Source organism: Triturus cristatus, chromosome 2_1, assembly GCF_964204655.1.
Source record: "Triturus cristatus chromosome 2_1, aTriCri1.1, whole genome shotgun sequence".
Classification (NCBI taxonomy): Eukaryota; Metazoa; Chordata; class Amphibia; order Caudata; family Salamandridae; genus Triturus; species Triturus cristatus.
The window spans coordinates 303571395-304724827 of NC_140581.1; the positions used below are offsets into that span (position 1 = coordinate 303571395).

Consider the following 1153433-nt stretch of genomic DNA (forward strand, 5'->3'; position numbering starts at 1 on the left):
GGGAATACAGGGTTGAGTATCTACACTGGATGGTAGTCCATAAAATTTCTTGATATGACTCGAGTGCAACCACCCTTTCCGTCCCTCGATTTTCACGGCTGTCCTTGTGGTGAGTAGAACCAACTTCGGTGACTTCCACCTAGGATCCAGTTGGGTCTTCCGGTCAAAATTCCTGACCAGCACCAGGTCCCCAGGAACCACGTCATGGGGCTTCACCTCAGTATTGTCGGGAAAAGCTGCGGATACCTGTGAACGACAAGATTGTAGTGCAGACATCAAGGAAGCCAGGTAATCTGTCAGCATATTACAGTCAACATCAGTGATTTTGCGAGGTATAGGCGTCCCCCACATATTTGGTGGTCTACCGAAGATCACCTCGTACGGGGATAGCCCTGTTCGAGAATGTGCTACCATTCTCATGTAAAAGAGCGCAACTGGTAAGGCTACTATCCAATCGACTCCTTTTTCCCTACATATTTTGGACAATCTAATTTTCAGAGTTTGATTATGGCGTTCCATGAGACCTGCTGCCTCGGGATGTCGGACACAGTGGAATTTCCATTGGTAGCCTAATAGAAGGGAAACGTGTTTCATTAGTTCGGATGAGAACGGCTGGCCGTTATCTGAGTAGACAACACGTGGTAAGCCGTACCGTGGGAAGAATTCTCGAACTAGCTGTTTGGCAGTAGTCGGGGCAGTGTAATCTGAAACCGGGTATGCTTCTGTCCAACGGGAAAGAGCACAGACAACTACGAGAACATATTTGAATCCTCGACATCGTTCCATCTGGATATAATCCATCTGGAGGACTTCAAAAGCATGGTCGGGAGTTTGAAATCCACCCTGCTCTACGGGGATGCTTTTACCTGGATTAAACTGACAACATATCATACAGGTACGAACTTTTTGTTTAGCTGCGGCTCGCAAGTGTTTGTTGAACCAAATGTGTTGAATGCTGTCTAGCATAGCTTTTTCTCCTAGGTGCGCTGGACTATGTATAGTGTTAATGATGACTTGGACCATTGAGTCGGGAAGAAACCATATAGATTTTTCCTTCGTCATCCATCCTTGATCTGTTTGGATCCCTCCTGATTCAGTCCATTTCTTTATTTCTTCTGGTGTAGCATGTGTCTGTATGTCAATTACATCAAGGGCGGGATCCTTAACTGTCATGCAATGTGTTGGTGTCGGAACTATTGTCTTTGTCGTGTCAGTTGTGTGAGTCTGATTCTGAGCAGTCTGTTTAGCTGTTCTGTCAGCTAGGTCATTACCCTGAGAAATGTTATCGGTAACTTTTGTGTGGGCTTTGCATTTCATAATCGATATTGCAGTAGGTAGATGAATCGCGTCTAATAGGGCTTGAATGAGGGGTCCGTGTTGGATGTGGGCACCGTGAGAAGTTAAATAACCTCTCTCTCGCAACAGTATGCCGAAGTCATGGACGACTCCGAATGCATAACGTGAATCTGTGTATATGTTGACTTTTTTATTTGTGGCTTGAATACAGGCTTGTGTTAGAGCGATGAGCTCTGCTGCTTGAGCTGACAAAGTGTTAATACAGTTTGTTTCAATGACTTCAGTGTCTGTTGTGACTGCGTAAGCGGCCACTAACTCTCCTGTACTTGTTCTCATACATGACCCATCTACATACAATGTTAAATCTGGATCTGACAAAGGGATGTCTGTCAAGTCTTGTCTGGGTTTCGTCGTGATAGTAATGACTTCGACACAATCATGTGCCAATGGATCTGTTCCGCCTACTGGTAACAGTGTGGCAGGATTTAACGTATTACAACGTCTGATTTCTATATGTGGCTGAAACAATGTTAATTCGTAACCGGTGAGTCTCGCTATAGTCAAGTGTTGTGTTTGTGTGCGGTTCAAGAGAACCTCTACTGCGTGTGGTACTTGTACTGTCAATTGATGTCCTAGCACTATGGCATCGCTTTGTCTGATTGCTAAAGCTGTTGCTGCCACTGATTTCAGGCACGCAGGAAGTGCCTGAGCTACTGGATCTAATGTACTAGAGAAATAAGCACATGGTTTGTGTGATCCTGCTTGTTCCTGAGTGAGTACTGACAAAGCAGTACCTTCGCGTTCTGTAACAAAGAGTGTAAACTGTTTACTGTAACATGGTGTTGCTAGGACAGGTGCTTGGCATAAAGCTTTCTTTAAGCTTTCAAAGGCATGTGTATGTTCTTGAGTCCAAGGGAGGACAGTCGATGTGGCTGCCTCCTGTGTTGTCAACTGGATGAGTGGTTTTGCTAGAAATGCATATTGAGGGATCCACTGCCTACAGTATGAAGTGAGGCCTATAAAAGCCCGCACCTCCTTTTGTGTCTTGGGTGGTGGCATGTTAGCAATTAACTGGATGCGGTCGGGTGTAAGCTGCCTTCCCTCCTTGGACAGCGAGTGCCCAAGGTAAACAACTCGCTGGACACAGAATTGCAGCTTAGAAGGGGACACCTTGTGCCCCTTGTCAGCCAGAAATTTCAAAACCGTCAGTGACGCTGTCTCACATTCAGGTTCGCTTCGGGCGGTGATCAGCAGATCATCGACATATTGAAGCAAGGCAGTGTTAACTGGCATGTGGATACTGTCAAGTTCTCGTTTCAGTGCTTGGCTATAGATGCTGGGGCTTTCTGTAAATCCTTGAGGTGCGCGTGTGAATTTAAAGCTTCGTCCATTTAAACTGAATCCGAACAAATATTGACTTTCCGGATCGATTGGGACACTAAAGAAAGCATTCTTGAGATCAATTACAGTGAAGAACGTTGCTTCTGAGTCAATAGCTGTGAGTAATGAAGAGATATCTGGGACCACAGGGTATTGTGGTACAATACATTTATTTAATTCGCGCAGATCAATAACTAGTCGATATACTGGTGGTGCTTTTGGATCCGTTCTTTTAAGAATCGGAATTATCGGGGAATTACATACATTGGAGTCAGTTTCGACAACCACTCCTTGTGCAATGAGCTCGTCAATGATTTGCAGTAAAGCCACTACAGCATCTGGTGGTAACTTGTATTGTTGCATTCGTGGTAGTACTATTTATGTTTTCAGTGTAACGCGATATGGTGTAATGTTCATGCAACCAACATCAGTGGGGCCTTGTGCCCATAAATGTGTAGGTAAATTCTGCAGTCGGTGATCCATGTCTCTGGATACGTAGTGACCTTTAAAGTCGCGTAAAAATAGTCGTACTCCCTCCGGAGAACAACATATTATGGCTCCTAGAGCTTTCAATGTTTTTATGCCTAACAAGTTTTCTGGACATGATTTAGTAAGCAATAAATCTGTAGTACGTGTCAATGGACCGACCGTAAGTGGAAGAGGTTGTGTTACATCATTAATTATAGGTTTTCCTGAGAATCCAAGGGAAATATTTTGTGAGCCTGAGAGGGGTGCCCCTGGAACTTCACTGCGTCTTATAGTTGTTCTGCTTGCCCCTGTATCAAGTAAAAACTTTCTGTCTTCCCCTAATAGTTCACTATGTACATAAGGTCCCTCTTGGTCTACAGGAACCTCAATAAGGGGTAAGCCAACTTCCCTCTCTAGGCTATCTCATGAGTATCGCTGATAATCGGGATAATCTGTCTGTGCATACTGATACATCTGTTGTGTCGTTGCTTGTGTTGCAGCAATAGGCTGCGCTTGTGGTGGTGCTACCATTTGTTGTGGAGCTGCCTGTTGTGGAGCTAATTGTTGCGGAGCTAACCTAGGTTGTGCATGCTGAGGGATTTGTTGTTGATTCTGATCCTGTCTAGGTGGACGTGGTCTCTCCTGCGTTCTACCTGTGGCAATATTATGTTTCAGGACTGGACAATCGTGTATATAATGACCTGGTTGTTTACAATAGTTGCATGTCCCTTTCGCAGGACCTGCGGAATCACCCTTTTGATGACTATCGGCTGGAACTGACTGTGCAACAAGCATTTTCATTTTTGTATCTTTCATACGTCTTTGTTCGTGTTCTTGTTCTTCTCTAATTCTATTGTGATGATATTGTAACATCTGTAACATCTGTGATGGGGTATTACCTTGCCAGGTACTTTCAAATTTCAATACTCTATTCTTGACTTGTAGCAGAGAATTTTCAACTAATTTTGTCACAAACAGATGTGGATATGACTCACTACTAGCTTTTATGCCACTATTTATACTAAAACATTTTTCAAATCGGGAATAGAAATCACTAGTGTCTTCATCTGGTTTTTGTTTACAGGCTGAGATTGCACCCCAGTCTTCCTTTTTCGTAGTTAATAAACGTGGCAGTACCTGTATTAGTAATCCTGCTAATGCTGTAGTCTTTTCCCCAAGCCCTGCTCCTGCAGCTCGGGCCTTTTCTTCGTTTTCTAATGCTGTCCAATCTATCTTTTGGTCTCCCACCTCCCAATCCTTTTCTTTGAGTTTCTCATAAACACCGGCGGGTAATAGGACTTTTAATATTTTCATAATGTCGGGGTAGGTATACTCTCCCATGAGTAACATGTCTTTTATCTCACAGTGGAAACCTGCTGGATCCTTGTCATGGCTGGGTACTACTTTCTTCATTTCTAATAATTCCAGTTTAGTTATAGGCGTGTACACAAACACGCGTGTAAAATTATCACCGGCACCTCTTATTGGGTGCACTTCGCGTAACGGGTTCTGTCTATCTATGTGATACATTTTTCTTCCCATAATGGGAACTGGAACGTGTTCTGGGCATACGAAATTTAAATATTGGTTTCGTGATTCTAGAATTTCCTTAATCAAATCAGTACCTGACCCTCTCCATATGTTCGTGAGTAGTTCTGTCAATATGTCAGGTAAGGGTCCTGGATCGGAGTGTTGGCTTTTATATAATATAAGGAGGTGTTGAATCATGTATATACTAGCTAAACGCTGTTCATAGGGGTCAAGATTCAGAAACGTGTGTGCAAGTACATCATCATTGTATTCACCGGGACTGTCAGCCCATTGTACTGCTGATCTGGCTAATTCTTGTTCGTCCATGGAATCGAGCATGTGGTACCCCCTTCGATCTCGGAGTAATTTATCAGCGGCTTGGAATAAGTGTTCAGGGGATTTTGTATTTAGCATAGGGTTTGGAAAATGTCTATTATATTCTGGACGTATTGGACGTATTGGGTCGTTAAAACCTCTGGTATTAGTATGGGGTCTTCCTCTACCTACATAAGCTATCGTATCTAATTGCTCTGATTCTTGCTCCTCCTCCTCTTCTGATTCTACTCTGTCGGTTTCTCGTCTTTCTTTATGTATTCGTTCTACTTCCTTGCGGATCTTTCGACACATGGCGATTATACACGCCTGTCTATCATGTTTCTCTTCTGATATGTTCTGACCCCATTTGGCAAGTCTTTGCATGGTATCGTGATCTGCCCCAGGTCTGTCTTGATTCCTGATTACACAATTTATGAAAAAACGTAGTAGTTGTCTTTGGACATCCACTTTCTGGTATTCCATAGCTTCGTTAATACTTTCTGGACCTTGCCCTGTTTGGACAAAGCGATATATATTGTCTAGGTGTTCACCCATTCCTGGTATCGTCATTAAATATAATGTAGCTCGTCTTATACGTAGTGATGATATGAGCAATTTATCCTGTCTACCTGGTACTGGGTCGTATCTACAATCCACAAGCTGTTCTTTAAACATGTCGGATGTCGCTAGTTGGGGTGTACGTTGGAGTGCTAAATCTCTAAGGGTCTGTTTATTTCGCGGCGGGGTGGCAAACATGTCTGTCGTACCTCCTGTAGCACCATCTGAGGTGCTCGGCACAAAAGGATTCGTTGGGCGTAGGATAGAGATTGTAGATGAGGGGAAAACTGTAGAAACGGACGGGCCTGTTGGAACTTGTGTAGGAGTTTGTAGTTGCGGGGATACAGACGGATGCTCTTGGTGTTGAACACCATCGGCAAGCGGTGTGGGTGGTATGGCATTAGCATACTCGGGAGCTGCGTCATCTAAATAGGAGGAAAGGAAAACGTCTTTTGCTGTTTTGGGATGAGTTTTGGGATGTGCTTTTATCGGGAGCAATGGAGGAGTTAAGTCTTTTGGTATTTCCGGGGTCGCCTTAGGTAATCCTTCGGCCAGAAGTGGATACATATCATTCATAAGAGCGTTTCTTTGTCTATCTATTTGTTCTGATTTTACTCGGGTACCTTCCTCAAGTAATAGATTTTCTCGGGTTTTATTTGAATTCTCTCTACCTTTCTCTTCTTGTCTGAGTGCTTTTTCTGTACGTCTATATGATTCTTTACGCCATAATTCAATGGCATCTTTCTGTGACTGTCTGGCTTTCTTTTTCCATAACTCTTCTTCTACTCTCATGATGCAATCTGCATCCCAGGTCCCCGCTGCGGGCCATCTCTGACTCTCTGGTAATTCTTTGGTGTAGTCCACCCATAAATCAAGAAATAATACGGCGTCTAGGCCATGTTTATGATACATAAAGTACCCTGGAGTGTCCCTAGGTGGGATGGGAACAGCTTCTTCGAGTACACCTTTTCTAGTTTTGATCTGTCTTAGTTTCGAGAAGAGCGGCATTTTTAGACCTTATTACTAGAACACACTTTATACAAGAAAACACAATAATTAACAGTCATTCACACCACAATATATAGAACGTATTTAAAACATTTAACACTTAACAGTTTTACGAACAATGATAACTAATAGAAAACTAGTTACTGACATTATACTGACACTAGATAATACTTATTTATACTTATTTATATGCAAAACATACTATATATACTGCTAAACAGTACAGATACACTGCTAAAACAGTGCAGACCGGATTTGTGTACCCAAACCCGTCTTGACCGGCACAGACTATGTGCACGTTAAATGCCTCCCCGGTAATGGTACTCACCGGGTAGCTCGGAACGGAAGGCCTCGGAACGGAACTGAAACTGGACTGGACTGGACTCGACTCGACTGGACTCGGAACTTCGGAACCTGGCGGGTCTCTGTATACCTCGGATCTTGCTCTCTCAGCTAGGCTCTGGTCGGGATACTTCGCACTTCTCACCGCCTCGTCTGGGTGTTGATCGCAGCCTCAGTCGTCCCCGCTTGGCCGGAGGGAGATACAGGAAATCCTGCAGATACGCGTTTTTGTCCGTTCAGCTGTGGCAGGAGACCGGGCCTGCAACGCACCGCCGGCGCGTGAGATGAGAAAGTGTCCCTGTTCGGGCGCCAATTTATGTGGTAAATATTTCGTTACCGGTACTATTTTTTATGCGGTAAAGTCTATTAAGAATAACTCAGTAAATATAAGAGGCAGAATCCGTGGTATTAGAGGTTTTAAAAGGCTTTATTCCTATACAAAGGAATACAATTCGAATTGTAGGCATTCTATTCCATCACCACGAAAGTTCAGGAAGGAAGGGCATACTTTATTGACAGATAGGCAGTTTTATAGAAAATACATTACAGTGAAACAGAGGCAAGAGGCGTAACAGCTGATAATACAGATAAACTGTGCATACGTAGCTAATAGAGGCGTATACATGGGCGTAATTTAATAAACGTCATCATACATGATGTCACAAGTGGGTGGATCCATAAGAGAATCCTGCAATGTCAGCAGAAATATTTGGCAGAGATGCGCGCGCAGCCGCATGACGTGTGATTGACGTGCAACTAGAGGGTGAAGGGGACTTGACATTTAGCTCTACATGTGGAGACAGAAGTCTGGGGTTATGTCAACCTAATCCCAAATCATATCTAATATCCTATGTTTAAAGAACTGTGTTATCCAAAAAGAGAGATCTCTTAGGATAGAATCTTATTCTATACTGACTATACTGACTATACTGACTGTTAGTGCGTGTACAAGCGTCTAAGTGTCTACACTAGATGCGAGGGGGTAGGAATATTCCATAGTAACAGGGCTATGAATTACTTGCATGAGGACAGCGAGGCCTGGCCCTTTGCGCGGTAGCTGGAGGAATGTTTACCTAAACTACTAGACAGGAATGCATCGGATGAGGAACGGAGGAGATAATCTTGAAGGTGAAATACAGTTTTTGGCAGGCGACGGGCTGGATCAGGCACCGTTAGCCGCGCAGGGAGTAGGACAAAGTTCATAGATACAGATGCAGGCTCAGACTGGAGCTTTCAGAAGCAGAAGGCAGGAAAAGGCTTGATGACAGAATTCGGGCCTACTCGCCTGAATCTGTAAAATGTGGAAAGTGAACCACATAAAGTCGTTGGCCTTTCATACTTAGGAATGGAATATCTGACCCATTCATGGCGGATCTGAAAGAGGACATGTTGACGGTGGACGCACATATATTTGCGTCTTCAAAACTGGAGCAGGAGGGAACATACATGTACTTATAGCATGTACATGGAGCCGTTGGGGTCTACGATAGGGGACATAACTGATCACAAAATTCAGATTTCCGGGCGACTCCGTTCGGCGTTAGGAGTTACGGCTCGGATGGAGAATGAAGCTTGAATCACAGCCTACGTGCCGGTCGGGTTTTTGGCAGTTATGCGCATCGTACTTCATCAACAGGACTGACCGGCTACAGGTACGTGTTGGTCGCAAGGTAAGGCTACGAACAGCTCTCCGGAAGCTGTCCGACCCTGATCGGAATTGACCCATAAATAACACTATTTGGAAACAACAAAGGTCTAGAATACCTAGACATGATAGCTAAATCTATACTGTAATGAAAAAATAATGGTAAACACCGTAAACATTTTAAAATTTCCAAACATTTAAACAACATAATTCTAGTATTAGTGAAATTAATAATTATAAGTATGTCATGTAAAATGTAAAACATAACACAAATATATATGACATAATATAATTATAAAAAGTAAAAATAAACAAAAATTCAATGTAACTAAAATCATTTACCACCCATAATAAGAAAAACTAACTTACTTTTATGTAGCAGTAGACAATCCTGGAAACCCAGTAAATCCATTGAAGATAAATAGAAAAAAAAAACATTCGGAAGGAGAACCTAAAAAAAACCCATCAAAAATACAACTGTAGAAAAAACGCTGCAACGCCAAAATCCTCATAAAAACACTCTCGAAAACCCGAAAATTAGTTTTAAAAAAACACAAAAATTAAAGTGTAGAAAAAAAGCTCCATCGACGCAATCCTCTCAATAACGAAACACTCAAAAACCCGAAAAATAGCTTAAAAAAAAACGCTACAACAAACCTGAAAAATTTAATGAAATGTAAAACAACTTGTTTTAAATAAACAAGATACCTTTTCCTTTTTAACCACGTCGACACCACCATCAGTTCACAACCCGGAAAACCTCTGAAGAAAATAAACTTTACTCCTATCCAACACTACGTCAAACAAATAAAACACTAAACTACCAAAACAACACCTAACTTCACCTAGGGGGTCATTATGATGGCGGAAGGACCGCCACTGTCAGCCGTGCGGTGGCGGTCCATCCGCCATCAAACGTGGATGGAACGCCCGCCATATTAGGATGGCAGGCTGATCTATACTGTGACCGGGAAGATGCAAAGCTCGTCTGCCACTGAACCGCCACTGTCAGAGCAGTCTGCATGCATAAAAAGGTGGCGCTACCTAGCAGGCACCTTCCATCATATTATGATGCAGGCTGTGATCCAACGTTTCCATGACGGCGAACCCATGACTGGCGAAGGTTCTTTTTGGGTCCCATTGCGGGGAGGTGTATGTGCACTGGGGGGGTCTTTATTCATCAACAGAATAGTGTCTTGTTTGAGATCTGTCCCTATGGATGCCCCAAATCTAGCAGGTGAAAAAATCCCCATACTAATGGTCGCGCACAACACAATGATCATCTCCAAGACCCCAAGTGGTCTCCAGATAGCTCTAACAATCTTTGAGGAGTTCTGCTCGAAGCGAGGCCTGGGGGTCAATGTGTCAAAAACGAAATAATTAATGGCCTTTAATCCATATAGGTCTACAAAGGGGATATTTTAATGAATGATCAGCCGCTAGAGCAAGCCAAACAGTTTACGTATCTAGGGGTTAACATCCAGGACGATCTGAAATGGAACCATCAGATTGATTTGGCATCTTTAAAACACAGGCAAATGTCAGGGGTGTTGCATAAGAAACATAATACCTCATATTTAAAGCCAATTAGCCCAGCACTAGAGATTTATAATATGAAAGTTATTAGTTCAGCCCTCTATGGTTCAGAGATCTGGGGGTGCGCGAACCTTTCCATGCTTACAATATCGGAAAATACATTTTTGAGGAAAATTACCAGGCTACCCCAGAGTACCCCAACTTGTCAGCTACTGTATGACCTTGGGAGGAAACCTATCGCAGATATAGCCAAACTGCGTCCCCTTTTGTACTGGCAGAGGCTTTGGTCTACCCCCGAATTTGCAGCATATGCGCATGGGTTTCTAGATGTAATTAGGGCAGACACTTCTCATTGAATAAAATGGTTATGGGCGGTTAGAGACAGTCTATCAAGTATTGGTATGATCTCAATGTGGAATGGCCCAATAAATTCAAAATTTCCCACGAAAAAAAATTCTGACAGAGAAATATTGGGAAAGGGTTCAGCTTAATATACTTAGAACCAGTGAGTCGTCCACGTTAACAGGCCGTTCTCTGGCCGTTTCCTAGATAGTAAACTAACACCCAGGCTGGAACCATTTTGGGACCAAATTACAAAGCTGCTTCACTGGAAACTATATTTCCAGTTTAGGGTGGGCACACTGCCATTAAAAACATTTACAATCAGATGGGCTAATCCTATCGATAAAACATGCCCGGTATGCAAGCTTAGTCAAGAATCATTGGTCCATTTATAGTGTGTCTGTGTTGGTTATGATGTACCACGCCGTGTTTGGCTGACACCAATCTGTAAGCTCTTAGGGACAAGAAGGCTAGTGAAGCTTGACGAATTCTTCGATCTGACACATCAACAACGATTGCCATAGCAATGGCAAAATTCTTGGGGTGGGCGTGGGGTATAAGAACTAATTTCCTATGTCAAGCCCATGCTAAATGAGGTAGTGATTAACTGCACACAATTTAGTTTCCATAGAAGAAGCCAAAATAATTTGAGAGTCGGTCCGTATTTAATAAGCTTTGTAACTTGTATAATCTGATTTTTTCTCCTTTTTAAATCAAGTTTTAATCTTGAGATTTTAATAGGTTTTCAACATTGTATAGATCCTTTTTTTCCATGGTGTTGCTGATTAACCATTCAGGCTTTATTCTACACTGTAGCAGATCTTTTATTTTAACCACTTATGTTCTTATCCGTATTTGGTATATGCTTTTATGACATAATCTGTTGAATAAAGCTTGTTTGGTATTTGTACCCATGGCACCCCAATACATTTCAGTACACTAAGTGGCAGGCACGGTATGGTGCCTGCCATGTAGTGCACTGAAATGCACAACATGCTCTTCAACAGCACCCAACGCAATGTTAAAATGCAAGATACGACCACCATGGTGGCGGTCGCTTCCTCATTTGATGTGTGGAACCGCCGCATGTATTGCGGACGGTCCCGGTCACCACCACTATGGCGGACGGAATCCTGTCGCATCCTCATTTGGTGTGCGTAACAGCCGCATGTATTGTGGACGGTCCCGGTCACCACCACTATGGTGGATGGACTCCCACACCACAAACTGCGCTAATGAAAGAGCGACTTGTCCACACCCCACACACACTTGTCCCTGCTCGAGCTACAACTGCATAGCATGCCCCCAACACATCGGCACAAGAGACAACCCCTACGTCAAAACGCTGAACACACATACGACTCATTACTTCGAGCTGTGGCATGTCATCCACAGAACCGCCGCCGGTCTGAGGAGTACCGGTGGTACGACACAAACAAACGCAATGGGAGGCAATCCCGGGCACATGCACTACCACAGTCACGTGGAACTCTACCATGCATGAATGCTGCATCTGTTGGGAGCTCTGCCAATGGCAGTCCTGCGTATCAGTTACCGTCTGAGTTTCCGGCTTGCATACGTCACATGGGTCCAGCCATGGTTCCACTGTCAATCATGCACATTCGAATGGCCCATGGAGGTCTTCCTATCCAACACAACGGTAGCTGAACTGGATTACAACTTGTGTGTGCGACCCCTGTTGGCACATGAACAGGAATGCAACCGGGATACCTGGGCATGGGATGCCTTTATATGTGGTGTCTGTGCCGGCAGCAGTGGATGGGAGATTGCACAAGTCATCGTGTGCAGTGACCACATCAAGGCGCTCCCCTATTGGGCTGTGCTGCGGATTGGTGAAACTGCATGGTCGGAGCACATCTGTCCGGACCAGTTAATGGATTGGCTCTCCCTCGTGTTCCTTGAATCCGAGAACGACGTACTTCCGGAACTGATTGCCTATGAAGCAGCGCTCGCATTCATGGACTAATAACTACCTTCCTGCACACACAACTGATTGACACCCAGAGCACAGGTCCCAACACTGTGTTGCATCGTGGAGGATTGGTCCCATAAGCCAGTACAACAGTGGACGATTCTAAATTCGCACAGACTCAGAATGCATAATCGTGCACCTATGTGTGTTGCCACACAACTTTGCAAGGTGCTGCAGCCCCATGGACGGAGCTGCACAGCGTTGTTTGGCAATGTTTCCACATCTGAAATACTGCTGGAGGTAGACTACACACATGCCAATCTGGCACGACATATGACCTTGTTGGTCCCTTTCACCTGCTCAGTGTCGGCACAGTCCGTTAGGAAAGCTCCATGCATATACCATGGGTTGTGAGTAGCGTCCCATAACACGGGGCAATGAGCAGACGCCAAACATCACATGACTCGACCAGCAAGGCAAGGTGTGTTGAGACTGTTGACAACCGTAAGGATATGTGTACATGTTTGCCACCCCATTCCATGCACCTCGACACGTTCCCATTCTGCCTGTAAGTGTATTCAGCATTTGTCTGCCTGTTGGGCCCATCGAATGCCCGTACTGACAGGCACATGCTAATAAAGCCTACACAACTTCACCAGTGTACAACTGTGATGAGTGTTGACTAGTTTGACAAATTGTGTATATCAATGAGCATTGTCCGTACACAGGGAGGGACAGAATGCCTCTGGTACGTAGGTGGTGAATCCCTATTGGCAGCTCCACCTCTGTGAGCCACACATTGTGTTTGGGATACTTGCTGGTAGACCTTTGCCCTTATGTGTCAATCATGCACATTCGAATGGCCCATGGAGGTCTTCCTATCCAACACAACGGTAGCTGAACTGGATTACAACTTGTGTGTGCGACCCCTGTTGGCACATGAACAGGAATGCAACCGGGATACCTGGGCATGGGATGCCTTTATATGTGGTGTCTGTGCCGGCAGCAGTGGATGGGAGATTGCACAAGTCATCGTGTGCAGTGACCACATCAAGGCGCTCCCCTATTGGGCTGTGCTGCGGATTGGTGAAACTGCATGGTCGGAGCACATCTGTCCGGACCAGTTAATGGATTGGCTCTCCCTCGTGTTCCTTGAATCCGAGAACGACGTACTTCCGGAACTGATTGCCTATGAAGCAGCGCTCGCATTCATGGACTAATAACTACCTTCCTGCACACACAACTGATTGACACCCAGAGCACAGGTCCCAACACTGTGTTGCATCGTGGAGGATTGGTCCCATAAGCCAGTACAAAAGTGGACGATTCTAAATTCGCACAGACTCAGAATGCATAATCGTGCACCTATGTGTGTTGCCACACAACTTTGCAAGGTGCTGCAGCCCCATGGACGGAGCTGCACAGCGTTGTTTGGCAATGTTTCCACATCTGAAATACTGCTGGAGGTAGACTACACACATGCCAATCTGGCACGACATATGACCTTGTTGGTCCCTTTCACCTGCTCAGTGTCGGCACAGTCCGTTAGGAAAGCTCCATGCATATACCATGGGTTGTGAGTAGCGTCCCATAACACGGGGCAATGAGCAGACGCCAAACATCACATGACTCGACCAGCAAGGCAAGGTGTGTTGAGACTGTTGCCAACCGTAAGGATATGTGTACATGTTTGCCACCCCATTCCATGCACCTCGACACGTTCCCATTCTGCCTGTAAGTGTATTCAGCATTTGTCTGCCTGTTGGGCCCATCGAATGCCCGTACTGACAGGCACATGCTAATAAAGCCTACACAACTTCACCAGTGTACAACTGTGATGAGTGTTGACTAGTTTGACAAATTGTGTATATCAATGAGCATTGTCCGTACACAGGGAGGGACAGAATGCCTCTGGTACGTAGGTGGTGAATCCCTATTGGCAGCTCCACCTCTGTGAGCCACACATTGTGTTTGGGATACTTGCTGGTAGACCTTTGCCCTTATGTGTCTTCAGCAATGTGAGTATGGTGTCAAACTACCTTGTGGATCGATATGATACATTGAAGCAGACCGTGTACACACTGATGTGTGTGAGTACGTCATGCGAAGAGGAGTTCCATAGCCACATGCTATGGGGGACACTACTTTAGGCGGGCTACCGATTCTGACATCGACACACACAGCCCTATGTGATACATGGACGTGGGGCTACATTGGGGGATGCAAGATTGTTGTGCATGTGCAGTGAGGCCACAGCTAGTTCACACCTTCACAGTAATCCAATTGGCCATGTGGGTCAGTATCAAACTTGCGTATTGCTGACATTTACCAGGGTGTGCCTCTTAGTGCAATCAACGTCCCTACATTCATCCATACTTGAACACGTGGGTGTAAATAGACATGACACATCTGTGTGATTTGGAATGTTTTATTCGCATTCTGGGGAGTCTCCGAGATGGAGGGGTACATGTCCAGTTCAAGCCAACATTGACGGGCCGATTCTGATTTCGGCCGGAAGGGCTCAGAACGATGGTCGGAGCCCTTCCGACCGAATTGGAAGGTGTTGGTCGGATTCCTTTCCAACCGAGCCATTCTGATGGGCTCGGTCAGAAAGGAATCTAACTCGGATTTCTGGATGGCTGACGACAGGCTCGGAGAGCCCGTCTGCCATCCAGAAATCCCTCAGTACTCCCCCAGCCACCTCTTTACGACCGAGGGAGTACGATGGCAGTTTTTCTCTGCCTTTTCGTGCCAGAAAAGGCAGTTGGAAACTGTCTTTGGGGACCCTCAGTAGGGCCCCCATGGGTGCGAGGCTGCCGAATGGTGGCCTGGGGGCAGGAACCTTGGAGTGCCGGCCACAGGGTGCAGGGATGAACTGCATACCTGCTTTTCACAATGCAAGCATGCATTCTGCTCAGAATGCATGCTTGAATTGTGAAGTATACGCGTGTAACCGAACCCTGTTCGGTCGCATCGTACTTGCAGGGATGTAACCGACAACAGCAGGTCAGTCGGTTACAGCTCCTGACCGATATCGGACGGACCTGAGACCGTCCGACATCGGAATCGGCCCCTAAGTGGTTGCCCAGTGGTAGGCCAATCACAGTCCTTAGGGAATGCAAAGTTGACCTGAAGAGGAAGAGTACAATCCCCAGCCGGATTGCTGTGTCATTGGTACAAGGGAAAAATATGGCAGTCCATGTCGGGGTCCAGAGGAATGTCGCAGAGTGTTCCGAGGGACAGTTGCATGCATTGTACCAAGGCATGATGCATGGGGCTGAATCATGCAGGGACTGGCCATGTGGCGGGTACAGTTGCTACTGCCTCCTTCCTCACACAGGTATTGCACTCCACATCTTACTCCTCTGACACGTCTTCTGTGTACGGTGTGTGTGGTGGTGTTATGGCTGCATCACTGTGGGCCACTGACATCAGAGTGGAGATGTGTAAGGGCTGCATCACTGTGTGCCACTGACACATCAGGGGGTGGAGATGTGTGTGTTGAAGTTCCTGCAGCAGTCATCTGGTACAGGCTCTGTGACAGCAATGGCAAAATGAGGATCTGCAAGGCCTGGAAGATCCCAGCTACCTGTCGCTGGTGTTCAGCCATGGCAGCCCTACTCCCAGCCTGCATCCACTCCATGGTCTCCATTGTCCTCCGCATCTGTGCCAAATCTGTACTGTCATCGCTGGAACCTGTCTGACTAAGCAGTTCCTGTATCCGAGTGATGGCCCCAGCGAGGTCAGCCAAGGATTGTCAGAGAGCATGGTGTGGACTGTGATTGTCCGTTAGGGACTGTACATGGTCCCTGATGGGACTCAGACACCCACGTATGGCATTGAGTTTGGCTGCCACGAGGTTAAAACCCACCACAGCTGGTCAGCCAACTCCTCCTGGCACGCTAACACACGGCGTTGTAATTCAAAGTGTTGGTCGTGTGGGTCCTGTGGGCCAGCTGTGGTGGTGTGTGCTTCCTGCTGTGTGGGCTCTGCAGGGGGTGGGGTCACCTTGATGCAGCTGGGCTGCACTTCTCCTGGAGTGGGGTGCTGAGGCTGTCCATGAGCCATTGGAGTGTGTCTGAGCAGAAGTGCAGGGTGTCCTCTTCATCATCAATGTAGAGACGTGTGGTCTGCTCTGTAGAAGGTGTTGATTGTCCCTCTCCAATGTAAAGGGGAGATGCAGGTTGACAGTGTGTTGCAAGTATGTTGCCCATTGTACATGTTTACATACAGACTGCATGACAATGTACATTGTGACTGTTTTGGAGGAGCTGCCTATTTGATGTGAGACAGTGGACATTTCGACTACATGACAGATGTGAGGTTGTACTTGTACATCATCATCTCACAGTGTCAAGCAATGTCAGATGTGATTGGCCAGTTTCTACGCACGAGCGGCAGCAGTTGTGTCCTCTGTTCTGTGGTGTAGGTGTTGCACTTTGTACCATATTGTCGTCAATGTTGATGTGCTGTGATTGCTATGTGTGTGTGCTGCATAGTTGGCGAGTCGGCCCTGCAGCTCTGATATGGCGGCACCTCATCCCTATGAGTCGATGTGCCTTTTGACTTGTGTGCTTTTCGGGTGCTGTGATGTTTGCGACTTGGGTCATTTGTACTGTTGGACTTATTTTTGTACTCTTGTGCATTGTTTGTCTGCAGATGTGTTTTTGACGTCATGGGTTGTAGGTGCACGTGGATGTGTCAGAGTGTGACCTGCTCCTTTACGGATGTGGTCCACACTCAGCCAGCTCTAAGTCGTCTTGTGCACCATTTCATGTATTGTGACTGCAGCCATGCTATTTACCATGCAGTGTCAGTTGCATAGGCCGTGACACTCAAAGAGCTGCAGCTTTTCTTGCTACAGCACATGTGCATGGGTAGGTTGTGGCATTGGTGATATGGAGGGGGGCCCATTTGTGCACATTGTGGGTGGGGCCTACTTGGTGTTTCTATGTGTGCTGCAATGTGCCAAGGGTATCAGGGACATGGTCCACACTCATTGTGGGTGTTCAGTGAGGTGGGCATGATTGTGCATGTGTGCCATTGTGCCCATCTCCCACTGTCACCCCAGTCCCTGGTTATTACTCACCCTGTTGTTGTTGGGTCAGGTCATATCATGCTGTGTCCAGACCCCCAACTCCTTGCACCGTCTCCGCACTGATGACTGTGGCCACCATTTGCTCCAGCTCATCCAGCTCCTCCTGTGGCTCAGGAGTCCCACCTCCAGTCGCCTTTGCTGCCTTCCTGTTGGCAGCGAGTTTCTCCTTGGTTAGGCTGTGCAGATCATGCCAGCGCCTCCTGACCTCCTCCATTGACCTCCTCGACACTCCGACTGCATTCACGTTGGTGACGATGGACTGCCAAATTTCCGTTTTTGTTGCCAATGGCACAGTGGAGGTGACGAACAGTTGTTGGTAGTGTTCTGTCACCTCTGTGACAATGATCAGGTCTTCCTGCAGACTGAACCCTGGTTTCCTCTTCCTCTTCTCCTTGCCCTTCTAGGAGTACCTGGCTGGTCCTCTGTGGGGCTTGTGGGGTTCGGGTTGTCCACTGTAATCGGTCCGGGTGCACCCATGGTGCTACGCAGTTTGATTGGGTTTTGATGTGTTTTTTTAAAGTTCTTTTATAGTGCATTTTCCCGCATGACGTGTGGGATTGGCAGGCCTGTGGCTGCTTTTCGCAGATTTTTTTATCGCGCTTGGCCTCATCGCAGCTTTTTTTGCGTTGCTGTTTCGCATTTTTGCGGCGTCTCAACCTAATTGCAAACATTTGACGCGTTATTCTGGGACTATCGCATGGCGCCGTCGGCTTGGGAATGCTGCGTTATGAGGGTGTTATTTTCCTGTGATGGACTGCGATGTTGAGTGTTGCGTTAAGTTACTTTTGCGATGGTTATCACACGTTCTTGAGAATATCCCCCTTAATTACTATTCCAACTCCAAAACCAAAAAACCCAGGGAAAGCGCTGGATAGTAAACCATGATAAATAACTATGCCAAATTCAACTGAACTCTGAAGAAGTGCTGGATAATAAAACTTAATAAATTACTGTTCCAACTCCAAAACCCACTAAACTCAGGGAAAGTGCTGGATAATAAACAAATGTAAATTACTATTTCAACTTCAAAACCCAAAAAACTCAGAGAAAGTGCTGGATAATAAACCATAATAATTAACTATTCCAACTCCAAATCCAACTAAACTCAGTGAAAGTGCTGGAAAATAAAACTTAATAAATTACTATTCCAACTCCAAAACCAACTAAACTCAGGGAAAGTGCTGGATAATAAAACAAATTAAATTACTATTCCCACTCCAAAGCCAAATAAACTCAGGGAAAGTGTTGGATAATACACCCAATTAAAATACTATTCTACCTCCTAAACCAAAAAAACTCATGGAAAGAGCTGGATAATAAACCAATTTTAAATTAATATTCCAACTCCAAAACCAAAAAAACTCAGGGAAAGTGCTAGACAATAAATGATAATAAATTACCATACCAACTCCAAATTTCTAATAAAAGAAAACATTTTTTACAAATACAGGGGCTCATTATGATGGCAGGCGGACATCAGTCCGCCTGCCATCATAACGGTTTTGGGACCGCCCGCCAGACGTGCGGCGGTCCCACCAGTGCAATTAGGATGAGCCCGCCATACTGGCGGGTGCATCCTGGCCTATTAACATTGCGGATGGTGCTGCTGGCTGCAGCACCATCCGCAATGCAAAAAGGGCATGCACAGCATTTCCCTGCCCCACTTGGTGCATGGAACTGCAAGGGGGCACCCCCAGTGCACCCCCCACTCCTCCACACAGAGGGGGCCCGCAGGGATATCCGCTGCAAAAAGACAGGCGGAATGGCATACTGTAATCACTACAGTGGTGCCTGCATGGCACTGCCGGAATGTTGCCCTGGTTCCAGGTTCTGCAAGGCAGGCTGAAAAGGACCGCCGTGCGGAACCAGGGCGGATGATCATTCCGTCCGCTGCGGAACCAATGTGATTCCCACTGCTATCCTAATTTGGCGGTGAGAATTTTCAGTATGATGGCGAAAGGACCGCCACCGCTGGCCTGGCGGTGGCAGTCCTTCCTCCATCAAAATGAGCCCCACAATTGTTATAATAAAACTAGAAATTAATAAACTAATATTTCTCTTTAAATTGTTTTTAAATACATTAGAAAATATATTCAAAAAATTACCCAAAAGTAAATTTAACCTCCAAATGTTGTATTCTTTTAAACATTTCAAAATATAAAACTATAAACAATTATGAAAAAATTCAAAGATTAGTTTAATAAAAATGTATTTTTAAACCACATTCAAAGGTTACTCCCTACCCTTATCCCCTACAAACAACAAAACGTTACTAAATTTTCTCACAAAATTCTACAAAATGTTTAAAATGTATAAGCAATATTTTTAAATGACTCCCCACCCTTATCCCTCATAAACCCAACATCCCACTCCTAATATTTTTTTTTATTTAAACAATATATATATGTGAACAAGGGCTCTCGAGCCCGAAACGCGTCATTTTTTGCTGAGATAAGATGGTCGAATAAAACATCTTGCCTGAAGATTTGCGTGGTCCGTCTCTCCTTCTTCGCCGTCAGGAGGTTGTGGGAGTTCAAACGTACTGAATATATATATATATATATATATATATATATATATATATACATAGATAAATATATATATATATATATATGTATGTGATCAAAGCCTCCGTGTCGAGGCCGAAACACGTCATGGTGGTTCGAGGTGCACTTATGGAAGTATAAAATCACCTTGCACTGAATTGTTCTGGGTCCGTGTTCGTCTTTTCCTGGGAATGTGGAAGCAGTAGACGAAGTTCCTCTCATGTATATATATATATATATATATATATATATATATATATATATATATATTCCAGCATTATGGAGCCCCCATTGCAATAAAGTTACCTTTGGCCACCGAGCATGTGTCGGACCCGTTCCTGTGGAGTGGGATTGGTTTCTTTATGTAACGGTATGCAAACTCCGTTTTTCCGACACGCCTTTCAGTTTGGAGTGACGCGCAAGATTTGCGAAGTGATGGTCTGATGGACTCACCTGAGCTTGTGACCATTGGGGGAGAGAGCAGGCAGCTGACAGAAGTGGTCCGCTGCTTGGAAGTGGCCAAATTTGCAACTGACATCTTTGCCTCCTTAACGGACCACCGGAGTAAAAGTGCTTTCCACAGCCAAACAATGGTTTGGAACACCACTGGGTGTTTGAAGACGCCGATCACTGTATCTGCATTTCGCAGTGGAGGACACGGAAAATCCGACATGGACCGTCACGGGATTGTGTGGGGCTGAAACCGAGGAGGTTGGGCTATTGCGATGCTCCAGTGAGGAGCTAATAAGACAGCATTTAAGAACCTCCAGGTGTAACATCAGTTTAGTGAAGCGGGCACTGAAGAAAGCCGCAAGGCTGAAACGCGTCTGCCCATGCGTTTCGCTATTCCAGCATTATGGGAGCCCCCATTGCAATAAAGTGACCTTTGGCCACCGAGCATGTGTCGGACCCGTTCCTGTGGAGTGGGATTGGTTTATATATACCAATGTGTGGGGCTTTATTTTTGTTCCAACACTAATTTATTTATTCATTACAGGCTTACTCAAAATGAATAATGAGAAATTAATTCTGATGTATTCTGATTATGACAGGCACTAAGTTATTAATTAGTACTATTTTACTTACGAGGTTGTGTAAATATTGCTATTCGGAAGAAAGACTTCTTTTCCGTTGGTATTTCCTCTATGTTAATTGTTGTTTTCACCGTTTCTAAGCAACCCCTTGATTAATGTCATGTGGATAGATTGTATAAATTACTTACGTGAACTGGGTCGGACACAGTGAGCAAGGCGGACTCGTTCCGCCGAAACGCGTCTGGGCCACATTGTTTTTGAAATAAATCATTTTCCTTGAAGATTGCATCCCACGGTGTCAGCGCCTGTTTCATACTACGTGAAACTAGGATTCCGGAGCCTCTTCACGCTGACCCTCCTCGATTTGGCGCCCTTCGTTACCGGAGCTGTTCTATTGGATTATCTTTGTGTGCAAGGAAAACGAAGAGCCCCCCGCAGCCGAAATTCCGGGAATTCAAGCGCGAGGCGGATTACGTTAACGTGAGCGTCCTGACTCCCGTGGATGTCGGAGGGCAGACCGGGACACAGGTAAGCTTGCGTTGTGATTCACTTTTTGCGTTTTGAGAATCCCTTGAGGTGGCTGATGGGAGAGGTAGTTCTGTAGGTGTTTATCTACAGACAGTGGGTGTCAAGGACAATTTACTTTTTTCAAATAACAATGGCCGAGGATTGGATCAAGGATCGAGAGGAGGCAGCACTGGATATTTTCAGTGACAAAGATGATCAGGATCAAAGGCCATCTACGAGCGGTAATGCACATTTGCCGAATGCAAGCAACAATCTTAAATCATTACTTGGTGAATTAGAAAAATTGCGAAGACATGAGGTAGCTAAATGGTGGGAGTGCACATCTCTTAAGAGATATTTGGAGGTAAATCGCATCCCAAGAGGTTTAAGGATCCTTGTGGCACCAACCTATGAGAATCCAGACCCCGCCATGCTCCAGGAATGGGCGGATAATAGTGCCCAATCATCACGCAACATGCTACAAATATTAATTAAATTTGCAACAACTGACAGAGATAAAATTTTGGCACGAATAAATGAAATATACATGGAACTAGAGAAATTAACTGAACAAGATGAAGTGAAGGCGGGTCTGGATGATATAAAAAATCGGGTCTCTAAATACGAGCAAATCATTAAAGATAGAAAAGCCAGCAAATTCCAGCGTGACAGAAATGACTACTTACATGGCAGAATATATACGTTTTCAAAAAGATTTGAAAACATTCGTCGCCAGGAATTATCAAAAACAAGTACTGGCCCCACAACTCAACAAATACCGAGTGAATCGGAATTAAGTTCTGAATTCGAATCAGAACCTGAAACAAGTAGTAACAGGGATCAACCACTTAAGGCACCAACACCGATTCAGGAACTTGGTTTTTTGCGTGTAGAGCGTTTGATGAGTCTGCGTCCAAGACCCCAAAGACAGGAATACTCATCAAACAAAGCTCACAATCAAGGAGCAGAAGGAGGAAAAACCGCAGATGGGGCAAAAAGAGCACAAAGAACAACATACAGGTGCAACAAAAGGAAATAAATATGACAGCAAAAAGCGACAACACAGTAGTCAATCTCACGACCATGGCTTTGACACCAAATGAGGAAAGAATCCTTGCCTTAGGACTCTCATATTGCAAGGAAACCAATTTTGATTATATTCAAACTAGAATTGACTTGTATCACTTCACACGCAAACTGAAACTAAGAAAACACTTCTTTAATACCAAACAAAAGCATGAAGGTAGGGACCAGGAGGGCATTATATCTCATGAGCCTGGAACCTTAACAGTGGCAGATTTAACTTTCCTAAAGGACATGACGGATCTGGAGAACGAGATCTCAGCAAATGAACAAACTAATGGGCAAGCAAGATTCATATCAGAGCTAAACACGGGGGTGTCTGTGAGTACACCTTTCCGACCCAAATCCATTTTTAATCCTTTGATGCCCAGGGATAATATCGACATCTTTGCTGAGAGAATGATCAAGGACCTCAAATCTTTGGCACTTGAGAGTAGCAACGCCTTTAACAGAATGAGGCATAAAGAACCGAGGGAATATTCAAGTGTAATGTGCAAAATAAAGGAACGTTCCGATATTGTTGTAAGATGGTCAGACAAAGGGGGCAACATTGTACTCTGGCCCTTAGAAATGTACAATAAAGAAGCACTAACCCAACTATCGGACAAAAATTGCTACATAAGGATCAGTGCCACTAATACCATTAGCATCAAAGAAAAATATCATGCAAGTCTGTACGAATGGAGAAGGAATGGGCTAATAACAAAGAATGAGTTGGACTTTCTGAAAAACGATTACCCTGTAACACCACAACTATACTTGTTACCTAAATCTCATAAGAATGCAGTGTGTCCTCCAGGGCGGCCAATTATATCCGCTATAGGAAGTCTGTTTGAAAACACGAGCAAATTCATTGATTTCTTTCTTCAGCCTTTCGTACAGTCTTTGCCAGCATATACCAGAGACACTGGAGATTTTTTGACCAAGATTTTTGACTGCAATTGGCATGAAGACTATTTATTGGTTACACTGGATGTACAGAGTTTGTACACGAGCATAAGACATTCGGATGGTCTAAGAGCTGCCAAACACTATTTAAGCACAAGGGATATAAGCTTTCACGGACACACTGTCATGATAATGCAAATGATGGAATGGTGCTTAGAGAACAATATTTTCATGTTCGATAAATTGTTGTACAAACAGACACAAGTTACGGCCATGGGTACCTGCTTCGCCCCCAGCTATGCGAATTTGCATATGGGCTGGTGGGAGGAGCAGGTACTCATGAGGTCATATAACATCCAAATGTCTAATAATGTAATGTTGTATCAGCGCTACATCGATGATATTTTCCTTCTGTGCAAGGGTAGTGAACAAAGTGCTAATGATTTCATTACTGCTATTAATAGCAATGAGTTAAATCTAAAATTTACAGGCACGATTAGTAAGCAATCCATTGTATATTTGGATTTGGAACTATACCCCATGAACAACTAAGTACATTCACGTACACACAGAAAAATAACATCAGGAAATGCCATCCTTCATGCACAAAGTTTCCATCCTGTTAAACTGATTGAGAGTATCCCTTATGCAGAGTGTCTGCGCATGAAAAGAAACTGCAGTACAACAGAGAGTCTAGTAGTTTCAACGAATAATTTGTTTGAGAGACTCAGCAACAGAGGGTATAAAGTAAAAACTGTGCGAGCTGCGGAGCAGAAATGCGCTAAAGTTACTAGAGAAGAGTTGCTATTCAAAAATAAAGTAAAAGTACCAACACCAGGGCAAGCAATGTCACAAACGCCAAGGCTCATTACAGGGTATAACATATATCATCAGAAATTGAGACAAATCCTGTATAGGCATTGGCCAATAGTAAGTTGTGACCCTATCATAGGATCATCATGCATTAAGCTCCCCCAATTGACTTTTAGGAGGGCTAAATCTATGAAACATGAACTAGTATGTAATGCTCCTGTACAAACCAAGGGCACTGGTTGGTTAAAGTGTCAAAATGGATTTTTCAAATGCACGAAGTGCAAAGCTTGTAAGCATGGAGTCAACACCAGTTCAATCTCCACTCCCTTACGTAAAACCCCATTGGAGATCAGGGAGCATTATACATGCAAAACAGAATTTGCAGTATATGTGCTACGTTGTACTTGTAACAAAGTGTATGTGGGTAGTACTATTCACCCCATACATATTAGAATTCTGCAACACCTCAGGGCCATTAATAACAATGATCCAGCTTACCCCGTGGCCCGTCACATCAACAACATACATGGTGGCAAAGCAGAAGATCTGACATACTTTGTTGTTGATAGTGTCAAGAAGAACATCAGGGGTGGTAATAGACAACTGGCACTCAGGAGACTTGAGTCAAGATATATTATCTTGTTGGACTGCAAGATTCCACATGGCCTTAATGCTGATGAAGCATTAAATGTACATCTTTAAGATAGTAACTGCCTCTTCAAAATTCTAAGATCAATCCTACTAGAGCTGACCTAGTTGGTTCTTTTTGTGTTCCAAAAATGAGGTTTGGTTTTCACAAAATCCTCACTCATATGATTTAGGGGAATATCAAAAAGTTTATGTTGTAGCAAAAATATTATGATATCATGATATAGTAACAATCGTTTAGATTTACCACCACCATTTGCATATAAATTGGGTCATATAAAAGCAGAATACAGAATAAGTATGCCTACTGGGGCTTTATTTTTGTTCTAACACTAATTTATTTGTTCATTACAAGCTTACTCAAAATGAATAATGAGAAATTAATTCTGATGTATTCTGATTATGACAGGCACTAAGTTATTAATTAGTACTGTTTTACTTATGAGGTTGTGTAAATGTTGCTATTCGGAAGAAAGACTTCTTTTCCGTTGGTATTTCCTCTATGTTAATTGTTGTTTTCACCGTTTCTAAGCAACCCCTTGATTAATGTCATGTGGATAGATTGTATAAATTACTTGCATGAACTGGGTCGGACACAGTGAGCAAGGCGGCCTCGTTCCGCCGAAACGCGTCTGGGCCACATTGTTTTTGAAATAAATCATTTTCCTTGAAGATTGCATCCCACGGTGTCAGCGCCTGTTTCATACTACCGGAAACTAGGATTGGATCTAATATATATATATATATATATATATATATATATATATATATATATATATATATATATTTTAGTTACGCCCCACCTGTATGCCCTAATAATCCCACATCCCACTACTACATTTTATCAAAGAATTTTACATTTTTTAATAAAAAAAAAGAAAAAAAAAATGTTGTTTAAATTACTTCCAACCTTTATTATCCCCAATATACCCAACATCCCACTCCTAAAACTTTACATAAGTAAACATTTTTTTTAAATATTAATCCAAATTTTTTAAATTGCTCCCCACCCTTATCCCCTATAAACCCAATATCCTGCTACTAAGGGGCTCATTAGGATGGCGGGCGGAAAAGCATCACGACTGCTGTGGTCACAGAAAAGTACTGATCGCCGGTGCTGCCGCATAACCGATGGTCAGATTAGGATGCCCTGCCTGAAACACCCTACCGCGGTGGTCGGATTCCAGGATATATCGCCGGAAAAGCTGAAAATAAGTCCGCGGCGGTCGGATTTGCTGTGGAAAGGCCAAAGACCGCCACTTTCCCAGCGGTCAGGAACACATGGAGCAATCCGCAGTATTGCCACCGCCATCCCGATATGGCCGGATTCTCCGCTGCGGTGTGATGGGCTGTTTGGGGCATCGTGATTCGACAAGGCGGTATCTCTCTATTGGCTCCGTCCGCTACCGGTGCGGATGAGATTACTGACGGAACGACAAACACCGCAGCGGATGGGAAATGGGCTATCTACGCCCATCATAATATTGCGGTCGCAATGACCGCCGATGGAGTGCGGAAAAAGTCATTTTACCCCGCCGCCGATGGCACGGCGGTTGTGCCTCTGCCCGCCATCCAAATGAGCGCCTAAATGTTAAAAAAATGTAAAAATATATATGTATAATTTTCAAATTACTCCCCATCCTTATCTGCTATAAACCCGACACCCCCCTCCCAAAACAAAAAAAAACAATTTTAAAACTTTTAATCCAAATCTTTTAAATTACTCCCCACCATCCCGCTCCGAAAATGTAATAATAAAATAAATACAAACATTTTAACATAATTCTTTTTATAAAAAATATGTAATAACTAATACTAAATTAATGATATAACATACCAACATTAAGCAACAACAAAAAATATTTACAACTATATTCTTAACATTGAAATTTACAAAATCGATATTTCTGCATTACATTACAATCCATATTTTTAACAAAGAAAAAACTTAGCTCAATATTTTGCGCCATTGATATTCTTGACTCGATATTAAGGAAATTCGATATTTCGACATCGATATTCTGTCTCTGCACCCAACAGTGAGTACGGGCCTTTTTTAAAAATATATTTTTCCCATGGAGCAACTCAGATTATGCTCTGCATGCAAACTAAAACTGGTTATTTGCCTTTTCCAGTTTTCGCAGGAATATTTCATCCAACGCTAGTCAAAAGGATGTGCAATACGAATTAAGTGTAGAACCTTAGACTTCCATTTTGATAGGAGTGCATCGTATACATCCACCACAATAGCTATTACAACAACATGTTTTTGTACCTAAATGGATATTTTGCAGTAGGCGTGTCTAGCTCCATGGGTGACCATAGTAATTCAAAATGCATAAGCAACCATAAAACATGTCTCTTGGAGTTTCTGTCACAATGACCCAAGCCTTCTTAGAGGAATTAACTTACATGATCAGGCTGCAGGGTAATGCTGCAGTGTGTTGAAGCATAGTCCACCTCATTTCCTTCCAACCACAGTCTACACAATGGGCAACTCGCCGGAGCAGTTTTCACTTTATGGAAAGTTGCCACTTCTCACAGAGCACAGTATTGTTTCCTTTATGCAGTTGATCACTGCAACATGCTCTGCATCAGCAACATTCAGCACGCTGCTTAACTCCAACCACTAAGGCTGCTCACTTGGTAGCACAGTGCAAGCAAGACTATGTCTGTGTGGACAAGTGCCTGATTCCCACCTCATTCCTCGATGGTCTAGGGATTTATTTACCCAAATTACATCCTTCCTCTCAAGGAGTTAGCATCTCCTTTGCAACTAGCTGCTCTTTTTCACAAACTGAAAAGGGGACGTGACGTTTACTAACAGTGTGTGCTACTTTGTCCTCGCAGTTGACAAGGCTGCTGTTACATGTTGGTTTTTGTTCTTCTCTACTCTTTTGTGTTTCTCGATTAAAACATTAATGAGCTGAGACCTTTTGGGAAATGACATCACAGGTCCAACTGTTACTGTCACTGTCTACATGAAGGCTCTTTTCAGGCTGCTCAAATATATTAGCCATCTTTATCGCTGCAGAATTAGAGTGCCACGGAAACCGGGTGTGTTTTGGAGAATTTATCTTGCTTACCAGACATTACCTTAAAGCACTTTGTTTGACACCATACTATTTGTACTCCAAAATCTTTTTTGTTCGTTTCCCAAAGGTGTATGAATGTTGGGTGTTTTCTGATTCGAATCAGGGGAGGTTGCAGGACTGTTGTCAGTGAAATGTTTATCAACTGGTCCAACTCGGGCACCCTAGTTTTTCTATCATTTAATACTCAAGTCAGTCAACCAGTGTTGATATGGTCACCTTTCTTTTGCTTATTGATATATATTTTAGTGTTAAATTGGTACTAATGTAATGGAACCTAGGCTGAGAAAGTGTTACCATGTTTAAAACTGATTAAATAATGAAGCAATACTATTACAAAATGTGCTGCATTATGACACATAATTTGTCTTTTCTTGCAGCATAGTTTACTCAACCCTGCCTCATAATCTGGCCCTCTCCTGCTGCATAATTCCAGTGGCCCTGTTCATAGATGAGTTTTAATGTGCTGGTTATCATGGTTTGGAGAAATTTGGCGTTAAAGTGGAAAGTTGTGGAGAATCCTACTTTTGCAAAAGCTGTTAGAGAATTTCAGATAGGAGATGCAGACCTAGATGAAGAGTAGCAGCTTTGTAAAAGCAATGAAAAAAGTTGTTAATGAGGCCTTCAACTGTGACTTTCATCAATAGAGTATCGAATCCATGTTAGCGGATGATACAGCCCAGGTTAGCAACATCATCACCGGAATGTTTTGACATAGACTTTTGAGAAAGTGTTGATCATGCTTTAATTTCTTATGGTGAGAGGAAAAGGGGGACAGTGAAATGTAGAACTTTGAATGCGGGTTTACTGGACAGTCTAATGTAAATACATTTAAAAAGGGCTGTCCTACAAATTTCACTGGATGTCTAAATGTAGGCTCAACCTTATAGAACTTCCAAGAAGTTCCCAGACTTGCAAAGCTCTGTGGGCAAGATATTTTCCTCCAACTATACAATATTCTTTTCCACAATTTCCTTGATTTATTGCCATCTACTGCTGTGAACAACACGTTTCTTTTAAAAGGGAGAACTCCTTTATCTGCAACAATAATCTGTAGTGGTTCCACATGGTGTACATATATACATCATGATTTTCATTAAAGCAATCAATTGTTTACACTTGACAAAGGTAATGCACCAATCTGCCTTTTGCTACCTCACAGACATTCTTGACCCACATGGTGATAATTCATTCATGACCTTTACAAATTTAGAGACCCTGTCATCATGCTCCAGATCCGTCCAAATACTGATACATATGTGATTTCTCTGACAACATCTATTATTACATGAGCTCTTCACCACCCTCATGTTAATTCAATTAATATTAGTGAGCCCTAGGGACTGTGTTCCACAACCATTTCAGCTCAGCTGTCTGGTTTGCTAACTACTTCTTGGGAATGAATTCCAGTAATTGCTATGTGATTTGTAATTGATATTTGCTTGCTTTCTATTTCCTGGCATTATTTGTTTCAACCTGTCCAGCTTGAGTTTATTCCTCTTCTGGAGCATAGCCTTTTTACTGTATTCTTCTATGAGTGCTCGCTTTCTGTAAAATGACATTTAAATCTTCTCATCTGGTCACATTTACTGTACATTCAAAGACAGAGGACACATGCCTGACTCTGTCTTCTAAGGGAGCTTGGTGTTTACTTTTTATTTAACTGTTCCGTTATCCAACCATTGCATCAGCACCCTTTTATCCACAAACACCTGTCCCAATCCCACCCCGTTACCCACCCTATTACCTAAGTCGATAATATCTTGCCCACAGCGAGACGTATTGGCATGGACAATGCTTCAACATTTTTATGCGTGCTACTTCTACCTTAGATCGGGCAGACTTCAAATTGTCCTCTCATGTCCAAACATAAGGGCTTTTGCACTTCCGATGAAAAGTAAAATTAATAGGAATTCCGGTCTTCACCAGAACATAAGGGCCCTTCTACCTCAAATGAAAAGTAAAATAAAAAGTTATTTGCTCTTCTCAAAACATTAAGGCCCTTGTATCGAAGGACAACTGTAAAAAAAAAAGTATTTCTTCTTCTTCAAACGTTAGTGCCCTTGTATCGTGGGTGATAAGTAAAATAAAAAGAATTTTGTTCTTCTCCAAACAATAGGGCCATTGCGTCTCAAGAAGAAAAGTAAAATGAAAAGCATTCCACTGATCTGCAAACTTGATGACCCTTATATCTCATGATGAAAAGTAAAATGAAAACCATCATCTCTCATGCTTGCTGCCTTACTATTAATGTAAAAGCACAGCTCCTGCTCCATTACTTCCAATGTAGCTGCAGGAGGCGCAATTTCCAATAAACCCTATGACCACTTCCAAACATTACCCTCAAGCCATAAGTAGATGAGTCGTTTATTTGAGCATTCGTGCCAAAATGTGCCCCTTACCTTGACGATACTTCCTATTCAAATCTCAATACATCCCTCCTTGTAACACATGTTCTTTGTTTCAGATATAGTAACAGAACTCACTAAACCTTGTTGGAATCAATATCCATATATGTGAAATTAGCACCATATCAATTGTGGGAGTCTATTTTTTGGTTCAAAGTAGTGTAGTACACAGATTGAATTTCATTCTTGAAAGCAGGATGAGTCACTTCATCTAGAAATACTTCTTACGAATGATACATCCCCACAAGTGTTCTTTTTAACAGGGAAATATAGCTGAAATGTGTGGAGCCTAAATTAACACGTTTTCCTGGGTTTTAGTAATAATTTCTTCACTACTACAGGTAAAGTATTTCCATAATTATGCTACCAGTCATAACTGAATCACATGGTGCTGTGCTGAGCTGCCGCCGGGAATCGAAGAGTGAACCCTGTGCTCCGGAGTCAGCTGCCCTGGCTGCTGTGCCACACCTCTCTCACTATGTCCATATGGTCCAAGTACGAAGACCATTCATGAAGTATACAGACAGGGTCGTAGTTTAGTCAGTTAGATTCGAGGGGTGGGGGGGTTTGGAAAACAGAGATTTCCCAACCATCACTGCCATTAAAAAGGCAAATTGGATGAAAATAGTATTACATTCAAAAGACTTCTCTGCACCACACAAGAGCCATTCAATCCTTTGATTATTCTTGCCCTGTTTTGAGCAAGTGGAGGGTGGTGTGGGCGAATACCAGCTCTGCAAATTTTCATAGAGATGTGTGTATGTGCTAAGAGAGACTGCTAATCCGAGTGGAAACCTGAACACAGGAACTGCTAACTGGAGACCCCTGGACCCACCTACACACACCAGAATCCTTTTATCGGGGGGTGTCACACCCTAAACATCCCACCCCTGGAGCTACACTCCTGTATCCACAACAACTAGAGTGTTTCTGTGCCTCACTTTCTGTTCCATGCCAAAAGTCTTCTCGAGTTTCATGACCTTCAGCTCTGCATAAACATATGTTCTGTGACTTGGATGGATTACAACAGCTAGGGCTGAAACAGAGAAGGCAAACTGCTGGCCATTTGTAAAGAAGGCATCAGACACAGATCAGAGACAGAAATTCAAATCATAGCTAGTTCTCCTCAAAACATCTAACGATCTTCACCATTTTTGCCCTGAACTCTTCATTCTACTTAACCCAAGCCAATTTGTCTATTTCTAATGATATTGACGTACTTAAAAAAGTGTGAGCACCTCTCAGGATAGTGTAAGAAAGACAGGGCCAGATGCACGACCTTTCCATTTTGTGACGGTTTACGATTGCCAATGGGTTCGCAAATGACCTACATCATTCATATTCATGAGGCAGGTCACAATTTGCAACCCCATTGGGAATGGTCAGCGCTCACAGGGATGGTGGCCTGCTGGGGTCAGCAGAACACCACGTCTGTGACTGCTTTTAAATAAAGCAGTTTTTTATTTTACACTGTAGCCCATTTTCCTTAAAGGACACAGGATGCATTCAAAAAAGAAACATGAAACATTTCTGTTTAATTTTTTAAGAGTAGGCAGTGGTCTGCGGGACCACTGCCTGCTCCTAAAAAATATTTTCTCTACCAGTCACAAAAGAAAAGGGGTCCCCTGGGACACCTTCCCATTTACGAGTGGCCTACCACCTTTTTGAAATGGGTGGTAAACTGTGATTGTTTGCGGCTGCAAAACAATTGTACATTGAAGTGTTACTCACTATTAGTAAGTGACGCCCTTGACATGCCCCTTCCTAATAGCGAGTTGCAATCCCTATTTGGCAAGCTGGAAATAGGGTTTGTACATAGGGCAGACCTATTTTTTGGTCGTAAACGGGCTGATTTCCCATTTGTGATCAACACATTTTTCTCATACTCTGATTTCTTCTCAAGACTGCCATCTCTGTGAGGTAATTTTACATACCTCAAAAACCTCTCTTTTCTATATTTTTTCTATTATTTGCCATCAAGCTGTATCCGAATGGCTTTGTGATCCACATATACAGTAGATATTTTGCCTCCATCTTGCTGTCATGACATTTCACAACCGGATCACAACCCACTTTTGCCTTATGCACTTAAGCCTTTTATTCCTCCACCATATTTCTTTCCAAAGCCTTGTCCTCCTGTGAATGAACCATGCTCCTATTCCACATCCTCACGGATACTTCCAAACTTGATTGGCAATCCCCACCTTGATATTTTTTGCAGCGGCCGGCACAGGTAGCGCGGTGGGGTGGGGGCGGGAAGAGTGGGACAGTGGATGTCAACAGACGACGGAATAGGTATAATTAAATAAATAAATAAAACATATTCCATCGTCTGTCGACTTCCCCCCCCCTACCGTGCCCTACCCCACTGCCCCACCGCACTTACCTGTGCCGGACGCAGCTGATTTCTTGATACTTTGAGCTTTAACCCCACTGGCTTAAAATGTGCATAATCAGTGTATCCCGGTCCCTTGCTGCCCTACCACGAGGTGAACCTATGAAGTGCATGAATTTACAATTTTTCTCGTTAACCTTTAACCCCACTGCCTTACAATAAATCTCCAGTTGGTTTAATAGCACTAGGCTGTTGGTTTATGACTTAACAGGACTATGTCATCTGCACAAAACATAGTTGGGAAATTAATCCAAGTTCAGATGAAAACACATTCATATTTGAGAATATATCATGCAGATGATATATTGACAGATTAAACATGAAGGATGCGAAAAGGCAGTCTTGTTTTGCCCCCTTTTTTATAGTTGCCCCTTACTGGCTATGCAATTATTATTGGCCATAGATATCACATCACAAATATGCTCATAAAGCAGCATTGCTTACCTTCAATAACAATATTGATGGATATATAATTTTACTGCAGGTTCCTTATGAATACTCCCATCGGGCTTCAAACTCAATATTTCTCCATTGCAGTCATGGGGTGCCTCTATGCTCCAACCACAACTTTGCCTCCAGACACGACCTCCCCAGGGTATACTAAGCACCAGTCAGCACAGTGACATCAGTTGCTGGTATTCAGTTTGTGCCCCTTTAAGGCATGAAGAAAGAAACCAAGAGAGTCACAGTAAGGCTGGCATTAAAGGTACGCAATCACATGTCTTTGTACAAGTGTATGTGGATAGAATATATTTACAAATACTTCAAATAAATATATGCACAACACCCTACTACCTGCGGTACCTCCACACACTGGACCCAAAAATCAACTGTGCACATTACATCAAAGAGAAATATCCCAGCACTCAGATAGAGGTCCGAAAAGTATAGTCAGTCCATGCAGTAAGGATGCGCGTAAGTATTTCAATTGTGTGGGTTATTGCAGAGGAAAGCAATGTTCTGTAATCTTCTGTACATTTGCGATTGAATAATAACACATTACAGTTGACACGTATTTCGTCACACAGTGACTTTTTCAAGGCCAGCATGGTTAAGGTACGCTAGTATTCATAAGAATTTCCTGAAGGGGTGGCCTCATGATAGAATGATATATAAAAGAGAAGCTCAGCAGAAGGTATATTGCTGATAATCAAGTCTGGAAAGATATTGTCACAATGGTAGTGTCACATGTACTACATGAAGCAGTAGACCCATCTATTTTAGGGTGCCAGTCAGCTTTTGCGTCTTCTATTTTAAGGTTGTGTTGAACGACATGTGTGTACACATCAGTTGTTAGTAGATCTAGAGATATAATCTCTGCAGTTGATGGTGAGATATTTGTTAAACTTCCAATATACTATTAAACAACGAAAGAGTATGGGCAAATCAAAAGGGAGAGAGTAAATAAAGCCTGTACGCAAAAAAATCAATCAGATTTGTTAAAAGAGCCCTCACTCACCAACCTGGGTTGGTGACATGCTTCATCATTGGGCTCCCACCTGGGAGGTCTAATACCTCCCCGGGGTGCTACTACGCCTGTTTACAGCGGAGCTGGTGATTGAGTGTAATGTGTAAGTGCAGAGAAATGAGTGCAAGGTGAGATAAAAAATGACTGGATTTTAAACCATAATTATTTATTGTGGTAAATCCAGCATTAATTAAAAAAGGGAATTATAATAACTATTTACCAGATCTGGTTAGTTATCCCTTAAAGTGAAATATAAGAAATGGTCAACATGTTTCTGCCTTTGTAGCGTGTTCACCAGGCATTCGTCAGGACCCCACTACCATGGTGGTATGCACACGCTAAGGTGCACTCAACCGTTGGTAGTAATATTAAAAATAAAGACTCACGTTTTTTTTAGCACCTAGAGTTCCCTCAATCAAGGATCCCGTGGGAACTCTAGGTGCCTCGGCGGGTGCAGCGCTTTGATGTAAGTGTGACAATAAGTGCGCACCCCCCTCCTGGATCTATGATGTGAGGCTTACTATAGTCCTAACCACATTTATTCTTCAGAAATCCTGAAGTTTCCGGTAAAAAACTGTGTCTTTATTTTTAATATTACTACCAATGGTTGGGTGCACCTTAGCGTGTGCATACCACCGTGGTAGTGGGGTGGATGGCATCAATGAAGCATGGAGAAACAGGAACTGATGCTGGTATGCCATTGAGATGCAATATATCTGGTGACGTTACGCCCTGAGGTGGCATCGCAGCTGTCTGAAGCCTGGCAACAGCATTCATAAAGTGAGGAATCTGCAGTAAGATGTATCTAATAGAAATTGCACTTATTACATCATGCAAAACTTTCAGTTTACACATTTTCAATGATCCATATCATCAAAGGCACATTTTGCACCAAGAGAGGCACAATGCATTATTCTAGCACTAATCCATCTCTCAAGAAAAATTATATTAAAGTGGATGGATATGTTTTTACTGAATCCCATGCAGATGATTGAGAGGGCAGCGTTTTTGTCCACCCCCGTCTGTAGTTCATTTAAAACAATTCTGGCATACACCTTAATGGTACGTCAAATCATCGCAAGAATGCCAAGAGTACTCAAAATAAGTGTCTGCCATTAGCAAACCTATAACTCCAGGTTTAAACTGCTTCTGCTCGGAGTTTGCGCCAATTTATACCGGCCACAAATGTGCATTTCCTTTACTGATTGAGTGTTCCTTGTCCATGTGAATTATGATTATCCTTAACCATTTTCCAGAATCTACTTCGACCTCGTTTAGATACAGCTGCAAACAACTGCTTTAATTTTGTCCAGGCAATTGACTTTTTTGATGGATTATGAGGTCCTTTAAACCTTTGTCTCAGGCGGTTTATAAAAAAAGGGATGAGTACCAACACCTCTACCGACCCTTCGAAACTGGTGAAAAATATAGCATCCTACTTCTGCTTAAATCATATTCTTCCAATGAAAAACTCTATACTTAAATGAAGAAAACAAAATAATGTGGTATATTTTCTGCTATTTGTAATGAGTTATACTTCACGTTCTAACGATTACCATTAATGCTGGGAATCCACAAATCTTCACTGTATTAATCTAGTGCATTTGCCGTGCTTATTTCTTCAGAGAGTACCAGGGCTGCTACTTAGAGAGCAAAAAAGAGCAATTTTATTAACAATACTTTTATTTCTTCCACTTTTTTATCAATAGTTAAGGCAAAGATTTTAAATCATTTTGTAACCACTGTGGGTTAAAAAATCATACACCAACATAGCAAAGAAGCAGAAGTTTGTAACTGAACAAATCCTTTCTCAAAGGCTACTTTTTATTTTCGCAGTGCACTAACAGTTATTAACTTTATTTTCAAGAAGAAGTTACAGGAGACAATTTCAATTATTTTGATAGAAGCCACATTCATGACGGAAATGACACGGTTAACGCAAAGCACACAATTTTACAATGCCTACAAGCTCAAAAAGGTACTACGTACTGGTACAATATATTTTTTTTTAGTACATTGAAACATCTGTTTTAAGACATGTTTATAGGTAAAACGTTTCTTCTGGCATTGTGAGTGTGCTTAATCCTGTCTTTCCTAAATGAAAGGTAGGTGTGGGCTGTTAATCAGCAATAAATATTATTAAATCAGAAAGCCAATGTTACACCAAGCATTCTTTTACTGACCCCTACTGTACATTCCGTAATTCATATTCTTTACACTCTATGTATAATCACAGTAATATACACTCGTATTCCAAAAGCTTGTTTGACCAAATTGCACAACACATCAAAAACAGAAAATGACAAGTCTTCTTAAAGCATATATAATAAACAAGTTTAGAGGCTAAGTTGCCGTCATTCGAACCTGGAGACGGGGGTTCTAATGCTGGCTTTGGCATTTAATTACAATATTATATGATTCTGGGAAAGTCCCTTTATTTCCCTATGCCTCCGATTTTTAATAGGTGCAATGTAAGTATGTAAGAACACAACTGTATGACATGCTGTCTACCACTGTTCAGATTACATGTTCCCATCTACACTTCCAAACATATTTTGGTTGCTGTATTCTTGCCTCTAGAGAGCTGCCCCCTCCTCATAGACACATACTGGTTCAAGTACACCATTAAGTATTTGCGTTGTTCCTACTGTAATCAACTTATTGTCTGATATGTGCTCCACTGCCTCTTGCAGCTGAGTATATGACAGGTCTACTTCAAACACTCCAAAAATATCACTGTCCAAGGTGAGTGATCCGTTCATGAAGCAAGTTTGTCTCCGTTGGAAATTCAAGACCAGGTTTAAATTCTCCAGAAATGCTAGAAACTATATGTGTCACTAAAGTCTACACTTCCTAAACGCTAGACGGGATGGTGAACATGTTAAATAGCCCTTAGGTGGACAAACAATATTGCTGGTTTCTTACTGAGCCTATTCAACTTGATGGAGGAAACAGTACAGTTCAAACAGCAGAAACATTGGCTTTTGATGACAGGACAAGATTTCATTCTCTAGGAGTATGTGTTTCCACTAAAGGAGTAAATACTTGTTGGTACCTTAGTGTGGACTGTGTTGACTCTGAAACAGGTTTCTTCAGAGTGTACAATGTGTTCCAATCACTGTTCTAAAGTGGGAGAGTTGTCAAGTTTTATCGCAATTTTAATGCAAAAAACACTGAATTAAAAAAATATTTATTTCCCAAACCAGTACCCTGCCATGAAGAAAATAAAAGCTTCTTGTGCTCACATTTTGTCGCGTAAAGATAAATTGTGCTTCCTTTCTTCCAATTAAAGTAATCTTGATATTTATTTGAATGGCTATCTGTACCCAAAGCCATTCGGTTTGTGTGTCATGGTGCAAGTCCTTGCTATTGGTGGAAGTTCATAAACGACAGCAGGGCAAGTCTATTCAGGTATAACCAGGGTCATATGTAATATACAGAAAAACGCGATTCACCTTAGTAGATTAATAATTAAAACACTTCTAGTAGTATGTTGGCTAAGAACAATGAATGAAGGTGACAACGACACAGGCCTACATTACGAATAAAACAAGATTTTAATCCACAGAATCTATGGAAAATGAATGGTGGATCCCAAATGAGTCCCATATTTTCTGTAGCATATTTACTTATCTTTAGTCTTTCTTTCATTTCCTTTGAAGAAAGACTTGTGTTTAACATTTGTTTTTCCATACTACAATTGTCCTTAATTTTTATATACGTCCCAAATGACTTTTTAGGTCCAAATTCATTGAGTCCAATTTGTTCATGCGCATTGTGACATTGGTCATTTTCATACCCATTAAGCTTCATCTTTCTCTGCATTTATGAGCATGACTTAAACAGGGACAGCCCATCTTCGGCTTGCGCATTTTTCACAGCTTAGTTACCTGCTGCAATGGTACAAAAGGACCTTTTCAATCTGTTCAATGGGTCTTCACCACAATATATACAATTGGGACATGTTAAACATATTGCCTCGGGTAGATGTAGTTTCTGCAATAACAATTTCTACTTGGAAGTAATCTGACACTGTGTTCTGGCAAAAAATCTTTAAAGATTAATGGATTACCAGAGCCAATTGTTGTCCTATGTTTCCACTTAACACTTAAGCGTACCCCACATTCTCGGGGAACACTGGACCAGCCTTTTTTTTGCTTACTTTTGTCTTTTAATAGGAATTGTTTGAATTAAAAATTGTTTCATTTTTATTTAAATTTGCACCCTTTTCATCTTCATTTTAGTGGTTAGCCAAGATGTTGTTAAAATTGCATAAATGTTTTTGATAAGCCACTAAATGAATCCAATGTTTTCTGTAAGTCAGTGGTGGTAGATCAGCATAACTTGTGAGATAAAAGTACAAAATGTGCAGGTGTAAGAAAGACAGGCAATGTGTAATGAAGACAACCCATCAACGAATACCAAATTGTTTTCAGATGAACTAATACTCTTCAACAGACTGTCCCCATGAATAGTAGCTCTTTAAGTTTTTTTAAGCAGGTCTCTAAGTTAATGATGTTATTATTATCTATGTCAAACATGTGAAATGTCAGTGGTACCTAAGGCACCGCTGATATTTGTACGGACAGAATTCTTGATTGCATATTACAAATAAAGCTGCTTCAAAAGTCATTTTAATGACTGGAGTATATCTTGCAAAAATGTAAAAAGATGGATCAGATATTCTCATATATTAAAACAAATCATGTCCCACTATGCACTTAAGTAGAATTGAGTGCATGTTGTTTGTATGCATCCTAGATATGTACTCTGTGAGGGGCCTCTTTAAAATGACGTAGGCAGTTTCGTGGGCCTGATCTATCAAAAAAGTCCACATATGCATATCTTGGCCTATACCATTCCTTGTTCATCAAGGATTTGTGGGTATTAAGGCTTGATTCTCTAGAAGAGACCACAGATGTATACAATATGCAGTTAGTACTGTCTAAAAACATGCAAAGAATTAAAAGGATATATAAGTACATCCATTGCTAAGGTCAATCCGGTAACTGATACAGTAACAGCATGTGCTTAGAACATTTTCATCTTTTTTGGAGGAACATCAGTTGCTCCATGCGGGGCAAGTGGGCTTTAGAGCCCACAACAGTAGAGAGCTGGTGATGCTCTCATTGCTGGACGAGCTGCGGTTTGCAGCCGACCGGAAGAAATCATCGCCATTGATCGTTTTGGATCTTTTAGCCGCGTTCGACACGGTGAACCATGCCCAGTTGCTGACCTGTGTTCGGGCGCTGGGCATCACTGGCGTCGTATACCAGTGGATTGCCTCCTTTCTGAAGGATCGGTCACAAATGGTCCAACTAGGGGATTGTGTGTCCAGGAAAGGCGCTCTGCCGTGCGGGGTTCCGCAAGGCTCGGCATTGTCCCCTCTGCTTTTCAACATCTATTTGCAGCCACTCGTGGAAGCGCTGGCAAAACTAGAATGTCTGGTGCTCAACTATGCTGACGATACACAACTAATCTTGCGGATTGACAGTTCTACACAGGCACAGTCTAATTTACAGAATATTCTATGGTTCACCATGAACTGGATGACCACCAGCTCACTGAAAGTAAATCCCGACAAGACGGAGGTACTAGCTATTACCATAGGGCGCAACCCCTGGTCCAATTCCTTCTGGCCACAAGAGCTAGGCACTACTCTGACACTGATGCCAGTTGTGAAGCGTCTGGGCATTAGGTTGGACAATAAGCTAACACTGAACAACCAGGTGACCACTGTTGTGGGGAATTGTTTGGGCCTTATGAGGCAACTCCGGAAACTTGACCCCTCCTGTCATTCTCCACCATGCGTACTGTGGTGTCGGCACTAATTGTGTCACGACTCGACTACGGTGACGCGTTATACATCGGGCTGCCTGACAAATTATCAGGGAAGCTTCAGGTGGTTATGAACGATGCAGTGAGACTGATCTTCAACCTTCCTAGAAGAGCACATGCCACACCATTGCTGCAACAACTGCATTGGCTCCCAATCAAGCAGAGGGCTGGGTTTAAGGGTCTGTGTATTGCAAACAAAGCACTGCATGGAACGGCACCTGATTACATCAAGGAACGGCTGAAGAGCTATGTGCCAGGACTATGCCTCCGATCATCTGAGGCAAGTTTGTTGTCCTGTCCACGGTTTGACAAAGCCACCATGGGGGCCCGAGCTTTTTCAGTGATGATTCCTTAGCTTTGGAACAAGCTACTGGAGAGCTTGCCCAGGAGGAAACTAAAGACTTTTCTGTTTATTCAGGCTTTTGGTTAAGCCCCGCCCATATTGACCGAGCATCAGGTTGTGTAGCCCTGGTATGGATTTATGTTTCTCACAAGTGCCTAGAGACCATTGGTGATTTTGGCGCTATACAAATGACAATAACATAACATAACGTAACTGTGGGTTTAAGCAAAACACGATTCCAAGTTCTGTGGTTACATCATTGCTGTATTGCACCATTATAATCAATGATGCACATAATTGGCCTTTAAACCTCTGCGCAAATGCACTTTTTTCCTAGTTAATTCTGACAGTAATATGTACTTCCCTTTAATAAAGAAAGTACATTGCAATGCACTACTGACTGTGCATTCTGATGATGCATCGCACATCAGCAGGCTCACCATAGAGATCACCCACCTTTTCTCAATGAGGGAAGAGGACAGGTGCGCAGATGGTCTTCAGCCTCTGCACCACCAGAGAGGAATGTGTGGCAGTGTCCAGTTCGGTAGCACACAAACCTGTGAGGCCTTTCTTGACTGACATCTTCTACTACTCACCTACAGCCAGGAGCTATCAAGAGCTACAATGAAAGAATTGTTTTAAGAGATCATGACTTAGGTAATCTGAGGTGATGGGAGAAGTGTATCAGTTAACTTGGAAGGAAGAGGGTATGCCAGTATACATTTACAGATAGAGAGATGGGACACACTGTACAAAAAATGAAATACCCCTACACAAGCATTACGGACCTACTAAGTGAAATCAGAGATAGGTGAACATATAAAGGTGCTTTACCTAAAATCACTCGGTGCCTTGGAATAGCATGATTATACAAAGTTGGGGGATATCATGTTTTGTTGATATACAACCCAAGGTACTGACAATGATTATCCGAAAGTAGCCAAGGGATGCCCACAGATGCACCGTTCAGACTTTTGGTTGTATTTGGAGAGGGATGTCTAACTGTTGCTGTCAGTTGCTTTTCATGTCAAATGAGGACAGAGATTTACTAAACCAAATTAAGAAGTGAAGAGAAAGTAGCAAACACTGCACCAATTATGTAAATGTCCAGTATTTGCAAAGAATGAACAATTACCCGAGGGTGTCAAGGCGCTGGGGGCCGTCGGAAGATTAAGCAAGCTATTGCCCAGGATCACATGGTGCAGGGCTGATCTGCTGCCAGTGCCGGGGACTGAACCGTGAGACACTGGGTTCCGGAGTCAGCGGCCCTGGCCACTGTGCCACACCTCTTCCCTCTTCCCAGTTAGTCACAGCAATTCTGAAATATCCACATTTGTCATTAATTTTTATAATAGAGACAGTTGCAGTAGATTAACACTCAATGGCCCCCCCATTATGTGTTCCCCGTTATCTTCTTGAGGAGTCACCGGGGCCAAAATTCATGACACTGGGATGTTTCTGCCCATGAGACAACGAGGATTATATGTTGTTTCCCCCAGAATGGGTAGAAACGTTTGCCCTCGGATAACAGATCCAATTCTGCATTTTATCCCCTATGACCGAAATAACAGCCCCAAGTCCTCAGACATTTATCATCAGCTTCAAGCAGGTGCTCGCCACGCCTTGGCTGGTTGAGCTTTTACACCCTCGGCACATTGCACTTTGGCTTGAACTCCAATGTGGTCATAACACCCATGTCTCAGGTTTATCCTGGCAAATCACTCCTCCGTTCTGCACTAGGCATTTATCAGGCAGTCGGGCTCGACATGCTGCTTTAAAGCTGGTACCCAGAGCTACCTTCCCACAGTAAGTGCTTTCTGCTTCTCCTGCACTACGTGAAAGTGAAGTCACAATTTTAACCACATCGTAGTTTGAATGGTAACTCTTATGTTATGTATGGTAACATCTCCTCATGATTGTGAAGATTTTAATTGATCATACAATAAAGCATTTACATACTCAGGTGGTAAATATTGCGGGTGGGGTTCCTATGCCCTTGCGGGGGTGGAAGGGTGCTGGGAACAGTAGGAGGGCAGATTTATTTTTCTACAACTGGGGGGAGCTTCTTCTGCATGCCATGGTGAAGGCAGTGGGTGATCAGAGTCCAGGCAAAGAAGCTGTCTGCAGTCCTCTCATCCCACCCATATCTTCATGTCAAGTGTGTTGGGACGGGTATAATCAGATCTGGGATTTGGTAGCCCAATATATAGTCTATGTCTGGAGATGTTAGGAATCAAAGAATACCCTAGAGCTGTGTCCTTGCTCTGGGCCACCCGCAATTGAGGCTAATAGGTTTTAATTTGGATTATTTCTGGACAATGACTTTGGCAGTTCCATTTTCTTGACATAAATAGACTTAATGACTGAATTACAAATTGCTTATAATCCCTGGGAAATTATGTGCATTTTACTAAGGGGATGAACATATCTAGCTGATGTAGTCTCAGTTAATAACATGGCAATTTCTTCTGAAATCAGTTGTAATGTCTAGTGCTGAGTGTGGGTTCAACAAATATCGGTGTTATTTCATTGCTTCTGCTCCACCCTTTTCTGTTGTGTCTTTCCTGATAACTTGAAATAACCTATACAAAATGGTTGATATAAGCTTCCATTTATAGCTGAGCCATATACCTAATTCTCACCTACATATAAGTAAATAAAATATCATATCACAGATGTTATATTGTTACTGTATTAAAATCAGTTAGAGATGATTTTAGCCATCAATGGTATCTTAAAAAGAGAGAAGGAGAAAGAAAAACATTATCTAATCGGGCATTGTAGGATTTTAAATATGATATCTAGCCTGTTGCTCCAAAATGGATGAAAGTTAGAATCTACAATGCATGTCATGCATCTTGGGGCATAAATTAACATAATATTGCCATTTTTCAAGTAAACTAACAATATTGCTTTGAAATCTGCTCACATTGGGCATGGGGGTGTTGACGATTTAGATCTCAAGATTGAAACTGAATTCTTATTGAAATGAATATTAGGATCAAGGATACTTTAGTTTTCTGATGGGGAATACAGCTGTCAAATGTGCATCCAAGTAACATTACATATCTGTCTAAATTAAGTAACTTGGTTCAAAGAATTACCTAATTCATTTCAGACCAGGAACAGTTGGATGGAAAAATCTAAATCAGTGAAAACATTAAGCACTTCATGAAGTTGGAAATATGTGGATAAATATACATTCTCATTCTGTGGTTGTGACATCTTTATATAAATAAGCGCTTCCAAAACAGAACTAAATTGATGGCTGAATTTCTTAAAGTGGTAATAGTTAATATACCCACTACAATGATCTGTGTGCAACCTGCAGGTCACATGGTCTGATGTGCACATGCTATTCATTATTCTGAGTTTCATATGTGGCGTAACATTGAGGTAAGAGGAAAATGTACTGCCTCACTCTCACATAACTAAGAACTGAAATGTTTTACATACACAAAATTATTTTTATTTGAAGACCGTTGAACCGTGGTTTGTTATGAATTTAATATAACACAATGAGCATTATAGCCCACAGCTGAGAGCTACACCAGTTATTAAAGGCCCTGAACCCGAGATCTAGGCTAGAGCCGAAGGCGGATAACGAGGGAGAGAGCGTTTAACAACTGGTGTAGCCCGAGACCGAAAGGTTATAAGGGTGTAAGAACACTCCACTCGCTGATCGTAGAAAGTTCTACCTTAAAAAGAAAGAAACAGAAAGACAATTTTAATATTTGAACATAAGGCTTATACCAGCCATTATTAGCCCTGGGCCTCTTCATTGTTTTCACAATACCATGTTCGAAATAAACTTATTATCAATTGAATTGTACGGACTATATATGGAGACAATACAAAAAAAAGAAAGGACTGCAGATTCACAAGTGATTGACATATAGGGGTTGTGTCTCTTTGAGTGGGACAATTGTACCCACTACAGGTTGTACACTGTCTTAATGGTGCTGAGTAGAGATGCATAACTCTGATTTATGAGGATGAAGAACTTCTTAAGATTTCCAGATATTTATTATAAATATATATAATATGAAGTTCCATATTATGGAACGAAAATTGTATTATTTGCACATTTGAGTTATTTTATGTTTTGTTTTGTTAGTGAGCCAAAGTGAAATGGTTTTTGCAACCTTAACTCTAGGGAAAATGGTAGACTAAAAAAGCATTTTCTGGTAAATGTTACATGAACAATCTTACACGCCATCACTTTATTTTAATATGTACATTGCCTAATTCAGCTGGTGGTTATTTTAAGGCTAAGCACAAGGAAACCAAAACTGCAAAAAATCGTGTTGATAAGAAGTATCTAATACATATATATTATAACTCACATGATGTATAAAACAAAATAAAATAGAAATAAAATGGCAAGTTTGACTGCCTGAACGCCTATTTATGGCCTTGTATTCGAAATGTAAATAACAATTAACCAAGGTTGACAGCAAAGTGAGTCAAGGTCTTGAAAAAATACAATACAACGATTTTTATTAGTGGAAATGTGTCCTTTTAAAAGTGCCTTGCTGGTTTGTGCTCATTTTATAGCCTATTTGAACAGAGACTTCTGCAACTGGTTAGGTATCCATAACATTCACGCTGGTCCCTGCTAAACAAAATGTAAGACCTCTAAGACTAAATACACTTGGATATGTACAGCTTCATCGAGTTTGGAGTACATTCTCCTGACCCAGATACAGTGGCCTTTGATTCTGACAGACCATGCCGCAATGCCTATATTTAAATCATAAAGGACGACACATACCGACATTTTGGTTTGCAAGAGGACATTATTACAGACAAGTCTACAATGCCCACGTTATTCTAATGTTTTGTGACAATGTATATGTGGCCCCTCCAAACCAGCTTGACTTATTCTATCTATCCTTCCTTTTCAAATGAGAAAAAAATAACTTAACAACCTAGAAAAGGAGTACAATCATAAAAATGAGTCTTCTTTTCCCACCCACTACCAGTTCGAGACACTGCAGATTCATGAGAGATCTGTGTGCAAACTTTCTCACTACAAGGAATATCTTTCTAAATCATGTACAGCATTAACATCTATATTATCAAGTGGTGTTGGCTTCTCCTTCGTCCAAGAGATAGTTGAGCTTGATGACCGTGCTAATAAATTCACCAAGTTCTACAAAATCCGCTGTGATGATATTGATGCCGCTTTCTCCTGGTTTCTGCGTCCGGACCCAATGCATCATTGCTGGGAGAGCCCTGGTGAGGAAGAAGGAGGAAAGTTATTGAAAAGGAACGTGAAACAATGGAAGATTTGAGCAAATGCTTTTTGTTGTCTTCAAATTTCACATAATGATTCTTTCAATAAGCATAGGTACTTTTGAAAGAGCAGCATGAATATTACCAAACGTTTTGGGAGCCACCATCCAAAAAGGCATTGTCACATTGAGGCAATGCAGACAGGAGTCTACACAGCTAATTGACATTTTCAAAAATATCGGGGCATAGTTATCATTCTGATGCGTACCCCTAGGGTCACAAGGGGGGCGCAAGGGCGAGTCAACTACTTAGTCAGATTTATCAAGTCACACAAGTCCACATTGCGTGGCCCTGCATAGCTTCATAAATCTAGAGTAATGCAACGCAGCGCAAATCACTGTGTTGCATTACTCTGCCCCGTGGAGGCGTTTCATGGGTGGAGCATGGGTGTTCCCAAACATCCACCCATGGATTTTGGCACATTCCCAGATTTACCATTACTGGTAGACCTGGGAATGCGACAAAATGATACGCCTTACTTCGTGAGGTGTTAACAAGGAGAAATATCTTTATTTCTCCTCGTTTTTTCGAGGAGAATTTTATTGTGCAGGAAGGTGTCTCTTCCTGCACAAAAATAATGCTGCTTGGCGCAATGGTGGATGCATTCGTAAAAGGCAGCGCATTGTGGGCCAGTGCAAGGCAAAGACAGGAATGTGCCGTATAATGTTAAATACGGTGCATTCCAGCCCTTTCACAGTGCAGCAAGGTGGCTTGCTGCGCTCTGCGATTTCTTGATCAATGTGCTTGATAATGTATGAAGGTCTGAGTTCAATCCAACAACACTTTTTGCATCTGCTCCTCTGCTTACCTGTTCAAGCACATTTAAATTAATTGGTTTATTGACTTTTCTTTCCTTAATTACCAAAGAAAAAAAATTGTGGTCAAGCCAATTAAACAAACTCTCAGGAATGAGATCAATAATCTTAGTTTTCTATTTTCGGACGTTATTTGCAAATTAGTGATTTACGATATAATGGAGAACATTACAAAACATACCATAACAAAACCTATACGGCCCACTGAACAAGGCGAGGTGTAAGAAATTGCACACAGCCAACTATAAATTCAGATTACGCTCCCTATGTAGGTACATACCTTTTGAACATGATGAAAAATAACGATTGCTGGCGTAGGCAGCAAGGTGTAAAAATGATTGTATATCTTTTATACTCCACATAGGATTCACTGGACTTTGGTATACGCTGCTGCATTGTACCTGGCACAAGTTCCCAAAACCACATCATTTTGAGGACAAGCTGATGTTAACATGTAAATGACAGTTAGATTGCATGCCACACTTTGACACCTGAGCCAGGTCGCTGCCATTGACTTGGTGGGAGCTGAAAACTAGCTCCAACTTAAATGGGCCCAAGAGATATATAATTTTCGCATACCATGTCAATTTTGCACAGCATTCCATAATTGTGCACTGTATTAGGGAGTAACTTCTCTAAACAGACTTTTTTTTACCTATATTATTCCATGACATAATCTGTAGCCCTTTCCTTAGGTCTCGCCTGGCGTTAGCAGCGCGCATGTGCTGCACTCGCCTTTCGAGTGCCTTTTGCTATCGATACAGTTTCCAAACCCATTTAAAGGTGCGCCCCTCTTTCCAATTGGCGTGCGTCATCGTTTATGTTAAACGATGGCGCGTGATTGGAAAGCGGGCTTCTCGGTTACCACCTTGTCCACTTTTAGGACGGCCCATGTGGACAGGCCGACGCCATATTTGTTTCTGGCACAGCGCACACTGCCATGCGCTCGTGAAGCCAGCACTTTCATTTCATGTAAGAGAGGAAGAGAAATTGCTAGCCTAACAATGCTTGAAGTTTCTGGATTAAAATTGCACATTAATCTGAAATTATTACTTTTTTTCTTTTAAAACTGCGTCTTTCAAATTTAAAAATATATTCAGGATGAATTTGTTTCATAAATGAGAAACATACAAAGAATAGGAAGCCATGTGAATTTGCTTTCGTTATTTAAAGCCTTTTCATGGAAATTGCAGTCTTTGTATTCTTTTAGACTTGATTTCTAAGAGGCCCAATGAAAACGGCTCTTTCACAAAATGGCCGTTTCCTTTTACTATCAAGTATGGATCACGCTTCACCTTTATCCTTCATCTGTCTGTACGATTCGGCACAAGACACTCTTGCACTTCTCCGCCAGCAGAGCGTTGCCGGTTGGAATCCTGCATTGGTGAAAGTGCTGCTTTTGAAAGATGGCTGACGACATAGACCAGGTGAGGGGTGCAGTGGCAGAATGTGGGGGAAACTAACGTGGGAGGCCATTCGATAGAATAAAATTAGAGTAACATCTTTTGGTGTTTTATTTGGTAGCGGAGTAGAGCATGGTGGGCCTTTTTTCATCTAGTTTACTGTGCTTCTTGTTGGTGGCTGGACATGGAGAGTAGAATGTGAGTTGTGAGTTTATGCAAAGTAACTCTCACTGCGACCACCGTTTTGCCCTTACATTGCATGAGAATAACTTGCAGTCTCTTTATTCAAATAAATATTTGCCGATACCGGTATTTGCGTAAATTGTATCATTGGACCCATCTGCCACTTCAATTAGATGTTCAATTCCAAGGTACTTTCAATAAATGATGATGATACTGTTCGAGATTAACTTTAGCTCTGCCCCTTTTTTTATTTTTTTTAATTTTACAAATGAATGAATGAATGAAAAATACTTTTAAAGCGCAACAAATGCCAAATTTGCATAAAATGCATTCAGACGTGTAATTTCTCTTTTAAATTCGTACCCCTGCCCTAAATAAATAAGCACTTGGGATATAAACAAACGTTTTTATCAACATTTACTGTAATGTGATAGACTGGGCGGTAAAAATATTACAATAATTGTATCACCTTTTTCAGTTTCTGGTTGCAGTTGACTCTGTAATTGGAATCTTGCAAGTCATTCGACTCACTCTGAAAGTGGCATGCACACAAATTAAGGAAAGCAAAAGGGTATATTTGAAAATAATAAGAATATAGTCCAGATCAAAAGATGCAGCAGTTGACATATTAATTACGTCACCAAAAACAGATAGCTTGGTCAAGCAACTATTCTATTGATGTAACCACACTTGCCAAGACCTCTGGTGCCCAGTGCTTGTGAATAGCAGAATTGCCAATTAAAAAGCTCGTTTTTAGTAAACCACCCTGTGTGGTAGGGAGAGAGCAGTACACATGCTCTGGTTGTCTGCAGTGACGTGATGTGCTATCTTGGGGTAGCTCCCGGGGCATGATGTGATTGGCTGCTTGCTCTCTCAGGAAATGCTGTCTGGCCTTTTTAGTGTCTTCCTGTCCTTGCTCAGGTTGTTTTCAGTTTTTACGCACCGGTCCCCATCAGTGCGTCCTTGTGCTCTCAGTTCTCTTGAACGCTGTTCAGGTTGCAGTGAGTCTGAACTAAGCCTTGTGATGGGAGGTTCATGGTGTCGGGTCCAGGCCGAGGGCTGTTGGGGGTGTGAGGGCGAGGGCTGTCGTTGGTCGGGTGTGCAAAGAGCGGACGTTAGTTTGGGGGTGATTTGAAATTCTGGATGGACTCTGGGTATAATTGTGCCAATCGAAGGCTGTAAACAGAGCTCACCAGCTGTGCTCTCAATGCCATTTTATTTCTAGCTAATTATTACCACAGCAGAGTAGACAAGCATTAAAAATGCAATAGGACTCACCTTTGATTAAGTTAAAGCCATTTACTTTGCTATACAATACCATTAGCAAAGCAAATGGCTTTAACTTAATCAAAGGTGAGACCTATTGCATTTTCAATGCTTGTTCTGGGCATGGAATTTTCATTAGCTGGGTCTAGAAGAATTGGAAGTGCAAAAATCCAGGAACTGAGCTGCATGAACCTTGTTACTGTGAAAAATGGTAGAAACACTGTCTGATTTTATTAATACCATGGTTGCCAGAATGAGGTCGATGGCTAGGAAACTATGGCTCTCATTTACAGTTTAGCAGAGGAGCTGAACCTCCAAAATATGATGGTGCCCATACTCTGCTAAACTCATTATTCTCCCAATCCATAAGCGAATCAAAGCCACTGGGTTCCCTTTGGCAGACCCTCAGCAGGCACCACCCATAGAAACCCTAGACCCGTGGTCCATCCACCTTTGAGCAAACAGGTCATAGTGACTATCGACTGCCCTTTTCAGTGTGAAGCAACCATTACTAGATTTCCCTGACAAGGACCATCATCTGAGGCAGCGCCAACAATGTAGGCCTCCCCAGGGGAGGCGCAAGGGAGGCACAGCAAGGAGAAATATCTTTTGTTTCTCCTAATTTTACCTTTTTCTATGTGTGCTGCATCGTGCAACACACTAGAAAGAGTAAAAAGGCTCTTTTGATTGTTTTTGCGCAGGAAGACTTACCTTCCTGCACAAAAATAATCATCCCCGCAACACAGGCACCCTTGCACCATGGTGCATAGGTGGCTGCATTGGCGTCCATCAGCTCATTGTGTGCCAGCGCAGGGGAAACGGACAGGTATACGGTGCACTATTGCCCATTTCTTTCGTCGTAGGGCAGCGCAGGAGGAAGGCCTGCGATGCAGCCCTATGGCAACAACTCATAAATGAGACCCAAAGTGTTGTCTTCAGCTTCTTTTGTCGGCTCAGGCAAAACTCCAGGGCAAGGTCACTACTTCCACCAGCCTGAGGGCCATTAAGTTCCAGGTCTCAGGTTAGTATTCACGAAGCCATGGTAATTCAGACGTTCATCACCAAATGACAACATTTAGAGCCAAAGCTGAATACGATCAAAAAATGTAGGGTACCAGAGTTTACTCCAGTTAGCCAAGCACCCAACTCTAACATTTCATGGCATCAAAAAAGACTTACAGGGTCTTCCATAGATGAGCTACAACATGAGCTGGTTCATTTTGCCCTCTCTCACAAGACTGGAAGGTATGTTCCTCGAGGTGAGGCTATCCGCTTCCTACTACGGTGCGACCAATAAAGGCACAGAACTGTGGTGAAGCGCCTTAGGTTAAAGTGTGTTAGCGGGCCAGCTCACAGACACGCTAGGTTTTCCTGAAATGTACCCAGCCCGTGCAAATATTGTTAAGAGAGCCCTTAATTACAGGGTGGAATAGAGCTTAAAATCCAAATAGAAACATTTGTGAGCACTAGAGCCTCACACATATGAACACAAATGGGACAATATTATTGATGTCAGCCCTGTGCTCTTACATAAGCTGTTTATTTCTGTCAACCTGTTCTCCCATTTATACTTGGTCCATAAAGTAGCCCAGTTCTGTCCCTCTGTTTAGATATTTGCCCTCCCGCCTTCCCTTGCTAATGCCTATCAAACCCTTTAGACCAGAGCCACGACTCATGATATGTCATATTTGTGATTATTTCAGTTTATTCCTACATTGTTTGGTTTTTATCAGACATTATTTAATGATTCATCATATGATTAGGAATTTTTGGCTGAAGTGTGTTTCTAATAAAATTGAAACTTGGTTTGAGGGGGTGAAGATTAGGAGCACTTAGATTCAGTTCTCTTTTGTCCCACTTTGAGAGAATTGCGGTGCCAGTACGCACAAGAATAGCCTCCTTTTGAATAACAAGCTTTTGCAACGCAATAGGTCTCACATTTATGCGAGTTTAAGCTATTGCCATTGTAAATGATAATGCCTATCATTTTTGTTTTTTAAAACATAAATAAAAGGCATCGTCAATTACAATGCCAACAGCTTAAACTCGGTAAATGCAAGACCTATTGCATTGCAGATGCTTGTTCCCCTGAGTCAGGTCAAAAGAAGTAAGAATAAATTGTTTTTATGTAGCGCTTCACAATACACTTCTGCCTTTTAAGAGCACTCCAAACAACACGTGTTACTATTAGACCATTTAGTGGTACTAAATATACCGCCATCGAAAGGATGAAAGGAGGCATCGGCCTTCAAGGGATTCTGGTTCCTAATCTACAGATTAGAGAAACATGGTCTAGCATTAATTTACTAAGCCCTCGGTGGAATAATTATCTTCAGGGTAGGATGGAAAGGCACCTTCCTCCCAGGTCAACAGGCCCACTCCCATAGGGCACACATAAGGGAGCATATCTCTCTGTACCGAACACTGCACACTGACATTCAACACTTATGCTTCCTGATATCAAGAATGTGCCGACGGCTACGGAGGTGTGACAGCATCCAAAAGTACCATAAAAAGTAATCAATGAGTTGTAAAATGTAACATTAGAAAATGCGCTAAAATACGCATATACATATTGTAAAGCACGTTCCCAGTTTCACTGAGAATCCCAAGCAGGGAGTGGGGCTGAACAGGTGTGAGCTGCACACATGCTGCTGCCTGTCACACGCCAGAGTGGGGCAGTGGGTGCATAGGACCCCATCTAACCCCACCATGATAATGAATGGGCAGAGTCTGGAGACAGGTGCACGCACAGCTGCCACCTGCAGCCCACTCCCAGCCACCTCACCCACTCTGTCTTGTAGTTATCTGGTTCCGCCTGATCCGGCCCCCTCCCCGGCGTTCCCACTGAGAGCAAATCCTGTCCATGCACAGCGCAGCTACCACACTTTTTGTAAGTTATGTTTCAGACCCGGACACACCAAAGCCTTCATTTGAAACGATGGTCAGAACTGTATGTTGGGGTGGTGGGCAGAGGCTGATAAAGCCATGCCCATTCCCACAAACACTTATCCATGGCCGAGGAACTTGAAACGGGCCGGGGAAAGTAGAACAATTCTACAATAGGTACACAGAAATATTATCAAGCCAGACGGAATCCCAAAAAATAAGTTAAGAAAGTTACCTGAAAGTGAGAAGGGATTGTCGGGGCGTGTTAAGGGCGCGTCCTTGGGTCCCGGTGCAGTCAGTGCCCTTGCACAGGTACGCATTGACATCCCCATGTCACGGTGTGACGGCGACTCCCCTGAAACAAGCACTGGCAAAGCCAAAAAGTCAGACATTCACTGACAGCTTTTTGCGCTGTCAAGGGTTGTTCTGCTCTTCTACCAAAAAACAGGCCCAATCCTCCATAAAACAAAGCCCTAACCCAAACTAAAATCCTATTAAAAAGAAGCTCAAATGACGGTCGAAAGCGAAAATTGCTTAAAAGACTAAAAAATATAATCACAAAGTGGGAGGCATGGTGAAAAAAGTACCTTCAATAAAACTGTGGCTTTAGGAGGAGGTGGGAGGGAGGAAAACTATATTTAAATGTTATCAGCTATGGTGCCAAAACTACACACAGGCAAACAGAAACTGAGCAGGAAACAAAGAAATAAAGTAGTCCCCCAGAGAACAGACAAAGAACTGTAGTGTGATGAGACAGTACTTAGTCCCTGCTGCATGGGAGGAACGGAAGCGAGAAAGGAGGGACAAAGAGGCAGGACTGACCACTGGCAAGCAAGGATTTTTGGGGGACACTGAAACAAACAAATCAAAAGCTAGGGGATGGCTTTAACCCAACATTAGAAATTACAATAGGTCTCGAATGCTCGACCTAAAAAGTGTGCGAAGCGGTCCATTGTAAATATCTTCAAATTACTTTAGGGTCATTTACTAATTGTATTCTAGATCACCTTTTAGCAATCTGTGCTTGGATTACTGCCACTTCAGAATTTGTTTAAAACAAATAAATATGCCTCCTTCAAGAACAAATTCAACTTTGTGCCAAGGGAATAATGCAAGATTGATCTACCTCGAAAATTTGTTCCTGAAGTGGAAGAGCATTATTTAGGCCCTGAAGGGCAATCTACCATGCTGCCAAGGGGTGGAGGTCATATGTCATATTTAAAGCAAATGTTTTTTTCAGAGATAACACACTCCCAAACTTAACAAAAAATAAATTACTCCTTACTCCAGTGCACATTTAGCTATTTCCCTCTATCTGGGTGACATTTAACAGTTTCCCTCCCCCTTTTGACCATGACTTCTTCCAAAGCAAAAATGGGAATGGAACATGAGTGATATTAGTCCCACACTCAAAAGGCAAGTGTGGTCGTGTGGTGAAAGGACTACTGAGACAAGTGTTACCACCAGCGAAGGTAGTGAGGATTGGTTTTGCCAACTCTAAATAGAGCGCAGAAGTACAGATTTGGCAGAGCAGAAGGAAAAAGCAGTTTATGGTATCCCTCCTGCACTCACTCTGCCAAACCCTTAATGAGGTCTTAGTTCTAAAAATTGGTGGCAGGAATCACAACTTTGGCTCATACTTTAACACTTCATAAGTGGTCCATATTTCCCTTGTACTTTCCTATTTTTAACCCTCCTAAAGTAGAATACATGCAGTATTGTTTATAGACCTGGACCTTTAACGTTTACAAATGAGTTTATTATAGCAAGCATATTTCTATATTCTCATATAACTCTTCTTATTTCTTTTATTCAATTGTTAATCCAGCGAGATCTATTAAATGTGGTGCAAGTCGATGTATTGCTTGAGTATACAGAATTGTGCAGTTACCTAGTTCAATGCTCAATCTTTTAAGACTTTTGGAGTGCCAGTCCTACCATTTAAAATACAGTTTTTGTGTAATTTTCTATTGCTCTCTGATTCCCTTACAGGTACGCATGAGGTATTGACATTCTACCCACAGATTCAAACTCTTTTCCTACCTACCTATGCCATTACTTGAAGGCCTTGACTGATGTGTTCCATTCATCAGATGGTGTTCACTCTTACACAGAAAAAAAGGCTCTATAACATACTGTACTGAGAATCTCGAGTCCAAGACATTTTCATCATGTTCTTATTTTATTTTCTGTTTGACTACCTTATTCTTGCTTCCTGAATGTTTTCTATAGTTGATGTTTATGTCTGAACAGTAGCTTAAAAGGTTACGGTCAATGTTGATTTTTTCCATGGTGTTAAACAACAAAAGTTGGCAAATTATTAACATATATCTTGGACAAGGTATCTTTACAGATTCACTGAAATGCAGTCAAATCACCCCACTACTAAAAAAAACCCAATCTTTTAAAAACAGGACTCAATTGCTAAGCTCCCACGGCCAAAGATATGGCTGGACAACAAAATGAAAAAGTGTGCCTCCAAATAACTGCAGATAGAAGCTTCCTTGCCGCCCACCTGTCTGGTTTCTGAGTGGGATAGAGCATTGAACCTGCCTCTAGATGCCTCTAGAGGAGAGTCCTGGTTCCTATTTCTTCTAAACTTCACAGCAGTACTTCATACAAATCGATCACAAACACCTTTATGTCCCTACCTAAACAGAGTTTCATCGTTAGGGTATTATTGCTAAACTGGCTCTCCTCTTTTCTGCCCAATTGATGCCAAAATGCATATTTAAAAAACTTTTGTTGCCTGTCCCCATATCATGTAAGGGATCTCAAGGTTCTACATTAGCCCCAACACTATCAAATCTATCCATGACATATCTATGTAAGGGAATGGGTGTCGAGATTCATCTATACACAGATGACACACATCTATTTAAGAAACTCATAACCATTTGAAATATTTATTCTTCGCTCTATCCTTGTATACATTCAATTATGGATGACTAGTTTCTTCACACTCAGTCCAGAAAAAACTGAATTCATATGGCTCTCCCCAGAACACAAAAAGAACTTCACCACAGAACTGATAAAACAATTGAATTTGGTTGAATTCTCTCATTCCTCTCACTCAAGGTAACATTACTCAAGATTTTTCTGAACCCCTACCTATCAATGATTCCTCACATAAAAAAAACAAATGGTTTCATCTAAAGGCTTTAAGAGAAGTCAAAGTTTATCTTTCATTTGATCTCCTAAAAACAGCAGCTCATGCTTTAATGTTGCCACAACTGGAGTTTAGAACTAGTATCCTTGCAGGCTTACTGAAACGTTTCCTCATTTCACTGAAACGTACAGGCTTTTGTTGTCTTCTAAGAAGTTCAACAACATCACTCTGATCCTCATCAAGTTACAATGGCTTCCTATTGATGCTAAAATAAAATGTTAACCTGGATGCCTAGCCTACAAATCTGTCTACTTCAGCTTACCACCTATCTCTCTTACCTCCTCAAATTATCAGGTTGCATAATTGGTCTAAGGAGTGAAACTAATCATCTGTTGGAAATCTCATGTTTCAAAACTAGTCACACCTGGCATCAATACTTCTCAGGAGCTGCAAATCTACCATGAAGCTCTCTCCAAACTGACTTCAGGACTAAACCCACTCTATTGTCTTTCCAATAACCCATAAAGACAGATCTTTTCAGACTTCATTTAACTCAAAAGCCCTTACTGATATCTTCTCATACCCTATGTTGGACTTGGCCCTTTCTGCAGGGTCATCCCAGAACATTTTGTTAAAATAGGGGTCTCCGAGCACACAATGAGTCAAATGATGTGTAATAGTTACAGTATCCACTGTCCTTTATATGAACATCCAAACACATGACATTACCGTTTGTCTGTTAAGTTCATTGTCAACACGTGTTTCGTCTGTTATTCCAAATTTTAACATCAGACTTCATCAGGGCCTCAAAAGTAATCTCAAATGTACCCATACATTTGGTAGGTACTATATCCAGTCAACGGCTAAGTAATCTATTGTTCAAAATGATTAATGCAAGAATTAGAGCATGTTTTAATAGCATCATTGTACAGACCCGATACACGCCGGAAACGATTGTCTCTCCACGATACAATGATGCAAGAGTACTGGCACAAAGTAGTTTCCTGTCAAAGGTGAGTAAGTTATTGTCCATATGTATTATTTATCGGTGCTCAGGAGGAGTAAGAATAGGTGTCAACAAGAGTGAGAGTAGGTGTATGTTGGAGTAAATATAGAAGTAAGTAGGAATAAGGAGAGTACGTAGAAGGCAGTGCAGGAGTAGAGGTAAGACTAGAAGTAGGAGAAAGTAGAAGGAGGCAGTAGATCTAAGAGGGGTTGAAGTAAGAGTAGATATTAGTAGGTGTAAGGTGAATTAAGTGTGAGAGTAAACGTAAGTAACAGTAAAAGTATGAATATGAGTAAGAGAGAAAGTCGGAGTAGAACTAGACGTAATAATAATGGTAGTGGCAACTGTAGAGGTGGGAGTTCTTAGGGGAGGTTTGGAGGCTGGGAGTGAGAATAGGAATAGCAATGGGGGTATGACTTTGACTAATTTTTACTACACAAATTTAATCTTGCATAAATCCTGATTATTGTTCCACAGACATTTTGCATAACTTTCTTTTTGTTACTCTTACACCTCCTGCAAAGACTTGTGACCTCAAGACTTAATTAGATATGGAATTTTCAGAGGAATAGTGAAATCTCAGTGGTCTCTTTAAGATTTGCTGAAAATGGATGGATTTAGAAGCATGACTTGGTTGCAGCAGAAGTGTCTAATGAGAACAGTGACACCAACTGTATGCTAATTGAGTGGGTTAGGCTAGGAATGTGTTATGCATATCATACTGGCAACTGATGGGTGGATCAGTGTTTTTTCTCTTTGTGTGAAGTCGATTATGTATTGCTTTTCATGCTTTGTACTTTTATAGCTGAATCAAGTGTGTAATCTGGATCTTATAAATGTAAGCGTTATGAAAGTCCTGAATTTCATGCAAATGCACAATGTTTGATCACATTACCTGTAATTCTCACAAAAAGTAGGCATATTTTGCAAGGTAAAAACTCTGCAACTTTGCACATTCCAAGATAGAAATAATAGTAGTAGTAGTGATATGAGTAAGGGTAGGAATTAGATAAATTGTTGGAGAAGATGTATGTGTAGGATAGGAGTAGGTGAAGGTAGAAAACATACATTACAACGCAGGCATTACATCATAATGCCTTTACAACACAAGTCGATACAACGATGTGTTGTTACATTGCATGCCATTACAACGCAAGTCGTTACAATGACTTGCTGTGGGGGCAGATAGTGTTGGGTTTGTTGGATTTTCAATCCAACACGTTCCCTACTGTTGCACACGCTGGAGTTGGAATACTAAATTATACTATTCCAAACTCCAGCGCCCCCCACAGCAAGTTGTTGTAACGACTTGTGTTGTAATGGCATGCAATGTAACAACGGATTGTTGTAATGACCTGCGTTGTACTGGCATGCGTTGCAACTGCATGCTTTGTAATGAATGCTATTTGTGAAGGTGGGTGTCTTCACAGGAGTCCATTCATGCTTCACCTCCCATCCATTGCAATGGAGACACCATTTAGTCAGACTAATATACCTAATAGCTAATGGTAAGCTAGTGATGAGAAACTAATCTGGTGCTGATCAAAAACGTCACTAACACTTTTATCAAACAATGGCTGAAGTGGGCTGAGCATAAGCACCCAATGGCAAAATGCGACTAAAATTGCCATACTGTGCTAATTAAAATATATCACATTCAGAAGAATTTAGCAGCTATAGATACCAATCATAGTACATGGTTTAATAGCCACGGCAGGAAAGGTTTTAGGGGACAGAACCATGATATTTATCTGTAACTCTTTCTGTTCAATTAAGAGACAGATTCCAAAATTGAGCATATTGATAGGAATTATGGTGAAAAATTGTATTTATTTATCTTTTAACTGTTTTATATTGCATTCATGCATTATAAATTATGTGAGTGCTTTACAATATAGCAATGCCCAACAATTGCGTATTACATCAAATAGGAAAACTTGAAGCTAAGCTGTAAGCCTAGCCAATAAATAATATTATAAACATAGTGCAGAGACTAACACTGGGGGACGACGAAATGTCAAGCACAGTTCTGGAGGAGAAATAGTAGAAATGTAAGAAACAAGCTGAGTTCTATCAATTTGAAATAAGTATGTTATAAATGTTGTATTTACACTATTATTGGGTAGAGGTTCTGAGAGGAAGAAGGATCAAGAACAGACCTGGAGTAGTATATGTGGAGGGAGGAGTCTGAGGAAAAGAGGGGTGGACTGTGGATAAGTGGTATTCCTGCCAATCGAATGGGGAGAACATGGGTGAAAGACAGTGAGGGACATACCCTCTTCTCATGAAAGAGAAAGTAATCTAGAGACACTGAAGACATGGAGAAGTTCAAACGGCCAGAGCAGGTAAACACTGCAAGGACAGGGCAGGGAGAAGTAAGGTAAAAATCAAAAAGTTATGAGAGGTCATAAGGGCGGCACAGGGGTGTAGAAGGTACTGTAGCGAAGCATCAGATTTCACAGTCAGACTGGAGTGTGGGAGAGAGATCTATAGAACTGTAGTGTAAAAGACAGGATAGGGTGGTAAGCAGAAGAGCAGAGAACAAACTTTGTTCTCAAAGAGAAAGCGGCACCTCATGCATAGACAATAACAGGGTGTTACAAATGGCGGTCTCTAGTTGGCAGAGGTATGTACCTTGGTCCAAATAGGGACCCTTGCTTCTAGTCAGGGTAAGGGGGATACACTTTTAAAATAACCACTGCTCACCCCCTTGGTAGCTTGGCACGAGCCGACAGGCTTATCTCAGAGGCAGTGTGTAAAGCATTTGTGAGCACACAGTAATACAGTGAAAACACTACAAATGGACACCACACCAGTTTAGCAAAATAAGTAGTCTTTATCTAAACCAAACAAAACCAAACAACAAAAATCCACGATACTGTAATAAAAATATGACTTTCAATTGGTAGAAATCGTTCAGTTCAAAGCAAATTGCAGATGCGAAACTTTTCACACAAAGTACCTTGGAAGCTTCGCGCACACAAACAAAAAGAGCCGCAGGGAAGGTGATGCTGCAGTTCCTTACACTCAGAGAAGGGGATATGTCCGCTCGTTGCTCTTGGGGAGGTGATGCATCGGTTCATTACTGCTGCGCAGGGGAGGTAATATGTCATTTCCTTATCGGAGAGGAGGTGATGCATCACTTTCTTACTGCGTGGGGAGGTGATGCATCGGTTTCTTACTGTGTGACCCAACGATACGACAGACCTGGCACATCGATGCGATGTAACGATCCGGGACAATGCGTGGGTTCTTGCAGCCCCACAGTGGGGCTTGCATTGGACTCGGTGCAGTGATCTTGGACTTCGGAGATCGGTGCACTTGATGCAGCGTGTGGCGATTTTTTTGTTGTTGCAACAAGCATCGGTGAACCCCGTGAGACGAGACGCTACGCGTTCCAATAAGAATCCTAGGTACCTGCCTGTGCTTGAATTGAATAAATAGCGAGAGAACCATTGATTTCGTGTGAAGCAGCCCAAACGAATCATACCACACGGAATGACAATTGGAAAGGTTTGGAATTAAATAAACCTTAATCTCCGTTTAAACGGGTGTATGAAGTATTAACTGCCTTGCACGTATAAGTTTGAATAAGAATTGATGAATCTTCATTAGAAGACACAAGTGTAATAACAGGGATGAAGTGAATTGAGACACTCTCCCTCGGCTATCTAGGATAATGAGAAAGAAGCCCTGTTCCTGTATTGATTTTAATCGATAGTGAAAGCTGTTTTTAATGTGTTGGTCCTGAAGAAGGTGTTGTACACTAGACATTACACCGAAACGCGTCGACAAGAGGACACAATTGTATTTGCTGCTTTTATATTCTCATTTTTATTGTATTGTCTACTTTATTTAAAATGCTTTAATTTTTGTCAAATTTAATTATGTGCAATTATTGATCAGAAGTGTTAAATATGAAGTACTGTGAACGATAATTATGGCTGTGATTATATGAATTTTATTTGTTGATGTTGATTGAAAGACACTGAACAGTCTTGGATACAATAGTGTAATACGGTTTGCGATATAGGAATTTTGAATAAAAATATCATATCCTATCCCTGTGGTGCTATAGTCTGTAGATTTCTTGTCTTGGGTTCATAATACATTGTATATGATTTTATTGTTGGAGAACTTGGAATAAACACAAAAGGGAAGCTCTTTAGTTTTGAAAAACTTTACATACCCGGTCCCTTTTGGTTAAATCTGGGAAACTCTCTCCTTTTGTACCTTGATTTTTTTTTTTAAGCCACTGTCAGTCGCTGCAAAGAATTGTCCGGCGATGGGTCGGAAACAGGTGCGGATGCATCGCGCTTCTTGAAGTTGCATTACTTTTCCAGCTCCGATCAGCAAATAGCCTCCAGAGGTCTAAAACAACTGCAGGCACCTATTAGCAGCTCAGAACTCCCAGCAAGGATGTTCAGGGAAGCTGGTGGTGAAGTCTTTGTGTCCCTGAGACTTCAGAACAGGAGTCAAGCTCACTTTGAAGCCCTTGGAGATCGTCCTCAAGCAGGGGACACAGCAAACAGCAAAGTCCTTTTCCCTTTCCTTGGCAGAAAGTAGCCACTGCAGACCAACCCCAGATAGCAAACAGCACAGGGGAAATATTACTCCTCAGCTTCTCTGGCTGTTGTCCTTGGCAAAGGTTCCTTTTGATTCCCAGAAGTGATCTCTGAAGTCTTTTCTATCCCTGAGACTTCCAACAGGAGGCAAGCTCTACTTTAAGCCCTTTAAGAAAACTCCAACAGCAGGATGATGAAAGCACAGTCCAGTCCTTTTCCTGCCTAAGACAGAAGCAACCACTGCAGAAAAACCCCAACAGCACACAACACAGGGGCAGTACTTCTCCTCCAGCTTTCCTGGTTCTTCTTCCTGCCAGTTCCTTAGTTCAGCAGTGATCCAAAAGTCTGGGGTATGGGCCCCTCTTTTTATACAGTAAATATTTGTTCTCTCCTGGCCCAGGGCTCTAACCCCAGTGCAAACCATTTCTGGGGGGCACTTTGCAAGTGCACAACAACCTCCATCGTCATTGTGAGCCCTGGCTCCTGACTTTCCACAGGGGGGTGGCGCCATCATTGTGGCAGACAGACACAGCCCTATTCAGGTGCAAGTGCTACTTCTCCCACCACTCCAAATGCAGATCAGCCTAGTGCTGACTCATCCAGACTCTCTGGAGCCACTGCACAGTCTCAGCCCCTGTCACTCCAAAGCCAGACAATCAATACACATCCTGTCAGAGGCACACTGGATGGCTAAGCAAGAAAATACCTACTTTCTAAAAGGGGTATTTTCAAACACAGAATGTAAAAATCACCTTCACTAAATTATGTACTTTAACATTCTGAGTTCAGGCATACTAAACTTTGTTTTCCTATCTGGTTCCCAAGGGCAGTTATGCTTCTAAGATGTTATAAGCAAACTCCCCATTCTACCCTGTGGGAACAGATATACTTACAATAATGAAAAACGAAATTGGCAGTATTTCATTATCAGGACATGCCACACACATCAGGGCATGTCCTACCTTTCACATACACTGCACACTGCCTACAGGGATACATTGGGCCTACCTTAGGGGTGACTAACATGTAAGAAAAGGGAAGGTTAGGGCCTGGCAAGTGGGTGCACTTGCCAAGTCGACATGGCAGTACTAGACTGCACACAGGTACTGCAATGGCAGGCCTGAGTTAAATTTACAGGCTGCTTATGTGGGTGGCACAATCAGTGCTGCAAGCCCACTAGCAGCATTTGATTTACAGGCCCTGGGCACACACTGTGCACTGTACTAGGGACTGACTAGTAAATCAAATAGCCAATTATGGAAACCACCAATCCATCAACACAATTTACAGGGAGACCATATGCACTTTAGCACTGATCAGCAATGGTAAACTGCCCAGAGTCATAAAACCACCAACAACAGGTCAGAAAAAAAATATAGGAGGAAGGCAAAAGGTTCTGTGTTATGGGAAAGGGTGGTGGTGGGAGAATCGGCGCACACATCTCAATAGGAGGGACAGCACCCAATCTTCCTCGGTTGGAAAAGAAAACTTCTCCTCAATGATAAAATATGGATCTCCAAGCACTCATGAGTCAAATGATGTGTAATAGTTACAGTATCCACTGTCCTTTATTTGAACATCCAAACACTTGACATTATCGTTTGTCTGTTAAGTTTGTTGCCAACACTTGTTTGGTCTGTTATTCTAAATTTTAACATCAGACTTCATCAGACCTATTAACACTGTAATTTGCTCCTACTATGAACTCCTTCTTAAAAATACTCTTACTCCTACTCATAGTCTTACTTTTACTTTGATGCTCTTATCTTTTCTCTCTGAACTCATTTTTCTTTGAACATTCTTCTGTTTAGTCTTGCACTTCAATTTTCTGGAATTGCCTCATTTAATCTTCTACAGCTCTCCTACTCAACTATTTATACTCCTTTTACTAGCACCACTACTACTCTCCAACAATACTTTATTTTTCTCCTTTATTCTTCTTCTCTGTACTTACGTACTCATCACAGTAAATCAACGTAGCTACCTACTCTATTAGCAACTCACAAACGGGAAGCAAAATCATCTTCATGACGTAGCTCTGATAAGTTGACACCTTCTTAGAAACAGGACTCCCATTTATACCAGGACAATTGAAGTCTGGCCACGCAAGTATTAATTTCTGTGTAACCCTCCTTTAACCCACAACGTACTCCACTTCATGGACCACAATTAACACAGAGGTCAAAGGCATCAGCAACGTGGTTTAATGAGACATTAATAACGGCCCCAAAAAAAGAGTAAACAGTTGGAAAGCAGATGGCGTAGGAACTACTGTATCAAAATTAAGGAGGAGTATAAAACAAAAAAAAAAATACCACACGCTTATTAAAAAAACATACTGTGATTTCTATACAGAAAAGATTGAAAGTGCAAACAACTCTTCAGAAGAAATGTTCTCCATACTGAAATCCCTACAGTCAATCGAAAAATTAACGGAGCCACTTACCGCCTCGCAAAAGTCCTGCAATAGAATCGCTGATTTCTTTGCAGGGAAAGTGGCAAAGATTTATGACAACTTCCCTACGGAAGCAAGTCAGGGCAGGAGCACTGAATACATTGCGGATACACTATTTAAGGGAGAAACCCTAGATGAATTTAAGGTGCTAGAGCCAGATGAGATGAGGAGCCTAGCTAACAGAATTAAATCCGGATCCCCGAGGGACCCAGCACGCCCTGACATACTAATGCAGGGAGGAACTCGCATTATGCCATTCAACTCAGAGCTAATCGCTTGCTCCTTTCAATTGGGAGAAGTCCCTTATAAATGGAAGCAAGCTATGGTTTGCCCACTAAAAAAAAAGCCACTAATAGACCACTCTGTGCTAGATAACCTACATCCCATCTCACTACTACCTTTTTCACAAAAATCGCAGAGAAAGTAGCGAATAAACAGCTAACCAACCATACTGACAGAAATGCCCTATTTCACCCCTCGCAATCAGGCTTCAGAGCTGCACATTCTACTGAAACAGCTCTGCTCCTGGCTACAGAAACACTAAGGAAACACGCAGACGAATGAGACATACAGCTGCACTGATGCTGTTGTATTTAAGTGCAGCTTTTGACACTGTCTCCCATGGCCTCCTTCTCCAAAGTTGAGAGACGTGCCGTGTTAGGGGCTAGACCGTATGCTAGATAACATCTTTCCTATCTTCACGGTGTTTCCAGGTCATGCACTATGCACATACGTCCAAGAGAATTCCCCTGCCACAAGGAGTTCTACAGGGCTCAATCCTGAGCCTACGTTGTTTAATTTATACATGGGTCCACTTGCAGATATAGTGGATGGTCACAAGCTGTCCATTGTATTGAATTCTGATGATACTCAGCTAATTGTCACACTGTCTCAAAACCAGGAATGGACTGCCCACCAATGTTCCCAATGCCAGAAGAAGGTAGCAGCATGGATGTCCAACCATTGCCTGAAACTCAATGGAAGCAAAACAGAGGTGATGATAGTGGGAAGTGCTCCATCTGTCTGGACATCTTCATGGTGGCCTGAGATGCTTGGCCAACTTCCAACCCCTAATACAGAAGTCAAAAACCTTGGAGTGTGGCTTGATTCCAAACTGACATTTGACAGTCAAATCCGGAAAGTACCAGGTAAATGCTTCGGGACTTTGAAAGTCTTGAGGAAGGTCCTTGATCTATTACCGGTCAACGTAAGGAAAACAATAGTACATGCCGTGGTCACCTCCCAGATTGACTACGGCAATGTCCTATATTTAGGCTCATCCAAAAAAAGGCTAAAGAAGCTGCAATCGATACAAAATGCGGGAGCCCACCTAGTGTTGAATATCCCTAAAAGAACATCTATAACAAAAGCCCTAGCTAACCTGCATTGGCTACCTGTTGAGAAAAGAATATTGTTCAAGACAATGTGCTACTGCCATTAAATCCTGGCAAAAAAAGGTCCACGTTATCTCCAAACAATGATAACAGCCTACACACCTAACCGAAACCTGAGATCCGAAGGAAGGGCACTGGTAAATGTACCAAGAATAAGGAAGGCTAGGATGTGTGGACGATCTTGTAGATACTTGGCAGCAAAGGACTGGAACACATTAACAGTTGACATGAGAACAGAGCCCTGTGATGCCACCTTCCGTAAAAGGCTGAAGACATGGCTTTTCCCCACTAGTAAACCTGAATAGACTCTCGAGATCTCCAGTCATATGCCCATGGGCTGAGTGGATAATGCTTTACTTGTAATTCCTGCCATATGAAAGTCTGCTACTAGCGTGGGGACACACCGGAGGTGTAACCATGCACTCTATAAATGGATACATAAATACAGATTGAGAAATACACCTCAGGAACATCTAGAATTCTTGTGGTGTCCCAGGTGGCTTGATCTGCTTCCCTCCATTAGTCAACCTATAACATGGGGCTCTTGAGTCTGGTTTTAGAGTATATGGGTATCTTGCCACGAAAATGAGGGCAACACTCAAATCTAGCTAGAAAGATCAGGAAGTCTTGACACTAACTATCTCAAACTCTAAAGTGATTTTGCTTCATTTTCATACCACACATTAACTAGCTATCCATGTAGGTAAATTCTACCTTCATTTCATCGCCTAATCTCCTGAGAGTAGTTGAAATAGGCATTTCATGCTATTAATGTCACCAAGTGGGACTTCAGAAATGGTATTTTAGCTAGTTCTCTATAGTCTTTACAGCCACAAGTAAAATTGACTACATACCATACTTCTTGATTTACTTTATTTACTTTCAAAATAAAAATTAATCAATTTTACTTTCAAAATAACAAATAATCAATTTTAAATTATGATGCTTTGCCTACGACACACCAAACTAAAAGTAAATGGGGAAGCCATCTGATCTGCTCTCCATATCACGTGGCCAAAGCTGCCAGCAGCCACATATATTCTATAACTGTAAATAGCAAGATTCAGAACTTCTTTTGCTCAAAAACACTTTTTCCTTACTATAACCTGGATCTCTGCACCTCTTGACATTATATAAAATCCCATTTTCACTGTAAGAAAACACTTTAACACCCTTCAACTTCACTTTTTCTTAAACTAATACTTTCTTGCGTTTTAAAACCTACAAGTGATCCACTAATAAATCATGTTACCCAGTCATGTTCTTTATAAGTTCCATGCAAAATCCATACTTGTTCTGTTGTGCAGCTTATTATTCCACATTTTACTTAGTGTGATAACTTGAGGTATCTGTCAAAGGCCATTTTACCATTTAGTGTAAGATTACTCTTTAAAACATTGAATGAATGTATTGTTTTTAATTAACGCTTGCACGGTCTCGTATTGGAAGTGCACTGTTTTTATTTCTACTTTGAGGAGACATTTTTTCAGCTACTGAGTATTGGACGAGCAATGTCTACTTCTCAACCAGCCCTATCTGTGACCCCTTCAGAGCACCACTCCCCTCAAAGCACAACTGGAGCACTTGTCTTTAAGGTTAGCTTCCATGTTTTTCAGGAGAACACTGCAAAATGCTAGATGCAGCAGCCCCAAAGCATGCTATGCCCCAGCTCCAGTTACCCCACATGTAAATAGCCTCTGCCTTTCAGACCTGTAGGTAAATTGAAAGTAAATGTGGCAGCCATTTTGAAAACGGAAATCTTTCAATAGTTGTACTACAACAGTTAGAAATACATCAATTCTTACTGATATAGTACAATATTTACTAATGAATTGTTTTTGAAGCTTTTAGGAACATTCTGACACTATACTTAACACTTGAGGCCAATTACGAGGTTGACGGTGCGGGGGTGGGACCTCCCCGCTGCAACCCCGCCATACCTCCATGAAAACAGTGGCGGTGATGAGTCGTAATATGCTTGGCAGAACCGCGGCGGTCCCACCAAGCATATAGGAGGCACCACTGCCAGGGAATGACAGTTCCATTGGCAGAGTCAGCGGTCTCAGGGTGGCATGACCACTAAGGTCATAATGGGGCAGTCGCAAGACCTCCACTGCCATGCCACCACAAGTCAAGGACAGTAAGACTCGTTATAGGCCCCTTAGTGAAGAAACAAGATCTGCTTTAAACTTGCTGAAAAGCCACAAAGGAGACCGTTTTAGTTCTTTTTTCTCTTTCCACTTTCGACAATTTGTGAAATCTACTGTGACTCTTCACAGCTTAAGAGGCTATGCTCAATGGTCCAAACCATAGATTGGCAGGGGACTAAACCATGTGATGGCTACATCTTCTAGATATAATTTTAACAAATAAGTGTGTTGTGGACGCAAAACTGTTTATTTTGGAAAAATACGATTCCCATCAAATGTACAAATTGTCTCTATAATTTGATAAAACAAAATGATAAACAGTGAATAAATATTAGCAGGCTTATCAGATAAAATGGTAACACTCCTCTAGTCAGAACCTATAGTCCCGAAGAAAGAAAGAAAATAAAGATTTTAAAAAAGCACAATAAATTGAGAGCAGCTTTTTCCTGTCAATCCATGCCCTAAATATAAAGTGTGCCATAAAAAAATGAGCGAATGAAAGATCAGTCTTTTACCCAATTAAAGTGCGTCTATTTTTTGCCTATCATTAGACTTGGTTAAGAAAGGTTTCAACAGATTTCAAACTTTACTGCGAAAAGCACAAAATTAGAGACAACGCATTTCATCTTCAAGTACTCCAGGGCAACATAAATAATAGGTAGAATTTTATTTCGGCAAGATATTTTTAGAGGCCTAGTAGCTATTTTTGACACGGGTAAATAGGACCCAAGGTTGTTTTATTCAATACAAGAAATACACAACAAGTGGTACACAACAAGATACTTTAACAGAGACAGCACGCTTTGTTTTGGCCTGTGCCTTTAAGCAAATTTTAATGGGGTCTATTAACTAGCCTCCTCCAAATCAGAAGGCATTCATTTAGTGTTTCTGAAGCAACCATTGTGCTTCACAAGTCTTGAGTGTTGCAACAGAGATACCATGTAGTTAGATTTTCGGGGGGTGGGGGAGAGTTTTCAGAGAACCAACAGGTCTAATCTTAAGAAGTAATTACATTGTGGGTATTTTGAGTCGCAGATATCTCATTCCAAAAAGGTAATCTGTCAACCTGGCAAATGTATATTCTAAGAAAGAAGGAGCTTTCATCTGATTTTTTTTGGTTTTTTTGTTGTGTTTTATATAGCGCAAACCAGACTTGAAGGTATCAGAGCGCTTTACATGAGCACCAGTTGCGTTACAGACGGACACATTCATTTTTTGGTAGGCACGGGGAGATTAAGTGATTTGCCCAGAATTACAGGATGTTGAGCGTCCCCACCGAGACTCTAACACGGTTCCCCAGCTTCGAGGCCAACAACTCTAGCCATCAGGCTACATCCTCTCCCCATTTAGGTTCCATTTGCTACTCTTATGTTGAAAGGTAGTTTATTAAGGTTGTAGACAGGTACTTACCACTAATAATAAGTCCACAATTACAGTAAAAGATCCAGTCAAGGTCTCAATAATTTATTACCTTGCTCAACCCTGGATAGCTGGCTGTGAGTAGGCAGGCTTAACTTTGGGGACAGTTGTGTAAAGCATATAAAAACGCAAAACACAACACACAAAATACAACAGCAATTGATGAAAATAGGAAATATTTACATGATTAAAATGATACCAAAATGACAAAAATCCAATGTACGGAACTGGAAATAAGCACTTTTAAAGAATAAACACTTTCTAGTGCCTAAAAGCCAAAAGCGCCACTTTGGGACATCTGACCAGGCAAAGTTAAAGTTTTAGGCTGACTGCAATGTAGAACGGGCCGGAAATAGTGAGCATTAGGGTCCAGTCCAGTTTTTACCTTCTAATTTGGTCACTTTTGGAGCTTTTTTCCTCGACTTCGAGCTGGTCTCTTAGGCAGGCTGGTTTTGGGTTCAGCAATGGTGGCTTGCTTCAGCAGGATGCCTTTATCGATTCATGGAAGTCTCAGTAGTACAAACCTCCGGAGCTTCAACAGGGCATACGCAGATCGTTGTAACAAGCTTGACTCTCGAGGAAGGCTTGGTCAACTTATGTAGCTTTTTGGCCAAAATGCTCCAATTGATCTCAGGTCCTTTTGGGGTTTCAAAGTGTCCACAACACCAATCCATGGGTCAAGAAACTCTGTGTTGCTCCTTTGGCCGTTGGGACTACAACTCCCACAATGGACTTGGCCATATCCTTAAAAGCCCAGTTGAAGGTGGTCAGCTGGGTTCTTCTTAGTGAAGGTAATGCAGGTGGAGCTCTTTTAACCTGTTGCTTTTAGGGAGTCCACTTCATCAACTTTCACAGCAAGGCAAATAGTTTTTTTGGGATGATGACCAAAGTGTGCAGCAGGTGCAGTCCTCTCTTGTGCAGTCGAAGGGTCCAGCAGGGCAGTCCTTCTTCTTCTTGTAGTTTCAAGACAAGGATCTGAGTTTTTAGGCAGCTCTCCCATATTTATCCATGCTTCTGGGGTGACAAGCAGGGGGTAACCACTGACCTTTGGGGTACAGGATGCCACCCTCAGGTATGACACCGTCCTCAAAAGTGTGGCATATGTTTGTCCCAGAAAGCAGTGTTTGTCAAAATATACAAAATGGAGAAAATCTCTTCTGGAGCTTAAGGTCTGACTAACCCAACCTGCAGGTGTAGCTAATGTTCCCTAACCCTCCCCCTCCAGCCCCTCTGCTAATTTAATTACAGGGTTTCACATCTGGCTGGGGGTGCAGGAAGTCCGTGTGGGCCACGGTCCTGTCCTAAGTGGCTTTCCCTCTTTGAAGACCAGTTTAGCTACCTGTCCCCCTTCCTGCCTTTTGCGCTGCAACTTCAGTTCTCCTCCAACCAGATGTTTTCTTTATATCAATGCAGACCATTTCACACCTGATCTGAGCTGTTTGGCTCAGCCTATCAAAGGCTGGACAATCAGGAGAGGGTGTAAAAGGCTGGATTGTGGCACAACAGGAGCTCAAGTTCCATAGCTTATTTTCTGTCATATTTATAATAAATCCAACCTTAGCAAGTTGATGGATTCATTCTAACTATTATTTTAGTACACTCCTGTAAATGGCTAGACCATAATAAAGTTTGATAAAGCCTTCCCAGGGCAGCTTATGGAGCACATGCACTACAATGGGGAAAAACGAACTTGCCAGTTTCTCTCTCTCCAGGGCTTATAAAACATCATTTATAATGTCCCACTTATAGGTACAAGGCACCCTATCCCTGGAACACCCGGGGGAGCCCTTAGGGGTTACTTATATGTCAAAATAAGGTAGTTTGAGACTTTGCTAGTGCCTTTAATTCCAAAGTCATACTTGCATATACATATAAAGCAGTGCACACATTTAAGTGTATTAAATCTGCTAGGCCTCTTAACCTACATGCCCTACCACATAAGAGGGACTTACAAGTAGATTGTCAGTACCGATTGTAATTACACCCAATTACCATATAATTTAATCAGAGCATAGGCTTAGGGTTTAACAGAGTCTAATTCACAATCAGAGTCAGAAAGCCAGCATCTAGTAGTCAAAATGGGAGAAAAAAGTGGGGGCACTGCAAAAAGCCTTGGTTTCTCACACCTTATATCTAAATGAGAGCCTTCCTGTAAGAATGCACACTGAATCTTCAAATGAAATTTAAGTAGTAGTTTTTATTTTAACACCTCAGCCAGCTTCTTCTCATCTCCTCAACCACCAAGATTTTGAACCATCACATTCTAATATCCCTGGGCACATCATACTTAATGCTGAACCCCGGGCTCACAATTCCAGCTGCAGAATACCACACACCTTCTCCCTATAAAACAAAAACACTATAAAAAACATCTAAAACTCAAAACAATACCTAAAATGCTGTGACACATGTGATCATAAAGAACAAAGTAAACATGCAGATACCTTTTACCCCACTGGAAAATTAATACATCTCCATTACATAATCTTTCAAGAAAAATGGCTTAATACTACTTCTAGTGCTTTTCCTATTCTCTCTGCAGGCATTAGTGCTGTTCTTTACATTCTTCGTACTCACCAACCCTTCATCGAAGTGCGAAGACTCATCTTTAAGGGTATAGTCTGTCCTGAGTCCCTCATATTACACTTGGCCACGTGCTTCAATTCCATATCCTGTGATTAGGTCTTCAGTTGTGATGGCATTCCTGAACAGTTTGATGACTTTCATGGGGTTGCCTAAATTAGAAATGTTTAAACATACTCCAGGGAGTTTAATCTTCACCCAATCTCCAGCCCCTTTACACACATCACCTTGACCCTCTTATGATGATCAAGCTCCTCCTTCCTCTTCAACAGTTTTTCTTTCCAGACCACCCTTCCACTGAGGCTCCTTTGCTCTCCGCTTGGCACAACCACCGCTCTTTTTTTCACCCAAATGGGACAAATCAGAAACAGTTAGGCTTCCTATGCCTGAATAACGCAAAAGGCAACACATCTGTTGTGGAATGAAGGGTCAACCTGTCTACTCTCACTTTATCATTCACTTCCTGTATTCAAGAAATGTGCTTTCAGGGCTTTGTTGAATCTCTCAATCATGCAGTTGCATTCTGAATCATACAGTGCTGACTTCCTATGCATTAATGCCAAATCTTTTAAAACATTCTCCATCTCCCTAGAAGTCGGGGGACACCATTGTCAGTTAAGAGAACAGAAGGATAACCTTCTCGATCAAATAAGCCCTCTAAAAAACTAATAAACAATTGTGTTTCAATGGAATTTGGTATTGGAACCTCTGGCCACCTTACAGGTTAAAATGTAATAATCCACCCTTGAAGTGTGAATGGGATCAACTATGTCAAAAGCTATCTCCTCCCATGGTGCGGAAGGTAACTTTTGAATTCACATGGAGTCCTACATTCAAGATCTTATCACTACCCAAACATTCAACACTATCTTCTATTTTTCTTTCCAACATTATATCCATCTCAGACCACCAGTTATCAGCACAAATCCTCTCTTTAGTTTTCAAAATCCTGGGATTTCTCTCATGCTCCAAGGCAATGATGTGATCTCTTAAGCTCACAGGAGGAACCAACCTACTTCCCTCAACAGAAATTCACCATTCACCGTAAGTTCCTCCATCACTTCATAGAATCCTTTCATCTTAGAAAATACACAGTTTCTGCTCCACCCAACATCCAAAAATATTAACACTTGTTGTAATACTTGAACTTTTTAAAACTCTCTTACCCACTCATTCGCTAGTATAGCACCACACGTCACCTCACAACACAAATGGGAAACACAATCCGTGAAGGCATTTTTAGCACCCTGAACATAAACCATTTTTAATTCAAATATATTTCTGCAAAGCTATAACCCTCTTGCACATTCTGCTAGATACCACATCAATGCCCTTGCACATGAAAACTTCCCTTAGAGGTTTGCGGTCAGTCATGATCTCAAAGACGCTACCTCATAAAAACGTCCTCACTTTGCACACTGACCAATACACGGCTAATGCTTCCTTCTCAATGACTGAATAGTTCATCTATGCACCTCTTAAACTCCTTGAAATGAACAGAACGGTTCTTTCTTGACCAGCAACCACTTGCATGAGAACAGTTCCTAAGCCCTGTGAACTTGCATCTGCCATTAATATAGTTCCCTGACCAGGCTCAAAACTACCTAAACTAGGTGCATTCCTCAATTCTGAATTCAAGAGCTTGTACTCTTTTTCTTAGTCACAGTCCCAAATGAATTCAACATTCTTTTTAAAAAAAATCTCATGTTTTTACTGTTGTCAGCAAATTTTGCTCTAAACTTGCTATAATACTCAGCCATTCCAAGAAATTGCAATAGTTTCCTTTTTGTTATTAGGGACTGGCATCTCGCTTATAGCTTTCTCTAATTCCTCCTTGTGGTGAACACTATCCGAGGAAATGTGGTGGCCCAAATATTCAATGCTCTGCACATTTAATTGGTATTTTTCTAACTTCAGTGTGAGTCCACTCCATTACAACCTTGATAGAACCTCATGCAAATGCTCATCATGTTCCCCAGTGGAACTGCCAACTACCAAAACGTCTTCCTGATATACTTTAACGCCAGGAATACCTCCCAGTATCTCCTCCGTCACTCTCTGGAAAACTGAAGAGGCTGAGATCAAGCCAAAAGGCTTTCTGACTACGGAGTGACAAAGAAAGTCAGTTCTTGGGACCAGGAATGAGACCTAATCTAATGGTATGTGAATTCCAGATCCACCAAAGAAAAATACTTGGCATTGCCCAAGGATCTCACCATTTTGGTCATGTTTGTCAATGGATAACGATGTACAATAACACATCTGTTCAGTTCTTGCAAATCGACACAAAGTCTTACCTATCCATTTGCTTTTTGTGCATAACCACAAGCGACAACCATTCAGACCCTTCAATCCTCTGTTATTCCATTATTTTCCAGTCTCTCCAATTCACGTGCCATGTCATGTCTTACTCTCAATAGTACATTTCTCACCTTACAGACTTTTGGTATAAAACCAGGCCTCGTTTTGATAAAAGTTAGATAGTCCTTCAAACAGCCCAATTGTTGAACAATTCAGGAAGGCATTTTCATTTCCAGTACTAATCAAGCAATGTTTTACAACATTTACCCGTTCCTTCAACCTCACATATGGTGATTGATTTGGGCCAAGATAAACTCCTAAATCCCTCAGCTAATAAGAGAATTACCTTTCACAGAAAAACACAGATTATCCCTGTGGATATTCTCCCACTAAAATCAATGCCTCCAATTAAATAACCTAGCAACTTGATAGGCCTCCTACCCCCGCCCTCCCACTTGGCCTCTCGATCTTATGTCATGTTTAAGAACTTTTCCTTTCAACTCAGTCATAAAAAGCGTTTTTTGTATTAATGTAACTTTGGTCCTAGAGTCAAATAGTATTTTTACAGAAGTTCCTTTAATGTGTACCTGTTCAACAGGACCATCACCACTGCGAGCTTTCACTTATGGGACGATCACGTTACAGTCGTCCTCAGGCATTCTTTCCACATTTCTCACTTTCCCTGTGTTGCCCCAAGATCTAAAATTACCAGCAAAATTACCCTTTCTACCACATTTCTTACAAATAGATTTTCAACCTGGGCAATCCTTGTAATTAGCTAGGTGGGAGGTATTGTTACAACAAAAGTATCTGAGCTGTGTTCCCTTAGGCTCGGGATTCTTCCTTCTTAAATGTTTGATCTTTCATTGTTCTGACCTTGTCACCATCACCTCTATCCTGTAAAGCAGATTCTTTTTGATTGTATCAACACAAGCCATAGAATGTTCAAGAGTTTTAGCGATGGTCAAAACCTTCATTCAGTGATGGATTATCTTTCTTCGACAAAGACTCTCTGGGTTTCTCAATAACACAACCTGACATAAATTGATCTCCTAAACATTCCTCACATGATGAGCTGAAATTTCATTATTATGCTATCTTTCTTGAAGAAGTTATGTACTCCTCAACAGGTCTTTACATACTCTTCTCAAAATGATTTCGCTCTAAAACAGTGCTATTCTTAGGAAAATAATGCAAATTAAATTTTTTAATGCATACTTCAAATTCATTTAAGCCTGAACCATCTTCATTAGAAAGACTTGAAAGATGTGGAATAATGATTGATGATTGAACAATTTTTTTCCATTTTGACCAGTGAAGTACAGGTTCACCAGGAGAGGATAACAAAAATGGGGGAAGGTTAACATTCTGTATCCTAGAATTAAGATGTATATCCTTCACTCATGGATCACGAGTTGCAAACAAGGCACTCGAATAAATATCATGAAACAAAACATAAAAAAATAGAAACTAGTCCGTGGTAACTGATGTATTACCCAAATCCACCTGATGATGTTGGCATTCGATTGAATACCCAGACCTTGAGACCTGCAAAAATAATTAAAGAACAGAGGTTCCAGATCCCAATGTTTTGTTGTAGAGAAGATTAGATGCACAAAAGTTCCTGTTGACAATTGCCGCCAAGATGATCATTTCCAAAAGAAAGTCTCACCTAATGCACGTGCCAAGAGCTCGCTAATAGCATCAAACAATGCTTTCCACTGCAGGATCAACTGCTCACCCAGAAAGTCTCATGTCCTTAAAGAGATTGGTAAGAATTGGCTTGTGAAACAACCTGTAGTGCTGTTAAGATGAAAGGATTATTAGAATGCCACAAAAAAAATGGTGAGGGGACTGCAGCAAAAGGTTTCCATACGATCCAGTAGTTCACGCCAAGATGCTAAACAGTGCAAAATGTATAGCGGCAGCAGAGCACTCGCAAGCGCACAACCACTTTGCTAAGGACAGCAGAGATTTAAGCAATAATCCAGAATGTGGCAATCTCTTACTAAGTTCACACTACAAGCACCACCCCAAATAACAGCAAAGCAGTCCTCAAATAAACAGACGTGTAGTGGAAAGTAGCATTGCCAACGTCCTCCCCAGTACCACAGAAATGCTTTGAGAAACAATCACAGCTGTTGAGGTCGATCGGTTATTCGGCTCATGACCAGTGTAAGAATGCAGACTGCATCTTTAAATGAAGTTTATGCAGTAGTTTTTATTTCAAGTACAAGGTAACACCTCTACAAGCTTCTTCACCACTCCCCACCCACCAAGAATTTGAACCATCACATTCTAAGAACCCTGCCACATCATACTTGATGCAGATTCATTATTGAGGTAAACAATATTGTTTGACACAAGTATCATGATAAAGTGCAAAAATGTTTTTTTAAAACATCGTTGACACTATTATTGTCAAAAAACATACAAAAATATAGATATTTTAATATAGAGTTTAAAGTAGTGAATGTTAAAGATTGTATTATAGAAATGTAATATAATAAAACTACATAAACACACAAACACACACATATATATATATATATATATATATAAATATATATATATATATACACATATATACATATGTCTTCGTGTCTATTTAAATATATATACATATATAGTGTAATATAATTAATAAAAGTATTTATTTTTCATTATAATATTTTTCATATTTACAATGTATTACTAGGAAAATAAAACATATATAAATTTACATAATACTTACTCAATAAAACCATAAAAAATGTAAAAAATTCTGGCAAAAATGTAATACAAAATAATATAAGTAGGGACAGCATTGAACTTTGGAGGCATGACATTTACTATTTCCACTCCAGCTTGCACAACAGTAGGAAAAGCATTGGACTTTGGAGGGGTAAGATTTACTATCCCCACTCCAGTACATGCAACAGTAGAAAAAGCAAAGTATTTTGTTTTACTAAGTGCCACTAAACAGTTGAAAAAATAAATGCACTAGGATCATCCTTTGTACACCCAGAAAGTCGAATCTTGTTTGTTTACTGGTAAATTCCGTTTTTTTATGTCAGTCTTTGGACAATGGGAGTGGGTTAGGTGCACTGGGCATGCCTCAAAATCTGAGCAGTCAGTCTACAGGTAATAACATGTATACTGCTGGGCCCGGGGAGTCATGTGTTAAACTTCCGTCAAACCAGACCTATGAACCCATGCACTCATCCATTTATGTTTTACGAACAGGCCTTAATTTACATATTTGTTTAGTTAGTTATTTATGCATTGTTATAAAGCACAGTCAACCTGTGGGTATGAGAGAGTTATAAATTAAACATAAATCCACACATATCTCTCCACACCAGTGCATCGATGAATCAATCCCCATTGGATCAACTCCTACAACATATCAACACTCAGGAACTCATGCATCAACCCACAACCAAGCATTCATTTATCCATCCACCCACACACGCACCCATCTAGCTATGCAACTACATTCATTAATCTACCCACCCACCACTCTATGCACCCACAGCTACCCAACCATCTAGTCACCCTTGAATACAACTACAGTCATCATTGCATCAGTGCACTCAACTACCTTCCATATGTATGTGTCCGTATATTTGTTTGACTGCGTACCTACTGTATGTATGTTGTCAGCGGGAGCCATCTACTTGCATACTGGTACGAGTATGTGTGCGCTCTACTGGTGAAGCCAAACATTACACACAACAATATAGGACCAGTGTGCTCGGGCCCAATTTTCTTGAATCATTTATCTCAAGAACCCACTCTGGTCGAATGAACCTTTTTACTTGCCCAATAGCGTGGAGGGAGCAAACACAATTATCAAAGAATACCTTCCGCAATTTGACATAATTGAAGACTCGGAGGTCAATTTCTATTCCTTTCGGAATTTTATTATCAGGAAAAACATCTGTAGATACAAGCACCTTAGCACAAGGTTCAGCAAATAAATGGGTACTAATACAAATGCCACTCTACGAAGAATCCGCATACGACTGAATATGAACAAAAGCACAGCTTCTAAAAGCATGAGGTAGATAACTACCAAGCTAATGTCGATATTAGGAATCATTAAACCAAAGCATTTCTGTCCCTACTCTATGCTGGATGACATCCCTGCTTACCATTCCCTTGAGACCCAACAACTCGTGAAAAGGTGTCAGAAGTGAACTTCCTAAGAAGTCTTCGCTTGGAGAGCTCGATCTAAAACGCTCCTTCTAGCTCCTCGCCTATCTCCTCTCTGCTCAACCCTCGGGGCGCTGTCCCTAATACGAAACCCCAAAACATAGAACACGCCTTCTGGCACACCTCCTCGACCAGGTCTTCTTCCAGTAATTTTCCATTCCGCTCCGTCCATCTTCCCTCGTCCATCAGCTTGGCCTTGAGTCCCAGACACCGTCGGCACTAGGAGTTACGATTGGCACATTCCAATGAACTCCCATGTCTGGCTTTCTCCATAATTCAACTGCTAAACAAAGACCTTTTTACTAACGAACCAACTGTCCTTGCACCTGCGGTGAGATCACAGAGTGAAGAAATACTTCGCATCCCCTACTTCTACAATTTACTGCAGCCTAAAACCTCTACTAAAAATAAATCACTTGCGACCTACCGCATACAGCTAACATAAGAAATACCAGGCCTTTCTCGTCCACGATATATGTGACTTCGGGCCTCTACTGGGTTAAATACACTATTAAATTACATTCCAACGTTCGTGCTTTTACTTTCACATACATGAATAAACGCCATACATGAATTAATCCAATCGAATTACACATTTAGTCGGGTACATTGCATTAAACAGAAACTTATCGTTTTACATCTCCTTAAATGCATGCATTATATGTTTTCCGCATCTCCTAATGCTTCTACATTGCGACATAGCTGATACATTTTCTTGATACATTTCGCACAGCACAACTAAAGATACGTTCATTATATGCGGGTGCCAACTAACAGTGAATATGATGCACCCCTACAATTTTCAATACATTTAGGCGCTACATCAAGTGCAACAAACAAATGCATGAAACAATCCAGAACTATTGACTTTGCCTATGCTTGCATCTTATCGTCACTAAACAAAGTGATTTTATAGCTATGTGGGAGAACACAAACATTAATGACTATTAGTTCCAGGTTCTCTTGTCTAATTCAAGAAGGTCTTCCTCCTCCGTACTTGTGCCCTGGTCCATTAAAGAAGATCAGAAGGGCTGCCCTTGAAGCATCATACCCTCCGAATGTGCATGCTTCCTCGACTCATATTTTATGTATGATTATGATAATGCATCTATGGTGTTAGGTATTCCACAAAATAGCAATTCTATCTTCGGTCTGTTTTCTTGCTATGTTCCAGAAATTATCATCGGGATGGAATTATAATTACTTGAAGGATAATGAAATATTGTCTTTGTAAAATGATGAATCGTATATCAGTTACCAAAATCCAAACCAAAAATCATGATCACGTTTATTGTGATGAAGGGAAATGGAGCCTAGCAATCGTATAATTGATACAAATGCGTTGCCTCCTGCTGTGAAAGGCCCACTCATCTCAGCATAAATGAGGACAAATAGCACATGGCGTCAGTCGAAATTAAACTTCCCAATACAAATATGTTAATGGCGCGCAGTTAAATGTATGAAAGCTAGCAATAGAATACAAAATATTATTTTGTATTCGACAAAGGTGTCTGAATTTTCGAGCGCTTACAGGCATTTACAAAATCCCTAAATTGCTTTCATTGGCCTAATAAAATGTATCATCTCTTCATCACACTGGATTAGGGTTTAACATCTTTTTCATTTAAAATGGCCATTATAATTTGCCGTGCACTGTATTGGCAATGATGTTCATCTCACAGTAAAAAAGAGACAACTACACCTACGTTGGCGCTAAGGTATGTGTGTGCAGGTGTATCACTAAACCAACAAAAGTAAGCTGAGTGTACTTCAGACAGCGTACAGTTGATTATATGTCTGGTATATCACTGAGTGCGTGCAATACGTCATTATGAGAAATGTAATGTATTATCGAGGAATACTCGCTTAAACCGCAGCACTCCCCCTCCCCTCTTCCCCACCCACCATTTAGCGCCTTGAGAAGGGTGAGTGAGCAGTCGCGCTTCAACAAGAAGCCTGATTGATTGAAAATGAGTGGCCCACATCCCACTGCAGCTGCGGCAGGAATGGCCCGTAGGAACTCCATCATTGACACTTACTTCTCATGAGCACGTCACATTGTGGCCATCCTTGGCAATCGTGGGACAATTGGGTATGTCCAATAGCTCGGCATGTGTGATTAAAACATATTTGCAGGTTACAGGATTTACTTGTACATTGTCATGTTCCATATTCCTGCGGATTCAGATGTGATTTGTCATGGTGTGCACATTTGCGGAACCTGTAGAGTCCTGTGTTCTGTTGTGGAGGTGTTGCTGTTTGTAGCGGGATGTTATCAATGTCGAGGTGCACTTCTGCTTATGTGCGAATGCTGCACGGTGGGCGAGTCGCTCCTGCGGCTCTGATTTGCCTGCCACTGGTCTCTTTCATGCAGTGAGCCTATCGGTTCTGTTCTTCAACGGTGCTTGGATGTTGTGGTGTACATGTTGTCCTCTGCAGTCGGTCAGGGTGCATCCGTGGTACTCTGCTGTTGATGGTTTTTTTCTGTGGTATTTTCCGTGTGCTGTTCTTGTGCTTTTTCCCGCATTGCGTGTGTGTATTGCTGCCCTCGCGCTGGTTGTCACTGTTTTCTTTTCGTGCTTTGGCCCATCGCAGGTTTTTTGGTGTTGTGGTTTGTGTTTTTATCTCCGTCGAGGTGGTTGTATCGCAGACATTGTCTGCGGTTCTGGCAGACTATCGCATGGTATCGCCTTGTTGTGACTTCCACGTTGACACATGGTTATTTTCCCGCAATAGTCTGCGATGTGTGAAGTTGCGTTAACATTTTTTGGTGATGTTTAGCACACGTTCTTGTGAATATACCTCTATGTGTTTTCTGTTTGGAGGATGGAGTGCCTCCGCATTGTGGAAAATCCCTAGATTCCTATTGGTGGAAAATATCCATTTGTATCTTGCCATACTGTAATCTGGGCAAAAGAGAAGATCATGCACCATGGTTTGCTCAGCCATGCCACACATATGGCAGACCTGCTCCCCTGTATTGTTGGTACATGCCCATTTGTTGGTAAATGTACACACTGGAAGAGACCAATGCCTAAAGTTGACATAAAGCTTCCTAGCTAGGTTGAGTTCTACCTCATCCAGGAACTGTTAAGCTTTGTATTGGTTCTTATGCTGTAAAAAGCCATTAGCCAGTGCAACCAAGGTTGCGCTTGATAGAAGGCTACTTAATTTGAAAATCTTAAAGCACACTTTGAGTTCCATTTTGGTAATTTGGGTGCAAGCTCCCTCAGGGTCTTCTGACAGGCAATCTTTCCCCATGCTTCGCAAAGTGTCTCTGACATGTTTAAACCAGGGAAGTCCTCCTGCTCCCTGCATGCCCATTATCTCTTCCATCCCTCGTCAGTAGGAGAGCAACTCCGAGGTTGCCCAAACTCTTCTCCAATATAGTAGGGTGCCTTATTGCAATCCCTTCAGTGATAGGCCAGACCCTCATATCGAGCCTCAGTGGGATAAATGGTGTACTGACTGGGAGTTTCAGCAGCTGTCTCAGAAAATGCTTTCATTAACAGGGAGACTGGTATGTGGAAGGACCTCTTGTAATTCTTCAGCAACTCACCTGTATGTCTCTCCAATATGAGCCTGCATTTGAAAATGTCTGGTGACCAATCGATATGCTCGTTTAGAGTAATCCCCAAGTGGGGGGTGTGGCCTGATGCCGACTGCGATGGCTGCATAGTCAAGAAGCTCCGTTCAGCCAACGACCCACGGCACTCCATATGGCTTCAAACGATCCTGAGGGAGATCCTACGCATGGCGGATCAGTCGCAGACAGCCTTGACTCGATTTCCGGATCTTCGGGTCACCGTGCGGGCCGGAGCAGACACGGTGAGGAGACGACGGTCCTACGGTCGTGGCATTCACAGAGGCAGGCCCCCCCTACAGGAGGATCATTGAGGGCCCGAGAAGACCATCGGCATACAGAAGGTGAGCACGCCCGCTGCACCGTTCATGATCTCCGGTGCCAGCGAGTGAGGGGGGTCGCACAAGTAGAGTAATTACCATGGCTGAAGCTGTGCTGATCCCAGGCATTGAGGCGACCGTGCTGGGGCCCACTTGGATGCAGCAGTGAGGGGGCAGGCATGTGGCGGCAGCCACACAGGAGATAGGCCTCCCCACGCAGACACCTCCTGAGGGCCCTGAATGATTGGCAGTATCAGATGAGGGAGGGCGCTCACAGAACCACGGATATTCCCCCTGTCTGGGTATCAAGGGAGGATCTTGGGTCAGCACAGATGCCCTGGCAGAGCAGCACATGACCGCACCCTTAGACTGTGGGAGTACAAGCAGTAACTGAGTGGGCAGTCTCGCTGCTGGCTCTCACACTGGGACAATCTTCGGGACCAGGAAGGAACAGCCCCTGGGCCCTCTGAATTCCCCACAGGCGATGAATTCAACACCAGCAGGAAGAGGTGAGACTGTGGCTGGGGTGCCTTGACCCTGAGTAGCGCCAATTCCTCAAGGGATCGGCCTACTGCTGCGAGGGAAGGGCAGAAAGTCAGTACTTTGAACAACCTGGGCACACTGGTGCCAGGGGCCGGTGGGGACCCTGAGCCATCACATGAGACCTAGCAACACTCGCCCCCGGGCTGCAGGAGCCCAAGCAGCTATGGGGGAGGTCCACGGGACCGGAACCTACTCAGCAGGGATCGGGGCAAGGGCCTGTATTGGGTAGCCCGCAGCTGAGGAGCTGGAACCTACGGGGAGCAGAGGCATCCGCCCAAAGCTTTGGCCTCACACAGCTGATTGCATAAGACCTGTGCTGACTGTTTTGTGTGGCCAGGGGGCAAGGATTAAGTGTGCTACCTCAGGGCCACCTGAAGGCATGTTTAAAGACCAAGAACTCAATGAGGCACCAAGCAACCAATCGGAGAGGCCGTGGGAAGTACATGGTGAAACCCAAGGGGCACTTATCACCACAAACAAACAACACTGAAACATATGCGGTCCCGAAGCCTCACCAAAAAGAGTCAACCCAGACCAAAGGTCCAGCAGCCTCCAGGAAACCCTCCCTGGGGTGATAATGGCAGTGATACAAAGCCTGCAGTCCTTCCGGGAACCCACAATAGACTAGGTCACAATGGAAGTGGGGCTCCTGCTCTCTAAAAATAAAATGGAATCTTAAATGCACCCCATTTTCCTTTAAGGAAAACAGGCTGCTTTTCAAAAAAATACATTTTTTAACAAGCATTGGCATAGCCAATAGGTCTCGCCTTTGGGACCTTATAAGTGTTTAGTAATCCAGCACAAAATCCTTGGTGCAACAACATTAACTGTTGCATGGCTAAACACTTATAAGGTCCCAAAGGCGAGACCTATTGGCTATACCCATGCTTGCTTTTACAGATATTTCGGTTCCTCGTGCCCTGGCTCTCTCTCCCTGCTGCTTTTCTTTCCGGATTTCCCCCACACTAAAGTAAAATGTTCCAGTCGAGGTGCCTGATCTCAGCGACAGAGAGCCAAGAAGCTTCCAACAGATGGCATGCAGCGCTATAGAAAGTCAATGAGTATACACATTGAATGCGCTGCACACAAGCCACCCTTACACACAACCTCTAGAGAAGCTTGGAGTCTCACAGAACCATACATCGATGCAGCCACACACAGATCCCCCTACACACCACAGATACTCAAAGTCTCAGATAGCCACCACACACTCCAGCACACACACAAAGCATTCAGGACAACACAACTCTCTCAGACCAGCTAAATTATAACACAGCCATATACAGACCCCCACAGTGCTTAACAAGAACTCACAGAATACAAAACATAAACTCCACAGAAGCTCATGAAGCCTTGCGTTCGAGGCTCCGCTCAATTACAGAGATGCTCTGTAATAACAGGTCTCTCTGTTCGAGGCTATGTTCACTGCAACCCCCTTGCGTTCGTGGCTACGCTTAATTACAAACCCACTTTAGTGTCAGACGGGATCAGAGCAGGCTGTCTCCAGCCCCTTGGATCAGAACCAAGGCTCACACTTACTGTGTATACACTGGCTTGCTTCACAACACACAGGTCTCAAGGCGCTACACACAGCACCCCTGACATAAGATGCCATTCTACAGACCACACACATCTGCCATACACATGCAGACCTAGACAACACACAGCCTTGGTCCCACACACTTAACAATTCCATCTACACAAATACACTTGGAACCCTAAACTTACAACACACACCTACATCCAGCACGCAGGTCACCACACACACACCATGCACACATACACAAATACTCAGATATCTGCTTACACACTCACGCATGAATGTCCCTTCCAAACACTTGTCATATACAGACACGTTTCCACAACTGTCGACAACAGCCTCCACACAGACAAATCACCCCCACAAACTTGAAGTTAGAAACAGAAAGATCTTTATCCCTGTTTAAATAGCCCAGACATGTCAGGGGCCATGCTCTAAATGGGACAGAACCAATAAGATGGTTATTAACAACTGCATCAGAGGTAGAGCCAGGGGACCAGAATTCTAATCCCCGCTCCTCTTCTGAAGTGTGTGATCCTTGGAACACGGTGTAATCACCTAGAGTTTAAATACACTTGTGAAAGGTCGGAGCAATTCGAAATATGTTAAATACAGGTAATTTACATGGTTCTACACTGGTTGTACAGACAGCGCATGGAAGTTGCCACATCTCAAAGGAAGGTGCTACACAAAATCATGATGGATGATCATGCACACATCTTCCAGGCAGAGCAGAGACTGAGACCGGGTTTGTTCAGGGACATACCCGAGAGGTAGAGTGAGGGTCTCCCGAGAGCTCCTCCCGACCAGCTTCCTCGGAGTTGCAAGCGTCGGCTGTAGGGATATCGGGTTATCATGCCTGGACTGCCGCTGTGTTGTCCCTGCGGCGGCGACCAGGCACAGCATCATTAGCAGCGGCGCCGCAATGCACGGACAGCAGAGTGCGGGCGGTGGGTGCAAAAATACACGGAGTGCTCACAGAGGCCACCCCGAGGCCAGCTTGTTAACCGGCAGCGGGGATGGGTGGAGAAATAAACTGGCAGCCTACGGGGAGATCGAGTTTTGAAGATGAAAGCATGGCGCTCATGAAATGGGCGCCGCGCTGAATAGGGAGATCGCGTTTTCAAGATGAAAGCACGGCGCTCATGAAATGGGCGCCGCGCTGGATAGTTTGAATGAAACGGGCGCTGCGATAAAAAAAAGTGAAGTTGGGCAAGCCGCACCGTAAAAACGAAAAGAGAATGAAGTGCTGCCGAAGAATACCTTCTCTCGTGCGCCGTGGAGTGCCCATGCTCTGGTGCATGTCGGTGCTGTAAACAAACAAGTGCAGCCAAAGCCAATGGTGCTGACAATGTAAAGACAAGTGTACAGTGAAATAGCACAAAACTCACCCAAACGTGCAGCACTCCAAGGCTCCCTCGGAGAGCACGTCAGGAGCGGCGAACGCGTGTGCGGGAATGGCATGGCAGAGGGGTCGAGTCTCGCCACGCCTGGCTGAGCTGCTAAGGCATGGTCAGCTTTCACTTTTGTCCTTCGCAAAGCTTTCTTGCCTTTATGGGGCCATATGTTTGAAACGGATGTATGTCGTTACAACGCACACTTTTACAACGCATGCACTTGCAACGCATTTTTTACAACGCACAATCCATTACAACGCATGACATTACAACGCATGACACTACAACGCATTTTTAAAAACTACCTTTACAACGCATTCCATTACAACGCATACTACCATTACAACGCATACCATTACAACACATAATATTAAATTGCATTTAAGGTAAGTATTAGATAGTATAGGGGTAAAAATTACTTTTCTAACTCCAGGGGGTGCAACAGTAGGGTAAGTGTTGGATAGTATAGGGGTAAAAATTACTATTCTAACTCCAGGGGGTGCAACAGTAGGGAAAGTGTTGGATAGTATAGGGGTAAAAATTACTATTCTAACTCCAGGGGGTGCAACAGTAGGGTAAGTGTTGGATAGTATAGGGGTAAAAATTACTATTCTAACTCCAGGGGGTGCAACAGTAGGGAAAGTGTTGGATAGTATAGGGGTTAAAATTACTATTCTAACTCCAGGGGGTGCAACAGTAGGGAAAGTGTTGGATAGTATAGGGGTTAAAATTACTATTCTAACTCCAGGGGGTGCAACAGTAGGGTAAGTGTTGGATAGTATAGGGGTAAAAATTACTATTCTAACTCCAGGGGGTGCAACAGTAGGGAAAGTGTTGGATAGTATAGGGGTTAAAATTACTATTCTAACTCCAGGGGGTGCAACAGTAGGGAAAGTGTTGGATAGTATAGGGGTTAAAATTACTATTCTAACTCCAGGGGGTGCAACAGTAGGGTAAGTGTTGGATAGTATAGGGGTAAAAATTACTATTCTAACTCCAGGGGGTGCAACAGTAGGGAAAGTGTTGGATAGTATAGGGGTAAAAATTACTATTCTAGCTCCAGGGGGTGCAACAGTAGGGAAAGTGTTGGATAGTATAGGGGTTAAAATTACTATTCTAACTCCAGGGGGTTCCACAGTAGGGTAAGTGTTGGATAGTATAGGGGTAAAAATTACTATTCTAACTCCAGGGGGTGCAACAGTAGGGAAAGTGTTGGATAGTATAGGGGTAAAAATTACTATTCTAACTCCAGGGGGTGCAACAGTAGGGAAAGTGTTGGATAGTGTAGTTTAATATTATGCGTTGTAATGGTATGCGTTGTAATGGTAGTATGCGTTGTAATGGAATGCGTTGTAAAGGTAGTTTTTAAAAATGCGTTGTAGTGTCATGCGTTGTAATGTCATGCGTTGTAATGGATTGTGCGTTGTAAAAAATGCGTTGTAAGTGTAGTGCGTTGTAAAAGTTGCGTTGTAAAGGTTGTTCCCCGTTTGAAACACATGGCCCCATAAAGATAAGAAAAGCTTTTACCACAGACGTAAAGCAACCGAGCCAGTCCAACTGGGACGGCTCTAAAAGAGAAAAGTGTACGTCACTGGACGTTCTTTTCCAATGGCTGGTCACCGTTTAGCATAAACGGTGACGCCAGCCAATGGAAAAGAGGGCTGGGGCTTAAAGCCCACTAGAGAAACCCTAACTCATTAAATGTCGCCAGCAAGACTGCACATGTCTGCGCAGTCTATGCCAGGCGAGACCTAAAAAGCAATCACAGACATGGTGGTCTGCTGACGCCAGCAGGCTATCATCCCTGTGATTATAGGCCATTCCCAATCAGTCACAACAGGTCAATTGCAACCCCATTGGGAATCGCTTAATGTGTCTGAGACACTTTGGTACAACACATTTTGTGACTTCCTCATTGCGAGTTGCAAAAAGCCGCAATTAGGAACTTGCTAAATGTTTCTGACGTACATTTGGCCCTACTTTCCCTATTCTATAAATCAGGTTCAGAGCTTTAGATATTAAGAACCCAGAAAGAGTTTGAATTCAATGGAAAAGAGTGAAATCAAAGTAGCATAAAGCTTCAAAGTCAAATTAGAGTAGCAGAACTCTCCGTAAAGAGTAGTTCATAAGACTCAACCAAGTCTTGATCAATCCAAATAAGTCAGCATACAGTTGCAATAGCAAGTGGTCAAATCAAATAGCATAAAGATTCTGAGTGGAAGCAGCAGCAGTAGCCACAGCTGTCAAGAGTTCGGCCAGGGGAAAGGGAAAAGCCAGTTCAAACTACCTAGGAACACACACTAATATAAAAGTAAAGAAAACATGTTGAAAACAATGTTGAAGGCTACTTCCTCCACAAACCATGTAGATTAAACTTTTTATCAGTTACCTACAAACAGCCTTGCACAATGAGATTCTGAAAACATCAGACATAGTTCCCATAGGCTTTAAACACAGATCGACCTTCTATATATAAAATTATTTCACTGAGAGAACAATGAACTACTGACTAAAAGACGAAAATCAATGTTAGATAATACATTCTTTTAAGCTATGAATCAATCGTTATTGTTTAAATGTATAAGTTATTCTATTCAAAGGTTATATGAAACATACAAAAATAGGAAGTTCATGTCATTCAGGAATAAATTGTTTAATAAAGTAATACATTTTGTTAAAATGAAAGATTTGGCAGTTATGACAACAACTCTAGGTATGTCCTTCTCGGGTCAAATTTCTAAATCATGTTGTGTACATTTCAGCAATATCTAGTTCCCTTTAGCTAGAAAAGCTGGTTGCATGGCCTTTTTATGGCCTACATGAATAATGATGACTGCCTACTGAGAATTAGCACATTTCAAATGTGTGTCAGTTTAACGTTAAGTTTTACGCTTTTATGGTACATTTAGTATACTATGTTAATTAATTTTCGCTCTAATTTATAGACTCTATTACCTGTTACCATCGTGGACACTATCTTACTGATCATCAATGATCCTCCCATGGCCAGGAAGCATTTTGAGGTGCGCTCTGGCATTCTTGAGCAACACTCCTGGTATTTGGCATCACCCAATTAGCAGCACAGAAAAGTTTTATGTATTTTCAACTGGACCAGCAACATTTATGGTCAATATGTCATAATTCAAACTAAGTGTTTTTTTTTTCTAACTGCATACAATTTTTATATAGGCATATATGTAGTGGGACACATTGCATAAAGTCGGCACTACATCCCCTCTCCCTGAAATATTTGCCTGTTGTGCATCTAATGGTTTTGAACTTACCCACCTTGCTCTGACGCCCCCCCCTACACACACAAAACCGTTGAGAAATATTGCTCCATTTTACTCAGGTGGACCTGCCACCTGAAGTATTGCAATATTTTATGAGTTCCCATCTAGTCCTCTTCACTTGTAAATCTCAAGGCTTTTATATAAATACTAGGGTGTACAAGGAGTGCTGCGGCCATTAATAAATCCATTCGAAAGTAAAACAGAAAAGGGGTAATTGGTTTGCAGTGGTCCTTCACACCCTTGGGCTCCAGTCCCAACTCTCACTGCACAACTGAAAGCTACATCCTTCCAATACCTTTGAAAACTCCCCCCCCCAGCTTCGAATCTCTCCTGGAAAGTGTTGTGTTTGGTTGGTATGCTGACTTGCAAGTTGTAATGTAGAGCTGGTTTGAAATCTTCTGCCCTGGCTGATTGTGGGCCTTGTTCAATGAAATTTGCTGGAGTGAAACACACGTCTTATCACTTCAGACACAATTAATGAATTTGTTGACACTATAAAGACCTAAAGCCTGGCATTAGCCAGATGATAAACTGTGGCCTTTTACAGTAGATTAAAAGGTTTGAACTTTAATCTGGCCTTAATTAAGATGGTTGCCTTAATGCAATGCTGCAGAGCACAGCCAGAAGGGCAAACATTCTTCAGTAGTTACAAAGAGACACCTGTAGAGAAACTACATGGCTAACTATAACATAACAAGCAATGACAGCACTTCCAATGATATGCAGATGGGGCAAACCACTTGTGAAAACAATTAAAATGGTCCAAGTATTACTCATCTGCAGAAATCAGTGCCAAAAATGTTTCAATCTGACACTTACTATAAACTCAGACACACACTTCATGAGCAGAGAGATGTGTTAGACCTGTCAGTCTTAGGGTGGTCTGCCCCCAAAGTTTTTGCCTTACTCCTCCATATTTTTCTGATCTGTTTTTGTTGGGCATAGGATCGGTGCACTTTACCACTGGTAACCAGTGCTAAAGTGCTTGTGCTCTCTCCTCTAAACATGGTAAAATTGGCTCACATCCAATTGGCACATTTTATTTACTTATAAGCCCCAAGAAAAGCGGTCATACATGTGCACAGGGCCTGCAAATTAAATGCTACTAGTGGGTCCATAGCGCAGATTGTGCCACCTGCATAAGTAGTCCTTTAAACATGTCTCATATCTGCCATTGCAACCTGTGTGAGCAGTTTTAAACTGGCATTTCGACATTGCAAAATAACCCTTTTTGCCAGGCCCAAATCTTCCCTTTTAATACATATGTCACACTTAGAGTAGGCCCTGACCAGCCCACAAGGCAGGGTGCAATTTATTTAAAAAGTATGACTTGAAATATTAAGTTTTACATGACCTAATAGTGAAAAACTCCTAATTTCGTTTTTCACTACTGCAATGCCTATCCCTCCCATAGGATGATATTGAAGTTAGCTTATTAAATTTAATAAGCTGTACCTTCCAAATGGGAACAGGTAAACAGTTCTTCAAGTTGAGTCAAATACCTTGACCATTTGGAATGGGGGGACTAATTTGTCTAGGAATGATGATATAATGGTTAATAATGTCACTGATATGGTTCAGGCCATTGAATCACATTCTACTGATAGTAAGCATGGAGGAGGAGAGCCCCTAGAATCCCAGAGGCATCCAGTGCGGTGCCCTGAGGACCTGATTGGATCTCCAGTCCTTCTTTTATCCTTAGGATCTACTTTACCATTTCCCAAGACGGCAGATGGAATCCCACACAGAACACCACATGTAACCATAGAATAGCCCCTTGGTCCCTACTTAGTAGAGGATTTCCAAAATAAAGATTTTAGTCTCTCCGATTTGGATTTAGAGCTTTGCAGGAGGTATATTTCTCATGATACTAGCAAGATTACGGAACTAGCAAATACCCCATCAATAACAGCTCCTATAGGACTGAAATTATTCAGTAGTACCCCCTCTAATAAATCTAATTATTCTCTTCTGCAATCACACCCATCTTTGACCCCTGATCTATATATCAGTGATACCCAACCTAGTCAAACCCTAAGGAAGGATGTAATAGTCTCGGATTCATTAGTATCCTTAGAACATTTATTATCCTCTATCCTAAAGCTACTCGAAAAATCAGAACGACTGTGTGTTGGAAACTGTAACTCAAATATTAAAGGTATTGTTAAAAAGTAATCAGGAGAGGGAGACTAGTCCAAGTATTCATAATGAACAAGTAGAAGCGGAAGTAAAGGTGGAAGAAGTTCTAGAGAATATACTCAGTGGTGCTAGTAGTCAATCAATTTGTATTGCTCATGATGGCAATCCCCAAAATGATAGGATAGTGAATACAGTTGTGATGTTAGAAGACTCCTGAACCTTTACCTAAACCCATACAAGTTATCTCTGATTCGGCTCAAAAAGTAAAAGGCTCAGGGGGCTTACCTAGAAGGATAGGCCAGGAAGTATTCCCTATTTTTAAAACCCAGTTAAGTGGTGAGAAAGACAATGGGGGATATTCTCAAGAACGTGTGATAACTACCGCAAAAGTAGCTTAACGCAACTCTTCACATCGCAGTCTATCGCGGGAATATAACACCGTGTTAACGTGGTATTCACAACACGGCGGCACCATGCGATAGACCCACCACAATGCGGCAAATGAACGCATCAAAACCAATGCAACGCCACAAAAATGTAAAAAACTAACGCGAAAAAAGCAGCGATTGCGCAAATCGCGATACAGAAATCAGCGAAAACCAGACACAGGCCTGCAATCTTCACGCGAAATGTGGGAAAATGCTCTACAAAAGTAGGAAAAAAACACATACAAAAGCCAAACAACAGCGAAGCACAATGGAGGCAGCCAGAGCAAGTGCAGAGGACAACCAGACTCCCACAAGCCCCCGGGAGGACCAGCCTACGACCTCGGGGTCAGGGAAGGGCAAGGAGAAGAAGAGTAGGAAGAAAAGGTTCAGTCTGAAGGACAACAGGATCCTGATAATGGAGGTGATAGAACACCATCAACTACTGTTCGTCACCTCCACTGTGTCACTGGCAACAAAAAATGGAGTATGGCAGACCATCATGGACAAGGTGAATGCAGTCGGAGTGCTGAATAGGACAATGGAAGAGGTCAAGAGGCGCTGGAATGATGTCAAGCGCAAAACCAAGCAGAAACTCGCAAACAACCAGAAGGCAGCAATGCAGACTGGAGGTGGCAGTCCAGCGCCACAGGAGGAGCTGGACGAGATGGAGGAAATGGTGTCCACTGTCATCAGTGGGGAGACGGTGGTAGAAGTTGGGTGCCTGGACGCTGCTCAAAACGACAGGACACAACAGCAACAGGGTGAGTAACGACCAGGGACTGGGGAGATGGCCACAATGGCACCTATGCACAATTAAGCATAGTACAGCTGCAGAGAAACCATGCCCCAGAGTCCCAACTCCCACCAAGAGACTAATGCACACAAGTATGCAACATCTCAGCACTGTATAAGCACAAAAGTCAGAGGCACACCGCATGTAAGGGATAAGGGGCAGCCAAATCAGAGCTGCAGGGGCGACTCCCCCAAAATGCGGCACACACATCACTTCCAGAGCATATCACCATTAACAACCATGTGGCACAATCCGCAACAAATCCACCACAGAACAGAGGACACAACTGGTGCCGCTTGTGTGCAGAAACTGGTCAATCACATGTGGCATAGTAGGGAAATGTGAGTTGACAATGTACAAGTACAAACACACATCCGTGATGTTGTCGGAATGTCCACTGTCCCACATCATATAGGCAGCTCCTCACAAACAGTCACAATGTACACTGGCATGCAGCCTGAATGTAAACATGTACAATGCGACAACATACTTGTGAACACAATGTTAAACTGCATCTCCCCCTCACATTGCAGAGGGAAATTCAACACCTCCTGCAGAGCAGTCCCAACCTCTCTTCTCTGATGACGAAGGGGACCACGACACCTTTGACTCGAACGCCCTCCAACAGCTCATGGACAGCCTCCGCAGCCCACTTCCAGGAGCAGGATAGCCCAACTGCTACGAGGAGAACCCATCCCCTGCACACAGCAGGCAGCACCCACCACCATGGCTGCCTCCCAGGACCCTCATGATGAACACATGGCCTTCCAACGCAGTGTGTTGGGGTGACAGGAGAAGCGGGCTGAACAGGTGCAGGTGGGGTTCGACCGCATGGTAGATAAACTAGACACCATACGTGTGTGTCAAACCCCATCAGGGACCACTCACAGTCTCTAACAGACACTGACAGTCCGCTCCATGCCCTCCAACGAACCATGGCTGAAATCGCCAGGGTCCTGACTCTGCCACAAGAACGACTGTCTAGTCAGAGTGGCTCGAGCGAGCTCGCCCGGGAGTTGGGACTCACGCAGAGGCTCATGGAGAACATGGAGCGGGCGCGGGCGGAAAGATCGGCTGCCACAGCTGCACACAAGCGAGAGGTAGCAGGGTCACTCAATGCCATAAAGACCCATCTCATGGCATTGCTACCACAAAGCCTGGCGCTGATGCATGCTGCTGCTACCACTCCATCCACATCCCCGGCCCCTGATGTGTCAGTGCCACACGGTGCAGCGGACATTCCACCTCTGGCCGCTGAGGTGTCAGTGCCACACAGTGCTGGAGACAGAACACCACCACCCACATGTGAGGCACCTGAAACAGCAGAGGACGAAGAGGAGGATGAATCTGCCCTTGTGGTCAGAGGGAAGCGGTAGCATTCATCTCCACCATATGGCCTGTTTCTGCTTGGTTCTGCCCTCAGCATCACCACCTTCCACTGTCCCCCAAAGCACTCTGCGACAATCACCTTGGACCTCGACATGGACTGCCAGATTTTGTTTGGTCACCAATGACAAAGCTATCAGACTGTGGACTGAACTCTTCCTCTTCTGATGTACTTGTCATTCCCTGAAGGACTCTGGCTGGCCCTCCATGATCTATCAATGTAACGTGGCTTTTGCATGGCCCTGTACTGCTCCAGCTACGACACTCCATTGAATGTGTATTAAACATTCATTGTCACAGCCATGTGTCATGTCTATGATCTTGCAAGTGTGGAGGTATGGATGAATGTAGGATCAATGATTCCCCCTTACATCCATGTTGCTCATGTTGTGTCACCCTGTGAACCAAGTCCCACTTTGCCGATGGCGTTCCGGGTGGCGCCGACACTAGAACGGAGACACACGCATTAGTTACTTCCTTGTCCAGCCCAGGACGGAACCACGCCCAGAGCCCCGGGGTCATTGTTCACACCCCTACGCTGGACAGGCATACGCGAGGCCAGCCCACTCCTTTTACGCTCACAGAGGGGGACGACAATGCTACATGTCCCAGGTCTTCCCTGTAGGGATCTCCTGCTCACAGGTCTAGTTGTCAGCATGCCACAGCCACTCCCTCACAGCTGGTTCACACCCATTCAGCACCGGCATCACAGGATATGTGACCCTGCCAATAAAAAGGGCCTGGCGCACGTGCTGGACGCCATTTCCACTCTCCAACTGGGTGTCCCCGTGTGGGTATCATTTATGCATGAGAGCCTAAGGCCCGGGCACAGCACATTGCCCGGTGCAGGGGGTGACATGATGGCGTCCGCACCACGAGACTCAATCATAAAGGGTCCATGGCTTGCGGTGCACAGACTTGGTGGCACAGGATACACTGCTGCAGGCATAGGCACACTCCCACGGGACGGTGTCTTTGGGTGCACTGAGGTAGGGGCACCTAAAGTACTGAGCGGGTGTGCAGCCTGCGATGATGTGCCGTCCAGGCGGTCCGGAATGGTGGTATTGGTGTGAGCCCTGCTGGACCGCAGTGTAGGTCTGAGCCAGCAGGCAGTGTGGGCCTACCGCCACGTGGTGTCGCCTCGCAGTTCACAGAGTTAGTGGCACCTCTAGTGCTGAGCGGGTGTGCAGCCTGCGATGAGGCCGGGTGCACTGATATGTTCTCTGCCATAGCGAAATCAAGACGCAGAATCAAGTGTGTGACCTGGTGGCCCACGGTACAGGGCTGCCTGATGTGGAGGGTGCCATGGTCTCTGGCCCCGGGCTTGGGGCTCCCAGTGGCACGTGGTGGGCCCTCTTGGAGACACGCCGGTGGCAGAAGGTGAGGGATGGTTGCGCAGGAGTGGGCAATCTCTGCTGGGTGGCGGGAGGGGCTGGGGTGTAGCAGCCTGTGTGCGCAGGGGTGGGCATGCGCGGATGGCATGTGCGACTGTATGGACTCTGCCATTCATGTCTCTGGCAATTGTTTCAGATGAGGGACCTGGGGGACCGCAGTGTGTACTGGCACGTGGTTGGAGACACACGGGTGGCTGCAGGTGAGCAGTGAGGCCTGGTTCCGCAGTGTTGGAACTCTCTCTCCCTCTCTTTCTCTCTCCCTCTCATTCTTTCTCCCTCTTTCTCTCTCCCTCTCTTTCTCTCTCCCTCTCTTTCTCTCTCCCTCTCTTTCTCTCTCCCTCTCTTTCTTCTCCATCTCTTTCTCTCTCCCTCTCTTTCTCTCTGCCCTCTCTCTCTCTCCCCTCTATCTCTCTCTCTCTCTCTCTCTCTCTCGTTCGCACTCTCTCTCTGTACTTTGATGGGGTTATGACACACCTTATCTGCATTTCTGTCTTGCAGGCTGTGACTTACAGAGTGCCCGGAGAAGACCCGCCGTGCCTCTTCGAGATTGTTGTTTTTTGTTTAATCTGTAATAAAGGTTTTTTTTCGATGATATGATTTGAATGTATGATTTGCATTTTTCTGGCCGCACCAGTATGGTAGATGTTGTGATTGTGCGACTTCAGGCGATTGGTTTGGTTCATGGTTTCGTGGTGTTGATGTGCACTCTCTTTATCTAAAGGGAGGGGGGGGCGGGTGGTGGGGTCCTCGGGGTGATGGTGGTAGTGGGTGTTGTTGCCCTATTGGGGCTCCGGGCTGCATGGTCAGTTGCCTGGGGGCATCTGTTGTTCTTCATGTTTGGCTCTGTGCTGTGTTCCCTTGGCTGCTGCCCGTTGTCGTCCGACTTTACACCAGGTTAGAGCAGGTGTTAGTTTCCTGCTGCTAACACGCCTTATCGCATGTTTTGTCTTCGAACTGGCTGGTTGTTGAGAATGTTTTGGAGTGGTGTTGTCGTGGCTTTTTGCTCGAAAACGTCTACTCTGCATCTCATTAGTGATAGTTGCCGGGGTCATCCGTGGTGATGTTTTTTGAGGATGCTATCGCCGGAAAACTGGTGATATGGGCTGTTAGCACCGGCTTGTGAATGGAGCGGTAAATTTATCGCAACTTTGGCTGCGATAAAGTGCCGATAACTTGGCGATAGCTCCTTGAGAATATGCCCCAATGTTTTAGGAGCCTCGCACCTGGAAAAAAATGGGAGAAATAGGAGAAAGGAAAAGAATAGATGGAAAAAGATTAAATCAACATGAAGATTCTCAAAAAAGAAGCAAAGGAGAATTTGTTTGAAAGAAAACATTGAGGTTTCAGTTAGTAGGGAGACTTTTTCTAAGCCCCTGCAAAATACATCACGAGATATGAAGTTGGAAGATGAAACTGATTTTGTGAACCCTCAGAATAAACAATTAACAACAGAGTCGATGGTGGCCTATGAGGCCTCCACCTCGAATATTCTGTACTCCAAAGGAAATTGTGCTAATACCATAGTAGAGGGGCTTCCATTACCCATAACAGTGGAGAAGTCAAGGCCAGTTAACCTTTTTTCATCAGTACTTAACCCCCTGGCTGAGACCGCAAAAATGAGAGGTAAATCAGAGATAACTGGTGTTTAACCCCTCTGGGAAAACATGGACACACTACAGTTAGATTTTATTCCTCTGTTTGATATAGATTTAATACTAAATAGGACTTCATTACTTAAATGTCTCTCGGAGATTGAAAGTTTGAAACTTATACAAAGTAGTGATATAAATCTAGTCTCCATCTTAAATACAGAAGTTGATTATAGGTCGAGGATAAGGTTTAATTCCAAAATTATTGCAAATCTTATATTACAATGGTCAGAAGGCCTCCAAAGCAGAGGGATGGATGTCATTGCACTCTTTGAGATACCCCAAAATAGAGCCCTCGACAATAGGTCTCTGTCAACTCACTCACATTTAGACAGTAGATATTCTTTGCATGAAACAGAGGAATTAAAAAATGTGTATTAAAAAATGGTAGACAAATGAAACTTAAATAATACTCCCCTTTCCTTTAAATGGAATTCTAAAGGAGAGAGTCCAAAATGGAATTGGTTACCTGGTATACTATCAAGCAGATCTAACAGTAAACATCTACAACAGCCATCCTTCTAGCAATGAACTAAAATAATATCCTGGAATACTGCAGGAATAAATAATAGTAGGGAGAAGTTACTATATTTAAGTGCATTAGATGCAAACGTGATTTGTCTTCAGGAGACCTGGTGCACAGAGGAACTGGTATGTAGGGATTATTTCACATTAGATTGTAAAGCAACCCCGTCCAGGAGGGAACATGCAAAGGGAGGGATGGCTTGCCTACTGTCAAATAAGATAAAATAGAATTATAATTGCTATAAAGACCCAAGTAATCTTTTTTTGGCAGTAATGTTGTATAATCTTGATAATAATGTAAAAGGTCCACCACTAATGTTGATAAATGCCTACCTCCAGATGCCTCTTATGATGTTCTCTTAAAAGCATTTTTTCCTACATTAAAAATGTTAATGATGTAGAACTTCCCCCTCATATAGTTCTGGTAGGAGATCTGAATTGTAAGATCTCTAACTCTACTTTGGATAGATTCTGAAATAAAAAAAAAGAAGAATCCATGCAGATTCCACAAGCTCTCTTTCCACAAAATATAAGAGAGGGAAAACGCTTGTTGATGAATTAATGAAGGTTGATGGCATTATAGTAAATGGAAGATTTTTATTGGAAACACCGGCAACTTTTACTTGTAAAACCTATAGTGGAGAATCTATCTTAGACTATGTGGTAGTGGGAAGTTCCTCCTTTTTCTTATTAAAAGACCTAAAGGTCTCTTATTCTTTCTGTAGTGACCATAAGATACTAACTCTTTTTGTAAATTTAAATTTGTTTTCTCATGATCCATGGGCATTAAATGGTGAATCTGTTAGTTTTGCTAAGAAAACAGGGAGATCTCATTGGGATAGCAAAGCCATCTTAGGCCTTGACAGTCTCTTAGAGGTCACCTTAGAGAAGTTGCCTAGTTGGAATGGAACAGAAATTGCAAGTTTTAACACATGAATCAAGCGGTAGAAATTGCAAAGAAGGTGAACCAAAGAAAAAGAATTAAAGTAGTCCCCAGACTCCTCCTGCCGTTAAATCTTGAAATAAATAAACTAGTTAGGGAACAGTACTTGATTTCCTCTTCGGAAAGATATTATAGAATATTAATATTAAAAAGGAGGAGGACTCGGGGAAAGATTAAGTTAAGAAAAGAGAGGGAAGATAACCTTTGGATTAAACTGACAGAAGCAACCTTTAAAGGCCAGGTAAGAATCTTTTGGTCTCTCATCGGGGAGGGATGTGGAGCTAGATCTCGACCATTCTCTGTGGACATTGAAGAACGTAAATGGGTTAGCTTTATTCAGGATTTATATGCAGATAATGCGATGGCAATTAAGTACATTGCACCAAAGGAAGACCCCTCATCGTATGGATCGCCTTCTGAAAAAGAAATAGAAATGGCGATCAGGGGGATGCGTTCCTCAGGAGCAATGGGCCCGATGAATTACCAATCACAGCTTTAAAGGAAAATAGTATACTGTGGAGTAAAATTCTTTACCCGGTGTTCATGTATTGCTGTGAAAACAAAATGGTTCCCCCCTCTTGGAAAGGGAGTATAATAGTCCCTCTTTTCAAGAAAGGAGATCGAGTTGCTCCTCACAACTATTGTCAAATTGTGCTTCTTGATGCAGTGGGTAAAGTTTTTGCTAAATGCCTCTTGACCCAAATTAATGACTGGGTGGACGCGGTTCAAATTTTGCAGTTGGAGCAAACCGGGTTTAGGACAAAGCATAGAACAATTGATAACCTAACTGCACTACAGGTAATAAATAAAAAATATGTTAAAGTTAGAGGAGGGAGGGTGTATACAGCCTTTATAGATTTCTCCACAGCATTCGATAAAGTAGATTGTCTCCTGCTGTGGAGAAAGCTGTCAAATCTGGGAATGCTGGCCACCCTTTTGGAGTTAGTTTGTGCTCTCCATACGCATACTTGGTGCAAAGTCCTAATGGGAGGGGAAAGAGGTCTCCCACAAACCATCCCTACTGCAAATGGCCTAAAACAAGGATGTTTATTGGCTTTCCTACTTTTCTCCCTATATATCTTTGATCTTCCTTACAATTTGGCCCAAAGTGAGGGCATTGCCCCATTACTGGGGGGAAAACCGATTGCGTGTCTACTTTATGCAGATGACATAACAATATTGGATCTAACGCCTAGGGGATTAAATAGTCATCTGCAGGCACTTCATAAATTTGCAAAGTCTCACTATTTAAAGATTAATATATCTAAAAGTAAAATCATGTGCATGCACAGAAGAAAAAGGTTGCAGTATGGGAATTTCGTATGGTCTGTGGGTGGCCAAAAATTGGAACTTGTAAAATCTTACACTTTCTTGGGAAAAATAGTGTGTGGCAACCTAAGTGACAAAGCCCATATAGAAAATAACATCCGTAAGGCTACTACGCAGGGGAAAAACTTGGGATCCCTTTACAGATCAACTGGAAAAAGACATTTTGCACTTTCATTAGAGGAATTTCATGCAAAAATCCCTGCTTCGCTGTTGTATGGTATTGATTTGCTCAATGTATAGAAATGTTTTTTTTTAAATACAACAGAAGGCCTAATTTTAAGGAGCCTAGCCACAATCAACTCTGCTTGTCCTGTGGCTGCTCTCAGGTTACAATTTGGTTTAAGAAGTAGCTGGGTACAGGGTCTTGCGGGGATAGTGCGATGGGTTGTAAGCCTGGCAAAGGGTGATCCTGGTACATTAAGATTTTTAATTCAGAAAGAAATATTAGAAAGTTTAAAAGAACAGTCATTAATTCTTAACATTTTTAGGACTGCAGTTGATTTGCTGCAATTGGATGAGTCTCTGCTCTTCACCCTATTGTCATATCAATTAAGGGCCACTTTGAAACAGGGCACTTGGGAATTAAGTTTCACAAGGGATAGGGAAGCTCGCATTTAAAAAAGAAGAAGTATCCACCCGGCCATAGACTCCTGCGTGATAGAGAAAGAACAGGCCTATATTTCCTGGAACCTGCCCCGTGGAGTGCGCCGCTTTTGGCTATTTTTGAGGCAGGGTATGCTCCCCTTAAATACCGTACTGTCTAAATGGTATGGTTCTTCCCCAATTTGTAATTTGTGTAATAATACCATTCAGGATGTTAAATCATGTGCTATTTATTTGCCCCGCTTTATTATTGTGTCGGCGTAAATGGATGAGACCAATTTGTTTACAATTATCGATTCTCTCGGCCTCTGCACTAGTTGATTCTATTTATGAGCCACCAAATGAAATGTTCTGTCGTAGGATTTTTAACTTTAAGTGTTTTTTAAATTTGTATTAATGCTCATTAGATGAAGGGAGCAAATATTAACTTTGGTTTTTAACCTTTCGTTATACAGTACTAAGGGCATAAAGGATATTTTAATTATTTCTTATTGTATAAAATATTATAATGTTTTGTATTTGGAGATTTTTACTGTCGGCTTTCGCTTAGGATTGTAGAAACTATGTTGCATAAAAATTCTTATATGTTGCTGGTCTTTCAGTCTATGTGGATCTCTTTGGCGTTCCAAGATCATAAATAAATAAAGTTGAAACTTAAAACTTTATAGGATTTTGAATCGGTTCATCATGCAGGCTTTACTAACGGTTCGCAAGGAGTTTCTATTCTCATTAACAGAGCTCTCCCTTTTAAGTTCACTAGATCTGGTTATTTACTCAGGGTAGATGCTTAATGTTCTCAGGATCTTGGAAAAGTTCCACAACTACATGCTTCGATGTACAAGCAACACCCCTTCTTTCTGTCTCCTTTCTGTAGATGCTTGGTTCTGCTCCACTTAAGGCCCCACCTGGGTTGAATATTCTGGGAAAAGATTTCAAAGCGATAATATTTTGCGATCGTGACAACGCTCCTTCTCCAGACTCGACTACTTCATTTGGCCGCTTTCAGATTTCCACTTGCTAGCTATGGCCCACATCCTCCTGCATGGTCATTTTGGTCATTCAGCAGTTGAGCTAATGATTGAGCAGGCTGACTATCTTTGCGCAGGGTAGCCAGATAGCTGACAGTTGGCATTTATTTTAGTTCAGCTGGGTGGAAATAGATGAATATTTCTTTCTAGTCAGTACTCAGGAGCAGGGTGATGGTTTACATCCTCAGGCTGAGGAAGGATAAGCGTAAATATATATTATATTTAAATCTATCAGACTACTTGATTCAATTCTGGCTGAGCTTAACTCCATATTCCATGCCTCTGGATATCAGTTGATATTACATGCCCTGGAGTGCTCTAACTTTTTACCCCACACAGCTATTAACAGAAAATTCTAGGAATTGATAGGAGGGGAGAAAGACCTTCACAACGTGGTTGTTACACCGCGGTATGTTTACATCGCGGACATTACAATGCAAGTCGTTACAACGACTTGCGCTGGATGACGCTCTAAGCTAAGGAATAGAATGATTTGCTATTCCAACACCTTCCCTACTGTAATGTAGGCTGGAGTTGGAATAATAAATCATACTATTCCTAAGTCCAGCGCAAGTCGTTGTAACGACTTGCGTTGTAACAAACACGATGTAAAATACCCTGTTGTTAATGTATGTGTTGTTACATCATACATTCGATAGGAGGCCTCTCGGTACTGGACAGATGACTACAGAGACAAAGCCACTAAGCTGCTCCTCTGTCTTCCAGGGCATGTAATATTAACTGATAGACATGGTGGAGGGCGATCTACGATGAACATAGGTTCGGAGAAAATGCATTGGCCACAGTTTTTGCTTCCCACTATCATGCTTTGCAAGGTGAACATCAGCCCTCACCACTACCAGGGGCATTGAATGCCTTCCTGGAACTATTAGAGTACTTTAACCTCCCTTGGAAAGTGCACAGCTGGACACTGAGATCTCAGTCAAGGTGCTGGGAGAGGTGACAGCTCAGGTCGAGGTGGGTAAGACCCTTAGACCTAAAGATTCCTGGGAGAAATATTTAAGTGCATTGTTTCTCTGCTGGCTTCACACCCATATTCATTCCATGCCAATACAAAATGTCCTCTAGATCCAACAAGCATGGAATTCTCACACAGAACCCTTCAAGGCCATCATCTCAATTTTGTTGAATCCCTCATAGAAATTTACAGAGTAAACAAAATTCTCAGCAAAAGCCGAAGCGACAATAGCATGGAAAGTGAAACTGTTATTGTGGAACTGGAGTACTGGAGACAAAGAGAGGTGCTAACAAATGCAGCCGTAAGTAAAAAGTGATGACCCTGAGTGGCAGCAGGAAACATGTTTTTCCTGACCCAAGCCGAGTCATGCAAAGAGTTTTATTTCAATGAAGTTGGAGGCCTTACATTGTTACCCTGCAAAGCTACAAGTAGCATTACGTTGGTCAAGAACAGAAGCAGTCCTGCAGAGCAAAACCTTGATGCTAAATATTTGATGTCTTTCCAAAGAGGGCTTACAAATCTTGCTATTCTCTTGAAAGAACTATCGAAGGACTATATTTCCAACTGACCTGCCACTGTTACCTTGTCATTTCTGTCCCCCATATACGTGGCAGTATTAATTAATACCAGTGTCTGTTGTTTGATTTGCTCTCAATTCGAAAATGAGGAATTAGGTCTCGAGAAGTACCTCTGAACTTGTTGCAAACATTTATATGTATAAATGACAGAATTGAGCCCTAATCATAAATTTGATTAGGTGAGGAGGAGATAGCGTTACTTGCACTCACTGGGGAGAGGATGGAAACCATCTGAAGTACTCCAGGTGGCAGACCATACCACCTATCTGTTTTTGCTGTTCCATAAGGGATGGATTGATATTACTATTAGTAGTTTGAGATTACCTTGAAGAGGATGTAGGACATAACTACTTATGCCATAACCACACATGCCTTTGCATAAAAAATGTAAGTATATAGCAGGTAAGTATAACGCCTTTATATATTTGTGTACACGCACATTCGTATATATGTATCTGTGGGTATATCTATATATATTAATAGGAATATGTTACAGATTTTGATAGCATTTGCCACAAGTGATCGTGATAAAATCCTAGACAGAATAAATCAAATTTATCAAGAACTGGAGAAATTAGATAACCAGGATGATGTGAAGAAAAATCTGGCAGAAATCGATACAAGAGTATTGAAACATAAGCAAATAATAAAAGAAAGGAAAGCCATGAAATTTCAGCGAGACAGAAATGATTATCTAAATGGGAGAATCTATACTTTTTCTAAGAAATACGACAACATTCATCGTCAACAATAATCTTCCACATCAGGAAACCTTCCGCGTATGAGCGATCCGAGTGAATCAGAGCTGAGTTCTGAATGAGAATCGGATCCAGAAGGAGTAACGACTGGCAATATAAATCGTCGTGCCCCCACACCTATTCAGGAGTTCGTTTTTTTACGTCTAGAACGTATAATGAGCATGAGACCGAGACCTAGAAGGCAAGAACAGACAAAGCCAGTAAACCAAAAAGAAGGAGAAGGAAAAATCGGAGGTGGGGCAAACATAATGCAAAACACTGGGAAACCAGTATACAGAAGGAACAGACGCAGGTGATAGTACAAGCTGAAACGGACAATACAGCATTTAATCTAACAAACATGGATCTAACACCAAAAGAAAAAACATTTTATCCCTTGGACTCTCATATTGTACTACTACGTACTTTGATTATACCCAAAAAAGAATAGACGTATTTCAGTTCACACGTAAATTGAAACTACGTAAACATTTCTTCAATACCACTAGAAATGAGGTAGAAGTTTCAACACAAAATACCATCAATACCACTACAGGAACTCTTTCTGTGGCAGAGATGAGTCTCCTGCAAAATTTAGTGGAATTAGACCATGAAGAAACACTAAGCCAAATATCACCTATTGAAGTTGCAATCAGATCTGATATAGACATATATGGTAACATAAGGACTCCTTTCAAACCAAGATCAATTTTTTTACCTATGATGCCTAAAGATGGAATCGACATGTTCTCCAAAAATGTAATTAAAGATCTTAAGGAATTGGTGATCATGAGTAGTAAAGAATTTATCAAGACCAAACACAATCAAAGAATAGAGTGCAATAATCTATTGCAAAAAGTTAAAAAAAGAACTGATATAGTGGTGCGTTGGTCAGACAAAGGGGGCAACATAGTCCTATGGCCATTGGAGATGTACAACAAAGAGGCCATGATCCAGCTGCAGGATAAAAACTGTTACTGCCGCATCAGTGCCACACACACCATTGGAATAAAAGAAAAATTCCATGCGGCACTATATGAATGGAAACGTTTAGGACTGATTACAAAAATGAGATGGATTTTTTGAAGAATGATTATCCGATAACACCTCACTTATATCTCATTCCTAAAATACATAAAGACCCTGAGTGCCCCCCCTGGAAGACCAATTATTTCAGCTATTGGGGGGTTGTTTGAAAACACCAGTCGTTTTATTGACTACTTCCTTCAGCCATATGCTCGCGAACTGCCCGCCTACATTAAAGATACTGGTGATTTTTTAACGAAGATCTACGACTATGCATGGAATGAAAATTATGTGTTTATGACACTAGATGTACAAAGTCTATATACCAGTATCACACATAAAGATGGTTTGAACGCCATGACATTTTATCTAGGAAAGAGAGCCATAGAATTATACCAACACACAGCAATGATACTAAAAATGGCAGAATGGTGTTTAAATAATAACATTTTTCTTTTTGACAGACTGTGCTATAAAAAAATACAAGGCACGGCCATGGGTACTTGCTTAGCCCCCACTTATGCTAATTTGCATTTGGGCTGGTGGGAGGAGCAAGTACTCATGACTGAACATCATAAGTCAATGTGAGAGTGTATGTTGGATACATAGACGATATTTTAATTCTATGGCAGGGCACTGAAGAAACTGCTAAGAATTTTGCGAGTGACATCAATAAGAACAGTTTGAACCTCACATTTACGTGTACAACTAGTAAAGAGTCAATTCAATTTTTGGATTTAGAATTATATATAGAAAACAACAAAATACAGACTAGGACCTTTAGAAAAGCAACATCAGGCAATGCAATTTTGCATGCCAGCAGCTTTCATCCTAAGAAATTAATAGAGAGCATTCCCTATGCAGAATGCTTGAGGATGAAGCGTAACTGTAGTACAGCAGCTGGACTTAGTGAAGCAAAGAAAAGTCTCTTTCAAAGACTCAGCAGTAGAGGTTATGACAAACTGACATTGAACAGGGCAGAAATTAAATGTGCTGATACTAAGAGGGTAGATCTTCTATACACTGAAACTCGTAAAAGTCAACAAAAAAATCAACAAAAAGAGAACAAAGTCTAATACACCACCGAGACTCATTACACGTTATAACATCTACCATAACAATTTACGTAAAATATTGCACAAACACTGGCCACTGGTGCGTAGTGACACTGTTATAGGAGGTATATGCATGAAACCTCCTCAAATTACATACAGACGGACAAAGTCAATGCGCTAGGAGTTAGTTTGCAATGCACCAGTGCTCGACAAAGGAGCCGGCTGGCTCAAACCGCAAAAGGGATTTTTTAAATGTTCTAAATGTAAAGCATGCAGATATGGTGTTAACATCCGAAGTATGGCATTACCATTTAGAAATACCCCTTTTGAAATCCGAGGCAGTTATTCCTGTAAAACGGATTTCGCTGTGTATGTTTTGCGCTGTACATGTAACAAAATGTACGTGGGTAGTACAATACACCCCGTCCATGTACGGATTTTGCAACATCTAAGAGCGATAAATCATGACGATCCAACATACCCAGTCGCAAGACATATAAACGCATATCATGGTGGCAAAAGTGAAGAACTTTCCTTTTTTGTAATAGACAGCGTCCCTAAAAACATCAGAGGTGGAAATAGACAACTGTCTCTTAGAAAATTAGAATCGTGGTACATAATATTGCTGGATAGCCAAATTCCGAATGGAATGAATGCTGATGAGGCTTTAAATGTACACCTATAATGACCAGCTGCTTGTCCCAAATCTTGACCCTATCCTAGAACAACAGGTTCTCATTAATTACAATTTAGCTTTTTTTAGCCACCAGGGCAATGTGTAACTGTAGTGACCATTTTTTGTCAAATTTGTTTGTAAAGGGAAGTTTTTCCTCCCCTTTTTACTTTTAGTCTTGGCATTTGCATCTTAAACTCAGCACATTATAACAGTTTTAGAAGTATGTAGACACTAAATAATACCCACTAGGGCGTTTTTTTTATCTATCAGTTGTCTCCTTATGATATATCAGTGTAATCGTAATCAGTCACTAGACTAGATACAAAATACCTTTGTTATATCGAATGACAATACACTATTCTGTTATACTTAAAGAAAACCAGTCACTAGACTAGACACAAGATATACCCGTCACACCCAATAATGATACACTATTGTGTTAAACGAATAGAATATTTGGGAGCAGGGTCCATAAACAGGATTGTTATCGTATATGTTTTCAATCTGGTATTTGGCATTCCGTGCTATGAGTGTACTAATTTACAGTTACATGTACATGCAAGACTGCACATTATATATTTTTTTTTTGGTTGTTATTAAGTCAGGACAAAGGTGTAAAAACCATGACATAAAAGGAATGTATATTAATTCATTCACAATCAGTTTGCTTATTATTATTATTTTATTTATTTTTGAATCTTTGATAAGAGTTGCATTTTATTTAGTCGCAAATAATGACTAAATGATAACATCAAAATGGTATTTTAAAAATGTAACCAATACTGTTTCAATGTAACAAATTTTGTCTGTCTATGGTCAGCAGGGAGTTGCCATGACAACAAGTTTAAACAGCGCCCTGGTGTAGAGTTTAAATTCAGAAGTACAGTGGTGATCATGTTGTAGTGAACAAAGCGGCAAGACCGCCGAAACGCGTCTAGCCTGTACAACGGAATAAACAATTTTCTTTGAATATATCACCCACGGAGTCAGTGCCTGTTTTTCTTACCTTCGAACCAGGACTGGTACGATATATATATATATATGTATATAATAGCACTCTGTCCTTCGCTTGGCTGATACCACAGGAACTGAAGCACGGACCACCATTCAGTGCAATTCAAAGTTTATTTAGCGTGTCAAACAACGCCAACAGCTATATATATATATATATTATATATAATTACCTACTGGCGGTCGCCAGTAGGTAGTTATAGTTAGGACCCCTTTTCCATAGGAAATCCGCAACATTCTATTTTGAATAACTTTTGCGCCGGTCGACGAATCCTCGCGAATTTCTCAAAATAGGTGGGGCGCTACGCTCCGCTCCTACCCTGAAAGTCTCGGGAGGATTCGTCAAGCGGGGGCTGAGATAAAAGGGGGGTCCCAAAACGCGTTTTTCCCATGCATTTTTCCATAGGACCTTTAGACAGGGCTACAGCCCGAACGGCTGAACAGAATTACTTGAAATTTGGCAGAGAGGTAGTCCTCAGGTCAAGGAAGTGCCTTTTGTAGGTTTGGTGTAAATCTGTTCAGTAGATTCTGAGAAAATAGCCTTTAAATCAATATATATATCTGAGCCAGCTTACGGTACGCTTACCGTAAGCTTACCGTACGCGTACGGTGGCGAGCGCGATTCTGATTGGCTCTTAGATCTTAGTAAACATTCGAATCGGCCGAAACCAGGAAGCGGCGGCCGCCATTTTCTCTCTCGCACTGAGAGTTAGGTTGTTAAATAAAACCAATACACATGTAAAGGAGCTGTTTTGACAGCTCACACACACATAGCCATGTTGAGGGAGTCCCCCAAGACCCCCCCAAGGCCAAAAATGCCATTTTTATTTTTTCGCTAATTTCGGCGATTACGCTTACCGTACGCGTACGGTAAAAAATGTTAAAAAAAAAACACTATCCACACTCTCCCCACCCCCTGTGCTTTTGGTGGCCTTAGGCCACCAAATGTGCAGGGCTTATCAGTGGTGTGAAAAACCACAATATTTTTAACAAAAATAATAAAAGAAAAAATTATCCACACTCTCTCCACCCCGTGTGCAAATGGTGCCCGAAGGGCACCATTTGTGCATGGCTTATAAGCACCGTAAGCACAGTAAGCACCGCGTGCTTACTGTGCGCGCACGGTGCGCGAAGCGCACCGTGCGCGCACGGAACGAACTGCGTTAAGTGGGCGCGCACGCCACGAATGGCGTAAAGTAACTTAGCATTTAAAAAACCGTACAAATTCACTGAAAAAACCATAGGTTTCACACACGTTATAGTTAGGAATTAGCATGTAAAAAACCTTGCAAATTCACTGAAAAAACCATAGGTTTCACACATGCTATAGTTAGCGGAAATTTTACTGATAAAAAACCAGTGAAATTCCCCCGTTATAGTTAGTGCAGGCAACTATAACTCACGCGACCGCAATCTTCTGCTGATGACATATGTGTCTTTATGAAAAAAAAATATTTGTAATATATGTATAGCTAAAAATGTATGGAAGAAGACATGGACAAATAAGTGTCTAAATACAGTATTAGCATCAGCAGAGGATTGCGGTCGCGTGAGTTATAGTTGCCTGCACTAACTATAACGGGGGAATTTCACTGGTTTTTTATCAGTAAAATTTCCGCTAACTATAGCATGTGTGAAACCTATGGTTTTTTCAGTGAATTTGCAAGGTTTTTTAAATGCTAATTCCTAACTATAACGTGTGTGAAACCTATGGTTTTTTCAGTGAATATATATATATATATGTATCCTTATCAACCCCTAATCTCTAATACCCATACCCACCATAAACTCTAAAAATACCCTTGCCCCTAAAAAGCTTACCCACCCTAAACCCTAAAAAATACACTTGCCACCCAAATACCTTTACCCACCCTAAACCCTAAAAATACCCTCGTAACCCATAGACCTTTACCCACCCTAAAAACACCCTTGCAGCCCATATCCCTTTACCCACCTAAAACCCTAAAATACCCTTGCCAACCAAATACCCTTACCAACCCTAAACCCTAAAAAATCCTTGCCACCCAAATACCTTTACCCACCCTAAACCCTAAACAAACCCTTGAAACCCAATACCCCTACCCACCATAAATTCAAAAAATTCCCTTGCCTCCCACATACCCTTACCCAACCTAAATCCTAAGAATACACAAATAACCTCACCAACCTCAACCCCTAAAATACTCTTGCCACCTAAAGACTTCACCTACCCTAAACCTTAAAAATATCCTTAACACCCAAATACCCTTACCCGCCCTAAACCCTAAAAAACACCCTTGCCACCCAAATACCCTTACCCACCTTAAACCCTAAAATTACCCTTGCAACCCATATACCTTACCCACTCTTAGCTCTACAAATACCCTTACCACACAAATACCATTGCCCACCCTAAACCCTACAAATAGCTTTGCCACCCAAATGCCCTTACCTACCCTAAACTCTAAAAACACACTTGCCACCCAAATACCATGGACCACCCTAAACCCTAAAAATACACTTGCCATGCAAATATCCTTACCGACCCTAAACACTAAAAATACCCTTACCACCCAAATACCTTCACCCACCCAAAACCCTAAAAATACCTTTGCCACCAAATACCCCTCCCTACCGTAACCTCTAAAAATACCCTTTCCACCCAAATACCCTTACCCACCTCAAATTGGCCTGAAGAGGGGAAGCACACGTGCCCCTCCCCCATTGAATTGTGGCAGGCCTCGGGGATGGGGTTCACAGGACTGTAATCAGTTTGTGGAGGGGTCTCACTGTCTAATAATTAGGCCTGGTGGTAAATTCCATTCCGCTCGCAGGATTTGCGGATTTTGGGCAATTCCGCGGAGAACGCAGAATTGCCAAAAATTCCACGATCCGTGGCGTCATGAATTTTTCCCTTGTTCTTGCTTTCAAAATGCGTGTTTGCGTGCACAAGAGTGACTTACCGGGATCCCTGCATTCGCCAATGAGTTTTCCTATCCGTTCACGTGCGCCACGAGATTTTGGAAGACGGCCGCGTGATCCCGCGAGAGTGTGCGATCGTGAACACGTCATTCGGATGCACACACGTTCGCGAACAGGAAACACGCATCGCGAGCAGGCGGGACAGTGAAAGGACATGGCTGCGCCAATTGGCGACTGCATTGGCAGGTTCGCAAGATATTCCCCCCCGAGCACGCAAACAGCGTTCGCGAACAGGTAAAAAACATTGCGAACAGGCGGAACTAGCAATTCCGCGTCTTCGCAGAACTCTGCGTGCCCGCAGAGATATTTTAAGGTTTCGCGGAGCTTTGCGGAGTGCAACTACACAAATTCCGCCCACCCCTACTAATAATCTGGCAGGCCATTCACCTTAGTAGTATACAAAGGTCTACCTGCCTTTTGCCAGGATGATGGACAGCTTACCAAAAGCCCCCCCGTGCATTTTCTGCCAATTTTGTTGACTCGTTTTTCATGCTGAGGAATCTGAGGACATCTCCATTAAAGAATGGAGCACTTACTTCATATAGCTAAGAGGAAGTACCCTTGTTTGGTGGATATTTACCTCTTTGCAAACTTGTTGTCCTCTCTATAGGAGGATCCACATTATCACATATTTTTGATTAGAGACACAGAAGGAACATTCACATTCCGAAATTCACACAGTGTCACTGGAGACACTTCCTCATGGTCCATGACACAGATGTAGTGCATTGGACCTTTACTCAATGAGGTAGCAGTTGCTAATTAATCAGAAGAAGGTTCTCCACTTGAGTAGATATTTTGTGCAAAACTGTGGACTCTTCTTGAATAAAGGGGCAGGTGCAGTTCTGTAGCGCCGCTGTCACTCACACTGCTACTGACAGATCCAGATAGACAGTTTGACACTCACTCACACATTCAGGCATTCAAACACTTAGATACCCACTCACAGACCCACTCACACACCCACTCACAGACCTCCTCAGACACTCTCACACACACTCATAGACCTACTCAGACACTCATGTATCCCTTGGAGAGCCACTCATACTCTCCTACACCCACTTAAAGACCTATTCAGAGACTCACACAGTGACTCACAGACCCACTCAGAGACTCACACAACCACTCACAAACCAACTCATAGTCTCTCACACACATTCAGACCCATTCAGAGACTCATGCACCCAATCACAGGCTCACTCATACACTCATGGAGGTGCTTGCAAACCCACTCAGGCACTCCCTCACCCACTCTCTGACCCACTGAGACACTCACTCATGCACCCACTCAGACGCCCAACTTAGACTCCTGCATTCACTCACATATAGCCACTCACATGCATTCATACAGTCATTCACACCCACAAAACCACTCACACACTAAGTCGCAGGCCCATACAGCCACTCACACACCCACTCACCAACCTATACACCACTCACATACACACTTTCAAAGGTTACAATTTACAGTTAGGAAATAAAATTTTAAAAAACTTTGAAATTCACTAAAAAAGGTTACAGGGACATTATAGTTAGGAATTAACATTAAAAAACCTTAGAAATTCACTGAAAAAACAAAGGTTACAGGCAGGGGCGGCTGGTGTTAATGGGCAAAAGGGGCGTTGCCCTGCCATTCTGAGGGGAGAAGCAAGAAAAGAATTTAAAATGCCAAGCAACTGAAAAGAAATTATTACTTTCTGGCTGCTCTATTACTTTCAATGCTGCAGCTGTAATAAACTGTAGAAGTCCTGCTGCGCATGTACCTGCCAGGGCGAGGTCATCTTTCGACCTGCAGGCACAAGCTACAGCAGTGACATCATGGCACACGGTGTGCCGAGTTAGAATGCCGAGGATAAATCTGCTTTTCGGGCGCTTTACAAAATGGCCCTGGGAGGGAGATCTCCATTTGTTTCAATAGCAGAGGGCGGGGCAGGCTGAGAGGCAAAACGAGTAGTGGGTGACAACGATTACCAGTCATCACGAAAGGGGACGGGCTGTAGGAGGGAAGCAGCCGTCTGCACTCTTTCTTCCTTTCCTCATGTATGGTATGCTTTCACTTTTGAAAGCGTTATGCAGCTGAACGTGAGCAATGTCTCATTGGGATTGTTACAGCGTAGGCCCAAAAGAATATTTTCCCTTTAAGCTAAGCTGTCATTAATGTACATAACTTTTGCTAGATTTTTATTTGCCTGCAGTTATCAGTCATGTGGTGTTCACGCAGGAGAGTTTGCAGTTAGCAAACTAGACCCAAAGACAGTGGCACACATTACATGAGCACCCGGGGGCCGGGCTACATTAGTCGAGGTCAGATTTTTTTAAGGCACCCTCAGCCTAAGTGATTTGCCCAGAATCACAGGATATCCTGTACACAGCAGTGTCACAAAAGGGGCGCTCCTCCTGTGCAATTATGGTAGTTGGCCTTCCACTGGTCATGTTTCTTAAATGTGACGTGCAGTCACAATGCTTGTCACCTTTTCCCCTAAAACACAGCACCAGTTACAGCACTGTGCATGAAGAGAGTGGAGAAGAGCTATCGCCGTCCTATAGTGCGCATCGGCATTGCAGGCCCCTCTAAGTATGTGCTAAGAGGCCTGAAGCGTGTTTGCGTCGATACAGACCTGCCCTGTGCTGAGGACTCTACACCGTGCCGTGCACCAATGCATTGTATTGAAACTGGCCTCTGTCACACCTCATGCTTCACAGTGAGTAAAAAATAAAATGTATTGATAAATCGGTTGTTTTTATTTGGAACAATCCCCTCCCTTCTAGTCTGCTTAAATGGTTTTGGTTTGTCATACTTGTATAAATGTTACTCCGGAAATCCTGTCATAAACTCATAGATAAGTATCTAACTGGACATGGGATTTGAGCTCTTTTTAGTTGCTTGGCTTCTGTAGTGCTCCGCAGTGAAAGCGTTAATCTACTGTAAACTCCATGCACTGATTTAGGTTGAATAAACAAATAGCTCCTTTCCCATAAAATGGGCCAATTTTGTGAATGACTTAGGCCGGTTCTGATGGCTCAGTAAACATATTTGTTGTAGTGCCCCTACTCACCAACACTATGACAAGGGTTTGAGGCTGCCTGTAGTGAGTAGCAATATTTTACAGTACAAAGGACAGAATTACAACATCCTGTGATTCTTGTCAAATCACATAATCTCATAGTGCCTTAAAAAAGGAAAAAAATATTCTGGCCTTTCAGTAAAGTAACTGGTGATCATGTAAAGCGCACAACTGCCCTTGGGGCGAGTTTGCGCTATATAACACTGTATAAAAATACAAGCAGCTGTACTGTTTGTAATCTCAGCCAGCATCACTCGGCTCTGCTTACAGGAATAGAAAGACAACACATCTCCAATATGTTTCCCTCGAACATAGGAGAATGGGGCAACGTCAATGATCAGATAGTGATGTCTTGAAAACTGTGTACAAATATCACGGTGAAGCAGAGTTTAATTTTCAGCCATTACACATTATACAAATATATGCAAAAATCAGGAGACCATAGGTAGGTGTGACAGAAAAGGTCAGATTACATGTTTGCCAGCCTTAAAGTCCAAAGCAGCTCCCGATGCAGGGGCATTAAATTATTGTATCTGTAGTTAAAAGGCATGAAAATTCAAGACGTGCTGAAATGCATTGACAGAGGGGCAGTGATACACTGGGAGCCCTGGAAATGGTGAGCTAAACTGCAGAGGAGATGTGTGCTGCAGATGGCTAGTATAGTTGTGTTGCAGGAGGAAACTGGGTTGTGTTGGAGGAAGGAACTAGAGATTTGTTAAGTGTGGCAAATAGGATGGTATTACAGTTAGAGGGTGTGCTGAAATGTAATGCTTTGCTGAAGAGGGACGGAAGGCCAGGCATAGTAAAAGATACCAATCTACTTGCTTAATTGCACAGTGCCATCAATCCCAATCCTGGTTTCCTGCTTGACCAAATCGTGTGATCCTAAGCAAATACATTATTTAACTGACATCTTTTTTGTTTATTATCACAAGTGCAGTTTCAAAGACTTGAGTTAAGGATGTGCAGTGTGCCCAAAAGCTGTCTCATGTTTGATTTAATAGCCTATAAAGTTGCTGCTCCTACAATACAAATCCAAGACACGTATACTGTACACATGACAGCTGACTTGCCTCTTATTTAACTAATGCCATTGACATAAGGGAAGGGGCAGGATTGTTTCTCAGGTTTAAAATAATCTGATGTGCTAAAGTGAAACGCTGCTGCGTGTAGATAAATACATTTCAGTGAATTTTGAAGTCAATGTATTTACTTCTATAAATGTTGGCCATATTTAATGCGCTAAGATACAGGATGATATTTACTGGTTTTTAATATTTGGAGATCACACGTTTATATTTGCTTTCTAAACTTTATCGTGTTCTCACAAAGTTCTTTGTTAAAATTAATTTTAAAAATCTGGCATTTCCTACTCTTTTGTTTTTCCAGTTGAACTCCCCACTTCCGCCCAAACATACTTATGATACTCAGGCTTGTTTGCTTTGCTCATTGCTATGTCAAAGCCATGGCGAACTTTTACGCCCCACCACTACACCAATTAGAAATCTCACCAGTCACCACTGGTTACAGGGATGGTATAGTTAGGAAACAACATTTTTAAAACTTTAAAAAACAAAGGTTTCAGGGATGTTATATAGGCTTAGATTTGACTCATACAAAACCATAGAAATTAAGCAGGGATAGTTACCTGAGCTAACTATAGCTTACGCCCCCACAATTCGCTGCATATGACATCTCATATCACACATGACATGATCAGTAACATCACTGATGACAACACTCATGATATCATCCACAGCTCCACTCACACACATACTCACACACCCATACAGTCTCTCATACACTCACTCACACACCCAGAGAATAATTAGCTACTCACATATCCATACAACTTGTCCCACAACCACTCACTCATACAGCTACTCATAATACCACATACTCACCCATACAACAGCTTACTCAGCCATACAATCACCCATACAGCTACTCATACATCCACTTAATCAATCAGACAATCACTCAGGTAGCCAGTCACTCACCCATACAGTATCTCAACAGACCTATTGACACACCCATACAGCAATTCACACACCCACTCACACACTCTAACAAGCACTTACATACCCATTCACTTATCTCTACAAGCACTCTGATGAACACTCACTCACTCATACAGCTCACACACAGACAATCACTCTCTAATACAGCCACTCACACACCCACTCAGATAACCAAACACCCTGTCCAACAGACACTCGCCGATACAGTCACTTATACATCTACTCATTCACCCATACAGCCCCTCACACATCCTCTCACTCACCCACACAGCCACTCACACACTCACTTTCCCTCCCATGCAGCCACTCATACAACCACTCCCTTACCCATACAGCTACTCACACATCCAATTATTCACCCATACAGCTACTTACATCCACACTTATTCATCCATAGAGCCAGTTACACACCCACTCACACAATCATACAGCCACACCCACACCCACTCACACAATGATACAGACAGAAACAGTATCACTCAGTAGTACAGAAAGAATAGTAATTTAACTTATGGTGTAGCTTAGTATATATCCTTAAGTCTCAGAAATATTTACGGAACACTCACTGGATGATGTCATCAGTGATGTCATTTGAGATGTTGTCCGTTATGTCATCTGTAATGTCACTGACCATGCCATGAGTGATATAATATGTGAGGTCATAAGCAGGGCATTGCGGGGGCCTATGTTATAGTTAGCTCAAGTAACTATAGTTACTGAATTTCAATGGGTTTGTGCGGATGAAATCTGAGCCAAACTATAACGTCCCTGTAACCTTTGGTTTTTTAAGTGTGTGTGTATATATATACATATATATATATATATATATATATATATATATATATATATACTGAAAAAAACATAGGTTTCAGGGACGTTATAGTTAGTTGGACATTTCACTCATACATAACCTCATTCATGACATGGTCAGGATACTAGAGTGTTAAATGAGGTGACCTATCTGGGCATTAAAATTAAGACCTTAATGTCAGAGGTGGTTGATGCCAATTGGAATTCTATGCTACCGAGTGTTAGGGACTCGCTTGATAAATGGGGACGATTACATTTTACCTTAATTGGTAGAAGCAATATTATTAAAATGAAAATCTTACCAAAGGTTTTATATATATTTAGATCAATTTCCCTCGAGGTGACAGCTACTCAGCTGCAACATCTTCAATCTTTATGCATGAAGTTTATATGGGCTCCTGGTAAACCAAGACGAGTGGTTAGATTTATGACGCTACCAATGGAGAGAGGTGGCTTAGCTATAACGGATTTTGCTTTTTATTTTTTGCATGTTTTTTGTTAAAAATGCGGATTTTATTGACTGGGGATGGAATGGCTAATACTGCCGAGGCCCCGTCGATTTTTGAGATCTTGTTGGGATCTGAGGCCCGACATTGTCTGTTTAAAGAGATTGATGGCAGTTATTTTAAACGAACAAGATTTAAAGTGGTGGAAGGAGTCTTTAAAGTATGGAAGAGAATACGGACATTATGTTTATTGGAGAAATTATCATGCTATACACCAATGAATGCAACTAAGATCCTTCCTCCCATTTTCTGGGATAATATTGCTAACGTTTGGAAGAACAAAGGTATTACTACACTAGGGGATCTTTTTTCCCAGGAGGGGTCATTTATGTCGTATGAAGAATTGGGGAGACATTACAATCTGCCTAATTCTCAGTTTTTTAAATTTCTTCAAGTTCGGGATTATCTAATGCGGAGAAAAGTTGTCACCGCTCCCAACTTAATTATAGAGGATGTAAGGCGGCAGGAGAAAATTGGCGTCTTGTATAAGATATTGTTATCATATAGAACAGATGATTTAGGGAAACATAATAGCAAGTGGGCTAGCACTCTGGGTGTACATAATACATCTATTGAGGATGAGATTGCTAGATCTCTGGTTGTGTTAATGTCCGCTAGTTTGAAAGTACAATTTTTTTAAACTGTTTTTGATTTGTATTATACCCCTGCTCGTATGTTTAAGTGGGGGGGAGGATATGATGGAAAATGTTTTCACTGTCAGGGGGATAATGCTGATAGCCTGCATATTTTTTTTAATTCTTGTAAACTGTCCAGATTTATAGCGGAGATAGAGAAGTTTATGGCTGGAATTATTGGGAGACCGCTGACGATCACACCAGCCATAATGTTATTAGGGATGGGGCCTGAAACTGACAAAGGCACTTTACTAGAAAATCACCATTATTTGATTTTTATAGCTATGACAGCTGCACAGCTATGTGTCGCCTCTAATTGGCTCCAAATGGAACCCCCTGTATTTGAATTATGGCGGGCTAAAATGTATAATCTTTTCAATTTAGAATTAAGCTTATTTTCTGTTAGGGGGGCTAAAAAACGTAAGACTGGTTTGAGCATATGGGGCTCATTTTGTGACCATACTTGAATTTGTGAAATTCATATATGTACAGTTGCACTGTATTCCTTTATTGTTCTTTTTTTGTTTGTTTCTGTTTTCATGCTGCTGTGGAGCAATAAAAAAAAATAAAAAAAAGAATCGAAGTACACAAATGATTACAATCCGGTGATTTTGAAGATGTGGAATGCAAATATGGACATACAATATGTTGCAGATAACTCAATTGCTTTTTCTCGCTATGTCACGTCATATATTACTAAGTCTGAGAAGACAGAATTGAAAGAAATGTGGGAAGAGATTTCACAGGAAAAGACACTTAGCAAAAAGTTGTAGAGCTTCAGCTTGAAGATGCATTCACATCGAGAAATTGGATCCTACGAATGATCGGATCAATAGACATCTGCAAGTTTAGATTCAAAGTCAAGAGGAATCATCTGGATAAGTCTAGACCTTGCTGCAGCATGAAAGTGAGTTTTGAAATCTTTACAAGAAATTGAATACTTGGCACTGAATGAACCAGAAAGTACAGATATTCTGAAATCAAATATGTTGGATACATACTATCCAAATAGAAGTCCGTACCTGGAAAACATATATCTATATGAAATGCTACAACATTATAGTTTAAAAAAAAATGTTACAGGAAAAATAAATGAATGAAAATACACTGTAATTGGATCTGAAGGATGTTTGGTAAAGCATGACAAAGGAAATTTGATTAATCACAGGAAATTGAGTTTTTCTATTTAGCTCTTCTGCAACACTTCAAACCTTGGTGGACTGAAATGGAATTACTTGGAAATTTTGACTGCTATGAAGATTCTTTCAATGCATGTAAAGATATCATTGAATGTACAATTTTTCCAAATTATCTACAAATGTTGAATGAAGAGATTAATCAAGGAAGAACTATTGCAGCTGAAATTGCTAGAGATAGTTCTCAAGATAGTCAGTGTTAGTGCAGCACGAATTATTGACCCTTTATGATTGAATCTCTGTGTCTGATCCAATGATTACTGTTGTACTTGTTGCCAGCACCAACCATTCCCGGAGGGTTGGCTTACAATCACCCCACACGCATCCACCAGACGTCACTGGACATGTGACCCTGGTAATAAAAAGGAGTCAAGCGCACGTGCCCGTACCCAGTTCCACTATCTATCTGTGTCCGTGTGTTCATTATGCACGCAACATGCTGCCCCTAGGCCCTAACACATTACATAGTGCTCTGGACAGCGTATGCATCTATCTTACCTTTGACAGTGGGGGAAAACTTTAGTTATGTAACTTTGTCTCGGTCATTGTACAAGTACATACGCAGAGACTGCATCATTAGAATACTGCAAGCAGAGTGTATAATGAATTTATAAGTGAGTGAGGATCGTCGCAGTGATTGTATAAGTACATAGTTGGCGCAGTCTAACTCCGACAACGAGCTTGTCTCTAATTGGCTGCCCTCCTTGTGCCAAAAACTGAAACTTCAACTTTCCATGGCCCTGTATTGCTACAGCTGCAACACTCCACTGAATGGGCAATAGACATTCATATCCACACAGATGTCTCATGTCCACCATCTTTCTTGTGTGTAACTATGGATGAATATAGGGTCAGTAATTCCCCGTACCCCCGTTGGCCATATTGTTGGACTTGGCTCAAGAGTGACACTTTGGCTTTTGCAACCTGGGTGACGGTAGCACTCCAACACAGACACCCGCATCAGTGTTGTCAGTTTTTTGGAGTTTTCTATAGCCCAAAGCCAACCAAAAAGTAGGCCAATATTGCTGCTTTAGGGAAGGAGGGGCAGGGACAGCGTCAAGCAGGCGGTGAATGCATTGGAATTGATGTTGCAGCAGGATGCCAAGTAAATATTTGTCTAATAAAGCGCTTTAACATACTACTTTGCTGGAGCGCTGTATATATATATATTTATAATCTGGCAACTAGAACAAACCAAAATTCTAGCACACAACTGGCAAAATATAGCCCAACTGTGCGTGATCTAGTCCAATCTGGCAACACTGATGATCGAGTTGCTGGGACCCATGGATGCTTTATGACGCATACGCGCTTTTTAAAGGAATTCAACCACCGTGTTTTGATGTGTGAGGGAAGAAAAGAATCTCTCACACACTACGACTCTGTTCAAAAGAACAAGAAGCTTTTAATACATTGAATCCTAAAAGATTACCTTATCATCAATACCTATATCTGCACCTGGTGATTACACACACAAAAGAAGACAACAGATTCATGGGCCAACCGATCGATATGCAACCCCATTGAGTGATTTTGATGAGGCACGAGGAGGAGGCTAAGATCCCTTCAGTAGCCATTTTAGGAATACGTCCAGTATATATAAGATTGTATATTGACTGCATGGGAGAATATAATATTTGTCCTGAAGAAGGTGGTCGTTTATCTCCTGATTCCCACCGAAACGCGTCGACGCAATTATAGGAGGGAGAGTATAGATTGTTTTGACACGTGTTTTCCGAACTACTCAAATGTTGACACAATCAACTAGGAAAATAGCTGATCATGATCATATGTCTCCTTATTCCTACGGATAAGAAAACAAAAACATTTTTCTTACTAAGTCTCCCATCGTTGTGTATTGTTATACGTGTATTGTCAAATGTGTACTGTTTTACTATATTGTTTATTCCTTGGAGATTTTTAAACTGTTTTTAACTTTGTGCTTTATGAATTTTTGATTGTGTGATTTCATATGATTAATTATTTTTAATAAAAATATACTGAATTTCTCACATGAAACTTGGTTTGGGGATTATCTTTGGTGTCTTATCCTGGTGAGAGATTGGGCGTTGTTGTGAATGTGTTGATACGAATTCTGTTCTAAAAGGGGAAAAATGTTTATTGACTTTTAACACTTATGCCACAGCCACTCCCTCATGGCTGGTATACACCCACATCACACCCATCCAGCAAGGGCTTCACAGGACACATGACCCTACTAATAAAAAAGACCGAGCGCACGTGCTCTATGCCATTTTAGAGTTGCTCGCAACGCATGCACTGCGGCCGGCACAGTCACACCGCCACAGTGTTGGCCCGTTTTGGTGGTCCGGACACTTGATGTTTTGTGTGCTCTGCTGCACGGCAGTGTCGGCCTGAGCCCAACAGCGAGGGCCTACTACCACGTGTGTGGCCTCACTTCTCACTGAGTTAATAGCACCGCAAGCACTGAGCAGGTATACAACCTGCGATGATGATATGTGCACTAGTATGTCCTCTGCCATGGAGATATCAAGACTCAATTCCAAATGTGAGACCTATTAGCTTGCAGAACGGAGCTGCATGATGTGGAGGGTGCCGTGACTGCAAAAAGATGAGCAGTGAGGCCTTGGTGTGCAGCGTCGGGCAGATACCTCTGGGCAGCGGGAGTGGATGGGGTACAGCAGCTTGAATGCAGAAAGACGGCAGAGTGATTTAGGCATACACACTCGTATATACTCTGCCACAGCATCGGATTGGTAACGCGGGCACTGGTGCAATGCCCGAGGAGCCGGGTGCCGAGTTCCAACTGTGGGCTGCTTTTAGGAGCAGTCTAGGGGGCAGATATGGGCGGCGTCGCTGTTGTTTGGATACAGCCAGCGGCCCAGTGGGTGTCTGAATGGCCTTTCTGGAGGCAGATGGGCATCATTACCTCACGTTTAGCAACCAGCAGAGGTGTCACTTTCTTTCTCTTGCAGGGAAACAGTGTAAACAAATCCGTGCATTTTTGTATCTCCCCCAAGCCCCCTTTTTTTAAATGAAATTTAGCTGAAGCAGTGTTTTGAGGAAAGGCAATATGCAAATGTGGGCCACTTTTTTTTTGTGTGTGCCTGGGCTGATTTTGAATCCTAATTCAACGCTGCTCTGCCATTACTAATTCCGTATAACTTTGAGATGTGGGAGCTTGACAGTTCCACTAGGTCGTGGCACGTGGTTGGAGACAGAGCAGTGGCATAAAGGTAAGCTGTGACAGTTTTGAACACAGTGTGGGCACTCAGTGTCCCTCCTCATCTCTTCCTTTCTCTCCCTCACACTCTTTCTGTCTCCCTCTTCCTCTTACACTGTTTGTCTCTTTCTCTCTCTCTCAGTCTTCCTCTGTTTCTCTGTTCCTCTTTCTCACACTCTTTCTCTCTCTTCCTCTCTCTCACTGTTTCTCTTCGTCTTTCAGACTCATTCTCTGTCTTCTCTGTCTTCTCACTTTCTTTCTTTTTCTCTTTCTCTTTCTCTCACTCTCACTGTTTCTCTCTTTCTCTCTGTCTTCTGCTCACTCTTTCTTTCTTTCTCTCTTCCTCTCTCCTTTGATGGACGCATGACGCACAATCTTATCTTACTTTTTATCTAACAGGCTGTGAATCCTGAATCAACATTCACCCCCCAACACCACCAAAGCTGAATGCATAAAAAATCTGCGATGATGTGTGGCCATCCTGAACACATGACAAAGTTGCTTCGGCACGTGGTGGACCCTCTTACACACATGTCAGTAGCGGAAGGTGAGCAGAGAGACTTCTTTCCGCAGCAACGGCTAGTCACCTCTGGGCAGAGGGAGTAGATAGTGTGCAACAGTCTGGGTGCACAAGAGCGCACAGACACCTTCGGGCAGTGGGAGTGGATGGGGTGCACCAGCCTCATTGCGCATTAGCGAAACAGAGAATTACGCGTGTGCAGTTGTATGTACTCTGCAATTACTAATTCTATACTATCTTTCAGATCATTAAACTTGAGGGATGCACTATCTCCCTGGCAGGTGGTTGGAGATACACCGGTGGAACAAAGTTGAGCTGCGAAGATTTTCTCCAGTGTCAACACTCCCTCTCCATCTCTTCCTTTCTCTCTTTCTCTGTCTCTTACTCTCCCTCTCTCATTCTTTCTTTCTCTCTTCTTCTCTTCTTCTCTCTCTCTCTCCTTTTCTCTCACACTGTTTCTCTCTTTCTATCATCCTTGTATCTTACTCTTTCTCTCTTTTTCTCTCACTCTTTTTCCTCCTCTCTCGCTCACTCTTTCTCTCTTTGTCTGTCTTCTCTCACTCTCTCACTTTCTCTCACTTTCTCTCTTCCTCTCTCTCTCACTGTTTCTCTCTTCCTCTCTTCCTTGAAAATGAGAATTACGCATGTGCAGTTGTATGTACTCTGCAATAACTAAATCTGTACTATCTTTAGATCACTAAATTTGAGGGTGCACTATGTCCCGGCACGTGGCTGGAGACACACCGGTGACACATAGGTGAGCTGTGAAGATTTTCTCCAGTGTCAACACTCCCTCTCCATCTCTTCCTTTCTCTCTCTCACACTTTCTCTCTTTATCTGTCTCTTCCTCTCTCTCATTCTTTCTTTCTCTCTCTCTTCCTCTCTCTCCCTCTCTCACTTTCTCTCTCTCTCTCTCATCCTCTCTTTCTCTTTATCTCTCTCTCTTCCTCTCTCTCACACTGCTTCTCTTTATCTCTCTCTCTTCCTCTCTCTCACACTGTCTCTTGTTGTCTTCTTCTCTGTCTCATTCTTTCTCTCTTTCTCTGGCTTCTTCTCTCTTACTCTTTCTCTCTTCCTCTCTCTCTTTCTCTCTCTCTCCCTCTCACTACTTCTCTCTTTTTCTCACTCACACTGATTCTCTCTTTCTCTCTCTCTCTGTCTTCCTCTCTCTTACCTGCTAATGTGGGGAGACGCAGCATGAAAGGGCTTTCTCTCACAGAAAGAGGTCTGATATGTTTTCAGAAATGCCTCGGACAGATGCCAGCTGACTGACTGAATCACAAAATGGCTTTTCAATGCTCATATAGTGTGACTTATGAACAGTTCATACCCAGGCTCGCAGAGGGACAACTGCGGCCCGTCCGCTCAACTCACAGAGGCAGAAGTACGAGCCGTCCGCTCCCAAAGGAACAGCAGCGCAGTAGCTCACGGAGGTAGAGGCACAGCAGCATACTAGCTCGCAAAGGTAGACAGCTGTGAGCCGACGGACTGGCATCTAAAGGCATAGCTGCGAAGTGGTGATGTTGGACAGAGGAAGCGTGAAAGGGTTATCTTCCTACTGGTGTCCTGGAGTGGAATGCTGCCTGGCGCTCACCTGTTTCTCATTTATTGTTAATAAATCTTAAACATTCACTGTGTCCAAATCATCATTACACAGAGCTCCTCTATATTAAATTGCCCCCGTAACCTTTCTTTTATATTTTCACTTGATGCGAGGCACAACATGGCTGCTAACAGTTCCTGGTTTGAAGTGTTAGGAGCCAATCAGAGGACACTTCCTGCTTTGAAGTCTTACCAGGCAATCAGAGGCAAGCTCATGCTCGGGAGTTAGGCACCGACCATATATATATATATTTTTTTTCCGTTTAATATCTCAAAAACTACTGAACGGATTTACACCATTTCTACAAAACCGTGCTTTCTGGACCACGACCGATCTCCCTGTCAAATTTGGTGTAATTCCGTTCAGCAGTCTGACCTGTAGCCTTGTATAAAGTTTCCTCTGGAAAATGCATTGAGAAAAGACGTTTTGACACCCCCCTTTTTTTCTCAGCCCCCCCCCCCCTTGACCAATCACCCCTAAACTTTCAAGATAGGAGCTGATCAAAAAAGAGAAACATTTTGGGAAATTTTGTAAAGAGTTGTCAAACGAAGCCAAAGTTATAAGCTTATGGAGGGCTCCAGGAGGGGGGCCGTGCAACTCCCCTTCCAACATGAGTGAAGCCCCGAAACTGCGGAGACCCCAGCAGGCCCTCGCAGCCACAGCGAGCCACTGCTATTATTTTTTAAGAAATGCCCCTGGGACCTAGCCCACCCTGGGGTCTCATTAAAATAAAACACGGGAACCCGCTACCCCAGTGCCAAATTTGGGGTAATTCCGTTCCGTAATTTCAGCTGTAGCCTTGCACAAAGCTTCCAGAGCTGCTCTAGAGCCAGAGAACCAGGTCAGCAGAGCTGCTCTAGAGGCAGAGAACCAGGTCAGCAGAGCTGCTCTAGAGCCAGAGAACCAGGTCAGCAGAGCTGCGCTAGAGCCAGAGTACCAGGTCAGCAGAGCTGCTCTAGAGCCTAAGAACCAGGTCAGCAGAGCTGCTCTAGAGCCAGAGAACCAGGTCAGCAGAGCTGCTTTAGAGGGAGAGAACCAGGTCAGCAGAGCTGCTTTAGAGCCAAGGGACCAGGTAGGCAGAGCCGCTCTAGAGCCAGAGAACCAGGTCAGAAGAACTGCTTTAGAGCCATAGAACCGGGTCAGCAGAGCTGCTTTAGAGCCAGAGAATCAGGTCAGCAGAGCTGCTCTAGAGCCTAAGAAAGAGGTCAGCAGAGCTGCTCTAGAGCCAGACAACCAGGTCAGCAGAGCTGTTGTAGAGCCAGAGAACCAGGTCAGCAGAGCTGCTCTAGAGCCTAAGCACTGGGTCAGCAGAGCTGCTCTAGAGCCAGAGAACCAGGTCAGCAGAGCTGCTGTAGAGCCAGAGAAAACAGTTTAGCAGAGTTGCTCTAGAGCCAGAGAACCAGGTCAGCAAAGCTGCTTTAGAGCCAGATAACCACATCAGCAGCGCACCCCCCTTTTTTTCTCAGCCCCCCCCCTTGACCAATCACCCCTAAACTTTCAAGATAGGAGCTGATCAAAAAAGAGAAACTTTTTGGAAAATTTTGTAAAGAGTTGTCAAAAGACGCCAAAGTTATAAACATATGGAGGGCTCCAGGAGGGGGGCCGCGCAACTCCCCTTCCAACATGAGTGAAGCCCCGAAACTGCGGAGACCCCAGCAGGCCCTCGCAGCCACAGCGAGCCCCCGCTATTATTTTTTAAGAAATGCCCATGGGACCTGGCCCACCCTGGGGTCTCATTAAAATAAAACACGGGAACCCGCGACCCCAGTGCCAAATTTGGGGTAATTCCGTTCCGTAGTTTCAGCTGTAGCCTTGCACACAGTTTCCAGAGCTGCTCTAGAGCCAGAGAACCAGGTCAGCAGAGCTGCTCTAGAGGCAGAGAACCAGGTCAGCAGAGCTGCTCTAGAGCCAGAGAACCAGGTCAGCAGAGCTGCTCTAGAGCCTAAGAACCAGGTCAGCAGAGCTGCTCTAGAGCCAGAGAACCAGGTCAGCAGAGCTGCTTTAGAGGGAGAGAACCAGGTCAGCAGAGCTGCTTTAGAGCCAAGGGACCAGGTAGGCAGAGCCGCTCTAGAGCCAGAGAACCAGGTCAGAAGAACTGCTTTAGAGCCATAGAACTGGGTCAGCAGAGCTGCTTTAGAGCCAGAGAATCAGGTCAGCAGAGCTGCTCTAGAGCCTAAGAAAGAGGTCAGCAGAGCTGCTCTAGAGCCAGACAACCAGGTCAGCAGAGCTGTTGTAGAGCCAGAGAACCAGGTCAGCAGAGCTGCTCTAGAGCCTAAGCACTGGGTCAGCAGAGCTGCTCTAGAGCCAGAGAACCAGGTCAGCAGAGGTGCTGTAGAGCCAGAGAAAACAGTTTAGCAGAGCTGCTCTAGGGCCAGAGAACCAGGTCAGCAAAGCTGCTTTAGAGCCAGATAACTACGTCAGCAGAGCACCCCCCTTTTTTTCTCAGCCCCCCCCCTTGACCAATCACCCCTAAACTTTCAAGATAGGAGCTGATCAAAAAAGAGAAACTTTTTGGAAAATTTTGTAAAGAGTTGTCAAACGACGCCAAAGTTATAAGCATATGGAGGGCTCCAGGAGGGGGGCCGCGCAACTCCCTTCCAACATGAGTGAAGCCCCGAAACTGCGGAGACCCCAGCAGGCCCTCGCAGCCACAGCGAGCCCCCGCTATTATTTTTTAAGAAATGCCCCTGGGACCTAGCCCACCCTGGGGTCTCATTAAAATAAAACACGGTAACCCGCGACCCCAGTGCCAAATTTGGGGTAATTCCGTTCCGTAGTTTCAGCTGTAGCCTTGCACAAAGTTTCCAGAGCTGCTCTAGAGCCAGAGAACCAGGTCAACAGAGCTGCTCTAGAGGCAGAGAACCAGGTCAGCAGAGCTGCTTTAGAGCCAGAGAACCAGGTCAGCAGAGCTGCTTTAGAGCCATAGAACCAGGTCAGCAGAGCTGCTCTGGAGCCTAAGAACCAGGTCAGCAGAGCTGCTCTAGAGCCAGAGAAACCAGATCAGTAGAGCTGCTTTAGAGCGAGAGAACCAGGTCAGCAGAGCTGCTTTAGAGGGAGAGAACCAGGTCAGCAGAGCTGCTTTAGAGCCAAGGGACCAGGTGGGCAGAGACGCTCTAGAGCCAGAGAACCAGGTCAGAAGAACTGCTTTAGAGCCATAGAACTGGGTCAGCAGAGCTGCTTTAGAGCCAGAGAACCAGGTCAGCAGAGCTGCTCTAGAGCCTAAGAAAGAGGTCAGCAGAGCTGCTTTAGAGCCAGACAACCAGGTCAGCAGAGCTGTTGTAGAGCCAGAGAACCAGGTCAGCAGAGCTGCTCTAGAGCCTAAGCACTGGGTCAGCAGAGCTGCTCTAGAGCCAGAGAACCAGGTCAGCAGAGATGCTGTAGAGCCAGAGAAAACAGTTTAGCAGAGCTGCTCTAGAGCCAGAGAACCAGGTCAGCAAAGCTGCTTTAGAGCCAGATAACCATGTCAGCAGAGCACCCCCTTTTTTTCTCAGCCCCCCCCCCCCTTGACCAATCACCTCTAAACTTTCAAGATGGGAGCTGATCAAAAAAGAGAAACTTTTTGGAAACTTTTGTAAAGAGTTGTCAAACGACGCCAAAGTTATAAGCATATGGAGGGCTCCAGGAGGGGGGCCGCGCAACTCACCTTCCAACATGAGTGAAGCTCCGAAACTGCGGAGACCCCAGCAGGCCCTCGCAGCCACAGCGAGCCCCCGCTATTATTTTTTAAGAAATGCCCCTGGGACCTAGCCCACCCTGGGGTCTCATTAAAATAAAACACAGGAACCCGCGACCCCAGTGCCAAATTGGGGGTAATTCCGTTCCGTAGTTTCAGCTGTAGCCTTGCACAAAGTTTCCAGAGCTGCTCTAGAGCCAGAGAACCAGGTCAGCAGAGCTGCTCTAGAGGCAGAGAACCAGGTCAGCAGAGCTGCTCTAGAGCCAGAGAACCAGGTCAGCAGAGCTGCTTTAGAGCCATAGAACCAGGTCAGCAGAGCTGCTCTAGAGCCTAAGAACCAGGTCAGCAGAGCTGCTCTAGAGCCTAAGAACCAGGTCAGCAGAGCTGCTCTAGAGCCTAAGAACCAGGTCAGCAGAGCTGCTGTAGAGCCAGAGAAACCAGATCAGTAGAGCTGCTTTAGAGCGAGAGAACCAGGTCAGCAGAGCTGCTTTAGAGGGAGAGAACCAGGTCAGCAGAGCTGCTTTAGAGCCAAGGGACCAGGTAGGCAGAGCCGCTCTAGAGCCAGAGAACCAGGTCAGAAGAACTGCTTTAGAGCCATAGAACCGGCTCAGCAGAGCTGCTTTAGAGCCAGAGAACCAGGTCAGCAGAGCTGCTCTAGAGCCTAAGAAAGAGGTCAGCAGAGCTGCTCTAGAGCCAGACAACCAGGTCAGCAGAGCTGTTGTAGAGCCAGAGAACCAGGTCAGCAGAGCTGCTCTAGAGCCTAAGCACTGGGTCAGCAGAGCTGCTCTAGAGCCAGAGAACCAGGTCAGCAGAGCTGCTGTAGAGCCAGAGAAAACAGTTTAGCAGAGCTGCTCTAGAGCCAGAGAACCAGGTCAGCAAAGAGAAACTTTTTGGAAAATGTTGTAAAGAATTGTCAAACGACGCCAAAGTTATAAGCATATGGAGGGCTCCAGGAGGGGGGCCGCGCAAACCCCCTCCCAACATGAGTGAAGCCCCGACACTGCAGAGACCCCAGCAGGCCCTAGCAGCCCCAGCGAGCCCCTGCACTTATTTTTTAAGAAATGCCCCTGGGACCTAACCCACCCTGGGGTCACATTAAAATAAAACACGGGAACCCGCAACCACAGCGCGAATTGCGCCGATTACATTTTGTTTTTTACCCTGGGTGTTCTTCTGGGACTCCCTGAGCAGGCCTAGGGGGTCAGGGTGTTTCTACCCTGCCCCCTTCTCTTGTTTTCTACCTTTGTTTCTCTGTTTTCCAGCGACTCGCTTCTACCGAGCCACAAGATGGCTGCCAACACTTCCTGGTTTGGAGTGTTGACAGCCAATCATAGTAAAGCTCGTGCACGGGACTTAGGCTTCGCCCAGATATCGAAACTTTTATTTTTCTAATTTCTCAGCAACTACTGAACAGATTTACACCATTTTAAAAAAAGGCCGCTTTCTCGCCCACGCACTACCTTTGTGCCAAATGTGGGGTAATTCCGTTCAGTAGTTTCAGCAGTAGCCTAGCACAAAGTTTCCAGAGCTGCTCTAGAGCCAGAGAACCACGTCAGCTGAGCTGCTCTAGAGGCAGAGAACCAGGTCAGCAGAGCTGCTCTAGAGCCAGAGAACCAGGTCAGCAGAGCTGCTTTAGAGCCAGAGAACCAGGTCAGCAGAGCTGCTGTAGAGCCAGAGAAACCAGGTCAGTAGAGCTGCTTCAGAGCGAGAGAACCAGGTCACCAGAGCTGCTTTAGAGTCATAGAACCAGGTCAGCAGAGCTGCTTTAGAGTCAGAGAACCAGGTCAGCAGAGCTGCTGTAGAGCCAGAGAAACCAGGTCAGTAGAGCTGCTTTAGAGGGAGAGAACCAGGTCAGCAGAGCTGCTTTAGAGCCAAGGGACCAAGTCAGCAGAGCTGCTCTAGAGCCACAGAACCAGGACAGCAGAACTGCTTTAGAGCCATAGAACCGGGTCAGCAGAGCTGCTTTATAACCAGAGAACCAGGTCAGCAGAGCTGCTTTAGAACCTAAGAACTAGGTCAGCAGAGCTGCTCTAGAGCCAGAGAACCAGGTCAGCAGAGCTGCTGTAGAGCCAGAGAAACCAGGTCAGCAGAGCTGCTTTAGAGGGAGAGAACTAGGTCAGCAGAGCTGCTTTAGAGCCAGAGATCCAGGCCAGCAGAGCTGATTTAGAGCCAGAGAACCAGGTCAGCAGAGCTGCTCTGGAGCCTAAGAACCAGGTCAGCAGAGCTGCTCTAGAGCCAGAGAAACCAGATCAGTAGAACTGCTTTAGAGCGAGAGAACCAGGTCAGCAGAGCTGCTTTAGAGGGAGAGAACCAGGTCAGCAGAGCTGCTTTAGAGCCAAGGGACCAGGTGGGCAGAGACGCTTTAGAGCCATAGAACCGGGTCAGCAGAGCTGCCTTAGAGCCAGAGAACCAGGTCAGCAGAGCTGCTCTAGAGCCTAAGAAAGAGGTCAGCAGAGCTGCTTTAGAGCCAGACAACCAGGTCAGCAGAGCTGTTGTAGAGCCAGAGAACCAGGTCAGCAGAGCTGCTGTAGAGCCTAAGCACTGGGTCAGCAGAGCTGCTCTAGAGCCAGAGAACCAGGTCAGCAGAGATGCTGTAGAGCCAGAGAAAACAGTTTAGCAGAGCTGCTCTAGAGCCAGAGAACCAGGTCAGCAAAGCTGCATTAGAGCCAGATAACCATGTCAGCAGATCACCCCCTTTTTTTCTCAGCCCCCCCCCCCCTGACCAATCACCTCTAAACTTTCAAGATGGGAGCTGATCAAAAAAGAGAAACTTTTTGGAAAATTTTGTAAAGAGTTGTCAAACGACGCCAAAGTTATAAGCATATGGAGGGCTCCAGGAGGGGGGCCGCGCAACTCCCCTTCCAACATGAGTGAAGCCCCGAAACTGCGGAGACCCCAGCAGGCCCTCGCAGCCACAGCGAGCCCCCGCTATTATTTTTTAAGAAATGCCCCTGGGACCTAGCCCACCCTGGGGTCTCATTAAAATAAAACACGGGAACCCGCGACCCCAGTGCCAAATTTGGGGTAATTCCGTTCCGTAGTTTCAGCTGTAGCCTTGCACAAAGTTTCCAGAGCTGCTCTAGAGCCAGAGAACCAGGTCAGCAGAGCTGCTCTAGAGGCAGAGAACCAGGTCAGCAGAGCTGCTCTAGAGCCAGAGAACCAGGTCAGCAGAGCTGCTTTAGAGCCATAGAACCAGGTCAGCAGAGCTGCTCTAGAGCCTAAGAACCAGGTCAGCAGAGCTGCTCTAGAGCCAGAGAAACCAGGTCAGTAGAGCTGCTTTAGAGGGAGAGAACCAGGTCAGCAGAGCTGCTTTAGAGCCAAGGGACCAAGTCAGCAGAGCTGCTCTAGAGCCACAGAACCAGGACAGCAGAACTGCTTTAGAGCCATAGAACCGGGTCAGCAGAGCTGCTTTATAGCCAGAGAACCAGGTCAGCAGAGCTGCTTTAGAACCTAAGAACTAGGTCAGCAGAGCTGCTCTAGAGCCAGAGAACCAGGTCAGCAGAGCTGCTGTAGAGCCAGAGAAACCAGGTCAGCAGAGCTGCTTTAGAGGGAGAGAACTAGGTCAGCAGAGCTGCTTTAGAGCCAGAGATCCAGGCCAGCAGAGCTGATTTAGAGCCAGAGAACCAGGTCAGCAGAGCTGCTCTGGAGCCTAAGAACCAGGTCAGCAGAGCTGCTCTAGAGCCAGAGAAACCAGATCAGTAGAACTGCTTTAGAGCGAGAGAACCAGGTCAGCAGAGCTGCTTTAGAGGGAGAGAACCAGGTCAGCAGAGCTGCTTTAGAGCCAAGGGACCAGGTGGGCAGAGACGCTTTAGAGCCATAGAACCGGGTCAGCAGAGCTGCCTTAGAGCCAGAGAACCAGGTCAGCAGAGCTGCTCTAGAGCCTAAGAAAGAGGTCAGCAGAGCTGCTTTAGAGCCAGACAACCAGGTCAGCAGAGCTGTTGTAGAGCCAGAGAACCAGGTCAGCAGAGCTGCTGTAGAGCCTAAGCACTGGGTCAGCAGAGCTGCTCTAGAGCCAGAGAACCAGGTCAGCAGAGATGCTGTAGAGCCAGAGAAAACAGTTTAGCAGAGCTGCTCTAGAGCCAAAGAACCAGGTCAGCAAAGCTGCTTTAGAGCCAGATAACCATGTCAGCAGATCACCCCCTTTTTTTCTCAGCCCCCCCCCCCCCCCTGACCAATCACCTCTAAACTTTCAAGATGGGAGCTGATCAAAAAAGAGAAACTTTTTGGAAAATTTTGTAAAGAGTTGTCAAACGACGCCAAAGTTATAAGCATATGGAGGGCTCCAGGAGGGGGGCCGCGCAACTCCCCTTCCAACATGAGTGAAGCCCCGAAACTGCGGAGACCCCAGCAGGCCCTCGCAGCCACAGCGAGCCCCCGCTATTATTTTTTAAGAAATGCCCCTGGGACCTAGCCCACCCTGGGGTCTCATTAAAATAAAACACGGGAACCCGCGACCCCAGTGCCAAATTTGGGGTAATTCCGTTCCGTAGTTTCAGCTGTAGCCTTGCACAAAGTTTCCAGAGCTGCTCTAGAGCCAGAGAACCAGGTCAGCAGAGCTGCTCTAGAGGCAGAGAACCAGGTCAGCAGAGCTGCTCTAGAGCCAGAGAACCAGGTCAGCAGAGCTGCTTTAGAGCCATAGAACCAGGTCAGCAGAGCTGCTCTAGAGCCTAAGAACCAGGTCAGCAGAGCTGCTCTAGAGCCAGAGAACCAGGTCAGCAGAGCTGCTGTAGAGCCAGAGAAACCAGATCAGTAGAGCTGCTTTAGAGCGAGAGAACCAGGTCAGCAGAGCTGCTTTAGAGGGAGAGAACCAGGTCAGCAGAGCTGCTTTAGAGCCAAGGGACCAGGTAGGCAGAGCCGCTCTAGAGCCAGAGAACCAGGTCAGAAGAACTGCTTTAGAGCCATAGAACTGGGTCAGCAGAGCTGCTTTAGAGCCAGAGAACCAGGTCAGCAGAGCTGCTCTAGAGCCTAAGAAAGAGGTCAGCAGAGCTGCTCTAGAGCCAGACAACCAGGTCAGCAGAGCTGTTGTAGAGCCAGAGAACCAGGTCAGCAGAGCTGCTCTAGAGCCTAAGCACTGGGTCAGCAGAGCTGCTCTAGAGCCAGAGAACCAGGTCAGCAGAGCTGCTGTTGAGCCAGAGAAAACAGTTTAGCAGAGCTGCTCTAGAGCCAGAGAACCAGGTCAGCAAAGAGAAACTTTTTGGAAAATGTTGTAAAGAATTGTCAAACGACGCCAAAGTTATAAGCATATGGAGGGCTCCAGGAGGGGGGCCGCGCAAACCCCCTCCCAAAATGAGTGAAGCCCCGACACTGCAGAGACCCCAGCAGGCCCTAGCAGCCCCAGCGAGCCCCTGCTCTTATTTTTTAAGAAATGCCCCTGGGACCTAACCCACCCTGGGGTCACATTAAAATAAAACACGGGAACCCGTAACCACAGCGCGAATTGCGCCGATTACATTTTGTTTTTTACCCTGGGTGTTCTTCTGGTACTCCCTGAGCAGGCCTAGGGGGTCAGGGTGTTTCTACCCTGCCCCCTTCTCTTGTTTTCTACCTTTGTTTCTCTGTTTTCCAGCGACTCGCTTCTACCGAGCCACAAGATGGCTGCCAACACTTCCTGGTTTGGAGTGTTGACAGCCAATCATAGTAAAGCTCGTGCACGGGACTTAGGCTTCGCCCAGATATCGAAACTTTTATTTTTCTAATTTCTCAGCAACTACTGAACAGATTTACACCATTTTAAAAAAAGGCCGCTTTCTCGCCCACGCACTACCTTTGTGCCAAATGTGGGGTAATTCCGTTCAGTAGTTTCAGCAGTAGCCTAGCACAAAGTTTCCAGAGCTGCTCTAGAGCCAGAGAACCACATCAGCTGAGCTGCTCTAGAGGCAGAGAACCAGGTCAGCAGAGCTGCTCTAGAGCCAGAGAACCAGGTCAGCAGAGCTGCTTTAGAGCCAGAGAACCAGGTCAGCAGAGCTGCTGTAGAGCCAGAGAAACCAGGTCAGTAGAGCTGCTTCAGAGCGAGAGAACCAGGTCACCAGAGCTGCTTTAGAGTCATAGAACCAGGTCAGCAGAGCTGCTTTAGAGTCAGAGAACCAGGTCAGCAGAGCTGCTGTAGAGCCAGAGAAACCAGGTCAGTAGAGCTGCTTTAGAGGGAGAGAACCAGGTCAGCAGAGCTGCTTTAGAGCCAAGGGACCAAGTCAGCAGAGCTGCTCTAGAGCCACAGAACCAGGACAGCAGAACTGCTTTAGAGCCATAGAACCGGGTCAGCAGAGCTGCTTTATAGCCAGAGAACCAGGTCAGCAGAGCTGCTTTAGAGCCTAAGAACTAGGTCAGCAGAGCTGCTCTAGAGCCAGAGAACCAGGTCAGCAGAGCTGCTGTAGAGCCAGAGAAACCAGGTCAGCAGAGCTGCTTTAGAGGGAGAGAACTAGGTCAGCAGAGCTGCTTTAGAGCCAGAGATCCAGGCCAGCAGAGCTGATTTAGAGCCAGAGAACCAGGTCAACACAACTGCTTTAGAGCCATAGAACCGGGTCAGCAAAGCTGCTTTAGAGCCAGATAACCACATCAGCAGAGCTGTTCTATAGCCTAAGAACCAGGTCAGCAGAGCTACTCTCTACTACTCTACTACTCTCTACTACTCTCTCTACTACACACTCCCTACTACTCTCTACTACACACTCTCTACTACTCTCTAATACTCACTCTACTACTCACTACTTCTCTCTACTACTCACTCTCTAATACTCACTCTACTACTCACTACTTCTCTCTACTACTCACTCTCTAATACTCACTCTACTACTCACTACTTCTCTCTACTACTCACTCTCTGCTACTCTCTACTACTCTCTCTACTACTCTCTACTACTCTATACTACCCACTCTCTACCTCTCTCTCTACCTCTCTACCTCTCTCTACCTCTCTCTCTACACCTCTACCTCTCTACACCTCCACCTCTCTCTACCTCTCTCTCTACACCTCTACCTCTCTACACCTCCACCTCTCTCTACCTCTCTCTCTACACCTCTACCTCTCTACACCTCCACCTCTCTCTACCTCTCTCTCTACACCTCTACCTCTCTACACCTCCACCTCTCTCTACCTCTCTCTCTACACCTCTACCTCTCTACACCTCCACCTCTCTCTACCTCTCTCTCTACACCTCTACCTCTCTACACCTCCACCTCTCTCTACCTCTCTCTCTACACCTCTACCTCTCTACACCTCCACCTCTCTCTACCTCTCTCTCTACACCTCTACCTCTCTACACCTCCACCTCTCTCTACCTCTCTCTCTACACCTCTACCTCTCTACACCTCCACCTCTCTCTACCTCTCTCTCTACACCTCTACCTCTCTACACCTCCACCTCTCTCTACCTCTCTCTCTACACCTCTACCTCTCTACACCTCCACCTCTCTCTACCTCTCTCTCTACACCTCTACCTCTCTACACCTCCACCTCTCTCTACCTCTCTCTCTACACCTCTACCTCTCTACACCTCCACCTCTCTCTCTACACCTCTACCTCTCTACACCTCCACCTCTCTCTCTACACCTCTACCTCTCCACACCTCCACCTCTCTCTCTACACCTCTCCACCTCTACACCTCTCCACCTCTCCTCTCCACCTCTCCACCTCTACACCTCTACACCTCTACACCTCTACACCTCTACACCTCTACACCTCTACACCTCTACACCTCTCTACCTCTACTCCTCTCTACCTCTACTCCTCTCTACCTCTACTCCTCTCTACCTCTACTCCTCTCTACCTCTACTCCTCTCTACCTCTACTCCTCTCTACCTCTACTCCTCTCTACCTCTACACCTCTCTACCTCTACACCTCTCTATACACACACACATATGCACATATATATGCATATATATGCATATCCATTTATATATATGTATGTGTATATATATATATATATACATACATACATACATATATAAACATATATATAATCTGCATATCTATATAAATACAAATATAAATGCATGCATACATATATGCATACATTTGCATGTTATGTACATGAAAGTTTGAAAAGCACTAATACAAGCAAAGCTAAAAAGCCACCTAATTACAAACAGAATTGCTTTAACTCAAACGAGGGCGAGACCTATTTCATTTTCAATGCTTGTTTACTTTGTTTCCATCTTTTGTCTCTGGTGGCCATCTTCGGAGACTTGTTTATTATGAAGTTTCCTAATTTCCTCATTTACTACAGTCTCCTCAGTAGGAAATACTTTGTTTTTTACTTTGATTCCATCAAGAAGGCATTCAGATGTGTCAGACATTTGCCATAAATTCTGAATGTTAGCACTCTAGTTGCTCATTAGATCACTGTAGTAAAGGTACTGCTGACCAGGGAAGTCTGCTGCTGGTATTCAAAGTGCATGTTTCAGTCTGCATGTCAACATTTTTTAATAAAATAGAAGAGCATTTGAGAAGTCACTCAAAATTTGCCCTAATTTTTCTTTCTGCAGCACTAATCATAATTTCTATGGCAAAATGAACCCCCTCATTTTGTTCCTTTGCAAATTAAATGTTTGAATTGTTACCACTTAATTCCTATCAAGATGGCTTCAGGTGTGCCATACTTTTGTCATAAGTAAGACTGTTAGCGCTCTAGTTGTTCTTTAGAACACTCTGGGACATTCTATCATTGGGCTATACTTGGGCTACATCTGGGTGATATTTGTGCTACATTTGGGCTCTTTTGTCTCTGGTGGCCATCTTGGGAGACTTGTTTATTATGAAGTTTCCTAATTTCCTCATTTACTACAGTCTCCTCAGTAGGAAATACTTTGTTTTTTACTTTGATTCCATCAAGAAGGCATTCAGATGTGTCACAAATTTGCCATAAATTCAGAATGTTAGCACTCTAATTGAGTATTAGATCACTGTAGTAAAGCTACTGCTCACCAGGGAAGTCTGCTGCTGTTATTGAAAGTGCATGTTTCAGTCTGCATGTCAGAATTTTTTATTGAAATAGAAGAGGATTTGAGAAGTCACTCAAAATGTGCCCTCATTTTTCTTTTTTCAGCACTAATCATAATTCCTATGGCAAAATGAACCCCCTCATTGTGTTCCTTTTAAATTAAACTACTCACTCTCTACTACTCACTCTCTACTACTCACTCTCTACTACTCACTCTCTACTACTCACTCTCTACTACTCACTCTACTCTCTCTCCACTACTCGCTCTCTACTACTCGCTCTCCACTACTCTCTACTACTCACTCTACTACTCACTCTACTACTCACTCTACTACTCACACTCTACTACTCACACTCTACTACTCGCTCTCTACTACACACTCTCTACTACACACTCTCTACTACTTTCTACTACTCCCTACTACTCTCTCTCTACTACTCTAGTACTCACTCTCGACTACTTACTCTCTACTACTCTAGTACTCACTCTCTACTACTCACTCTCTACTACTCTCTACTACTCATCTCTACTGCTCTCTACTACTCACTCTCTACTACTCTCTCTCTACCACTGACTCTACTACTCACTCTCTACTATCTATAACTCATCCTCTACTCTCTACCTCTCTCTACTACTCTCTACCTCTCTACTCTCTACCTCTCTGCCTCTGCCTCTACCTCTCTACCTCTACCTCTCTACCTCTCTACCTCAACACCTCTACCTATCTCTACACACACACATATATATATGCACATATATTCTTATGCATTTATATATGTATGTGTATATATATATATATATACATACATATATAAACATATACATAATCTGCATATCTATATAAATACAAATATAAATGCATGCATATATACATATATGCATACATATGCATGTTATATACATGAAAGTTTGAAAAACACTAATAAAAGCAAAGCTAAAAAGCCACCTAATTACAAACAGAATTGCTTTATCTAAAACGAGGGCGATACCTAATGCATTTTCAATGTAATTCACTGTAGTAAAGCTACTGCTCACCAGGGAAGTCTGCTGCTTGTATTCACAGTACATGTTTCAGTCTGCATGTCAGAATTTTTTAATGAAATAGAAGAGGATATGAGAAGTCAAAATGTGCCGTAATTTTTCTTTCTGCAGCACTAATCATAATTTCTATGGCAAAATGAACCCCCTCATTTTGTTCCTTTGCAAATTAAATGTTTTAAGTGTTACCACTTTATTCCAATCAAGATGGCTTCAGGTGTGCCATATTTTTGTCATAAGTAAGACAGTTAGCGCTCTAGTTGTTCTTTAGAACACTCTGGGACATTCTGTCATTGGGCTATACTTAGGCTATATCTGGGTGATATTTGTGCTACATTTGGGCTCTTTTTTCTCTGTTGGCCATTTTGGGAGACATATTTGTTATGAAGCTTCCTAATTTCCTCATTTACTACAGTCTCCTCAGTAGGAAATACTTTGTTTTTTACTTTGATTCCGTCAAGAAGGCACTCAGATGTGTCACACATTTGCCATAAATTCAGAATGTTAGCACTCTAGTTGCTCATTAGATCACTGTAGTAAAGCTACTGCTGGCCAGGGAAGTCTGCTGCTTGTATTCAAGTGCATGCTTCAGTCTGCATGTCAGAATTTGTTAATGAAATAGAAGAGGATTTGAGAAGTCACTCAAAATGTGCCCTAATTTTTCTTTCTGCAGCACTAATCATACTTTTTAAGGCAAAATGAACCCCCCCATTTTGTTCCTTTTTAAATTAAATGTTTTAAGAGTTCCCACTTTATTCCAATCAAGATGGCTTCAGGTGTGCAATACGTTTGTCATAAGTAGGACTGTTAGCGCTCTAGCTAACTATAACTACCTACTGTCGACCGGCAGTAGGTAATATAAATATATATATATATATGACCTACTGGCGGTCGCCAGTAGGTAGTTATAGTTATAGTTATAGTCCGCAACATTCTATTCCCAATAAGTCTGGCACCGGTTGACGAATCTTCGCGAAAATTTCCAAACTTTTGGCCAGCTCCGCTCCGCTCCTACCCTGAAAGTTCGTGGTGATTCGTCAAGCAGGGGCCGAGAAAAAAGGGGGGACCCAAAACGTGTTTTCCCCATGCAATTTCCCATAGGATCTGTTGTCGCAGCTACAGCCCGAACCGCTGAACGGAATGACACTAAATTTGGCAAAGAGGTAGTCCTCAGTTCAGACTCGTGCCTTTTGCATAAATGGTGTGAATCCGTTCAGTAGTTCCTGAGAAAATTAGAATTAAAAGTACATAAATATCTATGGCCGGGGAGGATCCGCGGACCCTACCCGCACCGTAAGCGCACCCTCCCCGAACCGAGCGCGCACCCTCCCGATCGAGCACTGAATGCTAATTGGCTGTCGAGTGTCTGTCTACATTCAAAACCAGGAACTGTTGGCGGCCATTTTCTGCCTCGGTAGAAGCGAGGCTGAAGAAGCAAGGGGAATAAGTGTGTAAAACATATAAAGGGGGCAGAGTGGAAATACTCTGACCCTCTAGATGTGCTTAGGGGGTCCTAGAAGGACCCCTTGGGGTCCCATTTTTATTTTATTTTTATTTTTTAAACGGTGGAATGCGCGCAGGGTGCGCGCATCCAATCGCGTTGGGTGCACGGATTCTCTTGCATTGGGTGCGCGGATCCACAGAAATTTTTTTTTTTTAAAAAGACAAGAAATCATTGGTTGTATGACTACTTTCTACACTGAAAGGTAGTGTGTATATTTCTGTTTTTTAAAGGTATGATTCTTATTGGTTGACAAAAACAGACTGTAAGGAACATTATATATGATAAGCTGATATGTTGAAAAGTCAAGCACACTTCCTGTCTTGTTTAGCAACATTGTGTGCTGAACTAGTGACCTGTGTGCTCAGTGCAGTGTTCCATGAGCTGTTTCTATGGTAACAGGCAGATTGGGGGAAGGGTTGAAATGTATTTCAGTTGGAAAGGGTTGAAATTTTTAACCAATAGAAATGTGTGTTTGCTTTTGAGTTTATGTGTGAAGGACTGGGATTTGATGTTTACATGTATATGTGTGGAAAATGAAAGGGAAACTTTTCCATTCTTTGTTTTTGCTGAGAGGTGCACAGTGCAGAGATTCTGTAAAAGAAAAAATGTTGAGTGACTGCTATACTTTTTAATCTACAAAACAACTTGAAAGGTGAGTTATTTAATTGTGAGGGGATGTATGTAGACTATTTTCATTTTAATCAGACTAATGTATTTCTCCTGCTAAAGTGTAGGGAGTTTTTTTTTCTCTACAATTTTATTGACAGTGTGTATGCATGTAGAAACCATTCTGTGATAAGCATTTGTGTTTTTCATGTGTTTGTAGACAGATAACTGTGCTGTTTTTATATTTTGGTAGAATTAGAAACCAGTCATTGTTTATGAATTTGTGAAATGAGTTATGTTATGTATCTATACTAAAATGTAGTACTTCTTCTAGATGAAGAAATGTGTTTTGGTATAGTGCAAGGGATAGTTTTGTTTGTCTAGAATCACACAGTGTGTATGTGTGCATTTGGGAACCACTGTGAGAGAAGCATTTGGTAACATCGTGTATTTGCTGACAGATAACTGTTTTAAAACATGTCATGTTGTCAAGTTTAAGTAGCATTAGAAGCCAGTGTTTGCTTATGCATAGATAAAATAAGTCATGCTTTGAGACTAATGTGCTGTACTTTAATATGTAGATTGTGTGTAGTCTCCTTACCCCTTGCACAGTAGTGAATGAGTTTTGGTAAGCTGCTAGGGATAGTGTTGCTTGTCTAGAACCACACTGTGAGTCTGTGTGCATTTGGGAACCACTGTGAGAGAAGTATGTGGTAATATTGTGTATTTGCTGACAGATAACTGTTTTAAAACCTGTCTTGTTGTCAAGTTTTAGTAGCATTGGAAGGCAGTTTTTGCTTATGCTTTGATTAAATGAGTCAGGCTTTGACACAAAAGTGCAGTCCTGAAATATGTAGATTGTGTGCAGTTCCCTTACCACTTGCACTGTAGTGAATGAGTTTTGGTAAACTCCTAGAGATAGTGGTGCTTGTCTAGAATCACACTGTGAGTTAGTGTGTATTTGGGAAACACTGTGAGAGAAGCATTTGGTAACATTGTGTATTTTTTAGCAGATAACTATTTTAAAACCTGTCATGTTGTCAAGTTTTAGTAGCATTAGAAGCCAGTCTTTGCTTATGCGTTGATTAAATGAGTCATGCTTTGACACTAATGTGCTGTACTTAAATATGTAGATTGTGTGCAGTACCATTACCTCTTCTAGACTAGTGAATGAGTTTTGGTAAACTGCTAGGGATAGTGTTGCTTGTCTAAAATCACACTGTGAGTCTGTGTACATATGGGTAAGGATTGTGAGAGAAGCATTTGGTAACATAGTGTATTTGATGACAGATAACTGTTTTAAAATCGGTCATGTTGTCAAGTTTTAGTAGGTTTATAAGCTATTCTTTGCTTATGCATTGATAAAATGAGTCAGGGTTTGACACTAAAGTGCAGTACCATGTACTATTCTCTACACTGTGCCAAAACTGAAAATGTTAAAGTCTCACCCAGGCACTAAGCTAGCAGTAGTCTGATGATTTAATCAGTGTCCAGGTACTCATGTTGTGAACCATACATTACCACATAGATTGTTTGAAATGTCTATGTAGTATGCATGCAGTCTTCTAACATACTATACACTTGTCTTTCACATTTTCAATTTGCTAGTCAGTATCCATACACTTCCAGGAAACACCCTGTAACTCCCTTTGCAGTCCTCTAGTGACCCATTCAGCATCATGTACTAATCCATTCACTGTGCCAAAACCCAAACACTTATAAATTCACCAAGATACTATCTTTGGAGGACTCTAATCATTCAGTCAGTGCCTAAGTATTCATGCACTGAGCCAGGCCTTAGAACATGGACTGCTTCAAACCCCTATCCACTATGTATGCAGTCTTCTAACCACCTAGACACTTGTCTTTCACACTTTCAATTCCCTAGTCAGTATCCATACAGTCCAGCAAACATCCTGTCACTCCCTTTGCACTCCTCTAGTGACCCATTCAGTACCAAGTACTAATCCATTCACTGTGCAAAAAGCCTACCACATTAAAATTCACTTAGGCATTCTCCTTGCTGTACTCTAATCATTCAGTCAGTACCCAAGTAGTCATGCAGTGAGCCAGGCCTTAGCACATGGACTGCTTTAAATGCCTATGCAGTATGGATGCAGTCCTCTAATCACATACACAGTTGTCTTTCACACCTTCAATTCCCTAGTCAGTATTCACACACTTCTAGCAAACACCCTGTCACTCACCCAGTGTGTCTCCTTATAGTACTGTAATCATTTAGTCAGTTAGCATGTAGTCTTTTATTGAGGTAGGCTTTAGGGCATGTGCTGAGAGAAGTATGTGGTAATATTGTGTATTTGCTGACAGATAACTGTTTTAAAACCTGTCTTGTTGTCAAGTTTTAGTAGCATTAGAAGGCAGTTTTTGCTTATGCTTTGATTAAATGAGTCAGGCTTTGACAGAAAAGTGCAGTCCTGAAATATGTACATTGTGTGCAGTTTCCTTATCAGTTCCACAGTAGTGAATGATCTTTGGTAAAGTACTAGGTATAATGGTTGTTGTCTAGAATCACACTGTGAGTCTGTGTGCATTTGGGAACCAATGTGAAAGAAGCATTTGGTAACATTGTGTATTTTTAGCAGATAACTCTTTTAAAACCTGTCATGTTGTCAAGTTTTAGTACCATTAGAAGCCAGTCTTTGCTTATGCGTTGATTAAATGAGTCATGCTTTGACACTAATGTGCTGTACTTAAATATGTAGATTGTGTGCAGTACCATTACCTCTTCTAGACTAGTGAGGGAGTTTTGGTAAACTGCCAGGGATAGTGTTGCTTGTCTAAAATCACACTGTGAGTCTGTGTACATATGGGTAAGGATTGTGAGAGAAGCATTTGGTAACATAGTGTATTTGATGACAGATAACTGTTTTAAAATCGGTCATGTTGTCAAGTTTTAGTAGCTTTAGAAGGTATTCTTTGCTTATGCATTGATAAAATGAGTCAGGGTTTGACACTAAAGTGCAGTACCATGTACTATTCTCTTCACTGTGCCAGAACTGAAAATTTAAAACTTTTACCCAGGCACTAAGCTAGCAGTAGTCTGATGATTTAGTCAGTTTCCAAGTACTCATGTTGTGAACCATACATTACCACATAGATTGTTTCAAATGTCTATGTATTATGCATGCAGTCTTCTAACATATTATACACTTGTCTTTCACATTTTCAATTCGCTAGTCAGTATCCATACACTTCCAGGAAACACCCTGTAACTCCCTTTGCAGACCTCTGGTGACCCATTCAGCATAATGTACCAATCCATTCACTGTGCCAAAACCCAAACACTTATAAATTCACCAAGATACTATCTTTGGAGTAATCTAATAATTCAGTCAGTGCCTAAGTATTCATGCACTGAGCCAGGCCTTAGCACATGGACTGCTTCAAACCCCTATCCACTATGTATGCAGTCTTCTAACCACCTAGACAATTGTCTTTCACACTTTCAATTCCCTAGTCAGTATCCATACAGTCCAGAAAACATCCTGTCACTCCTTTGCACTCTTCTAGTGACCCATTCAGTACCAACTACTAATCCATTCCCTGTGCGAAAAGCCTACCACTTATAAATTCACCTAGGCACTCTCCTTGCTGTACTCTAATCATTCAGTCAGTACCCAAGTAGTCATGCAGTGAGCCAGGCCTTAGCACATGGACTGCTTTAAATGCCTATGCAGTATGGATGCAGTCCTCTAATCACCTACACAGTTGTCTTTCACACCTTCAATTCCCTAGTTAGTATTCATACACTTCTAGCAAACACCCTGTCACTCACCCAGTGTGTCTCCTTATAGTACTGTAATCATTTAGTCAGTTAGCATGTAGTCTTTTAGTGAGGTAGGCTTTAGGGCATGAACTGGTTCAAAGTAGTATGCACTATGCATGTAGTGTTTTAACCATCGTCACACTTGTGGTTCAGGGCTATAGTTTCTTAGTCAGTTTTTACATACAATGTGTTTGTACAGTAATGGAATAGTATAAATTTGAAAGTTATTAAAATACATTTATTTGTGATTCTTGTTTACAGATACAGAACAGGAGTGTTTCTCATCTGTTTGCACTCTTCTCGTGAAAGATTGTTTGGATGAAGGGTCCTTAGGTGTTTCATCATACTTGCTGTGCCGCACGAGTATTTTTTGTTAGGATCCCCTCGTAACAGAACTCTTTTGCAAATCTTGCGCGTAATGAAGGTGGCATTGGTCTTTGTTTGCCCCTCGAGAAAAGTAGAAAATTTCCACATCACTGAAGAAAAACGTTGTGGGCGTGGTGCATCCTCCAAAAATTCATCCTTAGATTCTGTGAATATTTTAAAGTGACAACATTTACAGTTTTTGTAAGTTAAACTTATAAAATTTTGTTAGCTGTATGCATTTTATATATTTGTGATTTGTATCTTGTGTTTTTTTTTGGGAGAATAGCATGTTGGTGTGTTTTTTAACAATTTTTGAGATTGTTTTTTTTTTGCCCGCTGTTAAGTGATGAGTACGATTGAAATCACTATTTTTAGTGAAATTTAATATACTCTGAGAACAGCAAAAAATGCAAAAAAATTACTTTGTGGAAATTATGCTGTGTTGTAAAAAATGTATTATTACATGTTATAATTTTTTTTCCTTTTCTTTCACAGATCCAAATTTTAAAATAAGCAATTTTTATGAATTTAGATTGGAATGAAAATGTGAAAAACATGTGTACCATTTTTTATTCCTATTACTGTGAAGGTAAGTTTAACTAAGTCTCAATATGCAGAATGAGGAGGTCTGCAAGAAGCTACAAAGTTGAAACATGTTTCCAAAAACACTCTGTTTATACCTTTGTAGTTTTGAAATCTGACCATAATCAGATATCATGTGACCTGCTAAAAAAGAGATTTGAGGGGTTCGTAATATTTCCTATTTTAGCTATTGAAGGACTGCAATTATTTCAATCACTCTTCTTTGAACATCTTTGCAGACAAAACTCTGTGCTTACCTTTTATCATTCACAAGGAATTTTAAAACTGGAAATATGTCACTTTTTGTAACATAGTTATTGTGTAAGATACTCTTTCATATTTACAAAGAGAGGAAAAGGCACTCTGTGCACTTTTTATACTCCATGTAAATACAACCTCATCATGCAGACCACTTTGTGTTGAAAGGGTGTTCTATAAGTGTTGTTGTGCTTGATTGCTCTTAATACTCATAGAACAAGACACATGTCTAGATGTATCAGAAATCATAAATCTCGATATGTGTGTGAATGGTGCACCATTCTAAAATCGGTGTAGGAAAGCACAACAAGGAGAATTGTTTTAATTTCTCCACATTTTTATATATTCAATGCATGCTGAAATGTTCAGCATACATTGAAGGAGAAAAATGCATTTTCTCATTGTTTTTGTGAAGGAAGGTGTGTCTTCCTGTAGAAAAACAAACAGCACATGACACAGATATCCTTGCACTATGGTGCAAGGGTGCCTTTGTCACCACATGGCTGCAGTTTATGTAGCCATGCAGACAGAAGCATAGATTTGCAACATATTTATGTACATATGTTGCATCCCTGTGCTTCGGAAGTACTACAGCACACTGCAGTTAAAGAGGTTACTGTGTGATGCTGCAGCACTTCCTCATAGTTCTGCACTTATACATTCACCATACGCTACGAATGCATTCATTCAGTCAATTACGTACTACACATACATTCATCTAAACTAACACTAACAAAGAAATTTAGCTCTTTTTTTAAACCAGGAAAGTTAGTTCTTACAAGAACTTTTTTTTTTTTTCTTTTATAATTTTTTTTGAGTTTTCTGAACAATTTTTACATTTTTTTGGTTTCTCGGCAAAAAAAAAAAAAAAACACAGGAGAAACCAAACAATGAACTTCAGGGAACAATAAGAAAAAACTAAAAAAAAAAAACCTAGCAAATGTGACTTTCTTGCCGGCGGCAGATCAGATCGATCGACTGCTCACCTTAGCACGAAGTCGCATTGCACTTAGTGCAGTGCACTTTTAAAAATTGAAATTGAGGACGGATGTCCAAGGTTTGGGCTGATGAATGCACTCTTGAGGTGCTCGGCTGCGATGAGGGGGATGGCGCAGGAGCAGGATTGTTTCTCATCCGTCGGCACTCTTCTCGTGCAAGATTGTTTGGATGAAGGGTCCTCATGTGCTTCATCATACTTGCCGTGCCGCACGAGTATTTCTTGTTAGGATCCCCTCGCGATAGGACTCTTTAGCAAATCTTGCACGTGACCAAGGTGGCATTAGTCTTATTCTGCCCCTCGGGAAAAGTAAAACATTTCCACACCACTGAAGAAAAACGTTCTTTGGGTGGTGCCACTGCCAAAAATTCATCCTCAGAAGTATGAGGTGATGCAGGTGATGCCTGCTGCCCTGAAGCCATTTTTGGTTGAAAAAAGTTAGAGCTAAGTGTAAACTTAGTCTAAAAGAGATGGTGCTCTAAAGAAGGTTAAAGAAGAATGATTGAAATGGGTGGGGTCTTTCAATAGTTAGAAGAGGAAGTGTAATGAACCAATCAAATCTCTTTTTTTGCAGGTCACATGGGATCCGCGCACCCTTCGCTTACGCAGCACGCACCCAGCGCGCATCCGCGAAATTGAATTAAAAAAAATTATAGGATTAGATGTGAAAATATATTAGTTTTAAGACTAGTTTAGAGTTTGTCTTCAATTAATATTCACATGAAATACATATATATATGTTTTTTTAAATGTTAAATATTTCGCGGGATCCGCGCACCTACCGCGTCATAGACGCAGATGACGCATCGCGGAAGCGCGTAAACGTCATGTTACGTACATCGAACGTGTCGCGTATAGGCTGGGAGTCGCGTACCGGTCGCATTGCAATCGCGCACTAAACATGTACCCAACGCTTACCATGTGCGGATGCTATCGCGTAGGGATCGAAAACGGTGCGCTTAGGGTGCGCGGATCCAAAAACATTGAAAAATATACAAAATAAAGTTTTGAACATATAGTTAAAAAAATATGTTTGAAAAACCCATTAAGTTCAAATAATATTTTTTAATTTTTAAAAGAATTAATTGAAAAAATAAGTTTAAAAAATGGTGATAAAAAAGTATTTTAAAAAAAAACGGAATTAATGAAATTGACACACTGAATTTGAAAAATGTACAAATCCAATGAAAATCATTAAACATGATATCTTCAGAGATAAGTTATAGAAATTCACTGAAAAAAAACCAAAGGTTTCAGGGGCGTTGTAGTTAGGAATTGGCATTTAAAAAACCTTAGAAATTCACTGAAAAAAACATAGGTTTCAGGGGTGTTATAGTTAGCTGGACATTTCCCTCGTACAAAACCCTAGAAAACCCTAGAAAACCCTAGAAATTCCCCTGTTATAGTTAGTTCAGCTAACTATAAGTCGTGCCCCCGCAATGCACTGTTGATGACGTCACATATTACATCACTCATGACATGGTCAGTGACATCACTCATGACATCACTCATGACATCTCAAATAATGTAATATCGTGGTCGATTACTTATCTCAATAAATGTATATCTTAATCATCCAAATAATGGACTCTGTGTCTCACCACAGTATATGAAGATGGCAACTCCAAGGCTATATAGTTTGTATGACCGTATTTATGTGCAATTTCGCTGTGCAAAATGTATTTGTGCCAACCCGCTGTGCAAAATTGTATATTCCCAGGGGCAAATTTTGATTAATTGGAATAGATCCATTATTTAAATAAATATATACGTTGGTAAAATACATACATATAAATTCGACCATATTGGAATTATCACATAGATAAATATCTCATCATAAGTATATAAATATATAGATAATTGTATATATAAATAGATAAATAAATAGATATGAATAAATATGTACTTGATATAAAAACATTTCCTAGTAAAATCGATGATTTTAGACCATAGTAAAATAAATTGATATACATCGGAGATCGGAAATGTAGGACCTTGCACAGCAGATAGAAAGCAAGCAACAGTGAGGTGAAGTCTGCTCAACTCTATGTTTGACTAATCCAATAACCATTTACTTTCATGTATACAGATCTTCCGTGACATTGAGGCCACCTGGAGACTTAGTGTCAAGTTGTAAAATGTACCGTGTCTCTAATTTTCTCAATTTGTTGTCTCTGTCACTTCCACGCCTACTAGGGGGCATGGTGTCAATCACAAAGTAGCTCAAGTATTTATTATCAGAATGATGAAATTCTTTAAAGTGACGAGCTACCGGATATGTATTGTCTTGGTTTGTGTTTGCATGTAGATTTTTCAACACCGTTTTGTGAACCTGAAGTTTAGTGCTGCCTATGTATTTAAGGCCACATGAGCACATATACAGCATATTCTGTTTTGCAGGTGAGTAATTTTTGAATTTTGTATTCTCTATCACAAAACGGCATGGAGTATGTGCTAGTGCTCTTGCCATGGAAACATGCTTTACATGTCTTACATTTGTAAAATCCCCTGTGTGTCTGTAACCAGGTTGTATTCTCAATAATTTCAGGGTTAGTGGTGACTAGACTATCCCTCATTTAAGGTACTTTACTGTAGGTGATGGACACCCGCTGCGGAAGCAGGGGTCCAATCACCGGATCATTCAATACAAGAGGCCAACTGGTTTGCAAGATTTTTTGAATCGCTTTATGTTGGCGACTGTACCCCAAGATCATACGGAATTCATTAGCTATGGGGTTAGTTGTGTACAGTGAGGAGACTGTCTGTATCTGCTTGTCTATAAGGAGTGCATCCCTGGACATGCTCATCGATTTCAAAATAGCCTGTGAAATGATATTAGGAGCATAACCTCTCTCAAGGAATCTAGATTTGCTCTAATTTTGGCCTTTTTTTAGGTCTATTTCGTTGCTACTATCCGTCTTAGGTGAAGCATCTCGCCGTATGGTATAATATTGATCAAATGTTTGGGATGAGAACTCTGGGCATGTAGGGTTGAATTACCTGCCGTCTCTTTTCTGTAGAGTCGTGTCTCTATGAGATTATTATGGATGTAGACCTGAGTGTCAAGGAAACTGACAGATACCTCACTAATAGTGGCTGTAAATTCCAAGTTCAAGGAATTGCAATTGATAGATGTTACAAAATTGTGTGCTTGCTCCTTTGTACCTTGCCATACTATCAGGAGGTCATCAATGTACCGCAGCCATTTGATTATATGATTTTTGACTGTGGATTGATGTTCAATGTTGAGAACGAGCTCCTCCCACCAGCCCATATGCAAGCATGCATAGCTGGGGGCGAAGCTGGCTCCCATCGCTACACCCCTGATTTGCTGATAAAGCAAATTGTTGAACATGAAGATATTATTGTTCAAACCGAATTCAATCATAGAGATAATCATCTCACTATGTTGTTGATCATGTCTAGGACATTGTGCCAAGTAGTGTTGTATGGCATTGATACCATCTTGGTGTTGGATGCTAGTATATAGAGAAGAAACATCTAATGCCATTAACAGATAGTCTTGCTGCCACTGAACATCTTTGATCTTTCTAATAAAGTCACCAGTGTCCCGAACATATGATGGCAATTTTTTGACATAGTCTTGTAAAAAACAGTCTACATATTTGGATGCGTTTTCAAGTAGTCCGTCTTTAGCTGTAATGATTGGACGGCCAGGCGGTTTTTCCTTGTCTTTATGTATTTTAGGAATAAAGTATATTGAAGGAGTAGTGGGATTGTCTTTTTTAAGGAATTTAAATTCATCCTCACTGATTAAATCTTTTCTCCTCCATATAGCCAATTTTCTGTGAAAATCCAAATATGTATCTTTCAAATGTGCCACATTGCTCCAACTGTAACATAGACGGTCATTGAGTTGACTGAAGGCCTCTTTTTTATACTCCTCCTATGACCAAAAGACAATGTTCCCACCTTTGTCACTGTTGTGTATAACTGTATTTTTGTTTTTTTGTAGTTTTTGTATCAGGCTAAAATATTGTTGGTCCTGTCTATTGTATTTTTTTCGAGTCATAAGCACTGATTTATTAAGCTTTTTAACGTTAGCGGTGACAGTTTCGTGGAACACATCAGTGGCATCTCTGGAGCAATTGGATTAAAAGTAGATGGAGGTTTGAAGGGTCATAGTCATAGTGGTCATAGTGCTCCCATGACTTGTAGTTTTGTTTGTGGGTGTACAGATCACAGGTTGTTGCCTGGTAGTTCCATCCCATAATTCCGTCAATTCATTGAAAAAGGGAAGGTCAGATTGGGTTAGATTGGATTATATATTCACGACTTCCTCCATACCCTTCTGTTGGGTGTTGGGTATTGTCACCCTGGAGCATGAAATGTTTTTTCAATTTGAGTTTTCTGACCCCTTTATAGATGTCCATCCTAGTGGATGCGTAGTTGAAATCATTGTAAGGACAATATGAACAAGACTTAAAATGCGTGTTTCCTCAGATGTTAATTTCATTTGAGTGAGGTTGATTACTGTTTTGTTGTTGACAGTTGCCTGATTTATCTCTTCTTCCAGTATCCCTGACCTCTTTTTTTGTTGTTGTATGCGGCGCTTTACGGCTTTGCGTCTTTGCCTTCCGTAGTTTGCAATTGTGCAGCGCAATTTCTTTGTGGCCTCGGGCGAAGGGTTTGTCTCCTCTCTTCGCATAAAAAATTCAGCTCTTCGCCAGGTGATTGTTTGACCTTTTGTTGTTCCCCTTGGGGGTGTCTCATTTCAGATTCTGATTCTCTCCCCCCTGTGGGACTGAGATCCGAATATGTTGTCTCATTGTTTGGTCTCACTTTTCTTGATGTTAAGTTTGGTGCGACATTATGCGTACCTGAGGAATTTTTTTGTTTGGATACTCAAAGCGAGTCATATTTTTTGGCAAATGTAAAAATTTGCCCTAGGTCATAATCATTCTTGTCTCTTAGGAATTTAAAGGCTTTGCGTTCCTTGATTTTTTCTTCTTCTTTCTTGAGTCTGGTTGTCATTTCCTTACGTAATTTGAGGATTTCATCTGTTTTACCTAATTTGTCAAGTTCTTCATTTATTTCATCTATTTTTTTTAAAAGGCGTGCCCGGTCAATATCTGCATATTTTATCAGAATTAGGACAAGTTTACGTGAGGATTCTAGATTGCATTCTGCCCATTCGCGCATGAGGTCTGGATTTGGATCCTCATATGAGGGGGCAACTACTGAACGGATTTACACCATTTAACCAAAAGGCACAAGTGTGAACCAAGGGCTACCTCTTTGCCAAATTTTGTGTAATTCCGTTCAGCAGCTAGGGCTGCAGCTGCGATTAACGGTTCCTATGGAAAAATGCATGGGGAAAACACGTTTTGGGACTCCCCTTTTTTCTCAGCCCGCGCTTGACGAATCACAGAGACTTTCAGGATAGGAGCGGACCGGAGCGCCCCACCAGTTTTGAAAATTTCGCGAAGATTCGTCAACCGGCGCCAAAGTAATTCCAAATAGAATGTTGCAGATTTCATATGGATAATAGGTCCTAACTATAACTACCTACTGGCGACACATATTCTCACACTCCATAACGGTTTACAGGTCTGTGCCATACCATAGGTGGTTAAAGGTGAGACGCTACCATTTGTCGCTTTTTTGAACACACACTCCTCCTTTATGTAAAAAGGTGTCCTTGCACTCTAGCAGGAGTAAGCCACCTCATTTTATTCAATGCTGCTTCCACTCACAGAGAAGGGGTTCAGCACTTTGGTGCCTTTCTCAATCTGTATTCGAGTGATGATTGTTACATTCATGCCAACTGCCTCTCCATAAAATTAAGAAAATACTCCCTGCACTTCTAAAGCAAGCTGGCCCGTCCTAATAAACATCATGCATCCCAATGTCCCAGTTTGCACAGTGAATATTTCAATATTGTTAAAAATCATACAGAACAATCAAAACGGTAATGTTCTTTAAAATTAGCAGCTTGACATTTTCTCAGTTCACTTTATGTTGGTCCTCTCTTTGAAACTTGAGGCTCTTCCGCCTGCTCCACTGCTGACTGAGGCTCTCGCAGTGCCCTGCTCCGAAACCCTTTAAATTATTATATATATATATATATATATATATATATATATATATATATATATATATATATATATATATATATATAATATTAGAACTGGAGGTCTCTAGTTGGCAGATGTAGGTAAATTTCATTAGAAAGAAACAAATAGCGGTCACTATTATTGACTAGAGTGGTCTAGCGAATCTTTGTGTGGCTTGTGATCATACGTCAGGACTGGCCATCTGTTGTGATTTTAGTACTTTCTAAAAGTGGCATTTTAAAAAACACAATTTAAAAACATCTTTACTAAAAGATGTGCTATTAAATTCCAAGTTCGGAGAGCCTAAACTCCATTTATCTATCTTGTCCCAGTGGAAAGTTATACTTGTTACATTGTTATACTTGTAAGATGTTACAAAGTAACTCCCATGTTAGCATATGGGGCAGATAGCATTTCATAAGTGAAAAAGGAAATTGACAGTATTTCACTATCAGGACATGTCAAACACACCAGTACATGTCCTAAATTTCATATACACTGGGGGAACCTTGGGCCTACCTGAGGGGTGCCTTGCACATATGAAAATGGAAGGTTAGGGCCTGGGAAGTGGGTGCACTTGCCAGGCTATGGTTTTTTCAGTGAATTTCTAAGATTTAAAAAAATGCTAATTACTAATTATAAAGTCCCTGAAACCTATGGGTTATTCAGTGCATTTCTAAGATTTTTTCTATTCTAATTTCTAACTATGCCTCTTTAGGTAGAAATGCAGAAAGAGGCAACAGAAGTAACCCTGGGCGTAGCACGTGTAGCAGTGCTATGCGTAGCTACGCGAAGTGCACTTCCCCGGGGCTGCGGGGGCCCCCGCGTGCCCCCGCTACATACATTTTATTTGCCCAAGGACCTGGCCCAACTGGGGTCTTAAGAAAAAAGAAGCACGGGAGCCTGCGCTTTGTTATTTTTTTATTTTTTCATCCAGCTTCGCACACCCAGCGCAAATTCAGACTAATATTTTTTTTTATGCTTTTATTGGCCCTGAGCAGGCCTAGGACGTCAGGGTGTTTCTAACCTGCCCCCTTTTCTTGTTTTTAGGTCTCGCTGAGCCCAGCGCATGCGCTGGCTCGAAGAGACATTTTGTATATGGGCTTTTCAAAGTGCTGCTGGCTGGCCTAACGCTTGCGTTCACGCGATCATGCACGCGCGCAGCCGGCCGCCAGCAGCACTTTGAAAACTTGTGCATCATCGCGATCGCGATCACTTTCGCTTTCAGAGCGATCACGATGACGCACGCGCACACACAACTCCCGCTTCTCCCCTCCCCCACCACATATTGCGTCTCCAGCCGCTCGCGCGCGGCCAACACTTGGTTTTTGATTTCCCATGTCACTAGAAATTCACGAACTAGGGAGAACTTGAATCCGCAAACAGGCTCTGTAGCGCAGTTGGACGCCGAGAGCCACCCGTCTGTGCTGTCATCATTTGTCATCAGCAGACTCTTCACTTCTCTGCCTACAGATCGCCGCTGCTCCGCTTTCGTGTTGTAGCACCACCCTGTAGAGAGGTGAGAGAGTGATTCTGTACCCGAAGGCTCAGCCTATACCGATCCTGTATTTCAACCTATTTTAAACCCGAACGGAGCTGATGCTAGGATGGTGAGTGTGAAATGGAGAGCTGCCCCCAGCTCCTCACCTGCCTCTTGGGTCGAGGGATTCCGCCATGATCCTCACTCCTAATTGTTAATTGTGAGGGTCCTGAAGCAGCCCATAACAATTTATTTATTGGACGCAAGAGTACATTGATGCTTTTGCTTTGGGAACTGGGCGCCTTTAGTTTGGTGAAGTGCTCTCCCACGTTGGTTTATTCAAATATCGATGAAGGAAATATTGATTCCACTGGATAGTTTAAAATGTCTTCTTGGAATGTGTATTGTTGTTGCCCATCAGTCGTTTAGATGTCTTTGTCTTTAATCAGAACTAAATGCCAATGTTGATCTGTCCCTCTTTGTCTCACACTTTTAGTAATCAATTCCCAAATAATCCGTTATTAACTAGCGAATGACATTCGTCTGTGATTAATTTCTGGACATAAAAAAAGTTCAAGGCCTAAAGTTTTTCTGCTATCATTGTTGCCAAATGTCATCAAACCGCCCCTCTTACTTACAGTGTTCAATGCCCCTTTATGCGAAGGTATCTTCACAGAAGCTCTTGACAGGCCAGTTACCCCCACTTCAAACAACAACAAAAAACTGTCGACCTCGCTAACTACTGACCCATCAATTGCCTATCATTCATTGGCAACCTCATTGAACAAGCATTTGCAATGCAACAGGTCTCGCATTTACGAGAGTTTGAGCTACTGGCATTGTAAATGACAATGACTTTTATTTATGTGTTGATTTTTAAAACATAAATAAAAGGCATTTAACAATCCCATTAGCTTAAACTCTCGCAAATGCGAGACCTATTGCATTGCAAATGCTTGTTTAATGTTTTTCTACTGTTTTATTGTGACTCGGTTACCGAGCTACAAGACGGCTGCCCACACATTCTTGTTTGGAAAGGTAGCCAATCAGAATGAAGCTCATGCTCGGAGGATTCGCAAATCCTTCTCTGTGCTCAGACATCAATATTTTTCTTTTTTTAATTTCTCAGCAACTACTGAAAGGATTTACACCATTTTAAAAAAAAGAACGCTTTCATGACCAAGACCTACATTTTTGCCAAATTTGGTATAATTCCCTTCAGCAGTTTGGGCTGTAGCTTGTCTAAAGTTTCCTATGGAAATTAACATGGGGAAAAAACGTTTTGGGACCCCCCTTTTTTTTTTGGGCCCCGTTTGACGAATCAGCCCCAAACATTCAAGACAGGAGCTGACCTGAGCTGATCATTAGTTTGGAAAATTTTGCAAAGATTCGTCAAACGGCGCCAAAGATATTGGCAAAAGAAAAAACACTTTTTGAATAGAAACAAGGTCCTAACTATAACTATATATATATATATTTTCACTGAAAAAACCATAGGTTTCAGGGGCGTTATAGTTAGCTGGACTTTTCACTCATACAAAACCATTGAAATTCCCCCGTTATAGTTAGTTCAGCTAACTATAACTTGCGCGCCCGCAATGCACTGCTGATGACGTCACATATTACATCACTCATTACATGGTCAGTGACATCACTCATGACATCACTGATGACATCTCCGATGACATCTCTGGTGACATCACTGATGACATCACTGATGACATCATCCAGTGAATGTGTGTTTTTCTGAAAATTAAATATGTTTTATATATGTATATCTCAAGGTCGATGGTAGAATAAATGGGTATATAAGTGTCTAAATGGATGATTTTTTTTGAAAAATTGATTGTATAACTGACTGATTAAGTGTATCTTAGTGAATTCATGGCTTAGTGAGTAATGTTTAAACATGTAAATATCTGTATCAGTCTCTCACTTTGTGTATAAGTGGCTGCATGGGTTGGTGAGTAGCTACATGAGTGTCTATATAGGTTATTAGTTGGTTTTTTGAGTATCAGTATGAGTGTGTGAATGGTTCGGTGGGGGGTATAACGTAGTGCATAGATGCATGAATGAGTGACTCACTGTTTGTATGTGTTGACAGCATGTGTGCAGGACTGTATGGGTAGATGAGTGTGTGTATGGGTGTGTTAGTGAGTGAATGACTGTCTCAATAGTGTCTTTATGAGTTACTGCATATGTTTTAAACTAGTATATGTGACTATTGGTGTATATAAGTGAGTATATGTGAGAATGAGATTGGAAGAGTTCCTGTATGGATAAGTATGTGTTTCTATAAGTGATTGTTTAAAAGACTAAGTATGTGTAAGTTTCCGTAGAAGTAAGTGTGGTGGTGTGTGTATAACTGTATATGCAAGTAAATGGATGTTTGATTCTTTATTAGCATGAGTGACTATGTGTGCGAGTAACTCTATGGATGAGTTGCGTTGTGTAACAGGATGTATGGGTGTATGAGTACATATGATGAGTGAGTACATGTATGAGTGACTGTATAGGTCTGTTGGTGAATGAGTGGATGTGTATGTGGATCTTAGAATTACTGAATAGGTTGTTGTAACTGGTATTGGTATGTCCATTGTTCTGAAAAATGTTAGTTTCTATTTTTGAATGTGTGTATCAAAGGTTATATTAGGGTGAGAGGAGGTCTGCCACTCTATCACAAGGATGAAGTCATCAGTGATGTCACTGACCATGTCATGAGTGATGTAATATGTGACGTCATCGTCAGTGCATTGCGGGCATGCGAGTTATAGTTAGCTGAACTAACTATAACGGGGTAATTTCAATGGTTTTGTACGAGTTAAAAGTCCACCTAACTATAAAGCCCCTGAAACCTATGGTTTTTTCAGTGAATTTCTAAGGTTTCTTAAATGCTAATTCCTAACTATAACGTGCCTTAAACCTATGGTTTTTTCAGTGAATTTCAAAGGTTTTTTAAATGCTAATTTCTAACTATGCCTACATAGAATAGATAGGACATGTGAAGAAAGAAGAAAAAACGCACAGAAAGAAAAAAAAGAAGTGCAGAAAGAAGCAACAGAAGTCCTCAAAGACGAAGAAAAGTGCAGGAAGAAGTATAACGTGCAGAAAGAACAAACAGAAGAGCAGAAAGAAGCCTTGTTGCAAAATCATCCTGTACCCTCAACTATTTCAGACGAATACTGGTGGTAACTGAGTCTGACTAATCAGTCCTAGAGCCAGTGCTATGTTAAAAGACACTTAGAATACAGTGAAAACACCTACATACACTAGGGAATACTATGCGTTGGGGTCCCCCTGTGATTAGCATGACCTCCTCTATAAGCCCCTAGTATATAATAGGGCAGGGGGATTAAAACTACCTCTTAAAACGCGCCACAGGGCGTGTTTGCACACATCACCTCAGGCCGCGTCCCCTCCCTTCCCCACTGTGTAAACACGCCCTGTGGCCGTTTTAAGTTGGGAGATTAAGTCCCCTTGAATCCTGAGGGTCCCTAGAGTCCAACTAGCCACTAGGTACCTCCAGTAAGCGCCACAGAGCTGCGTTGCAGAGAGATGTAAAAAGGGGCACGGCCTAGATCATCTCTCTGCAACGCAGCGCAGTGGCGCTTACTGGAAGCACCTGGTGGGCTAATTGGCCCCCAGGGTCCCTCAGGATTGAAGGTGAATTATTTCCCCAACTTAAAACGCTCCACAGGTCGTGTTTGCACACGTCACCTCACGCCCGTCCCCTCCCTTCATCACTGTGCAAACACGCCCTGTGGCCGTTTTAAGTTGGGAGATTAAGTCCCCTTGTATCCTGAGGGTCCCTAGGGGCAAAATAGCCAACTAGGTAAGTCCAGTAAGCGCCATTGCAGAGAGGTGTAAAAAGAGGCACGGCCTGCACTACCTCTCTGCAGCGCAGTGGCACTGTGTAAACGCGTCCTGTGGCCGTTCTAAGTTGAGAGATTAAGTCCCCTTGAATGCTAAGGGTCCCTATGGACAAACTAACCCACTAGGTACCTCCAGTAAGCGCCACAGAGCTGCGTTGCAGAGAGGTGTATAAAGGGGTGTGGCCTGAGAACACCTGTCTGCAACGCAGCTCCCTGGCGTGTACTGGAGATACCTGTTGGGCTAGTTGGCCCTCAGGGACCCTCAGTATTCAAGGGGAATTAATTCTCCAACTTAAAACTCGCCAGGCAGCGCATTTGCAGAGTGCTGCAAGGAGGGGGCATGGCCTCCTGTGCGATGCCGGTCTTTTATTTATTTTTTTAAGAAGGGGGGCTGTGTAGCCCCCCTTTAATTTTCTAACTTATTGGCCCTGGGGACCCCATCCCACAGGGCCTGCCACCTAATTTTTTTTTTGAAAAAAAAGTTTGTAAGGGGGCCACGAAGGCCCCCCTCCCGAGGCCTTAATCGGCCCCGGGAACCCAACCCCCGGGGCATGGTCTTTTTTTTTTTATTCTTTAGGAGGGGGGCTGTGTTGCCCCCATCCTCAGGCCACTTATGGCCCCGGGGACCCCATTCCCCGGGGCCGGCCTTTGTTTTTTTTATTTTTTGTTTTTTTATATATTTATAGAAACACCTAGGACATGCTGGACAAACCGTACGTACCTATCACCATGCCGATTTGCGTGATATTCATATAAAGGCGACTATGCATACAATGAATCCACGTGGAATGTATTTACACCGTTAATGAAGCTCTGACGTGTCTGATGCCCTACTGTACCTCCGCCGGTGGGTACTCTCCAAGTAGACACCCTTGTCGTTTATTCATACAAACATGGGTAGCTATTGACGGGCACATTTAATACACACGCACACCAAGCCATTCAAAGGGGATTCGACAAAAATTCGACCAAAACTATGCAAGAAACCCCCTCACGGTTAATAAAACACACATCCACCGCCGGATGTGTAATACTTTTTATTTTACTCTCTGGAAAGGGGACGAACCTCACTTGAGAGTCACAGTGTGCTCCTGGCTTAGCCCAATGCTGTTACCCCCACCAGTGCCTGCCAAGTGCCACATACCTTTGTGTTGTATTCCACCAGCTAGTGCGTATGCTCTGACACTCTCTAGCCCATGTGCACTGTAACACCACCCCGTGAATGTGTCATGCCACACTTGCCTTCGCATGGGTTATATTGCCCCATCTAACCTGCCTTCCTCGATGCCTATGATATAACGCACAGCGCTATGCCATACATATTAGAATATGGGATGCATATCTTTGTCACAGTGCATATGCAACGTTACACACCCCAGCACATATTTTATGTTACAACTTTAGAGACTAGTTAGGTTACACAACACTGCCCTGTGCATATTACACTCCAAGGTGCATATCGCATAGCAAACGCTAGTGCTTGTGCTATCTCGCGCTCTCCAATGAATCTGTCATTGCGCACAATGTATTGCATATTATATTTCACTCCCCGGTTCATCTTATATCACACTTTTTGGTGCATAGTTTATATCTAGTTTTCATTTTCAATCGTGCTCTCAGGACTATATTCTATATAACACTGCGTTCACCTACCCTTTTCACGGGCATTACATTTTGCGATGGGGGGAGGGTCAGGGGGTGTTTCTGCCAAATGAGACCGGAGTCACAGTCACAAACGTCCTCTTTTTCCTGAATAAAAGTGAGATTATGCTGCATACTTGTTCATATTTTAAGTAGTTCGCACAGACACACATTTTAAAAACAATAAAGTCCCTAATACCCGCCTTCTCTGAACAGTTAGCTTGCTGCCCCATCCACCTCCTCCCTATCCTCTGTTGTATGAATCCATAAACTAGCCTCCTCCCTCCTGTCATGCATGGTCTGATGTGCTGCCACTGCCCTCCATTTAGCATGATGTACCAGTCCACACCTCCTGCCCTCCTTTGCCCAATTCTATGCCCCATCATTGACCTCCTGCTTAGCCTCTGTGCTTAGCTACTGCCCCTATTCTCCTTCCCCCTGCCCTCCGATGTCTTTGTGCATGCCCCTGCTCCATCCTTTTTGCCCACCATGTTCCATGGACCTATCTACTCTGAGTGTTCTGTTGAGCTGCCACTCCCCTCTCACCTGCCTAGCATTGTCAGATGACTGTAACCTGTCCCTGCCACCTCCACCCTGCCTGTCCACATTCCATGCCCCTATCCTCCTCCTCCTGTCCTCCATGGCCCATTTTGCTGCCACACCCTTCTGCCCTCCCTGGTCTGTTGTGCTGCAACTGCTCCTCCTGCCTGCCCCACCTGGTCTGTTGTGAGGCCCCTTCCCCTGAACTCTCTTGTCTGTGCCCAGGTCCTGACCCTCCCTTCTATCCTCCATAGTCCTTTGTGCATGCCCCTGCACCCTTCTTCTTGCCCATCATAGCCATTGTGCTGCCACTAACCGCTTGCCATGCATGGTCTTCTGTGCTGCCACGGCCCCTCCCACCTTCCCTGTGTGGTCAGCTTGCTGCCCCATGTCCCCTCCCACCTTCCCTCCATGGTCTGTGTGTATGTCATCATAGTCTCACTGTTGCTGTCCATGGTGTGTCTTGCTTCTAGTGCCCATCCTGCCTGACCTCCATTGTCATCTTGCTGCTCCTGCCATGCCCTCTTGCCCCCAGCCCTCTGTTTCCATGTGCAGACCCCTATTCTCTCCCTCCTGGCTTGTCTGTTCCATCTGCCCTTTATGGTCTGTTATGCTGCAGCTTTCTCTCCTGTCTGTCCATTATGGTGAGATAGCTACCATTGCCTCTTTCCCCTCTGTTCTCTGTTGTCCATGTGCATGGTCCTGTCCCCTCCCTATTGATTTCTTTTTTTTTAATTGTTTTTAATTTATTTTTTTATGCAAGGAACAATCACATTTCGAAATCCACAACATTGTATAGGTGGCGACCAGAACCAACACACAAATCAGATAAGGTGAATTGACAGGGCAGCGTTCTACAAAAACAAATAAACAAAAAAGGGAGAACAGGAGCCGCAGGCCCTAGGAACCCAAATAGAGACAACAATAGAGCAGACCCCAGTAATGAGTATTAATCAAAGAGGATTGTGACACACAATATACCCTATCTTACAGACTCTTCAATCTATTCTGCAATTGGCGCCCACATTTTTATCCCCTTTGCTCTCTTTCTTAATCCCTTTGTCTTTTAGATTGCAGATTCCATATTAAAGGTCGCCAGAAGTCTGGCCCTCCAAACAAAAAATGACAGAGGGTCAGAAGAGATCCAGTCTTTCGTAATACAAGCACGCAGGATCACCATACAGATAAACAGAAAGGAAGTTATAGACTTCGATCTTATTTCCACTTCAGCTTCTGTTTTAATTCCTATCAATACCATCTCCCCAGTAATGGTGATCCCACTACTACTGCCAAAAAGGAATGAATTAAAGATAGGAGATCCACCAATTTTGAGCACGGGTAGAACATGTGGACAGCATCTGCAGCTGGAATACCACATCTATTGCATTTAGTTCCTGCTCCTGTACCCCATTTGGCGATCTTACCCGGTGTATAATATAAACAATAAATAGCCATATAATGTTGTGCACGCATCCTACCGGTCATTAATATTTCATTTGCCAAGGCAATAGAAGTATTTAACTTCCTTTCCCGCCTTTCCTGACAATACTGTAAGTCGTCTGGCAATAACTTTATCAAACTAGAATAGAAGCCAATAGACATACTTTTCCCCAACTTTTCTATTAAGGGAATTTTTCTAAATTGGTGCATACCACCTGGAGCTAATGTATTACAAAAGCTACGAATTTGCAAGTATTTAAAGAAATCATATTTTTTTAAAATAGCAACACCTTTTGTATTCGACCCTTGCCGTGTGCAACACAATAGCTCAAAACCGAGATCTTTAAGGCAGACCCTATTGTTCCAAGCAATATGTGTTTCTTGAATACATAGCAATTCTACCCTCATTGTTTTAAGAATCTGAGCCATCATCCCTCTCTTTTTTTTGTTATTCAACCCACAAACATTCCACGAGCAAATGGCAAATTTACCCATCTTTAATCAAATCTTGTTTTATCAGAGCTGTCAAACCAGAGAAATACCGCCCCCAAGTATTGGTGTAATTAAAGCTTACTTCCACCAGACACTCTGCAAGGATAACTATAGCTAAGAAAAGTTTACTGAACCATACCTTGCCTTGCGCAATTACGCTTCCCTCCACCATACTGCTGTATTCCCTATGTTCCTTGCCCCACAGCCCCCCCAATCCCCCCTCCCCGCTACTACCCCTATCACCCTCACCTTCCCATGAACCCACCCAGAAGAGGCCAAGGGACTGATTAGTCCCTCTTAGAGATGGATAGAGAGGAATAAGCGCTCCCCCACTCCCCTATCTCCCTGCAGATATACCGAACTAAGTTTATCGAAGAGGAAGCTTTAACAGATCTCACTAGTCTCACTGCAGCAAGTTAACCTTTACAGTGCCCCAAAAAATTACTTCGCAGCTATCTCGGAAGTAAAAAATGAGGTTTTATCTTTAGCTATGACCTTGACCTTGGCGGGATTTAGTAGATAAGCTTGCGCCCCTTTCATTTGCAGTGGCAGGATTAATTGGCGAAGATGCCATCTAAGTTGTACTGTGGCCTGACAGTAGTCAGGGGACATAAAAAACTCACAACCTTTAGCTCTCCGCTTACGGTTAGGCCGTGCTAGGTCATAGAAGCGCTCGCGAAGTATAAAATTGTTCAAACAAATCAGAATTGCCCTAGGTTTGGCCGCTGGCCCACTAGAGCCAGCCCGCAACTGAAAGGGGAATCTATGGACCCTTTGTAGCTCAAGCACCCATTTCCAATTAGTTAGCTCAGGGAACGCATCAGTACATAATTTGATCACAAACTGCCGAATGTCATTCCCTTCCATCCCCTCGGGGACACCAAGTATACGCAGGTTATTTCTTCTTGACCTGTTTTCAATGTCAGTTAGCTTCCAGTTTAGGTCCTTGTGTGTCGATTGAAGGACAGACACATCGGCCTTCTGAGCTACCATCACATCCTCTAATGAGGAGATTCTTCCTTCAGCTTCTCCTAGTCTGGCTGATAGCTCAGAACAGGATTTAGCCACGCGTCGCACAGTATTTTGCAGCTTGCGCACTGCCCCCTGGACCCGCAAGCTCTCCGCCTTTGTCTCCTCTCGGTGTGACATGATGGCATGATATATTGTCGTCAATGTAACGGCATTATCAACCTCTTCAGAGCTAAGACTCGGGTCTGTGGTAGTGCTGTTTGGCAGAGTGGCTTGTACTACTGTTTAGGAGTCTGTATAAGATTCTAAGATTGGTGATCCATCATTAATTATAGCTTGCCCTAGCAAGAGAATATTAGGACGAGACAAGTCTTGCGCCTTTCGCACCATGTTTCCCCCCTCTTGTAATGATATATTAGTCTCCTCCTCAAAAGGTACAGAACTCGCGCCGCTTCTGTCATCCGCCCAATCAAGATCCAGACTTTCCCCCTCTGAGACGACTGAGACATCTGACATAGAGTAAAATTTCGCCCCAGAGCCACAAGAGTCCGCCTCAATGATAGTTTCTGCTAAAGGGGGCTGATTATCAATCAGCTTTCTCTCCTGTCTGTCCATTATGGTCAGCTAGCTACCATTGCCTCTTTCCCCTCTGTTCTCTGTTGTCCATGTGCATGGTCCTGTCCCCACCCTATTGCTTTCTATGGATTGTTGTGCTGCACTCCCGTCCCGCATGCCCTGTGTGGTGTATTGTGCTGCTGCAAACCCTGATGCCTGCCCTGTAGGGTCAGTTTTGTGCACCTCTCCATGTCCCTCCTGTCCTCTGTTATCCGAGTTCATGTCCCTACCTCAATTCCTCTTATCTTCCATGATCCAATGTACCATACTTGCAAACATTTTGAACTTGGTAAGAGGGAGATTTTGAAAAAAAAAACTGGGGTATTGATTTTCCCCTTTGAGTTACATTAAAAAAAGAGGAGATTGTAGACAGGAGACAGATCAAATAAAGCCCATTTGAGCTTAAAAACATTGGACGTTTCCTGGCTGAATCGGGTCTGTTGGCATGTATGGTTGTACTACCACTGCCTCTTCCTTCTGCCCACAATGGACTATTATATTGCCACAGCCTCTCTTGCCAGTCCTGCATTGTTGGTTTGTTGCCCCTGCCCCCCTTTCCACTGCCCTCCATAGTCTGTTGTGCTGCCACTGCCCTTCCTGCCTGCCCAGTGTGGTCAAATTGTTGCCTCTGCACCCTCCTACCTGCCTTCAATTTTCAGAGTCCGTGCCCCTGGCCTCTGCCTCTTAACAGTATTATAATGGACAACTAGATTGCTAACATTCTATATTTATTACAAAAGTGTGGAACGTCTGACGTCATCTTGATGTAATCAAAACTGTAATACCTAGAGCATTTCCTTTAGAAATTACATATTTGAGAGGGTCTTATTTGCATCAAAATTATGGTTAGTGCTCTAAAAAACTAAAATAGATATATTTTCTGAGATTTCAAATAGCGACAAAGCACTTTTAAATTATTTGCTAACTTGATGTTTTTTTATCCAGTTGACCACTTGATTAAATGCTGCACTTAGGGGAGAGGATGTGGTGTTACTTCCAGAGCTGCAGACTTTGCAACTGGGGAACCAGGGTGGAGTTTCTGCTTCAGCTAGACATTCTGTGATTCTGGTCAAACCACTTAATCTACCCATGTCTACAAACAAAATGAATTTGTTATTGTGGGATGTAACCAATCCTCATGTAAAGCACTCCAATACCTGACAAGTCTGCACTATATAAAACTGCAAAAACACAAAAAATAAAAAGTGTTTTGCACACTTCTGTCAGTGGGCTACATGTGGGCAACATCTGGGTGATATTTGTGCTGCATTTGGACTCATTTGTCTCTGGTGGCCATCTTGGGAGATTTATTTGTTATGAAGTTTCCTAATTTCCTCATTTACTGCAGTCTCCTCAGTAGGAAATACTTTCAGTTTTTTACTTTGATTCCATCAAGAAGGAAATTCAGATATGTTACACATTTGCCATAAATTCTGAATGGTAGCACTCTAGTTCCTCATTAGATCACTGTAGTAAAGCTACTGCTCACCAGGGAAGTCTGCTGCTGGTATTCAATGTGCATGTTCCAGTCTGCATGTCAGAACTTTTTAATGAAATAGAAGAGGATTTGAGAAGTCACTCAAAATGTGCCCTAAGTTTTCTTTCTGCAGCACTAGTCATAATTTGTATGGCAAAATGAATCCCCTCATTTTGTTCCTTTGCAAATTAAATGTTTTAAATGTTACCACTTTATTCCAATCAAGATGGCTGCAGGTGTGCCATACCTTTGTCATAAGTAAGACTGTTAGCGCTCTAGTTGTTCTTTAAAACACTCTGGGATTTCTGTCATTGGGCTATACTTGGGCTACATCTCGGTGATATTTGTGCTACATTTGGGCTCTTTTGTCTCTGGTGGCCATCTTGGGAGACTTGTTATGAAGTTTCCTAATTTCCTCATTTACTGCAGTCTCCTCAGTAGGCATACTGTCAGTTTTTTTACTTTGATTCAATGAAGAAGGCATTCAGATGTGTCACACATTTGCCATAAATTCAGAATGTTAGCACTCTAGTTGCTCATTAGATCACTGTAGTAAAGCTACTGCTCACCAGGGAAGTCTGCTGCTGGTATTGAAAGTGCATGTTTCAGTCTGCATATCAGAATTCTTTAATGAAATAGAAGAGGATTTGAGAAGTCACTCAAAATGTGCCCTAATTTTTCTTTCTGCAGCACTAATCATATATTCTATGGCAAAATGAACCCTCTCATTTTGTTCCTTTTTAAATTAAATGTTTTAAATGTTACCACTTTATTCCAATCAAAATGGCTTCAGGTGTGCCATACCTTTGTCATAAGTAAGACTGTTAGCGCTCTAGTTGTTCTTTGGAACACTCTGGGAAGCTGCAGTAGAACACAAAGGAATCAACTGACAGTCTCTGCCCTTGTTGGATGTACATGTTTTACTGAGAATGTCAGACTTCATTCTCACATGACTGAGAAAGATAATGTGAATTTACAGAAAATATCCTCTCAGTTTAGCTTATAGATCACCTTCCAAACCTCTGTGGGAAAAGCATGTGAAAATAGTTCTCTCAAACATGATTCATGATATCCCAGCAGAAGGCTTTTTCACATGGTAAAATCACCTTAGAACATACTACAATTCCTAAAATGAGTATGGTACCATCAACAAATGATTTATAATGTAACTAAAGTCTTAAAACCTTCTATTAACTGCAATGCTTTTTAATGAGGTGCTATCATGTATATTGGTCCCAAGATGGCTGCCAACACTTCTTGGATGAAGTGCTGACAGCCAATCAGATCTCACAATGAGATGTGTGGTTAGGCTCCGCCCAGATATGTATATGATTTTACTTTTGATTTTCTCAGGAACTACTGAACGGATTTACACCATATATGCAAAAGGCACATGCCTGACCTGAGGACTACCTCTTTGCCAAATTTCAAGTAATTCTGTTCAGCCGTTCTGGCTGTAGCTGTGTCTAAAGGTCCTATGGAAAAATGCATGGGGAAAACGCGTTTTGGGACCTCCCTTTCTTCTCGGCCCCCGCTTGACGAATCACCCCGAGACTTTCAGGGTAGGAGCTGAATGGAGCGCCCCATTAGTTTTGAAAATTTCACGAGGATTCGTCAACCGGCGCCAAAGTTATTCAAAATAGAATTTTGAGATTTCCTATGGAAACTAGGTTGTAACTATAACTATCTACTGGCGACCGCCAGTAGATAATATATATATTCACTGAAAAAACCATAGGTTTCACACATGTTATAGTTAGCGGAAATTTTACTGATAAAAAACCAATGAAATTCCCCCGTTATAGTTAGTGCAGGCAACTATAACTCACGTGACCGCAATCCTCTGCTGATGCTAATACTGTATTTAGACACTTATTTGCCCATGTCTTCTTCCATACATTTTTAGCTATACATATATTACAAATATTTTTTTTTCATAAAGACACATATGTCATCAGCAGAAGATTGCGGTCGCGTGAGTTATAGTTGCCTGCACTAACTATAACGGGGGAATTTCATTGGTTTTTTATCAGTAAAATTTCCGCTAACTATAACATGTGTGAAACCTATGGTTTTTTCAGTGAATTTGCAAGGTTTTTTAAATGCTAATTCCTAACTATAACGTGTGTGAAACCTATGGTTTTTTCAGTGAATTTGTACGGTTTTTTAAATGCTAAGTTACTTTACGCCATTCGTGGCGTGCTCGCCCACTTAACGCAGTTCGTTCCGTGCGCGCACAGTAAGCACGCGGTGCGCTTTGCGCACCGCGCGCCCACTTTACGCAGTTAGTGCCGTGCACGCACGGTGGGCACGCGGTGCGCTACGCACACCGCGTGCCCACGTTACGCTAGATGGGCCATGTACGCACGATGCGCTTCGCACACCGTGCGCACATGGAGGACATATGATGCACTTCGTTTTGAAAGGTAATATTTTAATTTTTCGTAATTTTTATAAGCCATGCACAAATGGTGCCCTTCGGGCACCATTTGCACACGGGGTGGACAGAGTGTGGATAATTTTTTTTTTTTTTTTTTTTCTTTAAATATTATAGTTTATAGCAAATGTTATAAGCCATGCACAATTGGTGGTCTTCGGCCACCAATTGCACACGGGGTGGGGAGAGTGTGGATAATTTTTTTTTATATATAATTTTTTACCGTACGCGTACGGTAAGCGTAATCGGCGAAATTAGCGAAAAAAAAAAATCCCTTTTTGGCCTTGGGGGATCTTTGGGGACTCCCTCTACATGGCTATGTGTGTGGGAGCTGTCTAAACAGCCCCTTTACATGTTTTTGTGCTTTGTATTTTCATCATCACTCTCAGTGCGAGAGAGAAAATGGCGGCCGCCGCTTCCTGGTTTCGGCCGATTCGAATGTTTACTAAGATCTAAGAGCCAATCAGAATCGCGCTCGCGCACGCCACCGTACGCGTACGGTAAGCGTACCGTAAGCGCACCGTAAGCTGGCTCAGATATATATATTGATTTAAAGGCTATTTTCTCAGAATCTACTGAACAGATTTACACCAAACCTACAAAAGGCACTTCCTTGACCTGAGGACTACCTCTCTGCCAAATTTCAAGTAATTCTGTTCAGCCGTTCGGGCTGTAGCCCTGTCTAAAGGTCCTATGGAAAAATGCATGGGAAAAACGCGTTTTGGGACCCCCCTTTTATCTCAGCCCCCGCTTGACGAATCCCCCCGAGACTTTCAGGGTAGGAGCGGAGCGTAGCGCCCCACCTATTTTGAAAAATTCGCGAGGATTCGTCGACCGGCGCCAAAGTTATTCAAAATAGAATGTTGCGGATTTCCTATGGAAACGTGGTCCTAACTATAACTACCTACTGGCGACCGCCAGTAGGTAATATATATATATATATATATATATATATATATATATATATATATATATATATATATATATATATATATATATATATATATCCAACGACCTCCTTCTTGTGAAAGAGGCCACACAGGGGAAAACCTTGGAAGCACTTTAATGAATGTGTTATTGCGAATGCATTTGGGCACATCTTTTGCCCTCTTCAACGCCCAAGTGTCCAGGAGGTTTGCTGCAAGATGATTGTAAGTCCTGCCTCCTTACTTATTGGTGTAAGTCCGATCCGCTCACCTGTTCTAGTTCACGGTGCTCGAGTGAACTACAGAACCCAGAATGCAATGTAATGAATCCAGGTAGGTGGTGCGTGGGGGTATATGTAACACAGAGTGGTAATGCGGGGGTGCAGGGTGTGACACAGTGCTGTATAAAACCAATTTTCCCGTTTGCATTTTCAAACAAAGCGCCTCCTCGGGTCCCCTAACCGCTTCAGCCTCAGAGATCAGGATTCCTTACGGTGGGGGCAGCAGTGACAGTGCACACCACCCAGCATGAGGTTGAATAACCCCACAACCACCCTGTCTCTTCCCAAAGTCCGAGGTAGGCCCAGGCCTTCCAATATCTTGGAACACGAAAAAGCTACCACAGCTGAGCCAGTGAAGTCCGGGCCAACTTGAGAAACGGGGGCCTCTGTATCGTGTCTCTGGCTGACGCGAAAACAACATCCAACGGCCTCCTTCTTGCGAGAGAGCAGTGGCCACACAGGGGAAAACCTTGGAAGCACTTTAATGAATTTCTTATGGCAAATGCATTTCGGCACATCTTTTGCCTTCTTCAGCGCCCAAGTGTCCAGGAGGTTTGCAGCAAGATGATTGTAAGTCCTGCCTCCGCCCCCAAATGTCCGCTCACTTGTTCTAGTTCACGGTGCTCGTGATATAGATATATCTATATTAAAATTCCACAACCAACTCATATCCGAAAATCCAGCCGCACTCTCTTCCCCTACTCCAGAAAAATTGCAGCAGCACAAAGTCCAGGTGCTATAAGTATACATTATAATTTCATGTACTTACTTGTGTCATAGAGAGACCCCATATACATATATATAGATATATATATATATATTCACTGAAAAAACCATAGGTTTCACACATGTTATAGTTAGCGGAAATTTTACTGATAAAAATCCAATGAAATTCCCCCGTTATAGTTAGTGCAGGCAACTATAACTCACGCGACCGCAATCCTCTGCTGATGACATATGTGTCTGTATGAAAAAAAAATATTTGTAATATATGTATAGCTAAAAATGTATGGAAGAAGACATGGGCAAATAAGTGTCTAAATACAGTATTAGCATCAGCAGAGGATTGCGGTCGCGTGAGTTATAGTTGCCTGCACTAACTATAACGGGGGAATTTCATTGGTTTTTTATCAGTAAAATTTCCGCTAACTATAACAGGTGTGAAACCTATGGTTTTTTCAGTGAATTTGCAAGGTTTTTTAAATGCTAATTCCTAACTATAACGTGTGTGAAACCTATGGTTTTTTCAGTGAATTTGTACGTTTTTTTAAATGCTAAGTTACTTTACGCCATTCGTGGCGTGCGCGCCCACTTAACACAGTTCGTTCCGTGCGCACGCGGTGCGCTTCGCGCACCGTGCGCGCACAGTTAGCACGCGGTGCGCTTCGCGCACCGCGCGCCCACTTTACGCAGTTAGTGCCGTGCACGCACGGTGGGCACACGGTGCGCTACGCGCACCGCGTGCCCGCGTTACGCTAGATGGGCCATGTACGCACGATGCGCTTCGTGCACCGTGCGCACATGGAGGACATATGATGCGCTTCGTTGTGAAAGGTAATATTTTAAATTTTCAATATTACATATAAGACATGCACAAATGGTGCCCTTCGGGCACCATTTGCACATGTGGTGGGGAGAGTGTGGATATTATTTTATTTATTTAATTATTACCGTACGCGTACGGTAAGCGTAATCGGCGATATTATCGAAGAAATGAAAATTCCGTTTTTGGCTTTAGGGGACCTTTGGGGACTCCCTCAACATGGCTAGGTGCTTAGGAGCTGTCTAAACAGCCCCTTTACATGTTTTTGCTCTTTGTTTTTTAACCCCCTCTCAGAGTGCGAGAGAGAAAATGGCGGCTGCCACTTCCTGGTTTCGACCGATTCGAATGTTTACTAAGATCTAACAGCCAATCAGAATCGTGCTCGCGCACGTCACCGTACGCGTACGGTAAGCGCACCGTAAGCGCACCGTAAGCTGGCTCAGATATATATATTGATTTAAAGGCTATTTTCTCAGAATCTACTGAACAGATTTACACCAAACCTACAAAAGGCACTTCCTTGACCTGTAGACTACCTCTCTGCCAAATTTCAAGGAACTCTGTTCAGCCGTTCGGGCTGTAGCTGTGTCTAAAGGTCCTATGGAAAAATGCATGGGAAAAACGCGTTTTGGGACCCCCCTTTTATCTCAGCCCCCGCTTGACAAATCCCCCCGAGACTTTCAGGGTAGGAGCGGAGCGTAGCGCCCCATTAGTTTTGAAAATTTCGCGAGGATTCGTCGACCGGCGCCAAAGTTATTCAAAATAGAATGTTGCGGTTTTCCTATGGAAACAGGGTCCTAACTATAACTACCTACTGGCGACCGCCAGTAGGTAATATATATAAACACATACACATATATATATATAACATATGTTTGCAGTTTGCTGGCCTGCAACCAAACTGCTAGTTGTGCGGTAAGTGATACTACCGCTAGCGCCTTAACACAAACACTCTCTTCACTCCAAATCAGGGGGTCCGGCAGTCTGGAAAGGGTGGCAAAATCCAATTTTAATTGAGACAACACCCGAACTCATGTCACTGACCATGTCATGAGTGATGTAATATGCGAGGTCTTAAGCAGTGCATTGTGGGGGCATGAGTTATATTTAGCTCAGGTAACTATAACTGCTTAATTTCACTGGTTTAGTACGAGTTAAATATCAGCATAACGATGATCTCCCTGTCACCTTTGTTTTTTTTCAGTGAATTTCTGAGGATTTTTAAATTCTAATTTCTAACTATAACGTCCCTATACCCTTTGGTTTTTTCAGTGAATTTCTTTGACTTTTAAAGTACTAGTTGAATTTGCTGAGTGGTGGACAAAAGGGGCATGGCTTCGACCAGCTCTCAAGAATTCTGCTTTGTAGGACTTACCAGAGACTGGAGGACAATCCATTTTTTTCTGCACTGAGCCATGTTGAGCAAACTTGATATCAGCAAAAAAGATAAAGAGTGTTCATGAAATAGGACATAGACCAAATGTGACATCAACTATCACACTGAGCAAACAGTAATTTGACATAACGGGTCCAATGAAATCACAAACCCATGTTCAGGAAAACATCCCTACTAATGGCTCATTAGCATGGGGATGTCTACAACAGCGCCTAATTAGCTGCATTATGCAAAAAATAATTCAACTTAATTGCGCACACACTGGAGAATGGAATAGACTAACAATTAAAGCATGCATAAAAGCCAAAAGGCACTTTAATGACTTCTAAGAATTCTGATACAAAGGTTGGCCTATAGCCACGAGGAGGACAAATACTTTGAAAATGTGCACACACACAGTTCACCAGTCCTCGGGTTGCCAGCTAAATGATTTTATACCAGCATGACAATCATTTTAATGTCCTGGCTGGTACAAACATTAGGAAAAGCTCCTAAAGCCATTAATGTTCCCCTTATCAGAAGACATAAACCAGTAAAAATAACAAAAAATTACTTCAAAATGTGTTCAAGAGCTGCCTTCATGATACATGGCTGATGAATGAAGTAAACAAAACATAAAGGCCATGTTAAAAATGAAAACAAACGGTTTTATATAAAGTTCTATTCATGTCGGGACCCTTGCAGAATCTTAAAATGTAAACAGATGTACGGTGTTTTTCTGTAGGAAAGGGGGCGACGCTCTCCACAGAAGAAACATATGAGACCAAACATTATGAGCCACGGACTGGGAGCCCGAATTGGGAGGGGGTGAAGACTATCTCTGACAGGTTGCTACGGTTGCAACCTGAGGAGTAATTTACCGATTTGGCCGGTATTTTCACAAGACAGGTAAAAACATTTAAATTATCCAAATTCTTTATTCTTCCCCTTCAAAATATAAGCTACAAATACATAGCTGCCAAGGTTTCAGATTGCCATGTGTGACATTTTAATAATTTCAGTGTCATTGTGAGTGACATTTCAATGAGTATGAGTGACACTTTCTAGAGTGCAAAATGACGCAATGAAAACAAGGGAAACATATAAATATCACAAATTACAACCATTTGTGCAATGAGAATCTCAATTACAACTCAATGCAGACAAAGGGTAGAAAAGTACAGGGAACCCACACTAAAACGTAGAGAGACACAGAAATGGGGCATAAAGGTATGGGTGAAATGGCACTTACAATTATAAACACAGGGCAGAAAGACTGAAACTCAGAGAAACTAGAGACCGAAAACCGGATAAAATGCTTAAAAAGTTAATTGGACCTTGTGTAATGTAACTTGAACTCATGTCAAGAGCACAAAGGCTCAATTAAATGCACTGCTGTAATTAAAGGCAGAGTTTACCTGCAGAGACCTACGGCATTTCGGTAACGGCTTTGACTTGAGCTCTCACTCATTTGCTCACTCCACGCTCGGCATGCAAGACACCGTTTAGTGTAGTGTTCACACAACACATTTCGTTCTCATTTGTCACGTGTTCAGCGACACATACCACATCAAGGCGCAACAACAAAGAGCGTAAAAGTGGAGGCTTTCAGATACTTAGGATATATATGCAGCGAACATAGCGCATCGAGTGCTCTGCATTACTAGGACTTTTTAAGGGCACGTAGAGTGCGTTCTACCTATGCAGGCAATACATGAATCCAAAATCGGTGTGTAACCATTAATAAAGATATTGAAACACGCCTGTCTCAGCCAAGCACTATTCGGAGTACATTTTTTTCTGAATTCTGCGGGCTTACCGACTCGTCCCCGCAGGTGACCCTCATAGGAGGGTGGCCCCTTTAGTGCCACAGGATGGCACACTGGACAGCCTATTGTCTGGTGACCCCTTCGGGGTACCGTGCGTTACTTTCGGCCGAGGTGGTGGAAGGGGAGAGGTATATATGCCTCCCCGCCCACCTGATGACCTCTTTGTCCCTCACCCTGACGCCGTTGTAGCTGCTGCATCGAGGTCGCATCGGACCACGAGGTTAGTGTTATGTGGGCCTGGTCTCACCTCCCCGGCCCAAGCAGGGGCTCCATCACGCGGACGTCACCCGTGAGGGGCACTGTCCCAGCTCAAGCCCCGGCCTCGGCCCATTTATTCAACTATTGAAGGGACTGTGGGTGTTAAGGGGCCAGGGAGCGGGGGTCGGGGTGGGGTTTGGGGTCCTGCTGGCAGCAGCTACCTCAGGTCTAGTCGGCAAGGACCTTCATTTTCACGGCTAGGTCGCGGCTCTCTCTTGGGGGCATCCCATTCCTCCCCACCCCTCGCCGAGATCTGGTTATGGCTTGCAGCAGGCCCCTAGCCTCCAGAGGGATGCTACGGGCCGCATGTGGTAGCGAGGCTGTTGGTTATGCCCCGGGAATAGCGGAGGGGCCATTCTCGCTTGTAATGATGGGGCCCTAGGCCCTCATGCTGGGAATCATGGACGCAGGACACATAGTTGGGGATAGTGGGAAATGGCCGCGAGCACGTGCGCTCGGCCCCTTTTATTGCCAGCGTCACCTGACACAGTGACGTCTGTGGTGGGTGGGTGTACAGTGTAGTACAGCAGGTTAGAACACTAGAACGTGTCCATGCATGGGCACTACATCGCTGAGGTGAGGTTGTCTTAGAAACCGAGGCCTGAGGGGGTCGCGGGGGACATTGAGTTCCATGCGCCTTACACCCCGAGTTGGGAGGGGGCATTAGGAGCTGGGCAGTGTGGGAGCAGGCCTGCCCAGGGCGCCCCCAATCCAGGCTCGGGTTGGCAGGGCTAGGTCCGGGTGGATGGGGCTTAACGGTCCGGGGCTTAACGATTGTGGGACATTTTACCCAGCTCCATGGCGGGCTAACGGGGGCAGAGGTCAGTACGCTTGCCCGTGGCAGGGCCGGCGGGTTGCCGGTGCTGACAACTGCCCTCGTGCCGCACGGTGCCGCAGCTTATGCCCGGCCCTCGGGGCCAAACAAAATCATAACGGCCCCCCGCTCTGGGGGCAGAGGTCAGCACACTCTCCCACGGCATGGCCAGCGGGCTGCTGGTGGTGTCAAATGCACGGCGCCGCAGCTCAGGTTCGGGACTCACCTTAATCTTCTGGCTCTCCCCGCTTCTGCCCCCAGCATTGGGATCGTTAGGGGGGGTTGGGTGGACAGTGCGATTGCGGGCACTTTGTTCCGGCCATGGAGTGGGCCGCCAAATTTCAGCTGTGCTCGGCTGCGGGGCTGTGACACGGTACCGCCCCCCACCAGCGGGGGTTTTGTGAGGCGGGAGATTCTTCTCGCGGCCAGAGCTGCCGTTGTAGAGGTAAGGAAACAGAATGGATTCTCTGCTTCGCCACAAACATCCCATGATCCTGGGCAAGTCATGTGATCTCTTCGTGACCATATACACTAATGTGTCATATAATGTGGCTGGTGCTGGCGAGAAGCGCTCTACCTCCAAGTTGGTTTCGCGCGGTATAGCGCTGGAAAATATAGTTCTGGGCAGACAAGCATTCAGCTTTCACTAACCGGGCAGCGTTGCTCCATGGTGGAAGGGGTTGGAGTCTAAGCACTTTGCTGACATCTTCCACACCGGTCCCCTCCCCCCCCAACTTCGTGGGTCGGCTTGCAGCGCAGGGCACATTCAGCGCGCTCGGTTCAGTGGGGAATGTCAGCGGGCAATCCTGATGCCTCCGGTAAACTTGTTACCAACTTCGCCGTGGTCCAGAGAGGCGCGGCGCTAGGGGGAGTCAGAGGGGGTGTGTTTCAGGGGCGGTCGGCGGGCCAGCGTCTCTGGGAGACAGCATGCGATGCAGGGCCCTTCCCCGACAGGATGTGTTTGACTTGAGCAGGGTGAAGGCGGATATAATTATAAGGAGTTCTGGCGGCTAGGGATAGAGCGGCCGAATCTCACTCACATTGTTAGGTATTCTATGCCCGGTGTTTCAAGACCATCAATTAGGGGTCTGAAATGGTTACGGTTCTAACGGCGGTACCAACGGTGCTTTTAAGGAAGGTGGGATATCGCAGTCGGTTACGCCATTACACAAGCAATGCTGGCAAATGAGTATGCTTCCCCCGGTGGGTCAGTTGCCTCAATGAGTGGTATTGAGGGGTATCAATGAGGGTGAGCCTGGCCGCTTCTGGCATAGGTGCTGTGACCCCTGCAGTGACGGGCTTGGCATTGCCGGCAGGGGGTACTGGTAGCATAGCCTCGGTGAACGGTGTTCTCTCTGCGATGGTACTGCTAGGGGCGAAGGCCACTCAGGTCACAGTTGGCACTTTGGCTGCAGGTGGATAGGCGTTCCGGTAGGTTCTTATTTGTTTGAGAACTAGTCATTCGGTCTTTTCATTAAGATAACTATTTTCAGACCTTAGTGGGCGGCGGGTACATGAGAAAGCAGATCCCTCGAAAATAGTCGCTAGTGCCGCAAGAGGCATTGGGCCTCACGCAGCTACGGTAAAAGAACAATGATACTGCCCCTAGGAGAACACCGTTCCAGTCCCCTAATCCGGGACAATATTCTGTTGTAACATAGACTCGTTTTCAAAGCAGGTGCCAGAACTCTAGGAGGGTGAGAGCCAACTGGTGCTGTTGGGTGTTCTTGCAGACATAGGCCAAGGTAGACTTCCTGATGCCGCTTGACTTAAGGGACAATGCAGGTTGCCCTCTCAGGTTCATCTTTCTCACCTCAGGGTTGAGACCTGTGGTCAGGACATGTGAATGATGGGTTGGACCTACTGTTGTGCAGTATCCTGTTGTTTGTCAGCGTGGCCAAGGGGAGGGGTAATTGCGTTTACCTCTCCCAACCATATTCAAACCTGATCCTCTTGTTATGGGGAAACATGTCAGTTATGTCAGGCGAGGCTTGGGACCAAGGGCCATATGTAGAAAGCCCCGGCTCCCGTGGCATGGAGCTCGGTTGGGGGAGGCGATGGAGCCTGCGCGAAGGAGGTTTGTAGTAAATTACTTCTCTGCTACTCTCCACTGAATAGCTCTGTAGAATGTATCATGACATCATGGAATGCCTGGGTGTCTCTCTGGGCTTACAGTGTCAGTTGGTCAACTCAGGCTGAGCTGCTAGTAGCCTGCTCCTGGTGGGGCTGTCTTTGTATCATCTATCGTCTCCTACTATCCTGTTCTCCTATACCAGAACTAAGCTACTAATAAAGAAGCATCCTACACGTACAGATAGACTCTGTATCTTCTTTACAACAATTTTGGCGGCGATCTTGAACCTACGCGTGGAGTAAGGAGTAAGGACAATTAAGGACTTTCAAAACGTCAATGGAAACTCAGAGAAACGCCCTGGACTGCCCCACCAGTGTCCTGTACCATCTGGACAGCCTACAGTTTGGGCGTTTGTCTTCGCATTACTGAGGAGCCTGCTGTCACCTTGAACACTTCTACAGTGAACAGCCTCTCCAGCAACAAGCCTCTCATAGGTGCAGCTGTTCCCCTGCTTTAGTTGAGTCCACAACCCGCCAGTGTCGTGGTCTGACAGCTCGTTTTGTCTGCATCCTCAGTGAATTATCAATCTACTTGGTGATGGAATCTGTTTCCAGCAGCGTCTGGCAATGAATTTAAACAGCGTTTTCATTAAAGTCTGACTGTACATTTCAACAGCTTCATTAGCTGAGAGCAGCGGTGTACTTAAAAAAAATAAAGAAATCTTCATGTGACTCTCTTCACAGCGAACACCTTTTATATGTGAATTTAAGGTAGTGACAACTTCAAACGGCCTTGAGGAACTGGCCGAGTGATTTGTTGCATGAGGAGTGGCATCTTGGGTGAGACCGTGGGTTGTCTGTTTTCCAGAAACAAGATAAACTAGAGCAACACGAAAAAAAAAGGAAACGATTGCAGGTACCAGTCGCAAATACACTGCTGCCAGGAAACATAAACAAACTTCTGACGCAATTCGTCTGTATCGTGAGTCAGTTACTTGTAAAAGCTTATTTATCCCTGCATGCATCATTAAATTGTTCGCCACTAGATGGCGCATTTACACTGTGAATTGGCAAATTAGGGCAAAATTATAACCCCGACGGCAACAAGTCCTGTTTGATGGTGATTATTAAAAGAGTTTATTGGTGGCATAGATCGGGCCCTGGTGTGAACGTCAAGACATCAGGCCCCGGTGTGTAGGTAAGGCACTCTAAAGACTAACTCTTGAGACGGGTTGATCGGGGGCAAGCATCGAGCCCGGTTTTCTTTGAACGTGTTTGGCATTATACAAAAAAGTAAAGGATCAGTAATTACCTATGACGTCACTTTAAACTGTAAGTCAGTTACTTGTCTACGTGTATGCCTTCCCTCCAAGCGTTGCTAGGAAGCGGAGTTGTCGTGGAGCAGTGTCTCTCGTCACATTAGAATCAATAAAACGCAAGTCAGCAGTGCAGAGATTGTCTCACATCATTGCGCAACGTCCAGCGGCCATCTTGGGGTGAGCAATTTCAGCACAGGAATGTTCGTTAATGTAACGCGATCCAAGCAAGACCATTATCAGGCATCTTCATGTTTAGTCGCACGCGTCGGTGTTATCAGCCGCTAAAGTCATATGGAGTATGCACATTTCAAGGAAGTTTAATCTCAGAAAAGCTTTCAGATCAAACACAGGGTATGAGGTATTGGAAAGGAGACTGCTGTAGTGCTGGTGGTGTATGGCGTGTTCAGTCAGGTCTACACATTTCATTTGGGTGCCGAACTTGAAGGGATCTCATTCAGTTCTATCCGCATGATGAGATATTTCTCAATCACTGCCATGAGAATCGCAATTATACTGGCAGAATGCATGATCATCCTCCAAGACCTCCAATAATCAATAGAATCCAAGGAAAGTTGTGGCAAGCATAGTTGTAGCTCTAAAGCTCTGGCACCAATTCTTGGTCAGTTTACAGCTACTGTGGAGTCACCAAGTAACTGATTCACGCCAAGGATAACACAAAAGCGCTCAGTAAGCATGTCTCTTTTGGCGCAGGTTAATATCCATCTAAAACTCATTGGTGGCAATTTTGATATAGAAGGCTGGCAATATAGGAGCTACTTAAAGATGACCAAAACAAGAAAATGGCTACTGAGAGATTATGCCAGATTATGGAAGGGACAAAGTTCCCAGTACAGCGATGGGGAACCAGGACAGAGGTCCCAGAACCAGGAGGGGACAAAGGTATCACAACCAGTATCGTGCGGGGACAAAGGTCCTAGAACCACTAGCAGAGGGGACAATGGTCACAGAACCAGTACCGGGGAGGGGGGTCAAGTGTCTCGGAGCCGGAAATGGACAAAGTTCACAGAACTAGTACCAGGGTCATTGAACCAGTTCCAGAGTGGACAAAGGTCACAGAACTGACAACGGGGACAAAGGTCCCAGTATCAGAGCCGAGAGGAGACAAAGGTCCCAATAACAGTTTTGCAACCAGGACTAAGTGTCCACCCTTTGAAGAAAAGAAACTTCAAGCTAGAATAAAAAAAATCCCAAACATCACATGTGGTACTGCGCTTAGAAATGCCGAAGAGTACCCAGGACTGTAGTACCTGTAAAGCATGCTGTAAAGCGCCCTGAGCTACCCGGCACGGCGTCTGGAAGCGTGCCGCCATTTTGTGTTTGGTCATGGCTCACACTATGTGTTATGCAAGCCCTCAGTACGCTAGCAATGTTCGTTGCGCTGAATTACATCAACGGTATTATAGCAAAAGGAGTTTGTGTCTGTCTTCTGGTCCAGTTTGGCCTGCATTGTGAGTTTCACAGTTTCTTCCAGTGGTGAACGGCCTGTGCAGCATGTGAAGGTCGAGGTACATTGGTTCAAGAGCAAATGGAACTCTTGGCTCTGCATTGGATTCTGGCATCTGATGGCAACTGAATGGAGTTGTGTGTAGAGACCTCGGGTGAGAGACCGCTCACCGGAGCTGAACAAACTCTTCTTGGTTATAATGCCTATACTGATAATGCATGTCCTGTATTCGTGTGTACCTTTCTTTTGTGGAGGCACTCAGTTTGTAACATAGCCTCTTCAGTGGGCAGTTAATGCTTAGCTGTTTCCAGGCGGTCAGTGCCTCAACTCGTTTTCCTTTCTGTAGGGTGACGTTTACTCGCTTACCCTCTGTGTACCCTAATTAGGGGAGGTTGTGTGGTTTTCCAGGGTGAATACTCTGTGGTGTACCCTACTTAGGGGAGGTTGTGTGGGTAGTCAATTCCTCTAATTTAGTTTGCAGTTTTTCAGGGTTAGCACCCTGTGGCGTACCCTACTTAGGGGAGGTTGTGGGGGTAGTCAATGCCTCTAATTTAGTTTGCCGTTTTCCAGGGTTAGCACCCTGTGACGTACCCTATTTAGGGGAGGTTGTGGGGGTAGTCAATGCCTCTGATTTAGTTTGCAGTTTTCCAGGGTTAGCACCCTGTGGTGTACCGTATTTAGGGGAGGTTGTGACATTTTTCAAGGTGAGTATACTGTGGTGTACCCTATTTAGGGGAGGCTGTGTTGTTTGTGGGTAGTCAGTTGTCTGTGCTTCAATTCAGGTTTTTTTCTAAAGTGTTGTTAGACAGTGAGCGTGACTTACAGCTCACAAATGTGGTGTATCTTTGGGCGGTGTGTGTCCCGATTTAGTCTTCATACGTACAGTGTACCCATTTCCTTGGGGAGGTTGTGGGGGTAGTCAATGCCTCTAATTTAGTTTGCCGTTTTCCAGGGTTAGCACCCTGTGGCGTACCCTATTTAAGGGAGGTTGTTGGGGTAGTCAATGCCTCTGATTTAGTTTGCAGTTTTCCAGGGTTAGCACCCTGTGGTGTACCCTATTTAGGGGAGGTTGTGAAATTTTTCAAGGTGAATATCCTGTGGTGTACCCTATTTAGGGGAGGCTGTGTTGTTTGTGGGTAGTCTTTTGTCTGTGCATCAATTCCGTTTTTTTTATCTAAAGTGTTGTTAGACAGTGAGCGTTACATACAGCTCACAAGTGTGGTGTATCTTTGTGCGGTGTGTGTCCCGATTTAGTCTTCGTACGTAGAGTGTACCCATTTCCTTGGGGAGGTTGTGGGGGTAGTAAACGCCTCTAATTATTATTATTATTTTTTTTTTTTCAACTTTCCATGGTGTTTCTTATAGGAGGTTGTGCAGTTTTTCCAGGGTATTTCTTTGGTGGAGGTTGTTTGGTCGGTTCCTAGGGTTACTGCCCATGGGGCATCTTTTCATGTTGACACTATGCTCCGGTCGAAGTTCACCTGCTTGGAACTCGTGGTCAAGAGTTTCATGTTCGTAGGGCTTTGAGTGAGAAGCTTCTCTATAATATTACCCTTAACGGACTTTTATCCTAGTTTTCAGTGTCAGCATGCCTTTTATCCTAGTCAGAGGAACTTTGTTTCTTTCCAGAGCGTTTTTTCTCTGGTGTATTGTTGTTTTTGTGGAGGTTGCACTCTTCTGGTTATCTGGAGTGTATCGTACCCCTGTTGTATCTTTTATTTGGGATGTTGTTTTCTCCCAAGGGTCAGTGCTTACACTCACCTTTGTTTACCAGGTTGCCTACCCTGTGGTGTACCCGTGTATGGGGAGGTTGTGGGGGTGACCACTCTTCTTTGTTGCTTTGGTTTATATTCATCTAAGTCATACTTCCCTAAGGGAGGGGGATGGGGCGTGTAGTAGTAGTGTTATTTGCAGTTTTAAGGTATTCAGTGTTTCTGCTTCTCATTGCATATCTGCTCATGCTAGTGGTATTTCTCATACCTCATGCAATACACTATTAGATATGTGTATCTCATTGTTGTGCTTTCATGTTAATGTTATATTTGAGGTATCTTACATATCTTTCTCTTTATTTCTGCTGTCGTTCCCTAAGGAAGGAGGATGTGTAGTAAATTACTTCTCTGCTACTCTCCACTGAATAGCTCTGTAGAATGTATCATGACATCATGGAATGCCTGGGTGTCTCTCTGGGCTTACAGTGTCAGTTGGTCAACTCAGGCTGAGCTGCTAGGAGCCTGCTCCTGGTGGGGCTGTCTTTGTATCATCTATCTTCTCCTACTATCCTGTTCTCCTATACCAGAACTAAGCTACTAATAAAGAAGCATCCTACACGTACAGATAGACTCTGTATCTTCTTTACAACAAGGTTCATCTGCGCTATGCGTACATTGGCTGAGCAGAGGAGATTGGGCTTCATTAGACATGGGTGCTACACGCCAAATTCACAGGGTGTTTTGAGGACGATGAGGTACATCTGTCCAGTATAAGCATGGACCTGTTTCTTGCTGGATAGGGGAGAGGCCCTAGAAATAGCAGTATGTAAGTAGGAATGCCGGCCTTGGTGGGGGCCCCTGGCTGTGACGGTCGCCACACCCAGGGCTGTGGTGAAGTTACAGGGCGATCCAGAGGCGGAAAGGTACTCAGGGGTACCCTCATCGGGAGCACAAAGGGTGCTGAGGCCTAATATCCTCAAGAAGTCTGTGCGGTGGACCCTGGGGTGCAACGGCACCCCGTCTGTCCTACGGGTGGTTGGAAACCCGTATAACCTGGGGTCACTTGAACGCACCCCCCCTCGTAGGGGGGGCATGAGTAAAAGGGTGGACCGATGGTTCACCGGAAGTGGGAGGGGCTATCTCCTCACCACAACCACTAAGCACCGATTGGCTAAGGCCACGATGCAAGTTGGTCCATCAGGTGGTAGGCCGCGAGGGGCGGCTTGCCTTTGGATCGCCTGTAAGATAATCCACCATGTTGGCATATTTTGTATGTTAATAAACCTGCAGCAATTTTTCCGACCAAAAAGTTGTCTTGTCTGCTTATTTATGTTACATGTATGTTGCTGCGGGAGGGCTGGTGAGTGTGGCCGATATTGGCACTATGTGGGCTGACCGACACGTCCCCGCAAGGGACCCTCAAAAGAGGGTGGCCCCTTTAGTGCCACAAGATGGCACACTGGACAGCCTAGTGTCCGGTGACCCCTTCGGGGTACCGTGCGTCACTTCCGGCAGAGGTGGGGGAAGGGGAGAGGTATATATTCTTCCCCCGCCCACCTGGCGGCCTCTTTGTCCCTCACCCTGACGCCGTTTCCCTCCCTACCGTTTACCCAGAGTACCAGGGTGGGGGGGAAGGTTCTTCTAATCCTCTTTATTTGTTTTGCAGGTGGAGTTACAGGGCAATCCAGAGGCGGAAAGGTACTCAGGGGTACCCTCTTCAGGAGCACAAAGGGTGCTGAGGCCTAATATCCCTAGGAAGTCTGTGCGGTGGACCCTGTGTGGTGGCCCTTAGGGCGGTTGGAAACCTGTACAACCGGGGGCCACTTCAACGCTCTGTCCCTTGTGGGGGGCGTGAGTAAGAGGGTGGACCAATGGTTCACCGGAAGTGGGAGGGGCTATCCCCTCACCACAACCGCTAAGCACCGATTGGCTAAGGACACGATGCAAGGTGGCCCATCAGGTGGTAGGCCGCGAGGGGCGGCTTGCCTTTGGATCACCTGTAAGATAACCCACCATGTTGGCATATTTTGTATGCTAATAAACCTGCAGCAATTTTTCCCACCAAAAAGTTGTCTTGTCTGCTTATTTATGTTACATGTTTGTTGCTGTGGGAGGGCTGGTGAGTGTGGCCGATATTGGCACTAAGCTGTGGACATTATCTTTTGCCCACGTTGAATAATTATTTCAATGACCTCTGACTTTCCGTGCAATCTGTCAGTGTGTGTTGGCTACAGTCTGAAGTGAAGTCTGTGTGTTGCTGGGAGGTAGTACGGGTGACGGGGGTCGTGATGTGTGCGTGGAATTTGAAGGAGGCCAGGCAAGGCAAGCCAAAGCACATTTTTCCGATTTTAATTTATGGCCGTCACTTCAGGGCCAGGCGCACACTTACTTGCTTGAATTTAGTTGCACTGATGGCCCGCCTGCGGCCAGCAAGAGCAGCTCCATTTCCTCACGTGCCGGATGCCTGGTTTGCTTCTCTCTGTGCCGGCCGCCCACATCATGCTTGCTCGGGGGAAAAACGGGAAATGTGTGAATCCTCTCGGCTTGTTCTGTTCTTCCTCTGCCCCCATGCTTACTGAGCCGACCCGGCGTGACTCTATACCGGTGAGGACCGGCCCTCTCATCGGACCGCGGTCTCCTGACTCCATGAAGCAGCAGGGCCCTCTCCCTCACCCAAAGCCCTCGAGTTGGCCGGCCCAGGCTGCTCTGAAATATAATTGCCGGCGGGTGGCATTGCCATTATTACTTCCTGGGCCTGTCCTGTCCCAGCTTGGGGGCCTGACTGCAGGGCAGGACAGGTCTGAGGTGCGAACAGCAGTGTGGTGTGAGCGAGAGCGGCCAGGCCCACAAAACAGTCAGGCTGTGCAAGATGACGATGAGCCAGTAAGCAGCAGAGGCCTCATCAAACATAACTTCGCACGATGTTAGCAGGACGTGTGACGTCACATCCTTGCGGCGCTACGGCCAGTCTGAGACTGTCACTCAGACCCGCGGCGCCGTGGAAATCAGATAGATACATTGTAGCAGCACTGACTGACTGCCACTGTGAGGCTAAGAGAACCTGCTCAGTTGCTGAAACTGCCCGAAGCCTGTGGGAGCAGCCAGCGCAGGAACTAGAGTGCACAGCTACTACTGTTTGTAGTGTGCTTTCTGTGACAGCTGAGACTACGGCATTATGCGTGACAATGCATTTCAGTGCGGTGATGCGGAGACCCACACTGAAATGCGTTAGCGTCACACCTGATGTGTGACACTTGGCAGGACTGCACATACACAACACACATTAAAAGTATTTTAGAGCTATCTGAACTATTAATAAGTGATGTTTAGGGTAAACAGAAGCATAGTTGCCAGTTTTCTGATTGCTTAAATTTGACAATTCCTGGTTTTGAGCGTGCTGATGTGTGACATTTAAATGTCAATTTGGCTGACAGTTTATCGCAAGGACAACAAAGCAGGTGTAATGTAGTACATTTCTGAAATGAACCTCTTGTATGTGATGTGAGGCTTGAGAAACAGCATTAAAACAGCATCATTTGCTTCTGTGGCAGTTGGACAAAAATTATGCAGCAAGTAATTCGCTTTTGTCTTCCAGCCAGAGGCGCAACTAGAGCCACATTTCAGAGTGGGGTGGGGGGGTGCTAATCCTTCCAGCAATAGGCAGAGTGGAGATGAAGTGGTGTAAAAGCAACAAAGGCTCGTTGACACAGAAACGGTCTTTTAAAGACCTTTGAGGAACTCTGGTGTGGCTGCAATAAGCTCAAAAACTGTGTGTGTGTGTGTGTGTGTGCCAGGGAAGCTGTCTCAGCCCGGGCTGCACACTCGAGTGGCGGGGGGGTGGGGGGCTGAAGCCCTTTGATCCCTATGACATTGCGCGCCTGCTTCCAGCACTATAACTTCATGGCAAGGCAAGATCACAAAAAGCTGTGGCCAGCAGACAAATGTAGCCCTCTACCGTTCATGTGTGATATCTTAAACCCAGTAGTGGCTTTTTAGGAAACAGTACATTGCTTTGTGAATCTTGCAGTTCGGGTGGAAAGTGAGAACTCATTGAACGTGTGCCACATATATATCTCACCAGAAGAAATAACAAGCATTGGCAATGCCAATCGGTTTCGCCTTTGGGACCTTAGAAGTGTTTAGCCAGAGTTATTGGCTTTGCCAATGTGTTTAAGCTATATTGTAGAGAAGCGTGGCTGCTGTGCAGTATGTTGAAAAGTTATAATAAAAAAGTGTGATGTGTATTTTTGTTATGCTATATATATCCAAGAAGACATTATGTACAACAGAACACACCTTTTAAAAAAAGAATTAACATAAACAATGTCCTCTAGTTTTTTGTAATTCTGGCAACTTCTTCCTGTCTTTTCTAATGTTTGTTTGTTATAGCTTTTTTTGTTATGGGGGGGGGGCGTGGACACACAACAGGAGGGTGGAGATTAGGAAATTGAACTTGAATTTCAACACAAGCAGCGGAGCGACACTGAATCTTCCTGTGCCCACAAAAAATGAACGTGTCCTTGTATAACATAACTAGTGATTTTGTAAATCGCTCCACTACCTTTGGGTCAAGTTTGCGCTATATATAAACTCAACAAAAAAAAAAGAACGGCAGCAGATTCATTTTAGGTGAGAAACAAATAAGCAAAAGTTGACATTTGGAACAGAGGTAATGCAGGACATGGACATAAAATGCCCCATGTCCGTGATGAGTGAGTATGGGTGTACTTCCCTGAACAGTGAGGACATCATCTATAACTACAAGCATACCGTAGCAAAAACAGCATAAGCTTTTCTTGTCGATTACATGCACATTGCAAGGCACCTTCCATATTTTATCCCGGTTTTCAGTCTAATTAAAATGATATTTTACTCCAAAGAGTGGATAGATAAGAATAGATGAATCTGTTCCTTGAAAAACTCACAAGCAACAATACAGTTTCTATAACCAACTCTTCCACAACGACGTAGTAACACCAGCGTCGGGGCCTCATTCGTGGTATTAACGTGAAATACAAATATAATTCTATACCAGATCCGTTTAAGGAATAAAGTAGCAGTGTTTCGTAAAGCAGAGGCACAGTTTGGACAAGAATGAAAACACTGTAAATATGTAACTAAAGTTAAATATTTTGGGATATTCCTTGACTCTGCATGTGATAGTGGCATAATGGAATAACCCCCGCACTCTACTCACTCCCAACTTTCCATCCCTGTATTCCTTGTCATAAATAAGCCAACGTACAATTTCTCTTGTGGTGGACCTTTGTTGGCCGCAGTTTTATTTGGAATACATGCATATTCATATTGCCTATTGTTGTGCATCCTGCCATAAATCATTATTGGTGAGCTATCATTTTGTGTCATCTCGTTATACATTGCGTTTGCATAAATCATATGTATATTGCACAATAGCAGATTAGATTGACAGTTCGTTGTACAGGTCACTTGCAGGCTTACATTGTCTCTTGTCCCTACTGGGTCGTTGCTTAGTTCGGTTGGATTTGCCCTCGCAGGGGGTGTAGCTTCCGTCCCTGGAGTTAGGCCAGAACTCGCTACCTTGCCGATTCTTGTTGTGCCCTGCCATCTGGCGGGGGCTGGGCAGCGAGCGCCGTCTCCGTTAGCTACCCCCTTTGTGGTAGGCCAACTCACCCATCCGTAAGGCGTCCCAGAGTGAGTGGTCCTACCCACCGCCCTTAGACCAATTCACCCAGCCGTAAGGCATCCCAAGGTGAGTGGTCCTATTCTGGCGCACCGCACTCCGGTGTGCCTTCGTACCAACCATTATCCCCGTAGTTTCTCACCACGCCGCCAGGGAGGCTCCCGTCTTTCTGCAGCTCCCCCCTTCCTCCCTATGTCGGCTCTTTCATCTGCAGCCTGCTAAGGCCATTGCGTCCCACAGGTTTCTCCAGAAGACGCCCCTGCCTTCGTCAGACAAGTGCAACCCATTTTTTGCATAGAACTCCGGGTGAACTGAGTGGATGAGCCCGTGCCTAACTGATTCAAACCCATTGGTTCTGCAGAACTTGCTCATGGTAAGGTTCAGTTTTTTTCATGAGTTCTCGACAGCGCTCAGCGAGTTGGCCCCTCGTCATTCGTTCCTGCTAATCAGTTCTGACCAAATGATGGTGGTGCCCCCAAATGCCTTGCCTGCTTCAGTCAAATCCTTCTGTATGTCTTGAAGCAGATTGCGTCTCCCTCGCTTGGCCAAATCGTTCCCCCCTAAATGTATGACCAAAATGTCCAGGTACCAGACCACCTCTGCTTCTAGTTCCGCGAGTTTTGCCGTCAGCTGCTCCCATTTCATTCCTGGCTGGCCAAACCACCTTATGCCGGTGTCCGCAGGCCGTCCTTCTTGCTTGCACCCCTTTTGGCACCACCAGGATTGCATCTGGCCCACCATCCACACCAAACACGGTCTTTGTCCTGCCGGGGAAATGAGAATATGTCACTTAACTGTTCGGCTGAGGTCCTGCTTCTGTCTATTCCAGCTGGGGCCTTACGTACATTCGGTATGCCTTTGACTGCCATCTTCCCACGGCCTGTATCCCAGCCTCAGACATCCCATGCTGTGCGGCTGTCGTAGCGGCCCCTATCCTGAATGAGTGGGACCCGAAAACTGACGTTAGCAGCCCTGCCTTGCTGAGTTTGAGGCGCATGATCGAGGTGAACTGGAATCTGCTAAGGTGTGTACCGTCGCTGTGCTTGAATAGAGGGCCCTCGCCGGCTGGACGTATTGTCATAAAGGCGAGCAAACACCACACCGCGCAGCAGTTCTTATCCTCAATGCATCGCAACCTTACCACCACTCCTTTACTGGTTTGGTCTGTCTTTGAACGCCTTAGTAGTAGCTCTATTTCCCCTGTTTTCAGTGAAGAAAATGAGTTTTTACTAGGTTCTATTAATTTCCTTACATTCCTCCATTTCCTTGCCATCTCGTGACAAAACCCTGCCTACAGCCTCCATTTCTGCTGACGCTCAAAACTATTGCATACCCAAGTCTCCCTGTTCTTTGCAGTTAGCCAATTCATCAACAGAAAGCCATGAGACACCTACGCCCTGTGTAAACAAGCTTGTTTTTCATCTTCTGCTTCCTGCTTGGTAAACATCCATGAAACCTTGATCAGGTTATCTGGACAATGGTCTGACTGACCGAGCCTTGATCCAGCTGATTGAACAATGATCTGAATGCTGAGCCTCGATCAAGCTGATTGAACAATGGTCTGAATGCCGAGCCTTGATCAGGTCATCAACTACAAACATCGCCTTGATCAGGTCATCAACTACAAACATCGCCTTGATCAGGTTATCAACTACAAACATCGCCTTGATCAGGTTATCAATGAACAATGGACTGAATTCCAAAAGAGTGGAGTAAAAATGTACATAAGGCTTGTTCGCTGTGGAGTAAAGCAGTAGCCTCCTGGGTTTTGTCTCTGAATAGCTTGGGACTCTGTTCCATAGCCCGGGCTATTGTAATAAAGGTGGTTCTCTCTGCAGATGAAGGTTTCCGGGTACACTTTATTATATAAGGAGGGTAAGAGTAGACTCGGGTGATTCCTTGAGGTGGGCTTTTCATGGTTCTACATCAGTGTGACATTGCCTGCCTGTAGGCAGTAGTCCGCAGGCCTGTCCTTGCAGGCGCTACTTATTCGCTAATGCGGAATGCCCTAACGAAAGCGGTAGAAAAAGCTGCCCTGAGTAGTAGGTGCTCGAAATTGTCCTTTGTTGTGCCCCGCAGTGCCCCCAACAGGGCCCCCAGCTTTGTGTAGTCTATCGGGCGTCTGGTGTCCCTTCTTGCACCCTCAGCGCGCCTCCACCCCTTCATTGCTGCCTTGATGTAATGCGTCGTCACGGGGTCCAGCCCGGTCTCGAGCTTGGCGTAATATGCCACGGCGGACAGGTGGGCTTGCATCCATGACCTGGACTTCTGGGCGTCAAATGCCCACTGTATGAACTGCTCTGCTGCCCTGCAGGTGGCTCTCATATTGCCCCATGACTGGATCCCCCCACCCGCATTACAGTATTGATATACGTTTTGTATCTCCTGGTGGCTTTCGGGTGAGGGCTTGGCTGACCAGCTCTGACAAATCTATCCCACCAGGTCCCACAGCTGGCCCAGGAAAGGGGTAATTTCCTGCTCTGCGCTGCGTGCCAACTCCCTGAACTTCTCCATCCGTGCTCGGGACAGGATGTCTGCCACTTCATTGTCCACCCCTGGCACGTGGCGCGCTCGCAGGTCTACGTTGCCTTCCAGCTGTAATTTAACCAATCTGCTCATTAGTTGAAGTGTGTCTGGGCATCTGGCTGTTCCCTTATTCATTGCTTGCACTACCCCCTTGTTGTCGGACCATAGTGACAGCTTCATGTTCTTCAACTCGCGCTTCCAGACTGTGAGTGCGACTATGATGGGGAATAGCTCCAGAAAGGTGATATTATTGGTCATGCCCGTTTTGTGCCAGGTGCCAGGCCACTGCCCTGCGCATCACTTGTTGCCCAAGATTGCCCCAAAACCTGTGCTACCTGAAGCGTCCGTGTATAGCACGATTTGTTTGCTAGTCACCCAACCTTCCCTCCAGATCAGTACACCGTTAAGGTCTGCTAGGAATGTGGCCCACATTGTTAGGTCTTTCTTGACTTCTGCTCCTATCCTGACGTGGTGATGTCTCTGGGTGAGCCCACATGTCAATTGGGTCAAACGCCTGGCGAATTCCCTGCCAGCTGGGATTACCCTAGCCCCGAAGCTCAGTTTACCTATGAGCCTCTGGAGGTCCCTTAGCATTGCCTTCTCTCGCCCACGGAGGCTCCTGATTTCCCCCCTGAAGTCCGCTACCCTCTTCTGGGGAGAGTCTGGATGTCCCGGCGAGGGAATCTAGCTCTTTTCCCAGGACAGTGATTTTTGTCGCCGGGCCTACAGTCTCTTCCGCTGAGAGTGGGACCCCTAGTTCCTCAGCAAGCTTCACAAATGCTGATAGGGTGTTGCCGCACTCGACGGACTCCGCGGGACCAGGGAATAGGAAATCGTCTAAGTAGTGGAGTTTACCGCCAGATGGGTGTCTTACGTGCAGCGCCCATTCCATTAAGGTGCTAAATAATTCAAAGTAGGCACACGACACAGAGCACCCCATGGGCATAGCTTTGTCAAAGTATAATTTGCCCTCCCATTGGAAACCTAGTAGATGAAAACTGGAGGGGTGGACTGGGAGTAAGCGAAAGACGGACTCTATGTCTGCTTTTGCCACGAGGGTCCCTGGGCCCGTCGCCCTAACTAGGTCGATGGCATCATCTATCGGTGAGTAGGTCACTGAACATACTTCCGTGCTAATCTCATCGTTGACAGAAGCGCCGTCGGGGAATGATAGGTGATGAATTAATTGATATTACCCATGCTCCTACTTGGGGACTACCCCTAGAGGAGAGATCACCAGTTCTCTGATCATGTGATCGAGCAGGGGGCCCTCTATCCTCCCCAGGACCCTCTCTTTCTCTATTTTTTTCGCTACCACCCCGGGTGGTGTAGTGCCGATTTCAAGTTGCTGGCAAGGCCTGGCCTGTAAACAGGATGGGAAAACCTTCTTCAAAGCCGTGGACTAGGGTGTCAGCGTCAGTCTTGTTATGGTAGCCGTTGGATAGCTTGCGCAACAAGTGCGTGTTAATGGGGGACCGTGCCAGCCTGTAAGTTTGTAAACCTGTTTTTCCCCCGTGCCCCATTCGCCCAGATCATTGCTTCTTTTTCTCTTTCCTGTCTCCCTTGTGGTCTCTTTGGCGCTTGCACCCTGCTGCTGGGTGACCCCCCAGCACGAGGAGCAGGTGTGCTGGAACTTGCCCGCTGCCCGTAGGTACATTTGTTTGTTTCGAACTTCCAGCAGATGGCTGATGTTCCTGTATTGTGAGGTGTTTTCCACAAGCTGAATTGCTTGGGCTTATTAAAAGGCATCCCCTTCCCCTTCTGGGCGGACCCTCGAAATGACTGCTCGTTTCTACCCCCCCAAGCCTTGGCCTCCCTCGACACCATCATTTTGTGAATGAATCCTGATACGTCCTCCTCATTCCACTCCATTTCTGGGTGTGTTTGCATCTTTAGCCTGAACCCCTGAATCATATTCCAGCCATGCATCGCCTGGGAACTGTCTCTGCGCATTGTGGATATTGGACTCATACAGCCATAGGTCGGCTGCGCAGTCCAGGGAATTTTTCCACTATAATGCAGGCTATTATGCGGAACGCATCTAGCCAATTATCAAAATTTCTCTCCTTGAGCTATTTCCTCCTTTCCCTTTTGTTCTCGTCCCTCTTATCACAGGTGGTCAAGTCAAGCCCCTCTAACTGTATCTCTAGCAATGAAACGATGTCAATAAATTCTTTCCTCCAGATTCTTTCCTTGACCGCCAGTGGGATGAGGCTAGCTAGCCCTGTGGCCCTGGTGGTTAAGGACGCGGGGCCTGGTGAGGGGCGTGTATATGCGTCGGCCGCTGGTGTGGAGGGTTGGATAGGTGCCGGGGGCGTGCCCCCAGGCCATTGTGGGTGATCCTGCCTCACCCCTACCCCCCGGGGTGATCTAATCCCCTAAGTGCTGCCGGTGCACGTGGCCAGGGTCTATCAGGTGCCATGGTAACCCCAAGAACTCTTCCTCTGCCTGGGCATCCATCTCCCCCAGTCCTCCCAAGTCTCCTCGCCGCCCTCCTGCCGGCACACCTGGTGCTCCTGCCTGCCTGGCTAACCGTTGCATAAAAAGTGGCGCCATAGTCTTAAAGCATTCTTGCACAATTGCACTGATATGCTCACCGCTTGTCGCCGTGTCCGTCGTCCCCCTGTTCAGTCCCGCCGCCGCCGTGCGGGCTACAGGTGGCTGGGCCTTTCTCCTGGGGGGGCCTTCCTGGGAGCTGCCACATCTGCGAGCTAGGCCAGAGCCCTCCTCTGTCGATGCTGCCGGTGTGCTGGGCACGTTCCGATGCTGGTGACTTGGTCCTTCCCCTGGGTCCTCCTGCAGATGGGGCTACAGCCAGTCGTTCCTGTGGACTTCTGATGCCGCCCGGATCTAGCGCAGCAGGTCGTTGAGGTCATCCAGCTGTCTTTTGTTCCCCTTCTTTGCCATCTCTCTTTGTAGCAGCTGTCCACTTGTGATCCTACCGCAGCCTATCCCTCTCGTGCTTGTATAGCATCCTCATGGGCAAAAGAGAGTAACCTTACTTGAGCCTTGAGTTGAATATCTCTAAATTAACTTTTGATTTATGGTAGAAGTTTGCTTTTCTCTGCAGCCAGTCCTTCTCAGACTGTGGTGAGACTGGGGGCCCAGTTGGAGTCCCACCAGTTGTATTAAACCCGGGGTACCTAACTCTATAGGATAAAACATATTTTCATTTTGTATAACAATCTCTCTTTGAAAGAAAAATACACACTATCTTTGACCAATTTTTGCACAGAGGATATGTAGGTAACCACCTTACCTTGTGGGTGATACAGGCACCAAAGAGGACGGCCTTTTATTTATTTATTGAAAATGGTATGTTCCTGAGCACTGCATGTCACCCTACAGCCTCTTCAATGTGCTATTCTTCAAGCCGATAAGGATCTTGTTTCTGTGTCAGTGAGAGTTCGGCTTCAGGCTCTCAAGGATGCAGGCATCTCATGACACTGGAGCAGGGGCGTAACACAGCCCCCTACAGCCCCTGTTACATGGGGGAGGATGTGGGAGGGCAATCATTTAAGGAACTCCAAACCCTGCAGAGGGCCCCATTTTGGTCAAGGCCGATGAACGTTTGTGAGATATGGGAAACTAGGGTCCCCCTTCACATTCAGCAAGGGGCCCCATCGTCTTATGTGATGCCACTGCACTGGTGCTGGGCGGTGTGGGATTCCTTTCATCCAAGAAACTGAGATGTCAACACTTACACAGGACAGCGGTGGGTCCACGGTTTCACAACTCTGTGAGCGAGCTGGTGGCATGGTTTCACAGGAGAAACATTTGTCTGCCCAGTGCAGGCTCTGTACAGCTCAGCTGCATGGCTTTGGGCAGCCATAAGAGATCACTGCTTTTAAGAGCAGAGAATGCAACAGCGTTGAGGGAGCCTGATAAGCCAGGTAAAATGTAATACTTTCCATCCTGGTTACTGTGGCAATCTTCCCTAGACCCCAGGCTAGGGTTGTCACCTGGCAGGTTTTATACCCACATGACGGTACAAAACATTATGAAAATCACCTAGAGCCTGCATTTTTTTATATAAAGTTCTGTTATAAGCTTATCGCCCGCTGCCGAGAGGTATACCACTTGTTGAATGCCTTGAACCTTAGTTATAGGCCCAAACCACAGACAAGGCCCTATAATGAGGCAGATGGCCTTTTAAAGTGGTTAAAGCCACTAAGGGTAGAGTGTTCTAAGTTAAATAGGGATAAACATGAAGACAAACATCAGAATGTTGGGGAACCAGGCTTATAACAGCCCTGAGTTACTCCATTATCTTCAATGGAGCTCTCAATATTCCAATGTTCTTATTAAGAATCATGCCTTCACAGAATGTTAAAACGTGAACAGATGGCCGGTACATTTCTCTGGGGACGGTGGCAACCTTTCCCAGAGCAGCAGCTGAATGCTGATAGTGAGTCAGCACAGGAAAGTGACTGACTCATGCTCAGCCACACACAGGCCTGTATAGTGCACTTCGGGAACCAGGCTGACATTTGAGAGCATCAGCTTGTATAGAATGTTTTGCAATATCCAGACGGTAATGTGGTTATCAGGCCGAGCAGGAAGCATCTCAGCCACAATGGATAGAGTTGTGCATGACCTTGTTAGGGTCAGGAGATGCTAGTCGACTCTGGGCCTAATTTGAGCTGTGGGAAGCCTCAGACCCTCAACCTATGACATGACCTCTAGGCTACACGCCAGACTACCTGATGTTGGTGCTGTCACCCGGAGTATCTAAAGCCCTTACTACTCTGAGAACAGCGCAAGCCGGGCAGCACGCCAACACCACCACTAGCAGCACCTGGAGAGAGTGTGCCCCTACTCCCTGCCATCTCTATTGGCACCAGTGTGTAGCTGAACACGAGCCCATGGGTCAGGCTGTCAGTTTAAGCTTGCTAAAACAATGGAAAGGAAAGGAGAGATGAGAACAGGGAGCGAGATAAGAGGAAATAGATGGGGAGGCAGGGTGAACCCCAGGGCAGGAAGAGTTAGGAAGAAGAAGAGGGAGAATTATAGAGCCGAGAAGAATGACAAATAGAGATAGGAGAAAAGAGCAAGATTATGAAAACCATCGATAGCGAAGGGAGGAGAGGGAGAGAGACAGATAAAGGACAAGACAGAGATGGTCCAAAAAATGGAGGGAGACTGAGGGAGAGATAGAAAAGAGGATGGAGCAAGCGAAAGCAGGAAAGAGAGACAGGTGGCAGCGAGATGGGTAGATGAAAGGGAGTAGGTAGGAGAGATAAATAGGTGAGAAAGAGAGATAGAGAAAGTCCTGGAAAAATCCTGCTAAGATCATCACAAGAGCTGTCATATTGACTCTAAGGCCTACAGCTGGCCTGGCCCCGGGGGCAGCTAACACAATATTGTCTAGGTTCAAAATGTAGCAACTGGTCAACTGTCACCACGGGGGGGACTAAAAAGACAACAGTAATAAACATTTAAACACTGAAATCCTGTTCCATTCTTCCTCTTTTCTCTGTTGAACACCTAGTATATTCACCAAAAATATAATTCAACGTAAAAATTGGTGCGAAAATTGGATTATAAAATTAATAGCAAAACAAATATGCTAAATTATAGAAAATGATACAAAAAACATAATGCAACTTTGCATAAGTAACATAGAGGTGTTTAAAACTAATTTCTGAACTGTTTCTGTTATATTCCACTTCCCAACCATTGCTCTTTAACCATAAAATGTAACATTGTTTTACCATGCTGATGTAACTGTGACACACTTTCAGCATATACTGACATTTTTGCCAGTAACCCATACAAAATGCAAACCTACAAGTACCAAAATTAATGTGCTGTTGACTCTAAAAATAGTAATGGCTAAAGGTACCACTCATAATGATGGGGCAGGTGCTGTTTCTGGCAGCCATACAGAACAAGCCTTTACAATGCAATAGGTCTCGCATTTATGAAACTCTCGAAAATGCGAGACCCATTGCATTGCAAATGATTGTTTGCAAAAGTACCCCATGCCGCAATTTTAGGTGAGCCACGCCCCTTTCCTTAGATGCGGCTCATCTAAAGAAAGGGGCGCGACCTCTATTAGTGTGAAAGTGCGTCATGGGGTGATATACAAACAAAAATGACGTTCCCAGCTGTGAGAAAAAAAATAAAGCCTTAGGAGAGAGTGTGGTAAAAAGTATTTAACAAAATAGTGCTCGGAGGCTGTAATTAAAGCCTACTGAGCACCAACACAAGTAACAGGGAATGTCCTCAAGGGAGGCTACAAATGAAAACAAGGCAGTACTAAGGAGTGACTAGTAAGTCTATTAATGAATTAGATGCCAGCATTCACCAAGGACAATGACACATGCCAATGAAAAATATGGGCGGACAACATGCGGGGCTTCAAGTCCATACCTCAATACACCAAGCCTGGTAGAGCAGCACATGCAGTGCCCAGGCTCGACCTACAAACAGCTTCTTCTGGTTCTACCATGTTGATAACAGGGCAGCTCCTCCATGTGGGCAGAGGAACGTTGCCCCGATGCTTTCTCGCAGTGCGAGAAGCAGAAACATAAAGGGGAAGAGTGGCTTGCCCACTGTTGTGGGCGCTGATTGTTTGGTCGGCCACAGGGCTGACCAAACCAGTCATACGCACTCTCCATTTTCTCAATGTAGGCTGCATGCCGCGACTGGTTGATAAGGAAGCTGCAGCAACTGAGTATAAAACAGCTTACACTGCAATACGTGAGCCATGCTTGGCTGTTTCTTAGGCAATAGCCAACCTTTGGCCACTCCCAGTCTTTAGCCAAAACTGAGCACTTAGTACTCTGGGGATACTACTTCACATTTACCAGTGGTGGACTGCCTCTTTGCCTTGCAAGGCGACTGTGCATTCCACCAGCCCCAGTAAGTCCAGCCATCTTTTTTTAAGTCTGCTGTACTGCTTGCAATTACATTTCATGTTAATATAAATAGAGACAAGTATGTTTCTAAAGCTTTGGTATACATTACATGTTGAAGCATACGGCTGGATTAAGTCTCTTATTTCTATTTAACTGTCTAATAAGGCATTTATCCACACAACTTTAGTAAAATCTTGTTTGCAAATGTATTGCATAATGTTTATTATACACCACAAATATTTTTAAGATGTTCATGTTACAAAGCATTGGCAAAGCCAATTAGTCTCGACTATGACAGCTAAAGTCTATGTTTTGCAGCCATGCTGTAAAGCAGTGTGGAGGCTTTCAACTGTGGCTAGAACTAATTTAAAAAAAAACAGTTTGACACAGCACGAGGGGAATGCACTTTTTTAAAGCGCATTAGCACCGGATGCATCATAGTCCTTTTTTAATCATTAATTTTAGCCATGGCACAACAGACTGGCTGCTATACAGCACAGGTACAAGTCATTGCCAAAGTCTGTAATGCCCATTCTGTACAGCAAGTACAAAAGGCAATGCCAGAGCCACCCATGCATGAAAAAATATATATGTCATTTGGCAATGTCTTATTAAAAATACATTTGTCGTGGGGCAACATTGCAGGACAAGTGTCCTTTTGGTGATTGAAAGTACAGCGGGGGCATTTATTGGATAAAGGCACTATTTTTGGGAGGGACTTTCCACCCATTAGAAACCAGGGTTTCACAGCATACGGAGCTTACAAGTGCCCCTATGTTTACAAATACGTTTTGTTTATAAGAGAACATTACCAAAGTGAACATTTTGCAAGAGATCATTTCTAAAGAAGGAGTAATTTATGTATGGGCATTTTTGGACGTTTTTGATCTGACCTAAACTATAAAAAGTTATTATATTTTTATAATAACGGGTGTAGTGTCAATTTGTGGTGATTCACTGTATTACTGTGAGTGTTGGTGCAAATACTTTACACATTGCCTTGGAGATAAGCCTGTCTGCTCGTGCCAATCTACCAAGGGGGTGAGCAGGGGTTGTCAACAGTGTGTTCCCCCTTACCCTGACTAGAAGTAAGGGTCCTTATTTGGACAAAGGTACTTACCTCTGACAACTAGAGACCCCAAGATCTAACATTGTTTTTTTGCCTGAACTCTTAAGTCTTCATTCTTCTGCGCCACTAAACATCCAAAGAGCACATTGACTTGGGCAGCCAAAGTTGCTATAAAAATACCTCCCATTCACAAGCCGGTGTAAACAGCCCACAGCACCAGTTTACCCACGATAGCAGCCACAAAAAACATTGCCACAGAGGACCCCCGCAACTATCACTAATGAGGTGCAGAGTTGGCGTTCATGTGCCAAAATCCACGACAACATCACACCACAACATTCTCAACGACCAGCCACATCGGCGAAAAAAACACATAACAGGCGATAAGGAAATCTACACCTGCTCTGACCTGGTGTAAAGTCAGATGGCAGCTTGCACCACAAAAGGGAGACCAGCGCAGGGCCACACCCAAAGGGCAACAGAAGCCATGGAGCCACCCTTCATGCGGCATGGACACTCAAGAGGGCCACACACCCACCAACACCACCATCAGGATCACCCCTCCCTGGCACGCCCCGACCAAAGACATGCCACATCGCTACACCTAAACGTGCACAAAATAATCCGCCTGACGTCGCACAATCACAACTGGTGACATGCATGTGTTGACACAGAAAAGAAAAGCACACATTCACTTTCGAAGCAACAAATGAAAATGTACTAAAATGAACACTGAAATGAAATGAAGACACATGGCCGCTATCCTTGGGACAATCCGTAGGTCCCAGCCTGCAAGACAAAAATCATGATGAGAAGGTGTGTCCTCTGAACATCAAAGGACAGAGAGAGAGAGCAAAGGGGAGAGAGAGGAAGAGGGGGGGAGAGAGAGAGAGAGAGAGAGAGAGAGAAGAAGAGAGGGGGAGAGAGAGAACAAGAGGGGGAGAGAGAGAAGAAGAGAGGGGAGAGAGAGAAGAAGAGAGGGGGAGAGAGAGAAAGAGAAGAAGAGAGGGTGAGAGAGAGAAGAAGAGAGGGGGGAGAGAGCGAGAGAAGACGAGAGGGGAGAGAGAGACAGTGCTGTCCCTACACACCCAGGCCACACTGCTCACCTGCTGACACTGGTGTGTCTCCAACCACGTACAGGTATGTGTCACAGTTCACCAGGTCACACATCTGAGTCAAAGCCGCCAGCTGAAACAGAGTCCAGATGCCTGACTGGCACAGTGCACACAACTGCACAAGACAACATCGCCTTCCCGCCCATGCACACCCAGGCAGAGGCACCCCAACCCCTCCTGCCGTCCATAGGAGCATGGCTGCCCATGCACACCCAGGCCTCACTGCTCACCTTATGCCACCAGCGCGTAGACAGGAGGTCCAACCACGTGCCGCTGCAAGCCACAAGCCTGGGGCCCGCGGACATGGCACCCCCCACACCATGCAGCCACGCTCCGCAGGCCAACAGGTGTCACGTTTGGTGATGGGTCATGATTATTCCATGGCAGAAGTCATACCAGTGCACCCGGCACCACTGCAGGCTGCACACCCACTCAGCCCAATGGGTGCCACTAACTCTGGGATCCCGGAAGCGACACCACGTGGCGGTAGGCCTGTGCTGCCCGCTGGCTCTGGCCTACACTGTGGTCCAGCAGGGCACACAAAACCTGAGCTGTCTGGACCGCCGGGACGGGGCATCATCGCAGGCTGCACACCAGCTCAGCAGTTTAAGGTGCCACTGACTCAGTGCACCCAAAGTCACCGTCCCGTGGTAGGGTGCCTGTGCTGGCTGCAATGCTCCGAGTGCCACTAACCCTGTGCAACCCCAGTCAGCGCCACATGGTGGCAGGCCCGTGCCGGCCGCAAGGCCTCGGTGCCACTAACCCTGTGCAAGCCCAGTCAGCGTCATGCGGCGGTAGGCCCGTGTCATGCGCCAGGCCTCAGATGCCACCAACCCTATGCGCAACAACTCATGGGCCCTTTATGAATGAGAAGCGTGGAGCGGCCGTCATCCAGTCACCACCAGAAGAGGGGAATGTGACTTTGTCGGCCCCATATGTTGGCGGAGTCACATGGCCAGTGACGCCTGTGCCGGATGGGTGTGGTGTGGTGTGTGTGCAAACCTGCCCTCAGGTTTGGCTGTGACATGCTGACGACTAGACCAGTGACCTGCACACCACCAGCGAGTACGCCTGCGACGGTTAGCAATGATGGCCCCTCTCGGTGTGTCATTGGAGTGGTCTGGCCTGCCGTACGCCGGAACAGCACAGGGCTTGCCACAATGACTCGTGTGCTCGGGGCATGGTCCAGTCCATGTCCGGACAAGGAAGTGACTGATGCGTGTGTCCCCGGATGTGTGCCCTGCCCTCCCCTGTGGGTGTTGCAGTCCCGGCTGTGGCACTGTGTGCCACTGACACATCAGTGGCCTGGGTGGAAACGTCTGCAGCACTGTGAGGCACTGACACACCAGGGGGCGGGGATGTGGATGGTGTGGGGGCAGCAGCATTTATCAGCACCACACCTTGTGGTGGCAATGCCATGATGAAGGTCTGCAGGGCATGATAGATCCCAGCTACATTCCGATGATGTGCAGCGGTGGTTGCCATCCTTTCCACCTCCATACGCACCATGTCCTCCATGAGCCTCCGCATGTGTGCTGGTATCGCTGGAGCCACTCTGAGCGGACAGCTGTTTTACTCTCCTCGTCATGACTCCAGAGATGTCATTCAGGGCTCGTTGGAGACCATGGGGTGGACATAGACACCCAAGGATGGCATCCAGTTTGGCAGCCACGAGTTCGAACCCCACCTGCAGCTGCTCAGCCGTCTCCCTCTGGCCCTCCAGCATATGGCGTTGGAAGGCCATTTGTAGTTCCTGGGGGACTTGGGAGGGTGCTGGAGCTGTGGGTGCCTCCTGCTGGGTGGTTTGGGTGGTGGTTGGGGTCTCCTTGATATAGCTGGGCTGCCCTGATCCTGGAGGTTAGTCGCGGATGAGGTCAATGATGTCTAGGAGGCCTTGTGCATCAATGCTGGTGTTGTCCTCCTCGTTATCAGTGAAGAGTGGCTGGGACTGCTGTGCAGGAGGTGTTGACGATGCCCCTGCAATGTGAAGGGGAGATGGTGTATTGCAATGTATCCACATGTATGTAGCCGCATGGTACAGGTTGACATTCTGACAGCATTGCATTGAACATTGTGACAGTCTGTGGGTCTGGGCGAGGTGCCAGGGTCATTGTGGGTGTGTCCTGTGCCCTGCTTGATTGTGCATGTGTGCCATTGTGGCCATCTCCACCCATCCCCCCAGTACCTGGTGGTCACTAACCCTGTTGCGGTTGTGTTGTGTCCTATCGAGCAGTGTCCGGTCCCCCGACTACGGCCACAGTCTCCACACTGATGACTGTCGACACCAGGTCCTCCATGTCATCCAGCACGAGCTGTGGCACTGGGCCCCCAAATCCGGTCTGCATTGCTGCCTTCTGGTTGGCAGAGAGTTTCTCCTTGGTCTTCCGCTTGATGTCATTCCATTGCCTCTTGAACTCGTCCATTGTCCGCTTGTGCTCTCCAACGACATTCACCTTGTCGACGATGTCCCACCATATTCCAGATTTGGTGCCCAATGACACGTTGGAGGTGACGAAGAGTTGTTGATGGTGTTCCATCACCTCCGGGACTATGATCCTGTTCGCCTGTGGACTGAACTTCGTCTTCCTCGTCTTGTCCTTGCCCTTCCCCAATGTCCTGGGCTGGTCGTCCGGGGTGCTAGTGGGGTTGCGCTCTTCTTCTGAGCCTGCTCCTGCTGCCTCCATGGTGCTTGGGTGTAGGTCAGTTTGGGTGCAGATTTTTTTTCTACTTTTATAGCAATTTTTTCGGCCTGCAGGTGTGTGTTGATGGCCTGGCGCTGCGTACCGCTGTTTTCCTCATCGCGCTTTGGCCCATTGCGTGTTTTTTGGTGTAGTGGTTTGTGTTTTTATCTCTGTCGTGGTGGTTGTATCGCGGACATTGTCCGCGGTGTCGGCAGACTATCGCATGGTACCGCCTTGTGAATTCTACATTGACACGGGGTTATTTTCCCGCGATGGGCTGCGATATTGGAAGTTGTGTTACGCTACTCTTGCGGTAGTTATCACACGTTCTTGTGAATATCCCCCTCATTGTAATGACATTGAATCACTCAAACTCAAACGCCAATGATTGGGCCAAGTTGTTTTCTCACCTCCTCTTAACCGTAAGGGAGGTGTTGCCATTCTATGTCACAAATCCTTAAAGCTTCAAATTTTATCTACTGAATGTGACGCAAGTGGACGATGGGTATTACTTAATGCCACAGTATATAATAAACAGGTCACCTTCTTTACCATCTATGGACCAGTCAAACCTAATCCAGACTTTTGGCACATGATCAAATCTATTACTAATCCCAATATCATTGTTACTGAAGATGTTAACAATTGGCTAGACCCTTTTTCTGACTGGAAATCAAATTGTAAATTTAAACCCGATAAATCTCATAAAGCATTTCAGTCAGCTATTGCCTCTAGTCGACTCTATGATGTATGGAAGACAAGTAATCCTGATAAATATGAGTTTACATCTTTCACTAATGTTCAGCACACCATGTCACGTATTGATTATATTTTGGTTTCAAAGTCTTTACTTCCCTCCATCCAATCTTCTGAGATTGGGTCTATTTTTATTTCTGACCATGCCCCGTCTCTGCCTCATCTGATTTGTCCCTTACTACTTCCAAACATGCCCGATGGAGATTCAATAACTCCCTATTATCTGACCAAAATTACGTTTCAGAAGCTACCTCCTTTATAAATGAATTTTTCCAATTTAACAAGCCTTATGATACTTCTGTTCACAATAACTGGGACGCATTTAAAGCCTCTTTCAGAGCCTTTACCATTGCCTATACTGCCAGGAAGAAAGAATTACTGAACTCCCAATACCTATCTAGTCTCCAACATATCAATACTCTTGAACACGCCTACTTTACATCCAATTGCACTACACATCTCCGGGATATTATCAAGGCGAAATGAAATTTAAATAAACTTGCTACTAATGATACTTGCAATATTTTACTTAAAATAAAGTCCAAATATCATGGGGGTCAAAATAAAGTCTGGCTTCATCAAAGGTAGGTTCACTTCTGACAATAATAGAATGTTTTCTAACATACTTACATTGGAGAAAAAATATCTGGATCCTCTAGCTGCATTATCCCTTGATGATGAAAAGGCATTTGAAAGTATAAATTAGCAATTTATTTTCAAAACTCTTCATTGGTTTGGATTCGGCCCCAAATGTATTTAATGTATTAAGTTATTATACTCAGAACCTCGTGCCTGTGTTTCTGTTAATGGTTTTTTATACCCCGTACTTTAGTTTGCACAGAGGTACTAGACAAGGTTGCCCCCTTTCCCCTCTTTTATTTCTTTTATGTCTCAAACCTTTTCTTGAACACATTTGTCACAATCCCCTTATAACAGGTTTTAAACACAATTCCCATGAAATCAAATGATCCGCCTATGCAGATGATATCTTGATCGATCTTTCAAAACCTACCACTTTCCTACCCCCCTTTCTACAGGAGATTGATTTGTACTCCAAAATATCTGGCTACAAATTAAACTTCTGAAAAACTGAAGTCTTACCTTTAAACTCCTTGTGTTACCAATACATATTCTCTCACACCAACTTTAAGTGGTGTCCGTCTAAACCCAAATACCTAGGTGTTTGGTTTTCACCTACCATTCCCCAAACTCTTTCTCATAATTTTAGCGCACTAAAACTTAAGATTCGAAACCTACTCACTTCTTGGTACCCTCTCTTTTTATCCTGATGGGGCAGATTGGATACTGTCAAAATGCTGATTGTTCGTCTTATTATTTTCTGTCTTTCTATGCTACTCTTTAGAATTCTGAATTACTATTTTAGCCAAATTAATTGTCTTTGCACAAAATTTCTATGGAACAACAAACCTGCCCCCATTGCTTTATCTAAATTAATTAAACCAAAAACTGAAGGGGGTGTGCGATTTCCTAATTTTTAATTATATCATACTGCTTTCTTAATTAGATACCTCACTGGATTACTTTTGAACGCTCCTTGTTACATGAATTCTCTTTTTATGACATTTGTTTTATGCCCAACTGTACTTTTATTTCCAAGTATCACATTTTAAAATACTCCCAACACTTGATTCACTCCTTATTCACAGATGGTTCTAACTTTCACCAAGCCTTCCTTGCCTCTTTCATCTGGTTCAATAAATTCATTAGGGTTCACCACAAATCTTTCTACTTCAAACACTGGAAAGAAAGGATATTTTCTATTTTCATCAACTGGTATCCCATAACTCTGTCATACCCTTTATTACATTACAAGAACGTTATACCTTACCCTTATCATATATATCCCAATACTCACAATTAGCACTGGAACTTCAATCATTCCTGTTATCCAAAGATTTTCCTGATGACTCCACTCCATTAACCCCCTGACCCCTTTGTACAATATTACCTCTGACTCTTTCCCCAAAGCTTCATTTATATATAAACTTTTAGCTACCCTTATAACCGATTGACAAAAATTATCAGTCGAACTAGCCTGGGAACAAGACCTCCTGTTAACCCTCTCAACTCAAAGATGGGATAAATTATGGCATAACATTTTTACCACTTCCAGAGCTGCTAACATCACTCAATCCCAATTTTTCCTGTACAATAGAGTGGTTTGTACACCAGTTTTTATTCATACGATTAATCCCTCTTCCTCGCCTCTTTGTTGGTCTAGTCTTTCGTTTGATGGCACACTATTACATTTAATTTATTATTGCTCTAATGTTTTTTAAATTCTGGAATTCCATTTGGTCTACGTCCTCTAAGATATTTCAATGTTGTATTCCATTATCAATTCAAAATGTTTTTCTTGGATCCACCTCTTTGAAGCTGAAACTGCTTGATCTTTTTATTGCTCTTGCTTTTAAAGTTATTTTAACTTGCTGGAAAGAGAATTCTAAAGTATGTACATTAACATGGTGGAATCTTATCTCTAATGAACATAGAAATTCTACTGTTTCTGCATTAACGTTATCTCAGAAAATCAAATCCGATTTACTCTGGCTTCCTTTTACTTCTTTCTTATCTTCACACCCTTCTTTACACTAATCACTCTTTACTACCTCCCCGCCTCCCTTCTCCTTTTCTCTTCCTCTCTTTCCCCCTCTCTTCTTTCCTAGTCCCTTACTGTAAAATGTTACATATATCATTACTTGGTTTGTTATGTACCTTTAATTCTTTTATATTCACTTTAGCGCATAAGGTTGTTTCTCTTCATGTCCTTTTGGCATTCAGATAAGATTATTTTTTATTATTGTAGCATCTGTGATCATACTATGCTATTTCTTCACCTTATGCTAAATATAACTTTGGTACTCCCTTTTTATATCAATAAAAAAATATTTAACACAATGGAAATAATATTCAGGGTAGTTCCTTGGACTGAAAATTACTATCCCTCTTTTGAATACTCTAAGGAGTTATTGGACAGACAAACTTGTCACCTTAGAGTAATGTAGCTGATATGGGGTATATAAGCGAAAGGACGAAGGAGTGAAGCCAAAAAATATCTGATCTAGTGTATTCCTCGATGTGGCAAGCTGAGGACAGTGCATTTGATTCACACCTATGGTAACAGAAGTGTAAGGCCGCTTTCATGAGAGGGGAGGACATTGTATCTGTTGCAAGTGGTTAACTGGCTCGACAAGCAGATCGAAAATACTGACAGGGGAATAGCAATCAATAGAACTGGGGTGACGGGTAGGAGCGGTCCTTTGCACACCAGACGTAGCCGTATTTCACATTTCACTACTTAACCGGAGACATTGCCAATTTTTTTCCTAGCAGGCATAAGGGCCCATGGTACCTTTGCATCACCCATGAAAGTAAATGGAGTCTCGAAAATACTGCTGTCTTTACAGGTGGGCTTCTATATGGTTTAGCAAACAAAGAGTAAGGCCCTGATATAAAATTTGCGGATGGTTACTCTGACACAAATGTGATGGATTACCTGTCCTCTTTATTACATGTACAAAATGCACTTGTAATTAGGCATATTGGAAATCTGGCACATTTTTGCCAGAATACCCATCCGCTAAACTCTAAATCAGGCCCTAAGTGTGTTGTTTAGGGATAGCAACATTTCTCACAACTTGTGATAGGCCCTCTGCTGCTACGTGGATGCAAATATTTATCTTTACTTATTGGGAAGATTTTTGTGACAGGATTTATAAATTAGTAGCCATAGGGTTACAGTCTATCCCTAATAGCTAACAATAGCTAACTGAGTATTTGCCCTATGCCCAGTCAAAAATTGATTTAAACTTTTGCATAGATATGAAAAACTGTTTTTTCATTAAGTCCAGCCAAGACACTTCTTCGCATGAAATCACTTAGATCAATGAAGCTTTCATTGGCTGTCTTTCCAGCCAACTGAAGACTCTGCTTGCAATTCAAAATGGAAGATGAATGCGCTGCAATAACCTGCATGGTTTTCAGCTGATATTTTTTTTAAATTACCAAAAAGAAACGTGACTTTGAATCTGATTGATGCAGGACTTTTTTGATTGGCATAAAACACAAAGACCTTGTGTCAGAAGCTGGTACCCCTGATTCTGGCCTGTCAGAGGCAGAAGGCCTTCTGTTATTCGAATATGAGTCACAGTCTATCCAGGGGTGTCTGTCTCTTCCTGCAATTAGCAAACTGTGGAAGATGCGATCACAGTTGCAGCTATCCCAGTCTCCTAAGGAGCGATGTGTTTCCCTGCTCCAGCCAATCCTAAAGCCGCTCTCATGCTGTTTGAAAAATAAATAGCCAGGGAACAGCGTATGAATCGGCTCAGGGTTTGCAGGTAGGCCTCTGTTCTGTACTGAACATGAGGCAGGTTGGGGATAGGAAGCTCAAGTTAGGGTCACAGAATATGGTCAATTACAGTTTATCTTTATTACAAAGCCAGATAGTGATTGGCCATTTTCTGTCTCTTGTGCTCTTCCTTCTTCGCACCCAGTGCCATTAACAGCATTATGCATATGGTAGTGAAAAGAGATCTGCATAACTGATCTTGCTCCCAACGTGGCTCTCATCCTCCAGCTCCTACAGTGGATTGATTACCTGGCTAGCTGTTGTCCCATTGTCATGTATGCACTGTCTGCACTCGAGGTAAAATACAATTACAAATTCTGAGTTTTGAAGTTAACAAATAATCTGTTCTTCACTTCACTGAATAATCTTACCCTCTAACATAGACTGGCACACCACCTCTACTGTGTACGATATTTAGCATGCCCCTCACAACGCGCCCACAAAAGGTTACACGTTTTCATCAAATAAAAGATCTAAATATGTAAAGTATATAGAAGTATGAAAGTCTTCAGATAGTTTTTCTTTCTCTGCCCCTTCTCTCACAATCAAGGGATGTTAGATCTGGGGGTCTCTAGTTGGCAGGGTAGGTACCACTGTCCAAGTAGGGACCCTTGCTTCTAGTCAGGGAAAGGGGGATACACTGTTAAGATAACCCCTGCTCACCCTCTAGGTAGCTTGGCCTGAGCAGTCTAGGCTATCAAAGGCAATGTGTAAAGTATTTGTACCAACACTCACAGTAACACAGTGAAAACACCACAGATTTACTCCACACCAGTTTTAGAAAAATAAGGTATCTTTACTAAAAACTTCACAAGACGAAATACTACAGACAAACCAACATATAATTCAAAAAGGTTACTTTAAAGATAGTTCAGAGTTTGCAGAAAGTACTCCAGGATGTAAAAGTCAGTGTCCTGCACAATGCGACTCTCAACGCACAAAATGCGACACTTTCGTGCCCAACAGTACCTGTAGTTGCGATAAGGTTCCCAAAAGCTATAACAAGGAAGCTTGCAAAGGCGATGCGATACTCCTGAGATCCTGGGGAGGCTTTGCAGCAGCCCTGCTTCACGCAGCAGAGTTGGATGCGCCGGCTCCGATCTGTAAGGGGAGGATGCGATGACTTTGGCCTTCGTTGCGTAGGTTTCTTAGGGGGAAGCTTCACGCACAGGTTCGATGCGACACTCTTCGATGTGGTGCGATGCGTGGCGCAGCGTTGCCTTCCGGCGCCGCAACTCTCGATGCGCCACGGAACGGGACTCTGCGTCGACGCACGCAGCGACTGGAGACTTTCACGCACCGGCAGTGGTGCGGCTCGCAAACTGGTTCTGCGACGACCCTCGCAATGTCAGGAATCTTCACGCTTCGGGAAGATGCTCGACGCACTCGGCGATGCGGGGACCCTGCGTGTTGCGATGGTGCCGCGATTAAATTTTCCACGCACTCTCGTTCTTGCGACACGCAATCGGATGATGCGTTGGGTACCAGTTGCTCTTTTTCACGCTTCTGCTTCCCAGCTCCCAAAACACAGCAAAACGACCTCCTGAGGCCCCAAGACTGGGCAAGCACTCCAAGGCAGGTCAGAACTCTCTCAGCAGAGTTCCAGGGGAGCTGGTGGTGAAGTCCTTTTGTTCCTGGGACTTCTTAACAGGGAGCCAGCTCTTCTCAGGCCCTTGGAGATCAGAATCAAAAGAAGAGGACACAGCAAAGTCCTTCCCCTCTCCTTGGCAGCAAAGCAAAACAGCAAGCAGGCAGTCTTCTCCTCTTCAGTCCTGTTCAGCTTTCTCCTTGGCAGGGGTTTCTTCTTAGTTCCAAAGTGATCTAAAGTTTTAGGTGTCTGGGGTCCTCTTCTTATATCCCTCCAAGCCTTTGTCTCTCTTTGTTCCAGTGGGGGGATTCCCCTGCTCAAACTGGTTCCTGGGTGTGCTCTGCTCTGGAGCACCTGGTTCCTTTCAGAGTGAGGGGCAGGGTCGTTAGACGCTCAGCAGGAGGTGGAGCCTTCTTTGTGCCAGCAGAGGCAGAGTCGTCAGCCTGGCCAGCAGGGGGTGGAGCCAGCTTTGTGCTGGCAGGGGCAGCCCTATTCAACCTATTCAAACCCAGGGACTACTCCTCCCACCCATCTAAAGCAGATCTTCCTATTCACCCTGCTGCTGACTCATCCAGGCTCCTGGAGCCACCTAGCCCATCACATGACACCAGTCAGCCAACCAGCACACAGGCACACAGGAAGGTTAAACAGGAGAATAGCTACTTTCTAAAAAGTGCTATTCTCACACAGTGAATTTAAAAACCATCTTGCTAAAAAGATGTATAATTAAATTCTGAACACAGAGATACCAAACTTGGATTTTCTATCTTGCCCTTATGGGAAGATAGGCATGTAAACAGCCTTCCCCATTCTATCCTATGGGCAAGATAGCCTCTCAGCAGTGAAAAACGAAAATGGCTGTAATTCACTACCAGGGCATGTTACACACCTCAGTACATGCCCTACCTTTCAGATACACTGCACCCAGCCCAGGGGGGTACCTAGGGCCACCATAGGGATGCCTGACATGTACAGAAAGGGAAGGATAAGGCCTGGTCAGTGGGTGCACTGGCCAGGTCGACATGGCAGTCCTGGACTGCACATAGGCACTGCAAGCAGGCCTAAGACATCATTTTAGGGCTACTCCTGTGGGTGGCACAATCAGTGCTGCAGCCCACTAGTAGCATTTGAATCACCAGCCCTGGCACACCCAGTGCACTTTACTAGGGGCTAACAGGTGAAACAAATATACCAATCATGGATAACCAATCAATATAACAATTTATACAGAGAGCATATGCACTTTAGCACTGATTAGCAGTGGTAAAGTGCCCAGGGTCCTATTGCCAACAACCACGGGTCAGAAAAAATAATAGAGGAAGAAGCAAAAAGTTTGGGGATAACCCTGCAAAAAGGGCCGTTTCCAACAAGGGAGATTGAGGTTTTCTCTTGGTACATAATATGTTGGTGCTGAGAAATCCATCTGATCCCATGATAAAAAGAGGTGTGCAAGGCTGCGTCATCTGTTTAGTGGTGGAAAGCTAGCTAGTGGAGTTGTGTTATTGCCGCACCTTGTGCACATGGGGGCAGATTTATGTTTGACTTGCGCCTCATTTACGCCGCCGTTGCGTCACTTTTGTGACGCAGCAGCGGCGCAAATCCTGCGCCATGGTGCGGGGTATTTACAACGTGACGCATCTGGGAGATGCGTCACGTTGTAAAGCCCTGCGCCACATGTAGGCGTTCCAGGGCAGGTGGGGGCGTTCCGGTGCAGGAACGCCTCCTAAAAGTGGCTGAGTGAAATCTACAAGATTTCACTCAGTCACTTTTGAGCCCATGCTGCGTCAAAACCCTGCGCCTGCTTGAAGCAGGCGTAAGGATTGACGCAGCATTGTGCAGATAGGGCACCCCAGAGCCTTGCTGGAGCTGCATCGCGCTTGCGACGCAACTCCAGCAATGCACCACTTTTACGGCACAGATGCGTGACGCATCTGTGCCGTTTTTGCCCCATGGTGCGCCGCATTATAAATGCGGCGCATCCATGATGGCGGAGCTGGGGCGCAAAATAACTGGCGCATCCCTGCTGATATGCAGGGATGCGTCAGTTATTATAAATATGCCCCATGGTGTTCAAGCTGTCCCTTGTTGTACGGTCAGCAGCATTCACCTAACGCTCAGTACCTTATGGGCATTGGTTCTGCAGCACAAGTTCTGTATTTTATATAACATTTGATGCAGTTAACATAATAAAAGCGTTAGTCGTGTGTGCATTCAAAGACATATATGCCATATTCTGTATACAATGGCACTTTTTGAGATCATGTCAGGGCCGGACTGGGAACCCACACCAGCCCTTGCAATTTAGTCGGACTGGCCACAGTGGGATGAGGGTACCGGTGGGAAGCACTACTGCTGCTGCTTTTGGTACACCGGGCATATATTGCAGCACAACTGCCCACCTGTATCAAAAACAGTACCCAACGGTCCAAAACCGGCCCCCACCCTTCCGGCCCACCGGGGAAATGCCCGGTGCCCGCTACTGCCAGTTCAACCATGGATCGTGTGCACAACTGCTTTTTAGGTCTCGCCTGACCCAGCGCATGCGCTGGTCTGGCAAGACTTTTTGAGAGGGCTCCAAAAAGTACTACCAGGCCAGCCTAGAGGTACAGTGCATGTGCGCGGGCGCGCGCGCCACGCTTTCCCACGATTGCTTTCACTTTCGCGGCTGCGCGGCGGCTTTGATGTTTGATCGCAATCACTTTCCCGGCTTGTTTTTAAAATTTCTGTTTAGCGCGCGCGCGAGTGCACAACTCCCGGGCTTGTAAATTATACCTGATCTTCTAGTTTCCAATTTCCCTTTCAGACTAGAATAATTCCCTTTTATGTTCGCTTTTCCTTTCTTTCTTATTTCGCTTTCAACACCCATTTCCTTTTCTTTGCTTTTCTTTGCTTTCTTTTCTTTTTTCTTGTCCCTCTGCGCTTATTCAGCTACATTAGGCGTGTTCTCGCTCTTCCTCCCTCCTTCCACGTACAGCATGTTTGCTAGGGCTCAATCTCTCATTTCTTTTCTCCTTTTGCAAGGTTCACCATCCATGTTGTCTCACTTTCTTCGCTGATACTCCTATCACATACATTTAAGCTGACATGTCAGTGTATTAACTACCAGCTGCTGCCAGCCTGTAAACTATGACTCTGTCAAGCTTGTCTGCGTTTAATCAGGGGGTCTCTTTTCTTCTGTTTCCATAGCAATCCTTCTTGTTTTGTATCTTGGTGGGAAAACAATGCAATTTGTTTTGATAACGTAGTGCAAATGGAAACGGATTTACTAAGGAGTATATCTCCTTCCTCACTCGGTTAAATGTAATGTTCCATGGCTTATATTTGATGGAGAAAGTGTTTTATTTTGGGGCAGGGTGATGTTGCTGTCCATGAGGGCAGGGTTCCACTCTCCCCTCTTCCTGTAAGGCCTTACAGCTCTGTGCATCTCCCAGTGACACTTTGAACGGGAGGGCGGGATGCTGATGTATACTCACTTTACACCTAGTCGCTTGTGTCTCCACACTCTCTATAGGTCACCATGCTGTGCACGAGCCGAGGGCGGGCACGAGCAGTGCTACAGCGAGGGGCCGGTCCCCAGCAGGGGTGTGACTGACCTCACCCGGCCCTTCCTCTAAGACTCACGGTTCTGTCCGTCCCTCTTTAGAGCACGAGTTCCCAGTAACACGTTGAAGCAGGTACTCTACGGAGCTCACCGTCCGGTAGAGAGAGGAGAGTAAAAAGCTGGAAAAATCTTCCTTCCTAATATAGTTAATAGCAGATAAAAGTTGAATAAAATTCAACGCGCCCTAACAGGGACTCGAACCCTGGACCCTCAGATTAAAAGTCTGATGCCCTACCGGCTGAACTATGCGAGCTTCAAAGCTCCTGTTTGAGGGTCCTACTTTATCATTGTTCACATGCAAGGACCATTAAATCTGCATATTATGGTTTTCATTAGAAATTAGACCACTTCAATTTGACCCAATTGGGACCTGATAGAAGCAAATCACAGTAGATTGTGTGAGTATCAGCTCAGAGGAAAAGCACCAGGTGATTTCTGACCCAGATAGCTTTAAACAGGTGTCATGATATAAATGTGCAACCTTTCTGCGCTGTGACAGATTAACACAACTAACACAGCCCATCTATAGTAAGCATACCTGTGCAGTCACCTGTTTTCAGAAAAGTAGGACTGGACACTGGGTCCGGCCTCTCTACCTACTGCACACAGTGGTCGAAGTGGGCGGGATCAGCAGGGCACGGAGTGCCCCTACTTCTTTTAATAAATAGATTCCGTTCCCCCCACTTTTTTTTATTTTAATCATGCATACCTGGACGGCAGAAACAGCCAAGGCCTACGGTTAAGGCTCAGCGTTCCTGGACATTCAGGGACAGGCGGGGTGCGCAGAGAAGTAAAAGGACTCTCTTTTTCTTCTTGCCCAGAGAAGGTACGGACAGTGTTCACTTCTGCTCTGCCACTTCAGCTGCTCCCCCCATTACTTTCTTCCTCTTATTCCCTCTCTTTCTGTCTCACTCCTCTTCACTTACTGAAAACCGTGACTCAAGAAACGGTTCTTACCCTCTCTTTCCTCCTTTTGTTTATTTGTTCCCCTGTGAAATGGATCCAAAAAAGAAAAACACGGTTGCTGGAAATTTCGTCTTTTTCTAACATTTTTCTATCCAAAGTGTAGCCTCAGGAATAAAAGGTTAAAAATGTGATACATAAATAAAGAACTAAATAAAAGAAAACAGAGTGGTCGCAAAGTGACCAGATAGATTTTATTTACACCCAAACACATTAGCGTCACTTTACAGAGTTTACCAGTGAAGCGCTACTTTTGTTTTCTTGTCTTTTTTATGTCTCGCCAGCGCATGCGCTCATCTGGCGAGACATTTAGTGATTGGGGGCTTTAGAAATGCGACCACAAGCTTTTGCTTGTGGCCTAAGGCTTGCTGTTAGGCGCGCGTGAGCGCGCACAGCCGCCATCTGGTTTTCCTCGCGATCACTGTCCCACTTTCACTTTCGCGGCCGCGTGGCCAATGCTTGTTGTCAATGAGTTTCTGCTGTTGCAGGCACGACATGCATTTGTCCAACGGTATCCACTTTAGTAGATTTTTCTTTAAGCAACCATGTCTTTCTTTACTTCTGCACAGCGCAGCACTCCTGCAAGGGTTATGCTACTTCTTGCGGGCCGCCCTGCTTTACACTATTAAATCACTTGATTTATGCCACTGCGCTCCTGAAATGGACGCTGCGCTATCTCTTTCAAATAAGCTCCCTCCCCCCTTCGCAGCTGGGTGAAGCGCTTTAATTGCAGTGGATCGGATCCACAAGAGCCATATGCGGGTGCGGTACCAGCTCCGGCTCTCCCGTGGCCTGGGAAGGGCATGTCACCTATGCGTGTGCAGAAGTTGCAGAGACTGCTAGAGCAAGGAGTACCACTCAGAAGCTCTGTAGGCTGTAGCTGCCTCCCTCTCCCTCCCGCTTGTTTCAGTTAGTGTCAACAGTTTTTATTGGAAACGCGGTAGTGTCGTGGTTAGAAGTTTGAGATACAGACTTTAATAATGTTTGCTGCACTCCTTTCTGCTCTCATTGTTGAAAGTGGTTCACTACAATCAGACATTCCGTAGCACTGCTCTTTTGCGAATCGCATTTCTCTGTGATTTATATGTGCTTACTTTCACTAAACAAACTTTGCCTCCTATTGATAATGGGATATTCTGCGTAATGACATACTTTTTTTTTTTAGAATGGTACTGATCATTACAGTCCGAGTTCCAGTAAAGGTGCAGAAGTTTCAAAATAAACCCTACATTATATACAATGAAACCCAGCATTCTAACTTGGCCACCACATTAACAGGGCAACTGGGGTTTAATTAGTTTTATCTTTCCTTTGTTACGCTGACGAGTTTGAACATTCAGTCACAGTTTTGTCAAGCACCCAATGGGTATTCATCAAATATTTTTTAAATAAGAAATGTGAATTCTGGAGCTCATAGGACTAGCAGCAGTATCAAGGCTCCGAGATAGGTTAGCGAAAGATCACACAGGAACATCAAAAGTGCTGAGGGGACCAACAAGCATATACATGCTCTACAGCACCCACGCAACGACCAGGAAAGCACTCTTTATACTTTAATGTTTAATATGCTGGTCCTTAGTACACAAGTGGCATACAATAGTTTACTTGCACATGCATCCTTCAGACTACAACTCCCTTTCAGGACTAGTTACATTTGCGTCTCTAACTGGATCTGCCCTGAACAGTACCAGAGTATACTTTCTGTCCATCTGTGGATCCCTTGGGCGTGTTACATCTCTCACAACACAGCACACTGCCCTCCAAGATGCCTCACTCCTCAATGAATGGCTGAATGCCAGGGGTTGTGGCAGTGGCGGCTGGTGGATTTTGGAAGTGGTGAGCCTGGGCATACAGCAGCAAACACCTCAGAGTTCAAAAGCACTCCATTGCACCCAGCTTAAGGCTTTGCCAACCCCTGCGCCGTATACCTTCACAGGCTTTCAAATTATCCGTGAGCACATGCCCTTAAACACGAGCTCAGGCATACAAGCTAACATACATACACACACACAGTCGCAGGCACGCACACAAAGAAAGTCATACAGACATACTCATGCACTCCCCAGCACACAGATAAACACACGCAGGCTGCTAAACACAACAAGCATTGGCATAGCCAATAGGTCTCGCCTTTGGGACCTTATAAGTGTTTAACCATGCAACAGTTAATGTTGTTGCAGCAAGGATATTGTACTGCATAACTAAATACTTATAAGGTCCCAAAAGCGAGACCTATTGGCTATGCCAATGCTTGTTTACTTGTCCCATTTCTCCATCCCGGTTCTGTAGTTTAGGTACAGGCTTTTCCATGCAAAAGAGAGCAATGTCCCTCCAGGCACATTTAAGACCTCACAAGCATCTGCTTCTTTGAATGTGAATGATACAACCAGGAAATCGCGCTGTCTGTTGTCATTTCATTTTCTTTAAAAACAGACTCATGGAGTTCAACAGGTATAGTGTATCAACATGCGCAACACACCCCACGGGTTTCGATGCCAGGCTGTAGACCAAGGTAAAATTTACTTCAGTGTCCCATTTGACCAAAACCTGGCACCGCTAACTACAATTACGTCACCGCTTAGAATGCCTGCAGTCAGCGTCCCCGGGCCCCCGTTCTGGGCTTTGCATTTGCACAGAGGTTCTCCCAATGCTCGATGCCCCGGCGGTGCGTTGCTGCACAGGATGCAAGGGGTCTCGTGGCGGTATGCGGGGTCGGATTTAGCGGAGGTCGCTTCTCCAAGCAATTTGGAGTTTGATCCGTGCTGAAGTGCTTAATGTGTAACACCTCGGTAGACCCTCCCTTGTCAAGCAAATCAACAACTAGTATGTGCGTGTCTGTGAGTATTCAATTAAGATAGGCAGACATCTAGCACAATAAACATACCCGCCTAACAAGCAAACTGGTTAGCGTTAACAATGTTTGTTAACAGCACCACAAGCATCAATAATTATTATCTATTTTTGCTGTGTAATCTCCTTCATCACAGTCTATACTGGCATTCCGACGGGTATAGCAGGGGCATGTGTATTCATTCCTGCGGCAAGTTTCGAGCAAAACATCTTGTGCTTTGGTTATGGTGCCGTTGCAGAGTTGAACGGATAGCCGTGCTTTGTGTAGCTGTCTATTTACCCCCTACGTGCTTGGTGGATGTCATGCGGCCTCAGTCACCCACTTCTCGCGGCGACCTGACGGGGCTGATAGCATGTGTGCAAAGAATTAGCTTCGTCGCTGGTTTTAACAACTTCTGAACAGTGTTAATACACTGCCATGTGACGTCTGCCGGATGGCGGGGGATAATTAACTGGTTTGGCGATGGCGCATTGCGCGCTCCTGTTAGGCACAGAGGGGCAGATTTATGTTAACTGGCGCATCCCTGCATATCAGCAGGGATGCGCCAATTATTATGCGCCACAGCTGCGCCACCATGGATGCGCCGCATTTATAATGCGGCGCACCATGGGGCAAAAACGGCACAGATGCGTGACGCATCTGTGCCGTAAAAGTGGCGCATTGCTGGAGTTGCGTCGCAAGCGCGACGCAGCTCCAGCAATGTTCTGGGGGGCCCTATCTGTACAATGCTGCGTCAATCCTTACACCTGCTTCAAGCAGGCGCAGGGTTTTGACGCAGCATGGGCCTAAAAGTGACTGAGTGAAATCTTGTAGACATGTGGCGCAGGGCTTTACAACGTGACGCATCTCCCAGATGCGTCACGTTGTAAATACCCCGCACCATGGCGCAGGATTTGCGCCGCTGCTGCGTCACAAAAGTGAAGCAACGGCGGCGCAAAAGTGACGCAAGTGCAACATAAATCTGCCCCAGAGTTCATTGTAATTTTTAAGCATACATGGGGCAGTTATTAAGTTGTGCAGGTGCTTTCCTTTTGCTCTTGGACCAGCACCTACAAGCGGGCGCCGTCACTTAGGATAGCTGCGCATTTAAAATGAGCAGAAATTAGTTGTTCAATAGTTCTACACTGTGTGAAACCAATAATACCTGCCACCCAGACAGTTCTAAAGGCTTGGGGGGTTCGACCAGTCTGAATTGACACACTGGTAGCAGTGTGATGGTTAGTAGTTGGGTACGCTCTGTCATTGGCAGCTCTGGCAAATTGCGGTGGGCTTATCACAAGGGCTCAGGCACATATTCCTTTACTAATTATGCTCTGATATGGGGCCATCGGGTGACTCTGCCACCAGATGACATCGTGGAGCAGCATATGTTGATGGTCGGCTGGCGAAGCAAAGACGCGCCTGATTTTGCCGGGACCACATTGATTGATTAATACCTCCTCTCTGGCAATGCTCAGCCTTCGTCAGAATACGTTGGGGGCTCTGGCACTTTTAACAAGGCAATCTGAAGGTTGGAGGTCAAGACTGGCCACCCCTCTGCTGTCGGATCGAACTGTAAATCTTGTCAGCGCTCACTTGCTCAGTTAAGATGTCATATTTAGCTGTTGTAAGGCCAGTCTGTGGATCCCTCTTCTCCGCTTGAAACTAAGTATTATTGATGGTCGGACGGGGAAGAGAAGGTGTGCTTGAGGTTGCCTGGGAGCACATTGATTCGTTAATTCCTTTTCACAGTTGGCAATTTACAGCCTCCTTCAGGATGCCTGGGGTGGCTTTGGGGCGTTTAACATGGCATTTGGAAGGTTTGAGGTCAGGGGGCATACTTGTGCACGACAGCACATGCGGTAGCATTAGCAGCTGCCCTTGGTAGAAACGTTTTCGGGGGCAAACATTTGGAACAGCCTTGAATGTGAACAGTCCAACCCTTTCTTGCCCATCTTGGGGTAAGTTACTGACGGTGCACGGACATGCCCTTCCAATTTCTAAATGTGTTTGCATACAATATTGGGGGATGGTGATGTATTTTAACACAGTAACACAGCAACAGCTCACTAATATCACTGGAAATAATAGGTGACTCCACCACTTAGCAGATAGGAGGTTCTGTCTCGATCTAAAAGAAACATTTTAGTGATGTGGTAAGTGTGGAACACATGGCCCTAGCGGCGCAGGGTGAAGCTTTGCAGGTAGGCACACAGGGGTCGGTAAGCGGAGCGCTGTGGGTCGGTAGTGCGACCGTTGGATAGTTTAGTTCTCACACTGAGAAGAATAAAAGGAATTTGAACCTGTGCACTTCACTTAACTGTCACACCGGCGCTTGTGACAGCCTGCCACGAGTTGGCACTGTCTGTCTATTTTAGAGTTGACCACAACAGGCATTGTTCAATTCAATTTACATTAAAATCACTATGGCCTGCTGCCCAAGCCATTCTTATAGCTTCGAGGGCCTTGGAATAGGCGGACTTGTCACGCTTGCACAGGTGTCAGGGTTAGTAGTTGTGGTGATAATAGGAGGCGCAGCACGGCAGGAGCAAGGTATGGTGCAAAGGAAGTGGCCGCCTGACATGAGACAAGGAATATAGTGGCATTAGTATCAGGTTGTCTGTTGCACTGCCTTGCGGTAAGGTAGCGCAAGCAGATGCTGATTCTAGTTTCGTGCAATATTGGGCGTCTATGTAGGCGTCACCGCGAGAAGTTCTATGTCAGAACTTGTTATGCTGCCTTCAGTTGGCGTCGCCGTGCGTCCAGGGACATCTTAAGGATGTTGGGGGCCCTGGGACAAACATATCTTGGGGGCCCGTGTTCGTAACAGCTGTGAATTGATGATCCATGCCCCCTACGGCCAGGACACTGACAGTGCACAGGCACACTTATCCAAATTCCTAATGTGTCTACAGCTAATATCCAGGCATAGTGAGGTATGTTTTCAATTTGGAAACACCAGCAGCACCCCAATATTACTGCAAAAAATGTCTTTGACACCCTCCTAATTTTCAAAGGTGAGGTCCTGTTTTGACCAAAAAAAAAAGGTTTTATGGAGGTTGCATGAAACAAACACATTTCACTGAATAAAGTCTAAGTCAGCCTTCAATTGGAGTTGTGGTGCGCCTTCCTTGGCGGTCATTGGACAGAGTGCCCGTTGTGGGGCTAATTCATTTATTTAGCTTTCATGGCTGCAGTCCATAGTTTTTTCACTTTCCGTTAGGTTGACAGATGATGCAAAGGCAGGTAAAGAAAGCACCTTATTTGAGGTTCCCTCTTATAGCATGAGCCTTTTCACTGCGGGGAGCTGTCACAGAGATATGCCTCTTTTAGGTCACCAGGCATTCTGTTAATGATTATCGATTTTCAGATGGAAGGGACACATTGCCTGGTATCGGTTACGTCTCTACAATGCCCCAGACAAACTACGTCTATGGTTTTGTCTGGCCATGGCTGGGTTTCACATACATTTTGCCTGTTTTACAGGGGTAGTATAATCTTGGGGTAACACCCAATACACCCTTGAGGGCTTGGGCAAATGTAGTTGCAATAGTAGTGTGCCAACAAGGGATTTTGTTTTAGAAGAATTAAGTTTCTTTGTACAAAGCAAATTAGTTTTTAGATGAGCTCAAGACTGATACTCAACCACATGTTATTCAATTGAATTAGATCAAAGATATGCAACACACACGGGGTATCTTTTTAAGTGAAAAAATCACTGACTTTTTAAATATAAACAATCGATAAAAAGGAGTACAATGGACAATTAAATGTGCAGTGTAACATGAAAGGAGAAAAACAACCAAATATTATCCACAGTTCATGACACAAAAGATATCCAATCCAATGAAGTAAACAGAGATCTATCTCATATTTGGAGAACAATCAGCTGTACATATGTGATGTGGAAATGGATGATGTAGTCGACGTTTCGGTCTGTTAGGGCGTCAATCCGTCAGACCATCTTCAGGACAGTAGAAATTTCAGAAGAAGACTCCTGTATGAACATAGTGTCAATTAATTACAAAAAATGGAACATAAAATTCTCTTCATAATGGATAGAGAAAAGAGAGATAGCCCGTGTGTGAAAGAGCGATCTTTTTTAGATAAATGTTGTGAGAGAGACACCTCATACCAATGGTTGTAGCAGCGTTTTTTTAAAATTGCCGCATAGTTCAGTGAAAGGGTGAAAAGCATGTATGTTATTGGTGGTAGCTCAACGAGTCTAGCATTCAGATACTGTGCTTACTTATGAATCATTGCATTCGTATAGAGGTGTTATCGTTTCCTCATCGATTTTGGTTGTGCTCGTTCTATAAAGCAATCAACAAATATAGTATGGTAATAAACTCGCCTTTTAATGCAAAATGAGAGCTTATTTAAGTTTCTCTTGTTGGGACCTACCCGGTCTTAGTTGGGTAAGGATATTCCTTTTGTGTGTCTATGGAGGAATAGTAGAGCACTGAAAGTCAGTATTCTGAATATACTGGTCTTGTGTATCAAGGAGGGCCAGTTGGTCCTTCGTTGGTTGTGCTTCTTAATTCAGAAGAATCTACGGAGCGGAAAAGCAACATGCTGTTAACTGAATAGGGCGACCAACTAACTGCCACATAGTTGGAACATTTTGATCTTGCACCATGCTGGTCATTCATTTAAATCGTAAGGTGCTTTGGAGACGGGTTTAGAAAAATAGTTGCATATTGTGCATTCGAGTGCCAACATTTCAAATATGCTTATCAAGTTGCTGGTTTTAAAAGTTGACGCGTTGTTGAGACTACAAAACAAATTAAAGATCTAAGAGCACATCACTAGTTGTGCTATCGAAAAAAACTGACACTTAATCTAAGCGGTATATTAACCTTGTATCATCTGATGAGGACCAAGTGTGGTAGTTGTATTACTCACGTTTTTGTCGAAGTAAAAGCGAATTCAAGTGCCGTCCGTCAGTGGGAACTCGAGCGATGTATGGAGTTTGGGGGCGTTTATTTAAAGGCGTTAGTCCGCTGACAACCAGCTGTTTGCAATTGAAACGCGAGGTGAATGGAACGAATCTGCCGAAAATGAAGCGGACATCTTGTAGAGTGTTTGTTGATAGGGTCAGTGGATCTAAAGTACGTAGTGATGTGCTATCGTGGGGTTACAGGGAAAGCAGTTTCTTGCCCTCCCCCGGTATTCACACTGTAATATAGTGTCCTATAGTTAACGGTGACAATATCAATGATGTACTAAATTTTACCGGAATCGGCGGCCATCTTGGAAAGGTGGTTCGTATCTAATCTAACAGTCAACTTATTAAATTATGACAGGTTAGAGTGAAGTCCTAGTCGTGACTGAATGATCAGATGGGTACTATTCAAGAGATATAGTAGTTACATTATATGGCAGTGAAGAAAAGAAACGAGAGGTGAAAAAAAGAATCGAGATAGACACTATTCACATATCATGTCGATTCTAATACATAGCACATGTAACATTGCAAACTTAGTATACATTGGTATATGACATGTGAATCAAAGGATTTTTCAGATAATACATCTTATTGCTTCAACCTATTAACAGATCTTAAAACAAGCATCTAGAGTTGTCATTATACTGTATGTTTATATACGCAACAAAGTACTCTCATAGGACAATCATCGATTTTCTATGTCATATAATAGTTCGATTTGAGGCTGTTGTTACTACATTTAGGCATTGATGTGCAGACACTCATCCATTGTAGTCTTGTAATACATGTTTACACGTACAGTTATATAGAATAGACAACAGTTTGGGTACAGTTTAGGTTGAAGTGTTTACAGTAAGACCAATAAAAAGGGGGAGTTTTGCGGCTGAAAGAGTAAGGATTTAAGTTAGACAAGCCAAGGTATGCCATTCAGTTGCCGTGTTCAAACCCTTTTTGATATTGTCACTTTTACAGATCCATTGGTTCTCTTTGATCGTTAGTGTGTGATCTACATTGGCCTGTCTGATTGTGGGTCTGACCACTTCTATGACCAACCACAGCATCTCTTTCTCTGTATGTCGAAATCGTGTGTAGTGGTCAACAAGTGGGGCATTTTCAACTTTGCATCTAATTCTGGATTGGTGTTGTAGGATGCGGGTTTTAGCCATTTGCGTTGTCTTTCCTATGTAGTTCAAACCACATGGGCATTGGATACAATAAACAACGTTTTTAGTGTTGCAGTTGGAAAAGGATTTGAGTGATACTGTATGTCCATTGAGGTCAAAAGATTTCAGTTTAGTGGTGCTTGGGCATGCTGCACAGTTACCACATTTGTGGTGTCCAACCAGAGGTATTATTTGTTTCATATTATTGACCAGATGTTGCTGTGGCATTTTGTATGCATGAACAAGCCGGTCTTTGATATTTGGCCCTCTTTTGAATGAAAATAATGGTTGGTCTGTCAGTTCAGGTAAGGATGCCAAAAGCGTCCAGTGTTTTTTTACAATTTTTTTGATTTTATTTGTGGCAGTCCCAAAGGTGGTGACACAAACTAACATTGGGTCCGGTGTCTTTTGTTTGACTTCAAGTAGAGCATTCCGGTCGTTGTACCAAGCTCTTTTCAAAGATCTCTTGAGTAGTTTGTTGGGGTACCCTCGTGAGTGCAGTTTTTCTTTAAGTTTCTTAGCCTCAATAAAATAATCTTCTCTTCTGGAACAGTTTCTCCGAAGCCGGAGGAACTGTCCAAATGGGAGTCCGTCCTTTAATGACTGTGAGTGGTGACTGTCATATTTTAAAAGAGTGTTACGTGCCGTTGGTTTAGTGAATAAGGTGGTATACAGCGTGTTGTCTTCACCTACCTTGATTGAGATGTCAAGAAAATTCATACATTGATTATCAGAATCAAGTGTGAATTGTAAATTCGGATTTCTGGAATTAATCCATTCGTGAAATTCGGTAAGGAGATGTTTACTACCCTTCCAGATTAGGAAGACGTCATCTATGTATCGTAACCAACTGGTTATGTTGGCTGCAAAGGGATTGAGTGGATCATAGATGTGTCTACGTTCGAAATCCGAGACATAGATGTTTGCTATGTCGGGGGCATAAACTGCCCCCATCGCGACACCTTTGAGTTGTTGATAAAATGTTCTCTCGTAGAGAAAGAAATTTTCACAGTTTGTATACAGACTCTCGATATCCATGGATACCAAGAGCTCGAATGTGGGGTCAAAGTTGTGTTTGTCTACTACATTGATGACTGCTGTGGTGTCCCTGATATATGTGTTTGTTTCTGTGGCAAAGGGTCGAATAAAGAAGTCAGCATACTGAGCTACTGCAATTCGATTCTAAAACCCTTAGCTCAGTATGCTGACTTCTTTATTCGACCCTTTGCCACAGAAACAAACACATATATCAGGGACACCACAGCAGTCATCAATGTAGTAGACAAACACAACTTTGACCCCACATGCGAGCTCTTGGTATCCATGGATATCGAGAGTCTGTATACAAACATCCCACAGTTGGAAGTTTTAGAGATCATTGAGGATTTACTAAATAACAGACCCAGGCCACATGCGGTACCAACTGAATTCATTGTGGAATGCATCAGAATTTCATTGTGTGAAAATTTCTTTCTCTACGAGAGAACATTTTATCAACAACTCAAAGGTGTCGCGATGGGGGCAGTTTATGCCCCCGACATAGCAAACATCTATGTCTCGGATTTCGAACATAGACACATCTATGATCCACTCAATCCCTTTGCAGCTAACATAACCAGTTGGTTACGATACATAGATGACGTCTTCCTAATCTGGAAGGGTAGTAAACATCTCCTTACCGAATTTCACGAATGGATTAATTCCAGAAATCTGAATTTACAATTCACACTTGATTCTGATAATCAATGTATGAATTTTCTTGACATCTCAATCAAGGTAGGTGAAGACAACACGCTGTATACCACCTTATTCACTAAACCAACGGCACGTAACACTCTTTTAAAATATGACAGTCACCACTCACAGTCATTAAAGGACGGACTCCCATTTGGACAGTTCCTCCGGCTTCGGAGAAACTGTTCCAGAAGAGAAGATTATTTTATTGAGGCTAAGAAACTTAAAGAAAAACTGCACTCACAAGGGTACCCCAACAAACTACTCAAGAGATCTTTGAAAAGAGCTTGGTACAACGACCGGAATGCTCTACTTGAAGTCAAACAAAAGACACCGGACTCAATGTTAGTTTGTGTCACCACCTTTGGGACTGCCACAAATAAAATCAAAAATATTGTAAAAAAACACTGGACGCTTTTGGCATCCTTACCTGAACTGACAGACCAACCATTATTTTCATTCAAAAGAGGGCCAAATATCAAAGACCGGCTTGTTCATGCATACAAAATGCCACAGCAACATCTGGTCAATAATATGAAACAAATAATACCTCTGGTTGGACACCACAAATGTGGTAACTGTGCAGCATGCCCAAGCACCACTAAACTGAAATCTTTTGACCTCAATGGACATACAGTATCACTCAAATCCTTTTCCAACTGCAACACTAAAAACGTTGTTTATTGTATCCAATGCCCATGTGGTTTGAACTACATAGGAAAGACAACGCAAATGGCTAAAACCCGCATCCTACAACACCAATCCAGAATTAGATGCAAAGTTGAAAATGCCCCACTTGTTGACCACTACACACGATTTCGACATACAGAGAAAGAGATGCTGTGGTTGGTCATAGAAGGGGTCAGACCCACAATCAGACAGGCCAATGTAGATCACACACTAACGATCAAAGAGAACCAATGGATCTGTAGAAGTGACAATATCAAAAAGGGTTTGAACACGGCAACTGAATGGCATACCTTGGCATGTCTAACTTAAATCCTTACTCTTTCAGCCGCAAAACTCCCCCTTTTTATTGGTCTTACTGTAAACACTTCAACCTAAACTGTACCCAAACTGTTGTCTATTCTATATAACTGTACGTGTAAACATGTATTACAAGACTACAATGGATGAGTGTCTGCACATCAATGCCTAAATGTAGTAACAACAGCCTCAAATCGAACTATTATATGACATAGAAAATCGATGATTGTCCTATGAGAGTACTTTGTTGCGTATATAAACATACAGTATAATGACAACTCTAGATGCTTGTTTTAAGATCTGTTAATAGGTTGAAGCAATAAGATGTATTATCTGAAAAATCCTTTGATTCACATGTCATATACCAATGTATACTAAGTTTGCAATGTTACATGTGCTATGTATTAGAATCGACATGATATGTGAATAGTGTCTATCTCGATTCTTTTTTTCACCTCTCGTTTCTTTTCTTCACTGCCATATAATGTAACTACTATATCTCTTGAATAGTACCCATCTGATCATTCAGTCACGACTAGGACTTCACTCTAACCTGTCATAATTTAATAAGTTGACTGTTAGATTAGATACGAACCACCTTTCCAAGATGGCCGCCGATTCCGGTAAAATTTAGTACATCATTGATATTGTCACCGTTAACTATAGGACACTATATTACAGTGTGAATACCGGGGGAGGGCAAGAAACTGCTTTCCCTGTAACCCCACGATAGCACATCACTACGTACTTTAGATACACTGACCCTATCAACAAACACTCTACAAGATGTCCGCTTCATTTTCGGCAGATTCGTTCCATTCACCTCGCGTTTCAATTGCAAACAGCTGGTTGTCAGCGGACTAACGCCTTTAAATAAACGCCCCCAAACTCCATACATCGCTCGAGTTCCCACTGACGGACGGCACTTGAATTCGCTTTTACTTCGACAAAAACGTGAGTAATACAACTACCACACTTGGTCCTCATCAGATGATACAAGGTTAATATACCGCTTAGATTAAGTGTCAGTTTTTTTCGATAGCACAACTAGTGATGTGCTCTTAGATCTTTAATTTGTTTTGTAGTCTCAACAACGCGTCAACTTTTAAAACCAGCAACTTGATAAGCATATTTGAAATGTTGGCACTCGAATGCACAATATGCAACTATTTTTCAAAACCCGTCTCCAAAGCACCTTACGATTTAAATGAATGACCAGCATGGTGCAAGATCAAAATGTTCCAACTATGTGGCAGTTAGTTGGTCGCCCTATTCAGTTAACAGCATGTTGCTTTTCCGCTCCGTAGATTCTTCTGAATTAAGAAGCACAACCAACGAAGGACCAACTGGCCCTCCTTGATACACAAGACCAGTATATTCAGAATACTGACTTTCAGTGCTCTACTATTCCTCCATAGACACACAAAAGGAATATCCTTACCCAACTAAGACCGGGTAGGTCCCAACAAGAGAAACTTAAATAAGCTCTCATTTTGCATTAAAAGGCGAGTTTATTACCATACTATATTTGTTGATTGCTTTATAGAACGAGCACAACCAAAATCGATGAGGAAACGATAACACCTCTATACGAATGCAATGATTCATAAGTAAGCACAGTATCTGAATGCTAGACTCGTTGAGCTACCACCAATAACATACATACTTTTCACCCTTTCACTGAACTATGCGGCAATTTTAAAAAAACGCTGCTACAACCATTGGTATGAGGTGTCTCTCTCACAACATTTATCTAAAAAAGATCGCTCTTTCACACACGGGCTATCTCTCTTTTCTCTATCCATTATGAAGAGAATTTTATGTTCCATTTTTTGTAATTAATTGACACTATGTTCATACAGGAGTCTTCTTCTGAAATTTCTACTGTCCTGAAGATGGTCTGACGGATTGACGCCCTAACAGACCGAAACGTCGACTACATCATCCATTTCCACATCACATATGTACAGCTGATTGTTCTCCAAATATGAGATAGATCTCTGTTTACTTTATTGGATTGGATATCTTTTGTGTCATGAACTGTGGATAATATTTGGTTGTTTTTCTCCTTTCATGTTACACTGCACATTTAATTGTCCATTGTACTCCTTTTTATCGATTGTTTATATATAAAAAGTCAGTGATTTTTTCACTTAAAAAGATACCCCGTGTGTGTTGCATATCTTTGATCTAATTCAATTGAATAACATGTCGTTGAGTATCAGTCTTGAGCTCATCTAAAAACTAATTTGCTTTGTACAAAGAAACTTAATTCTTCTAAAACAAAATCCCTTGTTGGCACACTACTATTGCAACTACATTTGCCCAAGCCCTCAAGGGTGTATTGGGTGTTACCCCAAGATTATACTGTTTTAAGCGCAGACAATTGTCTGCTGTGGGTCACTTCCTCAAGTGGTATATCAGAATAGTGATTAAGGATCGTTTATCCTTAAACAACATTACATTCAGCTTCATCCATGTCTGAAGCTGAAACCCTATCATACACTGATGAATACATGTTGAAAATAGCTGCAGGCCCCTCGCTGCTTGGCACACGAGGACCTACCACATTCTCACCTTGTGAGACTGATCTTAACCATCTGGAAAGATTAAAAAAGAAACTGGTGCGTACTGAACTCCATGCCAAGTTCCTCACCGACTGCCTAAATGCGAATATAATTCCAACGGGTCTTCAAATCAAAAACATACCTATTATCTTCATTGAAGATGAAGACTTCAAAATAGGTTTCAGCTTTGCAGCTAATAAATGCTCCCGTACCTGGATGGTGCTTAGCATAGAAACGGCAATTAAACATATCAAGATACTAACTATGGAAATAGAAAGCTTAGAGAATAAGATCAATACCGACTCTAGCATTACCAATGCGAAAGCATTGCTTGATAAAATTGCCTTAACTATAAAAGATTTTGAAGAATTTAACTCGCACAAAAAAACAGACAAACTGCAAAAAGACATCAGGAAATACAGTAAGGAAAGAACTTATCCTTACCTCAATAAAGACTTCTACCAAACACAGGGTTCTAATCAAGGTCCCAAAAACCAACAACATAAGAAAGTGACCTTTTCTGATACCACCTCTGATACCGATAGTGATCAGGCATCAGAAAATACCCACAGACACACCTATGATCAACAACCCTCCACGTCACGACAGTCTTTTTTAGGACAGGACCGGAGAGGGTCTCCTTACCCACGGAGAACACGAGCCACCAAGAGAGGATGGTTCCGGAACCAATATACACCAGGTTATCGTCAAACCCGGAATCAGTATTACGAGTGGTAAACCCTACCCAAACAATACCTATCTTTAACTTATCTAAACACCAATTGTCAGAGGCAGAAATATCAGTACTCTCAGCAGGACTTTCCTTTGTTCCCACAAATAAAAACAACCTCTTTCAAACTAAACTAGAGCTATTTAAATTCTTTCAATCAGTAAGATTAAAAAATGTCTTTGCTAACAAAGATACACCACGTAATTCTGACACAACTGGACTACACAATCGGTCCACCTTTTTCCCTCCCAATACAATGATAGCTAAAGAAATTGTCACCTTCGAAAATGCTATCCTTACAGAAATTGACAACTTCTTCAATACACCAGCTCGTGTGAAATACAATCTCACCAAAGAAGAACATATGGCACTCAAGAATCTTCAGGCCCTGCCCGACACGATCATAAAACCGGCCGATAAGGGTGGAGGTATTGTCCTGTGGGACTCTTTAGCATATAACACCGAAATAACTAAACAACTTTCAGTTGAGTCCCACTATAAAAAACTGTCTAGCAACCCCACTCCTCGACTAGAGAAAACAATTGCAGAATTAAGCAAAATGGGTTTCGAAGGCGGTTGGCTCAGTGAAAAGGAGGCAGCTTTTTTGATAAATAAATCTCCCACAGTTCCGGTAATTTATATATTACCAAAGATCCACAAGAATACCTCGATACCCCCCGGTAGACCAATTGTATCGGGTTGCAATTCGATTCTAAAACCCTTAGCTCAGTATGCTGACTTCTTTATTCGACCCTTTGCCACAGAAACAAACACATATATCAGGGACACCACAGCAGTCATCACTGTAGTAGACAAACACAACTTTGACCCCACATGCGAGCTCTTGGTATCCATGGATATCGAGAGTCTGTATACAAACATCCCACAGTTGGAAGTTTTAGAGATCATTGAGGATTTACTAAATAACAGACCCAGGCCACATGCGGTACCAACTGAATTCATTGTGGAATGCATCAGAATTTCATTGTGTGAAAATTTCTTTCTCTACGAGAGAACATTTTATCAACAACTCAAAGGTGTCGCGATGGGGGCAGTTTATGCCCCCGACATAGCAAACATCTATGTCTCGGATTTCGAACGTAGACACATCTATGATCCACTCAATTCCTTTGCAGCCAACATAACCAGTTGGTTACGATACATAGATGACGTCTTCCTAATCTGGAAGGGTAGTAAACATCTCCTTACCGAATTTCACGAATGGATTAATTCCAGAAATCCGAATTTACAATTCACACTTGATTCTGATAATCAATGTATGAATTTTCTTGACATCTCAATCAAGGTAGGTGAAGACAACACGCTGTATACCACCTTATTCACTAAACCAACGGCACGTAACACTCTTTTAAAATATGACAGTCACCACTCACAGTCATTAAAGGACGGACTCCCATTTGGACAGTTCCTCCGGCTTCGGAGAAACTGTTCCAGAAGAGAAGATTATTTTATTGAGGCTAAGAAACTTAAAGAAAAACTGCACTCACGAGGGTACCCCAACAAACTACTCAAGAGATCTTTGAAAAGAGCTTGGTACAACGACCGGAATGCTCTACTTGAAGTCAAACAAAAGACACCGGACCCAATGTTAGTTTGTGTCACCACCTTTGGGACTGCCACAAATAAAATCAAAAAAATTGTAAAAAAACACTGGACGCTTTTGGCATCCTTACCTGAACTGACAGACCAACCATTATTTTCATTCAAAAGAGGGCCAGGAGTTGCAGAACCTTCGCAACTCCTGAGGCGGAAAGCCGGGAGATAGGCTCTAAACTGTTTTAAAATTGTTGTGTTACTTGTGTTTACTCTGCTGATCTTAATAGCACTACTCACTTGGCCTCACTGGACTCGGTCCAAAAGCACTTTGCACAGCTGCCATCGCGCTGCCAGCGGACGCCCAAATCCACCTCAGCGCCATTGCCGGCGTGCCGATAGGCCACGCCCCCTTGGAGGCCACGCCCCCTCCCCTAATACAGGTACATAACCGCTGATTGCAAGCGCCGCCTGTCAGAACCTTCGCAACTCCTGAGGCGGAAAGCCGGGAGATAGGCTCTAAACTGTTTTAAAATTGTTGTGTTACTTGTGTTTACTCTGCTGATCTTAATAGCACTACTCACTTGGCCGCACTGGACTTGGTCCAAAAGCACTTTGCACAGCTGCCCTCGCGCTGCCAGCGGACGCCCAAATCCACCTCAGCGCCATTGCCGGTGTGCCGATAGGCCACGCCCCCTTGGAGGCCACGCCCCCTCCCCTAATACAGGTACATAACCGCTGATTGCAAGCGCCGCCTGTCAGAACCTTCGCAACTCCTGAGGCGGAAAGCCGGGAGATAGGCTCTAAACTGTTTTAAAATTGTTGTGTTACTTGTGTTTACTCTGCTGATCTTAATAGCACTACTCACTTGGCCTCACTGGACTCGGTCCAAAAGCACTTTGCACAGCTGCCCTCGCGCTGCCAGCGGACGCCCAAATCCACCTCAGCGCCATTGCCGGCGTGCCGATAGGCCACGCCCCCTCCCCTAATACAGGTACATAACCGCTGATTGCAAGCGCCGCCTGTCAGAACCTTCGCAACTCCTGAGGCGGAAAGCCGGGAGATAGGCTCTAAACTGTTTTAAAATTGTTGTGTTACTTGTGTTTACTCTGCTGATCTTAATAGCACTACTCACTTGGCCGCACTGGACTCGGTCCAAAAGCACTTTGCACAGCTGTCCTCGCGCTGCCAGCGGACGCCCAAATCCACCTCAGCGCCATTGCCGGCGTGCCGATAGGCCACGCCCCCTTGGAGGCCACGCCCCCTCCCCTATCAGCGGAGCCCAGGCACGATAACTTTACCCGTTCGCCATTGCCGGCGTGGTAAGAGGCCACGCCCACTTAGAGGACACGCCCCCCGCCCCCATTCTGGCTAGAAATTATGTGCATCCACCGTACACGCAGCGGACGGGCGCAGCGGTCGTGCCGTTTGCGCGCCGAAGGCGCGCCTAAGGCAAGCCCGTCTTCGCCCGTCCTCGCCAAGACCTCGCCTCTCGCCAGACCCCCTGCTCAATCACTATACGTATACGATAACAACCTACTCTGGTCACTTAACCCCGGCACCAGATGTCACAATCTAGAAGGATGTATGGGTCGAACAGCTCTTCAATGTAAAAGCTGCAATCTGACTATAGCCGAGCCACGGCCAATCAGCTGCAAAACGACCAGTAGGAGCCAAGCTTCGCTCACCATCTCTCAGCTCAATGTCAGATCCCTGGTCAAACATCATGCGGAGGTAAGAACGCTCTTATTAAATGAAAACCCAGACATTATGTTTCTCTGTGAAACCTGGCTAAAAGACGACATAACTAGCATCCCTAATTTAGCACTACCGGACGGGTTCTCTATGACCACCATCAATAGGGACTCAAGAGGAGGTGGTATCGCCGCCATTTATAGATCTTCCTTCACCTGTTCCTTTCAATCAGAAAGCATCACGGGCAGTGAATGCGCACGCTTTAAAATATCTACGAGCCCTCACTTCTCCCTTTCAGGCCTGTTTATCTATAGACCCCCGGGACCTTCTTTGAAATTCATAGAAGAGCTCCTTGAGACATCCCTTGCACTGATCACGAGCTCGGCCAATTTTACTATCCTAGGGGATCTTAATCTCCACCTTGACGACACCGGTGATGCTAATATCCGCAACTTCTTAACGGACTTTGCAGCCTTGCAGTTGACCCCTCTTGTTCTAACTCCCACCCATATAGCTGGTCATCTTCTCGACCCTGTGTTCACTAATATCCCAGCAGCCACAGCCGAGGATCCCAAACCTATGGCCTGGACTGACCACTCGCTGGTCACGTTCTCTATCCCGAGTAGTTCCCCTCCCGAAACAAAGGCACCCACCGCGTGCCTAAAACGGCCCTGGCATAAACTCCAACATCTTAACCTTGCTGACAGCCTAGGTGAGCTTAACCTGGAGGGCATCAACGACATTGTAACGTCGTGTGTGGCCTTCCAGGACTGGCTCACCAAGGGACTGGATGCTGCAATACCGGCCAAGTGGACCAAAGGTCGTAACACCCCCTCCAACCCTTGGTAGGATGAGAACCTGAAAACATTGAGGAAAGCACGTAAAAAAGCAGAACGTCACTGGAGGAAGGACTACAAGCGGGAGGAAAAAAACGCATACCTGGTCCTGCTTAAAGCATATCACAAAGCCATTCGCTTGGCTCGCGCAGCCTTTTTCGCCAACGAGATTAAAACAAGCCCCAACCCCACGAAAACAATCTTTAAAATCGTCCAAAAAATGCAACATGGAGACAAGCCGGCCTCTCACATCACTTCCACTCAGCAATGTGAAGATCTAGCCACCTTCTTCACTGAAAAAGTGAAGAAGATTTACGATTCCTTCACTCACGACCTGCCAGAGGACTTGAACTCTCCCAACGTCACCTATGAGGGCTCTAAGCTCTCCTGCCTCCCAGCCATCTCGCGTGAGGAAATAACTACAATATGCAAAAAGGTAAAATCCGGCGCCCCCGCAGATCCCATGAAGCCAGCTTACTTTCAGGGAGCCCTGGAATTCTTTCTTCCACCTCTGACCTTACTCCTTAATCTCTCCTTCGCAACGGCAACGGTACCCATCTGCTGGAAGCAGGCCTGGGTTACACCCATTATAAAGAAGCCCACTCTAGACCCCTCCAAGCCGGAGAACTACCGGCCGGTCTCACTGTTACCTTGGGTGGCGAAATTAGCGGAGGCCCACGCGAACAAAGTGCTTAATGACCACATGGCGAAGAATAACATCCTGTATCCCTCCCAACATGGGTTCAGACCGGGTCACAGCACGGAGTCCGCTCTCCTTACCTCCACAGAACACCTACGGAAAATCATGGACACCGGCAAAAGCGCCGCGCTGATACTGCTAGATCTCAGCGCGGCCTTTGATACGGTCTCCCATGCCATTCTACTCAAACGACTAGAAAACGCAGGGATCATAGACTCAGCACTAGAATGGTTCCGTTCGTTTCTCACGAACAGATCCTTCCAGGTATCGGCCCCCCCTTCATTTCCCAACCCCAAGATATAGGCCAGGGAGTCCCGCAGGGCTCTGCCCTCAGTCCATCCCTTTTTAATCTTTACATGCAACCTCTGGCGGAAGTTGCTAAAAAATGGGACCTCATAATGGTATCGTACGCCGACGACACACAGCTGGTCATCAGCCTTAATGAGGCTCCCTCTCCCGATGCCACTAGATTCAGGGATGGACTGACCGCCCGCCAACTGGATGACAGCCAATTGCCTTCAACTTAATGGAGGTAAAACTGAGGTGTTGCTCATGGGCAAAAATTCCAACATCTGGAGCAACCTTTGGTGGCCCCACTCATTGGGCCCAGCCCCCCCGCCTAAAAATCTGGCAAAAAACCTGGGAGTCTGGCTGGACTCGACACTCAGCTTCCAGGCTCACACTAAAAAAGTTGCCGCGACCTGCATTGGACTACTGAGAAGCCTTCATCCCATCTTAGGCTTCTTCGATTCCAAAACGAGACAACTCATCGTACAATCGACCATCTTATCCAGGCTGGACTACGCGAGTGTCCTGCTATTAGGAGCTAACAAAGCGGAGATCAAGAGATTCCAACGAATTCAGAATTCCGCCGCCAGGGCTATAGTAGGTCTGCCGAGAAGGTGCTCCGCGAGAGCCACCATCCAAAGACTACACTGGCTACCGGTAGAAGCCCGTATCCATTTTAAGGCCCTTATCTTTGCCTATAAAATTCTGAGTGCTGAGGGACCAGAGCTCCTTCGCCCGTTGCTAACGCCCCACAATCCCCAACGCAACCTCCGCTCCAAAGGGCAACACCTAGTACTGGTCCCCCACACGAAGTACTGTCGCATAGGAGGACGCTCCTTCAGATTGCTAGGGGCCAAATTATGGAACTCCCTCCCCCTCCACATCCGCTGTATTGACAACCTACTGGCTTTCCGCAAAGCTATCAAAACTCTTCTCTTCCCCCCCATGTAGGTTCTCTCCCTTCTTTTTTTCTCCCAGTTGGTTACGATGGTTCTAGCGCCGGGACGCCCCGTTGCCAGGGCAGCTGTTGCGCTTTACAAAACTGCTAACATAACATAACATAACATAACATAACATAACATAACATAACATATCAAAGACCGGCTTGTTCATGCATACAAAATGCCACAGCAACATCTGGTCAATAATATGAAACAAATAATACCTCTGGTTGGACACCACAAATGTGGTAACTGTGCAGCATGCCCAAGCACCACTAAACTGAAATCTTTTGACCTCAATGGACATACAGTATCACTCAAATCCTTTTCCAACTGCAACACTAAAAACGTTGTTTATTGTATCCAATGCCCATGTGGTTTGAACTACATAGGAAAGACAACGCAAATGGCTAAAACCCGCATCCTACAACACCAATCCAGAATTAGATGCAAAGTTGAAAATGCCCCACTTGTTGACCACTACACACGATTTCGACATACAGAGAAAGAGATGCTGTGGTTGGTCATAGAAGGGGTTAGACCCACAATCAGACAGGCCAATGTAGATCACACACTAACGATCAAAGAGAACCAATGGATCTGTAGAAGTGACAATATCAAAAAGGGTTTGAACACGGCAACTGAATGGCATACCTTGGCATGTCTAACTTAAATCCTTACTCTTTCAGCCGCAAAACTCCCCCTTTTTATTGGTCTTACTGTAAACACTTCAACCTAAACTGTACCCAAACTGTTGTCTATTCTATATAACTGTACGTGTAAACATGTATTACAAGACTACAATGGATGAGTGTCTGCACATCAATGCCTAAATGTAGTAACAACAGCCTCAAATCGAACTATTATATGACATAGAAAATCGATGATTGTCCTATGAGAGTACTTTGTTGCGTATATAAACATACAGTATAATGACAACTCTAGATGCTTGTTTTAAGATTTGTTAATAGGTTGAAGCAATAAGATGTATTATCTGCAAAATCCTTTGATTCACATGTCATATACCAATGTATACTAAGTTTGCAATGTTACATGTGCTATGTATTAGAATCGACATGATATGTGAATAGTGTCTATCTCGATTCTTTTTTTCACCTCTCGTTTCTTTTCTTCACTGCCATATAATGTAACTACTATATCTCTTGAATAGTACCCATCTGATCATTCAGTCACGACTAGGACTTCACTCTAACCTGTCATAATTTAATAAGTTGACTGTTAGATTAGATACGAACCACCTTTCCAAGATGGCCGCCGATTCCGGTAAAATTTAGTACATCATTGATATTGTCACCGTTAACTATAGGACACTATATTACAGTGTGAATACCGGGGGAGGGCAAGAAACTGCTTTCCCTGTAACCCCACGATAGCACATCACTACGTACTTTAGATACACTGACCCTATCAACAAACACTCTACAAGATGTCCGCTTCATTTTCGGCAGATTCGTTCCATTCACCTCGCGTTTCAATTGCAAACAGCTGGTTGTCAGCGGACTAACGCCTTTAAATAAACGCCCCCAAACTCCATACATCGCTCGAGTTCCCACTGACGGACGGCACTTGAATTCGCTTTTACTTCGACAAAAACGTGAGTCCTCATCAGATGATACAAGGTTAATATACCGCTTAGATTAAGTGTCAGTTTTTTTCGATAGCACAACTAGTGATGTGCTCTTAGATCTTTAATTTGTTTTGTAGTCTCAACAACGCGTCAACTTTTAAAACCAGCAACTTGATAAGCATATTTGAAATGTTGGCACTCGAATGCACAATATGCAACTATTTTTCAAAACCCGTCTCCAAAGCACCTTACGATTTAAATGAATGACCAGCATGGTGCAAGATCAAAATGTTCCAACTATGTGGCAGTTAGTTGGTCGCCCTATTCAGTTAACAGCATGTTGCTTTTCCGCTCCGTAGATTCTTCTGAATTAAGAAGCACAACCAACGAAGGACCAACTGGCCCTCCTTGATACACAAGACCAGTATATTCAGAATACTGACTTTCAGTGCTCTACTATTCCTCCATAGACACACAAAAGGAATATCCTTACCCAACTAAGACCGGGTAGGTCCCAACAAGAGAAACTTAAATAAGCTCTCATTTTGCATTAAAAGGCGAGTTTATTACCATACTATATTTGTTGATTGCTTTATAGAACGAGCACAACCAAAATCGATGAGGAAACGATAACACGTCTATACGAATGCAATGATTCATAAGTAAGCACAGTATCTGAATGCTAGACTCGTTGAGCTACCACCAATAACATACATGCTTTTCACCCTTTCACTGAACTATGCGGCAATTTAAAAAAAACGCTGCTACAACCATTGGTATGAGGTGTCTCTCTCACAACATTTATCTAAAAAAGATCGCTCTTTCACACACGGGCTATCTCTCTTTTCTCTATCCATTATGAAGAGAATTTTATGTTCCATTTTTTGTAATTAATTGACACTATGTTCATACAGGAGTCTTCTTCTGAAATTTCTACTGTCCTGAAGATGGTCTGACGGATTGACGCCCTAACAGACCGAAACGTCGACTACATCATCCATTTCCACATCACATATGTACAGCTGATTGTTCTCCAAATATGAGATAGATCTCTGTTTACTTTATTGGATTGGATATCTTTTGTGTCATGAACTGTGGATAATATTTGGTTGTTTTTCTCCTTTCATGTTACACTGCACATTTAATTGTCCATTGTACTCCTTTTTATCGATTGTTTATATATAAAAAGTCAGTGATTTTTTCACTTAAAAAGATACCCCGTGTGTGTTGCATATCTTTGATCTAATTCAATTGAATAACATGTGGTTGAGTATCAGTCTTCAGCTCATCTAAAAACTAATTTGCTTTGTACAAAGAAACTTAATTCTTCTAAAACAAAATCCCTTGTTGGCACACTACTATTGCAACTGTTTTACAGGGGGGTATGGTTGATTTCAGTTGATTGGTGGTGTTGCTTAGTGTAATGGTCCCATTTGCGGTTGAGATTGCTATTCATCGAAGGCGTGGTTCAGGGGTGGATCCTTCAGCGGTGCCTCGGGGAGTGGCTCGCGCAGGGGTTTGGGTTTGGTGTGCCTATTCTTTGGAGTTGGGATGTTAGGTGCAGTGACGGCGCGTGTAGGGCGTTTTACCGGGGCGGTGACGTGGCGCAGAGGAGGGGCAGGGTGGGGGGTTGCAAAATGCGGCAAACGGCCGATTTCAGGTCAGTTACGAAAAAAATTAATAAAACGAATTTCGTTGCGCGCGCTGCATCGCATTTGGCGATGCAGCGCGTGCAGCGAAATTCGTTTTATTAATTTTTTTCGGAACTTACCTGCAATCGGCCGTTTGCCGCATTTTGCAACCCCCCACCCTGCCACTCCTCTGCGTCACGTCACCGCCCAGGTAAAACGCCCTACACGGGCCGTCACTGGTTAGGTGTAAACCTCGGTGTTCTGCTTGGCACCTGGGTGGCGTGCGCCGTGAGGAGACTGTTTCGTATTGTTGCATTGAATGAAGATTTCGCCGCTTGCCCAGCAAGGTCCTTTGGCCACCAGGAGTTATGCATGTGGCCCTTCTCAATGTACTATTGATGAATGTGCTACTGATGGCAAATGGTAAAATGGTTTTCGGTTCTGGCCGGGGCTCTGCAAGTATGGTTTCATCTTCCACACCTAACACTTGTGCATTACCGGCCTAGAACCCAAGTATACTACACGGGGCTCTGGTGACAACAAAGTGGGCCAAGATCACACAAAGCACAGGCTGAGAGTGTGGTGTCAATCGTATATGGCGAATTATGAGAAACATGCCAAAGGTAGCGAAGAGGACATCACAGACTTGGTCAGTGATAATAGCATGGTTCATCTTTTGTCCCTATACAGGCAAAAGATACGGACAGGCTCTGTTTTGCTAAGAATAGTTATTTTGTCTCCGCATGTGCCTCGTTCGCATTTGAGGAAATATGAATTTTGTGATCAGTTATGTCCCCTATCGTAGACCCCAACGGCCCCATGTACATGCTATACGTACATGTATGTTCCCTCCTGCTCCAGTTTTGAAGACGCAAATATATGTGCGTCCACCGTCAATATGTCCTCTTTCAGATCCACCATGAATGGGTCAGATATTCCTTTTCTAAGTATGAAAGGCCACCGACTTTATGTGGTTCACTTTCCACATTTTTACAGATTCAGGCGAGTAGGCCCGAATTCTGTCATCAAGCCTTTTCCTGTCTTCTGCCTCTGAAAGCTCCAGTCTGAGCCTGCATCTGTGACCATGAACTTTGTCTCACTCCCTGCGTGGCTAACGGTGCCTGATCCAGCCCGTCGCCTGCCAAGAACTGTATTTCACCTTCAAGATTATCTCCTCCGCCCCTCATCCGATGCATTCCTGTCTAGCAGTTTAGGTAAACATTCCTCCAGCTACCGTGCAAAGGGGCCAGGCCTCGCTGTCCTCATGCAAGTAATTCATAGCCCTGTTACCATGGAATATTCCTACCCCCTCGCATCTAGTGTAGACACTTAGACGCTTGTACACGCACTAGTCAGTATAGTCAGTATAGAATAAGATTCTATCCTAAGAGACCTCTCTTTTTGGATAACACAGTTCTTTAAACATAGGATATTAGATATGATTTGGGATTAGGTTGACATAACCCCAGACTTTTGTCTCCACATGTAGAGCTAAATGTCAAGTCCCTTTCTCCCTCTAGTTGCACGTCAATCACACGTCATGCGGCTGCGCACGCATCTCTGCCAAATATTTCTGCTGACATTGCAGGATTCTCTTATGGATCCACCCACTTATGGCCTCATGTATGATGACGTTGTCTAGTTACGCCTATTCTAGTTACGCATGCATAGTTTATTTCTCTTATCAGTTGATACGCCTACTACATCTGTTTTACTGTAATGCCTTTTCTATAAAAATGATTACCTGTCAATAATATATGCCCTTCCTTCCTGAACTTTCGTGGTGATGGAATAGAACGCCTACAATTTAAATTGTATTCCTTTGTATAGGAATAAAGCCTTTTTAAACCTCTAATACCACGGATTCTGCCTCTCATTTTACTGAGTTATTTTTAATAGACTTTACCGCATAAAAAATAGTACCGGTAACGAAATATTTACCACATAAATTGGCGCCCGAACAGGGACACTTTCTCATCTCACGCGCCGGCGGTGCGTTGCAGGCCCGGTCTCCTGCCACAGCTGAACGGACAAAAAACGCGTATCCGCAGGATTTCCTGTATCTCCCTCCGGCCAAGCGGGGACGACTGAGGCTGCGATCAACACCCAGACGAGGCGGTGAGAAGTGCGAAGTATCCCGACCAGAGCCTAGCTGAGAGAGCAAGATCCGAGGTATACAGAGACCCGCCAGGTTCCGAAGTTCCGAGTCCAGTCCGGTCCAGTCCAGTTTCAGTTCCGTTCCGAGGCCTTCCGTTCCGAGCTACCCGGTGAGTACCATTACCGGGGAGGCATTTAACGTGCACATAGTCTGTGCCAGTCAAGACGGGTTTGGGTACACAAATCCGGTCTGCACTGTTTTAGCAGTGTATCTGTACTGTTTTAGCAGTATATATAGTATGTTTTGAAGTATTATCTAGTGTCAGTATTATGTCAGTAACTAGTTTTCTATTAGTTATCATTGTTCGTAAAACTGTTAAGTGTTAAATGTTCCGAATACGTTCTATATACTGTGGTGTGAATGACTGTTCATTATTGTGTTTTTGTATAAAGTGTGTTCTAGTAATAAGGTCTAAAAATGCCGCTCTTCTCGAAACTAAGACAGATCAAACTAGAAAAGGAGTACTCGAAGAAGCCGTTCCCATCCCACCTAGGGACACTCCAGGGTACTTTATGTATCATAAGCATGGCCTAGATGCCGTATTATTTCTTGATTTATGGGTAGACTACACCAAAGAATTACCAGAGAGTCAGAGATGGCCCGCAGCGGGGACCTGGGATGCCGATTGCATCATGAGAGTAGAAGAAGAATTATGGAAAAAGAAAGCCAGACAGTCACAGAAAGATGCCATTGAATTATGGCGTAAAGAATCATATAGACGTACAGAAAAAGCGCTCAGACAGGAAGAGAAAGGCAGAGAGAATTCAAATAAAACCCGAGAAAATCTATTACTTGAGGAAGGTACCCGAGTAAAATCAGAACAAATAGACAGACAAAGAAATGCCCTTATGAATGGTATGTATCCACTTCTGGCCGAAGGGTTACCTAAGGCTACTCCGGAAATACCAAAGGACTTGCCACCTCCATTGTTTCCGATAAAAGCACATCCCAAGGGGCATCCTAGAACCGCACAAGATGTTTTCCTTTCCTCTTATTTAGATGACGCAGCTCCCGAGTATGCTAATACCGCACCACAGAGACCGCTTGCCGATGATGCTCATCGCCAAGACTCTCCGTCTGTACTTCCACAACAACAAGCTTCGACACACATTCCGACAAGCACATCTGTTTCTACAGCTTTTCCCGCAACGACGGTTGCTGTCTCACCTTCAACAAATCCTTTCACGTTCAGCACCCCAGACGGTGCTACAGGAGGTACGACAGACATTTTTTCTACGCCACCCAGAGGAAATAAATTTTCCCTTAGAGAATTAGCACACCAATGTACGCCCAAACTAGCAACCCCCGACATGCTCAAGGAACTTCTAGTAGATTGTAGATATGATCCTGTACCCGGTAAACGGGACGAAATGCTGCTGTCATCATTACGTATTCGACGAGCTGCAATATATTTAACGAAGCTACCAGGAATGGCTACACATTTAGAAAATATATATCACTTTGTCCAGTCAGGACGAGGTCCTGAAAGTATTAGCAGAGCCATGGAGTACCAGAAAGCGGAGGTACAGGGACAACTGTTACGTTTCCTCATAAACTGTGTAATCAGAAATCAAGACCGGCCAGGGGTAAATCCGGAAGAAATGCAAAAACTTGTCACTTGGGGTAAGAATATATCAGAAGGGAGACATGATAAACTGTTATGTATAGTAGCTATGTACCGAAAGATCCGCAAAGAAATAGAACGAATACACGAAGAAAGATTAGAGGTAGACGCCGCTGACCTAAACAGAGAGGAGGAGGAGCAAGAATCAGACCAAGTAGATACAATAGCTTATGTAGGTTGAGGAAGATCCCATAATAATACCAGAGGTTTTAACGACCCAATACGTCCAATACGTCCAGAATGTAATAGACATCTTCCAAACCCTATGCTAAATACAAAATCCCCTGAACACTTATTCCAAACCGCTGATAAATTACTCCGAGATCGAAGGGGATACCACGTGCTCGATTCCATGGACGAACAAGAATTAGCCAGGTCAGCAGTACAATGGGCTGACAGTCCCGGCGAATACAATGATGATGTACTTGCACACACGTTTCTGAATCTAGACCCATATGAACAACGTTTAGCTAGTATATACATGATTCAACACCTCCTTATATTATATAAAAACCAACACTCCGATCCAGGACCCTTACCTGACATATTGACAGAACTACTCACGAATATATGGAGAGGGTCAGGTACTGATTTGATTAAGGAAATTCTAGAATCCCGAAACCAATATCTAAATTTTGTATGCCCAGAACACGTTCCAGTTCCCATCATGGGGAGAAAAATGTATCACATAGATAGACAGAATCCGTTACGCGAAGTACACCCAATTAGAGGTGCCGATGATAATTTTACACGCGTGTTTGTATACACGCCTATAACTAAACTGGAATTATTAGAAATGAAGAAAGTAGTACCTAGTCATGACAAGGACCCAGCAGGTTTCCACCGTGAGATAAAACACATGTTACTCATGGGAGAGTATACCTACCCCGACATTATGAAAATATTGAAAGTCCTATTACCTGCCGGTGTCTATGAGAAACTCAAAGAAAAGGAATGGGAGGTGGGAGACCAAAAGATAGATTGGACAGCATTAGAAAACGAAGAAAAGGCCCGAGCTGCAGGAGCAGGGCTTGTGGATAAGACTACAGCATTAGCAGGATTACTAATACAGGTACTGCCACGTTTATTGACTACGAAAAAGGAAGACTGGGGTGCAATCTCAGCCTGTAAACAAAAACCAGATGAAGACACTAGTGATTTCTATTCCCGATTTGAAAAATGTTTTAGTATAAATAGTGGTATAAAAGCCAGTAGTGAGTCATACCCACATCTGTTTGTGACAAAATTAGTCGAAAATTCTCTGCTACAAGTCAAGAATAGAGTATTGAAATTCGAAAGTACCTGGCAAGGTAATACCCCATCACAGATGCTACAGATGTTACAATATCACCACAATAGAATTAGAGAAGAACAAGAACACGAACAAAGACGTATGAAAGATACGAAAATGAAAATGCTTGTTGCACAATCAGTTCCAGCCGATAGTCATCAAAAGGGTGATTCCGCAAGTCCTGCGAAAGGGACATGCAACTACTGTAAACAACCAGGTCATTATATACACGATTGTCCAGTCCTGAAACATAATATTGCCACAGGTAGAACACATGAGAGACCACGTCCACCTAGACAGGATCAGAATCAACAGCAACTGCCTCAGCAGGCACAACCTAGGTTAGCTCCACAACAGGCAGCTCCACAACAGATCGTAGCACCACCACAAGCGCAGCCTGTTGCTGCAACACAAGCAACAACACAACAGATGTATCAGTATGCACAAACAGATTATCCCGATTATCAACGATACTCATGAGATAGCCTAGAGAGGGAAGTTGGCTTGCCCCTTATAGAGGTTCCTGTAGACCAAGAGGGACCTTATGTACATAGTGAACTATTAGGGGAAGACAGAAAGTTTTTACTTGATACAGGGGCAAGCAGAACAACTATAAGACGCAGTGAAGTTCCAGGGGCACCCCTCTCAGGCTCACAAAATATTTCCCTTGGATTTTCAGGAAAACCTATAATTAATGACGTAACACAACCTCTTCCACTTACAGTCGGTCCATTAACACATACTACAGATTTATTGCTTACTAAATCATGTCCAGAAAACTTGTTAGGCATAAAGACATTGAAAGCTCTAGGAGCCATAATATGTTGCTCTCCGGAAGGAGTACGACTATTTTTACGTGACTTTAAAGGTCACTACGTATCCAGAGACATGGACCACCGACTGCAGAATTTACCTACACATTTATGGGCACAAGGCCCCACTGATGTTGGTTGCATGAACATTACACCATATCGAGTTACACTGAAATCAGGAGTGGTACTACCACGAATGCGACAATACAAGTTACCACCAGATGCTGTGGTGGCTTTACTGCAAATCATTGACGAACTTATTGCCCAAGGAGTGGTTGTCGAAACTGACTCCAATGTATGTAATTCCCCGATAATTCCGATTCTTAAAAGAACGGATCCAAAAGCACCACCAGTATATCGATTGGTTATTGATCTGCGCGAATTAAATAAATGTATTGTACAACAATACCCTGTGGTCCCAGATATCTCCTCATTACTCACAGCTATTGACTCAGAAGCAACGTTTTTCACTGTAATTGATCTCAAGAATGCTTTCTTTAGTGTCCCAATTGATCCAGAAAGTCAATACTTATTCGGTTTTAGTTTAAATGGACGAAGTTTTAAATTCACACGCGCACCTCAAGGATTTACAGAAAGCCCCAGCATCTATAGCCAAGCACTGAAACGAGAACTTGACAGTATCCACATGCCAGTTAACACTGCCTTGCTTCAATATGTCGATGATCTGCTGATCACCGCCCGAAGCGAACAAGAATGTGAAAAAGCGTCACTGACGGTTTTAAAATTTCTGGCTGACAAGGGGCACAAGGTGTCCCCTTCCAAGCTGCAATTCTGTGTCCAGCGAGTTGTTTATCTTGGGCACTCGCTGTCCAAGGAGGGAAGGCAGCTTACACCCGACCGCATCCAGTTAATTGCTAACATGCCACCACCCAAGACACAAAAGGAGGTGCGGGCTTTTATAGGCCTCACTTCATACTGTAGGCAGTGGATCCCTCAATATGCATTTCTAGCAAAACCACTCATCCAGTTGACAACACAGGAGGCAGCCACATCGACTGTCCTCCCTTGGACTCCAGAACATACACATGCCTTTGAAAGCTTAAAGAAAGCTTTATGTCAAGCACCTGTCCTAGCAACACCATGTTACAGTAAACAGTTTACACTCTTTGTTACAGAACGCGAAGGTACTGCTTTGTCAGTACTCACTCAGGAACAAGCAGGATCACACAAACCATGTGCTTATTTCTCTAGTACATTAGATCCAGTAGCGCAGGCACTTCCAGCGTGCCTAAAATCAGTGGCAGCAACAGCTTTAGCAATCCGACAAAGCGATGCCATAGTGTTAGGACATCAACTGACAGTACAAGTACCACATGCAGTAGAGGTTCTCTTGAACCGCACACAAACACAACACTTGACTATAGCAAGACTCACCGGTTACGAATTAACATTGTTTCAGCCACACATAGAAATCAGACGTTGTAATACGTTAAATCCTGCCACACTGTTACCAGTAGGCGGAACAGATCCATTGGCACACGATTGTGTCGAAGTCATTACTATCACGACGAAACCCAGACAAGACTTGACAGATATCCCTTTGACAGATCCAGACTTGACATTATATGTAGATGGGTCATGTATGAGAACAAGTACAGGAGAGTTAGTGGCCGCTTACGCAGTCACAACAGACACTGAAGTCATTGAAACAAATTGTATTAACACTTTGTCAGCTCAAGCAGCAGAGCTCATCGCTCTGACACAAGCCTGTATTCAAGCCAAAAATAAGAAAGTCAACATATACACAGATTCACGTTATGCATTCGGAGTCGTCCATGACTTCGGCGTACTGTGGCGAGAGAGAGGTTATTTAACTTCTCACGGTGCCCACATCCAACACGGACCCCTCATTCAAGCCCTATTAGACGCGATTCATCTACCTACTGCAATATCGATTATGAAATGCAAAGCCCACACAAAAGTTACCGATATTATTTCCCAGGGTAATGACCTAGCTGACAGAACAGCTAAACAGACTGCTCAGAATCAGACTCTCACAACTGACATGACAAAGACAATAGTCCCGACACCAACACATTGCATGACAGTTAAGGATCCCGCCCTTGATGTAATTGACATACAGACACATGCTACACCAGAAGAAATAAAGAAATGGACTGAATTAGGAGGGATCCAAACAGATCAAGGATGGATGACGAAGGAAAAATCTATATGGTTTCTTCCCGACTCAATGGTCCAAGTCATCATTAACACTGTACATAGTCCAGCGCACCTAGGAGAAAAAGCTATGCTAGACAGCATTCAACACATTTGGTTCAACAAACACTTGCGAGCCGCAGCGAAACAAAAAGTCCGTACCTGTATGATATGTTGTCAGTTTAATCCAGGTGAAAGCATCCCCGTAGAACAGGGTGGATTCCAAACTCCCGATCATGCTTTTGAAGTCCTCCAGATGGATTATATCCAGATGGAACGATGTCGAGGATTCAAATATGTTCTCGTAGTTGTCTGTGCTCTTTCCCGTTGGACAGAAGCATACCCGGTTTCAGATTACACTGCCCCGACTACTGCCAAACAGTTAGTTCGAGAATTCTTCCCACGGTACGGTTTACCACGTGTTGTCTACTCAGATAACGGCCAGCCGTTCTCATCCGAACTAATGAAACACGTTTCCCTTCTATTAGGATACCAATGGAAGTTTCACTGTGTCCGACATCCCGAGGCGGCAGGTCTCGTGGAACGCCATAATCAAACTCTGAAAATTAGATTGTCCAAAATATGTAGAGAGAAAGGAGTCGATTGGATAGTAGCCTTACCAGTTGCGCTCTTTTACATGAGAATGGTAGCACATTCTCGAACAGGGCTATCCCCGTATGAGGTGATCTTCGGTAGACCACCAAATATGTGGGGGACGCCTATACCTCGTAAAATAACTGACGTTGACTGTAATATGCTGACAGATTACCTGGCTTCCTTGATGTCTGCACTACAATCTTGTCGTTCACAGGTATCCGCAGCTTTTCCCGACAATACTGAGGTGAAACCCCATGACGTGGTTCCTGGGGATCTGGTTTTAGTCAGGAATTTCGACCGGAAGACCCAACTGGATCCTAGGTGGAAGTCACCGAAGTTAGTTCTACTTACCACAAGGACAGCTTTGAAAATCGAGGGAAGAAAAGGGTGGTTGCACTCGAGTCATATCAAGAAATTTTATGGACTACCATCCAGCGTAGAGACTCAACCCTGTATTCCCTCACAAACAGACTCAAAGCTCCCCTTGGTTGAGCAATCGAACTCAGAACTGTATAAACTAAAATTGAGGTCCAGTAAGTCAGACAATTTGATTGTTTAAGTCCTCTCCAAGGTGAATCGGTTGAATTTGTCTCTGACATGTATCCTCTGGACCGGAATAGAGAAAGAAATAATCAAATGCTGCTCAAAAAGCATGCGTATTGTAAATCATTTCGTAGTCATTGTACAGTAACATTATTAATTTTGTTTTTTCTAAGTCTTTTTATCATCATTGTCAGTATTCTATTGCACATGTATTACCCTATTCCTAAGCATGCTTATAATATAACTGCAGAACATTCTTTTAGTGAATTACCTCCACATGAATTGTCTTATAGATTTGCGCTGCGCAACAACACTTTCATTAGTATGCTACATCATTCCCATCAAACCAGCAATGCCACAAATTGTTGGATATGTGGCCGACTCCCTCCCTATCAGAACTATAAGGGAGTTTTGCCCCTCTTTCCCTATCCGTTCACACACAATGGCTCCTGTGGAGCATGGTTTAGTTTGATTAATTCCCTAGATTCGAATTCCGCAGTTTATCAAGACAACTGGGTATGGGGAAACCTGAACTTAGTTTTGCTTAAAGTCTGCTACCCTAACAAGGAGGGACTTCCCAAAAGAACAGGAACTGATCTAGAAAATGAAGTATATGGATTAGGTAATTTTACACTTAACCTCATGATCCTGAACGTTGAATCTGAAGCTACACCAATCTTGCCCGCCATGTCCGTATTCCCAGTAAAAGGGGAACTATGTATAAGAAAGAATGGCTCCATACACATGGGCCATAGTAAATGCACCACTGTAATAAAATTCAGTGATCAAGGCAAGTCTACATTTAGAGCTTCTCGTCATTCCTACTTCATATGTGGCCAGACTGCATATATACGTCTACCTTTAGATTGGGATGGTACCTGTTACATAGCATTCCTCCTACCACCTGTTTTCCTAGCTCCTCCTGATTATCACAGAAATACCCATTTAGTACATTTAGTACACAATAGACAGCAGAGAGATCTCCCAATTGTCGATTACACTGAAACAGCATGGGAAAAATACACAGATTTCAATAAAGGTTTCTTCCCCTATATAGGTACAGTTACTAATAGTAAGCTAATACGTAGACTAACCAGAACCCTTGAAGCAGTAGTGAACGAAACTATTTCCGCCTTAGGCAATTTAACAGAAGAGCAGTCTGCTATGCGGATTGTTGTGCTTCAAAATCGTCTTGTCCTTGACGTCATCCTGGCCGATAGGGGCGGAGCTTGTAGGGTCATCGGATCAAGTTGCTGCATTTTCATACCAGAAAATTCGCCGTCAGTATATAAAGCCATAACACGCCTTCATAAGATTGTAAGCCAGTTACACCAGAGTCCAGGCACCTGGACTTGGTCCGGTTGGTTCTGGGGCGTGTTGTCAGCCTGGGGATGGAGAATGCTCTCCTTCCTAGGTATTGGCTTTCTCATACTATTCAGTTGCTGCTTATGTTTACAATGTGGGCCAGCGATTTGTGGTCTGTGTGCCACCTCGTGTATCCCACATCCAAGTTTTCGTTCGAGATCCCGGAAGAAGAAAGAAGAACAAATGATGTTATATGAACAGATCGATGGATTGATGAAGATCGATATCTCCTAAGGGTCCGAAGGGGACAAGGAGGGAATGAGGAAATATGAATTTTGTGATCAGTTATGTCCCCTATCGTAGACCCCAACGGCCCCATGTACATGCTATACGTACATGTATGTTCCCTCCTGCTCCAGTTTTGAAGACGCAAATATATGTGCGTCCACCGTCAATATGTCCTCTTTCAGATCCACCATGAATGGGTCAGATATTCCTTTTCTAAGTATGAAAGGCCACCGACTTTATGTGGTTCACTTTCCACATTTTTACAGATTCAGGCGAGTAGGCCCGAATTCTGTCATCAAGCCTTTTCCTGTCTTCTGCCTCTGAAAGCTCCAGTCTGAGCCTGCATCTGTGACCATGAACTTTGTCTCACTCCCTGCGCGGCTAACGGTGCCTGATCCAGCCCGTCGCCTGCCAAGAACTGTATTTCACCTTCAAGATTATCTCCTCCGCCCCTCATCCGATGCATTCCTGTCTAGCAGTTTAGGTAAACATTCCTCCAGCTACCGTGCAAAGGGGCCAGGCCTCGCTGTCCTCATGCAAGTAATTCATAGCCCTGTTACCATGGAATATTCCTACCCCCTCGCATCTAGTGTAGACACTTAGACGCTTGTACACGCACTAGTCAGTATAGTCAGTATAGAATAAGATTCTATCCTAAGAGACCTCTCTTTTTGGATAACACAGTTCTTTAAACATAGGATATTAGATATGATTTGGGATTAGGTTGACATAACCCCAGACTTTTGTCTCCACATGTAGAGCTAAATGTCAAGTCCCTTTCTCCCTCTAGTTGCACGTCAATCACACGTCATGCGGCTGCGCACGCATCTCTGCCAAATATTTCTGCTGACATTGCAGGATTCTCTTATGGATCCACCCACTTATGGCCTCATGTATGATGACGTTGTCTAGTTACGCCTATTCTAGTTACGCATGCATAGTTTATTTCTCTTATCAGTTGATACGCCTACTACATCTGTTTTACTGTAATGCCTTTTCTATAAAAATGATTACCTGTCAATAATATATGCCCTTCCTTCCTGAACTTTCGTGGTGATGGAATAGAACGCCTACAATTTAAATTGTATTCCTTTGTATAGGAATAAAGCCTTTTTAAACCTCTAATACCACGGATTCTGCCTCTCATTTTACTGAGTTATTTTTAATAGACTTTACCGCATAAAAAATAGTACCGGTAACAAAATATTTACCACACATTACAGCAAGGTCAATTTTGTCTCCAATGTGGGGATTGTGCGCCGATATTCAGTTTCCAAAGGGCTCCCACTTTCGGTACCTGGCTTACGTGCAGGTGACCTGTCTGGCTGTTGCGGAAGTTGATTAGTGGAATGGTCCCCATTGCAGTTAAGCTCACTACTCTTCGTAGGGAGACAATTCATGCTTTGTTCAACACGTTAGGTGACAGTGCCACCAGTTCTGAATGGAGGCATGTTCAATATGCTACACAGCAAAGCCGGAATTGTGACTACAGTTATCTTATACAACTAACAAGCATTGTTAAAGCCAATGGTATTGGCATGTTTTAGGTGTGCTGTGGTTTTGTAGTAGTTACACAGCGGCCATGTCAGAAACCACAAATTAACAGTCTGCCTTTGCCACCGGCTTCCTGCCCAATGGTGGGAAAGTATAATTTTACACTTACTCAGGAAATTGCAACGCAGAGAGAGGCACTTACAAATAATGACTGCATTGTGCAATTGGCTACGAGGGCTTTCATGGGGAACACCTGCGGTCACCTTATAGAATCGGGTACCATGTTCACGGGGTGGGCATTCGTCTGCAGCCAAGGGCAGGTATCAGGTCGCTTCAGTTAAGATATATTCAACCGCACGTTAACCAGGGCAGCAGGCGGGTGGTGGTAGTTGTCAGCTAACAAGTGTGCTGTGGCGCAAGAAAGTTTGGTTAACACTGCGTTAGTGCCATAGAGCGACAGGGTATCATATACCTTTTGGTGTCCCAAGATTCAGGAAAGGGCAGGTTCTTGCACAGTTGTCCCCCCCCTGGTTCCCACAGACTTGTCCGCTCCCTGGTTATCCTTCTATGGGCTAGAATCTGAGACTAGAAGGGGCATCTTCTGTGACCGGTGTCCCAAATATGTTATAGTCATTGCTGGGGTAGATGTACCTTGAAGGGCGTGATTACTTTGTGGCCTGTCCCAAGTTTTGGGTTCAAACTGGGTTGGAGTATTAAGTTCACAGTCCTTAGGAATCATCTAGCTTTCCTTCAGTCCAAATAAGGGCAGTTAGCAATACATCAGCGACTGGGTAACATACCCGGTTATCAGCGACTTCATGCCCCGGGGGCACGCGCACTTCACATAAACACAGAGCTGCAACCAGTAGGGTACCAAGTGGCAGAATCCAGTATATCGGTTGAATATTGTGTCCCTCTGGCCTACAGCTGTGTGGAGCCAGTCTCATTGAGGGGTACGCCCAGGTGGTAATTGTGTGCTTCTTAAGGTTATTACCAATACGGCTTGTGGCAGCACACCACGCGGATTTTTTAAGGGTCATCCTGGGCCGCATTTACTCAGCCCAGTAGGAGCGTTACAGCTGGGTGGAGCCAGTCCCATTTAGTGGTACGCCCGGGGGAAATTGGTGTGCTCCTTGGCAGTGTGTGGCATCTCCCATATCAAGTGTTAGGCACTGGATTACAGACAGTTCGCCCTGTATCGAATCGGACAGATTCTCTGAGCGGATATGCCTAGGGGGCTTCACCAGAGGGAGCTGAGCATTCAAAATTCCCATAAGGAATAAGGGATGCAGGGCAAGTGCTGGAGGGCAGCCGGGCTCATTGTCTCATACGCCTGTTATGGACATCCCTGTGTGCATGGATTTAGCAAGTAAAGGGACCGTGCCAGGGTTAAGCATAATCCCCCTCGCCCGTATAGCCTAAGCTGGCAAATGGGGGTTGGAGCAGTCTCCTAACATGTGAGCTGCTCTGCTATCCCAGAGATGGGAGACACATGTGTCCAGTCAAACACGGTGCTAGATGGGCGGCTGCCAGTGTGATCAGCAAATAGGTGGGGCATCGTGTGCAAGGGTGTCTGAAACTGTCCCGCACTGAGTGGGACGGGGCTGAGTCATGTGATGCAGTGGAACTTTGCGGCATGAGGGGAATAGTGCTTGGCACAACTTAACAGGCATAAAGGGCGTTTTTGTTTCATCAGACACTAACTGATCCAAGCTAACGTCTAGGGCTATTGGTATATAGATGGGGCATTGATAACCAGTAGGGATGTTCTCTTTCATCTAGAATTGCAGGAGGCTCTAGACAGGAGAGTTACACGGCAAGACTATAGCTATTTTGGTGGGGGTCTCTGGCGACGACGGTGGCCGCCTCCAGAGCTATGGCGGAGTTACAGGGCGATCTGGAAGCAAATGTGTACCGAAGGGTACCTCTGCGCGGCACCATTGGTGGTGCCAGAGCCCAGGAGCCTCATAGGAGGTTCCTGGAAAACCGTGTCGGCGCCCCGTTAGTCCATCGGGCGGTTGTGGCCCTGAACAACCGGGGGCTTGTCTAGCTACGTTCCGCCCTGAAAGGGGCGTGAGTAATAAGGGACAGTGATCCGGGAAGAGGATCACCGAAGGGGCAGCACCGATGGGGTTCGCCCCAGTGCTGCTTGGCTAATCAGGCGGGCAGGCGGCCCAGATGGTTGCCTGCCCTTGGATCGCCCGTAAAATAACCCACCATATTACATAATGGTGTACGTAATAAACCTGCAGCTGTTTTTTTCCAAACAAAAATTGTGTGGTGTGTTTTATTTATGCGTAGAACATGCATGCAATTGTGGTGGGGGAGAGTGTTGCCTACTGCTGGTGCATTTTGCAGCACGCTTAGAAATAGCAAAATGCCATTAATGTCAAAGTATTTCTTTGCTATGCCCTGTGGGCGAGGATGGTGCAAACACTTCCTGACTGCAAACTTCCAGTCTCCCTCCTTGCAGTTTTGCATTTTCCCAGTATGAGCAGTGCCAGCATCTCTTATGCCGAACTGAAAATCTTCCCTGCTGTTCCCACAACAACAACTCCCGTCCCTCACTGCTTCTTTATTGTTTCCTGCCTCCACTCGTGTTCAGCTGTCGGTTAATCTCACCACCCGTCCACGACAACCCCCTCAGAGTGGCCCAGTGGAAGCCTCCATTGTGCAGGACAGATGACAGAACAATCTTCCCTTTAACAGAACAAACAATAAAAGGTTGCCCACATTAATTAAAGTTTTAAGTCGTCTTGTTTTATGTAGGTTTGTCCATGTATAATTTATTATGATGAGTTCATTTAGTAAGCCATCTTTTGTTAGCAGGCATGTTTTGCACTATTGTATACTGTGCTGGGTGTGATTTCTTTTATTTTTATAACCCTTTTTTATAGCTTGTGTCGTATTTTAGTGACAGACTGGATTGTGGGGATGTGTGTTTGTTATGTAGGTGAATGTTTCATATGTAATTAAATCCTTTGTTTCTGTAAAGATGCCACTCTACAACACAAAATACCATTCCACATAATTACACTCCATAACACACAATACCACTGCACATATTTCCTGTGCACTCAATACCACATAATTACCATCCACATAATTCCACAGCACACTATGCCACAAAATTACACGGCACAAATCCACTTCACACCACACAATTCCACACCACACAACTAACTAATCCAATCAAACCCATGTAATTCCAAAACACAGAACGTACATACACCCCATAACACATTGGTAAAAGACATTACACTTACAATTCCAATTGCTCTAACTCATAAACAAATGTGAGACTGATTGCATTTCCACTGCTTATTTATAACTGGTGGCACTGAATTGCAGTAGGTAGCTGCTTGTTGTCAGAGGCAATTGAAGTACACTGCTGAGATTTTGCCCTTTAATAGTTGTATGATTTTGGGACTCATTCTGTCTGGTGATGGAGTGGTTGTGGGTCATTTCTAAAGGGGGGGAAAAGGTTGTTGAGGTATTTTTCTTATGAATGAGGAATAATGATCTTAGAGTTATGCCATGTTTTTTTAAACTGCACTTACTTTCCTAAAGGTCTGGCCCTCTTGCACTGGGTCAGATCTCTAAAATATAGCAGATAAAAAGAAAACTCTACTGTTCCAAAAAAATAGTTCTATAAAATAACGGCAAAATTGTAATTGTGCCTTTTCATTTCTTTATGTTATGTGGTGTAAAAGGCGGTTTCTTCTGGTGGATAATGGGTTGTGAAATGTTTCTTAGAAGTTATGTAACATCTGGCAATGAGGTTTTAATTTAAAGTATTGTGTAAGGTGGTAATTCCTCATTCTAAGTCCTCAAGGCAGTGCTGCTAGCTGCTTCTCTAGTCTCATCAATAATTCCTCGTTATAAGTCCTCAAGGCAGTGCTGCAGCTGTGTCTCTATTCATGCATCCACTACACTCCAAACCAAAACCCATGGGTAAAAGACATTGTCATTTACAACCCTAATAGATCTAACTCTAAAAAAATGCGAGACCTAATGCTTTGCAAAAGCTTGTTTCTTTCATTATTAATTTAACCCTTATCACTTTCCCATTCCTTTTCTATTTTTTTTTGTTTCTTCTTTTATTTCAATGTTTCTCCTGATTAGGTTTGTCATGTCACGGTGACCATGACAGACCGTCACACAAATGCCAAATACCAGTTTAACTCACTCAGTTATCTTTGTTGGCGTCTGAGCTCCCTAAGAACTTGCTACTGTGATGTAACTCAGTTGAGACAATTTGCTGACAAATATCAGCATCCTGTCTCTATTTTTTGTTCGTGCGTTTTGCTCTCTTCAAGAAAATATGAAGATTTTAATTTCACAGCTCCAAACCGGTAAACCAGGTCTGCGTCATGGGGGGACAGTTGCTTCTCAGGGGTACAGGAGTTGTGAATATAAACACTTTTCTAATTCATCTAGCTTCCACAGAGTATGTAGATTTGTCACAGTGGGTAGAATAACAGGTGTTAGTCACAGTGGTGCTAATGGTAGATTGTCCCTTCGGGAATTCCCTTTCACCTTGGTCAGGACTGTGTTGCACAACACAGCCAGACGGGAATTCTAACTATGTATTAAATAATCTCACAAGTTCACATCCTACTTGATTGACCAAGGGTAATAAGAGAGCTTTGATGGTGGTATTGGCAGAGTTGTCCCCAAGGCGGAAACAATGTTCTCCCCCAAGCCAACATGTTCAAATGTCTTGTAAGCAGAACAATTGCCTTCTATCTACCTGTCTGCCACCAAGTCCTCTATATGCTAAGATACCCTTGGGCTGACTGATTCATTTGCCACCCATTGTGAGACTGGGACTGGAAATGGAACATATTTAATGCAGGAAGAGGTGAGGCAGCCTTTAATGTGTTTAAATATTTAAAGACTACATGTTCACAATTGCTTGGTAAACCTTTATGCTTTCTCAAATTTGTTTTTTCATTAAAATGCACCATTTGCCACAGTTTTTCAAAATTTTCTTTTGGAATCCCTCCCCCCATACAATGAGCCTTTTTGTCAGTTGGGCTCGCTTGCTTCGCTCGTGACATGACTCATCCCCAACCTTTACACTTCACCACTTTTATTTAGGATCACTAGCTGCCACTGATTCTAACACAAATGGTCCTGTGCTGTGGACTGGCTAACAATAGACAGTTCCAATAAATACATCCTATGCTGTGGAGCATGTCTAATCAAAGTCTAAAAGAGGTTTGACCATATGAAGTAGCCCACAATGAAACTGCACTGGCACCCCTCCAGTCGCAGAACATCTTCAAGGCAAACGGGAACTACACACCTGAATATCCAAGGTGGACATCACCACATCAGTAGCAAGGACATTGTCAGACTGAAAACAAGAAAAAAAAAAAACAAAGCCAGGAGACAGGCCTCCATTGTCACTCCCATGAGATGAAACAACCTACCCGTCAGCACCAGAGCTGCCCTGCCTCTTCTGAAATTAAGAAAGGAGTGGAAGAACGAAACCAGCCTTTTCAAAGAACACTACATCTCCACACGTTAGAAGGCATCATTCACAAACACCGTGCTCCGCTATAAACGATCCTGAATTACAACAACTCTTGGCTTGACCATAGAAACAATAATATTGCAGACTCGTGTATCTTTGTGAACTCAAATAGAGTTTCCACTGCAGCTAACAATTACTGTTCTCATTACCTTTAATGTATTATTCTGTGTAGGATTTGAGTGTGGAGGGGCAATGGTGAGCAACTTCAAAGGCCAACTGTATTCACCTTGAGGCAAGTAACCTCTCTTAATTTTAACACAGCAGTAACGTTCCAGAGAGGAAAACAAATGTCTTGTAATCAGCATACCAGATATTGTTCTTCTCTGGGGCATGCTGCCCATATCCAGTATTTTTGGGAGCTGGAAATGATCAGAGGTAGATACTCTTTGTGACAGGGTACATCTGTGGTAATAAGCAGGACAAAGGACGGTTCTGCCGGGTTTTCCCCAAAACTCCAAAGAAAAAGGTGGTAAGTCAAAATGATTTTACTGGCAATACTAGAGATCTTTCCACCATATTTTCTGGCAACAGTCACACCGGGCTGTGTTGTGCAGTGCATTAACACACGCCTTTAAAAGATAAAGTGCACCATTTGATTTCGTTTTCTCTGGGTCATTCATAAAGAGTTGCTGGGGAACGTGGCACAAATCAGTTCTTAAAGGTTTTAAATTAAAGAATCTGAAAACTTGGGTTGAGCCTAGACGATGGGAGGGTGTATTAACAGCTCCCAGCTTTGAACTCATTCCATAGACCAATTTATCTATTATTCAGTATCCTTCGTTTCAGGGAAGGTTTGTAAACATCGCCTTGTGAGCAGGCGCGGCAAAGAGATTGGGTATTTATGAATATTTAACAGAGTATAATCACAATGCCAATATATTTTAAAGTCTATCTCATAAACAAAGTGTATTATTAGCTCTGTGTGTGCTTTGTGTAAGTATAATGTGATTCCCGTATTTTTGCTCAAGTGTAATGCAGAGGGCATTACCAGAGGCTGTAATACAGACATAATGAGAAATTAAAAAAATCGAAAGTGCCTTAACAATTAAAGTAGCTGCAGATATATGCAATTATACAAGAAAGTAGTAGTGTTCCCAACTTGGGAAAGGACCGCACATCAAACAAGAGAACAAATATCAAAAAGTCAAGTGAAAGGCGTGTGTAGTAAGCAACAGCTGTAAGTACTGCGGGGTGCTAGGTGGGCTGTAAGCACTTACTACCCTGAAGTGCCGTAAGCAGATTGAGAAAACAATCTGCTGGAAAATTCACAAGAAAATCAGCCGATGCAGCACACCCATAGACAATATAAAAGGTCCTATGCACAACCCAATTTTCAAGGACCAATATCACTAAAGTAAATAATTCTCAAAAGTCCTTATATAATGCAGGATATCCAAAGGTTCCAAATGATGAGATGAATAGTCCACAAAGCTTCAATGTGTGGTGTTGTTTTTATTGTTCCTTCAAAACATACTCGCTGGGGGTCACGTAACTAGTTAGCATGGAGGAGTCTCGTTCGTTATCGGAATTAGCTGCAGATATATATTTATAGCCCCAGAGTTTATAAGCACATCATTTAGGCCAGTGGTTCCAACCTGTGGTTCGGGGAGTGGGGGGTTCCGCAAAGTTTCCTCAGGAGGTCTGCGATTACTTACAAAATTAAGTAATATTAACAGAATAATAAAGTGTATATAAATAAAGAAGCTGAATGTACAATTGACAATTTTAAAACATACTATGTAAATTTGATAGAATTTGAAAGTGGATGCATTCAGATTAAATTAGTATCCTCAGATTGATTTGTGGGAGCAGTGCAGGTGCCCAAACAGAATATTATATGAACAATCAGAGGCCTCAATTGAATTTAGAAAAGCTCCAACCTTTCTATGAAAATGATTTTATTTGTATTTTTTATTTATATGTATTTGCAAATTAAATCAAATGTCATAATTCGTGTATTTGTTAGATAATATGTTTTTCTGCATTTTTCGTGAATTGTTTTGCGGTTCAAATCATCACCATTGCTTAGGCTGTGGTACCCGGCTTCCAGTAATGACTTGTGGGTGGTCCCTGGATTCCAATAATGATTCAGCAGGGGTCCCTTGGTTACAGTAATGATTACGTGGGGGTCTCAAAAGGTTAGTAGCATGGTATTGCAACATATTATACATAGTGGAGTATGCAAGCATATTTTCCAGCTGGCCCAGTTCCATGGGGAGTGACTTATAGCAAGTCCTGTTTTCTGGCAAACAGCACTACGAAAGCTGGAACTCTTAGTTTCACTCTTCCCATTACAAATATGAGCCAAAGGTTCCTGCATGCTTTGTACTGAGTGGCTGAAAGTCACTCTCATGCCATGTGGCATTTTAACAGCTTGATTGTTGCTATCATTAGTTGCAGAGTTAGTGCTAAACCCACTGTAAGTGTGGGCAAAGTTACAGATTCTGTTAAAAAAGAGTTATTCTGATTATGGATGCTTTTAGGTTACTTTAATGGGCAGACAGAAAATTATACAAGACGTATTTATGTTTGATTGGGGCACTTTTTGTGAACATTGGACAAGTAGGAATTATTGAGGGTGTTCCGATGTTGTTGTTTGAAACGCTCATTGGAGGATTTTGCCACTAGTGAATTTGAGTTCATACTGGTCACAAACTGGTTCATGAAATAATAATTGAATCATAGATTGGAATCTGATTGCTGTACAGAGTTGATCATTTTGGCTACATCAGACATATTTTGTGATTTGTAAACCAAGCTCCAATTCATAGTCCTCATTTTGAAAAAGACAAAATGGTGGGTCTGTGGCATGTCCCATGTTATCCTTATTTTCCTCTACTGTTTAGTTCACACATGCACCCCCTTATTCATCTAGTAGATTAGTATCAGAGGAAATTACAGATTTATGTCAGTTACATCCAAATTTACACTTACATGAAAATGGTTTTGAGGGCTAATCTAACATCACCAACTGTTTATAACATTTCCAGCAATAGATGAGAAAATACCTCCTTTGTCTGAACTAAGGAAAAGCTGAAATCCTAACCCTAAGAATATAAAGTCCGGCCTCTTTCTTTCATTGTCTGGTCCCCTAGCTCTGCACCACCTCAACACAACACAGAATATTAAGAAAGGTGGAATCCTTTTCGACTCAGATCTCTCATTCACTCCTCATATGAATGCTGTGGTTAAGGATGTCAGGTTGAAATTTGCAATGTTCCATATTTATTTTCTTATTTTGAACAGGATTATGTCTTGTTATGGAGCGCTTAATGTACTCTAGACTACTGCACTTTGTTGTATCCATGCCTTCCAAAGATTGTAACAGAATACAACATTTTAAAGGTCGCCGCTGACTCCCAGTGGAGTTAACGGATCAAATTAAAGATACTCTGTATTATCCATCAGGCCAACTACATTAGAGGCCTGTCATACATAGTTACCATCCAATGTACATCTATGACCCTGATCCTTCAGTGATTATTCAATTGACTTATAGATGGTAGCCATTCTCTGGGAGTGTAAGGATGTAAACTTATTTAACTTCCTGGATCACCATCACAGAGGAGAATCAAATACCTCTGATGCTGGAGACTCATGAAAACTGAGTTTCTCAGCAGTCTATTTTACTAATTTTCTGCCTTCTTGGACTTTGATCCAAATTTTTTAGCTTGCAGGTCTCACCACATATAGCTGAACTCAAATGGCCACTACAATACAGTTTCTTGTCTCTTTTCTCACTCTGTACATATGTGTCATTGTAAGATATGAAGGTTGGGCAAGCACAAATTGAATTCTTATGTACTTGTTAATTGCACTATTAAATGGAGACAACAGCCTGTATCCATTGCATGGCATTATTATATGCCTCTTATCTTAACCCTCACCCCAGCCCTAACTTTGCACACTGCATCAGTATGTCCTGGTACTAATACGTTCTGCGTGTAGAACATGACATTGTTGTGTGCCCAGTGTTTTACTTGGTATAGGCCTACCAGCAAACACTGTGAGATTGGTAATTGTGAAGCGGAATGGCTGAACACCACATCTTGTTGGTTGAACAGCAGAGGGTGTTGGTATGTAGATGTAGATTGCCTATATATTGTGCAGAGGCTGGGCACATTCACAGGCTGTGCCCTGCAGCTACTGCAGGTAGAAGTATTGGCCAAAGGGCTTTGCTATCCACTGTGCATAGTAGCCTCTGTGCACTTTACAGGCTGTTTCCATTACATGCTGTGACATGGGGTAGTGAGCAGATGGTATTGCCTAATGGTAAACCCTGTGCCCAGTCAACATTGGACACAGTGTAAAGTATGCATAGTGGATACTAGAGCCAGAAATAGCATGTTATGTTGCTTTGTGAAGTGTGCTATTGCCTCCAAGAAGATACATTGGCACTGGGGTAATCAAAGTACAAAGATTTCAGATGCTGGAAAGCATGACTTCACTAACTTTTCTGGTTGGTAAAGTGCACCTTCTTGGAAGCTCAACAGAATTGCATCTATCTTCTAGATATTTCCTGTGAGACCATTCTACAGTGCTGCTGGCATTAAAAGTGCTCTCACCTGGAGGTGTAATTTAAGAACCTTCAATAACTTTTGATGCACAAATCTCAGAACATGCTTTGGTCATAGTGCAACATTTTTTACAAGATGTGTTGCAACAGTAAAGACCATGTCTCAAGGTGACATGGTCATTTTTTGTTAACGTTTTCCTGGGTAACCTAAAATAGCGGCAAAACATTGTAAAATGTAAGGTAAGGGGACACATTGTCACAGCCACATAGACCCAGGGAGTCAGACAGACATTATTCTCTGGGGAGGCCAGTAAATGGTGCAACATATTAAAACAAATCTGGTCAACAAAAATCTATCCCTATGACTTTTAGCAATTTATAAATAGGGCTCCATAGTCTGAACGGTTTTTGCCAGCATGTGTCCCCGTACAGAGGGTTTCCTCAATACCGTCTGCTCTCCATATAACTGCTTTCCTTCCAGAAAATGGGCCCTCAACCATTTCTGCTCTGTAGGGCATATGGTCTGGGGACAGTGAAATATTTCTTCCCTATACAGGCTTTCAAAAGACTCAGAAACATATGCAATTTATGGGAGCTTAACAGCAAGGTCAAGTGATAGACAGACCTTAAGGATCGACCTGTTCAGCTGAGACTCCGTTCTTATCTAGACCTTGATCCAGCAGAACAATAGCCTCAGAGCAATCATCCCCAATATACTTGACTCCTAATTCTTCAGGCACACAAAATGTCTGCATACATTGGGGATCGCTCAACAGGTGCCTTAACACATGTTTTCAATGGTCTGTAAAGTGTCTGCCCTCATATATCCCCAAACCTCGCTACCATATGTGATCTTGGAAACTTAGCTTGATAGACCTTGGTTAGGGCTTGGGGCAGCCTGAACCCCAGCCTGAGGGCAAAGCAAGTTATGGCAGCATTAGCCTTAACTGATTGATTTGTAATAACAACCCTTGCCCTACCCCTAATTGAGTCTCTATCTAGCCCTTTCATTATTACTGATAAGTAAATTATAATTCTATTAATATATTATATGTTGTAGTATTTTATAACACATTGTACCCTTCCTCAGCCTCTAATAGTATTTTAAAACATTTGGAATTATTTCTAAATAATTTAACTTTAAATGTATTTAATTATATTTAATGACAGTATTTTTAATTACATTAAGTGCGTGGTCACTTTTAATAAATATGCCCTTTTTATGATCTGACTTGACACCGCAGCTGTCACCATTCAATTATGTGAGAACCACCAAGAGAGGGTCTTTGGCCATCCCCACATGTTGGGAGCCAGGAGTACATTCTTTGAATGGGCAGAAGGTATGTGCTTCCACAAAAAAGTGCTTTTCCTCCACACAGCTGTGATCATTTTGTTAATTTTTCTCAGATGCCCGAGCTTGAACTTTCAGGGGCACACAAAAAATATTGCAATGCTATCAATGTGCCTTAGATAGCTATATAATTTATGGTTTTTGGTATGGTGCTAGCAGCAGCACCAATGAGGAAGAGGGCTATCCTACATGGATTTGTAGGTCTGGCTTGAGAGTGCAACTGTTACCTGGCCACATGTGATCACTAAAAGCAGAGATTTCAGCGTCCTAATTAAAGAGGTGCTTAGGCTGCATTCACATGTTGGTGCCCCTGAATACGGGATTGGTTGGATTGGTTTTGTGTGTGTCCACTAAAAACTCTGGATATATGGCACTTTCTGTCCTGTGGCAACGTTTAAACTCTATGCAGTAGGACTTAGGTGGTTATGGTGGGAAACCAATGATGGCTATAGGCCTGATCTGTTTATTATATAGGCACAAGGCATGACATATTTGTGTGAAAAGCAGATGATTAATTAGAAAATGAAGGGGGGCCACACAGCCCTCATTCTTAAAAAAATAAAAAAAATAAAAGACCGGCATCGCGCCGGAGGCCAAGCCCCCTTCTTGCAACGGTGTGCAAACGCGCCCCCTGGCCAGTTGTAAGTTGGGGAATTAATTCCTCTTCAATACTGAGGGTCCCTGAGGGCCAACTAGCCCAACAGGTATCTCCAGTATGCACCAGGGAGCTGCGTTGCAGACAGGTGTTCTGAGGCCACGCCCCTTTTTACACCTCTATGCAACGCAGCTCTGTGGCGCTTACTGGAGGTACCTAGTGGGCTAGTTTGACCCTAGGGACCCTTAGGATTCAAGGGGACTTAATCTATCAACTTAGAACGGCCACAGGGCGCGTTTACACAGTGGTGAAGGGAGGGGACGGGGCCTGAGGTGCCGTGTGCAAACACGCCCTGTTGCGCGTTTTAAGTTGGGGAAATAATTCCCTTTCAATCCTGAGGGACCCTGGGGGCCAACTAGCCCACCAGGTGCTTCCAGTAAGCACCATTGCTCTGCGTTGCAGAGAGGTGGTACAGGCCGTGCCCCTTTTTACACCTCTCTGTAATGGCGCTTACTGGACATACCTAGTGGGCTATTTTGCCCCTAGGGACCCTCAGGATTCAAGGGGACTTAATCGCCCAACTTAAAATGGCCACAGGGCGTGTTTACACAGTGGGGAAGGGAGGGGGCGGGGCCTGAGGTGACGTGTGCAAACTTGCCCTATGGCGCTTTTTAAGTTGGGGAAATAATTCCCCTTCAATCCTGAGGGTACCTGGGGGCTAACTAGACCACCAGGTGCTTCCAGTAAGCGCCACTGAGCTGCGTTGCAGAGAGGTGGTCCAGGCTGTGCCACTTTTTACACCTCTCTGCAACGGAACTCTGTGGCGCTTACTGGAGGTACTTAGTGGGCTAGTTGGACCCTAGGGACCCTCAGGATTCAAATGAACTTAATCTCCCTTAATATAACTAAGGTTATATTAGGGGGAGAGGAGGTCTGCCACTCTATCACAAGGATGATATCATCAGTGATGTCATTTGAGATGTCATCAGTGATGTCATGAGTGATGTCACTGACCATGTCACGAGTGATGTAATATGTGACGTCATCAGCAGTGCATTGCGGGCGCGCGAGTTATAGTTAGCTGAACTAACTATAACGGGGGAATTTCAATGGTTTTGTACGAGTGAAAAGTCCAGCTAACTATAATGCCCTTCAAACCTATGGTTTTTTTCAGTGAATTTCTAAGGTTTTTTAAATGCTAATTCCTAACTATAACATGCCTGAAACCTATGGTTTATTCACTGAATATATATATATATATCAATCCTCTTCTGATGACGTCAGATATTACATCACTGTATTTAGACACTTATTTACCCATGTCTTCTTCCACTAATCTTTAGCTATACATATATTACAAATATTTATTTTTCAGAAAGACACATATGTCATCAGTGATGTAATATCTGACGTCATCAGCAGAGGATTGCGGTCGCGTGAGTTATAGTTGCCTGCAGTAACTATAACGGGGGAATTTCATTGTTTTTTTACGAGTGAAATGTCCAGCTAACTATAACATGTGTGAAACCTATGGTTTTTTAAGTGAATTTGCAAGGTTTTTTAAATGCTAATTCGTAACTATAACGTGTGTGAAACCTATGGTGTTTTCAGTGAATTTGTACGTTTTTTTAAATGCTAAGTTATGTTTTTATTTTTTTTATTTTTTCAGGTTTTACACCGTCCTGTGTGAGCTTGTAGCTCAGAGGTTCCAGAGGTGACTGGTCTGCAGCTGCTGTGGCTAATAAACACACTACTTGAAGTATCCCTGTTTGATGTCCTACAATCATTCTTACTTCACTACAATTTGGCGACGAGGATCAGTATGCTAGGACACTCTCTAGCCCATGTGCACTGTAACACCACCTCGTGAATATGAAATGCCACACTTGCCTTCGCATGGGTTATATTTCCCCATCTAATGTGCCTTCCTCGATGCCTATGTTATAACGCACAGCGCTATGCCATACATATTACAATCTGGGATCCATATCTTTGTCACAGTGCATATGCAACGTTACACTCCCCAGAACATATTTTATATTACAACTTTAGAGACTAGTTAGGTTACACAACACTGCCCTGTGCATATTACGCTCCAAGGCACATATCGCATAGCACGCGCTAGTGCCTGTGCTATCTTGCGCTCTCCAATGAATCTGTCATTGTGCACAATGTATTGCATATTATATTTCACACCCCGGTTCATCTAATATCACACTTTTTGGTGCATAGTTTATACCATATACTATATCTAGTTTTCATTTTCAATCGTGCTCTTAGGACTATGTTCTATATAACACTGCGTCCACCTACCCTTTTCACGGGCATTACATTTTTCGATGGGGGGTGGAGGGTCAGGGGGTGTTTCTGCCAAGTGAGCCTGGAGTCACAGTCACAAACGTCCTCTTCTTCCTGAATAAAAGTGAGATTATGCTGCATACTTGTTCATATTTTAAGTAGTTCGCACAGACACACATTTTAAAAACAATAAAGTTCCTAATACCCACCTTCTCTGAACAGTTAGCTTGCTGCCCCATCCACCTCCTCCCTATCCTCTGTTGTCTGAATCCATGGACTAGCCTCCTCCCTCCTGCCATGCATGGTCTGATATGCTGCCACTGCCCTCCATTTAGCATGCTGTACCAGTCTACTCCTCCTACCCTCCATTGCCCAATTCTATGGGCCTGCTTAGCCTCTGTGCTTAGCTTGCTGCCCCTATTCTCCTTCCCCCTGCCCTCCGATGTCTTTGTGCATGCCCCTGCTCAATCCTTTTTGCCCACCATGTTCCATGGACCTGCCACTCCTATCTACTCTGATTGTTCTGTTGAGCTGCCACTCCCCTCCCACCTGCCTAGCATTGTCAGATGACTGTAACCTGTCCCTGCCACCTCCACCCTGCCTGTCCACATGCCATGCCCCTATCCCCGTCCTCCTGTCCTCCATGGTCCATTTTACTGCCACACCCTTCTGCCCTCCCTGGTCTGTTGTGCTGCAACTGCTCCCCCTGCCTGCCCCACGCGGTCTGTTGTGAAGCCCCTTTCCCTGAACTCTCTTGTCTGTGCCCAGGTCCTGACCCTCCCCTCTATCCTCCATGGTCCTTTTTGCATGCCCCTGCACCCTCCTTCTTGCCCATCATAGCCATTGTGCTGCCACTAACCCTCCCGCTTCCCATGCATGGTCTTCTGTGCTGCCATGGCCCCTCCCACCTTCCCTGTGTGGTCAGCTAACTGCCCCTGACCCCCTCCCACCTTCCCTCCATGGTCTGTGTGTATGCCTTCATAGTCTCACTGTTGCTCTCCATGGTGTGTCTTGTTTCTAGTGCCCATCCTGCCTGACCTCCATGGTCATCTTGCTGCTCCTGCCCTGCCCCCTTGCCCCAGCCCTCTGTTTCCATGTGCAGACCCCTATCCCCTCCCTCCTGGCTTGTCTGTTCCATTGTAATGCCCCTGATCCGTCCCTCCTGCCCTTTATGGTATGTTATGCTGCAGCTTTCTCTCCTGTCTGTCCATTATGGTCAGCTAGCTACCATTGCCTCTTGTCCCTGTTATCTGTTGTCCATGTGCATGGTCCTGTCCCCTCCCTATTGCTTTCTATGGATTGTTGTGCTCCCGTCCCGCATGCCCTGTGTGGTATATTGTGCTGCTGCAAACCCTGATGCCTGCCCTGTAGGGTCAGTTTGGTGCACCTCTCCATGTACCTCCTGTCCTCTGTTATCCGAGTCCATGTCCCTACCCCAATTTCTCCTGCCTACCATGATCCAATGTACCATACTTGCGAATATTTTGAACTTGGTAAGAGAGAGATTTTGAAAAAAACTGGGGTATTGATTTTCCCCTTTGAGTTACATTGAAAAAGAAGAGATTGTAGATCAAATAAAGCCCATTTGAGCTTAAAAACATTGGACGTTTCCTGGCTGAAATGGGTCTGTTGGCATGTATGGTTGTACTACCACTGTCTCTTCCTTCTGCCCACAATGGTCTATTATATTGCCACAGCCTCTCTTGCCAGTCCTGTATTGTTGGTTTGTTGCCCCTGCCCCCCTTTCCACTGCCCTCCATAGTCTGTTGTGCTGCCACTGCCCTTCCTGCCTGCCCAGTGTGGTCAAATTGTTGCCTCTGCACTCTCCTACCTGCCTTCAATTTTCAGAGTCCGTGCCCCTGGCCTCTGCCCCTCAACAGTATCCCAATGAACAACTAGATTGCTAACATTCTATATTTATCAAAAAAATGTGGAACGCCTGACGTCATCTTGATGTAATCAAAACTGTAATACCTAGAGCATTTCCTTTAGAAATTACATATTTATGAGAGGGTCTTATTTCCATCAAAATTATGGTTAGTGCTCTAAAAAACTAAAATGAGGACATATTTTCTGAGTTTTCAAATAGCGACAAAGAACTTTTAAATTATTTGTAATCTTTATGTTTTTTTATCCAGTTGACCACTTGATTAAATGTTGCAGTTAGGGGAGAGGATGTGGTGTTACTTCCAGAGCTGCAGACTTTGCAACTGGGGAACCAGGTTGGAGTTTCTGCTTCAGCTCAACATTCTGAGATTCTGGTCAAATCACTTAATCTCCCCATGTCTACAACCAAAATGAATTTGATCTTGTGTGATGTAACCAATGCTCATGTAAAGCACTCCAATACCTGACAAGTCTGCACTATATAAAACTGCAAATACACGCAAAATAAGTGTTTTGCACACTTCTGTCATTGGGCTACATGTGGGCTGCATCAGGGTGATATTTTTGCTGCATTTGGGCTCTTTTGTCTCTGGTGGCCATCTTGGGAGATTTATTTGTTATGAAGTTTCCTAATTTCCTCATTTACTGCAGTCTCTTCAGTAGGAAATGCTTTCAGTGTTTTACTTTGATTCCATCAAGAAGGTATTCAGATATGTCACACATTTGCCATAAATTCTGAATGTTAGCACTCTAGTTGCTCATTACATCACTGTAGTAAAGCTACTGCTCACCACGGAAGTCTGTTGCTGGTATTAAAATTGCATGTTTCAGTCTGCATGTCAGAATTTTTTAATGAAATAGAAGAGGATTTAAAAAGTCAAAATGTGCCCTAATTTTTCTTTCTGCAGCAATAATCATAATTTCTATGGCAAAATGAACCCACTCATTTTGTTCCTTTGTAAATTAAATGTTTTAAGTTTTACCACTTTATTCCAATCAAGATGGCTTCAGGTGTGCCATACTTTTGTCATACGTAATACTGTTAGCGCTCTAGTTGTTCGTTAGAACACTCTGGGACATTCTGTCATTGGGCTATACTTGGGCTACATCTGGGTGATATTTGGGCTACATTTGGGCTCTTTTGTCTCTGGTGGCCATTTTGGGAGACTTATTTGTTATGAAGTTTCCTAATTTCCTCATTTACTACAGTCTCCTCAGTAGGAACTACTTTCAGTTTTTTAATTTGATTCCATCAAGAAGGCATTCAGATGTGTCACACATTTGCCATAAATTCAGAATGTTAGCACTCTAGTTGCTTATTAGATCACTGAAGTAAAGCTACTCCTCACCAAGGAAGTCTGCTGCTGGTATTGAAAGTGCATGTTTCAGTCTGCATGTCAGAATGTTTTAATGAAATAGAAGAGGATTTGAGAAGTCACTCAAAATGTGCCCTAATTTTTCTTTCTGCAGCACTAATCATACTTTCTATGGCAAAATGAACCCCCTCATATAGTTCCTTTTTAAATTACATGTTTTAAGAGTTACCACTTTATCCCAATCCAGATGGCTTCAGGTGTGCAATACGTTTGTCATAAGTAGGACTGCTAGCGCTCTAGATGTTCTTTAGAACACTCTGGGAAGCTGCAGCAGAACACGAAGGAATCAACTGACAGTCTCTGCCCTTGTTGGATGTACATGTTTTACTGAGAATGTGAGACTTCATTCTCACATGACTGAGAAAGATAATGTGAAATTACAGAAAATATGCTCTCAGTTTAGCTTATAGATCACCTTCCAAATCTCTGTGGGAAAAGCATGAGAAAATAGTTTTCTCTCAAACATGATTCATGATATCACAGCAGAAGGCTTTTTCACATGGTAAAATCACCTTAGAACACACCACAATTCCTAAAATGAGTATAGTACCATCAACAAATGATTTATAATGTAACTAAAGTCTTAAAACCTTCTATTAACTGCAATGCTTTTTAATGAGGTGCTATCATGTATATTGGTCCCAAGATGGCTGCCAACGCTTCTTGGATGAAGTACTGACAGCTAATCAGATCTCACGATGAGATGTGTGGTTAGGCTCCGCCCAGATATATCTATCTTTTTAACTCTAATTTTCTCAGGAACTACTGAACGGATTTACACCATTTATGCAAAAGGCACGAGTCTGAACTGAGGACTACCTCTTTCCCAAATTTGGTGTAATTCCTTTCAGCAGTTCGGGCTGTAGCTGCGTCAACAGGTCCTATGGGAAAATGCATGGGGAAAACGTGTTTTGGGGCGCCCCTTTTTTCTCGGCCCCTGCTTGACGACTCACCGTGAAATTTTTAGGATAGGAGCGGACCAGAGCTGGCCAAAAGTTTGGAAAATTTCGCAAAGATTCATCAATCAGCGCCAACGTTATTCCAAATAGAATGTTACAGATTTCCTATGGAAAATAGGTCCTAACCATAACTACCTACTGGCGATTGCCAGTAGGTAATATATACATACATATACATATATCAAAGAAGACAATCCTGTTCCAACGAAGAAAAGGTGTGTACTCAAGGTATGTATGGATAAGGCTTATTTATTGTTTTTCAGGTCTCCCACGACCCTGCATTAGAAGAGAGACGCTTTTCGCAGCAGGCTTTATCAATCTAATTGGCCCCATAGAATTTCAAGTATATATAGCCCTCCTTCAGGCATAAATAGACAAAGAAAATAGACTGCGATCGAAAATATAACTGGTAACACATGCTTGTCACAACTTATATATAAAGTGGAAAGTGCAAAAAATGTATTAATAAATACAAATAACAGCCTAATGCACAGTCAGCATGCATTGCCAACAATTGAACGTAATCAGCTTCCTGAAATGTGAACATAAACAATATATATTTCATCTGCCCTAGATATAAACATGTCGTAATGACAAGCTGAGATGCTTTGGTGTTTATCAAAATGATGGCGCCAATGCTCTCGAAATATGCTGCCCTCCTGATAATGAATCAGATAAAAAAAACTGCAAAAGTTAAAACTGCTTTGAATACAGATCATGCTGCAAGAATTATTAATGCTTAATTGCACACACCATATTGCCTCGTAACTAAACAGTACAAAGCCTACCCGGTTTGATCAATGGTAATGGCACACAGAGCTAAAATTAAACTGGGTTCCCAAATGCGCGCAGGAACAAACACATAAGGTAAAAAGATATTAGGCTTGTAACAAGTCCACGGGCTCTAATTACACAGGCTGTGTATAATTTCGAAGATTATGCCGGCCTCCGGGTAATTGCTATTTCTCCCAGCGGGACTACGAGACCCATAATCCCCTTTGACGGCATTGCGTGTTCAAAATTGGTTAACAAATGTCCTGTATGAAAGTTCAGATTGTAGATGCTCCTTCAGTTGTCTGTGCCATTAACCGGATCATTGTTCCAAAGAGGACAAAAAGTCCAAAATCAAGATTACAATTACGGGCAATGTCGCAAATGTCACTATTTAGCAAGCAGCACAAGATATGACTTTGTCAAAGGCACGCACACGAGGTCGGAGGAGACCGATGAAAATAAATTAGATATGACCAGCACACTTCACCACTTATGCATCGGCAACCACGGTGCCCAGTCAACAAATGGCGCCAGTATCCTGGGCAAGGCATTTTTGGCTACGGACAGCAGACATATGTGCTGGCAGTAGGCAAGACCGCCCCGCAATCTGGAATCCCCACAACTGTCATCCTATCTATCTATCTATCTATTTATATATTATCTACTGGCGGTCGCCAGTAGATAGTTGTAGTTAGGACCGAGTTCCCATAGGAAATCTCAAACTTCTATTTTGATTAACTTTGGCGCCGGTTGACGAATCCTCGCGAAATTTTCAAAACTAATGGGGCGCTCCGCTCAGCTCCTACCCTGAAAGTTTCAGGGTGATTCGTCAAGCGGGGGCTGAGAAAAAAGGGGGGTCCCAAAACGCGTTTTCCCCATGCATTTTCCCATAGGACCTTTAGTCGAAGGTACAGCCCGAACGGCTGAACAGAATTACTTGAAATTTGGCAAAGAGGTAGTCCTCAGGTCAGGGATGTGCCTTTTGCATATATGGTGTCAATCTGTTCAGTAGATCCTGAGAAAATTGCAGTTAAAAGTACATAAATATCTATAAGCGCGCACCCTAACGTGCGCAAGCGTAATTGTGATTGGTGGTTACATGTCAGTCAACATTCGAATCGGTCGAAATCAGGAAGTGTTGGCCGCCATTTTGTGTGTGACAGTGAAAAAGAAAGGTGGAGAACATGAAAAGGGGGCAGGGTACAGAGTTCCTGACCCCCTAGCCTTTGTCAGGAGATCCCTGAAGGACCCCGAAGGGTGAAAAAAACATTTTATTTTTTTTCAAAAAATCGCGAGGTGCGCGCACCATGCGCGCACGGCGTGCGCACGGCGGAAAAAAATCATTAAAAAAATAGAATTAAAAATCAAATTTAAGTGTTTAGATGTTAGGTGGCTCTAAAAAGAGCTGTTGTGTTAATTGAGGAACAGAGGAACAAAAAAATGAAAAAAATTATGGGGTGCCGCATGTGTGCTGCTGTATCTTGCTCTCTATTAGGGGAATGCTGGTGTCACCATAAGACAGAAGAGCATTGCACGCATTGCACTGTATATGCACCCTCTGGAACAGAGGGTGCATATCCAGAGGAACAGAAGCAGGTGAAGCTGCCGCCGCAGATGAAGTGCTCGGCTGAGCTGCCGATGATGTGCTCGGCTGAGCTGCTGCGGATGTGCTCGGCTGAGCTGCTGGAGGGTTGTCTCTAGCAGCTCGAGCATAAGCCACAGGATGTACTCCTTTAACGTGCCTGATCATAGTGAAAATACTAAAAGAGTATTTCTTTTTAGGATCTCCTCTTGATAAGACAACACCACAAATAGTGCAGGTGACTTTCGGAGCATTCACCTTCTTCTGCCCCTCTTGAAAAGTAAAAGATTGCCATATAAAAGAGTCTTTCTGTTTCCTCTGCCTCTGTGGCACAAGGGTCTCCTGCTCACTCCCAGAAGATGACTGCTGCTCTGCCATTCTCAAGTACTGGAGTACTGGAAAAGCTGCTCAGCTCCTTCTGCCAGGGAATCAGAAGAAATAATGAGGGGAGTGGGTGTGGTGTTGGAAGTTTCTGGAACTGAAACTACTATAAACCAATAAAAAGTGTTGTTTCTTAATCACATGACCTGAAACTACTATAAACCAATGAAAAGTGTTGTTTCTTAATCACATAACTTGCCGTGCACGAACGGATCACGCGCACATGCGCGTAGGGAGCACGCGCGCATGCGCGTACGGAGCACACGCGTACGGAGCAAATGCGCTTGTGCATTTGAGATGTCATCAGTGATGTCATGAGTGATGTCACTGACCATGTCATGAGTGATGTAATATGTGACGTCATCAGCAGTGGATTGCGGCGCGCGAGTTATAGTTAGTTGAACTAACTATAACGGGGGAATTTCAATGGTTTTGTACGAGTGAAATGTCCAGCTAACTATAACATGTGTGAAACCTATGGTTTTTTCAGTGAATTTGCAAGGTTTTTTAAATGCTAATTCCTAACTATAACGTGTGTGAAACCTATGGTTTTTTCAGTGAATTTGCAAGGTTTTTAAATGCTAATTCCTAACTATAACGTGTGTGAAACCTATGGTTTTTTCAGTGAATATATATATATATATTACCTACTGGTGGTCGCCAGTAGGTAGATATAGTTAGAACCTATTTTCCATAGGAAATCCACAACATTCTATTTGGAATAACGTTGGCGCCGATTGACGAATCTTCGCGAAATTCTCCAAACTTTTGGCCAGCTCCGGTCCGCTCCTATCAGACCCCCAAGCCCCGGGGACCACCACCCCCCGGGGCTTTAAATTCAGTGGGAGGGGGGCTGCGCGGACCCCGTCCTGGAGCCAATGATGACCCTGGGGACCGCCACCCCCCAGGGCCTGCTCCTGCAATGTCCCGGGGTGCCCACCCCTGGGACACTGCTTTTTGCAATTGCAGGGCGGGAGCCTCGCGGCTCCCACCCTGCCATTGCAAACTGCTTTGCTTCATTGAAGCAAGAGCAGGGAAACCTGCTCTCGCTTCAATGAAGCAAAGCAGATTGCTTTTCCACATGGGGAGCAGCATGTTAGCTCCAGGGGGCTGCGTTGCCGAGAGGTGTTCTGAGGCCCCTTTTTACACCTTTCTGCAACACAGCTCTGTGGCGCTTAATGGAGGTACCTGGTGGGCTAGTTGGACCCCAGGGGACCTCAAGATTCAAGGGGACTTAATCTCCCAACTTAAAACGCGCCAGGGGGCGTGTTTGCACAGTGGTGAAGGTAGGGGGCGGGGCCTGAGGTGATACTGTGCATACACGCCCTGTGGCGCGTTTTAAGTTGGGGAATTCATTCCTCTTCAATCCAGAGGTCCCCTAGGGAACAAGTAGCCCACTAGGTACCTCCACTAAGCGCCACGGAGCTGCGTTGCAGAGTGCTGTAAAAAGGGGTGTGGCCTCTGAACACCTCTCTGCAACGCAGCTCCGTGGCACATACTGGAGGTACCTGGTGGGCTAGTTGGCCTCCAGGGGACCTCAGGATTCAAGGGGACTTAATCTCCCAACTTAAAACACCCACGGGACGCGATTGCACAGTGGTGAAGGTAGGGGGTGGAGCCTGAGGTGATATGTGTGCAAACACGCCCTGTGGCGTGTTTTAAGTTGGGGAATTAATTCCTCTTCAATGCTGAGGGTCCCTGGAGACCAACTAGCCCACCAGGTACCTCCAGTAAGCGCCACAGAGCTGCGTTGCAGAGTGTTGTAAAAAGGGGCGTGGCCTCTGAACACCTCTCTGCAATGCTGCTTCCTGGCGCATACTGGAGGTACCTGGTGGGTTAGTTGGTCCCAAGGGGACCTTAGGATTGAAGAGGAATTAATTCCCCAACTTAAAATGCGCCACAGGGCGTGTTTGCACACGTCACCTCAGGCCCCGCCCCCTTCCTTCACCATTGTACAAATATTCCTCTAAAATCAGCCGAACTACGAATTCCGATTTACTCACCTGTAATCAGGAGAGAACCCAGTGCTGCATCTTTTAGCCCAGCACTGACCCTGAAAAGTAATTCTAAGCATACTTACCAGCAACTTGTATTTCCTTCCATAGGAATCCATAGTGTGGTTTTCAGCAGAAAATGTTCTGTGTCCATTTTTGAAACGTACACATATTCCTCTAAAATCAGCCGAACTACGAATTCCGATTTACTCACCTGTTATCAGGAGAGAACCCAGTGCTGCATCTTTTAGCCCAGCACTGACCCTGAAAAGTAATTCTAAGCATACTTACCAGTAACTTGTATTTCCTTCCATAGGAATCCATTGTGTGGTTTTAAGCAGAACATTTTCTAAGTGTCCAATTTTGAAACGTACAAATATTCCTGTCAAATCAGCCGAACTACGAATTCCGATTTACTCACCTGTAATCAGGAGAGAACCCAGTGCTGCATCTTTTAGCCCAGCACTGACCCTGAAAAGTAATTCTAAGCCTACTTACCAGCAACTTGTATTTCCTTCCATAGGAATCCATAGTGTGGTTTTCAGCAGAAAATGTTCTGTGTCCATTTTTGAAACGTACAAATATTCCTCTAAAATCAGACGAACTACGAATTCCGATTTACTCACCTGTTAACAGGAGAGAACCCAGTGCTGCATCTTTTAGCCCAGCACTGACCCTGAAAAGTAATTCTAAGCATACTTACCAGTAACTTGTATTTCCTTCCATAGGGATCCATTGTGTGGTTTTAAGCAGAAAATGTTCTGTGTCCATTTTTGAAACATACAAATATTCCTGTAAAATCAGCCGAACTACGAATTCCGATTTACTCACCTGTAATCAGGAGAGAACCCAATGCTGCATCTTTTAGCCCAGCACTGACCCTGAAAAGTAATTCTAAGCATACTTACCAGTAACTTGTATTTCCTTCCATAGGAATCCATTGTGCGGTTTTCAGCAGAAAAGTTTCTAAGTGTCTATTTTCACAAACTAAAAATATTCCTAAAAAATTGTCTGTATGACTTAAACACATTCTTTCAACTGTTTACAGGAGGTTGGCCAGTGCTGGATGCAGGATCCACCACTGAGTAAGAAAAAGTAACGATAACACTACTTACCTGCTGAGTGAATTTTCTGCCATAGAATAACATTGGTGATTCTATGTGAAAAATTTTCTGAGTGTCAACTTTTAAAATACAATAATATTCCTTAAAAATAACTACTGTAACCAAAACGGTTTTACTCAACTGTTTACAGGAGATGTCCAAGGACTGAATCTAGGATCCAGTCCTGTGGTTAAAAAAGTAATCCATAAAGTAACTAATTGCATTTAACTAGACATTCACATTGAGCTCAATGTTGCTTTGTGTTTGAAATTGTGTTGCCCATTGCAACAACTGTAACTACTGTATTTAAAAGTCTGTTGCCTATTTGCCAAGTATTTAAACTAAAGTAATTCATTCTGAGAAAGTACATTTTGTATTGTAAGGTATAATGTAATTATAATGTAATTAAAAAAACATATACCTAAAAATAAATAGTTTAAAAAATGTAGTAAATCAGAATAAAAAAAATTTCTTTGAGACACTCTGCCAGCAGGACTTACCAGGCGCACCTCTCTGACTCCATCACGGGACGCTGACGCTGTGTGTCCCCCCGCCGCCACTCTCCATCGTTGGCCGCAGTTGGTGGGGACTACAGCTCCCGTCATCCTTTGCTGCAGTATCCCGCCTCCCTTCCAGCCAGTAGCGCGCCCGGAGGCGCTCCTTAAACAGCGGCTCCCTCGGTGGAGCGGGGGGCATTTCTTTGAGACACTCTGCCAGCAGGACTTACCAGGCGCACCTCTCTGACTCCATCACGGGACGCTGACGCTGTGTGTTCCCCCGCCGCCACTCTCCGTCGTTGGCCGCAGTTGGTGGGGACTACAGCTCCCGTCATCCTTTGCTGCAGTATAGAGCCTCCCTTCCGGCCAGTAGCGCGCCCGGAGGCGCTCCTTAAACAGCGGCTCCCTCGGTGGAGCGGGGGGCATTTCTTTGAGACACTCTGCCAGCAGGACTTACCAGGCGCACCTCTCTGACTCCATCACGGGACGCGGACGCTGTGTCTCCCCCCGCCGCCACTCTCCATCGTTGGCCGCAGTTGGTGGGGACTACAGCTCCCGTCATCCTTTGCTGCAGTATCCCGCCTCCCTTCCGGCCAGTAGCGCGCCCGGAGGCGCTCCTTAAACAGCGGCTCCCTCCGCGTCGCGGGACGCGCGCGGGCGGCGCCGGGCTGAGCCCGGGGCAGGAGGAGGCAGGGCTGGGCCACCCCTCGTGCGAGCCACCGAGACCATTAAGGTACTGTGCTGTTGTGCCCTACCTACCCTCCCATGAATAGTGTGACTGTCGTATACCACATAGCGCGAACCATTATCAAGGACTGAAGTTATCATCCTACTCCTATATTGTTTTATTGGCTAATTCCATAAGTATTGTGGTACTGTCATATATCGCTGCATATCTTGTGCTATTTGCACATGGCCAAAAGGAAATCTATGGAAGGAGGTGGGGGCAGCTCTAATAAAAAAGGGAAAAAGGCTAAAAAAGTCACTCATGCGGCAGCCCATTGCGTGCTGGATAGGATCGAAGTTATTGTCGATGACTGTCAAGTGCTCTTAGAGGATACTAGCCCTGTATCTACAGTTGTAGGGGAACAAGCAGTAGATCCTTCTTCCAGCATTTGTAACCGTACAATCCCAAGCATGTTTAATAAAACTAGACAAGTTCCATCTACAATAATTTCTCCCCCTATATCTAATGACTTTGAGTCCAGCCAGAAAGACAAGCAGGACACTCCGGATCCCATATTTAGTACCGAGTCACAACCCTCTATTACTCCACTTGAGCTTCCTTGCTCCAATAGATTTGCTATTTTGGAAGACTTAGAGGAGGAAATTCTTGCATGTCGAGACCCTGGCCCATTAATCTCTAAAGTAGTTCAGACTCTCAGTCCTCAGGGTGCATCCCTGGAACAGAAAATTGACCAACTTCTAAAAGAGATAGAACTCTTGAAAAACATAGTCATGGAACTGAGTAAGAGGGTCCCCCCAATTCCCATGCAGCTGACCACTCCAAGTAGCTCTGGGATCCCAACACCACTTGTACCCTCAATTTCTGTCCAGTCTGGCCCTTTGCCAATCGCACATAGTGGGAATCATTTAGCTTGCAATATGACTGACCCTATTAGAAAGCCACCTCTGCCCTCTGCTAGTAGCAGTAAACCTTTATTCAGGGATATTGTGAAATCCCAAAGATCTCGTAATGAAACCCTACCTACTCCATCTACATCTGAGGTTGCTGGGCCCTCAAGACCTATTCCTCAGGAGGCCCAGTTTTGCTTTAGAGGCAATACCGTACCAAACCCTATCTCAGGTGACCTGTTGGCCAATTCAAATATAGCCTATATGGTTAAGGTTCCTAGACTTACCATCACCCAATCCTACGAAAATGAGGATTCACTTAAAAATAAAGCCATACATTGGGCCAGGCATGTCAGGGGATGTAGGTCAATTATCCGTGAGGACATTATCAAGGCTAGAAGAATCCCACGCCACAATACCCAATTTGATTGCATTGAGCTTACACTCTCTGATACGATTTTGGCCGAAAATTTGGTTCTTTTAGAATATCGTACTTCAGCTCCAGACTATTCTTGCATTCAGATAAGGCATACTCCGCTCTGGGTCCCAAGAGGCCACGAGTCACTGGATAGAAATAGGTTGTTAAGCAATGATTCTAACTTGAACAGGGTAGATTGACTGGTTCAAGACCTTTCCTCTAAGTCTTGTTTTGTGGAGTCGGATTCTATTGCTGATAACCATACTACTGCACCACCCCAAAACTCACCACTTCTTTCATTGTCCTCCCCGCTTTGCGAGATGTCCCCCCACATCCAGGCAATTACAACACTTGAAAACTCTATGCCATCTCTTAATTTTGTCTCATGGAACATCGCGGGGCTTGCTAAAAAACTCCTGATCCCGGATTGGCACGACTTCATCAGCACGTTTGATGTCTGTGCATTCCAGGAAACATGGAGCACAATCCCTTTACATAAATCAGGGTATATCACATATTTCTTACCGGCTCTAAGTTCAGGGAAAGGCCGCCCATCGGGGGGACTACTTGTGTGGGTAAATATTAAGCACAACTGGTTGGTACAGACCCATAATAACGTTTCCCCCGATTTACTACACTTGACTATAAAAGGTCCACATGGCGGTCCCACTCTAGAAGTATTTAATATTTATGCTAGAGGCACTGTGGGAGGACAGACATCCCAGACAGTCTCTGCCCTGGATCACAAACTAACTCTTATTGATCCCAACTCTAGTATTATTATCTGTGGGGACTTCAATTATACTTTCGAACCCCTAGCCTTGGAAGATCTATTGGGGTCCAGTGAATCTGATCGCAATTGGGGAATCCCGCCCCTAGAGCTTACTCCAATCAAGAAATGGTCCCAAAGGGCTATTCAATTGAATGCCCTCACCCAAGAGTTTAATCTACGAGCAGTGAATGGCAGATCCATATCTGACAAGGGTGGTGCTTTTACTTTCAATAGGCTATCTACTCCATCTCGCATAGATTACATCCTTGTTGACATCTATTTCTGGGGGAAAATTCTGGATATGGTTGTTAAAAATACTATAGATAGCGACCACAACCCACTGTGTTTACAAATTAAGGATGTTTGGGTGACCCCGCACCATGTGAACAATCGACTCCCTTTGATGGCAACCAAGGAAGTATCATTGGCAGGATGCAATAGACGCCTTAAATGGCATGGGATTTCGCAACACGAGGGGAAGCTCGCATCCATTAAAGAACTATTAGCTAGGAAACATATTGAGCTTTGCGAAGCTAGCAACAAAACGGATGATCCCCAACTCATACCCTCCCTTTACCACGAGACTATCAATAAGATAGGGGAATTCTTCATTCTGGGGGAGAATTCTCGCTGCAAGGTGGATCCCACGTTTAGCGCTAATCCTTGGTATTCTAAGGATTGTAGAAGGGACAGAGAGACCTTGTCAAAAGCCTTAAGAAAGCAAGATAGAAACTTAATTAGAAAGGCGAGACGAGACTACTCGAGATCTTTGATAGTCGCCAAACAGAATTGGGAGGAAATGCACTGGCAGGAACTCAAAGAGGCAGCATTAAACCGAAATTCAACGGTTTTCTGGGACCTCCTAAATAGAGGCAAACGGGCCAAAACGGCTAGTGTCCCAAATCATATAACGGAGCTGCAATGGTTAACCATTTCTCTGCTATATATGCGGGAGAGACAGTCCCTGTAGTTCCTGTGGTGGACGACTTGCCCCTTGCCGCCAACTTCCCAGCTGAGACCAACTTTGGGACCGAAGAAGTGATCCTGGCTATTAAAAGTATTGCGCTTGGTAAGGCGGCAGGCCCAGATGGCCTACCAGGTGATCTTCTCTTACACGATCCAATCCCATGGGCTTCTTTTATCTCTGTTGTTATGAATGCTATAGCCAAGGGCTCTATAGTACCTGAGTCTTGGAAAGCTGCAGTGGTGATTCCCATCTACAAAAAGGGCAATAGGGAGGACCCTGCCAACTACAGACCCATTAGCCTAATTGATGTGATACAGAAAGTGGTTGGCAGGGTTCTCCTTATGAGACTGAGGTGTTGGATTGAGAATAGGAATGTTTTATCACATTTTCAAGCAGGTTTTAGACAAAAGGTAGGCACTATGGATCAAGTTTTTAGATTTTTTATGATATACTGGAAAGCGGTAGTTTTAGGCAAAGGCACTTTATATTTAGCTTTTATAGACCTAAAGTCTGCTTTTGATTTAATACCCCGTCAAAGGTTGTGGCAGGTTTTATCCCAATTAGGTGTCCCCCAAGAGATTCTTGCCTTTTTAAAGCTTCTCCATGAGAATAATCATGCTAATGTTAGATGGGGTGCTCAGGGCCAGCTTACAGGGAATGTCGCGGTGAACAGGGGGGTACGCCAGGGCTGTGTCTTAGCTCCCATCCTGTTCTCTCTATACATCAACGGGGTGGTGGATCTCCTTAGAGAGGTCCCAGCTGATGCTCCAGTCCTGGCGGGTGAAAAAGTCCCTACTCTCCTGTTCGCCGACGACACTCTCCTGATCTCCAAATCCCCGGCTGGCCTCCAAAAAATTCTAAATAGGTTTGATTCCTTTTGCAAGTCCTATGGCCTCATCATAAATACAGAGAAAACCAAACTAATGGTTATTAATCCTCCGAGGCGTTTTAGATATGCCTTTAGTCTGGATGGTACACTGTTAGACATCGTGGATTCCTTCGACTATTTAGGCATACGCATTGCAAAAGGGATGAAGTGGAGCTCGCACCTGACCAAGATGCTTCTATGCCACAAGAGGGTGTCTGGTGCCATTATTAGAGAACAACATCTCTCTACTAGTCGACCAGTGGCACCGGCCCTTGTGGTATATGAAGCACAGGCATTATCTAGCTCCTTGTATGGGGCAGGAATTTGGGGCTATGAAAACATCCATGATCTGGTCCTGTCCGAGAACAAATTCATGAGGAACCTCATCTCTGTTCCCACTTCATCTCCTCTGAAACCCTTGTTTTATGTAGGCAGACACTCTATCCAGGACATTGCACGTCTTCGACCTCTGCTTTTTTGGGCAAGACTGCGACGGACACCAGAACTTGCCAAGTATGCTGCAGGCTTAAGTGAACTCATATTAGTGGATACTGGGAAGAGGTTAAAATTGATCTCCTATGTAAAACAAACGCTGAGGTCCATTGGCTATGAAGACTGTTGGGAATCACAGATACCCCCTTCGAAACAGGACCTCAAGAAGGCCTACTGGAGTTGGGTAAACACAAGAGAGCTCAACAATGTGAAGATGGGGAAGCTGAGCGAAGCCTTCTTCGAACATAAGTCTCTTAGCAAACTCGAACCCTATCTTGACTTTATTCAGACTCCTCTAGATAGATCACTGTACGTACGCTTCAGATTGGGGTCCCTTCCTCTTAACTGTGTTACTGCTGGATGGAAGGGATTCCCCCTTATTTCTGTTGGCTGCCCGAGTTGTACAGCACCTAAAGAGTCTATCCCCCACTTTTTATTTGCCTGTTTCCATTACAGAAGAGCAAGAGCCAAGTGGCTGAGACCGATTTGTAGAATGCTCGGTAGCCGTGACTACCGTATTGTGTTACGCATTCTGCAAACAGACACCTCGTCCCTTACCATTGTTTGTGGTATTGCTAAGTATCTGGGTGCTGCTTGGTTATTGCGGAAGAAAAGTCTGGCACGTTAAATGCACTAAATCTCCTATCTGATCAGTTTTTTTTACCCATCACTTATCCACTATAATGAATTTTGGGTCTTCAAGCTTTTTGTACTTTGCACATATTGCCCTTATCCACTTTTACAGTCTTTTTAGATATATTTATGATGATTGATTCTTTTTATTGTCTAACTTGATCTTTTTATACTACTGTATGTTGTGCTTTTATCGAATAAAGCTTTACCTACCTACCTACCAATAAAAAAAATCAGTATAACAATTAATACATTAAAAATTGTCATTTACAAAACCTTTCAAATTCACTGAAAAAAACATAGGTTTCAGGCCTGATATAGTTAGGAATTAGCATTTAAAAAACCTTTGAAATTCACTGAAAAAACCATAGGTGTCAGTCCTGATATAGTTAGGAATTAGCATTTAAAAAACCTTTGAAATTCATATATATATATATATATTGAGCACTTGCGTGCTATTAAGAACAAACACTTGTCCTACGCCATTGCTAAACACTGCGATCTGATACATCCCAATATTCTTGACATCAGCTCTAAAATTTCTTATTTTGGCATTGACAGGGTGCAAGCGTCAGCCAGAGGGGGAGACCGGGAACGTTATTTGCGACACCTGGAATCTGAATATATAATAAAGCTACAGAGCAAGACCCCAGGTGGCCTGAATCATGAGGAGGATCTCCACGTTCATTTAGGTTGACATAATGAGACTTTAATTCACCTTGCCATTGTCCTTCCACCTCTGCTACACGCTCCTTAGGAGTCTGTGAATCGCTGTTCTGCCCCTGCTGGCCGCCTCGGCTATTGATGTTAAAAATGTTTTGTTAATAATCACCAGGAATTGATTGAATTCATTATTATTCTTTTCATTAAGACTATTAAGGTTTTTTGACAAAATAGTGAACCTTAGGCACTAGCCATTTTTCACTTATGTTTACTGTATTATGATACCTGAAAATTCACTAATGAATTTAACATGAATTTCATTTAAAAACAGTTCCAATGTTAACTCAGGGACAACAGTGACTATATGAACTGTTTACTCGTTGTTACTTTTTTATTTCTATTTTGAGTAAAGTTGTTGGAGTCTGTCTTCTAAAAAACTAGGATGCCCAGCAGCACTAAGCACCAATGCATATACTTCTTTCATGTCTATTGTTATGTAACAGGAACTGCTTGAAATAATGAAACAACTTCCTGGTTCTTTGTAATGACTCACTGACAAAGACCGTGGTGTCGAAACGCGTCTGAGTCACTAATTACTAAAAACTTCTCTAAGGAAAACTTGTGTGCGACTGTTTTTTCGCTTGGAAATTGCGTGAAAAATATCTTGTTTAATATATATATATATATATGTATATTACCTACTGGCGGTCGCCAGTAGGTAGTTATAGTTAGGACCCTGTTTCCATAGGAAATCCGCAACATTCTATTTGGAATAACTTTGGCGCCGGTCGACGAATCCTCGCGAAATTTTCAAAATAGGTGGGGCGCTACGCTCCGCTCCTACCCTGAAAGTCTCGGGGGGGATTCGTGAAGCAGGGGCCGAGAAAAAAGGGGGGTCCCAAAACGCGTTTTCCCCATGCATTTTTCCATAGGACCTTTAGACACAGCTACAGCCCGAACGGCTGAACAGAATTACTTGAAATTTGGCAGAGAGGTAGCCATAAGGTCAAGGAAGTGCCTTTTGCAGGTCTTGTGTAAATCTGTTCAGTATTTCCTGAGAAAATAGCATTTAAAAGCATATATATATGTGGGCGGAGCCTAACCACACATCTCATCCTGAGATCTGATTGGCTGTCAGCACTTCATCCAAGAAGTGTTGGCAGCCATCTTGGGACCAATATACATGATAGCACCTCATTAAAAAGCATTGCAGTTAATAGAAGGTTTTAAGACTTTAGTTACATTATAAATCATTTGTTGATGGTACCATACTCATTTTAGGAATTGTGGTATGTTCTAAGGTGATTTCACCATGTGAAAAAGCCTTCTGCTGGGATATCATGATTGAGAGAAAAATATTTTCTCATGCTTTTACCACAGAGGTTTGGAAGGTGATCTATAGGCTAAACTGAGAGCTTATTTTCTGTAAATTCACATTATCTTTCTCAGTCATGTGAGAATGAAGTCTGACATTCTCAGTAAAACATGTACATCCAACAAGGGCAGAGACTGTCAGTTGATTCCTTTGTGTTCTACTGCAGCTTCCCAGAGTGTTCCAAAGAACTACTAGAGCGCTAACAGTCCTACTTATGATAAACGTATGGCACACCTGAAGCCATCTTGCTTGGATTAAAGTGGTAACTCTTAAAACATTTAATTTAAAAAGGAACAAAATGAGGGGGTTCATTTTTCCATAAAAAGTATGATTAGTGCTGCAGAAAGAAAAATTAGGGCACATTTTGAGTGACTTCTCAAATCCTCTTCTATTTCATTCAAAAATTCTGACATGCAGACTGAAACATGCACTTTCAATACCAGCAGCAGTTTTCCCTGGTGAGCAGTAGCTTTACTACAGTGATCTAATGAGCAAAAAGAGTGCTAACATTCTAAATTTATGGCAAATGTGTGACACATCTGAATGCCTTCTTGATGGAATCAAAGTAAAAAACTGAAAGTATTTCCTACTGAGGAGACTGCAGTAAATGAGGAAATTAGGAAACTTCATAACAAATACGTCTCCCAAGATGGCCACCAGAGACAAAAGAGCCCAAATGTAGCCCAAATATCACCCAGATGTAGCCCAAGTATAGCCCAATGACAGAATGTCCCAGAATGTTCTTAAAAACAACTAGAGCGCTTACTGTCTTCATTATGACAAAAGTATGGCACACCTGAAGCCATCTTGATTGGAATAAACTGGTAACACTTAAAACATTTAATTTAAAAAGGAACACAATGAGGAGGTTCATTTTGCCATAGAAATTATGATTAATGCTGAAGAAAGAAAATGAGGGCACATTTTGAGTGACTTCTCAAATCCTCTTCTATTTCATTAAAAAATTCTGACATGCAGACTGAAACATGCACTTTTAATACCAGGAGCAGACTTCCATGGTGCAGTAGTTTTACTACAGTGATCTAATGAGCAACTAGAGTGCTAACATTCAGAATTTATGGCAAATGTGTGACATATCTGAATACCTTCATGATGGAATCAAAGTAAAAAACTGAAAGCATTTCCTACTGAGGAGACTGCAGTACATGAGGAAATTAGGAAACTTCATAACAAATAAATCTCCCAAGATGGCCACCGGAGACAAAAGAGCCCAAATGTAGCCCAAAATCACCCAGATGTAGCCCAAATATAGCCCAATGACAGAAGTGTGCAAAACACTTATTATTTTGTGTTTTTGCAGTGTTATATAGTGCAGACTTGTCAGGTATTGGAGTGCTTTACATGAGCATTGGTTACATCACACAAGAACAAATTCATTTTGGTTGTAGACATGGGGAGACTAAGTGATTTGACCAGAATCACAGAATGTCGAGCTGAAGCAGAAACTTCAACCTGGTTCCCCAGTTGCAAAGTCTGCAGTTCTGGAAGTAACACCACATCCTCTCCCCTAAGTGCAACATTTAATCAAGTGGTCAACTGGATAAAAAAACATAAAGATAACAAATAATTTAAAAGTGCTTTGTCGCTATTTGAAAACTCAGAAAATATGTCCTTATTTTAGTCTTTTAGAGCACTAACCATAATTTTGATGCCAATAAGACCCTCTCATATATGTAATTTCTAAAGGAAATGCTCTAGGTATTACAGTTTTGATTACATCAAGATGATGTCAGGCGTTCCACACTTTTGTAATAAATATAGAATGTTAGCAATCTAGTTGTTCATTAGGATACTGTTGAGAGGCAGAGGCCAGGGGCACGGACTCTGAAAATTGAAGGCAGGTAGGAGGGTGCAAAGGCAACAATTTAACCACACTGAGCAGGCAGGAAGGGCCGTGGAAGCACAACAGACTATGGAGGGCAGTGGAAAGGGGGGCAGGGGCAACAAACCAACAATACAGGACTTGCAAGAGAGGCTGTTGGAGGGAAGATCTATTACGGGTCAAGGAAGCTAGGGGCGGTCCCCAGATCCCCGGGAGCCACCACAGAACTGAGCAGGAGAGTGAGTCAGGGACAAAAGGGGCACCTTAATTTGAGCCGGGGTGCCTAGGAACGCTTGCTCCAAAAATGAAGAAAACAGACATATGAGACAAGGAATTGGAGGCAGAATACAATGGCAGTTTAATGAGAAGATGCAACTTCAAAGAAACCGCAGAATAGAGACATAAAGTACAAAATACAGAATCCAGATAATCATACAGCTGTCATAATATTCTCTGTATCTCAATTAATGTACTGACAGAGAGAGAGAGAAAACACATCTATAAATGCATCATGGGAAACAAGTTACACCAAGGAAAATGTTACCTAGGAACACTCACGTTTACTCTTAGAGCAAGCATTCCTGCAATTACAATACAAAATCTTTTAAATGCAAAAGTAAAGAGAACAATGGTTAAACATAACATGACATTTCATATAGGTAAAATAGAATAAGATACTTCAAGCAAAGCAGAGCAAGACATTTTAAGCAAAGGAAGACAAGAGCTCCCAGCTCTTGGGGAAAACCTGCACTGCCTGTTAACCTACATACAGACGGCGAGGTAGTCCGTCGATATCTGTGGGTGCTCCCTTTTTATATCATTTTGTGTGCTCCTTTGCACGCTACATCTACCTACGTATGCTACCCAAAAGCTTCGTCTGCAGATTTTACCAGACATTTCGTCATTTACCCACTTAATGCTGACAATGGACTGGGTGAAAAGGTCAGTCTCTCAGGCCAATCGCTTATCGTAAGTTCCATAGAGCAAGCAGAAAATAATGGGTATTGTACGGGAATTCAATATATTCATGTATAAAATCTCCTCAGTTCTCCTAACTTGACGCTCTGCGGTTGCCACTTCCTTTAAAGCGGGAAACCTGCCCAGGAAGCAAGTACCAGTCCAGGATGCAGCCTACTGTATGTCGACAGCTTCAGGGGGATGTTGAACTTTGATACCGAGCACGGAGCACTCGGGTAGGGTGGGGGCTACTAGTTTGGATCAGAAGGCCTCGCAGACCTGCCTTCAGACTGCTATACACTAAAATTGCAGAGCTATGGTCAATTTAACAAAGAGGCCTACATATTGAACAGAAGGGCCTACACAGGGGTTTTATGCTGGCTGAGTGGTAAGGATGTCTCAGGATAATTATATAGCAACACAGGACCCGCTGGTCAATTTAATACGGCCTACAAATGCAGCTGGCAGGGCAAGGACAAGGGTCTCATACTTCAGGTGTGGACAGAACGGGCCAGGGGCCCCCTGTGATACAAAATCTACCCTCCTTCAAGGCTGTGGCAATGTAATAGACCATTGTGGGCAGAAGGAAGAGGCAATGGTAGTAAAACCATACATGCCAACAGAACCGATTCAGCCAGGAAACGTCCAATGTTTTTAAGCTCAAATGGGCTTTATTTGATCTGTCTCCTGTCTACAATATCCTCTTTTTCAATGTAACTCAAAGGGGAAAATCAATAACCCAGTTTTTTTTCAAAATCTCCCTCTTACCAAGTTCAAAATGTTCGCAAGTATGGTACATTGGATCATGGAAGGAAATGGGATAGGGACATGGACTTGGATAACAGAGGACAGGAGGGACATGGAGAGGTGCACCAAACTGACCCTGCAGGGCAGGCATCAGGGTTTGCAGCAGCACAATACACCACACAGGGCATGCAGGGCGGGAGTGCAGCACAACAATCCATAGAAAGCAAGAGGGAGGGGACAGGACCATGCACATGGACAACAGAGAACAGAGGGGCAAGAGGCAATGGTAGCTAGCTGACCATAATGGACAGACAGGAGAGAAAGCTGCAGCATAACAGACCATAAAGGGCAGGAGGGACGGATCAGGGGCATTACAATGGAACAGACAAGCCAGGAGGGAGGGAGTAGGGCTGGGGGCAAGGGGGCAGGGCAGGAGCAGCAAGATAGCCATGGAGGTCAGGCAGGATGGGCACTAGAAGCAAGACACACCATGAAGAGCAACAGTGAGACTGTGATGGCATACACACAGACCATGGAGGGAAGGTGGGAGGGGGTCAGGGGCAGCTAACTGACCACACAGGGAAGGTGGGAGGGGCCATGGCAGCACAGAAGACCATGCATGGCAAGTGGGAGGGTTAGTGGCAGCACAATGGCTATGATGGGCAAGAAGGAGGGTGGAGGGGCATGCACAAAGGACGATGGAGGATAGAAGGGAGGGTCAGGACCTGTGCACAGACAAGAAAGTTCAGGGGAAGGGACCTCTAAACAGACCACACGGGGCAGGCAGGAGGAGCAGTTGCAGCACAACAGACCAGGGAGGGCAGAAGGGTGTGGCTGTACAATGGACCATGTAGGACAGGAGGAAGAGGATAGGGGCATGGCATGTGGACAGGCAGGGTGGAGGTGGCAGGGACAGGTTACAGTCATCTGACAATGCTAGGCAGGTGGGAGGGGAGTGGCAGCTCAACAGAACACTCAGAGTAGATAGGAGTGGCAGGTCCATGGGACATGGTGGTCAAAAAGGATGGAGCAGGGGCATGCACAAAGACATCGGAGGGCAGGGGGAAGGAGAATAGGGGCAGCAAGCTAAGCACAAAGTTTAAGCAGGAGGTCAATGATGGGGCATAGAATTGGGCAATGGAGGGCAGGAGGAGTGGACTGGTACATCATACTAAATTGAGGGCAGTGGCAGCACATCAGACCATGCATGGCAGGAGGGAGGAGGCTAGTCCATGGATTCACACAACAGAGGATAGGGAGGAGGGGGATGGGGCAGCAAGCTAACTGTTCAGAGAAGGCGGATATTAGGAACTTTATTGTTTTTAAAACATTGTGTCTGTGCGAACTACTTAAAATATGAACAAGTATGCAGCATAATCTCACTTTTATTCAGGAAGAAGAGGACGTTTGTGACTGTGACTCCGGGCTCACTTGGCAGAAACACCCCCTGACCCTCCACCCCCTATCGCAAAATGTAATGCCCGTGAAAAGGGTAGGTGAACACAGTGTTATATAGAACATAGTCCTGAGAGCACGATTGAAAATGAAAACTAGATATAGTGTATGGTATAAACTATGCACCAAAAAGTGTGATATAAGATGAACCGGGCGTGAAATATAATATGCAATACATTGTGCACAATGACAGATTCATTGGAGAGCGCGAGATAGCACAGGCACTAGCGCGTGCTATGCGATATGCGCCTTGGAGTGTAATATGCACAGGGCAGTGTTGTGTAACCTAACTAGTCTCTAAAGTTGTAATATAAAATATGTGCTGGGGAGTGTAACGTTGCATATGCACTGTGACAAAGATATGGATCCCAGATTGTAATATGTATGGCATAGCACTGTGCGTTATAACATAGGCATCGAGAAAGGCACGTTAGATGGGGCAATATAACCCGTGCGAAGACAAGTGTGGCATGACATATTCACGGGGTGGTGTTACAGTGCACATGGGCTAGAGAGTGTCATAGCATATGCACTAGCTAGTGGAATACAAAACAGAGGTGTGTGGCACTCGGCAGGCAATGGTGGGTGTAACACAGCATTGGGCTCTGTCAGGAGCACGCTGTGACTCTCAAGTGATGTTCGTCCCCTTTCCAGAGAGTAAAATAAAAAGTATTACACATCCAGCAGTGCATGTGTGTTTTATTAACCGTGAGGGGGGTTTCTTGCACAGTTTTGGTCGAATTTTTGTCGAATCCCCTTTGAATGGCTTGGTGTGCATGTGTATTAAATGTGCCCGTCAATAGCTACCCATGTTTGTATAAATAAACGACAAGGGTGTCTACCAGGATTAGGCACGGTAGGGCATCAGACATGTCAGAGCTTCACTAGTGGTGTAAATACATTCCACGTGGATTCATTGCATGCATAGTCGCCTTTTAATGAATATCACGCAAATCGTCATGGTGATAGGTACGTACGGTTTGTCCAGCATGTCCTAGGTGTGTCTATAAATATATATTTTTTAAAAATAATAAAAAACAGTGGCCGGCCCTGGGGATTGGGGTCAAAAAAATATAATTAGGAGACTGGCCCTGGGGGATGGGGTCATCAGGGCCAATAAATTAGAATAAGAAGGGGAACCAAACAGCCCCCCTTCTTAAAAAACTAAAATAAATAAAAGACTGGCATCGTGCCGGAGGCCATGCCCCCTCCGTGCAGCACTCTGCAAACGCGCCCCCAACAGGTATCTCCAGTATGCGCCAGGGAGCTGCGCTGCAGCCAGGTGTTCTGAGGCCAAGCCCCTTTTTACACCTCTCTGCAACGCAGCTCTGTGGCGCTTACTGGAGGTACCTAGTGGTCTAGTTTGACCCTAGGGACCCTTAGGATTCAAGGGGACTTAATCTCTCAACTTAGAACAGCCACAGGGCGCGTTTACACAGTGGTGAAGGGAGGGGACGGGGCCTGAGGTGACGTGTGCAAACACGCACTATGGCACGTTTTAAATTGGGGATATCATTTCCCTTCATTACTGAGGGCCCCTGGGGGCTAACTAGCCCACCAAGTGCTTCCAGTAAGCGCCACTGAGCTGCATTGCAGAGAGGTGGTCCAGGCCGTGCCACTTTTTACACCTCTCTGCAACGCAGCTCTGTGGCACTTACTGGAGGTACCTAGTGGGCTAGTTGGACCCTAGGGACGCTCAGGATTCAAATGAACTTAATCTCCCAACTAAAAATGGACACAGGGCGTGTTTACACAGTGGTGAATGGAGGGGACGGGGCCTGAGTTAACGTGTGCAAAAATGCCCTGTGGCCTGTTTTAAGAGGTAGTTTTAATCTCCATGCCCTATTATATACTAGGGGCTTACAGAGGAGGTCATGCTAATCACAGGGGGACCCCAACGCATAATGTTCCCTAGTGTATGTAGGTGTTTTCACTGTATTCTAAGTGTCTTTTAACATAGCACTGGCTCTAGGACTGGTTAGTCAGACTCAGTTACCACCAGTATCCGTCTGAAAAAGTTGAGGGTACAGGATGATTTTGCAACAAGGCTTCTTTCTGCTCTTCTTTTTGTTCTTTCTGCACGTTATCCTTCTTCCTGCACTTATCTTCGTATTTGAGGACTTCTGTTGCTTCTGCACTTCTTTTGTTTCTTTCTGTGCATTTTTTCTTCTTTCTTCACATGTCCTATCTCTGTAGGCATAGTTAGAAATTAGCATTTAAAAAACCTTTGAAATTCACAGAAAAAAACATAGGTTTCAGGCACGTTATAGTTAGGAATTAGCATTTAAAAAACCTCAGAAATTCACTGAAAAAACCATAGGTTTCAGGGGTGTTATAGTTAGCTGGACTTTTCACTTGTACAAAACCATTGAAATTCCCCCGTTATAGTTAGTTCAGCTAACTATAACTCGCGCGCCCGCAATGCACTGCTGATGACGTCACATATTACATCACTCATGACATGGTCAGTGACATCACTCATGACATCACTGATGACATCTCAAATGACATCACTGATGACATCACTGATGACATCATCCTTGTGATAGAGTGGCAGACCTCCTCTCACCCTAATATAACCTTTGATACACACATTCAAAAATAGAGACTAAAATTTTCAAAACAATGGACATACCAATACCAGTTACAACAACCTCTTCAGTAATTCTAAGATCCACATACACATCCACTCATTCACCAACAGTCCTATACAGTCACTCATACATGTACTCACTCATCATATGTACTCATACACCTATACATCCTGTTACACAATGCCACTCATCCATAGAGTTACTCACACACATAGTCACTCATGCTAATAAAGAATCAAACATACATTTACTTGCATATACAGTTATACACACACCACCATACTTACTTCTACGGAAACTTACACATACTTATTCTTTTAAACAATCACATATAGAAACACATATTTATTCATACAGGAACTCTTTCAATCTCTCACTCTCACATATACTCACATATATACACCAATAGTCACATATACTAGTTTAAAACATATGTAGTTACTCATAAAGACACTATTGAGACAGTCATTCACTCACTAACACACCCATACACACACTCATCCACCCATACAGTCCTGCACACATGCTGTGTTCAACACATACAAACAGTGAGTCACTCATTCATGCACCTATGCACTACGTAATACCCCCCACCGAACCATGCAGACACTCAGACTGATACTCAAAAAACCAACTAATAACCTATATAGACACCCATGTAGCTACTCACCAACCCATGCAGCCACTTATACACAAAGTGAGAGACTGATACAGATATTTACATATTTAAACATTACTCACTAAGCCATGTATTCACTATGATACACTTAATCAGTCAGTTACACAATCAATTTTTCAAAAACAAATCATCCATTTAGACACTTATATACCCATTTATTCTTCCATCGACCTTGAGATATACATATATAAAACATATTTAATTTTCAGAAAAACACACATTCACTGGATGATGTCATCAGTGATGTCATCAGTGATGTCATTTGAGATGTCATCAGTGATGTCATGAGTGATGTCACTGACCATGTCATGAGTGATGTAATATGTGACGTCATCAGCAGTGCATTGCGGGCGCGCGAGTTATAGTTAGCTGAACTAACTATAACGGGGGAATTTCAATGGTTTTGTACAAGTGAAAAGTCCAGCTAACTATAACACCCCTGAAACCTATGGTTTTTTCAGTGAATATATATATACACACACACATATATATATATATAGGAAGGCTTTACGCCAAAATGCATTTGCTGAATAAATCCACTTGAAACGTGTCCTGTGTGTGCTTTGCATCTTTCTTGGAGCCTAAATATTTTAATGTGACTTAATCACAAGTCTGAGATTAATGGCACCCACCGTGAGTTCGGCAGCCTATGGGTGAGATTTGGAGCGTCTATATACATACATATATATCACCTACTGGCGGTCGCCAGTAGGTAGTTATAGTTAGGATAGTTAGGACCAAGTTTCCATAGGAATAGTATTTTTTGTTTTGCTTATAACTTTGGCGTCGTTTGATGAATCTTCATGAAATGTTCCGAAGTAATTCTTTGTTCATATCACATGTAAATTAGGTGCGGGAGGGCACAGAGACGTTTCGCAGCCTAGGGGATCGAAACCTCTCTGGGTATTGTTTACGAATTGTTCGGGGGGCTTCGAGGCTAACTCAAGACCGGGGACCGGCAACCTCCGGGGCTTTACTTAAATATGCAGGGTGGGCCTCGCCAGTCCTTGAAGCCTCGGTGGCCCTAGGCAGTGCCTTATTGGTTCTGTAATCACACGGGCAGTACTCATGGTGTTATAAAGTGATACACTCATAGAACCCTTGCCATTGTAGAATTACCCAGGTTTCATTTATGTAATAGTCTGTTGGTTTATATTTGGTAGGTGCACCGCAAAATTCCAAATGTTTTCCCTCATAACATCCTATCAACCGCGGATTTTCACAATAAACTACAGACAAGTGTTGTCAGAAAAAGAAGACCCATACACTCACTTATTTATTGGTAAAAAAATAACTTTTATTAAAACAACACAAATAAATGGAAATGTAACTTTATTCGAAAAAAACAACAGTAAACCATGAAAGAAGTGGGTGGGACTCCTCCGGAAGCAGCGTACAAAACCTGCAAGAGAAAAAAGAAACATAAGTATGTGTGCCATGTCCAAGAGAAAAAGAAAGGTAGTCAGAATGAAAGGAAGAAAGTGAGAATGGGACAGAGAGCGAGTGGGTGGAAGTGAGAAGGGGAGGGAGAGTCAAAAGAACAGAGGGAGGAGGAGACAGAGTGTCGGTCTACTACACTCAGACCTCACTGTTCACCTCCCGTCACCCGTGTGTATGGGATGCTAGGGTCCGCGAGAAACAGTGCGGTCCTGCAAGTTTTTAAAATGAAACAGAGATATGAATATGGCCAGAGATTATATTATTATCTACGGAAACATCGCTTTCCTGCACCTGTTCACCCAGGCTGCTGCACCCCAGCCCCTTCCCCCACAGTGTGCTCAAATGCAGCTCCTACGCACCGAGGCTTCACTGCTCACCTGCCACAACCAGTGTGTCCAACGACGTGCCGGAGCGAGCTCCGACTCCGGTTGCCTCTCAGGGTGGCACAGCAGGTCTCCGGTGTGGGACGGTGTCTTGATGCCACGATGAAAGGCGTCAGAAAGGCCAGAGCATCATCACCGGTTGAGCACCTGCTGCATGCTTTTTTGTGCAACTAACTCAGTGTCTGAAAAGGGAGAAATAATATAATGGTGGAAACGTCTTAAGGTAAATGAAGGTTTATTTCAAGCTTAAGAGAGAACACCTGTTGAGTGCATCCTTCCTTCTTGAAATACGATCTACCAACTGTTAGTGGTAATCGTGGTTCAAAGAGGAGTTGGAGTGGACGGGAATACACAAGGGTAAATAATAATATGTTATGCCAACGTTCACATACAAAGGAACAGAGCGCATGCTAGAAGCATAATGTGTGCGTGCAATACAGTGGCGTGAGCCTGTGTGCATGTACACTTAGTAGTCAGCTCACTACAGTGGCCCCAAAAGCCAACGCTGCGTGTCTGTGGGGCAGCGCTGCCCGCTGGCTCAGGCCTACAGTACGGTCCAGCAGGTCCTTAAAATGAGACAGAGATGTGACTGAATGTGGTCAGAGATCACATCATAACGCATGGCAACATTGCTTGTTTGCACCTGTGCACCCAGGCTGATGCACCCCATCCCTCCCGCCGCAACGCGCTCAATTGCAGCCCCCGTGCACCAGGTACCGCTGCTCACCTGCTGTCATTGGTGTGTGTCCAAACACGACGGCCAGCAGGGTTCACAATTCAGATGTAGTTTTGATTGCCAGGATGATGTACACCTCATGGATCCCTTTTTTTATTGCGCATTGTGATGGATGCAGCCATATCACCTGAAGCAGTGTGGAAGAAACTGGGACATGAGGCGCCGTCGTTTTCCTATTTATACGTATGCAAAGTGGGCTGGGATGGCGTATGCCAGGCCAGCGTAGGGGTGTGAATAATTATTCCGGGGACCTGGGCGTTGTTCAGTTCCTGCCTGGGCAGGAAGTGTACTTATGTGTGTGTGCCTGTTGCAGTTTTGATGTCGTACAATCCGCAATTTACATTAATGTAGCATGTACCGGGAGGGCGGCAACTATCGCTAATGAGATTGTGTCCGAAAACACTGAATGGACAGCATCACGTTGTTGTCAAGCTTGTGGATATGCGCAGACACACATGTCAATGGTGTGCGGTATTATTGAAAGTGTTGCTATCGCGAAGCGCACACATGTGAATGTGCTCGGATGGAGGGAGGATCAGCAGTGAGGTTATGTCCAACACAGTGATAACGCTCATTACAGTCAAGCAATGCATGTCAAACGTGAAGCTGAAAGTCTCACATATGACACACTAATACACTGGTAAAGCCTGACAACAGAGCATACTGCAACACAAATCTACACATTACTCTTTACTGTTTGCCACATGTGATCTAGGATGTGCACTCTGCCCGTGGCTGATGATACCCCTTCGAGCCAACAATACCCAGGCCGAAAGTCAGCACAATAATGCGCACACACACACATCAGGGGCATCGTGTAACACACATTTGTTTTTTGATGTAACATTTCAGATGCATGGCTATCACACATGGAAGGCTACTGTACAGAGCGTGATTATTGATCAAGATGACCGTTGCATGTTGTGTGTACTATGAGATATGTGTACACAACAAAAAACTTTAAAAAAAATCTCTGTAAGCAGAAGAAGTGTCTCATCAAATGGTGTAGCGAAAATGACTAAAATGGGTGGGGTCCTCCAACTCTTACAATGGGAAATGTTATGAACCAATCAAAAGCTTTTTTTTTAAGGTCACATGGCAATCGTGCACCAAGCGCGCAAGGAGGCCACACCCGACGTGATTTTGAGAAAATATATTTACCATAACATAAGTTTATTACAGTTAGAAATATATAAATGTGGAAAATATTTTAGATTATCGCTTGCTCTCATATACACTTTAAACTTATTTAGATATAGTTTTGAGACATTAAAAAATAAATGAGGGAATGGCGTACCCCGAGCAATACCATACGTCTATGACGTAACACTGGGCCTGGCAGTGCGCACTCGTCGCATACGGAACGCACAGCCAGCGCGACTCTATACGTATATGACGTAACGCACGTATTGGTACCAAGCACCCATCGCATACCAAACTAGGAGCTGGCACGACATTATACGTATATGATGTTAGGTGGGACACGGTGCTACAAAGCCGTTGGATACGAAATGCGCATCCTTAACGAGTTTCGCAATATGGCGGATAGGATTCGTGTGTTGATGGAGCTTGGTACACTACCGGTACGGGAGTCTAGTTTAAAAAAAAACCTATATATATATATATATATATATATATATATATTCTAAATAAACTCCGTCCTTGTAGGTAAGGATATCCAGACTCTCAAAGTGCTGCAAAATATTTAGTTTAATGGCATTTAACGACGTGTTTCGGATTTCTCCTCCATCACGGTCACGGTATATATATACATACTTTTTTTTGAAGATATAAAAAATTACATAATTTTTCAAATATTAAAAAAACAGAGTTCCAAAATATTACAAAAAAAATTAACAAAATATAATTTTATAAATATTAAAATATGAAATTAACATTTAAAAAAACTTTGAAATTTACTGAAAAAACCATAGGTTTTACAGACGTTACAGTTAAGAATTAGCATTTAAAAAACCTTGGAAATTCTCTAAAAAACCATAGGTTTTACAGACGTTATAGTTAGGAATTAATATTTTAAAAACCTTAGAAAGTCACTGAAAAAACCATAGATTTCAGGGACGTTATACTTAGTTGGACATTTGACTCATATAAAACCAGAGAAATTCACCCGTTATAGTTAGTTGAGCTAACTATAACACGCGCGCCCGCAATGCACTGGTGATGACGTCACATATTACATCACTCATGACATGGTCAGTGACATCACTGATGACATCATCCACATGATAATCTGACGCACATACTGATGCACTAATATAAACTTTGATACACGCACTCTAAAATACAGACTACTATTTTTGAAACCATAAGCACAAGAATGCCAGATACTACATACCACCCACTATTTCCTAGGTCTACACACATCCAGTCACTTATTCATGCAGTTAATCATCAATACAGTACTATAATATGCACTTATACACCTATACATACAGTCACACTCCGCCACTCATCCATACAGTTACTCAAACACCTAGTCTGTCATGCAAAGAATCTATCACATACACATTTACTCATGTATAGAGTTATATACACCAACTCCGTTATTTATACACACACCACATCACTTATTTATGCAGATACTAACACATACTTACTGTCTTATACAATCACTGATATAAGCAGACACTCATTTATACACCCACTCTTCAAATAACTTACTCTCACGTATAGTCATTTATATACTCCAACACTCACATATACTGTCTTAAAACATATGTAGTTAATCACACATATACCACTGAGACATTCATTCACTCACCAACACACCCATACACACTCTAACTCACCCATACAGCCCTTCCCAGATGCACTTTTTAATCCATACAAACAGTGAATCACCCACTCAGACATCTATGCACATAGTCACGCACACCCCTATTCAGACACAGGGGAGAGGAGTTGGTCTAACGGCTAGGGCGCTCGACCTCGGACCTGGGGACCTGGGTTCGAGTCTCGGTAATGACGCTGATCATCCTGTGATTCTGGGCAAATCACTTAATCTCCCCGTGCCTAACAAAGAATGAATGTGTGTCCTAATGTAACGTAACTGGTGCTATGTAAAGCACTCTGATATCTGATTGGATTCGGGTCAAGTTCGCACTATATAAAACTCTGAAAACAAAACAAACACTCAGGCACCTATACAGATACTCAGAAAGCAAATCAATAACCCATATAGACACTCATGTAGCTACTCACCAACCCATGCCGCCGCTTATACACCAACTGAGACACTAATACAGACTTTCACACAGTTTAGTCACTAACCCATACATTCAGTAACATGTGCAATCACTCACTTATACAGTCAGTCAGGCACCTACTAAATAATCCATTCAGGCACTTGTAAATCCACTCTTTCTTGAATACACCTTGGCACAGATATATATGAAAAATATTTAAACTTTACAGAAACACACATTCACTGGATGATGTCATCCGTGATGTCATCTGTGATGTCATTTGAGATGTTATCAGTGATGTAATCAGTGATGTCACTGACAATGTCATGAGTGATGTAATATGTGACGTCATCACCAGTGCATTGCGGGCGCGCAAGTTATAATTAGCTGAACTAACTATAACGGGGGAATTTCTATGGTGTTGTACGAGTGAAATGTCCAACTAGCTATAACGTCCCTGAAACCTCTGTTTTTTTCAGTGAATTTCTAAGGTTTTTTAAATGCTAATTTCTAACTATAATGAGCCTGAAACCTATGGTTTTTTCAGTGAATTTCAATGGTTTTTTAAATGCTAATTTCTAACTATACCATGCCTGAAACCCCCACCTACAACGCGCCATGGGGCGCGTTTGCTGAGTGCTGCAGTTAGGGGGCGTGGCCTCCTTCGCGACGCCAGCTTTTTTTTCTTTTTCTTCAAATTATTTGGGGCCCTGGGGACCCCATCCCCCAGGGCCTGCTTTTTTTTTTTTAACGGGAAGGGGGCTCGCGGCCCCCCTTCTGAGGCCAATTTCGGCCCCGTGGACTCCATCCCCCGGGCATGGCCACATTTTTTTTTAAACATCTTTTTAAAGGAGGGGGGCTGCGTAGCCCCCCTCCTTCAGCCTCAAGTGGCCCCGGGGACCCCATCCCCCGGGACTGTGCCTCAATTTTTATTTTAATCATTGGTGGAGGGGGGCTGCGTGGCCCCCCTCCTAGGCCACTCATGGCCCTGGGGACCCCATCTCCCGGGGCCTGGCCTCTTTGTTGGGGACTGTAGGGGATCCCCAATTCCCCCACAGTCCTACTGGCTCCCCACCTCCTGCTAACATGCAGCTCCCTTTGTGGAAAAACAATGTGGTTTGGATTTTGTAAGCGAGAGCAGGAAACCTGCTCTCGCTAACAAAATCCAAACCACTGTTTGCTATGACAGGGCGGTAGCGGCACTGACATTGTAGGAGCTGGCCCTGGGGGGTGGTGGTCCCCAGGGCCATGAAGGGCTCCAGGAGAGGACCGCGCGGCCCCCCTCCCACCTAGTGCACAGCCCTGGAGAGGTGGTGGTCCTCGGGGCTCTGGGGTCCGTAACGGACCCCCACATTTGCATATTAGTGCCACGGGGAGGTGGCGGTCCCCAGGGCGTGTGTGGGGCTTGAGCCCCCCACAGGATTATTTATTTCATTAAAAAGCCCCTGGGGGTGGCAGTCCCCGGGGCAGCGGGGGCCGTGTGCCCCCACAAATGATTAATAAAAGCCCCAGGGGTGGCTCCAGGGCTTGGGGGGGCCTTGGAGGCCCCCCACACATTTAAGAATTAGCCCCGGGGCAGTGTAGGGGGATTGGGGCCCCCCACACATTTTTTTCAGTGCCATAGGACCTGGCCCACCCGGGGGCTTCAATACAATGAAGCGCGGGAGCCCGCACTTCGATTTTTTTTTTCTCGGCCGGATTCGAGACCCCAGCGCAAATTCGGCTGATTTAAAATCAAAAATGCTTTTTTTTGGCTCTGGGGGTCCTTGTGGGACCCCCTAAGCAGGCCTAGGGGGTCAGGGTGTTTCTACCCTGCCCCCTTTTCTTGCTGTTCACGTTTGTTTCACTGTTTTCTTATGACTCGGTTCTACCGAGTCACAAGATGGCTACCAACACTTCCTGGTTTGGAGTGTTGGCAACCAATTAAAATGAAGCTCATACATGGGAGGGGTCACGACTCCACCGCGGCCATAGATATCGATACTTATTTTTTTACAAAGTCTCAGCAACTACTGAACGGATTTGCACCATTTTTAAAAAGGTCGCTTTCTGTTCCAAGCACTACCTTTTTGCAAAATTTGGTGTAATTCCGTTCAATGGAGAAAACACTTTTTTCTCAGTCCCCGCTTGACAAATCACCCCCAAACTTTCAGTATAGGAGCTGACCTGGATAGACTTTTTTTTGGAGAATTTCACGAAGATTCGTCAAATGACGCCAAAGTAATTAGCAAATCAAAAAATGTTTTTCCTATGGAAACTAGGTTCTTTCTATAACTACCTACTGGCAAGCGCCAGTAGGTTATGTATATATATATATATATATATATATATATATATATATATATATATATATATCCAAAACAAGAGTTGCCCCCAAGATGAAGCCACATCACAGCGTGTTAATCCATTTATTCCAAGGATTCTATCAGCCTGGTTACAGCACACAAATATTGCCAAACGCGTTTCGGGCGTGACACCGCCCTTGATCACTGGCATAGGAGACCCAACAACTCGAGCAGTCCACCTGAGCACAATTTAATGTCCCGCCCATGTGGGCGTGTGCTGTAGAGGTTTCTGGTAAGTGTAGTCCGCTCTTTTTATTTTAACCCCAGTGGGTGATGTGGGCCCCCGGAAAAATGAACAGTCTTACCCATGTGGGTATGCGCTGCAGCGCGGCTTGAAGTTGATTTCATCCTCCTCGGAATGGACACGCTGTTCCTGTAGTGCCTCTTAGTATCCTGCACTACGGACCTGCATGTTACGCAGTGGGGCCTCACCGCGACCGGGCCGGCCGCTATAAATCCAAAACAAGAGTTGCCCCCAAGATGAAGCCACATCACAGCGTGTTAATCCATTTATTCCAAGGATTCTATCAGCCTGGTTACAGCACACAAATATTGCCAAACGCGTTTCGGGCGTGACACCGCCCTTGATCACTGGCATAGGAGACCCAACAACTCGAGCAGTCCACCTGAGCACAATTTAATGTCCCGCCCATGTGGGCGTGTGCTGTAGAGGATTCTGGTAAGTGTAGTCCGCTCTTTTTATTTTAACCCCAGTGGGTGATGTGGGCCCCCGGAAAAATGAACAGTCTTACCCATGTGGGTATGCGCTGCAGCGCGGCTTGAAGTTGATTTCATCCTCCTCGGAATGGACACGCTGTTCCTGTAGTGCCTCTTAGTATCCTGCACTACGGACCTGCATGTTACGCAGTGGGGCCTCACCGCGACCGGGCCGGCCGCTATAAATCCAAAACAAGAGTTGCCCCCAAGATGAAGCCACATCACAGCGTGTTAATCCATTTATTCCAAGGATTCTATCAGCCTGGTTACAGCACACAAATATTGCCAAACGCGTTTCGGGCGTGACACCGCCCTTGATCACTGGCATAGGAGACCCAACAACTCGAGCAGTCCACCTGAGCACAATTTAATGTCCCGCCCATGTGGGCGTGTGCTGTAGAGGATTCTGGTACGTGTAGTCCGCTCTTTTTATTTTAACCCCAGTGGGTGATGTGGGCCCCCGGAAAAATGAACAGTCTTACCCATGTGGGTATGCGCTGCAGCGCGGCTTGAAGTTGATTTCATCCTCCTCGGAATGGACACGCTGTTCCTGTAGTGCCTCTTAGTATCCTGCACTACGGACCTGCATGTTACGCAGTGGGGCCTCACCGCGACCGGGCCGGCCGCTATAAATCCAAAACAAGAGTTGCCCCCAAGATGAAGCCACATCACAGCGTGTTAATCCATTTATTCCAAGGATTCTATCAGCCTGGTTACAGCACACAAATATTGCCAAACGCGTTTCGGGCGTGACACCGCCCTTGATCACTGGCATAGGAGACCCAACAACTCGAGCAGTCCACCTGAGCACAATTTAATGTCCCGCCCATGTGGGCGTGTGCTGTAGAGGATTCTGGTAAGTGTAGTCCGCTCTTTTTATTTTAACCCCAGTGGGTGATGTGGGCCCCCGGAAAAATGAACAGTCTTACCCATGTGGGTATGCGCTGCAGCGCGGCTTGAAGTTGATTTCATCCTCCTCGGAATGGACACGCTGTTCCTGTAGTGCCTCTTAGTATCCTGCACTACGGACCTGCATGTTACGCAGTGGGGCCTCACTCCATCCTGGTGTTGTCTTCGCCGGAGCTTCCTTTGTCGTCCGTCTGCTCCGGCGCAGGTGACGATACTCCTCTAAAAAATTCACTTGCCGTGTTGATGTCTCCAGGCTGTTAGTTTCTTCCGTGGAGATGTCAGATTCAATGTCACTGGCTGTGGCAATATGTTTATGTATGATGTACATATGGTTGGATTATGTCTTGTCGCTGCAACTAGTGTGCACTTTCTTCCCTTCTTCCTACGTTAGAACTTGCACTAGAATTGTGTTTGATGCAGACCCATTTGCATCTGGTTTTAATTATGTATTCTTATTTTCTTTTCAGGAGGAGAGGAAGGGGCCCCAACACTGACACTCACTCTGCACGGGCAGCCTACCCTCTCTCCCCTCCATCTCACTGAGGTCATCACCAGTTCTGGACACATGGGCGTGTGAAAAGACTTTGGTCCATCTCTTGGTCAACACGGTTAGCCCCACTTGGGGAACACATACTATTCTCCCTCTGTTGCTATGTTTTATATACTGCTATGCTCGTCCTGACATCCCGCATACACTGGCTACATTCTGTGCCTTGCAAATTTATCTCTCCACTTGGAGTCACATAGGGTGAACTTAACATTAGGCACTTGCCAGGTTCCATAATATAATGCAGTTTGGATATTATTTATGTGTTTATCATTAATGTTGTTTATTTGTTGACAATGCAACAGCAGGACAACTTGGGAATGAACATTTCCATGTTTTGTTGGTATTTGACCACTCTAAGATGGCCGCCACAGTAGGATACTGATTACCATGTACTTGGTCCTTTGTTTGTTTTGACAGCCCTTCACTCTTTTAAGTTCATTGCCACCGCAGCACTGTTATTCACGTGATCAAGGCTTGTATAGTCGAAACGCGTTGTGAATAAACACCCGTTTCTCCGCTATCTGTGTCGATCTACTTTGTTCCTGAGAGCGCACGATATCTGACATTTGGACATATCTTATTTCCGGCGTGCTCCGCCGGCGTGTGCGCCAGCTCCCTTGGGTCCCAGCAATTCAGAAGGAGCGCTGTTTTGGAGTTATATATATATATATATATATATATATATATATATATATACATAGAGGTTCTTAGGGCCCCATCTTTTTTGCCATTGGTGTGTTTGAGTGTCATTTGCACTCTGCTGCATCCATGACAGCAAACTGCAGTGGGTAAAGGCTCTGTCCGTTTTGACTTGTGAGTATTAGTATTTTCTGACCATGTGTGTACCATGTGTGTATCCATCTGGACATGAGTGCACTTCAGTATCAGGACTGGTTTACCAGTCCTTTAGTTTAAAAGTTTCAACTTTATAATTTCACCTTAATTTCTTTGCTTCTCCTCTCATCATTTAAATGTTTCTTAAGAGTAAATGTAAATGTGCAGATATTTATATAGCGCAAATCACCAACCGGTCTCTAAGCGCTTGCTTAGGGGACCCGTCCTGGTATTCCCCTGCGAGATAAGCCAGCAGGGCATCCACAAGGTGAAAGCCAGGCATCCTGCCACGAGGGGCCATTGTGGAGATTAAGCAAGCTATTGCCCAGAGTCACAGAGTGTGAACCCATAAATCGAGTATGCACTGGATCGAGAATTATCGAGTCCATGGACAATTTATGGACTCAAGACCCAGCCGAGCCGGGAATTGAACCCTGGTCCCGGGCTGACCTCTGCTTCCAGGTCTGCCTACTCTAACCAGTGAGCCACACTTCTCCACGTATACTATAGCTTTTCTGGCAGTGCTAACCGGCTGTCCGCTTACCGCTCATTTTATCTGCTGTGCTCCACATTGTACTTTCTCTAAACCAGGCAATAATTATGGAAGATTCTGACACAAAAGAGCCAACAAGATTTAATTTTACAATTATATATCCCTCATGATTCTACTTAAAATGGTATCCGTTGTCGGGCATACACAAAAATGTGACAGGATGTCCTCACACACCACCAGGTGACATGCTTCATCATTGCATGTTTAGAAGGCAGCATATTATCTTTTTCTACTTATATTCTTTTACATTATCTTGAATATATTGTTGAGCTTGAATATGTTGTATTTTGGTTGTGTAAGAGGATGAATGAACGGATGAGTCAGTGTACAGATGAATGGATGCATGAGTTTAAAGACTAGAGAACAAGAGCACATATGATGTCTTATTGAGTGTCTACAAACACAAGTGACACAAAAAAGGCACTTTCATTTATAAGCCAGACCTACTGGAATTGCCAATGCTTGTAGTATATGAGATGTTGGGTAACATAATCTGTGTATATAATGAGGAAATATCCATTAGAGAAATACAAGGTGATGTTCATGAGGTAATGGTATGTTCCTCACTGTTCTTATGACAGAGCCCGCAAATCAAGTTACAGAAAAAAACAGAAACCAAAAAGCTATACTTTCTGTAAGGAAATGGACATATAAAATGACATATAATGAAAGGCTGCAGTGAGCACATGAAACACAAATGTGCACTGTTAGCAAACAAATATCCTTACAGACAGTGCATGGAGACTATTAGCAAACGAATATCCTTATAGACAGTGCAACGACACTATTAGCAAACAAATATCCTTGCAGATAGTGCATGGAGATAAAAGCTGCAGTTCATATGACATCCAACAGATGCCCTCAAAGATATTACACAAGCATAAGAAGGCAGCATTCCCATCAACAGCAACAGAATGTTTACCAGAATTACATTACTATAGCAGCTCGTGACTGAGTCGTTTTCTCATTGGTGGCAATCCTGATGGGCCGAATTGGTAGTCCAATCAGCACTGCAGCCCACATCGGTAGACTATGGTTCCCAGCAGGCATCAATCCTGACCAACTGGGTAAGTGTTTGGCAACGGTCCCATTACATCTCATAGTGAGTACTGGATTTTGCTATTACACAGAACGTAGTCAATTGCAGTTTTGGTGAAAGCACAATGTTGCGGTTGAAACAACTCTCCTTCCCTGGCTCCCAGACGCCCAAGCCACATGTGTCCTAATCCAGCATGCCTCTGGGACTTGGATACAGTGATCCTATCCCTCTGTGTAGTCACAGACTGCTTCTGCAGAGATGCTTTGACACACTAGAGATGCCAGGAAAGACGTTTATTGCAGCGGTGGCATGATGCATTTCGGCGGGTATGCCTTTCTCAAATGCTTGTTTTGCAAACATAGTCTTTTTACATTCCGCTTTTAAATTGCTTTAGTCGTTTTCTCATTGGTGGCAATCCTGATGGGCTGAGTTGGTAGTCCAATCAGCACTGCAGCCCGCATCGGTAGACTACGGTTCCCATCAGGCATCAATCCTCACCAACTGGGTAAGTGTTTGGCATCGGTCCCATTACATCTTGTAGTGAGTGCTGGATTTTGCTATTACACAGAATGTAGTAAATTGCAGTTTTGGTGAAAGCACAATGTTGCAGCTGAAACAACTCTCCTTCCCTGGCTCCCAGACGCCCAAGCCATGACATGTGTCCTAATCCAGCATGCCTCTGGGACTTGGATACAGTGATCCCAGCCCTCCGTGTGGTCACGGACTGCTTCTCCATTGAAACTAAAGTCCTTGCATTTCACAGTTGTAGCCTGTCCAGCAAGTCCGAGCCGCGGTCGAAACCTAATTTTCCAAAACACAATAAACTGGGGAAGACTGGGTATTTTGGCTAGAACACATCCAGTTTTTCCCAAAAGAAGACAGGTTATTGACTGTACTAATCAGCAGAAAAGAACAATCTTGGTGTTTAACTGTTACAAGCAAAAATAACATCAATGCATCTAGGTGGTGTACTGTCATTTTTAGTGGTAGCTGCACAGGTGACTCAAAACCTAGCTAAAACTTCCTCAAGAGTCTCAGCTTATGTGCCCTGCACAAACATTATCTGAACATTCTTCCTAGAAGCAATCCTTTTTAACTTAGACATTTGGCGAACTGTTTAACTGCTATACTATAACCAATCAACAGCTACCGTAATCTTGAGCAATGGGACTGTACAGGAGTATGGAGTAGGAGCTTCTACTCTGTATGGCTTAACATGCACATATATAGGGGCTCTTAAAAGCTCAAAATTACAAACCATCATTTTGACTTTGTATCTGTAAATTTCTTATAATAGCCAATATGGACATTTCTTTAACAATAGCTATACTAATACCTGTTTTTGCGAACAAAGTCCAAGATTTTTTAACCTAATCCTCTCCTGAAACCAATGCATAATGAAAAATGAATCCATACCAATCAAGTACTATCATATTGCATATTATACTTAATAGTTACATCTCAGACCTAGATCATATTGTAAAGATTAGACAGATAGAGGCTGTAATCTTTAGTTGGGTGACCCTGGAGCAGCTCAAGATCTCCTAACAAGTCTGGAGGTGTAAGTTATGGGTGCGGCCACCACTTTTGGCGTCTTGCTAGCTCTTGTCTGCATACAATGACTTGGGCTTGTCCAACAACTTGATTCATCAAATAAGGTCTCCCCCTGTTACTGTCAGATGTAGCACTAATCCTGACCATAACAAAGTTCTCAAAATATTCTCTGGTGTGTTCCTGCCAGACCTAACATCTGAATGCATGGACACTCAATTTCCAGTATTGAATCTTTGAGGTCTTTGTAAAGGTGGTATCAGTATGACATAATTGTAAACGCCTACATCACAACTCTTGAGCCTGGATTTGACTGACATTTATATTTTTTTAATATGTTTATTGATTTCTGCTTTAACAGCCATACAGTTACATGGGGGAACAACCTTTACAACGCAACTTTTACAACGCACTACCATTACAACGAAACTGTTACAACGCGAGTGCATTGACAACGCAGGACATTACAACGCAAGTCTTTACATCGACTTGCACTAGATGGCGTGCTAACATTAAAAATAGTGTAGTTTACTATCCCAACACCTTCCCTACTGTTACGTGGACTGGAGTTGGAATAGTAAATTACACTTTTTTAATGTTAGCACGCCATCTAGTGCAAGTCGATGTAAAGACTTGCGTTGTAATGTCCTGCGTTGTCAATGCACTCGCGTTGTAAAACTTTCGTTGTAACAGCATGCGTTGTAACAGCATGCGTTGTAACGTCATACATCCGTTACATGTCTGCCGCCCCTTGTTAAGTAATTCTGGTCTGTTAACATGCTTAACCTGAACAAGTTTGTCCAGCTTTTGCTTGACAGTATTGCATTGCTAGATAGACTTAACACAGAAATAGCTGGTCCACGTTTATCTGTGCACATTGTATCAGAATAGAAACTAACTGAATCTTACATATTCAGTTACACAGTTCCTATTCCAAATAATAAAGATTTCTACATTCTCGTTTGGTTCAATGTTGAGAGGTTCCCACCTAGTGGTAAAAGGGGTCTGGGAGAGGGAAACGTCAATTTCAGACATCCAGGGGCATATTTACAAGCCTCTATTGCCACCACAACATCACTTTTTATGACTTTGGGGTGGCGATAGGGGCTTCACCTTATCTACAAGGCAGCGTTACGCCACTTAATGTGACTTCACACTGCTTTGTAAATAAGGCTCCTTTTCACGCTATGCTTAGCGTGAAAGGGGGAGGGCAATGGGTGTTGTGGTGGGTGTTCCACCATAACACCCATTGATGCTTCCCCATATTTACAAGGGTGGCATAAATATGGGGCAGCGCCAAAATTAATACCTGGGTAAACCTGGTCTTAACATGGCGAAACAAAGAAAAATGTTTCATTTCTCTTCGTTTTAGCTGTTTCCATGCGTGCTGCTTTGTGCAGAACGCATAGAAACAGCAAAACACCATTGATTGAAAATGGGCAGTAAGGTGTCCCTTCCTGCATATAAACAATCATTTAAAACATGAGGTATTGCAACTTCTATGTGTGCTGCACACATAGAAGTTACAAAACACCATTTAAAGATTGTTTATTTGCAGGAAGGGGCACCTTCCTGCCCATACACAATCCTCCCCTGTAACACAGACACCCTTGCACTATGATGCAAAGAGGCCTGCATTGGCGCAAGGCGGCTAAATTTAGCACCAGTACAGAGGGAAACGCAGGACTGCACCATATTGTTGTAAATATGGCACCGCCCTGCGTTTCAGAAGTTATGGAGCGTGGTGTCTGCTATTAGTCTCTGTTTCCCTTTAGTTCGGTTGGCTGGTGTTAATTCAACCGACCAATCTATAACTGGTCTTAGCCAGTGTTTGGCATGTCAGTTCTTATTAGCTATGTAGTGTATTGGCTGGTTCTGTGGTGTTCTTAAATGACATGCCCCCCTCTTGCCACCTCAAGATAAACTCATTCTTGTTGTTGCCCCTGCAGTTTCCTTGTTGCAGCCCCTCCCGAACTATTCACACCCAATTCTGTACAACTTTAATCCACTGAGGCTGTCTTTCCCCGTTAGCTGTTTTCCATGTAAGTGCAAAGCAACTTTTGGTTATTAGCAGTGCTAGTTCACAAAAATCTGTTTCCTACTTTCCTTTTCTGATTTTTGACTTACTTGTTCTTATTTTAACCAGTTGTAGATGTGCCTTACAAGCCACTTTTAATGTACGACTCCCACGGTAAATAAGACAAAACATTATACTGTAGGTAAAGCAAAATTGCCAAACCAGATAAAAAATGTTGACAACATAAAGCTATTTGCAATTATAAAAAACTTTCTATAACCATTAACACTTTAATGCTAGCAGTACTTGTTACTTTGCTGGAGAAGGCTATTGTTCCTCCCCTTTCATGATGGTAAATGTCTACTATTGACAATACAAGACTTGAAATATGAGACTCTATACCATGCCCTACATAATTTCGACAAGAATATAGCTCTGATAGAAGGTCTACACACTGCAGATTTTACACATGCCACACTACTGATTTGGTTTTTAAAAAACGACATCTTGATTGCTGAGTTGCAAGTAGGATTTGGTGCCACAGAGGAAGTAATCCAATTCTTTTGGCAGTCCTGGGTGGTCTTAGGATGGCTGCGAATTCAGCTGGTGTTAGTGATCCAGTATTTTCTTTTTTTTCTACAGCAAAGACCTATTTTTAGTGGATATGAAGTCAGATATATATCACAGTACATAGGAGGGCATTTCAAATGTAGTTTTGCGGTTAGATATTTCACTACTAGTAATTTAATCAGGTACATCTTCGATGTAATGTCATCAAACATTTTATTTTAAAATTTCCTGGCAACTTTGTCTATATCAGGTGTGTACAAGAAATATAACCGTAAGAACTTCAACAAGTTTCCCTCACCCCTTCTTAGCCCTATTACTAATCAGATCCTCATAGTGCAATCTACTGCAGCATCACTGCCCCCCGTCATGAGGTTGCATGATCAGCGAACTAATTAGCCCACCTATGCTTCAGTGCAACACCTATGCATTGGTTTTATGTCACACATTATTGTAAGTTTCTTCGTAAAATGTCAATAAAAGTAAAGAGTTAATAATAGTGAATGTTGTATTGAGCATGATAGAAAGTGTGTAGTGCATGCCAGGGGTAGCATGGAAGACGGTCATGTTTTTGTAATGCGATTTTAGAGACTCCAGTGTAACATCCCAACTGGGTGCTATGTGCCAGCCAGCACATTCTTCGCTATGTAGGAGGCCGCTTCCATTTGATGGTCACAGCGTGCCACCCAAAGGCAGGTGGGGGTAAGGTTTTTTCCATTTTATAGTAATAGCGCATTGTAAGGCAAAATTCATAAACTTTACTAAGGCTTTGTCGTGTTTGGGGCATGTATGGAGACCTAGCACACAGGTGTCAAGTGTGTTTTGGACTGCATGGTTTGTGGCTTGGGCCAGAGCACAAGTAATCTTGTCCAATAGGGCTGTGGAGATGCACAGGACCACCTTCTATGAAGATAGTCAGCACCTGGCGCAGACATTTACAAGCCGCCACAGGATATAGTCTGTGGAGCCTTTGAGGCATAAGTTACGTTCTGTTGGGTATGGGGAACAGGGTCAATTTTCGGGCATTGTGTGATACTTTATAAGGATATGCAAGCAGTTGTGCCTATTCCGTGCCATGTAGGGATCTGGATATATCGGACTCCCATTGGTCATGTAGTTTAGTACAAGTGAGGGTTAGGGGCTTGGTAAAGGTTTTGTAGATCCATTTTGTGTCTGTTTTCCCCCATACTATGCATCATTTGAAGAATCCAGTATGTAGAAGGTTAAGTCCCTCGTATGTGTCATAATTCGTATTGTGCATGTTTGATTTGTTAGTAAGTAAGAAACTGTCCAGTGGGAATTCACATTTTTGTACCAATGTTTCATACTCATACAATATCTGATCAGAGAACAGAGATCCAACTGTATCTGCCACACTCAATCAAGGGGTGGAGATGAGAAGGGCTGAACCATGATCCATGGAAAGGGAGAAGTAGGAATGTAACTGCGAAGACATAAGCAAGATTGTGCTAGTTTATTATAAGAGCGTATGTTAAGCATACCTCAGCTGTATGAAGGAGAACAGATATGTCGCCTTTAGGCCACCGTGACCAATTGTCAGTATAATACACCATTTTTAAGTGTGTTCCCTGCAGGCCCAGCTCCATCAAGGAATGTCCCACCAGAGAGCCACTCACCCACTACAATAGCCTGCAAGGTAATATTTTCCCATATTGGGGAGTCCCAGGTATTCTGCTTCAGCCGGGAGTTCTAATGTAATGTTGTTAAGGCTACTCTGTGTCATCCCCAGCCCAGATCAGCTCTATTATCATGCAGTCTAAGTCATTATTTCAGAATATATACTTGATGTTAAGTGCTGACCCTTCAGATTTAAAACATAAGATCTTTGTTAAAAAAAAATACAGTGTCCACACTGAACATACATTCTACCAGTATATATAGAGATTTTGCAGGAATAAGTGCACTCTTAGATAAAAGTAGACACAACAAATACAAATGAGCGATAAGACCCTAGCAAGCATGCTCCACAGAATCAGAGAATACCAAAGGGCCACAACCACCTGAGGTTGGTACTTTTTTATATTGAATAAATGGAAAGAGGAGATGACTTTGAAAAGGGTTTTATGAAGTTCTTGCTTACCAAGTGGTGAACAGTGAATTTAATCCTTCAGTTGAGTCTTCCCTCATAGCTTATACTTGGGGCCTAAGAATCACCTGAAGAAGACGTGTTTTTGAGAATTTGTTTTCAGTGGTGATCCTCTTGTCACGTCAAAATTGTTTTCCATGTCGGTACTTCCTCATAGTTACCGGCAGACTTTTTCGAATCTTCAAGTGACCAGATTTGACATTTGGAGTGAGTCTGCACAGCCCCCTCAATGAATGACATTTGTTCAGATAGGCCATTATGTGCTGGAAGTGTCAATTTCCCAATCTGAGGAGGAGTTTTGAAACCCTCTACATTTTTGTTTGTGTCACTACAAATTCTGGCACAGACCCTGGATCATCAGAGAATTGTGCTGTTTCCTATTGGTTCACAATCACCCAAAGGATGGACTGTAAGAGTTCTTGATGGCATCACTGTCGTCTTACACCCCAGAAGCTACTTCGTTTGGATATTTTTATCCCATGGTGGTGTAGTACGCCTACGATTACAACAGTTATGGGCAGTCTGTTTACATTAGATATGCTGATGTGCCAAACAGATTTATTGTAGTGATCCTAAAAAAGTGTTACAGCAAACAAATGATGGACGGAATGCTGACAATGGAAACATTCTCCCCCAGTCAAAAGATGTGGGTTAAATCCATCGTTATTTTGCCCAATACGCCACCCCAGTTTGGACCCAGCCATATGCAAATCATTCTTGACCCTATGACCCATGAGAACAGTCCAGACCAATCTGCAAGGCCAGGTTCTCCCTGGACCTGAAACAAGCATCCTGGGACCGGTTTCCGGGTATGTCAACCTTCTTCAGCCAGGCTAGCTTGAATCCAGTGGCACAGTGAGCAAGGTACCCACGTCTGGGCATACCCATCCCACTTAGGGCGAAAAGTGTTACAACAAACAAATGATGGACAGAATGCTGACAATGCAAACATTCTCCCCCAGTCAAAAGATCTGGGTTAAATCCATCGTTCTTTTGCCCACTACGACACCCCAGTTTGGACCCAGCCATATACAAATCAGTCTTGACCCTGTGCCCCATGGGAACAGTCCAGACTGAACTGCCAGGCCAGGTCCTTCCTGGACTGGAAACAAGCATCCTGGGACTGGTTTCAGGGTATGTCACCCTTCTTCAGCTAGGCTAGCTTGAATCCAGTGGCACAGTGAGCAAGGGACCCACGTCTGTGCAAACCCATCCCACTTAGGGCGTAAAGTGTTACAACAAACAAATGATGGACGAAATGCTGACAAGGCAAACGTTCTCCCCCAGTCCATCGTTCTTTTGCCCAGAGTGGGACGGGTTTGCCCAGACGTGGGTCCCGTGCTCTCCATGGCACTGGAATCATGCTATCCCGGCCGAAGAGGGCTGAAACTCCGAAACCGGCCCTAGGATGCTTGTTTCCAGTCCAGGGAGGAACTGGCTTGGCAGTTCGGGCTGGACTGTTTCCATGAGGCACAGGGTCAAGACTGATTTGCATATGGCTGGGTTCAAACTGGAATGGCATGGTGAGCAAAAGAACGATACATATAGGCCCAGATCTCTGTAGTAGAATGAATGTATGATATTGTTCTGCATTCTTCCCATCAACTGTTGTTTTTGCATTTGTCAACCCGAGTGGGACGGGTATGCCAAGACGTGGGTCCCGTGCTCTCCATGTCCTGGAATCAAGCTATCCTGGCTGAAGAGGGGTGAAGCCCCGAAACCAGTCCTAGGATGCTTGTTTTCAGTCCAGGGAGGACCTGGCTTGGCAGTTCAGGCTGGACTGTTCCCATGGGGCACAGGGTCAAGACTGATTTGCATATGGCTGGGTTCAAACTGGAATGGCATGGTGAGCAAAAAAAGATGGATTTAGGCCAAGATCTCTGTACTGGGTGAATGTATGACATTGTTCTGCATTCTCTCCATCCATTGTTGTTTTTGTATGTGATCCTAAAAAAGGCATGAGTTATGTACCCAGTGCAGATCAAACTGTGAAAATGATCACAAAATCAAAAAAGTATATTTTCTTTCTCAAGTTCCCAAGAAATCTGGAATTATGATGGTTGCAGAATTTAACTGCAGTCTAAGCATCAATTCCATGTATTGTGTAGCCATAGCAGGGTCTGGCACTTTGCTGTTGATGTTCTTGTAGTATTTGTTGAGGTGCTTGAAATCCTGTCAGAAGTGCGATGCAGCTTGCACGGTGGAGCACCGCATCTTAGCTTTGCACCCAATGGCTTAAAAAAATTCTAATATTGAGCCTCTCTATTGTTGCATTGTAGGTTTTGGGCATGTGATGATAAGTCATTCTTGAAACCAAAACTTAAACAACTTGTAATGTTCTGAAACCAAAGGCAAGAAGTTATAAACAATAACATGTGTTGTGAGCACTAAAATTGTATCCAAACAATAAAAGTAAATTTTAAATATTTTGATATGTGTCTCTAGTATGGATACAAATTAAGGATGCGTTATTCTCCTTGTCATATTCACAAAGCGGACATTCTGGCGTGGTTGTGGAAGATTTATTGGTTCTGTGCAAAGCTAAATATTAAGAACTTGATGGACTTGAAAAAAGCCTGTCTGGATCCCTAGAATGCTACCGGAGGAATGGCATGTAGCAGATAAAACCTCAGGAGTCTTTCCTGAGTAAGTATGATGGTATGGTGTTTTTTAAATCCCCTGAGTATGATATTTTGTTTGTTAACATAGTGTGTCTACATTTAGTATAATATGGTATCTTTGTGGCTCTTGTCCCAATGTTCTTCCTTATTATTTCAACTATTTTGGACCTAAAGACCTGGAACACAGCACCTTAATAGAAGTGCTCCAGGGAGGATTAATGCCCTAGCTCTTTAGTGGGGTTTTATGACAGAAACATGCATGACTGAAACACATGTGCCTCTACAATGCGATCCCAACAATGAATGCATCTTAACAACGCATTCCTTTAGTACGCATGCCTATACTATGCATGTCTTTAATACAAATGTTGTTGTAAAGGCATGTTTTCTAAAGAGTAATGCATGGTAAATTACCACTACCACGACCCCCCTCCCCACCCTAAGCCCTAAAATCCAATCACCATACCTCGTCCCCCTGCCCTGAGCCCTAAAGCCACCCTGTCTTGCCCTTAAATCTACCCCTTACCCCTGCCCTGATGGCCTAAAACCCTCCCCCCTAACAAAATCGACCCAAACCCAGCCCCTCGACTTGAAACTTACCCATGCTGTTCCCTTAAAACGACTCCTACCCCTTTCCCCACCCTGACGCCAAAAACCCTGCCGCTCTAAAAAAGAAAAGACACCCACTCCCCCCACACTGAGCCCTAAAACTGCTCCCACTCCTAAAAACGCCCCCCAAACCTGACCCCAGTCCTTAAAAGTACTCCAACCTTCCCCAACCTTCACCCCCACCCTGAGCCATAAAAATCAGCCTCCCTTCCAAAAACTACCCCGACCCCCCTGCACCCTGAGTTCCAAAACCTACCTCCACCCCTAAAATTATCACCCCCCCAAACCTGGCCTCAGGCCCACTTACCTGGCCACATCCAGATCTTTGTGTTCCAACGCTTCCTGTTACTCTCCCCACCCTTCCGGACACTAGACTGACATCTGCTTTAACCATGCATATGTGTTCCCTTATATCGAGGCCCTGCCAAGTCCCACACTAAGGAATGCTATGTTGAGATTTAGAGTTGGGCTAATACCCTTGCTATGGTGATACAAAGGTTAAGTAATGAGACTAGCGCAAGGCTTAGGTACATGCAGACTGAATGTAAAATGTAGCGGGCTATATGTCTCAATAGACTGTTTGTGTTTTTGAGATGAGCGCAGATAGTTTTTATAGCCAGTTTTTAGCAGCAATAGTATTTTTAATCAGGATCAAGCCATTAGTCTGCCAATAAACATGAATTGCTTAAATGTGGTATGTGCTCTAGGGAGATTCTTTTTTATTTTTTTATTTTTTTTTAAAACCTTTATTCTTTTAAGTCAGGGACACAGCTATTCAGCCGACAACCCGGAGGTACGGCAGCTTTAGAACACAACACAAACGAGCGTCCACATGTCACCGATAGGATAATCAAAAGGTTCTATTTTAAATAAACACAAACCCAAACCTAAACACAAGCAAGGCGATAAGTACGTAAAGCACAAAAAGGGTTCCCAGCAGGGGGAGCGAGCCCCATTTCGTCCATCAGACACAGGTCTATAGTAAGGGAAAGGAGGGGAAGGCAGAGACTCAAGCAGGCAAACACATACCAGCAAAGAACACAAAGCCGGAAAGAATGCTAAGGGGAGAGCTGCTCCTCAGGCGGGTCCGGGTCTGGGGGCAGGCATATGCCCCCTCTGTACTGGTTCCATCGCCCCCATACGGTGTGCCATTTCCGGGGGCGCCCTCGAGCACAATACACTGTCTTCTCCCTAAACATGCTCCAATCCATGTTTTCCATCCACTCTGTCAATGTAGGAGGCCTTGCAGAGCCCCACAGGCGAGCGATGTCGCGCTTAGCTACCATGTTCCCTAGGGTCACCCACTGAGTCTGTGCCGCGTCGTGGTCAGTAGGACCCCAAACATTCAGGAGACAACACCGCGCCTCCGGCTGCATGACGATGCCCGTCACCTCCCCCATCACCTCGTGGATTCGCTTCCAGAATTCCATGATCGCACCGCATTCCCAAATAATATGTAGGAAGGTGCCCACCATACCACAGCCTCTCTTACATAAGCCCTCCTCAGAGAAACCCATATGGACCAGCCTAGGCCCTGTCACGTAAACTCTATGGAGTATTTTAAGCTGCACCAGCCGCAGGCGTGCAGGGATCGCGACCTCTTTGGGGGAAGAAACTGCATACTGCCAATCCTCATCATCTAGTTCGAGACCATCCCTAGTCCATTGATCGCGCAACCCTAGAAGGAGATCTGCCCGAACATTAATTAGTTTCTTATAAATGAGAGAGATGGTACTCTCTGGCATATGGCCATCCAGGATCCGGTCCTCTAACGGAGAGGACTCAGGCACCTTCTCCCCCTCTACAAGGACTGACCGCAAGGCGTGACACACTTGAGCGTATCGGAAGAACTCCGTGCTCCCTAGCTCATATTCCTTCTGCAGCTCCCCGAATGACTTTACCCTTAATCAAAAGGTCTCCAACCTTGGATATACCGATCAGGTCCCATTTCTCAAACCCTTTTGTATGCCAAAGCTTCCCCAGAATATCGGAGTCAAACAACGGGGTGGCAAGGGTAAGCTTACCCTTCCAGCCCAGTGAATATGTCGCCACCTTCCACACATGCACGGCCACCCTGGTGGGCCCCGTAAGGGTTAAGTCCAACGTCTTCGAGTACAATGCTCTGTGGTAATTACCCCCACGCAGCAACCACCGGTCCATGGCGTAGCCGGGGCTCAGCGCCGGACCATAGACACCATGGTTAATCGCGCTCAACTGAGTGGCCCAATAATAACGTCGAATGTCTGGAAGCGCGATACCCCCGTCATACCATGGAAGCATCAACTTAGCAATCGCTATGCGCGGTCGCCCTTCCCACAGTAGCGCGCGCTGGAGGCTTTTGACCTCACGGAAATAACTGGCCGGGACCAAGTCAAGGGTATTCTGCAAGGCATAGAGGAAACGGGGAAGAGACATCATTTTAAACAGGGCGGCGCGGCCAAGGAGGGAAAGCGGCAACCGCCGCCAGCCCGTCACGTCCCGCCGCAAACACGCCAAGGGAGGGAGCAAGTTCTTCTCGTATCGTAAAATGGGGTCGGCGGAAATATAGATCCCTAAATACAAAAAGCCCTGCCGGGCGATCTGGATCGAGCAGTTTCGCGGGACAGGCGGGACATCACCACACAGGACATACAAGTGTGACTTTCCCCAATTAATAACAAGACCAGAGTTCCTACCGAAAGAGGTCAAGACGTCACAAACCACTATAAGAGATTTCTTAGGCGAGGTGAGGTATAGCAGAATATCGTCGGCATAAAGCGAAATACGGTCCTCGTGGTCAGGCGACCAACGAATCCCACGTATATCCGGGTGCCATCGTATCCACGCCGCCAGCGGTTCAAGAGCAAGGGCGAACAACAACGGCGACAGGGGACAGCCCTGCCGGGTGTGCCTCCCAAGCTCGAACGGTGTCGACGCCCGCCCGTTCACCACGACGCTAGCAAGAGGCCCCTCATAAAGCAGCCTCACCCAGCCTACAAAGCCAGGCCCGAAGCCGAACTTGGCTAGCACAGCCCACAATTATGCCCACTCCACCGTATCGAAAGCCATCGAGGGCCGCCACAATGGCCGGCTCTCGCATCGTGCCCGTCCTAGCAATCACTCCATGAAGGCGTCTAAGATTCAGTGCAGTGTTACGGTGCGGGATAAAGCCCGACTGGTCCGGGTGGATCAAATCTCCAAGCACCCGGACCAGGCGGTTAGCAAGGATCTTGGCAAGGATTTTCGGCTCGGCGTTGAGGAGTGATATCGGCCGATAGGAACCACACTTATCCCGGGGCTTGCCGTCTTTATGTATTACCACAATCGTCGCCAGTCGTTGATCGAGCGGAAGAAACCCATTCACCCGCGCCTCCACGAACATGGCGCGCAGGTGAGGAGCCAACTTATCCGGACGAAGCTTATACAGCTCAATCGGCAAACCATTTGGGCCCGAGGCCTTACCCGAGCGCAACGCACGGATAGCACCCGCCACTTCGTCAACAGTTATATCACCACCAAGGTCATCCCTATCTATGGCAGAAAGGCAGGGCAGGGCAATATCACGCAGAAGGTCACACGAGTCCTCAGTCGGCCTATCCGAAACCGAGGTGTATACCGTACGAAAATAGTCCGAGAAACACTGGACTATACCGTCGGGATCAGTGACAACCTCTCCCCCATCCATCGACAACTCCGGCACCACTCGATTAACACGCTCTTTTTTATCCAACCATGCCAACAGTTTCCCGGCCGTATCACCGACATCGTACAATCGACCCTGCTGCTCCCTATTGAGGGTCTTGGCAGCGTTCGTCACCAGCTCCCTGTATTCCAATTGCTTCAAGCTCAAATTATGCAGTGTGTCCGCTGCAACCTCCTCCTCCAAGGCCACTTCTAAAGCCGCAATCTCGTCCTCAACTTGTATCACCTCGGCGTCTCTCCGCCGCTTGGCGGCCACTACCAAGGAAAGGGCCTCCCCTCTCAATACGGTCTTAAAAGCTTCCCACATAGACACCGCCGATTCAACTGAGCCCCGATTGTCTTGAAAATAGTGATCAACTGCCTTCAGCAACGCACTGCGCAGCTTGGGGTCACGAAAGTACCAGGGGTTAATGGGAGCCACCCTGCCCCCCACTACCCGGCCAATATCCAGACGGGCCCACACCGGCGAGTGATCGGATATACCCCGTGCCATGTGCCTAGCCTCAGATACCAATGAGGCGTGCGCAGCCAGAGTGAGCAAGTAATCAATCCGAGAGGGACTACCGTGGGCCCCGGAGTGAAAGGTATATTGTCTCTGAGTGGGGTGCCGTAGCCTCCAACAGTCTACCAGGCCAAAAGTATCTATAAAGTCGGGAAGCCACTTCTGAGCCCCCCCGGTGTCCCTGGGCGGGTACCTATCGAGCAATCCAGATCCAACCGCATTGAAGTCTCCTCCCACCACCAGCATCCCTTCAGGGAGTTCCAACAAGGCCTTGCCCAGAACTGCAAACGTGGAGGCCTGCAGGGCAGGAGGGACATAAACAGAAACCAATACCAACGTTCTGCCCTCCCACCTCCCTGCCACAGCCACAAAGCGCCCCCTATCATCAGCGATGGTGGAGTCAACCTCAAATGGTAGGGAAGCTCAAACAAGTATGCCCGCACCCCTGGAGCCCGAGGAGAACCCCGAGTGTGCAATGAATTTATAACCCTTTCTATTAAGCGCATAACAAGTATTCCCTATAAGGTGGGTCTCCTGCAAGAGGACCACATCTGGCGAGGTCCGTTTCAAGAATTGTAGGAGTATCCCTCGTTTAATACGATCCCCTAAGCCATTAACATTCCAGCTAATTATGTTTAAGACCCTATCCCCCATCCCCAAACACAAAGAGACCTCCACCCCCCCCGGAGAACCACAATCGGACAATACTGACAACAATTACTACGCCTTGCAAGAAAAAAAAAAACCAACAACAACCCCAACATCCCAAATCCCCCCCTCCCTGCGCGCCTGCGTCAGCTTGCAAAGCCCCCCCAACTTGCAGTGTGCCTGTCGCCCTATCAAAAACAAATCTACAAAAAGTACCCCAAGGGAGGAAAGAGCTCCTATCTTCCCCTCGCCGCCCTCCCATTACTGCAGTAGGATGCTAGTCACTGTCTGGGGCTGAGTCAAAACAGCCCGACAACCGAAGTTCACTCCTGTCCATCCCGGTCGCCTTCCGCTCCAACCACGCGGTCCCCGCCGGGCTGTCACCGAGGGAGCGCATCCAACCAGTCCCCTGCCATGTCCGGCGATTCGAAGAAGAAAGTCCGATCCTCATACACCACACGTAGCCTGGCGGGGAAAAGCATGGCATATTTCAGGTCCATCTCCCTAAGCCTCCTCTTCACCCCCAGGAAACTCTGCCTTTGCTTCTGCACCATCTGGGTGAAGTCAGGATAAAAGCTCACAGAGGCATTCTGAAAAGGCACCGGGCCTGTCACCCTCGATGCTTGCAGGATAGCGTCTCGGTCTCGAAAATTAAAGATCCGGGCGACAATCGGCCGCGGGGGGGCTCCCACCTTAGGCCTTCCGCCAGGCACTCGGTGAGCCCGCTCAACCGCAAAAAACTTGCCGAGGCCCTTAGGTGCAAGATGGTTAACCACCAAGTCCTCGACGAGTAAATCCACGGAGAGCTCCTCCGAAGTTTCCGGGACCCCAATAAGGCGCACATTGTTGCGCCGGGCCCGACCTTCAAAGTCCTCGAGCCGGCGGGCGGAGAGGTCATTCGCGGTCCGTAACTTGCGAACCTCAGCCTGGAGTTCCGAGACATCATCCGCAAGGCCAGTAGACTTGAGATCCAGGGACTTGACCCGCTCATTGGTTTTGCCCAGGTCCGCGCGAATCAAGTTGACATCAACCAAGATCATGTCCACCTTGTGCGCCAGGGTCTCGAACTGTCGCCCAATCGATGATTGCATCCCCTCAATCGCCCCCTTGATATCCTGCAATGATAACTCCGAGGCTGGGGATGGATCGGCCTTCTGTGCTTCCAGCGACTGTCCCGATCCACCAGGCGACCCCTTCTGCTGTGCATAGCGATCCATATTGTTGGATTGGGTATATCCTCCCCGCCTGGTAGTCTTAGACTTCGGCTTGTCTACCTCCGGTTTGGACGACATCACGGACAGTAGGGCGGTCAGTTGCAAAAAGACGTCCCGCACTCAGCCAGAGGAAACAGGGTCAGCCAGGACTTCAACAGCCAGCCAGGGTCAAGTGGAGGGCTTCCAGATAACAGGGGATCGGCACGAAGCACTCCCATGCCAGAGCAAGCAAAGGGCGAGAAAGCGAAAGTGAAAGTGCAGCGGCACCCGTCCGCCAGTTCACACCTCCCAAGGCCGCTGTTGTTCAATTAGTGGCCGGGCAGCCTGCCAACGCGAGCCCCTGGCATCCTTCGGAGGTAGGCCGCAATCTTCCGCCATGCACAACTTCAGTTCCCGGTGGGCGATCTTAGCCCGGACAACGTCAATCGCCCCAGCTGTGACTCATCTGCAGGATTCCGTGCAAGAAAATCAGGATTTAGGACAGGATGATTGCAGGAGGGCGCGAGGGTCGCGGGAGCTCAAGGCTCACGCGGCCATCTTGGTCAAGCGCTAGGCTCCTCCTCTAGGGAGATTCTTAATCGCAATAGGGTAGTCCCTAAAGGGGCTCCCAAACAAAATGCAAGAGTTTAGACAGGTGTTATGAGCTTCTAATTATGGATTTGTGATACATGGCATATATAATGATGGGGTGTTTTTAATTATTTTATGTGTGGATGTTTTAGAATATAGTTATAGATATAACTCTGTTGACTGTTTATTGACCACGGTCTAAATAAACAAAAACTTCAAATCTAGAGAGGCAGCTGAAAGCTGCACTGCACTGCAACGATGGGCTCATGGAAGACGTGAAATCACTTTAGAATCCCATTGAAGACTCACAGGGTCCAAGTTGGCATGTAGGGCTTCCAAATTGTCTTTCAAGAATGCCAAAAAGAGAAACGAATTGCAGGTAGAGATACAGTCAAAATGGATTCTAGGGACATAACATTCCAATGTGTAACATCCGAACAGCAAGGATACTTAATGGTTATCTGTCTTCCTAAGCGTGTCCGCCTGGAGACTACTGTTTTCTACCAAAATTGGATCTTTCTTTTAACAACTCCTGACGGACCACAGTTATATAAGAAGGAAGACAAAGACACTTAAACCTTACATTGGGAAAAACAATTTTGCCCATGGTGGAATCATTGCTTAAAAAAGTGGGGGGACTGAGAACAGAGATAACTCAATTAAAGGAGATGGTGTGGGAATTGAGTAATAAACATTGTGGCTCACTAGCAACAGGTGATAACTCAGATGGCAAGCAAACTATAGTTTATACCTTTGAACCCAGATTTCAGGATCGGATCGTGGAGAAACATCTTCTGATCTACAATCAGGGTGTAGTCAAAGCATTAATACTATTGATCAGATAGTTCGCATTGCCACATTATACTTGATATATGTGACTATAAAACATGAACATCTTTATATTGTATTTTTTTTACTTGTGAGAGGAGTTTGAGATGGTGCCAAGAACCTCTCAGTGGAAGGAATTAAAATCACTGGAGGTATCTAATCATCCTGTCCATTTTAATTGGCTTGCATGAAGACAGTTACACACAGGTCAGATGGGGCAGCCACAAATAATTAATTAAGAGGATCCCAATTTTAAGAGGAGTGAGAAAGGGTTGCATTCTTGCCCCCAAGCTATTGTCCTTGGAGTTGCCCATTGACTGTTAGCTTGGGTTAATGACTCCAACAAAGTTGTAGGTCTTAAAGTACCTGCCCTCATGATTGCTGACAAAACTCTTCTGATTTCCATAACAGTAATGAATAATTAATTTCATCACATTTTGTGTTGATCGGGGGCTGGAGATTAACCCAGCACAAACAAAATGCATGAGCTCCAATCCTCTCCGAAAGTTTTAAGGGAGGTCTGAAATGAAGACATGTTGTTTGGGACAGCGTAAAAAACTTTGACTAACTGGGCCGGAAGTTAGATGAATCGTTATAGTGGGTACCTCCTCTAACTAAGAGTCAGATGGTATTAACTCACACAGCAACCTCTGTTCTGAAAATGTACAAAGTAGGCCAATCCAGGGCTGTGTCACCCACACTTGAAGGTTACTGTGCTAAGGGTAGACCTGGGTGTACTTTGCCGTGCTATGTGGGATTCCGCAAGGGGTGGAGTGTGTTTGGTCACACCGTTCGCGCTGATTTTTTTGCACCGGGTGTTTGTCCCATGTGCGTACAGCAACATTTGGAGCGCAAGAGGGAGCTACTTCTTTTCGGCCGCTCGAGTAGATTTTCTACTCGAGGCGCAGCTTTCTCAACAGAAACAGAAGGCTTCTCAATGCGAGCGGTCGCGGCTCTCCCCGTTGAGAAATCCGACCACTCCCATTGAGAAATATCACCTGGGGTGGATTTTCCTTGCTTGCGCTCGCCATCTTGACACTGGCAAGTGCAGGGAAGGAAAAAACTTTTGGAAATTCGCGTGCTCCGCGGAGTGCAGAAAACTCTGAAAACTCCATGAACAGGGCGGAGTTCACCATCTAGGCCTAACTAAGGGCCAGACTTCTTCCCTTTATGGTGCGGAAATGTGAAGAGATGTTAAAGTGTCTCTATTACCAAAACTGAAGAACACCTATCTGAGATCATTGCTTAATTTTCCTGCAAAGTGCAGCTCCCCGTATACCTTGTTCTGTCTCTACACATCTCCCATACAGCAAGCCTGAGACCAGTGCTATATTGGTTACGCATCTGGTCAGTAGCAGAAACCTGCGGTTTATAGACAAACATTGGATGAAGTGGCAAAACTGAACAAGGTATGTGCCACAATTTGATTAGCGTTTTTTTAAACGGTTGTATCTGTTGGGTCTTAATGATCTTTGGGATAATCCCTGCCCTTCATTAGGTAAACCCAAAGGCTAGCTAAAGAGTTGACACAGTGCCTATGTGATGGATGGCTTATTTGCTGAAGCTTAGTGAAGAGAATTGATTGATAACTTTTCTTTCAAATTCTCATTGAAGTAAAAAACATTATTGGAAAATATCAAGTCCTGTGCGGCAAAGACTTTGTATCTTAAATTAGGCAAAGGATGTTGTGCCTGTAAGGGGATTTTTTGTCTAAGTGGTCACATGATGTATCACATACAACAAATGCCCAGACTGTACATCTGAAACAGAGAGCCCTATACTTTTAATTTTCTCTCATGCAAAAGGATACGTTTAAGACTGTATAAAGCTTCCTTAAGAGTTCTCAAATCGGATACTAATTATGTTATTTCATTCGGTTTGTCACGTATTTGTACCAAGCCTGGAGGCTGAGGAAACGTTTTTTGGCTGCAGCATAGATGGACTGAAAGTTTTTTTTGATGGGTTATTTCTGCAGTTTTTATCATTTTTGATAAGTAAGAATTTTATACATTTTGTAATGTATTCTTATATCATGCTATTTTTATGAATTGTATATCAGTTATGTTGGATTTTTTTATGAGTGAACCCCGAAATAAACATGGGGTTCATGATATATTTTTTGGGACACTTCAAAGTAATTACAGAGGGAGCAGCAAGGCTACTTTTTGAAGTTCACAAATCCCACTCAACTGTTCACTTCTCTAAAGCCCTTGGTTGGCATTTGTGGGAGTTCAATCTCATTTAAAAACCATGAGCATCGTCTGTAGGCGTATTTATTGCACAACCCCTTCTTTTCTATCGAGGCATCTTCTAAAGCATATATCTTTATGTCTTCTTCTCCTTACTGCCCAGATTCTGCGGACAGTCCCTCAATTCTAATGACAACATAATGGGGATCAAGTACTTTACAATCTGTCCCCTTTAACAAGCTTCCTTTCAGTCTTCAAGCTACATTCAATCTGGCATTTTGGAGAGGTGGTAAAAACCTTTCTATACTTGCAATGTCATTCATACATACCACACCTCAGACCATTTGCACACAATGCCACGAAACCTGTACATATATTTGACAAAGCAAAACATAACAGCACTTCTAATTATATGGTACGTGCTTATAAACTGCTTACTGCAACCATAAGGATGCTACAAAGTGCAGGGTGGGGGAGAGGGAAGGAGGGAAGGAGGGATCATGGGAGAGGGAATAAGGAAGGAATCTTGTGATAGAAAAATCTAAAATGCCTGGTAGTGCATAATAGGTAGCCGAATGTAGGCATCGGTTTGGGTCAACAGGAAGGGCATATGAGAGAGAGAGTGTGAGAGAGAGCGAGTTCGTGTGTGCGTGCTTGTGTGTGTGTGTACACGCACATGCTCCTTTCTGTCTGTGTTTCTTATGAGGGAATCTGGGCTTGTCAGGGCATTAAAAAAATGAAGCCAGTTGGAGAGATGCTATGCCAAAGAAACTTATAGAATGGAGTAGGAGACTTTGCCTCCTCCTACTCTGGCAGTGTCTTCACTCAGACCTCAACCAGGTGCCGCTTTCCTGATTAACTCACATTTACCTGCAAGACCTATACACTGGAGATGACAGGTAATAGAGCTGGGTCAAGAACTCACATTTACCTGCAAGACCTATACACTGGAGATGACAGGTATTAGAGCTGGGTCAAGAACTCACATTTTCCTGCAAGACCTATACACTGGAGATGACAGGTATTAGAGCTGGGTCAAGAACTCACATTTACCTGCAAGACCTATACACTGGAGATGACAGGTATTAGAGCTTAGTCAAGAACTCACATTTACCTGCAAGACCTATACACTGGAGATGACAGGTATTAGAGCTGGGTCAAGAGCTCACATTTACCTGCAAGACCTATACACTGGAGATGACAGGTATTAGAGCTGGTTCAAGAGCTCACATTTATCTGCAAGACCTATACACTGGAGATGACAGGTATTAAAGCTGAGTCAAAAACTCACATTTACCTGCAAGACCTCTACACTGGAGATGACAGGTATTAGAGCTGGGTCAAGAACTCACATTTACCTGCAAGACCTATACACTGGAGATGACAGGTATTAGAGCTGGGTCAAGAACTCACATTTACCTGCAAGACCTATACACTGGAGATGACAGGTATTAGAGCTGGGTCAAGAACTCACATTTACCTGCAAGACCTATACACTGGAGATGACAGGTATTAGAGCTGAGTCAAGAACTCACATTTACATGCAAGACCTATACACTGGAGATGACAGGTATTAGAGCTGGGTCAAGAACTCACATTTACCTGCAAGACCTATACACTGGAGATGACAGGTATTAGAGCTGGGTCAAGAGCTCACATTTACCTGCAAGACCTATACACTGGAGATGACAGGTATTAGAGCTGGTTCAAGAGCTCACATTTACCTGCAAGACCTATACACTGGAGATGACAGGTATTAGAGCTGAGTCAAGAACTCACATTTACCTGCAAGACCTATACACTGGAGATGACAGGTATTAGAGCTGGGTCAAGAACTCACATTTACCTGCAAGACCTATACACTGGAGATGACAGGTATTAGAGCTGGGTCAAGAACTCACATTTACCTGCAAGACCTATACACTGGAGATGACAGGTATTAGAGCTGGGTCAAGAACTCACATTTACCTGCAAGACCTATACACTGGAGATGACAGGTATTAGAGCTGAGTCAAGAACTCACATTTACCTGCAAGACCTATACACTGGAGATGACAGGTATTAGAGCTGGGTCAAGAACTCACATTTACCTGCAAGACCTATACACTGGAGATGAAAGGTATTAGAGCTGGGTCAAGAACTCACATTTACCTGCAAGACCTATACACTGGAGATGACAGGTATTAGAGCTGAGTCAAGAACTCACATTTACCTGCAAGACCTATACACTGGAGATGACAGGCATTAGAGCTGAGTCAAGAACTCACATTTACCTGCAAGACCTATACACTGGAGATGACAGGTATTAGAGCTGGGTCAAGAACTCACATTTACCTGCAAGACCTATACACTGGAGATGACAGGTATTAGAGCTGGGTCAAGAACTCACATTTTCCTGCAAGACCTATACACTGGAGATGACAGGTATTAGAGCTGGGTCAAGAACTCACATTTACCTGCAAGACCTATACACTGGAGATGACAGGTAATAGAGCTGGGTCAAGAACTCACATTTACCTGCAAGACCTATACACTGGAGATGACAGGTATTAGAGCTGGGTCAAGAACTCTCATTTTCCTGCAAGACCTATACACTGGAGATGACAGGTATTAGAGCTGGGTCAAGAACTCACATTTACCTGCAAGACCTATACACTGGAGATGACAGGTATTAGAGCTGAGTCAAGAACTCACATTTACCTGCAAGACCTATACACTGGAGATGACAGGTATTAGAGCTGGGTCAAGAACTCACATTTACCTGCAAGACCTATACACTGGAGATGACAGGTATTAGAGCTGGGTCAAGAACTCACATTTACCTGCAAGACCTATCCACTGGAGATGACAGGTATTAGAGCTGGGTCAAGAACTTACATTTACCTGCAAGACCTATACACTGGAGATGACAGGTATTAGAGCTGGGTCAAGAACTCACATTTACCTGCAAGACCTATACACTGGAGATGACAGGTATTAGAGCTGGGTCAAGAACTCACATTTACCTGCAAGACCTATACACTGGAGATGACAGGTATTAGAGCTGGGTCAAGAACTCACATTTACCTGCAAGACCTATACACTGGAGATGACAGGTATTAGAGCTGAGTCAAGAACTCACATTTACCTGCAAGACCTATACACTGGAGATGACAGGTATTAGAGCTGGGTCAAGAACTCACATTTACCTGCAAGACCTATACACTGGAGATGACAGGTATTAGAGCTGGGTCAAGAGCTCACATTTACCTGCAAGACCTATACACTGGAGATGACAGGTATTAGAGCTGGTTCAAGAGCTCACATTTACCTGCAAGACCTATACACTGGAGATGACAGGTATTAGAGCTGAGTCAAGAACTCACATTTACCTGCAAGACCTATACACTGGAGATGACAGGTATTAGAGCTGGGTCAAGAACTCACATTTACCTGCAAGACCTATACACTGGAGATGACAGGTATTAGAGCTGGGTCAAGAACTCACATTTACCTGCAAGACCTATACACTGGAGATGACAGGTATTAGAGCTGGGTCAAGAACTCACATTTACCTGCAAGACCTATACACTGGAGATGACAGGTATTAGAGCTGAGTCAAGAACTCACATTTACCTGCAAGACCTATACACTGGAGATGACAGGTATTAGAGCTGGGTCAAGAACTCACATTTACCTGCAAGACCTATACACTGGAGATGACAGGTATTAGAGCTGGGTCAAGAACTCACATTTACCTGCAAGACCTATACACTGGAGATGACAGGTATTAGAGCTGAGTCAAGAACTCACATTTACCTGCAAGACCTATACACTGGAGATGACAGGTATTAGAGCTGAGTCAAGAACTCACATTTACCTGCAAGACCTATACACTGGAGATGACAGGTATTAGAGCTGGGTCAAGAACTCACATTTACCTGCAAGACCTATACACTGGAGATGACAGGTATTAGAGCTGGGTCAAGAACTCACATTTTCCTGCAAGACCTATACACTGGAGATGACAGGTATTAGAGCTGGGTCAAGAACTCACATTTACCTGCAAGACCTATACACTGGAGATGACCGGTATTAGAGCTGAGTCAAGAACTCACATTTACCTGCAAGACCTATACACTGGAGATGACAGGTATTAGAGCTGGGTCAAGAGCTCACATTTACCTGCAAGACCTATACACTGGAGATGACAGGTATTAGAGCTGGTTCAAGAGCTCACATTTACCTGCAAGACCTATACACTGGAGATGACAGGTATTAGAGCTGAGTCAAGAACTCACATTTACCTGCAAGACCTATACACTGGAGATGACAGGTATTAGAGCTGGGTCAAGAACTCACATTTACCTGCAAGACCTATACACTGGAGATGACAGGTATTAGAGCTGGGTCAAGAACTCACATTTACCTGCAAGACCTATACACTGGAGATGACAGGTATTAGAGCTGGGTCAAGAACTCACATTTACCTGCAAGACCTATACACTGGAGATGACAGGTATTAGAGCTGAGTCAAGAACTCACATTTACCTGCAAGACCTATACACTGGAGATGACAGGTATTAGAGCTGGGTCAAGAACTCACATTTACCTGCAAGACCGATACACTGGAGATGGAGATGACAGGTATTAGAGCTGAGTCAAGAACTCACATTTACCTGCAAGACCTATACACTGGAGATGACAGGTATTAGAGCTGGGTCAAGAACTCACATTTACCTGCAAGACCTATACACTGGAGATGACAGGTATTAGAGCTGGGTCAAGAACTCACATTTACCTGCAAGACCTATACACTGGAGATGACAGGTATTAGAGCTGGGTCAAGAACTCACATTTACCTGCAAGACCTATACACTGGAGATGACAGGTATTAGAGCTGGGTCAAGAACTCACATTTACCTGCAAGACCTATACACTGGAGATGACAGGTATTAGACCTGGTTCAAGAGCTATACTTTGCTTCCTTTACCTTGTTGCTTTGACATTATGAGGCTGATTTACCAGAGTTTGACGAGGAATGGTCTTTATTAGGTGGAAGGCCATGCTCTGGCCCGAAGGGTTTGTAGGGCTTCACTCTAATTTGCCTATATGGATAGTCTAGGGACATCTCTGCTTGTGACACAACTAGAGTCTGCAATTTCAAGTCTACCAGTAAGTAGGATTTTGGTCTATGCTGCCTACAGGGAAAGTAAAGTGACATCTCTTTGTTTTGGCCCACCTGGGGCATTTGTCAAACAAGGGGTCCCATTTGTGTGTGTTTAAGTTGCGAACACAACACTGTCTGTTTTGCTCAGGAGCATTTTATACAGTGATTGGGTGAATGAGGCCAGAGCAACGCGCCACCAATGCAATGTCTTCTTAGTGCTTCTGTGCACCACTCCTCAGCACCGAGGCAACCAATGAATGACCGGCTCAGATGGGACACTATTCCTCCTCAAGACAGGAAGGAAGAGCCAATTAAAATGTTGCTATATTTTAAAAATACAAACACTCTCCATCCCTGGGGAAATACATTATCGTGTTGATGATCATTTCACCAGTTCAAAGGCTGGACCAGTGTGCAGTTTTGTCTGACCTGAAATCTAGAACTCACCCCATTTGTGGGTTCCTGGTCAGACGGAGCGCCACAGGTGTTCCTGTTGCCTTGAAGACCAACAACTACACTGCAAGAGGGGAGGGGTGGGTCTCACTTGCGCAGGGGTACCCTATTCTGAAGAAATACTCTTGGGGCCATCCCCTACGGTGCTGTACATCAGGATTCGTGAGTGCAGACCTGGGGAGGAGGAAAATGCTTAGGCCAACATGTAACCCCTGTACAAAGCCACGCTTTCCAAATAGTACAAGTATGAGTGCGAAAAAAGTGAATTCAATTAAGCTACATTGATGTCAATATATAAAGGCCTTCTACCGGCTGGCAATATGCCTCGGTGAATTAAGAGAGTGGCTGACGTCCAGTGCCCTACAGGTCACTCATTCAGATCCTGGCACGAGAACTCAGACTTGCATCTATCTGACATTAGTAAATTGCGCGGCATTATACGGGGTGTCTGTGCCAATAATATTTACAGTCCCCGAAAGGCAAAAACTGCGATCTTGAGTGCTATGTAAAAAAAAGAAACTATTGTCAACAAGGTGACCGTCAACATCCTGCATGTGCTTTCTTCCCAAGCATACGACCCACATGCATGTGAGAGAAATGGCATGACACATATTTGATTTTACAAATCAATGAACGGGTACATTTAAGTATCACTCCAATGCTAATAATTTATTCCTCACTGTCAGAGCTCACTGACAGGCTGGCGTGGGCGGGGCGATCCATCATGGTTAGTCATGGTGAGGAAAAACACTCTTTAGGAGTCTAGCTGATGCTTTAATGCCTGGTAGTGTTAGTGTGCTTTCAGAGATTTTCTGCTTTTTAATGTAATTCTCCTTATTATTTCCCTATTTTGTTATTTCGCTGTTAGTGGAATGGAAATTGAAAAAATTGCGTAATTACAGCCAAGATGAACTAACAGCATCATCACATGAAAGAAGTCAAAGCAGCAGGAAAATACCATGCAGAGAGTAGAGAGAAGAAGAGTTCCAGGAAGTGCATGACCAGCGCAGCAGGCCACAGGACACGTGGGCTTGGCATAATGTCAGAGTAAGGCAGGATATAGAGCCACGTGAGAGCTCATTTCAGTAGCATAATTGGCAACATGAAATGGGAGTAAAACAAGCGAGCCCAAGAAAACAGAGGGTATGTTGTATGCAAACAGAGGGTTTGCAGTGTGCACCAAGGGATGTTGGGGGCAATGAAGGCAAGCATGGAGGAACTCAGGTTGAGTATCAGATTACATACAGTCCAAGAGAAATTAGAGCTTGGTTGCTCTCACTTCATGGCAGGCCTCAATAATTCCCTTAGTTATGTGCCTGAAACGCGGGGCCCCAAAGAGGGCATGTTGACCCCCTGATAGTGTATAGTACAGAAAACCGAGAGAGTACCAGGGAGGCTTGATGTTGAGCATCATCTTTCCAAGGCTGTCTGCCCAACCTTCCGGAAGACCACCTGAAAACCTCTTGTAGTTCTTATCTTTTGCAGATTTGAAATTGGGTTAAACAAAAGTGAAAGGATACATAACATTAATTATTTTAAAAAAATCTGATTGGGAGCTTTGATGTATTAAACTGTTTTAAACTGTTTAAATTCACTTTTGTCACTTCTAACTCCCGCAACACAAACCCACCTGCTATTTCAGTGTCCATTCCTCGTTCCACTGCGGATCGTTCCGTTTGCGTGGAGGGAGGTGACACCCACCGGAAGTGAAATGAGCAGTTTCACCGGAAACCAGTAGGAGGTTAGCAGTCTAGCTGCCCACCTCTCTATAAAATCACATGCCTGGGCAGACGCGCAGCGGACGCCCTGCTGGCATACCAAAGGCGCGCCTAAGGCAAGCCCATCTGCGCCTGTCCGCACCTGTACGTCGCCAGAAGCAGGAACCTCTGCCGGTTCAGCCCCAAACCCTATTAACTTCACACATGGGCTAGATGCTCACCTCACTTACACCAGTCAGGAGCTGATAAAGATTAAAAATTAGTATGCCAGCAGTCATACTGGGAACACCATATGCCCTACGCCCATAGAAGTAGTTGGACCTATCTCATGTCGATCTTGTAGATTCCAAAGTATCAAACAAATAGACTCTCCTCAGGTCTCCCACAACATCGGTGGCTGGAACTGTTTTCTGGCTAATGTTAGATCGTTGCCAAAACACGCCACCAATATTTGGGATCTACTCTCCTACACTCGTCCTCACTTAGGGTTCCTGACAGAAACTTGGACCAAACCCAGCTCCAATCCCGCAATAGCGGTGGCTCTTCCAGAAGGATATCATATACAAAACTGGACAGACCACTCAGAATGATGGCCAGAGCTCCCGAGCAGTCGCCATGATCTTTTCGTATTGTAGGAACTGGCTTCTACCTAAGGTGAAGGATGTAAAAGTGTCACCCAAACTGATAAATTGTCTGGTGGTATAAAGGTATACTACAGAGTTACAACTGCCATCTTTCCATTTCTGGACGGACATGGAGTCTGCTAACTTTAAAAAGGTTTGGAGGGGCCACATGGACGTATCCAAGCGTATGGTTCTGATGGAGCAGGAATTCGAAAAAGAAACCCGCTCTTGTTGAATTCCGCGTAACATATACTAATGTTACGTGGGTAGAACACTAATGTGTACCCATACATTACATGTGGGTAAACCGCTTCACAAATTGCATGAAATTAATCTTAACCAAACGTAAATAACTGAAGATAGATTAATATGGTAAGTAGAATGTGTTGTGAATGTCTTACACTGCAAATTGTGCACCTAGTATATTAGAAGGCAAGTGATGTGATGATTAAGTAACAATAATTGCTGAATTACTTATGCTTTGCTGAAATAACAGCTAATTTGGCTCTGGGTAAACAAGGGTGGTTAACAGTGAGTGTTTCATTACCACATTATTAATACATTTCTGTTTTCAGTTCTTTTAGTAAATGGACAAGTCGCGATTTTTATAAAGTTGACCAAACTGTGATGAGTAAAACTTGTAGCAAGTATAAACCATGTGACATTATGAAACAAATTTCTGAGCCTGCTGAAAGAGTGTGATGCGGTGAAGGACACCACGTTTGACAAGCAGCCAACTTCTGTGTTTCCGTGTGAAAGTCTGCGAATTTATAAAATGTATTTACTTTGTCCTCATACCGTTAGAATTTCCTCATGAGAGAGTAGGGATGTATATTGAATAGGTGGGAAACGAAAATTAACAATGGGGTAGTTAAAGAAAGCATGATCTAAAATGGAATGATTATCCACCCCTCGTTTTAACGTATAAAGTATAGGTGACTAAGGGGTGGGGTCGAGCTGGTCGGTCGTCGTTGTTATCCTTGATGTTGTCTGGTTGCACTCGAGAGGCCTTTTGAGGGACGCGGGAGAGTGAGGATGAGATGCTGATTGTCGGGTTGCAGAGAGGTCTAGTTGATCCAGTCCTGTCCTTATGCTGATCTAAGACTTGATCCCTGACACTCTGATTGGGGGTCCCATGCCGCTACCTAGGACTGGGTGGTGGTTTTCCTCGTTCTTATTCCCTTGGGTTGGTATTATTGATAGCTCGAGAATTCAATTAATCTGTACTTTTGTCTCTTCTTCTATCTTTCTGAATGAGAATTTGAATTGATGTCTAATGTCTGATGTCTCTTCACCTATCCCCTCCATGCAATGAATGTTTTTTTTTTTTATTGATTATTTGCTAGATGATCTGTGGTAAATAATTTTCCTTTACCGGGACTGAATTTGATACAGAAACATAATAAAATAGCTCAATAAAATGAGAGGCAGAATCCGTGGTATTAGAGGTTCGGAATGGGCTTTATTCCAATAATCGATTATAATCGGATGCTTCAAGTTCCATCACCCCGGAGGTTCAGGAAGTGAAGTACATACATTATTGACATGAAATGACTTTTATAGTACATATATTACTATGAAGCGAATGCAATAGGCGTAACAATTGATAAGGAAAATGACGAGTTGTCTGCGTAACAAAAATGGGTGGAACAAGGAGTAAAAAGGAACATAATTGGTTGTGATGTCACCTATAGGTGGATCTATAAGATAATACTTGGCATAGAGGCGCGCGCAGCAGTATGACGTGTAATTGACGTGTAACTAGGGGGTGAAGGGGACTTGACATTTAGCTCTACATGTGGAGACAAGAAGTCTGGGGGGTCAAGTCAACCTAGTCCCGAATCATATCTAACATCCTATGTTTAAAGAACTATGTTATCCATAAAAGAAGGACTTTCGGACAGAATCTGTTCCATACTGACTGTGCGTGCGTGTACAAGCGTCTAGGCGTCTACACTAAATGCGAGGGCAGGAATCTTCCATAGTAACAGGACTATGAATTACTTGTATGAGGGCAGAGAAGCCGGGCCCTTTGCTTGGTAACTGGAAGAATGTTTACTTAAACTACTAGGCAGGAATGCATCGGCTGAGGGGGAAGCAGATAACTCGAAGGTGAAATACAGTTCTTGGCAGAGAATAGGCTGATGTCAGACTTCGTGAGCCGCGCAGAGAATGAGACAAAGTTCATGGTCACAGATGCAGGCTCAGACTGGAGCTTTCAGAGGCAGAAGGCAAGAAGAGTTTGATGACAGAATCAGGGCCTACTTGCCTGGACTGTAAAATGGCATAAGTGAACCATATAAAGCCGGTAGCCTTTCATACTTAGGGATGGAATATCCGGCCTATTCATGGCGGATCTGACAGAGGACATGTTGACGGTGGACGCACATGTGTTTGCGTCTTTATAACTGGAACTGGAGGGAACATACATGTACTTGTGACATGCACATCGAACCGTTGGGGTCCAAGATAGGGGACATAACTGACCAGAAAAATCCATATTTCCACATTCCCTCCTTGTCCCCTACTTGCCCGTTAAGAGATATCAATCTTCATTAATCCATTGATCTGTTCATATAGCATCATTTGTTCTTCTTTCTTCTTCCGGGATCTTGAATGAAATCTTGGTGGTGGAATACACGATGTGGCACACAGACCACAAATCGCTGGTCCACATTGTAGACATATACAGCAACTGAATAGTATGAGAAGGCCAATACCTAGGAAGGATAGAACTCTCCATCCCCAGGCTGATATCACACTCCAAAACCAACTGGACCAAGTCCAAGTGCCTGGGTTCTGGTGTATCTGGCTTACAATCTTGTGAAGGCGAGTTATAGCTTTATATACAGATGGCGAATTCTCTGGTATGAATACGCAGCAGCTGGATCCGATGACCCTACAAGCTCCGCCTCTATCAGCCAAGATGACGTCAAGGACAAGACGATTTTGAAGCACAACAATCCGCATAGCAGACTGCTCTTCTGTTAAATTGCCTAAGGCGGAAATAGTTTCATTCACTACTGCTTCAAGGGTTCTAGTTAATCTACGTATCAGCTTACTATTGGTAACTGTACCTATATAGGGAAAGATGCCTTTATTGAAATCTACATACTTGTCCCATGCCGTCTCAGTATAATCGACAATTGGGAGATCTCTCCGCTCTCTATTGTGTACTAAATGAATATTTCTATAATAATCAGGAGGAGCTAGGAAAACAGGTGGCAAAAGGAATGCAATGTAGCAGGTACCATCCCAATCTAGAGGTAGACGCATATATGCAGTCTGACCACATATAAAGTAGGAGTGGCGATAAGCTCTGAATGAAGATTTGCCTTGATCACTGAATTCTACTGTAGTAGTACACTTACTATGGCCCATATGTATGGAACCAACCTTTCTTACACACAATTCACCCTTCGCTGGGAATACTGACATGGTGGGTAAGACTAGTTCAACTTCGGATACGACATTTAGAATCATGAGATTAGGTGTAAAATTACCTAATCCATATACTTCATTTTCTAGATCAGTTCCTGTTCTTTTGGGGCGACCCTCCTTGTCAGGATAGCAGACCTTGAGTAAAACTAGGTTCAGGTTTCCCCATACCCACTGATCTTGGTAAACTGCTGTGTCTGAGTTTATGGAATTGATTAAACTAAACCATGCTCCACAGGAGCCGTTATGTGTAAATGGATGTGGAAAGAATGGCAGGACTCCTTCATAATTCTGATAGGGAGGGAGCCGGCCACACACCCAACAATTAGTGGCATTACTAGTCTGATGGGAATGATGTAACATACTAATGAAAGTATTATTGCGCAGCGCAAGTCTATAAGACAATTCATGCGGGGGTAAGTCACTAAAAGAATGTTCTGCAATAACATTGTGAACATTTCTGGCAATAGGGTAATATATGTGCAACAACATACTTGTAATAATTATTAAAAGACTTAAGGAAAACAAAATTAATAATGTCACTATACAATGGCTACGCAGTGATTTACAATACGCCTGTCGTTTCATCATTTTTCGCGACTGTCCATGATTCAGGTCTAGAGGATACATGTCAGAGACAGATTCAACCGCTTCACCTAGGAGAGGACTTAAACAATCAAACCGTCTGACGTTCTAGGCCTCAACTTAACTTTGTAAAGTTCTGTTTCAGTCTTTTCAACCAAAGGAAGTTTTGAATCAGTCTGTGAGGGAGTGCAGGGCACAATGTCTATATCCGAGTATTGTCCATGAAATTTCTTGATATGACTTGAATGAATCCAGCCCTTGCGGCCCTCGATCTTCACGGCTGTCCTTGTGGTTAGCAGAACCAACTTGGGTGTCTTCCACCTGGGCTCCAGCTGAGTCTTTCGGTCGAAATTTCTCACAAATACAATATCACCCGGAACTACGTCATGGGGTTTCACCTCAGTGTTGTCGGGAAAGGCTGCAGCTACCTGTGAACGACAAGATTGTAGTGCAGACATCAAGGAAGCCAAATAATCTGTCAGCATATTACAGTCAACATCAGTTATTTTGCGTGGTATGGGCGTCCCCCACATATTTGGTGGTCTGCCGAAGATCACCTCATACAGGGATAGCCCTGTTCGAGAGTGTGCTACCATTCTCATGTAAAAGAGTGCAACTGGTAATGCTACTACCCAGTCGACACCTTTCTCTCTGCATATTTTGGACAATCTGATTTTCAGTATCTGGTTATGTCTTTCTACGAGACCTGCTGCCTCGGGGTGTCGGACACAGTGGAATTTCCACTGATATCCTAACAGAAGTGAGACATGTTTCATTAATTCGGATGAGAACGGCTGGCCGTTATCTGAGTAGACAACACGTGGTAAACCGCATCGTGGGAAGAATTCTCGAACTAACTGTTTGGCAGTGGTCGGGGCAGTGTAATCTGAAACCGGGTATGCCTCCGTCCAACGGGACAGAGCGCAGACAACTACAAGAACGTATTTGAATCCTCGACATCGTTCCATCTGGATATAATCCATCTGGAGCACTTCAAAAGGGTGATCAGGAGGATGAAATCCACCCTGTTCTACGGGAACGCTTTTTCCTGGGTTAAACTGACAACAGATCATACAGGTACGGACTTTTTGCTTTGCTGCTGCTCGTAAATGTTTATTGAACCAAATGTGTTGAATGCTGTCTAGCATAGCTTTTTCTCCGAGATGTGCTGGACTATGTGTAGTGTTAATTATAACTTGGACCATTGAATCAGGAAGGAACCACACAGACTTTTCCTTCATCATCCATCCCTGGTCCGTTTGGATCCCTCCTAATTCAGTCCATTTCTTTATTTCGTCTTGTGTAGCATGTGTCTGTATGTCAATTACGTCAAGAGTAGGATCTTTAACTGTCATACAATGTGTCGGTATCGGGACTATTGTCTTTGTCATGTCGGGAGTCTGAGTTTGAGCAGTCTGTTTAGCTGTTCTGTCGGCTAGATCATTGCCTTGAGAAATGATATCAGTAACTTTCGTATGAGCTTTACATTTCATAATTGATATTGCAGTAGGTAGATGTATTGCATCTAATAAGGCATGAATGAGGGGTCCGTGCTGAATGTGGGCACCGTGGGAAGTTAAATAACCTCTCTCTCGCCACAGCACGCCGAAGTCATGTACAACTCCGAATGCATAACGTGAATCAGTGTATATGTTGACTTTTTTACTTGTGGCTTGAATACAGGCTTGTGTCAGAGCGATGAGCTCTGCGGCTTGAGCTGACAAAGTATTAATACGATTAGTTTCAATGACTTCTGTATCTGTTGTGACTGCATAAGCAGCCACTAACTCTCCTGTATTCGTTCTCATACATGAACCATCTACATACAACGTCAGGTCTGGATCTGACAATGGGACATCTGTCAAGTCTTGTCTGGGTTTTGTCGTTATAGTAATAACTTCAATACAGTCATGAGCTAGTGGGTCTGTTCCGGTTACTGGCAAAAGTGTGGCAGGATTCAATGTGTTACAGCGTCTGATTTCTATATGTGGCTGAAACAATGTAAGTTCATACCCTGTAAGTCGTGCTATAGTCAAGTGTTGTGTTTGCGTTCTATTCACAAGGACTTCTACTGTGTGTGGTACTTGAACTGTCAATGGATGTCCTAACACTATGGCATCGCTTTGTCTAATTGCTAAAGCTGTCGCTGCTACTGATTTTAGGCATGCAGGCAAAGCCTGAGCTACGGGATCTAATGTACTAGAAAAATAAGCACATGGTTTGTGTGCTCCTGCTTGTTCCTGTGTGAGTACTGACAAAGCAGTACCTTCGCGTTCTGTAACAAAGAGTGTAAACTGTTTTCTGTAACATGGCGTTGCTAAAACAGGTGCTTGACATAAAGCTTTCTTTAGGCTTTCAAAAGCTTGTGTATGTTCCTGAGTCCAAGGGAGAACAGTCGATGTGGCTGCCTCCTGGGTTGTCAACTGGATGAGTGGTTTTGCTAGAAATGCATATTGCGGGATCCACTGTCTACAGTATGAAGTGAGGCCTATGAAAGCCCGCACCTCCTTTTGTGTCTTGGGTATTGGCATGTTAGCTATTAACTGAATGCGGTCTGGTGTAAGCTGCCTTCCCTCCTTGGACAGCGAGTGTCCAAGATAAACAACTCGCTGGACACAGAATTGCAGCTTAGAAGGGGACACCTTGTGTCCCTTTTCGGCTAGAAATTTTAAAACTGTCAGTGATGCTTTTTCACATTCTGATTCGCTTCTTGCGGTGATCAGCAAATCATCGACGTATTGGAGCAGAGCAGTGTTAACTGGCATGTGGATACTATCTAGTTCTCGTTTCAGTGCTTGGCTATAGATGCTGGGGCTTTCTGTAAATCCTTGAGGTGCGCGTGAGAATTTAAAGCTACGTCCATTTAAACTAAATCCGAATAAATATTGGCTTTCCGGATCTATTGGGACGCTGAAAAAGGCATTCTTGAGATCGATTACAGTAAAGAATGTCGCTTCGGAATCAATAGCTGTCAGTAATGACGAGATATCTGGGACCACAGGGAATTGTGGCACAATGCATTTGTTTAACTCGCGCAGATCAATAACCAATCGATAGACTGGCGGGGCCTTAGGATCTGTTCGTTTAAGAATCGGAATTATCGGCGAATTACATACATTGGAGTCCGTTTCCACGACTACTCCTTGGGCAATGAGCTCGTCAATGATTTGTAGTAAAGCCACTACAGCATCTGGTGGTAACTTGTATTGTCGCATTCGTGGTAGCACCACTCCTGCCTTTAATGTGACTTGATATGGTGTAATATTCATGCGTCCAACATCAGTAGGGCCTTGTGCCCATAGATGTGTAGGTAAAGTCTGTAGTCGGGGATCCATGTCTCTAGACACATAGTGACCTTTAAAATCACGTAAAAACAACCTTACTCCTTCCGGAGAACAACATATTATGGCTCCTAGAGCTTTCAACGTTTTTATTCCTAGCAAGTTTTCTGGACATGATTTAGTAAGCAATAAATCTGTAGTTCGGGTCAGAGGTCCTATCGTAAGTGGCAGAGGTTGTGACACTTCATTAATAATAGGTTTTCCTGAAAAACCAAGGGAAATATTCTGTGAGCCTGAGAGGGGTGCCCCTGGAACTTCACTACGTTTTATGGTCGTTCGACTTGCCCCTGTATCGAGTAGAAATTTTCTATCTTGGCCTAATAATTCACTATGTACATAAGGTCCTTCTTGGTCTACTGGGATTTCAATAAGGGGTAAGTCAACTTCCCTCTCTAGGCTAGTTCATGCGTAACGCTGATACTCAGGATATTCATACTGTGCGGTCTGATACATTTGTCGTGTTGTTGTCTGTGTGGCAGCAACAGGCAACGGTGGTGCAGCTGGCACAAACTGTATTGGCTGTTGTGCGGCTGGCATGGCCTGGGCATGCTGCGGAGCTCCTTGTTCATTCTGCTCTTGTCTAAATGGCCGTGATCTTTCTTGTGTTTTACCTATGCTGATATTATGTTTCAAAACTGGACAATCGTGTACGTAATGACCTGGCTTTTTACAATAATTGCATGTCCCTTTTACAGGTCCTGCTGAATCGGAATGTGTCATACCCTTTTTATGTCCTTCAGCTGGAACTGTCTGGGAAACTAGCATTTTCATTTTCGTGTCTTTCATGCGTCTGTGTTCATGTTCTTGTTCCTCTCTAATTCTATTTGGATGGTACTGTAACATTTGTAACATTTGTGATGGAGTGTTACCTTGCCAGGTACTCTCGAATTGTAATACTCTATTCTTTACTGGTGGCAGGGCATTTTCTACTAATTTTGTTACAAACAGATGTGGGTATGATTCGCTACCTGCTTTTATGCCACTATTTATACCAAAACATTTTTCAAATCGGGCATAGTAATCACTAGTGTCTTCATCTTGCTTCTGTTTACAGGCTGAAATTGTACCCCAATCTTCCTTTTTCGTAGTTAATAAACGTGGCAGTACCTGTACTAATAAACCTGGCAGTGCTTTAGTTTTATCCCCAAGTCCTGCTCCTGCAGTTCGGGCCTTTTCTTCTGCTTCTAACACTGACCATTCTATCTTTTGGTCTCCTACCTCCCACTCTTTTTCCTTGAGTTTCTCATAAATACCAGCAGGCATTAATACCTTTAATATTGTCATAATGTCGGGATAGGTATACTCTCCCATGAGTAACATGTCTTTAATTTCTCGGTGAAAACCCGCTGGATCTTTGTCATGACTGGGTACCACTTTTTTCATTTGTAACAATTCTATTTTTGATATGGGCGTGTATACAAATACGCGCTTAAACTCGTTGTCCTCGCCTTTTATTGGATGTACTTCTCGTAAGGGATTCTGTCTATCCATGTGATACGTAGTTCTTTTCTTGACGGGCAATGAGACACGGTCTGAACATACAAAAAGAATATACTGCTTTCTTGATTCTAGAATTTCTTTAATTAATTTAGTACCTGAACCTCTCCATTTATTCATAAGTAATTCAGTCAGTATGTCAGGTAAGGGACCAGGGTCCAAATGCTGACTCCGATATAGTATAATGAGTTGTTGAATCATATAAATCCCAGCTAACCTTTGTTCATCTGGGGTAAGATTCAAAAATGTGCGTACTACTGTATCATCACTATATTTTCCGGGACTGTCCACCCAATGGACAGCTGCCCTGGCTAAATCTTGTTCATCCATAGAATCGAGAAAATGATAACCCCTTCGTTCTTGGAGTAGTTTGTCGGCGGTTTGGAACGAGTGCTCGTTAGACCTTATATTATTTATAGGTATTTGGAAATTCCTGTTATTATCTGGACATATCGGACGTATCGAGTCAGTAAGACATCTATTACTATTACAAGATCTTCCTCTACCTACATAGGCTATGGTGTCCGACTGTCCTGTGGGCAGTCCTGACCCTTCTTCCTCGCTTTGTTCGAACTCGTCTACCTCTAATCTCTCTTCGTGTAGGCGTTCTATTTCTTTACGGATCTTTCGGCACATGGCTATTATACAATTTTGTTTATCATGTCTCCCTTCTGATATATTCTGGCTCCATCTTGTAAGAATTTTCATTGCTTCCGGGTCTACCCCCGGTCGGTCTTGATTTCTGATCACACAGTTTATGAGGAAACGTAACAGTTCCCCCTGTATCTCTACTTTCTGGTATTCCATAGCTCTGTTAATACATTCTGGATCTCGCCCTGTTTGGACAAAATGATATATTTTATCTAGATGCTCAGTCATTCCTGGTAACTTTCCTAAATACACTGCGGCTCGTCTGATACGCAATGATGCCAGGGTCATTTCGTCCTCTTTACCGGGCACAGGGTCATATCTACAATCTATAAGAAGTTCCTTCAGCGTACGGGCACTTATGAGTTTCGGTGTACGTGGATGTGCTGACTCTTGAAAAGTAAGTTTATTTATTCTGGGTGGCGTAGAAAAAATGTTGCTAGCACCTCCCGTAGCCCCATCTGGGGTGTCGGGCGTGAAAGGATTCGTCGAACGTGACACAGCAACTACAGGTGTGGACATAGCTGTAGAAGTAGCTGTAGGAGCGGATGCAGAAACAGATGTGCTTGCCGGAACTTGTGACTCGATTTGTTGCTGTAGGGATACGGGCACTGGATCTTGGCGTTGAACCTCCCTGGTATGCGGTCTATGTGGGGCGGAATTAGCATACTCGGGAGCTGCGTCATCTAAATATGAGGAAAGAAAAACGTCTTCTGCGGTTCTAGGATGCCCCTTAGGATGTACCTTTATTGGGAACAATGGGGGTGGCAAGTCTTTCGGTATTTCTGGAGTAGCCTTAGGTAATCCTTCGGCCAGAAGGGGATACATACCATTCATAAGGGCATTTCTTTGTCTGTCTACTTGTTCTGATTTCACTCGGCTACCTTCCTCAATTAATAGATTCTCTCGAACTTTATTTGAACTTTCTTTATTCTTTTCTTCCTGTCTACGTGCTTTTTCTGTGCGTCTATGAGATTCTTTACGCCATAACTCAACGGCGTCTTTCTGTGACTGTCTGACCTTCCTTTTCCATAACTCTTCCTCAACTTTCATGATGCACTCTGCATCCCAGGTTCCCGCTGTGGGCCACCTCTGACTTTCTGGTAATCCCTTGGTGTAGTCTACCCATAAATCAAGAAATAATATAGCGTCTAAGCCATGTTTGTGATACATGAAGTGCCCTGGAGTGTCCCTAGGAGGAATAGGAACGGCTTCTTCGAGAACCCCTTTTCTAGTAGTGATCTGTCTTAATTTCGAGAAGAGCGGCATATTGAGAACTGACCTTATACTTGATTTTGACCAACTGACCTGATACTTGAATTTGAACAGACTTAATACAATAAACACGATAATGAACAGTCATTCATACCACACTATACAGGACGTTTTTAAACACATTAAACATTTAACATTAAGCCTTTAACTGAAACAACAATGATGATCGTCTGCATAACTAATCACCAAGCTTAATTCTTGACAATAACTGGATACTTCGGAATACTTGATATACTGCTAAACAGTACAGATACACTGCTAAAACAGTGCAGACCGGATTTGTGTACCCAAACCCGTCTTGACCGGCACAACCTATGTGCACGTCAGAAATGCCTCCCCAGCAATGGTACTCACCGGGTAGCTTCGGAAACGGAAGGCCTCAGTAACTTGAACTTGAACCGGACTGGACTCGACTCGACTCGTCGGACACTGGGCTTGACTTCGGACTGGTGGGTCTCTGTGTACCTCGGATCTTGCTCTCTCAGCTAGGCTCTGGTCGGGATACTTCGCACTTCTCACCGCCTCGTCTGGGTGTTGATCGCAGTCTCAGTCGCCCCCGCTTGACCGGAGGGAGATACAGGAAATCCTGCTGGTACGCGTTATTGTCCGTCCAGCTGTGGCAGGAGACCGGGCCTGCAACTCACCGCCGGCGCGTGAGATGAGAAAGTGTCCCTATTCGGGCGCCATTCATGTGGTAAATAATTTTCCTTTACCGGGACTGAATTTGATACAGAAACATAATAAAATAGCTCAATAAAATGAGAGGCAGAATCCGTGGTATTAGAGGTTCGGAATGGGCTTTATTCCAATAATCGATTATAATCGGATGCTTCAAGTTCCATCACCCCGGAGGTTCAGGAAGTGAAGTACATACATTATTGACATGAAATGACTTTTATAGTACATATATTACTATGAAGCGAATGCAATAGGCGTAACAATTGATAAGGAAAATGACGAGTTGTCTGCGTAACAAAAATGGGTGGAACAAGGAGTAAAAAGGAACATAATTGGTTGTGATGTCACCTATAGGTGGATCTATAAGATAATACTTGGCATAGAGGCGCGCGCAGCAGTATGACGTGTAATTGACGTGTAACTAGGGGGTGAAGGGGACTTGACATTTAGCTCTACATGTGGAGACAAGAAGTCTGGGGGGTCAAGTCAACCTAGTCCCGAATCATATCTAACATCCTATGTTTAAAGAACTATGTTATCCATAAAAGAAGGACTTTCGGACAGAATCTGTTCCATACTGACTGTGCGTGCGTGTACAAGCGTCTAGGCGTCTACACTAAATGCGAGGGCAGGAATCTTCCATAGTAACAGGACTATGAATTACTTGTATGAGGGCAGAGAAGCCGGGCCCTTTGCTTGGTAACTGGAAGAATGTTTACTTAAACTACTAGGCAGGAATGCATCGGCTGAGGGGGAAGCAGATAACTCGAAGGTGAAATACAGTTCTTGGCAGAGAATAGGCTGATGTCAGACTTCGTGAGCCGCGCAGAGAATGAGACAAAGTTCATGGTCACAGATGCAGGCTCAGACTGGAGCTTTCAGAGGCAGAAGGCAAGAAGAGTTTGATGACAGAATCAGGGCCTACTTGCCTGGACTGTAAAATGGCATAAGTGAACCATATAAAGCCGGTAGCCTTTCATACTTAGGGATGGAATATCCGGCCTATTCATGGCGGATCTGACAGAGGACATGTTGACGGTGGACGCACATGTGTTTGCGTCTTTATAACTGGAACTGGAGGGAACATACATGTACTTGTGACATGCACATAGAACCGTTGGGGTCCAAGATAGGGGACATAACTGACCAGAAAAATCCATATTTCCACAGATCGTTAGATTCTATTCTCTTTCATGAGGTGTTTATTCTCAAATTCATGTATTGAGTTAGATAACATTTTAACGACTTACAAAGAAATTGTGGTTATTTGTGTCTGACAGCGAATTTGAAATGACTATTGACCTTTAATCAATCAACTAATTGATCCATCGATCAAGTAAATGAAAAATTGACTTGAAGTGATGAAATGAAATTTTTGTTTAGATCTGTGACTATGCATTGTCGGTGAAGGAAACGCTAACTTGACCACCAGCGCAACAGGGACAACTGGGTGTATGTGTATGGGCCACAGTACATGAAATTCTTGAATGCTCGTCCCTGTCCGAAATATTGGGTTTGCGCTGCATTAGTTACTTGGTAGCAGAGCGATGGTTAATTATTGATTAGTTAGGTAATAGTTATTAAATACTCATTATATAATTTTAACCGAAAGAATCAGTGTTCTTGTTTATATGTTGTCTAAAAGTACAGGTACAGGAGGTGCCTGAGGCATCCCGGGAAGGAATTTGAAGAGTGTGGTAAAGAAATCACACTGCAGAAGTACCTTGTCTGTTGTGATAATACTGAAAAGCTAGGTAGGGCTGTCAGTGTTATGTTTAGGGAAATTTTCTTGTGAAAAGGAGAAAGATTGTGATGGTGAAGGGTCACCATATTTAGAACTCTGGTAACGGAAGCAGATATCAGTAACAGGACAACCCTCTTTGTACGGAAAGAGACTCTCTTGTGATACCTCGGTGCGATCTTGAGAGGAGCCTATAGGTAATTCCGGAGCTTGATAAAAAAGTGAGATAACGCTGGTCGTTATTATTGCTTGTGGTGTAAGAAAATATCTTTGAAAAGTGAATACTATCTCTTTACGGACAAGGTAGTATTGTCATTTTATGTTGTTATTAAAAAATATTTTAGAAAAAACTTCCCAAAATATGCCGTAAGATTTTGTAAAGGGAGGGTCAGTAGCAGGAGCGATACTGACGTCACAAGGTGCCGCTCTGGTATTGGAGGAAACAGCGGGTGTGTAGCGAGGAGCAGATTGTAAAGGGAGGGTCAGTAGCAGGAGTAATACTGATATCACACAGTGCCGCGCTGGTATTGGCCAGGTCGCTGGAGTGAGTGAAGTGGTGATTGGACGATTAAGGTGAGTCGCGCTGATATTGGACAAGACTGGAATTACGTAGCTCATTGAGATTGGTAATTGGAGTAAGATGCTCTGGGACAGATAGAGGTTGACGATTGAATAAGAAAATTACGGGAAGTTTTTTGGTGTTTTGTTTGAGTGCAAATTATTAATAAAGAAACAGTTTAAAATGGGTTTGTGGAAGAAGCTAAAGAATCTTTCTAATAAAGATAAGCGAATTGTGACAAGGGAGGGAATTCCTATTCCTCCTCCGAAAACGCCCTCATCTTATATGATGATGGAGCGAGGGTATCATACGTGTGCATGGCTTGAAAATTGGATGAAATATACAAAAGATGATGGAGTGCTAGCTTTCCCTGAATATGGTACGTTTAATGTCAGGATTCTGCAAAATTTAAGAGAGAAAATGAACTCCTTAGAGCCAAATCCAAGACTCACCCAGTATGAAGCCTAAGAATAATGGGAAGCGAATGCATTCGAGAGAGAAAAGGATCGAGGGGGTAGGAGAGGCAGGAGGATGTTTGGAAGTTAACTATTTGAGAGACAACAGGATCAAATGAAAAGATGGAGAAAGGCTGTAGTGACTTCAGGATTATATCCAGTTCTGACAGGAGAGGGTCAAACAGGAGCTAAATGGAAGGAGAAGTCTAAGCATCTGGAAACATCCAGAGAGGGTTTGAATGAATCTCATGATGAGTTATTGGAAGATATAAAGACAAAAATATCCCCACTTTATGAAAAAAGTTCAGGGAAAGTGGTCCAAGTGCTCCGCGAATGAAAAATGTGACACCATTAACTCCCCAAATTACTGATTTAGCTAAACTAATAAGAGAGAATGCAGCTAGATTGTTAAATAAGGCAAGAATAGAAAAAATACAGAAGTTGAATGAATTGAACTTAAATGCTGAAGCTGTAACAGTACCTGTAACTATAGGTCCTGTGATTCCTCTAATTGGAGAAAACTTTAAATTTCTGAAAATTCCTACTTTAACCTTGCCAAGAAATAGCAACATAGTGTGTAATGAGAGTCAAAGTGGATCAAATAATAATACCTTGTTTGACCTACCGATTGGAGATGTACTGACTGAAACCCCAAGAAGAAATACCCAGTTAGAGCCAAGAAATATAGGTCAAAATATGACTCCCATAGCTGGAAGTTTGACGAGTTTAACCCTTGAAGAACTTAGTAATTGGGTGAAGGAATTGACAAAGACAGATGACCAGCCTAAAGGTGTGAATGTGAGTCAATTGAAGGTAGACCTGGAGAAAATGATTATTGAGACTTACACAGAGGATAAGTTGTTGTTTCTGTGCAAAAGTATAACATGGAGAACAAAGAACTTTCATGAGAAATTGACAGAAGTATTGAATTTGTGAATGATATGGAGAAACCAAAGGTGTTGCAGAAACCGTACCATATGGCTTTTAATGCCAAAAATTTAGAAAGTTTGAATACGTCTGGAAACAGATTGCAGATTAAAGAATTGATGAATATCTTGAAGAAATGGGGAACGATAGAAAAATGGAGAAGTAAATGGGTGAAAAAGATGGAGGAAGCCAGTGGGAAGAGAACATCCATGTTTCCCGCAAAGAAAACGGAGCAGGCAGAAAGAGTTTGTCCTATGAGAGTTGTTCCAGGTGGTGCATATGTCCACATACCTTGGACTAGACAAGACATATTGTCTTTTACAAATGACTTTCCAAGATTACGAGAAAAGACTGTTGAATGGTGTAAACTAGTGGATCGATTTGTAAGTGTTGCTGAAAGATTTAGATGGGCTGTTTGAAATAGTGGTTCCGGCAGATTTGTGGACCGAATGCAAGATTATGGTTGATTGACCAAAATACGAATATCCTAGAGATGCAAAAACAGGTGCCCCATCTGAAGAGGTGATGAAAAAGTATCATCAGCTTGTTACCTTTTTAAAAGTGAAAATCAGTCCAAATGAAACAGATTGGGTGAAAATTGATAGAACAACCCAGGAGCCTAAAGAATCTGTCCATGCCTCTTGTGAAAGGCTGTTACAGGTGTGTAAACAGTATAGTGGATTTGAAACATTGGCGATAATGATATGGGACATTTTGTGTATCGGTTTGTTTATGGATTAAGACCTGAAATTAGTGCGATGATACAGCAACAAATGTTATGTTGGCAAAGTAAGTCGATTGACGAGATTTTAAGATATGCCAAGTACTGTAGCGATGACATTGATTCTCGATTGAAAAAGCCAAAGGAGAAAATTATGTGGGCACAAGCAAAATTGGCTGAACAGCAACAGGAGACAACTACTGTTTCACAGAATCAGGGTCAGGAGGGGTCGACAAACAGTGAGATTCGAGGAACATTTAAAATGAGTAGAGAAGAGGGTAAAAAAAAATTTCCTTGTCATGCTTGCTGGAAGTTGGGACATTGGAAGAATGAGTGTAGATTTGTACAGAAAGGTAATGGCGCAAATCAAAATTTAAATCCACAGATGCAGAATGAAGCGATTGCGAAGCAGCAGCAGCAGGTAGTTACCACCCAGTTACAGGTGGTACAACCGCCCATACATCCAAATGAGAATGCTCATATGCAGATGTACAGTATAAGTTCGGGATTTCGAGGAGAAGAGCAGTTTGGTAAGAGTCCGTTAGTCTCTCAGTATTGGGTGCGTGATAGTGAAAGTGAGTTGGAGTTGATGCAGTGACGATGCCTTAGGGGGGAAGCAGAATGCGTACTTGGCGCATCTTTAGCGGTAGATCAGTCAGGCCCATTTATTGATGGAAAGGTAGAAGGAAAGTGTGTCACCTTCTTATTGGACACTGATGCTACCCGTTCCACTGTGAGAGCAGCGGAAATCCCAAACCTACCCCTTTCGGGATAAACTATCCAAGTTGTAGGCATTGCAAACAAACACATAAAAACTCCTGTTACAGCCCCAATAGAAGTTCACATTGGAAATTTCAAAGATATGCATGGGTTTGTAGTGTGTGATACTAGTCCAGTGAATCTTTTGGGCAGAGATTTGTTGTGCAAAATGAATTGAACTATTTATTGTACACCGGATGGTGTTGCAATAATGACACCGGATGAGGATGTCGAATACAAATTATCGATGGCCCAACGAGAGTCAGAAGTAAAAGAATTATATTCGTTACTGACTGAAGAAAATTTACCAGAGGAATTGAAAGGTACGGTGAATCCAGATGTGTGGGACTTTACCGGAAAGGAAATTTGCTTAATGAGAAATGTAGACCCCATTCAAGTGACAGTGAAGGATGGAGCAGTGTATCCAAATACTGCCCAGTACAAGATGAGTCCTGAAGTATTTGCTGGAGTCACGCATGTGATTGATCAAATGATTGAACAAGGTATCCTTAAAGAGATACTGAGCAGTCCTTGTAACTCCCCCATTATTGGTCTCAAAAAGCCTAACGGAAAATATAGAATAGTTCAAGACCTGAGAAAGGTGAATAAAATTGTTGTGCCGTATTGCCCAATAGTACCCAACCCTGCTGTAATTTTGTATCAGATCCCATGTGATGCTGAATGATACACAGTCATTGATTAGTGTCCGGCATTGTTTTCCATCCCTTTGCATCCGGATAGCCAATATTTGTTTGCCTTCCAGTTTGGAAATCGTGTTTTGGCATGGTGCCAAGTTTCCCGAGGGTATACTGAAAGTCCATCAATCTTTAAACAGATCTTGAAAAAATGTTTGGGAACCTTGAAAATTGCCCGGGAACTCTGTTCTGATCCAATACATTGATGACTTACTGTTGGCATCCAAAACTCGTGAACCATGTGTAACTGACTCCATTGCTTTGTTGAATCATTTGGCTGAAGGCAGAAACAAACGCTCCCCATCAAAGTTACAGTACTGCAGACAGGAAGTTCAGTGCTTAGGTCATAGGATTAAAAAAGGACTAAGGAAAGTGACCCCAGAGAGAATCACTATAATCAAAGAGATGTATACACCCTGAAATCAGAAAGAAGTGAAAATGTTTTTGGGACTGGTTGGATATTATAGGCAGTGGATATGTGGATTCTCGTTGATTTCAAAGCCTTTACAGAAATTGACCAGAAAAGATGTGATAGATCCAATTGTGTTGGATGAGGAGAGTATGGAGTCTTTTAATAAACTACGAAACAGTCTTTGCCAGGCGCCGGCCTTGGGTATGCCAGATTATTGTAAGGAATTTGCATTGTACTGTTGTGAGAGAGATGGTTGCGCGCTTGTGGTCTTAACTCTAAACACAGAATGGCAAGACGCCCCATAGCGTATTTTTCTGCTACCCTTGACTCAGTGGCTGCAGCATTGCCAGGTTGCTTAAAAGCAGTGGCTGCCACTTGTGTGAATATGGAACAAAGTGAATCAATTGTGATGGGTTACCCAGTTAAAATCAATGTACCACACTCTGTTGAGATACTTTTAACTGGTATTCAAACTCAACATATGACAAATAGTCGGCTGACTAAGTACGAGACAGTAATCCAAGGTGCTGGAAATGTGACAGTGGTGAGAGGCACTACTGTGAACCCTGCCACATTGTTACCAAACTCGAGGTATGAAGAGGGGAGAGAAGAAGCAGAACAAGATTATTTGGAAGTAACAGAGCTTTGCACCAAGCCTCGCCCAGATATTTCAGATAAACCACTTGAGGAGTCAGATTTGAAAATGTTTGTAGATGGATCTTGTTTAAGGAATGAAAGAGGTGAATTGTGTTCTGGATATGCTGTCTATACTCTGGCTGGAGCCCTGGAAGCGTCTTGTCTAAAAGGCATAAAATCTGCCCAAGTCGCAGAACTGTTTGCTCTTACTAGAGCATGCAAATTGGCAACGGGTCTAAAAGTAACAATTTACACTGACAGCCAATACGACTTCGGTGTAGTGCCAAAGGTGTGTTGTTTGTCAGAAACAAAACCCAGGAAGAAAGGCAGTGGTAAGCTGGGGTGTAATTGGGAAAGCCGGAGGACCTTTTACTCGCCTACAGATCGATTTTATCGAGTTACCTCCATGTAACGGACTAAAATATATCCTAGTCATTGTTTGTTTGTTTTCTCGCTGGGTGGAAGCCTACTCAACGAGGAGAAACGACAGTCTGACTGTTGCTAAATTGTTGAGAGAATTGATCCCAAGATTTGGTTTTCCAGTCACTTTGAAATCAGCTAGAGGATTGCACTTTAATAATGAAATAATTTGGATGATCTGTGCTGCGTTACAAATTGAACAGAAGTTGCATTGTGCCTACCGACCTGAAGCGTCTGGTATTGTTGAACAAATTAATGGCACCATAAAGTCCAGATTAGGAAAGGTGTGTGAATCCACAACACTAAAATGGCCTGATGCTTTGCCCCTTGTACTCATGAGTCTTAGAAGCATACCTGACAAAAAGACAGGGTTAAGTTCCCATGAAGTGTTAATGGGGAGAGCCATGAGACAAGCATACATTCCTGCAAATTAATTGATGAATCTCTCTGATGATCGTGTGCTGGATTATTGCAGAGGAATGGCTGACCTGGTACATTCTGTGTCCCGCCAGGTTAGAGGAGATGCCACACCGACACAGCGAGACCAAGCACATGACCTGAATCCTGGAGAGTGAGTGCTAGTGAAAAAGCATGTGAGGAAAATGTACCTAGAGCCCCGTTGGAACGACCCTTACCAAATCGTATTGGTAAGGACCGCAGCAGTGAAGTGTTTTGGTTTGCCAAATTGGATACATGTGAGCCATACTCGTCTAGTCCCAAGTCCAATCGAAAGACCTGAAGAACAGCGACTAAAAACCAAAAATCCACAACCAGTTGCCGAAGTGCGTGAGGCTGAAGAATCTGGAGTGACAGATTCAAGTGGACCTTTTGACGATGAACAGCCAAGCACAATTCAAGTAGAATGGGCACCAAATCCTGGGCCAAAAGAACCTGCTGTTGAGTTGGAAGAAGGTGAGGCTGCTATTGAACCAGGAGAAGGTGAAAAGGCTGTTGAAGCAGAAAAAGAAACATCAGAGATTCCAAATGCTCTCTGAGAAGAGAAGAACATTTAGAAGTAGTCCTGGGCATAGTTTGCGTAGTCGCGCTACGCGACGCAAAGTGCACTTTGCACTACGTTACACAACACGTAGCTACACGAACTGCGTAGTGCGGTAGGGAAATGATGTTCGCAATGATTGCACAGTGCCGGATGCTTGTCCGCACTGTGCAATCATTGCGAACAGCATCATGCACAGTGCAACGGTCGTTTTCTACCGCTTGAGTAGATTTGTACTCGAGCGGCAGCTTTCTCAACGCGGACTGGTAGTTTCTTAACGCTGACGGTCGCGAGCATATGCGACCACTCGCAATGACCTGACCTCCCTGCATTGAGAATCTTCCCAGGAGGCTTATTTTCCATGCTCGCGATCGGCAACTTGATGTTTCCGATCATGAACGAGGAAAAAGTCTCGCCGGAATGTTGATTTTGCTCGCATACTTGACGTTGAGGACTGCAAGTGAGCAAAAAATGCCTGCTACGCCACGCAGTTTTGCACTGTGCTACGTGCGATTCGCGTAGCGAGTAGTTGCGCTCGCTACACACACTCCGCGACCATAGAGTAGTTTTCCACACAGGGTTATTTAGAAGAGGGAGAATTAGCTAGTGAGTCAGACTCAAATACTAAACCTACAGCGACTGAAACACAAGAAAACAAAGAAAGACAGACAGAGAAAAGACTGAACAAAAGGAGCAGCGAATATAATACAGAAGGTGATAAGATAGTGCAGGCAAAGAAAACTAGAAAGGGAGACTGCTGGCCAAGTGGAGTGAAAAGACTGAAATACAGAATAATTGGAAGAAGATTAAGAAACAGACCAGAACACAGCAACAGAATGTAAAGTCAGACAGAACAAGAAGATTTAGGGAAGGGCACCAGGAGAAGGTAAAGAAGAACAAGAATTCCCTGTAGAAAATACAAGGCCCCTGAGTGGACCTATGTCATCCTTGAGGAGTTTGAGACATATCTAAATGAGGAGCATGAGAATAGTGGGACCGAGAATGAGGATTAGGAAAATTTGAGACCACCTTAATTAAGAACCATTCCAGCCTAAGGTGGATTAATGGTTTTATCAGGATAAGTCCTTTGCAGACTCTAAAAGTGGTAAGGAAGAACCGTCATTGGGTGTAGGATTACACCACCACATTTTTATATTTTTACTTCATGTTTCTTCTTAGGTAGAAGTTCATTTAGAATTTTTTCTAGGCCTTAGCGATAGGAGATTGTTAGACTTTTCTGTTTTTGTAGAATACTAAAATGGCGAAGACCAAAGTGACTGAACAACCAAGATCTAGTTTCAACCACCTGCTGGGCTTGGAACAGGCTCATCCCCTACACTGGCACTGCAGTTTTATATTCCTCTGCCCTTCTGCTACCGAATGCCCGTTGGCTTCCCATGACAGGAGAGAGACTGGTGCAACGCACGTTAACTAAATTTGACATTAGCACGGTAGGTGATTTGTAACCCGGACAGGCACGTCTTCTCGGCTACTGAGGACGCTCGCTTCCAAGAGGCCATGTTACTGGACAAATTTGTTCTCAAGAGACTATATTCTGCATTAAGAGCCAGGATCGTTGGCTTCCCGCTGGAGCCCGTCTCCTTCAAACCACTGTCTCTCCTGATTGAGAATAAGAGTGGAACACACATCATTTCCAAACTTTATAAGCTATGCATAACACAGGTCCCTATCATGGATGATATACTCCGAGCGGAGTGGGAGGCCGAGTTAGGGCGTCTGATTTTAGATGACCAGTGGACCGCCTACTGCAAAATCACAAAGGACATCTCGTTAACTAGTCACCATAAATTATTACACTTTAAATTTCTCGGAAGAATCTACAAGACACATTGCATAAAATTGACCCCGATAGGCCACACACATGCCGGAAATGTGGCGCTCAGCACGCAGATTTTGCTCACCTAACCTGGACATGCCCACACATACACTCCTATTGGGTACAGGTGCACAAAACACATGGGGACATTCTTGGGCTCGCCCTTGTTCTTATACCAGAAGTGGCGCTGATGGGTTACACGATTAATTTTCCCAAAACAGTCAGAAAGCTGGAGTGAAAAGACTGAAATACAGAATAATTAGAAGAAGATTAAGAAACAGACCAGAACAAAGCAACAGACTATCAAGTGAACTATACAGGATAACGCAAATTCTATGATGTACTTACCAAAGATAACTGTATTGGATCGTACATGTGCTTTTGTTTTATGATAATCGATGAAAAAAACAAAACAAATCTAAACTTTTGCATTTGTAATATTTTCTTACTAATACTCATATGGATCCTATTAACAGTAGTCATACTAATTTTGATGTGAATAACACTAGAAATACTACTAATGAAGTGTCTCCCAGAAGAATGAAAGATGTTGCAAAACAGACTAAAAGTACTAATGGAGAACAGTCAGTTCGATGCATACTGCATCATGAAGAATCAGATAATGATTTTTCGTTAAATGTATTTACCAAGTTATTGTGTGAGTACACTAATACCATGAATGTGAGTGATTGTTCTGTTTGCATGACATTACCCTTTTCTGTCTCTGAGGGCTTAACCTATCATCACCTTTCTCTAGCCTATGCTGTTTCGTGTACTGTTCTTAGTAGTCTATTTTACATGGAAGGTAAATTGGAGTATCAGTATACAGATGTAGATTTGGTATTTTCAAAGGTACCAATAATAAGTAGACTAAACAAAGTAGAAAGTGCTAAACATGCACATTATATGGGTGAATTTTTCCATAATACTAAGCCATTAGATCTAGACAATGCATATAGAAATAAATTAACATTTGGACTGCATTATGCGGAACAATTGTTTTTGGATATAGTGGAACATAGAAGAGAGAGTTTCCACAAAAAAGTGGTTGAACAAAATAAACAACAACCACCTTGGGCATATAATGAAGGAAATTATGAGAAGAGTGAAACTTATGCTGTAATGTCTTTAGATTGGTCGAGGAGAGGGAAATTATGTTTGAGATCAAAGACTAACTACAATAATTAATTTATTGGCACTAGTGAATGTGAACATACCTTTCAAATTACAGGAGGTTGGGGATTAAAGGGTGTCTTCACAGGGATATACTATGTATGTGGTAGAAAAGTCTATTCTAGGTTACCTGCCCGCTGGTATGGGAGTTGCTATTTTGGGATTGTGTTTCCAAAGGTTTATCATTTAAACCTAAAGGATAATAGTGTCAATGAAATAAAACAAGGACTAACACGCCAAAAGAGAGCAAGTTTTACTGAAATAGTAGGTGATTTATTTTCTGCACTGATACCATCAGTTGGGGTAGTACTAAATTTGCATAAAATCTGAAAGCTGTCTACAGTGGTTGATCGATTATCAACAGATATTGCGGGTGGATTTTTGATGATTGATACCGAAATGGTGGCAATCAGATCAATGGTTTTGCAAAATAGACTTGCCCTTGATATTATTTTGGCAAAGGAGGGTGGAGTCTGTGGGACATTAAAACTTCAACATTGTTGTACATATATCCCTGATAAAATTAAAGGGATAGAAGGATACATTAGAAACATTACAAGGTTACATAAGGATTTATCCCAACTGGAGGTTGACGGTATTTGGTAAAGAGTTGGAAAAAGTCTTACAGCCGTGAAAAATTGGTTTACAAAGTTGGGAGAGGGTCTTTTAGGGAAGGTAGTAATGCCCATAGTTTCATTAGCACTAATAATTTTAGTAATAATAATAACATACACATGTTATGGGTGCATAAAAAGAAAGAAGGTTACATTAAATAAAAAGTATAAAAAGAAAGGAGTAAAGAGAAAAAGAGATGAGATAGAACTTGAAGAAATAAATGAAGAATATTATAATATGATGAAAAAGTTAAACGTGAATGCCATGGAAAGGGAGAAAGATACTAAGCTTTAACTAACACAAAAGGTGGTACTCAGTATGGTGAGTATTTGTGATGGCTTCAAAAGACATCAAAGGGAGTATTGATGGAGCGGTAATTCGAAAAAGAAACCCACTCTTTTTGAATACCCTCGTAACATATACTAATGTTTAGTAGATAGAATACTAATGTGCACCGATATATTACATGAGGGTAAACCGCTTCGCAAATTGCAAGAAATGAATCTTAACCAAACGTAAATAACTGAAGATGTAATAACATGGTGAGTAGAATGTGTTATTCACAACACATTCTTACACTGCAAATTGTGCGCCTGATATATTAGAAGGCATGTAGTGTGATGCCTAAGTAACACTAATTGCCGTTGCTTTTACTTATGCTTTGCCGAAATAACGGCTAATTTGGCTCTGGGTAAAGGAGGGTGGTTAACAGTGAATGTTTCATTACCACATTATTAATAAATGTCTGTTTTCAGTTCTTATAGTAAATAGACAAGTCGGCATTTTTATAAAGTTGATCAAACTGTGATGAGTGAAACTTGCTGCGCTTATAATCCACGCGACATTATGAATAAACTTGCTGAGCCTGCTGAAAGGGTGTAATGCGGTGAAGAACACCACATTTGACAAGCGGCCAACTTCTGTGTTTCCATGGGAAAGACTGCGAATTTATAAAATGTATTCATTTTGTCCTCATGCCTTTTAAATTTGCCCATGCGAGAGTAGGGATGTATATTGAATAGGTGGGAAACGAAAATTAACAATGGGGTAGTTAAAGAAAGCATGATCTAATATGGAATGATTATCCACCCCTCGTTTTAACTAATCCCGTAGCTAGAATGGGTGACATTAGTAACTTTAGTGGGATGGACATGTACGAAAAGGGTATAGAGTATAGGTGACTAAGGGGTGGGGTTAAGCTGCTCGGTCGTCGTCCTTATCCGTGATGCTGTCTGGTTACGGTCGAGTGGCCTTTTGAGGGAGACAAAAGAGTGAGGGTGCAATGCTGTTTGTCGGGTTGCAGAGAGGTCTAGTTGATCCAGTCCTGTCCTTATCCTGATCTAAGAATTGATCCCTGACACTCTGATTGGGGGTCCTTTGCCGCTACCTAGGCCTCGGTAGTGGTTTTCCTCATTCTTATTCACTTGGGTTGGTATTATTGATAACTCGAGAATTCAATTGATCTGTGCTTTTGTCTCTTCTTCTATCTTTCTGAATGAGAATTTGAATTGTTGTCTAATGTCTGATGTCTCTTCATCTATCCCCTCCATGCAATGAATGTTTTTGTTTTTATTGATCATTTGCTAGATGATCGTTAGATTGTATTCTCTCTCTGAGGTGTTTATTCTCAAATTCATGCATTGAGTTAGATAAACTTTTAACGACTTACAAAGAAATGTTGGTTATTTGTGTCTAACAGCGAATTTGAAATGACTATTGACCTACAATTAATCAACTAATTGATCGATCAATCAAGTAGATGAATAATTGACTTGAAGTGATGAAATGAAATTTTGTATAGATCTGTGACTATGCATTGTCGGTGAAGGAAACGCTAACTTGACCACTAGCGTAAAAGGGACAACGGGGTGTATGTGGATGGGCCACAGTACATGAAATTCTTGAATGCTTCTCCCAGTCCGAAATATTGGGTTTGCGCTGGATCGGTACTCTTTGCAGTATCCTCATATCAGCCCGGAGGAGTTTTTTCTCCCAATTATCTCCTGGGTCCAACCAGTGGACTGCGTGTTGAAGATGTGAAGCCATATAGTACAGTTCCAGTGGTGGCCCTCAAGGCCCCCCAGTCCCCAAGTAGGATTAATAGTGGGAAGACCCACACACTTCCGTTTGTTGGTCCAAAGCAATTCCACCAGCAGGCTGTCAACGGTTGTTAAATATCGATAGTCCTTTTCTTTCACCAGTCAATCCTGGTGAAAGAAAAGGACTGTCTGGGTTATTCTAAAAATGACGACGTGACGCAGAGGAGCTGCCTTAGGTAATTGAAGCCTACACAGGCGACATTTTTAACTTGAATTGTAAGGGCCAGATCAAAAGGTACTGGGCAAGGACAGCTTGTGTGTTCACCCTTTTCATCTGGATGCTGCCGTGAGAAGCTGAGGCAGCACCGAACTGACTATGTTAAAGACACTCGAAACAGAGAATGTTGCAAGGGATGAGGTGTGGTTGAAACTGCAGAGCACAACACCTGGCCACCTGGGTTCTAATCCCACCTTTAGCGCCTCACCTAAAACCTTGTGATTGTGGGAACATCATGTGCCCCTTAGCCAGAAATGCTAATGCGAAATATTGTAAATAAAAAAATGTAAATAAAAAAATAATACTTTCTAAACAGTATGCTGCCTAGGGTTGTCCCATTCACATGTCTCCAGCCCCTCCCTGGCACATCCTGGATGATTCTAGATTCTGGCCCCCATCCTACCAGATTATTTAAAAACTGTTCCAAATGCAGAACCTCGTATTTGAGATGCTTCTGCTACATTAAAAACAGTGGGCCTAATTCACAAAGGGAATCACAAATCTTCACTCGAAGGAGCAGTATAACTAAAGGATTCAGAGTTACCATGGTCATCAAGTCACACAAGTCACTCTAGTACACCTAAAAGAAACCTGTACTACTGAAAGCCAGTAATGCAAATTCCTTTTTGCTGCACTGTACAACTTTGCACTGCTCCACAACCTTTGCAATCATTTACTATTGCATAATCGTGCCGAGTCGTGGCATACATTTACCCCATAGTAACACCATTTACACCTACGCAGTAGCCTTGTGTGGGCTGCGGTCATGCTTACATGAAGCCATTTAAAATAAAGTACAAAGCGTAGGTTTCAGTTCATAAATGGCTATTTTCAAATCAGGCCAATTATATGTAAAATGTTCTGCTGCTTTACTTTAAAATTATTTCGGCCCATGCAACCAAATAAATTGGCATGTGCCCGTTTAAGCATAATGTTCTATTCAGGCCTTTAAAAAACAGTGCCTACATACAGATCGTGCTATCAGTGAAAATGCTCCACCCTACCGAAAACGGAATGATATCGGACAAAAATAAAAATAAAAAAACACCACCCACCCCGAAGGTTTCCTCTCGGTTCATGTCTGGTTTCAGGAGACTGTGTCTGAGGCAGACCAAAGGCATATTTGAACAAAAAGCCAACTGCTTATTACAGAGGACGATGGTGCCTTACTGGATACAGGTTATTCAGAAATTACCAGTGCTTTAGGGTCAGCCGGGGCGGGGGAGTAGCGAGGAGCAGGGCTGGGCCTGCGATTAGAAACACAACCAATCTACGTTAGAGCTTCTGACATATACAACAAGCTGTCACCGTAAGCGCGGACAGGAGATGTGCGTAGGCGTGCACAACTCCTGTCCTCTGCACGCGTGCACGTTCTCTCCCCCTGCCAACAAAAAACCGACAACAATAGATCTCGCCAAGGCTTGCAGCGCATGCGCTGCGTCGCTAGGCGAGACCTAATAAAGGACATTAGTGCATGGCCACTCGCTGATTAGGTCGAGACCAGGGAAAAAAGAAACGTAATTGTGAGAGTTCAGCAGGGATATTTCCTAGTGGTGTTGAGGTTTGATGTACGTTTCGAAAACATAATTGAATTGCCCAGGTGGCAAGAATAAAGCAAACTTTGCTGACGTGAGTGGGTTATAAGACTCAGGTGGTCATACATTTAAAATACATTTATTTAAGGATTATAATAAACGCCATAAACCATTACACTTGCATTTTTGAATAAATTCATAATTCATCAAATTCAATTCGAAAGATACAAAAAATTATAAATAGAGTGATGGCCGGCATTCAATAAATATGCATGAAATCATTTTATCTACACCTATCACTTCAGTATAATAACAATCCAAATGTCCACCGCTCAAAATATTTACGTTAAAAAATAAGTAAAACAAGAATTACAAGGGTATGTCACAGAAGTATCAAGAATTAAGTTTCAACTGTAATAAAATAATAGGTGAGCATGTACAGCAAAGAGTGATGATAATAGGCTGTCTGTCAAAATACTGACTTTTAGCAGATCAGATGTCCTGGTAATAATAACTGGAATGTATTGGGAGCATTAAACATGTAAGCAATGTTAAATGTCAAAATGTAAGAGCCAAACAGGATTTTCTATGATTCGTTGACAAGGGGCAACTGATATTATCTGGCCGGATGGAAGGAGCCTGGATACTCAGGATGGCTTGTGACTAGCCAGGGTGGATGAATGATATGGGACCATGAGACGTTATTGAGTTTTTGCAACTAATTTTGACAGAGAGTTGGACTTTGTACTTTTCTCCTGGGTCATCCCCAAACTTTTTGCCTTTACCCTCCTGTTTTCTGAACCCATTTTAGTTGGCTTTTAGGACATGGTTGCACTTTACCACTGAAAACACTGTAAAATTGCCTTATTCCCACTTCCCATATTTAATTTACATACAAGTTCCTAGTAAAGTAGCACTACCTGGGCTCAGGGCCTTTAAATTAAATGCTTAAATGCTACTTGTGGGCCTGCAACACTGATTGTGCCATCCACCTAAGTGTCTCATTAAACGTCTCAGGCCTGCTATTACATTGTATTCCTCCTAGACAACCACACTCAATAGAGAGCTTAGATGTGCCTGGATGGGTCATCACTGGCAGAATGGGAGGGAGGAGCTGGGCACAGCCCTACTTATACTTGAATAGGCTGCATACCCCCCTGTAGTTAGTCTGGATCCAGGGCAGGAGAGGCATGAAGCCTGTGCACCTCTAGGGGAATCCTCTAGAAGCTTCTCCCACTTCAAAGGAGGCACCTGGTATGAATATTGGACCTCACACATCAACTCTTCAGTACACTTCTGGACCTGTGGAGACTGTTCTAGGAAGAAGAACTGTAGTGCTGTTGAAAGAATTGCCACTCTGCTGGACTCCAGCCTTCTAGACTATAGCCTGGCTGGGCTGCTGCCTTGCTGGATTGCTCCCTTGCTGCTCTGCTGCCTTCCTGCCTGGGCAGAGAGATTGGACCTGCACAAGAACCCAGGACTCCAGAGTGACTCCAAGGACTAGGCTGATGGCCTCCGGTTCAGAGCCACAGGGACATATCAGGCTCTCAACAGCCTGAAACAGCACCCAGCTACAGCTGAAGTAAGCCCCTGACCCCCAACGGGTGCCCCTCAGGTCCTGGACCTTTGGGGTGGCCTCCGTGGAGCTAAATTGAAGTTTGTGGACATTTTGCGACCATGACTTGCACTGCCAACCAAGGTGAAGTTCTGTCAACCATCTCTTCGCGCCACAGCATCCACTGCTCACAGAGAGCACCACCGCAAAGTTCTAGAATCTTGCGCTACAACAACAACCATCCACTGTGGCAGGCCTGCTCTTCGCACTACTTTGACAATCATCTGCAAAGCTTCCCTGCTCCTTGCTGCCCCCTCCACCAAGAACAGGACTGTTTAAGCTGGACTGAGAAGGTAATTTTTCAGCAGGACTAATCTGGTCCCTGTATCCAATTCATGCTCCATCATGGTTGGTCTGAACTTGTGACTTTTTCCTGGTTTTGTACGACAAGATAACAGCAAGTTGGGGTGCCGCTCGTAGGCGCGGACTTTGTTTTAAACTTTCATTTTATCTGCCACCATCACCATCACCGAGGAGCTGCTCGAAACTGCGGTGGGAGAGCGACAGGCGCGTCATCACGGGAGGCTGCTACTGTGCAGGGACTGCGAGGACCAGGGTGCCTTGGGCTACAATCATTGAACGCACCTGATCCTCTTCCCGGACACACCTCCTTCTGCCTCCCTCGCTACAAAACGCCTTGCGGCCCCCGCTTCGCGGGTGCCGCTCGTAGGCGCGGACTTTGTTTTAAACTTTCATTTTATCTGCCACCATCACCATCACCGAGGAGCTGCTCGAAACTGCGGTGGGAGAGCGACAGGCGCGGTCTTCACGGGAGGCTGCTACTGTGCAGGGACTGCGAGGACCAGGGTGCCTTGGGCTACAATCATTGAACGCACCTGATCCTCTTCCCGGACACACCTCCTACCGCTATTAAATTGACTCCATTCCACGCGTGAGCGGGACGCGTGCGGGGCGCAGTCCGGGGTGAAGCCCGGGCAAAGGGCGGGCTCGTCTGAGATCGGCTGAGGACGGGACGGGCCACAGCTCTTGGCTGTTGGGGTACGTGGACTCAAATTTGTTCCCTGTTGCCTGTGACTGCCTGTGCTGCATTTGACCCATTGCATTATCGGCCCCACACGAACATTGTTCCCTTTGTCTGATACTGCTGTTGGCGTTTTGGGAATGGCAACTGGAGGTGTGGGAAAGGGGAGGAAGTCCCTCACTGGGTCTGGAGTTGTTGGCACGCTTGATAATTTCATCACGAGGGCCTCCTCTGTTCTACAGAGAGAAATCGAGTTAACTGAAAAAAGGCTCTCTCTAGATCAAGTTTTCACTAAAAGGTCATCTTTGGGAAAAATAGCAACAGTGCTGTCACCAACCAACAATCGCATTTCCAGTTATGCGGTTAAAACTCAGGGAAGATTATTGACAACCCCAGCTCTGATCCATAATACCAATAGCTCTACTGAGTGTGAAGAGTCTGTTGATCAGGTCCCAAGTCCCCCTCTAAATACTGTGGGGTTCACTAGATCTGGCCAACCGATTCGTTCGGTAGATACAAATGTCACTTTGACAAAACAGATTGTCAGACGAAAGCGGAGTGCCACAGTTTTGACTAACAAAAGATCGATAAATTCCAAGCGGTCCAAACTTGAAGCCATGAACTGTGCAGTCAACACCGAACCGGTCAACTTGGCATCCAAAAGCACTGAGTGTAATCTGGCCATGGAAGTTGGAGGAGAATTTTGGACAAAACTAGAGCAGTTACTTACTGCTACATGCCTTCCATTGCATAATAGACTTGATGAAATAGAAAAAAAACTCTCGGCTTTTGAATTGCGGTTTGCTGATGTTCAGGGGGAAATTGAGCCCAATTCCCGGGAGGGCATCTATACTAATACCAACTCTTCCCTTACTGTAACAAACTCTGTTGAACCAACTGCTCTTGTACCAAAATCCCCTATCCAGAGATTAGGAGTTGCAGCTCATTCTAACCTGCAGCGCGACAGGTCTGGTACCACTATTCAAACAATCTCTGACAGCCCTGTGTTATCAACTGTTACTGTAAATGCTGCGAGCAGGGGTAATTCTGCTATTACAAATACATCTGTTGAAGTGAGCACTAAAAATCCGCCACCAGACACACTTAGTTGCTCAAATTATGCCACTCAAATGAAACCCAAGTCGACCTGTTTGGACCTTCCACCTGCATCAGTCCCGTTTGTGGTGGTACTCACAGGTGTACCGACTCTAGACAAGGGCATAAAGGAGGATTTTAGTATGCTTAAGAATAAGTGTATCCATTGGCTGAACTGCCATAAACCCCTTCCAACTGGGTGTAAGAGCGAAATTCTTTTTGCAAGACGGCTGGATTGGGTGGGCCATAGAACTAAAGATCTACAGGGTGACTGCGTTGTAATTAATTTTAGGAATTCTAGAACAGTCAGTTACATTTGTAACACGCAGTCACGTACCTTAGGCAGTGCTGAAACATCCATTAAAGCCCTCCCGCTAACCTATTTCTACCCGGGTCCATCTTCATTAGGATGTGAAGCTTTTAGGAGACATAGGGCGATGGGAGCAGGTTGGGACCAGGTGGGGTTCACTTCTCGTTGTCCTAACACAACACAAGCTGACACGCAATTTTGCCCACCAGCTCTTGAATCCTTCTTCCATTTCAATAACTATAGTGTGCTAGATCAGGTGGATTGACGTCTGGTCCCCGGTGTTTCTACTATCTCGACTGGGGCCCAGAAAGAGCTAAATAACACCAAGCCTGTCAGGGGGGTTAACTGTCTTTTGCCCGAGCCCCCTCCCCTTGCCCACACACCTATCCCTAGGGTAGTTTGTCCCACGGAAAGCTCCATTGCATACTTGGAAGACCCTCCCGTATTGCCTTTGCCGGGGGGGATGGTACAGGAAAACGGCAGGGCAAACGTGGGCAAAGAATGTAGCTCCTCTAGTGACTTTTTTACTAATCGGGAGCTTAAGGCTGATGTCAATCTCATTTCTTGGAATGTAGCGGGTTTAAAGAACAAACAGATTTGCACAGAGTGGGGCAGTTTCATGGACACCTTTGACATCTGTCTGCTACAAGAGACATGGGCCACGGAAAACTACCAACGAGACGGGTTTGCCTCCTTTGGTATTTGTGCTTCCTCTAGTTGCAGGGGGAGGCCTTCTGGAGGTCTTAGTACCTGGGTTGCAACCCACCTGGGCGTTATATCCAGGCAACTTCAAAAGGGATCTGATGACATTTTATGTGTTTTACTAGACTTGCCTGGGAATAAACACCTAGTTCTTTTAAACGTCTATTCAAGAACCTCTCCAGGAGGTGGCGAATCCAAGGTCATTACAGCCTTGAATGATTTTATTCTGACTTTAAATCCAGGATACTCTGTTATAGTAGGAGGCGATCTTAATTGCCAATATGAGCCATTTAGCCTCCTTGTCCAAAACGACCCTGCGGCGGAAGATACACATTCAAATATTGCTGAACCCATGATTACTCCGGTTATTGCTTGGACCCCACTAGTGTTGCAAATTTTTTCTCTTACCCTCTCCCTATTGTTGAGGGCCTGCAATGGCAGATTTAAATCTGACCAGCCTGGACAAACTACCTTCAACAGAGCTGGGCATTTGTCGATTTTGGATTATATCCTGATTGATATAAAATCCTGGGATAAGGTCTTGGATTTTAGGGTGGTCGCTCGCGATGATAGCGACCACAACGCTCTTACTCTGAAACTAAAACCAGACCAGTGGGGACTTGCAACCTATGTTAATGGGATGCTTCCTCTCCCGCAACCCTTAATTCTCCACAATAATAAACGGAGAGTTAGATGGCCAAGTATTCTCACGTGTCCCGCGAAATTGGCAGAAATGTATAGATTGGCACTTCCATGTCTCATTGAAATGGCTGAAGTTGTGCTGAATTGCTCCTCTGCTGAAAGTCTATCCAGCTCAGTTACCATCCATACCAAGTTATCTATGAGACTTTTGGATGTTTTCTCTCGATCTGAGGCCCCCAAGGCCCATGTGGCTAACAAACATTCTTGGTACACCTCTGAGTGCAGGAAGCTAAAAGCTGAGTTGATCTTGGCTATAAAAGCAAAAGATAAATCCAGGACTAAATTAGTCCGTGCACAATATAAACAACAGATTGATAGGGCCAGGAAGTCCTGGGAAGATGACAAGTGGGAGGAGCTAAGATCATCACTGCAGCACAAGGATTTCAGGACCTTTTGGGCCATCGTTAGTAATGGAAAGAAAGATTTTGACACCATTACTGGCTCCAATATAGCTCCTGCAGTATGGGAAGGGCACTTCGGGGGTCTATATTCCATAGCGAATTCTAAATCATCCTCCTTAATTGATTCTCCTTTCAACACAACTTCTTGTGTTGAACTTACTCCACGAATTACGATTAAGGAGGTCGAAAATGCCATTTTCATGCTCATTCCTAATAAAGCGCCGGGTCTGGATAAAATTCCAGGTGACCTTTTTAGGTCTGAACCCGCGATATGGGCGCCTTACCTATGTGTTCTTTTTAACTCCATCTTATATGGGGCAGAACCACCGTTAACATGGCGAGGGGCTGAGATAGTGCCTATCCACAAAAAAGGTTGCCCTTTACAGCCTTCGAATTATCGCCCGATAAGTCTAATCGATACAACCCAAAAATTATTCGGGCGCATAATTCTGAACAGACTACAGGCTTGGGAAGAAGAAAATAACATCCTAACCACCTTGCAGGCTGGCTTCAGGAAGGGCACCTCAACCCTCGACCAGATCTTTCGTCTCCAGGTTTTATTCTGGAAGTCTGTGAGTGTAGAGGGTGGCAGCCTCTACCTCATTTTCGTTGATTTAAGATCAGCATTTGATCTGGTCCCGAGAGAAAAGCTTTGGGCCGTGCTTCAGATGCTTAATGTTCCCTCATACCTTTTAGAGGTCTTGAAAAATCTACATACGGCCAACTTTGCCCAGGTTAGATGCGGAAAGCATGGTGAACTTTCCGAACGCTTTCCTGTTAACCGAGGAGTACGACAAGGATGTGTGCTAGCGCCCACACTGTTCTGCCTTTACATCAACGGGCTCATAAAACACCTTCTAGCTCTAAAAGACACTGATGTTCCCAGGCTTGCCTCGGGCAAGGTACCAGCACTAATGTTTGCTGACGACACTCTGTTGTTGTCACGCACCCCCATGGGAATTCAGCGTATTTTAGATGGCTTTGTAGATTTCTGCAGTGACCGGGGCCTCGAGATCAACCTAGCCAAAACTAAATTTATGATCCTTAACCCTCCTAAACGTACCCGCCCCAACCCAGTCCTGAACGCTATCCCCCTTGAACGGGTGAAAACGTTTACCTATCTAGGGATCACACTCCAAGAAGACTTGGGCTGGGGAGGTCAGGTTATTAATTCTACCCTCAAGTTGACCCAAACTACTGGAGGTATGGTTAGATTATTCAAAGGTTCGGTCTTCAAACCAGCTTTACCAGTAGTAGAAATTTTTAAAACACAGGCCAGACCGGCTTCAACTTATGGAGCGGAACTATGGGGTCATTCCAAAATTGGTAGTCTATCGAGGGTTGAAAACTCCTTTATAAGGAAATTGTTAAGCTTACCCTCTAGTACACCGTTAGTCCCCATTAGATTTGACCTGGGACTGCTTCCAATCGAAGAAGTGGTGGCGGCCCGGCCCGTACATTACTGGAAGAGACTTTGGTCCAATCCGGACCTGGAAACCTATAGAGATGACTTTCTGGAGCTCTGGCCCGTAATAAAACATATGAATATCCCCTGGTTAATCTATGTTAGGGATATTTGTCGCAAGATTGGTCGTCAGGAACTCTGGGATACTCCAGTAATCTCCTGCCCAGTTGTTTCTAAAACCAAACTTGTTGAAGAAATCAGGCATTTTAATCTACTCCGCTTGCATATGAACTCAAATGTAGGTAGGCTGACTGAGCAGTTTCTTTTGGTTAAACCAAATTATGAAAGGGAGTTATTTTTGGATGTGATCTTTCCCCCTGTTGCCAGGAAGTTATATGTCCAATTTAGAATAGGCACCCTAGCACTCAGGTCTTTTACTTCTAGATGGGACACCAACAAAAGTACTTTATGCCCTGCATGTGGTTACAAACAGGAGGATGAAAACCATGTGTTTTTCTTCTGCCCAACGTACCTTACTCACAGGAAACGCTGGGTAAAATCAATTTGTAAGAATCTTGGTTTTAGAGATTGTGCTAACGCCCTGCGAGTTTTAAAATATGACACCTATCCCCCAATTGTCTTTGCTGTCTCACGTTTCTTAAATGCTGTATGGTTACAGCGTAGGAAATTTTCCACCAATTGTTAATTACTTGGATATTTTAAATTTAATTGGTTACTGTATTTTGCTTTGGTGGCTGAAATGTGTTCCGCTTTGGACAAAAAGTGTTGTTATGTATTGTTGCTTTTATGGCTCTTTGCGGCCGAAATAAAGTTCATGAATGAAAAATACATTTATTTAAGGATTATAATAAACGCCATAAACCATTGCACTTGCATTTTTGAATAAATTCATAATTCATCAAATTCAATTCGAAAGATACAAAAAATTATAAATAGAGTGATGGCCGGCATTCAATAAATATGCATGAAATCATTTTATCTACACCTATCACTTCAGTATAATAACAATCCAAATGTCCACCGCTCAAAATATTTACGTTAAAAAATAAGTAAAACAAGAATTACAAGGGTATGTCACAGAAGTATCAAGAATTAAGTTTCAACTGTAATAAAATAATAGGTGAGCATGTACAGCAAAGAGCGATGATAATAGGCTGTCTGTCAAAATACTGACTTTTAGCAGATCAGATGTCCTGGTAATAATAACTGGAATGTATTGGGAGCATTAAACATGTAAGCAATGTTAAATGTCAAAATGTAAGAGCCAAACAGGATTTTCTATGATTCGTTGACAAGGGGCAACTGATATTATCTGGCCGCATGGAAGGAGCCTGGATACTCAGGATGGCTTGTGACTAGCCAGGGTGGATGAATGATATGGGGCCATGAGACGTTATTGAGTTTTTGCAACTAATTTTGACAGAGAGTTGGACTTTGTACTTTTCTGCTGGGTCATCCCCAAACTTTTTGCCTTTACCCTCCTGTTTTCTGAACCCATTTTAGTTGGCTTTTAGGACATGGTTGCACTTTACCACTGAAAACACTGTAAAATTGCCTTATTCCCACTTCCCATATTTAATTTACATACAAGTTCCTAGTAAAGTAGCACTACCTGGGCTCAGGGCCTTTAAATTAAATGCTTAAATGCTACTTGTGGGCCTGCAACACTGATTGTGCCATCCACCTAAGTGTCTCATTAAACGTCTCAGGCCTGCTATTACATTGTATTCCTCCTAGACATCCACACTCAATAGAGAGCTTAGATGTGCCTGGATGGGTCATCACTGGCAGAATGGGAGGGAGGAGCTGGGCACAGCCCTACTTATACTTGAATAGGCTGCATACCCCCCTGTAGTTAGTCTGGATCCAGGGCAGGAGAGGCATGAAGCCTGTGCACCTCTAGGGGAATCCTCTAGAAGCTTCTCCCACTTCAAAGGAGGCACCTGGTATGAATATTGGACCTCACACATCAACTCTTCAGTACACTTCTGGACCTGTGGAGACTGTTCTAGGAAGAAGAACTGTAGTGCTGTTGAAAGAATTGCCACTCTGCTGGACTCCAGCCTTCTAGACTATAGCCTGGCTGGGCTGCTGCCTTGCTGGATTGCTCCCTTGCTGCTCTGCTGCCTTCCTGCCTGGGCAGAGAGATTGGACCTGCACAAGAACCCAGGACTCCAGAGTGACTCCAAGGACTAGGCTGATGGCCTCCGGTTCAGAGCCACAGGGACATATCAGGCTCCCAACAGCCTGAAACAGCACCCAGCTACAGCTGAAGTAAGCCCCTGACCTCCAACGGGTGCCCCTCAGGTCCTGGACCTTTGGGGTGGCCTCCGTGGAGCTAATTTGAAGTTTGTGGACATTTTGCGACCATGACTTGCACTGCCAACCAAGGTGAAGTTCTGTCAACCATCTCTTCGCGCCATAGCATCCACTGCTCACAGAGAGCACCACCGCAAAGTTCTAGAATCTTGCGCTACAACAACAACCATCCACTGTGGCAGGCCTGCTCTTCGCACTACTTTGACAATCATCTGCAAAGCTTCCCTGCTCCTTGCTGCCCCCTCCACCAAGAACAGGACTGTTTAAGCTGGACTGAGAAGGTAATTTTTCAGCAGGACTAATCTGGTCCCTGTATCCAACTCATGCTCCATCATGGTCGGTCTGAACTTGTGACTTTTTCCTGGTTTTGTAAGACCAGATAACAGCAAGTTGGGTTTCCAGGTATCTTATTTTATCACTTAAAACTTTAACATTGCATATCTCTGGTTCTACAAATTGGATTTTGTCATTTTGTTCTTGGTAGATTTATTAAAATCTACTCTATGTTTCTAAATTGGTGTGGGATTTTTCTTGTGTTGTGTTTATATTAAGCCTGACTACTGTATGCCAAGACAACAGAGGGTTGATCACAGATTTGTTTTTTGTCACTTCACCCTAACAAGGTTTGTAGTTACTGTTTGAATAGGGTTTCATTGCACTCAACCACTAGCCCAATTTCCCAAAATTATATAAGAGTAAGGAAATCAACTCTGGGATAAACATTTAGCTCAGTGATGAAGGATCATTATGAGCAAATCAAGGTTTAGAAAATAGGATATATTCCGCGGGGGAAGGAGCAAGGGGCCTGATTACGATCACGGTTAAACTGCAATCATCAGGCTTTTGGTCCCACCGCCATCGGACCGTGGAGGTCCGCCCGCCACATTACAATGGCTGGGCGGATGGTGGGCAGTCAAAGAGCCCATCTGACACTAATAGAGCCCTTTGGACCAACTATAATCCCTACAATGGTGGCGGTGCCTGCTCAGGCACCACCGTAGGGATTACAATGTCAGTTTCTGCCAGCCGGTTCATGAGTGTTAACCTGCCATGAAAAGGCAGGCAGAAAGTGACTTGGGGGCCCATAGCAGGACCCCCTTTCCCCAGGACCTCCGCAATGGGCCCTGGGGGGCACCGATAGTGCCCCACTACATATCCCTGTACCATGTGGCAGGCACCGCATTGTGTCTGCCACACAGTGCAGGGATATGCAAGATGTGTTCATTTTGTACTGCGGTGTGTGCGGTGTGTGCTGCAGCATGCTGGCGATAGCTAGTCGAGCGGTCCCTTTTCCGACAAGATGGTGGTCAGACAAAAGTCAGACATCATAATGAGGCCCATTATTTGAACTATATAAACAGTGAAACTAAAGAAAGTGTGCATGACATTGAAGACATATGGGCTTAACTTTCATCTTGAGACTTGTCATATCTTGGTGGTGACTAGCAGATGGAAACATAGGGAGGTAATATATGCTCCTTTCCTGGCATATGAGTAGTCTTTTAGAGTTTACAGGTGTGGTTGACCTTTTCAGTTTGTTCCTATAGTGTGCCCGCAAATATTGCTTCAAAAATATTGTCTGATCATGATATCGTATTCAAAGCATCGTGACTTCAAAAATACTGAAAGTCAGTTTATCTTTTTTTAACTATTTTAGAATAACATTCAAGTTTAAACTATAGTACAATATCAGTTTGTTATTAAGTTGTTTTATATTATCATGTTTTAATTGTATTATTTATATTATCATGAAATTCATTTTCAATATTTAAGTAATGTTCAATGTTTTGGGTTGGAGTGTATATTTTTTTATTAATTTTAAATAATTAATTTGACTTTTTATTTCATTTTCATTTATGTACTTGTTTTATAATGTTTTACCTTCTTTTATTATATTTTAATGATGGGTTGTGTGGGTTTATTGGGTTTATGGGGGTAGATGCTTTGAGGTTAGTTATTAAATAATGTTAATTGAGTGATTATTTTTTATTTGTTATGTATTTGTTTACATATTTAAATATTACATTATTAACCAAATATGCATTTAATGTTGTGTGGCTATCTTATTGTTATTTCTTTTTAAATTATAGTAATATTAATTAGGATTAAATGAATTATAATTCCATTTCCATGTAACTATATTAGATGACAATATTTCTACCACAATATTGTTTATCCTCCAAGTTCATAAAATTAATATTTCTGTTGTTGATGTTTCTACCATGATATTTTTGCCAACATTTTAGTCATCCTAGTATCCTAACTACTGACATTTGTAACCTCCCCTCCACAAGCACTGTAAGATTAAAAAGGCACATAAATGATGGTGAGATCCCGCAAAGTATTAATAAATGATTAATTAAAATTGTCCTGGAAAATCAGATGCTGTAAACAATGCTAGTTCATGGCTTGTGAAATACAAGTAAGATCAAGCAAGGTTTTGCAATTACATGTTAAAAAGTGCTTTCGTGGTGTGCATACAGAGATTGTACAAAAATAGCATTTTGTTTTTTAATTTAATTTGGATTATATAAAAGGAATTTTAGTTTTGCTGGTGCTAAATATAATGGTGCTCATATAAGGTTTGCTGGTTTACCATGGATTTTACTTGGTGACACACTCCAATATTTGCAGAGGACTAAACAATACTGATCCATTCCAAGACTCTACCCACAAATTAAATTCAAATGAATGGTATTCTCATTAGAGATCTGGGATTGAAGTCTACATGAGGTTAAAGATACCATTGTGCTTATCACTTATCAGTGAATGGAATGGTTATGTACAATGAAAGTTTGCAAAATCCCACACGAAAATATCATAGCCTGAATATCTTTAGGTTGTTAAGTCCATTTTCCTTTTCAATATGCTCGCTTAAAATAAAAAAACAAATGTCAATGCATTACTCTCAAGGTGTTTTATTCTCATTAAAATAAGGAGCAATGGAAGAACAAATATACATGGCAAATAGAGTGTAGGATAAGTTCATACATGTGGCACGTTGGTTGATCTAGTTAAGATTATGCCATTGACAATTAATGGCAGCCAGTTCTTCAGCAATATTATTGCAAATTGATGATACACTGTTCTTCCATATTCCCATGGAGGAAATCTTTAATTAACTAATCTCATGAATTGCCAAGGAGCATTAGTTAAAATGATATTATTACCCTGGTGTTTGCCACTTTCCAAGCATTCAGTTTATTGAAATGGATAGGCTGGTTCTCCTCTCAAAATTAAACTGATCACTATTAAATTGTCTTAAGAAAAAAGGAGCCTGGCATTGCCAAATATTGAATGTTAGTATATCTCTGTCCAGCTGTGGCACTTTTAATGTGCCTTAACATTAACCTTAATAGCACATGTTGCTGCTGGCAGTCTGTATGGGACATGATTCTTTGGTCACATATTAGTTATGTCAACAAGTAGAGTGATTTCAGAGAGTTCACATTTGATAACACTGATGTCCCACATATGTGATAGGTTGTTGTAGAGAGCTGTGAAATATACCCCCTTTATGCAAATGCAGAGGTCTGAAAACTGTCCACTTAGTGGACCTAAAAAAGGAAAGTGGGCTCATTTATGATTATTCATATATTTTGAGGGAGAAGAGCTGCTTACTGCAACACATTCAATGTACATACAACAGTTAAATCTCGCTCTAAAAGTGGCATTTATTTAACGTGAAGTGATATGAAAACCAGCAAAATTATCAATCCACAATATTTAAAGTCATCTTGTCACACAGCCTAAAGTATTCCAAATAGTGATCACACAGTATGAGGGTGAAGAAAGGGAAATATATATACTACATATGCATAGCTCTGCAAGAAACAGTGATGGTTGCACTGCAGCTTGATGTATGCTTGATATATGAAAACCTGCCAGTACTGATTGACCCTTTTCCCCATACACAGCCCATACAAACTTTCATTTTGCACACACTTTATGCACAGTATCATGATTATGCCCTAGCACTGACAAAACCGCAATAGTCATGTACTCTAAATGTACTGTTCTGATGATAATCATACAAATTGCAGGACAAGTTTGAAATACTGTCAGTACATGAACAAGCAGGCCATTAGTTAGCTCTTGATTGATGCTCCGTGATAGTAGTATAAAGGAAATAATTATGTAGTGTTGATAATGGCACGCAGGAGTGAAAGGTGAAATTATGCTCTTTATTCTGGAAAAGAACTCTAGCCTCCTGCCAACACCTCACCAATAAAGCACTAACTGTCCCCTCACAGAACTTTAGAACCACTCATTAGGTCACTGATTACAGGACATGGAATGTGTTATGTTATGTTATGTTACAGCGTTCTTTTATAGCGCACGGCTACTCGAAAAGAGTGTCCCGGCGCTTTCCACCTGCATCTCAGAATAAAAATAACACAACACAGCAAAAAAATGAGAAAAAGAACTGAAACTGAAGCAATAAGAACAGCCTAAAGATTAAAAAGCCAGGTCTTCAGGCTCTTCCTGAACTGGAACAAATTGACAGTGCTGCGCAGCGAAAGAGGAAGCGAGTTCCACAGCTGTGGGGCTTTGCAGCTGAAAGAGCGCCCTCCCATGCGGGCCTTCCTCACCCGAGGGACCACCGCTTTGTAAAGGGATTCCGAGCGCAAGGAGCGGACTGGTCGATAGAAGGCTAGTCTCCGCCGCAGGTATCCAGCCCCTGATCCAAACAGGGCTTTGTGCATCAGAGTCAGGGATTTAAACTGGATCCGCTTCCGGACAGGCAGCCAATGTAGCGCCTGAAGCAGCCCGGAAGCTCGGGCTCGTCTACGCAGGCCAAAGATAGCCCGGGCGGCAGAGTTCTGTACCACCTGTAGGCGCTGAACTAGGTAATCAGGGAGGCCAAGGAAGAGGGCATTAGCATAATCAAGCCTCGAACCGACGAGAGCCTGCACAGTAATACGCCTGTGCTCCTCAGACAGCAGGGGCAGGAATTTACGGAGCATTTTCAAAATTCCATAACAGGTGCCAGCCAGACCCAGAATGTGTGTTCGCAGCGATAGCTGGTTGTCCAGCTTGACACCCAGGTTTTTAGCCACCAAGGAAGACTGTGCAGGAGGGCACATGTCGGACGGCCACCAATGCTGCCACTCCGGATCGACACCGCAACCAAAAAACAGAACCTCGGACTTGCTCGAGTTGGCCCTTAGACTGTTCCGTTGGAACCAGTCAAAGACCAATGTAAGACAGTCCCGAATTCTCCCTCCATCAAACTCCTGGTCTTTCCCGCATGTGAAGAGGAGTTGCGTGTCGTCGGCGTAAGAGATGATCTGGGCCCCATATGCTTCCACCAAGGCCGCCAAAGGGGACATAAAGATGTTAAACAACGTGGGGCTCAACACAGATCCCTGTGGAACCCCAACTCCCAATGGCGGCATCTCGGCAGAGCTCTGGGAAACCCAGACCGTCTGGCGGCGGCCTTCAAGGAAGGATGTAAACCACCTGAGCGCCGTCCCCCTAAGGCCGATGTCATAAAGCCTCGCTAAGAGCGCCCTGTGGGGGGCGGTGTCGAAGGCCGCCGATAGATCTAACATGACCAGCATCGCCCTCCCGCCGACATCAAGAGTCTCCCTGATGATCTCAGTGACCTCTAGCAATGCCGTTTCCGTACTAAAATTAGGACGGAAACCGGATTGAGATGGATGGAGCAGATTGTTAGCTTCCAGAAAGCGCGACAGGACACCGTGGACGTGTTTTTCCGTGATCTTCGTGAGGGCCGGAAGAAGTGAAATTGGCCTATAATTGGCCAGAACCTCGACGTCGAGACCCGGTTTCTTTAGGAGGGGGATCACCATCGCTCTCTTCCAAGAGCTGGGGACCCTCCCCTCCCTCAGCGAGGCGTTGAGGATGGGATTAACCAGCGGATTCACCACCTCCGCCATCCCAGCCAAAAATTTGGCGGGGCAGGGGTCAAGTGGCGAGCCAGATTTCAAATTGGCCAACAGCTGCCTGGACACATCGCTGGAAACAGCAGGAAAATCAGACAGCACCGCCGTCGGTGTGTGCGGAAATCCGCACCCAGCCCCGGTGACGCCGCTTCCATCCTCCGGTCCTTCCACAAAGGAGGCCTGAATCGCCTTGATTTATTAGTGAAGAAGCCGGCCAGATCACCTGCCCACGTATCTGAAGAAACTAGAGGGGGCGATTGGGAACTAGGGGTCGTGAACTCCTTCACAATGGTGAAGATCTCCTTACAGGAGTTCGCGGAAGCCTCGATCCTCCTAGCCAAATAGTCCCTCTTAGCTCCCAGAATGTCCCGATGGTAGGCCTTCACCACCGCCTTGTAGGCGAGTTTAGCCTCCCCATCATACAAACGTCGCCAGGCCCTCTCGGCCACCTTACATTGGCTGCGAGCCACACGAAGAGCCTCCGTAAACCATGGTGCAGATTGCCGTGCCACCGTGGATCGGAGGGCTACCTTGGGGGCCAGATCGTCCAGCCTATCAATGAGCCACCGCTGCAGAGCCTCAGTGTCGCTATCCAGATCGCCCGAAAGATGGCATGGGTGATCCAGAAGCGCCTGTTCCAGCATGTCAGGTGTCACTCTGTGCAGCGCTCTCGAGGTCGGTCTAGACAAGACTGAGGCACTGTTATCCGGCCGCGCACTCTCCAGCACCGAAAATCTGATCAGCCTGTGATCGGACCAGAGCACCGGCAGGGTGTCAACCTCCGTAAGAGGGACAGATGAAAACACCTGATCCAGGGTATGCCCCTTCTCATGGGTTGGCCCCGACACGAACGGTAACAATCCCAGTGGAGATGTAATATCCAACAGTTTGACCGCATCCGAGTCATCCGCTACGTCAAGGTGGAGGTTGAAATCACCAGCCATGACGCAGTGCTGTGAGGTCAGCACCAACTCAGAGACAGCTGTCTGCAGATCTTCCAGGAAGGAACCCAAAGGGCCTGGTGGCCTGTAGACCAACAACCCCTTCAGGGCCTGGCCCGGGGACAGTCTGAGCGTGAAGGCGAGCGACTCAGCGCTCCCGATGGAATTAAGAGGAAGAACTGAGCAGGAAACGCTCTTTTTCACCACTACCGCCACTCCCCCGCCTCTACCCTTCACTCTATCCTGCCGGAAGATATTGTACGCCGGAGGAATGGCTGAGAAGACATCCGGATTGGAAGCCTCTCCCAACCAGGTTTCGGTAAGTAGCAGGCAAAGGGGATTTTCCCTAACAAGGAGATCGTAAATATGCAGGGCATGGCAGCCTACCGACCTTGTATTCAACAGCAAACAAAGATGCTGTGCGCCAGCCGTTGCAGGGCGAGGAACATTAACATGGGTCCAGAAAGGCGTCCAGCCACAGCACGGACAACGGCGTTTACCCTTAAATCGCCCCGGGAAAACGGAACGGCAGGAGCTAGAGAGGCCCCGCAAATCCCGCAACCTCGCAGAGGTATAACAGATCATCTCAGCCAGTGTGTCACCGGACCAGCTTCCCCCGCCGCCCCGTCGCCTCCGGGACGCTGACGGGCGCAGACGGGCAGGACTCCGGCACGACTCTAAGCGAGGGCGTCCACCTGCGCGTCACGCTGCGCGTGAGGGAGCGACTTTAAATAGGCTCTCCAATCAGCCCTGAGCGTGCGAGTCCGCTCCAAGATGGCGGCCGCCGCTGGCTGAGGTGTCCCAAACAAAGATGGCGCCCAAAATAACCCCCAGGACCCGGACCCACCGAAATGGTGGTGCTTAGCAGGCAGAAAATGCCGTTTTTTAAATGCAGGTAAGGGGAGAGAGGGGCGCAGGCTACAGGCAAGCAGGCTAAAAGCAGGGAAAAATCAAACAGAAAAACGAACCTAAATACACAAACCAGGCAGCATTAAAATACTCTGTGCTAGTATCAGCGCGAGTGCAGCGATGTGGTAGATGGTCTGACCAGCACCGCGCCAAAGCCCGCCTTAAATAGGCTCTCCAATCAGCCCTGAGCGTGCGAGTCCGCTCCAAGATGGCGGCCGCCGCTGGCTGAGGTGTCCCAAACAAAGATGGCGCCCAAAATGACCCCCAGGACCCGGACCCACCGAAATGGTGGTGCTTAGCAGGCAGAAAATGCCGTTTTTTAAATGCAGGTAAGGGGAGAGAGGGGCGCAGGCTACAGGCAAGCAGGCTAAAAGCAGGGAAAAATCAAACAGAAAAACGAACCTAAATACACAAACCAGGCAGCATTAAAATACTCTGTGCTAGTATCAGCGCGAGTGCAGCGATGTGGTAGATGGTCTGACCAGCACCGCGCCAAAGCCCGCCTTAAATAGGCTCTCCAATCAGCCCTGAGCGTGCGAGTCCGCTCCAAGATGGCGGCCGCCGCTGGCTGAGGTGTCCCAAACAAAGATGGCGCCCAAAATGACCCCCAGGACCCGGACCCACCGAAATGGTGGTGCTTAGCAGGCAGAAAATGCCGTTTTTTAAATGCAGGTAAGGGGAGAGAGGGGCGCAGGCTACAGGCAAGCAGGCTAAAAGCAGGGAAAAATCAAACAGAAAAACGAACCTAAATACACAAACCAGGCAGCATTAAAATACTCTGTGCTAGTATCAGCGCGAGTGCAGCGATGTGGTAGATGGTCTGACCAGCAACGCGCCAAAGCCCGCCTTAAATAGGCTCTCCAATCAGCCCTGAGCGTGCGAGTCCGCTCCAAGATGGCGGCCGCCGCTGGCTGAGGTGTCCCAAACAAAGATGGCGCCCAAAATGACCCCCAGGACCCGGACCCACCGAAATGGTGGTGCTTAGCAGGCAGAAAATCCCGTTTTTTAAATGCAGGTAAGGGGAGAGAGGGGCGCAGGCTACAGGCAAGCAGACTAAGAGCAGGGAAAAATCAAACAGAAAAACGAACCTAAATACACAAACCAGGCAGCATTAAAATACTCTGTGCTAGTATCAGCGCGAGTGCAGCGATGTGGTAGATGGTCTGACCAGCACCGCGCCAAAGCCCGCCTTAAATAGGCTCTCCAATCAGCCCTGAGCGTGCGAGTCCGCTCCAAGATGGCGGCCGCCGCTGGCTGAGGTGTCCCAAACAAAGATGTGCTTGCAGAACCAATGTCACATATCTTTCCCCGTAGACAACACACAGCCAAGAACAAGACAAAATGTACAGTCACAAATAAAGAAAGAAAAAAAAAGATACACACCACAACAGGATGAAAATATCAATTAACAACAGCTATACGTTTAAGATTCCAAATATGTCCATCTTCTAACTTCACATAATTTAAACAATTTAACACCTTTGAAAGGCTTGGTGAATTTGGAATGATCATGGTGACTAACAGGATGTTTTACAACCACCATATCACCAATGGTCACCTTGACATCAGAAACTCCTTTAAGTTATAATTCAGTTTTCTTTTAAATTGCTTTTTTTCTCTCAACGTACACCCCTCTGAGCTTCCCAACAATGTCCCAACCATTAAACTCATTCTGAATTGTATCTCTTTTTATTCAATGAGGATAAACAGCAGTATTAAGTCACCTTCTCCGAAACAACTCAAAAGGACCTTGCTCTGTGGTACTATGTGGGGTAAACCTGTAAGTCACTTTTTCTCCACAGCTCTTCCTTCCAATCTGTCCCATTCACTCTGGCCAATTGCAAGCTCACTTTTCACAGTCCTGTTGAATTTCTCCTCCATTCCATTAGATAGGGATTAAGTTCTCCATCATTTGTGAAGTAATTTGAACTTCATTGTTCGTGAGGTTTGTTCTGGAATTGCTCTCTTTGCTAAAAATCTTCTCCAAGAATTTAATTACAGACGCTGTGGTAATATCTGATACAATAGCTACTTCAGGCCACCTTGAAAACGTGTCCATCAAAACAATACAGATGGGCTTGAATCCTATGTGGAGAGGACCCAAATTGTCTAGGGCAATCCCATCCCACAGGCATAATGGTACTTCCCTGCATACAATGGGAGGTGTTCTCACCCTCTTGGTTATGTCACTCAAACAACACTCAACACACTCCCTTATAAAACGTTCAAACCTGCATGTCCATACCTGGCCATCAATAATCAGTTCTCAATCTCCCTTTAGGTTTACTTATGTCATGTTGAGAGGACCCAAATTGTCTAGGGCAGTCCCATCCCACAGGCATAATGGTACTTCCCTGCATACAATGGGAGGTGTTCTCACCCTCTTGGTTTTGTCACTCAAAGAACACTCAACACACTCCCTTATAAAACGTTCAAACCTGCATTTCCATACCTGGCCATCAATAATCAGTTCTCAATCTCCCTTCAGTTATACTTATGCCTAGGTCTCTTACATGCGCCAAATCTACCAAACACTTCCTCAATGTCCCTGGGAGTATCAGAATTTGGTTTCTCATAACCAAACCATTATTCACAGAGAAACTTCTCATTCTCACTGGATGCTTCCCATTCACTACCAGCAATAAACTTGTAACGCACCCCTCAAATTGCAGTGTCTCTACTCAACTCATTGATCAACTTAGCTTCACCAATACACCCTTCTGTAGCCACTCATACTCTATCTTCATCCACCCACCAGTCATCACTACAGTCAACACCATTATCTGAGGTTACCAAATTCAAAACACAATCTGCATTTTTATTGGCAATCCAAGGCACATACTTTGCATTGAATTGAAAATATTGTAAAGCCACAATCCACTTGCAAATACAACTGGATACTGAATCAATTCCCTTCTTCTCGAAAATCCCTGACAAAGATTTATGGTCAGTGTACATGGTAAATCTCTCTCCCCATAAGAAATTCATGAATTTGTTATTTGCCCAGTATATGGCTAATGCCGCCTATCAACGGTAAAGTATCTTACTTCTGAACCTCTCAATGCTCTGGAGGCAAAAACAATGACTACCTCACAACCCTTTTGCTCTTGTTTCAATACTGCTTTAACACCCTTATCACTTCCATCAGTCAAAAGTGAGCACAATCATTCGGGGACAACTCTGCTCAAATTTTGTTCTTCATTAAGACACGCCTTTTTAGTACAGAGACCAAATGGCATGCGATTGGATCGGTATTTGCCAAACAGCGTGAATAAAGGAAGTCAAATCTTTGGAACAGTGAGTGACCTTTAGCTGATGATACACTGACGAAAGATCCAGAGTCGTGAACCACCTAGCACCAGATAGAGTCCCACCATTTTGGGTATGTTCAACAGAGGAAATTGGTCCACTACTACTGTTTTATTGAGTTCCCTCAAATCAACACACAGCCTAATTTCGTTATTCGGCTTGTGTACTACCACTATGCGAGCCAACCACTCGGTTGTTTCCCCCTGCTTGATTATTCCCTCACTTGATCGCTTATCCAAATCAAACTTGACCCCTTCTCTGACACTATATGGAATGTTCCTCACCTTGCACAAAAACAGAGTGACACCTGCTTTCAATTTTATGTCATGCGTATAGTTCTTGAAGCAACCTACACTCGATGAAAAGACCAACAGAAACTCATTTACCAAAGCTTCAGATGGCCCATCAACACAGTTGACCTGAACATGTACTTGGGGTTCACTATTGGGGTTAAGTATTATACCCACTAACTTCTGCTATGCCCAGCTCTACACAGTATCACCAACCACAGGAACGTACATTTTTCCTTCTGCCTCTTTATCGTAAAATAAAATCGCCCTTTGAAGCATCCAAACAATTCTATTTATTGACAGCCATAGGTATAAGACTTAACATCTGGTTCCAATAACTCAACTCTCCTCTTAAAGTAGTGTTCAAATAGCGCATCAGACATCAAAGTCAAACATGCTCCAGAGTACATCATCATTTCCACACCAATATATTTCACCAACACAACACCTGAGGGGTGATTGATCCCATCACTCATCCCTTGACAACATCAGTTACTTGTAATAGAAATGATTCACTCATCACATTCATCTCACTAACCAGCTTTGTGTCATTATCTACTGTTTTAGAATTCACACCACTCCTGCAACACTTGAGAAAGTGTCCATTCTTCCCACACACCTTACATGAACACTTTATGGCAGGACAATCTTTATTGTTAGTCCAATGTCGCGTATTACCACATCTAAAGCATGCTCCTATACTCTTCTATGCAAATTTGTTCTTAAGAGCAGGTGTAGGTTTAGAACTGACATTAACATCCTGTGTTTCAGATTTTTTGGAAGAATTAAGATGTATTTCGACAACACATGACTGGGAATGTTCCATTTGTTTAGCTATGAATAACAATTCACTAAGTTTAGGACCCCTCTTTAACCACAACTCCTCCCTCACTCTATCATTAGTACACTTTAACATAAATTGGTCCCTTATACACTCCTCGGCATTGCTTCCAAAATTTCAAGTGCATGGTTATTGTCTTAAAGCAGTAACATAATCTTGAACAGACTCATCACATTGTTGTGTCCGCGTACCAAAATGGTATTGTTCTAAGATAATAGACAGTTTGGGTAAGTAATGTCTGTCTAATTTTCTTATAAATACCTAAAGCTCATTCACACTGGATGCTTCATCACTTACTTCTTCATCAGATAAATCAGGTAAGTGTTCAAACACCTCCTGCCCGTCGGATCTTAAACATAGCAGAAGTAATGAGGCTTTCTTTTCTGCAGAAATATTTGTACCACAAATGTTCAAATAATTATTAAATATAGTTTTTCCGATAAGACCATTTTAGCAATGGCTCCCCTGTCATGGGCAGAATTTTTTTTATGCATGGTGAGAGGATACCGGACAAAACAATACTAATATAGCACAAACACAATAGACACTGATAAACTTTTTGCACCAGCATCCAACCTGACACGCGAGTTTTTCACTGTAGTGTAGGACCTGTGGAAACAATAGGTAAAAAAAAAAATGCAAACCCAAATGTAACTGTCACTCTAAGTATGACACGTATTGGTAGTATATGCAGTTCTGCCCAACATGTGAGGAGGAAACAAAGTCAATCTTCATAAAAAAGAAACAGAATCCAAAACTATCAAAATTCTCTTGCAGTCAACCAGGCAGTGAAAGAACATGAAGCTTCACACACAAACAAAGGAAAGGACATCCAAAAGCTCTAATACTCTTCCAGAATGTTTGTGGTTGAAGAAATGATATCACCACCCCATAGCGATGCGTGCAACTGCGTGTCAGAGAGAAGTGCACCTTCAAATCCTGCATCTGAAGAGCGCATGGCACCAGAACACAGAGACAAATGAGAAGTGTGCGGTAGAAGCATGCAGTAACAAATGAAGAGTGTGTGGCACCGACACTCAGCGAGGAGTGAAGAGCGCATACAATCAGCACACAGCTCACAGCACAGAGATGAGAGGAGCACAGGCCCAGCACACGGCACAGAGATGAAGAGGCTGGCAGGCACGAGCAGCCTCGGCAGAGAATCTCTCAAGACTTGAGGGAGTTTTTGTGGCCTAAACAACGGTAAGCGCTTGCGAACAGCTCAGCACCCAACGCCCAACTGGCTCCAGTAATCGCTTTCAGTTTAAGAATAAAAGTTTAAGATTCCAGATTTGAGATCTGAGAGTCTAAAATGTAAATCTGAATTTCCACAAAAAAATTAGTGAATCCCCTAATTGTACCTGGTATGATCAAATTGATCCAATTCGAATTCAGTAGTCGGAGTTGAAGTCCTAGGTTTTATCAGTAGTCTGTAGGTTCTCCAGTCATTAGGAAATTGTGGTATCCAGTAATGACACACAAAAGTAAAAGGTGAAATTGCGCTCTTTATTCTAGAAAAGGACTCCAGCCTCCTGCTAATCCCTCTCCAGCAAAGCACTAACTGTCCCCTCACAGAATTCTAGAATCACTCATTAGGTTGCAGATTACAGTACACGGAATGTGCTTATAGAACCAATGTCACAAATTCTTCTGACTACTAGCAAAACCTTCCTGATGGCCTGGTGTTGCACTTCACTTTCTTCACCCATGAACTGTATGATCACTAAAAATGTTATTTGTGAAACAATCAGTACAGGGTATATGACTGCAGGCTAAGAAAAGACATAGTTGCCTTGTGAGCAGTGGATATGTGTGGTCGTGATAGTGCCAAAAATGGCTGTGGGTCAGAACCCCATTCCAGTGAAACCTACAAGGTAAGATATAACTAATTTCCTCACCCAGCACCCCATCTGGCCAATCAACATCACAAAATTAAGATATACCTTTAAAACAATAAGAGTTGCCTTCAACCTCAGTGTTATACTAAGCTAGGTAGAGCATGTCAAACAAACAAACTCGAAAGGCCATATCCTCGACCTTGGCTTTTTAACATTACCTACATTCCAATCCAAACCATCCATAACCCTGGACTGGACTGACTCCGCTCATCTTACTACCAATAAACAAAGATCAGCACAAAATAAAAGATCAAACCTTCAGAACCTGCAAAGACTTCTCTATAAACAATGTAATGGTTCACCTAACCTCTCAGCCTATCAACTCCACTTTGGGCACTAACACTCTTCTAAACATCTTAAATTTTTTGGGAAAACAATATAAACATTCATGCTTGAAATATAACATGCAAGTTTAAGACAAAGTCTTCAGCACCCCAGTATTCTGCAGAACTTGTTGACAATAAACCATGCATCCACAGACAGGAAAGGCAATGGAAACAAAATAAAACCCTTGATCACCTCTAGACACTGAATTATCTCTACTCAACACCCAGACAATTCATCACATCAGCCAATGCTACCATCACCATCACTGAAGCCACCTACAGAAGCAAAATACTATTCAAGACAATCAAGCACTGCATCAACCCTCTGCAGGACTGACCAATTCCTCAATCCTTAGAAAAGTGCAATTCCATCAACCTCTTCTTCAATGAGAAATACAGAAGATCCAATAGCACATCAATGATACCAAGCCTGCTACATCTCTTACACCTACCCCTTCTAATAGAATTCCACAATGGTCATCCTTCAAAGCCTGTCCCTCCCATATGTGGCTGACATACTCAACTCACTCAAATCCAGTTAAACCATGGTCCTTCTTCAAAGCTGTCTCTACAGATACTCTCTTACCCTTACTTATCATTGTCAATATCTCCGTCACTCCTGGAATCTTCCCAGAACCTCTCAAGCCAGGACAACTGCTCCCACTCCTAAAGAAATCTACTCTAGGCCCTGATGACCTTGCTAACTACCACCCCAAGCTCACCTGCCATTCATCAGCAAGCACACTGAAAAAGCATCCTATATACAACTCCAAGATCACATCAGCACTAATATATGCAACTACCAATCTGGCTTCAGATCATGCAGCAGCACAGAGACCGCTATCTTTCACAGCACAGAAAATACCCCCTTTACCACAAATGAGGATGACCCTTGTCTCCTGATACTGTAGAACCTTTCAGCTGACCATCCCACCCTTATATGCACCCTGGAGTCTCAAACAGGTTTCAAAGTAGTCTCCTTCACTGGTTTTCCTCTTACCTTTCCAAATGACATCAGTTTAGGCACCTCCAGTTCACAGAAAATCCCTCTCACATGTGTAGTCCTCCAGGGTTCCTTACCTCTTGTAGACTTCAACATTTAAATGGAGGAGATTGGTGCTCTTCTCACAGATAGCAGCATCAAGATACACAACTGTACCAATGATACACAACTCTACGTCAAAATCTCCTCTGATTATGGCATCCAACACCTAAAATACTGCTTGCACATCATCAAAGCCTGAATGTTCTGCGCCTGTCCAACTCAACCAATGCTGAAGCCCCTGAACTTGGGAGAATGGCTTGATCAAGTGTGAAGAAGACTGGAGCTACTTCGTGGTCAAGAGGACCTTTGCCAATGAAGAAACAACTGAAGCAACTGATGGATAGGACTGCTCTTGCTGTGTGATCTGGGGCTGGCCTGCAGTTTGCTGTTTCAACCAAGGAAAGGCTAAAGGGATATTGCTGTGTTCTGTGTCCCCCTGCTTGAAAGACTGCGGTGTGCTGTGTCCTGCAGTAACTGTCCCCAATGACCTGAGGTGAGATGGCTCCCTGTTCAGAAACACAGGAACACAAAGGTTTCCAGAGAAGACTCTCAGAGACAATGTGTGCGTGTGCTCTGTCTAGACTGAGACCTTCGTAAGTTGTGCCCTGTAATCTTGGGCACAGGGAGTTCCAAACGAGATTCAGCAATGCAGTGTGCGTGTGCTTGCTGCAACCTGAGTCCTTCGAGAGGATCGTCCTGTGAACGTGAGCACCGGGGAGCCAAGTAAGTCTCAGCGACGCAGTAAGCGTGTGCTTGGTGCAGCCTGAGACTTTCGCGTGGATTGGCCCATGATTGTGCACACCAGAAGGGCAAGTGTGTCTCAGCGATGCTGTGTGCGTGTGCTGTTTGCAGCCTGAGTCTCTCGTCAGAGGTGCCCTATAATCGGGGGTGCCCGAAGATCAAGCGTGTCTCGAGCGATGCTGTGTGCATGTGCTCTCTACAGCCTGAGACTTGCGCAAGTTGTGCTCTGTGGTCGGGGGCTCCAGAAGATAAAGTTTGTCTCCGCGACATGGAGTGCATGTGCTTTCTATGGCCGGAGACCTGCGCAAGTTGTGCCCTGTGATCGTGGGCACCAGAAGATCAAGTGCTTCTCAGCAACGCTGTGTGCGTGTGTCGTGTGCAGCCTGAGACCCTCGTAAGGAGTTGTCTGGTTATCGTGCACCCGGAGTCTAGTGAGTCTCATTGACTCTGAGTGCGGGCATAGTGTGCAGCCTGGGATCTTCCTATTGCCGGAAATTCAGAGAATTTGCATTGGAGGCCCAAGTCGCTGGATGAGGAGAGGAGAGTGGGAACCTGTGTCGAATCATGGGTGGGGTGCGGGCTCGGAGGGAAACGCTCTCGGTCTCCTTCTCTATCCTGCAGCACCAGCCTCTGCTTCGGCTCGGATCGCGGCCTGTGTGCGAAGCTGCATTTACTGTGTTATATCTTACCCATGTGGGGTGGCAACTGTGGCCGGAGACTAACCGCAAGCCAGCACGAGTGGCGGAGAGACCGCCGGAGGCACCGTGAAAGGTGCTGGAGTAAATTACGTATTGCATTAGTCCTGCATAACAGAGTATCTGATGATTGTATGACGCATTGCCTTATTTCTGCACAACGAACTGTCTGTTGGTCGTATTGCCCATTACATTAGAACTGTCTGATAGGTGTGTTAGGCATTGCACTAGGTTTGCATAATGAGCTGCCTGATAGATGTGTTTCGCCTTGTCTTAGTCCTGCATCTCGAACTGCCGGATTGTCGTATTACACATTGCATTAGTGTTGCATACCGAGATGCCTAATATATGTGTTCCGCATTGCATTAGTTTCGCATAACGAACTGCCTGATAACTGTATTACACGTTGCACTAACTGTATTACACGATGCATTGCTTTTTCCTAACAGAGTATCTGAAAGGGGACCATACGCATTTCATTACGTGGGCATAACAGTTTACCACGTTGTTACATTAAACACTGCATTACAGTAACAGTACAAATCGCCAGATAGCCGTATTACGTCCTGCATTATTCTTATGTTGTGAAAATACCTGATTGTTGCATAAAGAACTGCATATTACGACATTAGGATTACATAGGATTGTTTAGTTTAGCTCAATAGTAATAGGCCAGGGGGAGCTTTACCCCGATGCATATGTTGGTTTAGTATTGTGTGGTCGCATCGTATATCTTTTTATAAACATATACTTGTTTTTCTATGAAACTCATGTGGAGTCAATTTGTGGTGTCATCATTGGGTTGCTGTGAGCGTATTGCAAATACTTTACACATTGACCTTGAAGATAAGCCTGGCTGCACATGCCAAGCTGCCAAGGAGGTGGAGCGGGGGCTATCTCTAGAGGCGACCTATCTTTCCCTAACGTTTGGGCTCGTGGGTCTCTGTTTGGCCTAAGATACCTACCCCAGCCAACCAGGGATCCGGGGGTTCTAACACCAGGGATAGATTAAACAGTGAGAGGATAGTAGGAGCAACTATGGATGAAAGATTAACAGTGACCCTAGCTGGACAGACATCCGCACATGAACCAGATTTAGCTCTAGCCAAAAGCTCCATGATTTGGTCTAGTGTATAAGGTTCAAAACTGTCTAAGAGAGGAGAGGGATCAGATGGGAGCGCCACTTGAGCAGTTAGCTTGGTCTGACTCTGGTTAGAAGGGATTTCTGTTAAATGGCTTTGAGTTTTTTCTTGAAAAAAGATGGCCACGGAATCACATAATTGCTGTGAGGCAGAAATTACCCAAGAGCAAGCACGTGGCTTTGTGAAGTCGTTGAGCACTTTGTAGAACTCTTTGGATGAGTTGCCAGCACTCTCAATTTTACAATAGATGTAGCTTCTCCAGGTTTTCCTAATGTTTATGTGATATCTCCCCAGTGCAGCTTTATAGACTGCTCTGTCTTCCCATGTTTTGGATCGCCACCATTGTCTTTCCTGCCTTTTGCAGGTCGTTTTCATCAAACTAAGGTCCATAAAGAACCAAGGGGCCTGAGGTCTGGAAGAGGCAAATCTGCTGTGTTTAAGCAGTGCCGTGTCTAGTGTCTAGCAACTAGTGAAAGTATCACCCTAAAACATTGCAAACAAAATAGTGCCCCTGTCGCTGGGAGAATAACAGAGATACTATATACAAATGTCTTACAAATCATAATTAACCATAGATATGGTAGGCCGACACTAAATCACTTCATAACGAAATAAAACATTATCCTTGAAATTCAAATCCTTCCTTATAGGAGTATTTATCGAATAATTGAAAAGAAAGGAATTGTGCTATTCTTCATTCGGAGGGTACTATTGCTGTTTTACTAACAAAATATGAATTATTATCGAATACAAATATCTCCCAGCATTTTTGTCACTGTAACATAGTGAAATTATCACCTTCCTCAAACATAGCCATTAAATTGTTTTTATGCATGGTCACTGTTAAGGTTTAAAATCCTCCAGAAACCTCCGACTTGTCACACAAAAGTACAAGAAAAAAAACATGTTAAAAAAAAATTCAGATGCATTTGATGAAAAGATCATATTGAAGGTGAGCTAACCTTCAAAAGTGCTTGATGTAAATGGCAGTGTCTCCAAGCTTACTTTTTCTGTTCGAGCTAATCATATAACGGAAGTGGTTAACACGCATTTTGACTTTGCTGAGGACTCATGAAGAGCTACCGCATAGAACCTTTGACATTTCAAAACTGTACATTTCTGTGACAAGATTTCAATTATTTATTTTTTGATCTTTTACTTGGAAGTTCCCAGACACACAATGTCAAATTACATTTACTGTGATGGGAAGGAGTAATTAAGAGAAAAACCTGTGAGCCGGACAGCAGAAAAACGTATTTGATTAAATTTTTAAAGTAGAAAATAGAAACTGTTACTAGACCACTGAGTATCTATGTTCTAACTTTGCACTTGTCCTTCTTCTGCAGGATGTGAAACATAGAAAGCCCAAGAGGGGGCAATGTATCGAGAACAGTGTGCAGCAGGACACAAAACAACTACAAACACCAGGCATGTATTATGATAACAGTGCTGGTATATCTGCCATTACAGCTTGCACAAGAATACTGTTACCATGAACCATGCAATCACGATATAAAGAATAAACTATACACTAGCTGCTGTAGGGATGGGCAATAAAGAAATTGGCATACCTTTTAACGCTCTGTCTTGGAGCAGTCTGTTTTCTAGTTTCAGATGTGAGAGTGAGAATTTGACGAAACTAATCAGGTACTGCAAAAAGGAAATCCTTCCAATAATCTATAGGATTCTGTTCAAGGATAGTTTATAGTATCACATTCTGGTTTATTTGGGCTACGTATCTGACTGATCATGGAATCTGATCTATGAAAAAATTGGTAAAAAAGACAATGGTCTCACCATTATTAAAAAAATTCTCTTTGAGGCCCTGAGGGTCTGCAAATATTGGCACGACTGCCCTTCTCATGCAAGCACACAGTCAGACAGGCTCTCCTAGCCACCTGCTTTCTTGCAGCAAGTAGATACCAACACACTACTGCAGGCGCCACTTTATGACATATGGCAGCCCCATCCCCTAAATTAGGCAAAAGAACCCCTCCATGTACTGATATATGGGAAGAGGGGTAACTCAGCTTTTGGGTGGGTGCGGGGTAAGACCACTGCATTTGTTCTGTAACCTCTGAGTGCAATTGTGAAGCCTCATGGGTCAAGCAGTAAACTTAGATTACCCCTCAGTAGCTGATGTTGCTAGGCTATATCCATGCCGACAGGCATCATAAGCTGCACATGGTCATCAGTTTCAAACTGCACTATCTTGCCTTCCACTGAATCTATCTGTGTGGGGTTTAGAGCATTTTTCTCAAAAGGAAGACCTCTAGTCAGCAGGGATAGCAGGCAGAGGATGCCTGAATCAGGAACAAAGTGGGCTTACCCAAAATAGGGCAGGAAAAGTCCTAGCCCTAAGATTTGAAACGATTATTTCAACCCTTCAAAGCGATAAGCCTCCAGAGAAAGAGTCCTGGATCACAATTCAGGAGTGGGTGAACCGCCAATTCTCCTAATGCAGGTTAACAGCTGAGCTAGTCTTTCTTCCTTCTTCAGTGGCTCCTTCTCAGCTTGTCCTGTTAAAAGGGGAGCAGGCGGGAGAATTCCACCACTGATATAATTTCACCCATCATCTTTCGTCTCTATGACACCCTCAGGAGCTGGCCCATTGACTGTCCCACATGTACACAGGATGCTAGGAAAGACCTAAAATGGTGAGTTTTCCCAAATTAAGGCAATTTAAGCTGTCTGCCTGCCCCCGCCTACACAGGTTTTTCTCTTTCCTTAAATAAATACTTCAAAGGGGAGTCTTTCTCAGCACTGGAGGCAGAAATTTGCTCTTATCAGTCAGGTTGAGAGGCTCCCCTGCTCTAAAGTACAGGTTGTTGCATCGAAGAGCTCCTTAAATTCACAACCCGACTACCCTCCTCCTGCAGGAGAATCTATTCTCACCTTGGATGGTCCCATTGTTCTGGGGGGGGCCTTAGACCTCCTAGCTGGAGCGCACTGCAATTGCTGCTCTTCAGCTAGGTAGTTCTAGAATTAATTTCATTAGTGGAAATTCTATGGAACCAATACATCACACAGACGTTTAAGAAAATGTATCTACGGTAAAACATATTAAGTGTGGATCAAGCGAATTGTATACAAGCAGCCAACAAGTGGTCCTTGTCCCAAATGTCAATCAAATTTAACACAGTTTAGAAAATAAGTGCAACATGTAAAAACTACCACAGATCATAAACTTTACCCAAAAGCAAAGGTGTCCTCCGTACAGGTACCCAAAATAATAATATGATGTTTTCATCGCCATGGCTCAGGCCGCATGCAAATTAGACTGGGTCACATCTGTCACCCAAATACTTGTGCAAAGATGGCAGGCCTAAACTGCCACCTCCATTATTAGTGGGTCACAAGAACACTTGGAAGCATGCAAATTTAGTTTTGATTGGACAGTTTAAGGAACACTTGAGAGACTTGCTAATCTATGCTCTGTCAAGGCAGTCAAGCCTTCCCCTGTGAGACGGTGAAACAGGCAACTAGAAAGACACAGCAGACAAGGAAAGGCAGATAATACCTGCCATGTCCCAACCCACAGGAGAGCAGGAGTCAAGAACTGAGTTCATATCCTCCAACAGCATCAGACCTAGACATGTGTAACTCATAGCAATATTGTGCTTTCAGCTAGATATCTAACAAAGACTACTTAATCACCGCAAGTTGGACAAAACTATTCGCACCATGCAGCAGTGGTCAAGGGTGCATGCCTAAACTGGTAACCAGATGGTATAGAGGCAGCTGGTGACTGACAAGGATCACAATCTGTGTAGGTAAGCAGCATATGTCTCCATAGCCGATTCAAGGACCCAGATTGCCTAAACAACAAGACTATCCCTGAAGGTGATTGTGCCATCCTAGTGGAATTCTCAGTGTGACTGAATTTATTTATGTGTGCAAAAGACACAGAGACATTTTCAATCAATATGCTGACTGAAGATAGCTTGAATTTTAAAATCTGGCTAGTTTGTACTAGTCAGCCACAAAACATTGACGTTGGCACATCCACCTTATATAAGAGCATATCAATTCACAGTACACATAGCACATCATCAGACTCGTACTCTAGTCTACAATGGAAACCTTGAAGCCATTCTGAATATATCCCCGGGACTACTGAAAGCGCGGCTTTGCCATAAAACACTCAAAATGACTTTTTAACAATATCTAAATCCAAAATATAAAGTGCTATATTATAGGAATTTATATTACATTTAGTAGTAGCAAACTACTGAGTACAAAAAGTTGTATACCAATTTATTGACAGTATAGTCTAAAAAATACATATTTGATACAAATAACATTTGACTATTTTGAATAATTTAAAATTTTACTTAGAGTAGCTTTAATATTTTTATTCTCAGCCATAAACAAAATAAATTGGTATACTGTTTTTAAATTAACACATTCATATAGAATATTTTTTAACTTAATGTAAACATACATTACTGATAAAAACCTAAATTTAATGTCTAAACAAGTTTATTCATCTAACAATATGCAACACTAAATACCTTTTTAAATATAGTGCATTTTTTTATTTTAAAAACGAATATATATTTTAACGCGGTAATGTAAATATTTCAAATGTAATCTAGTTTATAAAAACAATACATATATCACAAAACATATACTCAATATTCACTTGACTAAAGTAAATAATAACATAATGTATTAAATATAAAAAAAAATCAAATGATTTCATAAATACCAAATACCATGAAAGTAAAAAGTCAAGAATCAATAAAAAAATTAAGTTAAAAAAATTTCAAAAATGAAAATTGCTAAGAAGATTCCTGCGCTTAGAAATTGTACTTTTTGTGGGGGGTCATATTTACTAGTCTCACAAGCATTGAGGAAAGTGCATATTATTATTTTATATTCTAACTCCAGTCCAGAAAAAGTCTTGGGAAAGTGCATATAATTGGAGGTGAGGCAAATTTACTAGTCTAATTCCAATCCTACAAAAATTGCTGAAAGTCTATATTTAGGGGTGGAAAATTTACAATTCTAACTCCAAACCTACTAACATCAGGGAAAGGAAACATATTTGGCAGGGGGTTAGATTTACTAACCAAGCACCTTTCCTACACACATTGTGGAACGTGCATGTACTTGGGAAGAGGGAAGTAATGTTCGCTATTCTAAATCCAGTCTTATAGACATTGGGGAAAGTTTATATATTTGTAGGGTCTTGACTTACTGTTCTAACCCCAGTCCCACTAACATTGGGAGGAAAATATATATATATATATATTCACTTAAAAAACCATAGGTTTCACACATGTTATAGTTAGGTGGATATTTCACTCGAAAAAAAACAATGAAATTCCCCCGTTATAGTTAGTCCAGATAACTATAACTCGCGCGACCGCAGTCCACTGCTGATGACGTCACATATTACATCACTCATGACATGGTCAGTGGCATCACTCATGACATCACTGATGACATCATCCTTGTGATAGAGTGGCGGCCGCGCGAGTTATAGTTATCTGAACTAACTATAACGGGGGAATTTTATTGTTTTTTTTCGAGTGAAATATCCACCTATAACATGTGTGAAACCTATGGTTTTTTAAGTGAATTTGCAAGGTTTTTTAAATGCTAATTCCTAACTATAACGTGTGTGAAACCTATGGTTTTTTCAGTGAATTTGTACGTTTTTTTAAATGCTAAGTTATGTATGTATTATTATTTTTTTATATATTTATTTTAAAATAAACTACGTATTAAAAATTTGTTTTTGGTTTTTGGTTTTTCACAGTGCGCGCAGGGTGCCCGCACCCCCGCAATTTAAAAAAAAAAAAAGTTAAATGCTTTTTTCTGCCTTCGGGGTCCTTCAGGGACCCCCTGACAAAGGCTAGGGGGTCAGGAACTCTCTACCCTGCCCCCTTTTCACGTTCGCCACCTTCCTTTTTCACTCTCGCACTGAAAACAAACAAAATGGAGGCCGACACTTCCATGATTTCGACCGATTCGAACGTTGACTAACATCTAACCACCAATCAGAATTACGCTCGCGCACGTTAGGGTGCTCGCACGGTGCGCGCCTATAGATATGTATGTGCTTTTAACTGCAATTTTCTCAGGAACTACTGAACATATTGACTCCATATATGCAAAAGGCACATCCCTGAGCTGAGAACTACCTCTCTGCCAAATTTCAAGTAGTTCTGTTCAGCCGTTCGGGCTGTACCTTGGACTAAAGGTCCCTATGGAAAATTGCATGGGGAAAACGCGTTTTGGGACCCCCCTTTTTTCTCAGCCCCCGCTTGACGAATCCCCCCGAGACTTTCAGGGTGGGAGCGGAGCGGAGCGCCCCACCTATTTTGAAAATTTCGCGAGGATTCGTCAACCGGCGCCAAAGTTATTCCAAATAGAATGTCGCGGATTTCCTATGGAAACACGGTCCTAACTATAACTATCTACTGGCGACCGCCAGTAGATAATATATACATATATATCTATATATATATATATATATATATATATATATATATATATATATATATATATATATATATATATATATATATATATATATATATATATATATATATATTACCTACTGGCGATAGCCAGTAGGTAGTTATAGTTAGGACCACGTTTCCATAGGAAAACCTCAACATTCTATTTTGAATAACTTTGGCGCCGGTCGACGAATCCTCGCGAATTTCTCAAAATAGGTGGGGCGCTACGCTCCGCTCCTACCCTGAAAGTCTCGGGGGGATTCGTCAAGCGGGGGCTGAGATAAAAGGGGGGTCCCAAAACGCGTTTTTCCCATGCATTTTTCCATAGGACCTTTAGAACGAGCTACAGCCCGAATGGCTGAACAGAATTACTCAAAATTTGGCAGAGAGGTAGTCCCTAGGTCAAGGAAGTGCCTTTTGTAGGTTTGGTGTAAATCTGTTCAGTAGATTCTGAGAAAATAGCCTTTAAATCAATATAGATATCTGAGCCAGCTTACGGTACGCTTACCGTACGCTTACGGTAAGCGTACGGTGGCGTGCGCGAGCGCGATTCTGATTGGCTCTTAGATCTTAGTAAACATTCGAATCGGCCGAAACCAGGAAGCGGCGGCCGCCATTTTGTCTCTCGCACTGAGAGAGATTTTTAAAATCGGAAGCCCAAAAACATGTAAAGGGGCTGTTTTGACAACTCCCTCCCACATAGTCATGTTGAGGGAGTCCCCAAACATCCCCCAAGTGCAAAAACGGTTTTATTTTTTTTTCGGCAATTTCGCGGGGTACGCTTACCGTACGCTTACGGTAAGCGTACGGTAAAAAAATAAAAATAAAAAAAACACTATCCACACTTACCCCACCCCCTGTGCTTTTGGTGGCCGAAGGCCACCAAATGTGCTGGGCTTATTACAATGGAAAAAAACACTATCCACACTTACCCCACCCCCTGTGCTTTTGGTGGCCGTAGGCCACCAAATGTACAGGGCTTATTATAAGGGAAAAAAAATTAGCATTTAAAAAACCGTACTAATTCACTGAAAAAACCATAGGTTTCACACACGTTATAGTTAGGAATTAGCATTTAAAAAACCTTGCAAATTCACTGAAAAAACCATAGGTTTCACACATGTTATAGTTAGTGGAAATTTTACTGATAAAAAACCAATGAAATTGCCCCGTTATAGTTAGCGCAGGCAACTATAACTCACGCGACCGCAATCCTCTGCTGATGACATATGTGTCTTTATGAAAAAAAAATATTTGTAATATATGTATAGCTAAAAATGTATGGAAGAAGACATGGGCAAATAAGTGTCTAAATACAGTATTAGCATCAGCAGAGGATTGTGGTCGCGTGAGTTATAGTTGCCTGCGCTAACTATAACGGGGCAATTTCATTGGTTTTTTATCAGTAAAATTTCCACTAACTATAACATGTGTGAAACCTATGGTTTTTTCAGTGAATATATATATATATATATATTCAGCAGAGTTCAAATTTATATTCAAAATCAAGTCCACTTAAATTGGTTGTGCATATTTACTTACGTTAGTCCAAGCATAAAAATACTGGGGCAGGTGCCTTTACTGATTAAATCAAATATTTTAAATGTATAGACAATACAATATTTGACATACTTATTTAAATCGATTTAAAGAAATATATGTAAAGATTGTTTTTAAATATCTAATGGCTCAATAATAGTTACAATATTTATTTGTAAATACACCCACCCTACTCTCCTTAACCAAACCCTCTAGGAAAATATGCAAATGAATTCGAAATTAATATTCATTAAACATTAATAAATAGTTGACATATTTACATAAAACATCACATAACATAAAACATTATATATTTTGATAAAAATCTACCCATGCAATACCATAATAAATGGCAAACCTAAAGAAGCAAAATCACAAAAATAAATGATAAAAAAATTCTAGTATTCACAAATAAATTTAAGAAATGCATTTAAGCAAACCAAATTAAAATACCGTGAAAAAAACTTCATTGACTACAATAACATTCATATTTTAATCATTAATATTATTGTTATAAAAATATGTATACGTAATCCTTGATATTACCGTTGTCAATATCTTTGTAGTCACAGTAGTATGACCCCAATTATATAGTTACTTGGTATTCTGGAGTGGATATTCAAGGTCTCCACTGCGGTGCAACACCACAATGAAATTACTAACTCGGAGTTGCCCTTTAATTACATAATAAATTGACGGTTACTACAACAGACTACATAATATATATTATTTATGGTCCACCTTAATTGGTTCTTTAGAGGGGATAGGACAGATCAGGGAAATGTTCTGCTTTCTGGTTTGCTCGGTCTATAGATAAGGCTACCCAAGGAACAGTGGACCCGAGCCTTTTATGTATTATTACTTCAAAGCATGTCAACTACATCACACTGATGTGATCCAAACATGCACTTTGTGGAGTGGAGTGGCGTGCATTAGGAGGAATGTTTATTCTTTGCTCCATCAGTACGTTTACCAGTTATTTCTGTCATCCCTTACTTACCATATAGTTCAGGTTGTTTGGCTTGAGTCCTTGGGAACCTGATGGTCCCGTAAATGTTAAGGTTCATTCTTCAGCGGCCATAGACGCAGTTCATCCTGCATGGGGCTCGTCGGTGTGATGTAGTTGACATGCATTGAGATGAACTCAGCTACATTACACTGACAAGCTCCATTCAGCATCTAATTTCTGAGATTGCAATCACCGATTTGTCCCTAAAGGCACACATCACATTATAACACTTCTCAGATTTTTCTATCCTTTTCTGCATACGAGGTAGCAAGTGCATCAACTGAGAGTAGCATGCAAACAGATTTAAATAAAAAAAAGATTTGCATGGAAGCTGTTCAAATAATATTTGAGCAAGATCAAACTGTATCTTAAGGGCTCAGCATTGAGAGCTATGTTTAACCTGCATCGCATTTTGAGCTGACTCAGTTTTTCATCTTTTAGAGGTTGGCAAATTATTATCATTGAGATGGGCATTAGTAACACCTGTGATTTCCGCGGCTTAGAAATAACAAAATGAGATCAGATGCACGTTTGAATAAAGTGCACAATAAACATATTGCACACACACACTTTCATACATGACTCACTTTAGTAGTGAACTTAGGGCCTAATTATGATGTTGGGTGGAGTTTCATCCACCCGACGTCAACATCGTCTGGGTCAAGGGACTGACCGACACCCGGTCGGCAGTCCCAGCTGACTGATTAGGATGCAACCGTTCGGTTGCACTCCAATACTTTACAGTGGAAGCATGCATTCCTGCTGGGAGCCCCAAAAGTCGGGTTATGACAGCCTTTCGGGAGTAAAGAGCCGCCCTTGGGATTACTGACCGCTTTCCGACTGGCGAATGGGCTCTCCAAGCCTATCGGTAGCCAGTCGGAAAGTCAGTTCGGATTCCTTTCCAACTGACTCCATCATAATGAACCCTGCCAAAATTTAACAGGGGAAATATATACAGTATTTATCATACCATGTAGATGATGGTGTGCTAAACACCAAAATCCACATGTTATTCCCCAGTAACTTGTAATAGGTGCTATTTATTGCACCTGATAAATAACAAAGCCCAGGGTATAGTTTTTTACCAGGTGCGATAAATCACACCTTTATTTGTGATTAAGCCTATAGTAAATGATCAGTAAATTGAGTGCTGATAGACATAAGTAGGGGCCAAGTTGACGTTGTTACACAAAACAATTAGATTATTTCTAACAATATCTAACCAATTGAGGCCACAATTGAATAAAAAATGTCCCACATTACTCAGAAAACATAACATCTTAGCCACCTGTTACCTGAAAAATAAGCTGAGCAGCTCAGAAGGTAAGAGGACTAGAGGCAGCCTCTTACTAGAGATCCCCAACACCGAATGGACAAGGATGCTGAAACAGGCATTCTCCTGCCAAGCTCTGAGAATAAGGAATTAACTCCTAGAAAATCAAAGACTGAACCCTAATCCACATTCCTTTGGAAAGTACCTTAAAGTCCACTTCTCCTTGCATTGCATTGTATTTAACAATTTGGACACTGCCATTTATCTAGGTATCATCATGATGAGCTCTTGCATCTGCCTCTCTGTTGGGCCCTCTACAATGACCATGAGATGTGATGGAGAATAGTCTGCTGTAAGTAGCTACACTCAAATTCCTAGCCTGCTCTGCCAGTTGGCCTAAGTAAAGAGGGTTGGCTGAGACAGTTCTATGAGCTGTTCTATGAGCTTCATATTCCAAGTGAGTAGAGGTAAGCAGAGAAAAACCATTTGATGCAGCTGCAGTATTAAATGCAGCAGAAGGCACAAGGCTTCTGGCCCACATTAATCAGAGGTACAGTGATTACTATCACAGGAGGAACTAGGAGAGAAGACCAGTGTTATTGCTCGCAACCCAGCAATTGTTATCCAATCTGCACATAGATCCAGAGCAATTGACTTCAGTGGTTTTGAGTACTGACACCACCCACGCGTGAGTATCTCATCCCCACACTTTGCCTGAGTGTGCTGGGAGTATGAGCCGGGCTCTGATTTGGCATCCAGTTTGTGTGAATTGCCTGATAAATACACTGCAAATACCACACACTATGAAGTATACTAACCTCCCACCCATAAGTAATATTCATTGTTGCCTCCAGAATGGCACAGAATGTCTTGCATATATCTCACAAATTGAAAATACTGCTTCACAAGCAAGCGGAATACATTCATGGAGGCTTGAAAATACAGCCGCTAACAAATATAGACAAAACTGATATACAGTAGTACACAATAATGATTATATGCAGTGTAAAACATAGCAAACAAGCCAAATATTTCATGTGGGATCACGGGGTAGAGAGGCATTTCAAAAATATAGTCCAAAGCATAGCTTTACCAAATTTTTCTTCTTTTTATTGAACAAACAAGTGCACACACTGTAAAATGCAGAAAAGACAAACAAAGTTGAAAATCGGGGGTTGCCAGGTAAGCCCAAAGCCTTCCTGAACTACAGCAGATCAGGAGACCCTGAAGGTGATCTCTGCACTGAGCCCTCAGACTTGCTTCTGTGTCTCTACATAGTTGGTAAATGTGCTCATGTCTCCTAAATGGCAAGCCAATTTAGAAAAAGACCTTACAAAGTTAAATACTGCTTCACGGGTCTGGCTGGCTGTCCACTTAACTAACCTCATTCCTCTCAGGAAGCTGGGAAGTAAAGGTAAAGAGAAGAGAGATTGGATGGAGTATCGAACAGCAGGGGAAGGAAGCACTCAGAAATTAATGACATTGATGTATGGTTTGTTAAGTGAACTACAGATTCCTTTATACATGATCACCATTCTGAACCCCAAACTTATTCTGCTGGAGCTTGATAAGGTCCACCCAATTCACTAAGAGCAAACAAAATAGCTAGCAACTCACAGGGCACACAAGGCCATTGAAAAAGGCAGTATCAGAAAAAGCGAAATTTCTTTGTGACAAACATACATGGAAATGTTGTCCCTTTTCTCTTTGGACCATTACTCTGGGTCCTATACTACGGCTATATAAGACATATTACAAAAAGATCCTAATTTATCATATGGTGTAGCAAAAAGTGCTCTGACTATTTTGATTTAAACTCTCAAAGTTCAGTCTCAAGGTTGCCTCTAATCAATGGGAAGGTTAAACATGATCACACAGGTCTGTATTTAAGGGCCAACAACAAAAAGTGAATGGTACAGGACACCTGGCCCCACTATGGTTGAGTCTGATCAATCTAGGACTAAGAAAATTGAGCATCACCCCATTTTTAAAGTATGCAAAAGTATGTTGGAGATGGGGTTCCAGTTAAATCACAAGCATCAATCCAGTCACCATCCTCCAGACTTTGATGGTGTACCTAACAATATACTACGGCTATATAACACTGCTGTACTATCTCCGGCTCAATTACATAGGAGCTTAAATGTAATACTGAGAGTTAAAAAGGGTCATCCAGCTGGTCCACTGCAAGCCTATGAAAACCCTAATATGGTAATAGTTTTAGTAATGACTTGAGTATATCTGAAGAAGTAATGCCTGACTCTCAAAACTTCCGCCAACTCCACCGGCTACTGCTCAAAGTTCAAGAAATTACAACTTTCAACCTGAAACCGTAGCGACAAACAGAGTCCCAGATTAACTACATGCACAAATGCACGGAAACCTTTTTGGGGAACACTAAAGATTTAGAAACAACACTTTCTCACACAGAGGATGGCTATGCACAATCAGAAATCCAGTTTTTGTTTGGTACCAAAGGAGATGGTCATACTGAAATCAAAACTAGAAGACCTACAAAATAAATTACATAGTTGGAATCTCCATATCATGGGAGTTCCCAAAGCAAAAGAGGAAGGACAGAATATGATTCATTCTGTGAACCATTCGATCAAAACACATGTCAACCCTTTTGCCTTGGAAGATCTTACCATTTCAAGTGCTCATCTAGTTCCATTTCATCATCCTAAACATGGCTCATTGCCACAAACCACTCCTCTCACTTTCATGGACTGTAGGATAGAATAATGAAATCTATCTAAAGCTATGCTTAATTTAAAAAAATGATAGAAAAGTTTAAAAATCATGGCATACAGGCACAACGGGGATATTCTCAAGAATGTGCAATAATCACCGCCAAAATAGGTTAACGCAATTTTTCATATCGCCATCTATCGTGGGAAAATAACTCTGTGTACCGTTGTATTCCCAACACGGCGGTAACATGCGATAGATTCCCGATAACGCGTCAAATGTCTGTGATAAAAATACCTGGACGGCGATAAAGATCTAAAGCTGAACGTAAAAAAAGTAGCGATAGGCCCAACCGCGATAAAAAAAATCAGCGCTAAGCTGCGCCAGGCCTGCAGTTCACACTCCGCTGTGTTGATACCGTCAGGCTGTGGGCAATGTGGGTCAGGATGCGGAGGATGGTTGTCCTTTTGAGCCTGTAATGGGCAATGGCACTCTGGCATTGAGTCTCTGAGGCTGGTGCGTTTTAGGAACATCCGCTGTCTTGTTCTGCGCTGCCTAGGTGGTTGTCCAGAGGGGTGGTCCGGAGGGTAGCCTGGGGATGGTGGCGGTGGGTGTTGTGGTCCTCTTGGGTCTCCGAGCTGCATGATCAGTAGCTCCATGACATGTGTTGGTCTTCAGATGTGGCGCTGGGCTGGGCTCCCTTTCATACTGCAGGTTGTCGCCCTGCTTAACACCATTAAAATGCAGGTGTTAAATCCCTGCTGCTAACGCGCCTTATTGCCTGTTTTTGGATCGCTTCGCCGATCTGGCTGGTTGTTGAGAATATCGTGAAGTGATGTTTTTGTGTGTTTTTGCACGGGAACGCCTACTCTGCATATCATTAGCATTAGTTGTCGCTCTCATCCGTGGCGATGTTTTTTGTGGCAGCTATCGCTGGAAGACTGGCGATATCGGCAATTTGCAATAGCTTGAGAATAGGGCAAAAATTCTATCGCCACTTTTGTGGTGCTAAAGTGCCAATAAATTGGCGATAAGTCCTTGAGAATATGCCCCTAAAAGTACTATGGTTTAATTGATTTTATGTGATAACTCATGGCCAGTCAACTGAAAACTTGTTCCCCGGATTTCGAGAGGCCAATTCATTATTAGGAAAATGATAGAAGCAGCAAAGTAGCCAGATAAGTGAAAGTCGTTGTGATATCCCATATATGACTTTTTTAAAATAAGTGAACTGTTGCTGGGTAAGGCTGAAATCCAATCATAGGTGGAATAACATGACACCAAAGTTGGTGCGTGGTTTACCAATAACTGGTAGGAGTATTCGGAAAGATGCTGGGTATGGAGAAGGAGGCTAAGGAGGGAGACCGTTTTGGGTGGCCGGATATGAATTTGGAGAAGGAGGGAAAAGCAAAATGTGGTTATGAATGAGTTAACCCATTGTTGTACCAGTCAACTAAGAACTCTTTTCATATTACACAATGGTAACTACAACACTTGTCTCATTAGTTTAAAGGGTAACATTTTAAACAGTCAAAGGAAGCTTTAGAATTTATTAGAATGCTTCCGGAAACAAATTTTATTATGTGTAAAAAAAGTATGAATAAATGTTCTGGGCTCTTAATTGATCACATGTAGAGTTGCAATTATAACTAATAAAATAAACAGGTCTGATTGTTATCACTAAGCCCATACACAATACTTATAACAGATGGATCTCTTTTATCATTTAAAGTAGGGGTACAACTTATAAATGTAGCTTCACATTATGATCCACTTTAAGACAGCCCCACTTCACTGCAAAAATGAGTCTGGTAGTAAGCACAGTCACCTGGCTTTATTTGCATTGGAGAGAGGTTTTAAATTCTCACTGAAAAATAAGCAAGACCCTTCTAATCCAAAAGTAGTATAAACGAAGAAGCCCACATGACATTATGATAGATTTTTAAGAGGTATATTTCACTTTGGATTTGGCAGATCCATGGAGACTTACTTATCTCAAGGGGAAGATATAAACCTGCACCTCCGGCAGATTTAAGTCTGCTTGTTGAGTAAACTGCATTTTGGTATCATCTACTCTCCCAGAACCTAATGTAAGCCATGAGTCAGGTCTTTTTTCACTGCTTAGTAATATTGCAGATTCCTAAGATGTTGATCCCATAGCTTTATAGATAATAGATTACACTTTGCTCTTAAAGCAGTAATGTATTTCTAGAATCAAAGCATAAATAATAGATTATTTTAGGTAAAACAGTGCTTCTTCTTATTTGGCAATTGCATGTCTAATCTTTAAGGCTACAATTTTTTTTGTTTCTCCTTGAAATCCTATTAGTGTGAAAAGCTGAGAATAGTTTCTTTCAAGCACAATGCCTGTTAAGGCCAAAAACAATTAGCATTCTTATTAAAATCAACTGTAGCAACTTTTGCCATATTGAATTGGGCAAAGTCAGATTTACGGGATATTTTCATACAAAAAGAAATAACAGAAAATATAAATTAGACCCAAGTTCACAAAGAAAGAGAAACATTGGATGTCTCTTAGCTTGGTCCATGAGAGAAAGGACAAATAGAAACATAAATGTAAAAATCAAAAGTAAGCAAGAATGAGCAGTAAGGGGCATGGAGGTGGCGAACCAACCAACATCATACCCCGCCCGCCACCCATTTCCCCCCACCATATTAGTATGGCGGGCGGACCCCGGCGGACGGAAAGACCGTCCGCCAGTTTTTCGCCGGTTGACCGGGCGGAAAAGGGGCTGGATATGGTGGCGGTGTCTGCTAGACACCGCCATCCATATTAGCATGGGCAGTGGTGCAGTGCTTTCCATGGCGGAGACCCCGCCATGGAAAGCCATGCGGATCTTGCTTTTGGGGGCCTGTTGTGGGCCCTCAGGGTATAGGGGGGTGGGGCGTGCACATGTGGGGTACCTATGGTACAGACAAGGTTGCAGGCATGAGAGTCTAGTTTTGACACAGTTCCAATCTTGACTGAGTACAGTAACAAAGTCAAATTTCTGCTTGATGATGAATCGGATCCTTTAGAGAACTCCCCTGTGTACAAAAATCAAAGTCTCTAACCTGTTTTCTTCTTCAGGTTATTATTATTATTATAATTTTAACAGAAACATCCTTTCCCGTGCATCACAGGGATTCAGCATGCTCTATATTTAAATATATGCTGTATATCTGTGGTACGATACTTAGAGAGATTAGTATTTCTCTCAATTTGTTTTGATAAAATAGGACCTAAGAAAAGCAAACAAAATAAAAATAAAATTGCTTCCCCAGTGGGTCACACACCTTTACCTGATGCGACATAGAAGAAGAGTAGTGTTTGACCCTATAGATGGCTTCCATGTTGGGTCACGCACCATAACCTAACACTCAGTAGAGGAAGAATGTCGTATGAAGTGCGGCGTATGATGCCTTCTTTCAAAGAATCCCAGTAAGACGTCCGACCAGATTGTGTTGGAATAGTGGAGAAGTGTAGCTCACTGGTTAGAGGAGGCATACCCTGAAGCAGAGGTCAGACCCGGGACCAGGGTTCAATTCCCGACGCGGCAGGGTCCGGAGCCCAATTGTCCACGGACTCGATAATTCTCGCTTCGGTGCCCACTCTAACCACGAGTTCACACTATGCAGCTCTGGGCAACAAGCTTGCTTAATCTCCACAACGGCCCACCCGCGGCGGGATGCCTGGCTTTCACCTTGGGGATGCCCAGTACGGGTTATCTCACAGGGAAAAACCAGGACGGGTTCCCAATGCAAGCGCCAAGATGCCCAAGGGTGAGTTGAGCGCTATATAAGAACACATAATAATAATAATAATAATAATAGTGTTGGGAGGCGTCAGGGTTGTACAATTATACCAAGATGATGTTCTGGTATATGGCAACACACAGTATGAACAAGATGAAAGATTGCGGGAAGTCTTGAGGAAACTCAGTGAGAGCGGCCTAAAGCTTAAACATGAAAAGAGCAAGCTTAGTATGGCAGAGGATGATTATCTAGTACATTTGACTATAGGCAAGGGAACCAGACCCAAAGACGATCTAATGAGTGCAATTATAGGAATGCCAAATCTTTCTAATAAGGAAGAATTGTTGAAATTCTTAGGGATAATTGAGTGTTATAGCACATTATTCTCTAATTTAGCAGAGAGGTGTTATAACATGAGGTATCTTGTTCGACCTGTCATACTTCAAATGCTATTAGTGGTCTGCAGCACTGATTATGCCACCAACAGATGTAGCCTTTCAAACTTGTCAAAGGCCTGCCACTGCAGTGCCTGTGTGTGCAGTTTAATTCTGCTTCGACTTGCCAGACCTTAAACTCCCTTTATATGACATATAAGTCATCCCTAAGGTATGCTCTAAGTAACCTCAAGAGCAGAGTGCCATGTAAGTAAAAGGTGGGCCATGTACATGTTTTAAATGTCCTGATAGTGACAAACAGCCTTTTCCACTTTTCACTACTGTGAGGCCTACCCCTCTCATAGGCCAGCATTAGGAATTCCTCAATAAAAGTTTAATCTGTGATTCCTGATCAGAGAGGGATAGATAGCGTTTTCAGATTTCATATCTATGGAATGGTAATGATAGAATCTCCTTACTGGTGAAGTGGATTTAATATTAGTGTTTTATAAATGCCACTTTTAGAAAGTGGACCTTTCTCAGCACTTACTGTTCTATGTGCATGACAGCCTGTTTCCAGTACACGTCTGGGATGGGTGACATCAACGTTTTGTGCATTCCCTCTAGACAGCTACAAACACAGGAAGGTGAGGCTCATCTGCATTCTGAGCACACATCTGGATTCATCTGCATTCTGATGAGTCTTCCTGGGCAGGGAGGAATGGGAGGGGATGATACCCTTTAACACCTAGTGTCATGTCCATACATAACGTGCTATTTTTCCCTCCTAAATAGCCTGGCAGACAGGACTGGTTTGAAAGGAATCCTTGTGCATTTCAGAGAGCTGCTTTAAAGTCAACCCCTATATCAAATGCACTTTTGGGTACAGGTACTAGGTCTTTGACCCCTTAAAATCAGACACTTCTGGATCTTGAACTGAACCTCTGTCAGAGAACTGCTGTGCTGCTTAAAGGACTCAACTGGACAGTTTTTCTGGAAGGACTGCTTTTCTGCTTGTTGCCCTGCTGAAGGAGAGCTGGACTCTGCCTTCCCTCCAAGTGATCTCAAAGGGCTTGCTGGCTTGCCTTCTGTTTTCTAAAGTCTCAGGGACACACTGTGGTGCTGCTGGACTATGGTTTCCATGAGTCCTACCCTTTCCTGAAGTGCCCCCTTCAAGTTCTGGACCTCATAAGTGGGTTCTGCAGTTCCATTCTTCAAAACCGACACATCTCACCACTACACCAATCGGAACCGACGCATCACTCTTCACCTCAGAGTCCATTCGATGACAGCGGTTCTTCAGTCTGCATGGCCCAAAGACAATGCCCTGCGCCGCTCGACGATAATGCATTGCCTTCACTTCAGCAAACCTCGACGATAATGCAGCGACACAAGTGCGTGGAAAACATCAATGCATCAAACCGTCAGGGTTGACGCTTTGCTCCATCCAAGGTACTTTCTCATTGGGTCCTGTAGCCAGCCTGCCCACCACGGCGGTTGGCCTGAACTCTGGATTTGCACATGTCCCTCACAACCGCAATTCACCTTTTGACCACTAGTGATGCCTAAGCACTATTTTTGCATCAAATCTTTAAAAATTAATTTCTCACCTTCTACTGAATAAATTGTTGTTGTTTTGATCTTAATTTGCTCAGATAAATATTCTCTATTTTTTAAACCTATGTGGTGTTTTTTGTGCAGTATTTATTGTGTTCCTGTGTGTGTGTGTGTGTGTGTGCGCGCGTGTGTGTGTGTGTGTTGCACAAATCCCTTACACATTGCATCTAAATTATGCAGTTTTGAACCAGGAGCCAAAACCATCTTGAGGACTGATGCCAGTGCCATGAGTGTTGGAACAGTTTTAGAACAAGTATCAGAAGGTAGAATAAACATAATTGTGCTTATCTAAAGAGATTTACGAGGAAAAGAGATTGATTATTCAGTAATTGAGAAAGAGACGCTGGCAGTTTATTGGCTGGCGAGGAAGCAAAAGAAAGCTGAGGAAGTTTGTTTGGGGCAGTCCGTTTGAGGTGAAAACTGACCACAAGCCTTCTACGAATGCACATCTATTGAGGTATTTTCCAGAAAAGATTATGGTTTACAAATAGAAAATTGCGGTGCTCTCAAGGTAACAAACCCACAAGCCACTTAGAGGGTGTAAACTCTAAGAGTAAACTCCAGGGAAAGACCTATTTACATTCACAAGGACCCAGGCACACAGAGGTAGTCCATACAATGATGCTGGTTCATAACTATAAAAGTTGTACAAAAGAAGTCCAAATAGATTTTTCTTCTTTTTATGTTCCAGTCTTTTCGTCCAAAAAAGCACACTGCCAGCCAGTGCCTCGGTACTTGTGTATGCAAAATGACCACAAGCTCTTGCTGGAAATTGTTGGGAAAAAATGGATTGATGCAGTGTCCAGTAGGGTAAGAAGATGGGTGGTAGCTTTAGAGGCATTTTAGTTTGTTGTATCATACTTACCAGGGATGATGAGCACAGTGGCTCATTGCTGTTCGAGGTTATATGTGATGAATGACAATAGCTGTGAACAGGAAGTATTTAAAGGTGAATTTGGGGATGAGAGTGTGATGGTTTGTTTGGTGTCCCACAGCATTATGCAGGAAGGGGAATGAGGAAAAGAACAGGAGAAGAATGAAGAATTACAGGCAGTGAAGAACAAACTGAAGGATGGGTGTTTAGTTAGAAATAAAGTTAGACGCAATACCCAAGGTCATTAGAATGTCAGGCACAAACTCTCTTTGGAGTGTGGGTGGTCAAGAGGGGCAGTATATTGGTGCCACTTATCAACGTTAGGATAAGGCTAATTGAATGTGCCCATAGGGGTCATCCAGGGGGTTGCAAAACAAAAGAAAAAATTAAAGAAAGTTACTGGTGGCCTGGAATGGACCCGATGACTGAAAGCATGGTAAGAGAATACATACAGTGTAAAAGGAGTGACAAGATATTGAAATGTATAACTCAACCTATGGTTATTAGAGATAGGGCATCTTGTCCTTAGGTTGTGGTGGCATTAGCCATCATTGCACCTCCAAAGATTTCAAGTATAGACATGTTCATAATCATGTGCAGTGACAAGTATTCTAGATAGCTCATGGTAAAAATTGTGAACTCGGTGGAGACAAATGTGGTTATAGATTTCTCAGAGGACATATTTGGGAGAAAAGGAGTTCCTGAATCACTGTTAACAGATAATGGTGTGCAGTTAACCTCCAAAGCAGTTGAGATGTTTTTGTGGGAAAGAGACATAAAACATTAAAACAACATCAACATATCACCCAGAGGCCAATGGAATGATTGGGGGCGTAAACAAAGTTGTTAAAGATAGCATCCAGTTCTCCTAAGTCAACAAGTTAAATTGGCTGGAGGAACTCAAAACCAAGGTGTGTGAAAAGAGAACGACGTCATACTCTTCAACTAGAGTTACCCCTTTCCTTTAGAAAGAGATCTCCGAACAATAAAGTAGGTCCAACATGAGTGAAAAATATAAAAGCTCAAGAGGTAAGTTGTGGATCTAAAACAAATGGGAGTTGGGAGGAAAGGGAAACAGAGATAATAAAAAAGGTAGGAGGATTTTGATAGGAGAATGGCTGTAAAGAAAAAGAAGGTGTGCATTGGAGATTGGGTAAAAATCAAGAATCCAAGGAAAGGGGGTCTGACAGACAAGCTTAGTCAGCCCATGAGGGTCATAAACGTTTTTAAGAATGCTGTCAAAACTAGCGATCATTGCATTTGGTATCTGGAAAGGTAACGGTGTGAAAAGAATGTAGGGATGGTGACAGGGTGACTGTGGAAATATGGACAGAATATAAAGTATCTACTAGTACTATGGAGAAGGAACCTCAAGAGGAATGGAAATATATGGAGTATAAGGGTAATGAAGAAACTAGCTCAATTGAATGATTTTGTGTAAAACTAAGTGTATCTTTGTGATCACAATGAACTAATTAATGCTGAATGTTTATAATTGGTATCGTTCAATGAACTGTTTAACCCCATCAGTGCCACGCCCTTTCCCCCTCCTGTGCCGGGCGTTGCATTAGTGGATGGGGTTCATGACGAGATAGTCTCGTCATGGGCATAGCGCGACCGTGCTCCATGACGAGACTATCTCGTCATGGGCACAGAAGAGGTTAATGCTGTAATGTTTATAATTGATATCATTCTTTCTTTAATTTATAATTGATTATGTTCAATGAACTATTGAATGCTGTAATGTTTATAATGGATATTGTTCTTTTCTGTAATTTAGTTGTTCTATTGAGATGGAGGTCAGTGGTATCTCATGATTGTATTTGCAGTCAGATGACATACCCTATGGTGTCACACAGTTCTAGAAATGCAATCACTCAGTTCTGGAATATTTTCAAGGTTGCTCTAAGCATTGGAATGTACTTGTTTGAATGGCAAGGAGTTGTAACCAGGATTGCGAAGAGGCTGGTCATCACTGATGGACGGGCTTGTATTCTTGCGCACTGAACAGACAACACCTTTTAGAAATATCCTAATGCATGGATACTAAATTTTACATCTCTCTCTCTCTGTGATTCATCCACCAGTAAGGAATTTCATTTTTATCAAATTATATACACACCTGCATATCATTACTGGGTTGCCTCTGCACTTGATTTCCACCCTTTTAAACGATCCTGATTGCATAGCAAATCTTTCTCTGAGCATCCTGATGCTCTGATCAACTCTGGTCATACATATGGCACTGCAGACCTCAAAATGGGTTGCCTATTAGGCATTTTAAAAGGTATAATTGGCTTATTGGGGCAGTTTTTTTCATACGCTACACTTCCATATTCATTGTGCAAGCTCATCTTCACCGGTTATTTTCCCTATTGTTATGGCACTTTGCAAAGTATCTGCCTGCACGATCACCTGTCCACCCTTTTAGGAGCTCTGATCTGCTTTGGCTACTCTTTTCCACACAGAATATTTATTACTTCTTCACTCCTATCCATACTCCTTCCAATTAGGTACCCTGTCATTATCCTTTCACTGAAAGTGTGATTTCCTTCTGTCGATGTTCACTACACTTTCTCCTCTCATCCCTGCCCTCTTCCCAGTTCTTTGCTTGGCCTCTTTTAACCCTGTGATTCTTGCAATCGAAAACTCTTTGCAGACTCTAACATTGTGCCAGAGGCATGGAAACACGGCCAGAATATTTCTTTGCTTAAGAAAACGTTTGATGATCTCTTGGTTCTCAGTAACTATCACCCTATCTCTCTCGTCCATTTCCCTATTAAACTTTTGGAAAAACTTCTCTTTTATTGAAAACAATACCCTGCTTGATACCGGTCAGTCAGGCTTTCGACTACTGAGAAACATCAAAACTCTTCCAGACATTCCTAAGTTTCACCAACGCTCCAGCTGGAGCCCCCAGCACAAAAATACTTCATGTACCTTACCCACTGTGGGTTGAAGCAGAAGCTATGTCACAGTCAATTCAGGGCCTTGACAAAGGTGTCAGTCACTAAAGATATCTCAAGTTGTGGTTTTGTAGATATAAACTAATCCCTGTCTCTCCTTTTGGTTTTTTACATATAACAAATCCCATATTTGAAATTAAAAATATACTGTGAGTAAAGCAGCCAAACATTTTGATGGACTTTAGAGCATGTTAAGAAATGCTGCTGCTTGGCAGACATTTCACTCTAGAAAGAGTTGAGGTTCTTCGATCAACCCTAGACTTGTGCAGAGGGCTGGGACACCTGCAGAGAACAGGAAACAGAGTCTGTAGGTCAGGCCCTGCTGCCAACCCTGCTGCGAATGGCCGAAGTCAGTACACAGTGTGGGCTAGCTCGGTGACGGGCTGGGTGCAGGCCTGTTGTCGAATACGATGCACAGTTGGTGTGGCTGCAAACTTGGCCGCACACCAAATACAACGCTCAAGTCACCCTTAATGAATCAGATGTAATTATAAATGTTGTAAATCATCTTACAGGTATGGTTACATAGAAAATTACTTTTACCACTTTGACAGAGATGACTATGAATGTAGTACCATTCATTAATGATTAATTTCATGTGTAGGTGTTCTTTATTGATATACATGTTGTGGGGTGGTAAGCATTGCATATAGTGTGTGAATCATGATTTGACTGGCTGCATTTTGAGATATGGGTGGTGCTCATAACCATCATTCAGTAGTTTATTTTGGTTGTAATCCATAATCATAATTGCAATTCAACTGTACTTTTTTAGATTGACTTCTGAGTTTTGTTTAAACATTTGTTAAAGAGTTATAACCTGTTGGACTTGGCCCTTTTGCCTTATTCCTGTATTTTGCCTGACCTGTTGTTGCTGGTTTTATGACTCTGGGCACTTAACCACTGCTGATCAGTGCCAAAGTGCATATGCTCTCTCTTGTAAACTTGGTGAGATCGGGCTACACCTATTTGGCATATTTAATTTACCTCTAAGTTCCTCGTACAGTGGTATCCCAAATACCCAAGGCCTGTAAATCAAATGCTACTAGTGGGCTTGCAGCGCTGCTTGCGCCACCTACCGAAGTAGCCTTTTAGACCTGTCTCACACCTCCTCTGCCACTGCAGGGCCTGCGCACACAGTTTACTACCACAGTGTTGTGGCATGGCAAGTGGTTGCCACATTCAAACTCCCCTTTTACTACATATAAGTCACCCCTAAGGTAGGCCCTAGCTAGCCCTATGGGCAGGGTGCGGTGTAGGTAAAAGGTAGGACATGTGCCTTAACTGCATGGCATGCGCTGTTAGTGACAAACAGCCTATTTGGTTTCACACTGCTGTGAGGCTGCCATCTCATAGGTTTGCATTGGGGATTCCCTGATATATGCTTCAGTGGTAATTTCTGATCTGAGAGGGGTAGCGTGACCATGTATGGTATGTTTGGAATATTAGTTATACATCCTGATTATTGGTGAAAGCAGGTTTATTATTAATATTTTAGAAATGCCACTTTTAGAAGGGGGCATTTCTGTGTGCTTATGAGTTTTTGTGCCCTGCTTTGATGTGTATTGAACGTCTGGTTTTGACTGACAGAAGAGAGGGGATGTGCATTCACTATAGACAGTCACAAGGGGGGTTGAGGTTTGTTCTGCCGGTCCTGGGTGACTCAGCGCTAGGCTGAGTAGACCTTGGCTGAATTTAAAGTAGTGGAGAGGTGTGGTGCGGCAGCCTGGGCAGCCGACTTCGGAGCATAGGGTTCACGGTTTAATCTCCGGTGGCAGCTCAGCTCAGCACCATGTGACTGTGGGCAATAGCTCACTTAATTTCCACGACAGCCCCCAGCTCCTTGAGACCCGTAAGGGGGAGTAGTTTGCGCTTTACAAATACATGTTTACATTTTACATTTGGGAGGAGTTTCCCTTGCAACTGAATAGGCCTGGTCTGCATTTGGAGTGGCTTCTACAATGCTGTGTCTGCCCCCCTGTGGTGTGTCTGGGGCCAGGGCTTACAATGTGAATGGGGGTGTGGTGCATTTCTTATTTGTGGTTGAAGTGCCCCCAGAACAAAGGCTTTTGCACCATTAATACAGCGGCTGTGACCCCATGAAAAGGAAGAAGACATTGTGTGGACTTGTGACAAGACACTGCTGTTCCTGTATGCTGCCCCATGGGAATGCTGTGCTGCCAAGGAACTGCCATATGGACTTTCCCTTTGTGTGCTGGTCTGAGCCTGCTTTCTGATCGGGCCCCCAGTGATCTCCCAGGGCTTTGTGGCTTGCCCTGTGTGATTGGCAACAGTGCATGGTGAGCGCTGTGTTTCCCAACCTGCTATTGTAAAGCGTGTCTAGAGAACGCTTTTCCTTTAAACTAGTTTATGCCAGGAGCAGCACATGTGAACGCTACTCATCAGGAGGGAAACGCCATATCAGCGATCGAGGTCCAACTCCAGGAAGAGCCAAGGATTCCCGCTAGCATCCTACAGTGGGCAGAGTCCAGCGAGGGAAACGTTGCCCACCCCTCTCAGACCTCTTGCAAGTTGTGGGCCGTGCAACAGGGGGTCACTTTGCAGACCCCGCAACCCTGTTTGACTCCCCTTGAGGCAACACGGCATTGGAAGCGGAAAGAATGGTGGCAGCGGTTTCAGGAGGGGCTGCTTCAGAGCAGTCGCCTATTGATTCACTGTGAGTGGAGGGGAACACAAGTGGCAGCCTCCCCAAAGGAGATTCTGCAGTGTGGGGGTCCCGTGTCAACCTTGCTTATCGGCAGCCGCCCGGAATGTTCGTGGGTGGCTGCCTTCCAATTGTGGATACAGGGGGTGGCCAAATTGGACAGTGTGTCCCCCCATAACTCTTTATATTTGGGGGCGCAGGATCTTGGCAGAAAGACGGGTGAAACCTCACCGGAGGCCCCCAATCCCCTGAGGAGAAGGAATCCCTGACAATTACCACATTTCCTGGTATAGGCGGGCAGATGGCCCAGAAGCCTACTGGGAGAGAGATAGAACTACCGCAAAACATGTAATAAGAGAGCAGGTGCCGCTCTTAGTGTTGTCTACTGTTATGCCCAAAAGACTTAAAGTAATTCCTCACTCTAATTGCCTCATATTGGTGCCCTGATATTATGATGTGATTTTGTTGCTCACATCTTGCAGTGGTCAGAAAAGGGCACCTATGTTTTCAGTTCAATTTCAAATGGAAACAGCATTTTAGGACACTTCTCACTCTTTTCCTTGGTCCCCACTAGATGGATATGCACAAGACTTGCCATGAACAACCCAAAGTGTATGCATGTTTCTTATGAAAAGTTTCATGCGGATATGTCAAACATTGCCAAAGTTAGTCATAAAACTAAAATGCCTTTTCAGTGAATAGTATGACTTAACCATAACTCCAGAGGCACTGTAGCTGCCTATGTTATATATATGTATGGATGTGCAGAGTGTAATATACTGCGTACTGCTGCAATTGAATGTGGGAATTGGCCATGACTCATGAGAGACGAAGAATCATACTTAATAGCATATTATACTCTGCACATCTGCATATAACGTTTATACCATAATATTATGTTCATTGAAATTTTTTAACAATAGGTATTTTACCAAATTCAGGATAGCAAAGAATTAAATATGGGACAATCACATTGAAGAGACTCAGTGCTTACAAGGAGAGCTGATTCTCTACGTAAAGTAATTGTTACATATAATCTGTGAGGCAGTAAAAGTGTTTTTCTCATGTCATTTTTGCTGTACTGTGGTAATAAACTTGAATTTCACTTTTGCACTATTGTAAATTGTGAATGTGCATTTAATTTGTACAGTTGTTCTTACTTTTTGAGGCACATGTATTGTCACTGACATGGGGCCCGATTCACAAAAGTAATCTGAGCCCATATCCTAACTTTACGGCTTTCGGTATTCACAAAAGGTATTTGTAGTAGTAAAGCTAAGATTCCTTACTTTACTACTACTAAACTGAGAAAAAGCCTAACTTTACGACTTTCAGTATTCACAAAAGGCATTTAGTAGTAGCAAAGTTAGGAATCCTAACTTTACTACTACTAAATGCCTTCTGTGAATACCAAAAGTAGTAAGTTTAGGATTTTGTCTCAGATTAGATCTGTTAATCGGCCCCATGGTGTGTGTGTGTCTGTCTGTCTGTCTGTCTCTCTGTCTGTCTGTCTGTCTGTCTGTCTGTCTGTCTGTCTGTCTGTCTGTCTGTCTGTCTGTCTGTCTGTCTGTCTATCGATCGATCTATCTATCTATCTATCTATCTATCTATCTATCTATCTATCTATCTATCTATCTATCTATCTATCTATCTATCTATCTATCTATCAACCTATCTACGTATGTGTGTATATTACACACTGGCACACGCCTCTAAGTAGTTATGGTTCAGCCACACATTCCACTGTAAAGGCATTTTTTTCATTTACCTTTACCTTTCACCCTGTCAACCGATCTGCACCAAACTTGTCATTCTTTAGTTTAGACGACTAAGATCTAGCATGACAAATTGTGTGCGGTTCTGGACCTAAGAAATAGGTTTGGGGGTGAAAAAATGGGTTTTCCATTTTAGCTTCTATAGGCAATTTTGCTCTGACCTACAGCCCAAACCACTGAACAGATTTACACCAATGTTCGCATAAATATAGAACACTACTTCAATGTAAATCCTGTTAGTAGCTTCTGCGATATAAGTGTTTGAAAAAGGTTCCGGGTGAGCTTGAAAAGTGAATAATTTTGTATGTATCTAGTCAGATGAAAAACCATTTGTTGACATTTGGAACAATTTAATGAATGTGCATTAAGTTTTGCAGGCAGGACGATGAGACTATTCTTGCGATTTTCAAATTTGTGCATTAAGGTGAAGGGTGGAAGTTAAAAAGAGGGGGCCAGCTGTACAATAAACAGATGGATGAATCCACATTGTCTCAAACTCAACTCTGAAAAAAACAGAAGTCCTGATTTTTGGTAATATGCAGCCAATCTGGGGCAATCTGTGGTGGCCGGCAGAGATGGGAGAATCACCAAAACCAGAGGTTAAGGCTAAGAACCTGGGAGTATGGTTTGACAACAAATTAACGCTCTCTCAGCAGACAAATTGAACTGTCTCCGTCTCCAACTTTCTTATAAAGAAAATAAGGGAGATTCTTCCATGCATCCCCGCAGAGACTAGAAAAACTGTGGTAACATCACTTATCCAGTCCAAACTGGATTACTGCAATGGGCTTTATTTGAACATACAGAAGCATTGTTTAAAAAAGCTTCAGATCATGCAAAATACAGCAGCACGGCTATTGGTCAACATTCCCAGCTGCAAATCGGTATCGAAAGAGATTCAAGGTCTGCACTGGCTTCCTGTATTACAACGCATCACATTTAAGCCTCTGTGTCTGGCCTACAAAGCACTGAATCACACTGGTCCTTCCTTTCTTCAAAACCTTTATGTCTGGTATGAACCAACCAGACACCTCAGTTCCACAGGGGCCAGACTCTTGACTGTGCCTAGAATTCGAACGTCGCACTGGGGTGGCAGCAGCTTTCACTATGGCACCTCTAAACTTTGGAACACTCTTCCGAGTGAGCTCAGAAGTGTGAGCTCCCTCTCTATCTTCAGGAAAGGACTAAAAACCTGGTTGTTCCATACTTAGACTCTTGTGCGGGCCTACTCTGTTCTTAGCGCCAAGACACCTCCAGGTATTCGTGCGCTGTATAAATCCCATTAACATTAACATTAACTAGTGTTCATTTGCTAATAACTTTGGCACCAAGGATAAATCTGCACGAAATGTGTCAGAAGAATGAGAGAATTAGTTTTCTGTAAATATGTTAGGTTTTATGGCTGCCCATCAAGGGGTGGCAAAATTAATGAAAGGGTCAGTAAAACGTCAATTTGCTTATAACTTTATCACAGTTTAATGAATTAGAATCAAATGTGGCAGCCAGTTTGTAAGTTACATCCTGTGCAGGTTTTCCATGTATCATGAAGATCCAGTGGGGGTAGTAAGGTTAGAATAAATAGGGTTGGAGATAAAAAAAAATGGTTTACTAATAATCAGCACTGTTAGATTGATATGCACGCACGAAATTTGTCAGAGACTTAGCCTTCTCTTGTTTGTTTTATATTCATGGAGAGTTATTGAGGAGGTTCTCAGTTAAATGAAAAGGTGGGGGGTCAAAAAGTGTCCTGTTGGGGTAACAATAACACTGTGTGATGAATCTGATAGCAGTTTGGAAGGATTGGTTTTCCATTGAGATGCCAGGTTTTGTGCCACTCCGTCAAAGGGGTGGTGAGCATAGTTAAACAGGGCAATCACATTTTAATTGCTTTTAGTTCTGTTTGATGAATCAGTATCAAACGTGGAAGACAGTTAGTAAGTTAGTACTGGTGTAGGTAAATCAGGTTTCATAATATAAAGTGGGGAAAATAAACCAGTGGGGGGAGGGGGAGAGAGTCAAATCATTTTTGATTTAGTAACAACCTTTACAACATTTGATGGATGTGCACCATATGTGGAAGAAGTGTAGCTTGTTTGTCCTACCCTTAGAATTCTGAATATCATGTGCCTGAAATTTAACAGCTAGTAAATGTAGTCCATTGTAAGAGCAGGCAGGCCCTGCAACCAACCACCACTTACCACAGCCAAAGCAGGTTGGGCTGGGGGGAGCAGGCCTGAGGCCATGCACATCGCAGAATGGGTACATGGAAGGTGAATACTGTACATCATCGCAACAGCCACAAAATTCACTGGAAAACACACAGTTATGGGTTAGTTAATGTTCAATGACCAAAAAACCTTGATATTTGCCAGTTGCCAGGTATTGTGTGCAGTACACAACGCACACCATGACTCACGTCCCTCCCCATGCTCAGTGCACCCTTTAGCCAATGGCACTTTAAAAAAGGTCAAAATATGGCAGGGGCCTGAGTTACTGCTGTAAAAGGCTGGATGAGCATCTCGACAATACGCAGAATGAGTTCACTTTTTACATTATATACACTTCATAGTCGACACATTAGTCTAAATGAAGAAGTGACTTCTTTATGACAACACAATTTCAGGACAGATTGAACACGTCACTACACCCTATGGTGAAAACGTTTCCAACTAGGCTCTCTAATCAGTTTCCTTTTTATACATTCGTATTCCCCTAGTGGACAGGAAATCAAGTGTGAAATCCTGTCCTGAAATTGCAAAGATCCTTACATACTAAGAACACACTTGAGAACCCATCTTTGAGGCATTTTAAAATATCCTTATCAGTAGCAGTGCTTAATTTGTAAAATATTAAGTGCCAGGGCTCTCATCAGGAGGCCATCACAGCCTACACCACCCATTACCCCTGCTAGCGCTACAAATGACAACACCAAACCATCACACCCTACAAGTGTGACAACTCAGACTATTCCAGGACCCCAAAGCTATATGATTAGCAGGGGAGGCAGCTATTAGTCATTTTTTTACGTATTTTGAATTTGCAAACAACTGCTGTTGTGCTTACTCTGAATCAGGCAAACAGCCCATCAAGTGGCAGACTGTCATAAGTGCTGGTGCTACCAATTGAGTGCTGGTGCTAAGCACCGAAAACCACCGGCTGAAATAAATTAAGCACTGATCAGTAGTTAGTGGGGGATAGCATTTCTGTCCCATGTATGAGTAGGCAGTAGCTGTGACTTTGCTTTACATGCATAAAATTGCTACGGGGCGTATGGCCACCATGAGTAAGAACTATTTTAAAAGATATACGCAATGGTAAAGTGATAACAGTTTACTTCTATGAGAATAAACTCTGAATCATAGTTCTGCCAATAATGAATGGTATTGTAACTCTATTAAGATATGTGACATGCTTTTTTAGTTTGTCTGTCTAAACTATTTTAACACAAAGGTTGATTTAGAAGCTGTACTGGATCCCATTAGAGGTTAGACTAGATGTTAAGATGACTTGTCTAGCCTTTCAAGGGTTCATCTGAAGAAAAACTGAAAATAAATTCTGGAAGGGCACTAGGATCATGAAAAAGTTATTCACCTTTATGGCAACAATGATGTGGAATTATCTACCTACATTGCTAAGATTGGTGGGTTTCTAATGATTTTCAATAAAAATGTTGAAAACACATTTTCTGCCTTCCTAGATATCTTATTTTAATTTTTCTCTTTTAAGTGCTGGTTTTGACAGGTATTTAAAATGTTATATCTTCTATTCAGTTTATTTTTCATTGTCGGTAATTTTAGTTACATAAAGTTGTTCTGATTTTGTTGTTCTCATTATACTGTACAGCACTACAATGCTTTTGAACCAGTGTGGAGCTTTAGTGAACTTTTAAAAATAATGTTTTCACCCAAAATACAACGAAAAATGTTTTTGTTGAAAGGTGTTGGGCATTTGATTTAATTTTCAGTCTAATAAATTTTTAAGATCAGTAATCTAATAATAAGGACGCAGAACCACCAACAACATTTCTGGATGGGATCCAACACATCATGGTCCAAATATTGGCCTACAAAAACATTGCATGCACTCTACTGACTATCACTATATCATGATGGTAAGAAGACATGAAGTTAAGAAGGGTAAACCTATACTTACCTATAAATGCTTACTATGACTAGTGGAACACTTTTCCTCTTTTGGACACTCAGCGGAAAGTCTAAAATGGTGGGTCATTGAAAAAAGTCCACAATAACCCCAGAGGCGGAAATCTCTCACACATTCTCAACTACCGCGAATGTAAATGGATACACACATTCGATACGGTACTTAGAGGGCTGAACGAATATGAAGAGATAGCCTGCCAAGCTGCCACCCTACATATCAGCTGAGAAAACAGGTAGTTATGAGTTACTGCTATCATGTTAGTTGCTTTGGCGGTTGCCATTGTCTTCTACAACGACATGTTGCACTCAGTTGTACACTAGAATGTAAATAGGCAGGCAATTGAATTTTAATCTTATATATAGACTTCTTCTAGCACATTATTTAGTATGTATATAGATAGGTTTGGCTCATCATGCACACTATTTTGTATGTATATGGATAGATTATGTATTTATTACTTAATTGTATACTTTATTTGCACCTCATTTAATATTGCTGCCCTGTCTTCTCCCACCCTCACTCGTGGGCGGGCTAATATGGATGTGACATTTTCTGGTGCTATTCGGTCGCTTGGATAATTGCTTGTTCCATGGATATTAAGTGTCTGTCTTAAGCAATTATCTCATCTCGGTTATCACTTTCAGCGCCCTTACTCACTCGATGAGCCTTCGATCCATGGCTGTCCTTTTCCGTCAGAGTGAACGTCATCCTAGGTTCGACTGACGTGCACGTCTGAGTATCCGGTTTCCAAAGGGATTTAACCGCGTTACCGGGCCCATGTTCAGTCCCCGTCCACAGGCCGACAGAGACACATCTCCGGATTATCCAGATCGCGGCAAAAGCAGGTATTTGCAGTACGCTGGTTTTGACACAATTGTCGTGTCAATTGACTTAGACCTTGACCTGGGTGATTAAATAAGTATTTTTCGGATATTACGCGCATGACTCCTTGCCACACAGACTTTTAGCCTGAGTGCGGTGTATGCATCCACGAACTCACCCGCCTCGTTTGTGCTGCTGGTTAAACTTTCGTGTAATCGTGTAAGTTTGGGTTTCATTTTTGAACTCTCCCATTTAATCAAATTTCCCGTCACATTGGTTTACTCATCTGATCCACGATCGCTCATAGTTGTTTTCCTTGGTTTTGGTCTATGTGATGGTGACCATATGATATACTGGAATCCTTGAAGACCACTGGTTCTGTTTGATTCCACAGGATTGGTGATTCATTCACACAAGGCACCCTCCTGAAGCTGACGAATAAGGTAATACTCGCATTGTTTGAGTATATGATTTAGTGGGTGAATTAAGCAGCCAATATCATTTAGAGCTCTTGCACGGATAATGTTTTCACCTCGACTACGCCTTCAACTATAGATGTCATTAGTGATGTGGTTTAAGTTTTTTATTCCTTAAGACCACCTATATGTCTCGAATAAGGTATAACTCTTAATGTTTGAGCATATGAGTGGGTGACTTAAGTAGCCGAGTTATTATTTAGAGCTCTTGCACTGATAATGTTTTTACCTCGACCACGCTTTCAACTATAGATGTCTATAGTGATGTGTTTAAAGTTTTTTATTCGTTAAGACCACCTATATGTCTCTCTTTGCAGGCTTTGTGATTTACTCACATTTCGGTACAGCCCTTGGTTGGGACTGTACACATCCAATATAAGTAGGCTCCCAGGGCACTGTTGCCCCCTTGTTTCATTCCTCGTGACCGGATGATTGGAATCTGCGGTTTACCAGAATTTGTTTCTTACCTGTGATGCCAGCCGGGCACCAGGAATTGGTCAGTTTCCCCACTACGCCCTTTAATTCATTCAGTTTAGTTATTCAGCGCCAGATTAATTCCCTATTCTCTACCCATAGGTTGTGTTACCCCGTACTGATGAAGACTCGCAGCTGAGGTCCCTACTTGCCCTTCTTGCATTAGTCGAGTCGAAACGTCGACGCTCTTCACCTTAGACCTATACCGGTTACCCCATCCTTTCCCTTCATGAACATGCATGGATGCATGATATAAAATCAAAACAATTGTATATAAAATGTTTGTATTATGGACAGGTCTGTAAATGCTGGTCTTTGTTACCAGTGGATTGTTACAAATAATTTCAACTGTTTATCCTTGAATCCATGACCTTTCTCTTCACTACCCCACACATGCACGTCCTAAACCCTTTTCCTTTTTTCTATGCAACCTATTACCCCATGTGAAAAGTTTATTCTTGATAAAAATAAATGCATTACAAATGATATATGTTTCCTGGCGCTTTGATAACACATAATATATGTATTTATAATATATTTCAATATCGTAGTGGTCTACTTTTGGTATTCAACACCAGTGTTATAGCCGTTGACACAACACAGATTTAGTATAAATGAATTGATTTCATGTACTTAAGACAGACTCGGACAATTCTTTATATTCCTACTATGGCGCTATAGCAGAAGTCAAGATGTATGTTAAGTTGATATTTCAACAGCAATGAAGTGACATACATCCCTTTCCAAGGGTAAGTAACTATGCCACACCTATTTGAAAACCTTAGACTGTAATAAAAATTTTGTTAATCAGGAGAATGACATTACACCGGGTTGGGGGCTTCGCCTCATCATCTTAATGAGTAGATTAAAGTCTTCTAATAGCATTTATCATCATAGATTTACTTTCCAGATAAAATGGTAGCTTCTGAGCAGGTATACTTTACATTCATTTGGATGCAGAAGAACTTTAAATCATATTCTTGGGACTGATAGAACCATATTTTGAGGGTTGAGCACAGAGTTGCTACTGTATATGCTCACAAGGTGTGTGTTTGGCAAATATAATCATCCCCATTCCCTGAGGCCCTACCTTCTTTTAATGATCCTTGCCCTTTCCCTTTGTTCATGTTTGAACCTTGAGCGGAAAACGTGATAGTTCTGGAGCAGGGAAGGAACACTGGATGGGCAGATCATCAACACTTCATAGTGCAGTTTAGTCTCATTGCATATGGGCTACATAAACATAGCGACAGATGAACACATATCTAGTGGTACGCTTCCGCACTGGTACTTTTTCAGATTTTTTCACAAAATCACTAGAAAAAAGTAGTATGTATTCCACTAATAGCAGGACACCATGGATTGTACCAACAATTCTGTACAGCATACATTGCACTGGTGCCTGTCCAGCTTTACACTAACATCTGCAAAGACATTTGGATCGAACACTGCTGCAAAATGCTAATGACTGCACTCCTCCATAGAAGGCATTTGTTTGGCTTGGGTGGAAGAAGAAGGGACAATATTTGGACTACAATGTGCAAAGGTGAGCATGCATCACGAGGAGGATCCGTAAGGGGTCTCCTGTCTTCCAGTGTTGACGCTCTTGGCCCCGCCCCACATCTCAGGGAACTCCTTGAACCTATGCAACTCATCAATCAATTGACACAATCAGACCCACTACTTTTGGATGGATTGTTAATTAGTTTCGTTTTAAATGGTTCATGCACAATTACTGATATTAGAGTTAAAGAATACAATTTGCTGTACAACTAACCTATAACACTCACCCCCAACCCAAATTCAAAATCCTAGGAGTGTAAACCGTTTTAGAATTGATCATAAACAAGGAATTAAGCCAAATAACTCTAAGCAATAACAAAAACAAACAAATCATCAAAGCACTACAAAGCTTTATGAAGGAGGACTAAGGGACGCTATGAGAAAGGCAGCCACTGGAGAAAAAAGATTTTGCAGCAATATCTTCTAAATGAACAAAATCCTATAACTCAGTAAGAGAGCATCCAGTATTTTACAATTATATGGAATTAGTTAGCCAGAAAGTGGTAAACAATTCACTGGCAAAACTCGAATATTAGAGAGTCTGCACTGAATGATCATTATGTAAAGAAACAAACTAAAAACCGCACCAGAGGCGTTTTAAGGCATGGCCAAAGTGGACAATTGACCAGGGCCCCCACCTTCAAAGGAGCCCCTTGGAAAATTAAACTTTCTCTCTGAGACCTCTGTCCCTTCTATTTCTCTCCCTCTCTCTCTCTCTCTCTCTCTCACACACACTCTTTATCTCTTTAACTCTCTCTCTCTCACAGTTGAGAACTTTATCACATAAAATACGCTTGGCCTAGTTCCAGAAAAAACAAGAAGGGCATCTTTTGGCAGTCAGATAATGCTAACTGCTGGTCAGGAACTTGATTAGCTGATGTCTGAAACGGTAAAACCAATCAGGAACCAGTCTCTGTGGTACATAGACTGTTTCCAGAAGGCCTCCGCTAGTGTTCAAAGAGACATGAGACGCTTAGATAGACATGCTTAATGTACATACAGCACATATTGAAGATACATGATAGAGATGTAGGTCCGAGAGAAATGCTTGCATCATTTTAGAACCTGTGGGCCTTTTGAATTGCATCAGTGATTAGGCATCAAGATTTTGCTTGACATACTATTAATGTATATATTTATAATTGTTGATTATGAATTTATATGGTAGATAGGAAGCTACAGAAACAACTTGAAAAGTATAAGACCAAAGCAGATGAATAGATGGAATTCAATGACAAAATTAAACAAAGTTTTACAAGAAATAACATATGTCTCACGGAGAGCGCAGCATGCTTGAATCCAATGGGCACCAACCTGCAAATATATTTTCCAACCACTATTGCTGTATTGCCGTTATGACTGAATGGCCATTTCTCACAAATAATAAAAAGGCGTTGATGAACAGCTGGGATGGATGAAAAATAATGAATTTCCAGTTCAGTTGAAAACTATTATTTAATATAAAAAGATTGCAATCTGTTCCACAGCGGTGGTATTTTATTGTGACCAACATAAAAAGTAGAGGATCCTGCAGAGATTTATATTGCCAAAGCTTATAAACTATAAGAACAAGAGGTAAACACTTCCCTTTCTGAACTTCAACTAGCAATGCAGGTTTAGAGGCTTAGCTTCACTGCCTGAGGTGCTTTGTGAGTAGTTGTAGACTCGTGATTTTGTCGTGTTTCTTTTTAATTGCTGCACTAAAACTGTTGTCTAACCCAGAACAGCATGTTTTATACAAGTAATAGGTAGAATGTCATAGAGGGCTCAATTATGGGTCAGATGAATCATTACGCAGGGGGAAACCGCCCAATCATTCACCTGATTTTAAGAGCCCCTTTGTTCCTGTATCTGACATTACTGATCGCACAAACCACAGGTGGGCTACCACATGCAAATCTGCGCCTGTAAAACCACAATTTTTCACGGACAGAACCAGAGGCTCAGGCTGATCCCCACACACCACCCCCACTACGCTGAGAGAGAACACAATCCCTCCAACCCCCACCAGTACTGGAGACTCCCCAGATGCCCAATACCGTCCTGCCGTGTGGCCTCCACACTGCCATGCCCTGTGTTCCCACTCACATTTACCACTTCCTTTGAACGCATTCTCAAATTATGAGTCAAATTATGTGAAAAGTGCATCATTATGCAGTAAACTCGGTAGCCACAGTATTGCATAATTCCATTGGCCGTGGCCATTGTCCGCTGATTTATCAACATTCCATTCAGAAAGGTAAACAAATCCTAATTACTATCAATTGCCATTGTTAGATGCACCTTTAATAGAGCAGCTTTAAAAATCCATCCCTTCCACAGACAGAATGTATTTGTGAATATCACAAAAGGTGCTTTCTCTAACATTTTATATGAATAAATACATAATTAAATATTGGTGTCTTATTATTTCTGTAGCCAACCAAAGTGTATGGTCTAGATTTTCCCTTCCTATTTTCAATAAACATTTCTCTACTTGGAAAAATATATTTTTAAGCTAATTTGCCCAAAATTAAATTGCTGTATAATAAATACACATCAAGGTAAAATTGTCCCATATGACCATCTTAGGATTCTGGTGACATTTTCAAACTCATTTTCTTTTCAGTATTATGTGTTCATTTAGTGATTGCACTTATTTATGCTGTATTGTATTGTTGTGCTTATATATGTCTTTGTATGTTATTTACAGCCCTGAGGAAGTCCGGAAAAATTATTTTTCCTGAACGAAACACGCTGAATGGACCTTTTTCATGTTGGTATCAGAGGAAAAAATAAAGGATTTAATCTGTTTCTGTAAAGACACATCGTCTTGAATCTCACTGGAAAATGATATATCTTCCTGGTGCACCATTCCTTTCAAAATAACATTATTTGGGGTTCGTCTCTTTATCTTACAATAAACACACAAAAGGTGATTAGAAGAATGCTTGCAATAAATCTAACCATTGGCATTCGCCCGAGTAGCATTCTAACCCAATGTTCTTTGCTCACTTTGCCACCTCAGTTTAGACCCAACCATATGCAAATCGCTCTAGACCCTGCTCCATTAGAAACACTCCAGGCCAAACTGCCAGGCCAGGTCCTCCCTGAACTGGAACACAAGCACCCCCAAGACCGCGTTCGACCTGACTGGGGCTCATCAGTCGGATGTAGCTTGATTAGAGTGATAGAGTGAGCACGAGACCCACATTTGGCCATAACTTGTCCCTCAGGGCGGTACATCACACACACAAAAGGTGATCAAAGGAATGCCTGGAATAAGGTTTAACTATTGGCAATTGTTCGAGGTAGCATTCCAGCCCACCATGCCACCTCAATTTGGACCCAGCCATATGCAAATCCATCTTGACCCTACTCCATTAGCAAAAATGGGTGAAACCAGTCTCGGGTTGCTTGTGTTCCTGTACAGGAAGGTCCTGGCCTGGCAGTTAGTGCTGGACTGTTCCTATTGGAGCTTTTCAACTAATGAGATGTGTGGCAATATTATCTGCATTGCAATGTTTTAGTTTTTTTATTTCAAATCATCTTTATTGAATTGTAAAGCATCAGGGCTCATGGAAGTTAGTAGTACAGAAACATTTGTGAATTTGTTTTATTGCTCGACTTACAATATCTGTATTAGAATGATCAAAGCTTTTGTATTTCAAGGGATCTATGTTTTGGAGTGTTGAATGTGTCCAGATTGTGTCTATACGTTAGCATAAACTAAGATAAAGTGGGACAAATTAGATGGCAAAGAAGTTTAGAGGTGTATAGAGAGAGAGAGAGAGAGAGAGAGAGAGAGAGAGAGAGAGAGAAAGAAAGGCGTATAGATTGGGGACCGGGTTGGGAGGTGCAGTGACGGGGGCAGGACCTGATGCATATCCTATTCAGATAGTAGCTTGTCTATTGTGGTTGTTACATGAGTGTTTTTAAGAAGCCTGGATGATGTGGGTATTTATGGAGGTTTAGGTGAGTTAACAAATGTATCTAGTTTCTCCCATAGGTTACTTTGAGATGGCTTTGTTTAGGTAGGAATTTAGGGATTTTTCTGTGCCTCTTGTAAATTGGGTCTGGGCCCACCATGCTTGAACACATTAGCAGTTGAAATCTTTCCAATCCAATACAATGGATTTGATGCCTATGTTTACTAAGATGTCAATTAATTCAATATCATTTTTGCAAGTAATTTGTTAATGTGTGAGGGGAAAGTGTCTAATAGTATGGAGGCTAAGTCAGTGGACCAAAAAATGTGTGATATATGGTAGGCAGTACAAAATCTGTACTGGGCTAGAGGCAAAGCAATTGTTGTGATTTGTTAGTCCAAACCAAATATTTTCTGAGTCTACAGAGAGATTTATTTTTGGGTTCTGTTCCTTGAGAATATACTTCCATTTGGTGTGTAGGTCACTTTGTTGGTTTTGATTGTAGTGTGACATGTTTTAGAAGCTTTTTTAAAGCCTCCTTTTGTGTTTTTCTTACTAACAGTGGGTAGATTAGACTCAAGAGGGGATCTGATTTTGGACAAAGCACCTTTTTTTTTAGGAATATAGAAAAGTCAATTGTTTTAGGATGAATGGTTGCTTAAATGAGGAGAAAAAGGGACACGGTCATTGTTGTGCCTTTGTACTTAACTAGTTGTATTCCTTTAGCAGGCATCTTTTTGATAAAGAGAGATTTACCTCTGATTCTTGTGCTGTGTGTTGTAACAAAAGGAGGCTAACGAGTAGGGTTTATTACTGTTATTGAGTTTAATTTCTAAGAAGCAGAGTGAAAGCACAGTGCTTATAAGTATGACTGATGAATGTTCGGAATCATTTAATTTCACTGTCATGAGTTAGATTAGAGTGAGTAGGTAGACCAAATCTGGATAAATTTCAGCCATGTATGAGGATTTAGTGCTATCCTTTTAGAAGTTATTGAGTGGAGAGACCATTATTTTAATGGTCTCCACTCTTTTCCACCAGGTGATATATTTATGCAACCAGGGGCCATCTTGCACACTGTGCCCCTGTGGTGGAACAAGTGTGTGCACCCATTTTCTGCACCCCCCTGGGCATAGTTTTATTACAAAAGAGGCCTCTTCTTTAATACATATAGCACCAGTGCTATCTTAAAGGGGTGTTCCCTCACTAACATAGGGGTATACTCCCATGTTAATGAGTGAAACGTTACCTCAGTGCCCCTGCCATATGATGGACGCAGGCGCAGTAGCAAAGAGACTGTCAATCAAGGGTGCCCTCTGAAAGGGGTTCTGTGGACCCCCAAAGCATCCACCTGCAGGTAGATGCAGTCACTCACTGCACCCGTCTGCAGGGGGAGCTCTGTTCCCCTTTTAAAGTGCTGCCTTTCCTGTGAAATGCAGACCAGCTGCTTCAATCAGCCAGCCCGTCTTCAACTAATGCATTGCCCCCAGGGCAATGTGAGTTCACTTGTGCCCTGGAAACTTATTATCAGTAATACGTCTCACTGTCCCTGTTTGCATCCGGTGCGCATAGTTAAAATTGAGCCGCAAACTTAGACAGTGCACCCTGAATGTGATATGGCTCAGTTGTCTAAAAGGTTTTTGATAGTGTTGTTTTGTTTTTGTTGTATTTCATAGCTTCCTTAAGGTTACTTCTACACAAGATCCCAGGACGTTTAACCCTATTACATTCCAATTTTAGGCTTGTGTTGCTAATTAGACAGCTATTACATAGCTTGGTAAGGGAGAGCTTTTCAGGTTGTTTCCCTAATTTAGGGACCTTTGCTTAGTACTCTATTGTATCAAGGATTGCTGGGTTGCATCTTCAGCTTTTTCAGAGAAGATTGAAACATAAAAACATTATTAGTATAGGCTGCCATCTTTTATGGATCAAATTTAAATGGGATGCCTACAATTATGTTCAGTCTTATTGCAATCAATAAATAGTCTAATGTAAGTATAAAGAGTGAGGGGGGACGGGGCCACCCAACTTCCTGCCTTGTTATAATTGGAAGCTATTAGAAAGGCATCCATTAACATTGATTGATGCACAGGAGTTGTTGTAGAAGTCTAGGACAATGAGAGTAAATGTATCCCACAAATATAATTTGTCAAGCACTGCATGCAGAAAAATGCAAAGGAGACTTTGTGAAAGGCGTTCTATAAGTTCAGTGCCATTGCTAACATAGGAGTATGTGCCAAAATCATATTGCTAATTAGATTGCAATATGGTCGCGTGGAATGTAGAATATGTGGTTGTCCTACCAGTGAAGTGAGAAAGCTGGGGAACAGAATGGCAGTGAGGGAAACAACTTGCCATACTGTTATCTTACCATCTTGCCATTTTGCCAATTTACCATGGCTTAAGTGTTTAACCAAAGTCCTAAGTCTTAAATAGCCTAGCAGAAGATTGCTTAACCACTTTGATTTATTTTCAGCTTTTAATGACCAATCCCCGTTAAAGGCATTGATTATTGTGTTTTTCTGCATATTAGTGCCACGTTCATTTCAGCTATGGCATTCACTCAAACCTTGTATATTTACCAATGTCTAAACTGGAATTCTAATTCTAATTGACTTTTTTATAGTTCTCATTGCCACTCGGTCTTTAAAGGACAGTGAATGTTATTTATGTGCTGTTGCCACACAAATTCTAGATGTGCGTGCGTTTATAATATTTCAGGGAAAGTTGCCATCTATATAAGAGTTTTATTTTACTCTATTAATATTAAAATTTAGGGGAAGAAGTGACCTCATGGTTGAAGGATGCTGGTGAGTGAAATTTAACAGTGTCAGGCACAGTATTAGCAATTTTTCCCAGACCAATGAGAAGCTTAAGCACAAAGTGCCTTCAAGGACCAGCATAAAAAAACAGAATGGAGAGATGTCTGACAGATGCCATGTGGCTGCATCTAAATTACAAGGCCTTCAAATATTCCTGGCCTTTAAGTCAAAAGCCCTTTCCATTCGGTGAGCGTGAGACTACAAAAGGTGCCCATTAAATATGTGGTCAAACAAACAGCAACCAAAATGTATTTGTAAATATTATGACTCTTCCCAATGATGCTATATAATTTGGTATGGCAAAGATGGGAAGGTGCTCTATAGATAAACTTCAACAGTTATTGAAAGTTATGAGTATACCGGCCTTTAGAAACATTCCATGCTCCATGTGTGAAAAGATCTGGCTTCTGTCTTTAAGTAGAACACCCTCAACTATTTTTTAATACAATAGTGTTTGCAACCAAACTTGTAGTCTAAAATTTGATTACGAAATTATTTTGGTGAAATCTTCATTTCACAATTGGAATTTCAGGTTCTTGGTAATAAATGCTCTTTCTAATGTGGTAAATAATATGTCAATACCAAATCACCGAAAGCCTGATTTGTGGCTTTTGGACTTCGATAGCGGGGGCACGGTGGTGTACTCTACAGCCTTTCTCAGATAGCACACATTACTCTTGTTTCCCCTCTAACCCAGCAGGCTGTCTACCTGCTAGGAATGTGCTAGTCAGTTTCAGGGCTTAGGGCCATATGCATCAACACATTTTCCCATAGACACAGAATGGGCAAAACCCTTTGATGCCTCTAGCCCAAAGTTTTTTTTATTATTTCTTCTCTGGTTTTATAGTTCCCAGTAAACCTTTTGATGTGAGCAGTGAGAGATTGACATTTTTGTGTTATACAATCTTTTTAACCTGAACATGGATACATGAAATGGAAGAAAATGTAAGTATTTGGATTGTTGAATGCACCTACCTTTCTGTTATTGTTTCTCGAAGTCCACTTGCCACTCCTTTAACCACTGTGCTTGCTTTTGGAGTCAGCACCACTTGTGATATAAAAAAGGTGCCCTTCCTCCTTCTATCAGTTATCGATGCTTGAAGAAACTGAATCAGTTTTTCTGTGTCTGTTGTGTTCGCCCAAGGAGCCGGCATCATTTGACCGGGCCAAAGAAAGGATACTTCAAGTGCTACTGGGCTATGATAAAAAACCAAAATTTGGTAATCTTTCTCCCACAGATATTGAAGACTTACTTCTTGAGCAAATATCGCAGGACACATTTTGTTCCCAAATGTGTCTTTAAGCATTTGAACAAGGTTCTCATGATGATACTTCTGCATCCCGTAGAAGTGGTTAAAGTCCAGAAAGATCACCTCCTTGTGGTGGTTAGTGAGAAATGCATTGATCTCCTCCAGGCCCTCATTGACTTTGGCACTAAATAAACCATGAGCAAAATAGAGTTCATTATCAGGGTCTCTTGGCTTGGTAGAAATCCGAAGGTCAAAATACCGTATCCCTGCCTCTAACTGTCTGGTGAAGCTCATTGTCTGCGTTGCTAACCACTTTCTCATGAGCTTTTTGGCAACAGTCCCAAAAACAGACACAAAGTTTTGGACAGTTTCTGGTTGTTCTGGTCCCACGGGAGATGCTTCATCAATATAGAAACTGAAGGAATCATGAGACCCTGCAAGACAAAAGGAAAATATGTACCTTTCTGTTGTATAGATAAAATGTAAAACTAAACATATCAGTTTTTACAGAGGCTCAAACACTATAACAGGTTTCCAATGAATGAAAAGCAGTTACCTTCAAAATCTTACAAAAGTGAGGTATGGGTAAGTCATATTGTTTAATCTCACTTGTGATATATTTTCTGTGGAATTATCTTAAGTCATTTCATATTGACTGTAATGAGAGCTATCTGAGATGGTAATCACAAACCAAAAGAGTAACTGGCATGATTCATCATTGGCTGAAACAGAATGATGCAGCCATAATGTTACATGCAGCGTTATACCAACCCCCCTAAATACATCTATTAAAGTTTCCCTACCAGGCATTTTATCGATGTCGAAAGTCTCTGGGAAGTTCTCCAATCTTATAAAGGAATTTGACCTACGTTTGAGTTAATTTACAAGCACAGAACACTAGCTCATCCTCTTGATCTCAGAATATCCAGCCAACACATGAGCCAACTTTCCCATATGCATGACAAGCGTTGCTAACTGGATGAAGAACAACTGCCTGAAGCTCAACATGGACAAAATGGAAGTGCTGATCTTCGGCAACAACATCACTTCTTTGATCGATCCATGTTGGCCCTCAGAACTAGGACCATCACCCAAAGTGACCGACCACAAAAGGAACCTTGGTATAATCCTGGATAGCAAACTGACCATGAAGTCCCAGATCAACGCAGTCGTCTCTGCCTGCATTAAGCACACTTCACATGTTATGAGAATTCTTCTAATGTCTCCTCTTGAAGACCAGGTGTACCGTCACTCAGGCTCTACTTACCAGATGATGGGAACGCACTCTATGCCAGGATCACCGCACACCTTCTGCAGAGACTCCAGACCATACTGAATATTTGCTTCCAAACTCACCCTCGACCTCCCGAGATGGACCCACATCACGCCCCCCCACCTCAGAAACCTCCACTGGCTTCCAATACAGAAGAGATGCCAATTCAACCTGATGATTTACTCCTACAAAGCCCTGCACTTTTGAAGACCAACCTACATAAACCATCATCCGAAATTCTACCACCCCAATTAACAACTACGCTATGCCACTCTCTCACTTGCCCACATCCACGGAAGCAATAGCGGAGGATGCTCCTTTTCTTAACTTGCAGCAAAAAACTGGAACGACCTCCCTATGCAGCTATGGTTCTTACTACAGGTATCTACTGATGTCACAAGTAGGCTAGAATATCCCTGTGGTTGTGTGCTTTGACATATCACTTATAAGATATCCCCCAATCATAACCAGTTACAGTACTGCAAAGCCCAAGGCATTACATGGCCACAGAGAAGCACTCCAAGATTATCTGTAGTATTTGTGTTGATTATATTCTAAGATTCTTCAAATACACTTAAATTGCAGTAATTGCATTTCTTCTCAGTGATTATTTAAATACTAAATAGGGTAGAGTAGGCTAACCCAACCTCTCTATTCTTTCAAACAACTATCACAAAGTGAATTTATGAAACTTGTCAAGCAAGAAGGCCTGCCGGCTGGCCTTCTGACCCTTGTCCACCACAAATCTAATATAATAAATACTCTTTAAAGAACCTCTTCTGCCACACCAGCAGGAAGAATCATGAATAATTCTTTAACTACAGGAATCTTTCCGGAACACTTAAAATAGGTGTACATATGCCCATTATTAAAAAAAAAAAACTGGACCCACAAGACACAAACAGCTACAGATTGATTAAAAACGGACCTTCCCGGGGCAAACTGATCGAAAGATCTGCATTCACCCAGAAGTCACACTTCATTGAAGATAACTCCATACTTTCTGACTTCCAAACAGGATTTTGTCCAGGAAGAGGCACAGAATCTGCCCTCATCGCCATCTGGGATGACCTTAAAAGTACAGTAGACCGGAACTGGGTCGCTACACTACTTCAATTGGACCTTCTAGCTGCCTTTGACATGGGTGACCTTGACACACTAATCCAAAGACTAAGAAGCCAGCATTGAGGGGACTCCTCTCGACTGGATCACATCCTACCTTCAAAACAGAACAAATGTAATACATACTCCCCCTTTCTCATCCAAACCGTACTTCATAAAAGCAGATGCCCCTCAAGGATGTATCATCTCACATATGCTTTTCACATGAAGTCATTACTGGCAATGATCAATGATTTTCAGCTCACATGCCATAACTATGCAGGTGACACGCACATCCATCTTAACCTGGAAAGCCTCAAAGACATTGGAAACTCCAAAATCTTCAGTTGCCTCAGAGCTGTTGATCTGTGGATGACATGGAACCATCTCAAACTGAATGCTTCCAAGACTGAAATACTCCCATGTGGCAATTGGAAAAATTGTGACCCTCTCTGCACCTGCCTTTATGATCTGGGACCACCTCCTAAAGCTTATAAGAAATTAAGAAACCTTGGCATAACCATGGACTCCAAGTTATCAATGAATGCTCAGGTACAAAAATTACCAAGATCAAACTTTATTACTATGAAAACTATACAACGTTTCTTGCACAAAAGGTCCAAGCTACCATCTCTCTTTTACTGTATAAACTTAATTACGCCAATGGCCTCTACCACGGATCATCTTTATCAAGTACAAAAAGACTACAATAAATTCAGAACTCTGCTGCCAGACTACTCCAACATGTAAAGTCACAAGCCCACATCTCCCCTGCCTTGAGGGCCCTACTTTGGTTACCAGTCACCAGAAGATCCACCTTCAAGCTGTTTTGTATCACTCACTAAGCAATACATGAAACAGGACAACTTCTCCTCAGGAATTAAATGACCAACAAACGAACCGCTGCCCCAGATTGGCACCTCGCCTCGAAACCTCAGCATACAAGAAAAAAAACATGGGCGTTACATCCTTCTAAGTTCAAGCAGCCAAACTATGGAATTCATTACCCCCAAACTTAAGATCCACGGATAACTATCTTACCTACAGAAGACTATTCAAGAGTTGGCCCTTTCCCACATGATCATCACACTCAAACACAAATTTACAGTATATTATCTGGAGCCTCTCAATCAAGTATCCAGGAGACTCCAGGAGCAGCGCATTGCAATAATCCAGGCGGCCCAAAATAATGCCGCTGATTTAGTGGTGGTAGTGTCTGAGCGCAGCTTTATATGTGTTTCTGGCGGTGGTATCCGGCTGTTTCTCCATTACCATGCTCCCAGCAGGTGTAGGTGTTCTATTATTAGCGTCAGTGGGGTGTCATGTGTTTGCACATTAAACCCATACCTACTAAATTCACCAGTGTTTGTTCACTTTACACCTGTTGACATGCGACTTGTAGGAGGGTCTGAGGCTAAAATGTTCTATTTTTTTCAAATCACTTATATTTCCATCATTATTTTACTGTATGCATTTTAATGCACATAGCTCAAGGAATTACACGAAATTAATAAACCAAGTTTAGAAGGAGGCATACCATATCCATACAAAATGTTGCTAAAATAGCTATGAATTTGCTCTATGCATGCAAATACTACCAGGATACTGCTGGCAGGAAATACATGAAAGCGATTGACAAAAATATTGGAAATCTATTAATTCTAATGCAAAATGAACTTCAAGTTAAATTAATCCAAGGAAAATGCAATCGTGAGGAGTTCCTTGTTCTCTACCAAGGAGTTGCGTGGTAGTTTGAAAAAAATATATTACAGAAAATGGTAAAGGGCTGAGAAAAGTTCTTCAGGTGAGACCGCCCTTCATTGATACAATAGGGAGCGAGCTCAGACAAGAGGTCTCTAAGACGACTGTAGATGCTCCGGTTTCCTTGCAGTGTCTGTGCTATTTGAAGTTATTCTGTAGAAACTGGCATATTCTTTTGTCTGTTGACCTTTTCTAAGACCTATCAAGCTGAAAGTGGCTGAATCTGGACTGCTAGGCAGGTCAGTCTGAGAAAGCATCCTGCTGGAAGATGAGAGACTGAAGCACAAAGGACTTTAAGGAACAGTCTACATGGCTTTGTTATTATACGTTTTAACGTGCCTACACTCTGCGGTCCATACTATCTATCCTATTTTACAAAGATATCTTTTATGGTCTTTAAACAATTTTGCTCCTCGACTCCTGAGGTGATAGAACTGTACCAGAGGAACTAGGCACTAGAAAACATTCTGAGGACAATGCAAGTCAGAAATTATAGGGTTTCAGATGTACATGCATACAATCGTTAATGATCAAAAAAAAATTCTGGTACCGCAGTTCCTACTAGTGCACAATTGTAGATCCAGGTATTTTCTCATTACTGTGGCCAGAGTAATTCTGATCCCTGTACCAATCTGCTGTCTGTACAGGGACGAGCATTACAAGTGAGGCAAAGTTTATCACACCCAGTAATTTCGACAAATGGACTATAATTACCGGAACATGCAGATTTTTGGTGCATGAAGCACCAAAATCTGAATATTAATACCCATTATCAGAAAAAGTAATCATAATAAGTGCAGTTTATTGCACCGGAAGAATGATGAACCTTACACAGTCAGTGTTCATGGAATGCTATAAATATCCCCCTGAACTCTGAGCCACCTGTAATCAGGGCCTGACAAACTGAGGGTAAAATGCATATCCCAGTTGACACATTGTAACAATCCACGTTCAAGGATGATGCTTAATCATAAATGTATTATTTAGTACAAGTTCCCACAGACGGATAGGCATGCGTGCAAGCACAGCTCTAAGATGGCAAAACCAATAATGGTCAAATCTCAACTGACAAACGCAGTGTACCTCGCGTGCCAACGGGCAGCGCGAGACATGAACAACACAATGCCCTTGCGCGGGAGGCGCGCGGGGAGAGAGCATTACACACATCTTCCTCAGAACCTGAAAAATCAGGACAGGATAAAATACTTAGGCGGATCACATCTCCCAAGGCTTCCTGCAGACAGAACTATTGGGTACAGAACTGTGGCCAGTGAGGGCTCTCGTTAGTAACAAAGAGATGCACTGGAGGATTGGCCCACCTCTAGGTGAAGATGCCATTCATATCCACCAGAATGGTTCCATCTGAGATCATCAGTCCACACATTCATTGAGCCTGCCAGATGGTTTATGATCAGCAAATGTCTTGAGTCCGACGCCAAGACCACAACTTCTTGTTTTCAGCCGCAAGGCGCACAAGCCCATGCCATCTTGCTTGTTGGCATACCCCATTGTGATTGTATTGTCCATTATGACACAAATTCACTGACCACAATTTGAAGGAAGGAAGGCCTTGAGTGCTAGGTGGTTTGTCTAGTTGTTGTGCGATCTCTGCTTTGAACAGGACTATTAGCCTCTGATATCCAACAAACTGAAATTACTATCCTAATCAAGATTGGAGGCCTTGATACCCTCCACGGTTTCTACCAGTAGGGGAGTGAGAAGATGTCACCACCACAGGTCTTGAGATGCTTTTGGGGAAATCTGAAAGCTATCCTTCAGGATTCTCTAGGGCTGGGACCACTGAGAATTGAGACATCACTGGAGCATGTACATGTGCCAAGGAGCCTGGGGTAGCAGCAGTATTCAAGAGGTGAGCATGTCCAAAGGATGGGTGATCATCAGCGACAGAATCTATTCAAAACATTAAGACCATACCATGAAGGCACCAAACCCACTGGGGAGGCGGCAAGGCCTTGAAGAAGACAGTGCCCAGCTCTGCCCTGATAGACTTGCAGGGCTAGAGGTGAAATTTGGGGATGATTATCAAAATCCCAGGGTGATGACCAGAGGGATCAGAGCATTTAAGTGGTCTGTCACGAGCAGTAGAGGTGTGGGATTACTGATATCCCTATTCTTCGAACATGTATCAAACCCATTGATAAAAAACAATGTGAAGATTGGGGGAGGGTTGACTGTAGTGATATGTCTACTACGCTCCAGTCTTCCGATATAAATACAGGTTTGTATCTATTTAGTAATAATTTATCAAGCAAGGTGAGCCCACCAACTGGCATCCTCTCAGTATAGGTTCAACTGCCAACTGTCCCCCTCACACCAAGTTCCAGAACTGGAACTATTACATGCAGCAAACAGAAAGAACATTTCCCCCATAATGCTCTATATTGAATGTCACACATGTAAGAAAATGTACAATAGATACGGTAATGTAGCGTAGAAGATAAGCATTACTGTATAAACACATCATAGATAAAGTAATGTACAATAGCACTGTATAAACAATAGTACTGTATAAAAATGCAACATTGGCCTGATGATAGCTCAGACTAAAGGACCACAGAGTACTAGAGGGTGAACCCCACTTCAAAACACTGTGTGACAGCAAAAGTGTTCCATGAAAGTACTTCCTGCAAATTGGGAAACATCAGCCAGTCTTGCAGATCCAATACCACAAGAACAGATGCGAGGGAAGCATTTTGAACCAAAAGATGGTACTCAGAATCTGAAGGTCCAGAAAGAGATGGAGACCACCATCTTTCTTCTGAAAAAGAAAATAATGGGAGTAGCAGAATGACCATTCATGCCATTTCCCAACAGAGCATGGGATTAATTGTCAAGAAGGCAAGTCTCAATCATGGAAGGAAGGGTAAGGCTCCTGATGAATAGACTTTCATTCCTCAATCCTAAACCCTGAAGGGTGTACCTAGCCAGCTTCGTATAGGCAGTGGTCACCACATCAGTTTCTGGGTAGAGTGCTAGGGGCTACCCTTGTCATTGGACCCCTTGAGGAGGGAATCAATGCCCCAGGCTGATTAGATGGATGTTTGAACAGCAAAACAAGCACTTTAGATTTGATCAAATGGACTGGGGCAGGTGTGGTTCAGTAGCCTGGGACATATAATTACCCTTCATGTTTGTTTATTTTGTAAATATGTTAATTGATGCACAAATTATACGCATACGGTTTTGCAGTAATGACCGCAAACATCACTTTCATAGGTGCCTTGGACGTACCTTCAGGGCATGACTATCTCACTTCCAATGACTATCTCTCAAGGGTATTCTTTTCGTCTATATCATGGGTTCCATATGGAACATATTCAATCTCCTCCATGAAAGTCTGCTTGGGGACTTTATTTCTTTCAGCCACCTCAAAGGTCCCTCACCACTGTCTCTCTCCTGAGGCAGAACTGTCATTGGGTCACATTAGGCTTTTGCCTTTGCCACCAGGTCAGCATGCACTTGGATTCTGGTCAACTTGGAGGTCTGGGCTAAATAGGGGAGGAAAAGGAAGCCAGATTCAGACTTGCATATTTGAACCTGCATACTTGGAAAGGAAAACTCCTTGCTGAGGTGGACAGAAATTGGAGTGTAAGCAGTCTTGAACTAGAGTCTGGCAGGGCCTTCATATTGGAGGAACTACCATGTTAAAAGGAAGGGGCCAAAATAGGTCTATCCTAGACAAAGTCCAATCAGCTGAATGTTTTTCTACAGCTTTTGCAGCCCACCAGTGAGCCCCATAAGGAGGAACAGAGGTGTGTAGCCATTGTAGGACTGACCAATATAAGCAGCCTCATACCACCAGTCAGGGAGATAACACAGGAAGCAGGGCAGACTCACTGATGGACTCCTTTTCATCTTTGTCCTAGTTCATGGGGTAGGCTTTCAAGACAATGTTGGGCTGTGGTTTACATACAGTAATCTGGCAGGATGGGAAGGGGGAGACATGGGATGCAAAGCAGACTTACCAACTGCCTCTTTCTCTAGCATTCATGGAGATCCATAGTTATCTAAGTAAGGAAAAGTTATAGGAATCGCACTTTGGGATTTAGACACTGCCTGAACAATTATCCTTGGATATTACAAAATCCTCAAATAATGTTGTGTTAGGCATTGCTCTGCTGAATACATTCAAATGCTGGGTATCACTGCAGGATTACAAATATCATTTCTCACCTAGACAAGTTATGATGAGCAAAGGAGATCGTTATCAAACACTAGAGGAGCATTTGTTGGTTTGTATGAGGAAAACAAGGATGGAACACCCCACTTCTTCCTTCTCCTGCATCTTCATCTACAGTATCTGCCTGATGATACAATGGAATCACAGAAGGCTGGCCCCTGGAGGTAGTACTTGGCTTGCTTCGCGTAGGCAGTAGCCACCAGTGTTCATTTTGGAAAGTGGAGAAAAGGTCCCTGTCCTATAAATCTCTTGTTTATGAGTTCCCCATGTAGTCCCATCGCCTATTAAATGCAGGGCAAAATGCAGCTGTCGGGCTAGTGTTCAGTACTCACAATTACTGTGGCATACCTCACCTCTTGATTGTGTTTCACTGGCTTGCTGTTAAAGAATTCTGTATGTTCTAAACAGCGTGCTACACCTATACATCCCTATATCTCAACACACGTGCCTATTTGGCTGAGAATTTTGTTCTCCCCGTAGCGTCCAAGTCCAAGGAATTAGGGCACTAAAAACAAACTTTGACTGGAAATCATCCGTTCATGAGAATGAAAATTCAAGTCAGACCCATTCTCTGGAAATGCGATAATGTGGATGGCTTTTTGTCTCAAATGTGATGAGGTTTTCTTCCTTCTTACTTAAGGAAATAGTTGGAACCCTTCAGTAACAACAGAAAGGAGTCAGCTTAAACAAAAATAAAATAGGAAATCTGTTTTGTTTGTAATAAATTAAAAAACGTATGGTCTTTGGCTATTGGAAAGTTATATTCAGCATTCTGTCAGTGGTTTCTTGTGGTGGGCACCGGGTTTTGCTATATTTCTGGGAATTGTCACTAATTTATGAGAGCCAAGGGTGAGAATCAGGTTGAGGTGTGTTAACATCCAGTCCAACACATTCTGCCGTTGTGTATGCTCTATTTAGTACATATGCCGTTTTATCTCTGCCCCCACTAAGTGATCCCAAAAGTAATGGAAGGGGTAGGCACAAATGGATCCCTGGCTTTCAGCTCAGCACCCCCCTCCTGCACTGGCCCTGGAGTGAGTTCAAGGAGTGTGCAGAGATGGTGTGATGAGAAGCTGGAACCTTGAAGAAGGAACCTTCTCATGGCACCACCTGCCAACAAAGAAAACCAGTGGTCCTCTTCCACTCAAGAAGGTTCCACAAGGTGATCATTGGCCAATAAACACTGTTAAGCACAACCACCACACTGCTGTGTAACATTGGTGACAGCGATGCCCTGGCCTGAGCCTCTGGATGGCTGGTCCTCAGGGCACGAGGTATATGCCAACTGCTTCTCAGCATGGGAATGCATTGACTGTAATATTACCCCTCACACCAGGCCACGCGCAGTTTGGCTATTAGAGGAGCACTGAATTCCAAGTATGAGAGAAATGAACATGGAAGGGAAGCAAGTGTAGTGTGCTTTTGTGTTTGAATAGGTGTCTGTGCATAGTAGGTAATGACATATTGTCATATATTGGGCCATCATATATTGGGCCACCCAAGTCATCTTGAAGCCATAATGACCAAAATAAATGCTGGCTCTGCAGTTCTGATTGTAACTCTTGGCCCCTTGGTGGGCGCATACTTGACTCATACTATTTGAGGTAATTCAAGGTATTTTGGGGACAGGTGCTCATCCATGGAATATTCCTGCCCGGGCATATTGAGAGTAATTTGGGGAATATTGGGGAATGGCAACTGACCCGGAAATATTTGAGATAATTCCTCAAATATTGGGGCTTGATGGCACTCATCACTAGCAAGATACTGACTCTGGTGTGTTCAGAGAAGTTTTAAGGCAAGGGCAAAGTGGACTCTGGCCCAGGGACCCAGCCTTTCAGGGGCCCCCTGATGCAGTCAGCTCTGTTCTGGAGAGACTTTTGCCCTGCTGACCTTCAATAATTCTTAAACACATTGTTTTTTAAATACGGTTTTCCTTGAATTTACTTTTAATGTGCGTGATGCATGAAAGTCTATTGCAGACATTTTGCAGATAAATGTAATGTTTGTTTCATGCAACATCCACAAAACACTTTCTTTTAGATAAAAACTGGACCTCTCATGTGAGAAGTGGGATGGTGCCACAGAAATTATTGCAGTAATAATAGTGAGATGCTTCTGTGTTAAAATATTTAAAACACACATCACTCTCCCTGAATAAGAGATATAAATACATTTAGAATTTGAACTAGTGTGCTTGTGCACTGTCAATGACCTGGCCAAAGAGGGCATGAAAGAGGTGAAACTGGATCATAAATTCAAATCTGTTCCCAATAGGGGCCCCCAGAATGAGTTTGGCCCAGGGCCCCCTAAATCCTTAAGATGTCCCTTGTGTGTTAGTAATAATGCTTGACAAAAAGTGAAGTGGGCATCAATACCAACTGGCCACACTCGGTATAATGCTGGCCCTGGTCTTATAGGGAAGGTAACTGGCAGACTTTGTTCTTCCATGATCTGAGATGATGAAATAGGGCATGTCTGGCAGAGGTACACTTAAGTATTAGTTAATTTTAAACATCTTCTATTAGGTTTTTAACATCATGTCAGTTCAAAAAAGAGGACCTTTTTTATATTATCCAGTATACATGTTGAAAGTTCCTTTTTTAAATTTCGCTAAGTGGATGCCAAACGTCGAACAGAGCCTCCCATTTCCACTGGTTTTGCAACCGGCTGCCCCATATAAAAAGAAATGCAAATGCAGGACAAGCATTCCTCTTTCTGTGCAGTGAAAAATGCGCAAACGCTTTGGCGCTGAGTCCTAATACGGGTGAAAATAGGTTCATAACAAGCATTTGCAATGCAAGCGGTCTCACCTTTTGAACCTTATATTTATTTAGCTATGCAGCACATTGGCCAGGGTGCTGAAACATCTACTGTTCTTTAACATGGAGGGGAAGTAAGCACCAAACTGCGTGACACGCTAGGTATGGGAACACATGGAGAGAAATATTGCCTTTCAGCTGGAAATGGTATAGTCCAAAGCTCTGTTTTTAATATAAAATCAGGGCCTTCGGTGGTCATATCACTGAAAATACAAGAATTGAAAAAAATATTGTCTACGGGTGCTCGTGGAAGACCATTTCTATGGACTGGAATCTAGAGAGTGCACCTGGACTCTGATGGTCGTTTTCTATCAAGAAAGTTAAATAGAGGCTTTTGCCAGAAAAAGAAAAAAAAAGAAAGTTCCTCAGAAGAAAGCAATTCTGGTATTTTACTGACCTCTGCTGGTCGTTTTCTATCAAAACAGTTAAATAGAGGCAGTTGAACAGAAAAAAAGCGGAAGCAGACAAGTCCTTGGGCTGATCTCCAGAGCCCACAAAGTACATATACATATAAGTTTATACTAAAGTATATACAAGTGGTCTCAAATGCTCGACTTAAAAAGGAGAGAATCTGTGGTGAACACACAGAAAAAAATTAGGGTCATATTTGCAAGCTGGCGATAAAAAATTATCGCCGCTTTTGCGGCCGTTTTTGGCCAAAAGCGGTGATAATTTTATTGCCTAATTAGCAAGACCACGCTAACGCGTGAAACCTTGCTTTAGCGTCAGGATTCCTAACGCCCAGCTTTGCATCTCTAATGAGATGCAAAGTGGGCGTTCCTGACCTAACATGACAGGAGAAATGTTGCTAAGTGACATTCCTCCTATCATCAAGCCCCACGCTATGAAGCATAGCGTCAGGAAAAGTAGCGATAACCCCTGTTATCGCTACTTTCCTTACGCCTGCTTCAGGACTGACTTAGCCATGATATCCTATGGAAGGTGGCTATCATGGCTAAATTTGTGAGTCCCTATCAGCAAGCTAACGCCACATTGCGTGAGATTATCGCTGGGTTTCCAGCGATAATCTCACGTCAGGCAGTGAGCGTGAGGATTTTTATCGCTGAGGAGATAAGCGTTGCTAATAGCACGCTATCTCAGCAATAAAAATCCACGTTACCCGGCGATAATTATCCTCACGCTAAGAGCGCTGAGCGATAATTATCGCCGGGTGTTGCTGATATGCCCCTTAATTTGTTGCAGTGCTGTAAAACATGGACCCAGGAGAGGACTATCCATGTCAGAATTTTAGACTACCCACTGATTGTTTAATTCAGTTCCACTGACAGTCATTGCGTATAGCCGTAATTGATGGGGTGAAAAGCAAAAAAATCTAATAAAATATGTTTTAAAAAAAAGACAGTCATTGCGTGTAAATACATTATTTATGGCTATCCTAAATATCCAATCTTCTTGGACATTATTGAATCAGGAAGAGGGCCCTCGCAGATAGATATTTGCAACGAGGCACTTTCAGACTGTGAGGGGCGAGTCCAAGGTTCCGGTACCCTTGGTAAAAGCTGGTTCCTTCCAGGACTGAGCTTCAAGAGGCAGCCAGACTGCAGCAGGGGACGAGGACAGTAGATGTATCCGCCACAGTGCCTGGTATGTTATTTGGTTGATAGCGCTGAAATGTTAATGAATGCATTCTAGTGGAATTCTTTCTAGTGATCGGTGGAGTCTGATATAACAAATCACCAATTTCCATCAATGTCTCCATTCAATAGCTGTGGGTTCATTACAGCCGAACAGTAGCTTTCAGAAAAGTGAACATCTCGAGCTCTCTTCAGAAATGACTTCAGTAATGGTGCGAAGAAAGGGAATTTAATATGATCATTTACAAGCACCGAGCTTTCTTACGCAGCCCTGTATCAAGAGCTTCACCAGCAGCGACAGGTATGGTGGCCGCCATCGAGAGCGCCTTGCTTCATTACCAGCACAGTGGGACACCTCATTCATTCGCATTAACCATGAAAGAAATATTCCTCCCTGCTCTGTTGAACATCACAATTCAATTACTTTATGTTAAAGTGGTCTTAGGAGCTGATCATCGTATGGTCTATTGGGCTTCACAAATTACGTCTGACATCAAAATGCGGTACAAGAGTATGGGGGACCGCGCTGCTTCGGATCCTGGAACCTCATCCTTCAGGATGAATGTGGGTGTTGTGTAGGGCCTGTGATTGAAATATTACCTCTCATTCGGTGCACATACCATGAGCGCTTGCACCATCATCAGAACAAACATCACTACTTGAAAGAACTTTAATTACACTATTTAAAGCAAAAAAAGATCCGCCCTACATAGTGAAATTTCTAAGTTGAAGAGGGATCCTGCCTTTCGCGATCTGGAAACAGTGATGTTTTATTTTATCCTTTTTTAATTTTAGTTTATCTTTTTTTAATTGTATCTCTCCTTTTTTATGTTATTTTATTTTATCCTTTTTATTTTATTTAGTTTTTTTTTTTTGTTAGAGCTCTTTGGATCACCTACATGGAAGAAGCAGAAAGGATCAATTCGACCACCTTAGGCAGGTGACACAGGCCACCGGGGTCTCTCAGCCACTGCCGCTGCTGCCAGCCTGCCTTCTTCCCGGAGACTACTGCTGCAGGTTCCAGGTTGAGGTTCTATGGCTGATAAACAGCGCTTGCACCAGTCTGTCTCTAGACAGATTTGCAGCTGGTAGAGGAGAGTGCAGCATGATGTAGACTACGAATGAAAACATAGACACTTATTAAAATATGATATTCTATTGGAATCACTGTTCATTCAGTGCATCAAATGATCACATTAATCAATTTACAAGTGTCGGAAATCTTTAGCAACATTCCTGGTGATTGTATCTCTGGAACATAGGGCTTCAGATGGGTTACATGTTTTTGGTTTTGTTATCTTCTCCTCATAAAGCTTGTGAGTAAATTTTGCCAGGAATTGGCATTTAGGCAAAATTTAGGATTTTTCAAAAATGTGAAAGTCAGTTTTATTAAAAACTTGGGGTCTTATTTACAAGCGCCGCCAGTGGGTCACTTTTCCCCATGTTAAAAGTGACGCACCGGCGGCGCAAGGGGCTTGTAAATAAGCCCCTTGGTGCATAAACAATTATGGTGCATTTAGCATAACTCTCCAAAGATATCTGTGCTAATTTCACAAGTAGCTAAGAGCATGAGATAGTTAACAAGATATGGTAGCTGTTCACAGTGTAATGGCTTTAGAAAACAATCCGAATATTCACAAGGAAAGCACATTTATAAACATGCTTCTCATTGTATTTCTTATTTATCGACAGGGCAGGGCAGCACAGAAATGAATCAGTTCTGGGTAACAGCAAAACATGTTGTATGAAGAGATTCGAATCCACAGACTGGGGTGAAGGATAAGTTATTCATGAGACAAAGAAATTGAGGAGCAAGTAGATAGAACAAGATACAAGTGGCGAGGTGAAACATTGTCTGACAGAGAAAGAGAAGAAATTACGCCGAATTCACTGAGTTGAAGAGCAGTTGCTAAGAGACTCCATGTCATGAGTGACACTATTCAGCCAACACATTTTTTACCAACCACATTTTGCATCTGTGGGCTGTGATATCAGGGATTCAATATCAGGAATTGAATCAGAAATCCCAGCAAACAAACTGCTGTTAGCTGAAAAACCAAATTACCTAAGGTGTCCTGCAAACATGGAGCTACTTGGCAGCTATAAAAAAAAATCAGAAATCTAGTTTATGGAGTTTTTTTGTTACCAATTGTAGACACCATGGGGCATATCAGCAACACCCGGCGATAATTATCGCTCAGCGCTCCTAGCGTGAAGATAATTATTGCCGGGTAACGTGGATTTTCATCGCTGAGATAGCGATAATCTTGCGTAGTGTGGCGTTAGCTTGCTGATAGGGACTCACACACTTAGCTATGATAGCCACCTTCCATAGGATATCATGGCTAAGTCAGTCCTGTAGCAGGCGTAAGGAAAGTAGCGATAACAGGGGTTATCGCTACTTTTCCTGCCGCTATGCTTCATAGCGTGGGGCTTGATGATAGGAGAAATGTCGCTCAGCGACATTTCTCCTGTCATGTTAGGTCAGGAACGCCCACTTTGCATCTCATTAGAGATGCAAAGCTGGGCGTTAGGAATCCCCACGCTAAAGCAAGGTTTCACGCGTTTGCGTGGCCTTGCTCATTAGGCAATAAAATTATCTCTGCTTTTCGGCCAAAAACGGCCGCAAAAGCGGCGATAATTTTTTATCGCCAGCTTTTTAATATGCCCCCATGTGCTTTGATCTCACCTACCAAGCTGATGCAAAATGTTAGGAGGCATGAAAGTATTTCCCAGCTAGAAACGCATACGGAGATACCAGCAAAACAATTACGCAGAGCTTCTTTTCAAAGTAAGGTTTCTATTATTTTTTGTATATCCTAAAGGAGAGAATGAGGTAAGTTCTGATGGGAAGACTTTTCACAGTAAATTTCAACGGATGGCAAACAAAAGGTGTGTATCAAAATCAAGGCAGTTGGAGGGGGATTTTTCCAGTGGTGGCCGGTGAGGTATGAGGGTGGCAGTGTGGGAGTGTGGGGTGTAGTGGGGTGGGGTATGGAAAAAAAAATCCCTTACCCGAACTCGGCTCTTCCTTTCCCTCTCACGTTGAGTGAGTCTCTCCCGGGAAGCACCCCGACTCTGCTGCAATGCACCCTCAGAGGAACCCTCATATACAGACCCCCCGGACCCTGACCACAGTTCAGCGACTCCACCGCCGACTTCGTCAGCACACACGCCCTCACCTCCACAGACTACATCCTTCTTTGGGACCTGAACTTCCACCTCGAGAACAACAGCGACACCAACTCCACCACCTTGATCGACAACCTAGCCAACCTCGGACTTAGACAATCCATCACAACACCCACCCACTCCGCCGGCCACACGCTTGACCCCATCTTCTCTGCAAGCCCCCACATCTCCTTCAAGCACACCACCGAACTCCACTGGACCGACCATCACTGCATTCACTTCACCTTCCGGAAACCCACCACGCACCACCGCACCCAACAGATGCCTCACCGCTGCTGGAGCAAAGTCACCGAAGACCAGCTAACCACCACCCACGCCCAGAGCCCACCCGCGGATCCCACCGACCCCGACACCGCCGCCCGCAACCTCAGACAGTGGATCAACGACTGCGCCAACACCCTCACCCCGTTCAAGAAACCCTCCAACAGCCAGACCAGCAAGAAAGCCAGCTGGTTCACTGAAGACCTCCAGGCCTCCAAACAAACCTCCTGAAAGCTAGAGAAGAACTGGCTCTGTGAACGAACACCGGACAGCTACACAGCCCACAAGAACGCCACCCGCATTACCATCACCTCATCAGATCCGCCAAAAGGGCCTCCTTCAAAGACCGCCTAGACAACAATGCACACAACAGCAAAGAGCTCTTCAACATCGTGAAGGAACCTTCCAACCCCAGCTCCAACACCAATGACATCCCACCTTCACAAGACCTGTGCGGCTCACTGGCCACCTTCTTCCATCGCAAGATCGCAGACATCCACAACAGCTTCAACACCACGACCGCCCCGACAACTACTGAGACCTCCACCACTATCCGCACCAACCGCCTGCTCTCCTGGACCAACATAAACAACAACGACACCATCAAGACCATGAACACCATCCACTCTGGATCTCTGTCAGACCCATGCCCACACCACATCTTCAACAAAGCCAGTACTGCCATCACACCCCATCTCCGGAAAACCATCAACATCTCCTTCGAGACAGCAACCTTCCCGGAGAGCTGGACGCACACCGAGATCAACGCCTTACTCAAGAAACTCAAGGCGGACCCCAAGGACCTCAAGAACTTCCAGCCCATCTCCCTGCTCCCGTTCCCGGCGAAGGTCATCGAGTAGACCGTCAACAAACAACTGACCCGCTACCTCGAGGAGAACAGCATCCTGGGCCCGTCCCAGTCCGGGTTCCGCAGCAACCACAGCACCGAAACTGCCCTCATCGCTGCCGCCGATGACATCAGGACCTTGCTAGACAACGGAGAAACCGTGACCCTCATCCTCCTGGACCTGTCAGCCGCCTTCGACACAGTCTGCCACCGCACACTACGCACACGCCTCCACGACGCCGGGATCCAAGAGAAGGCCCTGGACTAGACCACCGCCTTCCTCTCCGGTAGAACACAGAGCGTCCGCCTCTCCCCCTTCCGCTCCGAAGCCACGAGAACATCTGCGGTGTACCCCAGGGCTCATCCCTCAGCCCAACGCTGTTTAACATCTACATGGCACCGCTCGCCCGCGTCGCCCGACTGCACAACCTCAACATCATCTCTTATGCCGATGACATCCAGCTGATCTTCTCCCTCACCAAGGACCCCCACACTGCCAAAACCAACCTCCACGAAGGAATGAAGGCCGTAACCCAATGGATGAGGAACAGCCGACTGAAGCAGAACTCGGACAAGACGGAGGTTGAAGCAGAACTCGGACAAGACGGAGGTCTTCATCCTCGAATCCACCCCTTCGGCCTGGTACGACTCCTGGTGGCCGACCGCACTGGGAACAGCTCCAACACCCACCGACCACACACGCAACCTAGGGATAATCCTCGACTCCACCCTCTCCATGACTAAGCAGGTTAACGCCGTCTTTTCCTCCTGCTTCAACACCCTCCGCATGCTCAGCAACAGCTACAAGCGGAACCCCACTGAAATGCGAAGAGCGGTCACCCAGGCCCTCGTCAGCAGCAGGTTGGACTATGGAAACTCCCTCTACGCAGGAGACTCAGCCAAACTCCTGAAACGGCTTCAATGCATCCAGAATGCCTCTGCACGCCAGATCCTAGACATCCCTCGCCGCAGCCACATCAAACCCCACCTGAGAAACCTGCACTGGATCCCCGTCAACAAGAGGATAACCTTCAAGCTCCTCACCCACGCACACAAGGCACTCCACAACACCGGACCAGCATATCTCAACAGACAACTCAGCTTCTACACCCCCACCCGCCAGCTCCACTCTGCCAACCTCGCCCTCGCCACAGTCCCCCGCATCCGAAAAGCGACCTCCGGCGGCAGATCGTTCTCCCACCTCGCCGCCAAGACCTGGAACTCCCTCCCCATCCACCTACGGCAGACCCAAAACCTGCTGACCTTCAGAAGACTCCTCAAGACCTGGCTTTTCGAGCAGTAGCAGCTTTCCCCACCACCCAGTGCCTTGAGACCCTCACAGGTAAGTAGTGCGCTTTACAAATGCTTTGATTGATTGATTGATTGAACAGACAGTGTGTGCTGTTTCAACTGCCATTTCAAACTGGCAAAATAAACCTTTGTCAGGCTTAAATCTTCCTTTTTAATACATATAGGTCACCCCTAGGTTAGGCCCTAATCAGCAAAGACAAGAAAGGGGATGGGGGTAAGAGAACAGCGATATTTTACTGAGCCCGAGAAGAGGCCTCTATCACACTTGGGAACAGGAGCCCTGATGTAACATCACATTTAGTGTTGCACATAGGGAGATGCATACAAACCTGCATGCTTGAATTCCTTGGAGCAGATTGAACAGCAAAAGTATAAATCTCTTCTGGAACACTTACCAACGTGATAATGCAAACATAGGGGGGCTTATTTATGAGCCCCTTGCGCCAGTTTTGCGCCGCTGTTGTGTCACTTTTAGTGACGCAGCGGTGGCGTAAATAATGCGCCATGTTGCCCCATATTTACGAAGTGACGCATTTAGGCAGATGCATCACTTCGTAAGCCCCTGCGCTATATTATACCTGGGTCAGGTATAATGTATGGAGGGTGGGCGTTGCAGTGCAAGAAAGGGTCGTAGGAGTGGCGCAGCAAAATCTATGAGTTTTCGCTGCGCCACTTCTAGGAAACCAATGCATCACAACCTCACACCTGCCTCATGGCAGTCGTAAGAGTGACGCAGGCCCTTTCACATGTGAAAGGAACATTGCTGGAGTTGCGTTGGGCTTCCGACACCACTCCAGCAATGCGCCACTTTTTGTGCTGACAGATACATCAGTTATACTGAGGTATCTGTCCTTCCTTATGACATGATGCGTCATATTGTAAATATGATGCATCATTGGTGTCGCAACGAGGGCGCACTGAGAAGTGGTGCATCGCTGCTTTCATGCAGCGATGCGCCACTTCTCTTAAATGAGGCCCATGGTCTCATAAAACATGAGACCTTAGTTCGCACCACTGCAGAAAAACACTATGAGAGCTAGATGGCCACCCTTTCCTAGGTGGTTTTTGAAAGACTCCATATTTATGTTTGTTTAGCAATTAATGTAGGAAAGTGAAGCAGTGTAAGGACTGAAACTAAAACTACGGGTGATACATAGCACAGAATTAATTGAAGGTGTTTGCTTCTCAAGCATCCCTTTTAAAGTTCACTTTGGTATCTGTAGGAAAGTAGGATCCTTCTGCATGGTTACCTCCACTTTTTGCCTGGCGGTAAGCTGTATTTTGACTAGTTTGACTGGGATCCTGCTAACCAGGACCCCAGTCTATCTGCTTTCTCCATAAACTGTTGTATTCAGTACTTAAGTACATCCCAGATTGGATACTGGGGTATCCTTATAAGTCCCTTTTATATGGTACTAAGGTACCCTGGGCATAGGTACCCCAGAGATCTCCCATGGGCTGAAGAATGTATTGTGCCACCCATGAGAGACCATTCAAAATGGATCTACAGGCGTGCCATTGCAGCCTATGTAAGCTGCTGCTAGCACCACCTACTAAAGATATAGGTTTCCTGTATCTAAGGGTCACTGCACTTAAAATATATAAGTCACCCTTATGGCAGACCTTTGCAATCCTGAAGGCAGGGTGCTTTGTTCTAAGTGAGAGGGTGCCCCTGCATTAGCAGGACACCCCTGCAGCCTACGGAGTCCATTCTACCTCGTTTGCAGTGAAGCAGCCATTTACTAAAGAGAGGGGCACCGCGTAATCCCGCGATGGCTGCAACGAATCCTATCATGTTTGGTATCAATCATTTTGGAATCATACCTCCCACACCATAAACGGTGTGGAAGGTATGATTCCAAGCACTGGAAGGGCCCTCCGTTAAACTCTGAGTGTTCCTGGTACGAGCCCTCTTGACCTAGACAGCACAAAATTGATCCTGCAAACAGAGACGCGATTCTGCCCTCCTGCTGCAGAACCAAACTCCAGGTGAGGAAGGTAGGACAATAGGCATCCTGTCATAGGGAGGTGTGACCACCTACCAGACAGGATTTAGTGGATTGGGATGTGTGGGTGTGCTTGTGTGCTTGTCAGCACCACTCAGTCTACATGAGGGGCACACTTAGTGTTCCTGCGCATAGTCCAGTTCAAACTGGTGCAAAACTAGACACATGGGAGTAACCTCGCCCCGTCCAGACCCTTCCCTGGGAGGGTCCCCTGAATCTTCCCAACCCTTTACCTAGGGTACTTAAGGACCTACCTGGGTGCAGGTCTCTAAATTCGTCGTGCGATGAGATTCAGACCAGACACCACTTCCATTCTACCGTCTGGGCACTCTGGACCTCGCTGGACTTCGTTTGAGCCTGACTTCATCTCCCTTCCCCCCCTGTGCTAGTGCATCATACAGGAACCTTCCAAGGCCTGTTAAGCATCAAAGACACTTGAAGAAATCTCCCTTGGAGTGAAGGAGTCACTCCCATGTATTCGCAGGCATGACAACCAAGTTGACTGGCCTGCTGATCCTGAGCTCCTCCGGACTCTGAAAAGTTCTACAACACAGGTGGTGGTATTCTTCAGCTCCTGAGTCCTGCCCTGCCCTCTCACCAAGTTTGAGGCCAGTATCCCTCATGGGGGTTGCAATAACTGAACCCCTGTGTACCTAATCCAACTTGCCGTTACAAAGGCTTGTTGGCTTCTTTGCAAGAAGATGTTTGGGCTCCAAGTAGCCTTAACCTCAAGCACCTCCAGTGACCAGAATCAACAGCCACACCGCATCGTGTGCATTGTGGCATGCATTATTTGGTGAGGTGCTTGAGGTCCCCTCGCGACTCAAGTGCCTTCGGCCTGTGGGGCAATTTGAGGGCCACCTTTGTTTCTTTTGGGCTCCCCTGATTGATTGGGGCCTGCTCTGACTCCCCTGCCTTTGGTGAGTCCCCTGGACCTTGCTGGTCCCGACGTTGCTCCTTCATTGACTCCCGCATGGCTTGCCTTTGCCAAGGCTTGTTGGTGCTCCCACTGGACACCGACCCCTCAGCACTCGACATCCTTCATGGGACAGCTCGTGCATGGCTTCTGGTCCTCCTCAGCATCGTCTTGTCCTCAAAGCTGCAGAGTCAAGGTCATTGTCATTCATCCTGCAACACCCGACATCGGAGGGCATTCGTCTTTCAAGTCTCCTAGTCACTCCCAAGTAACATGGACTCTGTCCCCTCTACTCTTCAAGAATCCATCTTTGGATTCCACCGGACACTTTCTCCTCTTCCAGCAGCGGCACTTTCCTGAAGTTCTCCATTGGGTTTGATGGCGGTTTCCGACACCACTTCACACATGTGCACCCAGCTTCCCTGGTGTAGGTACATGGGTACTAAGATATCCACAGGTGGGGTGGCTCTTTCACCTTCTGTCTTCCACTGGGTTTCTTCAGGGTCCACTGGGAAGGGTCCTTAAACTTAAAAAATAGAACTGCGACTTGCACATAGAGTTGTACTGAGCATGCAGTCGTGTTCCTACACAACACATGCTCTCATTGGGGTCCCTATCTACTCACCTTGGGTGGTCCCTCGGGGTCCCAGCACTTCTGCATCCTCTCGACATTGTCTTGACCCAAGTTGTGGTTCTTATACCACTTTCATAGTATATGGGTTGCCCCCCCCCCCGGGTCCACTGTGTATTTCGTGCTCTTTACTTTTTTCCTTTGCTAAAGTATTGTGTGCATTGTGTTTATCTTCATTTTGGAGATATTTGAACATACTAGAGAGTATTATATAATAAATACATATTTTTATAACTACTTGGTGTGTGGTTCTTTTTCACTTAATCTATACTATAAGATTGCATTCTGGTAAAACAAGATGCTTTACACTCCTGGACTAAGCCTGAAGGCTGCTCTCCACAGTTCCCACTTAGAGAGCTTTCTAAGGTTGTCTAAGACCACTTAAATCACCAAAAGGGTTGTCTTGACTGGTGCAGGGTGCCCACTTGCATTAGGGGACAGCATATACCAGGCCAGCTTCTCACAGTATCCATTAACATATTCATCACAAATGACCTGACAAAAGTGCACTGTACAAAAGATTTGCTATGTGATGTGCCATGTTACAAGCTGGGCACTGCATGCAGATTTTGGCCCATCGGTTGACAAAGTTGAGGTTTAAGCAGCTGTTTAACAGCTCCAGGTGGAAAACGAGGCCTCGGAGGTATTATCTGCACAATCATCGCCCAGCATCGTGCAGCCCAGTATATCTAGCACCAAGGTACTGCAGGGAGGAAGGGGGCGCTCCATCGGAGCGCCAGGCATCCAGGTGTGATCCTGCCATGCAGGCTGGCTCCCGTGATTTCTGATGCTTCCTTGTACTGAATAATCAGTCTCTCCAAGGGTCGACTGCAAACTCTCCACACTGGATCATGGACTGCTCCTACCTGCCTGTCACGGAGGTGTCTTGTACCCAAGGGAAGCCAGGGGACGTGCGGCCACCAAGGAGACAGTGAGGACACCTACCACGTAGGTAAGGGCAATGGGCCCTCAGTGATGATCCCTCCACTGGCTGTGTCTGCAGCTGAAAATGAATGTAAAAGAATCGGGCGGAGAGGTCACCATGGCTGCGTGTCTGAGAGCTACCGGTACTTGGTGGCCAGCAGCAGTTATTTGGCAGTAAAGTAACACTTTTCTGGTAATGTGAACACTCAGCGTAATTATAAATATTTTAACATTTGACGGTGGAAAAGCTCTTAATATTTTATTGGACTATGGTGATTTTCTAAAGCTGTATAAAGGTTTTCCGTTGCTCTGCCGAGATACTCTTAATGAAAAAAGGAATTTGGTGAGACAAAGAATAAGTGCCAAGAGACGAAGAAATTAGCCATCACTGCAGTATACAACACGCTGTAACATATAATCGCTGCTCGTACTAAACTCTGTATAAAAACAATGTATGTACACTGTTGACTAAACAGCTGCTGCATTTTCAGAGTATTTGCATTGATTAACAAGGACATTTCTCAGTTTCAGGGAGCTATAAATCAGTGTAGTACCAGGAAGACTAGTGGCTAATACTCACTCTCCCCCATGAGGTGGGAACCTGTGCTGCTATTTTCGGGTGCTTTCACTAACACACAGAATTCAGTGCAGCTTAATGATGCATTGTAATGGCACAGGTGGTGTCCAGCAAATGTCACGTCCCTTCCAGTCTGCTCTCTTCCCAGCTGGCACACTGGACTCCGTTACCTGCTGCCGTATTCTCTGTTTACTCAAGCTACTGCCGTCTGATTGCTTTAATTAGCTGTGGGGTTGGTGCAGCATTCCTCTCTAAGTGTTTCCATAGCCAGTCCTCTGTGTGGTACAATTCAAAACGCCAAGATTACGCTCCTATTAGACAAATGTTCTTCCAGTGTGCCACTGGAGAGTCGAGAAGCAGGAGCCATTACATCAGCGTTTTCAAGATTGTAAACCCTACTATTAGGATGGAAAGCAGGCATTGTGCTCAAACGTAAAGCACAGCACCGATCTATATAAAAGTTCAGCACATGGTGGCCCAAAAAGCAGCTGCCATTCATATAAAAAATTAGACATGAAAACGGGCTCCGTGCTATAACATAGCACAGCGTCCATGTACAAAAAAAGTTATGCGTGTGGCACCCGCACTAGTAACGGGAAATAAAACAAATTATTCCCTAAAGTAACACAATACCTATCCTACAGTGTAAGCAAACTGTAGTTGGCCAGTACTCCTCAGCATACAATGTAAATAATGTATGGGGAGCATCTGCCAATAAGGAGCCAGGAAAGAAGAGCAAGCTGGAGTGAACCAATGGCAAGCAGGAGGCGGAATCACACTCCGTAGAGTGATTACAGCAGGTCTTGCAGACAGCACATGTGGGCTGAAGCTAACCTCAAAATAAAAAGAATTTATTGACAATCTTGGTGTTTTGGAAGTTCTGTGAGTAATTGGAAAATATGAGTCAAATGGGCCATTTTTAAAATACATTTTGTCATTACGATTGGTAAGAAAACTGAAAAAAGATGTCTTTGATAAGGGAGTCTATCCCCAGCCCTCAATTACGCTGTAGGAAAATGAGTGACAAGTACGCGATCTTAAAGCCTGGTTCTCCACATAAATCAATCGCAATTCAATATTTATCAAATACTAGTCTAACCATTTCCTTAAAATTGATAGCGAGCTCTTTATATATGTATGTATTATGTATGTTTAGCAATGCTAGGCATTCCGTTCATTTAATATATTTGTAAAGCAGGTCAAGCAGCCCGGAGCCAGCTCAAAGTTCTGTTACTGTATAAAAAAAGTTAATTGTGGGTCGAGAGTGGATATTGTTGAGAATCAGACCAGCTACTTTGTTCTGGGATGTGAACGATGGCAGGCAGCTAAACGGTCGGTCTGTTGTTAGGTATCTGGTAAACCTGCTCCATGGAGGGAGTACCAACATGTCTGGGCAATGGTATCCTGTTACTTAAAAGCTAGTTTGAAGAGGTGGATTTCCAGGTCCCTCCAGAGCCACAGGAGCTGTTGTGTGTAAAATAATTGGCACTGGTGATCGCATGTATCTCTGCCAAAACAGCACTCTAGCTCATCCATGCCAGACTTTCAGTACCCCAGAATTTAATGGCAATACCCAAATAGTGACAAACAATTCATCACATTTACACATAGTATTGAGAGTATTGAGAGTCTGCGATGCTCAATAAGTATATAACATCACATCTAGATAACACATAAAAGCAACACATAAGATATCCAAAAATAAGCACCACATTGGTGCATTTATTAGCCCTTTTCTTTGAAAATCCATTAATGGTCTGAGCTCTGATGGCACAACTTAATATCCACAAATTAGAAAGATACTGCATAAACGCCCAGTCATGCCCACATTTGCTTTGCTGCCACAGAAGCACGGGAAGGCATGTAAAAGATCTTTCCTAACTGCCTCATCAAGGCATATAACGCAGTGACTACCTAGGGCTGCAGAAATGCACGTCCACATAAACTTCAGTAATGCATGTATTTGGCCACTTTCCACGTAGAACAAAAGTAGAGCACGTCTGAAGTTTCCAATGAAGATACAATTAGGGAACATCCAGTTGTGGCAGTGAATCTTGTACCACAATACTTCACACATTTGCTCATTGTTTACACAGCTGCAATAATACACATATTTTTCTTAATATACCCCTGAGCGTAGTGGGCGTAGTGGGGCTACGTGGAGCATTGCGTAGTGTGGCCAAATCTACGCACACTCGCACGCTCCGCGTAGTCCCACTACGCGCCACCCGCCTCCCGCCCGCCCTCATTTTAAAATAATGTAAAGTATTTTAAAAGTAAAAGAAAATGCCTTACCTGCATTTCTCACGAGAAATGGGCATGCGCGGGCATCCGTGCATGCGCAATTGTGAGAAGAAGTTGCCGTGAACCAGGAAGAGGGAGCCCCGGGACGCCGCACCGCAGGTAAGGCATTTTACTTACTTTAAAATACTTTAAATTATTTTAAAATGAGGGCGGGCGGGAAGCTCTGCTCTGCCGTGGCGTGTGCGTAGCGCTGCCTGCTACGCCTACTTCGTGAACCACGAAGCAGGCAGCACTATGTACACCGCGGGCGGAGCGGAGCACAACGCCCACCATTTCTGCACAAAATTAACAGACTTTCTCTTGGCCATAGTACCTAACGGAACAGTATGCATTTATCATCCTTCGTAAAGTTGAAAGGACACTCTTTCCCATTCCTGTTCAACAGCAGCCTTCAGGATAAGTGTGGTGCAAGCAACAGGGAGAACATTTTGGTAATTTACCAGCTCGGACTTTAAAGGACGTATGCCACCTTCTAACAGAAAACCATGCTGTAATACCATGCTGTAATATTTTCTTCTTATGTCAAAAATGTATGCGCTTATGCACGTTATACAATTACCAGCCCTATGCTCCTATGAACAGCTGGCTGGTTGCAATGCACGCATTTCTTTCTTTTTTTTAACTGTTTTTATTGATTTTAACAATGTTAGACATTCAATTATACATGCAAGTAAAGTGCAGCTTACATTATCATACGGGCTTCCAGCTAGCCCCCTTCCCTCTTCCTTTTGAGTCCGAGTTTTCTTGCTGTACTTTTGTTCTCCTGGGTCTAGTCTATTCTGCTGTGCTCTAGGGGGCATATTTACAAGAGAATGGTGGTGCATTCCTGCGTTTTCCCTAGCGCTAAATTTAGCTGCTTAGCACCAATGCAGGTACCCTTGCACCATAGTGCAAAGGTGCCTGCGCATGCAGGGAATGATTGTTTATATGCAGGAAGGTATCCCTTCCTACACATAAACAAGCAGTAATGCGATTTTTTACTTCTATGTGTGCTGCTTTCTGCAGCACACATAGAATTAGCAACTTTTCTTTTTTTTAGTGACTGTTTACATGCAGGAAGGAACACCTTCCTGCAAATGAACAATCACTAGTGGTGATTTTCTGTTTCTATGCAGAATGCAGCACGCATAGAAACACCAAAAAAGAGGAAAAATGCATAATTTCTCCTGGTTTCTCGAGGTTTCCCCTGGTCTTATTTTTGGCACTGCCTCCTATTTATGCCACCCTTGTAAACAGAGGGCAGAGTCAAAAAGCAATGGATGTTGTAATGGAACACCCACCCCAACACCCATTGCCCACCCCTTTCACGCTAAGTGATGTGTGGAAGGGAGCCTTATTCACAAGTTGGTGTTAAGTGGCTTGAAGCCACCTTGTAAATATTAAGGTGAAGGGTTTATCACCACCAGAACGTCACAAAAAGTGATGTTACGGTGGCAATAAGCTCCCTTATATATGCGCCTGGTGTGTTCACATGGATGTGTCATTGCTCCACCACAGGTCTGATGGCGGAGTATGAATCCAGAATCAATAGAACTAAACAAAACTAAATCCCCGTATCAGCAGTGTATTTTACAGTTGACCCAGCGTAGATGATTCCCTGGGGTGTTGATGGCCAATAAAGGGCTACTTATATTGGGTGGTTGGCAGCGGTGGTTAATTCCCGTCTATGAATGCATTTATTGATTTTCACGGACTAACCTATACAAGCAGCAGGTTCAACTTCTGGCTAGCTGCTGTAAATCAGCTGCTGAGGCCAGATGGAAGATTTTATGGGGATTATGCAGTGATTAATTTGAGCAGGTGGCACTGCACTAATAGCGTAAACTCGATCTAAAGATATTGCAACACTTTTCATGAGAACCAGTTAAGGACATATTCATTTTTTGTGGGCACAGGTAAATTCAGTCATTTGTCCAGAATCACATGATAGTGAGCCTACGCCGAGACTCAAACCTGGTTTTCCAGCTCCAAAGTCAGCAGTTCAGTCCCCACTTGTAGGGTTTCAAGGTTAGTAGTTAGTTCTGTTATAGGTGGCTCTACTAGGAGCAATGGGCTGGTGCAAGCTGCCTCCTGACGAGAGCCACGGCACTTATTTTTTCACTAATTAACTACTGGGATTATGTATATGCCTGAATCTTATTGATTGCAAGGACACTAAACCAAGGCAAAAATTGAAATTCGTCAGTCGTCCATTGCACAGATATTAAATCATTAAATATTTGAAATTGAGCAATAATATTAGAATAACTAGGGCATTATTTAAAATATGCCAGAGGAGGAACACTGCTGTAAATTTGAGGTCCTTCCAACCCATCAAACCTGCCATTGCTAAACTCAGTTTAGAGTCAGGGGAAGCGCCAGAGTTAATCCAAAGGAGGCCCATCGGCTCCACAAAAGTATACCTCTCATCTGGTGGCCTGTTTCTCAAAGTGGAGCCAGGTCATTGTGACAATTGTCCTGCTCATTTCTGGGTGGAGCGACCCTCACTCGTGTTCCCTGCCTGTGTCAGACAAGGGAAGGGAAAATGTCCAAAGACTGCGGTTGGAGCCATTTATTGTTTGTACTGATAAAACAAAGTCCTACTTTGGGAGTTTATTTTCTCACTGCAGTAGGTTTACTATGGGGTGGCTTTAATCATGGTGCCCCCCTCACGCAACCTTCAGTTGGATGGTCCTCAACCATGGTAGCAGATGTCATAGTCTCTGCCACCCAGGTGGACTGAGGCATCAGTCTTCAGGGTCTAAATAACCCTCTCAGTTTTTCACTTTGTAACCTGGCGTAAATCACTCCAGCTGCCAGTGCCCAATGTTTGCTTTACTCTAAAAAAAATTAGCAATTTACAAAAGATATATTATTTGCAGGCACTCTGAAAAAAGAATTAGTATTGTTTGTGGTGCTCCCTACATTGGACAAACAGATGGATTTTCAGGTCAAGTTGCATGAGTCTTCTACTGCTGAATGTCTGGGCTGTTTTAGCCCCACAAGAGCAATAGTAACTGCAGGGTGGAAACATCTGCATGGAGTATGGAAAGAGTCAAATTTAGGGTTTTCTCTTATGACAGTGATGTAGAAGAGGTAAAGGCCCATAGTTAAGGAAATCAATTGACTTGTTTTGGTGAAGCTTTTAAAGGTCAGACTTTGACCAGCCAGAGTGTGTCACAGGATGTCAGTCGTCTTCACACTGTCACATGGCGAGGAACCGATTTCACATGGTGGCAGGGTATATGTACTGGAAACCATTGCACAAAATGGGTGTGCAGCTTGTCTTTGGGGGCTCTAAATAACCAATGTCCATTAAGTAGTATGATAACTTCCCAGGATATCACCGTTAGCCTCAGCAAGCTTATTTTCTGAAGGGTGGGACAATTGTGGGGAGAGCTGGCAGAAGGGCCTCTTAGGCTTTTCTTGGCATGAGTCCATGCCCCCTACTCACATGGTGAAATATCTTTAAGATGGCAGTTCTGCAGTTAGGCATCCCTGTTTGAGTGACAGAAAGAAGCAGGGGGATACTGCTAGCGCTCCTGATATCACCAAACTGAAATTCTAGGGGCTGAAGCCTGCCTAGTTTAGCGGATTAGCCCACCTCCTCACCCACCCCAGTCCACATCCAGAGCCTTGACCAATGTTACAGTATCCCTATACTGGCAACGCAGCGTCCTCATAGGACTCAGATGCACAGAGAGCATCCAGCACCCAGGATGTGAACAGGCAGTACAGCATCAACACTCACCAGGATGCTCGACTCTGTCATGTGTGGCAAACAGTTTGCAAATGACGACCAAAGTCACATCGCCATTTCCCACAGTAAATGAAAGTTTCCAGCCGATAATGGTTATATAACTAGCCGTCATTTACTACAATTACAAAGCATTAAAGAGCACACAAGGAGCGGTGAGTGGTTGGGCATGCTTTGCCTTTAGCCTTTGTGAATGCACACAAACCCATGAGTTTATGGGCATTCTCAAACGCCTCTCTGACCATTCCCCAGCCTGAAAATGCTGGGTGCATCGATTTCCAGGGTGGCAAGGTAAATGGAGAACCCCACATTTCATGGGGGTGTAGGTGAAGGGGTTTCTCCATCGTGATAAATGCTTTCCCACTGGAGAGAAAACAACATACAGACATCTCCAATTCCACAACACAGTGGCTTTGCTTCATCTGTAATTGTGACCTGTGTGAAATACTAAAGTGGGGAATCAGCAGTTTGAACAAATACAGCATGTCAAAACTGCCAGTAGGGTGTCTAGAAGCCTACCACTGGTGCAGTTTTCTGATATCTCTTCTTCCAATGTTTGGGAATGACATCAAGGGGCCGATTCCGATCGGGTCGGAAGGGCACCAAACGCGATCCGGCCGGAAAAACTACGAGCCGTAAGCGTGTTTTCCGCCCGACTCGTACAGCTATACGAGTGAGCCAGTACGATGTGAGCTACATGAAATTCACTGACCGAGTCGTTTCCGGGTCTGAACCGCTCCGTACGTCTCGGTCGTAAGCTAACCGTGGCGTGCCATGGATGCGATTCACGACCGAGCCAGAACGATGCACGAGTCGGACAGCCTGTGTAAGCTGGAGTGTCCAGCTCGCAAAAGCTCCCAGAGTCGGACTTCGGGGGTCCGCGTCGGACCCCCTGACACCCGCAGCCGTACGACTCGTACACAGTGGGGGAGACCCTTGGGTCTCCCCCACACAGGCAAGTACGGCGTGGATGGCACAGACACGTACCCACTGTTGGGGGCGCCGTTGTTCGAGACGTACCCATTCAGTCAATGGGAGCGCATGTACGCGTCGTACACCTGGCTCCCATTGACTTCAATGGGAGTCCGACCGAACCGAGTCCGACAGCATACGTGCGCATCGTACTCACTCGGTCGGACTGTAGGGGTCTGGCTCCGTCAGAAAACACTCCATGATCTGACTCGGAATCGGCCCCCAAGTAGCACAATCACACACGTTTGTAATAGCAATACTAGGTGTGCAGGTTTACCATTGTGTTTTGCACATCGGGCCCTGAGAGGTACCACACATGCATGGCTGGATGTACTTAAACAATAAAATAAAACAACAGCATATATCAGAATGAATTAGTGTAGGACACAAGACAGTTCATCGGGGAGCTTCGATTCTGAATGCAATTCTTCACACACTTCCCTTTGCCCAATACAGGGGTTCTGATTGGCTCAACTCATCCACATTCCAGTGGCATTCACTGCTACAACATCTCATTCTGTCACTCCGAAGTATTCCATCCCATTCTTGGTCAGTGAGAGGGCAAACACTCCGTTGGTTAGCCCGCGTTTTTTTTGTTTAATGGCTGAATGTCGGGTGTTCTACAATCTACTGTGACACTTCGGCAAACACTCATAACTGCCACTAAAGATAGGGGCTGGAGTTAAATATGCATGTGGCATTTTACCAAGATGAAAGACCAAATTATCTGATCGCAATAGCTGGCCACATTACCTAGATAACATCATTTGTGCCTGTCACACCCGAAGAAGCAGAATATGCGCTGAATCATGATCTAGTCAAACATATACAGCTATATGAGTCAGGCAAGCCAGCATCATGCTACATAAATTTAATCAATGATGAAAGTCAGAGAGAAGAGATTAGTTGGAACATTCAGCTCGCGAAGTCCTCGTCGCCTGGAAGCCAGTTTAGCCGCAGAGTCTTTTCTGCACTGCAATATCTACTGAATAAAATTATCCTGAATAAATATCTATTTCTTGTTAAATAGAATAGAGTGCACTAGAGGATAAGAAATGGTAATAGTCTGGCTTAAATATTCATATGCATATGCGTGCAGACAGCATTTGTCGGCTTAGAGGACCAGGGAGGCTGCAAAGTGCTACAAAAATCCACCTGACTTAGAGAAGTTCTCATGCAAGAGGATTGATTAGCAGATGTCAATAAGGCAGAATTCAAAAGGGAAGGGGGAGGATTTGGGGGTGCTGAGTATTTGTGGCTGCCTGATATGTTTTTTTGGCAAGATCTCATGCTGTCAGATCACCAACTCCAAACAAATTCCACAGAAATATCAGTTTGGGCATCCATCATTATAACTTTACTTTCTATAAACATGTTCATTGATAGCATGACAAAAGCCTACAATATTTATAAAACAGTTCTTTATCAAGTCTGAGCTACTGCGGCCACGTTTTGATACATGGCTCCATGCACCGGTCTCCTCCTGCTTTCCCTGATCTATACAATGATTCATGGAAACAGATGAAAGCCAGCCAATGTATGGAAGGTCATAGAGAGTAAAATACATGTTGCTCCAATAGTAATACCTTCCAAACAGGACATGGCACTATCATAGATGCCCTCTGTGTGTGTGCTGGAAGGGCTGAAAGAGAAGACAAGTCAGAGTCACTGAAAAGGGACTCCTTCGACACATAATGCTCGAAATCATGTAGTATTTTTGTCTTTTTGCTTCTTTTGAACATATGCCAGGCCAACTTAGGACCTCCACACTATAAATAGTATTTAATATGTTGAGTTCCTGTCAACATGTTTTGTATGGGTTTCCGCAGATTAAAACTATTGCTATCAATAAACCATGTAAGAAAATAGACTGAGCTTTCTTTTATTTATGTCACTATCCACGGGAGCTTTTAATATTGAATGGGCAAGATGATGTGGGGGAGACTGGAGAGGGATAGCATCTACTTTATGATTCTCTGGCCCTAACAATGAAAAGAGGAAAAATAAATCTCACAGGCAGAACCCTACAATGATGGTGGGAGATAGCAGTAACAGCATTTTAAGTGTGAAACTATAATAACAAGAGAGATGTTTGGTTTCTGGGAAAATATAATATCTTAGAGCCTTATTATGAATGCACTGAACGCGTGTTGGTAGTCCGACCACTGCCACACTGTGGGACTGCCTGCAGTATTGGGACTGGGGAGGTCAGACTGGCACGTGACTGCTGACACCACTGAGCATATTACAAGTTGCGTTTTCATCGTCTTTTCATGGCAGTGATCCCACCATAAAAACGGTGGCAGAAAGGCAACAAAGGGGGCATTCGGAGGGCGGGGGGTTCAGATGTAGTTCCCCCCTATATTTGCACCCTCACTTCCTGCACGGTGTGGCATATTTGCCACACCGTGCAGGAAGGTGCAAGAAGGTGCAGTCAGTGCTCTGAATGAAGCGTTCTCCATTATAGGCTCTTCTATGAACCTTGCAGACCTCCACAGTTAGATCACCACAACACCACCCACCAGACCAGCATTTAACTCCTGATCTGGCAGTCGGTCGCACCATGGGTTTGGCGGTCCTTCAGTGGACGATGGAGGACCTCGGCCACTGTAGGACCACCAACTAGTAATAAGACCCTTAATCAACAAACACATTTGAAGAGACATATGCAACCCTATGCACCACAGCCAATTTAAAATTCACTATTATTAATTAACCACTTCCATTGTGTCACTGAAAGCCTGATAAGTTCTACGGTAACAAGGGTGCTACTGTGAATGAAGAGAAACACCAGAAGACTACTGTGAGAGAAAGTGATTAGCAGACTGCATATCATGACAGTGATCACAATCCATACAGTACAAACAGTAAAAGCTCTGGGAAAACATCATGGGCAGAGAGAAATACTTAGGCTAGTTGTAACTTTTGGAGAATAATAAATTAAAGGGGTCATATTCATATTGGTCTTGAGAATTAGAAATATGACAAAGGTGTATATCATTGCCTTTAACAGTGTAAAATGTACAATTTGTCAGTACATTCCATCCAAAATTCTTTAGAAAACCTCTAAATACCTTACTCATTCTGGGAAATGACTATTATGAATCAAAAGTTGAGTTAGCAGTCCAAAGTCTGGGACACTATGGAGCAGGGTGCTGGCACCATCTAGATGCAAAATTATGAGCAATTGAGGAGCATTTCTGAAGTCACTTTGCCAGACGAATGATATAGTAAACTGAGCTCAATCCAGGCCAGCATGGTTTGCCAGCAGTGTATTTCTTGAGGGTGAGGTCGGTGTCAAGAGTGAATCTGAGTGATGAGTGCTGGGTGAAAATGGGTTTTAAATTCACCTAGGTTTCATGTAATTGAGTGAGGATTGGACTAGCTGTTGATAATTGTTCTGATGAATAGAATTCTTTTTTTGGCCATCTTGGAAGAACTTGAGTTTCTGCTTGCTTATATGTGTAGAGAAATGTGATGTTCTTTAGCAAAGTCAAAAAAAGGGGTTAAATAGTGTGGCGAAAAAGGTGGTGTTTAGAAACAATATTAAAAACATATTGTGATACAAAAATATCTTTGAAGGAATCCTGTGATGTCAAAAATAGTGTAGAGGTAAATATTGAAGGTAGGGATAGAGTTTTAGTCTAATTTTTAGTATCATTGTAAAATATATCATTTACTAAATTGTTGTTTACAATACTTTTGTAGCTATGTTAGGTTTGACATTTATTTTAAGTACTTAATCTAAAAGTAGTTGGATTTTATATGCATTTATTTTAAAATGTTACGGTAATGTTTTTTGTATTTAATCTAAATATTTATTTATTTAAAAATGTTTAAATAAAAATATGTTCAATAAAATTTTTAGTGGCAGGATGTTGGGTTAATAGGTGAAAAGGATGGGAAATTTTTAAAGTATGGCTGTGTAAATAATATTTTTAAACTTAATTTTTATGCTTTTCTTTAGTGTTAAATTTTTAAAATGTATCATTTTAAAAGTAGGCTTAAATGTAAAATTGTTGTTGGTAATTGTTTAATTCCAAAAATGTACTTACTTTGTTTACATTTTTATAATTTATACATCTTTCTATTTATAAAATGTTTTCAATTTAGTTATTTTATTTCATTTTATGTTTACATTATAATATTTTATGTAGCAATTGTGTTTATGAGAAGTAAAATGGAACTAATATAAACATGTATTGATGTATTATTGTAATATTCTTTTTTTTTATTTATTTTTTTTTATTGAGTTTTTGGCAATACAGTTGATCAAACATAAACAATATGCTGGGACAAAGCATCATACATCAACAAAGAGAAAAGAAAGAGAGATCCACACAAATCATATATAAGAAAATTTCAGCAATTTAAAATATAGTAACAAATATTGAAATCTGTCTACCCCATTCAAAGAATGACTATTAGTCAAAGTAAGATTCCCAAATTTTGGTAAATTTACGTAGTGCCCCGGTCCTTTGTGCAAAAATGAATTCGGATTTCCTGACTTTCCTACTTTTTTGAAACCATTCATCTACAGTTGGCACTGTTTCTGTCTTCCAGTACTGAAGAATCAGTGATCTGGCCACTGCCACCAATATATACAAAAGTTTCGCCATAGACTCGGGCAATTTTAATTCTAGATCCAATCCGAATATGATTACATTTTCGTACCTAATGAACGAGAAATGTAAATGAAGAGAAAGCAAAGAAAACATTCCTTTCCAAAAGGACTTAAGTTTAGGGCAGAAGGCCATTATATGCGACCAATTAGCCAGGTCCGGTTGTGTACATCTAAAACAATTAGACGATGAAGAGCTATTCATCTTCGCCATGATTGCAGGAGTATAATATAAGAGCCACTTACTAAAGAAAAGCATACGTCGCCAATTGGCGCCTCGCACAACCGTAAAATTAAATTTATTTAAGATATTCCAAAAATTATCAGTTATTTTAATGTTTTCCTGCTTCTGCCACTTTTTTATTGCTTTAAGGCTTATATCCTCTTCCCTACTTTGTGCAAAACTTTTTTTCCATTTTCCGGGATTTTTAAAAAGTGGGGACCAAAAAAGGTCATTTGTTAACTGTAATAGTTGATTATTTTGTGCTAAATCGAGTTGAGCCAGAGATTTATACAAGAGAACATATGAGCCTATAAGTAGAAAGTTTCCACAGGTTAAAGTAGCCATCTCATCAATAGTCAGCCATATTCCATTTTTCACAAAGCTCGATAAAGTTGTAAACCCAGATCTGGCCCAATTTTGTATGATTTCTGACCCAATATTAATCCCTAATCCCAGAACAGCATCCTTCAGCGGAGTTACTAGGCTCAAAAGAGGGAGAGAGTACCTTTTTAACATAACTTCACGTTTTTTAAAAAACCAACTCAGGACCTTATATCTAACTAATTTGGGTGATTTAACTATCGAAAGAGGAGAGGGAATTTTGGACTCTTTACAAATTAAATCGAAAAAAAAGTTTATGAACAAAACGACTCTAGGTATTGAGTATTTAAATCTTGAAAGATACTGTGCAAAATAAGCATAGTAATAGTCTTTCAGATTTGGCAGACCAAGACCTCCTTGTTCTTTATCTGCATATAAGACATTAATAGCTACTCGAGGTTTTTTTTTAGCCCAGACAAAAGCTGAAAATAAAGATTCAACTTTTGAAAAAAAAACACTATTTTTGTAATATTCAATAACAATTTATGTAAAATTATCAATTAATTATTATTTTTTTTAAATGTATTTAAACTTGTTTTGTACTTAAAACATGTATGGTTATAATATATTTTCTGTATAAAAAATAGCATGCTTCAATTCTCTTTTTTAATTTTAAAGAAAATGATTACTGGGATGGTGGGGTGGTAGGGGAGCCACGTGGGGGATTTTTGAAGGATTAGATTTATATCTGATTTAAATATTTACATTTAACTACTTCATTTGTATTTTTTACATGTTACATTTTCTATATAAGCTTCAATATTTCAATTTGTTTTAACTGGTAAAATTGCAATTATAATTTTATGTGAAGAATACTTTTTCATTTTATAAAATAATTTAAAGTTTTTGATATATGTATTTAAAATATATTTTACTTTTGTGCATATGTGCAGATATTGTGTGTATGTAGTGTGCTAAATTTTGTTCATGTTTTCTTTTCTAAAACAATTATAATTTTATAACTCATAAACATATACATTAAATATATTAGTTATCAGTTTGCAATTAATATATTTGTATTGTTATTAAGGCTTTTAAATTGTAGTTTATAAATATTTCATTTGAAAGATTTTTTATATTTACTTTTTAAATTTAATTATAACATTTTTAAATGATGGTTTTTATTAGTTTTAAAATGTTGTTCATATTTGTGCCCAACACCCTCCCTAAAATTGTTTATATTGGATTGGGAATAGTATATCTATCGAATGGGAATAGTAAATATTGCACTATATAGTGTTGATAGTGTTTATTTTGTAGTGGGGATAATAACTTTAAATCCTATAGTGTCCAAAACCTTCCCAAAAACAGCTAAGGTTGGAGTGAGGATAATAAATGTAATCCATATAGCGTCCAACATCATTGTCAATACGGTTTAGATTGGAGAGGCTGTCGGAAACCAAAATCATAATACCGATAGTGGAAACGTCATCCTTAAGGGATTATGAGTGTTATGTTATGTTAATAAAAACTTCTAAAGCGCACGGTAATGTCGCCGCAGATTGAACTATGCATAGGCTTGCTCGAACAACCAGGTTTTCACAGCTTTTCTGAAACCCAGGAGGTTGTCGCAGCTCCTGAGTGCCAGGGGTAGGGAGTTCCAAAATTTAGGGGCAAGGTAAGAGAAACGGCACCCTCCTTGCCATTTGCGTTTAATGGTCGGGGTGGTTAACAGGTGAAGGTGAGCCGATTGTAGACTTCGATGTGGCACATGCTTTATGATCATGCTACTGATGAATTTGGGGCTGTTACAGTGCAGGGCCTTAAAGGCTAAACATCCTGTCTTAAAGGCTACCCGTTGGGCCATCGGTAGTCAGTGGAGTTTAAGCAACCCAGGTCTGGCAGACAGTCATTTAGGCTGTTTATGGATAAGTCTTGCTGCCTGGTTCTGAACAATTTGTAGGCGTTTGAGTAGACACAGCGGCAGACCAAGGTAGATCGGTCTCCGACTGGCCAGTCGGTTTTTCTGGCCTGTTTAAACTCTGACCGCGGACATTATAATTCGGTTGTCAGAATGCAAACCTTTCATGTCGCTTGGAAAGCCTTTGAACAGCGTTCGGAGGCTTTCTGACTTACATCGAAATAAGACCCTAAATGTTCTAATTTTAGAGTCCAACACATACTCAAAATGATTTAGATTTGAATTGGGAATATTAAATTATGCCCTGTTAAGGTTTTCGGGACTAGGGGGATGTGGGTCAGTCTCGCTGTTAGTGTGGATTAAGATGTTAGTTTTATTTAGTAAGATAATTTTGTGGTAGATTTTGTGGCATTGTTAAGTAGTGAAATGTGGTAAGCCTATCTATAGTTTGATAGTAGTAGTAGTATTTTTTTGTACACAATGTTATGTCTTGTACTATTTTTGTAGAGTTGTAATATTATGTTTGTATTTTGGATGTATGTATTGAGAAGGTGGGTATTTTATGTTTTTTACAGGTCAGGACATTGCATTGCGGCATTTGCAGCTTTTTTCAATGCATTATTTTTTTAAGGAATTTAATTTGGTTTAATTAAAACCAACAGTACTTTTTAATTTCTTATGATTTTTTGGGTTCCCTGGAGTGGTGTTTCCTGTCAATGTTTCAGAATTTTATGGTTTCCAATGACTGTGGATTACTTCAGAGGATTTAATTTGGGCATTTCATTTTTGCATTTTTAGGGGGGTTTCTGATCTTTTAAAAAAAAGGGTGGATTGGATTTTTGGGAGATTGAGGTTGATCAAGAACTTATGATATTTTTATTTATATTTGGGTGGGAAATGTAAAATTCTAATATGTACCGGTATTTTTCTTTCATTGTAATGGAAACATTTTATTTTTATGTGTGTGTTTTAACGCATGAGCTGTTTACATTGCATCATTTTGTTTTTTCAATGAATATTTTTATTTAAATATTAAAACTAATAATTTTTATGTTTCCATCTTATTTTGTACTTTATTAAGATGCTTTTATTATAGACTAATTCAAAAAGATTGTAATACTAAATGTTTTTATGTTATCGTGTTGTAAGAGTTTGTTCTATTTCAGTTGTGAGTATATTGGTAAGTGGGTGATTTAGCTTTTATTTTTGGGTAGTCTACTTCTTTATTATTTACAGTCTTACATTAAATTATGCCATTTCATACTTTCCCTGGTTTGTTTATTTAATTTAGTGTTAAATTGTTTTACTGACTGTTCTACCCTTAGTTGTTGGTAGCTTTGATCTTTTTATAGTGCTTTATGAATTTGTAGAGCGCTGGTTGTTTTCCTTCTAGTGTGGCTTGGAAGGCCTTATGCCATCCTTCCACTGCTTTATTGGTTTTGGCTTGTTGAGCCATGGTGTTGTCATAGAAGAAGCCAAGCAAGAGGACTTTATTTCCCATCGCCATTCTGTACAGGAAGTGACAATATCATCCATCTGTATAGGAATTGATATTGCTGGATTGTCCATGATCGTTCTGCACAGGAAGTGGCATTTCTGCCAAAACTGTCTATAAAAGAATAATCTGAGAAAAAGGACTTAATTTCCTATCACTCAGCTGCACACAAAGTGACATCACTGAATTGCCCCTCATCCATCCGGACAGGAAGTGACTGACATCACTGGATTTCCCATTGTCCATCTGCACACGAAATTACGTCTCTGGTTTTCCGCTTGAACTATCTTTAAAAGAGGAAGCCAAGCAAGTGGACTTCGTTTCCCACCACACACCTGCACAGGAAGTGACATCACTGGATTTTCTGTAATCCATCTCCACAGGAAGTGACAGCTCTGGTTTCCCATCAAAACCCTTTCTTAAAGCTTTTGCAAAGCAAGGGGACTTCATTTACCATCATCCATTTTCACAGGAAGTAACATCACTGGCTTTCCACCCACAACACCCTGCTCTCCTCCCCCTCCTAGGACCTACATAATGGCGGCTGCAGTGCGAAAAGTGCCAGGAACCCTGATTCTTCTCCTATCTGTACCTAATCTGCTGTGCTCATCTGTGCTCTCAACCCTGGCCACCATACACTGCACTGCTAGCCTACAGCACCACATAAAACAGTAGAAGCATTCACATGCAGCTCCTGAAGGTTCTCATGCCATCTCCCACATGCTACACCCACCACTCCAGCGCTAACAGCACCCAGCACCTCACCCGCTCACTCTCACACAAACCAACCACCTGCTCACGCTGAAACAAACCAATCACCATCCGCATGACATGCCACACTCACATGCATGCTCCTCGACACCCACTCCCTCACCAAACACGCCACGGATATATTAGACCTACATCATGACCATACTCCAGACCTGTTCTTCCTCATGGAAACATGGCTAAACCCACCCTCTGCAAAAGACATAGCTTACGGCCATCCCCACTAGACTATCAGCACAAGCCCGGAGGTGGAGTCACCATCATGTTCAAAGATAACATCAGCTGCACCATATACATGGACAACCCTACAAGCTACACGGAACACCTCACCTTCAAGATACGCATCACAGCCAACTTCTCCCTAAGTGAAACCTTTATATGTAGACCACCAGGACCCAGCACCAATTTCACTAGCGTATCATGGACTTTGTCGCACCCCTCATCAGTGCCTGCACCTCCATCCTCTTCGTTGACCTCAACTTTCACCTAGAAGACTGCACCGACCCAAACTCTGCGGCCTTTCTAGAATACCTTGGAGACCTTAGCTCCACCAAGAACATTACCAAACCCACCCACACCACCGGACAGCTATTGGACCCAATTTTCTACGCAATCAGCAACATCACAGGACATGGTCAGACTATGCCCTCATCAGTGTCAGCATTCCCATCCAGCACTACGTCCGACTAAACTACCACAGGAACTGCCGGTCGCAGGTGGAAAGGCAACACAGGGGAGGGGGGTGGCAAATCCCATCAAGAACCTCAACAGCTGGATTACCTCATGCACTGACATCCTGGGTCCCCTCATGGCATAAGCCATGGTAAGATCCCAACCACAGGCCAGTTGGTACACAAAGGAACTCAGGCTGATTGCATCAAGAGCAAGGAAATCTTCACCATCATCAAAGATTTCACCGTGCTTCCTACCACCTCTGTCATGTCCTTTAGGATAGTCCTGTCATGTATACCCCATTTTAGATACATTGTCCCATCCACACGACAATAACGATTCTAAACAGGTGACCTTTAAACCTAGTAGCTTGCTACTGTCTCTTCGACACCAGGCTCTCGGTACTCTATCATAATCCCTGTACCTGACGTACATAAACATGTCCTCAGCACGGTATTATTATTCTGTATGAGGGTCACCACTTTTTTCATCCTTGGCCAACAGCCAGCTGTGCATGTTCGTATTTGGTTTGAAAAACATTCATGATTGTTTCCAAAACATTTCTAGTTGTTTTTCAAAACATATCGGTTCTAGAAGAAACCCTGGAGTGACCACGGTAGTATAAAAGACCCTTATTCCCCCCTAAAACATAAGAGGAGAATTCCTTCCTAACTAACACGGGATCCTATATTCTGAACATTGACATACAGCGGTCTTATATCCCTTGCTGGTTGTCATACTCGACACAGAGACAGGGTCCTTCATTCTCAACCATCAGGTGAGGGTGATGGTTCTTCCTTAGGGGATTCTTCGCTACAGATACATATACATATCCCCATATACATGCTACACATACAGATCTAGGTTAGGTACATTTAGGCAAATTACTTAGGGCGCGCACTTTAGGAATATAAAAGTGCTACTGTTTTTATCTGAACTGTTTATGTTCATCTTATTAGCACTATGGTAGAAATGTATCTACTATTTACTATATTGGTACTAGCAATCTCTTTCGTATGCTTCTGTCTCCTGATAGTTGCAGCAAATATGGTTTACACATGACTGACGCTGGACCAACAAATACCTATTGAAACGCACTATTCACCATCCTGTGTATTTTCTGAGAGTAAGTGAGCACGAGTATCTGAGCGAAAAGTACTGTACTGCTTTCCACGATCCCTGAGGAATCATGGTTGTCATGTTCAGTGGTTTCCAGAAACTACCCACACCACTGTAAGATACAGGGGCGTGGTAGTCGCACTGTAGAGCGAGCCTGTCTAACAGTTGACATATCCTCTGGGGCTGTCCAGAAGTGGTTGGGACACCAAGCCCTCAGTTTAGGTCATCAAAAACGCACAGGTCCTGGGGGACTCCTAGGAACTACAGGACACCTCCAGCAATATCACCCACTCACAAGACCGTTGCAACTTGTTTTCAGAATTCTTCTGTAAGAAAATCACCTCCATATACAGCAACTTTGACCCTCAACGCAACCCCTTCTCTGTCACAACTCAACTTCCTATCACAGCTGAAGAATAAACCCTGGCCTCGTGGCTCACCATCACCAATGACCAAAATGTTGCTACCATGAAGACCATCTACTGGGAGACTCCATCTTACCTCTTCCCCCATCACGCATTCACTTAAGTACTACTACCTATCAGCGAAGCACTAACACACATTATCAATGCTTCCATTCATTCAGCCGCATTCCCGGATAACTGGAAACATGCCATCATCATGCCTCTGCTCAATAAACCATTCTCTGACCCATCCAACTACAGGCCCATCTTCCCCTTATCGTACCTATACTAATGCCTAACCAACCACCCCAGCAGCTACACAGTCTAAATTCAAACCTAGCCCCAACCCCTACAGAAACAACATTCATCGTCGCCATCCACATGATCCCTAACAGAGGAGGCATGGCAGCCCTCATTCTCCTGAACCTCTCAGCAGCATTTGACATGGTCTCACACCCCATACTCATCGGATGCCTGCAAAAGATTGGCATCCAAGGACTCACTTTCTGTTGGATCTGCTCTTTTTTAACGGATAGAACACAGACTATCAGCCTGGCACCTTACTCCTCTGAAGCATACAAACTCATTTGTGGAGTGAATCAAGGTCCATCACTCAGCACCATCCTCTTCAGTGAATACATGATCCCCCTGACCAATGTCATCCACAATGTCATCCACACACATGACATCAACATACTTTCATATGCTGGTAACATGCAATTCATACTTTCTCTTTCAACATCCCAACACAAGAAACAAGTTCACCACCTTTATAACCGAAGTCGCTAACTGGATGAAAGCCAATTGTGTCAAGCTCAACACCAACAAGACAAAAATAGGGATCTTTGACAAGAATACCTCACCATGTGACTCCATCTGGTGACCAGCCGAACTCGGATGCACACCCAGAAACCATGCAACGAAAATCAGAATTATCATTTGCAGCAAACTGGACATTACCACACAAGTCAACGCTATCACTGCACACTGCTTCCACCTTGAAGATACTGGGAAAGATCTTCAAAGGGATCCCAACCCACACTAGAAAAACTGTCCCTCATGCCCCATTTACAGGCAAGTTGGACTACCCTCTGCACCTGGATTACCAAGCAACTCCTTAGAAAACTACAAACCATCTAGAACTCAGCAGTCAGACTTATCCTCAACCTCTCACACAGAATTCACATAGCACCACACCTCAGCAAGCTCCTTCGGCGCCCGATACAAAAAATGCGCTCATTTTAAATTCCTCATACACACATTCAAAGCACTACACAACTTAAGCCCCACCTACCTGAACAGTCACATCTCCTTCCACCAACCACCAAGACACCTCCACACCACAGGAATTCTACTTGCACACAGACACAGAACTAGATCAGGATGATGGCCATTCTCTTAAATCACTCCCAAAGCGTGGAACAGCTTTCCACTGCACGTAAGAGCTTCATCCTCTCTCCTGAAGTCCACATGAAGCTGAAGACCTGGCTTTTCAATTAATCAAACTAACATATGCAGGGCTAAGTACACAAGCCTTCTCAGTGCCAGGATATCCTAATGGGTGATAGTGTGCTTTACAAATACACATAACATAACAAAATAGACATTTGGGTTGGTGTCTGTGTCCAGAGCAGTGCAGTATGCCAACCTAAGTTTCTTTGAAGTAGTCCATTAGTGGATGTAGCTTTTGTTCATATGTTTGGTCAAATTGGAATTCTATTAGCACGTTGTAGTGGTGAGCTATGCATGTTACAGGTACATAAGCTAGAGATATTAACCTTTTAATTTTAAAGGCAAACTGGTTGTGTGTTGCATATTTTACACTCAATGCAGATTTTTGCATATGGGTGAAGTGGTAATAGCAGCTTTGTATGGCTGTGTATGGGTATAGTTTAAGTATTGTTTATATCATGGCCTGTTCAAAGTCTATTATAAATATGTGTGGAGAGTAGTTGTTAGTTTTTACTTTGATGTGATTTAAAGGTTCATAGTAATTTGCACATTGTTTGTTAGGCAGCAGTGCACAAATGAGAGGTATGTTAGTGTTGTGATATTCTCCATGTATAGTGTATATCTATGTGAATGGTGGAAGACACATTTTAAAAAGTTCAGTTCATCCATGTTTCACATTGGCTTAGTCTTCTGAGGTTATTTTCAGTTGCAAGTATGATTATTTGTCTGCCATGATTGTGGTTCTTCATTATGTGCAGTGATTAGGTGTTTTGGAATCTGCATGTTTTGGTATCTTAAATAGGCAGCAAGGATTTGATTTGCGGCTTTTTAGTGTGTTATAATAGTCATTTTAAAGTAGGTACAGGTGGTAGTTGACCTATAATGGTCTTTTAAAATATTTGAATCTTGGGAACACTCTCTTACGTTAATTGCAATATAGGTTTTTATTGTAGCCCTCTCATAACAAGCATATGCATAATATTTATTACATTTCCAATTCACATTCATGGTGCTTGGGCGTTCCCGGTTGTTAGTGTGTCACATGTGCAAAATATATTGTTTGCCTTTCTGTGGTGTGATATGTCTGGCTCCTTTTCCCGTTTTGTCTGAAAGTAGCATATTTTTTAAATTAATTATTTTGTTAAAAAAGTTTGTTCTGTTTGTTACTATAATTTAAACCTGCTTTAAAATGGTTTACATGTTATACTTAAATATGTGCTGTTGCTTTAACTTGCACTTGAGTTTTTTCCCTTTTCTTTTTGATGTTGTCAAGAATTGGATGAGGTGGGCTTTCCTTTTCTGTTGGTGAGAAAATGTTTGTTTTAAGTACATGTTAAAAATGAAGGCTTAGTTAGTTCTTGAGGTGGTAGTGTTTTACTTTTAAGTTTAAGCTATAGGGGTTGTTTTATTTTTATAACAGTTTTTATTTTACCTTAACTTTTAAAAGTACTTTTTTCAAAGGTTATGAGTGTGGAGTTGGATTCTACAATGTTAAGTGCTTCATTTTTGCTTAAGTGCTTCTTAAGTATGTAAGGATTAATATGCATAATAAGAGAGAGAGTTTAGTAATGCATTTATAGATTTGTCATTTAAACTTATTTCACATTCTATTGTAGTTTGTTTAAGTTTTCAACGTACTTGTGAAGGCACCTTGATATTTTCTTGAAGTCTTCTTTCTTATGCAGTCTTATGCAGTTCTTTCTTTCTTTATGCAGTCTAACAGAGAGTCATTTTCTTATGGTTAAGTTTTAGTCTGGGAAAAATAGTGAGGGATTGTGCTCTTTTTATAGTGTTCACTTAAATATGTTTATATTTTCATTGGTTTGTTTGTTTTAGAATAGATTTTATTGACTACTTTGTGTGTAGTTTTTCAGTTACTACCTTTTTGGGTGGATGCTAGTTACTGTTATGTTATACCTAACTAACCTTCTAATGTGTGTTATAAAATGTATTTTCTTGTAATGTTTGTTTTGGTTAAATGTGTTTATGTTTTATAGGGAATGTATGGTCAATAGATGTTGTTATATATGTGAATAATTTGATGTTTGTTGTTTTAATGTGGGGTCTTCACCCTTTTCCATAGGGAGAGCTACTTCTGATCAGGGAAAAACATTGAGGGCTAAGCAAGTTGTGTATTCTTACCAGACATGCTAACACCCAGCTCCATTGACTTTAAGCCTAATGTCCAAATAACCAGATACTATGGTTTGAATAAAATACTTTGACTAGGGTCACTAAGAAAGAACATCCATAGGTGTCATTGAGAGTGTGGTCTTTGGGGATGTATGAACATGTGTGCATATAAATGGGATAAATGTGTAAGGGTTACTGAGAGCCATTGTCATGTGTACGTGTGGCACTGGAAAACCTTTCCTCATATGTGGCACTGCTACATATATAATACAAACATATACATTTGTTTTTAAATGGGAGTAATATAAAGTGCAGAAAACGTTCTGCAAAAATCTTTACGATATGGAATATTTTTCTGCGCTTTTAATTTCTCCCACTTAAAATAATGGCTGGATTTTTCAGTTATAAATTATGTACTTTGTCTACCAGCCACTGGGAGAAACATGGCTGCTGTGTGTAAAGGCACCACTTTGAAATGGGGGGAAATTAAAATGAAGAGTTATCTTTATGTTTATATGGTTCCATAAAACTCATCCTTTAATTTTAATCTTATTTGCAAATGTGACCTTTACAAACACCATGCATCGTGCCTTCAGTGGTCTGTAGACAAGCTGCCATATTCATAACAGAAAAGTACAACCATTTGATGCATTGGCTTAACTGAAATTGGAGGTAAACATTAAAGGGCCTATTACGATGTTGGTCGGAGTTTCCTCTGATCGACACAGTGGCGGAAACGGGACCAACCAACCTTTGGGCAGCAGTCCTGACTGCCTAATTCTGATGTGACCACACATGGTGCAGTTGCATTCTCCCATTTCTCTATGGTAGCTTGTGTTACGGCCGTAAACCAGCCGTAACACAAGCTCCCATAGAGAAATGGGAGATCCTTTTAATTCCTGCACCCCGTGGCAGGCACCTTAAGGTGCCTGCCACGGGGTGCAGGAATTAACAGGGGCGCACCATAGGTTCCCCATCGGCCCCCAACTGGAGGCCCAAGGGAAAGTGGGCCCTGCTAGGGGCCCCCAAACTCACTTTCCGACAGGGTTTCCATGTCGAAAAGACAAGCATGGAATCCCTGCCGGAAACTGTTCGTCGTAATCTGGACGTCGTTTACCAGCGTACATTTGGATTATGGGCTGGTTCTAACTGGCCGACGGGCTCCTTGAGCCCATCAGAAGCCAGCCGGAATGACCGGCCAGTTTCAATTTCGACTGGCTGTATTGTAATCAGCCGGTTGGAATTGAAACCGAAGATGTCAGTCTTAAAGCCTCCGACCTAAGTTGAGAGGCTTTATGACCGACATCGTAATCGCCCTCTAAGACTTGATATTTAATAGAAATATATTTGTTCACTATAAATTGTTCCCATTTCAAAAAGAGGACTGTATTTTTCAGTTATAAGGGAGCTACAGGCCTACTGTTTGTAAATATGGCACTATGAAATGTGAGTAAATTAAAATGAAGCGATAACTTAATCATTAAGGTAACTTTTCATTTTAATTTTCAACCATTAAAAGCATTCAGAAACATCATTTTGTTCTCACAGTCCAATGTTGAGTTGACAAAGGCTTATTTAAGAGTGAACTACATCAGTGCTTGAGTTCTTCACCTCTGTGCCCTGAGTCATACATTTTACTCCACCAATGTCCATTATCAGGCCCTGCTATCTGAAGAAAATAATTGAAATAAACACATCCTTCCCTTTACTTCAAAAGAAAAATGTGGCCCTGTGCTTTTTTTTTTAATGAACCTAAGGCTGTGAGCTACTATGAAGGTACTGGTAACTCTGATCCACTGGTTGGAGACACATGTTTTAATGTATTCTTAATTGCATGTGTAGTTTGTTTATTGTCTTTTTACATTTAATTCCTTTTTTAATTCCTTTTTAAAAAAGAGGTCTTGGTGGTAAATAGTATTTTTCCTTACTTTTAGTGATATTATTGTACTTGATATTGTGTATTTCGATATTTTTGATACTGTGTATATATTTAAACAGACTATTTTGTGTTTCAATATCTGTGTACTCAATATTGTTAAATGTAGAAAATTGTGATGTGAATCTTTTTGTCATCAATATTTGTATTATTTTTTGTTAAGTATGGGTGGTGATATTTCTGTAATAAATACTATTTTAATGATATTTTCATGAGTTAATAATGTTTTCCTTGATATTCTGTCATGGAACTGGAAAGACTTGACCCTTGTGCGACCCCCACACATTTGTATAGGCCTCTGAAAGAAATCAACCTGCCTTAACCTGTTTTGTTTTTTGTAGCCAAGCACTCCAAAAAGACACTCCAAAAAGATGCTACCGCCCACTATGTCAAAAGTCACACACGGATTAGACCAGTTCCGTCAATGGAAACTTGAAATAAAGGTCATATTTGTAGAGCAGGAATGGTACACATATTTAACCAATTGTAGGAAGCTGGCTCTGGATATATTATTCCAAAGTGAGGTATAGAGTCCAGTGCAACCCAAAAGGTAGGAAGGGGTAAAGTAGATAGCACCTCGCTCTCTATTTGTGGTAGTGTGGGCGAGCATAAAGGACAGTGTTCAGCATTTGTTGTACACATTCAGTCAGCAAATAAATTCACACACTAAAAGACTGAACTTCAGACCAAATGTTTTTGTATGAAAATATTCTTTTAGTTATTTAATTTCCTAGAACCAAGCAAGCTTGGCACAGTAAATATACAGTTGTAATACAGTTTGGATTGTAATTGTATATGCACTTTGTTTTGATCTACAGTACTGTTACTGAGAAATGCAATGCTTTGGAAATACAGTACATATACTCTGAATGGGCTTTTTTTGTAAAATAACCAGCACATGACTTTCAGATTACTTTTGTTACACAGTGTAGTATACCTGGATACTACACTGGGACATTTTCTTTAAACAGGTAAGTAAAAGCGTTTTTGTTATTTAGTACAGTCGTAAAAGGTTTTCATAGATTTTCCAACTCCACACTTAAAACCATTACATAGAAAAACAGTCAATGTTATCCTATGGAGGAAAATAGTGTTATTGGTTCAAAGCTAAATACTGTGTTGAGGGAGCTGGTATTCTACAGTTAGACTCAGGGGTCCCCCAGGGTCAAGGGTGCACTCTTGTTACAACCTCAGCGGCACTAGGGCGGCTGGGTTCAGCGTGCTGAGGCCAAATTTTATCCAATAGGGGATAGGGGGCCTCCGGTTGATGGCTGCTGGCAAGCAGGCCACTGGGTTGTGGGAGCAATGCTCCTGGACTTAAGCTCAGGGCAAATGGGGGTTTAAGCCAGCACAAAAGATGCACCCTTAGCGGTACTAGGGCGGCCGGGTGCAGAGTGCTGTTTTGGCGTTGGGTGCCCCATAGCTTTCAATGAGGAGTCTCCGGTTTGCAAACACACTGCAGGCTCGGGGACGAAGGTCATCTGGGTGCGACCACCACTTGGAGAGGTAAGTTGGGATGTTGGGGGTTGGTTAGGCACCCTTGGTTGGGCCACCTAAGGCCGTGGGGCGTCTACTGCATGGGTGCCTTTTAGGGTCGGATCTTCTTACCAGCTCCTGGTCATGGTTGGGGGGGCCTTCGGTTTGAGGCTGCAGGCGTCGGCTGGAGGCTTGAGGCAGGTCAGGGATCACTGGGACTTGGGTCAGAATTGCTGGGGGGACCTCCTCTTGGTGTTGGGCCACTCGAACTCGGGCCGTGGGTGTCGGTTGCAGAGTGGTGCAGACCCACAGATCCTTGCAGGGCTGGAATCTGTTGTTGAACAAATCCAGTGTTCACGGGAGACAAAGTCTTTGGGATTGAAGGCAGGCAGGTCCTCTGGGTTTCTCGAGGCTGCTGGCTGCAGGACACACAGGGATTATCCTGGAACAGGTTTGAGGTGGGGACAGGCCGGTAGGGCTGGGGCCAAGTCAGTGTGCGTCCTCCTCTTGTTAGCTTCCACACGGCTATTCGGTCCTTCTTCTGCTTTTCATCTTCTGGTTTCTTGTATGAGGAAGCAAGGTTTAGGGGTGCCCCTAAATACTAGATTTAGGGGCGTTACAGGTAGGTAAAAAGGTTGGGACCAATGGGTCCCTCACCTGGGGTTGGTACAATTCTATTATGGCACCATGCAGTGGGGGGGCATAAGCCTTTCCCTGGTTGGCTGGGTCCCCCCATCTGCAAGATGGCGAGGACTGAGAGTTGTGCTTCACTACGCCTCCCCCACCTTAGGGTTGGATTTGGCAGAGGTGGGCACACCTCTCTTCCTCACTTGTTTTCCTACCAGTTCTTCCACCCAAAGTAGGGTTCAGAACCAGTGGGGACCAGTTGCTGAAAGCAGCAAGTGGCCTGGGGAAGATCACAAAGGTGGCAAGCCTTTGAAGCTTCCCTTCATGGACCCTGCCCATCATGCGGGAGGAGGCTAGGCACCTCGTCCCAGGATGTGAATTGTTTCAGGCCCCCGAGAGCAGGAGGCTCTCGATCCAGGGGTCCAGAAACCTGTCTGGTGGTGGCAGCTGAAAGCAGCCACTCAGCCTGGACACTAGTGGTAGGTCGTTTTTCAGGGGGCATCTCTAAGATGCCCTCTGTGTGGATTTTTCATTAAACCCCACACTGGCATCAGAGTGGATTTAATGTGCTGAGAGGTTTGATACCAAACTTCTCAGTTTTCAGTGTAGCCATTATGGTGCTGTGGAGTTCGTAATGGCAAGCTCCCAGCACCATATACTCTTAATGGCAGCACTGCACTTACAATGTCTAAGAATGGACTTAGGCACTGTAGGGGCACAGGGCTCATGCACCTGTACTCTCACCACTGGTATAGGGCACTCAACTAGAGGGGTGACTAATCTATGCCAGTACAAAAGGGGGTGGTGATGGACGGAGCATCAGAACCAATGAAAAACACTCACACCCAGTCAACAGATCTGGGTTTGATCCATCACCGTTCTTTAGCCCACTCTGCCACCCCAGTTCAGACATGGCCATATGCAAATCAGTCTGACTCTGTGCCTCATGGGAACAGTCCAGCCCGAACTGCCAAGCTATGTCTTCCCTGGACCGGAAACAAGCTTCCTAGGACCAGTTTCTGGCATTTCAGCCGTCTTCAGCCAGGCTTGATTGAATACAGTGGCAAAGTGAGCAAAGGACTCACGTCTGAGCATACCCTGCCAACTTATGGCGAACAATGCAGTACAAAAGGGGGTGGTGATGGACGGAGCATCAGAACCAATCAAACACTCACACCCAGTCAACAGATCTGGGTTTGATCCATCACCGTTCTTTAGCCCACTCTGCCACCCCAGTTCAGACATGGCCATATGCAAATCAGTCTGACCCTGTGCCTCATGGGAACAGTCCAGCCCGAACTGCCAAGCCATGTCTTCCCTGGACCGGAAACAAGCTTCCTAGGACCGGTTTTGGCATTTCAGCCGTCTTCAGCCAGGCTTGCTTGAATCCAGTGGCATAGTGAGCAAGGGACTCACGTCTGAGCATACCCTGCCAACTTATGGCGAACAAAGCGGTACAAAAGGGGGTGGTGATGGACGGAGCATCAGAACCAATCAAAATCCAAGGGCTGTGGGTTGTAGGCATGACACACTGGGATGTGTGCCATGTTGACTCTTCACTTTGTTCTGCACAAAGAAACGAAGCCTGCAAAGGAAGTGTGTGAGTGTAAAGGTACAGGACCTCTAAGGGTGGCAAAATAAGTGCTGCACCCTTAGAGGCCTTCCCTGATCACAGTGCCCTGGGTACCTGTGGTACCATTTACCAGGGGCTGACCTGTGCCCAGAGATGCCAAATGGGTTTTGTTTTCAATGCAGTTTTAGGGAAAGAACGGTGGCCCTGGGTACCTGATTGGCAGGAGCCCAGGGCACACTCAGTCAAAGCACATCAGCAGTTCAGCAAAAAGTGGGGGCTACCATGCAGAAAGAAGGCACTTTTTCACACCGATGAATCAGCAAAAGTAGAATATTGCTTGCAATTTGTTTGCGTACACTCGTAAGTTGAATGCATGTTAACAATGTGTCATGCATTACAAATTGCCTTACAGTTTAGTCATAAAAATGCATATTACAATTTAATTTGTTTATAACCATCCAGGAAAAAGGCCATGAAAGGAGGTTATCCTACCTAAGCAGTAGATGTTGATTTTTACTATCAATAACATATTAAAGGAAGTGAACAGATTTTTATGCAAATCACCTTTTGCAATAGTGTGGCTGATCAATTGGAGGAAAGCATATGCATTGGATAAATGTTTGTTTTCTCTTCCAATCCATTTTAGTTTGTGTTAACCATGTAGAAACAAAACCTAATTGAGCCTAAGAAAGCACCTACAGAGGATGTGTGGGCAGAAGCACATAGCTACAACCTAAGTAAACATGCGGAGGCACGGCAAAGAACTCCCTAAATGAACTGTGTGTAGGCAGAGCTACAGCCCAGGCAGTCTAATCATTCTGACAGGTATTTATCAAGAGTGTCAATCTGAATGTGAGTTAATGTCTTATTAATTTTTTGTCTTTGAAAAGAGTATATGCTATGCCATGCATGACATTTGTCTAAATGATCGTCCTGGAGGCAAGGATTTGGTTAGTTTACAAATGAAGAAATAAAACCCAAGAGCTTCTGCATAGAGCACCGGAGCTCCATGTGAAGTTTTGTGTCTCCATGTGGACTTCCTGCACATCTAGTGTGTTTAAAAGGTCCGATGTATATTTCAGTCACTGTGGTGTAATATGGTGACGCGTAAAGAAGGACAATGGACAATCTGCAAGGCCCGGCTGGCTGTACGGGGCATCAGGTGTTTTTCCATGGGGCTGGAAAGGGGGAGTGCCTCCATTGTTACTAGGGGCTAGTTTTATAGCAGTGCAGCAGCATTAAAAGCACTTCATTATTCCCTATATATATCCAACAGTTTTCAGGCAACAATAAAAGTTATCAGATAACTCTGTTTATTAATGTTTCTGCTGGAGAGAGATTGGAGTTTTTTCTAGTGGCCATTTTGACTCATCTAAGGTAAATTATATCATAACCTAGACGACTTAAGCGAGGGAAACTTGAGGGGAGCACTTCGCTATCTTAAGACTTGTGTCACCTTTTGGAGGTTGCTGCAATTATCCCTTATGGCCCACATCTCACTTTTCAAAATGGTGATGATCCCGCGCTTATTGTGTTTTTTCTGAACCCTTACAGTTAAGGTGCCCATTACGTGGCACAAACAATTGGATATCCTACTCCGTGAACTAATATGAGACACGTGCCACCATAGAGTGTCTCTTGAGGTTCTGCGACGCCCAACAGAGGATGGAGGCCTAGGAGCACCAGACTTTGAGTTGTACCACCTGGAGGCGCAGATGCAGTTGGTGGCTAATTGCCTAGACGAAACCCAGAGGAGTGAACTGGACCTTCTGGGCCTTACCCCCCATGAAGGAATCTTACTGGCCTGTGCCTCAAGATAGCCATACCACCCCCGTGCATTCTGTTAGAAGCAGCCCTGCATAGTTGGTGCCATTGCATACTAAGGCCCCAAGGAGCCCCACTTTACGCTCCTGGCATACCACTGGTGGGTCTACCACATGGGACCCCCATTACCCGTTTCACTGCCTCCCTGCTCGAGTTGGACTGAGGCAGGCCTGCTGACAGCAGGAGATTGCTTCACGTTAGGCACTCTTTTGCCACTAAAGGAACTTTTGGAACACACTGCATTATCACAGGTTAATTCTAGAATTATGAGGCCTTAGTGCTATCCTTTGCAGACTCCAACTCATACTGTGTTAGAGCTCCTGCTTTCTATGTGCTCAGCAAGACACCTGGTGACATGGTTCTACTGTTCTCTTAATGAAAAGGGAAGGAAACCACGTGTGACCCTTAGAGCCAGATGGAAGGGAATTTTGGGACATGAAATTACAGATGAGGAATGGGCTAAGATATTAGCCTACCCTAAGAAAATCTCTCTTGCAATATGATATTGAAGTATATACATTTTAACATTTTGCACTTAATCTAGCTCATCCCCCATAGACTACAGGTTCTAGACAGAGGGGAACCCGAGACTGCCCCAGGTGTTGGCTGCCTGATGTGGACTTTTGTCATATGGCATGGAAGGGCCCTATACTCCCGATATTCTGGACCACAATTCTCCGACGACTCCACACCGCGCTGGGACATTCGCTTCCCTCCGCGATGAAAACTTGCCTTTTGGGACGATTCCCCAGACCTAAAACACATAAAATAGGCACTAGGTTTCTGGATCTGGCCCTTGGGTTGGCCAAAAGCAGAATAGCAATGGCATGGAAATCAGACACAGGAACTGTGCTTGAAAAATGTGTGAGAGATGTCATGACCTGGGCTAGGGCTGAGGAAGGAGCCCTTCATTGAGAGGATGCCGGAGGAGTCCAGAGACACCCAGTGACAGGATTATAGGCATAGGTCTTAGGGGGCTTGGAACAGCTAGGAGGTGATACAGATCCTGAACAGAGTGACATGGACGACTGGGATAGAGAAGACCGAGTGTATGGCCCGGTTGAGGGGAGTGATGACAGTTAGGGAATGAGAGACTGAGTGACTGAGATGGCCTGCCCACTGCCATATGTTGCATGTATATAATCGATATAATGTTGCATACTATATACGCCATACAATCTCTCATATGCACGGACATAAACACTATCCTACTAGATACCTTAAAATCAAAGACACTTATCATCAATTACCTGGCATGTTCCCACGATTTACCTCCTACCCCCTGAGACCCAAAACCCAAGGGCCACACTAGTTATAACAAGTTATTGCAATTTTTCTTTTTCTTTGATTTTGGATTTAGTGCTGTGTTTTTTTTCTTTTCTCTCTCTTTTATATGCATATCGTACATCTATGGGCACTGATTTCTCGTGATATCAGCTGGTTTCCACACCCCGTGGTATTTTTTCAGAGTCATGTAGGACTCAAAACACAAGGCACTTTTCGAACGAGCCTGGAACCCAGGTGCCAGATTACCCCAGTCCTAAATCAGTTCGGAGGATGCAGATGGATAGCCACACCGCACTGATAATCAATATATGACCCTCAGTGATTTGGAAATATAGAAGTATTCATATATGATAACATCTGCAACAATTGTTGTCAAAAGCTTACGATTTGCACCCCCAACAACCTATTAAAATGAGAACATGACTAGGTTTAAGATGTACATTGCTTGAATAAATAACCAAATGCCAATAAAAATATATTTTTAAAAAAGGTAGCTCAGAGGGTTAATGTGCCTGATGCAAGGGGTGTGTACTATGCAGATGACAAAACAGTATTTTATGTGCATAGCTCAGTGGGTTATTGCTTTTGTCATGGAGATTCTTTTGTTACTGTGCAATTCATAAGTTACAATCATAATCTAGGTTAGAAAGTAGTATTCATTTCCCCAGTCTTTCATTATCCTAGTTTTGATTAAAAGGCATTATTTGGGTAGAAAGAAATTCTTAAGGCCTGATTCCGATGCGGTTAGGAAGGCCTCCTAACAGCATTTGTTCCGTCCAAATCGGATCGGGAACGTGTCTTTCCAACCGACTTGGAAAGGTTTCTGACCGACCGAGTACTATGCGAGTTAGGCATTAGGAATATCCCAATCCGAACCCGACGGCATTTGAAATGATCGAGCCGTACGGAGCAGAATTGTACTTCTCTATGGGCTGCGTTTCCGAACGACTGAGTATGATGCTGGATTTGGACAGCCTTTCTGAATCGTGCCATCCGACTCGAATTGGCAGTCCAAATCAGACTTTGGGGGCCCATAGTGGGCCCCCATGTACACAGAGCCTTCCCAAACAGGCCCGTAGGGGTACCCATGGGTCCCCCCTTACCAGCCAGGCACCAGGGGGGGCCCGTCACAGGGTGCCGATTTCCCCCAGCCACCCCTTTCTTCAATGGGAGCCCATGCATTCGGTCAGAACAAAGGCTCCCATTGAAGTCAATGGGAGTCCAACCAAATCATATCTGGAAGCATCTGGATACATCGTACTTGGTTGGACTCCCCCGATCTGATTCGGTCGTAAACCATTCCCAAAACTATTTGGGGCCCGACTACGATCTGGCAAGGAAAGCCCTCTGTATGACTCGGATCCGCAGGGCTTTCCAAGCGATTCACGCTGTGCGAGTCTGACCGAACAAGTACGATGCAGCCGTATGCTGACGGACTCGGTTTGCTCAGACTCCCATTGAACTCCATGGGAGCCCCTGTACCAATGCGTACATAGGCTCCCATAGTAAAAAAAGGGTGGGTGGGGAAAAGCATACACCCTGTGGTGGGCACACCATGCTGCCCGCCACACTGTGCATGCTTGGATCAGGGGGACCCATGCGCATCCCCACGACCTATTTGGAGGGTTCCAGTTGAAGGGGGGCCTGCTTCGGCCACCCAAAGTCCGGTTCCAACAGCCACTGAGTGCATCGTAGTTGCTCGGTCAGAATCCGGCTCCATTGCGTGGCATGATTCATCTGCAAACGAGTCGGTCGGACACGATTGGGTTCTGGAAACAATTTGGTTGACACGGACGACATCTTTACATCGTACTTGGTCATTCGGAGCAGGTGACGACCCGTTCAGAAACATAGGCTCCGAATCAGTTTTGCACGGTCCAGTACCCGTCTGGAGGACTTTCTAAAGAGATTGTAATCGGGCCTTTGGTCGGGAAGCTTTCCAAACCGGATCAAAATCAGGCCCTTATAAGAACAGTCAAACCCTAACCACCATGTTATTTTCTGAACCCTACATTTGTCCTTCCCCAGACCAAGTTATAATGAATTACTGAAATTTTTCTTTAATCTTACATTTAGTGCTGTTTGTTTTTTTCTTTTCATATCTCTTTTATATGCATATCTTACTTCTACGGGCACTGATTTCACTTAATTTCTCCTAGTTTCCCCACTCCCTTGGCATTGTTTCAGAGTCATGTAGGACTCATAACACAAGACGCTCTCAGAAAGAGCCTGACCCCAGTTGCCTCTCTACCCCAGTCCTAAATCAGCTGGCATGATGCAGATGAATAGCCATACCGCACTGATAACCAATATGTGACTAACAGTGATTTGGAAATGTATAAGGATACATATATGATAATGTCTGCAGCGATTGTTGTCAAAAGCGTACGATTTACCTTTCCACCCCCAACAACCTATTAAAATAAGAACATTAATAGGTTTAAGCTATATATTGCTTTAATAAATAACCAGATGCCAATAGAAGCATATTAAAAAAAAAAGGTATTGCAGAGGGTTATTTATTGTGCCTGCTGAAAAGAGTGTGTATTATGCAGATCACAAAACAGTATTTTATGTGCATAGCTTAATGGGTTACAGCTTTTGTCACAGGGATCCTTTTGTTACTGTGCAATTCATAAGTTACAATCATAATCTAGTTTAGAAGGTTACATTTTTCTACCCAGTCTTTCACTATCCTAATTTTCCTGAAAAGGCTTTGTTTGGGTAGGAAATAATTCTTATTAGTAAAGTCAACCCTAACCACTCTGTTATGTTCTGAATCCTACATTTGTGCTTCCCTGGGCCAAGTTATAATAAGTTATTGCAATTTTTCTTATTTTTAAATTTTGGATTTAGTGCTGTGTTTTTTTCTTTTCTCTCTCTTTTATATGCATATCTTACTTCTACGGGCACTGATTTCCCTTGATTTCTCCTGGGTTACCCACTCCCTTGGCATTGTTTCTGAGTCATGTAGAACTCATAACACAAGACACTTTCAGAAAGAGCCTGAAACCCAGGTGCCTAGATCAGCTGGGATGATGCTGATGGATAGCCATACCGCACTGGTAACCAATATGTGACTAACAGTGATTCAGAAATATATAAGAATACATATATGATAATGTCTGCAGCAATTGTTGTCAAAAGCTTACGATTTACTTTTGCACCCCCAAAAACCTATTAAAATGAGACTATGACTAGGTTTAAGATGTATATTGCTTGAATAAATAAGCAAATGGCAATAAAGACATATTTGAAAAATAAAATGGTAGCTCAGAGGGTTAATATGCCTGCTGCAAAGAGTGCGTACTATGCAGCTCACAGAACAGTATTATATGTGCATAGCTCAGTGGGTTACTGCTTTTGTCACAGAGATCCTTTTGTTACTGTGAAATTCATAAGTTACATTTGTAATCTAGGTTAGAAAGTTATGTTTTTTTCCCCAGTCTTTCATTATCCTATTTTTACTGAAAAGACTTGGTTTGGTTCGAAAAAAATTCTTATTAGTAAAGTCAACCCTAACCACTGTGTTATGCTGTGAATCCTGAGTTTCTGCTTCCCCAGAACAAGTACTCTTAACAAACGCTTACCAGTATGGACGAAACTTAAATCCTACACCTTGTAGTCCCCTTTGTTTTATGAAACATTTTCGATACACTGATTTACACACGTATGACTTCTTGTATCTGCATTTGTGTGAGATGCCAAATGCTCAGACACCCTACACCGGTATGAGATGCACTATAAAAACAAATCAAATACATGTGAGAGAGGGGCTATGGAGAGATGAGAGGCACTGTTGGAGGGTGATAGTGAGGGAATCATTGAATAGCCCCAATAAAGATTGCTCTATCCTGGATCACAGTAAGGTCATAATTTACTATGCTTTAAAAACGAGTAAAATTGAAAATTTAATGAAAAATGTGTTGTGGAATACAAAATTTGTTTCCACATTTTCTTGGGGGGTTGGGGAATCCCCCCCCATAACCCCCTTGTAGAGGTCAGGCTCGCTCGCTGCGCTTGCTTAGCTATGCACCGTATCGAAACTGATCTGACAAAATTTGCCAGGGCTGCTTTGGGCTCCCAGTCCAGCCCTGATTAACTGGAGGTCAATTGACCTATAAAGTCTGTTCGTCTCAACAGCAGTAGAATGTTCTATGGATGTTGTACTGGCTAGAGTGTCTGACAATCTGTGGTTTGTTTTATAAATATCAGTGAGTGATGGCCAGACTTTCTCATCATGTGGAAAAGGAATGCGGTCTTTGTCAAGTGGAAGATGGAGCTTATGTCCTTGTAGTCTCTTGAAAAGGCATGCCAGTGCATCTAGTTTTCTTTCCCACGATCTCTATTATTTACTGAATATAACTTCAAAAACTGTTAATTTTATGAATAACCTTCTAATTAAAAACATTTGCGAAGGGCAACTCATAATAAAAGCCTCAATTAGAATGACTTCTTTATGCAGGTGTGAAATTCAGAAATGTCATCTAAAATATAAAAACCAACTGTCCCTGTCTTAATTACATTGTAATTAAAATGATTCATTGGTTAGTCTACTTACAAAGATCCTTGGACCAGTGATTTATTATTTGGTTGCAAATGAAGAGACGCACCTGAAATGAGGGTGTAGAGATCAAGAGGCCCAGTGCTGTAAAGATCTTAGATTAAATCCTGGGCCGACCTTGATGGATGCTCTGTCCAAAAAACATGCTTTATATCTCTAGTCATCAGCAATCACGAATGTCACTTCAGCAACAAAGGAAATAATTCCTTTCTCCCTGTTAGATGGTGCCCTTATGCTCACTTTTAGCTGCACAAATCAACCAGGCATTATGTACAATCCACAGCTGAAACGTTTATGCTCATGCAGTGAAGCAATTATTCTTGTAGCAAGCCCTCATATATTTGAGCATGAAAAGAAAGGTTTATGTTCCGTTACCTCTCGATGTATTAGTATATTTGTCTGTCACTTTGCACTTCTGCAGAGATAAATGTTCATGTTTCATACATGCCAACATGTAGAAACCAAGAACATAGAGCTCTTGAATGCAATCGAGGGAATATATTTTCTATAATGATTTTCATTGTAGTGGTCGTATTTCAAGGCAGGAGCCAGCTAAAAGAGAGACATATTTGCATAAAAAAGTAGGGGGTCCCCAGCGGAACTGAGTTTGTTCACATGTTAGATTAAAATTTGAGTATGGTTTTAGCTGAGAGAGGGCTTCTGGTCTTCAGGACCACTACCACAATTATTATGAAATGAGCTGAAATCTCAACCCCTTTATCCACAGTGTAATCCTGGCCACATTATTGCTCCTGTTAGGTCACTAAAAGCTATGTGACCGCACAAAACGGTCTTTGCAAATGTCAACAAGAGTCGGACCAAAAACCTAAGATTTTTAAAATGTTGAAAGTCTTTATATCGAAATAAATGTTGTTATAATTTGCATTGGATTCTGACCCAAAAGAATTGAATGGAAAAATAGAAAACATTGTATTCTCATGGGTAATTCTACTGAGCTCTTGAAGATTGTTCACAGAGCAACAGGAATTAGTACAGCAAATCTGTGCACTATCACATGTAATTTTTTTTCTGTTGTTCTTCACTTAAAAAAAGTTTCTCCAGGTTGAGAAACTCTTTGTACGATTCCTCTAAGAAGGAAGGTGGAGTTGCGTTCACTTTCCCATCCTCAAAACATATTAATGGCCTTTGCTGAGATGTCATTTACAGACAGAGAGAGTTTGGCTGAACACGGTGTTAGACTCTGTGGGACTTGAAAGCAGTTTACACGGCCTCCCCTTGTAAGTGCCCTTGCTTCCAACTTTAACTATTCACTTATTTATCAGTAGCATGTGAATTTAGAACATGGATGAGGATCTGGAAATTCATCCTTTCGCACACCTACATTGAATTTAGAATCATCCATAGCATTGTGAATCAGCCCTTGTGTGAATAGTAAATGAAATGGGATAATTGCTACGTACATCCAAGCCTTTGTTGGCTCACTCTTATTAACATTAATATTTGACTCATATACACGGCATGGTCAGAGCATGTTTTGCTTTACGACAAAAGCAGGCAACAAAGGGTAGAAACACCATTACACTAACAACTAGGACATGCAAGGCATACACAAACTGCACCTTGAAGTGATTGTACTTGTATCTCAGTAACCAACAACAGGTAATGTATATGGCTAATTGTGAATCAAACAGTAGAACCCTCCTAAACATGTGACATTTCCATTGGCTCCTGGCTGATCAATATCTACCCAGGAGATACATCAACCAATCAGGGAATTTAAAAGCTTGCTAGTCACCCATGAGGGTCTCAAGGCGCTCGGGGGAGTGCAGCTTTGAATTAGACGAACATCCAGGTCTGGAGGCTTTCCCTGAAAGTGTGCAGGATAGGGGAGCGTCTGATGATGACTGGGAGCTCGTTCCAGGCCTTGGCCGTGATGTAGGAGAAGGCTCTTCCCCCCACTCTGGTTCTGCGTATGCGAGGGGGTTTCTGCTAGGGCAAGGTCAGCGGAGCAGAGGTTTCTTTTGGGTATGTGAAAGTAGACTCTTTTGTTGAGGTATTTGGGTCCGGTGTTGTGGAGAGATTTGTAATCATGGGTGAGTAGCTTGAAGGTTACTCTCTTCTCGATGGGGAGCCAGTGCAGGTCTCGCAGGTGTTGGGTGATGTGCTCATGTTGTGGGGTGCCGAGGGCGAGTCTGGTCGTGGTGTTCTGGATGGTCTGGAGTTTGCGTAGCAGGGATTTGTTGATTCCAGCATAGAGGGCATTTCCGTAGTACAGTCTGCTTGTTAGGAGTGCGTGGGTGACGGTCCTTTCGGGGGATCCATTTGAAGGTCTTGCGAAGGTTGCGGAGGGTGTTGAAGCAGGTGGAGGTGAAGGCGTTGTGGTCATGGTGAGGGAGGAGTCGAGTATGATGCCTAGTTTCTGGGCATGGTCCGTGGGGGTGGATGAGTTGCGGAGGGCGGTGGGCCCCCAGGTATTGTCCCAGGCTGATGGGGTGGGTCCGAAGACGAGGACTTCTGTCTTCTCCTAGTTGAGTTTCAGGCAGCCACAGCTCATCCAATTTGCAATGTAGTTCATTCCTTCCTGGAAGCTAAGTCTAGCGGCTCCCGGGTCTTTTGTGAGGGAGAGGATGAGCTGGGTGTCGTCGGCGTAGGATACTATGCTGAGTCCATGCTGTCTGACGATGGCAGCGAGGGGGGCCATGTAGATGTTGAAGAGCGTGGGACTGAGCGATGATCCTTGGGGTACACCGCAGTTGATCTCTGTGGTTTTGTAGAGGAAAGATGGGAGTCTGATCCTTTGGGTTCTGGAACCACCCTCGAAGCGGAGCCAGTAGAGGTCAGTTCACGGTATACCTGAGTCGTGGAGTCTGGCTGCGAGAGTGTGGTGGGAAATGGTGTCGAAGGCTGCCGAGATGTCTAGAAGGATGTGGGCCATGGTGTGGCCTTGGTTGAGTAGCGTGCAAATGTCGTATGTGTGGTGGTGAGGAGGGCATTCTCGTGCTGTGGTTACTGCAGAATCCGGATTGGGAAGAGCCAAGGATGGCATTCTCTTCGATGAAGTTTGTCAGCTGGGCGTTGACGATCTTCTCGGTGACTTTGACTGCGAAAAGAAGGAGAGAGATGGGTCAGTAGTTTTTCAGGTCCGTCTGGTCTGCAGAGTGTTTCTTGAGGAGGGGCTTGACTTCTGTACGTTTCCAGTCGTCAGGGAACGTGCCAGATTAGAAGGTGGTGTTGATGGTGCGTCGTAGCTCGGGCGCTATAGCGACGGCTCTGTGGAAGATGTGCAGTGGGCAGGGGTCAATGGAGGCTCCTGAGTGAGTGCTCTTCATGATCGTGGTGATATCTTCAGTGGTGACCAGGGTCCAGGAGGTGATGGTGGGCTGGCTGTCGTCGTCGGGGGAAAGGGTGGTTTCTGGATTCTGTTTGCTGAAGCTTTCATAGAGGACCTTGACTTTCAGGTGGAAGTAGGAGCCAAGCTTGTTGCAGAGGTCCTGGGAGGGTGTAACGTCCTTTGCTTCACTGGGGGGTTTGGTGAATTGTTGGATGAGGCTGAAGAGTTCCTTTGTGTTGCTGGAGATGGTGAGAATTTTGTTCATAGCTAGTACTTGAGACAAGCTTCATTGCAGAATCAACCCAAATATCACTACACCTTCGCCCTATTACAGCTGCATGTAGCGCTCATAGGGGCTGTTTATGATGGCGGTCGGAAATGGGAATGACCGACAGTGTGTCGGCGGTCCCGCCATGGAATTATGAAACATGCCTCTTAGCATTGAGGCTTGTACTGTAGCCCAAAAAAGGGCAACAACACAAGCCTCACTGCTAAGAGGCACGTTTGTGAACATCCCTGCACTGTGTGGCAGGCACCTTGTGTCAACTGGCAGCCTGCAGCTTCTATGAGATGTATGTTTTACTCAGTATATCATATTTTCTCCTTTGAAGGCTGAGAAGGTATTTGTGAATTTATAGAAAATGTGTCCTCATTGTAGCTTCTGGAGTGCTTACCCTCATTTCCATGAGAACATTATGTGAGAAACATATTTTCTCTCAAGCATCATTTCTTATGTTCCAGCGGAAGGTCAGCGTTTTTCTCCCAAGTAAATATTTCTTAAGTACTAGATATTCTAATTCCCTTGTCAGGATCAGGGATAATAGAAGGAACAAGACCAACAGAGCAGGAGACGGACATCGAGAGGAAACATCAGAAAGAAGCTTGACTGAAGGGTTTGGAGGGTTGGTTAGTGGTGGCTATGGCACAAGGGTATCAGACAGGCCTTCCAGGTCAAAATCATTAAGGGGCCAATCAGGTTAAAGACCTGAAGGAAGGCAGGAGCTTTAGGGAGAATTTAAGAATTACTATTAACAGTGGTCATTTACCCCGCAACTGCTTAGTTGTATGCTCATCCTTTCAGTTTCTAACAAATCTTCAAACACCTGGAATAACTTCTCCATCTGCATGTCTGAAGTTACCAGACCAATTGCCTCAAACAACAGACAAGACAGAAGTAGCCATCTTCAGTAAAGACACCTTGATGTGGAACTCCACCTTGTGGCTTGCAGATACCAGACCCACATCCAGCCCTATCAACCATGTGAAGAATCTTGGAATGGTGGTTGACGACCAGCTCTCCATGAAAAGTCAAGTGAACGCAGTCTTTGTCTCCTGCTTCCAGAACCTGAAGATGCTCAAGAAGATCTTCAAGTGAATTATTTTCAACACAAGCAGAAGCGTCACACAGGCCCTCATCATCAGCAAGCTGGACCATGGCAACGCACTAAACTTAGGAATCAACTCAATACTGACCAAGAACCCTCAGACAATAAAGAGTTGAACTGCCAGACTTACACTTCCACCATGTTCCCACATCAGCCCATACCTCAAAAAGCTTCAATGGCTCACCGTCCACCAATGTACTCGTTTCAAACTCCTTACACATACATGCAAAGTCTTGCAGAACATCTGTCCCTCCTACCTGAACAATAGCGGAAACTTCCATAAACCTACCAGACAACTCCGCTCTGCTGGAATCCCACTCACATACATCTCCCGCATACACAGAACGAGATCCAGCAGCCACATCCTCACTCCTAAAGCCTGCAATAACCTGTCTCTACACATCAGAGATGCCTCCTCAGTTCTTGAATTTTGCAAGAAACAGAAGACTTAGCCCTTCACCCAGTTCTGGGCCCTGGGACTCAGAGCCTGCTTCCAGCGCCAGGATACTCTCCTGGATGAGTTGTGTACTTTACAAATACTCATAACATGGCATATCATATGCCATTCTGATTCATAGTCCTGCCCACCATTTGCTCCTTGTTTGCACCATTGCTGTGTTTCCCCTTTCCTTTATTGCTTCCTCCCCTCTGCAGTACTCTACTTTGTTTGGCCTAAGTCCTTTTTCTAGGAAGAAATGGAAGACAATGGCAAGTAATGAATGTCTGAACAATTACCAGCACATATGTAGATGGTATCAAACCATGAAGACCACCTCGCACAATACTAACATTCTTTTCCACTTCATGTCATTAGATTACTACTGTTAGACCTGGCACCTTGGCGTGGGTCTCCCTTCCATTTTTTGCTGTTGCCTCATGTGTTTTTGCTGGTGTTAGATGCTCAGGGCACGGTGCCACTGCTGTCCAGTGCCACAGTGCAAGTGCTCCCTATTGTAAATTGATGTATAAATTAGTGATTCCATGATTGGTTGGTTTGGTTTACCTGTCAGACCCTAGTACAGTGCACCAGGAGTGCCCAGGGCTGGTAATCCAAATACTGCTGGTGGCCCTGCAGCACTGGTTGTGCCACGCACAGAAGCAGCCTGAAAAAGTGTGTCTGAGGTCTGCCATTGCAGAGCCTGCGTGCAGTCTGGTACTGTCATGCTGACTGGGCAAGTGCACCCTCTTGCCAGTCCCTAAACCTTCCATTTTTGTCATATCAGACACCCCTATAGTAGGCCCAAGGACAGGGTGCATTGTAAGTATAAGGTAGGACATGCCCTGGTGTGTGTGGCATGTTCTAATAGTGAATTACCGCCATTTTCGTTTTTCACTATTGCAAGGCTACCTGTTCTCCATAGGCCAGAATGGGGAGTTTGGTTATTACATCTTATAATCCTAACTGACTCAGGGAACATGGAAAAATTCGAATTTAGTATGCCTGAACTCAGAATGATAAAACACATCTTTTAGTGAAGTTAGTTTTAACATTCTGTGTTTGAAAATACCACTTTTAGAAAGTAGGTATTTTCTCATCTAACCATTCAAACCTACCTCTGCTAGGCTGTGTATTCCTTGTCTGGAGTTTGAGTGAGAGGGCTGGGGAATTCCAGGAGACAGGGTGAGGTGGCCCAGTGGTGAATAGAGAGATCTGCATCTAGATGGGAGGGAGGAGATGCACCTGGGACCTGAATAGGGCTGTGTCTTCCCTCCACAATGCTGGTTTCACCTCCTGTGGTGCGTCTGATGTCACTGCCCTGCACTCTGAAAGGAAAGAAGGAGCCATGTAAACAAAGTGCTCCAGGACTGACCAGAACTGGTTTGGAGTAGGCAAAGGCCTCTCTGCCTTCAGAGAACAAAGGAAAACTTAGTATAAATATTGGGACCCCAACCCAAGAACTTTAGATCACTTTGGGAAACAAGAAAAAACCTTTGCTGAGGAGAGGAACCAAGAAGAAACTGAGGAGAGACTATCCCTGAAACTGGGGGGATTGGCCTGCAGGGGTTGCCTACTGCCAAAGAGAGGAGAAAGGAACTTTGTGTGTACTTTTGCTCAACTTGTGAAGGATCTCCAAGGGCTTGGAAAAGAGTGTGCCTCCTGCTGAAGTCTCAGGGAAAACAGACTTTAACCCCCAGCTCCCCAGAGTTATTTGGAAGTGCCTGCTGCTGTTTTGGGCCTTCTGAGGGACTGCGTGTCGCAAGGAGCTGGAAGCGCGACTCACGGAGAAGAAGCGTGTCGCCGTCACAGCCGCTGCCGTCGCATCACTAAACAAGGGTGTTGCCGCTGTAGCTGTCGCATTTCACCGCATCACGAGAAGCGCTCCGCAACCCCGAAGAAGCGTGTCGCCGACGCAGCCATTGTAGCTGACGAATTGCACCGCATCAAGAGAAGAGTCTCGCATTGAGGAAGAAGCGTGTCGCCGTCACAGCCACTGCCGTCGCATCTTGGATGACGCCTCTGTAGCTGTCGCAGTGCACCGCATCAAGGGAAGCACCTCGCATCCACGTAGAAGCGTGCCACCGTCGGAAATGCTGCAGTTATCGTATTGAGCAGCAGAACATCTTGCATCGCTGGAGAAGAGTGTCGCCGCCAAAGCCGCTGTCGTCTCATCACTGGACAAGGGTATCGCCGCTGCAGCTGACGCCTCGAGCCGAGATCTCTCGCACCATCGGAGAAGCGAGCCGCATCAGGAAGATCTTCACGTCTTTATTTCTTTGCACCAAACTTTCATCGCATCAACATCGTTGCAACACTTTCGTTGCTCTGCATGTCGCATCTAAAGGTACATTGACTTAAAGTGTCGCATTTAAGAACTAAAGAGAACTAAGCTAAAACTACCATTTTTAAAGTAACAGTATTGTGGATTTTTGTCGTTTATGGTCATGTGTTAAATATATATAAAGAATACTTATTTTTGATATAAAACCTGTGTGGTGTCCATCTGTAGTGTGTTGTCACTTGATTACTGTATGTGTTCACAAATGCTTTACACACTGCCTCTGAGATAAGCCTAACTACTCGTGCCAAGCTACCAAGGGGGTGAGCAGGGGTTATTTTAGGAGTGTACTCCCTTACCCTGACTAGAGGCGAGGGTCCCTATTTGTCACACGTGCATACCTGTGCCAACTAGAGACCCTCAAGTCTAACAACTAGGTTATAGTGTTCTGGCAGCATTGGCAATTAGACAGTGTGGCAAGACGAATGACAGGATGAACATGATCACTGTGAAAATTGAAAACCTGTAGAATCTGATTTCTGAAAGGCATTTCAGAATATTTAAATAATGCTAAAAAACTGTAAAATGCAGTACAGTCTGGGGTGCAGTAAAGGGGTTGCCCGGTGGATACATAATGAGAAAGCTGTAGGAGGATTTGCACAAACAGCATATAGAAAGAAATGGAGCTTAAGAAATGGTGATCTTTGGGTCAGTTGATCAACTGTTACACGAAAATGAGGTGCAGCTTGAACAGATGTCTTTTTCTTTTGGCTGTCGCTTGTTGGCTAGGAAACCTCCTAGGATTTCACATAGAGATTAAGGATCACTAGTGACCATGATGATAAAGGAGACTTGTGGAATCCCGCTAAGGTTGCAGAACCTAGAGGAGCTCAGCAGGATGAGCTGGAATCTGTTGTGCAGGTAAGATAATAGGAATCACTGCACAACAATCCTTTTGAATCCCATTCTCATGGAGAAGGTGTTTTATAAAGTTTGATATGTGATGCTGTTAAGTGCTTTATAAAGATATAGTATTATAAGGAAATTGGTTGCCCTTGTTGATGATTTCAATGTGAACTATCTCCGTGCTGCACTGAGGTCTGGGTCCAGATTGGTAGCCTTGGAGGAGGGAACTGCTTTTCGTCGAGTTGAATGGCAATTTTGTTGGGGGGAGATGATCTCATTGAGATATTAATAATATACAAGTATAGTTTGCATAATTGTTAGGGACCAGTTTGGGGGTTCCTTCAGTACCGGAAGTATGTTTCCAGTTATGAGGGAGTTTGTAAAGATACCTAGGTAATGCAGGGTGTCATCAGCAGAAGCTGAGAACAGGCCTGACAGCTTCACTTGAGATGGTCATCTGATGAGTTTTAGCATGTCTTTGATAGAGTGATGAAGTAGTGTCTCTTGTGGTAGCATTATTGAGTAGAATGTCGGTATTTCTGTGTTGTTGATGTGAGGCCTCATTGTGTTGGTTTGTATATGATAAAATGTTGGCAGTGATGCACCTTTCCACTGAGTGTTTCAGAAATGAGTCTGAACTGGGGCGTACACAGTGGTTGAAGACATTGGTGATCATCATGTATTAGTAAGTCTTTATCTCAACGATGAGCTTCCGACAGCATGCTCTGAGGGTCTTCTGTCATGTGACATTCAAGTACTTGTGTTTAATATCTTCTTACCCAGTAATGCCAGCTTCTCCCTTCTCCCGCCATGTGATGAAGCACCACTAGGCTTGTGTGCATAAAAAGGTTTGGAAACCTTAGATGAGTATGATTCAACAGAATGTTGGGCATCAGTCAAAGAATGGAGGATGTTGTTGAAATAGGAGAGCTGTGAATGTATGTTTGTCTCATGGACTGATGCTTCTGACAGTGAGATGTATTTATTTATATATTTGTTTGTTTAGTTATTAAAGAAGTTTACATGCCACCTCTTGGCAAATTTGGGACACTCTGAGGGAGAAATCAAAGTAACAGAATTACAAAGTATAGGAGAAAGAATACAGGGTAAACCACAAAAACAATGGGAGAAGGTCGAGAGCAGTATTTTAGGATCAGTTTTACATGATTATCCCAGAATAAATAAACTAGGCCCGGCTTTTCACAAGGATGGGCCTAGGAACAAAGAGGTGTGTTAAAACATCGCTGAAAAGGATGTTTTTAAGGACTTTTCAGATTCAGAGGCAGTTTTCTTGATTTATTAACATAGAGTCAAGGTCATTCAAGAAATGTAGCCCAAAGAACTTTAAGGATCTTCCTCCTTGTTTACGTCTTTTGGGCTTGTGTGAGATAAGTTGTGGCACATTGTATGATCCTAAGTTTCTCTTGATTCAGTGAGTTGTGGACAAATTTTGAAGGTTTTGGATTGGCCATGCGCCAATTTATTTACCATAAAAAGCCTGAGGGTGCATCACATAAATGTGCTGCCTAGCTTTGTGTAGCAACCACACAACCCTTAGCAAATCTAGGTCATGGTTCCTTGAATTTGATCCATTATTGTACAAGGAGTCAGTGAAGAAACTTCAATTCAGAATTTCTGAGTTGCTCATTAGGTATCACCTTTCGGTGCCAGACATTTCAAGAACATGTTGTTTCACATGAAGACAACTTCACCAACCAATCTCCACAGTCACCATCCAGGGCATCCCTCCTACCTACCAGTGATACAAAAAAAGAAGAAGCCCTCCGAACAACAGGATTACCCGATGCCTGACTATTGTGTGGGAGAGTGGCTCCCTGACTCAGGGGAGGACGTCTCGCATATTCCTGAGGCTCATAGTGTCCAAGACATTGTCATAGATATACCTCTCTAGTTTTTATGATGTTTCATATATGTAGTGAAGGGTTTCCAAATAGCGTCAGATTTTGCCTTACTATCTCAGATGACCACATACAGACTCTATATATAGTCCTGAAGAAGTCCCCCCTCAGACAATCAAACAATCGCGTTAATGTCCAGGGGTCGAAACGTAGACGCATAATTATCAAGTGTTAATTTTCACCCAGAACAATCAGGAATAGCTAGAATCATTGCTAGTTGGGTTGAAACATATTTTGACTTACCTCACACTGCGTTCAAATATATGTTCATTTGTGATGTATATATTGTGCTGTGATTTGTAAACATATTTCTTTGTTTTCACTTCACGTTACCAATTTGTTGATAAGTGTAATTGTATATCGTATATCTGTGTGTGCATATATATGTTTTGTTCTCATTTATGAGTACACAACTTTCACCTAATTTGTTATAAAATCATATATTGATTCAGAATTACATGAGTTTCTTTTGTTTGGACTTAAAAGTTGACATATTTCATCAAATGATAGTCTCATCTTAGTAGAGGGACCAAGTATACAAATAATTTAGAGGCTTTCTAAAGCTAATAGGTGGCAGAACCACTGTTCACTTAATGTACGAATCCCCAGGTTCTGCACATAACCGGGTTACCCCATTGCTTTATATGTAAGCTTTTCCATGGCATAGATTGACCACAATGTCCCACACCACATATTAAGTGAAGGTACCTGTGGTTGCTTCCAAAGTTGGTCCACTCTCAGGTGGGCGGCTAGTAGGTGAGAGAATAGCTTGCCCATTTGCATCATTTGGGGGTTTAGCTGAGGTTCCCCCGGTACTCTCAGGAGGACCAGAAGTGAGTATAGGACCAGGGAGACACTAATGATGATTGTATCATGAGAAGGACCTCATTCCAAAATGTTTGAATTCTTGGGCAGCCCCACCATGTATGTAAGAAGGTATGCCTTTCTCTGTGGCCCTTCCAACACACTTTGGAACCTCCAAACATCTTGTGAAGGTGCACACACGTGAGATACCAGCATGTCAGAATTTTATAAGCATTTTTCTTTATATCATAGACAAATGGAGGATTTGGAAGCCTGGTGCCAGATAGCCCCACAGCTTTCCTCTGTAATTTCCTGAGCGAGTTCCCTCTCCCACTGTGTCACATAGACATGTTTATGGACAGGGGCGGGGACCAAAATGTACAAAAACAGCCAAGAAATTTCCCTGCGGAGAATGTTATTGATATATAGAGACTCTATTGGTGTTTTGCCCCTTTGTGACGTTCTAAAGGCTATATTTTTGCCTGCCCGATGCAGTCTCTGTGTGACTCTATAGGTATCTCACCGGGTCAGGGAATATTTCTTAGTAAGTTCCTCTCTTTTCTGTAGGTCTCTGTCATTGTAGAAAACTCTCAACAAAGGTAACCAGCCCTTGACCTAGCAAAAGGGTCCAGGATCCAATTCGCCCAGAGGGAAGTTGGGGTTATGTGCTAAGGGTGTCAAATGGAATGGGTAGGTGGGGATTGCATGTTTGTGTCATATACTGTGCCAGTGCACCAGAAGGGTGGTCGTCAATGGCTAGGGAGGGGTAGGCCTGTTCCAGCCAAGGCCGGGAGCCATAGGACCTCATCAAGGGGGACCAAGGGAGAAGGATTATTCCACCTGAACCCAAGGTTTGCCCTCTAGGTTGTAGATCCAATTGAGGCAAGAACGTATTTGAGTGCTAAAATGTATGTTGTAAAGCCCGGTAAGCTCAAACCCCACTCAGTCGTGGTCCGGGACAAGGAATACTTGACCACCCATGGGGACTTACCCCAAAAGGAAGGACATTGCTGCGGATCTGGGACAAGTTTTATTTAGGAATTAGAAGAGGTAAGGTCTGTAGAATGTACAGAATGTACAGACGGCGATGCATAAAGTTCAGGTTAAGGACTTTCAAGTGGCGGAGACTGGATATTTCTAACTTGCCCCAGCAGTACATGTCCATAAACAGCATTGTGAGCAACAGCCGAATGTTGCAGTCATATACTTGTTCATGCTGAGGGGTAGATCCCTAACTATGGGACAGAAAACACAGCCCACGTTAAGTCCTCCTGTTGGATGGGAGCGCACAGGGTGCCCGAGGATCCGTCACCCCCAAGCCCCAGGATTTGGAGAAATTGGTTTTGAAGCCCAACACTCGGGCAAAGTGGACCAGCTCCACCAGTAATGTTATGTTATGTTATGTTAATGGGTGACTTATATAGCGCACGGCTACTCCAAGGAGTGTCCCGGCGCTTTCTGACCCATTACTGAGAAAAGGAGAAAAGACAACAGAAACATAACAGAATTACTGATTAAAAAGCCAGGTTTTCAAGGCCTTTCTAAAAGCAAACAGGTTGGGAATGCGGCGGAGATCAACAGGAAGGGAGTTCCACAGTTTGGGGGCGAGATATTTAAAGGAACGTCCACCTATTCTGACTTTCCTAATGGGAGGCACCATTGCCAGGCCAAGACTTTCTGACCGGAGAGATCTGGTGGGTTTGTAGGAAGAAAGCCGTTTCTGAATGTAGGAGGCCCCCACCAAATGGAGTGCCTTATGGGCCAGTGTAAGAGCTTTGAATGTGATTCGCTTCTTGATCGGAAGCCAGTGAAGGGAGGAAAGCAACTCAGATGATCTGGCTTGCCGGGGTAGGCCGAAGATGGCTCTTGCCGCAGAATTATGTACAACCTGGAGTTTGTGCAAGAGATAATCCGGCAAACCCAGGTAGAGGACATTTGAATAATCAAGCCTGGAACAAATCAGAGCTTGTACTGTCAGCTTCCTGTGGGCTAAAGGGAGCAAAGGAAGGAATTTACGCATCATTTTTAGCAGACCAAAACAGGTACCCGTGAGACCTGTGATCTGTGTTTTCAAAGCCAGGGTGTTATCGATTTTGACCCCAAGGTTTTTAGCGACCAAAGAGGAAGAGGAAGGGGGGGACATGCAAACCGGCCACCATTCCTGCCAGGGCGGTTCTGCCTGACAGCCGAAGAAGAGCACCTCGGATTTATCAGGGTTGCACTTGAGGCTGCTCCGCTGAAACCAGTTGAAGACAGCCCCAAGGCAACCACGGATGCTCTCCCCGTCGAACTCCATGCCCTTCTTGCAGGTGAAGAGGAGCTGGGTGTCGTCAGCGTATGATATGATCTGGGCACCCATCGACTCCGCCAGTACCGCCAATGGAGTCATGAAGATGTTAAAAAGGGTCGGGCTCAGCACCGACCCTTGTGGGACTCCGACATCCATAGGCGGCACCTCGGCGGAGTACGGGGGGGCCCAGACCACTTGTCGACGACCCGCTAGGTAAGATCTCAGCCAGCTCAACACCGTCCCTCTGAGACCGATCTCGTGAAGTCTTCTCACGAGGGCCTCATGCGGGACGGTGTCGAAGGCCGCCGACAGATCCAACATCACCAGCATTGCTCTTCCACCTGTGTCGAGAACTTCCTTAATGGCTTCATTAACTTCCAAAAGAGCGGTCTCAGTGCTCAAGTTGGAGCGGAAGCCAGATTGGGTGGAGTGGAGTAACCCATGGTCTTCAAGGAAGGAAGAAAGCACAGAGTGGACGTGCTTCTCGACGATCTTAGCCAAACTGGGCAGGAGAGAAATGGGCCTATAGTTAGCATGTATCTCTGGGTCAAGGCCTGGTTTTTTTAGAAGGGGAACGACCATTGCCTTCTTCCAGGCTGGCGGAACAATACCGCAGGACAAAGATAGGTTCAAAACAGGAGAAATTAAGGAATTCAGAATCTTGGCAGTCCTGGCTAAAAAGCTCACCGGGCACGGGTCAAGCGGAGAGCCAGATTTAATCCTGAGTAAAAGATCCAGAGAATTAGATTCCAATAAAGGAGGAAACTCCGATAGAATGGAGAAGGAATCAGGAGGTAAAGTCGTCAGATTGGAGTCATGCAATGATGCATTTGGGGCAGCTGGTGGAAAGGATTCTTGAATCAATTTGATTTTCGTATTAAAGAAGATGGCCAGCTCCTTTACCCAAGATTCGGAGAACTTATGCTGGACTATGCTAGATTTGGGAGAGATAATCCAGCCTAGTCAGAGGAAGGGTGCAATGGAATGTTGGTGAAAGGGAGAGGGAAGAACCAAGGGAGGAGGAAGGAGGGGGGGGAAAGGAACGTACCAAGTAGGCGATTACAACAAAACTCTTTGACAATGGTAAAAATTTCTTTACTGGAATTTGACGCAGACTCAATTCTATTTGCAAAATAGTTCTTTTTGGCCTCAAGAATGTCAGAGTGGTAAGATTTAATAGATAGTTTATAGGCAGACTTAGCTTCTTGGTCATATTGCTTCCGCCAGAGTCTTTCGGCTAACTTACAGTTACGCCGTGCCAGAGCAAGTGACTTAGAGAACCAAGGAGCCGAACTGCGCTTGACAGATGAAGAGGGGGTAGAAAGAGGAGCAAGATCATCAAGCCTTTCAACTAACCATTCCTGGAAAGTTTCAAGGTCCCTCTCCAGATGGCCGGATAGGATACAGGGATATTCGTGAAGCGCTTGAGCAAGATTCTCAGGGGTAATTTTATGCAGAGGTCTTCTGGGGTGCCTAAGGTGGTCTGAGTTAATATAAGATGTTTTACTTCTGCCCTGAATTAAAAAACTAATCAAAGAATGGTCAGACCAGAGAACAGGGGTGGGATGGGACATAATAAGGGGAAAGGTGGAGAACACTTGGTCAAGCGTGTGACCCTTATCATGAGTCGCACTTGAGATGTAAGGAGTTAGACCAAGAGGAACAGTGATGTCTTTGATTTTGACCGCTTCACTGTCCAACTCAACGTCCATATGGATGTTAAAGTCCCCTAACATTATGCAGTTTTCCACCTTCAAGCAAAGAGCAGTGATAGCAGATTGAAGGTCATCGAAGAAGGAACCCCGCAGACCCGGAGGTCTGTAGACAAGAAGCCCAGAAAAAGATTGATGCGGGGAGAGTGCAATGGAAAAGGCGAGGGATTCGCAGCCAGAAATAGGCAGAGATGGAATAATTGTGCAGGCAAAAGATCTTAGAACTGCAAGTGCAACACCACCACCTTTACCCACTGTCCTATCCTGTCTGTAAACAATATAATCTGGCGGAAAGGCTGCCGCGATGTCAGGATTAGACGACTCGCAGAGCCATGTTTCTGTGAGCAAGAGACAGAGTGGATTCTCAGAGGTAAGTAGCTCAAAGATGTCCAAAGCGTGCCTATGTAATGAACGGGTGTTAAGCAATAAGCACTTAAACTGTTTAGGAGGGAGTGGACGGGAACCCTCAGAAGCCCGGTATATGTTGGGATACCATCCACAACCTGGACAGCAGCATTTACCTTTGAATCGGCCAGGAAAGACATACCGACAGGTAGCGGTATTAAGGTTTTATGAGAGTAGATCCGCTGGAGAGTAAGTAAGCCTATGGCCAGAGCCTGCCGCCGCGCCGTCCGCTGCCGTGTCGCGGACGGGCGCAGACGGGCAGGACTCTGGCACAACTCCGGCGCAGGTCCGGCGCGTCCGCTGCGCGGAGCCATCACTGTCTGTTATTATAATGCTATCAATGGCCTCCCCAACCCAACCCGACCCAAGATGGCCGCCAAAACCGGCGCCCGGTGCTCTCAGCCGAGAGCGAGACCGGAGCAGCAGGGACGGGTAAGAATGGATTCTGGGCGCAGCTGGGCGCTGGGGGATCTCAAACACACCCCTAGGATCAGGTGTGGAGAATGACAGGTGGCGAGTGCAAACGCTGTTAAAAACAGATTAAAATAAAGGGAAAGACAGAAGACCTCCCGGCTTCCGCCTCAGGAGGGAAAAAGGTGCGTCCGGTGTCAGATTTTGCAGGTATTATGTTGGCGGGTTTGTTTATAAAGCAGATTACGTTATTGGCTCCACACTACCTTGCCATGAATGGCTGAGTTGCTCCAAATTTTATCTACCAATGGCTCCATGACGAGGGTAAAAATGAGAAGGAGCAAGGGGCAGCCTTTTCTCCTACCGCTCGTCAGAGGAATGTCCTGTGTGAATGCACAATTAATTTTTTGTTTGGGGGAAGCTTTTGTGCAATTGGCACAGATAAAGGCTTTCATCTTGGAGCCAAGGCTTGTCCTATTTAAGACCCTTGACATATAGGCCCAGTCCACCCTGTTGAATGCCTTCTCGGCATCTACATAAAATCATACTTGAACTCTATTCTAATATGTCAACAAACTCAGCTCTGCTGGTGACTCCCTACTTTTGTCTGCAAATATGTCTTTTTTTTAGCTGGCTCCTGCCTTGAATTGCCTCCAATACAATGTAAATCAATACTGAAAATATATTACCTTGATTGCATTCAAGATCTCCATTTTCTACATGTTGGCATGTATGAAACATGAACATTTATCTCTGCAAATATACTAATATATCGAGAGGTAATGGAACATAATGCTTTCTTTTCATGCTAAAATATATAAGGGTTTTCTACGGGAATAATTGCTTTACTGCATGAGCATAAACATTTCTGCTATGGATTGTACATAATTCCTAGTTGATTTGTGCAACTAAAAGTAAGCGTAAGGGCGCCAGTTAACAGGGAGAGAGGAATTATTTCCTTTGTTGCTGATGTGACATTGGTGATTGCTGGTGCCTAGCGATGTAAAGCATTTTTTGGACAGAGTATCCATCACAGTCAGTCCAGGATTTAATCTAAGATCTTTACAGCACTGGGCCTCTAGATCTGTACATCCTCATTTCAAGTGTGTCTTTGCATTTTGAACCAAATAATAAATCACTGGCCCAAGGATCTTTGCAAATGGACTAACCAATTAATCATTTTAATTGCAATTTAATTATGAGCCGGACAGTTGTTTTTAAAATTTTATGCTACATTTCGATATTTCACACCTGCATAAAAAAGTCATACTAATTGAGGCATTTAATATGCGTCACCCTTCACTAATGTTTTTCATTGGAAGGCTGTTCATAAAATTATTAGTTTTTGAAGTTATGTTCAGTAAATAATACAGACCATGGGGAATTAAACTAGATGCACAAGCATGCCTTTTCCAAAGACTACAATGAACACCTAAGTCATGACAGAGGCTCCATCTTCCACTTCTACCTGACAAGAAACTCTGGCCGTCACTCACATTTATAAAACATACCACGGATTGTCAGACACTCTAACGAGTAGAACATTCTACTGCAATGGAGAAGAACAGACTTTATATACACAAGGAGGGTCATTTGACCTCTAGTTAATCAGGGCCAAACTGGGACCCCAAAGCAACACTGTCCAATGTTGTCAGACCAGTCCCCATAGAGTGCATAGCAAGCGAGCACAGTGAGGAAGTATGACCATTACAAGCAGAGGCAATGCGGCAGGGGGTTCTCCCCCCAAGAAAATTTGGGGGAAAATGGCACATTCTACCACACATTTTTCATTTTATTTTCAATTGTACCAGTTCTGTGCAGGATAAAGCAATCTTTATTGGGGCTCGTCAATGAATCCCTCACTATCATCCTCGAAAAGTGCCTCTCATCTCTCCATAGCTCCTCTCTCACATTTATTTGATTATTTTTGTGGTGCCACTCATACCAGTGTAGGGTGTAGGAGCATTTTACATCACACACACACATGCAGAGACAATGTACCAAACGTGTGTAAATCAGTTGACAGAAAATGTTACATAAGACAAAGGGGGCTACAAGTTGTAGGATTTACATGTCATCCATACTGGTGGGCATTTTTTAAGAGTTCTTGGTCTGGGGAAGCACAAACATAGGATTCAGAACATAACACAATGGTTAGGGTTGACTTTACTAATAAAAATGTGTTTCTACCCAAGCAAAGCCTTTTCAGCAAAATTAGGATAATGAAAGAGGGGGGGAAAATATATCTTTCTAACTGCCCAGCATAAAGAAAAGGGCCGGAATGTGCTTTATCTATGAGATAGAGTGCAATACTGCCCTTTTCCCCTGCGCTGTTGCACAATGGGCTGCCATGCACCAACGTAGGCCCCCTTGCTCCATGGTGCAAGGATGCCAGCGTTGCAGGGCTGATTGATTTTGTGCAGGATGGGACACCTTTCTGCACACAATCAATTCATTGAGGTAATTTCCTCTTTCTATGTATGCTGCATAATGCAGCACACATAGAAAAAGGAAAAAATTAGGAGAAATTAAAACATTGCTCCTTGTTGACCCTCTCTAACGCCACTCCTGGGGTGGCATTAAAATCTAGCACATTACCAGGTTTAGGATTCCTTGTAAATCTGGGAATGCTTCAGATTCCATGGGTGTTGTGTGGCAACACCCACAGCAACACCCTTGGAACGCCCCTTTCACACAGTGTCCTGTGTGAAAGGGGCACATATTTACACAGCCATAAAAAGCCACGTAAAGTGGCTTTGTGTGGCCTTGTAAATATCCTGCGGCACATTCCGCCACCTGAGCGTCAAAAAAGTGCTGCTCCGGCGGCACAAAAGTGCCACAAGGGGCCTCGTAAATTAGGCCCTTCATCCCTATTTACGTGTTTTAACTTTGGAGAATCTTCCCAAAAGGCAAGTTTCCACTGCATAGGGAAGCGAACGTCCCAGTGTGGTGTGGAGTCGGAGGAGAACCGCGATCCAGAATATCTGGAGTACAGGGCACCCCCATGTCGTATGACAAAAGTCCTCATCTGGCAGCCTACACCTGGGGCAGTCCCGGGATTTCCCTCTGTATATAACCTGTAGTCTATGGGGGTGGGGATGAGGTAGGTCAGGTGCATAAAGATAAACTGTATATACTTTAATCTCATATTGCAAGAGGTTTTTGTTAGGTAGGCTAACACATTAGTCCATTCCCTGTCTATCATTTCATGGAGCAAAATTCCCTTCCATCTTGCTCAAAGGATCAAGAGTGGTCTCCTTCCGACTTCTTTCAGCGACTTATAGAACCATGTCACCAGGTGTCCTCTGGTCCCTACTACGCAAGGTGTACCCTGCCCAGACACATTGCATTTAGTATGTTTTTTGCTTTGCCTCCCCATGTTTACTCAGGTTGTAGCTATGTGCTTCTTCTCACACATCCGTAGGTGCCTTCTAAGGCTTAATTGTTTTTTTTTCTACATGGTTAACATCCATTAAAACTGATTGGAAGAGAAAACAAATATTAATCCAAGACAATGTTGCATGTGCCTTCCCCCAATTGATCTGCCACACTATTGCAAAAGGTGATTTGCATGAAAATCTGTTCCCTTTTTTGATACGTAATTGATAGCAAACATTAACATCTGTTGTTTAGGTAGGAATCACCTCCTTTCACTTTCTTTTTCCTGGAAAGCTATAAACAAATTGAATTGTAATATGAGTTTTTATGACTAAACTGCACAGCAATTTATAAATGCATGGCACATTATTAACATGCATTCAACTTATGAGTGTATACAAACACATTGCAGGCAATATTCTACTTTCACTGATTCATTGGTTAAATACGTCTACCATTCCTGCTCCAAAAATATAGACTTTATTTCAAGTTTCCATTGAAGGTATTGGTCTAATCTGTGTGTGAACTCTGACATGGTGGGCAGGAACATCTTTTTGGAGTGCTTGGCTACAATGTTCAAAACATAAGTTTTCATTTATTCTTTATTCAAAGACCAAAACAGGTCAAGGCAGGTCCATTTCTTTCAGAGGCCTATTAAACTGTGAGGTGTCGCACAAAGGTCAAGTCTTTTCAAGTTCCATGGCAGAATATCAAAGAAAACAATATTAATTTACCAAAATATCATTAAAATAATATTGATTAAAGAAATATTACCACCCTATACTTAACTAAAATAACACCAATTATGACAAAAAGATTCCCATCAAAAAGCTCTAAATGTAACTATATTCAGTACACAAACATCAAAATACAAAATATTGTTTACTATTTAAATATATACAATATCAATTACAATAATATCACTAAAACTAAGGAAACCCTCTTTTTTTAAATGGATTAAATTTAAAAAGACAATAAACAAGCAACACATACAATTAAGAAAACATTAAAAGAACAAACATCAAAATATTCACATATATCCCCACATCTATTCCCAATGCATTCCCTATTAAAAATAATCAAAATTAGCCAAGACAAACATTACAAGAAAATAAATATTATAACACATTAGAAAAATAAAATCCACTAAACATTTAAAATATATTAATAATTCAACAATCCAACAAATGAACATATACTAACCCAAACAAAGAAACGGTTCAATCTAAATCTAAATGGTATGACTACAATCAGATATGTGGCAAATTTTCAGAGTATAAACGGTTTATACTCTGAAAATTTGCCACATATCTGATTTTAGTATGTTGGCATATCAAGACGAAAAATGTTGAACTGGGATTTAAAAAGCCTTTGTCAATTTGTAGTCATACCATTTAGATTATTCAACAGTTGGTTTACTTTAATTTAGAGATATTATTCCCGGACACACGTGGAGTTGGAATTTACCCGTGGTTTTGACTATGACTACACGAACAATGGTGTACGTTAAGGCGTGTAGGTTTAAAATGACCCGTTGGTGCATTTCTACTTTGCCACTTCGTATTTCAGTAGTGAGGGATCCTAACAACGCCATAAAAATGAGGTATTGGTTTAAAAAATAAGTCCTTTATATATAAGGACGCGTAATCTCAGTATTAAGGTGTGTAGGGTCTGTTAATTTGGAGGCCTTGTCATTTGATATGTATAGCGTGGTGCTCAGATATACATTGGAGGACTTAGTATCTAGCACTTGTTAATACTGGGGGAGCGAGAGGCCCAATAAATGTTTTTATTAATGACGATGCACTGCCTTATAATTTGGAGTGCGGAAATCACGAAGGTGCACTTTATAACGGGGGAATGTGAGGCGTAACACACTTTCTCAATTATAATTATGTTTTACAATCAAGCGAGCTTTACATAATGACGAGAATCCCATGGCTGTAAGGTACGTCGTGCCAATTAAATTGAGGCTGCTTTATTTATTATATGCAGCAAGGAAATAATCAGCGATGGGGAATAGGGTGAGGTCAGAATACAAGACCTTGATTGTTTATGACTACTTTCGATATGGTGTGATTATATTACAGGCACACTAGCCCAGTGACACTTGTCTTGATGAGCAATCACAACACTGAAGGATCAGCATACCAACAAACCTGCAATGACCAGGAAATCTATGGTTCCATCCTATACAGTGTATAATTAACGCTGTCTACACGTCAAAGAAACAATTGGTAGGTGCATCTATAACCTTTCCAATATTATTGATTATTGGAACCCTTGTGTTCAGAAAAAGCCATGTCTTAAACTAATTGGACCATGAACCTTTAATGAGTGCTTTTGAAATGTTTTATTAACATCATACAATAAGATGCTCACCATATGACTTGCCCTATCAGGAATGTGTACATGAGATAGAAAGGATTACCAATTTAGCAATTGAATTTTATACAAATTGCAATGCACCATTTTGGACATGTGAAATCTATTAGCTGGATGCTATCCATAACTTCTGTCAATAGGTCTTTGTGATTGATTCACAATACAATTGTATTATGCTTATTTTACAATTTTTATTGAAGTTTGTATTACATATGTGTTTTTAAAATGTTTTTTCAGCCCTGACGAAGTTCTTTCTTAAGAACGAAACGCGTTGGCTGTTTATGAACTTTCACACTGTAAGAAGAATAAAGAGCAAGACTTGAAAATATAAACATCACTGGATGGACATTGTTATTTGGACTTTTTAAGGTGGTGCGACCTACAGTGGGCCTAAAAACAAATGAACATATATATAAAAGTGAAACAGAACTCTAACAAGCATCAAATTACACAGTTACCAATAAAATGTATTGTAAAACAAACTAACCAATTAAAATATTAACATATTTAAGTAAATCCTATAAAAAGAACACAATCCCTCACTATTTTTCACAAACAAAAACTTAACAAAAAGGAAATTACACTCTGCTAGACTGCATAAAAAAGAGAAAGGAGGAAGTCTTCAAAAGAATCTTAACGCACCTTCACAAGTAAGTTGAAGCATTATACAAGCTACTATGTAAATTGAAATAAGTTTTAAACACAAATCTATAAATACATTACTAAACTCTCTCTTAATATGCATATTAATCCTTACATACTAAAGAAGAACTTCAGCACTGTAAAGTCCAACTACACACACATAACCCTTAAGAATACCATATTTGCAAGAGAGATAAAGTCAGAAAAGGGATCAAGAGAAAGATTAGAAAATACTGACAATGGAAGACTGTGGGGGGGAGAAAAAAAACCTGCACTAGTGAGGTAAAGATACAGGAAGTGTAGTGGGTAGGGGGCGTAAATTGGCATGAAACCTAGGCAGTGTTGGTATTAGGCAACTCCACAATTTGGCAGAATGGGCAGCGAGCTTCTGACAAAAACATTGACCACCTGCCTGCTATGTTTTTCCAATATTTAAGCACTGCCAAAAGTGAATAATTCAGAAGGCATTTTCGACAACAATACCTATATTCGGCATGATATCTGGGTCTCTATAACACCTTACTTATGAGTCACAGCAGGTTATTAAAGAGCTACTTTATGCACCTGCATATCAATAAAATTATTAATAGAAAATCAACAATAATGTTTTTCTGATGCCACTCTAAATTAAATGTAACCATTTCCTCCAGGTGCTCTGCAGCTGGCACTGAAGGATTGGACAAAATGTGTATCACACATGTTACATTCTTGTGATGAATGCACATTTAGGAAATACGTGAATAGAAACAGTGCTCAATGTTATATATTATTAATAATTAATCATTTTTGTGCCCACGTAATGAACCATTAAAAAACAGAAACCAAGATTCCAAAGTGCAGGCTGTGTTTGAATGTCTCACATATTAAATTAACAGTTCCCTCTTGTGCTATCTTTTGTGGGTGGGATAGATGTGTTCCGTATTGAGAGTTTCACTATGTGTGAGTGAATGGAGGAACGCCCCATTTTTTTCCAAAGCATACGTTTTTCATTTTAACTTCTCATTTCTCATTCATTTTTTCCCACTTGTGTCACTTATAACCTTTCTAATCTTTCCTTCTTGCTTAATTCTCAGGTAAAAACAAAAATGTGTGTTTCTCTTGCCAAAACTTTGCCATGTTTTCTGAAAGTACATTGTAAAAAAAGTTGTTCAGTTTTTTTGTAAATCTTTGTTGCAACACAAGGAACAATACACCACCCTCTACATAGATTCAGCGTAAATTACGAGTATGCACAATGAAATATTTGTATTGAAGACCAGGAGACCCCACTAGTTTTCATCATTGAGCCATGGATCCTGACATCCACCAACCTTATACCCACTTCCCACTTGTCATAGTTATTAAGCTGTGTCTCTGGATTTGTTCAGGTTTTTAATCTCTTATGTGAAGTAATCTTGGACTACTGTGATTCTTCTGTTGTCTTTCAGCATGGCAATTATTTGATGTAATGTATGTGTTGTGTTAACGTGAAAGTAGTCAATAACAAGTCAATTTGATATGGCAAGTAGTGCATATGCAAGATTCTACTGACAGTGCATGTGGATGTAAACTGAACAGCTATATATTTGACACTACAACTCCATGGAGAAGCCTGCCCAGATGTAGAAAGCCATACTGTAAGGCAAATGAATGACCTCTGCTCATGTCAGCATTTAAAGGTCTTTTAATTATGTTTCAGATGTTTGCAAAGGAAGTGTCATCACTGGATTTCCCATGATACAATTGCAGAGGAAGTGACATCACTGAATTTCCCATAATCTATCTGGTCAGGAAGTGACATAACTTCTCTACTCTCCTAGGACTGACTTATTGGCAGCAACAGAGCAGACGCACATAGTGGGCGCTCACACCAAAGGCAAGCCCACTGTGCACGTCAGCACCTAGACCATGGTGAGCAGCAATAACCCTCTGACCACTACCCAGGTGCAACCTTCTGTGCCCTCAACCCCAGCTGCCACTCCACAGGCTGCTGCCTCACCACATCACAAAACACTGAGGGAGCATTTTCCTGCAAATGTTCATGAACTTACCAACACCCAATGCTTATTGCATCCAATGCCTCACATCTCTCACACTCACATAGTCCAGAAACCACTCTCACAGTACTCAGCACTCGCATGTATGCTCCTCAACACTCGCTCATTCACCAAACACTCCACAGAGATCGGGTACCAAGTGCATGACAATTCCTCTGATCTACTTTTCATTCCGTCAGCTACAAGGTCACCAAGCAATGCAGACTTCACAAGCCTTGAGGCAGAATCGCCATCATCTGCATGAATGCCATCAGTTGCACCACCTTCAAGGACTCATCATGTTCCAACATGGGACACCCGTTGTTTAAGCTCCACATCACAGCTAACTTCACCCTAAAGAGCACTCTCATCTACAGCCACAGCCAGGACTTTTGGTAGGTTCTATTTCAGATGCTTATGGCATACGTGCTCTTTACAATTCTCTCTTTTTCCTACAGACTACTGGGACTGCGCATTAGCTTTATCGACACCATCATGGACTTCGTCGCACCACATTCCATTAATGCTAGTAAATACATCCTACTCAGAGATCTGAAGTTCTATGTGAGATACCACACCAACCCCAACACAAAAGCACTAATCAAAGACCATGGAAGCCTGGGCTTTACCCAGTGAGTAAATGGACCATCTACCCCTATGACTGGACACTTTGTGGAGCTTCTTTTCACCACCACTGACGACATCAGAGTCAGTCTCCTGGACAGGCCATAACCTTGTCAAATTTAGCATCCCCATCTTGATCCATTGCACATGCAACACCACTAGGCCAGTCTGTTGAAACTGGAACTACATCACTGAAAAGGACTGGAACACCACTGTTAATACCCACTGGCCCAAGCACAGCAACAGTATCTACAAAGCCATTAGGAATTTCAACAATTGTATCCCCTGCTGCACCAACTCCCTGGTCTCTTCAAACACAACAATACAACACGATCTAGACCCCTGACAAGTTGGTACATAGATGAACTCATAGATGAACTCAAAATGATGAAACACTACTGCAAACACCCAGAGCACAAATAGAGAACGAGCCAGGATAATGTATAAAGGAGTACGATCAAATCCACCCGAGACGCTACCACCAAATGATCCCGACCACCAAATGTGATGCTCTAGTATACTGCATTAATCCCAGCTCTAACAGAGGCAAATACATCTTCACAACCATAAAGGATTTTATCTCCAACTTGACCACCCTATTGGAAGACCTCTGCTACAATCCCTCCCAATTCTTAAGCAACAAAATCACAGCCATATAAAGCAACTTCAACCCGCTGCCGGACCCAACATACCTCACCAAACGCGTCCCGATCCTATCCAAAGAACTAATGCTAACCACATAGCCCATAGTTACCCCAGAAGAAACAGCAGTCGTCATGAAGTCCATCCACTCAGGGGCACCACTGGGCCCTCACCACGCCTACTCCAGAGGACTGCGAGCTCTCAGTGCCATACTCACGCCTATTCTGAATGCCTTCACCTCTTCCACAACCTTCCTAGATGCTGGGAAACAAGCACTTGTCCTCCTATTGCTGCCGAAACCCTTAATTGCTCACCATCTACAGACAAATCTCCCTGCTACCATTCCCGGTCAAGGTCTTAGAGAAAATCTTTAACAGACAGCTCACTGAATACCCCAAAGACCACCAACTCCTTGACACAACTCAGTCTGGTTTCACACAGCATGAAAACTTCCCTTATGTCTGTCATGGATGACCTCCGCAAGACTTTGAACTTTTGGACATTTGGACTTTGGATTTTGGGGGCACGGTGACCCTCCTCCTGAACTTCTCTGCAGTATTTGACTCGCTCTCCCACCCCATCCTCACCGAACATCTACACTTTATCGTAACCCAGGATGCACACTGATGGATCTGCTGCTTTCTGACAGTCAGTGAGCCTGGAATCGTACAACTTGGATGCCTGCAACCTCATCTGTGGAGTTCCTTCCTGAGCCCATCCCTCTTCACACATCCATGATCCTCTGGCCAGCCTCATCCACTCTCTCAACATCAACGTCCTCTCATTTGCTGATGCCAAGTAACTCATTCTTTCCCTCTTCCATTCTAAAGATGCCCAGTAGCTGGATCAGGTTAAATGCCTGCACGACTGAAATTGCTCAGTGGATGAAGACCAACTATCGAAGCTGAACACCGACAAGATCAAAATCATGATCTTAGGGAAGAGCACTTCACAGTGGGCTAACAGAGTTATGAACGAGAACACGAACAACCTCAGGATTCTCATCAATAGGAAATTCGACATGACTGCCCAAGATAACGGCACCACATCCTCATGCTTCTATACTCTGAAGATGCTAGGAAAGATTTTCAAGTGGCTCCCAATCAGCTGTCGGGAAAACCGTCACACACATCTTCTTCATCAGGAAGCTAAACTACAGAAACACCCTACATGTTGGGATCAACAGAAAAATTCACCAGAAGGCTGCAGACCATTAAGAACTTGGCAGCAGAATCACTCTCAACCTCCCACGCTGAGCTCGCATTACACCACACCTGAAGGAGTTTCATTGGTACACCATACACAATTGAGCACAATTCAAACTCATTAACCACACTTTCAATACACTACAGAACACTGGCCAAGCATACACCAATAATTGCATCTTCTTTCACAAACCTTCCAGAGACCTCCGCTCATCTGAACTCCTATTTGCACAAATCTCGCCCATAACGAAAATCAGATCTGCTGGTCCAGCCTTCTCCTATATTGCTCCTAAACCATAAAACGACCTCCCACTACACATAAGAGCCTCATCCGCACTTCTTGAATATCAAAAGAAGCTGAAGACCTGACTTTTCAAGTGGTTCCACTATGCCCTAGGTTTGGCGAGACTCACAACTCCTCAGCACTAGGATTCCCTCCTGGGTGATAGTACACTCAACAAATCTGCATAACATAACATTGTCTAGCCTGATAAATGAGGATCCCCTTTCAACCAGCAGCATCAGCAGTTGTGCAGGAACAAAACAGACTTTCCAAAAAACACGTATATTCCCGCCTTCTGCTCCCTCCTACAACCAGATCAAATGCCCCTTTTTGTGCGTGATTACCAAAAATTTTAGTTTTCACTTCAAAGTGTAGATGACATTTTATCACAGAGGAAATAAAGTTTTACACTGTATCTAAAGTAGGCACTTAAAAAGCACGGATCTGCTATCAAACGTTGAAATATAGCTATTACTGAACTAGTTCTACCCATCGGGTGATATTAGTCCAGAAGTGATTCTTTCCTCTCTGCAGTTTTTTTTGTATTATACCAACACAACTATGGCAATCAAACACATATACGCAAAGTTTACAAAACCTCAACAGAACAGCTGGAGCGCATCTGTGGAATGAGTATCAGAGGCAGCATGGTTATATGCAAACACACTAAGGGCTTGATTGCAAAAGCGGTTTGTGCAGGGGTGGTGTTTACGAGCTGTGCAATGTTTACTGCATTAACCAGGGGTGATAAACTTGGCACCCCCCATTACATTTTGTCAGGTCAAACCTACTTGAATTTTATGGAGTGTAAAGGCCTGGTAACTACAGAGACATATGGATTATGGTGAGATATGCACTAAAATCCAAGTTATTCCCCAAAACATTAGAATAGGTGCTACGTATCGTAACCAGAAATTCAAAACCCTTGAGTACCTAATACTCCTCCTGGGCACTATTGATCAGACCACAGGAGTAATTTTTGCTCTGGTGCGCAGTCCAATAAGTCAGTGGGCTGGCAGAATCCCTGACTTTGCATGGCAATAGCAGTTTGACTGCCATATTTAGAGATTGATCCCAGGTTGGTGTTAAATTTGATTCAATGGCAACTGGTCTGTAAATAAATGGTGACACAGCCGGCTGAACAGCGTTTTTTTCTCAAAATCAGCCCCCTTATTATTGTATGGAACGTTAGTATCCCTCTGACCCCAAATGGCCCTTTTCCCCCAAGAAGAAACCTCGGAATGGCCTTCCAGTCGTGAGTCATCAAGCTTACAACCTAGGGTTGCAGAGTGCAGCTGTACTCACTAAAAGGACAGGAAACAGAAATGCACAGCCGGGCAAGATATGAGGTGTTGAGTTGGATGGAAGTAGGAAAAGATATAGGGCGCAAATGAAAGGAGGAAATAGCACATACAGGAGAGACTGGATTCATGCTACTTAAGCCTCATCAATAAAGTAAAGCTTGAGTACTTTGGCAGAGTGAGCAAGGGAACTACACTTGGACATACCAGTCACACAAAAGGCGTGTGTTGTAGCAAACAACAAAGTGATGAATGGAATTATTGAATTAATCTCATCCACAGACGTAGCAGATGTATAAAAAAAGCATTGCAAGTCGTAATGCCATTGTAGCAAACTTGCATCTAAAATGTAAGTTATGTCGGGTTAGTAAGGTTTTTACATCATTGAACCCAACAGCCGAGCAAGACACTGAGGGGCATATTCACAAGGATCTATCCCCGAGTTAACGGCACTTTATCGTAGCCAAAGTTGCGATAAACGTATCGCCCCAATCACAAGCTGGTGTTAACATCCCACAGCACCAGTTTACCCGCTATAGCAGCCGCAAAAAACATCACCACAGATGAACACCGCAACTATCGCTAATGAGATGCAGAGTAGGCGTTCCCGTACAAAACGCCGCACCAACACCACTCCACCTCATTCACAACGACCAGCCTGAACTGCGATAAAGACAGAAAACAGGCGATAAGGCGCGTTAGCAGCAGGAAAATAACACCTGCTCTGACCTGGTGCAAAGGCGGATGACAGCCTGCACCACAAAAGGGAGCCCAGCCCACAGCCACATCGGATGGGCAACAGATACCATGGAGCCACTGGTCATGCGGCCCGGGCTACCAAGAGGGCCACAACACCCACCGCCACCACCCCAGGACCCCAACACCCACCCGGAACCCCCCCCGACCACCACAGGGCTGCGCAGACAATGACAGCGGACCCCAAGGAAACGCACCAGCCTCACAGACCCAACACCTGACAATGTCATTGCCCACTACAGGCACACAAGGACAACCATAGTATGCATCCTGACCAACATCGCCCAACAGGCCGATGGCACCAACACAGCGGTCAACCAACATCCCACCCCACACAAAGCTGCTGGCTGTGCTGCACCTGTTGGCCCCTGGTACTCCCAACAAACACCCGCCAGAGTCGGATGAGTCTCACAGCCAGCCACATCCAAGTCCCTCACACCTGTCCTGGACATAACCAGAAGCCTGGTACCCCTGTCCCTATACTTCCAACCCAATGCGCAGGATCCGCTGGAGACCAAGCAAGGACCACAAGCCATAGCTGATGCACGCACATGTTGGGGGCAATCCACAGTTCACATGTCCTACCTGTGCCCCCTAGTGACACAGTGCACAATCACTGCAACAGAAAGCAAACGTCTCACATCAATGTGCAGGCAACATCCGAACACCGTGGAACCTCCACCAATGTTGCCTCCAAATACCCAGCCAGTGTGCATGATTCCTTCATCCTCTGACAGCCCATCAGCAACCAGCATTCCCAGGATGGCACCAAGAGAAATGCACAGCCCCTTGGCAAGTTCCAAATGAAAACCCCACTCACCTTAACTCCTCAACCATGCAACTCACAACTATAGCAATGCACACATCACAAAATAAAAACCAACATGCAAAACAACATGCCCACCCACCAGACACGACAGAACAACTCACAATAGTAACCTGGGCTAGCCGTGAACATGAGCCATCAACGGCATGGCACCTCAGCCACACATTAGCCAAATGTGGGGAGAGGTGGCAACCAGGCATGTGTGAAGGATGCAGGAGAACTATGATTGGGAATGTACACAATGCCAAGAGTGGCAGAGATGTGCTGGACAGACCGCAGTATGCAGAACATACCCATATCCATTGCGACATACACCTCTGGCGTATGGAGTGTAGTGGACAGTGGACGCAACCATGTCACCCCAGCCAGTGGGGGAGTTTGTGGAAATGTTGCAAGTTACGTCCCCCCGGTAAGCGTGAGCGGAGTGGGATGGCCCGGCATACGCCAGGTCAACGTATGGTTGTGAATAAAAAGCACATAGCCCTGAGCGTGGTACTTTTCCGGAAAGCCCAACGTCTCTGCCAGGGTGGTGCCTCTCACCACGCCACGAGGCCGATGCCGTCCTCGTGAGCGGAGTTGCCTGTGATACTGTGCGCCTGCCATACCCCGGCCCGCTGGAGCCCGAACCCGTCAGGCCCGCCCCTCCACAGCCAGGTCACTCTGATCACCTTCCGACACCAGCATGTGTCAAGGAGGGCCCACCAGGCGCCTGCGCAAACTCCAAGCCCGAGGCCCGTGACCTTGGCAGGCTCCTCAGACCATCATGGCCTCCATGAAACAGGCCCGCTTTAGTCCTTTCTCGTTGATGTACTCTACTGCCGCCCCCGGCCTACACCACGGTCAAGTAGGTCACACGTTATAAAATATACTCCCTTTGATGTGGTGCCACCAAGTCTGTGCATAGCATTACAACCACACGTGTCTGTGGACCTACACGGACTACTGCCCTCGGCCTACGCTGCACACGAGTAGGGCACAGAATTGGAACTGAACATTGATTATTCAAAGGCAGAATTCATATCATCGCAAGCAATGAGAGGCGTAAGAGGAAGACGCGTTGCAGTCCAGAGTGAATAGGATCATCATTACGGAGGTGATCGTACCCTGCCCCCGGCCTACACTGCGGTCGAATAGGTCAAACACACTTTTGAATTCAGCCTTGGTTTATTTATGGCTGACTTCATATCATTGTACAGGCCTCATCGCAGACTGCATCCCCTTTCAGCCCCGGTGCCACTATGTCTATTCCCCGAGACCCACGGACACTTTCTGGTTGGACTTTGGTGGCAACTGAGTCCATGGACTAGGGTTTGTCATCGCCATCATGGCGGTGATACTGACTTTGTGGCGAAAACGAGGCCGTAGCATTCTACCCCTCCATTTGCTGCTTCCGGACAGCTTCCACCCTCTGCATCATGCCCTGGAGGACACCTTCAACTGTCCACCGCAACCCTCCGCAACATACACCTCGGACATTGATGAGGACCCGCTCAGGTCGCATGGCCCATCTGACTGCAATGCAAGTCACCGTCCCGTGGCTGTGTGCATGTGCCAGCCGCAGTGCTTTCAAGGCCACTAACTCTGTGCTGGTCATGTCTAGGACCCCTTCTTCTGTGATATTGGATGGCCTCTGAGGCGATGGCCTTAGGGTCATCAACGCCTTGTGTCTGTGGCCCTGCGCTGTCCGCTGCCTCTGGCCTCAACTGTGGTCCACCAGGGCTCACACATCAAATCGAGTCCTGACTGGCCCGGACGTCACATCACCGCAGGAGGCACATACCACCACCGCCAGGACCCCCTCCAACCACCATCGGCCGGAGTCAAAACAGTGGTCCTGACAGACTCACGGAGTTGCTCACACCTGTCGTGGATGCCATAATCAGACTGATACCCTGCTCGGCACTCCTGGTGCCACTGATTCAGTGCACCGCCAACCATCGTGCGTTACTGATTGAGTTTTGTGTTGTGGAGAGGTTGCGCAGCAATGTCACCTCAAGCAGTGTGGGAGACCTGGGACGTTGATGCGGAAAATGATACAGGTTTGACATACCCCACTGCATCTGCATCAGGAATATCTCAAGGGGACACAATCCGAGACTTTTTCTTCACATGGATGTGCTCAGCTGTAGTGCCCCAACCTCAGTGCACTCCAACTCACAGACACTACTGTTTGTATATCGGGTGTCCTCTGGACTTTCTCCGGCTCCCTCCATGTTGCTCAGTAGTTGACTCTGTTATGCAGGTGTTTTCAGTTTCCGTTGCACTGGTGTCCACTGTTCAAGTGGTTGCCAGCACCAAGCACTCCATACGGGTTGGCTTACACTCAACCCACACACATCCAGCACAGGCGTCACTGTACATGTGGCCTTGCCAATAAAGGGGCCGGGTGCACGTGCCCGTTGCCATTTCAACATAATATCTGCGTGTGTCCCTGTGGTCTTGTTGTATGCATGAGGGCACTGGGCCCTACGCCATTACATTGTGCTGTGTACAGCAGATGCAGACATGTCACCGCAGGCAGTGGGTTAGAGCTTGGACATGGAGCTTTGTTGTCACCCACCCAATTCGTAAGGGGACTGGCCTGGGCCGTCGTACGAAGAGCCAACGTGGGTGAGTGACTGCTATTTGCGTGCCCCTGGGTGTGGTTCTGTACTTTGAATGTGCATCTGCGTGTGTCTCTATGGCAGTGTGGGTCTACTTTGTGGGGTGTAGGTGGTCCCTGAAGGGTAACAGACACCAACATATGTGATCTTGTTCGCCTTCCATGGGTTCGGACCCCACCCAACAACTGTTCGGCCACCTCCATTTGGCGTGCTGACACATGGCATTGGGGTGCCATGTGTGGGTAGGTGAGGTGTCGTGAGCCAGCTGTGCTTGCGGGTGCTTCCTGCTGTCTGGTCTGTTGCAGGCTCTGTGTTCTCCTCTAAGTAGCTTGGCTGCCCGAGTACTGGTGGTGGGTTGCGTGGGGTGTCCATGGGCTGTTGTAGGGCGTCGGTGTGGTGTCCTCTCCGGCATCACAGATGTGTTGTCTTCTGTGCTCTGCTGGAGGTGTTGTGTACCCCTCTGCAATGTGAAGGGGAGATGCATGTTGACATTGTGTTGACATGTATGTTGGCGCATTGTTCTGGTTTACATGCAAACTGTATGACAATGTACATTGTGACTGTTTGGGAGGTGCTGAATACTGCTGCGGGACAGTGTACATTTGGACTACATGACAGATGTGAGGTCGTATGCGTATATTTCCATTTCACAGTTTCCTACTCTGTCAGATGTAGTAGGCATGTTTCTGAGCATGTGCGGAGCCAGTTGTGTCCTCTGTTCTGCAGTGTCGGCTTTGCACATTGTACCACATAGTCGTCAATGTGGGTGTGCTGTTCTTGCTATGTGTGTGTGCTGCAGTGTGCCAAGGGGATCAGGGACATGATCCTGGGTTATTGTGGGAGTGCAGGGTGCTCTACTTATTTGTGCATGTGTGCCATTGTGCCCATCTCCCCTGTCCCCCAGTCTCTGTTCGTTACTCTCCCTGTTGATGTTGTGTCAGGTCCTCTTGAGTTGTGTCCATACTCCCTACTCCTTGCACCGTCTCCACACTGATGACTGTGGCCTCAGCTTCCTCCAGCTCCTCCTGTGGTGCAGGACTGCCACCTCCTGTCACCGTTGTGGCCTTCCTGGGTTTGTGCCTGGTTTAGGTTGTCACGTCATGCCAGCACCTCTTGGCCTCCTCGGCACTCCGACTGCATCCAGGGGGCCTGCATGTGGGTCAGTTGCTGGTAGTGTTCTGTCACCTTCGTGGCGCTGGTCTTGTTTTCCTGCGGTCTGCACCCCGTCTTCCTCTCCATCTTCTCCTTGGCCTTCCCCGACCCCGTTGTTCCTTGCTGGTGGTCTGTGGGGGTTGTGGGGTTCGCGTTGACCTCTGCGCTGGGTCAGTGTGCATCCATGTTGCTACATGCTTTGGCTTGCTTCTGGTGTGTTGTTTCTGTGGTTTTTATGGTGCATTTTCCCGCCAGATGCGTGGGATTTGCAGGCCTGTGGCTGGTTTTTGCTACTTCCTGTACCGCGATTGGCCTCATCGCATGATTTTTTGCATTCGCCTTTCGCATTTTTGCGGCTTGGCATTGATTGGCCATTTGACGCGTTATCTGGTGACTATCGCATGCTACCGCCGCGTTGTGAATAGTTGGTTGGCCCGGTGTAATTTTCCCACGATAGGCTGCGATTTTGAGAGTTGCGTTAAGCTACTCTTGCGGTAGTTATCACACGTTCATGTGAATATACCCCCAAGTGTATTGGTGTTACCCTATTTGTACTCCTTGGATCCAAGACAACTGAAAGTGGAACTGTGATTTCCACTTGTAAATGCCAAAAAAGTGGGTTAGAGACCAAACAAGTAGAAGGGATTCAGAATAGAGATTGCTATAGACATGCCATCCAGGATTCAGGCAGATGCGCCAAAGAAATGTTTCAGATTTTGAAAGCAGTCAGTCCTGTCAGTTTGAACCCACAACAGCATCAATAGGAGAGACCCCTGCATGCATTCAAAACAATTCAATTAAAAAAACAGAGGCAAATATATGAGATAAATTCTGGAGATGCATGAAAAGATTGTCCTGTTGCCCCAAAGAACGTTGCGAGTACTAAAGAAGAAAAGCTTTTCCGTTCATTTTTTAAGACCTCCACTGAAAAAAAGAGATTATCTGCAGCATGAATGTGACACATTTCTGTCGTTTGCAATAAAATAGTGGGTACATTCTCTAGCATTAGTCATAGCAAAAATATATATTTAATGTTTCATTTTCAGATTATTCTACCCCTAAATATCTGAAAAAGCATGGTTCTTTCCACTCGTCTTCCGCGCCAGCTGAAACTGCAAGCTGTCATCCATAGCATGCGCTCAACTATTTACCAAAATTAGAAACAGGAGAAGCATGAGAAAGCTTGTTCGTGACTGCAAAGAGATATGCCATGATATGAAAAATGCTTGTAGGAAAAAAAAAAACTCATAGAAAGAAGAACAGACAATTTTTCCCCTTCTCGGAAAAGGAAGTTCCCTTAAAGTTTTCTTATCCTCTGTACTTTGTAACTCACATGTTAATCCTCGTCATTAAAGCCATTTACAGCTGCACCCTATATTTTACACTCCCACCTCTACAATATGATTATACAATTTCCACACTATGAAATAGGTACCACTTAAGATCCTTTCTAATCGTTTACTCTTTTTAGTGCATCTAAAATATTTTTTACTTTGCACGAGACTCGTGTTTTTTCATTGCACAAAAGACTAAATAAATATTAAAAAAATGTAGGGGCACATGCATCAAAAATGTAATTTGTGATTCCTTATTAGTGAATATTAAGGATTTACTAATAAGGAATCACAAATGCCTATGCATGTAGGAATTCTTACAAAAATAGCGATTCCCTAAAATTCCTTGATTGCGACTCGCAAATAGCGAGTCGAATTAAGGAATTGCTACCCATTCGTTCCTATGGGCCTAGAGGCCCATAGGAATCAATAGAAATTGCAGCGCAATTTGCGAGTACCCAATAGGTACTAGCAAATTTGGCATGCAATTTCAAGGGTGCAAGGGTTCCAAAAGGATATCCTGTTGCACCCCTGAATTTACAATTTAACCACATGTTGCGCACACACATGGCCCAAGGGCATGTGTATGTGTAACATGTGACTTTGAAAAATGCACTTTAGTGCCTTTTTCAGAGAAATCGAAAACGACCATCAACTTGAGAATGATGGTAATTTGCGATTCTCATTAGCGAAATCGCTAAATTATTTTGTTTAATGCATTGCATTTTAAGGAATTGCAATTTGCGATTGCTTCAATGCAATTGCATTTGAGTAATTGCAAATTTTGCGATTATTTAAATTGCGATTTTTGCATTTGGGATGATGCATCCCAAATGCAAAAATACCGGTCACAAAGGGGCAGATTCTGAGAATCTGCCCGTTTGCGACCGGTTTTTCCTTTGATGCATGTGCCCATTAGACTTTAAAAAGTTAGTGATCTTGATTCTAGGTCTGTGTTGGGGACACTGTGTATCAACAGTTTTCATATAAAATGTTTACATTTTAGCGCATAAAGGCCCAGATTCTCAAAGAGTCACGAAACACAGCACAGCAGGGAAAAATGCTGCGCAACAGAAAGAGAGCAGGAGAGCACCATATTCATAAAGATATGGCACTCTCTTCTCCTCTTCCCCCAGCGCCGGTGCTGATTTGAGAGCCGCTCACCAGGCACACACCTTAGCGGCCTAGTGCTAGGGTGCGTGCCTGAGTCTACCATAGGCTTTTGTACAGGAAGAGTAGCCTTCCTTTACAAAATACTATGGCTAGACAGGTTTAAAACCATTTCCTACTTAGCACGTGAGCTGTACAGTGCAGCACACATACAAAGTAGGAAAAGCAAGGAGAAATAAAAACATTTCCCCTTTTAACACCTGCTTTCCAGCGGCGTTAATTTTTGGCACTAAACCCTGTCTACTAATGTTGGTAGATAGGGTTTAGTGTCAAAAAGCATGGGTGGTTGCATGGGAACGTCCATGTACCACCCATGTAAATCCCCCTTGATGCTAAGTAATGCAAATCAGTGCTTTACGCTGCCTTGCTTTACTTTTGGGTACATTCCAATGCAAAACAAGTTGGATTAGAAAGCAAATTGTGAAAAAAATATTTAGTGCTGGTTAGCGTCACTATTGTGACGCTAACCCAGTTCAAAATGTTTGAGAATCTCCCCCTAAGTCTGTTACTGTGCCTTCATTCATTTTCATATTGTGTTTTGTAACTATACACTGCTTTGTGGCTTAAAGATTTAGATGTATTTGAGTGCTTTTATTCACTCTTATGGATTTTCACAATCTACGCTGGCTTTAGCCTGTCATTGCTTCGTTGAACGGTTGGTTGTAATTCCATCTTAATTTCTTTGTTTTATGGAAATATGCACAGAATATAGTTTTTGCAATGATGATGTGTACCTTCCCAGTTCTACTATTAGTACTAACATCAATAAAACAAATATTTGAAAAACATCATATACCCTTTTCCATATGCTTTGCATTTGATAAGCAAGTTATGGTTTGTATGGTTGTTGTGCATGTTTTGTAGCTAACCATAACTTGCAAATTTCTGTAGATTTTTGGTTTTAATGTGCAACCATAACTGTATTCAACCATATTCTTTAAATTGATTTGTAAGTTTTTTTTCAACACACCTTGAGGATTATAACCAAACTAGAACATCACTATAGTGAATGATTGTGTTTTTATCATTTACCACAACTAACAGTTCCTGCAACCAAACCCCACTGCGCATAGCCTTGGCTGGGTCCTGGCCTTCGGCGAGACCCTGTACCCAACCTGCCATAGGGTGGCTAATCACTGCAGGGCAGAGTTTTCAGCCATTTTATGTTTTTTAGGTCTGGTATTAGCCAACACCTTTTAATACTAATGAAGTTGTAGCCATAAAATACTTACTTAAAAGATATGTTAGCTAGCCCTTTTCATACTTGTACTTTTATTGTGCCATTCACGTTTTCTTCCAGCCACTACAGCAAACAGCATGAGGCAGTGGGTCAGCAGACTTCAGCTATGGGATAATGTCACTAAGAGTAATGGGTGACAGTGTTTTTCCCTTACACAAGGAGCACACCACACATGTATGTCTTGCTGCCAACTCCAGACCTACTGTCTTTGACAATGCTTTTTAACATTGATTACGGGTCTGCTGACCCTCTGGTGGGTCCTCAAACCCAGGGAGAGGTCCATGTGGTGTTCACCTTGTAGAATGTTATGGGTCATCTGGGGTTCCAGGTTCTACCCTGGACGGGCGGTTGATTTTCTATGTACTGCCTGGAAGTGGTTGTCCAAGCTGTTCTCTCCCTGATTGAATAAACACGCGTGAAACTCTGGTATGGTTTCCCTTCAACTACTTCATATTGGCGACGAGGATGGGATTCAAGGAGAGGACAGCGTTCACTTTATGGAAATATTTTTGAAGGTATTGATTTTTTTTTGTGGTTCTTGTGTGGCTAAGTGCGTGAATGCACCAGCGGCTGTTTCAAATAATGTATTTCCCAAGAGTATCTTGAAATACTATAGGGTACGAGTTTTTTATGTTTTGTACAAATGCCTCTGTGTAATTAAGGTTCAATTTCCACTGAAAGCTGCCTTCCACCAGGCCTTGCTCCCAACCCTCTATAGACCACCTACCAACCCCTACCGCAAACTGCCTTTGGCCAGACCCTGGGTCCAAGTAACCGCCTGGTCAGCTCCACTGCACTAAACTTACAGCCCTGCAGGTAGCCCCATGGTGCAAGACGCACGTGAGGAGTCAGCCCACAGTGTACTTTCACCAATTGTAAAGGGGTATTTCTTTTACCTCCCACATGCTACTGAGGCACATTTGCTTCCATCTACCTATTTGTAAAGTTTATTCGGTGGAACCCAAAATAAAATGTTTTTATTAATTTGAAAAAATATTTCAATTTTTGCACTTAAAAAATCAACACTTTTATAGAGCGAGATATCCTCAAGTAGTTTGATAGTGGATGCAAGAACATTCAGGTTTATAAATTGGGATCCCCATTTTTATGATATTTATTTTTTTAAATGTGTGTAACTGGGGTGTGAACCCTGGTCAGGCAGCAACCACAATCCTTGTCAGGGTGGCACAGAGCAGTCATGCTTCACTTTTCAACAATGTATATAGTATTTGTACAACACTTCAAACAGTAATACAGGGAAACACCACACAAAAAGATCCTACTGCAGGTTAAAAAAAAGAAATACAGTGCAAAATGAGAACAATCAGTAGAACTGGAGGTTATGAATTTTTAAATATTAAAGTGTACAAAGCGCCAACTGCGTAATCTAGTCGCTCTGGACCACGTCAAAGTCAAAAGTTCAGGCCGACTGCAAAGGAGCACAAGTCAGATACAGTCACCAGATTAGGCCTGCTGAAATATACCTTCTCAAGTTCATGCCAAGAGTCCTTTTCACGTTGCAGAGGGCCGCGAGGAATGGGGGGCCCAGGGTTCAAGATGAAGTTGCAGGTACAGTTGTGCCTTTGAAATGGTAGAGAAGCTACACTTTGAAGTTCCCAGCCATCCTGTCTTCCCTGTCCTGGCTCCAGACTAACTACAGGGTGTATACAGTCCTTTGTTTGGAGGCAGGTCACACCCTATTCAAGTATAAGTGGGGCTGTGTCTAGCTCCTTCCTTCCATCCTGCCAGTGATGGTCCATCTAGGCACACCTATGCTCTTTATTGTGTGTGGCTGTCTAGGAAGAAAACACAGAGCTCAACTGTCAACTGTACCCAGTCATGTGACCCAGGTAAAAGCTGCTGGCACTAAATGGCTAAAGCATGAAAATGCCAAATTTCTAAAAGTGTCATTTTTATAGTTACAATGTTAAATCAGACTTCACCATAAGCAAGGCTTTTAAATTGTGATTCCAGAGACAGCAAATGTGATCTGGTTACCTACTCCAATTTGATAATACACTTACAGAGTGTAATAAGGTAATGTTAATGTTACCCTTTAGGAGAGGTAGGTTTTGTGGTAGTGAAAACCAAATTTAAGCGTTTTTCACTACCAGGACATGTAAAACTTAACAGTAAATGTCCAACTTTTTAAATACATTGCACCCTGCCCTATGGGCTGTCCAGGGCATACCCTATGAGTGGCTGTTATGTATTAAAAGGGAAGGGCTGGTTCTGGCAAAAGGCTTATTTTGCCAGGTCGAAATGGCAAGTTAGAACTGCACACACACAAGCCTAATGGCAGGTCTGAGACATGTTTAAAGGGCTACTTAAGTGGATGGCACAATCAGTGCTGCAGGCCCCCTAGTAGCATTTAAGCATTTAATTAATAGGCTGTGCACAATGTAGTGCCATTTTACTAAGGACTTATGGAGTAAATTAAATATTCATATTGGGTTTATGGGTAGTCACCAATGTTATCATGTTTAAAGGAGAGAGCACACGTCTTTTAGAACTGATTAGCTTTTGTAAAGTGCACAGAGTCCTAAGGCCAGCAAAAACTAGGTCAACGAAAATGAAGGAGGGAAGCAAAATAGTTTGGGGGAAGACCACCCTAAGGCTGACAGGTCTAACAATTCATAATTATTCTTATTTAGATTTTTCCATTTGTATCTGCATTTATTTTGTGTTTTTTAACAAAAAGAGAAAAAACAAGAACCTGCAAAAGGTTTATTTCCACATTGACTTGACCAACAAAAGTACAGGTGCAACCGGTTCCCTAATGGGTTTTGGTGCTCTAAGCAGCCATAAATATAATGGACTACTCATATACAACACAATTATATGACATTAGCATTTTGGTACACATAATTATCTGCAACTGTTAAAAAAAATCATGCTAATTTTTATTTGCCCTGCCTGCCAGTCTGCTCAGCTACTGGCCTAGCAGTCATAACTGAACACACCAAGGAATACTCAAAAGAACACATATTTTCCATATTTTTCCATTCTTAAGAATAAATACAGACATAGAAATAGTTTTGTGACTGACTTATTACGTACATTATTCGTAGCTTCTCAGCATCATTTGTTAAAATGAGAATTACATCCTATTGGAAATACCCGACTTGCAAATTTCCTAAAAAGAGCAAATCAATTTTGATATTACAAACACAATTATAGGAGAAATATAAAGACATTGATGTGATAATTAAGGAACAGTACTAAAATATTGTGTGATATACTAAATGCATCCACCAAATCAAATTGCTAACAGGTTCTATATCCCATTTCCACTTCCCACCAAATGTATTTTCCTTCTTTCTCTCCTTGTGTAAACATACTCGAGAAGAGTTGAAGTAATTTCTGTGTCATATTGCTTAGTGAAGAAGAAGAGAAGTACTTTATTTGATTTGGTTTAAATCATAAAAAGAGCGGCTTAACCGCTAAAACACATCAAAATCATTAGCAAAGTATAAATGAATTAATAATTATCGTTTAAAATTTATAATAAATATCATATTGCTTAGTGATTAAAATATTTCACCTAGGTTTTTTCCTTTTACAGCTCCATAAATATGGTTCACAAAAACCTATTTAATATTGTGCTGACTGCATGACTCCTAGTTGCACAACTTGTGTTTTGCTGAAATGAAGAGCATTACAGTCTTGTATTCTAATATCTTTGTATTAATGAAGCACCATCACGTTTAAGTCTAGGCATTTTCAGAGACTTTCAAGAGTTCTTGCAGTTCTTTCTAAGCTTCAAGTATAGAGAAACTGCTACCCACCAGCTCCTTGACATAGTCACCTCACAGACAAAACCATAAAGTTAGAGGTGGTGGCGAACTGCTCCTCCCTGATCGGCGCTCAGCAACATGTAGGCCCCAAGACAGGGATGAGAACAGAGGTGCAGGCAATGCTAATTCCTGCTGAGAATGGTGGCACACGTTCCTGGCATTCTGTACCATTGTTATGATTGGGGTGCATCAGCAAAATGGTACCACATCGATGACCGATTACCTGACGGAAGCGACTGAGGCCCCGAGCCCGAGGAGACTACACACATAGGTCAGCCAGAAGTGCGATGGTTGGAGTAGCCGAAAAGGCTGGAGGGAGATCCCTCAATGGCCTAGCCACCCAGTAGAACTCCGTAGCGCCTGGGCCCACTGTGGTAGCCAAGACCTATCGGGGAATCCCAGTATGACTTATGCCTGGAAGGCAGCAGAAAATCAGCCAGCGGAGGACTGCAGCTCCCGCAGTGCCTGTGGATTAGGGCAGCGCTGCTGTGGCACCAAAGCAGGCCATGTTACAGCACCTATTTAGAGGAAATTACACAATGAGGAGAAAGGCTGGCAGTTTGGAGCCCATGAAATCTCCAAGGGGATGGCCTAACAATAAAGGCATGGGGTTTACTCTGAACAGTGAATCACAGTGTACACAGGGCACACATGTCCAACGACTTACCCCACCCAGCGGTAGTGCTCGGCAGGAACCCAGCCAGCCCATAAAACATCTGTTAATGTTTGCATCATTGCTTCAGCATTTGGGGGACCTGCAATCACAGGAATCGAACACACGAGACACCAGCCACACCACCAGAAACAATGAAGCAGACAGAGTTAATAAACTAAAAACTCACACATTTTGAGGCATATCCTCCACAGAAGGTCAACAGGCGATACTCAAGATAACGGGCAAAGACACCTCAGGACAAGACTCAACCCTGAATTATTTAATGCAGGCGGTGCATGAGTCCAGATCTGCCCTTGAGCAGAATATTGATACCATAGCGTTAGACATTAAACTCCTGTGATGAAAAGGTGACCGAGAGGATGGACTCTATGGAACTCAGTCTGAAAGAGCACACAATGGCTATAAAATCTTTGCAAATGGAGGTCAATTCCCTCACGGAGGCCAGACACCGCGGAGGGGAGGTGTTGGAAACAGCCCTTTTTGCAGGGTTATCCCCAAACTTTTTGCTTCTTCCTCCTTCATTTTTTCTGACCCGTGGTTGTTGGCAATAAGACTCTGGGCACTTTACCACTGCTGATCAGTGCTAAAGTGCATATGCTCTCTGTATAAATTGTGATATTGATTGGTTATCCATGATTGGTATATTTGTTTCACCTGTTAGCCCCTAGTAAAGTGCACTGCGTGTGCCAGGGCTGGTGATTCAAATGCTACTAGTGGGCTGCAGCACTGATTGTGCCACCCACAGGAGTAGTGCTAAAATGATGTCTTAGGCCTGCTTGCAGTGCCTATGTGCAGTCCAGGACTGCCATGTTGACCTGGCCAGTGCACCCACTGACCAGGCCTTATCCTTCCCTTTCTGTACATGTCAGGCATCCCTATGGTGGCCCTAGGTACCCCCCTGGGCTGGGTGCAGTGTATCTGAAAGGTAGGGCATGTACTGAGGTGTGTAACATGCCCTGGTAGTGAATTACAGCCATTTTCGTTTTTCACTGCTGAGAGGCTATCTTGCCCATAGGATAGAATGGGGAAGGCTGTTTACATGCCTATCTTCCCATAAGGGCAAGAAAGAAAATCCAAGTTTGGTATCTTTGTGTTCAGAATTTAATTATACATCTTTTTAGCAAGATGGTTTTTAAATTCACTGTGTGAGAATAGCACTTTTTAGAAAGTAGCTATTCTCCTGTTTAACCTTCCTGTGTGCCTGTGTGCTGGTTGGCTGAAGGGTGTCATGTGATGGGCTAGGTGGCTCCAGGAGCCTGGATGAGTCAGCAGCAGGGTGAATAGGGAGATCTGCTTTAGATGGGTGGGAGGAGTAGTCCCTGGGTTTGAACAGGGCTGTCCCTGCCAAACACAAAGCTGGCTCCACCCCCTACTGGCCAGGCTGAGGACTCTGCCTCTGCTGGCACAAAGAAGGCTCCACCTCCTGCTGAGCGTCTAACGACCCTGCCCCTCACTCTGAAAGGAACCAGGTGCTCCAGAGCAGAGCACACCCAGGAACTGGTTTGAGCAGGGGAATCCCCCCACTGGAACAAAGAGAGACAAAGACTTGGAGGGGTATAAGAAGAGGACCCCAGACACCTAAACTTTAGATCACTTTGGAACTAAGAAGAAACCTCTGCCAAGGAGAAAGCTGGAAGAAACTGAAGAGGAGAAGACTGCCTGCTTGCTGTTTTGCTTTGCTGCCAAGGAGAGGGGAAGGACTTTGCTGTGTCCCCTTCTTTTGATTCTGATCTCCAAGGGCCTGAGAAGAGCTGGCTCCCTGTTAAGAAGTCCCAGGAACAAAAGGACTTCACCACCAGCTCCCCTGGAACTCTGCTGAGAGAGTTCTGACCTGCCTTGGAGTGCTTGCCCAGTCTTGGGGCTTCAGGAGGTCGTTTTGCTGTGTTGAGGGAGCTGGGAAGCAGAAGCGTGAACAAGAGTGACTGGTACCCAGCGCATCATCCGATTGCGTGTCGCAAGACGAGAGTGCGTGGAAAATTTCATCGCGGCACCATCGCAACACGCAGGGTCTCCGCATCGCCGAGTGCATCGAGCATCGTCCCGAAGCGTGAAGCTTCCTGCCATTGCGAGGGTCGTCGCAGAACCAGTTTGCGGGCCGCACCACTGCCGGTGCGTGAAAAGTCTCCAATCGCTGCGTGCGTCGACGCAGAGTCCCGTTCCGTGGCGCATCGAGAGTTGCGGCGCCGGAAGGCAACGCTGCGCCACGCATCGCACCACATCGAAGAGTGTCGCATCGAACCTGTGCGTGAAGCTTCCCCCTAAGAAACCTACGCAACGAAAGCCAAAGGTATCGCATCCTCCCCCTACAGATCGGAGCCGGCGCATCCACCTCTGCTGCGTGAAGCAGGGCTGCTGCAAAGCCTCCCCAGGATCTCAGGAGCATCGCATCGCCTTTGCCATCTTCCTTGTTATAGATTTTGGGAACCTTATCGCAACTACAGGTACTGTTGGGCACGAGAGTGTCGCATTTTGTGCATTGAGAGTTGCACTGTGCAGGACACTGATTTTGACATCCTGGAGTACTTTCTGCAAACTCTTGAACTATCTTTAAAGTAACCTTTTTGAAGTATATGTTGGTTTGTCTGTAGTATTTGGTCTTGTGAAGTTTTTAGTAAAGATACATTATTTTTCTAAAACTGGTGTGGAGTAAATCTGTGGTGTTTTCACTGTGTTACTGTGAGTGTTGGTACAAATACTTTACACATTGCCTTTGATAGCCTAGACTGCTCAGGCCAAGCTACCTAGAGGGTGAGCAGGGGTTATCTTAACAGTGTATCCCCCTTTCCCTGACTAGAGCAAGGGTCCCTACTTGGACAGTGGTACCTACCCTGCCAACTAGAGACCCCCAGATCTAACATTGGTGGTCAGCGGTGAGGATTGAACTTGTATTTGTACTTGACCCACAGTAATTGGTGTACATCACTAGGAGTGCAGACCAATAGACAACCACATACTGTATTATTTTTGATTCTATTTTTGAGTAACTCTTCAAGAGCATCATGTCTCAGGTGGCAACAAGTGAGAGGGCAGAATTGGAGTTTTCCATTGAGGATTTATATTCGTACAAAGTTGAGGAGCTCAAGCAATTCTGCAAAGACCTTGGTTGCCCTGTGAAAAGCGGATCTAGAAAGGATGTGCTACAAAGATTCTTGAAGGCCTGTTGGGAGGCCCAAGAGGAAGATGATGCAGATGAAGAGAATGGTTTTATTCCCCAAGATCTGCCCGTGGGCAGAGCAGTCTCAAGGGCTGGCAGCTCCCATTCCAGTAGGGGGCTCACTCCAGAGGAGTTGGAGGAGAATCAAAGGGTGAGAAACCATGAATTGGAAATAATGAAAATGAAAATGAAGCAATCGGAAGTAGACAAGGCGGCGGAGGAGAGCAGGAATGCCCGTGCCTTGGAGGAGAAGAAATTGCTTCTGGCTCATGAGTTGAGGATGAGGGAGCTTGATTTGGAGCTCGAGAGGCTTGAGGCCATGAGTGTCTCAGCTGAAGAAGAATGGTTAGCTCAAGAAGTGAGCTTTGCTGAGTTGGAGGTGGAGTCCAGCTCAGATGGTGGCAGCAAGATTGTAATATCCAGTGCTGAGAGAAAGGTACAAACACCCAGAGATGTGGCGCCTAACTTGAGGGAGGGGGTTGACATACACCAGGGGGTTCAGGTTTATGATGTAGTTCCAGTGGTGTGCAGTGTCCCTGAAGTGGATTGGGGAACTGGCACAGGGGACCATATTCCTAGTGGTGGGAGGGACACTCTACGGACCCTAGATGAGAGGTACAGGGAGAGGGGTTCCCCCATGGTAGAATCCTTGGTGTGTGAGTGTGAAGACCGCCCAGAAGAGTGTGAGTTGTGTGACAGAGACAGTCAGGTACTGTCTTGCCAATCTCAGGAGAGTGGTGTGGGGTACTTGTGTGAGGCACTGGAGGGTGAGGCAAATGGTAGCTTGGTTAACAACTGTGGGGGGCTGTGTGATTCATTTGTTGGAGAGCATATTTTAAGTCCCTGTTTTCCAGAGCTGTGCCAACACCCGGTGGAGTGTGAGTTCTCTGGTTCAAGAGAGCTTACGTTGGAGGCAGACCTTTGGTTGGATGCCAAAAGGTCTGGAGAGGCATTGGGGAGTGATCCCAAAAGGAGTGGCCCAGATATCTTCCAGACCTGTGAGGTGGAAGAGGTTCAGTGTAGCCCGGTTAGGTCCCAGTGTAGTGGGAGGGGTGTAGGGGCTCACGTCCTGTCTCAGTGGAGAAGGGGTGAGTGTGGGACTGTGGGTCCCAAGGTGCCCGAAACCCAGTCTCAGGGCCTGGAGGGTTTCTTAAGGGAACACCAGGTTGGGGGCCTAGACGGTGCTAGTAGGCCATTTGAGGAGGATCTCCTAGTGTCAGGAGAACCTGGAGCCTCTGTAAACAGAGCTCCAGTGGTTCTGGTGTCTGGCGGTACCGCTCCAGTTGGGAGGGTGCAGAAGTCCAGACTGAGGGGTGAGAGGGGGATGTGTTCCCCAGTGAGAGAACCAGTGTGTCAGGGACAAGCCAGAAGGGCTGAGTCCCCTAGGAGTGACCATGGTGACACCACTTCTGTCCTGGGGGATCTTCGCGCACTGTCAGGTGGACAGGGGCCGGGAGATCTGCGCCAGGCAGACTGTCACGAGACACATGAGTCATGTGTCACCCTCGGGGAGATACTGTGTGAGTCCCCAGAAGTCCTGGCATGCCAGGCAGGTGTGCAACCGGAGGGTTTAGACCCTAGGTTGGGAGACCAGTTGCTGGAGAGAGGTCCTGAACTGGAGGGAGGGACATCTGTAAGCAGTGTCTCTACCAGTTTGTCTTGGAGGTGTACCACTCCGAGTAGGAGGGTGCAGAATTCTGGAAGGGGGTGCAGAGGGAGGGAGTCCTCGCCTCTGACCCCGGTTCACCTGGAGGGTGTAGACCCTAGGTTGGAGGGCCAGGTCCGGGGTGTCCCCCCTGACCTGGGATCCCAGTTGCAGGATAGAACCCCTGAACTGGTGGGTGAATGGTGCAGGACACCTGCCGCAGGTGCCCTGACTATTCTAGAAGGGGGTACCGCTCCAGGTGGGGGGGTACAGAGCCCCAAGGAAGAGGAGGACTGGGTATGGAAAAGCCTACCCCAGCCTCCTGTCCAGCCACCGGATACAGGCCCGGGGCTGGTCGGTCAGTGCCAGGTTGTCAGACCCGACCTGACAGGAAAGGAAGTGGACAAAGGGTGCCCAGCACCTGGGGCTACTGCCCCCCACCTTCTGATGCCACAGGGGTTTGAGGGCCCTGAGAGGCATAAGGCCTGGGTCTCATCCCTGACCAGTGTCACTGGTCACTGCGGCTTGCTGTCTGTCTGTTGGGACACACCTGTGGGCAAGTTAAGGCTAGGTGCTGCACAGGTGGTGTCCACAGGTGAAGAGAAGGGTTCCACATGGGTTGGCTTGGTGGACCCTGAGAGTATGGATGGAGAGATCCAACCGGGTTCAGGAAGGCGTAGAACAGGAATAGTACCCTGCTGTTTGGGCCAGTTTCCGTGTTCTATCGCCCTAAGCAGGGAATCCCATCGAGGTATCGCTTGGTCTACCCTGGCTTTAGGCTGGAAGGGGGTTGTGTTGGAAACAGCCCTTTTTGCAGGGTTATCCCCAAACTTTTTGCTTCTTCCTCCTTCATTTTTTCTGACCCGTGGTTGTTGGCAATAAGACTCTGGGCACTTTACCACTGCTGATCAGTGCTAAAGTGCATATGCTCTCTGTATAAATTGTGATATTGATTGGTTATCCATGATTGGTATATTTGTTTCACCTGTTAGCCCCTAGTAAAGTGCACTGCGTGTGCCAGGGCTGGTGATTCAAATGCTACTAGTGGGCTGCAGCACTGATTGTGCCACCCACAGGAGTAGTGCTAAAATGATGTCTTAGGCCTGCTTGCAGTGCCTATGTGCAGTCCAGGACTGCCATGTTGACCTGGCCAGTGCACCCACTGACCAGGCCTTATCCTTCCCTTTCTGTACATGTCAGGCATCCCTATGGTGGCCCTAGGTACCCCCCTGGGCTGGGTGCAGTGTATCTGAAAGGTAGGGCATGTACTGAGGTGTGTAACATGCCCTGGTAGTGAATTACAGCCATTTTCGTTTTTCACTGCTGAGAGGCTATCTTGCCCATAGGATAGAATGGGGAAGGCTGTTTACATGCCTATCTTCCCATAAGGGCAAGAAAGAAAATCCAAGTTTGGTATCTTTGTGTTCAGAATTTAATTATACATCTTTTTAGCAAGATGGTTTTTAAATTCACTGTGTGAGAATAGCACTTTTTAGAAAGTAGCTATTCTCCTGTTTAACCTTCCTGTGTGCCTGTGTGCTGGTTGGCTGAAGGGTGTCATGTGATGGGCTAGGTGGCTCCAGGAGCCTGGATGAGTCAGCAGCAGGGTGAATAGGGAGATCTGCTTTAGATGGGTGGGAGGAGTAGTCCCTGGGTTTGAACAGGGCTGTCCCTGCCAAACACAAAGCTGGCTCCACCCCCTGCTGGCCAGGCTGAGGACTCTGCCTCTGCTGGCACAAAGAAGGCTCCACCTCCTGCTGAGCGTCTAACGACCCTGCCCCTCACTCTGAAAGGAACCAGGTGCTCCAGAGCAGAGCACACCCAGGAACTGGTTTGAGCAGGGGAATCCCCCCACTGGAACAAAGAGAGACAAAGACTTGGAGGGGTATAAGAAGAGGACCCCAGACACCTAAACTTTAGATCACTTTGGAACTAAGAAGAAACCTCTGCCAAGGAGAAAGCTGGAAGAAACTGAAGAGGAGAAGACTGCCTGCTTGCTGTTTTGCTTTGCTGCCAAGGAGAGGGGAAGGACTTTGCTGTGTCCCCTTCTTTTGATTCTGATCTCCAAGGGCCTGAGAAGAGCTGGCTCCCTGTTAAGAAGTCCCAGGAACAAAAGGACTTCACCACCAGCTCCCCTGGAACTCTGCTGAGAGAGTTCTGACCTGCCTTGGAGTGCTTGCCCAGTCTTGGGGCTTCAGGAGGTCGTTTTGCTGTGTTGAGGGAGCTGGGAAGCAGAAGCGTGAACAAGAGTGACTGGTACCCAGCGCATCATCCGATTGCGTGTCGCAAGACGAGAGTGCGTGGAAAATTTCATCGCGGCACCATCGCAACACGCAGGGTCTCCGCATCGCCGAGTGCATCGAGCATCGTCCCGAAGCGTGAAGCTTCCTGCCATTGCGAGGGTCGTCGCAGAACCAGTTTGCGGGCCGCACCACTGCCGGTGCGTGAAAAGTCTCCAATCGCTGCGTGCGTCGACGCAGAGTCCCGTTCCGTGGCGCATCGAGAGTTGCGGCGCCGGAAGGCAACGCTGCGCCACGCATCGCACCACATCGAAGAGTGTCGCATCGAACCTGTGCGTGAAGCTTCCCCCTAAGAAACCTACGCAACGAAAGCCAAAGGTATCGCATCCTCCCCCTACAGATCGGAGCCGGCGCATCCACCTCTGCTGCGTGAAGCAGGGCTGCTGCAAAGCCTCCCCAGGATCTCAGGAGCATCGCATCGCCTTTGCCATCTTCCTTGTTATAGCTTTTGGGAACCTTATCGCAACTACAGGTACTGTTGGGCACGAGAGTGTCGCATTTTGTGCATTGAGAGTTGCACTGTGCAGGACACTGATTTTGACATCCTGGAGTACTTTCTGCAAACTCTTGAACTATCTTTAAAGTAACCTTTTTGAAGTATATGTTGGTTTGTCTGTAGTATTTGGTCTTGTGAAGTTTTTAGTAAAGATACCTTATTTTTCTAAAACTGGTGTGGAGTAAATCTGTGGTGTTTTCACTGTGTTACTGTGAGTGTTGGTACAAATACTTTACACATTGCCTTTGATAGCCTAGACTGCTCAGGCCAAGCTACCTAGAGGGTGAGCAGGGGTTATCTTAACAGTGTATCCCCCTTTCCCTGACTAGAGCAAGGGTCCCTACTTGGACAGTGGTACCTACCCTGCCAACTAGAGACCCCCAGATCTAACAGGAGGGATGTGGAATTGTACATAGAAGGTCTCCTCCAATAGTTAGTGGAACTATAACATCTCTCCCAGCACTTTGTTTTGGAGAGGGTGCGCAGAGTATCAGAGGGCTGCCAAACCAGGTGCAAGACATCTTAATTTCAGAAACTGAGACGCAATCTTGAGGAAAGCCTGGCCACACCTCCTCTCATGGAAGATAACCACCCAGTGTTAACTTTACCTGACTACACACTGGAGGTCCAAGCTAAACCACGATATTTTGATAAGGCCAAGGCATAACTCCTATAGGTTAAACAAGTAGGACATAATGCTGTTTCCAGCTAAACTTAAGTTAATATCAGAAGGCAAGTAGTGGTTCGTGATATTTCCCTCAGAAGTGTGTGAGCTGCTGTTAAGGGTGGCGTCCATTAGAACGTAGAGATGGAGAGGGTTGTTTCACTGCCACAACCGGTGGCCCACCGCATGCTACACTGGAAAGACAACTATCTGTGTGACCAAGTCAGGTTACTACTGGGCCTGCGGGAAACAGTAATTACACTGGAGTAATTGGAGTAATTTCAGTAATTACACATTAATCTTGTGGTGCTAAGCTATCAAAATAATATTATTAGGCTGGGTTGCGTAATTTAGAGTAATTTGAGGCAGCAAAATCCTGGCACAGGAACAATAAACTAAGTGCTAAAAAGCATCCTCTGGCCCATTGAAATGCACTGGTACATTTTGCTCTTGGAAAATAGTTCTAAATTCTGGATTATGCTTCTTACACAGTTACACATAATTATGAGCAATCTTGACTAATCATGAGTAATTACACTAGAGAGAATTATGCCAGTTACACCCATCCCTAATTACCACAGGAGATGACTCAATTATGGAAACTGCAATCTAGAGACTCAGTAAGAGATTCCCCCGATATATTATATGGACCTGCTCCAAATTCTGGAGGCAGGAACTGCTGACGTGCGACTTCAACCAGCAGTGACACGTGTGAGACCCCAACAAATGGGAAAGGGCATTGTTTTTTTGTTGTTGTATGTAAAATACTATTTGTGACATGTTATTAAGGGGTGGGTGTCAGACACCCCAAGTAGTGGCCAGGCAGGCTGTTTTATACCCACAGCATAAGGTTGTGGGGTGGTGGGGGTTTGTTAGGGGTGAGGGGACATACTTACTGCCATTGAGCAGCAATTGTGCATCTGGGAAGGCTGATACTCATGACCATACAATGGAGGAATGAGATTTTTCCACCACAAGTTCTCCTAATCCTGCATTTAAAAATGTAAGCTTGCATATTATGACATGGAACGGGAACAGGGTGGGACATAAAGTCAAAAGGGTATTAGTGCAGAAATACCTACACAGACAAAAACCTGACCTGATTTTTCTATAAGAAACCCACCTAGTGGGTAATAAATGTGATTTTCTAGGGCAAGGGAGATACAGCATATTAGCACACTCAGGGCTCAAGTTGGGATCCAAGGGTTTGGGAATCCTGACTCACAAATCATTAACATTAATTGTGAGGCAGGGTTAGACTGACCCGGAAGAGTGCAAGCGACCATTCTGGGGGATTGGAATGGGGCAAAAGTTATGGTAAAAGTGTCATGGTAGACACCCCCGAGGCTATTTACACAAGCACTGTTAAAACTGGCAACCAGAGCTAGATATCATAATGAAGCCCCACACAAAGAAGAGATCGGATGGTAGATTACATGACTCTATAAATGCCCTCAAAATGAGAGACCTATGGAGAGGGAACGTTCAAATACACAACATCACACAACATTGCTCCTATGTTTTGAACAATGCACAGATAGCGTCTATATTTGGACTACTTCTTAGTTTCCCTGAGTCCTAGAGGCAGATATTATGATAGTTGTTCTTTCCAAGGGATAAAGTCACTAGAGAAATGCCTCTACGGGACTCAGGAATACAGGCAGACCTACGGGAGCTAGAAGGGGTCCAAATAATATGTTGACATTTGAAGAACTGAGACAACAATATGACCTTGCAGATTAACAATATTATAGATATCTCCAAATCCAACATGTCCTATCTAAACATTCTGATAAATTGCAATACATAACGGCTGAATCTCTGTTAGAGTATAGGATGCTGGTTGCCCCTTTCTGCAGATAAGCCATCTCACAAATATACCAGACAGTGACAATGAATTGTCAGACACCGCTAGGAAACCTTACAACAAAGTGGGAGCATGATCTGGGAATCTTAGAGGACTAGGAGGAGCAGTGGATGTCCCAGGGAAGTAGGAATACGATTAGGATTCCACCCGATACAACTAAAGATACCACACCAAGCTTATTACACCTGCACACACTCTGTTAAAATGGGGAAATTAGATCTGGATACTGAGGCTGCAGATAAAGGGGCACACATACACACATTATGGGAATGCCCAAGACTGCACAACTTCTGGTGTGGTATAAAACAATGAATTGCAAAAGTGATTGAAATGGAATGGGACATGAATAAACAGGTCTGAGGATCTAATGAATCTAATACACACCAAGGTATAAGCTGTTACGGTATAATATTGCCCTTATCATAGCCAAAAGGGATGAGGTGCGAAGTAGAGAGGACACCTCAGTGTCGTAGTGGGTTATAAACATGGACAGATACATGCAAGGGGAAGACGTAGTATACAAGGCAAGAGGATACCCAAAGACATTTGACAAAATCTGGGGCCCATGGTGAGACTCCTTTGATCAGGGATAAAGAGTAGAAGGACGTAGAAGATATGCTGCCGTATGTACAGGTAATAAGGACACAATGATCCTGGATATGTTCAATCTGTACATGCTAGCATAATGTTCAAGTTAGATTATCAGTACACATATGGGATGGGAAATGTGGAAATGGAAGCTATCCTCAGATGCTGACTATGGTCAGTTATGCAGTTACTGTGCAACAACTGTGCTTTAATTATCACTTGCATAACAAGGTTTGTCAATTTTGTTTCAGAAAGGAAAATAATAAAGCATACCCATTTATTTCCTTTCTATATTAATGGTTATTTAATACTGAAGAATTTTAATGTGCTGACATGTTGCCTTTCTGCCACTTCACAATACATGGCAAACTCTTCACAGTGAATGTGATTTCCTGTCAGTAAGCAGTGTGTGGGTATCCTGGTTAAAGCCAATATCTTATAGTTATCAGTTGCACTTCGGAGACAGAAAAGTGTGGGAGGGATTTGGAGGGAAAATAAAGAAAGAAATGGGGTGCTTGAAAATGAAAATTACTAGCCGCTGGAGTCCGGTCCACAACAAAACTGGGGGTGGGGGGTAATGCTCTTCATTGGTGGCTGGGTGTTGTGTAGTCTCTAAGATATGCTAACTCTATCAACTATATCCTAGTATTCGGTATTAGGCTTGAAGGTCAGTCTACTAAAGCCTCGATTACAAGTGGGCCGGAAAGGGTGAGGTATTATCCACAACCAATAGCATTACCCCTGGATGTGGTATTCTCCAGTTGCATATACACATAGGGCAAACTAGAATAACATGGTCCTTGGACAATGGGAATTTACTTAATGTCATTCTCCCTGAGGAGAGTCAAGCTTCAAATTGCAGGTGATATGAAACTCGCCTTCTAGGTTAATCTTGGGTTTCAATAAAAATGATCATATATCAACTCCCCTGGTACAACTTCATTGGATTACAAAGGCAAAACAGATCTGGTTCAGTACCAATGCATTTTGTCACAAAGCAATATACCAGCAAGCTCCAAATTTTCTGCAGATGATTCCCAAGGATGGATTACTTTTATTGTGTTTGTTTGAGCAATACATTTAGGCTGATTTAAGGTTTGCATTTTGAACTGCTGGTCTTTAATTGGTGAAATATTTTATGGTAGTCCTATGTGTTTCATATGAGTGGCACATTGAAGCTCTTTTATGATGCTGTAGCATGCTACATATAATAATAACCCCAAAAATCAGACCCATATTTGTTTGTGTACTTTCCATAATGTTGTTGTTTGGAAGATATTAGCTCACGAGCCCACAGTGACTGCAGTTGCTAGCTGCTAGCTTCTCACTAGGCATTATGCACCAACAAGAAAGTCGACTCAAGAAACAATTTATGAATCCATCAACCAAAATAGAAGTGGCAACACAAAAGGTGTAGATCTGTCCACTTATAGCACAGGAAGCTGATGTTATCATTTGTTCAGTTTTCAGGATAACCAACGAATATTTAAATGACCCCACTGTATGTAAATGTATCATCATGAAATTGCATCCTAAATTCCCCTTATATAATCACGCGGAGATCAACAGTGGCAGAGAGCAGCAGAGATTACCCGTAGTGTACTCAGGATTGTGCCCAGCCTGGTGGAACATGCCTACCCATCTAATCTTCTTGAAACATATTAAAGCTGAACTATATCAGCCAGAATATAAGATGCAGCCACCAAGAAGTGGGGGCAGGAGTGGTCAGGCCTTCGAGGGTCAAAGTGCACTGCTCAACAGAGAACACATTCTCTGCTCCCATTTTGCCAGCTAAATCCACCCACCATTAAGTTTAAGAAAAACACATTGTTGCATTGTATCTTCTTTGACCAACACACTTCTTCTGTGGCAGTGACTAGTCATCGAAATGGATGCGGTATTAGTATTCCTCCTCATTTATAGTGCACAATTTAATTATTTCGGCCCATATTTGTTTTCTTTTGTGGGAAAAATTGGCACGGCCTCACTTGAAAATGTTTATGGACACTTCACACTTGCATTTCTTTACCCTACACTTTGCCTACATCAAGGTTAGCTAGTTACTTCTTTGTCATTCCTCCAGCCACACTCCCTTTCCGGCCATCATTCTACCACCAACAAGGCACCGAAGGTTGGCTACCCATTAGGCACCTGTCGATTTGGTACCAGCATTTTCGAGGTTTTTTCGCCTCACAGTGTTCCTAAGACATTCACAGACTTCGAGCCCTCCTTACCCTTCCTCCCAGGGCTTTGAGGTGGCAGCAGAGCTGAATTATGCAGTTTATAGGCATAACATGTGAAGCCCTAATACGTCTGCTTCTATAAAAGATCAAATAATGTAATGAAAACTAGAAGAGGCTAATAGGGCAAACCTTATTAACATGAAGAAAGGCTCGTGTGTATTTGCAGCCTTGCGCTCGTGTGACATTTATTGTTCCTCTGACTTATCCTAGGCATGGCTTTTACTGCAACACGCAAACAGGTCAGCGCGAGGGGACGTCGCAAAGGTGCACGCGGTTTGGAAATGACCCTTAGCATTCAAGATGGCATTATCTTCACCCCTGAGAACAAGTACATCGGGCACCTGAGGCATCTGCCATCGATCTGTTTGCAGCCTAATGATATTAGAAATAAGAAAATAAATGGATCTCTGGAACATGATTAGATTGGAATGAATCCTTTGATACTATAACTCATCCAGGGGTGATCTAATCAGCTCGATCAGCTCCATTGCTTGGAAAAGAGATAGCTCGTCATGAAATTAATAAATTAGCTCAGTTTAAGCACTGTATTGTTGATTATAAGCACCAATGTCAGTTCACGTTGATTACGTACAATGCCGGCATGCTAAGCAAAGGGTTTGACAAAGGCAAATCGTCGTTTCTGTCAACTTAGCATACAATGCCTAGAAATTTGAACTTACTAATACTTAGGAATCTAGTAGTGGAGAAGCCAGAGTTTCCTGACTGCCTCTGCATATGAATGTGTCAGATGTAATTACAGCGAACTGAATCCCCAAGTCCTAAAACTGCTGAAGCCCATCTTTTTTGATGTGGTAGAAGCAAGTCGCATTTGACCTTTAGATCTGTTGGTTCCATGGATCCTCTGTGGTGTGATATTTATACATAAATGTGGAACCTTAATTTCTCAAAAACTACTAAACTGATTAGCACCAAATCACAAAAGCACACATTCTGGACCAAGGTATAGGTTTCTGCCAAATTTAGTGTAATTCCATCCAGCCGGTTTTGTGATATCGTGGTCATCTGGTCTAATGCTAGACCGGGAGAAAGTCACAAGTTTAGTGCAAATGAGATGGAGGGCAGGCCACATACAGGAATTAGGCTAGTCTTGCTGAAGAGTTACTTTGATGTCCTGCGTGAAAAGTTCCGTTCGTGTTGGAGGAGGCTCAGAGGAGGAGGCTGAGCATCACAGACTGTCATCGCTCTAGCGCAAAGAGCAGATAGGGCATCATAGACAGTAGACACTGTAACACAAAGAGCCGGTCAAGCATCACAGACAGTCGTTGCTGTAGCTTCAAAGTTGATGGTTGTCGCAGGCTGTTGTTGCTGTAGCATGAAGTGTGCAGCATAAGGCGTAATGGAGAAACACGTATAGCATTTGTGGTTGCTGATCCTGTACATGATTCCAATTATTACCCTCCCCTGATTTACTGCATGAGCCACAGGTGAAGACAAATAAGAATGGTAAAGGAGAATAACTAAACTTACCATCTGTAGGAAATTGAGTTTTGAGTTCTGAAAGATGTGAGACCTGGTCAAGTAATAGGTCCACAATTTCCTCTTACTGGGAACCAAGCAACCGATTGGAGCGCTCGACTCTCTCAAGGTAGCGCAGCAGAGTAGTTGAAGGCCTACCTACCAGAGGTGGTGTGGGCTAGTAATCACCAATCGATGGCACACAATAACAACAGCCACTAAATGATCGTCCAGTCAGTGCTTTTTCTTTAGAAAACGAAATGTACATTTATTACACACCCACTAGTAAATACAACACATTAATTGACAAATATATGTATAAGGCAGACCCCCCAAAAAATTACGTTATAAAATCACACTAGACCTCAAAGGGTCATGACCCACAAAATCACAGTGCACCCTCGCTGATACATAACAACACATCACCATGTAGGGGGGTATTACTTTAGATAAAACAGGTCTACTGGTTTTATGTAGGGTTCACCATGTGACTAGAAAACAAACCACATGTTAAAAACACCATCATTTTGTGCATAACTGTAACAATAACCATGTGTAAATGCAATTATTATAGCAATAAAGCATTTTAAAAAGTAACATAATATGTCTGTGTGTTTTTTATATACTTTCAAGCCACATAAATAGCAACCATAAAAAACAGCCCTTAGAGAGCATAATTTCCAGTCTACATAAAATGCAACCATAAAACCTGCCCCTAAAGAGTGCTGCATTCTGTAGAGCAAAATCTCCAGACTTAGGAATGCTTCAACAGTAATGAGATTTCAAGGGGACGGGGGTCATAATCTTGTGGACCCCAGTAACATTGGGTCAGTTTCTAAAAGTCGTGGGACGGGAACCTGAAACCCTCCTACAACAATTTTTATGTTGTTTGTGGTGCTCCTACCATCCTGGGGCACAGTTGTCCACACGTGACCAAGGCCATTTGCACCAATTCCCGTAATTTTGCTCATGGCACGACCCCCGTTGAATGCTAAAATTTGCCTTAGACAATCACAATATATTGAATAGTGACTCTAACTATAGTTGCCTTGCTGTGGTACATGGCTTTCGCATGAAGCAGACAGAGTGCGTGTTTGTGTGTCATGAGTAAAATTACAGGAATTGGTGGAAATGACCGTGGTAACGTGTGGTCAACTGCTAAAAGCTGTTAATTGCTCTTTGCTCTTTATGCTCCCTCACCTGCAGCTTGGCCCATTATCAATTTTAAAAGGTACATTTAACAGCACTGATTGTACTTTCATAACACCCACACACACACACACACACACACACACACACACACACATAGTGAATCTGCTACAAAAAGCATATTTATATTTACTGTACAAATAAAGACACTGAAATAAGTGTCTTGGATGATAGCAAGTCCTGAGATGGACAGCATTAGATGTTCCATTTTCCTAAATAATACATTATTCATCATTTCATTATTTCATGGCTCTGCACAGCACTCATCAGGTTACAATGTGTTTTCCTTGGCTCTATCCAAGTAAAAAGAAATACTGAATGGAAGCAGATGACTTTTAGCAAGAAAATGGGCCTCTCCTTTGCTTATACCTTTGCTTTTGAATGTGTTGGATTCAGAAGATGGCAGGTATAAGTGTGGTTTGGCCTATCAAAAGCCAGGCATTGCAGTTGACCACCAGAAGCCCTACCATAACAAAGGTGGCAATCGTTTGTCATTCTGAGCAGTAGGCTAAGGGATAAGGACCAAGCAAACCTCAACAATCTTTTGAAGGACACTTTCTCAGACAATGCAAATTATTAATTGCCCCAGAAGACCTCTGTAAGGCAGTCTAATGAATACAAGTATTGAAATGGAACCCTAAGGAGCCTCAACAAATAAGTGACAAAACCCCTGAAAGCAGTGCACCACACAGTGACAATCCTGGTCACAAATAAAGGCACATCACACCCCTTATATCCTCTCTAGGATAGACAGCGTAGAACTGGAGGATAGACAGCGTAGAACTGGGAAATAAATTAGAATCCGGCACTAAAATAAAAATCTGGGCCTGTGAACAAAGCAGATAGCTAAAAAATTTGCAAACCAGATCAGGTTTAAACTTGTAAAAATATGGGCATTTTGTGAGGTATGGAAGGCAGCATGCATTTGTGTTTGCAGCAGTGAGGCTTGTGAAATTTACGGGGAAATCCACTGTAAAAACCGTCCCATCTGGTCATTTAACAAGACCATAAACTGCAAAAAAAATGGCCCGCACAGTGATCTGTCAGACTAGCCCATCGGGCCCTGCCTGATTGGCCTATAGGGAAGTTCGACCCTGGAGATAGCTGTCCTGAAATGTAAGATGCTAATGTAAAACTGTATGCCTAACGTACAAAGCTGTGAACATGAACTCACCCAGCTACCTTATGGATATATATATATATATATATGTATATATCATGATTGCTTTCTCCTCTTGTCACCAGTATATAGGGCAGCCTGGCTCCTCACCAAGTGTCAAGTTGGTAAAGGTTACTGTATGATATTGTATGATAACAGTGGCAACTTGGACAAGGCTTAAAACTGTATAAAAACCAATAAACACGATTTAAAAAAAAAACTATCTCAAAAAACACCAAAAACCTCAGGCCAAAGGAAGCCTTTGGCTAATGGTTTCCTATTTCGAAAATATCCACTCATGGTAGAGCTTTCTCAAATTAGTGACTCAGTTAAGACAAGCCATATCCTTGTAGCCCTTCAAGCAACTAGTGAAACAAATTTAGAAAATACCTGAGTACAAGTACTTTATAAGAAATTCTCAACAAGCTCCACATTAATTCACGTCATTCCTAGTGCTTTTGACCCCAAAAACCCTACTGCTACATAGGTATGTGCCTCTGACCAGCAGAATGTTAGTTAATCTCATTTATAATACTACTTTGTCTGTTCAATTACAGCTACAGCCGTTCTCCTTTTTAGGTCTTGCTATAGATAGCCTTATTGGTCTACCTGTCCTTATTGCATCAACTCTACGAATAAGTAAAATAAGAAGGGTAGAAACAACAGGCTTTGAGACAGCCTCCTTTAGCTATAGATGGTCACACAGTCCCATTTGAGCTCCTTTTGAGATTTCATGATGCGACACAAGTAATCCTTAGGTTTAGTTTAGAATAAGTTTGTGCACAATTATATATTTACTTTGCTGGCACATTGATATTTTATTTGGTGGCTTGTAGTTTTCTTTTGTATAGGAAGTACTTGTTGCTTAGCTGCCTTAGACTGGTAGAAACAGAGTGCTATTCGCTAATCGCTCTTGCATGTTCAAATGTATTTATTTGAAAGGTTTTATAAAGCACAAACATGACCCGCATGGGTATCAGAGCACTGTACAAAGAAGCAAAAGTGGAATGAGGAAAAAGCATGAGTACAACATCATGTGAGGGACATGAAGAGCAACAAAGTCATAGGGGAGCACGGGGAAAAAACAAAATTACAATGTTGAACCAAGGTAATCAGAACAAGAGCAATAAATCGAAAAGGGCATGTGAGGAGACAAAAATAGAACTTTTGAATAAAAGTATAAAAGAAAGTCAAACAGGAGATGGAAGTAGGTTAAGATGGCTTCAGGTCTATTGCTGTAGATGGTCATTTAGGAGTCGCCATTTGACATGTTTTTGAATGAGGCGGTAGAGGGGTTTGAACTGATCTCGTGAGGAAGAGCATTCCATATTCTTGGAGCAAGACCAGATAATGCACGATTGTATATTTTTTTCTTATTGAATTTGGAAGGTTTCAACAGTAGGGTATTAGGGCTTCTTAGGTTCCGACTCGAACCCGATAGTTCACGTTTTTTTGCCAGGTAAATGGGGGTGTTGTTATGAATAGCTTTATGCGTCAGGAAAGCTATCTTGAAACAAATCCTTGCTTCGATGGACAGCCAGTTTAGTTGAATTAGGTCTGGTGTAATGCGGTCATGTTTTCTGAAGCCCGTGATGAGTCTGGCTGAAGAGTTTAGAGTGGCTGTGAGATGTGCCAATCTAGCTTTAGACAACCCAGCTAGGGTCACCAATCCATATTCTAAGTGTGAGATAACTAAGGATTGGACTGCACACTGGATTTTCTCGGAAGGCAAGAATGGCTTGATTTTCCTTAGAGGATTGAGCTGATGATTGGCTCCCCAAATAGTAGCACTGATGTGATCTTGCATATTTAGGTATGTGTCCAAAGATATACCTAGGGATCCCGCAGAGTCAACAACTTGAGGGGTGCAGCTAAGCGCAGTAAGTTGTTTGAGCATGTCTTGAGTGGATGCAGAGTGATTGCAGGGGGCAATCAGGAGTAATTCTGTTTTGAGGGGATTTAGCAAAAGATGGTTATAAGTTAGCCATTGATGAGTTTTTAGAAGCGCAGAATTTAGAATTTGCATGTCATCTGGCGAAGAGATTTTCAAATACAATTGGCATCAGCACACACATGGTATTGAAATATTTTAGTTTGCTTTCATGATATCATGTTGCTATACATACAGCTTTTTGACTACAATAAAAGATGAATGAGGCTTTATTTATATAAAGATGCAACAAAAAGTCTAACCCTTTGCAGTAATAGCATGCACTTTTTTTCAGTCCGTGCCTGTTAAATGTGCAACTTATAATGAAAACTTCAACTGACTTCTTTTCATAACATGCTTCTTTGATGGAGCAGCCTAACTCTGCTACTTTAGAGCCAGGTGTACTAATGCTAGGAATACCGATTTCATAATTGCGATTCTCTCCGAATCGCAATTAGCAAATCGGTATTCATAATGTATGAAACTCTTTTGAGTTTCATAAGCAATTCGTAGTGGGTCACAAATAGACCTACTTCATGCATATTAATGAGGCAGGTTGCAATTTGCGACCCATTAGGAAACTCTGCCATCACAGGGATGGTGGCCTGCTAAGGTCATCAGACCACCATGTCTGTGATTCCTTTTTTAATAAAGTAATATTTCATTTTTTCATGCAGCCCATTTCTTTATTTAAATGAAAAAGGGATGCGTTTAAATGAAAAAAGAAAACTTTTCAGTTTCATTTTTTAGGAGTAGAAAATGGTCTTCTGAGACCACTGCATGCTCTTAAAAAAAAAGAATTCCATTCTCAAAGGGAAAGGTGTCCCCTGGGGGCCCCTTCCCATTTGCGAATGGCTTACCATCTCTTTCAAGGAGTTGGTTAAATATGTTGCTGTGTCGTAATTTGTGTTTTGTACATATGTAAAAACATTTTTACGATCAGAAACGGTCCAATCGGCCGTTTCCCACCGCCAAAATGCTTCAAACATGTGTCTGTGGTCTTTTCAGCAAAGGGCCGTTACAACTGCCTTGGAACAGGGGTGCTGGGGCAAGCGGGGGGTTGGAAATGGATTAAAAAAATAATAATAAATAAACTTACTTTTCCTTCCTCACTGCCGCCGCCTCTCCTACATCCTCTGCTGCATCACCGGAAGCACTCAGTCTTCCAGGCTCTCCCAGTCAATCATGACGCTGCAGAAGCAGCGTCCTGATTGGTCTCAGCATCCTGTTTGGATGCTCAGGCAGTGCCTGTGGAGGCAGGCCATGTTCTCCAAGGAGCTGTGCAACACAGCCCAATGGAGAACATGCCAAGTGTGCATGACGGTGTGGCCGGCCCTGGGGGTCCGAACAAACTGTCATTTGCACTTAGAGGAGTGCAAAAGCACTCCTCACTCTGCTTAGCGTCACAGAGCCCAGCCCACTCCCCACCTGGCTCCGAGTGCTGCAGAGAAAAATAAAAAGATCATAAGATCCTGTATTATCATTTTCTTTTTCTTTTGTGCACTACTTAAATAGCCGTGGGGCGACGCTCCTACTCCTCAGCGGGGGACCCGCCACTGGCAAAGGGGCCTTAATTCCAGTTTCTATGTCGTTATTTCATTATGGATTTTCCTTCTGGGGCAGCTAGGGGCAACAGACAAACAATCATTCAATTACCACCAAACGCTGACCCTGATCAAAAGCCAGGCGTATTGTGTTGGCCCATGTATGTTCTTTTTCTGTTTTCAAATCTTTTCATGAAAATTTCAATTTTTATTACTTTATTGTTTTCTAAGATACATATTTTCTCTTTCTGTTATGCTAAACATCCCCTGTATATTTTGCACTTATTTGGGTTCTAACATGTGCTTTACATAAAAAAAATAAAGGATTAATACAGACGCCTGAAAGGCAATAGCAAGTACTATTAGTACTCACAGCATTGTCACTAAAGAAAAAGTCCACAGCTAAGCAGTTAGAACACAGATGAACAGTGAATATTCATAGAAACATAACTTCTGTGGCTCTTAACTATCCTATTACATAATTTAAAGAAAGGTCAGAGCACTGGAGTAGGTTGTTGTTGCTACGATGAAACTTTTCAAAAATCAGGCATCTGCAGGTATTTGACTGCCATTCACAACTCACGCAGTTTGACTTGTTCCCACTAACAGCAATGACAGGAACCAGCATAGCACATACCCACAACTCACTATTTAGGCTCCCAGGAAGTTTATTGTCATCAGCAATCTCTAGCAGTTTTACGTGTAGCTGAATTGCAATGTTGTCTGCCGGCCATGGTACTCTTTTTAACAGATTCTTTTATTTTGTTCAGTTTTTAGCCTTTCAAGAGCCTTCAGATTTCCTGTGCTGAAATGGGGAACTCTGTAGGATGCCTTTCTGCTAAGGAATTCCTGTTGGAAGCAGCCTTTGGTGCACAAAATACTTTGAATATATTCATCAACATTGTTCTTGGACTCTGGAGGCATTTCTGTTGTCTGCCATTGTTAGACCTGTCCCTTTTTGCAGGTTTATACCAAAACTTTTTGCCATAGCCTCCTATTTTTCTGACCCTGTTTTTGTTGGCTATAGGACTCTGAGTGCTTTACCACTGCTGATCAGTGTTAATGTGCATATGCTGCCTGTGTAAATTGTGACTCTGATTGATTATCCACAACTGGCATATTTGATTTACTGATAAGTCCCTAGTAAAGTGCACGGAGTGTGCCAGGGCCTGTAAATCAAATGCTACTAGTGGGCTTGTAGCCCTGGTTATACCACCCACATAAGCATCCCTTTAAATGTGTCTCAGACCTGCCACTGCAGTGTCTGCGTGCACAGTTGTAAACTGCCATGTCGACCTGGCAAGTGTATCCACTCGTCAGACCGTAACCTTCTCTTTTCTTACATGTAAGGCCCCCATCGGGTTGGCCCAAGGTATCCCCATGGGCAGGGTGCAGTGTATGTGAAAGGAAGGACATGTGCTGGTGTGTTTTACATGTCCTGATAGTGAAATACTGTGTATTTCGTTTTTCACTGTTTAAAGGCAGTCCGTCCCACAGGTTAACATGGGAACTGCCTTCCAAGTGTAACTTTCTAATGGGACAAGATCAAAAACTGGAGTGTAGGCTCAGAATTTAATAACATACCTTTTAGTGAAGGCGGTTTTTAAAATTGTGTGTTTGAAAATACCACTTTTAGAATGTGGGCATTTTCTTGCTTTACCATTCTGTGTGCCTCTGCCTGTTTGTGTATTCACTGTCTGGTTTTAGAGTGACAAGAGCTGGGAATGTGTATTTACTCTAGGCAGCCACTAGCGGGGTTGAGGTGTGTCCTACTCTGCCTGGGTGACTCATCGCTAGGCTAAATATACTTGGTCTGCATTTAGAGTGGTTTGAGGAGTTTTCACTAGCATCTGAATAGGCTGGCTCTGCTCTGCACAATACTGTCTCTACCTTCTGTAGTGAAGCTGGACCAGGGAGGACAAAACTGGTTTTACAGAGCTCAGAGGTTCTTGGAACAAAGATAACTAAGAGAAAATGTGGTATAAATATTAGACCTAAGACCCCAGAAAGTTGGGTCATTTCTGGAATCAAGAGAAACCTCTGCCAAGAAGAGTTAAAGAGCTGTGAGAAGGTGTACTGCTCCTTTGCTCTGTGTTGCTTTGCTGGGTTGGCCTACAGTTGCTGCTTCTGCCAAGGAGAGGACAAAGACCAGAACTTTTCTGTGAACCTGCTTGTGGGAATATCCAGGGGCTTGTGTGTGCCTGCTTCCTGTTCTGAAGTCTCAGGGACACAAAGGCGTCACCACCAACTTCCTTGAACTCCACAGCCAGTAGTTTTCACCAGCCAGGAGGTGCCTATTCCAGTTCTGGGCCTCTAGAGGTTGTTCTTGTTGCTGGGAGTTGAAAGAGCTTGAAGAAACCAAGAAAATGGGCACATTGCCCTTCCAGCGCCTGTTTTTCTGCTGCTGAGTGAATTAGATTTCCACGCTTCGCTGAAATGCGGGCAATAAATTGTTGCAGCACCTGCCAGCGGCTGAGTCCTGTGCACTGATCTTCGAAGTCCAAGATCACGCACCACCAACAACGCAGACCCTGCTGTGCGGCAGAAAGAATCAACGCTTCGTGGGATCGCTGCTGAAGAAATCAACGCAGCGCCTGTTTGTCACCGCTACATCAACCTCAAGCGCATCCCGCATTTCCACACATCGCACCTCTGCAACAAGTTTTCCAATGCATCATCCGCAGACCAGAGCCATATTGGAATCGGCGCATCACTTTTCCCTACAGTCTGGATTCGACACATCAGTTGTATCGCCTACCCAAGGACTCAGGAACTGACACATCGCTATTTTATGTTTTATTTTACAAATATGCAGGTAAAATGTATAAAATCACGCACCCATAGATTTCCATGGACAGAATTGCTTGGACCCCTTTAAAAGTCATATTTTTAATGGTTGTATGTTGGGTTGTTGTTGTTTTGGTTTTGTTTTGTTTAGATAAAGATACTTTATATTTCTAAACTGGTGGGGTGTTCATTTGTAGTGTTTTCACTGTGTTACTGTGTGTCTGGGTGCAAATACTTTAAACAGTGGCTTTGTGATAAGCCTGTCTGCTCATGCCAAGCTACCAAGGGGGTGAGCAGGGATACTCTAAAGTGTGTGACTCCCTCATCCTGACTAGAAGCAAGGGTCCCTACTTGGACAACAGCCATTAAGTCTCAACTTTGATAGTTGAAAGTTAGACCTCTGTAATGTCTGGATCTTACAGAGTTGCCACCCATTTAAGATATCCCTTAATGTTCCTTCTTTGTGTATCTTGCCACTTCTACATTCAGAAAATCACTCCTAAGTATGTATACTAGTCTCAAAATAAAACTCAGCCTGGAACACTGTGGTCCTCCCTCCATATGCAACCTGCCCTATGCTAACTTACCAAATGCTCCTGAAATATACTGTGGTTTGTCTCTTTGTACATCAGGCCAAATCTTGACACTGTGAAATTGCTGCCATCAATAAAGTCAGAGTATGTGAAGGTTTGGCAAGGAAAGATAGATGGTAACACAGACATGTAAGTCACAAGAGAGGGCTCCTTTGCTGTCTTGAATTGCTCAAAGGAAGCACTCCTGTGGGATGTTAACCCTGCCCATGTGAGCACAGTTGTTTTTCAGCAGTTGCTCTGTCATACTTCCAGGTCTTGTTGCAATCTCTCATAATGAATGCACAAACAAGAGATAGTGAGTAGAAGTCAAGAAGTGTGGCCATCTGGATTGAAAACCAGCACAAGCCATCTTATATTGACCTTCAAATGGAGACCCAACTTGAAAATGGATCATCATGTTGATAGTGGTTGCACGTCAGAATATCACATGACATAACTTTCACGTCTTAAATATTGTTTACAAAATATTGGCCAACTGGATTCAGATTTTCTCTTACTAACTCTAATAGGACGATATTTTTGTCAATAATGTTTACGTCAGATATATGTCATACGATATCCCGACACACCACTGATCTCAAAACTAAGAACGATGCAGAAAGTAAACTGATTGAGAGCCCAGTGCTACAGTGTTGAACTACCTTAATACGTCAGCTTTTATGATGGGATCTTCTGTGTATTGTTGGACCTCACCCCCCCCCCTCGTCTTGACACTGATCTTCAACTGACCCAAGCTTTTAAGTATGTATGTCTTCTACTCAGAGGTTCCAATCCCTAAAGTGGATTTTTTTAATGCATTGTGAGATCTTTCAGAATGCTGCAAAGCCCTTGATGAAACTGTGAGCGGTAGCAATGTCGTCTCTGCGGTCAGGTACAAGCTACATCCTCTGGTTTGGGGAAGGTGGTTAAAGCGCAAATACTCTTCCACCTCAGTAAAGAGGTGCCCAATAGTTTACAACCCATCCCTCACAAACCTTTGCTCTCTCTTTTTACAGGGGATATTTTTGCCTCCCACATGTTCAATGTATTAACAATTACACCCAGAGCAGAAGAATGTGTTAATTTAACCGATTTGATTGTAATCTTTATCAACATAGGAAGTCTTGCCCTCCCTGAATATAAGACTTATCCGCAGAGTGCAAACAAACTCTTTGTAAATGTATTATTTTTTTTCTTTTAATCGAGAGGGTAAAACGTAGCAAATTCAACTCAGATTTTAAGGCTACAGTGTGCATGATTTCTGGATTTTACAAAATAATCCCTGTAGTTACAAAAAATCTGATGCCTGGCAGTGTTAGCAATTATTTGACAAAGTATATTTCCCTGAATATCACAGAAAAAAAGTCTTCCAAAATAAAAGAAATTGGAAATGAACAAACAGAAAAGTAAAAACGAGTTGATACGTGAGGATTCCTTCAGTAGATGGACTGCGGAGGCTGAGGTGATGACTTGCAGTCAACGCAGCATGTTGTTTTGACTGACATCTTAACTACAGAAATGATCTTCACTTTAACAAATTTGTAGCTGTCAAAGGCAAGGACTAATAGATGTGGTTTGATAAAGTGATGTCTTCATACAAGAAACCGAGCCAAGAAAAGCAAAGGCTTTTACTTCCTAGGACCGCAAATGATATTTATATAGATATCATCGCCCTGGCTGGATTTCAGCCTTCAGCTGTGAGGGCTATAAATACAGAATAAAGAGTCAATGCAGCCTCACAGCACGCCATTGATCCTTGGCACGGAGGAGATGTACCACCGGGCAGAGCCCCATGGCTGGATGCAACCCTCCCTTGGGAGAGCTCATATAACGAGAAGGCGGCACTGCTTGATGGCAGTTGTGGGACAGAGCGAGGTGAATGGCTTCGAACAACCCCACCCCCAACAAGTTATTGTACATTAACCCCTTCTACCCACTATTTTCTGAGAAATAATATACCCAGTAATGACCCGCGCATCTCCCCCAATGATGCACTGGTCCCATTTTACAAAATATTTCTGAATTTACACTTGCAGGTTTTCACCATCACAAGGGACACATTTACAAATATTGTAAATACACACAAGCCTGTACAAGAGTGGTCTAGAAAATGTGCCAGCCACACACTTCCTGGAAACCTTCTGGATTTTTTTTGTACGTTCTTAATTACGTACAAGAAAATGCTTTTCTTCATGTGAAAATCACCTTTCATGTATTGTTTCCTCTCCGCAAAAAAACTATGGGCCTCGTATACAATGATTTGGCATAGGGCAGTGCCACAAGTCTTTTTGCTGCGCTGCCCTATGCCAAGTTAAAAGGGCATGAATGCAGCGTATATTTACGAGATACGGTGTATTCCTGAACTTTCAGCCAGTGCTGGTGCACAATTTGGTGCCTAGCACCAACGCAGGCACCCTAGCACCATGGTGCATGGGTGGCTGTCATGCTCACAGGATGTTCTATCGCTGAAAGGGGTACTTTCCTGCACAAAAACAATCCATTGAGGCGTTTACCTCTTTCTATGCATGCAACAGAATGTAGTATAAATGGAAAGACGAAAAAAATGTAGAAAAATAAAGATATTTTTCCTCATTATGCCTGCCCTGGAGAGGTATACTGTTTTGACACATACCCAGTTTTACATATCCTTCTAAATCTGAGAATGAGTCAAAGCCCATGGGTGTTGCATGGGAACACCCACCGCAACGCCCATGGAACGCCTTCTTGATGAGGTGTAAGGGGAGAGTAGTTGGCCTAACAGCTAGAGCGGTCGACCTCGAATCTGGGGAACTGGGTTTGAGTCTCGGCAATGACACTGAACATCCTGTGATTCTGGGCAAATCACTTAATTTCCCTGTGCCTAACAAAAATGAATGTGTCCTCATGTGATGCAACTGGTGCTATGTAAATCGCTCTGATACCCGATTCGGGTCAAGTTCGCGCTATATAAAACTCTGTGCAAAAAAAAAGGCAACAAAGCGACTTGTGCTGTGCTGCCTTACACCATATGTACGAGGTCATGAAAAGCCATGCAAAGTGGCTTTGCATAGTCTTGTAGGTATAGGTCTCCACTATGCTCTGCCGGAGCGCGTCATATAAAGTGAAGCACCGGCAGCGCAAGGGGCTTGTAAATTGTCCCCTAAGTTCCCCCCTGGAGAAGCATCTTCCCAGCACACCCTTCCCATTCCCAACTTGGAAATAGGGCCCAATTACAATGGTAGTTGGACAAGCGTCCGCCCGCCATTGCTGCGGGATTGGGACCGGCTGACAAGTAGTCGGCGGTCCCACTCGCCAAATTATGATGCAACCGCCGTGTGGGAATCATGGCTTTTTCAATTGTGCCTTCTGCCACGACCCGAAAAGGGCCACAGCACAAGCTGCATGGGAGAAAACGATGCATGGATGTTTTTGAACATCCATGCATCGTGTTCCAGGCACCATGTGATGCCTGACACATGGGGCATGGATGTTTGGGGGGGTCAGGCCTCATAGCGGAGGCCCACGGGGGACATGGGCCCTGCCGGGGGCCCCCAAAGTCTCTTTCCAACAGGCTTTCCATGGCGGTCTGACCGCCATGGAAAAGATGTTGGAAATGGACATGGTAATCCCTAAGGCAGTAGGGAATACGATCCAATCAATGGGCAGATGGGCTCCTTTAACCCGTCGGAAGCATTGGTCGGTCCCTCTGACTGACGTGGTCTGACTTACTGCATCATAATGTGGCGGCCGGACCCCTCTGCTGGATGTTGGTTGGACTTACACCAAGAGGCCGTCGGTAGTGGTCCGACCGAAATCCTCATGTCATGTGCTTGAGTATGTTGGGAAACATCCAAAGACATCCCTGCCATGGTAGACACTTTGTCTGCCACTGGCAGGATATTTATCCTTGTGCAAGCGTATTACACATACAGTGTGAATATTTTTGCATGTGCTTCTGTAAATCAATTAATTAGTGCAAATTCACTTTATGTGAATTGCTTGTGCTAGTAAATCAAACCATATATGTAAGTCGACGTTACACATGCACATCCCCCTAGCTGCTGCCCCTACACTTGCCTCTTACCAGGGCATCGCTGTTTAACTGGCATGCTGTGCTTTCTGTAGTAGTTCTGAGTGAATCTCTGGTGCCTGAGACAAGTAGCTATTTACCTGTGTGGCAGAGATTAAAGAGCCTATTTATGAGAGGCTCGAGCTGCCTGAGCATCACTTTTTTTGACGTTCTGGCGGTGCAAGTCTCTCAATTATATCTATGGGCGACTCAAAGACAGTCTTTGTGGCTTTGCATGGCCTTATAGATATGGAGTAAAACAAAGCAGCGTAAGTCGCAGCCTTGCCCTACTCTGTGTGAAGGAGGCATTCCATGGGTATTGTGGTTAGTTTTCCCATGCAACACCCATGGATTTTGACACCTCCACATATTTACTTAAGCACTTAAAACTGGGGCAGTGCCAAAACCGTACGCCTCCATAGACAAAGTGTAACAAGGAAAAATATTTGTATTTCTCCTCATTTTTTCCTCTTCTCATGTGTGCAGCACAAACAGAAAGAGGAAAATGCCTCTCAGAATTGTTTGTGTAGGAAGGTGTCCCTTCCTGTGTAAATACAATCCTGCCTGCAATAGGGGAACCCTTGCACCATGGAGCAAGGGTGCCTTCATTGGCACTAGGCAGCAAATTGTGTGCCAGCATGGGAGAAATAACAGGAATGCAATGTATTTCTTAAATAAGGTGGATTCCTGCCATTTCTCATTGACATGGCAGTGCAGCAAGATGCCTTGCAGCACTGCCTTAGGCCAATTCCTCATAAATGAGGCACCTAGTATCTAGTGGAACAATAAGGCATGTGTGTGCCACAGTAGGCTGCACGTATATGAAATGCTTCACATGTCAGTGAATCACAGATATAAATATCAAAGTCTGGAGGGCAGGACTAAATATGCACCCATCCTTCATGACTGTGCATTTTTATCAATATTTACAAAGAAATCCATGTTGCATTCAACATCTGAACTGATGTATATTAATGTATACGAATAGGCATTTACAAATAGGTAATTTTCTGGTAACTCCTAGCTCACAGTCTGGGTAAAAGTGTATGTAGATATGAAAACTTGAATGGCTGGAGGCAATAGGTAGAAGGAGAGATGAAAATGTACCTACAATTGGCTGATTAAAACCCACAAAGTGAGTAGATCTCCATCAACTTGAACAAACCCCCATAAAACCTCACTTACTATTAGGTTTATGAGGGGAAATTCCGTTGTCATGGCAAATGCAATTTATCAAGGGTAAAACCCTGTCATTTCTGATTATGGAATATGAATCCGATCTTGCAAATGCCATTTTTGGTCCTACTCCTAACATGGTTTTAGGGGTACAAAATGTTTAAGAATTGGATTGGACCAAATAACACCACGGTATGCACTTTTTTAATGACTATGTGCCATTTTTGGTTGCACAACATATAGCTTTAGCAACACGAAATCCTGTCAGCTATTGTGTTGTTTGCGACGTTTACTTCAGCCATTCTTTTGAATAAAGTGCAATTCACAAATTTGATTAGCCCAGCGACAATTACATTTTCACTATCCGGCAGACATTTCACTGGTACACTAGATGTGGGCCTTCGCCTTTTTTCACTAATGCATGGTCTGCGAGGAGTCTTTGCTTTGCAAGACTGCCGACTTTCGGACTGGGAAACCAAGATTCGATCCTCTGGGTCGACTGCACATCCTGTGATTCTGGGCAAATCACTTATTTTACCCGTGCCTACCACAAAAATGAATGTGTCCGTGTGTAACGTAACTGGTGCTCATGTAAAGCGCTCCAATATGTTGGGGTCGAGTTTGCAAAATATAAATCTGCAAGCAAACAAAAAAAAGGGATCCCAGCCCTTTCAACTCATAATATGACCAGGCATGAAAAACACTTGCTTGCCCTTCTGCCCTTTTTCCATCTTTTTGAGGGGTATCCAGTGAGTTTGGTGACTTGGCGGAAGGTGGTGGTAGCTACTGGCTTCCCCAGACCTCATAGCTTCTGCAAGCAGACCTGTCAAGACCTGGAATATTGGGTTCAGCAGGTCTCCCACTCACTGACTGGAATAGGAGCTGTCACACATCTTGAAAGCATTTCCACTTCAACATACTTGCTCCACGAAGACAGGCACCACGAAGGTGTAGGCTTATAGTGGATACTCATTAGCAACTATGCTTTTGGGTACCTGCAGTGTGGATCCTTTGTGGCAGTGCATATCTTGAGGCAGCTCCTGATATTGAGCAAAACCAAAAGGGATGATGGACGGAGTGTTGAACATTGCAAGCACTCACCACCAGTCAACTGATCTGGGTTTAATCCATCATCATTCTTTAGCTCACTCCGCCACCCCAGTTCATACATGGCCATATGCAAATCAGTCTGACCCTGTGCCTCATGGGAACAGTCCAGCCTGAACTGCCAAGCCATGTCGTCCCTGGACCGGAAACAAGCATCCTGGGACTGGTTTCTGGCTCATCAGCAGTCATCAGCCAGGCTAGCTTGAATCCAGTGGCAAAGTGAGCAAGGGACCCACGTCTGGGCATACCCTGCCAACTTAGGGCGAAGAAAGCAAAACCAAAGGGGATCATGGACGGAGTGATGAACATTGCAAGCACTCACCTCCAGTCAACTGATCTGGGTTTAATCCATCATCATTCTTTTGCTCACTCCGCCACCCCAGTTCAGACATATGCAAATCAGTCTGACCCTGTGCCTTATGGGAACAGTCCAGCCCGAACTGCCAAGCCATGTCACCCCTGGACCGGAAACAAGCATCCTGGGACCGGTTTCTGGCTAATCAGCCATCCTCAGCCAGGCTAGCTTGAAACCAGTGGCAAAGTGAGCAAGGGACCCACGTCTGGGCATACCCTGCTAACTTAGGGCGAACAAAGCAAAACCAAAGGGGATGATGGACGGAGTATTGAACATTGCAAGCACTCACCCCCAGTCAACTGATCTGGGTTTAATCCATCATCATTCTTTAGCTCACTCCGCCACCCCAGTTCAGACATGGCCATATGCAAATCAGTCTGACCCTGTGCCTCATGGGAACAGTCCAGCCCGAACTGCCAAGCCATGTTATCCCTGGACTGGAAACAAGCATCCTGGGAGCAATTAATAATGCTAAGAAAGAAGGGGAGGTTGAACTTTGGGAACAGTTGGGCCTTGCACTTAGTTGCAAGGACGCTAAACTATTTTGGTCTATTGTCGCAACTGGAGTTAGTGGGTACTCAGTTGCCCCTGCCCCAAATATTGCAGCCTCATCCTGGGAAAGCCACTTTTGTGACTTATATGGTTCACGTAATTTTGATTCCTTGTCTGTTGATATCCCAGCCCTCTCCCTTGCTCCAGCGGGCCATGCCCCTCCTGAACCCTTTACTCTGTTTGAGGTCGAATCTGCAATTGGAAAAATGCTTCCGAATAAAGCACCAGGCTTGGACAAGTTACCTGGGGATTTATTTAGGGCCCAGCCAAAAATTTGGGCACCCTACCTGGTTGTTTTATTCAATTGTATTTTACAGGGTGGTGAAGTACCTGATACTTGGCTTGGGGCTGAAATAGTACCCGTTTTCAAAAAGGGTTGTCCATTAACTCCCTCAAACTACAGACCTATTAGTCTTATAGATACCTCACAAAAACTAATGGGGAGGGTTCTTTTAGACAGGGTTCTGGGTTGGATAGAGGAGAATGGGACCCTGACTACTTTTCAGGGAGGCTTTAGGACTGGTATTTCCACCTTAGACCAGATTTTTCGCCTGCAGGTCTTGTACTGGAAAACAGCCTTGGTTGAGGGTGGCAGCCTCTACCTGGTATTTGTGGACCTGCGGGCAGCATTTGACTTAGTTCCTCGAACCAAATTATGGCAAGTTTTGGCAGACACTTGCTTTTGGTGTCTGTCAAATTAAGGTTGTTTTCAAAGCTATAGGATAGAATGAACTGTGCTCCAAATCATCAACATCCCAGGATCATGAACCCTGTAACTTCAGCTTTGAACACAGAAGTACATGTGTATTTTTAATGACAGTATCCATGCTTCTGTGTCGAGCCTTCAGCCAGGCTGACATTGTCTATTGTCTTGTAATATCCATGCCGCCTCATCAACAAATAACAAACAACATTTGCACAATGTGTGCTAAGGCCTTGTACTAATTATTTAATGAGGTGTAATAGTGTACTTAGTAATTGGAATTTGTATGCAATGTGGTTTCAGAGAAACTAATCTTGCACTGTGACGCAAGTAAATGTGTGTCAAAAGTCATTGGGCCATATGTAGGTAAATTACATTTACCGATTCTTAAATACCGAATTTTACCGATTCGGTATTTATGAATCGGTAAATGTAATGTAGGTAAAAAAATACCGAATCGGTAAGTGTCGGTATTTTAGAATCGGTATTTACCGATTCGGTAATGGCAACTGGCTTCCCATTCATTCCTATGGGCCTGGAGGCCCATAGGAATGAATGGGAAGCCAGTTGCCATTACCGAATCGGTAAATACCGATTCGGTAATGGGGGAGGCATCATCATGGGTGGCAGGGTGTCACATTGACACCCTGTTGCACCCCTGATTCGTCCATGTGTGCACATGTGGCGCACATACATGCCCTAAGGGCATGTATGTCTGCCACATTGCACACTTCAAAGTGCACAATAATGCATTTTTACACCTATTCGTCATTTACCACCAACTTTTAGTTGGTGGTAAATAACGAATCCCCACACCCACGACACACTCCCCCTACATCTCATTTCAGGATTCGGTATTTACCGAATCGGTAAAATTACCGATTCGGTAATTTTACAGATTCGGTAAATTACCGAATCCTGAAATGATCCCCCTACATAGCAAAAGCCTAAATACCGGTCGGTAACGGTATATTTACCGAATATCGGCCGTTACCGACCAGTATTAGGCTTCCTACATATGGCCCACTGTGTGGAAAAGAAGACAACTAAAGAAAGGTGTGCATGCAAAATGGCAGTGTTTCTAACCGGGCCTAATCTAGCACAGGGAGAGAAAAGCAGCCTCCTGCCATTCAAGGAAACAAGGTCATCATTAGCACCCAGGTCTCAGCCACTATTAAATAACTTATCATCTTATTCATGTATCTGTGCACTCTCATTCATCCATCCACAGACTCACTCAGTTATTCATGTCAGAATCAGCTTTAACCCCAAAAATAAAAAAAGAGGGACCCAGCAACCAAAGGGGAAGGGTACCAGCAAAGACCAAAGTCTTGAAAAAAGTCCCCTTCGGGTGAATCAGCTTTAAAACTTTGGCCATCGTCCATAAGCCAATAAATAGCTTTGTGTCAAGGTGTGCCCCGCTATGCTTCACTTGGGTTCCGTCGGTGACGTAGGTAAACATTTGTCATTAGTAGAAAGCCAAAATGATTGCAGTTCTTATTGCTTACTAATCGGCACTATCATTTTCAATACTGCTCACGGTTATCCTAAAATCTCGTGCTGAAATCTTACCACAGTCATTTTTAACTAAAGAAAATGTGCACAAGACAGACAATGAACGTGATCAGCTGGACAAAGGAATATTATTGTATATTTTTGACACATGACGGTTTAAGGCTGAAAAATAGAACCAGGAGTCCTCATCCACTGGACTCAGGTGAGATGGTTTCTCCTTTTGCACTATCTCACACGCAATTGTGACATTTTAAGAAAAATTGTAGATATTTTTCAGAAGCAGTCGGAGTACATATTTGTGTGTCATTTAATTTCTGTTTTGCATGTAAGGCTGAATCCAACGAGTATCCAAGCACCGACCGAGGGAAAGCAGCGCACAGACGGCGATGATTCATGAACGTGCATTGTGTCCTCTGCATGCGCATTGTTCAGAAGCATGTATGGAAACCACGGGCGCAGCACGTAGACCACGGCTGGAGAAGGGTACAATGTACCAGAAAAACATGGTCCAGCCTGGTGTCATTAAGTATCCAAATTGGCAATGCGGGATAGCAAAGAAACATGGGCCGTGATGAAAGCAATATGCAAGTGCTCAGAAGTGAAGGTGACCACACAGTGTCAGTGAGAAGAGAGGATTGCCCAAATGAAGCGGTCAAGTGAGAACCACTGATGCGGACTGAACATGTAATTCAGGGAAATAAGGAGCGGAAAATGTAATAACGCGGTCAAATGAAGTCCTTCTGCTCCTAAAGAAAAGGTTAATTTCGGAAGCTGTCTTTGTGCCTTTTGGCATCAACTGCGTTTCGAGCCCTGAAAGAGTCAAGGGGTCATCATCAGGACAAACAAAGCCAAAGATCTCAACATCTGCCTCATGTCATTGATGCAAGTAGGCTGCAGTGCGCAGGCCTATCTGTAAAAAGCTACTCCGACTGGGGAGGCTAAAGTTGTGAAGTCCAGGAGCTTACTGCTGGTGCTGTTGAGAGACTCTGTTAGCAAAGAATCAAGGCTTCCTGGTTTCGGAGAAGTAAACCCATACCTAAACAGCTAAATAAATTAGCCATGAACCATAGGAATAGTGGTCACAAGCAAAATGGGTCTAAATGTAATCTGGGCGCCATAATCAATCGTGTGACCCGGGACTTCTTCAATGTAAAGTCTGGCTTCGCTCCTGTCTGTAGCAGCCTCCTGCCGGCTGTACGTTTATTCTGGCATTCAATTCCCTTTTGAACCCTCTTCAAATAATTACAATGGTCTAGTCATAGACTAGACCCGGTGGCCAGCCTGCCATTGTGCTGGCCGTGGGCTATGTGCAGTGGCAGCGGGCTTCCAGCAGGACCACTCCACCATCTCACACTTCTGAGGGCTGTGCTCTGTGAGCTCTTGGTGCCTGTGGGGTGTTGGGTGTCTGCAGTGGGTTGGGTGACAAGCCTCACCACGAGCACAGTTCTGCGGCCAACTCCCAATGCATGGCTGAAAGTCACGCTCAGCAAGGGTTGGCTGCCTCACAGTGGGTGGGGCGAAGAGCCTGGCTGCGGGCCAGGCCATTGGTACATCTCTTGCTGTGCACTTCCAAAGTCTGTACATCAAAGGGATTGGGCACTGCCACATGTCTGGGTGCAGGGCATGGCCAAAGGCCATCCAAAGTGGGGGTTGGCCGCTCTGCAGTGGGTTGGCCACTCGCTGGGGTGCGCAAAGGCTTAGAGTATAATCAAGAAATTCACTGAAAAAGAAAAGGTTAAAATAGCGCTATAGTTAGGTAGGGTTATAAGATAATAGCTTACATTAAACAATCCCCAGCAATTCACTTAAAAAAAAACAAAGATTAATGTGATGTTAGCATTAGGTGTGGAAATAAGATACAACTATTAAAAAAACACTGAAATTCGACAGTTATGGTTTAGTGAACTAAATTTAACTTGTGCACCCGTCATGCACTGCTTATGGCCTTGCATATCACATCACTGATGACATGTGAAATGACATTGTTGACGACATTTGGGCACTAAGGTAATTGAAAAAGCCTTTTTTTTCAACATATTTTATTGATTTTATATATCAACATCATATGTAGAAGGAGGCAACACATTAGCATATCATATTTACGTCATATATCGTATAGGGTTACATCACTTGTACAGCAATTCTCGGCTAGCTCCTTGGGAACCTCTTACATTTCTTGATTAACATTGTGTTGCTTCTAGTGTTCAATAGTGAAGGTTCATGTTTTGCAACCAGTGTGTGACATTATGACTCGTACACATCCTTCAGAAATCAGCCGGCGTATGTCATTTTAAATTTGTAAAGTTAGACGGGTATTTCCTTGAATAATGAAATGTTAACATGCTCTCTCTGAGGCGTAAGCAGTGTTTTTCTCATGTACAATTTGATGTACAGCAGTAATAAGTGCAACTTGACTCTCTTTCAGCACCTCTAGGCTGACTGTGTTGTGTGCAGATTTAGATTCCGTATATAGGTTTCCCGATCTATGCCCTTATATAGGTACAATTCACATTGCCCTTATTTGGACATAGAAATCCGGCCCTTATTTAGACATTGTCAGTACAAACCAAATTCAGGCATGGCCACCTACATCCGTCCATCCACGTCACAACGAATTCATGGAAAACCAGACCCTTAAGAATTTAGGAATTTCCCCCAGCTTGAATATTGATTTCTCCAAGAACTCATTAAGTATGCATGAACATCTATTCCTTAAGGGTGCATTCATGACGTTCCTCTGCCAGACGTTTACGTCAATACTGGCATTCCTAGACACCTTCAAGGTATAAATATATCAGCACTTGCCCTGGCAAATTGCGGTTCCGGAGGATTCGACCCAACCCAGACTACGCGGTTCGCCACGGCAAGTTCGGAAGGAGATGGAGTTCCAGCCCGATGCACTGACCTGACGCTGCCATCCTCCTTGCAGAGAATCCAGCTCCGGTGCTCTCTGACTACCCTTGCGGGGGGTTAGACTATCGAGTCCAGAAAAGAGATTCCAACCTCTCTCATTTTAAGGTATGGAACTTAGAGAAACTTTTGGCAACTCTTGGCTAAACTAAAATATAGCTAGCTATACTTTAGAACTGGCCCCTACTTCAAACCTCGTACTGCACTTAGGTTAGGTACACTGGGGTAGAACAATTTAGAAGCATCAGATGAGTATCACATTTTAGCTTATGTTATTTATGTATGTATTTTGATTAATATATGTCATAGCTAAAAAACGATGCTATTGCAGTATTATTTTATCTTACTGCTAACCTCGTACATATTGTACTTCGCAGTCTATCTTACGATTGTAGCAATTCATATCTCTTGCATGAGAAATAAGACTGTTCAATAAACCCTTTTATTGAAACGCCCGTCTCTCTATTTCTGTGCAACTCTGTAGAAACGAAGCATGCACGATTGACTGAGTGAAACTGTTTATGCGGTTGTCAGAGACTAATCCCTTCTTGTATATTCGAGAAGTTTCTAGTGACCTCTGAGTTAGCTGGCACACACAAGTCATTAAGTTTAATATACTCGATAGAGACATACTGACCTTAGTCCTATGTCAAATCTATAGTGTATGTTATTCCAATGCGCAGAGCCTATCAGGGATATAGGAACTACACTACAACCGGAGACTAGAGGCCACTTAGAGCCGGGATTAGTGCTGTGTAACAGTAGGAAGAAGAGGCCTCCAGTGGCCAATTGTGAATACTGTGCATGAACTTTCATTGACTCTCCATGCAGAATGGAAAAGCCATGTGAAAAATGTCTCTGATTCTTTAAGAAGCTTCAACTTTCCAGTGACTGATCCATTTCTTGTCGCTTTGGCAATATTTTAATCATAAAATACTTTTTGTTTTACTAAAATAGTCTGTGAGCATTAATGAGTGGTCTATTGATGCAAGTGTTGTGCTGGTACTCTCAGCCCATAATATTGTTAATGTAGTTCGATTTGTGTGCCATCAATGAACGTAAATTAATATATTTAATGACAAGTGAATATGTAGTCTCAATACTGAAGGAAAATATCGATTCAACTTGCTTCCTACCCTCTGTTCATGCACCTACATGCGCCCACGGCAAAGTAGTAGCGCTTTTGCGCGTCGCACTATTGGAATCAAAGTGCTTATATATCGATTAATAAGAATATCACTTAAACTTCCTTTAAGCATTCTGTAGAGGATCCCTTTGTATGTGTTTCCTTATTGTATAGTATATCACTCTGTATATAAGTTATTAATAAGACAAGCAGTAGTAAAGCCAGCCTAGCTTGCATTTTGAGACTGGCCTAAACAATTGTTTAAAAAAACAAAACACATACTGCAGTGAAAGCAGAAAACGAAAAGCCATTGCTTACTCTACACTATGATGTCATGCGATAAAGAATTGAACATGTCGGTATACAGTGTACTTTTTTAATTAAAGGTTTTTTTTTGTTTTGTCTAGACAATAATGTAAATGTCTAGAGAAAGTCTAAGGAAGAATCGGCGTTTGTGAGAATAGAAATAGTCCCTCACACTTTACAATGCAAGCAATCCGTCAGATGTGGAATGACAACCTAAACAGCCAATATCATCAGAGAAAGAGTGTAATATCTTCTCTAGGTGGAGTCAAAGCCAACGGTCTGTAGATTTGAAATGTGTATTAACAATAAGCCATGCACACTTGCATTGTTAAACGAGACATAAAAATAGGATCTTAATGTGAAAATATTCCATTTACATTGATACATTATCATTCAATGGTTGTTGTTTTTTGTGTTTTTATTCTTTACCCCCAGACATATTTTATCTTGATTGATTAAAGCAATAATACACAGGCAGGTCCAACTTGCCATGATCGGATAAATGATTGCATTAAAAATAAAGGAGGCATTTTATGGATAGAACGACAATTCAGTGCACGTGTAACCCTGCTGTATCCACAGCGGCCACAATGGTGTCTGTGCCAGCCGACACGCTCCAACAACTGCCTGGCAATGCTATTTTTGTGTTTCTTGTGCCTCAGGCTCATGAATGTGTTCAGAGCCAATCTGCAGAGAGCCTCTCTTTTTGTGAACAGTTACAGTTCAGCTTCAGTGTCCCTGCCTCCAGTCAATTTGTCACTTGAGAAATGCTTGTATTTGTTTTCATGTTGAATTTCCTCACTCAGCACTGTCTGTGGTCCGCCCAGCTAAAAAAACACTCCGAGTAGGAGTAGGGCAGCAATTACCCCACTTTTTTAAAGAGGAAAGGGAAATGTGTCAAGGGCATGTACATAAATGTACTGTGAAGTTAAAAAAAAATCAAAAGTGGAGCTTGGGATAATATGCACAATTGTTGTATTAGTAATAAAATAAACAGGCATACCCGAGTGACAGAGTTTTGTGAATGATCAAACCAGGGTAATGTACAACCATGCGCTGGTGTGACTTGAGTATTACATATTTACATTAGGTTTCAAGAAAGTAATATCTGTATTCACAATAACTGGGCCAATATTTTTACAATTAAGTGCTCAACCCCAACACAAGAGAGAATGAAGACGCAGGCAGGCTAAGATACATTTTAGAGTGACATGCAGCATAGGACATTCAAAGTCCAATTGGATTAGCTCTGATGTACTTGGGTAAATGAGGCAGAGAGTGATCCGTCAGTGCTAAACTTGATATCAATTCCACTTCATTAGTTTACTGCAGTAGGAGGACAGGTGAGTCCCTGCTTTCTGCAGCTGCTTCCACTTTGACAGGTAGTTTGCTTGCTGCATGTCAAATGAAGGGGGTTGTGAGTGTGTTCAGCTCCCTATTCTACATAAGAATCACCATGTCACCTACGGTTAGGATGCTCTTTATATCTGCAGTATTGTCTGGACTAAGCACTGGTGAAATGGGGGCGTCTACTGAAGTTCTGCCACCACTGTCCATGTATCCAGTGAGGACCCCCCTCTGGAAATGCAAATGACATGTGGTGACTCCTTGTCAGGGGAGATGAGCATACAGGGCAAGGGCTTTGGAGGTAGAGAAGACCTTTCATTCTATGCAATGCTTGTGAATTTCTTCATAGGCATATATCAGTGGCATAACAACTGAGGAGGCAGGAATGGTGCCCCAGTCTGACTGCAAAGAGGAATAAGGTAGTGCCCAAAACATAGATTGCTGTGCCCTAAACCATGGTCAATATGTTCTCTCTGCCCCAAGGATTATACTCTTAAGAAGGGAGTAGCAAATATTACTGTACTTTTTGTAATGCATTACCATCATCCTTCTCCTGATACTAATTACCATCAAATAAAGCTGTGTTACTATATAGTTCGAAATCAGTGGGAGAGGTAGAAAAGTGCACTAATCAAATTATTGCACATTTCTATCATTTATGCATCTCTCAAAGTGATCAGGTGTCTTTCAGCATGATTTTCCCTGTAGTTAATATGTTGTAATAACAAGTATGTGATTGTCCTTTAAATGTAATTTTCTGTAACAGGCCATTCCTGGCAATGAATGAATGAATGAATGAGGAAGCACTTGTAAAGCGCCTGGTTACCCGAAGGCATCCCAGCGCTGAGGAGTACACTAAACCAGATTCATAACATATCAGGGAAAAAGAAAGGTTTTTAACTGTTTACGAAAGTGCTGGTAATTAGATTGAGAGCGGATGTGAAGGGGGGGTAAGATTCCAAAACTTGGCAACACTATATGAGAACAAGCGGCCTCCACTTCTTGTTCGTTTGATTTTTGGGACTGTTAAAAAGTATTTACCCTCTTATCTTAGGACTCTTTTAGGCTGGAAGGGAAGAATCTTGACCTGGATCAACGGGGATCCTTTTCCCGCCAGTGCTTTATGTGCAATGCACATAGCCTTAAATTGAATCCTCTCCTGGAATGGAAGCCAGTGTAATGAGGCTAAAGTAGGTTTGGCTAAAATCGTTTAGGAACATTTAAAAGCAGCCGAGCTGCACAATTTTGGACCGTCTGTAATATTTTTGTGGTGGACAGTGGAGCTCCATGATAAATAGCATTCGTATAATCCAGTCTTGACAGGATTAATGCTTGTACTAACAGTCTTCTGGCCAAAAAAGGTAGGGAGGGAGAATTTTCCTGATCATCCGCAGAAGGCCATAGCAGGTACCTGCCACTTTCCGTGCCTGTTCCTTTCTAGGTTGGCATCCAGTACGACTCCTAAACTTTTTATAGACTTTTCCGGAATGGGGGGGGGACCTAGACTGTTGGGCCACCAGGAGTCTATATTGAGGGGGGCCGCATTGCCAAAAAGCATAATTTCCGTTTTAGCTCCATTGAGCTTCAAATATGAAGTGTCCATCCAGCTAGCCACTTTTTCTAGACAGGATCTGAGAGCCCCTGCTGAGTGTTCATTTTTGTTCAGTGAGATGACTAGCTGAGTATCGTCTGCATAGGTGACGATCTGCACCCCAAATGGGGTGACTATGTGTGCCAGGGGACTCAGGTAGACGTTGAACAGGGTGGGGCTTAATGCAGATCCCTGGGGGACTCCGCAAGTGAGGGTTACTGGTTTGGAGATACTGTCTTCCTCAAAAAACTGAAAAAACTCTGTCTTCTAAAAAAGACTGTAGCCATTTCAGTGCCATTCCTTTAACTCCGCGGATAAAAAAACAATGGTTCGGGTGTGACCAAAAGGTCCAATAATAAAGTGATCCTAAGGAGAGCACTTATGATTAGAGAGTTGAAGAGGGTGAACCCGATTTAAAATGGGTTAATATTTCTACTAAGGAATTCTGATTCAGTAGGGGGAATTCCTTCAGTAGGGCCTGTTCCTTTATTAGATCAGTTTGATGTACCAGCTGCTTGTCATTTTCCAGAGGGAAGGACTTATAAATAGTTTGTATCTTCACTGAGAAGAATTCCGCTAGCTGATTACAGCGAGATTGAGGGTTATCTGCGATTAGTGAGGGAACAGAAGGAGTCAGAAGTGATTCAATCAAGAAAATTTCGCGCGGAGAATTTACCGCCAATGCTATTTTCTCTTGATAGTAGCAGCTTTGTGCAGATTTTATTTCTAATTTCTAATGTTTAATAGCTTCTCTGTATTTGGCTTTATTGCTAGATAAGAAGTCTTTTCTTCAATTCCTTTCCAGTACTTTGCATTCTTGCTTAAGCTGCCGGAGTCCCAAGGAATACCAGGGATTTCTCTTAGTACAGGTTTTTATCTGTATCTCTTTTTTCGGGAGAATAGTGTTTAGCGAGGACTCTAACCAACTATTAAAGGTATCATTGGCAACTATAGGATTAGGATGGGGTATAGGACTTGTGGTTTCCAATTTATTCTCCCATGCATTCCATAGAAATGTAGACCAGGTCCGAATAAGTTTATTTATTTCCCTGGCCGGAGGACTTATTTCCTGCCTAACCCACGTGAATGGGAGCAGGAAGTGGTCGGACCAGGGTAATGGAATAGATTGAAAGGCAATCAAAGATTGAATATTAGAAAAAATGGGGTCCAACAGATGACTTTTATTGTGTGTTGGCCCTGGAACTTTTTTTTTTAACTGAAAAGCCCCTCAACAAAATCTGCTATTTGGGGGAGTTGGGCATTATCAAAATGTATGTTAAAATCTCCCAATAACGTAAAATTAGGCAGAGAGTTTGCCAGATTAGCTACGATTTCCAGCATAGCCTGGCAAAAGGAACTAACATGGCCTGTGGGGCGGTAAAATAAAATGTCCGAAAGGTTGGTGACATGAGATACCCAGATAGAAAACAGGATACTTTCACAATTAGGGATGGGATTAATCGAAATGCGGCATTTAAGACCATCCTTATAAATGATGGCAATGCCCCCTCCCCGACCGACATCTCGGGCTTGCCTCTGTATCGTATAGTGTGGTGGGAGTGTTTGTATAATAGCATAATCCATGTCTTTGTCTAACCAAGTTTCCGTGAGGAATAGGATATCAGGTTTTTCCTCTTCCAGTAGGATATGGATCTCCACAGTGTGTTTGGGGAGGGAGGGAGCGACAATTGAGTAAGAACATTTTGAGTTCCCTTTCCTCCACTAGGAGGTCAGATCTACATAAAGCAGAGCAGATTCTATAGTCACAGCTAGGACATTGTAAAGGATAATGCTAACAGCTCATGGAATGTTTGCACTTACTTTTGGGTTCTTCTTTAAGGTATATGAGTTGTTCGCGTGTGTAGCAGAGCCTTAAGTTATTGGAACCAGCCGGGTTTCTGGCCGATGGTCCCGGACGGGCGCGGACGGGTGTAGACGGGCTTGCCTTAGGCGTGCCCGCAGCACGCGTCTGCTGCGCAGTTGCGTCATCGGCACCTAATGAGGCCGAGTGAGTGTGATGACGTGGGGAGGCTCTAGCGCGTTTGTGGCTGCAACTAGAGCGTTAACCTAAGCGGAAACAGCCAGCCCTAGGAGCATTGAACACAGCTCCGAAATCTAACAAGTAGGTGAGACAATGTTTAAAACAGATTTAAAAGCAATTTCTCAGCAGGTTAAAAGTCAATTGTACATGCAATCCCCTCTTAGCACTTGCCGCTATATACTAAATCCCAACAACGGAAAAGCGCTCCAAGATTAACCGAGAAACGTTTATCATCATCAGCTGACAAATAAGTAATTTCCAGTTTGTTAGAAACATAGGAAAACAATAAATGAAAAGCAGATACAATAAATATAAAACAAATAGGCCATGTTCCCAGAAGGTTTAACATCATGATGGTTACTAATGTAGTATATATAAGGAATAAAGTACCCCCTGCTGCACATTATAAGGATAGTGCAAGTGAAGGAGGAGTTCCATAACCATATAGAGAAATGAAGCCAAAGGCTGAGTTCCTTTATAAGGTTATGGAATGCTGAACTGACTTGCAATATACTTATCATGGATGGCCGGGGGTACCTTATCCTGTACAATACATGACCACATCATCATCGTTCCCACAAACGACTTAAAATCTTGGTGCAGAGCATGTTTGAAAAACATGGGGACTAAAAATAGAAAAAAAGCTGCAGTAATCGGAGTGTATAGAAACATTCAAACATTCAGAAAGTTTCAGAAAGATTTAAAAAAATGCAGTAGTTCAGAATGTATAGAAACATTCAGAAGGATAATCTATAATTATCTAAAGGATGCCAAAAATACCTCATGTTATTTCTGCTAGTCACTGCAAGCTAAAAAAATAGAGTAGAAGAAAGAAAAGCAATGTTTCGTGTTTGCTGCTTTAAACATCTTCTCCTCAGCTGCTGGCTCTGGCAGCAGGCACTGTGATGTCAGAAGTTGACTGCAATAACTTATCACAGTCAAGTTCTGACGTCTTTTCTTTATAATCGGCGACTGAGTGCATCACAGAAATTAAAGACATTTGTTTTTAAAGGGATTGTAGAATCTCATATGTTATATTATGAATCAGTCATACATACAAGGTGAACAGAAGGCGCTCAATGTAGGGGGTGATCAAACAGTGCATATTTCCAAGTGAAAATAAGTATAAAGGTTTTTATCAGAAAAGGATGGCTTCACTTAATAAAAAAAGCAAACACAAGGAGATGATAGATGGAGTGCTGAAACTTTTCAAACACTCACCCCCGGGCTGGACTGTTCCCATAAGGCACAGGGTCAAGACTGATTTGCATATAGCTGTGTCTGAACTGTGGTGCCAAAGTGAGCTAAAGAATGATGATGGATTCAACCCAGATCTGTGACTGGAGGTGAGTGTTTGAAAAGTTTCAGCACTCCGTTCATCATCTCCTTGTGTTTGCTTTGTTCGCCCTAAGTTGGCAGGGTATGCCAGAAGTGGTTCCCTTGCTCACTTTGCCACTGGATTCAAGATAGCCTGGCTGATGAGGGCTGTTAGCCCAAAACTGGTCCCAGGATACTTGTTTCTGGTCCAGGGAAGACATGGATTGGCAGTTTGGGCTGAACTGTTCCCATGAGGCACAGGGTCAAGACTGATTTGCATATAGCTGTATCTGAATCGGGGTGGAAAAGTGAGCTAAAGAATGATGATGGATTCAACCCAGACCTGTGACTGGGGGTGAGTGTTTGAAAAGTTTCAGCACTCCATTCATCATCTCCTTGTGTTTGCTTCACTTAATAAAAGTCGCAAAAAATGCAGTGGAGACATCCTCAATCAGACGCAAAGAGACAGCTGAGTTTTTATTCTAATTGCCTATATCATTGACAGTGTTTCAACCCAGTCGTTATTCTAGGGTCATAATAAGATCATCAGGACAGAGACGAGGAAGATTTAAGTTCAGCAATCTAAAAAAATCAAAGTCAGTAGGAAGTGGATTAATTCCCAAAGTTGTAATGGCATTTGAGGACTGAAAAGACAAACCAAGGGTCTAGTTTACCGTTTGATGGACAGGGAAGTCCCATTTGATGTGGATGGTACCAAGTAATGTCCTTTTTTTTTGTCCCTCACTGCCAGGTAAAAACTAGCAATGAGGGACAGAAAAAACAATAATGACCACCACTTCTGGAAGAAATCATCCAGCGAGAGGGTGCTATTCTATATATTTTTTTGTTTTTAAGAAACAAATGCCCACTTTGAGAGTTTGTTTGTGAAAACGTCCATCCACCAAGCTTTTTGCACCTAGAAAGTAACTGCTGGGATAACGGCTCCTTTCAAGGAATAGAGATGACCATTAGGCTGGCAGTCATCAATAAATTTGGTCGGCGGCAGTCCGTTAGAGTGGCAGAGGTAATATCCTCTGCCATCATGATGGACTGTATCCACCAAACCCTAAATCAGGCCCCAAGTTTTGACTTACAGAAACAGTAGATTAAATTATTCATTAAGGGGGCTGTAAGCTAGAATTTATTTTTTTAAACAGGTTTTTGCCCTATTGAAATACAGAAAGGGGGTGTGACAATAGTTTACGTTCTACATATGTGCAAAATACATGATAATTGGTACATACAGAGTTTGTGGGGGGTGCTCTGCATTTAGAAATTAAATATATAGCAATAAGCTACTAAAGGACTGATAAAGTGGTTGTAAAAAAATTAATGAGCTAGGCAGAAAAAGCACTTACATGTGCTGTAAAAATAGTTTGCATGAATTTGTAACAGTATTGAAGGGACAACCAGAGTTGAGGTGAGCATTCGGAATGTATTGCAGGAAAGTAGCAAAATTCTGTCCGAGAGGGTAACTCAGGAGGCACATAAAAGTCCAGGTCTGCCGTCAGGAATTGCCCAATGGAATGGTGCAGTTTGAGTCAGTGGAAAAAACATATTGCCAAATTAGCAAGTGGAATAGGATTGAGATCCAGAAAGTAGGCGGAAACTTACAAATTGGAAAGTTGCTTTTCGGAGTCAAGAAAATGAATTAAAAAATTGGGAATATTTTTGGGACATATGTTTGAAAAGCAGGCTCAATTCGCAGCCATGCATGTGAGATAGAAACTACTATGATGTAATCAATTAAGCATTGGATCCATGCAGGGGGGCAGTGAGCTAAAGGCCTTATTGGGGATCAGAGGGATCACAGGCAGAGTAAAATCAGTACAATATAGTCAACAAAAAATGTACATCATGGTCATAATGTTACATTCATTTGTGGTGTTTAAACGATTAAGTATGGAATCACAATCAGACATCCATGTGAATGAGCTTTTGTTGAAAACTTTAACCAGATTGTCACCCTGTGGATATTTTGAGATGAATTCACTTATTGAAAATGTTATAGCTCTTTATTTGAGTTCTGTTTGTTGTAAGAGACTAGTTGTTACACGGATGGTCTTGCATTTGATGTTTTCTCTGCTATATTATGCACTATTTAATATTTTGGGTGGTTTGGCCCATGTACACTAAATTTAAGGGATACATATATTACATATATTAAGTTAGCAGACTGTCAATTGTTGTAGGCAATTCTACAAATTCAGAATCTTTTTGTATTAGTGGTCAGTTTCCAAACAGTGCAGTTTCTACATCTGTAACCTCCAGCTATGCTAGGTAAACCAAACAAACTGGTAATCGATGGATTAGTTGGTTGGTTTAGTGTTGCTGACATAATCTACTGATCGCAGATGTTTTTTATTCTAAGGAATGGAAACAAAGGCAAATTGGACTTCCAACTACCAGAATGTAATACAGACCAGTGTTCCAAATTGTTTCGACCAGAGTTTTCATAAATTGAGAGAACGTTGTTACACATGCGCTGTGTTTGAGCTCCTATTGAGGTTAGGCTCGCAGGTAGCTTTTCTATGTCGTAGAACCATGCTCATTTCCCCTGCATCATTCACCAAACAAGCATTTACAATGCAATGGTCTCGGCATTGTTAAAGTTAGAGCTATTGGCATTGCTCATGACATTTTTGTTTGTTTTTGTTTTTAAAACATTTAAAGAAATGGCATTGTTATTTACAATGTCAATAGCTTAATCTCTCTCAAATGTGAGACCTATTGCATTTAAACCCACACACAGTGCCACCCACACACAGAGCCACCCACGTGTCGCACCACATCGCCAAGATCGAGAACGTACCCTTTGATGTCAGCACCCTCCACGAGTCGACCGCCATGGCTGCCCAGCATGGGATGGTGGACGATGGCACGGGCAAGAAGCAGGTAAGACTGGGGCATCTTTGCTGCATATCCTGGAGCAGTCAGTCCAAGCGTGGGGAGGGGAGGTCTATGGCTGGCTGCATTATAGTCTAATGTATCCTCGGCAGGTCCCCTTGCTTGAATGTGCGGTGACCTATTCGATTCCTGGTCGACTTGCTCAGCCTTTTATCCTTTCCAGGCTGATGAAATTAGCATTGAGTTGCGTAATGATAAATGCCAGCGGTAACAAAAAACATTCTATTTTGTTATGGTACTGGAAGGGCTATGAGGAAAATGTGAGGATAGCAAGTGACGTATCTGTTCAGATCTTCCCCATGCCTTAAGAGTCTCTCAACTCAAACGGCAGCGAGTGTGAGAATCAGCAGCATCACTACAATTTTATAGCATACTTTGCCTTTTCATTCCACATTAAGAAGTCAACCTTGCCGGAGAATTTGGTACTCCCCTGCCACATTATACCATGGTGCCGGTTTAACTAATTAGAAGATAAACACTGGAGGATGAGGACTCCGTGCACACATACGCCCGTCAGGCAAATCCTAAGGCATTAAAGGTTGAAACAGGTAGGCGAACAGTCTGAATAACCCAAAACTGCAAAGTGAGAATGGGGCATTCTCCCCATCTCCTACTACGGTGACGCGAGTGAGCGGCAGGCTCCCAAGTACTAATTATCATGGGTGTACACATGCATTAACACCTCGATTCCATGAACTCTGAGAAAAATTAAAACACCAGTATCCACACCACCAGCATTAACACAGGACCATCGTTTTAAAGCTCGAACAATATATTAGCGGAGGAAGAACGTATTTATTACTCTCGTACCTGCCCAGGTCACTGACTCCAAACCGCTCCGGGTAGCAGGCTAGAAACCACTCGTGTGCGAACAGGTGACGTCACTGGACGACTGTGCTAGCGTTGCTCGGTTGCCATATTGGATAGGAAATACGAGCTTCCTTACAGTGTTTGGACAATGACTGGGTGTCATTTTGGAACGGTAAAAAGAGTGGCTCATACATTCCATTTTTGTGGGTGCCATCTTGGAGCAGGAAGTGTTTTTAAATGTAATATCGTGGCGGAACTCGACTGTGAAGCGCAAGCGTGTCCCCCAGACCCCTAAGTGTGTGCTCTTATGCCGTCTTTTTCTCCCAACTTGCATGGTAGCGCAGGCCGCCACTGCTATTGGGGTGCATGCACTGTTAGGCGCACACTGCATCTTTGTGCATCAGCAATCCAGCCTGCGTCGTTTACTTCACTGCAGCTCCGAGCTGCTCGCCTTCTCCCTGCCAAGGATGCCGACAGTCTTGTCGCCCTCGGCTGCAGCAGCTCTGCTGCACGCACTATCAGTCACAGCGCAGCATTCTGCGCGGTGCTGCTCTCTGCTGCCTCGTTATTGGTGCAGGGAGTGGAGCAAGATAGGAGCGTTTCCGGAAGGTGTCGGGGGCTGGGGTGCAGACGCCGAGGAATATTCCAGTCTATGGAGGTATATGCTCATATCTGGTGCTGGCCCACGCCCGTTCAAACTGTGGGTTTCGCGTGGCATATGATTAGTAATTAAAGTGGTGAGGCGAGTTTAGTTGTTAGTATTACCAATGGAAGTTCTTTTTCTTTAGATTCCAAGTATAACATTGAACAAGTCTTACGTGCTGCCGCAGCGAGCGAGCCCAGCTGCCAGTTGTTGAGGGAATCGCCCTGAACACCACCGCCTTTCTCCGAGGTCAAGCAGAAATGCCTCGGAGAAACGCAGCGGCATTTTCAGATTCGGGGGCGTGTTTTTCTTTCTCTCCTCTTGCCATTGGCTGGAATGTTTACATTCCAGAGGAGAGAAAGAAAGTAAAAAACACGCCGCCGAATCCGAAAAAGACGGGGCTTGTTTGGAGAGACAAAGCTCTTCTCCAATGGCTGACCAGCATTCAAGAAGCCAGCCAATGGAGAAGAGGGGAGAAGAGGGGCGGGTTCAAGCCCCACCTCTGAAAACGTTAAATCTCGCGAGCGAGACTGCGCAAGCGCAGCCTTCGCTGGCCGAGACCTATAAATAGGGTTAATCCCTGTCGGTCACTTGAATTCAGAGAGGGCTAATCTTCTTTCTATTTACAGTATCTCCAGATTCTAGGAAACTGTGCATACAGTAAGTCATCTTTGAGTGCTCCTTGGCTGTTGCTTTTATATCGGAGCAAGTTATCACAGTCCTCATTTACTCCTTAACAATTTATAACTTTGATTGTAAGAGATAATGTCATTAATGTATTGTTCAAAAAAGCAGATGTGCTCCCCTAAATGGATTATTCTCAGAGAGTACTGTATATATTTCACATTCAACAAAATATAGATTAGCAAACTTCAGGATGAAGCAAGCACCCAATGATGCTCCTTTATACTCCTATGGTTAGTAGGTAGGTGTGTTTTTCTCAAATACAAATTAGTTTCCAGTTAATGCTTCATGTAGTGATAACTTGTATTTAGCCACCTCCCAAGATTCTTTCCTCTTGAGTGATGTTTTTGTATAGGCATTCTATATCCAAGCAAACTATTAGCACCTAGTCAATATCAATTGAGAGATTTAATTTTGTGTTATGATAGCACTACTGTCCCTAACACAACTGATGGTAAACAGTACAAAATATTTGTAGGAACACATCCAGATATTTGTCTATGGGTTCCACGATCGGCCCACAGACAGATATAATGTGTCTTTCAGTGGCTCGGGGAGGGGTCCGTCAGATTCATAGGAATTTTGGGTAAGACACAAATTCTAGGGTAAAGGGTGTTTTATTATTCAAGATAACAAATTGCTGTGGCTAATGAAGCCTTATTCTTTCTCCTCATGTGTATTTTTTATCTCCTTTTTTATATCAAGAAGGAGGTTATTAGGAAATTGCTAATAATATTCTTGGTTTGACAACTGATGATGGACTTCTTGTTTGCATCTATCTATGTCTAAAATGGCGAGCCTGCCTACTTGTCTGTGGGTTGATGGTTATTTAATTGTTACTTTAAGGGTATTTAATGCAATTCTCTCTTCCTTTGTGACATCATAGGGTAGAAATTCTGATTTATTCTTAAGTGTTATTTATTTATGGATCAACTTTTCAAAGGCTAAGACTTCAACTGACACGGCGAAAGCATGATTAGTATCCTGTTGATAAGAGACCTTCTCTTAGCACAAAATTAATATTTTTCCTAATCAGAGCTTTCCCTCCAAGGGTCAATAGCTTCATCGAGACCTTGTCTAGAGGCTATCCAATGACATGGAGCCCTCTTTGGCCACAGCCTACTACCTGGAGCCACTTTAGGATTTTGGACATCTATTTCAGAGGATAAGGCAGAATGTAATATTTTTCACTGGGACAAACCTAATCCCTATATCCGACCCGCAGTCCATTGCGCTCTGTCCTAAACCTTATCCAGTCAAACACAACCAGATGACTGTGGTTGGTGCTTAACACTTTTTGGCACTATTATGAGCTGTAAACTTTGAAAATTCATAACTTTGGTTCTACTTATTAGATTGTTTTCATTTTGGTGTAATTTTATTTATTAAAATGTACTCTACGTTTATAAATAGGTTTGCGATTTTTCTTGAGTTGTGTTTTCATTTTATTACTGTTTGAGTAGGGCCTAAAGACTGCTTTTGTGCCAAACTGGCAATAGGTTAAGCACAAGTTTATTTAACAACATTTTTGGTTCACCCTGGCATGGACTGCGATTATTATTTGAGGTGGGTTCTCACTCGGTCACCTAATACTGCAGTTTCTTACAGTTATCATATGTTTTGACTTTTTTTAGTACTGAAATCTCTCTTGCTTATTCTGTTTTTCAATAGAGCAATTCCCTCATAATGTTTTCATTTTACCATTTTGCAGGCCCCTAGATGAATGATTTATTCTACTCTTTCAATGGACCACAACTTGGTTTGCAAATTAGCCTTTTCAGTTCTTAAATTACATTAAAAATGTGAGAATTATATTGCTCTCTCCCCTATTTCCATTTTTCTTGATTGCCATGCTCGGGCCTTATCCCCACCGGGTCCTGATTCTGGCCCTAGAATAAATGAGTAGATCAAAATGCCGTTGATCATAAAAGCGGTTAAGATAATAACTGGACTACCTCCATGTATCTGATTCAAGTTCTGTGACTTGTATATGGTGAAGTCAGCACTTTTCTGTTTTACACTTTTCATACATGATTTCCAATGCACGAATATGCAATGGGTGATCAACTCATGCATTTGAGATCCTTTTATGCATCTTGTATATGTGATTGATATGTACCATATACTGCATTTTTAATACAACCACTATCACCGCAAAACTGGTCATGCTATCTGGGCCTTTTTGCTTTACATCTTTGGTCTGGGCTGTGCACTTATTGATTTACTAATTGACACACTATATTTTGTATAACCGTATATGACACACTGAAATAAATATTGTTGTCTGCAATACTGGTTACCCGGGATTTCCTTGAGGTGCTCCTGTTTAGTTTTACAACGAGGTATTCTCTAGAAGTATGTTTCTTTCTAAGCCTTGCATTTTGTTTTGCTCTTACTAGCTGTCAGTAATAGGTGCACATGGTGGCTGCACTTTCAATTATCATGTCTTGGTTATAGGACTTCTAATTTGTGCTCTTTAAGATTACGTATTCTGTCTTCGCATAAACACTGTGTTTAGAACCTTACAATGCAATGGTGGGCTGATGGGCCTGCCTTACTAATTATAGGCGAATGGTAAGTATGATTGAGCTGCATGTGTTGTGTGAGATGATGTACACACCAGCTGGCATAACCATGTGCATAGTCTTAGCTGAGATATTTCTAAAATGGTTCCCCATTCCTTGCAGATGTCTTTGATTACATGGCATTCAATATGTGTTACAGCAAACCAAGAACTATTGGATCTGAAATTAAATAGTTTTTTGGTATTCATGCTTTATACTGCATGCTCTGTTTAATTAAAGGCATTGTTTCATTAGTCACAACTTTACAGTCGGGAAGGGAGCCCCTACATTAGTTTCAATGCTGCTTTGGGTAGAGAACCGTGTGCACACTCCCACATTCCTTAATTGTGATCCAGCCTAATAACATCCTTTTCTTGTGGTTATTTTATTTTAGGCATGACTGAAAATTGGGCAAAATACAGCCAGGTCACGTAAATCTGGTCCTTTAGAAATTACATGGAATGTATGAGTGCTCACTAGTAGGATAGCACCACAGAATCATTGTTGCTGACACCATACTGCTCGTAGTTCCTGTGGGTGAAATGGGGATAAATTATTGTTGATAGTGTGTGCTTACTAATTCATTTACTACACAACCTCACACTGCGGTAACAGAGACGGTTTAAGGGATGGGCAACGTGGGCTCTGGCCCAGGGCCCCAGCCTTTCAGGGGCCCCCTGATAGATCCAGCTCTGTCATGCAGTCTTGCCCTGATGAACTTGAATAATTCTTACAGATTTTTTTAAATACCGTTTTCCTGTCATTTGTTTTTAATGTGGGTGATGTGTGTGAGAGTCTATTACAGACATTTTGCAAAGAAACGTTATTGTGTAAGTTTCGTGCAACATCGTTATAAAAGTTACTTTTAGATCAAAACAGGACCTCATATATGAGAAATGGGAGGGTGTCACAGAGATTATTTGCATTAATATTTGATATATGCCGTTGTTTTACAATATTATAAACAGGAGTCACTATCCCTGAATATTAGATGTAAACACATTTAGAATTTGGACCAGTGTGTCTTTGCACTGTCAATGACCTGCCCAAAAAGGGCACGAAAGAGCTGAAATTGGATCATATATTCAAAGCTGTTCCCAACAGGGGACCCCAAAATACCTTTTGCCCAGGGCCCCCCAAATCCTTAAAATGTCCCTGTGCGATAAGGATGGCATAAGATGCTAAAGTATCCTGAGATACACAGCTGTGCATAGGACCCTAGGAAATGTAGTCTGACAGATAGGGGCTATTTTCACCTTTCAAACATTTATGTGGAAATAAAATCATAATATGGTGGTTTACTTCAAAATGGTGTTGCTGCCAAACCCGTGCTAACACGAAGATTTGAACTTTAAACTTGGAAGGGCACATTAGCATGAACATGAGATAATCATTCTATGATCAGGTAAAACAACCACCCATGCTTCTACACTGATGAACAGCAGCAATTCAAGAATATGGAAAGAAAACTACAAAAATACAAATCAAAATCGTCATGAACAAAGAAGGCACCTACATAACTTGAATAGATCATGCCAAAAAAGTCTAAAAAGAACTGTAAGTGTTTACCGTAATCTGATGACACCCAGAAATCCAAACACGCCACTTTAGATGTACCTTGGTAACATATAAGGGAAAACCTTATTTTGCATTTCAAAACCCTGGTGACCAACATATTATTTCCCGATCTTTATGTATTAAATACAACATTCAAAGTATTCTGTAGTGCTCCCTTACCTCACAATCTGGCATTACACAAGGAATGAGGTTGCAAACACTGCAGAAGTTGGGGCACACGCAAGTGCAAGATGAGACCTCATGCTGGTATTGCCTTTCAAACAAAACCCTCTCAACACAACATCTAAAGATAACTAAAATGGACATGCTAATCCTCCTGTCACTCATCATCAGATTCGGCAGTGCTTCATTCACCACGGGAAACGTTTTTCAGAAGCTGAAACATCCAACATTCCCATTCTAAAATATATTCACCCTATTGACCCAAGTGCAGTGGCCAACATCAGACCAAAATCCACGTTGGCTTCCAAAACTGTGGCTGTCACCAAGCAACCATTTTCACATGTAACAATGCAAACATTTCTCAGCAACGATTGGTTTCCGGTTGGGGTCCATAAACAATACAACTGAGCAATTCTCATTATCACGAGACGAGACTTGTCTGCCTCCTTTGACATAATAGCACACAACTTAAATTTCAACATTATAACCAAACATGCAGGGAACACAGGAATGAAATAATATTGATTCATATCCTTCATTGTTCAGGTTAGGCATGGCACTGTCTTCTCCAAAGCATCTGACATGAACTGTGGATGTATCACAAGGGCCAGTGTTAATGCTCTCCAACATAGATAGAGCCTTGCACTCTTCCTTCATTGGAACTTACATCATTGACCATCGCATCCATGCAGATGATACCAGCTACCCTTACAAATACACAAAGCGCCTGGGGTTTAGCAAAAAGACAGATCTATTGCCTATTCTGGACAGGGTGCACCAGAACACACTGTGTGTCGACACAACTGAAGCAAAACTACTGCTCTTGGGTACAACCACTCAAATGATTCTTCATTGGGTCCTCTCTCTAAAGCGTTGAAATGGTGCATACCCTATGGGCCATGTCAATGCGTTCCTCAAGGAAAGTGCATATTATCATCTGTCAAAGAAAGCTTCTCCAACTAACCATGCCACACAGGATCACTCCGATCCTCACTATTTTATCACCACACTGTTTTATCAAAAACAATGTTTTCACTGGACTCCTGAACAAGATCAGGAGTAGGACAGTCTTGATACAAACAATTCATTTGAAGGCCTCAGTGTGTCCAAAGCTCGACCTCTAGATCGAAATCATTTTGGAATCAGGCTTGATATATATATATATATATATATATTATATATATATATATATATATATATATATATATATATATATATATATATATATATATATATATATATATATATATATAACAGGGGAATTTCAATGGTTTTTCATGAGTGAAATGTCCAGCTAACTATAACATGTGTGAAACCTATGGTTTTTTAAGTGAATTTGCAAGGTTTTTTAAATGCTAATTCCTAACTATAACGTGTGTGAAACCTATGGTTTTTTCAGTGAATTTGTAAGTTTTTTTAAATGCTAAGTTATGTATTTATTTATTTATTTTTTAAAGGTTTTTCACCGTGCGCGTACCATGTGGTACAGATTGTCACGCAATCAACACACTCCATTGGCTATATCCACAACCTTGTCTTTTTTACATCATCAAACATCTGGTGCAAGCCTCCCATACCCCTAAACTAGACTGCGCACCTCACCACCCCAAGCACCCTACTCAACATCCAAGCAGAAGATCAAAGTCTATTCAAAAGACAACAACAAACCTACAGATTCTTCAAAAGTTTTTCCATAGACAACCTGAAGCTAAAACTCATCTCTCACCCTGCCACCTCCACGTCTGGAATGAAAACTCTCCTATACAAATTCAGTGAACTGTGTGGACACCTAGACTCCTACTAAAACAAAATTGTTCAAGTCAAAACCTTTAGTACCCTGATACTTCAAAGATTTGCCACCAATAAATAAGCATCTTGTGACAGGAAACAAAATGGAAGAAAAATAGAAACTCCTAGGACCTCACTCTATTGAAGTCTATTAAAGTAAAACACAGGCACATCAGCTCAAGCAAGTACCATACCAAAACCATCAATGAAGCTGTCATAAGAGCAGAACATTGTTCAAAACAATGAATTATTGTATTCTGTAGTTCAATGTTAAACTGCCATTTCTACCTTGCAAAATAAACCTTCCTTTTTAATACTTATAAGCCACCCCTAAATTAGACCCTAAAGGCTCACATGGCATGGTATGTGCTATTTAAAAAGTAGGACATATGTGTTTAAATGTTACATGTCCTGGCGGTGGAAAACTCCTGAAGTTGTTTTTGCTGCTTTAAAGATATCTCTCACATAGGTAAACACTGGGTTAAATCGGGGTGCCCCTCCTGAGTCATTGTTGGAATCTGGGGACCCCATGCCCAAATCATTTCTATAATTTGAAGTGCAAGACAATACACAAAAATACAGAAACAAGCATTGATCCAACAAATACACAAATGATAGAATATTGTATTTCTTTATGCAATTGACAAACAAGCATATGTAAAAATCAAAACTGTAATTTTGGTGGGAAGGTTTATACTTTCCTAAATGCAGTTAAGGCCACCTATTGTCCATACTATGTTCTGTTTGATGCACTTTCAATGCTCCCACAAATCAATCTGAAGATAGCAATATCCTTATTAGCATCCATTTTCAAATTCCTTCACATTTACAGAATGTTTTTTAAAAAAAATCATTTTAAATTGTGCTTCTTTATTTCTGTACACTATATTAATCTGCTAATATTATTGAATTTTCTAAGCAGTCCCAAACCCCCTGAGTAAGCATCGCAGACACCCAGGGGTCCTTGGACCACAGGTTAAGAACTGCTACTCTAAACGTCGTGCGGTTTTGAGCTCCCAACCAAACAACCCTTTGATGTGCCAAAAGCAAACATGAACGACCACTTTGCTATCAAAAATGAACACTAAAATAGCATGGGGCACCTGTACTAGGCACAACTGTGCACCTGACAGAGAAATGAGATAACAGTATCATGTTCTGAACCACTGCATTTTCATGAGTGAAACAATGCATATACATCTTGTAAAATTTAGCAAACGGTTGTATTTGTCTTTCTTGGGAGGTTGTTTTGTGCGTAGTCAATGTACAGGAGTTAGTTTGGAGGGTTATGTATTTGTATGTATGTTGGGGTATTTTTGAGTAAGTGTGTAGTTGTTGGATATATCTGTGTGGGGGTTATATAGGTGTGTCTAGCACATTGTCTAGGTATGTACAAGGAGTTGTATATCTGTATGGGTGTGTGTGCATATGTGTCTGTGTATATATATATTACCTACTGGCGGTCGCCAGTAGGTAGTTATAGTTAGGACCGTGTTTCCATAGGAAATCTGCAACATTCTATTTGGAATAACTTTGGCGCTGATTGACGAATCCTCGCGAAATTTTCAAAATAGGTGGGGCGCTCTGCTCCGCTTCTTCCCTGAAAGTCTCAGGGGGATTCGTCAAGCGGGGGCTGAGAAAAAAGGGGGGTCCCAAAACACTTTTTCCCCATGCATTTTTCCATAGGACCTTTAGTCCAAGCTACAGCCCGAACGGCTGAACAGAATTTCTAGAAATTTGGCAGAGAGGTAGTCCTCAGGTCAGGGATGTGCCTTCTGCAGGTCTGGTTTAAATGTGTTCGGTATTTCCTGAGAAAATAGCATTTAAATCAACATATATATCTATAGGCGCGCTCCGAGCGCGTACGGTAAGCTTACCGTACGCGTACGCTGCCGTGCGCGAGCTTAATTCTGATTGGTGGTTACATGACTGTAAACATTCGAATCGGTCGAAATCAGGAAGTGTCGGCCGCCATTTTGTGTGTCTCACACTGATAAACAAAGGTGGAGAACGTGAAAAGGGGGCAACGAAGAGAGTTGCAGACCCCCTAGCGTTTGTCAGGGGGTCTAAGAAGGACCCAAAAGTAAGAAAAATATATTTTATATTTTTAACAAAAAAACGCGGGGTACGCGTACGGTAAGCTTACCGTACGCGCACGGCAGAAAAAAATAATTAAAAAAATTTGAAAAAAAATCACATTAAAGTGTTTAGATATTAGGGGGCTCTAAAAAGAGCCGTTGGGTTTATGAAGTGTTTTTTTTGTAGTACCTACAAGTAAGTACCAATGCAGAGTCCAAAGTTGAAGAGGAAGACTCTGTTGCCTTCATCAGTGAAATGAACACCGTCTCCTCTATAAATGCCTTGCATGTTGTAACGCAAGTAGTTGTGGTATATAGAACCCATACCATAGTCTCTGAGGAAAGCAGAAATAGATTTGTTGACGTGCTTTCTTGCTTTGTCAATCTGTGGACAAAATTGGTTGGACCAGTTCCACTTTTGCCTTTGGCATATATTAGAATGTACAAAGGCAGTTTGTGGAAAAAGCGCCATCAATTGCACAAAGGTGTCCTTCATAAGCATTTCCAGACCTACCCCAGTTAAAGTGCCTAGGTCGTTTCCACCACAGTGCACAATAATAAGGTTAGGCTGCTGGAGGTGGAGAAAAGATTTCACTAAAGGCATTAATTGGTGCCACTTTAACCCTCTCTGACCAATCCATTTAATGTCTACATTTGGCAAAGCAAGGTCTCTCACCATACCTCTTTTTTCGGCATACTTTTCACTCCAGAAGACATAGCTGTGACCTACAATCCACACTGTGAACATCTTCCAAGGAGATCTGGATACAGTCAGGAGGTGTCTTTCAGTAGAATGGCAATAAGAAATGAAAGACAGTTGTAAAATGGAGGCATACATATTTCTTTTTAATAAAAAAAATTCATTGGCTGATTCAAACCATTTTACAGTTAAAACTAGGCTGCAAGTTTACATTTTAAGAAGCATGTTTTGTATTGGTTCAGAAAAATGTGTGACAAAAGAACATCAGTTTGGATTTGCTGTTAGGTTTGACAGGTCAAGCACTCTTCCTCTTAGGAATAGAAACATTGTGTGCTGAAATTCTGAACTCTCTGCTCACACCAGTGTTCCATGACCTGTTGCTATGGTAGCAGGCAGAAGTCATGTTGGGGGGAGGGTTCATTTGGAAAGGGTTGAAATTTGCAACCAATAGAAATGTGTGTTTCCATTTGAAAAAATGTGGGAAGCACTGATATTTGTAGTTCACATGTATATGTGAGAAAAAAGAGAGGGAAACATTGCCATTAACTGGTTCTGCTGAGAGGAGAGAGGTGTACAGCTCTGAGATTCAGGCTCTGATCATCTGCTGCTTGAGTGCCACATTTCTTTCACAACTAACTAATTTTAAAGGTGAGATATGAGTTTGAAAGGGGATGTATGTGGTGAATTTAGATTAAAAAAATCGAATTGCGTAAAATCACAGCATGAGTCTGTGAGCACAGAGGAATTGCTGTCAGAGATGTATTTCGTGTCTTTCTGGTTCTTTTTGGAAGTATCCATGCATATGTCTCTTGCAACTGAAAATACACAGTCTTCAGAAGCAGACTGTTAGCACACACCCAGCAGTTTATCCTGTAGAATCATGCTGAGTATTCACAAGTGAGTGGTGTTTCAGGTAGCAGTGAGTAACGCTAATACATTCAACATCACTAAGGCTGATTTCTTTGGCTAGAGTGTAGTCAGTCACCAAGGTCACACATGTTCATGGTCTCAAAAAGCTGTTTGCACATGTGCTCTTTTCTGTTTCTGAAAACTGTAATGAAAATGTATGCGACTGTTAGAGTACTTAACACTTGCAGGAAAAAACAGTAGTAAGTGTGCTTTGAAATTGGCAAGCAAATTTAATTTTCTGCCTAAAATCACAGAAAACAGTAGTAAGTGTGCTTTGAAATTGGCAAGCAAATTTCATTTTCTGCGTAAAATCACAGCATGAGTCTGTGAGCACAGAGGAATTGCTGTCAGAGATGTATTTCGTGTCTTTCTGGTTCTTTTTGGAAGTATCCATGCATATGTCTCTTGCAACTGAAAATACACAGTCTGCATAAGCAGACTGTTAGCACACACCCAGCAGTTTATCCTGTAGAATCATGCTGAGTATTCACAAGTGAGTGGTGTTTCAGGTAGCAGTGAGTAACGCTCATACATTCAACATCACTAAGGCTGATTTCTTTGGCTGGAGTGTAGTCAGTCACCAAGGTCACACATGTTCATGGTCTCAAAAAGCTGTTTGCACATGTGCTCTTTTCTGTTTCTGAAAACTGAAATGAAAATGTATGCGACTGTTAGAGTACTTAACACTTGCAGGAAAAAACAGTAGTAAGTGTGCTTTGAAATTGGCAAGCAAATTTCATTTTCTGCCTAAAATCACAGAAAACAGTAGTAAGTGTGCTTTGAAATTGGCAAGCAAATTTCATTTTCTGCTTAAAATCACAGCATGAGTCTGTGAGCACAGAGGAATTGCTGTCAGAGATGTATTTTGTGTCTTTCTGGTTCTTTTTGGAAGTATCCATGCATATGTCTCTTGCAACTGAAAATACACAGTCTGCATAAGCAGACTATTAGCACATACCCAGGAGTTTATCCTGTAAAATCATGCTGAGTATTCACAAGTGAGTGGTGTTTCAGGTAGCAGTGAGTAACGCTAATACATTCAACATCACTAAGGCTGATTCCTTTGGCTGGAGTTTAGTCAATCACCAAGGTCACACATGTTCATGGTCTCAAAAAGCTGTTTGCACATGTGCTCTTTTCTGTTTCTGAAAACTGTAATGAAAATGTATGTGACTGTTAGAGTACTTAACACTTGCAGGAAAAAACAGTAGTAAGTGTGCTTTGAAATTGGCAAGCAAATTTAATTTTCTGCCTAAAATCACAGAAAACAGTAGTAAGTGTGCTTTGAAATTGGCAAGCAAATTTCATTTTCTGCGTAAAATCACAGCATGAGTCTGTGAGCACAGAGGAATTGCTGTCAGAGATGTATTTCGTGCCTTTCTGGTTCTTTTTGGAAGTATCCATGCATATGTCTCTTGCAACTGAAAATACACAGTCTGCATAAGCAGACTGTTAGCACACACCCAGCAGTTTATCCTGTAAAATCATGCTGAGTATTCACAAGTGAGTGGTGTTTCAGGTAGCAGTGAGTAACGCTAATACATTCAACATCACTAAGGCTGATTCCTTTGGCTGGAGTTTAGTCAATCACCAAGGTCACACATGTTCATGGTCTCAAAAAGCTGTTTGCACATGTGCTCTTTTCTGTTTCTGAAAACTGTAATGAAAATGTATGTGACTGTTAGAGTACTTAACACTTGCAGGAAAAAACAGTAGTAAGTGTGCTTTGAAATTGGCAAGCAAATTTAATTTTCTGCCTAAAATCACAGAAAACAGTAGTAAGTGTGCTTTGAAATTGGCAAGCAAATTTCATTTTCTGCGTAAAATCACAGCATGGGTCTGTGAGCACAGAGGAATTGCTGTCAGAGATGTATTTCGTGCCTTTCTGGTTCTTTTTGGAAGTATCCATGCATATGTCTCTTGCAACTGAAAATACACAGTCTGCATAAGCAGACTGTTAGCACACACCCAGCAGTTTATCCTGTAAAATCATGCTGAGTATTCACAAGTGAGTGGTGTTTCAGGTAGCAGTGAGTAACGCTAATACATTCAACATCACTAAGGCTGATTCCTTTGGCTGGAGTGTAGTCAATCACCAAGGTCACACATGTTCATGGTCTCAAAAAGCTGTTTGCACATGTGCTCTTTTCTGTTTCTGAAAACTGAAATGAAAATGTATGCGACTGTTAGAGTACTTAACACTTGCAGGAAAAAACAGTAGTAAGTGTGCTTTGAAATTGGCAAGCAAATTTCATTTTCTGCCTAAAATCACAGAAAACAGTAGTAAGTGTGCTTTGAAATTGGCAAGCAAATTTCATTTTCTGCGTAAAATCACAGCATGAGTCTGTGAGCACAGAGGAATTGCTGTTAGAGATGTATTACGTGTGAAAGGGGAAGCTTGTTTTCTGGAAATGTGGTGGTTAGCATTCAGCCCAAAACAGTTTCTCAAATAAGAGGCAAATGCTAACATATTTAAAATCAACATGGTAGATTTTTCTTCCACTCTTGCAATGGGTCATGTAGTTGCTACATGCTAAAAACTCATATTAACCCTTACCACACATGTAGTCTAACATACATGTTTACAGTGTTTATGCAGTTAAGTAAGGGTCCATTCAAGTCTCTCTTACACCTGACAGTAGACAGTCTTCAGAACTACACTCTTAGCAGAGAGCTAGCTGTTTTTCCTGTACACTCATGCTTACTAATCAGCACTGTGTGGTGTTTTAGGTAGGAGTGAGGAACGCTAATGCATTGAACATCACCAAGGATCATTATTTTTGCTGGAGTGTAGTCAGTCAGCCAGGTTACACATGTACATGGTCTAAAATAGCTGATTGGACATGTGCTCTTTTCTGCCTCTCTAAACTATAAAGAAAATGTGTCAGATTGTTAGAGTAATTAACAGTTGCAAAATAAAAAAAAATAAGTGTGCTTTTGATTTGCAAATGAAATATCGTGTTCTGCCTAGAATCACACCAAGAGTCTGTGTGCACACAGGAATTGTTCTTAGAGATTAAATTTGTGTTGGTTTTCTTGTGTTTTTCACTTGTAGTAACGGGGTAAATAGTGTTATAAGAAAAGAAAAGATCATAACAAATATAGTAATATATTAAAATTACTAAAAGGTATTTTTTTTTACTTACCTTCAGGTATGGCTGCAGAGCAGTGAAGGAAATATAAGATGCCTATAAAATCAAGACAGCAAAAAAACCAGAAAAAAAAGTATATTTGAAGACAACTGGAGGACCCAAGTTAGTTGAAGATGCTCATGTTGGGAAAAAGAAAAAGTCTTCTGGTAAGCAGACAAAGGAATTCTTTAAAAATATATTCAAAAAAAGGAAAAATTTAAAAAATGCCCCCACTGGAAAAACTGTTTCAAGTACAAAACAACAGGAGACTAGTGAGAATTTACTAAATGCTAATGTACAAGCAGAAGCTATAAAAATTGACTTGAAAAGAAAATCAGCGTTTAAAGAGATCCGTAGGAAAATGTTTCAGAGAAGAGTGATGTCCAATTTGCTAAAGGATGTGAAAAAATATAAGAAAAGAGCTACATTTTACAAGAGAAAAAAAGATATTGAAGCCATTGTAGCTAAGGCTTTAGATTTAAAAAGAAAACTAATCATTTTAATTTTGAACAGGATGCGTACATTAGAAAAAATGGTCAATGTAATGAAGTCACAAAGCAAAAAGAAAAGAGTAGTGAAAAGAAATAACTTTTGTAAAGTGTTTTTAGGAGAATGGATGCATAGTTCAAGTACTGAACCATTTTTTAATGAAGAGAGTTATCTTCAAAGTAATAGTTTGCTGCATGCAGTTGACACCAGTGGACGAGCTTATGAAGTGAAAGATGGTTGTATAATGGAAAAGGAGAAAATGGTTCCAAGAAATGAGGAAGAAGGGATGGCGGATGAGGTTATGGGGAGACGTCCTAAAGCCCCGGTGTACACTTGGAATTGTAGTAGTATTTGTGCTGTGCGACAGGAATCTATTGATAAATTACGTGAGTTTTTAAGAGAATATAGTAAAAAGAGTGTTAAACAGAAGATTAAGGTGCTTCAAGGACTAGATCCATGCAGAGTGAGAGAGAATACTGGTTTGCAAGGACACTCTCTGGCTTGTCTATCTAGGAAAGTTTGTAAAAGTGTTTTTCACCATTTTAGGATGCTGGCAGTTCATCATACTGAAATTAGAAAATTTGTGAGAAGATTGTATTTTGCTAAAAGTCCAGCACTAAAGTTAAATGAGTTGAATAAGGCTCTGTTTCGTGGATCTGTATCAGATGTTGAGAAGGTTACTGATGAGATTCAGTTTTGTTACTTTGGTCCAGAACAAGAAAGTGCAGGGAATGACACAGTTATTGAGGAAAATGTGGAAGAGAATGTAGAACCCTCCGTAAATAAGAAATTTGAAGATCAAATCACAAAATTTGCTATCATCTCTAATGAAAGACCAAATATTACTTGTATTTGTTGCTGGAGAAGCCATTATAAAATCCAAACAAGGAATGTTGATCTCTACAAAAAAAAGTGAAGAAGAAGATAATTATAAGTGGAAGGATTTTGCAACATATATATTTCTTGAAAATTGTTTTGATTTGGGTGAAGATCATCGTATTTGTAAATACTGTTACAACAAGTTAGAAGAAAATAAAATGCCAGCTAGAGCTGTACATAATAATTTAGAATTCGTTGAAGTTCCGGCAGAACTTTCTGATTTAAATACGTATGACTCTATACTCATTCAATGTGTTCATCCGTTCCAGACCATAGTACGTATGGAGCCAAAAATAGGCAAATTACCTCCTTCAGATTTACAGAGCGGTTTAAAAGGAAGAGTTGTCTATTTGCCGTTGGATTTGAAAAAAAATATGGAAACTATTGATACAGATACTTTGGAAACTGAACCATTAGTTATTCTGGTCAAAGGTGTACCTACAAAGAGTAAGAAAATTTGGCAGGAGCTGGTAGATGTACGAAAAGTACAAAGAGCAAATTTGTATTTGAAAAAAAAATAATAAATGGTATGAATCAATTTATATAGATGAAGATGAAGAAGATGTACTAGGAGACACAGAAACACCAACTGGGCAAATTGAAAAAGTTGACAAGTCAAAAGAAGAAGAAATTTATGAACATTTCAGCATACATCCTCTTCATTCAAAAGAAGTAATGGCAAACACCATTGATCTGTTTCAAATGAAAAAAGCACAAGGAACTCCCGTGAGTGTATGGGAGGAGAGCTTGGAAGCTCGTTGTTTTCCCCAGCTGTTTCCTACAGGAGAAGGTGGACGATACGATGAACGTCCAGTCCAGATTCCTGCTTCTGAGTATTGGACTACAAGATTATATGCAGAAGATCCCAGATTTCGTCAAAGTATTCCTTATTTGTTCCATCTGTTATTTGAAAGTGACTTGTCTGCACTATCTTATGCAGTAAACCACATTTTAAAAAGTGGAACACATCTACATAATGTGTCTGCTAAGGATTTTATGAACAAAGTGCAGCAGCGAGATGATCATTTGGAATCACAATTGATCAATCTGATGGCTTGTCAGCGTGGGACAAATGAATATTGGTACCGACGCCATGGAGAATTTAAATGTATGTTACGGAATTTAGGAACTCCAACATGGTTCCTAACCCTAAGCTGTGCCGAGTACGCTTGGGATGATTTACTGGATTTTCTACGAGAGGCAAATTCAAACATTAAAAACATCGAATACAAGACAGCAGGAGAACTGTGCTCATTGGATCCGGTTAATGTTTGCAGATATTTCAATCATAGATTTGAGGCTATGATGTCCTTCATCTGCAATAAAAAAAATCCACCACTTGGAGAAGTTGTGGATTTCTTTTGGAGAAAAGAGTACCAAGCAAGAGGTGCTCCTCACATTTATATGCTGTTGTGGATCAAGGATGCTCCAAAATTTTGAACAGATGCTGATGAAGCAGTGTTATCTTTCATTGAAGAATATGCAACATGTGCTATACCTAAAAGCACAGAAGAGAAAAAGTTAAAAGAGCAAGTTTTACGTTTCCAAAGTCATCGGTGTGGAAAATACTGTCGACGGAAGTACAAGACCAAAGATAAATTCTACACAAAATGTCGATTTGGATTTCCTAGACCTGTTCTTTCAAAAGGAAGAGTCAAAAGTTTTATGTCAGCTGTGCGACATACTATTACAAGGAAATCTCCCAAAAATACGTACAACCTAAGAGGAAAAGAAGAGTCAAAATATATAAATGACTACAACCCAGTCATTTTATCCATGTGGAATGCTAACATGGATATTCAGTATGTGGCTGACAATTCTATTGCTGTTGCTCGCTATGTCACATCTTACATCACTAAATCTGAAAAAACGGAATTGAAGGAAATGTGGGAAGAGATTTCTCACGAGAAGACTGTCAATAAGAAGCTGTACAGTTTCAGTTTAAAGATGTTATCGCATCGAGAAATTGGATCCTACGAATGTTCAGATAGGTTATCATCTGCAAGTCTGTACTCGAAATCAAGAAGAATAATTTGGGTCAGTTTAGGCCTTGCAGGAATGCGAAATCGGGTACTGAAATCTGTTGGAGAAATTGAATATTTGGCCGAGAACGACCCAGAAAGTACAGATATTTTGAAAACAAACATGTTGGATACATATTACCCAAAAAGAAGTCATCATCTTGAGAACATGTGTCTCTATGAAGTGCTGCAGAACTACATTTTTTCACGGAAAGCCACAGAAGACATCAACAATGGAAAATATAAAGTCATTGGTGAGGAAGGATGTTTAGTGAAGCAAACAAAAGGAAGTTTGATTAATCACAGGAAGCTGAGTTGTGACACTACTGACAAAAAGGAATTTTACTACTTGGCACTTTTACAGCTGTTTAAACCATGGCGTTCAGAGGACGAACTACTTGGAGAATTTCAAAGCTATGAGGATTCATTTAATGCATGTAAAGATACCATTGAATGCAGTATTTTCAGGAATTATGTCCAAATGTTAAACGAAGAAATTGAACAGGAAGCTACAATTGCAGCTGAAGTAGCTAGAGACAGTTCTCAAGACAGCCAAAGTTCTGGAACGCTCAGTCAAGATCCACTAGGACAACCAATCTTAGAAAATGAAGCTGCAATAGCCATGACTGAAGTGGAAACGGCTATGAATCAAGCTCAGGAAGATTTAATAGACTTACCAGATTTGGAACAACAACTGAATGAAGAACAACAACAAATTTATGAAGAAGTCAGAAAAAAAATTGATCACGGATTACTACATGAAAATAAAGAGTGCACATGCACATCATTTGAACCAATTAGGTTGTATGTGAGTGGACAAGCTGGAACTGGGAAAAGTTTCTTAATTAAAGTCATCAGAAGCTACCTACAGCAAAAAACTGATTCAACTTTATCTTGTGTTGTTACTGCTCCAACTGGGTTAGCAGCATATAATATTAAAGGAATTACTCTCCATCGCTTGCTAATGTTACCAGTGGAGCATGAGAACAAAATAGAATATCACAAGCTAACTGGCGAAGCATGTTTTGAAGTTTCAAGAGTGTTGAAGAAGATGCAAGTTCTCATTATTGATGAGGTAAGCATGGTATCAAACTTAATGCTTGCCTTTGTGCATTTAAGAATGCAGCAAATTCTAAAAAGAGACTATGACGTGTTATTTGGTGGAAAACATGTTATAGTTTTTGGGGATCTACTGCAGCTCACTCCAGTTAAAGGACAACCAGTGTTTAATACTGTGACACATGAGGACACGAAGAAGTCATTAGGAAGCATTGGTAATGCGAATATTTGGTCATTCTTTGAGTACAAAGAACTCACTACCAATATGAGGCAAGCAAACGATGAAGAATATGGAAGTATTCTGAAAGATATCAGAATTGGACTACTCACAGAAGTTGGCAGAAAAAAATTACAGAGTCGATTGCTACATAATTTATTTCCAAGTGAAGAAATAGTTGCAGAGAAAATATACAAGAACATTGCAGAAAAAAATACGGTAATCTGCTTAATGCCAACACTACGTGAATGCTCAATATTCAATGAGGAACTTTTGAAATTGGAAAAGGAAGAGATTAAGAAAATGGAAGCAGTGGACAAAATCCAACATGAAAGAATTACTATTACATTAACAGGCGAACTGAAAAATAAATTGGATTCTCTAGAGAAGAACATTTCGAAAACAGCTGGATTAGAAAAAAATCTATATCTTTGCATGAACTGTCGAGTATTTTTAAGGAGAAATTTGGATGTTGAAAAACGGTTTAGTAAATGGAGTTATGGGTAAAGTTGTAGGTTTTGTTAACTACCAGAAAAAAGAAGGAATTGAGTTTTTAAAAATAAAATTTGATCAGATTGAAGAGGTAAAAGACATTAGTCGTTGTTCAGTCCGTTTTTTGCTTGTGAAAGACTTATATGTACGTAGGAAGCAGTTTCCATTTTCTCTAGCATATGCTGTAACTATTCACAAGTGTCAAGGATTAACTGTTGATAGTGCATTTGTAAACATTGGATCTACTGTGTTCAAAGAAGGTATGGCATATGTTGCTTTGTCACGAGTGAAAACATTATCTGGTTTATTCATGATAGACTTTGATGACTCAAAAGTTAGTGCTGATGCAAATTGTGTTAAGGAGTATAATAGATTAAGAAGAACCTATGCTCCTCATTTAGGTCAGTATCCTGTGTTGGAGAAACGTGTTGTTTGTCGGAAAAGGAGAATTGAGAATATCTGTAATGAGGATGTAAAGAAGAGAAAACAAAAAGAGAGTCATGTGATTGCAAGCAAAAAGAAAAAGGACAATGTTGAAGAGGTTGTTGGTTGCCATTTTGAAAATAGCTCTGGTGTCAACTGCTACGCAAATGTAGTTCTGAATGTTGTATTTTATCTTGAAAGTTTGCAAGAGCAGATAATAGAAAATCATGAAAAAAGATTCTGTTCTGTGCTAAGTCTTCTTTATGAGAAGCTGAGTGTTGATAAAGCTAAAATAGAAAGTGCGAAAGTGCGAAATTAGAAATCTATTAGATGTTTGTTCAGGACGAACACAGTTTTCTCAAAATGTCCAGCAAGATGCACAGGAATTCTTGATGTACATCCTTTTGGAACTTGAAGATGAAGGGATAGAAATTGAAAATTTGTTTGGTCCCTGTTATAAATGGGAACATAGTTGTGAAAACTGTTTCTACACATGCAGCTCAAATGTTGATTCAGAAAGGTTTATCTATTTAACATTGCCAGAGACTAAATCAGTGACTTTTAGTAAATTAGTTAAAGATGCCAATCACAACATGGAATGTTCTAAATGTAAATCAGACATGTTTTCAACGTTATTTTTAAAGAAATATGGACAGTATGTAATTTTAATGATGCAACGTTGTAGAGCTGATGGAACAAAATTGGACACTTTAATAAAGAAATTTACAGGACAGCAATTATCGATTTCTGGAAAAACTTTTGTCACAGTTGCAATAATTTTCCATGATGGCCCTATTGTAACTTCTGGTCATTACACAGTTTTTCTTAATTGTGAAAAAGGCTGGACACTGTGTAATGATTCTCAGTTGGTTTTCAAGCAACGTTTGCCTTTTGATTTAGCAAATTCCTATTTAATTTTTCTGAAACCAAAATTTTAGACAGAAATTGCAACATCTGTACAAAACATTATTACAATTTAATTGGATTACCATTGGAAATGTCATCAAAAAATATTTTAAAAATTACCATTTGGCCTAAAGGAAAGGTAATAATTTGCATTGTGGACTTCTTTGACACAAATTATTTTGGTGATTATGCTTATGCAACACAATTTTCAGACGATATTTACTGGAATTAGTTATTGTTCTTAGGTGAGATTTTTATTGTAAATGTTACAAATGTATTACGGTATGTTTTAGTGAGAAGAGATTCTGGGCTTTTTTTAAACAATCTTTCAGATTGTTTTTTTTTTTGCCCGCTGTTAAGTGATGAATGCAATTGCTTTCACGATTTACAGTGAAATGCAATATATTCTGAAAACAGCAAAAAAAGGGCAAAAAAATGTTTGTTGAAATATGAAAATATGTGCACTGTATTCTAAAATGTATTGTTAAATATTAATATCTTTTTATTTTTTTTACAGATTGAGAAAGGAAAAATATGAAAAATAAACTTTTTTATATAAAGTTAAATAAATCACTTATTTTTCATTAAGTTATTTTCAATGTCAGGTAAGTGTGAAATTTCTGGAATTATCACACATTTACTATAATGCTCTCTTTTTTTTTCACTTCTCATCTCTATGCTTTTCTCATTTCTGTAGTAGTCCCTCAAGGACCTTGTAGGGTGATTAAAATTTTTTTGTTTAAAAAAAAAAAAAAAAAAAAATGCGCTGACCGTACGCGTACGGTAAAAAAAATACAATAAAAAAACTCATTAATTTTTTTTAAAAAAGGTTAAGAGGTAAGGTTGGCTCTTAAAAGAACCGTTGTGTTCATAAAGGGAAAGAGGAAAGAAAGAATGGGAATACTAAGAAGGACCACAGATGTGCTGGTCTATCCTATTGTTTATGAGGGAAACACTGGTCTCCGCATGAACAATAAGGCCATAACATCTTGTGCACCTCATTGTAACCCTCCCAAAACAAGGGTTTATATCCAGAGGAGCAGAAGAGGGTGATGCTCCCACCGCAGAGGAAGGGCTCAGCTGAGCTGCCGAAGATGTACTCGGCTGAGCTTCTGCAGGTGTGCTCGGGTGACTTACTGGAGATGTTTCTCCAGTATGTCGAGCATAAGTCCTGGGATGTTTATCCTTAATGTGTCTAACCATAGAGTGATTTCCAAAGGAATACTTCTTCCTTGGATTCCCTCTAGATAAGACACGCTCACAAAGTGAGCAGGTGACTAAAGGAGCATTTACCTTTTTCTGCCCCTCAGGATAGGTAAAATATTCCCATACAAAAGAAGTCTTTTGTTTCCTCCTTCTCTCTCTGATGATGCTGCTACCAGGCTCACTCTCAGAAGAGGACTGCTGTTCTGCCATCGTATCACAAAGACAACTCAGCTCCTTCTCCTAAGGGGTCACAAGCAGGAATGAGGGGAATGGGTGTGGTGTAGGAAGGTTCTAGAACTGAAAGTACTTTAAACCAATCAAAAGTGTTGTTTCTTGATCACATGACTGGCCGTGCGCGTACGTTACGCTTACGGAGCGCTTACGGTAAAAGTACGCGTGCGTGTACGAAAGACACGCGCACGCGCGCATGCGCATAACAGGCACGCTCGAACACTCCCGCATAACGTGCGCGCACGCATACGTGTGTAAAGTATGCGCTTACGCGACGTGTAGGACGTACGGACGTCTACGTAAATTGCGTAACCATACGCAAACAGAGTAGAAATATTACGTACATAAAGCAAAACGTGCGCCTACGGTAAGCTTACCGTACGCGCACGGCAAAAAAAAAATTACAAAAAAAAAAATGTAAAAAAGATTCACTATGTTATACTAGTATAGATTAATGAAGGATGGTGGAGGTATAGCCATAATTTACAATAGATTGTATTCCTGTAAATGGGATGACTTTGAACTTCCTAACAGCGAAGCCGGCCTTTTTAAACTTTCGTTATCTCCCAACTTTACTCTCTCTGGAATGCTCATTTATCGTCCCCCTGGCCCAGCGAGCTCCTGGGCCGCCACTTTTCCTGAGTATGTAGCACCTATAGTTCAGCAGTCGACAAACTTCTCAATTATTGGTGATCTGAATTTGCACCTTAATGATCCTTCCTGCTACACCAGCACCAACCTTTTACAGGATCTGGCTGCTTTAAACATTACTCTACACAACTCCGGTCCTACTCACAAAGCAGGGAACCTGTTGGACCCTATTCTTTCTAACTTAGAAACCATCATATGTGAGGTTCCGTCACCTATTGTATGGTCTGACCACTATATGGTGACCTTCTCTGTTATTATTAGCTGTCCACCGAATATTTTCCCTAATTCTACAGTATCTAGACTATCTAGAAATTGGAATAATTTGGACTCTAAGAAACTTAATTCATGTCTTGAGAATTCCAGACCTTTTACGGAAGTCACTAGCATTAACGCAGCTGATGCTATTAACACCTGGTTGACACATGCTTCCGACGCTTGCATACCGCAGCGCTTGCAAAAACACAACTTCCACCATCCGCCTGCGCCCTGGTTTACAGCTGCTCTTAAAAAAGAAAAAACCATCTGCAAAAACCTCAAGCGTAAGTGGCGTATAAAATATGATCTCTGTTCCAAGCAAATTTACAAAGCTGCCTTAACTAAATACCATTCCTTATGCAAGACTGCAAAAGCTGAACATGTCAATTTAACTATCCTTGAGGCACAAAATCGGCCTAAAGCACTTTTCAAGGTAGTACAAAAACTCTCGGGTGCCTTATGTCAGCCTAAACCACCTTGTCTCGATACTGCTCAGTGCAACTCTTTGGCTGAATTTTTTATCAATAAAATTGATACCATATATTCTGAGTTTGATAAATCTGTCCCTCCTCTTCTTCCGTCTCACCTACCAGCCTTAACTACATCTTCTGACTGAGTGATTCCAAAGGATATGTCCTATTTCCCTGCTCAGCTGACCCCCCCCCAAAATTCCCAATCTTACGACCTCCTGGGACTCAGGGGTCCTGCAAGATATCTGTTCTTCTGCTCCACAGTTGATCGATACTTGGGAACTTTTTAACATCTACACTCTCTCTGATATTATCAGAAAAATTAAATCTGGCTCCCCACTGGATCCTTTCCCCCCTCAAATACTAAAAATACTGGACAATTCGTCCCTTGAACTCATCATGGATCTTCTTAACTCTTCTCTGAGAGAAGCCACAGTACCCCCTGCATGGAAACATGCGATGATAGTGCCTTTGTTAAAAAAGGCCAATGCCGACCCTAGCATTCCTTCCAACTTTCGTCCTATCTCACTTCTCCCAGTTTTCTCCAAAATTATGGAAAAACACATCAATTCTCAACTTTCCTCCCATGTTGAATCAAGGGGAATTCTTCACCCATCTCAATCCGGTTTTAGGTGAGGTTTCTCGACGGAATCCACTTTATTGGGAGTTTCTGAAAACATACGTTGCCGAGTGGATGGGGGGGAAACCGTGGCACTCATTTTGCTTGATCTGAGTGCCGCATTTGATACGGTCTCCCACCCCATTCTTATTAATGCCCTCAGATCATCTGGAATCACCGGCTCTGCCCTAAACTGGTTCATTAGTTTTTTATCAAACCGTACTTTCCAAGTCTTCTCTTCTTCATCTGCATCTCAAGTCCATAAATCAACGTACGGTGTTCCGCAAGGTTCCATCTTCAGCCCCTTGCTCTTTAATTTGTATGTCAGACCTTTGGCTACTATTATGGAGCAAGCCGGGCTCACTATTTACTCGTACGCTGATGATACCCAGGTCATTTATTCTCTTTCCACTGGTTCATATTCCTCCCCCTCTTCCCTCTGTTCAGGACTCAGTAACATCGCAGCTTGGATGTTTGATAACAAACTGAAACTGAATGGGGGGAAAACAGAGCTTCTTCTGTTCGGTCACAACACCACCTTATGGGGACCCCAACATTGGCCCTCTCAAATGGGCACTTTACCTACTCCATCTAAAACAGCACGTAACCTCGGCGTCATCTTTGACGACCAACTATCCATGAAAAATCATGTGGTTAAGACCTCTTCCACTTGCATCACTATCATTAAGTGGTTGCGTAAGATCATTTGGATGCTCCCTCAGGATACTCAGAAAACCGTGGTCCAGGCCTTAATCACCTCCAGACTGGACTACGGGAACATTCTTCTCCTGGGAGCTTGTAAAGAGGTGACTCGTAAACTTCAAACAGTCCAGAACATGGCAGCGCGTCTGCTCTGTAAACTACCCAATACATCCTCTACTTCCAACTCTCTGCGCACTCTGCACTGGCTCCGCATCGAAAGCCGGACTAAATTCAAGGCCCTTTGCTTCATGCACAGAATAAATGCTGGTTTGGCCCCGTCCTATCTTAATTCCTTGGTACAGCACTACTGTCCCCCCCGTACTCTGCAATCATCTAATCAGCATTTGTTTTCGGTCCCTAGAATCAAAAGATCCAGAGTGGGTGGCCGCTCCTTCGCTTGGTTGGCCCCTTCACTCTGGAACTCTCTTCCTCTCCGGTTGCGAACTGAACCCTGCTACCTTAAGTTTCGTAGAAAGGTAAAAAACTGGCTGTTCAATATGTAACAGCTTCCTCCTGACTTTTCCCTTCTCAGTTGGTCTCTAGCGCCGGGAAACCTATGGGTAGCTGAGCGCTTTACAAACTTAAATATAATAATAATAATAATAGTATATCTTACCTGTTTTTTTTAAAAAAGGTGAAAATTTATATATTGCAGAATGCATTAAATTTTACCATAGTGTTTAAAGGGAAAAAAAAGTAAAAAAAAAAGATGTAAAAAACCTTGCAAAGATAAAAAAAAAAAGAAATGTTTCACACACGTTAAAAATAAGAATTAGCATTTAAAAAACCATACAAATTCACTGAAAAAACCATGGGTTTCACACACATTATAGTTAGGAATTAGCATTTAAAAAACCTTGCAAATTCACTGAAAAAACCATAGGTTTCACAGACGTTATAGTTAGCTGGACATTTCACTCGTAAAAAACCAATGAAATTCCCCCGTTATAGTTAGTTAAGCTAACTATAACTCGCGCACCCGCAATCAACTACTGATGACGTCACATATAACATCACTCATGACATGGTCACTGACATCAGTCATGACATCACTGATGACATCTCAAATGACATCACTGATGACATCACTGATGACATCATCCTTGTGATAGAGTGGCAGTCCTCCTCTCACCCTAATATAACAATTGATACACACATTCAAAAATAGAGACAAAAAATTAACAAAATATTGGAAAAACCAATACCAGTTACATTAATCTCTTCTGTAATTCTAAGATCCACATACACATCCACTCATTCACCAACAGTCCTATACAGTCACTCATACATGTACTCATTCATCATATGTACTCACACACCTATACATCCTGTTACACAATGCCACTCATCCATAGAGTTACTCACACACATAGTCACTCATGCTAATAAAGAATCAAACATACATTTACTTGCATATACACTTATACACACACCATCACACTTACTTCTACGGAAACTTACACATACTTAGTCTTTTAAAAAATCACTTATAGAAATACATACTTATTTATACAGGAACAATTTCAGTCTCTCACTCTCACATATACTCACTTATATACACCAATAGTCACATATACTAGTTTAAAACATAAGTAGTTACTCATAAAGACACTATTGAGAAAGTCATTCACTCACTAACACACCTTTACACATACTCATTCACCCATACAGTCCTGCACACATACTGTCTTCAACACATACAGTGAGTCACTCATTCATGCACCTATGCACTACGTAATACCCCCCAACGAACCATGCAGACACTCAGACTGATACTCAAAAAACCAACTAATAACCTATATAGACACCCATGTACCTACTCACCAACCCATGCAACCACTTATACACAAAGTGAGAGACTGATACAGATATTTACATATTTAAACATTACTCTTCCATCGACCTTGAGATATACATATATAAAACCTATTTAAATTTCAGAAAAACACACATTCACTGGATGATGTCATCAGTGATGTCATCAGTGATGTCATTTGAGATGTCATCAGTGATGTCATGAGTGATGTCAGTGACCATGTCATGAGTGATGTTATATGTGACGTCATCAGCAGTGGATTGCGGGTGCGCGAGTTATAGTTAGCTTAACTAACTATAATGGGGGAATTTCATTGGTTTTTTACGAGTGAAATGTCCAGCTAACTATAACGTCTGTGAAACCTATGGTTTTTTCAGTGAATATATATATATATATATATACACACACACACACACACACACACACACACACACACACATTTGGAAGCTTTACAAGTCTTAAAACATCATACAACCCTGTATGTAGTCTTTGGTTTGAGTAGATATTTATTAGCAGCAGAATTTACAGGGGAAAAGATGGGTCTGGAATTTTTAATTGATATGACTATAATAATTCATGGTTTTATCTTATTTCTCTTTTTACGTACACTGATTGAACTTCACAAAGAGAGTGATTGCTTGTACATGCAATGCATTGATTTTAGCTTTGTGTGATGTAGAAGCTGTAAATATGCCTTTAATGATTTTTTAACTGAAAAAAGAAACTGTGTGTTGCTAATAACTTTGAAGCAGTTTGACAAATCTCCACAAACATTTCCAAAATAGTGCTACTTTGTGACTAGTTTGCGCATTAAAACGTTTCAGGGTGATCCGTCAAGCCGGAGTCAAGAAAAAGGGGGAGTCCCAAAACACATTTTCCCAATCCTTTTTCCATAGGAACTTGAGACTCAGCTTAAGTCCAAATTGCTGAAAGGATTTACATCAAATGTGGCAGAAAGATAGATCTTGGTCCAGAAAGAGTGCTTTGTGTATTTTAGTGTAAATCCGTTCAGTATGTTTTTTGAACAATTCAGGCTCATACAAATTGTATATCTAGGGACAACGCGTCCAAATCTGCTTCTGAGAACTGATGGGCTACCACCTGAGGTTACTGGCACCTCAACCTCAGGTGAGTTGAGGATGGGGGCACCAGAAACCCTGGCACAGACCGCGACGGTCTCGTCCCACCAGGCCCAAAGAGATGGGAGAGGACTGGAAGGGGCTGGAAGACTGCCAGCACAGCCGTCCCAGTTGTTGTGGTCAGCGTTGCTCCCCCAGTCTCCCGCTGCATCAAGAGGCAACCCCTTGTGGTGTTTGCCCTGGACTGATCTTGCAAGCAGACAGGCGTGGCATGCAGCGAGCTGGGACTGCTGTGGGGAGCCACACGGGGGCCTGGGTCAAGGAGGCCACTCCATCCTGTCGAACCACCGAGGGAGTAAAGGAGTGACACAGTCACCCCTGAGCCCGTGCCATACGGGGGAAGTGGCCATAAGGAGTCCGGGAAGCATACCCCCAGGACACAGACACCTGAGGTGAGCAGAGGGGTTGCCTGAGTGGGCACGCGGACAGAGCTCCGTGATCCACACCACAACACTGAGACACAGAGGAGGCGCGAGCGACATCCCGCTGGACTGTGCCTGGATCGGGAGGCGAGGTGGACTGAACCATAGTGCAACACACAGCTGGAGACGCTCTGTACAGCATGGGTGGGGTCCTCCATCAGCACGCCACCGCGACGCACACTATGGGGGCAATCACCTGAGGTCTGTCTGCTGGGGGAGCCCTGGTTTCACCCCGAGCCGGGGAGCATGGCAGGAGGGGTATGACTGAGGTGGGTATCACGGGCCGGGATTACTTGTTCTGTGACATGGCTGCCAGTGGGTGGTGCAGCCTCCAGCCATGGGAGTTGGGACAGACATTCCTGCCCCCATTACATGCCGCTGGATTACAAACACCCCTGCACCCTCGAGCTGCTCGACCGCACCGCCACTGTCAGAGCAGGTGCACTCTGACAGAGCATAGACTCATAAGACCAACGGATTTGAAGAGGGACAGCCTGAGCACTAAAGAGTTCCACGCACTCAGTGTCTCGCATCTGATCCGGGGGGCATACAGAACGCCTGTGGCCTAAAGGTGGAGAAAAAAAAAATTAAATGAAACTACAGTAGTAATCCTTGATACATGGACTACACATTGAAAGAACTAGTAAGGACTCCAGCTCTGGCGCCTGGGTCATCTGGGCTGTGGGTAACATGTATGGAGGGGTTGTATTTTGAACAGGGATAAGGAGTGTGTGGTGCTCGTGAGAGGGTTCTAGTTCTGCGTGGTCACGTATTGCGGTGACACCTGTTTGCCTGAGCTAAAGAATGGATGGCACTGAGATGGGCACTGTCATTAGATGGGCGGACACCCCCCATCCTTCCTCCCACCCTCTTTCTTTTCATCTCTCTGCTATTGTTCCCCTCTCAACACCCTATCTATCCTTATTACTCTTACAATCAATGATCAGTAGATCTGCACACTCTCTCTCTTACAGTTACATTCTTGGTATGGAGAAGTGTTTTATTGAAGAAGGAATTGTATGCATGTGTGTCTGAGTGAAGACCGAGACTAGGGAGGAGCTATAGGTGGGCGTACACAATGTGCACTGACCTGAACTGGTGCGGGATATAACACGGATGTTTGCAAGTGTGATGCATGTTAGTGTGGTGAGGTTTTTTATGTACACCATGTGCATGCATTTATGGTTGTACACAATATTTTGTTTATGTGTCAAGGATGATGATGGTTTATGAACATTAGGTAATTAATTTCTGTGGTTGGGGAGAGAGTGTTGGGAGTGGGATGAAAATGGGGATGCACAAATTACTGACACAGTGTCTACCAGGGGTTAGGAAGGTTCAATTGTTTATATATGTTCGTTACATGCAGTGATGGTGACAGAATGCCGAATACACAATGTGAGGGCAGTTGTAGACCATGAGAAATGGAGCAGTTCAAATTCAGAATGTTGATGGTAATTAAGAGAACAGGGCATCCAAATTGCAATGTGTCAGGAGACACACTTGTTAGACCCCAAAATACAGAAGCTCCATAAGAAATGGAGAGGGAAGCTATTTGCATCTACCTACTCCACATATGCTAGATGTGTAGCAATCTGGGTGGCCCTGCAGGTCCCTTTCTTACCGGGTGGATACTTGGCAGATGTGGAAGGGAGATACGTGGCTGTACCCTGCGAGCTGGATGGTGTGGAGGTGTGTCTGGTGAACACTTATGCCCCGAATATAGATAATGGCGAGTTTTGCCGCAATTTTGAGAAACTCCTTCTTCCTTACTTTGAGATGCCGTTAATATGGGCAGGAGATTTTAATTGAATATTAGATGGCGACCTAGACAGATACCACCGATACTGTACACTAAACCCCACATGCCAGCGGACTTACGAGAGGTGATAAGCCGCCTACCCTGCGTTGATATTTGGCGTGCGACACATGTGGCTGCACCGGGGATACACCTGTTACACTGCATTGTGTGAGGTCTCAAGCAGGCTTGATCAGTTTCTGCTTTCCCAAGAAGTTTGTGGTGCTGTGACACAAATCCAACTGCTGGGCCACTTCCTATCAGACCATGCCTCGGTGCAACTGGAGTGGGGTCTCGAATGCAGTAGAACGAGGGATCAGCTGTGGCGTTTGCGCATGGCGGGGTATTCCGGGAAGAGCTCAGAGAAGCCATCGTGGACTGCCTTGGCACGAATTAGTCATCCACAAATAATAGAAGCGTGGAATGGGATACACTGAAGGAAGTCACCCACGGAGAATGCTTGTGTAGAATAGGGGGCACAAGGAAACATTTAGAGCGTGAATTGATCCCTGTTTAAGACAGGCTGACCAAATTGCAACATGGGGGCCAGACATCGGAACCAGATAACGATTCTATTTTGCAGGTGCAAGGATGAGTCTGGGAGATATGGGATAGATTAGAGTGCTTTGTTAGGCGTGAGTATCACTAATTATTTCATAGAGAGGTGGTTACTGAAGTGGGAGCGTGCTTCCTCACCTATACTGACACTCAAACACCCAGATGGAACCACGGCCACCACACAGGCGGAGGTCAACTCAGTGCAGTTTAACCATTTGGCCGCAATAAACAGAGAGACCCTTGCAGTCGCATCGCCTGAGTGAGGGGAGTACCTGCCAGATGTCCCCCTGACCAGCCTAACTGAGAAACAGACAGTGGACCTGGAGGCAGAGCTCCAATTGGAGGAATTGCAAGATGCTCTCCATAGCATGTCTCGTTGTAATTGACCGGGCCCAGATGGGATTCCTGAGGAGTTCTATCAAACATATGCTGACCTACTACTCCCACACCTGCTGGAGACCTTGAAGGAGGCAAAGCAGGTGGGAAGTCTACCGCACTCTATGAGAGAGGCACAGATCGTCATGCTCCCTAAGTCAGGCAGAGACGCACAGGACCCAGGCTCATACAGCCCCTTGTCAATGTTGGGTATCAATGCTAAATTACTTGCCAAGGTTTTAGCAATGCATCTGGGCTGAGTGGTAACCCACCTGGTCCATGAAGACCAATGCGAGTTCATGCCAGGAAGATGAACGCATATGAACTTACGGCGCCTGTCACACATCCTACACTCAGTGGCTGCTTGAGAACTCCGAGCAGCAGTAGTCGTTCTGGATATTGACAAGGAATTTGATACGCTGCGATGGGAATATTTATGGGAAGTACTGAGGAGAATGGGTTTAGGCAAAGAATTTATGCCCTTGGTTAGACTACTCACCATCAGCCCAGAGCTTGAGTGCGGACTGGAAACCTTATATAAGAGGCGATGAATATTGAGAGGGGCACACGGCTAGGCTTCCCCCTATCACTGCTTCTATTCTCCCTTGTGATGGAACCCCTGGCAATCTGTCTGAGGAGGAACATGGCCCAGTGGGGCATAGTCGTCGAGGGCTGCACCCACGTGCTCTACTTGTATGCAGATAACGCACTCCTGTACATCCAACAGCTGGAAGAGGCAATCACAGCACTCATAGAGATATTGACCTCCTTCGGATTGGCATCAGGCCTTCACAATAACCATCAGAAGTCAGTTATCTTCCACCTGGCGGCCCTTGCGCGAAGAGATACGCTTGACCTCCCTGAGGTGGGGTTCAGCTGTGAAAGAGGCCATTTTCGATACCTGGGTATACAGGTAGCCCACCAGCCAGAAGCCAATATGCACTGAACATGTGTAGGGCCTGCAAGAATCGATTAGATTCTGGAATAAACTCCCCCATTCGACAACTGGAAGGGTGGCTGTGGCAAGAATGGTGATGCTTCCACGCTGTCTGTATATACTGTAGACTTCATTCTGCAACTTACCGAAGGCCACACTTGATACTCTGAGCAGCCTCCTAATGTCATTGGTGTGGGCCGGGGGACGCAGTAGAGTGAAACTCGAGATACTCAACTGGACATGGACTCGGGGTGACTGGGGCTTCCAGATCTCAAACTTAACTATATTGCGGTGACTAATACAATATGCAGCACAGTGGTGCATGGACGATCGCAATGTGAAGAAAGGATTGCGGTGAGAGTGGAGTGATGGGACAAAATTACTGAGATACATCATGAGGGGATCACAAGCCCCTAGGGACTGCCCATTCATAATACAATGGGTAGCAGAGGCAAAAGAATGGTTTCAAGTCCCAGATGGTAATCTTTTACAATACATGAAAATCTTGCTCACGGTCCATGAAATATGGATCTCATTCTCAGATGAGCCGAAGGAGTCATATACGTTAACATTTTCTGCTTCACCCAGGGTCCAGCCACCGGCTCATCTCACGCATATACAAAGCCCTAAGAGAAGATCGTAATGCCAAGCTCTCTACAGTCAGAGACAGATAGGAGGTGGACCTTCCCTTCCCGCTCACGGAAGAGGAGTGGACGAGGACATTGGCACAGGTACGTGAGGTAGCAAGTAACGCCAGGTTTAAAGTCACTCAGTTCCACTATCTACAACCCAACGTATCTGTCCCCACAGCGTATGTTACATTTCACCCCCAGGCAAACCTGGGCATGCCCAAGATGTGGCACAGATCCTGCTACATTTATACACATGACCTGGAGCTGTATGCGCCTACAAACATATAGGCATCAAGTGACTCAGACACTCCAGACTGTGACGATGGTACGAGTGGAGTCCTCAATCAAACAGTGCATACTGGTTGTCCTCCTGATGCCAAAAAATGGGACTCGAATGCGACATACGTTCGTCTCCCTGGGCTAGTTCTGGCTAAACACAGAATTGCAATACACTGGACCTACACTGCTCCCCCCACCCTAGATAAATGGAGGTTGGATGTGGGGGAGTGGGGCGTGGCAGAGGAGTGTTGTTTAACAGCACTGAAAATGCAGAGGGAAACCTAATGAAGTGGGGGCACAGGCTGGAGGGAATGTTGCCAGTGATAGATCAGAATGAAAGTGAGAACGACTCTACACCAGTCCAGAACCACACACCACCTGTGCCTAGCACAGGGAACGGAAGTAACCCTCTTACCTAAATGTAAAGCACAATATACCAGCCACCCATGATGGCCAAGCCCTAGATGATTTATACACCTTGCACACAGATTTGGGTTCTGCCCCCAGTCTCTGCCTAGGTTCCTTTATTTGATTGTTCTTCATTTTATCATTTGTCTTTTATATCTCAATTGTTAAGAACTTTCATGAACATCGCTATACATATTGATCCGTCGGTTAAATAGTACTATTGAATGTTCCATGCGCACAGCATGATGCACCTGCAAGCAGTATTTTGTTCATGATGTTCTGTCAATGACGCACTGCAATATGTATATGATGGATATGCAATGTGTTCCCTGTGCAATGACTTTAATAAAGACAAAGTAAAAATAAAGTAGAGTTCAGAGCATCAAGCACAGGCAGATTCCCCCTCGTATTATGACAGTTCAAGGAGCAAGACAAGGCCCCACGTGGAACACCTTTGTAAGCTGCTTCTCACAGCTTCAATGCCTTCCCTCTGCACCGAACACATTCCTTATTTTCAGAAAACATCAAATTCACCATTGAGGATGGTGATCAGTATAAAGAGCTTATGAGAGTCAGTTCTTGAAGCAGAAAAGTGTTTGCAGTGTCGGATACTGAGCCAAAACCGGTATGCGAAACATCTGGTAGTATTTGCCACAGACTCAAGTTATCATGGCTGCAGAAAAGGCTATCTGTGGGTTCCAAAGACCCAGGGGGTTGTGTTGGGCCTAGTGCCACAACTGAAGAGGACAGGGTCCAGTGGGTTTGATTGAGATCCAGAGCAAGGGAGGAGGCTGATGTGCTGAAAGTTGGTTTTGTGACAGAATATTCTGCGGTGGCCACCAGTCATGTCCATATGATTGTCTAGAATTAAAATGGTCTAAGCCACCAGCTTCCAGAGACTACTTGGTGGCATAGACGACTGGAGCAATGACCTCCTTGTCTGTGAGTTCTTTGCAAGTGTGGTTTGTGGACTGAATGGTGATGTTTTTAAAATGTTGTACTGCATTTAAAATAATACTTTTATACCTGTCACCAATGCACAAGTTAGCATAAACACCAACAAAATGCAGTAGGCAAACTGTGAAAAATTGGGTTATTAATTGAGGGGAAAGTTCTTATAGAAAGTCTGCTACACTACTATTAGCTGTGGCACAAGTAGCAGGCCATTCCAAGCGAAATCTGTGTTAAATTCAAGCAGTACCGATAATTTTTAAGGTAAAGAACACAACACAATAAAATTCCCAAACCAACGTAGTAAAATAGAGAACAAATATTGAGCAAAAAGAAACCAGAATCAAAGTTGGATGGGGGACCTAAAAGTGGAATTTGAAGGCAAAGTGAGCTTAGACAAAGTAAAGCTCCATTCAGAATCAATAGTTGGTGGTTGACAGGAGACAAGGTGCAGTGCATTGCCAACTGAGATAGAGCAGAAGAGCGATATCAGAGCATCCTGGTCAAAGTTTTTACATTACTGCTTAGTCCCTGAAATGGATATCAGAATCCTTCAAAGGGGCAAGCTCAACGGCAGATGCCGGCAAGGGTCTCTCCATCTCGTGTGCATCATCACTGAGCTCTTGCTAAAGCTGTAGGAATTTCTGGGGCTATCTTCATTATGTGCTGGTTTGATACATGAAGATTTTGTATTGTTAATATAGTGACATTTCGAGTAACTTCTTGGTTACTGGTGGGTTGTTCCACATACATTTGAGCATACTCAAGTATCAATTAGGATACTGGTTTTGTTTTGGACTCAGTGTGTTTGAGTGTGTGAGAGTGAATGACTGAGGGTTATAACTATGAACATGATATTATTGGTAAAAATTGGTAACTTGACAGTACTAGTCAACAATATGCAAAATGTGACAGCACCTCCAATTTCCCTCTCATCTCCAGAGGACCCGGTGATACCTTGGCGCAGATGGTAGAAAGTTTCCATGCACTATGCCAGGGTATGCCATACCTCTCTAGGAGCAGAGAGGAAAATGACCTTACTTATGCATTGTTTAGGCCCAGAGGGGCAGGAGGTAATTGAACATTTGTCTGAGTTATCTAGTGATGATGCCAATGGGCGCAATTAATTTGAGTTATGCTTGGAAAAAACTTGAGCTACACTATTTACCAAAGGTAAGCAATATTTTAGACTTTTACCATTTTGAAAGACGGATGCAACATGTGGATGAATCAGTTAAAGATTATACAACAGCTTTAAGAAAATTGGCTACCTCGTGCAATATTGATGGCATGACTAATGAAAGATTGTGTGACCAATTTATGTTGGAGTGTATACTGGACTATGTGAGAGAAGCTCTATGGTTTAAGGATGATCCCACACTTACTGAGTTATTGACAACAACAATGACCTGTGAGAATTCTCAAGCACATATGGAGGTTATTCACAATCAAAAACGTAGTGATGATGAGAGGGAGGCAGTTCAAGTCATAAAATCTAAAGCAATTGCTTCTGGAAAACAAGTTGAGAAGGTGGTAAAGAAATCTCAGATGAAATGTTATAGGTGTGTGAATTTGGGTCTTGTGGCAAATTTTGAGTGTCACGGATAGAGGTCTACATGCAAAATGTGTGGAAAGAAAGGTCACTTCTCATCATGTTGTAGCTCTAATAAGAGTACGAAGAAAGTAAGAACAGTTGCATATGATTAGGAGTTTGAATGTGAATAAATTATTCTTCAGATATGGAATGGAGAGTGTTTAGTACCTATTGAAATAGTGCTCTTTAGTATAAATGCTATTTGGCTCTGGGGCAAAGGTAATATTGATGCCCAGAACATTTTTTGAAGAGAGATTCACATGTTTATTGATTCTAATTAAATCAGATATTAAGGCTGAAGCTTATGGAGGACAACCTATTAAGCTATTGGGTTGTTTTTGGGAAACCATTGAGTTTTGTGGCAAGATGATTCCGGCTAAAATATATGTCTCTTTTAAAGGAGTTTCTTTAATTACTTGATTTCACCAGAAAGATTTATAAGTGTTTGTGGATCTGAATGAGACACCGTCAAGTGAAACTGAAGGATGGTTGGGTTTTTAAAGGAAATTCAGTGGTGTCAAGAGTTAATGGTGTGAGAAAGACAATCAGAATCAGGACACCTAACGAACTATGTTCACCATATAAAGCTCAGGCCTGGGGCGGCTCCTAAGGTAGGAAAAGTAAGAGGTGTGCTTCTAATGGTACATAAAGCAATGAAGAGGGAGTTAGATAAGTTGATGGTCCGGAAGGCAAACGGAGAGGCTAAGCTCTGTGTGCACTTGAGAGAACTGAACAAGGCTGTAATAGCAGATTGGTATCTGCTACCAAATATTACAGAAATGTTATGCTGGTTGGAGGGTGGGGGGGGGCAAGTTTTTCACCTCACTGACCCCGACCTCAGCATACCTCCGGATATCCTTACATCCCCAGTTTCAAGAATTAATGTCATTTATCACGTCCTTTGGGACCTACAAGTATGTACAGATGCCCTTTGGTTTCATTTCTGCCTCTGCCATTTTTCAGAGGGTCATAGAGCATGTAATGTGGGGCATTGTAGGGGAGAAGGTGTACCGGGATAATATGTTGGTGCATGGAAGGCCTCAAGAGGAGCATGATCCTAGAGTTTGTGAAGTACTGAAGAGGTTAAGTGAAAGTGGGATGACTTTGAAGCAAGAAAAATGTAGATTTGGAGTTACTGAGATAGGGCATTTTGGGAAATTGATTATGGGGAATGGAATTCGTCTGAGAGATGATTTGGTGAACACCATTGTCGAAATACCAAGTCCTGCTTCCAAGAAAGAATTGGTGAAGTTTCTAGGGACTGCTGAATTTTAGAGCAAATTTATTCCCGGATTTACTGAAGGCTGTAGTGGTAGGAGAGAATGAATAAGGAAAGGTTCGGTGTTTCATTGATTGGAAAGTTGTGAGAAGGAATTGAAAAGAAGTGAAAAGCAAGTTGTGTAAAGAGTTGTACATGTGCAGCTTTGATCCAGGTGCTAAGACCATCTTGAGAACAGATGCAAGCACAAAGGGGCTAGGAGCTGTCTTGGAGCAAGTGTCAGGAGGAAAAAGTCAACACTATGTTGTTCATAACTAGGGCATTACATAGAGCTGAATTTAATTATTTGGTTATGCAGAAGGAGGCTCTGGCTGTTTATTGGGCTGTGAGGAGACAAAGGCCATTTTTGTGCGGTAGTTTTTTTGAAGTGAAGAAGGATCATAAGCCTTTGGTTTAAGTTTTTTGCAGAAAGGGCATTGATGTAATTTCCAGTAGGATTCAAAGGTGGGTGGTGACTATGCAGAAGTTTGACTTCTCAATCTTGTATGCATGATGAATATCAGTGCGGATTGCTGCTCTAGATTGTGTGTGAATGAGACAGGTGAGGAGGAGACTGAAGCTATGAAAGATGAATTTGGTGATGAGAGCATTATGGCCTGCTCAGTGCCAGGTGGCATAGTTCTATAGGATTAATGGAGGAAAGAACAGGAAGATGATACACAGTTACAGGAGGTGATGTGCAGATTGAAGGAGAGATGATCTGAAGAAGATAAAATGTGTAGGGAAGAGAAAGGATTTTGGCACGTGAAAGACAAATTTTCACTAGAGAATAATTTAGTAATGAGAGGTGGAAGGTTGGTTGCACCTGGTAAACTACGAATTAAATTGCTGGAGAATGCCCATAAAAGTCATCCAGATATATCTAAAACCAAAGAGAGAGAGTTAGGATGAATTACGGGTGTTCGGGCATGGACGTTTTGAAAGTAAAAAAAGTGTTAAATTGTATTGAATGCAGCAAAATTGATAACATCTTAAAATGTAGCACGCAACATATGGTGATCAGGGAAAGTATACCTGGCCCTTGGATCATAGTTGCTTTGAATATTGTAGGTCTGATTAGAGTTTCAGATGGTGAGAAATGCATCATAACATGTATAGATAGTTATTCTTCATGGCCAGAATTAAAAGTAGTAAGTGCAGTAGAAACATGTGATGCTATTGAATTTTTGGAGGAAATATTGGGCCATGAAGGGCTCCCAGTCTATTTGTTGACGGACAATGGTGTTCAGCTAACCTGATAAAGATGGAGAAGTTTTTGAATGGAAGAGGAAACAAACATAAAATTACATCTTTATATCATCCAGCAGCCAATGGAATGGTTGAGTGCTTCAATAAAGTGGTCAAGGAGTGCATACAGCATGCAGTATCGAATGGGTTGAATTGGATGGAGGAACTTAAAAGAAAGATTTGGATGTCTAGGTTGAGTCATCATTCATCTTTTGGAGCCACGTCTGTTCTGTTGTTTGAAAAGAGATCGCCTGGGGGTGTGGCCAAGATGGCGAGCGGGTAGGACGTGTTTCCCTGGGTCTCCCTGCTCCCGCTGCCCAATCCGGCCCAAAATCAAGCATTTTTCCACCCATGGTCCAGCATAGAGTGACCTAGCCTCTACAGTCACCATTGGAGGGAGCTGACCGGAGCGGTGCCACACCGGCAGGCTGCTGGGGGCAAAAGAAGTGGAGCACCGGTGCACCACGGAGCTGAGGAGGGAAATGGGGGCCAACGCTCACCGGGCCCGTTGAGGACGTGGCTTGCTGGTCATCTGGAGGCGCCGAGGCAGACGTGGCTGAGACTCCGCCAGGCGCCGCTGTTGGCAGGTAAGTGACCGGAACAGTGGGGACCGTCGATGAGGCAGAGAGTCCACGTCCGTTTCCAGCGAGGAGGAGACATAGGAGAGGCTTACCGGGCCGTGGACTGTGGCAGTCTACACCAGTGGGAGCTGGAGTGCACACAGAGCGGCCGCCTCAACCCAAGGAGCATCGGCCAGGTTGATCGACTGGCGGGGGCTAGAGTGGCAATTGGCTGGCTGCTGGAGGGGCAGGGGCAGAGATAACTAAACTATTTCTTCATGTAATTATACTTATATTCATCCCAAGGCACTATATATTTTTTTCAAATGTTGTGTATTTACCCGGGTGCCAGAGGGTTAAACGGGTAAACCCCCTTTTTTGTAAAAAGGAGGGGCAGGGGCAGGCAGATCAGGCCCTAGAACCGGCGCACATGGCAAGGGTGTGCAAGGCACGCCGTGCAACACGACTTTGACACAGCGGAGAAGGCCCCGAGCAAAGGACTGAGGGCCTGCACTGCTGCAGAGACGCTGCCTCCATCCTGGCACGGCATAAGGCGACGAGCAGTGGCTGGCCTGCCCACAGGCATTGACGAAGGCCTACACGCGATGGGACAGTGGCAAAAGAGTTGCTGGGCCCGGAGCCGGCCAGGTGGCGCCCTGCTGTGGTGAGGGCTGGGAGAGCGGGGAGAGACACGGAGCGGTGGGCACCGGCACCTAGAGCTACATCCACACCAGTGCTGGCTTATAACGGAGACGAGCCATGATATGCCCTATCTAACCTTTTTCCATCCAGGTGCTCGCGACTAAGTCTGGTGGACTCGGGACACCGTGGCTGCACATTGCAGCTCCTGGACAATACCTTGGGGTAATTGTTGTTGGGTTTGTTGGTGTTAGGGAGGGGGGAAGGGGGGGTCCGATGTCCAGGTCACATTCCTAAGCCAGGTCCCTGGAACCCACAGAGTATCCACGCCAGGGTTCACATACGGTCTTACATAACTCCGATCCACAGAAAGATGGTTCCCATACAACGGAGGACATAATACACCATGGTGGCCAGCATAGCTCAGCCTGCACCCCCTCATTATGGCTAGGGAGGTAGTGAAAATCGTTACACTCAATGTCAAGGGACTAAACAATCCAGTAAAGAGACGCGCAATCCTATCATACCTAGAACACGCGGAGGCTGATATATGTCTCCTCCAGGAGATGCACCTCCTTACTAAGGACTGCCATCGCATGCGCTCGCAAGTGTTCCCTCAACAGTACTTCTCTTCCACAGGGGAGAAAAAAGCAGAGGTAGCCAATCTAATGTCCAACCATTGCAAAGGGATAATGAAGGAGAAAGTGGCTGAATTAAAGGGGAGGCTCCTGGCATACACTATTCAGGTTTGGCACCCAGTCCCTAGTGATAGGCTCACTCTATGCCCCTAACTCAGGACAAGAGAGATTCCTTCAAATGGCTTTAACGGACGTAATGACCCCACAAAACTGCATGACATTAGTAGGGGGGGACCTAAATCTGGTCATGGATTCATCCAGGGACAGATCACATACTTCCTACTTTCATAAAGGAGAGATGTCAGGTGATGGGAAGAAATGGCTGAAAGAAATGGGGTTTGTAGACATTTGGAGGGAGGGAGGCCCAATTCCACACACATGGGGGCAGATTCACAGACAAACTTAAGACAGACTTAAGACAGACTTAAGACAAACTTAAGACAAACTTAAGACAAACTTAAGACAGACTTAAGACAGACTTAAGTCAGACTTAAGACAAACTTAAGACAAAATCCTAACTTAAGTCTGTCTTAAGTCTGTCTTAAGTCTGTCTTAAGTTTGTCTTAAGTCTGTCTCAAGTCTGTCTTAAGTTTGTCTTAAGTCTGTCTTAAGTCTGTCTTAAGTCTATCTTAAGTTTGTCTTAAGACAAACTTAAGACAAAATCCTAACTTCTGTGAATACCAAAAGTAGTAAGTTTAGGATTTTGTCTTAAGTTAGTTCTGTGAATCGGGACCTATACATTTTACTCTCACGCCCATAAGTCTTATGCGTGCCTAGACTACTTCCTGTGTAGGAGGGAGATTAATAGGGTGGTACAAGCGGCAACTATTGAACCTGCAGCCCTCTCAGATCACGACGCACTGACCATAAAGATACAGGTGACGACAGAACAATGCCACTCTGGAAGCTGGAGACTCAAAGAATCCATGCTCCATAACAAAACAGTAGCACAACAAATCTCCAAATGCATTACCGACTACTTCACTCTAAATGACACACCAGGTATGGCTGCCACCACAATTTGGGAAGCGATGAAAGCAGTAGTACGGGGAGAGTTAATAGCAATCTCAGCGGCCCACAACAGGGAACGCAAGGAAATACGGGCGAATTTAGCAGCACTGGTGCAGGAATTGGAGTGGGTGCATAGTAGGACCGGTGCCAAGGGTTTGGCGACAACTGAAGGCAGTTAGGGCACAACAGGCTGGTAGCGATTTAGATAGAGCAGAGTACGCAGCAGTCCCATTGAAACATTCCGATTACATTGGAGGTGACCGCACGGGCCGACTATTGGCAAACAGTTTACGGGCCCAAAAATAGTGGACAATAGTCTCCTCATTGCATAGGAGTGGTCAGACGGCCACCATAGGGGACCAAGAGATAGCCCATACTTTTAGAGAGTTTTACGAGAATCTCTATGCCACAGATAGACCATCAGAACATGACATTGCAACTTGCCGTCTGTCAAGATATCCTCACTGACTCCAGACCAAGCAGCAACATTAGACCCCCCCATCCTCATAGAGGAGGTTATCACCGCGATCTTGCGCCTCAAGGTGCGTAAATCACCGGGCCCAGACAGGTTCCCTGCCCTTTTTCACAAGAAATTCTGTTCCATTCTAGCCCCGGTGCTGACGAGGCTGTTTAACTCCCTTGGAAGCACACACCCGATCCTGGCCTCAATGCTGGCAGTGGCGATAGTGGTTTTACCCAAGCCGGGTAAAGACAGACAGCAATGCGGCTCATACCGCCCAATTTCGCTACTTTAACGTAGGCTTTAAAATATTTACTGTTATAGTCGCAACATGCCTAAGTCCCCATATGCCGAATATAATAGGACCCGACCAAGCCTGATTTATTCAGTCTTGCCAATGCGGAGACAATACCAAGAGGATACACCACCTTATAAATAATGCCCATCAAACACAAATGGATGCGCTTTTACTAACGGTAGATGCTGAAAAAGCGTTCGACTGGATAGACTGGGGATTCCTGGGGCAGGTGATGGCAAAATTTGGGTTGGAGGAGAAATTTCGGTATTGTGGTACGATGCTGCTAACACGGGCTTCAGTCAATGTCAACACCTCGCAACCGTAGACAGGGGTGCCCGCTGTCCCCGCTCTGTTTGCTCTGTACATTGAGCCGCTGGCGCAGAGGGTCAGGAACAGCCCCAGAATTAGAGGCATCCCATTTGGGGGGAAAACACACCCCATGAGCTTATATGCAGACGATGTGATAGCGGCACTGTCGGAGCCGAAGACCTCACTCCTCCCCTTCCTATGAGAGTTAGAAATCTATGGTCGGGTTTCGGGTTTCGGGTTTCCGGGTCAATGTGGGTAAATAACTGATCCTAAATCTGAACCTGACACAAACCACACTGGATCCAACCGAGGGATGGCTGTCCGGCATCAGAGTGGTAGACACTATCCCATACCTCGGGCTGGAATTAGCGGCCACAGTACACCTGCCAACTTGTCTGAATTACACTAAGCTAAAACGTCAGGCTGAAAAGGACCTGGAAGCTTGGAGTAAGCACCGCCTTTCCCTATTAGGGAGAGTAGCAGCAGTTAAAATGTCGCTGCTGTCAAAGGCGCTGTACTTGTTTCAAACCCTACCGGCACTGTCCCCCAAAGGGGTGATTGTATCACTACAACGCAACATCAACAAATTTGTGTGGGCGGGGGCCCGCCCTCGGGTGAGCAGGACTTTAGGGTACATGTGCCCCGAAGACGGGTGCATGGGGATACCAGACCTCCTCAACTACTATAAAGTGGCCCAAATGAGATATCTTGTGGAATGGGCGAGACCAGAATCTGAAAAACATTGGTTATTTCAGGATAGAACGCTGGCAGGTATCCCACTGTGGAAGGTCCCGTTCCTGAAAAGGCCACAGTGCCCTCGCGCCCTGATGGGCTCACCGATCACTAGGTCAGTGCTGAAAATATGGGACGGAATAGCGAGCACTAAGAAACTTACAACATTTCTGTCTCCCTTGACCCCCCTATTTGGGAACAGCGATTTCACACCGGGAATAAGGTGTTTGCGGAGTGGCGGGGAACAACATGGTGATCGGTGGGGCACCTCTTCGACATCTAGGACATACTCTCATTTCCTCAAATGAAATTAGAATACGGAATTCCTGAATTCAAACGGTTTAGGTACTTGCAACTGAGACATTGGGTGCTTTAGGAGGGGAACAGGGAGCAGGGGAGCCACAAACTGATCAAATAGGAAAAATGGTTAATTACCAAACTCACTGATAAGGGGCTGATCTCCAAAATGTATGATATGCTCCGATACATCCAGCCGGCACAGGCCACACCGAGTCTAAAGAGATGGAGGCGGGAAGTAGGAGGTGACCTCACATGGAAGGATTGGGAAGGGATCGATTATAGAGCAAAACAAACAGCCCGTAACGTGGCCAGTATCGAAACAACTATGGGAATAGCTACGTATTGGTACTTTACACCGGCGTGACTCCACAGAGGTAACCCAAATAGGAGCCCCACCTGTTGGAGAGGGTGCAACAATGAGGGTACACTGCTCTATATTCTATAGAAATGCCCAGTGCTGTCCAGTTACTGGACTAAAATTCTAGATGAGGTAGGTGAGCTATTTGATACAGAGATTCTGCGGCTCCCAGTATAGGTGGTTTTGGGTCTCCCTAATCCAATCACATTCCCACTCAAAAGTATGAGAGGCCGTCAGATGAAACTGGCATTGGGGGTAGCTTTACAGAGCATACTGACACGCTGGCGGACATCTACTCATCCCACACATGTAGGCTGGCTGCACCAGATGTGGCACATTTTAGGGATGGAATGCATATCGGCCACACTGAATAACTCCAAAGCCGCTTTTCAGAAAGTTTGGAGCCCCTTCTTGAAACTGCTCTCAATAGAGTTCAACAAAATAACTCAGCCTAAATATCTGAGAATGCTGCGGCTCACAGACTTAAGGACGGAACAACGAGCATCCTCAATGGCTCAGTAGCGGACATTAAGGTCAAGAGGCAGGGACGGGATGGGCATGAACCACGGACTATCGGACAGGAAGGGGGGTGTGGGGAGTTCAAGTTTTTGTTTCGCAGTACTAGGCTGATCCTCCAACAAAGCGATTTACGTGCCGCTTCAGAACTGTTCGCATCGCTTGATCTATGGCAATGGTACTATACTATGTCCAATATGGCACAAGAGCATGCGAGAATTGTAAACCATTCAGCAAGTTAATTCCTATGTCTGTGTATTGTTTTGTTTTATTGAAAATGCCAATAAACACATTTAAACATAAAACTAGATTGCCTAATGGCATGATGGGTCCAGAGTGGGTAAATAAAATTAAATCAAATGGAACAGGAAAGGTTCCAGTGAATGAAGAGCTGAGAATGGAAAAGGAAAAAGGGATTGTGCAGAGAAGGAAAGAGTATTTTGATTAGCGGATGGCTGTGAAGAACACCAAGGTTAATGTGGGCGATTGGGTAAGGGTAAAAAAACAGAGAAAAGGAGGGCTGATGAATAAGATTATCCAACCTATGAGGGTCATTAAACTTTTCAAGAATGTGATTAGAACTGAAGATAATCGTATATGGAATGTGCAATTGTGGAAACGTGTTGAACAAACAAAATCACTAGTGAACAAGGAGCGTAAGCAAAACTTTTGAAATGCTGGGTGCAGGCAAGAATATCTGGAAACCTGTACTGGTAAAGCCGGTGTTGATGTTGGTGGAGCTGGTGTTGATAAAAAAAAAAGCTAAAAGATGAAAAGGAAACGTTTACAGGTAAGTCGTAAACCTGCCCACTTTAAGGATTTTGTGTGAAAGTATCCTCTGCTTGCTGATAAATACTATTACATTGTGTGGAATCACTGTATATAGTGTTATCTAACATATGATAAGTAATTAGACTATGGGAGTTAACATGTTTGTAATATTATAAGGAGAGAAGTATGTGGTATGCTGTACTAAGTATTAAATAGCAAGTTGCATTGAGTTTCTGACTATGGAATGGATGGAGATGTAATTCTCCAGATAAGAATGTGATTATTTGAAGTAGAGGGGAGTTAGAGCTGATAAGCACTGGGGCTCTGACTGCTGATGGATGGGGTCTGTTGTACTGGATGTATCTATCCTGAATAAAGAAGATAAGGAGGACCACTCTGATATAAATGCAATCAGTATAGGTTTGTAGGTAAAAACACTGTCAGTGCTCCCATGATTCTGTCGGTTGTAGCAAGCCCCTTTCCGTAGCAGGTTAGGGAAGAACCCTGTGATAAAGCATGCCACCAATAGGTAACCCTGGTGGGTGAGGGTTAATTAAAAGAAAAAAAAAAAATCTTTTTCACCTCGAGGTTGACATCACTTTCCAATTTCCTACGTGATATCATTGGCGAGTAGGTCCCGCTGTTCCTCCAACAAAGATCAAGGCTGAAATCTATAACCAGTCAGAGTTCCATGAGGGAGGATACCTTTACCACAAAGTCCCACTACACCCATTCTTTTCAGTGCTGCAAAATGTATAAAGTGGGACAAACCTATTTTTCAAGCCACCCTTGTATGCAGCCCCTCTGGTCAAGCCTAAGTACCTTGTCCCAGTCCTCAAGAGGTTGGAAAATGAACCCAATTTTCTCTACCTGCTGGGAATGTTTTCTGGGTAGTCCTAAAGCACCCAGTTCCTCAGAGAAGGCTCCTCTATCCAGAAATCGTACAGGGTCACATGCTGCTTTTTCTGTCAGTGATGCAGGCAACCAAGAGGCCAATCACTGGCCCTTAGAGAGTGTTTTAGTCACTGTGTACCAACTGGAGTCAGGAGTCCTTCGAGTCCTCTTCTTACAGAAGAAGTCAAGAGTCTTCTTTCTTCCAGTAGGGCCTTCTTATGCAGGTCTAGACTTCACAGGTCTAGGAATGTTCTGGAAGAGTGTTGGTGAGGTGCAAGTGTTATTCTGTTCACTAACCTATGCTTGGAGAATTTTCCCTACCCTATTCTGTTTACTAGCTTGCCCTATGCCTCCTCCTTTGCTTCACTTCCTCTTTTCTTTTCTATAAAAGAAAGTCCCAGAAACCCTAAATAGAAGTCTAGAGAAACTCCAGGCAGGCACTTACCCACACACATATTTAGATTAGCACTCCTCCCCTTTGCCGTCATCAGACGTGGTTCTCTCTCCTACTGTGGTTAGTGCCACAGTCTAGCAGGGCTCTGGGAATGAATGGGAGCAGAGTCTTTTGACACCATTTGGGAATAGAAAGTCAGCAGAAGAAGTGTTAAGGTCATCAGTTGTTTTGCCAGCTGTCTTGCACCACTCCCCTATGGCTGGTACCTTGTAAGTGGCCATTTGTTGTGAAACCTTCTGCCTTTCTGGGCCCCAAGAGAAAGCTACTGTCATCAACAAGCAGATTCATCAACTTCAGCTAGGAATGTTTATTGACCTCGTTGATGTACAGTTTGCACTTTCTGAGTAGGAACTAAACGTTTGTTTGGACAACATATACAATGGGATGGTGCTGGACTGATTCCATGCACCCCCTCAGGTTATGTTGGACGATAGTCCTGCTAGCGCACAGTGCCTCTATAAGTACCCCTAAACCTAGTAAGGTAAACAATGGTTTGGGCAACCTCAGAACCTGACAACCCTGACTCCCCAAGGAATCGTGGTTACAGATCTAGAACCTTTTCACTCAGTAACTCGTGCATAGTGAGGAAGAGACACAAAAAATACACAAAGGGGCTTTTCAATATTTATTGATCCATTGTGATTCTAGCATAGATGTGTGGTGATGATTAATAGACAGATGCTAATAAAAATGAAGAGCAATATGAGGACAGTGAACAGGATATACAATTCCACAATTGTGCTAAAGCAGTATATATATATGTTGCCATATAAGTACTATGAACTCATACTATGTGCTTCGTAACCTAGTTGCCTGGGGCGGTTGTTCTGCCGAGAATCCCTTACTGGATGATCTAACTCCCTATTACCTGAAGGTGAGGCCATGCAGGTCTCCATCTTGGTCACAAGTTGGACATCCCTCCTCACAGAGGGTAAATAGGAATCAGCTGGGCTCAGACTCTGACAATAGCGACCGCGCAAAGACAGCAGAGTGCTTCTCTGATTTGAACATGGAAGTACGTGTGTATTTATAATAACAGTATTCATACTTCCGTGTTGAGGCTCCAGCCAAGCTGGCATTGTTTATTCTCTTGTGATAGTCATGTTGCCTCACGGACGAATAACAAACAACAAAATGTGCACAATGTGTGTTCAGGCCTTGTACTAAATGTTCAAGGTTTCATAATAGTGTTCTTACGAGGTGCAATTTGTAAGCACAGTGGATTCAGAGAAACTAATCCCGCACTCTCAAGTAAATATGTGTCAAAAGTCATTGTGTAGAAAAGAAACGTGCATGTAAAATGACAGTGTTTTTTTCTGGGCCTAACCTAGCCAGATGACACTGTGGAGGTGTGATGAGTGGCAAAACTAGATATAAACAAGTTCAGGTAGCCTAAAATACATGTTTTCAGTTACTTTTCCGCTAACGTTAACAAAAACACGGTTCCACCATAAAATCAGATTTGTACAATTAATTGGATACAGTAATTTCCCAAATGAAGATGTAAAAGGCATACTTTACTTGCACCTAGGTCGGCCTTATGGAAGATAAAGCCGCACCTACCAAGTGGGAATCATTTTTAGGCCTTCAATCACTGTCGGTGGGAACCTATTTCCATATGTATTGTGGCAGTGTGCTTTTGTTAGTCATATTGTTTTGTGGACTTTGGGATGACTTATTTATATATAAATAGTAGGTGTTCTTGCATGGCATAGCCACTTTTAATTGCCATGTGTTACTGAGGTGCCTTCAAACTGCAGCCCAGAGTTCAATAGTGCTCTTGGCAGACACCTATTTTAGTCATATATTTCAGTGTTGTAAATACACACTGCAGCCCACATATGACATTGAAATTCCATGCCTTTGGTGCATTTGCCACACCATTTACTTTGGACTTATGGGAAAGTTAAATAGGCCAATTGGTGAAATCAATTATACCAATACCATTTTAGGGCCAAAGCATATGTACTGTGGTACTGAATAGCAGTGTCACAGTTCAGAGTCCGAATAGCAGCAATGTTTAGGGTCCAGAAAAGTGTTGGATGAGCATGCAGAAGAGGAGTTCACACAGTAAGTCAATGCCTAAAAATGGCTAACCAAAAATTCATTTTCTGTATTGTGTGTTTATGACATGATGTCTCATCAGACAGGAAAAAAAGACTATACCCAGACTTTAAAATAGGATACCATTGCTTGACAGCTGACATGAACCAAGAACACATCCACATAGGATCTGATTCATTACCTGAGTAAGACTGTGAACACATATGGTTAAACTTAAAATTAGGCCTCCACTCTCTGTAAAATCAAATCAGATGCATAGAGAACAGAATTTGTTCAAATTTTCCTATGATGATTGGAAGCACCCCAAAGCTGAGCCAAACACACTTGCTTAATGTATAAAGACACAGTCTCCTTTGCTACCATGAATAATGTTCACAGAATCTATATGCCATGACAGTGCAGAACCCTGACAGGTCCACATCGTGGTTGTCGCTTAGCAGGATTCCTGTATCACACTGACAGAAACGCAGCTAAGCAGGACTTTTCACAAGCTAGGTATTTCTTTAACATGCAGTACTCAAATCCAAATGATGCACCTGTGATATCAGTCCCAGTCGCGGCCGTCATGGCTCGCTGGTGGGGGGAGGGTAGGCGGGGAGTCGCGCGGGGAGGGGGTTACACGGGGAGTTTAATTTAATAATAATAAAACACAAAAAATTAAATTTACCTTTCTGCCGACCGGGTCCCATGTCTTTTCTGCTCCTGCTCTCCTGCCTCTGGCAGGAACAGGGAGCAGAAGCAGGCAGCTAGGCTGCCTCCCCTAAGTCAATCACAAAGCTGCAAGCAGCATTGTGATTTGTCGGACCGCCGCCCAGCCAAGGGCTTCTGGGAAGGCCATTTTCTCAGCCTGCATGGAGAAAGGTAGAGTGCGCATGACTGGTTTGGGTGGCCCCAGGGGGCTGAGCAGACCGTCTTTGTGCACTCTGGAGTGGGCAGGCACACCACTTCTCCCCTGCTCGCAGAGCAGCCATGCCCACCTGCCCGCCCGCAACCAAACATAAAATGGTAATACCTGAAAGTTATTACCATTTTATGTTTCTGCTTCTCGCACTGTGAGAAAGCAGTGGGGCAACGCTCCTCTGCCTTAGTGGAGGAGTCGCACCTCATCAGTCCCAATTTCTCTATATACCTGCCTTCCTGTCTTCCTCGCCGGTCCTTCCCATCAACAAAGCATGGATGACAGATGGGGAATTTGAAGCCATGAAATAATGTGGACAACTACTTCTTTCTAGTAACGTTTATCTAATTCTTCATTTAATCCAAGTCTGCCACTCTATTTTATGTAGTCCCTAGCGTACAACAACCACTATTTATATTCAAAAGCATCAGTATCTATTCTTTCTGTTGCATTGCAGCTCTTTACTTCATCAAAGTTGCACAACAACATTTCACTTTCCTGGGCTACAATAAGGCAAAAGACATTAATATATCTTTTTAAAGTCTGTGTTTTACCTTTTCACCTCACTGACACTCTTTTATATGAAGATGCCCTCCAGAATGAGAACATTCGGAAATAGATTTCCTAGAAAATACTTATTACAATTATTCTTGTTGCATGCTTAGCAGGTTTTCTCTCTGTCCAGCTTTCATTATGTCCACCATCTGCAAAAGTCACTGTTGGAACACGTCTTAGAAATGCTTTTTGCATCCACATATCCTATCTGAACACGGAGCACCTTGGATGCAGGTATGATGTGAGGGCATGTGTCCAGGGATGGCTAATGCGACACATACATTTTTACACACACCGTGGCATAGGCGTACTCGCCGTCGCCACTACATTGACCACAGTTCCTTGGGGCAACTTGCTTGTGTTACGAGCGGTGTGCGGCCAATTGAACTTGATATATTACGGCTCCCTTGAGCCACCGGGCTGACGAGTCCTGGATCAGCACCCGCGCGCCATGAGAGGTACTCTACCTGTTTTTAATTTTTGGCAGTCCACGCGGCACCCCTTTACACTTACCTGCTCCCTGCTGACGAGAGGCAACTACCTCGAAACACGTGTCCAGGGATGGCTAATGCGACACATACTTTTTTACACACACCGTGGCATAGGCGTACTCGCCGTCGCCACTACATTGACCACAGTTCCTTGGGGCGTCCTGGATCAGCACCCGCGCGCCATGAGAGGTACTCTACCTGTTTTTAATTTTTGGCAGTCCACGCGGCACCCCTTTACACTTACCTGCTCCCTGCTGACGAGAGGCAACAACCTCGAAACACGTGTCCAGGGATGGCTAATGTGACACATACTTTTTTACACACACCGTGGCATAGGCATACTCGCCATCGCCACTACATTGACCACAGTTCCTTGGGGCAACTTGCTGGTGTGACGAGCGGTGTGCGGCCAATTGAACTTGATATATTATGGCTCCCTTGAGCCACCGGGCTGACGAGTCCGGGATCAGCACCCGCGCACCAGGAGAGGTACTCTACCTGTTTTTAATTTTTGGCAGTCCACGCGGCACCCCTTTACACTTACCTGCTCCCTGCTGACGAGAGGCAACTACCTCGAAACACGTGTCCAGGGATGGCTAATGTGACACATACTTTTTTACACACACCGTGGCATAGGCGTACTCGCCGTCGCCACTACATTGACCACAGTTCCTTGGGGCAACTTGCTGGTGTGACAAGCGGTGTGCAGCCAATTGAACTTGATATATTACGGCTCCCTTGAGCCACCGGGCTGACGAGTCCTGGATCAGCACCCGCGCGCCATGAGAGGTCCTCTACCTGTTTTAAACTTTTGGCAGTCCACGCGGCACCCCTTTACACTTACCTGCTCCCTGCTGACGAGAGGCAACTACCTCGAAACACGTGTCCAGGGATGGCTATTGCGACACATACTTTTTTACACACACCGTGGCACAGGCGTACTCCCCGTCGCCACTACATTGACCACAGTTCCTTGGGGCAACTTGCTGGTGTGACGAGCGGTGTGCGGCCAATTGAACTTGATATATTACGGCTCCCTTGAGCCACCGGGCTGACGAGTCCTGGATCAGCACCCGCGCGCCATGAGAGGTACTCTACCTGTTTTTAAGTTTTTGGCAGTCCACGCGGCATCCCTTTACACTTACCTGCTCCCTGCTGACGAGAGGCAACTACCTCGAAACACGTGTCCAGGGATGGCTAATGCGACATACTTTTTTACACACACCGTGGCATAGGCGTACTCGCCGTCGCCACTACATTGACCACAGTTCCTTGGGGCAACTTGCTGGTGTGACGAGCGGTGTGCGGCCAGTTGAACTTGATATATTACGGCTCCCTTGAGCCACAGGGCTGACGAGTCCTGGATCAGCACCCGCGCGCCATGAGAGGTACTCTACCTGTTTTTAATTTTGGGCAGTCCACGCGGCACCCCATTACACTTACCTGCTCCCTGCTGACGAGAGGCAACTACCTCGAAACACGTGTCCAGGGATGGCTAATGCGACACATACTTTTTTACACACACCGTGGCATAGGCGTACTCGCCGTCGCCACTACATTGACCACAGTTCCTTGGGGCAACTTGCTGGTGTGACGAGCGGTGTGCGGCCAATTGAACTTGATATATTACGGCTCCCTTGAGCCACCGGGCTGACGAGTCCTGGATCAGCACCCGCGCGCCATGAGAGGTACTCTACCTGTTTTTAATTTTTGGCAGTCCACGCGGCACCCCTTTACACTTACCTGCTCCCTGCTGATGAGAGGCAACTACCTCGAAACACGTGTCCAGGGATGGCTAATGCGACACATACTTTTTTACACACACCGTGGCATAGGTGTACTCGCCGTCGCCACTACATTGACCACAGTTCCTTGGGGCAACTTGCTGGTGTGACGAGCGGTGTGCGGCCAATTGAACTTGATATATTACGGCTCCCTTGAGCCACCGGGCTGAGGAGTCCTGGATCAGCACCCGCGCGCCATGAGAGGTACTCTACCTGTTTTTAATTTTGGGCAGTCCACGCGGCACCCCATTACACTTACCTGCTCCCTGCTGACGAGAGGCCACTACCTCGAAACACGTGTCCAGGGATGGCTAATGCGACACATACTTTTTTACACACACTGTGGCATAGGCGTACTCGCCGTCGCCACTACATTGACCACAGTTCCTTGGGGCAACTTGCTGGTGTGACGAGCGGTGTGCGGCCAATTGAACTTGATATATTACGGCTCCCTTGAGCCACCGGGCTGATGAGTCCTGGTTTAGCACCCGCGCGCCATGAGAGGTACTCTACCTGTTTTTAATTTTTGGCAGTCCACGTGGCACCCCTTTACACTTACCTGCTCCCTGCTGACGAGAGGCAACTACCTCGAAACACGTGTCCAGGGATGGCTAATGCGACACATACTTTTTTACACACACCGTGGCATAGGCGTACTCGCCGTCGCCACTACATTGACCACAGTTCCTTGGGGCAACTTGCTGGTGTGACGAGCGGTGTGCGGCCAATTGAACTTGATATATTACGGCTCCCTTGAGCCACCGGGCTGACGAGTCCTGGATCAGCACCCACGCGCCATGAGAGGTACTCTACCTGTTTTTAATTTTTGGCAGTCCACGCGGCACCCCTTTTCACTTACCTGCTCCCTGCTGACGAGAGGCAACTACCTCGAAACACGTGTCCAGGGATGGCTAATGCGACACATACTTTTTTACACACACCGTGGCATAGGCGTACTCGCCGTCGCCACTACATTGACCACAGTTCCTTGGGGCAACTTGCTGGTGTGACGAGCGGTGTGCGGCCAATTGAACTTGATATATTACGGCTCCCTTGAGCCACCGGGCTGATGAGTCCTGGATCAGCACCCGCGCGCCATGAGAGGTACTCTACCTGTTTTTAATTTTTGGCAGTCCACGCGGCACCCCTTTACACTTACCTGCTCCCTGCTGATGAGAGGCAACTACCTCGAAACACGTGTCCAGGGATGGCTAATGCGACACATACTTTTTTACACACACCGTGGCATAGGCGTACTCGCCGTCACCACTACATTGACCACAGTTCCTTGGGGCAACTTGCTGGTGTGACGAGCGGTGTGCGGCCAATTGAACTTGATATATTACGGCTCCCTTGAGCCACCGGGCTGACGAGTCCTGGATCAGCACCCGCGCGCCATGAGAGGTACTCTACCTGTTTTTAATTTTTGGCAGTCCACGCGGCACCCCCTTACACTTACCTGCTCCCTGCTGACGAGAGGCAACTACCTCGAAACACGTGTCCAGGGATGGCTAATGCGACACATACTTTTTCACACACACAGTGGCATAGGCGTACTCGCCGTCGCCACTACATTGACCACAGTTCCTTGGGGCAACTTGCTGGTGTGATGAGCGGTGTGCGGCCAATTGAACTTGATAATGTGAGGGCACATACAGCTCTCTGCATAGCACATGGAATCATGATGTTCGCCAACTAAGACCAACAGGACAATGAACACCACACCAACCATCTTGGGGGCATATTTACAAGAGCCATATCTATGCTTTTTTGGCATTTAAAGCCCTATTTACAAGAGGGTGCTAACTTGCATTAGCGCATTTTAGCACCCTTTTTTCCGACGCCTCGCTTTGCATCTCTAATGAGATGCAAAGTGGGCGTCACTGGGCAGTACAACCTTGTAAATATCGCTGATGTGCACATCGTGATATTTACAAGGTGGCCCACGCATTTTAGCATATGTTAGTTTTGGGCGAAATCTGCTGTTTTTGCCAAAAACTAACGTCTGCTAAAATCATGACTAAATCATACCTAACATGGGGTATGGATTCTTGTGTTACGACCACATGATCGTATCAACAAGCATATCGCTGTTTTTCAGGGAATATCGCTGGAAAACCAGCGATGTTCCCTGCAAAACCGCGATTACCCCGCTATCGCTGGAATTCATATCACCATTGCGCTATGCGTTGTAAATACAGAGCAAGCATGGCGATGAATTCCTGCGATAGACGGCGATAAATATGAAAGCGCTAAGCACACTTTGCGATATTTATCACTGTCTGTTGTAAATATGCCCCTTAGTTTTAGTCAATGCATGTAATAGCACTAACATTGCCTTCCCATGACAAATTCTGTACGCCATAAATACATGAATGTTTTACTTGATACTGCAAACGTTTTAGTGTTCTGTAAATATTAGGGAAAGTGAGGCACCATGCAGCAATATAAACCATTTTATCATAAGACAAATATGTTCTTGGTGAATAACATACCTGAGCGAATGAATGCCAGAGAATATAATGCAAAGTAAGCACGTGATCGTAAGTAAACCCCTTAGCAAAATCGAATGAAGTTTAGACAATCAGACCATTTTGCACCTGTTATGAACTCTGATAAATTTTGAATTAGATCACATGAACACAGTTGATTTTCTAAGAAAAACCAATATCATGTATAGTTAGCACAATCGTTGAACTCGCAGTCACATCGTTCTTAGAGTAATTAGTAAGTGTTTGAAAAGCCTTTTTGGAATAATTACAGAAAAAGCCTTGGGTTGCCAGAAACATTTCATGAAAGTATGCTTCATGGTCTTTTGAAAGAACGCGTATGAAGGTGGGTCAATTTTAGCTGTCACATATAAGGAAGCTCAGGTTATAGATGGCGGAATTGACAAACATTGGCAGAGTGAACTGCCTTTTTAATGACAGTGCATTGATCTGCCCTTTTGTATGTGTTGTTCATCCACTGTGCCCACGCCTATCACTATGAAATGAATTGTTTACATAGTTCCAGCTGGATGTTCAAGAACTGCGCCTCATATATATCATGCATGACAATTTGATTGAGGAGCACAAGTAAAAACAAGCCAGGTGTCTGGTCAAAATCCTTGCTGAAAGTGACCAAATCCTGCACGTCATGTTGTAAAGTGGTTCAGTTAGTGTTTTTTTCCTGTGAATTTTTGCCAGCTCTTACAAATGTATGTCACACAAAATGCAGTCACTGTATTGATTTTATTACATTTTAACTATTCATGAAATGCATCTGTCTAACTAGCATCCTGTCCTGATTAATATGTTTGTTTGCATTAGTAAAGGTTGCGTGACTTGATATATGTGTCTGAATAAAAAAAATTAAGTGAATTGACCAGTCCACCTATCATCGAATAGCTCTATTCACTTAGACACGATGCACAAACTACGTTGTGCATCTGTTTTGAAATTAGGTGTGAAATTACCACTTTCCGACAGTCATTTTTCAGTCCTAAACCACAGAATCAAGAAATTAAGGAGGGTATTAACAACAAATCGCGTTAAACATCGCAAATCACGCTTAGCACGATTTGGAATATCGCCGCCTACCGCTGGTTTACATCGTTGTGTTAGCGGCATATTTAAAATGTCTTGCTCACAGTCGATGTACAAACCTGCGATAGACGGCGATATTCATCATTAGTGTGTGAAATCAAGCGATGATTTCACAAGCTGATGAAAAGCTTGATAATAGGGGAGTGTGGACGTAACCAAAGAATCCACCTCCCATTCGAAACATGCCTAAGTCAAGTTTTGACCAGGCATAAGGATCCGGCGTAAACCGCGGTTAGCGCAGCTTTCATCATCGCTTCGTAGTTCCGGGGCCATGTTGTAAATAACGTGATGTCCTGTTCGTGACCTTTTGTCATGGTGTTACGGTAAGGTACGCCTACTGTGCATCTCAATAGCGATGTATATCGCTAAGATGCGTGGCATTACTAAAACGGCAGCTAACATGCGCTAATGCATGTTAGCGCCGCCTTGTTAATAGGGCGATTAAATTATCGCCGCTTTAGCGGCAAAAAGTGCCACTAAAGCGGCGATAATGTCCTTGTAAATATGCCCCCAAGAATCCAAACATTCTGTCGTTTTGGTGAAATTTTTGCGTTTGCAAATTCTGTGTTAGGGTTAGATTTGTGATAGTGTCTGTGTGGAGCAAATGAACACTACAAAGGAGTATGTTTCTGGCTATTCACGTACTAACTACTTACAGGTAGCTTCTCATCCTTGAAACATATCGAAATTTACTTCTGCCACAAGTTGTAAAACGTGGGATTTCAAGAGGGGAATGAAGAGCGAGCCTTCTCATATTAAAAAGGGCTTAGAGGGGTGGGGAAGTTATCCATTGAGAATAATATCCCCCAATAGTGGAACAGAAACAAATAGAAACATTGCAAGTGAGCATTTGATGTCAGATTTGCATGTGCAGATGTTTCACATACGTAGTCTGTGTAGGATTGGCACACACTTACTTCCTTGACCAATGTTGGGATCTAATATAAATCCATAGATGTATAAAAATTGCTGCAAACATAGGAGTAATCCTACGGAGGAACTTGACTTGGCTTTCTTGAGCTTTGTGAAACGGGTCAACAATACTTTGAGACTTCATTCCTGGACAGTAGAGGGCAGACATCCATTTAGCTACAACTCACTGAAATCACATTATGTATAATGAACAGCAATGCATACTGCAAATCACAACAGTTTCTGCACTGAATGCAAGTTATTACTTGATGATGTTGCAGGCAATTTTTACAGCGCTGACAACCTCATACTAGCTTGTAAATCGAGTCCCTACATTCTATAAAGGTTGTAAAGATGCCCTTGGTAGAATCTGCCTTTTTAATGCCAGGAGCATGGACTTAGGAATGCACTTAAAAGAAAAGCTGTTGCGTCTCAAAGGAGCCAATGTGTAGGTCAGTGTTTAGATTGCAGACACTGCACTGATGCTGCAAGAGGAATGTAAATATGATGGGTGCTGAAGTTGCATTTCTGAATTTAAAAGTGATGTGAAAGAGAAAAACTTAAACTTGAATTGCATCGTGGGGGTGGTTACCAAGTAAAAGCAACTCTAATCCTACAAATACCATTTTATAATGTGCAATTGCCCAATGATACATTTTTAAAATTCTCTTTTCAGAGGTTTCAGATCTTTGATTCCTTAACATGACAAATGTAAATAAGGTGGCATATTTACAATGAAATGGCGCAGCGGGACACCGCAGGTAATTTTGCTGTGCCGCGCTGCATCATTTAAACATTGCAGGGATGTGGCATATTTACACAAATGCGGCGCACCCCTGTGCTCTCCCCTGTGCCGGCATTGAAGCAGAAGCCTTTAGACAACACAGGCACCCTTGCAACATGGTGCAATGGTTTCTGCGTTGCAGGAATGATTGGGTTTGCACAGGAAGGGACACCTGGAAAGGGGTTTTTGGCACTGACCCAGATTTACAAATCCTCGTGAATCTAGGGCAGTGTCAAAAAGCCATGGGTGTTGCGTGGGGACACCCACAGCAACACCCATGACAGGCCCATTTTAAACAGAATAATGAGTCAAAGAGGGCCATACATTCACAAGGCTGTGTGGCTTTGCATTGCCTTGTAAATATAGGCCAGCACACAGTGCCACCAGAGCATCAAAGAAATGTGACACTCCGGGGGCGATAGGGGTTTGTAAATATGCCCCAAGGTGTGATGAGTTCACCAGCTCACGAATGATGTGCTTATTCAGACAAGTCATTTGGTGCAAGGGGGCATATTTACAATGAAATGGCGCAGCGTGGCGCTAAAAGCAACTTTGCTGCATGGAGCTGCATCAATTAAAAAATACAGGGATGCACTGTATTTGCAAGAATACGGCGCACCCCTTTGCTCTCCCCTGCGCCAGCACTAAAACAGCAGACTAGCGACAATGCAGACACCCTTGCACCATGATGCAAGGGGGCCTGCATTGTCCTTCCTGTACAAAAACAATCATTAATGGCTTTTTGCTCCTTCTATGTGTGCTGCAGAATGTGGCACACATAGAAAGAGAGAAAAACGAGGAGAAATAAAAGTATTTTCTCCTCCTTTGGCCACTTTACCTCCTCCCCTAGAAAGTCATTTGTTTTTGGCGTTGCCTCAGATTGACACATTCTTGAAAATCTGGGACAGTGTCAAAAAGCTATAGGTTTTGCTTGGGAACACCCACAGCAACACCCATGACATGCTGCTTTGACACAGAGTGAAAGAGGACCATATTTACAAGGCCGTGTAAAGCTCTGCAAAGTGGCTTTGCGTGGTCTTGTAAATATGGCCCAGCACACAGTGCCTCCAGAGCGTCACAAAAAGTGATGCTCCGGTGATGCTAGGGGCTTGTAAATATGCCCCAATGTGGCTTGTGGAAAGAGGTACTCCTTCATGCCTTCAGTGAAAATGCTTCAGAAGACCACACCAAGATTATGGGAAGTCGCTATCTATAACAGTGCCTTATGGTGGCTCACTCATTTAACCACAGTCAGTTAACCACTCCCTGCTGACATCAGCATCACTGGCAGGTCATCTACTTCATTCTCGCAAGGCCAACTGAGACATTCATCCACACGGAGCTCAATACAACGAGTAAAGCTAAGTAGGAAGATTGGCCTAGTATTTTCTAGTACTTAGGAAAAGCACAAATAGAAAACGCAATTTCTCATCATTTTTCCACAATGAAATCTTCTCGTCGGTACAAACAGTCTTTTCTCACATGGTCAAATTGGTATTTCGAAAGCTGACTTACAAATATCGAATTATGGTTTGGATGACATCGCACCTAAACTCCCTTGGGTGGACCAGCAGCACATGGGCAGACATTACTGTACCGTTTTCTACTTTTGTTGCTAGGGAGACAACATAAAAATCTGCTGGGTGAGGGATTTACTGGAGTCAACAAAAAATATATAATTGGTAATTTAATTGAAATTCTGTTAAAAAGAAAATAGAGAATGGAACTATCCTGGAAACAATTTCTTGTGTCAGGTTGCCAGCTAGGCATGTTTTCTTGAACTTAATCGTTTTTTTTTTTTTTAAATGTATGTCTTTTAATTATTTTTTCATATTATACAATCATCAGGCATTAAGAGCTAGTGTCACCTAGCTCACATTCTTAGCATGATACAGTGCGGGGTTTTGTAGAGATACTTTACTCTTTTCAGATGATGGCTACCATACTATCCAAAATACACTCATACGCATATCAGCCATGCATACTCTCGAATTATGGCCGTAAAGGCTTCTAAGCGTGTTTGGGCCAGAGACTGAGCCTATGTTTAATTGGAAGTATCGTTTGATCTCTGCCAGTAGTTCATGAAGTCTTTGTCACCAACCAAGCATTCAGCTGCCATACACTGAGCTCCTCCATTCTCACTCACCCCAAGAACAGCTCCATGGAGGAGAAATCGGATAAGCCTCTAGGTGAGACTCATGAGCCATGTACCAATGTCAAATCAGCTCGAAGGAAGATGTAGTGAAGCCTGGAGAAGGACCAGTGGGCACCATGTAGCATGTGAATGCCATATCGCCCAAGTGCGCTACACAGTGGTTGCCAAATCAGAGAAAACTGAGGGGCATATTATCAAGACAGGCGATAAAATTATCGCCGTTTTAGCACCAGAAAACTGCCGATAAAACGGCGATAATCGGCTTGATAAAATGCTCTATGGATTTCCAATTGAAGCCCATGTTAAATGTGAAGGACAGCTAACCTGAGCTTCAATTGGAATTCCATAGAGCATATTATCGAGCCCATTATCGCCGTTTTAGTGGCAGTTTTCTGCCGCTAAAACGGCGATAATTTTATCGCCTTTCTTGCTAATATGCCCCAGTGTTCCTATGTGGCCCTGCTGTGCGTAACCCATGAGCATCTTTGTCCATTTTGGCATTGAAGTCACCCCTCATAAGTGTCACCCCATGGGGGACCTCAGGAAGCGATGTGCTAAAGTCTCTTTGGTTTGGTGGGGGGGGGGGGGGGGGGAGATATACATTGGCAAATGACAAGGAGGAACCCTATGTGGACACAAGGTTATTTAAAGATCGAACAGAGATTTCAGTTGACATTTGTTTAAAGCCAACAGCATCTTACACACAACAAGCTTTCATAAGAAAATATTGAAGGCCAGCCTTCCATTCAGTCAATTATTAAGCCTCGAGAGAATTTGTTGTGAAGATAGCACATAAAAAAATGTAAGATGAAAAAATGTGTTAAAAGTTATTGTTCCGGACTACAACATAGATATATAAAACAAAGCAAGAGTTGGAAAAAACATCAATAATATATGCGAACGCTCAACAAAAAGTTGAAACAATGAAGATGATCGAATTTGTGATACCATACATCAGAGAATAAAATAGTTTTCCTAAAATTATCAGTCAACATTGGTGTATCACGGAAATTGATAAAATGTTATCAGAAATTATGAAACCACTGCTTTAAGTTGCCATGTCACAGAAAGCAGAACTCAGGGAGACATTGATCAGGGCAGACTCATATTAAAGGGTAATCGTAGGGGAAACAAATGATTTATCCACATCCTGGAAACTGAAGAGACAAGCAACCCAAGGCCATTTGGAATACTTTGTTCCCATGCTAACTGTGCCACTGGAACCAAGCTGCGCTTGACTGAAGAGGCCCAAACATGCTGAAAATGGTCTTAGGTTTCACGTGTTCCAGTTTAGGAAGGGCGAGGCCTGGCAGTTTGGGGTGAACTGTTTCTATTTGAGCAGGGCCAAGGCTATTTGCATTTGGCTGGGTTAAATCTGAGGTGACAAGGTGGGTAAAAAAGGTTAGATTGGAATGCTACCTGGAGCGACTGCCAGTGGTTAGACTATTTGCCAGCATTCCTTCCATCATTTTCTGTGTGTTTGAGTGTTCTGTTAATAGTTTCACGGATTACGTTATGGATCATATTCTATCGGGTTTTCATTATCTCAGGGACCGGGTTTGGCACAGTTCCACAAATCTGTGTAGAGGCAATGGAAGTAGTGGAGAAGCAGCAATTCCAGGTGTGGAATGGCTTACAAGTCTGTGCACACCCACAAACACATGATCTCTTTCCACCCGGAACAAAGATTGGAAATCGACTCTTGACAAGGGTGGGAGTAAAACATGTTCTGGTGTGGAAGAAAAAGGGGGGTATGGAAAGTGATTTTCCATTAGCTAAAACCTTCCAGCCTAATCAAATGTATGCATGTGTTGGAAATGGCCATCCTGTGCATGGTATTCCCCTAGATTGTTGCCTAATCTGCCCTTGTTGGATGTAGGGCTCTGCGCACTCCTGCTAACCAGTATTTAAGTGTGGTGCTCTCCCTTGAAATGTGCTGAAATGGCATAAATCTGTTTGGCAAATGTAATTTTCTTATATGTCCCTACTATATGGTACTATATATAGGGAAGAGGGTGTGGTGTAATGGCCAGAGCTGCCGACTTTGGAGCTGGGGAACCAGTGTCGCGGCTGGGTATCGGCTCAACATCCTGTGAATCTGGGAAAATCACTTAATCTCCCTGTGGTGTAACAAAAATGAATGTGTCATTGGGTAATGTAACTGATGCTCATGTAAAGTGCTCAATACCTTCCGGTCGAGTTCGCGCTATATAACACTGCTACAAAGAAAATTCACCCAGGACCTATTAATTAAATAGGACTGGTGGGCCATATTAGTCCTTGTGGCATCCACTACAGTAGCACTGTAGAAATCGTCCCCAGGCCTGCCACTGCACCCTGGCTGTGAAGTTCTTAAACTGCTAATTCAACTTGTCAAAATCCCCCATTGCACAATAAAGCAGGGTGTGTGGTATGCAGAGTATTTAAAAAAAAAAAAAAAACGGGTCCCGATGTCACTAGCCCAACCTTTGGGCTTTCACACCTTACAGTGTGGGTGTTCCATCACCGAGGAATGTGTAATGACTAACCGGTCACTCTATTCATCCAGTATTATGGACTTGCACAGTCGTGCAGATAAATAGTCGGGATGGCCTCACACACCTCCCATGTGTCAGGCTTCATCATCGGCCATCCCACGTTCACCAAAGAATCCTCTAATGGCAAATGAGCCCATATTAGGCTGTAGGTCAATCAGTAGTAGGAACCTAAGGGGAAAAGAGTCCAATAAAAATCCCCACTGCCTACCAGTTCAAACTTCTTCATCTTTATTCCTTGGCAGGGAAGGGATGGCTAAAAACCAAAAACTAGGGCAGTAACTGCCCTGTTATGGTGCTGATTATCCAGTTTTAATCAGGCCGTCATGTTTCAGCCCTACAGTGACCCCAATTGGGTCCCGGGCTTTCGTCAGGACCGAGTTGAGCACTGTTTATCCCTACAATTCTTCCCTATAACTATACCACATGCGATTTGAATATACGCATACAATACCAGATTGCTACTTGGTCCAATGAGGGCCCTTCTGTGCTAGGAGGAAACTCTCTAGAAAACATAAACATATATACAATTCAATGAACAACAAGACAGATAACAGATATGGACATTTACACATTAACACTCTAGTGTCTTTTCTGAGTGACTAAAGCATATTTGTAAATCAATCTTATGTGCTAAACGACTTTTTTTCAATGTGGTCACCCATTAAAAAACCGTGTGAGTACTGCAAACACTTTTATCCACCCTTGTGCATGCATGCTCAACTTCTAAAACCTATTTCATTTGTGATTTGCCACAGTCAACCCCTGCTTTTTTTGGGGAAGTTCTTGCTTTTCCCGTGTGGTTTTATACACCTAACATATGTCTAAAGGTTTCTTACCCTCTATATTGAGTTTGTTTACCTCATGGAGGGGTAGAGGAGGGAGTCCTATAGTCACACTCTGTATCAGTGCAATGATACAACGTTTAGGTTAGATTCGCTAGCAAACGTGCAGATTAAAGAAAGGGTTATGTGCTCATGCATGGAGGGGGAATGAACATCTAAATATTAAAAGGCTTACTTCATCAAGGATCTCCCACACCGGATCACCTAGAGTGTATCCCTATCCTCCTCCCGACATTAACGCATCTGATGTACAGCGTACTGTTTAATGCAGCGCTAGGCACCCGGATGGTGACGTCATGGTCCGGCGACGAGCTGAGCCTCATAGGATATGTAGTGCAAGGCCTCTTAGCACGCGAGAGAGAATGTATCATTCCTCGGGGACCTCTCTACCAATAAACAGCCTGCATTTATGATTAAATCTGTTTTCAGACAAAGAAGTTTGTGAATAATGCAGATTTCCCACAGTTTTAATGTATAGAAAATCATGATTTCATTAAAGGCACAGAGGCTAATGCATAACACCTTCATTGCTTCTCAAACACAGCAGCAACAACACTTAGAATTAGAATACAACAACACTCTAGAACGCAGAACATGCTAATAATCCCAGAACAGGCAGCCATCTTCCTCTTTTTAGCTGCGAAATAAACAAAGTCACAAAGCAATAATTCAACTGTTCGGTCTTCAAACTTAAATGCTCTGCATTCTTCATTTAACTCTGATGCTCTTCTTCTTCTTCTTTAACCTATAAAACAAACAAATAAATAAATAGTAAATGGGCAGGTACAGTGGAGGGATAATATTAGCCTCCGTGCCTTTAATAAAATCATGATTTTCTATACATTAAAACTGTGGAAAATCTGCATTTTATGGTAAGGCCCGGAGGCCAATATTATGCATGTTCAAAGTTCACCCAAACCTCTTTCCAACACATTTTCCACAGGTTTAAAGTAAAACATTCTAAAAGTAGTATCATTAGACCAATCTGCCGCTTTCATAATCCCATTCAAACTAAAACCTTTCATGAAAGCCTTACTAGCCATAGCTCCTCTTACTAAATGTGCCCCGAAAACACTAACATCTATCTCTGCTTTAATCATTACACCCCTTATCCATCTCGCCAAGGTGGGTGCTGAAACTGCCTTATATGGTTTCACATAAGAAATAACAGCTGAGTACAATTATTCTTTCTCAAGCCTAAAGTCCTCCTCTCATACTCCTTAAGGCAACTAACCACGCATAAAACATTATCACCCTCTAAAAGTGGGTAAAAAATTGTCCTAGACATAGTCTTTGTCCTTTTCCTTATTTCAAAACATACACCTTCTGGCTGAAAACACCTTGAATTAACCTCTAAGGCTCTAATATATGAAGCCCTTCTAAATGAAACTAGACACAAGAGCATAGCTAATTTCCAAGATAAAATTTTTAAATCCAAACTTGAATTCGTTCCCCAACTCTCCAATTCTCTCAAGACAATTGAAACATCCCAGAGAGAATGATATTTCGCTCTTGGAGGAAGCACCACAAGTACACGTTTGACTAATCTTTTAATCAAAACATGCTGACCAACAGGAATCCCATCAACTAAAACATGTCCTGCAGAAATTGCTGACCTACTAGAATTAACAGTACTATACGTTAATCCTCCATTAAATAGTTCTGATAAATAATTTGCAACCTCTACCACAGGTGCCGATATGGGATCCAAACCCCTCTCAAAACACCAATCATTTCACTTTCTCCATGCAGATCCATAAGCCTTTGATGTCCCTCTAGACCATGATTTAGATATGAGTTCCTCAGTTTCCTTTGATAATCCATGCATTTGCCATACTCTCCTGAAATCAACCATGCTATTAACCTAAACTGACCCGACACCACCAGATCGTGAATGTTCCCCTGAACATCCAACAAAATTTCCCTGTAATTCAGCAATATGACTGAGTCCTCCACTAAAAGATTCATTAAATCTGGAAATCACACCTGAGCTTTCCAAAATGAGGTTATCAGAACTAACACCGCATGCTCCCTTCTGACCTTGTTCAAAACTCTTTGGATCATTGAGAACGGAGGGAATACAGAATTCCTCCCCTCCTTCCACATCTGAAGGAATGCATCTATTCCCTTCGCCTCTGGATCTGGTCTCCAACTGTAAAAATCCTTTAACTGAGCGTTCAATCTGTCTGCAAAAAGATCCACCTTCAAGGGTCCCCACATCCTCTACAGACCCACAAAAACTTCCCTGTTCAATCTCCAATTGCTCACATCCCTGAGGTATCTTGAATACCAATCCGCTTCTACGTTGTTCAGTCCTGGTATATACTGAGCTTGAACCTTTATCTACCTTTCCAAGCATCCTTCCTTAAATGAAAAGCCTTCAATCTCTGTAACGCACAATAATAAAGAGGTGCCGGAAAAATTGCCTGAATCGATGATGAAAGAAGACCCAGCAAACGTGCCAACTGCCTCAGCGTAATCCACTCTGCACTCCTGACACTTTTCACCTCCTTCCTGATCTTCTTTACCTTCTCCATAGGCAACTTCACCACACATTCCAATGTCTGTATCTGGAAGCCTAAAAACGTCATTTCCTGCATCGGTTCTACACAAGACTTCTCCTTGTTTACAACAAAACCAAGATCCTCCATAACTTTCACCGCAAAATCTGTCAGCTCCTTTGCTAAAATCTCCTCCTCTGCCATAATCAGAATATTGTCCAGGTAAACAATAAGACGAATTCCCCTGGACCTCAACCAAGTTGCCACAGGTCTCATCACCTTTGTGAAGCAACATGGAGCCGATGTCAGTCCGAATGGAAGACTCTTGAACCTCCATCGTTTTCCCTTCCACCTGAATTGCAGATAGTCCCTTTGTTCCTGACACATAGGAATCGTCAGATATGCATCCTTCAAATCTAACCTCATCAACCAATCTCCTTTCCTCAATAGGTCTCTCAGCATATGTATCCCTTCCATCTTGAAGTGATTATAACCAACCCAATCGTTTACTACCCTTAGATTTATTACTGGTCTCATTCCTTTGTCTTTCTTCTCCACTAAAAACAGATTGCTTATGAAACAATCGGGAACTTCCCTTGCAGCCTTTATTGCACCTTTTTCCTCCAATGCCATCACCTCTTTTTTCACTAATATTTCCATCTCTTTTGTGAATCTTAAAATCTATGGAACCCTTTCCTGAACTGGAATACTGATAAAATCTATCCTGTAACCAGTTACTGTTTCCAACACCCACGGATCTTGAGTAATTTCCTGCCATCTCGAAACAAACTGGGTTAGTCTGCCACCCAATTTTATTTGAGTAAACAAAGGGTCTGTTAAAGGTCTTACCTGAAATTCTCCTTGGTCTCCTCTCTGAACGCAAGCCCCTTGCTCTGCCTCTTTGTCTTTGCGGGAAGAAACGTCCCTGGTCAGATCTTGGATAACCATGTTCTCCTCCATAACTCACGCCATAGGGTCTAGCTCCCCTGTCAAAATTGCTTCTGGTAAATCCTTGACCTCGGCCGGGGAACCGACCACGCGTTCGCCCGGCTGTCCCAAAAACCTTTCTGATATCTTCTTGTGCCTTTTTTCAAAGAGTTAAAGGTTCCAACATATCTCACCATATCCTTGACGAAATCATCTCCAAAAAGAAGACCCTCGCTCTGTACACCTCTGTACACCTAGTTCCTTACTAGCCAACTCAGCAAGTTTTGGATCACTTTTGAACAGAATACTCATCCTTCTCTCCAAACACAATGCCGCATTAGAATTATCAAGGAGACATATAGCTCTCTGCACCCACTGGCGCATCTCTACAACATCCACACCAGTATTGTTACTGTGTGCCTCCTCACACATATCAAACATTTTGGTTAGAGGTCCCAAAACATCCAATAACCTGTCTTGGCAACCTTTCAACCCTTTGTCTAATCCTCTCCTAGGATCCTTACCACTTTTATTTAGGAATGCCAACATTTTTTGATCCAGTTCGGGTGTGTAAGCCACCTTACCGTTGAGACTAGGCCTTGGACACTCCAACCTTAATCTTGTTCTCACATCTTTAGGGATCTCCCTTCTTATCCAATATCTTATATATCTGGCTACATGTTCAACTGGTGTCCATTGCGGTGACAATGGGTGTTGAATTAATAATGGGTCGAACATATCCTCCCCTTGAGGAGCAACAAAGTCACCAACCTCCAACTTAATTTCTTTATCCTCTAACTTCCTTTTCTTAATAGGAACCTCTTCCACATCTGAGTCTTCCAGACTTGAACAACACGTCAACTCAACATCCCCACTGGCTAAACTTGAGTGACATGCCACCGCACTATGTTTTCTCTTACGCTCCTTAATAGCTCTGTCTTTGGCCTTTATAGCCATCCCTTTTTGAACCCTACGTTTATTATTCTTGGACTGTTTTCCTTTCAAAACATGCCTCCTTTTCTCTTTCCTTTTAATACCTTGTCCAGACACTCCTGCCACTACCTCAACCTCTTCGGTAGTCCTGAAGCTGTCTTCTTCACAAGACTTTTGCCTAGTCTCTTTTTTCTTAATACTTTTTCAAAGTATTTTCAATTTTTTTGTCAATTGAGGCCAACAAATCCCCAAACATTTTTTCCATATATGTTTTCATTTTTTTTTCCAAACTTGCCTCAATGTTTTCCATTTTAATTTAATATACCTTCAAACCAACAGTTTTCCTATTGAAAAATATAAACCTTCCCTTTCCAAATTCAAGAATGTCTCACCTTTAATTTATATTCAATCCTAAAAATTGTCAAACAATACCAAAATTATCTTATCTCAATCCAAAATATACTCCACACTCTGACCAAAATCTGACCTTTACTGACCAAATCGGCCGAAGTCTGACAGAAACTGACTAGTTCTGTCAGATGCTTCAGTTTTTTCCTAAATATGGCCGTCTACAAATCCTATATTAACATATTTTTCTTCCCAATCTATTAAAATGGCCACTGCACGTTGCGTGACTACGGCGGCTCATTTAGATCAATTTCCTTCTATTCACAATCCTTTTCTTTCATCATTTTGAATCCAATGCGCTCGAGCACGGAAAGCAATGCGCTCGAGCGTCACAACTCATCTCTCAATGGAAATCAGTGCACTCGAGCGCGGAATGCAATGCGCTCGAGCTCTACAACTGTGCAGTCGTTTAAAAAACAATGCGTTCGATCGCGCCAAGCCATGCGCACGAGCGCTATACTTGAACCTCAACACTCTAAATCCGACAGCAATCGCCTGACTCGTGAGTAAATCCTCACGCGCTACACTTTTAAATCACGTAAGAACAAGCAACATATTTAAACCTCCTTTTAATTATGAAACTTTTATCCCTTATATGGCGCTACACTTCCTCTTACATTATCCTCTTTCCATACTAAAAAATCTTTCCCTCCAAACCAGAAAAAAACATTAATCACACATTTCTTCCGAATTTAGGGGAAAATAATTCTTCTTATTTAAAATTATTTCTTAAAATACCCTTATTATTTATAACTTAAGCATACATTTCATAGCCAACATTATATAATATATTCTTTAAATTCAATTAAGACAATTGAAATGATTGTACTTATCTTGTGCTTGAGCAGCAACAAAAGAGGAAGATGGCTGTCTGTTCTGGGATTATAAGCATGTTCTGCATTCTAGAGTGTTGTTGTATTCTAATTCTAAGTGTTGTTGCTGCTGTGTTTGAGAAGCAATAAATGTGTTATGCATAATATTGGCCTCCGGGCCTTGCCATAAAATTCTTGTAACATGATGGACGAGTTAATTTAATATTTTTTGGTGAAACCTTGTTTTCGGACAAAGATGTTTGAGAATAAATCTTATGACATGATGGACGGGCTTATTTAATATTTTCAAAGTGTTGTGATCTATAGCAAGCCCCTAGAAAAGACGCAGAAAGGGGGGTGACATTGGCCTGCTAACTTGAAGCACTTAAACCCTTCTTAGTGTTGTTATTATTATTATAGTGGAGAGGTGTGGCTCACTGGTTAGAGGCGGCAGACCCGTAAGCAGAGAATCGGCCAGGGACCAGGGTTCAATTCCCGACGCGGCAGGGTCGTGGACCAGGGTCAAAACGGACTCGATAATTCTCACCTCGGTACCTACTCTAACCAGGAACACACTCGGCAACTCTGGGCATTAAGCTTGCCTCATCTCTACAACGGCCCCCCACAGACGCCGGGGATGCCTGGTTTCACCTTGAAGATACCCAGAAAGAGACCATCTCACAGGGATATCCAGGACGGGTTCCCCAGCAGTCTACAGCGCCGGGACGCCCCGTTGCTGGGGCAGCTGTGCGCTTTACAAGTCTACAACATTTACATTTACTCCAGATGCCTGTTCACACACATTACTATAATATATTTTAATATGAACGAGCATATGAATATTGATACAGCTGAAATGTCATCATTATTCACACCCTGACATCATCTTTTATTAACGAGGAGCAAAAATTGAAGGGGTGTGTAATTTCTGCCACTAATCATTATTTTCAATTGCCTAAAAGAGAAGGAATGTCCATGGATCTCCAAGGAACTACATCCATTCTTTACTCTGCTCTTCATTTATTCATGTGCTATAGGGTTCTTCACCTAAACTGATAGGAAATGTTTTTGTGGAGGGAGGGAAGACCTATACTTGTAACCACGGTATATGTCATCATTCAAGCCATTAACATGTGTCTTCACTCGGTACACCCACTGCTGTTCCATTTCGAATAGTATTTTACTCATATTGATTCCTTGCATGTGTCTTAGAACCTCCAATATGACCCACTGTAATTCTGCATCCATGTGATGTAGATTCAGGTAGTGTTTTGTTAGGCACTTAGATGCCTTTCTTACATCTGATGGTGCTACTGTGTTCATGGTTTCTTAACCCCTTCGATGCGAGTGACGGAGTGGTTCCATCACGCGCGTCGGTCGCGCTGTTCGGGTGACGGAACCACTCCGTCACGGCCCCACCCGCGCAAGAACCCTTCAGCACAGCGCGGTAATCCGCGTAGAGCTGAAGGGGTTAAACGAAGCTTGCCTGTTGTCATGCCAATATACGTCTCAAAAGCCCTTTTCATTGTGGCAAGGTTTGCTGCTCCATAGAAAAACACTGGATTACACATTATTAGGAGAATTTTGAGGTTGGAATCAGCTCAAATATAATGTAGTGACTCATTTTAATAATTATTCAAAATCCAAATGAATGGTAAAATTGCATTTTGACTAAGTGTTGGAAAGGGTACTTTCATAAAAGTTACCTCTCCCTGCCAAAGCCTCTGGGGGCATTTCTGCCAGTGTTTAACTGTCCCCCTGATGTCTCCCTTGTAGTGCGATGTAGAATGCTCTCTGTAAAAAATTGGGTTGTTGGTTGACTGAGGTGTGAGCCCTGGTCAGACAGCTGATTGAGTGAGGAGTGAGCCCTACTCAAACAGCAACCGCAATGCTGGTGAGTGTAAGTGTCGGGTCTATCCCTCTCTGCAGGGTCAACCTCAAACATTTTGCCTTTTACCTTCCACTTTTGCTGAATTTGTTTTTGTTGACCTTATGACTTTTACCACTGCTAACCAGTGCTAAAGTGCTTTTCCCCACTCCCCTAAACATAGTTTGATTGGCATACACCGAATTGAAATATTTAATTTACTTTAAAGTCCCTTATGGAGTGGTATACCATATACCCACATGCATTAAATGCTACCAGTGGGCCTGCAGCACTTATTGTGCAACTCACTTACGTAGCACCTCAGAACATGTCCAGGCCTGTCATTGCAGCCTGAAACAGTTTTAAACTGCCATGTTGACTTGCCATTTAAACCCCTGTGTCAATCCTTAAACTCCCCTTTTATTCCAAGTAAGTCAACCACAAGGAATGCCGTAGGTAGCCCATAGGGCAGGGTGCTATATAATCAAAAGGTAGGACATGTATTATTATGTTTTACGTGTCCTGGTTGCGAAAAACTTCAAAATGTGTTTTTCACTACTGTGAGACCTACTCCTCCCATAGCATAACATTGGGGATTCCTTATAATATTTAATATGTGTAATTACCAAATGGGAGCAGGTAAATATATCATGTTTTTTACCTATGAAATTGTTTTGATAAACCCTCTTTAATGGTAAAGTTGGATATTTCATTACAATTTTCAAAATGCCACTTTTAGAAAACTAACATTTTGCTGCCCTTGGACATTTGTGCTTGCAATCTGCCTTGGGTAACATGATTGGGTGTAACTGACAGTTTGACTTTGTGAATTCCTCCCAGACAGTCACATAATATGAGGATTGAGTGTGTTTCAATGGGACACCAACTGGTAGGATGGGGAGAACTGAGCAAAGCCCCCCCCTTGCATCTAAATATACTGTGTGCTGTCTTTACAATAAAGGGCCTAATTAACCTGCATTGTCACTTAAGCCAGCTTGGAGCCAGGTTAAAGGGTTAAATTCCATGTAATTCAAATAACCTTTCTAGAAACGTTTCCCGCCTTCCAGAAGAAGGGCACCAGGGTATAAAAATAAGACCTTCAGACTCACTCTTCAGTTCACTACTGGACTTGTGGAAGGACTCTCAGAGGATTGGCCGCTGCTGTGACCAGACTCCTGCTGTACCTGAAAGGACTGTTTTGCTGCCAGGAGCCTGTCTTGAAACCTCAGAGGCCAGCCCTGCTGTTGAGCCCTGATTCATCACCTGCACCCAGGAATAAGAGACATGACTACAAGGGCGTGTTTGTTGGCCTCCTGTTCAGAGTCACAGGGAGATAAAAGTCTACCACCATCTTCAAGCCACACCTGGGCCCAGCCCGAGTGAGTCCTGAGCACCAAAGAGGTGTCCCACCTGTCTCAGACCCTTGGCTGTGGTGCTAATGGTGCTCAAATGGGCACCTTCCAAACTGAGGACTTAAAATTTGGCCAAAAAGTGCTCTGAGAACCAAAAGACCGGGACCAACCTGCTCGCCTCTACACCCGAGGAGCATCGCTGTCAGATTGACTTTGCGGCTCCTCCTGCTATGCTCTTCTCCGCAACAGCAAATCTGTTTCAATGGTCCTTCACCATAGGGCATCCAGCCTAATGTAACTGTCTTTGGATACATCCCTCTGCCTCATCCCACTGTAGATTTTTTACTTACATTTCGATGACTTAATCCAAAGGTAAAGATATTCACTGCAGCTTCATTCTAAGACCATCTGACAATGGGGCACCCTCCTCAGACACTCCTGTAGCCTCGCCCTGCTGAAATTCTACCTTCTCAGACATTTTTCTTCAAGAATATTTCTTAACCCGAAGGTAAGGGCTCACCGAGCTTAATCCACTTCTTGTATTCAAACAGCACTCCATCAAAGTCAGCCTTAACTTTCAGCTGTGACCTGGTCTTGTGTGACTAGATGTCCACGGTTGGCGCTTTGAACATTTAGGCACTAGATTTCAGTAAAAACTCTAAAAATTCATAACTCCTGTACTTCTGATCATATTTTGTCATTTGGGTCCAAAATAATGTATTAAAATGTACTGGGATCTTAGTTGTGTTGTGTTTCATTTTATTACTGTTTATTGCCTCTAAGTTAAGCCTGACTGATTTTTGTGCCAAGCTACCCAGGGTACAGCACAGGTTAATTTAGTGACTTTTTTTGGTTCACCCTGCAAGGAATTGTGGCTGTTGCTTAACCAAGGTTCTCACACCCTAGTCAACCAAAGAGCTCAATTTCTCACAGTACGGCACAAGCAAGCCCCAAATTAACCTGTGCTCAACTCACTGATAACTTGGCACAGAGCAGTCAGACATGAGTGTTTGCGTGTTTGCTTTGTGTGCTCTAAGTTGGCAGGGTATGCCCAGGCGTGGGTCCCTTGCTTACTTTGCCCCCAGATTCAAGCTAGCCGACTGATGAGGGGTGTTGCACCAAAACCAGTCCTAAGATGCTTGTTTCCGGTCATGGGAAGACCTGGCTTGGCAGTTTGGGCTGGACTGTTCCCATGAAGAACAGGGTCAAGACTGATTTGCATATGGCTGTGTCTGAACTGGGGTGGGGAAGTGAGCTAAAGAACTATGATGGATTCAACCCAGATCTGTGGCTGGGGGTGAGTGTCTTAAAAGTTTCAGCAGTCCGTCCATCATCCCCTTGTGCTTACTTTATACTTCAAAGAGGCCTACCCTGTCACAAGCAGATGAACCTGACACCTGGCCTGCCTCTTACCTTTGTCAATCTAATCAGCTTAGCTCCAAACCCAGAGGGAGCTGCCCTTGAAATGGTTTGAAGTGACCACAAGTGAGGATTATCACAGCCACACCTATAAGTGTTCCCATGGAGCTCTGACTTAGGGAAGAAAGGTCCTGTCATCATGGATTTAAGTGGAAAGGGGAACTGTGGGATAGTTTACAGTAAAACACAAAGAAAGTGCTGTAAATGTGGATAGGGTTATCTCTGAGAAGTCTTACCTTATAGGCTAGGTTGTGGCCAGTGGTTGCCCCACTCAGAGCCTGCCACTGAGCATAAATGTGGCATCCCCTGTGCCCTCCTCAGAACACTTTTGGAGTTGTGAAAATGTAAAATGACTGCTCTGCTGTTTGAAGAACCTGATGGAAGACTGGGCCTGCTTGCATTGGACCCAGAAGTGACTCCAAGGGTTAGTAGGCTGACCTCTTATTTTAGCTTCTGGGTTAAAACAAGCTTACAGAGTCCTTTTACTGCTTTCCAGCAGACCAGTTCCTACTGGATCTAACTTGGTCCCCTTTGTGTGCCTCAGTGAGAGGAGTCCTGACCCCCGAGTACTGCCCACAAAGCCCTGGACCCTTGGCATTGGTCAGAATGTACTCTTGCCTGCCTAACTGAAAGCTTCAATGGAATTGACATTGATGTGACAACCTTCATTTACGGCTTCAATGGACTAGATACCACGCATCAACGCCATCAACCTTCATCAAGGGCTTCACTGGATTAGATAACGAGCAGCACCCTATTGACAGTTTCCTCGGACTCAATGCCAAGCAGCACCTGATCAATGGCTTCACTGGACTCAAACGCCAAACAGCATTTGAGCAACACCAACAAACTTTGTTGGCGGCTTTACCTGTCCTGACACCGAGAGGCCTCTGCTCGATTCCAAGACTTCGTACAGTGGTTTTCCATCATCGTCGATCCTTACCAGGTAACTGAACCCAGAACTTTTCTGTCACTTTCAGATTCACCCTGACAAGAATAGTGAATATTATTTGAGGTTAAAGAGACTCCAGTTTCTTACAACAGGTATATCTGCTTATGCAAAAATGGAATTCACAAATATTTGCCAAGAGTACCCTTTACAAGCCTTCTGTAAATACTTGTGAATTCCTGAAACTCATACATCTGCACCAATGTAGGGACTTGTGCACCTTGGTGGTTGTCTTAAGAATTGGACCCCTAATTTGTTTTCATCATGCCTGCATTGTCACTCATGATTTCTCACCTTTTTCTTGATTCTATTTTTGCAGGCCTAGGAACTCCGTGCACTTTGCTCTTGTTAAACAGTAGTAAAATGCCTGTGCTCCACATTTGAACATGCTGAATTTGGCTTAAACCTGATTGGAGCAAATAACTTTCCTATAAGGCCATAACCTATGGTGCAGAAACACACCCCTGGCAAGTAAAGTTATATGCCACCAGTGCACTGTAGCACCTATGCTACCTGGTGTAGGACATATTCGGATTAATATTACCTTTTTGGGGGTATTGAGTACAGAATTATGGGGCTGCATTGGTAGAGCTGTGTGTTGTGCTTTGTTCTTTCACTCCATTGGTGACTTCCTGCTATAATAGTTAGACATGCTGGTACCAAGAGGGCAGGCCATTGGCAGAGCAGTGTGCAGACAGATCTTTGAAAGGGTGCCATTAATCAGGCTTGAGGCTGATTGTCAAGACAAACCATGACCTGGAAAAGGTTTGCTGTGGGTCAGAAATGTGCAAAGATGGATTGCAATTGTGTGCTGTATTGATTTTTAGCCCACTGGTCTAATAACTTGAACTGTAATAATATTAAAAAAGAATTGTTTGCAGAACCATGCATTTTGAATCCCTTTGGGCAGGATCATTTGTAAAACATGACTCCCCCTTCACTATTTCTGTTTCATTGGTTCCCAAAATTTCTCTTTCTCCTTCTTCACTCCTTTTCCAACTTTCTATCTCTCGTGCTCCCGGTGAAAGCCCGATGTTGAAAAATAAGTACTAGTCCCCAAGAACGAGTGCACTTATAATTAGGGCAGATCACTAAGAATAAAGCACTTAAAACAAGCATTTGCAATGCAATAGGTCTCGCATTTCAGTTTGTGCTATTGGCATTGTAAATGACAATGCCTTTTATTCATTTGTTTTGAAAAACCTGAACGCTGTGCATAAACACACACTTTGTACGTATAGTTCTTGCTTACGAGAAGCAAGGCTGGCAGTAAAAGAGACTGCCAGCCTTGCTTCTCATAAGCAAGGACTATAAGTACAAAGTGCTTGTTTACGCACAGCTTACAGGTTTTCAAACGCATAAATAAAAGGCATTGTCATTTACAACGCCAATAGCTCAAACTCTTGCAAATGAGAGACCGATTGCATTGCAAATGCTTGTTATGGTCTGGCTTGATAGCACAGCTCTCGACAGACAATTATGAGAGTATCACCTGGAAAGGTCTTTTGACTCCGCTCACATGTTGGGAGCCAGCAGTACATACTTTGTTTGTTTTTACTTCAACAAAAAAGCTCTCCACATAGTTCTGACCATTTTGTTTATTTATCTAGCTCCTTGCAATTGACCTATCAGGGGCACACACATGCCATTACAATGCTATTAAAGTATTTTAGGTAACTAGATTATTTATGACATTTTAATCTGGTGGCAGCACAGATAGGAGGAGGGCAGTCATTAACGTACATGGATTTTTAGATCCGGCTTGACAGTGTATTCTTATGCCGGATCTATTGGCATTGCCAATGCTTGCTTATAGTGTGTCCCCTAACAACATTTTCCAGAGTTCTCAACATAATTATTTAAATACTAGACTCATTCAACACCACCGGGGGATTTTTTACTTCATTTTTATTGTTTCGAGAATCGCTGTACTGTTCTATTAGTTTTGAGTTGTTTTTCGTTTTTGAGGAGTTAGCCATTAATGTCCTTTTTTCTGTGCATATATTGGTCCTCCTCATAATAGTGTAACTCAGAAATGCTCTAGAGTCAGGATAATGAGTATGTAGATTGAAATTCCTGTACCCTCTACTTTTGCAGAAAGGAGTGAGACCACAACAAGGAAGTGACCTCACTAGTATACATGGACAAGAGACTCAGCAATAAGTAACTTTTGCTGATAATTAGGAGATCTAGATCAGATGCTCTACCCTGTGCGGGAGTAGTGGAATATGGGATAAATTCATTACTGCATCAAAATGAAACCAAATGTGAGACGTTTGAGTCAGTTGGTCTCCCACGCCCAAGTCAAACTGAGACTTTAACGATAATCACCATCCCTCCTCCACATTTATTCCCAATCTAAATTAAGCAGATGATTGATTATTCTGGGAGGATGCAGAGATCCATCACTAGCTGGGAGGAGTCATTCAGCCAAGTTTCAGTTCGGGGTAGAATTGTGAGAGATCATCCGGTGTGCAATCTTCAGCCAAGGTGTTGCGGTGAATCGGCAGTCGCGCAACTTGAAACAATTCTTGATTTTTATCTCCTTCTTCTTTTCTCAAATCTATTGCTGTTTCCTTCTCCATTATCTTCGGTTCCCTTTCCAATGTGGTGATCCTATCAATGAAATCATCCCTAATGCTCTGCGTCATGGTCATGCATGTCTTGCATCATGCACCTTTCAACGCATCCAACAGGGACGGCCCAGAGACTTCCGAAATATCATGTGTATCAAAGTAGTCTACTGTTGTGTCCTGCTGGACACAGTCTAGTGTTTCTGCCAGCCACTCCCCCGAGGGCTGGCCCACACACACACCCCCTCACCCATCCAACACGGACGTCACCAGTCAGGTGACCCCGCTTATAAAAGGGCCGGAGTGCACGTGCTCGGGGCTAGTTTACAGTACCATATATGCTGTGTCTGTGTCGTCCTTTCTCTGACATGTGGGCCTAAGGCCCAGAACATAACACTGGCGACGAGCGGGATTTGCCCGCGTGTGCAGCCGCCGTTTGTGAAGGGGATGTGTGCGGCCCGTGTTAAAGGCACCCCCTGCTGATGGTGAAGACATCGTCGGAAGACCCGCGGGGCATGTGAAGATCCCTGGGGTGAAGGAAGATAAAACGGGAGCCCACCCCGCATGAGAGGAGCCTGCTGCCCATTCCTCCGGAGATGTCATGCCCTGTGAGGGCAGAAGTTAACGCGCGCTAGGCCGGAGTGAGGAGATGCCGGCCGCCGCCACAGACTGCCATGAGGCCGAGTGACGCCCGACCAGTAGGTGAGCGAGCCACTGTGGGGTTGAAAACAGAGAGAAGTGGCATGTCTCCGCCACCGGTTTGCTGAGGCCCCACACTGATTCAGGGGGAGATACTGTCCGAATGACGGCAGTGGCAGGAAAATCACGGGAGCAGAAAAAAGGAAAATGCACGGTGCCTGCCCCGGCAGCCCTCATGGAACTGAATAACTGAGGAAACGGGCTGCCGGCGGGCGTTTACAAACAGTGAGGCAAGGCCGGAGGTGGGCGAGAGAAATGGCCCGCAAACGTAGCAGGGGCAGAGTTCACAAAATGACTGTGTGCGGCCAGCGCTAAAAGAATTAAATAAATGGAGAAAGCATTGGACGTGATATAAGTGTCCCTCTCCAGCGCCACTGAAAGTGTATCTGGCGGCGCAGCCCCAAAAGAAAGAGGAGAGAAGACACTCACCACGGGGTTGGGGGAAGTCCTCCTTCGAAGTACAGCTATCGGCAGGTGTCACAGGAGGCAGCCGTCAGGAGAGCAAGTGTGGTCAGCCAGAGACTGTGGGAGTCCGAGAGCAATCCTAAAAGGGGCTGGTGAGGAAAAGAGGTGTGAAGGTCCCAGCGCTCCACAATGCTGATACCTCACGCTGCACAACAGGGTGCAAATAAGACTGGTGCTCGGGCCTCGGCCCAGAAGAACAAAGCCTGCAGCGTTGCGAAGCTGCAGAGGCTACAGAACTTTTCGACGGTAGTTCAAACAGTGCCATCTAGTGGCCAGTTACAGCATCGCAGTCAGCAGATAAACAGTAAAGAGGACTGTCTGTCATAGTCCATGACCGATGCCAGTGGTGAGGCACCCATTTTCCCCTGAAAAGAAGAAGTGTAGCAAAAAGCTGCAACAAGGAGTAAGGAAACCACAGGGAAGGATCTCTAAATCTGAATTTGCAGGAACAAAGTGAGCAATGTGAGGAACCTGGAAGGAAAAGATTGCAACCCGATGTCACTACACAGTGAAGACTGCCAAGACACACAGAGACTACAAAGGGAGAAGCAGCCCGCCTGTTTTGTCTTTGGAAAAAAAAACCTGTGAAAGGGGAGGATGCCAGCCCTACCGAGAATATTTCCATTCCTGACACGACCCCGCTAAGAACCCCTGACCCACAGCTGTCCTAGACCAAAACAGCATGTAGTAGCCAAGCAGCAAAGTGCAAAGGCAGAAAGCCCACGAAAAGGCGCAAGGAGAACTTACTCGGTGCACATGCCCCATAGTAGTTTTCTGACCCCACTGCAAGGAAGAGGTGCAAGAACCCCAGGAGCCAGCAAGCAGCTCGATATCAAGGGCCACAGAAGGTATGCAAGACTGCACCAGAGAAGAGAGAGAGAAGCCCATGAAGACACGGCACACAGGAGAGACCGCCAGGCCAGTGGAGAGAAGAAAAGACCGCCAGGCCGGTGGAGAGAAGAGACCCCTGGCCGGTGGAGAGAAGAAGAGACCTCCCAGGCCGGTGGAGAGAGTAAGAAACCCCCCAGGCCGGTGGAGAGAGAAGAGACCCCAGGCCGGTGGAGAGAGAAGAGGCCCCCCAGGCGGGTGGAGAGAGTGAGAGACCCCCCCAGGCTGGTGGAGGGAGAATAAGAGACCCCCCAGGCCAGTGGAGAGAGTGAGAGACCCCCAGGCCGGTGGAGAGAGTAAGAAACCCCCCAGGCTGGTGGAGAGAGAAGAAGAGACCCCCAGGCCGGTGGAGAGAAGAAGAGACCCCCCAGGCCGGTGGAGAGAGAAGAGACCCCAGGCCGGTGGAGAGAGTGAGAGACCCCCAGGCCGGTGGAGAGAGTAAGAAACCCCCCAGGCTGGTGGAGAGAGAAGAAGAGACCCCCAGGCCGGTGGAGAGAAGAAGAGACCCCCAGGCCGGTGGAGAGAGAAGAGGCCCCAAGCCGGTGGAGAGAGAAGAGTCCCCCAGGCCGGTAGAGAGAGAGAGAGACCCCCGACCAGGAGGGAGAGAGACACCCTGATGCCACTACCAATGCCTTCAGTCAGAGAATTACCTACCCTGGAAAGCTGAAAGTGCAGTGAACCGAGAGAAGAAGCCACACAACAGTGACAAGCTCTAATGAGAAATGTGAGCATTGCACGCCAACTTGCGGTGAATGGTCCCATCGCAGTAAAGAGGACCTGGCTGATATTTCTCAGAAAAGAGATAGACAAGTATACACACTATTTGTGGCAAGTGACCACCACAGCAAGGAAAGCAAGTATACAGCGCCACTGCTGCCAGAGCAGAGGCAAGGAAAAGAGGAGACGGAAGGGCGATTACCCGTCATCTGCAAAACACCGAGGAGATTCCCAGAAGGGAGAGGGGCCCCGTGTTGCCCAAAAGCAGGAGGAAGAGAGATCGTAATCGCCTCACCTGCACCAACGTCGCCCAGCAGTGGGCCAGAGATTATTCAGGGAATGCCCCCAATACTGCTTTAAGACTTTGGTGTGCAACAGTCCGTTGCAGGCAGGAGGAGAGTCCAGCACTCCGAGTGGCGCGTCACCACTACTGACGCAAGAAAAGGGAGATATTTACCCCCTACAGCAACCTGAAATCACAGAAGCATGCCTACTCCCACTACCGTCCCTGAAGTTGGCGGACGCACCTGAGAAGACGCCCAGCTTTTTCAGACCGGTGAGTGGTCCGTGATGGGAGAAGATGCGAAGCCCAGAGAACACGACTGGAGTGAGAAGTAGATCCCTACAAGTTTGCGTGGTGTTCTCGCCACATCTTCAGAAAAGCTACAGAGTGGAGAAATATAGGACGGTAACGGTCCTATTACAAGAAAAGCAGACGACAACTGGCGCGCAGTGGAGGTCAACAAAGGGACGCCGTTCACCAGAGTGCACCTTCTAACACACGCCAGCCACTGGGGTGCAGGGACGTCATTTTTCTCAGTGACCGTCAGCCACCTGTCGCCGGCTGCGTAAAGAAAAGGGCAGCCCTGTTCTACTTACACAAATACCAAATCAGAAGAGCTGCACCAAGTGTCCGACGAGTATCATGACTGCAAAGATTCGCCAGTCATCCCTACTCACTGCCAGCTATCACCAGATGTGGTGCGAGTCGTCTCATGGCATCCACTCCATCATCTGTCATGTGCATCACTGCCATCCTTGGAGCATCAAGAACAATAACTGGAGTCCCACACCATTTGCCAGAACCAGCGACGATCCGAAAATACAGTGACCATCTGCTGAACCAGCGCATGTCCTGATCCTGGTAGCGAGAGCATATTTCTGGCCAAGACACATCCACCCCTGAAGTTTGCACGAGTGACGAGGCGGTGGCTCCAGAGTCAGAGCCCATATGCAGTCCCGGGGCAACTCATCCAAGGGGCCTCCCAGAGCGTGAGAGATGGACTTTACTGTGCCCCACCAATGGATTCCAGGAAATAGCCAGGCCATCCAACCGAGAATTTCAACAGGTCACAGAATGCCAAGACTGTCTTCAAAGGATCAAGCGAAACAATCGTCCGGTGTGTTACAGTGGACTCATCTATACGCTCCTGATGCACCCATGTTTGAACAAAAGGACACGAATTGCATCACAGCAAGAGTACGCTGGACCGATGAACATCACGTAGGTGGACCATCCCTCAACTGAAGCGAAGCTGAAAGGTCCGGATATCATCATCACCGTGTTCGTCCCCAGATATACCTGGTTAAAGTATGGACATGTGCCAAGACGTCCGGGTGCTCCCAGCTGCACCTGTCCACCGCTGTCCTGCGAGCTACATCTCTGAACTGTGAGACTTCTTTTATTTTAGTTGTTTTCTCATTCCTTCCCATAGGTTGAACTTTTGTTTGTTGTTTTTCGTTTTATTAAAATTTGGGAGGAATGTTGTGTCCTGCTGGACACAGTCTAGTGTTTCTGCCAGCCACTCCCCCGAGGGCTGGCCCACACACACACCCCCTCACCCATCCAACACGGACGTCACCAGTCAGGTGACCCCGCTAATAAAAGGGCCGGAGTGCACGTGCTCGGGGCTAGTTTACAGTACCATATATGCTGTGTCTGTGTCGTCCTTTCTCTGACATGTGGGCCTAAGGCCCAGAACATAACATCTACTTTGCAGACCCTATTTCCTTCCTACGGGGTGCGTCAATCAGGGTTTTAGCTTGCAATGGCCATGTGGGCATCAGGGCAATCCCACCTGATGTATGGTTTGTCATTCCTCTGTGTGGGTGAAGGAGCTGCAGTTTAGCTTTCCTACCATCATATGTTAGACCCTCCACACTTCTATTGGGCTCTCCCTCCTATCAAGTGCTGGAGTGTTATCGAAGCTCTTCTCAGTTGCCCCTATTCTGCTGTAAATCTGATTAAAATGTAATGGGCATTTAAACTCGCCTAGGCAAATGACTGTGTATTCTAAATAGCTAAGCAGTAAACAGATAGGTTTATCGAACCATCCCACATTATCAATATTTGGGTCTCTGACAGGACGTCTTATTAACACGCAAGCTCTATGCTTGGATAAATGAACCGAAGAAAAGCATCACGCCTCGAAAATTGTAAGTGAGATAAAACAGGGGCGCGCACTCGGCCGCACTGCACAGAGGCAGCTGCGTTCAAAGAAATTGAGAACGTCACTTGCAATGTTTTTTCATTTTAGAGAGCTCAGTTTCGCCATTTTATGTATAGAAAATGTAACCTTTTCTTGAACAAGTGCAGGCTCCTGATTTCATTGTAATGCAGTTTTTTAACACCGCTGGCATAAACCTCATAAATGGATTTTCATGGTTAAAAGAGTCCTTTACAAACAAGTGACAAGTTTCTGGGAAGCTAATAGCATATTTCCCCTTTACCCTCCCTTGTGGAATGTCTCAGGCTGGTGCTACATTTTCAGTGTGTATGCAGCTTACCTTCAGCCGAATACTCCCGTGAAATGACATGCTGCTTTTGACAGTGACACAGGAATGTATTTCAAGAGGCCACCTCCAGATCTGTCAATCTCTACTAGAGTAAGTGTTGTCGTTCCCTTGAAATCACCTGTGGTCTCCCAGTACATTAAGCTGCCACATAGAATATGGTCAGCTGCATTGAGTCTATTTCCGTGCCTGTGTTTTTGCATAATGTATTTTTGTAGTTCTGTAACCCAGATACTACTCTGGTCCCTGCGGAGTAATAGACAGAAATCCTTTCATGGCCGGAGATGTTTTTTCTACATAGTCTAGATATCAGTTGCTTTAATGGCGTGACCTTGAGAATGGCAGATGCAAGTATGTATCATATTGAAACGCATTCGCATCATTAACATGAATGCTTACAAAAAGTCTCGGGGGGATATTCACAAGGACTTATCTCCGATTTATCTCCACCTTAGCGCATCAAAAGTGGAGATAGATTTAACACCCCATTCACAAGCTGACAACGCCAGTATTCCCGCAATAATTACCCCAAAATGTATCTCCACGGTGGACACCTCCAACTAACCCTAATGAGATGCAGAGTAGGCATTCCATTGCAAAAACAAATGAAAAACCCACAACACCACTTTCACAACGAACTCCCAGATCCACGATGCGAGTCAAAACTACGCGATAAGCCATGGTAGCAGCAGGTATTTAACACCTGCCTCCTGCAGGTGTAAAGCCGGACGACTACATGCAGTAGGCAACGGAGCCCCGCACACAGCCACACCGAAGAACAAATGACGCCATGGAGCTACTCATCATGCGGCGCGGAGCCCCAACAGGGCCACAACACCCACCGCCACCATCTCCAGGACCGCGACTACGCCCCGGACCCCAACCCAACCCCCCGGACCACCACAGAGGCAGCGCAGAGTAAGACAGCAGACCTACCGAAAACGCTCTTACAGATCTAACGCCCGAGGAAGTCATTGCCCACTACAAGTTCAAAAGGACAACCACCATCCGCATCATGACCCACATCGGCCACAGGTTGATGGTCCCAACACAGCGGAGAACCAACATCCTTCCGCAGACAAAGCTGCTGGCTGTGCTGCACCTTCCAACCAACAAACCAACAACTGCCAGAGTCGGAGGGGTCTCACAGGCAGCCTTATCAAAGTTCATCACACCTGTCCTGGATGCCATACTCAGCTTCATACCCCAGTACCTTCACTTCACCCACACTGTGCAGGAACAGCAGGAGACCAATCAAGGCTTCTACGTCATAGCTGGATTCCCGGCCGTGTTGGGGGCAATAGACTGCACACATGTCCCACTTGTGCCCCCTGCGGATACTGCACACCACTACCACAACAGAAAGCACACGCATTCAATCAATATGCAGGCAATAGTGGACCACCGGGGAATGTTCACCAATGTTGTCGCAAACTACCCCGGCAGTGTGCACGATTCCTACATCTTCCGACAGTCCATCATCAACCAGAGATTCCAGGATGGCACAGATGGAACTGGACTGCTCCTTGGTAAGTGCCAAATCAACACACCACACACCTCAAAGCCACCATCACACAACGCACAACTGTGGGAATGCAAACGTGACCAAACCACATACAACATGTCAATCAACATGCCCACCTACCAGACATGACAACACTACTCCATGGTGATCCTAGGCTACCCCTGCACACAATACAGCTACATCATGGCACCACAGCCACACAACAGCTGACCGTGTGTAGATGCGGAATTCAGCCATGTGTGAAGGGTACAAGTGACCCGGGAATGGGAATGCACACAATGTAAAGTGAGGCGTGGATGTACAGGACAGACATGGGTATGCAAACCACAGATATGTCCATGCAGACCAGAACTGCTGGTGACTGGAGAGTAGTGAACAGTGGATGCAACCATGCCACCCCAGGCTGTGGGTCAGATAGTGGAAATGTCACTCGCTGCGTCCCCCCCTGTGTGCGTGAGCGTAGTGGGTTGGCCCTGAGTACGCCAGAGCTGCGCAGGGGTGTGGAAAAAAACCCTGTGGTGCAGAGCGTGGATCTCTCCCGGAAAGGCCAACTTCACTGACAGGGCAGTGCCTCGCAGTCCGCCACGAGGCTGACGCCTTGAGCAGCTGGCCCTGTGACCCTGTGCGCCTGCTGCCACCCCGGACGCTGATACCCAGACCAGGCCTGGCCGCCCCACCGCCCCAAGTCCGCACTGCTCACCTGCCGAAAACGTTGTGTGTCAAAGAGGGCCCACCACGTGCCGGGGCAAGCTCCAAGCCCCTGTCCTGCGACCTCTGCACCCTGCGCAGACCATCGGTGGTGCTCACGACGCTGGCCCACATCACTCCTTTCTCATTGACATACTCCACTGGCGTCCTCTTCATACCAGTAGGTCTCACATGTGAAACTGTGTCCTGAGTCCTGAATGGCAGTGACCCAAAGTCCGTGGCAGTGGCCACAGCACCAGACTCCCTTCGATCAGTGAGGCATAATTCCATATCACAGGCCTGCAACACATGGTGCCACTTACCCTGTTCAACGCAAGACTGCGACACGTGGTGCCACTAACCCTGTGCGCCATGAGTGACCGTCAGCCTCCGGCAGAACATCGTTGGTGTCTGAGCCTGTGGCCTGGTGGTTGTCATCAGCAACGGGCAGGTACGGACTTGGGGGCAGATTTATGAGCCCCTTGCGCCACTTTTGCGTCACTTTTCCCATGTTAAAAGTGACGCAAAAGTGGCGCAAGGGGCTCATAAATCTGCCCCTTGGTGTCTGGCATGAGTCTGTGGCATTCATATCCGTCATGTTGCCAGACACACCTGGCATGTGCCCTCTGCATCATGCCCTGGGGGTAGACATCCCATTCTTCCCGTGACACTCCGTGGAAGGCACCTATGACACATACAAGACCCTGCTCTGCCCTGATGACCCTGCCCCAGTCTCCCAAAGGTCAGCATCCCGTGGCGGTGGGCCCGTGTCGGCCGTTGTGCATCCAGAGCCACTAACCCTGTGCGACTCAAGTCATCCCCCCTTGTTGTTCTGACATTGCATTTCTGTGTGCCTGATGACTGTTGGAGTTGTTGCCAGCACCAGCTACTCCCTGAGGGCTGGCTTACACCCACCCCACACACAGCCAGCACAGGCGTCACTGGATTCGTGGGCCTGCCATCACATCCTGCCGAACCAAGTATTTACTCTTTTCTCCCTGCACTGTCACAGGTGATCAAGGATATGCACTCTGCCCTTGGATGATGACACGCCTCCGAGACCCGAACACACCCGCCCAGAGGCAGTACAATGTGGCCCACATATCCACAAGGGGCATCGTTGAACGCACATTTGGCGTGTTGAAGTCACGTTTCAGGTGCCTGGATGGCACAGGTGGAAAGCTCCTGTACAGCCCAGACATTGTGTGCAAGATCATTGCATGTTGTGTGTTGCACAACATCTGTGTACGCACCAATGCCACATGGATGCCATTTCCAAAAGTACCGGACGATGATGGGGACGATGGGGCAGATGACCCACATCCCACTGCAGCTGCAGGAGGAATGGCCCGTAGGAACAACATCATTGACAATTACTTCTCATGAGCAAGTGACAATGTGGCCATCCCTGACAATCATGGGACAGTACAAAATGTCCATAAGCACAGCATGTGTGAATAAAACATATTTGCAGGTTACAGGTTGTACTTGTACATTGTCATGTCACAGTTTCCTGCTGTGCCAGATGTGATTTGCCATGTTGTGCACATTTGCGGCACCAGTTGTGTCCTGTGTTCCGTTGTGGAGGTGTTGCTGTTTGTACCGGGATGTTGTCAATGTCGAGGTGCACTTATACTTATGTGCGTATTCTGCACGGTGTGTGATTCACTCCTGCGGGTCTGGTTTGTCTGCCACTGGTCCCTTTCATGCGGTGTGCCTGTCAGTTCTGTGCTTCCATGGTGCTGAGGTGTTGCAGACTTGGGTAACTTGTGCTCTTTGTTGAGTTGTGACCCTGGGACATGGTTTGTCCACAGATGCGTCATTGACGTCAGGGGTTGTTTGTGCAGGTGGATGTGTCCGAGTGTGACCTGCTCCTTTCCGGTTGTGGTCCGCACTCAGCCACCTCAGTGTCGTACCGTGTACATTGTCATGGTGATTGGACTGCAGCCATGCTACTCATCATGTGGTGTCTCCTGCATTGTCAGTGTGGCTGACGTATATGCATGTTTGCTGTGTTTCGCACGTGTGCATGTGTTGGTTGTGTGCTTGTTGATGTGTTGTGTGGGTGCCCCTTTAGGCACATGGTGTACGTGGGACTACTTGGTGTTTTTGTGTGTGCTGAAGTGTTCCCATGGGATCAGGGACATGATCCTGAGTCATTGTGGGTGTGCAGTGTGCTCTGCTTAATTGTGCATGTGTGCCATTGGGCCCATGTACCCCCGTCCACCCACTCCCTGGTCGGTGCGCTCCCTGTTGATGTGGTGTCGGGTCATGTTGGACAGTGTCCGGATCCCCGACTCTTGTCACCATCTTCCGACTGGTGACTGTGGCCACCATCTTCTCCATGTCATTCAGCTCCTGAAAAGAAATTTTTTCCCCAGCACACTTAAACAATCATTACAGATAATAAACTGGCATACTGTAAGCCACAATTGAACGCATTTAAGTACAAATGGATGACGGTGACCGCGCCCTTACTCCGGGAGACGCGAGGAGCGACGCTATCGATAACACAAGCAAAATGACGAATTTATTACATCCGTTCAACGGGGACTTAATTGGACCCTTGAGCTATTATCTCTACTATTATCAAGACGTCGCAAAGAACAGAACACCCCTTTTGTGGGTTGGAAATATCACCACAAAACAAGTTATCACAAGAAAGACAGAGCCTTGATAAAGTCACTGGAGATTGCCCAAGTGCGACAAAACACGTGTCGGCTATCAGACTGTCAGAAGAAGTTGACAATAAAGATAACAAAGTCATCCATTTGTACTTAACTGCGTTCAATTGTGGCTTACAGTATGCCAGTGTATTATCTGTAATGACTGTTTACGTCTGCTGGGGAAAAAATTTATTTTCCTGTTATTGTTGCTAGCTACGGCTGGCAATTCTCAGGGGGGTTGAGTGGTGCCCCTCACCCTTCAGCACTGTCATTCCGATCTATACATCCCATACACCCTTGTGACAATTTTCTGAGTGGCGCCCATATTCCTATCCCTAACCACTACCTTGCAATTGTCATTCAGCATCTGGTGTTCTGCTGGCCCCCCTCCTCCGGGGTGCGTTGCTGCTTTCGTGTTGGCAGCGAGTTTCTGCTTGGTTTTGCCATTTACATCAGTCCAAGGCCTCTTGTGTTTCTCTTCCATTGTCCTCCTCTGCCATGCGACAGCATTCACATGGTCCGAGGAGGTGTGCCATCTTTGCCTCTTTGTTGCCAATAGCACATTGGAGGTGTTGTACAGTTGGTGGTGGTGTTCTGGCTCATCCGTGGTGAGAATCAGGTTTTCCTGGCGACTGTACCCCATCTTCCTCTTCCTCTTCTCATTGGTCTTCCACGGGCCCTGTATTCCTGGGTGTTCTACCATGGGGATTGTGGGGTTCATGTTGTCCTCTGCAGTCGGTCAGGGTGCATTCGCAGTTGATGTCGTTTTTTAGTGGCATTTTCCGTATGCTGTTCTTGTGCTTTTTCCTGCATTACTGTTTTCTTATCGCGTTTGGGCACATCGTGTCTTTTTACGCGTTGGGGTTTGTGTTTTTATCTCCGTTGTGGTGGTTGTATCGCAGACATTGGCCGCGTTTTTGGCGGAATATCGCATGATACCGCCGTGTTATGAATTCCACGTTGACACAGGGTTATTTTCCGCGATAGGCTGCGATGTGTAAAGTTGTGTTTTCATTTTTTGGTGATGTTTAGCACACGTACTTGTGAATATACCCTCTCAGTAAATTAAATGCCGGCGTTAGGGGTCAACTTAGTCTTCCAGTCACTCGAAGTCATAGCATCTATTGTCAGAGTGCTTAGGAAGCACACATAAGGTATGAAGCGCTATATGTAAAAAAAAATGTTAATATTATCCTTTTAGATGCCACTGCTCTAATATCAACACACAGAAGTAGAAAGCACTGTGCCAGGCCGCCAACCTTTAAACAACAAAGAATAAAAGGAAGAAATATGAGAATAGGAACAAGCACTTGACACAAAACGCCTAGGGCCCGAATCAGAAAGGTAAAATATGACACAAAAGTGTAACTTTACGACTTTCGGTATTCACAAAGGGCATTTACTACTCGTAAATGCTGTTTGTGAATATCACAAGTCGTAAAGTTCAACTTTTGGTATTCACAAAGGGCACTTGTGAGTAGTAAATGCCCTTTGTGAATACTGAAAGTCGTAAAGTTAGACTTTTGTCTTATTTTACCTTTGTGAATCAGGCCCCTAGAGTGCATGTAGTGGCTCCTTCATCACTGAAAGCTCCAAGCATCTCTAACACCAGTCTGAGGAGACACTAAAGTCGTACAAAGCCCTGAGCCGAAGATAAACACATGTGTCCGCACACAGGTAGAGTTGCTGATAAAGAGAACTAGGTCAAGCGTGTTGAGAAGTTTCAGATGAGATTACTTAAGTTTTCCATGGCTAATGATCGCAATCTTTGTATTGTTGCCACACTTCAGATGTGGAGCACCTAGACAAACTCATGAGGTATTGCAGTCTGACTGGTGAGTGTCTGCGCTCTAGAATGCATGAAGAGCCTGGAGGCCCCGTCCTTTTACAGGGCCACATGCTCCTACTAGCAAATGCATTTACGGAGTCGTAAAGTAAGCCTGCCATTCGATATTTACCAAGGATGAGGCAGCTGTGGATACTGTGTACCACCATGGTCCTCCGTTCACCTGGAAAAAGCGAGGATCGGGATATACTTTAATGCAGGCCCCGAAAAAAAGCCTCTGTCAGGCCTGATGCCCACTGCTTAATTTGAGCCAGTGGTTGCATGTGGTGGGCACCAGCACTAATTGTGTACAAGGGCTTGTTATTTCACAACATCAGACGTCGACCCACATCGAGAGAAAGGGTACAAAGGAGGAGGAGGAAGAAAAAGCCAGGGAAACCTTGATCAAGCGAGACAGGTTAATATAAAAGAACCTGCAAAAATCAGCTAAAGAGAAGGAAATTGCAGAGTGGTGGTTGAAACATGCATAAGATGGAATCAATACTAGATCACAACTGTATTTGGCAAGGGACTGTGCCGACGAAGGATCCCTGCACTTACTTTTTATTTTCTTTTTATTACTGGTATTTTGTTTTTACAAATTATGCCCTCACAATGCCACAAGGAGAATCTAACAGTTCAATTGAAAAATGAAAGTCGAAAAAATAGCACACTCTTTTAAACTCATTAGCACTCATTTGACGTATTAAACATTTCTTTAAGATTTCAGAGTTATACCCTTTCCATTGATATAGAAATGAAAATATAGGTGCACAATAGTAACCCCCTAAATCTTATGGTCAGTACATTACAAAGATAGAGAGATTGAATTTGGGCAGTCAGGAGAGGCCTGATAAAATGCCAAAGCGCTGCTCTTGTGTGTATAGCGCTATATTCATACACGCTTGTCAGGATATATTTGCTGGTTTTATTTCTCGCCGTGGGTGAGCTGTGGATGGGTGCTTCATTAAGTGTGTCTATCTGCTTTTGTTCTGGGTTTATTCCAGCATCTTGGGCTGTAGATGAGGATTAGGGTTGAGGTTGCTAGGTTTCATTCACCTCTGCATCGGCTATAACGTGCTCCGTGTGCCATGACCTGCCCAGACCTCTGGGATGCACCACCAAGCATTACTCATGCCATCCTCGTCCCCTTGCACCTTGTGGAATACAGAGACGCCAGAGCTGGCCAGCTACATCAGGAATGGGAGAAGCGTCCATGCCGTAGCCATCTCTCTTCTTTGAAAGCGCTTGGAAGCTCGCCGACGTGTCTGCACTTCAGGATTCCGTCACATTGACGACCTTGGCCACCCTCCTACAGTCACACCCTGAGCCTTGTGTATGCTCCACAGACACAGCTTCTTTGTGTTTGGGAGCAGGGCAGCATTGGCCTACTGGCACTGCAGCTTTGCCAGATTTCTCAACATGATTCTATTTTTCAGAATAAACATTCACTTCCCTTATTTTATGGGTGAAGGTGACCCAAAGAAGGATGAACAGCTTACTCCTCTCACTCATTATTGTATGGGTGCTCGGATATCCCCTTCATCATCTGATGGCTTCCATGTAGAATCATATTATATGCTGTCGTGTTCTCCTTTATCTGTCACACCCACTGCACCCTGATGAGACACGCGGAGTTCATGCCGCTGCTTCAGCATGCAAGCTCTTCCTACCACTGCTACACGGTACATCCGTTTTTTCTAAACACATTTCATGCGCCTCCATTCATCTCCTCTATCTTTTATTTAGCTGCCTATTGGTTGTGCCTTTTTGGTACATTCCGTCTTTGAGTAACTCACATTGCGTTGAAATGTACCCATTGCTCTACAAGGAGCCAGTGAAGTCACACTAGGGCTTGAGTAAGAGTAATATGGCCAACTTCATGTACACAGCAACTGAGCAGTGGCATTTGTTTAGAGGCCAGGGACATTCTACAAACCATGACACCCAGGCTCTTCACTCAGTATGATGAAAATGGGGAACCACCCATTAATGAGGAGAAGAAGAAGCCGGACCAATCCTGAAGAGGCAGGCTGAAAAAACTACGATTTCGCTGTCTTGAGTGTCTTCCTGCTCTTAATTATCTATCTTGCAATTTAGGCCAAATCTCCAAATCATTCTTCCACAACCTCCAGGTCCTCATCCAACTGGAGGAAAGTCTGGGTATTTATGGGAACTCATACAAAAATGAAACCCAGGTTTTGGAATCATTCAAGCCAGGTGTCTGAAATATGGATAACAATATAGCAGTACTTAAACCTTGAGGAACTCATCAGTTAAAGTCTGTTCCTCGAGTTGTGAAACAAATACATTACAGCTGTCTCGCGTCCTCCACCAGGACTTAACCTGACTGTGGACAATGCCACTGACTAGACAAAATAAGTTTCTGATATTAATTGGGTGATTTCCTCTATTCATGGGAACGGTCTGGAGTTGGTAAGATCCTTATTAACCAGGGAATGCATTCTAAACAGGAGGAGCCCCGCAGCCTCCCTTAGTTCTGTTTAAAAAAAATAAAAAATCATATCGTGTTTTTCTAAGTCATGGAGGTGAATGGACAAAGGATCTCGTGGCTCCTTAACTAGTGTAGGAGGGTGGGGGTCACAAGTTACAATTGTGGTGCGATATGAGCTTTCCTAGAAAATCCACTTCTGGTGGAGAAATGCACTATGTGGACAAGAGCTTGGAACTATTGCTTCAATGTTTGGAAGGCTTTGGTACAAGGCTACCTTAATCTATAGCGGAGGAGATACCATATGCAATCTTCTGAATTTTCGAGAAGGCGACATGTTTTCATAAAGAAGTTTTAGTGCAATAGTTGGTGTTACAGAGTGTGTGAGTCTGTGTGTGTGTGTGGGCGTGCATGTGTGCGTGTTTACGATCTTGTTAGCCTCAGCATCAGTCTGCAGAGTGCCTGGATTATCTGCAGCAGTGATATTGCTTTAAAGGAACTTTCAGCACTTTTGACATTGACAAGTAAGAGTTCAGCTGTAGTAAAGTAGGTTGTCAAATCCTCTGAAGTTGCAGATTTCTAATACCAATAAGGACTAGAAGTGTGGCTGACCTCTAGGAATTGTGTCTAGGTGACATTGGAAACGAATGCTGGCAAGAGCAAATCCTTTCAAAGACTGAAGGAAGGAAATTGACTGAGATTCATGAGAAATGTGCTTTAATTATAGCAAAGCGTTGGCTGGGACCCATACCTACCTTATGTAAAATGGCTGTTGAAATCGGCTTATTACTGGAACAACAGTGATTTACAGCCAGTAAACTACATTCACGAATCGCTTGTACTTGAAGGATGCCGTTTTAAGACTACAGAGATGGTAAAAATAACTTGTCTTCTTTATGCAGTGCTAAATACCACAGTTGTGTTACTCAATCATCTTCCATTGCTTCCATTTGTGTGTCGTGAGCACATGTGCCAAGGTTGTTGCATTGCATTTGTACTTGAGAGCTATTCTTCTGATGCTTTTTTGATTTTACGCAGAGCTACATTAAAACACACTTAGCAAAAAATAATGCAAAGATCAATGGGTTTATTGACCTCTCAGAAATGGAAGAGACTTCCCAAACAGCTGAGTTTATCTTGATGCCGCGAAAAATCAAATAATGACCTGGCTGTAACACCTCTGTCTCGCAAACGAATGATGATTTACACAGACAGGTGTACGCCAGAATATCGTATAGAGAAATATCAGCTGGAAGAAATAGTGTCCTAAAATAATTCACAAAAATATCATTCCTTTGCGTGTTGATTTCCTATTATTAACTTCAAGGGGAAATATTTTTTAACATGGTTTTTATGGCACAATGTTGTGCCAGACGATATTCTGACAATGATAGTCTGCCCCCACACCGTATTACCACCCTGGGGCACGAATCGCCCTGCTTCTTAATCCAGTCAAGAGCTCTATTGCCACCCCTAATCCTACCGAGTTCCCTCAACAAATGCCAACAACAAAATATTTTCTATGGTGATTGCAAACAAGCTACGTTGATCCTCTAAACCCAGTCCAGATGTATTCATAGCAATCTATGCAAAGCAATTTCAGCCCATTATTGGCTATTAGTCTCTAGAAAATCCTGTACAATTACCATTGATCTCCTCCGATCGATCAAGTCAGGCTCTCCATTTAATCCATGTCTACCTCATATCTTATTCCTTATTGTAAATCAGGTTGCCCAGCCCTTATGGAGATAATTAATGACTCTTTGCTGCCCATCTCTGCCCATCTTAAACTGGCTCTTGCTCAAGGTGCACTTCTGCCCTCCTTTGGCTTGACTTGTCTGCTGCATTTAACACAGTTACCCATCACATTCTACTGTTCAATATTCGACAAGCTGCAACATAGAAGGGCAGCTCTTTGGCTTGGTTACAGTCGTTTCTTGAGGATCGGTATCAGTGGTTCACTTACCTTCTTTTCAGTGAACCTTTCATTAGTAACATTGAAGTGTCCCTGAGGGATCGCACCTGAGATCTACCCTCTTTAATGTCTATATGGCACCACCTGTATAACTTTTCCCACGCCTCCAGATCCTTTGGCCTATTTGTAATGCCATGTGCGGATAACAGAAAGAAGATTGAGTTCGAATGTTGAGAAAAATTCATTTATTTTGCTCCCTAGATCTAATTGCCTTAACGGAAATATCAACTCTCCCACACTAGCAAATGACATATGGCACACTTAGCTTCTGCTGCCACAGCAACGGTGTTTTTAATAAACTCTAAAGCCTGGATTTACTGAGATTTCACACAACACCTGGCAGCAAGGTAAGTTGGTGGGCTGCGTTGAGGGACAGGAAGAGAGCAGAACTGCACCCTATTTGCAAATATATCGCACAGTTCAGCTCGTTCCTTGTGCTGGTGCACTTTGGGCTGCCTAACACCATGGCACAAGGGCACCTGCGTTAAGCTCTGGATAGTAGGAATACCTTCCTGCACAAAAACTATCCATTGAGGCTTATTCCTCTTTGCATGTATGTTGTAAATGCAGCTCACATGCAAAGAGGGGGAAACAAGGAGAAATAAAGATGTTGCTCATCCTTATGCCAGCCTGAGAAAGGAGCACCATTTTGGTGCAAACCCATGTTTACAAGACTTTGTAAATTAGGGTTTGCCTCACAATTCATGGGTGGATGCACAGGAATGCTCATGCTCCACCCATGTAACACCTACCCGAGGCAATGAAAAGCAAAGGTAGCGCTATGCTGCCCTACTTTTGTTTTACCAAGCCACACAAATTGGGCTTTGCGTGTCATTGTGAATCCCAAAATGGATTTTGCGTGGGGCTGTGCAAAAAAGTAAGGCAACCCTGTTCAAAATCTACAATGGACAGCTTTTATCTTTTAGCATTTGAAAGGGCAACCCCTGGGTAAAAGGGCAACCCTTGGGGCCCACCTTAAACATTTAAGGTCAAAGGGCGCCGGGTTCATACATAGCCTGAGACGTTTAAACCGTCAACTCAAAGAGCAACCCCTGGGACCCACCTTAAACATGTAAGGTCAAAGGGTTCTGGCATCATACATAGCCTGAGAAATTTAAAACAGTCAACTATACAGTCCTACAGTCAAGCCAATACTAAACGTTTTACGAGCTTAGCTGATGCCTACTTTGTCGTACGGGCACCTAGCCCTTCCAGGGAAACTAGGCCAGTGGCTGTCAAATTACCTAAAACAGGCATACAACAAAATATTTGCTTACCATCGTCACACAAGATGGGCTAGATTGAGGCTGGAGCTGGACCTGGCAAGCCCAGATCTCTATTGTCAAGGAGACTTCATTAAATATTACATCCACACTCTGTGAGCCCCAGCGCTGTCTCTGAAAGACCAATTACAACCCAAATTTGTGGGCGTGCACTCCCCATGGAGCTCTCAATTGCTATATGCCATGGGCACCCGGAAGATAGAAACAACATACTTGGCCAACCAAAGCATATCCATACCAACTAGGAAAACGGCAATAAATGCTCAAATTACTCAAGTTTCATTAGAAAGGAACATTAAAAGGTTTCAACATAGGAGCCTCTTCCCAGCCTTTGATGACTCTTACATGAATGGTAAAGCTCAACCATATTTTAAATATCCCCTGTGCCCTCACTCCAGAAATAAAATCACACAGATGAGGCTGCTGGACCTTCCAATTGATGATTTCAACCCGCTTTGTCCCCCCCAGGGACGGGCACGCATCCTGCAGGGTTTGAAATTACCACCAAGAGTACTGGCTACATGTGTTATGTTGCTGTCCCTACTGCGCTAATGATCGCCGACATCTCCTAATCACACTCTGTCATAGTAACGATCTTAGACATTGTAGGGGTGTATCTGACCTGTTGTTAAAAATTGGATTTCTGGTTGCCTAGGGCATGCGCCTAAGCCAGGCAGAAACAACCACTCTAGTCAAGGCAGGGAGTTACACACTCAAGATAACCCCTGCTCAGTCCCTTGGTAACTTGGCAGAGCTGTCAGGCTTATCCTAGAGGCAATGTGTAAAGCGTTAGCGCAACACACTCACACAGCAGTGACACACTAGGCACACCACAAAAGAAACTCCACACAAGGTTACATAAAAATAGCCTTTGTGTTATCCATACAACACATTAGAACACCATCACATATATATACACTGTGCCACTAGGCACTTGTCATCACTTCACAGGTATAATATACACCAATAGGCCAATCGGGTCACTATCATAACATTACATACATCACAAGGCCAATTGGGCCACTGTCATGACTATTACAGTTGGGGATAACTAATAACTATTGGTAGAAACTGGACTTTGCATAAAGCATTAGGCATAAGCATCACATAAGTCACAAATCACTTTGTCTCAGATGAGGCCATAGGAACATATGTTCCCCCAGATAAATTTGTGTGCCCTAATGATATCCAAAAACAACAGTTGATGGACAGAATGCAGAACAATGTCATACATTCACCACAGTACAGAGATCTGGGCCTAAATCAATTGTATTTTTGCTCACCATGCCATTCCAGTTTGAACCCAGCCATATGCAAATCAGTCTTGACCCTGTGCCTCATGGGAACAGTCCAGCCTGAACTGCCAGGCCAGGTCCTCCCTGGACTGGAACCAAGGATAGCTTGATTCCAGTGGCATGGAGAGCATGGGACTCACGTCTGAGCATACCCGTCCCACTTGGGGTGTCAAATGCAAAAACAACAGTTGATGGACAGAATGCAGAACAATGTCAAACATTCACCCCAGTACAGAGATCTGGGCCTAAATCCATCGTAATGTTGCTCACTATGCCATTCCAGTTTGAACTCAGCCATATGCAAATCAACTTGACCCTGTGCCTCATGGGAACAGTCCAGCCCGAACTGCCAAGCCAGGTCCTCCCTGGACTGGAACCAAGCATCCTAGGACCGGTTTCTGGGTTTCACCCCTCTTCAGCCAGGATAGCTTGATTCCAGTGGCATGGAGAGCACGGGACTCAAGTCTGAGCATACCCATCCCACTCGGGGTGTCAAATGCAAAAACAACAGTTGATGGACAGAATGCAGAACAATGTCATACATTCACCCCAGTACAGAGATCTGGGCCTAAATCCATCGTTTTTTGCTCACCATGCCATTCCAGTTTAATCCCAGCCATATGCAAATCAGTCTTGACCCTGTGCCTCATGGGAACAATCCAGACCGAACTGCCAAGCCAGGACCTCCCTGGACTGGAACCAAGTATCCTAGGACCGGTTTCAGGGTTTCAACCCTCTTCAGCCAGGCTAGCTTGATTCCAGTGGCATGGAGAACACGGGACTCATGTCTGAGCATACCCGTCCCACTCCAGGTGTCAAATTAAAAAACAACAGTTGATGGACAGAATGCAGAACAATGTCATACAGTCACCCCAGTACAGAGATCTGGGCCTAAATCCATTGTTTTTTTGCTCACCATGCCATTCCAGTTTGAACCCAGCCATATGGGGGGGGGGGGTTCGCCCTAAGTTGGCAGTGTATGCCCAGACGTTGGTCCCTTGCTCACTTTGCCACTGGATTCAAGATAGCCTGGCTGATGAGGGTTATGAACCCGAAACCGGTCCCAGGATGCTTGTTTCCGGTCCAGGGAAGACATGGCTTGGCAGTTCGGGCTGGACTGTTCCCATGAGGCACAGGGTCAGACTGATTTGTATGTGGCCATGTCTGAACTGGGGTGGTGGAGTGAGCTAAAGAATTATGATGGATTAAACCCAGATCTGTTGACTCAGGGTGAGTGTTTGATTTGCTCAAGCGCTCCGTCCAGCATCCCCTTCAGTATCGCTCTGTTCGCCCTTAGTTGGCAGGGTATGCCCAGACGTGGGTCCCTTGCTCACTTTGCCACTGGATTCAAGATAGCCTGGCTGATGAGGGTTATGAACCCGAAACCGGTCCCAGGATGCTTGTTTCCGGTCCAGGAAAGACATGGCTTGGCAGTTCGGGCTGGACTGTTCCCATGAGGCACAGGGTCAGACTGATTTGTATATGGCCATGTCTGAACTGGGGTGGTGTATAGAGCTAAAGAATGATGATGGATTAAACCCAGATCAGTTGACTGGGGGTGAGTGTTTGATTTGCTCAAGCGCTCCGTCCATCATCCCCTTTGGTATCGCTTTGTTCGCCCTAAGTTGGCAGGATATGCCCAGACGTGGGTCCCTTGCTCACTTTGCCACTGGATTCAATATAGGCTGGCTGATGAGGGTTATGAACCTAAAACTGGTCCCAGGATGCTTGTTTCCGGTCCAGGGAAGACATGGCTTGGCAGTTCGGGCTGGACTGTTCCCATGAGCGACATGGTCAGACTGATTTGTATATGGCCATGTCTGAACTGGGGTGGTGGAGTGAGCTAAAGAATGATGATGGATTAAACCCAGATCAGTTGACTGGGGGTGAGTGTTTGATTTGCTCAAGCACTCCGTCCATCATCCCCTTTGGTATCGCTTTGTTATCCCTAATGATATCCAGCACCAACAATTTGTGCACCATAAGGCAATATGCAGCAGTGGGGACTTAAGCTGCCACATTTTGGGGAAAATCCTGTGATTACGTGAATTACCCCACCTTCCTCATAATAAAATAGGGTGCAGCTCCCCTGCGCTCCTATAACACTCTCTCGGGCAATCTACCATGAACCCAGAGACACCGGAATCCCTGCGGACCTCTCAGGGGTATTACGGTAATTTCCCCTTGATAAGAGGTGTCCTTGTAATTTTTTTTGTGTTGCTCCTCGGGTTGTGGTCTCCATGGCAGTCTGCCTCACCAGACGGTTAAAGCGCTCCCCCACCCTAAGGTAGGCTACTGCGGGGTGGGGGACACCCCTTCATACAATCAAGGGCAGCTAGCTGCGAGGAGCGCATTGAACCCTTCAAGACTGCTTGGGTCTTGAATCTACACACCGGGACAGACCTTCGTCCCCGCTGCCGTTTACTCTGTCTCACTGGCTCTGAGCTCTCACCTGCCCAAAGCCTCAGTAAGCAGCTCTACACTCCCACGCTCCAATTATGAATGCAGACGGTGGGAGTCTGCTAGGCTCAGATTCCTTTGTACACGCCACGGTGGGCGGTCCCGGGGCTTCAGCGGCTTCCGTTACCAGGCAACGCCTGGAGCTTCGGAGAATGCTTGCTTCAGCTGGACGGCAGCTGGGCCAGGCTGTGGAATGCGTCCTCTCCACCTGGCGCCTCACGATGCAGCCCAGAGTGACGGCGCCTCATGCCCAGCCCCCAGATGTAATGGGGAATCGGCCCAGCAATCTGGCCAGGCAGTTGCAGACAGGGGTCTCCTGATATCAGAACACTCAACACTCGCTTTCTTTTTCCTATGGAAGGCGGCCCACCCACAACGAGGCTCGGCCTTTGCATGGCTTCCAGACGCTTCCTCACTCAGCTTCTCACAGCAGTGGGCCCCGCCCACAACCAGGCTTGGGAAGCACGCCTGGCTTCCGGTTCGTGGTGTGGCTGTTCTTGCTGCGTTTCTCCGTAAGAGCCCACTCCTCAGGCTCAGGGGGCAAATTGCAAAGCACCTAGCAAGCAGGGTGCAGCCAGAAAGGCATGCACAAGGGTTCCAGGGCACAGGGGCAATCCTTATCTTAGCCCCCTCAAAGAATATGTGAGTCCCAAGGTGGTTCCTCCTGGCATACAGCAGTCCATGCAGTGTCCTCTTCTCCAAGCCAGCTCTACAACATGGGGTCACGGCCCCAATACTTGTACCAGTGAGTGTCTTTGTCCTTCCCTGACCCAGGGCTCCGAGCCAAATCCAAACCAGTTCTGGGGGGGCACTTTGCAAGTGGACAACACTCCCCATTGTAAGTATACACCCTTGTCCCAGACAGGGGGGTGGAGCCATCAGTGTGGAATCAGGCAGAGCCCTATTCCGGTGCAGGTGCTACTCCTCCCACCACTCCAAATGCAGACCAGGCCTATACAGCCTAGCACTGACTCATGCAGACTCTGCAACTCCGCAGCCCCTGTCACTCCAAAGCCAGAGAGTCAATACACAACAGGCAGGCGCAAAGACACATAACACACAGAAATGCCTACTCTAAAAGTGGCATTTCTAAAATAATAATAATAAATCCACGATAACCACTACGCAGCACCTATCACCACTATTCCAAACATACCAAACTTGATCACGCTACCCCTCTCATGTCAGGAATTACCACTGAAGCACATATCTGGGAATCCCCAATGCACCCTTATAAGAGGGCAGCCTCACAGCAGTGAGAAACCAATTAGGCTGTTTGTCACTACCAGGACATGCCACACAGTTAAGGCACATGTCCTACCTTTTACCTACACCCTGCCCATAGGGCTAGCTAGGGCCTACCTTAGGGGTGACTAATATGTAGAAAAGGGGAGTCACAGACGTGGCAACCACTTTATGTGCCACGTCACAGCGGCAGTAAACTGCACACGCAAGCCCTGCAGTGGCAGAGGCCTGAGACAGGTTTGAAAGGCTACTTTGGTGGGTGGAGTATTAGCGCTGCAAGCCCACCAGTAGCATTCAATTTACTGGCCCCTGGTATATGAGATACCACTGTACAAGGCACTGTTAGGTAAATTAAATATACCAAACATGTGTAGACCAATCTTACCAAGATTATCATAGAGAGCACATGCGCTTTAGCACTGAAAAGTAGTGATAAAGTGCCCGGAGTCATAAAACCACCAACAACAGGTCAGAGAAAATACAGGCGGAAGGCAAAAAGGTCTAGGATGACCCAGCAAAAAGTGGCCAAGTCCAACACATGTGCTTTACTAACAACACTGCACAAACTCTTGCAAGACTAGGGAAATTCACCAACAATATTCAAGCCGCGCTGCATACAGTCAACCTTAGTTCACGGAATAAATAAAGAAATGGCGAAGCTTCTAGCGAAGAACATATAAGGCCGGATCAATCGTCCATAAGAACCGTAACTATACCCATAGTGAAAACAATATACCAAGTCAGTCAAGAGCTTGATCAGGATACACACAAAACAGCTCAGTAGGTAGCAACATAAATGGTGACACTCTAGGCAAAAAGACAACAAAGCCTGCATAAGCGCCCCTGAGAACAGAAACCGCATTGTAAGAGCTACATACAAACCGTCGTCAGTAACTGCAATCTAGGCTCCCCCAATAAATATGATCTAAACTGCACAAAACATAAATTCACCTCAATAGGCTCACTGCGGAGTCAGGACTACAGCCTACTAAGAGGCACACCGTGAGGGACTTTCCCGTTAAGTACTTTGAGTATACCAGTACAGGGACAAACCATCTTGCTCTGGTACCTCTTTCTCTCGTGCCCGCAGCACTAAAAGAAGTAATTTCCTAGTACCTGCTAATAACATCTTGTGGACTTACATTTAATCTCATTTAAAAATAAAGAAATGTAGAAATCACTTTTTAAATGGCGACGTATTTATTTTCAAACAACAATATATATACACACCCTTGTGACTGTATGCTGCTAACAAATTGCTAATTTGCACCTATGGGTTACCGTCTATACCCGGGCACCCACATGTAATGATTTTAATGAATTGATCATGAATAAAGAAATTAAATGACAGCTTATATCTGTATCAAACCCCTGACACAAACCAAACCTACAGTAAGAAATTAATTTGATATCAGCAGAAAACTGACTACTGTAAGCAGTGTTTACCCTTTGGAGAGAGTTCATTATATACTACACTGTTTGCAAACATTGAAACTCTCATGAGAAATACACCACAGAGTTTCAAAAGAATCTACTTAGAATAGTGTACATTCTATGCCACAGTTGTCAAAAAAGACACTATTTGCTAAACGTAACCATGATCTGATGGTGCTAAAGATCACACTACCTGCACCCTTCATACTGTGGTGAATTCTTTACAGATAGCCCTTCTTCTAAAGCAAAACAAGCATGCATACATCGTTTAGTACCTGGTGCACACACTCTTCCATGTTAAGTATAAATTATCATAGTGGCACAGTTCTCTCTAATAATTCAAGGATGCTTACAAAAGTTTGTACATATTATGTAGAATCTTTCTCCTGTTTGAAGTTTTTACCCAGGACCAAAACGTTGTGTGGAGCATAATGAATACAAATCAACTGTTGCTTGCACACAGAACTACTCTTGAATGCAAAAATGTTTTAACATGTTAAATACCTCAACACAGCTATTATACTCTATGAGCACATGCATTTTGTAAACAATTACTCCCATTAGCTGAACCAAAGCTGCCCAAAATTACATAGAAAAGTAAATGCTAGTTACTCCCCGCTATGTAAACTGTAGGACAAATGTGCACACTCATTCGATGATGTCACCAGTGATGTCATCAATTATGTTATTTGAGATGTTATCAGTGATGTCATAAATGGTGTCATAGAACATGTCATGATTGATGTCCATGTCAGTTCATAAGCAGTGCATGGCAGGGGTGCAAGTTATAGTTAGTGTTATGAACTATAACTTCTGATTTTCTGGGTTTTTTTTTCAGTTTAAAATGTTGATGTTGTCACTGAGAAATTCACCTAACTATAATGTTACTTTAACCTTTGTGTTTTTCAGTGAATTTCCAAGGTGCTTTTTAAATGAAAAGAGACATTTTTACTACACCTAACTATAACGTCACTAAAACCTTTGTTTTTCCAGTTAATTTCTCCGTTTTTTTAAAGTAAATTATTATTTTTGTGAGTATTTATATGATAGAATGACTATATAATATATATTGTATCCAGACATTATTTTAGTAAAATATTTTTTTTATTGCAACAAAACAGGATATGGTTCTCATTTTGCAAAATATTTGTAAATGTGTGCGAGAATTAAACAGATAAATATTTCTTTAAAAAAAAATGTTTTTATTGAAATCTTCCTAGCAGTACATCAGAGTTCAGAGATAACAAGAAAATACGACAGAAAATGTAGCATGATAATCCAAGATACACAGACAACATTGTTTTCAACACATAGTAGACTACTACTTCAGAGAGGTTCATCACAGGAGCGAATGTACATTCAGTTGAGATAACTTACAGTTTATCATATATGATACTGCGAGACTGAAAGATCCTCCCAGTCAATTATTACAGCCAGATTGACTTCAATATGACATACCAGAGTTGTACAGCTATGTTGCCCCAAAAGCAGACCCGGCAGACCCCTACAGCTGACGTATCACCAGCAGTCATCTCAATGAAAAATATATCGAAGCCAGGTGGACCACACGGATTTCCGCACTGTCTTTAGTAGCCCTATAAATTGTATAGAGCTCCCAAAAATTCTTAGGGCGATTGCGTGGTGGGAGGAGCTCACTATAATTTTCTGTCTGCAAGCAGCAATATAACATGTCTCTCGACTAACTGGCTATGGTGGGAGTAGGGCCACGAGACAAACATATAGCCACCCTACGCCTCGCCATGAGCAACCCCATGTCTGTTAAGCATCTAATTGATTTGGACAGATATTTAGAGTATCCCAGCAGCGCCAGTGCAGGGTCTGGAGTGAGTTGTTCTTGTACAATTTCTCCCAAAGTCTGAAATATTTCAGCCCAGAAGGCAGCAATCCCCAGGCAACGCCATGCCAGGTGATAGAAATCTGCTATAGGGGCACCACACCTTTCGCAGTCCGCAGACTCCCTCAGCCCATACCTACATAGTCTTTCAGGAGTATAGTATACTCTGTTCAGGAACTTGAATTGAATTAATCGGTGCCTGACATTTAGTGATAAGCGTTTTGTACTTTCGCAGCAGTACCTCCACATTCCGTCATCAATGTCTCTCCCCAAGTCTGTTTGCCAGGCCAGCCGAGCTTTAGTATAATGGTTTCTACAGTATTCCTGTGCCGATTTATATAACCTGGATACCAACCCCTCTGGCAGTTCTGTTTTTATTATGGTAGTGAGTGGAGCAACCTCGGGTGGCTCAGCGAAGTCATTCCCCAGTATTTCCCGTAGCGAGTGCCTCATTCTATGAAAGTGAAATCTGTGCAGTAATGTAACTTGCTAGCCCTGTGTAATCACGTCTCCCCACTTCTTAGCTACACCGTCCCCAAACAAGTCTCCTATCTTTGTGATATTGATAGTGCTCAGTGCCCGATTCACCCCCCTATATGTGCATGCCGGAAGCCAGTGACACCACTCCAGGGGAGCCAGTGAAGAATATAATATATCTCCAGCCTGCAACATGGGAAGGTAATGCCAAGCATGCACAGTCGAGTTAATCGAATCGAGAATCCCAGTTCTGCGATTCAAGGGCTGGAATAAGATTGCCGGCATTGGAAGCGGCTCTGCAACAACTTTTTCAATCTGGAGGTGAGGTGCATCTCCTGGGCCATGTATCCAAAAATGAGCGTGTGCACACTGAGCAACCCTATAGTATAAATTCAGGTCTGGTGCCCCAAGGCCGCCCATCCAGTAGGGCAATGTTAAGACGTCCCATCGTACCCTGGCTTGTTTGCCAGCCCAGGCCAGCCGGAGCAGAAGCGCTGAGAGAGTGCGGGAAAAAGACCAGGGAGAACCATTGTGATGTTAGTAAACAGAAACAAAAACCAAGGCAAAACCACCATCTTCATAACAGAGATCCTACCCAATAGTGAGAGCGGCAATCTGAGCCAGTGCTCCACGTCATCCTCCAACTTACTGATTGCGTCTCCATAGTTTTCGCGGAACACTACTTCCGAGTCTGTGTGTACTCTGATCCCCAGGTACTGAAACGGGTCTGTGGTCCACTGCAAAGGGAACTCTGGGGTAAACTGCGCTGTGGATCCAGTAAGTGGGAATATAATAGATTTGGACCAATTGACCTTAAGGCCCGACAATGCATCAAACTGAACCACCTCCTGGAGGACGGGAGACAGATTCCGTTCGGAATAGAGCAGCGTATCATCTGCATCTGTCGATATCCCCAATTCATACCCCGGGAAGCGGAGACCTCTGTATCTATGGTATTCTCTCATTGTGTAGGCCAGCGGTTCTGCGGTCGGCGCATAAAGGAGTGGGGAAAGCGGGAATCCCTGCCTTGTCCCCCTAGTTGAATGTATGTTGTCTGTAAACATGTCTCCTATTTTCATTCTTGCTGCCGGATTTTTATACAAAACCCCAAGCATTTGCAGAAATATGCCCCCCAAGCCCATGCCCTTTAAAACTTGTCCCATGAAGGCCCATTTAATGGAGTCGAATGCCTTCTCCATATCCAGGAACACAGCCACTGCTTGCACCTCTGGTTTAATGTGCTGGATTGCCCCAAATACCGTCCAGAGATTATACGTTAGGTTCCTGCAAGGAATGAAGCCAGCCTGTTCCGGTGCTACCAGCAATGGTACGAGAGGGGTGAGGCGATTTGCTAATATTTTAGCATACAATTTTGTATCGACATTCAGCAATGACAGTGGGCGATGTGATGCACACTCTGAGGGCGTTTTATCTGGTTTTGAAATGGCAACTATGAGAGCCTCCCTCATAGATGGGGCAATTGTCCCCTTTCATATATTTCTTTAAATAGGGTTTGACGATGTGGCACAAGTAACTCCTTAAACTCCTTATAAAAGAAAACTGTGAGCCCATCTGCCCCCGGGGCGCTATCGGCTCTCATTCCAGACAATGCGGTTAAGATTTCATCTTTTTCCAACGGACGCATAAGATTATACAATGCTAAGTAGTATTGTCGAAATCTGTCTGCGATGTGAGGTGGTGTTGTAATGGGTCCCCCTGTTCATCATTAATTAACGTCACCTCCGCTTTCTCCCTACGCTTTCTAAGCAGCGAGGCCAAAACCGAGCCCGGTCGCTCGCCCTCTCCATACGTTGGGGCAGTGGCGTATTTGCCTAGGTGTTTAAGCTCTGAGTCGTCAGTGTCATGAAACTCGCTGAGCAACTCCCGAAGTTCCACCTGCACCTGAGCATCGGTGACTGATTGTAGCCTGCCTTCTAGAATTTGAATTCTTTTTTCCAGGTCCGCTAGCCGGTTTCGCAATGCTCGGAGGATACCAGAGTGTTGGGTCATAGCAATGCCCCTTATGTACACTTTGAAAGTTTCCCACACGACAGCGAAGGTGTCCACGGACCCTATATTATGCTCAAAGAAGCTTTCTATCGACTCCGCCATATCAGCCTTAAAGGCAGGGTCCAATAGTGAGTAAGGGGGGAATCTCCATGTGAAGGGAGGGATGCGTTTACTTGGGCACTCCAAGACCAAGAGCACCGGTGAGTGATCCAAGAAAGTGCGGGGTAGCACCTCGCAGTCCCGGACCCTTGTATACAGTTCATCAGAAATTAAACAGTAGTCTATGCGGGTGTGCAAGTTGTGGTATGAAGATCTCATTCACCACCATCCAATAGAGCCAGTTGTGTCATCGCCCATGTGATTGCGGGCCGTCAATGTCAGGCATCTCTCCGGACCGACTGACCTGTCTAATTGTGGGTTTAATACACAGTTAAAGTCCCTTCCCCACAACTTGTGAGTCCGCTCATGCTGTCCCATCTTTCTAGCGATCTCATCAATGAAGTTCGGGTTATCGTAGTTCGGGACGTATATGTTAACCACAATTATGTCTATTCCTTTCCCATTACATCTCATAATCACATATCTCCCATCCCTGTCCGTTTCCAATGTACAAAGTTGCAGCCCCGATTTGGGGTTCAGCCAAGTGATTACTCCCTGAGCATTAGATGTAAACCCTGCTACATAGACGTTCCCCGGGAGCCCCCTGCAACTCAGCATTTTACTGTTAAGCGGGTGATGGGATTCCTGTAATAATGCTATGTCTATCTGATGTCTGGTGAGATATGCCATAACTTTCCTCAACTTCCTGTAGTCATTCAGACCTTGAATATTCCAGGTCATTATATTAAGGATATTAGGTAAGTCCTGTGTCATGTGTTTAGACATGTAGACCTTCTAACCCATCTCCCTGTTGTCTGTGTGGAACTCTCTGCCGCCACGATAAGCTGTGCTCTGCCCGTGATCCAGGTTATGTTCTCTGAGTCGTTGCCAACATGTACTTCGTCTCTTTTTGTCCCCCCACCCCTCTCCCACACCTCGCATACCCCAGCTCTGCAATGGCGGATTCCCACTAACCAACCCAATACATCTAACATGTGCTCTGCATAAACTGTTCTAAACAATTAACAGAAAAATTCATAAGTTGTGGTTCACACACTGGGGCAGATTTGCCTGGGTCCTCCACCTGCTCCTGGGTTGCAGGCGCAACAGGGTAACCCCTTCGCCATCAAGCAAGTCATGTGCTTTAAACAAACAGATTGGTGCTAAGAGGCCAGTGACTGTTTGTTAGACCGGGCACCATTGGCATGGGTCTCCCTTCCATTTTTTGCTGTTGCCTCTAATGTTTTTGCTGGTTTTAGATGCTTTGGGCACTGTGCCACTGCTATTCAGTGCCACAGTGCAAGTGCTCCCTTTGTTAAATTGATGTATGGATTAGTGACTCCATGATTGGCTATTTGGTTTACTTGTCAGACCCTAGTACAGTGCACTGCGTGTGCCCAGGGCTTGTAAATCCAATGCTGCTGGTGGGCTTGCAGCACTGATTGTGCAAACCATCAGAGCAGCTTGTAAAGTGTGTCTCAGGCCTGCCATTGCAGAGCCTGTGTGCAGTTTGGTACTGCCATGTTGACTTGGCAAGTGCACCCACTTGCCAGTCCCCAAATCTTCCCTTTTCCACATAGCAGACACCCCTAAGGTAGGCCCAAGGGCAGGGTTCATTGTAGGTAAAGGGTAGGACATGCCCTGATGTGTATGACATGTCCTAATAGTGAATGACAGCCATTTTCGTTTTTCACTATTGGAAGGCTACCTTGTTCCCATCGGCCAGAATGGGCAGTTTGATTATAACATCTTATAATCCTAACTGACTCAGGGAACTAGGTAGAAATTCGAGTTTAGTATGCCTGAACTCAGAATGATAAAATACATCTTTTAGTGAAGTTGGTTTTACCATTCTGTGTTTGAAAATAGCACTTTTAGAAAGTAGGCATTTTCTTGTCTAACCATCCCAGCCTGCCTCTGCTAGGTTGTGTATTCCATGTCTTGTTTGTGAGGGACAGGGGCTGGGGTGGCTCCAGGAGACAGGGTGAGTCAGCACAGGGCTGAATAGACCTATCTGCATGAGGAGTGGTGGGAGGAGTAGCACCTGGGCCTGAATAGGGTTGTGCCTGCCTTCCACAATGCTGGCTCCACCTCCTGTGTTGCGTCTGATGACCCTGGCCCACACTGTCAAAGGAAAGAAGGAGTCCTGCAAACAAAGTCCTCCAGGACTGCACAGAACTGGTTTGGACTAGGTACAGATACTCTCTGACTTCAGAGACAAAGGATTTGTATGTATAAAAAGGGGGACCCAGACCCCAGAACTTTGGATCACTTGTGGAAATCAAGACGAACCTTTACTGAGGAGAAGAACCAGGAAGCTGAAGGAGGAGACTACTCCTGTGCTGTGTGTTTGGGGGTTGGCCTGCAGTGGTTGCTTCATTGACAAAGAAAGAAGAAGAGGACTGAGTGTGCTTTTCATCAACTTGAAGAAGAATCTCCATGGGCTTGAACTTTGTGCCTGCCTCTGCCTGAAATCTCAGGGATACAAGACTTCACCAACCAGCTCCTCCCTGAATTCCTTTGCTGGAAATTGAAGTGCCTGCTGTGTGCTGGGCCTTCTGAGAGACTGCGTGTCGCTGGGAGCTGGAAGCGCGACTCAACGACGAGAAGCATTTCGCCGCCGCAGCAGTTGCCATCGCATCGCCAAGGAAGAGTGCCGCCCCTGCTGCTGTCGCCATCCCATCACCGAAGCGCGTCGCAGCACCAGAGAAGCGTGCCGCCGCTGCAGAGGTCACCGTCGCACCACAGGAGAAGCCTGTCACAAGGCCTGTCGCGGCTCAGAAGATCATCGAGTGGCCGCACGGCTGTCGGCGTGCAAGCATCACATCAACGTTGTCGCATCGTAACCAAGACACCATTTTGTCGCATCGCACCGAAGAGAAGTATCGCATCGAGGCGCCATACTGTCGCATCATACCGGAGAGCAGTAAGAAACCGGCGCATCACCTTCCCACACAGTAAGGAAGCGAGCATCAACTCCCCTGTGCAGCAGTAAGGGACCGACGCATCCACTCCCCTGAGTGTAAGGAACCGATGTATCACCTTCCCTGCGACCCTTTTTGTTTGCTTTGCATTACGCATCCAAGGTACTTTGAGAGAAAAGTGTTGCATTTACAATCTTAAGTGAACTGAGCTACTTCCTAGCATTTTAAAGTCTATTTTTGAGTACAGTATTGTGGATTTTTGTCGTTTGGTCTTGTGTTAAGTCTATATAAAAATACTTATTTTTATAATACAACCTGTGTGGTGTCCATCTGTAGTGTTGTCACTGTATCACTGTATGTGTTCACAAATGCTTTACACACTGCCTCTGAGATAAGCCTGCCTGCTCGTGCCAAGCTACCAAGGGGGTGAGCAGGGGTTATTTTAGGAGTGTAGTCCCTTACCCTGACTAGACGCAAGGGTCCCTATTTGGTCAAAGGTACCTACCTCTGCCAACTAGAGACCCCCAAATCTAACATTGGTGGTCAGCAGTGAGGATTCTGGACTTGCATTTGTGACTCATATATTGTGATTGGTGTACACTACTAGTGAGTGCAGACCATAACGTAACCACATACATTTTGATAGAGTTTTTCCTTGGAACTTCTTTTCTATTTTTGATTCTTGAGAACTGCCAGTCTTTTCTACCATGAGTAAGCCAGCATCCATCGTATCTGTAGACATTGAATTGGAAGAAGAGAGAATTGATGCTTACACTGTGCCTAATCTCAAAACTTTGCGCAAGAAATTTGAAATCTCTGTGAAAGGCCTCTTGAGGAAAGAAGAATACTAAAAGGCGCTGAGGGTTTGGTCAAAGGAACCTACCTCTGCCAACTAGAGACCCCCAAATCTAACACTGTTATCCCCCCGTCCCCGGCGAACACAATTTACCTTAACGACATTAGTGCTCCTACCAAGTTGTTCGTATCCAATACTCCCTTTAGCCATTTTACGTAACATTCTGCGCTAAGCTCAACAATAATGCCAAACAGGCTAGAACGTCTTGCCATGACTTGCCCCCACCCCACAAAGACTTATCTGACAGCTTTGATAGTTCAGTAGTCAGTCTTGTTCATCTAAATCGCCTCCTGTGACCTCTTCATGGTGAGGCAAGTTCCTCTGTAGCGGTCTCTCCTTCGCCCATTCCTTCAGGGCTTTCTGCAAAGTTTTGGGGTCCAAGAAGATGCGTGAGTGCCCCTGCCTGTTCACCCTCAATCTTGCTGGATATGGCATGGCATAGCCCAGATTCTGTTCCCATAGTTGCTTTTTCAGAGGTGCAAATTGCCTGCGTGCTTCTAGAACACGGACCGTAAAATCCAGGTACAGTGAGATTGTGGACCCCTCATAATTAAATGTTTGCTTGTCTCGTGCTGCCTTCAGCGCCGCATCTCTGTCCCTGTAATTCAGTAGTTTCGCAATGATCGGCTCTGGAGGCGCACCAGGGGGAGGTTTTGGACCAAGCAAGCGATGTGCGCGCTCTACTATGAACATTGCGGAAAAAGTGTCACGGCCAAACAGCGTCTCCAGCAACTTTTCGACAAACAGTTCTAAATTGCCCACGTTAGTAGTCTCCGGTAAGCCTGTAATTCGGATGTTGCTTCTCCTAGAGCGAGCGTCCAAGTCTTCTGCCTTATCTTGAAGGGCGGTCAGCAATTTTCCCATCTGTTTTTGCTCTGTGCTGAGTTCTGTTTGGGCCTCCTTAACTTCCATGGCTCTGCACTCCGTCATATCATGGCGTTCCGCTTCTTTATTCATACGTTCGGTGAGACGGTCCATGCGAAGAGCGAGAGAGTCATCTATGTTGGACAAACCTTTTGTAGACTTTTTTGCATTGAAGGCAATATATCACGGATGTCCCCCTCCGCTACAGCTGGATCTGCATCTGGCACCTTCGGCCCCTCATCAGGGTCCTGCTCCCGATCTCTGAACTTCCGTTGATCAAAGTTAAGCTTAGGCTGCGTTTTGTCCACTTTTCCCATGATGTCACAAGCACTTGTCCGTCTCCTCTCCAGTGTCGCCAAAGTCTATTGTGTCAGAGCACTGCTCCCCACCCCAATCTTTGGTAGCAGAGCACTGGAAAGTCCGGAGCACCACCAAGTGTCCGGCGTTGCAGTAAAGCGCCAACACTTTCCAGAACAAGGGTGCAGGAGCTGGGGGGAGGGGAGAATGCCGCAACTTAGCCAGAGGGACTCCTCTTCTGCAGCCGGCCCTTAGGTGTCATACGCTCCGCCAACTCTCCCCGTCCTGACTGCCACTCGCAAGATAGATCGAGCAAATCCAATGACCAGCGCACACCCCTGCAGCCTTGGGCGGGTTAGCTGTGCTTGTTTTATATTGGGTCCACACGCGCAAACAGACTCAACACAGTCCAGGCTGGTTCAATCCCAAATCACTGTCCCCATCCCTCGCATAAAGGCATAGAGTAGGGCCGTGGCTTCCACCCTACCTGAACTCTGGAGTCTATCAGAGCACGCTCTCATGCGGAGGCCGTGTCACCTCCTCACCACGTGCAGCAGCCCAACAGCCACTGTCCCGGGGCTATCATGCACAGTAGTCTAGGAGTGTAGGGGCCTTCCGCCCCACAGGCGCTATGCCGTCTGTCTGCGACTGTGTGAGGCCTTGTGAAGCGCCCACACCATATCCCTGGAGTGTACTTGGGGTGCTCAGTCAGTACCCGTACCTGCTCACCGGCCCGGCACCCTCCTATCACGCCGCAGCCCTGCCTCCCCGGCCCTCATCACCTTCAGCATGCAGCTTGGAATGCCGTCTGCACAGCCAGGCCCTCAGTGCTTAAAATGGCCACGGCCGGAACCTCCGCAGCAGTGCCTCCCGCGGCGAGAATCACGTCCACCGCCCAGGTTCGATGCGAGGCCCAAGAATTTAGTGGGGGGGGGGCCAACAGTTCTGGGACCTCCGGTACCCGCTTCGTTGTACAAGGCTCACTTCGTGTCACATCCCAGCTGGGAGAGAGTCCCCGGGCCAGGCGCACAAAGTCCCCGTCATGTCCTCTCTCATCACCGGATCCGCTCCCAGCTGCATAGGGAATTCCGAGGTCCTCTCTCAATCAGCAGGACTGGATACCGGCTGCACAACACTCAAAGCAAGTGAGCTGACCCGAGAATGCAGCCGGCTGATGTCCTCCGTCTCGGCCGCACGCTCGGTACGCCAATGCCAGGGATCCGTAGCAGACCGCAGCAGCCTCAGTCCCGGGTCACCAAATCCAGCTCCTGGTGGCTTAGGTTTGTGACGGCAGACTCCCACTGCCAGGACAGGTCGACTTCAGGTAAAAAGCATGCACATTTGTTAAGGATAATAGCAATTATTGCTATGGCTCGGCGGAGCCCGAGAACTATTCCGCCATCTTGCTCCCAGGCAAGCTCCGCCCCCCAAACAGATAAATATTTCAATAGAAATTGTGTACTTGCTCAGTTATTTGAACCCTGATACCGAGATATGTGACCAACAATCTTTTTTTGAGGTGTCATTACGCTCGTGAGAGGATAGCAAAATGCTATTGTATATAGTTCTTTATCGTGGTTTCAGTTACTATTTAATGCTATTCCATAATAATGTACTAAATAAAAGATGGATGGATATATATATATTTTTAAGTGATGCTCTCACGACACGCTTGCAGTAGCCAGATGCACAATCCCGTGAGTGGACTCCAAGGGGGTTGTACTTCCTGTTCAACTCTCACAAACCATAGCATATTTAGAATTAGGTTAATGACAGTGTTTTACTGTCATTTTGAATACAATTGAACATTAGACATGTTGTTTAAGATAAAAAAAATTAATTGTGTACTATTCTATTGAAGATATAAAGAAAGTATTTTTCTGGTCTTGCGAGCTGCCCGTAAGACACTTGTGAGAGGTCTGGGAGAGGAAGCACACCCTAAGGGAGGATTCTGGTTGGTTTATATGGATGTCTTTATTTAGAAGAGGAAGATTCCATCCTTTTTGCTTAATTTCAACATTAGACTTAGGTGAGAGTAGATATATTTGCCATGTTTTCCTTTCCCGTTTCCCGTTGAATAAAAAGATGTCTTCATCTGATTCAGATGAACAGCCAGGAGTTTCTGCACCACCTCAGCCTAAACAGCCACCCAAGGAATCCTTGGTGTGGCAATTCTTCAAAATGAGCCCAGGTGCCAAAAATGTATCGGCAAAGTACGTGACCTGTAAACTTTGCAGCAAAGAGCTCAGCTGGGGGAGGAAAAATAACAAAATAGTATGAGTACCACAGGAATTTGGAGACACCTGAGGTCTATACATCTGAAGCGGCATGCATGGGCAGAGTTGGCGGAGCTAAACAACTCTAAAGGAGCCTCGACATCATTTGCCCCAGGAGATACTGTGCCTGCACAAGTTCTAAGTGCACAGGCAGACAAAAAACCTGCTTTTTTAAAAATAAAGTGCTATTTTGCTACTTGCGCAAGCAGGTCCTTTTTAGGCATAGGTGAAGCGTGAGCATTTCACTCCGCAGAATGCCACAGAGTTACCGAAAAACTCCACTAAATTCCAAGGAGTTCCGCGAGCATATGGAGTAAAATGTATCTCTGCTGTAGCTTGCGGGGACAAACGGCTATAATGGAAACAGATTCGATAATAGACTGTCTCTAGTCATGCAGCTTGAAGTTGATTTGAACATATCAAACATTGACTGTAACCAAAACTCGGTTCTGTGCTAAGGATTGGATGCCGGCATGTATTAACATTGTAAAGTAAACATCTTCAACCATTACTTATTTTTGGGGGTTCCCAAGTGTGTACGAGTTGCCACTTCCATTCGATCCCACAAGCAATAACTCCCATTCAATACGATTAGAATCTTGTGAGACTCTCGGAAGATGATAAAAAGAGTAATGATTGAACTTTCTCTGATAATACTAAATAGACTTAAAGTAAATAAATGAGTATCAATGTGTGTATGTACCAATGTTCGTCTCATGCAGGTAAACCAAGTTGGGCTTTTCCATACATCTAAGTGATTCATTTATTATGACATGGTTCTTGTGAGACTCTCGCAAGAGGTTTTGGAAAGGGACAAAAAGGAAAGATAGTTCAAACAACATAGACCATGAAAGTAGAGGATAGCTCTAAAAAGAGCATTTTTTGTTAACAGTTTTAAACAACCATTTAAAAATTGTGTTTTTACAAAATGTAAACTTTTTTTCCTTTTTTATTTTTTGTAATACAGTAGAACAATAGTATATAACCTGAGGTGTTAAACAAGCACCAACAGCAGCTCCTCAAACAAAAGGAGAACGACCATACAAATAAATATCCCCCCCCCAAAAAAACCTACTGCTTAGGGGGCACTTGCGCTCTTGGGCAAGCTTGTCCTGGGTAGACCTGCTTGTCTCTGATGAAATAATTATTAGGGATGGGTGGTAAACAGCGTTCCACACGATGAGCGTGAAGTTTGGCAAAAACTCTGCCAACCTTCTCGTGGCGTAGTTTACCAGCACCCGGCCCCTATAAAGAGTGAACACAATCGCAGTCTGTGGTCACAGAAAGCACTACAATTCTGTCAGCGATAGAACTAAATGTTCAACAAGTTTATGTGAGAGTAGGACGAAGGTGGCAACCTGTCCGCTACATACACGGACTCTCCGGAAAATAAGTCCACCACCATTATAGAGCTTCAAAGCAGGCACGTAGTCCTAATTTATTTAGTTCCGGGTTTCTTAACAGCCAATATTCATAGATGAACATATTGTAGGAATCGTCTGGGAGATGGAGGGACTCGTAATGTGTAAGCTGACCTTTGATTGGGTCTTTGATGATACCTCCGCCAATCCTAATGTGCTATTCAGACTTCCAAAGTGCTCCTTTTCTAAAGAGTCACATGTGCTTTTGATATTTCTTTGTCTATACCTCTCCGCCCCTATGCCCGCACCCCACAGAGTGACTTTCAAGCATAACAGAACAGAGCATAGAGGCAGAATGTGTGAACTTGGAGCCGCACTGTCACTAGAAGGAGCAGATGTGAACTGCAGTCCTGGCAGCTTTATTCCCCCCTGCCCCAGGCTCCTCCACCTTCCAGTGCGCCTCGGCCAGGCGTGGCCATCTCAGTCAGCAAGAGTATTGGAGGAGGAAGAGGATGAACTGTATCGCGGCTTGGCCCAAACTCCTACAGTCAGGGCAGCCACTCTGCAACCCGGGTCCTGCTCAGTGCAGACTGGACCTGCTGTGATATAGGGCGTGAGAAGCAGTATCCCAGTGCCAGTTCAGTCTGTCACCTCAAGTGAGTTCTCTTTTCTATTGTACTTAGCAGCGAAGGGTATCATGCGCTATTTGGGGTGGGTACTGGGGACGTACTGAGACCTATATAGGTCTACTTCGTATCAACAACTTTCAAAAAATTCTTTCAAGGCCGTACTTTTGATTTATCATCCTTGTTTATTCCCAACCATTTTTGTTGTATCTCCATTGCATAATTCATTAAATCATCTGAATTTACTGTCATTTTACAATTTTACGATCACCCAATGCATTTCGGGTCGATAAGTAGACCCTTCCTCAGGGGTCTGTAATCGGAAAGAAAAAAGGAAATTTACAGGGCTGTTCAGCCTATTTAACTCTTATGTGAACACACGATCTACCGGTTCTATAGCTATATTCACGCGTTTGAACCAATCAGAGTTTAATTAAGAGATAGAATTCAAGTTTACACGTATATACTTGATTTTCATTGGTTAATAGACACGTGGTATCTCCACACATGCAAGAGTTTTAGACGGGTCTCGAGCGTGATAACACGTCATCTTGACGGGAACCAATCAACACAGGTTTTCAATAGTACTAAGACGTGAAATTCTTATAAGGCAATTGTATTGGAAGATTTAAACCTATCAGGATTCACATAAATACCATAGATACGTGAATGTTCACTAACTCGATTTCTATTGGAAGACGAATACGCGGCAATTTTACACCAGGAAGTAAGTACATGACACACTCACGCAAACCGAGAACAACCAGGTTACCGATTTTTTTTTTTAACTTATGTAGTCAGCATTATGTTAAGGATTTATTTGAATGTGAAATTAGTTACCGTTTTGATTAACTAAAGAAAGTTACTGGTATTTACTTGTATATTGACTATGTTTTTTATATCAGTCTCTTTTCCAACTTCAAATCTAGAGATGCATTACCTTTAAAGAGTAGCGAGGTATTAGCTAGAAATTGTTCATTAAGCAATTAGAACATTGTACTTGTACTTCACATAAGAGTTAAATAGGCTGAACAGCCCTGTAAATTTCCTTTTTTCTTTCCGATTACAGACCCCTGAGGAAGGGTCTACTTATCGACCCGAAATGCATTGGGTGATCGTAAAATTGTAAAATGACAGTAAATTCAGATGATTTAATGAATTTTGCAATGGAGATACAACAAAAATGGTTGGGAATAAACAAGGATGATAAATCAAGAGTACGGCCTTGAAAGAATTTTTTGAAAGTTGTTGATACGAAGTAGACCTATATAGGTCTCAGTATACCTGTGCGCGCCACCAATCCGGAAGAGGAATCTACCACTTTCGACCAATTTGATTTAATTTAAGACAGTGTTTCTTGACAAAACACTGGGAGGAAGCAGCACAAAATAACAAGAGTAAACTAGAGAACACATTCACATTGAGTGCCTGATGGACTATTGAATTAGAATTTCTTCATTATTTATAAAGACATCAGCTTTGCTTTGAATGAAATCTTTATACATAATTGTTGATACAGGCAGCAAATCCCTGAAAGTGCAGGGTTTGGGTCATAATGCCCCTCTGTCTCATCTTTCCCCTTGTGACTACTCCGTTGCTAACGCTCTGAATAATTAGTGAAAGAGTTCGATTGGAATAAAGTAGTCATGGAAATGAGATTGGACATCGGTCTTGTGGAAGCTCTCTACTCTGGCCTATACTCTAAAGCACAGATGTATCAAAAGGTTTTACCCATTCTGTGTCTATAGGAAAATGTGTTCATCAGATGGCCCTAAAAGAACAAACACGTAAACACATATTCGCTCTGTTAATGTCCAACTACATTTATTATCACATTCCTTGCTCTACAGTGTTAACATTGTTTTCTCAGTAATATTCTTTTGTGTCAGCTCACAAAACTGTATTTTTAATTGTGATGCACCAATACTCCATATATTCACCTATAAATCTCTTACAAATTAGTAAATTGTTGCTTGTCATTCCACCACTCATGAACGCCCCTTCCTACAGTTTCAAATTTTGACCTTTTATTTATTATATTCAGTCTCATTCATAGGATTTTGGTGAAATTATGAGTAATTCTTGTAGTCTCATCATGTTGTATCCATTTCATTCTTTTTCGTTCTAACACAACATCTTAAGGACAGAATACCACATATAGCGGCTCACCAGAGACATGCACAATGTAGAATGACCTATTGTTTTCTGCAAGGTATGCCGCTCTTTACATATTGATGTGGAAGAACTTCCAAGAAGAAGCAAATCTGTGCTAGATACTAACTGGCCTATTTAAAAGAAATGTAACACAGCGATATGTTATAGGGAAAGGGCAGGAATGCACTGTATTTATCCCAGTACGGCGCATTCCTGTCCTTTACCCAGTGCTGGCGCACAATGGGCTGCCAAGCTCCAAGACAGGCATATTTGCACCATACCGCAAGGCAGCCTCCATTGCATGCAGGATTGTTTTCCTTCCTTTCTGCACAAAAACAATACCCTGAGGTATTTTCCTCTATCTGTGCATGCTGCAGGATGCAGCCAGCGGTGTAGCATATCCTTCCAATGTTAAAAAAATGTTGTGTCCCTAAGAATGCCCCTGTGGCCCTAAGAATGCCCCTAAGAACTTTACGCCTGGGGCAACTGCCCCTGTGGCCCTGCCCATGCTACACCACTGAATGCAGCACACATAGAAAGAGGAAGTAATGAGGAGAAATACAAATATTTCTCGTTACGCGCATTTCTAGGTCTAACAACAATGGTATTTCTGGGAATACGTCAAAATCCAAGCAGGTTGCACGGAAATACCCATGCAACACCCATGAGATGCCTCCCTGGCGAATTGGGCTACGCTGCGTTACTTCTGATTTATCAAGCCATTCAGGGCCACGCAAAGTGGACTTGTGTGGCTTGATAAATTGCATTTTGTGTTTGTGTCATGCATGGGCCACTTTGCATGGTGCAAACATGATGCAAAACCCTTCACAAATATGCCCGCAAGGACATACTTTAGAGGTGGATGTTACGTTATTTATTTATTTTTATTATCATATAGTGGCTTGGACTGCAAGGTATTAGCAAACGTTACTGATATCTCAAAATGCAGATTAATTTAAGCCATGTGGCAAGAAACATTACACTAGCAGATTGTGCATTAGATGAGAAATTCCAAGGCAAGATAATATTCTTATAGGGACAGGTAGTTCAGGAGCAGATGGAAGAGGTGTTTTTTTACAAAAAATAAGGGGATTGGACCTTTTTATGATGTTGAGATAGAGTATGTTCCAGGTGATAGCAGTGACACCAATTAAAAGAGTGCCCTTGTGCAAACACGGATCTGAGTTTGAATACATTTGAATGGTGGGTACATTTCTGAGATCTGAATTTTAATACATTTGCATAGTGTGTAAGCTTCTGAGGTCTCTCAGGTCACTTTAAAGTGAGTGCAGGTCTGCTTGATGTTGAGGACTGTTTTGCTGAATGACTTTGAATGCTAAGCAACAAAGTTTAAATTTGATTGTGGTCAAGGTTATTAGCCAATGGAGATCACATAATACATCTGTAATATGTTCAAACATGCTAGAGCTGGTGACAAATCTAGTTGCTGAGCTCAGTATTGCCCGGAGCAGAGGAACTGAAGTTTGGGGGGTGAACTAAAAGAAAGCACTCCCACATCCAGTCTAGAGATAACAAGGACATGCACTTCTGTTTTCAACTGGTCCTGGTGTATTAGATGCCTAATTTGTTTGAGTGGGAAGTGATAGAAATGTGCCAATTTAGCCGCCCTTTTTATGTGAGGAATAAGTGTGAGAGGAATCTGGAAAGAAGCTTAGAGATTTTACATGGAGTGAGTTTTGGAGATACGCCTTAAAATTCCATTCCCTCTAGAAATCATATGACTTCTGAACAAAATGCTAAATCCAGAGGAAAAGCCACCAGCTGAATTTATTTCAACAGGGGTCTGCCATGAGTGTATCTCTGCCCTGCTGAAGTAATGCACAAGTAGTTATACTGAAGTGTGCCTATGAAGTTGGGGAGTGGTTCAGAGGGTTTTCCTTTGAACCACAGATGTCTCTCCTAAATGTCAGTCCTGTCTGCCATGGAGTCGTGTACTGCAGATCTTAATCTTTAGTGGGGCAATGATCTGGTTCCTAGAGGCCAAAACCTCTTCCTCCAACCAATAAGCCAGGCTCCCAAATGGCAGTTGTCTGTCATTCCAGTTGCATGTCAATGTTAATAGCTGTCTCTGGGGAATGCACAATTGTGCTCCCCTGTTGAGCTTCCCCCTTTTTGCAGGGTCATCCCTGAACTTTTTGCCTTCCTCCTGGTATTTTTTCTGACATGGTGTTGGTGGCTTTAGGACTCTAGGTACTTTACCACTGCTGTCCAGTGTAAAGTGCATGTGCTCTCTGTGGTAAAACGTGATAAGATTGGTCTACACCTGTCTGGCTAATTTAATTTACCTATCAGTCCCCAATAATGTGGTATCTCATATACCCGGGGCAAGTAAATTAAATGCTATTGGTGGGCTTGCAGCGCTGATTGCACCACCCACCAAAGTAGCCTTTCATACCTGCCTCAGGTCTCTGCCATTGTAGGGCCTGCACACGCAGTTTACAGCCGCTGTGACATGACACATAAAGTGGGTGCCACGTCTTTGACTCCCCTTTTACTACAAATCAGTCACCCTTAAGGTAAGCCCTAGCTAACCCTATGGGCAGGGTGCATTGTAGGTAAAAGGTAGGACATGTGCCTTAATTGTTGAGCACGTCCTGGTAGTGACAAACAGACACTTTGGTTTCTCACTACTGGGAGGCTGCCCTCTCTTGGAAGGCCTTGGGGATTCCCTGATATGTGCATCAGTGGTAATCCCTGATCTGAGAGGAGTACAGTGGTCAAGTTTGGTATGTTTGGAATGGTGGTAATAAATGCTGCACAATGGTGTTCGCAGATTTATTATCACTATTTTAGAAATGCCACTTTTAAAAGTGGGCATTTCTGTGTGCTATGTGTCTTTGTGCCTGCCTGATGTGTATTGCATGTCTGGCTCTGGAGTGACAGGGGCTGGGTGAGTCAGCGCTAGGCTAAATAGGCCCATCTGCATTTGGAGTGGTGGGAGTAGTCCCTGGGACTGAATGGGACTGTGTCTGCCTCCCACAATGCTAGCTCCACCCCCCCTGTTGTGTGTCTGTGGCCAGAGCCTACACTGACAAAGGGGGTGGTGGTGCACCTTTAGAGAAAGGTGTGAGTGCCCCCAGAATTGGTTTAGACCGGGCGCAGAGCCCTGGACCAGGGGGAGAACAAAGACATAAGGGGTATATGTATTGGGGCTGTGACCCCATGAAAAGGCCTGTTGGGTGCCTACAGGAGCCTGAGGCCGGCAGGCCGCTAGAACTGAAGAAGAGGACTGCTGTGTTTGCAGGGAACCACCACTGTGACTTTGCCTGGGGTGCTCATATACTGACGGGACTGCCTTCTTGTCCCAGGGTCCGGTGTGCCTGCGTCCCTGCCTCCAATCTTCGTGGGCCAAGTGTGATCAAGTGCTTCCACAAAGGAGGTTTGGAGCGCTGGAGAAGTGCAGCCCCTTTCTTCTTCCTGAAGGCAGAGAGCGCATGTGAAGGAGCATGAGAAGAACACTGCCCAGACCCCGAGAGCATTTACAGGAAGCGAGTGGTGAGCTCCTGTACTTTCAATACGTTAACCCAAGGAGGGGGCTCCTTTCCTGAGAGAAGTCAGGCCGTGCAGTCTTTGGCATAAGGCAGCGCTTGACCGGGCAGCGTGTGCAGGGCTGCATTTCCAGGTTCAAGACGCTGCAGAGGTTTTCACTCTGGTGGTGGGCGGTACCGTTGCCCTGCTGTGAGCGAACAGGAACTCACCAGGAGAGGCCGCCGGATGTCATGCAAAGCCTGTACCTGGTTGGGGGTGAAGCCGGCGACCCGATCAAGCCGGAGCCTTTTGGGCTCCGCGTGCAACCAGCGAAGAGGCGACGGCCACCTGCCGGAGAAAGTGACCGGGAGCCTCGCCAGTCCAAAGGAGGACAAAACAGCCCAGCGAAAGGCCTTTCAGCGAGCGGAGTCAGCGCAGCTCCATTGGTCAGGAAGGGCAGCTGCCCCATGTGGTAGTTGGTAGCTGCCTTGGTCCCGATGTGATTTTGGCCCCACGTGGGGGACCCTGTTAGGTCACCCCACCAAGGGAGGGTTCTGCCCCTCCCTGTACTACCCTACCACCAGAAGGGCACGGAGCATGGTCCCAGGCGGTACAAGACAATTAAGGAGGTTGCAGCTGCCCCGCGTGTGTTGATACCTACCCCCTTTCCCTGGCACCATAGTTCTGAGGAATGCTTTCCTGGTAGTTGCAGGGGGCACCCTCATGGGAGAATCCCCCAGTTGCAGAGTGAGGTGTGGGGCCTCATGGTGGACAAGGTGGTATGTATTTTGGGGTATTGCCACATGTGTTATAACAAGTTGCCTTATGGCAGAGTGAGTAGGTGAGCTTATGTGGTACCTTGGGGTTACATAACATGCAAAGTGAGTTCTGATCTATGGGACACAGTAATTCTGATAATTGCAGTTTTATGTGTTTACATGTGCCTTCATTCTGAAACGCGCCTAGTGGTGCTCTGGTTTAAGTTTTTATGCCTAATGTGTGCACTCCACCAGTGTAATGTGATGCATAATAATGTTTATGCCTAAGAGGTTATGCATAATGTGTTTGTGCCTAATTTTCAGGCCTAATGTGCTTATGCCTAAATGCGACTGATGCATAATGTGTTTGTGCTATGTAATTACTGGTTGTTTTATTACTTACAAGGTCTGGTGATTCTGGCAGCGGCCCCATTGGCCCTGTCCTGTATATAATCCCCTGTAAAGTAATACCTAGTGCCAGGTGGTGCAGTGTATATATGTGATTGCATTCTAATATGTTTTATGTTTAATACAAAGGCTATTTTTTATATAACCTTGTGTGGAGTGCCTAGTCTGTCGCTGCTGTGTGAGTGTGTTATGCAAACACTTTACACATTGCCTCTGGAATAAGCCTGACTGCTCTTGCCAAGCTACCAAGGGGATGAGCAGGGGTTATCTTCAGTGCGTAACTTCCTTGCCCTGACTAGGTTGGTGGTTTCTGCCTTACTTAGGCGCTTGCCCTAGCCAACCAGAAATCCCATTTCTAACATCCCCTCAACCTCTTTCTTCAACCCGTAAGACTTACCCCAGGAGCGCCCTAGTGGTAGTGAATAGTCTTGCCAGGATGGGGCAGTGGTTTAGAAAGGCCAACCTGAGCATAAGTGCAATTGTGGACACAAAGGACTTCAATGGCAGGTTTTGACACATGTTTAAACACACCATAGGTGCAAATGCGCACACAGAGGCCTGCAATGGCAGGCTGGACATATATTTTAAAAACATTAGACGTGCATGTGTGCACTACCAGGCCTGCCTTCACAGGCTGAGACATTTTTTATTTTTGTTATTTTTATGGAGTTTTATAAACATCATGTTTAAAAACATCAGGTAAGCACCACTTTGTAACCTCTGTAGGAAGGATGTGTGCACTTTCACACTGCATTTACAATGGAAAAGTGCCTAGGGCCCTAAGGCCACTAAAAGAGGATCAGCAAAACCCATGTGTTGTCCGATGAAAAGAACTAACCTTCTAGGTAGGAAAAACCCACATGGGGGTTCTTAACTACCTGGGCATGGTACACCCATGAGTACCTGCCCTGCCTTTCACATACCACTTGCTCCACCCCTCAGGGCTTACCCTAGGGGTGCTCTAGTGGTAGTGGAAGGCCCACTCAGTGTTGGCTAATAAGTTAAATGCCAACCTAAGTATAGGAGCAACTGTGTACCCACAGGCCTGCAGTGGCAGGCTTGATACATGTTTAAAAGGCAATTCTGGTGCTGCATCCCACCATCAGCACGTGCAGGACCTGACCTGGATATGTGGGGTACCTATTTACAGGGCACTCACAGGTACAACGCCTAAACTAATCATGTAAGCACCACTTCCCAGCATGTGTAGGAAGGGTGTGCACGCTTTCACATTGCTGTACAGTGGGAAAGAGCCCAGAGTCCTAAGGGCCATGTCCAACACCATTCAAATCTAAATAAGGTTTTTTGTCCTCTCTCTGAGTTTGATGAGGGAATTGTTGTTCGGTGACCATGTACCCACCTGCTCAAATGACATCTGAGTAAACTGGGCAAAACTAATTACCACATTGATTGAATTTCTATATTTAGCAGAAAGAGTCGATAGAGTGACTGCAAAAGATTTTAAGGCTTGGAGGAACTAGGTCCCATTCTGCGATTGCATCCCTCCAGCTCCTCGATTCCAAAGAAGATCTCAGCTGAGACCACAGCCCTGTAAGTACAGACCGAGACATTTACGATACTTCACCATAGGCTAGTAGCAATTTTGAAGCCGATTAAAATGGGCTCATTATGGGAAGGCTGACTTATGTCTAGTGGCATGTGCCAATGTCCACCCCTTTCCCAATGGGCATGTAATTAATCCTAAATCATTATATGGTGGCTCTATGGACACTTATCAACTGGTAGATGTGTGTGTTCTCTGCCTAGAATGTTGTAAGAAGACCCATTTAACTAAGGATTCAGCATCAGTCGTCTTACTTTAAGTAGGAGCATTAGTATTTTAGACCTAAATGTCCATATGGAGACTAAGATGATCTTTAGGGAAAGAAAAATAGACGTTTCTATTGATCTGTCTCATTTCCATCTTTCAACCAACCTTCAGAATGGTTTGAGTCATGGGTCTAACCTGTTAAATAAAGTGCAAAGGCATTCTTACGAATGTGCTTTGGAAACCTGCTCCTCTGGTTGATGACACCACTGGTTGTAATGTGGCTCTTTAAAGTACTTACAAAAATATCTTTGAGATCAGCAGCTTTCCATACTGAAGAGGAAACAGAGCATGGCTCCTGCTTACACCAACCATCACTATTGTTAAGACATTCTTTTTAAGGGGCTTGTAGCTTGTGGAAGCCATACAAGAGTATTTTATGAACAAGGAAAGGTGTTGTCTTCAAAATACAAACAATTGCAGTCGAAGTCCCGAACAAACGTATCAGCAAAACTACATAGCTCTTTTTTTAGAAGTTTGGACAATTCATGCATTCTGTATTTTAATAGCATTACTGCAGTCATGTGTGCTGAATTTAGATTTTGTCCAGTGAAATAAAGCCTGCCGTATTTACACATGTATATAAACACTCACACTGCATGAGTGTAATGTGTGTTTATTTTATGTCTAAGCACAGATATACAAAAACAATTGTTCATAGACACTTGCAGATAATTGTAAAGTCCACAGTGAAAACCAATTCACATAAACCATTATTATAATAAAGATGCAAAAAACTCAAACACACAGTTCGTACACTGAAGAGATAAACAAATATTAACATAAATTATTATCTGCAGAAGAAACAATTAACAGAATAAATCTCTACAAGTATCTCAGTTCCAAAAATGATTAAACTCGAAATAAAGCCACTTATGGAAGCTCTCAAGAGAATTGGTTTCTATGCTGTAAACTGCTAGAGCATTCTACGATTTAATGTTCATCATAAGGAAGTGCCTGGGAGGCAATGCCTACATCTCAGAATGAAAGACTATGTATTTTTATCTGATACACATCTCAAAATATATTAGTGAAGATATATCCAATGAAAATTAGATACTTGTAAATAAGAAAGATTGCTGCGAAGGTAACTCAGCTCCCTACAGGAAGACAGTAAAGTGGCTTTGATAATATTGACACTGGATTTATGTCCAACAATGAGCCAGACAGCAGTATTTTGCATTTTTTGAAAACTAGTGCTTTTGTGCGCTGTGAACCCATATATACCAGGCACTGACATAGAGTATGAGGGTGTGAATGTATCATTTGCTTGCAGAACATGATATTTTTCTTATTGGATAAATGGAAGTACTTCAATCTTAAACTAAAGAAATGATGCCTTCACTATCTGTCCAGTTTGTGGATCAATAGTCATCACTGTAGCTAATGGAAGGTGTAAAGGCTTTACATTTTCTGCCATTCTCAATAGAAGCAATATGATGAAACTACTTTCAAACATTTAGTTTTAGGCATATTATGTTGGTAATCCACTTCCAATAGCTCTGCTGTGTTAACATTCAGCTGTATGTTGCTCAAAAGCACACATTCTGTATGATCTGAGGCTCACTGGAAACAGTAATAACTGGTTTCTCGGATCAAAAACACTTACAGCCTTAATAGATGTCGAGCGGACCGCCACTGACAGGTCATCAGTGGAAGTCCGCCCGACAGCCAAGGTATTGGTTCGGCTTCTGGATTAGGATGCCGGCGGTCAAAGGAATTTGGGTGGGAGGTAAACTCGCCACCTCCAACAGGCTCAAGGAGCCCATCGGGGCGGCGGTCGGAGCCTAATCCCCTTGGAGGCAGTGCCTGCAAAAACACTGTCGTGGGGATTAGGATGTCAGTTTTCGACAGCCTTTTCATGGCAGTCGGACCACCATGAAAAGGCTGTAGGAAAGTGACATTGGGAGCCCCTAGCAGGGCCTTCGCCCCCCATAGGCCTCCGCGATATGGACAGGGGGGCACATGTGGTGCCCACACAAACACCCATGCACCATGGGCCAGGCACTACATGGTGCCTGGCTCACTGTGCATGGATGTTCAAACCCATTCCTTTTTCTATTACGACTTGTGCTGTAGCTCTTTTCCGGGCCACAGCACAAGCCGCAATAGGAAAAGAGATGTTTCCGACCACCTACAATGGCAGTTGCATCATAATCTGGAGGGTGGGACCTTCGACCACTTGCTGGGAGGTATCACTCCAGCTACGAAGGTGGTCAAATGTTCATCCAGCTGCCATCGTAATTTGGCCCTTAGAGTAGAAACAGCTGAGTGTATCACCATAGCTGTGATACCAACAGTCTGAAGCAAAGAAATGAAGAGTCTCCTATAGATGTTAAAAACTGAAATGTTCCTTGTAGGGTCTCACCACTGATGCAGAAGCCAGGATCCCCATTATCCTGGCCTGTTGTTTGTAATAAAACAAAACTAAAACCATGCTATTGCCTGCTCCACCATAAATTCTACACTCTGTAGCCAGTACAGGATGCTAGATGCGCACTTGCATTGAAGGCCCTTGAGGCAGTCCTAGCTTATAACCTATTCTCTATATCATAATTCCAACATTGCCTAGACTTTAAAATATGGGGCACAATCAAATGTGACTATATACCTCAGATCTTAGAATGGTATGCTTGTCACAAGAAATATTTCTTTTAGGGAATTTACATGGACTCAGCGGTCCATAGATAATAAGATAGAATTGGTCTGCAGAAGAATATCTGTCCTTATGGAACAATATAAAAGCATTCAAGATCCCATAAAACTGCTAACTGCAACTTAAAGCACAAGTCAGGAAAAACAGGACATATTTTTTTTTAATGCTATCAGACGTACTGGCTCTGACTATAAGCAGGCCAAAGAAAGACATGCAAATTCAGAAAGTGGTGAAGGACTGCTTTACAACCAAAATTAGGATCTTTCAGAGAGCAAAAAATAGAGAGCTGAGAAGGCAATCCAGAGAAGCAAAGGCTTTAGCTGACCCGAAGCAAATATCCAGTAAAAAATACATTATAAAAACAAGCTGTCTGAAGCCAAAATGCAGCATGTTGACAATGCTTGGATAACCATTCATGACTGTAAAAGTAAATGATTCAAAAGAATTTGAGGAAATTGTATATGGATTTGAAAGCCTGGAGCAAACTGTGAACATAAACGGTGTAACCTCTGAACAGTAGATTTCTCATATAAATTCATTTTATGTAAGATCAACGTTATCCACTTTAAACTTGGTGTGGAATATCTTTAGCTGCACAACCATGGGCAATGAAAAATTACCAAACTTGATAAGTTCAAGCAAATGATCTGGGGCTCCTGGTCCACACCGGCAAGCAATGGATGCTCCAACATTCAACCCAGAATTCTGGAAACCTTTATTTCAACCACTTCTTGCATCCATCATTCATCGTGCATGTATTCCAGATTCTTGAAAAGGCTTATCATTCATATATAATTTTTCAAAAAGGGCTCCCAAACAGACCCAACCAGCTATCGAATAATAGCACTGCTACATCAAATCTATGCCAGGTTGCTATTAAAATAACTGCAGAATCAGGTGAAAGAAAATGCCATCCTACCATTGGAACACATTGGCTTTAGGACCTGTTGGGAAACAATGGCTTATGTGTTGGTGCTATAGAAGATAAATGAATCATAGTGGTAAGGGAAATGTATTGTGTTTGTGTGCCTCTTACACTATTGGTAGATGTTTGACAGAGTAAACAGGGCATTACTCTGGTCAAAGTTGACAAAACAAGGCATACCACCAGCCTTGTTAAGAGCAATACATTAATTGCATACCGACACCCAGGTTGTGCTAACATTTTGAAGCAGCACTCAGACAACAAGGAAAATCTACACCAACAGAGGGTTAAGATAAAAATAAGTATTAGCTTTCTTCTTTTTAGTCTGTACAGAGAAGACTTTGGCTCCTCCCGGAGCAGCAAGGAAGCTGTTTTGTCCAAATTAGCAGGCATAGCCCTCTCACACCTGTGGTTTGTACACAATACACTAATTATAGACTGTGACCTTAACTGCAGAAAGGTTGCAATGCTCACTATATACCCTCAAAAGATACAACTATTAGAGTGACCTCATTATCAGTATATCAAAGATAATGGTCCTTGGACAATGGAATTCAAATGGCACCTGAACTCAAAGAACACTGAGTTAGTACCATCATGTGACTATCTAGGCATCACCGTGGATTAGAGTGGGTGTCATAAGGTCCAGCTTAGCAAACTAAAATTCAAATTAATCTCACTCATTTTGGTACTTTTCCACATCTATGGAAACCCACCAGATCAAACAATAGACCCAATATTTAGTGTAGTTGAAGCAAAATGCATCTCAACTAGCAGTCTATAGAGCTTCACCATTCTAAGGTACATTAAATACTTGGATGGACTGTCCATTGGGTAAGTGCATTCTCAGTATTTGTTAAGTTATCCAAATAAAGTTCCCAAGTACACCTATGAACAGAATTTAGCCTGCAGAAACTATTGTTGGTTTCAGACGCAGAATACTTGATGTATTCAAACTACAGCAATCATCGTTATTACAAACAAAAGACCAGGATATTGGGGATCCTGGCTCCTGCATCAGTGGTGGGACACCCTTTTGAAGAACCTGATTTGGAAGAAACCCATGTCAGAATCAAAATTCAGCCAAACTCATACCCCGCGTCTGTTGCACCAATTCTTTTGCACAACAACCTGATCCCTAGAAATGGAATATAAAGACTTCAAATCCCAACTGTCTGCTTAAAGAAAATGTTTTATTATTCTAGAAAGACAGACAGACTGCTAACAAGCTGGAGAGTAACAAATATCTAGAGGGATCGTTCAATTAATTAGTTTCACAACCGTACCGAACAGCCACCATGCATAAAAGTATGGGCCTTAACTTTTAAAGTTCTGATTTCTGTGCATCTGAATACTGGAATTTATGGCCAAATGGCACCATCTGCAAACAAGGCTCTAAAGAGTTCCTAAAGGACACAAAGCACTGGTTCAATCCAATACTTAGAAGCCTGGACATTTGGAATGCGCTTACGCTGCGACACAGATCATGAGAGACGACAAAGCACAATTGGTGGCCAGAACCACGAAGTTAATACAGAATATTTTTTTAACAGCTAAAACCACAATGATATTGCAATATATGCAAATTCTCCTGTTCACGTTCAATTTAATAAATTAATTCTAATGCTTTAAGATCTTAATGTTTTGTTGACAAAAGGTTTATGTGTAAAAGCACTGGAAATGTTACTGTTAAAGTTATTATTAGTACAATACAATTTTTTTGCCTACTGCAATGAAGGCACTGGAAAGATCTAATAGGATTCGATATGACGAAGAATAATTGCTGGCTATTTGCTGTGTGCACCAGTGCGGGGAACAGAATCTTCATTAAACCACATCTAGTAGATTTGCCATTCAATAAGAGCCAGCAGTTGTGCAGTAACAATGGTCCCCTTTATTGTGGATCCCTATTGGTTTCATTAATCCACACATCCTCTGTAGGTATGACATACATAAGCCCCAATTTCTGGTCCACCTTAAATAGTTCTTTAAGTTTAGTTAATACTTTGTTTTATTATTTCAGAAATTATAGTTTGAGAGACTCCTTTTTCAATAATGATTTAAACTCAGAAGAGAAATGACAGGCATCAAAGACTTTGCATCCTTCTTTGGGCTTTCTTTGCAACAGCTAAATTACGATAATTTTCACCACGTTCTGCTTAATTACTGAAAGCATGTACAGAACCATTTAGAGAATGTCAACATTTTGACAGACTACATCTGTAACCCGAATTATGAGAACTTTGCTCCAATACAGCAAAAGTAAATTTGCCATAAATGCACACCATCTGTTGAATGTCTTAAAGGTCTCATCCAAATCCCGGTATGCCCCAGAGCCAATACCTTCCATTTGAAAGTGTACATTTTTCTAAACACTTTGTACCACTATTTGATGGGTTTCTTAAATGAACTGTGATTCTAATTCTTTGAGTTTAATTTCAGATTGGGCTGCCTGTCCTATTTAACTATAGACATGGAAATATACTCACGGAAATATGTTGTGTTGCCTTTGGGAATACTTTTATCTCGTCATCATGTTCTTGGTGCTTCTTGTGTCCCTCATCATCCCTATATTAGGAATTGGGTTAACAGTTGACTGTGGTGTGAACCCTGCTCAAGCAGTAACCACAATCCTAGTCAGGGCAAGGCACAAGCAAACCCAAATAACCTGTGCTCCATTCACTGGTAGCTTGGCACAGAGCAGTCAGGCTTAACTTAGAGGCAATATGTAAAGTATTCAAACTACAATACTTCAGTGCAACACTTCAAACTGTAAACCAGTGAAAACACCACACAAAAAAATTCTAGACCGGGTTAGGAAAATAGAGCAAAAATTAATAAAATAAGACCAACACATCAACAATTAAATTAGTAGAACAGTGTAGGAAGGTAGCATCTGACTGCATGGTTACCCCCACTTTTTGCCTGGTGTTTTGCTGGTTTTCGACTAGTCTGACTGGGCTCCTGCTAATCAGGACCCCAGTCTATCTGCTTTCTCCTTTAAAATGTTACACATGTACTTTGGTACATTTCAGATTGGATACTGGGGTACACTTATCAGTCCCTAGTATATGGTACCCATGTATCCAGGGCATAGGTACCCCAGAGGCCTCCCATGGGCTGAAACATGTATTATGCCACCCATGAGAGGCCATGCAAAATGGATCTACGGGTCTGCTACTGCAACCTGTGTAAGCTGGTGCTTGCACCACTTACTTTAGATATAGGTTCACTATATCTATAGGTCACTACACTTAAAACTTATAAGTCACCCCTATAGCATGTCTTATCAATCCTGAAGGCAGGGGGCTGGGTTTTTAGTGAGAGGGTGCCCCTGCATGAGCAGAGCCCCTCTGCAGCCTTCGGAGACCATTCTCCCGGGTTGTCTGTGACTCAGACGGACATATAGGTAGAGGTGCATTATAACCTCGCTGTAAATGCTATCTCGAAAACGGCTGCATAGAAACATATTGTGTCCTTGGAATCATACCTCCACACCGGTAACTGGTGTGGGTGGTATGATTACACCCTTCTGAAGCAAGCTTCGTGGGGTCACTGGTCTATCCGCTGCCAGCCTTTTCGACCCGGTCAGCACAAGATGGATGGTGCCGCCCTGAGACACATTTATGCCCTCCTGCTGCTGAGCCAAGCTTGAGCAGAGGAAGGCAGCACAATAGGCATCCTGTCACAGGGAGGTGTGACCACCTCCCAAACGGGATTTAGTGTACTGGGGCTGGGTTGGTGCCCCTGTGCATAGTACAGCTCAAACCAGTTCTGGGAGCCATTGGTCCTGCTTTAGCGCAAAACTGGACAAAGGAAATGGGTGTAACCACCCCTCTGTCCTGACTCTCCCCTTTGTACTGTCCAACCCCCTCCAGTCTGTACAAAAGGGTTTACCTGGCTGTAAGACTTTAGATTTTACGTGGACAAGATTCTTTTTCTTCCCTCTTTTTTTAAATTTTAATATCTTCTATTTTTCTTGACAGAGGGGTACATTATATTCAGATACGAGAGGCAAACAAAGCAAGACAGAAAAAAGAGCCCAGATATAATTCCTTCGAATTCAGCATTAAGAAACAAAATCAGAGTAAAATTACATTTAAGTACGTACATTGAAAATATAAGTATGTACTAGATACCCCTAATGATACTTAAAATGTTTCCATGTTCGTTTGAATCTTAACATTGAGCGAAAGGATCTTGTTTTAGCCAATGCGTGCTCTTTTTCATATATATCTGACAAAAGAGCGAGCAATTCTGATTGAGTAGGAGGTTTAGAACTGATCCACCCCCTCGCAATACAAAGACGTGCAGTTGCTAATACAATAGTCAGAAAGTACATTGTAGCAATATTATCATGCTTCTTAGACCCCAGAATGACCTCCTTAGTAGTAAAAGACAAGTCCGATCCCAAACATTTGCCAGCAAAGGACGTAACCCGCTCCCAGAAGTCTAGTAGACTAGAGCACTTATGGAACATATGGAGGATGCCTGCTGCCCTCTGGCCACATTTAGGGTAGCATGTCTTATCCCCAACCCCAGTACTAGATCTTTGTAGAGGTTGTTGTCACCCACAGATTTTCTCCGGTGTATGATATAACATGCATATTGTTCAAAACTGTTGCAGTTTTAGGCTGACAGAGTATACAGAGCTCTCCAAAGTATCAAAATCAAATGTAATTTCAGATACATCAGTGGTTGTTCCGAATTTCTGACTCCATTTACTAGCTAGATAGCTGATATCGGATTCCCTTAAATCAGCCAACTGTGAATAGATAAAGCTTATTCTGGCTTTAAGCGAAGGGTTTAGATAGTGAGACAGTAATGAGTGAGAGCATGGGTCCTGGAAAGATTGCCGTTTAAGAAGATAGTCTTTGTAAATATTTAAAGAAAGACTGGTAGGGAAGGACAAGATTTTGCAAGAAGAAAACACTGACCTTCGACTGCCTGGATACTCTGGACTTCGACTGGGCCTCATTTTGTCTCCCTCTCCCTCAAAAGCTTTGTCTGTGCCCTTGCTCCATACAGGCTCCGTGCAGGACCTGTGATGCACTAAGGACAACTGAAGAATCTCCCTTGGAGTGAAGGAGTCATTCCCCTGCATTTGCAGGCACCTTAACGCAACTGACCGGTCTGCTGTTCCTGAGCTCCTGCAAACTCAGAAGATTTCAGCAACACAGGAGGCAGGTTTTTAAAGGTCCCTGAGGTTGATCTGCCCTCTCAGCAAGTTTGAGGCTAGTATCCCTCGATGGGACTGCATAACCAGAATCCCTGTGCACCTCATCCATTTGCAGTTGCATATGCTTGTTGGCAATTCCAGAGCTTGTGCATTGGACTCCGTGTAGTCCTGACCCTAAGAAGTATTTGCACCAAACAGCTCCAGCCTCCTCAAGCCGAGTGCTCCGTGGGCTGGTACTTTGCAATCTTGCTTGAGGTCCCCTCAGGACTCCTGGTCCTTTGGCCTGTGGGTCCTGCTGAGGGTCGTCCTGAGGCATGGGTTACTTTTGCCAAGGCGTGTTGGTGCTCCAGCCAGACACTGACCCCTCAGCACTTGACATCCTTCGTGGGACAGCTCACCTCCAGCACCTGGTCATCCTCGACGTCTCCTGGTCCTGGGCGGTAGAGTCCAGCATCCCTTCTTTGCACCTGAAGCACCTGACATCGGTGGGCATTCGTCTACCAAGCCCCTGGTCACTCCAAAGTGACCCAGACTCTGTCCCCTCTGCTTCCAGGTTCCTTACTTACAGAATCCAGGCTTGGATTCCACCGGACCCTTTTCACATTCACGGCAGTAGTACTTCTTTGCAGCCCTCCATTGAAAACTATGGCGGTTTCTGACACCACTCCAGACCTATGCACCCGGCTCCTCTGGGATAGGTAACTCGGGTACTCCTGTATCCACGGGTGGGGTGGCTCTCCAACCTCTTAAGTTCCAAAGGGTTTGCTGGAAGTCCTCCTAGAAGGGTCCTTAAACTTAATTGCAACTGCGACTTCCCCAAAGAATTGTACGGAGCACCGCCATCGTGTTAGCACACTGCACCCGTCCTACGTGGAGTCCCTATCTACTCACCTTGGGTGGTCGCTTGGGTCCCAGTGATTCTGCGTGCTCTAGACCTTGTCTTGACTCAAGTCATGATTGTTATACCACTATTTTAGTATATGGTTTGGTCTCCCCTGGAGCCCACTGTGTATTGTGCTACTTACATCTGTTCTATTGATCTCGTATTGTGTGCTTTGTGTTCTATCCTCATGTAGAGCATACTGGAGAGTGTTATATTAATAAATACATATTTTTATATAACTACTGTGTGGTTCTCCTTTCATTTAGTCAATATAAGAGATGATGTTCTGGTAAAACAAGCTGCTTTACATTCCTTCCTTCAAGATTAAGCCCGAAGGCAGCTCTCCACAGCTACCACTAGGATAGCTTTCTAAAGGATATCTTTGACCTCATACATCATAAGGGTCGTTTGGACTGGTGAAAGGTGCCCACTTGAATTAGTGGACAGCATATACTAGGCCAACTTCTCGCAAACAGGAGATATTAATTTTGTAAATTAAACTGAAAGACAGGCGTAAAAGCAATAAAAACACCAACTTGGGTTATCTGGTCGTGCCGGACCGGGTCAAATTCAAAAGTTGGGGCCATCAGCGATGGAGCGCCGGTTGCAAACAGTCCTATATTATTCCTGCTGAACCTTCTCCAGTTTTTTGTCAAGAGTCTTGTTCCTGTTGTAGAGGATCATAGGGAGCAAGGAGAGTGTCAGTGTGGTGGTCGGTATATCCCGAACAGCAGGCCAGGCTCATTGACGGGGGGATGGAGATTTGTGGGGGTGGTCCTCTGCAGCAATTGATGTTTGCTGTGTGAAGAGACAGGCTAGAGGTGGATCATGCTGATTTTCGGTGCAAGCAGCAAGGTTCTGGTGCAAACTGACCTGTTTGCAGTTGGAAAGAGCCCAGTAGGTTGATTTCAGGAGTTTGAGAGCCACACCAAGGGTCCATGACCCGAGAAGTACCACTTGCGGGTCAGGAACTCCCTGAAGACAGGTCCGGAAGCTATTGGGGAGCTTTTTATGTCTACGAGGCTCAGAACAGGAGGCCATCAGACAAGCCCTTTAAGTCACTATGGGGTCCTGGATTCAAAATTAAGTTGCAGGTCTAGTTATCATCATGAAGCAAGAGGTCATTAGGCAGTAGGTCAGCACAGCAGGGATGCAGTTCCTTCACAGCAGCAGCCCAGCAGAGTGGCAGTCTTTGTAGCAGCACAGCAGTTCTTCTTCCTGGCAGGGTATCCTGCAGGTCGAGAAGTGTACTGAAGCGTTGGTGTCTGAGCTCCTTCTTTTATACCCAGGTGCCATGGTTCTGGAAAGTAAGAGAAGTTTCTATACAGTGGCTCTGAAGTGCATGGAATTCCCTGTCTCCCCAACCCTAGCTCCAAGCTGGATGCAGTGACAATGCAGGGTTATACAACACTTTGTGTGAAGGCAGGACACAGCCTATTCAAGTATAAGTAGGGCTGTACCCAGCTCCTCCCTCCCATCCTGCCAGTGATGTCCCACCCAGTCACACCTAAGCTCCCTATTGTGTGTGGCTGTCAAGGAGGAATACACAAAGGCTCAACTGTCAGCTACACCCAGTCATGTGACCCAGGACAGGCTACACGTACAAAAGGGCTAAGGACAGGAAAATGAGAACTTTCTAAAAGTGTTATTTTCAAAATTGTAATGAAAAAACAGCTTTACTATTAAAGAGGGTTTATCATTACAATTTCATAGACACCAAAAATGAACTTGTCATCTCTTCCCATTTGGAAATTATACTTATAAAACGTAATAAGCTAATCCTGTTGTTATCCTATTTAAGAGATAGGTCATGCAGTGGTGAAAAGTGAATTTAATAGTTTTTCACTACTAGGACCTGCAAAACATAAACGTACATGTCCAACTTTTTAAGTACATTGCGCCCTGCCATCTGGGCTGGCCAGGACCTACCCTAGGGGTGACTTATATGCATTAAGAGGAAAGATTTGGGCCTGGCAAATGGTTTATTTTGGCAGATTGACATGGCAGTCTAAAACTACACACAGAGGCTCTGCAGTGGCGGACCTGCAACATGTTTTAAAGGGTTACTTACGTGGGTGGCACAATCACTGCTGCAGGCCCACTAGTAGCATTTTATTTACAGTCCCTCAGTGTATGGTATGCCACTCTACAAAGGACTTACAGGTAAATCAAATCTGCCAATTGGATATAAGCGAATTTAACCATGTTTTAAGGAGAGAGCACAAGCACTTTAGCATTGATTAGCAGTGGTAAAGTGAGCAGAGTCCTAAGGCCAACAAAAATAGATGCAGCAAACATGGAGGAAGAGAGGAAGAATGTTTGGGCGAAGACCACCCTAAAGCTGACAGGTCTAACAACCCTGAACTCTAAAATCTATCAGTTGGTTGGACAGTGGTACCTTATGGAGAATGATTCATTTCTATCTGAGCCCAGGTGTTGAGAGAACTTAATCATACACTCTCTTTGACACCACTGGCAGGCCAGTGACTTCCTCACAAAGGCATTCTGCATTATAACTAGCAAAGCACAACCTAAGTGATTACTTGACAACTTATGGCACCATTTGTCTAAATTTAAATATTAGATTCTTAAAGAGTTACATTAGCCCCTCTCTCTGGGATACTTAGAGGTGAAACATTCCTCATGATTCATTTTCGATTTAATAACTTAATCAGAGTCCCAGTCAATGACAAGCTACTGTGAAAACTTGTCACTGGTAGGAGGTACAGTGTAGTGCATCAGATTAAGTAAACTGTGAATCAAAATATTGGTTGTTCTTGATTTGCGTCGTTCAAATGGATGGTGCATCCAACGTAAGCAGGCCCTTTAAAAAATAGATGCAATGGGCTTATTTACAAGACCCTTGCCCCACCGGTGCATCACTCTTGCTGCCCCAAATGTACAAGGACAGGTAAAGCCACTCTGTATGGCTTTTCATGTCCTTGTAAGTATGGCCCCTTTACATGCAGCACTATGCGTGAAAGGGGCATTCCATGGGTGTTGCTATGGGTGTTCCCACGCAACATCCATGGCTTCTGCCGCATTTTTATTAGATTTACAAGAAATCGTAAACCTGGAAATCCATCAGAATGCTACGGGTAGGTAAGGCGCAACGAGGAGAAATGTTTTAATTTCTCCTAGTTTTTTCCTCTTTCTATGCGTGCTGCATTCTGCAGCATGCATAGAAAGAGGAAATCACCTCTTGTGATTGTTTTTGTGCAGGAAGGTGCTCCTTCCTGCACAAAAACATTCATGCCCACAACACAGGGTTCCTTCCACCATGGTACAAGGGTGCCTGCGTTGGCGCATGGTAGCCTATTGTGCACCAGCGCAGGGGAGATCAAAGGCATCTGTCATAAAGCTGTAGATATGATGCATCCCTTTGCTTCCAAAGTAACGCAGCACGGCACCGCCAAATGGCTCGCGGCACCGTGCTGCGTTACTTTGCTTTAGATAAGGCCCTACATTTGCAGGCATGTGATCAGGAGACACTGAATTCGATTTATAGCAAAGAAGAGGTTTGGCTTGCTTTCGATGGACCAATTGATTTGGGGCCTAAGAAATTAAAACCAGCACGCATTAAACCAGCACACATTACCATTTTCCAAGAATCTTCAAAGAATGGATTATTTTCTATTGTATAGAATACATATATCTTGATGTGTGTTTGTGCGTGTGTATGTCTGGCCGCAAGCAGTTGGGGGGAGTCTTGTACAGAACTGATTATATAAATCCCCATGTCTCATGTACTCACTGTAAAGTTTTAAAATGAACTAAACATCTAGATTAATAACATTTCAGAAAAGTAGTGCACGGTGCAAGGGGGCATCCACCACTTATTCGGTGCACCTGTTCTGCATTTATTATCCTACAGTTTTAGAGAAATATGTATGTTTCTCTTTTACAATACAGCAAATTGTTTCAAGTATCTATTGTGGCAGCTGGTATTATGCAGTGGTATTCATGATGATGGTTGTAATACCAGCTGGAACACAAGACTGTAGGAACAATGAAGTGAGTTGGTTCGTATTAACCACATCAGTGTCTGTGAGCTCGTTACCCTGAACACTGTGTGAAAGTCTGGCGATCACATCCGCGCACTCATTATGCAAAAGAATGAAAAGAAACTTAATGGGATCTGACCTCATAAGCGCATTTATTAATCCGGAAATATACTGTGCTCTTGGATTTTGCACAGGGCAGCGAAAGAGAGAGAGTCAATCGGTCATAAAATGTGCTTATTATAATCATGCACTACACAGACACATTTTAAGGTCGTCTTTAATAAAATATCGGCTTTTCTTTGAACTAATGCTTGCAAAACCCCATTTAAATTCATTTCAAACTAAAATATGGTTGCTTCTTTGTCAAATAATATAAAGAAGCAAAGGTATTTCTATGTGCACTTGGGAAAATAAGTGACATTACACAAATCAATGGTTTTTGTCTTATGAACTAACTTGAACGGTTTAAGGCCGAGTGAGTCACGCCGGCAGGTCCTTGCTCGCTTCCCTGTGTGTTTATATTATTTCCTTTTACTGAGGTTTTTTCACACCAAATTATAGCACTAGAGCTCAAAATGGAATCATGGTTTCCAGTGTGCATGGGCTGCACGCACAAAAAAAAAAAATACTCTAAACCAAAGTATGACCTGAGGAAGAAATCATTATGCATTACCTGTACTGCAGCACACCTGTCCGGAGGGATTAGCTGCACATATTTCTTGATGCTCAGTTACGATTGAGGTGAAAATGGCTCTTAGGAAAGACGATGGCTCCGTCGCTTACTTTACCTCTTCCAACCACCCCAGCGTGAACATTAAGGGGACTCACAGCAATGGCGTCTTGATTTGTAGATAGTTAAGTACGACGAACATAGGGACATATTTACAAGGGCCATATCTCCGCTTTTTTGGCTTTTAAAGCCAAAAAAGCGGAGATAAAAATATCGCCCTATTAACAAGAGGGTGATAACATGCATTAGCGCATGTTAGCACCCTTTTACCCAACACCTCCCTTTGCATCTCTAATGAGATGCAAAGTGGGCGTCACTGGGCAGTACAACCTTATAAATATCGCTGATGTGCACATTGCGATATTTACAAGGCTGCCCACGCATTTTAGCAGACGTTAGTTTTTGGAGAAAACAGCTGTTTTCTCCAAAAACTAACATCTGCTAAAATGCAGACTTAGCTATACTTATCATTGGGGGTGGATTATGCTGATACAACCACAGGGTCGTATCACCAAGGTTATCGCCGTTTTCCATGGAACATCGCGGGAAAACCAGCGATGTTCCATGAAAAACATCGCTATCGCTGGGAAATTATCGCCATAGCGCTATATGTTGTTAATACAACGCTAGCATGGAGATTATTTCCTGCGCTAGCCAGCGATAACATTTTTTTTCTCGTTAAGAGCGGCCAGCGATAATTATCGCCCCATAACATTTTCAAACAAGAGAAGTGACTGGGTGCATATAGGTAGGGAAGGTACATTAGTTTTGTGTTAAATATATTCTGTTGGAATGGGCAATGAGTATATATTTTGTTTCTTTTAGATTCAATGTTTTAGAGTGTTATGTTTGTGGGCCTTGAGCTTCAAACAATTTTCAATTGAATTCAATTGCTGCGACAATGTTAAATACATTTTAAGATAAAACCCCTGCCTACATATGAAAAAATATTATTGTTGTTATCAGACATTGGTAGCATTGGAAATTCCAGATTACCCCAAAAAAAAATCTGAATCAAAAACTACAATGCTTTCTGATTGGTGAAACCGTTCCATAAAAGTAGTGGGCAAGTGGCAGTCAGTGGGACTCCGCAAAATAAACCCAAGAACCAGTGAGACTCTGAACAGACAGTATCCAACTACGATAGGACTTCACCGCTACAATGTCCTGCCTTGTCCCACTGGAGGAGTTTAACTTCTATAAAAAAAGACAAAATCCTAAAATGTAACTTATTACCAGTATGATTCAACTCCCGCTCCATTGCTTTCCGCCTGTGATCACACAGTGAGCCCCTCTTAAACTCAACCTGTGATGCTTTGTTCTGCTCTGCACTGTTTAATTTGCAAACATGAAAAATTCACACATCTGGTTGTATTTGTCTAATTTTGGCCATTTAAGTGACATTGTGTTTATTATTTTTCCTCCTTCCTCCTTGATACAAAGTTCACTAGGAAATATTATTGGTATACTTTTTAACTTTAATATTGTTTTGGTTACACTTCAACAATTATTACACATTTCTATGTGGAAGTGTCTGGTGTAGTGTACCTTACCTGTCAAACTCGGAAAATATGTTTGGTCAAGCAAGTTACAAGGGCACTAATTTGGTGAGACCTTTACCTCATGTTATTATTAATGAATCTTAAATTATTGTTTATGGTGTTAAAGTTGAATATCTGATTCCATGCTCATATATGAAGAATATTCAGAAAAAATTACTCCATTTACTATCGGCTTCTTCTATTTATTTCTACTTACATTTTGTAAAAGTCATTTTTGATAGAGCTGATTTTTTTTAGTTTTCGTATTACACAAAGTGGGCGGACAAAAATATATCGAAACAGTGAATGTGGACTCCTAACTTGTATATTTTAATTTCTGATTCTTCTCGACTAACATTTCGAACTTAAATCTTATACATAATTATAAATATGTTAGTTTGAGAGAACGGAACTTAAAACAGATATTTACAAATAATATTTCAAAAGCCTATACATCTTCAGAGACACAAGCTTTTGATTAAAAATATCATCAAACACACTAAGGATAAATAATATACACATATGACACATCAGCTTGTATTCATTAAAAGTTTTGTTACGCTCTTGTTGTCTTTTTGTAATGCATTAAACGGATTTTTTTTGGTTTCAAATTTATTAACATCTCTTCAGAGCGTTAACTGGAAAATTGATGAATGGGTACCATAGATTCCCATTTTTGCCTAATTTTAAATCTATAATTATTTGTTTTAATTTGACTTTAATTCTTCCCATTTTGTAACAATTGGAAATAAAGAGAAATTGTCCCAATTCTAGGGCCTGACACAAGAACGTATTATGGTCCAAATTCTACACAACTACATCACAAAGGGGACATCCGCTGGGCATAGGGTTGTCCCATCCACTATCCTAGCACTATCTCACTGTTCTCAGTACAGATATAGTTCTTCTGCTCTTATGTTCAAGTGGTAGACTGAGGTACCGTTACATCCTAATTATTTAACAGAGTTGCCAATAACATTATATTGCTTTAGAGTTAAACTACGAGTGATAGCTGGTTTGTGATTGCCAGGGAAGCTGATTTTTTCAAGAAAAATTTTAATTGGGGATGAGACCAGTCTTCTGAATTTTCCACAGTGAATTCAAAGATTGATAATGCATATTTGATATCCTAACAGAAAACACTAGCATACTGACATTTGACAGTAAATCTGTTTTAAGAGCCATCTCTGTAAGCCTTACTTAGAATGTATGAATTGGCGGTAACCCAAAGGAGTCACTGCAACTAGGGAGAGAAAATAAACGTGATAGTCCAAATTCTAGGCATAGGGCTTGGGCTATGATTGAAGAATCAACTGCTAAAAGAGAGTGTAAAATCTTCTATTATTTTTAGGTGGAGCCTGGGCCAGCGTGTATGCGAGACTTATTGTATTGAAACCCTGACCACTTTCCGCCCATGCTTGCCATTGCCTTGTGTCATTGTCTGTCTTAAATGCTGGCTTCTGATTTATCAAAAGGCTTGTTAGTCCCTCCTTAGTACTGTCTCCTCTTCATTTGTCACCTCCAATGGCGACTGGCCCCTTTACTTCGAGTGTTACACAGTATGTGTTTTCTAGACTGTGAGCACTTTTTTCTTTAATGAGGTTCTCCTAATGCCTTCTCTACTCCCTCCCTCCCGTAGTCCGTGCCTTCTCCCCCTCCCCGCCCACACTCCCGTTGTCTGTGCCTTCTCACCCTGCACGCCCGTTGTCCGTGCATTCTACCCCCGCCCTCCCTCCCATTGTCCATGATGACTATTAATTGCAATGCGATGGGCCTTGTGTAAATGCGAGTCCTATTGCATTGCAAATGCTTGTTATCAAGTTATCTCACACCTGACCTTCAGAAGCACTTGTGATAATTTAATTCAGAGATGCCCTGTGCTGTGCTCCTGCGATCCTGAGTCAGACACTCACCACTGGCATAGCCGAGTGTAGGGAATACATGTGAAGCGAACGCTCCAAATATACCAGCACCAGGAGCAGAGGCTGCCGGGCTTCAGCCCGCTATAGGGTCAACTAGCTCGATTTAAATGTAAATTATCTGCTGAAGTTGCCAAGGAAGTAAAAGAGTGAGGGCTGGCAGGGAGTTTGAGTGCTTTATGGATTACTTTTGAGGAAGAGGAATCCCTTCAGCGTCTTGAAGAGGGAGGAGGGGACTCTAGGTGCAGGAGAACAGCGGTTGAAGACAGGCCTGCATTGGCATCCTGAAGACAGCCGAAGTCTTCCGAACACAGCCTTGCGTTCCGATAGCGTCTTCATTTTATGAAGGGAGTGTGGCATTTTGAAAAGAGTTCAGCCATTCCAGATGTGTGTTGAACGTTTGGAAAATCAAAGAATTCTTTCCTTGCAAAGAGAGCTTTTGCCATCTAAGAGAGGCGATTCTTTCCGTGGGTGCCCTGCTCCCGTGTAGAGATATCACATTTAGAATAATCGAGCTGTCCTTGCAAAGAGGGACTTCTCCTACTGAAGAGAACTTTGCGTTCTGAAGAAAATCCAGGCTCCTGAAGAGAAAATCTACATTAAGCCTGTTGTCCAGGAGAGGAAGGAATATGTTCCGAAGGAAACTCTTCCTTTCTGAAGAGAACTGTAACATTCTGTGGAGAGGATGTGGCATAATTGCCAGACCCGCCAACTTTGGAACTGGGGATCTGGGTTCGATTCTCGGCGTCGGCTCAGAATCCCGTGATTCTTTTAATCACTTTATCTCCGCAGTACTAACATATAAAAGAAATGTGCCCTTGTGTAATGTAACTGGTGATCATGTAAAGGGCACCAATACCCACGGGTTGAGTTTGCACTATATAAAACTGTAAGAATAACACAAGCATTTGCAATGCAATAGGTCTCGCAATTACACAAGTTTAAACTATCGGCATTGTAAATGACAATGCCTTTTATTTATGTTTTAAAAATCATTGTCATTTACAATGCCAATAGTTTAAACTCGTGTATAATTGCGAGACCTATTGCATTGCAAATGCTTGTGTTATTCTTACAGTTTCATATAGTGCAAACTCAACCCGTAGGTTTTGGAGCCCTTTACATGATCACCAGTTACATTACACAAGGGCACACGCATACATGCGAGACCGTTTACATTGCAAATGCTTGTGTAAAGTGGGACCAAACATGGAGGATATATTTTACTCTCTATAGTAACATAAAAGGAATTTTTCTATACAGTGAGAAATTACTTAAAATGTTGTTTCCTAAGTGAATTTAAAATAGGTATTTAAAGTCCTACTGTGTGCCAATGCTTTCCAGCTTTGTTGAACACTTTGGGGCTGCATAGCAAGATAATATGAAAACATACTACCTAATAGGAGTGCGTCTTTAAACACTTCATTTTGTCACTAACCAGACCCAATTTAAAAAGACCATCTTTTCTTCTACCCAAAAATGCTACAATCTTGCTTTTTTGGACATTAGTCTAAGGAAAAAGTGGGGATGCAAAGTAGTGTTGTGCATGGTGATTAGATTGTTTAAGAAATTAGGTTATTGGTTCAGAGGGTGAAAGCTCTGCTCAGTCAACAACCACAATCCTTGTCAGGGTGAAGTACAAAAAACAATAAATTAACCTGTGCTTAACCCTCTGGTAACTTTGCATAAAAGCAGTCATGCTAAACTTAGAGGCCATGTGTAAAGTATTTATGCAGCACACAAACAGTAATAAGTTGAAAACACAACAGAAGAAAAAAACTAAACCAATTTAGAAAAAATAGAGCACATTTTAATAAATAAAATGATACAAGAATGTCAAACAACCAATCAAAAAACACAGGAGATTGTCAATTTTGAAGTTTTTAGTGAAAATATGGCCTGAAAGTGCAAAGCACCACACTGGTCACGCTAGGCTGTGGGAAAGTCTCAAGTTCATACCAACCACGATGGAGTGCTGTTCAGGTACCAGGACCGGGTCCGCCCAGTTGAGGAGTTACCTTCAAAGTCTGGTGTGAAGTTTTCTGCTTGCATTGGAGAAGGCCGCGAGGTGCACGCTGAGCTTTACGGACGATAGATGCTGTAGTGCAAAGATCCAGTAGAGTATTGTGGACGGTCATTGCTGTAGCTTCAACATTGGTGGTTGTTGCTGGCTGTCATTGCTGTAGCGTGAAGTGCAGGTCTCGCATTGCCATTCATCGCTGGTGGTCGCAGGAGATGTAAAGAACAGGTCTCACCAGAGCTTCGCATTGGCAGTCTTTGTGTGCGGCAGTCTTGGCACGAACAAGTCCGTTTATCGTGACAAGGAGCCAAAACTTCAGTATTTTCAACTTTTCTTGTGGAGGAGTACACTCTGATGCCTGCCAATGGTCCAGGACCTGAAAGGCACCTCTTGAGGTTCAAGGACTTGCTCCAGCAGATGTCACCAGGGCTCAGACAGGTCCAGTTGCCGGTTGGCAGGGACAGTTGCAGGAGGCCAGCTGGGCAGTTGCAGGCAGGCCTCTAAAGCTTGTTGTAGCCCTATGGCTCACATGGGGGCCAGCCAACTGACCCTTGGAGTTATTATGGCTGGCCTGGGATGAAGGCCAGTACATCCAGTCTTCCTTCTCAGACAGCAAAGGATGTCCTTCAAGCAGCAGGGCTGTCCTCTTGCAGCAGGACAGTCCTTCTTCTGTAACTTCCACAGCTCTAGGTGTATTGTGAGTGGTTCTGGAGGACCACCATTTATACTTGGTGCCAGCCTTTGAGTGGAGTGGCTCCCTGTCCTATCTCTACATTTGGTTCTGTAAAGTTCCACCCCTGCCAAGAATCCAGACTGTCTGTTGGTGACAAAGGGCAGGAAAGGCTGGTGTCAGTTTCCTTTGTGTGTGCAGGAGGCAAGGGCCTTTGAAGTGTAAGTGGGGCTTGCTAAAGCCCCTACCAGTCCTCATACAAGGATGTCCCATCCTGTCCACACCAAAGCACCATTTGTGCAGCTGCCTGGAAGTAATATACAAACCCCAACAGCAGAGTCATTCACAGACATGTGACCCAGGACACTAGGAGAAGGCCTAAATGGTTGTGACAAAAAAATGCAAACTTTCTAAAACTGGCATTTTCAGAATTCTAACTTACAATCTGACTTTACCATTAAAGAGGATGTTAAATTACAATTAATTTGAGTGTAAATAACATATCTCTATCTGCTCCCAATTCAACTTTATCACTTACTAAATGTAATAATATAACTCAGTGGGATGTATGATGCTACATCGCAAACGTTTTCATCGCAAACATTCATATTGCCGTCTTTACATCGCACACACATTCACAAAGAACGCTGTCAAAACGCAACCCATTACTTCGCTCCACCATTGAAATGCATACAAAACACAATCACTACGCACACAAACACCCCACATGCTTTAACATCGCATACTTTTTCCGAAATAACACACACTACCCCCAGCACGAGCACACCCCTCCGGAGGTGCGGTGGCCCTAGTGCTGGTTGTGACCAGTGGAGAGCCCCTAAGGAACCCCTGCGTGGAACTACCAGGTCCCGGAGGAGGCCCTGTGACCCTGCTGGCAAGAAGAGTGTGCAGCGAGGTGTTGTGGGCATGGGTCCGCCATGGCGCAGGGCCTGGATCACACTCACGCCAGGTGGTGGAGTCTTAGCTTAGTGGCCTCCCATGCTTGCGGCCCCCACCCCAACAACACCGTCGTGTGCTTGTACACCCCGGCGTGTGGCGTCTGCAGCTCCAGTGAATTGCCGGCGGGCAGGCGGCATGGTGCGCAGGCTGGCGGCTCGGGTGGCCATATCCACCGTCCTGTGAAGCTCATGGTGGTCCCGTTAGGCCCTGCCTAACATCTAACCAGCGCAGTGAGTAATTGGCCGCCCGGGGCTGCTGGGAGTCGGACACCTTGCTGGAACCTTTGCCAGCACTTACAGGTGGCACTTCAGTGGTAGGGAGCCTTTTTATTCTGCTATGTGGTGTGCTTCAGCAGTGACCTTGAGATCAGTGTAGTTTACATCGGCGTCACTCAGCTACCTCACTATCACCCAGTTGGCGTCTGCGACACATACTTCGGACATTTAAAGCACAATTAGAAGGACGATGGGCAAAATTGATAAAATTCAATCGAATTTGCACCTCGAACATCGGAAATCGTCCAGGCATTGCAATGACGACCGTGACACCACGACATGCATTCCAGCCAAACACTATGGAGATGCAGCAGAGCTGAACATACCAGAGCATTACTTCAAGAGAGAGGAACCCTTTCAGAAGCAAGGGGCGACTTTGGGCCATCCCGGCCTATGCTCACAATATACAGTCCATAAACTGATAAAGAGGGACTTATCCCCCACAGTGCAAATATATGAATGTGCATTAAGATAGCCAATGCCTCATCGATACATCCATCCTTCATCCATCCACCCTTTTACCCATCCAGCCATCCATCCTTCATCTATCCACCCTTTCACCCATCCACCCATCATTCATCCACCCATCTTTTCACCCATCCATCCATCATTCATCCATGCAACCTTTTATCTTTTATCTAACACTGTTTCATCCTTCATCCATCCACCCTTTTACCCATCCATCCATCCTTCTTCTATCCACCCTTTCACCCATCATTCATCCACCCATCTTTTCACACATCCATCCATCCATCCATCCATCCATCATTCATCCATGCAACCTTTTATCTTTTATCTAACACTGTTTCATCCTTCATCCATCCACCCTTTTACCCATCCATCAATCCTTCATCTATCCACCCTTTCACCCATCATTCATCCACCCATCTTTTCACACATCCATCCATCCATCATTCATCCATGCAACCTTTTATCTTTTGTCTAACAATGCCGCATACATACATCCATCCTTCATCCATCCACCCTTTCATCCTTCCATCCATACATCTATCCTTCACACATCCACCCTTTTACCCATCCATCCATCCTTCATCTATCCACCCTTTCACCCATCCACCCATCATTCATCCACACATCTTTTCACACATCCATCCATCCATCATTCATCCATGCAACCTTTTATCTTTTATCTAACACTGTTTGTATGTGTGTATGCCTCATCCATACATCCATCCTTCATCCATCCACCCTTTCATCCTTCCATCCATACATCCATCCTTCATCCATCCACCCTTTTACCCATCCATCCATCCTTCATATGTCAACCCTTTCACCGACCCACCCATCCACCCATCATTCATCTACCCATCTTTTCACACATCCATCCATCCATCATTCATCAATGCAACCTTTTATATTTTATCTAACACTGTTTGTATGTGCGTATATCCGTTAATAAATATCCGCGAATAAATGTCCATCCACTGTTCAAATGCGTTGTGCATAATGTCCATCCACTGTTCAAATGCGTTGTGCGTATATCCGTTAAATGTTCACAATAACACTGCATATCGGTCATACGCTGTTTAAATGCGTTATGCGTATAGCGATGTAACAGCATGCGCGATGTAAAATCCCTGCGATGTGGTAAATCGCGATGTGACAGCATGCGCGATGTAAAAGATTGCATTGTAAAGGTTTGCACGATGTAAAATATGCGCTGTAATGCACCCGCGATGTTCTATCATCATTGTAATGGGCAAGGGGCGGCTTTGGGCCATCCCGGCCTATGCTCACAATATACAGCCCATAAACAGATAAAGAGGGACTTATCCCGCACAATGCAAATATTTGAATGTGCATTAAGATAGCCATTGCCTCATCCATACATCCATCCTTCATCCATCCACACTTTTACCCATCCATCCATCCTTCATCTATCCACCCTTTCACCCATCCACCCATCATTCATCCACCCATCTTTTCACACATCCATCCATCCATCATTCATCTGTGCAACCTTTTATCTTTAATCTAACACTGTTTCATCCTTCATCCATCCACCCTTTTACCCATCCATGCATCCTTCAACTATCCACTGTTTCACTCATCCACCCATCCACCCATCATTCATCCACCGATCTTTTCACACATCCAACCATCTATCCATCATTCATCCATGCAACCTTTTATCTTTTATCTAACAATGCCTCATCCATACATCCATCCTTCATCCATCCACACTTTTACCCATCCATCCATCCTTCATCTATCCACCCTTTCACCCATCCACCCATCATTCACCCACCCATCTTTTCATACATCCATCCATCCATCATTCATCCATGCAACCTTTTATCTTTTATCTAACACTGTTTCATCCTTCATCCTTCCCCCTTTTTACCCATCCATCCATCCTTCATCTATCCACCCTTTCACCCATCCACACATCATTCATCCACCCATCTTTTCACACATCCATCCATCCATTATTCATCCATGCAACCTTTTATCTTTTATCTAACACTGTTTCATCCTTCATCCATCCACCCTTTTACCCATCCATCCATCCTTCATCTATCCACCCTTTCACCCATCCACCCATCTTTTCACACATCCATCCATCATTCATCCATGCAACCTTTTATCTTTTATCTAACAATGCCTCATCCATACATCCATCCTTCATCCATCCACCCTTTCATCCTTCCATCCATACATCCATCCTTCACCCATCCACCCTTTTACCCATCCATCCATCCTTCATCTATCTACCCTTTCCCCATCCACCCATCATTCATCCACCCATCTCTTCACACATCCATTCATCCATCATTCATCCATGCAACCTTTTATCTTTTAACTAACACTGTTTGTATGTGCGTATATCCGTTAATAAATATCCGCAAATAAATGTCCATCCACTGTTCAAATGCGTGGTGCATAATGTCCATCCACTGTTCAAATGCGTTGTGCGTATATCCGTTAAATGTTCACAATAACACTGCATATTGGTCATCCGCTGTTTAAATGCGTTATGCGTATAGCGATGTAACAGCATGCGCGATGTAAAATCCCTGCGATGTGGTAAACCGCGATGTGACAGCATGCGCGATGTAAAAGATTGCATTGTAAAGGTTTGCACGATGTAAAATGTGCGTTGTAATGCACCCGCGATGTTCTATCATCGTTGTAATGGGCAAGGGGCGGCTTTGGGCCATCCCGGCCTATGCTCACAATATACAGCCCATAAACAGACAAAGAGGAACTTATCCCGCACAGTGCAAATATTTGAATGTGCATTAAGATAGCCAATGCCTCATCCATACATCCATCCTTCATCATCCACACTTTTACCCCTCCATCCATCCTTCATCTATCCACCCTTTCACCCATCCACCCATCATTCATCCACCCATCTTTTCACACATCCATCCATCCATTATTCATCCATGCAACCTTTTATCTTTAATCTAACACTGTTTCATCCTTCATCCATCCACCCTTTTACCCATCCATGCATCCTTCAACTATCCACCGTTTCACTCATCCACCCATCCACCCATCATTCATCCACCGATCTTTTCACACATCCCTCCATCATTCATCCATGCAACCTTTTATCTTTTATCTAACAATGCCTCATCCATACATCCATCCTTCATCCATCCACCCTTTCATCCTTCCATCCATACATCCATCCTTCACCCATCCACCCTTTTACCCATCCATCCATCCTTCATCTATCCACCCTTTCACCCATCCACCCATCATTCATCCACCCATCTCTTCACACATCCATCCATCCATCATTCATCCATGCAACCTTTTATCTGTTAACTAACACTGTTTGTATGTGCGTATATCCGTTAATAAATATCCGTTAATAAATGTCCATCCACTGTTCAAATGCGTTGTGCGTAATGTCCATCCACTGTTCAAATGCATTGTGCGTATATCTGTTAAATGTTCACAATAACACTGTATATCGGTCAGCCACTGTTTAAATGCGTATATCCGTTAATAAATATCCGTTAATAAATGTCCATCCACTGTTCAAATGCGTTGTGCGTAATGTCCATCCCCTGTTCAAATGCGTTGTGCGTATATCCGTTAAATGTTCACAATAACACTGTTTATCGGTCATCCACAGTTTAAGTGCATTGTGCGTATAGCGATGTAACAGCATGCGCGATGTAAAATCTCCGCGATGTGGTAAACCGCGATGTGACAGCATGCGCGATGTAAAAGATTGCATTGTAAAGGTTTGCACGATGTAAAATGTGCGTAGTAATGCACCTGCGATGTTCTATCATCGTTGTAATGGGTGTTCGCAATTCATTGTTGGGCAATGGTGCCAGATACTCCTTACCACAGGAAAAAATCTTTAGGAGTTTTACACTGCCAGGTCATGTAAAACGTTGTCCTATTTTTTAAAAATATAATGCACCCTGCTCTGGAAGCATTTGGGTTATCCTTAGGGGTGACTTATAAGTATTAAAAAAGAAGGTTTTGGCCTGGTACAAGATGTATAAAACTGCACTACAGGCTGCAGTGGCAGGCCTAAGCCATTTTTAAAAAGCTACTTTAGTGAGAGGCACAATGAGTGCTGCTTTATTGTGATTGTGTCAGAGGCTGAATGGAAGGATGAGTCAGGGATTAATGAATGAATGCATGAATGTAAAGATAAATGACTGAGTGCGCGTATGAAGAGGTATTGTGCATTTACGCCCATCAGTGAGAAAAAGGCAATTTCATTCATAAACCAGACCTATTGGCATTGCCAATGCTTGTTTATTAGATATAGCAGGGCTGCTGATACCATTATCTAAATCGAAGTTTCTAGTACCTCACATTTCCTGAAGACAAATGATATCAGTTTTAGAGTTCAATAGTTGTCTCCTTTCATGTTTGGTGTTAAGACCAGCCAGGTTAGTGCTAAATTAATGTAAAGTTTGAAACTTTCTGTTTCATGGAGTTAACAGTCCCTGTCAGCCATGACTAGGTATGTACTTCTTCCCTATCTTTATAACCTATGGTATACTTTAATTGATGCAGAAGCATACAGTTCGACAAGCGGGACCACAAACAATGGTGAAAGATACATTAGAGATTGATTGAGATGTAACTGACATAATGCCGTTGCCATGGGACTGGTCACCAATAATATCGTGAAAGTAAAATTTCATAAGGGATAGCTGACTGCACTTTAAAAATTATACTAATTTTTCTACCCTGAAGAAGTTCCATTACTTCAAAGAATGAAACGTGTTGACTGTTAACGCTTGATTTGTGGAATAGTGGAAAAAACACAGGAGGACTTTTAAATGTACACTTGAATTTTTATTATTTCATTGCACTTGGGAGTGTGCCCACTTCCAAATGTGGAGTAATGATTCAAATCTTGTGTAGTGTATAATGACTTTCAATGGAAGCCATACATCACAGTTTTAAACCGATAAACAGCGAATTAAATAGAATTGTGTCAAGAGGGGTTGGGTTTTGGCTCACTGTTACACACATCAATCAAATGGCCCTCTAAAATGGCCTACCCATGAATTCCTCTGCTATCAAAGAGTTTTTAAAGAAATGTAGCTCACCTATCTAATTGCTAGATTCTGAAATTCAAACCATGAAAGGCTAATGTAGCATTGCACTTCCTTTCATTGCTCTTTCTTCATCACTCACATATAGGACAAGATGACTTCGGACAGGTAGGAGGCGGATGTGCTTATGCTTAGTGTAAGAAATTGGGTTATTGGTTGAGGAGGTGAAACACTACTCAAGTGCAACCACAATCCTTGTCAGGTTGAAACTACAAGCAACCCCAAATTAACTTGTACTTAACTCTCTGGTAGTTTGGCACATAAATAGTCACGCTTAACTTAGAGGCAATGTGTAAGGCATTTAAGCAGCACATCAAATAGCAATAAAATGAAAAATAAAAAACACAAGAAAAACCCTTCACCATTTTAGAAAAATAGAATGAAATGGACTAAATTATTTGAGACATAAAAACGAGAAATATCCAATTAGTAGAACCAGGGATATGCAATGTTAAAGATTCAGGTAAGTATAACGCCAAAACGTGCTAAGAGCTACTCTCAGTTATCTGGTTGTGCGAAATCGGGAGAAGAATCACAGCAATGGAGTGCAGGCTGGGTACAGGGCCCAGGTTAGTCCCACTGAAAGTGTTACCTTGTAAATTCCATCACAAAGTGTTCCATTTGTGGTGAAGGGGGCCATGAGAAGCAGGGAGAGCGGTGTGGATGTCCGTTGCAGGAGCATCACGTTGACGGTCACCACAAGCAATTGATACTGCAGTGTGACGTGCAGATCTCACTCTGCCGGTGGTCGCTGGCAGTCGCTGTAGCATGAAGAGATTGGGTCATCAGAACTTTGCATTGGTGGTCGGCGTGGGTGGCAAGCTCTTTGCATGAACAGGGCCATTTGGGGCCGCAAAGAGACCAAACTTCAGGGTTTTGCCTTTTCTTGAAGGGGGAGCTCCACTGATGCCACACAAAGGGTCCAAGCTCTTGGTGCGTACAGGTCCAAATCTTTACACACCAAACTTGACCTTCCTACTTGCTCCAAATTGAAAGTTATCACTTATTAAATATAATAAGGTAATCCAATGTTATCCTATGGGAGTGGCAGGCCTGGCAGTAGTGAAAAACGAATGGAAGAATTTTTTATTACCAAGACATGTAAAAGTTAAAAGTACATGTCTAACTTTTTTCATTCACTGCACCCTGACCAATCTCTTTAGAGCTTCCCTTAGGGGTGACTAATATGTATTAAAAAGAAAAATTAGACCTGGCAAAAGGTTTACTTTGCCAGGTCAAAATGGTAGTTTAAAACTGCACACAGACTAGAATGGGCTGGCAGGCCTGAGACAAGTTTAAAGACTACTTAAGTGTGAGGCACAATCAGTGCTGCAGACACACTGGTAGCATTTAATTTTGAACCCCTGATTACATACAGCACCACTTTACTATGGACTTACAAATAAATGAAATGTGCCAATTGGGTTTAAGCCAATTGTATTATGTTTTAGGGGGTGAGCACCCTCACTTTAGCAATGTTCAGCAGTGGTAAAGCGCAGAGAGTCCGAAGGTCAACAAAAAGGAGTTCAGCAAAATTGAGGAGTAAGGCAAAAAGTTTTGGGGAAGACCACCCTAAGGCTCACAGGTCTAACGCTTAGGGAAGAAATGTGGTCTAGTGGCTATACTTCTGACTTTTAAAGCGGGACAGCTGGTTTTTATTAATCATATATGACTCTGTATAAAATAATTTAATCTCCCAGTGTGGTAAAATTTAAAGACGCAAAATGCAATTGTAAAAATGTCAAGTGTATCATAATTTAAAAATGGCATAATGCCAGCTTGCTATACGTAATTGCTATAATCTATTGTTGTTGTTTGTACATCTTCCTCATTGCTGTCCTGTTCCTTGCTGCTCAGCCATTGAGTGATGTCACTTGGAATGTTGAGTGTGGGGGACTGGAGGAGTTGGCAGTTGGAGGAGATGGGCTGAGCAGCAGGGAGGCTGCTCCTGGTGGGGCTTTACAGGGACTTTTCTGGGGCCTAGCTGAGGCCTTACATGAGATCTACATGGACTTTATGGCTAACCAATAAACCTACAATCTGTTCTAAGCCACCTGTCTACGAGACATCTTTGATTATTACACTGGCGACGATTTGGAGGAACTAACGCGTGTGCTGGATTATGCTTTATGAAGCTTAAAGGAACTTCAAGAGAAATTGCGTGTTTTGTGGAAGCTGACACTCAAGAGCCCCACCAGTGACCACTCCATCGGTCGCCCTAATAAGTGAGTGCCAGTTCATTTTGTAACTCTGCATGTTGAGAAGGGTTGGTTGTGAATACACCTTCTTTTACTAGTCAGCGAAGAGCGGAAAGGTACTGTGGAAATTGCTGACATCCATTTATTATGAAGGTACTTTGCCCCAGCTATCTGTTTTGTGAGAGGCGATGGACATCCCATGTAATGTTACACAAGACTGGTGAAGTGCTGTGAATGTGAGCCTTGGTGCTCGAGTGGAAAAGGAGCGACGCGATCTAAAGAAATTTACACTAAAAACGAACTTTAGTTCAAGTCTGACTTCCCTGTGTACAATGCTTGGCACGTTTGTATTTCGTGAGGCACTGACTGACAAGGTGAATTTCATGTAAAGGAAAGTAGAATTGTACTGTAAGACTGTGTCCGTTCGACAACTGCCGTTTTGCAGTTTAAAACAATGAGGCGCGTATACAATCAGCGCGCGCAGTCTCACCTGAATTTACTGTGTAGCGCTTTCTAGTAAACAGATGAGCACAGCTCACGTTTTTACAAGTGGACTCGGATTCTGTGAACTACAGTGGTAAATCTCTCAAGTTTTGGCAGAGTTTGAGCTTCAACGTATATTGGTGATTAATCTTGCGGAAAAGGAAAATAAAAAAACTAGCAACTAGCCTGTTACACGCTCTTCAGCATGAAGCTTGAAGCATGAAGCCACGTCGCTTACCTTTGTCTGTTGCCACGCTGTGACGGGGCCGTTGGTGCAGGAGGTGTTCGTTGGTGCGAGAGATGTTCCTTCTTCGTTGCCATCCTGGGAATGATGACGCAATGGAATCCTCTTCCTGACTCGGCGGCCGGGACGTGATGCGATGCGCATGGTGCGCGCTACACTGTTCTACTTTCGTCAGCTTCATGTTGATCTGCGAGACGTCAGCTCACGCGTCAACTCTCGCGTACTTTTGGCATCCATTTTGGGTTGGGAGATTTCAGAAGGATCTCTTGCATTCTCGTTGCGTGTTCGTGGTAGCGCATTTGAGAAGCGATGTACCCACAGGTCTACTGATGTGGCACATTCTTCATAAGGAATTATTTATTTTCGTTTTCTGCACTGTGCACGAGAGGAGTAAAATGCGGTGATAATGCAAACAGACATGGTTCTTTGTTCTTCTCAGCTTCTGAGCTTTTGGGTACATAGTGCACAATTGCAGCAAATCGGAGGGTGGCAGTTGCATGCAGTTCTTTCCGTGTCAAGACCTCGGGTGAGAGTTCGCTCACCGGTGTTCATCTCTTGCTTTTGTGTTCTTTGTTTTTTTTTTTTCTCTCTTTTAGCAGTGTTAATACTTATGCTCGAAATGTTTAACGTACGATCTCCTAACATAATATAGTGTTTGGGTTTCTAAAGGTGGTGTATAGGGTGACGTTTTTCCCTATCACAGTGTGTTCTGTGTGTTTTGGGAAGTGTTTTCTTCCTTATTACAGTGGTCAGTGTATCATAGGGAGGTGTATTTTTCCCTATTGCAAGTTCGGAGAGTCTAAGGGAGGTGACGTCTAAGGGAGGTGTTTTTCCCCTATAGGGTGACGTTGTTCCCCTATTTCTCAGTCTAGGGAGGTGTTTTCCCCTATAGGGAGGTGTTTTCCCCTATTACAGGATTTGGAGTTTCATAGGGAGGTGCGTTTCCCTATTTCAATGTTCTATGTGTCTAAGGGAGGTGTTTTCCCCTATAGGGAGGTGTTTTCCCCTATTACAGTATTGGAGTTTCATAGGGAGGTGCGTTTCCCTATTTCAATGTTCTATGTGTCTAAGGGAGGTGTTTTCCCCTATAGGGAGGTGTTTTCCCCTATTACAGTATTGGAGTTTCATAGGGAGGTGCGTTTCCCTATTTCTGTGTTCTATGTTCTAGTGTGTACCCATCTAATTAGTTTCTCTAGGGAGGGGGATTGGGGTTCATTATTATTTTGTTTTAGATATTTTCTTGTGACTGTTTGCTGATTTGATGTATAATTATTTGCATAATGTACTTTCTTTTTATTTCTACTTTATTTAGGCAAAGGTATTTTGTGCTATCTTGATTCAATGCATTTATATATTTTGCTTAGTTTTTCTAAGGAAGGGAGATGTGCTATAATCTATTGTTGTTGTTTGTACATCTTCCTCATTGCTGTCCTGTTCCTTGCTGCTCAGCCATTGAGTGATGTCACTTGGAATGTTGAGTGTGGGGGACTGGAGGAGTTGGCAGTTGGAGGAGATGGGCTGAGCAGCAGGGAGGCTGCTCCTGGTGGGGCTTTACAGGGACTTTTCTGGGGCCTAGCTGAGGCCTTACATGAGATCTACATGGACTTTATGGCTAACCAATAAACCTACAATCTGTTCTAAGCCACCTGTCTACGAGACATCTTTGATTATTACACTAATCTTGTACTGCCACACTATACCTCGTTATGTGGTGAGCCCCATAAAGATTTGCGCAGAATAAATAGCTACGTGTACGTAGTTCAGCTCGCTTGCTCTTTAGGGGATGTGTGCTTTCCATACTACTCGCCCTCACACCGTTCACTCGAATGTATCTTGCCTAAAAGTTGCATATAGCATGGAATCTGATGCTAACTTAGGGGTAAGTCTTTTTTCTAACTGTAAGTACTAAATCATAATAGACTGAAATAACATTTCACAGCGTGTTTTTTGTGGGCCTTTTGTCTGTAGGATTCTCTTCCTTGTACTTTTCTACCATCCTCAATCTTTTAAAAGAATAAACTTCGATTTTTTGTATTGATTTCTGTTTGCCTTTGGCCTTTCCTGAGTGAGGGGTTTGTGGTTAAGTTATTATGACTGTGTGAGTTGGGTTCTGAAAATTACTTAATTTTCCCTCTGCTTTTATTTTTTTACCTTGGGACTCTCTTGTTTTGCTTTTATTGCTTTATTTGATGTGTTTTGCAAAGCGCCTTCTTGCTTTGAGCCTAGAGTTATGCTTTATAAATGATAGAAATAAATGAACCTCTAAGCAGCTTGTTGTCGCCGCATTACATCTGTGTAATGCGCTGTGTCACGGAGTGACTCAGACCCTCAGCACTTGCACGGCACCGCCATCCGGCACCCCACCCTGCACTGGATTGTCACATTTATGAAGGTGGGGCGTGATTTGTGTTTCCACAGACAGGCATTGACCCTTGCAAGACACTCTAGAACATGAGGAAGACAAGGAGACTTGGTATGCATGATGCGGGCTGCCTTCTGCATTATTCATGAAATAAATATTGTAGCCACGGACTGATCCTGCTGTGGTGTTTAGTCCCTGTTTCATTGTGATATTCCATTATATTTTAATCACTAACATTTCTTCAAAAACACTTAATATTATAACTGTATTGTAATATGATATTGTGATATTGTAACTATATACAGGAAAGTGGTCAAATCCCGCAGGGAGACAGCATTATGTATGGACCACCAGGCACCCTAATACAAATGAATTAATTCAATAACATATCATACAACATGCTGCGCGCGCGCACGGTTCTTGAGGGTTTCATTGGATTCCTGTTTTGAAACATTTGAAACTTCCTCGGTTTCTCGATTTGAGAAAAACACATGGGCTAATTTCTCTTTAATTGGGATGTTCAGAAGCAGCAGCTGGCAGAGAGAGTGCATGCTACTCTTTCTTCAGCTGTTCGCGGCGCTCTCAGGGCAGCCAGCCCATTGCTGTCTATTTATTAAACAGCAATTATCACTGTATGCACACAAACTTTGGCTGCGGTGCGTGCCTCTGCAACGTGCAGCTGGTTGTCTTTCACGTAAATAGCGGGGGAAACAAACGTGTTCAAGCAATGCCATAAAATCTGCCGGCATCATTTAAAAAAAGACATATATATTTATGCAATGCAGGTGAAAGTAAATGTGACCCAATAATGCTCTTTGGACCAAGTGTAGTGACAAACCCAAACTCAATCATATGCTACTGCAGTGCAAAGGTCAAATTCCATGTTATTAGCACAGTGTGGGAGAGAGATGTGTCTGGACCACACTCTGGATGTTCCCTGCTTCCCACTAGGGTCTTGCAATGACAATGGGCTCAAGTTTTTAAATAGCTGTGTTTAAAAATAGTGAGCATGAGAGAAAAACATGGCATAAAACCATACACGCAGATGCAGTGAGAAATTGGTAACATTGTCAATAGGTTTGATTTTCCACATTCGGGATTCCAAGTGGCACAGTCACCAAACGTGCTGTATATTTTACCTGAACGCTTTGTTGGCCACTCTCCTAGGGCTGTATTATATGTATACCGCCTGCTCTCTTCCCCTGTATCTCTCGCTCCTAATCAGTCCCTGTGGACAAGAAAAGTAAGGGTGGGGGGAGAACTGTCATGGCGACCATTACTAAAATGTGGAACTACCTGCTGGAAGATAAGGAGGTGCTGCCTGCAGAGGAAGCCAATCCCCCACTTCCCTCTGGTGTGTGGAGAACCAGGGAAGGTGCTCAAAGAAGAACATAGGCCTGGTGACATCACACTGTGGAGGAGGAATGTGGCTCTACTCTGGGCTGATGGTCACAGGAGCCAGAATCCTCTTCATTTATAAAATAACTCATCTACATAACACACACCGTGTAGTGTGGTCCCATCATGGGGTTCTGAGGACAAGATGATAACACACATGACCGGATGCTGAGTGATATGCAAATGTACCAGGACGCTGAGATGGCATTTTTGGAAAATAAATCACGTGACCTGTTACTTATTTTTTGAATGACACATTTGTCCAATCAGGAAAAGGCACATCGAAGTAGTACTACGAAATACCATAGTATACTTAGGGTCACTGCTATTATGCAGTAGTAGTGCAGGACCAAATACTGCCGCACAGTTGAGAGATTTAGGCAGCAGTAAAATGCACATTATCTGCTGCGTTTTGAGGTCAGAGGCAAGGTGCGCAGCACATTCTGTTACTTTATCATCCCATCCAGCCATCTTTACATTTGGTTTTAACAAACAGGTGTGGCTAAAAACATTGATCCTAGTGCTTTAGCAAATAAACAAATATTCACACTCAGGAGGTACTTACTATTCAAAGTGCTTATCGCTATGTAACCACTACAATCCACCCGACGTTCCGGAGTAAAATAGCTTGTGTAAAACACATGCAAAGCTGCACTCAGAAGACACACCCCTTCCTCTACACACTACTTATTGTAAAAGGTTTGCGCCTTTAATTCTGCTAACGCCAGCTCTATCTCACTGTCTCCTGGAGGTCGGTGTTTGGTTTCTTCTCTGTTCACACCGTGGAGGTGATGGGAAGCTGTATATAGAATCTGCTTCTAAAGGGTGAGTAGGGGGTGCATGGCGTTTGCAAAGTCAAATACATTTTTCGGGTTTGCCGAGTTTGGATCCTGCAGAGCGTTCATTGCACATGATACCCAACGTGCCTTGTTACAGATAATATTGTGACCTTCATCCTTGAATTGATATATCCCTGGCCTTCTGAAAGATTCAGATCATAAAAAGAGTGTTTTTTGTAATATATATTGAAAGCACAGTTTACATCAGATTCATCTCTCATTAGCTGAAAGGATGGTCAATTCTCCAACATGAACGGAATTAAGGGAGCATTGTTCTGCACCTTCCTCAATCTGGGAATTCTTTACACATATTTTGTCACTTCGATTGACGCTCTATATGCCAATAATTCTCCAGTTTGCAACTGTTGTGATCTGTTAATAGCTGTGCAGATGGATAGCCGATTTATCCTAAATGCAGGGTGAAGCGCAGCAGACTCTGTTATCATGAGCTGAAATCACAGAATTAGATATTTGCTGTTTTCAGTCTTCATGCTGATTTTATTTAATGTTACCTTGGGCATCCTTGCACTTTTTACAGAAGATTGCAGTATTCTATTTCACCCACTTATTACGTGCCTAAAAACATGTATTTATTTATCACACTTGCGTAGCGCACGCTTCATTTGAAACAGCTCTCGGCGCTACAGTGCTATGTTGTCTTGGGAAGAGAGCTAAGCAAACTCAGAGAGAACAGCCAACCATCTTCCCTTTGCCATTTACATAAGCCCAAGAGTTTGAGAAGGGCGTGCTTTTAAGACAATTACAAATCTGTCTAATTCCTTCTGACATACATTTAAAGCCTCTGATCAAAGCAAGTGGTAAAAACTCCTTCTCCCCAATCTCTTTCGACAGCAGCTATTAGTATTCTGCATTTTTTTCCATCTGTTCTCAAAGTTCTGGAGAGGACTAGAGGCGGATTTTGCATCCCAGATAGCCTGGCTCATTACCATGGAGGACCCAATTTACCATGAAGAGTATGTAAAGCGGGTGCATTCCCTGACTCTCAGCAAATCAAAAGGCAGTGAGCCTCAGAGGCGTGGTCTCAGGGCCAGACCCATGCCTGCGCGCAGGCTACACTAGACATGACCTACATGAGTCAACAGAGGGAAAAACTTTCGCTGCGAGTCAATAGCTGCACTGGACAGTAACTTTGGGATCTTTTCGAGCAAGAAACAGATTGCTTTTGTGTTAGTCTATATAATGCACAGCAGGTGGTATGTTGTTTAGATGGAGCAGCAAATCCATTAATTTGTGAACATGTCTCCAAAACTGAATGATGTCTAAGGTCCTGATTGTGATGCAGCGCATTATGCTAATTTTTACAATTCCAATGGGCCGAAATCACACATTCACAAGGATAATGTTATTCTGAGAAAGTAGGACAAATAATGCACAGATATAACATTAGTCCCGTGGCAAATGGGTTTAAAAAATGATTGTTACCACAGTAGCTTGCCCCAAGCATCGCTCCATACACATGATGTACACACAATTTACTTCCGCCCATTGCCTCCCTTGTGTGAGTCCCGGGGAGCGAGCGCCTGCCCGCCTCTGGATTGTCAGCCGCAAAGTCTGCTCGTGCCTTTCGCAAGCGGCTTTTCATTTCAGTGCCATCTTCTTCCCGCTGCAGCCCCTCTGATGCGCTCGCGCTCTGGGGACCACGCCTGGCTCCAGGGCACGTCCCTGGCATGCAGAGGGCACGGACCTTCTGCAAGGTCACAGCAGGCTAATCGTCGCGAAGCTTTGCGATGTACAGACTCATTTGAAACAAATGTTCTTACCACTAGGTCACTGTGAAGGTGTTTTCCGCCGCGTGTTCCATTATTTTTAGGTGGGCTGCGGTGACATGCCTCTAACATTCCCGGTCACATTCCCCCCGCCCTGGCTGAACGTTTTACGCACATTATAAAGGAAACTTTGCTCCCCTCTTTCTGTCAGCGCGCGCCTTTAAGGGAGGTGAGGAGAATATTAATGACTTGGGGAGGGTCTGTGCGGGAAAAGGCTCACTAGACCCAGCCCGTCCACGGTGTGATGTCTGCGAGCAGACAGCGGTCGTGATGCACGGCGGACGCTAATGCAAAGCAGCACTCACATAAGGTTACAAAAGTGTGCATTGTGAGGGGGTGCATCGGGGCTGTGTTATTTGGCAAACGTGCAACGCACGCGCGCTGGTCCACGCGGCACGCGCTGTGCACAGCTGTCACCTTGCAGTCTACGATAATGCAATGTATCCGTCAAGCCGGCTTCAGGTTTTATGAGCGCACGAGCCGCACATTTTAAACGAAGGGCACGAGCCACGGCAGCAATCAGGAAACTAGAGCTGAATGATAAAACAGTGCTTCCATTAAAAACATGAAATTAAAAGGACGAGGAGTTGCCCTGCCCTACCTGGGATTGCTAAATTTGTCAGAGGGACGCTGTGAATGTTTTCCGGTAAAGTTGCCATCCAGTCTGCGAATTCCATGTCGCTCTTCCCTTGAGACGAAGCCATGCCGCCGGCCTGCTCTCTGTCTCTCGTCCGGGCTCTCTCTCCTTCACGCGCGCAGGCACTCTCGCCCTCTCTCTGCCGTGCAGCCTGCTCGTCTCGCGCTCCTCTCGCCGGCTGCGCCTGCCTTTAATCCAGTCTTTGCTCCAGCCCTGACAGAGTTTACACTCCTCTCTGCACCACCCACAGGGTGGCGCAGGCACATGCTCATTTACATCATTAGCCCAAACCGAGACCTACGGCTTCCACTATACGGCTATTTTCCCATCAGGTCATCTCTCGACTCCCCTACGTGCTTTGTGTTTTTTGTTGTTGTTATTTTCGTTATTTACTCTTATTTCTGCATTTGATACTCTTTGTGCCATTTTAAAAATGTATTCTATTCCCCTACATCTACATTCCCTGCTTTGAATTGAAAGCACTCAACAATGGTTCATTTTAATTTTGTTTTAGCTACAATATGGGCGTTCTTGAATCACCCTTAGCATTTTATCTCTTGTTCTGCTCGCTTGCATTGGACACTTTGCTACTGTGTGTTTCTGATGCTGTCAGGCAGCACTGTTTGCTCACGCCTGCTCGTCTGTCCTTTTTTTGTCTGCCAATTCTCTCATGGCTTGCTTAATTCATTCAGCAGAACAGACTGACATAATATGGGTTTTGATAGATTATACAAACTGAGACTGGGTGAGGGTGTGCTAAACAGGATACCATTCCGGGCATCTGCTATGACGGGTTTTCAAGCACCGGTGTACTGCCAAGCTGTGTTACAAAGTACACGCTTCCCTCTTCCAAAGCATTCCCAGGAGATGAAATTCTAGCACCGCTTCCCCCGTGTGAATTGACAGCATTCTAAAATGGAATCACTCCGGGAAATATATCCTTTAGAAGCCAAGACAGGAAACACTACCCAATTACATTTCATAACCCTTATTGGGGGCGGGTGTCTTTTCATACTTATTTACTTTTTTTATTTAGTGTTTGCAGAGTGTTCCATTCTGTTGTTTCAAAGCGCTTTAGTTGAAAAGTGAGTCATCATAGTTATGTCAGGCTCGCACGACTCAGTGGCTTAGCTCATCAATTTGATGTGGTTAGCCAGTAGCTTTCTGGCATGGTTTATTATGGTGACAGTCAAAACTGACATTTTCGAACCAATGCAAGCCTTAGACTTGGGAAGAACGTTAAAAGATAATAACCCCACGTATTGATTAAGAAAAGTTTGCATGGCCCAATATTTGGTTTCGACCAGGGCCATGGAAATTATGCTGCAGGGAATGGGCAAATTATCTGGCAGGGTTGGCTATATTAGGTGTCAAGCAAAGGCAAATTATCTGGAACAATGTGTCACATTCTGTATTAGTATTGCTTATATTTTTTCATTTTTACTCAGTTTAACACTGTATGAGCAAAGGTTACACCTAAACACCTCAAAAAGTATCTGAAATGTGACCAGTGAACCGTTGTGAAGGGCTTCCACTGTGTGGCAGTGTGTGGCTGTATTTTTAGTAATCAATCAATCAAATATGTGTTTATTTAGACCAATGGCCTTTAAACAACACAACATTAAAATATAATAGCAAATACATATATAGTGATAATTTACATTGAATAAAACCATAATAAATTACCCAATTAAAATATACATGCCAATAAAATCTGCAAGTAATTCTGTAAAATACATCCACACTTCTACTAATTCTCCCTAAACACTGCCCTTACTGGGCTCATGAATCTTCCCATTGCACATTCTATGTCTAAAAAGCGCATATCAGTTAAAAATTCTGCGGCATGCCATTGAGTCATAATTCCATATCTCAGGAATAATGGGCGTAACCATTACCTCCACTGTTTTTTGATTTTTAAGCAGCAAAATATGCAACATATCACATTTGGAACAACAACTAACATCATGGCACTCGCGCTGTTGATGGATGCGGTCAAAGTGGCAAAACATTCCTTGTTCTCATGCTTCATTGACTACACTGCAGCCTTCGACCATGTAGACCATGCCAAATTATGACAAATACTGGACAGCTGGGGATACCAAAACTACTTTTGGACCAGCTAATACTGTTGCATACTGACACCTGGATCAGGATCAAACTTGGAGCGGGGACGCACCTCTCAAGGTGAATCTCCACTTCTAAAGGGCTAAAGGACGGGTGTGTCTTAGCGCCTCTACTCTTTAATCTCTTTGTAGCCGACCTCCCAGGGGACTTGGACAAGTCCGCTGCACATGCACTGAAATTGGGTAAAACCTCAATGTCTAACCTGCTATATGCGGACGACCTAGTCCTGATAAGTCGACCCCCCCATCGGCCTACAACATCTTCTGGACACTACTAATAACTTCTCCCAACGTAACGCTCTAAAAATAAACCTTAACAAAACAAAAGTCATGGTAATAAACCATCACAAAATGAAAAAAGTCCATGGTATCTAGATGGGAAACATCTGGAACAGACAACCAGCTCTAAAAATCTAGGAATCTTGCTGAACCACAAAGGCTCACTTAAAGCCCAGTTGGAATCCCTATGCAGGAAGAGCATGATGACCTACCTAGCAATGAAGCCCTTGAAAAAAAAGCTGCCCGACCTAACCTTTGATCCCTTACTGCAGGTGATACATGCAAAACTGCTACCAACACTAACGTATGGGAGTGAATCGTTAAAAGGGAGAGACGCTGCAGTATTGGACAAAATAATAGCCAACACATAAAGAGCTATTTTTCAACTCCCAAAATACGTCTCACCTGCCCAAATATGCCTAGCGTTTGGGCTTCAAAAACTATCAGTGAAAAGGAGAGGTGCATACATAAAACGTTTGCACAAAATACGTAGTGCAGGGGCAGGATCGTTAAACTCGCACCTTTGGAGCGAGCTGTCTCGTCACGAAAAATCACCGGCTAAGATATACTTGGCTGACTCCCTAAAGGCACAGGGACTGACCAACTTCTGGGATACGCCCACAGATCACCAGAGTTTCAAAAAGATTGTGACAAAGGTAACAAAGAAGGTATCCATTCTAGAAGACAAGGCAACATTAGCCAGAAGGGCTCATGGTTAGATAGTGCTTAGTGACTACGAAGTTCTCAAACTACAACCTTACTTGAAAGTGGGAATCAAAACAAGGACAAAACAAAAATTCCTAAAGTTGCGACTGGGCAATTTACCGATTCTCCCACACCTTCTGCCATGGTAAAGGAGCTCAGGATCGCAATCCTGCCCTTCATGCGCAAGAGGAGATGAAGATCTGGTGCAAGTCATCTGCATTTGCCCCAACCTAAAGGACATAAGAAGAATCCTGCTTCGACAAATATTCAAGCAGAATGGTAGCAGGACATGTAGGCAGGTAGTAAAGCAATGCTTCAATCCAGCTGAGACACAGCTAAACTACCAGGTCACAAAATTCTTTGACATATGAACTGTGAGACTCAAACATGCATCGCAAGTGGACATCGGCTAAATAAAAAAGTAGCTGGGCTGGACGGTCATTACCACTTGTCCTAGTCAGCTCTCACCACTGCACCTCATGGACATACAACCATAACCGACTAGACTTAGACTGTAAGCACAAACAAATGTATACTTTAATAGGACATAAAACGATGACCGCTAAAATTTGCACAGCACCTGTTAGTCCAGTTTCCCTTGAAGCACAATGCACTTTAGAACTGTCAAAGAGAGCAACATCCACATGTGAGTTTTAAACAATGCACTTTGATGATTTTTCTAAACACTGTTTTATCTATTATATTATTATAATGTCTTATTATCATGTGTATGCAACGGTTTTAATTAATCATGCATAATACATTTTCTTACTACTGGCCACATTTGGTATTCAGCCCACAAACGCAATTCCCTCCTATACCAATCATTTTTGCTTTTACCATATCTCTTATCATACAAGGGTTTAGTCCAATTCTTACTCTCAGCACTTCAGTTCTTAGCAGCTGGTTTGGTAGGGTATCAACATATGGATAACTCACTCTATTCCACCACACATTTAACATAAAATGCACAGATATTTTCTCTCTTAAATATTGATAGTCACTTACGTTAGACAATTCTTTACCTAGCGCTTTTAGCTCACACTTGGAGATTTCTATTTGTAAGGTCTGTGGGAGCAGTTTTACTTTCATATCTGTGTAAACGGCAACCAGGTTAGTCCTAACCTTTTTTGCCCATTTTAATTCACTTTGCACAATTTCATTCTTGCACCACTGAGAGATTTCCTGTCCATCCTCTCCACTCAGTTTTCCCCAGAATCTTATTAGGGCTTTGCGGCCAACATATTCTATGAGGTCATGCCAGTTTCTAATTTTATTGCTTGAATCATGGCTGAACTAGGTGGTGACAGTAAATACTTAAGGCATTACCCCTACTCTGCATCCCACCTGTTTTTGCCAATAATATATAGCAATGCAACTTCATATTGTAATTGTGGGGGGATCATCGCTTCGTAGGCTTTTAGGGCAGGTCTATATGACATTTCTCCAAAGGCCTTATTCAATTTTTTTCAACCCACTCACCGAGGCAATAGCCCTGGTCTTAAAAGCCTCTAGGTGACATTTACATTTCAGGGACCGCTCAAACCAGACTCCAAGGTACTTATATTCATTATCTAATTCAAGTCTCTCCAAGCCTAGGTACCAATTAAATTTGCATTTAGTTTTTCCAAAGCAAAGCAATCAAGTTTTATCCATGTTGGCCACAAATTTTATCCACCTACAATAATTCTCAAATTGCTCAATTGTCCTTTGCAGGCCTATTTCTGTCTGGTCTAAAATCACAAGATCGTCTGCATACAGGAGGCATGCTACATGTTTACCATTCATTTTAGGACTAAATCCGTTTGCAGCAGCTAGGGTCACAGGCAGGTTGGCAACAAATAGACAGAAAAGTAAAGGGGATAATACACAACCTTGTCTCAGCCGTTAGGCACTTGTATTTTTTGTGTTACAGTCCCCACGGTATTCAAAATAATCTGAGCCCAGTTCCTTCTATGTAACTCCTGAATTAGCTTTAAGAGGTCTTTTGGGATATTCAGTTTTCCCAATGCCTCCCATAGGTGATTTCTATCTCCAAGGTTGAAAGCTGCACGGAAGTCTACAAAACAACAAAATAGGCTCCCCTTTGACTCCACACACTTACATGCAATGGACCAGAGAGAGAAACAGTGGTCAATTTTCGAGTGTGTTCCTTAAAGCCCCCCTGTTCAGGTGGTACTATACCATTAAGATCTTCCCAATCCTTTGGCATTCCCAGGATTATTTTTTGCAAATACCTTTTTCGGCCACATCAAGGAGGTTAATCTGCCTATAGTTTTTTGGGCTTTTTATATCTCTATTTTCTGAACCAGCCTAATATTTGCCCCTTTCCACGTTTCTGGTATAATCCCTGTATCCAAAATTCTATCAAACAACCTATACAATAACTCCGCCCACCAATCGTGGGCGATTTTTTATAATTATTGCAGGCAAATTATCGGGTTCAGCAGCTCGAGTAAGGCTTAATCTTGCAATTGTATTTCTAACGTTTCTTAATGCAAAATAGCCCTTATATCTTCACCTACTTTCTCCCAAGGGATTGCCTGTTTCCCCACCATCTCCACTTCTTTACCATATATCTCTTCCAGATGGTCGACCAAGCCTGCTCCTCCACCGCACAGACCATATGTCCCTGAGTTTGTCTTGACTCCTCTTGTACTAATTTCCAAAAATCTTTTATGTTTTTAGTTTCTATTGTCTCTATCATAAGTTTCCAACACTTCTCTTTGTATTCTCTTTTCTGGCCCCTAATTCCATTTTTATACCTTCCCCTTACCTTCATCAGGGCATTAAGACTTTCTCTATCAGACCTTAATTTAACGTTTCTCTCTCCTTTCCTGATCTGCGCCTTAAGGATTTTACATTTCTCTGTAAACCATTTGTTTTTATTACTTTGATTGTTTGGGGGCATTGTATTTCTTAATCCCTTCCCTTTTGAGACTACTCTGAGGCACTGTACTACCTGTCCAATAATAATCTCATACCCTTCCAGGTGGGGCTCTAAGCTATCACTCATTGATTGGTTCTGCTGTAATTTTGACAATTTTTCCGTATGTTTCTCTGTCAGTCTAATGAAAAATCGTTTAGGGTAGTCCATATGAACGGGATCACCTTTTCCCTTTGTACAACTTTTCCTCTTCTCAGTTTTAGCTTCAGAGGAAGGTGATCACTTCCCTCTTTAGAGCCCACATTAAAATCCCTTATTTTGTCAAAGTTCCAAGCATGCATATACATAGAATCAATTGGGCATAATTGTTTGCCGATCTTAAAAGTCTGATGTGCTGGGCAATCCTCACTTGCCCATTTAAGCAAACTAGGCCTTTTGAGCCCAGGTAGTTTCCTAGTGCCATATCCCATTTAGATATTTTAGTTGTAGGGAAATTTGCCATCTTTATTTTGAATGATTTCAGCATTTCTTTTGACCACTTGTCCATTTTGTTTGGCTTCAGTCTATGGTTCAGGTCCCCCATCAATATAAAAATATATTTTCTGTAACTTTCACACAACCAATCAATGTATTTTAGTAACTTTAGATCTGTTTGAGCTAGAAACAATTTTTTACTTAAAATCTGCAGTTCACAAAGCACTTGATGGATTGTGTGGCAAATGTGGCACACCTACAATATGGGATAAATGCATCAGACTCGCATAATACCAGTAGCCGTGGTTATGACAAGCCTATGTGATGAAAGAGTCATTCAAATGATTGGAGGAGTGCATGCACACAGCAAGATTGATTTGCTCCAGACTTGATGGCAGTAAGCACCATACGCAGCAATGCAAGAACCCATTGCACATTTCATAAGTTACCGACATATGCATATAAGAATTCAAAATCAGTCTTGCTTGTTTTTTTCTTCAAATTAAGCGCTTATTTTTCACAAGTAGATGTGCATCAATACAACACATTCTTATTAGATTTGTCAACAGATGTTTCAACTTTATAATTACATACTTTTTCAAGGATGCAATTACGTATCATATCATTATGAATAATCCTTCATGCAGGCAACAGTAAGAAATATGCACATACTACTCTTAATTCCATCATAAGTAAGAAAATTGCTGTTACATAAGGTACCAAATATTAGCTGCCTCCAAACAAGGTAAACACAACAAATTGATGGACGAAGTGCTGAAACTTTTCAACCACTCAACCCCAGTCACAGATCTGGGTTTAATCCATTGTTCTTTTGTTCACTATGCCACCCCAGTTTGGAGACAGGCATATGCAAATCAGTCTTGACCCTGTTCCTCATGGGAACAGCCCAGCCGAACTGCCAGGCCAGGTCATCCCTGGACTGGAAACAAACATTCTAGGACCAGTTTCGGGGTTTCACCCCTCATCAGCCAGGCTGGCTTGACTCCAGTGGCCTGGAGAGACCGGGACCCACATCTGGGCATACCAGTCCCACTCGGGGTGACAAATGCAAAAAGAATAATTGATGGACAGAATTCTGAACAATGTCATACATACACCTCAGTACAGAGAAACACTAGATTTAGGCCCAGATCTCTGTATTGGTGTGAATGCATGACATTGTTCATCATTCTGCCCACCATTTGTTCTTTTCGCATCCAATGAATGTGACAAAATAACTAATTCCATATTTGACCTTTGCCAGTGATTTAAGAAAATGGAGCTCCACTTTTAAAAGTCTAGTTGGTAAGTACATAAACTACAAAACTTACAGGCCACTTTCTGGTACATTTGTAGTCTCTCCTATGCATGATTTAAGGTCCCACAAGAAAGATGTGAGACACAAAAGTGAAACCGCTCCAAGGGGGAAACATTGTGTCCCTCAGCTTTGATTCCAGCCCAGTCGTGCACATTGCCTGCCAAGAAGAAGTCTCCAATTTTGGTGATATTGATTGCCTCTAGTGCATTGACCACCTTCCTCTCCCTGCTGATGGGTAGCCACTGTCACCACTCTATTGGTGTCAAGGGGGAATGTAGAATAGTGCTTGCCTGTCTCTTCAACAGATTGTGCCACGCAGGTACCGTGGCATTAATTGAATCTAGAATACCAGCCCGCCTGCACGGGGCTGAAATAGCAGAGTTGTTGGGGAGAGGGCGCTGCTGCCACCTTTTCTATCTGCAGTTTTGGAGGGTTGTTTGTTGGTGAACCCAGTAATAAGCATGCGAGCATTGAGGTAGATCTCTATATCTGGAGCACCCAGCCCATCCTTAGAATAAGGCAGAGGGCGAATCTTCCACTGGGTGCGTGGCTGCTTACCATCCCAGGCCAATTTCACCAGCAATGATCTAGTAACTTTGAAGAATTGGGCAGGGAGAACCATCAGTATATTCAGGAACAAGAATAAAAACCTAGGCAATACCACCATTTTCATCAGAGAATAGCGGCCCAGGAGTAACAATGGCGATCCACATCCTCCTCCAATTTAGCGACTGCTTTACCATAATTCTCGCTGCATACCAACCCAGGGTCCGAGTAGACTTTAATTCCCAGATAGTGCACCAGGTTGGTGGACCAGGTAAGGGGAAAGTCTAATTCGATAGGTACAGTAGCAGGAGTCAATGGGAAAATTGTTGACTTATTCCAATTAATTTTAAGGCCGGAAAATGTCCCATATCGCACCACTTCTCTCAGCCCCGGACATAAATTGGACTCAGAGTTTCTGATATTAAGAAGTGTGTTGTTGGCATATGTGGATACTATTAAGTTATATCCTGGAAAGCGAATCCCTCTCTGTCCATGATATTCCCTGAGGGCACACAACAGTGGATCTGCGACATAAGCATATGGAAGGGGTGATAACGGGCCCCCTTGATGAGTGCCCCTGGATCTCTTGATCGGGGCAGTCACCACATCCCCCACCTTTATTCTGGTGGATGAGGAGTTGTAAAGAACCGCAACCAGTTTTAGAAAGATCTCACCCATGCCCATCCCTCATCATTACAGATGTCATGAAGGCCCATTCCACTGAATCAAAAGCTTTCTCTGCGCCGAGGAAGACCGCAGCTGCTTTGATCTCTGATTTAGTGTGCTGTATCGCACCAAACACAGTGCGCAGGTTGTACATCAAGTTGCGCCCCGGGACAAACCCGGCGTTTTCAGTGCCAACAAGCTGTGGTACTAATGGGGCCAAGCGGTTAGCTAGAATTTTAGTAAACAATTTGGTGTCTACAATAAATAGTGATAATGGTCTGAACGAGGAGCATTCATTTGGGGGTTTGCCTGGCTTCAGGAGCATGACTATCAGCGCTTCCCACTTGGTTGGGGGCATCTCCCCGTTCTCACTCATCTCCTCAAACAGCGTAACTAAGTGGGGAACAAGAATATCTTTAAATTCTTTGTAAAATGCAATAGTAAGGCCATCCTGTCATTGGGCACTACCCAAGTGCATGGACTTTAAAGCGGTAAGGACCTCCCAAGAGTCTAAGGGTCTCATGAGGTATTCCCTGTGCTCGTCAGTCAACCATGGCAATTTAATGTGCTCTAGGTAGTCTAGTATAGCTGCTCCATCCACTGATGCTCTGGAGCGATACAAGTCTGAATAGTACTGACTGAATGGGTCTGCGATTTCAGTTGGGTCTCTTAATATCTCCCATGTCGCAGCACGTAATTCTGTGTTTCCAGTCATCTCCCTTCTGTTTCATAGTAATGCCGTTAAGGTTGCCCCAGGCCCTTCCCCTTCCCCATACGTTTTAGAACCGCGTATTTCCCCATATGCCCAACTTTGTTATCAGCAGTTTCATGGTATTCCTCCAATGTCTTTTTTAACTCCTCAGCTGTTTGATCATTGCCCCCCGAGGCCACCTGCTCCAGGTCACCCAATCGTTTCTCTAGTAGGTCTAGATGTCCTCTCAGTGAACAAAGGACTCCCAAGTGTTTTGAGATGGTAATTCCTCGAATGTAAACTTCCCAGACTGAGGTAAATCGGGATACCGAGCCAATATTAATATCAAAGAAGGACTCTATGGCTTCCTATATGTCGGATTTGAAAGCACTGTCTAGTAATGAATATGGCGGAAAGCACCACGTGAAAGGGGGAGGTCTCGTCTGCGGGCTTTCAATGTCTCGTAGTATAGGTGAATGGTCTGAGAAAGAGCGAGGGTGGGTCACTTAATCTATAACTTGAGGAAAGAAAATTATGGAGATGAACCAATAGTCGATTCTGGTGTGAAGGTTGTGAGGAGCGGAATAGTTGGTGAATCCTCCCCTCCGCAGGGAGCGAGCGTGACAAACATCCGCCATGTATTATTGGGTAATTGCATCAATAATAGTTTTGGCGGCGGCCGATGGGCCAGAGCGGACTAGGGCCGGATCGAGAAAACAGTTAAAGTCCCCCCCAGAGTTGTGGTAGTGAGGTATTAACTCTCAAACAGTCCAGTAAATCATGATAGAATTGTGGATTATCAAAGTTTGGACCATATATATTGACCACGAGGAGATCCAGTTCCCTCCCACTGCACCTAGAGATAGCATACTTGCCCCTGTGTCCGTCTCAATAGCCTCGAAAGTGATCCCTGATTTAGGGTTGACCCATGTGAGTACTCCCCTTGCATGTGTGGAAAACCCAGCCGAATGAAAATGGCCGTGCAGCCCTCTACGTGTTAACATATTGCTGTCTGTGTGCAGATGGTCTGCTGTAAAAGAGCAACATCTATTCCTTGTCACGTGAGGTAAGCTAAAACCTTGCACACTTTTTGGAAATCATTGAGACCCTTAACGTTACATGTTAGGAACCGCACTATGCTACCCTTACCCTGTACTATCACTGATCATCGTAAACGGACATATAAAGTTTCTGCTTGTCATGTTTCTGTACTTAACTGCGGAAATGCACCACTAACATGGTATAGAAATGTATTAAGCACACTGTGATCGTAACAACAAAGAGCTGTAACTCCCCTCCACCCATGCCATGCCATACCCAACTTGTCATGGTCGAGTCCCCCACCTCCCCAAATTAAAAGATGACAGCGATAACGCCATATGGTGGGTCACACACAGGGGCAGATGTTGCCTCTATGCCGCACTGTACCTCACTAAGGTAGAGATGTGGCAATGCGATCCAAACATATAAAGTACATCCAGCAAATATCAAAATATGGTGCCTTGAAATAGCTCGGGCTAGGTTCAAACGCCTCCCCAAAGGTCAACAACCCATTTCAAGATGTATCAATACTAGCCCTCAATTGGGCCAATGTCACAGTGACCACATCGGTGGACGCCGGATACGGACTCCAATGAGCAGTCAAAAATGTCCCCTTCAAAGGTCAGCGACGGCACCACTCCTCAGCAAGACAGTTCAGAAAGCGGTCCCAATTGCAACCTACCCCTCCGCAGCTACTTGTGTGTGTCGTCGAACCAACATGCAAGTCCTGCTCGTCCAGGTCACCACCAGTCACTTCGGACAGCTTCTCCAAGTCTTTGATCCACTCCTCCGATTTAGAGTATTCCTTGAGAGCTTTCTGTAGGGACTTGGGGTCTAGGAAAATCTTTGATTTGCCGTTCATGGTGACCCCAAGCCTGGCCGGGTATAGCATTGCATAATTGAGGTTATGGTCTCGCAGTTTACGTTTTAGAGGAGCAAATTGTCACCTGGCCTCCTGGACCTTCATGTTGAAATCCGAAAACAATGAAATTGAGGAGCTCTCAAAGTGCAGATCCCCTTTATCTCTGGCCTGTTTCAGGGCAGCGTCCCTATCTCTATAGTTCAGGAGTTTGTCAGTCACTGAGTGCAGCTGTGCCCCAGGAGTTGGCCTGGGGCCGGGAGATCGATGGGCCCACTCCACCACAAACATGGAAGAAACATTTTTGCAGCCCAGCAGCGTAACCAGAAGCTTCTCGATGAATACCTTCATGTTGCCCGTGGACTCCGGAAGGCCAACGATGCGAATATTGCTTCATCTATATCCAGCCTCTAAGTCCTCTGTCTTATCTTGCAGTACAGTGAGGATTTTACTAAATTGCTTCTGGGCAGAATCTGTCTCTGTCTGGGCCTCTTCTATCTCCGTCATGTGTCATTCAGCCATGTACAAGCGCTCGGCGTGTTTGTCTAGCCGCTCTGAAATTCGATTCATGCGGTAGATAAGGGAGACAATTTTTCCGTCAATAGTGGACAGGCTTTTCTGCATGACAGACAGAATTTGTCAAATGTCATCAGTTGTTTCCTCGGGCGTGTTACTCTGCCTTTCGAGGGACCGGGCCTCACCTATTTCCCTGTTCCTTAACTTTCGGTGCTCAAACTGCAGCTTTGGCTGGGATTTGTCCACCTTGCCCATCACGATAGGCCCAGTGTCTCTCACCCTGCCGCCCGCTATAGATGAAAGCTGCAGGGCTGTTTTCCCTGATTTTCATTGAAGGTTCTAGGCCCAATCAAGGGTCAGTTGGGAGACTGCAGGCAGTGGTCCCAGGATCAGCAGCTGGAGTAGGCGGCGACAGGGTGTTGGAGGACCAACCTCTGGGCTCCTCTTGGACTCTGTTTTCACCAACATCATCAACATCCGAGTCAACGAGCCCACATTGGTCCCCTGGACAGACCACACCCATGTCAAGTTCAGCATCCCCGTCCCGGTCCAACACACATGCATCACCACCAGCCCACCAAAACTGGCACTGCATCACTTAAAAGGACTGCAACACCTCTCTCAACACACACCAATGTGAACACAGCAACAGCCTCCACAAAATCATCAAGAATTTGAGCATTGGATTACCTCCTGCGCCAACTTCCTGGCTCTACTCAAATAAAGCACTACATCAAGATCCAGACCCCAGGACAGTGGCACATGGAGGAACTCAGACTGATGAAGTGCCACTGCAATAAATTGGAGAGCAAATGGAGACAAACCAGCACAATGCAAACATGAGCAGATTCAAATCTGGGCTAAGGCACTATGACCAATCTATTATTTTTGTCCCGGAGTTTTATATAGCGCGAACTTGGCCCGAAGGTATCGGGTATCAAAACGCTCCACATGAGCACCAGTTGCATTACACAAGGACACATTGATTTTAGGCAAGGGGAGATTTAGTGATTTGGCCAAGAATCACAGGATGTTGAGCGTCATTGACGAGACTCAAACCCGGCTCCCCAGATTTGAAGTCAACCGCTCTAGCAGTTAGACAACATCCTCTCGCCAAATGATCTGGACAAGCAGATGCACAGCTTTGGCAGACAGCATCAATGTCAGCCCCAACAGAAGTAAAGAAATCTTAGCCATTGTAAAGAATTTCACCTCATCTTTGGCCGCCTTCAACTCTATCACACCCTTCCAGGACCTCTGTAACAATCTCTCTCAATTCTTCAGCAAAACAAATCACTGCCATTTACAACAAATTCAGGCTGCAACCAAACCTGACATACTATGCCAAACACCTCCCAATCTTATCAAAATAACCAATGGTAACTACATGGCCCATGATCACCTCAGAAAACACCGCTGCCACCATGAAATCCACCCACTTATGGGACCCATTAGACCCTTACACCCCACCACACCTACTCCAGAGGACAACAACCCATCAGCAGCACGCACACACCCATTTTGAATTCCTCCACCTCTTCCACTATGTTCCCTGATGCTTAGAATTATGCAACTGTCCTCCCACTGCTCACAAAACTGTCTAGGGAACCTTCAACGCTTGCCAAATACAGATCGATCTCCCGGCTACCATTACCAGCCAAGGTCTCAGAGAAAACCATGAACAGACACTTCACCGAATACCCCAAGATCATCAACTACTTGACACCACTCAGTCTGGTTTCATACCCAATCACAGCACGGAAATTGCACTCATCGCTGCCATGGATGACATCCACATGACTCTGGACAGAGGAAACATTGTCGGCCCTCAACATCCTGGGCCTCTCAGCAGAATTTGGCACAATCTCCCACCCCATCATCATCCAATACCTATACGACATGGGAATCCAAGGACATGCACTCCAATGGATCTGCTCCTTCCTGACTGGAAGGACCCAGTAAACTAGCCTGGCACCACACACCTCGAACACCTGTGACCTCATCTGCAGAGTTCAACAAGGATCCTCCCTGAACTTGACCCTCTTCAATGCCTACATGATTCCTCTAGCGAGCATAATACACGCTCATGATATCAATGTCCTCTCCTTTGCCAATGAGATGCAACTCATTCTCTCCCTAATAGACAAGACGTCCATTACCAAGATCAAGTTCAATGTCTGCATGACTGAAATCGCCCACTGAATGAATATCAAGGCCCAGAGCACTTGCATTTCCATTGCATCATGGAAGGCTTCAGTGAGATTTACTAAGCCAGACAAACCCATCTTGAATGGCTCTGCGTGGCTTGGTAAATCTGGAGTAACACAAGGCAGCTCAAGTTGCTGCTTTGCATTTCTCCGCTCCGGTAAGGAATTCAGTGGGTGGAGCGTGGGTGTTCTCATGCATCCACCCATGGATTTTGGTGTATTCTCAGATTTACTAAGACTAATAAACCTAGGATTGCACCCAAATGCTTCGCCTTTCGAGGTGAGGCAAAACAAGATGAAATATAATCATTTCTCCTTGTTTTTTCCACTTTCTACATATGCAGCATTCTGGAACATACATAGAAAGAGGAAAAAGCCTCAGAGTATTGTTGTTGTGCAGGAAGGTGTTCCTTCCTGCACAAAAACAATCCTGCTGTAACGCAGGCGCCCTTGCACCATGGCGCATGGGGGCCTGCATTAGCACAAGGGTGCACTCTGTGCGCATGTGCAGGAAGAGGGCAGGAATACACCATATCTTTGTAGATATGAAACATTCCTGCCCTCTCACTGTCATGGAATGCACCACAGCAAGTTTTCTTGCTGTGTTGTGTTGCATGACTTGTTAGTTTATCTGCCCCAAAATGTCTAAAGCTTAGCACCCACATGACCAAAATCGTGATCTTTGGGAAGAGCTCCTCACCGAGGGACTTCAACTGGTGGCCAACAGAGCCAGGACTGACACACACCACCCGCACCAAAAACCTCAAGATCATAATCAAGAGCAAACTCAAAATGACCGCCCAAGTCAATGCTGTTACCTCTTCAGACTTTAATACCTTGAAAATGTTCAAATGGCTACCAATCAGTCAACTGTCACACATGCCCTGGTCAAAAGCAAGTTGGACTATGGGAAATCCCTCTATGCCAGTGATAGCATGAACTGGGCCCTATATTTTCCTCAGCTTTTACATAATATGAGTATGATTGAGTTCAATTACCAAGTTAGCACATAATCCCCAGTTCCACGCAAGGATTTCTTTCATGCCGTAATGGATCTTTGAATATTGTGTTAGACGTCAAGGAGCAAGATGTAACATTTCAAGTATATATATCGTATTAACAGTTTAGGTACAGCCAATGATGAGATTTGGGATACGTTTTTCAAACCTTTATTCTCATTAAGAGACTAGTAAAAGGTCTTCTGTTTATTTCATCTTTATTTCAGTTAGTCCATAAATCAAAAAAGTTACTTAAATCTCATCAAAAAGAGAGGTTAGAATAAAGCATCAAATATTTCATAAAGCCCATTCAATAAATGAATAAGTCCCATTCTAAAGATCAAAATCAGAGTTTTAGATTTGTAGAACCCAGGAAGAGGTCGGAATCAAACTGAAAAGGGAGCGATCAGAGGAGCATAAAGCTTCAAAGCCAAATCAGAACAGCAGAACTTCCCATAAAGAGTACTTCATAAAAGTCAGCCGAGTCTCAATAAATCCAAACCGATCAGCATACAGTTGTGGTAGCAATCTCAAAATTCAAATAGCAGGCTTGCCGCAGAGGAAGATGTTCGCTTTCTAGAGTGGCTCCGTAACTCTTTCCCCTGAATCCCTCATAAATCCGCATAAAATCCAATGGCAAGCCACATCACGACACGGACAGAGGTGGCAAAAGCTTGGTAGCACCAGGGGAGTGACCCGCTCGAAGTTCCATGATAGTAGCATGGACATCCATGATATGCGGCCTACTGGAGGCAAGGAAGCACCGGCCACGTTTACAGGCAGGGAAAGAACACCCCCGAGAGTGCCTGCAACTGTATGGTAGCGCCCGCCAGGGAAGGAGGGACGGGGCTAAACCTAGACACCGGAGGAGTGCTTGGACTCGCTTTCTGCTGCTGTTTCTCGCACGCAGTCGCCAGTGGGGCCTGATCCAGGCACGTCTGAGGCCAGCCAGAGCTCAGAGGCACTCTGCCCCATCTGTCATAGAGTGGGGCGAGTGGACGAGGGTTGAGGAGAAGCCGGAATACATCTGAGGGCCGATAGAGGAGCTTGCGAGTTATGGCGGCGCTCAGTGGAGTGATGCGCACAAGAGGCCCTTCCAAGGCCATTATGAGATGGTGAAGACAGCAAAGGTAGGCCAGAGAGAAAGAGGGAGGCAGAGACCACGCCGTCTGGAAGGGGTGAGGGGCCTAAACAAGCTTGGAAAGCAACTGACCACAGGGGCTGGAGGATCAGGCGATTGGGAGACGGGAGATCTGATGTTTGGAACTCAGAACTGTAGAAAAGCAAAGTTAAGTACTGTTAGCTGATTGATTTCTGAGGATTGGGTGGATCTGGCAGCATCTGCGATATACCAGCAGCAAGTTCTCGGTTCACAGGCACACTGGCTGACCCAGCCAGGGAGAGTAACAGGGATCGAATATTGCTATAGGCACAATATCCCAGTGGCCAGGAGGGGACTCTTTGAATAAATATTGTGGAGCAGATACAATAGTGGAGCCACAAGGGAGAATATCGGGAGGAGGATACACCCCAAGTCCCCACAAGTGAGATCGAGGTGCTGGTCTGTAAGAACACCGCTTGCCGGCTGGGGAGTGGTGCAAGACAGACCGTCGGATGAACTGGGTGAAAACCTGACAGGCCACAGTGCTGCTCCGTAACCCTCTTGGCAGGTGGCAGCAGCTCACTCAGTGACTCAAAAGAAAATCATTACGAAGACACCTCACCCCAGACTGAACAATGAGTGTCAGGCAGCACAAAGCAAAGGTACGCTGTCCCTGCATGACATCATGGTAGCCATACCAGAAGTACTAACAGTGCTGGAGCAGTGGATAGACTCCGTCACTACAGAAGTTTCTCTAATCCATGCAGACTTGAGGAATATGGGGGTTAGAGTGCAAACAGTGGAGGGCTCTACCAAAATCTTGCTTCAAGACACCTCATCGCTCAAAGCTCAAATGAAAGAAATGCAAATGTTTAATACCCCACTGGAGGCCAGGCTAGAGGATCAGGAAGACCAATTGAGATGGAATAACGTCCGAATTCTGGGGATCCCTGAAAGGGTCAAGGGTCAGGCTGCTGAGCTATTCGTGGAGGAATTGATTGAGGGGCATCTTCAACCGAAGGGACTTTCACAGTTTTTCTCAGTAGAGAGAGCTCACCGTGTCCCGGGGGGATGCCCCAAACTGGAGCCCCACGAGACCCATCATAGCACGTCTCTTTAACTACAGAGACTGAGATGTCATATTACAAGCCACCCGTGCAGCCCCCCTGGTCCTATTTGAAAATTTGCAGGTAAACTTTTCCCCGGACTTCACCCTTAAGATACAAAGACTAAGATGCAGCTTCTTCGCAGTGAAGAAGGTGCTTAGAGACAAAGGGGTGCAATACTCTATGCTCTTCCCGGCGCGCCTCCGAGTGGAGTCCTCAGGGAAGGTCTGGTTCTTCGCTCCACCGGAGGAAGGATGAGACTGGTTAGAGGGCTGGAGGACAGTTGGAGGCGCAGGCAACGAGGCCCGTTGCAGCAGACCAAGGACAACAATGAGGGGCCCAAATGATCGACTAACGAACAATACACAAAAAGGTGATGTGCCTTGAAATCAGAGTCCGATATCCACACTAGATGCGTCCAAGGAGATGTGAGTAGGAGGAAAGTGTCTTCGATGATTAAGGGGACAATTATATGTTGAAATAACTTTGGCTCAAATGACTTACCCCCAGCTGCCATAGTGGGGTGAGAACACCATAATACCCACTCAGCAGCCTGAGTTGAACTGGGCTGTGACAATAAACCACCATAGAATGGATGATAAAATCAACTCTATAATAATCACAGACAGATGACTTGTAAGGCTGAATATGGGGAGGGGGAAGGGGGAGGATTGAGGGGCAAGCATACGTTCCCAAAGTTTGGGCACCGTCTGGCAGGGCTGCGGGGTGGGGGGTGGTAGGGAGAGGGATAGGGTGGAGGGTTGTTGCAATTGTTTTAGTTGCATTGTTGAGAATATTTTTGTATTATGTGAAACGAGCAGGTGGCGTTCTTAGACATTACCAGGGTACAGTGACTTAAATTGGGGGCCAGAGGGAGCCCTGTGAGGGCATCGTTAACAAGAAAACCAGATCAGCTATCACATGTCAGGACAGGTTCAGGCTGATGTCCTGGAACATAAATGGGTTGGGGAGTAAAAACAAGCGAGGCATAGTGCTTCAGTTTATAAAGAGAAACTTCCCAGATGTGGTCCTCCTGCAGGAGGCCCATCTTATGGGAAATAGCGGTAAGGCTCTGAATCGTTGGGGATATGAAATGAAAGCACACGCAGGGTACACATCGGGCTCAAGGGCCACTAGAGTTCTCCTCAAGAAGGGACAACCCCTCATTGTTGAAAAAACTTGGATAGACAGACCAGGTAGGTATGCAGCTATCTCTGGGAAATGGGCGGAGTAGTAATAAATATCCTGTCGGTATACTTCCCCCCCATGTAAAGAGACTCCACGTTGACGGACTTAGGGGCACTATTACTTGACCTTCCTGAGGGTCGTCTATATGTGGGAGGAGATTTTAACATGATGGGCTGTGACCTTCTTGACCCCCCAGGGCCCTACACACATACGATTGGCAGAATTTCTCTTACCACTAGACCTGATGGATATCTGGAGGTCCCTAAACCCCACGACATTGGAGTACACGTTTCACTCAGGAGCACATGGTAGTTGATCACAAATTGACTTCCTGATTTCTCTACCTATGCTCCTCCCCCACTTTACAGACGTCAGGCACCTAGCAAGAGGCATCTCGGACCACTCTCCCCTATGGACGAGATATACGGTGGGTGGAACACAACGCTCAGGTCTGGTGGCCATAAATCCCTGATATATTAAGGTACCAACAATACAAAAAGGTCTGACTGCGACCACTTACCTTTATTTTCAGAAAACGTGAATACAGTCTCATCACCACAGATACCATAAGAAGCAGATAAGACAGTGGTGATTGGTCAGGCCCACTCGCTGATTTCAGGGCACAAAAAAGAGAAAAGAGTGACAGTCATGAAACTCAAGCAGGAAATTCTCGATCTGGAACTTCAATTTGCACTGCACTACGATGACGATTTACAACATACGTTAAAACTAAAGCAACAAGAATATAGAGATTATGTCACAGAGGAGGCCAGGAATAAAATTAGCGATACACAACAACGTGTCTATGACGCGGGCGACAAGGCGGGTAAACTTCTGGCCTGGCTAGATCAGCATCAGGAAGCAAATAGGTGGGTCCCCTCCATAATCTCTATATCCGGGGAAGCGATTTGAGATCCGCTGGGTATCGCAGAGGCTTTTGCAGACCATTATGCGAAGGTATACTCCGCAAGTACAAAATACTAAGAACAGGATTCCTTAGAGTTCCTGGAAGATATCCAGCTTCCGGTTGTGATGGAGGAAGAACACCAACCACTGGAGGAAGACCTGTCAGTAACTGAGCTGAATCATGCTTTTAGAACCCTGAGGTCGGGCAAGGCCCTGGGACCAAATGGTATCCCAATATTACTATCCAAGCTTACAGCACAAATAACTGCACCCCACCTATTAACAATGTTTGACGAAAGCAAAGCTATGGGTAGACTCCCCCTACATCAGAGATTGGGGACGATAGTTGTTGTACATAAAGAAGGGAAGGCAAGGAACCACTGTGTGACATATCGACCAATCTTGTCATTGAACGCAGAAGTAAAACTTCTTGCGAATTTATTGGCTAGGCGCCTTCTCCCCCTGCTCCCTGCCCTTGTCCCCCCGGACCAATCCGGATCTATGCCAGGGCGAAATACGGCCCTGAATCTCAGACGCCTCAATGGAGTCATGGGACGTGCCCACATGATTAGTAAAGACACTGCGGTCCTATCCCTGGACGCACGGATGGCCTTTGGCACCTTGGAGTGGCCATATATGATTGCTGTGCTCAAACGTATGAGGTTTGGGCCACGTTTTCTATCCTGGCTTAGTCTCTTATATGCAGCACGCCTGACACAGGTAGTAGTTACCGGTGTAAAATCGTGGGTATTTCCTTTACAGCGAGGCACTAGCCAGGGATGCCCTTTGTCCAAACTGATCTTTACATTGATGTTGGAGCCTGTGGTGGCATGGATCTGTAGGGATCCAATAATATGTGGCTTAAGCTGGTCGGATGGCTAGGAGGACAGGATATTGCTGTGCGCTGATGATATCCTGTTATATATTGCGTTTCGCCGAGCCTCCATATCGAGAATATTAAATATTTTAGCCACTTTGGTAGATACTCAGGGTACACCATCAACTGGGCTAAAATGGTGGTGTACGTTCTCAGTGGACGGAGGCCGATTTTACCGGTAGACTGTGAGGCACAGATGGCCACAGAGGGATTTCGGTATCTGGGCATCTTTATGACAGACGATCAGGTGCGCTTTCAGGCCCAGAACCTACATACTCCTCTGAAACATCTTAGGAGCAATGTCCATCACTGGCAGGCCCTCCCCCTCTCGCTCCTGGGTAGAGCAGTGCTGTTTAAAATGATGGCACTGCCACATTTTTTATATGTGCTACAAAACACACCCTTCCCGGTGCCAGACTCATATTTTAATTCAATAGACGGTGCGTTACGCTCCCTACTGTCGGATGGGGGTCCCCCAAGAATTGCCCTCAGTGAATTGACTCAGGGTTGGTAGGATGGGGGAATAGCACTGCCGCACATTCAAACTTACTATGGATCAGCCCAACTTGAAACCATCAACCAATGGGTCCACCAACCACTCACAGAGCCAGCGTACAAAATGGACAGGCTGGTACTGCAGCCGAGAGGATATCTTCACGTGCTTTATAATGATTCAAGATGGCTCCCGTTGGAGGGTCCCAGGGCTCTGACAGTTGACCAGTGGCACTCGGCTCTGTCTAAATTAGGATGGAAGAATAAACTCACAAAATCCACACCGCTCTGGGAGTCCCAACAGTTGGTGGTCTCGGAAAGTAGTAAGGGGTTCGGTAAATGGGACTTAATTGGTATTTCACGGCTGGGGGACCTTCACTCAGGGATGGAGATGGTCTCATTTGAACAAGTACAAAAAACACACAGACGGAATACTGCCGCTACTTGCAGGTCCGGCATGTTATACAGACAGCACTGCCCCAATCGTCACCTCAGGAGTGCAGACTCCTCGAGGAGCACCTGCCTCGAAAGACAGTCTCTTTCACCTACCGAAAACTGATTAACAATCTACCAGACACCCTTGTAGCCATGAAAGACAGGTGGATCCAAGATATAGTAGACCTAAAAGAAGAGGATTGACCCAAAGCCCTAGCCTCCTGTACAGGAGTGTACATCTCCTACACTACACTAGGGAATAATGGGCCGTAGAACAGACACAGCCTGTAATAGGAAATGTGGGAGGGTGGGATCTAGTTACCATATACTATGGACATGTCAGGAAATTCAAGACTATTGGCAGGCAGCAGTGTCATGCATGGCTGGGGTTGTGGGAGAGGAGCTTGCACTGTCGCCTAAATGGTGCCTTTTAAATGTTTGGGAAGATACAAACCTGGAACGGGCTGACCAACCTTGGGTAATCCTGGGTCTCATGTTGGCAAAAAGCAACATAGCTCAACACTGGGGAGCTGCCCTCCCACCTACACTCCACGACTGGAAAAGGGATATGGACTGGTGCATGGTGACGGAGGGAACTGTCTATGTGAAAAGGGGATGCTTGAAAAAATGGAGGAAAATCTGGAATAAATGGAATGAATACCGGGTAAAACCGTGTAAGCCTCCAGTGGGCGAAACAATATTCTCCTTAATTCAGTCAGAAACTAGCTGATGATAACATTAGAAGGTAGTTGGCAGGGCGGGTCTAACCCCAAGGAGTTGGACAGTGCTAATTGAGGAAACAATGTAACTGTGCTTGATGATGTTTCAATAACAGTAATGTACAGATGTGTTTACTGCTCTGTTATACCAATAAAATGATAAATAAATGAAAAAATTTAAATAACAAAGTGAGGCAAACGGCCACAACCGCCAGGGCTCTGACAAGGGATAAAAGGAAACTATCTAGGATCACGCTCTAATGTAAAAGTCAGGAAAACATATTAAAAACATTGTGTCAGGCTTCTGCCTCCATGTACAGATATAACAATAGCATTCTTTGGCAAGCAGTTTAAGTTCCTCTGCTCCCACATAAATACTTGAAAGCTGCTAAACTTTATTGCAAGGTTAGCTACAGACAGTCTTCCTTAGTTAGATCCTGGAAACATAAGGCTTAATTTCCATAGGAATTTTAGCATATGTCGACCTCCTACATCTCAATTTATTTCACTGCAAAAGGCAAATTCACTGTTAGGTAATGCATTCCATTTAATGCAAACAAAAATTTATGTCTATAATGCACAAGTCCGTCTATTCAATACATTCTATTAAACATAAGAAAATAAGAAGTTCTTGACATTCATGAATAAAATGTTGCTTTTAAAGTAATGCATTTGTTAAACCGGAACATTCCTAAAGCATGGAATAACCTTCTTCTAAACATAAGATACTCCTCACTGCTTGGTTTCCATAAGAAGCTGAAAACCTGGCTTTTTTAGTAGTTCCACTAGGTCCTAAGGGCATCGTTAACAAAGAATTAGTGTAGGGCAATGCCGCAAGTCATTTTGCTGAGCTGCCCTATGCCATTTCGAAAGGGCAGGAATGCACCGCATTTACAAGATACGGTGCTTTCCTGTCCTTTTAGTCAGTGCCGCTGCACAATCTGTAGCCGAGCGCCAATGCAGGCACCCTTGCAGCATGGTAAAAGGGCACCTGTGTTGAAATCAGGTTGTTTTTGTGGAGCAAGGGACACTTTCCTTCACAAAAATAACCCTTTGCCAATCCCTGGGGGGAACGCAGGATTTTGATGCATCCCAAGATTTACACTTTGTTGTAAATCATGAATGTGTCAAAAACCACAGCACGCCTCCCTATGCCAGTATGAGGTAACGCAACAACTTGGGCTGCATTGACATACACCATACCTACGAGGCCATAAAAAGCCATGCAGTGTGCCTTTCTGTAGCCTTGCAGATATGGGTAAGCCCAGTGCACCACAGGAACATCAAAAAAAGTGACTGTCCATTGGGCACTGGTCTTGTAAATAAGCCCCTAAGTGTGCCTAGACACACTTCTGCTCAGCACTAGAATATCCTGCCGGGTGAAAGTGCGCTCTACAAATCTGTATGACATAACATTGGCTGATGACATGTGCTTCTGACCTTCCAGTTAAGCATTTGAATTCTGGCTCACCAAGATTGGTCTTTCATCATTTTGAGTTGAATACATTGTGTACCGTTTAATTGAATGATAGTAACATCTGTTATTCACAGTGCTTAGAAACAGCAGAAACTGTAGCAGTAATTGGTATTTAAAAGCATGTTGATATTATCCATGCAACTTAAATGCCAAAGTGCAGAGCACAGTCCACTTTAACGTATTTTTTCGACCATCTCTATTATTTATAAAGAAGGAAAAAAACAAGGGTCCACATATACATATTTTTTGCATTACTTTCACAATAGTACAGTAAGGGCGATTAATTGTTTATACTTTGACTTCAATAGCATTTAATAAAGGTTTTATCCAGTCAACATCATAAGTAGCTTGTGTATCAATGTGCGCATCATTGCGTGAAGTAAAAGTGTGAGTAATCATGTTCTGTGTTTAATAAATATTTGCATATTCACATAGTGCCTCTGCATGAAGCCTTGTTCACCAAAAAAGTACATGGAATGTATAAGAATGTGTCCGCTATCCTGGGTCTTTGATAATGGGAGAACCAAAGCAAATGCAGGCTAGGAACTGTTATGCTAAGTGGGTGTCAAGGTGGAATAGGGCAGAGGGATGTGGGGTTAGAGGTAAATTGTTAAAAAGCAATCCTCTAATAAATGAGGGGTTTTAGTGCACCCTGGATCAAGTGGCACCGTTCCCAAAAGTGTTTCACACTGTTTTTCTTGTTATTTAAATTTGTTCTCTCCAGATCACTTGCATACTTCTCTTAGACCACACATCAGACAGACAAATACAACCCGAACGGGGGGCGTGGCTAGGCGCCCGAGAGAGATGGCGGCGCCGGCGTAGGGGCTCCGTACACGGCAGAGTTTATCGGCGGTTCGCGCTCTTTAGGCGAACAATGAAAGGCAGCGCTGTTCGTCGGAACGCTTCAGGCATGCCCTGAATCCTCTCTTCTTGCCGCGGCGGACCTCCTTTGTCTCTGCTCCCTGCTTTCGTCCCCGGTCGCGGCTCTGCATCGGCCGCGACCGCCATTTTGTGTATCTTTGCCAGGATTCCTTCAGCAGCGCGTTTTATCGCGCTTTGTGCCTCCGGCTGCCACATGGATCCTGTAATCTTCTCAACACCACCAACAACATGGATCTACATTGCTAGGTGACTTTTTCTTTTTTTTCATTACTCACACGGCTGTTCACAGGCTTAAAACGTATTTTTGCTTACCTCAACTTTGGCAGCCATTTGGTGCATTCAGCTCCTTCGCCTGGCTCTGTGGTATTCAGATTCCTCTGGCATTTATTTTTTCTTTTTGTTATTCTTTTTTCTTTTTCTCCTTACCAACTTTTTTTATTGCTCCTTTTTAATCTCCGCGTTCATTGGAACCAGCAAACTGTTTGTTTTTGCCCTCAGTCTGGCAGGGCCACCCTGCACCTTACTAGTACGTTGATGGCTGAAAGTTCTGGCAAGACTCAAAGGCGCAACTACATTAAAAATTCCAAGCTCTTCACGGAGTTGGCTCACTTAGAAGCGTCCCAGCCTTCTTTTGCCAGCGAGGCGTCGCCGAATATGGAAACCTCTTCACAAGCTTCAGCAAAAATGACGCCTAAGAGATTAAAAAAGGACCTGCCTTCGCCTCCTAAATCTTCTTCGACCATTTCAATGGAGCTAATTCTCGAAGAGATACGGGCCTTGCGCCCTTTCATGGAGGAAACAAAAGCTAAGCTTCAGGTTCTTACGGACAATTGGGCTTCAATGGATGAAAGAGTGTCCTCGGTGGAGCGTGACGTTTCTTCTCTTCAAGACTCTGCAGCTAAGGTCACCCACTTGCACACGCAGATCTCCTCTCTCCAGAAGCAGGTGGAGGACTTGGAAAATCGAAACAGACTCAACAATCTTCACCTTTATGGCCTGGTGGAAGGCTGTGAGGGAAATGATCCTATCGCTTTCTTCAGGTCTTTTCTTCCCAAGCTTCTACACTTGCCTGAGGACGTCTCGCTCAATATCCAGCGTGCCCACAGACTTGGTCGAGCCTCCTCCTCTCCCTCCACACCAGCGAAGCCTAGAGGTGTAATAATGTACTTTTTGGAATACACTGACCTGCTGAAAGTCCTTTCTGCGGCCAGAGCCTCTCCTCGTCTCACATGGTCGGGTTCCACCTTGTTCTTTGCGCAGGATTATGCTAGATCCACTGCGAATCGTCGTAAGGCCTTCTTGGACATGAGACCTGATCTCCGCTCTTTTGGTGCTAGATATGGTCTTTTCCATCCTTGCTTATTCAAAGTCACCTACAATAATAAGACTACGACATATGAGGAGCCTACGCGTCTTCGGAGTTTCCTGAATTCCTGTGGTCAAGCTGAGATGGAGCTCTCTGGCCCATCCTCTTCTCGTCCACCATGACTCTCTTTGGAAGTTTTATTATGATGCTCTAGTTGCTTATGTCTGTTGTTTTCTCTAATTCAATTGGTCTTATACGTGCATGTTCTCAGGTTGAGTGCTGTTTCCATTGTAGTATTTCTTACTGATGTTGGAATTCCTTGGTTTGTTCTATTCCATACGTGTTTTTGTCTTTGTCGTCCGCCGTCGCCTAACTTTGTTACCTTTCTTCCCTTACAGATCATTGTTGTGCGTTCCGTCCTGTTTCTCTGGTTGGACGTCCCATTGACCCCGAGTGTCCTGCCTTCCTCAGTTGACCCTACCTCCCTCCCCCTACTTCCATGCACGTCCTTGCTTGTCCTTGTTCCTGATCGTACTCCTGTTGAGCTACCCCTTGTAAGATCCCCTTATCCCTTCTTCCACAGGTATGTTCTTATTTTGTCTCTCCCTACTTTGTTGGTGTCAATATTCTCTATGCGCTCACTCTCTTCTTCCTTCTTTCTTTCTCTTCTTCTTTACTTTTGTCGCTTATTGATTCCCTTGGTCATGCTTCTCTCTCTTTTTACATTTTACCACCCTGCTATATCATTTCTCCCATGACTTATACTTGCGTTCCTTTCCCTCTGATCTTCTTCTTCTGTGTTCTATCTACTCAATGGTCTTTGTGTGCTTTTTCTTTTTGCTGTTTCACTTAACCTTACTTATTAACATCTCTGATTTTCATTTTACCTCTTTTCCACTCTCAGCAACACCTTGGCTTTTTTCTACCTTTATGATACCCCTTGATTCTCCTTTTTTCTTCTCTCATTTGTTCATTACGTCTCTTCTCTACTCTTACTTTTTCCCTCTTCTTCCTATGTTCTCTTTTTTCTGTGAGGCAGTTTTTCAATGGTTTAATTTGTCTTTACATCACTCCTTTACTAATTTCTTATGTCTGTGCGTATTGTTTCTTGGAACGTTAAAGGTCTCCATTCTCCTATTAAGAGGCAAAAATTCTTTCTCATTTAGCTAAGTTAAATGTTGACATTGCCTTCTTGCAAGAAACCCATTTGTCTGATATTGAAGCTGCTAAGCTCAGGAGGGGCTGGGTGGGCGCTGTGTTTTCTGCTCCTGGTGATGGTAAGAGAAATGGTGTGGCTGTGTTAATTCGCAAATCCTTATCTCACTTGCTCTTGTCTTCTGAGTCGGATCCTGAAGGTAGATGGTTGTACGTGAAACTTTCCTCGAATGGTATCCCCATCTCCCTTTTCAACATTTCCGCACCTACTGGTGGTGATCCTGCCTTCTGGTGCTCAATGGCTTCTCGTATTTCTGAATTTGTCGATGACAATTTTATTATGGCAGGAGATTGCAACCTACCCCTCGATCCCTTTTTAGATCGGCAATCCAAAGCATCTTACTTTCCTAATAAGTCTCACAAATTGTTTACTCAAGCAATTTCCCAGCACAAACTCATTGACGCCTGGCGTTTATGCAATCCTACTACTAAAGAGTTTACCTTTTACTCCCCATCCCACCATTCACAATCCCGCATTGATTACATCTTCCTTTCCCATCACATTTCCCAATCCCTCACTTGTGCCGATATTGGTCCCATACTATTCTCTGACCATGCCCCTGTTCTGGTTAACATCGATATCCTACCCAAATCCACTGGGCCAAAACGTTGGCGCTTCAACAATGCTCTGTTGCTCGATCCCAAATTCACCACTTCTTTTGTTGAGTTTACTGAAGAAATTTTCTCCATTAATGATACACCCACTTTACCTAAGCATGCTATTTGGGACGCTTTTAAGGCAACAGCCAGGGGGTTCATCATTGAGTATGTAGCCAGAAAGCGCAAAGCTGCTCGCATGCACGCAAGCGATCTCCTCCTTACCATTAAAAAATTGGAACACTCCTTCTACACTTCTCATTCGCAGGAAAGTTTGACTACTCTTATTAAGGCTAAGATGCTATTTAACAAACAATCTACTGATGATGCATCGCTATATTTGCTGAAACCTAGTTCAAAATTTTATGGAGGAAAGAACAGAGCGGGGAAAATATTAGCCAATTATTTAAAAGTTAAGCAACACAAATTGAATATTGAGTCTATCTATGATGTTAATTCTGTTTTAAAGCACACAGATGCACACAGATGCCGATATTTTAGAGGAATTTTCCCGCTTTTACTCCACGTTATACTCCTCTGAAACTCACCCTACTGCCCAATCTTCTGCCACCTTCTTCTCTACAATTAAGACACCTTCTAATTTTCTACATACTGCACTTCAGTCACTCAAGAAGGATAAGGCCCCGGGTCCAGATGGACTTACCGTCGAATTTTATCTACACTTTTCCAAATTACTATTACCCAGATTACACTCTCTTATTGATTCTTTTATACTCAGTGGCACTTCCTCTGGTACTTTTTCAGACGCTCACATATGTATTATACCCAAAGAAGGTAAAGACGCCCAATATTGCAAGAATTATAGACCAATCTCCTTGGTCAATATTGATTACAAGTTGTATGCTAAGTGTCTTGCCATAAGATTAGACCCTTTTCTTCCTGGCTTGTTAGGTCCGGAACAATCTGGATTTGTTAAAGGCCGTTTCATCACAGATAATACGAGGCTTTTGTTTAATGTCCTGTCCAGATCCTCACGTTTTGAGGACTCACTAGCGGCAATTGCTTTGGACGCCGAAAAAGCGTTTGATAGGGTAGAGTGGACTTTCCTTTTTTCTGCTCTCAGATGGTTTGGGTTCGGTCCTAATTTTATCTCTTTTATCTCTTTTCTGTATTCCAGTCCCAGAGCGGCGGTTTGTGCTAATGGTTTAGTATCATCTTTCTTCAGCTTAGGTAGAGGTGTTCGTCAAGGTTGTCCCCTCTCCCCTTTCCTTTTCAACCTAGCCTTAGAACCCTTTCTTTCAAAACTTCGCCAAAACCCTCATTTGCATGGTTTCCAACTCTCACAGACCAACATCAAACTTGCCGCTTATGCGGATGATATCCTACTCTTTATGTCCAACCCTGCCATTTCTATTCCCACATTTCTATCTGAAGTTCATGATTATTCCCAAATTTCTGGCTATAAGTTGAATAATGACAAGTGTGAAATCCTGCCCCTTACTAAATTTACCCTTAAACCTGACTTCGCTGCGTCCAATTTTACCTGGAGTCCCTCACATATTAAATACCTTGATTTGTATATTACCCCTTCTCTCCCTGACACTGTTTCGTTATGTCTTAATAAATGCACCCAGAAATTGTCTGATCTTACCACCAGATGGCACCCGCTTTACCTTTCCTGGTGGGGCCGTGTAGGAAGGTGGATATCTGACTATGGTTACCCCCAAATTTTTGCCTAGTGTCTAGCTGGTTTTTCTACTTAGTTGGCCTAAGATCCTGCCATTCAGGATCTCAGCCTATCTGCTCTCTCTTTAAAATGGACTCCATGCACCCTAGGTGCATAACCAATTGGAACTAGATCACCCTGTGAGCCCCTGTACCAGTGTACACTAGGTACCCAGGGCATTGGTGTAGCTAAGGCCTGCCAGGGGCTGAAGCATGTATTATGCCACCCCAGGCTTGGCCTAACAAATTTGACACAACTGGTTGATCACTCAGCTGGGGTAAGTTGGTGTAACCACCACTTACTTAGGTGTGGTATACCTATACCTAACCTTAAATGGGACACATGTTAACCTATAAGTCACTCCTATGGCAGGCCTTAACAATCCTGAAGGCAGAGTGCTTGGTTCCATGTGAGATGGTGCTCTGGCATGAGCTGAGCCTGTCTGCAGCGGTCGGAACAACTTCCTTCTACCGTTTCCAGATATCGTCATACCATATACTCTTAAGTGCATTATGAACCTCGCGGTTAAATGCTATCTTTGGTTTGGCTTTATCAAAACATGTCGAGTAAGGTGTCATACGAATTGGAATACTAACCCCTCACCAATTCTGGCGACGGGGTTAGCATTCCACCCTTCTAGAGGGACACGACATGTACAGTACCTGAAACCCGGGTAAAATCAGACATAGCCTCAGCTCCACAAAATGGATGCTCCCACCGCAGACACAAGTCTGCCCTCCTGCTGCTGGGAGTCCTTCCAGCTTGGGAGACGTGGACAAAGGGTTTCCTGCCAGGGGAGGTGCGAGCACCACCCCAGACAGGATTTTGTGTATTGGTCAGGTAGGGCTTGAATGGAATGAGACATGCCTGAGGCTTACAAGGAGCCTCGGTGCATATGCCAGTTCAAACCGGTCCTGGGGCACACCAGCCCTGGACCTGGGGCGAGCTGGACAAAGGATTGGGGGTGTAACCACCCCCCTTCCTGGTCCCACCCTTAGGGAGGGACCTAGCAGGTAGTCCGGCCCCTAGAATCCGCTTAAAGGTAGGAGCTGTGTCCTAAGACTTCAGACATCCTGGAATCAACTTAACCACAAGAAGAAGATGGGAACTTCGACGCTCTGCTGCACAGAGGACTGAAGGAAATCTCCCCTATGGTCAGGGAGTGAGCATCTTGCTAACGCAAGCACCAACCAGCTATTGAACGTCTGCTTTGCCGCCGCCTCCAGCCGGAGCCCGAGCCCAGAGCCCGACAAGACCTGGACCTCCAGACCTCTCACCGCCCGATCCACAGTCCCTGCAAAGAAGGAACCCGTGGAGGCACCGAGACACGTGGAGCCAGCCATCTTGGAAGACCGACGACAAGCTGCAAGCGCAACGACAGAGGCTCCCTCCAAGTTGTGCTTTGGGTCCTGAGAAGCCCAACACCCGAGCCGCATCTGCACCAAAGGTGAGCCCTCCAGCATCTCCACGATCTGCGTGGGGACCCTCTGCACTTTGCATCTTGACGCGCCTGCCCGGTCCCTGGCCCGTTGACTAGTGGCCATTTTGGCGACCTATTTTTAAATCAATGATGCTGGTCTGGTTGCTCCAGACTGGCCCTAGCTGCTCTCCAAAAGAGCAGCCCCTCTGACCTTGCTGGTCAGAACAATCAGCTTTCTTGAACTTCCACGACTCCTGCCTTTGCCAAGGCTTGTTTGCCTCTTTTGAGTCGCCGACACTGCCGACAGCGAGAACCTGCGTGGGACAGCTCGTGACTCGACTCCTCAATGTCGGCGACCTTCAGGGACCACGTGGCTGCGGAGAGAAGCTACACCTAACCACCTGTTTGCACCCGACATCGCCTGGTACCTACCTGGTGCCACGCCGGTCACTGGCTAGTGACTGTGAACACTGTCCCCTCTGCTTTCAGGCCTTCTACAACTCCGATCCACCCGTGGATCCAACGCAGCTCTTCTGGACCGACCGCCTGCAGCATCTTTGTCATCAGGCTCCATTGAATCGATAGAAGAAACCCGACGCACTTCGAGACCTATGCACCCGCTTCCTGTGGGTGAGGTAAAGCTGGCAATCCGGTTGCCCAAGTGTAGAGAATCATCTCTAGTGTCTGTGTTTCGAATCTTGAGATCGTAGTCCACCCAGAAGACCCTTTCTGCAGTAACTTTTTAACTTTTAAGCACCCATTGAAAACCTATGGGAGCACGCGTGTGACTTTCTGCACTGCACACGCGACCCGTGGACCTCCTGGTCACTAACTGAAGTTAGCTCCTTGTAGGCCCAGCGATTCTAGAGGCCCTAGGCCTTTTCCCTTTCCTGTTCGTGGTACTTATACCACTATTTTAGTGTATGGTTTGAGTGGCCACCAGGGCCCATCCATATAAAGTGCAACTTCTGTGTATTATAACGTTGTCTTGTTTAACGATTTGTGCTCCTGTGCTCATAAAGAGTCTAGGGGATACTTTGAGAAATAAATACCTATATATTTTGAATATATATCTGTGTGGTGTCCTTTCATTGGTATAAAATGGGGTTACATTTGGTAAAACAGCCTGCTTAACACGCTTTAACGTGTTTAGCCTCAAAGACTGCTTAGCCTACGCTACCACTAGGGCAGCTAGTCCGAAAAGGTTGACTTACAACCACACCATAAGGGTTGCTTGGCATGGTACAAGGTGATCACTTTAACTAGTGAACATCATATACCAGGCCAACTTCTCACATTGGTGAGCAGCGGTTGGATTTGAGCTTGCTGTGTTTTACCATTGTAATCTCTTGGTTACCAATTGAAAGATCACATAGGTACCTGTAGGTACATATAAAACAAGATAGATATACTTAAGTTCTACTGAACTTAGTTGTTGTAGAGCAAAGGGAGTAGCACACCCTGACTACAACTACTAGATAGGTTTAGTAGGTAAACCCAAGTGTAGGTAGATTGCAACACATCCACCCACACTTAAGAGCAATGGAGGGGGCAGAGGGGTCCAAGGTACCCATCTCTGTCGAGAGTGACCCCCAGAGGGCACCAACTCTCTTTGCTACCCTAAATCAAAATGAGCTGAGGCAGTTGGCAAATATCAGGGGCCTTAAACAGCCCAAGAACCCTACTTCTGCTGAACTCAGAGAGCTTTTACAGGCTGATGAAAATCAGAAAGCTCTCAAGAAAGCCTCCCAGTTAGGCCCCTTAGGGACTGGAACAGGAGGCCCCCCTTCTGAAGATGCTACTGAGGTACCCCTTTCCAATAGTCACCCCTTAGATGAGAATCATACTACAGAGGATGAAAGTGATAAGGGTACTGAGACAGAAGGTAGTGGGGATGAAGGGAGAACTAGCCCAGTGCCAGGTGCCAGACCTGGCTCAGCTAACTTAAGGCTACTGGGGACTGACAATGGGGTCACCCCATTGGATCTTCCTAGTGGACTTAACCAGGGGTTTGGGAGGCAAAGGAATCACTCAGGTGAATCTAATGCTTCTCATGCCTCTAGAGGCTCTCAAGGTCACTCCAGAAGAAGGATGACCACCCCTCAGAGGAGGGAACATGAGGCCAGAATGCAGGAAGCTCAGCTGAGAATCAGGAGACAGGAGCTAGAAGTGGCTCTGATGGAAGAGAAACTGAGTAAGGCTAGGCAACCTAGAGAGAGTGGGTCTATACCCACTGGTGGCAGCATTGTCCCTAAGGACAAAGATAGGGTTTTTGATAATAGGAACCTGTCCAAGGTTGTGCCCCCCTACAAAAGTGGGGATGATATCCACAAGTGGATGACTGCTCTTGAGAGAGCCTGCAAAGTGCAGCAGGTTCCTGAAGACCAGTGGGCAGCAATCCTATGGCTCTCCTTTGAAGGAAGAGGCAGAGATAGACTCCTCACTGTTAGGGAGGAGGATGTCAGAAACTACAGAGCCCTGAAGAGTGTCCTAGTTGATGGGTTAGGCTTAACCACTGAACAGTACAGGTTAATGTTCAGAGACACCCAGAAGACACAGACTCAGGACTGGTCTGAATATGTGGAATGTGCCACTAAGGCTTTGGAGGGTTGGTTGCTGGGAAGTAAGGTTTCAGATTATACAGGATTGTACAATTTGATGATGAGAGAGCAGATTTTAAGTAACTGTCAAAACCAGCTTCTCCATCAACACCTGGTAGACTCAGATTTGACCTCTCCCCAAGAATTGGGAAAGAGGGCAGATAAATGGGTCAGGACCAGGATTAGGCCTAAAAACCAGGGTGGTGACCAAAAGAAAGATACCACCAAGCCTCAAGAGAAGGGTGGGGATAAAACAAAAGAGAAATCTTCCTCAGGGCCCCAAAACTCCACACAGGGTGGTGGGTCCCAAGCTCCCTCCTCTACCACAGCTAAAAAGCCTTACTGCCATAAATGTAAAATTCCTGGGCATTGGAAAACTGACAGCAGTTGCCCAAAGGCTAAAAACAAAACTGTTCCTCCAATTACTCCTGTCACACCACCTATTACTGTCAACAGTAATCCCCCAGGTGGTGGGAGTGCCCCCAGACATTTGGGTGGTTTTACTTGGGGAACACAGGGGGACCCTGGCTTAGCCAATTCCCCTACAGCAACTACTCTTGTCTGTGATGGTGGCATGGGGTTTGCCAACTTCACTGCCTGTCCCAACACTTTGGGTAGGTACAGACAGGAGCCCCACATTAATGGTACAAAAGCTGAGGCCTACAGAGACACTGGAGCTAGCATCACTATGGTGGCCCATTGGCTAGTTCCCTCTGAGCAGCTTTTGCCTGGTTTCTCCTACCAGGTAACTAACATTGATGGCACACAGAACAGTCATCCCATGGCAGAAGTATGTCTCAGCTGGGGAGGTGTCACTGGCCCTAAAAGGGTGGCAGTGTCACCAACCTTGCCCGTAGACTGCTTACTGGGGAATGACTTAGAGCTTTCAGCTTGGGCTGGAGTTGAACAAGACACCCATTCTAAAATGGTAGGCCTTTCACAAAAGGGTAGTGGGGTTGTGCCATTCACAACCCCTGTCCAAATAGATTTCCTCCCTGGAAAGGTTGGAAGGGCGGTGGTAGCCACAGCCCAGGCACAGACAGACTTCCCTGCAGAGACTGGCAGAGCTGTGACCGTCACAGCTCAAACACAAATTGAGTGCCCCCCTGAAAAGGTTGGCAAGGCTGTAATGGTCTCAGCCTATACTCAGACTGACATAGGTGTAGTGAAGCCTGAAACTATGGATCACTCCACACAAACCGAGAGTAGTGGGGAGGAAGAAAAGTCTCCCTCTCCCCAGACATTAGGAAAAAGTCAGCCTCCTCAGGGAGCTGACCTCACCCCTTGTGAAGGAACTGCCCCAGAGGTAGCCAGGCCTGGCCTGGCAGAGCCTCTGATGTCAGTGGCCCCTTCCAAGGTGGGACCCAGTCTGGTGCAGGTAGCCTGCCTCTCTCTACCCTGCCTCAGTCAGCCCAGGGCTGCAGAGGTCAGGGAGGCCAGTGGACCCCCAGAGGGCCCCTGTCCACAAGAACCCCCCCATCAAAAGAATGAGGATTGCCTGGCTAGTAGCCCTAGTCAGGTGATGGGTAAAAACATTCCTGAGGGATCTCTTTTACAGGTAGTTAGGGACCTCCCCCAGAGGGATTCTGTTGGGCACAAGCAAACATGGGACCTTAGGGCCCCAAACCTGACCTGTCCCTCCAGTAAGCCCACAAAAGGGACCCAGCCTCCAGCTTTAGGTAGCCAGAGGCTGACCCTGAGAGCACAGTGCAACTCAGCTAAAGAGAGAAAGGCATCCATGGTGGAGGATGATTGGAGGAAGCTGAGGCCTCACTTTGAGGACCCTCACTTCAGTACTCCATCTCCACACCAGCCTTTTACTTTGCAAAGACACACCAAAGGTAGAGATTCCCTATGGTGGAGACCCTATGATACCTTTAGGGTGAGGGATTGCTTAGTGGACCATGAGACAGGGGGTAACCATGCCAGTGCTGGTTCCTCCTTATATGGCCACTTGGGCAATAAAGGCTTACCTGGTCAAGGACAGCCTTATCTCCCTTCGTTTGGGGGGGGGGGGTTGTGTAGGAAGGTGGATATCTGACTATGGTTACCCCCAAATTTTTGCCTAGTGTCTAGCTGGTTTTTCGACTTAGTTGGCCTGAGATCCTGCCATTCAGGATCTCAGCCTATCTGCTCTCTCTTTAAAATGGACTCCATGCACCCTAGGTGCATAACCAATTGGAACTAGATCACCCTGTGAGCCCCTGTACCAGTGTACACTAGGTACCCAGGGCATTGGTGTATCTAAGGCCTGCCAGGGGCTGAAGCATGTATTATGCCACCCCAGGCTTGGCCTAACAAATTTGACACAATTGGCTGATCACTCAGCTGGGGTAAGTTGGTGTAACCACCTCTTACTTAGGTGTAGTATACCTATACCTAACCTTAAATGGGACACATGTTAACCTATAAGTCACTCCTATGGCAGGCCTTAACAATCCTGAAGGCAGAGTGCTTGGTTCCATGTGAGATGGTGCTCTGGCATGAGCTGAGCCTGTCTGCAGTGGTCGGAACAACTTCCTTCTACCGTTTCCAGATATCGTCATACCATATACTCTTAAGTGCATTATGAACCTCGCGGTTAAATGCTATCTTTGGTTTGGCTTTATCAAAACATGTCGAGTAAGGTGTCATACGAATTGGAATACTAACCCCTCGCCAATTCTGGCGACGGGGTTAGCATTCCACCCTTCTAGAGGGACACGACATGTACAGTACCTGAAACCTGGGTAAAATCAGACATAGCCTCAGCTCCACAAAATGGATGCTGCCACCACAGACACAAGTCTGCCCTCCTGCTGCTGGGAGTCCTTCCAGCTTGGGAGACGTGGACAAAGGGTTTCCTGCCAGGGAAGGTGCGAGCACCACCCCAGACAGGATTTTGTGTATTGGTCAGGTAGGGCTTGAATGGAATGAGACATGCCTGAGGCTCACAAGGAGCCTCGGTGCATATGCCAGTTCAAACCGGTCCTGGGGCACACCAGCCCCGGACCTGGGGCGAGCTGGACAAAGGATTGGGGGTGTAACCACCCCCCTTCCTGGTCCCACCCTTAGGGAGGGACCAAGCAGGTAGTCCGGCCCCTAGAATCCGCTTAAAGGTAGGAGCTGTGTCCTAAGACTTCAGGCATCCTGGAATCAACTTAACCACAAGAAGAAGACGGGAACTTCGACGCTCTGCTGCACAGAGGACTGAAGGAAATCTCCCCTATGGTCAGGGAGTGACCATCTTACTAACGCAAGCACCAACCAGCTATTGAACGTCTGCTTTGCCGCCGCCTCCAGCCGGAGCCCGAGCCCAGAGCCCGACAAGACCTGGACCTCCAAACCTCTCACCGCCCGATCCACAGTCCCTGCAAAGAAGGAACCCGTGGAGGCACCGAGACACGTGGAGCTAGCCATCTTGGAAGACCGACGACAAGCTGCAAGCGCAACGACAGAGGCTCCCTCCAAGTTGTGCTTTGGGTCCTGAGAAGCCCAACACCCGAGCCGCATCTGCACCAAAGGTGAGCCCTCCAGCATCTCCATGATCTGCGTGGGGCCCCTCTGCACTTTGCATCTCGACGCACCTGCCCGGTCCCTGGCCCGTTGGCTAGTGGCCATTTTGGTGACCTATTTTTAAATCAACGATGCTGGTCTGGTTGCTCCAGACTGGCCCTAGCTGCTCTCCAAAAGAGCAGCCCCTCTGACCTTGCTGGTCAGAACAATCAGCTTTCTTGAACTTCCACGACTCCTGCCTTTGCCAAGGCTTGTTTGCTTCTTTCGAGTCGCCGACACTGCCGACAGTGAGAGCCTGCGTGGGACAGCTCGTGACTTGACTCCTGGACGTCGTCGACCTTCAGGGACCACGTGGCTGCGGAGACAAGCTACACCTAACCACCTGTTTGCACCCGACATCGCCTGGTACCTACCTGGTGCCACGCCGGTCACTGGCTAGTGACTGTGAACACTGTCCCCTCTGCTTTCAGGTCTTCTACAACTCCGATCCACCCTTGGATCCAACGCAGCTCTTCTGTACCGACCGCCTGCAGCATCTTTGTCATCAGGCTCCATTGAATCGATAGAAGAAACCCGACGCACTTCGAGACCTATGCACCCGCTTCCTGTGGGTGAGGTAAAGCTGGCACTCCGGTGCCCAAGTGTAGAGAATCATCTCTAGTGTCTGTGTTTCGAATCTTGAGATCGTAGTCCACCCAGAAGACCCTTTCTGCAGTAACTTTTTAACTTTGACGCACCCATTGAAAACCTATGGGAGCACGCGTGTGACTTTCCGCACTGCACACGCGACCCGTGGACCTCCTGGTCACTAACTGAAGTTAGCTCCTTGTAGGCCCAGCGATTCTAGAGGCCCTAGGCCTTTTCCCTTTCCTGTTCGTGGTACTTATACCACTATTTTAGTATATGGTTTGAGTGGCCACCAGGGCCCATCCATATAAAGTGCAACTTCTGTGTATTATAACGTTGTCTTGTTTAACGATTTGTGCTCCTGTGCTCATAAAGAGTCTAGGGGATACTTTGAGAAATAAATACCTATATATTTTGAATATATATCTGTGTGGTGTCCTTTCATTGGTATAAAATGGGGTTACATTTGGTAAAACAGCCTGCTTAACATGCTTTAACGAGTTTAGCCTCAAAGACTGCTTAGCCTACGCTACCACTAGGGCAGCTAGTCCGAAAAGGTTGACTTATAACCACACCATAAGGGTTGCTTGGCATGGTACAAGGTGGTCACTTTAACTAGTGAACATCATATACCAGGCCAACTTCTCACAGGCCGTCTTGACACGATTAAAATGATGCTCTCCCCAATAGTTCTGTATACTATCTCCAATATTCCGGTGCCTATTCCAGCTAAGTTTTTTAGGAAAATCAATACTGTTCTCTCTTCCTTCCTCTGGTCCTGCAAAAAAGCGCGCATGTCCTTGTGCAGGCTACGACTTCCCAAATCAGAGGGTGGGGTCGACTTTCCTGATTTCCCCACTTATCACAAAGCGTTCCTTCTGCGTCAAGCCTCCCTTTGGTTGCGGGATCCTGCTGAATCCTCCCCCTTATGGCTTGCTATTGAGCACCTTTCGTTATCCCCCTTCACTTTTGCTGAATATCTCTCGTTTTCTCGTAAGCCCCAGGTCATTTCCACTCCCATACATAAATTTACTACCAAACTTCTTCTTTCCGCTTCCCCAAGCTCCCCTTCTTCTGTCGCTGAATTTCTCAACACCACCATTTGGTATAATAATAGTATCCTCATTAACCACAAATCCTTTTATTGGAAATCCTGGAGGCAGAAGGGCTTAATTTGGGTGTCCCATCTCTTTTCTGGCTCCGATTTCTTACCCTTCCCCGTTCTTAGCCAAAAGTTTGGTCTTCCTCATTCCTCCCTCCGTAAGTACCTCGCACTCAGGACCGCAGTTATGTCCGCCTATACCCAATTTTCTAGCTTTCCCACTCATTCTGACCCTTCCAGCCCTACTCTGCGCTTACACTCCTTGTTACGTACACATCCCACTGCCTCCTCAATCTACCACTCGTTTCACAAAACTCTTGCACCTAGATCAAAATCCAAGGTAGAGGAACAATGGGAGTCTGATTTTGACGTCTCCTGGCCCACTTCTCTTTGGGATAAAGTCTGGACCAAGCTTCGGAAGTCGTCTAGGGCTGCTTCTCTCACACAAACCCTCTTTTTTATTTATAACAGACTCCTCTTTTCTCCTCAAATGTTGAATAAGAGGTTTCCTCTAACACCTGACCTTTGCTGGTCTTGTTCGGTACCCAAGGCTTCTCTCTTTCACATGCTCTTTTCCTGTACTGCTACGCACAATTTTTGGAAACAAGTTTGGGTCCAAATTAATGCCATATTTCATACTGCATTTCCCTTCTCCTTTGTTAATATCTTTTTAGGCAGTCTCTCTCCCTGTTGGGCTAACATTGATTTTAATTTGCAAATTGTTGACCTATTGCTAGCTGTTGCATTCCAGCAAATTACTGTTAATTGGAAAAACGTTGCTAATATTTCTTTTAGAGCATGGTGGTATAATGTTTGTCATAATCACAGACTAGATACTGTCCTTGTTTACCCCCTGAATTTGGCCAAAAAGCGACAGGACCTTTGGCTTCCTGTAACCCTGTACCTTGATGTTTGTGCCAAACGCTCGTCTCATTTGCCTCCCTTTCAGCAGGAGGTCTCTAAGCCTCCTTGATTAACCTGCTTGTTCCTTTACATTTTTTAAAATTCATTTACTACGCATTACCTCCAATATTGCTTTTTGTTATTTAGCCTCAATTATCTGCTGTTTCTCAATCTCATGTTTATTTTCATAGTCATGTTCTACTGTGTAGCTCATATTGCTGTTATGCTTTAGGTTTTCTTCTGCATTGACACCTTTATTTTGTCTAATAAAATTCTTTTGAACTTAAAAAAATACAACCCGAACAACAGGAGCCAGATGAAAGACTACTCAAACGAAAGTGGGTAACTGACCGGTACCCTCTACTTTCTTTTTTCTATCAAAGAAACAATCTCTCCTTTATATTTCACTGATACAATATTCTTTCCTGCAATCACTGTGCAGGTTTCTGCATTCAGGATCTAGGCACCTGTCTGGTGTTCGGACATTCAAACACACATTAGTAGCCTTTCTTTTTGAACATCAGTATATGCCTCATAAGCCAGTATATATATTATAATCTATTCCCATGCTCATTTTTCAGGCTGCGCCTAAACTGTATCTAATATCAAGTTATATTTGTTTATACAGTTGATGCACCTGTTTACTAATCAACTTCAGTGTGTCGTTTGTGCAGTAGTGTTGTTTAACCTCTGTATTCTGTTTTGTGAGTCTGCTATTGTAAGAACTTGGGTCATTGTTTGAGGGGGATAGAAGCCCCACTCATGCAACATCTGCAATTCTTGTCAGGGTAAACCACAAAAGTCACTAAATGACACCTGTGCAGTCAGGATTAATTTAGAGGCAATGTGTAAATAAATTATACAGCACAGAAACAGTAATAAAGTGAAAACACAACACAAGAAAAATACCAATACAATTTAAAAAATAGAGCAGGGAAGGCTACTGCCAGAATAAAGTGGTAGGGTGGCAAATATCAATTAAAAAAAATCCCCATACCTGCTGTTCCCGTTGACGGCCTCCTCGTTGCTCCTCTCTTCCCAGAAGACATCCAAGGGCCAGCACAGACTCCCAGACTCCCCACCCAATCCAGATGCTGCTCTAGAGCAGCACCAGGAATTGGTATGAGTGGCCTGGTTAGGTACTCACTAAAGGACTGAAAGCCTGTGCCATTTCTCCTCCTGACTGTACAATACAGCTGAGTTGGAGAAATCTAATTGCGCATGTCTGTTTGGCCATCCTAAGATGACTGGCCAAACCGACATGCGCACTTACAGTGCTGTCTCTACAGGACAAACCTGCTCCGCCCAAGACTTGGCAGCATCAGCTGTCAGTGAAAAAGAAAACAATAATAAAATTGTTTTATTATAGTTTTCTTTTTCATCTGCACTGGGGCAACGTTCCTCCACCATTACAGAGGAACTGCTGCGGAAATTGAGGGAATTTTAATTGATAAAATGATACCAGAACAACAAAAACCAAATCTGTAGAACCGAGATGTTAAATTTGAAAGATTATTGATTGAGTGAGATTAGCACCAAAACGTACAAGGCGCCAAGTATGGGTATCTGGTCGTACTGGACTGGGACAAGGTCACAAGTTCAAGCTGAACACCATGGAGTGGGGGCCGGGCCCTGTACCATCCGCACAGAGTTGTACCTTATATCCTTGATGCAAGGTCTGTGCTGCAATATTTTTCAAATCTTTGTGTTGCTGGCAATCAGTTCTCATGAAGCTTTCAGGTGTGTGATGAGGCCATGCGGAGGTTTGCGACACTCCACGTTGGTTCTAATGAAGCTATTCGCTGAGCGGTGAGGCTTTGCGGGGCTTTACAACTCCTGACATCGGTTCCAATTAAGCTTTCAGCTGCACCGAGAGCTTTGCGGGGGTGCTAATGAAGCTCTAAGCTGTGTAGCTTGGCTTTGTGGGGCTTCAAGTCACTCTGCATCAATTCTGATGAAGTTCACAGCTGAGTGGTGAGGCTTTGTGCCGCTCGGTAATGATTCCAATTAAGCTTTAGTTGTGCACTGGATTTCATGGAACTTTCAGTTAGACAAGGAGGAGTTCTCTCTGGTATCAGCCAAGGGTCCTGGCATTGGTGGCCTCTCTTTGTATCAATAATCCCTATTGCTATTCTATTGCTATTCGATCAGGTCACTGTGGTTGGAGGGTCAGCGGGGACAAGAAGAAAGGTCAAATCCTAGTAGTGGGTTGAAGGAAGGATCCCAGTTTACACTGGAAGCCATAAAAAATAAAACGAAGACAGAGTAATTCAGACCAGACGATTAAGATCACACCCTCCTGCAGAACATTCTTAAAGTCTTCCCATAAACATTAATATTAAGTGAGGGGGGCATGTCAAATAAGGAAGATCAACAGAGGCAGGTCAATAAGGGGTTGCCAGATTTCTCAGTGGGACTAGATATTCCCCATTGGGCAAAAGACATGAATCCAAACCAATTCCAAGCACTAATGATAGACGACCCAGCGGCATTAGATGTGGGTGCGGGGAGCGAACAGACAATAGCATCTGGTCCTTTAAGCAGCCCAAGACAGCCTATGGTTAAGAGGTGCTTGAAGGAAGGAGAGAAAGAAGGCAGTAACATAAGTAGTGAGGGACTCTGGGTAGGATTCCTATTAGTGGCTCTCTCCTTAGAGATCAAGAGCATGTTTGAGGTATCAGAAATCAATCAAAAAGAGATAAGGATTGCATGCGAAAATGTGGAAAAAAAGTAGATGATCTAACAAACAGAACTGTCATTTTGGAGGAAACTGTTAGGGATCTCAGAAGGATTGTACAAATAAATAAAGTAGACATTGAAGGCTTAAAAATGAAAGAGCAGAAGCAACAGGACAGACTGGAGAGAATGGAAAAGCTGCAGATTTTGAAGGTACCAGAGATATTTTTAAGTTAAGCTGATTAAGAATCAACTGCAAATAGAAGAGTCAGAGCAGGAGTGCCAAGGATATTCAGAGAATTTACAGAGACCCCTTCAGATTGAACATCAATGGAGCAAAGCCAAGAAAGAGATTAGTAAGTTTCCTCACTTACTTGTTAAAAGACATTTTTTTATTAAAAGCTCTGAGTACAAAATCAGTGGATATGGATGGGGTCAAATGTGAAGTCAGGTCAGATATATCTAATGTTACCTCTAACGGACAATAGGAGTTGGGAAAGAGGATAGATCCATTGAAGAAATCGGGGGCCACGGTCCAGCTAAAGTTCCCAGCAGTGCTGAAAGTAATGTTTAATAACAAAATGCGTAACTTTCGGTCAGTTAAGGAATTCATTGAGAGCATAAAAACTAGAGTATAGCACTCAGGAACTAGGACTGACTGTATTGATTAGATTATGGATTACTTTTCCATATGTATGAAATAGTTTATTAAATGTAAATGTAAATGTAAACGTTGTATACTAGTAAGGAAGGCACACTGGGGGGGGGGGGGGGGGGGCTCCCATAAGGCTAAAGCCATGAAGAGTCAGGGGTGGGTTGTCCAGGGGAGGGAGGAGTTAGTGGGCACCGGGTGGGGAGCAAGTGGGAGACATTTTTTTTAAAGTCCCCAGTAACTCCAGGAACACTGTTCGCATATCTGGAATATAAAGGGGATGGGTGAGAAACAAACTACACACATTAAAATTTTATCTTTTAATGTAAATGGTTTAAGGGTTAAGGGGAAGACGTGAGAGGCTATTGCAGTACAGAAAAGACTGTCCTGCTCAGGTAATAATTTTGCAAGAGTCACACCTGACGGAGAAAGAATGTTTGGTGATCTTTAAGGTGAAGAGATGGGTGAAACAAGTAGCATGCACAAGGCAATCCTTAGTAACAAATGGTGTGGCATTTCTTTTAAAACAAGATGCTAAGATCACCATTGCAGAGAGTGTCTCAGACAAGGCAGGAAGATGGGTTATAGGAAAACTGAGGGTTTTCACATTCGTAGTATATTGTGGGCCAAATAAGGATGTGAAAGCCCTTCTTAAGGAGATGTTTGTAGAACTGCTGAACTTCCTAGATCCGATTATTATTGCTGAGGCATTCACTGTAATTTTGGATAATACATTAGAAAGATCTACTTATAGCAGAGCCGCAGTGAATCCAAAAATGGGAGATCAGATAAAGCGAATTATTGAACAAATCGGTCTATGTGATATATGGTGACAGAGGGCTGGATCGGAGAGAGGTTATACCTATAAAAAAGGAAGCATCGCACCACTCAAGAATTGATTACTTTCTAATAGATATACATTTAAAGGATATAGTACATGACTTGAAGCATATAGGGGTCCCCTTTTCGGATCACTCCACAGTGGTACTGGATCTAAAGCTAATAGATAAAGATATACTCAGTCTAAATGGACAATGAGCCATACTCTGTTGTTGGATGAAGACGTAGTAGAGTTGCTAAATAAAAAAACAAAAGAGTTCTTTTAAGGTAATCTAGGCTCTACATCGGTGGGAATAGTGTGGGATGCATATAAGTCCTATATAAGAGGCAGGGTAGGCAGTTTATCGGCAGCAAGAAGGCGGGCTTATCTTGAGGTAGTCACAAATCTGGAAAAACAAATCAGAGAAAAAGAAAGGGAAATTGGTAGTTTAAGTGTAAAACAGGGCGTCACTCAGGTCTTGCAGTTGGAAATAGCAGATCTAAAACATATTTAGCCAATACGATGGAGGACAGGGTTAGAAAGAGATGGGAGGTCAGCAAGCTAGCTCATTTTGAATATGGGGAGAACTGTAGCAAATTGTTAACCTAGAAAATCAAAAACGACCGGGTGAGAAACTTGGTAAAGGAGATCAAATGTAAGCATACTGGTGCTGAGTTGAACAACAAGAAAGAGATTGATGGAGCTTTTTTAGTTATTTCTAAGAAGTGTATCTAGAAGAGGTAACGACAACCGAAGAGGAGGTTAGAAATTGGCTAAAGCAGGAATATTTTGAAGCCCTAACTGAAGAAAAAAGCAAGATTTTGAATGAGAAGATAAATTGGCTTGAAGTAGACCAAGCACTTAAGCATGGAAGGCAGGGAAAGGCACCCAGTCTGGATGGCTTACCTCACAAAATGTATAAAGCATTGGCAGGACCTTTAGCACCAGTACTTACTGAGATATTTATTGAAATATTTATGAAAGATGCGAACATGCCAGAGTCTGGGAAAGAGGCTATTATCACATTAATTTTGAAGCCAGGGAAGTGCGCTAAGAACTGCGATTCATATATGCCGGTGTTGTTACTAAATTGTGACTACAAACTCTTTGCTAAGATTTTGGCTGAAAGACTAAATGGGATTGTGAAAGATCTTATACATGAGGACCAGAAGAGGCTCATACGAGAAAGATCTTTACATGAGTTGACATATACCCTAATTGGTTTAATAGATTTGACTACTGCTTACAAACTTCCTTTAGCAGTAATTGCGTTAGACGCTACAAAAGCTTTTGACCATGTAAATTGGGTCTTTTTACAAGCAGTTATGAAATCTTTACATTTGGGAACTAAGGTTTATAAGACACTTACTTACCTCTCTGTTCACAATGGTGCTGGTGAATGGTTCTGTGACGCCCCCTTTAAAATAACCAGAGGAACAAGACAAGGTTGCCCCCTGTCGCCCTTATTATTTGACCTGTATATCAAGCCTCTGGCAAGGAGTGTCAGAAATGATATAGGGATTTTTCCATTTAGATTAAAAAACTGGGAGAAGAAATTAGCCCTATATGCTGATGACCTTTTGATTTGTACGACCGTTTCGAAGAATACTATGAGTCAGGTTATGAAATTGACAGCAAATTATGTCAAGGTCTTGTGATATGAGAACAACAGAGGATAGTCTGAGATAATGGTCTCGAACATGGAGAGGGGGACTGAAAAGGTTAAAAGGGAAATAAGGTAACTGGGTGTCAGGATTACACAAGACATTGCCGAACTATCTAAAGTAAACTTTGAAAAAGCCAAGAAAGAAGTGTGTAACTTAATGGGGAATTGCCTCTAACCACATTCAGCAGAGTCAATCTGGTAAAAATGGTTATCCTCCCGAAGTTCACATTTCTATATAACTTAATCCCTTTACCTTTCAAGAAGGAGTGGTTTTGGAAGCTACAAAGTCACATAAGTTGCTTTATTTAGTCCTCTAAAGGACCTCGTATAGCTTGGAAGAAGTTGAGAAGGAAAATAGAGAAAGGGGGGCTGGCATTACAAGATTTACACTTTTATTCCTGGGCATTTTTGATGAAAAACGGGAAAATGCTGCTGGATAGACCTATGTGCCCAGAAATAGGCAGATTGTTCGCTGAAATGTTAAAAGATGTGAAAGGAGGGGAGCTCGGTTTCTTACATTAGTTCACGGATCCCAAATACTTTAAAAAGGTTAGACTAGAACTAATACAGGGCATGGTGAAGACATGGTATATAATTAAAATTACCTGATTCTAGCAACCTGGCCCAAATCCTGGACTCTCCGGGTTCTCCGGACTCGACAAAGGATAAGCTGGCAAGTCCATTGAGGGAAGGGGGTATTCTGAAATGGGAACATTTAACGAATGAAGGGCAGAGAAAAGACGGATAATATGGTGTCAAGATTCAAACTCCTTCAAATCCAGAGCTGGCACCAATCCCCCAACGCAAAGATAGGGGGCCAAATGAATTGGAAGAGAGACTGATGTCAGGTATATCTATGAGGAAAGAAATTGCAGCTTGGTATTTGATGATGATCGACACAACAGATAGGGCATTTACGCTGCCACAGTAGTTGTGGGGAAAGTGCTTGCCAGAGTCTTTGCTGGAGGACTTATGGCAAGTATCTATGACTATGCTTTACAAAGTGAAGAAAGCATTTGCCTTCGATCCACAGGGCATATTGAACTCCACTAAGATTATCGAAATTTAGGAATGGAGGAGATGTGGCATGTCCAAAATGTGGGCAACTGAAAGAAAATGATGTGCACATGTTTATGCAATGCCCTAGAATGTAGACATTTTGGGACAATGTAAGTAAGGCTTTATCTGAGATCCGGAAGGTGCAAATTCAGGTAAGCACATCTTTGTTGTTTTTTGGATTACTGAATGTACAGTTATAAGGTAATGAAGAGCGATCAAAGCTGATATTTTATGCAATACTGTTGGCATGCAGGGAAATATGCAGGAAGTGGGTAGACCAAAACCCCCCCGACTATAAGGATTGGGTACTATCGATAAAGAACACTGCCAGGCTAGATATGCCAGACCAGAGGAAGAGAAGATATGATTTTTGGCTACCACTAACCAAGTGGTTAAACTCAGAAAAGACCGGGATAGGTGAGGGGTCCGATGATTAAGCCTACCTTACCTCACTGTGACACTTATCTTACTGGGCAGAGTCTGCTTTGAGGATAATGGTGTGCAGAAGTAAAGTTCGCCATTGAAGGGCGGTTTTAAACTTTCTCTCTTCCAGCACAAGTGCAGGTAGCCCAAGAACGTACTATGAAAGGTGTTTCTGAGGCAAATGAGGACTAAAAAAATGTACAAAAATAATCACTCCAGCAGAGGCCAGCCTCAGGGTTCAGGTTGATCCAGTTTTAGGTCAAGGCAGATCCAGATGCAGCAGGTCAGCTAGGCAGTTGCAAAGAAGCCTCTGAAGCTTGTATCTTTTTAGCTTTCCTTGGAGTCCCTCTACGTAGCCTGGGATGAAGACAAGCAGATCCAATCTTTCTTCTCAGACTAAAAGGAAGTGCTTCAAGCAGCAGGGCAGACCTCCAGCAGCAGGGCAGCACTTCTTTTGTAACTTCCACAGGTCAAGGAGGGTTCTGATGAGTGTTTCCGGAGGTTCAATATTTACACCTGGTGCCAGCCTTTGTTGAGGGGGGACTCCTTGTTCTACCTAACATCTGGTTTTTAAAAGTACTTTTACTTCCCCTGTCAAGGTTCCAAGCTGTCTAGGGGTGACGAAAAGGCATGGCAGGCCTGGTGTCAGGTTCCTTTGTGTGTGTAGGAGGCTAATGCTTTTAAGTGAAAGTAGGGCTGGGTACAGCCCCTCCCCAGCAATCAGGATGACCCATCCTGCCCACAACTACACCCCCTTTTGTCACTGTCTGGAAGAAATATACAAACCCCAACAGATGAGCCATTCACAGTCATGTGGCTCAGGACATTGGGAGAAGGCACAAATGGTTGGGACAAAAGAATGCAAACTTTCTAAAAGTGGCATTTTCACAGCTGTATCTTAAAATATGACCTTACCATTAGAGAACACAAGCACTTTTGCACTGGTTAGCAGAAGTAAAGTGCACAGAGACCGAAAGCCATTAAGAATGAATTCAGCAAACAGGAGGGATAAAGGCAAAAGGTTTGGGGAAATACAACGCCAAGGATGTCAGTTCTAGTAGCCAGTTTATGGCTGTACATGAATGGGATAGATGTTTTCTTCATAACTGTAAGGCAAAGGTTAGATACATCATCAGTAACACACACGGTCAAGTTGCAAGCAGGCTCACCACAATATTCAGCTTTAAATTTTAATGCTAAATGATCTAAAGAATCAAATTGAGCGTCTCTCTTTCGACACACCTCAGTAATTCAACCTAATGATCCAGAGAAATGCAGACAAATAACTGGCTTTCTTCTAGAAGCCCAAGCCCATGCGCACAGCATAGTGCCTTAAATACTACCAAAACAACTCACACTAAGCCACAAAAATGTCCTTAATGTTCACGACTTTGGTGAAGAAAACAGTTTTGACATAATGGGCCACAAAGAGGCATGGCTCTCAGAGTCTTAGTGTTTTTGAATTGCCTGATTCCGATGATCCATCAAATATTACTGGAAGCAGGAAGTAGAAGACAGCTTGTGGGGTAGTGACAAATAGTAAGGTTGAAGTTTCATGCATCGCGATGAACTGTGCCCAAAACATATCCTTTGAACATAAACCCAAATAGCTCATTTGTCAGAACAATTATTTCATTAAGATGACTGTGCACTTAAAATAAACCAGCTTTCAGAATTTATCTTATTCACTTAATATATTAATCACAGTCTTTGATACCACAAGGAGCAGCTCCATATTAGAAGTAGAAGTATTTAGAAAGAGCGACTTGTCACATATCAGTTAGCGGCAGGCCTCTGGTGGCCCGGATGACCTTTCCTTTCAGCCAGCTGCGGTCGGCGCAGGTAATCTTGGTGAGGCGGGTGGGTCCCACTGGGACTTTCTGTTTGCAGCAGAGAAAGTAGGGGTGGGCGGAATTTGCAAAATTCACTTTCGCAAACTATCGCGAAAATGTTAAAAATCTCCACAAACACGCGGAAATATCACGAAGACGCGGACAGTTTTTTTCCCGCCCGTTCGCAGTCTTTTCTGCGTGATCGCGGCTCGCCAACTTACCCATGCGGTTGCTCACGGGCGCGGCCATCTTGTTTTCACTTGTCTCACGGTGCATGATCACGAGAAGAAAGACGTGATTGAGTGACGAATGACATGATCGCGCGACGAATGACGTTAATGCGGGCGCGAACTGTCGCGAGACAGCGCAATTGGCTACCAACAATCCAACATCTCGTGGAGAACACAACTGGATCGGGAAAACTTGTTGGCAAACGCTGGGATTCAGGTAAGGCGATCACGCGCACGCGAGAATGAATTTTTTTTACAGTGTGAGCAAGAAAAACATTTCCGGTAAGATGTGGATTGCGGAAATTTTGACATTTTCGCGCTCTCCGCGGAATGCGAAAATGTCAAATTATCGCAATTTCCGCGAGCGGAACGGACTTTTTGCCCAGGCCTAAGAGAAAGCTGCTTGAGGTGCATTTTTTGGTAAATTCTGCTAGCCAAGCAGCATCATTTTATGATTCTAGGCTTTTTTCTAAAGTTAGTTCACCTTGTTTTGCAAACAAGGCTGTCCTGCTTATAAACAAGCTGAAACAACTCTAGAAACAAAGCCCAGAATAGGAAAATATATAAAAATGATGTTGCAAAATCAGTTTTGGGCTTTGTTTCAACAGAAAGTTCAGCTTATATTTTCAGCAAGGCCTCCCTGCTCATGAGCATCCCTGGCTTATCTGAGAGGACAGCGGAGGTGCATAAAAAAAGGTAAGGAAACTGTGATCATGAGTACAGTGAGGCAGGGTGAGTGAGTGTGGGTGGGGGGCAGGCAGTTAAAATGAACAAAATATTCTGAATCTCTTTTTGGTCTTATAACCTACATGTAACATAATGTAAAATGTAACAAACAAAAAAGTGTGTTTTTCCCCATCCCTATAATCACCCACCCTACTCTGACTTCTTGGGAATGCCACGGCTTTCATGCGGTCCTGGGCGCATACAAGACTGTACAGTGTGGCCCTCGAGTAAATGTGTGAATGTTTACTCATTGTTGTAGATGTACTAAATGTTAGTGGATCTCATCACATTGTGAGAGTAAAGCTTGAAATCAATAGTCAGTGGTAACACCAGGTATATGCCTTTGGTTTAGAAGTAAAAAACAATCCCAGTGTCTTAAGAAAAAGGGTAGGATGGTGTCATATAATTATTAGAGAGCACAAGGGATAGGAGAGAGCCTTGTGGTACACCACAACTAGATGAGCCTGCTGGTGTTGTAACTCTCTGTGAGAAGTAGATTCATTCCCAAGTGATGCAACAGAAACCCTGCGTATTTGATGCAATAATCTAAAGATATTATGACATACATACCAAAAGCAGCTGAGAGGTCGGGAGAACTAGCTCAAGCTCATGAAGCCTATGCAGGAGACACGTCAACCAAGCTGTTCAGAGGAAACCTAAGGCCTGAGTGTAATTCACCCAGCAGAGTATGTGCTTAAAGATGTGTGTGTGCAGGGTCACCCTAAACTTGTTTTTGCCTTTTTACTGAAACCTATTTTTGGTGGCTATATAACTCTATACACTCTACCTCTGCAATATGGTCAAATTTGAATCCTACTGATTGGCATATTTAACTTACCTATAAGTCCCTAGTATATGGTGCCAATGGGTATTCAGGGCCTGTAAGTTAAATTGCACACATTGAATAAAGCAGGTGGTGTAGCAAATAGCAAAAGAGTTTTAAAAATGTAATAAGACATATAGTTTCTCAGTGGAGAAACAAGAGTAAATTTAGTGCTAATCAAATGAAAAGGTAAGGTTAAGAATGCAATACCTAAACCTTTATTTCATTTGGGTAGTTACATTGGTTTTATGGTAAGTTAAGTGAAGCCTAACTAGCAATTATGTTGGCAGACAAAATGATGCAATGAATGGTTTGAATTTGAAACAAATCTCATTCCTGCATTACCCTAAGGGAGCATGCATCACGGCGGTAAACCTGCCGCAACTTCTGCTCTCACAGGGAAATGGGAGGTGCTGTTCATCCCTGCACCCCAAAATGCCTGCCATGGGGTGCAGGGATCAACAGGGGGTCGCCATAGGTGCCCCCTCGGCCCCCAACCGGAGCCTGCACACCAAAGGGGGCCCTGCTGGGACCCTCCAAATATGCTTTCCAACATGATTTTCATGTCGGACAGGCCGGTATGAAAACAATGCCGGAAACCGTGCATCGTAGTCCCAAGGTCGGAAAGGCCTGCTCTTTGGGATTACAAGCCCGTTCCGACTGGCCGAAGGGCTCCTTCTGCTCGTCAGAAGCCAGCCGGAATGACCAGCCAGTTTAGTTTCCGACCCCCAGCATTGTTCTGTGCGGTTGGAAATTAATCCGAGCTGCCGATTACAATGCGGCCTGGAAGGCTCCGACCGTCGCATTGTAATCGTCCCCTGTGTCTTGTGGCAGTGTATCTTACCCTGATATACTGACAGCAGTATTCTTTCCTAAGCTATGAATCCTGGCCTCATGCTGAGTGCAAAAAAAATGATAATCAAAATGTAAAGCTGCTTGCTGCTATCAACCAATCCAGTAGAATTGGACTCGCATATCCAAGGGATAAAGATATCCAAAAAAAGACCAAACGTTTTCCAATGACGATATCACAATGAAAACAGAAGCACAGGAAAATGGAGCCAAGAGAGGTGATTTCACAGCACAAATTGTAGCTGCTGGATATTCTGACTCAGGCATAAATGCAATTTTGAATCAGTAGACCTTCACCCAGGAGCTGCTAATGTTCCAGAGAGGAATCTGCTGTTTCTTCCATCTGAGTTCTCTTCAGCCAGCTATGAAATAATTCTGTTGTGGGCAGGAGGTCTGGCAACCCCATTGTGTCCCTGAAATCTCTTGTATGTCAGAAAGAGAGTGTTTGTCCTTTCCCTGTGCACCACTATTTGCGTTTTATGTCTCCTTTTGCAGAGGGCCCAGACCTTTGCACAGATTGGGCTGTTAGCAATTTCGGTTCAACGGTGAAACGTGTAGTCTCCACTTTATAAGTTGAGAAAATTAATCAATTGAGCCCCTAACTCTACCTTCATTTTATTACATTGACGTGATTTTTTCATAGTGACTTTGAACGCAGCTTTCCTTTACGCCTCTATCACCTCCATCGGTAATTAGTGTTCTTTGAAAGATTTCTACTCTTGGCAAAAGCTAATATTGATATGTTTGATCATCTATATTCTAAATCTGCATAACTACCTACTGTTCATATTACCAACACTTTCAGAAGACCAGATATTTATAGCTCAGCACCTAAACATGCTTGGAAGCCCTGGAATGTTTGGTCAGAAACGTCAGGAGCAAACATGACACCCTTTTTGATTCTTAGGATGATCCATTTATAGGGGACATTTCTATAAATATTTCTCAGGTGTTTTACATCTGCTTTCTGCCCCTCAGAATGAATTAATTATGGATATGTCTTGTAGTTACAGAGTGGCTCATCTGGACTGTTGCACACATGCCTCGAACAGTTCAGGACATAGACGCTCTTTGTCCTTGTCTGGAAATGAAATGCGTGAGTGACACTGCAAGGAGTCCGGCATTTGGAGCATTTTTATGTAATCAGATGTGATCGGTAGAATAGATCCATTCCATATATTGCATTAAATGTAAGGGTGAGCCATTGGTAGTGTGTTGTGACTAGTAACGAAACTACATCAGTGAGGGGAGTGTGTTTCTTGGCCTTGTTTGAGTGCTATTTATGATGTTATCAGATGAAGAAGAAAGCCGTGTGGGAGTAACACAAGTAGGAGTTAGCAACAGCCCTTCTGATTGAAGGACAGTGCACTGATAAGGCATTTGACAGTTTTAGTTGAGTGATGTTAAACTTTCCTGTCAATCACAGGCCATGTCTCATGGATGCTGCAAATGCACTCTTGATGGAATGAAAAGACCCAGGTATGCCAGAAACCAATCATTTAGCTAAGGACTCTTCAATGCATGGCACCTGGGTGCTATTTCACTGCTCTATTCAGAGACAAAACAGCAACACTTCAAGCCAAGATGACCACTACAGTCATTGAGCATCCCACCTGGATCAATCCCCCAACTTGACGTATTTTGTTACTTCTAACCAATTTCATGCGGAACATTCCAGGATCATTAGGTTGCTAAATTCTGCTTCACAGCACTCTTAATTCCATTACATGTAAGCAAAGTGTCATGACATGCTACCAAGTATTAGCTACTACCAATCAATGTAACAAAACAACCAAAGCCATGTGTAACTTGCAGCTATAAATTATGGAATTTAAGCTCCACGGCAATATACATTGATGGAAAGTGCAAAAAGTGCTACACTAATACACAATCTCTGGTACCACAGCATGTGTTCCTCCTTCATTACAGAAGTAAATCTCAAGGTACAGAAGTCATGCTAACAACTGGCAAGAGCCAATACAGTATCATGCATAAACACTTTCTAAGTGTGGACAAGAAATTAGCAATACATTCTCACTAGAAGCAAGGGACTAAATTATTAGCATAGTGACAATGTGATTGTTGAATATCAGAAAATAGCTTAGCAGAAAAGGCCCAGGAAACTTCAAACATGGAGAAGATGGAAAAAAGGGCAGTGAATACTACTCTCATGCAGGACAGGCACTTCCAGGACTTTACTAGCTGCACTCTACCCCTGCCACTACAGGGCTCGTAAGGCATGCTGACACTTCCAATAGGTAGGCTCTTGAATGACTCATTGACTAGAAAGGAAGAGTCTGACAACAACAGTTGTTGTGACTCTTTCTCACTTTTGTATCAGTTTCCACACAACTTCATTCCCTCACCTTTATTGTTTTTTTTTGCCCTCTGATCCCCTCAGTCTCTCCTGTTAAGTTATCCACATTGACTCTGATGGTACTTTCATCCAGTCCAATTTTGATTTGTGCCTTACTGTTTGTCATCTCAGCACCACTCAACATTTCACAGAAGTGGCAGAATTTGATCATCTTCAGTTTTCTGCCACCTGGGGCTAGTTACAGTGGCACACCATCTCTCATGGGGTAAGCATGTATGTTATAGCTCCCTGTTGTGTATGTTGGTTTTACATCTAGTGAAATACTTACCTTATTCATGTCTCTCTGTGTTCCTACCCCTGTGGTACTGCAAATGTGTGCTGATGTGCTCTTTAGCAAATTGGCTTACTGGTAGAAGTGGGTGAAACTCTACCAAAATTTCAGTTACTGTGAAGTCACAAGCATCCCCAAATTAACCTTTGATTAACCTTCTGGTGCCATGGCACAAAAGCAGTCAAGCTTTACTTAGAGGCAATGTGTAAAGTATTTCTGCAGCACTTCAAACAGTAATAAAGTGAAAATACAATACAAGAAACATCATACACCAGTTTAGAAAACAGAGTAAATTTAATAAATGTTTTCAGACCAAAATACAAAAATCGAATCAGTAGAACCGGAGGTATGGAATTTTAAAGTTTTAAGTAAAAATAGTGCCTAAAAGCCCAAAGTCCCAACTGTGGTTATATAGGTGCACTGGACCTGGACAAAGTCCCAAGTTCAGGCCAACCACGATGGAGCGTGGGCCGGATACAGGGACACAAAGTATTTTAAATGCTAGTTTGAGGAGCATTATGGAGTTCCACTTCAAGGATACTCTGTGCAGTGGGGATTCCAAGGAAGCTGCGGGGCTGCGCTACGGAGTCCTGCGTCATTGTTAAGGATACCGTCAACGAAATGCTTGAAATGTAAAGTCCTGGTCAAGGATGCATTGCACAGTGGCAGTTCCAAGAAAGCTGAGGGGCTGCAAAGCGAAGTCCTGCATCATCATTGAGGATGCTGTCAACAAGTGGCTTGTGGTGCGGAGGCTTCTATTGAGGATGCAACATACAACAGCACTTCAGAGGAAGCTGAAGGATGCGAAGTCATGCAGTGCATTGGGGATGCATCACAAAGCGGCGGTTCTGAAGCCGAGCTGCAAGGAGATGCCTTGCTCTGCATCAGTTGTGCCCACAGGACCACAGCTGGGCTGACAGAGCACCTTCAGGCCCATTTACAAGGGTCCAGGACAGGGGCAGAACCACTTGGGGGCTGGGACTCACAGCAGAGCGAGTCCAGGTGGTTAGAGCTTCTTCTGTCACTGAGGCTGTGATCAGGAGACCAGACAATTAGCCTTTGGAGCCACTCTGGTGGTTCTTTGTTCAAGATGCATGTCCACTCCTTCTCACTCAGGCAGCAGGGCAGCAGAGTAGCAGTACTGCTTACAGAGAAACTCAGCAGTCCTTCTGAGTCCTCCACAAGTCCAGAGGTGTACTGTAGAATTGGGTCTGATGGGTTAGGACAACAAAAGGCCAACTTTCTAAAAGTGGCATTTTCAGAATTGTGCCTTAAAATCTTACTGTACCATTTAGAGGGTTTACAATTACAATTTGTTCGACACCACGCATGACATTCTTACTGGATCCCAATTGAAAGTTAGCACTTAATAAATGTAATAAGGTAACCCAATGTTATCCTAAGGGAGAGATAAGCCTTGCAGTAGTAAAAAACAGTTTTAAAAGCATTTCACTACCAGGACATAAAAAGCTTAAAAGTAAATACTTTCCACCCTGCCATCTGGGTTGTCCCGGGCCTTACCTAGGGGTAATGTTTATGTGCTAAAAAGAAAGGTTTGGGCCTGGCAAAAGGTTAATTTTGACAGGTCAACTTGGCAGTCTAAAACTGCACACACAGTGCAGTGGCAGAACTGGGTTATGTTTTAAAAGGCTACTTAAGAGGGGGGTAGCACATTCAGTGCTGCAAGCCCACTAGTAGTATTTAGTATGCCGACCCTGGGTACATGTAGTACCACTTTACTAGAGACTTACAAGTAAATTAAATGTGCCAAACGGGTATAAGCCAATTTAGCTATGTTTAAAGGAGAGCACAAGCACTTTAGCCTCAGTTAGCAGTGGTGAAGTGTGTTGAGTCCTAATGCCAGCATAAAAGAAGTCAGCAAAAAGAGGAGGATGAAGGCAAGAGGTTTGAGGATTACCATGCAGAAAGGGCTGATTTCACCATGTTGCTTGTTGTCTGAGAGTCCAGTCCAGGTCTTCCCTCAACTAGCTTGCTGGCATGAGTGTGTGTCTCTCTTCCAATCCAGACCCACTTTTCTCATTATGTTCTGGGTTTTCTTCATGGGTCTAAAGATTTGATAGAAGTACGAAGTTAGCTCATAAGGGAAGTTTGTGGGATTGACGTCGGTATTCAGTAACAGGTTATTCAAGGGTTGTGACAATACAGAAATAAATCAAAATAAATATTATAGGATGATTTAGTACTAGTTCAGGTCCTCACAGTGGTCAAAAATTTAAAACGTCTTGAGTTGTGAAATCAAGAAAGCAAGAGGGCTAAGCTCAGCACTTTGAGAAAAATAAAGATAAATTACATTTATAAATGCAGAACACAGATTTTCAATAAGCGTTATCTGGGTAATATTAGGGTTTAAAGAGTGGAAATGATTATTATTACCAGGGAGTGCACATAGTAAACAAGCAACCCACTAGAACAATCCCAATTAATCCCCAAAAAAACAACCTATTTTTGGTAACATCATGATTAAAATACACAACCCCATCTTGGTCAAAGTGCAAGAGTGATAAAGTCGATAAACTAAGGCCCTCATTTGTAGGTATTTGGTGTAGGGCAGGGCAGAAAATCAGATTGCTGCAATGCCTTATGCCGAAGTGAAAGGGCAGGAAAGCACTGTATTTATGCAACGCAATGCATTCCTGTCCTTTCCCCCTGTGCAGAATGCAGCACATATAGAAAGAAGAAAAAACTAGGAGAAACAAAGTTATTTCTTCTTGTTACACCTCACCACGGGAGGCGTAAGGTTTTGGTGCTTCCCCAGGTTTATATGCTGTTGTCAATTTGGGGAAGTGTACAAATCCATGGGTGTGGCAAGGGAAACCCATCGCAACGCCTGTGGAATGCATGTCAAGCACAGAGTAAGGCAGTGCAGCGATTTGCACTGCCTTGCCTTACTCCATATCTATGAAGCCATTCAAAGCCACGCATAGTGGCTTTGCATTGCCTCATAGATATGATTTTCTAATTTGCTCACCCGGATCGTCACAAAAGTGATGCTCCGGTGGTGCAAGGGGCTCGTAAATAAGCCCCTAAATGCAGATAACACAAAAAAAGTTCTGAGTCAAAAAGTTATGAAATAGGAAAGAGGAATCACATTAATGATCAGGTTTAGTGATAGCCTGGCAAGGTTGAGTAATCAAAAAGTAAAGGAAATATCAGCAAAAGCAATCCCAGATGGTCTGGGGCACAGGCAGGCTCTAGTGTATGGAAGCTAGCTGCTTTTACTTACCCATTACTGTGTTGTGCTTTGAGAAACAACAAATGGTGTGTAGTCTTGTCTACTGGGAAAATTGCGTGGGGAATGCAATAAGGGCATTCTTCAATACAGGAAATAAACTTCAGTCAAAAGAAAAATGGCATCAAATAAAGGGTTTGGGCCTACCAGACTGAAAACTGTCTACCACTTTGGAAGGATTAGTGCTAACAATATAGTACAAATATGTACCACAAAATATTGAGGCTTCACTGTTACTACCACCAAAACTAGATATGACAGAATATGTCAGTTCAACGTATATCGCTAATAGGTGACAATACTGTGAGACATGGTGGTGTTGGAGAGGTAATCACATTAAAAGTTTCAAAGATGTGAGAAAGTGAATTACGACATTTCTGAGAGAAAAATAATAAGCTTGAACCAACTCCCCGTTCAAGAAAATATGACAAGATAAAAAAATGTTTAGTTACTGCATCATAAAAGCATGCAGGAAAAGTGTAGACTAGATGATATCATTTGTAAATTGTTGTAGATTGTGATTTGTTAATCAACAAAGTACTCTATTTCATTAACGAGTGTTAGAAATATGTAAATGTTTAACTCTCACATTAAGTAGATTTCCTCTAATCATTCTTTATTTGTATTTATATGTGTGTATAACTAATGGGAACTAATCAAATATTTAGATGTAACCTGAATATGATGATGACTTCAATTTAAATGTGTCTTTTATGTGTAAACATGTGCACCGAGATGACACAAAAAAGGTGCTACACATTCCTAATTAATGATGTATCCGTGAAACTTACAGAAAATTTATTGTGCACCGAGATGACACAAAAAAGGTGCTACACATTCCTAATTAATGATGTATTCGTGAAACTTACAGAAAATGTATTTTACACATCTGCTAAAATATTATTACACGTTAGTATTTCCAAAATAGTAATATATCATACAGACACGTGATTTTTGCAACCACACTAAGGGCCTCATGTAGGTAGCCCAATACCGGTCGGTAACGGCCGATTTTCGGTAATTATACCGTTACCGACCGGTATTTAGGCTTTTGCAATGTAGGGGGCACATTACAGGATTCGGTAATTTACCGAATCGGTAAAATTACCGAATCGGTAATTTTACCGATTCGGTAAATACCGAATCCTGTAATGATATGTAGGGGGAGTGTGTGGGTGTCGTGTGGAGTCGGTATTTACCACCAACTAATAGCTGGTGGTAAATGAAGAATGGCTCTGTAAATGCATTTTCAGGCGCTTAGAAGTGTGCAATGTGACAGACATACATGCCCTTAGGGCATGTATGTGTGCCACATGTGCACACATGCAGGAATCAGGGGTGCGACAGGGTGTCAATGTGACACCCTGCCACCCTTGATTGTGTTCCCCCCATTACCGAATCGGTATTTACCGATTCGGTAATGAGGCATACCTTCCCATTGATTGAATCAATGGGAAGGTATGCCTCATTACCGAATCGGTAAATACCGATTCGGTAATTACCGAATTTCTACGAATCGGTAATTTTTCCCGCAGGAATACCTACATAGCATTTACCACTTCATAAATACCGAATCGGTATGATTCGGTATTTATGAAGTGGTAAATGCCAGGCCACCTACATAAGGCCCTAAATGATTTTAAATGCATCAGAGTTTAGAATCATGAAATCTTTCTATTCCCTATGAACCTATCTCCAATGATCATATAATTTATGTTAAATTAGCTTGATTTAATGTGAGCCTGATTGAAAATGTGAATTCCCTTGACTTGCTGAGTCTACAGCTCGTGAGAGAATTCCTCGATATAACCAATAACGTTGTTGCAAAGTCATCCTGTGCACCCCCAACTTTTTGCTGACTGGTACTGATGGTAACGGACTCTGACTGTCCCTGGGCTCTGCCTAACCAGGTCCAGGGCCAGTGCCATGCTTAAAAGACCCTTAGTATACGGTGAAAGCACCTACATACACTACTATGGGTTAGGGTACCCCTATTATTGGCATGACCTTCCCTATAAGGCCCCAGTACATAATATGGAGGGGGATTAAAACTTCCTTTAAGACCCTGGCATATAATAGGGCATGGCAATTTAAAGGCCAGGAGCTTTTCTGCACTTCCATGTGAGCACTGCTGAAGCTTTAGGTCAGATTAAAAGCAGCCCTGTGTTGCAGGACTGCTTGTAAAATGCAAATTGTGCCCAAACTAGACTTTCTTGTTTGAGACATTTAAAAATTATACATTACAATGTTTGGGCATATCAGTTTCCCTCAGATTCTCCCCTAAGTGTCCCAGGGGTGGGTGGTCAGGTATTTATAAGGAGGGTCCTTATAAAATGTTTTTTATTTGCCCTGGGGTTAGTGATTGCACATTTAACCCCCCACATTACAGTGAAGCGCTTTCCCAAATCGACTTTTGTGCTAGGGGCACTGTGGAGGGAGTATTTGCAATATTTGACATATTCAGAACCCATAAAGTCTTGCCTAGGTGTTCCAGGGATGGGGGGCCCTGTAGATTTAGGCAAGGTCCTTATAAAAATGTTTTATAAGCCCTGATGTTGGAGAAATTGTCCAGTTCATTTCTCCCATTGCCGATCACCAGCCACACAGGTTATCATGGCAAGAAGTTATTAAATAATAAGTGATGTAAAGGAGGTGATAAAAATATATTTCAAGTACTTCCTAGAATGGTATTCATAAATTCAACAATATGGTATTGTTGAATTTATCCTAAAATGTACTAACAATAAGTTATGAGACTTTCTTGCCTGTAAGCCAAAATTCGGATTGGCCAGAGTTCAGTGGATTAACCAGGCTGCTTTGATGGGGTGATAAGGAGCCCCTGAGATTGGAAAGCCATTCTGGGAGGGCAGAATTCTGCTTCATAGCCGAGCGGGGGGGGGGGGGGTCGTAAACATCCTCTTCAAAGGGAGGAGGGAACAGACAGTGCAAGCCACGTCCATTTACAGCCCTACCCCCTAAACCCAGTTAAATGGCTGCTTAAGGCAGGAATTCCCAGATGTAAAGGGAGAGAGCATATTAAGATGAAGCCATCATGTAGACTGGTTTAACTAGCTCTTGCTCTGCTGAAAATTCTGACATATTAAATTTGGGAGAAATAGTGCTTTCTGGGAGACGGTTGGGCCACACTTTAGATGAAGTGGTCATGCTCTGAGTGTTGCCCTGCACCTCATTAGACAGGGGTGCCCTCCTGCTTGACCCCAGGGAACACTGAATACGAATCTTAGAGGGGCAGTGCCTCTCAGATCTGCTGCTTGGAACTTAAGGAAGAAGAAGGGTCCATGCTGGAAGTTTCATTTGCACCAACCAGGACCTGCACTTTGAAGACTGCCCCTGCTGCATTATCTGGAGCTACAGCACTTTGGATGTACCTTGCTTCAAGAGGAATACATAGTGGCCTCCCTTCAAACTAGAGACAAAGAGAGCTCACCTGCATCAACTCCACCAAGAGTCCTCTGCCTGGAGTGTATCCAGTAGACTTTTAAGGGTGATGTCCAGGTGCATTGTAGGAATTGTGGTCCCAACCTTTCAAGGACCATCTAGGAGATGCCAGACCCTTGGATTGTGTTTTGGACACTTTTGACCTGCAAGACGAACTTCATGAAGACGTTCCTCACTGAATGTGGCCTGCGGGAGGAGGCTGCACAATGTCTGGTGGGAAATTCACCAGGAAAGTTTCTAAGTGTGAAGATAAAATCTTGACCAGGGTCTCCCATTTAGTGTATCCGACCAGAACTCCATGGCAATCAGCCTCAAACTTTGACTTTGTCCCGGTCAGAGGCAACCAAATGTCCAAAGGTGGCCCTATTGGTATCTAAGCACTAGAAAGTGGTTAATTTTAAGACATTTATATCTCTAGTTCCCTACAATGGATTTGTTTTGTTTTGGTGTTATTTTAAAGATACAAATATTTCCTATTTTTCTAAATTGGTGTTGGATTTTTATTGTGTGTTGTGTCTTAATTATTTACTGAATTGGTGTTTTTCAATGCTTTACATATCTGTCTCTGAAGTTAAGCCTGCCTGCTCCCAGCTACACTACCAAGGTTTGAGCATGGGAATAATTTTCTGAGACCTATTCTGAGCCCTAGTTTGTGTTAGTGGCCTCATTGCCAGAGGTAGGTGTACATTTACCCCTACCAATAATCCACTTAACAACAAATGTAAAATTGTGTTTTCTCTCCTGAGTTCTCATGTACTGTGCAAGGCATTTTGTTACATTTTTCCTTACAATCCCAAACAGCTGCCTGGGAAACTGTCCTCATGAAGTTGCTTATGTGCTCTTGCTTAAGGGCATTGTTTCAAACTTTCACTGATTGGATTGCGTGAGGACTGCATAAATGATCCACCTATTTCTCTACATTTTGTTTCTTCTCTATGTCACCTGACACTCATTCTATATGAACTGACCAATAAACTGAATGGTCTGATCAGATGAGGTGACTCCAGGAGGTGTCACCCGGAACTTTAGAATATCATTTTTCCCGATTGAACTGACAGCTGTCTCTCTTCTTGCACATGCTGGCGCAAACACACATGCTGATGGTGATGGATGAGTTGCTGATAATCCTGTTACGGAGATTTGTGGAACTTTCTTGGCATTTTTTAACTAGCCTGATGCTGAATCACCTGAATTCCCTTTCGAACTGACACATATGCCATATGCGCCTAGTGGTCACTTCCTTTCTGGGAGACTGCTTGAACTGGCATGTAATATCCCTTCCTGAACTTTTGGGCTTTTATATATGTATTTAGAATCTGGCCTTACTACTTTACGACCTGATGTAAATTTATTGAATTATTTATTTCATCTTAATCTTTGAGAAACTATACTAAACGTTTTCGTATCAACTCAGCTATCATGGCCTTTTCTATCCAAGTGAACTTGCATTCTTATTTTGAGTTTATCAATCATCAGGAAAGATCATTCAAGAGAGATCTAAAAGCATCAAATACTAATGTTATTATTCTGCATAGCTTTAACTGAGCTGTTGGTGTGTATGATTTTGGCTCATTTGTGTTTCTTCAGGAGATGTGTGCCGCGGTAATCCTTTACCTTTATAGTATTGTTTTGATAGTAATTTACATGAGTTTCATTGCTAGTTTGTAGACCAGTTATCATTGGATGACTGTTGGGACTAAGAGAGTGGCTGAAAATATATGACAGGAAGAGAGGACAAAGAAAACATTTGTTTTGCGGCCCAGTAAGCGCTACAGCATAGGTAAAGATAATATATGGCAAATAGTAGCCACAAGGTAGATGGGCAGCACTCTGGGCAAAATAACACCATGTGATAATCTGTAACTGTTGGGGAATTGTGGAAAATATATCATGGGCTGGTAAAAAACAATCAGACCCTAAATATGTGAGTGTGTTTGATTAAGAAATATTGATATCCATACATAAAAGGGCACCCATCATCATTGAAAAAGATAATGTTTCAAGTAGCTAGTCATGGAGTAACAAAACCACTGAGCAGTGTGGATAATATATATAGAAGCTGAAACGGTCAGTGTGGAATAGAATCTGATAAGTCGGTCTCCTCTGGGAGTTGTGCAGTACTTGGAATAACTGACTGTAGCATACACATTCTCATTATATAGTGTTACTTTCTAATGTACTATAACTTGATAGTTAACTAATTGTGAACAGAAAGGGAGGAGAAAAAAGAAAATTCACAACTACACTTGTACCATCACAGAGTGTAAGGGAGTATATCATAATTGCCATGAAAGTGGTGTGAACAAAATCTTAACTTACCCCAAATTAGAAGACTGAAAATGTTTAGTAAAAATAACTTTGGCATCTTTTGACAAAGCTTTGCAAAATGTTCAAAACTATCAGTGTAGTCAAAATGTCAGGGTGATCCGTCAAGCGGGGCAGAGAAAAACAGGACCCCCAAAACGCTTTTATTCTATCTTAATTTCCATAGGAAACTTTAAACATGGCTACAGCTCGAATTGCTGAACGGAATTACATCAGATTTGGCAACAGGGTAGATCTTGGTCCAGAAAACACTCTTTTTGTTAAATGGTGTAAATTTGTTCCTGAGAAATTTAAAGATTCAGGTGGATCTGTGAACCCTGCCAATCTCGTGCCTGAGATCGGATTGGCTGCTAACAGTTCAAACCAGGAAGTGCTGGCAGCCCTCTTGTGGCTCGGTTGAACTGAGTCACAAGCAAAAAAATATTTTTCATAAGAAAATGGTGCAGGGTGGGCCAGGTCTCGGAAGCAGTAAAAAATAAAAAATACGGGAGCCTGCTGGGCCACACAGCACCGGGGACTGCCACCTTCCTGGGGCTAATTGTTTGAAATACAGAGCCTATGCGCCCCCAGCCCGTAAAGACCGCCACCTTCCCAGGGCTATCTTTAATTATAATGCATGGGTGGGCTCCAGCCCCCCCACACAGCCCCTGGGACCGCCACTTCCTGGGACTATTTTTAATTATGCCCACACATGGGGCATTGCAGTCTTCTATGGCTTGGCGGAGCCATAGCAAACTCTGTTCCGCTTCATAGAAGTAAGAGCAGTAAAAATGCTCTTGCTTCCGTAAAGCGGTGCAGAATTACTTGTGGACAGAGGGAGCTACATGTTTGCAGCTTCTTCTGTCCAAAAGCAATGCTGGCTCCAGCATGAAGCCTTGAGGCTCCCCCCGCGGTCTCTCCGGGGCAATATTGACCTGGGGAGGGAGGCCGTGCAGCCCCTCTCTCTTAAAAAAAGAAAGAAAGAAAGAAATGCCTGCCCCCCCCACACAGCCTGTGCAGCCCCCCTCTTTAAAAAAAATAATATTAAAGGGCAAGCCCCGGCCGGGGGATGTGGTCCTCGGGGCCAAATTATTCCAGAGAAGGGGGACCAAGCAGCCCCCCTTCCTTTATATATATATATATATATATTTTTAAAGGAAAAGGCTGAGCATCAGTGGATGGGGTGCCGGGCCATAATCAGTCAGCCTCCCCATTTAAAAAAAAGACTGGCTCTGGGAGATGGGGTCCCTGGGGCCAAAAACGGTCAAGGGAAGGGGGGCCAAGCACCCCTTCTTCCCTAAAAAAAAACATTTTTTAACTCCAGAAAGTTGCCAGAGGCCACACCCCTTTTACAACTACTCTACAAACGTGCTTCCTGGCAGAGTGGTAGTTGGGGAATTATATCCCCTTGAATGCTGAGGGTCCCTTTTGTCTACCACTCTGCAAATGTGCCTCCCGGACATTGGGGGTCAACAAGCCCTCCTGGTACCTCCTGCAAGTACTACACAGCCAAAATCCTGAGAGCTCATCGGAGGCCCTGCCACCTTTCTCCACCACTCTGCAAATGAGACTGCTAGTTAAAAAACCTTAGTAATTCACTAAAAGAAAACAAAAGTTACAGGGACGTTATAGTTAGGAATTAGCATTTAAAAAAAATTAGAAATTCACTGAAAAAAAAAAGGTTACAAGGATGTTATAGATAGCAAATAGAATGAAAAAAATCTTTGAGATTTATTAAAAAATCCAAAGGTTACAGGGACATTATAGTAAGAGTCTGATTTTACTCATAAAAAAAGAGAAATTCTGCTGTTATATTACCTGAGTTAACTATAACTTGTATCATCACAATGCGCTGCTTATGACCTCAAATATTACATCACTCATGACATGATCAGTGACATCACTGAGGACATCACTGATGACTCTCAAATGACATCACTGATGACATCATCCTGTAACTGTGATTGTTTTTTAAAGTGTTCATAAGGGTTAAATACATATATATATGTTAAGGTGTATTGATGAATCAGTGAGTATATGAGTGCCTGTATCGATGATTCACTAGGTGCGGGACTGACTGTAAAGTGAGTGATTAGGTGTCTCAGTGAATGTATGGGTCACTGACTAGGTCGTCTGAATGTCTGTATCAGTCTGTCAGATGTTGTCTAAGTGGCTGTATGGGCTGGTGAGAGGGAACATGAGTGGGTGTATGGGTGATTGATTGCTTGTCGCAGCACCTGTATTCTTGAATGAGTGTCTGTGTGGGTGGATGAGAGGGTGTGTGATTTCCTGCATGGATAAATGAGTGTCTGAGTCAGTGGGTGTATGGGTTAATGAGTATGTTTGTGTATGTGAGGGAATGTATGGGTGAGTGAGCATGTGTATGGTTATGTGAATGAGTAAGTGGATGTATAAGTGACTGAGTGTGTCTATGGCTGTGTCTGTGATTGATAGGATATGGCAGTGGTATATGGCAGAGTAAGTGGATATGAGAAAGTTAGGATAGGTGACTGTTGGAGTATATGCGTGACTGTATGTGTGATTGAGGGATTGTGATAGTGGCTGTATGGTTTAGTGAGTCTGTGTGTGACACTGTATAGGTGAGTGAGTATATATAAATGGCTGTCTGATTGACTCTATAAATGAGTGAGTAGGTGTGTGAGTAGCTCTATGAGTGACTGATACTGTGTGAGTGGCTGCATGGTTGTATGAGTAGATATATCAGTGACTGTCTTAGTGAGTGAGTTGGTGTATGAGTGGCTGTATGGGTGACTGAGTGGGTGTGTGTGTAGACCTATGAATTAGTGATTGGGTAGGTAAGTACTGGTATGGGTGTGTCAGTGGTTTCAAGAATGGTAGTATGGAAGTTGGAGTGGTTGTATGAAAGGTGATATTGGGGTGCAAATGGGTGTGTCAGAGATTCTGTGGATGATCTTATCAGTGACGTCATTTGAGATGCCATCAATGATGTCATCAGTAATATCACTGACCATGTCATGAGTGATATAATATGTGAGATCATAAGCAGTGCAGTGTAATGGTGCGAGTTATAATTAACTCAGGAAATTATAACAGCTGAATTTCTCTGGTATTCTATGAGTAAAATCTGACCCTAACTATAATGTCCCTGTAACCTTTGTTTTTTTAGTGAATTTCTAAGTTTTTATAAATTCTATTTGCTAACTATAATGTCCCTTTAACCTCTGTTTTTTGTGTGAAAATATATATATATGCCCATAAAGTATTTTATCCCAGAATCCATGTTTAGAACAATTCTAAACTATTTCTCTCTGGCAATCCTGAGTGCTTAGTTTTATGCAATATTAATTTCACATTCTCACCACTCTGACTTGATGCTATGGCTTCCACATCATGCAACCTAATGTTAAAGTCACCGGAACTGCCATAGACAAGATTGTATAATATGTGGCTATGGAATACTTGCTATGATAATAGTGTACTGCACACACACGTTCCATTGTTCATACCTTCTGCATACATGTGGTGCTTCCTACATAGATCATGCCACGCATGCAAACTAATATATGTACATCACACTGCTGACATGACAGTTGACTGAGTCCTTTTTATATGAGTGATTTATGCATTTTAGTTACTGGACTTACATCACAGTAACATATATCACGTTTCATAAAACCAGTAATGGAGTAAGACAACTATATGTGCTTAAGCTTACTTCTGAAAGGTGGCCTAGATACGACCACATTTCTTCATGTGATCCACTTTCAATATGTGATTTTGGGTCAGGTGAAGATTCAACCCTGATTTTAAGTTCGTGCTGAATTCCGATCCCCATGCAAAAAGAAGCATGTAAAATGAATTACAAATTATCCAATTTTTATCACACTCTCATTGTTTTCCCTTAACCTGCAGAATGATATCCTGGAAAATGCTCAGAACTAAATGCAGAATTTGGTTTGTTAAATAATGATTCTGCATCTACTTGTCTCATTTCCATTTGTAAATGTGGGACAGGAAGTATTTACCTATACTGGCAAATACTGCTTACAAAAGTAGTGTAATTGACTGAGTGCCGTAAATAGCTAACCCTATTCCACACAACTTGGAATCATGGCCTAGGTGTCAAAACTTCCTGAAGCATTTATCAGTAATCTCTCAAAATTCTAAAGCCCATGATTGTGGCTGTTGCATGGTGCTGCCCAATTTTTGCCATGCATTATCTCCAGCACATTAAATATTGTCCATATGTATGCACCCCAAAAGCTCAAACCATATGACCCATCTAAGTGGCAGGCTACATCAGGATTTGAATATCCACTGCAGGATTCAAGGATCCAGGAAGTCGAGGTTCTACCACATGATTTGAGTCTCTTGGTATTCAAGGATTTACTGCAAGATTCAAGGTTTCCACAAACTGTATACTCGACATGCAGGGATGGCATGGTCAGCTACTTCGCTTTCCTCCCTGTTGATGATAGAAAGCATCTACTTGAGCTCAGCTCTTCATCTATTTTTCTGACTCCCCAGCCAATATGATCTTCAAGACGGATATCCTGTACATCTTTCCAGACGTTTTCTCTTTGCTGTGTTTTTTAAAATTCCTTCAACAAAGTCAATTCGAAGATTTTCCTTGCTTCCTTGAAATTATTCAGCCTTTCAGAGTAGTTTTTTAGAGGACCCCTGTGCGGTCCCTAGCTCATGTACTGGGATTCCATCAGTCCCTCCAAGTTGTGCTTCAATGCTGTCGCTTAGGGCACCACAGTGTTATATGCAGATCCTCTGTGAACCTTTGTTTCTGATCGGTCTCTTAAGCTGTGAGGCATTAACAACTGCTTTAGAACATCAGTACAAGCCCAGTATCATAACTATTCTTTTGGCACTAACAAGATAAAAGTACTGTAATACTGATATGTTGGATTCGCACCAAAGTGCAAACATTAAAAGAGTAAACCTTGTGCATGTTTCATGTTCCACAAACTTCTATGATTCAGCAATCAATCTAAATGAAAAAAAATCTCTGTGTGTACTAAGTTTATGTAAGCAGTTTGTAAAGTAACAAGGGGACCCTGTGACTCAGAAGGGATCGAGTGCATACAATTTGTTTTGAGAGACAAAGGTCCCTATCATAAATAATAGTCAGTGTAATACAGAACACCATAATGATCTGTGCAATTTTACAATCAAAGGAAACATTATTTATTTGAAACAAAAAGTTGAAAGGACAATTAAATCAGCAAAGTACAGCAGGTATAAAAATGGGGAAGGAAATCAACAGATTTCCAGACCTCAGGCATTAGATACTAATCCAGTGACTAGGCAACATTTTACATATTTATATTAGTCACATGCTCCCTTGTATCCAGATGACTACATCAAGAACATTCTTGAAGGACCCTCACTCTTCTCGGAGTCCATAGAAACCTCTAAATCAACAGACAGCTCAATATTAGAACAATTAGAAAAAAACTAAGAAAAAGCTCAGTACACTTCAACTGATGGTGTGCATGCCTACTGAATATCTGATTGCAGACACTATACCGGCCGGCCTCCAATTAAGGAATATCCCAGGTGTCTTTCTTGACAACACAAAATACTTAAACAGCTTTAGCTACATTGGAACAACATGCTCTTGGCATTGGATGGTGCTGGGTATTGATATAGCTATGGAAGAACTCAGCAAGGTCTTAGTTGAGATAGACAACATTGAGAAACAGATTAGAGAAGACAGCAAAATTGCAGATGCTACAACTTTGATTGAAAAAGTAGAGAAGACAATTTCTGAATTTCATAGGATCGAACAAAATAAGAAAATTACTAAGGTCAGACAAGACATAAAAACCTATAAGGTTGGGATAACATATTGTTAGACCTGGTACCATTGGTGTGAGTCTCCCATCCATGTTTTCTGATTGCCTCCTCTGTTTTTGATCTGTTTTGCTGGTTTAGATGCTTTGGGCACTGTGCCACTGCTATTCTGTGCACAGTGCCAGTGCTCCCTATGTTAAATTGATGTAATGATTAGTGACTCCATGATTGGGTTATTTGATTTACTTGTCAGACCCTAGTACAGTGCACCATGTGTGCCCAGGGCTTGTAAATCAAATGCTGCTGGTGGGCTTGCAGCACTGGTTGTGCCACCCACAGAAGCAGCTTGTAAAGTGTGTCTTAGGTCTGTCATTGCAGAGCCTATGTGCAGACTGGTACTGCCATGCTGACTGACCATGTGCACCCACTTGCCAGTCCTTAAACCTTCCCTTATCTTCATATCAGACACCCCTATGATAGGCCCAAGGGCAGGGTGCATTATAAGTATAAGGTAGCACATGCCCTGGTGTGTGTGACATGTCCTAATAGGGAATTACAGCCATTTTCCTTTTTCAATATTGCAAGGCTAGCTGTTCTCCATAGGCCAGAATGGGCAGTTTGATTATCACATCTTATAATCCAAACTGACTCAGGGAACATGGTAGAAATTCGAATTTAGTATGCCTGAACTCAGAATGATAAAACACATCTTTTAGTGAAGTTGGTTTTAACATTCTGTGTTTGAAAATACCACTTTTAGAAAGTAGGTATTTTCTTGCTTCAGTATCCAAGCCTGCCTCTGCTAAGTTGTGTATTCCTTGTCTGGAGTTTGAGTGACAGGGCTGGGGAATTCCAGGAGACAGGGTGAGGCAGCCCTGGACTGTTCCCATGAGGCACAGGGTCAGACTGATTTGCATATGGCCATGTCTGAACTGGGGTGGCAGAGTGGGCTAAAGAACGGTGATGGATCAAACCCAGATCTGTTGACTGGGTGTGAGTGTTTGATTGGTTCTGATGCTCCGTCCATCACCACCCCCTTTTGTACCGCTTTGTTCGCCATAAGTTGGCAGGGTATGCTCAGACGTGAGTCCCTTGCTCACTTTGCCACTGGATTCAAGCAAGCCTGGCTGAAGACGGCTGAAATGCCAGAAACCGGTCCTAGGAGGCTTGTTTCCGGTCCAGGGAAGGCATGGCTTGGCTGTTCGGGCTGGACTGTTCCCTTGAGGCACAGGGTCAGACTGATTTGCATATGGCCATGTCTGAACTGGGGTGGCAGAGTGGGCTAAAGAACGGTGATGGATCAAACCCAGATCTGTTGACTGGGTGTGAGTGTTTGATTGGTTCTGATGCTCCGTCCATCACCACCCCCTTTTGTACCGCTTTGTTCGCCATAAGTTGGCAGGGTATGCTCAGACGTGAGTCCCTTGCTCACTTTGCCACTGGATTCAAGCAAGCTTCGCTGAAGGTGGCTGAAATGCCAGAAACCGGTCCTAGGAAGCTTGTTTCCGGTCCAGGGAAGGCATGGCTTGGCAGTTCGGGCTGGACTGTTCCCATGAGGTACAGGGTCAGACTGATTTGCATATGGCCATGTCTGAACTGGGGTGGCAGAGTGGGCTAAAGAACTGTGATGGATCAAACCCAGATCTGTTGACTGGGTGTGAGTGTTTGATTGGTTCTGATGCTCCGTCCATCACCACCCCCTTTTGTACCTGAAACTGGGTTTATCATGTTCTGTGAGTGGCTGAATGCTCAAATGGCTTAAAATACACTCACACAAAGCAAAAAACAGATAGCGTTTCTGAACCTTATGATCATACCTCATGAAGGTAAATTATACACCACCAGTTTTCGCAAAACCACTGAGAGGAACACCCTCCTGTATTATAATAGTCATCATCCACAGGCTTTTAGAGACTCATTGCCTTTCTCTCAATTTCTACAAGTAAGAAGAAACTTTTCTTTTAAAGAAGATTACTTTCATGAAGCAGAAAATCAGTAGCAGCTATCCCCATAAACTCATCAGAAGGTCATTGTTGGACTTGGCCCTTTTTGCAGGGTCATCCCTGAACATTTTGCCTTCCTCCTATATTTGTTCTGACCTGTTGTTGGCTGTTTTATGACTCTGGGCACTTTACCACTGCTGATCAGTGCTAAAGTGCATATGCTCTCCTATTGCAAATTGATGTATGGATTAGTGATTCCATGATTGGCTGATTTGGTTTACTGATCAGACCCTAGTACAGTGCACTGAGTGTGCCTAGGGCTTGTAAATCAAATGCTGCTGGTGGGCTTGCAGCACTGGTAGTGCCACCCACAGAAGCAGCCTGTAAACATGTGTCTAAGGTCTGCCATTGCAGAGCCTGCGTGCAGTCTGGTACTGTCATGCTGACTGGTCAAGTGCACCCACTTGCCAGTCCCTAAACCTTCCCTTTTCTTCATATCAGACACCCCTATGGTAGACCCAAGGGCAGGGTGCATTGTAAAGATAAGGTAGGACATGCCCTGGTGTGTGTGGCATGTTCTAATAGTGAATTACAGCCATTTTCATTTTTCACTATAGCAAGGCTACCTGTTCTCCATAGGCCAGAATGGGCAGTTTGTTTATTACATTTTATAATCCTAACTGACTCAGAGAACATGGTAGAAATTCGAATTTAGTATGCCTGAACTCAGGATGATAAAATACTTATTTTAGTGAAGTTGGTTTTAACATTCTGTGTTTGAAAATGCCACTTTTAGAAAGTAGGCATTTTCTTGTCTAACCATTCAAACCTGCCTCTGCTAGGCTGTGTATTCCTTTGTCTGGTTTCTTTGAGTGACAGGGTTGGGGAATTCCAGGAGACAGGGTGAGGTGCCCCAGTGGTGAATAGAGAGATCTGCATCTAGATGGGTGGGAGGAGTTGCACCTGGGACCTGAATAGGGCTGTGCCTGCCTTCCACAATGCTGGTGCCACCTCCTGGGGAGCGGCTGATGTCTCTGCCCCGCACAGTGAATGAAGAGAAGGAAACCTGTCAAAAAAGTGCTCCAGGGATATACTTGCCTTCCACAATGCTGGCTCCACCTCATGTGGGCCGTCTAATGTTTCTGACCTGCACTGTGAAAGGAAAGGAGAAGTCTGGTAAACAGAGTGCTCAAGAACTGGTTTGGACTGGGAAAAGGCCCCTCTGCCTTCAGAGGACAAAGGATTTCGTGGTATAAATATTGGGGCCCTGATCCCAAGAATTTAGATCACTTTGGGAAAACAAGAAGAACCTCTGCTGAGGGAGGAACCAGAAGAAGCTGAGGAGGAAACTATCCCTGAACCTGGGGGATTGGCCTGAAGTGGTTGCCTTACTGCCAAAGAGAGGAGAAAGGAACTTTGTGTATACTTTTGCTCAACTTGTGAAGAATCTCCAAGGGCTTGGAAAAGAGCTTGCCTCCTGCTGAAGTCTCAGGAGCAACAGACTTCACCCCCCAGCTCCCCAGAGTTCTTTGGAAGTGCCTGCTGCTGTTGTTGGGCCTTCTGAGGGACTGCGTGCCGCAAGGAGCTGGAAGCGCGACTTAAGAAGGAGAAGCGTGCTACCGTCGGAGCAGTTGTCGTCACATCTCGTAAAGCGTGTCGCCGCTGAAGCATCGCATCAAGCGGAAGCGTCTCGCATCATCCAGGAAGTGTCTTGCAACGCCGAAGAAGCGTGTCGCCATCGCAGCCATCGTAGCTGACGCATTGCACCGCATCCAGAGAAGAGTCTCGTATCGAGGAAGAAGCGTGTCGCCATCGCAGCCATCGTATTTGTCGCATTGCACCGCATCAAGAAAAGCGTCTCGCATCCACGGAGAAGCGTGGCGCCATCGGAGCTGTTGTCATCGCTTCGCGTAAAGGGGTGTCGCCGCTGCAGCATCGCATCGAGCGGAAGCGTCTCGCAACGTCTGAGAAGAGTGCCACTGCCAAGGCCGCTGTCGTCGCATCACGTAAAGGGTGTCCCCGCTGCAGCTGAAGCATCGACTCGAGTCTTCTCGCAACATCGGAGAAGCGTACCGCATCTGGAAGACTTCACATCTTTATTTCTTTGCACCAAAATCTTCAACGCATCAACATCATTGCAACACTTTCGTTGCCCTGCGTGTCGCATCTAAAAGGTACATTGACTCAAAGTGTTGCATTTAAGAACTAAAGAGAACTAAGCAAAATTCTACCATCTAAAGTAACAGTATTGTGTATTTTTGTCGTTTAATGGTCTTGTGGTAAATCTATATAAAGAATACTTATTTTTGATAAAACCTGTGTGGTGTCCATCTGTAGTGTTGTCACTTGGTTACTGTATGTGTTCACAAATGCTTTACAGACTGCCTCTGAGATAAGCCTGTCTGCTCGTGCCAAGCTACCAAGGGGGTGAGCAGGGGTTATTTTGGGAGTGTACCCCCTTACCCTGACTAGAGGCGAGGGTCCCTATTTGTCACAAGTGCATACATGTGCCAACTAGAGACCCCAAGTCTAACAATCATTCAAACGAGCTTGGTACTGCCCACGTGAGGCACTTCTGAGCCCCAAAACAAAACCTAACAGTAACCACCTAGTATGTGTTACTTCATTCTCCCCAATCTCCAACCAAGTTAAGAAATTTGTCTTGAAACACTGGGACATTCTAAATGCAGGTGAATTGACACTAGAACTTCCCCTCTTTGACTTTCAAAAAAACTAAAATATTAAAGATCACCTGTTTTGAGCAGCACTACCTATAAAGAAAACTTCCCAATCACTAACTGAACTGTGGGGTTTGTCCCCCACGCTGGGCTATTTCAAATGCGGAGGCTGTAGTGTGTGCAACGTAACCATTAAAAGTAAGAACTCTGGCAGCATTTATGTGACGCTAAATCAGTTTTCGAATTGCACTACAAACAATGTTGTGTACGCTATCTTATACGCATGTAACCGCATCTACATAGGTCAGACTTCCCAAAAAATCTGGATCAGAATCTGCCAACATCGCAGCCGCATAAGCTGTCAAACACCAAATGTCCCATTAGTTGAACACTTCATGAACCATGGACATAATGAGGATGACTTCAAGTGGCAGGTGATTAATGTGATTCACCCACCTCCACGCAGCACAGATATCAGCACGATCCTTAACAAGGAAGAACTAAAGTGGATCCTACGCACCAACAGCTCGCACACTGGACTCAATCGTATGGAGGACTGGACCAACTTAATTTAACAACCTACCATCTGCTTGCAATGCTTCTTATTGTCTCTGTTGTCATCATGAATTACTTCTCATAGATGTGTCCTATTGCTACATATTTTTCTTTCTCTAGATCCCTTTTCCCTTATAGCTCTTCTGTACATTAATCAGGTTCTGCCATTACCACTTGTCAATTCTGGCTATATTTTCCTGGGTCCGTCTCTATGCCCTTGTTTTGTTACTGATGGTTGCTCATATTTAGCACAATGTATCTAGATTTTACGCATATCTCTGTATTCAAACTTGCTCATTATAAATGTAACACCCTCAAAGACTTATTTATGCTTTTGTGATCGATACGATTTGAACAAACATTATCACCTAATGCTTTCCTGGTCGACACTAATATGACAATTTTTCTTCCCTCATTTCATCTAGTCTACCAATTCCACTCTACTGTATCCACTCTAATATGGTGACCACTAATAATCAGCCATTCCATCATCGCATCTAAGCACACACTTTCGCTTTCTGCCTCTTCCGCATCCCTTCGTTAACATGCGCTTACTCAAATACCGGTCGTGTTCCGGATCTCTGACCCAGATACACGCCGCACTTAAGGTGTCGGATCCAATCATCTTGGGAGTCGGATGTTGATTTCCAACTAGGTAAGCACCGTTCACTCGCCTGATTGTATACACGGGCACTCCGAATACCGAAACAACACTTGACCCTTTATATTGCCGGTTCGGCAAGTGCAATGGTACAACTCCTTACAACTCTACCACCCTAACCTCAGGAGTCGGTTGTTGAGTTCCAACTAGGTAAGCACTCTTACTCGCCTGATAGCATTAACGGGCACTTTGAATTCCGCAACAACCCTTGACCCTTGATACCTTGGTTTTAGGACTCACCCATCATAGCAATGGCACAGCTAGCGCCTTGGTGCAACTCCTTACCATCCTAACCAATGGCTATGTAATCCATGTAAGTGATTTTTCAACTCTTGCGTGCTCTTGGACACCGCTACGATGCATTTTAGCTCACCACCCTGCACATTTTATCTCTTAGGCTCTTGGTCGCCATCTTTAAATTAAACAGAATAGGATCTACACTCCCACTCTGCATCTGCTTGCCGGGTGACACGCTATTATAGCGTGAGTGCCCTCTCATTATGAGGCAACCCATGTCATGTCACATCCCTCCTTATGGCATGCATTGTACTCGCACCTTGCTTCTGATCCACTGAACACTTGGTTTTCAGAGCCATTCTTCACGCTGTTATCTGGATAAATTTCACTCCACAAAGTCACAATGTTCGCCAAATTTGATTGAGATAAATTCCACAAATTGTGGTTTTCAATCACTGAACCTTCTTCTAATTCCCTCCTACTTTTTTCTTTCTCCTCCCTTTCCCCCCTTCTTTTCCCAGCGTCATGTAGGCCTTTTCTCAGAGATAGGATAATTTTTCCATCCTGATGATGATCCCCCTATGCTAGTGGGGATCGAAACGTCGTCGACATACTGCATCTTGACTCCAGTTGCTCTTGCCTTAATTTACCTGGAGCACAAGATGTGTTTCTCCTTGTGACTAATGTAAATATGTAAAATGTTGCCAAGTCACCGCATTAGTAACTAATGCCTGAGGTCTGGATATCTGTTGATTTTCTACCCCGATTTTTTTACCCACTGTACTTTGTTGATGTAAGTGTCCTTTCAACTATTTGTTCCAAATCATTTTTGCTTTGATTGTAAAATTGCACAGATAATTATGTTCTGTATTACACTGGCTAAGTTTATGTAAGAGCAGATTTTAACTGTAGTCTTGTGTTCCGTTTAGTATAAGAAAACTATCACTCGTGAGAGAGTGCTGAATATTCAATTGAAACTCCATGTGATGAGATGAGCTGTGTGATTACAAACTGAAGATCTCTCTTATGTGCCTATTATCATATCCCTATCCCCCTTCTTCCTCTTTGTCATGAGCGCCTAGTGCAGTCTTGGAGGACATGTTTGGCACTGTCCATGGACAAGGAGACTGGTGGTTTCCTCAAAGTTCCTGAAGAAATGTTTGGATCCATATGTTAGCAGTGACTTGAGTTGACAAGGTATATGAACATGTAAATTTAATTTCTCAGCTGTATAGTTTGTGGTTATATACCTACCTCTTTCCTAATTCCATGATCATTTCTCTATACAACAGTAATTACATTTTTATTAAAAAGATTATGTCCTTATTGTTAACTGATTTAACATTCTGATTGTCTCAATTACCAATTATATTCATAATAACAATTTGAATAATGTATTGTAAATAATTTATATAAACTTAATATATTGTTATATAATTCATGTATGTTTTATATATATGAATCACTTAATCTTTTAGCTTAGGTGTAGATAAAAATACCTTCTCAAGAGTGTTAATGTTTTCCACCTACTGATTTAGCAATTAGATCAGAGATATACATAGTAAACAATTTTTATATCTGAAGTCTTTCAAGAGAGGCAAAATGTCAGGTCACCAGACGTGGTAGCCCAGAAATACCCCAAAGACTTAAAACTTTTAGAAGGTGGAGAACAACTCAATGGAAAATACAGGCTCGCCTGGTAAGAGCCAGTGCTCCCAGTGTGAGGCAGATCAGCTGAGCAGTACCAGCCACATTAGGAAAACCAGCCCTAGAAAAAGCACATCTGGTTCATTAAGGCAGAATTAGTATAAAGACCAACCATGCACAGAAGCAGGCTGCCTGGCAATAGCAGTTGTCATGATTACTTTATTTGAACTTCAGATAGCACGTGGCCTATTCATGCCCTTACCTTTGTTGTTTTTCCTCCTCTTAGTTCCAAGGGTTCCTTAGACTTCTTTCTTTTTGGGATATACCAAAATCATATGATTGTTAGTTCTATCTCCCTACTCCCAGCCTCCCTCCTTCTCTTTGCTGCTGGCGTGTTACATCTCACTTCAAATTTTGAGCAGGACTCCCGGGCAGTCTGCCCGCATGTTACAATGGGTGTGATCCAGCGCAAATCCAGTATTTCAAGTCGAGCATTCAAGAATTTCATGTACTGTTGTCCATACACATACACCCAGTTGTCCCTGTTGCGCTGGTGGTCAAGTTAGCATTTTCTTCATAGACAAAGCACAGTCACAGATCTAAACAAAATTTCATTTCATCACTTTAAGTCAATTATTCATCTACTTGATCAATGGATCAATTAGTTGATGAATTGAAGGTCAATAGTCATTTCAAATTCATTGGCAGACACAAATAACCGCAACTTCTTTGTGAGTCGTTAATTTTATCTAACTCAATGCATAAATTTGAGAATAAACACCTCATGAGAGAGAATATAATCTAACGATCATCTAGCAAATAATCAATTTAAAAAAAAAAAATTGTCGCATGGAGGGTATATATGAAGAGACATCAGACAATAGTCATCAATTCAAGTTCTCATTCAGAAAGATAGAAGAAGAGACAAAAGCACAGATCAATTGAATTCTCGAGTTATCAATGATAAAGAACGAGGAAAACCACCACCCAGGCCTAGGTTGCGGCAAGGGACCCCCAATCAGAGTGTCAGGGATCAAGTCTTAGATCAGGATAAGGACAGGACTGGATCAACTAGGCCTCTCTGCAACCCGACAATCAGCATCGCACCCTCACTCCCGTCTCCCTCAAAAGGCCTCTCGACCGCAACCGAACAGCATCAAGGATAACGATGACGACCGACCTGACCCCACCCCTTAGTCACCTATACTTTATACCCTTTTCATACATGTCCATCCCACTAAAGTTGCTAATGTCACCCATTCAAGCTACGGGATTGGTTAAAACGAGGGGTGGATGATCATTCCACATTTGATCATGCTTTCTATAACTACCCCAGTGTTCATTTTCGTTTCCCACCTATTCAATATAAATCCCTACTCTCTCATGAGGAAATTGTAACAGCATGAGGACAAAGTTAATACATTTTATAAATTTGCAGACTTTCACACGAAAGCACAGAAGTTTGCTGCTTGTCAAATGTGGTGTCCTTCACAGCATCACACTCTTTCAGCAGGCTCAGCAAGTCTTTTTTTCACAATGTCACGTGGTTTGTACGCGTCGCAAGTTTCACTCATCCCAGTTTGGTCAACTTTAAAAATATGGCGATTTGGCCATTTAATAAAAGAACTGAAAACAGACATTTATTAATAATGTGGCAATGAAACGTTCACTTGCAAAACATTCTACTCACCATATTATTACATCTCGGTTATTTACATTTGGTTAAGATTAATTTCATGCAGTATGCGAAGTGGGTTTACCCTCATGTAATGTATGGGTGCATATTAGTATTCTATCTACTTAACATTAGTATGTTACGGGGGTACTCAACGAGAGCGGGTTTCTTTTTTCAAATCCTAGAGCCATCAGGTGAGTAGAGCTAATGCTCCTGTGACAACTCTCTTTGCATCCCTTTAGCGTGTTATCCCTTCAGTAATTTCCACTATCTCTCTCCTAGTTGGAAAATTGAAGACCCTTTGGGAGGTGTTCAAACACCCAACCTGCAGGAGTGTATTTCTCATTTTTCCTTTCCTTACCCCCTTTTCCTAACTAATTAGTGCTATCTCTCTGCTAGTTGGAAAATTGCAGAACCATTGAACCTTTGCCAAGATGCTGCTCTATAGCCATTCAGCCCCAATTTTCCAACAACCAACCAGCATGACGGTGCCTCTCTTTCTCCTTAGCCTTATGTCCCATTACACTCCTGTCCTCTTCACAAGCCTTGGGATAACCAAAGTGGGGAGTGGACCCATAAGGGGTGGAGGAGGGATTGCCTTCAACATTCTCAATGTTGGTTGTGACACGAAGTAAGTATATTATAATACATGAGATTCTAAAATCTCTGTATACACGTCAGTCTCTAATTTCTCTATAATCGGCAACTTACTACGCATCCAGTCACAAATTAAATAGAAAAGACATCGGAATGCAACTATTTTAGGTTATTACAGTAGAGTTCTGAAGTTGCAATGCCTGCTGCCAAAGCCAGCAACCAAGGAGAAAGGAGGGCAGTTACTGGAGCATAATTGAAGCACCTGTTTAAAGCAATGAACAATTAAACTATTTTTCTGGCTTACAATGACAAGCAGAGAAAACATGTTTATTTTTGCTTTCCTAGGATCATGGGTACTCACAAATATTTTCCCCAGGGGCCAAAATGTTTGGTCGCTGGTGGGCCCGAGGGCTACACTGATGCCTGCAGGGTGGTGGTAAGGAGTTGCTAGGGCGTTGTTAAGATGGGTGTAGGGGAATCGAAGATGTACATCTAGTGGTTGAATTGAAATGCACAATGTGGAATCAGAAAATCTGAGATCAATCCTGTCTTCCCCACTTGATCAAATTGTGTGATCCTGGGTAATTGTTTTATTTTCTTTATCACCACATATAAAAGGACCTCGAAATACATGACTTTACGATGTGCGCTCTACAAAAACTAATTCAGTTTTTGATTTAATAAACTATAATGTTGTTCACATATAATAGCAAACCCGGCCACGGTAAGGGTGCAAATATAAACTGACTTGCCTTTTAGTTCACTATTGGCATTGTTGACAAAGAGATGAGGGAAGCGTAAATGTTTCTAAATTAACGTTTTGAAACTATCACTTTTAATGATAGTAGTCATTGCATTGATATACTCTGATTTACCAAGAAGAAACAGTTCTGCACGTTAATAAAATACACTTTTTGAATTTTGAACAGACTTTATCATATTTTTTCACTTTTTCTGCAAGATGTCTTTGTAAATCAAAGTGGTCCTAAAGTTAAGCAGTGCATGACATCCTAGTTACTTCTTTTCTTTAACTGTAATTAAAATTTAAATAAATGCTTCCCCGTTTTTTATATCCTATTTTAATGTTAGTGCTGAGTCGAATAAACAGCAGCCCAGTGCTGCTGTTGACAAGGGGGCCACACATAAAGGTCAGAAGTGCCACATGAGTCTCACGGTCCATACTTTGAGTAATACTACCTTAGATAGTTCAGAAAAAGCTAGACTCTTTCTGTATGTTTCTACACATTTCGAGCAACTTCAGCTTTTTTGGGTTATTTTTACCTGACTTTTATTGAACTGATTCTAACATTTGTTTGCAACTTATATCTAATAGGTGTTTGATGTGTTTAATTTGGCACTAGAGATTTTATTTTTATTCTTTATGTTTGCTAACATGTTCACACTTTCATATGAAAGAGCATGCACCAAGGTTTTAGGTGTTTTGTGGGAAAGGTGACAGCATGAACATGTATTATATAGGATAAAGTAGCCCCTGGCCTACATGATAAGGATATTGAAAGTCACCTCAGTGTTCCATAACCTTAAAAAAGGACTCAGCCTTCAACCTTATTCCTCTAAATGATTATAGAACTCCCCGATGACTTGCAATAAACTTATAATGTACGGCAAGGGGTACTTTATCCATTATATAATATTTATTGCTATGTTTTTCTCTAATGCATGTAGGTTTAAAATGTTTTTGTAAAGCCGATGTATTATCTTTCATTTTTTTCATTTCCCTTTCGGCATGTGTGGTTAGGCTTTTAATCATAATATTAGATGTTGGTTTAGTTTCTACCCCCTTTCCATAACAAATAGTTTCAGATTAAGCTCATTAGTTCATAAGGATTTATTAGGCCTTACTAAGCCTGGGAGCAAAACTCCACTCCGCTCGCGGCATTTGCAGGTTTCGGTAACTCTGCGTTCCGTGGAGAATGCAAAGTATACACTCTGCACTCCTCAAAGAAGTGAATTATGTTTTCTGTTGGCGTGCTCAACATGTATTTTGTACATTTGGGGAGCGTGATGATACTTGCAGGGCAATCGCAAGCTTCCACAAGATTTTTTAGCTGCCCAAAAGCTCCTGCAAGTTTTTGAAGCTGCTAATGCGGCTTTAGACCAGGCCAGTGATTTCGGCACTTTATTTGTGACATAGGTGAGCGTGATAGAGTGCAGGCGACTGCGAGCGACCACTGCTGCAATCTGGAGAAGATTGTCTCCTCGAGAAGTATCTAAGTCTTCTTAAAAACTTCTCAAATGAGCTGTTCCCGTTGTTTTTTATGCGAGGAGTCCTTTCTTTAATTTGCTCTTTTTTTCAACAAGGAGGAAATGCCCCAGGGACTCCAACTTCCTGTCGCTGTCCAGCAGTCTCATACTAGGGCTTTGTCCACCTCATTTAGATTTGAATTGGAAGGATCACTCTGTTTGTCTGTTGAATATATACCATTGGATTTGAGGACTTAATTTTTGTGATATCACAAGTAAGTTAAAAGACTGTTGTATAAGGGTGCTATTTGTTTGATAGAGGGCACGCATCAGAATTTATTTGTACTTTTATTCGATTTTTTAAACTTTATTTTGGTGGGTGACCTGCAGTTTCAGTAGGGGCCTAGTTTTTTTGCATGTAATTTTTCTTCTTTTATAAAGGAAAACTTTTGCACAGTTTATTACATTTTCTCTGTTTTTTTAAATACATTTGCAATATTCGTGTAATTCAGTATGTGACCTAGTCTGCTAGTAGGCCTTCCAGCCAATAAACCTAGTTATACTCAAGGGTGCATGAAACAACTGTTTCTGTGGCGTATGTTGAATTGAAACATCATTTATGCAATGGATGGCACTGGATTAAATTACAAAATGTGTTTTGTTGGGTGCATTTCACATTTTGGTTTCTGAAAACTGTGTATAGGTAGGGTAATATATTTGATGCCTCTGGAGAATGTGTGCTGTTTTTAGCCCAGCTAATTTTAATTTCTGGCATTGCCGAATTAATGCTGTTTTCTCCTATATCACCATGCTTCCTTTGTCTGGCCAGTGCATAAGTGTGTTTGCCATAGGCCACCATTTGTCTTTGTTCCCCATGCCATGTGGCTAGAGGGCATTTTATATAGCCAGTGTCAATCGGCCTGCATGTGTTCTTTGTTTTCCATGCCTCCTACTTATTTTTTGACCATGTGGTTGGTGGCCATTTTGTGTAGCCAGACTGTGTGCTTTTGCCATAGGCCTGCATGTGTTCTTGGTTGTGGCCTTGTCTCCTTGTCGTTTGTTGTTGTTTGACGATGTGACTATTTTGTGCAACCATTTTTTTTTCTGTTTTAAAGCCATTTTGTATATAGAGGCATAAGCCTTTCAGTTTGTGCTCATTCATTTTAAACCTTTCCCTGATATAAGTTTATTAACATGCTTGAGGTCTAGTAGCTCAATGCTCATACTAACATGAATGTTTTTTTTATGTTATTATATACTTTTTTTCATTTTTCACCTGCAGCACTCTTTGACTCACAAATCCCAAAGGTTTCACATGGTATTTCCCATGTACATCAGCAACTCTATTTTTTAAATTTAGATGTTTTGATAATTTTTTTCACATACATTTTTTTGTTTAATTCTTATCTGTTTTCAATATTTATATTTTTGTTATTTTTTTGTCATAAATGTGTTGTAAAAATAGTTTTAGTGTTTTGTGTGTAATTTTCTTTTTCACATTTTTCCAACATCCCTTAACCCCCTGTCTGCGTAGGTGCACAACTGCACAAAAGCATTCAATTTCTAGGATTTTTCCATTCTTACCTGCACCTCCTTGAGTGCCACATGCCAACTTGATGCACTTAAAGCAAACAGTTACATATGTATGTTGCTGCTCTATCTTATCGTCTCCGATTGTAAATGAAAGTTTATGTTGGTGTGGTTTTACTTTTGAATGGATACACTGTATTGTTAATTATTTATAACTTAAGCAACCACACTAAATGATATTGTTTGTACTACGAATTCAAACTGCAACAATGCCACATTTCACTGATGTTCTTCTTGCTTGTTTGCCATTAAGTGCACAAGAGAAGAGACGTCACCCGCAGTACTGCCAGACAGAAAGCCTGTGCATGTGACGTGTGACCACACAACACGGACATCTCTTCAGCTTATAAAGCTAAGTGTCACTGCCAACTGGCAGCTTAAAGATTGCCTCAAAGAAAGGTGCTACCAGGAATGTGGTCACTGATAAAAGGAGCTTACCACCACTAGTATGTCACCGAGACCTTTTCCAGGCAACATCATGTGCCTGCTGCACTGGGCTTCAGGGAGTAAGCTGGGAGCAGCACTCCTGCATCAACGGCCCCACCCCAACCTAGGTCCATGTGTGTCACAGAGGCAGACACTGCAATACACGGCAATGCCGACAAGCAGTGATGTTGGACTGGAGTTATCTCTTTCGCAAGGTAGTATCCAATTGTTGCTGAATTCAAGGATCTAGGAAGTCGAGGTTCTACCACATGATTTGAGTCTCTTGGTATTCGAGGATTTACTGCAAGATTCAAGGTTTCCACAATCTGTATACTCGACATGCAGGGATGGCATGGTCAGCTACTTCGCTTTCCTCCCTGTTGATGACAGAAAGCATCTACTTGGGCTCAGCTCTTCATCTATTTTTCTGACTCCCCAGCCAATATTATCTTCAAGACGGATATCCTGTACATCTTTCCAGACGTTTTCTCTTTGCTGTGTTTTTTAAAATTCCTTCAACAAAGTCAATTCGAAGATTTTCCTTGCTTCCTTGAAATTATTCAGCCTTTCAGAGTAGTTTTTTAGAGGACCCCTGTGCGGTCCCTAGCTCATGTACTGGGATTCCATCAGTCCCGCCAAGTTGTGCTTCAATGCTGTCGCTTAGGGCACCACAGTGTTATATGCAGATCCTCTGTGGACCTTTATTTTCTGATCGGTCTCTTAAGCTGTGAGGCATTAACAACTGCTTTAGAACATCAGAACAAGCCCAGTCTCATAACTATTGTTTTGGCACTAACAAGATAAAAGTACTGTAATACTGATATGTTGGATTCGCACCAAAGTGCAAATATTAAAAGAGTAAACCTTGTGCATGTTTCATGTTCCACAAACTTCTATGATTCAGCAATCAATCTAAATGAAAAAAAATCTCTGTGTGTACTAAGTTTATGTAAGCAGTTTGTAAAGAAACAAGGGGACCCTGTGACTCTGAAGGAACCGAGTGTATACAATTTGTTTTGAGAGACAAAGGTCCTTATCATAAATAATAGTCAGTGTAATACAGAACACCATAATGATCTGTGCAATTTTACAATCAAAGGAAAAATTATTTATTTGAAACAAAAAGTTGAAAGGACAATTAAATCAGCAAAGTACAGCAGGTATAAAAATGGGGTAGGAAATCAACAGATTTCCAGACCTCAGGCATTAGATACTAATCCAGTGACTAGGCAACATTTTACATATTTATATTAGTCACATGCTCCCTTGTATCCAGATGACTGCATCAAGAACAGAAACAGATTAGAGAAGACAGCAAAATTGCAGATGCTACAACTTTGATTGAAAAAGTAGAGAAGACAATTTCTGAATTTCATAGGATCGAACAAAATAAGAAAATGACTAAGGTCAGACAAGACATAAAAACCTATAAGGTTGGGATAACATATTGTTAGATCTGGTACCATTGGTGTGAGTCTCCCATCCATGTTTTCTGATTGCCTCCTCTGTTTTTGATCTGTTTTGCTGGTTTAGATGCTTTGGGCACTGTGCCAGTGCTCCCAATGTTAAATCGATGTAATGATTAGTGACGCAATGATTGGGTTATTTGATTTACTTGTCAGACCCTAGTACAGTGCACCATGTGTGCCCAGGGCTTGTAAATCAAATGCTGCTGGTGGGCTTGCAGCACTGGTTGTGCCACCCACAGAAGCAGCTTGTAAAGTGTGTCTTAGGTCTGCCATTGCAGAGCCTATGTGCAGACTGGTACTGCCATGCTGACTGACCAAGTGCACCCACTTGCCAGTCCTTAAACCTTCCCTTATCTTCATATCAGACACCCCTATGGTAGGCCCAAGGGCAGGGTGCATTATAAGTATAAGGTAGCACATGCCCTGGTGTGTGTGACATGTCCTAATAGGGAATTACAGCCATTTTCGTTTTTCAATATTGCAAGGCTAGCTGTTCTCCATAGGCCAGAATGGGCAGTTTGATTATCACATCTTATAATCCAAACTGACTCAGGGAACATGGTAGAAATTCGAATTTAGTATGCCTGAACTCAGAATGATAAAACACATCTTTTAGTGAAGTTGGTTTTAACATTCTGTGTTTGAAAATACCACTTTTAGAAAGTAGGTATTTTCTTGCTTCAGTACCCAAGCCTGCCTCTGCTAAGTTGTGTATTCCTTGTCTGGAGTTTGAGTGACAGGACTGGGGAATTCCAGGAGACAGGGCGAGGCAGCCCAGTGGTGAATAGAGAGATCTGCATCTAGATGGGAGGGAGGAGTTGCACCTGGGACATGAATAGGGCTGTGCCTTCCCTCCACAATGCTGGCTCTACCTCCTGTGGTGTGTCTGATGTCTCTGCCCTGCACTCTGAAAGGAAAGAAGGAGTCAGGTAAACAAAGTGCTCCAGGGCTGACCAGAACTGGTTTGGACTAGGCAAAGGCCTCTCTGCCTTCAGAGAACAAAGAGAAAAGTAGTATAAATATGGGGACCCAAACCCCAAGACTTTAGATCACTTCTGGAACAACAAGAAGAAACCTCTGCCAAGGAGAAGAACCAAAGGATGCTGTAGAAGTTGGACTGCCCCCCTGCCAGTGTGCTGTGTTGTTGGGTTGGCCTGCAGTGGTGTCTTCATTGCCAAGGAGAGGAGAAGGAACTTTTACAGAACTTTCATCATCTTGCAGAATATTACTCCAAGGGCTTCAACTTGTGCTTGCCTCCTGCTGAAGTCTCAGGGACAACAGACTTCACCACCAGCTCCGCTCTGAATTTCCTTGCTGGTAATTCTATCTGCAGAAGCCTGCGTGTCGCTGGGAGCTGGATGTACGACGCAACGAGAAGAAGCGTGTCGCCGCCGCAGCTGTAGTTATCGCATCGCCGGAGAAGTATGCCGCCGCCGCACCTCCCAGAAGCGTGCCTTCGTCGCAGCTGTCTGCTGTCGCATCACCAGAGAAGCGCGTCGCAATCATGAGGGTTGCCGTCGCATCATCGGAGAAGCGTGTCGCAGGGCCTGTCACGGCTCCAAAGTACGAGAGTCGTCGCAAGGCTGCCAGGGCGTGTCGCATCGACTCAACGTCGTTGCATCAAGGGCGCCATCTTATCGAATCGGATTGTCGCATTACATCGAGGTGCCACCTTGCCGCATCGCAACCGGGCTGCAGCATGAGAATCTACGCATCACCTCCTCTCCGGTAAGGATCAAGATGCATCCCCTACTCTGCGCAAGCATTGAGGCGCGACGCATCGTCTCCCCCGAAGCAATGAACCGACGCATCTCCAACGCTGCGAGCCTTTTGTTTATTTTGCGTTACGCATCCAGGTACTTTTGTGAGAACTGTGTTGCATTTACCTGCAACTTGAACTAAGCTAATTCTACCATCTTTAAATCAATTTTGAGTACAGTATTGTGGATTTTTGTCGTTTGTGGTCTTGTGTTAAGTCTATATTAAGAATACTTATTTTTATAAAACCTGTTTGGTGTTCATCTCTAGTGTTTTCACTGTATTACTGTATGTGTTCGCAAATGCTTAACACACTGCCTCTGAGATAAGCCTGTCTGCTCGTGCCAAGCTACCAAGGGGGTGAGCAGGGGTTATCCAGTAGTGTAATCCCCAATCTCTGACTTAGAAGCAAGGGTCCTTATTTGGTCTAAGGTACCTAACTCTGCCAACTAGAGACCCCCAGTTCTAACATTGGTGGTCAGCGGTGAGGATTTGAACCTGAATTTGTGATTCGTATATAGTGATTGGTGTACACTACTAACTAGTCAGTGCAGACCAAACGCGACAACATACTTTTTTGGTAGAATTTGTTTTCCTTGGACTGTTATTTTTTCCTGAGAACTGCCAATTCTTACTGCCATGAGTAGACCAGCATCTGTTGCATCTATGGATCTAGATTTTGAGGAAGATAGATTGGAAACCTACACTTTGAAACAGCTCAATCATCTCTGCAAGAAGTTAAAAGTTGCTACACCAGGCATTCCTAAAAAGGATGACTACCAAAAGGCTCTGAGGGCCTGGGTAGAAGCAAGAAATGCCCCTGAGTCAGTGGTGGAGCCAGCTGGAGATGCAGATGGGCAACTGTAGAGGCCAGAGTTTCCAGCCAGGGGAGGGGGTGCCGGCCCCACCTGGCAGTAGTGTCTCTTCCAAAGACCTGTCCCCCAGAGAGTTGGAAGACAGGGAGAGAAACAGGGCACACAAGCTGGAGATGGCTAAGCGTAAGATGGAGGGTCAGAGGGAAATGAAGAATAACAAGTAGTCCTTGGAGAGAGAGAGAATGAGAATGGAGCATGAGAGGATGTTGAGGGAGTTAGAGATCAAGGTAAAGGGCTTAGAGATCAATCCCTCTGGTGGCAGCGCACCATCTGTGCCTTTAGGAAGCAGAGTGTATATTCCCAAGGATGTCATCAAAGATTTTCACATGCATGAGGATATTGGGCAGTGGTTTGCAGCCTATGAGATAGCAATGTTGGCCCACCAGGTCCCTGAGAAGGATTGGGGAGCTGGGTTATTGGGCCGCTTTGTGAGTGAGGGGAGGGATACTTTGTTAGACCTGCCCAGTGAACATAGGATGTCTTATGCCCACATGAAGGAAGCCCTGATGACAAGGTATGGTTTGACCCCAGAACTCTATAGACAGGGATTCAGAAATTGTAAGAAACTGGAGGGAACCACTTGGGTAGAATATGTGTCTTTCTTTTGCAGAGCTATGGATGGTTGGGTGAAGGGTAGCAAAGTGAATACCTTTGAAGCGCTCTATAATTTGTTTGCCAGGGAGCACTTGTCTGCTAATTGTTTTCCAGAGCTACGCCAGCACCTTATTGATAGCAAGTTAACTAATCCTAGGAAGCCTGCTGTGGAGGCGGACCGCTGGGTCAGCACCAGGGTCCACAAGGGTCATGTGGAAGATTCTGGCAAAGGTGGACAGGGTCCCCAGCAGAAGAGTGGGGGGGACAAGGGTAAACAGAAGGAGTTCCAGAAAGGGCCCGAAAGTAATTCCCAAGGGAACCAAGGAAGGCTTCCCAGCCTCCCCCTGAGAAGAAGTCAGAGCCCCCGACAGGTAAACCTGTTCATAGGGGGCCAGTTACCTGCTTTCAGTGTAAACAGGTGGGACACCATTGGTATGATCCCCAATGTCCCCAAAAGGGTCAGTATGTGCCACCCCGTGCACGCCCCTCATCAGATGGCCAGTGTAGCCCTGGGAGTGGAGGAGAAGTGTGCCCAAGGTGGGTGGGGTCCCGCAGAAATGTCCCTTGTCTTATTAGGAGACTTTGAGATGGTCCCTCAAGCTCAGCTGCCTGATAACACTGAGAAATACAGGCAGTAGGGGACCATCAATGGCCATAGAGTGGAGGCTCTTAGAGACACAGGAGACAGTGTGACAGCTGTCAAGTGTCACCTGGTGTCTCAAAAGCAGGTTGTCCCCAATGCCTTTTACCCAGTTGTTACTGCTAACAACACAGAGAGCCACTGCAAGGTGGCTCAGGTTCCCTTTGAGTGTGGGGGGGGGGTCTCTGGTACTCTTCAGGTAGCTGTGAGGCCAGCCATGCCTGTGGATTGTCTGTTGGGCAATGATTTGGAGAGCTCCCCTTGGGCTAAGGTGGAGAAGAAGGCTCATTTGGAGATGTTGGGTCTGCCTGAGTGGGCGTGTGTTACCACTGGCTCTATGGCAGCCAGTAAGGGTCTGGCCCAGGGACCTGCCTTAAAGAGAAGAGGCAGGGGGCATGGGAAACCAGCCCCCATTGTTCCCACAGTCCAGGAGGAGGCAGACCTCGAGTGGGATGCCTTGGAACCTACAGGGGAGCAAGTTGCTGAACTGGGGGTCCTGCCTGAGCTGACCCATTGGCAGCAGGAAGGAGGACCCTCCAGGGAGGAATTTTGTGCAGAACAGAAGAAGTGCCCTTCTCTTGTGGGTTTGCGGCAACAGGCCACAGACCAGGCAGCAGGTGATCAGTCTGGATCACATTGGATCTACTGGGAGAACGACCTCCTGTATACAGAGCCTAAGGTTGCTGAGCCTGTGTCAGCCCGTGTGCTGGTGGTACCCCAGCACTTTAGAGCCTTTCTACTGGGGTTGGCTCATGATGTACCTTTACCTGGACATCTGGGGCAGGACAAGACCTTTGAAAGGCTTGTTACCCCAGATGCGGAAGAGTTCAGATACTCATTGTAGGACCTGTCAAACTTGCCAGGCAAGTGGGAAAAGTGGAAGGAAGCAAAAGGCTCCTCTCCAACCTTTCCCTGTAGTCAGTACCCCCTTTGAACGGGTGGGAATTGACATTGTGGGGCCACTGGACCCCAAGACAGCCATAGGCAACAGGTTTATCCTGGACTTGGTGGACCATGCTACCCGGTAGCCGGAAGCCATCCCGCTCAGGACAGTGACGGCCCCCGTGGTGGAACGTGCACTGATGGGGATTTTCTCCCATGTGGGGTTCCCCAGAGAGGTGGTGTCAGACCGTGATACCAATTTCATATCTAGTTATATGAAGTCCCTGTGGAAGGAGTGTGTGTTACCTACAAGTCCACCACTCCTTACCACCACCAAGGTAATGGGCTGGTTGAAAGATTCAACCGGACCCTTAAAGGCATGATCATGGGTCTTGAAGAACCAATGACTTGCCATGACTTCTGTTTGCTTACCGTGAGGTGCCACAAAAGTCCCTAGGGTTCAGCTCCTTTGAACTTTTGTATGTACACCCGGTAAGAGGACCTTTGAGTCTGGTCAAGGAAGGCTGGGAGCAATCTCCCAGGAAACCTCCCCAGGATGTATATAGTTACATGCTGGCCTTCAGGAACCAGACTCGGCGATTCAGAGAGCTCGCTCAGGCGAATCTGGAAGCAGTGGTACTATCAGAATGCCACCCTGATTGAGCTTCAGCCTGGACAGAAAGCTTGGGTCAAGGCCCCTATAGAGCCTTGTGTGCTCCAGGACAGTTGGACCAGGCCATTTGAGGTGGTGGAGTGCAAGAGTGATGTCACCTATCTGGTGAACTTGCGGTCTCCAAGGAACCCTTTGCGGGTCCTACATGTTAACCGCCTGAAGCCCCACTTAGAAAGGTCCGAAGTGAGCATGCTCCTAGCGACGGATGATGGAATGGAGGAGGATACAGAGCCTCTTCCTGACCGCCTGTCTGCAACAGAGCAAGATGGATCAGTGGATGGTGTCAGCCTCTCTGCCACACTGACCTCTGATCAGCAGCAAGATTGTCGCCAACTGTTGGGACAATTCTCTGATTTATTTTCCTTGGTTGCTGGTGTCACTGAGTGGTGCGTCCATGATGTGGACACTGGGGACAGTCCTCCTGTGAAGCACAAGGCTTACAGAGTGACTGATAAGGTCAGGACTTACATCAAGGAGGAAGTCTCCAAGATGTTTGCCTTAGGGGTGATTGAGTCCTCCAACAGTCCTTGGGCCAGCCCAGTGGTCTTGGTCCCAAAGGCTGCCTATCCTGGTGCCACACCTGAACTCCGGTTCTGTGTGGACTACCGAGGACTCAACTCAGTCACCAGGACTGACGCGCACCCCATCCCCAGAGATGACAAACTCATTGATCGGTTAGGGGCTGCACGGTACCTCAGCACGTTTGATTTGACGTCTGGGTACTTACAGATCGCCTTAACTGATGGGGCCAAAGAGAGGTCAGAATTCTCCACACCAGATGGGCACTACCAATTCCGGGTTATGCCCTTTGGGATAAAGAATGCACCTGCCACCTTTCAGAGGTTGGTCAACCAGGTGTTGGCTGGACTGGAAAATTTCAGTGCCGCCTACCTGGATGACATTGCAGTGTTCAGCACCAGTTGGGAAGAACATCGGCGCCACCTCTGGGAATTGTTGATGGCACTGCGCAAGGCAGGCCTCACGGTCAAGGCGAGTAAGTGCCAGATCGGGCAGGGTTCCGTGGTGTACTTGTGGCACCAGGTAGGGAGCGGCCAGGTGGCACCCCTGCAACCCAAGATTGATACCATCCAGGCATGGCAACCCCCAAAGACTCAGACACAGGTGAGAGCCTTTTTAGGACTCACGGAGTACTACAGGAGGTTTGTAAAGGGTTATGGCAACATTATTGCACCCTTGACAAAGCTAACTTCCAGGAAGCAGCCCAAGAAAGTGAACTGGACTGACACCTGTCAGAGGGCTTTTGACACCCTGAAGACTGCCATGTGCACAGCAGCCGTGCTTCAGGCACCCAACTTCTCAAAATAGTTCATTGTTCAAACGGATGCTTCAGAGCATTGTGTGGGGGCTGTTCTATCACAGATTAAAGAAGAGGGCCTAGACCAACCTGTAACCTTCATCAGTAGGAGGTTACTTCCACGGGATACAGAGGTGGAGTGCAATTGAGCGTGAGGCATTTGCTGTGGTCTGGCCGCTGAAGAAGTTGAGACCATTCCTGTTTGGGACTCACTTCCGGGTTTCGACAGACCACAGGTCCCTCAGATGGTTGATGCAGATGAGGGGTGAGAACCCACAATTGTTGAGGTGGTCCATTTCCCTACAGGGGATGGACTTTACAGCGCCCTGGTACAGAACACGCCAATGCTGATGGTCTGTCTGATTTTTCCGCCTTAGTGATCAGAACTCCCAAGGGGAAGGGTAGTTCTCCCCACATTTCAGCTGGAGGGGACACGTGTTATACCTGGTACCATTGGCGTGAGTCTCCCTTCCATTTTTTCTGATTGCCTCCTCTGTTTTTGATATGTTTTGCTGGTTTGGATGCTTTGGGCATTGTTGCACTGCTATTTAGTGCACAGTGCAAGTGCTCCCTATGTTAAATTGATGTTATGATTAGTGACTCCACGATTGGGTTATTTGATTTACTTGTCAGACCCTATTTTTTCTTTTTTTTTACGAAGTTTTATATAGCGCGAACTTGACCCGAAGGTATCGGGTATCAGGGCGCTTTACATAGCACCAATTGCGTTACATGAGGACACATTCATGTTTTTGGTAGGCACGGGGAGATTAAGTGATTTGCCCAGAATCACAGGATGTTCAGCGTCTTTGCTGAGACTCAAACCCGGTTCCACAGTTTGGAGGTCGACCGCCCTAGCCGTTAGGCCAACTCCTCTCCCCTATGTGTTTATGTTTATGTGCTTATATAGCGCTCGATTGCTGTGGCGTCTTAGCGCTGGTGTGTGTGGACAGGAATAGAGCGCTATGGTTGGTGGAGGCCTATATGGATGTAAACAACAAGGTTTTCAGGCTCTTCCTGAAAAGCTGCAAATTGGGTTGGAGCTTCATAGATAGTGGCAGTTTGTTCCAGAGCTTTGCCGCACATTGAGATATTGCCCTGCCCCCTCATCTTGCCCGTCCGGTCTTTGCGATCTTAATGAGACCCAGGCTGGCAGATCTAAGGGCGCGTGGAGGCATGTATGGTGGGAACAGTTTTTGAATGTACTCAGCGCAGCCACCATGTATTGCCTTGTGCACAAGGCTGAGGGACTTGAATTCTACATGCTGTTTGATCGGAAGCCAGTGAAGTAATTTAATTCCAGCAGAGGTAGGCTGTCCTCTGGGTATGCCCAGGAGGAGTCTCGCTGCGGCATTTTGTAAAGACTGCAGTTTTCTCAGTTGGAATTTGTCGATGCCCAAAAATAGGGCATTACAATAGTCCAGCTTGGATAGGAAAAGTGCTACCATCACCATCTTTTGCAACTCTTGAGAGATGTATGGAAAAAAAATTCTGAGAGTTTTCAGTAAGAAAAAGCAGTAAGTGAGGCTGTTTACCTGGGTCTCCAAAGTTCAATTTATCGTCAAAGATGATCCCTACGTTCCTGGCCTTGTTCACCGGACTGGGGCATTCACCGGCCTCGATTGGCCACCAGGACCTATTCCACAAAGGCTGGCCCGGGCCGAATTCCATCACCACTGTCTTGTCTGTGTTTATTTTCAGGAAGCTATGGCTCATCCAGGTCATAATCTCCGTGAGACAGACATGGAACCTAGCTGCTGTGGTCTCAGGATGATTGGTAGCAGAGATAACAAGTTGTGAGTCATCAGCGTAAGAGACCAGGACTAAGCCATGCCTCCTGATAAGATTGACCAGTGTGGTGACATAGATATTGAACATTGTCGGGGAGAGGGCGGACCCCTGTGGAACACCGCATGGAAGGTGGAAACTGTACGACTTCAGGCCATCCCAGAACAGCCTCTGCTCTCTTGCCTCCAAGAAGGAGGACAGGAGGGCCAAGGCGCTCCCCTCTACCCCTACATCCCTCAGCCGCTGCACCAGAACTGTATGGTTCACAGTGTCAAACGCGGCCAATAGATCCAGGAGCACGAGGAACGCCCTCCTCCCTTTGTCCACCACCCTGTGAATCTCTTCTGTAGCAAGAATTAAGGCGGATTCGGTGGAATGACGTAGACGGAAGCCATGCTGGGAGGTGTCTAGCAAGTTATTGGCATCCAAATAGTCGGTCAGCACTGTATTCAGTTGTTTTTCCAGAACTTTAGTAGCAATTGGTAGGCCAGCAATTGGGCGGTAGTTTTTTGGTTCATTAGGGTCCAAATTAGATTTCTTTAAAAGGGGTGTGATTGATGCTTTTTTCCAGGTTTCTGGGTAGCAGCAAGATTCCAGGACTTGGTTTAGGAGGGGAGTAAGATTGTCGCCTAGTACAGTGCACCATGTGTGCCCAGGGCTTGTAAATCAAATGCTGCTGGTGGACTTGCAGCACTGGTTGTGCCACCCACAGAAGCAGCTTGTAAAGAGTGTCTTAGGACTGCCATTGCAGAGACTATGTGCAGTCTGGTACTGCCATGCTGACTGACCAAGTGCACCCACTTGCCAGTCCTTAAACCTTCCCTTATCTTCATATCAGACACCCCTATGGTAGGTCCAAGGGCAGGCAGGGTGCATTGTAAGTATAAGGTAGGACATGCCCTGGTGTGTGTGACATGTCCTAATAGTGAATTACAGCCATTTTCGTTTTTCACTATTGCAAGGCTACCTGTATATATATATAAAGAATACTTATTTTTATAAAACCTGTGTGGTGTCCATCTGTAGTGTTTTCACTGTATTACAGTATGTGTTCACAAATGCTTAACACACTGCCTCTGAAATAAGCCTGTCTGCTCGTTCCAAGCTACCAAGGGGATGAGCAGGGGTTATCCAGTAGACTAATCCCCTTTCCCTGACTTAGAAGCAAGGGTCCCTATTTGGTCAAAGGTACCTACCTCTGCCAACTAGAGACCCCCAGTTCTAACACATATCGTTACCCTACTGAGAATTTCTATACTAACAGGACATATACCAACCCCAGATTTCAACGCCCGTGGGGCAGATATAACAATCAAACTGTTGTAGGCTTTTCAGACACGTCTGGTGAATCCTCAGAAAACTCAGGTGAAGGTCCCAGCACTTCCAAAAACAGAAACACCGGCAACAGTAATATTTTAGAGAAGGACCAGGTACACCCCACCAATCGGGGAACAGGCCACCCCCCCCCCAGATGGTGCAGCACCCCCGGAGATCAGCAGACAACACAGAGGTATCACCAGCACTAACATCATGACAGACCACAATACCAAACCCATTTTTCAGAAAAGGAAATCTCTTTACTCAGCAGGGGCCTGCCCTTTTTACCTACTGTAAAACCTAATTTTTTAGAGTTGCAAACTGAAGTACTCAGATTCTTCAGAAAGATCGGACTGCAGCCTTTCTTTCAGGACATACCATCCATTAATATACACAGCCTATACCCCATTCCGTCCCCCCTCTCCATTCTCACCACCTCAGAGCAGCATACCAGCCAAAATACTAGCCTTTGAAAAACTTTTACTCAAAGAAATCCTTGAGCTAGAACAGAAGTGTAGATGTATTTCATACAACCTCCTATTGCAGGAAAAGAATGCCCCCATGGAACAAAAACTAAATGAGGGTCTGGTTATTAAACCTGCTGACAAGGGAGGTGGTATTGTCCTTCAGGACATGGACACATGTAAATTGGAAATTCTAAGACAACTGTCCAATTTGGAACACTATCTGAGACTAACATCTGACCCTACCAAAGAAATCCAAGCTCTTATTCTCAACATCACAGAAACAGGCAAAACTGAAGGTTTCCTCACAAGCAATGAATACCTCTACCTTAATACTAAATCACCTAGGACACTGGTAATCTACACACTGCCGAAAATACACCAAAATATAGATTCACTGCCAGGATGTCCTATTGTGTCTGGTTGTGGGTCTATCCTGGAACCATTATGTCGTTATGTTGATTTTATCAAAGACTTTGTTCCTACAACACTATGCTACATAAAAGACACCTTGGCCATGATCAACCTAGCTGAAAACTTGACATTTGACCCTACAGACTGCATACTATGCATTCTGGATGTTGAATCCCTGTACACTAATATCTCACATGAATACGGGATTGATGGCATTCAGGATATTCATGACTAGGGGTGGGCGGAATTTGCGAAAGTGACTTTCGAAAATTATCGTGAAAATGTTAAAAATCTCCACAAACACGCGGAAATATCACGAAGATGCGGAAGTTTTTTTCCCGCCCGTTCGCGGTATTTTCGGCGTGGTCGCGGCTCGCCAACTTACCCATGCGGTTGCTCGCGGGCGCAGCCATCTTGTTTTCACTCTTCTCGCGGTGCATGATCGTGAGAAGAAAGACGTGATCGCGCGACCAATGACATTACTGCGGGCGCGAACTGTCGCGAGACAGCGCAAATGGCTACCAACAATCCAACATCTCGTGGAAAACGCGACCGGATCGGGAAAACTTGTCGGCGAACGCGGGGATTCAGGTAAGGCGATCGCGCGCACGCGAGAATGTATTATTTTACAGCGCGAGCAAGAAACAAATTATCGCTAAGCTGCGGAATGCGGAAATTTTGACATTTTTGCGCTCTCCGCGGAACGCGAAAATGTCAAATTATCGCAATTTCCGCGAGCGGAACGGAAATTTAGCCCAGGCCAATCTTGACTCGAGGACCTGTTCTCATTTGGTCCCCACTCCTTTTATCCTCCATCTTCTTAAGATCTGTCTGGCTGTAAATTTTTTCGTATTCGATCATATGTTTTACCAACAAATCAAGGGTACCTCGATGGGAGCGGTTTTTGCTCCTAACTTTGCAATCCTGTACATGGACTGGTTGGAAAGCAGTAGGATTTTATCGCAAACCAATCCTTTCTTACCGAACTTTGTAGAATGGAAGAGCTACATTGATGATATTTTTGTAATTTGGAAAAGGCCCTGAAACTGGGTTCACAAATGCAAAAACAACAATTGATGGACAGAATGCAGAACAATGTCATACATTCACCCCAGTACAGAGATCTGGGCCTAAATCCATCGTTTTTTTGCTCACCATGCCATTCCAGTTTGAACCCAGCCATATGCAAATCAGTCTTGACCCTGTGCCTCATGGGAACAGTCCAGCCCGAACTGCCAAGCCAGGTCCTCCCTGGACTGGAAACAAGCATCCTAGGACATGTTTCGGGGTTTCACCTCTCTTCAGCCAGGATAGCTTGATTCCAGTGGAAAGCTTGTTTCCGGTCCAGGGAAGGCATGGCTTGGCAGTTCGGGCTGGACTGTTCCCATGAGGCACAGGGTCAGACTGATTTGCATATGGCCATGTCTGAACTGGGGTGGCAGAGTGGGCTAAAGAACGGTGATGGATCAAACCCAGATCTGTTGACTGGGTGTGAGTGTTTGATTGGTTCTGATGCTCCGTCCATCACCACCCCCTTTTGTACCGCTTTGTTCGCCATAAGTTGGCAGGGTATGCTCAGACGTGAGTCCCTTGCTCACTTTGCCACTGGATTCAAGCAAGCCTGGCTGAAGACGGCTGAAATGCCAGAAACCGGTCCTAGGAGGCTTGTTTCCGGTCCAGGGAAGGCATGGCTTGGCTGTTCGGGCTGGACTGTTCCCTTGAGGCACAGGGTCAGACTGATTTGCATATGGCCATGTCTGAACTGGGGTGGCAGAGTGGGCTAAAGAACGGTGATGGATCAAACCCAGATCTGTTGACTGGGTGTGAGTGTTTGATTGGTTCTGATGCTCCGTCCATCACCACCCCCTTTTGTACCGCTTTGTTCACCATAAGTTGGCAGGGTATGCTCAGACGTGAGTCCCTTGCTCACTTTGCCACTGGATTCAAGCAAGCTTCGCTGAAGGTGGCTGAAATGCCAGAAACCGGTCCTAGGAAGCTTGTTTCCGGTCCAGGGAAGGCATGGCTTGGCAGTTCGGGCTGGACTGTTCCCATGAGGTACAGGGTCAGACTGATTTGCATATGGCCATGTCTGAACTGGGGTGGCAGAGTGGGCTAAAGAACTGTGATGGATCAAACCCAGATCTGTTGACTGGGTGTGAGTGTTTGATTGGTTCTGATGCTCCGTCCATCACCACCCCCTTTTGTACCTGAAACTGGGTTCATCATGTTCTGTGAGTGGCTGAATGCTCATTGTAATGGCTTAAAATTCACACTCACACAAAGCAAAAAACAGATAGCGTTTCTGAACCTTATGATCATACCTCATGAAGGTAAATTATACACCACCAGTTTTCGCAAAACCACTGAGAGGAACACCCTCCTGTATTATAATAGTCATCATCCACAGGCTTTTAGAGACTCATTGCCTTTCTCTCAATTTCTACAAGTAAGAAGAAACCTTTCTTTTAAAGAAGATTACTTTCATGAAGCAGAAAATCAGTAGCGGCTATCCCCATAAACTCATCAGAAGGTCATTGTTGGACTTGGCCCTTTTTGCAGGGTCATCCCTGAACTTTTTGCCTTCCTCCTATATTTTTTCTGACCTGTTGTTGGCTGTTTTATGACTCTGGGCACTTTACCACTGCTGATCAGTGCTAAAGTGCATATGCTCTCCTATTGCAAATTGATGTATGGATTAGTGATTCCATGATTGGCTGATTTGGTTTACCGATCAGACCCTAGTACAGTGCACTGAGTGTGCCTAGGGCTTGTAAATCAAATGCTGCTGGTGGGCTTGCAGCACTGGTTGTGCCACCCACAGAAGCAGCCTGTAAACATGTGTCTAAGGTCTGCCATTGCAGAGCCTGCGTGCAGTCTGGTACTGTCATGCTGACTGGTCAAGTGCACCCACTTGCCAGTCCCTAAACCTTCCCTTTTCTTCATATCAGACACCCCTATGGTAGACCCAAGGGCAGGGTGCATTGTAAAGATAAGGTAGGACATGCCCTGGTGTGTGTGGCATGTTCTAATAGTGAATTACAGCCATTTTCATTTTTCACTATAGCAAGGCTTCCTGTTCTCCATAGGCCAGAATGGGCAGTTTGTTTATTACATTTTATAATCCTAACTGACTCAGAGAACATGGTAGAAATTCGAATTTAGTATGCCTGAACTCAGGATGATAAAATACTTATTTTAGTGAAGTTGGTTTTAACATTCTGTGTTTGAAAATGCCACTTTTAGAAAGTAGGCATTTTCTTGTCTAACCATTCAAACCTGCCTCTGCTAGGCTGTGTATTCCTTTGTCTGGTTTCTTTGAGTAACAGGGTTGGGGAATTCCAGGAGACAGGGTGAGGTGCCCCAGTGGTGAATAGAGAGATCTTCATCTAGATGGGTGGGAGGAGTTGCACCTGGGCCCTGAATAGGGCTGTGCCTGCCTTCCACAATGCTGGCGCCACCTCCTGGGGAGCGGCTGATGTCTCTGCCCCGCACAGTGAATGAAGAGAAGGAAACCTGTCAAAAAAGTGCTCCAGGGATATACTTGCCTTCCACAATGCTGGCTCCACCTCATGTGGGCCGTCTAATGTTTCTGACCTGCACTGTGAAAGGAAAGGAGAAGTCTGGTAAACAGAGTGCTCAAGAACTGGTTTGGACTGGGCAAAGGCCCCTCTGCCTTCAGAGGACAAAGGATTTCGGGGTATAAATATTGGGGCCCTGATCCCAAGAATTTAGATCACTTTGGGAAAACAAGAAGAACCTCTGCTGAGGGAGGAACCAGAAGAAGCTGAGGAGGAAACTATCCCTGAACCTGGGGGATTGGCCTGAAGTGGTTGCCTTACTGCCAAAGAGAGGAGAAAGGAACTTTGTGTATACTTTTGCTCAACTTGTGAAGAATCTCCAAGGGCTTGGAAAAGAGCTTGCCTCCTGCTGAAGTCTCAGGAGCAACAGACTTCACCCCCCAGCTCCCCAGAGTTCTTTGGAAGTGCCTGCTGCTGTTGTTGGGCCTTCTGAGGGACTGCGTGCCGCAAGGAGCTGGAAGCGCGACTTAAGAAGGAGAAGCGTGCTGCCGTCGGAGCAGTTGTCGTCGCATCTCGTAAAGCGTGTCGCCGCTGAAGCATCGCATCAAGCGGAAGCGTCTCGCATCATCCAGGAAGTGTCTTGCAACGCCGAAGAAGCGTGTCGCCATCGCAGCCATCGTAGCTGACGCATTGCACCGCATCCAGAGAAGAGTCTCGTATCGAGGAAGAAGCGTGTCGCCATCGCAGCCATCGTAGTTGTCGCATTGCACCGCATCAAGAAAAGCGTCTCGCATCCACGGAGAAGCGTGGCGCCATCGGAGCTGTTGTCGTCGCTTCGCGTAAAGGGGTGTCGCCGCTGCAGCATCGCATCGAGCGGAAGCGTCTCGCAACGTCGGAGAAGAGTGCCACTGCCAAGGCCGCTGTCGTCGCATCACGTAAAGGGTGTCCCCGCTGCAGCTGAAGCATCGACTCGAGTCTTCTCGCAACATCGGAGAAGCGTACCGCATCTGGAAGACTTCACGTCTTTATTTCTTTGCACCAAAATCTTCAACGCATCAACATCATTGCAACACTTTCGTTGCCCTGCGTGTCGCATCTAAAAGGTACATTGACTCAAAGTGTTGCATTTAAGAACTAAAGAGAACTAAGCAAAATTCTACCATCTAAAGTAACAGTATTGTGTATTTTTGTCGTTTAATGGTCTTGTGGTAAATCTATATAAAGAATACTTATTTTTGATAAAACCTGTGTGGTGTCCATCTGTAGTGTTGTCACTTGGTTACTGTATGTGTTCACAAATGCTTTACAGACTGCCTCTGAGATAAGCCTGTCTGCTCGTGCCAAGCTACCAAGGAGGTGAGCAGGGGTTATTTTGGGAGTGTACCCCCTTACCCTGACTAGAGGCGAGGGTCCCTATTTGTCACAAGTGCATACCTGTGCCAACTAGAGACCGCAAGTCTAACAATCATTCAAACGAGCTTGGTACTGCCCACGTGAGGCACTTCTGAGCCCCAAAACAAAACCTAACAGTAACCACCTAGTATGTGTTACTTCATTCTCCCCAATCTCCAACCAAGTTAAGAAATTTGTCTTGAAACACTGGGACATTCTAAATGCAGGTGAATTGACACTAGAACTTCCCCTCTTTGACTTTCTAATGAGACCCAGGCTGGCAGATCTAAGGGCGCGTGGAGGCATGTATGGTGGGAACAGTTTTTGAATGTCCTCAGCACAGCCACCATGTATTGCCTTGTGCACAAGGCTGAGGGACTTGAATTCTACATGCTGTTTGATCGGAAGCCAGTGAAGTAATTTAATTCCAGCAGAGGTAGGCTGTCCTCTGGGTATGCCCAGGAGAAGTCTCGCTGCGGCATTTTGTAAAGACTGCTGTTTTCTCAGTTGGAATTTGTCGATGCCCAAAAATAGGGCATTACAATAGTCCAGCTTGGATAGGAAAAGTGCTACCATCACCGTCTTTTGCAACTCTTGAGAGATGTATGGAAAAAAAATTCTGAGAGTTTTCAGTAAGAAAAAGCAGTAAGTGAGGCTGTTTACCTGGGTCTCCAAAGTTCAATTTATCGTCAAAGATGATCCCTACGTTCCTGGCCTTGTTCACCGGACTGGGGCATTCACCGGCCTCGATTGGCCACCAGGACCTATTCCACAAAGGCTGGCCCGGGCCGAATTCCATCACCTCTGTCTTGTCTGTGTTTATTTTCAGGAAGCTATGGCTCATCCAGGTCATAATCTCCGTGAGACAGACATGGAACCTAGCTGCTGTGGTCTCAGGATGATTGGTAGCAGAGATAACAAGTTGTGAGTCATCAGCGTAAGAGACCAGGACTAAGCCATGCCTCCTGATAAGATTGGCCAGTGTGGTGACGTAGATATTGAACATTGTCGGGGAGAGGGCGGACCCCTGTGGAACACCGCATGTAAGGTGGAAACTGTATGACTTCAGGTCATCCCAGAACAGCCTCTGCTCTCTTGCCTCCAAGAAGGAGGACAGGAGGGCCAAGGCGCTCCCCTCTACCCCTACATCCCTCAGCCGCTGCACCAGAACTGTATGTTTCACAGTGTCAAACGCGGCCGATAGATCCAGGAGCACGAGGAACGCCCTCCTCCCTTTGTCCACCACCCTGTGAATCTCTTCTGTAGCAAGAATTAAGGCAGATTCGGTGGAATGACGTAGACGGAAGCCATGCTGGGAGGTGTCTAGCAAGTTATTGGCATCCAAATAGTCGGTCAGCACTGTATTCAGTTGTTTTTCCAGAACTTTAGTAGCAATTGGTAGGCCAGCAATTGGGCGGTAGTTTTTTGGTTCATTAGGGTCCAAATTAGATTTCTTTAAAAGGGGTGTGATTGATGCTTTTTTCCAGGTTTCTGGGTAGCAGCAAGATTCCAGGACTTGGTTTAGGAGGGGAGTAAGATTGTCGCCTAGTACAGTGCACCATGTGTGCCCAGGGCTTGTAAATCAAATGCTGCTGGTGGACTTGCAGCACTGGTTGTGCCACCCACAGAAGCAGCTTGTAAAGAGTGACTTAGGACTGCCATTGCAGAGCCCATGTGCAGTCTGGTACTGCCATGCTGACTGACCAAGTGCACCCACTTGCCAGTCCTTAAACCTTCCCTTATCTTCAGATCAGACACACCTATGGTAGGTCCAAGGGCAGAGTGCATTGTAAGTATAAGGTAGGACATGCCCTGGTGTGTGTGACATGTCCTAATAGTGAATTACAGCCATTTTCGTTTTTCACTATTGCAAGGCTACCTGTATATATATAAAGAATACTTATTTTTATAAAACCTGTGTGGTGTCCATCTGTAGTGTTTTCACTGTATTACAGTATGTGTTCACAAATGCTTAACACACTGCCTCTGAAATAAGCCTGTCTGCTCGTTCCAAGCTACCAAGGGGATGAGCAGGGGTTATCCAGTAGACTAATCCCCTTTCCCTGACTTAGAAGCAAGGGTCCCTATTTGGTCAAAGGTACCTACCTCTGCCAACTAGAGACCCCCAGTTCTAACACATATCCTTACCCTACTGAGGATTTCTATACTAACAGGACATATACCAACCCCAGATTTCAACGCCCGTGGGGCAGATATAACAATCAAACTGTTGTAGGCTTTTCAGACACGTCTGGTGAATCCTCAGAAAACTCAGGTGAAGGTCCCAGCATTTCCAAAAACAGGAACACCGGCAACAGTAATATTTTAGAGAAGGACCAGGTACACCCCACCAATCGGGGAACAGGCCACCCCCCCCCAGATGGTGCAGCACCCCCGGAGATCAGCAGACAACACAGAGGTATCACCAGCACTAACATCATGACAGACCACAATACCAAACCCAATTTTCAGAAAAGGAAATCTCTTTACTCAGCAGGGGCCTGCCCTTTTTACCTACTGTAAAACCTAATTTTTTAGAGTTGCAAACTGAAGTACTCAGATTCTTCAGAAAGATCGGACTGCAGCCTTTCTTTCAGGACATACCATCCATTAACATACACAGCCTATACCCCATTCCGTCCCCCCTCTCCATTCTCACCACCTCAGAGCAGCATACCAGCCAAAATACTAGCCTTTAAAAAACCTTTACTCAAAGAAATCCTTGAGCTAGAACAAAAGTGTAGATGTATTTCATACAACCTCCTATTGCAGGAAAAGAATGCCCCCATGGAACAAAAACTAAATGAGGGTCTGGTTATTAAACCTGCTGACAAGGGAGGTGGTATTGTCCTTCAGGACATGGACACATGTAAATTGGAAATTCTAAGACAACTGTCCAATTTGGAACACTATCTGAGACTAACATCTGACCCTACCAAAGAAATCCAAGCTCTTATTCTCAACATCACAGAAACAGGCAAAACTGAAGGTTTCCTCACAAGCAATGAATACCTCTACCTTAATACTAAATCACCTAGGACACTGGTAATCTACACACTGCCGAAAATACACCAAAATATAGATTCACTGCCAGGATGTCCTATTGTGTCTGGTTGTGGGTCTATCCTGGAACCATTAGGTCGTTATGTTGATTTTATCAAAGACTTTGTTCCTACAACACTATGCTACATAAAAGACACCTTGGCCATGATCAACCTAGCTGAAAACTTGACATTTGACCCTACAGACTGCATACTATGCATTCTGGATGTTGAATCCCTGTGGACTAATATCTTACATGAATACGGGATTGATGGCATTCAGGATATTCATGACTAGGGGTGGGCGGAATTTGCGAAAGTGACTTTCGAAAATTATCGTGAAAATGTTAAAAATCTCCACAAACACGCGGAAATATCACGAAGATGCGGAAGTTTTTTTCCCGCCCGTTCGCGGTATTTTCGGCATGGTCGCAGCTCGCCAACTTACCCATGTGGTTGCTCGCGGGCGCAGCCATCTTGTTTTCACTCTTCTCGCAGTGCATGATCGTGAGAAGAAAGACGTGATCGCGCGACCAATGACATTACTGCGGGCGCGAACTGTCGCGAGACAGCGCAAATGGCTACCAACAATCCAACATCTCGTGGAAAACCCGACCGGATCGGGAAAACTTGTCGGCGAACGCGGGGATTCAGGTAAGGCGATCGCGCGCACGCGAGAATGTATTATTTTACAGCGCGAGCAAGAAACAAATTATCGCTAAGCTGCGGAATGCGGAAATTTTAACATTTTCGAGCTCTCCGCGAAACGCGAAAATGTCAAATTATCGCAATTTCCGCGAGCGGAACGGAAATTTAGCCCAGGCCAATCTTGACTCGAGGACCTGTTCTCATTTGGTCCCCACTCCTTTTATCCTCCATCTTCTTAAGATCTGTCTGGCTGTAAATTTTTTCGTATTCGATCATATGTTTTACCAACAAATCAAGGGTACCTCGATGGGAGCGGTTTTTGCTCCTAACTTTGCAATCCTGTACATGGACTGGTTGGAAAGCAGTAGGATTTTATCGCAAACCAATCCTTTCTTACCGAACTTTGTAGAATGGAAGAGCTACATTGATGATATTTTTGTAATTTGGAAAAGGCCCTGAAACTGGGTTCACAAATGCAAAAACAACAATTGATGGACAGAATGCAGAACAATGTCATACATTCACCCCAGTACAGAGATCTGGGCCTAAATCCATCGTTTTTTTGCTCACCATGCCATTCCAGTTTGAACCCAGCCATCTGCAAATCAGTCTTGACCCTGTGCCTCATGGGAACAGTCCAGCCCGAACTGCCAAGCCAGGTCCTCCCTGGACTGGAAACAAGCATCCTAGGACAGGTTTCGGGGTTTCACCTCTCTTCAGCCAGGATAGCTTGATTCCAATGGAAAGCTTGTTTCCGGTCCAGGGAAGGCATGGCTTGGCAGTTCGGGCTGGACTGTTCCCATGAGGCACAGGGTCAGACTGATTTGCATATGGCCATGTCTGAACTGGGGTGGCAGAGTGGGCTAAAGAACGGTGATGGATCAAACCCAGATCTGTTGACTGGGTGTGAGTGTTTGATTGGTTCTGATGCTCCGTCCATCACCACCCCCTTTTGTACCGCTTTGTTCGCCATAAGTTGGCAGGGTATGCTCAGACGTGAGTCTCTTGCTCACTTTGCCACTGGATTCAAGCAAGCCTGGCTGAAGACGGCTGAAATGCCAGAAACCGGTCCTAGGAGGCTTGTTTCCGGTCCAGGGAAGGCCTGGCTTGGCTGTTCGGGCTGGACTGTTCCCTTGAGGCACAGGGTCAGACTGATTTGCATATGGCCATGTCTGAACTGGGGTGGCAGAGTGGGCTAAAGAACGGTGATGGATCAAACCCAGATCTGTTGACTGGGTGTGAGTGTTTGATTGGTTCTGATGCTCCGTCCATCACCACCCCCTTTTGTACCGCTTTGTTCGCCATAAGTTGGCAGGGTATGCTCAGACGTGAGTCCCTTGCTCACTTTGCCACTGGATTCAAGCAAGCTTCGCTGAAGGTGGCTGAAATGCCAGAAACCGGTCCTAGGAAGCTTGTTTCCGGTCCAGGGAAGGCATGGCTTGGCAGTTCGGGCTGGACTGTTCCCATGAGGTACAGGGTCAGACTGATTTGCATATGGCCATGTCTGAACTGGGGTGGCAGAGTGGGCTAAAGAACTGTGATGGATCAAACCCAGATCTGTTGACTGGGTGTGAGTGTTTGATTGGTTCTGATGCTCCGTCCATCACCACCCCCTTTTGTACCTGAAACTGGGTTCATCATGTTCTGTGAGTGGCTGAATGCTCATTGTAATGGCTTAAAATTCACACTCACACAAAGCAAAAAACAGATAGCGTTTCTGAACCTTATGATCATACCTCATGAAGGTAAATTATACACCACCAGTTTTCGCAAAACCACTGAGAGGAACACCCTCCTGTATTATAATAGTCATCATCCACGGGCTTTTAGAGACTCTTTGCCTTTCTCTCAATTTCTACAAGTAAGAAGAAACTTTTCTTTTAAAGAAGATTACTTTCATGAAGCAGAAAATCAGTAGCGGCTATCCCCATAAACTCATCAGAAGGTCATTGTTGGACTTGGCCCTTTTTGCAGGGTCATCCCTGAACTTTTTGCCTTCCTCCTATATTTTTTCTGACCTGTTGTTGGCTGTTTTATGACTCTGGGCACTTTACCACTGCTGATCAGTGCTAAAGTGCATATGCTCTCCTATTGCAAATTGATGTATGGATTAGTGATTCCATGATTGGCTGATTTGGTTTACTGATCAGACCCTAGTACAGTGCACTGAGTGTGCCTAGGGCTTGTAAATCAAATGCTGCTGGTGGGCTTGCAGCACTGGTTGTGCCACCCACAGAAGCAGCCTGTAAACATGTGTCTAAGGTCTGCCATTGCAGAGCCTGCGTGCAGTCTGGTACTGTCATGCTGACTGGTCAAGTGCACCCACTTGCCAGTCCCTAAAACTTCCCTTTTCTTCATATCAGACACCCCTATGGTAGACCCAAGGGCAGGGTGCATTGTAAAGATAAGGTAGGACATGCCCTGGTGTGTGTGGCATGTTCTAATAGTGAATTACAGCCATTTTCATTTTTCACTATAGCAAGGCTACCTGTTCTCCATAGGCCAGAATGGGCAGTTTGTTTATTACATTTTATAATCCTAACTGACTCAGAGAACATGGTAGAAATTCGAATTTAGTGTGCCTGAACTCAGGATGATAAAATACTTATTTTAGTGAAGTTGGTTTTAACATTCTGTGTTTGAAAATGCCACTTTTAGAAAGTAGGCATTTTCTTGTCTAACCATTCAAACCTGCCTCTGCTAGGCTGTGTATTCCTTTGTCTGGTTTCTTTGAGTGACAGGGTTGGGGAATTCCAGGAGACAGGGTGAGGTGCCCCAGTGGTGAATAGAGAGCTCTGCATCTAGATGGGTGGGAGGAGTTGCACCTGGGACCTGAATAGGGCTGTGCCTGCCTTCCACAATGCTGGTGCCACCTCCTGGGGAGCGGCTGATGTCTCTGCCCCGCACAGTGAATGAAGAGAAGGAAACCTGTCAAAAAAGTGCTCCAGGGATATACTTGCCTTCCACAATGCTGGCTCCACCTCATGTGGGCCGTCTAATGTTTCTGACCTGCACTGTGAAAGGAAAGGAGAAGTCTGGTAAACAGAGTGCTCAAGAACTGGTTTGGACTGGGCAAAGGCCCCTCTGCCTTCAGAGGACAAAGGATTTCGGGGTATAAATATTGGGGCCCTGATCCCAAGAATTTAGATCACTTTGGGAAAACAAGAAGAACCTCTGCTGAGGGAGGAACCAGAAGAAGCTGAGGAGGAAACTATCCCTGAACCTGGGGGATTGGCCTGAAGTGGTTGCCTTACTGCCAAAGAGAGGAGAAAGGAACTTTGTGTATACTTTTGCTCAACTTGTGAAGAATCTCCAAGGGCTTGGAAAAGAGCTTGCCTCCTGCTGAAGTCTCAGGAGCAACAGACTTCACCCCCCAGCTCCCCAGAGTTCTTTGGAAGTGCCTGCTGCTGTTGTTGGGCCTTCTGAGGGACTGCGTGCCGCAAGGAGCTGGAAGCGCGACTTAAGAAGGAGAAGCGTGCTACCGTCGGAGCAGTTGTCGTCACATCTCGTAAAGCGTGTCGCCGCTGAAGCATCGCATCAAGCGGAAGCGTCTCGCATCATCCAGGAAGTGTCTTGCAACGCCGAAGAAGCGTGTCGCCATCGCAGCCATCGTAGCTGACGCATTGCACCGCATCCAGAGAAGAGTCTCGTATCGAGGAAGAAGCGTGTCGCCATCGCAGCCATCGTAGTTGTCGCATTGCACCGCATCAAGAAAAGCGTCTCGCATCCACGGAGAAGCGTGGCGCCATCGGAGCTGTTGTCGTCGCTTCGCGTAAAGGGGTGTCGCCGCTGCAGCATCGCATCGAGCGGAAGCGTCTCGCAACGTCGGAGAAGAGTGCCACTGCCAAGGCCGCTGTCGTCGCATCACGTAAAGGGTGTCCCCGCTGCAGCTGAAGCATCGACTCGAGTCTTCTCGCAACATTGGAGAAGCGTACCGCATCTGGAAGACTTCACGTCTTTATTTCTTTGCACCAAAATCTTCAACGCATCAACATCATTGCAACACTTTCGTTGCCCTGCCTGTCGCATCTAAAAGGTACATTGACTCAAAGTGTTGCATTTAAGAACTAAAGAGAACTAAGCAAAATTCTACCATCTAAAGTAACAGTATTGTGTATTTTTGTCGTTTAATGGTCTTGTGGTAAATCTATATAAAGAATACTTATTTTTGATAAAACCTGTGTGGTGTCCATCTGTAGTGTTGTCACTTGGTTACTGTATGTGTTCACAAATGCTTTACAGACTGCCTCTGAGATAAGCCTGTCTGCTCGTGCCAAGCTACCAAGGGGGTGAGCAGGGGTTATTTTGGGAGTGTACCCCCTTACCCTGACTAGAGGCGAGGGTCCCTATTTGTCACAAGTGCATACCTGTGCCAACTAGAGACCCCAAGTCTAACAATCATTCAAACGAGCTTAGTACTGCCCACGTGAGGCACTTCTGAGCCCCAAAACAAAACCTAACAGTAACCACCTAGTATGTGTTACTTCATTCTCCCCAATCTCCAACCAAGTTAAGAAATTTGTCTTGAAACACTGGGACATTCTAAATGCAGGTGAATTGACACTAGAACTTCCCCTCTTTGACTTTCAAAAAAACTAAAATATTAAAGATCACCTGTTTTGAGCAGCACTACCTATAAAGAAAACTTCCCAATCACTAACTGAACTGTGGGGTTTGTCCCCCACGCTGGGCTATTTCAAACGCGGAGGCTGTAGTGTGTGCAACGTAACCATTAAAAGTAAGAACTCTGGCAGCATTTATGTGACGCTAAATCAGTTTTCGAATTGCACTACAAACAATGTTGTGTACGCTATCTTATACGCATGTAACCGCATCTACATAGGTCAGACTTCCCAAAAAATCTGGATCAGAATCTGCCAACATCGCAGCCGCATAAGCTGTCAAACACCAAATGTCCCATTAGTTGAACACTTCATGAACCATGGACATAATGAGGATGACTTCAAGTGGCAGGTGATTAATGTGATTCACCCACCTCCACGCAGCACAGATATCAGCACGATCCTTAACAAGGAAGAACTAAAGTGGATCCTACGCACCAACAGCTCGCACACTGGACTCAATCGTATGGAGGACTGGACCAACTTAATTTAACAACCTACCATCTGCTTGCAATGCTTCTTATTGTCTCTGTTGTCATCATGAATTACTTCTCATAGATGTGTCCTATTGCTACATATTTTTCTTTCTCTAGATCCCTTTTCCCTTATAGCTCTTCTGTACATTAATCAGGTTCTGCCATTACCACTTGTCAATTCTGGCTATATTTTCCTGGGTCTGTCTCTATGCCCTTGTTTTGTTACTGATGGTTGCTCATATTTAGAACAATGTATCTAGATTTTACGCATATCTCTGTATTCAAACTTGCTCATTATAAATGTAACACCCTCAAAGACTTATTTATGCTTTTGTGATCGATACGATTTGAACAAATATTATCACCTAATGCTTTCCTGGTCGACACTAATATGACAATTTTTCTTCCCTCATTTCATCTAGTCTACCAATTCCACTCTACTGTATCCACTCTAATATGGTGACCACTAATAATCAGCCATTCCATCATCGCGTCTAAGCACACACTTTCGCTTTCTGCCTCTTCCGCATCCCTTCGTTAACATGCGCTTACTCAAATACCGGTCGTGTTCCGGATCTCTGACCCAGATACACGCCGCACTTAAGGTGTCGGATCCAATCATCTTGGGAGTCGGATGTTGATTTCCAACTAGGTAAGCACCGTTCACTCGCCTGATTGTATACACGGGCACTCCGAATACCGAAACAACACTTGACCCTTTATATTGCCGGTTCGGCAAGTGCAATGGTACAACTCCTTACAACTCTACCACCCTAACCTTAGGAGTCGGTTGTTGAGTTCCAACTAGGTAAGCACTCTTACTCGCCTGATAGCATTAACGGGCACTTTGAATTCCGCAACAACCCTTGACCCTTGATACCTTGGTTTTAGGACTCACCCATCATAGCAATGGCACAGCTAGCGCCTTGGTGCAACTCCTTACCATCCTAACCAATGGCTATGTAATCCATGTAAGTGATTTTTCAACTCTTGCGTGCTCTTGGACACCGCTACGATGCATTTTAGCTCACCACCCTGCACATTTTATCTCTTAGGCTCTTGGTCGCCATCTTTAAATTAAACAGAATAGGATCTACACTCCCACTCTGCATCTGCTTGCCGGGTGACGCGCTATTATAGCGTGAGTGCCCTCTCATTATGAGGCAACCCATGTCATGTCACATCCCTCCTTATGGCATGCATTGTACTCTCACCTTGCATCTGACCCACTGAACACTTGGTTTTCGAGCCATTCTTCACGCTGTTATCTGGATAAATTTCACTCCACAAAGTCACAATGTTCGCCAAATTTGATTGAGATAAATTCCACAAATTGTGGTTTTCAATCACTGAATAGTCATCAATTCAAGTTCTCATTCAGAAAGATAGAAGAAGAGACAAAAGCACAGATCAATTGAATTCTCGAGTTATCAATGATAAAGAATGAGGAAAACCACCACCCAGGCCTAGGTTGCGGCAAGGGACCCCCAATCAGAGTGTCAGGGATCAAGTCTTAGATCAGGATAAGGACAGGACTGGATCAACTAGGCCTCTCTGCAACCCGACAATCAGCATCGCACCCTCACTCCCGTCTCCCTCAAAAGGCCTCTCAACCGCAACCGAACAGCATCAAGGATAACGATGACGACCGACCTGACCCCACCCCTTAGTCACCTATACTTTATACCCTTTTCATACATGTCCATCCCACTAAAGTTGCTAATGTCACCCATTCAAGCTACGGGATTGGTTAAAACGAGGGGTGGATGATCATTCCACATTTGATCATGCTTTCTATAACTACCCCAGTGTTCATTTTCGTTTCCCACCTATTCAATATACATCCCTACTCTCTCATGAGGAAATTGTAACAGCATGAGGACAAAGTTAATACATTTTATAAATTTGCAGACTTTCACACGAAAGCACAGAAGTTTGCTGCTTGTCAAATGTGGTGTCCTTCACAGCATCACACTCTTTCAGCAGGCTCAGCAAGTCTTTTTTTCACAATGTCACGTGGTTTGTACGCGTCGCAAGTTTCACTCATCCCAGTTTAGTCAACTTTAAAAATATGGCGATTTGGCCATTTACTAAAAGAACTGAAAACAGACATTTATTAATAATGTGGCAATGAAACGTTCACTTGCAAAACATTCTACTCACCATATTATTACATCTCGGTTATTTACATTTGGTTAAGATTAATTTCATGCAGTATGCGAAGTGGGTTTACCCTCATGTAATGTATGGGTGCATATTAGTATTTTATCTACTTAACATTAGTATGTTACGGGGGTACTCAACGAGAGCGGGTTTCTTTTTTCAAATCCCAGATCCATCAGGTGAGTAGAGCTAATGCTCCTGTGACAACTCTCTTTGCATCCCTTTAGCGTGTTATCCCTTCAGTAATTTCCACTATCTCTCTCCTAGTTGGAAAATTGAAGACCCTTTGGGAGGTGTTCAAACACCCAACCTGCAGGAGTGTATTTCTCATTTTTCCTTTCCTTACCCCCTTTTCCTAACTAATTAGTGCTATCTCTCTGCTAGTTGGAAAATTGCAGAACCATTGAACCTTTGCCAAGATGCTGCTCTATAGCCATTCAGCCCCAATTTTCCAACAACCAACCAGCATGACGGTGCCTCTCTTTCTCCTTAGCCTTATGTCCCATTACACTCCTGTCCTCTTCACAAGCCTTGGGATAACCAAAGTGGGGAGTGGACCCATAAGGGGTGGAGGAGGGATTGCCCTCAACATCCTCAATGTTGGTTGTGACACGAAGTAAGTATATTATAATACATGAGATTCTAAAATCTCTGTATACACGTCAGTCTCTAATTTCTCTATAATCGGCAACTTACTACGCATCCAGTCACAAATTAAATAGAAAAGACTTCGGAATGCAACTATTTTAGGTTATTACAGTAGAGTTCTGAAGTTGCAATGCCTGCTGCCAAAGCCAGCAACCAAGGAGAAAGGAGGGCAGTTACTGGAGCATAATTGAAGCACCTGTTTAAAGCAATGAACAATTAAACTATTTTTCTGGCTTACAATGACAAGCACAGAAAACATGTTTATTTTTGCTTTCCTAGGATCATGGGTACTCACAAATATTTTCCCCAGGGGCCACAATGTTTGGTCGCTGGTGGGCCCGAGGGCTACACTGATGCCTGCAGGGTGGTGGTAAGGAGTTGCTAGGGCGTTGTTAAGATGGGTGTAGGGGAATCGAAGATGTACATCTAGTGGTTGAATTGAAATGCACAATGTGGAATCAGAAAATCTGAGATCAATCCTGTCTTCCCCACTTGATCAAATTGTGTGATCCTGGGTAATTGTTTTATTTTCTTTATCACCACATATAAAAGGACCTCGAAATACATGACTTTACGATGTGCGCTCTACAAAAACTAATTCAGTGTTTGATTCAATAAACTATAATGTTGTTCACATATAATAGCAAACCCGGCCACGGTAAGGGTGCAAATATAAACTGACTTGCCTTTTAGTTCACGATTGGCATTGTTGACAAAGAGATGAGGGAAGCGTAAATGTTTCTAAATTAACGTTTTGAAACTATCACTTTTAATGATAGTAGTCATTGCATTGATATACTCTGATTTACCAAGAAGAAACAGTTCTGCACGTTAATAAAATACACTTTTTGAATTTTGAACACTTTTTCTGCAAGATGTCTTTGTAAATCAATGTGGTCCTAAAGTTAAGCAGTGCAGTGCATGACATCCTAGTTACTTCTTTTCTTTAACTGTAATTAACATTAAAATAAATGCTTCCCCTTTTTTTTATATCCTATTTTAATGTTAGTGCTGAGACGAATAAACAGCAGCCCAGTGCTGCTGTTGACAAGGGGGCCACACATAAAGGTCAGAAGTGCCACATGAGACTCACGGTCCATACTTTGAGTAATACTACCTTAGATAGTTCAGAAAAAGCTAGACTCTTTCTGTGTGTTTCTACACATTTCGAGCAACTTCAGCTTTTTTGGGTTATTTTTACCTGACTTTTATTGAACTGATTCTAACATTTGTTTGCAACTTATATCAAATAGGTGTTTGATGTGTTTAATTTGGCACTAGAGATTTTATTTTTATTCTTTATGTTTGCTAACATGTTCACACTTTCATATGAAAGAGCATGCACCAAGGTTTTAGGTGTTTTGTGGGAAAGGTGACAGCATGAACATGTATTATATAGGATAAAGTAGCCCCTGGCCTACATGATAAGGATATTGAAAGTCACCTCAGTGTTCCATAACCTTAAAAAAGGACTCAGCCTTCAACCTTATTCCTCTAAATGATTATAGAACTCCCCGATGACTTGCAATAAACTTATAATGTACGGCAAGGGGTACTTTATCCATTATATAATATTTATTGCTAGGTTTTTCTCTAATGCATGTAGGTTTAAAATGTTTTTGTAAAGCCGATGTATTATCTTTCATTTTTTTCATTTCCCTTTCGGCATGTGTGGTTAGGCTTTTAATCATAATATTAGATGTTGGTTTAGTTTCTACCCCCTTTCCATAACAAATAGTTTCAGATTAAGCTCATTAGTTCATAAGGATTTATTAGGCCTTACTAAGCCTGGGAGCAAAACTCCGCTCCGCTCGCGGCATTTGCAGGTTTCGGTAACTCTGCGTTCCGTGGAGAATGCAAAGTATACACTCTGCACTCCTCAAAGAAGTGAATTATGTTTTCTGTTGGCGTGCTCAACATGTATTTTGTACATTTGGGGAGCGTGATGATACTTGCAGGGCAATCGCAAGCTTCCACAAGATTTTCTAGCTGCCCAAAAGCTCCTGCAAGTTTTTGAGGCTGCTAATGCGGCTTTAGACCAGGCCAGTGATTTCGGCACTTTATTTGTGACATAGGTGAGCGTGATAGAGTGCAGGCGACCGCGAGCGACCACTGCTGCAATCTGGAGAAGATTGTCTCCTCGAGAAGTACCTAAGTCTTCTTAAAAACTTCTCAAATGAGCTGTTCCCGTTGTTTTTTTATGCGAGGAGTCCTTTCTTTAATTTGCTCTTTTTTTCAACAAGGAGGAAATGCACCAGGGACTCCAACTTCCTGTCGCTGTCCAGCAGTCTCATACTAGGGCTTTGTCCACCTCATTTAGATTTGAATTGGAAGGATCACTCTGTTTTTCTGTTGAATATATACCATTGGATTTGAGGACTTAATTTTTGTGATATCACAAGTAAGTTAAAAGACGGTTGTATAAGGGTGCTATTTGTTTGATAGAGGGCACGCATCAGAATTTATTTGTACTTTTATTCGATTTTTTTAACTTTATTTTGGTGGGTGACCTGCAGTTTCAGTAGGGGCCTAGTTTTTTTGCATGTAATTTTTCTTCTTTTATAAAGGAAAACTTTTGCACAGTTTAGTACATTTTCTCTGTTTTTTTAAATACATTTGCAATATTCATGTAATTCAGTATGTGACCTAGTCTGCTAGTAGGCCTTCCAGCCAATAAACCTAGTTATACTCAAGGGTGCATGAAACAACTGTTTCTGTGGTGTATGTTGAATTGAAACATCATTTATGCAATGGATGGCACTGGATTAAATTACAAAATGTGTTTTGTTGGGTGCCTTTCACATTTTGGTTTCTGAAAACTGTGTATAGGTAGGGTAATATATTTGATTCCTCTGGAGAATGTGTGCTGTTTTTAGCCCAGCTAATTTTAATTTCTGGCATTGCCGAATTAATGCTGTTTTCTCCTATATCACCATGCTTCCTTTGTCTGGCCAGTGTATAAGTGTGTTTGCCATAGGCCACCATTTGTCTTTGTTCCCCATGCCATGTGGCTAGAGGGCATTTTATATAGGCAGTGTCAATAGGCCTGCATGTGTTCTTTGTTTTCCATGCCTCCTACTTATTTTTTGACCATGTGGTTGGTTTTATTTTGTGTAGCCAGACTGTGTGCTTTTGCCATAGGCCTGCATGTGTTCTTGGTTGTGGCCATGTCTCCTTGTCGTTTGTTGTTGTTTGACGATGTGACTATTTTGTGCAACCATTTTTTTTTATGTTTTAAAGCCATTTTGTATATAGAGGCATAAGCCTTTCTGTTTGTGCTCATTAATTTTAAACCTTTCCCTGATATACGTTTAATAACATCCTTGAGGTCTAGTAGCTCAATGCTCATACTAACATGAATGGTTTTTTAATGTTATTATATACTTTTTTTCATTTTTCACCTGCAGCACTCTTTGACTCACAAATCCCAAAGGTTTCTCATGGTATTTCCCATGTACATCAGCAACTCTATTTTTTAAATTTAGATGTTTTGATAATTTTTTTCACATAAGTTTTTTTGTTTAATTCTTATCTGTTTTCAATATTTATATTTTTGTTAATTTTTTGTCATAAATGTGTTGTAAAAATAGTTTTAGTGTTTTGTGTGTAATTTTCTTTTTCACATTTTTCCAACATCCCTTAACCCCCTGTCTGCGTAGGTGCACAACTGCACAAAAGCATTCAATTTCTAGGATTTTTCGATTCTTACCTGCACCTCCTTGAGTGCCATATGCCAACTTGATGCACTTAAAGCAAACAGTTACATATGTATGTTGCTGCTCTATCTTATCGTCCCCGATTGTAAATGAAAGTTTATGTTGGTGTGGTTTTACTTTTGAATGGATACACTGTATTGTTAATTATTTATAACTTAAGCAACCACACTAAATGATATTGTTTGTACTACGAATTCAAACTGCAACAATGCCACATTTCACTGATGTTCTTCTTGCTTGTTTGCCATTAAGTGCACAAGAGAAGAGACGTCACCCGCAGTACTGCCAGACAGAAAGCCTGTGCATGTGACGTGTGACCACACAACACGGACATCTCTTCAGCTTATAAAGCTAAGTGTCACTGCCAACTGGCAGCTTAAAGATTGCCTCAAAGAAAGGTGCTACCAGGAACGTGGTCACTGATAAGAAGGAGCTTACCACCACTAGTATGTCACCGAGACCTTTTCCAGGCAACATCATGTGCCTGCTGCACTGGTTTTCAGGGAGTAAGCTGGGAGCAGCACTCCTGCATCAACGGCCCCACCCCAACCTAGGTCCATGTGTGTCACAGAGGCAGACACTGCAATACACGGCAATGCCGACAAGCAGTGATGTTGGACTGGAGTTATCTCTTTCGCAAGGTAGTATCCAATTGTTGCTGGAAACTCAGCTAAGTGGATGACAACAGCCACAGCCATCAATAGTAGTTCCTCTTGAAGTAAGAGCACTTCAGGATATTGAGCTTCATGCTCAGGAAGTATTAAGAAGATCCATTGTCTTCCAGATCTCCATCAATGGGGTACTCCACCATCTTCACCATCTTCTTCTACAAGCCCCCCTTGTGATGATCAAGACTCAACTTCGATCCCGCGTCAGTCTAGAGACATGCTAGGAGAGACTAGGGAAAGGAAGTATCTTGAAACACTTAGAGTTATGGATAAAGAAGAGGAGGATGACGATGACCCAGTCTTCTTGGATGTTTCCCAGCCCAGAGGGAACCGACATTGCCCCATCTCAACCTGCTCTGAGAGATGTTTGCCAGATACCACCACCACCAGCTTCCATATTTTCAAGACCCCTGCGGCCTACATCCACAACCAACTCAGTAGAAGTGGGCACTGCAGAAAAGCAAACATCGAAACACATACCTACCACCACTTCTTTGGACATTGGCAGTGGCTCCAGTGTCAGAATGTGGACCTCCCCATTTTGGGACTTTTTTACGATTAGCAAGCAGGAGGTGAACATTAAGATATGCTCCATTTGCAACACACGTGTTAGTTGAGGAAAGCTTGGTACAAACAATGGTACCGGAGGCCAAACAACCCATCTGAGAAAACACCATACAATACCCTGGGAGGCACACCTTGGCAAAAAAACTGCAAGTGTTGTTGGTGAAGGTGGTGAGACTAGGGAATCTGCTCTGATCACAGTGGAAGGTGAAGAAGTGGATGACATTATCGTTATGCAAATTAGCCATGAACCCAGAAGTTCAGCAGTATCGCCTACATCAGCTACATCGCAATGGAACAAGACTCAGAGTCAGGTCCAGACTCCAAAGCAAGATCATACAGTGACTTCCTTATTGAGATGCACTTTGAGTCTACCACTTTCTTCTCTCAAGAAGTTGCCTGTGTCTGTGGCACAAGAAAATAAAAATGCCCAGGCTACTATTCCTGGCATGTTTAGGTAGGAGAGGAAGTATGAACACAACCACCCAATGACACGTTTGTACAATGGGAAGCTGGCTAAAATGTTAGCTCTGGCCCTCCTCCCTTTTTCGTTAGTGCAAGAAGTGGGTTTTCTAGAATTTGTGGCACCCATTTGCCTGAAATGATTTTTTCTCAGCTTGACCTATTTGGCCAGTGTGTGTTCCACTGAAACATCACAATATTTTTGAATTGGTTGCATAAACTTGGTAGCAGAGTGCTGTTCACACTATCCACCTGAGGACAGACATGTGGACCAGTTGCCAAGCCACTGAATACATGTGCATCACTGCACAGTGAATCTCTTTTATGGGGGTTAGAGAAATTATATCTGCAGGTGTTGACACTGTTGACATTTTTAATGGTGCTCGGAAGTATGCAACTGTCACCATGTTTGACCTAAAGAAATCCCATATAGCTGCAAATATCCTGTATGACTTTAACAACAAGGTCTATGAACGGCTGCAACCCAGAGGGCTTAACATTGAATTTGTTGCCACGGTCAATGGCAGTAAAATAATTAAGGCCATTTCAGATGGTGGTTATTTCAGGGTCCAGTGTTTGGCACACTGCATTAACATTATTGTACAGGACAGCCTAAAAAAAAAAGTCTGAGTCAGCAACTTACCGTCCACAGTCAGAAGAATCTGCACTCATTTCAGCCATTCTTTTAAAGCCTGGAATCAGTTGATGATCATTCAGTGTGATAATAGAATGTCGGTTAAAGCACTCATACAGGAGGTGCCAACACACTGGAACTGTACTTATTACATGTTGCAATGTCTATTTGAAGAGTACAGACCTATTAATGAATATGTAATGCAAAAACGGGATATAACTGTGAAAGGCATGATCATTGAGATGGACCAATGGAGCCTATTCAAATGACAGACAGAGATGCTGCTTCCTTTTGAGGTTTTCACACGGGAAGTCAGCAAGGAGGACTGTACCATGGGCCAAGCTATTGTATTGTTGCATATACTACAGGAACAGCTAAAGAGGTGTCTGAAATGTATGCAGGTGTGGGCCAAAAAGCACACGAGCTGGTGGAGAGCTTAATCCTTAACTTGGCTGTTACTACAAGACTGCAGAGAGACATTGTGTCATCCAAACGTTAGATCAGTGCCACAATTCTTGATCCACAGTACAAACAAGTTCTGGCCACATTCATTCCTTTTTCAGACAAGGAGGTTACAAACTTCAAGTTGTGGAATACTGACCAAGCCAGTTACCTAGAAAAAGAATGGCTGGGAATTAGAGGTCCCTTCTGGGGTGCAGCCTTTAAGTCCCATAGAGCCTGAGGGCAGTATTGTTGGCTCACAGAAGCCAAAACCAACAACAATAACACCAGTAACAACAACATCAACAGAAACAGGGGTATCGCCCCAAAATCTGCATTTGATTGGTTTCTAGAGACAGGGCTTAAGTCCAGTGCAGAGGCGAAGGCAAAAGAGGGTGAGTAAGTTGGAGCACCAATGACTATTGAGAAGATGGTCCAGGTCTATCTAGCTGACCCAACAGAGGTCTATCTGGATCAAAACCCATTGGTGTATTGGTATGGGAAGAGGCACAAATAGCCAGTGCTCAGCAGATCGGCAATAATGTATGTGGCTTGTCCAATGGCCAATGTGTTCTGTGCAGCTGATGCAGTTGTCACATTGAGAAGGACCAGTCCCTCGCCCCAAAACATGGGGAGATTAACCAAGATCAAAATGAATCAGTACTTTATACCACCAAATTACACCATACCTGAAGTATGACAGAAGGAGGGTGAGGGTGATTGGTCAGACTCAGGTCATGGTAGTGTGTTAACTGGCCAACTTCTGGGTGCACCAACTGAGTTTGAGGAAGAACTGTGCTTCCCTGACAACTGAGTAGGCCTAGGCCACCATAGAACTCTCCATCGCCGAACTGCTTTGCCAAAACAAAAAAGAATATAGCTAGAGGAAAATTATATAATTTTGTTTGTTTGTTTCTGACTGACTAATGCAGCCCCACCATATTAGACACATTTATGGATTCGGACCAGTGTACAATGAAGCCCCCCCCCCGATCTCTTCATAGACATTCGAGAGACAATGCCTGCCTCCATTCTGTGCCTATCCTTTCCTTCACCCCATAGCACATCTGCCCTAGAATGTTTTATTTACAAGATCGGCCAATGTGAGTTGTGTGAATTAACGAGAATCAGTAATGTGCCACCATGCTTGAATTGGAACAGGTAAGTAATGCACCAATGTGTAATGTATATGATTGATTTTTTCTAAGTGTTGGGATGATTCAGGCGGGTTGTTCCTGAAGGTGATTTTTCCCTTCCCCATTGACACTTAGTGAGATGTGTTTGACGGGCCCACGCTGCTTTGTTTTCTGGTTCACACTTCTCAAATATCCAACCAGTTCATCTAGCCAACAAACACAAATCTAGTCCACACAAAACAATGGCTCATTGTTTCTCTATTTGTTCATCGATAGCATAGAACTACAGCTCGATCTCTCTCATTTGGGTTAGGAGTCGGAACGGAGTTCAACATATTCGTACCCCTGAGTCAGAAAGTTGATGGAAGGAGCGTGAATACCTCAAAAACAGTTGAAAAAAGGAAGTTATCAACTTCATGGCAAACAACAAGGTGATGACTCTAAGAGGACTACTTCATTCTATGGACTGTTGAGAGGTGCGTTGATTGTTTGATCAGGAAATGCAATGCTGCTGATTGTGTGTGCTAGCTAGCTCAAGTTGAAACTATGTGGTTGGGTGGGGGACCTGTTGTTGTATGGAATTGGAGACAGACATGTGATGATGTGACATCATTATATTAAGCACTCGCTAGGCTAAATGTTATAATGATCATGACCATTACAAGTTTGAACAGCCCGATGCATGCAGCCTCTTGTCTGTGATATTTGGTTGTTGTAATTGCTCTCACTCAATTGATCGCACTTGAGTAAAATTAATGATTGCAAACGACTATGCTGTTGCTCTGCCTCTTAGTCTTGGTACACTCTTCATGAAGCTTACCGTCTGTCCTGCTCCTTGACTCTACAATATCACTTATGTTTTACAATCAGCAGGCCTTCTCTTCTCCTGCACAAATGACAAAAGCACCATAACACTCATGCTTAACTTACCGCACCGCTTCAGCCAGGCACCCAGGATTGACAGACAATCCAAGAAGAATGTAGATGCACAGCCCAATTTGGCAATACAGTATCATTATTATTTTAAGAATTGTTTTTTAGAATTGTGTGGGTTTGCTTCACTCCTCCATAATTTTTATTTTCTATTTTTCAAACCTAGATGATAGATTATTTAAATTTATAATAATATATTAACTTGGGTCACTGGGGCGAACGAACTGTTTGAAATGCACTTAACTATTTCAGACTCATTCCTACATGTCCTTCCACAACAGATTGATGATGGTTAACTGCTCATCACCCAGATTAATATGATCTTTGTATAGTGTTTGTCTTTGTCACACCTTACCCCAAATCCCCTTTCCCATCCATTCATCAAACCCCTAACCCTTTTCCATTGGCTGTGTGATTTATTGAGGTGTGACTTAATTTACACCATTAATTGATCACACACGGTGGGGCGGATGTGGTGTAGACAACAGCAGCTCACTTCAGGAACTTCAGTTCTATTACCTAAGCAATAGCCCACACTGGCCCCATTTACCCACCCATAAAAAGTGATCAATATTTTAGATATAGAAGAACATCATTTGTCAGCATCATCAATCCGTTATTGTGTCGCGCAAACACTTAACCCTGTCCAATCCAGACTTTGAGTCCACTACACCAGTTAAGTATTTCCTAACTTTAGTTTTAATAAAATACTAGCTCACCATTGCTCTGAAGAATTTACTATGGGTATTTTTTGTTATATTTTCACTATCAGGTATTCTTTGTAGTCTAGTAGTCTCCTCTCACTTGTTTGGAAAGCTATGATATAATAATATATAACCCACTAACTCAGTGTTTTTATTTCAATGTAGGCCCCTTAAATGAATAATCTTTCTGATTAATCCTAGAGTTGGAGTTCGCCTAGGTGGGAATGGGACTAAGCTTCTGATTCCTTCACTGTTAGTTCACTAGCCTGCTACTTTTACTTAAGATGGCGTCTTAGGAAACCATGTAGCCCACGCTTCATCTATTTAGGTAAGAGAACTATGGAGCATTGTTGTAGAATGTATGTAGGCAATGGCAACCTCCGCCCCTTAGTGGTCAATATAGTTGCAGACTGCAGAGACTAGGAGAGTAGTAGAACAAGCGTACTGTATAACTAATTGTTATACACTATAAGCAGGTTTTAAAAACAGGATGCACTAGAAGGCAGCAGTGCAAAGTAAAACACCCAAAAAACGATTTGAGGCATAAATTAAGTAAAATAAATATTCATTACCCATTTGAACAATATAATAAAACCCACCCCTTCCACCCACAACTCGCCCACTCCTCTCCCCAAACAAATCTCCCCATCCCCAACCAATGTCCAAAATGTCCAAAAAAACACTAAGGGCCAGATGTTCGCCCCTTTTAGCGCTCGCAAACGGGAGATCGGCCCGTTTGTGACCGCAAAAAGGGCATTGGCATGTACAAATGCTAGTTTGCGAGTCACTGAGTTGCAAAATAGCGTTTGCGACTCTCGCTATTAGGAATGTGTGTCCCTTCCAAATTGCAAGACTCACTGCCATGTACTGTTATGCGACCGCATTTGTGCACGCAAAACACTCGCAGTTTACCACCTACTTCATGTAGGTGGTAAACCACTCGCAAACAGGAAGTGGTCCCAGGGACCACTGCCTGCCCTTTTAAAAAATTAAACTGAAAACTTTCATTTTTCTTTTTTAAATGCATCCTGTTTTCATTTAAGGAAAACGGGCTACATTTAAAAAAGTTAAACTGCTTTATTTAAAAAATAGTCCCAGACATGGTGGTCTGCTGACCTCAGCAGGCCACCATCCTTGGGAGAGCTAGACATTCCCAATTGGGTCGCAAATTGTGCTTGCCTCATGAATATTGATGAAGCATGCAATTTGTCACCCAATTGGGAATCGCTGTGACACTGTAGTACATTGCATTTTGCAAAACAAATTGCGAGTCACAAAGCAATGCAATTTGCAAGTCGCAAAATTTAAGTGTCGCACATCTGGCCCTAAAGTCCTAACTGTCCCAGTCCCATCTACCATCATTCCCACCCTCTCCACTCACAGCAAATCCCGCCCACCAAAAAAATGTTTAAAAAGGGAGTAAAGAAGTGGGCCCTAGACAGGCAAGGAGCTTTCCAAAGTGCCCCTCCATCTGTGCCTGCCGGCCTTCAGTGTGTACCAGCCTCAGTAGGATGCACCCTTGGAAGGTGCGGTATTAAATTGGGGGGGGAGAAGCAGTGATGGAATGACCGCGGGCAGCTACGAGTGGTCTGCGGTTACAGTGTCGTTGCTTGGAGGCTGGATGTAATGGCTGTTGGCTGGGGCCCTGGGCAGTTGCCTCCTCCTCCTTTGCCTCTTCCCGGGCCACCAGCCGCTGGCACTCTGCCTGCATGGCCTCCAGTTTATGCTGACACAGACGGGCTGTGACATCCTGCCGAACTGGAGGACCAGAAGGAGCAGCTATATCAAGAAAGAAAAAAGACAAATTGTAAACAATGCTCTGTGCAAAACACTTGTTTAAAATTATGGAGTGGCACAGTAGCAGTACATTGCTTGTTCCCTGGGGCCATTTGATTTGATGTGATTAGTCATAGCCATTGCCCACACATGCCTCACACACAAGTATAGGCAAATGGCAAAGTCATTAACTGTTTGTCCGGAATTAAGGCAGAATAAACAGCACATTAGTTTATAAAAACTGCTATTTTTTTTTTCTTTTGAAGGATTTCCTAGTAAAAACTAAACAGACACTTTGGGTGAAAAAATAAAAATAAGTTACCTCTCATTACTGAGTAAGGAATTATGCACTATGCATAACACATATTCTTACTCTGGTTGTGTTAAATAATGGAGGCATTGCAGCTGTCGCACTAATCATACTTGTTAGTCATACTTTGCGACCCTCTGCATTCTGCAACTGGCACGGCTGTAATAGGCATTATCTTATTCCAATGGCCCTGCTCTTCTCCAAAATGCCTTTCAAGTTTTTTACTGACTAGAAGGCAAATGAATAATAATAAATGATACACGTCACATTACGTGGACATCCTGTCCGCCGTAAGTAGATGGTAGATGGTGGGAAAAGCAATGCACTGCAGTATGGGAAAAGCGATGCACTGCAGTACAGGGAAAGGATTAAGGTACAATATATAGATTATATTTGGCATGTTAATCCCAATTAACTCCCTGGCCTCACCCTCCACCACACTTTATAATTATTTTTTCCAACACATACATTGCTTGGCAGTAAGTAAAGGAAACTTAACTTTCTCTACAGCAGGGTAAGTTAGAGGACAGAGGTCTGGCAAGTAGACTTTTTACTATAGATTATTGGGGTGTCACCGATCGTCTTCATGGGACTACACTTTGGCTAGTTAGTCAGTGTGGTCGACAAATGTTGAAAGGGAAACATTTGAGCAGGCTTAAATCCATTATGGAAGCCATGATGAAATATATCACTTGGCCAGAAAAATGTGCCTTATGCTAAGAATGGATTTTTGACATTTTTGGGAACGGTGAGACAGAACTTAGGAAAGACTAAAGGAGTGAAGTACTACGAAGTGACTGAGTGGGCACTGGGAGGGAATGGAAACACACCTTACTTTCACATTGTCATGCATTGAAAGCTTTGTCTATGCCACAATAACTGACGCAGATACACATTTCACTGCAAACACAGCAGTGCCGACTTGAACCATGCTGCAGTTAGGTCATCATGGGTGGCACTGGCAAAATGCCATGAGTAGGGAAGGAGGTGATGATTGATGATGGGTGGGATATATAATATCTGCCTCGCTTAAAAATTACTGTGAGTCATTGGAGGAGACAGAAATACCACCCTAACCCTAAGAATCAAAGCTGTGATAAAACCATTCCAAGCAAGTGAAGTACGTGAGCATGCCCTTATCCAGAAGAACTCACTTGTTTCTTCATCCAAGCAATTATCCATTCATCATTTTATTTTTTTAGTATTCTTCACCCTTGGCTTTGATACACGCCATTGATGCTTTACAATCTCTCATTCAGTCTTTCACCATTAAAAACGATCCATCCATCCAAATATGGCTCTCAACGAACCTTTCACCAACATCCATTTACTCACCTACGCACCCTTTCACTCATTCACCAATCCTGCTTTAACCCACCGAAGCATTCCCTTCACCCACCTAGGGAGGCATCCTATCACACATACCCTTTTAACCTACCAGGCAGGCATCCTTCCACATGTATACCCTTTCATCCATCCTTCATCCACCCATGCATCCTATCACCCACATCCTTTAACTCATATTACTTTTCTCCCATCATTTCTCAGTCTATACTTTTTTCCCTTTTCCATCAACCCATCATTAAAGTTCGTTATGAACCCTTGTCTGCTGAGATGCAGCTAGAAGAGGCCATTAACTGCTCAACTCCCGCTGTATCTGATAAGGCGGGATGTTCATGAGCTAACGCACTTGAAGTTAGTATATTTCTAATTGTCACTAAGCAAGCAATGTGACTTGCCACTGCCCTTCCCTGCTGCCTCTGGGACCCCTTCTTCAACCGCCGCTGTGCTGCATCTGCTCTGCTGGCGCTCTCGCTGCCAGCCCCAGCATTTAGATGCCAGATACGTCTAAACTGGATTCTCAGAGTCTTACAGTACCAGTCCACAAGATATGTAAGGGGAGAGGCAAAGCTTACTGACAAAGCAGAAGAAAGGAAGCTACAGACAGACTAGTACAGACAGTTTGAAGTCAAGTAGAGAAACTTGAAATATAGAAAATAAGTAAATGGGATAATGCATGGATAAAAAGAATGTAGGAAACTGATAGAATGGAAAGGAGTTGGAAAAAAATTAGGAGACAGGCACCCCCAAAAAACCAGGAAAAATAATTCTAAATGTGGACGTGTAAACGTTAGGGAAATAATGAATATTATTATCAGGAGGACTTACTAGAGCAAGCAGAGCCATTTGCTGTGGCACTTGTGGAGCCCCCCCCAGCTCCCTCAACCCCCTCTGTGGTGTCAGACCCAGCACTCTTCTTGCCCCTGGATGCTAATGTAGGAAATAAACAAAATAAAATAAAAAGATTAGTGGTACAGTTAATAATCTTCCCAATAATATTTTGGCAGTGTTAAAAATGGGGGCCTCTAATTGGCATAGGTAGGTACCTTTGTCCAAATAGAGGCCCTTGCTTCTAGTCAGGGTAAGGAGGATACACACTTTAGATAACCACTGTTCACCCCCTTGGTAGCACAAGGAGACAGGCGTATCCAAAAGGCAATGTGTAAAGTATTTGTACTCAAAACACACAGTAACACTGTGAAAATACCACAAATGGACACTAAACCAGTTTACAAAAATAAAGTATCTTTATCTAAACTCAACAAGACCAAAATGACAAAATTCCAACCTACATGTAGCAAAATAGCACTTAAAAACAGGCTTTTAAAAATTAAAGCTTATAGAAAACAAATAGCTCTACCTGGGCTATTACGACATCGTGACAGCAATAAATCCAAAGATTCGTGCCATCCACGAGGTGAGCAGCGTCGGGCACGGAGTCACATGGACCCCCAGTCAAACAGTACATTGGAAAATGAAGTCTATGACGATGCACTGCATCGTAGAGGTGAGGTGTTGGTGCCGAGGTCGAGGCCGGCTCCCTGGCTGCCACGGAGGAGGTGAGGAGTCGTGTCCGCGAGGAGGCGACATGCCGAATCCAGGACAGGGGAAGTCAGTTGCGTCGGCACTGAGGCGTCAGTTTCAGTTAGGCAATGCAAAGTCGCCGAGTTTGTGCAGTCACCCTATGCGGTTATCAGTGCTGCGATAACTGGATACAGGCGCTGGCAGTGACGGAGTCGGTGTGAGCAGTGGCGTCAGGCAGGCGTTGAAGGGCATCAGAGCTGTGGTGCAGGCAGGGCAGTGCTTTATGCACTTCACGGCGATATCGATGACGGCGTCAGAGATTTTTTTTCTTGTTTCTCTTAGGACTTTGCCAGCTCCCAACAGCAGGAACAACCTCCAGAGACCTGGAACAGGCACCTCCTGGCAGGTCAGAACTCTCAGCAGTAGAATTCAGAGGAGCTGGGGGTGAAGGTTTTGTGTCCCTGAGACTTCAGAACAGGAGCCAGCACACACAAGCCCTTGGAGATTCTTCTTCAAGCAATTTCTCAGCACAGTTCCAGTCTTTGTCTTCTTCCTTGGCAGAAGCAGCAACTGCAGGCCAACCCAGCAAAGCACACAGCAAAGAGGCAGTACTCCTCCTTACAGCTCTCCAGCTCTTCTCCGTGCAAAAGGTTCCTCTTGAGTCCAGAAGTGATCTAATTCTCTGGGGTTTAAGGTTCAATACTTATACCCCATTTTCACTTTCTTCTCTTTGTGGCAACGGTCACTGAGCCCAGTCCAAACTAGTTCTGTCCTCTTTGGCGCAGCATCACTACAGGAAGTGGAGACAGCATTGGACAGTGGAGACACTGCCTATCCAAGTGTAAAGGAAACTCCTCTCACCACTCTAAATGCAGCCAAGGTCTATTCAGCTCAGCTCTGAGTCATCCTGGAAAGGCAGGACTCACCTCAACCCCCCTTGTAGCTGTTTACAGTGAATGCACATCCCATGCCCCTGTCACTCCGAAATCAGACAGTCAATACACAAACCAACAGAGGCACACAGAATGGTTAAATAAGAAAATGCCTACTTTCTAAAAGTCGTGAGAAAGGGGGTAGGCCCAAAGATGGGTAGCTAGATAGGGCCTTGTTAAAGTAACACAATGAAAAACTTAGCTACCATTTTGTGTGCTTCTATCTATTTAGACAGACAAAGGGCCAATACATAATTTCATTAGACCTGGTTATTTATTCAACCATTACTTTTTTATGTCATGTATCATTTTCTTCATTTCATTGAAATCTGAAAATACACTGTTCATTTCAGACAAGTTCAACAAAGTAACACGTGGACATAACAAACACTGTGCTCTACATTAAACACATAAAATGATACAAAGTTAATACTAACAATGATACAGCAGTCACATTTCAAACATGTAGCAATCCCTTCATATATGATTCATGTGGTCCTAAAAGGGAAATGCTAGACATTGGGAACAAGCATAACCACAGCTGGGGTTGAGTCAACGCTACATCTCCCTCAGAGCTGTTTATGTTCATGAATGATCCGTTTCTCAATGATAGAAAGATTGCCAAAATGCTGACACGTTTCAAGTCCCAGTGATATTCGTGGGGCTCTCTTCAGGGCTTTAGACTTGGTGTAATCTGGTCAGTATGAACTCTTCAACTTCGGCAGTGCCGACTTCTTAATCTCCAATATTCCTTGGGATTGAAAGGGGGAATTCCTTATCTTTTTTTGTGAAAACGCTGATTATTTTTTGTTATTCTAACACTCATCACTTAGGATGGGTCCCCCATTACCGGTTGCTTTTCAAGCTGTTTGTATTTCTTTATCCAAAAAGTGTAGACATTGAAGAGGTCCCCATTATGGGCTATTATTCTGCTTGATTTGATCAGTGCGCTCTTATCTAATCAAACAGAATATAGCCCGTAACACTGACCTCTGAGGAAGATGTAGCATTGACTCAACTCCAGCTGTGATTATGCTTGTTCCCAATGTTTAGCTGTTGGAAAACGAGGCAGCATCTGTGAGGCCTGCACAAATAACATGACTACATTTGTCCTTCACTGGGAACCAAACACCCAATTGTAGCGCCTGACTCTCAGAGGGTAGCGTTGTAGAGCAGTCTGAGGCTTACTCAAGGGAGATGGTGTAGGCTAGTAATCGCCATTTGCAGGTGCACAAAAATAACACTCAATAATTGATTGTCCAGTCTGCACTTTGCTTTATAAAAGTAAGAGTACATTTATTAAACACACACACCACGCAATACTATGCACCAATTTACAAATATACATATGCTGTTGGAATTACTTTGTGACATTGCATAACATCTCCACCTCTCCCGCAGGGCGGGTGGGGTCTAGTACCACCACTCCCATGTATGCACATCAACTTGCCCCCAATGCAGTTAGTTGAACATAACCTGGAGCGAGGGCCCTGCGCACTGGCACCATCCCAGTGGCGACCCACCCCAATACCTCAACAAGCATTAAAAAGGGGTAAACCTGCCTTGGTGACACATGCCCCTGACAGAGCATCTCCTACTGACCATAAAGTATGCACCTCTATATCTTAAGGGCTAGCAGTCTGGCGTCTTCACCTAAGCGCAGCAGCAAGAATCCATGTTTACGCACACTTTAGAATGACAGTACTCATCACCTTGGTTGATCATTTGAATGCATTGCAATTACAGCCCTTAAGGGCATCACAGATGAAATCACAGGATTGCGCATATACAGCGAGGCACCCTAGCAGGACTGTCTGGCAACATAGCCCCACTTGGCTTATGACATCTCCTTACACATGTGACTTACAGTCCCTTCAAAAGAAGTACTCCTGGCAACTACACTTCTCCTGCAGTGCGCCTCTTCACTTTAAAAGGAATCACAGGTAAAAGCATGGGATTACGTAAATACAGCCAGACCCCCTATCAGGAAGGTCCAGCAACATAACTCCATTTAGCTTAACATCACCTTACACATGTGACTTACAGTCCCTTCAAAAGAAGTACTCCCGGCAACTACACTTCTCCTGCAGTGCGCCTCTTCACTTTAGAAGGAATCACAGGTAAAAGCATGGGATTACGTAAATACAGCCAGACCCCCTAGCAGGAAGGTCCAGCAACATAACTCCATTTAGCTTAACAACACCTTACACAGGTACTTCACTTTACACATGTGACTTTCAGTCCACCTAAAAAGAAATAACCAATAGTAAATGCATTTCGGTGCAATTACACCACTTCACCTCCAGGGGATGCCCTTCTCCAGACATCCCCAACTCAGCCCTTCACTCCATGATTCACTTCATAGTACACCCTCAGCTGTAGAACATAAGTTCCAGCCTAGAAGGTGTTAAAGGCCGGCTGAGCCCTTGAGGGGTTATTCTTTCAGATGCCCCGTGAAACTTAGGGGTGGACTGTTCTTCTTTATGCTGGGGGAGACTGCGGTGCTCCTGCAATCCCCCTGCACCCCTTTTCACACGTGAGGGTGACCCCCCTCCTCTGGGGGCCACAAAGCACCAAAACGGCCGATTTCCAAATGCCTGGCGAGGCATTATGGGGCGCTTCATGCTCCTCTTTACCAGCCCCAGCCACTGGGAACACTCTCCTCTGCCCTCTGGGTCTCTGAGAGGGTAGATTCAGCAGTGTGCTGTCTTCACTGGCTCCCTGCGCCAGCCTTTCGCCAGGCTCGACTTCTGGCCCTCTCTCCCTGGCCAGAGGCTCCTGCTTCTGTGGACCAGTCCTGGGCTTTTCTTCTGGTGCTGATCGGGTCCTGGGGGCAGTCAGGGGGTCTCTCCTTCCAACTGCCCATTGCGCCAGGCTCCAGCACCTTCACCCTCAGCAGACCACACCCCAGAGAGACCTTCTCTTCCTGTGCAAGCGATTTTTAAAAGCTGAGTAGGGGGCTGGCAGGAAGTCTCTGTTGGTCCTATCAAACAGCGACACATCACGTCACTGCCCCTGCTCCCTCCTTCTTGTCCAGCCTCTGAGATTGTTCAAAATGGCGATGTCCAGGGTTTATGCCAAATGTCTCGGAAGCACCTTCCCCCCAAGCTGCCTTCCCTCCTTGGTGCAGCCTGGTGCCTGGCACCCAGCGACAGCGGTTGATGGATTGGCCTGTAGCCCCACCCATCTTCTCTTCATGGAGAGGAGGCCCTCGCTTGTGGAAGAAAGGTTATCAATCCATCCAGCTGAGGTCAGCCCTCAGCCTGGGTCTGGTCATGGCTTGCTCAGAGAAATATGACAGTTCTGGATGACCCAAAAGCTATACAAATATGACTTTGGACTCTGCAGAATACTTCTTTTCACATTTGCTACAGTGGACTTAAGTGCGTGTCTGGAATCTGTAGGCCTAATTGAAGTTAATCTAGCCCCTGGCTCCACATTCCCATAGGGGAATAAGGAAGTGAAAACACAGTAAAACACACTGATTTTCCCTGGCATGTCTCTTACATCCTGAGTTCACTGTGGGTGAGTCCCAACTTATGAGGCTCTCCCACCGTAAAAGCTCAACAATGAGGTGCTCAAAAACCGAAAAATCCGGGCGGCCCATAGTGTCAGAATCACCTTCTAACATTAGCATTCCCCTTTTAAGACCACATGAACTATATATGAAGGGATGCTACATGTTTGAAATGTGACTGGTGCATCATTGTTTGTATTACCTCTGTATAATTGTATGTGTTTTATGTAGAGCACTGTGTTTGTTATGTCCACATGTTACTGTGTTGCACTTGTCTGAAATGAACAGTGTATTTTCCATTTCAGATTTCTATGAAATGCAGAAAATGATATATGACATAAAAAAGTAATGGTTGAATAAATAACCAGGTCCAATGAAATTATGTATTGGCCCTTTGTCTGTCTAAGTAGATAGCAGCACACAAAATGGTAGCTAAGTTTTTCATTGTGTTACTTTCTAAAAGTGGCATTTTCAAACACATAATTCAGGCTCCCTGTTTTCCGTTTTTACTGATTTTTACATATAGACACAGACAGAAAACGTTTTTTTTTGTGTCTGTATTTACTTTTAAATGCAAATAAAAATGGCCATAGTAGTAATTCTAAATATTGTCTGCCATGACTGCTAAGCCAGTAAATTTGTTGATTGATAGGTAAGGGGGTTAAAAAGAAAGGGATTTTAGTAGAGAGGCTTTAACAACAGTAGATAAATATACACAGTGTTGATACTGAAATTTGAACTTTTCATAAAAGTACATTGATTTATCTTCAGTGGATGTTCACAGCATTGAAACCTGGCATGCATTCAAGCATCAGTGCATATATATGGGTTAAATAAAACCCAAAATAAATCTGGATAAATACAGATAAAATTTGCAAAATATAAATATGGATTAATACAGACGGAAATGTCAAAAAAATAAATACCATAAATCGGGAGCCCTACACATTATTTAAAAACCATCTCTATAAAAAGATGTGTTATTACTCCATTTCTCCATCTGGTCCCGATGGAAAGTTATACTTGTAAGATGTTACAATGTAACTCCCCTGTTAACCTATGGGACAGATAACCTTTCAATAGCGAAAAACGAAATTAGCAGTATTTCACTATCAGGACATGTAAAACACACCAGCACATGTCCTACCTTTTACCTACACTGCACCCTGCCCATGGGAGTTCTTTGGGCCTACCTGAGGGGTGCCTTACATGTATGAAAAGGGAAGGTTGGGGCCTTGCAAGTGGGTGCACTTGCCAGGTCGACAAGGCAGTTTAAAAATGTGCACAGACATTGCAGTGGCAGGTCTGAGATACATTTACAGGGCTACTAATATGGGTCGGACAACCAGTGCTGCAAGCCCACTAGTAGCATTTAATTTACAGGCCCTGGCACACTCAGTGCACTTTACTAGGGATTTAAAAGTAAATCAAATATGCCAAACATGGATAACCAATCCTGATAACAATTTACACAGGGAACACTTGCACGTTGACACTGATCGGCAGTGGCAAGGTGCCCAAAGCATCTCAGCCAGCAAATACGTAATCCAGCACAGCATCACAAATACACGAGATAGAGGCAAAAATTCAATGGAAACCAATCCAAGGATGCCAAGTCTAACCTGTGTTCCATCCAGCTGAAAAGTGGGGAGAACTACCCTCCCTCTTGCGAGTTTTTCTCAATATGGCAGAAGGATCTGGACAGACCATCAATATTGGTGTGTTATCTAACAGATTGGTGTTCCACCTCGAAGTCCATTCCCTGTAGGGAGATGAACCGTCTTCACAGTTTTGTGTTCTCACCCCTCATTTGCATCAACCATCCGAGGGTCCTGTGGTCTGTCTGGACCCGGAAGTGAATCCCAAACAAGTAGAGCCTTAGCTTCTTCAGCACCCAAAACAAGGCAAAAGCTTCTCACTTAATTGCACTCCACCTCCAACTGGGAAATAGACTCCTACTAATGAAAGCTGAAGGTTGATCCAAGCCCTCATCGTACAATCGTACTTTGGGCCTACCTGAGGGGTGCCTTACATGTATGAAAAGGGAAGGTTGGGGCCTTGCAAGTGGGTGCACTTGCCAGGTCGACAAGGCAGTTTAAAAATGTGCACAGACATTGCAGTGGCAGGTCTGAGATACATTTACAGGGCTACTAATATGGGTCGGACAACCAGTGCTGCAAGCCCACTAGTAGCATTCTCAAATACGTAATCCAGCACAGCATCACAAATACACGAGATAGAGGCAAAAATTCAATGGAAACCAATCCAAGGATGCCAAGTCTAACCTGTGTTCCATCCAGCTGAAAAGTGGGGAGAACTACCCTCCCTCTTGCGAGTTTTTCTCAATATGGCAGAAGGATCTGGACAGACCATCAATATTGGTGTGTTATCTAACAGATTGGTGTTCCACCTCGAAGTCCATTCCCTGTAGGGAGATGAACCGTCTTCACAGTTTTGTGTTCTCACCCCTCATTTGCATCAACCATCCGAGGGTCCTGTGGTCTGTCTGGACCCGGAAGTGAATCCCAAACAAGTAGAGCCTTAGCTTCTTCAGCACCCAAAACAAGGCAAAAGCTTCTCACTTAATTGCACTCCACCTCCAACTGGGAAATAGACTCCTACTAATGAAAGCTGAAGGTTGATCCAAGCCCTCGTCGTACAATCGTACTTTGGGCCTACCTGAGGGGTGCCTTACATGTATGAAAAGGGAAGGTTGGGGCCTTGCAAGTGGGTGCACTTGCCAGGTCGACAAGGCAGTTTAAAAATGTGCACAGACATTGCAGTGGCAGGTCTGAGATACATTTACAGGGCTACTAATATGGGTCGGACAACCAGTGCTGCAAGCCCACTAGTAGCATTTAATTTACAAGCCCTGGCACACTCAGTGCACTTTACTAGGGATTTAAAAGTAAATCAAATATGCCAAACATGGATAACCAATCCTGATAACAATTTACACAGGGAACACTTGCACGTTGACACTGATCGGCTGTGGCAAGGTGCCCAAAGCATCTCAGCCAGCAAATACGTAATCCAGCACAGCATCACAAATACACGAGATAGCGGCAAAAATTCAATGGAAACCAATCCAAGGATGCCAAGTTTAACCTGTGTTCCATCCAGCTGAAAAGTGGGGAGAACTACCCTCCCTCTTGCGAGTTTTTCTCAATATGGCAGAAGGATCTGGACAGACCATCAATATTGGTGTGTTATCTAACAGATTGGTGTTCCACCTCGAAGTCCATTCCCTGTAGGGAGATGAACCGTCTTCACAGTTTTGTGTTCTCACCCCTCATTTGCATCAACCATCCGAGGGTCCTGTGGTCTGTCTGGACCCGGAAGTGAATCCCAAACAAGTAGAGCCTTAGCTTGTTCAGCACCCAAAACAAGGCAAAAGCTTCTCACTTAATTGCACTCCACCTCCAACTGGGAAATAGACTCCTACTAATGAAAGCTGAAGGTTGATCCAAGCCCTCGTCGTACAATTGTGAGAGAACTGCTCCCACACCATGCTCTGAAGCATCTGCACAACTAATTCTTTAGGAAAATTGGGTGCCTTGAGTATGGGCGCTGTGCGCATGGCAGATTTCAGGGCATCAAAAGCGGTCTGACAGGCGTCAGTCCAGATCATTTTCCTTGGCTGCTTCCTTGAAGTCAGCTCTGTCAAGGGGTAAACACTGGTGCCATACCCCTTGACAAACTGTCAGTAGTACCCGGTGAGACCTTATAAGGCTCTCACCTCTGTCTGGCCCTTGGGGGACTCCCAAGCCAGAATGCTGTCAATCTTAGGCTGTGTGGGTGCCAGTTGGCCGCTTCCTACCTGGTGCCCAAAGTACACCACAGGTCCCTGTCCTATCTGGCAGTTACTGGTCCTTGATAGTGAGACCTGCCTTTCGCAGAGACTTCAAAACTTCACAGAGGTGTTGCAAGTGTTCCTGCCAGCTGGAGTTGAGCACAACAAAGTCATCCAGGTAGGTGGCGGTGAATTCTTCCAGCCTGGACAGTACCTGGTTGACTAGTCTCTGGGGTGTGGCAGGGGTGTTCATCAGCCCAAAGGGCATGACACTGTACTGGTAGTGCCCCTTTGGCACTGAGAGCGTAGACCACTCTTTTGCCCCATCAGTTAATACCATTTGCCAGTACCCAGATAGTAGATCAAACATGCTCAGATACTGTGCAGCTCCCAACCGATCGATGAGCTCATCAGCTCTGGGGATGGGGTGTGCATCAGTCCTGGTGATAGCATTAAGTCCACGGTAGTCCACACAGAACTGCAGTTCAGGACTGGCACCAGGTGCAGCTGCTTTCGGAACCAAGACCACTGGGCTAGCCCAAGGGCTGCTGGAGGGCTCGATCACCCCAAACACCAACATCTTGGAAACTTCTTGATGCTAGCCAACCTGTAAATCTTGTGTTTTACTGGTAAACTGTCTCAAGTGTTCACATCATGGACAAACCAATTGGTGATTTATTGGGTCAGGGAGAACAGGGAGGCGAACTGTGTCAGCACCTGGCGACAGTCCCTCTGCTGGTCTAGGGTCGGGGTGGGAGAGAGGTTCACACCATCCACTAACCCATCATGTTCCTTGGCTGACAGGAGGTCACGGAGAGGTTCACTTTTCTCTTCCATTCCATCATCTGTAGCTAGGAGCATTGTCACTTCAGACCTCTCAAAGTCAGGTTTGAGGTGGCTCATGTGCAGGACCCTTAAAGGGTTACTAGGAGTCTGCAAGTTCACCAAGTAGGTGACTTCATTCTTGCACTCCACCACCTCAAATGCCCCAGCCACTTGTCTTGGAGCACACAAGGCTCCACTGGTGCCGTCACCCATACTTTTTGGTCAGGCTGAAACTCTACTAGAGTGGCATTTTGGTTGTACCATCATTTCATCTCCTCCTGGCTGGCTTCCAGGTTCGCTTGAGCGAGGTTCCTGAAATTCTGAGTCTGGTTCCTGAAGGCCAGAATGAAGCTGAGCACATCCTGGGAAGTCTTACTGGGAGTTTTTTTCCCAGCCCTAGTTCACAAGACTGAGAGGCCCTCTCACAGGATGCCCATACAGCAATTCGATGAGACTGAACCCTATGGATTTCTGCAGCACTTCCCTGTAGGCAAAATCAGGCATGGTAAGAAGACGTCCCACTTATGTCTCATGGGTTCTGTAAGACCCTTTATCATGTCTTTCAGGGTTCGCTTGAATCTCTCAACCAATCCATTTCCTAGGGGAAGGTAAGGAGTGGTGAATTTGTATATTACACTGCACTCCTCCCACAGAGACGTCAATTATATTGAGATATGAAGTTTGTACCATCAGTCAGAGACCACCTGGAAAAGATCCCCATCAATGCACGGTTCACCACAGGGGCCAAGATTGTCCTAAAATGGACAGCTTCCAGGTAACGGGTGGCATGGCCCATCAAGACCAAGATATACTTGTTGCCTAAGGCTGTCTTGAGTTCCAGTGGCCCCACAATATCAATGCCCACCCGCTCGAAAGGGGTGCTCACCACAGGAAAAGTCTGGAGTGGAGCATTACACTTGCCTCCACTCTGGCTGCTACCTGGCAAGTCTGGCAAGACCTACAAAGAGTGTCTGTGTGTGTTCACATCTGGGGCCAAAAGAAGTCAGTAGCAAGCCTGTTAAAGGTCTTGTAATGCCACAAATGTCCTGCCAAAGGCACATCATGAGCTAAACCCAGTAGAAAGGTCCTGGAGCACTGGGGTACCACCAGCACACGGTCTGACCCAGGTTCAGCAGCCATAAGCTCACTGTAAAGGAGCCCATTCTCCCAATAAATCAAATGTGATCCAGTCTTATCACCTGCTGACTGGTCTGCAGCCTGCTGCCGCACAACAACAAGAGTAGGGCACTCCATCTGCACCTTGCCGAATTCCTCCTGGTAGGACCCCATTCCTGCTGCCAATGGGTCAGCTCAGGCAGGTCTCCCAGTTTAGCCACTTGCTTACCTGTAGGTTCCAGGGCATCCTCCTCAAGGTCTGCCACCTCCTGGATTGTCAGAATTTCTGTGGAGGGCTTCCCATGGCCCCTGCCCTTCCTCTGTCTGGCAGGCACCTCTGATACTGTTTAAGGCTCCAGGTCATCTTGAATACCCATACTGGCTGCCATTGAACGAGAGCTCCAGGTCCTCTTGATTACCCAAACTGGCTGCCATTGAACGAGTGGTTACACATGCCCACTCAGGCAGACCCAGCATCTCCAAATGAGCCCAGCGTTCCACCTTCTTCCAATGGGAACTCTCCAGGTCATTGCCCAGCAGGCAATTAATAGGCATGAATGGACTCACAACGACCTTCAAAGGACCTGAGACCCCCCACCCCACTCAAAGTAAACCTGTGCCACCTTAGACAGGCACTCAGATTTGTCTGCAGCAACAACAGGGTGAACTACATTGGGGATTACCTTCTTTTCAGATACCCACTAACACCTCACGGATGTCACACTGGCTCCTGTGTCTCTTAGAACTTCCTCCCTCCTTCCATTGATGGTCACCCACTGCAGGTACTTCTTAGTGTTATCTGGCACACACGTTTCCTGGACCATCTCTCTATCTCCTAATGAGATAAGGGTCATCATAGCTGGCTCCCTCTTTCACTAGGAACTTAATCCTCTCCCAGCACTACACTAACTAACCCAGTCATGGTGTACCAGTGGGTGCTGGTGGTGCCTTGGGGCACTTGGGATCCCCCTGCATGTGATACTCCTGACCACATGCATAACCCTTGTAGGGACTCCTGTTGTCTGGCCTTCCCCTAAGTGGCCATAGCTTCTTACCACTGGGGGGGCTGGGAATATTTACCCTGTGAACACTTTTGGGGCCCTTTAGAGAACTCCTTTTGGTTACTTTTATCCACCCCACTCTTCTGCTGGGGACCCTACCCACCTTTGGCTGGGTTTCCCACATACCACTTGTGGACCCTGGTACTCATCCAGCCGTCCGACTCCTGAGCAAGCTTGCTGAGGTCAGTCAGCTTACTATCCACCAGATGCTGGTGCAGCTCTGCAACACAAAGACTACTCAAGTGCTCCCAACCAATTAGATTGTACAACCCCTGGTAATCAGTTAACTTGCTGCCCTTGATTCAATCATCCATTGCTCCACAATAAAGATTCACACATTCACGCCACGTATTGGATTCAAGCTTTTTAAAAGATCTGAATTTCTCTCTGTACTGCTCAGGTGTGAGCCCATACCTGAGGCATAAAGCCTCCTTCATATTGGGATGGGTGAGAGCACCTGCCTCCTCCAAAGATGTTCAGATTGTTCCTCACATTGTCCTCAAAATGTTTCCACAGGCCCGCCCTCAGTGTTTCTTAGGGACCTCATTTATATGCAGTACTGCCTTATAAGATGCAAACCAAGCATAAATATCCTCCCCTTCTGGAAATTGTGCACTAGATCTTTGGGAACGTAGACCTTACCCAGAGACTGCCTGTACACTGCCACCATTTGCACTGGACTTGCCTGTTTGGCCTTAATGTCCAGTTTTCTCGTGCTCAATTCATGTGCCAAAATCAACTTACTTTCTTCAGACAAAGGTTGCTTCCTTTTCTTTTTCCATTTTTGGTTTCCTCATCTGGAGCTTCAACAGCTCCAACTCATGATTTCTGACCCTTTGCCTCTCCTCCCTTTCCTCTGGTGACAAACTCCTGGAAGACCCACTGCTACCAACCACAGAGGCTGCTCTTCCTACAGGCAAATCTTGGGACACAAAGCTCCCTTCTGGCAAATCCACATCCACAACTGCATCCTCTGCCTCCCAAACACTCTTGCCTCCACAAGGCACTCAAGGCCTTTTGCAGCTACTCTTTCCTAGAGGTGATTCTCGTGGGGCATCCAAAGGTTCTGCAAAATAGTTTGAGCTGATCTACTTTGTAAATATGCACCATTTCAATGTCAAATTCAAATTCTGTTTCCTTAACTGGTTTACCAATTAGAGACATGGTGCGTGGATACTTCATGGGTCATATCAAAAATGGAACCAAAAACAACACAGTATGTGGTTGCGTAGTGGTCTCCACTAAACTAGTGATGTACACCAATCCCTGTGGGTCAAGTACAAATACAAGTTCAATCCTCTCCGCTCACCAGCAATGTTAGAAATGGTATTTTATAATTGACAAAGTTAGGTACTTTTGTCCAAGTAGGGACCCTTGCTTCTAGTCAGGGTAAGTGGGATACACACTTTAGGTAACCCCTGCTCACCCCCTTGGTAGCATGGCATGAGCAGACAGGCTTATCCCAAAGGCAATGTGTAAAGTTTGTGTGTTCGAAGCACACATTAACACAGTGAAAACACCACAAATGGAAACCACACAAGTTTAGAAAAATAAAGTATCTTTATCTAAGCTCAACAAGACCAAAACAACAAAAATCCAACATACGTGTAGTAAAATAGTACTTAAAAACGGTTATTTAAAAAAAAAAGCTTGTAGAAAACAAATAGCTTCACCTGTGGCTATTACAACGTCATGACAGCAATAAAATCCAAAGCACTGCGCCGACCACGAGGTGCGCGGCATCGGGTACAGAGTCACAGAGACCCCCAGACAAACAGAACATTGGAAAACCATGTCTATGATGATGCACGGCCTTGTGGGGGTGAGGCATCGGTGTCGAGGTTGAGGCTGGCTCTCTGGCTGCCATGAGGGAGGCGCAGGGTTGTAGCCATGAGGAGGCTACATGTCGAATCCAGGATACGGGAAGTTCATTGCGTTGGCAGTGAGGCGTCTGTTCTGGTGAGGCAATGCAAAGTCAGTGAGTTTGTGGAGTCACCCTCGGCAGTTATCGGCGCCATGATAACTGTATGCAGGCGCTGGTGGTGACGGAGTCGGTGTCAGCACTGGCGTTGGGAAGGCAGGCATCAGATCTGTGGTGCAGGCAGGGTGGTGTGTCATGCACTTCACAATCTGTGCCCCTCACCTCGGTGCAGGTCGCGGCGTCACGGCAGAGTTGCTGATTGCATCTGAGATTGTTTTTCTTGTTTCCCTTAAGTTTCTTCCAGCTCCCAACAGCAGAAACTGCCTCCAGAGGCCCAAAACAGGAACAGGCGCCTTCTGGCAGGTCAGAACTCTCAACAGTAGAGTTCAGGGGAGCTGGGGGTGAAGTCTTTGTGTCCCTGAGACTTCAGAACAGGAGGCCAGCACACACAACCCTTGGAAATTCTTCTTCAAGAAGGTTCTCAGCAAAGCTCCAGACTGTCGGCTTCCTTGGAAGATGCAGCAGCTGCAGGCAAACCCAGCTAAGCACACAGAAAATCGGCAGTACTCCTCCTTACAGCTCTCCTGCTCCTCTCCTTGGCAAAAGATTCCTCTAGAGTCCAGAAGTGGTCTAATTCTTTGGGGTTTAAGGTTCACTACTTATACCCCTTTTTGTTTTTGTTCTCTTTGTGGCAAGGGTCTCTGAGTCCAGTTATGTTCTCTTTTGTGCAGCATCACAACAGGAGGTGGGGACAGCATTGTGCAGAGGAGACACTGCCTACTCAGGCGTAAATGAAACTCCCCCCACCACTCTAAATGCAGGCAAGGTCTATTTAGCTCAGCTCTGAGGCACCCAGGAAAGGCAGGACACACCTCAACCCCCCTCGTGGCTGTCTAAAGTGAATGCACATCCCCAGCCCCTGGCACTCCAAAACCATGCAGTCAATACACAAACCAGCAGAGGCCCACAGAATGGTTAAATAAGAAAATGCCTACTTTACTTTATAAAAGTGGCATTTTCAAACACACAATATAAAAACTATCTCCCTAAAAAAGATGTGCTATAATATTCTGAGTTCAGACAGCCTAAACTTCATTTCTCTATCTGGTCCCAATTGAAAGTTATACTTGTAAGATGTTACAAAGTAACTCCCATGTTAGCCTAAGGGACAGATAGCCTTTCAATAGTGAAAAACTGAATTGGCTGTATTTTACTATCAGGACAGGTAAAACATACTAGCACATGTCCTACCTTTTACCTACACTGCACGCTGCCCATGTGGGTACCTTCGGCCAACCTGAGGGGTACCTTACATGTATGAAAATGGAAGATAGGGGCCTGGTAACGACATGGCAGTTTAAAACGGCACACAGACACTGTAGTGGCTGGTCTGAGATACATTTACCGGGCTACTCATTTGGGTGGCACAACCAGTGCTGCAAGCCCACTAATAGCATTTGATTTACAGGCCCTGGCATACTCGGTGCACTTTACTAGGGACTTACCAGTTAATCAAATGTGCCAATCATGGATAACCAATCCTGATAACAATTTATATAGGGAGCACTTGCACTTTGACACTGATCAGCAGGGACAGAATGCCCAAAACATCTAAGCCAGCAAAAACGAAATCCAACACAGCATCAAAAATACAGGAGGTAGAGGCAAAATGTCAGGGAAAACCATGCCTAGGAGGCCAAGTCTAACAGACAGGGAAAGGCAAACACAGTAAGATTGAACTTTACTAAATCAGATCGCCTATAGTACTGGATTGTGGACCTATTCCTAATTTCCTGACCCTGTTCCAAAATTACATTTTGGAACTGCCAATAAATTGCAACAAATGATCATTGCGTCTCATCTCATTCTCAATCTCTCAACCCCCTTTGACTGGCCAACTCAGTTTTTTTCAATACATAAAAGCCTGCAAACTACACATCACTGGGAGATCACTTGGAACTGCATGAGCTGCAAAAACGTAAGACACAGAGAAGTGAGAGAACGCTATCTCACAAATACTAATAACTACTACTATCTTAGTGACAGGACAGAGAAGTCTCTGCATGACTTCTTAAATAATCAGCCCAAGCACTTGCCAACGAGTAATTTAAGGTAGTGCCGAGCACCTGGCTCGATGATGATAACATACTTTTTGTAACATAAACTTAAATTACCTCCGAGTGTGAACATGCTTGCTAACAAATATTAGCACAGAACACAATAAATAAATAAATATTTCTCACAGAGCACCGCAACCTCCACATCAAGCAGGTCGAGTAGGTCTTGTTCCCTGTCCAGGGTGTCGGATCACAGGTGAGTCAGCTGTGTGCTTGACCCCAGAGCTATGGCATACACCCCGCGACCCTCTCCCAGTGCAGCCAATGCTCCCAGAGGCCTTACCCACTGTCATGTCTGCTACCTGCTGCCAGGGAGGAGGGGAGGTGGCGCTTCACATAAAAAAACTAATGCAGCCACCTCCACCTCTGAAAAAATGGCACAGGGATACACCCCTTCATGGCGCCACAGACTGCAAAGTAGGCGACTAGTGCTGTGGGTGGTTCAGAGGGGCCAGCGCTGCTGCTCCCCTGCTCCACCATGGTGCTGGGTGGGAGGGATAATAGAAAACAAAAAAAGTTAAAAAATCACAAAAACAACCAAATAAATTACAAGAAACATAAAATACACAAACACAAGACACTAACTAATATAATAAATAAAAATAAGGAGTCGATAAGGTAGATAGGGGGATGATTAAAATGATTAAAGAAAGATTGAAAAAACAGGCCCAGCACCATACACAGAGCAAAAAACAAGATGGTCACACCCATGCAAACCACGTGGTGCCATTCGTGCACGGTTTCCGGTGCAAGATCGCACTTCACATGGAAGAAAACATGATATAGCATGAGAACGGGCGCGGCAAGTAGCTCTGCCCATTCGTGAAACTCTGCTAGTAAGACAGAGTTTTTGGGGCACTCCGTGGAATTACATGTAGCGCTACTCGGCAAACTCCACCTAGGCCTGGATATTACTAGTATTGGACCTGACCCTTTCTGCGGGGTCACCCACAAATGTTATGCCTCTTACCCTCCACTTTTTGTCGAATTCGCTTTTGTTGGTCTTAGGACTCTGCACTTTACCACTGCTAACCAGTGCTAAAGTGTATGTGTTCGCTCCCAAAAACATGGTTAAACTAGGTCATACCCAATTGGCATATTATCTTTACTTCCAAGTCCCTTGTAGAGTGGTATACCATATACCTGGGGTCCGTATATATTTCTACCAGTGGGCCTGCAGCACTTATTGTGCCAACCACTTAGGTAGCACTTTAAAACATGCCCAAGGCCTACCATTGCAGCCTGAGTGAAGTTTTAAACTCCCATGTCGACTTGGCATTAAAGCTTCCTTGCCACTCCTTAAACTCCTTTTTTTAGTAAATACAAGTCACCTCTAAGGTAGGCCCTAGGTACCCCATAGGACAGGGTGCTGTGTAAATAAAAGGTTGGAAATGCACGTTTAAGTTTTACATGTCCTTCTAGTGAAAAACTCTTCAATTTGTTTTTACTACTGTGAGGCCTAACCCTCCCTTAGGATAACATTGGGGATTCCATAACACATTTAATATACTGTAATTTCCAATTGGGAGCAGGTAGCTACCGCATGTTTGGTGTCTTTGAAACTGTAATGAAAATCCCTATTTAATGGTGAAACTGTTTTTTTATCACAATTTTGAAAATGGCACTTTTAGAAGGTTTACATTTTTCTGCCCCTAGCCCTTCTGTGCCTGCAACCTGCCCTGGGTCACATGACTGGGTGTAACTGACAGTTAGACTTTGTGAACTCCTCCAAGACAGTCACACAATAGATAGATTATGTGTGCCTGAATGGGTCATCTGCTGGCAGGATGGGGACGAAACTGACCAAAGCCCTACTTGCAAATTATTAGTCTGTGATTTTCCTTCACACAAAGGGCCCAACACTTGCCCATTGTCACAGCAGCTAGCTGCGAGCCCTGGCAGGAGAGTCAGGATACTCCATGCACTTTAAAGCCACTGTCTAGAAGGAGGACACAAGCGTTTAGAAAGGGAATCTCAGACACCAACTCTTCAATACACCTCTGAACCTGGGAATACTTTGCCAGGAAGATGGACTGCTGTACTGCTGGAAAGACTGCTACTCAGCTGGAATGCTGCTCTAGAGCATTACTGCCATTGTGGATTGCTGCCCCGCTGCTTTGCTGACTTCTGCCTTGGTACAAGGACTGGATATTCATCTATCCCAGGACCTCCAGATTGACTCAGAAGGGCTAGTTTGCTGGCCTCCTGTTCAGAGCCACAGGGACACGAAAGACTTCCTCCATCTTGAACCCACGCCTGGAAATTACCTGGGTGAGTCCTGACCCTCCAAGTGGTGCCCCTCAAGTTCGGGGCCTCTGGAAGTGGTGCTTAAGGTGCCCAGATAGCCAAACTCAATTTTTCTCTAAAAACTCCTCTGAGACTCAAGAGGAGACCAGGACCAACCTGCTCACCTATTCACCTAGTGTGCATCACCAGTCAGCTTGACTTTGCGGTTTCTCCCGCTTCATTTTTTCCCGCAGCAGCAAACACTTTTCAGTGGTCCTTCATCAAAGGGGTATCTGGCCATGTGGAACTGTTTTCGGCTCCAGCTCTCTGCCTTGTCCCACTAGAGATTTTTGACTTCCATTTCAGAGACTAAGTCCACATATAGAAATGTTCACTGTGGCTTTGACCTAAGGCTATCCAACAACGACGCTCCTTCCTCAAACACCTCCTGCAGCCTTGTCCCGCTGAACTTTATCTTCTCAGAACATTTTTCTCAGAAAGTCTAAAGGTAAGTGCTGACCGGGCCCAATCCACTTCTTGTATCTGAACCACACTCCATCATTGTCAGCCATATTATTCGAATTTGACCCAGTCTGGAGCGACTAGATGTCTGCACTTGGCGTTTTGATATTTTAGATGCTAGTTTTACCTAAAAACTTTAAAAGTTAATAACTCTGGTTATACTGACTGCTTTTCAGTAGTTAGGGTGTCAAATAATTTAGTAAAATTTACTCTATTTTAGTTTGGGATTTTTCTTGTGTTATGTTTTCACTTTATTACTGTTTGTGTGCTGCATAAATACTTTAGACATTACCTCCAAGTTAAGCCTGACTGCTTTTTGTGCCAAGCTACCTAGGGTGAGGGACAGGTTAATTCATTGACTTTTTGTGGTTTACCCTGTAAGGGTTTGTGGCTGTTGCTTGACCAACGCTCACACCCCAGTCACCCAGCAACCAAATTTCGCACAACTGGCTACTTTTTTATTTATTTTCAGCTTGGCCTTCTAATTTAACCTCTTGAATGTTAAGGACGTGTTGGAGACATGCTCAGCTTCAGTGCTCAGATGCTGAGGATGGCTCTAGCACATACTGGCACCAGAGGCAGGAAATCCCTCTTGTACAAGCACCAGAAAGATTTCCTTTTATTGAATTGAGCCTTGGGGGCTGAGGAGGAGATTACCCAGCAACTGAGGCTGTTTTTTCTCTCTGAAATGATCATCAGTGTGCATGGTGTGCTAATGTCATTTCAGAGAAGGTCAAATGAGCTGATTGGCTCATTTCACTTTCACTGCATTGCTGCTTTGGGGCTTATCTCAGCCCCCTGAGCACCGATGCAGACAGGAGAAGTATTGTTTGAAAGGAAGAATCTCCCCTCCCCAATGGTACCATTCCTTAGTGGATCCTTGCTTGGGGATAATTGCTGGAAGGCGATCCTCAAGCAGGGTTCCCCACTAGACACTAGGGACTATTTTTTTGAGGTGGGAGCAGCAATTATTTCTATCCGCCCGGGAGAAGATTATTATTATTACAAAAAAAGTTTTATATAGAGCACAGCTACACACTTGGAGTTTCCTGCAGCTTAAAACATCAGGTCAGGTTTGTTAGATCATGCTACTTCTCTAGCTGTTTTGAGAAGTTATCAACAAAGGACAGGGATTCTGGAACGGCACTCCACATCTTAGAACCCTGGTGCACAAAAGATTGGAGGTAGTTCGCTCAAATCGGCCTCTGAGGGAGGATATATAGCCCACGAGATACCAGAGGGTTTTCTTTAGGCAAAACAGGTGGGGGAGGTTCTCCCGTGCATCAGGCCTAGCTCCCATCCATCCAAATAATCCCCAGCAGTCTTTATATTCCCATATGGGGCAGATGGGAGGTGTTATTCTCCAATCTGCCCCCCGGTGGGAGGGCAAAAAGCCCACTAGACCACCAGGCAGTGTATTTGGAGGGGGAGTGCCCCATATGACAATGGGCTAATTATCACCCCCAGCCCAAAAGTCTTTCTGTCCTACCCCTTGGGGGCAAATTGGAAGTTGTTACTTCTAATCTGACCCCATGGGTCAGATAGCCCACTAGACACCAGGGTTTTTTCTTAAGGCAAAATGGGTAGGGGCAGCCCTTCCAGATATCAGTCCTAGCCCCCAATCATCCAATTAATCCCCATCAGTCTTTCTGCCCACCCACTGGGGGAAAATAGTAGGTGTTTTCCTCCTACTGCCCCCGGCAGGGGGCTGAAAGCCCACTAGACCACCAGGCAGTGTATTTGGAGGAGGGAGTGCCCCCCTGGCAGTAGGCTAATAAATCCTTTCGGTCACCCCAGGGCAGATATGGAGGTTGTTACCTTCAATCTCTCCCCCGGGGGCAGAAAGCCCACTAGACACCAGGGATTGGTTTTCTTTTAGGAGAAATTGGAGGGGTGGCACACCCAGGCATTGAGCCTAGCCCATCCCCCAAAATTACCCCCAGCAGTCTTTCTGACCTCATCGGGGTGTTTGCTCCAATCTGCCCCCGGTGGGGAGCTGAAAGCCCATTAGACCTCCAGAAAGTGTATTTGGATGGGGGAGCAGCTACCTTTGGCAATGGGCTAATTCTCCCCCAGGACCCAAAGGTCTTTCTGCCCCTGGGGGGCAGATTGGAGGTTGTTATCTCCAATCTGCCCCCACACCAGATTATTTTGGGAGCAATGGATGGGGGCATACTGCCCAGGCATTGGGCCTAGCCCCAACCATCATATGAGTCCCAACAGTCTTTAGATTAGAGATCTTTAACTCCCATCTGCCATGCTGGGGGGGGGGGGGGGAAAGAAGCTCACTAGACACCAGGAGTTTTTTTTTATTGCTATAAGATGTGAAGTTGGCCTGCCCACACATCGGGCCTAACCTCCACCTTCAATATGGCACCAAAAGTCATTCTGCTTCCCGGGAACTGAGGCATCTCCATCTTTATGGCAAGAAGGGGAATTTAGATTTTGGATGGTTTTTTTTACATATGGGTAGCAGAGTTGGGCTAGGTCCCAATATCACCCTACTTCTATACTTCTATGACCTTCGTTTTATACATGCCTGTCATGTGCACTAATCCTAGCCACACAAATGAGGTATGGTTTTTATCAGGACAAGTGGGAGAACAGAACGCAGGGTGGTAGGAATTTTGTGGATTCCTGCTGATTCCAGAAGTTTATGTCACAGAAATGCAAGGATAATGTGCAATTTTAGGCAAAATTGATATTTGCAGGACATTGTGGGTAAGCAACTTTGAGGGATCCACATGAGCCATACCACCCAGGACTACCCAGGGTGTCTGGGTTTTGGTAGAGTTTCCCAGTCAAAAAACACCATTACCAAATCAGATCATTTTTGTGACAGGAAATGTGGATGTCTCCACATTGTATTTTGGGGCCTTTTCTGTTGCGGTCACTAGGCCTACCCACACAAGTGAGGTACAATTTTTATTGGGACACTTGGGGGAAGTGTAGGTGGTAGAACATTTGTGGCTCCCTGAAGATTTTAGAACTTTCCATCATAGAAATGTAAGGAAAATGTGTATTTTTAGTCAAAGTTTGCAATTTGCTGGGGCTTGTGGGTAAGAACACATTTTGAGAGTCATGCAAGTCACCCCACCCTAGATCCTTCTGGATGTCTAGTTTTCCAAAAATGTTCAGGTTTGCTAGGTTTGCCTAGGTACCGGCGGAGCTAGGGCACAAAATCAACAGCTAGCTACATTGCAAAAAATAATCAATTATTCAGTCAAAAAGGTGTTTGTCTACATTGTGCATTTAGGCCTTTCCTGTTGCAGGCACTAGCCCTACCCACACAAGTGAGGTATTATTTTTATCAGGATACTTGGGAGAATTCTAGGTGGTATGAAATGTGTGGATCCTTACAAATTACAGACGTTTTCCTCATAGAAATGTGAAGAAATGTGTTTTTTGTTAAACTTTGAAGTTTACAAGTGCTTTTGGGTATTAAAACCTGGCGGAAGCTACTTAAGTCACCCCACCCTGGATTTCCCCAGGTATCTATTTTTCAGAAATGTAGAGGTTTGCTAGGCTCCCCTAGGTGCCAGCTGAGCTTGGGCCCAAAATCCATAGCTAGCTGCATTAAAAAACAGGGTCAGTTTTCAGTGGAAAAATGTGTTGCGTCCATGTTGAGTCTTTGGGGCCTTTCCCGTTGTGAGCACTAGACCTACCCTACCCTCACAAGTGAGGTACCCATTTTAATGGGAGATATGGGGGAATGACAGGTGGTAGGAAATTAGTGACTCCCTGCAGATTCCAGAACTTTCCATCACAGAAATGTGAGTAAAATGTGTTTATTTAGTCAAACTTTGGGATTTGCAATAGTTGCCGTGTAGGAAAACCTGGTGGAAACCTGGCAAGTCACCCCATCCTGATTTCCTCCGGATGTCTAGTTTTTAAAAATGTGCAGGTTTGCTAGGCTTCTCTAGGTGCTGGCTGAGCCAGGTCCCAAAATCAACAGCTAGCCGCATTGCAAAAACTGGATTAGTATTCAGTGAAAAAATGTGATGTGTCCATGTTGTATTTTGGGGCCTTTCCTGTTGCGGTCACTAGGTCTACCCACACAAGTGAGGTACCATTTATATCAGGAGATGTGGGAGAATGATAGGGGGTAGGACATTTGTTTTTTTTAAGACCCTTACACAAAGAATTTGGCAACAATAAGAAGCTTGGTAGTAGGTTTGTTCTGCTTTATTTGTTGCAAATTCTGCATGTTAAAATATCTTATGGGGTTCAGGCACCTGCTGCAGAGATCTTTAAGTGCCTAGTAAATCTCAGGGAATAGTAATATTGGACAGATAGCTCCAGAGGAAAACGCTTTTGCAAGAGAGATCTGTGTTTTGTGTAGTCCCAGATTTGAATCAAAATTGTATGGAAGGTTAATGTGTCTTCTGCAAAGCACAACAAATAATATGCAGATGTCAGATTTTTATTTTATGTAGATAAGTAAGTGAGTTACTGCTTTCAACAAAGAGATCCTTGTGCTACTTGAAGTTTATAAATTGTAATCCTTCTAATATAGCAAAGTGAGCTATGAAGAACGTGAGTGCTACACCTTGTTACGCTCTGTATTCTGTAACACTTCTTGCACATTGATTTACACACTTGCATGATGTATTGTTAATGTAGAATATGCAAGCTCTGACACCCTGCATTGGGATGAGTAGCGCTAAAAAAGAAATAAAATAGTGGTATTCAAATTGCTATTTGTATAAATACTGGGACAAACACATCTAACATTCTTACAGTGCATGCACTTATATACAGGGATTGAATAAAGTCAAAAGCATGCCTCTTTTAAATACCTGTGAAGTGATAACAAGGTGTGTGCTTTTGTTTCCCCTCCACTGCATGTGCAATTAAGTGTGAGGCTCCAGACTGTGTACAGCCAAGATACTCAATCAAAAGGAAGCCTGATGGCCCCTTAACTTCCGGCTTTATCTTTGACCCAGCTGGTGTTGAAAATAAAAAAGCCCCCCCTTGCTGCCTGCATGTTGCTCTGGGAATGGAAAGCACAATGTGAGGGCACTGCTGAAAGTGTCCAGATGTCTGAAAATTACACCAGGAGAAGTTCAGCATATTTATGTGGGGTCCAACTTCTAGGCTGTGAAAATAGTGGGTGGACACCGTCTACCCGCCTGTACCCCCGACTTGTGCCCTGATTTTGGCCATTTTCTCAGTCCCCGCCAGGTGAATCCACAAACCCTGAGCACCATTGGAACCCCCATGATATTGGAAAAAAAGGACACAAATTTGGCTTGGATACCTTATGTGGAAAAAGTTATGAAAGCCTAAGCGTGAACTACCCCAAATAGCCAAAAAAGGGCTTAGTAATCTCAGGAGCACTGGCCTATGTAGTGAAACGGTTAAGGTGGTATGTTACACCTTAGAAATAATTATGTTTAATGTGTTGATCTCTCTATTTACGCTAACACATTATTGGACAACTCTACTCCTTTTCTACATTCCCCCTTGACACCAATAGAGCACTATTCTACATTCCCCCTTGACACCAATAGAGTGGTGACAATGGCTACCCATCAGCAGGGAGAGGAAGGTGGTCAATGCACTAGAGGCAATCAATATCACCAAAATTGGAGACTTCTTCTTGGCAGGCAATGCGCACGACTGGGCTGGAATCAAAGCTGAGGGACACAATGTTTCCCCCTTGGAGCGGTTTCACTTCCACAGGGTGAGGCATGCTCTCCGAGAATTATTCGGTGATGGCATGATGGAACCGCCTGAGGTCACCCCTTTCTCTTTCCCACTGCGCTCAGACTCCATCAACAAGTTAGTCTCCAGCATTTATAGTATAGTACAGGGCTACCGTAAGTATTTTTTCACTAAAGCTAGGCTGGAATGGCAAAACAATATTGGGGTGGTCCTTGATGACCCCACTTGGAGTTATTGCTGTGAATCTACGCAAGGCACTTCCTTGAATGGTCGACATCGCAGGCGCGTAGCTAGGGGGGGGCGGTGGGGGCGGACCGCCCCAGGCGGCACTATATTTAGGGCGGCTGCGGCGGCCTTTATAATTTATTTAGGGACACTGCACAAGTGCACAGTGTCACTAAATAAATTATAAAGTCCGCCGCAACGGCGCGCGCTGGCCCAGTTTTGAGTGCAAGGCAAGCAGCGCGCTGCGCACTGCACGCACTGACCTACTTGGTTGTAGTGTGCGCCAGTGCGTCAGCACCTGCTGCTGCAATTGATGATTGATGCATTGACCGTTAATCTGCCCGCGCGGCGCCGCCCGCGTATACTGGTCCCATCCCATTCCCAGCCTGCTCCAGGGCCGTCAATCTTGGAGAGCGCGCGCCAGCGCTACCAATGACGGCCCTGGGCTACATTTTTGCCCGGCCCTCGCGTCTCGCGATGAGAACGTAGCGGTGACGCGTCACGCGCTTCACCACTACGCACTCTCGTGAGGACCTTGTGGCCTGGGGTAGTCTGCTCTGCTGCGTCCGTACTCCGTGGATAATTCGTTTTAGTGCAGTACTAGTAGGTAAGAGAATGTGTTTCTTTTCTTTTGAAAAATATGCGCAGGCCCAGCAGGACACGTACTTTGTGTGCGCTTCATTTAAAATGTATCATTATGGCCGATGCAGGACAACAATAAGACAATAAAAGATGCCCCAATAACGCTGGTGATTAATGATCCGCTGGCGAGCAATTATTTGTCTGTTAGTAGATTTTATATGCAGATGAACTGTATTTTGTGTGGAAGCTCAGTGGGTTGCTGCCTTTGCCACAGAGATACTTGTGTTACTCGTTTGATTTAAGCCCTTGATTCTGAGGCCTGCCGGAGCGTAGGTCCACTCCTCTTTCTTGATGAACCTGGGCTTCCCAAAACTGTGAGTCAATCAGCAAGGGTTTCAGTTTGGAGGCAGTGCATGTGATAGGCGTCATCACGGATGCCGGGTCACATGCTGTAAAGAGATACAGCGCGTATGTTTCACTTTTGTGGAAACATGCACGCTGTAGAGATGTTGTGTGGAGTACTGCCTGTGAGATTTTCCCACTAATGTCAGCACAGAGCAGCATGGCGGGCCAGGTTGGCACCAGTTATGTGCCGTTTGGTAGCAGCAAGTGTAAGTCCTTTTGCTGTTGCGTTTCGCTCCGTTTTTGTTGTGCGCCGTGTTGCCAGTAAATGAGTAAAACATATTACTTCCTTGATCATGCCGCCGCCCGTGCGAGATCATGGTGCCTGCAGTAGCTACCTCATGAGAATGCTGCGTGAATTCGACCTTACCGGACCTCGGACCCTGCGGGAGCAGTCATGGTGACTCAGCTCTGTCCCATAATGGTCCTCGCTCTGTGATGCAAATTAGTGTCAATATATGTACCTCCTTTGACAAACTTCTTAAATCTCAATTTCTAGTCCGCCCGACCCCCAAAAGTTATTTGCGCCCTGTGTCGTGTTTAATTATTACAGGAGGAGGCCGGTGTTTGGCCTGTCACCTCCAGACCTCGACACTTCCTGCCTGCTTAGCCCCTGTCCTGGAGGATCGCTGAAGGTTGTGTCTCGTCACAGCGTGAGTCTTTGAGCAGGTGCTGTGTCTTTAAAAGACACAAGCACTGTTCTCAAGACAGCGGTGCCACATAGCAGCTTTTCTCACGGTCATACCTGAAATATATCCCGATTGCCAGCAGCAAGAAGGGTGAGAAACTCCAAGAAACTACAGAGGCCCATGGCCAACAGTCTTTATATCTCCAGCTGCAGCACTGTGACTCAGAGTCTTGGTAAGTGTGAAAAATGAAAGCTGCTGACATTATAAATGTTCCTGCTATGGTCGGAGTTGTAGTTTTAATATCATGGTTAGATATTTATTTTACGGTATGATCAGGTTACAAGGGCACCGGGTTCGTGCCCAAAGAGCTGCATACAAACATGAATGGTATAGATTTGTTTTGTGATATAGTTAGAACTTCCTCAGTCTTTCATCATTCTAATGTTGCTAAAATGAGTATGTTTGGGCAGAGATACATTTTTATCAGTAAAGCTGACCCCCATGGAATACTCTTTTAAATCCTAAGGTTGTGTTTCCCCAGACCAAACCCTCTCAAAATATACTGCCCACCAGTATGGATGACATGTGATTCCTACACCTTGTAATCCTCATTGGCTTATGTGACATTCCCTGTAGACTGATTTACATACTTGTATGATTCATTGTCTCTGTATAATGTGTTCGTGGTGTAAAGTGCTGACACACTACACTGATATGAGTAGCGCTAAACAACAAATGCATATGAGAGAGGGGCTACGGAGCGATGAGGGCCACTGGTGGAGGGTGGCAGTGAGGGAATCTGAGGAGGAGGTAGTTGGAGGGGCTGTGGAGCGATGAGGGGCACTGGTGGAGGGTGACTGCAGGGTTCGAGTCGGGGTACCAGGCGGGTGGATGGCGTCCCCTCACTTATTTTAACGGGAGCTCGATTACTGGAGCAAATGGAGCCACACATTTACTCTTTGGCCTCTCTGGGGCGAGATCGGAGCTCATTCAGAACACTGCTCACGCGCTGGCTTCTCTGATGCAATGGCATCTAAGGGGTGAGCGAGGGGAGGCAATGAGTCTGATGGTGCAAGCCACCTTTCGTGACATCACTTGCTGTTGTGACGTCAGTGTCCCCCCACTTCTTTTTTTAGGACTTGTACCCTGGGTGACAGTGAGGGAATCCGAGGAAGAGGTCATGGTGTGGAGGGGGAGCTAGGGTGAGATGAGGAGCACTGGTGGAGGGTGGTAGTGAGGGAGTCTGAGGAGGAGGTCATGAGGGGGAGAGGCTACAGAGAGATAAGGGGCACTGGTGGATGGTGGCAGTGAGGGAGGTCATGAGGGGGAGGGGCTATGGGGAGATGAGGGGCACTTGTGGCGTGAGGCAATCTGAGGAGGAGGTCACTAGGGGGGCCATGGAGGGATGAGGGGCACTGTTGGAAGGTGGTAGTAAAGGTATTTACGGAGAAAGAGGTTATTAGTGTGGCGCCAAAAATTCGCATCAGCGCTAAAGCCGGCCCTGTCATGGCCTTTCTGTTTTTGTTTATTTAATTAGCAGTCGGGTCATAAGGGCTACTGTGGACCATACTTTAAAGTGCATGCTCATTATATTTACTGCTATATTCAATGTTTTAAGTTTGAAGGTGATTTTGCTAATGTTTTTACCGGGAAAAAGCAAAGTGGAGTCCGATGGTGCCTGATATGGGGCTGGGGCCCAAGGTCAGCTGTGAGATAAGGTGCACTGGAGAGAGGAGTAGTGGATAATCAAGCCTGTAAGGGAGAGCGTTGCCGAGTCCGGGGTCAGGCGGAGGTAGTAATGAAGAGAGATTCTCCCTGAAGACACGCACAGAGGGAGCCTGTAAGGGAGTGCGTTGCAGAGTCAGGGGTCAGGTGGAGGTAGTAATGAAGAGGGATTCTCCCTGAAGGCTTGCACAGAAGGAGCCTTTAAGGGAGTGTGTTGCAGAGTCCGAGGTCAGGTGGAGGTAGTAATGAAGAGGGATTCTCCCTGAAGGCTCACACTGAGGGAGCGTGTAAGGGAGTGCGTTGCAGAGTCCGGGGTCAGGTGGAGGTAATAATGAAGAGGCATTCTCCCTGAAGGGACGCACGGAGGGAGTCTGTAAGGGAGTGCAGGGCAGAGTGCGGGGTCAGGTGGAGGTAGTAATGAAGAGGGATCCTCCATGAAGGCTCGAACAGATGGAGCCTGAGTAGTATTACTTGCCTGATACTCCCACCTCAGAAACCTCCTCTTCCCATCAAAGGAACATTACATGGAAAGTGATAATATTTAGAAAGAGATTTGGAAAAGAGTGAGTTTTACTGGTCCTTATAAGACTAAGAAGAGATGTATGGTCATTTAATGTCAGCTGTAGATGAAGGTTACATGAACAGTGACATGTATGTGCATGTTTGCATTGTGTTGAGGGGATTACCAGGTAATTGTTCACGCAGCTCTCTGATGGATGTCACATGCGGTTTTTCTGAGTCCCCAGATGGATCATGCAGTCTGTGTGTTCTCTTTTGTACTGCCAGTCACCGCTGTATTCAACTGTGTAGCCTTGGACCGTGTCATGTATGTGCATGTAAGCTGCATGATCAAGGTAACTATTCGCGGCGATACTACGTGTCTCACGGACCTCTTTGAAGTGCATGCCCTCCCCCCGGGGGGGGGGGCGGCAATCTGAGGGATAGCCCCGGGCGCCACATGCTCTAGCTACGCCACTGCGACATCGACTCATACATTTTAAATTTCTAAATAGAATTTATTAAAAACCTGCTCTGCTGCATAGATATGGCCTTTGTAACACGGCAGAGTGTGAGAGATGTAGAGCCAACCCTGCGGGTTTTAGGCATATCGCCTGGTTATGCCCAGAAATAGCTTCTTTCTAACATTGATATTTCAAAAGCTGAGTGATATTACTAACCCCTGTTGGCACTCCTAGGATACTCTAGACAACTACAGAAGCATTCAGCTGTTTAATTGACATGGGTATGCTGATTGCGAAGCGTAGAACAGCTATGCGATGGTCCCGGGGACCGGTGCCTACTCTGACAGATTGGTCCAAAGACATGATATATTGCAACACGCAAACCAAATTATATAGTGAACTACTCCCTCCTCAGAACTGCCCCAAAAGTTTCTGGGGCTTATATCAGAGCTACCTAGCCGAAAGGGACTCGAATGTGTCTGAGTGAGGGGACTCCCATAAGTTGATTGCAAATGTATTGACATGCTCAATTGGCCTTTCTCTGTAACGTAGCCTGTTACCTGAAATGTGCGCTATCGCCGTGCAGACACCCTGTTATCTGCTATGTAAGCTATCGTTCTGCAGGCGTACCGCCCCACCTATTGATATTCAGGAAATCAAGGACGCCTACGTTTTGGATGTATAATGCTCCAGATGAAGTACATGCTACCTCATAGTCTGTGTATTCCTACAGGTTTTTAGTTTTGTACCCAGAAACTCTGTCCAGCCACCACTGTTGTACACTGTGGATATTGCTGTTGTGGGTCTTTTGTTTCTTATTGTTTGCCACAAAGTTTAATGAAGAAAATAACAAAATTACAAAAAAGTGTTATGTGTGTGGTTCGAGGACTGTGTGTGTGTGAGAGAGAATGGTGTGTTGAGTGCTGTTGGTGCAGTGAGTGTTGGGTGTGGGTAAGAATATGAAAACTTGCAGGAAGCACAGGAGAATGTGCCCTCTGTGGTAAGAGGTGCAGCCACGCAGCAGCGCATGGAGCAGCTGGCAGGTTGAGGGCATGGTAACGGTAGGAGGATGGAGTACCAGGGTTCCTGGTGCTCGGTCTGGCCCTAGGGCGGACGGGACAGGACTATGTACCCCACTGAGCCAGCTTGACGAACGTCTTGAAATACAGAGTTTGGAAGGGCAGACTACAATCTTTGAGGGCAGCTGTATTAAAACATAGTTGCAAAATTATGAGATTTCATGTAGTCCATGTCAGAAATCTATCATTTTGCCACTGAAAATGGATACTCACAATGTTCATTGTATGCATTTTTTTCCAAAGGATAAAAAATAATTCTGAAGCCTGCCTGGGAGGAATTTAAAACACAAAGAACTAGTGAGAGGTTCAGGTATGAGAAGAACATGAAAAATGTGCCAAGGCATCTACATCATAAGTTATTATGAATTCATCCCTAATAATTGCATTCAAATTGGTGTCACATTTAAAAAACAGATTAAATGGTTTAAAAAGAAATTAACTAGAAAAGAAATGTAAAAATATACCCAGCAGAAAACATCTCATGAAAGGTGGTGTATTCATTAGTGAAGACTCCAGCTGCTTTGCTATACAGATTAAAGTTTTCTCTGCCACTCACCAAATGGGTGTTTGAAGGATTCAGTTGAGCTCTTGACCCCTAGCTAGAATTGCTGATTGAATGCAATGAAGGATTACTTGATAAACATCCTTCTGAAACCATTCTTCCTAATTATCGCTCATTTATTAATGCTTGTGAGGAGTGCACTGCAATCTGATCCATTTTCTAAGTTGTCAATGAAGACTTTAAAGACAAACGTGTAGAGAAAGATGACAGTTCAGTAAGAGTAATGTGAAAATGAAGTATTGATCAATATGCATACATGCTGACTATTGTAACAAGAACTGTTTTGAAATTAATGAGTTCAAAATTAGTAATAGTGAATATTACTTATGACTGAAACTTTCATCGGTAAACTTTTCATGTCTAAGTACAGTATCTTCTGGCAAATATAAATACTTTTCAAGAGAATCCATTTTGTGGCCAGGAGCCAATGCAAATGAATTTAGTGATTAACACAACAGTCCCAGGGCCAGGCTAGCTGTTGATGTATGAACTGACTAGAGCATGAAAAGCGAGTATTTGAGAAGACCCAGATTTTTCGCATCGCCATAACATATCTGGTTCTTCCCAGATGATTATCAGAAGATTTTATATGCTTACCTTTGCAGCAAACACTACTTTGAAATACGATTAATTAGTTCAAAGTTAGGTATGGCGCAAATAGCTTGTTACTAAAACTTTCAGGTGTAACCTTATTGTGTGCACATACAGTATTACTTCGTGCCAGATGCAAAGACTTTTAGAGACCGTCTTTGTTGTGACCAGAATCAAATCCATATTAATCAAAAGGTTAGAAATATGTTCTAACCACAACAAACGCAGTAGCAGACCTGCTGTTGTGTTTTGAATTAAAGTTTGTGTTTTGGAAGACCAAGATATGTCGCATTTCCATGATCCAAAAAGAAAATTTTTCGCAAGAAGGAGGATAATATAACTTTAGATGTTTGCCATTGAAAGGATAAGTCCAAATCAAACATAATTCCAAAGCAACGTATGCGAATTTCCCTACTGTGGTCTTAGCTGCCCTGGGATAGTTCTGAAAAGCATTGTTCAGGAGATATTGGCACCACAAATGTGACCAGTTGTGCATCCTTCCACCATTCCCATTTCCCATCCGAAAGGTGAGACAAGGGATTTGGTCATGTAGACATGACACCTGAAAGTTCACTGAGTAGTGGCTTAGTGTTAGCCGGTCTGATTGTCAGCCAGATGACTGCCTGGAAACCTATAACTAAGAGTTGTATAGAATCTCGGGTCCCATTAAACATAGCGTGCACTTTCCCTGTTTGTGCCAATGCGAACCTTAAAGCAAGTGCGCCGGGTGCAATCAGGAAAAGTGTGCCCATTACACTGAATGTACTGCCCCCAGGGAAGCCGGGGAGTTGTGCTGTCCTGGGTGCAGCACATTCAAGTGAAAAATGGAGCAACTTTGAATCTCTCGCTCGTGTTTTACTGTGCAGACAGCAACCCACCTGCACTTATAAGAGAGATCCCCTTGCAGGTGGGTGCAGTGAGTGATTGCACTTGCCAGCAAGGGGATGTCTTTGGGCATCTGTCCCCTCTCCAGAGGCCTGCCATCAGGGGAGCACTGACAGTGAGCCTCCTTTTTGGTAGTGCACCTCCTGACAGCTTCTTTGCCTCTGCACCCGCCTCTATAATGCGGCATGGGCAGAGGCAAAGGGACTCTCTCATTTGCATGGGGCCATGCCTCCATGCAAATGAGGAAAAACCCTCTGATGAAAGTGCTACATGTGCACCAGAGCTAGCTGCACAAGCGTCCACAGCACTTTCTGTAATACCAATGTGCCACAGAAGCGCCAAGTGGGTACACATGTCCAGATGCGCCCCCTGGGCACTTTCCATAATACGACCCCTGGTTTCTAAGTTTATAATCTTCATTAAGGTATTGCCAATCTGAAGTATAACATTTCATTATTCTGTCTGTATTCTTGATTGGTATGCTTTCTCTCTGCTCATAAAAACCATATGTTTGGGGTGGCATTTTGACAAAATATTGAGCTTTTAAAATTGGCAGACAGAAATATCTTAAAAAAATATTCTGATCCAGAAATATCTTTGTCAACAATATTGTGTTTTTTTTCAGGTACATAATATCGAATATCATTGTTGTTAATCTTTCTTGTTGTTGTTTTTTGTCCTCATTCGCCATCAGATAACTCCAGAGCATTTAACATTTATCCGCGGCCCCCCTCTTGATTAGCACCGACTTAAGCGCTCTGTATCTAGATGGAAGCACTTTATACAAAGCCTCTCTTCCCATATTCGGTTTGTTCTGATCCTCTCTCTAAGCGATCTGCAGAAGAATCAGAAGGGTAAAGTATCACAGTGTATCATTGTTGTTAATCTTCTTTCCAATTACATAGTTGTAAAAAATATATATTTTTTAATTATCTTAATGCGTTTTAGTTTATATATTAATATTCTGTGTTATTATTGTTTGTATAATTGTTAAAAGTTTTAAATGTAGTTTGCAATTTTAAGTGATTTATAATTTTTGATATAATTGCTAATTCTAATGTATTGTGTCGTAGTGGGTTGCTAGGTTTGTAGTGGTAAAAGGTGGGATGTGAATTAGGTAAAACATAATATACAATAATCTTTAGTTTAATATTAATACTTTATTTGATTATTAATTAGGTACATTGTGTAATAGCTATATTTTTTTGTTATATTTTAGGTGCGTGCTGCTGGATTTGTTGGATTATCGGTGGGAAGTATTATTAGCAATTAATTATCATTATTATATTATTAATTATTTAATTGATTAATGATTATGGAAATTGTATAATCACTTTTATATTTTAGTTATATTTTAGGTGTGAGCTGTTGAGTTTGTAGGGATATAGGGTAGGAAGTTAAGTATTGATAAATTACAAAATATTTTGCATTTATTATTATTTGGTTCTTTTTTTTAAACAGATTTTATTGATTTTTCATTAAACAGGCACACTGGCTAGGCGTGCTTTGGGATGAAATCAAACAGCAGTATCACCAATTAGAATATACAACCATACAATACTGTGCGTATTAAATATTAACAGTACTAACAAGACAACATCTAAGACATGCGGTTGCCATTGTCGAGACAGTCCACAACATGACCATCATCACAAGAGTCTAGCATGGTGCACCATAGTCCGCAGGAATAAATAATTATGAGTGTTTTTACATAGCCCAAGCCATCAGCATAGAAACTATTCCTGTAAAGAAAATAGCAGTCACGTGTTGAGTCAAAACGTCAATACAAATCCATATTATTCAGGGTATATTGTTAAGTTATTTTTGTGCGTTCAGGGTAGGAGTATTAGGGTCTGATTTAGACCCTAATACTCCTACCCTGAACGCACAAAAATAACTTAACAGCTTTCAGGGCTTCTAGCATGATATCCCATTCGATGACAATCGGGTATTTACGTAGGCCTCTGGCATCCTCCCTCCGAATTGCAGCACTTTCGGCACGGCCCCATCTAACCAGCTCGGTGTGCCAACTATATTCCGTGGGCGGTTTCATTGATTTCCATCTCATAGTGAAAGCTCTTTTGGCCATTATTAGGGCGAGATCCGTGAATCTATTTTGTACCTTGTGTTCAGTCGATTGTTTGCGTAAACCCAGGATACATTCCTCTACAGTATGTCCTATGTCTTTTTGCGTGACTTCCAAGATGTGTCACCTGACAGAGTCCCAAAACCCCCTTATACGGGGGCATGACCACATCATGTGCATCAAGTCAGCTTCTGCCAATTGACATCTAGGACAGTGGTGCTGTGTATGTGGGAACATCTAGGGGCATATTAACAAGTCAGGCGATAAAATTATCGCCGCTTTAGCGGCAGAAAACTGCCGCTAAAACGGCGATAATGGGCTTGATAATATGCTCTGTGGAATTCCAATTGAAGCCCATGTTAGATGTGAAGGACATCTAACATGGGCTTCAATTGGAATTCCATAGAGCATATTATCAAGCCCATTATCGCCGTTTTAGCGGCAGTTTTATGTCGCTAAAGCGGCGATAATTTTATCGCCTGGCTTGATAATATGCCCCCTAGTGTAATCTTTTAGGCGTTAGATAAGCTCTGTGAAGAAGCATAATATGTATGAATTTAAATTTAGCATTTCTTGACAGTTGTTTAGGATACTCTATTATTCCAGCCCATTCTTTGTCTGTCAGCTCCCGTCCCATGTCTGCTTCCAGGTAGTTCGTAGTGCAGTGAGTTTTATCACGGCGTAAGCCCGTATTCCAACATAGAGCCATTTAATGAGGTGCCGTCCTCTACCCATGTAATATAGGGCCCTAACAAATCCGTGTGTTGATGTTCCTGCTGTTGGGGGGCCCAGTGCGTTTTTACATATAACAGTAGTGCAGTGTGCAATAGATACAAATGGTCAGGCGCCCCTGTTTCTCGCACAAAGTTTTTGTGATCCATGAGTATCCCATTATCAAAGAGATCAACCACCGTGCTAATCCCCTCCTCATGCCAGGCTACAACTCTGCGCATCGTCACCGTCGCTGGTCAATGGAATCCCTATTAGCGGAATGTTTCCGGCATATGAAGAGTGACTAGAAGTGTAATGTAATGCTGTACTGGGGTGAATGTATGACATTGTTCTGCATTCTGTCCATCAACTGTTGTTTTTGCATTTGTCACCCCGAGTGGGAAGGGTGTGCCCAGACGTGGGTCTCGTGCTCTCCATGCCACTGGAATCAAGCTATCCTGGCTGAAGAGGGGTGAAACCCCGAAACCAGTCCTAGGATGCTTGTTTCCAGTCCAGGGAGGACCTGGCTTGGCAATTCGGGCTGGACTGTACCCATGAGGCACAGGGTCAAGACTGATTTGCAAATGGCTGGGTTCAAACTGGAACGGCATGGTGAGCAAAAAAACGATGGATTTAGGCCCAGATCTCTGTCCTGGGGTGAATGTATGACATTGTTCTGCATTCTGTCCATTAACTGTTGTTTTTGCTTTCCAGGTGGTAAATTTGGGGAGGCTCTGCTGCGGGGCAGTAGTAGCACGTACCGTGTATCCTATTTCATGTAAATTACGGCCAGCTGTCCAGTAAGATAGCCACTGCAACTGACAAGGGTAGTAGTATGCTTTAAGGTCAGGGACTGGCAGTTCCGAGTTGTAGTTTCTTAGGCTTACTCTGCGTCTACCAGTCCCCCATATAAGGTCAGAAAGTATTGTGTTTAAGAGTATCATTATTGGTAAATTAGTGAAATAATACAAAAGACGTGGAAGAACCACCATTTTTTAAAAAGCTGCCCGACCCATAACAGATAGCGGTAGTGCTGTCCAAAAGGCGATACTCGAGCGTATGGATCTGATCACTCTATTAAGGTTACCCTCCAATATATCTGCGTGCATCCGATATATATGTATACCCAAATACTTAAAGGTGTGTTGTGCTACTGGGAGTGAGTAGAACACGAATGTGATTTCCTCAGGGTGTGTATCTTCTAGAATGAAGAAGGTGTGCAATTTCGTTCCATTAATGGCCAGGCCAGATATCTGTTCAAATTGTTTCTGTATTCTGAGTTGGGGCGTTTCCATACGTACTCTAAGAGCTAGGGGTTCCAGTGCTAGAATGAATAATAATGGTGACAGCAGACACCCCTGACGCATACCCCTGAATATCGAATATTCTTTGGAAATATGTGCTCCTGTAGGAGCATCATATAGTAGCCGTAGCCCACTAGGCACCAGCGATTACACTGGCGTTTTTCATGTTTGGGGGTGGGGACTGCCCAGAATGGCCATACCAATGACCACACCCCCCCCAAAAAAGCCACAGTCTTTCTGCCCCCCTTGGGGGCATATAGGGGCAATCCCCTCAATTCCCCCCCAGGGCGGCAGAAAGCCCACTAGGCACAGACTTGATTTTAGAAATGTGCCTACCTGTGGGTTTTGGGCCATAGCGCAGCCGGCACATAGGGAAACCTAGCAAACCTGTAAAAAATGTTAAACTAGACACCAAGGGGAATCCAGGATGGGATGACTTGTGTGCCTCTCACCAGGTTCTGTTTCCCAGAATCCCTTGCAAACCTAAAACTTAGTTAAAAAAACATATTTTCCTCACATTTCTGTGATGGAAAGTTCTGGGATCTGCGTGGATCCACAAAATCCCACCCACCCCGCATTCCCCAAAGTCTTCCAAGAAAAATGGTACCTCACTTGTGTGGGTAGGCCTTGTGCCCGTGGCAGGAAACGTCTCAAAACGCAATGTGGACATACCACATTTTCTCTATGAAAACTTACCCTTTTTCTGCAAAGTGCCTAGCTGTAGATTTGAACCCTAGCTCTGCCGGCATCCAGGGAAACCCAGCAAACCTATACATTTTTAAAAACTAGACACCCAGGGGAATCCAGGATGGGGTGACTTGTCTGGCTCTCACCAGGTTCTATTACCCAGAATCCCTTTCAAACCTCAAACTTTGTAAAAAAAAAACACATTTTCCTCACATCTTTGCGGTGTAAAGTTCTGGAATCTGCGTGGATCCAAAAAATTCCACCCACCCTGCATGCCCGACTTCTTCCGAGAAAAATGATACCTCACTTGTGTGCGTAGTCTTAGTGCTCGCGACAGGAAACGGCCCAAAACACAACGAGGGCACACCACATTTTCACAGTGAAAACTGACCCTGTTTTTGCAAAGTGCCTAGCTGTAGATTTTGAACCCTAGATCTGCCGGCACCTAGGGAAACCTAGCAAACCTATACATTTGTGAAAACTAGACACCAAGGGAAATCCAGGATGGGGTGACTTGTCTGGCTCTCTCCAGGTTGTGTTATGCAGAATCCCTTGCAAACCTCCAAATTTGTCAAAAAAAACACATTTTCCTCATATTTCTGTGGTGGAAAGATCTGGAGTCTGCGTGGATCCACATAATTCCACCCACCTCGCATTCCCCAAAGTCTTCCAAGAAAATTGGTACCTCACCTGTGTGGATAGGCCTAGTGCCCGCGACAGGAAACGGCCCAAAACGCAACGTGGACACACCACATTTTACAGTAAAAACTGACACTATTTCGAAAAGTGCCTAGCTGTAGATTTTGAGCCCTAGCTCTGCCGGCACCTAGGGAAACTTTGCAAACCTATACATTTTTTAAAACTAGACAGCCAGGGAAATCCAGGATGGGGTGACTTGTCTGGCTCTCACCGGGTTCTGTTACCCAGAATACCTTTCAAACCTCAAATTTCACTAAAAAACTAAACATTTTCCTCACATTTCTGTGGTGGAAAGTTCTGGAATCTGTGTGGATCCACAAAATCCCACCCACCCCGCATTCCCCAAATTCTTCCAAGAAAAATTGTACCTGTGTGGGTAGGCCTAGTGCCCGCGACAGGAAATGGCTCAAAACACATTTTCACACTAAAAACGGAGCCTTTTTTTGCAAATTGCTTTACTGTAGATTTTGAACCCTAGCTCTGCCGAAAAATAGGGAAACCTAGCAAACCTATACATTTTCGAAAACTAGACACCCAGGGGAATCCAGGATGGGGTGATTTGTCTGGCTCGCACAAGGTTCTGTTACCCAGAATCCCTTGTAAACCTCACAATGTGTAAAAAAACACATTTTCCTCACATTTCTGTGGTGGAAAGTTCTGGAATCTGTGTGGATTCACAAAATTTCCCCCACCCCGCATTCCCCAAAATCTTTCGAGCAAAATGGTACCTCACTTGTGTGGTGGGTCAAGTACACGTGACAGGCAAGGGCCCAAAACCTATTGAGGCGACTTCAAAATTACCTATCACAAAACAGCCTGGTTTTGCATGGAGGGTCCCATGAGTTTTTGGCCCCGGGCTCGGCAGCCATCTAGGGAAACCTACCAAACCCACACATTTCTGAAAACTAGACACCCGGGGGAGTCCAGCAATGTATGGCTTGCGTGGGGCCCCCAACATTTCCCTACCCAGAATCTCCAGCAAAACTCAAATTTAGCTGAAAAAATCACTTTTTTCTCAAATGTCTGTGTGGGAAAGTTCTGGAATCTGCGTGGATCCACAAATTTCCTTTTACACAGCATTCCCCCAGGTCTCCTGATACAAATGGTACCTCACTCAAGTGGGTGGGTCAAGTACCCGCGACAGGCAAAGGCCCAAAACCTCTTGAGGCGACATCAAAATTACCTATCACAAAAAACACCTGGTTTGCAAGTGGGGGTCCCATGAGTTTTTGGCCCCGGGCTCAGCGGCCACCTATGGAAACCTACCAAACCCACACATTTCTGAAAACTAGACACCCGGGGGAGTCCAGCAAGGTATGGCTTGCATGGGTCCCCCAACATTTCCCTACCCAAAATCTCCTGCAAACCTCAAATTTTGATGAACAAATCTATTTCTTCTCACATTTCTGTGTGGGAAAGTTGTAGGATCACCGGGCTGACACAAATTTCCTACTACCCAGAGTACCCCCTGGTCTCCCGATAAAATTGGTACCTCACTTGTGTGGGTAGCCATAGTGATTGCAACAGGAAAGGGCCCAAATCGTACTGTGGAGACTTCAAAATTACCTAGAACAAAACTACCTTGTTTTGGGGGGGTACCTGGGGTTTTGGCCCCGAGCTCAACGCCATCTATGGAAACCTACCAAACCCACACATTTCTGAAAACGAGACACGCTGGGGAGTCCAATGAGGTATGGCTTGCGTGGATCCCCCAACGTTTCCCTACCCAGAATCCCCTGCAAACCTAAAATTTAGCTGAAAAAAAAAATGTTTCACATATTTTTGAGTGGTATTACCATGGTGGCACAAATGTCCTTCCCCACAGTATTCTCCTTAGTGTCCCGAGTAAAATGGTACCTCACTTGTGTGGGTGTCCAATGCAGAATTGGCTAAAAACTTATTTTTAAAAGAATGTAGCGCTTAGAATTCTCGGTGCTATACCCTTATTCCCTATGTTTTGGGCTCTTCCCTGTCACAGGCCCTTGCCCCACCCACACAAGTGAGGTATCATTTTACTGAGGAGACTGAGGGGAAAGGTGTGGGCTAGGACATTTGTGATTGTTCAGCTAAATTTGAGGTTTGCAGGGCATTCTGGGTAGGAAAACCACGCAAGCCATACCTCGCTGGACTCCCCCAGGTGTCTAGTTCTCAGAAATGTGTAGGTTTGGTAGTTTTCCAAGATGGCTGCAGAGCCTGGCACCAAAAACCCAGGTGATACGCCCTTGCAAAATAAGGTTGTTTTGTGATAGGTCATTTTGATGTCTCCTCCATAAGTTTTGGGCCCTTGCCTGTCGCGGGTACTTGACCCACCCACGCGAGTGAGGTATCATTGTAATCTAACCCTGGGTGGTAAAATCCGCTCCGCTCACGGAATTTGCAGAATTTTGGCAATTTTGCATTCTGTGTAGAACGCAGAATTACCGAAGATTCAGCGATCTGCGGGGTAGCAAAATTATTTCCTTGTTCGCGCTGTAAAAATGCATTTTCGCGTGCGCAATAGCGACTTACCGGGATCCCTGCGTTTGCTGACGAGTTTTCCTATCCGTTTGCGTGCGCCACGATATTTTGGTAGCCGGCCGCGTGATCCCGCAAGAGTGTGCAATTGCGAACACGTCATTCAGACGCGCCATCGGACATCCGGCGGCAGTTTGGTGAAGCTCACGATGCCGAACACGCAAAATTTGCAATCTGGAAAATAAAAATATCTCGAGTAGCATAAAACCTTCTCTAAAATGATGATTTGGATGAAAAAAACTCCTCAGATTGACATTTTTTGTGCAAGGAGTCTTTTTAAAAAAAAACTTTTGTGGGGGAGAGGATGAAAGTGCCACAGATTCTCCAACTTCCTGTTCCTGCCCAGCAGGCTCCTCCCAGTGCTATGTCCATCTCCTGTTCATTTTTCATTTGTATTTGGAGCTGGAAGGATCACTCTATGTGTCTGCTGCATCATATATCATTGGATTTGAGGACTTTTGGATTTGAGATTTTACAAGTAAGTTGGTGTTGTTGTTTGTTTGATTGGGGCATTGCAGTTGCTGCAACTACAATTTTGGTACTTTTCATCATTTAAAAAAAAAATAATATTGTGGGTAGCCAGTAGGCCCAGAGCTAGTCATGGTGGGTGCATGATGAAACAACTGTTCCTTTGGTGTATGTTGAATTTATTTGAAACATCATTTAGGGCATGGACGGCATTGGATTGAATTGCAAAATGTGTATTTTTGGGGGTATTTCAGTTTTTGGGTGTGTGTTAAATAAATGCCTTTGTTGTGTGTGTGTGGTGTGTGGTGTACCTTGCACACCTTGTTTAGCTCTGTGGATTTTCATTTTTGCATTAACCCATACTGTGCTTCGGGCGGCCCCACACCGTCCGACGTCACAGTGGGCATGTGTGGAGGACGGCCGGGGGCCGTCCGAACCCCGTCCACATAATAAATCATCCGCACCACGGTGGAATTCGTGCCGCGGTCAACCGGTTAAAGCTGTGTTGTTTAGCATTCCTCCTTTGCTTGGCTATTAAAGTCCTGTTTTAGTTCATTGTTTTCCAGGCCTCCTGCTTGTTGCTTGTGACTGTGAGTGTCCATGTGGCTGGTGGCCAGTTTGTGGCGGTAGTTATAAGTGTGCTGCTTTTGCCATATAGGGCCTAGGCCTGCATGTGTTTCCTTTGCTCCTTTTTGGCGTAGGCTTCTTGTTGTTGTGGGCCTGGCCATGTGGCTGGCGGCCATTTTGAAGCGAGGAAGTGTGCATTTGCTATAGGCCTGCATTGTCTGTCTTGGCTTTCTTGTTGTTATGGGCCTGGCCATGTGGCTGGTGGCCATTTTGAAGCCATGCAGTATGCTTTTGCCATAGGCCTGCAAGCTTGTGGCCTAGTCTGCCAACAGGCCTTTCATCCAGTAGGCTCAGAGGTAGTCATGGGTGCATGAAACAACTGTTTCTGTGTGTTCTGTTGAATTTAAACATCATTCAGGACATGGATCGCATTGGATTGAATTGCAAAATGTGTTTTTTGGGGTATTTCACTTTTTTGGTGTGTGTTAAATAAATGCCTTTGTTGTGTGGGGGGTGTTTGGTTTGTAACTTGCACACCTAGTTTAGCCCTGTGGTTTTTCGTTTTTGCATTCTATTGCATTAAAGCTGTGTTGTTTAACATGCCTCCTTTACCTGGCTATTATAGGCCTGTTTCAGTTCATTGTTTTCCAGGCCTCCTGCTTGTTGCTTGTGACTGTGAGTGTCCATGTGGCTGGTGGCCATTTTGTGGTGGTAGTTATAAGTGTGCTGCTTTTGCCATGTAGGGCCTAGGCCTGCATGTGTTTCCTTTGTTCTTTTTTGGCCTAGGCTTCTTGTTGTTGTGGGCCTGGCCATGTGGCTGGTGGCCATTTTGAAGCCAGGCAGTGTGCTTTTGCCATAGGCCTGCATTGTCTGTCTTCGCTTTCTTGTTTTTGTGGGCCTGGCCATGAGGCTGGTTGCCATTTTGAATCCAGGCAGTGTGCTTTTGCCACAGGCCTACAAGCTTGTGGCCTAGTGTACCAAAAGGCCTTTCATCCAGTAGACTCAGAGGTAGTCATGGGTGCATGAAACAACTGTTTCTGTGTGCTCTGTTGAATTTAAACATCATTCAGGGCATGGATGACATTGGATTGAATCACAAAATGTTTTTTTGGGGGGTATTTCACTTTTTTGGTGTGTGTTAAATAAATGCTTTTGTTGTGTGTGGTGTGTTTGTTGTGTAACCTGCACACCTTGTTTAGCCCTGTGGATTTTCATTTTTGCATTTTATTGCATTAAAGCTGTTTCGTTTAGCATGCCTCCTTTGCCTGGCTATTATAGGCCTGTTTCAGTTAATTGTTTTCCAGGCCTCCTGCTTGTTGCTTGTGACTGTCCATGTGGCTGGTGGCTATTTTGAAGCCAGGCAGTGTGCTTTTGCCACAGGCCTGCATTGTCTGCCTTCGCTTTCTTGTTGTTGTGGGCCTGGCCATGTGGCTGGTGGCCATTTTGAAGCCAGACAGTGTGATTTTGCCATAGGCCTGCAAGCTTGTGGCCTAGTCTGCCAACATGCCTTTCATCCAGTAGGCTCAGAGGTAGTCATGAGTACATTAAACAACTGTTTCTGTGTGTTCTGTTGATTTTAAACATCATTCAGGGCATGGATGGCATTGGATCGGATTGCAAAATGTGTTTTTTGGGGTATTTCACTTTTTTGGTGAGTGTTAAATAAATGCCTTTGTTGTGTGCGGTCTGTTTTTTGTGTAACTTGCACACCTTGTTTAGCCCTGTGATTTTTCGGTTTTTGTATTTTTTTGCATTAAAGCTGTGTTGTTTAGCATGCCTCCTTTGTCTGGCTATTATAGGCCTGTTTCAGTTAATTGTTTTCCAGGCCTCCTGCTTGTTGCATGTGACTGTGAGTGTCCATGTGGCTGGTGGCCATTTTGTGGTGGTAGTTATAAGTGTGCTGCTTTTGCCATGTAGGGCCTAGGCCTGCATGTGTTTCCTTTGTTCCTTTTTGGTCTAGGCTTCTTGTTGTTGTGGGCCTGACCATGTGGCTCGTGGCCATTTTGAAGCCAGGCAGTGTGCTTTTGCCACAGGCCTACAAGCTTGTGGCCTAGTCTACCAAAAGGCCTTTCATCCAGTAGGCTCAGAGGTAGTCATGGGTGCAAGAAACAACTGTTTCTTTGTGTTCTGTTGAATTTAAACATCATTTAGGGCATGCATGGCATTGGACTGAATTGCAAAATGTGTTTTTTGGGGTTATTTCACTTTTTTTGTGTATGTTAAATAAATGCCTTTGTTGTGTGTGGTGTGTTTGTTGTGTAACTTGCACACCTTGTTTAGCCCTGTGGATTTTAGTTTTTGCATTTTATTGCATTAAAGCTGTGTTGTTTAGCATGCCTCCTTTGCCTGGCTATTATAGATCTGTTTCAGTTCATTGTTTTCCAGGCCTCCTGCTTGTCGCTTGTGACTGTGAGTGCCAATGTGGCTGATGGCCATTTTGTGGTGGTACTTTAGTAGTGTGCTGCTTTTGCCATATATGCCCACATGTCTTTCTTATGTTCCTCTTGGCTTACTACTTCCATTCATCCCCTTTGCTAGCTGCAGCTTCCTCAATGACGTGATGAGTAAATAATTTAATGCCAAAAAACAGGTTCCACTTCCATTACATTTGTATTTTTTTGTTTGTTCTTCTTGCTTTCTATCCTTCCTGAGTGTACACAGTATATCATGAAAGCCCTTGTTGTCAAAGTCTCACAAATGGCTACACTGTTATGTTTTTGTTTTAACTTAAACAGAGTTAATAAAATTTAAATAGTATAACATTAACAAGTGTGACCACCATACACTAAGTTATATATTAGATTTGTTTGTTTGAACCTGTAGTAGTTGAACCACAACAACAAATGCAACATTTTACTGATGTTCTTCTCCTGGCTTCTTTGCTTTTCAGTTCACAAAAAGACAGAGGAGGAGGTGTCAGCATCACCCGTTGTACTGCCAGACAAGTCCTGCTTTGCACAACGTCACATGACGTGTGGCCACAGACATCTCTGCAACTTGTGCAACAGCGTCCTGCTGACATTTGAAGAAGATGGCCCCACAGAAAGTTACCAGGTCCTCCAGGACCAAGAAAGTTGCCAGTGAGAAGAAGGAACAGAAGAAGAAAGTGGCACTTACCAAGACTGGTGTGCCGCCCATGATGTTTTTATGGGAAAACAAAAATTACGCCTGCAGCATCGGTGTCTGGGGACCAAGCTGGGAGCAGCACCTCCGCATAAGCGGGCCCACCCCACCAACCTAGGCCCAAGACCATGAGTGTTGCAGAGGTAGCCAGTCTACTAACGAGCAGTGATGTTGAAAAGTCATTATCGCAGAGTAGTACCCAATCAACACAGGCGGAACCAGCAGATTAGTGGGCAACAACTACCGCAACAATAGCCACCACAACAGCCGCCACAACAGCCACCACAACAGCCGCCACAACAGCCGCAACAACAGCCACTTACAACAGCCGCCACAACAGCCGCAACAACAGCCGCAACAACAGCCCACAATAGTAGTTGTTTCTCCTGAAGTAGGGGCAGTTCAGGAAATCGAGCTTCCTGCAGATGAAGAGGAGCAAACCACTCTTTCAGAAGATCCATTGTATTCCAGATCCCCAGGAAGGAAAAGGAGGGTTAGTCCATCAACTTCTTTTTCAAGCCCAGCTTCTGATGATCTAGATGACACTTGGATTCCACCAGCTCAGTCTGAGGGTGATACACGCCACAAGACAAGGCTAGTGAAAAGGAAGGTTCCTGAAAGCCTTAGAGTTATGGAGGTAGATGTAGAAGAGGGGGATGATGATGATGATGAGCCAGTCATCATGAACATCACTCCCGACCCAGAGGAGATGGAGACCAATATTATTACCCTATCCAAAATCGCTGTGAGGGATGTAGCACAGATACCACCAAGACAGGTAACACCAACACCACCTCCAGCTTCCATATTTGCATTTGCTAAGACCCGGCAGGGACCTTCATCAAGTTCAACCACCACCGTGACCTCAGTAGGTAGTGGTACTGTAAGTGCACAGAGTCAAATTCCACACCCACCCTCCAGTTCATCTGGCATTGAAAGTGGCACCTCCAGCAGCACCAGAAAGTACACCTTCCCAGCTTGGGACTTCTTTTCGGTTAGCAGTACAGAGGAGAACATTGCTATATGCTCAATTTGTCGGCACACTGTTAGGTGGGGTAAGCATGGTCCAAACTATGGTACCGGAGGCCAAACAAGTCATCTAAAAAAACAACACATCATCCAGTGGGCGTCTCACCTACCTTGCTTACAAAAAAGTAAAACTGCACCCATTGCTGTTAGTAGGGATGAAGAAGTAGAAGAAGATATGATTGTGGTGGAAGGTGAATAAGAGGGAGACATTTCTAGCCCTGTCCCTAGCAGTGTAGTGGTACCGCCCACATCCTCAGCAACATCTCAGTGGCATCGCAGTAAGAGTCAGGCTGAAACACCAAGGCAACAGAGTACTGCAATGAAAATAAGTGTGTCGTTGAGCCTAACTGGGTTGAAGAAGACAGCTGCACCACAATGGAAAATATTCCAGCCTACCATTGACAGCATGCTTAGGTCGGAGGGACAGTACGAACGCAACCACCCAACGGCACATTTGTACAATGCGAAGCTGGCTAAAATGTTAGCGCTGGACCTTCTCCCTTTTTCTTTTGTGGTAGGGGTGTGCTTCCTTGAATTTGTGTCAGCCATCTGCCCTAAATGGAAGGTTCCCAATTTCGCCAGAGTTGCTGTTCCAGCACTACATCACAATGTGCTGTAATTGCTTGGACAAGCTTTGCAGCAGAGTGCTGTTCACAATATCTACCTGACAACAGACATGTGGACTAGTTGCCAAGCCACTGATTACATGTGCATCACTGCACACTGGATCTCTTTTGTGGGGGTTAGAGAAAAGATCTGAAGCAGGTCTTGTTGACACTGCTGAGATTTGTAATGCTACTCAGAAACATGCAACTGTAGCCATGTTCGCCATGGAGAAATCATACTGCTGCAAACATTTTGGAAGAGTTTAACAACAAGGTCTTTGAATGGCTGTGCCCAAGAGGGCTTAACATTGGTTTTGTGGCCACAGATAATGGCAGTAATGTACTTAAGGCCATGGAGGATGGAGCCTATTTCAGGGTTCCGTGTTTGGCACCCTGCATTAACATTATTGTTCAAGACTTTCTGAAAAAAGAAGCCATAGTCAACAACTTACTGACCACCTGCCGAAGAATAGGCACACACTTCAGCCATTCTTTTAAAGCCCGGAAGCAGCTGAGGATCATTTAATGTGAATATAGGATGCCAGTCAAAGCACTCTTCCAGGAGGTGGCAACACGTTGGAACTCAACTTATTACATGCTTGACCGTCTGAGCAGTACAGACCAATCAATGAATATGTCATGCAAAGAGGGGATGCTACTGTGAAAGGCATGACCCTTCAGATGGCCCAATGGTTCCTAGTTAAATGCCTGACAGAGATGCTTATTCCTTTGGAGTTCTTCACACGTGAAGTAAGCAAGACCAAGCTATCCCATTGTTGCACATGCTACAGCAACAGCTGAAGGAGGTGTCTGAAGCATACATAGGTGTGGAGGAAAGAAATGAAACATATCAGTTGGTGGAGAGCTTATCCCGTCGCTTAGCTGAAAATACAAGGGTGCAAACAAAGATTGTGTCAGGATAACGTTACATTTGTGCCACAATTCTGGATCCCCAGTACAAATCGGCACTGAACAGTAAGACATTAATTCCTTTTTCAGAAGTGGACGTTGACCTGTACAAAAGTTGGATAGCTGAGATAGCCAGTCACTTTGAAAATCAACGGCAGGCAATTAAAGGCCCGCCACTCAAACCCACAACAAGTACTGCAGCAGGGCATCCGGTGTCAAGTTCTACTTCAGAGCCTGAGGGCGGTGCATTTGGCTCAGAGCGGTCACCAACACTATCAACAACAACAGCAACAACTGGATCATCAGCACAAGTAAAATCGGTACAGGATTGGTATTTACAGCAAGGGCTTACTAGGTCCAGTGCTGATGCAAATACAAAAGAGGCCAAACAAACTGTAGCACTCCTGAACATTGAGCAGATGGTCCAGGCCTATCTGGATGACCCAACAGAGGTCTACATTGATCAAAACCCATTGCGGTATTGGTATGGGAAAAGGAACCTATGGCCAGTGCTTAGCAGGCTGGCAATAAACTATCTGGCTTGCCCTGTCGCAAGTGTCTCTTCTGAACGTTTTTTCAGTGCTGCTGGTGCCATTGTAACAGTGAAAAGGACCAGTCTCTCGCCCAAAAACGTGGAGAGGTTAACCATGACCAAAATGAATAAGCACTTTATACCACCGAATTACACAATACATGAATCAACGCAGGAAGATGAGGACAGCAACTTAGGTGACAAAAGTAGTTGTTAGATGATGATTACCTACTTTTGGTTGAACCCCCAGAGTTTGAGGATGAGCTATACTTCCCTGATACCTTGGCTTGAACTTCTTACTTTCTTACTCCCTTATTTACTTTTATTTATGTGTGTCTGTCTTTCTGGTTAGAAACTTTGAATCACAACAAATTAATCACCACCGTCTTCTAGTCTTTTTATTGCCATATTTCAGTTGCAGCTGTCTGCATTTCACTGAATTCCACTCCTCCGAGTCCTGCTCCTCCATCCTCCTGACTCGCCCTAAATCCATTTCCCTCAAGCCAGATGATGACTAGATGTAGAATAGAAGATAAAAGAAAATGTTGCCTCATTGAGTCCCTCCAAAAAAAGTGGAATATGGTGATTACTATAGCTATCCTCCTTTCCGAGCCAAGAGAGACTGCCCCTTAACTTAAGATGAGAAGGGACAGGTAATGAATGATGGCATGCATTGGACGCTGACTGAGTGATTTGTGTTGTGGTTTTTTGCTGTGCATGAAGTGAATTCATTGTGTGCTATTATTCAATCTACACACTAAAAGTAACTCAAGTCAATGTTTCCCTTCTTGTTTTTAATAACAAAATTGTATTTCTCCTGCAGGCCGATCCATTGCATTTTCAATATGGAATGTGGACTCACTCTGTGTACTGCACACTAAGTTGGACGACACCATGATGAAGACCAAAGTGACATATTATCTTCTCAGTCACTCAGCAGGATCAGAGATGATTGATGGTATGTAGGAAGGTGGATATCTGACTATGGTTACCCCCAACTTTTTGCCTAGTGTCTAGCTGGTTTTTCGACTTAGTTGGCCTGAGATCCTGCCATTCAGGGTCTCAGGCTGTCTGCTCTCTCTTTAAGATGGACTCCATGTACCCTAGGTACATTCCCAATTGGTAAGGATCACCTTATTGGACCCTGTACAGTGTACCCTAGGTACCCAGGGCATAGGTGTACCCTAGGCCTCCCAGGGGCTGCAGCATGTATTATGCCACCCCTGGTCTGGCCTTCCAATCAGACACAACTGGCTGATCACTCAGCTGGGGCAAGGTCGTGTAATCACCCCTTGCTTAGATATAGTATGCCTATATCTACCCTTATATATAGACACATGTGTACCTATCAGTCACTCCTATGGCAGGCCTTAACAATCCTGGAGGCAGAGTGCTTGGTAACATGTGAGATGGTGCTCTAGCATGAGCTGAGCCTGTCTGCAGCTTTCGGAACCATGTCCTTATAGCTGTTCTATGATATAGCCTATCATATACTCTTAAAGTGCCTTATAATCTTAAACGGTTATGGTAACTATGGTTTGGCTTTATCAAAACATGTCGTGTAAGGTGTCTAACACTTTGGAATAATACCCCCATACCATTTCTGGTGATGAGGATATTATTCCTCCCTTCTAGAGGGAGAGACATGTTAAAATCCTACTTTGCTGTTTAACTCTAACCAAAGCCTCAGCATCACAAAATGGATGCTGCTGCCACAGACACAAGTCTGACCTCCTGCTGCTGGGAGTGATCCCAGCCAGGGAGGCCTGGACAATAGGTTTCCTGCTTGGGGAGGTGCTAGCACCTCCCCAGACAGCCTTTAGTGTATTGGGGCAGGGTGGGCTGAAAGGAATGAGACATGCCTGGGGCACACAAGGTGTTCCTTGCATAGTCCAGTTCAAACCGGCGCTGGGGCACTCCAGCCCCAGCTCTGGCGCAAAACTGGACAAAGGGAAGTGGGTGTAACCACCCCCTCCCAGGTCCCACCCATAAGGCGTGACCTAGCAGGTATCCCAGCCCCCCAGATTAGTATAAGAGTGGGAGTTGGGCCTCAAGACTTTAGATTATCCTGAACCTGCAACTTGAACAGAAACTCTGGACCTTCGACATTCGACGAAAGAAGAAGACTGAAGAATCTCCCTTGTGGCCAAGGAGTGGCTACCCTGTGCAAACAGGCACCATCAAGAGACTACCCTTTGCTTTGCCCACGTTCTACGAGGAACCGACTGCAGAGCCCAACCAGAGCCTTGACTTCCAGACTTCTCCGACCCTGATCCACATCCACAGCAAAGCTGAGATCCGTGGAGGCGACGACGAGCGACGTGGGACCGGCTACCTGGGAAAAGTGGCTAGTAACTTAAAGCGCAGCTTCTGAGGCACCCTCGAAGTTGTGCACCGGGGATTGAGAAGCCCCAACCCCAAGCACCATCTGCACCGAAGATCAGCCCCCCACACTCCACGAGTCCTGCGTGGGGCCCTTCTGCATTTTCCTGCTTGCCGCGTCCGTCCGGTTGCTTGCCCGCTGGCTGGTGGCCTTTGTGACGACGCATCTTCACCCCTATGCACCCGCAGCCTGTGGGCTAGGTAACTTAGGTACTCCGGTGCTCATCAGGATAGTGACTATCCTAGTGTCTAGTTTTCCAGTCTCGACTTCCTAGCTACTCCGGAAGTGTCCTAAATCTACCGTTTTCTAAACTGTACTATTGCTAGTGACTTTTACGCATTACGCGTGAGTGTTTCCACACTGCACACGAATCCCGTGGGCCTCCCACTTCCTAACTAACGCTAGTGTAGTGTAGCCCCAGCGATTCCCTAGGCCTAGGCCTATTCTATTTCCGTGACAGTGGTCCTTATACCACTTACTTAGTATATGGTTTGCGTGGCCCCTAGGGCCTAACTGTATTACTTACCTGTGTGACTTAATGTATGCTTACATAAGACTGTGTTGTACTTACCTCTAATCTCATAAAGAGTGCTGAGGTTTTGACTAGAATAAATACACTTTATTTTATATATATATCTGTTGTGGTGTCCTTTCATTTGGTATTCAAGGGATTATATATGGTATCACAGCTGGCTTCACATGCCATTCAGAGTTTAGCCTAAGACTGCTCTTGTCCATGCTACCACTAGGATAGCTGGTCTATAAGGTTGACTTTACAACCAATCACCATAAGGGTATTTGGACTGATATAAGGTGTACACTAGAACTAGTGACATCATACATCAGGCCAACTTCTCACATTGGTGAGCAGCGGTGGGATCTGAGCTTGCTGTTGTAATACCATTGTAATCTTGAGATACTAAATTGAAAGATCACACAGATATTGTCTAGGTACATATAACATAGATTATAATACTTAAGTCCTACTGGACTTAGTGGTTGTAGGTTGAAGGGAGTAACACACCCTAACTACAACTACTAGAGAGGTTTAGTAGATACAACTAGTGTAGGTAGGTGCACACACCACACCCTCACTAGAATCATGTCCCTGAATGGAGATCACACTGATGCTCCCTCAGGAGAGGAGAATCCTAGACAGGTTCCCTCTAGATATGATGCATTCACTTTCCAGGAGATGAGACAACTGTGTACCTCCAGGAGATTAAAACAGGGTTCCAACCCTACCCTTAGACAGCTAGTGGAGCTTCTGGAGGCCTATGATGCTGAAAGAGCTGCCAAGTATGGTGCCATAGCTGTAGATAAGGGTCTACCCACCACAGAGGAGTCAGATGGGACTTCAGATGAAGAGGTAGACAGCCAGGGCCAAGTAGGAAGACTTAGCCAGGCTAACCTAAGTTTACATGGGAGTTTGCATGGGGTCCCCCCATACAGACCCCCAAGTGGGCTTAACCAGAGAAACAGGAGGGACAGATCCCCTTCAAGGGAATCCATCCACTCCCATGTCTCTAGCATCTCTAGTGTTTCCTCTCACAGGGGAATGACTTTCCCTGAGAGAAAGGAACATGAAGCCAAAATGAGGGAAGCTAATCTGAGGATTCAGAGGGAAGAACTTGCCCTTGCCAAAGAGAAGCTTGCTCTGGCTAGAGAACAAAAGTTAAGTGGGTTAGAACCCACTGGTGGCAGCAACATTCCTAGAGATAGGGATAGGTCTTATGACCATAGAAACCTAAGCAAGATAGTCCCCCCATATCAGAATGGGGATGACATCCACAAGTGGATGACTGCTTTGGAGAGGGCCTGCAAAGTACAGCAGGTTCCCCAGAGTCAGTGGGCAGCTATCTTGTGGCTCTCCTTTTCTGACAAAGGTAGAGACAAGCTCCTCACAGTCAGTGATGAGGATGCAAACAATTACAAAGTCCTGAAGAGTGCTCTGATAGATGGGTTTGGCTTAACCACTGAGCAATATAGGTTGTTGTTCAGAGACACCCAGAAGACACAGACACAGGACTGGTCTGATTTTGTGGATTGTGCCACTAAGGCTTTGGAAGGTTGGTTAACTGGCAGCAAGGTGCAGGACTATACAGGATTGTACAACTTGATTATGAGGGAGCAGATCCTTAGTAATTGTCAGAACCAGCTTCTCCATCAACACCTGGTAGACTCAGATTTGACCTCTCCCCAAGAATTGGGAAGGAGGGCAGATAAATGGGTCCGGACCAGGTTTAGGCCTAAAAATCAGGGTGGTGACCAAAAGAAAGATACCACCAAGCCTCAAGAGAAGGGTGGGGATAAAGCAAAAGAGAAATCTTCCTCAGGGCCCCAAAACTCCACACAGGGTGGTGGGTCCCAAGCTCCTTCCTCTACCACAGTTAAAAAGCCTTACTGCCATGAGTGTAAAACTCCTGGGCATTGGAAAACTGACAGCAGTTGCCCAAGGGCTAAAAACAAAACTGTTCCTCCAACTACTCCTGTCACACCACCTATTACTGTCAGCAGTAATCCCCCAGGTGGTGGGAGTGCCCCCCAAAATTTGGTTGGGTTTTCTTGGGGAACACAGGGGGATCCTGGCTTAGCCAATTCCCCTACAGCAGCTACTCTTGTCTGTGATGGTGGCATGGGGTTTGCCAACTTCACTGCCTGTCCCAACACTTTGGGTAGGTACAGACAGGAACCCTACATCAATGGTAGAAAAGCTGAGGCCTACAGAGACACTGGAGCTAGCATCACTATGGTGGCCCATAGGCTAGTTCCCTCTGAGCAGCTTTTGCCTTGTCTCATACCAGGTAACTAACATTGATGGCAAACAGAACAGTCATCCCATGGCAGAGGTATGTCTCAGCTGGGGAGGGGTCACTGGCCCTAAAAGGGTGGCAGTGTCTCCAACCTTGCCTGTGGACTGCTTACTGGGGAATGACTTAGAACTCTCAGCTTGGGCTGAAGTTGAACAAGACACCCATTCTAAAATGGTAGGCCTTTCACAAAAGGGTAGTGGGGTTGTGCCAGCCACAACCCCTGTCCAAGTAGATTTCCTCCCTGAAAAGGTTGGAAGGGCAGTGGTAGCCACAGCCCAGGCAAAGACAGACTTCCCTGTAGAGACTGGCAGAGCTGTGACAGTCACAGCTCAAACCCAAACTGAGTGCCTCCCTGAAAAGGTTGGCAAGGCTGTAATGGTCTCAGCCCATACTCAGACTGACATAGGTGTAGTGAAGCCTGAAACTATGGATCACTCCACACAAACAGAGAGTAGTGGGGAGGAAGAAAAGTCTCCCTCTCCCCAGACATTAGGAAAAGGTCCGCCTCCTCAGGGATCTGACCTCACCCCTTGTGAAGGAACTGCCCCAGAGGTAGCCAGGCCTGGCCTGGCAGAGCCTCTGATGTCAGTGGCCCCTTCCAAGGTGGGACCCAGTCTGGTGCAGGTAGCCTGCCTCTCTCTACCCTGCCTCAGTCAGCCCAGGGCTGCAGAGGTCAGGGAGGCCAGTGGACCCCAAGAGGGCCCCTGTCCACAAGAACCACCCCATCAAAAGAATGAGGATTGCCTGGCTAGTAGCCCTAGCCAGGTGATGGGTAAAAACATTCCTGAGGGATCCCCTTTACAGGTAGTTAGGGACCTCCCCCAGAGGGATTCTGTTGGGCACAGGCAAACCTGGGACCTTAGGGCCCCAAACCTGACCTGTCCCTCCAGTAAGCCCACAAAAGGGACCCAGCCTCCAGCTTTAGGTAGCCAGAGGCTGACCCTGAGAGCACAGTGCAACTCAGTGAAAGAAAGAAAGGCATCCATGGTGGAGGATGATTGGAGGAAGCTGAGGCCTCACTTTGAGGACAGTCACTTCAGTACTCCATCTCAACACCAGCCTTTTACTTTGCAAAGACACACCCAAGGTAGAGATTCCCTATGGTGGAGACCCTATGATACCTTTAGGATGAGGGATTGCTTAGTGGACCATGAGACAGGGGGTAACCATGCCAGTGCTGGTTCTTCCTTATATGGCCACTTAGGCAATAGAGGCTTACCTTGTCAAGGCCAGCCTTATCTCCTTTCGTTTGGGGGGGGGGGTTGTGTAGGAAGGTGGATATCTGACTATGGTTACCCCCAACTTTTTGCCTAGTGTCTAGCTGGTTTTTCGACTTAGTTGGCCTGAGATCCTGCCATTCAGGGTCTCAGGCTGTCTGCTCTCTCTTTAAGATGGACTCCATGTACCCTAGGTACATTCCCAATTGGTAAGGATCACCTTATTGGACCCTGTACAGTGTACCCTAGGTACCCAGGGCATAGGTGTACCCTAGGCCTCCCAGGGGCTGCAGCATGTATTATGCCACCCCTGGTCAGGCCTTCCAATCAGACACAACTGGCTGATCACTCAGCTGGGGCAAGGTCGTGTAATCACCCCTTGCTTAGATATAGTATGCCTATATCTACCCTTATATATAGACACATGTGTACCTATCAGTCACTCCTATGGCAGGCCTTAACAATCCTGGAGGCAGAGTGCTTGGTAACATGTGAGATGGTGCTCTAGCATGAGCTGAGCCTGTCTGCAGCTTTCGGAACCATGTCCTTATAGCTGTTCTATGATATAGCCTACCATATACTCTTAAAGTGCCTTATAATCTTAAACGGTTATGGTAACTATGGTTTGGCTTTATCAAAACATGTCGTGTAAGGTGTCTAACACTTTGGAATAATACCCCCATACCATTTCTGGTGATGAGGATATTATTCCTCCCTTCTAGAGGGAGAGACATGTTAAAATCCTACTTTGCTGTTTAACTCTAACCAAAGCCTCAGCATCACAAAATGGATGCTGCTGCCACAGACACAAGTCTGACCTCCTGCTGCTGGGAGTGATCCCAGCCAGGGAGGCCTGTACAATAGGTTTCCTGCTTGGGGAGGTGCTAGCACCTCCCCAGACAGCCTTTAGTGTATTGGGGCAGGGTGGGCTGAAAGGAATGAGACATGCCTGGGGCACACAAGGTGTTCCTTGCATAGTCCAGTTCAAACCGGCGCTGGGACACTCCAGCCCCAGCTCTGGCGCGAAACTGGACAAAGGGAAGTGGGTGTAACCACCCCCTCCCAGGTCCCACCCATAAGGCGTGACCTAGCAGGTATCCCAGCCCCCCAGATTAGTATAAGAGTGGGAGTTGGGCCTCAAGACTTTAGATTATCCTGAACCTGCAACTTGAACAGAAAATCTGGACCTTCGACATTCGACAAAAGAAGAAGACTGAAGAATCTCCCTTGTGGCCAAGGAGTGGCTACCCTGTGCAAACAGGCACCATCAAGAGACTACCCTTTGCTTTGCCCATGTTCTACGAGGAACCGACTGCAGAGCCCGACCAGAGCCTTGACTTCCAGACTTCTCCGACCCTGATCCACATCCACAGCAAAGCTGAGATCCGTGGAGGTGACGAGCGACGTGGGACCGGCTACCTGGGAAAAGTGGCTAGTAACTTAAAGCGCAGCTTCTGAGGCACCCTCGAAGTTGTGCACCGGGGATTGAGAAGCCCCAACCCCAAGCACCATTTGCACCGAAGATCAGTCCCCCACACTCCACGAGTCCTGCGTGGGGCCCTTCTGCATTTTCCTGCTTGCCGCGTCCGTCCGGTTGCTTGCCCGCTGGCTGGTGGCCTTTGTGACGACGCACCCTGAAATCTTCTGCACTGGTTTGGCTCCTCCAGACTGGCTCCCGCTTCTCTGCAAAGAAGAAGCACCCCAGACCTTCCTGGTCTGCACCAGAAGCAAGTCCTCTGTTCTTCGTGGGTTCAGCTTGCCAAGGCTTGGTGAGTCCTAGTCCAACTTCGACGCCGCCGACAGCAAGAGCCTTCGTGGGACAGCTCGCCTCCTGGTCCTGGTCATCCTCGACGCTTCCTGGTCCTCCTGGCTGCAGCGACAAGCTTCACCTTCACCTGCAATCTTCACGACATCGCCTGGTTCCTTCCTGGTTCCACGTGGTCACTGGCTAGTGACCTTGACTCTGTCCCTTCTGCTTGCAGGTCTCCTCTCTTCTTGATCCCAGCCTTGGGATCCACCGGACACTCTTCACTGACTGCCTGTCAGCATCTTTCTTCAGGCATCCATAGGAGTCGACGACGAAAACCGACGCATCTTCACCCCTATGCACCCGCAGCCTGTGGGCTAGGTAACTTGGGTACTCCGGTGCTCATCAGGATAGTGACTATCCTAGTGTCTAGTTTTCCAGTCTCAACTTCCTAGCTACTCCGGAAGTGTCCTAAATCTACCGTTTTCTAAACTGTACTATTGCTAGTGACTTTTACGCATTACGCGTGAGTGTTTCCACACTGCACACGAATCCCGTGGGCCTCCCACTTCCTAACTAACGCTAGTGTAGTGTAGCCCCAGCGATTCCCTAGGCCTAGGCCTATTCTATTTCCGTGACAGTTGTCCTTATACCACTTACTTAGTATATGGTTTGCGTGGCCCCTAGGGCCTAACTGTATTACTTACCTGTGTGACTTAATGTATGCTTAAATAAGACTGTGTTGTACTTACCTCTAATCTCATAAAGAGTGCTGAGGGTTTGACTAGAATAAATACACTTTATTTTATATATATATCTGTTGTGGTGTCCTTTCATTTGGTATTCAAGGGATTATATATGGTATCACAGCTGGCTTCACATGCCATTCAGAGTTTAGCCTAAGACTGCTCTTGTCCATGCTACCACTAGGATAGCTGGTCTATAAGGTTGACTTTACAACCAATCACCATAAGGGTATTTGGACTGATATAAGGTGTACACTAGAACTAGTGACATCATACATCAGGCCAACTTCTCACATGGTATAAGTCAGGGCTTTTCATGAGTGGGATAAAAGTTAAACAAGTCAACAACAACCACAGCAGACCTACATGTCTGTGTAGTGGTGGAGTCGAGTGTAGTGGTATGACTGACAGCGGTGCATTGATTTAGTTACATAATTTGTAAAATGCTATGTTACTGTATATGTGCTTTGTCTGCCTCTGTCAAAAAGTATACGATAAATGGAGGATGGGTCACAGTTGCTGTGGGCCTGCTCTGTCCTATTGTTGTCTTTGTAGGTTACTGCTGAAAACAGAGTAGACATGATGTATCCATATCCATGTCACCACTGAAAGTGTTCTTGTTGCACTCCACCGTAATTTATGCATTTCTGTTCTCCTTGATTTTTCAATATCCCTTTTGTTTTTCCATCTACAATTACAGGCCGGCCCTTACCCTGTGCCGTACTGGGAAAAACAACTCACACTTACCTTACCAATCCGCATCCGCCAGGCTGGAAGTGGCGTCACCCAAGATTGATGGACGGAGCGCCCATGGAAGGGAGGACCCAGAGGAATGCCGAGATGCAACTCCCCAATTTGACCAGGAGGATAACATACAGTAACAGTATCAACATTCATCATCTTTTAAATTATTTGATTCATTTTTTATCTTCAATCAGTACGACTGTGTGTTGTTGTTATTATGTTTGCTCTCAGTTTATAATTCATCCCTACAGCTATTTTTTTATTTTCTTTGCTATCTTTAAAAGTAAGCCCGGTACAACAGAACAGAAAATATATGTAATTCGGGTCTCTTTGAGGGCAGACAGGCAAGCCAAATTGCATAATATACTGCTGCCCTGTACTGTCTAATTGTCTAGTAGTAGTTAGTAAGTACTAGTTATCATTAACCATCAAGTTATCATCATCATGCATGCATTTCCTTTTTCTCCCTTAACAGATTTATGGATATGGTCATCTGCCAAGATTGTGTTTGTTGTTTGTCCATGCTTACTGTTTTTCTTTGTCAAACCTTTCCCCAAACCCCCCTTCCCAACCATTTATCAAACTCTAACCCTCTTCCCCCGGTCTGTGTGATTTATTGAGGTGTGACTAAATTAAATGTACACCAATAATTAATCACACGCTTTCTGGGGCGGATGTGGCAAAAGCAACAATAATTCACTTTCTAGGCAGGACGAGGATCTTCTTCTGCTTGTGCACCCATGATCAGTATATTTGCGAGGTAATTTTTTTTCCAAAGGAACCTAATCCATCATTAATTATTTGCCGGCATCGATTGGATTTGTCATCCTACTACACAGCACTAAAGGTTGCGCTTGTGTCGAGTGTAGGCCTAGTCGAGTGACTCGACACAACTACAGCCTGTAACTTGTTGTACTAGGCTATCCCTGCTACCATTATGTTTTATTTACTTCGTTCTACTACTCCTCCCAGAGTCGCAGGCGACTGACTGTCTATTTTTCTTTTTTTGAAAATGCTACTGCCAGTGTCAACTACTACCACCACAACCATGGCATCACCATTCTCTTGGGAAACAAAACCATCATCGCCATGCAGCCATCGCTGTGCCTAACTTAAATATCAATCGCAGGTAAGATAAGACGTTTGGGGAAGGTATAATAATGGGCCATGAGGAGAGACTGACAGTACTAGTAGGACAAGTCACTCAGTGAGGGGTACCACATGGATCTGTTTGTGTGTTAGAAATTCAGCAGATTATTTAAATCAAACACTGGCTGCAGCAGCAAGGAAACCATGTGACATAAAACAGTAACCTCACCAACAAAACATTAACAACATATGCTATGTTAAGTATAAATATAATTTAATACCCTAACAAAAATAAACTATGTAAAAAATCCCACAACACCCGAACCACCCCTCTCCCCAACCCCAACCCCAACCAATGTCCAAAACGAGAAAATACAACCAATGTCCAAAATGCCCATAAACCCCAACGCCTAATTGCCACTCACCAAAAAAAGGATTAAAAAAGGGGCAATCCAACAGGGTCTTAAACTCTTAATGTTGTCGGCGGGCTCTTCTGATGTCCTTCTCCAGCACCTTGAACCTCCTCTGTAGCTCCTCTACCTGCTCCTCTAGACGTGCATTACGGAGGAGCATGAAGCACGCATATGCCCTGCAATTGCATCCATGGGGAGACGCAGCAGTGCTGGATGTTGAACGTCGGCGGGAGGCTGCCTGACCGCGGCGCCGTACCACTGTCGGGGCCTAGCTGGGTCCCGGGGCATTGGAGGAGGCTGCAGCTGCTGCCGCCTCCTCCTCCTCCTCCGCCAGAACTACCAGCCGCCTGTACTCATTACAGATGGACTCCAGCTTCCGGCGCCGGGCCATGGCTGACAACTTCTTCCTGGTTGGTTTTTCTTTGGAAGGAGGAGCTATATCAAGAAAGAAAAAAAGACTATTGAAACCAATACTCTTGGCAAAACAATAACACAAAATTAATTCAACACATAGTGGCACAGTAGCACTAGCAAGCACATGACATAACATTTGTGGTATGTATCTATCGTCCCACTTTCTCGGCGTCTAACATTTGTGGGAGTCTCAGGTATTATACTAGCACTATGGACTCGAGTACACAGTACACCAGTCTTCTTCTTCTCTCTTGTTTAGCGAAATTACGTAACCTTGTTGCTGCCAGCATGCCAGCTCAGTCAGCTTGCGCCCAAGACAAACATACTCGAGTCATGATGCAGATTGACGTTAGTTTTATTTACTACTGTCTGCTGGTGGGGAAGCTGGTATTTTTCTATTATGGGTGGTGCTGGCCATACTCTGTTACATCAAGGGCAACTGCTCAATTTCACTTTCCCCCTGCCCTGACTACAAAAAGTCAGATGTCATTGTTCCAATGCTCATTGCTTATATATGGGACAATATGAGGTTCTTTGTTTTGATTGATTGTGTAGCCAGCCAATAGGCCACCCATGGTAGGCTGGCTGACACAGTCGAAAATAAATTAACATAGGTAGGGAGTGGTCCTCTGAGTCGGAGGAAGGCACTTGATAACTACATACACACAATATATATATATATATATGCTGTGCTTGTAAACTACTGTGAGTCAAGGGAGTATTCTGAAAATACAACTTATATTCTCCTCGGCTTTGCTACTCTGGCGCGGTTTCTTTTACATTCTCTTCAAAATAAGACTCTTCATCCAGTGACAGTCTCCACCTATGCTATCTATGATGAATACCATCCAGGCATCTATCCATTCAAAGTAAACGTCTATCTTCTTAATCTCTCAACAAACCTTAGTTTGTTTCACCACAACAAACATTTATTCTTTTTTTTAAACCACCACCCATGCGTCCTTCCTTGCTTGCCTTGGCTTTGAGTTTGACCCAAACACCACTGATGATTCTTGCTATCCACCCATACAGTTTCACCAACCCAGGCAGGCATCTTTTCTTTCACCTTCCACCCATCCTTCAACCACCCATGCATCTGATTCCTATAATCCACCTATGCATGCTTCTCACATATCCTTCTCTGCCAGTCATATTACATCTTGCCCATCCTTCCTCCTTCCACCCTTCTTTCCCTTTTCATTCAACACATCCATCAAGGTCATCTGATCTGACTTTTAGTCGTCTCCATAAAACTTTCACAGCTGAGTTGAAGTCAGATAGAAGAGGCCATCGGTTACTCAACTCCCGACGCTAATGCTATTGCTAATGCTAAGTAAAGGGTGTCTTCTTCAACCGTTGTTCACTACAACTTCATACTTACTAAGTCTCAACAGTACAGTGAGTGTACACCCTTGCAGCAAGTGTAATGTCAATAAGTAAGGAATATAACTTACCACCGCCCTCCACTGCTGCTGGCTCATCCCCTGTAGCTCCTACAGGTGCCGCATCTCCTGCTCCCTTTGAAATGGCCGCGTTGCCATCGCCGCTGGCCCCGGCACTGGTGGTCGATAGTACACCTAGAAAAAACATTACAAATTATTTAGATGCCATACACACCTCCCCCTATTTATTTTTTTCACTAGCAAGATTGAAAAAAAGTTAATACATACATATGCAACATACATCAGTTGTACAAATCGGGTACTAGAGAAGAGTAGACACTCGTAGTGTTATATGGTCCCTAGGGTCATTCTAGTCTACTCTTTGCTAAGTTAGCCTGAGCCATGCAACCATTTTAGCTTTGTGTCTTTTGTGCACGTTACCTCGCAGCTTGTTGTGTGAGACGCCTTTGAGCCCACATGAGCTCATACTGCTACTGTTTGAGCGCTGCGTACAAGAGGTCGAAAAACAAGCCACTTTGTTATGGAGTTCTGGTCAGTCCGTATTGCTTAGCCATAACATGCTACACTTTTTGGCATGACTGAGAAATGCTTGCATTATACTGTCTAACGCGCACCATTTTTCTCATAACAGGCGGAAGTTTCCCTTCTACGAGCCAGAGCTTTGCAGAGCTTTTGATGCAACCAGTACTCCTAAGTTCTAAGGTGAGGGGGCCCCCATAATTCACTCAGAGATCTTTTGTCTTCTATGGACTTTTAGTTGTAACAATGTTTGTTTAATCTTATGCATTTTGCTGTTGATGCTGGTTCGTATATTGCATTATAGAACAATGTACAGAGCTTGTTAGTTAATAATAAACCTTTTGAAGTTATATAGACTGTGTTTGGTGTAGACTTACACGAGTGAGTGAGCGAAAGAGTGTGCATTGCTTCCGCGACTCTGAGAGGTTGGGAGTGTTATGTTCTGGCTTGTCTAATCATTGTGTATCTTTCGGGTGGTTCGGGGAGCTAATGAGACACTATAGCTAGTCGGTCAGGGGATTGTGGGTTCGGATTGAGGTGTGAGGAAGGTCCAACCTCCCATCACCAACATCCTATTTTCTTGTGCATAGTTCCCTGCAACAGTAGTGGTATGTACTATCCTATCGAAAATAGTAAAATATCTGGTTTGGCATTTTGTTGGTGGGAATTGTCGAAAAACCTCAAGATTAAGAAGACTAGAAGAGGACAACCCAAAGGACTGGACTCAGTGGCTGGAGCTATTGGTGAATCTGAGTTTTATTCAAAACCTTTTAAATAAAGAGTGGCCAACTGGGCAAGCTTATCTACAGACAGACTAATAGTAGTAGTACAGAGAGTCATAGCAGAGGCAGTTAGAGGCAGGGATAACAAGAATTTAGAAACAGATAGTCTAGATCAAAGAAGACTTTGTAAAAAATAGAATTAGGAAACTGAAATATTAGTTTGGTGCAGTAAAAGTTAGGGAAATATATTTATTAATATCAAACTCTGGAGGACTTACTGGGGCCAGCAGCAGAGCCCTCGGTAGAGGAGCGGTCCTGGCCCTGAGAGGCATCTTGTTCTTGTCCTGTCGACTCTGACCCCGTCTTCTTGCCCCTGGGTGCTGATCATGTAAGATATAATAAAGAAAGAGACAAACATTAATGATTGGTGTGAAACAAATAAAATATTTTAAAAAACACTCAAAAAACATTTTAGGAAACAACAATTGCAATAAAATCGACCTATCTAATCTGATCGACTAGTAGCATTGCGGGATTCACGGACCGTCTACCTATTATTTATGAACACTAATGCAGTGTTCCATTCTGATTCCAGAATACTAACTAAGCCTAAGTACTAGCTGACCTAGCCCACCTATTCCAGATGGGCCAATTGTTCACTAAGTCTGCATTTCCATTTATTTTAGCCCTCAAAAATGCATAGATTGAGGACACATGCATACATTTTTGCATACACCAAATTGTTGGTTTGTTGCTGCTGATGTTCTGCTAGTGATAAGCCTATTACCACTCACTAAACAAACTACAAAAGATTCTACTAAGGACTTGGGTAAGTAGCACTCTGCAGCACGTGACGTGACAGAGGATGCGTCACGCAGACCACTAACAAATTACCAACTGATACTAATAAGTAACTAAACCTATCAATCCACCACTATCTCTTCTTAGTGGCAGGAGGACAAAGGAAGGATTAGAGTCTCTCTGGCACTACCTAACTTAAGTTCTCTAAAGTAAACTCTTACATAAACAGGCCAAGCGAGCGCAAAGTTGCAAACAAGTAGGATTAATAGCGCTGAGCACCTGTGTCATAACAATCACAGAAGATTTTTTTACGTAATTTACCTGCAATGTAAGCAGCAACATTCTTGCTGTTTGGATAAAAAAAATATTTGCAATATATAACACAGAGCAGAAGAACACAAAGTAGTAATATTAAATAGCTACTCACCAAGACCTCCACTCCTGGCATGTCCAGCAGGTCCTGCTCCCCTTCCAGGATATTGGACCACCGGTGCATCAGTTGGGTATCGGTGCGCCAGACATCAGAGCAGCGAAACACTGCCCGGCGCACCTTTCCCCACCGCTGGCGACGCTCTCAGAGCCTGTACCCAGACCCAGGCCTGCCACCTGCTGCTAGGGTTAAGGGGAGGTGGTGCTGCACAAAAAAAACAAGTGCAGCCACCTCCGCCTCACTAAATAAGGCCCGTGCCTGCACCGCTTGTGGGACCACCTTCAGAAGGAAAGGCGGTCGCGGCTGCGGCCATGGACAGCCTTGCCCTTTCCCTTGTTGCCCTTGCTCTCTCCCTTGGGCATGGTTCTGGGACTCGGGGGGTGGAAAAGAAAAGGGAGGAATTAGAAAAGTAAATAAAAGAAATTAAAAAAGCAAGTTATAGAAAAAGAGTGAAAAAGTAGTAGAAAAAGTAAAATAAAAATGAAAAAAAAACCTCAAAATATAGATTCAGGAAAATAGAGACAGTTAATAAAAAAGATTTTAAAAAAGTGTACAGAAACAAAGGATTGCAAAGATAGAGGGAGGATAGAAAAGCAGGCCCAGAACCATAGCAATAGAGTGAAAAACAAGATGGCCATGCCCATTGCGACCGAATGGGCAAGTTTACGCAATATTTTCCCCCGAGCACGCAAAAAGCATCGCGAACACGTAATACACGTACTCAAACTGGATATACTCATCGCGAACGGGCGGGACACGCAATACATGACCCGGAACAGGAAATAAGCAACGCGAGGGGGTGGGACAAGTGATTAACAAGATGGGCACGTTAGCAATATTTTTCCCCAGGAACGCTCGGGACAAGCAATTCCGCGTGTTCATGAAATTTCCGTGTGCTTGCGGAGATTTTTTATAATTTTGCGGGAATTTGCGTAATGCAAATTCTGCCCACCTTTATTGTTATCGGGAGACCTGGGGGAATGCTGGGTGGTAGGAAATTTGTGGATCCACATGGATTCCAGAACTTTCCCACACAGAAATTTGAGAAAAAGGTGATTTTTTCAGCTAAATTTGAGGTTTGTAGGGCACTCTGGGTAGGAAAAAGTTGCGGGATCCACCCAAGCCATACCTCACTGGACTCCCTAGGGTATCTAGTTTTAAGAAATGTGTGGGTTTGGTAGTTTACTAAGATGGCTGCCGAGCCTGGGGCCAAAAACCCAGGTGACCCCCTTGCAAAACCAGGTAGTTTTGTGTTAGGTCATTTTGATGTCTCCTCAATACTTTTTGGGCCCGTGGCTGTCGCGGGTAGATGACCCACCCACGCGAGTGAGTCATAATTTTTATTGGGAGACCTGGAGGAACACTGGGTGGTAGGAAATTTGTGGATCCACATAGATTCCAGAACTTTCCCACACAGAAATTTGAGAAAAAAGTGATCTTTTCAGCTAAATTTGAGGTTTGCAGGGCATTCTGGGTAGGGAAACATTGGGGGATCCACGCAAGCCATGCCTCGCTGGACTCCCCAGGGTGTCTAATTTTCAGAAATGTGTGGGTTTGGTAGTTTTCCAAGATGGCTGCCGAGCCCGGGGCCAAAAACCCAGGTGACCCCCTTGCAAAACCAGGTTGTTTTGTGATAGGTCATTTTGATGTCTCCTCAATATGTTTTGGGCCCTAGCCTTTCGCGGGTGACCCACCCACGCGAGTGAGGTGTCATTTTTATTGGGAGACCTGGGGAAACGCTGCGTGGTAGGAAATTTGTGGATCCATATAGATTCCAGAACTTTCCCACACAGATATTTGAGAAAAAAGTGATTTTTCCATCAAAATTGTAGGTTAGCAGGGGATTGTGATTAGAGAAATGTTGGGGCAAGGGCCTGTGATTGGGAAGAGCCCAAAACAAGGGTATAGCACCACGAATTCTAAGTGCTACATTTTTAAAAAAATAAGTTTTTAGCCACTTCTGCATTGGACACCCACACAAGTGAGGTATCCTTTTACTCGGGACACTAAGGAGAACGCTGTGGGGTAGGACATTTGTGCCGCCACGGTGATTCAAACACAAAAATATGTGGAAAATGTGGGTTTTTTCAGCAAAAGTTGAGGTTTGCAGTGGATTCTGGGTGAGGAAATGTTGGGGTATCCATGCAAGCCATACCTTATTGGACTCCCCAGGGTGTCTAGTTTTTAGAAATGTGTAGGTTTGGTAGGTTTCCCTAGGTGGCCACCCAGCCCGGGGACAAAAACTCATGGAACCCCACCCAAACCAGGTTGTTTTGTGATAGGTGATTTTGATGTCGCTTCAATAGGTTTTGGGCCCTTGCCTGTCGTGGGTACTTGACCCATCCACGCGAGTGATGTACCATTTTTATCAGGAGACCTGGGGGAATGTTGTGTAGAAGGAAATTTGTGGATCCATGTACATTCCAGAACTTTCCCATACAGAAATGTGAGAAAAAAGTGTTTTTTTCAGCTAAATTTGAGGTTTGCAGGGGATTCTGGGTAGGGAAATGTTGGGGGACCCACGCAAACAAACCTTGCTGGACTCCCCGGGTGTCTAGTTTTCAGAAATGTGTGGGTTTGGTAGGTTTCCCTAGATGGCCTCCGAGCCCGGTTGCTTTGTGATAGGTAATTTTGAAGTCGCCTCAATAGGTTTTGGGCCCTTGTCTGTCACGGGTACTTGACCCACCCACACAAGTGAGGTGCCATTTCTCTCTGAAGACTTTGGGGAATGCGGGGTGGGTGGAATCAGATTCCAGATCTTTCCAGCACAGAAATGTGAGAAAAATGTGTTTTTTTATACATTTTGAGGTTTGCATGGGATTCTGGGTAACAGAACCTGGTGAGAGCCAGACAAGTCACCCCATCCTGGATTCCCTGGGTGTCTAGTTTTAAAAAATGTATAGGTTTGCTAGGTTTTCCTAGGTGCCGGCAGAGCTAGGGTTCAAAATCTACAGCTAGGCACTTTGCAAAAAAAGGGTCAGTTTTCACTGTGAAAATGTGTTGTGTCCACATTGCATTTTGGGCCGTTTCCTAATGTTCATATTAAAAATTTGGTATCAGTTCAAAATTATTATGGGTTATTCAAATGTGTAATGTTTACATTACAGAATTTAACTTCTCTGAAGCCCAACACTTTACATACTGTTGCACAGACTACAGTGGGAATAGTATATCTTACTCTTCGAAGTGCAACTCTTTCCTTATTGTTCCACAGACTGGAGTGTGAATAGTAAATTCAATTCAACTAAAGTCCAACGCTTTCCATAATGTTGCACAGACTGGAGTGGAAATAATAAATGTATCCCTCTAACGTGCAATGCTTTCCCTACTGTTGCAAAGACTGGTGTGAGAAAAGTAAATCTTACCACTTCTAAGTCCAATACTTTCCCTACTGTTGACCTGTTTAGAGTGGGAATAAAAAAACAGAGGTTACAGTGATTTTAAATTTAGGTTTATATTTTACACACACAAAACCATAGAAATTCAGCAGTTATAGTTATAGTTATCTCAAGTAACTATAAGTTGTACCCTAAGATAACTATAATTTGCTCGTCCGCCACGCACAGTTTTGTCATCAAAATTTCTAAGCAAATTTTGCACTGATATTATTAGTGATGTCATAAAAGATATCATGAGTGATGTAATATTGGGGGTAATTAGCAGTGCATGGTGAGGGCGCGAGATTTACTTACCATAGGGTATGAGATATTGTTACTTGAGATAACCCTAACTATAACTGCTGAATTTCTATGGTTTTGTGTGTTTAAAAGCTGTACTCTAGTCTATCACATGCCTCTAACTTTTGGTTTTTTAGTGAAGTTTTCAGGGTTTTTCAATTCTGTTACCTAACTATAACGTCCCTGTGACCTTTAGTTTCTTCAGTGAATAGATAGATAGATAGACAGGCAGACAGACAGACAAACAGACGGACAGACAGACGGATAGATAGATAGATAGATAGATAGATAGATAGATAGATAGATAGATAGATAGATAGATAGATAGATAGATAGATAGATAGATAGATAGATAGATAGATAGATAGATAGATAGATAGATAGATAGATAGATAGATAGATAGATAGATAGATAGATAGATAGATAAATAGATAGATGATAGAGAGATAGATAGATAGATTCCAGTGATAGATTCCTTGTAAGTAATACATATGTGGCATTTGACGAATCTTCACAAAAAAGAGGCCTCCCGTGTCTAGTTGTGCATGGATCGTTTCAGTATAATCCATCAAGGGGGGTGGCCAATAAAAAGGTGGGCTAAAAAAGTGTGTTTCCAATATTAATTCCCATCGAGGTTTTAGAAACGGCTACAGCCTGAAACGCGGAATGGAATTATACCAAATTTGGCAGAGACTCTAGATCCTGGTTAAGAAAGATCTCTTTTTGTGATATGGGGCAAATCAATTAAGTAGTTTTTGAAATATTAAGGGAAAAAAATGTGTATATCTAGGGATGTTGATCCTTTGCAGATCCATTGCAGTGCTCTGCAAACACCCTCCTGCAGCACTGACGTGATTGGCTGGTGGCAACCTGAGTAGAAAGTTGCGGCCACCATTTTCCATATTGGTAAATTGTCCCGGAGGATGAAAATTCACATGAAATGTAATAGAAGGGGTCAGAGTAGATTTAACCTGGCCCCATGGGTGCAATATAGGGGCCTGTAGGGGACCCATGATTAACAAGAAATTGCCCCAAAACTATTTCTTTTCCACGTGCACAAATTTGAAGACCCGACGTAACGCCCAGCTCGGCCCCGCAAGTTAAATCGGGTTGGATATGCAAATTCTGCCAAATATAAAAAAAATACAACCACTCACAGACCCACTCACACACCCACTCACATACCGACTTATAAACTAACAACTACTCACACAACCAAAAGCAAATCTTAAATATGCTGCTTTGTATTGAATGTGTGCTTTTGGTTTGTGGACCGTGATGGATTTGCGGATTTTGAGTAAGAAATGTAAAAAATGGATTTAAAAAGTAAATGAACCAGTGTTTCGGAAAAGGGTGGCACTATAAAGCCCCACCGTTCTTCTTAGATAACCTCTACAACGTAGTGGTTATCTAAGAAGGACGGCGAAGACGAGGAAGGAGAGCGGCCATGGCGAGGAGGAGGCAGCCATGGCAGGTAAGTGTCTTTTTTTAAACATTATAATTACTTTGGGAGGGTAGACGGGCGGGGCTAACTACACTCTGCCACTGAGTTGGAATTTTGCCTAAGCTCCGCGTTCGCAACAGAACACATTGTAAACGGAACGTAGAGTAGGCAAAACTCCTGGGCTTAGTAGAAATGAGGACTAAAATTGTAACAGAAAATATAGCTATTTTACAAAGCTACAATGAATGTATGTGGTTGGAAGTAGATGTGGGCGATTGATTACACTATATAACACATACACAGAGAGGAAGGCTCTTATACACTCAGAGACAGTGCCAACTAGGCATTTATGTACACACTACCGATATTGCTATATAGAGATTGACAAATTGAGAATGACATCAATAAAACCATTTAGACACCCATTTATTTACCTGCACATCCACTTACGAACTCATTCTCAGATGTATGCAAGCACTGTCATATCCTCTCAGACACATATATAGCTTTTCATGTACCTAGTATTTACTCAGTTAGAGAGAGATGTACAGAGCCATGCACTCAGTTATATGTAATACAATAGAGCCATAAACACGCTCAAGAGAAAGAGTGTGACAGAGGCACTTAGACATCCACACAAACATTGAGACAATATTTATGTACTGTACACCCTTTCTTCTACATATTAGTCATCCCTGAGGAGGACATAGGTAGCCCGTAGGGTAGGGTGCTATGGGCTTAAAAGGTAAGACATGTACATTGATGTTTCAGTGTGTTACACACACACTTACAGACCCATATACCCAGTAATACATCCAGTCTCCCACACATACTGCGACTGACATACCTATTTACAAGAGTATAGAGCCACTAAAACACCCAGTTAGACAGTGATAGAGGCACTTACACATTCACTCACACAGCACTTATGCGTCCAGTACTATTAGAACCAATTGCACAGCCAAACACTGACATAACCAGTTATGTAAGTACTTATCAGCCTCTGCCAAACATTTTGCCTTCCTCCTCCATGTTTACTGATCTCATGTTTGCTAGCCGTAAGACTCTGAGCACTTTTCCACTGCTGACCAGTGCTAAAGTGAATGTGCTTCTTCCCTAAACATGGTAACATTGGATTATCCACAATTGGGATAATTAATTTATGTATAAGTCCATAGTAGAGTGCACTACATGTGCTCCGCGCCTGTAAATTAAATACTACAAGTGGGGCTAAAACACTAATTGTGGCATCCATACAAGTAGCCCTTTAAGCATTCCTGATTCAAGACATGTACTTTTAAGGTTTTGTCACTTAAACATGCAAACACAGACACATACACCCAGTTATAAACCCACTTTCTCACCCACATATACACCCACTCACATTACTATTTAGAAATACATAAAGCCACGTTCATAAACAGTGACAGAATCACTTACACATTCACTCACCCAGTACTATTGTATACATTACTAATAGAGCCACTTGCACACACAGTTTCACACCCAAATACCCACTAACACAGCCAGTTACCAATCCATACAGTTACATACATACCCAGTTAGACTCCCTTACACTAACTAAGACACCCAGTCACATATTGAGACACCCAGTTCACCTTAGGAATCTATGTAGTTTGCCACTGCTAGATAGTGATAAACTATATGTGCTTGTCCCCAAAACATGTTTTGATTGACTTAACCACAATTAGGGTATTTAATTGATCTGTAAGTCCCTACTAGAGTGTGCTACCTATGCCCAGGGACTGTAAGTTAAATGCTTGTAATGGGCCTACAGCACTAACAATGCTATATGTTTTTCTTGTTTTTTTAAAGAAAGAAAATAAACAAGCATTAAAAGGGCTAATGGAAGGCAACTGGGAAGAAGAAACTGACGTCAGTCATTCAAAAAATAAAGGTTGAATGGAGAGCAAATAAAATTAACCAGCTTGATTCTTCACTGTATCTAGGTATGCAGCCACAGACTACATTTTTGTGGTCACTGGCGTCTGGCATTTGCCACAGTGAGTGACAATCTCACATAAGTTCTCACGGACAGCTTCAATAATAACAACTGCCAATGGCAATGATTCTCCCTAGGCTCCTGCAGATGTTGATTGTGCTCCTTCTCCACTTGGCTTGTCCTGCATCAACCAATTGTATGTGTTTTCGTGGATGGTTTTAAGATATTTCCAATTGGAATTTGTCCAATGGAAATACTTCTTCCCGCTCTCTAGAGTTTTACGGTGTGGTTTACCATATAGGTGGGTGGGGTCCTATTTTAGCCAATTAGAAATGCTGGTTTGGGTGTGTCTCAGTTATTGAGCGGATTCTCTGATCTAGTTCATAGATTTGCGGAGTAGCTAAGCTTGTGAAATTAATAACTATGTTTAAAAAGACACATAGCCTCCCACATATCTACTTATTAATATATTTTCTGTGATATCATTATTGAAATCTGAAACACCTATATATGTATTTTCATCCCTACTGTTTTTGACGGTTCGCTACGCAAGATTTGTGAACCTGTTCCGATAATGTCGGAGGAATTTGAAACCATGGATCCATAAAATAATTAAAAAAGAAAAGATTCACTTGTTTTATTGCATTAGCAAAGATAGTACATAACTTAAATTATCATTAAATATGATGTTTTACTTTGTAAATGTATAATATCAATAATTCTAAGAAATAAATGAATTTTATAGTTATAAAAACTGTATTACTAAATTAAACTTGTAGGTAATATTGCAGTGCAATGTATTCTAAAAAAGAACAGAAATTTGCTAAGAAAAGCAAAGGTTACAGTGACATTATCGTTCAGAAATAAAATTTTAAAAACCCTCGGAATTCACTGAAAAATCCAAAGGTTAATGGGATGTTATAGTTAGGATATAGAACTTTAAAAACAATGTAAAAATTCACTAAAAAAAGGTTAAAGGGACATTATAGTTACGCTCAGATTTTACATGCACTAAACCATAGAAAGTAAGCCTTTATACTTACCTCAGCTAAAGCTCACGCCCCCGCAATGCACTGCTTATTACCTCACATATTACATCACTCATGACATGGTCAGTGACATCACTGATGACATCTCAAATGATATCACAGATGACATCACTTATGAAATCATCCACCGAACCACTCACATATCCATACAACCACTCACACACCCACACAACCACTCACACACCCATGCACAGACCCATACAATAACTCACACACCCACTAACACATCCATAGAACCACTAACACAGCCATTCACAGACCCATACAACCACTCACACACCCACACAACCCCCACATACCCACTCACACACCCATACAGCCAATTACACACCCACTTACACACACATAAAGGCAGTTACACATCCAGTCACACACCTATAGAACCACTCACACACCCTATCACAGACATTTACAGTTACTCACATACCCTCTCACAGACCCACACAGCCACTTACAGACCCATACAAAAGCAAACACACACAGTCAGAGAGCCAGAAACCACTCACACACCTACTCACACACCCATAAAACCACTCATCCATTCACAGACTCATACTGCCACTGACACACCTATATAGCCACACACAATGATACAGACACTCACCCACCCACCCATAGACTGATACAGCCACTCACACACCCATACCACCACTCACACAGTCACTCACTGACCCATGAAGCCACTCACATCCGACTGAGAAATCTACTGATATCCACACATCCATTTACACACCCATTCAAAGACCCATGCACCCACTCAGACAACCATTAACACACGTACCATTCACACACACAGGTACTTAGAGGGCAAAATCCATGCAGCCTATAACTCCTTCAGGGAACTATTTAAGGTTGTGCGATCCGTAACCTCCACTGATCAGGAGACAGCCCATCAACCTTCCTCCAAAGAGAGATGCAGCGAGCTCCCAAGCTTTATTTAAAACAAGGTGGAAAAGATATATAACTCCCTGCAAGGGAACACTGATTCAAACAACACAGTTTATCAATCAGACACCGGTTCTACTCCGGGTATGGCAAACAGGGCCAAGTTTAGATCATTTTACAGGGCTATGTGAGGAAGCCATGACAACAATCCTGCAGAATATTAAAACTGGTTAACCCTCAGGACCTGGTTGCACCCCATATCATACTGCAGGGAGGAACAGCCACTATGAATACCACAGCTGAACTTCTCTCGCTCTCTTTCTCTCACAAGAGATAATTCCAAAAACCTGGAAACATGCCATAGTTTGACCACTGCTGAAGAAACCTCACCTGGATCCCTCTGATCCTGGGAACTCCAGGGAACTATCGACCTATCTCACTTCTACCCCTGTTAGGTAAAATAGCAGAACAGAATGTAAATCAGACTTTTTGCCAGTTTTGGGAAGAAAATAAGATGTTGCACCAAACCCAAATGGGATTTAGACCCCAACATAGTACAGAGTCTGCCCTGTTGGTTGTCACAGAGGAACTCAGAGGAATCCTAGATCAGGGGTGTGTAGCTTCAATCCTTCTTCTTGATCTTTGACACAGTTGACCACAACACCATGATCCTTAGGTTAAAGGAGGCGGGCATAACAGACACTGTGCTAAAATGGCTGTCCTCATTCCTAGAAGATAGATCCTTCCAGATAATGGAAGGCGAGCACCTCTCAGATATCCTACAAATATCGTGCGGAGTCCCACAGGGATCCGCCCTGAGACCCACTTTATTCAATTTATATATGCAATCTTTTGCTAAGGTAAAACAGAAATTTGGATTATCTATTGTATCTTATGGAGACGATACCCAGTTGTTACTATCAGTGACAGAGGGCCCACAATCCAAGCACACCCAACTGGCCCCATGCATGGTTCCTAGAAACATTATCTGCTGGCTTCCAGAATTAGCCAACCCCCGTCCCAAACAATTCAGTTAAAAATCTGGGAACATGGTTAGACTACAGTCTTTCTATGGAGACACAGGCCAAGAAACTAGCAGCCACATGTTTTGGAATACTCCGCATGATTAGGAAAATCCTACCCCTTATGCTTGAACAAACCTGGAGAACTGTGGTTCAGGCCTTGGTGATATCATGGATGGACTACGGTAACTCCCCCTATCTGGGCTCCACCAAATATGTTGTGAACAGACGACAGCTGGTTCAGAATATCTAGGCATCCCCAGACAAAACTCAGCAAAAGCCACGCTGAAAATATTGCACTGACTCCCGATCCGAACAGGATCAAATTTAAATCGCTTTGTATTGCCCACAAAGCCATGAACGACAAAGGCCCTGCCCTATTAAGAAAGCCTGCAGCTCCTTATGCTCCGGGAAGATTTCTAAGATCCTCATCAGATCTGCTCATGAAGAGGACAAGAATACAGAGAACAAGATCTTTTTCGCATCTGGCTCCAATTCCGTGGAATTCCCTGCCTAAAGAAATGCGAATGCTAAGAGATGAACTAGTATTTAGTAAAAAACTAAAAACATGACTCTTTCCTGAATAACGTCTGCGCCCTGACTGCACCTTCTCCTCAGCACTAGGAAGCCTTCAGGCAGCCATGCACTTTATAAATCCATAAACATAAACACTGATGCAGTCATACAGCCACTCAAATAACATATGTTAGAAATAGTAACACTCATTAGTAGTACAGAATGTATACTGATTTAACTAATGTAGTAGATTAGTTTATATCTTTAAATCAAACAAACATTTATGAAACACTCTCACTCAGTGGATGATGTTATCAGTGGTGTCATCAAAGATGTCACTGACCATGTCATGAATGATGTAAAATGTGAGGTCATAAGCAGTGCATTGTGGGGGTGTAAGTTACAGTTAACTGAGGGAACTATAACTGATACATATCTGTGCTTTTGTGCATGTCAAATCTCAGCATAACTATAGCGTCCCATTAATCTTTGGTTTTATCAGTGAATATATAAATATACTATAGACTAGATCATTGCATCATGGTCTCTGGTTATGCTGGGTCGTCCAACGGAATGAAAACATGTAGGGGAAGAGCATGCGCCAGACACTGTGGAATATTACATCGCTGAAGACTACATTAACCAGAGTGCACAGCGAGCGCACGCCCAGTGGGGCGGAACTAAGTTCTGAGTACCACCTGAATATAATTGAGTGCGCTATCCCTTTCCCCCACAAACGCCAAGCCACAGACAAAGGAAAAGATTTCCGAAGCGCGTATGGAATGAAACAACGCTTATCACGTTAAGAGGGCCTGTCACCGCCTGCTACTGCCTCCCTAATAAAGAAAGGTGAAATCGAACGTTGTGAAGGGTATCTTCAATTGCGAGCAATCTCATTTGGAATATGTTGTGGCCGGCCGGCTCTGGTCACGAAGATTACCCCACTGCCGGTCAAGCAGGTCCATGTGCCTAGAATCCAGGGCACACAAGCGGAACAACGTACCTGTTTGGGGTGGCAAAAGTAGAGCAGCAGGTTGGACTGGTCCAAACAACGACCCAACGGAATGAAAACATGTAGGGGAAGAGCAAACGCCAGACACTATGGAATATTACATCGCTGAAGACTACATTAACCAGAGTGCACAGCGAGCGCACGCCCAGTGGGGCGGAACTAAGAACTGAGTACCACCTGAATATAATTGAGTGTGCTATCCCTTTCCACCACAAACGCCAAGCCACAGACAAAGGAAAAGATTTCCGAACCGGTATGGCAGGAAACGGCGCTTATCACGTTGAGAGGGCCTGTCACCGCCTGCTGCTGCCTCCCTAATAAAGAAAGGTGAAATCGAACGTTGTGAAGAGTATCTTTAATTGCGAGCAATCTCATTTGGAATATATATATATTACCTACTGGCAGTCGCCCATAGGTAGTTATAGTTAGGACCTATTTTCCATAGGAAATCCGCAACATTCTATTTGGAATAAAATTGGCGCCGATTGACGAATCTTCGCAATCTTTTCCAAACTTTTGGCCAGCTCTGGTCTGCTCCTATCCTGACAATTTCACAGTGATTCGTCAAGCGGGGGCCGAGAAAAAAGGGGGTCCCAAAATGCATTTTCCCATGCATTTTCCCATAGGACCTGTTGACTAGGGGTGGGCGGAATTTGCGCAATTCACATCGCAAATTATCGCGAAAATGTTAAAAATCTCCGCAAACATGCGGAAATATCGTGAGGATGCGGAAGTTTTTTTCCCGCCCGTTTGCGGTATTTTCTGCGTGGTCGCGGCTCGCCAACTTACCCATGCGGTTGCTCGCGGGCGCGGCCATCTTGTTTTCACTTGTCTCGCGGTGCATGATCGCGAGAAGAAAGATGTGATCGTGCGATGCATGACGTTACTGCGAGACAGCGCAAATGGCTACTAATAATCCAACATCTCGTGGAGAACGCGACCGGATCGTGAAAACTTGTTGGCGAACGTGGGGATTCAGGTAAGGCGATCGCGTGCACGCGCGAGAATGTATTATTTTACAGCGCGAGCAAGAAACAAATTATCACTAAGCTGCGGAATGCGGAAATTTTGACATTTTCACGCTTTCCGCGGAACGCAAAAATGCCAAATTCCGCGAACGGAACGGAATTTTGGGCTAGGCCTACTGTTGATGCAGCTACAGCCCGAACTCCTGAACAGAATTACACCAAATTTGGCAAAGAGGTAGTCCTCAGTTCAGATTCGTGCCTTTTCCTTAAATGGTGTAAATCCGTTCAGCAGTTCCTGAGAAAATTAGAGTTAAAAAGTTAGATATATCTGGGCGGCCCCTAACCACACATCTCATCGTGAGATCTGATTGGCTGTCAGTACTTCATTCAAGAAGTGTTGGCAGCCATCTTGGGACCAATAAACATGATAGCACCTTATTAAAAAGCATAGCAGTTAATAGAAGGTTTTAAGACTTTAGTTACATTATAAATCATTTTTTGATGGTACCATATTCATTTTAGGAATTGTGGTGTGTTCTAAGGTGATTTTACCATGTGGAAAAGCCTTCTGCTGTGATATCATGAATCATGTTTGAGAGAAACCTATTTTCTTATGCTTTTCCCACAGAGGTTTGGAAGGTGATCTATAAGCTAAACTGAGAGCATATTTTCTGTAAATTCACATTATCTTTCTCAGTCATGTGAGAATGAAGTCTGACATTCTCAGTAAAACATGTACATCCAACAAGGGCAGAGACTGTCAGTTGATCCCTTTGTGTTCTACTGCAGCTTCTCAGAGTGTTCTAACGAACAACTAGAGCGCTAACGGTCCTACTTATGACAAACGTATGGCACACCTGAACCCATCTTGATTGGAATAAAGTGGTAACACTTAAAAATATTTAATTTACAAAGGAACAAAATGAGGGGGGTCATTTTGCCATAGAAATTATGATTAGTGATTCAGAAAGAAAAATTAGGGCACATTTTGACTTCTCAAATCCTCTTCTATTTCATAAAAAAATTCTGACATGCAGACTGAAACATGCACTTTGAATACCAGCAGCAGACTTCCCTGGTGAGCAGTAGCTTTACTACAGTGATCTAATGAGCAACTAGAGTGCTAACATTCAGAATGTATGGCAAATGAGTGACATATCTGAATACCTTCTTGATGGAATCAAAGTAAAAAACTGAAAGCATTTCCTACTGAGGAGACTGCAGTAAGTGAGGAAATTAGGAAACTTCATAACTAATAAATCTCCCAAGATGGCCACCAGAGACAAAAGAGCCCAAATGCAGCACAAATATCACCCAGGCGTAGCCCACATGTAGCCCAATGACAGAAGTGTGCAAAACACGTATTTTTTGTGTATTTGCAGTTTTATATAGTGCAAACTTGTCAGGTATTTGAGTGCTTTACATGAGCATTGGTTACATCACACAAGATCAAATTCATTTTGGTTGTAGACATGGGGAGATTAAGTGATTTGACAAGAATCACAGAATGTTGAGCTGAAGCAGAAACTCCAACCTGGTTCCCCAGTTGCAAAGTCTGCAGCTCTGGAAGTAACACCACATCCTCTCCCCTAAGTGCAACATTTAATCAAGTGGTCAACTGGATAAAAAAATATAAAGATTACAAATAATTTAAAAGTTCTTTGTCGCTATTTGAAAACTCAGAAAATATGTCCTCATTTTAGTTTTTTAGAGCACTAACCATAATTTTGATGCAAATAAGACCCTCTCATATATGTAATTTCTAAAGGAAAAGCTCTAGGTATTACAGTTTTGATTAAATCAAGATGACGTCAGGCGTTCCACAATTTTGTAGTAAATATAGAATATTAGCAATCTAGTTGTTCATTGGGATACTGTTGAGAGGCAGAGGCCAGGGGCTCGGACTCTGAAAATTGAAGGCAGGTAGGAGAGTACAGAGGCAACAATTTGACCACACTGGGCAGGCAGGAAGGGCAGTGGCAGCACAACAGACTATGGAGGGCAGTGGAAAGGGTGGCAGGGGCAACAAACCAACAATACAGGACTGGCAAGAGAGGCTGTGGCAATATAATAGACCATTGTGGGCAGAAGGAAGAGGCAGTGGGAGTACAACCATACATGCCAACAGACCCGTTTCAGCCAGGAAACGTCCAATGTTTTTAAGCTCAAATGGGCTTTATTTGATCTGTCTCCTGTCTACAATCTCCTCTTTTTCAATGTAACTCAAATGGGAAAATCAATACCCCAGTTTTTTTTCAAAATCTTCCTCTTACCAAGTTCAAAATATTCGCAAGTATGGTACATTGGATCATGGTAGGCAGGAGGAATTGGGGTAGGGACATGGACTCGGATAACAGAGGACAGGAGGGTCATGGAGAGGTGCACCAAACTGAACCTACAGGGCAGGCATCAGGGTTTGCAGCAGCACAATACACCACACAGGGCATGCGGGACGGGAGTGCAGCACAACAATCCATAGAAAGCAATAGGGAGGGGACAGGACCATGCACATGGACAACAGAGAACAGAGGGGAAAGAGGCAATGGTAGCTAGCTGACCATAATGGACAGACAGGAGAGAAAGCTGCAGCATAACAGACCATAAAGGGCAGGAGGGACGGATCAGGGGCATTACAATGGAACAGACAAGCCAGGAGGGATGGAATAGGGGTCTGCACATGGAAACTGGGGGCAAGGGGCAGGGCAGGAGCAGCAAGATGACCATGGAGGTCAGGCAGGATGGGCACTAGAAGCAAGACACACCATGGAGAGCAACAGTAAGACTATGATGGCATACACACAGACCATGGAGGGAAGGTGGGAGGGGGTTAGAGGCAGCTATCTGACCACACAGGGAAGGTGGGAGGAGCTGTGGCAGCACAGAAGACCATGCATGGCAAGCGGGAGGATTAGTGGCAGCACAATGGCTATGATGGGCAAGAAGGAGGGTGCAGGGGCATGCACAAAGGACCATGGAGGACAGAAGAGAGGGTCAGGACCTGGGCACAGACAAGAGAGTTCAGGGGAAGGGGCCTCACAACAGACCGTGCGGGGCAGGCAGGAGGAGCAGTTGCAGCACAACAGACCAGGGAGGGCAGAAGGGTGTGGCAGTAAAATGGACCATGGAGGATAGGAGGAAGGGGATAGGGGCATGGCATGTGGACAGGCAAGGTGGAGGTGGCAGGGACAGGTTACAGTCATCTGCCAATGCTAGGTAGGTGGGAGGGGAGTGGCAGCTCAACAGAACACTCAGAGTAGATAGGAGTGGCAGGTCCATGGAACATGGTGGGCAAAAAGGATGGAGCAGGAGCATGCACAAAGACATCGGAGGGCAGGAGGAAGGAGAATAGGGGCAGCAAGCTAAGCACAGAGGCTAAGCAGGAGGTCAATGATGGGGCATTGAATTAGGCAATGGAGGGCAGGAGGAGTGGACTGGTACATCATGCTAAATGGAGGGCAGTGGCAGCACATCAGACCATGCATGGCAGGAGGGAGGAAGCTAGTCCATGGATTCAGACAACAGAGGATAGGAAGGAGGTGGATGGGGCAGCAAGCTAACTGTTCAGAGAAGGTGGGTATTAGGAACTTTATTGTTTTTAAAATGTGTGTCTGTGCAAACTACTTAAAATATGAACAAGTATGCAGCATAATCTCACTTTTATTCAGAAATAAGAGGACGTTTGTGACTGTGACTCCGGGCTCACTTGGCAGAAACACCCCCTGACCCTCCACCTCCATCGCAAAATGCAATGCCTGTGAAAAGGGTAGGTGGACGCAGTGTTATATAGAACATAGTCCTGAGAGCACGATTGAAAATGAAAACTAGATATAGTATATGGTATACACTATGCACCAAAAAGTGTGACATAAGATGAACCGGGCGTGAAATATAATATGCAATACATTGTGCGCAATGACAGATTCATTGGAGAGCGTGAGATAGCACAGGCACTAGCGCGTTCTATACGAAATGCACCTTGAAGTGTTTTATGCACAGGGCAGTGTTGTGTAACCTAACTAGTCTCTAAATGTGTAATATAAAATATGTGCTGGGGAGTGTAACGTTGCATATGCACTGTGACAAAGATATGGATCCCACATTGTAATATGTATGGCATAGCGCTGTGCGTTATAACATAGGCATTGAGGAAGGCACATTAGATGGGGCAATATAACCCGTGAAAAAGGCAAGTGTGGCATGACATATTCACGGGGTGGTGTTACAGTGCACATGGGCTAGAGAGTGTCATAGCATACGCACTAGCTGGTGGAATACAACACAAAGGTGTGTGGCACTCGGCGGGAAATGGTGGGTGTAACACAGCATCGGGCTCAGCCAGAAGCACGCTGTGACTCTCAAGTGAGGTTTGTCTCCTTTCCAGAGAGTAAAATAAAAAGTATTACACATCCGGAGGTGGATGTGTGTTTTATTAACCGCGAGGGGGGTTTCTTGCATAGTGTGGTCGAATTTTTGTCGAATCCCCTTTGAATGGCTTGGTGTTCCTGTGTATTAAATGTGCCCGTCAATAGCTACTCAAGTTTGTATAAATAAACAACAAGGGTGTCTACTTGGAGAGTACCCACCGGCGGGGGCGCCGGGATTCGGCATGGTAGGGCGTCAGACACGTCAGAGCTTCACTAGCGGTGTAAATACATTCCATGTGGATTCATTGTATGCATAGTCGCCTTTTAATAAATATCACGCAAATCGTCATGGTGATAGGTACATACGGTTTGTCCAGCATGTCCTAGGTGTTTCTATAAATATATATATTTTAAAAATAATAAAAAACTAAGGCCGGCCTCCGGGGATGGGGTCCCCGAACATAAGTGGCCCGAGGAGGGGGGCAATGCATCCCCCCTCCTAAAGAATAAAAAAAAAAAAAAAGGCCATGACCCGGGGGTTGGGGTCCCCGGGGCTGATTAAGGCCTTGGGAGGGGGGCCATGCGGCCCCCTTCCAAATTTATTTTTTTCAACAAAAAAAATTAGCGTGCAGGCCCTGGGGGATGGGGTCCCCAGGGCCGATAAATTTGAAAAAGAAGGGGGGCCACACAGCCTTCCTTCTTAAAAAAATAAAATAAAGAAAAGACCCGCATCGGGCCGGAGGCCACGCCCCCTCCTTGCAGCACTCTGCAAACGCACCCCCTAGCCAGTTGCAAGTTGGGGAATTAATTCCCCTTCAATACTGAGGGTCCCTGAGGGCCAACTAGCCCAACAGGTATCTCCAGTATGCGCCAGGAAGCTGCGTTGCAGACAGGTGTTCTGAGGCCACGCCCATTTTTACACCTCTATGCATCGCAGCTCTGTGGCGCTTACTGGAGGTACCTAGTGGGCTAGTTTGACCCTAGGGACCCTTAGGATTCAAGGGGACTTAATCTCTCAGCTTAGAAAGGCCACAGGGTGCGTTTACACAGTGGTGAAGGGAGGGGACGGGGCCTGAGGTGATGTGTGCAAACACACCCTGTGGCGCGTTTTAAGTTGGGGAAATAATTCCATTTCAATCCTGAGGGACCCTGGGGGCCAACTAGCCCACCAGGTGCTTCCAGTAAGTGCTACTGCTCTGCGTTGCAGAGAGGTGGTGCAGGCCGTGCCCCTTTTTACACCTCTCTGCAATGGCGCTTACTGGACGTACCTAGTGGGCTATTTTGCCCCTAGGGACCCTCAGGATTCAAGGGGATCTTAATCTCCCAACTTAAAATGGCCACAGGGCGTGTTTACACAGTGGGGAAGGGAGGGGACGGGGCCTGAGGTGACGTGTGCAAACACGCCCTTTGGCGCGTTTTAAGTTGGGGAAATAATTCCCCTTCAATATTGAGGGCCCCTGGGGGCTAACTGGCCCACCAGGTGCTTCCAGTAAGCACCACTGAGCTGCGTTGCAGAGAGGTGGTCCAGGCCGTGCCACTTTTTACACCTCTCTGCAATGCAGCTCTGTGGCGCTTACTGGAGGTACCTAGTGGGCTAGTTGGACCCTAGGGACCCTCAGGATTCAAGGGGACTTAATCTCCCAACTTAAAACGGCCACAGGGCGTGTTTACACAGTGGGGAAGGTAGGGGACGGGGCCTGAGGTGACGTGTGCAAACACGCCCTGTGGCGCGTTTTAAGAGGTAGTTTTAATCCCCTGCCCTATTATGTTCTAGGGGCTTACAGAGGAGGTCATGCTGATCACAGGGGGACCCCAACGCATAGTGTTCTCTAGTGTATGTAGGTGTTTTCACTGTATTCTGAGTGTCTTTTAACAGAGCACTAGCATTAGGACTGGTTAGTCAGACTCAGTTACCACCAGTATCCGTCTGAAAAAGTTGAGGGTACAGGATGATTTTGCAACAAGGCTTCTTTCTGCTCTTCTGTTTGTTCTTTCTGCACGTTATCCTTCTTCCTGCACTTTTCTTCGTCTTTGAGGACTTCTTGTGCTTCTTTCTGCATTTCTTTTTTTTTCTTTCTGTGCGTTTTTTCTTCTTTCTTCACATGTCCCATCTCTGTAGGCATAGTTAGAAATTAGCATTTAAAAAACCTTTGAAATTCACTAAAGAAACCATAGGTTTCAGGGGCGTTATAGTTAGCTGGACTTTTCACTCGTACAAAACCATTGAAATTCCCCCGTTATAGTTAGTTCAGCTAACCATAACTCGCGCGCCCGCAATGCACAGCTGATGACGTCACATATTACATCACTCATGACATGGTCAGTGACATCACTCATGACATCACTGATGACATCTCAAATGACATCACTGATGACATCACTGATGACATCATCCATGTGATAGAGTGGCAGACCTCCTCTCCCCCTAATATAACCTTTGATGCACACATTCAAAAATAGAAACTAAAAATTTCAAAACAATGGACATACCAATACCAGTTACAACAACCTATTCAGTAATTCTAAGATCCATATACACATCCACTCATTCACCAACAGTCCTATACAGTCACTCATACATGTACTCACTCATCATATGTACTCATAAACCTATACATCCTGTTACACAACGCCAGTCATCCATAGAGTTACTCACACACATAGTCACTCATGCTAATAAAGAATCAAACATCCATTTACTTGCATATACAGTTATACACACACCACCACATTTACTTCTACAGAAACTTACACATACTTAGTCTTTTAAACAATCACTTATAGAAACACATACTTCATACAGGAACTCTTCCAATCTCTCACTCTCACATATACTCACTTATATACACCAATAGTCACATATACTAGTTTAAAACATATGTAGTTACTCATAAAGACACTATTGAGACAGTCATTCACTCACTAACACACCCATACACACACTCATCCACCCATACAGTCCTGCAAGCATGCTGTCTTCAACACATACAAACAGTGAGTCACTCATTTATGCACCTATGCACTATGTAATACCCCCCACGAACCATACAGACACTCAACACTCATACTGATACTCAAAAAACCAACTAATAACCTGTATAGACACTCATGTAACTACTCACCAACCCATGCAGCCACTTATACAGAAAGTGAGAGACTGATACAGATATTTACATATTTAAACATTACTCACTAAGCCATGTATTCACTAAGATACACTTAATCAATCAGTTATACAATCAATATTTCAAAAAAAATCATCCATTTAGACACTTATATACCCATTTATTCTTCCATCGACCTTGAGATATACATATATAAAACATATGTAATTTTCAGAAAAACACACATTCAATGGATGATGTCATCAGTGATGTCATTTGAGATGTCATCAGTGATGTCATCAGTGATGTCACTGACCATGTCATGAGTGATGTAATATGTGACGTCATCAGCAGTGCATTGCGGGCGCGCGAGTTATAGTTAGCTGAACTAACTATAACGGGGGAATTTCAATGGTTTTGTACGAGTGAAAAGTCCAGCTAACTATAACGCCCCTGAAACCTATGGTTTCTTCAGTGAATATATATATATTCAAAACCACAGTTTGCCCAAAAGCGAAGCACACTCCCCCTCGTCGTTATCAGGTCAAGGAAGGTTGCAGGTAACACCGGCGTCTCCAGTAACCAATGCATTTCAGGCTAATGCCCTTCTTCAAAGGTTATGCTGCTCCCCACAGAATACCAACAATCCGAACATCCAGTGAACGCCCTTTATTTGAATCCGAGATAGGACTCAGGTGAGTAAATGTTACAATGAATTCTGGGAGTGGAAGTTTTTTTTAACAATAATAACCCAGTGGGCTGCTGGTAACTGGCAAATGTCCAAATGTAATATCCTCGGTATGCCCACACTTCCTTCCTCCATACTGCCTTTCGCCTGTTTGGCCCACAGCGCTATCACAGAAACAGCAGCAGGACCGCTTCATAAGTGGCAGTGCGCTTCCCGGCCGGACCGGCCGTAAATATTCAAAACCCAAAAGCCCAAAAGCAGGGTACCTTTAATGAAGCCAGAAGAGTCTCATCCAAGGCTCAATGGAGGGCCGAGAATAATTGTCCATAATTAGATGCAGCGGAGGTAACCCACTAGAGGGCGTCAATTGGCAAAATGAGACCTCAGATCCCAGCGTGCATTTGAAAATGAACTTCCACCAAGGGAGGAGCACTAAAATCCCCCAACTACGGAAACATGCAGGGGAAATGCGGCAGCCATAAATCACCTCCACTGACATGGCCTCTGAGGAGATGCAAACAGCGGCATCGAAAAGTGTCAGTCCCTGGACTTCAAAGGGATGTTAAGCTGCATGCTTGGCTTAAATAGAGTTTGTTACTCACCTGCAGTATTGTGCGGCCTCAAGCTTCTGGGCGTTTTGTTTCGGCAATATTGGTTACATATTATGCAGCGGTTCCGGGCCGCAGAGGGGTCGCTCTGCCCCCAACCAACGGGATTAGGTGAGAGGAAGAATCCTCTTTCCAAAGCTGCTGAGTACCTTTAATGATGCCAGCAGAGTCTCATCCAAGACTCAATGGAGGGCCGAGAATAATTGTCCATAATTAGCTGCAGCGGAGGTAACCCATTAGAGTGCGTCAATTGGCAAAATGAGAAGTCAAATCCCAGCGTGCATTTGAAAATGAACTTCCACCAAGGGAGGAGCACTGAATGCCCCCAATTACAGAAACACACAGGGGAAATGCGGTAGCCATAAATCACCTCCGCTGACACGGCCTCTGAGGAGATGCAAACAGTGGCATCGAAATGCGTCAGGCCATGGACTTCAAAGGGATGTTAAGCCGCCTGCTTGGTTTAAACAAGCTTCTGGGCGTTTTGCTTCGGCAATATTGGTAACATACTATGCGGCGGTTCCGGGCCGCATAGGGATCGCACTGCCCGCAACCAACGGGATAAGGAGAGAGGAAGATTCCTCTTTCCGAAGCTGCAGGTTACCTTTAATGAAGCAAGTAGAGGTTCATCCAAGGCTCAATGGAGGGCCGAGAATAATTGTCCATAATTAGCTGCAGCGGAGGTAACCCACTAGAGTGCGTCAATTGGCAAAATGAGAAGTCAAATCCCAGCGTGCATTTGAAAATGAACTTCCACCAAGGGAGGAGCACTGAAAGCCCCCAATTACAGAAACACGCAGGGGAAATGCGGTAGCCATAAATCACCTCCGCTGACACGGCCTCTGAGGAGATGCAAACAGTGGCATCGAAACGCGTCAGACCATGGACTTCAAAGGGATGTTAAGCTGCCTGCTTGGTTTAAATAGAGTGTGTTACTCACCTGCAGTATTGTGTGGTCTCAAGCTTCTGGGCGTTTTGCTTCGGCAATATTGGTTATATACTATGCGGCGGTTCCGGTCCGCAGAGGGATCGCACTGCCCGCAACCAACTGGATTAGGAAAGAGGAAGATTCCTCTTTCTGAAGCTGCAGGGTACCTTTAATGAAGCAAGCAGAGGTTCATCCAAGGCTTATTGTAGGGCTGAGAATAATTGTCCATAATTAGCAGCAGTGGAGGTAACCTACTAGAGGGCGTCAATTGGCAAAATGAGACCTCAGATCCCAGCGTGCATTTGAAAATGAACTTCCACCAAGGGAGGAGCACTGAAAGCCCCCAATTACAGAAACACGCAGGGGAAATGTGGAGACATAAATCACCTCCGCTGACACGGCCTCTGAGGAGATGCAAACAGCGGCATCGAAACACGTCAGGCCATGGACTCACCATCCCCCTTTTCCCAGCACATACTGTAGGGTACATCTTTATTTCACAGCACTCAGAACGGTCATACAAATGCAAAAGTGTTTAGACACAACTCTCGCCCTCAGGAACCCAGTAAGCCCTGCTTGATCCAGAAATAGAGACACAGTGGCCTATACAAAAATATTCAGTCTTCAGTTAGGTAAACCCCTGTTGCATTATATAAATTCAGACTAGGTTCAATGTCTTCATTCTCAGTGGCCAAGCTTTAGTCGAGATTCTCTTTGAAAAATACTCCAACAACCTGTTCAATGTTGCTTCATATTCCACAACATCTTCCTTAATGTGTGATGCAAGTTTCTCTATGGCCACAATCAACCATGAGAATGAGTGACATTGGTTAATGTCTGGAGGGTTCTTTTTTTTCATGAAGCTGCAATCGTTGTTTTAACAGCCCCTAGACATTTATAGATTTATACCTTGTCCACTCTGGTCTGGTATAGCCAGTCTCCCATTGTTAGTCCAAATAGAACAAAAGTGGCCATCTCTAGGATAGGGTAGCCCAGCACAGACTGTAAGGTCTTCAGGACCTCGCTCCAAAAAGGGTGTATTTTGGGGCATGTCTACAATATATGTATGTGGTCTCCTATGCCGCTACATTCTCTCCAGTATAGTGGGCTGGTGGCGGGATATAGTTTGTGCATTTTGGCTGGGTACATGTACCAAGTGTAGAAGACTTTGTAAATCCCTGCCCAGCACACTACGCTTTACCTTATTAAGAGCCCTCCACACATGTATCTACTGTTTATCTGAGGGTGTATCACCCAGAATCTATGCCCAATTAGTAGCAAATGGGTGATGTGATGTCTTTTAGAAAAATTGTATATATAGTGGAGATCACACCTTTCGACCCTGTGACCATTCTAGGGTATTTTTTTTAAAAAAGTCAAAACTCTTGTGGTAGCTTCTTTGAAGATTGGGTGTAAACCCCAGTGGCTGATTTGAGCGAAAAGATGTCTCTGTTTCACCCACCTTCAAATCCATTTTAAACTACTCAAAGGTTTTAAAAGTGCCCTTAATAAAACAATGCCTCACCTTAGCACAATATCCTGCCTTCCATGCCTGGAACGGGCCCAGGGTGAGTGCCAGAGTGAAGGAGGGATGAAAGTCAATTGGTACGTGGGGGTACGAGTATTTGTTTAGGGTCTTCTTTTTGTTAGCCTCGTCCCTCACTTTTAATTTTGTGTTTGTTAGTGTTTCCAAATATATGTTGTGGAATCTTGCCAATTTAGATCTCCATCCTAAGTCTCACAAGTAAGAAACAGCAATCACTCTATCTATATGTAGCCACGGTTTTTAGATCTTCTGGCATTCAACTCTGTCAGCACCTGTAATTTGCAGGTTCTATATTAAGATACTATGTCTGGGAATACCGGGCCCCCCTCTCCCTTAGTCAGCATAATACTTAGTAGGCCACTCTCTCATTTTCCCATATGTATTTTAATTACATGTTTTTCAATGATGTGAATAAGGCATGTGGGATGGGAATAAACAATGCCTGGCATAGGTAGGGGAGCCTGGGGAGAATATTAATCTTAACAGCATATATGCAACTGATCCATCAGATCAGCAAAGACCCCCATGCCCCAAGTCCCTACTTCTCTCCTCCAGCAGTGGCAGGGATAGAGGGTATCCCTGTCTGATACCTCGCATGAGTCTTAAAGGGTCAGTGACATTCCCATTTAACAGTATTGTAGATTGGGGAGTCTGATAGCCAGCCATCATTCTAATCTTAAAATTAGGGTGCATGCCAACATCATTCAGAATGTGAGAGAAGAATCTCCAATCCACACTGTCAAAGGCTTTCTCTGCATCTAGAGCAGCCACAATATGTTTTTCTGTGCCTTCTCCAAGAAGTGGATCACTCTTCTAAGGCTGTCATGAGTGTTCTTGTTTTTGATCTAGCCTGATTGATCTGGGTGTATGAGACCAGGGAGGATCCCTTCCAGTCTGGAGGGCAGAGTTTTGGTATAGATTTGCCATCAATTTTTAATAGCACTACGGGTCTATAAGACCTGTATATTACTCGGGTTTTCCCTGGTTTGTGTATCAATGTGATGGTAATTTTGTTCATAGAAGGCATCACTGTTGAGGTAGCTAGAAAGAAACTGAACAGCCTGGTCAGGATGGGGACCAGTTGATATTGGAACGTTTTTATAAAGGTTGCCTGTGAAGCTATCTGGCCCCTGTGTTTTGTTGAGTTTAAGGGCTTTTATTGTTCTAGAAATGTTGTCATCGGTTAATGGTGCTTCCAAGCTTTCTCTCTGGGCTTGTGAGATAGGTGGCAGCCACGAGTTTTTTATGTAATCAGTTTGGGCTTGTTTGGATGTAGGCTCAGCTGTAAACAATTGCAGATAGTAGGAGTGGAAGGTGCACAATGTATCTGTCTCTTTGCTAGTCCTGGTACTGTCTTCTACGTTCAGTTCCTTAGCATACCGTCTCTCTAGTTTTACCCTGACGTGGCATGCTAAGTGGGGGTTGACTTTGTTTCCGTGTGCGTATTGTGCTTGCTTAAGTCGTAGTAGGGAAAGTTCTGCTTTGTTAGTGTCCAGGGTGTGTATTTGCCCCCGTGGGGCAGTGACTATGCATAGGTTTAATGGGAGGATCGATGTTGGTAGACTTCTTCCTTCTCTTTTAGCTCTTTTTCTGAGTGGTCCCTATGTTGGCATCTGAATTGTTTGAAGTGTGTCACCTTTCTTGCACAGTTTCCCCATATGACAGCCATAAAGCCGTACCGAAGAGTCGATTCTGAGGTTTCTGGTTTGTCATTGTCTTGAAAGTATGGAGCAATCTGGGCCATCAGGTCCTACTGAAGCAGTAGGTCCCGTCTGGGGGAGGGGTGAAAAGTCCATCCATCCCCAGGACAATCTGAAGTAGGCCAGTTCATCGCTAAGGAGATTGGGGCATGGTCAGACATTGCAATTGTGCCTATAGCCATGTCCATCACAGAAGAAAGTAGGGATGAGCAAGTGAAGAAATAATCTATTTGTGAGAATGTCCTGTGAGAAAAAGGTATAGTCTCTGTCCTGCTGATCGACTTAGCTTCATGTATCATGGAGGTCCAATTCCCCTAACTGGGCTTTTCATTTTTCAAGGGAATGTTCCAGAGTGGGTGGTTGGGTTTCCCATCCTATCCTTGCTGGTGTCCCATACAGCACTTAAGTCTCCCATTAGCACTATCAGTCCTACTGCAAATTTGACCAAGACTTCAATCATTGTCTGCGTGAAATTGTCTTATTGTGAATTTGAGGCATAGATTACTGTAAAATTGAGGGAACGGCCTTCTACCTCACTTTGGCGGGTGACTTTTTAAAAAAGTATCTATATTTTTTGTGGTCATGTTAAATAGTGCTACCCCATTGTATTTGGATTGTGCTGAAGAATAGAGCACCATTGAAAAATGCTTGTGTCTAAATTTTTATTTATCAGTGCATTGGAGGTGTATCTCTTGTAATGCAACTATGTTTTAACATAAGCTTTTCATACAGTGCGATATTGTGGATTGCTTGTGGGGACTATTAAACCCCTTCACATTAAGTGAAAGAATCTTAACAATGATTGGTTGAGCCCTCAGTCATAGTGGCAGCTAAAGGTCCCTGGTTAGGGATTACCCCCAGTGTTCTGTGAAGCGTGCACATGTGTTGTGTTGTCGTTTTGTGTTCTCGAGGCAAAAGGTGTGCTGTCCCCTCTTCCCAACGCTCACCCCATACAAACAGTAGAACTATATGAACTTTGTAAGTCTGTGTTATGGTGCGTATGTGGGATCTGTTCAGGTCCCAGCATTCCGTCTTTCTGCTCATAGGAAGAGCAGTGCACCTGCTCCTGGGAACCAAACATAGTATAGTATAACGGCCAGCTCCTCCAGATTGAGCCACAAAACTCAACTTTGAGTCCACGCCAGAAAATACAAGGGCAGTAGAGATTGTTCTTGCTTTGGAGAAGCATTGTTACAACTCTCTTCCAGGTCATTTTGAGCTTGTGTTTCCAATGGTCGGGGTTCTCTTTTCTCTTCAAAGCACTGTAACCCCTGGTATGTTGTGTCTGCCATGGCGCTTTCCATCTCTTGTCCTTTCCTGGTGGATCTCTTCCTTCTGCGTGTTGCAGTATGATGCAGCTGATGCTAAATCGGAACATTTTAACTTTTTATTGTCTTTTTCGAAAGCATTACCAAAAGAAAAGAGACATCTTTATCTTATTTTAGATTGCCTCAAACACTCAGTATGTGGCTACAGTTGGTGGCGGTGCTTAAGGGTGGTCGGTCCAAGTCTTGAAAGAGGAAGCAGATGTGCCCATCATATGCAATTTGATCACATGCCCTGGCCACTTTGAGCACTGTCTCCTTCCATTGGTAATTGCGGTATTTCGCCAGAATGTCTCTTGGTCTGCTCAACCCTTCAGTGTGGTGTGTCCTTCTCTATGCACTCTATCTAGTTTCATCTGGTCTGGTGGCAGGCCTCCCATCTCAGCAACGAGGACCCGGATGACGGGCTTTATCTCCGCTCCCTCGTAAGCGGAAGCTGTCTCTCCATGACCTGTTTTCCAAGTTCCCCACCTTCCGCTGCAGGGCATCCTGTTGAGCGAGCAGCATTATACTGTGATCCATAAGGGTTGAAGTCTTCTCCTTCGAGGTCTGAATGTGGCTTTCCGAATCCAGAACCCTCGAGCCTCCGACCTCAGGCCCACTATCTTTTTCCCCAGGTCGTTTTACCTGGACGCACCAGGATTGTGCCCAAGTAACAACTAAGACTAAGATCTGGAAGCGTAATTGGTCAAGACTTGATATTGATCAGTGGACAGCGATTCTTAAAAAATCCACCCCTCTCTTAGGGAAAGATCCCGAGACAGCCAATCTTAAAGTGATTTGTTGGATGGAATCCTCGTTAGATTCTCTAATCCCTAAAAAATTGACCATTAATAAGAAAGACACTCATGGTCCCGAATGGTATAACCCCAATCTTAGGGCACTCAAACAAAATTGCAGACGTTTGGAAAGATGTTGGAGAAAGGACTTTTCTGCGACTAAAAAACAAAACTATAGAGAATCTATCAAATCCTATAAAGTCGCAATCAGACAGGCTCAAGCAGAATATTTTGAGAACAAGATTCTTTCCGCCGCAAACGCTCCCCGAGAAATTTTTAAAATTGCTAAAACCCTTATTAAGCCTCCTGAGCCTACCCCCTCACTGGCCGACCCCTTAGGGCGGTGTAATGAGCTAGCCCAATTTTTCTTCAAAAAGATTGATAACATCTACTCTACTTTTCCGCCCCCCTCTGTTCTAGGAGGAGAGACTCCCTCCTATGGCCCTGTACAATTGTCTGAGTCGGAAATCGCTGTAATACCCTCGATGGATCTGAACACCTTAAAAGGTTATGCCCATAAGCTTAAATCCGGCTCCCCTCAGGATGCGATTACCCCTGCTCTTTTTAATCAGGCGTTTGACACCATTGGTCCTGTTACTCTTGACCTCATTAATCTCTCGTTTACTACGGGGGTTGGGCCGTCTTCATGGAAACAGGCCATGGTAAGAGCCCTCCTCAAGAAACCCTCTCTGGACCCAGAAATTCTGTCTAATTTTCGACCCATTTCGTTGCTGCCGGGAGTCGCAAAAATATGTGAAAAGTATGTTAACAACATTCTTTCTTCATTTTTGGAAAAAAATGGCCGTCTTCACTCCTCTCAAACCGGCTTTCGACTGCAGCATGGCACTGAAACTGCATTGTTAACTGTGGTTGAAGAATCGAGGAAAATTCTCGATGCGGGAGGGTCGGTAGCCATTGTGCTACTCGACCTCAGTGCGGCCTTTGATACTGTCAATCACTCTATCTTGCTGGAGAGACTGAGAGAGATTGGAGTCTCTGGCATTCTGCTTAAATGGTTAGAATCTTTTCTTAGGGATAGGTCATTTCAAGTCTTCCAGAATGACTCGGTCTCGGAAAGATACCACTGCATTGTGGGGTTCCTCAGGGATCCTCCCTGAGCCCCACGCTCTTTAATGTATATATGCGTCCTCTGGGTGAGTTAGTTAGGCCATTCGGGGTGAAGATCGTCTCATATGCAGACGACACACAACTGATCGTCTCCCTAAACCATTTGAATAAGGAACAGTTCGGTTTGGCTAATTGCATGGAGCACATCGCCAACTGGATGGATAATTCCTTCCTTAAACTAAACGGCGTAAAAACGGAGCTGATGTTCCTTGGGAAACCCACCAACATTAACCCCAAGGCTTTCTGGCCGAAGTGCCTTGGGGAGATGCCCACGCCTAGAGAACATATAAAGAGTCTTGGAGTGTGGTTGGACCACAAACTTGACCTCAGTGTTCAAGCACAAAAAGTGGCAGCCACGTGCTTTGGAATCCTAAAAATGATCAGGAAGATTCTTCCAGTTTTGCCGTTTGAGGCTGGGAAATTGATGGTCCAGGCCTTGATTCTCTCCAGAATCGATTATGCTAACGTTCTCTATCTTGGTGCCCCCAGTTCTGTGATAAAAAAGCTCCAGAGGGTCCAGAACTGTGCGGCCCGTTCTTTGATGCAGGCTCCCTATATGACTGCTTCCAGTCCTCTGATTGCCGCGTTGCATTGGCTCCCAGTGGCTGGAAGAATCCAGTTCAAGGCTCTATGTATCACGCATAAAGTAATGTCCTTGAAGGCTCCTCCCATCCTCAGATCCTTCATCTCCCCCTATTTCCCTAAGAGAACTCTTCGATCAGAATCAAAGCGTCTAGCGATAACCCCTAGAGTACAGAGAGCTCGGAGTGGGGGTCGGATGTTCTCCACAATCGCTTCTCAAAAATGGAATCTTCTCCCTGATAAGATTCGGCTCAAAACTAGCCACTCTTCCTTTCGGAAATCTCTAAAGACTCTGCTGTTTCCTTAAGATGTTCCTTTACCGTTTGCTTTGTCTTCAGTACTGGGAGGCCTTTGGTAGCCATGCGCTCTATAAAAAAGATTCATTCATTCATTCATTCATTCGGAGTGAAGCACAAGGAGCTCCATGGCAATCTACGCTCTAATTTCATCTCTGAATTCCACTTTAAATTTTTTAGACTGTCCAACAAGCCAGCTTTTGTTATCGCCATGGTGTCTTGATCTCCTGGATAAGTAGGTTAGCCAGAGTGTTGGAAGTCTCTTTCGTGTCCTGGGGTCCAAAGAAGCCTTTGACCTTTTTCTGTGTCTGTTTCCTCAGTGACATGTGACATCGCTAGATCCCTCTTTGCTGTCTTACACCTTGATTTCTTTCCCTGGGGTGTTAAATTGTGGCCTGTCACCCCCCACCCGCGTGCACTTTGCAAAGTCAAGCCCGACCCCCCAAACCCCAGGACCACTCGTAGGTCCAGGGGACAATATGTTCCACAGTCACCATCGATTTATGGGGAGAGGCTGTGCTTGCCTGACCTCTGCATCCGGGCAATGAACAGGTCTCCACACGTAGACCAAGGATACTGCTCCCTATTTTGACTCCAACTCTACCTATTGCTTTATGGTCATATGGCAGGCCTTCTCCAAAGGTTTTGCCTATGTCTACAGCGCAGGGTGGTGCAGTGGAGTATGTCTGGGCACTGTGGAAGCCTGGTCACAGGAGCAGCCCATCCAACATGTTGCCTCATTACTGCCCAGTACACCTGCTGGGTTTAATCACAGCACCACAGCTCATAAGTTTTGGAGCCGGGCCGCGAAGGTGCCATGTTGGAGTCAGGCAAGCCATAACTTGTGGGCTCCTCCCAGTGTACAAAGAGAATCCCAATCACCATTGGTAGGCATCGGACTTCATTGTCTGCTGAACTCCATGCGGATTTCCAGCACCATGAGATTAGACGGCTCTCATCAGAGGAGTCAGATACGGAGCTATAGTGTGGCGTGGCCACCTTGGTTCACGTTACGGCTTGGCCACCTGAATTTTTGGTAAGTTTTCAGTCAAAATGTGTCTAGAAAAAGTGAAGCCCTATGGAAAAACAGCAATTCTCAATAGACCAGGTCTTAAGTGCAATCAAAGCTGACTGCAATAGAGATATGATGTGTGGCAGAGTGCTTTTCCCTCCTACTATCACTGGAGACTGGCTGTCTGGGAGGGTCCTGGGAATCTGGGAATGAGTAGGAGAGGCCCTCCTTGGCATCTTAAAGTCAGAAGTGATAGTCTAAAAGCTCCAGTGGTTGGGGGCTAGATGAGAAAAGGCACAGCCACCCATCATGACTTTCCTAATTCTCTGGGTGCAAAGCAGCTTTTGACTGCTAGATCTCAAATGGCACACCGGAGTATACCATTCTAGTTTTTTGGTTAGATATGCCGGGCCTAGCTCATGGAGAGATTTAAACACCAGGCTAAGAAGTTTAAAAACTAATCTTTTCCTGATGGGGAGCCAGTGCAGTTCTCGTAACAGGGGTAATGATGGACTTTGTGCGGGCTTGTTAAGGGCCAGACGTGCTGCTTTATTTTCGACGACTTGCGGCCTTGATTACAGATCTTCTCTGATCCCTACCAGTAGAGAATTGCCATAATCTGGTCTACTGACTAAAAGCGCCAGTATAAGGACCTTTCTGGTAGAGAGAGGAATCCAAGGGAAGATTTTTCTCCGCATGCGCATCATACCAAAGCACTTGCCCGAGAGGGATTTTACATGCTCCTCCATAGAGAGTCTGTCCTCAATTGCGATGCCCAGATTCTTTGCCCATTTTTTTGGTATGGAGGCTTCCCCCAGTTCCACAGGTCACCACTCCGCAGTCCATAACTCCTCACCTTTCCCAAACAGCAGGATCTCTGTTTTATTGGAGTGCAACTGTAGGAAGTTCTTGCTCATCCATGTGGCTATTTTTAGCATGCAGCTTTTAAATTTTTCTGTGGTCGAGACGGGGTCCATCTCTATGGGGACTATCACCTGAGTGTCATCCGCATAAGAGATGGTTTGGAACCCGCAAGATCTAATAATAGAGGCCAGGGAAGACATATAGATATTGAACAAGGTTGGTCTTAGGATGGAACCCTGTGGTACCCCCTTATCCACAGGTCTGGGACACAAATGTGTCCAATTGTACACATTGTGATCTGTCGGTCAAAAAACCTTTGCATCCATTTTAATGCCGTTCCTCTGACACCAATCTCTCGTAGCTTATCCAAAAGGATTATGTGAGAGATGGTGTCAAAGGCTGGCAACAGATCTAGGAGGAATAACATCGTGGGTGTTCCCTCATCCAACTACATCCTTATCTAGTCTGTCACTTCCGTCAAAGCAGACTCAGTGCTGTAAGAAGCACGGAAACCTGACTGCGAGGGGTCGAGCAGATTGTTTTGTTCCAGATAGCCCGAGAATTATGGATTAATCAGGTTTCCATGATTTTTTAGCAACATGGGAGAAGCGAGATGGGTCTATAGTTTAGTAAGTCTGCGGGATCCGCTAGTGCTTTCTTAAGCAGTGGCTTGATATAAGCCTTCTTCCATTTTGAAGGAAACGAGGATGTGTCTAATGACAAATTGCAGACTTCCATAATTGGGTTGGACAAAGCTGGTGCCAGATCTGAAATTATATTGGGGGGGAACATCTAACGGAGAGCCTGACTTGATGTTTGCCAGCAGAAATAGAACTTGCTCAGAGGTGATAGTCTCTAAACTGGGAGAAAGATGGTCTTCCAGGTCAAAGGAGTTATACATTTTATCAATCTTCTGTCTAAAATGAGTGGCTAACTCATCACATAACCCCTGTGTGGGTGGGAGAGAGGAGTTGTTGGCTCTACGGTTGGTGAACTCGTTGAGGATCTTGAAGAGCTCTTTAGAGGAGCACTTTGCTTCGGTGATTCGAATACCTAGATACGATCTCCTGGCTATATTACAATTCTTTAGGTACGTTCTATGTACTATGTACTATTTTATATGCCCGTTTGTCCTCATCCAACTTTGATTTCCTCCATTTCCGCTCTCTGATTCTACAAGTGGCTTTTTCTGTCTTCAGGATTTCTGAGTACCAAGGTGCTGGGGTAGTCCTGTCCCGACTTAATCGGAGCGATAATGCCGAAGGCCGCTGTAATCGATATCTCCAACATATTCAAAGCTGTATCACTGTCAATATAGTTACTAAGTAACGGGGGAGAGAATACCAAACTAAATGCTGTTGGTGTGACTTTCCTCCATGATCTGCGGGAACTCCTGCGGCCCTGTGGCAGGTTTAATGATTTCGGGATAATCAAAGAGAATCCAAGAGCCAAATGGTCAGTCCAGCTTTGTGCTTAAGGGGGTTCTACTCTGAGATCCTGAAAAAGACCTAGGGACTCCATATCTGCTAATAAACCTGCAGAGTCTGTGTTGGAGGTAGTGTCTAAATGGTGGTTAAAATCCCCTAACAGTAGGAAATTATCTGCTTGCAGGGTATATGGTACAAAAGGGGGTGGTGATGGACGAAGCATCAGAACCAATCAAACACTCACACCCAGTCAGCAAATCCGGGGTTGATCCATCACCGTTGTTTAGCCCACTCTGCCACCCCAGTTCAGACATGGCCATAAACAAATCAGTCTGACCCTGTGCCTCATGGGAACAGTCCAGCCCGAACTGCCAATCCATGCCTTCCCTGGACCGGAAACAAGCTTCCTAGGACCGGTTTCTGGCATTTCAGCCGTCTTCAGCCAGGCTTGCTTGATTCCAGTGGCAAAGTGAGCAAGGGACTCAACGTCTGAGCATACCCTGCCAACTTATGGCGAACAAAGCGGTACAAAAGGGGGTGGTGATGGACGGAGCATCAGAACCAATCAAACACTCACACCCAGTCAGCAGATCTGGGGTTGATCCATCACCGTTCTTTTACCCACTCTGCCACCCCAGTTCAGACATGGCCATAAACAAATCAGTCTGACCCTGTGCCTCATGGGAACAGTCCAGCCCGAACTGCCAAGCCATGCCTTCCCTGGACCGGAAACAAGCTTCCTAGGACCGGTTTCTGGCATTTCAGCCGTCTTCAGCCAGGCTTGCTTGAATCCAGTGGCAAAGTGAGCAAGGGACTCAACGTCTGAGCATACCCTGCCAACTTATGGCGAACAAAGCGGTACAAAAGGGGGTGGTGATGGACGGAGCATCAGAACCAATCAAACACTCACACCCAGTCAGCAGATCTGGGGTTGATCCATCACCATTCTTTAGCTCACTCTGCCACCCCAGTTCAGACATGGCCATAAACAAATCAGTCTGACCCTGTGCCTCATTGGAACAGTCCAGCCCGAACTGCCAAGCCATGCCTTCCCTGGACCGGAAACAAGCTTCCTAGGACCGGTTTCTGGCATTTCAGCCGTCTTCAGCCAGGCTTGCTTGAATCCAGTGGCAAAGTGAGCAATGGACTCAACGTCTGAGCATACCCTGCCAACTTATGGCGAACAAAGCGGTACAAAAGGGGGTGGTGATGGACGGAGCATCAGAACCAATCAAACACTCACACCCAGTCAGCAGATCTGGGGTTGATCCATCACCGTTCTTTAGCCCACTCTGCCACTCCAGTTCAGACATGGCCATAAACAAATCAGTCTGACCCTGTGCCTCATGGGAACAGTCCAGCTCGAACTGCCAAGCCATGCCTTCCCTGGACCGGAAACAAGCTTCCTAGGACCGGTTTCTGGCATTTCAGCCGTCTTCAGCCAGGCTTGCTTGAATCCAGTGGCAAAGTGAGCAAGGGACTGAACGTCTGAGCATACCCTGCCAACTTATGGCGAACAAAGCGGTACAAAAGGGGGTGGTGATGGACGGAGCATCAGAACCAATCAAACACTCACACCCAGTCAGCAGATCTGGGGTTGATCCATCACCGTTCTTTAGCCCACTCTGCCACCCCAGTTCAGACATGGCCATAAACAAATCAGTCTGACCCTGTGCCTCATGGGAACAGTCCAGCCCGAACTGCCAAGCCATGCCTTCCCTGGACCGGAAACAAGCTTCCTAGGACCGGTTTCTGGCATTTCAGCCGTCTTCAGCCAGGCTTGCTTGAATCCAGTGGCAAAGTGAGCAAGGGACTCAACGTCTGAGCATACCCTGCCAACTTATGGCGAACAAAGCGGTACAAAAGGGGGTGGTGATGGACGGAGCATCAGAACCAATCAAACACTCACACCCAGTCAGCAGATCTGGGGTTGATCCATCACAGTTCTTTAGCCCACTCTGTCACCCCAGTTCAGGCAGGGCCATAAACAAAGCAGTCTGACCCTGTGCCTCATGGGAACAGTCCAGCCCGAACTGCCAAGCCATGCCTTCCCTGGACCGGAAACAAGCTTCCTAGGACCGGTTACTGGCATTTCAGCCGTCTTCAGCCAGGCTTGCTTGAATCCAGTGGCAAAGTGAGCAAGGGACTCAATGTCTGAGCATACCCTGCCAACTTATGGCGAACAAAGCGGTACAGAAGGGGGTGGTGATGGACGGAGCAGCATAACCAATCAAACACTCACAATCAGTCAGCAGATCTGGGGTTGATCCATCACCGTTCTTTAGCCCACTCTGCCACCCCAGTTCAGACATGGCCATAAACAAATCAGTCTGACCCTGTGCCTCATGGGAACAGTCCAGCCCGAACTGCCAAGCCATGCCTTCCCTGGACCGGAAACAAGCTTCCTAGGACCGGTTTCTGGCATTTCAGCCGTCTTCAGCCAGGCTTGCTTGAATCCAGTGGCAAAGTGAGCAAGGGACTCAACGTCTGAGCATACCCTGCCAACTTATGGCGAACAAAGCGGTACAAAAGGGGGTTGTGATGGACGGAGCATCAACACCAATCAAACACTCACACCCAGTCAGCAGATCTGGGGTTGATCCATCACCGTTCTTTAGCCCACTCTGCCACCCCAGTTCAGACATGGCCATAAACAAATCAGTCTGACCCTGTGCCTCATGGGAACAGTCCAGCCCGAGCTGCCAAGCCATGCCTTCCCTGGACCGGAAACAAGCTTCCTAGGACCGGTTTCTGGCATTTCAGCCGTCTTCAGCCAGGCTTGCTTGAATCCAGTGGCAAAGTGAGCAACGGACTCAACGTCTGAGCATACCCTGCCAACTTATGGCGAACAAAGCGGTACAAAAGGGGGTGGTGATGGACGGAGCATCAGAACCAATCAAACACTCACACCCAGTCAGCAGATCTGGGGTTGATCCATCACCATTCTTTAGCTCACTCTGCCACCCCAGTTCAGACATGGCCATAAACAAATCAGTCTGACCCTGTGCCTCATTGGAACAGTCCAGCCCGAACTGCCAAGCCATGCCTTCCCTGGACCGGAAACAAGCTTCCTAGCACCGGTTTCTGGCATTTCAGCCGTCTTCAGCCAGGCTTGCTTGAATCCAGTGGCAAACTGAGCAAGGGACTCAACGTCTGAGCATACCCTGCCAACTTATGGCGAACAAAGCGGTACAAAAGGGGGTGGTGATGGACGGAGCATCAGAACCAATCAAACACTCACACCCAGTCAGCAGATCTGGGGTTGATCCATCACCGTTCTTTAGCCCACTCTGCCACCCCAGTTCAGACATGGCCATAAACAAATCAGTCTGACCCTGTGCCTCATGGGAACAGTCCAGCCCGAACTGCCAAGCCATGCCTTCCCTGGACCGGAAACAAGCTTCCTAGGACCGGTTTCTGGCATTTCAGCCGTCTTCCGCCAGGCTTGCTTGAATCCAGTGGCAAAGTGAGCAAGGGACTCAACGTCTGAGCATACCCTGCCAACTTATGGCGAACAAAGCGGTACAAAAGGGGGTGGTGATGGACGGAGCATCAGAACCAATCAAACACTCACACCCAGTCAGCAGATCTGGGGTTGATCCATCACCGTTCTTTAGCCCACTCTGCCACCCCAGTTCAGACATGGCCATAAACAAATCAGTCTGACCCTGTGACTCATGGGAACAGTCCAGCCCGAACTGCCAAGCCATGCCTTCCCTGGACCGGAAACAAGCTTCCTAGGACCGGTTTCTGGCATTTCAGCCGTCTTCAGCCAGGCTTGCTTGAATCCAGTGGCAAAGTGAGCAAGGGCATCAACGCCTGAGCATACCCTGCCAACTTATGGCGAACAAAGCGGTACAAAAAGGGGTGGTGATGGACGGAGCATCAGAAACAATCAAACACTCACACCCAGTCAGCAGATCTGGGTTTGATCCATCACCGTTCTTTAGCCCACTCTGCCACCCCAGTTCAGACATGGCCATATGCAAATCAGTCTGACCCTGTGCCTCATGGGAACAGTCCAGCCCGAACTGCCAAGCCATGCCTTCCCTGGACCGGAAACAAGCTTCCTAGGACCGGTTTCTGGCATTTCAGCCGTCTTCAGCCAGGCTTGCTTGAATCCAGTGGCAAAGTGAGCAAGGGACTCATGTCTGAGCATACCCTGCCAACTTATGGCGAACAAAGCGGTGCAAAAGGGGGTGGCCCAAGTTTACAAGGCTGGGGCAGCGCCAAAACTAAGGCAAGTTAATACCTGCTCTTAGTATGGCAGTTCAAGGAGAAATATATTAATTTCTCGTCGTTTTTTGCTCTTTCCATGTGTGCTGCAGTGAAGAGCAAATCACCCTTATTGATTGTTTATGTGCAGGAAGGTCTCCCATAAACAATCGCCCCTGCAGCGCAGGAATCCATGCAACATGGCACAAGGGTGCCTGTGATGGCACTAGGCAGCTTTTTTAGCACCACCACTAGAGGAAATGCAGAGGTGCACTGTATTTTTGTAAACAGAGTGCATCCCTGTGTTTTTAAAATGTCGGAGCGCGGAGTTGCCAAATTTGGCATAACTCTACGCTCTGGTATTTTCTTGTAAACATCCCCCATAATGTAGCAAACTAAATAAAGCATTAGCAACAAACAATGTTAACAGTGTGAGAAGGTGGCCTGATATATGCTGTCCACTAGTTCTAGTGGACATCTTGTATCAGTCCAAACAACCCCTTATGGTGATAGGTTAAAGACAACATTTATTGAAAGCTATCCTAGTGGTTGCTATGGAGAGCAGCATTCAGGCTAAGTCTTGAAGGAATGTAAAGCATCTTGTTTTACCAGTCTATAATCTCTTGAAGGATCAAATGAAAAGACAACCACACCAGGTATATATTTAAAAAATATGTATTTAGGTTAACACACACCCCTCTAGTCTCTTTATGAGACTGGAGTTCGAAGTACTTACGTTACAAGATAGCAATCATCAGTAATAGCACAAATACATGTTTGGGCCATAGGGGCGTACCAAACCATATATCAAAAAAGTGGTATTAGAACCACGACTGAACTAGACACAAGGCCTAGAGCCTGTAGAATTGCTGGGACCCCAAGGAACCACCCAAGGTAGTGACACAGGGGACCCACGGGGACAGTATGCAGTGTGTAAACACAACCGCGGGTTCCCGTTATCGCCTATGGGCAATGACGCGGTTGGAAATCTAAAGATTAGGGGCACTTCTAATCGAATCAGGACCAAACCCTTTTGTACTTAAGAAGTTCCTGGGCTAGCACCCACAAGAGCACTGGAGTACTCAAGTTACCTCACCCAGAGAAGCAGGGTGCATAGGTGTCTTTTGGTGTTGGGTCGCGTCGTCGATTTCAATGGAAGCCTGCAAAGAACTGCCGCTGCCTTGAAGAGGAGAAGTGTCCGAAGAGATCCAAGCCTGGATCTAGGATGGAAGGAATCTGAAAGCAGAGGGGACAGAGTCTGGGTCACTAGCCAGTGACCGAGGGCAGGATGGACCAATGCCCACAGATGTTGGGTGCTTCAGATGAGTTGATGGGTGTCTTGACTCTTCAGCCACGAGGTCCAGGAGGTGTCGGCGAAGTCAAAGAGCCGGATTCGAGCTGTCCCACAAAGTCTGTGGAGTGCTGAGGTGTTGGCGACCAGAATGGACCCAACAAGCCTTGGCAACGGCAAGTCACTGGAATTCAGAGAAAGGACCTCGGTGCAGACCAGCAAGGTCTGAGGGACTCACCCAGCAAGGGTAAGTCAGGGCACGTCTGGAGCAACTGGGAAAGCCCAAGAAGAAGAGGAGTTGCCTTTGTGGGGACCTGCTAGCCAACGGGATAGTGATCGCGAAGGAGCCTCAAGCGTTCACACTTGAAACTGGCCTACGGGTCACTCGTGGAGTGGAGGCCAGCAATCTTCGGTGCAGGAGGTGCTCAAGGCTGAGGCTACTTGTAGCCCAAAGCACAACTTCAAGGAAGCTCAGGAAGATGCTGTTGCTGCAAAAGATCACAGTGTCCAGGGGTCATGGTTCCACGTCACCCACGATAGCCACGGGCCTCGGCTTTGCTGTGGACTCAGGGTAGCCTCGGCAAAGTCTGGATATCCACCTCTGGTGATGCAAAGACTTCGGCCTCTGGCAGGAGCTTCAGCGATGTGTGGTACTTTAAAATTTGGGACCGTGTAGGAGGCAGGGCCCTACCCTGCCTATTCCGGTATCAGTGAACCGCGAATAGGCAATGCAGTATGTACAAGTGCTTTGCATAACGTTTTATCGATAAATGCACTTTGTATACGATATTACACATTGACTTTGTGTGTTCCATCTTGGAGCAGTGGCCATCTTATGGTTGCCCTCACATAGGCTACACATTAAGGACAAGTACAGGCCTTGAGAACACATGTGCCTTCCATTGACTTCTCTGTGACCTGTGCGACTTGGCTCCACCGCCCCAGGTCAGTCCGGTCTCACGAACTCCCCGTCCTACGGCCACCTGTGATTGGCATCAGGGTTTGACACACCATAAAGCCTTTTCATCCCACACAAGCCTCCGGCTAATCTCTTTCACACCTGACTCTTCCTGCTTTATGGCTTGTTTTACAAACAGGAGGTGCCCGTGTTTATTGGGGTCTGCTGATATCTGATGTGGGATCTGAGCCTCGCTGGGTAAATAATTGTGGGCTGGCTGAACTGGAATGTGGGATGGTCATCATGACTCTCCCTTTTCGTTTGTAATGAATACATATGAATGACCATATCGTAAAACGAGGAATGTGTGCCTGAAGCCTGATATTTTGTATTTAAGGAGAAGGCAGTTTCTGTAAGTTTAAGCAGTCTCCTGAGAACATACATTGTGTTGTACTTCTCGGATACCTGTAATTGGTCTGCAGCCAATAAATACGATCTTTGACTTCACCTAGAAGACTCTGTGTTTCTGTGGGTCTGAAACAGGAAGAACTCGAAGTCTTAGGGTGTGTTCCCCTGCACCGCTGGGTTTTAAAAACCCAGTACTTCAGTTGGCGCCCAACTCGGGGCGATTTCAGCGGTACCGGTCCAAGCTAGAGGTTCGTGAGGAGCTTCGTGTGGAAATTCCGGAGGAAGGCCGCCACTTCATCGACCCCTGCATGTCGACGTGGTCCGAAAGTCTTTTTCTGCGAGGTTCTCCGCGTCCCGACGGCTACGAAGGACTGCTGCCCTGATTAATCACCCTGTTTTGGACCCTTGATGATTTGGTAGAGCGAAACAATTGAGAGAGTCTTCTGGTGACGCCATCGATCATCGATACCTCAGTTAAGTATAAGTGGAGCGTCTCCCAGTTTGTTTGGTATCCTTCGGGAATTTGGTATCCTTCGGGATCGCTTTGATTTGGAACTTGCAAGTGCCAAAGCCAGAGGACTCGTGTATTCACGAGACTATCGTATTCGATAATCCTTTGAAGTTTGAAACTAGACTAGTGAGCGAAGATGCCTGGTTCTAGTGTATTTGGAAATTTGTTTTGTTTGGGTTGTAAAAGGGATTCCCAATTAGAGGATTCGTGTCCGGTTCCTCCAATTGGAACTCCAACTTATGAGCTTTATGTAAAACATGGCGTGGGCCCCATTGCATATAATGAAGTATGGGTCCGATACACCAGAAAGGACGGGGTTTTAAAATGGCCCCAAAATGGTAGTTAAGATACAGATATCTTAGATAATTTGGAAGTTAAATTATTTTAAAAGAAAGCCCGGCCGGCGATGTTTGATTCTTTCCGCCTATGGCGAAAGGAAGCCAAACAGAAGGAAATTAAGCTAGCAAAAAGGAATAAGAGAGAAAAAGGTATGTCAATGATGCAAGCAGCTGTGCAATTTAAAGATAATGAGGAGGAACAAATGAATGAGCAGTTACATAGACAGCGCAAACTAGGGATCGATAAATGTTACCCAGTTTTGTCACCCCTACCACAAGATGAGACGAAAGAGAAAGAAAAAGATTCCCTAATGTCCCATTTGCTAAGTTCGCCACCCCCGTATGCGCAAAATGCCACAGCGCCTCCACAGCTCGTAAATATGCAGCCTCCAGTTAATGTGCCGCAAGCCTTCCCACTGCCGCCAGCTTCTCCTCAGCTGGCTCCTATCCCTACAGCGCAGCCCTCTCAAGGGCCGCCAATTTCGTTACCTGTCTCCCCCGCGCTTCCTGCGACTTTGCCTAGTACATCAGCTGCCTCCCTTGGCGCTCTTCCTAACACTGCCACTGTACCTGGATCTGCACCCGTTTTTCTTCCCTCTGTCTTTCCCCCCGTTTTCGCCTCAACTTCTCCTTCTGCACGACAACGAATAGCTAATGTGGTTACTAGTTTAATGTCGCCTCTCTTTGGGTCATCTAGTATGACCCCTGGTTTGCAATGTAAGCAGTTGCGTAGTCAGCTGCCTGATTCTGAAGAGAAAGAGGTATTAGACCATATGGCACGTAGATGGATTGTTCTTTCTTCACTCTATGATGTGGAGTCAGTTGTTAACGTTTTTCACCAATGGGACGCCCCAAAACAGAGGTATGTGTTTGAGAAAATGTGTGAATTCCTCTGTGAGGAATTGGAAGATCATGGTTCCAACACAATCCCGCAGGGGTTGTGTCGAGTGCGATTTGATTTTGGAACAGGTACAATTGTGGGTCCTGCCGTAGATAAAGCAGTTGCGACCTTACTGTCCTTCAGGAATGATGATTGTCAACAATCATTGTTCGAACAGGAATTCCCTGTGGGGAAAAAGGTAAAAGCGCGCCAATATCCGATGCGTGAGGTTCCTCCAGTTTGGAGACCTGCTGATGCAAATGCTAATCCACCTGTTCCAGCTCATTTTCAGCGTGTTTGGGTACATGTCCCATGGAAGCGTTCTGAGGTGTTAGCGCTTAAGCAGACATTGCCTGACCCCCGTAAAAACCCTGCAGGATATTATAAGGAGTTATCACAGACTGCAGAATCGTGTGTCATGAATCTTGCTGATATAAATATGTTGTTCGGGAATGTTGTTCCACAGCCTTTATGTGGATCCATTCGTAATGTAGATCACGCTGCAGAATTGGGTAACACATGGGCTAATATCATTGCTGCAGACACTAGACAAGTTGGTGGTGCAAAACCTGAGCCCCTCGTAGCAGAACTCCCTGGTAGAATTATTACCTACATGAAAACTTTAATGCCTGCGATGCGTGTGAATTGGGATAAACTATCGGCATGCAAACAGAAGAAAGATGAAACGGTGTCTGATTTCTTCACTAGGTTTGAAGAAACATTTATCGACCACAGTGGTCAAGACCTGAGTACTGAAGGTGGCCAACGGTTATTTGTTGATAAATTTGTGCATAATCTACTTCCCGAGTTGTGTAAGAAGTTAAAAGATTCAGAGAGTTCCTGGGCTGTTTCCTCTTCAGCGCAAATACTGGCTACTGCACAGTATTACGAAAATAGGGATAAAGACAAGAAGGATAGAGCAGACAAGAAAACAAAAGAATTGAAAACGAAGGTTCTGTTACAGCAGGCCTACCCGCCACGTGGTGGTCAGAATAATTATCAGCAACCGCAACAGTTTCAGGGAAACGTGCAAAGGTACGAGTATTCTCAACCACGCGTTCCTGTAGGTCCCAATCAATGTTCGTATTGTAGAGAGGAAGGTCATTTTAAGTATAGTTGTCCTAAATTAATGCAGCGTACTAGTAATGCGTATGGTGCAAGAGGTAGAGGTGGTCAGCAAGCTCCTAGAGGCAGAGGGCGTGGAAATGTTCCCCAGACCGCGCGTCCTCTTCCGCCTCAAAATACGATAAATAGCTTTGATCAGCAAGCCAATGCTACTGGTAATACAGCTCAGTACTATAATAATGACTATTATGCAGAAGACGACAATATGGAAGGTAATGATTACTAGGACAGCCATAGACAGAGAGAGGGAGTTGTTTCAGTGCCAGTGGATCAGAGTGGACCGTATGTTAAGGTGACTACAGCGGGTGTAACAGAGCCCTTTCTGCTGGACACTGGTGCTGCAAAGAGTTCAATTATGCATTCAAAACTCCCTGGCGCGCCTCTGTCTGGCGAAATGAATGTTTCAGTAGGTTTTTCTGGCGCCCCAGTTAGGAACCCGATTTCTGGTCCTATGCCACTTTCTGTTGGACCTTGTGAGCTAAAAGCACCCCTCATCCTAACGACAGGTTGTGGTGAAAATCTGTTAGGGTTAGATTTGTTAAAAAGATTGCATGCAACGCTATATTGTTCTCCCTCAGGAGTACAACTTACATTGGGTAAGGAAGTGATTTCCCCGATGTACTTGTCAAAGAATACATTGCCACCTGAATTGTCATCCCTTCCGGATGTCCGTTGGGCTACTGGTCCCAATGATGTGGGTCTCTTGGAAATACCGTCATATGTGGTCACTTTAAAAGCCAATGTCAGATTGCCATGCATTCCCCAGTACAAGATCTCCAATGAAGGTCAGAAAGCGTTGTTAGCAATTATCAGTGATTTGATTAAAAAGGGTGTAATTGAAGAGACAAGAGGCAACGTTTGCAATAGTCCTGTTTTACCTGTTTTAAAACGTACGGACCCCTCACAGCCACCTGTTTACAGATTCGTGATTGATCTTAGAGAGGTAAATAAGATTGTTTTGCCACAGTTTCCAGTTGTCCCTGATATAACTGACTTGTTAACTATGATTCCAGCCTCCGCTGCATGGTTCTCAGTGATCGATTTAAAGAATGCCTTCTTTAGCATCCCAATTGCAGAAGAGAGCAGGGACATTTTTGGCTTCAGTTTAGGAGGTCGAAGCTTCCGTTTTAAACGCGCTCCACAGGGCTACTGTGAAAGTCCATCAATATACAGTCAAGCTTTAAAAGCACAGCTTGATGCACTTGTTTTACCTAGTGGTGCTACCCTCATTCAGTACGTTGACGATTTACTAATCGCCGCGGATACTGAAAAGATTTGTAAAGAAGCTACATTGTCATTGTTGCGTCATTTGTCTGCCTTTCATCACAAAGTGTCTCTCTCAAAACTGCAATATTGTCGACAAGAAGTGACCTACTTAGGTCATCTCTTATCGAAGGAGGGAAGGAAACTGACCCCAGAAAGAATTCAAGCCATTGCACAATTGAGCGTGCCAAGAACACAGAGAGAAGTGCGTGCTTTCTTGGGTATTACTTCATACTGTAGGCACTGGATCCCAAGTTTTTCTTTACTAGCAAAACCTTTGTTAGCATTAACCTGTAAAAATACACCGAATCCTGTCCCATGGTCTGAAGAGTGTCAGAAAAGTTTTTTGGAAATGCGTAATGCATTATGTTCAGCTCCTGTATTGGGTACCCCCGACTACAGCAAGCCTTTTACATTGTATGTTCATGAAAAGGAAGGTTGCGCATTATCAGTGTTAACACAGCCTTTTGGCGACAGACCGCGTCCATGCGCATATTTTTCGTCAACTTTAGACCCGGTAGCGAGGGCATTGCCAAGTTGTTTGAGAGCTACAGCCGCAGCAGCTGTGTCTATTCGACAGTCTGCTAGACTAGTGATGGATAATACATTGATTGTAATGGTTCCACATGCTGTGGACACATTGTTAAACCGGACCAAGACACAGCACTTAACTAGTGCTCGATTGTCAGGGTATGAATTGACACTGTTGGCAAACCATATACACATAAAGAGATGCAACACGTTGAATCCAGCTACATTATTGCCGATTCCAGCAGACATAGATGAGATTGAGCAGCATGATTGTCTGTTCAGAACAGATGAAGAGACGAAAGGGAGAGTGGATCTTAAAGATACTCCCCTAACTGAGTGTGATGGTACCTTATGGGTGGATGGTTCGTGCTTCAAGCTTCCGAATGGTGATACGACTGCTGCATATGCTATCACTACTTTGCACACGATTGTTGAGACTGCACGCATACCACATAATTCGGCTCAAGCAGCAGAATTAATTGCCCTTACAAGAGCATGCGTGTTGTCTGAAGGAATGAAAGTGAACATATATACTGACAGCCAGTACGCCTTTGGCGTGGCTCATAGTTTTGGGCGATTGTGGAAAGAACGTGGGTTCCTGACTTCGCATGGAGCTAAAATTCAGAATGGTCAGTTGGTGAATGATCTCCTTGAGTCACTGACCTTACCGTTACAAGTTGCAATCATGAAATGCAGTGCGCACAAGAAGGTCACTGATGATGTTGGTCGTGATGATGCATTTGCTGACGAAATCGCGAAAGAAACAGCAAAAGATGTGAAGACTCGAATGTATGTTGCAGGCCCTGCAAGATGGGTTGGTGATGTTGGAATGTGTGAAGACACGATAGAGAGTGTGAAGTCCCTTCAAGCTGAAGCCACAGAGAAAGATTGAGCAAGTGGAGAGAAAGTACGGGTAAATTGGATGAGAATGGTTGTTGGGTTGATTTGTCAGAACATCGGCGATGGTTGTTACCTGATGCATATGTGCTTCCAGTGGTTACGATGGCACATGGAATGGCACATATCAGTGTGAAAGGAATTTGTAAGTTGTTGGCCCCAGTATGGCAGAACGCTGGAATTCCCAAGTGTGCAGAGAATGTGGTCAAGAATTGTATGGTATGTTTGAAATACAACCCTGGTAGGGGAACCCCGACTCCAGCTGGTCATTTTGCGCCTCCATCATATCCATTTGAGGTTTTGCAGCTAGATTTTATCCACATGGAAAGGTGCAACAACTTGAAATATGTACTGGTTGTTGTTTGCGCTTTTTCAAAATGGATAGAAGCATATCCCCTAAAAGACAACACTGCTTTATCCACAGCCAAAGCCCTCGTGAAATAATTTTTCCCTAGGTTTGGAATGCCAAGAATGGTGTGGAGTGATAATGGGAGTGAATTTGTAGGTCGAGTGATGAAGAATGTGTGTGAGGGATTAGGTATAAAGCAGAAGTTCCATGCTGCAAATTACCCCCAATCAGCTGGATTAGTAGAGTGCTACAATGGCACTCTGAAACTCAAACTGGCCAAAATCCAGGCGAGCTCCTGTCTTAAATGGCCTGACGCTCTTCCTTTAGCACTCCTATCAACAAGAATGACTGTGCATTCACGAGTGGGACTTAGCCCATATGAGATCATATTTAGCCGCCCGGCCAATGTATGGGGTGTGCCAAGACCGACAAAATTCAGTGAAATCGAACATCCAGTACTGCTTGACTATCTGTATGAATTGACGGCTAAATTGCGTGTTTTACACCAACAGGTGCACGATACTCTGCCCCAGGCCTCTGAAGCTCCAGGAAACCCTATCGACCCTGGCTCGTGGGTGCTTGTGAAAAACTTTCAGCGAAAGAACAACGATGAGCCCCGTTGGATCGGCCCTCACCTCGTACTTCTATCGACAAGATCAGCGGTTCGAGTGAAAGGGAAAAAGAATTGGATACACGGCGCCCACTGCAAACGGATCCCTTTGCCTCTACCATATGACCGGTGGGTCCAGGAGGGTATCGCTGATTCTGAAACTGACACTGTCCCCCGTCTTGTGCCATTTAGTGATGCACGTATAAAGGGAACGACTTCAGAACAAGAAAGCGATGATATTTTGCAAGAAGCTGTGCCACCGTCAACTCGAATAGACACCACAGAGCCTGAACTCTTGTTTCAAGACCAGACAGTACCTGGCAGAAACCGCTATAACCTAAGACCAAGGCCTATGGACAAATAAAAATTCCCTTCCCTTCCCTTACTATTTTTTGATATTATAGCTCTCCCATCTGAAGGACTTTTTTATTTTTTATTTTTCGAACCACCATCCGGGTTCAGCCGCAGGGTCGCGGTGCCAAGACTTCGGGTTACAGGCCGAAGACGTTAGGTCAACGGTTCTGGTTGGTCTGGGGCATTCCCTGGACTGACAGGTGTACTCCTTAGCAGAAGATACTCACCCGCCGCGAGCGGCACGATTAGAGGATGGAGTTTTTCAAGATGGAGAGACCCGCTGAGGAAATGAACTTTAAGACAAAAATATGTAGAATAATGGAGAACAAACGTTTTGTATTATTATGTCTGTTTATATTATTTAGTATGATGGTGTTTATTGTAGGCTATGTATTCTTCTACTCTCAAGTGCCATTTGCACCCACTGAACAGCCTATACCTCCTCCTACTGCCTCCTTCCACTCTTTCCACTCTCTGCCTGAACACGAACAAGCTAGACGTTCCGAGTTTGTAAACAACTCGTTTATTCAACTCCTGCACCAGCACCAACTAGTCATGAATACAACCAACTGCTGGGTGTGTGGTTTAATGCCACATACCATTAACAAGGGTTTTCCTTATCTAGTGCTGCCGTTTAGCTATAATGGATCGTCATGGGCATTCCAGACCATGTTTCTCTTTGCATTAGATGCCTACTCCCCGCGACAACTGCGTTCCATCAGACCTAGCACAAACAATAAGGCCTTAATGAAAGGAGTTGCAGATATGAGCAGAGATATCGACGCATACTCATCTATTCCCAAGGATGAATTGCGAGCTTATGTAGGTTGGAACGCGACGGGGTCTAGCATTAGTCTGGGTGAAAGGCAGCGAAAAATCTCATCCCCAATTTGGGTCGTACCCCACATAGGTCGGTTCTGTTTACAAGGTAATGGTCAGAATCCAAGAGCTCAACTGGGGAAAAGTGACTGTACTGAAACGTACACTTTTCCATCACAGTTTTCCCCTGCGTTTTTGGCTGCCAAGGGTAAATATTTTGTTTGCAATGACCGAGCATATACATGGTTGCCCCCTGATTTCTCGGGCACATGTTATATTGCAAACTTGCTACCGCCAACATTTACTGCTGCCTCTGATTATCACAAGACCAGAGTTGTGAGAGGCGTGATTAGTCAGGAGGATACTGCCGGTCAGGAAGCGGGAGACTTCTTTTTGGGTTTCCTGCCGTTTTGGGGACCGATGGTCAATAGTAGGAACCTGAGACAACTGACTCGTGTGGTTGAATCCACTGGTAATGTAACGGCTGGTGCCCTTGGTAATTTGACAGCCGAGCTCCATGCGGATCGCCTCATGACTTTGCAGAACCGTATGGTTCTAGACGTCATACTTGCAGACCGCGGTGGGGTATGTAAGGTCATCCAATCTAGCTGTTGCATTTTCATACCAGATAACGCTCCAACAGTTTATCAAGCCATCTCCAAACTGCATAAAATATCTGAATCTATACACGTGGATAAAGGAGATTGGTCACTGATGGGGTGGTTCTGGGAACTGATATCTGCCTGGGGTTTGAAAATTCTGATGGTCATTGGAATGATCTTAGCCATTCTTTTCCTGTTCTGTCTGTGTGTACAGTGTGCTCCCGTGATATGTGGCCTCTGTGCTACATTATGCGTAAGGAAACCTGTATCGAGGGACGAGCTAAGTAATAGGATGATGCTACAGCAACATCTCCATGACTTTATGAATATAGACCTGGACTCAGATTAATATGAGTATAGTTATTGCCTATGTAAGGGTAAAAGGAGGGTCTGTGGTACTTTAAAATTTGGGACCGCGTAGGAGGCAGGGCCCTACCCTGCCTATTCCGGTATCAGTGAACCGCGAATGGGCAATGCAGTATGTACAAGTGCTTTGCATAACGTTTTATCGATAAATGCACTTTGTATACGATATTACACATTGACTTTGTGTGTTCCATCTTGGAGCAGTGGCCATCTTATGGTTGACCTCACATAGGCTACACATTAAGGACAAGTACAGGCCTTGAGAACACATGTGCCTTCCATTGACTTCTCTGTGACCTGTGCGACTTGGCTCCACCGCCCCAGGTCAGTCCGGTCTCACGAACTCCCCGTCCTACGGCCACCTGTGATTAGCATCAGGGTTTGACACACCATAAAGCCTTTTCATCCCACACAAGCCTCCGGCTAATCTCTTTCACACCTGACTCTTCCTGCTTTATGGCTTGTTTTACAAACAGGAGGTGCCCGTGTTTATTGGGGTCTGCTGATATCTGATGTGGGATCTGAGCCTCGCTGGGTAAATAATTGTGGGCTGGCTGAACTGGAATGTGGGATGGTCATCATGACTCTGCCTTTTCGTTTGTAATGAATACATATGAATGACCATATCGTAAAACGAGGAATGTGTGCCTGAAGCATGATATTTTGTATTTAAGAAGAAGGCCATTTCTGTGAGTTTAAGCAGTCTCCTGAGAACATACATTGTGTTGTACTTCTCGGATACCTGTAATTGGTCTACAGCCAATAAATACGATCTTTGACTTCACCTAGAAGACTCTGTGTTTCTGTGGGTCTGAAACAGGAAGAACTCGAAGTCTTAGGGTGTGTTCCCCTGCACCGCTGGGTTTTAAAAACCCAGTACTTCAGATGCAGACCGGTCAGTTGCTTCTTTGGTGCCTGCCAAGCAGGGGAGTCACTCCTTGACCCCAAGGGAGATTTCCTCAGTCTTCTAGTCAGGATAGAAAGTCGAAGGTCCAGGATAGTTGTTGCAGAGTTTCGTCCAGGGACTGGATTCCTATACTTATAGTAAGTTTAGGGGATGGACTAACTCTAAGGCCCCAACTATGGTTCGGCTTGGTAAGATGGGTGGTTACACCCATTTCCTTTGTTCAGTTTCACGCCAGAGCAGGGGCAGGTAGCCCCTGCAACCGGTTTGAACACCAAGTGTGCCCCCAGTGCAGGACTTCAAAGCACCAGAGAGTGCTCCCGCCCAGCCGCAATACACATCTGCCTGTCTGGGGAGGTGGTTACACCTCCCCTCGACAGGAAACCTATTGTCCAGGCCTCCCCTGCCGGAGTTTCTGTCAGCAGCAGGAGGCCAGACCCGTGTCTGTGGCAGAGGCATCCATTTTGTGATGCCAGGGCTCAGGAAAGTCCTACCTATGCCCTAGTACATATACTAGGGGCTTATAAGGCACTCCAGAATCCAATTAGATATGTACCTAACGTACATGCAAACCATGTTACAGAGAAATCAGATAGACTGGGGCCCTGAATAGCAGGATCCCAGTCCAACTGAGTCATAAACCAGCAAAACACCAGGAAAAAAGTGGGGGCAACCATATAGTCAGATTCCACCTTCCTACAAACAGCAGTAGTTAAAACTAAAATAAAATAGAATCATGCTTCACTTGCTTCTTTAGGCAATGTACTGACCCAAGATGTAATTCATGACATTGAGAGGATGGTGGAATGTGCATTATACTGTAGGACAGACTCAAAAATCTTATATTGGCTATTGCGGAATATTATCACATATTTCCTTATCACGCTCCTACCAGACACCAAAGTGCTTGTTGTGCGATTTCTTAATTACCTTAATTCACTCTTTGTGACCTCTTTATGTCTATTTAAAAATATAACTTTCTCAAATGTGGTTGCATACCATGTTGATGCACGCATCATGTTTTACATGGGAGGAAAATATTAATAATTTCCACATCGGTCTACCAGTACCAGATGCTAATGGAAAGACTGGTACAGTAACACGATAACTGAGCCACTCTGAAGCAGGTTCCATGTTACCTAATCTATATAATATGTAATATTAATCTACGCCAAGCACTGCACTTTTTAATTGCACAATGGAGCTATTTTATTTTATAGTTCGGGATAACTGATAATGCTGCACATTTTAGGTAGTATTTGTCAGTCTGTGTAATTATGTGCCAAGTTTTCATGGGTACTTTACCTCCATTAGAATTTCTGCCGGTTGTGTTTTCTCAGGGCCGATTAGTTTATTGTGTTGTTTTTGGTGGGTATGATTTAAGGGCAGATGTCAAGTGAAGCGGGGCATCAAATCACAAAACATTTTTGACTTGCACTATTTTGGGGTCTTGGTGGTAAGGTAAGACAGTGCCTGGAGCAAACACCTTTTCCACTCGGTTATGAGAGTGGATTACTAGAGGTGGCAATGTGGAATAATATAGTGTGTGCATAATTGTTGTGTGGCATTTTGTTGTGGTGCTAGTTTAATATACATGGCTGCGGTCTTATGTCCTATTTTGACTGCCTTGCTTTGCTGTGTCCCCTGATGTTTTATTTGTATTATGTTGTTTTATGTATGTTACGGTATTATCTTCAGTTGTTTACTTTGAATGGGTCAACAAATGCTATATTTTGCAACCAAAAGCAGCCCAAGCCTTTAACTTTCCTCTGACAAGCAGCCATTTACCATTATCTAAGGTGGTACAATAGCGCAGCTCCAGCACTTCTTCCACTGAAACACAAATCATCCCAAAACTGTGACTGTGACTGTCTTAAAGGAGAACTTCAAAAACTCCATTTATTTTATTTGTTTTGTAGTCTTTGAAGTTTCAATATCTCTTTGTTTTGGTGCTGCATTGTAAACTATGTTGTAGCAGCCTAGTTGTGTTAGCCCCAAAGCTCTGGCGGTCTCAATTTGATGTGAGGACTGTAGCTGTAGGATTCTCTTTCTCAGCAGCATGAGATGAACTTTGATGTTTTGATTGCTGGTGTGATGTACAAACCAAAAGAGAGTTCTGAGTCAAAGCCAACTCTAAGTTTTGTAACTGCTTGCAGTCTTTGACCTGGTTGTAAGGCTTCCGTCAATCGAAGGGATGGTTGTCACCAGGGTGATCTCCAACTCTGAGGAGTTTCAGATTGTGTCTCTCTCAAACAGTGGTAGCTCTTCTGCATCCATTTCAGTATACATTTAATGCAGGCGGTGTTGTGGCAACGATCTCTATGAATGCCCACACATATTGTGTCTGTGTGTCATCATTGTGAATATGGAATTGTACATGGGACAAATAGAAACAGTTTCTGTCCATATTTGTTTTAAAAAAAAAAGGAAAGTAGGTATTCATTGAAAGGCCCTTCAAGCTTCTAATCACCCATTCCAAGTCAGCTGCACACATTGATAGCACAAGGAGATAAAAAGAAGGATTGATGGGTACATGTGCTTGTTCTACAGTGGTAATGTGTTAAGATAATTGTTGGTCGGTGCAGTGCCTAATTTGTAAAGGATTGAGTGCCGGAGTGGAAACTCTGCTCAGAAGCCCGCAGCTGGTGCAATTAAATGCTGCTCCACCGAAAACAAGGCTATGCAGTCCTAAATCCACGTCATGTCTTTTATGTCACAACTATACACTCATACACTCCCGCCCACTTTATCTCTCTCGTGCAGGATTCTGCTTTCTCCATTCGTGATGTCTTCCGCCGTCTTTCCGCTTTGTGTATTTTTCCCTCTCTCGTCTCGGTCAATGTCTGATGAGCGAAGTAAGTGCCGGTCCCCAAATCAGCGCCGTGGCCATTGATGACTCAAATTAAGCACTGATGTATTGCTACTTAGAGCAGCACTAACAGGCACATGCATCAAGCCAAAATGTGCTCGCAAAAGTAGCGATTAGCAATTTGCGAGCGCATTTCAGCCTTTCCCAATGCATCAACCAAATAACCAAAAATCGCAATAATACCGACTCGCTAATACCAGGAAACAAGAAATAGCGATTCCTTATCAGCGACAATAAGAAAAGCGTGAGCAATTAAAGAATCGCAAAAATAATTAGCTAATCTATTTTCTCGAAAATTGCTATTTAGCAAATGCAGATTAACGGGAATCAGAAGCAGGTGGTAAAAAAAAAAAATATTTCACTACAGCTGATAAGCTGCTGAGGGCTATTTAAACTGACCAATGAGGCCATAGAGGCCGTGCACAATGGCGGCACTCTACGTGTTTGCGAGGAGGATGAGGATCCATGCAGCAGGCCAGGGCAGAAGGAGAATCCAGGAGAGGATATTCCGCCTGCGCATCACTCTGTTGGGACAAACTGATGAGGACATATATGATAAGTACAGGATTAACGTTGCTATGATACTTTACCTCATAGTTGAATTAGAACCATTAATGCAGCGCCAGACACGTAGGACCCATGCTATCCATACCCATGTCCAGGTGTGATGTTGCCTGCACCTACTTGCATCAGGAAGTTTCCAGGGGGTAGTGGCAGTAGCTGGAGGGGTATCACAAAGCTCCCTCTCACGTTTCTTCAGATCCTTCCTGGCTGCCATGATGACTCTGATCTACAACCACATCACCTTCCCCACAACCCAAAGGGAATTGAACCAAACAAAACTCGATTTATATCGATTAGCCCAGTTCCCTCATGTGATAGGATGCATAGATTGCACCCACGTAGCCATATGTCCACCAGCAGTCAATGAGTATATCTACCGTAACCGGAAATCGTATCACTCCATCAATGTCCAAGCAGTGTGCAATGGGAAAAACATCATAACTGACATCGTAGCGCAATATCCTGGGAGCACCCATGATTCATACATCTTCCGACACAGTGGCATACACATACGCCTGCTCAGGGGGGAATTTGGCGAAGGCCACCTGCTAGGTAAGACAATATACTTATGCACACTAATTCATTCTGAAATGGCAATGCATACCTGACACTAACACATTGCATACTACCCTGTAGGTGACAGTGCATACGCCGTGAGGAACTATATCATGACTCCATACTTGAACCCAGCCTCCCCACAAGAGCAGCGGTACAACGCAGCACACATCAGGACACGTAATGTGATCGAATGGACATTTGGATTGCTCAAGAGTCGCTTCCGCATCCTGCACAAAACTGGTGGAGCGATGCTGTACCAGCCGGAAACCTGCTGTAGGATAGTGGCAGCATGTGCAATGTTGCACAACATAGCTACCAGGAGAGGCATACCCATAGAGGCATAAGACACTGAGGACAACCAGCCCCCTGTACACCCACGACACCCGCATCCTGCAAGCTCAGCGGAAAGGCAGAGGAAACGTGCAGACCTCACCCAACATTACTTCAGAGGTACGTAATAATGAGACAAAAACTAGCATTCTTGACCTGCACAGTTTTAATTAGCACGTGAGCAGGTACTGTTGTGTGGCTAAACATAGATGTAGCTTAAGGGTACATTCACTGCATGTACCAAGGCACAAATTAAATAAAGATTTGGAGCTCATTCCCAGTCACTATGTATGTCTTGAACATGGTTACGCCACCATGGCAAATTGTCCAGAGGTATGTTTGTGCTCAGCGCTTCCTCCCACGCACACCGAGACGTCTTTCGCCTGCATCGGCATCCCCACCCATGGGTGCAAGTGTAGGTGTTGAACGACGTGTACTACACCTCCTGCCAGTGCTGACTGGCGCTGACATGCTGCTCAGGCTGGATGCCCCTCACTCCCCTCATCTCCTGTGACATTGCTGAGGCCACCAGCACCAGCCTGGAGCTGTTCAACAGCAGTGGTAACTTGGCCAAGGGTCCTGGCCACATCCCCACAACAATGCCCCATATCAATCTGCATTGCCACCGACCTCCGTGACAGCAGTGCAGTAGCGTTGCACAACTTATTGTTTGATCTGGTATAGCCAGCCAAGCGCGCCATGAATTGGCGATGCCTCCTCCTCTCGGTGTTGTGTCCCTCCTGCATCACACGCACAAGCTCCTGCAATGTGGCGTTAGTGTGCCTGTTGCCTTCCACAACTGTTTGAGTCAGTTCACTCACGCGATCTGCCATGACTGAAATGTTCTTGTTCATCTTCGTCATTTGCAGGTTGATGGCTCCCATGTGTCGTGCTTGCAGGCTGCAGTGCCTGCAAGCACGACACATGGGAGCCTCATCATCTGCGACTCCACACCTCCCCACACATTTGGAGTTGCTTCCTCCTGTGCTGCTATGTGGCCCCTTGACCTGCGTCTCAGCATCATCCGGACCTGTGTCTGAGGTGTGGTGGTGGTGGTTCTCACACTAGGCTGGCTTGGTGCAGGTGCCCTTTCAGGTTCCGGATTGCTCTCCATTGACTGAAGAGGAGGGACTGTGGGCCTGCGTCTTGGGGGTGCCTGGGATGTGCTCGGAGGTGTGACAGGTATGGCAACGGCAGTCTCTGCAGTGGTCTGTGTGCTCTCCCTGCATTCACTGTCATCAGTGTCTACTTCTTCTGCAACTGTGGTGTGAAACAGTGCAAGATACATTTTTGTTTGTGCTGATGTTTTACCACATTAAAAATCATTTACTCTTAAGTTCTCACAGTCTGTAATCACTGTCTGTAAGGCATTTTTGGAACTATGGCCTCACAATGTGGTATTTGACTCACTATTTTGTTCAGGGGACTACAACTCCCATGATGCATTAGTATCTCTATGTGAAATGTGGCCTGGGTTTGATTACAGCTGATTGGCTTTTTATTACTTTATGGGCACGATTAGTATTTACATAGATGGGTATATTATAGTGCCTCTTACCTTGTGTACTGCAGGCCGTGCCGGATGTATCCAGCTGCGTTACTCTCACAGCAGCTTCTGGCAGGATTGTGCCCTCCACCAGGTCCTCCAGAGCTGTGTTGTCTGGGGCTGTTGAGGGTCCTCCTCCAGTGCTCTTCACCTCCTTCAGCCTCTGTGCAATTCTCTCCTTGGCACGGCTCCGCAAGTCATACCACCTTTTTTTCAACTCTTCGATGCTGCGGTGTGTCACATCCACAGCATTCACTTTGTTTTTGATCTGGTTCCAGATCCTTCTTTTTTCAGCCTCTGGAACTTTTAGTGAGAGCTTCCCAAAGAGCTTATCATGGCTCTTTACCACCTCTTCAATGAGGTACTCTAGTTCCCTCTCACTAAATTTGAGCTTTCGTTTTCTGGCCACTGCCCCCTCTTCTGCTGATGTGTGGGCCATTTCTGGTATTAGCAGTTGTCTGGATACAATGTATTCCTTTGCACAGCTCTCCACAAGCACTCTGCTTCCTGCTCTCACTTCTTCTGGGCACAGACTGCAGCATGGGATGAGTTACTTCCTGGTTGTGAGGTCATCAGCCTGCTCCCAATGCGACTCGGTAAAATAGCGATCTCGCTATTTGCGATTTCGCTATTAGCGATCTCGCTATTAGCGATCTCACTAATTGCGATATCGCTATTTGTGTGTCTCCCGGCCTTTGCAATTTATTTTGGTTTTCTCGCTATTATGTTTAGCGATTATTAGCGATTCGGTATTTAATCGCTATCTGCATCATGCATAGGTAATAGCGATTCCTTATTTGCGAGTCCCTAAAATTCGCAAATAAGAAATCGCTATTTCTAAGCTTGATGCATGTGCCTGTAAATCTCCATAAGTATCGAAGTGTGAACCTACATTTATCGTTTGAATAAATGGGAAACATCCTAGCTGCAGTTTATATTTTTTCACAGAGCAATCAATGATACTACAAAATTATACATAAAATGGATAAATAAATGGAAATGTAAAAAAATAACTGTCATAAAAGAGGTAGCCTTATATTTCAATGCCAAGTTGCAGATAGCCTCGTCCTCAAATGCTTTTGTGACCAGCCAAATACGCTCTTTTTTGAGCTTTGCAATGTTCACAAGTATAATACTCCCCCTTCAAGACTCACTCACTTGTCTGACTTCCTTGATACTGTCTGTCATGTCTGAAGATGACCCTCTCCTGAAGCCTGGAACACCCACTCACATTTGGTGAACAATAATCTTATCATCAAGGGTGTAGAGACCATGTCCACTGCAAGTAGAACACATGCGACTGCCTGAAAACTATGAAAACCCCTACACTTACAATTAAAACTGTCATGAACCTAAGATGCATTAAGAAGTTCACGTTTTGATATATGCTGTTTTCTGCATATTCCGCGTATGAGTCTGCTATACTTACTTAGCTGTTTAAGTTAATCACTATGGGTCCGATTCAAAACGTTTTGTGTGAGTAGCAGTATTTTATTCTCATCTTAGTTGCAATCTATTCCTGAATTTTAACGGCTGATTCACATTGCATTGGACTTGGCCCTTTTTGCAGGGTCATCCCAGAACATTTTGCCTTCCTTCTGTCTCTGACTCTAGAAGTCTGATGACTCAGGGTTGGGCTGAATAGGCTTGGTCTGCATTTGGAGTGGTGGGAGGAGTAGCACCTTCACCTGAATAGAGCTGTGTCTGCCTTCCAATGATGGCTCCGCCCCCCTGTGGTCTGTCTCGACCCAGGGCTCACACTGACAATGGAGGTTGTTGTGCACTTGCAAAGTGCCCCACAGAACTGGTTTTGGCTGGGTACAGACACTCTCTGCCTTCAGAGAATAAAGGCTTTTTGGGTATAAAAAGAGGGATCTAGACCCTAGACTTTTAGATCACTTCTGGGAAATCAAGCAGAACTTTTGCCAAGGAGAGGAGCCGGATAAGCTGAGGAGGAATACTGCCCCTGTGCTGTTTGCCATCTGGAGTTGGCCTGCAGTGGCTGCTTGCTGCCAAGAAAAGGAAGAAAAGGACTTTGCTGTTTGCTTTGTCACCTGCTTGAAGAAAAGATCTCCAAGGACTTGAAACTGAGCGTGCCTTCTGTTCTGAAGTCTCAGGGACACAAAGACTTCACCACCAGCTCCCCTGATCTTGCTTGCTGGGAATTGCAACTTGCATAGAGGTGCCTGCTGCTGTTTAGGACCTCTAGAGACTGTTTGTTGCTGGGAGCTGGAAAATCGATGCAGCATCAAAGAAGCGTGTCGCATCTGCACCTGTTTTCCGACGCATCTCTGAAGAAACCGTTGCAGCGCCTGCCGCGGCTCAAGAAATCACCGCACAACGCATGGGGTGCAACGATCTCCGAAGTCCGAGATCACCGCACCGGTCCGGACACAAGCCTGCTGTGCGGCTGCATGAAACCACGCATCACACTGGATCAACGCATCGCATCGAAGTGCCAAGACTGACGCATCGTTTGGGGCCGCAGTAAGAAATAGACGCATCAACTCCCCACGCAGTAAGAAAATGACGCATCACCTCCTCTTTGATAAGGAACTGACTCATCAACTCCCCTGCGCTGCAGTAAGGAACCAACGCATCACCTTCCCTGAGTGTAAGGAACCGATGCACCACCTTCCCTGCGGCCATTTTGTTTGTTTTGCGTGACGCATCTAAGGTACTTTTGAGAAAAGTGTCACATTTACAACTTGCATTGAACTGAACTATTTCTACCATTTGAAAGCCTTATTTTTAATACTGCATTGTGGATTTTTGTCGTTTGGTCTTGTTTTGGTTTGGATAAAGATTACTTATTTTTCTAAACTGGTGTGGTGTCCATTTGTAGTGGTTCCACTATATTACTGTATGTGTTCACAAATGCTTTACACACTGCCTCTGAGATAGGCCTGTCTGCTCGTGCCAAGCTACCCAAAGGGTGAGCAGGTTTTTTTTTAGGGGTGTATCCCCCTTACCCTGAATAGAAGCAAGGGTTTCTATTTGGACAAAGGTACCTACCTCTGCCAACTATAGATCCCCATTTAACACATAGCATGTGTTGTGAGAAGTTGTGTCTTATTCCAAACCTAGGTATGATTTACTCATACATTTCACAGGACCTGCCTGATACACAAGCTATCATTTACATGAAAGTGTCTCTTTCCTCTTTGACATCACCATAAACAATATCTAATAAATCTACACATTGTTTGATTTTTGTCACAGACATGTTCATGTGCATGTAATGCTGAAAGCAAACATTGTCTTTTTTAAAGAAATAAGCAGTAAAACTGAAAAATGTTATTTTCAGTGCCATCTCAAAGTCAGGTAATCAGAATGAAGGGTAATTGCCACCAACCTCAGCACTTCAGTGTGGAATCCGTGGAAACATCTGTTTCTAGCAGTTTTCTGTCAGAATATCATTGTAGTGGCCTGGGTGAAGGGCACTAGGACCCTGCACCGGACAACAAGGCAGGAAGGCAACTGGACACCACTTCCGGTCAGGGGGTGGACAGGGCAGTTGGAATAAGAAGGGCATGAGGACAGACGTGCATGTGGGCAGAGTAGTAATAATGCTAAATAAAGAACAACCAAACCCTTACCTGGTTCCTGTGTGGTTCCTGGACAGAAAGAACACGACAACTCGTGACGAGCAAGGTGGGATTTCAGAGTGCCACCAAACGCGTGCACCGTGGTCCCTCGTGACTGAAGAACGGAGCCAGGAGCCCACCCTGGTCCGCCCGCCGCAGGAAAGTACAGAAGGCGAACAGCTGCGATGTCCGGAGCCCACCCGGTTGCAGGAAGTAACAGAGCCAGGAGCCCACACTGGTGCGAGTCCTGAAGATCGAGGATTCAGCACGGGAACCCGCCCAGCTGCAAAGGAGACGCGGTAAGAGGCCCCGCCACCTGCCTGAAGGCAAGCGTTGAACTCATCTGCGAGTGGGAGCATCACGGTGCACTCGACCGCGTCCCTGCCACCGCCGCATCCCGAAGAGCACGCTTCGCGTGTAGATTTAAAGGCAAATCTCGCATGAACACGGCGGCCATCTCCATCTTAGGGTCAGGTGGGAGCAGCCAATCAGCGCCTAGGAAGACCCGGCGGCCAATTTAGAGGGTCAGGCACTGGAAATCTCGGTCTCGCGAGATCCAGCGGCCATCTTAAAGACAGGCAGACAAGCCAATAGAAGAAGAGGAAGGCCGGGAGGCCATTTTGAAGTAAGGCAGAACTTAAAAATGGGTGAAAGAAAGTGGAATTAAAGGCCAGGAGGCCAGATTAAAGTGAAACGAACCAACATTCAAACACAAAGGTGTACTTAAAAAGGGAAAAGACAACAAAGTAAAGAAAAAGTGAATGTGAAGTGATAGTAAAAGTGACAATAAAAGTGACAGTAAAAGTGACAGTGAATAGACGACAGAAGTGCCACTGTCACCATAGAAAGAAAGCAATTACAGAAAGAAGGCCTGCACAGGAGCCGCACGTCAGTAAAGAAAAATGGTTGACACAGAAAGTGAAAAAAGAGTCCACAAGCAATATTTCGAAGACCATTGCCATTCAGCTTATCGGAACCACAAGCTGGCAACAGGTGGGAAAGGTGGATTAGGCAATTCGAGTGTTACATGCGCGCCACAGACATTGTAGACAGCAAACAGCTGGACCTCTTTCTGAATCTCGCAGGGGATGAAGTGGAGGACCTGCTCATAACATTTCCCAGCAATCAAACAGCGACATACAAAGGGGTGATACAGTGCCTCACAGCAAAGTTTGACCAGCAACGGAACATTGACTTTGAGAGATACACCTTAAACACAGCGTGTCAGCGAACAGAGGAGTCCCTTGACAAGATCGCAACACAACTTTGAAAACTTATCACATACTGAGAGTTTGACAAGTTTGACAATGAGCAGTCAAAACAACTGCGCATTATTGAAGGCTGTCAGTCTGTAGAGTTCCCTGCACGTGTCCTGAAGGAACCAACGATGCAGGAAAAGATATTGACCATGGCTCGCACGGAAGCGAGAGCAACAGCGCATGCCAAAGAGATGGAGCTGGGGAAGGAGAAAAGAGTGGAACAGGCGAATCGCGTCACGGGAAACGTCAAGAAGAAAGAATACCCGGAGGCCTCGCCAGCAAAGAAGAACGAACAAACGTGCTATAGATGCGGACTCGATGTTCTGCATGTCAGTGCGTGCCCAGCGATGGGCCAGAGATGAAGGAAATGCAACAGGGCCAATCACTTTGCAAGCACCTGCATGAGCAGGCAGTTCAGAAGCAAGTGGGGCAGAGCGGCGAGACCACGGATGACCACCAGTACCACCAGTCGGTATGCAAGACACATGGAAACAGCGAATCGCAGTTTCCCAGATGAGTCGGAAGAAACAGCAGCACCTGTGAGCGTGGCACGACTGTATCTAATGTCCGATGCCCCCAAGGCAGACCGGGCACCAGAGCACATTCATCTCATGGAGAAGAATCAAATAAAGAAAACTGCAACCGTGGACATTGAAGTAGGGCGACATAGTACATGGTTCGTGCTTGACAGCGGGGCCACATGCAACATCATGTGCATGTTGGAGTATGAGTAAATGAAAGTGAGGCCACCACTATCACCGTCCACTGTTGATGTGTTCACGTGGGGCTCCAAGAAGCCGGTAGAGAGCCTGCAGAAGGGCCGACGCCATGGGTGTCTCCAATAGTGGCAGTCCCGAAAAAGAACACCTCCAAGATCTGCATATGTGTGGACATGAGGGTACCGAATACAGCAATCGAGCGAGAACGCCACCCGGGGCCACATCTAAACGAGATGATCAGCTGTCTCATGGGAGCCTGTACATTTTCAAAGTTAGACTTGTGCAAAGGGTACCACCAACTAGAGCTGGACCAACAGTCAAGATACATCACCACATTCTCAACGCACATGGGCCTGTTTCGCTACAAGAGACTGAGCTTTGGCATTTCATCGGCTGCAGAGTTATTTCAAGAGACCATAAGGCAGGTGATAAGGCCGGTAAAGAACAGCCTAAACTATAGTGATGACATTCTTGTATGCGGGCGGTCAGATGAGGAACATGATAGGGCCCTGCATCAAGTATGCCTACAGCTGGAACAAGCGGGATTAACATTGAACGTAGACAAGTGCGAACTGGGGAGAAGTGAATTGGTATTGTTCGGACACATTTTCTCAAAGAAAGGGATGAGGCCAGATCCCAGCAAAGTAGAAACACTGAAAAAAAGGAGTCCTCCCAAGGATGTCACAGAAGTTAGTTCATTTCTAGGGCTTGCCAGCTACTGTGTTTGCTACATCAAGGACTTCGCCACAGTGAGCACACCGCTCCGAGAGTTAACAAAGCAAGGTCAGAAGTTCATTTGGTCACAGGAATGCAGCTGGGCATTTGCAGCCATCAGAGAGGCCATAATGACTGTAGATCACCTTGCCTATTTTGACCCTTTGCTATGCACTGAGCTGACGGTAGATGCCAGCCCAGTGGAACTAGGAGCCATACTAGCACAGCACCTGCCGGAGAGAGATTTACCAAGAAGGATTGTTGCGTATGCAAGCAAAAGCTTGTCTGACATTGAAAAGACATACTCTCAACCAGAAAAAGAAAGCCTAGCAGTGGTATGGGCGTGTGAACACTATCACATGTTCATCTACGGGAAGTCGTTCACCATCATCACAGATCATCAGGCTCTGGTGACAATATATGGCAATCCATCAGCGAAGATGCCGCCACGCATTGAGCGCTGGGGCATAAGGTTGATGGACTATGACTTCAAAATTGTGCACAAGCCAGGAAAGGAACATAACCCGGTTGACTACATGTCGAGACACCCTCTACCACAGTCACCAGAGACCGCATCAATGGCTGAGGAATATCTCAATTTTGTACTAAAGCAAAACAGTACGGCGCCAATGACGTTAGCGGAACTAGAGCAAGAGACCGCGAAAGATGCCACCCTGTGGCTGGCCAAAGAAATGACAAGGATGCAGAGATGGAGACACATCAACAACAACTGCACCTGGAAGTAAACAAGGAGGAAATGCTGGCACTAAAAAATATACATGAAGAACTGTTGGAGACAGAAACAGGAATAATGATGCAAGGAACAAGGATAGTGATACCAAGTTCACTAAGGAGACAGGCTGTCAATGTGGCCCACGAGTAACACCGCAGAATGGTGGCAACAAAAAAGCTGCTAAGGGAAAAAGTATGGTTCCCTGGCCTGGATAGAATGGTGGAAGACACCATTGTGACGTGTCACATCTGTCAAACAACTGGACAGCCAGCCAAACCCGAACCGCTACAAATGTCAGAACTCCCAAGGGCGGTGTGGACAACGTTGGCAGATTTCTTCTTTGGGCCACTAGACACGGGCAACTACCTGCTCATGATCATTGACGAGTACTCACGATTCCCCATAGTTCGAAACGTATCATCGTCGGCAACAGCGACGCTACCAATCATGGATGACATATTTGCGGCCTGGGGCTCCCCAGAAACACTAAAGATAGACAATGGTCCTCCATTCTCAGGAGAAGAGTTCCGAAAGTTCATGTCCTACTTGGGCATTCATCACCGGAAGATAACACCGCTGTGGCCACAAGCAAACGGCATGGTGGAGCGGTTCATGGGAAACATAAAGAAAGCTATCCAACAAGCGAAGCTGGTGCAGATCTCCATCGGACAAGCCCTATCTCAGGTTCTACGAGACTATAGAAACACACCACAGAGCTCCACGGGAAGATGCCCCGCTGAGTTAGTACTGGGGAGAACAAGCAGAAAAGGCTACCAGAGATAGAAACAAAGGCGTCTCCAGAGCACAGCAGCATTGCAGCTAAAGACAAGGAAGCCAAAGGAAAGATGAAAGCATATGCAGATGCAAGGCATCATGCCACCCCGTCACACCTCAAAGAAGGAGACGCAGAGGTAGTGTGTCAGCGACAGCAAAGAAAGTCCGACAGCCTGTTCTCAAAGAAACAGCTAACGATCATAAAAGTGAAGGAGCCAATGATTACGGCTGCATCAGAACATCACCGAATAACCTGGAACAGATCTCATTTCAAAGGACTGAAGACCAGGAATGAAGATGGCCAAGATACTTCGACCAGAGGAGATGAAGCGATGGATCACAATGGAAAGGGAATGGACAAGGATGAAGAGCGAGCAGAAGAATCACGTGAAGAGACTTGTCTGAAAAGAGAGAGCAGAAGGCCGAAAAGACTTTTTGAAGAAATGCAGTGATGAGGATGCATACGTATCATTTCTTGTTCTGAGCTATCTCTACTTTTTTTCTCACTCTCACTACACCTTTTCTTTCTCTCTCTTCTCTCATCATTTCTTTGTGACAAAGGGGAGAAATGTAGTGGCCTGGTTGAAGGGCACTAGGACCGTGTACCGGACAACAAGGCAGGAAGGCAACTGGACACCACTTCCGGGCAGGGGGTGGACAGGGCAGTTGGAATGAGAAAGGCATGAGGACAGACGTGCATGTGGGCAGGGAAGTATTATTACTAAATAAAGAACCACCAAACCCTTACCTGGTTCCTGTTTGGTTCCTGGGCAGAAAGAACATGACAATCATTACTAGAAATATCACCTGACATAAATACTGGGTCCTAAATATCCTTTAGAAAAAGAGTGTCCCATTCAGTGTAGATTTCTTATTCATCAATTCATTATGTTTATTCGGTTTCATAAAAGTCACAAGAATAAGAACAGAGTACAATCTAAAAGATAAATACATATATAAAGTAACCATCAAAGATATAAAAAGCTTTTTAAAACTTGCACATTCTAGATATATCTGATTTTGATGCTGGATTGCAAACAAAACATAGAGCTTAACATGTATCAGGTATAATCTTTGAAATGAAAATCCTTTGTGCACCAATCGAGTTCTTGCCACTATGAGGGTACCTTTCAGTTAAATTGGTATTAAAAAAATGCAAACAATCAGTTCTCAAATTTAAGATATGAGAAGCATATGATCATTAGCTAATAGCAATTAGCTTTACATCACTTGTGATTTAGCAACCATTAAGCAATGTCTTGATGGACTTAATGGCTGTAAAAGTGAAATTTTCCTAGGATTCCAACTCCCTGAGTGTCAAACAAAGGTCTAACACGCATTCTTCTCTACAAAACAAGCATCGGAGGACAGATAAGAGGCAGTCCATCCAGACTGATCAAAATGACAAGAATCAAGATGCACTCAGTTTTCTTAGACGAGGCGTGCCTAGATGTTGTACCATACTGTCATGCTATTTACGCTCCAGGAGTGCTTTTTCCATCTCATTGGTGACTGGGATGTCTATTGCATAGCAGAGAGAAGATAATCAGGATACCTGCTATTAGAAACAGGATTAGGGGAAGGCCTCCAAAGATGCTTCCGAATATGGAGTGTAGGAAGTTTTGTATAACCCCAAGTATCGTCTGAAAGGTGCCTCGAAGTCCAGAATCTATGGTCTTAAATAGGTGAACAATGCCACTTGTATCAGACATACTAAAGATACGATTTACCATTTCTGCGAAATGGTAAGGGCAGTTCCTATGAATAAGCGCTTGTATCTCTGCTGAAGACCTTGCGATCTGGAGATCAAAAGTCTCTCGATCGGAAGTTAAGGGCAGAGACTTCTGTAAAACATGGCTTTCATTCTGCTAAGAGTATCAAACCGTATTAAAGAAACATTCAGTGAAGGCTATAACGGCGCCTCCCTGACTGTATGTGTCGGTGGAAACAATACTTGCATACAATAAGTAACCCTGCAGCTCACTGTTACCAGATATGCGATGCCCGGAAGCATTCCACAGCAGCCTTAACTGTTCAGCATCAAGTAATTCCCATTAGAAAGTAGCCTGAATGCTGGAGTAAACACTGCAGCTGGGGCATCCCTCAAATGACAGGACAAGTTCGCTACAGAAACATTACAAGTCCATGCAGCATTATATCCTGACATATGAGTGATCCACTTACAGCATTCTCACAGTTTGTACTGCTAAGAAACACTTCTCGATCCCTACTCCAGCATCGAAATCTGTATGGTAATTCCCATGATTCCTTAATGTATTCCTCACCCATTTTTTCATATCTGCCTCACTGCTTTTGTTCAAGGCAATACTGAAACTGAAAAGTAGTGACCGGTAGAGTTATGTGGCCATGGATTAGCCATTCTGTGGACGATGATTCTGCCACTGTAAATAGTAATCTATCCAGTTTTGCAATATACAGCATTGTATTGTATTGTATTGTACTGGTTCTTGTATAGCGCTGCTGTCACCCCACGGGTATCCTTGCGCTCAGATATAGGCACATACAGCCAGTGCAGAGGGATTAAAGGCAGGCCAGAGAGGATCAGGCTTTCGGAAAGGGCCATGTTTTAAGGCTCTTTCTGAAATCAATTAGAGAGTCGATCTGTCTGATCCTATGTGGGAGCTCATTTCACAGCCGAGCACCAGCCATGCTAAAGGCCCTCCCTCCCAGCCTAGATCGTTTAAATCTGGGAATGACCAGCAGACTGGCGCTGGAGGAACGGAGCTGTCTTCGAGATAGGTACCAGGTGAATCTTTCCTGTAAAGGGACCGGGCATTGTATATTTTGCTCCTCTTTGTGCCATTTCTATCTGTTTACCTGTCAGATTGTGTTCAGAGAACAGAGACGTACTGTTGATAAAACGCCAAGGCACATAGCCTGCACTCAAAGATTGCAGCGTCCAGCTCAACAACATAATAGAACGTAATTGAGATTGCCCATGCTATAATATGGCTAAATCTTGTTCTTGTATGTCTATTGCAGAAGATACAATGTTGCCTAAGGAATATATCCTGGAGGTCAATGTTGTTAACCCATTGTCTACCACTGCTAGAGATTTTTCTAGGTTTATACGGTCTATTTCTTGCAATCTCTCTGCGGCCTCTTGTTGGAATATTTTCCATATTTCGTTGTAGGCAGCATAAATGCCAGCATATATGAAACGTTTTTTGACGTGGCTTCCTGGGACCTACTAAAAAAATCCCTAAGGTCCACATCCTGTGAAAGTAAGGATAAGTGTTGTTTCACCTCTGTGAGTGTTGATGTTTTTAGCCAATCAAGACACAATTTCCCAACACTGTAGGATGTCACTACTCCTGGATGTTCTCTCTGTACATAGCATGGATCTGACCTATGGATAGCGAACCCTTCGGTTTTACCCTAGAATCTTGCCTGAAAACTATTGGTGTCTGTGGGCCAAATCAACCATTTTTTCCAATCATGTCTGATCTATTGTATTGTATGATGTCATCTAATTTAAGCTCTTTTTGTGATGTTTCGTTACCCTCGGTCAGTGATGGTGTTGGCAGCTGAGGTGTGTTCAAGTCTTTGTACTTGGCTAGTCCAAGGCAAGACATCTGTTGCACTGTCTCGTTCAAAAACATGATCTGTTGAGGGACAAGGCATGCTCTAAATAAAGCTTCCGTTCCCTGAACTTGCCATTCTCTTGTACCCCAGACAGATTTTAAGTCCATGGTGTCTTTCCATAAGTCGAAACATTGTTCAGACAACTGGGCAATAAACGGTGCATAGTAAATCTGTTTGGTGTTTGTTAACATAATTTTCTTTGCTGATGTTGGAGCATCCTTATAACAGTATGAGGCCGGGTCTGATATATTACACCCTGAAAAATATGGAAACATTTGTGTAAAGGTTTTTAAACTGCCTTTTGGTGGTGTTGAACAATGTTCCCACTGGTGGTATGTGAACACATTTCTAGGATTAGCAGATTTATGCAAAAAGTGATGACCATAATGTTGAAAACAATACATAGATTCGTAATCTGATGTGCTTTCCAATGTTTCACTATTAGAAAATGCAGCAGATTGTTCTAATTCAGACAACATGTTATTTACAGTTTCAAAGTCCCAGTCATCGGAAAATGTACTCGAGGTAATGATATCACTCAACGATATTTTGAATAAATTAGGAATTTTTTTCTTTTCTGTTGGGCCAAATATATTGAAATCAATCTTGTCCCAAACTATACCATCCAGTATAGGAAGTGCTGTAATGTTCACTGATGACAAGTCTCTTTGTTCTCGATGAGATGATTGATGTGGTTTTAAAATTAAACTCCCCTTTTGGGCTGCAAAGCTTTGTCAAAGGTATTTCCCATTAACAAGCATGCTAAAAACTATTACTAAGCCTACCCAGAAAAGAAAGAAAAGTATCCCTGTTATTACCCATAGTCCTACCCAAGGTGCTACCAGGTAAGTCTTTTTAAGAAAGTTCAGAAAGTCTTTAACTTGCTGCTTGCGGGATTTTCGGGTTGGCATCGTTTCAGATTCACATGGATCCAAAGAAAACATATCAAAGTTTATGAAGTAGCTAGAAGCAGTTCGATCAATTGTTGGTATTGCATCAGGATTTGCAGAAATCGCAGTTTGCTCTTGTTGAGGCATATTGATGTAGACATCTGTATTTGGTCGAATAGAAATTTGGGTGTCATTTTGATTTTGAATTTGAATTTCAGGTTCAAGTGGAACTAGTTCCATTGCATTATTGCATAGTCCTTCATTCCGTAGAGGGGACTCTTCGAACGTGATGAGTCTTTGTGTTTGAATTTCTTGAATTGTAGTGAGAGGAGGGTGTCTGCTACTTTGGAGTCCACGTGATCTACTACTCAGTATCGGCCACATAATGTGGTTTGATTAGGTCAATTGAAACAAATATTTTCTCCTTTTTTTAGAAAGAGGCAGTAGAAGTACAGCTCTTGTTCCTTTCACTGCTAGGACCTATACAGGCTTTCTGTAGGATGGCCTAAATTATTTCTTGTCCGCTATCTTCTCTCTGACCAGATCCCTGACTTTTGGGATCCAGACAGGTCTTGCCGTGACTGATTTGACTTCCCCAGTGGCGGTCTGCTTCAGGTGGACATTACTTTGTTGTGTCCTGGATTCATTTAGAATCTGTAAACAGCTAATGATCATGGATGTCAAAAGGCTTTTCATCCGCCACTGCACTTTCACCATCAAGATCAGGTACCCACCTTCTTGAGCCAAATAGGACCTTATATGGAGTGACCCCACCTAGAGAACTTCTTGGCATATTGTTCAGAGCCCGCTGTACTCCATAAAGATATTTTGCCCAGCTCTCACCCGAGCCTAATACTCTGGCTGTTAAACATTGTTTTAAGTCTCGGTTTTTCCTTTCCACTACCAAATTTCCCTCAGGATGGTACGGAGAGGAGTACCACAATACTACACCCAATCCTCACATGGCCTCCTAGTAAGCCCGAGAGGTAAACGCAGGGCCCTGGTCAGAATAGAATGAGCCAATTGCGTATGTGCCTATGAAGACTCGCAAATCTTTTATAACAGTTCGAGTGTCAGCCGAGCACTGGGGCCACACCCATAGTAATTTTGACCAGGAATCCACTGCAACCATGATATATCTGTAAGCCCCATGTCTTTTTAAGGGGCCGCAGTGGTCCAAGTAAACACAGGCTAGTGGTTTGTAAGATTATAACAATGGTGTCTGCGCTGGACGTGCTACGGTGGAACCTTTCATCTGCTGGCAGATGTCGCATATCAAGACATAGTTCTTAGTCTGCTTTGTTAATCCAGGACACCAATAGCCGTAACTCCTGCTCGTGCAGAACCCATACCCTCGTGTGCTGCTAGAATTAAACCTAACCTACGATTCATATTTGGAATTACTCCATCCCCCACACCAGGAATCTGAGCAAATGGAATGTTATTGGCATCTAACTTGTAGAAGTACTTGAGTGGAAATCTTTTTGGTACTGCACCGCTGTTTTTGCGTGAAGCAATAACAGCCACCATAATCTCACTGTCTATTTTCATTTTGGAACGAGTGATTGCAGCTACGGTAGCCGAGCGTACAGTTCCCTTTGCAGCTTCATCAGCCTATGAATTCACTTGAACATGAATGCCATCACGCTGATGACTCAGTGTATGTATCACGTGAGGCTTCTGTAGTTCAGTTTTCAACTCCACTACCTGTTCCCATAGCTTTTATGCTTAATTGTGCCACCTTTTGCATCTTTGAACCCGTTTTGATCCCAGTATTGTGGGTATTCATTATCTGACTGCACACAGTAAAAGGAATTGCACACAGTTAGTGTGGGGAATTCTCGATCCGTATTTACAAGTACCAGTATTTAATACTGCCAACTGAGCCGTGCAGTCTCCTAGAGATTGCGTCTTTGTGCAGCTAGGATGGAACTTACCATCATGCATGCGACCTTTATCGATAGCACATGCTGAACAATATTGCTGCTTACTTCCTATCGCCGGTTGAGCAGATCCGTCAGTGTAAATAATATATTCATACTGGTCAAGAGGCAAGATTTCATTTGGTAGAGGATATTCTTGTTCATATTGCAGGAATGCTTGTGTTTTTAAACTTGGATCAAATCTGTATTTAACATCTGTTGCAGTAAGAGAATTAGCCCATTGTATCCATCTTGGATGTAACGCTTTTGCATTTGGGATGCTGGCTTTTGTAACAGCTTCTAAAGCCGGTACCGGAGTTACGACAATAATGCGTTTCCCCTGAGCCAGTGCTCTTTCTTTTGCTACAGCAGTCTGAACGACTGTCAGGATTTTTTCTGTTGAAGTGTATTGCATTTCTGCATTTCTGTATAAGTGTGATTTGTATGCGATTGGTACAGTTTTGCCTTCGTTGAAGTGCCAGTATCAAGGCTTTTAACTCTGCCAGCTGTGCGGTGCAGTCTCTTAGAGATTGCGTTTTAGTGCAACTTGGATGGAACTTTCCATCCCGCATGCGACCTTTAACGATTGCACATGCCGTGCTATATTGTTGCTTACTTCCTATGGCTGGTTGAGCAGATTCGTCAGTGTAAATTATGTATTCATACTGATCGAGAGGCATTATTTTATTTGGTAGAGGATATTCTTGTTCGTATTGCAGGAATGCTTGTGTCTTTAAATTTGGGTCGTACCTGTATTCTACCTCTGTTGCAGTGAGAGCCCATTTTATCCATCTCGGATATAAGGCTTTAGCGTTAGGAACGCTTGCCTTTGTCGCAGCCTCTAAGGCTGGAACCGTAGTCACAACTATTATTCGCTTCCACTGTGCCAGTGCTCTTTCTCTTACTACGGCAGTCTGTACCGCTGTCAGAATGTTTTCTGTAGATGCAAAGTGCATCTCAGCATTTGTGTAGAAATGTGATTTGTATGCAATTGGTAATTTTTCACCTTTATTATATGTCAGATAGGTGTGCCCAGATTGACCCGCAATTATACAGATCTCCAGGTTGCGTATGTTTACGCGTGTCTGTAAGTGTTTCGAAGCTATCAAGTCAGCTTGTTAGGAACAAAGTGTATCTGTGTGTTCCTGTGTCCATTGTCTTACTGAAAGATTTTGATTTTTTAAGTCGTAGAAAGGTTTAACTCTTACTGCACGAACCAAAATGTATGTTCGTCCAAAATTTAGGAATCCCAGTATTGATTGTAGATTTTTTTATGATTTTGGAGGTTGAAGCAGCGCACATTTTTCTAAATAATTGGCTGCCAGGCTTTTTCCTTCACTTGAAAGCTCATATCCTAAAAACAGGACACTGAGGTGGGCAATTTTTGATTTTTTAAAGTTGAATTTGTGGCCCTCAGATGCAAATCACAAAATGATGGTATTCACTCTATTCAAGTGTTCCTCTAGGTCATCGTCCGTCAGATAAATATCATCCACATAGGACAATGCCTCTTCATCTAATCTTTTAAATAACTCAGTTACTCTGGCTGAAAACAACCCTGTTCTCACAAAATTGCCGCTGTGACCCTAGCACAGAGAATGCTCTTAGATACCTGCTTTCAGGTGCAATGTTTTGGCAGAAAAAACTGTTTGAGATATCTAGTGGTTTTTGTATTTTTCCCCCACATTGTTATTCATTAATGTGGCACTGTGTGCATTTTGAACTGCACATGTCTTAGTGCAAGTGTTTAAATGTCTGTGTAATCTATAACTAGACAATATGTATTGTCAGGTTCCATGACCGGAAACACAGGATTGTTCATTGTTCATTGATGAGGTGAAATTTTCGATCACCCCTTGGTATTCAAGTTGATCTAAGATCTCCCTCACCTGTTTGTTAGCTTCTTGCTTTATTGGATACTGCCTCTGTGCAGTGGGAGTAATTTTTAAAGGAATTATGTGGTGAGTCGAATCCTCATCCCATCCAACATGGTTTTTGTATAATGCTGGAGCCTGGGCTACCGCCCCCTCCTGCGCATATGTGTGTTGCACGTGCCTGGGAATATGATCTGAGAATGCCGCTAGTATTACCGTTTCTCCTTTAGGGCAATCCATGACGAATGCTGGTGACCAATCTTGTTGAGCTAAGAAAATGTCATAGCCAAACGTAAGGTTCTCCCAAAGTAGACCTCTCACTGTTCTACTTTTGTCCCCCTACATCTGAAGCATCATTTCATATACTTTATGTAGGACATTTACCCCAATATCAGGTGTTTCTACCTTGATATAATCATTCAAGTCCGCTATCACCAGAAATTTCATCAGCTTCTGTTGAGCTATCCACACTGTCTAGCATCGTCAGAGCCCATTTACCGTTCAGTAGTTGAGTCCTCAGAATTCTGGGCATGTCTGAGCTTTAGACCTGAAACCTTCTTCTTTTTGAACTGTGGCTTTTGCTTTAGCTTCTCTTCTTTTTTAGAAGTGTAATCCTGAGCTTGTCTCTGAACTTTGTACGCTCTTCTTGTCTTTCTGACCGTCCTTCCCTCTCTGAGTTTTTTGATGAATCCTGAAAAGAACAAGAAGAACGTCAGTATCCTGATACCTGTCAGATTTCCTAATATCATTCCTATTCCTGAGGTTATTCCTCTTTTCGGAGGTCTCCTCTGGAGGAGATCTACCTCGGGATTGAGATCTGTTTCCCTTAAATGTTTGTTGTTTTTTATTGTCCCACTTCTTCTTAGTTGAAGCACGTGTCTGCTTGGAAGTGTCCATTTCAGGACTGCCCATTAGTTGTGGTTTTAAAGCTTTCCCACCCAAACTGTCTCTGCCTAATATGCAGTTTCAATTGTTTTAGGTAGTTTGTGTTCTTGTTCGAAAGGACTAAACTCCCTTAGGCATTGGCAGATAGTTACCTAGTAACTTCATTTCTAAGTTCAGAGCAGGCTCTGCTCTGTACTCGTTTTGTATTTGTCTTAATACATCCGGTATCACTGCTAAGGACGGAATACCATGAGTCCTGGTATAAATGGCAGCAAAGACTGTACCTCAAGTGGTACAATCCTCTACTTGTGGTGTTATCCCCATGGGCAAGCAGATCGTTAGCATTCTGTGTTTTTCATACGGGGTGGTAATACTTCCTCTAACTGTGTTATTTTCTGAGCTACCCAGATTGGCATTTGTTCATGTTTTGTGGGCATTTTGCCCATCACTGCGTGTAATGTTTGTGGTGTGATTTTAGTTGCTGTACCCTGTGATTGAGTTCCATTTGGTGCAACTTTTTCTGGTTGGACTGTAAGTGTCCTCATGACAAATTGCGTCATGTTTCTTGAGATTTTAATTAAATCTTGATGTTATATGAGTAAGTCTCCTGGTGGCATTGTTTCAATGTCAGGATGTGGTGTGTAGGCCGCTAATACCGGCTATGTTGCCCCTTCTCCTCCGAGCTGGCCAAGTCTTAGGGCCATATTCACAAGGATCTATCGCCAACTTAACGGCACTTTATCGCAGCCAAAGTTGCGATAAACTTATCGCCCCAATCTCAAGCTGGTGTTAACATCCCACAGCACCAGTTTACCCGTGATAGCAGCCGCAAAAAACATCACAAAAGATGATCCCCACAACTATCGCTAATGAGATACAGAGTAGGCGTTCCCGTGCCAAAAGCCACGACAACACCACTCCACAACATTCACAACGAACAGCCAGAACTGCTATAAGAACACAAAACAGGCGATAAGGCGTGTTAACACCAGGAAAATAACACCTGCTCCGACCTGGTGCTAAGTCAGACCACAGCCTGCCCCACAAAAGGGACAGCTGAAGAACAACAGATGCACCCGGGCAACTGAACATGCAGCCCGGAGGGCCAAAAGGGAAACAACACCAGCCGCAACCACCCCTAGGACCCCCCTCCCCGGCACCCCCGGCCAAAGACATGCCACATCAGCTACACCCAAACACGTACAAAATAATCCGCATGCTGTCGCAGAATCACAACTGGTGACATGCATGTGTCGTCACAAAAATAACTATCACACATTCATTTCCGCAGCAAAAAATAAAACTTTATTAAAATGAACACTGAAATGAAATGAATACACATGACAGCTCCACTTGGGACAATCCATAGGTCACAGCCTGCAATACACAAATCATGATGAGAAGGTGTGTCCTGCGCACATCAAAGGACAGAGAGAGAGCGAAGGCGAGAGAGAGGAAGAGAGGGAGAGAGAGAAGAGGAGAGAAGAAGAGAGGGGGAGATAGAGAGATAAGAAGAGAGGGGAGAGAGAGAGATAAGAAGAGAGGGGGAGAGAGAGAGAAGAAGAGAGTGGGAGAGAGAGATAAAAAGAGAGGGGGAGAGAGAGAGAGAGAGAGAGAAGAAGAGAGGGGGAGTGAGAGAGAGAGAGAGAGAGAGAAGAAGAAGAGAGAGGGAGAGAGAGAGAGAGAGAGTGCCGCCCCTGCGCACCCAGGCCACACTGCTCACCTGCTGCCACCTGTGTGTCTCCAACCACTTGCCGGTATGTGGTGCAGTTCATTAGGTCACACATCTGAGACAGACCCGTCATCTGAAACAGAGTCCAGATACATGATTGGCACAGTACACAACATTGCACAAGACAACATCGCCTGTCCGCCCATGCACACCCAGACAGAGGCACCCCAGCCCCTCCCGCCGCCTATCGGAGCATGCCCGCCCATGCACACCCAGACAGAGGCAGCCCAGCCCCTCCCGTCGCCCATCGGAGCATGACCGCCCATGCACACCCACGCCACACTGCTCACCTTACACCACCGGTGTGCAGACAGGAGGTCCCACCACGTGCCGCTGTAAGCCACAAGCCCGGGGCCCGCAAACATGGCACATTCCACACCATGCAGTCTTGATCCGCAGGCCACCAGGTCTCACGTTTGGTGCTGGGTCTTGATTACTCCAAAGCAGAGGACATACCGAACACAGGGCATCATCGCAGACTGCATACCCGCTCAGCCCAATAGGTGACACTAGCTCTGTGACTCGCGAGGCCACGCCATGTGGCAGTGAGCCCGCGTTGCCCGCTGGCTGACAAACCCAGGTGCCACTAACCCTGTGCAACCCCAGTCAGCGCCACGTGGTGGTAGGCCCGTGACAGCCGCAAGGCCTTGGGTGCCACTAACCCTGTGCGCAACAACTCATGGCCCATTTATGGTTGAGAACTGTGGAGTTTCCGTCATCCAGTCACCACTGGCAGAAGGAAATGTGACGTCATTGGCCCCTTATGTTAGCGGAGTCACATGGCCTGTGACGCCTGTACCGGATGGATGTGGTGTGCGTGCAAACCTGCCCTCAGGGAGTGGCTGTGACATGTTGACAACTAGACCAGTGACCTGCACACCACCAGCAAGTACGCCTGCGACGGGTAGCAATGAGGACCCCCCCTCGGTGCGTAAGCGGATTGGTCTGGCCTGCCGTACGCCGGACCAGCGCAGGGCTTGCAACAATGACTCGTGGGATCTGGGCGTGGTTCAGTCCATGTCGGAACATGAAAGTGACTGATGCGTGTGTCCCTGTCGTAGTGTTCACAGGACCCGGTACACAATATGCAATGTAGCACCCTCTGCCTAGCATCCCACAGAATGAGCATCATTGACGCACGGGACATCACTGTCCCTACATTCACCCACACATTCATACATGAATGGTGAAAGACATAACACAGCAGTGCGTCACTGTATGTTTATTGCACATCCAGTGCAGTTCTGCAGCTGGAGCGGTACAGGGCAATGCCGAACACACTACACAATATGGGCCCGTGGAGGGCCAGCCAGAGTCCATACGGGGATGACAAGTACTGCAGAAGAGCAAGGGTACAGTCCGCAGTCAGGTCGCCGTGTCATTGGTCATCAAACAGGATATGGCAGTCCATGTCGCTGTCCAAGGGGAGTGCACCGGAGTGTATCGGGGGTCAGTGGAAGGTCATGGGGCCATGTGTGGCACCAAGCAGGAACAGGCCAGAAAAAGAAAGCTAGTGCCTCCTGATCACAAACCCATCCACCTCCTCGTCCCCGGATGTGTGCTCTGCCCCACCTGTGGGTGTTGCAGTACCGGCTGGGGCACTGTGTGCCACTGACACATCAGGGGCCGGTGGAGGGTTGTCTGCCGCACTCTATGGCAGTGGCACATCATGTGCCGGAGTGGATATGCCTGCCAGACTGTGGGGCACTGACACACCAGGGGGCGGAGATGTGGATGGTGTGGGGTCAGCAGCATTCATCTGTGCCACTCCTTGTGGCAGCAATGCCATGATGATGATCTGCAGGGCATGGTAGATCCCAGCTACATTTTGCTGGTGTGCAGCGGTGGCTGCCATCCTTTCCGCCTCCATCCGCACCATGTCCTCCATGAGCCTCCGCATGTGTGCCAGCTCACGGCTGGTATCGCTGGATCCACTCTGAGTGGACAGGTGTTCTTCTCTTCGTGTCAGGACTCCAGTGATGTTAGTCAGGGCTCGTTGGAGGCCATGGAGCGGGTCTAGACACCCATGGATGGCATCCAGTTTGGTAGCCATGAGGTCGAACCCCACCTGCACCTGCTCAGCGTCTCCCTCTGGGCCTCCAGCACATGGTGTTGGAAGTCCATGTGTTGTTCCTGGGGGTCTTGGGAGACTGGCGGGGCCGTGGGAGAACTCCTGCTGGGTGGTTTGGGTGGTGGGTGGGGTCTCCTCGATGTAGCTGGTCAGCCCTTATCCTGGAGGTGAGTTGCAAATGATGTCAATGATATCTAAGAGTGCTTGGGTGTCTATGCTGGGGTTGTCCACCTCGTCATCAGTGAAGAGTGGCTGGGACTGCTCTGCAGGGGGTGATGACGCTGGCCCTGCAATATGAAGGGGAGATGGTGTATTGCAATGTGTCCACATGTATGTAGCTGCATGGGACATGTTGACATTCAGAGAGCATGGCATTGTACATTGTGACAGTCTATGGATCTGGGCGATGACCCAGAGTCATTGAGGGTGTGCACTGTGCTGTGCTTGATTGTGCAGATGTACCATCATGGCCATCTCCACCCGTCCCCCCAGTACCTGGTGGTCACTCACCCTGTTGTGATTGTGTTGTGTCCTGTCGAGCAGTGTCCGGTCCCCTGACTCCGGCCACAGTATCCACACTGATGACTGTCGACACCAGCTCCTTCATGTCATCCCGCTCGAGCTGTGGCGCTGGGCCCCCACCTCCAGTCTGCATTGCTGCCTTCTGGTTGGCTGCGAGTTTCTCCTTGGTCTTCCGCTTGATGTCATTCCATCGCCTCTTGACCTCGTCCATTGTCCTCTTGTGCTCTCTGGTCGCATTCACCATGTCCACGATGTCCCGCCACATTCCTGTTTTGGTGCCCAATGACACGTTGGAGGTGACAAACAGTTGTTGATGGTGTTCCATCACCTCCGTGACTATGATCTTGTTCGCCTGCGGACCGAACTTCGTCTTCCTCTTTTTCTTGTCCTTCCCTTTCCCTATCCCAGAGGTCCCGGGCTGGGCGTCCGGAATGCTTCTGGGGTTGTGCTCATCCTCTGCGTCTGCCTACATGGTGCTTGGGTGTTGGTCAGTTTGTGTTTAGGAGTTTTTTCTACTTTTATGGTGATTTTTCCCACCGGCCAGGTGTGCGTTGCAGACCTGGCGCTGCTTATCGCTGATTTCCTCATCACGCTTTGGCCCATCGCAGGTTTTTTGGTGTTGTGGTTTGTGTTTTTATCTCCACCGAGGTGGTTGTATCGTGGACATTGTCCGTGGTTTCGGCAGACTATCGCATGGTACCACCTTGTTGTGAATTCCATGTTGACACCGGGTTATTTTCCTGCGATAGGCTGCAATGTGTAAAGTTGCGTTGACATTTTTTGGTGATGTTTAGCACACGTTCTTGTAAATATACCCCTTACTCTTCTTCTTATATGGGGTAGGGCGCCTTTAAACCAGTATAAGTATTCCTGGTACTTGAGCGGAACCTCTATGTCCTTAAACGGACAATATTCCGCTGGTGCAGCTCCTTCCGTGTAGTAGTGAAATGTCTTTGTTCTTACATTTGCTGCTGGGAATGAAACCCACAAATAAAATACCTCTGTTTTGTTTGATTTGTGTGCCTCAATCACGAAAACTACTATGCCACCCCTAGATGATAATCCATGCTCTAGCAGTTTCAGGGTGACTGCATTTCTAAGGTTTGGTGCAATTTGTATTGCGTCTGCATCTTTCTCCTCGTCCGTGAGGGGGAGTGCTTGTTGTAGTGGGTCTAAGTCATTGTTCTTAGAACACTGAAAAATTGTTTTTAAAGGTAACCAAGATACGGTGTTATGCACAATTTTTAGGAACACTGTGTCCTTCAAGCTTGATTAACCAACAGATGGTGGAGTGTAAGAAAGTGGCTCTGTATATACTGCACCAAAGTAAGGTTCAGTGTGCACAGAGTCCACAGTCGCCAGAGGTTTGGCAGAGGCTAAAGTTAGATATAACCATACTCTCTAAAGTGGTAGCTTGGTCGAGCAGTAAGGCAGTATCAGAGGACGTGTAAAGCATTTGTTGTACACACTCAGTCAGCAAATGGTCTCACACACTCAAGAACTGAACTCTAGGCCAATTGTTTTGTGTATAAAAATATATAGTAGTTTTATTTTAGAACCACAAGTAGGTATCAAAATACTTTCTCAGGATGAGATGCTTTAGTTAAATACTTTCAATAAGCAATAGACTTTTAAATGCAATAGTTACAGTTGTTGCAATAGGCAACACAAGTTAAACACAATTCTAACATTGAGCTCGATGGGGATTTTAAAGTAAATGCAATATTAATTACTTTGCATAGGTTTTTCTTACTCAGGGCTGGATCCTGGATTCAGCCCTGGTGCATCTCCTGTAAACAGTTGAAAGAAATCATTTTTGTTATACAGGTGATTTTTAAAGAATATTTGTCTGTTTCAAAAATCGACACAGAAGAATTTCTGGCAAAAACCAGGCAATGTTATCCTGTGGAGGAAAGTTTGGTTGTCGGAAAATCACAGTTGTAATTGCTTTGTAGGGTCAGTGCTGGGCACCAAGATCCAGCACTGGTATCGCTCCTGATAACAGGTGAGTAATTTTGTTTTCATTGTTCGGCTGATTTTTAGTGAATATTTTAAAGTTTCAAAATTCGACAGAAGAATTTCCAAGTGAAACCAGTCAATGTTACCCTATGGAGAAAGTGTAAGTTATCGGCTTTCAAGTAAGTACTCAACTGGCAGAGTTAAGGTTCTGGGCATAGACTCAGGGGTCTCACAGGGTCAGGTAGGTACAGTTGTTACACCCTCAGAGGCACAGGGGTAGCCGAGTGCAGAGAGAGTTAGGCCCAATGTTAGCCTATGGCGGGCAGGGGGCCTTTGGTTGGTGACTGCTAGCAGGCAGGCCACGCGGCTTTGGGAGCTGGGCAAGCAGGGAAGTAAGATAGGATAGATGTTGCACTTCCAGGGTCACTCGGGCGGCTGGGTGCACGGTGCTTTTGAGCCGTCGGGCGCTCAATGTATTTCAATGGAGAAGCTGCAAGATGAACAAAGGCTGCAAACTCGGGGACGGAGATTCTGCAGGTGCGACCACCACTTCGAGAGGTAAGTTGGGAAGCTGTAGGTTAGGTAGGCACCCAGGAGCTGGGCACAGGGGGCCGCAGGGCGGCGGGTGCAGGGGTGCCTTTTGGCATGGGGAAATCTTACCCTCTGCTGGTCGCGGTTGGAGGGGTCCCTGGTTGTGAGGCTGCAGGCGTTGTCAGGAGTGTCGGTGAGGGTCCTTGGGTGCTGGATACTGGGTCACAGTCGCCGGGGGGATGTTCTCGCGGTCTTTGTTCACTCAGGCACAGGCCGGGCTCGGCGGGTGCAGAGTGTGCTGGATTTGCGGTTCTTGGCTGGCACCAGGGGTTGTTGCTTGCTTTGAGCAGAACCACTGCTCGCGTGAGTCCCAGTCTTTTAGATGAGCAAGGCAGTCAGGTCCTCCGGGGTTTTTGAGGCTGCTGACCACTATGCCGGAATTTAGCAGGAGCAGGTTCGAGGGTCGACAGGCCTGTAGGGCTGGGGCCAAGTCAGTTGGTGTTGTCCTCTTGTTAGCAGCTGCACGGCAGGTATTCTTTCTTCTTGTTCTTCTTCTTGTTTCAAAATCGAGACCTAAGGAAGGATGGTTCAGGGTGCCCCTAAATACTAAATTTAGGGGCGTTACAGGTAGGTAAAGGTCAGGGACCAATGGGTACCTTCCCTGGGGTGGGTACACCCCCTATCCTGCCACTCTCCAGTGGGAGGGCAGCAGGAGCCGAGTCCTTATTGGGTAGGGCGCCCCATCCACAAGATGGCGAGAGCCCGGAGTTGTGCTTCACCTCGCCTCCCCACCTGAGGGGTGGGGTTGGCAAAAGCTGGCAAACCCCCTTTCCTCACTTTGGTTTTTCCACCGATCTTCCCACCAGAGTGGGGGTCAGAACCGGTGGGGGCCAGTTGCTTAGTACAGCAAGTGGCCTGGAGCAGCTCACAAAGGTGGCATGCCTTTGAAGTTTCCCCTGCCCATCCTGGGGGAGGAGACCTAGCACCTGACCCAGGATGTGCATTGTTGCAGACCCACAAGAGCGGATGGCTCTCTACCCAGGGATCCAGCGACATGTCTGCTGGGTGGCAGCCTAGGCAGCCTCTCAGTCAGGACGCTGGTTGTTGGTTAGTTTCAGGGGGCATCTCTAAGATGCCCTCTGTCATGCATTTTACATTAAATCCCACGCTGGCATCAGTGTGGGTTTAATGTGCTGAGAAGTTTGATACCAAACTTCTCAGTCTTCAGTGCAGCCATCATGGTGCTGTGGAGTTCGTAATGTCGACCTCCCAGCACCATATACTCTTAATGGCAACACTGCACTTACAGGGCCCAGGAATGGACCTGGGCACTGTAGGGGTACAGGGCTCATGCACCTGTACCCTCACCACTGGCATAGGGCACCCAGCTAGAGGGGTGACTGATGTATGCCAGGGCAGTGGTTTGTGGGCATGGAACACAGGGATGTGTGCCATGTCTAGTTGGTGTTTTGTTCTGCACCCAGACACTCAGCCTGCAGAGGCAGTGTGTGTGTGTCAGGGTACAGGGCCTCTAAGGGTGGCACAATAAGTGCTGCAGGCCTTTGGGGCCTTCTCTGGTCAGAGTTCCCTGGGTACCTAAGGTACCATTTACTAGGGGCTGACAGGTGGCCAGAGATGCCAATTGGGATTAGGCTTCAATACAGTTTTAGGGAAGGAACACAGGCCCTGGGCACCTGATTGGCAGGAGCCCAGGGCACACTCAGTCAAAGTACATTAGCAATTCAGCAAAAGGTGGGGGCATACCATGCAAGAAAGATGGCACTTTCTCACATGGAGTTTGTGCTCACCCACTCCAGACATCTCTCGTGTTTTGTGAGTAGGGGTCTCTGAGAATAGCACGACTGAACTACTCAGATTCTACTGTTAAATAAGGTGATGCCTCCTCCGGGTATGACTTTTTGCAGTCACGTGGCCTGGAGGGATCCCATGTGAACAAGTACCACATTTAAAAAAAACTCTGATGATTAGCTCATCGCTTGGACTACTGTGGCTGGTGGAAATCTATGCTACTCACTAAAGGGGGAACATGTGCACTGTTAATGACTCCATGTTAGTGTTTGAATCACATAGCTTATGATACTCGTAGTTCTTACCCTGCCACAGGAACGGGAGCTCAGTTGGGGTTAAAACTTTTGGATTTTTTAAGATGGCCATGCCCACACTTAGCGAGCACCAGGGAAGGGGTTGTGGAAGAATGGGGCACAGTGCAGAAGGGCATTCGGGAATGTACTATGACGGAAGGTTAAACTCCGGCACCGCAACATTTAACATATAATGGCAACTAATGACACACCACAAAGGATCCAAATGCCTGAGGATACACTAATGATGTAGAATATCAAGGACCTAGATCAACTACCCAAATTTCATTACATATATACTTATCACAAGAGGAGTACACAAAGCCATATTACAGAAAACACAATAATATCTGCTGAGCTCATAACACTCAAAAGATGGCATACTTTTCAAACTCACAAGGTGGGTTTTGATCCAGAGGGATGCTCTGTTCTTCTGTTGGGGAAAGTAGATGGAACTGAAGTCCTCCTAGTCAGTGTTTATGCGCCAAATGTAGGCCGGGAGGAATTCTCTGATGTCCTATTGACTGAATTAGCCCAATTTGCTGTATCGCCATTAGTCCTGGGAGGAGATTATAATGGAGTTGAAGACATTAATGCACACAAATAACGCCTTCCGCTTGCTTCGGGCAACTTGGCCAGGATGGCCAGGGCCATGAGAGACTGGTAGAAACACTGGGCATTAGTCATGTGGCAAATTGTACGTCCCAGACAAGCTCAATACTAATTTTATTCACAGGTATACAACCCACATATCAAACTGGATCAAATATACAACAGTGAAATTATACTGCCCCAGACTTCATACTCTAAATATCTGGGCGAATGAACTCCAATCAAAAGTGACACATGGGGACATCAACAGCCTCTATTCTCTGCATGTAGGCTTCACAGTCCTGCTCTAGATGACCCAGCATTCAGAGGAACAATAGGGGAAACATAGGTACTTTGAGGAGAACAAAGGCACTGCTGAAGTGGCAACCAATAAGAGTGATGCCTTTTAGATAGTACTACGCACTGCATGCATCAAGACAACATATGGGATGTGTAGCTGACTGACATGGAAGGCAAATGCAATTTTTGGACCAGCTATTCTGAAAGACAGAAAATGAAGTTAGTTCAAAAGCACGCCCAGTTAGTAGAACAGCATGCCAAGCTAACCCACCAGCTAAAATGTGGTAATTTTCTCCTTTTAGGAGATTTTAACATTCATAGAGAAGATGCCCTTAACCATGACACCATGATGTGTCTAAAAGACCGGGCCTCTTCTGGACTTTTACAAATTAATAACAACCCCACCCATGTAGCTTGTCACACCTTGGACCTCATTCTAACTAACTCCCAGAACATTGTAAGTGGATAAACATACCCTCTGATCTGGTCTGACCACTCTCTGGTGAACTTTCAACTTGCCAGTCCCATTATCTCCCCCAGCCCTACATCTCTTATTAATCATTGGTATAGACCCTGGCATAAATTGACACCTGATCATCTTCGGTCCTCTTTTCTCTCCTGGGACATTGACACTGCCACTTAAAATGTAGAACAACAACTATCCCATTTTAACTGTCATCTTAAATACTATAGATAAGGCAGCCCCTATGAAACTCCAGACCCACTCTCCTAAACCCACCCCCTCTAATTGGTATTCCCCCACCATGCGTGCGGAAAAGAGCCAATGTAAGGAGCTGAAGCGGATATGGCGACTCTCTCACAATGAGCAAAATAAAGCGAGTTACAGGGACGCTCTGACTTCTTACCATAAAAATATCAAAACTGCTCGCAAACTCCACATCTCACTCCAATTGGATCAAGCTGGAAACAATTCCAGAACCCTCTTTCAAATCCTTAAATCCTATACGAATCCCAGAGCCTGTGATACTGCAGAATCTCCATCCCAGTCTCTGTGTGATAACATAGCCTCCTTTTTTATTCAAAAAATTGAAAACATATATCAGAAAATTATTTCATCTAATGTTGTCTCTCCCCTTTCCATAGCGGGGTACACTAGCCATCAAAACTTTCCCTCGCAATTACACTGCTTCCCTCCTCTCGTCCCAACAGAAGTTATATCCCTTCTTAACAGTACTAAATCAGGCCCTCCTCTTGATATTATCCCTGCAAAAATATCTTCCAGACTTTCGGCTCAACTTGCCATACCCATCTGCTCTATCCTTAACAGCTGCCTGCGCTCAGGTAGACTTCCTTCTGAATGGAAAAATTCTCAGATAATCCCCATACGCAAAAATCTCAAGATTCAGACTTCTGAGCTGACCAATTATCGCCCCATATCTCTGCTTCCCCTACAGAGTAACCTTATTGAGAGACACATAAATAAACATCTGTCTGCTTTCATCGAATCCTCTCACTTGCTAGATGTCTCCCAGTCTGGCTTCCGGGCCAAACACAGTACTGAAGCAGCTCTAATGGAGGTAACTGACAACATCAGGATGGCACTAGACAATGGTCAGGCAGCACTTCTGGTGCTGCTTGACCTATCAGCAGCATTTGATACCATTTCACATCAGATCCTGCTGGAGAGACCACAAGACATAGGGGTTCAGGGGCTTGCATTGAAATGGATGACTGACTTTCTAACTGATAGAACCCAGACCGTCACCCTGGGTCCTTACAGATCTGCCCCTTCTAATGTAATCAAGGGGGTCCCTCAGGGCTCGTGTTTGAGCCCACCCTTTTCAACATTTATGTGACCCCCTGGCTAAACTCATGAGGAACTTAGGGTTTAATCCCATATCATATGCAGATGATACCCAGCTCCTCCTCACCTTTGACAAGAACAGACCAGACATACAACTCATCTTCTCCGAGGGCATGATGGCTATCGCTACCTGGATGCGGAATAACTTCCTCCAATTAAACACCGAGAAATCTTAAATCATGCTGTTTGGAGGAGCTGCCATATGCTGGTCACCCAGCTGGTGGCCCGAGGAGCTGGGTAATGCCCCGTCGCCTAAGGAAGTGGTCAAGAAACTAGGTATCAGAATCGATCAGAACCTCACTCTAGACGCTCATGCCAACATCACTGCTGGCACCTACTACTATATTCTAGGTCTACTTAGAAGGATCTTTCCCCTGCTACCACCTTCCACTAAAAAAACGCTGATGCAAGCCCTGATACTAAGCAGACTGGACTATTGTAACGCTTTGCTTCTATCGGCCAATGAAGCTTCTCTTAACAAGCTACAAGTAGTGCAGAACACGGCTGCTCGCCTTATTGCGGGCGCCCCACCTAGAACTCCTTCTATTCCTCTTCTCAAAAAACTCCACTGGCTCCCCGTGAGAAAGCGAGTGAAATTCAAGATAGGCTCCTCCGTCTTCAAGGCCCTAAACAACCTAGGCCCTTCCTATCTTTGTAATAAGCGAATCAAGTACACCCCCTCACGTTCTCTTAGATCAGGTTCTAAACTCCTACTATGCACCCCCAGAATTAAAAAAGCACGTAGTGGTGGCAAAGCATTCACTCATCTTGCCCCTGCTTTTTGGAATGAACTACCTCTTCAGCTTCGCAACTGTTCGAACTTCTCTCAGTTCAGGAAACTTCTTAAAGCTCACCTTTTCTAGCCCTCTGGTCTGGCTGTTCAGATTACAGTCCTAAGTGCAGAGATACCCCCTTGGGGTGATTCAGCGCTATGTAAACCAATAAACGTCAAACTTCAATAAACTTAAAAATGTCACAATTATAAAAATTATATAATAACAAGGCAAGCAGGAGGGCACAAAGCGGTACCAGAGAGGCACTCTCATCACCCAGATAAGGGACATGAATGTGCAACCCAGGCACATGCAACATGACATTAACAGGGTCTTCTTTGACTACTACACAAGATTATATTCGAGTTCACTGCACCTTGTACCTGAGATCATTGAGGGGTATCTAAACACAAATCAGTTCAACATCTATGGTCCTATTGCTTGAAGTTAGGACTGCAATGGCACATTTAGCCACAAACAAAGTCCAGGCCCAGATGGGCCACCCACTGAGCTACACAAGATCTACCTGGGAAATCCAGAATAAAAGTTGTTGCCCATCTACAATACATGTTTCGAATTAGGACACCTGCTTGCCTCTATGGCACTGCTGATTCCAGATCACTGAGAGAAGATAAGAAACGCAAATATCGTGTGGACAGAATATTTTGTCAAAAATATTAAGGACCAAAATCTTGCAAAGGTAAGTGCAAATAGGTAAGTATAGATTTACTATTCTTAACTCCAATCTATGTACATTGACGCTATATATATCGTCATGGTACATGGATGTCAATCAATCAATTAGGGGTTTATAAAGCACGAATACTCACCCGTGAGGGTCTCAAGGTGCTGGGGGGGCTGGTCCTTCTGAGTGTGGTGGATAATTCGAAGAGCCAGGTCTTGAGGCCCTTCTTGAAGTGGGTCAGCGACGTGGATTGCCTGAGGTGTTTCCCGGTCCTGGCACCGAGGTAGGAGAGCGAACTTCCTCTGGTTCTAGTCTTGTGGATCCTGGGGACGGAGGCAGCGATGGGCGGAACTGAGATGGCTGGCAGGTACGTGGAATGTGAGGCAGTTGTTCAGTTATGTTGGTTCTATGTTGTGGAGAGCTCTGTAGGCATGTGTGAGGAGCTTCAAGGTGATTCTGTTGTTGACCGGGAGCCAGTGGAGTTGTTGGAGGTGTTGCGTGATGTGGCTGTGGCAGGGGGATGTCGATGACCAGTCTGGCAGTGGTGTTTTGGACGTTCTGTAGTTTTTTTAGTTGTTTCTGGGTGACACCGGCATAGAGTGCATTGCCGTAGTCATGTCTACTGGTAATAAGTGCGTGGGTGACAGTCTTTCTGGTTTTCTGTGGGAATCCATCTGAACGTTTTTCATAGCAGTCAGAGTGTGTAGAAGCAGGCTGAGGAAACTGAGTTAATTTGGCGGTTCATTGAGAGCGATGATTCCAGTATGAAGCCAAGGTTGCGTGCGTGGTCTGTAAGGGTGGGAGGCTGGCCACCAGGAGTCACGCCACGCTGAAGGGGTGGGACCGAGAATGCATACTTGGTCTTCTACGAGTTGAGATTGGGGCAGCTGTCTTTCATCCAGGTGGCAACGGCCTTTATTCTGCCGTGGAAGTTGGTTCTGGTGGTTGTGGGTTTGTTGGTGAGGTAGAGGATCAGCTGGGTGTCGTTGGCATAGGAGACGATGTTGAGTCCATGGATTCTGACAATGTCTGCGAGGTGGGCCATGTAGACGTTGAAGAGGGTGGGGCTCAGTGAGGAACCCTGGGGCACTCCGCAGCTGATCTCCGTAGATTCTGAGCAGAACAAGGGTAGTCTGACTTGCTGTGTCCGGCCAGTAAGAAAGGAGTGGATCCAGTACAGTGCCCTGTCATGGACGCTGAAATTGTGGAGTCTTGTGATTAGGGTGCGGTGGAAGACGGTGTTGAGTATGGTCGAGAGGTCCAGTAGGATGAGAGCTATGGTCTTGCCTCGATTGAGAAGGGAGTGGATGTTAGCGTTTGCGGCGGGGAGTGTGGTCTCTGTGCTGTGGTTGCTTTGGAAGGTGTATTGGGAGGAGTCCAGGACGTGGTTTACTTCAATGAACTCGGAGAGTTGGGTGTTGTTGGCCTTCACGATGACTTTGGCTGGAAAGGGGAGGAGGGAGATGGATCTGAAGTTCTTGAGGTCCGCCCGGTCTGCGGATGGCTTATTTAGTAGGGGGATCTGGGTGTGTTTCGAGTCATCAGGGAAGGTGATGGTGGTGGCTACTCTGTGGAAGATGTGATACTGGCAAGGATCCAACAGGGCTCCTGAGTAGATGCTATTCATGGTCTTGAGCATGTCCTCTGTTGTGAGCGGTGTCCAGCTGAGCATGGTGTAGTTGCGTGCGGTGGTGGCAGGCATGGTGGCAGGGTCTAGGGCATCGAAGCTGTCTCAAAAATACCTGATCTTGTGGTGGAAAAAGGTGCCAAGTTTGTTGCAGAGGTCTTGGGAGGGTGGGATGTCTGTGGTCTCGCTGTTGGGCCAAGCTTAATCCTTGATGATTGGAAAGAGTTATTTTCTGTTGTGTGTATTGGCATTGATTCTGTCAGTCCTTTTCAGTCTTACTGCTCCAGTGTCAACAAGCTGGCCTGGTGGTGGTGTGCGCGCATTGGAACGGAAAAGGGATTCTGAACTTGATGAGGGCATAGTCTGTCCAGGAAGGTGGTGAAAACCTCACTGACATTGCTTCGCACTGCACAGCGCCACCCAGTGGTGGTCTGCCCTCCTGTGCCCAGGTCCTGAGTACAAGGCCCTCCTCCACCCGTACACTTCCCCCGCGCCTCATCCCTGGTTGTCCAGTGGTGAGTATTGTCTGCATGTATTTCTGTTCTCTGTATTTCTTTCTGTTTCCTGTATTTTTTTGTATTTCTTTACTGTATGTCTATTTTTGTGCTATATCCTTTGTTTTATCACTCCTTCTGTGCTCTTTTCCTTCTGATCCATTCTCTGCCCTTTTCACGCTTCCTGCCCTCGCCGCTGCCTGCCTCTGCAACACACCCCCTCCCAGCGTGGCTTCCTGTCTCCCAGCTGACTAGCACCTCCCACTTCCCCACCACAACTTAATGGCGGCCGCTGTGTGGTGAAGGAGTGGCCTCACTGACCTTGTCAGTGTGTGTTGTGCCCCCACCTTGCAGCTCCACCTAGTAGTGTTCTGCCCTCCCGAGCCCAGGTCCTGTACTTTTCTACTTTAGTTCCCTTTCTGTGCTATTTCTCTTGTTTATCTCTCCTTCTGTGCCATTCTCCATGCCCTCTTCACACTTCCCACCTTCCCTGCTGACCAGCACCTCCCACCTCAACTTTATTTATTTTTTTGTGTTATATAGCGCGAACTAGACCCGAGATATCGGGTATCAGAGCACTTTACATGAGCACCAGTTTCGTGACAGATGAACACATTCATTTTTATTAGGCATGGGGAGATTAAGTGATTTGCCCAGAATCACAGGATGTTGAGCGTCATTTCCGAGACTCGAACCCGGTTCCCCAGCCTCAAGGTCGACTGCTCTAGCCGTAAGGCTACATCCTCTCCCTACTACTTAATGGCGGCCACTGCACAGGCATGTCTGTGCCTGGACTGATCCCAGTGCCAGGGACCCTCATTCTCGTGGCCTCCATTGCAACGATGCCAGCACCCTCCACGCACTCATTCCTGGACATTCCACCGCCTGCCACCTTGCATCACTGAAGAACACCCAAGGAACATACACCTGCTGCAACTGCGCCTTCTCCTCCCTCCACTCACCAGGCCACCGACTGTACAACCCTCAAGAACTGGACCCGACCACCTCAGCTGCATTCAACTCAACACATGCTCCATCAAAAGAAATGCCGCGGTGATCTGGGACCTGCTCAACTCCATCTCCCCAACGTTGCCTTCTTCACAAAAACCTGGATGATCTCCACCTCAGCCCCGGATATCGCAACCACCATCCCCAATGGCTACAAAATCATCTACAAGGACCGCGTCAACTGCTCATTGTACACAAAAAAACCTGCACCTCATAACCAGCTCTGTCAACCAGTCACCCGACATGGAACATTTCCACTTCCAGGTTCAGACCTTCCCTAATGCCACCCTCCGCAGAAACCTTATCTACAGACCTCCTGGACCCTGCCCCCCCTTCAGTGAAGCCAAAGCCGACTTCATCCCTCACTATGCTCTCACTTCAACAGACTACAACCTCCTCGGTGACCCCAATTTCCAGCTGGACAACCTCAACAACCATAAAACCTCATCCCTAGGGAAGAACCTTACCACCATCGGACTCGAACAACTGGTCACATCTCCAACCCACTCAGCAGGACTCCCATATTCTCCACAAGCAACAACATCTCCGTCAGCCACACCTCCGAGCCAGATTGGACAGACCACCAATGCGTCCACTTCTCTTTCACCAAACCCACCATATGCCACCACGCCCACCGCTATCCTCGCAGAAGCTAGAACAAGGTCACCAAGGACCAACTCACCACCTCCCTCAGCAAAACCCCAACACCAACATCCATGGACACCAACACCTCATCGCGTAACCTCCACCGTTGGATCTATCACACACTGGCTCTGTTCAGGAAACCCTCAGGAAAGCAGCTCTCGAAGAAAGCTAGCTGATTCTCCCTCATCCTCCAAAAGTCCAGGTGCACTTGCAGACGGCTCGAGGAAAGATGGAAGAGCAGCAAGATTGTGGAGGACCATACAGCCTTTAAAACCACCTTCACCACACACCACCACCTCATCAGAACTACAAAGAAAGCCTCATGCAGGAACGCATCAATGCACACAACAGCATATAACTTTTCACCGTGGTCAAAGAATTAGTCAAGCCCAGTACAGAGACAGCAGACATTCCCCCCTCACAAGACTTAGGCGACAAGCTCACCAACTTCTCACACCGCAAGATCAAGGACATCTGTGACAGCTTTGCAGCCGAAGAACCCACCACCCGACTCGCAACCACAGCACCCAATAGCTCCAAATCCAGGTGGGCCATGCCCAACTGGACAACCCTCACTTCTGACGACACCCTCAGGACAATGAAGAGCATTCACTCCGGAGCCCCCTTGCATCCCTGCCCTCACCATATCTTCAATAGAGCTTGCACCTCCATCTCACCCGAACGCTGCCACACCAACAACCACTCCATAGAGTCGCCCATCTTCCCTGAAGACTAGAAACACGCAGAGATCAGCCTCAATTAAAGAAAACCTCTACCGACCTGACGGACCTCAAGAACAACAGACCCATCTCTCTGCTCCCCTTCCCAGCCAAAGTCAACAAGAAAGCCACCAACGCATAACTCTCCGAGCACATCAAATCAAACCACATGCTGGATCTCTCCCAATCGGGCTTCAGAAGCAACCACAGCACCACGACCACTCTCCTCACCACTACAGACAACAGCCTCACCCTCATCCTACTGCCCTCATCCTCCTAACCCTCCCAGCCACCTTCAACATCATCTCCCACCACATCCTCTACACAAGACTCCACGACGCCGGCATTAGGGACCTTGCCCTAGAATAGGCCTGCTCCTTCCTCATTGGCCGAACACAGAGTCAGAATCCCACAGTTCAACTCAGAACCTATAGAGACCAGCTGTGGAGTGCCTCAGGGAGCCTCCCTGAGCCCCACCCTCTCCAACATTTCCTTGGCCCCACTTGCAGCCATCATCAGATGTCATGTACTCAACATTTTCCCCTTCGTCGATCACACCCAGCTGATTTTCTCCCTCACAGATGAACCCACAGCCACCAAGAGCAACTTCCACAAAGGATGAAGGAAATTGCCACCTGGATGAAGGACAGCTTTCTCAAGCTCAGCTCAGACAAGAGCGAAGTCCTCATCTCGGGCTCCACCCCCTACACCTGGGATGACTCCTGGTGGCCTGCAGCACTTGGAACCCCCCACACCCACAGACCACACACAAACCTCTGCATCATCCTGGACTCCTCGCTCTCAATGAACCACCAAATCAATGCCATCTCGTCCTCCTGCTTACACACACTCTGCCTGCTTTGTGGGATCTTCAAGTGGATCACCACTAGGCCTGGGCAGTAAATTCCGCTACGCTCGCAGAATTTGTGGAATTTGGGTGATTTCGCGTTCCGCGGAGAACACGGAATTGGCCAAATTTCTGCGTTCCGCAGCTTTGTGGAATTTTTGGCTTGTTTGCGTTCTCAAAATGCCTGTTCGCGAGATAGTTCCCCCCAAGCACGCCAGGAAAAAAGCATTGCAAACAAGCAAATCCGCATGTTCGCTGAATTTCTGCATGCTCGCGGAGATTTTTAACCATTTCGCGGAGCTTTCGTAGGGCGACTATGCAAATTCCGCCCACCCCTAATCACCACAGAGTCCAGGAAAACGGTCACCCATGTGCTCATCATCAGCAGACTTGACTACAGCAACACACTCTATGCCGGCATCACCCAGAAACTCCTAAAGAAACTGCAGAACATCCACAACACCTTTGCAAGACTCATCTTGAACATTCCACGCTGTAGCCACATCACCGGCCACCTGAGAGAACTTCACCGGTTTCCTATCAACATAAGAATTATAGCGCATATTTAAAGCAGCGATAATTTTATCGCCTAATTAGCAAGGCCACGCTAACGCGTTAAACCTTGCTTTAGCGTGGGGATTCCCAACACCCAGCTTTGCATCTCTAATGAGATGCAAAGTGGGCGTTCCTGACCTAACATGAGAGGAGAAATGTCGCTAAGCGACATTTCTCCTATCATCAAGCCCCACGCTATGCAGCATAGCGGCAGGAAAAGTAGCGATAACCCCTGTTATCGCTACTTTCCTTACGCCTGCTTCAGGACTGACTTAGCCATGATATCCTATTCTACTTGTGCTGCAGCTTACTCACTGTGAATGGTCGCGACCACTGGTGACTACCTGCATTGAGAAAATCTCTGGGTGCCATCCTATCATCCAAAACTTATGATAGAGGATGCCAATTCTGACTTGCCAACTTAACGTTGGCAAGCCACACGTGAGAAATAACTCCACCATGTGGCGGTTGGTGGAGTTTTGCCTGAAGTCCACGTTACGAGTGTAGCACGGAGTGGGCAAAACTCAGAGAAACTCTGCCGGCGGAGTAGAATTTATCAGCCACACCTAATGTGTATGCATTTTATCGGTGATTGCAGTAAGTATTGGCTGTGGGTGTTTACATGAACATTTGAATGTAGAATGCTCCCTCAGTGTTGTGTGGTGTGGCAAGGTAACAGTATTAATAGCAGCAGCCGGGGTTAAAGGTATGGAGTTTTGCAATGGGGTAGCGGTGAGAGGGAAAGTACAACAGTTCCTGGAGCTCTGCATAGTCCAAACACGAACAGGTGCAGCAGGATTGTGTTAGGCGCATCTTTGGTGCACCAGTGGCACAAATGCTGCACATGTCTGCCTGCGGTTGTCATTAGTAGATCTTGGAAGGTGAGAACTGATGGTACTTCCTGTGCAGATGAATGATGGGAAATTGCAGTGATGTCACTTCCTGTGATGGTGGATGATAGAAATTAGTACTCTTGCTTGGTGCTTCTACTTTTAGAGAAAGAATTGAGAGGTGGCTGGCAGCACATCCCCAGAAGAGGCAGCCAGGCATGGCCAAATATAAGCTCAGATGAGATACCAAATGTTGAAAATGAAAGTCCCTTGCATGGTTGTGGACGTGAAGTCCTGCCATGAATGCTCCAACTGCAGTGATGATATCTAGATTCCTGGTAGCAAATTTGTGCTCATGGGCAAACACGTACCATGCAAGTGAACCATGACTAGGCCTCTCTCAACGATTATGGTCTTGGTAGGCTTGGAGGTGTGCACCACATGCTACCCTCACAGTGCTACTGCCCTTACAAGGAGCTGAGTAGCATGAGCAAGGTGGTGGCAGCATACCATTTTTATAGCAAGTGATAAAATATTATGGCCAGTCCTTCTGACCAAGGTCATTAGTGTGGGGCCTACTGGCCTCCTCGTGGAAATTTCTGCTGTTGTGTGCTCAGCTTGGCCTTAGCCTTAGCCTACATCAGGACCACCCAGGATGAAGACTCGTCATCGTACACAAGAACTCCCTACTGCTCACAAGCACGAACGACTCCACGCCCCCCACGGAACACCTCCATTTCCAGATCCAGACCAGCCCCAGAACGACCCTACGTGGCACCCTCACCTACAGACCTCCCAGACCACGAACTGCGTTCACCACTTCCATCTCTAACCTCATTGTGCCCCACGCCATCGCCTCAATGGACTACATACTGCTCGGAGACCTACACTTTCACCTCGACAACCTCAGCGACCCCAACTCCAGGGCCGTCCTGGACAACCTCACCAACTTCTAAACTGAAGCAGCTCGTCACCACCCGTACCCACAAGGCAGGACACACCCTTGACCCCATCTTCACAGGGGGAAACAACATCCACTTCAGCCACACCACACAACCCCTTTGAACAGACCACCACTGTGTACACTTCTCCTCTGAAAAAAACACCACCCACATACCTACACCATGCCCTCCATGAAGGAATTGGAGCAAAGTCACCGAGGAGCAACTCAACTCCACCCTCAACCAGGATCCCCCTCCCAACATGACCAATGTCAACTCCGCAGCCAACGAACTACACAGATGGATCAACAACTGCGCAGACAAGCTTGCCCCCCTACATAACTCCGACAGACAGCGCCCCATGAAAACCACCTGGTTCACCATGACCTCCGAGAATCCAGCTGCACCTGCAGATGTCTCAAGAAAGCATGGAGAAACACGAAAACCTTTGAAGGTTGGACCACCTACAAGAACGCCATGACAGAATAGCACCAACGCATCAGATCCACCAAAAAGAACTTCATCCAGAACAAAATCCTCGCCAACAACCAGCAGCCCAAAGGAACTCTTCAGCATCATTCAGGAATTCACCAAACCCCCCAGCGAAGCCTCAGGCATCACACCCTCCCAGGACCTCTGCAACAAACATGTCTCCTGCTTCCACCTCAAGATCAAGTCCCTCTATGACAACTTTATTAAACAGATAGCAGAAACCACATCTAGCTCCACAAAGACAGCTGGCCAGCCATCTTCACCTGAACCCCGGTCACCACTGAAGACACCACCACGACCATGAGGAGCATCCACTCAGGAGACACCATGAACCCCTGCCTGTCATACATATTCCACAGATTCACCGCCACCATAGCACCGAGCTACAATGCACCATAAACACCACCTTCGAATCTGGCACCTTCCCGATGACTGGAAACACACAGAAGTCAAACCCCTCCTCAAGAAGCCCTCCACAGATCCAATGAACCTCAAAAACTACAGCACCATCCCTCCCCTTCACAGCTAAAGTCACCAAGAAGATCGACAACATCCAGCTCACGAACTTCATTGAAGCCAACTCCATCCTGGACTCTTCCCAAACAGGATTCCGCAGAAACCACAGCACTGAGACCACCCTCCTCGCCGCCACAAACGACATCCGCACCCTCTTCGACCAGGGTGGCCCTCATCCTACTAGACCTCTCTGCAGCCTTCAACACCATCTCTCACCGCACTCTCACCACCAGACTCCACGACACTGTCATACAGGGAACTGCCTTTGACTGGATCCGCTCTTTCCTCACCGGCCAAACCCAAAGAATCAGACTCCTGCCTTTCGGCTCCGAACCCACAGAGATCAACTGGGGAGTACCCTAAGGATCATCGCTCAGCCCCACGCTCTTCAACATCTACATGGCACTCACCGCCATTGTCAGACAGCATGGACTCAGCATAGTATCCTATGCAGACAACACCGAGCTCATCCACCCCCTCACAAAGCAACCCGACACCACCAGACTCAGCTTCCAGGAAGAAGTGAAGGACATTGCATCCTGGATTAGCAGCAGGTGTCTGAAGCTCAACTCAGAGAAGACAGAAGTCCTCGTTCTCAGACTCACCCCCCAGGATGGGACAACAAGTGGTGGCCCACCACTCTCGGCAACACCCCCACTCCTACGGACCACAACCCGAACCTTAGCATCATACTCAACTCCTCCCTCACCATGGCCTGACAGATCCACATCGTCTCCTCCACATGCTTCAACACCCTCTGCATCCTTCGCAAGACCTTCAAGTTGAGCCCCCCGAATCCTAAATGAATCTCACTCAAAGACTGATAACTAGCAGACTGGACTATGGGAATGCCCTCTATGCTGGAATCAACAAATCCCTGCTCCAAAAACTCCAGACCATCCAGAACAGCGCAGCCAGACTCGCCCTCGGCATCCCACAACATGAACACATCACCCAGCACCTACGAGACCTCCACTGGCTCCCTGCCAAGAAGAGAGTAACCTTCAAGTTACTCACCCACGCCTACAAGTCCGCCTACAAGTCGGACCCCAATACCTCAAAGAAATAGTCTCCTTCCAAGTACCCAAGAGAAACCTCCGCTCCGCCGACCTCGCTGAAATCTTGCGCATCTGCAGGGTCAGAGCGGGCAGAAGAGCCTACACCTTCATTGCGGCTAAAACCCGGAACAAACTCAACATTAGACGTTCCCCCACTCTGCACACCTTTAGGAAGAGCCTCAAGACCTGGCTCTTTGGATGAACCGGAGGTGCAAGCCCCCCTCTCCCCCACAGCGCCTTGAGACCCTCACAGATGAGTAGAGTGCTTCACAAATCCCTGATTGAATGATTGATTAATTGATAGATGTGGGGAGACAGAGCAGGCATGTTTGAGTGCACCCCATTGGTATGTACAAGAGGCAGAATGTGATGCAGTACATGGGGACAAAGAGTGCACGTTTGTGAGCCAGAGAATACTACAGTACATGAAGGCATCAAGTGTGTGTTTATAGCCATTGCTCTGGTATGTACATGTGCCCAAAAGTGGTACAGTACGTAAAGGGATACACACATGTTTGCGTGCAGGGCTAAGTATTCATGAGTGTCTGTGAATGGTAGAGTGCAGAGGACGTATGGGTCCCATATTCTGAACCCCAAGGATGCTGAAGAACATGTGGAGTTGAAGGAGTCCCCTTAACAGAATTTTGGATTGCTGCATTTCTGAGAGCTGGGTGGGACAGGTTCTTCATTACTCTTCAAAACAGCTCATTGACTCTAAAAGAGGTGACTGGTCTAAGGGGCCTGACAACAGTGCAGGAAAGAGATGGGGCTGATAAGGGATTCATAAAGTGTAGGGCTGGGGCCTTAGCAACCTTATGATGTACATAACCTTATGATGCACATTTCACTGAGGCTGAGATCTAAGTGTGATCCTCTAGTCACTCTCATGTCATGGCTGTGGTGGGGACCTGTTTTGGTCTACTCCACGCATTAAAATTTCTGTATTTTCTTTCTGTTCCTGCCAGGAAAACTGTAATTCAGGACCTTCTTACTTTAAGTCTGGACTACACTAATATTGTGTACCTTTCCCTGCCAGACTATTTAATCAATAGGCTCCAAGTGATGCAGTGGTGCGGTTGCTTCTTAATCTTCCTTTGAGAACTCAAGACTCTCCATATCTCCATTACCTGCACTGGCTCCCAGTGAGGAAATGGTTTTTGTTCAAGTCACTAGTGCTCACCTTTAGAGCCTTAAATTGGTTAGTATCCAGATATCTTGCAACTAGAAATTATGTTTACCTTCCTGTCAGGGAAGTTCGTTCCTCCAGTATGGCTTTGGCAATGGTACCAAGAATCCATCACTCCAGGACATGCGGTCATTCTTTTTCTTTCTTGGAGCCTTCTGCCTGGAATAAACTTACCCTTGATCTCTGCATTGTAAGGTCTGAACAGATCTTCAAGGAGGATTAAAAAACATGACTCTTGCACAGACTTACGTTTTCAGTTCTTCAGTACTTAAGTTCTTACCTGTGTGGATTAGCACCAGGACACTCCCTGGAGCGTCTGTGGCCTATACAAATATATGTGCATCATCATCATCCCATGACTGGTTGTTTGGGCTATCAGATTTGGAGACACTCCTGCAATGATAGACTGCTCTGTGAAGGAAGAGCACAACAGAGGGATGGGCACTTCAAACTGGACACCCATAGAACAAGAACTTCAAAGATAGAGACACTAAATTACATTTGCGTTTTATAAATTGATTATAAAAAGGTGAACTTGAGACTCCCAAATTGTCTGTCTGAAGATATACATCAGTGAGGGAATCTCAGCTCAAGTCCTACAGGTTGTTACCAGAACTGGAAACTGGGAATCTGCCAGTCTTCCATGCTGGGTAAGGGGTCATCCCACAGGGAAATCAAAAGCACTTGGCTGGAGCACCAGTTTCTGCCTGATCCAAGACCAGAGGACCCTGTGAGGAGAAGGACGTCACCTGGAGGGTGCAAGGTCCAGTGGGAATCCTGCTTAATGGATCTCAGGAATGGAGTGTGAGATTTGGATCCATTAGAACCACAATACTGATCGGGCTGTTTGCCACTGTGCACTTTCACACTGATGAAGCTGTCTGCCTATGTGTGGTATTCACACCCCCTTTGCAAAGGGATGGCCATGGAGAAGAACTAATGTCATCCCTTGTGCTGTGCTGTGTCAAGAGGAGGGCTGCCACCATGTGCAGCACCACAACCCGAACAGGGCCATCACCTTGTTTGTGCCACTTGCAACACCTGTCTGCCAAGTGGGGGCTGTGGTGAAGAGTGAGGGCTGTTGTACTGGTGCAACGCTGTACTGAGAAGAGGGCCATGACCCTGGGCAGCATCATAATCTGGAAGGGGCTGTCACCAAGTATATACTGATATAAACCTTGCATGTCAGGTGGGGCTCGTGATGAAGTGGAGTGGAGCCAGCATGCACTTAAGAAGTGGACCATGATCTTCGAAAAAGAAGAACAACGATTCAACTCCCCAAATCCGGGGGCGCCCAATACCTGCCACTGGACACAGAGAGAGACTCACCACATTACTGGATCAATGCCGAGCCGCAAACATGCTCATAGGGACTCTGAGATACCACTCCATCGAGAGCAGATACGTCTGACTACCGAGACATCAGACCCTGGGGGAATTTGTCTGACTGAAATGCTACTGATGCAAAAAGAACAATTGATATATGGAATACTGAACAGGGTCAAACACTCACCCTCAGTAAAGAGATCTGGGCATAAATCCATCTTTTTTGCACACCATGCTATTCCAGTTTGGATCCAGCCATATACAAATCAGTGTTGACCCTCCCCCTCATGGGAGCAGTCCAGCCCGAACTGCTAGGCCAGGTCTCCCCAGATCGGAAACAAGCATGATGGGACCGGTTTGGAGGTATCACCTCTCATCAGCCAGGCTAGCTTGAATCCAGTGGCGCAGTGAGCAGGTGACCCACGGTTGGGCATACCCTTCCCCCTTAGGGTGACAAAAACAAGAAGAACAGAAAATGGACAGAATGCTAAAAAATGCAAACATTCACCCTTAGTCACAAAGATCTGGGTTTAATCCATTGTGGTTTTGCCCACCACGCAACCTCAGTTTGGACCCAGCCATATGCAAATCAGTCTTGGACTTGCTCCTCATGGGAAAAGTCCAGCCCAAACTGCCATGCCAGGTCCTCCCTGAACTGGAAACAGGCATCCTGGGACCGGTTCCGGGGTATCACCCCTGAACAGCCTGGTTAGCTTGACTCCAGTGGCATGGTGAGAACAGGACCCACATCTGGGCATACCCTTCCTAATTAGGCGACAAATGCAAAAAGTACAATTGATGGACGGAATGCTGAACATTATCAAACATTCACCCCCAGAACAGAGATCTAGGCCTAAATCCATCTCTGCTTTGCATACCATACGATTCCAGGTTCGACCCAGACATATGCAAATCAGTCTTGACCCTGCTCCCTATGGGAACAGTCCAGCCCGAACTGCCAGGCCAGGTCCTCCCTGGACTGGAAACAAGCATTCTGGGACCGGTTTGGGAGTATCACCCCTCATCAGCTAGGTTAGCTTGACTCCAGTGGCATGGTGAGCACAGGACACACATCTGGGCATACCCTCAAACTTAGGGTGACAAATGCACAACAAACAATTGATGGATGGAATGCTGAACAATGTCAAACATTCACCCTAGATATAACCCAGAGCGATCAGTGGCAATCCTGAAAAAAGCCCTCCCACCTTGGTATTGTGCCTAGGAATCATCCGAGCCGTGTCGTGCATTTGTACACTTGTAGCTCTGAAATTAGCCCTGGTGCTAGAAGGTACACATGCAACTTAGTTCTCGAAAGTTTTCTTTTTAAGTTGAGAAATGTCTCTCTAATATGGCAAATGGTATATAAAAGTTCTAGGCACACCACAGCACTTTCTTAATACTTTGCATGCTAACAAGTGAATTATGTTTTGATATATTCATGGTCAATTGATGATATTGACATCGCTTTCTGAAATTATTGTCACAAAAAAGAACAAAACTTGATTTTTGTTTTTTAAATGCTAAATGGTGAGCTAGTCGTTTGTAAATCCTAATTTAATAGTGCTAAGCATGAAAGTGAAATTGAATAAATCAGATTGGAAAGAGAAGAGCACACCATGTATAACATTGTCACAGCAAGGTAAACAAAAATGGCAGTAAATTAATCAACATTGTGTCACTTAGTACTGTGATTTTATATGGGTGTTTCATGCAATTTCTCTAAGAAAAATACATCTGATTTTATGTATAGCTACCAAAAACTTTATAGAGAGAGGGCTTTGGGTTTATTCAGCTACTTGGTTTTCTGTGTTGGTCATGGTTTACACTGCTTGAACGTGTTATCAAGCTAACCCTTGCTAGTTTATTGATGACCATACTGTATCATTTGCGCCCCCATTTGATTTTAATGACTGGGCATAAAGTAGACTATTCATAGACCTATGAGACTCACTGTATATGCTTTAGTGCATGTTCGTGGCTAGCATGCTGATTGTGAGAAAGTGAATTATTAATTGGGGTTATTTGTCATTTCACCACAAGGACTATGGTCAATATCTTGTTAGGTCCAGTTATAGGTTTTAGTCATTTAAACCTGAGCTCAGCTCATCGTAGCTAAGGCACAGAGCATACAGGCTTAAGTTAAGAAAATGTGTAAAGCATAAGTACCAAAACAGTTAAAAAGTAAAAAACGCAGCGCAATAAATATCACTATTCAATTTATAAATATCGAAAATAATATAAATAGTAAAATGAAAACAAAATGACAAAATTCAATCAGAAGAATTGGGGATGTTAATGTTTTACATTTTAAGTGAAAATAGCGCCCACAAACACAAAGTGCCATTGGTAGTCATTGGTCACGGGACACACCAACGAGGTTCAACCCAGTCAGAGGTTTTGCCTTTGGACTTTATCTTTTTTCTGGAATCAGTTGGGGGTCAAGATTCACTTCAGCAGAAGCCATCAGCATTGTCTAGGTCAGGTCCAGTTAGTACTGGTCAGCTACGCTCTTCAGGGGAAAAGGTTTCTTGAAGCTTGTTTTTGTCCTGTAACTTATTCAGAAGGTAGGCCAACTAACTCTTGAGTCCACTTCTTTGTCCTGGATAAAGGTAGGAGCAGGTCCAGTCCTTTGCGTCTCCTCATAGGTCTTAAACAGCAGGTTCATCCTTCTTCTTTTCTTTCACAGTCTAAAGTGCTTTGAAGAGGGTGCCAGGGGATGCCAAAATTATGCCTGGAACTAGCATGTGGGTGGGGGTGGTTCATGGCTTCTCTCTAACCAAAAGAGAAAAAGTCCCCAGGGGTAAACCTATCCACTTTTGCAGCAGATTCTGTTTGCCCTATGGCAAACAATCCCACAGTGCCCCTCACTCACTAACTCCAAGATGGAGAAACCCTTCTAACCTTGTGCAGAGCCTCTGTGACCAGAGTAATGAGTAGTCCGCTCCTCCTTGGTCACTCCAAACCAGTTCTGGGGGCAGCTCTCCGCCACAGGGTTTGGATCCTGGCTGGTTGGGAGGACAAAAGAGAGAACCTGTACACTTGTGAGCTACAGCTGTATGTGACAGGGGAGGTCCCATTGAAGTAATATAAGTTCCTGGGCACTGCACAATTGGTCTTCCTGGCAGAGGGACAAAAGACTTCTCCACTTCTTCTCTGGGATCAGTTTTCACAAATCATCTGGGCCTTTTACCAGCTAAGTGACAGTTAGAGGCTAATACAAATTAGCACATTTACCTTTCAGCCCAAGTCCATTCTTGCTCTTGCAGTAGGTCGTTGATCACCTTTAGTCTCTCACACTGTGGAATACTCATGTAAAGTGCTTCTACATAAAGACACATCAATTTCTCAGTGGGGGGTTTGTATGCTTCTTCTTTAAGCAGGTTGAGAAGGTGTTTTGTGTCCTTAATGTAGGATTAGGATTGTGTCTGTGTTACTAGGTGTCTTAAAACCCAGTCTGTAAATTGCGATAGGGGTTCTAACAGATGCTATGCCTGACCCAATGGGTCTACACGGAGGGAGTACCCTGACTTTGTAAATTTTCGGAATTGTGCAAAACTGGGGCATCCTTGGTTCGGTAGTTATGAGGAAGTCTTGTTCATTTTTGGTGAGCGACCTGCTGTCTTCCCCCTCACCTACTAGGAGTTTGATTGTGTCCTGTAGAAGGCTTGTCGGGTCAGTCTGGAGGGTCACATAGTTTCTTCCCGAAGGAGGCACAGGCACACCTCTCAGTAGTCCTCTTTTTTATATGACGATGGCATCTCCTTTGTCTGCTCGGTGATAACTAGATGGTCCTTCTTGTTGAGAATGTTTAGTGCCTTGTTTTCTTTTTTGGTTAGGTTGTGAAAAACTTCTCTTGTGAGGGTTAACTCCTCTACCTCCTTGAGGAATGCTTCTTCAAATGAACACACTTCAGTGGGGATAGTGGAGGGGAAAGAGTTGAATTTTGACTTTTTCCTCAGGTCGGTGTATTCTTCATCTGATTGCATGGATGGGTTATCCTGGAAGAAGACCTTGACTCATATCTTCCTGAAGAACTCCGCCAATTTGCATCTAATACTGAACCTATCCATGTGTGTGATGAGGAAAACCCTGAGACCTTTGTTTAGTACAGATAGTTCTTCTGTTCAAAGGGTCTCTTCTGTGAGATTCACCACCATGCTCATAAGCCGCTCGTGCCCTGTTGTTGTTGGACCCATGTTCGACTGCATGTTTTCACACTATCAGACTCCTCGTTGTTACACTGAATATTCCTTCCTCCTCATCTCACTTGTCTTCCTCTTCTGTTTCCTCTCCCTAAAAAACATAGGTGCTGCTAGAAGAGTGGCATGTGTTGAGTCTGCGGTGGCCTGGAGAACGGTAGAGGTGGTGGGTATATGGGGTTGAAGAAATCTCCTCGTTGTGTTCTACATCTCCCCCTCCAATTTTTGTTGGAGTTACACTCAACCACTCATCTGAGTCAGAGAATGAGGATCCCTTGTCTCTTTTACCTAAAGACTCTGCATCTAAGTCATATTACTTATTATAATCATCCTTAATGTAATGGTACATAGGGAGGATGTATTCCTCCATCATTGGTCAAAGGATCTCTCCACGTTTTTGGCACTGTGGGATTCTCCTTAATCTCCAGACCTTGATATTTTGAGCATCTTCAGCATCCTCCATCCCTTGCATTAAGACCACTTCCATAGGAAAGCACTGCAAGGTATAAAAGTGTCTGGAACTGACTGAAGACTGCTTCACCTGCTGAGGAAACTGTTTCTGAGTACCTTGCTAGTCCCCCTGACTGGCTCCCTACTGAAGTTGGTTGTCTAAAATGACTCTAAGTGACCTCAAAACAACTAGTCTAACTTTTAGGTGAAAAGGTTTCTCAGAGTCAAATTAGTTGAATTTGTCAATGCCTGTTCGTGATTGAATGAAATGCTTTGATTTACTATACCTTGTAAATTCCATATCTCAGGAACACTTTGGTGGATCTTTTTCATTATGCTGTCTAAAAATACATAAAAATATTGTCTATGTTTTATAAATTGTCTTGTCTATTTCTTCTTCAATTGTTTTGGTGTTGTTTAAATGCTTTACACCCTTTCCTTTGAGTATGACTTGCTGCTCAGAGCCACAGCTACCCAGGGTTGAAATGAAAGTTCAACAAACTAAATCAATTGGTCCTCAAGGGATTGGTAAGTGCATTACACGATGAGGTCACACAACCACACCATATAATACACCCCATTTCCTCAAAATATGCAATCAAGTGATTGCCATTTATAATGTTATTTACACTTCTAAGCCACTAATTCCAAATTGCATCACAAATTAAAGGTAATTACCGTGCCTGGCAAATGCATTTTCATTGGTTTGCAGTATTTACAGTGCTCAATAATTACCGCCAGTAGCAAATTCACGGTTTCTGCATGTGCAGTCCAAATTTTTTACCTTTTCTGTGACATATTTTTATAGTATTAGGACTCAGCCCCGTGTCCCAGTTGATCCAGTTGATTGCCCTATAAGACCACTGTAGATAGTGCAGAAAATGGACCTTTGTTGTGGAAGTTAACTGTCATATGTTGGCTGCAGTATTTACACTCCAGACATTTATGACAAAATTAATTGTGCATATCGGACTGCCAGCAGAAAAGTCGTTGTATCATATCCATTGATGTATATATTATTTATTTATGTCACACCAGTACCATTAACATACGGTTACCACACATACTATCGCACACTTAATATCCTCTTTTTTTAGTTAAACTGTGTCAAAATCACTTCATTTAGCAACACAACGGGTATCGAAACATTGAGCCCATTTCTATGTTTAGCTCACTTACGCAACCACGTTACCCACGTGATTGCAGACATAATGGGGAACTTGGAATCACCATTACACAGAAGCCAGATTCCCGCGTAGAGAAACGCGTCAGTCATCAACAGCGGTAAGATTGCGGAAATTTCAGCAACCGTTTTCAAGGGGGCACTATGGATCTTCGTTTAAACATCACGTTAACGTTAACACCCACTAGTATGCTACCACCGCATCAGCGATCACCAACACGCCGTTCACACTTCCCCCCTTAGAATTAGACCGCGTAGAGCACTTATGCACTTTGAATAACGATATATTGCATCACAATCTTAGTTACACTTATTAACTGATAAACCACCACATTCTCCAACAGATAACAACATAACGATAAAACACCCAGAGAGGTTTTTTATAATCACATCACTACGCGATTAGAAGAGTGGATTTTCAAAAACGTTCTTGTATTATACACAAAAAATTTGTCTTTATTTTTAGATGTTTCCTGATGAAGGCTCCATGCCGAAATGCATTGGAACACTGAATGAAATGACGCTTTGAGATTGCATTTTGGAAAATGTAGTTTGTTGAATAACTATCAAGACGATAGTGAAAATAAAGAACAATCTTGAACATAAAACCAACGAGTGAAAAACACACTTTATTTACAACCAAGTGAAAAGCTAATTTAGCTACAAACCAGTGCCCAGGGAGACACCCCACAGAGGTGGGGCTGCTACGCTCTCGTGATATTTCAACACTCCAAGCAGGGAGTGATACCCAGGAGCACGGCACAAACTAGGATCCAGCAAACAACCACGCAGTGCACAATTGATCTTCATGTGAAAATTACATGTCTGCCAGATGCTCTCCTTTGCTGCAGCTTAAATGAATTGCAGTTACACATGGCAAAAACTCCTTTGCTATGTAGGGAAAGACTATTTTTGCATTTTCAAATGCCACCCTTAAAGTGTACCTAGCGAGTCCTGAGGGCTAATGTATTTCCACAGAGAAATAAAACCCCAAACTATATCACTGCGTATGACTTGCTAGGTGTTTTCCTGAAAGGTCTAGATGGAATTTAATTTTGTATTTCCTCTCTCTGCTGGGAAAAATGCTAGACAAATGTTTCAAAGTGACTTCCTACTTCATTTGAAATAAATTACTTTAGGCAGTTTTAGACAGAACTGGCTTAAAAGCAGTTCTGCCATTCAACATTTCCCTCAAGCTGGAACACACACCCTTGGTTGGAGTGTTAACAACTCTGGGTAGGAGTATTATAGCATACCTCTGTGTACAGGAAGAGCAAAGGGTTGTTAACTGCTGACTAACTGGCAGATATTAACTAGCAAAAACAGACAGGACTTGTCAATGATGGCTTATATTAATAAAAAATGGCTTCCATTCATTCCCAGGACCCTCCAATTAAGCCTAGCTCTTGGGCAGGGTTCTCCAAAGTTGGTCCTAGAGGGCCCGATCCATGCAAGATTTTAAAGATAACTACATTTATCTAAATGGGTGATATGCTAAAAATCTGGCATGGATGTGGTCCTCAAGGCCCGACTTTGGGGAACACTACTCTAGGGGAGATTTCTTGCTGCACTGCCATGCATCAAAACCTCGTAAATGAGGGCCATAGTTTTTCAGGTACACTCGACTCTCCCATTTCAACAGGTTTCTATCTAGAAAGGAACTGTGGGTCCCATTTATGAGGTTTTGGCGCAGGGTAGCGCTGCAAGGAATCTTCCTGCGCTGCCCTACATCAAAAGAAAAGGGCAGCAATGCGCCGTATCTATGAGATACAGTGCATTCCTATCCTTTTTCCGTGTGCTGGTGCACAATGGGCTGCCATGCTCCAACACAGGCACCTTTGCGCCATGGTGCAAGAGTGCCTGCGTTGCAGAGATTATTTTTGTGCAGGAAGGGGCACCTTCCTGCACAAAAACAATCACAAGAGGTGTTTCACCTTTTTATGTGTGCTGCAGAAAGCAGCACAAATAGAAAAAGGAAAAAAAAAGGAAAAATAAAGGTATTTCTCCTCGTTGTGCCTCACTTACGCCTCCCCTGGGGAGGTGTAGGAATCTGATGCATTCCCAGGTTTACGAAACCTTGTAAATCTGGGTATGCATCAAATTCCATGGGTATTGCTGTGAACACCCACAGCAACACCCATGGAATGCCACTTTCACGCAAAGTACTGTATGAAAGGGTACCATATTTACAAGATCATGAAAAGCTACACAGAGTGGCTTTGTGTGGTCTTGTAAATATGGGCCAGCACACTGTGCCACTGGAGCGACAAAAAAAGTGACACTCCGGTGACGCAGGTGCCTCATAAACGAGGCCCTGTGCCTTTATCACGACTTACTCAAACAATCTCAAAGGAACAAGCAACCATTAACAAAATCGACTCTACCCACGACTGGTGTGAAACACCCACTTCATACAAATGCAACCAAATTCATTTTCTTTTCTTTGTTATTAATAATTCATAAGATAAGAATTGTTTCCCAATTCTTCCTTCTACATGTACTCCGCGAAATGCATTTTAACAGAATGCTGATGTAAAAACACACAGAATAAACATCTGAATAAATAGGCAATTGCCATAAGTTACTTGTCTAAAAAATAAAAGAACACGATTGTTCATCATAATTGTTGTTAGCCTTCAACACTATCGCCACAAACAGTGTGCAATATATTCTGTTTTACACTCTATTTGCATACTCTTTCACACAACACACCGGCAGGGAAACTAACATTATGGTAATTAAAAAGTATACGTTAAGTATCAGAACTGGCGCAGAAGAAGTTCTACACAGTTCACTACCTAATGCCATAGATTGTTAGTACAAGTCGAGGTACTGCATAAGGAAGTGACAGTCTAGAGCTGGAACCGCACAATAAGTGTAGCAGATGTTTTGGGCTCCTGTTTAGAACAATTTCTTTGGTCAGCAATGGATCACTGATGCAATATCAAAACCAAAAATATTATGATACAGAAATACAGGGTTTAATTTTGATGTCGGGCGGACATCCGTAGTGGTCTGGAGCTACCAGACCTTAGGTCAGCAGTTCCAACCGAAGGATAGACATCCATTTGTCAATGGAAGCTTGTGCGGCAGGCGGAAAAGGTCTACAGCACAAGTTTCCATTGACAAATGGATGTTTGTGAACATCTATGCACTGTGTGGTAGGCACCTCCCAGTGCCTACCACACGGTGCAGGGATGTTAAAGGGGACAAAACAACGCGTTTCAGCTTTTGCCTTGATCACCCTCTCCAAGAGAGCGTGATCAAGGAGAAAGCTATCATTTGAGATGTCATCAGTGATGTCATGAGTGATGTCACTGACCATGTCATGAGTGATGTAATATGTGACGTCATCAGCAGTGGATTGCGGGCGCGCGAGTTATAGTTAGCTGAACTAACTATAACGGGGGAATTTTCATTGGTTGGAGTGAAATGTCCAGCTAACTATAACATGTGTGAAACCTATGGTTTTTTCAGTGAATATATATGTATATATATATTATCTACTGCGGTCGCCAGTAGATAGTTATAGTTAGGACCGAGTTCCCATAGGAAATCTGAAAATTCTATTTTGAATAACTTTGGCGTCGGTTGACTTATCTTCGTGAAATTTTCAAAACAATGGGGCGCTCCGCTCAGCTCCTACCCTGAAAGTCTCGGGGTGATTCGTCAAGCGGAGGCTGAGAAAAAAGGGGGTCCCAAAACGCGTTTTCCCCATGCATTTTCCCATAGGACCTTTAGTCGAAGGTACAGCCCGAACGGCTGAACAGAATTACTTGAAATTTGGCAAAGAGGTAGTCCTCAGGTCAGGCATGTGCCTTTTGCTTAAATGGTGTAAATCCGTTCAGTAGTTCCTGAGAGAATCAAAAGTAAAATCACATATATATCTGGGCGGAGCCTAACCACACATCTCATCGTGAGATCTGATTGGCTGTCAGCACTTCATCCAAGAAGTGTTGGCAGCCATCTTGGGACCAATATACATGATAGCACCTCATTAAAAAGCATTGCAGTTAATAGAAGGTTTTAAGACTTTAGTTATATTATAAATCATTTGTTGATGGTACCATACTCATTTTAGGAATTGTGGTGTGTTCTAAGGTGATTTTACCATGTGAAAAAGCCTTCTGCTGTGATATCATGAATCATGTTTGAGAGAAAACTATTTTCTCAAGCTTTTTCCACAGAGGTTTGGAAGGTGATCTATAAGCTAACTGAGAGCACATTTTCTGTAAATTCACATTATCTTTCTCAGTCATGTGAGAATGAAGTCTGACATTCTCAGTAAAACATGTACATCCAACAAGGGCAGAGACTGTCAGTTGATTCCTTTGTGTTCTACTGCAGCTTCCCAGAGTGTTCTAATGAACAACTAGAGCGCTAACAGTCCTACTTATGACAAACGTATGGCACACCTGAAGCCATCTTGAATGGAATAAAGTGGTAACACTTAAAACATTTAATTTACAAAGGAACACAATGAGGGGATTCATTTTGCCATAGAAATTATGATTAGTGCTGCACAAAGAAAAATTAGGGCACATTTTGAGTGACTTCTCAAATCCTCTTCTATTTCATTAAAAAATTCTGACATGCAGACTGAAACATGCACTTTCAATACCAGCAGCAGACTTCCCTGGTGAGCAGCAGCTTTACTACAGTGATCTAATAAGCAACTAGAGTGCTAACGTTCTGAATTTATGGCAAATTTGTGACACATCTGAATGCCTTCTTGATGGAATCAAAGTAAAAAACTGAAAGTATTTCCTACTGAGGAGACTGTAGTAAATGAGGAAATTAGGAAACATCATAACAAATAAGTCTCCCAAAATGGCAACCAGAGACAAAAGAGTCCAAATGTAGGCCAAATATCACCCAGATGTAGCCCAAGTATAGCCCAATGACAGAATGTCCCAGAGTGTTCTAACGAACAACTAGAGCGCTAACAGTCTTACTTATGACAAAAGTATGGCACACCTGAAGCCATCTTGAATGGAATAAAGTGGTAACACTTAAAACATTTAATTTACAAAGGAACACAATGAGGGGATTCATTTTGCCATAGAAATTATGATTAGTGCTGCAGAAAGAAAAATTAGGGCACATTTTGACTTCTCAAATCCTCTTCTATGTCATAAAAAAATTCTGACATGCAGACTGAAACATACACTTTGAATACCAGCAGCAGACTTCCCTGGTGAGCAGTAGCTTTACTACAGTGATCTAATGAGCAACTAGAGTGCTAACATTCAGAATTTATGGCAAATGTGTGACACATCTGAATGCCTTCTTGATGGAACCAAGGAAAAAACTGAAAGTATTTCCTACTGAGGAGACTGCAGTAAATGAGGAAATTAGGAAACTTCATAACAAATAAATCTCCCAAGATGGCCACCAGAGACAAAAGAGCCCAAATGTAGCCCAAATATCACCCAGATGTAGCCCAAGTATAGCCCAATGACAGAATGTCCCAGAGTGTTCTAACGAACAACTAGAGCGCTAACAGTCTTACTTATGACAAAAGTATGGCACACCTGAAGCCATCTTGATTGGAATAAACTGGTAACACTTAAAACATTTAATTTAAAAAGGAACACAATGAGGGGGTTCATTTTGCCATAGAAATTATGATTAGTGCTGAAGAAAGAAAAATTAGGGCACATTTTGAGTGACTTCTCAAATCCTCTTCTATTTCATTAAAAAATTCTGATATGCAGATTTTAACATGCACTTTTAATACCAGCAGCAGACTTCCGTGGTGAGCAGTAGCTTTACTACAGTGATCTAATGAGCAACTAGAGTGCTAACATTCAGAATTTATGGCAAATGTGTGACATATCTGAATACCTTCTTGATGGAATCAAAGTTAAAATCTATTTACACTTTTAGCAAAATAATCTCTTACAAGAAATTATATATAAGTAATTGCATTGAAGATCATTCTCTGACAAATCACAATTCATAAATATAACATGTTGCTGATCACCTGTGAATGTTACAAACCTTCCTCGTGTCTGCTCCTACCCCTACTGAGGAGACTGCAGTAAATGAGGAAATTTGGAAACTTCATAACAAATAAATCTCCCAAGATGGCCACCAGACACAAAAGAGCCTAAATGCAGCACAAATATCACCCAGATGTAGCCTACATGTAGCCCAATGACAGAAGTGTGCAAAACACTTATTTTTTGTGTATTTGCAGTTTTATTTAGTGCAGACTTGTCTGGTATTGGAATGCTTTACATGAGCATTGGTTACATCACACAAGATCAAATTCATTTTGGTTGTAGACATGGGGAGATTAAGCGATTTGACCACAATCACAGAATGTTGAGCTGAAGCAGAAACTCCAACCTGGTTCCCCAGTTGCAAAGTCTGCAGCTCTGGAAGTAACACCACATCCTCCCGCCAAGGTGCAACATTTAATCAAGTGGTCAACTGGATAAAAAAACATAAAGATTACAAATAATTTAAAAGTTCTTTGTCGCTATTTGAAAACTCAGAAAATATGTCCTCATTTTAGTTTTTTAGAGCACTAACCATAATTTTGATGCAAATAAGACCCTCTCATGTATGTAATTTCTAAAGGAAATACTCTAGGTATTACAGTTTTGATTACATCAAGATGACGTCAGGCGTTCCACACTTTTGTAATAAATATAGAATGTTAGCAATCTAGTTGTTCATTGGGATACTGTTGAGAGGCAGAGGACTCTGAAAATTGAAGGCAGGTAGGAGAGTGCAGAGGCAACAATTTGACCACACTGGGCAGGCAGGAAGGGCAGTGGCAGCACAACAGACTATGGAGAGCAGTGGAAAGGGGGGCAGGGGCAACAAACCAACAACACAGGACTGGCAAGAGAGGCTGTGGCAATATAATAGACCATTGTGGGCAGAAGGAAGAGGCAGTGGTAGTACAACCATACATGCCAACAGACCCGTTTCAGCCAGGAAACGTGCAATGTTTTTAAGCTCAAATGGGCTTTATTTGATCTGTCTCCTGTCTACAATCTCCTCTTTTTCAATGTAACTCAAAGGGGAAAATCAAAACCCCAGTTTTTTTTCAAAATCTCCCTCTTACCAAGTTCAAAATGTTCGCAAGTATGGTACATTGAATCATGGTAGGCAGGAGGAATTGGGGTAGGGACATGAACTCGGATAACAGAGGACAGGAGGGACATGGAGAGGTGCACCAAACTGACCCTACAGGGCAAGCATCAGGGTTTGCAGCAGCACAATACACCACACAGTGCATGCGGGACGGGAGTGCAGCACAACAATCTATAGAAAGCAATAGGGAGGGGACAGGACCATGCACATGGACAACAGAGAACAGATGGGAAAGAGGCAATGGTAGCTAGCTGACCATAATGGACAGACAGGAGAAAAAGCTGCAGCATAACAGACCATAAAGGGTAGGAGGGACGGATCAGGGGCATTACAATGGAACAGACAAGCCAGGAGGGAGGGAATAGGGGGTCTGCACATGGAAACAGAGGGCTGGGGGCAAGGTGGCAGGGCAGGAGCAGCAAGATGACCATGGAGGTCAGGCAGGATGGGCACTAGAAACAAGACACACCATGGAGAGCAACAATGAGACTATGTTGGCATACAGACAGACCATGGAGGGAAGGTGGGAGGGGGTCAGGGGCAGCTAGCTGACCACACAGGGAAGGTGGGAGGGGCCATGGCAGCACAGAAGACCATGCATGGCAAGCGGGAGGGTTAGTGGCAGCACAATGTCTATGATGGGCAAGAAGGAGGGTGCAGGGGCATGCACAAAGGACCATGGAGGATAGAAGGGAGGGTCAGGACCTGGGCACAGACAAGAGAGTTCAGGGGAAGGGGCCTCACAACAGACCGCGAGGGGCAGGCAGGAGGAGCAGTTGCAGCACAACAGATCAGGGAGGGCAGAAGGGTGTGGCAGTAAAATGGACCATGGAGGACAGGAGGAAGGGCATAGGGGCATGGCATGTGGACAGGCAGGGTGGAGGTGGCAGGGACAGGTTACAGTCATCTGACAATGCTAGGCAGGTGGGAGGGGAGTGGCAGCTCAACAGAACACTAAGAGTAGATAGGAGTGGCAGGTCCATGGAACATAGTGGGCAAAAAGGATGGAGCAGGGGCATGCACAAAGACATCGGAGGGCAGGGGAAAGGAGAATAGGGGCAGCAAGCTAAGCACAGAGGCTAAGCAGGAGGTCAATGATGGGCCATAGAATTGGGCAATGGAGGGCAGGAGGAGTGGACTAGTACATCATGCTAAATGGAGGGCAGTGACAGCACATCAGACCATGCATGGCAGGAGGGAGGAGGCTAGTCCATGGATTCAGACAACAGAGGATAGGGAGGAGGTGGATGGGGCAGCAAGCTAACTGTTCAGAGAAGGTGGGTATCAGAAACTTTATTGTTTTTAAAATGTGTGTCTGTGCGAACTACTTAAAATATGAACAAGTATGCAGCATAATCTCACTTTTATTCAGGAAGAAGAGGACGTTTGTGACTGTGACTCCTGGCTCACTAGCCAGAAACACTCCCTGACCCTCCACCCCCATCGCAAAATGTAATGCCCGTGAAAAGGGTAGGTGGACGCAGTATTATATAGAACATAGTCCTGAGAGCACGATTGAAAATGAAAACTAGATGTAGTATATGGTATAAACTATGCACCAAAAAGTGTGATATAAGATGAACCGGGGCGTGAAATATAATATGCAATACATTGTGCGCAATGACAGATTCATTGGAGAGCGCGAGATAGCACAGGCACTAGCGCGTGCTATGCGATATGCGCCCTGGAGTGTAATATGCACAGGGCAATGTTGAGTAACATAACTAGTCTCTAAAGTTGTAATATAAAATATGTGCTGGGGAGTGTAATGTTGCATATGCACTGTGACAAAGATATGGATCCCAGATTGTAATATGTATGGCATAGCGCTGTGCGTTTTAACATACATATCAAGGAAGGCACGTTAGATGGGGCAATATAACCCGTGCGAAGGCAAGTGTGGCATGACATATTCACAGGGTGGTGTTACAGTGCACATGGGCTAGAGAGTGTCATAGCATACGCACTAGCTGGTGGAATACAACACAGAGGTGTGAGGCAATCGGCGGGCACTGGTGGGTGTAAAACAGCATTGGGCTCAGCCAGGAGCACGCTGTGACTCTCAAGTGAGGTTCGTCTCCTTTCCAGAGAGTAAAATAAAAAGTATTACACATCCGGCGGTGGATTTGTTTTTTTATTAACCGTGAGGGGGGTTTCTTGCATAGTTTGGTCGAATTTTGGTCGAATCCCCTTTGAATGGCTTGGTGTGCGTGTATATTAAATGTGCCCATCAATAGCTACCCATGTTTGTATAAATAAACGACAAGGGTGTCTACTTGGAGAGTACCCACCGGCGGGGGCGCCGGGATTAGGCACGGTAGGGCGTCAGACACGTCAGAGCTTCACTAGCGGTGTAAATACATTCCATGTGGATTCATTCTATGCATAGTCGCCTTTTAAGGAATATCACGCAAATCGTCATTGTGATAGGTACGTACGGTTTGTCCAGCATGTCCTAGGTGTTTCTATAAATATATATATTTTTAAAATAATAAAAAACAAAGGCCGGCCCCGGGGGATGGGGTCCCCGGAGCCATAAGTGGCCTGAGGAGGGGGGCAACGCAGCCCCCTCCTAAAGAATTTAAATTAAAAAAAGGCCATGACCCGGGGGTTGGGGTCCCCGGGGCCGATTAAGGCCTTGGGAGGGCCAAATTTATTTTTTTCAACAAAAAAAATTAGGGTGCAGGCCCTGGGGGATGGGTCCCCAGGGCCAGTAAATTAGAAAAAGAAGGGAGACCACACAGACCTCCTTCTTAAAAAAATAAAAAAAATAAAAGACCGGCATCGCGCTGGAGGTCACGCCCCCTCCTTGCAGCACTCTGCAAACGCGCCCCCTGGCCAGTTGTAAGTTGGGGAATTAATTCCCCTTCAATACTGAGGGTCCCTGAGGGCCAACTAGCCCAACAGGTATCTCCAGTGTGCGCCAGGGAGCTGCGTTGCAGACAGGTGTTCTGAGGCCACGCCCCTTTTTACACCTCTATGCAATGCAGCTCTGTGGCGCTTACTGGAGGTACCTAGTGGGCTAGTTTGACCCTAAAGACCCTTAGGATTCAAGGGGACTTAATCTCTCAACTTAGAACGGCCACAGGGCGCGTTTACACAGTGGTGAAGGGAGGGGACGGGGCCTGAGGTGACGTGTGCAAACACGCCCTGTGGCGCGTTTTAAGTTGGGGAAATAATTCCCTTTCAATCCTGAGGGACCCTGGGGGCCAACTAGCCCACCAGATGCTTCAAGTAAGTGCCACTGCTCTGCGTTGCAGAGAGGTGGTGCAGGCCGTGCCCCTTTTTACACCTCTCTGCAATGGTGCTTACTGGACGTACCTAGTGGGCTATTTTGCCCCTAGGGATCCTCAGGATTCAAGGGGACTTAATCTCCCAACTTAAAAAATGGCCACAGGGCATGTTTACACAGTGAGGAAGGAAGGGGATGGTGCCTGAGGTGACGTGTGCAAACACGCCCTATTGCGCGTTTTCAGTTGGGGAAATAATTCCCCTTCAATCCTGAGGGCCCCTGGGGGCTAACTAGCCGACCAGGTGCTTCCAGTAAGCGCCACTGAGCTGCGTTGCAGAGAGGTGTTCCAGGCCGTGCCACTTTTTACACCTCTCTGCAACGCAGCTCTGTGGCGCATACTGGAGGTACCTAGTGGGCTAGTTGGACCCTAGGGACCCTCAGGATTCAAATTAACTTAATCTCCCAACTAAAACCGGCCACTGGGCGTGTTTACACAGTGGTGAAGGGAGGGGACGGGGCCTGAGTTAACGTGTGCAAACAAGCCCTGTGGCGCGTTTTAAGTTGGGGAAATAATTCCCCTTCAATCCTGAGGGCCCCTGGGGGCTAACTAGCCCACCAGGTGCTTCCAGTAAGCGCCACTGAGCTGTGTTGCAGAGAGGTGGTCCAGGCCATGCCACTTTTTACACCTCTCTGCAGCGCAGCTCTGTGGCGCATACTGGAGGTACCTAGTGGGCTAGTTGGACCCAAGGGACCCTCAGGATTCAAATGAACTTAATCTCCCATCTAAAAACTGCCACAGGGCGTGTTTACACAGTGGTGAAGGGAGGGGACGGGGCCTGAGTTAACGTGTGCAAACAAGCCCTGTGGCGCGTTTTAAGTTGGGGAAATAATTCCCCTTCAATCCTGAGAGACCCTGGGGGCCAACTAGCCCACCAGGTGCTTCCAGTAAGCACCACTCCGCTGCGTTGCAGAGAGGTGGTCTAGGCCGTGCCCCTTTTTACATCTCTCTGCAACGCAGCTCTGTGGCGCTTACTGGAGGTACCTAGTGGTCTAGTTGGACCCTAGGGACCCTCAGGATTCAAGGGGACTTAATCTCCCAACTTAAAACGGCCACAGGGCGTGTTTACACAGTGGGGAAGTGAGGGGACGGGGCCTGAGGTGACATGTGCAAACACGCCTTGTGGCGCGTTTTAAGAGGTAGTTTTAATCCCCTGCCCTATTATATACCAGGGGCTTACAGAGGAGGTCATGCTGATCACAGGGGGACCCCAACGCATAGTGTTCCGTAGTGTATGTAGGTGTTTTCACTGTATTCTGAGTGTCTTTTAACATAGCACTGGCTCTAGGACTGGTTAGTCAGACTCAGTTACCACCAGTATCCGTCTGAAAACGTTGAGGGTACAGGATGATTTTGCAACAAGGCTTCTTTCTGCTCTTCTGTTTGTTCTTTCTGCACGTTATCTTTCTTCCTGCACTTTTCTTCGTCTTTGAGGACTTTGCATTTTTTCTTCTTTCTTCACATGTTCTATCTCTGTAGGCATAGTTAGAAATTAGCATTTAAAAAACCTTTGAAATTCACTGAAGAAACCATAGGTTTCAGGGGCGTTATAGTTAGCTGGACTTTTCACTCGTACAAAACCATTGAAATTCCCCCGTTATAGTTAGTTCAGCTAACTATAACTCGCGCGCCCGCAATGCACTGCTGATGACGTCACATATTACATCACTCATGACATGGTCAGTGACATCACTATATATATATCAATCCAAGATACTCCTATTCATGCCTTCAATCTTTATGGGGTGGCGTGAGACCGGCGGAGAAGGCCCGGTAATCAATATGTTCCCAAAACAAAGTATAACTCGCGCTCTCAGAAAGTTTCTGACGCAGATACACCAGACCTAATTTCAAGCAAGTTGGAGGTTTATTTCAGTCATAAACCCGCCGTGACGCGTTTTGCCACCGTAGCGGCTTGTTCACACAGCGTTCGTAAACACAGGGATGCCATTACATACATTTCTGAATTCATGAAAATAAACAAAGGACTTTCCGTTTCATAACCTCAGTTACTGCACTTTGGGCGCCATCTTGTACATGCATTTATAACCCGTTTTATCATTAATTTTAAACATTGCTTCATGTATTGATATACAGCTATTGCATATGTTGATCTATGTAGCACGTGTCATCACTCTATTGTTTGTAGATTGTCAAACGGAATAGTTGCGGACCTGTCTCACACTACTCAGGAATTCTGGTCTACGTAGTACCACAAAGCTATCGTATTCATGGCCTTGTTACACATAAACACATGCTAATGCATTACATTCTAGTACATTAAAATCTCGGTGTCATCACGCTATTATTTGTAAATTGTCAATCAGTATAATGGCGGATCTGTCTCCCACTCCTGAGGAATTCTGGTCTACGTAGTATCACAAAACTTTCGTATTCACAGCCTTGCTATTCATAAACACATGCTGATGCATTACATTCTAGTGCATTAATATCACGGTCACGACACTTAGTCCTAAATGGTTACTCGACCTTTCTTTCTCCTGTTGTTACCAGTCGCCAGTAGATAGTTATAGTTAGGACCTATTTTCCATAGGAAATTTGCAACATTCTATTCCCAATAACTTTGGCGCCGGTTGACGAATCTTCGTGAAATGTTCAAAACTCGTGGGGCGCGCCGGTCCACTTCTATCCTGAAAGTTTCGGGGTGATTCGTCAAGCGGGAGCCGAGAAAAAAGGGAGGTCCCAAAACGTGTTTTCCCCATGCAATTTCCTGTAGGAAACTTTAGCCGGGGCTACAGCCCGAACTGCTGAACGGAATTACACCAAATTTGGCAAAGAGGTAGTTCTTGGTTCAGAAAGAACCCTTTTAGGTCTCGCTGAGCCCAGAGCATGCGCTGACTCGGAGAGACATTTTGTATGTGAGTTTTCAAAGTTCTGCTGGCTGGCCTAATGCTTGCATTCACGCGGCCGTGCACGCGCTAACCGCTAGCCTTCAGCAGCATTTTGAAAATTAGTGCATCATCGCGACACTTTCGCTTTCAGAGCGATCGCGATGATGCACGCTTTCAATGCTTGTTTCACTCACACGTGTGTCTCCCTCTGTTTGGCGTCTTCCTGTATCTGATGCGCCACAACCCATTTTCACTGTTTTCTTCCCAGGATCCCGGACAGGGTGCGCATCGTGGGCAGTATGCTGGGAAACCTTCTTCTCTTTATCCTCACCACCGTCCTCCTGAAGCTGGACATGACTCCGCAAAACTTTTTCTCGGTCACCATGGCGACTGTTTGGTTCATTAACTGTAAGTCTCTGGGGTCAGAAGGTCACAAGGTCCTTTCAGCATCTCTCTGCATGATGTATTATGTTTGCTCCCCCTCCACCTTCATAGGCCCCCACCTCCCCTCCTTGCTGTTTCTTTCAGTCTGTTCATGTAATGCGTGTCTTCCCTTTTATGCCCTCTTCAGCCATCAGGATACCAAATGCTTCCACCCTTTGCATCCTTGGCACAGTCTTTTCCACTATACTTCTCTCTCTCTTTGTTTCTCTTTCTTGAGCTCTCCCTTTCTCTTTCTGTCTTTCTTTTGCTCTATGTTTCTATCTTTTGCTTTCTTTCTCAATCTTCTGTCCATCTTTATATTTCCGCATTTTTCTTCCTCTCTGTAGTACTGCTCCAAGACACCTTCTGCTTACTAACACCATCTTCTGTCTACGCTTATAAAAGGGCTTCAGGTTGTTAGGAGATTTTCATGTATGGCCCAATGTATTAACAGTTTTTGTTCCTCGCTAAGTCTGCTGTAGGCCATGCATAGAGAAAAAAAATACAATGTAACATAGTTACATTCCAATTTGTGTTTGTAAAAGAGACTCATAATGTCAACAAACTAGCAAAGCAGTAGTTATGTACGTGGTAGAGAAACAAAATACAATTTACCAAAGTGACATCAAGAATTGCAAGTGCCTTTGTGACTCAAAATGACAACATTGCAACTCGCCAGGAACTATATCAATGATTTGTGATTACTTCTGCTGTTGCACAGCCTTAATTGGTTACTGCTTGACAATGGCATTTGGTAAACATTCATACAATCCATGCCAGCCATGGCATTTGGTAACTATTAGCATAGGTAAGATCTATTTGAGGGCCAGCTTCCTCCATCAATGTGGCAGCTGTTGAAAGTGGAAGGAACATACAGCTGTTCTTAGGACCGCTGCTCGCTTCCCCACCTGCTTTATGAATATGAATGAAACAGGATTCATAGGAATGTATGCAAACAGCCTCTTTGCGCTCTAGCAGATTAACACATCTGGGAGAGCCAAACCAATAGTTAGGTTGCATCGTAGATGCTTACCAAACACAGTGCTACCATGCCACCTAGTCAGTTATGCTTTTACCACCAGCTCAGCCAGAATTCAACTGAAGTGGTCTAAAAATATTGCTCCCATATTACACAGGATATTTATTGTAATTTTTATTGCAGGAGCTTGGAAGTAACAAACCTGGCATAAATTTGAGGGTCGAGGGCGATAGAAGATCGTGTACATAGTGGAAGGGGCGAAGGGGGAGGTTTCTTCATGTTTGGTGTTTGAGACAAGTGGAACCTTGGGGTTCCTTAACAGTGAAGGTCTAGCTGGGTTTTGAAGAAATGAGTTTTCAGTTTCTTTCTGAAACGGTAAGGAAGAGAGACACTCTGAAATGTGGTGGGATGTTTTTCCAGATGCTGGGTGCATAGATTGAGAACATTTTTTCTGGTGGTTTCCTATTTGTACCGCTCGATTTCCAGACTGGTGATGTCAGGACTTAGTTTGTTACATTGACCTCCTTAGATGGATATTTATTCAGCCAGGTATGGTTGTATGTCCTTTGTTACTGCCTAGCATATGATACATCACGTTTTGAAGATGATGTGGGTGGGTAAGGGCAAGCAGTAAAGTTCTGTCTGTCCGGTAAATAAAAAGATTAATTAGATTAAAATACAGGGCCTTTAACTGCCCTGCTGACACAACCCCACCTGGAAACCCCACTCGTGTCCCACACTCCTGTGTATCCCTCTCCGCTCTCAGTCCTCCATCTCCTTTGAAGACCTCAGTTCCATCTCCGGTCACTAATCTCAACCCACGGACCCTCTCCTCCTAGTCCACACACCCTCCTTCCCTGTCTTCTTTCCACTAACCTACTGTGTTTTGTCACTATCTTTCTTTCTTTGAAACCCCACTCACTATCCTGCTCTCCTACAAGTTGTATCACACCCACTTCCTACTTACTTTTCTTTACACTAGTCCACTCACCTTTCCACACCATATACCTCTCTGTCTCCCAAACTCTACCAGCATTAGCCCCTACTACTTTTTTCCCTTCAACCTCAAATCTGTTGCACCATGCATTCTCTCAAGCTCCTCCATATACTTTTGCCACTCTACAGCAATTTACACAAAACCTGTCAGAAACGGCATGCGTTCCTCCTTCATTAAAGTAGTCAAATTTGTTTCAGATTGCTAAAACCAATCAAAATTTATAAGGGAGGGGCATAAAAACGTGACTTTATAAAGGAACTTGTTTCGTCCAGTGCTTTTTTGGTAGATGTAAGCAAATGTGTGAGCGGTCAGTGAGCCATGCACCAGTTATATATATCCGGATATGTTCACGATTCTCAAAATAGAGTATTTTTATAATGTATTTTTATTGATTTTCAGAGACAACAACAAACATGTTGCATACAATGCATGCAGTACAGTACGTTAAGACTCGTATCCGTATCACAAGTGAGCAGTAAACATAATATATCATAACCTAAGGTGGCGCCCAGGGCTTTAAGTGGTATGAAAAAATGGGGGGTCTCTCAAAGGGGAGTGGCCAATGTAATTTAGGGCGTGGCTTAAAACACATAAGCTAAAAATTTGTGCTTAGCATAGTGTGCCGCCCGACTTGTATTTTGCTGCTTCTGTCATTGCATCCAGATCATACCTAAAACAAGTCAGGACTATTGGCTTTGTCAATGGTTGTTAGTTGCATAAGATAAATAAGCAGCAACTATGGCTTGTATATAATATTGAAAATGCTTCCACTTAAAGCCCTGGTGACCCAAGACAATGTTGCTGCTCCTGAGTTTCAAAAAGAGGTGTCAATTTGCACTGTGCGCTATTCAATAGGCCCCCCTTCACTCACAACAGTGGTCGGAGTCTTGTGTTTTAAAAAGCAGACACATGGGTCATGTAAGAAGCACGGATTTCCCTTCCCCTACAGCGCTCCCCTGGTATTTTATTTTATTTTATTTATTTATTTTTGAGATTTATAAAGCGCGAACAAATGCCCGTAGGCGTCTCGGCGCTGGAAAGAACAAGGCGTGAAATACCCACAGAGGCTAGTTGACGTCATGCCGTAACTTCTCCTCTAGTGAGAAGTGAGAGTGTGAGCACGCGCACATCGATGTCACTGCTGTCACTGCAGTCCCAAAAAAAACGGACCGCTTGTGCCAGGGCACAAAACAGAGCCCGATAGAGACCCGTTTAGAGCCCCCCCTGTAAACAAGCATTGGCATAGCCAATAGGTCTCGCTTTTGGGACCTTAAAAGTAGTTAGTTATGCAGCATAATATCCTTGGTGCAACAACATCAACTGTTGCATGACTAAACACTTATAAGGTCCCAAAAGCGAGACCTATCGGCTATACCAATGCTTGTTGTTAAATGGTGTAAATCTGTTCAGTAGTTACTGAGAAAATCAAAAGTAAAAACATATATATATCTATGGCCGCGCAGGATCCGCGCACCCTCCCGATCACAAGCTTTATGCTAATTGGCTGTCGACACTCCAAACCAGGAAGTGTTGGCAGCCATCTTGAACAACGGAAAAAGTAATGCGCAAAATGCAAAAGGGGGCAGGGTAGAAACACTGGGGGCCAAGTCCCAGGGGCAATATTTTTATGTAATGGGGGCCCAGAGGCACCCCTAGCCCCGGGGACCGCCACCCCCTGGGGCTTTATAAAATTATTTGGGGGGCTCACAGCCCCCCAGCCACGGGGACCACCACCCCCGGGGCTTCAAATATAAATGGATGGGGGGGCTCAAAGACCCCCCTAAGCCCCGGGGACCACCATCCCCCGGGGTTTGTGCTGTTGGAAAATGTTTTTACTAAAAGACCTGTGTGGGGGGCTCGAGTCCCCCCACAAGCCCCGGGGACCGCCACCTCCCTGGGGCTCTAAATATTATAATTGGGGTGTCTTACAACACGTACCCCTACGGCACCATCACAACAGTGGTACGGACCGTACCCATGCATGAATGCGTGGGTACAGTGCGTACCACACGTACCCCTACGGCACCATCACAACAGTGGTACGGACCATCCCCACGCATGAATGCCCCCTAAATCAAGCAAGTCACCACCAGGTCCAGCACCGGATGTCCTGCCACCTCTTGCGGACCTGTGGCAGCTGCTGACTATGCTCCCCTGCAGTTCTCACAGCCCTGACGACGTTGTTCCAGATAACTCCCTTCTCGTAGGCAGTTACCTGTCAGGATGACAAAGCGACACAACATCAATACACCTGCTCCATGTCCCAGAGACACACATTAGAACATCTTTGAAATGTTGAACAGGGCATAGGATGCTGACATGAGTTGCCTCATTCACAACAATAAATAGCCCTGTGTGCAAGCGCCAATGCACTACATGGCATTGAAAGTCAACAGGTGGCATGAGGGGTGCAACACACTCACTGATCATGCCACACACTGTGCAGCACATGCAACAGAAGGTTGATGGCCAGCACGTGCCAAGCAGTCACATGTCCCACTCCACTGACACACCTTCAGCAGACTAGACAGACACACCCAGGCACAGATCACTCGCCTGTCATTGACAACAGCGGATACAACCCTCACTCTGCACATGTGCCATTTGCCAGTGGGGAGTCACAGGTGTCGTGCTAGCTCTGCCAGTCAGACACAAAGCACAGCTTACTTGTCACATCAGATGGGTAGATATGTTGCATCCACCATCCAGCTGAGGTGCAACACTTCACATAGACACTCACCCACATGACAAGGAACATTCACACACATCAATGTCCACGAGGCCGTACACATCATTTGGACACTCTCAACACAGGTCCACTCAACTCATACACATCTGTGGGTACAGTCACCTGTCACACCGGGGGGACCACTGAATCACCTCAGGACAACAGGAAGAAAAGCCACCAAGGATTTGCCAGGCTGAATGTGTCATGCACTATGCAGTGAAAGTCACTGTAAGCACTATGCAAGTGAGGAGTGCACACAGGAACTACATCATGCTCTGCATGAGAGACATAAGCATGACCCCCCCGGGACACACTCTAAACAACATTGCATGTATGTCCCACCTGGACACTATAATGACTGTCACACAACAGGTGCATAGGCAAAGGTAGTGGAGTCAGCACTCACCTGCTCCCCTGGTCTCCCATACAGGTTGGTGTACTGTGGGAGGAGGACGTCCAGCAAGGCCTCATTCTCCTCGAGGGTGAATGGCTGGGCCCTCTCCACAGCACGTGACATGGCCAGAGGAAGCAGAGACAGCAGCAGTGTTGTCGACTCTTGAGGTGTGCAGGCAAGTGCCCTCTCATGGGTTCTGGCTGCCTTATATCTGTCCTGCTGAGGGGCATTCATTTTGAGGAGTACATAGTGATTGGTCTGAATCATTTGCATCATACTTTTACTCCAATCCCTTTAAACATACACCAGTGACAGCATTTGCATCGTTCAAAATTTGAGCATCATGTCAAGTCAACAACCACTTTGCAACATTGTATTTTGTGGCCACCTGACTTTTCCAGGACACCTGATGGACAAATTTCAACTGAATACTCAGTATTCATGACAACCAGCATGCATTTATGGCCTAACACTTGTCCCTTATGTGTCCCCTATGTAATTTTGAAATCCACACACAGGTACTGTGCGTTTCACACGTACCACTACGGCACCTGTTGCGCAGTGCGTTTGACCCGTATGTGTACGCACTAGTAGTACACGTACGTGTACTACTATTGCGATCCCCTTACAGGTACGCACTAGTAGTATACGTATGTGTACTACTAGTGCGTACAGGTACGTGTACTACTAGTGCATACCCGTAAGGGGATCGCGATAGTAGTACACGTACGTGTACTACTAGTGCGTACAGGTACGTGTACTACTAGTGCGATCCCCTTCTGGGTACGTGTACTACTATTGCGATCCCCTTACGGGTACGCACTAGTAGTACACGTACGTGTACTATTAGTGCGTACAGGTACGTGTACTACTAGTGCGTACACGTAAGGGGATCGCAATAGTAGTAAACGTACGTGTACTACTAATCGCAAAAGTAGTACACTTATGTGTACTACTAGTGTGTACAGCTACATGTACTACTAGTGCGTACCCGTAAGGGGATCGCAATAGTATTCCATGTACGTGCACTACTAGTGCGTACAGGTATGTGTACTACTAGTGCGATCCCCTTACGGGTACGCACTAGTAATACACGTATGTGTACTACTAGTGCGATCCCCTTAAGGGTACGCACTAGTTGTACACATACGTGTACTACTATTGCGTACAGGTACGTGTACTACTATGCGTACCCGTAAGGGGATCGCTATAGTAGTACACGTACATGTACTACTAGTGCGTACAGGTACGTGTACTACTAGTGCGTACCCGTAAGGCGATCACAATAGTAGTACATGTACGTGTACTACTATGCGTACCCGTAAGGGGATCGCACTAGTAGTACACGTACGTGTACTAGTAATGCGTACAGGTACGTGTACTACCATTGCGATCCCCTTACGGCTACTCACTAGTAGTACACGTATGTGTACTACTAGTACGTACAGGTACATGTACTACTAGTGCGTATCCGTAAGGGGATTGCAATAGTAGTACACATACCTGTACGCACTAGTGGTATACGTACGTGTACTACTAGTGCGTACCCGTAAGGGGATCGCAATAGTAGTACACGTACATGTACTACTAGTGCATTCTCCTTACGGGTATGCACTAGTAGTACACATATGTGTACTAGTAATGCGTACAGGTACGTGTACTACGATTGCGATCCACTTATGGGTACGCACTAGTAGTACACATATGTGTACTATTAGTGCTTACCCGTAAGGGGATCGCAATAGTAGTACACGTACGTGTACTACTAGTGCGTACATGTACAGGTACGCATTTCACATGCTTACAATGGTAATACAGGCGTACACATGCCAGGAATGGAGGGCTACCAGTCGCACAAGGATGTCCATCAAGTACTTGTCATTGCATACTTTCATGTGCAGGCCCTAGGTGTGTTAGCCAGTGATATTGCCCAGGTCATCTCATCTAGTTGCACAATTGATGTGTGATGACCTTTGGACACATGTCATGTGTGATGGGGCACTATGTGGCACACATCACCTTGACACTTGCCACATGTGTGTCTGTAGTCCAACTGTGTCATGCACAGCAGCAGTGGGATGGCACAGTCATCAACACCCGCACCTGTCTCCTGATGCCAGGGAAAGGGACACTCTATCAACTGACCTGTCACGATCAGCGTGCCCCTTTGGGGTCATGTCAGGTGTGTGTCATGTGTTCCCATGAGCTTGATGTCAGTGTCCCGTCAACTGCATCTGCTGTTGGTGCATCCAACAGGGGTCTGTGTGGAGATGGGCATGGAACACATCGACACACACCATGCCACATGTGGATTCCCACGGCTGTAGGGTCTGTGTGCATCGGACATCATATTTTCCCAGTCATACATGTGTGCGTTGTCTCAATGGCTGTGTCTTTGTGTTGTCATGTGTACCCCTTCATCGCACTGTGTTTGATATGTACATTTGACATTCCATGTGACCTGTGCGTGTGCCTTTCAGTCAGCTGTCGGGATGAGATGACATCCTTCCAATGCAGCTATGTGGTTGTGTGTCACTCCGGTGATATCTGTGGCTCTTCACTCAGACTGGCCCCCAAATCATTTCAGGGCAGGTCATGTTGACTTGACAATCAACAGGCGTATCTGGCTTTTTGTAGGAGTGCCAGCAAGCTGGCATATGTGTCCTGTATGTATTGCACACACCGACTCCATAGTTACCTGATGTGTATTAGCATGTGTTATGTTCATTGACATTGATATTGGCAGACTCTCAATCTTCCTTCTTACAAACAATGTCTTGCAGGGCACCGCCTGTCCCAAGACCAATGCCAGACTTGGGTGCCATGAGGGAACGTGCCTGCATCCGACGTTACAGATTCACTCAACAGTTGATTGAGGACTTGACCGACAGGCTGGCACCACACCTCCAACCGCGACACAGGTATCCTACTGCGCTGACCCCAAAGATGAAGGTGATGGCAGCCCTACATTTTTTTGCCACAGGTACGTTTCAATTCACCATAGCTGATGTTGGTGGCATGTCACAGACAATGTTCAGCTGTGTCCTGCGTGATGTTTTAGCAGCCATGTTGGAGCACCTTGATGAATTCATCACGTTTCCTACTCCTGAGGAGTTGACAGATGTCAAGGGTGATTTCTATGCCCTGGGAGGGATGCCCCATGTCATTGGGTCCATTGATGGTACACATGTGGCTTTGGTACCACCACAGGCACAGGAACAAGTCTATCGCAATAGAAAACATTACCACTCGATTAATGCCCTTGTGGTGCGTCTTGCTAACATGCTGATTTCCCATGTCTGTGCATGTTTTCCAGGATCAGCACACGATGCCTACATCATGAGGCGTAGCAGGGTGCCACAAATGATGCTGCGGCTGCACAACGAACGAGCATGTCTTGTTGGTGGGTATACTCTGTTTGTCCTGTGTGTTGCGGTATCTTTGGCTCTTACAGCATCTCCTGACCCACTTTTTTACATGATGTTTCCATGTAGGGGACTCTTGATATCCCAACATGCCATGGCTAATGACACCTCTCCGCAACCCAAGAACAGCTGCAGATCACAGGTACAACAATGCACACGGGCAGACCAGGCAAGTGATTGAGAGGACGTTTGGCCTCCTGAAGAGCTGATTCCGGTGCCTGGACAAGACAGGCGGGTCCCTCCCTTATGCCCCGGAGAAGGTCTGCCGAATCTTCCTTGTGTGCAACATGGCAGTTGTGAAGGCAGTGCCACTCATCCTGGATCCGGATGAGCAGGAACATCCACCCGTGGAGGATCAAGGGCTTGCTCACGAGGCTAGTGATGAGGAGGAGGAGGAGGATGATATCCGGAGTCAGCTCATACGCAACTTCTTCTCATAATGGTGAGTCACTGGGTATGAGTGTGCAAGCTTGTAGCATTGAGTGGCATGTGTTGCAATGTGTGTGTCCAGCTGACTGAATGCAAAGTGACTTGGATGTGTGCTCTGATGTGTCACTCGAGTGATGATGTCATGCCACACAGTTTTGCGGAGAGACTTTCTTAGCAATTTACATGTGTCAAACATAGTTCATGTTTGGTAAATGTCCATGTGTGCGGTGATAATTGTTTTAGGTGACTTCTTGTGTGTCTGTCATTCCCAGGTATTTTGAGCCTGTTGTCTGCTCGTGTCATCGTTGTCCTCCTGCTATTCCTCATAAGGATTGCAACGTGTGCTGAATCAGCGTTCAATGCACGGACATGTGGAAAGGTCAGTCTTCGGAAGGTTTGCAGCAAGGATTATTTGTGGTGGTACGGGTTTGGAATGTGTGGGGACTGCTTCTGTGCATGTTGTGGTACCATGCATACACGTCTTATCACCATGGAGCATATCACATGTAGCATCACTCCCATGACATGATAGTCACCCTTCTTGACAGTCATCTGTAGTGGAGTGTGGCATCTGATGAAGGCATCACTGTGTGTGAACCTTGCCTCTGAAACATTGTAGATGCTACGGGTGGACATAGTGGGGGACATCACAACAACAGGCTCCATGTGGAATTGCAGCCTCTCCGTGTGCAGCAGGATGTGTTTTGCTCATCCCCTTAACTTGTGTGCCATCATCCGTGTTGTGCAGGGGGTGTCCAGCGAATATCCCACATGTTCTGTCAACTGACCTGTGAGTCTGTTAATATGGATGCATATCCCTTTGTGTGTGTATGTGGAATAAAGGTGTTCAGCACAATCCAAAGTGCCTCATCTATGTCACTGCAGCTCTCTTGACAGTTTGCATGCGTCATCTATGGCATAATAGTCAAAGATTGAGCATCTGTGTGTATGTGTACTTTGGCAGCATGCATGCAGTGCTTTATGGCTAATGATCTCTATTGTGCATGAAGTACCTGGTTGGGTATGTATTTGTGCAGGTTGCTCCCCACAACGGGACGTGAACGCCTGCTGATGGTGTGTCTCCTTTGCGCATCTCCGCATTTTGTTGCCTCATCCATTGGCTGTAATTTATGGTGATTGTTCATACATTTTCTCGTAGTGACCCATGAGTAACATGAAACTCCTTCCTTTACATACACCTGTTGCACTGTGACTTTCAGACCTTGTCTTTGTGTGCTAATTTTTGCCTAATTTCTAACCCCTTCCGCCTGCTGCTGCCTCACCTGCGCACCGCCCCAACGAGTGCCCTGATTCTGCAACCCCCACGCCTCAAAAATGCTCTGCCCTTCCCCCTCCACCCATTCGAAATGCAGGCAGCAGCTTTTCTGTGTCACTGTAGCCCCAGCGCCGTGCCAAAGGCAGGAACGTCTGCGCCTGCAACATGCACAGTGCACGACCCTCTAGTCTTTGCATGACCCACGTCACACAACAGGCTCATGCTGCAGCCACTCTCCAAGCAATGTCATCGTGACAATCATCCTCCTGCTATCAGGCAACCCCTAAGCACACACACAACACCTTCGCATGCTGAGTGTGCTACTCCAACCGCCTACACAGCGCTGCCCAGCCTACAAGACCCTGTCAGAACAACCAGGTAATGTGCCTCCTACCCCACACCCGCTCCGTCCACCAGCACGCCATTGGACTCTGTTACCTCCTCAACACAACAGCCCCACACATCACCTTCATGACAGTAACCTGGACAAAAGCATCCTCAGCCCATGACGTCTTCATTGCCATCTCAGATGGATACAAGATCACCCGCAGGGACGGCAGCACCAATCCCGGGGGATGAATTGCTATTTATTCACAAGTACAGTCTCAGAGTCACAAATCCGGGTTTGCTGCAACTCCATGGCAACCCTCAGTGTAACACTCCTCTACAGATCTGCGGGCCTACATCCACTATTCCGCTAAGCCATCAACACATACATCTGCACGCACGCCCTCACCTCCACGGGCTACACGTGGCTGGGGGCCAGTAACTTCTTGCTGGAGGGGAACCACACCACCATCCATCAACATTTGAATCCACGTCTCCGACAAGCAACACACTGCCCCTCACCCCGCTACCGATCCCCCAAAGATGCTTGATGTAAGTCACCACAGACAAGCTGTGTGGGACACTCAAAACAACACCCCCGCCACACCCTGCAACCTCACGCACTGGATCAGCAACTGATCCGACAATCTTGCCACATTGGCGGACTTTCCTGTGAAGCAGAACAACAGTTAAGGCACCTGGGACAAGGCAGACCTACTGGACTCCTACAGACTTAGCCGGACTCTTGTGCAAACCTTGCAACACAAAGAGCAATCATTTGCCTTACAGCCCTGGTAAACACCACACACAGCCATCACCATATCATCAGCAAGGACAAGTGGAGAGCCTTCAGATAGTGCCGAGACACCCAAACACACGACATCAAGGAGCTCATCAGCATTGTGAATGAACTGACAGCAGATCTCCATCCAAGACACCCCACCCTTGCAAGGCAGATCACATCCCTTGCAACTTTGTACCACTGCAAGCTCATGGGCATACACAACAGCCTTGGCACCCAGAGGCAGACAGCACTATTATCCGCAGGACAAACCCCCATCAGGTTATGGACTCCCATCAGCAGCAATGACACAACCTGGCTCATGTGCAACATACACTCTGGCTCTCCATCAGGCCCCTTCCCACACAACATCTAAACCACATCATTCCACATCCTTGAAGCCCACGTCCAGCGCATCCTGATGTCTCCTTTGAGTTTGCCACATTCCATGGGTGAAGGAGGCATGCAGAGACCCAGGCCCTTCTTAAACAACGGACGGTAGTACCGCAGGATCTCCTGGTACTTCACCCTGCTTCCCTACCCAGCAAATGTCATCAGGAAGACACTCAACAAGCAAAAGACAATATTCCTCCATGCAACCATCTCCAGGCAACCGGCAACAGACCATCTTCCACAGTAATCACACCACTGCAACCATCAACAATGCCACCACCAACGACAACTTTGCCATGCTCGACAATGGTGAGGCCACCACCCTTGACCTCTCAATGGCATTGTACACCATGTGCTACCACACTGTCAGCTCACACATCTCCAACACTGGTATCCAGAGGAGGGCCCAGGGTTAAATCGGAAAGTCGCTCACCAGCAAGGCCCATGGAGTCTGCCTCCACCCTGCAACACTGGGGTCATCTGGCCCATGCCACAGGGCTCTTCTCTCAGCGTGACGATCTTCAATGTCTACATGACCCCCCTCTCCACCATCACATGCACACACGACCTCATCATCATCTTGTATGCCATTGACACCCAGCTGCTCCTCAAACTCACCAAAGACCCAGCCATTGCCAGATCCAAACTTCAAGAAGGCATGAGATCCATTGAGGAATGGCTGAACATCAGCCATCTGAGGCTGGACTTGGACAGGACAGAGGTCATCATCTGTGGATTGTCCCCTTACAGCTGGGTCAACTCCTTTTGTCCCACTGGTCTGTGCACCGCACCAGCACCCAGTGGCCACGCACGCAAGCTGGTGTTCATCATGGACCCATCGCTCACAATTACCATGCAACTCACCACCATCTGTACCTCATGCTGCAACACCCTCCACATGCTGCAAATGACCCACAGATGGATCCACTCCAAGGCAAGACAGACCGTCCCCCTGGTCCACGACACCAGCCGGCTGAACTACAGCACCAGCCTCTATGGAGCACAACAGCAAAACTGCAGGAGAAGTTATCCACATCCAGGGTGCATCCGCACACCTCATCTGCAACATCCCCCGCCCCAGCCACATCACCGTCCACCTGAGATAGGTACAATGGCTCACTGTGTGCTGCAGGATCACCTTCAGACTCCTCAACCACACTCAGGAGGCAGTCCACAACCCCAGACCCAACACGGACCTTGGATGTCTGTCATCCAACACCCCGTTGGCCCAACTCCATGCAGCCCACCTTGCCCTGGCCACCATTCATCACATCCACATAAAAACTGCATGCAGGAGATAGTTCTTCCACCTCGCCAAACAGACCTGGGACTCCCTACCCGGGCACATCAACATGACCCATAACCTCTACACCTTCATGATACTCTTCCAAATTGGTCTGTCTGAGCAGTATTGCAAGCACCCCCTCAGCAGCTTGAGGCCATCACGGGTGAGTATTGCGCTCCAGGTCTGTATTTTGGGAAACATTGTGACCCATGTGTGTCCTCGACCGGACTCAGAGCCAAGTGTATGGATGGCTGGAGTTTGTTCCACACTCAGGCATACTTCGACACATCCCCACACGTATGTTGTGGACTCATGCTAAATGACTGCAACATAAAATTTCATGTCTTAATTTTTTTTTTATAGGTCTGGGGCGTGATTTGTGCACAGAAAAAGGTGCTATGCAGGGACCATAGAATCCAAAGTTCACAGGGGGAGATGGGAACCTTGGCATTTGAAGTCATCAGAGTCCAGACCACAGTGTTTGGCATCATTGGTCAGACTGTGACCAGCAAGTCCATGTGGCAGATGATGTCAGTCAATGAGGTGATGCTGTCGCACATGAAGGCCAGGTGGCAGGCCAGGTGACCTGGGAGATGTGGATGGGCCGCTGCCTCTCATGGTCTTTTCCGTGGATGACCCACCTTCCTCGCAGGACCCTCAGATGCAGGCCTTGACGATGCTTGGGACGCTCCGTCGGACGAATCCTCCTTCTCCTCCCTCCCTGTGGCTGGTGGTGGTCTGCGCCTGGTGGCACAGGGAGGGTTGGCCATGTTGCCGGCGATCCGACTGAGTGAATGGCTTATGTCCCTTTCCACCACCAGGAGCTCAGCCAGTCTTGCCTCGATCCGTCCTTGGTGTTCTTGTTGACTGGCGTGTTGCTCGGCCTGCTGGTTCTTGACCTCTGTGAGGGTCACCACTACCTGGCTGAACTCCCTGGTGTCACGCCGGTCGGTATGCCTCCATGATGTTGTGGATGTGTGACATACCGGTTCCTTCAGCTGGCTGGTCAGGTTCTTGCCTCTGCCGTCCTCCACTCCCACCACCCCTGCCCACACGAGCCTGGCCTGCCGTTGTGGGCACATCGGGTCTACGGGACCCCTGAGGGATGGCAGTGGCGGTGTTGTCTGCCTCCTCCTGGGTGCCCGCCGCACCTTGTCCCTCCTGGTCAGACTGGCTCAGTTGTTCACTGCGGGCAGGGCTCCTTGGTGTCTCCTGGGATGTGGCAGGAATGGGGGTGGTTGTTGGCACAGATGTTCCTGACCTGAACCAGGTTCTGCAGGGGCTTGGACACCAGAGGGTCCAGGTTTGTCAGGGTCATCTGCGGAGTGTTGAGAGGCATCGCTGCCGGTGGGATCAGGTTCCTCCAGAGCCTGTGACTGTGATTCTTCCCCCCCATTGTTGGAGGGTATTCATCACGTTGCCCTGTGTGTGAGAGACAGACAATGTTAATGCTGTTTCATGCAACATGCATGTTTCATACACATTCAAGTTGGCACTGTTCCTCCAGGTAGTTGTATGTGCCTAGCATTCTCCTCAATGTTCACTTGTGGATGGGTATGTTGCGGGGGACAGTTTGATATGTTCTCCTGAGTCTTTGACATGTTGATTTCTGGCTTGGATGCTTCTTCGGCTATGTATTGGTGTGTGTTGCATGTCCATTGTGACAGTGGGTAAATCCATTGCCTGTCCTTGTGGTGTCTGCTTGTGTAAGGGGTGTGTGTGACAGGGCCTGCTGGTGGGTGTAGTGTGATTTGGCCCTGGGGCTCCCAGGTGATGTAGCTGTCCCCCCATGGAGCATGCTGGCATGAGAGTGAGTGTGAGTTCCTGTCCTAGATATCTGACCTTGTTGTCTTGGTGTTTGTGTTTGCACTGGTCACAGGAGGGCCTTGTGCTGCCTACACCAGGGCCAAGTGTGAGCTATCTTGTCAGTACTTTCCCAATCCCTGTGCATTGCGCATGGTGCATGGGTATGTAGTTGGGCCATATGGGATGAGGGCAATTGTGTCAGATTTATGATTCAAACATGCGTTTTGTGCCACCCACCCTCCCAGCATACCGGACATCCATTCTTGGGTTGGTGCTTCATGTAGCATGGGACATAGCATGGCCTTGCTTTCTCAATGGGGCATACACATGTTATTGGCATTAGCGTAGTTTATGAGTGTGGTTCTGGCCGGTGATGGCTTGGGGGTAGTTGCGTGCATTTGGTGTACTTGGGGTGTGGATGGCATTACCCCCATGTTACGTAATTTGTTTGTGTACTCACCAGGCTCTGAAACTCCTTGGAGTCCATGTACTCCCACCGGCGGAAGCATGGCCATCACCTTCTCCTCCCAGGGATGGTAATGTACTGGTCTGCGGGGCGCACCACCTCCAGTGATGATGCTCTGGGCATAGTCCTCATTCATTTTGCGCTTGACCGCCCTCCGCAGATCGTACTACTTGGCTTGGCATTCATTCCTGGTCCTTCTGATGGGTGCAACAGCACTCACCCGATCGACAATCCTCTGCCACAGGTGTGATTTTTCAGCTATGCTGGTCTGTCTGACCAATGTTCCAAACAGCTGTGGCTCGACTCTGATGACTTCATTGACAAGGATCTCCAGCTCCTCCCTTGTGAACTTTGGATTCTTGTCTGTGGGCATGGTGTAGGGTGAGGGTGTGGATGGTTGTGGGTGTGTGGGTCTGAATGTGACGGTGTGGGTGTGAATGTGTAGAGGGGGTATGTGTGAAGGAGGTTGTGTGAAGGTGTATATGTTAAGGTGGATGGGTGCTGTTGTTGTTGTGCTCTGTAGCTGCAGTGAGTCTGTTGCAAAGGCTCATGGTTTGCGTGTGTGAGCCCTTTTTATTGGTCCATTTGTGGTTGTGGCTCAGTTTGAATTTTTGGTGGGTGTGTTATAAGGGGTGGTTGTGAGTTTGCCCCTCTGTTTCCCTGTTTGGATGTGTCCAGGTGAGTCCTTTCCATTTTTTGTGCAGTATAGACCCTCCTTGTGCTGTTTTACAGTGTCCGTGGTTCAGTACGGTACAGGGGTACGAGTCGTACAGACACACCCCCCCATGCGTTGTGTATGTACGGTGCGTAGACCGCCATTGCTATGTACGCTGCGTACACCGCCATTGCTATGTACGGTGCAAACACCCCCATTGCTATGTACGGTGCGTACACCGCCATCGCTTATGTACGGTGCGTACACCGCCATCGCTATGTACGGTGCATACACCGCCATCGCTTATGTACAGTGCATACACTGCCATCGCTATGTACGGTGCGTACACCACCATCGCTTATGTACGGTGCGAACACCCCTATCGCTATGTACGGTGCGTACACCCCCATCGCTATGTATGGTGCGTACATCGCCATCGCTTATGTACTGTGCGTACACCCCCATTGCTCTGTACGGTGCGTACACCGCCATCGCTTATGTACGGTGCGTACACCCCCATTGCTCTGTACGGTGCGTACCCCGTCATCGCTTATGTACGGTGCGAACACCCCCATCGCTATGTATGGTGCGTACACCCCATTACTATGTACAGTGCGTACACCGCCATCGCTTATGTACGGTGCGTACACCCCCATTGCTCTGTACGGTGCGGACACCCCCATCGCTATGTACGGTGCGTACACCGCCATTGCTATGTACGGTGCATACACCGCCATCGCTTATGTACGGTGCGTACACCCCCATTGCTATGTACGGTGCATACACCCCCATTGGTATGTACGGTGCGTACAACCCCATTGCTATGTACGGTGCGTACACCCCCATTGCTATGTACGGTGCGTACACCGACATTGCTACTGTACGGTGCGTACACAGACATTGCATATGTTCAAGTCATTCCCCGTGTACGGGACGGACGTTTTCCGTAAAAATCGTAAATCGGAAAGCCGGTCCGGATCGTACTAGTACGGTCGGACTGCATCTTTACGATTCGTACGGAAAAGTGTCCAGGTATGTCTCGTACAACTTTTCCCGATATGATTCATACGGATAGGGCTGATCCGTATGTACTTTTTCCCGTACGAATCATACTTCACGGGTCGGACGTGACTTGTACGATTTGTACGGAAAAAAATACGGATACGAGTCGTACGGGAAAAAAAAATACAGGATCGGAATGGACCCCAAAGTGAGAGACTGATACAGATATTTACATATTTAAACATTACTCACTAACCCATTTATTCACTAAGATACACTTAATCAGTCCGTTATACAATAAATTTTACCAAAAAAAAATCATCCATTTAGACACTTATATATCCATTTATTCTTCCATCGACCTTGAGATATACATATATAAAACATATTTAATTTTCAGAAAAACACACATTCACTGGATGATGTCATCAGTGATGTCATTTGAGATGTCATCAGTGATGTTATGAGTGATGTCACTGACCATGTCGTGAGTGATGTAATATGTGACGTCATCAGCAGTGCATTGCGGGCGCGCGAGTTATAGTTAGCTGAACTAACTATAACGGGGTAATTTCAATGGTTTTGTATGAGTGAAATGTCCAACTAACTATAACGCCCCTGAAACCTATGGTTTTTTGAGTGAATTTATATATATAGTTAAAAACAGTAAATATTTAATATTTAAACATATACATAAATATAATGTAAATTAAGTGTTTAAGTAATATTAAGGAAATTATATAAATACAAACTTAATTAAACAAACACACACCCAAATGTGAATGTGTGTCTATTTATATACACATATAATATAAAACTACTTAAAAAAAAAATCAATTATAATCTATTTGAATTTTCTTTTTTTTAAATATGGCAATATAACAACTATATGTAAATATATATACATATATTCTGCTCCAAAGGTTGTCCACCTGGTGAGTAGCACTCGATCAGCAGCTGTATTTATGATAGGCAGGGACGAGGATCCGCTTGTAGAAGCCTCTCCGTAATGGAATTACCTGACGCGTTTCGAAGCTCCATATGCTTCTCTTCAGAGGTTTGAACGGAGACGGTGTGTGCAAACGTTGAACCCACTTCACCATTTTCATATTGCACACCCACCAATGGGAAGCTCGAATGAGACTGTGCATTGTGGGAAATGTGGTCCGGAAAGCCCACAAATCTTGTCCTGTATGGACCCTGCAAGTGGACTCATCCTCAATCCTGTTTGCCGCTGCTGGCCCACATTGCCGACATGATAGTTATCATGTCAGGTGGCCCCAATAACATTACGGGGTGGTGCACACTCCGCGGCAGTACGGCCGCGTATTACATTCTGCTCCAAAGGTTGTCCACCTGGTGAGTAACACTCGATCAGCTTCTGTATTTATGATAGGCAGGGACGAGGATCCTATATATATTTATTCACATACACATATAAAAATAATTAATAAATGTAACAAACTGCAAAAAAAACCAATATTTCTAATTTATTAGATATAAAACAGAAAACAATAAATAAAAATACTTTTTACTAAAAATATGTTACACATGACATGCATTTATATATATAAAAATACATGAACAAACAATATAATAAATATGTAAACAATACAAAAAAATATTAAACTCCAGGAATAATAAATATACTAGTCCCACTCCATTATGTGCAACTGTAGGGAAAATATTGGACACCAAAGAGGTAAAATTTACTATTCCCACTACATTTTGTGCAACAACAGGGAATGCAGAGAACTCAGGAAGGGTTACATTTACTATTCCCACTCAGTTGTGCAACAGTAGGGAAAGCATTGGACTCAGGAGGGGATAAATTACCTATTCTCACACCAGTAGGTGCAACAGTAGGGAACGTGTTGGACTCAGTAGGGGAAAATCTATTATTACTACTCCAGTAAGTGCAACAGTATGGAAAGTTTTGAACTCAGGGGGGTTATATGTACTATTCCCACACCAGTGTTTGCAACAGTAGGGAAAGCGAAGGACTCAGGAAGGGCTACATTTACAAGTCCCACTCCAGTTGTGCAACAGTAGGGAAAGAGTAGGACTCAGGAGGGTTATAATGTACTATTCCCACTCCAGTGTGTGCAACAGTAGGGAAAGCGTTGGACTTAGTAGAGGTTAAATTTATTATTCCCACTCCAGTGTGTGCAACAGTAGGGAAAGCGAAGGACTCAGGAAGGGTTACATTTACTAGTCCCACTCCAGTTGTGCAACAGTAGGGAAAGTGTTGGACTCAGGAGGGGTCAAATTACCTATTCCCACTCGAGTAGGTGCAACAGTAGGGAAAGTGTTGAACTCAGGAAGGGTAAAATCTACTATTCCTACTCCAGTCAGTGCAACAGTATGGAAAGTGTTGGACTCAGGGGGGATTATGTGTACTATTCCCACACCAGTCAATGCAACAGTAGGGAAAAGTGTGGGACTCAGGAGGGGTAAAATGTACTAATCTCACTCCACTGTGTGCAACAGTAGAGAAAGCATTGAACTCAGGAGGGGTAACATTTACTATTCCCACTCCAGTGTGTCTAACATTAGGGAAAGCATTGGACTCAGGATGGGTTAAATTGACTATTCCCACGCCAGTAGATGAAACAGTGGGGAAAGCTTTAGACTCAGAAGGGGTAAAATGTACTATTCCCACTCCATTTATTGGTACAGTCAAGAGAGTGTACTTCACTTCAAACAAATGACATATTTAACTATATTGAATACCCAGATATATAAAATATAAAAATGAAGGGGCCGAATACGATGAGGCTCGTAAAGGCTCCAACCGCATAGCTGCATCGTAATGGTCCATTCAGTTTCCATTCCGACCGCCTCATCATGATGGAGGTGGTTGGAAAGGAAACGGACGGTCATTCCGGCTGGCTTCCAACGGGCTCGGAGAGCCCGTCCACCAGTCAGATCCGGCCTGTAATCTCAAGGGCTGGCCTTTCCGCCCTTGAGATTATGATGATGTTTTCCAACATGGTTTCCATGCCGGCCTGTCCGACATGGAAACTATGTCAGGAAGTGACTTTGGGGGCCCCCAGCAGGGCCCCCTTGAGTGTACAGCCTCTGGTTGGAGGCCGAGGGGGCACCTATGGTGCCCCTTTGTTGATCCCTGCACCTTGTGGCCAGTACCTTGAGGTACCTGCCAAGGGGTACATAGATGAATCGCACCTCCCATTTCACTATGGGAGCATGCATTATGGCCGGTTTACAGCCGGAATGCATGCTGCCATACTAAAATTTAGGAATGCGACCTAACAGTGTTCGGTCGCATACAAATGAGGCAGTCAGGACCGCAGACCAGGTGTCAGTCAGTCTCATGACCACTGCAGTGTCGGGCGTAAGTGACTCCACCCGACATCGAAATGACCTCCTAAATGTCTTAATTTTAACAGAAATTGAAACAATAACATAAATATTACAAGTTTTAATAATTATTATGAATTAACACACATATTATTAATATAATTAAAATGCCACACTATATTCCCACAAACATAACAGCTATAAATGTAATAGAAATAAACAAAGTACTACACAATTAATATTAAATTATATATATTTTTTAAATAAATGTTTTTTTATTTATGATTTCTTAAATTACTTCCCCTCATTCCTCTACAAACTAAACAACACACACCTAAAGTATATTTTTTAAAACATGCTAAGTTCACATGTAACATAATTAGAAATTAAACAATTAATATTAAAATAATATTTGGCAATCAATACATATTTCTAAATAAACTTACCACCCTGAAGCCATAAACACAACCCGCCTCTGACATATAATGAAAAAAATCTTAATTACACAATTTACATAATTAATTATCAGTTAAATAATTAATGAAAACTTAAATTAATTAATAATTAATTATAATTAATTTACTTCCCACCCTGTACCCCTACAAGCCCAACAACCAGCAATTAATTTACTTCACACCATCTACCCTTACAAACCCAACAACCTGCACCTAAAACATAATTTAAAAAATAGATGAATTGCATAATTAATTATCAATTAAATAAATAATAATTAGAACATGTATTATTAATAGTAAGAAATAAATTGCTTCCCATCCTGTACTCCTACAACAACCACAACCCATACCTAAAACATAACGTAATAAATAAAATTAATTAAATAATTTACATAGTTAATCGTCAATTAAATAATTAATAATAATTAAAAACATAATTAATAATTAATTATAACAATTTATTTCCCACCCTATCCACCCAAAAACCCCACAATTCACACCTAAAACTTAACTTAAGAAAATCAATTAATTACACAATTGACATAATCAATTATTCAATTAAATAATCAATATTAATAATTAAAAAATAATTATTAATTAATTATATTAAATTACTTCCCACCCTATACCCCTATAGAACGAACAAACCTGCTATGATACAGCACATTACAATAAAAAGTTAAATTAAATTGAAAAAACAGCGCCATGAAGCCAATCGGCGTACATGCGCTTATAAATCTCCACTAACATTAACATTAACATTAACATTAAGAACAATATTTTTGTAAACAATATTAACAGCATGGACCCTCATTACAATGTCAGTCGGACCAGCGTCTGACCGATGTCGTTTTATGATCAGGACAGCCTGGACGTAGGCAGCGGTCCCAACCTCCAAATTACGATCTGACCACCGTGTAGGTGGTCGAAAACATGCCTTTTTTGCATTGAGGCTTGTGCTGCAGCCTAGGAAAGGGTCGCAGCACAAGCCTCACTGCAAAAAGGCATGTTTGGAAATATCCCTGCACCGTGTGCTAGACACCATGTGGTGCCTGGCATGGATGTTTCAAGACGGCACCACAGGCTCCTTGAGCCTGTCGGAAGAGTCAGTCGGTCTCTCCGCCCGCTGCCTCTGACCGCCAGCATCATAATACAGTGGTCGAACTGCAGCACCAGATGTCGCACAGACCACCCTCAACAGACCATTGGTGGTAGTTCGTCCAACATCTTAATCGGGCCCATAGATATTTTTAACATCGACTTTAACAACATAGATATTTTTGTAAACAATATTACTTACCGTAGAAAATCGATATTCTTGTCAATGATATGCCTGCATGCATCTCAATATCTTTTTCCTCAATATTTTGTCTGAACACCCTTAGCAATGTGTCACAGTAACTCTCTGAAAGCTTCAAGTAAAACATTTGAGATAGTATCTACCGTTTGCATCACATGATATACACAAAAAGCAGACCTTTGTTCAAGTGGAAGATATATTCAACCTTGTAATTTTTGGCACATTTCAATGTAAAAGCGTTTATAGCAGAGACATTTATCACGCACGCATGCAAAGCATCTTTCAAAAAACAAAAAATACAGGTTGATAGTCCCTGGGTGGTGTTCTACTGTGAAGTTCATACTGTATAGGGAGATGACCAACCTCAACAGTTTTTAATTTTCTCCACACATTTGCATGAGTACCTTGAGAGGCTTGTGCTCTGTTTGGACCTGGAAATGAGCACCAAACAGGCATGGTCTCAGTTTCCTAAGAGATGAAAACACTGCAAAAGCTTTCCTCTCAATTGCACTTCTCATTTGTTCCCTGAGTAGTAGCCATCTGCTGATGAATGGTACAAGTTGGTCTAGGCTCTCCTTCTTAAACTGTAAGAGAACTGCCCTAATGCCATGTCCTGAAACATCTGTTTGCACAATTATGGGGCTTATTTATGAGTCCCTTGCACTGTTGGTGTGTCACGTTGCGTCATGCACTGACAGCGCAACCTGCTGTGTAAATTTGCAAGCACTTGTAAAGCAACCCTGCGTGGCTTTACGTGTGCTCGTAAATATCTCCCCATTTCACGCAACACGTTGGGTGTTAGGGGAGCGACATGGTTGTTGCTGTGGATGTTACCACGCAACACCCATGTCCACTGATACATTTCCAGATTCATGAGCAATTGTTTACCTGGAAATGTGTCAGAATGCCACGCCTCCCCCAGGAGTGGCATAGCGAGGCACAACAAGGCGAAATGATTTAATGTTCCTTGTTTTTTCCTCTTACAATGCATGCTGCATTCTACAGCATACATTGAAAGAGGAAATCACCTCAAGTGATTGGTTTTGTGCAGGAAGGTGCCCCTTTCTGCACAAAAACAATCTCCCCACAACGCAGGCAACCTTGCCCCAAGGTACAAGGGTGCCTGCGCCGGTGCGGTAGTTTGTGCTCCAAGTCAGGGAAAGACACAGAGATGCAACATGTTGCTTTAAATATGTTGCATCCCTGTGTCTTGAAATGAACGCAGCGTGGCGCCGCAAAATAACTTGCACCACCACACTGCGTTAGTTTCCCATAAATCAGGTGCCTTATGGACTGGTGTTGAACACAGCCCCTCCTTCAGGGTGTTAGGCCTCTGTCCAGATCACATTTCTAGGTTGGTTCTTTGATTGGCAGTTCAGTCAGGTGTGCAATAATACTCCTGTACCGTTTCAGAAACCTGTTGTAGTATTCAGTAAGACACTAAAAGATTCTCACTTTGGTCTATGCCTTGGGAGTCTCCTAGGCCAGGGTGGACTGGATCTTGGGTTCAATGGGCTGGTTGTGTCCTCCACCAACTTGGTGGCCTGGTGCACCACAGAGCCCACTCTCTCTGGCACTTGCTGTCCTTGTTAGTCAGACCTGCCTGATCCAAGGACTGAATCACTTCCCTCAGGTGGATCAGGGTGTTCATCCCGGTTGCAGATGAAGACTTAAATGTCATGCAAGAATGCAAAATGGAATTCCTCCAGCTCAGCCAAAAGCTCGGTAACCAACGACTGAAAGGCAGCAAGGGCATTCTCTAACCCCAAGTCATTACCCTGAATTGGAAATGGCCTTCAGATGTGGAGAATGCTGACCTCTCCTTTGTGCCCTCGGATAGGGTAATATGCCAACACACTGATGTCAAGTCAAATATACTGAGAAACTTGGCAGCTCCTAATCTGTCAATGAGCTTATCAGCTCAGGCTGTAGGGTGCGCATCAGTCCAGGTTACTGAATTGAGTTATTTTTATTCCACGCAGCACTGCAATTCTCAGTGCTACTCGAAGAACAGTCTTTGGTGCAAACGCCACTGGGCAGCCTGCATTACGGACTACTGGAGAGCTCAAGCACCTCCAACTCCAGCATCTTGGCCTCCTCATCCTTGATGCTGGATCTCAGCTTATCAGACAGCAGGCAATTCTTCTTTTTGACAGGCATACTGTCCCCTGTGTCAATATCATGGAAACATCCCATCAATTGGTGAGCCCTGGAATTAGTGAGAACAAATCGGCAAACTGTCCCAGCAACTGGTGACCAAATGTCAGAGTGGGGGAGAGGACTACTCCCGCCACTAAACCATCTTGCTCCTGACATGACAGGAGGTCTGGTAGGGGCTCTCTTTTTTCCTCTTCACCACCATTTGGCCCCTTGAGCATGGGCCTCTCTCGTACCTCTCGTAGTGGGTTTTCCATTGGTGTCCATCGACCCTTAAGGATTTCCTGGGGGTCTGCAGATCCACTGGGTTGGTGTCATCACCTTCCTTTCTTTGATTTACACCAGTCCAGGATGGCTCAGGCTCAATGGGCTCCATGGCCCCCACTTTTTAGCCAGGTTGGTACTAAACCAGAGTGGCCTTCTGGTCATACCTCTATTTTACCATCTCCATGCTGTCCTTTAATTTCACATTGGTCTCTTTCATGTTTTGCTTCATGTCTGAGGGTCAACATGTAGTCCACTGTGTCTTGAGAAGGTTTCTTGGGGGCTTTCTCCCACTCCTCCTTCACAAGGTGGAGAGACCCTCTCACAGGGTAGGTGACCAAATAGGAGTTTAAAAGGGCTGCAGTCTACTCCTTTCTGTGTCACCTCTTTGAAAGCAAACAACAAGCATGGCAGTACAACATCCCACTTACACCATAAGGGCTCAGAGAGGCCCATGAACATGCCTTTCGGAGTCTTTTTAAACCTTTCAACAAGTCCATTGATCTTGGAATGCTATGGTAAAGAGAATGTGATGGTAATACCACACCCATCCCTCATGTACCCTGATACAATGTTGGTCCCTCTATCAGACACCACCTCTTTGGGTATTCCCACTTGGGTAAATATTCCTATCAGTGCCCTGACCACCATATGCACAGTCACTGTTCTCAGAGGTATGGCCTCGGGGTACAAGGTGGCATGGTCCACCAACACCAGTATAAACCCATTCCCTAGGGCTGTGTTGGGATAAGGATGCCCAACACTGTTTACTCTTACTCACTCAAAGCATGCCCCTATTTCAGAGAAATTCTTGAGGGCAGTCCTTCACTTTCCTCCTGACTTGCCACTGACCTGGCAAGTCACATAGGACCTGCGGAATGCATCTGTTGTGATCCTCATCTGGGGCCAGTACAAGTGGGTGACAAAGTGGTTGAAGGCTTTAGCTTGCCCCAGATGTCCTGCTAAGAGGATATTGTGTGCCAGCTTTAGTAGGAAAGCCAGCTAGAACTGGGGAACCATTTTGGTTGACCCAGGCACCTCAGGCTCACTACGTAGGAGACCATGTTCCTAGAAAATGTTGTGATCTCCAGAGTTGTCTCCATTTTTTTAGCTTAAGCCTGTCGCCAAAGACTCTCAAGAGTGGGGTACTCCCTCTGCACCTTGCAGAACTCTCCTTGGGATGGTTCTTCTTCACCTAGCCATAAGACAGCTTCCCTGTAGGTACTGGGTCCTCCCCTCATAGTTATATTCCTCTCAGACCATGGGACTTTTAGGGGCTGGCTTTACACACCACTACCCCCTCTTCTTTTGGCAGAAACCTGGGCCACTGTTTCGTGGCCCAGATTCTTTTGATTCCTCTGATGGCCATCGACATGTGGCCATGAGCACCTACTCAAACAATCCCAACATCTCAGCATGTGACCTGAGTTAGACCTCCTTCCAGATAGACTGCTCCAGGTCATTCCTTAGCAGACAATCAACAGGCCTACCTAGACTGACAGCTACCGTTAGAGAACCAGAGATGCTCCCCATTCCAGGCAAAACATTGCCCTAGGAAAGTGGCTAATCCGCTTGTCATTTTCCGCTACTTGGTGGATTATGTTGGGCATCGCTTGCTCTGTCGACACATGATGCCACCTGACATTTGTCATACTGGCTCCAGTGAATCACAGAGCGTCCGCCCTATGCCCTTTGATTGTAGGCCACTGCCTGTATATCTTAGGGCTTGATAACGAGTCTGGCGGTCCATGGACCGCCAGACTTGTGGGATGTGGTGGTCTCCCAACCGCCCAATTACAATTAGGGCAGTCAGACTGCCATTGCCCCGCCACACCCGCCAGGGAACTGCCGTTCCCTGGTGGTGGTGTGGCAGTCTAGAGGCAAAAGTATGCTTGGTGGGACTGCCACAGTCCTGCCAAGCATATTACAACTTTCCACTCTGCCATGGTTTACATGGAGGGTCCTCCTCCATGAAAACCGTAGTGGAGGGGAAATAAAGAGGTCCCTACAGGACCCCCTGGTGCCTCACACCATGTGGATGAACACAAGGGGCACAACATGTGCCCCCCCTGTGTGCATGCACACCAGTTCCGGCATGGCATGGACTTAAAAGTCCATTTCATGCAAGAACTGTTTTTGGGCATTCTCATTGCGGTGCCCATTTTAGAGTCACCGCTGTGGGAATGCCAAAAAAAAGCCCGTCAGAGAGGAGGAAACTTGTAATCTGGCAGGCGATCTGATCACAGCTTTTGGCGGTGCAGAAGCAGGGCAGACCTGGTGTTGCAACGCCAAACTCGTAATCAGGTCCTTAGTGTTATCAGGCATGGGGGACTTGGGTACCATCTAACCTTCTCATAGACAAGCAGGGTCTTATTTGCCTGTAAGGCCAAGGTTACATTGTTCTCTTCAGCAAACAAGGTCAACATTCTCCACTTAAGGGCAAGGTTAGGCAATTTTAATCTCATTGCCCTCTCTGCCTGTCTGTCCTCCAGCTCTGATGGGTGCAAACTTTGTTTCAGAGACAATGCTCCCTGTACTGGACAATGCAGGTGAGACTGCTCCTGGGGTTACATATACTTCTTGCACTGGAACTTCCTCTATTCCATCTTAATCTCCTTCTCTCACCTCACCCTCACATTCCAGTGGGGTGAACTGCTGCAGAAGGACTTATTCCCAAGCTCTGAAGTCAATCTGGTAGTCCTCTTTTTTGGACTCCCTGCTCAGCCTCAGCCCTCTCTGCTTGCACATCACCCTTAGATCTGTGTTGGTCGCATCCTACTCCATGTTCTTTTTAAAAACTTGTGATGTAAATGAATTTAGCAAAAATTAAAACTAACCCAATAAAAATCAAAGGCTGATTAAAAATCCAAAAAGTCAACTGTTGTAATTTAAAAAGGGAGTTTTAATTTCAATTTACATTACTGTGTTGTACTGCAAATCATGTGCCCTAGATCTCACAACTAAACACCAATCTAAGGAATTTGATTATTAATTGAATTGGGTGACTACCCATCTCAAGGAAAAATCACAGCTGTAGTCAAAGGCAACCCTTAAATTTACTGAACTAACATGAGCTTAATCCCATGGCAGGTATAAGACAGGCTTAATTTAGAGCAATGTGTAAAGTATTTATGCAGTACCAAAACATTAGTAATGTCAAAACACAGCTCAATAAAAAGAACTGAATCAAAATAGAAAACATTGAGTACATTTTAATGAGTAAATGACAAATGACAAAAATCTAATAATGTGAACCAGAGATATGATTTTTGAAACTTTAGGTAAAAATAGTGCTAAAAAGCGCAAAGCTCCAATGAAAGACAATGGTTGCAGAAGACGGGGACCTATGCATTAGTTCAGGTTGATTGTGATGGGGCGCAAGTCGGATACAGGGACTCCTTTTGACCCATTGAATGTTTTACCCTGGTATTTATTCTAAAAAATGGAAGTAAAAAAAATCCTTCATCAAGGCAGCAGACTCGAGCTGAAGAGGGTTTCACAAGGGCAGATAGTCATTGGATGGGGTCCTGGTAAAGCCTTTGGTTTTATCTGAAAAATCTTCAAGAGAGAGAAACTTAAAATTATCGCACACAAAAGTCCTCTCACTGGACGGCCTCTTTTGGCAATTCGCCTGGTCAAGATTTCTACGTTTGCATTTAGTATCCTTTTTGGAGCTCAGAATCCTTCAGCAGGGCAAGGCTGCAGGCTCTATCCAACTAGGGCACCACAAGTTCAGATACTGCCTCCACGAGGTCCCACTGTATCAGATTTTCTGCTGCAGAGAAGCTCGACGTGGGGGAAACCTGTTTCTTCAGTGCAGCGGCAACGCACCATGAGTGGATTGCCTTGGCAGGTTTGTCCCAGTCCTCCCGAGGTCTTGATGTTGAAAAAGAACTTAAGTCTCAAGATTTCATGGGTGGTAGGAGAAGTTCAGCCAGATACAGTTAAGTGTCCCTGGACCTCTGGAACATTCCCTGGGGACAGAACTCACTCAAGAATAGGCCAACAGCACCAGGTCATGTCCAGTTGGAAAATGTCATCTGGAAATCTCTTTGAAATTCCTATTGTAACTTGTCTTGTTCCAGAAGCTTGAAGACATTGGCCTTCTGACCCTTGGAGTCTAATTCTTTGTCCTGCGCACAAGAGGGAGTAGGTCCAGTCCATCAGAGCTCTTCTGAGGTCAGAGCCTGCAAATCCATCCTCTTCTCATCTCCCTCCAGTCCAGTAGCGATCTCAGGAGTGTGGCAGGGATGTAACATTAAGGCTTGGCACTAGCTCGTGGGTGGGGATGGCTCCTGGCCACTCCCCAACCAAAGGGGTAAACGTTCCAAGGAGCAACATTACCCACTTTTGCAGCAGTTGCTGTTTGCCGTACTCTACTGCACACAATCCCATAGTACCCCTCATTCCTAAAACCCAAAGTAATGAACCCCTTCTTCCCATGTGCAGAGACTGTGTGCCCCACCAGAAGTGTGGTCATGGTAATGAGCAGCCCCTCTTCTGTTGTCACTCCAAACCAGTTTTGGGAGCAGCTATCACCCTATTAGGTTTGGTACCTGCCTGAAAGGACAAAAGAAGGGGCCTGTCCAGGTGTCATCTGACGTCTGTTTATGACAGGGAAGGGCCATATGAAGTAAATTAAGTTCCTGGAAACAGACAGAGGAACAAAATAGCTCCTAACACCCAGACCTTTGTCTCTTAGTCAGCTTTCAGAGTCAGTTTTTAGGCCATTCACCAACTGGGTGACAGTTGAAAGGGCCATAAGATTTAGCCTTCAGGAAAAATGTAGCTTTTGAAATGTAATTGTTTCCTTAAGATCAATTAAAATAATCAACTTCATCACTGAGTTGGCATTTTATTAAATATTAGAAAAAGCTGTTGCGTCATTTTTTAGCTGGTCGCAAATCTGAAATAGCAGAATTAATATTTAACATTGCTTCCCACTGTTTTTCTACCATCAAGCCTTTCATAGTGAAAATAGTATTGGGTGCTCTTCAATATAAGGACATTAAGTTTAAATATCTCCTATATGTCCTACTTTTAAGTACCAGGCACCCTGTCTTGTGGGCTACAAGGCCTACACAGATTGACCTGATAGAACACCTCCACTTCAAGAGACAGACTAACTCATCCACCACCCTCCGAGGCACACTGTTCTACAGACCGCCCGCACCCACGCTCCTTTCTCTGGCTCCATCACAGACATCATCACCATGCATGCCATCACCTCCACCGACTACACCCTGCTGTGAGACCTCAACTTCAACCCTAACAACTGCCAAGAACCCAACTCCACCTCCCTCCTGGACAACCTCCACAACATCGGACTCAAACAGATCGTTCCAGAACCAACGCACTCAGCAGAACATACCCTCGACCCTATCTTCACAGCAGGGAACTCCCTCACCTTCAGCCACACCTCCAAACTCCCTTGGACGAACCACCGCTGAGTCCACTTCACCTTCAAAACTAACATCTCCCACAGACATCCACAATAGCTCCAGCGCAGGGATTGGAACAAGATTCCCGACGATCTGCTCGCCGCTGCCCTCAGAAGTTCCACTCCCACCGCCACAGACGATGACCCTACCACCGCTGCCCACAGCTTACACATCTGGATCATGACTGCGCCAACACCATCGCCCCACTCAAGAAAGCCTCCAACCCTCCCGCCAAGAAAGCCAGCTGTTTCTCTAATGAACTCCGGGAATTTAGACGCACCTGCAGATGCCTCAAAAAGCTATGAAGGAACTCCAAAAACCCAGCAGACCTTGACAACTTCAAAGCAGCCACCACCACCCACCACAAACTCATCAGATACTCTAGGAAGAAAGCACTCCAGGACAGAATCACCATCCATGCACACAACAACAAGGAACTCTTCAGCATCATCAAAGAGTTCGCCCAACCAAACAACGAGACTACCGACATCCCACCCTCCCAGGACCTCTGCAACAGGCTCAATGACTTCTTCCACCCCAAAATCAAGATCGTCTATGACAACATCAACAACAACAGCCTCCACGAGGAACCCTCCATCCCCCGCACCACACATCCGACAATGGACCACCCTCAGCCTCGAAGATACCCTAAAGACAATGAAGAACACTCACTCAAGAGCCCCCAAGGACCTCTGCCCTCACCACATCTACCACAGAGCCGCAGACATCATCGAACTCATGCTCCAACTAATCATCAACCGCTTGTTTGAGACTGCCTTCTTCCCCGACGACTGGAAACATGCCGAGATCGACTCTCTCCTGAAATACCCCCGGTGGACCCCACCGACCTCAAAAACTTCAGACTGATCTCCTTACTCCTGTATCCAGCGAATGCCATGGAAAAAGCCATCAACTGTCAAATCTCCGTCTTCATAGAAGAAAAAAACATCCTCAACTCCTCCCAATCAGGCTTCAGGAAGAACCACAGCACCGAAACTGCCCTTCTCGCTGCTACAGATGACTTCCGCTCCCTCCTCTACAGGGGAGAGACTGTAGCCCTCATCCTCCTGGGCCTCTCCGTAGCCTTCGACACAGTCTCTCATCGTACCCTAGCCCACAGACTCCACGACACAGGAATATAAAACAAGCCCCTCGACTGGATCCGCTCATTCCTCTCTGATAGAATGCAACTGACCAGACTCCCCTCTTTCCTCTCGGAACCCACACCGACCACCTGCGGAGTCCCCACCTCTTCCTGCTACCATACTGTGGAGACGTGTTATGTTAGTAAAGCGTCTAGAGCGCACTGTTACGCCAGGGTGTCCTGTCGCTGAGCACTGCCTACATGGTTATAAGAAATGACAAGACTGTTCAGGAAAAGAGCCAGGTTTTCAGCCCCTTCCTGAAGGAAAGGAGCTCGGTAGAGTTTCTGAGGAACAAGGGTAAGCTGTTCCAGGCCTTTGCGGCACAATTGAAAAAATTCCCGCCACCCCAACTGGCCTTTTTAACACGGGGAACAATCACTTGTTTTGCCTCCGAGGAGCGCAATGCTCTTCCGGGAACGTACCATTGTAGGCGTTGTCTCAGATAAACAGGACCAATGCCCTTAAGGGCCTTGAAGACGGTGCAAAGGGCCTTGAATTATGCACGTTGTTTCACTAGGAGCCAATGAAGATCTCAAAGGCCCTTCCTCACTGAGATATGCAGAGCGTGGGGCTTGGCGCGCTGCATGAATTGAGAAATAAACTGGCATTGGCGCTTTTACCTGCTACAACAAAAGAAAAGCCGGCACTGGTGTGAGGACAGTGTCGGCACGTGTGGATCGGCACGCGGCCTGCCTATAAAGAAAAAGACCCGCTCAATACATGTCTAAGGATGCGTGTGGGTTCAAGCAACTATATTGGAAGAAGGACTATTGGCTCATCACAACGAACATAGAAATAAGACTGCTACAATAAGAAGACAAAAACTTGCATTATTTGTTTTAGTTTATCGTGATAGCTTATTATATTAACTTATTATATTAGATTATTACTTTAACTTATTGTTTTATTTCATTGTGTTGGATTTATTGCAAAGATGGCAGATCAAAGTATGGCTTCTCCTCCGCCCTTCCTTGGCTTCTCCTGGAGATCCACCTGTGCTGTGGTGGCAGTGGAAAAAGTTATTTCTCACATATATGTAACAATTGGTAGGGATCGTTATGGTACCTCAGATGTCAAGCAATTCTGCTCCATCATTTAGGTATTGAGGGGAGGAGAATTTATGAAGACTTTTCGGACGTATCCTTGGGTATAGATGATGGGCAACCAACCAATGTTTTTGATATGTCTATGCAAGTGTTAGATATTCAATTCACCCCTAAAAACCAATGTAATGCTAGAACATAAATTCTTCTCCAGAGTGCAAAAGGTGGATGAAGACATAGCGTCTTATGTCACACCCTTGAGGGGGATAGCCTTGTCATGTTGCTTCAAACAGTTAACAGATTCTATTATTAGGGACCAGATAGTGCCATGTACCAACAATAAAAGGGTCAAGGAGAGGCTGTTGATAGAGGACACCAATTTAGAGGAAACGATTCAAATCGCCAAAGGCATAGAACATATAGCTATATGGCCAAAGGAGATGGATAATACAGTCAATGAGGAAAGGGACAGCGTCATAGGTAAGATTGGGGCTGTGCAGATAGTGAAGAAAAGTCAAGATAGAAATGGTGATGCCAAAAAGTTGAGAGAGGAAAAAAACAAAGGAGCAATAGAGACGAGACATAGAAATACAAGTTCGAGAGAAATAAAGTGTTTCCGATGTGGTGCTCCAGGCCACATCTCATCTAATACAATGTGTGCAGCTAGAAACGTGTTGTGCAGGAAATATGGCAAAAGAGGGCATCTTGGTAAGGTGTGCAGAACCAGGATTGAAGTCAGGGATACACGAAGGGTTCAACAAGTCGATCAAGAAATTGATAATAGTTGTGAGAGCATTCAAGAAATAATTTTGACTGTGGAGGTGGAAAAAGAAACCGAAGGCGAAGAGGCAAAGGCCAAGTTATCGGGGGTGAAATTAGAAAGTATTGACAAGTTAATGAGCCGCGCACTGTCACGTTCTCTTTGATGGACAATCTATAGAAGTATTAACAGGCTCTTGCAGTCTGTTCACTCTTATTTCTAAAGAAACATATAAGAACAAGTGGCACTGTGCTGATGGTTAGCAACCCTGTAAGTCCGATATAAGAGCTGTGGGATAGGCAAGAAAGAAGATAGAAAGTTTAGGAATGAAAAGGGTAACAATCAGTTTTAAAGGCCGAGATGTCTATGGAAGAGTGTACCTTAATGACTATGGTTCATAGTTGCTAGGATGGCGCCATCAGCGGGATCTGGGTACAATCATTAATCACAATGCTGTGGAACAGATAATGTTGGCTGAACAGAATGTGATGGAAGGAGTCGATGAAAGGGACCATGAAAGCTTGATAAAAAATATCCTAAAGTATTTTCCGACTAATTGGGTTTGTTGAAAGGGTTTTCGCACAAAATTGTTTTAAAGGAAGGTGTAAAACCGGTGGTGCACAAAGTGAGAAATGTTCCCAACATGATGAGGGAACCTTAGAAGGAAGAACTAGATAGACTGCTGAAACAACAAATCATCTAGCCTATTGAAGCCTCCGAATGGCTAGCTCTGATCATCATGGCGCCTAAAGGAGAGGGAAAGATTCGGTTGTGCATTGACTTACGTGACTTAAACAGGTGCATTTGGGTGGAATGGCAACCACTACCAAATACTTCCAAAATGTTGACCATGAAGGGTAAGGGGGTTGTATTTAGCGTTCTGGACACACATCTGCATACCATAAAGTTAATCTGCACATAGAGTGACATCATCTGACTTCTTTTTTAACTACCTTGGGTGCGTTCAGTTACAAAAGAATGCCTTTCGGACTAGCGTCAGCCTCAGCAGTCTTGCAAAGGGTAATGAAGAGTATCTTCGGAGACTTAGATCATGTCCTGTGTTTTCAGGACGATATACTCATTGTGGGGGAAGAGTGATCATGACCATGACAGGTTGTTTGAGGAAGTGATGTTGATGTTGGAAAAACATGGCTTGACAGTGAAGAAAGAGAAATGTCAAATCAAGGAGGAAGAAGTGATGCATTTAGGACATACCATCAGTGCTAAAGGCATGAGTCTGAAGAGGAGTATTGTAATAGCAATAGAGAATGCACAGAAACCTAACACCAAGGATGAATTGCAGTCGTTTCCAGGGTTGGCTGAATACTGTGCAAAGTTTGTGAGACATTTTACAGAGATCGTTGAACCTTTGAAAGGGTTAATGAAGAAGGGTGTGGAGTATGATTGGACGGAAGAGTGTGGGAGTGCCTTCCAAAAAATAAAGGCGTGTATTGTACATGCCCCCACCTTGGCACATTTTGGTGTAACGGGAAAAACGTATTTCACCACAGATGCTAGCAAAGTGGGAATTTGTGCAGTTTTAACACAGCATAAGGCTCCTACATCGCAGCAAAGACTTGGAACGAGCTCCCTGTTAACATCAGACGCTCCCAGACGCTGCACACATTCAGGAAGGACCTCAAGACCTGGCTCTTTGACTGATCCGGATCTACTCCCCCCTCCCCTCAGCGCCTTGAGACCCTCTCGGGTGAGTAGTGCGCTCTACAAACCCCTGATTGATTGATTGAAAGCTGGATTTGAAAATATAATTGGGTTCACATCCAAGAGGTTGTAAGGAGCAGAAACTGCGTACTCTGATTGAAAGGGGGGCTTAGGCTTGTTGCTGGGGAATCAATAGCTTTAGGTTGTATGTGTGGGGAATTCCTTTCAAATTAAGGACTGATCAGAAGCCCTCAACTTATATCTTTATGGGTGGGAGAGGTTTGGAAGGGAATGTTACACCACGCATCACTAGCTGTTTGTTATCTGTGATGGAATACAATTTTGTAATAGAATTTGTGAAGGGTAGCAAGAATGTGGTGGTGGATTATCTGTCATGGATGCCGGTGGAAGGAACGGAAAGTGTTGCAGAGATAGCTTCCAGCAAGGGAATGTGTGTAGATGGGGAGTTAGCTATTGTTGCAAAACAATGGATGTTTGCAAGTGAGGATGATGATGTTATGAAGGAAGTGGAGGAAGTGGAGGAGAAGGTTGTGTGTGGATGGGAAGACAGGAATGGACAGAGAGAGGAAATGCATGAGTTCTTCATTGTTGATGGGAAGTTAAGGAGAAGGAGCCAGTTTGTCCCTCCCAAGAGTATTCGACCTAGAATTCTCGACATTATTCACGAAGGACATCTTGGACATGGAGTCATGAAAAGGAAGGTGAGGCAATCGTTTTGGTGGCCTGGTATGGATCATGATGTGGAGGAAAGGGTAAAGAATTGTGTGGCATGTGCAAATAGTGAAAAGACCTAGGTGGTCAGACAGCCTCCGTTAGAGGTGTTGAGATTTCCTGACAGGCCCTGGGAGAAGCTAGCCATTGATTTTACTCGGACCTGTAACTAGATTGGGAACAGCAAGCAGGTTCATTTTAGTTTTAGTAGATTACCACTCCAAGTGGTTTGTGATCAAGATGGTACCAGAAGTGAAAACGTCAACTGTTATCGACTTCATGGAAGACACCTTCATGGATGAGGGATTACGGAAAACCATTGTGTCGGATAATGGGGTGCAATTCGTACCCAGGGAGATGACGGCTTATCTTTCTGGTATGGGGATTGTTGCATAAGAGGGTAGCTCTTTTCTGACCCCAAGCTAATGGACTGGTGGAGAGAGTGAGCCGGTTGGTGGTGGAGAATGTACAGCTGTCCTTGGCTAACCACTTATCATGGAAGAAAGAATTAAGGAGAATGATGTGGTCCCAAAGGACAACACCTCATTTTGTGACAGGAGTTTCACCATTTGTTTCCTTGAAGGGAAGATTGCCGGATACGAAACAGTGTCCTATATGGTTGAGAAGTGTGGTGAATGTTGCGGTGGATCGAGAAGAGGTAAAAAAAAGAGTTTGAAGGTCGCAATGGAGGAATGTGGTATACTACAATAGAGGGAAGAGTGTGAGAGTGTGTAGTATTGGGCCTGGTGATTGGGCGGCTGTGAGGAGACGAGATTTTGTTTCCAAGGGAGAAAGCAAGTACTCTACCCCATGCAGAGTGCAGGAAGTCAAGCATAGGGTGGTGGTCTTGCAGAATGGCACTACGAGATGTATGGGTGATGTGTGTAAAGTTATGGGATAATGCTCTGCAAAAGCTTCACTTTTATGTGTGCGTTGCAATTGCAACAATGACTCAGTTATGACATTGTAGATAGTATTTTTTTTAGTTCTATTATGTTACTATGTAGTTTGTTCTAAAAAGTTTGATATACAAATGTGGATTTCTTGTTCATGATATTGTAAGGGTAAAGATTTGCGGAGACATGCAGAGCTGGCAGCATGGAATGTTATAATGTCAGATCTCTGAAGGGAATGTTAAGGCATTGTAACTGGAAAAGCTGGTGAGCTTGGAGCTCAGCTGGAGATCATAAGCCTCATGTACGTAGCCCAATACCGGTCGGTAACGGCCGATTTTCGGTAATTATACCGTTACCGACCGGTATTTAGGCTGTTGACATGTAGGGGGCTCATTTCTGTATTCGGTAATTTACCCAATCGGTAAAATTACCGAATCGGTAATTTTACCGATTCGGTAAATACCGAATACAGTAATGAGATGTAGGGGGACTGTGTGGTGGGTGTGGGGATTCGTTATTTACCACCAACTAATAGTTGGTGGTAAATGACGAATAGGTGTGAAAATGCATTTTTGTGCACTGTGAAGTGTGCAATGTGGCAGACATACATGCCCCTAGGGCATGTATGTGCGCCACATGTGCACACATGGAAGAATCAGGGGTGCAACAGGGTGTCAATGTGACACCCTGCCACCCTTGAATGTGCTCCCCCCATTACCGAATCGGTATTTACCGATTCGGTAATGAGGCATACCTTCCCATTGATTCAATCAATGGGAAGGTATGCCTCATTACCGAATCGGTAAATACCGATTCGGTAATTACCGACTTACTCCGATTCGGTAACATTTACCGAATTTTTACCTACATACACTTTACCGATTCTTAAATAACGAATCGGTAAGATTCGGTATTTAAGAATCGGTAAAGTGTATGCCACCTACATATGGCCCTGTGTGTTTAAAATAAAACTCTTTAAGAAGTATATATTTTCCCAGGATCTTTACACACAATCCCTGCCTGCTCCGAAAAACCATCAACTGGATTCCCCTCGAACAGAATACAGGAAACCCATGACACACACCTTCAATAGCAGTAGACTTGACTATGGCATCGCACTCTATCCCGGAATCAACAAGAACCTCACCTGCAAACTCCAGAACTTCCAGAACACCGCCACCAGACTAGTTCTCAACCTACCGCACCACATCAGCCAACATCTATGGACACTACACTGGCTCCCCGTCGAGAAGAAAATCACCTTCAAACTTCTCACCCATGCCCACAAAGCCCTCCACAACTCCGGACCCGCCTACATGAACCACTGCCTCATGTTCCACGTACCCCAAAGATCACTACGCTTGGCACAGCTTTCCCTTGTGATGGTAACACTCATCAAGAAGACCAGATCAGGAGGATGCCCCTTCTTTCTCCTCACTGCCAAGCCATGAAACTCCCTACCTCTCTACCTCCGACAGACACCATCACTCCCCAAGTTCTTGATGGACCTCAAGACCTGGCTCTTTGATGGAGCCCCATGAACACGCAGGAGCAGCAAGCTCCCCCCTTCAGCACCTTGAGACCCTTCCTGGGTGAGTAGCTGTGCTTTACAAACCCAATGATTGATTGATCTATTGATTGATTGACTTATTAATATTTAAATAGAAGGTTTTGAAATGTCAAATGCATTTATTTTGACAGATAGAATGCAGTTTATACACTGCTACAATCAGGGTACAATGGTACTGTAGTGAATGGCACTATATGTGCTGTATTCCAACAGTGACATTTCACTTTCAGGCACTGAATACACTTTGTACCATAACTAGTGACTTATAGGCAAGTTAAACATATTAACTAGGAGTATGTCAATTCAACTATGTTTAAGGGGGAAGCACAGACACATTACTACTGTGTACCTGGGGTAAAGTGTACAGAGTTCTAAAGCAAAGTACATAGGACAAAAATCTTGGAGGACAGCCCAAATAAATGGCAATATATTGCATAAGAAAGTGACTATCTGAAACCAAAAAGGCACGATCAGTTTACCAGGGTCTCTATTATACATTGTGCACTGGGGCGCAACTGCCGTTTGCACCCACTTTGTGTACCACCGGAGCAAAATAGTATTACAGAAGGGGCCACAGACACTTGTCCGTCCCCTTATGTTATACTAATAGCGCTGGTGACCATGTAGCAACAGCGCTATCATGACAGGGCGTTTCCTCACATGCATTGGGGTGTGGCCCCATGCAAATAAGGGAAACGCTTTGTCTCTGTGCCGTATTATTAACGTTGGCACAGAGGCAAACATATCTTTAGGAGGATTATTGAAAGTGTGCCACAAAAAGGTGGCACACTTTCAGTGCGCCTCCTAAAGTCTGCCCTCTGGAGGGGAGAAAGGGGGGTGCCATGGACACCCCAGAGATTCCCCTGCAGGCCGGTGCAGTCACTCAGTGCACCCGCCTGCAAGGGGATCCCTCTTCCCTCTTCAAAGTGAAGGCTGCATGCTGCCACCACTGTGAAACTCAGAGATGCTTTGAAGTAGTCACTCCATATTTCATTTGAATGAGCTGCCCCTAGGGCAACAGTAGTTCCCGGCTGCCCTGTAGGCAGCACATTCTTGTTAATTCAGCACACTGTCCCTTTTTGTCAGAGAAACTGTGCTGTATACATAACAAGGCCCCTGATGTCAGCCAATTGCATGTTGCGGACTCCTGAGTAGATAGCACAGTATGTCACAGTAACCTTCTGAAGGCCTCACATACAGCATCACTAAAAAGCGTATGAGACGATATCTGCAGCGTACATCACATGATATACACAAACGGCAGACCTTTTTGCAAGTGGAAGATAATTATAACCTTGTCATTTTACTTTGCTAATGAGCACATTTCAATGTAAAAGCTTCTATGTTAAAGACATTTATCATCAACGCATGCACTTAAACTAAAAGCATCTTTCTCATACCTGTTCATTTAGCATTTACCCCTCATTAACCTCTTATGAAGTAAGTCTTTAATATAATCTTAAACACTCTGGGAAGATTTTTTCGTAGCCGCAGATACAGTGCTAGCAATTCTGCAGTGCATATATTTGCTGTTTAACTTCAGATTAGGCATCCGCGGCTCCTCCGATAAGGCAGAGAAGCGTCGCCCCACTGCTCTCGGAGCAGTGTAAAATGCAAAAATAAAATGATAATAACGGAAGATATTTCTGTTAATACCATTTTATTTTGGTATCAGCCAAGTTGGGTGCAGCTGGACTTCCATGAAGTCCGGTAGGAGAAGTGGTTGCTGCACTCCAAAGTAAAACCAAAGGGGATGATGGACGGAGTGTCGAACATTGCAAGTACTCACCCCCAGTCAACTGATCTGGGTTTAATCCACCATCATTCTTTAGCTCACTCCGCCACCCCAGTTCAGACTTGGCATATGCAAATCTGTCTGACCCTGTGCCTCATGGGAACAGTCCAGCCCGAACTGCCAAGCCATGTCTTCCCTGGACTGGAAACAAGCATCCTGGGACCGGTTTCTGGCTAATCAGCCGTCATCAGCCAGGCTAGCTTGAATCCAGTGGCAAAGTGAGCAAGGGATCCACGTCTGGGAATACCCTGCCAACTTAGAGCGAACAAAGCAAAACCAAAGGGGATGATGGACGGAGTGTTGAACATTGCAAGCACTCAACCCCAGTCAACTGATCTGGGTTTAATCCATCATCATTCTTTAGCTCACTCCGCCACCCCAGTTCAGACATGGCCATATGCAAATGTGTCTGACCCTGTGCCTCATGGGAACAGTTCAGCCCGAACTGCCAAGCCATGTCTTCCCTAGACCGGAAACAAGCATCCTGGGACTGGCTTCTAGCTAATCAGCCGTCATCAGCCAGGCTAGCTTGAAACCAGTGGCAAAGTGAGCAAGGGACCCATGTCTGGGCATACCCTGCCAACTTAGGGCGAACAAAGCAAAACCAAAGGGGATGATGGACGAAGTGTTGAACATTGCAAGCACTCACCCCAGTCAACTGATCTGGGTTTAATCCATCCTCATTCTTTAGCTCACTCCGCCACCCCAGTTCAGACATGGCCATATGCAAATCAGTCTGACCCTGTGCGTCATGGGAACAGTCCAGCCCGAACTGCCAAGCCATGTCTTCCCTGGACCGGAAACAAGCATCTGGGACCGGTTTCTGGCTAATCAGCCATCATCAGCCAGGCTAGCTTGAATCCAGTGGCAAAGTGAGCAAGGGACCCATGTCTGGGCATACCCTGCCAACTTAGGGTGAGCAAAGCAAAATCAAGGGGGACAGGGTCAAGACTGATTTGCATATGGCTGGGTCCAAACTGGAATGGCATGGTGAGCAAAGAAACGATGGATGTAGGCACAGATCTCTGTACTGGGGTGAATGTATGACATTGTTCTGCATTCTGTCCATCAATAGTTCTTTTTGCATTTCTCACCCCGAGTGAGACGGGTATGCTCAGACGTGAGTGCTGTGCTCTCCATGCCACTGGAATCAAGCTATCCTGGCTGAAGAGGGGTGAAACCCCGAAACCGGTCCTAGGATGCTTGTTTCCAGTCCACGGAGGACCTGGCCTGGCAGTTCGGGCGGGACTGCTCCCATTGGGCACAGGGTCAAGACTGATTTGCATATGGCTGGGTCCAAACTGGAATGGCATGGTGATCAAAAAAACGATGGATTTAGGGCCAGATCTCTGTACTGGGGTGAATATATGACATTGTTCTGCATTCTGTCCATCAATAGTTCTTTTTGCATTTGTCACCCCTAGTGGGACGGGTATGCTCAGATGTGAGTCCCGTGCTCTCCATGCCACTGGAATCAAGCTTATCCTGGCAATAGTTCTTTTTGCACTCCAAAGTGGGCATGACTGCTTGGCCGGCCCTCTCAGTGCTGGGCCTACCTTTGGCCACTTAGAGCGGTACAACAAACACAAAAAATGTGATGGGAGCCTGTTGCAATAAGTTAAACACTGGCCAACGCTCGAGGTAGAGATCCACCCCATCATGCTCTATTCAGTGGCAGTTGCCGAAGTTCACGAGCTACAAAAAGATCTAAGAAGTGCAAAACTCTGAGGGTGAAAGTGGGACACCTACTGGCTGACCTTTGATGTGAGGTTTCACTCGCTTCTGTTCCCATTCAATTTGCGACCCAATCCCAAGTGCCATTTAGCATTGAGCGCGCCCTCAAAATTGAGCTGATCTCGGTGCAGTGTTAGACAAGAGGATCACCTTCCAGCTCTGAATTAAAAAGAAGGACTCAGGCATGTTTTGAGATTTCCATGGCAGACCAAATCCTTATGGGTGGGGCTCTTGCATATTAAATGGCGGCGACAAGAAGGAATGGTAGTGCACCCGCTGCCACCTGGAGAGTTGCCTGCAGGTTTCATCATATGTTGAGCCAGAGTAAATGAAATTGAACCAATAAGCTGTTACCAGGGGTCGGAGAGGTCTCAACCTCTGACACCACTGATGACACACTTCTGAGCAGCCCCAAAAGGACTAAGGGGCATATCAACAAGGGCTTTATCTCTGCTTTTTTGGCTTTAAAAGCCAAAAAAGGAGAGATAAAACTAGCGCCCTATCAACAACAGGGTGCTAACATGCAAATTTGCATGTTAGCACCCTTTTACTCTAGGCTTCCCCTTGCATCTCTAATGAGATGCAAAGGGGGCGTTCCAGAGTAAAATAATAGGAGAAATGTCGCTAAGCGACATTTCTCCTATTATCAAGAATGTCGCTAACCCTGTTAGAGACAAAAAAAGCAGCGCTAACCGCGGTTAACGCTGCTTTTTTACGTCTGGTATTTTTCAGACTTAGCCATGATATCCAATGGAAGGAGGATATCATGGCTAAATTTGCCTGTCCCTATCAACAAGGTAACGTGAGATTATCGCTGGGTTTCCAGCGATAATCTCACGTTAGCCTGTTAGCATGAGTATTTTTATCGCTATTGAGATAAGCGTTGCTAATAGCACGCTATCTCAGCGATAAAAATTCACGCTAGCCGGCGATAATTATCCTAGCGCTAAGTGCGCTTAGAGATAATTATCGCCGGTTGTTGTTGATATGCCCCCACATGACAATATTCCGATTTTGTGAAAAACTGAGCAACAGGGAATGTTGTTACTGACAGCAAAAGAACACCAAACAATAGAGGCTCTGCGTTGTCTCTTGATTGTATTGTCGATTCCACGCCTGCATTTTCCTTGCTTGCTGTTGCCTTTAGCAGCAGACACGATTCTGAATCAGAATTAGGCGGCAGGAGCAATTTAACGACGATCCATCAAGCGGTTTATCTGCTGCCTGTCACATGTATTACATCCCACAGACACCAGCCATGAGTTAATGTCAAGGGAGGAGGGGGCTGCGGAGCATCACTGAAGGGAAAAGGAAAGCTCCGGCTTTCACAGCCAAAGAAAGGAACACGGCGAGGAGCAGGAGTGACTCAGTCTCCTGTCCGGAAATGCGTTGCATGCTGGTGTGGCAACGTGCTGTGTTGTGTGGTCACAGCTGCCATCGGCAGGTAAAATCAGGACCGTAGAGGAGAGTGCAAGTTACATTCCTCACACACAGAGCTGAAAAACTAACAAGAGGGTCCCTGGCCGATGGGGAGGGACATCACGCGCTACCCTGGAGGATTTGGGGAGTGGCGGAGGGAATGTGGGCGAGCATTGGGGAGCATGGCTGCTGTGTCCCGGCTTGGAAAGGGCTCCACAGAAGGAATACACATGCGTTGGCAAAAGAAAGGTGGTCCCTGCGGCTCTCTTTCAAGATTCCCATTGCTGTTCAGCAGGGGGTGCCGGGGGATCAAGGGGTGGTCTACAGGACGTGTGGGAAACAGCTCAGTGCTGTGTACAAATAAGGTGTGTGCGGCCAGGTTGGCAGTCGCGGGGTTGCCTGCAGAGGTACAAGGCATCCAAAATTGTACGGGCCAGTGGGCTCTTTCTTCAAACTATTTGCACATCCATGTCACACTACAGGTGTAAATATATGAAATTATGGGGTGCACAAATGCTGTTCCACTTCAGAAGGGCAATTTTTACTCTTGTTAACAGATTTGCTCACAAAGAGATTTTTGCAAAAGTAAATCTACTGCAGTGGGCGAAGAGCAGACGTTTCAGGCTAAGAATACTGTGGAATGTTATGCACACCCAAAAACTTACTTGTTTGTCCTCGGAGTAAACTATTTTTCAGGTGGGAAGAGGAATAGAGCACCCTCCCCCAAATCTGATGGGCATTGCTAAAGTGGTTTCTCCACAGGAGAAATTAAAACAAGCATTGGCATAGCCAATAGGTCTCGCCTTTGGGACCTTATAACTGTTTAGCCATGCAACAGTTAATCTTGTTGCACGGAGGATATTATCCTGCATAACTAAATACGTATGAGATCCCAAAGGCGAGACCTATTGGCTATGCCAATGCTTGTTTACTGTTGATTTCCTTGTTATTGAAAAAAATATTGTCTGAAAAAAGCTCAATCCATGCACTCTTTCATACCTTCCAAAACACATATACAGGATGTCAGTCAGTGCAAGTGCAAAACAGCCAAAATTCGCAAACATGGGCCACTTTTTTAGCTATCTAATTCACTAGTGGGGGCCACTTTTATTTTGGTGCCCGCGTCTATTTTTGTTGAAGTCTGACCCTGGTTCCGTACTAGACTTACAATCTTTGGACAATCAGTTTACCTGTCTTTTTACCCTCCTTCCCAGCCCCTATCATCATACCTGACTTTCCACGTCCATCACCTTCCTCACCTGCTCTGCGATTTGCTGCCGCAGATGTGCACCAATTTAAAGGATTGAGACTGAGTGCCCCTGGTCGGATTTCTGGTCCTTGTATAGCCAATCAGAAGGAGTCCTTTGCTGGACTGAGCTCTCCAGCTGTAGGTTGGAAAAGAACACATACAGTTACTGTACGGCCACTGAAATCCACTGCACAGAGAGGCGGGAACAACCAGTACCAAGTGCAAGGGGGAGTGGGGTAGGGTTAGAATAGGCCTGGGCAAAACTCGCAGAGTTTCACTCCGTGGAATTACCGAAACACTCAGCAAGATTCTACAGAATTCTGCGAGCAGCAGAGTTGCATACGTTGCGCTGCTTGCCCTGATTTTTAGCCCTGGGAGCTCGTCCCGTATTGTAAAATCAACACAAAAGGCACCCCGCTGCACGCCAGAGGTCGCTGCTTCTTTCTGCTGCTCGAGTAGATTTTCTACTCGACAGCAGCTTCAGGCATGGCTCCTCTGTTAAGGCGAAGGAGTGTCGCCCCACTAACTAAATTGCCCCCAGAAATGGAAAAATAAAATAGTAATAAAGTTAATTTGTTACCATTTTATTTTTCAAAACCCAGTCCCGATCTGAGTGTCGTGACGGGGGCAGGGCTTTCTGCTGCTGCCAGTCAGGAAGCAGCTGAAAGCAGAGACGAGCAGGGCACTTCAAGTTTCAAGTGTGCATGTCTCTTTGGCCAGCCGTCCGGCGACGGTCAGCCAGGCATACACATTTTAAACCTCTCTAGCCCAGGGCTCCAGTGTTCTCGGGAGCGTCGAAGGAGGCAGCTCCCTCCAATCCTGGCACTTCTTTCTTGCTGCATGAGAGAAGCGCCAGGATTGGTTACTGCAGTTTCTTGGGTCCCCCGTTGGAGCTTACCTGCCTGGAGAAGACCCGAGCGAGGAGGACATCATGCCAGGAAGGTAAGTGAAATTATTTTTTTACTTATTTATTTTCACTTATTTTTGGCCCACCCGCCTCACCACCCTCCATACATGCCAGCCACCACTGGGCAGCCTTCACACCGCGAGCGGCAGCTTTCTCAACGTGAGTGGTAGCATCCTGCTGCGATCGCCTACGTTGAGAAATCTCACTGGAAGGTGGACTAGCGCTTAATTTTTTTACTCATGAATTTACCGTTGGTGAACTGCGAGCAAGAAAAAACTCTGGTACGCAGCGGTTGGTGGAGCGTGGAGTGGGCACGTTTACTGCCCACCAGAAGTCCAGAACATGGGAATCGCTTACACGATATGTAGGTGGTGTATCAGGAATGCTGCAATGTGTACATCGTGTTTTAATGTCACAACAATGAAGGGCAGTTTGAAAAGCTGCCACTGGAGACAACATGAGACATTAGCACTTGACACGAAGTGAGAGGCTGGTCCAGGGAGGGGTATGAGGAGTTGGCACTGAAGGGCAGTTTGAGAACATGGTCCATGAGCTCATCAGCACAACCCGGGGGGAAGGGGGGTGATTTAGGAGACGTGTGCCTACGCCACACTGGTGAGATGTTTGAGGAGCTGGCACTGGGGAGTAGTGCGACAATGTGATATTGGGGGCAGTGTAAGAAGGTGAAACTGTTTTAACATTTAAGAAGCTGATTGTGAAATACCGTGAGCAGGTGACCCTGGGGGCAGTGTCAGAAGCTGTTACTGGAGCACTATGTGAAAAGCTGTCACTGCCTGCAGTAGGTGTTTTGCATTAGTGGTCAGTGTAAAAAGCTGGCACTAATGAGCAGTGTGAGAAACAAGGACCAGTGGACATTGTGCAAAGCTTGAACCAATGGGCATTGTTAGGTGGTGACACACATTTATAATATGAAAACCACTAGGCAGGGTGGAGAAACTGACACTAACGGGCAGCGTGCAAAGCTGGCCCTGATGGGCAGTCAAAGTGAACAATGATGGGGCTGCAGGCCCCTACAAGAAACGGCCACTGGGAGGGCAGTGCAAGAAGCTGCCACTAGTGGGCAGTGAAGCAAACTTTCAGTGGTGAGCAGCGTGAGAAGCCAGTACAGGGGGGCCGTATGGAAAAACTGCACAGCGTGCACTGGATAAGTGTGCAGGGATGGCACTGTGGAAGCGTAAGACGCTGGCACTTGTGGGCAGCGCTAGGATGAGACATTGGTAAGCAGCATGAGCAAGTCTCAGCAGCTGTGAAAGGAACAAGTATTAGTGTCTTTGGAAGAGCCCGCCCTGGATGGTTGACAAGCCAGATTGCATCTTTTTTTGTTGTTGTAGTTTAATATAGTGCGAACTCAACTCGAGCGCTTTACATGAGCACCAGTTAAATTACACAAGGACACATTCATTTTTGGTAGGCATGGGGAGATTAAGTGATTTTCCCAGAATCACAGGATGCTGAGCCACACCGAGGGTCAAACCTGGTTCCCCAGCTCCAAAGACGGCAGCTCTGGCCGTTACGCAAAATAGGAATTAAAAGCTTTGGTACGTATCTCTTTACTAGCATCACTAGAGGTAACGTCCATTGGCAAATTCAACGGGCTTCGTATTGGCAAATTGGTGAAAAGGTTATTTTTTTTTTAGGTCTAGCAAAAGCACATAACCTTTGATTAAAAAAACCTTTTTAATATACCTACTTATATAAAGGGATTCCAGTAAGCCCTAGTAGTGTGATACAGTCTCATTCTCATTTTTCTTCCACTCACCACAGCGCACAACAAGGTGCAAGAGTTCCCTTCTGTATCAGTGCTTGCATTCAGACCAAATATGATGGTGCGGCAATGTGTCATTTTAAAATAACACACAATATATATATATATATATATATATATATATTACCTACTGGCGGTCGCCAGTAGGTAGTTATAGTTAGGACCCTGTTTCCATAGGAAATCCGCAACATTCTATTTGGAATAACTTTTGCGCCGGTCGACGAATCCTCGCGAAATTTTCAAAATAGGTGGGGCGCTACGCTCCGCTCCTACCCTGAAAGTCTCGGGGGGATTCGTCAAGCAGGGGCCGAGAAAAAAGGGGGGTCCCAAAACGCGTTTTCCCCATGCATTTTTCAATAGGACCTTTAGACACAGCTACAGCCCGAACGGCTGAACAGAATTACTTGAAATTTGGCAGAGAGGTAGCCATAAGGTCAAGGAAGTGCCTTTTGCAGGTCTGGTGTAAATCTGTTCAGTATTTCCTGAGAAAATAGCATTTAAAAGCATATATATATGTGGGCGGAGCCTAACCACACATCTCATCCTGAGATCTGATTGGCTGTCAGCACTTCATCCAAGAAGTGTTGGCAGCCATCTTGGGACCAATATACATGATAGCACCTCATTAAAAAGCATTGCAGTTAATAGAAGGTTTTAAGACTTTAGTTACATTATAAATCATTTGTTGATGGTACCATACTCATTTTAGGAATTGTGGTATGTTCTAAGGTGATTTCACCATGTGAAAAAGCCTTCTGCTGGGATATCATGATTGAGAGAAAAATATTTTCTCATGCTTTTACCACAGAGGTTTGGAAGGTGATCTATAGGCTAAACTGAGAGCTTATTTTCTGTAAATTCACATTATCTTTCTCAGTCATGTGAGAATGAAGTCTGACATTCTCAGTAAAACATGTACATCCAAAAAGGGCAGAGACTGTCAGTTGATTCCTTTGTGTTCTACTGCAGCTTCCCAGAGTGTTCCAAAGAACTACTAGAGCGCTAACAGTCCTACTTATGATAAACGTATGGCACACCTGAAGCCATCTTGCTTGGATTAAAGTGGTAACTCTTAAAACATTTAATTTAAAAAGGAACAAAATGAGGGGGTTCATTTTTCCATAAAAAGTATGATTAGTGCTGCAGAAAGAAAAATTAGGGCACATTTTGAGTGACTTCTCAAATCCTCTTCTATTTCATTAAAAAATTCTGACATGCAGACTGAAACATGCACTTTCAATACCAGCAGCAGTTTTCCCTGGTGAGCAGTAGCTTTACTACAGTGATCTAATGAGCAAAAAGAGTGCTAACATTCTGAATTTATGGCAAATGTGTGACACATCTGAATGCCTTCTTGATGGAATCAAAGTAAAAAACTGAAAGTATTTCCTACTGAGGAGACTGCAGTAAATGAGGAAATTAGGAAACTTCATAACAAATAAGTCTCCCAAGATGGCCACCAGAGACAAAAGAGCCCAAATGTAGCCAAAATATCACCCAGATGTAGCCCAAGTATAGCCCAATGACAGAATGTCCCAGAATGTTCTTAAAAACAACTAGAGCGCTTACTGTCTTCATTATGACAAAAGTAAGGCACACCTGAAGCCATCTTGATTGGAATAAACTGGTAACACTTAAAACATTTAATTTAAAAAGGAACACAATGAGGAGGTTCATTTTGCCATAGAAATTATGATTAATGCTGAAGAAAGAAAATGAGGGCACATTTTGAGTGACTTCTCAAATCCTCTTCTATTTCATAAAAAAATTCTGACATGCAGACTGAAACATGCACTTTTAATACCAGGAGCAGACTTCCATGGTGCAGTAGTTTTACTACAGTGATCTAATGTGCAACTAGAGTGCTAACATTCAGAATTTATGGCAAATGTGTGACATATCTGAATACCTTCATGATGGAATCAAAGTAAAAAACTGAAAGCATTTCCTACTGAGGAGACTGCAGTACATGAGGAAATTAGGAAACTTCATAACAAATAAATCTCCCAAGATGGCCACCGGAGACAAAAGAGCCCAAATGTAGCCCAAAATCACCCAGATGTAGCCCAAATATAGCCCAATGACAGAAGTGTGCAAAACACTTATTATTTTGTGTTTTTGCAGTGTTATATAGTGCAGACTTGTCAGGTATTGGAGTGCTTTACATGAGCATTGGTTACATCACACAAGAACAAATTCATTTTGGTTGTAGACATGGGGAGACTAAGTGATTTGACCAGAATCACAGAATGTCGAGCTGAAGCAGAAACTTCAACCTGGTTCCCCAGTTGCAAAGTCTGCAGTTCTGGAAGTAACACCACATCCTCTCCCCTAAGTGCAACATTTAATCAAGTGGTCAACTGGATAAAAAAAACATAGAGATAACAAATAATTTAAAAGTGCTTTGTCGCTATTTGAAAACTCAGAAAATATGTCCTTATTTTAGTCTTTTAGAGCACTAACCATAATTTTGATGCCAATAAGACCCTCTCATATATGTAATTTCTAAAGGAAATGCTCTAGGTATTACAGTTTTGATTACATCAAGATGATGTCAGGCGTTCCACACTTTTGTAATAAATATAGAATGTTAGCAATCTAGTTGTTCATTAGGATACTGTTGAGAGGCAGAGGCCAGGGGCACGGACTCTGAAAATTGAAGGCAGGTAGGAGGGTGCAAAGGCAACAATTTAACCACACTGAGCAGGCAGGAAGGGCCGTGGAAGCACAACAGACTATGGAGGGCAGTGGAAAGGGGGGCAGGGGCAACAAACCAACAATACAGGACTTGCAAGAGAGGCTGTTGGAGGGAAGATCTATTACGGGTCAAGGAAGCTAGGGGCGGTCCCCAGATCCCCGGGAGCCACCACAGAACTGAGCAGGAGAGTGAGTCAGGGACAAAAGGGGCACCTTAATTTGAGCCGGGGTGCCTAGGAACGCTTGCTCCAAAAATGAAGAAAACAGACATATGAGACATGGAATTGGAGGCAGAATACAATGGCAGTTTAATGAGAAGATGCAACTTCAAAGAAACCGCAGAATAGAGACATAAAGTACAAAATACAGAATCCAGATAATCATACAGCTGTCATAATATTCTCTGTATCTCAATTAATGTACTGACAGAGAGAGAGAGAAAACACATCTATAAATGCATCATGAGAAACAAGTTACACCAAGGAAAATGTTACCTAGGAACACTCACGTTTACTCTTAGAGCAAGCATTCCTGCAATTACAATACAAAATCTTTTAAATGCAAAAGTAAAGAGAACAATGGTTAAACATAACATGACATTTCATATAGGTAAAATAGAATAAGATACTTCAAGCAAAGCAGAGCAAGACATTTTAAGCAAAGGAAGACAAGAGCTCCCGGCTCTTGGGGAAAACCTGCACTGCCTGTTAACCTACATACAGACGGCGAGGTAGTCCGTCGATATCTGTGGGTGCTCCCTTTTTATATCATTTTGTGGGCTCCTTTGCACGCTACATCTACCTACGTATGCTACCCAAAAGCTTCGTCTGCAGATTTTACCAGACATTTCGTCATTTACCCACTTAATGCTGACAATGGACTGGGTGAAAAGGTCAGTCTCTCAGGCCAATCGCTTATCGTAAGTTCCATAGAGCAAGCAGAAAATAATGGGTATTGTACGGGAATTCAATATATTCATGTATAAAATCTCCTCAGTTCTCCTAACTTGACGCTCTGCGGTTGCCACTTCCTTAAAAGCGGGAAACCTGCCCAGGAAGCAAGTACCAGTCCAGGATGCAGCCTACTGTATGTCGACAGCTTCAGGGGGATGTTGAACTTTGATACCGAGCACGGAGCACTCGGGTAGGGTGGGGGCTACTAGTTTGGATCAGAAGGCCTCGCAGACCTGCTTCAGACTGCTATACACTAAAATTGCAGAGCTATGGTCAATTTAACAAAGAGGCCTACATATTGAACAGAAGGGCCTACACAGGGGTTTTATGCTGGCTGAGTGGTAAGGATGTCTCAGGATAATTATATAGCAGCACAGGACCCGCTGGTCAATTTAATACGGCCTACAAATGCAGCTGGCAGGGCAAGGACAAGGGTCTCATACTTCAGGTGTGGACAGAACGGGCCAGGGGCCCCCTGTGATACAAAATCTACCCTCCTTCAAGGCTGTGGCAATGTAATAGACCATTGTGGGCAGAAGGAAGAGGCAATGGTAGTACAACCATACATGCCAACAGACCCGATTCAGCCAGGAAACGTCCAATGTTTTTAAGCTCAAATGGGCTTTATTTGATCTGTCTCCTGTCTACAATATCCTCTTTTTCAATGTAACTCAAAGGGGAAAATCAATACCCCAGTTTTTTTTCAAAATCTCCCTCTTACCAAGTTCAAAATGTTCGCAAGTATGGTACATTGGATCATGGAAGGAAATGGGATAGGGACATGGACTTGGATAACAGAGGACAGGAGGGACATGGAGAGGTGCACCAAACTGACCCTGCAGGGCAGGCATCAGGGTTTGCAGCAGCACAATACACCACACAGGGCATGCAGGACGGGAGTGCAGCACAACAATCCATAGAAAGCAAGAGGGAGGGGACAGGACCATGCACATGGACAACAGAGAACAGAGGGGCAAGAGGCAATGGTAGCTAGCTGACCATAATGGACAGACAGGAGAGAAAGCTGCAGTATAACAGACCATAAAGGGCAGGAGGGACGGATCAGGGTCATTACAATGGAACAGACAAGCCAGGAGGGAGGGAGTAGGGCTGGGGGCAAGGGGGCAGGGCAGGAGCAGCAAGATAGCCATGGAGGTCAGGCAGGATGGGCACTAGAAGCAAGACACACCATGAAGAGCAACAGTGAGACTGTGATGGCATACACACAGACCATGGAGGGAAGGTGGGAGGGGGTCAGGGGCAGCTAACTGACCACACAGGGAAGGTGGGAGGGGCCATGGCAACACAGAAGACCATGCATGGCAAGTGGGAGGGTTAGTGGCAGCACAATGGCTATGATGGGCAAGAAGGAGGGTGGAGGGGCATGCACAAAGGACGATGGAGGATAGAAGGAAGGGTCAGGACCTGTGCACAGACAAGAAAGTTCAGGGGAAGGGACCTCACAACAGACCACACGGGGCAGGCAGGAGGAGCAGTTGCAGCACAACAGACCAGGGAGGGCAGAAGGGTGTGGCAGTACAATGGACCATGTAGGACAGGAGGAAGAGGATAGGGGCATGGCATGTGGACAGGCAGGGTGGAGGTGGCAGGGACAGGTTACAGTCATCTGACAATGCTAGGCAGGTGGGAGGGGAGTGGCAGCTCAACAGAACACTCAGAGTAGATAGGAGTGGCAGGTCCATGGGACATGGTGGGCAAAAAGGATGGAGCAGGGGCATGCACAAAGACATCGGAGGGCAGGGGGAAGGAGAATAGGGGCAGCAAGCTAAGCACAGAGTTTAAGCAGGAGGTCAATGATGGGGCATATAATTGGGCAATGGAGGGCAGGAGGAGTGGACTGGTACATCATACTAAATTGAGGGCAGTGGCAGCACATCAGACCATGCATGGCAGGAGGGAGGAGGCTAGTCCATGGATTCACACAACAGAGGATAGGGAGGAAGGGGATGGGGCAGCAAGCTAACTGTTCAGAGAAGGCGGGTATTAGGAACTTTATTGTTTTTAAAACATTGTGTCTGTGCGAACTACTTAAAATATGAACAAGTATGCAGCATAATCTCACTTTTATTCAGGAAGAAGAGGACGTTTGTGACTGTGACTCCGGGCTCACTTGGCAGAAACACCCCCTGACCCTCCACCCCCTATCGCAAAATGTAATGCCCGTGAAAAGGGTAGGTGAACACAGTGTTATATAGAACATAGTCCTGAGAGCACGATTGAAAATGAAAACTAGATATAGTGTATGGTATAAACTATGCACCAAAAAGTGTGATATAAGATGAACCGGGCGTGAAATATAATATGCAATACATTGTGCGCAATGACAGATTCATTGGAGAGCGCGAGATAGCACAGGCACTAGCGCGTGCTATGCGATATGCGCCTTGGAGTGTAATATGCACAGGGCAGTGTTGTGTAACCTAACTAGTCTCTAAAGTTGTAATATAAAATATGTGCTGGGGAGTGTAACGTTGCATATGCACTGTGACAAAGATATGGATCCCAGATTGTAATATGTATGGCATAGCACTGTGCGTTATAACATAGGCATCGAGAAAGGCACGTTAGATGGGGCAATATAACCCGTGCGAAGACAAGTGTGGCATGACATATTCACGGGGTGGTGTTACAGTGCACATGGGCTAGAGAGTGTCATAGCATATGCACTAGCTAGTGGAATACAACACAGAGGTGTGTGGCACTCGGCAGGCAATGGTGGGTGTAACACAGCATTGGGCTCTGTCAGGAGCACGCTGTGACTCTCAAGTGATGTTCGTCCCCTTTCCAGAGAGTAAAATAAAAAGTATTACACATCCGGCAGTGGATGTGTGTTTTATTAACCGTGAGGGGGGTTTCTTGCATAGTTTTGGTCGAATTTTTGTCGAATCCCCTTTGAATGGCTTGGTGTGCATGTGTATTAAATGTGCCCGTCAATAGCTACCCATGTTTGTATAAATAAACGACAAGGGTGTCTACCAGGATTAGGCACGGTAGGGCATCAGACATGTCAGAGCTTCACTAGTGGTGTAAATACATTCCACGTGGATTCATTGCATGCATAGTCGCCTTTTAATGAATATCACGCAAATCGTCATGGTGATAGGTACGTACGGTTTGTCCAGCATGTCCTAGGTGTGTCTATAAATATATATTTTTTAAAAATAATAAAAAACAGTGGCCGGCCCTGGGGATTGGGGTCAAAAAAATATAATTAGGAGACTGGCCCTGGGGGATGGGGTCATCAGGGCCAATAAATTAGAATAAGAAGGGGAACCAAACAGCCCCCCTTCTTAAAAAACTAAAATAAATAAAAGACTGGCATCGTGCCGGAGGCCATGCCCCCTCCGTGCGGCACTCTGCAAACGCGCCCCCAACAGGCATCTCCAGTATGCGCCAGGGAGCTGCGCTGCAGCCAGGTGTTCTGAGGCCAATCCCCTTTTTACACCTCTCTGCAACGCAGCTCTGTGGCGCTTACTGGAGGTACCTAGTGGTCTAGTTTGACCCTAGGGACCCTTAGGATTCAGGGGGACTTAATCTCTCAACTAAAAACGGACACAGTGCGTGTTTACACAGTGGTGAAGGGAGGGTACGGGGCCTGAGTTAACGTGTGCAAAAACGCCCTGTAGCCTGTTTTAAGAGGTAGTTTTAATCCCCCTGCCCCATTATAGACTAGGGGCTTACAGAGGAGGTCATGCTAATCACAGGGGGACCCCAACGCATAATGTTCCCTAGTGTATGTAGGTTTTTTCACTGTATTCTAAGTGTCTTTTAACATAGCACTGGCTCTAGGACTGGTTAGTCAGACTCAGTTACCACCAGTATCCGTCTGAAAAAGTTGAGGGTACAGGATGATTTTGCAACAAGGCTTCTTCCTTGTGATAGAGTGGCAGACCTCCTCTCACCCTAATATAACCTTTGATACACACATTCAAAAATAGAGACTAAAGTTTTCAAAACAATGGACATACCAATACCAGTTACAACAACCTCTTCAGTAATTCTAAGATCCACATACACATCCACTCATTCACCAACAGTCCTATACAGTCACTCATACATGTACTCAATCATCATATGTACTCATACACCTATACATCCTGTTACACAATGCCACTCATCCATAGAGTTACTCACACACATAGTCACTCATGCTAATAAAGCATCAAACATACATTTACTTGCATATACAGTTATACACACACCACCACACTTACTTCTACGGAAACTTACACATACTTAGTCTTTTAAACAATCACATACAGAAACACATACTTATTCATACAGGAACTCTTTCAATCTCTCACTCTCACATATACTCACTTATATACACCAATAGTCACATATACTAGTTTAAAACATATGTAGTTACTCATAAATACACTATTGAGACAGTCATTCACTCACTAACACACCCATACACACACTCATCCACCCATACAGTCCTGCACACATGCTGTCTTCAACACATACAAACAGTGAGTCACTCATTCATGCACCTATGCACTACGTAATACCCCCCACCGAACCATGCAGACACTCAGACTGATACTCAAAAAACCAACTAATAACCTATATAGACACCCATGTAGCTACTCACCAACCCATGCAGCCACTTATACACAAATTGAGAGACTGATACAGATATTTACATATTTAAACATTACTCACTAAGCCATGTATTCACTATGATACACTTAATCAGTCAGTTACACAATCAATTTTTCAAAAACAAATCATCCATTTAGACACTTATATACCCATTTATTCTTCCATCGACCTTGAGATATACATATATAAAACATATTTAATTTTCAGAAAAACACACATTCACTGGATGATGTCATCAGTGATGTCATCAGTGATGTCATTTGAGATGTCATCAGTGATGTCATGAGTGATGTCACTGACCATGTCATGAGTGATGTAATATGTGACGTCATCAGCAGTGCATTGCGGGCGCGCGAGTTATAGTTAGCTGAACTAACTATAATGGGGGAATTTCAATGGTTTTGTACAAGTGAAAAGTCCAGCTAACTATAACACCCCTGAAACCTATGGTTTTTTCAGTGAATATATATATATATATATCCTTTTCCACACACAAAAAAATCGCAAGCGCTCAGCAGCTCCCTTGACACTGCTACCAGTTGATAACTGCCACTTGGAGTGTGTCCCATCCTGCATGGGCAATGCCAGCTTCACCCATCTTGCAGTGGGTTTTAAAACCATTGAAAAATAGCTGCCTATTTGTGAGGATGCACAAGCAAAGACAGAGATGGTCAGTCATCTTTCAATGGTTTCTATAGAACTTTATTACTAAAACCATTTCAAGATGACGCTCGTACGTTTGAAAGCACTGCAGGGGCAGCAATTTTTGAATGCTTTTGTAATAAGGGTTCACCAAAACTATATCCAAGGTGCAATACATAAAAATTGCATTAGTCAAACTATAACTTGTATCAGACATTTTTGTTGTTGTTGCTCAGGCTAACAATTATTACAGGAAGTTCCCGTCTGTTACAATGAGCTCTTCCCACATCTTGGCTCCTGAGGCAAAAAAAAACAAGCGCGCGCGCCTCGCGCGGCAGCAGGGGGAGGTGCGCGCACGCCTCGCGCGGCAGCAGGGGGAGGCGCGCGCGCGCCTCTCACGGGAGCGATAATTGCGGGAGCGATAATTGCTACCATATGGTAGCGCTCGCTCCCGCAAGTAAATCGCCACATGTGCACGTTTTTGGCTCAAAAGCCAAAGCCATGGCTATAGGTCTTTTCCTAAGCAGCGCATGCGCGCTGGCTGCTAGGCGAGACTTAAAAAAAGTCGCCAGTGAACATCAACTTATTATGATGTCTTTTTCTCATCCTCCAATATATGTGTGCATATTCATGCATAAATAAGTTACATTGCGATGATTATGGCTTAAAAGATGTGACGTTGTGTCAATTTGGGAACTAAATAAATCTGTATCCGAGGGAGATGCTATGCCTACATGTGTAGCTTAACCCATGTCTTTGAGAATAAAGCTCATTGAGTTGATTCATTTTGTGAGCTGGCTTTAAATATGTGTTCATTTCTTTTTTCATTTATTTACAAATTCACACATTTTGCTCATAGACATTTCATTATGGAGAGGTCTTAATTTTAAACAATATATTTTTTAACATTCATCACCTGAAGAAAGGCGAGCAAGCACACTATTGGTGAGAGTACTGATGAGTTATGAAACAAGCAAGTACAGAATTTCTGGGTGTATATTTCACTTTTGATGTTTTACAGTGGGCTGTGAGTTATTATTCATCCCGAACAAGATTGAATGTGACGCTAATATTTTTGCCATTTCAAATGAATCCCTACTTTTTGTATTTTTTTTGGGGACATCACATGACCCGCTGCATTGATGTGAGGAGTATGTCTGTCTGTCACTGAGGACTGGTAACCCCCTGCAAGTGCTGGTGAGCCAGTGCTAGGACCGGATTCTTGTTTACCTGCTTCTCTCCAAGAATCCTCTCAGGTCGCCAGGATCTTTTTATCTGCTAAATAGTGTAGAGGGGAGGAAATCTAATTATGAAAACATAATCGCCAAAATTAGATCTCATTTGGAAAGGACCACTGACTCCGAATCTAAAATTTGTAGGATTTTATTACAACTAAAAATAACTGCACATACAAACACCTTAGCACAAGGTGTAGAAGATAAATGGGCACTAACACAAATGCAAGTCTACGTAAGAGTCTCATACGACTGTGAACAAAAAGAATGACAAGCTCAAGAAGCTTAAGAAATGCAATGGTCATTCTAATATCTATATTAGGAATCATTAGCATAAAAAAAATTCAGTTAGTCTTTCCCTACTCTATCTCTAAGATGACATCCCTACTTAGCATTTCCCTTCCCAGGCAAGAGAATAAAAGGTGTCAGAAGTGAAGACTTCCTAAGAAGTACATTCACTTAGTCAGAGCTCGTTCTAAGATGCTCTTTCTAGCTTCCCGTCTAAATCGCAACTGCTCAAACCACGGGGGACTGTCCCTAATACAAAATCCCAAAAACGTAGAACACGCCCTTCGGCACTCCTCTTCAGCCAGGTCTTCCAGTATTTTTCCAACGAAACTTGTCTCGCATCCAACAACGGTTAGCTTGACCTTGGGTCCCAGGCACCTTCTCCGCTGAAAGTATCATCCTCACATTCCAACGTACTCCCCTGTTGGCTTCTTGTAGCATCCTAACTCCTAAAACAAAAACCTAGTCTCACTAACGAGCTAACTGTCCTTGCACCTGCAACAGAAACATGGGAACGAAAACTTTTTCTCTTCTCTAAGATTTTCTTCGTCCTACAACCCAAAGCCTTTACCAAGGGAATTCATTTTCGGCCTACAACATTTAGCTAACATAAGAAAATGAAAAGGCCTTTCTCTGTAAACGTATATGCGATCAGGCCCTTACACTGTTAAACACATTACTAAATCACACTCTAAGCATTTGTTCATTATTCTCATATATGTGAATAAGCAACTTGCACGTGTAACTTTAACATGGCACGTGTTTAACCTAATACATTGCATTACATAAACTAATCATTATGCCTATACTAAAATACATTCACGATAATCTGCAGTGTCACTCTTCACTAAATCATTATTACATTTCTAATCACCTCTATGTTAAACGATTCTAGCAATACATTTCTATGGCACTCTTAACCTACATCGATTAATATGCGGGTGCTGACTAACGGTGAATATGATGCACCCCTACAAATTTCAGATTAACATGACGCTCTATCACCAGTGACCCTGAAGATCAAGCCTTCCTCAAGTGGTTGGTCATGGTGTCCAGCAGCATCTCACAGGGTTCACCATCCATGCCTTTTCTAGAGGTGCAGAAAAACTTGCAACAAAAGGCTGAGGTGTTTTGTGATGCCAGACTTCCCAACAGAGCATCATCGTGGCTGTCTTTGAACGCCAGGTAGGCTCCTCGTGTGATCAAAACTGCAGTTGACTATTTTCTACACCTATCATCACCATCCTGATTGTATTGCTCTGGTGCTAGGCTCAGTAAACTGCTTTTATATCTAATTGCTGAAATGGTTGCTGTATCCAAAAGGCTCACAAACCTCTAGGGCAATTTATTATCAAAATGTAACACATTGACATATTACATGTACTTGTAAGTCCCTAGTACAGTATACTATATGTGCCCAGGGCCTGGAAATGAAATACTATTAGTGGGCCTCCAGCACTGATTGTGCCACCCACTCTGTAGCCCTTTGAATATGTCTCAGGTCTTCCGTTACAGAGCCTGTTTGTGCAGTTTTAAACTGCCATCTCAACCTGGCAAGCAAACCTATCTAGTTACAAAATTCTTCAAAAAGAGGGGGGTTCTAGGGATAATTTTTAAATACCTAAACAGTTTATAATCCCCAAACTAATACAAAATACAAGAAAAAACTGTATGTCTATGGTTTTTATGCAAAAAAACAAACAAAATATTGGAATCCAGGCTTTCGTCAGGACCTCTGATATTATAGCTACTGCGAAAAAAACTAGTGCTTATGTGCAAGAAAACAAACAAAATAAAGGTTGGTAACAATACAACCTGGGCACTTCTGTGAATCCAAATTGGAAGATTACAGACAGTGGTACTGGAAAAATACCCGTCTTTGTGCGGGTGCGCTCCTCGCCTCACCTGGCATCCGCTCAGGACGTGAGGCACCGCTCTATCCGTCGGTACCCCTCTCTGGATCTAAGCTTAGATATGCCAGGTGAGGCGAGGAAGTGCCCAGGTTGTATTGTTACCAACCTTTATTTTGTTTGTTTTCTTGCACATAAGCACTAGTTTTTTCGCAGTAGCTATAATATCAGAGGTCCTGACGAAAGCCTGGATTCCAATATCCATAGGCTGAAACATGTAGACCTGGACATCTTACAGCTATTGGTTAAACTGTATATGCACTGTTTTTTATTGACACCAAGACAGCGCCAAATAAAATTATTCTGGGTCTTGATAGTCAATTTTAAATCACTTTTTCTTCACATATTGTCACTATCACTGCAACAATCACCTTGCAAATAGCCACTATGCTATTTTGAGATAAAAAGTATTTGCTGTTACTCATTTCTAGGGCACCTGTGTAACCACTACTCTCAATTTCATATGGGAACGTGGTTTACTGAGAGTTCCCAGATGATGAAGCAAGCCACTTCGGTGGGTGATGGGATCTCACCTCTTTTCGTTAAGACTCCACTAAACCTCTAGTTCATTCAGCTGTTGTTTTTGGGTCATATATAACCATAGACCTACAGTTTTTTCTTGTATTAAGCAAACCTATCTGCCAGGCCCAAACCTTCTCTTTTATTAAATATAAGTCACCCCTAATGTTGGCCATAGACAGCCTCAAATGCAGTGTATTTAAAAGGTAGGGCATGTACTCTGAAGTTTTACATGTCCTGGTAGCGAAAAACTGCTAAATTAGCTTTTCACTACTGCAAAGGGCTATCTCTCCCATAGGTTAACATGGGGATTGCCGTAAAACATATTTCAAGTGAAAAATCCCATTGGGAGCAGATAGAAAATTGGAGTTTGCTGTCTCTAGACTCACCATTTAAAAACAAATGTTTTAGTAAAGTTGGTTTTTAAATTATGGGTGTCAAAATGCCACTTTTAGAAAGTTGGCATTTTCTTACTGCATCCTTATGGTCCATCACCAGGCTGATGGGCCTTCCTGAGGTAGATTGGGAGGGAAGGAGTAGCTGACACTTAAACCTGAATAGGGCTGTACCTGTCCCACACAAAGAGCTGTGTACTCCCCTGTAGTGTGTCTGGAGCTAGGGAAGGAAGAGCAAGGACCTTGTGAGGTTCAAAGGCAGGGTCAGCTCCTCCATTTGAGTGGAGGAGTGTTGCCCCACTTAAAAATCCCCCCAAAGCCCTAGATGAAAAATAAAAATTCATTATCATTTTAATTTCTATCCTCCCGTCCTGAACCAAGCATCAGGACGGGGGTTGGGCGGTTGCTGCTGAATGACAGCAGCAGAGAGGAGGGTGGGCATTATATGCACAGTTCAAAGTGTGCTTGTCCCTTTGGCCCGCTGTCTTGAGACAGCCAGCCAAACATGCGCACTTTGAAACCTCTAACCCAGTTGTCCCAAGATAGCTGGTTTAGATTAAATGCAGGCCTCCAGGGTGCTGGGGAGCGATGAGTGAGGCCACTCCTTCCAATCAGGATGCTGCTGTCACAGCATGAGAGCAGTGCCAGGATTGGTCTAGGGAGTTTCCTGGCGGTGGCCGAGTTGCAGTTGCAAGAGGTCCGGAGCAGGAGTTCCCGGCATAAGGTAAATTTATTTTAAATATATTTTAAATTTCTTTTCGTGTGGGAGCCCATTTATTTTTACATTTTCTAATTTTATTTAAGCGTGCACACCCACCTGCCCCTATGCCCACCCTGTTGATGCAAGCCAGCACTGTTCAATGGCCTCTTTGGTGTCCCCCACTTCAAAGCTACATTTTGGTATAAGTACTAGACCCCTGACACCCCCAATCTGGTTCACTTTGGGGTTGTGAGGAGGCCCTGCAACTAAGAGTAGCTGTGCTGCCAGGAGGGACTGCCACTTTGCACTTTCCTCTGCTCTGTTGGCCTGCTGCCTGCTACCTCTGAAGTGATGGAGAATTGAAACTGCCCTCTGCAAACCTCTGTTTCACCCAAGAACTCCAAGGATGGTGTCCCAGCATCCCCAGGCATCCCAACTTACCTCTCCAACTAGTGGCCACCTCCAGAAGATCTTCGTCCCGAGCCTGCAGTCTTTGTTGCAACCGGAGAATCCCAATTGAAAACAACAGGGCACCCGATGCCAAAGCAGCACCCTGCACCCAGCCGCCCCTGAGCCACTGCAGGTGTACTTTGGGTGCTAATTCAGATCCCCCTCTGTAAAGTAACTGAAAATTAATTTCAAACTGTTGACTTACCTGTAATTCAACCAACTGCATTTGAACCTGCATTCAACTGTAAATCATTGCAAAAGATTTTGCAAAGCATTATTGCACTTACCTGCACCAGACTTGGCTGGGTTCTGAGAAATAAAATAACTAAATAATATTTTTGATACAAACAAATTGTTCTGAGTTCAGTCTTTGAGTTTGTGACATCATTTGCTACCTGAGTGAGTACAACAAATGCTTAACACTACCTTCTGATAAAGCCTTACTGCTCACCCACACTACAACAAATAGAGTGTAAAGTGCTACTACTTTTACCTCTGCCTACCTTTGGGGTTCCACTGGACTCTGTGCACACGATACCTCATTTTTGTATAGTAGATACAGGGCCAGCCTCCTACAATGAGCGCCTGCCTTTGTGAGATCAAGGTATCCATGTTTGAGGAGTCGGTGCTACCCAATCACCATTTGGGGACTCAATGCGCTGTGCACTCAACTATACTCCGGCCCGAGTCAGTGCTGCCGGATCGCCAGTGGGGGCCCAGTGTGCCATGAGCCTCATATATAACACTGCGAAGTCCCGAGTGACAGCAGTGCATCAACTTTAACCTTTCCCTTCCAGCATGGAGGCATTCCAGGAACAACCATGTGACCCTTTCCCCATCCTGACAAGAGGTCGCCGCAGTGCTGCCCAAGTGTGGCCCAGCAAGAACCAGCGCCCGCCTTTGGGAGGTGAGCACCGCTCAGAAGTCCTGGATATAGACTCTTGCCAGTGGCCGCTCATGTTACCCTCGCTAACAGAAAGGTACTGTAACATGAGGATCCACGCAGTCCTAGGAAATGTACTACACTCTCCCTCAAGGGCAGTCGACATAATTGGATGCACTGGTCCAGAGGGGCCCTCCTAAGACATTCTAGCATTTGTGGGGTGCCGACTCTCAGCCCAGTCGCACCTGCACTGATGAATGCTTCTCTGCAGGGATCCCTTCTAGAGAAGCCCAGTCCCCGGGGATCATCATTAATTTACACATGAACTATTTTAAATGCTTCTAACGGTAAGCACTGCATTTCTACTGCTTGTCTTTTACCCAGACCTTAAGAAGTACTGATTGGATTTTAACCATTTTGGTCCTGTTCTTCTCAGATAAATATTCCTTGTGTAAGTCTTTTCATGGTGTTTTCCCTATGTTATTGTAACAATTGTATGGTACAAATACTTTACACATTCTCTATTTAGGTAGACCTGACTGCTCTGTGCAAAGCTACCAGAGGGCGAGCACAGGTTATCTTAGGTGTGACATACACTGACTAGTGTAGTGGGTTCTGCCTGCTTTAGGTGCATACCCTAGCCAACCAGAAACCTCATTTCTGACAGTAGGAATTTGCAACTTACCTCATGAATATTGATGAGGTAGGTAAGATTGTCACCCACTATGATTTAGAAGTATGTCAACTGACCTATTAGTACATAGGTTGGTTCTCAAAATTCAACTCTTGTTGCAAAAATACTTGTTGCAATTTGCGGCCAGTATTTTGTTGCCAGTGTTTCGTCCATCTAGCTCATAGTCTGATAACCACTGACCCACAAACGCTTGACTTTCAATATTGGATGTCACCTCACAGTGGTAACCTCTCATTCCGACTTGGCTATTATTGGCTCGAAATACTCTCTCCTGTTTTGTTCTATTAAAGACAGCAAACAATACAAGGGCAAACCCTCTTGACCAAGGGGACAGGGTCTTAAATAACACAAAACTGAAAATATCCCCCTTGTTTTTAAAATGATAAGAGACATTTAAGGCAATGCGTGCAAACAGTTCGAAATATTTTTAGGACAAGAAAAATCCGTAATTAATTTCTTTTAAAAACAATATTTGACTTGTAAAATACATATATTGAAAATTACACCACAATAAAAACATTTAAAAACATATTCCTGAGGAAATTATATGTTGTTAACACAAAGTTGATTATTCTAATAAATCCTAATATAAAGAGTTAATAATTTCAATCTCAATCAAATTATGACTATTCGGTATTGAGGTTAGTTTATTTGCCAGTGCGTTTTGGTGGTGTTTGCTCAAGAAGCCCTTTGCTCAGGACAACACAATATTTTTAGGTCGAGCCTACAGCGCATGTGCTGTCTGCAAACCTTATGTTATCAATAATATAACTTTTTTCCCGCCTCCTAATTACCATTGTCCATTTTGTTTGCTGCTTCCTAACTTGGTCGCTGTGCCGATGGGTCACTTCCCTGCAATGCCGAGGAGCAGCGGTCAAGTACAGATTCCCTACGAGGACATTCCTTATATTTCCTTTGGGAGAACTCTTCCTTTTGTATTTAAAATATTGCTTTCTGCCGGTCACACACTTCAATTGGCACCGCCACCCCCTCTTCTTTTTATTGGTTACTTTACCGCAGCTGCACAGGAGAGTCTCGCATTTTCCCCTTTAACGTTTTTTACCCACCTCGGAAGCTGTCAGACTGCTGGCTCGAACCCTGTTCAACCAGCATCAAAGTGCCACTCCAGCCATTATACCATATTCTCTCCAGAACTCTCTTTTTAAAGTTATGCTTTCTGCCGGTCGCAGACTTCAATTGGCACCGCCACCCCCCTCTTCTTTGTATTTGTTACTCTTCCGTAGCTGCACAGAAGAGCCTCACATTTTCCCTATTAACTTTTTTTGTTGACTTTTGCACAACCAGAAGCTAACAGACTGCTGGCTCGATCCCGGTTCCCCAGCATCAAAGTGCAGCTCCAGCCCTTACACCATATCCTCTTCATTCCTCTTTCTGCCTGCTCCCTCCTTCCCTGCACCAATCACAGGTACTTTTCAAAATAGCGAAAAATGCCATCTTGGAGACTACTGGGAACACCGAGCCTCGGAGCGACTTTCACATTATCAAAATCCTGAATATTTTTCTACAGAGCATTCATTTTTCTTTATATTAAGGTTGACATTTCAATGTCAACATTGTTTTTCTGTGCATTACTTATTATATTTTCACATTACATGTACATGATAGGACTGGATTCTTGCCTACCTGATTATCTCCAAGAATCCTCTCAAGTCGCCAGGATCTTTTTATCTGCTAAATAGTGTAGAGGGGAGAAAATTCCAATCTCAATACATAATTAACCAAATCAATATTTCCCAATTCAAAGGACCACTGACTCCGAATCTAAATTTTTAAGATTTTATTACAACCAGGAATAAATGCACATACAAACACCTCACTACAAGGTGAAGAAAATAAATGGGCACTAATACAAAGGAAATTCTACGCAAGAGTCTCATATGACTCAGAATAAAAAGAATAATCAATTCTAAAAGTATCAATAAAACAATGGTTAGTCCAATCTCTATATCTGAAACCATTAGCCTAAAAGAAAAACAGTTAGCCGTTCCCTACTGTACTGCTCGATTTTCCCGGCTCTCTTGTGATTAAGGGGAACTAATGTGACTTCAGTCTCTTTCCATCCAAGTCTAAGGGTTAGAGTAGTGTATAGAGCCTATTTATTAGGCACTTCGACATAATCCTGTGTCCTTCCCCATAGATCAGGGTTTGCACATATATCCTAGAGGATAGATTCGTTAGTATTAGGGGTAATCTGTTCTATAGTGAGGGTATCTCATGGAGCCGTGCTGAATCCAGGCCTGGTAGGCCTTAAACGGGAGAGACTCCATCTTTCTTTCCGCTCCGGCAGCTTGGAAAGTTTCTAGGTCGAGGGTGATGTTTTAGTTATGAGGTGTTGTTCGCTTGGAGAGAACCGGTTCAGGCCGGCCCTTATCGAAGGATTGTATTTTTCTTCATGCCGAAGACACTACATCAGGCCGGCCGGCTGGGAACGTGTCCTTGGTACGGGGAGGTACAAGAATTTGGTGGGCGGCAGGTTACGGGCTGGAATTTTCCATGAGAAAATGCACCTCTATATTAGTGAAAGTCTGAGGCAGATACTGGCACTTGCTTTTAGTCCGTAGGCGGCACCTGGCCGTTAGCAGTAAAGCTACTACTTATTCCAGGGAAGACAGATGACAAACTTGAAGGTGGAGAAAAACCGAGAGACAGATATTCTTCTAACAGAATAGCCAAAGAGAAGAGAGTAGCCGATGAGGAAGAGGTCCCAGTGACTCGGAGAAAAGAGAAGGGAGTAGATCTGTGACTGCGAAGGTGTGACTTCCAGCCGAAGCCGAGGCACAGACGAGAAGGGAACCTAGATGACCATTGAGTGCAGGCTACATACGACCAAGTTGATGTCAACCCCTTTATTATTAGAGTGTACAACTTAATCTATCACTTTTCTTTGCAGGTCATATGTGATATGTATTATGTTCTGTGAGCGTGTATGTAGTGACTAAATAAAGTATCCAGTTTGTAGTGAATCAACATGTGCTGCGTGTTCTTGTATAAGAGGGTAGCCTATTCTTCTAGTCAGCTGTGACTTGATATGAACAGATGTTAATCCTGATCAGGTAAGTGGTAGCTGAATAAGGGAGAAAGGAGCCCCTCGAACTGGGGAACAGGTTGTGCTCAACTAGCAGTCTTTGTGTGATCTGATACATAGTAACACTGGTTCCCTTGTTGTATGTCGTGGTAATTATAGGATGAACTTGTGCTAAGGCTGCCGTCTGGGCAGGAAGTCCTGGGTCCGTTTGGGACCGCGAGGCTAAGGCTGCCGTCTGGGCAGGAAGTCCTGGGTCCGTTTGGGACCGCGAGGCTGAGGCTGCCGTCTGGGTAGGAAGTCCTGGGTCCGTTTGGGACCGCGAGGCTAAGGCTGCCGTCTGGGCAGGAAGTCCTGGGTCCGTTTGGGACCACGAGGCTGAGGCTGCCGTCTGGGTAGGAAGTCCTGGGTCCGTTTGGGACCGCGAGGCTAAGGCTGCCGTCTGGGCAGGAAGTCCTGGGTCCGTTTGGGACCGCGAGGCTGAGGCTGCCGTCTGGGTAGGAAGTCCTGGGTCCGTTTGGGACCGCGAGGCTAAGGCTGCCGTCTGGGCAGGAAGTCCTGGGTCCGTTTGGGACCGCGAGGCTGAGGCTGCCGTCTGGGTAGGAAGTCCTGGGTCCGTTTGGGACCGCGAGGCTGAGGCTGCCGTCTGGGCAGGAAGTCCTGGGTCCATTTGGGACCGCGAGGCCGCCACTTGTATTATAAGAGGTCTTGATATATATATATATATATATATATATATATATGAGTAGGAATTCCCTGTCCTTAGGTGGTATGTATATATGTGGTTTCTTAGGTGTGAATAGGCCCTAGGGAGGGGGTAACGTTCTGGCTGGGTTAGAGAGGCTCTGTTGAGCGGGTTCTATCTGATCCGAAAACCCAAGCAGAACATTTGGCGTCACGAACCGTTTACGAAACCTGTGTGCGTTGTGATTGTCTTGTGTTTGCTTTCGGCGCGTGCGTGGTTTTGTTTGCATTTTATTTTTGTATACTTGTGTGTATAGTTTTTATTTTTCTTCTTTCTTCTTTTTCTTCTTTTTCTTTTCCACGATGTTTTCTAGAAGATCTAAGTCTACTTTTAAGTTGCCCGTTGATATTCCCGGATGGGATTCAACGCCTTATGAAGCCTTGGCCCGTGAGTGGGCTGATTCTACTGGTTTGAGTGAGAATTGGAATTCTTCTTTGGAGCTGGCGGAGCCGGCTAATGTGATTACTTGTTTGCAGAAGGCACCCGTATCGAAGGGTGAGGAGATTCCCATTTTGGGGCGCAGAGGTTGGATTGTTCTGTCTGCGTATCGAATTCTACATGAGAGATTGTTGAAATTACAGATCTCTCTTAAAGAGGTGGAAGCGCACTTTGTTGAGATTCAGAATTCTCATACTTTGTTGCGATGTCAAAATAAGTTGCTTGCTGATAAGCTGGAGACTTACCAAACTATTGCCGAAAGGGCGGCTGTGCGAATTGCTCGTTATAAATACAAGAACAGGCGCGGTCGGGTTTCGACGCGAAAGGTGCGTCTGGTCGTGGCGAAAGCCGGACTGGATTGGAATCCTCATGAATGGGATGGTAACATCTGGAACTCGAGTGATTCTTGTTCCTCGGGTGAGGAGTCTGTCAAGCGCGAGTCCTCTCGTTCCCGTCATGATTGTAAATCTGCTTCTTGCACCTCTGATGGTGCACCCCATGATTACGCTCGTTCTTCGGGTGGGATCGATACCTCTTACACTGATTATCCCTCTACGAGTACTGATCGGGCTCCTTGTGATGCTCGTCCCGCGGTCTCTGCGCATCCAGTTTTTCGTCGGAAGTTGCAGCAGTCTCCCGCTGCTCCGCAAGGTATTTCTTTAGACTCTTTAGAGGACTTTACTCAACAAGAAATTAGTGATATTTTGCAGCGATTTCGGCAGCGAGCTGGTGAGACCTTGCTCACATGGATGGTGCGCCTTTATGAACTGGGCGCTGCTGGCATTATGTTAGATAATGGCGATTGTTTGAAGTTTTGTTCCTTGAGTTCGGATTCTACTGTACAAGATCATTTTCGTAACTATAATGGTGGTGGTCAAATTTCTTTACTTCAATTGGCGACTGAGGGTTGTAATCAAAAGTATCCTACTGAGTCTGATTGGCCTGTGAATGATAAACCGTGGTATACTTTGCGCGACGCTGCACAACGTCTCAAAGAGGAGGTGATGAAAACGGCAATTTTTTTGGGTACTGCTGACAGGTTGCTTGATGGTTTGTTGACATCTTCTGTGCGGAATCGCATTATTCGGTCTTCCCCTGTTGCCTATAAGCAGGTCATGATGACTTTATTGATTAATCAGACTGGTAATGTGTTATCTACGGTACTGGAGTCGGTACGCCAACTCGGTGAGTTGGGTGAGTGGTTTAAACCTGAACGTCAGTCCCGGCCTGACACCCGTACTCCTGGTGAAAATAAACTTACTAGGCGTGATATCTTTTCTGGTCTTCTGGCTGATGGTGTGCGTAGGGAGGACATTGACGGTGAGACTACCGCTCGTTTGTGGGAGTTATTTCGCAAACGTGGCTTGGATAGGAAGGAGGGTGCCCGGCGTGTTCGGACCACTGAGTGTGATCGTGGCGGTTCTGACGGAAGCGGTGATGATGACCGCCGTGGGCGCTCTGTTCGTCGTGATGATCGACGTTATGTACGTGATATGTCCCCCCGTCGAGAGAGAGACAGGGAGAGAGAGGGGGAAAGAGAAAGGGGGAGAAATGATTATGTTTACAGCAGACGTAGAGATGATAGGGATCAATCCCCTGAGTTGAGGAGGAGAGAGGATCGTCATAGTTTGGTCGATCGTAACCCGCAGTACAATGCTGAAGACTCGAATCTGTTCCGTACGGGGAATGGATATGAACAGGAGGTACCGATACCTAAGAAACGTGAGAGTCTTTATCCTGATTTGTCTTGGTACACAGAATGCAGTAAGAATGACTAGGAAATAGGTCAAGCTCCGGTACACAGATGGGCTCACAGAGATAATAGACCCTATGTAGATATTGATATTTATTGGAGACATCGTAATATCCAAAGGGCCCGAGCATTGGTAGATACAGGAGCGGAGGCCACTCTTATTCATGGAAAATCAAAGAAGTTTACAGGTCAGCCTTTCACTATTACCGGATTAGGTGGAAAAGAAACCCCTGCAGTTCAAACTTTGCTTGAAATGAAAATAGGTAGAATCCCTAGAAAAGAATATTCTGTACTAGTGGTGCCACTCTTAGAATTCATAATTGGAATTGATATTTTGAAAGGAATGACGTTGCATCTAGATGATGGGTGTTACCAATTTGGAACCACGCATTATATATCGTCCAGGCCTATACGGGTTGGTCGTTTAAGAATGCCCCCCATACAAGTTCCCCAGGCAACAAAAGTGGTTTGTCAGAAGCAGTATCGTATTCCAGGTGGCCATGAGGAGATTAGTACCACTATTCAGGAGTTGGTGGATGCAGGTGTTATAACCCCGGTTACTTCTGCATGGAATAATCCTGTTTGGCCTGTACGTAAGAGTGATAATTCTTGGCGCATGACTGTTGATTATCGAGAATTAAACAAACACACGCCCTCTTTGACTGTTGCAGTACCGGATGTTATTATCCTAATTGAAAGAATCCAAAAGCATCCAGGTACATGGTATGCGTCCATTGATATTGCTAATGCTTTCTTCTCTATTCCAATTGCCCCTGAGTGTCAGGAACAGTTCAGTTTTACGTGGAACGGGCGTCAGATGACGTTTAGGAGTCTTCCTCAGGGCTATGTGCATAGTCCTACAATATGTCACCGGCTGGTGGCAGAGCATTTGGCTGAGGTACCGGTTCATTCCCAAATTCAGATATGTCGTTATATTGATGATGTTTTGATCCAAGGCGACACACAGGAGGAAGTTCAGACCCAATTGGATAGGATCATTGAGTGCCTGCGTGGGAAAGGTTGGGAAATCAACCCAGATAAATTGCAAGGTCCGTCCCAGGCTGTAAAATTTTTGGGTATTAATTGGCATGAAGGGCATCGTGAAGTGATCCCTCAGGTTAAACAGAAGATTCTTGATTTTGCAGTTCCGAGGAATAGGAAAGAAGCCCAGAGCTTCATTGGCCTGTTTGGTTTTTGGCGCCAGCATATTCCTCATTTGAGTCAAATATTGGCCCCCTTGTACCGGGTCACGCGTAAAAAGAATGCATTTGAATGGGATAAACCACAGCAAGATGCATTTAGTTTGGCAAAAGAAGCAATTCAACATGCTCTGGATTTATGGCCTGTACGTGATGGTGACGTGGATTTGAATGTGTCTGTACAGGGCCCTTATGCAAATTGGAGTTTGTGGCAGAAACAAGGCAGGAGTAGAGTACCGTTAGGTTTTTGGACCAAAAAGTTACCTGATGCTGATGAGCGTTATACACCCTTTGAGAAACAGTTACTTGCTTGTTATTGGGCTCTGGTGGATACCGAGCAATTGACTTTGGGACATGATATAGTTTTGCGTCCTGAAATTCCTATCATGCAGTGGGTTCTGAGTTCGCCGAAAACTCACCGAATTGGACATGCTCAAGAGGCGAGTGTGATTAAATGGAAATGGTATATACAAGACAGGGCACGTGTGGGCCCGAAAGGAGTTGCTTCTTTACATGAGCAGGTGGCGCGAGCGCCGTCAACTGAGACTGAGAGTGAATGTTCCGTACCTTTAGCACAGGAGTCTCCTGTCAAGTGGGGTAAGCCTTTTGATGATTTGTCCGCAGCGGACAGAAACCATGTTTGGTTCACGGATGGTTCAGCGAGGTTTATAGGGACGACACGGCACTGGAAGGCGGTGTCCTATAATCCGGTCACACAGAAATTGCTGAGCACAACTGGTGAAGGTAAAAGCAGCCAATTTGCCGAGCTTTACGCTGTTTATCAAGTTTTGAAACAAGAGTTACCTGGTACATGTCATATTTTCACTGATTCTTGGTCTACTGCCAATGGACTGGCTGTTTGGTTACCGACTTGGCATTCCCATAATTGGAAGTTACATTCCAAAGAATTGTGGGGAAAAGAGTTATGGCAAGAGATTTGGGAGATGCTCCCACAGAGTACTGTCACAATCTTCCATGTGGATGCTCACACCCCGATAGATTCTCTTGACAAATTTTTTCATAACATTGCAGATGAGAAATCTAAAATTGCTGAGGCAGCAGTGGACAGGCAAGATTCTGACATTGCGGGATTGGCGAAATGGGCACACCAGAAGGCAGGACATTTTGGAGAGAAGGCCACTAGCAGGTGGGCTGCTGATCGAGGAATTTATATTCCCCTAGATTTAATTAAAAATGTTATCTTACACTGTCCCGTTTGTCAGCATATCAGACAGCGTAAAGTGCCCCAAATTGTTAAAGGTCATTTACATCGCGGAAAACTGCCTGCTCAAATTTGGCAGATTGATTACATTGGTCCACTTCCTATGAGTAGGAATTGTCAATATGTTTGCACTATTGTTGATACATACAGTGGCCTGCTGGTAGCCCTTCCCTGTAAGCAAGCTACCCAATTGAATACCATTAAAACATTAGAATTGATTATGATGTATTATGGTGTGCCATTCCAAATTCAATCTGATAATGCATCCCATTTTCGTGGAAGATTGGTACAGGAATTCTGTGCGGAAAACAATATTGAATGGATATTCCATATACCCTACTATCCACAGGCCTCGGGCCTGGTGGAGAGATTGAATGGCCTGCTAAAGGACCAGCTGCGTAAGTTAACAAATGACAAGTATAAGAATTGGCGAGACTTTTTGCCTCAAGCGTTATTGATTTTGAATAACCGTCCTTTTCTAAATGCTGAATCCCCACTTATGCGTTTGTTTCCTCCGAATGTTGATGCTAAGCCCAATGAAATCAGAGAGACTGTGATGTACTGGGAGATTACTCCCGGAGCTTTGGCTCCATGTAGAGCGACCCCAGGGTCGGCAGGTTTAGACTTGAATGTCATGGATGACACCGTTTTAAAAAGTAAGGATCGGGTCATCATTGCTACCGGTGTTGGTATTCATATACCACCTGGGAATTTCGGATTAATCGCCCCTAGATCGGGGCTGGCTGTAAAAGGCATTCAGGTGCTTGGAGGAGTAATTGACAGCGATTATCAGGGAGAGATTAAGGTGCTCCTGCTGAATAGCAGTGAGGTTGACTTACTGATACACCGCACTGACCGAGTGGCTCAATTACTCATTATGCCTGTTTTCAGTGGTTCATTAATGAAAGGCACTGCCCCAACTTTGCTAACTGTACGAGGCCAGAAAGGTTTTGGCTCTACGGATAACCCTGGGGCTAGGGTTTGGGTGCAGTCGCCTAAGAATCCCCCTGAACAAGCAGAGGTTATTGCCACCGGTCAGGACAATACCATTTTGGTTATGAGACCAGGGAAAGATAGCTGGGAGGCGGTCCCGGCTGACGAATGTTATTTACGAGAATGATTAATGCCTGTATTTGATTTTCTTTCAGATCATCCTTTGGACTGTTGCTGCAGGATGTGTCGGTACTGGACTCCTTTTGGGCTGGTACGACGAGAGAGGAGGGATCCCGTCAACCCGGGATGAACTGAGAACCCGAGTGTTGCGTTCCTTCGCTGCGTGGGATTCATCATCGAACTTTTGGACATCGTTAGCCAAGAGGGTGACTGATGCCCCTCACTTCTGTTTGACACCGATGAGATCTGTACATGATATTCTGGCGACCTGTCTGGTTGCTGTCCCTGCCTCATTGGAAACCCTAATTCACATTTTTAATGTTTCAAAGGCTCGTCCCAATGTTCTCCTGGGTGATTTTGCTACCCATGTATATTGCCCCTTATGCACTGAACTGCCGAACGAGCCACCCCCCATCCAGTCCCAAATAGTTACCTATAATATCACACAAGGTGATTTATGCTTCTTTCTTACGTGTAATCCTAGTGCGATCTCTGAATGTCTACGCCTAAAACTAAAAGGCGCCACTTCATTTACAGCTCATGAACGGACTTTGTGCTTTCAAAGGACACCGACCACCTGTGTTTCAGTTCAGAACAATATGACTTGCAATAGTTTGGTAGTTACCCCCAGTCATTATCGCACGATGTTACTACCTGCCGGATGGCTTTTCTCATGTGGTAATACTTCCTGGCCATATGTCCCTGCAAACATTTCCGGAGGCCCTTGTGCCATTACGAGACTCAGTTTGTTGATGTTTTCATCACATCCGAATGCCAACTCTCGTGTGATTCGAGATACTGTGATGTTACAGGAGGATTGTGATTCATCTTTGCATTTATATTCCAAGTCTGAATACCTTAGCCTAGCTATTTCAATTATTGGTGTTCCTGCTTTGGCAGTTTATAATGCCAAATCCATTGGGAAAATGGCCTGCTGGATGGTGAAATCCATTAATCATACTTCTACAGTCCTGTCCGACATGCTACTAGATGCCCAGGGTGAACGTAGGGCCATTTTGCAAAATAGAGCGGCCATTGATTATCTTTTGCTTAAACATGGACATGATTGCTCTGATTTTGAAGGTCTCTGTTGTTTTAACTTGTCCGATCATACACAATCCATTCGTGCACATATTGACAAGTTGCGTGACTTAACGGAAGAAGTTAGAAAACACGTTGACCAGGGCTGGTTTGACTGGCTCTTTAATTGGTTGCCTGACGTACACATGCTACGTCAAACATTAGGTGGTATTCTGATTGCTGTTGCTGTTTTGATTTCTATCTGTTGCTTTATTCAGTGTATTCCTTCACTACTTCAATTCTGCACACTCGGTACTAGACATAGATCAGTTAGCTTTGTTTCATATTATTCTTCTACAGATGTTAGCTCCATTTAATGAATGTATAATAGACTGAAGTCAAGGGTGAAATGTACTGCTCGATTTTCCCGGCTCTCTTGTGATTAAGGGGAACTAATGTGACTTCAGTCTCTTTCCATCCAAGTCTAAGGGTTAGAGTAGTGTATAGAGCCTATTTATTAGGCACTTCGACATGATCCTGTGTCCTTCCCCATAGATCAGGGTTTGCACATATATCCTAGAGGATAGATTCGTTAGTATTAGGGGTAATCTGTTCTATAGTGAGGGTATCTCATGGAGCCGTGCTGAATCCAGGCCTGGTAGGCCTTAAACGGGAGAGACTCCATCTTTCTTTCCGCTCCGGCAGCTTGGAAAGTTTCTAGGTCGAGGGTGATGTTTTAGTTATGAGGTGTTGTTCGCTTGGAGAGAACCGGTTCAGGCCGGCCCTTATCGAAGGATTGTATTTTTCTTCATGCCGAAGACACTACATCAGGCCGGCCGGCTGGGAACGTGTCCTTGGTACGGGGAGGTACAAGAATTTGGTGGGCGGCAGGTTACGGGCTGGAATTTTCCATGAGAAAATGCACCTCTATATTAGTGAAAGTCTGAGGCAGATACTGGCACTTGCTTTTAGTCCGTAGGCGGCACCTGGCCGTTAGCAGTAAAGCTACTACTTATTCCAGGGAAGACAGATGACAAACTTGAAGGTGGAGAAAAACCGAGAGACAGATATTCTTCTAACAGAATAGCCAAAGAGAAGAGAGTAGCCGATGAGGAAGAGGTCCCAGTGACTCGGAGAAAAGAGAAGGGAGTAGATCTGTGACTGCGAAGGTGTGACTTCCAGGCGAAGCCGAGGCACAGACGAGAAGGGAACCTAGATGACCATTGAGTGCAGGCTACATACGACCAAGGTGATGTCAACCCCTTTATTATTAGAGTGTACAACTTAATCTATCACTTTTCTTTGCAGGTCATATGTGATATGTATTATGTTCTGTGAGCGTGTATGTAGTGACTAAATAAAGTATCCAGTTTGTAGTGAATCAACATGTGCTGCGTGTTCTTGTATAAGAGGGTAGCCTATTCTTCTAGTCAGCTGTGACTTGATATGAACAGATGTTAATCCTGATCAGGTAAGTGGTAGCTGAATAAGGGAGAAAGGAGCCCCTCGAACTGGGGAACAGGTTGTGCTCAACTAGCAGTCTTTGTGTGATCTGATACATAGTAACACTGGTTCCCTTGTTGTATGTCGTGGTAATTATAGGATGAACTTGTGCTAAGGCTGCCGTCTGGGCAGGAAGTCCTGGGTCCGTTTGGGACCGCGAGGCTAAGGCTGCCGTCTGGGCAGGAAGTCCTGGGTCCGTTTGGGACCGCGAGGCTGAGGCTGCCGTCTGGGTAGGAAGTCCTGGGTCCGTTTGGGACCGCGAGGCTAAGGCTGCCGTCTGGGCAGGAAGTCCTGGGTCCGTTTGGGACCGCGAGGCTGAGGCTGCCGTCTCGGTAGGAAGTCCTGGGTCCGTTTGGGACCGCGAGGCTAAGGCTGCCGTCTGGGCAGGAAGTCCTTGGTCCGTTTGGGACCGCGAGGCTGAGGCTGCCGTCTGGGTAGGAAGTCCTGGGTCCGTTTGGGACCGCGAGGCTAAGGCTGCCATCTGGGCAGGAAGTCCTGGGTCCGTTTGGGACCGCGAGGCTGAGGCTGCCGTCTGGGTAGGAAGTCCTGGGTCCGTTTGGGACCGCGAGGCTGAGGCTGCCGTCTGGGCAGGAAGTCCTGGGTCCATTTGGGACCGCGAGGCCGCCACTTGTATTATAAGAGGTCTTGATATATATATATATATATATATATATATATATATATATATATATATGAGTAGGAATTCCCTGTCCTTAGGTGGTATGTATATATGTGGTTTCTTAGGTGTGAATAGGCCCTAGGGAGGGGGTAACGTTCTGGCTGGGTTAGAGAGGCTCTGTTGAGCGGGTTCTATCTGATCCGAAAACCCAAGCAGAACACCTACTCTATCTCTTAGGTGACATCCCTACTTAGCATTCCCCTTCCCAGGCAAGAGAATAAAAAGGTGTCAGAAGTGAAGATTTCCTAAGAAGTACATTCACTTAGTCAGAACTCGTTCTAAGATGCTCCTTCTAGCTTCCTATCTAAACCTCAACTGCTCAACCCACGGGGCACTTTCCCTAATATAAAATCCCAAAAACGTAGAACACGCCCTTCGGCACACCTCTTCAGCCAGGTCTTCTTCCAGTAGTTTTCCAGTGAAACTTGTACTTTATCTAACGACGGTTAGCTTGACCTTGGGTCCCAGGCACTTTCTCCGCTGAAAGTATCATCTGTAAATTCCAATGTACTCCCCTGTTGGCTTCTGGTACCATCCTAACTCCTAAAACAAAGACCTAGTCTCACTAACGAGCTAAATGTCCTTGCACCTGCAACAGAAACATTGGAACGAAAAACTTTTCTCTTCTCTAAGATTTTCCATTATCCTGAAACCCAAAGCCTTTACCAAGGGAAATCATTTTCGGCCTACAACGTTTAGCTAACATAAGAAAATGAACAGGCCTTTCTCTTTAACGTATATGTGATCAGGCCTTTACACTGTTAAACACACTCCTAAATCACACTCTAAGCATTAGTTTCATCACTCTTATATACGTGAATAAGCAAACTTGCACGTGTGACTTTCACGTGGCGCACGTTTAAACTAACACATTGCATTACGTGAAAATCAAACATTATGCGTTTACTAAAATACATTCGCAATGATCTGCAACATTACTTGGCATGAAAAGCACAGTTACATCTCTAATCACACCTATGTTAAACAGTTCTAGTGATACATTTCTATGGCACACTTAACCTATGTCGATTAATATGTGGGTGCTGACTAACAGTGAATATGATGCACCCCTACAAATTTCAGAATAACATGACGCTCTATCATACACAACACTCCATGGTGTTTTATTGTTTAACATTGTTTTACAAAATTGTTTAATTTGGATGTGAGAGAGGCAAAAACGTGTGTTAAAATTTCACGTAGTTGCATGTGAGCAGGTAGGTTGTGCATTGGTTGTTCACGTATTCTTTAATGTTTATTCAGGATTAGCTTTTATAGTTCACAGTCACCTGTTGTTAAACTGCAAGGGGTGTTTAAATGGGACTGGAGGGCCGTAAGTCTATTTATTTTTATTTTGCCCATCTTTAGTTTACGTTTGGTCTACGTTTTGGTCTATGTCTATGCACAATTGGGGCATGCACATGGTGGCATTCTGCATGGTGTTTATTGTATACATGGGGTTAAAGTATGTATATTTCCGCACTTGGGGCCATATGTAGGTGGCATACACTTTACCGATTCTTAAATACCGAATGTTACCGATTCGGTATTTAAGAATCGGTAAAGTGTATGTAGGTAAAAATTCGGTAAATGTTACCGAATCGGAGTAAGTCGGTAATTACCGAATCGGTATTTACCGATTCGGTAATGAGGCATACCTTCCCATTGATTGAATCAATGGGAAGGTATGCCTCATTACCGAATCGGTAAATACCGATTCGGTAATGGGGGGAGCACATTCAAGGGTGGCAGGGTGTCATATTGACACCCTGTTGCACCCCTGATTCTTCCATGTGTGCACATGTGGCGCACATACATGCCCTAGGGGCATGTATGTCTGCCACATTGCACACTTCACAGTGCACAAAAATGCATTTTCACACCTATTCGTCATTTACCACCAACTATTAGTTGGTGGTAAATAACGAATCCCCACACCCACCACACAGTCCCCCTACATCTCATTTCTGTATTCGGTATTTACCGAATCGGTAAAGTTACCGATTCGGTAAATTACCGAATACAGAAATTATCCCCCTACATAGCAAAAGCCTAAATACCGGTCGGTAACGGTATATTTACCGAAAATCGGCCGTTACCGACCGGTATTGGGCTACCTACATGAGGCCCTAAATCTTTGAATGCAGTTTAGATGTAGAACATCACTTGGGATTCTTTGGTGAAGGCACACTTTTTTGAGGTGTAAGTATTAGTGGCATCTCTCCCCTTTTCGTTTATCCTCCTCTTTTTTCATTCTTTCCTGAATTTGTCTCTCACTTGAACTCTATCCTGTTCCTTGGTCTCTCTGTTCTTCTCTCTTTTTCCCAGTTTCTTTCTCTCTAGTTCTGACCAGGGCAGACCTGTGGATTTTTTTTCAACACCTTAATAACAATAACACTGGGCTTTAACATACAAAAGTGGGGTGCTTCATCTAGGTCATATGAAAACTCGGAATGGCTTTTCACAATGTGGCCTCTACTGCCTCATAATTCCGGTGGCCCTGACCAAAGCGAATTTGAAACAGCCATGCTCTATAGCCATCAGCCAGGACCTTCTCCAACCATCTGCATTGCGCCAGAGTCTGAGGGGGAGAATAGGCCATGCATACATTTGGGATTAATGCGTAGGCGTGAAGGAGCAGGTGAGTTGAGACTTTCCCCATGCAGCATGTTGCAGTGCAAGGCTGGCTTTAGCAGTAGTGGCACCCGTGCGACAATCTTTATTGTCACTCTGCCAATGATCTCTTTCTCCACAGATTCTCACACTACCACCCTCCAACAGTGCCCCTCATCTCTCATTAGCTTCTCTTTCACATGCATTTCATTTGTTTCATAGCGCTGCTTCTCATACCAGTGTAGGGTGTTAAAGCACTTTATGCCACACACACATTATACAGAGACAATGAATCGTGTGTGTGAATCAGTCTAAAGGAAATGAGGATTACAAGGAGTAGGGACCACGTTATACATATTAGTAGGCAGTATATTTTAAAAGTATTTGGTCTGCAGAAGCTAGTAACAAAAGGATCTCTGACAAAAACAGTAAGCCAGCGCGCTATCCAAATAAAATACAGTTCTGTGATCTGCATGGTACACATTATTTGCTAGACAAAGCTCATCTCTCTTCAGCAGGAACATTAATCACCAGAGGTACCTTGACATTTGTATTGTTTTTCTGAAAACTGCTGGAGACACAAGGGACTCTGCAGCAGGTGGTTTAAACCCATATGATATTTCTAAGCACAGTACCCATTCCCCGCCCTCTGAGCCCAGCGCCTCCCTAAAGCCGGCCCTGTTGTGGTGCCTGATATGAGGATGTGGCTTAAGCATATTTCGCCCAAGTAGAGTTTCCAGAACTAGGTCAGTTCTCACTCTCCATCTTGCATTTATCCAATTTAGTTACTTTAGAATGTAGTATTTGAGGCAGTTTTTTCAAAACGTTTTTGAGGAACAGCCCCTATAAACCTCCTTCCATGCAGCCTGTATTGGGCGTCATTCTTGGAAGTGACCAGTGCCAGTGGTAGATGTCTTTGGTGGCCTCGTAGGAAAACTCTTGGGTGCACTTAGCTTTTAACAAATTGACCATGAGTTTCTGCATGGTTTGTGCTCCTGATCTTGTCAATATGTAGCTAATAAATATGATTAGTTGCTTCTTGTAGTATGAGTCCAAGAACACCCTACAGAAAACACTTTCTCAGAGCATTCTCATTCCTCTCCATCACTCTATTCACATTTGACTTGCTGTCCAGCATTGCATTCTCAAAACTATTTCCACCTTCTTTCACTGAGTTAAAAAAAGAATGATTTCTTGTTTAATTGCTGTCTTCTTTCCCTCAATATACACCATTGTCTGCAGAGGTTGCTGCTTCTAAATGGTTTAGCTTCCTGTAGTTGTTAGTAGCTGGCCTTTCGTTCTGAAGAAATCGCACAAACAAGCCTCAGAAAGTAAACACTGCAGTTAAAGGTATTGAGCTATTGTTTTTGAGAGGATGACCTTAACAAGTTGACTTGCTTTAAGTGATCTGCTCATATGTCAGTGGCGGAAGGTGTTTTCTAGTTGAGGGTCCTGAAATTACTTTTTGATTTCGAACCTCCACTTCTAGCAGAGAAGCTCAACAAAGTGCTTGAGGGGATAGGACTCTAATTGTAAGCAAAGCGTAGTGCACCCTTCAAAACAGATCAAACATGCCAATATTTTAGAACAAGAGGAAAGCGGGAAATCTTGGGACTGCATTTTCCCCATTGACTTCCATTGAAACAGTAATTTAAAGATAGGCGACAGCTAAAATAAAGCCATTTTTGGCTTATCCAAAATCGAGTCTTTTGGCATCTATGAACAGATCTAGACAGATTTCTGCTATTAGTGGTGCTTTCCATGCTACAAACATACCGCAGTCATACGTTCATGCTGACACACTTACAGACATACATAATTGATACCACTGACAAACATCAATACACCTTACACACTGAAACGCACACCACATACATCAATTCATATACCACAAACAGAACAAAATCTCCCATTTGTAAACACCCATCTCATACAGATAGCATAAATGCACATACCCAAAGGCACACTCACATAAACAAATGGACACATACCTCACATAAACACGCCCACCTACACCACAAACATGTTCATCCACATGCACTACAAACAGAAACAGCAAATGACAATGCAAGGCTCCCAGTGCCATTTTCTATTTCATAATCTTATTTTACCTTGTGTTGATGGCCACGCAATAGGTGTGCCCCGTATCTTACTGAAGCAAGACAAAACATTAGCACTAAACCTTCCTCTAAACAATTGTCATTTTCAATGCTTCTTTGTTTTATGACTGCTCTAGATCAGGGGAAAGTACAGATCCTCAGACATGAGCCATATTTGTGCATAAAGTCTATTTTTCAATTGAGTATGCAAGTCTGCTGTTGGTATGTCGCCTTTTCGTTGCTTGCAGAAGTTTTTAGCACAGCCATCCACCAACAGGGGGAATGTTGCTTTTTATGGCCTTTATATCACTTTTTTATTACGGCCATAAAATAAAGCAGCATTCCCCCTGTTGGTGGATGGCTGTGTATGCATTCCTTCTTTGAAAAAACAATTTTTGGTGTTTAGTTAGTACCAATGTACAGCCTAAGTTTCCTCAAAGATACAGCTTTGAAGTGCTGCATTTGCATAAACTTGAAATGGACTCTAAAGGTGCTGGGAAAGACGGCCTAAGAAAATGGCCACCTTCCAAAGGTTTGCTTGAAGAGTAGTGTTCTGTGGTCTGGAATGTCCTACCCATTGGGGGAAGGAAGGAGAGGTGAGTTCTGTAGTTAAACTCCTGGATATCTAGGACTGGCTGACTGGTCAATTGGAAGAAACTGTAGCTGTCTGGCTTGAAGTGCTGATGAGGTGCTCAGCTGTCAGATTTGTATGCCTTGTTTTGGGGATTCCAGGGAGAGCACTTTATAAGCAATTTTGTATTACACAGGCTTTTCACACAGCAATTAAAATTGGGGCAGTGTGGGGTTTGTTGTTGATCTTGAAGGCAACTGGTCAGATTTTAATTTTATAATACTTTTCTGAGAGAAGGGGAACTGTCCAATCTCACCTTCTTATGGTCTGACTTGACAGCACAGCTGTTACAAGACAATGATGTGAGAATAATCAGGAGAGGGGCTTTGGTTCAGCCCAAATGTTGAGACCCAGGAGTACATATTTTGATTGGGTGGAAGTTGTGCGCTTCTGCAAAAAAGTGATTTCCCTCCACACAGCTGCTATCATTTTGTTTATCCAGCTGCCTAAACTTGAACTTTCAGTGGACCACACATGACATTGTGATGCTATTAAAGTTTCTTAAAAAACTAGATAATTTCTGTTGTTTTTCTCTGGCAGTAGCACAGATGGGAGGAAGCTAGTCATGAACCTACATGGATTTTTAGTTCGAGCCTGGGCAGCGCATGCGGTGCTGCGCTGCAGTAATAGAGTATGGCTATGAAGCCCTGCCCTCTCTGCGCCCATATTTCTGATTGGCTTGTGTCATTGTCCTTTGTGAACGCTGGCTTCCAAGTCGTTATTAGGCGCGTTAGTCTCCCTTGGAACCGCCTTGCCTGCATATGTAACCTCCCATGGCGACTGGATCTTTTACTGGTGTTGCTACATGTTTAGTCTTCTCTAGTCTGTAAGCACTATTTTCTTTAATGAATTTCCCTAATGAAGGGAGGACGTACTTTCGTCACCATGCGTGCTCTTATTTTCAAGTATCCCCGGACAATGTCGGCCACTGCTTTGAAGTGAAATAGGTCTCGCATTTACAAGAGTTTGAGCTATTGCCATTGTAAATGACAATAGCTTACACTCTCGTAAATGCGAGGCCTATTGCATTGCAAGTGCTTGTTTTATATACAGTCCTCCTTGCTACACCAGTAGGCTTTTAGACGGCTACATCAAGATGTCAAGTTCTTTGTTTTAAACAAGACTCGTGTGTTTGCAGGTCGCACTTTGATCCTAGGCGTGCCTCAGGTTGAAAAAGGATGAAATCATCTCATATAATTGATTTCTCTGGGATGCTCAGTATGCTCTCATATAGAGATATATCTTCTATCGAGATCCTCGCCTTGTCAATGGGCTTCAAGTCATTATGCAGAGAAAAGCCTCTGCCTTGCTATGGGAGTAGTATAGGAGTATTAATAGGCCTTATAAGACAGGTGTTTATCTTGCTGGCTGTGTCTTCAGTTCCCTTATTAAGCACAGAGACTGCTGTCTTGTCAACTGCTATTATTGATTACCTGGATACCGGTGGTGTGGCTGACGACACAGCTCTCTGTGCCCAACATTTTGCACTGTGTGGACACTGCTTTATGCATCTCTTATCATTTTAAAAATAAGTGAATTTTTTTAGTTTTGTTGTCCTATTATTGAACCATACTTCCGGAGTGTTTGAAGTTTGTCACACGCTCATTCCTTTAATTCATTAATCCACTACTCACCTCTTGTTTCTGTTACATGAGATTTCCAAACAACCAGTTTGGAGGAAGTTTTCAGCCAGTCACAACTTTCTAATGATCAGGATTACGTTTTCTGCAGTCCCAGAAATTGTTTACGTTGTGCAGTTTGCTCTCTGTGCTCAGTGATCAATTGATGCACAGTTTGCAAAAATCTACTTGTGCCAGACCAGCTTTCCATAGGAGGTCTGACTATTGTATTAATTTGTTTTCATATCAATGTTATGCTAATACTGCCAGTGCTGTTTTCATACTACTGCATTATGATGAGCTGATTTCTGCGCCCATACCATACGTCAAATTGAAAAACAGATATTACCTGCTTACTTGTGCTCAAACTGTCTCAATTTGACGATTGACTCACAATGTAGGACATGCTCTATACGCTTGCAAGTCTAGGATATTCATCTAATTCTATATCACTGTTATGTAGAATGTTGTCAGCCTTTGAACATTTATTTTCATGGACTGCATAATGCTAAACAGTTCTGTTTACCGTTATTTTCGGCCTTCCTAAATTCAGGCCCTGACAGTTTTATCTTGACTGCAGCTTTACACATTTCTATCCTTTCTCTTCCAGTATTCTAAACAGATTGTATGCTGCCCTTTCCTATCACTACCTCTCCTCATTTGTCTAAATATTTACTCCTACTCCTCCGTCTTTGCCGTACTCTTTGCTCATCTTGTTGTGAAAAGGGCTCCTTAACAAAGTTTAGGTTTCACCACAAATCAGCTTCTTGGGTTTGGCCCACATTTGTTGAAAATAAAATATCACCAAAATGTATCTGAGAATATCTTTAAGATATAGAAGTCTAGTTTGCACAGAGAGCATCCAGAGACCCTTGAATCTGTGCCACAGCCCCAAGAACCCCACTCCCCCCAAATACTTCCATCCGAATCCTGCCTCCAGTTCACAATGTCTCACCCCTGCTTTGAATGTGATTCATCCAGGCGAGTGGTGCTACTTAATGGAAGTGTATAGTAACCACACATTAGATCACTAACAAACTAGGCGTTCCTCTCATCACACTTAAGCAACTGTTCTTGGGGTGTTCTGCACCAGATCTGCCATGGGCAGCTACTTCAACTGTTTATTGCCTAAAATTACACTACAAACTCCACTGCAATTAGTTTCATGGCACTGCACATTGTTCTGAGAAGAAGCAACACTCGTGTTCCCAAACTCTTCTCCTCGGCCTTCTGAGGACGTTTCTAACCTATTTCATACTATAATTACAAAAATAACTTGTTGTTTCACAGACCTTCTTACTTTTAGATAGTGTTGACACAGACAGAGCTCAACAAGCTCATTGAGATGCCATTATGCTCCAACATCCCAACTAATGTATTTTTTTTTAAACAAACTTTATTAGTTTATTCTTCAATACATTCATTGCATATTGTAACCGGGAACTCACGTTATTTTCAGTACAAATCTGTTCCTGTTTACATGTTTTGTACCTCAGATAAAACATATATCAAGTGCATTACAACCATTAACATTTAGGGTTCTTGTCTTGTATTATCCCAGTCTATGATGCATATTATTTCAAAAACGATCCCACCTTACCCCTTTCTTTGGTACACTGTTGTGCCTGGTGCACAAAATGTCTAATACTTTATTCACAGGTTGAATCTTCTACAACTAACATTTAATGGTCATTTCTCTTGTTGAGTGGGTATAGGTGTGGTGTTCGGGTGCTAATTCTGAGGGCCGTGTTTCTCAAGGTCTGTAGGGCTAGTAGGTTGGAAGGGTGGTTGTATGTTGTAAGTCTGTGAGATGTGTATGCCTGTGTGTGCCCTGGCAGTGGGTGCGGCATATAATAATTTTACTCATTGCATGTACTTGGGAGGGATTCCAAATTTGTAAAGAGCTGTTAACATAAATTCCCAGCTAAGGGTGTCAAATGCCTGCCATAAGTCTAAGGAGATACACCTGGAATTTGGATGTTCCTCTGGGGAGGCATCCATTATGTGGTATAGTCTTCCTATATTGAAAGATGTGTTACGGCCGGGTACAAATCCACATTGGTCATTGTGTATTAACTGTGGAATGGAAGAGAGTATTTGGCAGGCGAGTATTTTATTTAATATTTTATACTCAGTATTCAGTAACGATAATGGCCTATACCCTGTGATATCATTGGGATCTCTGCCTGGTTTTGGCAGCGAGGTCACCAGCTCTTGCATTGTAGTTGGGGGTAGCCTGCCTGTCTGTAGTGCTGTTTGGTATAATTTTTCCAAATGTGGAACCAGTTGGGCTGAAAAGGTATCATAGAATTCTACTGGTAGGCCATCTAGTTTGGGCGTTGTGTTTCACAGGAGCTCTTTAATAGCCCCTCTACTCTCTGATTTTGTTATTGGGGCATTTAGTTTTTCCCTCATGTCTACTGACAACTGGGGGAAGGTGAGTCTATGGAGTAAGTCCTCTAAATTTTGGGTCTCTGCTGTTGGAGGAGCCTCATATAAGGTTTCATAGTACTCGCAGAAGGCCGAGTTGATCTCTTTTTGTGTTGTTGCATTTTTTTATTTGGGATGTTAATTTTCAACTTCTTTCGTGTTGGGGCCTTCCGAAGCCTTTGAGCGAGTAGCATGCCTGCCTTGTCTGCTACAGTGTGGACCTTTTGAGTGTCTGACTGGCAGTCTATGTTACGGAGCCGTTCTAAAAGTTCTGCGTAATCAATCCTGCCTTCTGTAGTTTGGTGGTTTTACCCGGGTCTGTTATCGCAGATTGTTCTAGTGCTCCCAGACTGTCTTCAACTTTCTTCAGCTCGTTATGTACTGTTTGTTGCACTCCTATGACTGCACTAATGGATGTGCCCCTGATAACTTTTTTTGAATGCTTCCCATTAAACCCGCCGGTTGGAAGCTGTATTGGTGTTTTCAATAAAGTAATTAGATATAGTTTTTGCTAAGCTGTCCCTGAATACTGTGTCTTCCAGTAAATGGGGATTCAATCTCCATGTGGGGATTGGTGTGGGGATTCGTCCCCATTCCAGAGTTATCTCTAGTGTGCTATGATCAGATATTATCCTCCTAATGTAGGTGGTTTGTGGTACTTGGGTATTTGTATTTTCGGAGCAGAATATGCAGCCTAATCTTGGGTGTAGTACATGTGGTAGTGAATAATAGGAGTATTCTCGCAGGCCCTTTTTCTTCCTACACCATACATCATATATTGGCCAACCCTGTGTCCAAGTACGAAGTGCTTTGGCTTGGCGGGTAGCTGCTGTACCTGGCAATGGGAGGTGTGAACGGTCCAGTTCTATATCTAACACTGCATTGAAGTCTCCTTAAATTACACAGGGATACTGCACCCAGTTGGCGAGTGTGGAGTTTTTAGATATTGTAAAAAAATGTCATGTTCTGTTTTTGCTGCCACCAAGTATCACAGGTTCCCCATTCAGGTTGCCCTGCAACAGGACATATCTGCCATTCGTGTCTATATGTTTCTCTACTACCTCAAAAGGCGTCCCTGGTTTTATCCAAATTACAGCCCCGTGTGTGAATAGCTTTTGGCAACCTCAGTATACAATTTGCAGTTCTAAAAGGGCATAGATGCAGAACAGATATGCCTCCTAATTTAACAAACCACCCACAGCAAATAAATTAGGCAGATCCCTCTCTAGCCTTTTATTATTTTCTTAAGCTGTCTCCCAAAGTAACATAATATGTGCTCTTTTAATCTGAACCTCAAACCACTTGGGACCCTTCACCATAAATCTGTTATTTAATTTCACCAATATGTGAATAATACACAATTGTACTTCAAAATGTAATTCCCTTAGGATGTCTCACTCATGACTCATCTCGGACTCCTCGACACCAAATCTCCAGACATCGCCTTCTTCGCCAAAACCTAGACCAAGCACGGCTCTGGTCCGGACATCGCTACCACTATCCTCAAAGGACACAAAGTTACCCGCATGGACCGCACCAACCTATCAGGAGAAGGCATCGCCATCTTCCACAAGAACACACTCCATCTGACCACTCCCTTCAATGATCCTATGACAACCATGGAACACGTCCATTTCCATTTCCAGATCCAGAACAACCCCAACACCACTGTCTGCGGCACCCTCATCTACAGACCTCCTGGTCACCGCCCGCCCTTTACTGACACTATCGCACCCCAGGCTCTCGCACCCACTGATTACATCCAACTCGGCAGAGTTAACTTCCACCTGGAAAACCCCAGCGACCAGAACACTGCCTCCCTACTGGAGAAACTCACCAATTTTAGACTCAAGAAGCTAGTCACTGCCTGACACACACAGCCAGACACACGCTTGAACCTGTCTTCTCCGCCAGCGGGATTTCACCTACAGCCACACCACGGAATTACTCTGGACCGACCACCGCTGCCTGCACTTTGCCTTCACCAATCCCACCGTTCACCACCACCCCACCATTGTAGCTGGAACAAGCCTACCGAAGACCACCTATCACACTTTTATCTATTTTGATTGTGAGCTCCACTGCCCTTAGTCTGGGTGAAACTGTTGCTCACTAATCATCATACTTTGGGGCATATTTACAATGAAATGACATAGCATGGCACCTCAAGCAAATCTGCTGCATTGAGCTGCAACATTTCAGGGATGTGCCGTATTCTTGTTAATACAGCGCATCCCTGTTCTCACCCCTTTGCTAAAGAAACTGCCTAGCACCAACACTGTCATCTGTGCACCATGGTTCAAGGGTGCCTGCATTACAGGGATGATTGTTTATGTGTAGGAAGGGACACCTTCCTGCACATAAACAATCATGAATGGCAATTTGCCATTCATGTTTGCTGCAGAATGCAACACACATAGAAAGAGCAAAAAAACGAGGAGAAATAAAATCATTTCTCCTCGTTGTGCCACTCTAACACCTCATTTTGATTGGCGTTAGTGTTTAGCGCTGCCTCAGATTTACACATTCTCGTAAATCTGGGGCAGTGTCAATAAGCAATGGGTGTTTCATGGTACAACCACAGCAATACCCTTGCATGCCCCTTTGACACAGAAAACTGCATCAAAGGTATGATATTTTCAATGCGGCTTTAAGCTATGCAAAGTGGATTAGTGCCACATTGTAAATATGGAGCAGGGCATTACGCCACCAGACAGAGCGCAGTAAAAAGTTACGATCTGGTGTTGTAATGCCCTTGTAAATATGCCTCTCTGTTTCCATTGAGCGCAATAAAGTATCATCTTGAAAACAGATAGCATTTGTAGCCCTTCCATAATTTGTTCCTTTATTCTCTGTAGTGCTGCTGCAGCGAGCGTAAGCCTGAACGGTATCCTATAAAATCTGTGTGCACTAAATGGAGTAATAAGGGATGTGAGGGACTTATATTCACTCTGTAGGGCAAAGTTGTAGCAAGCTGAAACAATTTGCACCATGAATCACACTGAGAATTTCATGATTTCTAGGTAACGGATAACCATCCACCCAAATATTGGAATTCGAATCCCTAAGGTCAACACAGGCGAATACCCTTGCCTTCCTCTTTGATCGTAAATAATATTGGAACTTTCAATTTGCTCAAGCTTGACAAGCTTATGTAACTCCTTTTTTAATGACTCTTGCATCAGTAAAGGAATGGGGTGTGCCTCATGTACTACAGGCTTGACATTGAACTTAAGTTTTAGCTTGTGAAGGACATTTTTGAATACACCTAAGCTGTCTGAAAATGCTTCTGAAACTCTTTGCATATGTTAGCTCCAGTATAGGATCTGCCCACTGAAAGAATTTGATTCCCAGATCCTTTTGGTGTTTCCACCATAAAAGATTGGAACACTGTTTGGTAATGTAGCCTTGCACAGTAGACCTGTTATTGATTGCAATATGCAATCTTACCATTCCCTCCAGAGGTATAGGGTATTTATTATGATACCTTGGTATTATTTCTGGGGGTTCCAGGCGGAATTACCATGAAATCTTTCCTTAAAATATTTCCGCCTATGAGAGTATAAGGATAACAAGAATCAGCAAATACTCAGAAATGTACCCTATCGAGATTGATTTTTCATGTGGGATATGTTATATTTGTCAGTTTTTGTGTTGATCCTGCTTGGAATACTAGTTTGCTTCTTTCTTGTGCGTCTGGGTTATTTGCATGTACTTTCCTGCTTTCAGTCTCTCTAGAGATCCTGGCAAAATGCCCCTTCTTGATGCATTTTTTGCAAGTTGCTCCACTTGGAGGACAGTTGGGGTTATTCACCAAGTGAGGGCTATTCCAGCAATGGAAATATTTGCAGTTTTAATTTTGACTTTTAAAATTTTGTATGGTTGATTCATTTATTTCTAATTGTGTGTGTTTTTATTTTGCAAATTTCATCTACTTCTTGACTCTTCCTACCTTGAAATTAATCTTTCACATTTTCATTAGAAATCTTCATTTCTTTACCTCAAATAGATGTGTGTTCAATGCTTTTAGCAATCTTGATTGTCTCTGAAAGGCTTGAGTTAAGTGAGAGTAGCCTTTCTTGAATTTTTGAACTATCTGACCAGTTGGCCCCTAATAAAGGAATGGTCCAAAATCACATGTCATTTATAACACTCTTCATTCAGCAAGCTAAGTTGCCACTTTTCTGGCTCTGTTGAAGAAGTTAGGTATTTCTAATACCACATTGATTTTTTTCAGAAATGTTCAGCTAATTTTTAAAAGTGAATTGATAGACATCTAATTGTGTTTCTTCATCTTTAGCATAATTTTCTAACGGTGTGGGTAAGTTCTCTAGCACTTTCCTGCCATGGAAACCATTCAGGGGTCACCAGGGCTCCCAAGTGTGACTCCTGGTTTGCCCCTTGCAACCCCTGGCCTCGGAGACAGCTAAGGCTGTGCATTAGATCGAGAGGGAAAACGGGACCTGTTTATCTTTACCACCAGCATTGAATTAACTTGCTGAGAGTTCCATTAAACAAATATATTCATACATTTTTGCTGCTCACAGCACTTGGCAGTATACAAATTGTTTCTTTCTCCTTCAAAGAGGTGGGGAAGCCATAGGGACACAGGGTGGGGGAAGTCTGCTCCGAAATGGGTTTTTAGACACAGCTCATCTTGTGCTAATTAAATGTTTTTTTCTTGGGACTGTTCTGGTCCCTGAAGGTGGAGAAAAAGCAACAGGAGACCAGTGGAAAAACACTTTGTAGGGAAATGCACTAAACATGCTTTTCATTTTTATGTATATTTAATATCAAAGCAAAATTGAAAATCAGAAAACAACCATTTTTGACCTACTATGGGGCATATCAACAACAACCGGCGATAATTATCGCAAAGCGCACTTAGCGCTAGGATAATTATCGCCGGCTAGCGTGGATTTTTATCGCTGAGATAGCGTGCTATTAGCAACGCTTATCTCAAAAGCGATAAAAATCCTCACGCTAACTGGCTAACGTGAGATTATCGCTGGAAACCCAGCGATAATCTCACGTTAGCTTGTTGATAGGGACTCACAAACTTAGCCATGATATACTCCTTCCATAGGATATCATGGCTAAGTCAGTCCTGAAGCAGGTGTTAGGAAAGTAGCGATAACAGGTGTTATCGCTACTTTTCCTGACGGGGCTTGATGATAGGAGAAATATCGCTTAGCGACATTTCTCCTATCATGTCAGGTCAGGAACGCCCACTTTTCATCTCATTAGAAATGCAAAGCTGGGTGTTAGAAATCCCCACGCTAAAGCAAGGTTTCACGCGTTAGCGTGACCTTGCTAATATAGCGATAAAATTATTGCCGCTTTTCGGCTCGTAAATATGCCCCTAAGTTTTTAACTTGAAAGCTATGTACACAGAAAGTATGTTTCCAAATCTGCTGCTGCAGGTTTCTTCACGTGGAGCAGGTGCATTTGTTACAAAAGCGTAGAACCTAGGAATCTGCCATTGTGCATGTAGTGCTGTCTTGCAGGGGTCAAGCAATCTGATCAATGAGGGAAATCCCCCCCAGAGCAAAGGTTCTACACTATCGCTGTACAGCCCAGTCAGAGACAGACAGCAAGAGTGTAGAGAAGCAGGTGGCCTCCCACCTGTCCAGTATCTTTGCAGTGTCCACAGAGCTGCTGCTAAGTGAGAGATCTCCCATTGTCTTAGACTGGAAACCAGGTACATTAACCCCTTCGCTGCTAGGCCTTTTCCCCTCCTGTGCTAAGCCTTTTTTGGGCTATTTGGGGTAGTGCGCGCTTAGGCCCCTATAACTTTTTGACCACATTACGTATCCACGCCAAATTTGCGTCCTTTTCTTCCAACATCATGGGGATTCTAAAGGTACCCAGGGTTTGTGGATTCTCCTAGAGGATTCCCAGAAATTAGTCAAAATACAGCAACATTTTGTTTTTTTTGTGAAAAATGGGGAAAAGTGGCTGCAAATGAAAGCGTCTGGGTTTTTCTCTGCAAATGATATCAAAAAAGGGTTTGTGGGGCTGAAATCACAATTTCTCCAGCTTTTAGGGAATGACAGATTTTTGGCAGAAATCCAACATTTTTTACACAGTTTTGACATGTTTCTGGGACATACCCTATTTTTGCTATTTTTTGTGCTTTCAACCTCCTTCCAGATAATGGTAAAAATGGATAGAAAAGCAATAATGGATCCTAGAAAGCTATACATTTTTGAAAAGTAGACAAAATTCTGAATTCAGCAAGGGGTCATTTGTGTAGATCCATCAAGGTTTCTTTATAGAAACTAACAGGTAAATATAGGAAAAATTAAAAATTTGTTGAAAAAAGCAGCCTTTTGAGTCAACGTTTTCACCTGTAACTTCTTCGAATTATGACATCTCTTTGAAAGCAATGTACCGTTACATCCGGTGGACCTTCCTGGTTGTGGGGATATATAGGACTTGTAGGTTCACCAAGAGCCCAACGAACCCAGAGTAAAAAACTGAGCAGCATTTTGTAATGGTTTTTTTTTTGTTCCTGGGATATAGCAATTATTGTGGGAAAATGTATACATGGAAAAATCGGTATGAAAGACACCTATGTATTTCTGAAATGGAAACAAATTACAGAGTTTAGAAACAGTGCATATTTGGACATTTTCGAAATTGGGAATACTCATACTTGCATGACAATTATTGGTCATTTTTCAAAATGACTTTTTTTTTACACAATGTCTTTCATTTGGAAGGGAGAAATGCATCAAAAATCAATAGGTAATAACAGTTGCTTTACAAATCTGAACTACCCTAAGTCTCCCGATAAAAATGGTACCTCACTTGTGTGGGTAGGCATAGTGCCCACGACAGGAAGTGGCTCAAAACCTAAGGTGAACACACCACATTTTCACACTGAAAATTTACAGCTGTGGTTTTTGAACCCTAGCCCTGCCGGCACCTAAGGAAACCTAGCAAACCTATACATTTTTTAAAACTAGACACCCAGGGGAATCCAGGATGGGGTGACTTGACTGCCTCCCACCATGGTCTGTTACCCAGAATCCCTTGCAAACGTAAACAATTGACAAAAAAAACACATTTTCCCCATATTTCTGTGATGGAAAGTTCTGGAATCTGCGTGGATCCACAAATTTCCACCCACCCCGCGTTCCCCAAAGTCCTACGAGAAAAATGGTACCCCACCTGTGCTGGTCGGCATTGTACCCGTGGCAGGAAACGGTGCAAAACGCAACGTAGTCACACCTCAATTTTGCAGTGAAAAATGACCCTTTTTTGGCAAAGTGACGAGCTGTAGTTTTTGAACCCTAGCCCTGCCGGCACCTAGGAAAACCTAGCAAACCTATATATTTTTGAAAACTAGACACCCAAGGGAATCCGGGATGGGGTGACTTGACTGCCTCCCACCATGGTCTGTTACCCAGAATCCCTTGCAAACGTAAAAAATTGACAAAAAAAACACATTTTCCCCACATTTCTGTGATGGAAAGTTCTGGAATCTGCGTGGATCCACAAATTTCAACCCACCCCGTGTTCCCCAAAGTCTTACGAGAAAAATGGTACCTCACTTGTGTGGGTCGGCCTAGTGCCTGCGACAGGAAACGGCGCAAAACGCAACGTGGTCACACCTCAATTTTGCAGTGAAAAATGACCCTTTTTTGCCAAAGTGACGAGCTGTAGTTTTTGAACCCTAGCCCTGCCGGCACCTAGGGAAACCTAGCAAACCTATACATTTTTGAAAACTAGACACCCATGGGAATCCAGCATGGGGTGACTTGACTGCCTCCCACCATGGTCTGTTACCCAGAATCCCTTGCAAACGTAAAAAATTGACAAAAAAAACACTTTTTCCCCACATTTCTGTGATGGAAAGTTCTGGAATCTGCGTGGATCCACAAATTTCCACCCATCCCGTGTTCCCCAAAGTCCTACGAGAAAAATGGTACCTCACTTGTGCGGGTCGGCATAGTGCCCGCGACAGGAAATGGCGCAAAACGCAACGTGGTCACACCTCAATTTTGCAGTGAAAAATGACCCTTTTTTGGCAAAGTGATGAGCTGCAGTTTTTGAACCCTAGCTCTGCCGGCACCTAGGGAAACCTACCAAACCCATGCATTTCTGAAAACTAGACACCCGGCGGCTTCCAGGGAGGTATGGCTTGCGTGGATCCCCCAACGTTTCCTTACTCAGAATCCCCTGCAAACCTCAATTTTAGCTAAAAAAAACCTTTTTTCACACATTTTGGGGTGGGAAAGTTGTGGCATCACCGGGCTCACACAAATTTACCACCACCCAGTGTTCCCCCAGGTCTCCCGGTAAAAATGGTGCCTTTTTTGGCAAAGTGATGAGCTGCAGTTTTTGAACCCTAGCTCTGCCGGCACCTAGGGAAACCTACCAAACCCATGCATTTCGCTGGGTGGTGGTAAATTTGTGTGAGCCCAGTGATGCCACAACTTTCCCACCCCAAAATGTGTGAAAAAAGTGATTTTTTCAGCTAAAATTGAGGTTTGCAGGGGATTCTGGGTAAGGAAACGTTGGGGGATCCACGCAAGCCATACCTCCCTGGAAGCCGCCGGGTGTCTAGTTTTCAGAAATGTGTGGGTTTGGTAGGTTTCTCTAGATGGCCACCGAGCACCGGGTCAAAAACCAAAGTGACCCCCCTTGCAAAACCACGTGGTTTTGCGATAGGCCATTTTGATGTCACCTCACTACGTTTTGGGCCCTTGCCTGCCGTGGGTACTTGGGTCTCCCACACAAGTGAGGCACCATTTTTACCGGGAGACCTGGGGGAACGCTGGGTGGTGGTAAATTTGTGTGAGCCCGGTGATGCCACAACTTTCCCACCCCAAAATGTGTGAAAAAAGTGATTTTTTCAGCTAAAATTGAGGTTTGCAGGGGATTCTGGGTAAGGAAACGTTGGGGGATCCACGCAAGCCATACCTCCCTGGAAGCCGCCGGGCGACTAGTTTTCAGAAATGTCTGGGTTTGGTAGGTTTGCCTAGATGGCTGCCGAGCACCGGGCCAAAAACCAAAGTGACCCCCCTTGCCAAACCAGATTAACTATTGTTCCTACAGCGTGAGAATTTTGGAGTAAAATTGCAAAGAAAATGTGGCAGACATTTTGAGGTTTGCAGAACATTGGGGATAAAAAAAACTTTTTGAATTCACAAGAGAGACATCACCATGAACTCCCATGGGTTTTCGACAATATCTACAGTTGGTGGGTTATTCTTACATGGAAAGTGTACCTTGGCAGAGAAACTAAAGACAAAGATTGCTGCACAACCATCTATTCCTCAAACACACACATATACTGGTTGGATTTGGCACGAGGGCGAGTCATGGTTCAGTGTATTACATTTTATTAACTAGAGATTTCACAAAAATGAAATGCACTGTCAATAATTAAATTCACAAAAAACCAAACCAATGACTCGCAGCTCGTGAGCTGTAAAGCCACGTCAAGGCACCAACCACTTTACAGGCCATTCACACACCTTTCATATGTGATTCAAACAAGACCATTCGCACCACCAGGTACAAAAGCAACACAGTACAAAATTCACCAAAAAGGGACAAGGCACACCCTGCTTCAGAAAGACAAATATTACTGCACAGCCATCTAATCCGCAAGCACACACACATACTGGTTGGATTTGGCACGAGGGTGAGTGATGGTTCAGTAGATACAATTGTATTAGCAAGTGATTTCACAAAACATGAAATGCACTGGTAATAATTGAAAGGGCGAGAAACTGAACCATTGACTCACAGCTCGTGAGCTGTAAAGCCACGACAAGGCACCAACCTCTTTACAGGCCATTCATACACCTTTCATACGTGTGAGACATACAAAACCATTCACACCGCCAGCCGCGGGCCCATCACATAACAAAACTCACACCAGCACACAGCGCCATTCAAGGGCCCATCACTTTCACACGCCCACAATCCAGACACAGCAACTACACATGCTGATGGATTGCGTGGAGTGGCACTCAGCTAGCAGTGTGTGTAGTGACCAGCAGAAAGTCACTACTCACACACAGCCAGCCGAGCTCCAGTCCACACACACCGCTAGCAGAGCGCCAGTCCACACACACCACTAGCAGAGCGCCAGTCCACGCACACCGCTAGCCAAGTGCCAGTCCAGGCACACCGCCAGCCAAGCGCCAGTCCAGGCACACCGCCAGCCAATCGCCAATCCACGCACACCGCCAGCCAAGCTCCAGTCCACGGACACCTCCAGCCAAGCACCAGTCCGCACACACCACCAGTCCACGCACACCGCCAGCCAAGTACCAGTCCACGCACACCGCCAGCCAAGCACCATTCCACGCACACCGCCTGCCAAGCTCCAGTCCACGCACACCACCAGCCAAGCTCCAGTCCACGGACACCACCAGCCAAGCACCAGTCCGCACACACCACCAGTCCACGCACACCGCCAGCCAAGTACCAGTCCACACACACCACCAGCCAAGCACCATTCCACGCACACCGCCAGCCAAGCTCCAGTCCACGCACACCACCAGCCACGCACCAGTCCACGCACACCGCCAGTCCATGCACACCGCCAGTCCACGCTCACCGCCAGCCAAGCACCATTCCACGCACACCACCAACCAAGTGCCAGTCCACACACACCAACAGCCAAGCGCAAGCCTACACACACCGCCATCACATTTAGGATTTCTTTTGAAAAAAATTAAAACACAAACAAATCGCAAATATATACCAATCTTCTAACAGAAAATCAGCAACTAAATACATTGCACTAACACCAACCATGAAACAGAATCAAATTATCCAAAGAATACAGACCAGGCAGTTCACTTTACCACTCATGAATGCTCCCAATAATTCTTTCGCGTGTGGTACGCTCTAAAACAAGCAGGGAGACACAGTGCAGGATGAGAAGGACAGTCGGGGCAGTACATACGACTCTCCTTCCGCGAACCTCTTCGCCAACAGACTCTACATCTCCTATTGGGAAAATCTTTTGAGGGTGTGGGAGGAATGTGATCTGGAAAGTGGCGATCTTTCAATCTAGCAACATCCTCCACCACTCCAACTCTAGGAACACTTGCCTGTTCCACTACAACAAGGCTGCCTATTACAGACTCCTGAAACTTAGCAAAAGTCATCTTTGACTCAGGGCAAGAATCCTGGAACACAACAAAAGCATTAAACATTGCCAAGTGGAAAAGATGGATAGCCAACTTCTTGTACCAAATGTAAGCCTTACGAAGAGCAGTGTAAGGTTCCAACCTCTGATCTACTCTGTCAACACCACCCATGTGCCTATTATAGTCTAAAATGCACACAGGTTTGCGGGCTTCAGCGACCTGACCCCAAACAGTCACAGGTGCAGTGCTTTCATCATGGATGGTAGTCAGCATGTAGACATCTCTCCTGTCTGAAAACTTCACAGCAAGAAGCTCCTGGCAACGCAACGCACTGCACTGTCCCCGCACAAGCTTTTGACAAACAAGTTCTTTCGGGAAACCTTTACGGTTAGAGCGGATTGTGCCACAAGCAACAGTGTCCACTTTGGCCAATTCCCTGAACAACCGCACACCAGTGTAGAAGTTATCTACATATAAATGGTGGCCTTTGTTAAAAAATCCTCTACCAAGTTCCCAAACAATTTTCGCAGTCACTCCAAAAGTGGACGGACAACCAGGGAGGTTCATCCTAGATCCCTTACCGGTGTACACCCTGAAATTAGACACATATCCAGTCCTACTGTCACACAGCATATACAGCTTTATTCCATAGCATGCCCTCTTACTAGGAATGTATTGCCTAAAAACCAAGCGGCCCTTGAACAACACCAAAGACTCATCCACTGCAATTTCTTTCCCAGGGGCATAAATCTCAGAAAATCGATCAACAAAGTGATCAAGGACAGGCCTAATCTTAAAAAGATGGTCACAATCAGGGTGATCTCGTGGCAACGCTAAACCATTATCAACAAAATGCATCATCCGAAGCAGAAGCAAATACCTGTCACGACTCATGACTGCCGGAAAAATAGACGTTGCCATCAAGGGACTGCTAGACCAATATGAAGACATTGATGGCTTCCTTAGCAAGCCCATCAAAAAAGTTAAACCCAAGAACTTCTTCATCTCTTCAACATTTGTGGGAGTCCACCGGCTAGCTCTAGAGTGTGGATTAAGACTGGCACTGTTGTCCCTCAAAAACTGTTCGGCATACAAATTAGTCTGCTGAACAATCTCTGCCAAAAACACATCGTCCATAAACAACTGAAATAAATTTACCGGCAAAAAGTTTTCAGTATTCACTCCAGACCCTGGAACACCAGTAAACTCTGGCAATGCCGGCTGCACCATGCCAGGGGCAACCCAGAGGTCATCACTTTCAAAGGGAAGCCTTGCAGCCCCAGTCTGCAGCCCAGATGCCTCTTGCCGCACTACACCAACGGGAAGCCTTGCAGCCCCAGGCTGCAGCCCAGATGCCTCTTGCCGCACTATCGGCACATCAGTCTCCTCCTCTAACACAGGCACTTCATCCGCACTAAGAGTATCTTCATCATCCGATGACTCCATACGGAGAGACAACTCACTGCCAGAATCGTCCCCTGCCTCCTCTCCCTCAGATGCAGAGTCAGTCTCTGAACCATGGTCAGAGGAAGACTCAAACAGCAAACCAACAACCTGCTGAGCAGTAATCCTGCGGCTAGCCATTATACTTACTAAGATAGAAGACTGCACAAACAAGTCAACAACAACCAACAATGTGCAAACCAAGTAAGTAAAGAAATGTGTACCTTTATCACAAAGATCAATGTGCTCAAAAACTATACAATTCAATTACAAGAGACAGCTGCACTCACCAGAAACCAACTCTGCAGTGACACAGCAAAAACCAACGATATCCAACTAGAAAGAAGAAAAAAAAAACAAATTACTCACAAGACAACAAAATACACATCGAGCACCAATGCAAAAAGTTTTTGACACTCAAAAACCAAACATACTGCTATTATTACACCATTTGCAAAAAAAATTCATGCAGAGAAATCAAACACATTTACATTGTACAAAAAATAGTCTCTTACCAAACTAATCAAACAGTAGAACCAACACTAACAAAACGGCAAACTGAAAAGAGCAAAAGCCTTCACCTAGAACAAAAAAGTGAAAAAAAAAACATTACAATTGCAATTCACAAAAAATATAACAATAAACACTATAACATGCTATGTCACTACCCAAATGGTCAATCGGGTTGTGTGCCAGGTGGGGCAGAAAACAGCAGGAAAAAAAAAGGCTACTCAGTCCCGGGGCGGGTGAGCCAAATACATATTATAAAAAATTGCACCCTGGAAGCGAGGGGTCACTTCTATTTTTATTTCAACTAATTCCCTGGTATCTAGTGGGCTTTTCTGCCCCCCCCCCCCCCCGGAGCAGAAACGGCAAAAAAATTAAACCGATCCGAGAAAAGTCTTCAAAAACAATTGGGGGCCCAGGAAGCGACCCCTGCCCAAGGGGTCACTTCCTACAATACCAAACAGATCCCTGGTGTCGAGTGGGCTTTTCTGCCCCCCCTGGGAGCGGAAACGGCAACAAAATTAAACCGATCTGCCCCCAGAGGGGGCAGAAAAGTCTTTTAAAAAAATTGGGGGCCCAGGAAGCGACCCTTGCCCAAGGGGTCGCTTCCTACAATAATAATCAGATCCCTGGTGTCTAGTGGGCTTTTCTGCCCCCCCTGGGAGCAGAAACGGCGAAAAAATAAAACCGATCTGCCCCCAGAGGGGGCAGAAAAGTCTTCAAATAAATTAGGGGGCCAAGGAAGCGACCCTTGCCCAAGGGGGTCGCTTCCTACAATAATAATTAGATCCCTGGAGTCTAGTGGGCTTTTCTGCCCCCCCTGGGAGCAGAAACGGCGAAAAAATAAAACCGATCTGCTCCCAGAGGGGGCAGAAAAGTCTTGCATGCATTATGGGGCCCCAGGAAGCGACCCTTGCCCAAGTGGTCGCTTCCTTTTCTACAATGAAACATCCCTGGTGCCTAGTGGTGGCATTCCTGCAGCACAATTGCGACGCTGTGCGCGATCGTGCTGCAGGAATGCCCTGTATTGAGACATCAGGGGAGAGGAAATACTCTTTCCTCTCCCCCGATGCCTCAATACTTAGAAAATCCACCCCGCGGCCCCACCGGAGCACAAAACTTACCTGCTCCTTGCTGGGACGCCTGGAAACAAATGGCTTCCAGGCGTCCCAGCGCTTCATGATGACGTCGGCGCGCTCTGTGCGCGCTGACGTCATGGGGAAGCGTGGGGGGCTCGGGGGTGGCAGCGGAAACTCTTCCGCTGCCATCCCCCTCTGTGGGGGCACGATCGATGCCCCAGGGGGTTAGCGCCAGCGCTTCCCCCAAGGGCTGTGCTCATGACGGAGCGGTTCCGTCATGAGCACAGCCCAACCGATGCTCATGATGGAACCGCTCCGTCATGAGCATCGAAGGGGTTAAGAGGCATGTTAGGTATGGGATATCTCAGGTCTATAAAACCCTGGAAGATGTCAACCATATGCGGCTTGGAACCTCTCAATTAGGGCTATACACTTGAAGCATACAGAGTGCCTTAGTTTTTAGGTCGAGCATTCATGACCTCTTGTATATACTTCAGTATATATACTTTAGTATATACTTATATGTGTATGTACTTTGTGGGCTCTGAAGATCAGCCCTAGGACTTGTCTGGTTCCACTTAGGGACTTTTTTTTCTATTCAACTGCCTAATTGACTGTATTTATAGAAAACGACGAGCAGAGGTCAGTAAAATACCAGAATCACTTTAGCATTCTCTAGATTCTAGTCCATGGGAATTGTCTACTAGCACCCATAGACAATAATATGTTTTTAAAATCTTGTATTTTCAGTGATATGACCACCGAAGGCCCTGCTTTTATATTAAAAACAGAGCTTTGGACTCAGAAAGCCAATATTTTTCTCCATTTGTTCCCATACCTACCGTGTCACGTAGTTTGGTGCTTACTTTCCATCCATGTTAAAGAACAGTAGATGTTTCAGCACCCAGGCTAATATGCTGCATTGCTAAATACATATAAGGTCTCAAAGGCGAGACCGAATGCATTGCAATGCTTGTCTTTTATTGAGTTTCCAAAGCTATAACACTATTTTTACTCACAGCTTGGATTTTGTTATTCTAGTCAGTTACAAACAGAGGCAAGATATACAGAAGAAAGGAGCATTATAGGAGAGGTGTTTTACAACAGGAGATGCATTACAGAGACGCGCTTTGCAGGAGAGGGAAGGATGTACTTTAAAGGACAAGCGCTCAAATGAGGAAAAAGGGTATTGTAGAACATTTGCTTTACAGGGGGGAGGAGCTCTACCAAGAATGTGCTTTACTGTGGAGAGGTTCATTACAGGAGATAGGTGTTTTTCAAAAGAAGATGTAACTTTTTTTTTCATTTTTTTAAAGGTGCTTTACCAGATATTGGTGATTGCAGGAAAGGAATGCTTTACTAAAGTGGGACTGTTTATGGGAAAGGCGCTTCACAAGGTGTGTGCTTTACTGTCAAGTGCTTTATAACACAGGTGCTTTACCAAAGAGGGGTATTTTACAGGAGAGAGCTACCATACACAAGAGAGTTTTTTTTACAGGAAATGTTCTTCACAGAGTGTGTGATTTACAGTAGGTGTACCTTATAGGAGTGGGATTACAGACGATATGTGCTTATAGGTGATGAGTGCGCTTTACCAAAGAGAGGTGTTGTTAACAAGAAAATTGCTTCAAATGGTGTGTGCTTTACAGTAGGTGTACTTTACAGGATGAGGGTGCATTACAGGAGAGGGGTGCACTATTAGTGAGGGAGGCTATACTAGAAGGGAACCTTTAGACGGAGACTTGCTTGAGAGACGGTTGCTTTACAGAACAGAGGTGCTTCAGGGGAGTGATGTGCTTTAGAGGAGAGGGGTACTTTAGAAATGACTTGTGCTTTACAGGACTTATGTGGTTTAGATGATAGAGGTGTTCTACAGGAGACAGGTGCTTTACAGCCAAAAGGCACTTTAGAAGGCAGAGGTACTGTGCCAAAGAGGGATGCTTTACCAGAGGGAGGTGCTTTACAGCGGTTGTGCACTGAAGTAGGTAATGGTAGAAAAGGCAAAGTAATAAAAAAAGTTATAATTTTTAAGTTAAAGGCTTGTTTTAAAGGAGGCTGGTCACAGCCCTGAAAATCAATGTTTAACTCCAAGATCAAAACATACATTAAGTGTACTGTAATCCACGAGTAACTGATAGTAACGCTAACCTTTCCCTGCTTTTGGAATGATCGAACATACATCCTTTGTGATCATTCCCCTCACTTTTTAGCGTTGGTTCTTCCAGTATTACTCTCTGTTGGGCCCTACGGGGGGGGGCAACACAGACCACAGGCCAGATGGTTGGTGTGAAAAAGGCCGCTTTATTGGAAACAGGTGCACCTTACATAAAACATCCCTTGGCCTGTGCCGTACAAAACTAATCCTCGCTAAATATAGCCTTCCTATCTGGCCCCCAACCCCCTCCCCTAACAATGTTTCCCCCCTGCAACAAACATCAACAACTTACAATTCCTAACTTCCTACTTTATCTAACTAGGTAAATTCTTCTGTCCTACCCCACCGTAAACACAAATCATTAGATGTCCCCCATGTCCTAGGAAAAAACGCCACTCGAAAGTCGGAACTGCCGGCTTTCGACCCCCCCCTCTAGGCCTCCTGACGTCTCGGGTACCTGCACGCCCCCAATGCCCTGTCCACCGCCTCCTTCAACTGAACAATGTAGAGCTCCATGCCATACCGCGACAGATGCACCCCGTCCTCCCTAAAGAAGTACACTGCCGCATAACGAAGTTCTGGGTGTTCCATCCTGCCTATCCCTTCCCTGTCACAAAAAACCCGCATGTCCCTGTTAATCTTTCAGCGCGCCCTATCTATGGCCGCTGGGTGCGCCGCCCCCCTCCAGATTATGTAACAACCTGACCACCGTGCCCGAATCTCCAGCAGATCCCTTTTCATCTGCTTCAGCAACGCCAAGCCCTTGCACTGCACCAAATCATTCTCTCCCGAATGCACTACCAGGACATCCGGACACACCCCCCCCCCCTTTACAAACCTATCCAATACCGGGAAAAGTTCGTGCCATCTCATACCCCCTTTCCCCTGCCACTGGCATTGAAACAGCCTAGCATCCAACTCTAAATTCAGGTTCCTGCTCTTGTCCCACTCGTATCGCTCTGCTCGCTTGATGAAAGAGTGGCCCAGGATGAGGATGGACAAACCGGCCGCGTCCGGCCCCGCCACCGCACCTGGAAAGAGACACATGTCAGCACAGAGGGAGTACCCCGCCTACTTGTCTCCCCCCCCCCGCCCCCTGCGGCCGAACGTACGTCTGGTAACAGTCCGACTTCCACCTCCCCAGACGCATAATGTCCTTTCTCCCCCACCCTTGGCGCGCCGCATCGGTGGCCGCCCCGATCCGAAAGGAATGTGTCCCGAACCATTGCGGCTCCACCCCCATACCGAGCAGGGCGTGCCGCAAAACCCACAGCAGTTGGGCCGCCGTCACCCGTTCCCCCGCGACCCGGCGAAAGATCTCACCCTCCACCGACTGCAAACGCGATGCCAAACGCCGCCCCGACACCGCCGGGCAGATGTCCTGTTCCCGCGCGGGCCCCAGAAACACCCAGCTCCCCTCACCCCGCTGGTCCGTCTTTGAGCGTTGCAAGCGCACCGCCACCTCCCCGGCCCGCAGTTCCACCGCCTCCCAGCACACCCCAGCCTTCCCTCTGTGCCCCACCAATTCGGACACCCGGAACGCCCAAAATACATCCACGACATAAGGGTGGAAAACAAAAGAATCTCCTCCCGATTGTGGCAGAAAGCAGGCAGGCGTCGCAGCACCCCTCGTAGCATGGCCCCTGTAATCGGCCGTCGCTGTCGAGCCGTGGCCCCCCGTTCCCGCACCCAACCTTCCAGTAGGCGCGCACCCAGCTCCCCTGCCGACGGCGCATAGCCCCACCACAACTTCCCCATGAACGCTATGGCCGACAGCTTTCCCGCAATCGTCGCTTTAGACAAGCCCTTGTCCATTAATGCCAACATGAACCTTACCACCTGCTCACACCGAGCCCCCGGATCCCCCTGCCACCCCGCCCCCCCGTCCACAAACTCCCGCCACTCCTGTTCATATGCCCGCCACGTCGACCTGGCCACGGACCCTCTTACCAATTGTACGACCCTTTCTCTCCTACCGACCACATCCCCTCCGGCACTGGCGTCTTGCATTCGTCCGCCTCCGTGGCTAGCCCATGGAACCTCTGCCACTGTGAACGAGACAAAGCATCCGCAATGCCATTGTCCACCCCCGGCACATGCCGTGCCTGAAACAAGGTATCATGCTCCAAACAACGCATCACAAACACCCGCAACAACTTAAGCACCTGCGGGTCCCTAGCGGACTGCCGATTTACGACATGCACCACTGACATGTTGTCCACCTTGAAAATCACACGTTTGTGTGCCAGCTCCCGAGCCCACACCGTCACCGCCACCACCAATGGGAACAACTCCAAAAACGCGATGCTCCTCCCGCCGCCCTGCCACTGCGACGGCCATTCCTCCGCACACCACCTCCCCAGCCAATACAACCCAAAACCACCCACTCCCGCCACATCCGACGAGATGGTGACATCCCACTCCCAATCCTCTGGGGGAGCCATCGGGATCCCATTGAAATGTGTCAGGAACGCCCGCCACATTCGAAGATCCTCTTTCGTGCCTGCTGACAATCGCATATGATGATGCGGCAATGTCCCGCCCGCCAGGGCCCACCCCAAATGCCTACAAAACATCCTCCACTCCTCCCTGCCCGCACCACGCGGCAAGCGAAATTCAAATGTCCCAACAGAACCTGCACCTCCCGCACCGTCACCTTCCGCTGCCCCAACATGTCGTCCACCAAACCCAGCATGCCCAACTTCTTCTCCTCCGGCAACCGGGCCTCCATGGCCCCCGAGTCTAGCTCAATGCCCAAAAACGACAGCACCGTGCTGGGACCTTGTGTCTTCTCTGGCGCCAGGGGCACACCCAGGTAGCCCATGAGCTCCGTAAAACTGTCCAGCTGCCGCTGGCAGTCCGCCGAACCGGGCAATCCCACCAGGAAAAAGTCATCCAGATAATGCGTCATTGTCGCCTTCCCCGTGTGCCATGCAAACGCCCACTGTAGGAAGGTGCTGAAGCGCTCAAACAAAGCACACGAAATCGAACACCCCATGGGCAGTGCTTTGTCCACAAAAATGGTGCAGTCGAACTGTATGCCCAACAGCTGATAGTCCTCCGGGTGGACGGGCAACAACCGGAACGCCGACTTGATATCGCACTTCGCCATGAGTGCGCCGGACCCCACCGCCGTCACCAAACGCCGCGCCACGTCCACGGATGCGTATGAAACGGAAGACAATTCCGTTGCAATGTAGTCGTTGACCGACTCCCCCTCCGGCCACGACAGATGCTGGATCAGTCGAAACTGACCCGGCTCTTTCTTCGGCACCACCCCAATGGGCGAGATGATCAGTCCCGCAAGCGGCGCCGCACCAAACGGCCCCGCCATCCGCCCCTCCCGTACCTCCCTGTCCAATTTCTCCCGGACCACCGACTTCTGTGCCGCGACCGATTTCAAGTTCTCCGCCCACCGAGCAATGCACGGACCCTCATAGCCCAACCGAAAACCCTCCCGGAAACCCTGCCGTAACAGCCCCGCGTCCTTGGTCCGTGGATAAGACGCCAGCAGGGGTTCCAACCGGTCCAGTCTAACTGGTGTACGAGCCCTTTCCCACAGTCCCTTGTGCCCCCCGACCTCCCCTGCCCGCCGCCTGCTGTCCACTCGGAGAGGGCTGCTGCCCCTGGTTACCTCCCGTCCCCCAGCATTGCACCACCGGATGACGTTTCCCACATTTCGAGCATTCATGCCTGAACTTACAATACTGTCACGTACAAAGACCCTTGTTGAAGTCCCAGCAGGCCCCCACCGGGGCTCCTCCGGCACTGTCGCCTTGCCCCACCCCCCCTCGGGTGGGGCGGCTGGGAAAGGGGCGGGGTGCCAAGGGCAATCCACTCGCCGTGTAGATTGTCTTGCCAAACTTGGCCCCCCCCATGGTCTGCTGGTATAGATCCGAATCGATCTCCCCCCATTTTGCCTCCGGGTCCCAGGCCAACCGCGCCCGGAACTCCTCATCATAATGCGACCATGCGTAACCCCCATAGGTAACCTGTGCCCTCCGGACCACATCCATGTACTTAAAAAGGGCAACGGACCGATCCGGATATTTCTCGCAGTAAACACTAGCGAAAATTTGCTGCTATTAATCAAATCCTCCGTAGAACCGAAACGCCGACTCCACACCTGGGGCTCCTAGGTTATGTTAAAAATACCCCACCAAAGTCTAGGAAACTACATGCGCTATTGCTCCTCTATGCTAAGCGGCAGGTGGCGGTGCGCTGGGGACGCAGATCCTTGCCTAAATTTGTGGACTGGGTGAAAGACGTGACGTATGGTAACACACAACTTGAATGCTATTGGGAAACAATGCCGGTCACTTCCCGCCCCAGGGACATCTGGGAGCCCTTTTTGCAGTGGGCCCCAGAGAGGGCTGGCTCCCCACGATCTACAGGTTCAATTTCTGGTGAGATTTCTGATGATATGGGTTAAGGCTGATCGGGGGTGTGGAGGAGTTCACCTGTGCTGCTGGGCTCTAGACGACATTGCAATTGGTGGCGGCCGGCCGGGGGGGGTGGAGTGGAAGCTGAGCCTCGTCGTGTGTGGGGTGGCACGCCGTGATGGGCGAGTCCCTGTGTCTGTAAGAAACAGGGCGGAAGCCCGCTTATGTCCCGCTGTGTTGGGGTTGAATATCCAAACATGTTTGCTATTGCTGTGTACTTCTCCGTATGTGCTGCTCCCTTTGCAGGAGTCGCTCCTCAACCGATAGTGCGCACTGTGTGGTTACTATTGCTTTCCATCTGTACCAGTTTGTTTTGGTTGTGGTTTATGTAAAGGTGAATTTGGGTGTAAATGAAAACTGATTGTTATATATATGCTACTTTACAGTGGTAGATTGGTTCAGAAATTGCCTACTTTTGCTATGGCTCTGTATATCTTTAACTGTAATGTCATGGATTTGCTGACCTGAATAAAAAAATAAAAAAAACACTAGCGAAAATCAGAAACCCCACGGACCAGTTCTCGATATTCATGGGCACTCTGGGGCGCTTTGCCAATTCCTGTTCCTCCTCCTTGGACCCCTCCTTCGCCGTCAGCTCCCTATGCAAGAGCTTCAGGATGTCTACATAGTCCCCTTTCCATATCTTTTCTTTAGTGGCCAGTGACAAATGCGCCCCCAAAGGTTTTGTAATGCCCATATACGGCAACTTACGCACCGGCAGCTCATGGCTCTCTTTCCCTTCCTTTCCCTTCGCACCCTCCTTGTCCGGAGTTGCGGCGCCCCCCGCCGACCCCGCTCCGTCCGTGCCCACCCCCGCGTCGCACATGTACGTGCCCTTATTCAGCCGCACCCCCCGTCTCCGTACCAATCGTGACCGTGCGCCTGCCCCTCCCTGAACCCCGCCCTGCCCCGTTCACAGCCTTACCTGGCGTCAAGGTCGGCGTCCGCACCAGATCCCGCCGCCTCACCAGTGGAACAGGGGGGGCCGTCACTCTCACCGCCTTACTCCGCGGAGGCACATCCTGCAATGATCTAGGCAAAACATTACTCTGCCCCCCTCCTCCCGAATTTCCCCCTCCTCTTCACTCTCCTCCTCGTACTCCAGGGACTCTCTCTCCACCTCGTCATCCCCCACGCGCTCCTGCCACAAGCTGCCCTCCGCGGGCTCCAGCCTGCTCAGACCCGCCCGCTCCCTGCACGTTAGCAACAGTTCACTAAGGTCCACACTCGCTCTCCTCCGCTTGCCATGCCACTCTTCAGGGTCCCGATCAAAACGGACGGACCGCTGCCCCCGTCCCCCAGCAGCCGCATCTACCCTTTGGGGTGGGGCTGGCGGGGACATACCGCCCCGCCTATCCCGCGCCACTACTGTCAGGTCCCTCGTTGGAGCGCGGCCGCCCGCAAGAAGCAGAGCCGGCCCATCCCCTCGGCGGAGTGGAGCCGTATGAAGCTCTCCCGAGCACCTCTCCAGACGTTCCTGTGGAAACAAAGAAGTGGAGTCCAACGTGCCGGGGTTAGAGCCACCCGCCCCCCACCCCCCACCCCCCACGTCGCCCCACGTTCCCCCACCCCTCCCGATCCATGACGAATGCCCCCACCGCCACGCCGGGGCCGCCCGCCATGCTCCCGCGTCCCACCCCCCGCCCCCCATTCCCCATCCCACCCCCCCCTCCTCTTCACTCCATTCCAGTGCCTCCAGCTCCCTCCGCACCGCACCGCCCGCCCGCTTCGCCCCCCAGGCCCCCACCCCACCCCCCGGTACCCCCCATTCCAGCCCTCCGTGCATCCCCCCAGCTCCCTCCCCCCGCCGCCCCCCCAACCCTCCGCCCGCCAGCTCCGCAACCCCCCCTGCTGTTCTTCAACCCCCACCCGTACGCCACCCCCCCAACCTGCTCCTCCCCCTCCCCCGAGCTCCGCGTACCTGCCACCCACGCCCCCCCCAGCAGTCCGCCGGGCGCCCCCCCTCCGCTCACCTCCCCTTCCCCCTCCTCTGAGCTTTCTAGTAAGAGTGGAGAAGCCCCACCCCCCCTTCCCCCATCCATTCCACCCCCTTCCCCCTCCAGTCACATGCCGTCTTCCTGAGCCCCCCCCTGCTGCCTGTTTGGTTGGTGCCTGCCCCCTGCGCCCGCTGCTACTCCCCCGCCACCCCCCAGAAACTGGAGAACGGGCCGCAGTGCCCCCCCCGCCGCCCCCCCGCCTCCGGCGTGCAGGAGTCGCTACCGCCCCCCCCTGCCCCTCCCACCCCCCGCCGCCCGCTGCCGTGCGCGCGGCGGGTCACATGCGAGTATCGCTGCGGCGACTCCGCTCGCAGCGCGCCTCCTTGGTCTCACCTGGGCATCGGGCCGCAGCAGATCCGTGCGGCCCGCTTCGGCGAGGAGGCGGAGGGCCTCCACTACCCTCGGGTCCTCATTCCTTGACATTTCCCCCGGTGCGTCTCCGCTGAGCCTGTCGCCTGCTCCGCCGTCCGCGCGTGCGAAACCTGACCTTGGCCTCCACCAAATTCACCCGCGACCCAGGAACTGCCGACAGCGGCAAATATGCCCCGGAGCCCACGCGCCGTACAGTCAAATCTCCCGCTGCACTAGGAAACCTCACCCGACACCCGAAGTGTCAATGTTGGGACCACGTTCGATCGCACTAAACGCCTCGGTTTGACCTCGTGACAAAACAACCCCAACAACACCCCCCAGCCGGCCGTTGTGTCACGATCCACCAAATGGTGGGTCGCCACACAAAATGGCCGGCTATATACCCCCCCAGCCCAAAAGTAGCCCAAATAGCTCAAGGAGCCCAATTCCGCCCAAGCCCCGGAAGAGTTTCTCCCGTGCTCCGGATGCCCCCCCGGCCCAAAACCCCCCGGGAGGGCGAGCCTCCCGCTGGTCGGCCGCCCTCCCAAAGCCCTATTGTGCATTTTGAACCCTTCTATCCTTAAAATTATGATAGCCTAATGTTCTGATTTGAGTGCTGAAGAAAATTTGTAGAAAGGACGTCCATGATTAGAGTCCTTATATTACCTGTCTTAAACAGTTTTTACATTTCATTATAAGGCAGCATAAAGGAATAGACTTTCACACCCACCTTACAAAGACTGTTGGAAGACAGAAAGCCAGCCTGCTTGTGGAGACTGCATAGGGGGGATATGTTTGCTGCTGTCGATGTGCAGGCTTGAGCTGCCCAGGTAGCTGGCTGAAATGAGGACTGGCCCATGTGATACCAAGTAGTAAGTCCGGGCCACTTACAGACACCTAGCCTCACATCCTTTGGATAGTCTGTAGTATCCTGCATGTTATATTGGAAGGTGTTTTACCAGCCCTGCTCTGCCAGTGCCTGGACTCTGACTCATTAGAATGTTGGAGTCAGATGATGCCTCGGAATGTTGGGACTGAGAGAGGCAGAGGGACAGTTGGTCATGGGCTGAGCAGCTGACAGGCAGCTCCTGGTGGGGCTCTGTTCTACAACATAACTACATGATGTCCTGTACCTTACTACATGTTATCTTCATGGAATAAAGCGTCTTGAAATGCTACCTCTTGTGTGGACTTTCATCACTACATATTTTGGCGACGAGGTGACGAAGAACCTACAGCTACAAGCAAATCACAGGTACCTGACTTACAAGTGAACCTGGAGATGGCGCACATCAAACTTGCATTGGTTGTAGCTGAGCAGAACCTCTGGTGCGAAAGAGCGAAGCTTGCACTACTGTTGCATGTGTCATACTTATTTTTTTTTTTAAAGAGACCTACTCTGTTGTTGCCTTTGCTTTTGCATTCTGATGCAAGTGGATTCAAGAAAAAATCGAAATTAGGGGGCATATCAACAAGGGCTTTATCTCTGCTTTTTTGGCTTTAAAAGCCAAAAAAGGAGAGATAAAACTAGCGCCCTATCAACAACAGGGTGCTAACATGCCTAAAATTTGCATGTTAGCACCCTTTTACTCTACGCTTCCCCTTGCATCTCTAATGAGATGCAAAGGGGGCGTTCCAGAGTAAAATAATAGGAGAAATGTCGTGACATTTCTCCTATTATCAAGAATGTCGCTAACCCTGTTAGAGACAAAAAAAGCAGCGCTAACCGCGGTTAACGCTGCTTTTTTACATCTGGTATTTTTCTGACTTAGCCATGATATCCTATGGAAGGAGGATATCATGGCTAAGTTTGCCTGTCCCTATCAACAAGGTAACGTGAGAATATCGCTGGGTTTCCAGCGATAATCTCACGTTAGCCTGTTAGCGTGAGGATTTTTATCGCTATTGAGATAAGCGTTGCTAATAGCACGCTATCTCAGCGATAAAAATTCACGCTAGCCGGCGATAATTATCCTAGCGCTAAGTGCGCTTAGAGATAATTATCGCCGGTTGTTGTTGATATGCCCCTAAGTACTTGTCAAAAACCGCAGTTAACGCTGCTTTTTTACATCTGGTATTTTTCTGACTTAGCCATGATATCCTATGGAAGGAGGATATCATGGCTAAGTTTGCCAGTCCCTATCAACAAGGTAACGTGAGAATATCGCTGGGTTTCCAGCGATAATCTCACGTTAGCCTGTTAGCGTGAGGATTTTTATCGCTATTGAGATAAGCGTTGCTAATAGCACGCTATCTCAGCGATAAAAATTCACGCTAGCCGGCGATAATTATCCTAGCGCTAATTGCGCTTAGAGATAATTATCGCCGGTTGTTGTTGATATGCCCCTAAGTACTTGTCAAAAACCGTCTGCGAGAATCATGTACCAGAATTTATCTTAGACACTTCTGCAAAACTGGAACACTTCCATTCAAAACTGATTTGGCCAGTACCATGCATCAATACCATTTGGCTCTGCAGATTTAACCCAGGTTACTGGCCTAACTCATAAAAATAAACATGTGGTCCTTCTTGGGGGCAACCACTTAGACACCCTTTGGAACTTCATGTTCCTTGATTTTAGGAGCTCCAATTACTTAATGCACATGCAAGTATAAGAACACAGCAGAACGCTAACTTTCACAAAGTGTTAAACGACCACCAGCACTTTTCAATGGCCCTAAGATCCAGATGTCACAGGTATTCATTATTGTATGTGACTGAGATTGGTATGTGAATGCCTTGCACCTCATCCCTCCCTTTAGAAATGTTATCTTGACTCCATCCACACTACAGACAGCACATGACAGGAATCAGTGCTACACAAATAAACAAAAATATACAATTGTTCTTACAAGTATTTTTTCTCTTGTTACTGCTTCACTAAACAACTGGACTCTACAATAATGATGCACCGTTCCAAGTGAAGTGTCCATCTTATTCCCTAATAAAGCACAAGCATAACCTGTCCATTAGTTTTTTTTTCTCCATTATCATGTCTACGAACCCACCTTCAAGCATTCTCCTGTCTCCCACCCACCATCTCTGCTCACTGATGGAGCTGCTCACCTGCAACCAGGGTCGTATTACCAGGGTCATATCACCAAATACTTCTCACCGAAGCCTCTAGCCTTTCAATAGGAATAGGGACACGCCTGAAACAATTGGGGTTGAAATTGGGCATCAATGCCATTGCGGGCATGATCTTCATGAAGCTGGTCCAGTATTGGTAAAACTATGGCTAAAAGAACCACCTTCAGATTACAAGCTGCAATTGATGGACACAATCTCTGCGGCGGAAGATCTTTTAGCTTCTTGACGGCAAACATGTGGAACTCGTTGCTGTCTAGTTTACGGGTTCGCTTATTCAAAAAGGATCTTCAGAAAAGGTTTAAAAACCCATTAGTTCGATGTCGTGTCGCCATGCCTGACCATGTCTAGGACTTCCGGGTCAGGCGTGGCAGGAAGGGGAGGAGAGAGGGCGGCGCGAACGTGCACGCCATTTAAGAGATATGCTGAGTGAAATAAAGAGTCATGAAATTGAACTCGTGTCGGCGCATTATTTCAAGCGAGCGACGCTAAAATCTGGCGACGAGGGTGGGACGCGAGGACACCCACCAGCTAGTGACGAACAGCGTCTGAAGAGCGTCCAGCCACAGAAGGAGGCACGCTGGTAGCCAAGTGGATGTGTGCCGCTGATTAACTCAGCGTTGCAGCCCTGACAAGGACATCCTGAGAAGCCAGTCCCTGAGGCCAGAAATAAATGAAAGGTGCACAGCACTGGGGTAAGAACTCAAGTTCCCCACCTCCCAAACCGGCGGCCATTTTAAAGTCAGGCACGCCCCATAGGAAGACATTAGCACCAGTCCAGCAGCCATTTTGAAGTCAGGCAAAGGACAGGAGAAGCACACTGAGCCCGCCAAAAGAGATTTTGAAGCCTTGCAAAGCTGTGGGAAGAGTCAGGAGGGACAGTGAAGATAGCAATACATCACCATGTCCACTCGACCCGACTCCACGCAAAATGCAACACCAGGTCCAGCCTCAGCAGCGTCACACGGGCCCATACTAATGGGGGTATCGTTCCTGCCTCCCCCCGGACCTCTAATACTGACTTCAGGAAACACCATGGGCCCCAAGTGGAAGAGCTGGATAGAAGATTTTGAAGATTTTATGAAAGGCTCAAGAGTAGATGATCCTGGCCATCAACTTATAGCACTGAGAAACCTAGTGGGTAAAGACATTGGACAAATAATCAAAGAATTGCCCCAGGCAGACACTGCGTCATATACCGACGTGAAGGACGCTCTGATCCGGAAATTTCTCCACAAACGTAACCTAGATTACGAACGCTACACCTTCAATCTTGCGTCCCAAGAATGCAATGAATCCATGGGCGATTTCATTTCGCGACTAAAGCGATACTGTGAGTTCGACAATTTCAACACTGAAGACGCGCTTTGTATACGCATCATCGAAGGATTCCAGTCAGAATCACTGCGATGTCGACTACTCAAAAAACACTACTCGCTCGACAACATTGAAGAATTCACATGCATACATGATCAAGCCGAGGAGCATGCAAAGAAAATTGAAGCCGGAAAAACTGAAAAACGTGAACAAGTCCTCCGAGTTCAATCCCAGACAGATATAAGATGTCGGCCGGTTCATCGGAGGTCTGACAAACCCACAAATTCGTCCCACGGTGGGACCAGAACAAGTAAAACCCAGAAACCTGGAATATCCACACACCGGCACCTGCCCAGCCCTGGGTCAACAATACCACCGATGCGGGAGAGACAATCATTTTGACGCCATGTGCCAAACCCGGCGTAAAGAAACCAGGCCAGTCAGACGAAGCGCCGGGACACGCCACCACGCGAGGGTGGTGCATGGAAGAAGAGACCGGTCAACCAGCTCATCCAGGTCCAGCACCCAGTCGCAGGCCTTGTATCGATCTCACCGATCGACATCAAGAGAATCGTCCGCACTCACTCCCATATCACAAGACAGTGACGAATATGTATGCATGGTGGCCGACCCAGACCGGTTAAAGAAATACCCCCGACTAGATATTCGAATGGGAAACTACTCTGCCAAGTTTGTTCTGGACACGGGAGCGTCACTGAACTATATCTGCACAATGGAATATGAAAAGATGTGCCCAAAACCGAAGCTAGAACCGGCCGCAGTGCGCGTCCACACATGGATGTCTAAGGAGCCACTGCCATGTCTAGGACAGTTTCCCACAACGCTAACCTACAAGAACAGGTCAGTTCAGGCCCAAATTCATGTCATAGAAGACCCTGAAGCAGCTGACTGTCTACTTAGCCTACCCACAGCGAAATGGTTGAGGCTGGTAGAGATCTTATTCAAAGTGGATGACTCGCCTGACATGATTAACAAATTCCCGAAACTGTTCTCAGGCCTAGGAAAACTAGCCAACGTCAAAGTTAAATTACACATCAATGAACAAGTAACGCCAGTGGCCCAACACTACAGGAAAGCACCATTCCACCTCCAACAAACGGTCGATCACGAGCTTCAAGACCTGCTGAGAGCGGACATCATAGAACGGTCATACGGACCTACCCACTGGTTGTCGCCTGTGGTAGTCGTGCCCAAACGAGGTCATGAAAACAAAGTGCGCCTGTGCGTGGACATGCGCGCCCCGAATACGGCCATAGAACGGGAAAGACACCCCGGACCTCATATCAGCGACATGATTACCCACCTGAACGGAGCGAAGGTCTTTTCAAAATTAGACCTCTTGGCGCTGAGGTAAGTGGAGACTAGTGCAGCGAGACAGGTTAGCATTGAGAGAAAAGCCATGTTTTTATTTGCTTCCTAAAAAGTGACCGAAGTCGGAGTGGTATCGGAAGTGAATTCCACAATTTAGCTGCTTGATATGAAAAGCGCTTCCCCCCCACCTTACTCTGTTTATCTTGGGGCAGAGTACCAGTCCAGTGTTTGAGGATCTAAGACAGCGTGATGGTTCGTAGCAGGGGAATAGGACTTGTAGATCATAGGCACCTCCTCCGTAGATGGCTTTGTGAACTACACACAGGGCCTTAAAGTCCACCCATCATCTTACTGGGAGCCAGTGAAGTTGCTTTACGCCGGCAGAAGTAGGATGGTGCTTTGGAAGGTTGAGCAATACTCTCACGGCCGCGTTTTGAAGAGATTGAAGTTTGGAAAGCCGGGCTGCACCAGCTCCCAGGTATAGAGCGTTGCAGTAGTCCAACCTCGATAGCACTAAAGCTCCATCCACCGTTTTCCTCAGGGAAAAAGGGATAAAGGGTAGAATTTTCCAAAGGACCTTCAAAGTGAAAAAGCAGGCTGAGGACACCTGGTTTATCTGTGGGGCAAGGGTGAAGTCTTTGTCTATCAGGACACCTAAGTTTCTAGCTGCTGGCACAGGGCAGTTTCCGGCTTCAGGGGGCCACCATAGTTGACTCCAGACAGATGATTTTGTACCAAACTCTACAACCTCAGTTTTACCTGTATTTAGTTTCAGAAAGTTGGAGTTCATCCAGGTCATCAGAGCTGTGATGCAATTTCGGAACCGTTCAGCAGTTGCGTCCACGCTATGTGTCACAGACACCATTAGCTGGGTGTCGTCCGCGTAAGACACCAGCGAGAAGTTTATTAATCTGGCTAGGGGAGCGACATATATGTTGAAAATAGTGGGAGACAAGGCCGAGCCCTGGGGGACTCCACCAGGGAGAGTGAACAATTGTGACTGGAGTCCGTTCCAGTGGATTAATTGTTCCCTGGCTGACAGTAATGATGATAATAGTGCTAGGGCCTTTCCTCTGATGCCGACCTCCTGCAGCCTTCGTACCAGCACTTCGTGATTTACGGGATCGAAGGTTGCTGTGAGGTCGAGCAGAACAAGGGCCACCCACCCATCCCCATCCATTGATTTGCGAACCTCTTCTGTCGCCAGGATAAGGGCAGACTCAGTGGAGTGCCAAGATCTGAAACCATGTTGGGTGCCGTCTAGAATGTTATTGTGATCTAGATATGATGTTAATTCTGCGTTCATGGCTTTCTCCAAGACCTTGGAGGCAGAGAGAGACAGGAGATAGAGCGATAGTTTTTTGTCTCTAAGAGGTCGAGCGTAGACTTTTTCAGTAAAGGTCTTATGCAGGCTCTTTTCCAGTCAGATCGAA

At 44.3% G+C, this 1153433-nt stretch overlaps 1 protein-coding gene across 1 annotated transcript; it reads right to left on the reverse strand.

Annotated features, from left to right (window-relative positions):
• Positions 1-41260: 41260 nt before the first annotated feature.
• Positions 41261-733951, reverse strand: PLCXD3 (phosphatidylinositol specific phospholipase C X domain containing 3). Its single transcript, XM_085631174.1, has 3 exons — positions 733736-733951; positions 424806-425514; positions 41261-45752 (listed from the first exon to the last, which is right to left on the reverse strand). The coding sequence occupies exons 1-3, from the start codon at positions 733836-733838 to the stop codon at positions 45596-45598; spliced, it is 969 nt and encodes a 322-aa protein (XP_085487300.1). The 5' UTR covers positions 733839-733951; the 3' UTR covers positions 41261-45595.
• Between the last annotated feature and the right edge of the window lie 419482 nt (positions 733952-1153433).

Excerpts from the sequence above, each read along its gene's own strand:
- PLCXD3 (XM_085631174.1), bottom strand. The coding sequence starts at position 733,838 with ATGGCTTCGTCTCAAGGGAAGAGCGACATGGAATTCGCAGACTGGATG. Across the intron at positions 425,515-733,735 it reads GACAAATTTAGCAATCCCAG|GGTCTCATGATTCCTTCAGT; the intron begins GTAGGGCAGGGC and ends TTTGTCTTGCAG. Across the intron at positions 45,753-424,805 it reads CGAGAAACAATAACAGAAAG|GGCTCTCCCAGCAATGATGC; the intron begins GTAGGTGCATTC and ends CTTCCTCACCAG.